The 1,101,781-nt window shown below is 39.2% G+C and overlaps 25 protein-coding genes, 8 long non-coding RNA genes and 1 pseudogene across 82 annotated transcripts in view; 20 read left to right on the top strand and 14 right to left on the bottom strand.

The window, feature by feature from the left end:
• The first annotated feature begins 4,914 nt into the window (after positions 1-4,914).
• On the top strand, positions 4,915-10,560 carry LOC103475880 (protein phosphatase 1D-like). 3 transcript variants are annotated; one of them, XM_017308717.2, is made up of 7 exons: positions 4,915-5,578; positions 6,606-6,834; positions 6,990-7,114; positions 7,205-7,386; positions 7,501-7,728; positions 8,052-8,139; positions 8,820-8,958. In XM_017308717.2, the coding sequence occupies exons 1-6, from the start codon at positions 5,080-5,082 to the stop codon at positions 8,133-8,135; spliced, it is 1,347 nt and encodes a 448-aa protein (XP_017164206.1). In that variant the 5' UTR covers positions 4,915-5,079; the 3' UTR covers positions 8,136-8,139; positions 8,820-8,958. The 3 variants fall into 3 exon arrangements, with proteins under 3 accessions (XP_017164206.1, XP_008426042.2, XP_017164205.1); XM_008427820.3 differs by lacking the exon at positions 8,052-8,139 and having other exon boundaries at positions 8,820-10,560; XM_017308716.2 differs by having other exon boundaries at positions 8,052-8,929.
• A 3,252-nt stretch (positions 10,561-13,812) lies between these two features.
• LOC145554851 (uncharacterized) lies at positions 13,813-23,218 on the bottom strand. The gene is made up of 2 exons (XR_014090882.1): positions 22,232-23,218; positions 13,813-15,893 (listed from the first exon to the last, which is right to left on the bottom strand). It is a non-coding gene; the product is annotated as an uncharacterized LOC145554851 (long non-coding RNA).
• A 2,133-nt stretch (positions 23,219-25,351) lies between these two features.
• On the top strand, positions 25,352-27,711 carry LOC145554850 (uncharacterized). The gene is made up of 2 exons (XR_014090881.1): positions 25,352-25,641; positions 27,344-27,711. It is a non-coding gene; the product is annotated as an uncharacterized LOC145554850 (long non-coding RNA).
• Positions 27,712-43,955: 16,244 nt separating this feature from the next.
• On the bottom strand, positions 43,956-48,842 carry LOC145554898 (uncharacterized). The gene is made up of 2 exons (XR_014090943.1): positions 48,754-48,842; positions 43,956-45,850 (listed from the first exon to the last, which is right to left on the bottom strand). It is a non-coding gene; the product is annotated as an uncharacterized LOC145554898 (long non-coding RNA).
• Positions 48,019-55,290, top strand: LOC103475881 (T-box transcription factor TBX2b-like). The gene is made up of 7 exons (XM_081615777.1): positions 48,019-49,021; positions 51,563-51,830; positions 51,909-52,055; positions 52,138-52,214; positions 52,304-52,440; positions 52,982-53,529; positions 54,865-55,290. Exons 1-7 carry the CDS (start codon positions 48,741-48,743, stop codon positions 55,264-55,266), a joined length of 1,860 nt encoding a protein of 619 aa, XP_081471903.1. The 5' UTR covers positions 48,019-48,740; the 3' UTR covers positions 55,267-55,290.
• A 5,089-nt stretch (positions 55,291-60,379) lies between these two features.
• Positions 60,380-100,543, top strand: acaca (acetyl-CoA carboxylase alpha). Of its 8 annotated transcripts, none has more exons than XM_081615361.1 (55): positions 60,380-60,398; positions 65,001-65,259; positions 66,448-66,580; positions 67,578-67,716; positions 68,070-68,179; positions 68,273-68,354; positions 68,444-68,542; positions 68,803-68,909; positions 69,004-69,114; positions 69,202-69,411; positions 69,501-69,671; positions 70,618-70,779; positions 70,910-71,073; positions 71,358-71,508; positions 71,672-71,775; positions 71,860-72,087; positions 72,219-72,369; positions 72,450-72,584; positions 73,176-73,322; positions 73,411-73,599; positions 73,741-73,841; positions 73,942-74,030; positions 74,159-74,283; positions 75,071-75,184; positions 75,546-75,659; positions 75,744-75,833; positions 75,940-76,058; positions 77,465-77,488; positions 77,831-77,971; positions 78,765-78,908; positions 79,019-79,121; positions 79,213-79,320; positions 79,428-79,484; positions 79,749-79,793; positions 80,934-80,975; positions 81,507-81,722; positions 82,248-82,403; positions 82,485-82,688; positions 84,932-85,087; positions 85,169-85,315; positions 85,703-85,972; positions 86,229-86,326; positions 86,471-86,591; positions 88,130-88,240; positions 91,599-91,742; positions 91,824-91,944; positions 92,782-92,878; positions 92,967-93,063; positions 93,525-93,660; positions 93,740-93,917; positions 94,325-94,437; positions 95,938-96,092; positions 96,869-97,039; positions 98,779-98,915; positions 99,004-100,543. In XM_081615361.1, the coding sequence occupies exons 2-55, from the start codon at positions 65,030-65,032 to the stop codon at positions 99,128-99,130; spliced, it is 7,194 nt and encodes a 2,397-aa protein (XP_081471487.1). In that variant the 5' UTR covers positions 60,380-60,398; positions 65,001-65,029; the 3' UTR covers positions 99,131-100,543. The 8 variants fall into 8 exon arrangements, with proteins under 8 accessions (XP_081471487.1, XP_081471486.1, XP_081471491.1 ...); XM_081615360.1 differs by having other exon boundaries at positions 82,485-82,709; XM_081615365.1 differs by lacking the exon at positions 77,831-77,971.
• An 8,989-nt stretch (positions 100,544-109,532) lies between these two features.
• Positions 109,533-114,953, bottom strand: LOC103461327 (LIM/homeobox protein Lhx1). Its single transcript, XM_008403637.3, has 5 exons — positions 114,145-114,953; positions 113,401-113,621; positions 112,943-113,217; positions 111,002-111,158; positions 109,533-110,858 (listed from the first exon to the last, which is right to left on the bottom strand). Exons 1-5 carry the CDS (start codon positions 114,312-114,314, stop codon positions 110,461-110,463), a joined length of 1,221 nt encoding a protein of 406 aa, XP_008401859.1. The 5' UTR covers positions 114,315-114,953; the 3' UTR covers positions 109,533-110,460.
• A 29,748-nt stretch (positions 114,954-144,701) lies between these two features.
• Positions 144,702-259,298, bottom strand: LOC103475882 (seizure protein 6 homolog). The gene is made up of 18 exons (XM_008427824.3): positions 258,873-259,298; positions 201,757-202,482; positions 201,149-201,270; positions 183,026-183,218; positions 170,747-170,932; positions 163,941-164,109; positions 163,080-163,246; positions 162,801-162,995; positions 160,581-160,719; positions 151,431-151,627; positions 150,128-150,322; positions 149,265-149,456; positions 148,939-149,133; positions 148,708-148,746; positions 148,492-148,600; positions 148,302-148,398; positions 147,164-147,234; positions 144,702-145,800 (listed from the first exon to the last, which is right to left on the bottom strand). Exons 1-17 carry the CDS (start codon positions 258,955-258,957, stop codon positions 147,208-147,210), a joined length of 3,033 nt encoding a protein of 1,010 aa, XP_008426046.2. The 5' UTR covers positions 258,958-259,298; the 3' UTR covers positions 144,702-145,800; positions 147,164-147,207.
• Positions 259,299-276,353: 17,055 nt separating this feature from the next.
• LOC103475883 (unconventional myosin-XVIIIa-like) lies at positions 276,354-396,905 on the bottom strand. 10 transcript variants are annotated; one of them, XM_081615566.1, is made up of 48 exons: positions 388,146-388,727; positions 387,433-387,500; positions 387,287-387,310; positions 385,356-386,135; positions 383,142-383,219; positions 382,888-382,959; positions 381,242-381,268; positions 379,056-379,115; positions 376,916-377,003; positions 376,447-376,553; positions 376,179-376,355; positions 375,808-376,018; positions 375,568-375,710; positions 375,205-375,305; positions 374,384-374,447; positions 374,148-374,292; positions 370,808-370,978; positions 369,888-369,978; positions 367,689-367,881; positions 364,820-364,906; positions 362,361-362,499; positions 360,029-360,188; positions 359,744-359,930; positions 357,819-358,044; positions 357,510-357,619; positions 355,406-355,471; positions 353,970-354,098; positions 343,703-343,846; positions 343,429-343,518; positions 343,117-343,236; positions 342,910-343,024; positions 341,641-341,768; positions 340,361-340,515; positions 339,515-339,638; positions 339,231-339,431; positions 338,969-339,079; positions 337,540-337,644; positions 337,219-337,365; positions 336,871-336,984; positions 335,846-335,962; positions 334,477-334,560; positions 328,797-328,934; positions 328,205-328,390; positions 327,974-328,113; positions 326,075-326,119; positions 318,851-318,973; positions 316,979-318,338; positions 314,369-314,482 (listed from the first exon to the last, which is right to left on the bottom strand). In XM_081615566.1, the coding sequence occupies exons 2-47, from the start codon at positions 387,469-387,471 to the stop codon at positions 316,994-316,996; spliced, it is 7,407 nt and encodes a 2,468-aa protein (XP_081471692.1). In that variant the 5' UTR covers positions 387,472-387,500; positions 388,146-388,727; the 3' UTR covers positions 314,369-314,482; positions 316,979-316,993. The 10 variants fall into 10 exon arrangements, with proteins under 10 accessions (XP_081471697.1, XP_081471695.1, XP_081471696.1 ...); XM_081615571.1 differs by lacking the exons at positions 314,369-314,482; positions 316,979-318,338 and adding an exon at positions 276,354-290,709; XM_081615569.1 differs by lacking the exon at positions 316,979-318,338 and having other exon boundaries at positions 313,129-314,482; positions 388,146-388,724.
• A 1,992-nt stretch (positions 396,906-398,897) lies between these two features.
• Positions 398,898-400,405, bottom strand: LOC103475884 (gap junction delta-2 protein). The gene has a single exon (XM_074186872.2). The coding sequence runs from the start codon at positions 400,245-400,247 to the stop codon at positions 399,144-399,146; it is 1,104 nt and encodes a 367-aa protein (XP_074042973.1). The 5' UTR covers positions 400,248-400,405; the 3' UTR covers positions 398,898-399,143.
• A 4,615-nt stretch (positions 400,406-405,020) lies between these two features.
• vezf1a (vascular endothelial zinc finger 1a) lies at positions 405,021-423,541 on the top strand. Its single transcript, XM_008427833.3, has 5 exons — positions 405,021-405,174; positions 412,525-413,273; positions 418,868-418,937; positions 419,038-419,200; positions 420,956-423,541. The coding sequence occupies exons 1-5, from the start codon at positions 405,142-405,144 to the stop codon at positions 421,318-421,320; spliced, it is 1,380 nt and encodes a 459-aa protein (XP_008426055.1). The 5' UTR covers positions 405,021-405,141; the 3' UTR covers positions 421,321-423,541.
• On the bottom strand, positions 408,745-412,531 carry LOC145554861 (uncharacterized). The gene is made up of 2 exons (XR_014090892.1): positions 411,811-412,531; positions 408,745-409,807 (listed from the first exon to the last, which is right to left on the bottom strand). It is a non-coding gene; the product is annotated as an uncharacterized LOC145554861 (long non-coding RNA).
• Positions 423,542-431,162: 7,621 nt separating the features above from the next.
• On the top strand, positions 431,163-457,307 carry ksr1a (kinase suppressor of ras 1a). 4 transcript variants are annotated; one of them, XM_081615625.1, is made up of 21 exons: positions 431,163-431,805; positions 442,106-442,246; positions 445,013-445,160; positions 445,259-445,748; positions 447,515-447,696; positions 447,851-447,920; positions 448,050-448,133; positions 449,586-449,647; positions 449,726-449,835; positions 450,937-451,105; positions 451,370-451,411; positions 451,679-451,727; positions 451,821-451,881; positions 451,987-452,262; positions 452,343-452,539; positions 452,621-452,717; positions 453,454-453,587; positions 453,788-453,919; positions 454,009-454,144; positions 454,227-454,360; positions 455,678-457,307. In XM_081615625.1, exons 1-21 carry the CDS (start codon positions 431,593-431,595, stop codon positions 455,682-455,684), a joined length of 2,934 nt encoding a protein of 977 aa, XP_081471751.1. In that variant the 5' UTR covers positions 431,163-431,592; the 3' UTR covers positions 455,685-457,307. The 4 variants fall into 4 exon arrangements, with proteins under 4 accessions (XP_081471751.1, XP_081471750.1, XP_081471753.1 ...); XM_081615624.1 differs by having other exon boundaries at positions 451,818-451,881; XM_081615627.1 differs by lacking the exon at positions 451,370-451,411.
• A 6,278-nt stretch (positions 457,308-463,585) lies between these two features.
• On the top strand, positions 463,586-466,839 carry LOC103475886 (uncharacterized). Its single transcript, XM_008427834.3, has 2 exons — positions 463,586-464,147; positions 465,878-466,839. The coding sequence occupies exon 2, from the start codon at positions 465,886-465,888 to the stop codon at positions 466,651-466,653; it is 768 nt and encodes a 255-aa protein (XP_008426056.2). The 5' UTR covers positions 463,586-464,147; positions 465,878-465,885; the 3' UTR covers positions 466,654-466,839.
• A 453-nt stretch (positions 466,840-467,292) lies between these two features.
• Positions 467,293-474,695, top strand: LOC103475887 (oligodendrocyte-myelin glycoprotein-like). Of its 2 annotated transcripts, none has more exons than XM_008427837.3 (2): positions 467,293-470,830; positions 471,340-474,695. In XM_008427837.3, the coding sequence occupies exons 1-2, from the start codon at positions 470,823-470,825 to the stop codon at positions 472,703-472,705; spliced, it is 1,374 nt and encodes a 457-aa protein (XP_008426059.2). In that variant the 5' UTR covers positions 467,293-470,822; the 3' UTR covers positions 472,706-474,695. The 2 variants fall into 2 exon arrangements, with proteins under 2 accessions (XP_008426059.2, XP_008426058.2); XM_008427836.3 differs by having other exon boundaries at positions 467,294-470,830; positions 471,337-474,695.
• Positions 474,696-486,243: 11,548 nt separating this feature from the next.
• Positions 486,244-791,277, top strand: msi2b (musashi RNA-binding protein 2b). 6 transcript variants are annotated; one of them, XM_081615801.1, is made up of 15 exons: positions 486,246-486,567; positions 486,897-486,937; positions 487,274-487,355; positions 487,848-487,932; positions 501,899-501,940; positions 579,448-579,540; positions 655,202-655,250; positions 707,140-707,222; positions 722,150-722,264; positions 730,986-731,060; positions 755,750-755,869; positions 773,213-773,392; positions 777,576-777,730; positions 783,260-783,330; positions 785,048-791,277. In XM_081615801.1, exons 1-14 carry the CDS (start codon positions 486,506-486,508, stop codon positions 783,299-783,301), a joined length of 1,224 nt encoding a protein of 407 aa, XP_081471927.1. In that variant the 5' UTR covers positions 486,246-486,505; the 3' UTR covers positions 783,302-783,330; positions 785,048-791,277. The 6 variants fall into 6 exon arrangements, with proteins under 6 accessions (XP_081471928.1, XP_081471927.1, XP_081471926.1 ...); XM_081615800.1 differs by having other exon boundaries at positions 785,045-791,277; XM_081615803.1 differs by having other exon boundaries at positions 486,247-486,567; positions 755,750-755,812; positions 785,045-791,277.
• On the bottom strand, positions 731,894-743,987 carry LOC145554910 (uncharacterized). Of its 3 annotated transcripts, XR_014090960.1 has the most exons (3): positions 743,761-743,987; positions 743,460-743,532; positions 731,894-734,565 (listed from the first exon to the last, which is right to left on the bottom strand). It is a non-coding gene; the product is annotated as an uncharacterized LOC145554910 (long non-coding RNA). The 3 variants fall into 3 exon arrangements; XR_014090961.1 differs by having other exon boundaries at positions 743,435-743,987; XR_014090959.1 differs by having other exon boundaries at positions 743,460-743,987.
• Positions 791,278-809,485: 18,208 nt separating the features above from the next.
• On the bottom strand, positions 809,486-819,012 carry nufip2 (nuclear FMR1 interacting protein 2). The gene is made up of 4 exons (XM_008427844.3): positions 818,775-819,012; positions 814,860-816,548; positions 812,933-812,965; positions 809,486-812,580 (listed from the first exon to the last, which is right to left on the bottom strand). The coding sequence occupies exons 1-4, from the start codon at positions 818,920-818,922 to the stop codon at positions 812,528-812,530; spliced, it is 1,923 nt and encodes a 640-aa protein (XP_008426066.2). The 5' UTR covers positions 818,923-819,012; the 3' UTR covers positions 809,486-812,527.
• Positions 819,013-822,014: 3,002 nt separating this feature from the next.
• glra4b (glycine receptor, alpha 4b) lies at positions 822,015-833,825 on the bottom strand. 4 transcript variants are annotated; one of them, XM_081615921.1, is made up of 10 exons: positions 832,194-833,825; positions 831,305-831,432; positions 829,218-829,285; positions 825,931-826,154; positions 824,996-825,078; positions 824,762-824,899; positions 823,770-823,984; positions 823,233-823,400; positions 822,746-822,841; positions 822,015-822,651 (listed from the first exon to the last, which is right to left on the bottom strand). In XM_081615921.1, exons 1-10 carry the CDS (start codon positions 832,250-832,252, stop codon positions 822,385-822,387), a joined length of 1,446 nt encoding a protein of 481 aa, XP_081472047.1. In that variant the 5' UTR covers positions 832,253-833,825; the 3' UTR covers positions 822,015-822,384. The 4 variants fall into 4 exon arrangements, with proteins under 4 accessions (XP_081472047.1, XP_081472048.1, XP_008426073.1 ...); XM_081615922.1 differs by having other exon boundaries at positions 822,746-822,838; XM_008427851.2 differs by lacking the exons at positions 831,305-831,432; positions 832,194-833,825 and adding an exon at positions 829,375-829,663.
• On the top strand, positions 823,275-825,521 carry LOC145554944 (uncharacterized). The gene is made up of 3 exons (XR_014091004.1): positions 823,275-823,391; positions 823,779-823,909; positions 824,811-825,521. It is a non-coding gene; the product is annotated as an uncharacterized LOC145554944 (long non-coding RNA).
• Positions 833,826-833,965: 140 nt separating the features above from the next.
• aifm1 (apoptosis inducing factor mitochondrion associated 1) lies at positions 833,966-844,920 on the bottom strand. 6 transcript variants are annotated; one of them, XM_081615915.1, is made up of 19 exons: positions 844,675-844,920; positions 842,789-842,919; positions 842,554-842,659; positions 842,438-842,452; positions 842,060-842,143; positions 841,478-841,546; positions 840,623-840,735; positions 840,389-840,519; positions 838,716-838,806; positions 838,541-838,625; positions 838,389-838,465; positions 837,623-837,731; positions 837,403-837,510; positions 837,233-837,321; positions 837,004-837,144; positions 835,919-836,061; positions 835,663-835,787; positions 834,889-835,076; positions 833,966-834,811 (listed from the first exon to the last, which is right to left on the bottom strand). In XM_081615915.1, exons 1-19 carry the CDS (start codon positions 844,760-844,762, stop codon positions 834,740-834,742), a joined length of 1,965 nt encoding a protein of 654 aa, XP_081472041.1. In that variant the 5' UTR covers positions 844,763-844,920; the 3' UTR covers positions 833,966-834,739. The 6 variants fall into 6 exon arrangements, with proteins under 6 accessions (XP_081472041.1, XP_081472040.1, XP_081472045.1 ...); XM_081615914.1 differs by having other exon boundaries at positions 841,478-841,549; positions 844,675-844,919; XM_081615919.1 differs by lacking the exon at positions 841,478-841,546 and having other exon boundaries at positions 844,675-844,919.
• A 3,196-nt stretch (positions 844,921-848,116) lies between these two features.
• On the top strand, positions 848,117-867,138 carry gab3 (GRB2 associated binding protein 3). Of its 2 annotated transcripts, none has more exons than XM_008427505.3 (10): positions 848,117-848,582; positions 852,991-853,291; positions 858,857-859,007; positions 859,098-859,543; positions 860,092-860,141; positions 862,499-862,745; positions 864,378-864,468; positions 864,714-864,798; positions 866,052-866,171; positions 866,670-867,138. In XM_008427505.3, exons 1-10 carry the CDS (start codon positions 848,511-848,513, stop codon positions 866,787-866,789), a joined length of 1,683 nt encoding a protein of 560 aa, XP_008425727.1. In that variant the 5' UTR covers positions 848,117-848,510; the 3' UTR covers positions 866,790-867,138. The 2 variants fall into 2 exon arrangements, with proteins under 2 accessions (XP_008425727.1, XP_081472039.1); XM_081615913.1 differs by having other exon boundaries at positions 848,120-848,582; positions 866,673-867,138.
• Positions 867,139-867,881: 743 nt separating this feature from the next.
• Positions 867,882-876,086, top strand: LOC145547491 (APC membrane recruitment protein 1-like). The gene is made up of 2 exons (XM_008427510.3): positions 867,882-868,496; positions 869,789-876,086. The coding sequence occupies exon 2, from the start codon at positions 869,868-869,870 to the stop codon at positions 872,826-872,828; it is 2,961 nt and encodes a 986-aa protein (XP_008425732.1). The 5' UTR covers positions 867,882-868,496; positions 869,789-869,867; the 3' UTR covers positions 872,829-876,086.
• A 1,302-nt stretch (positions 876,087-877,388) lies between these two features.
• On the top strand, positions 877,389-893,815 carry zc3h12b (zinc finger CCCH-type containing 12B). Of its 2 annotated transcripts, XM_008427508.3 has the most exons (7): positions 877,389-877,900; positions 879,682-879,713; positions 881,524-882,334; positions 882,412-882,551; positions 883,410-883,644; positions 884,205-884,311; positions 884,415-893,815. In XM_008427508.3, the coding sequence occupies exons 3-7, from the start codon at positions 881,670-881,672 to the stop codon at positions 885,836-885,838; spliced, it is 2,571 nt and encodes an 856-aa protein (XP_008425730.2). In that variant the 5' UTR covers positions 877,389-877,900; positions 879,682-879,713; positions 881,524-881,669; the 3' UTR covers positions 885,839-893,815. The 2 variants fall into 2 exon arrangements, with proteins under 2 accessions (XP_008425730.2, XP_008425729.2); XM_008427507.3 differs by lacking the exon at positions 879,682-879,713.
• A 5,448-nt stretch (positions 893,816-899,263) lies between these two features.
• msna (moesin a) lies at positions 899,264-920,957 on the top strand. Of its 2 annotated transcripts, none has more exons than XM_081615587.1 (13): positions 899,264-899,569; positions 910,935-911,018; positions 913,037-913,132; positions 913,231-913,505; positions 913,603-913,686; positions 913,889-914,035; positions 915,087-915,183; positions 915,275-915,438; positions 915,591-915,721; positions 915,968-916,128; positions 916,223-916,315; positions 918,373-918,603; positions 918,800-920,957. In XM_081615587.1, the coding sequence occupies exons 1-13, from the start codon at positions 899,558-899,560 to the stop codon at positions 918,962-918,964; spliced, it is 1,740 nt and encodes a 579-aa protein (XP_081471713.1). In that variant the 5' UTR covers positions 899,264-899,557; the 3' UTR covers positions 918,965-920,957. The 2 variants fall into 2 exon arrangements, with proteins under 2 accessions (XP_081471713.1, XP_008425733.1); XM_008427511.3 differs by lacking the exon at positions 899,264-899,569 and adding an exon at positions 903,312-903,330.
• A 2,998-nt stretch (positions 920,958-923,955) lies between these two features.
• On the top strand, positions 923,956-927,147 carry LOC103475707 (uncharacterized). The gene is made up of 2 exons (XR_535354.3): positions 923,956-926,351; positions 926,428-927,147. It is a non-coding gene; the product is annotated as an uncharacterized LOC103475707 (long non-coding RNA).
• A 4,855-nt stretch (positions 927,148-932,002) lies between these two features.
• On the bottom strand, positions 932,003-938,171 carry LOC103475708 (N-acetyllactosaminide beta-1,3-N-acetylglucosaminyltransferase 3-like). The gene is made up of 2 exons (XM_008427514.2): positions 937,765-938,171; positions 932,003-936,292 (listed from the first exon to the last, which is right to left on the bottom strand). Exons 1-2 carry the CDS (start codon positions 937,770-937,772, stop codon positions 935,134-935,136), a joined length of 1,167 nt encoding a protein of 388 aa, XP_008425736.1. The 5' UTR covers positions 937,773-938,171; the 3' UTR covers positions 932,003-935,133.
• A 9,430-nt stretch (positions 938,172-947,601) lies between these two features.
• Positions 947,602-1,023,457, top strand: ar (androgen receptor). 2 transcript variants are annotated; one of them, XM_008427516.3, is made up of 9 exons: positions 947,602-947,818; positions 949,391-949,439; positions 990,228-990,379; positions 990,577-990,693; positions 1,004,802-1,005,080; positions 1,011,304-1,011,448; positions 1,016,455-1,016,585; positions 1,018,702-1,018,853; positions 1,019,125-1,023,457. In XM_008427516.3, exons 2-9 carry the CDS (start codon positions 949,396-949,398, stop codon positions 1,019,281-1,019,283), a joined length of 1,179 nt encoding a protein of 392 aa, XP_008425738.1. In that variant the 5' UTR covers positions 947,602-947,818; positions 949,391-949,395; the 3' UTR covers positions 1,019,284-1,023,457. The 2 variants fall into 2 exon arrangements, with proteins under 2 accessions (XP_008425738.1, XP_008425737.1); XM_008427515.3 differs by lacking the exons at positions 947,602-947,818; positions 949,391-949,439 and adding an exon at positions 982,481-984,080.
• A 2,877-nt stretch (positions 1,023,458-1,026,334) lies between these two features.
• Positions 1,026,335-1,068,255, bottom strand: ophn1 (oligophrenin 1). The gene is made up of 24 exons (XM_008427517.2): positions 1,067,572-1,068,255; positions 1,066,118-1,066,213; positions 1,065,676-1,065,737; positions 1,064,084-1,064,155; positions 1,058,599-1,058,700; positions 1,058,379-1,058,489; positions 1,058,140-1,058,244; positions 1,057,926-1,058,055; positions 1,056,659-1,056,759; positions 1,056,423-1,056,514; positions 1,055,332-1,055,410; positions 1,048,828-1,048,861; positions 1,048,625-1,048,687; positions 1,047,377-1,047,451; positions 1,040,659-1,040,743; positions 1,040,257-1,040,315; positions 1,036,775-1,036,880; positions 1,036,463-1,036,622; positions 1,035,501-1,035,648; positions 1,034,441-1,034,749; positions 1,032,799-1,032,940; positions 1,031,238-1,031,288; positions 1,030,178-1,030,226; positions 1,026,335-1,027,266 (listed from the first exon to the last, which is right to left on the bottom strand). Exons 1-24 carry the CDS (start codon positions 1,067,723-1,067,725, stop codon positions 1,027,261-1,027,263), a joined length of 2,391 nt encoding a protein of 796 aa, XP_008425739.1. The 5' UTR covers positions 1,067,726-1,068,255; the 3' UTR covers positions 1,026,335-1,027,260.
• A 7,138-nt stretch (positions 1,068,256-1,075,393) lies between these two features.
• On the top strand, positions 1,075,394-1,080,070 carry gjb1a (gap junction protein beta 1a). 3 transcript variants are annotated; one of them, XM_008427520.3, is made up of 3 exons: positions 1,075,587-1,076,077; positions 1,076,327-1,076,385; positions 1,078,744-1,080,070. In XM_008427520.3, the coding sequence occupies exon 3, from the start codon at positions 1,078,758-1,078,760 to the stop codon at positions 1,079,478-1,079,480; it is 723 nt and encodes a 240-aa protein (XP_008425742.1). In that variant the 5' UTR covers positions 1,075,587-1,076,077; positions 1,076,327-1,076,385; positions 1,078,744-1,078,757; the 3' UTR covers positions 1,079,481-1,080,070. The 3 variants fall into 3 exon arrangements, with proteins under 3 accessions (XP_008425741.1, XP_008425740.1, XP_008425742.1); XM_008427519.2 differs by lacking the exons at positions 1,075,587-1,076,077; positions 1,076,327-1,076,385 and adding an exon at positions 1,075,394-1,075,536; XM_008427518.3 differs by lacking the exon at positions 1,076,327-1,076,385 and having other exon boundaries at positions 1,075,586-1,076,077.
• Positions 1,080,071-1,080,277: 207 nt separating this feature from the next.
• LOC103475712 (gap junction alpha-3 protein-like) lies at positions 1,080,278-1,086,742 on the top strand. 6 transcript variants are annotated; one of them, XM_081615592.1, is made up of 3 exons: positions 1,081,864-1,082,174; positions 1,082,415-1,082,556; positions 1,084,373-1,086,742. In XM_081615592.1, exon 3 carries the CDS (start codon positions 1,084,399-1,084,401, stop codon positions 1,085,467-1,085,469), a length of 1,071 nt encoding a protein of 356 aa, XP_081471718.1. In that variant the 5' UTR covers positions 1,081,864-1,082,174; positions 1,082,415-1,082,556; positions 1,084,373-1,084,398; the 3' UTR covers positions 1,085,470-1,086,742. The 6 variants fall into 6 exon arrangements, with proteins under 6 accessions (XP_008425746.2, XP_081471718.1, XP_008425744.2 ...); XM_008427522.2 differs by having other exon boundaries at positions 1,081,865-1,082,174; positions 1,084,361-1,086,742; XM_008427524.2 differs by lacking the exons at positions 1,081,864-1,082,174; positions 1,082,415-1,082,556 and adding an exon at positions 1,080,278-1,080,942 and having other exon boundaries at positions 1,084,361-1,086,742.
• Positions 1,086,743-1,089,091: 2,349 nt separating this feature from the next.
• Positions 1,089,092-1,092,661, top strand: LOC103475855 (gap junction Cx32.2 protein-like). The gene is made up of 2 exons (XM_081615778.1): positions 1,089,092-1,089,386; positions 1,090,376-1,092,661. The coding sequence occupies exon 2, from the start codon at positions 1,090,417-1,090,419 to the stop codon at positions 1,091,401-1,091,403; it is 987 nt and encodes a 328-aa protein (XP_081471904.1). The 5' UTR covers positions 1,089,092-1,089,386; positions 1,090,376-1,090,416; the 3' UTR covers positions 1,091,404-1,092,661.
• A 2,979-nt stretch (positions 1,092,662-1,095,640) lies between these two features.
• On the bottom strand, positions 1,095,641-1,096,515 carry LOC145554951 (uncharacterized). Its single transcript, XR_014091009.1, has 3 exons — positions 1,096,386-1,096,515; positions 1,095,951-1,096,094; positions 1,095,641-1,095,773 (listed from the first exon to the last, which is right to left on the bottom strand). It is a non-coding gene; the product is annotated as an uncharacterized LOC145554951 (long non-coding RNA).
• Positions 1,096,516-1,100,813: 4,298 nt separating this feature from the next.
• The window catches only part of LOC145554945 (gap junction alpha-3 protein-like), a 5,347-nt pseudogene continuing 4,379 nt past the window's right edge, over positions 1,100,814-1,101,781 (top strand). Inside the window, exon 1 of the transcript XR_014091005.1 lies at positions 1,100,814-1,101,781. This exon is cut by the window's right edge and continues 1,494 nt beyond it. The product of XR_014091005.1 is annotated as a gap junction alpha-3 protein-like (transcript).

Here is a 1,101,781-nt window from a genome sequence, read left to right as displayed (position 1 = left end):
GCATCACATTAGATGACACACACACATGCACAAAAAAAAAAAAAAAACGTTTCTTTTCAGATGCGCTCTTATCTTTAGCGCTCTTATCGAGAGTCTCCATCTAAGTCAGCGCTTCGGTTTTGAATTAACCTCAAGTCAATATCAAGGCCATCGATCATGCTGACGGGAGCAAACTTGTGAGTGGGACATCGGAGAGATAATCATCTGGGGAGGAAACGTGCTCTTCTCTGGCAGGAATGCTGCTTCGCTGATTAGAATGACCAAATCACTTGCAGGCTGAACTTTTAGGCGAGAAAGACAAAAGACTGATGCTGCGTGCGACGGCCAGTCATTGTTACAGTGGAGGAGGAGGTTTAAATCTTAATAGCCGGCAGACGGTTTTTATTATGCTCTTTGTCTTTTGAGTGACTAGCATGAGTCAGCCTCGCTGTTGTAATTAACGTGTGATTGATTAACTTCGGAGTTGGGGAGAGAATTTCTACGGCAAAATCAAACTGGTGGAGTGATGAACATTTTATTCTGTTTCATCTCAGATCCCAAAGTATAGAATTTTAAAAAATCCAGTTATTTATTGACTTTTTAAAAGGCTAGTATTGATTTAATCTAAAACCTAAAGGCAGAAATAAACTTCTGATTTATTCATATATAATAAACAATATTCCACTCTGATACACCACAGGTTCATGTCTCAGAATGCCTGAATGTCCAGACCTAAATGTAATTATGAATCGATGTTAAAATCTGAAAACTGATGTTCATAGATGCTTTTAATCTGATTTGGCCAAATGAAAGATGTTTTGCTAAGAAAAATGGGGAAAATTCATAATGTTGCTGTTCAAAAATGGTACAGCCATAAGCTAGAAGTCCGCACGCCACCTAATATTGTAGCAAAATCTTGCAATGCAAAGTATTACATAAAGGTGGTTTAATACAAACATTCACACAAAAATTCACAGAGCTTTGAGATTTAATCTGTAATTGTTTGAAAAAAAAAAAGCATACATTTCGTCTAACTTTACAGTTACGCTCGTATCTACAAAGGATTATCAGGGACACACTAAGAAAAATAACTACATAAATAAATAAAATTACAAGAATAAAGTGAAAATTACAAGAAAAAAGTCCTTATATAGCCTAATGAGAATAAAGCATAGTATTATAGTCATGGCATTTCAACAATATCACAACTTACCCTTCTCTCATTCAACATTAATTTTAGTCTTAACTTTATTTTAGTCACACATATCAGTGACCTGCCATATTGACTAATACCAGCACTCAGATTAAACCAAAATCCTATTTAAGATCTCTGACATCATCAATCTCGACTACAATACAGTACACTGACAAGAAAACCAATCCCTTCAGGGTAATTGTTCAAATAGAGTGATTTAAATAGAGTCGAATTTGCTGACCTGCACTTAAAATAGCATTCATTTACATGTTAATACTTTAGCCTTTTTATTTGCTTTCTGACCCTTTAGGCATTGACACAGTCCTGACGCCAAACAAAGCTATTTTCATGGATGGATGTGCCATTATGGAGGAGAGCTGCACGGGGGAATCCACGAGAATGCAATCCAGGTGTCACTGCCCCGTGATAATCTCACTGGTTTTTCAGGAATTCATTTCCCCCAACAGCTTCACTTCAAATTGACATTCTGACACCATTTACATGGAAATCATTTTGCCTCCTCATCTGCAATAGTGGTCTGTGTGCACGCAGGCAGGAACCTCTCTGACTGCGGAATTATTAATGGACAACAACAAAATCAAGAAGACAAGGGAAAAGAAAGGGAAAAATGAGGGAAAGAAGGAAGGAAGGAAAGAAAGAAAGGAAAAAAGAAAGAAAGAAAAAGAAACAAAGGAAGAAGTGAATAGTAAAACAGGTTAAAGTCAAGGGCAGAGCTTTGGGTATTAAGGGATAAAGTAGAAATGGAAACAATAAGAGAAAGCATAATGAGGGAAATTCCTTTTCTCCATCTGAATGCGTATGTATTCTCACAACTAATGCATCCATACACACACATGCACGCACACACACACACGTTAACAAAAAAGAGATGTAAAGAGTTTTCCTCAAAGAAGAAAGGAAATCCTCCAGCTAAGCTCAAAGCTGAGTAGGAGTTAAAAGAGGAATGCTTATACTGCATAATGTATGGCTGTAGGATTTTCTTAGGGTGCGATGAGAAATGTATGAATACAGAAAAGGCTTTTTCTCTTTGAGGTTAGGGGTGGTCACGACAAACCAAACCCTCCCCCATCCCCCATTTGGAACTTCTACATGAACCTGTGGTGTACCAGAGTGGAATACAAAAAGCTGTGTTCTGGTGAAAATCGCAAGACTTTCCTAATTTACTTTAAACAAGCTTGTTTTACCAGCATCAAATCCACTTGTACCTGCACACCATCCTCTGGAGTTAGCATCTCTATTTTCAATAGGGGTCAAACAACAAACTCAATACACGAGATGAGACAATGATTGGTACCGAATTAACAATAACAAGAAGAGATGACATTTTTGCAATATATTTGCTAAAACTAAGAATTTACACATAGTATGTCTTTCATTTTAACGGCATACAAAAATATAGGCGCATACGACACCGCATAGGCAATTTGGTCACCAGCAAAGCCTGACTTCCACGGAATTTGTGGATCCTGAACAATTAAGCATCACAGCGATGACCACATGATCACATTTAATCTTTTGCAACTCTAAAAGCATTGTGACTGAGATGCAGGGTTTTTGAAACAGAAAGTGAAACTCAAAGCATTTTGTGATTTGTCTAGCTGGCACAAAATAAATTGACCAGTCAGGTTATGAAAGACTTAGAATTTAATTCCCAGACTGTCTTTTGATCACTAAAACGGAAAAGGATTAAAACACAACTGAACATAGAATTCCTCACCAGTGATCCTGATGTGCATGCTCTATTCAAACACATACTACCTTAAAGATTACAGTCAAAGCATATTCTAAAAAATCTAAACAATGTCTCCTCGCTTAGACTTGGGTATCACATTCTTCAACACACCAACATGCCGTCTTGCCTTATATGTTGGTGTGAACGCTGTCAAAGAGTGTGAACGATGCTTAAAACTTTATAAATCATGTCAATTAGAATCAGTGTAAAATATTCCAGTCAAGACTTGGAGCAAGATATATGACTTTCATGTTTGTAGTTATCTACATAAGTCCAAATGCAAAAAAAAAGCATGCTCCTTTTTATGTTGTAACAAATAATACTATGTTTTAAAGAATCTCTGTTCAGTCCAATATCATGTAGTTCAGATTTGATGGAATATCTTTGCTTTTGAAAAGGGGATGATCAAACACATTTCAAACGTATTTAAATCAAAAACTTTTAGTTTAGTACCAATAATAAGCTTCCAACATTAACATCATTAGTAGAAAACAATTAGCCACCTGCCGGTCGTAGTGAATTAGCGGTCCTTCTCCTGGCATTTGGAATCAGACTAAATCATGAAACAATGGTAAGATTCAGCCTTTCCATTGAGATCAATAGGAAATCAGCACAGATAAAAAGGTTAAAGTTCAGCGTATATAGAATAGTGGGATAGAATACTGAGAAATCACTTTTTGTGTGACAAAGTATGGAAAACCCATTTGATTCATGATGTCAGTGCTATTATGAGTTTCTGTTTAGTTATGTTGTTCATGTTAATGCCAAACTGAGAGAAAAGCCTATAAATCTGTTTTTCCACTGGATTAACACTGCCTCCACCTGGTATTCCTGCTGCATTGCTTAATGAGGAGCCTGGTAGGTGAAACTAGTTTCTCCACTCTGAAAACTTTGTTAGATGTGCTATTTTGTTCTTAGAAAGACGGTATTAATATGCAGCAAACCTGAATGGAAACAAAGAAATGTGAAAACAGGCAACATGTTAAAAGAATCACAGTTTGTTGTAAAAAGTAAGCCAACATTTCTATACTTTATCACATCAACATAAAATGATTATTTGCAAAGATATCAGTAAAAAATGTATCTTTCAGTGTAAGAATATATCACTATCGATAATTCCCCAAATTCTGGGATCAAGAAAGTTTATCTTATCTCAACTTATTTGGGATATTAAATGTGGAATGTTTAGTCTAAATAATTTTATAATTGCCAAAACATGCATTTATGAAGAAAATAACACTCAAGACAGATAACCTACAAACCCACACTGATAGCAAACTATTTTAATGGGTGTTTATATTAATATTACAAATGCAGCTCTTGCTGTCAACAGGTTAGATATCGACAGATTAATACATTACCCTTTTCAATCCAAGATTAGGTGACTTTCTCTGTTTATTTTTTGTTTTTAATTAGTTTCCCTCAGTTATTTCAACTTAAACATTAAAACCTATGCTTATGAAGTATGGGTTTTAACATTTTAACTTTTGATGTGCCATGTTAATTCTGACACCGTTTTTGGATAAATATCAGAGCGGGTTGATAATTATGTTCAGATCAAATACTAGTTTGTTCAAAGCATGTTTTATGTTATTACTTAAAACATGCTTTATTACAATTATTACAATTCAACTGCTGGGGTTTAACTTCAGAGGCAAATAAAAACCAGCAAATAACTTGGATCTGAAATGTTTAGTCACTCTCGACACAAAATAATTTTTCTAGGTTATGCCAACGTTTTGCATTTCGACCTTCAAGTTATCTTCATTAAAATTTATTTCCTCTAAATTTAAAATAAAGGTAGCTCGAATTATTGGCATGCAAAAAAAGGGGAAAAAACGGCTTTTTTAGTGGTGACATAGGATGTTCTGAAAAAAGCACCAGAAGTTGACAACATTACTTTTTTATTATTATTATTATTATAAAGCGTATGGCTGGTGATGGGTAGAAACATACGACACTGGGTAGAAACAGCAACAATGTGACGTCACTACGTACAGCGTGACGCCTCGGAAAGGATAAACAAAAAGGAAGGAAGCCTTCGGCGAGACAATCGCGGCAAAATCGGTTCAAATTTTACCTCGGAAGCTTTACTTGGTTCCTACATGCGTGTTTTTGTTGCGTAAACTGCTACCGTTAGGCGTTCACAGTCATGAACGACTCGTTATTGTTTCGTATGAGTGCATTTTCGGACCAAGGAGGGAGAAAATACATGGAGGATGTTATCGAGATCAGAATCGAGTACGAGCCGACGGCGTCAACAGACGAGGAATATCCCAAGTCGCAGAGACATGGAGGGCAGGGGAAAGCGGAGAGCGCAGCTGCCCCACAGACTGTAACAGAGCCACACGGCCTGAGCAGACCAGGTCCAGCCACCGCTGCGTGGGTAGAGAGCTTATCCGACGAGGACGTTTGCAGCATTGGTACCCCGGCGTCGAGCGAGAACGTTGTTGTTGACACGCGGAGGTCCGTGGCGTTCTTCGCCGTGTTTGACGGCCACGGGGGCCGCGAAGCGGCGCATTTCGCCAGCGAGCATCTGTGGGACCTGCTGAAGAGGCAGCGGGGCTTCTGGTCAAAGGACCACGGCGAGGTTTGCGCCGCTCTACGGAAAGGCTTCATCGCTTGTCACCACGCAATGTGGAAGGAGCTGCGTAAGTTCTGGGAAAAAAAAGTATCATTTTCACTGCGTTTCTGTCAATGTTTACCACACCTCTGAGCGTCATAATGATGTCACATGCTGCAGCATCACGCTCTGCTTCTGCTACGCTTTTAAATGGGATTTAATGAGTTGGAGCAACACAAAGCAGTGATAGAAGATTCTTGATTTTATTTATTTTATTTTAGCAAATGAAACACCTTCACCCCCACCAAAAGTGTTGCGTTTTTTTTTATCTCACCCCTGTTTACTCTGATATCTATAAATAAAATCATGTGCTACCTTTAGAAGTAACCTTTTACTTTAGTCCACTTTAGTGTAACTTAATGTCAGTACACAGGAGTTTTTCGGTGACATTCAAGTTCTGTCCACGAACATTAATGAGCAAATAGGGTCGTAAAGATGAAGCGACGCAACAAAAAATAAGGTCGTATACACTTTTTAAAGTAGGGGTATTAAACAAATATGACACACCTGTATGCTTATGAAAGCATGGTTTCCTGGAGCGTTGCGTGAAGTAACGGTAGAGCGGGTGACAAGCACACGGAGACGGATTCTCGACTTGGCCGTCCTGGCTTCGATTCCCGACTGTGAGATCTGATCTGGTAATTATTAAAGGCAGCCCCCCCCCAAAAAAAAAAAAAAAACTTATGGAGATGATAATTGCTTGAAATGCTATCTTCTATACATCATTATGAACTTACTATCCCGTTCCCCCCATCTCTTGGTATCTTGATTTTTTTTTAATGAGTTGCAAACCTGTTGAGACGTAAGACTACGAGGTTCAACTTCCAGCAGGATAGCATCTCTAACTATATATCAAAATCTAAAACAATTTCAAGTTGAATAGCTTTGTGTGTGCAGACAAGGTAGCATATACCACACAAGTTCAGCAGAAGTTCAACCTGACTTCTTCTTTCTTATCTAAAACACTCTGTTTGAAAACGTCTACCCTACATAATCTTTCACAGCAATAATCAGTCAACGTTTTCTTTATTTACCTTCCCCCCCCCCCTTCACAGCAGAGTGGCCGAAAACTATAACTGGCCTGCCCAGCACGTCGGGCACCACGGCCAGCGTCATCGTGATCCGGGGAGTTCACATGTACGTCGCTCATGTAGGAGACTCGGCCGTGGTGGTTGGAGTGAAAGAAAACAACTCTGACATCACCCTCCAGGCGCTTGAAATAACACAAGACCACAAACCTGAACTTCCGAAAGAAAAAGAAAGGATTGAGCGACTGGGTGGCAGGTGAGTGGCGTGCAGATGTAGAGAGGAAGTGTCAGTTTAAGGTCACGAAATCACTAATAACCCTGTGTATCTTCATTGTTCTTGAAATGGGTTTCTAACTCTACAAGAGCTTTGTGTATGATGTTTGTGGTTGTGTTGCATCTCCTTAATCGTAGTGTAATGAAGAAGTCTGGCGTTAACCGTGTTGTGTGGAAGAGGCCGAGGCTGACGCACAACGGCCCCGTGAGGAGAAGTACCGTCATAGACCAGATCCCGTTCCTCGCAGTCGCTCGATCCCTCGGTAAAGAACACCTTGCTTGTTTGCTTCTTTTTTTCCTTCAGCAAAATTCCACTGGAAGTCAATTTAACAACTCTGATCGTCTGCGGACAGGTGATCTGTGGAGCTACGACTTCTACAGTGGAGAGTTTGTCGTTTCCCCTGAACCCGATACCACTGTGATGACCCTCGATCCCAAACGGCATCGCTACATCATTCTCGGCAGCGATGGGCTGTGGAACATGATGCCGCCCAAGAACGCCGTGAATATGTGTTACAGCCATGACAAAATGGCAGTACGTAATGCTTTATGTTGTTAAACCAAGCAGATTGTGATTTTTAGGAGCCTGGTATTTGCCACGTCAACAACACCTTGAAAGTTTCAACAACTTCATTTGTCTTTCTCAAAGGGACCAAAGGGAATGTCTTGCGCCAGGAGGCTGGGATGCACGGCTCTGCTCTTCTGGAAAGAGCGCATGCTCCGAGCGGACAACACGACCGTCATCGTCCTGGCCCTGCAGGAGCGCGGGGGTCCGCCCATCCCCATGCACCGAGACGAGATAGTCGTCGACATGGCGACGGGCATCGACCAGATCCCATACCCCGGAACGCCGTATAACACGTGCGAGATCCAAAAGGTCAGGAGCCGCTGATTTGTTGCATTGTGTTTTTAGAATGTCTAGGTTTCACAAACAAGGTTAGACATGAAGAAAAGTTTGTTTCCTGATGCAGCACTGCTGCTCTGATTATGAAGTTGTTTTTCCGTACATGTTCATTTGTTTGTTCTTGACCGTTTTGCTTTTACACGTTTTCAACCCATTTGTCAGTCAGCTTATGACTTCCTCCAGTTAAACTGTATTGTAGATGCCAGAAACCGCTCATCAAAGATAACAGCAGCCAATCAAATGAAGAAGAAGGGTCATTGGTTCACCAAATCATTCTTTGTTTTCGGGGCCAACAGGCGGAGCATGAGGATGGCATGTTTTATGAAGAAGATGAGATATATGAAGAAGAACATGAGCGATGGACATGCCTGGATTGGTAGTGAGGTGACTGCTCAGCAATGAAAATGTGTTAAATGATCGCTGCTGTTATCAGATAAACTATTAGCTAAGATCTAAGATGGGTTTATTTAGTCTAGCAGCAAATTTGAAAGCAATCGAATAGAATCAGAAAAATGTCCTGATTTGTCAATCTGAGTTTGGACATTGATACGAAACATTTCACGTTTACAGAAATGTAGAGCTGACTTTTTCCATTTTAGTTTAGAATATACCAGGAATTCATACACAGACTTGTCTAAGTTGATCTGATATTGAACTTTTTCAGATCTTCAAACTCTTATTTACCTGTATGTAATCTTTTTTTTCACCGGTTCCCAATAGAAAGTAATTAAATTCATTTTTCAGTTTTTGAAGTCCATATTATCACTACATTTCAAAACTAGATCCATAGCCATACTTAAATATTTTTCATTCCAATAGTTTAAAACTTAAGTTTTTTTGTTGTTGTACAGTTTTATTCACTCTCATTAATGTTGGTCTCATTTTAGTTCTTGGTTAAAATCAAATTAAAAGGGACAAATCCATTTAAATCATACGTTGAGGTTTGATGGTGACAAAATGAGAAAAGGTTGAAGGGGTATGTGGGAAATCAGTAAAGTTACAGCATTTCATCATAAACACATAACATTTTCTCTTCTGAAACCTCACTGGGTTTTTTTTTTCAGCCAATTGGTCCACTGGAAGCCCCCTCCCCTTTTACAGAAAGTTCTCGAACACTGGAACAGGCCTTCGGGCTGTACGAGGCAGCTTTCTGCGCCACCACGCAGCTCTTACCCGAAGCAGACTCCACGCTGCGCCCCGCGGACCGTTCGACGAATGTTTTCGAGAAGCAAGACCCGTCCAGCACCCAGGTGGACTGCGACGATTCGGCTCCTCCCTCGAAAAAGCCCTGCCGGTCCTCCTCCAGAGCCGCTGAACTTAAAGGTCCTAGTACCCGGCTTGGCGGGTCTCCCGGCAAAGGCTGCTCGCAGAAGAAACTTCACGGGAAAACAGACAGCGAACAGTCCCTACAGCCGAACGACGCGGAATCGAGTTCGTCTGAGGACGGCGGCATCCTGCCGCAGCACGCGTCTGCCTTGTGCGTGTGCTGAACCTCGTCTCGAAAAAAAATCTGCACACCGGTTCTTAGATGTATACTTTTATAAAAAGTCTCTATTTGTATGTTCATATGTAATATAGAGGTCTTGTAAATGTGTTGCTGTTCTGGTTTCCCCCTCCCTCCCTTTTTTTTCTCCTCCTTTTCACATTTTTTGTATATTTTAAGGAAAAAGCATTAATTTAAAGTGGCTTCAGTGTGAACAGAATCGGGACACACACACACATACTTCCATTTTTAGATTTTTATCAAAAGAACTGAACTGTGTTAGATTAATTTTAATTGAGGAACAGGCCATGTTTTCCATTAGCAGTGGTTAATACCTCAGCTCATCTGTCTAAAGAATATTAATATTTTGATAACTTGATGAGACGACCTCCTCGGTTGTTCTATTCAGCACAAGCAGAGGTGTAATTATTTTTTTTATTTGTTTTATATGTAATTATGACTGTTTATAGCCACGGTTTTCACTCGGTTGTGTTTTTGTTTGCGTTTTAAAGAATGGTCAGCATTAAACATGTTTTGGAATTTTCTCCCCATGCATTTCTTTGTAGCATTCCAAGCGCCTTCATTTTGTTGTCCTTTATCGTCTGGGCTAAGAAATAAATGAGTTTTTGTTCAACGTTGGCGCTCACTACAACATCTATTTAAGCTGTCGAGGCAGAAATAGATGTTGGTGGCATCAGAATAAAATGTTTTATGTAAGCCAACATTAACTACTTCCCCCATACATCACACTACCGCAGCTCTGTTTCCTTTGAATTTGATGCTTTGTGAATCCATAACTTGTCCAATGAGACGACGCTTAATCGCTCGTGTAACTTGTGTTACTACAACAGCTCGGTTACTAAGCTAAATAATATGTCTGCTTTTATTTGGCATAAAATGTCATTGTTGCCTTGGCACAGATGGGTGAGGTACTTTAGTGTGTGCGTCTGTGTTTGTATTTAAGATCTAAAATCAGGTAACGGAGTGTGTCCAGTGTGTTTCAGCCATTCATGTCACCATGGTTCAGCTGTTCAGAGTTCTCTTTTTCTTTTGTACATTGAGTAAATATGCAACATCAATTTGTACAATGCTATAATATGCAACACGTGGGGATTTTTCAGGAGTTTGGCATGCTCAGATTTATGCTGTACTTTGTGATTTGTGTGTGTGTGTGTGTGATGAGGATAATGAATGTCGATGGGCATGTTCATGGATGTGTTTTAACAATACCAATACCTTTGTCTCACTTTATATTCAGTGTTGCAGATTTTCAAGTTGCATACTTTCAAAGTGATGACGTAAATAAAATGTCTGTGTTGTAATGAAGTTCTCGGGTTTTTTTTAACCATGTCTGTTATTAGAAAGTAATCTGGATGTGCGAAACTAATATGGACTATTTTCCAATAAGCATGTTCTGTTAGGTAGAGTTTGTTAAAAGGAGCTGACGTGGCTCATTGGAGAAAAGTAGTCGTCTGGTATTTTAATCGAATTGCCCTTTGGACCTCTGTAAAGCCAGTTACTGGTTGTAGCAACTGTTGCTAAGAGGCAAAGCAATTGGATGCTCATGAAGTTTTAACCTTGTCCAGAAGATGGCAGCAAAGTAAAGGTTTCAAATAAATGTATTTGAGCCAATGCATTTCTTCCTGCTGTGAAAAAACTAAATATAAAAACAAAATTAATAGTTCGGGACGTTCTATTGTCAATTCTTTTTAATCACATTTGACAAATACGTAAAAAAAAACAAAACTCAAATGTTTTACAAATAATATTGGTATCAGGGTTTTGGTCTGTGACTTCAAATCCACACGTTGAAAACTGCCTAACAGAAAGTTGCATTTGAAAAAAAAAATGGTGTTAAAAATATAAATGCACATAGCCTCCACCTTGTTTAAACAATTGTATGTATATTTTTATATCTAGATTAATTTTCATGCATTAACAGGCATGGGTGGGTCGCACTATTTCAACACATTTTTACTCAAGGAAAAGTAAACAGTAACCATCTACAAAATGACTCAAGAGTAAAAAGTATATTGTATAACGTCTGCTCAAGTAGTGATCAAATTGTCAATTATTTTACTTTTTTTTTAAAATTACATCATCAGATTGAGCAAAACTATAGTTAACTGGAAATGTTTGGTATTCTAAGGACCAAAATGACAATAAGTAATATAAGCAAATAAATAAAAATAACAAAATCAGGCAAAAGAAAAAAATTCCAATCTTTCTTTCAATAAAAAAACGTATGAATCTATAACAAAAACTGCAGGTGTGTGTCTGCGTCTGATGAAGTTTTGGTTAAAACATGTTTGTTTCTTATTCAGTGGGCAGAGAATCCAGAAATTATACTCAAGTAAGAGAAGCAATACTACCTAATAAAATTACTCAAGTAAAAGTAAAAAGTACAGTGTAATAAAAATACTCCTAAAAGTACAGTTTAGGAGAAAAAAAAGTGACTCAAGTAAATGTAATTGAGTCAATGTAACCAACCCAAATCTGTTAACAGGAGGGGATTATGATTTGCTGCAAGAAGTAGGTTTGAATATTCACTTTTCTTCTTAATAATAAAGAGATCATATGTGAAGTCGATAACTAATTTAAAAAAAAATACTTAAGATGACAAACAAAAGTCACATTATGTTCAGTCCTTGTTTAGAAGAAATGCACAGATTTTGTTGACAAACAGCAGAAAAAAACATTAAATTCTGGCTGCACATTTAGATAACAGCATCAGACTGTGTTGCAGCTCAGAGAAAGAAAGAAGTAAAAAATACACTGTTGACAAAGATGACATATGCCTCTAAAATATATCTTACGCATTTGTTATTCTGTATGAAGGCAGTGTTCATACGCCACGCTCTATGCTTTTCCTTTTGTCCATACAATCTCTGGTTCTGGGTTGTACAAATATTAGCTTCATTATAGCAGCGACTTGACTTAAATATTTCATAGACTGTCATCCCAGCATCTGTGGACCTGCCAAACATGCAATATCCCCCTCTCACTGCAGACTGACTGTCAACTCCTGTTAACCAACAATGCTTAAAAAATGTCCACCTTCTCTTCGTAACCTTTCAGTCTTTTGAGAAATGAACGTCATTGCAACCAGATGACAATTGTAGACTTAACATGCCAACATCACAAAAACGCATACAGCACAATTACTGACATAATCAATTGAGATTTACAAAAAAAACACAAAAAAAAACCTGTAAATAAACTCAGCTTTTATGGTCAGGAGCCACTTTCCACACAAAAAAAGTAATCACATTCCGATTGATTCTATATATCAAACATTAAGCTCAGTTTTGTTTGTTATTTAATGAATTTTGTTTTAATAGTCCTAACTCACCCACAACATGGAATATTTTTGCCCCAAATAATGTCGAACAGAAAAAATATAGAGTTGACCGATATTGCCTCTGTTTCTTGGTTGGCAAATAACACACAAAACCAAGGACTTAAGAACAAGTTTATCATGGGGGGGGGATGGACATATCAGAAACTTGAAAGATCCGTAAATATGCAAAAATGTCAAACAATAGTGTCATCAACGTGTTACTCTAATCTGATCCCTTGTAACAAGTAATCAAACGTGTTACTATTTACAATCCAATAATCAGATTAAAATTACGTATCCAAGTTACGTATTTGTGATTATTTTTAGACAACACATATTGTTGCTTTCTTCTTTTTCCTTGGGGAGATACGTTTCATAGGTAACACCAGCGACACAAACGTAAACGATGGAGGGAAAAGAGATGCACATTTTCTATCTGTTGAATTTTTCATTGAGTGATCAAATTAATCTTAGACCTGTCACAATAACAAATTTTGATTTTTGATATTGTTTTTAGACCATTTTTAAGTAATAATTGTTAATGGCAAAATTATAATGCAAGAACACAATCTGAAAGATCAGTAAACTTTAAATTAGAATGAACATTTAACACTGCAACTGGAAGGCATTTCAAGTATCCAAAATAAATAAACAAAACGACAAATAAAATGAATTTTGAAGTCTTTGTAAACGTGTGACGAGTGTGTTTACTGGTAACCAAGTGCCGCGAGGTGAACTTCAGATTTTTACTTTTTACAAAATTTGCCAACGGTAAATGTCTTGTATCTAATCAGGTAAGCATTATTTCAAAAGAGTTTATGTTTTATAAACTAAATAACTTGTTAATTTGGTTTTAAGAGATAAGCGGAGGGGCGGGGGGTTTCTGGTAACGAACTGCCACAAAGTCTAAATCGAGATTTTTACTTTTGTGTTGAATGTGTGTTTAATATATTGACCAATTTAAAAAAAAAAAAAAAAAAAAACTTTTTTCCAAAATTCACCAACTGCACAATCATTGTTGGTGTAAAACAAGTGGTATTTCAAAAGAGCGGAAGAAAAATATTTTTATCTGTGGAGACACTAGATGGAAACTCAGATTTGGTTAACTTTTAGTTTTAAATAGGTTGCTCAACAACGCCACCCTGGGAATTTCACCCAGAGAGTATTTATTTTGGTTTAAGGCACACAGGTTCAGTTATGCATGAATTTAAAACATCTGAGACAGTTTCAAATAAAATAAAATAAACATTTATTAAAGTCTTTTTAAAACCAGCTTCTTTTCAAAAGGAAATCAAAAGAAGTGCAGTAGCTGAAGTTACCGGCCGGAGGGGGCGCTATAGGGACGGCATCCACCAAACACAGCAAACCAAAAAATACCTTCAACACACCAGACGCAGTGAGACAACCCAAACTCAAGAATCACAGCACGCAGAAGAGGAAGACGCCGTCACCACACCAACACCGCCACCGGACCTCAGCAACTGCACAACAACAAAAGAAAAACAATTAACCAATATAACAATCTTAAACCTAAATAGAAAAACAAAAAAGGCTGTAAACAAAATAAGAAATAGAAATTAACAACAAGCAAGTTAAAACATTAGGACCAGGCGTTGCCCTTGCCTCGCCACAGCAGGAGGTAAAATGGGCCACACCCCAAACACCGCTTCAATAATGCCTCCGCAGTCCAACTGAAAAACTGAAGACTGAATAGGAAGAAATCTCAAAAATAACTATACAGAAAAACATGGATCACAACAAATATTACTTGTTATTAATTTGGTTTTAAGAGACAAGTAGGTTTTTTTCTGGTAACGAACTGCCACGAAGTATAAATCGAGATTTTTACTTTTGTGTTGAATTTGTGTATATTTCCCACTAATTACAAAAAAAATGAACTTTTCTGCAAAATTCACCAACTATTCTTAAAAAGTATAAAATACGCGGTAATTCAAGAGAGCAGAAGAAATCCTATGTTTTTTGAACAATAACATTTTTTCTTGCTATTCTGTTGCTAAGAGACGAGTGTGTTTAGGGGTAACCAAGTGCCACGAAGTGAACTTCAGAGTTTTGCTTTTGCGAAATTAGCCAACGGTAAATGTCTTGTATCTAATCAGGTAAGCGTTATTTCGAAAGAGCTTTTGTTTTATAAACTACTTGTTATTAATTTGGTTTTAAGAGATAAGCGGGGGTTTTTTCTGGTAACGAACTGGCACGTAGTATAAATCGAGATTTTTGCTTTTGTGTTGAATGTGTGTTTTATAATATGACACTAATGATAAAAAGAACTAAATTTTCTGAAAAATTCACCAACTGCACAATTCTTGTTAGTGTAAAATAAGTGGTAGCCTATTTCAAAAGAGCGGAAGAAACATAATATTTTTTTATGAATAAGAATTTTTGTTGCTACGCTCTTAGTCTGTTGCTAAGAGATGATCGCGTTTTCTGGTAACCAAGCTCCACAAAGTAAACGTCTGAGAGAGAGCAGAAGAAATCCTATGTTTTTTGAACAATAACATTTTTTCTTGCTATTCTGTTGCTAAGAAACGAGTGTGTTTACTGGTAACCAAGTGCCACGAAGTGAACTTCAGAGTTTTAATATTGCGAAATTAGCCAACGGTAAATGTCTTGTATCTAATCAGGTAAGCGTTATTTCGAAAGAGTTTTTGTTTTATAAACTACTTGTTATTAATTTGGTTTTAAGAGACAAGTAGGTTTTTTTCTGGTAACGAACTGCCACGAAGTATAAATCGAGATTTTTACTTTTGTGTTGAATTTGTGTATATTTGCCACTAATTACAAAAAAAATAAACTTTTCTGCAAAATTCACCAACTATTCTTAAAAAGTATAAAATACGCGGTAATTCAAGAGAGCAGAAGAAATCCTATGTTTTTTGAACAATAAAATTTTTTCTTGCTAATCTGTTGCTAAGAGATGAGTGTGTTTACTGGTAACCAGTGGCGCAAAAAGTGGGTATGCAGAGTATGCAACGCATAGGGGCGCAGCACCAGAGGGGGCGCCAAAACCCCGTCTGGAGGGGGCGGCGCGCCGATGATTGTTTTCCCATACACTTCGGCGCGTGTAACGCTCCTTCACCTCGCGCACATAACGAGGTAAATTTACCCTTCACGTATCGTCGCCTCTGGGGGGGGAGCGTCGCTCCTTCACCCTGACGATCCTTCCCTCGGGGGGTTGGGTGGTGGGGGGCGCCGATCTATGTTTTCGCATCCACCTGAATAATGTGTAGTTGCGCCACTGGATCCAGATCTCATTTTCAAGAGGGACCTGGGCAGAAGTCTGCATCACGCAGCAACCTGATTACAAAATAAAACTAATTGATACATATGCAGAAGTATGTCTTTTTGGCACCTTTAAAGTGTGTTTAATGTAATATGTAGGCATATTTTTAAGAACCTATAAAGTATGAATTTTTAAGTGCCTTAATAATCTTTTACTATTTATTAAAATTGCATACAATATAAAAAAAAATGATAATCATGATGTAATTTTTAAGAAAGTACCCAATCCATTTTCAGATGTGTGATGTAAAACCTGATAATCAACGGCATTAGTTCCAGTTCACACTCCAGACCAGATGGTGGCGGTATTGTACACTTTCATTTATTTAAAAAACGCCACAAAGAGAAGAAATCGGACATTAAGCGCAAATCAGACATGCGCTTAATGTCCGATTTGCCATAACTATTTATTGAATTCATAGTCGCCAGCTGGGGTCGCAACAGGGGTGGCAAGGCTCTCATTTGATCCGCCCCTGTTTATGACAGGTGTTTATGACGGTGTTATGTCAGTCTTATTCACCCACCTTCAAATAAAGTGTTACCGATTGGGTTTATGTAGCATTTGATTTTTAACAAAATATTTATACCTGTATTTCATAAAAATAATGTTTGACTTTTGGCATTTATTTTGAAGTATGTTGGTCCTCTTTACAACTATGATTTTCATGTTCAAAAGCAATTTTTTTTATGTTCCATCTTATAGTAATAACTTAACAAAATTGTTTATTTGACTTCAAATACTAGAGTCAAGACTGCTTTACATTTAATTTATACGTTGAAAATTTGTATAGTAAAATGCAATAAATTAGTTGTGATGTATGAAGATAAATATTAGCAAGCTCAAGAATAGTTTAGCTCTTAATATATAATAGCAAAGGTTAGTTATAAAAAATAGATGACATGTTAATTTATGGTCTTAAATTGCAAAATAAAGTCTGCAAATTGATTGTAGAATGGTTTCATTTTTACATCACTTTGCATGAGCTACTTTCAAACTAAGTGTTTTGGGTTCTACAACTACATTTTCTGTGGACTTATAATTAAATTTTGTTTCAAAATTATGTTAATATATTAAATAAATTAACTTTAATATATTTTACACTATAATTAACATATGGTATGTTGGTACAGACTTCAATGGTTGGATGACAACAGTATTTGGAAATCCATCATTCCATCCATTTTCTGCCGCTTATCCGGGGTCGGAAGCTGTTTTTAAACGGCATTCGTTTTTAAACGAATGCCGTTTAAAAAACAGCTTCAGAAGGGAGCCCCAGACTTCCCTCTCCCCAGCCACTTCTTCCAGCTCCTCCAGAGGAACCCCAAAGCGTTCCCAGGCCAGCTGAGAGACATAATCCCTCCAGCGTGTCTTGGGTCTTTCCCGAGGCTCCTCCCGTATTGGAAATGTCCAAGATTTTTAAAAAAAGTTTGTGAATAAATCACCAAATACAGAGTAAAAAGGGAGATAATTTCAGTTTTGGGTTAACACAAATTGTTAAATTTAACATAAAAACTGTTAAATTATGCAAAATATTTTGATGAAAATTCTGAAAAAAAAATTAGATTAAATGTTTTTTTCACAGAATTTCCGTCAGAAGTTTCCCGTAATTTAACAGTATTTTATTTCTATTTTTCCATAAAAACAGGGAAATGTCCTGGTAATTTTCTGCCAATACATTTTCTTGTTTTTTTACCGGAATTTCAGCAGAATTTTTCCGTAATTTAACTGTTTTTCTCCTGTAATTTAACATATACAAACTGTTAAATTATGGCCCACCACCACCACTTCAGGCGACATTTCCCATATTCTCAAACTCAAAGCTTGACATGTATGGGGCAACGTGAGAGTTCATCTATTAAACTGACTGACTACATAAACTAAATGCTGGATCATAGACATTTTTAATAAGCGTATTTGTGAGCATGCCTCTTTTTATTAAATTGAAATTAATTTTAGATTTTTGTATAACTTTTTTCAGGTTAACTAGAAAGTGACTTGTTATTATACAGGTTAGTTTTCTAAACTACAAAAAGTAACTGTTAGGGAAGCTCAAAATGAAAATTTAACTGATATGATATCCAATAGTAATACTGTTATGCCAGATTTACCATACTTTATTTTGTCCATTTTTTTATATGATTACTCGATTAATCGTAAGAATAATCGATAGATTATGCGATTACTAAAATTTGTTTACAATAGCCCCTGATAATATAATAAAATAGCATTTATAGGTGGCTCGGGGGATTAACGTCTCTTCTTCGTCCCTCTTTCTGCAGCCAGACCTCCTCCCCCTTCTTGCAATTCGCTGTCCGTCCGCCCCCAGCACTCAACGGTACGCAAGATCGCCCCCACCCTCTTCGACCCCTCACATCTACCTATGCATTGAGGGGGGGCTAGTGTACCACTCATGGTACACTAGGCCCCCCAATGTCTTTCCTTCGCCCCCTCTTTCTGCAGTCAGACCTCCTCCCCTTTCTTGCAATTCGCTGTCCGTCCGCTCCCCCACCCCAGCACTCAACGGTACGCTAGATCGCCCCCACCCTCTTCGACCCCTCACATCTACCTATACATTGAGGGGGGGCTAGTGTACCACTCATGGTACACTAGGCCCCCCCAATGTCTTTCCTTCACCCCCCTCCTTCTACAGCAGGAGCTCCTCCCCCTTCTTGCAATACGCCATCCGTCCACCCCACTCCCAATGGTACGCTAGATCGCCCCCACCCTCTTTGACCCCTCACATCTACCTCTACATTGAGGGGGGGGGCTAGTGTACCACTCATGGTACACTAGCCCCCCTCAATGCCTCTCCTTCGTTCCCTCCTTCTTCACTTCCCCACCCCCACCTCTCTAACGATATGTCAGCCCCCCACCTTCTCTCGTTCTTCTTTGAAACCCTTCTAGCCCCCCCAGTCCGCCACCGTTCTGTCGGCCCCCCGTTCTGACTCTTCGGTACACTCTACCCACATTGCTCTGAGTGTAACAGCGGATGGCTAAAAGTTTCCGGTATTCTCAGATTAAAAACTTGTAAGCACTCTTCAGGCCATAATCATCCGCTCCGGTAGGTTGCGAAGTTCTGCTGAGGAAACGCATCCAGTTTTGACTCTTCTGACAAGGTGTCCATCCGTTGGTGAGAAAATATCCTGAAAACACCAATTAGGCATGAGGACCCAGAGGTCTGCCGTGAGACGGAGACAGGTCCTGACTCAGACAACTGTCCAGACACAGAAACTGATACTGACTCGGAGATCTGTCCAGACTCGAGGCAGGTCCTGATTCTGAGACAGGTCCTGACTCGGAGGCAGGCCCTAACTCTGAAACAGGTCCTGACTCTGAGACAGGTCCTGACTCACACATCAGTCCAGACTCTGAGACAGGTCTTGACTCAGAGGCAGGTCCTAATTCTGAGGCAGGTCCAGACTCGAGGCAGGTCCAGACTCAGACATCTGTCCAGACTCAGACATCTGTCCAGACTCTGAGACAGGTCCGGACTCGTAGGCAGGCCCTGACTCTGAGACAGGTCCTAACTCAGAGACAGGTCCAGACTCAGACATCTGTCCAGACTCTGAGACAGGTCCTGACTCACACATCAGTCCAGACTCTGAGACAGGTCTTGACTCTGAGACAGGTCCTAACTCTGAGGCAGGTCCAGACTCGAGGCAGGTCCTGACTCTGAGACAGGTCCTAACTCAGAGACAGGTCCTGACTCAGACATCTGTCCAGACCCTGAGACAGGTCCTGACTCAGACATCTGTCCAGACTCTGAGACAGGTCCAGACTCTGAGACAGGTCCTGACTCTGAGGCAGGTCCTGACTCTGAGGCAGGTCCTGTCTCAGAGGTCTGTCCTGACACTGAGGCAGGTCCTGTCTCAGAGGTCTGTCCTGACTTTGAGGCAGGTTCTGACTCAGAGACAGGTCCTAACTCTGAGACAGGTCCTGACTCCGACGCAGGTCCTGACTCGGAGGCAGGTCCCGTCTCAGAGGTCTGTACTGACACCGTGGCAGGTTCTGACTCAGAGACAGGTCCTAACTCTGAGGCAGGTCCTGACTCTGAGGCAGGTCCCGTCTCAGAGGTCTGTCCTGACACCGAGGCAGGTCCTGACTCAGAGACAGGTCCTAACTCTGAGACAGGTCCTGACTCTGACGCAGGTCCCGTCGCAGAGGTCTGTCCTGACTCTGAGGCAGGTCCCGTCTCAGAGGTCTGTACTGACTCTGAAGCAGGTCCCATCTCAGAGGTCTGTCCTGACTCTGAGGCAGGTCTCGTCTCAGATGTCTGTCCTGACTCTGAGGCAGGTTCTGACTCAGAGACAGGTCCTAACTCTGAGACAGGTCCTGACTCCGACGCAGGTCCTGACTCTGACGCAGGTCCCGTAGCAGAGGTCTGTCCTGACTCTGACGCAGGGCCCGTGACAGAGGTCTGTACTGACTCTGAAGCAGGTCCCATCTCAGAGGTCTGTCCTGACTCTGAGGCAGGTCTCGTCTCAGATGTCTGTCCTGACCCTGAGACGGGACCTGACTCGGAGACAAGTCCTGACTCTGAGATGTGTCCTAACTCTGGGACAGGTCCTGACTCAGAGACCGGCTCTGACTCCTCCGAGTCAGTACCAGCCTCTGAGTTGACCAAATTTAGAGGCCCAGCTAAGCGTGGACTAAACACGTTTGGTCCACTCTTGGTGGGTTCTTGCCTCTCTTCTTTGTCTGAATCGTCTCCACAACATGCAGCCTTTTTGATGAGCCCCCATGCCTTATGAAGAAAGGTGTCTCGGAGATTGATTTTCCTCGGTCGTGCCAGGGTTCTTGTAAAGCACTCCACAACCTTGTAAATGACTATTGGGTTGTTGCTTTTTATCATCTTGAAGAGTAACTCTCTAACCATATCTTCATTGCCCCAGAGAAGTTGCAAGATATCTTGGCAGACTTTTTTTTCCATTTTATCATAAAAGACAAAATCTATGTGCTTGACTTTTCTCCAGATTTTTCTAGCAAGCTTTCTCTGGACACGTTTGAGGTGCTTCAATTTGTAATCCGCACAGCTAGATCTGCTACTAGACTGGTAAATCAATCTCCAAACAATATTTTCCACCATAACTCTCCTTTCATCTTCTGTTCCACGTCTGAAACCCATTCTGTTTGCGTCCCTCAAAAATTGTTCAGGGTCCATGGTTGCCTGAGTATAATCCTCACTCAAGCAGTTTTCATCTGCGTACAAGTCCTCGTTAGGAAAAAAAGTCTTTCTGAACTTTCTTTTTGTTGATGTTAACATTTTCTTTGGAGGAACAGGATTCTCCAGGTGCTTTTTGAATTTTTCCACAATGACTTGGTGTCCTTCTGGGTAATCAAGTAATGCAATTAAATGCAGTTCATTGGCAAAGTGGAATGCATCTCTCGCAATACTGTGGAAAATCCTTTCACCAAGCTCTTCTGACACCTCCGAGAGTATGTCCACATTTATATCTCCAGTTTCTCTCAAAAGCAAAATCAAAATTTGACTATGCTGATCCTCAAAGTTTGGTCTGACAAGATGCAGAGTTGGTCCATCTGCAGCCTTTTCAATCACTTCCCACAGAAGTTCACTGAGAAAGTATCTCTTTTTGTAATCTGGGCTTCTTTGACCTGGATGAACTTTGTTGGAAAATGTTTTTTTCACTTTCGTCCAAAAAGAAACCTTAGGCTTCACATCCATTTCCCTCTGTGGGCTTTCGTCATTCATCTTTATTGTGCTGAGCTAAAACGTCCAAATGAATCTTGCGTTGGCTGACTTGTTAACTGTTTTGTGGTAACTGATCAGAGAATTAACTGATCAGTTGGTGATGTCATGGACTCTTATGACATCATAAAGTCATCCTCAGAAGGGCCTCATGACACAGACATCATTTGAAGTCATGCTGATGACATCATTGTCAGAAGCATGGCAACTGTTGTTAAGGGTAAAAGTAGCACAAAGTGAGCAGGCGTTATGAAAAAAAAAAATCTGCGGCACTAAATACATCATTCCCGCAACACAAAAGTCTTAAGTTTAATTCGTAGCACTTGGTTACCAGTAAACACACCCATCTCTTAGCAACAGGCTAGCAACAAAACTTCTTATTGATCAAAAAACATATTTCTTCTGCTCTTTTTAAATACACTTATTTTATACTTAAGAATTGTGTAGTTGGTGAATTTTGTAGAAAAGTTCATTCTTTTTGTCATTAGTTTTAAATATTTTATAAAACATTCAACACAAAAGTAAAAATCTCGATTTATACTTCGTTGCAGTTGGTTACCCGTAGAAAACGCTTATCTCTTAAAACCAAATTAGTAGCAAGTTTTATAGTTTATAAAACATAAGCTCTTTCGAAATAATGCTTACCTTATTAGATACAAGACATTTACCGTTGCCAAATTTTTCAAAAGTAAAAATCTGATTTTCACTTTGTGGCACTTGGTTACCAGTAAACACACCCATCTCTTAGCAACAGGTTAGCAACAAATATTGTTATTGCTCAAAAAACATAAGATTTCTTCTGCTCTTTTGAAATAGGCCTACTACTCATCTTAGGGGGCGTTTACACGACAACGATCCAACAAAAACTGCACTTTTGTTCCGTTTTTGTTGGATCGTTTACACGATAACGTTCTGATTACGATCTGTGTTTACACAGTAACGGTGCACATCGAAAACGTGTAACGCTCTCGCTGCGCCTAGTTGGTGCTAGGTTCTTTGAAACTTTGAAAGTGCCATGTGTTTAAAAAAAAGTTGTACTTGAAGGCATGTGGATTTCCGTGAGAGAACACGCATTGTGTGCGTCTGATTAGGGCGCATGCAGTTGGAAAAAGTGGGATAACTTTGCCGAAAAACCTTGTTTGAGCTTTCACGGTGTCTGTAGCGGCCCCGGACTGGAAGCTGTTTATTGTGTTTACCTTGGAATGGCCAACAGTCTGTTATTCCTATATCAATTTGATAAAATAGGAGTTCCCGCACGTCCCATATCCGTGTCCTCTGTTACCTTTTTCAGCAGTTAAAACAGTTTTATCCGTCGCTAACAAGTCGTAACCTGTTTTTCCGAGCCGCCTTCAAACGCAACATGAACGCTGAGACGCTTGCGCTGGGTTTACTCCTGTGAGGCAGCGAAGGAGACCTGCTGCTGCTGCGCAGGTGTGTGTTAGAATCATGGCAGCAAGCCAGCAAAACGTAAATAACTTGGCACAGTTTTTCCCCCGAACTAACCGACTGAGTTGAGTAAAGCTGTTGGATGCAGGGGATGATAGCTAAAAGATGACTGGCTAATATCAATACAGCACGTTAAGCTTGTTAACAAGTAGCCTGTAGGCTGCTGGTGTTGTTGTATATGTTCAGCTACGTTTAAAACCAGCTTCTTTTTAAAAGGAAATCAAAAGAAGTGCAGTAGCTGAAGTTACCGGCCGGAGGGGGCGCTATAGGGACGGCATCCACCAAACACAGCAAACCAAAAAATACCTTCAACACACCAGGCGCAGTGAGACAACCCAAACTCAAGAATCACAGCACGCAGAAGAGGAAGACGCCGTCACCACACCAACACCGCCACCGGACCTCAGCAACTGCACAACAACAAAAGAAAAACAATTAACCAATATAACAATCTTAAACCTAAATAGAAAAACAAAAAAGGCTGTAAACAAAATAAGAAATAGAAATTAACAACAAGCAAGTTAAAACATTAGGACCAGGCGTTGCCCTTGCCTCGCCACAGCAGGAGGTAAAATGGGCGCGCCTATGCCACACCCCAAACACCGCTTCAATAATGCCTCCGCAGTCCAACTGAAAAACTGAAGACTGAATAGGAAGAAATCTCAAAAATAACTATACAGAAAAACATGGATCACAACAAATATTACTTGTTATTAATTTGGTTTTAAGAGACAAGTAGGTTTTTTTCTGGTAACGAACTGCCACGAAGTATAAATCGAGATTTTTACTTTTGTGTTGAATTTGTGTATATTTGCCACTAATTACAAAAAAAATGAACTTTTCTGCAAAATTCACCAACTATTCTTAAAAAGTATAAAATACGCGATAATTCAAGAGAGCAGAAGAAATCCTATGTTTTTTGAACAATAACATTTTTTCTTGCTATTCTGTTGCTAAGAGACGAGTGTGTTTACTGGTAACCAAGTGCCACGAAGTGAACTTCAGAGTTTTAATATTGCGAAATTAGCCAACGGTAAATGTCTTGTATCTAATCAGGTAAGCGTTATTTCGAACGAGCTTTTGTTTTATAAACTACTTGTTATTAATTTGGTTTTAAGAGATAAGCGGGGTTTTTTTCTGGTAACGAACTGGCACGTAGTATAAATCGAGATTTTTACTTTTGTGTTGAATGTGTGTATATTTGCCACTAATTACAAAAAAAATAACTTTTCTGCAAAATTGACCAACTGCACAATTCTTGTTAGTGTAAAATATGTGGTATTTCAAAAGAGCGGAAGAAACATTATATTTTTTATCAATACGAATTTTTGTTTCTATGCTGTTAATCTGTTGCTAAGAGATGATCGCGTTTTCTGGTAACCAAGTTCCACAAAGTAAACGTCTGAGAGAGAGCAGAAGAAATCCTATGTTTTTTGAACAATAACATTTTTTCTTGCTATTCTGTTGCTAAGAGACGAGTGTGTTTACTGGTAACCAAGTGCCACGAAGTGAACTTCAGAGTTTTAATATTGCGAAATTAGCCAACGGTAAATGTCTTGTATCTAATCAGGTAAGCGTTATTTCGAAAGAGCTTTTGTTTTATAAACTACTTGTTATTAATTTGGTTTTAAGAGATAAGCGGGGTTTTTTTCTGGTAACGAACTGGCACGTAGTATAAATCGAGATTTTTGCTTTTGTGTTGAATGTGTGTTTTATAATATGACACTAATGATAAAAAGAACTAAATTTTCTGAAAAATTCACCAACTGCACAATTCTTGTTAGTGTAAAATAAGTGGTAGCCTATTTCAAAAGAGCGGAAGAAACATAATATTTTTTTATGAATAAGAATTTTTGTTGCTACGCTCTTAGTCTGTTGCTAAGAGATGATCGCGTTTTCTGGTAACCAAGTTCCACAAAGTAAACGTCTGAGAGAGAGCAGAAGAAATCCTATGTTTTTTGAACAATAACATTTTTTCTTGCTAATCTGTTGCTAAGAGATGAGTGTGTTTACTGGTAACCAAGTGCCACGAAGTGAACTTCAGAGTTTTACTTTTGCGAAATTAGCCAACGGTAAATGTCTTGTATCTAATCAGGTAAGCGTTATTTCGAAAGAGCTTTTGTTTTATAAACTACTTGTTATTAATTTGGTTTTAAGAGATAAGCGGGGTTTTTTCTGGTAACGAACTGGCACGTAGTATAAATCGAGATTTTTACTTTTGTGTTGAATGTGTGTATATTTGCCTCTAATTACAAAAAAATTAACTTTTCTGCAAAATAGACCAACTGCACAATTCTTGTTAGTGCAAAATAAGTGGTGATTCAAAAGAGCGGAAGAAACATTATATTTTTTTATCAATACGAATTTTTGTTGCTATGCTGTTAATCTGTTGCTAAGAGATGATCGCGTTTTCTGGTAACCAAGTTCCACAAAGTAAACGTCTGAGAGAGAGCAGAAGAAATCCTATGTTTTTTGAACAATAACATTTTTTCTTGCTATTCTGTTGCTAAGAGATGAGTGTGTTTACTGGTAACCAAGTGCCACGAAGTGAACTTCAGAGTTTTACTTTTGCGAAATTAGCCAACGGTAAATGTCTTGTATCTAATCAGGTAAGCGTTATTTCGAAAGAGCTTTTGTTTTATAAACTACTTGTTATTAATTTGGTTTTAAGAGATAAGCGGGGTTTTTTTCTGGTAACGAACTGGCACGTAGTATAAATCGAGATTTTTGCTTTTGTGTTGAATGTGTGTATATTTGCCTCTAATTACAAAAAAATTACTTTTCTGCCAAATTGACCAACTGCACAATTCTTGTTAGTGTAAAATAAGTGTCATTTCAATATAGCAGAAGAAATATATATATTTTTTATCAATAATAACTTTGGTTGTTAATCTGTTGCTAAGAGATGATCGCGTTTTCTGGTAACCAAGTTCCACAAAGTTCCACAAAGTAAACATCTGATTTTCACTTTTGCAAAATGTACCAACGATAAATTTCTCGTATCTAAGCTGATAAGCAGTATTTTGAAAGAGCTTATGTTTTATAAACTATATTACTTATTATTAATTTGGTGTTAAGAGATAAGTAGGATTTTTTTCTGGTAACGAACTGCCACGAAGTCTAAATCGAGATTTTTGACTTTTATGTTGAATTTGTGTTTTATAATATGACACTAATGATAAAAAGAACTAAATTTTCTGAAAAATTCACCAACTACACAATTGTTAAGTATAAATTAAGTGGTATTTCAAAAGAGCAGATGAAATATGTTTTTTAAACAAAAACAATATTTGTTATTAATCTGTTGCTAAGAGATTATTGAGTTTACTGGTAACCAAGTGCCACAAAGTGAACTTCAGATTTCAAAAAGATCAAAAAGCAGAGAACAAACATGTCTAATGTAACTACTGCCCACATTAAAAGTAGCCTTTTTCCTAAAATAAGCTTTTTGGCTATTTTGTTTATTTATTAACCGTGTTTAGCACACTGAATGGAGGAAGTCAATGTAAGACAACATGCTAGTTATAGCCCACATGCCACTGGCTGCATTTAGGCTAATATTACCATTATTTGATCTTGATATTGTCTAATGTTTTGTGATACCAAGTATAGGCTACAGAACAAAGACAGAAATGTTTACAGAAAAAGATGTTTAAGCAGAATCATTGCAAAGGCAGAAATGAGGAAAAAAAACACAATTCATCTTAAACTCCTAGAACTGGCTTTAACTCTTGAGTTAAAGGAATTCTATTAAAAAACAGAAACACATGCTTTAAAAGCAGACTTAAAATGTTCCTTTCTGTGAGCATCCAATGTATCATCTGATATTGTTCGGACAGGTTCAGATCTGATATCACTTGCCTTATTAAATTTCCTGTTCCCAAGTTCTCTGACTAGGCCCAGAAATTTGATGATAAGTCAGATTTCTAAGTTTTAAAATGTTATCTGAAAGGTAGAAAGTTTGCAAATTATTTTCCTTACACTTTACAGTTATGCAGCACTTTGTGTTGATCTGAAGCAATCATCTTTGTTGTAAAATATCTTGGAATTTGTGTCTGAGGCATTGCAAATGCTAGAAATAGTTATGGGATGTGAGCACTTCTGCACATCATGGTACTTGTTAGAGAGCCCTAAATATTGTATGTTTATGTTATTTCCCACACTTACTTAACATATACTGTTACATAAACTTACAGTTCTCATGTTGGGGTCACATTGTATTTGGGAAATGTTTGATACTTGGAGATACTCAGACAATGTGTATATATATTTATTCATATTTTTATAAATTCCCTTCTCACCCTTCCGCAGGTGAACTCTTTCATCCCCTGAGCTCGGGTCGTCTACCAGAGGCCTGGGAGCTTGAGGGTTCTTCGCAGTATCTTGGCTGTGCCTAGAACCTGACATTTCCGGACTAAGATGTCTGACGCTGTTCCTGGGATCTGTTTTAGCCACTGCTCCAGTTTGGGGGTGACTGCCCCGAGGGCCCCAATGACCACAGGCACTACCACAGGTTTCTGCGCTCCTCGGCCCTGTAGATGCAGGGTGAATCGTAGCAACCTACGACCTCTTTGCCCGGAGCACCGGACGCCACCTGATGGTGTAGACACGCCAATTTCTGCCAGGATCGGTTTGGTAAATGCCAGGTCGCTGACAAATAAAACTTCCGTCATTAGGGATTTCTTTTCCTCTTATTGATTGGATGTTTTATTAACAGAATCATGGACAAGTGGTTTGGTGACTCCAGCATTTTTAATGAACTTGTACCGCGGAACTGCGGCTATTTTAATGCTCCATGGATGTCAGGGTCCGATGGAGGAATAGTGACTGTTTTTAAAAGCAGTTTTACTTGTAAACAGTTGCCTCTGGCCTCGTTTAGTAGCTTTGAGATCAGCCTATTTGAACTCGGCAGCTCTCACACTGTGCTGTGTTCGGCGGTCTATCGGCCACCGAAGTACAACAAAAACTTTATAAATGACTTTTCTTGATATCATGCCAAGGTATGACCAAGTTCTCATTGTTGGTGATTTTAATATTCATGTCTGTCGTCCTACTTCACCTATGGCTCAGTCATTTCTTAATGTTACAGATTCTTTTAATTTTGTGCAGTCTGACTGGTGCTATCCATGAGCATGGTCACAGTCTTGATCTGGTTTTATCTTATGGTCTACCAGTTTGTAATTTAGTGATTGGTGACTCATTATTTTCAGACCATATGCCTGTTTTATTTGAGATAACGCTGTCCTGTGCTAAAGCTAAAGCACTCGCTGCAGCTCGGTTCTATCGTGTTCTTAACCCTTCTACTGCTGGTCAGTTTTCTTCTGTTTTTAATCAATTTATTGGTGTATAAAGTGCTTCATAAATAAAGTTGGTATGGGATGGTACTGTGGTCTTCACCTTCCAGGTCTTTTCCAGTTCCTCTCCGAGGCCCTGGTATTTCTTCATTTTCTCGTGCTCCTTTTTCCTGATGTTGTAGTCACTTGGTATTGCTACATCCACCACAACGGCTTCCTTCTGTTGTTTATTCACCACCACAATGTCTCTATTGCTCTGGTGTTTAGGGCCTGTTCCTGTGCAGCCAGGAGTGCCTCTGTGCTGTCATTGAGTCCAGCTTTTTCCAGCCATTGGTAGGATTTCCTGATATCAACCACTTCAGTTATTTGTCAGTGGTTCATCCCATGTAGGGGCTTGTCTTCCCATGAAGGTACCTCCAGCACCTCATCCTCTGTTCCCCATTGTCTGAGACATTTATTGATCACATCGTCTGTTGAGACCTTGTCCTTGGTGTATTTATGGATATTGGATATTTCGTCCTGGACAGTGGCTCTCATACTCACTAGTACTCTGCCTCTTTCCTTGCGGCTAGTCTCAGGGTGCTGGATTTGGGGTGGGACCCTCCATGCATGGTTAGTAGCTTCTGAGTCTTAACATCCGTGGTGTTTATCTCCTCCTTTGGCCATCTAATTATTTATTAATGTATTTATTTTTATTTCTAACAGACAGAAAAGACAATCAAAGAAAAAAATAAAATAGAATGAAAGACTACAGAAATAAGAGGTAAAACAAATTATGCCCAAGTGACATGCAAATTTTATATTTTCTATTTGAAAAGGAGCAGGTAGAAGATGTAATATCTTATAATGTCCTGCCCATTTCATACTTATCAATTTATAATTAACTGTCAAAACATCAAAACGAGACTTGTTTTCATTTTACATGACATTTAAAGACGTCCCATTATTTAAACAGTATTTATATCATCAATAGTATTTACAGACTTTAAAACAGTCATTTTATAGAACATATTTTGCAATAAGCTCCTTTATAATCAGTTTTTTTAAGCTGGTTTATATTTCTACTTTCTTGAACTCATCATTCAATCCATTCTATACACCTACTCCACGCACCGATAAACAAAAACTCTGCATGGTTGTTCTAATACACTGTTTTTAAAAATGTCCTTCACCTCTTAAATTATAACCGCCCTCTCTGTATATTAGGTGGAAGTTGCTGATTTCTGACCTTAAACATGAATTGTACAGTTTTAATATTTCAGTATTCTGGGACCTTGTTGCTCAGCTTGGGTTCCCCAAGGTTCAGTTTTGGGCTCACTTCTCTTTTTACTGTACTTACGCCCAATAGGTTTTATTTTAAATCGCCACAATAAAGGATTCCAAAAAGGTTTGGTTCCCTCAATTTAGAAAACTCAAGAAATCACCTGCCTTATTTACCTTCCTTGCGGCTCGCGTTTAGTCAGAATGCTGGATTTGGGGTGGAGCCCTCCATGCATGGTTAGTAGTTTCAGAGTCTTAACATCTGTGTTGTTTATCTCCTCCTTTGGCCAACTAGTTATTCCTGCAGGGTTTCTGATTACTGGTAAGGCGTAGCTGTTTATTGCACTGATCTTGTTCTTGTCATTAAGCTGACTTCTTAGGACTTGCCTTACTCGTTGGAGGTATTTGGCTGTGGCTCCTTTCCTTGTGATCTCATCGAGGTTGCCATTTGCTTGTGGTATTCCCAGGTACTTGTAACTGTCCTCAATGTCTGCTATTGTTCCTTCTGGGAGTGAGACCCCTTCTGTCTGGATGACTTTCCCTCCATCCGACCACACTTCTCTAGTCCGAATGACATCCCAATGTCAGTACTGTAGATCCTGGTGGTGTGTATTAGTGAGTCCATGTCTCGCTCGCTCTTGGCATACAGCTTAATGTCATCCATGTAGAGGAGGGATAGGGTAACATTAATGGTGGCCCCATTCTTGAGTCGGTATCCGTAGCCAGTCTTGTTGGTGATTTGGCTGAGGGGGTTCAGATGCAGAACAGCAGTGGACACTTGTGCAAGTGGTTTGCAGTTTGCAAGTATAGGTTTTATAGGTTTTAAATAATAAAAAAAAATAAATTAAAAACAAAACTGCAACTGCAAACCAATTGTGCAAGGGGTTTGCAGTATATATTTAAAAAACAATAAAAAATAAATAAATAAATAACTGCGACAGACTGGCGACCTGTCCAGGGTGTACCCCTCCTCTTGCCCGATACGCTAGCTGGAGATAGGCACCAGCACCCGTTCCCAACCCCACTAAGGGACAAGGGTGTAAGAAAATGGATGGATGGATGGATAAATAAATAAATAAAAAACTGCCCTGCGACAGACTGGCGACCTGTCCAGGGTGACCCCGCCTCTCGCCCGGAACATTAGCTGGAGATAGGCACCAGCACCCCTTCCCAACCCCACTAAGGGACAAGGGTGTACAAAAATGGATGGATGGATGGATAAAAAACTGCAACTGCAAACCAATTGTGCAGTTTGCAGTATATGTATAAAAAAATAAATAAATAAAGTAAAAAATTAAAAAAAAACCTGCAACTGCAAACCACTTGCACAAGTGTCAATCAAATGGGGCAGAAATTAAAAACTCTGGAAAGAATCATAATTCTTTCCAGGAAACTCTCTGCCCCCTCTGCTGTTCTGCATAGGACTGAATCCAGTGGCGCAAAAAGTGGGTATGCAGGGTATGCAACGCATAGGGGCGCAGCACCAGAGGGGGCGCCAAAACCCCGTCTGGAGGGGGCGGCGCGCCGATGATGTTTTCCCATACACTTCTGCGCGCCTTACGCTCCTTCACCTCGCGCACATAACGAGGTAAATGTAGCGAGTTTTACCCTTCACGTATCGTCGCCTCGGGGGGGCTGAGTGAGCCTCGCTCCTTCACCCTAACGTTCCTTCCCTCGGCCGGGGGGAGGGGGAGGGGGGGGGCGCTGATCTATGTTTTTGCATCCACCTGAATAATGTGTAGTTGCGCCACTGACTGAATCCCCTCAGCTAAATCATCAACGCGAGCCATCTCATCCTTCCAAACAGACTCCAGGATGGTGGCTCATGGGATCCTTCCGGTCAGTGCCGTCATGCACTTCCGCAACATCTGCCCCCGACCCGGAGTCGGTTAGGCACCTTCTGTGGGAGTACAGCGCTGCTGTGGACCTGTGGGCAAAGGACAGCTCCTTGCAATTCCCATACTTGCCAAAAAGGGAGGTCCTCAACACGCAGCTAGTGCTGCACGGGGTGAGCCACCGGAAAACAGCAAAAAAAGACTTCATGGAGATGTGGCTCACTCTAGCCACCATATGGACCTCCAGAAACTTGCTGGTAAGCAGGCGCAGGCAGATGACCCCTCCCCCCGTGGCTGTGATCCAAATGGTGGCAAAAAAAAGAAAAACATAGAGCTACAGGTGACACGCCTGTAGCTCAAGGACACGCCACAAAGAAGAATCGCCTGCGCCTCTTTGGACGAAGGAGCCGGCTCTCCACGGACAGAGGTCCCAGCAGCAGCGGCCTGGCTCTCCGGGTGAGGCAGGTGGGAAGGAGCAATGGGGGAGGAAAGCCCCTCTGAGCACCATCGCTGTTTGGAAGAACGGGATGGCTCCAAACTTCAACCAGACTGGCCACGGATACCGACTCAAGAATGCAGCCATCAAAAGTCTCCTCCTCTGATGGATGGCATCAAGCTGTACGCCAAGAGCGAGCGAGACATCGACTCACTGATCTGCACCACCAGGACCTACAGCACTGACATTGGGATGTCATTCGGACTAGAGAAGTGTAGCGGATGGTTACAAAGAGAGGGAAGCTCATCCACACAGAAGGGGTCTCACTCCCAGAAGGAACAATAGCAGACATTGAGGACAGTTACAAGTACCTAGGAATACCACGAGCAAATGGCATCCTGAATGAGGTCACAAGGAAAGGAGCCACAGCCAAATACCTCCAACGAGTAAGGCAAGTCCTGAGAAGCCAGCTTAATGGCAAGAACAAGATCCGTGCAATAGACAGCTACGCCTTACCAGTAATCAAGAGACCCTGCAGGAATAATCAGCTGGCCAAAGGAGGAGATGAAGACCACTGATGTTAAGACACTCTTAACTGACCATGCATGGAGGGTTCCACCCAGGGCCGTGCAGAGACCACTAAAAGGGCACGTGCTCAACAACAAAAAAAGGGCACATCTAACCGCATTCTAGGACAGAATATTAACTGCCTCTCAGCTTTCAGAGTTTAATAAACAACGATAAATTACAAAATTGTGAGGTATACAATCAAAGCTAACGAACATCTCCATATATAGCATAACACTATGCCTATGTAAGATATTTTATTAGTAATTTTTTTCTGCAGATCTATTTTGTTATAGGAAAGTATTTTAATATTCAAACCCGCAATTTAGCAAGATGTGTAAATCAGAGCTGGACCACCAGACATATTTCGTCTTTACAGAATTACACTATTAAAAATATAAACAAGGGCACAATGCAACCTTTTAGTGTACTGTAATCTATAAAACAAAGAGCTGCCCGTTTGCTACACTTGCAGTGGAGATGAAGATGGTCCGTTCAGGAAAGCAGAGCTGTATCAAACTTTATTGTGGAACTGCAGAAAAACAAAAAAAAAACAAAAGCAAATATTGAATTGTTAATGCATGCCACCATGAGAAAAGCCCACTGAGTTTTGCTTAAAGAAAACTTTAAATCACACATTTTTGACTTTGAAGTTAACTTTCTGTTTTGTAAAACAAACTTATTTGCGCTTGTCAGAAATCTTTTCATGCTATTCTAAGTTTTTTTGTGACTCAAAGTTTTGCTTGTGATTCTCACATGATGTCTTGAGCAGGGCCTAAAATCACAACAAAAGATTTTTGATGTGTGCAAATAAATGTTTATGTTTGGTAAAAATGAGTTATTTAATTAAAAAAGAGTCTTTTAAACAAAACTTTTTTAAAGGAATCATTACAATTCCAAAAGTTTTGATTACAATTGTATTTTACTTAACTCAGGTTAGTTTTTGTTTCCATTGAATAATTGGGAAACAAATTTAACTTCATACTCTGCGAACCAGACCCTAAACTTAAAGTCTGGATTAAGTTTTTTTCCCTTCATTAATGTCACTTTTATTACATTCATTATATCTATCATGGTAATTCAGGGTGAGTTATTTTTAATTCTAAATGAATATCCTTGTTGGACTTTTATTTAAGTGTTATTCTCCTTCAAGATACATTTACCTAATGCTAGAATAAATGAAATGTACATTATGCAGCAAAGGAAATTAGAAGACCATCCATTAGGGAGATGATCGGTTTTGGACGGGCGATGTGCCCTTATTCATAAGCGATACTGAAGAATGACTGATATCATTAACGATACAGGGAAGAAGCTTTTAGTTATCTAGCTTTGCTAGCAAAGTCGTTAGCTAGCAGCTAGCTAGTATCACAACAACAGCCTAATGTCCATCCATCCATCCATCCATTTTCTTCCGCTTATCCGGGGTCGGGTCGCGGGGGCAGCAGCTTCAGAAGGGAGGCCCAGACTTCCCTCTCCCCAGCCACTTCTTCCAGCTCTTCCGGGGGAATCCCAAGGCGTTCCCAGGCCAGCCGAGAGACGTAATCCCTCCAGCATGTCCTGGGTCTTCCCCGAGGCCTCCTCCCGGTGGGACGTGCCCGGAACACCTCACCAGGGAGGCGTCCAGGAGGCATCCTTACCAGATGCCCGAGCCACCTCAACTGGCTCCTCTCGATGTGGAGGAGCAGCGGCTCTACTCTGAGTCCCTCCCGGATGACCGAGCTTCTCACCCTATCTCTAAGGGAGAGCCCAGCCACCCTGCGGAGGAAACCCATTTCGGCCGCTTGTACCCGTGATCTCGTTCTTTCGGTCATGACCCAAAGCTCATGACCATAGATGAGGGTGGGAACGTAGATCAACCGGTAAATCGAGAGCTTCGCTTTTTGGCTCAGCTCTCTCTTCACCACGACGGACCGGTACAGCGCCCGCTTCACAGTAGACACTGCCCCAATCCGCCTGTCGACCTCCCGCTCCCTTCTCCGCTCATTCGTGAACAAGATCCCTAGATACTTAAACTCCTCCACTTGAGGCAGGACGACCCCCCTGACCCAGAGAAGGCACTCTACCCTTTTCCGGCTCAAGACCATGGCCTCGGATTTGGAGGCACTGAGCCTCATCCCGGCCGCTTCACACTCGGCTGCGAACCGCTCCAGTGAGAGCTGCAGATCACGTTCCGATGAAGCCAACAGGACCACATCATCCGCAAAAAGCAGAGATGCGATCCTAAGGCCACCAAAACGGATCCCCTCAACACCTCGGCTGCGCCTAGAAATTCTGTCCATAAAAGTAATGAACAGAATCGGTGACAAAGGGCAGCCTTGGCGGAGTCCAACTCTCACCGGAAACGAGCCCGACTTACTGCCGGCAATGCGGACCAGACTCTGACACCGGTCGTACAGGGACCTGACAGCCCGTATCAAAGGGCCCGGTACCCCATACTCCCGGAGTACCCCCCACAGGGCCCCCCGAGGGACACGGTCGAATGCCTTCTCCAAGTCCACAAAACACATGTAGACTGGTTGGGCGAACTCCCATGCACCCTCCAGGACCCTGCTGAGGGTGTAGAGCTGGTCCAGTGTTCCACGACCAGGACGAAAACCACACTGCTCTTCCTGAATCCGAGGTTCGACTATCCGACGGACCCTCCTCTCCAGGACCCCTGAATAGACCTTACCAGGGAGGCTTAAGAGTGTGATCCCCCTGTAATTGGAGCACACCCTCCGGTCCCCCTTTTTAAACAGGGGGACCACCACCCCAGTCTGCCAGTCCAGGGGAACTGCCCCTGATGTCCATGCGATATTGCAGAGTCGCGTTAGCCAACACAACCCCGCAACATCCAGAACTCCGGGCAGATCTCATCCACCCCCGGGGCCCTGCCACCGAGGAGCTTTTTGACCACCTCGGCGACCTCGTCCCCAGAGATTGGAGAGCCCAACCCAGAGTCCCCATGCTCAGCTTCCTCAACAGAAGGCATGTTGGTGGGATTGAGGAGGTCTTCGAAGTATTCCGCCCACCGGCCCACAACGTCCCGAGTTGAGGACAGCAGCGCACCATCCCCACTATAAACAGTGTTGGTGCTGCACTGCTTCCCCCTCCTGAGACGCCGGATGGTGGACCAGAATCGCCTCGAAGCCGTACAGAAGTCTGTCTCCATGGCCTCTCCAAACTCCTCCCACGCCCGAGTTTTTGCCTCAGCGACAACCCGAGCCGCATGCCGTTTCGCCCGCCAGTACCCATCAGCTGCTTGTGGAGTCCCACAGGCCAAAAAGGCCCAGTAGGACTCCTTCTTCAGCTTGACAGCATCCCTCACCGAAGGTGTCCACCAACGGGTTCGAGGGTTGCCGCCGCGACAGGCACCAACAACCTTGCGGCCGCAGCTCCGATAGGCCGCCTCGGCAATGGAGGTACGGAACATGGTCCACTCAGACTCAATGTCCCCCACCTCCCCCGGAACGTGTTCGAAGTTCTGCCGGAGATGAGAGTTGAAGCTCCGTCTCACAGGGAACTCCGCCAGACGTTCCCAGCAGACCCTCACTACACGTTTGGGCCTGCCAGGTCTGACCGGCTTCCTCCCCCACCACCGGAGCCAACTCGTCACCAGGTAGTGGTCAGTGGACAGCTCCGCACCTCTCTTCACCCGAGTGTCCAAGACATACGGCCGCAAATCCGATGAGACGATGACAAAGTCAATCATCGAACTGCGGCCTAGGGCGTCCTGGTGCCAAGTGCACATATGAATGCCCTTATGCCTGAACATGGTGTTCGTGATGGACAGTCCGTGACGAGCACAGAAGTCCAACAACAGAACACCACTTGGGTTCAGATCGGCCGGGCCGTTCCTCCCAACCACGCCTCTCCAGGTCTCACTGTCATTGCCCACGTGAGCGTTGAAGTCTCCCAGTAGAACAAGGGAGTCCCCAGGAGGGGCACTCTCCAGTACCCCCTCTAAGGACTCCAAGAAGGGTGGGTAATCTGAACTGCCGTTCGGCCCGTAAGCACAAACAACAGTCAGAACCCGTCCCCCCACCGGTAGGCGGAGGGAGGCTACCCTCTCGTTCACCAGGGTAAACCCCAACGTACAGGCGCCCAAATGGGGGGCAACAAGTATGCCCACTCCAGCCCGGCGCCTCTCACCGTGGGCAACTCCAGAGTGGAAGTACGTCCAGCCCCTCTCAAGGAGACTGGTTCCAGAACCAGAGCCATGCATCGAGGTGAGACAGACTGTTTCTAGCCGGAACGTCTCAGCCTCACACACTAGCTCCAGCTCCTTCCCCACCAGAAAGGTGACATTCAACGTCCCAAGAGCCAGCTTCTGCAGCCGAGGATCAGACCGCCAGGGTCCCTCCCTTGGCTGCCGCCCATAGCACAATGCACCCGACCCCTTTGGCCCCTCGGACAGGTGGTGAGCCCATCGGAAGGGGGACCCACGTCTCCTCTTCGGGCTGAGCCCGGCCGGGCTCCGTGGGTAAAAGCCCGGCCACCAGGCGCTCGCCATCGTGCCCCACCTCCAGGCCTGGCTCCAGAGTGGGGCCCCGGTGACCCGCGTCCGGGCGAGGGAAAACGAAGTCCAAAGTTTGTGTTCATCATAGGGGTCTTCGGGCTGCGCTTTGTCTGGTTCCTCACCTAGGACCTGTCTGCCTTGGGTGACCCTACCAGGGGCATAAAGCCCCAGACAGCATAGCTCCTAGGATCATTGGGACACTCAAACCCCTCCACCACGATAAGGTGGCAGCCCAAGGAGAAGCAGCCTAATGTCTGTATGATAAAAATACTGAATGATAGATAAGAACAGTTTTTCCTCACCTGTCTGTCTCCTCCCGCTCAGTAGTTCTTCAGAGAAAGTTAGACGCAGAGGCCTGTTAGTGTCTGTTGTATTTCATTACCTCTCTGCTTAAACCGCGACTCTGTGCTGAAGCAGAAACAATACGTTCAACGTTTTCCGTCATCTGATAAGTAGCAAGTCTACTACACTTTATTCACCAAAAATGTTTTGGTGAACAGTTAATTCACCAAAAACTGTTCTGTAATCTGGAACATTCGCTACGTTGAGCTCCAGTTAGCCGCCTCATCTCACTGCGCGAGAGGCAACTGCGTCATGCGTCACGGGCAAAAGGTCAAAGGTAACAATAAGACCGGCTTATTATGTAGTACAAAAAAAACCCAACAAAAAACTAATAATTTTAGTACGTTATTATATGTCAGAAGAGTACTTAGAAAATAATAATACCAAAAATAAAAAATAAATTGACCAAAAGGGCACTTGGGGGCAAGGAGCAAAAAGGGCAGGTGCTCAACACCCCCAGCCCCTCCCCCCTCTGCACGTGCCTGCTTCCACCCCAAATCCAGCATTCTGACTAAACACGAGTCATAGGGAAGGTAAATAAGGCAGGTGATTCCTTGAGTTTTCTAAATTGAGGGAACCAAACCTTTTTGGAATCCTAAAGACCTTTATTGGAAATAAATGCCCCTCTTAGAGGATTAAGAGGCAGAGCGACCACAAAGTTGATTTGTTGGATTCTGTGAAGACGTTTGCAGTCTAAAGAGGATATGCCACCCAATTCAAGAAGAATTGGTCTAAGTGGTTCCAGCATGCAATCTCCTCCTCAGGGTGAATTGTTTGGAATTAAATGCTGAACATAAATCTTTTGTTGATAAATTACAGGCCTTAATATGTTTAATTTTTCTTACGTGTGTTTGAATAAATAAATTAAAAAAAATTTTCTTAAAAGAATCAATCAATTAATTAATTTTATTTATTAGGGACTCTTTCATACTAAAAGCAGCTCTAAGTATGAAGTTGAGGTGAGGTGGTGAGAGAAAACTCAGACGAAGCCCAGGGTGTAGATAGATGAATGATGATGTATATTTAATAATGAGAAGCTCACAACAGTCCAGGAACTGGCAGCACGGCAGAAACGTAGGCTAAGCTCATACCGGTAGCAACAGAGCAGCTGGAACTAGAGCTGATGTCGACTCAGGACAATCAGTTCAACTGACGACGACTAATTGTACAGACTCTCAGGACTTAACAGTCCGACTGAGTAGACTGACTAAAGGTCAACAATGAACAACATACAACAAGTATCTGACAAAGAACAGGGACAACAGGTGGGCTTAAATATACAGAGGGTAATTAGGGAGACTAGACATATCTGGGAACAATCAAGACGGCACAGAGGTTTTTGAGGTTTTTCCAGACACAGAAAAACCTCAAAACTAAATACACAGAAAAACAGATCCTCACACTAAGAGCTGTACGAACAATTAACCCTCAGGTTTCTCTGACAAACTGCTTCACAAACAGGAGCCATAATACTGGTTAGATAATAAATGACTAAAACTATATGATCACGTAAAAGGTTAAAATAAGATTCATAAATATAAATGTATATGTATAGAAAAAAACAAAGAAAATGACAAAACAAACCCTAAATGATTTCTATTTGCTTTTCCTCTTTCTCTCTGTCTGAGCCTCGTGCGGTGCATCTGACCTCTGACCTCAACTCCTCCCATCTGTCCTCCCATGGACCAGATGATGTCCCTCCTACAAAACCAGCCGATGAAAATGATCGAGAAGATCTGGAGGATCAAGAAGACAGAAAAGACCTCCATCACCTCCAGGGGACAACTGTCAGTCTCCTGTTAGGCATTTGGACTGAAAACTGTGTGATCCTGAGCTTTAACAACCTCCGCTGGTCTGCTGTCCAGTATCAGCGTAGAGGAAGAAAAGCTAAACATGCTTCAGAGCTGTGAGAGAAGACAACTCTGAACTGTTGACGCTTGTTTAATCTGTGGACAACATGGACATTTCCTGAGGGACAATCTGGACAACCCAAAGATCCAACGACAAAACCAGTTGGACTGACAGGAAGCCGGAGGAGAGAGACGGGGGAGGATTTCGCTGCAGCAACGCCGAGACCGAGTGGGGGAGAGGGGCGAGAAGGAAGGAACAACCTGAATCCACATCAACCACTGTGAAGGACGACCTGTCTGTAATGTCCATCTAGATCATGACTTTAAATCTGAAACAACAGAGCAACAGAGTGAGCAGCAAAACTTCACTCTACCAAGTATCAAGTTCTTCAACTTTTGAAACCAAAGAGGACAATGTCCAGATCAACAGCTAGTTTAGATGTTTCTGAAAGGCTCTCCACTCAAAGAACTATTGCTGGTCCACTGTCGAGTGACCGAAGCAGAGAGTGAAGATTTATAGTCTGTTATTGGGGGGGATGCATCTCGGAAACCAGACAGATCAGTAAATATTTTGAGCAGAAATGTCAAACAATTATGCCATCAACACATCAGTAAGGGTCTAATCTGACCCTTGTTTCAGTAACAAGTATTCTAACACGTTACTATTTACAATCCAATAATCAGGATTCCAGGATGAACACTCACCTTAGCATTTGCCTCACAACTAGCAAGCTACATACTCTGGTAGCACAGACAGGCTACCAGATTCTGATATATCTTATTGGTCAAAAGACATTTTATTATTGGTCAAAATGCACTGATATAAATTGACTTGCAGTTGAACTAGTTCTACTTCTTTCTAAAACCAAAGTAAAAAACAAATAATAAAATAGGACTCGAAAGTTTTAAACTCAATACAGCAGTTTGACCAACAAAAATAAAATCTAAAAAACAAGTTTTGTTCTTCTTGAACAACTCTCTACATCAGTGCAACAGTTTGATCTACAAAATAAATAAAAATTATACTTTTCACATTTAACAGACACCTTAGCTTTTCACTGTTAACTCAGTATCACTTTCCAGCTCTGAATTCAGTAACTTACCAAACATCAGCCATAAAAAACACTGAAGAAAAAAGCCTAAATGTTTTTATTCTCCTGTCATTTTTAGCCGCAAACATTTAACTAACATTTAACCGCAAACATTTAACAGAAACACATATACGGATATGTGTTTCTGTCTCTGCCTCCCTCTGTCTCTCTGCAGCCTGATGTTCCTGCATGGATTCATGGATTTACAACAGACACTATAGTAATGTACTGTGTCAGAATGTGAACTAAATATATAAAGTATGTTTTTGTCATACAGAATGAGAATTTAAACGACTTCATTTTCAGATGTATACGTACTTACTTCTCAACTCTATTTACTTTGTAGCAAAAATTTTCACTAATTTATTTTTAAACCTCTCCTCAAGCACTTTTCTTATTGTCTCCTGTAATTAATATCATTTTTTATATAATTAATATAATTTTTATATCTTCACACTCTGAAACTCCACCTGGCTCTCCTATGCCTGATCTGCTCCTCTCATAATAAAATAATTTAGCTTATTTAAAAATTAAAAAGTTAATACATATTTCAATAAACTAAATGAAGACCTCACCAGAGCTTCACCTTTCTTCAACATCATTCTAGCACTGCTGTTCTCCTAAATGTCTAATATAATATAATATATCCATCCATTTTCTTGCACCCTTTTTCCCCTCAGTGGGGTCGGGAGGGGTGCTGGTGCCCATCTCCAGCCAACGTTTCGGGCGAGAGGCAGGGTACACCCTGGACAGGTCGCCAGTCTGTCGCAGGGCAACACAGAGACACACAGGACACACAACCATGCACACACACACCTAGGGGCAATTTGGAGAGGCCAATTAACCTGACAGTCATGTTTTTGGACTGTGAGAGGAAACCGGAGTACCCGGAGAAAACCCACGCACGCACAGGGAGAACATGCAAACTCCATGCAGAAAGACCCCAGGCCGGGAATCGAACCCAGAACCTTCTTGCTGCAAGGCAACAGCTCTACCAACTGCGCCACTGTGCAGCTTAATATATTATATTATATTATATTATATTATATTATATTATATAAATACATGTTAAGTGGTCGAGTATGATCAAGTGTTGCTCACTTTAAATAATAAAAAGGCTAATTTTGCTGCTTTTTCAGTCTCTGGAAGAGCTCTGCTAATGCGCTGTTGTGCGCCTTCAAAATAAAAGCATGCAAGTGGAAGATTTAAAAATTCTTCGCAACTGAGGTGAAATTATTGGGGGAGGGGGAATGTGACTCTCCAATATTGGGGGGGGGCATATCCCCCCGCCCCCCTTCCTACGCCTATGCACAAAACACTCATAACTAACAAGATTAGCTTCTGTGAGCCAGCTGCTCTCGGAAGCTGATGATGTGTGCGCTAATCTAGAGTGAGACACAAAAACTCAGATGCAGATGGCTTCAAGTCGCTTACAAAAGGCTATGTGGTCCTTCCTGGGAGCAACCAAACTGTCTGAGAAGGGACGATTTGAGTGTTGATCTCTAAATCCATTTAATCCTGGGCTTGGATTCTTGCTTAGGTGTCGCAATGCCGCATTAATGCGCCTCCACGTTATGGCCAGAAGAGATTTGGCCAGAATCAAAGATGCAGAGACATTAGCAGAACAAACTTTACACAAAGGGATTGTTGTACAGGGTTCCCACCATTTGTTCGTTGCGGAACTCCGTCGGGCTGCACATTTTTAGTAAAGAATTTGGAATTGCTAAAACAAATAGTTGGGCAGGGCTGCAACTGTATCTGTTCATTATTACCACTTTAACAAAAAAAGTCCAACATAAGAATTTTCACACTGTTCCCGGTCACTTACCCTAGACTTTTTTAGAACATTGCTCTGTCCCTGTTGACACAAAGGGTGCGAAACGTGGCCCCAGAATCCTTGTTCTCATTATATGGCTGGATTTAAAGGTATGGTGAGGTTAAGATCCTTACCCGACTTTAAGTCCTGCACCTTTTCCTCGCAGCACTTTTCACCTCACAGAAAAAAAAAAAAAGATGAACTGATATGACTTTGAATGAATACTGCCACCCGGAGAAAGACAGAACATGAAATTATGGTGAATAACATAAAAATGCGCTATAGAAATACACTGAACAGCCGCAAGTTAAAGAACAAGTAATTCTGCCCCTCCAGAAACGGAACCACATGTGGAGAAGCAGCATTCAGCTTCAATGCACCACAAATCTGGAACAAACTTCCAGAAAACTGCAAAACAGCTGAAACACTGAGTTCCTTTAAATTCAGGCTAATAACCCAACTGTTTAGAGTTGCTTTTGAAACATCATAAATGAAACATTAATCAGTATTTTGATGTGTAACAATGGCACTTGACAAAATGTAATGCTTCAACTGTTTGACTGTCTATGACTTTGTATTTTTGTGTTTTTACGATTTAAAGCTCTTGTTGCTGAAATGTGTTGTACAAATAAAATCGACTGACGGATGAAATTATTTAGTGTTGTAGAAATTATGGTGCTCTGAATTTGATTTTCCATGAAATAATGGAATGTATTTGTTTTATATTGGGGAAACTGTATAACAGGTTTAGCAAGAAAACTTGACAAATTCAACGAGTTTACAAAATCCATAATGTAATAAATAGTATAATTGGGCATCCGAAGGTATGAGGTCATTTGCAGCCATAGCCATGTGTCACCTCGGTGCAGTACTACTTTTAATCCGCCACTAATGTGTCCTTTGGGGCCTTTGTTGCTTTTAGGCTTCAATCTGACCTCCCATACCTTGTAAGACTCTTACTCTGATCAAACCTGTGAATCCTGGATTATAACGCAATTAACGCTCATCACAGTGCAACCAAGGTAAGAAGTCTTGACACCTACGGTGTTTGCTGAAAAGTTCCTCTTGTAATCTCGCTTACTTGATTAAGTGGTTCACCACCCTGTATGGTCTCCTCGGAAAACCTCTGCTAAACCGCTGAAATAAGCGGTTTATTTGACTTTTAGCACAAGATTTTTGTTGCATTAACAAACAGCTTCTCAATTGTCACAGCATAGACGTCCGAAGGGTTTCGCTTCATGCCGCAGAAGACAAACGTGAATACTGAGGATACCGAGAAGTCTGTCCGGGCTCACTCAAACTTTCCACTTCCAAATTTGGTGTTAGAAAGCAAAATTTATAGTTCTTTGAATCACAGCAAGTTGCCCAATTCCTGAAGCTTGAAAGCAGCCCCAATCCATAAACCACCACCAAGCATGACTTTAGATATTGTACTTTTTTTTTTGTCCTGTGTTTTATGGCTGATTTAGGCTTGCAATGGTTTAGATCTCATTCTGTTTTGTTTGCTTCATGCGAGAGTTGTCTGTGAACTTTGTGTATTTAAACAGGTCTTACTTAAGTAGGTTCAATAAGTGGGATTCTTTCTCTCTTAATGAACGACATCATAATATAAAAATCTGACTATCTTTGTCTGGAATTAACATTTACTTGGTTATCTAAAGATTTAAATGCGTCAAAACATCAAAAGCAAAATAAATATGTCATAGAAAAATACTTTTTTCAAAGCACTTTTGATTATATTTGTTGTGAAAATATCAATGATCATAACATATCAACTCTTCTTTGTGAATTTGTGATAGGAGTCAAAAACACTTGGACCATGCATTGAGTTCCAGACATGGCATAGCCCTGGATTTCCCACAGGAGACCTTAGAAGTACAGCAAGAAGGGTAGACCAGACTGAGGAAGTTAAATTAGGCGACAGTGATCGATTGACAACTAACATATGGAAGAAATTTTAATGTTTCAAATGCTTGGCGAATGTATTCTGTTTTAAAGCATGGTTCTCTGTTGGGTAAAATAGCGTCCCAACACCGGTTAATTGAACATAAGCAGTTGTTTTTCATGTTGAACTTAAGATAATCTTGTCAAGGATGTAGGGTCATCTATGGCCAATCCCCAGAACACAGATGCACCTTTGAAATGTAGAGCAAAGTTAAGCAGGGTCATAACAGGACAGAAAACAGGTTTGTCAAAACACAAATTACCTGCTGCAGACTACAAAAGCCCTTTTTTGACTGAAGAATCCATTCAAAAGATTAAGGCTGAGGACTAGATGCCATTACCTATCCTCAAATGAACTTCATGGACAGTAATGTCACCCAGAGGACTGGGCAGTTTATTGAGCTCTTCACCCTAAATAGAAGGAGAAGGTAAGGCCGCTTCACAAAGACACCTAATTTTAACCTCTTGTGTCTGTGATCTCATTATTTCTAATCCCAAATTTAAGTTCACATGGAAAATGAAGGCCTTGGCTCAGGTTTTTTTGTTCCAGAATCATCAGCGTCAAGTTAACCCTAATTATACAGTTGTAAGAACGGTCTCGATCGGATTTAGTTTGACCGTTTCTCAGACATTTTAAAATAGTTAACAGAAGTTGGGACTTTTTCCATTTTTTGTGCATTGGGATAAAAGGAGAGTGTGGAGGAAAAAAAACGTCGTTGATAAGCACAAACAGGAAACATGAAGATTCAAGAGGCAAAGATGGATGCTTCTTAGCAAGTTCAAACAGGGAATATAATATGGTTACTATGAATTTGAAATATAGCTACATGTGTACTAGAGACAGTTTATTTGCAAATCTGGTTATTTCCTTTTAAGTTTACAAAACCACAATGCAAAATACATTTGTGAGCAATGAAACACTCAACTTATTGTATCCCAACACCAAGGAGGAATTCAATTCATCATCTCTCCCTCCTCTATGGAAGCTAAGATCACAACTTAGTTCATCTCCAACTTGGGCGGGTGAATGATCTGAACCAACTTCAGCAAATTTGATCAAACACTCACCCCACCTCCAGCCTAGTCTCCCCTACTGCAACCCCACTTATCTTTGACGACTGCCTTCTTTTCTTCTGTCAACTTCTCACCTCTCAGCTGTCAACCATTCTCTCTGTTCCAGACTCCATTCCGACCACCACGACCACCATCTTTTCCCTATCAACACTTCAAGCGAGAAATGAACAGCAAAAAATACAGGTGTGAGACGCTGCAGGTCCTCTCAAGAGGTTGGTTGATAACCATCTTCGCCCCTCGCTGAGGTACCTGCTACAGCTTACCTACCAGTCTGGCATTGGGGTGGACGACGCCTTGCACTGAGCTCTGACCCACCTGGAGAAGCCTGGAAGCACTGCGAGGGTCGTGTTCTTTGATTTCTATAGTGCTTTTAAAACTATCCAGCCAGACTTTTGAGGGTTACATGGGAGATGTCAGGGGTGGCTCACCACCTGTCCGAGTGGATACTGAACTATGTCACCGAGTGCTCCCATTATGTGAGGATGTATAACCATGTCTCTGACAGGCTGGTTTGCTGTACAGAGACTCTGCAGAGAACTGCACCATGTTCAGCCTCTACATGACAGACTTTTCCATCCAATTCTAAGGCTTCCATCTTTTGGAGCGCAGAGAGTGCTCCTGGAGACCCTTTCTGACATGGTGGTGATATAAGCCATCTTCTATTCTGTAGTTTGTTGGGGCAGCAGCTTACCTATAGCCCATGGCCAAGGACACGGTTAGATAAGCTCATCAGGAAGGCCAACTCTGTCCTTGGATGGCCCCTCGACCCAGAAGGACATTGCTCTCGTCTCCCACCACACGCATGAAGCTGTAGCAGAAATGGAGAGCTCATTCAGCGACAGACTGATGCAGTCTCGGTGCACAAAGGCCTGTTATTAAAGATCCTTCTCAACAGCAGCACTAGTGATATCGACAAACTCAATAAGTGTTTACAACTTTGCTGGTATTTACAACATTTTTCAGTTTCTTATAGTCTGCTGTTATTTTTTTCTTGCACAAATACATGCATATGTGTTTTTCTTCTCAGTTTTGTCTTGTTAGCTGCCAGTCTATGCACAAAATTGTGCTTTCGTGTTTGTTTCGATGTGAAAACGTCTACAGTGATAATCCATGAAGGAGATAAAATTGAAGGACATGTGGCCTCCAATAAGGATTTTTTTTTGTATCATTTCAAAAATCAACATGATTTTCAAAAGACATTCACTTTTTATAGCGGGGTGTCTTCTCCCCACTCTCTTTGTCAAGCCTTCTGCCTGCTGATAGGGAGAAAGGTAGTTTTAACCAAACCTTGGGTTAGAAATTGAGACCCAGTTTGTTTGATTAGAAAAGTGATATGAAGAAGGCTCATTATGTTTCACACACAGCCATTTTCAACCAAATGATTAGTCTTTGGTAATCTTTACATGAGACACTAACACATTTATTTGGTTTGGAAACCTACTTAAACCAACCCGGAGGAGTTATATCAATCCAAGTCCATATTTAACCATGGACTGGGTTAACACAATACTCCAAATTGTGTTCCTTTTTTTTTTTTTTTCAACCCAGCTGACATTTCGAGTCAGTTAAAGCAGTGTTCCCCAACCCTGGTCTTCAAGGCACACTGCCCTGCATGTTTAGACGTTTCCCTGCTTTAACACACCCCATTCAGATGATTGCAGTTCAGAAAAAGCTTATTAATCAACCATCAATTGAAATCATGTGTGTTGAAGCAGGGAAATACCTAAAACATGCAGGGCAGTGTGCCTTGAGGACCAGGGTTGAAAAACACAGAGTTAAAGCATAAAATGTACTTTTTGGGTCACTAAGTTGTAAATTCAAGGGGTAATCAGGAAACATGAGACACAGCTAGGAGCAATCAAGGGCAGACAAGACAACACGGGAACTTAATTGACACACAGAAAAACCAAATCCTCGCACTTCCTCTATTAAAGTTTCCTCTTCATTAGCTTCATGACTTCCTTCAGTTTGGCTACTTTCCCTTCTATAGCTGACAGAAAAACAGCAAACGAAGGCATTCGAAAACCAAATATTATTAAAAGTGGCAATATTTCAACACATGGTTCTATTCTATATTATAGTGGGCCAAATGTATTAAAGGTTAAACTGATACTCTCACCCGCATCTGACACCGCCAGTTTCATTAACAGGATTAAAAAGAGGACACTGTAAGACTTTTATCCAGCCCTGAGTAGGAAGCACTGATCTCTTAAAGTTACAAATAACTTGGTTTAATAAAAAAAAAAAGTACTTCAAAAATAACATTCATAGCTCACATACATGAAGACAGATTAGTTTATTACTTAACAGTTTTAGTTTATGCCTGTCAGTTTAAAGACCAGATCTGTGTGGTACAGATGTGAGAAATAAGTGAGAAACTCTTCAACCTCAAGTGAGGAAACCTGCCCCACTCTCCTGGACAATACCTGTAAAGTCTTCTTTCATCAATAAATGTCCGAGACCAATCTAAGTAACCACGTCTCAGTGTTTCTTCAATACACCCACATAATGTTGTTACCCCAAAATGCTGCCAATTTTAAGAAGTTAACCTGTTCATTTTGTATCTAAACAGCTAAACATACAACAGTTCTTGTCCTAATATGTTGGTTTATTTCCTTTTATTTCCCTATGACATGTTTGTGCTTAAAGTACATCCGTTACTCAAATGCCTTTACAACCATCACATTATGTCATTTCTCAAATAAACTAGATAAATAGCAACATAGTATGTAAATCTCTTACTTTAGAAAAAAATATATACTCTACTGGACAACAGCCTAGTTGTCCAGTAGAGTATACTGGACAACTAGCCTGACCAGGAGCTGGCGTTCCTGGTCAGGAACGCCAGCTCACAAAGCAGCAAAGCTGAGTGTCATGTAATATTGAGTACTGTGAACCCTTTTTGTCATTCTAGTTCCCACCTAACACTGTCAGATGCCTTGAGGCATGGACATTTTTAGCTATAAAATGTCCCATTGGCTTTCCTTGCTTTTAGGACAAGAGGGGGAAAAAAGTGTTGAGACTACAGGAGACACTTAATGCTCATGTTTTGACATCAGGTGTTCTAAAATATGCAAAAGATGAAGCTTAAATAAGACATTTTGGCTCCTCCAAATATATTTTTTAATCCCTAGATGACAATTTGGCTCGGAGGAATTTTAATAAGAGAAGCAAATTACGCAGCTCCTTCAGGGACTACTTCCAACCGGTCCTTAGCTGGAGTCTCCTTCCTCATCACTTGTCCTGTCGTTCACTTCGCGGCCGACCTATCGCTTGAAATCAGCCGCGGGTCATTTACGTGCTGTGTTTCTTGCCTTTCCATCATGAGCCAGAGGGCTTAATACCGCCCCCACCTCTCCTTAGTGTGTCTAAGACTGTGACGCGCTGTCCTCAGAATTTGGGTTTATCTAGTGACGACTTACAAAGACACTGCAGATGCGCGACAGTCCACGTCTCTAGGTTTCCCCCTGTGAGTGGTCCTGTTCGAGTTAGGTTTATTTTTAATTAACTTTTTTCACCAGCTTTACGTATGATCCTCATATGCGCCGTTCCCTCTGTAGACGTTTACTAATGGATCGATTCACGTGTAAATGCACGGGCTTTCAAGATGTATTGGTAATGATACAAAGAATTCAATACACTCCCTCAACAGTTCCTGTTTCAAGCGCACTCGCTGAGTGTCTTCTGCTGCGGTTCCCATGGCTTACCAACCTTTCCGAGTTGACGGAGGAGACGCCTTTTCTCTGCCAGCGTTCATTCCCAGCGCACAGTCCTCACTTGTCCCCTCCATAGCCGCGGACGCACGGCTGCGCGCAGCTATGGAGCTCCGGAGTCGGCCAGCACACCCGCGGACCACGAAGCGCCACGAACAGCCCGAGCAATGGTTGAATGACGATCCGAAAGTCACGCTGGAATCAAAGGATTTGTGGAGTGAATTTCACAAGATGGGGACTGAGATGGTTATCACGAAGTCTGGGAGGCAAGTAGATCTGACGCACTAAGAAAACAAACTGCTGGATTTTAACCAATAAAACCAGTGGTCATTTCATTTTAGTTAAGACATTTATTTGAACAAAAAATATGATAGGTTTAACAACTACTTGAATAATTAAGTTCTAGCAAAATTAATGACGTTGAGGGTTTTTAAATCAACACCAACAACTTGGCAGGGAAAAGTAGGCTACTACTATTACTATGGAATTTTGGCCGTCAGCAAATTTTACCTTTGTGGTGTAGCTAAACTAGCAAAGTATAGAATGTTACTGATAAAATAACTTTTAGAATCTGTTCTAGCAAGGTGTAATTTATAGATTGTCTTACACCGTGTAGATAGGTCATTATTGGACTTGTCGGAAACAGTTAAGAAACTTCGCTTACTAGAAAATTCAACTTTGCCTTAGTGTTTTTACTAGTTAGGTCAAAACTGAAATAGTGACAAACTTTTTAATTTCTTTCTAAAAATACTAAATTTAAAGTTATTCCCTTATAACCACGCAGAGATGTTTCAATCATAAACAAGCTTCTGGGTTAAGAAGCCTAGCTTGCTAGCTCGACTTTAGCATTCGCTCAGTTACTAAACTAGTTTAGGCATGAAATATTACTGAAAGAGTAATGCATTTTTTAAATCCATTCTAAGGAGGTGTCGTTTCAACTTTGCCATTATAACTGCAGCTAAGATGCATTATTAAGTGACAAAAATGGTCTTGGGGACAGGAAGTTCAACTTACTACCAAGCTTAACTTTAATATTACCACTTTTGCTAACATAGCCAAAACTGGAAACAAGCTTGAATTTCTGGTGGAACTGAATTTACTTTAACTATCTTAACAGTTCTTACATTTTTGAAATTTTGCAAGTTTATATTGTGCAAATTGGTAGGCTATAGATTTAAAATGCAGGTATAGAAACATCTTAGTCTACTATATTAGCAATATATGGCGATGTGTTGTATTCCCTGATAAATACAGAACACCACTGTTAACTGAACAATGTTGAAGTATATTCTAGTGAAAATGTTTAGGTAGGATTGCTATTTTTAATGTAATAGTAAAGTAACATTAGATTTGAAAACTATAATAGAGGCTTAAATTACATTTTAATATTTAGGCAAGAACTGAATACCCTCCACATTTTCTTTTGCACAGTTAATATCAAGATTGTTGGAAATATTGTCATAGAGAAAAAGCTTTTCTAGTTAACAGTTTAAAAAAGTAGTGAACTAAAAAGTCGGGGCAATTCCATAGACATGTGAATTTTTGACAAGAAAACTGTCCTCAAGTTGACTCATTGGTAAAATATGCTTTCAAGAACCGCCTGTCACGATAAACGATAAATCAACTAATCGCACGATAAATTAAATCTATCAACCTCATTTTAATTATCGGCTTTCTTCCTGCCGTTTTTTCTTTCTGTTGATGCCACTGAATGAAAAAGGCTCAACTCCGGTGCTCTTCACTGACCCTCCCTTCCTATTTCCTTAGTGTAATGCCCAGCACACACTTCAAGAGTTGTCGGCCCATTTTCAAAACCTGAGAGACCACCACTAGCCGACAGAAAGCCTAGGCATAACGGTTCGATCGGGTTCGTCGTGCCTTGTGGTGTCCAGCCACATGGATACCACAATTTTAAAACCAGGCATTAATCAGTGTTTTACTAGAATCTGCCTGTGATGCATGTGGCTAGAGTCAGCGTAAAGTTTGACCCTTGTCATTTCTATATTCTTTGCACAAAATGTTGAATAAATATAAATGTTGTTTCCACATATCATCTCCAATGTCCGCTGGATTTTGCCGTGTCAGCTGTTTGGGATTCCCCTTATTATTTCCCCTCGGAAAGCAAGGAGGAGAATCCGCGCTTTCTGATTGGCTACCTGTCACAGTCAGCGTTAAGCTCCCAGTCGGGGAAAACCCCTGATTTAGATCGGAGCGGCCACGACGATCTACATCACACTACAGGATGATCGGTTACAAAATCACCAGCGACAATCTTAGATCGGCCAACGTTCTAAGATTATCTTAAGGGGAAAATAGAGGCAAAAAATCGTGTAGTGTGAACTATTGCATTAGGTAGTCGGATGTGCCCATCTTCTCTATTTAAATCTAGTGATTACTGAAGGGCAATATAGTACAGACTTCATAATCTGCACTCTTTTGGTTGAATGCATTATTTATTTCCACTTTGGCTTTATGTTGTTTAGTTTTTATTAAAGTACGTTTTTTGTTAATGGAGACTGAGAATCCATTTTATTATTGTTTTTGGTTGTTTTGTTTATTTAGTTTATTAGTTCCAGTGTTATGTGTTCTTTTGAAAATAAAATGTATCTATCTATGGCAGGAAATCACATGCGTTATTACGTAATTTCCGTTAAATCAGTGTCAAAAGGTCTTGAAACAATATTATAGTTTATCGCAATAATTTTTTTAGACAATTAATCGCTCAGCAAAATTTGTTATTGTGACAGGCCTAACCGCACATTATTTTAATTCTTGCATAATTTTCCACACTCAATTGTCAACAACAGGAGGATGTTTCCACCCTTCAAGGTGTGTGTGGATGGGCTGAACGAAAGCACAAAATACATCCTGCTGATGGATATTGTTGCAGTTGACGACTGCCGCTACAAGTTTCACAACTCCCAGTGGACAGTTGCTGGAAAAGCCGACCCGGAGATGCCAAAGCGGATGTACATCCACCCAGACAGTCCGTCCAAAGGGGAGCAGTGGATGAGCAAGCCTGTTGCTTTTCACAAGCTCAAACTCACCAACAACATGTCGGATAGGCATGGATTTGTAAGTAGCATTCAGTTCTAAATATTTAAAAATTGTAGGTAATGATAATTTTGCTTATGACCGTTGTTGATTTTCCAGACAATCCTAAATTCCATGCATAAGTATCAACCGAGGTTTCACATTGTAAGAGCCAATGACATTATGAAGCTCCCATACAGCACCTTCAGAACCTATGTTTTCCCAGAGACTGAGTTCATTGCTGTCACTGCCTATCAGAATGAAAAGGTAACTCATAATTTTGAGACTAGAAATATTGCTTGTCCTTGTTTAAGGAATAAGTTGCACATTTTCTTCCTTCACTATGTAGATAACGCAGCTGAAAATTGACAACAATCCCTTTGCCAAAGGGTTCAGAAATACCGGAAATGGAAGACGAGAGAAAAGGTAGGCATACTAACATTTAATTATGTGAACTTAGTACAACAGTTTTTCCACATTTTGACACATGGAGTTTTGGGTGTTGTATTTTACAGGGGCAAACAGCTTAGTAAATCAGACCAGGATGGTGATGATTCTGACGACTCATCTGGACAACCCAGTGCTAGTGAACCATTTTATTCTCCTCTGGAACTGGTCAGCAGCCCTCTGATGTCCACGCCAACCTGCCAAGGTGTGTTAACTTACTGTGTGCTTTTAAATAGACATGCTTTTTTTTTTTTAGAACTAACTAGCTAATTAATTAAATGTGATGAACTTAAAAGCAAGCAGGAGACAAGCAAAATCCCCAAAATTGTGCTTCATATTAGATTGACAATGAGCACAAATCCAGAAACCAAAAATACAGGAGAAGTCAAAGTCCAACCTGCAAAAGCCAGGCCTTGTGTAGATGAACTAGTAACTTTAAACTACTAATAACAAATATATTCTTTCTCTTTTAGCAAATATGCTGTAAATGCACAGTGAGCACGGAGAGCACCCATATTAAATTTTAACTCTATTCTGTAACAGAAATTCACCAAAAACTTTTTTTCCCCATGTCACCCCAATATTCCTTTGTGTTCATTAAATCTTCTGATTCCAATATATTGGCCACAAATTTGGTTCTAATAAAAGCTCAAAAAGTTTCAGCTTGCTTATTACCCCATCATACAATGACACGCATTACCCCAAAATGTTCTCGTTTTAAAACTTTTTCATGTGTTTCCTTACAGATGCAAAAGAAATTGAAAGCGATTCAGATATTTACCCTGAAGACGATGACATTTTGGAAGCCGGCCTTCCCAAGACTGCATCAACATTAACTATGAACCTGATGGATGAGGACGTTCTGCAAAACATGCCTGATTTTAGGCAAAGCCACAAGAAAAAGGATGGATCAAGGGATTTAATTATGCAAAGAGCACATGATGACAACCAATACGTTATAAAAGTGGGTCCTTTTAAAAACCAAAGGAGCGTAATCAAAGATAGAGGGCTATCTACAATGTCTCGATCACAAAGCCTAAGCTGCTTCAGTAATTGTCACGGTCCAACTTTCGATTTCCCGAGTGGCTATGAGCAACCATTTGTCACTCTACAAGAATCTTTTCAAGAAAAAAGGCAGCTACCACCGACAGGGAAGGGGCTTTCCTCTTTGTGTGTGGGACCTGGATTTACACCCTTGACTGGAATTAACAACTTTGAACAAGGAGGACTCTCGTGTCAAAGCATCCGGGCTTCGGCTCCATTTCCCTTCTCAAAACACACATTGGGATCTCAGGTAGGCTTTCAGAAATTCATTCAATTCTGTCATTGCACAATATTTATTCCCACCTATCTAGTATATTGTAGAATAACTACTTGGGATAATAAAAGCTGAAAGTATTGCCATGTAGAATAATTTTCTTTAGACCTTCCTGTTGGCACCTCTAAATGGGATTACATAAATTTGAATTTGGAGTTTTTTTTAATCTCCAACAAAAAGGTTCCCCTCTTTTAAATCTATGTTGAAGTTTCATCTCCCAGACCCGCTGAGTTTTAGTCATAAGTATCTCAAATGTAACAAAAAAAAACAAAAAACAATATGTCATGGATACCTTCATAGAACATATCTAATATCAAACAACATAGAAAGTGAAAACCAGAACACCTAAAGTCTGGGTCATTTCATGTGGGGTGATGAGTTGATTTGTGGAGACAGAAAATATGATTAAGACTCATTAACCAGACGTAACTGTTTCTAATGTTTCTCTGAGGTAATTAGATATTTTAAGTTATTAGATGCTCATATATTTTCTATAGCTATCACTGGCTAACTTTACTTTTCCAGCAAGATAGGTAAGACAGCTTTGTACTTTTATCACATCCTTGAGTTGTATTCAAGACCATCATCATTATGTGCACACAGATTTAAATGAAAGACATTGAAGGGGTACTTCAAAATGCCAAAAGGTTACAAACCAGAAATATCTGACACGTATTAGGTAATAATCTAGTCAACTTCATTTAGTTTAAATTCAGATTAGCTGGTCTTAGAAGATAAAGTTAACTAGTACGAGAGAGACCAAGACTGAAGTGGACTTCTACTGTGCTGAAAAAAATCTTCAGTCTCAGAAACATTCTAGTGATTTATGCAGACACAACTTTATAAACTTCTAGTCTAAACCATTCTCTCAATTGCAGCTGAAGGTTGTTCAACTTTAGTTTACAATTATTAAGACAAGAAATTGAGGAAGGATGTGTTGTGCTACTTCTTACCTTCCTGTTTGAAACAAGAGCTTCAAAAAATGTAAAAAGCATTTTGAGTTGATGGCGAAAAACTGGTCCAGCTCCCTCTCGGAATAGCCTTTAGCTTCATCCTATGAGACAAACCAATTTGGATTTACATTAAATAAGGATGCCAAGAGAGGTTATCTACTGCAGGTAACTCTGATTCAAAATGCTGAATGCTTTAATCCAGGGATAGCTTGTGGTCTATTTTTGGTTTGGTATTAAGATCAACGTAAGGTGCAAGCAAAGCTTAAGTCTGGAATCTGAAGAATGATTTTAACTGAGTCGCAGCACCATTCTGAGGTTATGACGCTGTTCTAATAATTAATTTATTTTCCCCAAACAGGGAGTCACTCTGTCATCTGTCGATGGAATGCCATCATATCCATACCACTGTGTGGCACCAATAGGAGTGAGTGTTTCAGCTCTCCCAACCAGCTCTGCCACGCCGTCACTTTCTGGAATCCGTCATCACCGAAACCGTCAGCCTTGGTTGAGATTAAGTCCATATCAGATCCCACCATCTTTCACTTCTTGCCAAAATTTCCTAACGACCATCCTGCCTGGAAGGTCATCTTCGCAGCCTGAGCTGTCCAAGTATGGAAGCAAAGACTGGAGTTTGCCATCCGGACGCCACAGTTACCAAGCAAAGGCCATGCAAAAGACTGTTTCCCCAATTGTTATGGGGTTTGCTGATGAACTACAACACACTTTCAGGATTGGCAAATTGCACACGAATGGCAACTAAAAATAAATAACCAGTGAAAAACAACGGTTCTGTTGTTTTTATTTCCTTCTCATGAGGATATCTGCATCCATTCAATTCCAGGTCAATACGACACATTTACAGGCTCTAGCAAACCTAAGATTGAAATAGCTGCTTTAAAGTTTTCCACAAGGAAGCGATTACAAAGATTTTAAAATATTTAATCTATCAACCAAATTTTTCAGATGCATTCATGTGATATGCCACAGAATTGAGAAGCCAGTAACAAACCTGATGATCATTTAAGATCGATTAGATTAATGCGTCAACATGCAGTCATGTTCCAAGAGTTTTAAATGGATTTGGGAGGAAGATTCCGCCTTCCAGCCCGGATCAGAATGTGTCTGGATGTTAGGCCTAATCCTTTAAGTTAATTTGGGTAATTAATCCGTCTGTTTCATTAGAGGACTTCCGTACACTTTTTCAGTGAGGACATCCTACGTGGTTGTATTTGTCCCCGGTCTCTCCATTTTCGTCTCGGTGATGGCATTAAAGGAGGCATTTTAAGGCAAAGTAAATTCTTGCTCTAACTGCCTTAATTAGACTAAGACCTAATCTGAAATTTCCTTTACTCTGATCAGTGTCCGTAGTAATAAGGTTGGACGCTCCTTTTCACCCTCTAACTGGACATCTACTGACTGGACACCCAAAATACCAACACAAGCTTCATGCATTAAGTTTGTCTTTCAAGCATAAATGGGACTTCTGCCAGAGACACAAGCCAGAATCTGCAGGCTGTCAGTTTTTGCCACTATATATAATTTATGCCTGCCTACACAGTTCAGTAAAAAATTTACAGTAAAACTTAGGGGTTAAACAGTTTTTACTTTTTATTGTCACTCAAATCTTTGTGCTTACTCAATTTTGCTTCCACTTGCCCAATTGTGATTTTGCACACGTCCCAGTGTGTCCCATCCATCCCTGGGCGGCTGCCACTGTAATGAAATAGTCAATGTTAATCACTTCACTATTAAGTGGCTTAAACGTTGTGGCGGATTGTTGCATAAATGCATGTTTACAAACAGCTTGTTGGTGCTTACAGAACACACAGAGGATAAATTGAAGGTTTAAAACCCATTTGAAGAGTCACAGGAATCACAAGTGCATAGAACCGGGGGGAAAGCGGGCATGTACCTATCCCAGCAAAGGTGAAGAAAAGCCACAATGTGGCACAGTTTTACTCTGTCTCAGACACTGACAGATACTGACACAAGCTAAATTATCAATTCATATTATACAAGTGGTAGCAGGCTAAAACCCAGCACCTTTTCTTGCCACCTGGATTCTAAACGGGATAAAACCAGAGCAGAAAATGGCAGAGGAAGGGATGGATTTCCAGTGAAAAAAGTACCAATTATGTCATTTTATTAATTGAATTTGATTGTGTGATTTCAAAACTAAGCTCGTTTTAGCTTAGTTTACCACTCACTGAACTGAGTGGTATAAGTGCCTATGAATACCACTCATTTAGGTCTAAGCATTAATTTTACACCTGGAGTGAACCCACAAACTGATATTTAGGTTTAGTGGGAGTTTTTACAGTGGGGGTAATATTACCAAGTTGTGTTGTGTGATGCCGATGATCTTCTATCAAATTCTAACACAAAGAAGAAAGTGAGGTAAGTGTAATATTATTTCAAAGGTGTGCAGATCCATCCATCCATCCAGGGACGCAACTACATACCGTCATCGGCGCCCCCGGCCCCAATGACATAAACTTGGACAATTTATCTTTAATTAAAGTATCAATAATAATAAATGTGCATATATGTGAATAGATTGCTGCCTATAGGGCAATTCAAATGAATGAAACAAAGGCAGGGCAATATTTGATCATTTACCATATAAGTGAGCCAAAGAGCCACTTCTGTTGGCCTGTGTCTAGAACCGCATATGGGCTGCAGGTCTGAGGCTTTTTGTTAGCATGTTTTCTATCAAGCTCCCAGGCCTCTGGTAGAGGACCCAAGCTCAGAGGATGATAGAGACCACTCGCGGAGGGTGAGAAGGGAATTTTATATATATATATAGTGAGAGAGAGATGGATAGATATATAGATTGATATCAATATATATATATATATATATATATATATATATATATATATATATATATATATACTGGGTGATATATATATATACATCACCCAGAAAGATTAATAGTTTTCACATTTTTCCCAATTTGTAAAGGTTTAGACTTCTAAAATCTCTTTTTGTTTGACGTCTCTCTTCTGGTTCAGATATATTGTTCTCCTCTGCTGACTCTGCAGCAGCTTGAGGTTCTGGTTCCTGAGGTGTGTTTTGGTTTACATCTTCCTTTAATGTAACCATCATCTGTGGAGGGCGTGTTCAGTTCTTCTGTTAGGCCTCTTTCCCCTTCTATGGAAACTACAGGAACTGTTAGGTCTTCAAAAACAGTGCAAAGATTTGTTTCTATTTCTTCAGAAACTTATCAGGGGGATCTCTGAATCAGATTTTAGTGTCTTATTGTTTGGGACCAAGTTTTTATCTGTCTCTATTGGCTTTACAACAGTTTCTAGTTCAGCTTTTATTGCCGTCTTTCTCTTGTTCTTACGTTTAAATTTCTTCGATGGCCTTTTCTTATCTTTCTGGTCCCCATTCTGTTGTATATCAGGGACCATTTCATCTTCAGTTACCTGCTGTGGTTTCCCAATCACTGATTCATTTTTATAGATCTCAATTATGATAGTGGCTGTCTCATCCCCGACTGCTTCTGGTATTGAAACTTCTTCTTCTCCAGTGTTTTCAACAGAAAGTTTTTCACTATTCAGGGTCTCCAGTTCAGACACAGCTTTCACTGCTGCTTTTCTTTTGTTCTTACGTTTAGGTTTCTTTGTTGACCTTTTCTCATTTTGTTTTTTCTCAGAGATAATTTCTTCCCCGGTCGCCTGCTGCAGTTTGTCGATCACTAGTTCATTTGTCTGACTGTCAGTTTTGATGGTGGCTGTCTGACCTCCAGCTATAACTGACATAGAAACTTGTTCTTGTTCAGTGTTGACTCCAGAAATCTTTTCGCTATTGGGGATTTCCAATTCAGACACAGCTCTCAATGCTGCCTTTCTCTTCTTCTTCTGCTTATATTTCTTTGATGACCTTTTCTTCACTTTTTGATCCCCACTTTGATGCGTTTCAGAGATAATTACCTCTTCAGAAATATGCTGGTGGGTAGAGATCATTGTTTCAATCATATGAATCCCGTTTTTGATGGAGGCTATCTGATCCCCAACTGACATAAACATCTGGTTGTTCACTGTTTTCTAAAGAAACATTTTCATTATTGAGGATCTCCAGCTCAGAGACAGCTTTCTCCTGGGTTATTGCTGCTTTTCTCTTGTTCTTACGTTTAGATTTCTTCAATGGTTTTTTTCTCATCTTGATGGTCATCATTTAGTTGTGCTGTCGAGACCGTTTCTTCTTCGATCGCCTGCTGAAGTTTACCGATGACCTTTTCATTTGTGTGAATATCAGTTTTTATGGAGGCTGCCTGATCCTCAGCTATTTCTGGTACTGAAACTTCTTGTTCAGTGTTATCTCCAGAAACTTTATCATTGTTGAGGTTTTCCAGCTCAGACACAGCTCTCACTGCTGCCTTTCTCTTGATCCTTCATTTAGATTTCCTTGATTGCTTTTTCTCCTCTTGATGGTCCCCATTTGGTTGTGTTGTGGAGACTGTCTCTTCTCCAGTGATCTGCTGAAGTTTATCGATGATCGTTTCATTTGTGTGAATCTCAATTTTGATGGAGGCTGCCTGAACCTCAACTATTTCCAGTACTGAAACTTCTGGTTCACTGTTTTTGGCAGAAACATTTTCATTATTGAGGGTCTCCAGCTCAGAGACAGCTCTCATTGCTGCCTTTCTCTTGTTCTTACGTTTAGAGTTCTTTAATGGCTTTTTCTCCTCTTGATGGTCCCCACTTTGTTGTGGTGTGGAGACCGTTTGTTCTCCGATCGCCTGCTGTTGTTTACCGATGACAGTGTCATTTGCGTGATTCTCATTTTTGATGGTAACTGTCTGATTCCTAACTATTTCTGGTACTGACATGTCTTGCTGTTCGCCGTTTGCTCTAGGAACATTTTCATTACTGAGGGTTTCCAAATCAGATGCAGCTTTCATCACTGACTGCTGTTCTCACCTGTGGATCTCTTGAATACCTTTGTTTGTCGGTCCTGATGTCCATTCGGTTGTGTTACAAAGGGCTGTTTTCGTAGCAATAAAAAGAGCTCAGTTTGGGTTGAAATTGACTGATAAACTGGTTCCAAGTGACATCTGGTTTCCAGTGCAGCTATCTCAGTTTGTGTTGCTATTGTTTGACGGAGTGGTTTCAAGTGACGTCTGGTTTCCGGCACATCCATCTCAGTTTGTATCGAAGGAGATTGGTAGACAGGTTTCTGCTGTGAGGTGTCTTGTGAATCCGTTTGAATTGCAACAGAAACCATTGACTTCTTCCTTTTTCTTCTTTCTGAGACTTTCTTCATCAGATCTTTCTTCTGCTGTTTAAGTTCAGCGTTTAGCTTATTATTTACATCGAACATGTCATCAAGCTGTGTCATTAAGTATTTTTGTACCTCGATATATTCAGACTCCTTGGATTTGGCAAGACACGTACACTTTGTTTGACTTATCACAGTGTTCGTCGAATAGCTTTCCTTTTTCAAGGAAGCTGCCTCATCACGTTCTTGGGCCGGCATTGAAACATTTTAGGTTTCAATATTCTCTGCAAAAAAAACTTACGTCTACGCGAGGTTCTGAGTTGGGAAGCATTTTCCACAACGTCTTTTTTCCGCTGCTGGGCAAAGCTCCGGGATCATTTTGTTTTTCCGGCTGAGAACCGTTATCGATGTCACTGTTTTCAGTAAAAACCGTTAGATCGATGAAAGCACCTCACTCGGGGAAAGATTTCCATAACAGTGGCGTCTTCTTGATACGCATAGTCTTTGACTGTAGGCGGGCTTTTAAACTGTCACTGGTTGCCATAGTAACCCACCATTACCTTGTTGACAGGGTCGTAACTAAATATTATTCAAGTGGATGCGAAAACATAAATCGGCGTCCCTCCTCCCCCCAGACCAGTGTTTTTCAACCTTTTTTGACCCAAGGTACGTTATTTTAATTGAAAAAATCTCGAGGCACACCACCAACCAAAAATGGAAACAAAGATACTCAGTAGCCGCCTCTATTCCATATATAGTCATTCTTATCGAAGTCTCTTGAATAGGAATCAAATAAACACAAAAATGCATTTTTATCACATTTTACATTGAAGAAATTGAAGAAAGACAAAGGTCTTCCTCAGCAGCTCTCAGTCTCTCTCTGGTTTAAGTTTTTATAGTAGCCAGACTAGAGCAGCTGATTTCACACAGACATGTTGTGGGAAATGGACTCATGTTCTTTCCAACTACTGCTGAGCTTCACTGTCTTTTCCATCACTGTCGTCAGTCTTGCTAGATACGACGCTCTCACCGCTACCTGTAACGTTCATGCATCACTAATTCTCTTGTTGTAATGTAAAATGCTCTGTACCTACTGCCATCTAGTGGTAAGAAAATTACATGATTACGCCGCAACTACTACAGCAGACACTCGAAGATGGCATTATTTGCAGATAATTCATTTTCAAAAAATCTTTTAAAATCAATTACCGTATTTTTTGGACTATAGAGCGAACCATACTGGCATCTTCAATTTTTTTTTTGAAAAAAGAAAACAACAACAACAAAAACTGGAAGCGCCCTCTGCTGGGTCCATAAGGACCCAGCAGAGGGCGGCGTCCTAATAAATCTGCTGCATTAAAGGACGCAGCACTCCGTCTCCAAAGCGGAACCATGGTTTCGTTCACACCGAGCTTAAATGCAGCGGCTCTATTTCCCTCCTGTAGTGCCAGATCGACAGCCCTCAACTTAAAAGCTGCATGATATGAGTTCGAAAACATTTCTCCATCGTGCCTGCTGCTTAAAAATACCCCTGAACAGGTTGAAAATTAGCACGTTCTTCTTTTGATTTACAATTTTGACTTCTAATGATTCACTTCCTGCTAGAGAGCCCCCTGGTGGTTGAAGAAAAATACACAGCAAAGCCACAGCGGGCTACAATCCGCATGGTTCAAAGCTTAGAAAAAAAAGTAGCAGCTTATAGTCCGAAAAATACGGTACCGTAGGTGAAATTGAATAATTTCCACGGCACACCTGACGATTACTCTCGGGTGCCGCGGAACAGTGGTTGAAAAACATTGCCCCAGACGAAGAGACGTGAAAGGTAAAACTCGCTACATTTACCCCGTTCTGTGCGCGAGGTGAAGGAGCGTAAGGGCGCGCTGAAGTGTATACGAAGACGTCATCGGCGCGCTGCCCCCTCCAGACGGGGATTTGACGCCCCCTCTGGTGCAGCGCACCTATTTGTTGCATGCGCTGCATACCCACTTTTTGCGCCACTGCATCCATCCATCAAATATGCTTTGTCTGTGCATGGTCATATGTGGGAGTTGGTACCTATCTGCAGCACAATGCAGGTTTTCCATCTGCAGGGTACACATTGGACATGTCACCAGTCCAGGACAGAAGGTTGACGCAGCTTTTTCTCCTTGTTAATCAAAGCTCCCCCCGCCCCTTTTTACATAACAGTGACCTAGGGTGAAAATGTAACCCCATAAAATTGTCTGACAAAAACAACACAAACGGAAAAATAAAAACGTTCTAAATTTGAACCTGTCAGATTACGATCCCATATAGTATTGATGATGTAAACCAAACTTAACGCCTCTGTTGCCATCTAGCGGCTCAATACTGCATTGACATAGATTTTATATTTAGTTTACATCAAGGATTCATTTCCTTCAGTTCCTTCTCAAGGGAATATATTACGTTATCGACAAAACATGAGCGTACACAATTATTTGCATAAAAATGTACTCATGACTAATTTGAGTAAGCTGAGTTGGTTAGTTTGGACATTTGCTCATAGTCTCTTGCTTATTTCCCTTACATATTTGGTATTAGATGTGATCCTCACAAAAAAAGTTAAAAATAACTAAATTCCCTGGGCATAATACTCTGTCGTGTTTGGTCAACGGCAGGTAAATTTACAAACCAGCACGGTGGAGCCTAGTTCGAGACTGAAACCAGATAACAACACACCGGCACACGACGCACGTGCAATTGGCAGTTGACAGTCCGGCTCTCTTCCGGGTGCATCACCTCGTGCACCGCTCTAACCCCGCCTACAAAAGCATTTGGGATTTTGATTGGTCCGCCATGAATGAAGCGTTTCTAGATGTAGTTGTAACAGATATGAAGTACTCAATTCGAATAATGGAAAGTACTGACTTATTAGAACTCAGTTCAGTTTAAGAACATTGCACTGTTTCACATTTCTAATAAGTTAGAGGAACCGAAAACGGCAAAGATTAAGTGAGTTTCACAGATGATATTGTATATTATTTAGTTTAAAAGACGGCATTCAGATCAGCAATAACAAATTCAGTTCTTAGTGTAAATGTGCAACGTAATCAAAGAGACTAAATTTGATTTACAGTCAGGAGATTTAAGAATGCAGCATGAAATCACAGTATTTACCATAACTACAAAACATACATTTTCAAGGGCTACACAAAAAGTTAATAAAAATAAACTGTCAACATGAATGGCCACTATATTATAAGACTTTTGATTAGCTTCTAAAATCCGTGTAGATTTAGAGCACTTCCTGTGAGATATTATTCAGCAGGGACAGGGAAGTCAAAACACAGTTTAATACACTTATAAAATATAACTGCATTTAATGATGCTTACCAAGAAAAAGCTGTATTTTTAGTTAAAATTAGACAGTGATAGGATGAGTTTGACTTTTTATCTAATATTTTAAGATATTTTATGGTTTGACTTGATTTTAGTATAGTTTGCCCTGATTATTAATTTAATTTAAATTAATCAATATTTTATTACATCAAGAAAGGAGAAAACATTTTCAAAGATGCAGGTGTTTTTGTTAATTAATTTGAGGTTAGTTTTTAAGGGTCTCACTTCATGAAAATACTGATGTTCTTTCTGTGTTTTTGATAAGTAGTAAATTTAATTATCATACTTAAAAAAATGACTTATAAAAATAAATAAGGCTTAAATAATAATAATTAATAATAATAATTATTATTAATTATTATTATATTATAATAATAATTATTTTTTAAATGAACTTTAATTTTATCCCCACATTAAAAAACCGTTGCGAGCAACGTTATCTATTGGAACTAGTTCTACAGCGGAAGAAGTTGTCACAGGTCACTGTCCCGGAGTAACCTTCCTGCGCATCATCACATCACACCACTCTCTGCTGTTGAAGCGGCTGCGAGAGCGGAGTGACCTCACCATGATGTGATTTCTTTCATTTTTTTTCCTTTAATGTTTACAGAAGAAAGACATGTCCGAAAGAAACCGCTAAGTTATTGATTTCATTCAACCAACCTTTCCAGGATTACGTGTCAGTTTATCTCCACCGGTAGGTTTCATGACGACTAGATATGATCCCAGATTATGTTCTAACAGAGAGTCTACGCTGTAGGACTGGTGTTTTACGCTTTAGGATTCGCGTTCAGGCAGCACCACTGTTCATTGTAACACATTATAATAGCTTTAGCTGTCGCCTTGTGAGCTAGCCATATTAGCATCTTATCGCCCTACCTGCTGTAATAGCAGAGGCAGCTAGCTTTGACAGGTGAAGTAAACTCGAAGCGAGGTTTTAATGAAGAGTCAGCTTTAATTATGTATTATTATATCTGACGGGGAGTTATGTTAGATAGCAAGCTAAATGCAGCCGTCGTTGTCATTTAGTGATGTTTCCCTGGCTCACTTTTACCGTTTGTCTGGCTGCTGTGTTCGGCTTGTTTTTCTGGTCCCGCAAGCACTTATCGATAGGTAAGGTGTGCCCTAAGTAAGAGACGTTCCTTCCCCCTTTAAACAAACAAGAGGGGTAACAGTTAGTGAGTTGAGCTTGTTTTCTCCGCTCGGTATTTCACTTTAAGTCGGACATACTTGGTCATTTAGAAACCTAAAAGGTTACTGAGGCGTTTAGCATTACATTTACTTGCATCAAGTGTCGTTGTTAAGATATCCACGTGTTTAGTTTGCTATTGTGTTGGTATATATGTATGTGTGTGTGTGAGGTTAGTAATACTGTCACGTGGTAAAGGAAAAGCGTGTTTAATGGTAATTTGTATGTATTTGTGACGTAGAACCCAACTCATAAGTTAAGGGCTTGTTTTAATTTTTTATGTATTTATGTAAAACAGTTTAGAATATGTACCACTGTAGATATTTAGGTTCATTTCACACTTTTGTTTAATAATTTATATAAATATACGTTTTAAAAGCCAATTCTTAATTGGCAAGGTTTTAGTTGATTTAGTTTTAATTAGAGCCTCTAATATATTTGGTCTCCTAACTACTGGTGAAAGCATTGCACTCATTTTATACATACATTGTATGCAAGTGTGGCGTGTTTAATAAAATGTATCTTTCTAGGTGCTGTTGAGAATCTGGGTCACTTTCTGTTACCTAAGTGTTGCAATATCAATAAAAGTTACGTTTATGCAATCCACTTTTGCAATTTAACAAACAGCACCATGCTCCGGCTTGATGTGATGCGATACGTTATGAACTCTGATCCTCCTTTGTAACTCATTCTGCCTCTGCGCCGCTTCCCATCTTCAGTATTCGCTGCCTGCTCGCGTTGGCCGGTCATGGCAGAGCAGGACGGTGCCGCCAAGAAGAACCCGGCCGTCGGGGCCTTGCAGTCTCACTTCCTGGTGGGCTCCATATCGGAGGAGAACTCCGAGGATGAAATCCACGGGAGGGTAGATGGGTCGCCGGAGGACAAGGAGATCAGATCGCTGTCACCGTCTTCCTGTAGCTCCGACAGCACGAATGAGATGGGTTTCGATTCCATTGACGGCATCATGCACAATTTAAGGTTGGCATCAAAATCTGAATTTATGTTTTACTTTTTCTTAGGTTTGTCTTCATTCATAACTCTTTCACCCCTTGGAATTAATGTGTAAGGCATGCAGATGTGTGGTCCAGTGTGAGTTGGAGCATAGCTGTACTTTTTCCATTCGTGCATAAGGTCTTTTTACAGTACGTGTGAAAAAATGCGGTCTCCATATTTGCACATGAGGTTCTGTGTGTACACTGTGTGTGTGTGTGTGTATGTATGTATGGTTTTCCAGGAGACGGCACAAAGATTTCTGAGTATGGGTTTGGAAAACATGTGAAGTACTCACACACAGAAATCTTTTAAGCAGGAGTCAGAAGGAGATGCTCAGCACTGATGGACATTTGTTGAAAAAAAAAAATCCTAAAAAAAACCAAAACCTTTTTTTTTTTTTTGTCTTCGTGCAAGTCCAAATACCATAATAATCACAGCTGAGTGCCAAAAACTTTTTGAAAAACTTCTGAATATATCTTTTTTTGTTGAGATATTTTTTTTTCACTGTTTTTCACCCAAGTCTTATTTCTAAATAGTATTCAAAATTCACAGCCAGCAGGGTGAAAACTCTAGAAATAGTTGTAGAAATACTACTGGTAAACACTGGATGGGGATCCCTCAAACTGTCAAACTAGCTGAAACTCATTCACCTCATGCTGTGACCGCTGCAGTGATGCAACCAGTCAGGATCAGGCCACAGAAAGCCAACCAGCCGTACAAGCTCAGTCCTGCCACACCCTCTAGCTGATGGCAATTCTCCACGTGTCTGTCATAGCTCTTATCCTGACTGACTATTAAAACTCACAAATCTCGCTGAGCCCATGCTGTCACATCTGTGTTTTAATGCCGGTAAAAGAATACCAGTTATTGTTTTGCACGTTGTGCTTTCCCTGTCGCATTGGTGTTCCCTTCCTGCCAGTGCTTTTCAGGTTTTTAGCGCAGACGTTTACGGGCGCTTGTGTGACTCACCTACAAGCAATTACTTGTGAGATACAGTAGTCAAGCAATATACAAACGCAGATAAGTTTCTTATCAAAATGAGGTGATCTGAGTGCTCCCTTGCATGCTGGGCTTTAAGCAGATTTCTTTTGTACCCAAAAGGCACACGCTGAGGATTTGCCTGTATTAGTTTATGATTTTGTGTACTTCTTGTGTTTTTGTTTTTTTAAACAGACCAAGCATGTCAGGGCTCCACTTGGTGAAACAAGGCAGAGATCGCAGGCGGATTGATCTTCAGCGGGACTTCACTGTCGCTTCACCTGCTGAATTTGTCACCCGCTTTGGTGGTACCAAGGTCATTGAAAAGGTAATTCACGTTATCTGGTGCTCTTGTTAAAAAAAAAATTGAGAACTAGTTATTCAGTGTCTTCATGCCCCTGGGAACAATTTAACTTTTACATATGTTATACAAATCTCAGTTTATTATACTATGTTTTGATTGTTTTTTGATATACCAATGCTAAAAAAAAAACAAGTTTTGAAATGGAAGAAAATGTGACACTTGGTTTCCAATTTGTCATTTATAAGTAAGAAAAATAAAGCATATATTGCATGTACAGGGATAAAATTTAGGTTCTTATTTTGACAGTGAGCTTCATTCAGAAGCCCTCCTTTTTTGTCATCCCTCTAAAAATTCTTTGTGTCAGCCCTGAAACATTTAAATTCACTAGTCAATAATTTGTATCTCTTCAATACCATGTGTTTTTTTTTTCCCAATCTCTCTACAAACTCTGATTTATTTATTTTTTTAAGAGCCTAGTACAGTTAATGGTATGTTGGGATATTAGAGCCATTGTCAATCAGACAAAAAATGGCCGTGGACAAATAAATATCGCCCAATACATGTCCGACTTTTAAAAACATCCCTACAACATTATGCTGCCACCACAACATGTAGGGATGGTCTGTTCACAGAAATGTGCAGTGTTTGCTTAACACTGCATTTTGTGTATTTTTCTTCTGCATATTTGCTGTGTCACCTACTAGGTTTGTAGCCAACTGCATGTTGGTCTTTATGTAGCATTCTTTCCATATCTAACAAATTCTCAGAACTGAAGTGTGATACTCTTATAAAAAACAAAAAACTATTGCTTCTTTTCCTCACAATTACTTTAGGCATACCTGCCAGATATCCAAACAAAATTCTTCTAAAGTTTTTGCTCGTAACGTGAAAAAGTTCAGTCAGTATGACAACTTTTTAAAGAATCTACTTATACAAACAATTTTGTCATTCCATCACTTTCTTTGTTTTCATCTCACAGACAAAATAAACTTTAGTTATCAAAATATTTTTGCTCATTCAGGTGCTGATTGCCAACAACGGCATTGCTGCAGTCAAATGCATGCGCTCCATCCGCCGCTGGGCCTATGAGATGTTCCGCAATGAAAGGGCAATTCGGTTTGTTGTCATGGTGACCCCAGAAGACCTGAAAGCCAATGCAGGTCAGCATTCTCTTAGTTGTGTTTTTTTTTTCTTTTTTGCTCACATGGAGCTAGTCAATAATTGAAACTCAGTAGTTATATGTTATAACCTTGAATCATTAAGAAGTTAGTAGGCAGATTCCTGAAACACTGAATTTGATGTCTGTCCAACAAAATGATTCAGTAAAAACCAGATTTGCATGTTTACACATTCATGTTATTCCAGTTTTAGTACTAATCTTTGCATCTAGTCTTGATGGTTACCTTTTTGCAATGGAATGAGTGCAGTTAGCAACCAGGAAGTAGCTTGCATTCGACTCGTTTGACTTGTACTATTGAGTTATTTCATAAATCGGGTATTTTGTGTTTCCCAGAATACATCAAAATGGCCGACCATTACGTACCTGTACCTGGAGGAACTAACAACAACAACTATGCCAATGTCGAGCTCATTCTTGACATTGCAAAGCGCATACCTGTTCAGGTACAATGAGTGTGCTGATTTATTTATTTTTTTAATGATGATTTTCCTTTTAGGTGTCTCTTTTGTCACTGTTGTTTATTTCCATGTTTGCAGGCTGTGTGGGCAGGATGGGGTCACGCCTCAGAGAACCCAAAACTCCCAGAGCTCCTTCACAAGCATGGCATTGCTTTCATGGGTAAAGGAGATTTGGGTTTCTTATTTTTCCGACATTTTTCCATCCACTTTTGTTTGTTCAGATTTCCTTAATGTGTACTTTTTTTTAAGGTCCTCCAAGTCAAGCTATGTGGGCTCTTGGAGACAAGATTGCCTCTTCTATTGTAGCTCAGACTGCTGGAATTCCAACTTTACCTTGGAGTGGGACAGGTAACTAAACGATTTTATTCCTTTTTATACTGTTAAGATTTTTTTTTAGCTCATACTAAAAGTAGTGAACTGAGTTTTCTTCACTTTGTAAAATCTTCCACACTGAAGGGTGTTGACAGTGTGACCCTGCAGCGATTATAGATGTTTTTCACTGATTGCAGGAAAAGAACTGCTACTCTTTCACCTCATTTCCCTGTATCTTACTGGTGTTTTAAAGCTGTTTATGGTTTCACGTTAGCTGTTTGCCTTTATATTTTAAGGGCTGACAGTGGAATGGTCAGAAAACAGTCAAAAGAAGAAAATCATCAATGTACCTAACGAGCTGTATGAGCGCGGCTGCATCCAGGATGTAGAAGACGGCCTCAAAGTAAGCGTGTTTTGAACACCATACCGTGGTTTTATCTGTGCAGAGGTAGTGCGTGCTCAAGGGGTTTCTTAAAACTCCCGTCTCCTATTTCCAGGCCGCAGAGAAGGTTGGCTATCCAATAATGGTGAAAGCCTCAGAGGGCGGTGGAGGAAAAGGTATCCGTAAAGTCAACTGTGCTGATGACTTCCCTAACCTCTTCAGACAGGTAAGCATTCATTTACATGGCTAATTTTAAGCTGAGGGGTGTTTTGTTTCACCTAATCAGGATCATGCTCTCCCTCCGGCGGTCTAGGTCCAGGCTGAAGTTCCAGGATCGCCTATCTTTGTCATGCAGCTAGCCAAGCACGCCCGTCACTTAGAGGTGCAGATTTTGGTGGATCAGTATGGAAATGCCATTTCCTTATTCGGCAGAGACTGTTCTGTGCAGCGCCGTCACCAGAAAATCATAGAGGAGGCTCCGGCCACCATAGCCACCTCGGACGTGTTTGAGGATATGGAAAAGGTTTAGTTGAACTTGCGAGGCTTTCAAGTACAAATATGATTGGATTTAAGCCTCAATTTATTTGTTTTGTTTATTTATGTTTTCCGCAGTGCGCTGTGCAGCTGGCTAAGATGGTCGGTTACGTCAGTGCAGGAACTGTGGAGTACCTCTACAGCCAGGAGGGCAGTTTCTACTTCCTGGAGCTCAACCCCCGTCTGCAGGTGGAACACCCCTGCACTGAGATGGTGGCTGATGTCAACTTGCCTGCCGCTCAAATGCAGGTCAGTAAGTCTTGCAAAAAACCCTGCAAGTTTGCATGCTCCCCTGTTATCACAGCTTTGATGCTCCTCTCCCCTCCCCCCCTTTGTTTCCTTGGATACTATCTGGAAAAAAAAGCAGGCAATTTGCAGAGACAGTGTGGCGGATCCAGGGGTTGTAGCAGCATTATGTCACGAGGTCTGTTCTGTAGCGTTTAGGATTGTGCATAAATAGGTCAGAGGCAGTGAAGCAGAAAGGCTGGTGAAAGCTTTCTGGTCGAGCTGATTGGGTGTCTTTGTGGGAGGATGAGTGACCACCCTCTCTGTCCCACTGGGAAATGACTGACATTGTCTCGTAAACTGAAAATTTGATCCTCATATCCATGCCATGGAAAGGCTAATGTGTAACACTTAGGTCACTGTACCTTGAAAAGTATTCATATCTCTTAAACATTTCACTTTTTGTCATATGACGCCAATCTTGTACTTTATTTTGATTTGGTGTGATGTGTAACACAAGGAAAGGGATGATTGTGAATCACCTTGATTTCCCCAATGTGGGACATTAAAAGATATCTCTATTTCATTCTATTCTATTTTAAACCTCTGCCTCTGTCTCAAGAGTTTTGCAGCTCCTAACTTGCTCTCTTCCATGATTTCCTTTTATTTAGCACCGTCCATGTTCTTATTACCTCTGATCAGCCTGTTGAAGAAAAGTGTTCCAACATCATGATGATGCCATGTTTCAATTATGTGACTTTGTATCATTTTACACTGGATTTGATTCAAACATTTTGAAAACCATGACTTCACCCCCCCACCCATTTTACAATTATGCAATAATTTGTCAATTTCAAAATTCAGACAAAGTTTGTGTTTGTAACATGACAAAATGCGAAAAGTTCACATATTGAACCTGTCATAGTCTTCCAAGCTTATTTTTTGGCATGAACATGAACATTTTTTTCAGATTGCGATGGGTATTCCTCTTCATCGGATCAAAGACATCCGGATGCTCTATGGAGTCCAGCCTTGGGGAGACACTCCTATTGACTTTGAGTCTCTGTCAAACGCACCGTGCCCACGGGGACACGTCATCGCGGCGCGCATCACCAGCGAAAACCCGGATGAGGTACGACGCCAATTCTCTTCTCACATCCAAATACCTGCGGTTTCTCTTCTTTAGTTGTTTTCAGTTTGTGAACATTTTGCCTTTTAAAGGTAAATTACAGTGTGTCTTTTATGTGTCGGCACAATTGCAGGGTTTCAAACCAAGCTCCGGGACGGTGCAAGAGCTGAACTTCCGGAGCAATAAGAATGTGTGGGGTTACTTCAGCGTCGCAGCAGCAGGAGGCCTGCACGAGTTTGCCGACTCCCAGTTTGGACACTGCTTCTCTTGGGGAGAGAATCGTGAAGAAGCTATCTCGTGAGTTAACGTTAAAACACTACCACTGCTAAAAAGGCGCCCCCCACTTGGATTTAGCTAAGCAAATTAGTAAGAGGCTCCCTTTGGATTAATAAAAATAAATAACATTACGACATGTGGGGCTGTAAACTGCACATGGTTTAGTCTCCACACAGTTGAAAAATTAACCTTATTTTTATTTGTATTTCATTTACATTTAAGTGTGGTGGGATTTGGTTAATTGCAAGGGAAGAACGTCTTTATAATCATTGCTAATCTGGTTTTTATTTTGTTTTTTTCTTCAGCAACATGGTGGTTGCTCTCAAGGAGCTGTCCATCAGAGGAGACTTTAGAACAACAGTCGAATACCTCATTAAGCTGCTGGAGACCGAGAGCTTTCAGCACAACAGCATCGATACGGGCTGGCTGGATCGACTCATTTCAGAGAAGATGCAGGTATGAAGCCGTCGCCACCTACTGGTCGTGCAGAAAACCAATCAAGTCGCAGGGCTGAAACATAAATCCATGTCGGTGTCGTAGATATTGGTCAAACTCAGCTCCTTAGCATTCACTGATTAAGATTTTCATGACTGAACAGTACCGAACTTGTTGCATGCAGGCTGAGCGTCCTGATACCATGCTTGGCATTGTGAGCGGGGCTCTCCATGTGGCAGACGTCAATCTAAGGAACAGCGTCTCCAACTTTTTGCATTCTCTGGAAAGGTAAATAGATACAGCTGGAATGAACTTTTAAGAAATGAAACATTCTCGTTGGGAAAACGACGAGCCTTTGTCCTCTTTCATCAGGGGCCAAGTTCTGCCAGCGCACACACTACAGAACACCGTGAACGTGGAGCTGATCTACGAAGGCACCAAGTATGTCCTGAAAGTGACACGGCAGTCTCCCAACTCGTACGTTGTGATCATGAACAGCTCTTTAGCGGAGGTGGACGTTCATCGTCTCAGTGATGGAGGTCTTTTGCTGTCTTATGACGGAAGCAGCTACACTACATACATGAAGGAAGAGGTGGATAGGTAAGACTGTACATAATTATTATTTTTACGACATTAAGTGGTCACTTGTTCTTTTTTTTTTTTTTAAAGAAAATACAGCATCTTGTAGATTTAAAACATCATGTTAAAGTAAAGGGTCTCTTCTTACTTAGGTATCGGATTACGATCGGGAACAAGACTTGTGTTTTTGAAAAGGAGAACGATCCGTCGCTGCTGCGATCCCCCTCAGCAGGAAAACTCATTCAGTACTCAATAGAGGATGGCGGACATGTGTTTGCTGGACAGTGCTTTGCAGAAATAGAGGTAAAGTGTCGATCCAAAGCATGAGCAAACCAAGAAAGACTGAAGCTACTTCAAGCTGTAAATGTTTCTGTGAATTTCAGGTGATGAAGATGGTAATGACCCTCACTGCTGCAGAGTCAGGTTGTATTCATTATGTGAAGAGGACCGGAGCAGCGTTGGAACCTGGCTGTGTCATCGCCAAACTGCAACTGGATGACCCCAGCAGAGTGCAACAGGTTGGACTGATGCAATATACCCAAGCATGCATTTTAGAATTCCAAAGCATGCAATACCTGTCTGTTTAGTTTGGATTAATGTTTTTTTTTTTTTTTACAAAGTTAACAATTTTGTTTAAAATGTATTAACTGTCCAGATTAAAGAGTGCAGATTTGTACTCTGCTGCAAATTGAAGACATTCTACAGTGGTTGTTGAGGTGTTGACACATCACTCCAGAGTCAGCACATCAGCGAGACAGTAAATCAATGCTGCCAAAAAGATGACAGCTCCATTATCTGATAAAAAAGAGACGTCTCCCTGCGTCAGTGTGTTAGGACCCAAATATGTTGCTGTGTCTTTAGAAAACTTCAAGACAGACCTGACTTTGGCCAGGTTTTCATGATGGTTAGCAAACGACTAACAGGGACAGTATAACAATTACAAACCCTCCAGCATGCTTAAATGTGTGCATGAGGTCTGACTAATTATTGTTCAAACGGCAGAACACGCGCATCTTTAAAGAGTCTTAAATTCATGTATCTAAAAATATCTTTTAGTCTGCGTGTGGTTATGACAACAGGGTGCGTTTTGATACGTTTCTTACCTGCAGGCGGAGCTCTACACAGGGACGCTTCCTTCAACCCAGGCCGTGGCTCTGAGAGGGGAGAAGCTGCACAGGGTCTTCCACAACACTCTGGATCATCTCGTTCACATCATGAACGGGTACTGCCTTCCTGAGCCGTTCTTCAGCGCTAAAGTAAGAATTTGCGGAAATGCAAGTGAACGCTCAGGTTAATTGTTGCAACGGTAGATTCGAACCAAAATGTGCTTTGTGTGTCTCCCAGCTGAAGGAGTGGGTGGAAAGGCTCATGAAAACCATGCGTGACCCCTCCTTGCCCCTTCTTGAGCTTCAAGACATCATGACCAGTGTTTCAGGCCGGATCCCTCCTGCTGTGGAAAAGTCCATTAAGAAGGAGATGGCTCAGTATGCCAGCAATATAACGTCTGTGCTGTGCCAGTTTCCCAGCCAGCAGGTACACATTTATCACACCAACTTAACTATGTACACATTGCTGCAATTCCTGCTTTGAAATTAATCCTAATCTATAGGAAAACGAGTCTTTAGTTTTTGCGTCTCTGCTGCCTGCAGTAAATACTCACTCCATCGTTTCCAGATTGCAAACATCCTGGACAGCCACGCTGCGACTCTCAACAAGAAGTCAGAGAGAGAAGTGTTCTTCATGAACACTCAAAGCATTGTCCAGCTGGTGCAGAAGTAAGCCATGTATCCCACAGCTTAATATGTTACATACTCTTGAATTTATTTTATTTTATTTTTTTACGCAAGGCTGTACTTGTTTGTTTGCCTCCATCAGGTATCGCAGTGGCATCCGAGGCCACATGAAGGCAGTGGTGATGGACTTGCTCAGACAATACCTGAAAGTAGAGATCCAGTTCCAGAACGGTGAGATGACACACCACGGAGTCAATTTGAATTTTGTTCCATGTTCTCTGAAGAGTTGCAGTGGCTTTCTCTTATTATTTGATGGAGTACTTTTATCTCATTTGCCCCGTGCGACGGTTTCTTTGCAGGACACTACGACAAGTGCGTGTTTACACTTCGCGAGGAAAACAAAGTTGACATGGTCAATGTCGTCAACTACATTTTCTCCCACGCACAAGTAACCAAGAAGAACCTGCTGGTGACTATGCTGATTGTAAGTGTCCAGCCTTTCTGTGAAAAGATTTGTGTGTTGTCATATTGACCTTCCCTGATGTCATGGTCATATTCCAAGATCACAACGCCAGGATTCATTGGGTTCAGGGAGCAGAAGACTTCATTTCCAAGCAAATGCCAAAAATATGTATTATGTATGTATGCAGGCTAGTTAGCGTGGCTAGCAATGACGGCATATAAACAGCTTCCCTGTTACCGTATGTTGTTTTTCCAAAATTAGCACAGCTGCAGCAAGTACAGAAGTGTGATTAAAAGTGCCAAGATCCTACTCCTGACTCTGATTGGATGTTTCTGACCAGGAGCGGCAAATTTCTGCAAATGGCAATAGGACCACAAGAAGCAGGCGGAGGAGCTTGATTCTTTTTTGTTGTTGTTTTTTGTTCCCGATAGATTACCTGTCTCCTTCACAACTAGTGACAGTTTTAAGAAAAATCTTTTTTTAAATGACATATTGCAGTTTTAAAGATCTTTGATCAGACTCTCCCATCACCAAAACAAGATATTGGTGAAAAATGAATGCAACACTGGGTGCAAATAAATATTAACGGGAAAATGCTGTAAATAAATATCTGCCGTATTTGGGGGGCGGGGGGGGGGTTGTATGTTGAGGGCCAAAAACATGGAATATAATCTATTTATTTTATTTCCTTATGTGTATTTTCAGAAAAATGAAGTAGTATAAAATGTTTATTACTGTTTCATAATGCATTCACATGAAATTTGGTTGGCTAGAGATGTACATTTATGTTTTAACACTGTGTGTTTAGGATCAGCTATGTGGTCGTGATCCCACTCTGACAGATGAACTGATGACCATTTTGACTGAGCTCACTCAACTCAGCAAGACAACAAACGCCAAGGTGGCTCTGCGTGCTCGGCAGGTCAGATGTCGCCTTCAGCTCCCCTTTTTCTACATCAACAGTACACACAATTCTGAAAGCAGCAAACAGGAATTTGAACGTGTGTGAGCAAAAAGCAGGACTTTTCAATTGCCTTACTTCGCCACTAGGTGTCACTAAAGGCCTACTACAGCAGCAGAGACAACAGAGTGACAGGAGTTTCTAATGAGTATGAATTTAGACATAGATGGATAATTACATGCTTCACACTCTATAGCCGTAGACAAATTCCGGGGGTAAAACTGCATGAAGGTATATGCTGTTGCAAGATGTCATAAGATAAGCAAAGAAGTATTGTGGTGTGTCACATGCCTGAAGGACCCCATTAATCTTTCTCACCCAGGTTCTGATAGCGTCCCACCTTCCCTCCTATGAGCTACGACACAACCAGGTGGAGTCCATTTTCCTGTCTGCCATTGATATGTATGGGCACCAGTTCTGCATTGAGAACCTGCAGGTAGGTAGCAAACATGATGGTTGTCCTTTCCATTATTACTCCAACAAAACGGGTTAACACATAACATTTTTCCTTCTTTTGTAGAAACTCATCCTTTCTGAAACGTCCATCTTTGATGTTCTGCCCAACTTCTTCTACCACAGTAATCAGGTGGTCAGGATGGCTGCCCTGGAGGTGAGACGAACAATGAGCTCAGTCCGACAGCATGTTTCCCTATAGCCGTAACGCAACAAACATACAGGCGCTTCACATACTGTGGCTTCGTCTTGGTTGAACTCAGGTGTACGTCCGGAGAGCGTACATCGCCTATGAACTCAACAGCGTTCAGCATCGACAGCTGAAGGACAACACATGTGTGGTAGAGTTCCAGTTCATGCTTCCCACCTCACATCCCAACAGGTAACGCATGTCAGTGTGATCTCCAAAAGTTGTGGATTATTTTTCTACTTCCTTGCTATTACTTAGTTGCACTAAGATGTATTTGATTCTAAATATACAGTACAGTTTCTTTCAAAATACTTATGTTCTTTGATTTTTTTTTTTTTTTTTTGGTGGGATTTTTTATAACAAAGTAGCACTGGTAAAGTCCCCCTGAAACTTGCAATTGTTTTTTTGTTTTTTTTGCTTCAGTTATAGCTACAGGCTAGGTAGATTTGCACTTCTAGATACTGATATCTTTTGCATAATTTTGGTAAATTATGCAAAAGTGGGCATTATTATTTGACCTTTTTAAGCAATTAGTTTTTACTGGATTTCATTTAGGGTGAATAGATGTGAATTTGATCAGATTTTTATTTGTATAAAAGTATTAAACAATTGTAAATTTTCCTTTCGCTTCATATTTATATACTATTTTATGTAGGATTTTACTATATAAAATCCTGACAAAATACACTGCTCAAAAAAATAAAGGGAACACTTTAACATTTAAGTGAACACTGAAGTGGTCCCTTTATTTTTTTGAGCAGTATATATTGGAGTTTGTGGTTTTGAATATGATAAAATTGAAAAAGGTCAAGAGGTTGAAATATTTTTGAAGAACACTGTATATTTGGTAATTTAAATAAATAATCTCTTATAATTAATGGTTTCTTAGTGATTAGTGAACATTTCATCTATGTGCCATCCATTGTGTCCTCTATCCTCATTCTTTCTCACAAATTAAAGTGGTTTAATGTTTACATTTTGTGATGTCTGAAGGCAACAAAATTCACATATTTGACTTCTAAACGCGCTGATTTTCCATTAAAATTGGAAACCAAAGCAAATATAGTTTTATGTTAAACATGACAGAAAAAAACCTAATGACAGAGATGTTTGATTTGCTGGATTTCGGGTTTGATGGTTGATTTTTTTGCTTTGCATGTTTTGACACTTTTGCTTGCTCCTCTTCCTCCTTGTTGCTTATATTTGTTGTGCTTTGCCTTTTGGTTTTGCTGGTTGTATTTGTAGATGTCCTGCTTATGCTATTCTATTCTCATTTTGTTGCATGTTATTTACCCGACATGGCTGAATTAACCTTTACGTTTGGCACATAATTTTAGACGACACAACAGCATGAGTGTGTTAAAGGATCATCTCCTGAGAAAAAGGAGGTTTTTAACATCTCATTATGCATGTTTTAAAAAGGAGCAGTCAGGAAGTGGGATATGTGTTTTTTTTTTTTTCATTTTTCATTTTTTTGTTAACATTAGATTGTAATACACCCAGGGTGACATTTCCCACACATATTTCTCAACCTTGACTGTCTTCTTCTGCTGATGCTTGACACTAACCACATTGTAATCAATGTTGTTTGATTGCAGAGGGAACATCCCAACTCTCAACAGGTATTGTGAACATTCTTTTTATCGCATAAACTAATGATTGTAGATTAGCTAGATGCACAATAAAGTAGAAACTACATACCATTTTAACAAAGACCTTCAAATGTAAAAAAAAAACTTGCGCACACTACTGCAATTTTTTTTAGTGCAAAGTGGTTGGCCTTTATTTGTGCAAATGTTTTGTTTACGCTTGTGTGTTAGAGATTATGTGTTTAATCCAAACTATTACGCAAATTCTTCAAGTCCTTGCTTAGACGGTGTGTAATGTTGGATAACAAAGTTATAGGAGAAATAACAGGTACCAGTGAGAATATCCAATACTAAAACCTCTAACTACCCTGTCAGGAAAATGCCCACTCCTATCCTGGACTATCTTAAGACCTGGGATGCTAAAGAACAGGAACCAAAACCACAGGAGCTTAAATCCCAGGATAGTGAAGCTAAGGATGAGAATGCTGAGAAGAAAGATTTGGAATCTGAAGAAAGGTTAGATTCAAGAATGTCTTTAGTGGTCACAGTTGGTGCAGCGTCTGGGAAATATTCTTATCACCTACTGACTAACAATCTAACCAAATGAAAGGAAACTATCTAATGGGTCTTTCTGGTGGATCTAGCTTTTCTTTGTCACATGAGAAGCATATTTTCCTGCCTTTAATGTAACTGACACAGCCTGTATCAGTTACATTAATTACATGAAAGATAATTGTTCGTGCTTTATTTTTCCACTCTCAAGTCCTTTGTATCTTATATGTGAGGCTTTCTTCTGCTGTAATAGAAATTAGAGATGCACCGATCCAAGTTTTAAATATGATAACGTCGCAAAAACACAAAATCTTAACAAGTATTTTTATGTCTAATTTCTAGTGCAGATATAAGAGCTTGTCAAGAATTCCTCAATATGGATAAAAGAAAAGTACTGGTTTCAGTAACAACTTTTTTCACTTATAAGAGGACATGTTTTTCCATGCTATAAGTGGGGGGAAAATGTAGAAGCACAAACTTGTTTCAGCATTTTATTTTAAAGTCTTCTTCACTCAGTAAAAGTGTCCAGAGTGCCGTGCGTTTACTGGACAGAAAAATATTGAATTTTCACCCTAATCCATTCACAAGTCGATTTCTCGGTGCATCTCTAAAATTATGGTAACTTGGATTACGGACCTGCCAGAAAACAGAGGGGTCAAAACTGAGTTGGTTTTTAAGGTGGACCGGGGTAACCCTCACCCTCAATTTTGCCAAATTATCAGTTTTTCCTCAACATTGTCTTATGTCCACATATTAGGATGTCCTTCTCATCCAACCTGAATCACTACGGCATGATGCACGTGGCCAGTGTAAGTGATGTCCTGCTGGACACGTCTTTTACACCACCCTGTCAACGTATGGGAGCCATGGTTTCTTTCCGCTCCTTCCAAGAGTTTACAAGGTCAGAATCTTTTTTTTTTATTAAGAAAAAGTTCTACCCCTGGTATCACTGAGAAAAATTTTTTTTTTTACATTTATAAAATACATTTTATGATTCTTGTCTCCTTGCAGGAACATTAATGATGTCTTGAGCTGCTTTTCTGACTCACCCCCTGCAAGTCCAATGTTCCCTGATGGAGGCAACCCTGTCCTGTACGGTGAAGAGGACAACAAGGTGAATACAAGAGACCAGCACAGCCATGTAACTGACCTGTACATTTGTATTTGTGTAATCCAAAAGAAATGCCGCTTAATTTATCATGCAGAGTGTCCAGGAAGAGCCTATCCACATCCTGAACGTAGCAATAAAGACGGACGGCGACATCGACGATGACGGCCTGGCAGCCATGTTTCGGGAGTTTACTCAGTCAAAGGTTAGCTCTGTTGACAAACAAGTCTTTGTCTCAACTTCAAAAGCAGCATTTAGAATTTGAAATGCACAAAAAAACGTTCATGCAGCGCTGAAATTGTTTTATTTCAGAAATCGTTGCTCTTTGAACATGGCATCCGAAGACTGACATTCCTAGTAGCTCAGAAGGTAGGAATTTTGATTTCCATGGAGCACACTGTCTGCTTCTCCGCATGTCACCAATTGAGCAGTTTTAATGGCATCTCACAGAATATAACAAATGTACTAAGTCTTGCATGTTTCTTTCTGCAATTATTTGTATTTTATAAACAATTATATTGAACTGCATTACTGTGGTAATTACACTAATAATTTGAAATTTAGCTTGTCTTCCCTTTCTCTCTTTCTCTGTATCTTTCTGCATGCCTCGCTTTTGTTCATTTTTGATGGTAGGATTTCAGAAAACAAGTCAACTGTGAGGTGGACCAAAGGTTTCATGTAAGTACTGAGAAACAAGTGAAGTCTGGTTTGTTCTTGCTCACCTTTATTGAGGAAGAGCGTACTAAAAATCAAATTAATGTCAAATCTAACTTGATTCTAATAAACATTCATCATTAAATAGTCTCCTGTAATAGACAAGTTGTCTTTTTTCCAGTATTATCATGTCTTTCCATCTACTCTGACCAGTTTCCATATATATGCTAATGAAAAGCATCTCCACAGCATAATGCATCCACCACCGTGCTTCATGGGGGTGGATGGAGTGTTCAGGGTTATATGCAGTCTCGTATAGAAGTTTCCATGTAGGCCAAATGTTTAATCTGGTTTCATCTGAGCAGAGAACCATCTTCCACCTCTTTTGGTTGGTTCCTGTCTATGCTGATGAATCTACATTTATATAAAAAGGAAACCATGTATCCTTCTCTTCTTGTTTGTCAATTTGAATTGAATTTGAAAAGATTTGCATGTTTTCCACCTCTGTTATTTTTCATTTTTTTATTTGTCTTTTTGTAGAGGTATAACAAAAGCCCAATCACGCCAGCTGCCACATCTTACTTTCATAGAGGGTATTCCGCTAGTTTTCCATCCTACGTGATGTATATATTCATGCCTAGGTCTCACCTTGTAAAATCTATTTTTTTTTCTATAAATCTATAATGTTAAGTAGAAGTGATGTTTAATCGCGGCGCCAAATCATGTCTTTGGAGGTTTGCAGCTCTCTCATCATCGCGTCGGCTGCGAGTTGATAAGAGCATCTCCAATCGCCCAGGCATTGTTTTGGCAAGTGGGACGCTTCATCTGATAGCGTCAAACAACGCTACCAGGCATTATTCAGAAGATCACATGTCTCTGAGGGAAGAAGATATTTTATTCATCAGCATAGCAAGTGCTGCATGTATACGTGGCTTGTCAGTGCACCAATGATAACTTGCTGCTTTTGTGAACACTCTGATTGTTTGGCTGATAAATTATAGCGAGAAAACATCAATGCACCGCATTAAGAACGCAGCAGACTTGCTCACTGCGGAGCAGTGAAAGCTAGAACCAGACTATCCCTTTTGCACCTGCTATGAAGTTTGAATGCTTTAAAGGTTACCTTCTACTAATGTATGTTTTTATCACAAATTTTATTCACAGAGAGAATTCCCAAAATTCTTCACATTCCGGGCGAGAGATAAGGTAGGTGTTGGCCTAAAACGGGTTAAAAAGTGTCCACTCTTTGCTAAATATCATCAGTTGCTAACATTAAACTGATTAACAGTCTTCCATTTACATTATATTTGGAAAGAAAACAGATTTACCACCCGTACCCCTCCTTCAGCTCTCCTGAGTCTTATTCTTTCCGAAACGGTGATGACTCGTCTTGTCCAGCACGCCTGATAGTTTCTGTGCAACTGCACTCCACTAAAGCTCATTACAGTAATGAACTCTTTAATTATGTTCCCCATTTAAGAGAAATGACACCCATTAGCAGCTTCCTGAGATTAAGATTGTTCAGGATTTCATTTACTTAATACATTGTGTTGCTCCAAGGCGTCTCTCTACTCTTATATCAACTCGGTCCTAATATGTTCTCCTGCTACTTCTCCTATTAAAAAGACTGTTAGATGTTATAACTAGAGAAAATGTGTTTAGATATGAGTTGAAAGAAGCTTTTTCAAAACTTTCTTGAGCTAACTGTTGGTTTCGTCTCTCTGCTTTTCCTCTCAGTTTGAAGAAGACAGGATCTATCGACACCTGGAGCCGGCGTTGGCTTTCCAGTTGGAGCTCAATCGCATGCGCAACTTTGCACTGACCGCCATTCCCTGCGCCAACCACAAGATGCACCTGTACCTGGGCGCAGCCCGTGTGGAGGTGGGCACAGAGGTCACCGACTATCGATTCTTTGTCCGGGCAATCATCCGCCATTCCGATCTGGTCACAAAGGTGAGAAAAGATGGACACTCCCCCCATCTACATAATCAAAATCTGAATAAGAACAAGATTTAAATTATGAATGAATTTTCTAGCCTACCTATAATGAAGTGTTATTTATATTAGTATCAAGGGTGCCACTATAAAACAGGGTTTCATTAATATTTTAAGATGAAGACATAAAGATGAAGTTGACATTTTTTAACTGTCTTTGGCATTCGTTTGTAATAGTTTGTGCTTTAAAAATAACATCTAACTTTGTATTCTGCCCTTCACAACAATTTCCACACTAAAGAGTGGGAGTTGGTGAGGACCTGGTAGCATCTAGTTGTGGGGTGTTGTTTAATCAGGAAATAATTTGATTTTTGAGTTTCTTGCTAGCTGTTCACCACGTCAGGGCCAGTCAAAGTAAAAACCATCCCATTTCTAACATTATCATTAATGAGATGCTGGTGCATCTCTTTTCCCAAATGGCTTTATAATATGCAGGATTTTTTTCTTAATCTTATTCAAACTGCTGTTCTGTTGACTTAATAGGAAGCTTCCTTTGAATACCTTCACAATGAAGCAGAGCGTCTTCTGCTGGAGGCCATGGATGAACTGGAGGTGGCTTTCAACAACACGACCGTGAGGACGGACTGCAACCACATCTTCCTCAACTTTGTCCCTACCGTCATCATGGACCCATCAAAGGTTTGCGAAACATTTGACACGCTGCACAGATTATCATAAGCGAGTTTGCTGTTTCATAATTTAATTCCGCACAAACGTCAGATCGAGGAGTCCGTGCGCTCCATGGTGATGCGCTATGGCAGCCGTCTGTGGAAACTTCGCGTCCTGCAAGCTGAACTAAAAATCAACATCCGCCTGACTCCGACTGGAAAGCAAATTCCCATCCGGCTCTTCCTAACTAATGAGTCAGGCTACTACCTGGATATCAGCCTGTACAAGGAGGTCACTGACTCCCGAACGGGACAGGTGGGGCCCAAAGATCGACAGGTGGGGCACTCATCCATTTTCCATTTCATCCTCTTTTATTGTCCAGTCTTGGGCAAGGGCAAGGGACTACAAATTATTTCTAGATAGTTCTGGTTCTGGTTGCACTTATTGAGTGAAGAATTTTTTTAAAATTGATTTTAAAAAGTCACTTTTAAGATTTGTGACAATTCAGAGGGGATCCTCTATGTGGTTTTGTGCCCTTGGCCTGGTGGACAATTTTTTGTGTTATTTTGCTTCCTGCAGCAGATGAGGTAAGACTTGCTTCATCCAGTCATTGGGTCATCATCCTTCCATCCCTGTGAATTCATTCATTAACTTAATGTTAAAAAGAAAAAGGCTAAATCCATATTAATCCATTACAGAACATTTACTTTGGTGCACATTTCCATTTTTTTGTTTGTTTTTTAGGGGGCTTGGGGGATGTGGGGAAGGTCATCCATTGATTTCTTCATGTATTCCTTCTACATGACTGAGAGGTTACTATTTTGGTTTTATAATTGAAGATTGGAGAAACTCATGAGGCCAGTAAAATTTAAATAGGAACCAGTCTTTTACAGTTTGTGTATATCAAAGCTTTAAAAAAGGAGAATATTGTCCTGTTTGAGCCAATCAGTTGCTCAACCTGTTTTGTTTTACAGAATAAGAGACACATTGTGGGGCTGGGTGATAGACACGTGATCAATATCTATTATCTAATATAAAATTTATAATTTCGCTAAGCTCTGATCCAGAACCGCACTTCGTTGTAGGTAGAAGGCAGAGGAGAGGCTTTAACTGCTCAACCTCTCACGGCTTAGCTAAGAAAGATTTGTGGCATCAACTCACTTCACTCGCTCTTTGGTTACCTAGCAACAATTTGTTAAGTAACATGCCAGCAGCAGTTTCATGTTGCCCTCAACATATTCGGCCATACTTCACTTCTCGGAGGTCCTCACGTGCTCAAGCCGAAGTCGTAAAGAGAACGTCCCCAGGTCCCGAAGCGAACGTCCGCAGGAAACGTTTTGTCAAAGGTATTTTTTTCTTAAGACTGTGGACGTGTACTCGGTGTCGGACTGTGTTCACATCGAACTGTTTGAGAATTGCGACACCGAGCTGACCATGTTGAGTCTGCTTTGCGTGACTGCTACTCTCTGTGCAGCACCGACAGTTTGCGGGTGCCTGCTGGAGAAGAAACGGTTCCAGGTGTCCGACTTGCTCAACAAACTTGCTAGTATTTATTATGATTGTGGGAAATGAAGGACTTGTGAGAAAATGTAAGCTTGAAATCACCGTCCACCGACAGTGCACGCGGAGTATATGGAGCGGAAGTCGTTTTATGTTGTGCCACCGTGGGGCGCTTTTGAAAGTTCGTATTGGTGCGCGAGAACCAAGACGGTGTTCTATCAGATAGCCATACGCTGTCAGGATAGCATACATGCAGTGAGTGCGCATGCCCGCGCATGCGCATTAAGAAGTCCGACTGTCAGTGGAGTTGTCAGTTTAGCATACGCAACAATCTAGCTCTGAATCTAGCTTTACTGCTTGAAAAATAATAAAAACAAAAACGTCTTGGTGTGTAGTGAAAGGAGAAAATGAGCAAAACGGCTTAGAGGACCTTGTTGATAAAAGAGGTCAGTAGTTTGGAAGTATTTTGGATATTTAAAACAAAAACAAACAAAAAAATAATTATTGATTGATATGAAATGACATGAAGTCTTTATTAATTACAAACATGTATAATGTCAAAGAAAAATAAAATGGAGAAAATTAATAAAACGAGGAAGCAAAAGTTTCCAGTTCAAAAAAGAGTAGCAAGAGGACAAAGCTTTCTAAATCCTATGAAATGCTTATTGTAATACTTTTCAGCCATATTGTCCAGCCTTATAATTACTTCAGTCCAAAAAGTAGTATTCCACTGCGCTTGTGAATTTTCAGCAATGCATAGAGACAAGAAACTTTTAAATTCTTTTTGTTGTTCAGACTTAACTGGAATTGATGAGTTGGACGTTTTACAAAATCGGTTAATATAAATTATCGGATTTCTGATAGGTGCATCTCTTTTTCTTTAAATCAGAGAGGATTACTGTTTATAGTTGCAAGATAATTTAACTAGAAATGTAATGTCAGTGGTACTGTGATATGTCATAATCATTAAATAATTATTTTATTTTTTCCATTTTAATCCCAAGTCTGAAGACAACAGTGCGTAAGTAAATTGGTAATTTTATAATTTGTCTTTCCAGATTATGTTCCAGGCGTATGGTGACAAACAAGGCCCCTTGCATGGCATGCTAATCAATACACCTTACGTGACCAAGGACCTGTTACAGTCCAAGCGCTTCCAGGCTCAATCTTTGGGAACCACATATGTCTACGACTTTCCTGAGATGTTCAGACAGGTATTGTACAGAAACTTGATTCTTATTAAAACATGTTGCATATTTCTTAACATCCATTTCTGTCTTTTTGATATCGCCTAGGCTTTGAAAAAGTTGTGGAACTCTAGTGAGGCCTATGCTTTCCTACCTGAATGCCCGCCTCCTCCTGATCTCCTCACCTTCACCGAGCTGGTTCTGGATGCCCAGGGTCAGCTGGTGCAGATGAACAGACTCCCAGGAGGAAATGAGGTCAGTTAGTTGAGCTGCATAGATGAAACATGTAATAAAAATGGAAGTTTTTCTGTCAATATTTTGACATGTTTATATTTTTAAGTATGTAATTCATGATTTCCTCTGTAGGTGTCTCTGTTGCTTTGGCTGTATGTTTGAGTTGTTGTCACGCACTTTCTTACCTGCAAAGCTCAGGATTTTAGTCTATAAAGTCAGAACTTTTTCAGATGATTACATGTATATCAAGCAAAAAAAACAAACAAATATTAGCAGTTTATATAAAATCATGTATCCAGTCTTGTAGCTTCTTTTTTAATCAGTCTTAAAACGAATCTTAAAATTTTGTATTCATAATATGTTTTTTTCCCCCTTTATCACTCTAAATTGTCTTATTTGTCTGTGCAGATTGGCATGGTGGCGTGGCGGATGACTCTGCGAACCCCCGAGTATCCAGCAGGACGTGAGATCATAGTCATAAGCAATGATATCACTCACAAGATAGGCTCATTTGGACCTCAGGAGGACATTCTGTTTCTGCGAGCTTCTGAGATGGCGAGGGAGAGCGGCATCCCTCGAATCTACATCGCAGCAAACAGCGGCGCCCGCATCGGCCTGGCGGAGGAGATCCGGCACATGTTCCACGTGGCCTGGCAGGATCCAGCTGATCCATACAAGGTCAGGAAATGTTTCAGGCATCATAAACCAACTCAGGGTTGTTGGGTGTTTTTAAAATCGATGGGTAATATGCGGAGAGTATTATTTATTTACAAAAACAAATGTAGTTTTATTCTTCTTACAAGATTTTTCTGTTTTTATAAGGGGGAGAAGTTATCTGTATTTCCACAACTTCATTTCAAAAATCCATATTATTTTCTATCAACATTTCTGTGTATTTATGTTTAATTTATTATGAGTTCTATATTCTCTGCAGGGTTTCAAGTATCTGTACCTCACACCTCAGGACTACAAGAAGGTCTCGGCTCTTAACTCTGTACATTGTGAACATGTGGAAGACGAAGGAGAATCAAGGTAATATTTGTTGTTGTTTTTATCACAACAAAATCCTGCTACAGAATGCAAGAAGTATGCATCGTTCTGTTGAAATTGTGTAAAATTCACAAAGTCTGCCGGTCACATTTGGTTTGGATGTAAACTGTAGATCCTGTCATGCAGGTACAAGATCACTGACATTATTGGAAAGGAGGAGGGGCTTGGTGTGGAGAACCTGAGGGGATCTGGAATGATTGCTGGAGAATCTTCTTTAGCTTATGATGAGATCATCACCATGAATCTGGTAAGACTAAAGCATACACGTTTAACTTGAGCGAAGGCTTGACTACTACCTCAAACGTCTGTGGGTTTCATTGGCATTTCATGTGATAGTAAACACAAGGTATATCGCTGTAAAATGTCCATGTGTATAAATCTGAAAAGTGTGGCAAACATTTCACGTGGTACCGAAATAAAATCCACTGCAGCCAATTACTTTCAGAAGTAATCTAATTAATCAGCCCCTACAGCAGGGGTGTCAAACTCCAGTCCTTGAGGGCCGGTGTCCTGCAACTTTTAGATGTGCCTCTGCTGCACCACACCTGAATAGAATAATTAGGTCATTAGCAAGGCTCTGGAGAACTTACCTACACAAGAAGGAGGTAATTAAGCCATTTGATTCAGGTGTTTTGTACCTGTGGCACATCTAAAAACTGCAGGACAGCGGCCCTTCAGGACTGGAGTTTGACACCCCTGCCCTACAGGATATTGTCATGCTTTTTGTTTTTTTTTTGTTTTTTTTATTGTTGCGGCCTAAAAATCACTAATTTTGTTATGTTTTTCAAAATGTTGCAATCAAAATTGCAAATGTTATTGTAAAGCTTTATTTTTGCCATAACTTGATCTTACAAAAAAGTTGAAATTGCTGCACATAACCTTCCCAAAAAAGACAGGCTTTTAACATAGCTAAAATTTAAAGTGCAATTAACATTTGCACAATCCTTCTTGAAATGGCATCCTTAAGACAAATAAAATCATATCCTGTGCAGTTGTGAACATGCAAAAGAAGAGTCAAATATTGGTATTTCAACATAACATGAGCTGTACACACAGTATAAGCAAATCCTAGAGAACACATCAAAAAGTTTTTAACCGTTTATCATCGTTCATGTTGCAGGTTTGGCTTTCAAGAGATATCCTTAAACAGGAAAGTAAATTAGAGTAGGGCAAAAGAGACTGGTCCAAATTCAGCCGTGGTGCAGTGATTGGTCAGAAAAGACGGAAATACAGAAAAATGCTATCGTGATTGGTCAGATTTGCGGAAGAGTCGCGATGATGGCTGAATTTGTATTAACAGTTGCGATCTCAACTTCCTAGAGGGACTAATTATTAATTAAATGGTGTTGAAAGATAATGGTAGTGGTGGCATCACTATACTTTGGGAGATTTGACAAAGAAATTTAAACCTGCAGCCAGAGAGACAATGGAACAATTTAAATCAAAGCATATGCATGTATGCATGTCTTAAAGTGAACATATCCCATATTGCAGCTGTATGCATCTAAAGGTGATTCTGCAAAGTATTGACTCAGAGGGTCTAAATACAAATACACATCAGACTTTTTAGATTTTTATTTGGTAAAAAAATGTTAAAACGTGCATCCTTTGGTTCTGATACTCTGTTGGTATATCACATAAAATCCCAAGAAAACGTTTTGAAGTTTGTGGTGCGAACAAGGCAAAATGTGAAACGGGTCAAGTCATACAAATGCTCTTGGTCTATTAAAAATGGCATGTTGCTACTTTGAAAATATCTGATATTTTAGGACGCTTGTCTCACAGGTCACATGTCGAGCCATCGGCATCGGAGCCTATCTGGTGAGGCTTGGACAGAGAACTATCCAGGTGGACAACTCTCACATCATCCTCACTGGAGCTGGGGCTCTCAACAAGGTAGAATGAGCTCAAATGCACAATCTGTGCTTCGGCACAAAGACAATTTCCTTTTTTTTTTTGTTAGTGGAATCAGTGTGAGCACCAAATGAGCTGTTCCTTAAATTAGCACCAATAATGAATCTGCATTTTAATGAGGAAAATCTCTTAAAGGATTTACTAGTTGACTATTAAAATTTCAAGCCATTAAGGAGAGAAGTTCAAATAAGTGTTAGTGAAACACTTTTTTTTTTTTTTTACCTGTTTTGCGATATAATGAAGAAATCCTTTAGAAGGACATGATTGGAGGACGAAGGGGGTTTTTGTGTTAAAAAAGAGAAAAGGATTCTGCTCTGATTTTTTTTTTTTTTTTTTCTCGTGGCTTGTTCCGACTCGCTGATCCTGCAATTTTCAGGCTCGCTCCTCTCTGCTCTGCTCTGTTCTACAAGGATTCCCTTTCCGACGGCAGCCACGGGCCTGCCTGCCACTCAAAGCGGAATAATTGAAAGCGAACCATGAAGCTGTATTTGCATAGAAATAGAGTGACATGCCAGAGGCTGCAGTGCAGGACACCCATATCATTTGTTTTTAATCAAAATGAAAAGTTTTGCTGATGCAGATTGTTTTTCTGCACACAATTGATGTGTGTGTGTGTGTGTGCGTGTGTGTGTGTGTGTGCGTGTGTGTCTGTACGCTTCATTGCCTCCTGCTGTCTTGCTTTCCATTCTCTGTCCTTGTCAGTGCATTAGGATGACTCCATTTCAAATTATATGACACGCTGCAACATGGTAAACCATGCAAATGGCCAAATGATGGCATACAAATATTCCTGGAAGCTCAGTTATTAGATCGCCCTGCTGTTTATCTCCATTTGTGGGAGCAGTGATTGTTATTTAAAAATATTTGCAGTCTAGATGGTGTATATATGTATGCAGCGCTGTAAAATAGCATTTTCCTTTCCTTTTTTTTGTCACGTTTACAGACGAGAATAACCTGAATATGATTGACAGTTTCCAAATGAAGATCTCATTTACTGCTTAAAAAAAGTTCTACCGAAAACCTAATAACTTGGGTTGACATCGGTGACAGCATCTAGCGTTTTTGGTAAACAACAATGAGTGTTTTTGCATCACTGGGAGAAATTGGAGGGTCAAAACCTCAGAATTATTTTATGATTTTTCTGCCTACTTCATGCTGTCAGACAAGATGCACTTATTTTTTATTCTGCACATCAGACGGTTGGGCGTCTATTAGGAAATTTGGCCATTAAATTTAGTCACGGTTTGTTCACTATTTAGGAAGATGTTCCTTTGAAAAAACAAATAATTTGAAAGTTGCTGTTCGGGTTTACTCAGGTTATCTACGCCAACTGATATTAGGGCCGCAACTAATGAGTAATTGATTTTTCTGTTGTTTTTTCCGAAGATTAATCAGATAAAAGATTGGCACATTCGGCAGATTGTTAATTTAACCCCTTTTTTTATACAACATTATAAATACATTAAGATAAATAAATAACTAATTCAATCCCCTTTTTAAATAAGAAACAAAATTGTATTGGCTATTGCAAAAATAAAGCATTAAATCAGTAAATGCTTGGTTATTTGTTGGAAAGGACTCATCTGAAGCTAAAACTAATCCTTCCAGAATCAACATGTGAAAAGCTCAACCCATTCTGCTTAACCTAACATCATTAATAATTTCATAATTGGATGACAAAAACTGCCTAATGTGAGTTATTTTTCTTTGTTTGTTTTTTTTACTACAGAATTTGAGCCAATTAAAGTTAGAGCTATTCCACTTGAGGATTTCTAAGTAGAACATATTTATGGAAGCAGTTTATTTACTGATTTCAATGCAAAATGTAAATATTTTTTGAACAGTTTTACCTTAATTTTACTGCTCTGAGTATGTTAACGCTTGTATGTTAACAAGAGTTAACATACTCCAGTTTACTCTTGTTAACAGTTGACAGTCATTTCAATAATCGATTCATCACGATTATTCCAATTAATTGTTCTATCCCTATCTGAAGATAAAATACATTTCATGATCTGCAACATTTAAGTGCAACAAAAAAAACGAACCTGAATAAATCTGTATGGGTAAAGTCTGTTTTAATGAAACTGTATATTTAGTTTCCATTCAATTTTGAGGAAAGTGAGGAATCTCTTCCAGCTAATCCGTCATGTGGATTCTTGGCTATTAGCTGAAACGTAATAGGGAGCAGCAGGCGGCCACCCGCAGATCATCATTTCATTAGCTGCTAGAAAACGCTCCGATTTTCATGGGGAGTGGATAGTAACTACTACCACAAATACCCCAGTGAGCTGTTGCTACCAGTTGGCCTCTAGTTTTTCTCCTCCCAGTCGTCCCGCTCTGTCCCTCATCCAATATCTCCTCCTCTCCTCCTCCTCCTCTTCTTCCTCTCTCCGCCACGGAATCTTAATGAAGCAGGCGATGGCCAGAGGCTCAGAGGTTTTGTGTATGTCAAGGTGACTGTAATGTTTCTTGGGGCTGCCGCCTCTCCTGACAGCTTTAGGAGAGTGCCCCAGATTTGTAGCCAGATACATAACCATTAATGGTAATAAAGAAAGTAAATGATGGCTGAAAAGGTGAGAGCTGAGGGTAGGGATTGAGCTCCACTCTTGATTTTTATGGGAGCATGTCAGCGCCCAGCCACCTGTTCTGAGCTGCTTATGAAAATAGGGTGGGCTGACAGGGGAGACTTTATGACTTCACCTGAGTGACATGGAGAGAGAAAAGAAGTTTGAAGCTTCAAACTTGCTCCTTTATGAAGCTGGTTACATCTGGACGATTCACAGCTTATGAACAAAAACCATGCAAAAGACCAAAATTAGTTTTTCATCATCTCTGAAAATTATGGGGTAAGATGAGGCAGGATCTGTTTCCGAGACCACTGGCCTGTTCCTGCTGTGATGCTGCGCTCTCCGGCTGGTTATCGCCTCTATTGACAAAGATGTTGTTCCTTTTAACGTCTTCATCTGTGTCAGATCTCATTAAACTCGGCTGAAAATACCTTCAGCTGTCAATGTTGGATATTTCTTTGACTCGGTTTGAGAGCTTTTGGAAGAGGTTGTTATCAGGATTATGAAGTAATCGTTACTTCATAATCTTTTCTAAGAAAAGGTTTTTCTTAGAAAGTAAGAAAGTTTAAGGATTTAAACTCCTTAAAAGTTTATACATTTATATTAATATTTATATTGTTCACCCTGTGAGCGATTTAAACCGAAAACAAGTTCCTTATTTGTGTGAACATCTTGGCCAGTAAATCTCTTTCTGATTGCAATTCTGGGATTGAACCGATTAAAATTGTTGTATTTTCCTTCTTAAACCCGACAATCATTTGTGTTTTCAGGTGCTAGGCAGAGAGGTGTACACCTCCAACAACCAACTGGGTGGAATTCAGATCATGCACAACAACGGTGTGACCCACAGTACTGTCTGCGATGACTTTGAGGGAGTCTTTAACTTGTTGCAGTGGCTGTCTTACATGCCAAAGGTAATCTTAAACTTGTTGACTTTCACTCATATGACATTAAAGAGCTGTTTTTTGTATACTTATAATGTATATGTTCCTTAGTTTAAATCCAATCCAGTACCCATCATCAGTGCAAAGGATCCCATAGATCGTCTGGTGGAGTTTGTGCCGACCAAGACACCTTATGATCCTCGCTGGATGCTGGCAGGACGTCCTAGTCAAAGTAAGTCCCTTATGTCTCTGAAATAAAAAAAAATAGACATCCTATAGACATTTCCCACAACTTTGAAGTTAATGCCGATCTTACTAAAGAAAGTAAATATTTCAGACAAAAGTTAGAAGATATATTTGAGTCCATATCACCCAGCCCATTTTTCCTCATCCTGTTCATGTTTCATGCTCTGTTACATGTGAGGCTTAGGATTTGGTAGTATTTACTCTTCTGGCTTCTAAGCTGTGATGATAAATATAATTTCTCAATTTGATGTTGCTCCTCTAATTACTAATCCTGCTTTATCTGCAGCTGATAAAAGTTGCAGTCTGATTCTCTGCGTCTTTTGAAGCAAACGTACAGATTCATCATTTCAGACCAAGAGTTAAAGGTTGGAACAATTCATTAGAATATATAAAGGCTATTAAGTAAATAAAGTATTAGAGGCAAGGTCATCAGCAGAATGTGTGTAGTACATCTTACTCTGCAGGTTAAACAGTGGTGTAATTACAGAGGATTTGAGGTACGGTGTGGGAACTCTGTCAACTTCTCTGTTAGCGAGGAGTGGCGAGGCCTAATTGAATGGTAACCTCAAAGGCCGGGCATGTTCCTCGGAGTGTGCAAGCAGAAAAACTGCTGAGCTGGGCTGCTTCTACAGTCATCCATCATGGCCGCCGCTAAGCACACAGAAGGAACAAAATGAGGCGAGACAGAATCCAGAAACAAGTTGAGGAAGTAGAGGGAGAATTATGTAGCGATTGATTTGGCTGCTTTGGGTGCACCATTCACGTGAGGTCTGATTCAGCTATGTGCTTTGTCTTGACACTCGTACCTCCTCTCTTTGTGAAGATCCAAAGGGTTCCTGGCAGAGTGGATTCTTTGACCAAGGCTCCTTCATGGAGATCATGCAGCCCTGGGCTCAGAGTGTGGTGGTGGGCAGAGCCAGGTATATTCAACACTCACAGAAACATTAGCTTTGTGAAACGTTTTGGCTTGGGAGTTTCTTTGTGACTGTTTTCCTATTTTTTTTTCAGGTTGGGAGGGATACCTACTGGTGTTGTTGCAGTGGAAACCAGGACAGTGGAGCTGTCAATCCCAGCTGATCCAGCCAATTTGGACTCGGAGGCAAAGGTAAGATTCACTCTGAGTGAAAAGGTGCAGTGCCTCACCAGATGTTTCCATTCTTCCTTTGTGACCTTCCTTTCTTTCTTCCTTGTCACCTTTCTGGCTTCATCTTTCACTCATCTCCTTTCTGATTTTCTTCTTCCTTGCTTGTTCCCTTACATCTTTCTATCTGTCTTTCCTTTTCTGTTTCTTTTTGTCTTTTTTTCTATTTCTTCTTCTTCTGTTTGTGTTTTGTTCTCATTCTCTTTCCCTGTCTTTCCTTCCTTGTCTATTTTTTTTCTCCCATCATTCTTTCTTTACTTGTCTGCTTCCTGTTTTCTTCCTTGTGAAAAAGTCTGGAATCTTTTCATAAAATATGTGCAGTGGAAAAGCTCAAAGGATGCGAATACCTTGGCTGGACACTGTGTATTAGTATTGGGATACAAATTGTGGTATTGATGCTAAATATCCTGTTTTTCTATGTATAGATCATCCAGCAGGCGGGACAGGTGTGGTTTCCAGATTCTGCTTTTAAAACAGCTCAAGCCATCAAGGATCTGAACCGAGAGGGTTTACCTCTCATTGTGTTTTCCAACTGGAGAGGCTTTTCTGGGGGAATGAAAGGTATTTCTCCTCCTTGGTCATCTTCGACTATGAGTAAGGGCAAACTTTCTCTAATCTAACTTTAAACGATTCTTCCCAGACATGTACGACCAGGTGTTGAAGTTTGGAGCCTACATTGTGGACGGACTGAGGGAGTACAAACAGCCTGTTCTAGTTTACATCCCCCCTCAGGCGGAGCTGAGAGGAGGCTCCTGGGTGGTCATAGACCCCACCATCAACCCCCGTCACATGGAGATGTATGCCGACAAGGACAGCAGGTAAGTTCATAAAGCTGAGAGATATAAATTATTAACGGGGTTGCTAAAACATTCATCCCTTTTCAACTCTTTCACGTTTTGGAATTTTACAGGACAATCATAAATATCACCGGACTTAATGGGATTTAATGTGACAGACCAATGGGGAGAGGACGCTTTTATTCCTTATGCTTAAAAACTCTCTTTAAATGGATGTCGCAAAAATATCAACCCAATCTTTATAGCTTATTTGTTTAAAATCTTGAAAACTGCACATAATTTTCTATTGATTAAACAATCATCTTCTACTTTATGTTGGTCTATCACATGAAATCGCAACCTAATCTTTTGACGTTTGTTGTTGAAGTGGAACTAAATTGGATTGAAAAGAATCTCAGTTATTAACTTTTATCGTGTCTCTTTTTCAGAGGTGGCGTGTTGGAGCCTGAAGGAACAGTGGAGATCAAGTTCAGAAGGAAGGACCTGGTGAAAACCATGAGGAGAGTAGATCCAGTCTACATGGGCTTGGCCGAGAGGCTTGGTGAGCCCTGCCATCTTTACACCTGATGCTTTTTCACTTGTAGCCCTCTTTTCAGTACACTGAGTTGGTCATACATCAAGTGGGACAGTGTGGTGCTTTCCCCCACCCTGCTTTATTTTGGTGTTGATTGTGTCATCTTCCCTGCTGTCCCCCGGGAGACGTGTCAATCACAGCCCACTCGGATCAATCACCAGCTCCCCGGTGCAGGCTATCGATTTTGGTTTGCTCTGATGCTGCGCTGGTTTGGCGCTTTAAGCAAAACATGATGGAATAAAGGTGGGCTTCTGGAGGGCTGGAGAGCTTACAGATTGGAATTGACAGAAATCAGCAAGGGGTTTGGGGGGTTGGGAGGTGGGAGAGGGGTGGGAGCTCCAAAACAAAATGCTGTTGATTCCTTTAGCTTCATTCACATGGGAACTTGAATTGATGGTAATGGGATAAGGAGATGAGGAAAGGTGAATACACACTGGGAGTTCTTTTTGATTGTATAATTTTTGTGTTTTAGACTCGAGCTTCACCTTTATTGGCTTTGGCAACAATGATTTATGCAGTGTTTATCAGCCACATTAAAGGATATTAGTGTTAATGAGTCAGTCTAAAAGTTATCAAGAATCTATTTGACTCTAATATGTCAAGAGGACGGATATTCTGATGGTCTAATTCTAATTTTTATGGTCTAATTTAATCTATATTGGGGTATTAAAAGAGGCAAGCAAAACAAAGTCCAGAGTTTCAAAGCTACTTTGAAAATCCAGCAGCCTTTGGTATTTGTTTTATTGTTTTTGTCTCAAACCAAACATCTCAGTTTTCCAGGTTTTCATACTTAAGAAGATTGAAAAAAGTCCTTTTGTTTCTAACAGAATTTAGAAATGTTAACTATGAGCTTGTGCTTCGAAGAAAAGCGGGAAAGACGTTCAGCAAAGGAAGGAGGACGAGAGGCGAACTCGGGACGGTCAAACATGGTTTTCTTCTGAGTACAACAATGCAGAGTCCCAAACGCGACTAAAAACATGAGCAAAGAAAGTCAGAATTTCACTTTAACACCACAGCGTTTAGAGCGAGCGTCCTGCATACTGAGACTAGACACACTGCTTTACACTAACCCTTGGTGGCAGAGAGGCTTTTAGCTCAAAATGGGCAGTGGAGTTAATCTACATTATGTAATATTTAAACATTTTAGGTTAATCAGATGCTTTAATGTTGACAGCATTATATATAATGAATGGCTATTCATAGAATTCTTTTAAAGCATCTGAGATCAAATTTGTGCTGCTGTTGAATATCAATGGTCACAAAATAGATTTTTTTTATTGCATTAAAATGTTACTAAGCAGTTTAAAAGACATATATTTAAAAGAAGAAAAAAAAACAAAACAAGAACTATGAACTACGATTTAATTTTGTCTATGTCCTAAAATCCACACTGACTGGGCAGAAAAACAAAGACTCTTTGGGTTTTCACCATTTTGCTTTAAATTGTTGTCATTTGACTCTGAACAGGAACTCCGGAGCTGAGCCCCGCTGACCGCAAAGAGCTGGAGACCAAACTGAAGGAGCGAGAGGAGTTCCTGCTGCCCATCTACCATCAGGTGGCTGTGCAGTTCGCCGACCTCCACGACACGCCGGGCCGCATGCAGGAGAAGGGCGTGATCACGGTGAGAGCTCAGACCTCCATTTGTTCACGTGTGGCGTCAGTGGGAGCGTGTAGTAAGTGAATCACCTGAAAAGCCCCCAGGGCAGCATCGGTCTAGCTGCTGCTGCACCTGTCCAGTGAATAATGTTTGGTCTTACCAAGCTGCGCGACTCGTCTTCATAATTATCTTCTGATGACCCTGGTGAATCACCTCACCTAGTATAGAGCAGCCTGAGGCAGGCCTCGGCTCAGTCTGCACCTCCACAGTCCCATCCCTCACACACACACACACACACACACACGCGCGCGCACGCACACCTACACACACACTCTTTGCTCACATTACCAAAAGGGTGTTTCACAGATGGATGGTTGCCAGTGTTTTATTACACACAGTATTCACCCAAGAAGATTATTATTTGAACTCGACTCCATGTTTACCTTAGTCTGCCTAGAGAAATCTGTGATTGAGTCTTTGACTGACTGTGATCACTCAACTTGGAGGTACGCATTTCTTTCACAAATGTTTAGAAGATTTCCTGCAATTTTTTATATACTTTTATAAAAAACATCTAATAAATAACCTTATTTTTAAAATTATTACCTATTAGTCTTCTTATATAGTCCAACAGAAACCTTGGGATATTCCACTTTTCAGACTTTGAGTTTTTCCAAGTCCTCTCCAATGTAAAAAGCAGAACATTTTATGAAATTGTAAACACATGAGACTATCTATAGTATCTAACAGTCATATTTTGATACTTACATGCCATCTGTTTGCCCTTTTTTCCCACTCAGGATATCCTGGAATGGCAAACTTCCCGTCAGTTCTTCTACTGGCGTCTGAGGCGCCTGCTGCTGGAGGACACGGTGAAGAGGAAAATCCAGGCAGCCAACAGTGAGCTGACAGACGGCCAGATTCAGGCGATGCTGCGGCGCTGGTTTGTGGAGGCAGAGGGGACTGTGAAGGTAAAAGCCATAGATACATGAGCCTCAGCTGATTTTGGAAGTAAAGTATGAAAAAGTGTTTTTTTAAATTATTTTATTCTGATTAATAGAGTCAGAATATCAAGATTATCAAGAATATCAACATTATAGTTCAAAAACTATAATGTTGCGAGTCTGTGGGGATGGTGTTCTTCAAGTCTTACTCAGCATTTTATAGATGTTCACTGATAAACTTCAAATGGGATTTTTCATGCACCTTTTAGCAGGAGTCTGCAGGATTTGGGTCAGTAGAAGAAAAATGGCTAGAACAAGTTTGCCTACCCACCAGTTTTTTTGTTTCATTTTATAAGCTAACTTCTGGATGTTTAAAAAAAAAAAATATATATATATATATTCTCTGTATTAAAATGAAACTTGTAAAACTGTTTGCTAAATTATCAAGTGATCAAATCGAATTCCCACCATCATGGACCTGTTTTTATGCGTTTATAAGGAAACTCTGCTAATTCTGACCATATCAAACGTTTTCTGTATGAGGATTTTTATTTGTAAAATTTGATCTCTTATGCAGCTATCCATTATCTGTGTTTAGTGTTATCTCTCACTTGAAGTGAGCCAGTGGTCCAGCATCTGTAGGTCGCTGCGTGAGAGACTCTGCGGTTAAGCCAGCCGACTCACATCCGGGTCAGCCGCAGCAGCGGCCTTAATAGACCTCATGAAGGGAAACATCAGACGAAATGGGCCGGTGCTTATCACCAAATAATCAGCCGCAACAGATTGGTCAATAAACTAAAACATCCCTCAAAGATCCAGGAACGGCGCTTCCCTCCCGGGCCGGTCTGGGTTTCAGACGAGCAGCTGCTGCTGCTGTGACGGGAGCCAGCTCAGCGGCGGAGATCGCTCAAGAAAAAGGCCTTGTTAGCTCATACGTTACTCCGGTCCCGCCTGCCTGTCTTAAGCCACAATTAATCACGGCCCTGGCACGCGCAGATAGGAGAGCAACACACTGTTTCTTAATTAAAAGCAAACAGATTAAAAATGATTAATAAAGGCATTAAATGTTCTCGTGGACCTCAAGCAGGACTGCTCAGGAGCAGCAAGAGCCTAATAAGGCTCCCTCCCTCCCCCCAAATCTTTGCTAAGCCCTGCAGCCTGGCTTTGTTTGGGAGCAGAAATAACTGCACTTATGAATGCTAATTCTTGATTTTTTTTTCTGACCAGACCAGTCAACAAGAAATGAAGACTTTACCTTTTTTGCTGTTATTCATATTTATTTGTTCCTTCAGGAGGTGCTATAGTTTTTACTCATTATCTTTATGTATATAAACTGAAATGACCCTTTTCTTTTCCTTGTCATCACCTATTTCCGTACATAAAACTGAATTTTAAATGATCTTATTTTCAAATAAATTCAAACTATGTAATTTAATCCTGAACCTGAAACACTGTCCCAATGGGGAAACACGGTAGCGGCAGAGTCATGCTGTGAGGATCCTTTTCTTCAGCTGCTTAAAATTGATGGGAGGCTAGCCCTAGAAACCACAATAGCATGGATTTGAACAAATCATATTAATTTCTTGCATGGCCCAGTCAAAGTCCAGCTCTAAATCCCATTGAGAATCTGTCGCAAGACTTGAAAATTGATATGTACCGACGCTCGTTATTGAATCTGACTGACTGAACTATTTTTAAAAGAAAAAAATAATAACACACTTTATTTAACTATTATCAATCCTTTTTTTTTTTTTTTTTTTTTTTAGGCGTATCTGTGGGACAACAATGAAGAGGTGGTGGCCTGGCTGGAGAGGCAGCTGGCCGAAGAAGAGGGTGCCAGGTCCGTCATCGACGAGAACATCAAGTACATCCGGCGGGATCACCTCCTCAAGCAGATTCGCAGGTGACGACTCGCACGATTCTGCTCTAGAAATGAGTTAAAGACGTTTCGTCGTTTGAGCTAAAGTCTTTTTTTGTCATTTTTCTTCCAGCCTCGTGCAAGCCAATCCAGAGGTGGCTATGGACTCTATCGTACACATGACCCAGCACATCTCCGCCACGCAGAGAGCTGAGGTTGTGCGGATCCTGTCCACCATGGAGGCGTCTACCTCGTCCTAACAGGAGCCCCATCTTCGTCTTGCTCTCTGTTGCAGCAGTGGGAGAAATGACTCTGAGCTGGAAACACTGGACCAGAGGAGCCGGCTTGATGCCCCGGCCAATACGGGACTGCTGATGAAACGTTGGCAATGATTCTCGCTCAGCAAGACGTTAGATAGTCGACGTTGGCTCTTAAAATTTAGTAAATTGTCTCTCCTAAGTCTTAGTGCTTGTGTAAGTTGATTTTCAAGTGCAATTTTAAGAGAATTGACAATGTAGAAATAGGTGGTGACTAATATTTAATGTTTAGGGTTTATTTATGGATGGATTTTGTTCTTTGGTATCAGTGACCTCCATCCCTTTGATCTGGAGCGTTCACATTAATATATATATATTTACGTATTTTTTAAAACAAAGCGATACTGCTGTTAGAAAAGCACCTTGGTTTGTGACATATGCTTGTGAAGGTTTACAAGTGTTTTGATGACCGGCTCAACAATGACAACGCGTCGCCTGGGGAGTTGACCAAAAAAGGAGTTTTTGCTCTGCTAAATAAAAAGCACTTAGTTACTGAACAAAGACGAGGGAAACGCCAAAGCAGATTTGGCCGGGGAAGCCCAGCGGGGAGCAGGACGAGGTCCCTTTTAGACCCCGACTGTTTCGCAGTTACCCTGCGGTGAGCGGTGGGCAGCTTGCCTCATAACAAAACCACAGCTGTCCCTTCTGTTCTCACCCACACACGCTGCTTAACAGGCACTTTAGTGCTTACTGTTCCCCTCGCGCTGCACCGAGAACCGCGCCTGCGCAGGACTCTCTCTCGTGGACGAACGCGCACGCACATAGTGGCACAAACTCTGTCGCGCACAGTGGGTAAAAGCTTAAAACGCAAATCGGTGATGGCTCAGTTGAAAGAGAAAGCAAAAGGAAGTGTGTTTGAAGGGATTAGCTTGAGGTTTTTAGCCAAAGATGTCAGTTTGAATTTAGGACAGGATAGGTAGCCAAATCAATAAATGTCTTAGAAATAACAAATGCTGCTGTTTACTCTATTCGACTTGTTACACGTCTGATGTTTAAATGTGACCCGCAAACACTTTTCTGTCTTGTTAATGAATGAAGTGTTACTGATTTTTAATGTTCTTGAAAGCACTGTGGGAATCGCATATGACTTGAGTTTGCTTCTGAATCCGTCTTGGACAGGAGATCATAATACTAGCTAAACGACTCTATGATGATGAATTCAGCTCTAGAAGTTTGTGTCATTTTTTTGCTCCGTTGAAATCTTTTCTCCTGCATGGATCAGTTCTGTGCCTTGAGTTCCGTCATTTACATGCTGACCAGATGTTTTACATGTAACCGTTTACCTGCAGACATGGAGGAGAACTTACAGTGATGAGCTCTAAACGTGTCAGCAATCTGAATAAAACTTTACTCATTTCCATTTGTTTTTATTGCAAACTTAACATTTTGATTTGTACTTCTTCAAACTTCAACTGAACCTTTGTGTTTTAGTGAAATTTTACACAATAGACCACTAGCACATTGAGCAGCATGTACACAAGTCTAAGCACCAAGACATTCCCCCTAGCTCTGATTGGTTGTTTCAGACTTAACTGATTTATGCAGATGGCAGTAGTTGTTTTTTTTTTTTTTTCAGATTATGTTTTGTTACACTCACAATATAGTGAGTTTTAACAAATATGTAAAAATATATATATATTTACAAAAGTTACATACTGCAGCCTTAGGGCTTTTTTTTCCAATAGCTTCACAACATTTGGAAAGTTTTAAGGAATATTAATATATTTGCAGAGCGTTTGGAGGTTTCCAAAAAAGTGCCTCACTAATTTAATTTGACAAATACGTTCATATATAGATGATTTGCGGAACAGATAAGCACATCACAGGAAGTCTCATTAATTTTTTCCAGTCAGGAACAAAGTCCGTCACTCCAGAGACTTTCTCCTGATTACTGGAAAATGATAGTCTTCCTGTTCCTCACACCACAGATTATTAAAGTGGCATTTTCTTTCTGGCTTTTAAACTTCAACAGTATTAAGAAGGATGAAGCAGATCAAACAAATATTGAGGGATCTATCATCCGTTTTCCCCCACTCCCCCTCTTTATTTCTGATTCTTTTAAATCATCCCCTTGGCTCTGTCAACTCTATTACCATCCAACCAACAAATATGTAAGACAAATTGAGTTGCATGCACCCAATACCCACCACAATTATAGAAGGCCCAATAAGAAAATGAGTCATTTGGAAGTATAATTGGAAATGTTCTTTGCTTGGTCTCTCTGGTTTCCCAGAGGGCTCTCCTCATTTGGTGGCATACAAGGCTGGCTAATTCAGCTTTTAATCACTGACAAACTGCAGAATCAGGTTAGTCCTGAGCCAATCAAAAGACGCGCGGAGTTTGGTAAAACTTGCAGGGAGCTGCTTAATGTCTTTAAACTTGTTAACCATCTGGACCCAGAGCGCCGAATTTGCTTTTTGTCACATCATCACTCCACATCAGCTTCACTGGCTCTGAAGCGCTTAATGTTACAGTAAAAGATCCAGTTTAAACGGCTCGTTTTTTATTTATTTATATATATGTATGTATGTATGTATGTATGTATGTATGTATGTATATATATATATATATATATATCTCAAAAAGCTAAAGCCCCAGCAGTGACTGCCAGTTTCAGGCACAAACCTTCTCAACAACTGTACGCAGGAACAGAGAGAAATCCTAATGAAAAAAAGGGGAGAAAAGAAAATCACCGTTTGCGTTGAGACTGAAATGGACGCCTTAATATAGCGCAGAGGGGGAGACATTATCACGCATCTGAGGCACCCATAATTCCACATTCACGCGTCTCAATGACTTGACAGCACTTGAGAGACAAAGCCTGTGACCCAGTTGCAGGATTCCAATTAGCAGGGTGTATGCAACAGTTGATATGAAAGGAGAACAGGGTCTTTACAGAGCCCCAGGGCTGTCTGATTACTGCCTGAAAACACAAGTCTTTTGCCCGTGACAAAGGCTGGAGTGACACAGAGGGAGCGCCAGGCCTCAGCTGCTCTCCAGGCTGAGGATTCTGAAGAGCTCATCTCATCTAAAGCCCGCACTGCCAGGCTTTTTACATTTCAACTAGAGTTAAAGTGCGGAGCGGCGGCCCGGCTGCTAAGATGCTTTTCAGACGTGTCCAGTGGGTGAAGTGGTAGATTTTTTTCCTGCCAGACTCGGGTCAAATGAATGACCTCTAACTCAAAATCCTGTCAAGTCAAAAAGAAACTGAATTCTTTTTTTTTTTTAATGTTCTACAGTTTTACATAAGAGAACGTGGTTAAAAAAAAAAAAAAAATCCTCTGACCTTTACTAGGCTCTAAAAATAGCTATATTTAACTTCAACTGTGCAAGAACATGCAACAGACTCCATGTTTGTATTACTTATTGAATGAAGATGAAGTGGTTGTTTTCTGTTGATGGGCCTCTCGCAGCGTTTTGGGGGAATTTTGACCCACTCTTTCCACCGCTGCTTCAGTTCACTGATGTTGGCACACGCACACTTTTCAGACCATGGCTTTCAACCAGAGTTGAGGCCGGGTCACTAAAATAATTTCCATCCATTCTGCAGAAATGTAACTATGTGCAAAATAGCACATATTTACATTAAATATGTACCAATTTTCCAAACTTGATCTGTTGAACATTTGACTCTCCACTATTTCACTGGTGAACATGCCCAAACCATCACCCCTCCATCTTCAGCAGAGTGGTGTCATGTTGTTTTAACTACAAAAGATTCGTTTTCGATGAGGTTCACTTCTGGGAAAGTGGCATCCATCTTTACTGGGATCTACTGCCTCATTCCCATTCCCAAAACGATGGGAAGCAACAGTCGCTTTTTGAAGTTCATTGCTGATGTCCTTCCATCTTGGCGTTGTGTAAACACACACCTGTATGCTCAGCAGGCTAAAACACTGCTGGTACTCCTGCCTTTTCAGCTGTGGTCATACTTTCTAATGACCAAATGGTAAACTGCGTTCATTTGCCATGCTTGTCTTGAGAAAGAGATCCCATTTTTCAGACAATTTGTATGCATAAATATTGGCAAAAAAAATCATTGAGCTGCTACTTCTCCTCTTTCATTTCCAATTTTCCTTTTTGTTTTGATCAAAAATACCTGCTAATATACTTCTTTTTTTGTGCACTTCACGTTAAACTTCAGCATTTGTAGTACCGTATTTTCCGCACTATAAGGCGCACAGGATTATAAGGCGCACCTTGAATGAATGGACTATTTTAAAACTTTTTTCATATATAAGGCGCACCGCATTATAAGGCGCATAGAATAGACGCCACGGGCTGGTCCCTTGGTAACCCTAGTCGAAGCACCCCGGAAGTCTACGGTAAGTCGGCGGCTGCTTACCGTAGTTGCTAGACCTGTTATGGCTCAATATTGGTCCATATATAAGGCACACTGGATTATAAGGCGCACTGTCGGCTTTTGAGGAAATTGAAGGTTTTCAGGCGCTCCTTATAGTGCGGAAAATACGGTACCTTGTAGAGACCAGATTTTTTTTTGTTTTTTATGGTCTGACACATTTTTGACTATCAAGACAATCAACAAAACTGTTTCCAAAAGTTTCCACATCCAGACTGAGACTTCTTGAGTATCTGAATTTTATTCTATTTGCTTTATTTGCCCCCCAAAAATGTTCGCATTTAAGAAGAAAAATCTTAGCTCTGCATCTCAGCATTTTGTTAACAGTGCAATTCGAAAACATAGACGACTTTTTCTAGGCAGGTTAATCTATTGAAAGCCGATTCATGTGGAACTTGAACTTTATGGAACAAAATAAATCCCAGAAGGAACCTAAAACTTGATGAAGGCAGCTCATCTATAGTAAATTGTTGGACCCTTTAGCAAGATTTCCACAGTGAAAGCAGGGAACTCTTAGAAAGTTAATAGATGTAATGAGCAAAGAGTGTCGAAACTGAAGCAAAGCTTTTTCACCTGGAAAATAACCTTTTTATGATTGATGTACCGACAAGTGGTACAGAAGACCTTCCGATTATAGATCTACATTATTTTTTAAAAGAAATGAATCCTTGTATCTTCCCTGAATGTCAGAGTGCAGAGAAAGCCTCTGGGAGCAGAGAGGCAGCCTGTCAAACAGATGCAGGGGTTAAAGATTACAACACCCTCCAATCATCATCACCACCTAATGCACACATTTTCAGTCAGCAGGCGCTAAGCAAATATTAGAAGAACACAAATGGCAAAGGAGAATATTCACAAGTAAAAAAAAAAAAAAACGTTGGACAGGAAAAAGGAAGAAGACAAACTCTAGAGTCTAACAAAAGTGCAAAAAAAAAAATTGTTTTAATCGCCTCGGCTAAAACGTAAAAAACAATTTCTCGTTTATTTTCAAATTAAGTTTCCAGCAAAACACAAAGTCTGCCATCCCCGTTCTCTTATATTACACTTTTCCACTATTCGTGCGGGTGTCGGTATTTAATATTAAACGTGATAAGTGTAGCGAATCCAACATGAACCGTTATATGCAGAGAAGCTCCTATGTGTACTGCAGACCAGGTGAAGCTGCAGCCTCTGTCGTTCGGTTCTCCCCTTCTTCCCCTCCCCTCTCCTCCCAGCATTAACATTCATGGAGCCAGTGGAGTGTGGCGAGCCGCATACATCGAACCGACCACGAGATGCAGCATGATGTTGTGTGTGTGCGTGTGTGTGTGTGTGTTGGCTTTCCTGAATGTGGGTGGCAAAAAAAAAAAAAAAAAAAAAAGAGGGGGGAGGGCTGCAGAGGAATGATGTTGAAGGTTGCCCAACGTTGGATGGTGGAAAGGTCAGCAACCAAAGTGCCACGCCTTTACGGTCATAGATCACAATTATCACTGGGGGTCATTGAGCGCTGCAGGAATTATGGGAGCAGGGACAGGTTCACAATGGAAGAGCGGGCAAGGCCAGGTTAGCTGCTCTTACTGGGGTCTTCAAGTAAATGTCAGGAAAAAGATGGCTCCAGCCGTAGCGGCGGTAAACCTCTAGGGAGGGAGAGGAGAAGTTGTTCTGGTGGTCTACAACCTGGAGTCACATTACATCTGATTGGTTTTTTCTTTTCTGTTTTTTTTTTGTAAAACAGTGACTTGACTTTTAGTGCAAGTGAGATGCATTTATTTTTAAATGTGCACCCAAAAAAACATGCAAAGTTGCAAAGTTGTTTTGTCTCTGTAAAATAGAGCCCAAAAGAAAACCAAACACACACAAAGTCGGGACTGTAGAGATCATTTTACCTCTAAACCTACCAGTCAGGAATTCCTTTAGACTCTCAGTTGAAGGTTTTTATTAGTTCTAGACTTGACTTCAGGATGCATTCTCCATAAAATGTAAGCGTTGCCAGCGCGCCAGCAGAGCGTAGAAAGTCAACTTCACATGGAACCGTTCGCTTGTCGGTTTTGTCGTCGCCTCAGTGAAATGAATGGCTTGGTGACCTCGTCCTCTGTCTTTGAAGGACAGAAGCAGCTGGACAGAGAAACCATTTTGCTTGACGGCACGTCCGCCTGGGTCATGTGGCAACCTTTGAAGGTTCTCAGAAATTTGTACCATTCCATAAAAACATGTAAGAGTGGAATTAGTACAAACGATGGGATTCGAATGAATGAATGAATGAATGAATGAATGAATGAATGAATGAATGAATGAATGAATGAATGAATGAATGAATGAATGGCAAGACGGATGGAGCTGAATGCAGGACAATGCTGTAAGAGGTTGTGTCCGGACTTACCTTTCAACAGAATAATGACTTTGAACATAAAGCCAAATCACCAATGCAATAGTTCAGTTCAGCAGAGTCGCGAGCTAGAATGGCCTACTTAAAGTTCAGTTATAAACTGTATATAGCAAGAGTTGGCAATTACAGCTTACAGATGCCAGACTTGTTTTTCAAAGAAGACTTGGTCTCTTGATGTGCGCGTCTGGTGGAGATATGCCCCCCACCCACCGAAAAGACTTGTGATGGAATGAAAGTAACAGCTGGTTCCACAAATGATCAACTCAGAGGTTCCGTGTACAAACGCACACATTTTATTTTATTTATTTATTTATTTTAAACTGCAAAACATCACCCATCAGTTTTATTCTACTTTATCATGCACCACTTTGTGTAAAATCCCAATAAAATTCACTTGTTTGGACAAAATGAAACATAAATGTTGCCTGAATATTTCATGTGTCCACTGTATAAATATTTGCTCCCATAAACGTTTGGACCGGTGAATAAGATGGTCGTCATCCTCTTCAGGCTGGGGAAACTCTGTGCTAAAGTGACAGAAAGAATAGCAGAGAGAGGTGTGGGCTACAACCCATAGTCCTGTTCCTTCGTCCTGCTCTTTCACCCCATTACACACATTGTAGCAGAACAGCTCCCCCTCCCCACACACACACACACAAACATAAACAAGTACATGCTTGGATGCAAATGAGAAAAGCATAGAGTCTATGTCTCTTTGTCTTATAGCTAAGTGATTCAGTTGATAAAAGTCGAAAAAAAAAAACATCTAATGAAGCCACAAATGTTTCAGAGAACTGGTTTTGTGTAGATGTGAGGGATCTCTCTCTCTGTTTGCTGCTTAAGGCAAACCTATAAGAAGAAAGGGCATAAATTGCTAATTTCATGGATTAGCGGTGACAATGCTTGCAATCACGTTATCTGTCGGGCAAAACGGGGATCTGTGTGTCAGTTCACATCGCTGCCGTGGAAAAATCACAATCTCATCAGCATAAGGTGGAGCAAGCGTCCAAAACATCCCTACAAAAAAAAAAAAGGACACTAAGTGATGGGAATCTTAACAAGCCAAAGCAAGGCTGCTTTTTCTCTCAACGAGTGGCTAGTCAGCATCTGTGGCTGAAATCTGCACCCGGGTCTCGCAGATTAAACACCAGCAGAAGAGACAGTAGGTGGGGAACACATAATTCTGTCCTCTTCAACTTTAATCAGGAGTACACTGACGCGCCGTGGTCCCCCCCCCCCTTCACGTCTCTCATAATAATAGGCCGCTAAAAATTCAGGAGGCAGGCTCCACATCAATCACTCGCCAGATTTGAGTCCAATGCAATAAATATGTAAATGAGCAGAAGCCAATGTCTCATAGCTTTGAGATCTGCACAAGGAAGGGCGGGGAGGGAGAAGCAGAGAGGGGTGGGGGTGGGGGGGTGCTAGAAGGGAAAACTGTATTAATTGCCCGTGGCCAGAGGAATCCTATTACTGTGGGCATTGATTATAAAATTGTACGTGTGAATGATTTTCATGCAGAAAGTGGCTGGCCGAGCCTAGGGCAAGAAGTGTAGACGGAGTTGAACTGGATTGGATTGTGTAAAAAAAAGAAAAGAAAAAAAGGGGGAAAAAATTAAAGGGAAACAGTCACAACAAAAAAAAGGCCAAATATAAGTTGAAGTAAGATTTAGATTAAGGAATGAAAAGGATCTGGCTCCAATTACAGAGAAGGAATTACTCCGCTATGACTCGCTCCATTGTGCCGTCTTCTAGAAACTGGTTACGCTCGCAAACTAAGGATTCCGACATTGTGGGTATCCTTCCACAAAAGTAGCTCTTGTAAAAACTGAGCCAGGTCTGCAGGCCACCTTGCTCTCACGCATCTTTTCAGCTCTGCTCAGATTTTCTCATGGAAGTGAGATCATGCCTTCGAAACGGACACTCCAAAATGACAAGCAAATTTGGTGTTTTGCTTAAGATTTCAGTCTATACAGAAGATCCATTATGCACAAGCTAGAACTTCCTGTCTGTTGTATCAGTGTTTCCTCTTTATTTTGTGAAGTGCACTAGTCTCTTTTGCAGCAAAGCACCCACACAATGTGATGGATGCTGTTGGGATGGTGTTTTAAGGCTTACAAGCTTCCCTCATTGTACCAATTGGTCATTATGGCCAAACGCTTACATTTTAGTTCAGTTAGAGCACAGGGAATGTCTCCCAAAGGGAAGGAATTTATCCTTGTGTGTATTTGCAAATAGTAATCTGCTTTTTAATGTTGCTTCTTTTTTCTTCTTCTTTTTAAGTTATCTTACAGTAGCAAAGCCACTCTCTTACCACCTCTTGCCAACATTGCAGTTTGTTTTCACTCCAAAAAATAAAAATGAAAAACCACTAACCTTAGAACTTAGAAGATCTCTCCTTAGTGAACAGTATGGTACTGAATATTCTTGTGCTCTTGACTTTTACATACATCTGCTTGAAAACATCCACAATTCTCTTCCTGATGTCTTGACTGATTTATTTTGTCTATGAAATTATGTCACACAAGAAAACAGTTTGTTTGATTTGTTGCCTTGAAATACATCCACAGGTGCCGAGATCCTTTTCGGGTTTCAGACACTTGGTCTTATGTAATTTCAACCAAACATTGGGTCAAGAAAATGCAAATCATTTCATTGAGTTAGAAGCAAGACAAGACTAAACAAATATCGTTTTTTAAATCTGCTTTTTCTTAATGCCTCATGTGGGTTTATGCATTGTTTGCTCTTGTATCTAAAAAGGTGTTGCAAAAATGAAGTTTTACTTACTTGCTTATTTACTTACTGTCTTGTAAAGATGAATCGTTCTTTACAGACCTCCACAACGTGATTAGACTTCACTGAACCTTTGCGACAAGATCGAATAACAAATAGTAAAATAGCACTATATATTAATATTCATGACTTCAGTTCACATCAGAGAACAAGTTGGCGAACTTAAAATTATTCATCACCAAACATAACCGTTGGTATTTTAACCGCTGAGTACAATCTAAAAGGATTGTTTTTTCTGTTCTGTACAGTGAGGTATAGGAATATAGGAATTTAATTGTTGGAGAAAACAAAATCTTCGTAGAATTGTGAAAACAACTAACATTGTATAATCAAAGACAGATTATAGATTTTGACCAATTCCAGTATCATAGTAGTTTCAGTATGAAGCATTAGGGTTAACACTAACCCTAACGCTAACCCTCAATGAATTGGGCTATCCCAAGAGTGCTAATGTGTCATATCATCAAAATCTGACATGACCTTATAAATCTTCATGATAAAATTAATACCAATTATTGTGGTGTTCAAATTGACTAATAACTTGCAAACTTTTTACATGTAATCAATGAGGAATAAACTAGCCTTGTAGTAAGGGGAAACATTTGTTGTACAATAGAAGTCCATGAAATCCAGCAGTTTTATATTTGAATCTATTAAAAAAACCTCTTTTAATTGCTTACTTGTTTGTTTGTTTTTTTAGACAGTTTGTTGAAACTGTAGGCGCCGGAAAGGCTAGAAGTGCAGGACCGGATCCGTGTTAGCCTTAAACTGTTTCTCCGACCGAAAGACAACATCTCACTGAAATCAAACACTCGAGCAAGCAGAGCTTTCAGAAAACCATTTACTGTTCTGTAGGCTACAATATTTCTTCATAACTCCACTTACAGCTGGACTCGTGTCCAAGCCAAATCATCGTTCTTCGCCAATATAAAATCATCAGACTTACAAAGATATCATTCTGAAGGCAGACATGTAAAGACGTTACAAAAAAACATCTGATCACAGTCCTGAGAGACGTACTGTATTGATCTATTGGGCGTCACAGTCATAGTTTGTGATTTGTCACTAAATGATAAAATCCTATTGTACATCAATACAAAGAGACAAAGTTCTGTGAATCAGTTTGTATAAAACATATACAGTACATCATGCATGTTCATGTCAGAATCTCAGACAAGTACATCTTAGAGTAGACAGTGCTGCAAAAGACTCCAAGATGGTCATGTAAAATAATACTCTAAAACTTATTTATCCATCAACTGAAGACAAAGTGCAATGTAAACAAAGGTACTAGAAGCGTTTCACATCTTCCTCTCAAGACAAATTTCACACTTATTTATTTGAACACGGATTTGAAGGTTTGTCGCAGGTTTTGTAGGTTCAGCCAGTCTCACCCGACACCCTTTGGGTGTCCTTTAAAACCGCCAGACTCACTTGGTACAGTTGAATTTTGATAAGGTTGAATTTTGAGATTGCTTATGGTGACTTTTCCTGCCCAACTTCTGAAACTAACTTAAGTTCCCTGTAGTTGCTTTTGCTTATTGCTTGGTCAGTGAGGCCTGGAACTTGGGAAATACTGGCAGACATTCACATTTAAACCTTTTAAATATGTGTCTTGTCCCCCCCTCCCCCCTCCCACCCCTCCACCCCCCAAAAAAAGAAAGAAAGAAAGTGCCATAATGATAAATAATAAATAAATAAATAAATAAATAAATAAATAAATAAATAAATAAAGTGTGCTTTGTTTTAGCTGGATTACCAGGCAGTGCCTTCACTCAGTTCCGAGGACGGCTGTGACAGCTGGTTGGTGTATCCGTTGTCGCTGAGAGACACGGCCGTGAACGGCGTGCCGGGCCCGCACATCTCGCTGGAGATGCTGTGAATGGAGCCGGGCCCGCTGGGCTCCGGGCTGGGCGAGTCCGCGGGGTGGTGCGACGCGCCGTCCGAGAAGCACTGCACGTCTGCGCCGCAGTGGTGCTGCCCCACCCCTGCGTGGTGGTGGTGGTGGTGGTGGTCCATGGCTCCTAACGGGGTGCCGGCGGGGACCGTCGAGGGCACAAAGCCCAAGTCTGCGGGGGTCTGAGCCTGGGACGAAGGGGGGCCTTGGAAGTACTCGTAATTCCCACCTGGGCCGTAGTATTCGCTCGGATAATCTGCATTTGGGAGAGGTGGGATTAGGGCATGGATCGCGTCAAAACACAGAGAAACAAACAATTTGGAAACGTTTTTTTTCTTTTTTTTTTTCTTTAAAGCTTATGACGTTTTATCAAATAAATGATTCCGTCGAGCATCTGACCTCCATAATAAGAGAAATGGCCAAGCTCTCCTGGTTCCAGTCTCTCTCCTAGAGATCTCATTCTCCTCGGACTCCGGAAAAACACGTGTCTCCGCGCGCTCAGCGCGCTCAGCTGCTTCATGCGTCGCTCTTTGGACCTCCGGTTTTGAAACCAAACCTCCAGGAGACACGAATGAACACTTTTACTTAGAGAATATAGAAGAATGAATAAAATAGGTAGGTACCCTTTCATTGACATCAAACGAAAAGGCTGTTTCATTTGATATCAAGAATCTATTGTGCTTTGTTATCTTAAAATAACAAAGCAAAACAGAAAATATTAAAGAGGAAGTAGTAGAAAAAACATGCACGTTTTTTGTTGTTGGTGAAAACTCGCATTCTCGAGGTTATTAAATATTAGCCATTCAACTGCTTAAATGTTATCCAAGCACGTTAATTTCAAAAGGTAATGTTAAATAAAGTGTAATTTGCCACTTAAGAATATATATTTTGGTATAAGTCCCATTTAGATTAGAGTTTTAAGTTGAGATTTTGGCTCAGTCAACAATTTCTCATTTGTTGTGTGAAGGTCCATCAGAGACTGGTGAGGAAGAATTTCACTAATACAACTTACTGTAAAAATGTGGACACGTTTTATTCGTTTTATTGATGTTTTGGAAGTTGAACACCTATGGAATTTCTAAATAACTGTTTTCACCTTTAATGTATTTATGTTAAATTTTTTTTTTTTACTGAACCGAGGCTGCTCAGTTCTAACTAATTATTCCGATGATTTTGTTTATCTGGTTTTTGAAAAATAAACAAACCCAACCCAACAGCTAAGGAAGTCAAGCTTGCTAACAGGTTTGACTTCAACTTTAGCGCTGTCACTAAACAAGCTAAAAAGCTGGATAAAAATTGTGCTCCAACAAATGTAATGTCTCAGCCATGTCTCATAGCAGTTATCTGCCTTTATGGAGTGGATAAAATTCACTATATTTCATAAATATACCGTTCTCACTGATATCTGTTGAAAACGACACAGAACAAATTAAGCTAACAACAGACTTCAGGTACACTCTTCTTTAACTATTTAGGAAGGACGTGTCACCAAAACAAAATAGTAAACCTTGGTAGAATTTAACCATTATAATATCAACTAATTATAATTGGTTTATATAATATTATTTTTTACAATTTGAATGGTTGATATTAAAAACTGCAAAGAAAATAAATAAATAAAATACAGTGTTCATATGAATGGTATTATGAATGAATATAAGAGTTCCATAAAAACTCATGACTGCCAACAGACTTTAAAAAGTTATTTTTGATAGAAACAAGAATAATGACGTTTGTGTGACTTTGCATAAAGTCAGACTTACAAGCTGGGATTCTTGGCAGCTCTTGTCATTGACTGTAACATCAGTGGATAGATTTTAAACGTTTACTTCAGTGACATTTAAGCTTCAATCACGAACCAATTCCTAATTTTGGTTTCTTTTAAATAGTGAAGAACAGCCAAAATCTCAATAATTATTATTCATCCGCTTGTTTATTTGATCACAAGCTTACATAATCGCAACTCAGACGTGTGTATTTTCTTAGAAAACTATGCCAATTAAAATATGCAAATTGTTTCTCGGATCTTATTGGTTGAATTCTAACAGTTTGTTGTGTGAGTGTTGGAGAGAAAGAGATGAGCCAAGACTATTGTGAAGTCTTTTGATTGGGGGACAAACGAAATAAAGAAAAAGCTGGGAAGGCAGAAATAATAAAAAGAAAAACAACAACAAAAAACAAAAACAAATAAATGCCAGCAGTGTGGTGCTTAATCTAGTTTGAACCCAAAGACTCTTCCGAACTTTGTCACACCAAACTCTGGGTTTTTAGACAACTTTACTTATTTATTTTATCTTAATGATTCCTGCTACTATCCCGAGAGCACGACCGCCTCCTCACCTGGATCACCCTCATGTTGAGGCCGGTCTCCCGGGACAGCTGCTCCCGGATGTGCCTGGTGGGCTTCGGCGTGGCCGCGAACGCAGCCTTCAGCGTCTCCAGCTGCTTGGCCTTGATGGTGGTCCGGGGCCCGCGCCGCTTGCCGACGGCGCTCTGCTCGTCGTTGTCGTTGCCGCACGTCTCCTTGTCGGACGCGTGTCCGCCCTCCGAGTCCTTCCCGTCGTCCTGCGGGTCCTGCGAGTCCGGAGAGAGGCTCGGGTCGCTGCACGTCGTGACTGCCGGGAAAGGGAACAGTTATAGGAGTGGATCTGAATTCGGCAGTAATATATATATATATATATATATATATATATATATATATATATATATATATATATATATATAAATTATTTTCATAAAAAAAAAATAAAATATATATATATAAATAAAAACAATAAGGTTCGATTCGATGAGTCCACCTGACAGGAGGATCGTGTCCTTCCCGTTGTTGTTCTGGTAGTCCTCCTTGCAGACAAACTTGAACTCGTCCAGGATGTACAGCTCCTCTCCGGTGGACAGCTGCTTGTTACACATCATGCAGGTGAAACAGTTGAGGTGAAACACTTTGCTTTTGGCCCTGCGGACAAGATCACTGGGCAAAATCCCCTGTGAGCATCCTCCACACTTGGTCCCAAATCTCCTGTTCAGGAAAGATAAGGTAATAAATAATAATCATGAAAAAACAGGAAGAAGAAGAAGAAAACAAACAAAACAGGATAAAGTTTCAGTAAACTATAACTTCAACAATAAATATGAATATATAAATAGACATTTTTAATAATCGTAACAATATGGTAAAACTATGTTTAGTTGCATTTTGTCATATGAGCACAATAATTGTCAGGCCCAAGGTTTATTACAATTTCCACTCGAATTCTTAACAGAAAATAACACTCAAACAAATAACAATAATAAAAAAAAAATGCTGAAAATAAGTATAAAGCATTGTGACCCAGTATTTTCCAATCACTCATCTATTTAATCGACTTTTCACTTTTTTAGTTTATTGGGGGAAATTCTCAATTGTCAAATGTTGCAGTTCATCCAAAAATAAAAAAATAAATCTAACATCTGTAAAAAAAAAAAGAAAAAAAAAAAAAGGGAAAAACAAAAGTGCCTCTCCTTCTTCTTGAACTGAAGAAATAAACGCGTTGGAGGCTTACCTAAAGAAGTCATTCTTACAATACAGTCTCCCATCCCTAGAGAAGCACTTCTCTGTCAGACTACATTTGCATTCGCAGCACTGGACACACTTGATGTGCCACGGTCTGTCCAAAACTTTGAGCAGGAACCTGTCCAGAATAGGTTTCTCACAGTCGGCACAGTGTAGCATTGTCCCGGTCCAGCTGATTAGAATTTCACTAGTTGTGTCCTCCCGACACCCCCGCGCTCCTCCCGCAACAATCTTCGATCGTCCGAGTGTTCTGATGTTGGATCAGGGAAATCCACTGGGTCCAAGCCGCTCTGAAAGACCAGGCTACATCCCCATCCGTTTGCGGGGGTCCTGTAATCCACATCCAGACGCCGGCTCCAAACGAAACATGGTTTGCATCACGTATAAAGAAGCATATCTGTGATCAAATTATTTATTGTGAATCAAAAGTGGGCCCGGCAGGATCTTCCAGTGTTTGCCATTGTATCGAAAAGCACATGGAAAAAGGTTGAATTAAAAACAATACTGATAAAAGGTGACAGGATATCCCCAGTGTCGTCTGAAGACGAGATAAATAATGTTGAGCAGCAGTCGGAGCGCTTTGCCTCGTTGTTTGTGCTCCGCTTTTCCTCTGATGAGCTCTGAGCCTGAGAGGAAGGCTGTAATGAGCTCACCTTGTGCCGCTCAGCCTATTGCCTAATAAGGAACGGCCTACGTCATCACCGCGAGAAAACCTATGAGGAGTCGTTTCTGTTTCACCCCAACACTTTATTATAACAAATAAAAACACAGTAATAATAGTAAGAAAATCACCCGGTGTGTTAAAAATAAGATAAAATAAAAATAATTAAAAATTTTTTCTAGAGTTACACTATAAAAATACATTTTTGAGGGTGTCAAGCATTAGACAAAAATAGGCTACTGACATTTTAGTAAAAAAAAAAAAAAATTAGTTTGTAAATATAATGTTTATAAAAAGATAAAAAAAATAACATAACTTCATTTTTGAATACGAATTGAGCAGATGTTTATTTAGTCAGGTGTTAGCTTAATTCATTGAGTGTCCAAGAGAGAAAAAGTGAGCAAAGTGGGAGGTGTTATGAATAAAAAAAATAGTAAAAAGTTAATAAAACTTATTTGTTTTTGGGTTTTTTTTGGTTGTGAACGTTTGGGGTAGAAATCTAAGTTTGTAACCAGCCTTAGCAGTAGCGCTTATGCTAAACTTAAACTTTCCATTTCCAATAAACAGCACACGTTAGCTGTGGCTAATTTGTCCGGTAAGCTGTTCACATGTCAGCTTGTTATAATAAATTCAAAACGTTTGCATCATCTTTAATTGTTTTAAGATAATTGCTAATAAGCAGCTTCTAAATCCTAAAGTTTAGCTGTAATTGTCAGGAAAAAAGTTCACGTGCCACCTTATTTTATGACTATTTCAGTTGCCTGCTATTTTCACAAATCAGTTCTTGCTATGTACACAAGCACCAAATAAAACCCAGTAGTCTGTTTTAAAAATAATACTCGCAAACTTCGATTTTTTTTTTAGCTTTTTTTTTCTGGCTGAGGGAAGTCTAGTTTTAGAAACATTATTATTATTTTTGTTCATATAAATGTTAGTTTTAGAAACAATAATAATTCCATCCTGAGAGTCAATGATGATGTCATGAATATGTTCTCCTTGGAAAAGAGCCTGGAAGTGGTGGCAGCTGACTGATGATCAGCAGGTCTGTCCCTTCAGCATAGGAAAGGACAGATAGATTAATGTTGTGGTCCGGCATTATTCTTCATTTCTCTGAAAGGACGAGATTCACTAATGGTTATAATCTGAGGCGATAGGCCGTCTCTTATAGATCGTATCGGATCATGTTGGTGCACATGGGGACGCAGATAGCGCACTTCCCCCTCCCGGGCTCCCAGCTCTGTTCGACTCCGATAGCTGCAGGTCCCGGCAGGCAGCAGGGGGAACTGTACTGTGGGGAAATACAAAAGCCCAAATGCGAAATGTGTGTTTTTTTTTTTTTTTTTTTTTTTTTTAGAGTTTAAAAACTGAAAACAGATCAGATAGTTATAGCTTTTCCTTGATATTTTAAAATGTTTTTTGTTTTGTTTATCCATATCACTTTCGTGTTGATCATTTTGGCACAGAAACAGATTGCAGAATAACATTTGCTCAAGGATCTTTAGTCCTATTTTCTGTCTAAAAATATTTCATTTAAAACATTCCATTGTTTTAATCTGTTTACGTCCATTAAAGATGATTGATTAAAACCTTGTCAGTCGGATTAAGAGATGTTGATTCACTCTAAACTCAAATATTCAAACTTCTTTTTTTTGTTGTATCCATAATAGTCATGAAACACACTGAAAACACAGCTTAAAACAAAGTACATTTTGATTGTCAACTTAATAGTTTTTGGAATTAATACATGAAGTCAATATTGCTCTTATTATTTATATCAATTTTTATTTTGCCTGCCAGTCATGCACCACAGACAGCAACTCTGAAATGCAACCTTTAATTAAAAAAAAATGAAAGATATTAGATTGCACTTGTTCATCTATTTATTTATTTATTTATACATTCATCCATTCATTAGAAACTAGCAGAAATATCAGTTCTGTCTTATTGCAGGAAGTACAGTTTTTTCACATTCATTTTAAGAATGGGCTGCACAGTGGCGCAGTTGGTAGAGCTGTTGCCTTGCAGCAAGAAGGTTCTGGGTTCGATTCCCGGCCTGGGGTCTTTCTGCATGGAGTTTGCATGTTCTCCCTGTGCATGCGTGGGTTTTCTCCAGGTACTCCGGTTTCCTCCCACAGTCCAAAAACATGACTGTTAGGTTAATTGGCCTCTCCAAATTGCCCCTAGGTGTGTGTGTGTGCATGGTTGTGTGTCTCTGTGTTGCCCTGCGACAGACTGGCGACCTGTCCAGGGTGTACCCCGCCTCTCGCCCAAAACGTTGGCTGGAGATGGGCACCAGCACCCCTCCCGACCCCACTGAGGGAAAAAGGGTGCAAGAAAATGGATGGATGGATTTTAAGAATGCGCTATCATATTGCTCAACTCATCAGACTTGTCTGCTAATCTTTGCAAGAAGAAAAGTTGAGCAATGCTGAAAAAGAGAGAGAGAAAAAAGAAATCACTGCATGAAATGTTTTCATATTTCCTCACTGCAGAACAAACCAGGTAATTTTGTTTTAATCCTAAGAAAGACGATATGCATGTTATTAGTAGCCTTTTCTCTGCTCTGGATAAAAGATCTCATAGTGGGGTATAAAATTCTAGTGTGTTAAGCTCTTGAATTGGAAAATCACAGCACACAAAAAACAGATCCCAACTAAATGTCTCTTAGCTCCATTCTGTTTGGAAACCTACTTGGAGATAACGCAGGTGACGACAATTAAAAAAAACAAAAAAAAAAGCTAAAGTGAGAAACTTATTCCACACAAAGCACACAAGTTGGACCTCCTTGATGAGTAAACGTGTGTCTCAGTGAAGCCCCACCCTCCACACACCAAAAAGGTCTCTTTGCAGTGCTGGAATCTGGCAGGGTGTGCACTGTTTGTTTTGGAATGAAAAGAGGCACGTCATTAGTGTTTGTTAATTGCAGCTAATTGGCTCTAACGAGCTGAACAAGACCACCCACTGGGATCAGTCACACAAATAAATTGTAGAAAACAAAATTAATTACTAGATGCTAATTAAAGTCAATTAAAACTGATTAGGCAGGAGTGGGATGGGAAAGTTATAGAGAGCAGGAAAATACCTGGCAGCGCACAATATGGCATGACAAGTGTGTCTGGCAGCATCGGGAGAGACTTGCTGTGAAACACGGTGGCTTCGCATCCTCCCATAGATACACACTCGGCTGAGCTGATTCCTTTGTTCAAACAAAACACTTAACCATCTGGCTTGAACAACAACTTGATGATGGAAATGCGAAGGAAAAATGTCGATTTAACACATTGAGACGTCCAAATTATTCACGTTTTCATTTGTTGATTTTTTACAAATAAAAATTCTCAGTATTTCTTTGGGGACAATGTTTGAGTAAGATAATTATTCACTGATCCTTCCTCTTTCTGCCCTCTTGGTTTTCAATCACACTGTTTCTTTCTTGTTTCATCTTCCAATACTCCCTTGGCCGTGTTTGGGACTTTTTCATTGGAAATCTTAGTACATTTCTTCTTTCATCCTTCCCTTTAAATATGTGGATTATGGGAGTGCCATGTGGTGTAGGACAGCCCACACACTACTTGTTCTCAGCTGCAAACTTCACCTTTGGCATGTCATGTGGGGATGATGTGCAGAACCAGTCTTTCTTTAAACATTATGTGCAAATTGACAGCAAAGGAGTTTCTTTCTCTTCATCTGAATAGACTATTTTCCAAGTATTTCTCAGTATTCTACTACCTTCCATAAGTTCAACATGTATTTTCTTCATCAGTGGAGTCCTGTGCAGTGAGTGTTAATTGAGGCCATTTTGTTTGATTGCATTACTTCATGTTTTTATGGGAATCCCTGTACCTGATATTTCCAGAATTTCCTGGAGCGTCTTGCGAGTGTTCCTTGGTTCTTGCACAACTCTTTTGACAATTTTATTGACCCCTCTGTCAACCATTTTATGAAAGTCACTTTGTCATGGCTTGTTTATGGTGAAATTACTGTTGCATATGTGCTGACTGGAATATTCAGAAGTTTAGAAATGTAAAAGCTGTAATCATTGCCCTATTAGTAACATTCATTTTTTTTGAAGGCTGTTTGCTTTTTACCAATCTCACCAATGTGCAATGCTTTGGTCATGAGAAACCTTACCGGTAATTAGTTATTATGTAATCTAAAATCGATTTGCATGTATCAGCACATATACTTTCTAAATACTAACACATTTAGAAACATTTCTTAACTTTCTTTGCCATCGTACATATCATATTTTTGATGTGTTCGATACTTTCCTCCAGTATCATACCATTTATTTACCCCAAACTTCATTTGTGGAGTAATCTGATTAGATTTCCTTGCATGTTTGGATTACTGGCCCCGTTTGAAATATTTTAAACAAGAAAAATTGCGACGTGTTCAATATTTAATTTACCTGCTGTATCTCACTTTAACGCTGGGAAAAAATTGTGACTATGTGCAGTGGTCTCGATTTTACATCACAAACCCACGGCTATTTACACCGGAGTGTGTACAGTTCTCTGGCCAGTTTTAAACAAAGTTCATTATTCTTTTTCTGGCAACGGGGTGGACCATCTGTACTTCGTCTTGTCTGAGCCAAATGACCCGAAAGCCTCAATATTTTAAACTGAAAAGTAGAGCAGCTTAGCATGACATTGGCAGTTCAGCAGAAAACGCACATACATCTTCCCCTAATACACTCTGCTTCAATAAGCTGTAATTTTGTAAGAAGAATAGAGATGTGCAAGATTAATCAGTAGTCAGTTCTCTCAATAGATTCATTTCTACATAAATGGGTTATGTAGAGTGCCTTATGAAAGTATATTTCATAAACTCTTCAACATTTTAGCGCATCGCACCAACAAATAGCACCATATTCAATACTCAACATACAATGTGGCAAATAACTGAGTTTGAAAAGATGCATGGTTTATACTCTGGTGCAACCTATAGAAGTCACCAAATTAGAGTACAGAATAGTGTAATTGTGTGTATCTAATTTGTTTATTTTAGTTTTAATTTATTCCAAGTTATAAGAATTTCATACACTTGCAAACCTACCAAGACATGGTTGCCCATATGAACAGGCAGGCTAGAAAAGAATAGCAATAAAGAGCTGGTCAAGAGGCCAGCGGAAGCTGCAAAGTTTAAGAACTCGTGGGAAAATTTATGAGCGTTATTAGTGGAACACAATTTTTCCAAGGAGTCAAGTCTGAAGTTCTACGCAAGTCATGTAGGGAGCTTCTGTTTCTGTCTGCACGCAAACCAAATAGTGTTTTGTAAAACTAATGCGGTACATTGTAAATCGAGGACATACTATCTCCAGTGTGAAACATGGTGATGTCAACATCATGCTGCAGAAAAGGGAATTTCATTAAAGCTGATGGGAAGACACATGGAACAAGCTGCAGGGTAGTTCTGGAAAAAAACATGTCAGAACCTCTAAAGGACTTGAGACTCTTGGAGAGTTATACTCCTAATTAGAGATAAATCAAATGGTTGATTCTCTTATAAAGATATATATTTTAAGTCTAACTACTAAAGAAGATCATTAAAATAAAAGACTCAAATTATGTGCTAAAAACTCATAAAGAAAACAGCATATGCAAGGTTAATGGGAAAACTCCCAGGTGTATAATCCAAAAGCTCTTGTGAATAAGATAAAATCACATCCGCATATGATGAATACCATGAAATTCTCAGTGAAATAGACACAATATCTGCTATGATAGTAATATAAAAATAAATAAATAAATAAAAAAAGGGCTTAAAATAATATTTTGTTGATGACAGTTTGAGGCAGTGTTGAAGCAGCGTCACATTGTCTGCATGCTTGAATACGACTGTGAGGTAGCCGGGGCGGCGAGATGGAAAACGACCCCATATGAGAGGAGTAGGGAGAGTGATTCGCCTGAGGGGGGCCGCTCGGTGAGAGGGCCCAGGGGACCGTGGGGGTACCCATGGCCCCGGCGGTGATGATGGTGATTGATGCGGGCACAATTCAGACGGCCCAGACGCTGCAGCAAATTAAAAGGCTATTTTGTAAAGTTGTAAAAGAGCAAGATGGCAGAGGGGAGTGACGAGCCCCCGACAACCAACACACCCCGCCACCCCCCCCGTCCCTCCTGCCCCACTTGACTGTTCTGTCACACCATCAGCTCCTGTTTGGTTTCCCTGGTGTCATCAGTCCCGCGGGGAGGAGAGCCATCACAGGCTTCTCATGCTCATTCATACTGGATGAGTACATTGCTGATGCTCCGCGTAGACGTACGAGAGATTGGATGAGCGTGATATGAAAGCAAATGACCAAGTTTTTAAATTCAAAATGTTCTTTTTCTGATTATAAATATGGTGCCTTGCAAAATTACCACACCTTTCAAACCCTTTCACCTTTCATTACATTACCACAAAAATTTGCATTTTGGATTGTGTTGTGCGTGATAAAAGCATTCAAACATTATAATATGGGATGCAAAGGAAAGGAGCAGGATTATCAAAATGTTTTGTTAAAGCAACTTGTGGTGTCCTTTTGAATTCAGCCATTTACTTTGAGAACCTTAAGGAAATCCAGTGGAATCACCAGAATCTGCCTAATTACTGTGACATGTTTGATTTTCAGTAAGACCCAAATTCAGGCAGAGTCTCTCAGAGTCAGAGAGGTAAATTGAAGAGCTTTAGTGCTGGAAAAAAAAGCCTTGTAATACTGGCATAAAGAGAGCAAGAAACAAAAGAATCCAGCAATAAACAATGCAAACCATGGAGCTTATATACTGGGGCAAGGGTGGAAAAATACGAAGGAACCAGGTGAGCTAATCAGTGGAGATATGGAACAGCAAGGAAATAAAGACTCATTAACACAAAAAGAGCCAAAGTAAGTCTCAATATTAATAAACTAAAATGCACTGATGAAAGAACATAGGAAATAGAAAAGAAACTAACCACAGAAGAATGAATTATATGGCAAACCCCTAATGACAACAATAAACAGTTGTATATGGCAAGACCTATCATTTTTAATATGCATGTTCTCATTTACATTATTATATCAAAATTTTTGCATCACAAAAATGCATGACATATTAAATTAAATTTTAGGTATTTTGACATTTCAGCCCCGTAAACATTTTTAGGCGCTGTTATAGTTCACAAATGATTAATTTCCTTTGATTTGGGAATATGCCGTAAAGGCAGGCTTCATGTGCCCCAAACCTCTGTCATTACTTGTTAAGAGATGGCTCATCGTCATTGGGCATGGTTTTGTAGTTGTGCAGCTTACATGTAAACTCCTGAATTATAAAACATAAATTAGTGGCAAAGTTGACCCTTTTGAGCATTAGTTGCTTATTTGAACATCATTTGCAAATCATTCATTCACAGCTTGAATTGAATTAACCTGGCTGACCTTTGTCTTGCCGGAGAGCAGTAAACAGTGTGTGTGGTTAGAGAAGATAGACAGACAAACTGTGTTGGGCTACAGGCAGAGCAGCCTTCGGGGAGGACAAGTCACATGCCTGAGGTCAAACTGGTGTCAAGTGGGGAGTGAAGACAGCTGAGCTGCCCGGCCTGAGCATTGTGCTCATCAGTGCAGCTGCTGTCAGTTATCACAAGTGTGAGGCGGGAGGATGAGGGGGGCAGAGTAGGGGGTTGCTGACTGCTTGGATAAAAAGGAGCGTGCTCGTGTGTAAGTTTAGGAGTGGTGGGCGGGAGGACTGTTGGGGCTTGGGGGCATATGGGCCTGAATGGAGAAAAAGGGCTCTTGTTCATGCAGCACATGTTGGCTTTCTCGCGAGCAGGTCACCTGCTTTTACATCTCTGCTGCTCAGTCACTTTTCCACTTGCATTTTGAATAAAAATGATTTGGTCGCGTAATCGCTCACATGTTCAACTTGTAAAAAGAGTTCATTAATTCTCTGACCGTGATTTGTATTTAAATATATTTTTTGATGTATCAAAGTCGATTAAACCAAGCATTTCCCCTATTCAGCATCAAAGGGAAGGTGAAAGCTGTTTTACTTCTTATATTTATACTGTAATTCAGTTACACACAAGAAGATTATATTTATTGCAGGTGACATCTGTTTGATAACTCCAATATGATTCAGACCCAAAAATATAAACCACTACCTGGGAATTGTTCAATTGTTTATTGTTACAAAAAGAAAAGGTGTGAGGTGAGAAGATCCTCCTCTTCCAGAGTCGTTCGTCAGTCAGACTCATGTTGATATAGAGAGGATAATGCAGTAGAATCAGGAAAGGGGATCTTTACTTCTCTGAAGTGCTTCTCTGAATCCAGGAACCAATACAGTAGCTTACAGTTTGTAAGCAGCAGAGCCTTAGTTGGGGATTGTCACACCCGCAGGACAATGTAGAGAGAGAATCCCTGTCAGACAGGCGAAGATATCATACAGGACAAATAATTGATGTTCGTCACTGGTCTAACACTGAACTTTGAATTTCATGGAATAACTGCGTCTGTAAAGGGATTGCATTAAATAACAGGCTTGTCGCATTTTTCCAGGTTTTTACGGAACAAACATTTTAAAAACCACACGTAATTTTTTTTCCACTTCACAATTATTCACCTTATTCCTACTTAATAAAGCAAATTTTAAGCATACAGTTTGTGTAACATCTGTAAGTGTTTTGCAAGTCATAGTTATAGCTCATTGTAAATTTAACCAACTTTTCCAGTTAGGATTACCAAGATGATTTCTAGTGACTAGTTTAACAATCCCATAAAATGTAAATCTGTCATTCTAGAGAAAAATCAATAGTGTGGCTTTTAATTAAAAATAAATAAAAAGCTGTGAATAACAGGAGTATGATGGAAAACTAAGAGCAATAAAGTAAAAAAAAAAAATCTAAACATGCTATAGGTGTGTAAAAACTTTATACTGTAGTTCTGACTGTTGTGCCTTGGTGTTTGTAATCTCTTAAATGGCTGCTGCGCTCTCAGTCAGGGGTGATATATATTATAGTGCGGTGCAGAGGCTTGATTCCCAGACGGAGCAGACCTGGCCAAGATATAATCAGCCTTTCTGCAATGGGGTCACGACTCTCACTGGAACGGGTTGACTGGCCTGCAGCAGCTTATCACCTGCTCCCAACCAAGCAACCGAACAGTGACAACACAGACGGGGCAGCCCACTGTATAAATCGATCTGTGCTCACACAGATACGTCCCGCCAAGAGGGACACCAAGGATGGGTAATGTGTGCACTGTCAAGTCAATAGGAAAATATTAGCTAAACAGCTTAAGAGAGAAAGAGGGAACACAGATGCTGCATGCATGAAAGGACGGAGCTTGGACACCGCAGTCTGCTCTCCTCCGTGCATCTGTCGGTCTCTGATCTCGGCCTCGTATGCAGGCAGGGGAGTCACGGAAGCTGCATTAGAATAAGAGTGGTCGGCGGGAGTGCCTTAGAGGCAGACTGCGTCCTGATGCGGCCGCCCACCCTTGTCTCTTCAGCTGGGTCTTCTCATGCTTGGCTCTTTCATTCCTGCAGCTCTGGGGAGACTGGGCTCGTCCCAATGCACTAAACAGATGGGCGTTTCACAATGGGCCGCGCTTCTCCGCAAGCTGGTGTACTACATGGATGATTACTCCTCAATACTGAACCCAGAATTGATACAGTGGCTCCCAGTCACATTATGCAATGACTGCGGAGGGGACACAATCAAAGGAAATCAAAAGACCGTTAGAGGTTGAAACCAGCACGCATTGTTTATGATCATAAAACTTATAAAGGGTGTTTTGTTTCAAGAGAAATGCACCATGGTTTGGTTACTTGTTTCATTGGGATTTTATGTGATAAGACAACATATTATAGTGCATAACTGTGATAATAAGAAAAATAAATATCTTGCAAAGGTTTTGTAAAACAAACAAAAAAAAATCCCAAAAATGTGGCATGCATATATCATCATTCTTTTTTATTCCTGTTTTCCTAAAGATTTTGTGCTTGTATAATTTAGTTTTTGTTGATTGTATATAACCTAACTCACAGCACATTTCATTTACAGGCATTTTACAAGACAAACATATAATTTATATCCACACACACACACGCACACAATCCTACCTCTAACTTGTTTTAAGTCATAATTTAAAATGGAACCTACCAGATACCAGAAGGAACTGCATGCAAACATCTGAATTTGAAGGAGAAAAAAAGCCTTAAAAACTCTTGCAGTCATTATTATGGACTTGAGCAAATAGAAATCATCTTGCTAATCTCACTTGCCGAAAACTGGAAATGTAAGTCAGATCTAACATCAGTAAACAGGAGTGAAAAAACGTGATGCACGTCTTTGTGCAGCGTAAATCTGGTTCCAACTGTACCACTGTATACCACATATAATCCCAATGAAATAAAATTAAGTTTGGGGTTGTAATGTAAAAAAATAAAAAATAAAAAAATAAATAAGACCGCAAGGGGTATAAACATTTTTTGCAAGGTCCTCTACTGTGATATTTTATCACTGTGGAAACATTAATCTGGCTGTCAGCACTTTTAAAATCAGAGAACTCCTCATCAGTGATCAGCTAAGTCAGCATCATGTTATTGGACGTAAAAATCCTCACCGCCTCAAGTGTCTTGGCACTAATTACTCCACAATGCCACCATCTTTCATGCTGCATCTGCTAAATGACTCCGTGGATAAAACCAGAACTCAAGCATTGCGATTTCAATTGTATCTTTTGCATCAGTTTCTCTAAAAAATAAAACGAATAACATTTGTTACGTGCAAAGAGATGTACCTAATCACAAATAAACATTCGGGTTACTTATTCTGTGCAGCAGATGAGAATAAACAAGCTTTTCTTCTCATATTCTGGGCTTGTTTTATCCTTCATCGCTGAGATAGGACTGCTGCTGATGTGTGTCTGTATATCAATTCACATCTAGTGCTGTGCACATTAGATAGTGAGGTACAGAGCAATTGGAGACTCTACATGCCTTTAGCAAGACTATCCACATTTTTTTTTATCAACACACGAAGAAAAAAGAAAGGCAAAACAGGGTTCTTATCAGCAGCTGTGTCCTTTCCTTCCTCTCAGACTACCCTCCCATCCTTGTCTGGCCTCCCAGATATGCTAATCGCTATGTAAGAATATCCTGTTGGATAATTACCATACATTACCCTGTGCTCATCTCCGGATTAATTCTTCATGTGCATAATCGCATTTTGGGCTTCTTTTCCAGCGTAATGTTAAAGGTGAAATGTGGGTAAATACAATTTACCCTGGTCGGACATTATTGCTTGGAATGCGTTGGCAGCTCCTAGCTCCAGGACATCGTCTGCAGCCTGAGATGGCTGAATGAGGAGGATAATCTCCTCAGTCATAAACTGTCTAGGTTGCCGGTTCTTAGAGAGTTGTAATACCACCCAAGGCTTTTTTTTTCAGTAGTGGATATCCTTGCACTATCCTTTGTGTACTTGTGTTTTTTTTTTTTTTTTGCTTCTTCTGGACGTGAATGGTTTTATTGATCCTTCAGCACAGAATCCCTAATTACAAGAGTTAAACTTTCTCTGCTAAGAATGCAGCACGCATTTTAACAAGCACGGGTGCCAAGTTTTTTTTTTTTGGTTGCAGTTTTTTTATGTCTTCAAATTAAATATTTATATCGTACAAAGTATGGCTTGAGTGAATACAAAAAAGCAGTTTTATGTTGTGATTTTCTTAATTCTGGAAAAAATGGTGTCCAAACCAGGCTGGTCATATGTGAAAATATAATGGACTCACTATGATTAGCCACATTTATTTTTATTGACTGTCTGTTCTATGTAATAAAGACTAAACTCTAATACATCCTTAATGACAATGTGGCATAGGTCAAAATAACATGTAAAATGTTCCAATCTAAATAATTTTAGGAACATATTAGAGTAATATCAATGACATCTATGAACCTGCAAAGTGTTACTATGCCATTTTTAAGCCTTCAGTACTCCAGCAGATCCACAGGCCCCCGACCTGCACCACATTGTGGCCACTGATTTTAGATCATACTTTCCAGATAGTTCTGTTTTTCATTCCCATTGAGGTTCTTTGACCAAGAGGTCATCAGATATCTGCTCTCTTCAGAACCTAACGTTGTCTGGTCTCTTTGCTGCACATTTGCAAATGCTCAAGGAAGTCTATTCAGGGCCTCTGTTGAGCATTAAGTTATTGTTGTCGTGCTCGTGGCTATTCAAGAGCCAAATGTAAGCTCATTTGTTTGAGAGGTAAAGCTATGGTCAGAAATATGACACTGATTTGAAACACAGCTGCAAGTCCACAACAGAATTTCAAAAAAAGAATATCATTAATTAAGGTGTTTAAGGGCTGATAAAACCCTTGAGAGAAAAATTACAACACGTTATAACTGGTAAAGGTACTGTAAACAATGTGGTGTGCTTAGTTTTCTTCTCTGTCTTTGTCTTTTGTTTAGTGACAGTGTGGTTTGAATGCCTGAGGTCAGATTTAAATAATTTCATAAGAACCTTTTAGTTGTACAACAGGCCTGGACATGTGCCTGAAAGTGGAACCTCGTTTTAATGCATTTGTCCTGACAGCTGACGCGCGGTTCCCTCGTACGTGGACCTTCAAGCGAAGCCTTGTTGTGCCAGTTGCACACATGACCCTCATGAGCAAACCATAAAGCCACCATTACACGAGTAATGAGTAATTTAACAGTTTGTTTCGGCACACCTGGGTTCCAGACAAGAGCTGTATATTTCCTCTGACAGTCCCAAACATCTCAGAGCAGCCAAGCAGAACATAACTGGCAAGGTCAATATCCCCAGAGAGAAAAGAGAGAGTGGTTAAAGGATGTGATGCATTTCAGGGCTCTTGTTTGTGGCTGTATAAATGCCATAGTGGAGAACAGCTAAGATTGGAATCAGTCTATCCACCCTATATCTATAGATTGAAGTCAGGACTCTATCTATCTATCTATCTATCTATCTATCTATCTATCTATCTATCTATCTATCTATCTATCTATCTATCTATCTATCTATCTATCTATCTATCTATCTATCTATCTATCTATCTATCTATCTATCTATCTATCTATCTATCTATCTATCTATCTATCTATCTATCTATCTATCTATCTATCTATCTATCTATCTATCTATCTATCTATCTATCTATCTATCTATCTATCTATCTATCTATCTATCTATCTATCTATCTATCTATCTATCTATCTATCTATCTATCTATCTATCTATCTATCTATCTATCTATCTATCTATCTATCTATCTATCTATCTATCTATCTATCTATCTATCTATCTATCTATCTATCTATCTATCTATCTATCTATCTATCTATCTATCTATCTATCTATCTGACCGAACAACCACATTTATGCAGATGCCACTTGCACCATGTCAATGCGGCTATTTCTATGCAATTGATCTGTTGGAGTGCTGCAGCTCCCATGAGAAATGAGTGACAATAAGGGTGAGAGACAGGACGCAAGAGTGACAAGTACCTTTTACTTTTTCACATCTGACCTTGAGAACTGTGATCTGCTCCTCTGACCGTCTCACTGCTGATGTTGCTGGGGGCTAAACGACGCTTGTCATTCTTCTTCAACGTATTACCATGGCTTTGGTGAAAAAAAAAAAAAAAAAGACTGATCAGCTCCTAGTGGTGCCAGGATATACCAGCCTTGTTTGTCCCAGATTCATTTATTGTAAACTTATCAGTTTTTGCCAATGATTGAACCTTTGGGAACGTTCAGGTAACAAAGTAGTATCACGCTACCTTATGGTAGGTCAAATTTGCCTTCAGAGGTCAACACACTGCGTGAATTTATGCTGTGTTTTCTTGCCTTTCCTCTTTTGAAGAAAAATGAGCCTCATTACATGACATAGTCACACCTCTGAGAAGTCATGCACTACTAAAATGAAATCACACATATATGATCAAATAAAAGGCTGTATTCTGCTTCTTTTGGATCACAATTTATGCTTCAAAATAATAATCTGATGGCCCATCAGGAAAAGACTACTGTTGTGAGGAAGTAGTGAACAAAAACAAAAACGTTAGCCTAGTACCGAAGCTTTTCAAGCTTAAAATACCATCTCAGTGCAAAACATTTTGTAGGAAAGAAAGACGTCTCCAATGTTAATGGAAGCGTCCAAATTTCAAATAAGTTTCAAGAATGATCAGGAAACACTTGAAAGCTCAATGGACAGCAAATAGATGCTGCTGAATTGAAGATGCTGCTTATTTTAGTCAATCTTTGGTTTTGTTAGCAGTTATTTAAAGCCTCTCCAATTAGCTTGATTAAAAATTGTAATCTAGTCCCACCACAACCTATTACACCTTATTTACTTAAACTATTCAGATCGAAGGTATTAAAAGAAAGCAGTGGTTGTTGGGTAAAAACAAATAAACAAAACAAAACAAAAAAAAAGTATGTCTTTCAGAAAAAAAACTTAAAACATTTGCGTCATATACTTTGCGGCTTGCGCCATAATTGTGTTTTACAGTGTTGGCGAAGCCCTTTCAAGTGAACACATTGGTTCCTTATGGAGGGGTTAAGTATTGACTTTAAGAGGAGAATAAATCCATCTTTGCAGGATGTGGAGCATTAATTACCTGAGGGACATAATACAGAGAGATGGAAAATGAAAACGGGGACAGCTTGTCACCGGTGGTGATGAATGGAAATGGACCTCTCTTCTTCATCCTCAGCAGTCTAGCATTTCCTGCTTTCCTTGAATGACACATTTCTCATCAGTCATGTTTTGGACATTTGTTGCAAATAACTCCAGCCTGACATTGCTGGCATCTGTCTGCACCACAAAAAATAAAATAAAATAGAGCGTGATGTCGAACGGACGGTTGATTGACAAGGACGAGGGAACCAGAAGCCGGGAGGAGAGAAAGAAGAGGCGAGCTGGGAAGCCTTTCTGAACATAAATCCCCCTGGGTAAAGCTGAATCGGTCAATCTGGGGCTAATTCATGTCAGAGTCTGTGTGTGTTATCTCATTGAGAGGCCATCAGAGGGTTGAGGAAAAAAATCAAGAAGGTACCCCAAATGGTCACATATAACACTGAGAAAAACTGTTTTAATAATATTCTGTAGTGGTCTCATCCGACCCCATTTCCGGCTTTGTAAAAAGAAAAGATCCTCCTTAAAGAATGACAGAGGTCGCTACACCTTCTGAACACCAGTCTCAACAAGGCTCAAAGCAAATTGACAGTTTTTCGTCTGAGTTCTGCTGAAATCACACAAAAAAAAAAGGTAGAAAATTAGACGGTGGAAAAAACACAGCAGGAGTTCAGGAAAGGAGGATTGGTTCTCACCAGTCACAGCAGGCCGGTTCGAATTTAGAGCAGATGGTGACGTTGGGGCTCTGTGTTGAGTGCATAATGTGCCCTCGGGCCTGGGGAAGCAATGTCTAAATTAATATGATTTGTCCACCTTTGATATTTAAGAGGATTATACCTTATACTCCAACACATGGTTCTGAATGGACTTAGATGAAAAGTGACACAGAGCAGAATATAATTAGAGGCTCCTGAAGGACCTTTACATTCATTGTTAACTTCAATCCTAATCCCTATTAGGATGTACAGGTCCGAGGGAGCAGGCTGTGGCTAAAGGGACACGCTTCCCCATTGTGCCGGTGATGGTTAATTGTGCTGTCATGGCAGGAGGAGGGGAAAGCAAATGGAAGGAAAATAAGGGATCAAGAAAATGCATAAAGCCCCCCCTGCTTCCCAGGGTGTTACTCAGTCTGGCTTTTCTCTGATCCTCTACATCGCTGAAAATGAATTACGGAGGGCAGTCAATGGCACCGTCAATATAGTCAATATATATATTGACTATATTGAATATATATATATATATTACAGTCAATATATATATATATATATATATATATATATATATATATATATATATATATATATATATATATATATATATATATATATATATATATATATATATATATATATATATATATATATATAAATACCAGGTATATATAAATACCAGCAGGTCAACTAAATTAAACTGGGAGACTTGAAATATTTCTGATTGTAAGCTTTTTGTGCTGCTGACGGGTCGCGGTTGTCATTCTGTTGCAGAGACATAAAGCAGCTGGCTTTAGTTTAGATTAGCTTTTACGATGCCCATAATTACTCTTAACAGGCAAATAAAGGTGCTAAATGATTTACGAGCACAGAGATATAAAAATGTTGTCACCAGAAGCTAACAAAAAAAAATGTAAGTTACATGGCAGATTGAAATCCTCCAAACTGCTTCAGGACCCCGAATTGAGTGTATGACTTTCTTGGTGTATCTTTGCTGCAGTTCCTCAGAATGTTTCAGAGAAGCCACGACTTTTTCTTAGTTCTGAAATCATTCTGGTTTTGGTATTTGATCATTATTGGTTAAATAACCTGTACTTGACTAGCACACCGGAGAATTTCAAAGCACTTCACTCTGCATTCAGTCATCATTCACCCTTTCACCTACACACTCAGACGCTGCATGGACAGAGCTGCGGACAATGCAACGGGACAGAAGCCAGGCTAGCAAAGAACAATGAAAATTCAGGAGCTTAAATACCGGGGCGGGGGTGGAAAATGACAACTGGATGAACAAGTCACAGGAAATCTGGTCCAGCTGTGGCAGGGTGAAACACAGAAAGCTCAAAATCAATGTGACAAGAATGCCAGCAGTGTATGTACATTTTAGGTATTCATATTTAAGCACTATAATTTCCTTGTTAGGTTTATGGATTGCAACTTCTTCAGGGTTAGAAGTGTTCACGTTCTTTCATTGTTTTAATTTTAGGATGCCAGATTCTTGGTTTCCGACAGGATGTGCCAACAACTACTGACAACAAACAATTTTTGGTAAAGTTTACTAACAGAGATTGTGAAATAATTTATTTGTTTAAAACCACTGTCATTAAACTACTAATATATGCTACAGGTGGCTGAATTAGATGTCCCCCACTCTTTTGTTTGTGGGACCAAGCAAACATGGGGAATTTGCTACTCCGGAAAGATAACAGCAAAATTTTAACTTCATGCCATATGTGCAAAATGCACATAAGACATAAAGGAAACACAATCTGAATGGTGAAACATGGTGATGGTTGCATCATGCTGCGAGGGCGCCTCTGATTAGTAGGGAAAAGGAAGCTGTTCAGTGTGAACAGCAAAAATGATTAGAGTTAAATGCAGGCAGAAAAACACCCTGTTAGAGGCTGCAAAACTTAAAAGCTTCAACTCACAGATCAAAGCACACGCCGGCATTAGAATGGCCCAGTCAAAGTCCAGCCTGATATCCAATACGTTTCCTAATATGGGCGACATGGACAACCTCTCGGACCTCTGTGAAAAAACTTAATCCGTTCTGACTGAGCTGTTTTGCAAGGAGCAATGGGCAAACGTTCACTTTCCACCCGTTCAAATAGTGAAAACGATAGCGACATGATTACTTCACTATCATAAGGACTCACATTCTCTGCAGTGCAGGCGACCCCTTTAAGACAATGAATTGCTCGTTACCACAACATGGAAAAATCCAAAGGAAATGCTAAAAAAAAAAAAAAATCAAAGACCAAAACAGAGTAATACTTCTAAATGCAATTAGTATCTGCTTAATACCACAACAAAACAATTTGTGACACAAACTAAAATCTCCTTAACAGGTTTATCCATTAGGAAAGAAAAAAAATCTAAGCAAAATCCAAATTTAAATCCTTTTTTTAAATCATTATTATTATTATTATTATTAATTTAAACAAATAAATAGCTACTCTAACCTTTACCCTTATGGCACTTTATAAATGACTTCTGTAGAATTGCAAGCGCTCCTCCAATTACCAGTTTATGTGTTTCTAGCTGTTGTGCGCCTGTTTGTGTACAATCTTTTGTCAGGACAGAAGCATTCGTCCCCGCTTGTGTGCACACACACAACATCGGGGTCACTGTATGCTGTAAGCCAAGTCATGCAACAATTCGGCAACAATTCGGCAACAATTCAGCCCTGGCCTTTGTTCAACAGCCATTACCTTTTTGAAATGAGAGACATAGTTGCTCTCATTTAATATATAGTAAGTCTGAAAAAAAGAGAAAAAAATAAATGGCATAATTGTGGTGGTTAGAGCAAATTATGACACTTGCAGTTGCGGGTAAATGCCCTGCAAAACCGCCATTAGAGGTGAGGAGGCTGCCTGAGCTCCATAAAAATGAAGAGCGAGGAGGTGGAGGGGGCGGCAAGCTTTACCCTCAACAATCTGCCATAATCACACCTCCACTTACAATACAACGCCTCCCATCTTCCATTTTTCTGAGTCGCTGAAATACGTCTGACAGTTTCAGACAACTTTCCTTTTGATACCAGACACATTGTGTTCAAATTGTTCTGCGTTGAATTCAAAAGATTTTTTTATTTTATTTTATTTTTTTTTACCCAAGTTTAACATCTACCATTAGTCTGAGTGAGTGTATAAAATAAACAAGGTCTGTAATTGTGAAGAGGTTTTAGAATTTACAGACACAAAGCTTAGCAGCGTTAATTCATTTTTATTCTTACTCTTTTTTTTAGCTACACAAAATGTGCTAATTGTTTTTAACCATCAAGTTATTATGGAAATATCAGTTATACAAGCAACTTGTATGAAGTTCCATTCTACAGTCACTTCTCTGAGCTTTTGCTGTGGTCAACATAATTGCACAGGCAATGTTGCCTTTGTTTTCAGTAAAAGGAAGTTGTTGCTGACTGGTACTTCTACCAAACATTACGGCCATGTGGAGAGTAGCGTGGCTTTCTAAGGTTACAGGCTCTGATGCTGTGATATTAATTACTCTGTCAACGAGTCTCTTTGTTCTGTGAAAATCATCTTTTTTTTGTAATTATCACTTGAAACTGATTGAATTGAAATCATAGCATCTGATTTGTTTCTTGGTGGGTGCAGTCAGTGACCATGTAAAATATGATCAGTAGGGCTTTTTGCCCAGGGCAGCACACATTTGAGGGTAGCGCAGGTACAAAGCGAAAAAAAGTAAGTCATAAGTACATCCCAATTATGGATGTACTTAATTATGATGGTGATTCTTCTTTTTTTCCCCCCATTTGTTCTTCATGATAGTATTGAAAGACCATGCTGCCTCGGGTTGACTTTTTATTGCTGTGCATGGTCTTTGGTTCCCTGTAATTATTCACAAATTAAGCCTGCAAAAACATTTACTTAATTTATATTTCATTTGCAAATATACCAGAACAGTACTCCAAATACAACTCAAATTTAAGAAAAAGTTGTATTTATAACAGCGCATGGTCCAATTTTGGACTTTACTTGCTGAAAATATCTTCCCTCTGCAAACAACGGATCTCTGCGAGAATCTGTTTTGTAGGCAGTTATTGAAATAGAGTTCAAATTTGGATATTTTTAGCTCCGATGGACCAAATTTAGCCTAAAGAGAGAATAAATGTCCATCTCTCACCTTCAATGGGATTTTTATGTCTGAAGAAGTTGTTAAGGGAGATTTGATGTGCCTTTTTAATGCAAATCCTCCAGGTTGTTGGCAGGTTACGTGGTTAATGATGTGAAAACTATCTTTATCATGTGACTCTAGTGTGCGATGAGCATTTTTTCATGTAAACAGACCGTCTCTCGCTGAGCAAATATGAGCCAAAGCATTTAAGAATTTCACTTCGGAGAACCACTTTCATAAAGTGTGATTATAAAATATGGTTTAAAATATGGTAAAATGAGTGAAGTACTCTTAACGTTCTTCCTTTAGAATATTATGTTTCCTAATACCACAACACAACATGTAAGATAAAAATGTCAGTTTGCTTTTTTTGTCTTTTACTAAAATGGCAACACCATAAAAATAAACACCTTCTGGGTTTAAACGCAGGACTTAGCTTTCCCTTTGCTTGTCATAGTATTACTGCAGTACTGACAGTCTTGATGATGGACTCCCTGTAGCAGTGATGTTCCTCAGCAGTGTTGGCCCAAAGCGTTGGTTACACTTGTCTCTCATAATGATATTCATAGCAAGACATCTAATAACTATGCTAATCATGAAACAAAGGAGAGCATTTCTCTCTGGTTTGGTTATCTTGGAATGAGGAGTAAAATCAGGAGTAGCGTATCAATTTGAAACAAAACACACAAAAAAAGCACTTGGAGTGAACTCCACGAAGAGCTCATGCTTTATCATTAAAGCAACTCAGTCCATTACCCAAATCTTAGAACACTGCAATTAACCCTGCAATCATTTATTTAGGCTCTATATGTGTGAGTCTCATAATTAATCCCCCCCTGTATGTAGTTAAGCTTGGGCATCATCAACTAAGCCTGTCATGAAGTTAGTCTGCCTAATCTTCTTGACCCCCACCTCTTTCCTGGCTTTTCATCTAGTCAGCACAACTTCCTCATTGCTGGAAAAATACAAAATAAAAAATCCCACTTTAACATATAACAGTTTACAATAAAAGCAGATCAACTCTCACTGTTTTATTATTTATTTCTGTTGAGGTTGAGTAGGTCAGTTGTGTACTTTAAAAAAAACAAAAAAACAACCAACAAACACAATTTAATATGCAAATATAGTCAAAATAACTGGCAGCGATGTGGAGATGGTCTAACGTCTAAAATTATTGAAACACTTTGATAATTCAGAACTCTCTGAGAGGTCAACGCCATAATAACCACTAATGCATGTTAATGCTTTTCATGGTTAATGAGAAATAGCCATGAAAAACAGTTTGCAAACAGTTTTGGTCAGTTTTTTTTTTTATCCACAGGGTCAAAATGTGAACATATAGGCTCAAGTATATATAAGTAGTACACAACCCAACATTGGTGGGTCTTACGTGAATAGTGAAGCCCTCCCAACCAATCAAAATGCACTAAATCATCTAAAATCCTGGTATGGGATGAAATTGTAAGTGCAGTTCTGCACAAAGCTCATTCCTTAATCTTCTTATTCTCAGCAGCAAAGAGGTGACACCAACTCAACATGCAGCAAAACCGACTTTTATTTCACAAAAGCAACAGAAAACTTGTTCAAGGAGCAGCTGACAGGTACATTTTTTTTCGTGTCGCTCTGGACAACTGAACATAAGTCCCTGTGATAAAGTAACTAACCCTAACCCTGACGCCTTAAACAATAAGTAAGTAAATAAATAAATCACTAAACTTTCAGGATTTCTCTAACAACATCTCTTAAATTACATTCATTCATTCAAATAAACGAGAAAATCTGAGTTAATTAATATGCGTAATCCTAAATGATTCAGTCTGACTTTTTGCCTATTTGGCCAAGACACAACACACAATCATAGTTATATGTTACAGATGACTTAAAAATGCCATTTAAGCAGCATGAATTATGGCACTGAAGTTAAATGTGCATCTGTAAATCAAGCAGTTAAATTCTGCCTGCAATTATGAGACCTTTATTAAAAATATGTCCCACAAAGCTCATTAAAGCATGAAATACTGCAGCAGCAGCAGCAGCAGCAGCTATGCAGCCTATGGTTCTGCTCTGACATTCTGAGAGGAACATATAGGTTTTTATTGAAACATTTTTGTTAAAACAGAATCAATTTTCTTTTTAACCGAGAAAAAAAAAACCCTCCTCCCCGACTTCTTCTTACTGATAAATATCCAAGCCCAACGAAAAATGAAGTGATTAATGACAGCATGATATGAAAGTGCATTTCCTGCTTAGTAATTAATCAAGACACTTACATGTTCTTTTACTACCTCCTGGTTAACATATTAAAGAAGGAATTAAAGTTTAATGTTTAATTATAAAAAAGACCCAAGATTAAATATTAACGGCATTTGATGAATAAGGTGTTGATCGCCTTTCCATTACAGCTGACAAATATGATTTTAACGGGGTTCGGTTTTGCAATCCTCGTATTTTGAAAACGCAAATTCCATTTGTGTTTTCCCTTTTCGTTTTCTTTTGAGCTGCCATCGCGACAGGCCAAGTGAACATCGGCCTTATCGTTCGTGCCAACAGTTTGAAAATAGAGCTCTTGACAAATGAAGCTGAACTTCAAACCAACGCCGAAGTTATTAATGTCTCAATTATGCACTCCACTCAGTCAAATTAAAGCGATCCTCCATTTTCGCCGTCACCTGCTGTCTTCTGCCTTCCTTCTGCCACGCTTTGCGACGTTTAGGTTTCGCCGCCCAAACTGGTTTCCAGCGGATGAAAAGCGCGTGAAACACGCAGCACGTGCGTGCGTGTGTGCTGCAAAGACGACATTATTGTTTACACCTCTCAGTAGGTGTCACGTTGTAATTAAGCCTCATGAAGACAAACTTTACTTTGCATGACCAGCAATGGCTAAAACTGATTCTGCATCACCGCTCTGAATTTCTACACAGGCACAAGAAGAGACTAAAATCGATGCCGGCCACACGTTCTTCCCTTCCGTACCAGAAGAAGGATCCATTATGTTGAAATCATGATTTATGTCAACTGCAGAAAGGATGTCAGGTTGAGCAAGGGATGGAGGTATAAGCCAATAATGATAAATGCCCTCATGAGGGCCCACAAAGCCCCTCCCTGCCCCACATACACGGCGTGTCACCCGAGCCACAGCTTTTCAGGAACCCCTCTGAATCCCTCCAGCTCCCTTTGCAGCTTTTCACCACCACACCTTTCAGCCATGTCTACTTTTTTTCTTCTTCTTCTGATCGGATGTAGTCCTCCATCCTCTCTCGTGTCGCCCGTCTCCTGTTGCCTTCCCCGTGCGATCTGTTTTTCGTGGAGGCAGGCGCCCGTACGGCCCATGATGGATTCCAATGATGCAGCGCTTTGGGGGAACACAGACCGAGGCAGTCACCTTTAAGCTCAGGCTGGGCAATCTGTCTCTGTCAGACATCTCCTGGACATGCAACATGGGCCAGACGTTGAATTAGTGAGAGGAGAAGACGATGAAGAACGTCAGCCGGTTCTGTGTGTTTTCTTCCCCTCAATCTTTTCGCGTATTTTAATTATATATTCGCAAATGTGGGGGAATTTACGTGACAGTAGTAGTGGCAGTGGTGTTGTGAATAAAAATATGAAAACTGTGATGTCCACACACAAAATCTATATTTTACAAAATTATCCTTATCTGCGATTAGAGCTTTTGGATTTTGTCTCTATATTTGCACATAGTGACTCATATTAATCCACAATCTTTGGAAAACAGGTTGTCAACATGGTCACATTGGATAAAAGTTGTCTGCGAACATCAGTTTTCAATCTTAGCACTGACTCTCTCTTGGATTTAGGTCTGGACTTTGACTAACCCATGAATATCCTTTGATCTGAGCTACTCCACTGTAGCTCTAGCTGCGTGTTTAGAGTCGTCTCTTCGGTTGAGGAAACTCCGACATGATTTTCAACTTTTTATAACCGCTGACATATTTCCTTCCAGGAACCAAGTAGCCCCACTATGTAGCTCAAATCACCTTGCTGTCTGCTCTGACTGTCTTTGCTCTCCATGTTGAAAATAAGCAAATACCCACAGCATGATACCGCCGCCACCACCATCACTTGTCACTCTTAGTTACCTCGTCAACAACCTGAAATCGTCAACCTGATCAGTGAATCTCTGTAGTTCCTCCAGGCTTTTTGACCGTCCCTTTGAGTTATGCTCAGCTCTTGTTTTACCAGGACTGACGAGTCTTGGTAGGTTTGCAGTTCTGTTATGCTGATGTAGTAAAAGGCGATTTTTCAGAAAGTTTAAGTGGTTTTGAGCCATAAATAGCACAAACGAAAACCTTTTGAACATGCAACGTCAACTTCAGATCGTACGCTGTAATTATTTAGTATTAATAATCACTTGGCATGTTTTGAAAACTACATTCACTGATTATCCAGGTTACCCTGACCTCTGCTTATTGTGCTTCCCTCCCCCCCATCAGTTACTCACGGACTAGAGTAAGTAAGTAATTTGCCGTTCAGCATTAGCATTAAGATCTGCTCCTCACCAACATCCAGGGAATCAGACGTGGCCACCTCTCCTCTCCCAGCACAACCCCATTAACTCTCTTAAATAGGAATAAGCAGGCTAAGTCAATGAATTAAATCAGGATTGGCTCATGGAGCCGACTCTGCACCGAACTGCTTATTCAGATCCAGTCATTAAGTGTCTGCTGTGGATGCATTGTTGGATGTGTTTCACTGTTTGGTTGCGGGAGGGCACGAAGGCGCCGAGTGTGTAATTGATGGAGACAGATAGCAGTCAGATAAAATTAGTTCCAGTTTGGTAAGCAGTCCATTGCTGGCATGGCTGAGAGAAGAAATCAGAGAGGTGCAAAGACAGCAGTGAGAGCCTCAGTATATCTGTTCTGGTCATAGAGCATTAATAAAGTAAAGAGGGGGAAAAATATATATTCCCTCTTACAGATGCCTCGTGTCTTGTTTTTGTTTCTTTCTCATACTTCAGTGTTTCAGATCACCAAACAAAGAGCAAACACAAAATAGTGTTTTCTAATGATGATTTAACTGATTAAAGAAAAAATAAATAAACATAACTAAATTAGATCTGCGTGAAAAAGTTTTCAACTCAGTTGTGCCTCTCTTACCTGGAATCAGTTATTTACAATAACTGGAGAGTCTCTGTTATTTGCTGAATACCTGTTGACCATCACGTAAGAGCGTTTCAATCAGATGAAGGTGCAGACTTTGACCAAGTCACTCCAAAACATTTACTTTGATTCTACTGAAACATTTAGAGGTGAATTTACTGGTCCTGCCTCATGATCAAAGTGCGACTGATCTCAAGGTCAGGCGTTCTCCATTAAGACTTTATGCTAAAGAACAGAAAAAGACGGCATCATCATTTCTGAAGAATAATCCAAAGCAGCAGATGATTTTTTTTAAATTTCTTTTTTTGTTTTGTTTGTTTTCCCTAAATGCTGTTTTAGTTTTACTCCAAATGTGATTGCATATACAACTTCCAAAAAAAATAAATAAAAAATATCTGACTATCAGCTAGTCCACTAAATATTTTTCCCAAACTTTTTTTTTTTTTTTTCTGCCAAGTTTCAGATTGGGTTTTGTATTCCTCTTGGCCAACAATTTGTTTTTCTCCCACTGGTGGAGGCCAGTTTGTCTGGGTGCTTCAGATGTTTGGTCAGCTTGCCACTCCTGTGAGGATTCATCCCCGTTCCATCGTTTCTCTATTTTGGGATCAATCCTCTTATTGCTGTAGACACTTAGAGAAGGCTTCCTAACCCCTTCCAGATTGATAGACTTTACTAACTTTTTTTTTTTTTTTCCAGTAACTCTTGTTTTTTTTATTTCTTTAGACCGTGGCATGTTGTGGTCAGAAAGTCATCAGACTTGTGTGTCAGTGAGAACTTATATTTCCAAAGAACATGTGGAGCCTATTTGGTTTGGACACTTTTCCCCCCATAATTAAAATTAAAAAACGCTGTTTCAAAACTGCCTCTTATTTTCATACATTTTTGATAGATATTCAACTTTACATTCAACAAATAAAATGTTGCCGTTTCTACATTTAAAATGTAAAATCTTTCATTGGACAATGATTGCATTAAATGTCACTGATTGTAAAATAAGCTGTAGATTATTTAACATGCACAGGTAAAGACGCCAGGCGCTGCACATCCTCCATGCCTCCAAATCTGCAATGTGGCAAACAAAAGCCTCCCATCTCTTAAGCTTTCTACAAACAGGGCTGTCAGGTACATATTTACATATGGAATGAATGAGCGATGCGACACTCTGCATGCTGACAATGTATTAGAAAAAAATCTATATAGATATAGTGAAAAAAATCTGTGTAAATTCATGGAAAATTTTAACGTTTTCGTACAAGAGCTACCTTCCAGCTCTATGTGTGTTTTTTTTTTTAGCTTTAATATAACATTAGTTGATGTTGTCGAGATGTAGTTAAGCATATCCACATAGAGATTGTTTTAGGGCGTTACTAAGTTCCCCTCGCTTACCACCAAAATGTCTGAAAGTTAAATATTCTTAGAGGGTCATTATAATTCCTCTGGTGAGGACAGAGCGACTGCAGACATGCCGGTGCCCAAACATCTGACAAAATGTTTTTGCTGCAGGAACATGATCAAAATACTAATCAAACATCATTTACAACTGGCTTTATTCGAGGCTCCTGAGAGGCTGTCCCATCCTGCTTCTTTGCCATGGTAACCAGAGATTCATTTCAAAGGTGTCATGCTGCATTATCATCTCACCGGCTCATCCACCACCCTCCGCCCTCTGGCTCGCATGCTTTTGTCCCCTCTCTGTTCAGACCCCTCAATCTCAAACCTGCCCGGCATCCTGAAAGGAAAACATCGCCTATCTTGCTCGAGCTCAGATAAGACACCGATTTGATTTCTCTGCCTCGGCACACATGCGGACCGAGACGCGTTGCATGCAGAGTGGAAGGAGACACACACACACACACACGCACGCACACACACACACACGCACACACACACACACACACACACACACACACACACACACACACACACACACACACACACACACACACACACACACACACACACACACACACACACACACACACATAACCAGCCCCAAAAAGATTCACATTATCTGTATGTTAAAAAGGAAGAAGTGTGACATGTCTTCAAAGTGTGTCATTAGCTGCTGCCTTTTGGAAATTCAAAAACTCGTGTGAAGCATTCGTACATCTGAATCTCCTGAAGTTCTTGAGCTCACTCTTTGTCTTTTGAACTCAGCTACGTTGCATCGGTAACATTCAGTTTTCAAGTATTTATTTCCAAACAAATGAGGCTAAGTCCAAATGTGACATCTGACGTTTTTATTATTTATGAACACTTCTCTCCGAGGAGGCTCTGACTTTTTACTTATGCTAAGGGATCACAACACATGCCAAGAGTTTAGCTTTTGGGGGAAAATGTTTGCATAAGTGTGCCTAACCCCAACCTAACAGTAAAATATGGCGATGGCAGCATCATGTTGTGAGGCTGCTTGTCTTCAGATGAAATTAAACTTTTTATGAAGGTGGACCAAAAATAATGAACCCTTCCAAATACCAGTCATTTTTGACTGCAAATGAACAGGTTTTCTAGTAACATCTGTACTGTTTAACAAGTGAGGATGACATAAAAAGAAGTGGGACAGTTGGAATCAGTTTTTTGCTTCTTCTGCAATTGATAGAGCCTCAGTAAGGTTCCACACCATAAAGATCCTATTTCCCGTCCTTCAGTCTGAAAAGCTGAGCGATTAGAGGAATTGAAAAATAAGCCAATGATTTTTTTTTCTTCAAAATTTAAAATAAATAAATCTGTTTAAGCATCTTATTTTACCAAAACAGTTGGAAAAAAAATATTACTTTTCTAGTTTTTATAAGGCAAGTACACTTGAAATGATGTCTTTTTTAAAACATCTACTCATATGTATTCCCCCCCCCCCCATTTAAACTGTCTGTGCACTTATATTTCACAGAGCAAAGCATAACAACGGTCCTGACTTTATCCCCGTGTTCCTCGAACACTGCACACCAGACCCTTTGAACGGGTCATTACATTAAACTACATTTACCCGTCAACCCTGCGGTGAGCACGGCGTGCCCCGGAGCAGCCGACACGGAGGAGGAGGTCTGACGGTCTGCCGTATTAGCCGCTTAATTGCCTCATCCCGGTCTCTGCTGGATTGTGAGCAGCACATTTTACTTTAATTGTGAACCATCCGCAGCCTGCCACTTGTGCACGGTGGGAGCAGCAAGTGCTGGGAGATGGTCCTTGTAACGCACTTGATGCCAAGCGCGTCCCCCTTTCTCGGAGATCTGGTTTGGTAGTGTGCTGCCATCTATCGGCGTTCCTGAAAACTGCAGTTTTGAGAAAACAATGGAGTCCAGACAAAGGGGTCAAGACTGTGGAAGAGGAATCCGAGAAGCCAACTTTTGCATAAAGGAACGCCCAACCATTTAATAGTACTATTTGTACAAATGCAAAAGTTCAAGAATATGCTTGTGACCAAACTTCAGGTCTACGAGAGTGGATGTCTTGGGCTGCTCTGCCATTGATAAACACATAATTTACAGAAAACGAGTTAATACATGGGTTGACTCCCCAATTGCGCCCCCCCCCCACCTCCACACAAATGTATTGAAAAAAATTTGCATTTTAATGGCTCAAGCTGCTCTATATGTCCCCCTGCATCAGAGTGAAAGCTCAGCTGAAATCATGGGTGATTGCTTCCGAATGATCCGCTGAGATAAACCAACTCCCACATAAACACAGGCACAAGAAAAAAAAAACAAAAAACGTGACATGCTCATAAACCCCCTCCCTCTCACTGGATGCACCTCATTTACTGTGATGCAAATGAAACTACAGGACCAAAGTGAAAGAGCAGTTTGTCAAGACAGAACAAGGTCAAAATTTGTGGATTTTATTTGATGAGAACGTTTGTTTATTGTTATTATTTTTGTTTTCTTCCAGATTTATCTACTCGTGGTTCGATAAGTAACGGCAATAACGTCTTCAGTAAAATAGTTCAGGTGTCATCCAGTTATATGATTTGTCCCTCAATCATTTGCTTCAAATCAGCTTCTGTTAGCAGTTTCAAAAAATAAAAACAACCGGCCTTTACATGCCGATTAGCCATTTAGACGCTTACTAAAAACTTTTTAGTCTGATTGTATCATTTAGTTTTAACGTTTTGCTGTCAGCGTGATTTATCTTCCAGCAAATGTGCCTCTATGGGGATTTTGTTTGATATAGCAACACAATGACAGAGCGCAACTTTGTTAGGAAAAGGCTACATCAGTGTTTCTCAACCCTGGTCCTCACCGCCCCCCTGTCCTGCATGTTTTAGGTATTTCCCTTCTGCCACACATCTGAATTGTATCTCTGGGTGATTAACAGGATTCTGCGGTACTTGATGGTCATGCAATCATTTGAATCAGCTGTTCTGGAATAGAGGCACATCTAAAACATGCAGAGCAGAGGGGGAGGGGGGGGTGAGGACCAGGGATGAGAAACACTGGGCTACATGGTTTTTAACAATTGTTTTTTTTTTCTTTTACAAAAACAACTATATGGTGCTTTTATACAAAATAGCTCCAGCTCAGTCCGACTGAACACATACAGGCTGTAAAGCGGCAGCAGTTTTCACATCTAGCCACAAATGCTGGTTGGAATTTTGGTCTATGTTTTGACTAGGCCTTGGATGTGCTTTGATCTGAACTGTTCCATTGCAAATATGATCTTTAATGCACTATTTGTTAACTATGAACAATTTTAATGTGTGCATGATTGCATTGCAATGACTTGAGACGACGTGTTGTTGAATTGGTGCTATATAAATAAAGTGATTGGAATTTATTTTAATTAAACATATGGAAGCATATATATGTTTTTTTTTAATTGTGCAGTAATTTGTGTTGGTCTGTAATATAAAATCCTGAACCCAAAGAAGTTTGAGTTTGTAATTGTATAAAATAGATCCAATTTGACTTACAAAATTTCAAGACATTTAAACTTGAAACCCATTTTTAGTCACTGAATTATTGTAACTATTTCTAAACTTTTTAAAATGTCTGATTATAATAAAAACGTACAAAGATGTGAAAACATGATCTGAACGTCATTCAACTTCACGCCTTACCCGTTACTCTGCTACCATCTAGTGTTTAAAACTTGTCACTACAGTTCAGCCTGTAATTCTTCAGACACTCAGCAGAAACACAAAATACTAGACAATGTTAGATTAAACCCAGTCTATTTGAGAACACTTAATTCTCCCACTATTAGCTTTGATCCTTATGATTAAAAAAGTACGTTTTCACAACAGTTTTAGTCTAACTCGTGGAGCACTCGTAGACAAAAATAAATTCACTCAAGGAGTCGATGACAGATTAAAACAATGGTTAATTTTATTATTATTCAGGGAATCATATATACACTTAAGGTGATGTGGTTTCCTGGGTGTGGCTGTGAGGCTGAAAGAAAACAGCTTTTACAGTGAAAAGCAAACGCACAGATGAGATAAATACGTCCATCATCAAATTCAACACAAGCAGATGGAGACAGCTTCATCGTCACTTGTCAGTTTTAAATATATATATATTTTGTTATTTTACAGACTGCGCTGTGCAATTCATTTTTGTAACATCATTGAATTATTGTGTTTCTGCGTTTTAAAACGAGGGGGTTTCCACAACCGGGAGCTGCAACCAGTCGATGCTACTGATCCTTTTGAGGCAGATTTCAAGATGTGGCGTACAGTAAGAACACTGGCATTCATGACGGATGAAGAAAAAAAAAAAAACATATCTGAGGCTATATGTTGCTGGAAACCACACATCGGCTGGTGGAAAATCCTTCCGTAAATACTTTGAAGAGAGATTATATGAAGGTAAGGTGGAGTGCTACGTTAAGCCGAAACAAAATCAAATAATAGTGAAATCTAGATTCAAGTCATACAAATGTTTTCGTGTGTGATCTCTCAGGTTATAGTCAGTCGTGAGGCACTCGTATTGGACAGGCAGTTTATTTACAAATAGCAGTCCCATACACACACACACAGAGAAAAAAGAAGAAAAAAAAATCATGATCAAATTTACAAAAACTGTGGAATGTCGGGGGATCGTAAAAAAAAAAAAAAAAAAGAACCCCAAAACAACAAAAATCAAACCATTTCCCTCCTCTATAAATGTAACTCGCTGAGGCCATCGAAAAGTACTTAAAAACATACAATCACCAATGGTCATCGACGACTTACTTTATAAAAATATCACCATGGCGTTAAACAGGATCACAGATTCGACTGTGCAGGAGAGAGAGAGACTTATTTACATTGATACAAACATAGCAGAGTGAAAGAAGATATTGATTAAAATCAAAATGTCGGCAAAAATGTAACCATGAGCAGTGCAGAGAGGGTCCCAAAAGCCAAAGCTTGAGCAGTTCCTGCTTTAAGTGGACACCTCTAAAAGTTTCTCATTTTGTCCTGTGAAAACCAGAGAGATGACTTGATTAAAAATTTCACGAAAGCTACAGTTCAAGCTTAATATGTTTAATTAAGATATTCTTAGCACAGTCTTATGGTTTGACCGACGCATGGATGCTGATTAGTTGAATATTTTTAACAAATCAAGCTGTTGTTGACAGGTAATGACTTAGATACTGAACAGAGTTTGTGTTTTTAATCATTCTTAAGTGTTCCGGTCGCTTTTTTTTGTTTATTTTATCCTTATAATGTCAACACAAAAACACAAAATCCCCAATAAATAATTCAGAAATGAGTTGTTGATTGTAACTATTGATTGTAAATGGAATTTTTGGAAGAGAGCAGATAAACCAAAAGTAATAGCACACTTGGTAACCTTCTCTTTCTGCAGCTCCTCCTGCCCAATTACCCAGTTTCTGGGTTTTCACATTTAGGATAAATGTTGGTTTTTATTTACAAAAGCTGTATTCTAAAGTGCAGAGCAGCCATATTTAGCTTTTAGCTCCATCTATGTTTTCATTTTAGATCTTGAACTAGACACGCTCAAATGCACTTGAGATTCCCTAAACTAAAAGCATTAAAGTACCCCCTTTTTGGTCGCTACAAATTGAAAACCAGAAATCTAAATTCAACTAGCTACGTGTATGCAGTACTCATAACACATGCGACACTCACTCACTCCCCTTTGACCGAACATGCAAGCAGAGCTTTCAAAAAAACTTGTTCTGGAAGCAGTAAGCACAATTTATTTATATTTCTTCTTCTATTTTTGGTGGCGAGTCACATTGCCCGATTTCAAAGACTGCCTTTGAAGTTCCCCTAAACATTAAAGCATTTTTCGCTTTCACATTTACTGATTGATTAACATCAAAGAGAAAGAACAGGAAAGGGAACTATATTCAAGTAAAAAAAAAAACAAACTATAATGACAATTTATGCATAATTGGTATTTACTAGATAACAAGGGATGCTCCCGTCTCATTTCCTGATTTTGTTAGAGGTCCTAATAAAAGTATTTTTAAATGTTCGATTTCAGAGTCCCTGACTGAACTACACTGCTGTTGTTTTATATGTCAGCCAAACTCCTAGAAAGCCGTGTGGCTGTATTTGTAGAATTTACGACAACATAAGGAAATGGATTTATTCACAGTTCTCATGAAAACCATCTACTGTGATAGTTTACAGCAGTTTAATTAGCAATAAGTAATAAATAACAACAACAACAACAACAAAAGTAATACATAAAACTGCAACAAGATCAACATATGTGAAAGTATTATTAGATAAAGCTAAAAACATGTGACAGCAGCATCACTGGACAGTAAAACATGCTGCGGCTTTAGTTGTTGAAGGGAAATCTCACCTTGTAGTTGTGCAGTAAAGCCAAAGTGGAAATACTGACAGGGTTTAGTATCTACAACGGGTCTGCCAATGCTGCAGAAGCAGAGAAAAGAAGAACAATGGGGCAAAGCTTAAAACTGCTAACACAAACATCAGCAATAGCCGTGTGCCGTTTAGCCTCGCATTGAAACAGAAGTCGTAAAAGTATACATAGTACTTGAACTTGTAGAGATTTATCACGTTACAACCACAAACTGCATTGCAATGCGTGTGAACACAAATCAGTGGATGATCGTGAAATTGAAGGAAATAATTCATGCTTTTTTGTACTAAAACAAACTAATGTGCACGTATATGTTGCTCCTCTTACTCCAGCACCAACAGAAAAAAATCCAGTGCAACCAATTTCATTTTTCTTGATAAAATAACGTCTGAATGCATATAGGTACTCGACTGCAATTGGTATCAGAGAAGAAGGGGCTGCACACAAATGCACACCGCAGAAACAAGGATTTCTTTTGTATTTGTAATAGTAAAAAAAAAAAAAACTAAAAATATCATCTTTCTTCCACCTCACCATAATACAATACTTTTGACTCGTCTTTTAATAAACCAAATCCTGGAAGCTGGTTGCTTGGTGATTTTGGAGTAAGAGGGCAAACAAATTTGACAAACTATGAAAGATTTTGTGTGCTCTAGTTTGTGTTGGTATATCATGTAAGATAATACAAATATTAATGAAGGTCTGTCGTTGCAATTCACTAATATGTATGATAAATAGTTGAAAGAGTATGAATACCTGCCCTTTAAGGCTTCAATTTGACATGGAAAGGGCATTTTAAATAAAATTAAGTATTATTATGTTGTTATTATCACCACCTTTGCATGACAGTGTATATGCTGTGTTACAATACATCTTCCTCTGTAATAGGGAACAGAAAGAAAAAAAAATGTGACCAGACAGAAATGAAGTATGGAACATCCCAACAAGCAAATAATATCACAACGTTCAGCATTTGCTCTCTCTGGTGATACTGATGGAGGATGAAGGTGCCCTCTGCTGGCGTGAAATGAGATGATGCTGGGATGGAGGAGGATCAGCACAGCACACTGGTGTTCTGCGAGTCAACGTCCTGCATGCTCACGACATCCGTACTTACTCCGCTTTCATAAATAGGGTTGTCGAAAGCCGACTCTTCCGTCATGTTGTCGTACGGTGGAGAGGAAGTCGGCATTCTGACAGATTTCCCTTGAAGTCTGAGCAAAGAGTGAAAAAAAAAAAAACATAACATCCTGCAAAGCCTCCTTTGACTGCAAATACAGGGTATGAAGTTTAAAGATATTACTCACTTCGCAAAGTAGACATAAATCCCCAAAACAATCACCAAGACGATTGCAGTTGGAATAAAAACTGCAAGGGTAATATTGGTCCCCTCCATGCTGTAATCCATACTAACAACTAAAAAAAGAAGAAAAAAAAGAAAAACAGTCAATATTTTGTGCAATTTTCGCAACAAAGAAACATCGATATTAACTGGGTTTGAGACTCTTTGTAACATGGCTCACCATCAAGCCTTCGTTGATTCACATACTGCGCTGAAGACGCTACAAAGACACAAAATCTTCTTTGTCAAGAAGCTGTACAAAAATCACAGTGCACACCTACATACAACACCTTAGGTGTAGAAATAGTACAAACAGCATCAGAATCAATGTGAGACCTCGGTGCAATTCTAAATGTTTAGACAAAATGTAAAAAAAAAAGGGGGAACGTTTGGCAAAATATCGACGCTTTACCTCTGCAGACAGGAGGAGTGCTGTTCCACTGCGACGGGTGGCCGGGGACACAATAGACGGTGGCACCACCCCGCAGCTCGTAGCCTGCAGCGCAGGAGAACGTAAGAGTCTCGCCCGCTTGATAAAAGGCCTTTTCAGAGCTCTGGATGCTGCTGGAAGCTGCACCGGGGTTTCTGCAAGGCTCGTACTTCTCAGCTGGAGATCGGAGGGGAAAAAAACAAAAAACAAACATTCACAACGTCAGTCTTTGAAAGATTGACGATGTGAAGTAATTGTGGGGCTCTCAACTTCTGGAAATGTAACAAAAATAGGTGCGAGCTACTTACGGACACACTTGGGCAGTCTGTCGCTCCACTTGGGTACCGCCGAGTCCCGGTTGTTGCAGGTGAGGAGACTGGAGCCAGACAGAACGTAGCCTTTGTTACAGATGAACTGCACGGTGGAGCCGACGTTGAAGCGGGGGCCTGTGATCACTTTCCGACTGTGCTCCACGTTTCCTGGGTCTCGGCACGTCAGGACTGGTGAGCACCACAACAAGGAGGGAATGAGAACTTGTTTACAGGCTGTAGGTATAAGCAGTCACAAATTCCCCAAAACAATAACCAAAATGATATATCACACTTTCTCTAAGGAATTGGCTTAAAAGTCAGGAGAGATGTACAATTTGTTGGGCTTCCACCATTAAACCTTGTTTTGGTGGAATAGTGACCAATGTGTTACGAGGTTTGGAATTAGGAATCTTTTTTTTCTGAAGACTGAGAATAAGGCAAACAAAAACTTGACGATAGATTTTATACAATCTGTAAAAGCTGAAAGATATGACTACATTTTAAAGTTTGAATGGCGTTTATATGTGAAAGTATGTGGAAATAGCAGTGAAAGAACGCATAGTTTTCAGCACAATTTTTCAGCAATTATGGGATGGTCCATTCATTTCAATGGGGCCCAAGATGATCACAAAAAGCTGAACATTTCATAAACCGTCCTGAATGAGCACAATATGGTACAAGTTGAATGGTGAGAGTAGCACAACATATGCAGAAGTGTACGAAAAAAAAAAGTGGAGGAGCTCAAGAATGTGAATGACTTTTGCACAACTTTTTGCAAACGGAACTGCAGACATCCTCAGAGTACATCAATTATGTACCATATGAATAAACTAAGAAGACATCCATCGGCTCCGTCTCACCTTCATCACACTTCGGCACGTCGCCGCTCCAAGTAAGATCCCACTGGCACATGAGGATCTCGGAGCCTACCAACCCATATCCCGGGTAGCACTGGTAGGTGACCACTGTGCCATGGATGAGATCGGGGTGGGATGTGCTCTTCCAGCCGTTGGGGATCTCCGGCAGTTCAGGACAAGTGTCGTTCCTTGGCACCTCTGTTAACAATTGAGCAGTGGGTCAAAAATGAGAAAAAGAAATTGTACTAGAAAAAACCAAAGCATTTTTATAATAAAATACAAACCAGAATAGCATTAAACAGCCTTAAGGAGAGTAAAGCATTAATATGTAACAGCCTCTGGAGGGAAGGAGGATGACGGCACAATTGTGTGTGTTTTGCTGTGGTCTAAAAAGCCACTGTTGGAGAGGAAACTCTAAATAGAAGACTGCGATGTGCTGGAAGGAACACAGCATGTAATCTGGCAGCCGTCAGTCTCTTCATAGATGGCCAGCAGCATAAAAACATTGGGTGAAGGCGGTTGATATTGATGTCTGTGCTATTATTGTGCTTCTTTGTTTGGTGTTGCTTAATTTTGTGCATCTGAGGTAAGCAAAAAAAAAAAGACTGACAGCAGCACAGCAGGAGACGAGAAGATAGAGGCAACGGTTACATTCCATCGCTCGGCTTCAAAAATATATTCCACGCTTGTTCTTTGTGTGAGGTGTGTGTGTGTGTGTGGGACGGGGGGTTGTCCAAGATGGTTTAATTTTAAGTTATTGATTTTATTTGAACATTCTACAAGCACCAGTTTCTTTAGAAAAATATTTGAAAGACTTGGAGAAGTATTCGAACCCCTTGACCTTTTTCATATTTCACATGCCATGTGGGGACGCAAGTTGACATAGGAAGGTGCTCTGATGTGATTAATCGTTTTGGTGTTTAAGCAAAACACTGTGGTACAAAACTAAAGGTGTTCATCACCTTAAGCACACCATTAATGTGTGCATAAGCATGGTGGTGGCTGAAACATGCTGTGGGAGTATTGGGGGTAGATAATTTTCATCGAAGCCATTTTGCAAAAGAAAATAAAAAAAAGGTCAATGATGAAAGTTGTTAAAGACATATACCGAAAAAGACTTGCACCTTTGGCTAAAATGAAAGTTGGGTGAACATTATATTGACTCGAGGCCATTAAATACAGATGTACACCTCACTTTCCAGGTTTTTAACACACATGAAACTATGATAATATACATTCAAATACATGGAAGGATCTGACAAAAGGTGAAAAACTTCAAAGTGCACCTGTGCTACGCCCAGCTTACCAAAGAAGTGAACTACAAAGCCGTTGTTGTAGCCGTAGATGTTAGTGGCAGGATCGGACTGGAACTGAATAGTGACGTCAGCCATGGACGTGTAGAGTTTGAAGTGCGGCCGCGCGCCGCTGTACTGGCCCAGGATGTTGCCCGTCAGGTCGTCACCGTCGTAGAACGTAAGTTGGTCGTTTTTACCCAGATTGAGACTGAAACAAAACACACACAAAAAAAAAAAAGCCACACCCATAAATGCACACATAAAAAGAATTTACAACTCTGTGGTAGCGAAGGAGCGTTAAGTTCGTGACGTGTTTATTAGCCGCTGAAAGGAGAAACCGGAGATATAGGGTGATGTCAGCAATACTTTGAAATTTGTAATTCTGTTTGTATTGGAACAGAACGGTGCAGAGTAAACACTAAATAATTTACAACCTGCTAGCCTCAATTGCTTCAATACATAATGATGTGGATCCACAGTAGGGGCAAATGACTACATTGGAGGCGTCCAAGGTGAGGAACAAATTAAAGAAACAAATGAACATTCAATGTAAATGTGGGGAAACGTCAACAACGGATGAGAATCAACATTGGAAAGTTAAAATGGGACAGAATGACATGATGGAAAATACAATGACTGTCAATCCAAATATTGAAATCTTCTCTAGATTGTAAAGTATTCCTAACCTTTGGACATTTTTACTTTTATGTGAAGTTCAAGCCACAAATTTTTATTTATTTTATTTGGTTCTTATGTGGTGAAGTAGTTTATCACCATGGAAAGAAAATGATAAACATTTCAGAAATATTATTTGCAACTGAGCCTCAAAAATGTATCTGTGCTCCTTCTACTGTAGTTACAGAGTCAAGTGCTGCAAGCTTTGGGCATTTAAGCACAAACCGAATTGTTTTGCCAGGTCTTCTTTGCAAAACAAACAAACAAACAAACAAAAACAGAAAATAAACACAAGATCTGCCAGATTGGATGAAAGTATATATATGAAATCAAAATTCACATTCCTCAATAGTTTTTAAGTTTGCACTTTGAGTTGGAAGTCTCAAATCTTTTGCTCAAACAGGTTTTCCTTAAGTAAGGTTTTATCTATTAAAATTATACCACCAAATGCCATTTTTTCAAAATGGGTTGCAGACTGAGAGGGGAAGAGACCATTTGGGATACACATCACATGTGTCTCATCTAACACCAGGCTGCTGCTAAAGTACAAGAATATATTGAGAAACTGTTTGCTTTGAATTTATTAACACAGACCAGAATTAAATCAATAAGGGAGACTTGGCTTGTCTTCAAGAGTGACCACATGCTGATGAGCATCTATTTATCAGACCTAGATTGCTTTGACCAGAGAAAGTGAGATTTCTACCTTTTTTTTTTTTAAAAATCTCTTTTAGCTCTGACCAGTCACCTTTTCTTCAATACAACCATAAAATGTCAGTTTGATTTTCAATGCACAAGGACATGTGAAAGCATTGCAATATTTTGCACAAAATATTAGTTGCATGCGTCTCACACACCAGACCTGACAAGCTCCAGAGGCTTCTCTTTCCACAAAAGACTCACTGCGTGTGTGTGTGTGTGTGCGTGCGTGTGTGTGTGCACCGAGGGTTGTTGGCGTCATCTGTTGTGAAGCAGCTCTGCACATTTGAACACCCAGTTCTTTTCATCATCGTCATCGCACGCGGGGTCTGCGTGTGCTGAGAGATTACGTTGGCTTGTGCAACGCGGACGCCGTGGTAAAAAAAAGAAGCTGTGCCAAAACCTTTTCTTTTTAATGAGGGACAACCAGTGGGAAAGCTCTGACACTCAGCTGGCTGACCACTTGAGTCATTTCATCAGTCTGTCAGTGGCGAACAAATTTGCAAGGAATTGCCTACAAAGCCAGCAAACTGCTGCCAAAACCCATCTGAGTCACAAATGAAGTGCAGTGCTGTTAAATCCAAGACTTGCTGTGTTGTACGAATCAACGGCACATAAACATGTAAAGTAGTCCTAACAGAGCCACAAAAGCAAAACGTAAATCCACCTTTTGGAGAGAGTTCTTGCACCAGAAACCACTAGTGACAATATCGACTTGTGCAATAAAGTACTTATATAGATAATAAAGTGCACTGCAGATGTTTTCATATGGCATAATTTTCTTCAAAAACTTTAATGTACTGTATTTAGTTGCATTGTGTGTGACAGACCAACAAGTAGAGGATAATTGTGACTTGGAAGGAAATTATCCACTATGACATCTTTAAATTAAATCCAAAGAAATTGCCTTTCGAAGTCACATAATTATGAAATATATTCCATCTGTGTGTAATCAAATCACATAATTATACCCAACCTGTAAACGTGTAACATTTTAACCTATGTGAAATAAAAATAAAGAAGACTTGGTGTAACTTCAAGACCTGTCATTTGTGTTGCTTTTAGCGGCTTGAGAGCATGAATATTGGGATCAAGGTTGGAATTCACAACGTCGACTCTGCCGTGTCACTTTTACTGTGATGTTACCGTCTCTCTTTTTTCACACTCAAGTATCAAGCAACTGGAAATTTCATCTTACTGCTGTTTGAGTGCCCACAGGTCTTCAGGTAATTACTAGCAAAATGAGCTAAAAAGCGAACGATAATGTCACGTTACAGGTTTAGTGAGCATCCAGCATTCGGAGGCGAGTGAGTAGTTCTTGATGCAGACAGCAGGTTGCGGCCTGAGATTAAATTATGTTATTCTTTGGTTAATTTGGTGATATTTGTGTTGCTGCACAGGAACACAATGGTGTGTGAGAAGTGTGGCACTCGTGGTAAAAATCTTTTGACTTGACTAGTCAAATGTGCAATACAGTGATACTAAGGGGTTATTGTATGCTTTTGTCTTTATACACCATTGAATCAAACCGTAGAAGTGAAATATGCTGATTAAGGTATAACAATGCCTACCACACCAAACACCAGCCTCATGGTGAAACATGATGGTGACAACATAATGATGTTAGGATGCTTTTCTTCAGCAGGAAGATGGAAGCCGATGGGAGTTATTGAAAGGACTGACATAAGACCAGAGTGATCCTTGAAGAAAAACATGTTAGAGGTGGCAAAAGATATGTAAGGCTAGCAGAGACTTGCAGCTGCAATTTCTGTGAAAATATATACCTCTGCAGTAAGAGCACCTCTGGAAATCTCTAATCTGGATGCGTCTTTCTGCTATTAGCAAATGAACTGTAATGGCAAATCAAATCTTCATTTAGATTTTTTTTTTCAACCGAATAAGGTATGAATTTAACAGCTTACTTTTTCCTCAATGTGTGTGTAACATCTGATGTCAGTCAGCCATCCAAACCCCTATTGGAATATCAGCCACAGGTGATTATTTCCCCCGCCTCCTTTCTTTTCTCTATCAGTGGTGCTTTCATGGTCTGCAGGTTAACAGCCCTTCCAGATGGCCTCGTCCTATTTAGTCAGAATAAAACCTCGGGCGACGTCTGTGAGACACACAAGTTGGTTTATTTCTTAGTGAATTATTTCGCTTTCCTCTACCTGCTGATTATGTCATCAAGGCTTCCCAGTTCTCAGCATTTTATTGTTTCCTCTCCAAATATAGCTCCCCTTGATTTCAGGCTACACTTGAGGGAAGGACATTTGTTTGCCAGTTGGCAGCCTCGCCGAGTGATTACCTTCAGTCACGGCATTTTATCTCTTTTTAAAAGAAGTCCCTGTGAATAATTTAGAATTTCACCACCATTAGAGGTCTAAATGACTGATTGTATTAACTTAACAGATCACTTTGAGTTCGTCCACGAATCACGGTGCCAGAACAGAAGGACCCAAATGTGTAAGTGCCTTTTCAGACCTCTGACAGGTGGCTTTTTTAAGACTACTAGATTACTGTGGGGCCACTGTCTACGACCTGGCAGCAGCCAGCAGCAAGAACGACTTAATAATGAGTGAGCCGTAGGAATAAAGTGAAACAAAATAACATGCACACAAAATTGAAGGGTACTTTCTTGAAATGTAAAGAAAAAATTTGATTAGTGTGCCATCACTGTGCCTTGGAAAAATATTACTGCCCCTTGAACACATCGCGTCCTTTCACAACGACAGACTTTATTGTGTTTTGTTGAGATTTTATGCGAAATAACAAAACACAAATTTGTTACGTTTTTAAAACACATTTTTAGATCTGAAAATTGAGGCATTCGTTTTTATTCAGCCTCTGTGAATCAAAACCTTGAGGAACCGAATGTGGATGAAATTACAGTCACAAGTGTTTTAGGATGTCACGAAAGTTAGGTTTTATTCAGATTTAAGTCTCAAACTTTTCATGTTTGAGAAGTCGGCCGTTCTCAAACATGAACATGAGCACCACCGAGCACCACCAGTGCAGTGATGGCTAAACTTTGTTCGGGGGAGTTTTGTTCTGCTGGAAGGCGAATCTCTGCTCCCGCTGAAGAAAAACATCCTCACGTCACGATGCTGTCGTGCGTCGCTATGGGGATGGTGTGTTCAGGATGTCGCACAGCATTAGTTTCCTAGCATAGAAACTCTTTGTAAAGGAGTCTGTCCTTTAAGAAGAACATTTTTTTAAAGATTTTATTGACTCTAGTGGCCTTTATTTGATAACGAATTGACCAAAAAGTGGGTAATAAGAGAAAGGGGATGACATGTGGCAAAGGTCGCCAGGCGAGGACTCAAACCTGCGACAGCCAGGTTAAGGCTTAGGCCTCCATATGTTGGTTAATTCCTGCACCACCACAGCACACCTGGATGTTGTTATAAACCTTACTAATATTTAACCTTCTCCAAAACTATCTATATACATGTCTGGTGTATCTTTTGTTATGTTAACATGGTTTGTTGACTAGTTTTCTCCAATGTACCTCTGATTCTTTCGCAGCTTATATTTATTTACACAAAGTTTAACTAGTGAGTCAACTTCTGAAGGCAATTAGTTCCACTTGATTTTATTTCGAAGTTGTACAGTAAAAGAGGATGGAAAACAAAGTCCTGCCTGACTTTAAACTCAAAAGTCCTCTTCCACGTCATAATTATGCACTACTTAATGTTGGTCCTATGCACAAAATCCAAATATAGTGACTGAAGTTTCTGGTTGTAAGGTGACAAAACATATTAATGAGCAGTCATGAAAGGCACTGTGTCTGATGAAATATTTCGGCTTGAAAACACGGTCTTGACCTTTTCCAACTTTTGGAGTGCCGTTTCAAGAAAGAACTTGGGAGAAGCTCTCTGCATACCAATCACACTGACTCAGCTCAGCAGACAGGATGAGGAGAGAGCCGTTGTTTTTCACAGGCCTCTAGGCATTTGTCTCCTTCACCAACCTGACAACTTTAGAAAAGCCACAGCTAATCTCCAGCAACTCGGACAGAATAGGAATTGCTTTCATTGTCACGCTTTTAGGAGAAAGCTTCTTAATCTTCCTAACATGGAGATTATGCATTTAGATTTTTTTTTTTTTGCAGCTTCACTTAAGTTTGAAGCACACAAAGACACCCTATAATATACACTGACATATGGGATAGCATGTAATGCTCAGAAACTCCACTAGAGGATGCAACCCACCCAAACTAAAACGCCCCTGTTCCTGGTCAGTAAACGTACATCAGCACTACTTAAAGTGGCGAACGCAGTGCAATCGGAATGTTAATCTATATTTGAAGCATTTACTGAGGTGTATCCTACAGGTGGGAATATCAGCTGTAACCTCTTGTTTCTGGCTCCTGGTCGAGCCATGCTCCGCACTAATTAGCAAAGAGCCAGCCCTCCTGTTTGGCCTAAATTAATTAATCAGTCCTCATTATGCACACTGCTCCTCTGTAATTGCCAGCACAGGCACAGTGATGAATGATAACACAGAAAACATTCTCATTAATGTGGAAAAGTGTGCTCCCACCCTCATAATGAGACAGCTCTTATACACAAGAGCCTTTTTGCGCACAAACACACCTTTGACACAAATTGCGTGTTGACCAAGCCTACAGGAATGCTGTTTCTCAAGCTAAACGGAGCAGACACAGAGGTAACCGCGGGGATCAGAGGGGCTGCCACGACAGCCACGCCTGACCGACTTTGAGATAAACTAAAGCTGGACGCGGTGCTATTAATTTACAGTGAGCTGCCTCTTGTGGCCCAGATTAAAACAAACATCCAACAGGTACAATTTAAAGAGAAATCCCTGAATTAAAATCAGATTACCGCAAACCGAACTTGTTTACATGTGCTTTGTTCTCTGAGCTTTTGTTATCCGAGGTACCCTGGTAGACTTTCAACATCAGACATTTATCACAAAGTTCTAATCTTGATCTAAAGAACAGAGAGGGATGCTGGGTCACACAAAGCCCTGTGTGGCATTCAGACACAGTGTGCCATTTCTTAGTATGCCTCACGCTATTATTCTGTGGAAAAATCCATGTGATGGCTCATATCCTAGTGCTTGCAAGCCCGAAAGATAGCTTAGGAAAACCATGTCCTTCACAAATGTCACTGAGATGTATCTGCTTGTTTTGTGTTAATTCAACCAGTAAAATAAAATCAGCCACATAGGTGTAATTCTTCCCCATTTTTTGACCTTTTTCTTTCAAAATTCCGTTGTTTTCCTTACAGTATGATTTTACAATTCCCACTAACATGGCTGTTCAGCAAAACTGAAATCTTGTTGCTGCCTTCATCAAACGGCTTTTGGTAACGAAATTAGATTTTGTTTTGCAAATAAATTAACGATTGAAATAAATGGAAAAGATGGAAAATATGAACGAATATTTTGAATACTTAGCCCAACACTGCTTTAGCCGTGCTCAGCTTTGCGCAATATTTAACTCTCCGCAATCCAAAAAATATTTTGGGTTACGCACAAACTTATTTTGTGAGGCAAATGTTTTTATCTGGTTGACAAAACCAAGAAAAAAAAAACCCTCTTCTGTTTCAGGATAAGGATAGGGAAGAGGTGAGCTTCAGGATCACAGTTTGGGTTAGGTGTCAGTACTGAGATGAGGTTACCCACTGAGCATTTGAGTTGAAAATACATTTGAATAATATCAAACTGTTCATAGGCATCTAGGCTAAAAAGGCATTGGTACATCAATCTATCTGGCTTCAGCTGAGATTGACAAGGATTAATTAAGGAACAAGGAATATCTGGATTTGAATTTAGGATTTGTAACACAATCTTGAGTAGATCAGCTACACAAATACACACTTTAAGTCAGCAGCACCCAAGTCCTTAAGTGCACCTTCCTTTAAACACAGCTGGATCAAACGAATGGCTCTTTTAGCAGGCCTCTGCAGAGTGGAGTTACTGCCAGTAACTCAGGCATGTTGGAACTGGGTGGTCATGGATTTATTTACATTGGTAAATAAGTATTGACTTATAAAAAAAATATACAAATTAAATTAACTTTCAAATATTCCACCAGTGCTGCATCATTGCTGTGTTACATAAGAGGAACTTGAGCACAGTTGCCACTGTATGCAGATGTATTTCTGTTTGGAAATATAATGAATGATCAACAGCAGACATTTTTTTTCCTTTCATGCAAACAAAATGAACGTTGTTTCTTTTGATATCAGGAAAGCATCTGGAAGTCGTTGCGCATTCAGTGTTATTGCTTGAATGCTTCGTGACACGTTAAGATTAAAATGTGTGTCATCTGCCATCCTCCAGCACGGCACAGCTCAAATATGTTACAAATGGAAAAAGAAAAGTGGAAATTAATTCGAACTGAATCAAATGAAGCAGTCTATAAGCACTGGTGTAATTTTTCTAGTATTTCTACATGATTTACTGAATTTTTTTTGTAAATCTTATCACTTTCAAAATCAGGTCAATGTGCAGCTCTAGCTGATGTTAGCAGGTCTTTTGCTCAGTAGGTAGGCCATAAAAACACAGAAATAATAAGACGAGGCTCGGAAGTGGTGGGACATGAAGCTGTTTCGCCTAAGAACAAGCATTTCTATGTTTTTCTTCTTTCGAACTGGGCATTCGCAAACATTGATGTCGTCGTCAAAAACTCGACACGTTCAACATTTCTGACTGAAATTTCAGATGCCGTACGAGTACAAATAATGAACGAGCGGATAAAAAACACTTGTTTAGAGCTGCATTTATGGAACAAATACTAGACAGACAGTGGTCTGTTGCAGTAGAAACCATTTTCTCTGTGTCCTCAAGAAAAAAATATGGATATGGAAAAGGCAGCATTTGAAGGAATCAACTGCAAGCCTGTGTAAACGAGGAATGCAACCAGTACACCAGCTACAGCCTGAGTCTTTCCACAGTCTTTGTTTGGTGGGACCTCAGGCGAATTCCTGCCAGCTTAATTTTAACCTCTCGCTGTGCCTCTGCAACTGCTTTGAGCAATAAAACAAATCACTTGTGCTGTATTGTTTTGTGTCAAGACGGATGCACACGCTGAAACGGTCGAATCCCTCATCCGAAACAAGCGGATGAATCTATACAGGATAATGAGACAAGATTTGAATTTCTATACAAACACTTGAATCGTTTTTTTCTTTTTTTTTTGGTTTTAGAGAAATGCTCAATGCGCCGTAAAAAGAAATCAAGGTTATGGGTTATTTTGTTCACTTAATTTAAGACCAAAAAGAGGTGCGGAGACGGGAGAAACAGATGTCTGCATGTGTTTGTGCAAGTCTGATTATGTGAGACGGGAGCTCGTGAAGGTGAAGAGTGAAGGTGACACACACAGTGTGCGTGTGTCCATTATGACATCTGTACGTGTGTGCTGGATTCCATTTGGGCGGACCGGATAAGTGGCTCAGAGTAGTTCACTTGCCAGAGCATATTCATTTCAAAGCCAACTCCGAGGCAAACACCAGGGAAGTGGGAGCAGGGAGGCTTACTGGCTAATCTGGTCAGAGAGCGAGCTGGAAGCAGGACAGAATCCTTAATGTAGGCGGATGTAAAAATGAAAAAAAAAAAATTCTAATTAATGAGCGCTGCCACGGAAAGATTTCTCTTTGTGCACAAGCCTGCTGCGATAAGAAAACAGATGAGCAAGTAACGGGAAAAGTGTGTGTTTGAAGCAAGAGATGGAGTGTTAAACGCTAGCAGCTCAATCTGACCTCCTCCCTGACTTCCCCCCTGTGCGAGTTCCAGTCTGAGACCTGTGCATGGACTCTTACACTTGGATGTCAAGCATGATCCTTTTGTCCTCTTCCACATGGATGCCCCAGATGCAGTCCTGCCCCTTGTCGTAGGCCTCGGGCCAATTAGGAGACAACACCACGCCAGCAGAGTCTGTGATCTCTCCGCTGCACACAGCTGTAACACACAGAGACAGGAGAGTAAACAACACAAGGAAACAAACTGCAGCCAATTTACAGGCGGAGGAGTACGATCGAGCCTCTAAAACGCAAACGCTGGTGCAGGGAAATCCTGTTTCTTTTTTTTAATATTTAATTAAATGAACCCTGACTTTAAAGGACGAGTGCAATGGAACGTGCACGCTGCTCGGCAGGATTGTTGTAAAACTGTGTACCAACAATGAGCTACGTGGCGACCGTGACCCAAAAGAGCAAAGAATTTAATTTTCCCATATCTGGCTTTACAAGAACGCTTTTCAATTTTACTCTGTCTGTGACCAGACAGGCATTAAAGCAACCAGAGTATGGTCAGCAAATTGTGTGTATGCGTGAGCATGTGGCCTTGTATTTGACACATTGCAGGGGTATCGGAGTTATGGTTTAGGTTTAGGGCTAAGGAGTTAATTGAGTTTAGATTAGATTTAGGGTCAGGGTCGGGGTTAGGCAACAAAAAGTAATAAAAAAAATAAAAGTCAATGCAAAGTCCTTGCGAAGAAAGAAAGATGTACTATATGTGTACATAAGATGAGTATTATAGAGAGCAATAGTTTTAGCAGACTGTTACTGTACATAGTCTGCGCTCTGTGGAGAGTTCAATTCAGGGCAGCTATTGTGTGCCTTTAATCTTGAGCACTTGAAAAATCTGCCCTGCGAGCACACATATCAAAGTAAATCATTCCTATAATCTTAAGAGGGAATTTATCACGGATCAGAGGAAACCAGCTCAGGAAGACACAGTTAAATGCTTTTTGGATTTAATGTCTGAACAAAAGACATCACCACCTACTGAAATGATCAAGCAAACACCATGAAATCCTTAGATTGTTAGGCCAGGCATATCTGGATAGGGTTTTTGACTTATTTAAAATATAATAATAAAATAAGACTTGATGCATTATAATAATGATAATAATGAGATTGTCATGGCATAATCACTTCGTATTACAAAATACCACGATGATATAAAATTTCCATTCAAAATATTTCATTTAGATTTGAAACACTTGTGCAATGCGGTCACTGCCTTTATTTAAAATTTAATCTATCCCTTCTAATATTTCCCACAGCTGTTTAAATAATCTAACATCTTAATCACTACATTTGTAATAATTTCAAAATTTATAGGTACACTTAGGCAAACCTTAATAGCATTTTTCATAATTGTGCTTAATGGGCTGAATATTTTTGCTTCATAAAAGTAAAACAGTTATCAGTTGCTCAATTAGGCATCATCCTATGTAGCCAGGTTACAGTCAGTGTCTTAACAGACATTCTGCCTGTAGCTTACCAGCTGTAATAATAAAGCCATAACTGTGTTTTTTTTGTTTGTTTTTTAATCAGCCAGAAACATTTCTGAACAGCCAAATGTGACAGTTTTATTATCCAAAAGAAAAAAAGAAAAGAACTAACACAATTTTAAGCTGACATGCAGTGCAACAACAGGTGGGGGAGGGACATTACTGTGTTAGTATGTGCTTCAGATAAATGGTGGTTACTCTATCAGTTTGTCTGGGCTCTCATTAGAAGGACTCTAACCTATAGGAAACACTAGATAAAAAAATAACTGTCAGCAAACAATATAATGCAGCATAATTATATTTTTCTAGGCAAGTGTTTTTTTTGTTGTTATTTGTTACCTTTTCAGCAATTATTGCTACAACTACAAAAACCACTAGAACATCTATACTCGTCTGTAAGTGTGTTATGTTCAGAACTGTTTTCTTCGGTTCCTTAAAGTGCATTTATTTTATGAAAACTTTGTTTGCCAGAAATGGGCAAGTAGGTGTTGTGATAAATGAAATCATAATAACATTATGAAGAATTACTCCCTCCTCACGCTGCGCAATATTTTCACAGCTACTTGAAGAATGTGGCTAGGGACGGGAAGTGGGAGGAGTTTTAATGGGGGAGATTGATGAGATGCACGTGGAAATATGAGCCGTATTCCCATACGTATGAAGAGAGCAAACACAGAGGAAGGCCCACTGAGCAGGATGTGAAAGGGTTAAAACGGGATTCGGACAAAATGTGTTCGCTCACCCCTGCAGGCGGGCTCCGTCTCGTTCCACTGTGGGTTTTGAGAATCCACGCACTCAATCACGACGGAACCTTGCTCCAGCGTGTAGCCAGGATTACATGAGAATTCAACTACCGCTCCCATGCTGTAGGTGGAGTCACTGCTGCTGAAGTTGCCGTACTTTACAAAAGGCTCATAGCACATCCCTTTGGCAAAGGCTGCATTAACAAAGCAAATAGTTAGACTTGCTGACACCGCGTTGTACAAAATGAGTCACTCCGCAGTCCGCGTGATCTGCTTGCCTTCGTATCTGATGGCTGCTCCGGTGGATGTCATCGTCCCATCTGTGGTGAACTCCACAAACAAGTAACGGCCGGTGCTGAGCACGCCCTCGTTTGGCAAGTATTCCACTTCGTAGGAGTCATATACAGGTGGAGAGTCAATGTTGTTCCCATTTTTTATCAACAGCCTGTTTGGAAATACACACCAGCAAAAACAGTCCTGTGAATTAGACGGTAAAGTAAAAACAGAAAAAAATAAAAAAAAATAAAAAATTACTTTCCACGAGACTCTTCTAGTTGCAGTTGCAACAACTTTGTGGTAATATCCCAGATGGGTCTTGTAATAAGGCGAATGACCATGCATGACAGCAGCCACGTTGATCAGTTGATTCAATTGAAAATGTAATGAATCTGCTGTCCCCTATTTCATGCTACATCAGCCTCCTCAATTCACTGGACTTAAAGAACGCTCTTAAAGGATTGTAGTGACAATACATGCTTTCAAATTCATCCATTACTCTAAAGACTTTGGTCATTAATGACCCTTGAGAAAGTAATGCTCTGTTCACATGGATAATGTCATTCAGATGGCGAGTTTAGGGCTTGATAGTATCAGCTATTAGCTAAAGAGAAACACAACAACAAGTCCAACGTGTTGACTTGTCCTGCAATTTCTTCAGATCTTAATCCCAATGAGCATCTGTGGGATTTAGAGTACAAATAATTAGTCTAAACTATTTATCCATTAGTAAAGGTTTGAGAAAGATGGTAAACTCCTATTGGACTAGTTGAGTCTCTTTCTCTCCTAACAAGCGTTTTTGAGGCTTTTTTTTTTTTTTTGCTTGTTTTTCTTTTTCAGAATTATGTCAGGTATAGCCCAACCTGTCGTCATCCTCTGCCAGAGCAACCTTCTCGAAGTGAATGTGAAGCCGGTGGCCTTCGGGGGCTTCCAGTACCCAGTGGCAGGTCAGATTGTTGCTGTAGTTGCCAGGGAAACCAGGAGAGACGATACGACCATAGGTGGCATTCTTTATCATCCCCCCACAGGACGCTATATGAGAAGAAACCGAGCAAGAGAAGGGAGCAAGAGGATAAAGAGTTAGAGGGTAAAAGCTAGATGAGAAATGTAATGAAACTATGGAAGGGGGATTTCAGAGAAAAGTCACTGTCTGTGCACAGATTGCATCAATATCCAATGGACTGTGGCCGTGCAACACCAGGCAGCTCTCCTGGGCCTAAGAGTGTCTTTTTTTTTTTTTTTTTTAAACTTTATTTTTATTTATTTTTACCAAAAACACATTCCAACAATTACATTCTTCTGTCTCTTACTGACATACATCTTCAGCATTGCAACTTGACAAAAGACGAGACAGCACATGTTCTAACAAATGTAATACTGAAAATAACAACAGAGTGAAATAAAAAGACAGCTAACAGCAAAATTAAATAAATACAAAACACACAAATAAATCCCCTCTGAGATAAGATAGTCCACACATTCCAAATCACAATATTTTAAACTGACCCAAAAGTACACAGTGAATGCAAAAGGGCAGCCCTGTTAATGTGTCACTGAATTAATAATGGTATGACAGAGCTCCACCTTATGTTAAAGACTGCTTTTTGGAGCCTTAGGGAATATGTAATTTCTTCCATCAAATAAATGTCCCAGACTTTTTGTATCCATGTGTCATATGTAGGAGGCCCTGGCTTCAGCCACCTGATGGTTATGCTTTTCAAAGCTGCCGTAAGCAAAATATTTAGGATATATCGATCACCCTTTCTGTCTATTCCATCGGGTATTTCTCCCAAAACTGCCACAAGGGGGTTTTTGGAATGTCTCTCCTGCAAATTACCTTAAGGGCTTCAAAAATCTCCTCCCAGAATACACTTAGTTTAGGGCAAGACCAAAAGATGTGTGTATGATTTGCGTTCTGCGCTCCGCAATTTCTCCAGCATGAGCTGGTTTGTGTTTGGCCCATTTTACTAGTTATAGCTGGCGTTCTGAAAAACCGGGCTATTACTTTCCATTTGAATTCCCTCCATGTATTGGAATTTGTTGATAATTGTGCTTCAGTGCAAATTTCTTCCCATGTGTCCCCTGCTATTGACACCTGCAGTTCAGACTCCCATCTATGCTTTATGTTTGTGGAGTCGTGCCTATTCATAGATAAAAACAGGTCATATATTTTACTAATTACTTTTTTATTCTCCTTTCCCCTTTGTATGTCCATTAGAAAATTTTCTATAGGTGTAGCTTCGTGAAGTTTAGTCCAATTTTTGTGTGTCATCACAAAGGTTCTGAGTTGTAAGTATCTATAGAAGTCTGTCCTGGGGAGACCAAATTCATTTTTTATCTGTTGAAAGGTTTTGAAATTTCCCTCTTTGATTAATTGATGGATATAAGATAGTCCATAATTAGACCAGTTTTTGAATCCAGTATCTAAATTGTTTGGTGCAAATGTCTTCATGAATCCTATACTTGATAAAGGTGAGATCTGTTTTAATAGCTTAAAAGCTGATTGTATTTTGTTCCAAATTTTGAGGGTGTTTTTTGTCCAGATTGTCATTTCCTTTGCAGGAGCATCTAAGAAGGGTAATGTTTGTAATGGTACTGTGCACGAGCTTTCCTCTATTTCCAACCATCGAGTATCTGTACTATTCTGTAGCCATACTAATAAGGGTTTAAGTTGCGCAGCCCAGTAATAATATTTTAAGTTCGGTAGTTTGAGGCCCCCCTTGGGTTTAGATAACTGCAAGGTTTTTAGTCTGATTCTAGGACGCTTTTTTTGCCAAATAAATCCAGTTATCATTTTATCTAAGGTGTCAAAGGTAGATTTGGGAATCGTCACAGGCAGCATCTGGAATAAATAGAGTAGTCTTGGTAAGACATTCATACGGATACTTTCAACCCGGCCTATCAAAGAAATAGGGAGTGTATCCCAGCGCTCTAGGTCATTTTTAATGGCTCGTAGAAGTTTGCTGTAATTTGCCTCATAGAGATTAGCTAAAGATAGAGGTATATGAATACCCAGGTATTTGATGCCATTCTTGGGCCACTTAAATTCACTCTGTAATTTTATGGAATCTGAGATTGTACTGTTAACATCCATAGCTTCCGTTTTTTCAATATTTATTTTGTAGCCCGAGTAGAATCCATATTGAGCAATTAGCTCTTTTAGGTGGGGGATTGATGATTTAGGGTCGGACAAGTACAGTAATACATCATCGGCATATAATGAGATTTTGTGTACTTCCTTGTTAATTTCTATTCCTTTAATATAAGCATCATCTCTAATGATTTGAGCCAACGGTTCAATACTAATGGCGAACAGTAGGGGTGAGAGTGAGCACCCCTGTATGCACCCCGCTCTAGTGGGAATCTATCAGACCTAAAGCCGTTAACTTTAACTGCTGCCTGTGGAGAGGAGTAAAGTGTTTGCACCCAGTCAACAAAATGTGGGCCAAATCCAAAATGTTTCAGAGTATGAATTAGATATTTCCAGGACACTCTGTCAAATGCCTTTTGGGCATCTAAGGATATGATTGCTGATTCAATCTTTCTTTCTTTTTGGATGCTTATTAGGTTTAGTAAACGCCTTAAATTATCAGCATAGTACCTGCCTGCGATAAATCCTGTCTGATCAGGGTGAATGATTTGGGTGATGAATTTGTTAAGTCGTCTTGCTAGAATTGCTGTAAGTATGCGTAGATCTGTATTCAGTAGTGATATGGGTCTATAGGACTGGCAGTCTGTAGGATCCTTGCCCTCTTTGCGGATTACTACTATTGTGGCTTCTGTCCAAGATGGTGCCATAGTTTTGGATTTTAAAGCATGATGATATGCTTTTAATAGCAAAGGAGTCAGAAGGTCTATAAAGCTTTTGTAAAAGTCATTAGCAAAGCCGTCTGGGCCTGGACTTTTGTTGTTCTTAAGCGATTTAATTGTCTGCTTGATCTCCCATTCCTCAATCGGTTGATCTAATTTCAAAGCCGCCTCATCCGTTAATTGGTTCAATTTTATGTTATTTAAAAAATCAGTAAGCTCTTGGTCATTATTACAGGTATCAGTGTTTGTATATAATAATTTGTAAAATTTTGCAAAAGTCTCTGCTATTTTGTCAGGTTTTGTCTCAACAGTATCTTGAGATTTTATTTTGTGAACCATATTGGAGGACTGTTGTTTTCTCAGTCTAAATGCCAGTAACCGACTAGCCTTCTGACCATATTCAAAATATTTTTGGTTAGTGAACCTCAAATTGCCCTCTACTTTATCTGACAAAAGACTATTTAGTTGTCTGCGGGTTACATTTAATTCTTTCATGATTTTAACTGAAGCGTGTCTTTTATGTTTAAACTCCAGATCTTTGATTTTGTCCTCTAGATCTTTTTGTTTAGCATTCTTCTGTTTTTTCCTTGCGGATGAGAAAGAAATTATGCGGCCCCGAAGGAATGCTTTGGCACAGTCCCATATTATCAGAGGTGATGTTTCTGCAGATATATTAGTTTCTAAATACGCCTTGAGCTCTTCTGTAATAAATGCAATGAATACATTGTCGTTAAGCAGAGACGTGTTAAGCCTCCATTGTTTAGATGTTGGCCTGTGTCCTATGTCCCATTTTAATAAGATAGGTGCATGGTCAGAGATAGTAATAGGTAATATTTCTATATCTACTATTCTATGCAGCTCTGACTTTGAGGTAAAAAAATAGTCAATCCTAGAGTAGGATGCATGTCTGCTTGAGTAGAAAGTGAAGTCTTTAGTTCTGGGAAACCTGCTTCTCCATACGTCTACAATTCCTGTCTCTATAATCTGATATTTAAGCATCCTACTCATTCTAGAGAGTGGGTTTTTTGGAGTGGGTAATCTGTCCAATATTTGTGACAGAATACAGTTGAAGTCCCCACCCAGTAATAGCAGCCCGGCACTATGCTGTAATATTACCTTAAAAAGTGATTTTATAAATTCAGGTGCATCTGTATTGGGTGCATACACATTTACAAGCGATACTTCTATGCCATCAATTGTACCATTAACTAATATATATCTTCCCTCTGTATCTCTATGCAGCAGCGTTTGCGTGAAATTAACCCCCCGATGCACCAGTATGACAACACCCTTTGTTTTCCCTGATGGGTGGGATGAGTAGAAAGCCTTATCTGCCCAAGATTTTTTTAATTTTTCGTGCTCTGTGTCAGGCAGATGGGTTTCTTGCAAAAAAGCTATGTGACAGTTAATTTGTTTTAATTGATTCAATATTTTCTTTCTTTTGATTGGATTGTGGAGCCCATTTACATTATAAGTTACAATTTTAAGTGGGTCACCCATTATCTCTATAAGATCTAAGTTTTGATCTCTCAGAAAATATCATAAATGACCACACACCCCTTATGCATAACACTGTCTTATTTGTGTGGGGTCTAAGGAATATAGGTATACAATGTACGCAGGACCAAGCAGAGAAGGATAAAGCAAAATTTTGACACCTGTAACCGGCATTTCTAGACTCTAAAAAAGGAGTGTAAACAAGTAATGATGCCAAAAGATAACAGACAGAAAATAAACTTGCAGAAAAAAATTGCGCAGGGTCCCCGGGGAACAGAGGGACCAGAACAAGAAAAACACAGAACGGGTAAATACTATGTTTAAGTACTTGGGACATAGTCCCCAGCAGCTAAAAGTAAGCCGCTAAAGTGCACAGCCAAGGTAGAATGTGAGTGTGCAGCAGGTGCGCTTAGATATGTACAAGGTGGGAAATACACAAAAGTCACAATGGAAAAAAACAACAATACAGCTACGTAAGCTATACACATAGTTCACAAGCTCCTGCAACCTTAGAAAAGGAATCAAAAATAAAACAGCAAATTTGCTCGTTTCGTTAAGATCTATAGATGTAACTTCATAAAACTTATGAAGAGAGCTGTATGAAAATTAGCCATAACAATGAACATATTTTCGAATATTATTGTCTCTACGGGCTCACGGTACCTTTATTCGGCTGTCTCTGTCGGAGAAATGTTGCTCCGGACATATTCCATGGCTGTTTTGGGGTCCAGGAACTCCTTTTCTTCATTATGATATGTGATTCGGAATCGGGCCGGGTAGAGCAGGCCGTAGCGGACCTCCTTGATACCCCGCAACGCCTTCCGCACCTCCGTGAAAGCGGCTCTTGCTTTGGCTACGCTGGCCGTGTAGTCGGGGAAGAAGGCGACGCGGTGCCCGTTGTAGGAAAGCGGAGCTCCGTCTCGGGCTCTTCTCAGGATCTCCGCCGCGTCCCCGTCATTATGTAATTTAGCGATGATGACTCTTGGTGACTCACGGTCCCTCGGTCTTTTGCCGGTAACTGTGCGGTGTGAACGGTCCACCTTTATATCTCGATCCAATTGCAGAGCTTCTTTGATAATTTTAGCCACAGCTTGTGGGGAGCTGGATCCCGGGAGCTCTTCAATGCCCGCAATGCGGATATTGGCCCTTCTCATTCTTCCCTCCAGATCTTCACATTTATCTTTGAGCGTTGACATTTCTTTCTGTAAGCTTGTGACAGCAGACTGTAGTGAAGTGACTTCGTCTGACCACGTTGATAGGCCACCTTTTAAGTCCAAGACGTCCGCCTTTACAACATCCACTTCAGCTTGTATGGACTTTGAGCTGTTAGCAATTTCAGAGCGGACCGCTTGCAGTTCGGATCTTATAACTTGAAACTCTTCCGCCAGTGCGCCTTTAAGCTCGTCTCTTATCACTTTAGCGATTTCTCCTCTCAGTGACGATAAAATGTCTGCTTTCATTTCTTCTTTGCTCATGTTTGGACCTTCAGACCCAGTGGTTATCGGTGGGTCCGCGTCGCCTGTTGTCCGCTGCCTCGTGGTCCTAGCAGGCCTTACAGCATTAGCATCGCTTCCGTATCTATACTTTTGCAATTTTTCGGCCATTCAGGATGATTTTGTTCGGGTTGTCCGACTATTTGTAATCCTTAGGTTTTCGCTCAAATTTTTTGACTTATATTCATGTGTTTAATGCTGTTTTTTATGTAATTTTTACGGATATTGCAGGAGCTCTGAAAAGTACGTCCTACGCCATATCTTGCTCACCAGCGCCCCCCCCCTAAGAGTGTCTTAACGCGGCAAAATGGCAGCGGTAATGCTATCAGCCGAGAGCAGCTGCATGCAGGCGATGTGAAAGGCCGGAACAGGAAGATGAGCCTTTACAAGCAGGAGACTGACAGCCACATGTGCTAATCAAGGCAGCCAGGTCCGACGGCTTTGTTTTGCCCCCGTCTCTAAAGAATAGCTCCCTGTGCACAGTTGGTCTCTCAAATCAACTCAGTGGGAGACACTTTGGTTAACAGTGTTCATTAATCAAAATTACCAGTTTTCTTCAGGAAGGCTGAAGAAAAAAAAAGAAAAAAAATGGCTCGCTTTGTTTTCGAAAGCTCGATTTTGTTCTCGATTTCAGTTGTTAAAAATGTTAGGAGTTTCATTCTTAGTGAGATGTTTGCTTTGATTATCAGATAGTGGAACAAATGAATGTAGCTTGGTTTAATGTAACACAAAAGTCAAATAAACCAAACCAAATCACACATAGGTGTGGCTGCGGCCCCTAATACCAGGGCTCCACTCTGTGTGGCTAATACAATTCCAACTGCAGAGATTCATTGGAATAAACTTGGCAAAGGAATTAGTTGCCTTACCTACGCATTGAGGTTCTTTTCCACTCCAGTAGGGTGTAGTTGCGTTGCGACATGTGAGCATTTTGGGACCTTGCAACTTGTATCCAGTAAAACAACTGAAGTAGGCCTCCCCGCCGGCGTGGAGATGGGTCACTGAGACTTCTCCACCCGCAGGCTCTTTGGGGAATGTGCAGCTGAGCACAAAAGCTGGAGAGAAGAGAAAGTCACAGAAAGAAAACAGAAAATAGAGGCATCTTTAATCAGCTATGATAGATAGATATTTCCTATGGAGCAACAATAAACAGATAATTTGCATACAATTTTGTCTGTATTGCATACAATACAATACAGACAAAATCCTGTCCTACTATGTGCACAACCGCTGTTATTTTGAATGTGTGTTTTGTATGTGTTTGCCATGTTGTATCCCCCCCACTAAATCACTGTTTATCACTGTTAAATATTTGCATATAGAATGGGAGTGGACTTTTGTTGCCCATTATTTCTTCAAACAAATCAAACACCACATTTCAGCCAACTGTCTCAGTCCTCGTCGAACGTTCACACAATTAGAATCGGTGTGAAACCGAGCATTAGCTCGCTTTCTAGTCTCCATCTGCTATTTGTAATTTACCAACAAATAAAATATGCAAATGTACACAGGGACATTTGGAGCCCTGGTAAATAATAGCACCGTGTGATTCATGTTACTGCAAGTATGTTGACAAATGGAGGTTTGGCTGATAAGCCGAACATCACAGTGGGTCTGTAAAAATGATAGTGGGGAGGAAGAATAGCCTATGTTGCGTCTGTCCAAGACGGACAATTGCCGTGGGGTAAGATCAATGTTCCTGGAGTTCCTTTGCATTGTTGTCCTGTCCCTGTTTTTAAATAAATGGTGTAGAATGGGATGAAGTTAGCATAGATAATGAAGTAAGCAAAGCAAGTCTTTAATGGAAGCTATTAAACAACCTTCTCCTCCTGTCTAATAACCGCACTGTTCTACCTCATTAGTGAAGGGATTTTAATGACCACACTAAAACTTTTAAACTCCTTGAAATGTGGAAATAGCAGAAATAGCACTATAATTGGATCCAGTGTGGTTGGCGCTACAACAACAAAGGCATCATGAAAGCCGTGTGGAGCAGAAAACAGCTAGAACTTGACCAGCCTAATTTGAGGACGTTTCTCAAGAAGGATTCTGACCAAGGAGGAATTAGCAACAATGATTCAAGCAGACAGCAGGGAGGATTGGCATAAGTTCCACTCATGTATATGTTGAGTTTGTAAATCTGAATGTGGAGCTGTGAATAAATGCCAACCAGTAATGCGACCATAGCTTTGTGCAACCATAATTTTGTGCATCCAATTTATGTGGCTGTATGAAACACCCGATTGAAATACGTTCCAGCAGAAAGTCTGAAAGATGAACCAGTTACACTTTAATTGATTTAAGCTGACCTTTACTCTGGTTCTTTAAGTTTATCAAGAAGTTCCCCAGCCTCAACATTGCAAAAATGCAGAGTGGGTAAAGTTAACGACAAACAGAAAAATGATCCGAAAGAACGACAGCTGAGAAGGGGAAAAAAAGTCATCTTTACATTTTTACTTGTTCACAGGTAAATCTTTCAGTTTCCTGTTAAAGCCTTTTCCACCTTTTATAGACGGTACTTCCATCAGAGCTCCAATGCCAAACAACACAGGGAATGCCAGCAGGTTTTATGTAACTGTACAATTCGAAACTCTCGGGTGAAAATGTGTTGGACAAAGAGATGTGGGGCAAGTGAAGGTTAAACTGCACAAAAATTAAACCAGCTCTGTAGGTTGACTTTGAAGTGTTTTCACTTCAACCAGCCATTTGTAGAATAAAAGAAATGTGATAGGTTTTATGCTGTTACCTTGAAACTAAATTGTCTATTCGAAATGTCATTCTATTAGTCTTTGAAGTAAAACATAAGGAAAAACAGCCCTAAATGCTTAATGGCCATAAAGGTTTCTCAAACCACTGACTTGCTCGGTTTTTTTTTTTTTTTTCTTCTTCTTGAGCAAACCACTGGTTTCTTATGAAACAGGGGCTTGCTTTGCAGTAAATCAGTGAGCCACAGGGACAAAGCACTCTGCCCTTGGGTCATCCATTCCATTCATAGTTTATCACTAGCTCCAATGAACCTAGTTATTGCCATTATCATAGCAGCATTTAAATCCCTATTGAGCATACGACGGGGGAGCCAGAGGCAAAAATCGTGGAGCCAATTCCTGAAGTATTAAATTACGTGCTGCTTCCATTCCAGTAGATGTGGTGCTGGGCCATAAAGCCTGATTGTTTTGCCATTAGAAATAATAGATCCACGGCGCAGGCAGCCAGGAAGATTAGCTGCTGGTGCTGTAGAGCCACAGGAAACAGATGTGGAGCTGATGTCTGCTTTTTCTGTTGTTTTCTTGCACAAATGTCAAGGAGAACACATGCACATATGCAATAAGGTGTAGAGCTCAACAAGTACGAACCAGAATTTTAGACCCAATGTTGCATCATTTAAAGAGCAAATATGAAAATCAGAGTTATTTGCGCTTAAACATTGCACATTTTGTGCCATTCCCGTCACATAATGCTTATGATATTGACACACACGACTGCTGAAGTATTCAAATATTGTCTGACTGAACACTGTTAATAGATACATATCCAGTTATAAACAGTATGCCACAGCATCATGCTACAGTGTTTTGGTGGTGGTAGCATAGATTAAAAAATAAATAAAAAATTGTAACATTGCTGATAAAATGCTGCACTCATGCTCTCATTTTCTGTAACCTACCTAATCCTGTTCAGGGTCACTGCAGGATCGCTGTTTATACCAGCAGTTATAGAGCAGGAGGTTTATATCCTGGACGGGGTCAGAAGTCCATCATTACTGCGCACAAATATCCAAGCTAGCGCTCAAGGTAAATTTATATTTTCCATTTTTACGTATTCCTAAAACATCTAGACTAAAAACAACCCAATTTGGATTATTGTGCTTCCGTCCATTTGTATTCAACAGCCTGTTGTTCCATAGCCGCTTTATTGTTGAAAGGTCGTAGGAGGGCTGGAGTCTATCTCCTGCTGTCAATAGGCTGGAGGCGAGGTCCATCTGCTGAGAGGTCACCAGTCCATCACAAAGACAAACAAGAAATAACTATGCGTCCACACACTCACGTCAAAGGGTAATTTAGAATGGCCAGCTAACCCGTCATGCATGTTCTTAGTTGAGGAAGCTGGAGCGATGACGCAAACTTCTCACATGACCTTTTTGCTGTAAGGTCAGATTGCAACCATTCAACTCTGAGTGATATTTTTGGTTTTAGTTGTACTCTGGTCAAAAAGAAAAGAAATATTAAATTTAAATTACAACACTTTACTAATGTTGGGTTGAAACGACCCAATTTTTTGCCACAGTAGCATAAACCTAGTCTGACCGTTGCCTTCCCATGCACTTCCACTCGATTCTCATCGCTCTTCAATTCTCCGTCTGGGTTTTCTCCCATTGAGAAGAATTTCTCCGGAAGAAATTCAATCACTGTGAACAATGGCGCTGATTTTTTTATGCTGTTTTAAAACTGTAGTCTTCCTATAGTTTGGCAAAGCCAGCAGAGGAAGAGAATGAAGCTGTTCAGTCCATGTATTTGGCCAAGCTTCCAAATATTGAATTAACATTCACAGCTGCCTCATTTGGCTTGGCACTTCCCCCCTGGCACTGGAGGATGGCTGTTTAACAGTGCAGGCAATTTTTGTATTTTTTTTACACTCCATGGCATCACACTGTCATCTTACATACGTACGTCACGGCAAAACATTAGCGATTGGATAAAACTGAAAACTTCAACAGAGTCCACACCTCCAGCAAGCAATCGTACAAGTCTCTACAAAGCAAAGAGTAGAATAAGGGCCTGTTTCTTATCAAGCTAGTATAAAACTAGAATTTGTGCTAAATAAATTCCCCCATGCAGTAATATAGTGCTTATTTTCCCATTGTCAGGACACTGTTTGTATCTGGAGTAGGATTGTTGAAGACACTTTGTGGTTTTGAGGAGATTGCTCTAGCCAGCGCCACAGTCAGAGGCTCTTCTTTTAATAAAAAAAAATTTATGTTTTAAGCATCCTTGAGTATTGACTATCTTAATAATTCTTACGTTTCATACGTGTACTGACAATGGATTATCACTTAGAAAAATTGGCTGCAGCACTGCTCACAAATACAAAAACCATGAATGAGTATTTTGCATGCAATTGTTATTTTCACCAGCTCCAGATAATCAAAATGCTGCATGCACATTTCATTTGCCTAAGTACTTAAAATTGAGAATGCTCCTCTTCAACCAGTAATGGACAAATGCTGTGGAGTACGGTAGAATTGTTGAGACGAGGAAAGCGGTAATAGTGAGTTACCCAATAAATTTGGACACACAAATAATAAAAATGCATTTCGCTTTAGGTCCACTGACTGCTATATTGTTGCGTGATTGTGCCTTTGAGTGGGTGCGTGTGTCTGTGTGTTTATTTCCTAAATGAATCCCATCATGTAAGGAGCTGGAATTGGATCAAATTGGCCAAGGTGAGGGCAGGAGATAATGAAACGGGGGCGACAGAAAACAAAACAAACCATAAATGCTGTGTAGATTGGCATTATTGTTTAATGGAAGTTTATTTGGGGAGTATCATTCATTTTCTGTTACGTTGACATTTAAAGAAAAAAAAAAGTGTTGTCAGGGGAAACGTGTGCTGTTCCAATGACTAGTCATTTCTTGTCAGCTAGTGTTGTGATGAGCAGATTTAGCAGCAATCCTTTGTAAGCGACATGTGGGAGGGGGTGACTGTCATTGCATCCATGCCTCATGTCCACGGCTGTGCATCAAGGCATTGCCTTTTACAGAAAGATCGATGGTGTTGTCTCTGGGAAAGTGATTCAGTTGTAAAAAGTAAAACCATCGCTTTGCCCCGATATGGCCTATTGATATTTACGTGGTTGGGCAAAATCCTCAATTTTAATGGTCGTTTATTCAATAAAGGCTATTAAAGAGAGCTAACTTTGAACTAAAGGAGGATTTCAGTCAATGCTCCTCAGAAGCCTTGATAAATTGTGAATCACACACCAATTAGTAGAAGAGACGTGGCCACCATAGATGTCACTGCAGCACATTAGTTAAAAATCAGACAGAAAATGCTTGCACAATATCACAGCACTGGCAAAGATAAAACTAAACCTATTAAAATCAAAACATCTTCAAAATAAATGGGGAATGAGTACAGATGGATGTGAAAACGTTCTGGGTTTTAAATCCTCGCCTGAAAACAATACATGCAGGGTGTGACCGGCAGGTGTGTCCTCAAAGCTGGGGGTCGACGAGCCCAATCCGGAGGAACCTAAAGAGCAGCGGATTTAAAGAGGCAGGGGATTAAAAACAGCCAGGGGAAAGATTATTTGGCTCTATAACTGGCAATAAGCCCTACTACGTCTTATTCCTTGATAATACGAAAATCCTCATCAACAAGCGCCACCCTCCACCGCCTACTGATTTCAGCCTCTGTGGGTATCCTGCAACTCCCCTGCAACTCCACCATCTCTAGTTGTAAGTAAATCATCTCACCCATCATTTCCATTATATCCCAACTATATCTCACTACTTATTTCTCTTTCTCAGTTCCACAATTCTGTGTATTTTTTCTGAACCATGAAGAAACTAATTTTCTTGTATCTCTTTGATATCTGTAGCTGCTGCCTGCACAAACGTCTCCAACCAAACTAATGTGCCATGTAATGCATCACATCACAATAATGTGGGTTAATATGGCAACACTTTATTTCTGACTTTACTAGCTTGTAAATATTCAAGTCTTTCTTTATTAAATGTTCACAACAGTGAAGCCACTTTCTATATTTAAGCATCGTTGTGAACTCAACATATATGCATCTAAATATATATACATGCACATACTGAATACAACAGAAAAGAAAAAAAAGGATTAGGTTCTCAGCAAACATTTTAAATCCATTTCAGCTATTCACATGAAACTACTACCTTACCAGGACTCCTAACATACTTTACCAGTGACTTTGCAAAAGTATGAACATTTTTTGGTTTTTTTTTCAACTTAAATTTATAACTTAAATATTCAGAAAACAAAAAAAAAAAAACACATGTTTTTATTGCTTATAAAAACTTACTAAAACTGAGTTAGAGTGGAGTGATATTTTTTTTTGCCTTACACATTTTGACTGTTAGCAAGACAAAATCAAAGTCAACAAGAGGTTAATTTATCAAGAGGTCCTACTCCTAACCAGTGAAAAGAAATAGAAAAGCATCTGAACCTACTTCCTGATTTTTATTTTTCTCTTTTAAGATAAGAATAGGCAGTAGCTTCCTGTTTCCCCTGTGCATGGTAGGTGACGCTACTCTCTAGCCAGATGCTTTAAATGGAAGAGACCAAAGTAGATGGGATTCAGTTATTTCCGCTGTGCTGATTTTTTTTATTTTTATTTTTTCAAAAGTCAGGAAATAAGCTTGCTCACCTCTATAGTCAGAGGAATGAAGAAACGCTTTGGAAACAAATACAACTGTGACTAAGAAGTGGAGAGATGCAAGTGAGCTTATCCTACCAACTCTCAGAAGAACGGCAAGAGAGGAAAAAAAAAAGTCTTCAAACATTACTGTCAGACTTGTAGCAGAAAGTGCCATCTTTGAGTCAGCTTTTGTACAGACCTTTACAGAGGGAACTATAATTATGGATGGTTATCCATAGCAGTGTACAGGTCTTGGGAAGAGATGCACAGCCACGATGTTCTCACATGAACCGTTGGAAAAGATAATGGTGAGGAGACGTGCTGAAACTGGTGTCCCCTCCTTTATTCCACAACCTTACATCCTACTGTCTTTGCATTAAACATAGAACGCATCTTAAATCATGTTCTGAGTGTCAGGCACACTGCTGATGTAATAGAGGCATCCATCAGTCTGTCATCACAGAAAGAGCCAACGCTGTAGAAGATATTAATTACCTTGAGCTGAGACGAACCTCTCCACGGTTCTGTCTCCTTTTCCACGCTTGTCCGGTCACATTACTCACAGCCCATTCTAAAGGACAAGGTGATATTCTGCTTACGAAGCAGAGAAACACAAACTGAAAAATCTTCTGTCTCGGACATTTTTTATTTTTTCTTAACAAAACTACCCATTGCCTTTTTTCGTCATTGTAGCTAAATTTGCAGCACCAACATAAATTTGTACCTTTTTTTTTGACAATGCTGCACTCCTTGCAAATATAGCAGCAGAGAGGAGTATTCATGGTAATTTGATTTACAGCTTAAGAACTTAAGAGCAACCTGTAAGAAGTTCTCTATTTGCAGAAGCTGGTGATTTATTTATTAGTGTTCAGCTTTGATAAGCCTCTGCAATGGGATTTCATCTGTCTGTATTTTTTTTTTGTTTTGTGGTTTTTCTTGAATTGATGTTATGCTCAATTACAGTATGTTAACTGCCTCGCATTGCAATTGGACATGTAATTGTTCAGTGTTTTTGTTTTTGAGCTCCCCGCCCACAGCAAAGTATCCTTGGGCCTGGTGCTGTTCTGCCCCTCTGTCCTGTCCTCTTTACCCCCGGCTGGTGAAGCCAGATGGCCACCTGTCCTGACCGTGAATCTTTTAGAGGAGTTTTCCTGTTGAAGGACAGGAGGTGGGAAGAAAAGCCAATGCGAAAATTTTATGCAATCTGTTAGCATTTTGGTTGTTGGTGGACAACTTTTTACAAATCAGGATTAAGTAGAGAAAATGCATTGAAACTGGCTGAATTAAATTAGATTGACCGTGCTGGCATAGAATGAGTTGTAGTATTTTATTTATTTATTTTTTTTGTAAAGTTACTCAAAACTTTTGCCATATTTATAAATGGCCTGTACACGTGTAATGCTTTATCAAGTCTTCAAAGCACTTTACATCAGATGATTCATACAGACATTCAGACTGATATAAGTGCTACTGGCCCCTCAGACCACCACCAGCAAAGGGCCCAGTGGCGCCAAAGCAGCTTTTCATAATTTGGCTGCTTTCAGGGACATGAGGGAGAATATCAACATTACACATAGGAAAAAAGCAGGTAAAAAACTTGTTTCTGTTTTCTAAGCCACTATGAGTGTTCCAGTAAAAGCTAACAGTGACAGTTAAATGCCAAACTAAAATGTACAAACCAACAGGTCACAGTTAATTTGCAGTCAGATTTAAAAGATTGTAAATTTCTTGTACAAGTTCATAACAAGTGATACTACCACAAACATTGAACCTTTTTGAAATTTTATCGCATTACAACCTGAAACTTTTCTGTATTCTATCTACATTTTACAGAGCAACATTAAGTAATAAATAATTGTGAATAGGTTTGAAAAACTTACTTTCAATTTCAGAAGTCAGAATAAAATAAAAAAATTGTTGTTATCACTTTCAACCCTATTCAATTTTCGACTGCCTGTTTGCATGCTCGGTCAATGGAGAGTGGGCTGCCTCACAGCGTTAGCACTTCTAAAATATTTGCCCATACGCCTCACCTTTGTTAATGACAGTCAAGTTAGTATTTGATTTGAAGCTCCTCATTCTGATGTAAATTTAAAACCTTTGATAAATGAAGAATGTACACAAAGTACTGATATGTAAAACCTTTACTTTTATGTACGGCGTGGGGAAATGTTTGAGGTACAGAAGTAGAAAGAACAATGACCCTCGTTGGCTATGGAAGATGAAACTCAACACAGGTGTCAATTGTTTGTCTTTTCTTTTAGGGTTGTCCTATATTTAGCTGCTTCATCTATTCAGTCGGACCAGCTTTCTTGTCCCAGTCGGAACAAAAAAAAAAAAAAAAAACTTCTTGTTGCATGATGCTCTCTCTGCTATACATTGCAGTGGGGATTATGTGTCCAGGATATGATGTACTGTCATTAAAAAAAAAAGTAGAATGTCTGTTCAACTGAGATTTTTTTGTCAGATCAAAAGTAGTTTTTGAAAATAACAAACCCTCAAATAGGTATGACTAATGTTTTTTATTAAGCTCATATTTCTGCATGAAAATTACATTTTTTATTGGTCTAATATAATATAATAATATGAAATGTCATTTGTTTTATTAGTTGTAAGCAGAAATTCATCACAATAAACACAAATAAAGGCATGCATGAAAACATCAGTCTGTGTGTAATTAGTCTACATAATGTGCTTCACTTTGTGGCTGTAGTGACTGAAGCAAATGGACTTTTTAATAAGATTCTAATTTATTGATTTGGTCTGTACGGCATTAGTTTGGGATGAGATGGAGCGCATTACAGAACAAATGAAGTAAAAATTCGCAGTGTTAGCCAAAGGCAGTTTTTCATTTGTTGTCCCTGTTACAAAGTCACAATGTAAAAAACAACTTTACCCCGAGATTAAATTGCACACAGGTTGAGACTTAACTAAATTAGGCAACTGGTTGGATTATATTTTAGAGGTACCCGAGTAAAAGGGGCTGAAAACCCAATGCATGACACATGTTTCAGATTGTTTTTAATTTACAAAAATTATACTTTCACTTCCCAATATGACACCATTTTGTGATGAAATTCAAATAAATCACACTGATATTTCTGGCTCTAACATGATGAAATGAGCAAAAAAATAAAAAAAGTCTCTTACATGATAGGCACTGCAATTTTCAAAGGATTAATGGAAAAGCAAGCTAGAGTTGTAAGGGAGAATAATAAACCGTTGCATGTAAAATTACAGTGAAATAATACATGGATTTTGACATCAACACATTTGTCACTGTCCTATTGGATCACGTTAAAGATTTACTCTTTAGATGTTTACAGTGAAATACAATTTATCATCATCTGTCCATAGCTATTCTGCATCACTACTCATAGCTTGTGTAATCTGTAATGACTTGTCACTGTAATGACCTGTCACTGTCATCATTTGGCCTAGACCACACAATAATATCCACATAACCGAGAAGGGTGGATTCATCTCACGTCAGCGCCAATGTTTAGATGCTTTATTTCATTTTCTAACTGACCAAAAATGTCCTATTAAAGTAGAGGAGCGAATGCTTTGTACACTGGCTTCCCCCCATCAGCTAAAATCGATGGGGCATGTAATTGGTGGTCGCTTTGTGTTATTGCTAAGATAAACAGACATTGTTAGCGGCGCAGAAGATCAATGTCATGCAAAAAGCAAGGGACGGTTGTGAAGAATGTATGGATCATATTTATAGAGATTGGGAACAGAGCAACTTTATTTCTGGCGACACGCTTTGTACACTTGTTGTCGTAGTACTGGATCACCACCTTAGGATTCACTCCAAGATTTATGATGAATGGCCATGTGGGAAAAAGCCTCTACATGTTGTTTGTTTCCTGACTTTACAGTGTAGTGTTGCTGCATAATTACTGTACGTTACATTATAGTACAGGTGAGATCTGCACCTTAATAATGCCTTGGCTTTAATTTAACAACTTCAGCTTTTTTGGTCCTTGGCTCACAATTAATATTTTTGTATTAAGTAACATAACATTTTTCTGGTCTATTGAATGTTTCCATGTATTGATTTGCCTCCAAAGTAAAAGGAGCAGAAAGAAAGGAAGAAAGAAAGAAAGAAAGAAAGAAAGAAAGAAAGAAAGAAAGAAAGAAAGAAAGAAAGAAAGAAAGAAAGAAAGAAAGAAAGAAAGAAAGAAAGAAAGAAAGAAAGAAAGAAAGAAAGAGAGAAACCATTTGAAGCACTATGTTTAAATATTTCCCTGAAACCTGCTGACACCAGCGAGCAGCTTCGAATATTTGACATTGGTTGGTAAAACAAAATATTAAAGATTTCAGATTAGAAAAACATCAAATATTGTATCCAATCTTAACTTCTCTAAAGTAATCAAATCACATTGGATGTCCTCACCAGGTAAGATTTTAATGAACTTTTTTATGTATTCCATCTTAGACGTGCTTAAAAAAAAAATCATTTTTATTCTGTATCACAGCGAGCATGTATTCATTCTTAAGCCCCACCAAAGTAGGGGAGATTAACTAAACATGAAAGAATGTTACCATAATGTTCCTCAAGTATGTGTTTAATAAATGTCCAGATCCAATTCTTAGTATGAGATTGTGGTTCGGATCACAACATTTTTTTAATGATCAGTATCAAGAATCCCTGAGGAACCTCGGCTCCTGGATATTGGTCGACTTACCCAGTGAAGCTGCAGCATCAGTAGTCATTAATAATATACTAGTAATAATATTCGTAATGATATTTAAGCCCAAGATGAAGGAAGAAAGAAAATAACATTTTCTCTAAAATCCATCTGCACACATTATAAGACAAACTAGAAGTTTACAAGTCATTTCAGCAAAACGTAAAGAGGAGGAGCAAAGTCAGGAGGATCAGGATGGAAATTTATGGAGGGCTGCAGCTGTATGTGTTCAGAAACAAATGATAAAGTTGTCTATGGTTTAGTTAACATGTCTGAATCTTTTAGCAGCTTTCTTGACCTAGTTATCCTGTGTTCAGCAGGTGTTATTATGGCTTTCCTCCACGTGGGATAAAACATCGTTTGCTTTCGAGAAACACTGATAGGCGAGACTCCAGCATCCTGAAAATCACTGGTCAACATTTGTTGCAGTAGCAAATAGTACGTCTCTGAGCTGAGACACTAATTCCTCCTCGGTAGCCTGGGTTAGCCAGAGGTCACGCTGCATGTCACAGGATCAGATGTGAAGAAAAGCAAATCAGGTGCACTGTCTATCTACAGCTTCACATCAGTTGAAATGGGTGGGGGATATGCGACTGTGTGACTCTGTGCATTTTATGGTCTTTTCTTTAAATGAAAAATCAAACGTAAAAGCATTTTTTTCACACGGTTAAATCTGGCAAGCATTTCTGACAGTTGACAAAATGTCCACTGTGCAGTGAACTGTACCACTTCATTATATCTGTGGCTCCACAAATATGATGTGATAGCTGAACAGAATTTATTGCTTTTCCACGTAGATCCTGTGGGAGTATTATGAGATAAACAAACACTTCTCTACAAACTGAGTTTAAAAAAAAAAAGTTAACTTTTACGTTATTGCACTTTCCAAAATCAATAAGTGGTAACAAAAAAAAAAACCCTGCAAAATTTTGAAAAAAAACCCAACAACAAATAAACAAAAAAAAAGGTTGCTTACAAATGCCTAATTTTCTATGCCAACCTGTTGTGAACAAGATGAATGTAACAATTGTTGGATTGATCAAATTTGAATGGGCTTGACTCACCTTGGTAATGCAGCAGGAGGAATCCTGAATTGAGCCGCTGATTGCCACGGAAACGAATCGAGATCTGGTTGCTCCAGCTGCGAAGAACAAGGCCCCTCATCAGCACCGACTCATTGGCGAGGATGAAAGGTTCTTGACCACCTGTGTCCTCCACTGTTATCTGCTCTCCCTCCATCACGCTCACATTTAGAACCTAACAAACAGATAATAAGGTCAAACGTGTGATTCTTAGCCTGGGATTGTATGCAAATTGTAGGATAGTACAGTACAAGTAAAAAGGCGTATCCTATAACTTTAGTCTAATTTTTTTTATAGTAGATATTTGCACACAACCTGCCTTTTTTCTACTCTGAATAAAAAGTCAGACTAACCCTTTTCTTTCATGTTTAAGGTCAGCTGGGATGATCCAATTATTTCTGTTTGCTAAGTGCAAGAATAATGTGAGATAATTTTCTTTTATTGTTTACTTCAGATTGTGAAATTTACATAAAATACTTATTAAAATGATTCTTTCCATGGCAGATCTTGGTTTAAAGTAATCTTTTAATTTTAAAAACCTGCTTTTTTCCCCTTTTTTTTCCTGGCTGGAATTATATCAACATTTCAGAGCAAACCGGTTGGAGTTTTGACTTGAACCTGATTATGAATGTATGCACTAAGCAAAAGATTAGGGTGAAGGTAAACAGGCCTTACAGCTTTAAACCACTTTAAACTCATCATCAAACATAAATCAGTGGAAATACAGTATTACAAGATGGTCAACAATTATAATATCACGATTTTGCCATTGATTATCAAGGAGGGTATGGAAACTAATTCTTTACATGCTATTTTTAATGAAATGTGAAAAGAAGATAAGGTATCATTTTCAATCTTAATCTGTCAGAGGTATAGCTAATTTTGGCTGCAACAATACATGCAGCTTATAATTCCTATAGATAATTAGGAAAAGTCCAGATTATGATGCTGTAGCTTTGTGAACTTCTTAAAGGTTAATTCACAACATTTATGCATTAGATGCATTTTAGGGCAAAAAACATGAAAAAAATTTAATAAAATCAAGCAAAATATAAGGTGCAAAATTGTTGATCGTCACAGCTCCGGTTCCTCCTTAGGTAAAAATTTCTAGATGCCACAATAATCCGTTCAAACGATGTTATGCAAGAATAAATAGCAAGAAAACGTCTAGCCAAGTGCAGTTCAGAAATTAGATGAATTCTGTGTCGCGGTGTTGAAAAGCCGTGCTGAAAAATGTGTCCGTCAATCAAAGGTCAATAGTGAAAGATTTTGTGACGAGGCTGACTGAAGCTGATAAGAAAAAGTCATTATCCGCAGCGAAACAAGTCTTGTTCTGCTATTGGCTGAATGGCCACTCAGAAAAGAAGAAGCCGTTACTCCAAAAGCAACAACAACAAAAACATGTTGCAGTTTTAAAACTACCTGAGGGACATAAGCTTTGAGTTTTGGAGACATGTCCCATGATCTTATAAGGTAAACTTTCATCTTATGAGTTAAAGTTGATAGTTATATTTGGAGGGAAAGAAAGATGAAGCTTGCAAGCCTGAGAACACCGTCCTCATTGCGATGTGCATGGGACACTTCCCAAAATAGAAGTCACAACGAGGAAACAGCATTATGTGGAAATACCAAAGCATTATCTCAAGCCATCGGTCAGAAAGTTAAAGCTGGCGTACAAATGTGTCTTCCAAATGGGCAAAGAGATCATATATAGCAGAAAATTAGTTACAAAGTTGTATTTTGGTTTATTTATTTTTGGAGAATACTGCAAAAAAAAACAACAAAAAAAAAGTTATGAGTTAAGTTGTGACCAACAGTTCTATCAGGAGGCCAACATTTCAACTAATCAATGACAAAGAAAAGAAAATTCGACTAAATAATAAGAAAATCCATGTAAACTTCCAAATGTAGTTTTAAAACGGGCTCATCATTCTGGTATTTTGCAGACATAAATCATTTTATTTTGGAAATCCTAGCTCATATAAACCCTGAGGGGGAAAACTGATTTGATGCATGTAATTGAAAAACAAAAATGTTTCTCTTTTTCCAAGATGCAAGCAAATATCTGGTTAGAACTGTAATCACAACTTTGCTGTCAACACCTTTGCATCTATGCTCACCCCGAACCTTCAGCTCGCACAGATCCTGTTCTATATATTAGCACTCGTTACTGCATATCTACTTTGCAATCAAGCCTAATCTGCTAACATCGCTGTGAAAAATTGGGTCACCTGCTGAGTTAGTTTGCACACTTGCCTCCCAACACAATTACAGGCGGGAAGCATTTAGTCAGTTCTTCTTGCTAACCCCGCTGCCAGGCTGTACGCGGTTTTGAGTAATTGTAGAATCTGTCTAGGTCATTCCACTTATGGTTTGTTGCACAAATGATTCATCCTCTGTGCCTGTAAGCAACTCTGTCAGCTCTGCTTTACGTCTTCAACAGGTTGAACAGCATCTGCAGCTAAATCTGGTGAAGGAATCTCAGGAGTACGGCATGTAGTTAAACTGTCGGGATAACAGAGTGCTGACACCCTTTGCAGCCGCATCTCATTTTTCCCTGTAGTGCAATAAACTAAAGCTGCTAATTCAACAGCGGGTCATAATTATTTTCTATATGACAAAGGAAAATGCTTTCACCTTGAGTTTATAGGGATTTTCTCACATTAAAATATAACCCACCCTTGAGTTTCTTCCCTTCGAATCCAAAGCGATCGTTTGAATTGTGTATGAAGTTTTGAGTAGGAGGGAAACAACTGCAGAAAAACCCGGCGTACTTGATTTCCACAGCCTTTATGAATAACATTTTAATCACTCATAGATCTTCATCAGTTCAAACATCTGGACGGCAGTCACACACACACACACACACACACACAGATTATAAGCCTCATCTCATTGGAAATGACTATCTATTGGTGTAATGAAAAAACATAAGCAGTTCGGTTACATCTATACACTAAATGTTGAAATATTACCAGTAAAAGCTGTGATGGTCTAGTGTGGCGTTATTATCCCGTCAAGGATAAAACACCAGCATACATTTGATGCTGTGATTATCAGTAACCAGTGTTGTACTTTCAAAGCCAGCTTGTTGGTGACTTTAAAAACTGAGCCGAAAACACAGCAACGTTAACTTTTTGTTTCCTACCGTTCACACGTTGACCCACGTAGCAGTGCGCTAAGTGAAAAGCCTATCAGACAGAATTCACACTGCAGATTCTCCGTGTGGACCCAGCAACGTGTGCAGACGTGTTGAGGTCACGGAACGAACCCGGCGAGATTTGGAGCTCCAGCAGCAACTTGTGCCATACGAGTTAAGGACGGACGCGAGACGGAGGCTGAGGCAGCTGCACGTGTGGTTGAAATATAATGGCAGCAGTTAAAAGAAGCACTCTTTGTGACTGGAAAATCAAGATGCTTTTACTTGGATTTAATATTTTTTGACCAAGATGTTGACGCCTCTGTTCATAAATTTGTTGACATTTTTGCTCTCTGTAAATTCACTTTTACCCAAAACGCAGCTTGTGTTTTGTGCTAAGAGGAGAAAGGATTCTGTTTAAATTGCATATGTAATTATGAATCTTATGTCAGGCAGGGACAGTCGTGTATATAGAAAATACACAAAAAAACAGCAAGCTATTCAGAAAGCTCTGGTTATTACTATGGATACCTAGTACACCTTAAATTACCATAAAAAGTACAAAATCCTCACTATTAAAAACATTGTACTAGTGATAAATATTGCTATTGCCACCAGCAGCGTTTCTTCATTTTGATTATTGTTTTTAATGATCTCATAAAAATATTTACCTTTGGCTATCAGGCTTTAACTTTTTGCTGTGTGGAAATAATTTTACCACATTTATGTGAACTATTATTGTATAATTTGGAAGTCGTAACAAGCAGCTCTACTGAAAAACAAAAGACAAAGAGTACCACTTATTACCAAGAGTAACAGAAAAGATACAACCGATTTGTTAGCTCAGTGAGAATAACACGGCCGCTTAAATAAAAAGGATACGCTATGGGGGGAGATATTTGCTTATTTTACTTTTTAAAATTATTTTTCATGCAGTCATTTAACATCCCAAATATTTACTCCAATCAAATCTGACAGGAAAATCTTTAAAGCTGATATATTTTCAACAAAATACTTACAGGACATTTTGAATGAGAGAAGGCCTTATTTTTAGAAAAGCTTAAAAACCACAATATATGAACAAGTGGAACATTAACAAGATTATTAAAAGCTCCTTATTTAAAATAATATTTAGGATTAAAAAAAAAAAAAACGTTTGATAAATTTCCTAATCTTCCACAGTAAAGTTGTGATCCCAATAATACTGACTCCTGAGCTGAATGTATCATTTTATGCCTGGTTATGGTGACTGTGTATCATAATCTTTTTCACTAATACAATAATGTATTTGACAAACAGGCTAACCGTACATCTGCACTATAAACTTCTTGATTTACTTCAGTTTTATCTTGATTTTTATGTCTGCAATCTCTGAGAGAATGTGTATGCTGAACGCTTCTCCATGTTTAGCCGCTCGCCAGCTGCTCTGTTTTCTTTCGGGCTCTCAGTCGGATTTTAGAGTATTCTCTCTGTTTAGCAGCTGCCTGCCACAGCCATAAACAGCATTAAGAGTTATGAGAGCTGTAAGCCGTAAAACAATGAGTCGAGACATCGGTGCAAATAAGTGGTAGATTTTTTTTGTTTGTTTTTTTTCGTTCCTAAAAAAAAAAAAAAAAAAAATGTACAAAATACATCTATAAGACCTTTTACAGGCCAGTGAATCTGATTATTCTTAGGCAACATTCAGGCCGCTGGGAAGAAAGGATCTGTAGCCCCATCACGGCCAATTCAGCCACATCTTTTTCAAAAGCCTGTTGAATTCCCGACACATTCTTAAAGCCGGCGCTGTCATAGGCAGTGGGCTCAGGTACGCCACGAGGCAGAAAAGGCTTGCCCTCCATAGGGCTGGAGTCCCTGAGGAAATCTGTGAGCAGAAGTGTTAGAGCACCGGCCCGGAAAAGCTGAGACAGTGGTCAGGTTGAGCGCTGTCCACAATGTTGTTGGCAGCAAAATGAAATTTGGTCATGTAGGCTAACTGTCACTCAGTCGAACGGGATTTGCCAGCTGAGCGCAGGAAGTCTAATGGATGCTGTGGGACCGAGTTTAGAGGTGACTTCTTCCAGAGTGATTCATGAGATCAGCAACTTTGATTGATTTGTTTTGTTTTAATCACCACACTTGAACACAAAACAGCCCTCCAGAGGTTTTCTTGTGCACAGTTAATAAAGAAGGAAGACAACCATGTAGTATAGGGGTTGCATTTGTGTTAGAACGATATCTGTCAAAATAGAAAAAAAGAAAAAAAAAAACAGCTTCATAGTGAATAATAAATGGCTGCTTCGTAATTTTAGAATGCAAGATATTACATCCCTCAAGGACATGGCAATGACAACGCCTCCGGCGATTTTCAAACGTGCTTTTTCTCCCCCCCCCCTCAAGTTAATCCAAAGAACTTCATTGTTTTGCAAAAAAAAAAAAAGTTTTGTTTCCTTCTTGTTTGGTATTTAAGTTTAAAAGTTACCCTCTACAATACAAGGCTGCAATACAAGTAACTTTTAAACTTAAAATATTCAACAAAAGTGCTGTATATTGCAGAGAAAATTCAAAAATATTTAAATAAAACATGCAAATTGGTACTGAGAGTTAATCAGGCTAATTAGAAAATCATTCAAAAGCCACTGTAACTTGTTTTTAATTGAAATCAAACATTGTTGAGCGAGATGGTGATTAAAACTTTGACTAAATCATGATAAAGACTGAATAAAAAGAACAATCCTTTCTTTGAACATATTTTTATATTTCAATGGGGTACATTTCCTATTTGAACAGTTTTTAGAATAATGTAGAGCAGCTAAAAGATTCTAATATTACTGACGAAAGAGTGAACATCCGAATTTAAAGGCTTCAACAATTCAGTGTTACAGACCAACTAGATGGTGTCGGTTTGATGAGAAAGTGTTTATTTCTATAACAACAGTTAGGCTGGGAAAAACAACTGGGAAACTATAAAATACTAAGTGCTCTGTCTCTTTAAAGTAGACAAGTGCAAATAAATAAACTAAAGGTCTGATGTGGACTTGTTAGGCTTGAAGTTAATTAAAGATGATTGGCGTTCCAGTGTGATTTATAAAATTCCCCCTGTCAGTCTGTGAAGAAATGACTCCCACCTGCATCACTGAGAGATGTTTTATTTTTCAGCTGTATGCTACAGTTATGTCGTTCTATCCATCGGTTTGCTTGCCAAGTTCCAAAATGTTTACAATGTGTCTGCAAAATCCTGCTACACTAATTAAAACTGCATCCCCCCCCCCCAAAGTAGTTTTAAAGAAAAAAGGCTCCCGTCTGTCAAAAAGTATTACACCAACTCGGACAAAATGAAGGTGTTTCGTCCAGAATTATTGTCTCTTGCTGTCACAGAACTGCACAAGCCTTTATTTTTCCCTGCCTGAACACCTGTGATCATCTGATTCCAGTGCCGCTCCACTGACTCCAGCTGGTGTGCAACTCCGAGGCCTGAACCAACGCTGAGACGTATGAGCAGTAAATCTTCGGCTCTGAGAATTCTGAAATGATTTTATGGTAGATTTTTAAGCTAAAGTAATCAATTCCCTACTTCAGAATGCAGAATTGTGTCCAGAGCATATAAGTGTTCTAGAGCTGGAAGCGCCGTTTATATACCTAAAGAAAAAAAACACACAAAAAAACAAAAGAATATTTGCCGCTATGCATCCATCTAACCTGTGGACACAAAACAACAAGCTGATTTATTTCCGATCTTTTTTTTTCTTTTTTTTTCCCCAGCACCTAAAGAGAAACCAAAAGTCTGCAGCACCAGCTGTTGGCGTCATCACCCAAGAAGACAGAAAACGCGCCATGCGGTGACTCGGCGAGCCTCTGCTGTCAATTAGATTAATTTAGAAGTCACTCATTCAATCTTGAATCATTTTAGACCAGACTTTATTCTTATTGTTAAATTAATTGATTCTCTTGCCTTCTCAGTTTACCCGTAGCAGACTCGGCTTGCTGCAGGGGCAATCTACTTAGTAATTCAAAACCAAATGACTGTGTGAATATTTCATGTACTCTATGTAGCTGTACTTAAGAGCCTTTAATTGTTAAAATACCCAGAATTACTTTCATTTGTATTTGTTGTAGTTATTCATTAATTCATTTCCATTCTTTAAACTTTTATTCTCTTTCTGTGTTTTTTTATTCCCTGCAGGGAGACAGTAGTGCTACTTTTCTTTAAACTGATGCTATAAAAATATATATTTTGGATGTGATATATACATATGTGAAAACAACGCAATAGGATACAATTAAAGGATGGTCAGCCATTACTTCCAAAGGGAACATGTCTGTTATTTAAAGATGCATTGATGGCTCTGTTGTGTTCTACTGGGTTCTGTTCTGAATAAGGACTCATCCAAGCTACTTAAGGATGAAACACGCATTAGTAAGCCTTCCAAGAAAACTGGATTTGTTTTCTGCAAATCTACACGCTTCAAAGAAAATAACACCACTGATGTTTTGGTGCAAAGTGTAACTACATGTTCAGTACACTCCTTCCGTCTGATGTTGTTTTTTTTCTTTTAAGGGATCACAGAGACTTTAACCCCTTTTTAAGTTTTGACATGTTACAATCCAATCTTCAGCATATTTTGTTAGGCTGTGTAGGATAGGAATAATATTTTATTTTGCATTTATATGTCAGACAACTGGCAATTTCTCATCCTAAGCAAGCATAGGGTGACCGTAGAAAGGAATAACTCCCAAGAAAAGACTTCCAACAGAACCCGGCTGAATATGAGCAACCGTCTGCTGCAGTCAATAGTTTTTTGAAGAAAAAAAAAAACAGAAAGCAAAGCACTTTTAACAGGAAAGAAAATTAATTCAATATGTAGAGTTAATAGCAGTGTAATAAGCTCTGTTTGTGGAATTACCTAGGAGAGCGATCTACTTTAACAGACAATTGATGAGCCAGTAGATTTATGGGATGAAAAACAGAGTACACACCAGCCGTTTCTTCTGCTCTGTCCAGGACAAAGATAAGGTCAAAGACATAAATTACTGGGCCGGTTGAATCCTCTATGGGAACATAGTTATTTGCAGCCATATGTCTCAGTCAATGTCGTGCTGTGATGACAATGATACAACTCTAATTGATTTTTTCAAACCTCAATCTACAGCATTGTTACTTTTACTGTAACTACTTTCTTAGGATCACAGTTGCTCTAAAGCAACTTTACTGCTTAGTATAGTTGGTGTTGTTTTATAGCCCGTTTAAAAACAGCATTTTTTTTTTTTTTTTGGTAGAGTCATGACTTCAAAAGACTGTAATAAGTTTTGCAGTAATTTCTATCAGTTACCTTTTTTCATCATTACAATTAAAGGCACAAAATATTGTCTTAAGCTCAACATCCCTACATAGAATGCCCTTAAGCCTTATAATCACTGTGTTTGTGCCAAACTGAAAAAAAAAATACAAATAAAAATTATACAATGAAGAACAAAGAAGAGAAAATCCTGGTTGTACACATTTACATTTTTTCAGAGTTGACATCCTGCGCGCGTCACAAATAGCTTCCCTCGCTACTCAACGAGCTCAAACTGATGGAGTATCTGTGACCACAACGTTTACATATACCAGGAAGGCTCATGAAGGATAGGTGAGCAGATAGTGTACAGGGAACATTTGGACTGATAGATAGTTCAGCCCCAGAGGGCCCTATCATCTGTCATCCACCCTGGGACATGTCAGTGCTGCCTGCAACAGCTGTCCTGCCTCAATTATGAATCATTGGCCATGTCAGGAGACCTCAGACTACCTTATCTACGCCGGTACTGCTGCCAAATGCCCTGAGGGACTTTTTCCTCCTCAACATCTCCCACTTACACACACACACCCACACACACAAATATGTGTGTGAGTGTACGTCTGTATGTGTATATACACACACTTGTCGCTCTGGACTGTAATGAGAGGCAGCTTTTTGTAAGCGCAGGAATCTCTTCCTCAGCAGACATACAGTATTTGTGGGACCAAGTATTTGGCTGAGCAAGCACACTTCTGCACCAAACCACAACTTCATCACTGGATCTAAACACTGTGCTGTTTTGTCTCCCGAAAGAAAAAAAGAAAAGAAAAATTTGTTGACGTAAGACAAAAATGACTTTTTTTTTTTCTTAAGAGAGATTTTTCTTCTTTTTCAGCACCTACAAAAAGAAGAGAAAATCTGAACAATGGAAGAAATGCGACACCGTCCTCCAAGAAGAAATGCTTTCACTTCGTGTTTTCGGCTTTGACCGAGCGACTCTTTCAAACGTCATTTTTCCGGGGAACTAATCAAAACTAGAAAGTCGAGAGAGGGGAAGGTCATCTTCAGCCTAAAACCGCAGTCTTTTCACACAAACTGCTGCAACAAACACAAGATCCTGCAAGGCTGCAGGACAACAGGGAGGCCTCTGTCGACACAAGAGGCACAGAGCATGAAAAGAAAGATATTTCAAGTAAAATGTCAAAGACTTGGAAGCATTTGCAGGATTGAGTGCTTTGGTTTCTGAGTAAGTCCCTTTAGAACTGCTGCAGAGGAAGAAGACTGAGATTAAACAGCCACAGATATGAAGATCCTATCCTTTTCCAAACAGAAAGCTGTCTGGTCTGGTGTTTAATCTTGACTTGAGTCGTTCTTAAAAAAAAAATAAAATAAAGATACAAAAACATCTACGGCGGGGGGCTCCGAAACAAATAATCTGTCAAACAGGCTCACAGATCCACACGTGACATATCGTTGTTATTTGCTAATGTATTCATTTATCTGCTTGTGCCACGCAACAAGATGAGTGAACCGTCCTCGGAGAGCGTGTCTGACTGATGTTTCATTGTTGGAAACATCTGGCGCTGCTCTGCCTCACACATTTACACTGACTCACAGGAGCCATTGCTAAGGTGGAAATGGGACTCACGTAATCAAAATGATACAGCGACACAATACATGGAAAATAAATGACCCAGACGCGGCGGGCAATGAATCAACAGCTAGTGGACTCGCCAGCTGCAGTGTCATCATTACCATGATAAAAACCCAGTGGATTATACTGTGGGACATACTGGTTATGTGCCCTGTCCTTACAGCCTCTGTCTCTGTCTCGCATTCAAATCGTCTCGGTGCGCCATCAGAGGCAGTGGGTTTGAGCCTTCCCGAATAAATTCATCCAGAAAGACACAGAAAGAAAAACAAAACAAACGAGCAAAAAAAAAACAAAAGCCCTCATAGAATTCATTATAATGAAATGGTATCTTAATTGAACATTCACCTTTCCATAAAACAGCCAAGGCCATTTCCCGTTTTCCATGTTGTTTAAAACAATGGATTTGAATAAATTAGCAAAAGAAAAAAAGCTGAATTTTAATTAGAACGTCATTGGGCCAGCAGATGAATACAATACAAATATGTTTGTTTTCCCTCTTGTCTCATCTACACAAGCAGTAAAACAAGCAGTTTGAATTTAACCAAGAAGACGAGTGTCTTCATTTTTCTCATATATGGAAAATTTGATTTTGTTTTAGCTGAGTACGGAGTGATTTATTCTTACTTTTTCATGCTGTTGCCGTTTTATTAAATGCGTCTGGACTTTGGATTGTATCGGCCTTGCGATCACTGTATCGTTTTTATCTCTCAGACGTACTTATTGATGGTGTCTCAACACGTTTAGGTGAAAGTTTGGCTTTCTGCTACATCCGCCTGCCTTTTTCAGATCACTCATTAACTCAGTTTATTCGACGTAGCATACATTTATGAATAAATTACGATTTACTCGTTACTCGTCGTGTATTTCCACCCTCCGTCTCTCACCGTGCTGCTGAAACAGTAGGAGGGAACTTAGACTTCTGCCAGACAGACTTCTTCGTCGATGACAGCAAGCTGGGTGGAGGAGCAATTAGTGTCACCTGAAAGCTTTCCTCTCGGGATGGCTGGCCCCCATGAAAACTCATCTCTGCAAAGCCTAGACACCCTAAAGAGCCCATCAAGATCAGGCTAGCCATCTTCATGTCCTGGCTTACTAGCCCGCATCACAGCATGATGAAGGTTTTCCTTTGCCTCATCTCAAGTTGATTAAAGCCTGGAAGCCTGTCCTGGTTCCCATTACTCAGTCAGGCTGGCTCTGCCTCTGACGTGTCGACTATGTCCTGTGTCACTTATGCAGTGTCCCTTACTCAAAGGATGTCTGAAGGGGGGAGAAAAAAAAAAGCCCACATTCATATGCGAATTTTAAAAAGGAACTTGTATGTTTAAAGGTAAAAATAAATAAGAGTTGACACTTGTTTGTGTTGGAAATATTACTATTTCTCCAAACCCCTTTCATCCGACTAGAGCGCTAGCAGCCACCAAACGCCAACAAAAACAAATTAATTCCCTCGCTCATCAGCCACCCTCAGCCAGGGTCAATGCCTTGAGCATTTTGCTTCTTTTTGTAAGAAATGCTGGAATTAAAACGAGAGCGCACAAATCAATACGGCAATTCAACCAGCAATGAGAGGGACCAGCGTGTCAAGTATTGGTGCCGCTTATTAACATGCCTATTGATTGGAGTCAGAGGAACGTGGTCGCCGAGGCAGCATCAAATACCAATCGTTAACCCTCAAGTCGGGATTAGCTGTAAACACTTGGCATGCTCTGTAACATCTCAATCCTTAGGGTGCATTTCATTGATGATCCTCCTCAAACAACAACAAAAAAAAAAAGCAAGAGAAAAAACCTCAACTTAGGAGGAATACATTTGCACACAAAGACTTGAGTTCATGATGCGCTTTCAAATCGATTCCATACCGTCTAGAAATTTGTGAAACAATTTTCACTCGTCTCAGTTTGTTAAACTTGGAAGCTTTAATTTGCCCCAATGAGACTCAAGACGATTGTTTTATGTTTTAATATTGTGAATTTGTGAAACAAATAAGTTTCTCTGAATGTTATTAAGTTTTAAATGTATTATATCTACTACTATATTCTCTTGAGTCTATAACAATAAAACATGTTTTTGTATTTTGTTATTTGAGCAATTTAGCAATACAAGCTATATAATGCATATTTATCTATTTTTAATTTAGAAAAAATTCAGGCAACTAATAATAAGAAATGAGGTTATATGTGAATCATTTTACAAAATGTATTCATCCCTTTCACTATTTGTTTCACAAACTTTGATTTTATTTGGATTTTACAGTGACACACCAAAAACCATAAAGTGCGACTGAAGTGGAAGGAAAAAGAAAGAAAGTTTCACAAAAACATACATCTGATTATTGTGTTGTGCACATTTATTTTATTATTTGAATAATTAATTTAAATGTGTACATTGCTATTTGTCTTTCCCTTAAAGGTGGGATTTTTGTGTTTTTTCAAGTCCATATCGGAATTTAAATGAAAATCATGGGCAGGACTTTAATGATTTTTTTTCACACATTACGATATTTCATGCAAATATGCAATCGTGGTAGACACAAAATTACTTGTAACTGTAATTGAAACAAAAATATGGCTCTACAATTTATTGACTTTTTGAGTTTGCAGATGTAATGTGACAAATTGGGACATTAATAAGAAAGAAAAATAAATACTTGAATAATATAGAGTGAATAAGACTTGAAAAGAGGCGGTGTAAGCTGTAAGACCACCATAAGGCGAGAGGACAACAAAAAGGCAAAAAAAAAAAAAGATAAATAATGAGAATAAAGAGAAAGTCATCACTACAACTTACTCAGATCTTTTCACTTTATGTCTGTCAGCAGATGGGAACACTGCTGCAATCAGCCATTACGACATTGCAAGAAGCCCAATGTTCACTTCTATCCCCTCTGCTTCTGACACGTCCCTACATTCTGCTATAGAAATACTGGAAGATGTTCCAGTAAACAGGCCAATCAGTGTGTTTGCACAGCCTCCTAGGAAAACCCAGACCCAGGCAGGTAAATCGGTGAGAAAAGAAGATGCAGAACTCGGAGCGGGACAGATGGCCTGGAAGGAGCTGATAGCTAGCTTTACCCCAACAAGATTTATTTGATCACATGAAAAAAGCTCCAAAACAGATTTTAAGCCCTTTAATACCGTAGCCCAGCAATAGAAAATCTCCATCTGTCCTGTGCTAAAACTTATTGCAAGAAGTGACAGTGGTGAGGAAGAAGATGGGAATAGGGAAAATGTTTACTTAAAATATGATCAATTCAGTGAAAAAGAGTCACTAAAACTATATTTATATATCAAACTTTATTTTTTATTACAGATGTCTAAAGTATTCCCTTAAATTTTTTTTATTGTGTTATGGATGTGGACTTTAAAATTAATAAAAATATGAATACACCTGCTGTAACAACTAAAATTAATTAAAAAAAAACAAATGACTGTACAAATACAGATACATACATTTATTTATAATTTTATACATTATATATGATGATACAAAAGAATCCACTTCCGTCCAGAATAGTATTATTGCTGAACATTTTTATCTTATTCATAAATAATATAGTTAAACAGATGAACTGTGGTATTTCTTTAAATTAAGGATAGTGAAAGACAATCTTTTATATTTGAATTTAAACCTACAAAATATATTTTTTCCCCACCTATTAATGCTATTTCTTTTTTCCAAGTCATTCATTATCGGTTCATATCGCAAACTTAGATTACTTATATGCTATTTTCATGACTATCTACCACACTGATAAAATATACCTTACTTTACTTAAATCAAATTAAGTGAGAACTAAACAAAAGGCAGTACTTTTAAAACACAGAAGGCAAAAAGCTCCCCATATTTATAACATTATTTATCTTTGTGCCGAAAGTTATGATATATCAGCCTCTTAATATTCCCACAATAATTCCACAAATAAATCATAATGCGGTCAGAAACACCAGCTGGGGCAATGCATTATGTGCTGCGAGAGGGGTAGAACAGCGGGGCAGAGGGCAGTAAATTCTCCTGCTACATTTATCACCCTCCTTCTCTCAGAAGCTGCCAGACTGCTAAAAATAATGTAGACTAAATGCAGGAATTGTCTCATCACGCTTATTCCTTGCCCATATTTTTGATCCCACTTTCAAGCATCTCTGTGTGCGCTGGAAGTGGAAATATGCCTGTTTGTCTAAGACGTCTGAGTGAAGTAATGATTAAAAAAAAAGAAAAAAGAAAAAAAAAACAGCATGTGAAAATATTCATTTCAGTCTCCACATCTGTCCTCCAGATTAATCCGTTAATTTAATTACCATGCTCTGCCCTTGCAAACTGCTGGACTGTCAGCTATAATGAAAACCTCCTTCCATAACGAAGGCTGGCTGCCAAACTATGAACATGCACTTCAACCATAATGTCTCTCCTACAGCTCATCACCTCAGAGTTGTCAGTGAAATGTCAGCCTGTGATTGACACTGTAAATTATAAGACCAAGGAAATTGATTGAACTTTGGAATCATTGCAAGGATGGTAACTTTGACTGGATTTTTCTAGAATATATATATATATATATATATATATATATATATATATATATATATATATAATTTTTTTTTTTTTTTCAGGTCTTTTATTCTTAAAGACTCAGATCTTTAAGAATGTTTCTGTGGTTTTACTACAAAAAAAATAACCCCTGCTTGTTCTGTGTTTGGGGAAAATGGCCGGCCAGTCTTACTAGAATTTACAAACATTACCACAAACCTTTTTCTTTCCTATTTTCAGTCATTCATGCAGTGGCATCATTCATACAATTTCGATTTATTTTGCAGAAAAACAAACTTTTTAGACATTTCGATCAGTACAGCATGCAATCTTAAAAATATTTAAATCATTTATGGGACTTGAAAATTGCTGTTTATGCTCTCCCTCCACAAAGATGAAACCGGTTTACTGTTCTGACCAGCTGACATCTAAGCAATAATGTTTTTTTTTCAATAAACATTTTCACAAAGCAATCCCTTTAGAAAAAGAATAAGCTGAAGAAGTTGACATGCTATCAGTGTTTACCGTTTCAAAAGGTTTTACTGTGTTAAGTCTAAAATTGCAGATCCCAGTAAATCATTTGCACATTTTCTCCTGTGAGAATCACACAGTCTGAGCAGTATTGATTAAATGTCAATAACTGAGTTAACAAACTGAACTTGGAATTTGCTTTGACACTTAAAACATTTAAATGAGCTGCAACAACTTAAAGTCAAAATTTGATTAATTTGTTTTGATGGTCAAGTCACAGAATCCTGGTACCTGTGGTTTGTACGTAAGAAAACCCATGACAGAAACTTACTGAGAAACATTGATCTGAGAACTATAAAACTATGTATGAAGCAAGTATGCCTAATCTTATCAAAAGAAATATCTGTGATAGTCAACAATGCATTTGCCTCTAGTATTTGGGATCATTGGTCATCTGTAAAGCATAACAAATCTCCAAAAGCACAAGTGACAATGCATAGCACGTTTCTTTTCCTTTTGTAACTTTTATATTTTTTATAACTTGCAAGAGATACAAAAATTTCTCCTCTGACAGAAGGAGGTACACAGTAGCCCCCCCCACCCCAATCTGTTTGCACAGTGCTTGAAAAGAATGACTTCCTTTTGGGTTTTCATGCAGCCTTTCATGCAGTCATGAACTTTTTCATAAACTTACAAAAGAAACGTACCCGAGACACCACAAGCAGCGAAAGCCAAAAGTGGATACATTAAACACATGTGGCTCGGCGAGCGTGCACACAGGTAAGCGTGTGTCTACTCATAAGTAGTTCAAAATTTACTTAAGTTGCCCAGAGAAAGCCTTTGGAGAAAAGCACATTCTCAAACATATACTCCGTCAAGACTTATCTTAGCCCTCCAGAGGCACAAGACAAAGCTTGTGCATTTTAAAGTCTCCGGTGGTAAATGAAGCGCTTGAGGAATTGCAAATGCCGGGGAACATGCTCATACTGACAGTTAATTTTTATAACCTTTTGTGAAGAGACTTACTGAACAAACATTCAACCTCGGATGAGGCCCCGTCTATTTTGCCCCCATCCACCCACTCACTCCAGCGAATTCACTGTCTGCGTGTCTCCAACAAGCGACAAAACGCCGGCGAGTCTTCCCTCGGCTGAAACTAAACCGGAATAAGTCAGGTCTGCTCCCTTCTTAAATAAAACATCGTGGTGCTAAACGATGTCAGTTTAGCAGGCGTTTTTATAAATTGGCTAAGCTTTCATAAACCTTCTGATAACTTTGATGGTTTTTCTTTTGCTTTGCTAGCCTACATATTCAAATTATATTGTTTATTGTTTTCTAGCATGTCTGTCAAGCTACAATCAGTCAAATTTGCAGTTACAGGCAACATGTTTTGATCCACTTAAAGTTCCCACAATCCCCTCCTCACCTTGTCCTGCAACAAACAGAAGATTACTCAAAGATTTGAGGGGAAAAGCCTTAAGATAACTCATTCTAAGCTGACACAACAGAAAACATAAATACTGTACCAGATTTTCAAAGCTTTGATTGGACCTCTGGGTCTTACTTGCTGTTTATTTTTCTTTTCTTCCAAGAAGCCAGTTAATCCGACTTTAATGATGTGTATTTGAACCTACCAGAGATGTTCCCAAGTATGTTTTCCCCCAAGTGTAAGTCTAGTATGTAATTGAAATATCTAATGTCTGAAATAAACATTTGCTTAATGAATGTATGCCTATAATACTACACTGCTGAAGGTTATGAATTCCAGTTATGGGCTCTTTTATATATTCACACCCCATTTAACACATGGACATTTGACAACTTTTATAACCCTTAATTTTAAATAAAGAACTGCAATAAAGCTGTAATGGACTGGTGACCTGCCCGAAGTGTTCCCAATGGCCGCTGGACGTAAGCACCAACCTTGCAAGGGTAAGCAATTATAGATAATGGGTGGATGGATATAAACAGTTATAAATACTATGAAGTACTTTTGAAAATTGTTATTTGTCCCATGAGAAATAAAATTGAAGAATTACTTAATTAAATAGAAAATGTTATTTTTCTAACATTGTTGACAGCTTTTAATTTCTGTGTTTGTCTTGCTCAGTGCTTTTTTTCCTTCTTTTTCAAAGTTAAAGATTATTCAAGAATCATTGAAAACCAACATTGGAAGTGGGTAGAGTATTCAATATTTGTCCTCAAGTAAGAGTATAGCTATTTTAGCATATTTTTACTAAAAAGCAGCCATTCAAAACACAAAAATACATAGTTATGTGCAAACTAAAAGAATTACAAATATAGTACATAACAAAACAACAAATTTATGACAAAACAAGAAGTCTCAATTCAACATGTGCTGACTGTAGATATGTTTCTCACATGTTTGTTCTTCATTTAGTGAAGTTACTCTCTGGGTAGAGTAACCAGGAAGTTCACTCAAGCCAGAGTAGCAATATTCATAATAATATTTGTCATGTAAAATAAAATAAAAAAAAGTAAGGTCTAATAGAAAAACTTCTAGACTTACATTTTTTCCCAAAATGATATTCCAGTAAATGTGGAAAATCAATCCTAATTTACATTTTCCGTAATTTCAAAAAGTGTACATTTGTTGCAATTTATGCTAATCATTATAAACTGCGGAGTATAGTGCAATCTATTAAGCGTTGAGTGGTTTTATCCTGAAAAGCCAAAAATGTATTTGGCTTTTCACTGTTCACTAGCAAAACAGTGAAAAAAATAAGATGAAGGTTGAGGAAAAGTTGAGTTTATTTTAATTTGAAATTGCTGATCTCTTGGTAAGAGGCTTATTGCAGGGTAACAAATCAAACAGGATGTGTGCATTACACACTGGTTCATGTTCCATCCTTACTGCAAGTGACGAAGATTGTTCATGATTCTGTCAAATCTGAGGCATTTTTCTTTTTTGCACCTGAAGAGCAACTTGAAGTAAAGTCAACCATTTGAGTCCACAGACTTTGATGTAATTTCTGGAACCTACTAAAGAAAACTAGTGAAGTTTCAGAGCGACGGACAATAAAGTGTCCAGCACTTACCTGAACCTCAATGCCATATCCTAGGTAGACAGTAATCAAGTAGGTGCATTCATCCCCAGGGTCAACATGCTGCTGGATTTCAATGTTGCCCTCAGACTCAGTAAAATTCATGCTGCATGGTTCTGTTGGAGAGAGCAAAAATAAAAGTGATTTCCTTTTTTTTCCCCAGACCGTTGATCTTTCTGACAGCCCACCTGTGTCTCTCCATGAACCCCATAACCCTCCAACTATCTCGGCAGATATCCTTTTTGATACCGCTTATCTGGGCCCTCAGCCCTCTGCGACCAGAGGAAAGGACAGGCAGGACACATCAGGCAAAAAATCAGATTGTTTTTGACACATGAGCAACTCCGTTATCCTGTGTGGAGGGATGAATAGCAAGCTGTGTGTGCAGAATGCAAAAGTGAACAGACGTGATGCTGATGACCTGATGCTTAATTTCTTCCCTGCTGGGAGAAATGGGTTAAGTCTTGCAGAATGATGCGCCCAACTCTGAATATTTATTTAGTAAAAAAAGAAGAAGACTATATGTTAATTCCAGCTATAACACGAAACCCTTTTTATGATGGAAGACATTTGAAGGTCAAATACAGCATCTACACACTGACCTGACGTTTGCATCGTGGTGATGATAGTTGTGATGACGGTCGTAGACGCTGAGCTGGGATCTTCTTGAAATGACGAAGGAAGCTTAGAGGTCAGATGATCGGGGTTCATTTTCTCTCTGGCCTGGTCTTTCTTCATAATTGTTGAAAAGGGTCCAGGTGTGACATCAACGGGAAAATGTCTTTCCTTTGAGGATAAGATAGCCACTGGGGTGCCTGGCCCTCTGCTGTACGGTGTCACTTGGGTAGTGAGGGAATCTGTTGTTGGCTCCAAATCGCCTGAATCCTTCATCTTCTCCCTGGGAGATTTCGTCAGAGGGAGAGAGACGGGTGGCCCCGGTGTTGTTGGAGAGTATGTGGTCAGTGGAGAGGTGGCAGGCTCCGTGGCAGTAGTGGCAATGTCCGAGAAGGCCGGGGCATCCTTGTGGGCCACGATTTGAGTGACGGCGTCTCCCGCATTCGGAGCCGAGACAAAACCAGGCATGGTGGGGTCTCCAGCCACAGAGCCGTCCTTCTTGAAAAAATGCTGGTCTCCCTGGAAGTCTCTTGTGAGTAGGTGTTCATGAAGCAGCAGACCCTTGAGGATAGGCTGGTGGTTGGGCATGTTCATCGGTGAGACAGTGGTGACTGAGTGAATTTCACTTTCTGTGTCTTGTGTGGGTAAGTGAGTGAAGATGTCCCTGTCTCCATCCAACGCCTTCTTACTGATGCTGTTCATTTCTCTTGGACCTGAGGGTAAAATAAAAAACTTGATTAGGCAAACATGTCATAGCCCAATGAACCATAAAACCTTGGAAGCCTGTAGGCTACCAAAATTGTGCGTAGCAAAGTGTGAGGCTTTCCTCTTGTGTAATTCTATCTCTCATTTTGTTACTGCCAATAATTCAATACGTCTCTGAGTAATTGCCTTGTTACAACGGAAACTGTCAAGAAGTAGGACATAAGAGGCAAATGAGGCCTTAAAATGTATGTTCTGTAATAAACAGAACGATTCCATTTAAAAATCAGAGCAACTTTGGCCTAATGGTTAAACCCATGGCGTTTGTTAAAATTGTTAAATATGAAGCATTGCAGCTAAAACCATTCATACGAGGCCCAAGGAAAGATAACAGGCAAGCAAGATGTGAGGATATAAATCTGTTGACTATAGGAGCAGGAGGGTATGAGAGTCTGACAATATTATAGCCTTTACTAACTACTTCATGGCATCATAGTATTTAAACTGAAACTTTGTGATAAAAAAATATACAAAATCATCTAATTCTTTATAACGTAAATCTCTTAACATTTGGTTTGCATACAAGCAAAAAAAAAAAAAGGATTGCACGATTAGTACAGTGTGTATGTGTTCAGTAAAATGTTCGCAATACGTGAAGACCGATGACATCAACAGCAACCTTAACAGCAGCTACAATAGATTCTAATGGTTTCTATTAACTCGAACTGCAAAAATGCAAAAATAAGCTTTTGGATGACCTAGCCGGCATATTTAATCACTTTGTGTGGATGATTTTTTTTTTCTAAATATTCTAAGAAGGCCTGCCATGTCTTGGTAAATATTTTAGTTTGAACAGAATGAGACATTTAGTTAAAGCAGTTGCGAATGTGATATTCAACACTCCGTCGATGGGAAGGTAGGTGACGTAAAAGGGGGGATACTGAATAAAGCATCACACAAACCATGTTCTATATCGCTGTTGCAAGAGTGGAGAGTGAGAAATCTGTTTAAACTAAAAATGTACACTGAAGATTGGAATTTATTACAATTTGCACAGATACGTTTTAGCATAAGCACATTGGAATTCCAGCTCAAGAAAAGTATAAGTTTATGAAAAGATACAAAAAAAAAACTATGAGGTAAAATTTGTGATGAAAGTCCTTGAGTTGGAGAGCTACCCACAGCATTGAGCGCCCCTGAGACAGTAAAATATGTTTAGTTTTTTATTTCTTTATTTTTTCAGGGTTTCTGTACCCAGGCAATTCTGAAAGCAGTGACTACAAGCTTATAGCAAGTTTAATAAAACCGAATTAAAGAGTTGCACCACGCTGGCAGCAGGATTAAAAAAAAAGAAATAACCAACAGAAATTCTCTGTTTTCTTATTAGGTGGAAAGATGTACTCACCACCACAACATAAAGAAGGTGAGCAAATATAAAAAAGGTAGATAAAGACGACAAAAAGCAATGAATAGATTAACTTTGGAATATAAAACGCGTACCGTATGTATTCAGCCTCGGTACTTTAATGAATAAGAAAGAGATAAGAAAAAAAATACTTTCTCTTTCAATATTATAAAATGTCACAGCACAATGAAGTATATGTTCAGCAGTATGCAAAAGAAATCTGCAGACTTTAGTAACAAAAAATGAATGACAAAACTGAGAAAAAAAAAAAAAAAAACTCGGACTTACCGCATGCTAGCTAACCCTATCTCTGCAGCACCACCTTATTTAGCATCAAGCCGCAGTAAAACCAAATTCAAAGCAAAAAATCATTAATTCCTCCAATTTCTTTCCAGGAACAGACATTGAACCTTGCCTCGAGTTTAAAGTAAAAGCATATGAATAAAAATCATTCCGCACTATCATGTTTCTTCATTTTCAAACTTCAGTAAAGCTTTTACCACTCACACTAGGACACAATGATCAATCACCTCATGCTATGTGATTCTGCAGTTAAGTAATTGCACTGCGTGTCCAAAAGGACAAGTATATTCCCCATTTTCGGCTGCAGTTTTCTCGCTTCGGCTCTTAGGAGAAATCTAACAAATAAATTGTTCTCACTGCTGCAAGGCGTCAAATAATCCAGACAGTTTTTCAGCAAAGAGGGAATACTAGAGAGGCTCTGATGTAAGAGCTATTCTGAAATGATTAAACGTTTGCCAGCAGAATCTACTTTCACATGCTTAGGATATTGTTCGTTTTACCTTGGCACTGGAGATTCTTCTTTCTGGTTCGGTTGACGTAAAATAATACGAGGAGCAATGCAGATAACAATGAGTTTCTGCTTTACTTTTCCATATTTACATACATCTTTCAGATTCTTATGAGACCATGAAAAATACTGTTTGTATGAAACAGTAATAGGCATTTCAAACATTGTTTACAATGTACACATGATACATAACTGCTTGATGGGGAAAAAGCCAAAATAGGGAAAAAGTTCAAGTGATTCTTCCTTGTGTTTGTTAATGTGTCAACGTGAAATAATGCCTTCAGCTTTGACACCTTAATTAGCTTCCATATGGGGTGGCTGTTCTTCTTAATGAGGCAGAAAAACTGCCAACAGATTTTTTTCTTTTTTTTTTTTTAGATGAAAGACTGATGACAGAGCCTGCAAATTAGTGAGACCTCCCTGTGGCGTCTTAAAAAAAGTATGTATCCCCCTTGAACTTTTTTAAATATTTTGTCAGGTTAAAGCCACAAAACTTAACGTATTTTGAGTCGATATACTTTAATATATTTACTCTGATCTTATTTACCAACACAAAGTACCACATTTGGTACAAAAGAAAGTGATGCAAACACCACATTTAAAAAAGATTATTTTCTCAAATTAAGAAATATGCGTCAACTCTGTATAGCCAAATATTTGCCCACAGCATGACGCTGCCAGCACCAAAATTTTCCCCTGGGGATGATGTGTTCAAGATAATGTGTCGTGTTGGATTTCTGACACAGATGTTAGAAACACTTTGGTCTTGCTTGACCAACTGGGCTTGATCAATTTTATTTGTGATAAAATAAAAATCGGACTGATTACAAATGCATGCCGCACTTTTACGTTGATGTTTAAAAAAAAACCAAAAAACAAAAAAACATTTCCCCTTCACTTCACAATTACAATACAAGGTACAGTATGTAGGTATTAGTGACAACAAACAATGAGGACCATTGACAGGGCTTTAGTTGGATATAAACACCCAAAGATTTCTAACTTGAACTTTTGAATGATGCAGAATTTTCAGCTAACTTCAGTAAAAAGAAACCGTGACGAGCAACTCGTCAAACAAACCTCAAACGTGTGTTTGAGAAAAGCTTCCCTTGAATCACAAATTCCATTTTAACTTTGAAGCTAAAAATAACTTTCATTTAGAATCAAGCGAAAGTATTGTTGAGTTAGATGTCAGCATTTCTAACCCTCATTATTTATACATTTTTAGGAAGCATGACTGAAAATCAGTGAATTATAAAAAAAAAAAGACTGAGACAGAGCAAAGTGAAAGTGAAGGCGGGCTTACACAGAGGGACCAACCGTCACAGCCAAAAGGTGTCGCGACAGAATGATATGGAAGTTTTGGCTTGAGCACTTCAGTATGAAAGTATAAAAAAACTCACTGGTATGTAATTTAGCACATGTATATTTGATCATTTATTCAATTTCTGCCTGTCATGAACGCTTCCACCGATATCTGCCTTTCATTTTTGAACACCGCTTTTTACTTTGGTACATATTTCAAATATTTAGAAAGAAAAGGCCACATATTCACTAATGGACTGATGTCTCGTTTGAGTCTTTCTGATCTTAATCTGATCTTGCAAAAAAAAAAAAAGTAGAACAGTACTGCACCTTCCATGATACATTGTGACACAGGTTTCTATTAAGATTTCATCACCGTGATATCCAGAAATTTATGACCTTGAAATTTAAAAGAAACTGTCACTTTTCTCAGTGAACATCTCTCATTTATAATGTTAGCACATGAAAGGAAATTCCTCCTGATTCTTTAAGTTGCAAGCAAAGTTGTGAACTTCCCAGCAAACAGCACATCTCTACACTGATCTGGTTTGCCCATATTTAAAGGGTGGGGATAAAAATGTAAAATCTGCTTTTTAAAAAAATATATATATATTTATCATGTTATAAAGTTATTGACTCATGAAAAACACACCTGGAGTGTTGCTTTGATTCTTCCATGCATGTTTGAGAAACCCTTGACTCTCCTCTGGTAGCCATTCGGCTTTTTAATATATATTTAATATTCTTAACACTGAACACACAAGTCCCCGATTAGACGTTTATATAATCGAATCTGGAATGACTCCTAAAACTGAGCACATTAAAGTTTTAAATATATAATGGTATTTAAATAAATGTCAAAATTACCTGAGCCTTGTAGGAAATCTGGTTTTGCTCATAAAACTTTGAAAGTAATTGAACGCCCCGGCAACGTTCTGCTGACGCAGAGTCGTTTTAGCACATCTAATAAAAGATTGATCAAGCTATTCAAAAGGCTCGGGTAAACAATTTTGTTACAAAGCCTGTCCCAGGCTGACGGAACTGACACATGCTTTTACATTTCGCACTGACAGACACCAACAGCAGAGCATTTATCTTTCTTGGCAGCAGAAGCGATTCAAAGACGTTTCTGATGTTTTAGGATGGAGCAGAAAAAAAAGACATTCCTCGTAGCCTTATTCTGTCACAACAAGAGCAGCTAAACAGCACTATAAAGGCAAACTAAGCGTATTTGACATGTCCCACTCCCAGACAGAATAAGGAGAGTAAAGAGAGGTCTTCATAAATGATTGAAGGGTGCACCACTGCACTCCTCCCACCCTCCCCCTCTTCGTAAAAGCAAACTACAGAGGAATCTCAAGTACATACTACTGTACGATAAAGCCGGGGAATAATCTTTAGCCAAGATGAATGTTACAGCTGCTTCAGACTCTTAACTAATGCCTCCTTTATGCTTTCTTTGCTCATTTATTTATTTTTTGTCTCCCTCTCTCTGCTTCTATGTGTGGTACAGATTTTGACCATCCAGTTGCTGTCCTTCAGTCAGAATATCGAGCGTACACCAAGAGAGAGACAGAGAGAGAATGGTAGAGGACTGGGCTGGACTAGAGTTTCTCATACAAAGATCAATACAGGATCAATGGGTGAAGGCTGGAGACCTCGCTGTAGTGATTACAGAAAGGAGAAGTGGAGCTACCGTATTGTTCTGATCTCTGAAGCTTAATTGGGTGTTTATGGGTGAGGTTTTTATGAGGCACAGCATAAAACATTTTTAATTTGAAGGTGTCATCAGTGGTGCACGTTTGACAGCTTTTACTTCCTATGAATCCTGGGAGCGTGACAAGAAAACACCTCGGTATTTCTCGTGCAAGTGAAGTTTGTCTCCCGAGATGCTAACAAGTTGTTTGAAGCGCGTGACTTCATCTGGTGAGCTAAGTCTGACCTAGTATTACAAATATGAAGGTCAGTGCTTTAAGACTGTGTCTTAAGACTTTTACTTTTTTAGTTTTTTTAGAAAGGACTTGGTTTTGGAGTTGTTCTGTTTGGCTGAACTATTCAGTGAGCTGGCCAGTGGCTGAAGATTGGATTCTTGGTTCTTTGTATTGAGTCGGAGCTTCAGGATCTCTTCTTCCTAAGTCATTCTAAATAATGTGCCTCATCGGTTGAGCGACGAGGACGTGAAAAATATCTTACAGCAAATATTGCACTAAAGTAAATGGTAATTTTACATTTTATGTTTGAGATGAATTGGATTATCTGTAGTTACAATCTAAAATACTTAAAACTGACCAAAAAGTCAAGTGAAAAATTTCACACTTAACGAAGATTATTTAAAACATTGCTTCAGATTTATGAAAAAATGTCCTCTACAATTTTTTTTTTATCAATTAGAAATTTGACAAGACAAGGAAAACACAACATGAGAAGTGATCAAACCTGAACTTAATTATTCTGCACTGATTACAGATTCGCCAAAACGTGTGTTGCACAACCAACTGTAAAAACTGGGGATTCTTTGATTTTCTGAAGAAAAAAAAAATAATAATAATTTTTTTGTCTCATTGTCATGAACCTAGTGTTATGAATCATCCCATCTTTTCGGCTGTAAGGTTCAGCCTGGCCAAAACTAAATTCCCAAGATGTAGCTTTGGGCTTTACTCCACTTTTCTTGGATTTGATCTCTTTCAATTTCAATTCACGAACAGCATTGAACACTTTTTTAGTTTTAAAATCCTCTACATCCTTTCCCCCCCCCCGCCCTTTTGATAAGCATAACATAACATTATCTTATAATGTTATCAAACCTGAACCCAATTATTTTGCACAGGATTTTTCTGTTTGGCCGCTTATTTGCTCTATGATTCCCAGTGACGTAGCAAGCTCATGTAATCAGATTTATGATCACATTATTTCTTGTCAAAGTGAAATCTGCTGCAGGTGAACTGACTCCTATGTAGCTGCATCCTGGCAGAGAGCAAAGGTGTGAGCAGTCCCTCCCCTTTGCGTTCAGATGAGGAACGCTAAGGCGTTTCTCATCTGATTGGTTGTTTGTGACTGAGAATCGTGTAATTCTGCAGATGTCTGTAGGACCTCCAGATTATCTGTCTCATTTTATGACATAGAATTAGTTTTAACAAATATGTTAAAGAAAAAAAAAACATACCATTTATAAAAAAACATACATGTAAAGTTTCTAGCATCCATTTGCCAGAATGTCAAAATGGTCCCACTAAGACCGTTCGAAAAGTCATCTCATGCTAAATCCTACAAATATTACCAAAGAGCACTTTAAAATGATTCCTGCGTTCAGCAAACTCCTCCTTAGCGGCAGCACTTTTACGGCTATTGTGCTCGAAGGTTTCACACCAGCTGCAGACGCACTGCGATAAGATGGCACAGCCAGTGTACTTCCACAGCTAAGTGATCCTGATATGCTGTGTCAGGTCCACAAAATGGATGTCATGCTATCATAACCCTTGACACACCAGGAAGTTGCATCAAATCACTTTGTGGCCAGACTTGTGACAAGATTCATAATAAATCAAAACTGGATGACAGATGGTAACTCTTGTGAGAGCTGTTGTTGCTCCGCTCCTCGTTCAGGCCCGATTCAGTGCCGCAGGCCTGGCGGCTAAAAGCAGCAGCCATGCTGCACACTCGAGGGGGTTCTGCGCGTGCCTGTATCAAATCGCACGATGCTGGAGCTGGTTAATTAGAGCTTATTCATAAATTAAAGGTGGTAATTACTGTGATAGAATGAGATCACAGTTATTTTATTCTGAAGCAGTGGCACAAATACAATAAAAATCCATTAGCTGTCCCGCCGGAGCGGTTATATTTGCCTTGTCGGAGCAGTCGGTGCGACAAAGCGACGAAGCGTTTCTTAGAAAAGTAAAGTTTTTACAGGCCCCAGGAAGGAACTTGTGTCCTCCCACTCCATTTGGAAAACAATGTAATGTACCAAAGGAAGCCGCTGTCTGTGTTTTTACGAGAAGGAGAAAATCTATAATAAAAAAAAAGAAAAGAATGACTTTATAACAAATTAATACTTGTTTAGAATGTCCCAGCTTGTCTATGAATTATCTCTAAAAGATGTTCAAACACCAGGTTTTCCAGAGCTGAACTGGAACTGGTTTGGGGAGTGGCTTCATTCAAAAGTGCCTTAAATGGACCGACAAATGCTTTACATGTTTTTTATTGGACGTTGGATTGATATTAAACAAGAGCTGTGTGTCACCAGTCACTGTCAAGTTCTATGTTTACAGATTTCAAAGGTTTATTTTGCATTTTCTCATACATGCATGAACAAATCAAAGCAACACTCCAGGTGTGTTTTTGATGAGGAAATAATATCATGACATCATAATACCTCCACTCTCGGCCCCCTTTCAGTAGATCCAGCATATCAATTTTAGCAACTGTTATGAAGTATCAGATTAGTTCAAAAGTGTCTCATGGTGGTTGCTGTTTATTTATTTTTCTTCATTTGAATTTCCAGAAAGACATAATTAGTCTTTTAAGCACATTAAAATGATCCCAAAGTGCATCTGCAGATATATCGTCCGCAGACTCCGTCATAACAAAAGCTATTTAGCTCTGATGTCTGCAAGTGACACTTATAACAAAGCTACAAGCTCTAATATGATGTGAATCTATAACAATCGCTCAGTCCGCGCTGACTGCGATGACAGATTGAGCAATCACAGGGGAATGATCTTGAAGAAGGCAAGCGAAAGCCTCTTGTCTCAGGTTGCCTATCTACGGAGTCATCAGCGAACACTCAGTGCATGTAAAGAGCGCTAATAAGATGGGACAAGCCACACTTGAGGCAGGCTGCTGATTGACATCAATCTCCTAACATCCAGGGGTTTTATTTCCTTAATATAACAGAGGGCCACTAGAAAAGCAAATCAATAAGGAGCTTCCGCTGGGCTCAGATACAAGTCCTTCAGATTACCCTGCAGGATCCCTCATAGGCCTCTCAATGGAGGTCTGCGCTCCAAATTTTATTCAAACACTTTGAGGGCAAACTGCGTATCACAGCGACTTTCTCAGTTTCTCGTGCAGCAGGTGAATTTCATGGAGTCTGCATCTATAAAATTGTAAAGAAGACATACTGAAATCGTAAGACTGAAAGTCGTATTGAACATGTTAAAATTCTTTCAACATAAATTTATCTCTGACGGAGCTACTGACATGGAATCCCTGCCGTATCTTCTTAATAATAAGTAATCTGCTAATACAAAAATAAGAATGATAATCATAAGCAAATAAACCCATGAATTACAGAATGAAAAAGTATTGCACACATGAAGAAATAAAGTTGCAAAAGGGCATGAAAACCAATAAAATAGCTAAAATCTAACAACATTTAGAAATACAGAAGACCCATCTAGCATACACAAGCCAAGAGTAGATGTTCCTTACAAGATTTCGGACAGAGGCATTAAGATCTGTCTAAAATCAAAGACAACGGTGAGAGTTGAAGGACAACCTGGAATTTGTAGGGAACATTTGTAATGCACTCAATCGCTGTTGCCTCAATAAACGCTCACCACGAAAGACTCCACTGCAGGAGAAAGAACATGTTGTAGAACGTTCAGTTTTTGGTGCAAAACAGTTTGGCAAGCAAATGAAATACCGAGGCCATCGTTTCATCAAATAACAACAAAATGTAACTCTTTGAGGTTGTAACACAGCACATTTATCCAAAAAATCTCTGTGACAGTAAAGTCTGGAGTTAGAACCGTTATGGTGTGGTGCTGATTTTCAGTGCCAGGTACAAATAACTAAGGGAAAGATGAATTAAAAAATTGCGAAAACTATTTCCCCCCCTGCATTAATTATTGATCATTTCATTGTATTTATAAAAGATGTACCTAGAAGAAAGATTAAAAAAACGCATTAAAAAAAAGCCACACATTTATCTTCCTAACAAAAAAGATAAAAATCAAAAGATCGCACTCTTCAGAATGTTCAGCTTCTAAGGATCACACAGTCCTTTCACCGGCTTCTTGGTTTCTGAGTCACAAGGAACAACATGTTGAGACGAGTCGCACTCCCATCCTCCATCCGCCCTTTGACTTCATTGAGCGGAACCATAACTTTTCCTTTTCATTTATCACGGCCTGTCGATGTTTCGGTTCACTGGGCGCTCTCCTTCAGACTGACTTTAGCAAAACAGCCTTAATGGTGCTTATAAGGCCTGACCTTTAAACTGCAGCAGAACAAAAACAGACTCGCTTGGCTCTGTGATTTGCATGAAATATGCACTGAAGCACTTTAGCTGCGGGAGGCAAACTGGACAATCGAAAAGAAAAAAAAAAAGAAAACGAAACAAAACAAACAAAAAAAATACTCAATGATAATTGGTTGATTATATCTTATTTGGTGATAAATTGTGAGCAGTTTATCTTCAAAAAGCCTCAGCCTTTCTTATTCGGTCTTCTTCATTGACTTTCTTTTTTTTTTTTTATTTTACTTTTCGTTTTCTTCCCTAGGTTACACAAACTAAATGTGCCATGTACAAGATGTGCAAGTGCCGCCTTTGTAATGATGGTGGGATCTGTCACGCGCCATAACCAAATCCTTGCTGTGTTTTAATTTACCAATGCTCTGCATCCTAGAAAATTCTTGGAGGAATGTCTCTTTCCACACTTCATTTCCTTCCATTAGAGTAATTCATCTTTCCATTTTCTTCCCATTTACTCCACGGGTGAAGTCAATTACTGTGATAAGAAAGCTTTGGGTGAAATAAGACCTACAAGTTTAAAATCTGCCATCTATTATTGTACAGTACGGCAAGGAATTTGTTAAATGTCTGCTAATGATTCTTGTGAAGTAATGAAAGTTTGAAATCGACAAAAGAAACTTTTAATTGTGATTTTTTTTTTGCACGCTTTTTATTGCAATCTTTCTCACCTTTAACTGCCACATCCACTGGAAACTAATAATAAGTATAAAGAGGCAAAAATAGCTCACATATTCACACAATATTGTCTGGAGTGTTCTTTGAGAGAGCAGGTTGTACATCTGGCTCCTACCCCTGACAGCACAGACATTAGCGTTGAGTTTAAAAGCTGCTTGATTGATGCCACACTCTCCGTCCGTCGTCAAATGATTTCCCTGCCCCATAACAAATCCATCAGCTCATGGAAAACACAGCTAAAAAAAAAAATAGCACGTTGGGCAATTTTCTACCTCATCTGTGAGCTGGCTATAAAGTGGCATGCCTACGTCGGCCATTACACTTGTCAATACTCTGTATCTCATGGGTGGGCTCTAGCCGTAACGCTGAATTAGTCAGGCTAGACAACAAAAACAGGAATGACTCATTTTTGCCTTGAGAGTTTGCCCCCTTTCCCTCCCCGTTTTTTTATCAGCAGAAGGAAGAAAAAAACTTGTGGAAATGAAAGCAACCAACAAGATAGCTGTATTGCTTTTGGCAACAAACAGAATTCTCCTTTGCTCGAGTTAATAACGCTGGTATTGTCAGCGGTTTGTGCAACCATGACAGTATTTGGCTAGGCCTCAGAGAAAAGTTTAAAAGTCAATGAGGTGGTTCTGCTTGGCATTCTAGTGTTTACATTTTTATTCTAGTTGGCTTCAATTTCAGCACTAATCATTAAACAAAGCCTCATATGCCAAAACATGCTGGGATATTGTTCTACAACGCAAATAGAGTTGGAAAAACTTCCTATGGTGAAGTTTTATTGTTGTACCTTTAGAAAGCTTAAAATCCTATAAACAACGGCAGCACAACTCCTCATTGCTGGAAGTAATGCAATTGTGGTGGATACTAATTTTATTTATGAAACAAAAACACTGACTAAACTGAAAGGTGATCACAAGGCAAACCTCAGCAACCAGGTTTCATGTGTGTTTACGCTTCTATTTTACAACTTCTTTCCAAAGCGAGAATGTGAATTATGACGAGCGAATAAATCACTTACTGAAGACTTAAGTGCAGAAATTAAGGAAGTAAGAATGGTAAACTACTGCTTCCAAACTCCGATTGTTACCATTTATATTATGAAACAAAAACATATTCTTATTCTAAGACAAGATTACCATAAACTACCAGAAGAAAGAAAATGTCTGTGGCCAGTAATGTTATGTCAAAACATTTGTGGGATTCATTTTTGGAAAAAGATGCTATTTTTCTCAGTATATCTGTGTGAGGTTGGTAGTATTACCCAACAATTGTATTTTTAATTTTAGGACCACGGTTACCAAACCTAAGCCTTCAATTGCTTCTGCAGGTTTTTCATATTTTCTTATTAAATTGAATGTGTTGAAGAAGGAAAACATGGACAAGCATGCAGGAAAGAGGACCTTAGGGAACATGATGGATTCTCCTTTGCCTGCTCTGTGCATGAGATTCTTGTCTGCTGGCTACTGTACTCCCATGCCAAAACCAATACAAATGTTTTTTTTGTTTTGTTTTTTTACTTTGTGTTTTTTTTTGTTTGTTTATTTATTTATTTAGTTTTAACTGTCGTAGGCTTCGAAGCTGTGCTTTTTGGTCTGAGGTTTAACACCATTCTGAATATAAAGTAATTCATCTTCACTTCAAAGACTATGATGCAATTTGCCTTTAGATCCATATGCTGACCACAGAGGGCCAAAGCTAGCACTAGCAATAAAAACAGAGGAATGTAATTAAGATAACTTCTTTAATTTCATTTCATCAGATTACATCAAAATTACAAGCACTATTAAAATACAAAACATGATACAAAAAATTTTTTTTTTACAATTTATACAAATTATATTTGTTAAGCATAATTAGTACAATCTTCAGACTTCTTGTATTTTTACATTGGGAAAGTTTTCAATTTACTTTCTCAAATATTCATAACATCTCGTCACTGACAGCTCCGTTAAAAATCCTGACATTTGCCGTGAAACAGGAGCTGGTTTTATGTCGTTTTAAGTTCAGATTAAAGGTCCTCGCACCTTCTTTCCCCCACCTTAGCAGCTGTTCCTTTTATCAGCATCTAAAGAGCCGGCCACTCAATGTCACTCCTATGATCTATAAAGCCTCTTTATTCCACTCCCACACACATATGGTACAACTTCAAAAGCCAGATTTAATGCTGCTGCCATAGTTTCCATATATAGCACGCGCACACGGTGATTCTTACATTAGACAACGTACGCCTATTTATTCAACAGCAGTCACAACCTATAAGTGTGGAGGCAGGTCATTAAAGCGGTCGTGCTGAGTCACGCGTCAGGAAGATAATAAAGACAGCACTTTAGAGCACTTTTCTCTGAGAATCAGGCTGAGCGTTTGGCGCGATGTCTCCAATTGTGGTCTTGGCATTCTGATCTCTTGCTTCAGGCCAGTGCTGCTCATTTCCACATGGTGCCATGAAGAGCTTGTTAGAGAGTCATGACTTGAATATTATATTTCATCAGTGATTTCTGATATGGCTGCAAGGCTGCCAGACAGAGATCTATAAAATAAAGCTGTGATCTTCGTCTGTGCAATAAAATATTTCTGCAACCGCATCCTCGCCTTGCCTCGTTTAAAACTAGGTACGAAGTGTGGGGGGAAATGATTCATAATACGGAGTTTTCTAAAAGAATAACGGACCGATCATATTCAAGAGCGAGTCTTGACCTTCCCGCGTTTATTGGAGTGGATGAGAGAGAAAAAAAATGCGAGGGGTGGAGGGGGAGGAGGATTAACAGAGTTAAAGATAAAACATTGCTGCTTCTGCACTGACACATTCAAAGTAATAAAAGTGTTTTATCTGAACCGCGCTAAAGCAAGAGAGTGGAATAAAGTGTAATTGGTCATAAGCGCTGGAGAAAAAATGAGAAAGGCAGAAAGTGCATGAACACAAGGCTTTAAATTGATGAATGTTTTGACACGTAATGGTTCAATCTCTTTGAAGGAAAACAGCGACAGTTCAGACAGAATCCCTGTGCAATTAGATTATCATTCTTGGAGGATGATGTTATTTTTTTTTCCATTTAAACATGACAGCCTGAAAACCAAATCTGACTGAGGAGACAAAAGAGAAGTGCAAGACAGCATGCATTTGTTGGATGAGTGATGAAAGATTTCTTAACAATAGTCTTTTATATGTCAATTTAGACTTTTCTTAAAACCTTTTTTTTTTCCCCCACAGTCTTTGCTGGTGTTGTACAATAATGTGACTTTCCTAGGACAGGCTGATCAATTATTCTCCTCAGCAAAGGATCATAATATCTACTGAGGCAACATTGTATTGCTGTATGTTTACACAGCCTTCGATCCTAGAAACAACTGCACCACGTAGCTCTTTGTTGGAAATAATTAAGGTGAACATTAGCCTAAATTTACAAAAAATTATAAAATGTTTGTACTCTAAAACAAGTTTTAAATTAGGTACAGACTGTATGTAAATGTGGACAATAAGGGGATGGTTGGTTTACCTTTTGTTATTTCTATGTCTATACTCTCAAACCCCAGTTCAGCATCTTTAGCATTGTCCCTTGAATTGATGACTTGAAAATAAATACTCTAAAACAGTTCAGCCGACACAATGGAGCTAATTCCGGTACTAGCAACGCAAGCATTTCCCCGCAGTTCTGTTCAGGAAATACATTCTTCTGAAGGCGGTTTCGAAGATTATCATAGCAGTGCTCTGAGTTCGGATATAAAATAACGTAACACGCCTCAGGGACCGTGATTACAGAGTTTGGAAAGTGGCGAGAACAGCCATGTCAATATGCTGCATGTGATGTTGAAATTGGTTTTATGGGTTCTGGCAGGGGGATGGCAGAGAGCAACGCCAGGTGAGAGCCCGTGAGTACACAAGTCTCAAACTATAAACGCTGTAAAGCAAAACAAAAGCTGACTATTGGGAGGTGAGGAGTGGGGGGAAAAATATTAACTCTGACAATGATGGATGACGCTGCCTTCCGAAGAGAGGGGAGGGGGTTGAGAAAAAATTGTCCCCTTTTAGAGCTGAAAGATGAAGCTATAGACCAAATATTGAACTCCACGTGTTTTTGACAAACATAACACTTCATGTTGTTTTTTTTGTTGTTTGTTTTTATCAGTATATCAGATTTTTATTCTTTTACTTTTACCTAAGCAGTAAATGTTAGACCATACAGCACAGCCTTGCACAGTGCTTGTTTACATTGGTTGTATTATTGACGAGGTACAGAAGAATGGATATATTTTACAAAAAAAAAAAAAAAAAATGGCATGAAAATGTATGGAAAAATTGTTAAGGCCATTACAGAAATCAAGCCGTTCAGATAGGCACACAAATACAAATTGATTGTGTTTTAGCCTCACTTCTATCCTAACCCCAAGATACACAGCAAATAGAAAGACTTAAGTGCATGTTTGATTCCTTTATTATTTGTTTTTACTGTATCTCAATATCTGTGTTTCCTGGTGATGTTACTATAAAGTTCCCTCTCGTTTGCTGAAGACAATTCTTGAAACATTTTCCAAGCACAAAGTGTCCTTTCAGGGCCCCCTCGCCCATCCATCTAAATCCAATACATGTATGAAATCATGGTTCACAGTGCGGCTTCCTGCAGTGCACCCTCAGTCAGGGTGCAGGAACTTGACAGGATTTAAGTATATATTTATTTTCTCAAGAAAAAGAGCAGCTACAGGTCAACAGTTATCCTTTCCAAAGACAATATAATGCATTGTCCATTTGAGATGCGCTCTGAAGCTAAAAATCGATGCAGGTCTTCCCACCAGGACAATTCTATTGGCCAACCACTGTGATAATTTGAGATTAAGGTTATTCTCTTCAAATTCTTTCCAACCTTACAGTGCTGAAGCTGTTGTTTTTTTTTTGTTTGTTTTTTTCCCACCGGCTAGCGAAAAGGTTAAAGGGAGATAAGGTCCAAGCTGTCCAAACAAAAACATGAAATTGCCACTGATAACAATAAGAGATAATGGTGAATCTGCTGGACTGTAAGGAAGAGACAAAATGAAAAACACAAAGAGGAAAAGGTCACAAACAATTGCTTTCGCTTTAGATTTTTAGCATTTTTGCAGTTTGTTTTTTTTTCAGCCGAGTGTATCATTTCAGGAGGAGTTATTGAGGTGTTTGTGCATATACATATACAGTTCATGTGGTACAAACTGTTAGTATGACAATTTTTAGCTGTGATCTTCACTATTCTGTGAAAATCTTGTTTGCAGTTTGCCACAAGTCATGTAAGGAAAACGAGTGGAAAAAGTTGATCAGGCCACCGCAAAACACCATACATGGTAGTAAATAAACACTGTATAAAGGAACACTTTAAGCAAAAAAGATTGGACAAATTGACTTTATGTAGATGTGCAAAGCTTGAAGAAGACATCTGTGTTAAAGTGTTGCCCAGATTTGTTTTCCTTTTTATTTGTGTAAATCTGATCACTTTTTTTTTATTTCAAAAGAACAGTATTGAGACACCCAAAGTATGGAGAGCCATTTCAGCCAAAATTAAATAAATAAATATATATAGGGAAAATAAATAAATGAGTAAAAAAAAAAATAAATGGGTAAAATAAATATATAAATGAGTAAAAAAAAAGTTATTTAGTGGGTAAAATAAATATATAAATAAATGTGTTTATTTCCCCATTTTTTATTTATTTTACCCATTTATTTATGTTTTTACTCATTTATTTATTTATTTTCCCTACATATTTATTTATTAATTTTGGCTGAAATGGCTCTCCATACCAAAGAAGTAAAACAACCAAAAAATTACTGGTACCTCTGAACAGATTCCAGGTTTGACTTTTAGAATCAAATGTTTACTAATTCCTATTTCTGTTAACCTAAAAGTTATTTTTGTTGTTGTTGGGAAATCAACCACTTTACAACAGCAGCTTACTTCATTAAGTAACGTAGCGGTTTTACACTTTCAATTACTTTAAGACCTTAAATGTTTGCTTTAACAAACAGAACTGTTATGTGCGACTCCAAATGTTCAACTTTCATCTAATTGAATTTTTTTTCACATAATAACAAGGCCCTTCTTCCTTCACTGAGAGCGTGCTATTATGAAGCGCTTTAAATTACCAGGTACTGGGTCAATGTTTTTGCACTCAATAAAGCTGACACTTTAAGGGATGGCGCAAAAGGAGATAATTAACGGTAATTTTGGCAAAGCTGCTGTTATTTTGAAGCAAAATTTATACTTTTTAAGAGCTCGACAAAAAACAAAATTACCCTTTTCGCCACTACATTAAAAAAAAGTGAGTTCAAGGTTCCTTCAGGGGAAGGAGAATCATCACTGTTTGTAAACTTTTTATGGCCTTTTTTTTTTTCCCCTGTGCTTTTCTAACTTTGGCAAAATTGGATTTCAAGCGTGGCTACCCTAAGAAGATCTACAAACACATGTCGCGCAAGAGCAAATCTGTGTGGAAGAGACCGCTGAGTGAAAAATAAAGCTGAGAAAATTAAAGGTTTAGCTCGAATGGACTTAAGGGCCAGAAATGGATTTATAGTGCCCAGTGAATCATTCTTGTTTCATCCCCGTTAATATGCATTTTTAATGGTTTGCCTGTTTCTGTTTCAGCAATAATAATGCCTTCATCAGGGGGTCTTTCATCCTCACCCCTGTCTCCTGCAGCTAAACTGTTGCGTGGGTGGCTTCATCGTTAATGTAGTTTTATTAATTATAGCTCCCTGCAAGCGAAAACATACAAAGCGGTATCCATGATGAGCACTTTCACATATGATTTCACACTTGACATTATTCACCAAGTCTCCTCATCCATAATAGCGGGCTTCTCTCATCCCGTACCTGTTATATCTGAAACTTTTTTTCTATTTTATGTTATATGATGGACATTATAAATGCTTCAAATGTTCCCAGAAGCAAATGTGCACATTTCATTTACTTAGCAACTTTCACAGATAAAAACGACAAACTGCTTCGAGAAGATAATGAGCAGAATTAAAACATGATTAACCAGACCAAAAAAGAAAACCTAATTAAATAATACAAACTGGATGGTGAGCATGTATATATATCAAGTTTAAAAGGTAAATTTTGACTGGACAATTTTAAATGTATGTTGTTGTTTTTTTTAGATTTTGTGGCATTACTCACATTTAACCATTAGCCGCTTGACAGAAGGAAGGGTAGAGAGAGAAGGGGAACATATCCAATAAATAACTTTCCTCCTACTCTCCCACCTAATCTGTGGATCTCTGCTGGTTTTTAGATTCCTTTTAGATTTTCAGATTCCTGTATGTAAAAAGTGTTTCTTACACTTTAAAGTGGATTTAATGTTACAAATTGAAAAAAATAAGATGAAGGGATATGAATCTTTTTTTTTTAAAGAAAATACACATCCAGCCGTCTTCTCAGCCCCTCCTACTTCCCCACTGACATACAAATGCGGGTTGATAAATTCAGTTCATGTACGAACAACGCTTCATCGATAGAGACCGACTTCTTCTAAAAGGCCCTGAAGATTTCAGCCCCGGTTAATTGGCCTTGTTGGAACTCTGTGAGTGTTTTAATAATGCAGATCCCAGGATTCAGTTTGATAGTATATGCTTATCGACGGGCTTCAGTCAATAAGCACATACACTGACAGAGGAAGAGCTTTATCTATACCATATTCACACTCCTGGTACAGAAGATCAAAGATCAGGTGTACTATATAGATTCATTGTTTTTTTTATCTCAGTTGTTTTGTTTGGTTAGGATCATTTTCTTTGTAAAAATCAAAAGTTTATTGTAATATGGATTCAAAATATAAAGGAGTCTGCATAGCGTCATACCTTAAATTAAGTGCATTCCCAACAATAAAGTATAGATAGTGTTCACGTACAATGTTCTTGAACTCATGGCAGGATGATTAGATGAAATTTAAAGCATAATAAGAACATTAATTGGTGAGCAAAACAATCTCTGCTACTGCAACTATGAGGGAAATCTTGCCTCATTTTCCTCTTTCATGTCTCTTATTTTTCCAGTTTGCTCCTCTCTGAACCCTCATGGCTGCCTAGTGCAGCTCCTCGAGGTCTTTAAAGACAGCAGGTGGTCACCACACCCACGCCAGCACAGACTCTTGTGATATCACACATGGAAGAGACATGCATCAAAGCCGATACTCAACTCTGCAGCTGTTTATTCAGTCGCCATGCAGGAGGTGAGCAGCTCTTTATTTCAGCTCTCTGCTTTGCATAAACACAAAGAACCCGTCTCACATCTATTAGCTGAAATCTACCGAGTCTCTGTGTTGTGTTTTTGTTGAGTACACAGAAAACAGGGTCATATTGTGAGATGCCTTGTAGCATGTATTAGCAGGGGTCTTAGTATGACAAAAAAAAAAGCTGTCTTTTTTTTTTCTTTGTTTTTTTGACACCTGAGTGAATTTTCACGGTTCGTTTGGAAAATAACATGGCTCACCACCCAGGGCACCATTCCATCAGGAGCGTTCAGAAATAAAAACCCAGCAAAAAAAAATAAAACGGAGTCTGTCCCTTGCACCCAAATTGAGTTTTCAATTGCTTATTTATAAATTCAGGCAATTAGAACTTGGTCTCAATCTACATTATACATGTTGTGGCCACTAAAACAAATGTATAATATCTGATTTAAATCCTGCAATATGGATTCTAAGCTAAATATTATTAGCTTTTGAAAAATAAATATCTGGCCTGAATCTGCTAATCTAAAGTTCAAAATCAAAGTTGTCAAAAACAAACTGCACTAATCACAAATTCTTTAAAATACAGTTTGAAATAAAAAAAAAATTGTTTATGTGAAATCACAAAAATATACAAAATTTTTCGCTTAGTAGGGCTACTAAGACAAGCATAAAAACTGATATATATGTATATATAAAATTAGTTACTATAGATTGCTTACAGCTAGACAGTACAGTTTTATTTGTGGAATAAACAGGAATTTTTTTTATTTCTCATTTTTCCTCTCTCTAAAACTATTTCCACACATCACCCCAACACAACATCCCCACAGAGAAGCATCATGCTGCGGGGATACATTTCTAGGAACTGAAAAGCTGACTGATGGGAAGATGGATGTGGCAACAGACATGTGGCAACAGAGTGGTTTAGATGAAAGCCCATTCATGTGCCAGAATGACCAAGTCCTGGTGTAGATAAAATTTCAATTGAGAATCTGCGTCAACTCCATCCAAATTGTCTGAACTTGGTCTCCCTTGCTACCCGTTAAGTCCCCATTTTTTACCAGCCTTTGCCTGCCTCAACTGCCAAGCATTGGTCATATTTGTGAGGCACGTAAAGTTTCAACTCGAGACCAAAAATATACACGCAATATGTAAAACAATATTAGCCAACTTCCACTTCTGCGTCCACATAACAAAGTAAAATTCTCACCAAACCATCAAGGCTTATCTGTATCTATCCTCTGGCAGGTTTTCACAAACATGACCCAAAAACCTCTCTCTTATCTGTTTTTTTCAAAGTGATGTGGCCTGACAGTAGCAATATCATGCATGAGGCAGAGTGAATAATTCAGGGTATTTTTTTTTTTTTAAACTACAAAAGACTGGGGAAGAGTGACAACTCATCAATGCCGGATAAAGGGACTGCATGAATAAGGAATGCAGAAAATAGATTCTGGTAACCCGGCACCATCCACTTTTTTCTGCAGTATCACTTCACATGTTTATCTTCTTTACCCTGCATGTCCCAAAAAGATTTCTGTGGCCGAGACCAGTTCAAAGGAGGTCACGGGGGATTGAGGTGAAGAGATTTTTAATGATGACTAACGCTGGCTGCTAATGCCTCCGGCCACTCTGTGACTCACTTTTTGGCTCCTGTCACAGCGAACTCTGACCGAGTCTGTCCAACAAGGCCCTCGTGCACAGGGTTGAAGGGGAATAACGCAGATGAGACAGGAAGGGGAAGGGCGCACATCGTAACTACGGGAGCGGCCAGGAGGCAGGTTGTGCTATGATTTGATAGTTTATGGTCACTGCGTTTATCACAAATGTCAGCCTTCATCACTGCTGAGTTGAAGCACACAGCCCACATGTGGGAAGCATTTGGAAAAGGTCTGAATAAACACATCAGTGAGGTGGAAGTGCAAGGTGGGAGACACAGGAAAGGCAATAAAAGTGTGAACCGAAGCCAAGGCAACTAATAGCAGCAGCAGAAAGTCACACTTGTGTGCTTTGGCTTTATTTCACATTGTGATTGGACAGAGGAGCCATTTTCAAGTCTCGTCACACAGATTCTTAATTGGACTTTGACTTGGCCATTTTAATTTCTTTCAATGCAAGTCATTCGAAGCAATTTCCAAACATAAGTCATAATTATATGATCAGCATGGGCTTGAACTGCAGGCTTGCAGCTGTGAAGGACTATTATCTTCAAACTGGTGGAAGAGAGTGGCATTGCTGAGTTTAATTTAGTAAAATATAATCTTTGCAAAGCACATTTCTAGAGTTAATTCATGTTATACGCAGGCATGTGGCTGCTATCAAAGGTTCAACCACTTTCTGATATTTTATAAGTAAGAGAAAAGAAAAAGGTCAGGAAAAGTTAAGAGTTAGTTCAGCATTGTCGGTTTTGTTCAGGTTCAATTTAATCTTTTTTTTTTCTTTTTTCTTTTTACCTTACAGCATTACGGCAAGCAGTCAAAGTCCACCGAGCGTTTTATCTGAATTAAACATGTTTATATAGACATTTGCGTAACAAAACATTCCTGCAGAAATAAAATATCATAGAGGAAATATTCCACCTGAAAAACACCTACCATTAAACATCTCTATAAAATAAGGCAAATTACTGCACGATGTACTAATTAAGAAGCCATAGAGAGATACTGGATTATAAAATAGCTATTATCTTCAGCATCGAAACCCCTTCAAAGCCTTTTAATTAGCGGTGACACCACTCATTACTTTTATTCATCAGTTACAGGTGAGAGACAATTTGTTTTACATCTGCTCTCTGCAGCACATTCTGCAGAGCCATTTTCAACTCTATATGTAATTGTGATTCTATCTTTATTTAAGGTATCTTACACTTTGGAAGCACTGATGCAATCTCATTCTTGTTCAGTATAAAGTATTGTAAATTTGCAGACTGTGTGTGTGTGCGTGCGTGTGTGTATCTTGGGGATGTGTGTGCAATATTAAGAGAGAGAGAGAGACACGGTGTTACTGGTATGGAAAAGTACGAGGCTTGAAATCCATGAAACTAGAACTTGTCAAAGATTTACTAGTAAAATGTTGCATATTTTCCAAGCGGAAATTAAGGAAAGCAAATAAAATGGACCTTTATCAACACGAGTGCCTAAAGCAGTATGGTGATGTGTGTGGTAGATGGTTAATCTTAGCAAAAAGCTGTTTTTCAAAGGCCAACAGATATGTAGCAATATGGATGAAATTCAACCCTAGTTTATCAAGAAAAGTGAAAGCAGGTATGCCTGGAAATGCATGCAGCAAAATCACTTTTAAATGTTTTATTTGCCAAACCTGCAATTAAAATATCTTTGTTTACCTTTTGTTCGCTCGAGGAGGGAAAGAAATCTATGCATAAAACGAACAAACATGCAAAATCATCTAAAAATGTTGCATTGCTCTTGCTTATTGACTGTGGAAGCAGGAGAAATCTACGTAATATATATATATATATTTTTTCAATTTGAATTTTCTCGGATAATCTCAGTGTAACTTCAGGGTTAACTGTGTATGTGTTTTTGACAGGTGTGTACGAAACCAGTTTTCAAAAAAACGCCAGAGGTCTTATTGGGACTTGCAGAGTGTAACTTAAATATTTAAATAATATAAGAGACTCTGTTTAGGGCTTGTTACAGTGTCAGCTGTCATCTCTGCAAAGTCTGCCAGCCACCCTCACGCAGCTCAGCCTACCTGTCGACTCTGTCCCGTGGGGAGCTTTATAAACAAGGATTCGTACACATCAGAGTGTCAGTGCTTCGAGGTGTGCCAGGCACAAGGTTAAAAGGACAGCAACCTACGTGTAAGGCTGTCCAGAGAGAGGTTTGGTGATTCTGATCTTAATTCAAGCTGAAAGTTTTCTTTTTTTCCCCCTTTTTTCCCTTTATTTTCGAGCGGCATATCATTATGTTTTTGATGTGTCTGTAAAGAGAGAGGGAGACAGAGAGAGAGAAAGCCAAACTAAAAATGGAAATTTTTAGCAGAATCGGAGCCTGGAAGCATCTAACTTACCCCCCCCCCACCTCATGTTTTAATATTCCAGAGTCAGAACTGAAACCCTTTTAAGCATGCCTCTTCCCCTCAGGTTGTTTAGTGTTGAATAAAAATTGAGCATGCAAATGACCAAGATGGGAATGAATATAAATAAGATTTTTTTATGACCAAATGTGTGACAGTATTAAGATAAAAACATTAAAAAAATTACTCAAGTGTCTTCCATGTCAATCACTTAGTAGAACTTCTGCTTTGATTCAATTTAGAAGATTGGCAATTTAGAAGATTGGCTAAGAAATATGTTAGGCGCAGCTAAATGATAGAAGAAAGAAAAATCACATAGGCTAATCCAGGTCTGTACTTGTTAGCTCTATTTAAATGCCACAGAGTATCAGCACTGCAGCCCAGCTAGCATCGGCAGGAAGTCATACAAGAGGGAATTGAATATTTCTCTGAGTCATTGTATTAAACGTGGTCAAAATACTTACCACTGACATTAAGAGTATTTCAAAGTAATAATATTATCCAGAATGTTTAATTTCTTCCATTTCAGACAGATCTTTTCTTTACAACAAGGGAAATAAAAATGCATTCGGATGATTTGCAATAGTAAATAGTAGCTCTTCACGGAAGTATCGGGGTTCATTTTTTTTTACTGAAGGAAACAATCAACAGTATTTGTGTCTTATGATATAAGGGGAGTATGTAAACCTCATTAGTGTCTTTCACATTGGAGACGTCAAATGATCTAAATTACACATGAGGTTTTCCAAATTTAGTTAGTCGACATCTTCAGTGACCACGAGACAAAAGCTGCTTTTTGTTGGCTTGCGCGCGTGTGTGTGTGCGTGTGCGCGCGTGTGCGTGCGTGTGTGTGTGTGTGAAGCTGGAAATAATCTGGACCTTTTTCTCATAAAGCGACATGAGATTTGTTGTGAATCAGTGTTTTGTAACTAAACTAAGATGGACTGCGGCATAAACAATCCACATTCCGCAGAAAATCTTTTGGACAGCCATGTGCTTCTTTTCGCATTAGGTGTTTTATTCCTTTTCTGAAGACAATATTTATAAAGGTTTTTATATTAAACAACAAAGTGTAGTGTGTAACACATTGATTCGTACAGAAACACTCAGAATATTCTTGGCAAAAAAGGACCACTGCAACAGTTTTCTATTATTTTAAGAGGAGCATTTGTTTTTTGCAAATTGAATTTTAAATGTTTACAGCAAAAGATGCATTTGCTAATAAGCAATTAGCAAACTCTAATTCCTTATTAGCATTTAGAGAATTTGGTATAGCTGATGTGCTACACTGTAGGTTTCTTTGTCAATTCTCTCTAACATCCCTTATCCTTCACTGTTGGTGCAATTAGTCCTGATGGCTGTCTCTCTGGACTAGGTTCTGAGAAAACCTAGTCCAGGCAAGGTTTTTTTGCGTCTCAAGTAAAAAATCCCATTTGAGGCAAATGGGATGTGCCTCACAGTGCCAAAGGTATACTCAAGATAGTTTAGGAATTAATACTTATAAAATGGCCATTTAATTTTCTTAAATAAAAAAACCCCCAAAAAACATTTGTGCTTTTTATTTTTTCAAACAATTGTTGCAGCATTACTCCATATTAAAAAAAAAAAACAGTTTGTTTTTTATTAATTGTAAATTAAGTGTGAATAGAGCACACCGCAAAAAGAGTAAACTGTGTTCATCAGAGTCACAGCAATAGTCAGTATTCATAAAACAAGCCGGGTGAATGTTCTGCAAATGAGTCAACCTCGCCTGACAAATGCACCTGGGAATCGATGTTAGCATGTGCGGTGTGTGTTGGATTCGGTTGCAGATAAAACAATCTGACTCTGTCAGCCTAACAGCTGAGGACAGAAAGAGGTCTCGGTCATGTTGTAGTGGAATAGACACAACCTTAGATGTTGTAGAGATTTGGTACAGCTTGAAAAAAAAAAGGGTCACAGAAGCCATGAATGAAATCACGTTCTAACTAAGCACACAGGGTTGTTGATTATAAGGTGACGTGAAAGACTTCTAAGTATGAGGGAGATTTATCAAGTAGTCCCTCTGTCAGCTGAGCTCTGGGACAAAGGGCATTTGGATAAGGCCATATAAAAAATAAAGCACTGACATTTGGAGGCCACAAGTGGCCACAAACGGGCCTGGAATAAATGAAAAAACGAGGAATCATGGTGCCGTTTGACAGAGTTACCAAAAAAAAAAGAAAAGAAAAACAGCCTGCTGCACAGTTCAGAAATGGCTGCAGATTACTGTCATCAAATGTATTTTGTTTAAATGCAGACTAGTGCAGTCAGACATATTTAGATTGAAAAGGGATTACTTCTTTTATTCATGTATTCACTGTCATTTCTGCTTCACAAACCACAGAAAGTGCCAATGTCTAAAACAGCATTGCTTACTAAGAGACAGAAAATAACAGATGGACCGTTATTATCTGACCCTTTCTATGTCACTGAGCCTTGATTTGTTTGCTCCAACTGTATGCGTGGAATACATTTTAATATTTAGGGTTGCTCTGGATGTTACGGTCAACAAATACCACAGGCTACCATTTGTATAAATAAACATACAGTTATTTCCAAGAATATGCATTCTGATAAGGCTTGTTTACCAGAGTAAAAGTACCTAAGAAAATGAAAAATAAATAAATACATAAATACAACTTCATACCTTAAACAGAAATGTAACATGCGTTTCATTAAGTTCACATTTCTTTCTTGTTATATGTATTATTATCATTTTTATAAATTTATTTCCCTCCAGGTATACAGTGTAATCTTAAAGGTCATGTTTTCATGAACTGTAAGTGGAAAATTGTCATAATTAATAGAAATAAAGACTCGAAAACATCAGCCCGTGTGTAAAAAATCGAAGTAGTGGTTTTAACTTTTTGAATTTAATTACTGGCATTTGAGCTTTTCAGTATTATTCTAACGCACTGAATATGACTGTAACTTCATTGATCCAATATCTGATGAAGGCAAACTGTTCCGCCATATTTATTTATATAAGGCTAATACAAGAATCATGCAAAGGTCTCTACTCCAGCGTGAGTCAGGTCCAAATGGAAAGGCATCAAGTTTGTTTGTGGAGGCAATAAATAATTGAAATGTCTGTCAGAAGCTAGAAACAGAGATTGTACTGATTTTGCATACTGCTGATGCTGCAGAGAAATGCGCAATGGAGCACTATAGTGTCATAAAATTTAGGCTCACTGAGCAAGAGAGCAAATATGCAAGAGAAGGAGATTTTCTTTCCATGCTGATATAATTTCTAGACCTCAAAATGACATAGAATGAGGTCTACATTTTTTTCTAAAAATGAAGAACACTAAAAAAAAAAAAGCTAACTCTTGACCATTTCATATCTTTCAAATGACAGGATTCCTTTGAAAAATTTGAAGACAAATTGGAGAGTGAATCAGCAGTTAATTACTAAAATCGACATGATTTCAATTATCTATAGACTAGTATATTGTTTGGATTCCAGTATTGAGATCTAAACATAATTCAACAGATTTGCTGTGGTACATCCACAAACTTGATGTTGTTTAATTGGAATATTATAATAGACCAACAAGAAGCAGTACATTGTGTTAAAGGAAATTGAAAATTAGATAATGTTTTAAATTTTTTCAAATGAATAAAAAGTTTGACATGCATTTTATATACAGCACCCTACGTCACTGCTTTGTAAAGTGACCCTCTGCTACAGTTAAAGCTACAAATCATTCAAAGGATTCGACTCATGGAGTCGACATCTGCATGTAATTTTAGCCATAAACCATTTAATTTGCTTGTTGGTCTTCATGACTATGTTTGATCGTCAATATTTTCTAACAGTCCTTTACATACCAGCTGCAATTGTTATACTAAGAATTAAATTAATTCACTGATTCGGAGACCTCTGAAGGCACCTTTTATTTACCGGTTTTCAGAAATGCACACCACATTTTAGGTTTAGTGCTAGTTTGTGCTGGGTCGTCCCATAAAATCCCACTAAAACCAGCAGGACTGATCTGAAATCACTAGAAGATTAACTAAGACGACTGTTGAAGAACAGCCATTTTCTCTTTGCCTCTGAAATCATATGTAAGCTGAAATGAACTTTAAATCTCCTCCCTTATTTTTGAAATGACCCTTTTTTTGTCCCGCTTATCTTCAGCTAAATTAAAAAAAAAAGGCTGTTATCAGTTCCAAAATGTGTAGTAACGGATGAATGCAGCTCAGAGGGACAAAAGGACAAAGAAAGTGAGTGATAGAGACAGCAAGTGATGCTCCAAGAGATGGTGGCATTGAAAAAGGCTGGCCATCCTGCAGAATTTTAATTACTGCAGGCAGGAGCACTTCTCACTGACTAATCTCCTTCATGGTGGGATTTATTGGCCTTACTGATCCTAACAAACTGATCTCTCGGGAAAAGATATAACATTTAAAATAAAACTTGTAAATAAGGGTGAGTAATACTTCTTTCAACTCTAAGTTGATTTCTGCTTCTGTCAAAATTGTTTTTTTTTTGTCGTTTCTTTTTGGCAGTCAGCGTTTGGAAAAAAAACTACTTTTAGTTATACTCGTGGCAGGATGTCAAAAATCAAGTCAATTTCAAAAAGAGAGAATTACACACATCTGTTATTACCAAGCATTGTTATTTTGAACAATGTGAACAGAAGTCCCAACAGAAATTTAATAGTACAATTATGATTATTTTTTTTCTTTCTTTCTTTTTCCTGCAGCAAAGGTCATTGCTGTTTTAAAGCCAATTCGAGCTGGAAGCAATTAACATGAATCCTGAACCCAGCTGTGATTTCAAAGGGCTGCACTTATGACACCCCCTCACCCCGCCTATTTCTTCCTCTTCCCCTTCCTGACATTTCTATTATTGAGAAACAGCAACTCAAGTATAGCACGCCTCTACCGCCTGACTATATCCGCTCTGACTTAATCCTCCTGGCATTTCGGTAGCCAGCTCCCCTCCCCTCACATGCCAAACTGTTTAATATTCAATACACACTGGATGGGATTACCATGACATGGGTTAGTGGGGAATTCTGGTGGGGTATGGCCTTATCAGTGTTTATGATGCAGGGCAATTTTTTATTTCTTTTCCTTGCTCCTCTTTGGCCATTAAGGACGCGACTTGATTGTGCCTGTTGAGTGTGAACAGGGATTGATGAGAGGTCTGAGCCTGCAGCAGGAGTTCCTAATGAACAAATAAATCAAACATCTCTCCAAGATCGAGTCAGTCTCTCGGATCTCGCAAAGTCACACCACATCAGACTTGCTGAAGACGGTGATCGGGGGGAGGGGGTGTGGGCGCTAATTGAATTGCAGTGGATGCACAGGCACAGTGCAATAAGCTCCGCCCCTGGACAACCTCGCCTCTCACCTCCATGTTTTTTTTATTTATTTTTTTTACTTTAATTTCACAGCCTGAAGTCAATTTCACAGCCTGCAATCTCCATATGTTTATCTACAGAAATGTAATTTGTGTTATTAGTGCCAGTGGTTCGGCCGCATGCTCAAGTGCGCCCACGCGCCTTGGAAGAAGAAAAAAAAAAAAAAAAACCACACACACACTTTTCCCCAGTCAAGGATGCAGAGTTAATAAAAAAAAGAAAGAAAAAAACCCCACATACACCCACAAAGTTAAAGTATGAGAGAAAAGTAAAACTATTTCATAAACTGTAGGCTGAAGAAGCATTCGTGCTCCTTCAACAATTCCACATTTCATGTCACAACCATAAACTTCAATGTGTTTTGAATGGCATGTGTTTGTTTTCAGTACTTTTAAGTCTGATAGCCCTAATGAATATCCAGTGCAAACAATCAGCCAATTAAAAGTCGCCTCCGAACAAATACAGCTGTTCCGAGAAGGCCTGAGCTGCCTGTTCACTTACTGTCAACTTAATTAAGGAGAGCATTAATCAGAGAAGTAGCAAAAGGGGCCAATGATAACCATACAGGAGATGCAAAGATTTACAGCTTGAGTGGCAAAATATTAACTGGAGAAATATAAGTCATGCATTCAACGAATCTGGCTTTTGTGAATGGGTGTTGTGAAGAAAGATGTTTAAAATCCTGGCTGCAGCTTGATGCATGTTTGGAGAACCAAAAACATGCTAAATAAGGTGTTGTAGACTTAAATATTTTGACCTGCATTAAAAACTCAACACTGAACACACTGCGTATTACAGTGAACACAGAATACCCACCGTAAAGATCGTTAGTGGCAGCATTATGCTGTGAGGAGACATCACTAACTCAGAGTTAAAAGAGGCAGAAAACAAATGCACGACAACGTTTTTGTAGAAAACAAAATGAAAGCCATTTATTTGTTTCATTTAACTATGCATAACCTTGTGTTGGTCCCAAAAAAATCTGGATAAAAAATAAAAACCAATGAAGTTGTAATTATAGCGCAATAAAATGTGAAAGAGTTCAAAGGATGTGAATACTTTAACCAAGGTACTGAATAGATTTGTTTCATTGTTTGTCGTTGCAAAACTGATGACAATATGGCTTAAGAAAGATTATTATCATTTTTATTTGTTTAGATAACTAAACGGATACAGAAATAGCTAAAATGTCTTTTCATTTCCTGTAAAGGAAAGCTGCTGCGTCGAAGCGTAGCTTTCAAGGTGTGATTAATGTTCTACGCAAAGCTTCCCATATGTCCATAGTGTTATGATACTCCTTAGATTTTAGACAGTGAAACTAGCTGCTCGTCTACGGGGACTCCTGCAGTCAATCTCACACAGATGGGAAACACAGGGATCATTACTGGGGGCGGGGAATCACGATCCATTCTTGTGTGATGAAAACACCAGCGAGGATCCAAGAATAGAAACAAAACAGGCTCACAAATCACGAGAACTAAACGCATCGATTAAAATCCAATAGAACTGGTTTCAAAGAATTCCACGGATAACAACCGGCTGCACATTTCCCTGTGGTAAACAAAGCAGACTTTCTTTTTTTTTGACAATACAGATACTTCTTCTCTGGCGGATGTCTTCGGTTTCTATCATGTGTATCTGTGCCGATTCAAATCAATCAAGAATGCCTTCTGCAAAAGCAACATGGAGAAAACAGAACTGGTTAAATGGTTTACAAAATATAATGGAGAAAAAGTATTTTTCCACAAAAGTAGCATCTATTTAGAATCAAAGAATATAAAACTTTTGCAAAAATGTAAAATGAACAAAATAAAATAAAATAAAAAAAATCAAGGAATCACTGACAAAATCATGTTCTTAATTGATCAACATGAAAAATCTCAAGAGACCAACAAACTTTTCGTTGTTACTCTACAATCCACCAGACCAAGTTTAAGAAAAAAACTTTGGCTTAAATTAAATTTCTTTCTTAATCATTATTTTTTTAATCCAAATTAAATTTGGCTTAATTTAATTTGCCAAAATTAAATTGGCAACAAATGCTGTGTATCATTAAATGTTGCCAGAAAACCACTATAATTGACAAAATTAAAGACTTGGAAATAGTCTGGGTGTAAATAATCTATATGTTTTACTTATTGGATTTATTTATTGAAATAAATAATCCTTTCAATTACACAATTTATTTTGACTGAATTTGTAACATAAGGGTGCTTTCTCAAATGTGTAATTATACCGCTGAATAAAAAGCTGTATTTTTTGTCATGCTGTGAGACAGTTGGGGTGGAACAGCAAACAAAAATCACCATTTAGGACATACTTTGTGCAGTTCAGTAGAGTTTCTGGTTTCTTTCAATCAAAAGAAACAAATTATGGTCAGATCAAGTTGATTGGATGGTTTTTATTATGGTTTATATTATTTTTATTATTGACAAAGAATCAGCAACTATCTATGGATGCATGGATGGATTGTACAACAATAAAATCACTACAAAATGTTCAATGTTAAAGTCTAGGATTTTTTTTATAATACTGGGTAGAGATTTGAAGATAGAAAATGGCTTTGACCAATAAATGTAGGAAATCAAGTGTATCAGATGTACTTATGCTAATGCACGGTAAAAGTAAAAGCACTGGGAAATCTCTGATTATAGTGCCAGTGTGTTGTTGCCTCTCATATACTGTGCAATGTTTATGACTGGCTGAGCATTGCAGGCAGCTGGATTTGAATTTAAGCTGATTTATCCAATACCAGTGGTGTTCACATTCACCTTGACATTGTTTCAAGTAAATCAGCTCAGATTCAGGGTGAGTTTTTTGCTCTTAGAGAACATGTACACTGACTGGTTCTGTCCACCTTTCATCCCCTCTGTAGTTGGATGACAAACCATAAGATTCACAAATAGAGTTTAATGACAGCTGGGAGTCCTCTCCGTTTTGTTTTGGTGTCACCTTTTAGAGTTGCACAGTGGAACGTTATACACAGTGGTGGGAAGTATCGAAGTACAGGTATTTCGTTACTGTACTTAAGCACAATTTTTGTGTATCTGTACTTTACTTAAGTAGATTTAATAATGGGTAATTTCTACTTTTACTCCATTGCATTTTACAGTAAGTATCTGTACTTTCTACTTCACTACATTTCTACAAAACTGTCGCGTTACTCGTTACATCCAAGTCGCGTTGCTCTTTTTGTCGGTTAAAATGTGAAGTTCAGGGATTTAAGGTGGCGCCGTAAAATCCCAGCAATAACGTGACTTAGTGTCTGTTGTCACCCATCGCCTCCACCTTTACTCGCACGCGGAGCTCCAAGACATGCACAGTGGTTTCCTCTGAGCGGGAGAAGGTGTCTGTTTAATCGTCAGTAATATAATAACGCTGCATAAATCATAGATATGGCGACATGTAAAATCAGCAGCGCTTCGCTTTCACAGGTGGTGGAGACTTCGTCCACCTTTTAGCGTCACTTGGAAGGAAAGCTTAAAGAAAGGTAAGATCTGTGGACGTGATGCTAGCAAAGCTAGCTGTACAGAGACACATGTTGCATCTGCGATGAAAAAAAGTTGTCACTCATGCACTGAATTATTGTGTGGAGGTGTTGACTGAGGTCTTGCATATATGGGACAACGCTGTGACCAAAGTGGTATGACATTCAGGAACAATCCGATTCTTCTGGACGGATCTTTACTGATTAAATTTATTTCAGCTCTAAGTATTTAATGTCCAGTTTTTTTTATGGGAATGTGGATCTTTCAGATCAATTTGAGAAGCAATTTTGATAGGTAAAAGTTTTTTGTGTGTGTGTGTCACGTTTTTTTGCTGGTCTTGACTTGGTCTTGGGTCGGTGGTCTTGACTACAACTCTGCTACTGGCTCCTTGGTTGCCTGTCCTCTCTCACCCTCCTTCTTTCCATCCCCTTTCTGTTGGATTTCTTTAAAAATAATAGCCACTAGTGGCAAAAAAAATGTGAAGTTCATGTTATGTTAGGACAGGAGACAAGATGTTTCCATCCCTGAAATTACGATGCATAGAATCACATATCTAAGTCTAAACTATGTTACAGAGTAAACACAATAAAAACATGCTTTATCTGTGGCATTGTTCATTAAAATGGCACATTTCTAATGTATTAAAATTGAATACGATCGGTACACTTAATGATATTAGTGATTAGGTAATGCATTTAGCAAGTACTTTTACTTTTAATACTTAAGTATTTTTAAAAGCCAGTACTTTTTTACTTTTACTTAAGTACAAATGTTAACGTGATAGTTTTACTTTTACTTGAGTACATTTTTGTCTGTGTATTTGTACTTCTACTTAAGTACATTTTTGAGTACTTTCTCCACCACTGGTTATACTGCGCACCTACTCTGCACATAAATATTTTTGCTTGTGTTTAGGGATCAAGGTTGTATCTTTTCAGCACATTTAATGAACAAAAAATATTTTCTATATGAATATGTGCATTTATATTGAAAACAATTTGCATTTAAAGTTATGAGCAAGCATTAGATTACTTAAAGCACCACACATTTCTAAACTGGCAAAATCGGTTTCGTCAGTAGTTGGACTTTGACACTTATTGGCCTTCAGGCAAAACCTTTTTGAGTGTAAAAACTAATGAGGTTTGCTTCTCATGTTTTTCTAGACTTTGAGACATAACCAGCATGGAATTATTTATTACTATGACTAAACTTAAAATCCAAAAAGGACTCAAAGAATAACCTGGTGAAAGGCACAGCTTTTGTTAATGAAAGGTGCCGTCCAAGGTGTTCACCTGCACTACAAGGTGTATTAGTTTCTATCACTTGACAGTCATTTTGTGGTTTGTTGTTATATTCTCTTTCTCTTTACAGTCATTTTATGGACATTTTGCAGCGAAGGCAGTGGCTCTATGCCTTCTTTGTGCCACTCTCTTGGAGCTGGTTTTGGCTCACACTTTGTATGTGATCCAGAAAGCATCACAAAAAAAAGTCACATGTGGAATTGAGGACCTGTGGGAGAGGGATTTAGACGTGTCCCCGACCAGTCTGTGTGATTATCTGAAACTGTGTGAAAGCTCAACATGCCGCCATGAAAAATTAGATTTGTTTGGTTGGCAATGATTTCTCGGGGCAAGAACAAATAAGAAAAAAATATGGGAATGCCCACTGGCCTCATTCCTGCAACCTTACATTCGATAAGCCGCAAGTATCTTGTCTTGAGCTGCCAAGTTGGTGTGTAACACAGCCTCATCTGGCCAAGGCAGTGAGCTGCGACATTTTCACCATCTCCCTCCACACCACACCCCACATACACATACACCCACATACACACACACAGGATAAAAAGATCCTGAGTCTATCTTCTCTCTCCAAAGCTCTTGTGCCTTGTGGCCTCTGAGAGTACCATCAGCACGCAGCTGTCAGCTGAGGGTGATTGAATTAACAGGCACAAAATCGTCTCCGCTTGCTCGGCCTGGTGGACAGACGAATGCATCGGTTGCAGTTCGAACCTAAGAAATATGCGTTTGTGTCTGATATAAGCTTTCACTGAGATGTATTGGCTCAGATGGTCATTAGAGGAAAATACATTCTCGGTGCAACATCAAATAAAGCCGGGATGGCTATAAAAGATAAATCCTAACCCGGACTCTCAACTCAGCATTTCTTTTATGCTACTGCACACGATCAAAGGCTGGCCTAATTGTTGGATTTTATTTGGTTCCAGTAGCATCTAAAGTTCTATGGGTTACCTGAAATTTTTGGGTGGCAGAGATTATCAGGAAAGTATTTTTCTTGTGGTTGGAGAAGGCAGTCATCAAGTGTGAATTAATATTATACTCCAACTAGGCCTCCGTTCCTTACATTGCACCAAGAAACATAAATGAATCTGACCTCGGTGTACTTGCCATTCCTGTGAAATCTTCTGAAAATTCTATTTGTGGAGTAGATATGTCTACTGGGTGACTTAAACATGGGAATACATAGAAGTTCAGGCCAGTACAAGATAGATTATCCAATAGTTTTGGGGTTTCTTGCCCAAAGAAATGTTTGTGGTGCAGACATATGCAGATGATGTCCTGGTTTGTAGTGAAGAATATCTGATTAGATTTTTACATTTGTAAAATTATTCCTACAAAGCTATGTTACTAATGAAGGAAGCTGGAGTATTTTCTCAACAAGGAAACTGTGCCATCCAGGTTTTTTTCCCTCCTAATTTAACAGGGCCATCTCCACAACAAGATGTGTGCTTATATGAGGTTCTACATGAGGAAAAACCCCGTAGGATAGGCGCATGTTCAGCCTAAGGGATTGATTCATTGATTCCCTTCAGCCCTTGAGGCAAGTTTGAGAGCCACTAGGCAGGTTTCAAGGGCTCTCATTACCAACATGTACATGTAAAGCTGCTCAGTGCTGCCTGAAGCCGTCTGGTAAAAAAAAAAAAAAAATAGAAAAAAAACTAAATCGGGTGCTGCAGTGAGGATGATGGATAGCCTTGTCCGAGATACAGATGGCTCCTGCAGGAGGGGGTCTGGTTCCCCTTCGGGACGAGTCAGCCAAGCTGAGGACCTCACGTTGACAGCCAGAGGCAGTGCAACAAAACGCACTGTAGACACATCTTAACAGCTTGGAGAACAGGCACGTCTTTAGGAAGCTGTTTTAGAGCCACACAATCAATAAAACACACTAACAGCGTCTAAATGCATGTAAACCAGGTAATGTACGTCCATGCAGGAAAGTGACAAAAAATAAAAAAAAAACGGTCGTCTCGATTTTGTCTTCTGTTAATAGTTGTTTTATTATTATTATGATTATGCAACTGCATATAAAATCTGGTGCTCAGTATGACTAAAAAGACGCTTCTTGTCACCATGTTCTTCAGTCCTGCCCGCCTATTACAACAATAAGAAGCAACACCCATACAGATCATTTAATGTTGTGCTCCCCTTTGATTTAGTTTTTATGAATTTTTGATGATAAAAGCACATTTACTCAGACGATTTTGCCTATGAAAAATTTACACTACAGCATAAGCCTTTTTTATTTGACTGACAAGAAGAAAAAGAGGAATTAATAACCACATCCTTAAATAAATCTGAGCACCATATAGTGATGCTGTAAAAAAAAAAAAAAGAATGTGCACTCTATATCACTTTGAAGGCAAATGTACTAAGGCAGTGCTTGATGGAGTGCGTGAGCATGAGAGAGGGCTCCCGAGTCTCTTGTCTTTGTGTCCTGCCCTTTGAATAGGCCTTGCCCTCCTGGTTCTCCTGGCCCACAGCTCGCCTGTTGGTACAGGTAGAGCTAATCACACATTGTGACACAAGAGTCCACATGGAGTCAGGTCTGAATAAAACATGCAGGAAGAAAAAAAAAATGCAATCAAGAGAGGGCATCTGCGGCCCTCTCCTTCAGCTGCTCCCAACACTCCAGCTATTCGCCACATGTGTCCTCATACTAATGACAAGTCTAAAAGGAGGCAGAGGGCAACCTCTTTTCATAATCAAAGTGTTTTTATTCATAACATGTCTATTAATTAGTTTGGAATCGTCAGCTCCATGTGCTCTGGAGAATTTAAATTGGCTGAAGAGGATTTGCCCTTCCTCTGTTGAGCCAATGATTTCTTGGCGAGTCTTTATAATCAGGGAGGGACAAAGAGGAGAGAAAGAGACAAGGAGATGGAATGGAGATGTGTGTGTGTGCGGGGGTGTGCGTGTACGTGTGCGCGTGTGTTTGTCCGTCCCGCCTTTCTTTTTCTTCCTCTGTGAGTGACTCTTGCGAATCTGTATGGGGCCACAAAATTGAAACTGTCAGTAGCATCTGCTGTGATGCACTGCGTTTAGCTAGGTGTGTATTTTATTAAAGTCACTACACAGGCAGTTTTTGTGTTATGGTGGATTTGCAACATCTAAAGGAGATGCATGTAAAACAGAAAATAAACTTCAGAAAACTGAATAAATTAAACAAAGCAGACAAAAAAAGATCAAGCAGATATTGCATTAATAGTTTGTTTTTGCTGAATATAACAATAACTGTAGTACCCAAAGAGAAATAGTCCTCATTTGCGCGAATACGCATGGAGCCTTAACAGATATGGTTTCTTAGACAGAAGGGATTTAAATTTTTATTTGCTAAACTTAGACATACTTTAGACAAATTTTTACCATAAAATGCTCAGTTTGTGTAAGATCAAGGACATTTCATCTGATGATGTTATCGCTACTTTTAGCTGTTTAGGAGGTTTGGGATGTGTTACCAAGTCGGAAAGTACAAACTCAACACGCCAGAGTCCTAAGAGTAAACCAAACATTTGGAGGGTAAGTCAGAAAATTTGTACAAATGTATTGAAGATGATGCATTCCTTATTCTTAACAGAAAATAATCCAGAAGGACTCACAATTAACCAATTAGGCTGATACACCCAACTACCTCAATCAAAATTATTTTGGTAGCACTGTACCACAGCTGGTTACACTATATTGTTACATAAAATTTGTTTTGCAAATAAAAAAAACTATTATGAATAACTTCACAGAACCTCACTTTGTAATGGCTTACAAGCTCTCCCCCCGCTTTTTGTGGGGGGAATCTTATGGTTTTTCATGCATAATATTATCCATGTAATTTTGTTTTTTCAGTTTTGTATTTTAAATGTCCATAAGCAAAAATAAACGCAAATCCCTTCTCTACAAAAGAGGAAAAAAAGTGCCTGTAATTATTTTTTTGTCTTCAATCAGGGCAGGCTAAGGCTCCCGTACTTTTTTTTATTTTTTGCCCTGAAGCAACAGCTGCCAGTAAAAACAAATACGGAAGTCCCACATACTATTAAAATCCTTGCAATTACAATATATAAACAGAATGGATAGACTACCGTAATCACATGGTAGTCTCACAAATCAAAAACAGGAATCAATTCTTTTTTTCTGTAACCTCCACTGGTCAAATGTAAATTTTTAAATAACATTTCAGAGCATAAATATATTTTTTTAGTAATATTAAATGCTTAATTCTAGAACTTAAGAGAAATTAACTCGGTGACGTCTAGAGAGGCCTGGCGCACAGGAGTACATATGTTTTTTGTTTTTTCTTTTACTTTTGGCTTGTTTTTTGTCCATGCATGGTGAACGTAACCAGTACATGACGCTGATGCCAAACCAGCTCTTTTAAATTTAAACACTATTTTTTGTGTTATTTTTTTTTAGGTTAAAACACAGCTACAATCCAAGATCTGCTTTTGCTTTTGGCCAATGTGATGCGTTTATATGGATTAGGTTGCAAATGTGAATAAATTCTCTTACAAATACATCAATATTTCCATCCATTACATCCATTATGAAGCAAAAACTGCTCATGTAGAAAAAATATCAGAACCATTCCTTTAAATATGTTTGTAAAGTAGATTAGCAGTGTTATACATTGACATTAACGAATAAATAGGTTTACAGAGCATTAACACTCATGACTTGAGAAAGAGCTAATTAAAAATGTTATGACCTCTCAGGATTTTGTGTTATCCACTTAAATCCTTTACCAGTGGTTTCCATATATTATTAAGCTGTAATAATTGACTTGACAGAGATAATTAAACGTCTCCTCATGGCCTAATCTGTGTTATCCGTGTTTCACCTCCACATTAAAGAAGAAATATATTTATTTTGACTGTTGTCATTAAAAAAAGCTCTGAAGTACCAGTCGTGTGAAGTAAAACAACCTGGTTCATAATCTGCTTTGGTTCACACTAATATCCTGTTAAAAGCCACAATAATGGACCCCTCACAAACAGCCTGTCTCCTGTTAGGGCTAACAAAAAGGCGTGCAGTATTGACACTTGTCAAGACATAATCAGCGATGATGTTTTAGTCGCGCTGGAGTATGAAACAGGAGGCAAATTGCTCGCTAATTCTCATTTCACACTCCCAATGTGAAATCAGCCAGGCACGCAGAGCACCGGTTCTTCTAACACGCACAATGGCCTGGCCTGCTGCATAACGCCAAATTATCTTTCCCCTGGCTTAATTATTCATTAGGCAAACATAATTAATTTAAGAAGCTTCTCTCACAGGAAGTGTTTCAAATAAAGGCCAGGAGGACAGCTTTCTGCTTAATCATTAACTGAACACAGCCAAGAACCTGCGAGGGTATGCATGCTTTGTTGAATAGAAATAACAGGTGCCAATTTGTTATTTTGTCGTCTTTTCTCTCTCTCTCTCTCTCTCTCTCTCTCTCTCTCTCTCTCTCTCTCTCTCTCTCTCTCTCTTCCTCTGCATTACTTCACTTGACACAATACCTTCAAAGTGCATCATTCTCAACCGAAGGTGAGCACAGCAGATGACAGAAGTGTTTGCCTCCTTGTTAAAATCCCAGGATTTTGGGATGGAAAAAATGGCACAATACACAATAATTTCAAAGCGTATTCCAGATTTAATGTGACATTAGAATATAAAAGAACAGTAAAAAGCTGCAGTAAAATGGTTGCACAAATGTGAATTCACCCTCAAGCTACTATGTTGTTGAAACATTTTTTTTTTTGAGTCAATTTAAGCATTCAGTCTAAGATTATCTTGCTTAAATTGGCAAAAGTTGCCTACTGGTGCAAAAGTTCTACAAATCTTAGATTAATTAGCAAGAAAATCATGTATTTTCTAGGTGAAAATGTATTTTAATTCAGAACTTTTTGTGAATTCTGAATGTTTGCCTGAACACACAAGATGATGCTGCCACCACCATCCTTCACTGATGGGTATGTTATTCTATCATTGAAGTGCTATGAGGTTTTTTCTGCCAAAATTACTTTTTAGAATTACTTTTATAAATCAAAATAAAATATTGCCACACAGACGTTGCCAAGTTGTTTATGCACCAATGCATTCTGGCTAAAGACGCATACTAGATTTGATTGCACTAGCTCTGCAGAGCCAAAGCAGCGATGAGTAACATTAAGTCTTTTCAATGTGAGCCTAAGCTTGTTGATATTGATGGGAATGTAGAAATCACAAAAGTAATGAAGATGAGGAGGAAAGAGTTGGCCGCTGAAGCTGGTGTTTATACCGATGGCAGTACCAATAGCTTTGCTATTATTTAGAAGAGATGCCTGTCTCTGATGTTTCTCCCAGCATCTTTCTGTCACTAGCTAGAGGCGGGGTTTAGGCGCTTTGTGGATCAAAACTGTCTGCACGCCATTTGGTTTTACCTTTCGACGACCACCGGTTAGATTCTTCAGTAGTTTTGCTCGTACAAATGACTTAATATCTTCTGGAGAGAAATGTTGAGAGCACAAACGCGAGTCCTTTGGAAGTTATGTTTGGCTCTCTCCCAGTGTGCTCTTCTTTGTTTTTTCATGCGATGGAAGTGATGCAGACTCGCCTCACTATTTTTTTTTTTTTAATTACAACCAACAGTGAGACAATATGGCATTATCTAAATTAACACCAGTCAAACGCAATATGATAAACAACTTGGGTAATCACGGAGCTCTTCAAGACAGAGAAAGCTCAGAAACCTTATTTCTCACTAATGCCTGCAATTTTAACAAGGGTGTTCAGTTTTTTCATATTCACTGTATGAATTTGTTAAAAATACCATCATCACATTTTAAACGACGTGGCAACGTTTGTATTTTCTAAGATTTGGCTAATATTTTTTTGACCCACTGGATGTCAAACTGGAAAAGGATTTTCTTCTCTTCCCTACAAATTCGTCTCCCACTCCACACGGTTAGCAGGAAAAAATATTGCCCTCATTACACACACACACATGCACACGCACACACGGGATCCGCAGGCTCACACAAACAAACTTCGCCCTTTACACTCCTCCTTTATCTTCCTTTTCCTTTCCCTCAATCTTTCTGACTCCAGCGGAAGCATGTTAAGGAGAAGGAATGGGCTTTGATGTATCTTCCCTGTGATTCCGAGCCTTCAGATCAAGGGGCTGTTTGTCTTCAAACTCACCAAATCCTCAAATGGTCCGAGACAAAGAGCAAACATACTGAAGTGCCTTTTCATATTCATTTCCGTAATGGAGGACCTGTCTATCATGGATGTGTTTTTTTTTTTGTTCTTTCTCTCTCTCTCTTTTTTGTTTTTGATATATAACTTTTTTTGATCAAACACATCCTTATCAACATTTTTTAACCGTGATGATATGTTTTCCAAAACTGGTCAGATTGTGTTACCTTTGACTAGAAATTTTTCAAATAAAGTTTGCTCATTGGATCACTGACTGCATGCGAACAGTATTCACACATATTACCATGGAAACTACAAGATTATTTTTCCCCCTAAGATCTATTAAAACTCTTCTATTCAAGGGACCTATTCACAACTCAGTGAAAAGGATGAATCTGACTCCTGTGAGCTTCTTCTGACAGTAAGTCTCTCGGTCAATAATTTTACTTCCATCGAAAGAAAAAACATATAATTGATTTCTTGATATGGTTCGTTTGAAAGAGTATAGCATGTTGTGTTTATCTGGCAGATATCTTTTTCATATTCGTCCATAAATTTATCTCGTCTTGAAAATTGAGGCGATTTTACGTGTATTTTGCAAAAGTGTTTAAGCCATTTCAACCTTTTCACATTTTGTGATGTTGCAACCACAAACACCAATTCATTCTGTTACAGTTTTGTGTGACTGACTGACACAAAGTAGTGTATGTTTTTGAAATGGAAGGAAAATAAAACATGTAAAATTTGAAAACTGCGAATAAAATTGCAGCTCCGCCACATTTACAGTGTTAGTTGCTTCTCTGATTGTTGCTCTTTATGCTCATCCTGGCAGTTTAGGTGGATGAATATGTTTAGATTTCTTTTCAAAATGTTACTTGTTGAAAACCATGCAAGATTTTCTCTATATTTTCTGTTGGTTTGTCACATAAAATCCTAATGAAACACAATGATGACAAAAATGCTTAAAAAGTTCAAGGAGTGTGATTACTTTTGTAATGATACAAAAGTAATGATTCCATACATAAAAATTGAGCAATGATAAAATATGTGTTGATGGTGTAGACACATTTAAACAATTACAAATCTGTAAATCTATCTAACTTTTGTAAGTGAACCTCTTCAACCTAATTTTTTCCTAAGTAGTGGCACACTGTAGCATTAAAAAAAAAAAATCTAACTTTAGAATGTGTTTGAACTTGAGCCTTCAAAATTGACTGCATATTTGCCTTCGTAATCAGTCTGGAGTGACTGGATTGAGCCTTGAAATGAAATGTGCGCTCACAAATCCCGTTGGCTTACAGGGTGACAAATCCGGCTGGCTTGAAACCTTTCTCTTATCTCTGCTTTCATTTACAGCTGAGTGCAGTAAATACGGACAAATCTGGAGTTAACTTTGTTACGGTTTCGGAGGTTAACGCATGGGTGCGGTGCAAAGACGGGTGCGGATGTGACCCCCCGTAATGCCCAAGCACAAATAACGTAAGATTCTAAGACACCTGGGTCATGTACAGACAATAAAAAGGAAAAAGGGGCTGTGAAAAAAAGAAAAATTACTCCAAAAATCACTGCAGAAGCTTAATCCTATTTCCTTGGCAGTCAGAGCTGTGAAAAAATTACACAGAAGTTTGGCTGCTATAAAAACCACAAAGATCTTTCACCAAAAGGGCATGACTAAAAAATAAAAACCCCAAAAATCAGAGTGAAACAATAATCTAACAACAAGACAGATTTGACAAGAATTGATCGCAGCCAATAGGAGAAGAAAAACCCAGACGTGGACTGAAGGAAACAGCCAATCTCTGTTAGTTTCTTGTTACTTCTCATTTTGTGCACTACTGGAAACCGATAATACAGATGTACAGATATTGATATAATCAAGATTTTAATAATACTTCTCAGGATATTTCTCTCATTTTTAAGATGATTTATCATTTTTATAACTTAGGCTTTAAATAGTTTGGTGTGCAACTGTTAAAAGATCGGACCGAAGTATAAGTAGATCATGCAATATGACAAATATTCCATCTATCTCCATTTATCTCTCTGTCTCTCATCATTGACATAAATGACAATAACAGTTTTGTGATTTGATCATTTGAAACTTAGCGTAACACTACTGCTACCACCATGTATTACTGTAGGAATGGACTATTCACCATAATAATTTTATAATATTAATTTCACATCCTACTTTGCATCCCCACAGCACAACACTGACACAAAGAATAAAACTTCTTTCACAATTATCTCCTACTTTGTTTTGTCCAATCACAAAATCCCATGAACACTTTTGCGAGACACTGTAAAAAAATAAAAAAAATAAAAAATTGGATGTTCGTTGAAATAGAATTATACATAAATTTCACGGGCATGGATGTCAAACTTTTGATAGAGCACCCTTTATCTTATTTCACTCCTCTCACCATGCTTTTAAAATATTAAATACACTGTTGGGTGACTTGCACTACAAAAACTGAATTACTGTGAGCTGCCTCCTCCCTCCCGTCTCCGTGCTACCTTTCATCGCTACCTCGAATGTTCATCCACATGCAGAGCCGGGGCTCCTGGAGCGACGCCAGCCAGCGTCCGCACAGCCTCCCAGCAGAAACAGCTTTGTCAAACTCAGTTAGCCGCCTCCGAGGGGAAACACCTTTCTCCACAGTAATACTCCAGCTATTCACATCATGCCCCCCGCCTGCGCCTCAGCCACCTCATCAATCCACACCACAACAAAGGTAAACAGCCTCGCACCTTCCGCACAGAGGCTTTTGTTGACATAGTGTTCGTGCACAGAGAGGGAGCGACTCGCAGGACAGACTGAGCTTCATTTACAGAAGGTAATTGCATTGGAGCCAAGTGGTGCACTTTGTGATGAGATTTTTTTTTTTTTTTTTTCAGCTTTGCCAAAACCTTTCCAACCCTCTCGATTTGTTTACCTGCCAAATGAAGCTTCTATGACAGGGACATATAATAAGTTTAGGTAAACACAAACATGTCACCTTCTAGGTCACTGCCATTGGCAGGTTATTTTCCAACAGGCTCACTTATTGTGCACACCTCGGCATGAAATAACATGACACTTGTCTGCTTGGGATCACCTAACATGCTCTGAATGAAAACACTCATAAATATGAACATTTTCCGGGTTAGGGTTTTGAGCTGTGTTGGGTCCTTCATGCTCCATCGGTTTTGGTCAGGCGCTCTGGAAAAGAAAATAAATAAAAATGTTCGCCAAGTGATTCAGGTTCTATCTTAACAGAATAAAGATGAGCCAGTACGTTTCAAATTTCTTTTCAACGTCTTATCTCTTATTTTTAGATTGTGGAGATTTTGTCGGAGGTTTTGTAACCAATTTCTTCGGTGAAGTGAAAGAACAATTTCTATTATGAAAAAGAGTCAACAATAATTCAGTTTAAGAAAAACATATTGATGTGGAAATCACTAATAACTGGCTTGTGACAAGAATTATGTTTTTTTTTTTTTTTACCTTATAAACTATGAAATGTGATCAGCCAGTCAGAAACATTTAATCAGATCATCACTTTTTGTGGTCAATGAATCCACCATATCCAAATACTAATGAGTCATGTTGATAGTCTGGGAAGCTGTAACTGGGTAAAGATTCAAAGTTAGCTGTTGTTAGCATCACTGAGCTTTTGAAAGCTGAATTTGATCTACTAACTCGACAGGCAGTATGGACAGAGACTGGTGCTTAGTGTCACTAGCTTTGCTAATCAAGCTAACTGTACTAATCACAACTATACAATGCTGAATGCATCTTAAAACAGGTGTGAGCAATTAATTTTCCCCCAGAACCACATGAGTAACTATGATCGCTAAGTGGCTCAATTATTCCAAAAATATATCAGGTACTAAACATGACATACAATTTTGACTGGCTTTTCATAAGACATCTTAGCCATAAATTTAGCATCTGCATCTGCAGTGAGGCTTCTTTAAACATACTGAAATCTAATTGTTACACAAAGTGTGAACTTGTGACAACTGGAAAATACAACCAGTGAATACTGTAGCCCAAACTGTCCTTTACTGAGACCCGTTGTCCATACTGATAAGCTGTGACAAACTGTGTAGCCCTGACTTTGAGCAACATGTTTTGTTAAGAACTTTGCATTCTGTTTACTTTAAACAGAATGCAAAAACGAGTCCTTACATATTAATGAGCAATAGAATGTAAATGAGATCATAGACAGGTGGCAAATTTCCATTTCTTGCCCCATTCGCAGGTTGGTGTGATGCACATAAAAAAGCACAAGGAAAGAACAAGCAGTTCTGATAACTAAGGATAAAATGGATAAAAGTCCATGCATATATTATTATTTACCATAATTTAAGAGTCATTGTTAACATTTCTGGTTTTCCAGTTGTCAAATTTTAGGATGTTTGTAAAAGAGGTGAGGAGTGGGAGTTCCTTTGTATTAACATGTTAAACACAGTCACAATTAGAACTTGCAGTCACAATTAGAACTCGGCACATTACGGGATATGCCGAGTGTAATTATAATGTCTTTTTTACACGAATAAACAATAATCATTACAGCAGTTCCAAATAATGTTTTTGGAGTTCCTGACGTTTTCTTATCTAGCGCTTTTAAAGCTTGTTTAAGTGTTGTCTTACAAGCTTACGCATATGTGACACTATCAAAAGATTAAAACATAACTTTGCCGTTACTTTATTTCTAATAAACAAAAGTTTGACAAGATGGTTTTTATTGTTTTTCACAATTCCCTTTCCCTATTGTTGGCGAGTCTATAATGATTCCTAGGTATTGAAGTTCTGGTACTATTTCTATTTAAATCAGACATGAGTTATAGCCTCTCTTCTGGGCCAACATTGGTGGGTATATGAGTGTGCTGATGTAGCTAACCAAACAGAGAAACAGCAGCGCTTGTTTGTTTGCTTAACAAAAGCAGATTATTTGGTTTTTCCGGGTGGGAAAATTACTTTTGGACTTTAAAATTTGAATTTTCTATCTAGCACTGTGGGCCAGTCTGAGACAAAATGTCCATGTCTGGTTTAAAATGTCAACTCTGTAATACCGCTGTTTTTTTGTTTGAGTTAATAGCAAAATCACATTTAATTACAGAGCTGCCTAACACAAAATGCTTGCTCTCTCTCTCTCTGACACACATGCTTTGACGTCACCTCTGTTCCGAAAATTAATAGCCACAAACAGGCCAGTAAGCCTATAGCTACAGTAAAGTAAGGTTTAAATAATTTAAAGTCTGATAATGAATCAGGGTTTTTTCCTCTGCAATATTACTTTGAAAAATCAATTATATAGCTACAATGCATTTTGTATGACAGACAGAAACTTTGCTTTACTTAAACCAGGTAGGGGTATGAATAATTGGGCGCTTGTAAATCATGAGATTGAAAACTGGCCTCAAAATCTCTGATTGCTGCATCTATAATTCTGATAAACAATGCCAAAAAGAAAAGAAAAACAAAAAAAAAATCAATATCCTGTGTTTGGAGATAACAAAAGACTGAAATTGTGTACGGGACTGTCTAACATACTCCTTATTCCAGCAGTTGTCCTTGCACATTCTGAATTCAGCATTACTCCTTTTTTTTTTGTACTGATGAAAATCGCTGGATGCAGCTGAGCAACGGGAGCAACAGAAATGGAGAAAACCTGTGAAGTGTGAGAGTGTGCGCGGTGGCAGCATGGACATTTTCTCAGAAAATGCCCCCAGATGATCTTTTACAGAATATTTCTCTCTCTCTCTCTCCCAAAGCTGCTTACAGATAAACATTGGAGCGTTTTGTTCCCCCCCCCTATCGGGTTCAAACATTTTTTTTAAAAAGGAAAAATAAAAAATTCTTTCTATGCTCATAAAATAATAGAAAAAAAAAACACCCCGGAGTTAAAAATGTTAAATCTCAGGTGTTATGCCTCACAGTCAGGAATGTTTACAATGTGCAAGCTGATGAGGGAGGACGCTGGGGGTTTGCTGGGCAACACACAGCGCTATTAGTTCGTTTTAACATGCGAAGAAAACACTTCAAAATCGGGAGTATTAAGCAGCATTGCGTTGCACTGTGCTTGTTGTTGCCATGTAGGCATATTTCCTTTTGCAGATTCTGCAGCTGGAAATATTTGCCAATTAAAATATTTAGAAGCATGGATCAGAATTGAGTGTAGATCAGCATGAATTTGCCGCGATGCACTAAAAATTGACTCAAGCTGTTCGCTCCAGCTACACTAAAATGATATTACCTAATCGCGCCAAATATGTTAGACAACATTCATTAATGGACCAAAGCTGCTCTGTTCATGTTTCACTTTATACTTTTTTTTTCCTTTTGCTTCTCCTGCCTACTCTGCTTGTCTCATAAGCTGTCCCACCTGAGCCGAGACAAAAGGAAAGATGGCTTAATACGTTGAGGCCGGAGGCATTTCTCCATTAGAGATCCACGCTTTTGAGATCACATCTGGATTCGACATCAGTGATGTATGTGTCGTGCAGCTGGATCATCAGCACATTGCTTTAGTTTTATGCTACTTTTTCTTCCCACTTGACATTACTGCTGAAAACAGAAAGGATACACGTGTAGCTTTCTCACCAAACCACCTCACTGCTCTGCGTGGCCGAAAAGGAAGAAACATGGTGGGAAACAGACAACTAGCAAAAGCTCCAACACCAAACCCAACAAATATGGCTTTCAAATTTGAAATGCCTACAAAATATTACACTTGAATAATGTTAGATAGACTTCAACTATGAATAATTTACCGTTTAATCTTATAATGCTTTCAAACGTCTTTAGTTAAAAGGACCTCCACCGTTCACCAGATCATTTCTTCTTGTTCCTTGTCACTGTCTGCCTATCTCTTTCCAGACACTCCAACCTACTATTTCTACAATTCCCTTCTGCTTTTTTTTTTTTTGTGTGTTCACATCCTGTCTGCCTACGTATCTTTTCACAATTTGATTCTGTGAATTTCATCTTTCTTCACTGTGTTCCAATGTTTACAGAAAAAGCAGCTGTCATATCAAGGTGTCTGCATCAGCCTCCGGTGTGGTATCTGTAGATGCAGTGTTCATTCCACGAAGCTGCCTACGGATTATACCCCGTTAGTCTGACACCGCATGTGCTCTTATCAGCTGAGAAAGGTAAGGCAGTATACTGACACAGTATGCAACTTCAAATATCCATACGTGCATCTCACATCTGCCTTCTACTTATATTTAAATGGTTAATTATGGACAGCCCAGGGAATTCTTGCACGTCATTTTCTCTGATTGAAATCACTTTACTTATTGTTGTTCCAATTCCATTCATAGCGTTCTGTAAAACCATATTTTTTAAAATGCTGGGCTATTTTTGTGCATGCTGTGAAAAGCGTTTCGTAGTATTTATTTTTTATAAAAATATATATTTTTTCCTTACAATTTATGTTCTTTTCACCCTTTAATTTGACTCTCACAGTGAAAGAGACACTTTATTGGTTGCCGCCCGTTGCCTGACTGTGTGTGATGTTGTCTGAGCTGTCCGCTTCACTCAAACAGCTGTCAGTGTTTGAGAAAAGTGTGCAGAAGGCAACTGAAAAGAAAGATTATTTAGCAAAGTGGGTCAAATTATCAACAAGTTATCATGAAAACAGAGATGTGACTTTCTAATATTAGCAGAGCACTTCTTCTAACCGCTCCATATGAAAATATTCTCAGCAGGAGTTTAAAGAAGATTGTAACTAACGAAGACCATGCGATCCGTTGTATGAGTGGCTTTTACGATGGAAACAGACAAACCAGCGATCCGAACCACACCACTCTGCGCTTTACTAATCAGTGTAAACAGGCCATCACAAGATTTTACTTTTATTACTTTTATGTTACTGTCACAGCGAAAGCGCCAAATGCATTTGTTATATTTTATATGTATCGGCTATTTGATAGAGAGCGATACAAGAAAGATAAATCAAGGCAATCCGAGGCCTGCATCACAGTGTTTACATCCATAGCTAATTCACAACAGCCGTTACACTTCACCATCCCAAATCATGTACAATAAGCTCAGTGCGTCAACGCGAAAAAAACACGCGTTGAAAAGACAACCGATTTTTTCCAAATTACATGCTGAATCCAGTTCAGAAGGAAATGATACATGGTTTTCAAAATGGCTTCATTTACAACTCTAATTTCCCTTGTCCCTGCTGAAAAGAAATGCATCTCCATAGTCTGATACAGCCATGGAGGAAATCAATTTCTGTCCATTTCATAGCTATAGGCTACTTTGGGGTGACCACACATCAAACCATAATCAAACACATTCAAGTTTTGTATAAAGATTCAAGGGGTATAAATAGCTTTTGCAAGGTCCTGCATAAGAACAACTAATATGACACAAGCTAAACTAAATGCAGCCTTTTCAAAATGCCTGTGTCCTACTTTGCATTCCTCTACAGGGAACTCCAAATGGTCACTTTGTCATCTACATCATGCTATTTCTTCCCCCCCACTAATTCATTCCTAAGAATATCCTTCTGAAATCTGCTCACTCCTCTGACACATGCGGGGCTGAACACAATAGGCTGGCTGTTTGTCACCAAGAGAGAAGCGGAGGCAGACGATGGATGCCTTATACCTGACAGACAATTGTCTGGCCACCCCGCAGTCACCGGGACTGACAGGGCTCGATATCCTGAAGATGGCGGTCGATGTTAGAACTTCTAAATTATACACAAGGTCCTCTGGGACATGACTCTAATATATCTCTGAGGAGGGAACAAGGCTCGCAGTCGCAGCATGGACCTCTGCTCTGACCGAGTCGTCTGGACTGGAGACTTCACTCGTTCAAAGCGCTCAAAAATGTCTGTGTGTGAGACACCTTGCTTCGCTTTTAGTCAGTTGTTGAAACTTGGCTGGCTTGTCCTTGCTGCAAAGAATTTTTTACTCTTAAGACCACACGAAGAGAGGTGAGAATGAAGTGCAAACTTCAAACTCTTTCACAATGATGTTTTGAGGCGCCCAAGAAGACGTTCCTTGCTTATGTTTGTCTTTGACTATTTTCAATTATTCGCAGAGCCACTATCCCCTCCCTTGATCTAGCCACAACATTGTTATCTTTGTCTGCTACTTATAATATGTTTACTCATCCTGATGAATTCAATTACATCTTTTCAGAGGAAATTACTGTGGGGGTGGCTCAGCCTGTCAGAGGTCAGTACTAACTGTGAATACTAAACCCAGTCCCACCCCCCCCTTTTTCACCCCCACCACACCTCCAAACACATTACACAGCCTATTACCTGCTGCTTTCCACACAGCACTCTGCGACCCCACATATAAGCCTTTTCCACTGCCACAGATGAAATGCTTTCTAGATGGGATCTGGCATGAAGAAGACGGGGATGAGAGCCGGAGCTGTCCCCAGGCCTAAACGTTTCAGAGAGCCATCCCCACTGCAGCGGCAAAATCCGCCACTCCCGATTAGGGAGGTATATACACGGCCAGGCAGAGCGTAAAAGGTGCAGAAAGGAGGCTTCGCCCCCGGGGGAGGCTATTGCAGCTGACTTCTTTATTTTATTTTTTTTTCTTCTTCTTCTTGGTATTTTTTTTATTTATTTATCTCGACGACTGCTCAGATCAATATGGCACAAGGCCAAAGGCAGCACAGGTTACAAAGGAAGCCCGCGACGGAGTGACTTGGCAAAGAGGTAGACATCTCTTCTTCTCGAGTTTTGTGACAGGAGCTCTCCTGACTTGACATAAATTAAAGCGTTGATGTCCCAAAGCCAATTTAACAGGACGCCGCTTCCGAGTCTGCGACCGTTTCTGCCCCAGTCCCCTACTTTTCTTGGAGGGACATCTTTAAATGTGGGGCATCTCCAAAGTGTTGGCCCCTCCCCGTCCTGAGGAAATTATTCCCCTTTGCTGAGCAGGCTGACAATTTCATTGTGAACCTGTTCCATTAAATCTCTGAAGAGATGATTGTGTTGAGACAAAAACAAGCTGTTGGAGGAAGTTCTCACATAATTATCTAGATGCAGAAACCCATTTCGGCTCTATCAAAACTGTCAGACTGATTAAACAAACCGGATGGGAAAAGCTATCAGGAAAAGAGCCTCTCGCTGTCCTCCCTCTGAAGGGTTTGCTATTTATAAATCGTTCCTTTTTTTAAAAAAAAAGTGTGGCAGTAAAAATAGTGTTGTGTTTACGGGAGAAAAACAGAAAGACCAGCATGCTCTACAAACAATTTTACCTGCTCAAAACATGTGGTAGATGGGAGGTAATGTTCTTCGGTGTTGACAAAAGTATATATACCCCTTTACTTTATCACACTTTGCCATGTCACAACAACAAAAATGTATTTAATTTTTTATTTGATGGATCAGAATGAAGCAAACTTTAATTGGTGGCTTTACGAGACAAAATCTGACATGTCTGGCATGCGTTTGTATTTAGCCTCCCTGAGTCGATACTTTGTGTAGCCACCTTTGGCTGCAAGAAAAATCCTTCAGAATGTTTTTTTTTTTTTTTCTAGACTAAGATCTTTACAAATTTGTTCAAGCTCAGCCAGATTTGATGGAGTCTTGCCACAAATCCACAAGTTCATTCAGGTCTAAACTGTGATCAGGTCAGATCCAAACCATTTCCACTGTACTTTTAGAGGCTCTCTCTGGCAGTAAAATTTTTTATATTTTTTCCCAGAACTGACCTATATTTAACTTCGTCCATCATCCTATCAATCTTTTCACTGTCTCTATGGAGGAAAATCTTCTTCAAAGGATAATGCTGCCACCACATGTTTCAGGTTCAGGGTTAGTATATCTCCACACATGCAGTTTGGCACAGAAAGTGGAATCTTAGTTTCATCTGATCAAAGCAGCACCTGTATGACCTGATATTAACTTTAAATGGGACTTCTTGCCATGAGTCTCTTTGGTGATTGAAACTCTACAACGTAAGCTATTCGGTGTTTTCTTTGCTTTTCATAATGATGTTTGTTCACCAACTTTCTCTAACAGACGCCTGCACAACCTTCACTGCTTTTAAATGAAAATTGTAATGAATTTTATTTTGTAATCTTACATTAAAGGTGGCAGAATATATATATATGCATGCCATACTTTTCTGTTCTGGATTTGAAAACTGTTTTGAAATTATGCATCCTTTCTTATACTTTGCAATAATCCACAACCTTTCTGGTCTATCATATAAAACTAAATAAAGTTTTAGTTTGTAGTGTGACAAAATGTAAAAAAAAAAAAAAAAAAGTTAAAGCAGTATAAATGTTTTTGCAAGTTTATAGTTCTTAAAAAGACAAGACGCTGTTTCTGTAATGACCTTCTAAATATGTAACTGCCTGGTCACTCGGACAGAAATCTTGTTGTAGAATAATATAATATTCTAGCAAAGCCTCTACAAATAGGTAAAGATTATATTTTCTAAACTTTATCCTAATTAGGCAGCTGGAATTATGTTTGCCACAGGTCAAACATCTTATTTCATTATGCATGCATCAACCAAGATGATTGGAGGGGCGACTTAAAATAAGTCCATACAGGAGCATTTGAATTTTAGATCTGAGCTGTTGCCTCTGTAAAGGCTTGAGGTGCAGCCTAATTTGGCGAGTACGCCGAGGCGTCTATTCTACGCTTATGAAGCAACAGTCAAAAGCAAAGTAGCGATAAAAATCCGTAAAGATCCTCCCCAAAAATAGATTCTCCTTGGCGAATAAAGCGGCAAACACTTTTTGAAGGGGGGAAATTTATGAGGCAATGAGTCAAATTAGAATGCATAGACCATTCTCGCAGAGCGGGAGAGACATTTGCACATGAAGAGTTGAAAATGAGTCGCATTCAGCCAAGCTGTGAGCTCCACCTAGGAGGCAGTGAAAGGGACCGAGACAGGCACAGAGAGGGGCTGAGGCAGGCAGACGCCAAGCCTTGAAGAGGGGCATTCTGGCATAATGACTCTCATTTACCATTGACAGGCCTTGGGAAAGTTAAACTAATTATGACGGCACACAGATGCTGAATAGCCCTTGATGAAGTTAATAACTGGCAATCCGACAAACAGGTGTTGAGTGATTTGTGTTGCCTCCCCTGAAATTATGGGATGTTCGGATTTTTCCAGGAGACGGCTCAAAGCAGCAATCAAACCGACAGGAGGAATCACTCTGGCACATCTTTTCTACTTTGGCGAATTGCGGCCTCAATAAAGGAAGAACGTAAGCTATCGCTTTAGCCTGTCATGCTAATGAAAATTATCTCTAAAGAGGCGTTCATACGTGGGAACAAAAGGACCTTCATGAGGTGGTAACAGGTGTCAGAAATGCACCAGAAATACTCTCCGTCCTTTCTCAGCTCAGCTTTGCAATGGTCTTTGGTATGCATGTGTGATATACACCTCTCCCAACATTATTCTGATGCTAAATTTATACAGATTTTCTACATTTGCAAAAGGCCTAATGGCGCCACAATAAAGCTCATCATATTTTTAAAGTCAAATTTAAAGGACTGTCAAAGGATTAACAGAGATTAGCCGAAGCCGACTATCAGTGTGGATGTATGTCGGTCTGTGCGGTCCTTCCTTATGAGATATTCATCACATATCATAAAGGTTTGAAACAGTAAAGATTTATTGTACTCATATTCTACATTCTTATATGTCAAGGAAAAATCTAGGACACATGAAGCAAGGCTTCATCCAAATCCCATCTCACTACACGTCTTCGTTAACAGGTAAACACATTTTTTATGCATGAAGGCAGCAGTCTAAGCTGAATGTCTTCAGATTTATCTATTAACAAAATAGTTTTTCCTCTGAAAGGATGCAGAGTTATCCATGTTTCTTTCCGTATTTTTTAATTTAGGCATTACTGTCCGTTCTGTACCAGGCTGTTCATTTTAACGTCTTTAAATTTAAGCTTATAGGCATGTCAGTGTGAACTTGCCAACTGGGAATGATGTGTAAATTGGCATTTTTCATGAAAATATGAATCAAAATCAGATATTTATTGACTGCTTCTTCTACAGTTCATAAATCTAAATTGGCATAACATATCATAATGCATATAAATTATGCTTTTTTTAATTTAGTTTACAAATTGATGCTGAGAAATTATCTTTCTTCTTCGCTTTTGACTTTTCCCTGCAGGTGTCGCTACAGCGAATCATCCGTCTCCATTTAGTTCCATCCTCTGCATCCTCCAACTAAGCTTCATGTCCCCTTCCGTCACATCCATAAGTCCACTCGTACCAGAAAATTTACACTGCTCATTTTCCCATTATTGGCATATTGTTATATTATTTCCACTGTATCAAAAATAATATATTTTACCATTTTCGACACACGCAAGAAACAAAATATGCTTAGGCACAAAAGGATGTGGAAAAAGCTTCCAGCAACACTATGGAGCCACACGGACATTTCCATGCAACACATATCAGAGTGGAAGGAACAAATGCATGGCAATTCCTGCTGAAAGGCATTGAATTGTGAAATCCATTTATGTGTCTTCATGTTTTGCCAGTCATGTTTGAATACAAATTTAGAATTATGATTATTTTTTATTTTTTTACATGGGAAAAACATCCAATGTAAATGGAAAAACTGTGATGAGGTAAAATTATTTTCCTACTTCCATTGCGAATAACTGCCATAGATTACGAGGACAAGTTTGTTTCTCTTCCTAATTTATGAGGGAATAATTGTTTTATATTGCTTCCTTCAGAGTTTGTGTGCTTAAAAACTAAATATATAGTAATGGGCTATTTACCTGTTTGTTTGCAGGGCTGATAGATTAACCACAGCAGGAACACGAGGAATAAGTGGGATCTGGTTAACCGTGGTTTGTTTGTTCAAGTTTGATGAGGGTTTTCATGAATATTATTAGCAGGATTGGAAATTATGACAGGTTTGCTCAGTTTTTCCTACTTTCCTTGAGCATAATAATAAAAAAAAAGAAGAAATCTTGCATGAAAATGTTAATGATCTCTAAAAGCAGAGGAAACATTCCCATCTTCATAAAGATCCTCATTCCGATGGAAGTCTGTGTTTCATGACACGAATTCTCACACGACAGTCTAATCCGACATATTGAAAAATATGCAAATATCCTGTCAGCCACAGAACATTAATTGCCTATCGTTTTATTAAGCAAATGATTAATTAAGAAATTAGTGGAAATGACTCTGTTTGCATTGTATTTTTCTTAACAATATAATGTGAGAGTGCAGCATGCCGGTGGAAAAAAATGATTCCTTATTCGCCCCACCCCCCAAAAAAAATAAAAAATCAGACAGTCAGTGTCTGTATTCCCTGCTGGGTAACAGACTGAAAGCAAGTTTATAACAACAAGAAGCACCAAATGAGAAATTAGCGCCTATTCTGAGTTAAAACGCTAATTATTTATGTAGATGAGCATTTCCATTAAGACCTTTTGACAGTGATAAATCATCAAACCCTCTGGGTTCAAAAATTAAAATGCCCACTTCAGAGAGTTTATCAAAGTGTGAGTGATTGTTTACTAAGCAACAGCCCAGAGTTCACTAATGGAACACAGTTAGATATTATTTTGCTAAAAAATAAAAAAAAATAGGTTGTGCATTTGTCTCTGCAAGCCTTCTACCTCGCAACATCGTATGGCATTCAACTGCTGAGCCTGTGTTTGTTCGAACAAGTTAATCGACATTTAAACTATTTCAATCTCTTCTCTGTGTGTTTGCTTCTACCCTAAGTAACTTGATTTGCTTGCCTACGCCTCTGAAAGTCTATTCTGCATTGATGCAGCCCCAACTTCCCTCCTCCACCTATTCACTTAAGTGGCGTTCTATTTAGAGGACCAAATATTATCTCCGGCTGCCATGAAATTACAGCTAATGATTATTTGAGGAGTCGGAATGTAATTAGGAATGTGTGTTGGTAACCTTTGTGAACCTATTCTAGGGTTTTAAAAAGTGACAGTCGCATGTTACTCCCGTGTTTTAAAGTCCTTTAAATGAGAAACTGTCAGCATGAGTGGAGTTTTCTCCATCTGCAGCTCCTCCGGCACCTGTTGCTGTGCACTGCCTGTCAGGTGACTGAAATAAGGGTTTTTGTTTGTTTGTTTGTTTTGTTTTGTTTTGTTTTTTGTTCTTGTAAAATCTGAAAGGACACAAAAATGTGTGTTACAGATAACATTAAAATTACTGTAATAATCAATATATCCTAATTGCAGCAGTAGAAATAATTATTTTACTTGAATTTTAATTATTTGAATTAAGGTTATTTTTTTATTGAATATTTATTATTTCTTTCAGATCAGTGAGACAGATGAATGTTACACACAGAGGATGTTTAAAGGCGTCAGTTCAATTGTTGTGGGTTTACATAGATTAAATGTACTTATTATGCGTGAAGATCGGAAAAAAAGTCGAAGAGTTATGAAACTGCCTCCCATTAAACAGATTTGATCATTTTTCTCATGTTTCACTTTGCTCTCAAGTAGTTTCAACGTGTCGCTGAAATGTTGGTTTGATTTATTTTAAAGGCAATCTGTGCTGGTACTTTACTAAGTGTATATTGGGAATACTGTCGAAGGGTTGATGGCTAAAGTGTGGTGACAGGCAGAAACACAGATGGGGCAAAAACAAACAAACAAAAACAAAAAATAACAGTTATACTGATGAAGAGGGGAAGCAGATTCGGACCAGTGGGAAATAATTAGGACAAAACTACTGTGCACGAATCTGTTGCCGCTTCCCCACTCGACTGTGTCAAACAGCTTGGTCAATAATCTTCTGCAATTCCAGAGGATTAGAGTCTTATTAAGGAGCACCGTCTGTCACATGGACCCTCAGTGGCAAAACAAGTCACTTCCTAACTGTGCAGCCGGGCTTTCAGAGGGAGCGATAAACACGCAAAACGCGCGGCGAGGTAAATGATCGCATTAGGTGGAATATGCTCCATAACGGTGTTTGCTTTGTGAGAGTCTTATTAAGTTCACCTCTACCCCTGGGGCTGTTTTCAGACTTGTGATTAACAGTATTGCTGTTATGTAACCGAGTGCTGAACTCATTCTACCCTCCGGCAGAATGTGAGGGATCTATAACTTGTAATTGGGCGCATTCCGAGAGCCATGGGACTAATTTAGCACGTAAAATGTTGCAAGGAGTGCTTTAGATTGGGAAGATTTTCAGGGGATTTTTAATTTTTTTAAATTTTTTTACCGTCCCTTTTTAAAGATAATACATTAAAGTCTTGTACGTTTAACATTCACACTTGTAGATCTGGACATCGTCAGCCCGATGCTCCTGTCCAAGCACAGAGCTTGTTTTTTTGTGTGTTTTTTTTTTCTCCACATCGCCTTTTATAGTTCAGCAGAGAGGAAACAACCTTCACAAAAAGTGCGAGCGGGAAGCCAAGTTCTTACCTTCTCCGTGGATTTGAGCGATTACAGCAGCGAGAGCCAAAACCGCGAATAGAGTCTTAAACTGGCAGCAACGTCTCATGCACATGTCGGCGAAAGTCGAGGTTTTGTCTTTCTTCCCGGCGTGAAACTGAACGTCCGTGTGTTACAAAAAAAAAAAAAAGAATAACAGAGGTACTTCCAGTGGCCGGCGAACGACAGAGAAAATATGTATGTATGAGCAAGGCGAGGATTTGCAAAACCGTTCTGCTTCCTGGAATAATTCGCTGAGTGAAGAGGGTCGGGAATAATCAAGTGGATCGCGGAGGTCCTGTTTTAATTTGGACGCGCGGTAAGCGGATTCCTGGCTGTGGGAGCTGTCGGCAACAGAGAGAGAGAGAGAGAGGAGAGGCAGTTCAGCACCGCGGACAGCTCCTAGCGTCTGCGAAAGGAACCGCCTCCAACAACTTAGTCGGAGGAGTTAAGAAAAAAAAAAACATTCCGCCCTGTTTCTTTACTCTCCTGTTAGATGTAATCAAGCGAAACGATTTTTTTTTCTTATTTCAATTTGCTTTTAATCACACAGTTATAATCAGGTAGAACAAAAGCAGTCAAAATAGAAGTTTTATTATTATTATTATTATTATTATTATTATTATTGTAATGCCAAACGAGCAAAAGCAGTCTTATGTCTGCATTTGAGATAAAGTTTGAGGTAGAACTGGTTTTTCCTCACTATCCGACATGAAATCAAACTCATATCAGTTAGAATCACCAAAGTTATATTTACCGAATGCCAATTAATCTGTTTTTTTTTTCATTATTATTTATTTATTTATATCCTTTAGTTTCTTGGAACTCAAAAGGTTTGCATTTGACTTGGGTAAAATGTTTTTGGCATCATTCAACAAGCTTTTCGCAACAGTCTATTGCAATTCTGACCCGTTCTTCTGGGGGAAAATACTGACTAGTTACTGACTGGTTAGATTTGTAGCCCGTCTGGTTAGCACCATCTTAGCTCCACTCTCAACTTTTCAATGGGATTTGAGATCGAGGTTTTGTGGTTGTTAGTCCAAAATTGACTCTCTCCTCTTCAAGTTACTTAAAAACTTCCATTGGGGGATTTTACATCCAAGTGCCTTTAATGATGCAGTCAGAGTAGTGGCTTCTTCTTGTCTGATTGACCTTTCAACAAGGAATATAGACACTTTCTTTCTGGCTCTGGCAAGTGTTCTGGGTCTTATATATGAATCTTTTGTCACCAACACATAATCATCACATCTCCAACCTGAATGAATGTGATTTCTGTACATTCCCATGCTGTCTGTACTTCCTTAAAAACATTCAAACAGATCAACATGTCTTCTTTGGGCATCTTTAATTTGTGCTCAGGAATAAGCCAGACTTGTTTGACGTAGAACCAGTTTTTCCTCGACGCCAGACGTCAAATCAAAGTCAAATGTTCCTGTTTCAGACATCGTCACTCCCTGACATCTTGCCTGTCGGCCATGGTGTTTGCTCATGTGAGCTGATCAGCTAGATTCTTGTGCCTCCTGTGATGTCGTCAATTTATCCACACAAATAAGCAGAATAAGCAGGTTTTTCCACCAATGCACTATAAAATCCTTTGGCGGGAAACAGTACTGCACTGGTGTGTGTTTTGTTTATCGTCAGCATCGTACATTTTTCAGCAAAAAAAAAATCACCACTGAATAGCATCTTTAAGAAAAATAGTCAGATCAGCACACATCTTCTATATGACTATGAAATTTTGAATTTGAATTGTGTTGCAGAACATGCTGTGATCGTTGTTGCGTTACATTAGGACCTTTCGCTGTGCTGCTGTATACAGTCACTGCTTTAAGATGCAGCAGGAGGGCTCGGACATGTTCAATAGAATAAAAAAAAAAAGAAAGAAAAGGGGGTTAAACAAAAGATTCTGCCAAGAAATCCAATATTGATCCTGGCCGAGTCCGGTTATATTCTTGTATGCTACGCACTGTTGTCCACACCAGCGTTAAATTGAATTTTTTTGTTCTTTTTTTTTTCATTTCTAACCCTAAATTTATCACATACCATTATGACCATTTATTTCACCTCTGCCCTATACAGAAGCCAGGAGAGCGGCTGAGTCAATTTTTTTTTCTTCTTCTTCTTTTTCTCTATAGTTCAATTCCCAGTAAAGCGTAGACCCCGCTGTGCGTGATAAGCCCCGCAGTGAGACATTCCTCAGGTGCTGGAAATAACCATGCCTTGCTCCGAGTCTGTTAGGTCACTTTTCTGTCCCCCATTTCACATTTGGTTTATGTCTCGGGACTGTAACAGTTTGCCACTGAGATGTATCTGGCCGCTGCCTTCTAATGAATAAAGTGGTGTTGTTAAATCGGCGACTGTGAGTAAACCTGTAAAATACAGCAGGCACGGCAGCAACCAGAGTCTGAGTATCATGTAATGAACAACAGGAGGAGGAGGGGTGTAAGTAGCACCCTGGACTACAATCGCAAACATGCACGCATTTTATTAGGATTTTATGTGACACAGCGTAGCATGTAATTGGGAGCTGAAAAAATGATATATGATTTAAATTTTTTTATTCATATGCAAGTCTTATAGAAGTAAAAACGAGAAAGAATTGCAGCGCGATTCTGTTCGGCCCGTCAGTCCACGTTTTAGCTGCAAGTCTTTTGGGTTACGTCTCCACCAGCACATCTACAGGCTGAGGTTTTCCGCCCATTCCTCTCTGCTGAATCGACCAAGCTCAGTCGGTTTGAACGGAGAACATCAGTGACCACTGGATATTCATTTTATTCTCAATTTAAACGATTCTGTACCATCCTGCTGGAAGTTAATCCCACATCTTCTGCAGTACCCAACATGTTTCCCCCACAGGTCTATATTTCATCCATTTTTCTATCCGTCTTTGCCTGTGTCTTCTGACGGTTCACTCAGAAGACAAACATCCCCTCAGCATGGTGCTGTCACCATCATACTCAGGACGGTGATTTCAGTGTGTGTGTGTTTTCTGCTGTGCCCCACCATTTCTGGAATGCACAACTTTTTTCTGTCTCGTCTCCCATATTCATTTTGACGGTGCTGTTTGTCTTGCAACAACTCCATAAAGGAAAGTTTTGTGAAGGACAATAACTGTAGATGTCCTGTTATTAATAATCCTCAGACCTGAGATGTGGATCTCAGCAACTCGTTGGTGCTTCTCCGTACCAAGGCTTTTAGTTAAGATATAGCTACGTGCCATACTTCTTCCTTTTCCGCAACGTTATCCCTAATAACCTGTCGATTCGGTTCCTTGGCCTTTATGATGAAATTTGTTCAACAACGTTCTTTGAAAACCTCTGAGACCTTCCCAGAACAGATGGATTTATAAACCGAGTTTAGGTTTCATGGAGTTAGAGTCTGTTTTCTAACCGAGTGACCTCTAAAGGCATTTGGCCAAACTGGATTTTATTCAGGAGAGTCAGAATGCGGTGGCCTGCATAGAAATGCACGGCAACGTTTTCAGTTTGGAAACCATGTATTATTTTACACATACTTCATAGTTATGATGCCCTTTGTGTTACATACAAACAAATTGAATTTTGTTTTTGTAGCGTGACAAAACATGAACCTTTTTTTTTTTTTTAAACGATATGAAGCCTTTGCAAGGTGCCGTATATTGTGATTGTGTTTAGGACCGGAGATGAGAGGGCTCTGCCTTTAACAACATAAGGCTCCCGAACCGCCTCAAACATTAGTAGTCTGAGCTCGCGTTACCCGCGTGACTATTGTATAACACATTTGTAGAAGGATTCTTTTTCCGACATGGTTTGGCAAACAAATATCCTGTGCGCTGCAATTTTTGAGCATAGCCTCAAAAAGAATAAGGCTGTAAAAGGAAGCAAAAACATTTCAAGTAAAGCTCGACAAGAGATGCAGCAGTGTGGGGAAGAAAGAAAAGTTTTTCTCTCTCTCTCTTTTTTTAAACATGTAATCATCTAAAACTGTTCTCGCAACGCTCGAATCTAGCATCAAATGCCGTTCCTTTAAAAACCGTTAACAAGACGAGCTTATTGGTTTTGTGTGGGCAGAACTGTGTCAGACTGCTGCAAGGGGGAAAAAAAAACTCCTACAAGCACCAAAGGTCAGTTGTTTTTTACATGCCGTGGGTCCACCTCTGACCTCCATGTTAAGTGTGAGCATGTTGGAAAACTAAATGAAGCATGAATCCAAATGTTGGAACAAACCTTTTGTTTATCAGAAAGCATGATGAAAATGAAATATGCATAAGGGATTTGCTAAACGAGCTTGATGAAATCTGTTTTCATCCTCTGTAATATGAATATTAGATATATTATTAATATAGCGTGTTTGTCATTGGACCACGTCTACTAATGTAGGTCACCTTGTGCTGTTAAGTTGCAAAAAAGTTTAACCAGTAAAATAATGAGACCCCTGCACTCTTTTCACCTCTTCAGTAACTTCTGCTCAATTCAAAGCATCAACACTATTTCAATGTTGCTTCTGCGGAGAGAAACGAGAAGCAAACTGTATTATGTATTTCTCCCCAGGACTGCTTCTCTGTTGCGTTTCTCGCACTCAAACAAAGCAAGTTGGAGTCGGCCGGCCCGCATTCGTGGGCAGTTTTGCAAAAGACATTCAAAGACATTGTGAAAATGAAAAGCGTTTTAGGAGCAAGAAAGGTGGTTGAGGCAGGATTGGAGAATAAAAGCACAGGCGGGGAGCAAGAGCCCGGCTGCACAGGAGAGAACTGAAATATGCATGTGTAAGCAGGTGCCGTTTCAAAAACAAGACCACTAATTCTAAAAATAAGATGTGTCCATTGGAAGCAATAAAAATGTACACCTGCTTTACTCCACCATAAGCTACACAGGATGGGTTATCATCTGTCAGCTTTTTTTTTCTCCCCCCCCTCTGGGAATCAGCAGCCTGGAAAAAACACAAATCTTATTCCGGAAATATTATGAGTGTCATTTCCATTACATGTAGCCATTTTTTTTTTTTTTTTACATTATTTTCCCTTTTTTCCTCTGCCTTCTTTTTTTTTCCTTCCTTGTGTTGACATTTCTCTCAGGTTCTATTTGACTTTGTCTCACTTTGCCTCTCCTCTGTTGCTGTGCCAGTTGTCTCTCTTTCTTTTTTTACTAAATTTATCTCGGTTCCCCCATCGTCCCTTTTCCTTCCCGCATTCCCAAATGTGGACATCGCTTCTTTGCATCACTCCCATAACTCCCCGTGGCCTGACTAAGGAAAAAAATAAATAAATAAAAAATCTCTAATAGTGCAACCTTCTCCTCGGTGAAGCTCGATGGAGCCATAAAGCAGCCCTGAGGTCTAGTTGGCAGCCAGATGGTTGCAGTCGAGCTTTCATTCTGCTAATGGGTATGGGGGGGTTAGAGGGGGGCAGAGCAGTTAATGAAAATCAGACCCTTGAAATGAAATGACCAATGTCCCAAGGTAATGAGGCACACATCGGCAGCGAGCTTTTACAAGCATTAAGGTAATCTTAGATGGCAGGATTATGTAAAAAACGTCTTATGATGGCTGTTCATTAGATTGCTCGGGACGTACTGATTATTATACAGCATGCTCAGCTAACAAACACACTCCCATTGACTCAGGGCACTGTCTGCGATGTTTAGATTGACTGGCTTTGCTAATAAGTGCTTCACCCAAGCAAGGCTGTGCGCCAAATGCTATCAATGAGCGTCTGCCCACGCAGCATTACAGCCTCCAAATTACAGCTCATGTCACAGGCGGCAACAATATCACAGTAACATTACACACAATAGCATGCAGGGCTAATCATCGTGCATTACATTCACAGATCTGAACCGTGACCCCTTTCAGCCAACAATCACAATTAGAGTCAAATCTGTACGGCGTTCGCCATCATTTAGCGCCATTTCTCCTGCATTAGTCTGCTTGGTCAGACACTGAGATTGAGGGGAAATTCAGTCTGAAACTGAGGGGAAAGAATATCAGACTTTGCAGAGGGGGAAGTAATATATACCTGATTCAGCACAGTTAGCAGCAGAAGCAGCAGCAACACATACACACTGATGCAATTCATTCCCCAGTTGATGCTTTTTTTTTCTTTTTTTCTTCTTTCCCCTTACTGGTTTTCCGCTGTAGTTTTCTTCTTTGGATTGTTTATTCAGTAGATTTTGAAGAATTGTAATTTTTGGGAAAAGTATAAATGATTGCTACGAAAAAAAAAAAACATCTTTAGGTCTAATCACACAGAAAGGAAAAGTGTTTGTGTGTGTTTCAGCTTCAAAACTGCGAAGAAGATACATTTGACAGAGTTTGTTTTGTATCTTTTTTTAATGATTTTTTTTGTAGGAAAACATCATCCGAACAGCTTGATTGGCCAATTTTGAAAGCCGCTTTTCTTCTTGTTTTGAAACTTTGTAAATTATATGAACAACAGGATTATTTCCTTCCACACCTTCAATCAGTCAAATCTAATCACGAAAGGGAAGATTTTAAAGTCTAAATCAGTGTCAGTTTTGCTTTTCAGCATTTCCGGCACGTCCATAAAAACAAACGGATTCCTGAACGCAAAATACATGAGAAGGCAAATAATAAAGGGGAAAAAAGTGTATTTTTTGTGTTCCTTAATCTTTACAAATTTCTCTTATGCTCAAATTAAGCTTGCCAATTTTTACTAAGCACAGTAGGCAAGAATTTGCAATACTTTTCAAGTTATAAAACAATAAAAGAGACAAAGGCAAAGGATGACATTAATCTTAGGTATTCTGTGCAGGTTTCAGACAGCATCTTCTTTAACAGTTCCTACTGACACAAAAGTGCTCAGCTTTAACACTTTTGTTTAATAAAACAAGTACATTTATTGCCAGACAAATGCAATTTGAAAACCCTTTTCTGTAACAATGTAACCATCCACTGGGCTCATAGCCTGTGCAGGTCACCACCCCAGAGGTGGCAGAAAGACAGTAATTTAAAGTGGAGATTATTAGAACCTGTGCTAATTCTGACAGCACATTTGTATTTAATTTCAGTCACAGCCGTTTGACCAAAACGTAATTTGGTTTCTGTCACATTCCTATATCTGTAGAGATTTTTTGGTTTTAATCTAATTTTAGTCAGTTATTCCTTATTACATTTTACTCCGCTAAATTTCCTCTCACTTTATTCAACACGACTTCAAAGGGACGACTTCTCAGGTCCTTTTACGACTTGAAGGGAAATCATTTCATTCACCTAGAAGACGTCCGAGAATGGGACGGAATTAGTTATAGAAAACTATAGTCTCTCCGTTTCACACGACTTTCATTGGATCTTATTGAGTTTCGTCTCCCTGCAGTATTTTAGGCTTGTTTTGTTTGTTGATGAAAGTGGCAGTCATGTCTGTCATCATTCTAACTGACTTCTTAATCTAGTTTTAGTAGATTAATTGTATGTAAAAAAAAAAACCTGATGAAATTTTTGTGAAATATTATAATTGGATGAATTTACACTCTCTAGCTCCTATTTGACTTATTGTACTTATTTGTCTCAGTGCCAGTTGTCTTTACGTTTTAATAGAAGTGAGTGGGTGATATTGCCAAAAAAATTATATCACAGCATATTTGTATATATATTGGATTTGCCCAAACAAATAAGAAAACTCAAAAACTTTTTTCTTTTTTTTACTTTTTTATAAACAGTCACCAGAATAAAAATATATTTTTCAAATGGATTTATTTTATCACATGCATTTATTTTTTTTTCTAATATTTTCCTCTCTATCAATCTGACACACCCCTACTTTTTAGCCGCTTTGACTGTAAATACTAGTAGGTTCAGTTTCGGGGTTGAGTTTTTGTGGGCGTTCTTGTGTGTATCCAACTTAGTTCAATTCAAATATACTTTATTCGTCCTGAGAGGAAATTAAGTATTATTGTAACTCATGTCATCCAAGTATCTTCAAAGAGTAGTTGTGGATAGTGATGCTGGAAGTAGAAAGGATCTGGAGCAGTCAGTTTTACATCGACTCCAACGAGGCCTCTGACCGATGACTGTTGACATATCTGTCTCATGACTGACAAAATGCACTAAATTCTCAATTCCCAGGGAGAAGAGACTATATTCCACAACAATATGTCCTGGATGTCACAGCCATTGTTGCATGCACTGCTAATGCACCACATTTGATTTTGCTGCTCCTTTTCAAATGTCTGCCTGGTCGTATGGTGAGGTAGCTGGGGGAGAGAGATGTTGCGGTCTCAATGGGAGAGCTGGTTTGAACTTGTTCCTTCTCTCTCTGCAGTTTGGTGCTGCTCTACATGCACAAAGTCTCCTTTTTAAGTCCCCTACAATTGGGGTTGTAGTTCAGGTGTTACTGGAGCTTTTGAGATGCTAATGAGCTGTTTCCAGTTACAAAAAACAATGTCTTGTTGGAACAGTTATTCATCATAGCAACTGTCCAAAAAAAATAAAAAAATAAATAAATACAATCTTTCAAGCTGCACGGCATCCAAAACCAGAGGGAATAATTGTCCAAATAAGCAACGCCACAACTGACAATATTATGAACTAAAGTCTACAAAATCAGAACTAATGTTACTCCAGCATGCTGCCACCTTGAGCAGCACAATACTAGATGTAGAAAATTAACTCATAAAGAAGCGATTTCCTTCCCTGACTACTTACATGATACCAATATTTGATAAAGACAATTAATGTGCATGTGTTCCTTCTTCTTCTCTTGGATCCGTTGTTGTCTTCAACTTTTTAAAAAGTGTCGTAGAGAAATGAGGATTTGCGTCGCATCAGATTATGTTTCAGAAACAGAAAACTGCGACAAATTAAAGCTCCTAAAACACTCTGGTCGACGGAAAGATAAAAATAACATAGAAATAACATCCAATGTCTCTTCTCATTAAATAAGAACCCTCAAATATGTGCAGTGTGGCACAGTTGTTAGCACTGTTGCTTTGAAGCAAAAAGGATCGGAGGTTAAATTTTGGTACAAAGTTAACATGTTTCACTCAGCATTCGTGGGTCTTCTCTGGGTGTGGCTTCCTCCCACAAAATATTCCCTTTCAGAGTAATTGGTAACGGTAAATTAGTGTGACTGTGCTTCTCTGTGATGGACTGGTGACCTCTCCAGGGTGCAACCTGGATGCAAGGCTTGTTTTTGCATTAACATGGAAAACAAAATGTCTTCAAATGAAATCTATTTTGCAATTACTTAAAAAAAATTGGTGGACAATTTCCGACTTTTGAAAACTTGACATGCAAGTGATAATGACTTTACCCAAAGAGGAAAGAATCTAATTTCCTACTTACATGCTGCACACTTCCGATGACGATGCCCGTGGAATAGCTTGGTTATTATACACGCTGAATAAATATTAGGAAAAAATGTAAATATTAAAAATGACACGCATTTAAATACATACTGTCTTTTTAACTGAGAAATATTTAGTCAAGATAATGTTATTACAGAAACTTCCAATAATTAGATGAAAATATATATATACATATACATATAACCACACTCCTATAAGGGACTTCTTCATTGTGTATTACATACGTCTAATGCAGCCTCTTTGGTTGATTAGCAATGCTTAGTGTGTTTTTTCTGCAGTGACAGGAAGCTGAATATATTAGCAGTTTAACAGGAATCGACCAAATCCTTTGAGAATCTAATATTTGTGTATTGTCTCCAGTTTATTTTTAGATTTTCTTTTCTCTCTACTACTTTAATCAACTATTTCCCGGTTATTTCTTTGTTATGACCCAATTTCCAGAGAAATATGATGTTTCTTCTTCATCAGCTCATGGCAGCCATGTAAAAAAAAAATAGTTTGGTGTAGTTTGTAGCATTGTGTGCTGTCTTCCTTCATACCCCCACCCCCCACCTCCACCCCGCTCCTTGTTGTGCACCTCCTGCTCGCAGAGCCCAGTTAATTGCACATTCCTCATTACCATGTATTGGAAAAGAGATCCCTCTGAGCCTTTCCGCTTTACAACAGACAGTTTTTTTTCTCTTTTTTTTTCCCAGGCATTCTGTACACATCCATCTTCAGCAGCTCGTTGGGGGGAAACGGTTAAATCGAGCTCCATCCGACTTCTGACCTCAAATAATGAATCTCTCCAACTACATCCTCAAGTCAAATCCATCCCAGGTGAGAAAACATTCTAATTTTCTTTCAATAACAAACTGTGTGAAAGCAGCATGGGTGATTCTCCTGCTCTGCCTGAGTCTCAACAGCGGGAAATGGCGGGAATGTGGCCCCCCCAACCCCCGAAGACGAAGCTGCATCTGTTAACCCTCCTGATTATTGCTTCCATCGGACGACCGGCCCCGAAGCAGCGTCTGCCCAGTCATGCGGGGCCGTGCCAATAGATTCAGCAGACTATGGTAATGAGCCTGAAAGGATTCCCAAGCTCAGTGCTGTCACTTTGATGACTCCAGAATTAACACTGCACTAGAAATTCCTCACACCTGCTGCAATAACACTCAAGATAGAGAGGGGGGAAGGTGTCTTTGGTAACATGGTTACAAGAAAATTAATGTAACCCCTCTTGTCAAATGTAATTAGAGGCATAGTGGTGCCGATATGGTGCAGTGAATGTTTTGAAAGGGTGAAGCAGGAAATTATTGCTGCAGGGAGAAACTCTTTTTTTTTTTGCCCTGATAACGGTGCTCTGTTTTGCTGCCGTGGAGGCATATGTCAGGATGTGGGGTTTTATGCATAGGTGTGATACAATAATGGGTTATTTTCTCTTTTTTTTTTTTTTTAAATGAGGGCATTAATTGTCAAAACAACACACAGAGGAGCACAACGAGCTTCTCTGTGCATGCAGTACCTTCCACTTTTGAACTTTTTCCACAATTTGTCACATTGAAGCAGCAAACTTCAGTGTGCTCTTTGGGACTTTCCTGTTATATATCAACAGAAAGCAGTGCATGACTGTGATGTGGAAGGAAGGCGGCACTTTTTTTTTAAATTTATTTATTACAAATGAAAATCTCAAAAGTCTGTTCTGCATTTGTATTTGACTTCCTTTAATCAAAAAACTCTAAGTAAAACCCAGGGCAACCAGTCACCTTCACAAGTTACCTACTGGGTAAATATGTACCTGAAATAGTGATTTAATGTGATAAGAAAGCTTGTTGGTAAATATGAATTGTCTTCCACATTAGAAAGGCCAAAGAACACAGCAGGCAGAAAAGCGCAAGATTTTCCATTTGGGACAAAAATTCTACTTTTTGGCCCAACTGCAAATTATTACGTAGCACGTGACCTTAAGCAACATTCTTTCCTCTGTGAAACATGACGGTGGCAGCTTCATGCGATGGGGGATGCTTTCCTTTAGCAAGGACAAAGGAGATGGTTACGGTTAATTTGAGGATAGTGGGAGCTAAACACATAAAAAAATGTAAGGGGCTACAAAAAGCTGAAGGTGGAGGCTCCTCTTCCAACAAAACCATCATTCACAAACATGCAGAGGTAGCCTGGTAAAAACCAGCCCCTGGTTCTACACTTGGCTTCGTACGGATGGGCCTGGACCTTTGGCTGTTGGGAAATGATTGCCTGTCGGAGGCGTGGACTCTCTTGAAGTCTGAGTTTTTACCCAATCGCTAATGTTTGTCTGTGACGGAATGTGTCAGTTCGACGCTAAGAAGCTTATTAGAAATAATGGCTGTGCTGTAAACAACCATATCTTCCACTGTGAAGAGAGACGTGTCAAGCCGAACATGATGGCTGTTCATGTTGATTCTGTATTCAAAACCTCAAATTGATGGTGGACTAAAAGCAACAACTTGGGCATTGATGGACAAATCTTGATTTTTATTTAAATAATCTCTGCAAATAAGAAAGTTTTTCCTTCTTTCTTAACAATTTTAAGTGAAACAACACACAAAAATTCTGTTAATCTGATTTACTGTGATTCTGCTGATTCAAGATAGATTACCCAGCATTCCCTTCTTCTTTCTGAGGCCTCCATTAAATGTAACCACAGAAAGTTTAAGGGACCTGAATGAGATGTTATTGCAATAGCCTGCAGGCCTGACCCCTTTGGTGTAAAACCAAAGCTTTTTGTGTCTTAAAATGTCCTAGATTGATAATCCCAACAAACATCTGTGGCCAAACTTCAAAATTACAGTTCGCAGATGCTCGTTTAAGTAGTCTGAGCTATTGTCAAGCTGCTAAGAGCAAAAATGTCAGCCTCCAAATGTACAAAACTAGTGGAAACACACCTTAATATATCTCTGGCTATAAATGCAGCAAAACGTGGTTCCCCAACGGGGGGCTGAACATTTTTTTTTAGAAAGCATAAATCCATTTTATGTCCCATAAAATCCCATAAAAATGCACCGAAGTTTATGGATGTAAAATGACAAAACGGGGAGGAAAATTGTCCCTAAATACCTTAGCAAGGCTCTGCTTTAGTGAAAAGTTAGTGTTTCATCCCTCCTGCACACTCAGACATTTTACAAATTTGGTGACATGTTGCCCCACGTCCACAACTCTGTTCACCGACTCTCCTCTTCCCCTCCACCCCCTCTCCTTGACCTTCTCTTTTCATTAGTCAGAGTGCGTCTCATGCCTCTGAGCATGCTGATAGTGCACGGCTCCAAGGCTGCATTTATCATGATGATAAAGCACTCCCAGACAACAGCCAAGTATCTCAAGGCTAGTGGCCGCGGTACCTGACAAGTGACAACGAGTCACACAAACAGTTCCACCTCCGTCCTCCGCCTCTCCCTCCTCCCACCGAGACACACGCCGCAGCTAGATGGTCACAGGTTGTCGCCTAATGTCACACAGGCCCCTAATGAGAAGCTAAGTGCACACGAAAGGCGGGTGGCTGTACATGACAGCGGATGTGCCGCTGCACCAACGCGCGACGCGCACGCAGCATCCATTGTGCGGAATGTGGGGGTTGACAGCGACATCCTGCAGACCCTGAGTCACTGAAATGCACGTCTTGCCGCTTTCGCTCCAGCTTTCATCTTTGCCCACTGTTCACCTCACTTTCCTTTCAATTCAATGGCTTTTTTTTTCCCTCCACTCTCAGCCAGAAAGGTGCTGTCTACCTCTAAAGAGCCACAGCCTGCAATCACCGCTCTGCTCTCAGACTCAAACTGACAACTAAGATGACAGGGAAGTTATGTTGTTCTGTTCAAAAAGGTATTAGCAATTGCTCTAATGGAGAAAAAAAAGGGTGGGTGGGTGGGCTGGTGGATGGGGAGTGGGGTTCTGAATTCCAACCCAATCTTTCTATTTTTTTTTTATTTTTATTTTTTTTCCTTTTGAGTCACAATTGAATTTCATATCTGATGCCATTGTTCTTCTTAAACACGCGTCTGGTAATAATTAAGAAAGTGTATTGTTCGTGCAAAGACATTTCAGATGAAAAGGCTTGAAAATCAATTTTACTTTACCAACGCGGAGTTTGATGTCTCCTGTTCCTCCTTACTAAATCCTGCTCCTCGCTCAAAGCCTATCTCTGCTTCCTCTCACAAACATACACACACACGCACACACACTCACACATGTATTCATCACTGACGTGACAGGCTGACTGAACCCTGCCAAGATGTAAAGGACATTTTTCTACTCTAAGCTACAAAGCTTATCAACAGTATTTTGCCGTGCGCTGACACATTTGGTGCTTTTATCAACATCATCACGTGTTTTTTTTTCCTATCTATGACACCACGAACCTATGACTTCACTCCCACGCTTCAACAGTTATACAACACAGTTATTGAAATAATTTCACGGTGAAAGTCGTTACTTTTTAATTTGCAGCAGAGGGGAAGAAAAAAATTCTCATGTTTTGATCAAAATATCTGGACTACAGCTCCTGTTGATAACTTTTTTTCTACATTTTTTTTTTCTTTCTTACATTGGCGTGGCGTTTATGGTCCTGAAGGAATTTATTTGCAGACACAAGCATGCATCTCACCTTAAAGAAATATTTTTGACATGCCATTACCTCACCAGTGTATGGTAATTGTAGTGAAAGGCACCAAGCAGGAATTGGCCTCTTGACGGGAAAAGCAAGGTTTCTGAGATGCCTTGACTTTTTCATATATCTTGTTGAAGAAGCAAACGGTGCATCTTGAAGGAGGGAGTGATGGAGGCTACACAGAGGTAATCGAGGACCTTGAAGTGTTTCTGAAATAACAAATGTCAGGCAGGATGAATGGTCACTCTATCACCCCCCCAACCCCCATCTTCTCCAGATGCTGTCAGCTTAACAAATCATTTCCAAACATGCTGTTTTGTGACATCCTGAGACATATTATCCTACCTACAGGTTACATGGAAGCCTAAATGTATTTTTTTAAAACTAACAGAAAGTGCATCTTGATGGTCAGCATCCATTTGTTGGACCAAGTCTTGAGGAAAAATGTTCTACAACCATGTTTGATAATGTGACATGATGAGCACATGCATTCCTGTTTTTTGCAATATTGTCTATATCAGTATTTGCACATAAGAATTAGTTGTGAGCTCAATTAATTTAAGTTAAAACATGACTAATTCATGCTTCCAGTTCATTAAATATTTTTGAGCTAAATTCAGTCACAGCATGAGGTTAAAAAAAAATCTACATTGGTTAAGCGATACTGGTTAAAAATGTAAGGGGTCTTGGCACTAAATCTTGACTTAAAGGCACATTCTTGTTTTATTTACACATGTCAAATGTAATTACAGTGTACAACAAGAGCACATCACTAGTGTTAGAAATGTGAAAATGTGCAAAAATCAGAACATCATAGCAAAGTTAAAAATAAAACTGTATGTGCATCATCTATAAGCCATCATCTGACTTATGTCAGAGGCTTTAACTAAAACAAATCTTAAAGGTGAAGAATATTGATACCTACTAATAATTATACAAAAGTGCGCATTCTGATGAATGTCTGTTTAATAATCATGTTTTGTCAGAAAGTAAAGCAGTGAGATCTTAGTGTAAAACTGAACTTTTGCTGCAGATTAGATATTTATTTATGCCATTCAAGGATGGCCCCTGAAAGGACCCTGAAACGTCCCTAAAATTTTGGACAGGTATAAAACTCACAATCTCTTGTGTTGAAGAGTGCACAAAGTAAAACCTTGGTGTAACTCCACTTGTGTAGATGTAAGCAATTTATTCCAAGCAAAGAATATCGAAGGCGTACATTATTCTCAGCAGAGACATCAGATATTGAAATCACTGAAGTAAAATGTCAGAATAATTAGTAAGCACAATGTAAGATGTGAAAATATTGCAGGTCCAGAGCTATCAAGTCATTATTATAAAACTCCTGCATTTTTGCTGTTACTTACCCATTACACTTTCAGTCTTAAGAACAGATTGATTTTCTTTGGAACGTCTAAGAATTTTACAAACCTTCATCTTTGATTTGTTATGCAGGAAAATTGCACGATTGCATTAAATTGTTGTTTTTAATCTGTTTTGTTCACCTTTAAAAACATGCCTCGTGTTTTCAGGACTTGGTCATTTTCAGTCATTTGCCTTTGAATTCCTTTAAAGGACGTCCAATCTCTGTCACCGCAGCGATGAAATGGTCTCAGTCATTGTAAAATAATAGATTCCAACTGCAACTTGCACCTTTAATTCCCAACCCTCCGTAGAAATCTCGCTGAATTCCTGTTCTTTTCATATTTGCCTCCCGCCCCTCCTTCCTCTGCACCTCCTTCATACTCTCACATACGCCGATCTCCAGTGCCGCTTTATAAACAGCGTTTTCTTATAAGGCTGCTCCTGCATTCCTGATCATATCTCGCTATAGATGCTTAACACACACCTCTGTCAGCCCAGAATCCGAGGCTGTAAAGCCTCTCAACAACAGTTCCACAGCAATATGTCAGGGTCAGAGACCAGCGCTTTCTTATATTCTGCAGATTTTACAGTTTGAACCTGGTGAAAAATGTACTGTGTGACGTCTCAGCAGAAAATATCTCATTCGGCGCAGTAGAGCTGTGTGCTTTGTATTGCCAGCTGCGTTCTTTTGTTTCATGCTTCACTATTTCCTTTAATGTTCCCACACTGTGTGAGTACTTGGATTCTTAATGGCCTCCTTGTGTTACGCTCAGTGGAACAGTCAACAGAGGCATGATCTGGGTCCTTTTTGTATGCATTTGTGCTTTTTTTTTTATTATTTATTTCTTTCCCTCCTCTTCTCTTATTCAAAAAACATACAATACTGCTCGGTTGGCTCCCATGGCACTTTTGAGTTCTTTTTGTACGCCGTTGCTCGTGACAGAAACATGGTAGCTGAAAATACAAAGCGCCGCTGAATAAACATGATTAAAGGAAGCATTTCTGCTGCGGGAACATTTCAGGGTACGCAACACAAAGACAAACGACTTCCCGTCAAATCATAAAGAAAGTCCTTCAGTTTGTCTACAAAGAAAAATCTAATTAGGGAAAGATCGGTTCACGTGTCACATGTCAAGAGAATGTATTTCAAATTTGAAATCTAAAGCTGAAATCGACTAATATTGTGTTCTGTATTGCCTTCCGTCTTTATGGCCTACCTATAGTTAACTTGTGTTACATGTATGTTGTCCTGGATTCTTAAGCTGACTTATGATATTATTACTATTGTTTCATTTTTTACAAATTATGTCTGTTTAAAAGGACTTGTAGTTTTCCTTTAACTCCTGCTTTTAACCTGTGAGCAAGCACTTCACCTGCAGCAAACCTGGTGAAAGAATCCGTGCAGAGCCACCTTGTGCGGATCGAGGTTTTGTTTCAGAACAAAAGGACTCAGAAAATCCTCCCTGGAAAATTACTCTTTTTAAAATCAGTCTAGAGGAAAAGGTGGCCTTGATTCTTTTTTTTTTTTTTTCCATTGTGCCTATATCATCCTGATGGAGCCCGGGCGAGGTCATCAGGTTGAGTTTGACCTTTGCTGAATGGTCTCAGGTGTGCAGCAATGATGAGAGCTATCTGTTGTTAAAGAAAAGAGAGAGCGAGAGAGAGAGAGAGACGGAGAGAGAGAGAGAGAGAGAGAAAGCTGCTTCAACAGTATTTGCTGTGTTCTTGCTTTGCTTCAGTTCTGCTGAAGTTGAATTTTTACCCGCTGGTGTAAATATTCCAGCTAAATCTGCACAGTATGCCGCCGTGCTACTGGAGTATTCACATTGCGATGTGTACGAACAGCGATGGGCACACTGTTCTTATAGCATAGAGACACTTTATCAAGTCATCCGTCCACTCATCCGTCACCAAGCTGCCCGAGTAACTCCTGTCCCACCTACGTCTACTGGCTCTTCTGAGTCCACCCAATTCTTTCCAAGCCAGCTGTGAGATTTGATCTGTCATTTAGTTCTCGGTCTGCCCAATTCCTTTTGAGACTTCTCAAGGGTTTTCCTACCAAACACCATATAAAGTGGCTCCTTTCAATCACGAGGAGCAGTAGAATCACTGGATTCAACACCTATAGACCATTTCACAAGCCACCTTGTGTCTATGGTGTGTCTGTTTTAAAATGAGAGCTTGTTTTCACAGAGTCTTCCTGGATGTAAAGTCCGCCAGCCTGTTTTTGCATCTTTTGTAGACATTCAGTCCCTGATGTATCTGACTCACCGGCCTCAGGATCCAGCTTCTCTCTGTTTTTGTGTTTTAACAAAATTTCCACACTTTGCTTTTTTGCTACTTTAAACCCATTCATAGTTACTTGTATTGAATATAACTATTTAAAACAATAATTGATGAGAAGTTTCATTTAATTAGTTTTTTTCTTCGGATAGGTTATGGTAATGACTACAAGATGTGGTTTTATGGTTTTAATGTATAGCTGATTTAGTCTTTATTTATATGTGTGTAAATAATTTCAATAAGTTTCCTCATGTATTTTTGTTGTACCACAAAACTAATAAATGAATCGAAATGTGAGCCATGCTTGAGAAAACTGAACTCAACCATATATGGGCAGTGATGTCACTGGGTGACACATAATGACTTTTGTTTGCTTTATGCTGAAGTACGTCAAATATCAGAGGAAACCGAGTAACGATGTGAAAGACGGGAGTGATTTTTTTTTTTTTTTCACATAAGGTGCACGGATTTCCAATTAGCTACTCTCAGTGGTTTTCTAAACAAAACTCAGTTAGATTAGCTCTAATCTCAGGTGTACCAAACACACATCCTAGACTCCACATTCATTATGTATTAAACAAAGATGTGACAAAGTGGTTCTGTTTGTGTTTACCACTTGTCCCTTATTCTTATTCTTCCAATTTATTTAATCTTTCTACAATTTAAGCAACCCTGATGCAACTTTCCTTCGCTCACTATCCCGGGTTTGATCGTGGTAGCATTATGTTCCCGTTTACATCTACGTACGTTTTAGTTCAAGCTAACGCTTTTTCTTTCAAGGTACGTTTATGGTAAATTATTTGCTTTTCCGTTTTACTCACCATTTTTTGTTCATTTCAGATGTTGCTTCTTGAGCAGGTGTGTGGGAGGGGCCAGCTCAGCGCTTCCTGCTTAAATGGCTGGATGACGTCATCAATTGCATCACTGGGTTCTACTAAATGTAGGGTTTTTTTTTCCTCCTACTGTATCATTAGTTTTTCTTTAAAGTGTCCTTTGGAGTTGCCCTGTATTAAATGACTTATTTTGCAGACCATTTAGTTATGTAGATGAGTTTGTAAATTAGATTAATAATCTTATTCCATCTTTGTTTAAATTTTGTTGTTTAGTTTGACCTGTTTTATTATGGTTTGGTCCAGTGAAGTGCAGGTGTGCTGCCAATTTGCTGTAAGAACAGTAAGCTTTCAGATCATAGACATAATATAAGAATAGACGCCTTATGGGGTAATAATATATATGGGATACATGTTTATATGTATGTATGTATACTGCTTGAAAAAAAAACACTTAAACAACACAATATAACTCCAAGTAAATCAGACTTCTGTCAAATCAAACTGTCCACTTAGGAAGCAACACAGATTGACCCGACGAGGGTCCCCGTTGTCAATCAGTGTTGCTTCCTAAGTGGACAGTTTGATTTCACAGAAGTTTGATTTACTTGGAGTTATATTGTGTTGTTTAAGTGTTCCCTTTATTTTTTTGAGCAGTGTATATAAATACATATATATAGATATATGTATATGTTTTTCAGCCGACGAGTTCTAGCTTCAGAGAGATATTCAGCAGCTGAGATCGAGTCCAAAATCCGATGAGAGATTCATCCGTGCTGCAGTGAAAATTAAAAAGTTTATAAAAAATTTAAAAAAAACTAAGCACAACAACAAAAGACTAAAAGGGTGTGTACTCTATGTCTTCTCAAATACACCCGTTTCAACCTTGTGGTAATAATAATACAGAGTCAAGAAAGGAAGGGTTTCCGAGACTGATTTGCTATGGTTTTAATGTACGTAACTGCACCAAACTAATAAATATTAACAGATTTACTGATCAACCTTTTATTTCTGTTATGCTCCTGTCAGAAGTTTTCACATCCACTTGGTATTTTGCTGCAATGAAATGCTACAGTGATGAATGCCCTGCTATGCATTCACCACTGCAGCATACATAATTTCAACAGGTAAGCCAGGCTGCCACAGATTTTATTTTATTTTTTTGGACATGTCAAAATATTGTGCTTCATTAGCATCATAGCTCTCACAAGCTGTGAATAATGCAAATGTACACCAGTGCTACAGAATCGTCTCAATGCTCCTCCAATATGTTAGCAGTGACCCAGTAATATTACCTGAACACATAGATGCTCTGTCTGCACCAATAAGCAGTCACTCGCCTTGGAATGCCAGGCGTTTAAAACGGAAAGTGACACTGACTGCATGAGCCACTTTTGGATTAATTCAGCTAATGATTATCTTGAGGTTCCACAAGCAGAACCTCAAGACAGACATTTTACAGGCATTTTATATAGTAAACCGAGAGAGACAGGAGCCCAAACTGTTTACTATAGTGGTGTATTTATTCTCCCATTTAAAAGGGAAAATAAATGTAAGGTTATCCAATTAGTTTTCAAGGAAAAAGTAAACATAAACTGGCTAAAGTTGTATGAGTGACTTTAAAAACTTAGTTTTTTTTTTTCATGCATAAGAAAATTGGGTTTTGCTAAAAAATAATAATAATAATAAAACATCCTGTGAGGTTACTTTCATTTAATTCTTCAGCACAAATGAAAAGAACAAGATAACTGAATTTGGGTCTCTTATGAGTATAATCTGCTTTTGTGTTTAGCCTGAAATGTGTTTCAGGCTGAACCTGAAACACATTTTTTTTCCCCCAACAAATATAAATCTAGTTCTGAAACACATATTTATACTTTTAGCTGAAACCTACACAAGCGCACACACACAAAAAAATGTTTTTTATACATCTGTCCACATTTCTAAAGCATTCTGGTAATCATCCTCTGAAAGCCAGCAGAGAGTGTAACAAAGAAGAGCGGCACATTGGCATTTGGAGTCCAAAACTCTACACTGGGTGGGTATGTAATGCGTTGCCAGACGCTGAGAGGGGAGCGAGGTGTTCCAAAAGGCAGGTGGAATAAAGTGACACGGGATGAGAGCAGGAGGGGGTGATAATAAGGAATCCATGTGACTGACTCACAGCGACGGGCTTACCTGGCTATGAATATTTCAGACAGCAGTGAGGTGTGTTATTACAGCTCGGTGGGAGCACTCACAACATGGGGCGAGACATGTGCTGTCACAAGATAGGACTGAGCACAAAAGCACACAAACAATGCAATTTTTTCCAGCATTCAGAGGGAACACGTCTCCAATTGCTCAACTGTGCTGAATGGCGGAACGATAAAATGTTTTCATCAGCAAACTAAACTCCGCATCTTCCTTGACACGCCGCCTTAAGTCAATACATCAGCCAATCCATAAGTAAGGAAAGGTTTACATATAATCGGAAGACTGGCTGTGCCTGAGAGAGCAAAATAAATCCATGCTGGGTTTTTTTTTTTCTAAGTTGGAGCCGGTCCCACATGGCAAGAGGACGATTAAATAAATATTCTGTTTACATGGACTGGTAGCCCAGGGGTCTTCAAACCAGTCCAGTAAAGAAGCTTCACTCAGTTCGCTAACAACTTAGAGCCTCTGGCAATTTTCATGGATTCCCTCAACTTTGTTTTTTTTTTTTTTTTACCATCTTCTGCCTCTCAAGCAACTGTCTATTGAAAAACACTTCTTGGAAAAGAAACTGTCATCGGGTAATGTGGCAATGAGAGATGTTGGTTATTAAAAGTTCAAAAGAAATATCGACAAATCCTCATGATAGTTCCAATATAGCTTGCAAATTGTATATTGCAGATGAACTGAAGAAGCAGCATTTTATTTTATTCCAAAGCAAGATTTTGCTTTAATGTTCATCAAAAACAACAACAAAAAAAAAAAACTTTGTAATAAATAATACTTGACTTTCCATACAGATTTGTGATCCACGACTTTTTTATTGCAATAAGAATTTTATTAGCATTTCAGGGTTTCCCTCAGTGCATTATAAGCCTGGCGGGCCAACAGGCTTTACTTGTGCCCCTACCAGGCTTAGCATTGTTAATTTATTAGGATTTTTTAAATGATTGCCTTTTTTTTTAAGTCTTTATAGTTGGTGATGAGGTGTTAATCTTCCAGCCTTACAAAAAAGCCTAAGTATCAAATGATATTTTCAAATTTCCTGTCAACTTTAAAAAAATTTTAACTCAAAAACACGGCAGGGGGCTGGATGACTGCCGTAGCGCCCTGAGCACTGGGCTTAACAAGTTCTCTGGGGGAAGCCCTGCATTTTAAGAGTTCAAATTAGGTCTTTGATGAGCGTGATGTTCATTTTGTATGTTTTGCTGTGCAAAATAACCTGACTTTTTAACATTGTAATTTCGAGTGAATTATGATTCAATCAAGGGGACAATGTACGCCCAGAGCATGCATAGAGGATATTGCTAAAGGAACTGTTTAGTTTGCGTTGAGAGACCAAAGAGAATGCATTTTTAATCACATGTTTGCATTGCTGTGCATTTAGGATTCTGTAACTTTGTGGGTGTGTTTAAAAAACTCTTTAAAAATCGAGTAAAGCTTGAATTGTTTGGAGCATTTGCACAGAGAGCACAAGGATGTGATGAATCATTCTCCAACAAAGATCAGAACTCAGAACAACTGTGTCAACCGTCGTCGCTAAAAAAGGTTTTCTCTATTTCAATGAGCTGCTGTACGGCACAAACATCTCCTCCACATGTCAAATGCTTGGGTAATTAGGAACACATGAAACTGCGATCAATAAAATGTGTCTGACAGCTTTGTCAATGGTGTCTTTTGCATTCTGGGAAGTGCTGTGTGTCTCGAGAACATATGAGGGGAAAAATAAATAAATCCATTCCAGAAATACAGAAATAATTATGAGGTTGACCATGAATGCAAACAGTCAGTGTTTTCCAAGTTTCTGGGCTCCTCAATGTTTTAATATCATACCAACGCCCCTGGCTAAATCAGATCACGAAGCGTAGGACTGAGTGTGGAAGTTGCATCCAGCTACGCTCTCCTGGCTGCAGCGAACTCGTGTGCTGCCGCTGCACTGGAAGCCGTGAAACGTAAAATCTGTCTGTTCCCGAGACGCACTTTGTTGTTTACCGACACAACACACTTGATGAATCCAGCACAGGACAAACGCTCGTCACCACGATGCATTGACACTTGAATAGAATTAAAAAAAAGAAGTATTTTCAATCGGTGTCAAAATTGAGTAAATTAGGCAGAAAAAAAACAAACTATAAATATGTTGTTTGATGCAATCATGCTGTTAAGCACATTTTTGTGTCTCCGGGCTTTTCATGACGCCAGCGTTCTAGCTAAAGTCCTGTACATCAGCTACACGCAGAATTTTCTTTAGTATAACCTTCAAAATACCATCAATCTTCAGACTCTATAAATATCTAAAAATGAAAGTATTTCATCCACATTTTTTAGCGTTAAAGAGTGTCTGATTTACAGTGACTTTCTATTGACTAGATCCTTTCTTCTTATCATTTGCTGCACTTTACAACGCGTTGTTTATTGATTCTTTCGAAAGAACATAAATGTGCTTTACTTGGTTTGTATTAATCAAATCATTTGTCGAACTTTGTCAAATATGAGACGTTTTAATTTAACGGAAAATTCCACTAAGCTAAATTGATGGTGAAATGGTAAATGGCTTGTACTTGTGCAGCGTTTAGTAAGTCCAGAGGATCCCATGTGAAGACAAAATTAATAAAGAAAGGTTTATTGTAATAAATCCATCCAGGAATTTATTACAATAAAGAGATGAAAACCGGCACCCCTACCTGCAACTGAGAAAGTTAAAGGAATGAAGAAATATAATGTAATGTCAACTCCATCCTTTACCACTACTAATAATTTATATTATTCCATCAATTGTACAGCTTTAGTGGTTGTGGTGCACATCCAGAAAAGCTTTAATTAGTTTCACCGTGACACAGTCACAAAGGGACTGATCAGATAAGACAATATTTCAGTTATTATGTGAAGAACAGACCTATGCTTAAATCCTCACATTTCTCTTGTTCCTGGTTATAGAAGCAGATTAGCTCTGTTTTTTTTTTTCTTTTTTTTTTTAACTTAATAGCCTCAGACCACTCATGTTATCATCTTGTGATGATACCCCCCGATGCAAGCGTCGCTGTTATTAACATGACACTTAGTTAAAAGCACTTCTGTTAAAACATCGGAGACGTTTCGCAATCCGTTCTCCTGAAAACTTCCGACACGGACACCTGAGACAACAGCAAAGCCCCGGAAAGCGGCAGTCTGTTTATGCATTATACATCAGCCCTTAGTTATTCACCAGAAAGGACACGAATTAACCTGTGTGCAACCTTGAGAGTGCTATTAATATTCAGCAGATAGTGGCATTTAAGTAAAAAAAAAAAAATCTGACAATAAATGCTTTGACTGGTACAAGTGTGTGAAACTTATTTTAGATATGTACTGTGGTTTGTAAGGTTAAGTGACCTTTTTTTGTTTTTAAGCTAACGTAAAGTAGCGTAAAACAGAAAAGGCAAAGTATGTCATTCATAACATACCATGCAGGCCACAATATATTATAAAATATTTCATTACATACAATCCTAATTGAAAACGCCAAAGATAAACTGTCGTGTGTGTGTTTTTCAAGTCCATTCAGGGGAAAAACTTTGTACATCCTTCCTGCTTCTGTTAGACTTAAGAGGGAAAAGCAGTCGCCATGTAATCAGATGCACTAACCACAAGCGCTGAGCATAAACAAGCCAGTGAAGTGAACACAAATTTTTTTTTTTACATGACCACAGTGTGAAAATTCATCTTAAATCACAGCATCTGTCCTATTTTCCACAAAGTATTGTAGAATCAAGATAAGGCCGTCAGTCCGACTGCTAAAGATTGGCCAAAATAAGGTTGTCAGCAGAACAGTGATCCCAAGTGGAGCAGAGAAACTCCAGTCCAACTGTATTTTGTTATTTTTTCTTATCATTCACAGAACTCAAATGGTTGCTAAGGCTCAGTCAAAGTCCGAGCCTGAAAACGACTACATTACAATAGTTAGACCTTAGAGGAGAACAACCTGAATGAATTCCCATAAACTTTCGTAGACTGACGTACTGTTGTAAAGGAGGGTGGGTCAGATTTTATCCACCATAATAAGAAGTTATTTTTAGGTGAGTGTTGCTAAAGGTGCTTCTCCAAGTTATGTCCGATCATCAAATCAACAAAGCAGAACTAAAATTGGGTAAATTATCAAATTATTACTTCTGCACTGAAAAATAACTCTTAAATGGATTTACCAAACAGCATCAAGCCAACCTGTATAGTTGTAAAACAAATAAATAAATAAATCTGGAGTAAGGGAAAAACAAATCTCTGAACACTTATAAGTGAGTCCAGTGTTCAGAGATTAACCACAAGAGCTACTTGTGGTTATTGTAGTAAATTGCAGTAAATTTACTACTAAATTTACTACAATTTAGTAGTAGATTGTATCTACTACTACACTACTTATGGAACAACATGTGATAATTCATTCCTTTGACATTGTAATACTCTATTTCCCATGGCTATTTGAGGCAATATTATCAAATCAGTAACAAATCTATCTAAAAATGACTTTAAAAAAAACACACCCTAGTTCTTGGCTTTCCAGTCCAATCTCCCCATTTTCATCTTCCGCTAGAGTTGATGTAACAAGCAGTTAAATGCTCTGTGTTTTCTCTTCGTTGTCGAGGGATTAAAACACGAGAATAAAAGTCCCTATCCAGGGCAGGAATTTAAATTATCTTTCTTCAAAAACTTGTTGGCTAATCCTCTCTTTTTCTCTCCCTCCCTCTCTCTCTCCAAACTCCATTGGGGTGATCTGTGATACACGCATATGAAGTGATACTTCTTTAGTGATAAATCATCAAATGAGCAAACTGATGTTGCTGCAGGAACTATTTGTGTTCTCACTGATGTTACAGAAATATTTATGTCTCCCTGGGAAAGCCCAAGCTAAATATTTCACCGAGCCAATTTAATTATTCACCGCATTTCGAGGGAAAAGCAAAACGACAATAAGAAATCGGCTCTTGAAACAGAAGTGGAAGAAGTTAATGAAGCTCTCCCGCTTGATAGGAGCGCCGATGTACTGCTGACTCAGTAACTTTGTTTTTTTTTTTAAGGGAAGGCGTTGAGCTTTCCGTCATGCTGACAGGGAGAGAGAAGCATGAGTTTAGGACTGGGGAGAGATTCCCACAGGAAGTATAATCTATGCTAGCAGGAATAACACCAGTAAAGTAAAAAATAAAAAATCAGGTGCATAATCAACCGAGTTGAGATCACATTTTTTTGCACCTGCTGGAATATAATTTCAGTGGAGTGGCAGCGAAACGCTCACTTGTCTAAAGCTGTCTGCATGCGTGTTATCCCTCATGTAGAATCTCTTCTCGCATGAGCAGAGTGCACAAATTCTGCTCGAAAGCACAATATTTGTCCTTTTTTTTTTTTACCTCGCATTTAAAATATCGAAATGTTCAGTGCAAGTGTTTTTTGGTAAAGCAATTTGGCAAATTTATTCATTGTTCAATTAAGCAAATACAAATAACTAGCAAACAGAAGAGGGAAATTCTTAAGAGGCCCAGGTTTTGTTCTGCATGAGTGGCTGCACATATTTTTCGGATTAGAGCAAAAAAAAAATGTAGAAGATAACAATGTCTGTGCACCTCCATCCATTCTTCAACTCTTAATTTTTTTATTTATTTATTTTTTTACACACACACAGCCTTGACTCTGAGGTTATAATTAAGCTTTTGGTTTGCAAAGTTGTAAACATGTCAGTATTGCTAACTAATGTCTCCTGGCAATGACAAGATATCATGTAATACCTAGAAAAAGAAGGCAAAGGTAATTCTCGTACATGTTTTCAATTGGGTAAGTGCAGACCTCTGGACACAAAGGGCAGGCTGCAGTGAATACAAAGGTGCACATCAAAAATCTGGTTTATTTAATTCAGTTAATAAACTGAAATAGATTTCAAACTGAAAAGTGAAGCATATTTTTGTAGAAACATTAGACACAAGGTAAAATGTTCCAAGTCTCTAGAGGTGCTCAGGTTCTGCTTAAGTTTGCAAAGTTACTTCAAAATAAACGTCAAGATCCTCATTTTAAACCTCAACACAGTCAAGTTCAGTTTATCATGTTAATCTATGCTAGCAGGAATAGCATGGTAAAACATCCAAGTCTTTTAAATCTTTCCACCAGGCTACCTGATTTTGTCAGGTGTTAGTAAAGATCGCAAGCTACCATGGACCACAGATCTCAGAAAAATATAGAGAGAGGTTTTTAGGAATGCGTTGCTATCGGGTGATTTACATTACAATTGTTCTGTCATGTCAACTCGTATTGGCGAAGTCGTGGAGAGCGAAATGCAATTTTAATGATTCTAACAGCAGAGATAGTGGATCACTTCTGAAGTAAACTTTTACCTCACAATTTATTCAACCAATGTGTTTCTGGCTCCCCTTTTGTTCATTAACTCTTTTTCAGAAAAGCGAAAAACCCATCTTGAGCGAGCGTAAAAAAAAAAAAAAACTTTTTTTTTGCAAAACTGTGATTTCCATCAAACTTTTCTAATGCAATACTTTAAAATGTGCATAAAAAAAACTGTTGATGGCGACTGACTTTGCAGCATCCCTCCACTTTAAGCAAAGATGTGTCGGCAGCGAACGGCTAATTCCATCAAGTCCATAACTTTGTGGCAATCCATCACACAGAGCATGCATGTGGTGAGACACCGCTGGTGACAGGAAAACACCCATTTAACAGAAAAAGAAAAATCCCCCAGTAGAAGCTGGGATTTGAGGAGAGAAAACACACAGACAAAAATACAAGAATAAAACAGAAACACTGTAGATTGTATGCGAACAGATAATAAATAAAGAATTAATGGCAACAGCAACTCTTTTAGTAGCTTCACATAGGAGAGAAAAACAGTGAACTTCTGAACTCTGAGCCAGTAGTCCTTCAGTGTCTTTATCTAGAAGAGAAAAGGGTCAAACAGGCAGACAAGTGAAGTGTATCATCTAAAGAAAGAGAACATAAAGGTGTTAGCAGCAGTAGCTCAGCTTTGGCTCGCTCCAGGAATGTAACAGCTAAATAAAAACACAAGACCAGATTCAACTTTTCTATTTTTTTTAAAATAATGACAGCAGTAACAAAATTAATAGCAGAAAGAGAGTGAAAAAAGTGATCAGTATGACCGCAAGAAACCTGAAAGCTCTTCCAAAGTGTCGCAAATAACTCTTATTGACTTACACAATAAAAATATGCAAGACACACTTTTTTTTTTTTCATAAAAGTTAAATACTCCACCTTTAAGACATAGCAAATTATTGGGTTAAAGAACAAAAACCTTAGAAAACTTCATGGTGATGAAATTGCATGTTCTGATTAAAGACGACGCAAAGATCCCACACATTATCATTAGAGGTCAAGTTAATGTAACCTAGAGTAAGTGACTGACTAATTTCAATATGCTCTGGTTGACAAACAATCCTATTTTCTTATCAGAACATCCATTCCTGCTGAAACATGACAGAGACTCTGTAAACGTGTTGTCACTGTTTATATGCTCACATAATTGATTAGCAAGCATTTCTTAGAATCTTAGAAAATTTGAGGGAAGCTAGATATAGGTTAGAAATGTATTATGGCATCTCGATTGAGAGGAAATTTAAGTAAAAGTTAAATTACAGCCACGTTAAGGCCTGATTTGCATACTAGTTTAACAAGGATACATTCATCATACTTTAACTGCAGACAGTAATCAAGGGGGGAAACTTCTTTAAATAATTTGATTAGGACTGGGTTTAACACGTGGAACATGTGGAACAGACTAATTTTGTAAAAACTCAAAATGATAAACTGGACAACGATCTGCTCTTATTTCTAATGCTGCCTCACTAACTGAAGACCTTTCCATCTCTGGATGCGAGAGGAAATGTCAGATCCAGTGTCTTATAAAAAGCTCATTTGTTCAGGCTTCTGCACAGCCGCGTCGAAGCTCAAATGACAAAACGACAAAGCTTCCCTCTATTTTGTTTCCTTAAAAACACCAACTCTCACAGCCCTAGCATTGGTGAATCACCCGCCTGATTACAGACTGAACATCTAAGCAAGCCGTACATGAAAACAAAACCGTGTGTTGCCTTTGTTTCGTTTTTTTGTTTTTTTTTTCCAACAGAAAGAGGTATTATCCTCTTTTTGTCCATGCATTTCCGAGAGCACCACCTCTGCATTAACAGCATTTCGAATTGAATGACTGGGTTCTCCCTTCACTGTTGCCAAGGGAGCTGCGGTGGCCATACATGAATAATCAGAAAGAGCCGTGTGAAGGACTTTCTCCTCCAACAGTGCTCTGGGCAAAGTCTAAGGTGGGCTGAAGCCCACAACCATGTCTTCTCACTGTGAAATAATAAAAAAAAAATGTAGTAGCTCCTCCATCAGTTAAACCCAGAAATCATATTCGCTTTTTGACACCTGCAATAGCTCATTCTTTATTTATTAGGTTTTTTTTATTTCATTTTGTTGACTTGAATTGTGTGTGTATGCATGTGTGCGTGTGTGCGCGTGTGTGTGTGTGTGTGTGTGTGTGTGTGGTGGGGGGGAGGGACAAATGAACATTATTGTCCTTTTCAAAATTCACCCCACATGTTTAATCTACCAGGCATTTCCATAGTCTGAGACCCCATTGATTGATTCTTCAATTGCATCGCTATCACATCTTTTTTAAAACGCGAGATTTCATTTCGAGGAGTGAATGAAGGAAACGATCAAGTTTGCAGAACGCTTCCTATCTGCGTTTGTGACAAACTGTTTGTTTTGGGCTTTAAAAGAGAAAAAAAAAAACGTGGAGAAAAAAAAGAAAGAGGAAAAAAGAGGAAAAGGCAGTCGCACATCCCCGAGGGGGAGAGTTGAATGACCTGCCAAATCTAATTTCTCTGTGTGTGTATTTACCAAAGTAACTGTAGCAGGGGGAAAATGCATTATGTCAGCGCCTGGAAGTTCTCTTGGTTATGGGAATTCAGTGACCCATTATATTGTGGTGAGCTGCGCACTCTCGTGCATGGCAGCAAAAGTGAGAATTGTGAAATCCCTCGACGGCGAACTGAGACTTTGCGTATTTGGCTCTTGGAACAGTTTTGAAAAGCGTCTCGGAGCTGCGTGGGGTTTTCTAGACAGGTCGGCTCGCTTAATGGCCGTCTGCAAACAAAAATGTTCATTCGTTTTCAAATTACCAACAGAGAGTAGCATCAAAATAATGTCAACGGACAATGGCTGGCAAATGTATTCATACGCCTTTCGCTCATTTTATGACATTAACCAATAAGCTCTGTGTTTTATCACGACTTTATGCGACTGCACTGACACGAGCTACGGAGGAGGAAAATTGCACATGGTTTCTGAAATGTAGTGCAAATCAGAATCAGAATTGTGCGTCGTGCTTTGGTGCGGAGGCTCCCTGAGTAAATATGTTTTAGAACCACATTTCCTGCAATTAGAGCCGTGTGTGTTTTTGCAACACATTTTCCTCCGCTATATATTGAACATTTTGCAAAACAACTCAGGCCGACTGAGATTAAATGAAGTTAGTCAGGTCTTATCATCTAAACTTAGCACCCACTGCCTACATGTACCCAGCATTTCTAGCATGGTTTGTGACAAACAGCAGTGGCTTTTCTTGCCACTCTTATATGAAAGAGTTATGGATACGTTTTCAAGACGTTGTCATTTCAGACACTGTGAAAAACCTTTTAACAGTGAGGAAACATAAAGAACCAATGCCATAGGTGTTCATTGTTATTCTTCCTTAGTACAATTGTGAGTAGTGCTCTTAGTAGCAGCGGTATGTGTGAACTGTGGCGTTCAATCGAGCGCTCTTGAAAGTGGGGATCCACATCCGCCGAGGAGAAGCCTCCAAGTGCAGAGGCAGCTAAAACAAACCGAGGACAATCTGATTCCCGTCCTCCGGACAATGAGGCCCATCACTCAGCATCCGCCGAGTAGCGCCATGGATCATATTTACACCCGGACAGCAAATTGGGGCTCCAGGGACAAGCGCAGGAAGTGGAGGTCACTTGACCAAACACGGCGCGCGTGCACGCCCGCGGGAAGGAAAGCAGCAGCTATACATCACGCCAGAGGCCATCCATCACTCGAGCCGCTCGATGTGAAGCAGCCACTCCGAGATTTGCAGCAACCTCCAGCCCCCGAAGGGACGAGCCGGTGTCAGAGCTTTTACTATATACCCTCTCACAGGCGGGACACTCAGTACACAGGTCATAAATGTCAGCAGGGAAGAAGCCATCACGCTTATTTAACTGTAAGTGCTGTTCTCAGGGAACTAAGAGTCCTAAGAGTGATGGTGTTGCTGCAATCAGACAATGTAGCTATGAAATTAAATGTAGTCTACATAAAACTGTGACAGTAAAGTAGGTGTAAGAGCCGGTGTCTTTTGTCTCCGTTTAAAGAATAAAGCATGTCACAAAAGGAATTTAGGACAAGGTCAATGTAAGAATAGCAACCTGGCTTAAAAAAATGAGTTACCATTCGAACAAAGGATGTTAAGAGGCGACTGTACTCATTCACATCCGTGCATGAGATGCACAGATGTGAATCTTAAATGTATTTCTACAAATTAACCTTTTGCTCACATTTTGCCATGTCACAGCCAAACCAATTAGTTTGGCTTTAAAGGTTTCTATGACAAAAAAATCTATAATTACTGGGTCAACACTTTTGCAGAACAGCGTTTCACTGGACTTTACCGCTACAACTCTTTCGTGAGACAGATTGAATAGCTAGCACCTGTAAACATCTTCTTTAATTAAAAAAAAGAAAAAAGCAAAGAGATCCAGCCCCCACCATGTTTCACCATGGGGAGGATGAGTTCAAGGTAATGTCGTAGTTTACTTTCACCACACAGATTAACCTCTGAACCGATAATCTCTTACATGTTTAGTGTTTTCTGTGCAAGGCACGTGGAAACTAAATCTGCGCCTCCTTCCAGGGTCGCATGGTGGAGCAGCTTTCTCTGTTGTTGCCTTGGAGAACGAAGATCTTGGATTCAAATCCTGGTCAGGGCGTTTCCAGCCTCCCTTTTCCGTGATCTTCCCTTGAATTTGTGGGCTCCCTCGCATAGTTCAGTAACATGGATGTTGGGTTCCAACTCAGCCATAATTGCCCTTTGATCAGAGTGTGTGTGCATGGTTGGTTGTCAAGTGAGAAACTGGCCACCTGTCCTGGCTGTACCCTGCCTCTTGTCCATTGTACCAGCCCCGACGTGTCAACAGCAAGGAAACGCCACAGAAAACCTCAATAAAAACACAAAATGTGAACATATTTTGGTCATGTTGGGAGGCACTGGAACATAAACAAACTTCAAGACATTTGTTGGTGTTTTCCTCTGGAAAAAGTAAAAAGTACGAGTTGGAGCTAGACATCAGTAATACATTGCTTGACGTTCTGCACAGCATCAAAAGCCTGACAACAGATTACTGCAGCGGCAGTAATCTGCATGACAGTTGGTTACTTTCAAGAATCAGCAATATTGAGATTAATTGTCCAAAAAAAAAAAAAAAAAGTGTTTGGCTAAATTGAAGACACCTGGGATCGTTATATTGAAAGTGTATTTCAGTCATACAAATTAGTTTTCCTGTAAGACACATTGCTCACTCTGGACCAAAGATAAAAAAACAACCATCAATTTTATGCTTAAATGCCTTTGGCAAGGGTTATGTACTCTGCTGTTATGACAGAGGTAATGCAGAGAAGTACATTGATTTTCGAAGCAACACATGCTGCCCTCAAGACCACATCTTCTCCAAGCATGCATTTTGCAACAAGACAATGTAAAACTACATTATGCACTCTCTGCTGTAACCTATTCCCTAAACAGAATGTATAAAAATAATTGTCCTGCTGGGAAATGTTCAAAAATGTTTTCATATCATTCCAACTGTTTGTGATTTGGGTTGAAGGCATTTGGCGTTTCCACATTTTAATATATAGCAGTCTATTTAAAACTACACTTCAAAGATCTACACACTGGTCTATAAATTAGACAAAAACAACTCTTTAGAAAGATAGGCTTTTTTTTCTACTCCTAAAAGCTTGTTAATCCAGTTTTCACACTAATTCACACCGATGGTTCTAAACTTTAAATTTAAGCCACACAAGTGGATGGTTATTGTGGTGAATTGTATTCTTAGTCTGAGGTTTTTCCTTAAAAATCGCTCTATGTTTGGGTGTAGTCATCCTACCCACTATTCAAACTGAGTGCCACACTATAATTGTGCCACCATCATGCTTAAGTGTCTGAAAACACGTATTTATGGATTATTTTGTTTGAGAAATCTAACTCTGTAACAATGATTCTAGCCAAAAAAAAGGGGGGAGGAGGGGGTGTGAATACAAAGCAATTTTGTGAAAGTACAAGACAAAAAATAAGCTGAAACTGCTGCTGCCTTATGTTAGTATCTAGATCCGATAAGTTTTGAATTACAGGCTAAAGAGCCAAACATGTATACAAAACCTGAGGCTGGAAAAAGAGAGGATAGCAAAGATCTCAGGGAAAAAAAAATAAACAGTTCAATTTCTAAAGTCTTTTGAAAACAACCTCTTCATCCTTGAAAAGCAAGACTGAAAGCTCTCCTATAATTGAAATTCCGTATTGTTTTGCCAGGAAAAAACAGCAGATAGGATGACAGCTCTAAATTACATGTCTCCGCACATTTTTTTTTTTGCCTGGCAGGGAGAAACGAAATAGATGCATATGCCCTTGTTCCGCGGGAGGTACGCGTTGCAGGTGGACAGGTGGTGGAGATTAATTTTCACCACTAGAATAAGAAGGGCCAGCGCATATACTGTAAGAGCAAGAGGCTCGAGCAATGGTCTGGAAAGAGGAGAGGAGAGGAGAGGAGAGCGGAGGAAACAGAAAAAAAAGCACTTCTGCCGGCGTGCCCTTCGATGAGAACGACAAAGGGTGAAGGTGAGGAAATATTATACATAAATGGATTCACCTGAACCCGGTGGTGCGGCCCATTTTAATGCTCGCAAAGGTCTCGAGATGAAAATAGGCCTTCCACTGCGATATAGCGTTTCTTAACTGCATCACCTCAGGAGCTGAAGCTGAATAATTCAGACCTTATTAGTCTACCATTTGTCTGGACATAAAGTCTCCTAGCAACATTGCTAGACTTTGTGATTAGGTGGGTAATGTGTCACAGGTGAGCTGTGCTTCTGCGAGGACTTAGTCCCTATTTGAAGTTTAAGACCAAACCCTGTAATTTAAGCAACAAATGTTTGTCATCAGTGTTTTTTGCAAAGACAAATATACTGTAACATTTCTCAAGGAAAGGCGGTGACTATAACCAGTTTGCACACCCATGTCATAAGAAAAAGCTCAAATAATTTTCCCACATTTATTCTGTAATATTCAATTACACAAACATTAAATTCCACTTTAGGAGAAATGGATAAACAGAAGCAACAAGCAGGGTGTATAACTATGCACACCCTCAACCTAAAAAAGAGACAAGTTTTAAGTTTTGAGGTTTTGATTTTGGTCTAAACAGGAAGTCTGTTAGTCTGACAACTGAAGCAGCAGCTCAGCTTTTTTTGCCCTGCCAAGAGAAAATCGACATAAAAAGATGTTAGCTTTGCTTTTTCCTGCTAATATTTCTTTACTACGGATAACAGGATTTACAGTGGCAAACATGTAGCAAGTGCTGCAAAAGAAAAACATTGTGTTGTTTTTTTGTTTTTTTTGGTTTGTTTTTGACCTGCATCTTGTTAATTTCTCAGAATCCATTTGGTCATACTAGCTTTGAGAGCAACTGTTATGTTTTCATCCAGAGGACCTGGATCTGCTGTTCAACCTATATTCAGCCAGAGCAGCAACTGGTTACCATGGAGACTGAAAGCAGGCTGGTGGACAGACATTTCTGACCAAGCAGTTGGGACCTTTTTCTCAGCCAGGTTGCCTTGGTTTATTGTTTAGATGCACTTTGATCCCCTCCATCTGAAAGCAGATCGATCTCCAGACAAATTAAACACAGTTTTTGTACCGTTGTAGATTTTTGTTAAATAGGAGGGAACAACAACAATAACGAAACACTTGTTGCTTGTAAACTTTTAAAAAGGAGAGAAAAACCGATGTGATCTTGTAGGAGGAGGGAATCAATTTGAGCAGGAACCAGACAGGAGAACAGTTCACATGAGCAACAAGATAATTATGAGTAGGCAAAAACAACATTATGCATTCCTAAAATACATTAAATCTACTAATGATGAAAACTCGGATCATCCAGAGTGATCATATTCCCATTTTATAAGCATGCTAGCTCACACTTGAGCTCTGAGAGATTGTAAATGTCAGCGGCTTGTCAGTCAAACTAGGTCCCAAACGGGCAGCGAGACTGAGCCTGCTAAAAGGGAAGGCCAGATGACAGGACAGACATTAGTATCCTGTCTGACTCACTCAGTGTCTGCCTGTCAATCTCCAAGTAGATGTGAAGCACTACTTTGCCACTTTATGAAATTTCACATTCCAGTTCGGCAGCTGATTATCTCAGTCAAACGCCTAAAATGTAAGACGCCGACTGGTTTTCCTCCTCGAAGAGAAGTTTTGGATCATCTGGCTGGCTTGAAATCGCTGCCCCGAAATCGTCAGATTTAAGACAAAATAGAAAATAAACGACATCGTAGCGACAGAATAAGCTACAAGGGAAATTTTGCATCGAGTTATAAAATAAAAATACAAATTTCAGTGCAAATATGAGATAGTTTGAAAGAAAATAACTGTTTGCTTTGCATTATGTTTATGTGATTTATGCTGTTCAGTCGCTTTATGTCATGTTTGATCGTTTTAATGTACTGGTAAATCTAAAATGCTTCACATTTTGTTTTACGATCATAAATTAATTAATTCATGTTCATTTTATTGGTATATTATGTGACAGGCCAACACAAATCAGTGAATAGCAGGAAAGTAGATGCTAAATGACTGTCTTTATCAAAGTTTTTTGTTTTGTTTTTTATCAAATTAAATCTGAAAAGTGAAGTGTCTTTATAATTTAGCTCTGGTGAACCAATAGCATTTAGACTTACTTTCTGGTTGTGTTTTGAAACATTTGAATGCTGTGGCAAGACACTGTACATTACGGAAGAGGATTAGGGCCACTGGAAAAAAAAATAAAACAGTTCTGACTTTAATCTCAGAATTCTGACTTCAATCGCAGAATTCTGAGATTAAAGTCAGAATTCTGAGATTAAAGTCAGAATTCTGACTTTTTTTCCTCAGAATTCTGACTTTAAACTCAGAATTCTGAGTTTAAAGTCAGAATTCTGAAATTAAAGTCAGAACTGTTTGTTTTTTTCCAGTGGCCCTAATCCTCTTCTGTAGTACATTCTTAGTTTTTGTCAGTGGTGGAGAAAGTACTCAAAAAATGTACTTAAGTAAAAGTACAAATACACAGACAAAAATGTACTCAAGTAAAAGTCAAAGTACCACATTAACATTTTACTTAAGTAAAAGTAAAAAAGTACTGGCTTTTAAAAATACTTGAGTATTAAAAGTAAAAGTACTTGCTGAATGCATTGCCTAATCACTAATATCATTAAGTGAACCAATCGTATTTAATTTTAATACAGCAGTAATGTGCCATTATAATGAACAAGGCCACAGATAAAGCATGTTTTTATTGTGTTTACTCTGTAACATAGTTTAGACTTAGATATGTGATTCTAGGCATCATAATTTCAGGGATGGAAACATCTCATCTCCTGTCCTAACATAGCATGAGCTTCACTTTTTTTGCCACACATTTATTTTGAAATAAATCCAACTGGCAGAGGAGGACATGGAACCAAGGAGCCTCGTAGCAGAGTTGTAGTCTAGACCACCGAACCCAAGACCAAATCAAAACCAGCACCCTGCGCTACATGACAATAAAATTAAGTGCACCTATCAAAATTGCTTCTCAAATTGATCAGAAATATTCACTTTCCCATAAAAACACCTAGATATTAAATACTTAGACCTGAAATAAATTTAACCAGTGACAATTCAAACTCTTCTTCATTCTGTTTTGCTTTCATCTCTGTGCCACAATACACAGAGGTCTCCTGCCATCCCTAAAAAAATAACACCCTGAGCGGTTGCCCATATTGCCAATGTCAGAAATAATAATTGTCTGCACCATTAAACATAGCAATTAACAACGCTCAACTATGAACACTGTCCAAGGCCCAATAAGCAAAAAGTAACCAAGCAGGAGCACCGTGACTGTTCTCATCCTCCCTCCTGCTGCAACGTCTGCCACCATGACAGGTGACAAAAACAAAGAGCAATGAGCATGCTCTGTGTTCTTATGTTCTTGTTTTATTTATTCACCAACTAAATATAAAGATATTTTAATGAAATAAAATAGCTACTGCAGTGTACGCAGAGCATTACAAGAACAAAGAACGGCTCTCACTGAGGCTTCAGTACTATAGGACTTGGTCAAGATCCGTCCAGAAGAATCAAATCGTCCATGAATGTCATATTACTATATTGCACTTTGGTCACAGCGTTGTCCCATATATGCAACACCTCAGTCAACACCTCCACACAGTAATTCAGCGCATGAGTGACAACTTTTTTTCATGGCAGATGCAACATGTGTTTCAGTCAAGACAGCTAGCTTTGCTAGCATCACGTCCACGGAGCTTACCTTTCTTTAAGCTTTCCTTTCAAGTGACGTTAAAAATTGAACGAAGTCCCACGTCTGTGAAAGCGAAGCGCTGCTGATTTTACATGTCGCCATATCTTATGATTTATGCAGCGCTATTATATTACTGACGCTCAGAGGAAACCACTGCGCATGTCTTGGAGCTCCGCGTGCGGGTAAAGGGGGAGCCGATGGGTGACAACAGACACTAAGTCACGTTATTGCTCGGATTTTACGGCGCCACCTTAAGTCCCTGAACTTCACATTTTAACGGAAAAAAAGAGCAACGCGACTTGGATGTAACGAGTAACACGACAGTTTTGTAGAAATGTAGTGAAGTAGAAAGTACAGATACTTACTGTAAAATGTAGTGGAGTAAAAGTAGAAAGTATCCATTATTAAATCTACTTAAGTAAAGTACAGATACACGAAAATTGTACTTAAGTACAGTACTTCCCACCACTGTCCACATCAATGCCGCTTGGCACACTGATTGAGAAGGCGTGGTTGTGCAAATACCTAGCGGCAGAATCGTGTACTACGAAAACTGCGCGTGCAGCAGCGTCATTCTGGAAACTTTTGGGTACCCCCTCATATTTGGCTGTGACTCCTTTCTTTGTGACCTCGTCGAGGTTGCCATTTGCTTGTGGTATTCCCAGGTACTTGTAACTGTCCTCTATGTCTGCTATTGTTCCTTCTGGGAGTGAGACCCTTTCTGTGTGGATGACGTTCCCTCTCTTTGTAATCATCCGCCACACTTCTCTAGTCCGAATGACATCCCAATGTCAGTGCTGTAGGTCCTGGTGGTGCGGATCAGTGAGTCGATGTCTCGCTCGCTCTTGGCGTACAGCTTGATGCCATCCATGTAGAGGAGGAGACTTTTGGTGGCTGCATTCTTGAGTTGTATCCGTGGCCAGTCTGGTTGAAGTTTGGAGCCATCCCGTTCTTCCAAACAGCGATGGTGCTCAGAGGGGCTTTCCTCCCCCATTGCTCCTTCCCACCTGCCTCACCCGGAGAGCCAGGCCGCTGCTGCTGGGACCTCTTTTCGTGGAGCGCCGGCTCCTTCGTCCAAAGAGGCGCAGGCGATTCTTCTTTGTGCCTGTGTCCTTGAGCTACAGGCGCGCCACCTGCAGCTCTGTATGTTTTTTCTTTTTTTGCCACCATTTGGATCACAGAAACGTGGGTGGGCATCTGCCTGCGCCTGCTTACCAGCAGGTTTCTGGAGGTCCATATGGTGGCTAGGGTGAGCCACATCTCCATGAGGCCCTGTTTTATGTTTTCCGGTGGCTCACCCGGTGCAGCACTAACTGCGTGTCGAGGACTTCCCTTGCTGGCAAGTATGGGAATTGCAAGGAGCCGGCCTTTGCCCACAGGTCCACAGCAGCGCTACACTCCCACAGAAAGTGCCTAACCGACTCCGGGTCGGGGGCAGATGTCGCGGGAGTGCATGACGGCTCTGACCGGGAGGATCCCATGAGCCACCATCCTGGAGTCTGTTTGGAAGGACGGGATGGCTCACGTTGATGATTTGGCTGAGGGGATTCAGACCTATGCAGAACAGTAGTGGGGGCAGAGAGTTTCCTGGAAAGAATTATGATTCTTTCCAGAGTTTTTGATTTCTGCCCCATTTGATTAACACTTGTGCAAGTGGTTTGCAGTTGCAGGGTTTTTTTTGTTTGTTTTTTTATGTATTTTTTAATATATACTGTATACTGCAAACTGCACAATTGGTTTGCAGTTGCAGTTTTTTATCCATCCATCCATTTTCTTACACCCTTGTCCCTTAGTGGGGTTGGAAGGGGTGCTGGTGCCTTTCTCCAGCTAACGTTCCGGGCGAGAGGCGGGGTCACCCTGGACAGGTCGCCAGTCTGTCGCAGGGCAGCTTTTTAATTATTCCATCCATCCATCCATCCATTTTCTTTACACCCTTGTCCCTTAGTGGGGTTGGGAGGGGTGCTGGTGCCCATCTCCAGCTAACGTTTGGGCGAGAGGCGGGGTACACCCTGGACAGGTCGCCAGTCTGTCGCAGGGCAGTTTTTATTTATTTTATTTTTTTAATATATACTGCAAACCACTTGTACAATTGGTTTGCAGTTGCAGTTTTGTTTAGTTTTTTTATTTTATTTTTTTATTTATATATAATGCAAACTACAAACCACTTGCACAAGTGTCCACTGCTGTTCTGCATCTGAACCCCCTCAGCCAAATCACCAACAAGACTGGCTACGGATACCGACTCAAGAATGGGGCCACCATTAATGTTACCCTAACCCTCCTCTACATGGATGACATTAAGCTGTACGCCCAGAGCGAGCGAGACATCGACTCACTAATACACACCACCAGGATCTACAGCACTGACATTGGGATGTCATTCGGACTAGAGAAGTGTGGTCGGATGGAGGGAAGGTCGTCCACACAGAAGGGGTCTCACTCCCAAAAGGAACAATAGCAGACATAGAGGACAGTTACAAGTACCTGGGAATACCACAAGCAAATGGCAACCTCGATGAGGTCACAAGGAAAGGAGCCACAGCCAAATACCTCCAACGAATAAGGCAAGTCCTGAGAAGCCAACTCAATGGCAAGAACAAGATCCGTGCAATAAACAGCTATGCCTTACCAGTAATCAGATACCCTGCCGGAATAATTAGCTGGCCAATGGAAGAGATGAAGGCCACGGATGTTAAGACTAGGAAGCTACTAACCATGCATGGAGGATTCCACCCTAAATCCAGCACCCTGAGACTGTACACGAGCCGTAAGGAAGGAGGCAGAGGACTAGTGAGTGTGAGAGCCACTGTCCAGGATGAAACATCCAAGATCCATAAATACATCAAGGACAAAGCCTCAACGGACGATGTGCTCAGCGAATGTCTCAGGCAATGGGGAACAGAAGACAAGGTGCTGGAAGTACCATCATGGGAGGACAAGCCCCTACATGGGATGTACCACCGACAAATAACTGAAGTGGCTGATGTCAGGAAAACCTACCAATGGCTGGAGAAAGCTGGACTCAAGGACAGCACAGAGGCTCTCATCCTGGCCGCCCAGGAACAGGCCCTAAACACCAGAGCAATAGAGGCTCAGATCTACCACACCAGACAAGACCCAAGGTGTAGGTTGTGCAAGGAGGCCCCTGAGACAGTCCAGCACATAATAGCAGGGTGCAAGATGCTGGCAGGGAAAGCATACATGGAACGACATAACCAAGTGGCGGGCATAGTGTACAGGAACATCTGTGCAGAATATGGACTGGAAGCCCCGAGATCAAAGTGGGGAATATCCCCAAAGGTGGTGGAGAATGACCGAGCTAAGATCCTGTGGGACTTCCAGATCCAGACAGACAAGATGGTAATGGCGAACCAACCGGACATAGTGGCGGTGGATAAAGAACAGAGGAAAGCCGTTGTGGTGGATGTAGCAATACCAAGTGACTACAACATCAGGAAAAAGGAGCATGAGAAATTGGAGAAATACCAGGGCCTCAGGGAGGAACTGGAAAAGTCCTGGAAGGTGAAGACCACAGTGGTGCCTGTGGTCATCGGGGCCCTCGGGGCAGTCACCCCCAAACTGGAGCAGTGGCTCAAACAGATCCCAGGAACAACATCAGACATCTCAGTCCAGAAATGTGCAGTTCTAGGCACAGCCAAGATACTGCGCAGAACCCTCAAGCTCCCAGGCCTCTGGTAGAGGACCCGAGCTCAGAGGATGAAACAGACCACCCGCGGAGGGTGAAAAGGGAATTATATATATATATATATATATATATATATATATATATATATATATACACACACACGGGTCCTTCTCAAAAAAGTAGCGTATCGTGATAAAGTTAATTATTTTTCATAATGTAATGATAAAAATTAAACTGTCATATATTTTAGATTCATTGCACATCAACTGAAATATTTCAGGTCTTTTAATGTTTTAATACTGTTGATTTTGGCATACAGCTCATGACAACCCAAAATACCCTTCTTAAGAAGTTAGCATATTTTATTCGACCAATTAAAGAAAAGTGTTTTAATACCTAAAAAAGTCAACCTTCAAATAATTATGTTCAGTTATACACTCAATACTTGGTCAGGAATTCTTTAGCAGCCTTCAATGCGGCGTGGAGGGAATCAGCCTGTGGCTCTGCTGAGGTGTTATGAAGGCCAGGATGCTTCGATAGCGGCCTTAAGCTCATCCAGAGTTTTGGGTCTTGCGTCTCTCAACTTTCTCTTCACAATATCCCACAGATTCTCTACGGGGTTCAGGTCAGGAGAGTTGGCAGGCCAATTGGGCGCAGTAATACCATAGTCTGTAATACCATGGTCAGTAATACCATGGTCAGTGGTTTTATCACTGTGGGCAGGTGCCAGGTCGTGCTGAAAAATGAAATCTTCATCTCCATAAAGCTTTTCAGCAGATGGAAGCATGAAGTGCTCCAAAATCTCCTGATAGCTGCTGCATTGACCCTGCCCTTGATAAAACACAGTGGACCAACACCAGCAGCTGACATGGCTCCCCAGACCATCACTGACTGTGGGTACTTGACACTGGACTTCTGGCCTTTTGGCATTTCCTTCTCCCCAGTCTTCCTCCAGACTCTGGCACCTTGATTTCCGAATGACATGCAAAATTTGCTTTCATCCGAAAAAAGTACTTTGGACCACTGAGCAACAGTCCAGTGCTGCTTCTCTGTAGCCCAGGTCAGGCGCTTCTGCCGCCGTTTCTGGTTCAAAAGTGGCTTGACCTTTGACCTGGGGAATGCAGCACCTGTAGCCCATTTCCTGCACACACATGTGCACGGTGGCTCTGGATGTTTCTACTCCAGACTCAGTCAGCAGTGCACTGCTTACCCCAAGGTCTGGAATCAACCCTTCTCCACAATCTTCCTCAGGGTTCGGTCACCTCTTCTCGTTGTGCAGCATTTTCTGTCACACTTTTTCCTTCCCACAGAGGTACCTTGATACAGCACTCTTCCTATTCGTTCAGAAATTTTTCTTTGTCTTACCCTCTTGCTTGAGGGCGCCAATGATGACCTTCTGGACAGCAGTCAGGTCAGCAGTCTTACCCATGATTGCGGTTTTGAGTAATGAACCAGGCTGGGAGTTTTTAAAAGCCTCAGGAATCTTTTACAGGTGTTTAGAGTTACTTTGTTGATTCAGATGATTAGGTTAGTTGCTCGTTCAGAGAACCTTTTCATGATATGCTAATTTTTGAGATAGGAATTTTGGGTTTTCATGAGCTGTATGCCAAAATCATCAGTATTAAAACAATAAAAGACCTGCAATATTTCAGTTGGTGTGCAATGAATCTAAAATATGACAGTTTAATTTTTATCATTACATTATGAAAAATAATGAACTTTATCACAATATGCACATTTTTTGAGAAGGACCTATATACCTGGGTACCTCTTGAATTGCTACAAAATAAAGCTGTATTTCCCTCAGCTTACTGGCAGCAATGTTGACACCTTGAGATGCCAGGAGACCTAAACTCTGAACATCATGGCATGGAGTACATCCCAGTTTTCCATATCTGGCGTATAACCAATAATTTTAGCTTTTAAACTGGTTATATTGATCCTGTGTCCAGTCAGAGGGATAATCAGTAGGCCAGCATCATGACCCGTTTGTTCTGAAGATCCTGCAGCTTCCACTTCTCTTCCTAACATGGTTCCTCCTCACGCTGGAGGAATCATCGTTCACAACTTCTTCTGTTTGCCAATTGGCCCCGTTGAAATTCTACTGGAGAAACCGAGGTGAGTGGGAGAAATCTCAGATAGAGCACTGAAGGGAGATGAGAATCAAGCTGAATTGCATGGAAAGGGATCTGCCCAGCAAGTTTTCCACAGCGGGTCGATGGGGTAACAGGTCCAGAAGGGAACCAAAGGCATCTCTCCCAGACCAGACTAGACACATAGACCATCTTCATCAGTTCATTTTAAATTCTGAATCGTATTCAAAAATAATCTAATTATTATTAATAATAATGTCACCAAAAGCTGCTACTGCTGCTCATCTGATGGAGACATAAGAGAAGAAGCTACTATTCTTTTAAAAACGGGTATAAACATTTGTTTACAAGTTGGTTTAATAGTTAAAATACAAGAAAAGTGGAAAACCAACAGACTCACCAGTTTACAGGAAAGCATAGGAATGGACTCATTTATCTCCTTCCTTGCTCTCAGCTATGTGGGCTGCTGACGCTGTGCTGCTGATGGTGTCGAGCTCTCAGTTACACAGAAAAAGCTGGAAGACATTATGTTCTGTCTATTGTTTACATTTCTGCACCATACAGAACAAATGTGTTCGAGTGGGTCGTTTACAACCCATCAAATATGGAGCGGCAGCATCATTTCTTTGGGATCATCCTTTATTCTATATTTATGCTAACTTGTAAAATTATTAAACTAAAATTATTTCCTTGTAGCTCTTCGCCAAGCAGGTAAAATTTGTCACAATTTACAACAGCAGCAGCAAATGTTTGTAAGTTGCATTTAATTTTACTTTTAAGATATTTTTAAGTCAAATATGATTAAAAATTTTAAACCTGATAGAATGATGAAAAACCCTACTTAAATTAATGATTTTAATATAACATTGTCAATCTAAACTTAATATTTAGCCATTAAAATCTGTGGTTTTAATCCCTAGCCTCTTGAAATAAACCCTTCTGAAGTCCGTCATGGCGCCTCGAATGATTAAGTGATGGAGTTGCAAAGGGTTAATAGTTTGAGTCATGCAGAACTGATTTGACCGTTTCCATAGCAATGATCAGAAGTAAGATATTCCCCCAGAACTACAGTGAGCTCATTGTAGCTATGACCTCATCTATGACAAAGATCAAAGAACATCTGAGGTTATGAATGCTTGTGTCTCAAAACAGGAGGTCATATCCAAGCATCTCTCTGAGCAATAGCACTGTTTGATTAATATTTTGATAATGCAACAGATAGGATTCTCCACCGTGTTTTTTCCCCTCTCGTTTGGAGCAGGTTATCTTATCACCACAGGAGTAAGAAAACTTTTTAATAAGGTATTTCCTGGGATCACTTTTGATATCAGTAGCTACAAGGATGAGCATGAGTACGATGAATTCGACGCGTACCTGTTCAAGCCTTCCACAACTGTAAAGCAAACATCACAGCAAGCTGCCCCGGCTGGGGCAGCTTGCTGTGATGAAAAGAGACAAAACTCACAAGGAGAAACCCCCGTAGAAGGGATTGCTTTATCAAAAGCAATCCCTTCTACGGCGAGACCGTCTGCCCTTTGCTCGGTCAAGAAAGGGGAAAGAAAACACTTGCGTGTTCAATTCGCCGGTAAGCACAAAGATGAAGAAGATTTTTGTTGTCCGTGTTGTTGTCCGTCATCTTGACGGACAACAAGACGGACATCAGGGCTACTGATATCAAAAGTGATCCCAACATCTGTTGCACTCCCCCCTGATTTTTTGAATGGCAGAGAACTTGGCATGTTATTTCCCCTGGGTTTTGGTATTGGATATTTGATTACATCAGGAATGAGGAACAGTTTTGACAAACAACTTTCTGGTAGCAATTTGGAAAAAATTTGCTTGCAGACATCAGGCCGTTGTGGGAGTTTTCAGAAAGATCGGTCTGATAAAAAAAGCAGTTTGGAGCGGAAAGAAAAAAACAAAACTAGAAGAGAAGAGGAAAGACGGATCTGCTGTGTGAGCTGCATATTACAGTGTTTGTAGTGATTCTTCTGTTCATCGATAGAGAAGATTCATCAGACATCGTCTGACTGCCGAAGCTGGATAAATATTCAACATCACTAATTAGAAGAAAAAAAGAAAACGGATCGACCATCAACTCAGAAATCCGGGATCATAGAGCCGTTAGCGGTTGAGATTCGTTAGCCGCTAACGGTCTCACCTCACTTTGCGAGGAAAAAGACAACAGTCAAGAGAAATTGTTTCTGAGTTGAATATTTGGACATAGCATTAAGAGACGGAAAGATTCTGGTTTAAGCGCAGTGCTGGATGTTTATTCAGTAATTGTTGCTATAATTATCAGCGACGGCGGCGGGAAATTCCGGAAAGGACCAACCGTTAAACATTGTATCAAAGTGAGGACGCCTGAGAGCCGTTACCCAGACAAAGCAAGATTAAAAAGAAACTAATTCATTGCAGGAGATACAACCGGGAGAGATAGAGAAAAGTAAAAACCCAACAGTTGATACCGAAAAAGAGAGAAAAACAGGCGCAGTGAAAGGCAAAACTCAGGTGAGGAGCCAGTAAGATGGCTTTTTAAAACGTCTCTATTTAAACGGGACTCCAGCCTAGTATGAACAACTTCTGAGAAGCCAAAAATATACAGACATTTCGCAAATCTTGCGTGACCGAGAAGCCATAAACTTTATAAAACAACAAAAATAATAACATTTTCAACAGGATACTATTACTCTGCTGAGTAAAACAGCTTGCAAAGAAGAGATGAGCGACAAAGGAAAAAAAAAGAAGAAAATAAGCGGAAGCGGATCATCCATGAATGTCATATTACTATATTGCACTTTGGTCACAGCGTTGTCCCATATATGCGACATGTCAGTCAAAACCTCCACACAGTAATTCAGCGCATAAGTGACAACTGTTTTTCATGGAGATGCAACATGTGTCTCTGTACAGCTAGCTTTGCTAGCATCACGTCCACAGATCTTACCTTTCTTTAAGCTTTCCTTCCAAGTGACGCTAAAAGTTGGACGACCATCTGTGAAAGCGAAGCGCTGCTGATTTTACATGTCGCCATATCTTATGATTTATGCAGCGCTATTATATTACTGACGCTCAGAGGAAACCACTGCGCATGTCTGGAGCTCCGCGTGCGAGTAAAGGTGGAGCCGATGGGTAACAACAGACACTAAGTCACGTTATTGCTTGGATTTTACGGCACCACCTTAAATCCCTGAACTTCACATTTTAACGGAAAAAAAAAGAGCAACGCGACTTGGATGTAACGAGTAACGAGACAGTTTGTAGAAATGTAGTGAAGTAGAAAGTACAGATATTTACTGTAAAATGTAGTGGAGTAAAAGTAGAAAGTATCTATTATTAAATCTACTTAAGTAAAGTACAGATACACGAAAATTGTACTTAAGTACAGTAACGAAGTATTTGTACTTCGTTACTTCCCACCACTGGTTTTTGTGCACAAAACAATTACACAGGTTGAGTCACCTCAGGTTGGCAGCGGAGAGGCCCATGTGGCCGACGACAACTGTTCACATATAATATACATTCCAGCAGAGCCATTCACTCTCTGCACATGCCAAGTACAGAACACCAGATCGGGGCCAAATGGCCGCTAGGCTTTTGTATGAGTTTAACTATATTCCACGGCTGAAACAGTACATGTGCCTCAGCGGAAGCGGTGTGGTGCGGTAACCCAGTGGTTTGAATAAAGTGACTCCAAACACACCACTGACTCCCATCTGCTCACTGAATTCTGATTATAAATTTCCACTGTGTATCAGGCTATAAGCTGTGTCGCTTGTGAGTTTTTCCGCTGGTAAAGACCACCAAGCTGTCAGGCGCTGGCACCCGGGGACAGAACGTTTTTATCTCCTGGCAGAGTGACTCATATTTAACATGCATTTCCTGAAGTTATCACAGTTTTGAACTTAATGCTCTTTCGAAGTTCCGTCTGTCAAAAGCGAGAAATCTTCTTCTGGTGCGGTGGACGTCCAAAAGAATGTCTAAAATAATTAGCGACACCCACTTCTGGTATCTCTGGGACAGCAGGGACGAGCAGACTGAAGAGTGCAGAATGTTGTGACCGTGAAGTGGAACGAGGGAGGGAGGGGGACTGATTGGGCGCCGCTCGCAGAGAACAACAAGGCATCATCACAGCAAGACGTGAAATATCAAATTCAGGGATCAGTGGAAATTGACCCCGGTAAATACATTTATAGCTGTGGGCAGAAATGACGGAGAGGCATTTCTGGCTACTGGCAAAAAATATTTTCTCACTTCCCTACCATTAGTAGTCACAGACTGCAGTGTGTGTAGTCAAGAAATGACATCCGCCAACCTGTCTGCTTGCACTAAAAATCATCAGCAACAAAGCTGCGGGTTTTTTGTTGTTGTTTTTTTTACAACAGAGGTGAGGTAACCATAAAAATGGAGAACATTAATTAAGCGACTTTGTCTCTGGCCTTACTGCAAATGAGCAATGTTAATAATCTTCTTAAAGCACATTGTTCTACAGCATGTGGCTGGATGTGCAGCATTTAGATGCTTCCCTTCTCCAACACCGGAAATCAAATGAATGGTTCATTTCCAGGCCTCTGACTGCCGGAGAGGGGATTGATTTAAGTGTGTTGGAGCCAGGATGCATCTAAAGGTTGCAGGATTGTAGCTCTGGAGGACTGGAACCTGTGAAGTGGAAAGGAGATGATACATAATTCTTTTTACATAGTTTTTAAAACCAAATGTTAAAATAGTGAGAGGCTTTTTTTGGAGGGGGGTGGAATTTGCATGTTCCTCCACCTTGTATAGCTGGGTTCTCTCCAAGTACTACATCCTCTTCGCGGATTAAAAAAAATGCTCTAAATTAACCTTAGGTGGGACTGTCTGCATGCATCGTTGTCTTGCGTTTCTTTTTTTGGTTTGCTACCTGTGCAGAGTGTACCACTGCCTGTTGCTCAATGTATGGACATGTATTATGGTAAGATATTTTTTTTCTTTGATTAAATTTCAAAAGAAAAAGGAGAATTGTTCATCCCCATAAAAATTGCATTGAAACTCCGTTTTCCTGTTGTGACAGAGTAAAATGTGAAAATGAGTTATATGTACATCTTATTTTGGTTTATAGTCCTTTAATTTATATAGCCAAATATTAAAGTATTAATAGAAAATTTATGATTTTAGTCTTTGAAATTTTTTATTTCTTCAGTCAAAGGTGGAAGCTGTTGTTGACTAAAACATCCAGTTAATGAGAGGACTCATTGTTTACATTGTTAGTTGGCTATAAGTTCTTCACTTTGCTTCGTCATGCTGCATTTTACTCTAAATCCACAGATTATCACTCAATTGTTTCTGGAATGTTGGAAGAAGTCGCTCTTGGACGACATTTTGATCCCACTCTTTGTGCATGGCAGTGTTCTTGGGCAGAATTGGGAGTAAGCCCCGCTGCCTTGGACGGAAACCCACACATGGTCTGTATCAGAATGCTGCACCGTTGGCCCGTGGTAGCACTCATCGCTTGTCCTCAACACAAACATTTACGTACCAGAAGGAAATGGACGACACCGTAATTTCAAACTTTACTACCTCTCCTACTGAGGCTTTTGAGCATCTCCAACGTGATTTTGAGAGATTTCGTAGAATCAGATTCATCTCCTGTGACAGAATTGTAACATGTTTAGGAGGAGAAATCAAAAATAAAAGCTTAAATGTTTATAATTTTTAAATGATGTCAGCTTCTTTTTTTTAAGAACTCTTGTACAATGTTGTGTTCTTGTAAAATTAACCATGAAGATATATTATATATGACTCAACGCTAAGCACATCTAGGACAAGAAACAATGTAAAATTTTGTCTCTTAGAAATATTTGCGTTAAAGGAGGAAAAAGAGACATGGTGAGTGGGAAAAAAAAGCGCAGTCGCAGGTAAATCTAGGCATATAATGTAGTTATTTGATGTGACTTTTCATTGTTGAACTACAAGGGCACTATTGCATCTATTTTCTAGTCTTACAGCAGTTGCCGGACTGAAATGTAATAGCAAGAGAAGGTGAGAGACAAAACAGATGAAATCATATCACAGCGCCGAAGTAACTGCTCAAGGCAGTGGTGAAACAGGTACTGTTCCATCCTTCCCACAGAGAAAGGCGAGGGGGAATGACCATTTACACGTTCAAATCCCTTAGACGTGCCGGACTGCTGTAGAGTGCATCCTGCTTATTTTTCTATTTTTTTTTCCCTCACGCACACACACACAAACACATGTGCACGCCAGCGACAGGGGCAGAAACTCCTCTGGCAGTCACTAAGCTCTGAACAGCTCTGAGCACAGCAGGAGGGTTTGGCCCACCTGCACGGTGAGGAGTGGAAATGGAGACAGAAATCCTCCACTGAAACTGGTGAGGGAGATTTTTCTCTTCCACACAAGCGATTTCAGCCATTTGTTTTCGAGGTTTAACTCTTGTTCGGCTGAAAACGAGAACCTTTCACGCTTTTCTCGATGCTCCAAATGCTGAAGAACTCCCAAGATCTGAGAAGGAGGAGGAGGAGGAGAAAGCGCGCCATGCGTATCTCTCCTGGGTCCCCGAAAGACCTATGCAAAATGTAAACAATGTTTGAGCCTGCCTTTGAGCCTTTTTACAAGGGCTCACCACTGTGCAGCGTTCATTAGAGTGGAAATGATATGTGCAAACAAAGAGAGGCGCCCGAGCAGCACACTCTGCTGCTTCTTTTCATCTCCGAATTGCAAATGAACGCAGCCTCCTCACCTGGTCCCTGCAGGCAGTGTCCCAGTGCCTCCAATCAGCGCCGTATTGACAGCAGGCACCGCGCCACAAAAGTGGGAGTGCTAATAGTCGAGGATGATGCCTGATAAACACGTTCTCCACCCGAGCAGCGTCCCGCTCACATTTTCTGTAGGAGTGGCCTGCGCCCAAGGTCAAACCCAAGGAGAAGCTCGGAGAATGCAGCTGCAGGAGATAAAACTATCTCGTCTGTATGCTTTTTCCATTTAAAAGTTGCATCTGTGAATATATTCTAAACTATACAACACCTACAGATTTTGGGGAAATTTCTTGGAACCTCTGATATATATATACTGTATATATCCTGACCAAATATATATTTTTAAAAAATCCAATCTTTTGGGGTCATTAATTCAACTTAAAAGTATTCCATTTTATAAATTCAGTGTTCCAAAGAATTTTAATATTGCATATGACCAATTTTAATACAGAAAATATTTGTTATGATCTACATAATCCATAGTCCTCAAGAAGACAGACATGCCACAGTGAGGCTAAGCTGCAAGAGGTCATTAAAAAAAAAAAAACCTGCCTGCTCAAAGAATGCTGTGTCTGGGCATAATATAAAAAAGTTATGTGGAAGAAAAATGTTGAAGAAAGGTGTAGAAGCAATAAGAAGCCTTAAGAAGATTGTGAAGCAAAGCCAGGGTTTGGACAAGGTGTGGACTGCAGAATAGAGTTGGTTCTTCAAAAGCCGCCACACACAGGTGTATTCAGGGTGTAACATACAACTCTCACATTCTTTATGTTAAGCCACTCCTGAACCTAAGGAAACAGAGGAGTCTCAAATATCAAAGCAGAAAAATAGCTGGTCCAAAGCTATCCTTTTTACATGAAGGTAAGTTCTGCATTTTTTTTTTCCATATCAGTGTACCAGAATCTGGAGAAAGTGTTGCAAAACACAGAATCCAACTTGCTTAAAGTCTGGTCTGAAGTTTCCAGTCTGTGTTGATTTGGGAAGCCATTGTTGGTCCACTGTGCTTTATAAAGTCCAAAGTCAGAGCAGCCCATCTGTGTCTACCAGGACATTTTAAAACCAAGTGGAGATGCTGCTGCCATTTTTCCTGCAGGACTCTGAACCTCCGCACACTGCCAAGTGTTAAAACCAGTACCAGGTTTAATGACCACGGTGTTACTGTGCTTGATTCGCCAACCAGCTGACCTGACCCCCATAGAAAATCTATGGAGTATCGTCAAGAGGAAGACGAGGCACACCGGAGCAGTGAGTTGAAGGTTGCTATTAAATCCATGTGGGTTTCTTCAGCAGTGCCACAGGCTTGATCGCCTCCACGTTACAATATATTAATGCAGCAAGTTATGCACGTATTTCATGAACAATATGATAACGTACTTTGCAGTTATCTACCATTTCTGTTTAGTTTTTTTTAGAAATCCTTTTAAAATTGGAGTAAATGAGAAATGAGTAATATGCAAATGTTTTTTTTTTTTTTATTCCTTAAATAAATTACTTTTGGTTACTAGGAAGCACCTGTATGTAAACATTATCTGCACATCGACATCGCAATGACGAAACAGGAAAACAAACTCAAATGTCCCAGTGAAAAAGTAAATTAACCATACATTCATGTCGAAGCACTTCTTCATTATAGCACACGGCAATCCTGTCCAAAGGCAGCGTTATGCTCGCAGTGCAGCAAGTGTCTGAGGCCCTTCCACAGCACTTAAATAACAGGGAGGGTGGCACCGTAAACACAGGCTTGCTTGGCTTTGTCGAGCTAATGACTTCCTGCTCCAGTGGCTTGTGAAACAGTGTTACAGCCAAAATAAGTAAAATCAGGAGCAGAATTTAATCTGTCACTCAGTGGAAAGCCTTTAAGCGGGGACACGCAGTCATCCAGAGGGTGAACGTAAGGGAGGTGAAATCACAGCAAAAGCTCCGGAGCACAGAGGGAAGCACCAGAACACGTTGTGTATAGGAATGAGGATTACCGATTGGTTGGATAAATAGGGTTATTCTTTGAAGGAAAACACACTTTTTGTGTGTGGGGGTGTGTGTGGGGGTGTGTGCGCGCGTGTGAGAATGTCAACCTGGGCGGTAATCTAAAACCATCAATCCTTTTGGATCTAGGTAAGCTTCACCTATGTAGAAAGAGAGATTGATGTGGAGGGGGAAGACTATGCTTACGCTCAGTTTTTGATCTTCCCGAGTTTGCCCTAAGCTCAGGTTTGAACTGCGGCGCTGTGCAGCAGTCATATTAACAACCCAAATCTCGCAAGGTGGGATGAGTTGCGTTCAGTGTCTCTTTTCATCTGCTTGGAATTAATCATTTCCATGAACCGCTTGTTTCCACTGGGATCTCCCGGGAAAACTGGAGGGGTATGATGAGGCTCTTCTCTAGGGGTGGATGAGCTAAAATTAATCAAACACATCAGGAAGATGTTCTGCCAAAAACTATTCAGCCCCCTTTCTGACCTGCTTTTCCGCAGAAGTTTTCTGAAAGCGGCAAAACGAAAACAGAGGCCCATTTAAAATCATACCTCCGCACAAATATAGGAAATGTGGATCCTGTCAACAAATTACATTTATTTCCTGAAAAGCAAAAATAAATCTAAATCACTCAAACAATAGGCAGCCTGCTTAAAAATAGAAACATTTTTTAAAGTAAAAGTGACTAAAAGCGCATTTTATGCAATGCCTGTAAACTCCATCCTAAAGCAAAGGAAACTTACATTGCCTTCATTTATTTAATGAGTATATTCTAAACATCCAAGATCAAAGTGTTCTGTTTTTTTCCCCATTAATATTCATGTTAGATGGAAAGGAAAACAGAGAAAATAAGACAAAAAATGCTAATAAGTCTTTTCTGAAATGCAAATGGCAAGAACCAGACATACACATATAGTCCAGTGGTGTTTGTCTCAGCAGAGACTAATTGATCCATTTCTACCGCTTAGGAGTTAAAATTATGTTGGAGCGTAATCTAAGCAGGGAGTTTTACAAAATGTCAACAGGTCGAGGCTAATGAGTATGATTAGACAGACGAGGCAAAATATTTCAATGTAATCTTCTGATAAGGTTTTATATTATAGAATGCGAGTTTGAATTTTTGGAAATCTTCATGCAACTTTTCAGTGAGCAGCCACTCTATTAACACTGTGCGCAGCAGCTACGCCCACAAAGGGCACATGGAGGCCCCTGGGGGTCGTCTGGTGCAGTCTGGCACTGGGACATTGGATCCTTTGGGTCCCATGTGTTGTATTGCGAGGTGCCAGAAAACGCACCGTCTTTCAGCACATTTTGTAGATACTCAAATCGAACTGGGAGGTGGGGAGCATGCAGAGCAGCATGACTTTTTTGGTTTTTATTCTAACCATGGTTTTTTTTTGTTCAAAAACAATGTTTTTTGAGTGTACACTATTCAAGATCCTTTAGCACCTGTAATAGTAAGTCACATAAAACAAAGTCAAGTTGCTTATTTTGCGCATTCAAAATGTTTTGTCTATTTTTAATGCAAGTAAATTGAAGAAACTGAATTATTCAAAATTTGATGCAGAACACTAAACAGGATTTAGTTTCCAATATCAAGGTTTTAAAAAATTATTCATTCAAAACTACTAGGGAAGATTCTCTCACACTAATCTGAAGTCCCTTTAATGAGATGTCAGAGAAAGTGCCAGGCATGTCTGAATTGAGTTGATCCAGTAGAGTAACACAGTGCTGCCCTTCCCACACCTGTTGCTGGTCGCTGCCAGTCAGCTGGCTAAAAAAAGGGGCCTCTACACTTTTCCCTTGCTTACAAGACAGACAAATTGGGCTGTTCGGAAATATATTTCATCAAAACACCAAGACAATCCAAGTATGTAGACTAAAGTTATGCCACACTTCACTCCTGTTAAGGTAACAATGTTTGAAATGACTGCTGGCAAGCCACGAGTGACACGGCTGTTAATTATCTGATTGCCCGCCGAGTACCTGAGCAGATTGCCCAACTAATTAACCAGTTTATATCAGCTTGTTAGACTTGTGTTACTACAAATAGTAAAGCAGCAAAAAGGTGTAATTTTCTATACAAAACACTTAATTAAATGTAGTGTAGTTTTTCTGGAGTTTGTTTCAAAATCAATACAATAAAGTAGGATTTTACCTGTATATACTGTTTTACCTTTAGTATGAAAAATGACTACCTTGGTTTGTCAAATAAAGCAGCTACGCAATGCTAAACATTTTTGTTTCGAGTCTTTGCATGAAGAACATAAAACTGTGTTTTTTTTACTCCAAAGAATATCATACCAGCCCATCCTAGCTTTGTCCTGGGCAACTTCTGTGAAAACGACGGCTGCATTATTCTTCTGGGAGAGGTCGCCGATCTCCTGAAGCATCATTCCTCAGGCCAAGTGGAATTTATCCCCGGTGCGACCAACATGAAAGGAAAGATTAACTGGAATACCAGGAAGTGAATTCCACTGCAGTGACTTTCTGTGTTTAACTCCACCTGTCTGATTTCAATGCAGTAGCAGGCAGAACTCTGGATTGTGGAAAATACGACTATCAATCAAACTTAACCACTTTAATGAACACACAATCTAGAAATAGGGATTTTTGTTTTGGTTTTTTTGGCACAGCAAAGTATTATTACAATAAAGCATTTAAAAACCACCATATACAAGTATTTTACTGCTGGAACCAATGACATTCAAACATTGCTTTGAATCTGGGGCATTAATCTGCAGGGTGTCCGACAATTAAGCAGAAGCTGGTCAGAGGCAGCTGAAATCTACACCCTATGCATCTTAAAAATACAATATTAATTCCTGCATCTCAGCATCTACGTGATCTGATGAAAAGCTCGTATATGAACGAAAACACAATAATTAATGCTGAACGCCCAAGAATTCTCCCATGCGGGAGCAAAATCTGATGCATTCCAATGTGAGTCCCACTTGGTGACGAGGATAAAACATAAATATTACATAAACTTTACTTTTCACTCTTCAACAAGCCTTAGAAAACCCTCATTTAAATATAACTTAGAGCATTTAATTCCAGACACAATCTTATACATGTGTAGATTATATAAATACCTTTGCGTGACAGAAAGGGTCATATTTAATCATCTAACAGCTTTGCTCACACAGACGTTTATTTTCACAATTTATTTTACTTTCATGTCATCACACAGCAACACTTTGTTCATATAGAGATATCTTAATTTAGGACATGAGCCCTGTGTAAACGTACAGCAAGATAACTAATTGAAAACTGGCTAATTTCTCCCACTGTGCCAGTCCACATGAATGGAGTGAAGATAAGAATAATCTTAATAGTTGGTCAGACCTTCTTGAAGGAGTCCAGCCGGAGCAGCTTATCTAAATCCTCTTGGCAGAGCAATGTGTATAGTCAGAGCAGAGAGCAGAGGGGAGCTTAAATTTGCCTGAAAAGAAGCTCTCGTAAATTAAAGCAGCAGCAGCAGAAAGTTCTTTAGATAGTGCTTGACTTTCTTTTTTCTTTTTTTTTTGCTGTGTAACTAACTTGGTATGTTGTTTAAAATAAAAATGAAGAGGCGTAACTTAGCCGTGGGAGGAAATTTGTTTCGTGCTAACAAAAGGTGCAGTAATAACCGTGACGACAAGTCCAGGGTGAAGAATTGAAGTGTCTTTGCGTGCCTCTCTGCTCTGTCCTTGCATGCTGGGCAGTGGTAACACAGTGCTGGGAGACGAAGCAAGTCCCTTCTGTGTGATTGGTGTCGCTGAAAGAACAAGGTTGCCTGACTGAGGGGTTACGACGAGCTCTCAATCAATAAGCCGTCGCTGTTGCTTTGCCGCAGGGACTGCCTGCCGGAGTCTCTGTCAGCCTCATCCTCTTCATCAGATCTGCCAAGACTCATGTGTCTCCGGTACACAGGGGGACTGCAGGGGTCAACACAAATATAGACACACCATTATATCATGACTTGCCTATTTACAGACAAGACTAATACAGAGAGGCTTTAAAATACGTTATGGTGAACAACAAACAGCATTTAGGCAACAAATTAATGTTCTTTGTGACCTCACTAAGGTGCGCACGTACAGTAGTAGGCAAATGACCGAATCAGTTTGCATATGCAAAACATTTGCGTATAGTATTAATGGAAAAAGGTTATTGCTTTGTGCATGCAAAAAAAAAATGTTAGGATGAACACATGCAACAGTAAAACAGAATCCAACTAAAGTCTTTAAAAATCACACTCTGCGGAGGTACAGTGCCTTACAAATGTAGTAATACTCTTTTCACATTTTCACACTCTATGTGTTTTGTTGGCATTTCATTTGATAGTCAAACACACAGTAGTGCATACATTTGTATTTAGTCTCCTTTACTGTGATATCAATAAATGTGGGAACCCATTAAGCCATTTATTGCCCGATTTTACCACCGATTCCCAATCAAGGGGGAAAATCTGCACTCGTTGTGGTCAGTTGGCAGGGCAAGTCAGCCAAAAAATCTGTTTGTGTGAGTAGAGGTGAAGACTGGAGTCTGCAAGTGTGAGAGGGTAAACAATCCAATCTGAACTCAGTCTCTGTCAAACAAACATGTCTGGACTTTTTGGAGCCAAAGTATTTTAAATCCAATCTATTTCATTTTATAGCAAAGTGGCATGGAAATATAACTCGTCAAAGTTCTGAGAATATCCTCTATTACCACCACCTACCAGTGTGTCTGTTCCTTCAATTGAAACAAAGACTTAGGGGTTTGTTAAACAGCAACACAGATCATCATGATCCGATTTGAGACTGGGGTAGATTTTTCTAGCATTATTAGGCATAAATAGACATGTGCTTTGGAGTTTTTTGATTAGTTTTAAGTAGCTTTTTTCTGTGCTTTTTTTTTTTTTTTTTAGAAATTCTTATATTAAATGCATGTCTCTCAACTACAAAGAAATTAAAAAGTAGTGGGTACTCCAAAGTATTACTACTGAAAGCCAACAGAAATGTGTTCACTTTTCTAACTTCCTGTAGCAGCTGGTTGTGATGCACCACAGCTTTTTTTTTGTTAGTTTCTGCAGTTGTTCGTGTTTTGATGGTGCTTCTGTTTCAACTGAGTTATTGTTACAACCCTAAATTTGTCAGCATCCTTTGGACGAGCTGATTTAGATCTAAGGTGAAAGCATTTTTGTCATTTTGTACTTCTAAATATAAACAGTGATTCCCAAAATATCTGTAAAAGATCATTTTAAAATAGACTGCTGTTGGAGCTTGAAGCTAATTTCAACACTTAATTTATAAAGTAAAGTGTCTGGCAATGAGGCAGCCAAAATTACACCAATTTTTCTTTTCACTGTAGGTGTGATGTGCCTGGTGCAGCATTTTCATCTAATCTCTGTGCAAGAGGAAAAGTCACAGCCAGACTCAGTCTTTCAACACCGTGCACTTATAGCATTAGCAAACAACATTAGGAGAAAGTCTCACATTTGCAGATATGTCTTTCATTACTAGACAGGAATGGAACCAGTAAGGTAATTATGGTGTCATTTAGATGCAAAGCTGGTGTGTGTGTGTACAGCAATCTAGCGTGACTACAGTTACACAATGAAAGCAAAAACAATCCTTTTTTTTTTTTAAAAGAAAAATATAGTCCAAAGCATGACAACATGGTGAGAAAAATACTAAATCGTTGGGTTGCATATGAACATTGTGCGAAAGTGTTGGCAATTTAATACAGCTGTAGCATTTATATGTGAAATTGTAAAGAGTCTAAGGAAGAATTTCAGCAAATTTTAACATGAAATCCAAGATCCCATAAGGATGGCAATGTGTTTGTAGTATTGACAACATAGGCATCCTTAAAGGGACAGCTAAAGATTTTTGAAGTGAGGTTTGGTTGAAGGTTGGAAGCAGTTATTTTACCTGCTCTCAATAATAGTTTTGGCACCTTCATTTAGTATAAATCTAAATTTGTTTGTTTTGATGCTGAAAGATAACCCAGTATGAGAGGGGCCAAGACCAAAGCAGACTTAAATCAGCACCAATCTCAAAACGGAGGAATACCATGACAGAAAATCAACAGACACACGCAGTCAAAGGTGAGTAAATGCTGGTAATTGCACTGTTTATATTCTGTTTATGGAAGGCAATCTTAGCTTGTCGTGGGCTGTGATGACAGCATATGATAATGCACTTCAAATCAAAGCGAATTAAGAGCCCGAAAAAGCATTAAAGTATGCTCTTTAAAACTTAAAGGGAAATGTGACTTGTCTGAAAGGAAATAAGAGGGTATGACTCATCTTGTACGAGCAAACATTAGCGTATCAGAGGTAGTATATAAAATATTAAATCTCACACAGCAAAGTTAGTATGCAGAGGAGAAGACCCTCAATTCTTTTTAATCCATGCCAGGCTCGTAGATAGCACACCATGCGTCACCTTATTCTGTTGGTATCAGTCACTGTCAGGCCTGTAGAGGTACTTCATCACCAAGCTATCCACCTTCTTCTGCTTCTTCTTGGTTTCTTTTTTGCTAGTTTGTCCATTAGTGGAGCGCTCCTTTTCATCATCGTGCTGTTGTTTTGGGCCCTTCTTAACACTGTTGGAACTTCGATAAGAGACGGTTGAATCCGAAGAGGATGACTCGGACGACTCAGAAGAAGAAGAGGAATCCTCCGATTCACTTTGCTTTTTCTTGGATTTCTTTTTGGACTTCTTGTCCTTTTTCCCCTTTGTGCTCTTTCTGCTGTGACGGCCGTCTGAGGACGAGGAGGATGAGGAGGAAGAGGAAGAGGATTCGGAAGATGAGACTTTGCTTTTTTTATCCTTACGACTGCGGGGGGTGCTGGACCAGCTTGACGTGCCCTCATCCTCCCCCTTCTTTCGCCTGTCTTCACCTCCTTGGCCCTTCTTCTCATCCTCGTCGCCACTCGACTCGTCCAGTTTACTACGCTTGAACTTGATGGGTTTGAAGCTTAGAACCTCATTAATTGCAGCCTCCAGGTCAGGGTCCAAGTAGTTTCGGTGTGTGACTGGTTTAATGTCAGAAGCTTCGAGAGCATTGCTGTCTGAGGAGCGTGGTTGAGGTGGAGTAGAGTAGCTGCGACTAGCAGACCGGGGACTATAGGGTGAACGTTTCCCTTCTCCATAAGCCACACTGTGGGCATCGTCGTCGTCATTTACGTGCAGACCAAATTCGCTGAGGCCACAGCTGCGGGCGACGGATAAGCGAGAGCTGCTTCGTTTGTCATCTTTCCAAGAGCTGCTGCGACGTAGAGAACGGGGGCTTGCGTGACTCACGCTGCTAATGGTTGACTTATTGTCATCATCCATGTCCAGCATCCCTCTCCTAGTGGATACCCTGCTTGGAGCTACTGAGGACACCATGGACTCCGTATCGAACTCCGGGGTGCTGCGGGAGGTCCAGCGGGACTCTAAGCCCTTCCTGGCTCGGCTTGTGGCTTCAGAATAGGCCATAGAGATGACAGAGCCGTTGTCATCCATATCTTCTTCGGCCTGAGTTTTTCTCCTGTCTTCCTGGAGTTCACCGGATTTTGACTTTGCTTTGCGCATTGCAGTGTGATCCGGTATGTTTGGCTGTTCTTTGAGAGTACTGAACAGCGAATTCTCGTCTCCAGTGCCCCCAATGGAGTCCTTCAAGTTGGAGCGTTTTCTGTAGCTAAGGGAACTCATGACAGACACTGATCTGCTCTGCTCTACTTCCTTCTTATCTTTGCTGCCGTCACTCATCTTCTCCTTACCTTCTTTCATCTCTGTGGCATCTGCATTTGCTGCATATCTGAAATGTTACGTAACAAAATTGACACTAGAGATAACCACAAGGAAAGATGTACATGTAAATGATAAATCCTAATCTTTGGCTTTGTGAAACATTGTCTCCAGATCAGTGGCTGGGATGATTTTACATTTTTGGCAGCGCGATGCTGTCATTTTCATTTTGTCCTTGGAACCCGTACCTCTGACTATTGCTGTTGTGCACAGCATACATTGCTATAACCGAGGCAATCAACTAGTGAAAGGACCTATCTGACAGAGTCAGAAGCGCCATTTGGCAGGCTTGCCAACTGGCCACAGGCCACCTCAATAAATGTGACAGCAGCCGCTTCCCCACACCACCTCCTGTCATTAGACAGATTACTGGAAAAGAGAGCTGACACCTAATCATATGAGATACCCTTCCTTCTGTTGCACAATGCCCCAGGTAATCGTGGGCCTTTTGAAGATAGGAAATTGAGGTAGTTTAATCACTAGACGATCATCAGATATGATACAAAGCATGCAAGGACTAACCTGGTGCTCTTCAGACTCCCTTCATCAGACAAAGTCTTGCTGGAGCCTTTGTTCTTTGAGAGCCACGACTTAACTCCATCCACCCGGTCCTCCACTTCTGAATCAGTTTCTGTTCCCTCTCCACTGTGAAGGATCAAGCAAGTTAAAAAAAATAAATAAATCATATATATATATATATATATATATATATATTTTTTTTTTTTTTTACACTTTTCAAGTAAGGTGCAGTGCTCTGCAAAAGTATTCCTCGCCTGTGATTTTTTTTTTTTAACATTCTGTCACACAACAACTTAAACTTAAACTGAACTTAGTAGGATTTTATGTGTAGAACAACATAAAGTACTGTGTAATTATGAAATGGAAGTAATGTGATAAATGGCTTTGAACTTTTAAACTATTAAAATGTGAACAGTTTGATGTGCATTTGTATTCAGGCACCCTGACTCAGTAGTTTGAGGCATCGCCTTTCACAGCATTAAAATCTGCACACCTTTTAGGGTATGCATCCTCCAGCATTACACATTTAGAAATGGAAAATTTTACTAACTCTGACATTTGAATATCTTGAGGTCTAAACATCTTCCAATCAAATTTTATCAGCTTCCCTGTACCTGCTTAAGAAAAGCATGAATTATGCTACAACCATTATAAATCACCATGGTGATTGTGGTCTTTGGATAACATGCAGTTTTATTTTTCTGCCACATATAGCCTTTTGCACTGAATCAACTGGATTATATTTAAGGGTATTTGACTAAAGGAGGTTGAATACATATGCATGTCACACTTTTTAAGATTTTTTTCTTTTAATCTGAAGACCACGTAAAGCATAATTTCTTTCATAATTATGATCTACTTCCTGCGATGTCTATCAAATAGAATCCAGTCTAGTGTATCAAACATTGTGCTTGTAACAGAAGATATAGTTCAGGGGGGATGGATCCGTTTGCAAAACACTGTAATTTGTGCTGACATCAATTTTCATTCCTTACACATCTTTCCTAAATCTGCATATGTCTGCGAGCTATTCACAGAACAAATAGTCAGTTTTTGTTTTACCATTTAGATGCTTGTTACCATTTAGAAATATTCTACAAAATGTTAAAGTTCAAAAATTATGCTGAAAAAAATAATTATTAGTTGTCACATTTCCGGAGCTTTTGGCCAAGCTTTTGCACTTGTAGTCTTCCTCGTAATAACAGGGGATAGTGTAACGACCCAAGGCAAATTAGACAAGCTACAGTTAAGCAACAGCTGTTATTCCATCATTTCCATAAATTTTTGGCCTAAAAAAGAAAATAAAACAAAATTTCACATCCTTTCAGCATACAACTGCAGTGCAAAAGCACCAGTGAAAGTGCACTTTGTGAGGTATTATACTTCCAAAGGCTTCACGGCCTTTGGAGGTATAATTAACTTGTTTTGTTGGGTCTAAGCTTTGAGCATCTGTGTTGCACGTCCTCTGTCCCTCGGTGATTGGTATTGGAGCAGAGCCACCAGGCAGCCTTGTGGCCTCTTAGCTTGACATCACGATCAATACATACAAACCAACAGATAAAGATAAAAAAATAAAATATTTTAAAAGCAGATCCCACCTGGATGAGGTGTCTGTTCATTCAGATTTGCGGTGAATACTTTAAATAATGTAATGTTCATGGAAGCTTAATTTGGCAGGAAAACCATCGTGGCTGAAAGTCATCAAGAGAGAATAGCTCTGTTGTTGAGGACATACTGTTTGTAACTTGAGTACATGTGCTCCCTTTCCTTGGCTTCATTATGTGCGAGAATACATTTGCACATAGCAGATACCAATATGCTCCGTAGGCCTAAAGTATGTTTGACAGCGTGCTAAGGTCTGTCACAAAACTGACATCCTGCACTATACAATTCTTAGCTGCAAGACGACAGACTGTATATCCAAACCAGTGATGACAGCGCTGTTGTAAAGCATCTGCAATTTTGAGCTCCACTTGATTAATGGCTGGCTGTGCTATTATTTATAGCCCTAGCTACAGTAATTTTCAAAGAGCCATGTTTCATAAATCTGGCCTTGTATATCACTGAACTACGCACAGAGCTGCCTAGTATTAAAAAATGAGAAACAGTGATGCACTTCACAGATCTGTCTTTGTGGACAAGCTTATCTATCCGAGCCCTGGAACATGCCGTAAAATGCTCGCAAGGTGCAAGCACAATGTTCCAAGAGGTGTGAAATGACAGGCACACTGCTGCTGGGCTCCATCAGTCGTCCTCATGCAGTACTTGCCTTAATGTACGGAAAGGTCTCCCACTGCACAGCACTCAACTGTACCCCCTGTCCCCCTTGTCCCCAAACGCTATGACTCACATCCAGTCATTTTCCTCCTCAGATAACAAAGCAAGCTTCTGCCTCACTTTTATTTATTTTTTTACAACTGGCCTAAAAAAGCAAGATGGCTACTTATAAAGGTGGTTGCGAGGAAAAAGGCATTAGTGTTAGAGGAAATGGCTTTTTAGAAGGCTTAGGCTATTATATGATTCTCAGGGTGTAACAACCGTAAAAGGATAAAAGGAAAAAAAGTTTTAGTATTTGAACTAAATGTAAAACAAAAAAAAATGTATGGCATCATGTAATCACTTTGATCTGAAGGAAAAAAAAACAAGCAATATTTCTACTATTGCTAAAACAGTCTCAACATATTGCTTTCATAACTATATGGCATTATCTGTCTACTAAGTAATTATTATTCCAGAAATATTTGAAAAAAATAAAATATCTTTTTTGTAAGTGTAATAGCATACTTGTATAGTAAACATGTTATATCGACATAAATGTGTATCAAAATAAAACAAAAACTCCTCAATAGATGGCTAACAGCTAGTCAAGACACATCCAATGTTTTTGTTCATTTTAGTTTTTATAAAAGCAGCTCAAGCTAGTGGATATTAAACATCTGCACTTTTACAAGAGGCTGTTAACAGTTGTTTTTTCAAACAAACAAGTTCAATGCCACTATACTCTATATTACAACATATTGCTTTCATAATTATATGAAAGCAATATAGTTATGCTTTCATATAGCATATAGCATATGAAAGCTATGTGATACAGCCTGACAGCTGTATCAATTAGAAAAGGTTGGAGTGAAATTCTGAATTTTGCAACAAGCAAGATGGAAGGTTCATATACTTTTCCTAGGTTTGTAGTTGTTTGGAAATTATTTAGGTGGACTTATGGTCTGCTCAATTCCATCAAAAATATCTTAATACCAGAGCGAAATTAAATGTTACTATAACTCATACTACACAATTTCCTTCAGAGTTGTCACGGATGCTGATATGATGCTGTGGGCAAGAAGGGCCTCCTGTAATCGTCTGTATTACAGTGGCTCTGAAAACACCTCTGACTGAAGACACAATTACAGTATAACAGTCTCGTGAAGAGCCTGCTCAGGAGTTGTCTGTAATTTTCTTGATTTTATGCAAAAAAAGAAAAAAAAATCTCCAGAGGGTCCGGAGTTGTTTCCAGAAAGGAACCAGTCTTCTTTATCAGGTTGTTCAGCCTTTGTAAATCCCTGGTTCTGATGCCGCTACCCCAACAGATAATGGCTGACAAGAATGGCTCTCCACAAAGTTTCCAAAGTTTGATATATAGTTTCCAACTATATATCAAGTGATGAAGTACGAAATAATGTTGCATAGTAACACACATTGTTCAGCTAAGAAACCTGTGACGAGCTCAACAATTTTTATTAGCTGTATATATAACTATGGCATATTCTGTTTAAACAGGAAGCACTGCTACTTAAAGCTAGCAAAATGGATGCACTTTCTAAACAAAATTCAAAACTTTAAGCCAAAGATAAAAACTGAGCTTATTCTCATCTGTTTATTCTCCACCCCCTCTCTCTTCACGGCTGCTTATTAACTACCACCAATAAAAGCCCATCAAAAAGAAGATAATAGTCTCATTAATACCAGCAAGTTGATTACACATGTTGCCCATTTGTCAGCTCTGTGATACTGTGACTTTTTAATGTGATACATTAACAAAAAAAAAAGAAAAACAACTCTTAACCAGCCAGTGGCAAACTCTTCTCCACAGCCTCTCTCCGACACATACAAGCGTGCAAAAATAAAAGGTGGCTTGCAATTGAGTGCTGTAAAAACGGTGTCACAACTGATTTGTCCCTGGTCGCACAATACTAGGAAACCAGTCCAGAGGCTTTCAGATACAAACAAGCCTCAGGACTTGTGAAGTCAACATTAATCGCTTCTGACAATTTGCCTGCACCAGTTGTAAATCTTTGTCACAAATACTTACATTCAGCACCGAGTCCCGTATGGCTTGGTGCTATCAGCTTAATGCTGAGCTAAAACCAGCAGAAAACGGTATTTTTATGCTAGTTCTGACAATTAATTGTAAAATTCTGAGCACGACACACTTTGTAAACTCATTACCCTTTGTAGTCACAATGATAATCACCTTGTGGAAAGGTGGAAAAACAAAAAAAAATAAAACACAACCAGTCAGTAAAGCATTAAAGTGTCTTGTAATGTTCAGTGCTGCAATGTGAGATGGGGAAATCCTGAAGCCTGAACAACAGTAATTTAACTTACATTATCTTCTCCCTGCAATAATAATCGAGTCACTATTATAACCTCTGTTTTCAAACGCAGAGAGTGAAAATATGGGAGAGGGTATCAAATCATGTGGAAATTCCACTTCATTATTAGAAGAAAAATCACCTCCTCCATTAATGTTCATCCATGCTGCTAATGCAGTGGTGCTGAAAGGAGGAGAAATGTGATTAAGTAAACACGGCAAATCGTTGCTCTTTTACTCAAGTTGCACGGCAAAAAAAATTAAAAAACAAAGAACACCGATACACATGGGTGCTCAGATGAAAATGCGACAAAAAAAAAATCTTAAGTATGATGAATGAGACAAATCAGATATTGAAAAGGAGGAAACCAAGGACGGCCAGACAGTACACACAGATTTAAATATCTTAATGGAAAGTCGCAAAATATTTTCAACATCCAAAACATTAAAAAAAAAAGGCAATCAGTCTTAGACACATTTAACACTTACAAAGAGTCAGTAGGCATTTTAACAACCAAGCAAACTTTTGCATTGAAGTAAATGTTCTCTCAACATAGTGATTAAATATGATTGGATTAGTAGTGGGAAGCTTGCATGCATGGAAAACAGCTGAGCTTTGAGTTAAAACATTTAGTGGTGCACTGCAGTGCTATTGTTTTGCACAACATGCTGACTGTGTATTCATTGATATACAATCTCAGGGCCTTCATCATAATATCAAACAGTTGCACTCCCAACAGTTGCAGGGGTCCAGCTCACATGGAAGTCACATCCAATTCAATACAGTTTACGTAAAGAATGTAATCCAACTACTGATCGGATCATCTAAAAAGTGGCACACTAAAAAAATTGGGGTGTAAAAATAAATGGAGCTCATGAGATTGTACAGGACACTGGGCTCACATGAATGAGACTGCAAAATTTCTGGCAAAACTAAGAATCAACTTTTTTGTATCTACAAATACAACGTTTTCACAAATTGCCTAGATCAGAATATGGACAGGTACAGGCTTGACTTGTCTGTCAACACATTGGATTTTATGCTCGTCTATTTCTAATGTGGTGCTAAAGCTTTGAGAAAATATATTATATTTTTCGCATTTTCTCTAAAAGAATTAAAAATGTCATAAATGTCAAACTGTTTTATGGAATTTTTGTTCAGTGCCCCTAAAACTGAGGTTCAGGTCTATTCATCATTTTACATAAAGATGATTGATGGTTTACAAGACAGACTGTAGAATGAAGAGAGATATAAATATCATGGTACAAAATCTCATTACAGCCAATATGGTAAATCACTTTTTTTTTAAAAATAGAATAGCTGACTTTTGTGTGCAACACACTTAAATGATTTTTGTTGTTTCACTTTTGTCTGCTAAACAAGTTTATGTAAGACTACAATATCATTAGTGTCATTTCATCTTAAATTAGATATATGAAGCTAGGCACGGGACTGTTACCAGTATCAAGATACATCAACATTTTAAAAAGCTAAACGTCTTATGTCGTGTTTCTTCTGCTTGTCACAGAAAGTGCTGGAGTGGCCATAGTTTTCTCTAAATGTTTGGACCTGCCCCTCTCCGAAGGCTGATACACTTTTTAACTTGATTACAAAAAGGACTAATTAAGTTACTTGGAAATATTGCAGACTGGGAAAAACACGGTCATTAGGTGGAAACCTATGGGAGAGCTGCCCATCATGCTGAGTAACTTTATGCCTTTTTTAATATTACACTTTCAAGCTCTGAGCAGCATTTCTGTAAAGATGCCTAAAAGAGGAGAGAGGGCCTAATTAACCAGCCATTAATGGCTTGTTACAGTTGAGCTGCTTTATAAAAAGCAGAACATCAAAACAAGTTGTAATATTATTGTAAGCTTGCAACTATAGCATGATATATTATTCTAGATGTATTATTCAAATCAGTTAGATGTTATATTTTTATATGAGCATGATGAAACTAGTAATTCGACTTAACCTCCTCCTGATCACATGTCAAACAGGCTGTAAACGTCTGCAGAATGTGACTGGACATGCTGCACATGCTTTGGAAAAGCTGCAGGAGGTACTAAAGTTGAATCCAACATCCTAATCCCTTAATCCTAAACACTTGATAGCATGCAATCAAGCTTCAAAAAATGTTTGATGTAAGAAATAAATAAAAAATAAAAAAAAAAACCAGGGGGATAATAATGCAGTATTACCAAAGGTTTGTTTTAGAATACTATTTTTTCTTCCAAGACATATTTTCCAAAGCATAGAGATTGGTTTAAGGGAGAGTGACTGACATTTTCAATTATAGTATATCATCTATTTATGTGCAAATTTTGCCAAACAAGCCTGAAATCTCCAGTGAGGCAGATTGTGTACACCTGCAGATACTTGGCATAAAATAAAATAAAACGAAATCAAACATGGGGCCATCTTTTAAATGCAGCTTTTATCTGAGATGTATAACACAGAGAGTGCCTTTCATTCTGTTTAAAATGCCTTCTCTTCACAGGGCTACTGAGGAAGAAAACTAAAGCGTGAAAGAATAGGAATAGTGCATTATTCTCCCCTGTGGTTAAAATTGGTGTGAAAAAAAAAATTCAACCAACACACGACGACGGAAACAAAGGATGCATTTTTCCATTCTCACATTTTGTTCTTTCTTTTTTGATATTTTGTCACCATGTCTTCCAAACTGCCAGAAGTGAGGATGACACCAAGAAGGGAAGGGAAAAGAGAAACAGCAAAGGTGAGATACACAAATAACAGTGCAAAAGGAGGACAAAATGAGATATCACCATAGTAAAACATTTTTTACACTAATGCAAACACACGAAAATAACCATGTATTGTTCTGTAAACAGAGCTGCTGTTTGTAATGTCTTCCTTTTGGAGGTCTGTATTATTGCAGTCGGTGTTTACTTCCCTGAGTTCAGAGCATGCATAACCCTCAACCTCACTGTAAAGAGGCAGGCAGTAATCAAACAAGCGAGGAAAAAAGCAAAGAGACAAAAGATCAGAGGCAGGAGGCTGAATTAAACCTTCTGAGGAGTACTTTTGGAGCAGACAAAGCACATGACTCAGAGTACAAAAGAGATTTGAAATGTATGTAGAGATGACTGACAGCCTGCTAAGAAAAGCAGCAGGTTTTTGTAGTTTGTTAGGCCTTTAGCTATACTGCAATTGTGTGTACTGAAGCAAAGGGAACAGACCCTTACACAGCAGCGAGTTTGACTCACAGCATGAAAGACAGTTGAGATTATTAACATTAATGATGGCTCGGCTCTCTTTTCTGTCCCTGTAAACTGGAAAGGTGAAGCAGTGTGCATAAATCAGGTTTGTCAACCTATCCTTAAAATAGAAAATCCTCCCATATTTGGTATTTAAAGAGCCACTACATATTAAAATACAACATATCAAGTGGTTCATTCATTTATCAAACCAAGGAAAATCCTAAAATTAACACGCATTTTTTTTAAAATAAAAGGTAATAGAGTATTAATGACACAAAACGTTAAGATCCTAGCAAAAACAAATGTAGCTAACTGAATATCAATAAATTATTGATCATAATGTTTTTAGAAGTCTTTCAGTGAGGTACTTTTTCTTTAATAAAATATGTTCTTTCTTGCTGTAATTAAATTTATGACACACCAGAATAAACTGTCTGCTACAAAAATTATCTTTAAACTCTTGTTTTGTTTCAGGCTAAAATAAACAGGACCATTGGAGAAAACATTACTAAGAAATCTAAATGAACTGCATACCCAGATGATATTCAGAAATTGCATCTTAAGGGTCTCAAACTATTAAAATGAGAACATTACTTTGATTTTATTGAGATTTTTATTAGTAGTATTAAACCAAATAATTAAAAACTAAGCCAAAGGCTGAGAAATTTAATTTAGTCATTTTAATGTAAACCCAACCAACTGCAATGTTGAACTTTTATGTAAAACCAACCTTCACAAAGAGCTTAACCCAGACACAAAGAGACCCTGTGTCTGGGTTACGCATGAAGAATGTTCTAGCATTTTAAGATGATCAACAAATCAGCTAATATGTGAAACATGTTAATTTTAGTTATATGAGCCCTTGAAAATACAAACTAACAGAACATGCCGTTTAAAATCCCTCAGCAACATTGGTAAATTTCACTGTTGGACGTAGAGCCTGAAAGTTTGCCATAGCAACAGTATCTACTACAATTTCCTGACACTCCAAAATACAGATCTGGCTGAATTTAGAACAGTTTAATTTAAAATTTTGCATCTTCCTTTGCAACAGCCTACAATATAGAGTGAAAAAGGAACAAACACGTTATTCCCCCACAGTACAAAGAAGAAGAGGGAGTAGTGGGTGGTGCAGTGTGCGCTCCCTATATCAATTTCTAAAAGTTGGCAACCCTAAAAGCATTAATGTGGGACCTCATCCAATTGGTACACTGCCAACATTAACATGTTTGTGCATTTCTTGCCAGTAACATGGTAAAATGCCCAGAATGCAAAAGGTCTACATTAATTTTCACAGCTTCAAAGCTGGAGTGTACCTGTTGATCAAGTCCTCATTGTCATCGCTATCCATCTCATCCTCGATGGCCGCCTGCAGGTCACCAATCCTTTTAAAGGCCAGCTTAAGGTCCACTTGTAAGCTCTGATTTGCTGCCTCTAAACTCTCAATATCCATTTCCTGGCAAATGAACAACATCACGTAACAGGCATCATTCCTCTATAAGCTCATTTGAATACAGGTGAGGTTACCAAGGAAGCTAAAACCTTACCAGTTCGTGCTTCTTCCGGCTTGCTTCCCCCTCCTTCTTGGACAGCTCAGCCATTTCTTCTTTTATGTCTCTTATCTGTCTCTGCATGCGCTTATTCTGCTCCTTTTCCCTGTTTTCTGCTGTGATGCGTTGGTTTTTCTCCTCAGTCATCTTCTCTAGGTTCTCCTTCAGACGGCCCACTAGGCTCTGAGGCAAGCAAACGATAGGAATGTGGTTAGCACAATGTTCTGACTTAACAGCAAATATATTTGTTGCTAATATATTTGAATACATTGAGAAAACATTGACTTTATATAATAAAACACATAATGGAAAACTTTTAATGTTTGCATTTATAAATGACTATTTAATAGATATTTTTCAAATATGCTATCAGCACCTTAAAAAAAAAAATCAAGAACGCATTTGTTTGTATTGCACATTGCTGCTTTACATACTAATCAAAATATTATTTCCTGTTAGGCACATTTTCTACTTTGAGTAAAACGGGTTATGTGAACCATGCTAAACAACAACTTACTGGAAAAACAACATAATTGTTTCTTATAAAATGTACAAAAAATAAAAAGTCAAATTTCTAGGAGCATCTCACCTCCAAGCGCTTAATCTGAGTCTTCTCATACTCCAGCTTAGTCTCCAGCTCGCGGATCTTTGCCTCCTGGCGGCTCACGAGCGACTTCTCCACCATGGACTGTTCTTGGAACTCTAACTGGCTCTGGAGTGAATGGAGCTGGAAGGATATCACACACCAGGCAGAGATATAAATATTCAAAGTCAGTTTCTGAGGAGCAATAGTCGCTGCAAACTTCCTCCTTATTTACCGGTCGTACCCTCCTTTCTCCACCACCCCCCCCCCGCCCTCTTTTTGTGAGGTATTTAAACATTAAGAGCAAGTCTTGATCTTTAAATCTTCTAAAATAGATTGCTGTTTACTTTTTCACCCAATTTGAGTTAATTTATTCTGTCTTGGTAAATATAAATAAGATGCATCCAGTATGAATAATGAGTTTGAGATAAGCCTCCACTCTACCTAAAATGGTCACAAAAAATAAAAAAAGAATAAAAAAAAAGCTTGTGGTTCAGGCTGAGTAACAGTGAGTCACGGTAATTTCACAGGCTTTGAAAGAGGCTTCAGCTTCATGCAAAGCACGTTTGTTCTATCTAAATCCTTTTTTCTTCCATGACTGATAAAAGGAAGATAGACATGTCACAACAAAACTGGCCCGAAAGGCAGCAGGGCACCTAATGAGGGACTTCTGCATCTGAGACAAGGAGGATTTGGAGCTCTCCTTTGATATTTCTGAAGAAGCCAGATTTCCCTCCTACTGGGAATGAGATAACCACTTCAAGGTCAGATGCTTTAGATAACAATCAGTGCCTACTCTGGCACATTTTAACAGTGGCTTGCAGCCCGCTGTGCATCTTAAGTGTAGCCAGAAATATTCTGAAGGGTGGGCCTCGAGTGGCTTCAGCTCACGTAAATTTTAATAAAGCAAGAATGTGCTGCGGCGTTCGGGAGTGGCAAAAGCTACACACTGTTTTTGCAGCAGATGGTTGTATTTGTTTAATCCAGTGCAGATCCATCCACTCATCAGCTACACCCGCATTATCCTGTACAGAGTCGCCGGGACACTGGTTTCTATCCCAGTTGGAAGGGGGAGAGGAAGGGATGCCAGTCTATGGCAGATAGAGCCAACACTCAGAGAAAATAAAACAACCATGCATGGTGACCCACTACTACGGTTAAAAATGATCAAATAATCAATTTTTGTGTGTTATGATGAGAGATAACGTAATGACGTCTAACCAGGGTTTGGCCCATGTAAAGGGTTGTCAACAGTTTCAACAGGGTTTTTTGCCTGAAACACAAGCATCTACTTTGTAAATTATCTACAATAAAATAAAAAAGAAAAAAACTTTCATAAATAGTTAAATTAAATTTTTTAATTAATTGTAAGAACACGAGTTTGAATCCTGAATGGGATAAGTCTATATACATTGTCATTTGTCCATAATCTCATTTAAATACGGGAAGTTATGTGGAGTACTACTACTACTACATCAAATCACATAATATTTTTGATAATTTTATTTCTGCTGTTGACTTTATTGTTGGTAATAACACATTTTGTTTATCTTTTTAACGCATTTTAGAAAACCCATACTAATTTTGGTTGCCATGATAAATGTGTTCACAATAATATTAATCTGGAATTTTCAATACTTCATTGTCCAACCTGAGTTTTTTCAGAGTCATTCAAACCCCTCTTCCAACATCATCCAGTGACGAAAGCATGAAATGCGTACAAACAATGTGCCGCCCAAACTAGCATTGTCAGACTGGGGAAATCATGATATTCATAGGAGCAGAGAATCTTGAATTATTGGCATGCTATTGTTCGAGTAAACCCAGTGGAAGAGCCTACTATATTATCATTACATATACGATCTTATTTTCAAATTTACAACATTACCTTCAACTCTTTCACACTTTTATCAAATAACATGCACACAATGTATTTTACTAGGATTTTATATAAGTAGACAAAATAAACTACTTTAAATTGAAATATTTATATGGTTTTCTTACCGCTTTACATAAATTAATTAAAAATATCAGAACAAAGTGAGCTGAGCACTTAGATTCACACTCCTTTACTGTGATATTCCTAAAGAAGAAATACGGTTTCTGAAGGCGACAGCGTTTTTATTTACTATTAGCCTAATTGTGAAAATTGTAAAAGGTTGATAAGTGGGCTGTTTTTTTTTTGTTTTTTTTACATACAAAGCATGAAAATTATTTTAAAACATATATGTATATAAATATTCTCTTCTGCAAAAAATAGATATATATGCAAGACTGAAAAGTAAGAAAAATAATGCCTCCAGAAATGTCATCTTTGTCATTATGAAGGCTGCATTGACAGGGGGTAAAATTACTTCCTCAGGCAGTTTAATGGCATATAGGAATGTTGGTGGTTTTGCAGTTAAACTAAATTCAGCTTCAGCAGCTCAGAAGAAATTCATTTTACAACATCGATCCATCAGCTAAGAAAATTTCTTTGCATTAATATATGTCACACCTAACACCAGAAAGGTTATCCTCTGAGCAAATGGTACTCCATTAGGGAAACATGATAAAAGCTCTATTATAAAAACAGGCCTAAATCAGATGCATTAACCTTTTTACCATATGAATCTACACTTATTCAGAGCTTCAACCATTAGCTGACACCTCACAGGATCCAGCAATTTAACCAATCAGCTCAAAGATGGGATAAATCAGATAAAACCACTGTAGCGCCATAATTTTTAGATTCAAATAAAAAAAGCTTTTTGTTGGTGTGCTTTAAAAAACAGTATGTTGCAGGAGAACAAGAAAAGAAGATCTGCAGCAAAATACAGCTTTGATGAGGCTAACATGCTGAAGTGGAGTCAGTAAACTGTGACCCTTGGATTTCTGAATGGTTACTCCGAAGCCAGCCATCTGTTGGTTCTTAAAATATTCAAATAAGTGAAAATTGTGACCGTCCTAATGATGCAGGAGAAAAAAAAGGTCAAAGGATGACAGGATTCAGCAGCAGTCATCCTCTCACTGACGTTGGGTCACAGGAATAGGCTTATGAGCAGATCTGGGTTTAAATATCAACATAGAGGCAGGAAACATCCCAGAAAGCTATTTAAATTTAAACAAGGAGACAATTATTTAGATGATCAAATTTAACAGTTGTTGAAAGATTATTAACAATACATTCTTCAGTTCACATAAATAATCCTAGAACCAATAAAGGGGTCAATTTATCAGTGTGCCATTAAAACACAAGTTTTGCTGGTTTTGAATTTTGTCTCTTTTCAATAGCTTTATTATAAGTAAAATACATTTTTAAAAAACTTTAGATTAAATCACATTTAGGGCATGTTTTAGTTTGTGACTGCCAAATTATTCAACAACTAAATCCTGGGCAACAAGCAAAGTAAAACGATATATTTTCTTGTTTTGAATACTTTAGGAGAAAATGTAGGACAAAGAAATTATTAATAATATTATGTCTGATGAGTCTCTAGCTATTTATGCCATTTGATTCCAGACTGAAAAACAAAATTAAATCAAGAAAAATTAAGATGTGATGAATAAAAATATGATGTAAAAAGTTAAGTGGTGGGTGAATCAGTAATTAAAATGAACGCAGACGCACAGAAAAGCACATCACCTCTTCACGTATCATAAGCTGGGTTGAAGCTAGCAGAATTATTTCTCCAGCAGCATCTTGTTTCCAATCCTGTTCCAGCCCATTATTGATCACTGATCTCATTCTTCTCAGAACCCCCCTGCATGCTCAATAACCAATTTCTCCTCAATCGAAAGTCTGCATGTTCTGGAGTATTGCCAAAACTTGTTATAGGGCTACATTATGTCTCTCACCACCATTCATATTACAATCATCTAAAGGATCCAGCCAGATATTCATTAAAAGTATTAGTCAGGCTACATATCGTCTATATCAGCTTCTTCCCCAAACCCATCCTACAGTGCTATGCTGTCAGAAAGCAATTATGAGCAACTTCAAAATTCAGAAAAGATTCATGTCGTTTATTTTGCAAGTCGTCTCCTTTTCGGCCAAAATGCAAGTATTTCCAACAAACAAACAAAAAGACAGTTCACAATTATCAGTATCAGTGAGGTGTTTAAAAATTAAGTCAGGAGAAGCACAGAGATTTAAGAAGCTACTTAAAAGGAATCCATGTAGAGGCACTTCCTTCATTCAAGAACAGATTTCACAAGCCTCCATTAAATCACATATCTCCTTTTTCTTTTCCTTCACTTCTTTGATATCTTTGCTATTCCCCGTGAACTTTAGCATGTTAGCACTAAAATCTATATGAAAGGTAGCAAAAGTCCATTCAGCTGACCAAATCTACTACTGGCAAAGTGGGGTCAGGATACCAAAAATTAGCATCTAAATAGTTCTTTGCAATTGTAATACTGCACAGCTTGAAAATGCAAGGACAATTTGTGGTTATTATAAAAAAAAAGTAAAACGTAGTCCAAAGTTGTTCCTTTTTATTCTTTTGTGCTTCAAACTTCAAGGGAAGACCATATATTAAGAAAGTACTAACTCTTAAAAATATATAGAGAAGGCTACTTCGTAGATGCTAGTTATGCCAAGCTGTGTGAATTCCTACGATAAGATGCTAAATATTGTTTGTTGTCAACTCTGTAATCATTTTCATACCATTCAAAGGGTAAAGCCTTGATTTAAAGAGCCAGACCTTGCTCACAAATGGAATCAAGTCACCTTAAACTAATTTAATTGATGGTTGCAGAAGAAGGCCCAACAAAAAAACCCTTTTGAACACTACACTAATATTATCCTTTATAGTTCTTAAGGGTAATTCAAAAATAAACGAAGACTTTAATCAGCAGCTCAAAGCTTTGAAAAACCGTAGAGCATAAAACAAAACACATAAGGTATTGTCTATAAACACAGTGGGCTCCATGTCCAATCAGACCTACAGGTTAAAGATTGTGTATCAAAACATAATGAGATTAATAGAACGTAGTGTGTCTCAGACGGCCTTGTGAATAGGCGGCCCACTGGTTCCAGCAAAAAAACAGTTTGACATTTAAAAAGTGACTCAACTGTGAACGACAGCAGCAAGGGCCTCTTTGATATGTGTGAGAGTAGAACAACACTTTTTTTTTCTTAGCTGACTAAAATTATCATAACACACAGGACCAATATTTGTTTGTGTTGTTTTTGTTATGTTCCGTTATCGCATTTCATTTCTTTAATAGCCGAGTCTCGATACAGAAATCACTTCTCACTGCACTGGTTTCAAATTACCACTTTTCATTTAGGGTTCTTGTGTTTTCGAATCAAATTATCCTAAAAACACGAGATAACTCCCCGAGACTGAAGTGGTGAGGTCGTGTTGGCAGACAATTATTGAAAAAGCCTTGAATGAGTCCTTTAATTTCTTCAGTGTAATGGTTTGCTGACACATGCCTTCGCTGTATATGAGAACAGAGAGGCGAAAGAACAGTTTCCCACATTGACTGTGAATTTTCACAGATTTGTACTATTTACATGTAGATTGCATTTGCAATTTTCAGAAGAAAAAAAACCCGCCATAGAAACCAAGCATTCGTGGTCACAATAATCAGTGGTACTCTCAGAAAAGCTGAAGCATAATCAGAGAGAAGTGCTGAGGCAGTGAGCAGGTTCCCCAGAGACTGCTGTGCAGATGCTTATGAATACTTCTTACTGTACCTTTTCTTGGATTTCCTGCTTCTCCTTTGTGGCTTCTTCCAGCTGGGCCTGCAGGTCACTGATCTGGCTCAAGTCCCTCGCCGACTACATCACACCAACGCACATGCAGACAAACACAACAGAAAACAAGAACCGCTTTTAAACGAATGATTAAACAAGAATGGATGAGTTTCGGGTGGCTCGGAAATGTTTCAATTATCTTGCATCAAAATTAGTTTTCATGTTAATGGCTCGTGATCACAGCAGGTTCAACTAAAATAATTTGTCATGTGGTTTTGATGTAGAGCAGATCTCTCTGATTTGAAAGCACATGCTGGGTCAGAAAGAAAATAGGTCCTCGACACAGAAGCCGCACTGCAGAAAAGAAGTGGCTTTAGAAATTTAATGTCTAATTTTTAAACCAGATGGTAGATAAGTGGTGCAACTAAAGACATAAGTATGGTGTAGATTTTAGATCATCCCCATGTCTCAGGAAAATATTATCGCATAAAGGAAAAAATGCTCAAAGACGAATAACGATGAGTTTCTAGAAACCAATGACTGAACCATATACCAAAGGGACTCAGACTAACCTTATCAAAAACAAGACTATAAGCCGTTAGAAAAAAAAAATCCTTTAAAACAAATGGATTAAACTAAGGACTCGTTTGAAGCAACACTTAGCAATGGAGAACCTCAAGGTTGTGGTTTTGTGTGATGTTTTGACAACAATAATTGTTGCTGTTTTGTTTAGTGAAATTGACCAGGTCACATTTTTGTCTTCTGATAATGTGGTATTTTTATTCAAGATTTTTTTGTACCCAGAGAATCTGTTTAAACCAGATCAAATGCTGATAGATCCAATGTGATTAGATCAGACTGAAAGTAAACACCATCTAACTAGCCCACCAGACGTAAGCAGACTAAATGCTAACAGACTGACTGGCATCTGACAAAACTGATTTGGGCAAAAGGAATCAGACCCAACAGACACAGACAAATGGACAGACAAACTGCTGTCTGAAAAAATCCATCGCATCAGAAAGGATTCCAACCAAGTGGCCCCAAAATATAACAGATGCATTCGAAATGGACACAAACAAAACATCATTGGACCGAATGCATATTTGTTCTGGTGGTGTTTTTCTTTTCTTTTTTTACCAGATGGTGTGTTGTCCGACTTGATTTGGTCTGGTCCGCTTGGCTTTAGTGCATTTTGTCTCTGTTTTGTCTAATGAGCATCGATATTTCCCAGACCTCAGAATGCGCTAATTTGTAGACTGGTCATAAATCTTTTCATGGCCCGTTTCTTAAGAATACTACCGGTGTTTGCGGTGACATTTCGAATCCATTCAAACAAATGATTGAAATTCCTCAAAGGCTCAACTACCTGTGCAACTGCTGCTTTGTGCTTCTTCATCAATTCATTCATGTCTTCCTGATCCTCCTCCATGCGAGACTGCAAGTCGTTCTTCTCTCTCTGCAGTCGGCTGACCTGCTCCTCCAGCTAAGTGACAAACGGACAGAAAAACACACCTTAGCACAAAATGTCAGGATTTATTCATGAGCTATTAAATATGATAAACGGTGATTAGCCAAAGCCAGAGCAGTCCCAGAGTTTCATCTCCCTGCTTTGAAACAGTCTTGTCAGGGTGCTGGCTGGAGGATGACACCAATTGGAGATAATCAATTGGCTCATTTAGGCCAGGGAAAGTGCAGTGTGTGCAGCGTACTGGCGATGTCCTATTTGGAGTTTCAGCTGGTAAAACGCCAGTTCTCAATATGAATTCTCTAATCTAAGACATTTGCGAGATCCTCCCTTGCCATAAATGTAGCAATTAAAAACCAAAACGGAGACACACAGCACACTGTGTGTCATCCCAAGAGACACAAATATCCTCAGTCTATGAGTCGAAAATGTAGGAAGAAGTCTCGTGAGACAGCTATTAATGAGCAGACTGAGAAACAAAAAAAAAAGAAAAACATTCAGCAAAGCTCATTTAACCATTAGAGCAAAATGTTCAAATCAGACATATGCCAAAGGGCGTTTATTATTTTAATATCCCAGCATGGCCTCTTGTATGCATATAAATGAGAACCCTGCTGCAATTTGAAGAGTGAGAATTTGATATGCACAGGCCCTTAAGTAATTACACATTGTTGTTTCTGGGGGTTTTTCCTCATTAGAAAAGTGAATTTAAAAAAAAAAAAAACACAAGTGCAGAAAAAAGCTTCAGTTAAGTGAAGAAAAACAGTGTAGGCACTAATGGGTCAAAATGTACACAGTGTTAATTACATTTTGGATAAAAAAGCATTTTGTGTTGGATATAAACTGAAAACCAAGCTAAAGTTCTATTAGTTGGAACATACACTCAATTATTCCACTGTGTAAAAGAAAAAGATGTGAAAACTCACCGCCATCTTGGTTTTGACCACGTCTTCCATTTGAATATGCAAATCTTCAATTTCAATCTCAATGCCCTTTCGAGCTTTCACTGCTGCTGCACAAGTAAACTCTGACTCCTCCAGCTGCGAGGCACAGCAGGAAACGTGCAGGAAGGAAGCGAAGGACAAACGTTAGTGGGCTGAGATCAAGAATCCCTGCTGGATATGATGAAGGATTTCTTCACTGTTGCAATTTCTATACTCTGAAAAGCCTCTTTTGTTCAGTTATTTTTTGTCACTTATTAAAGGCTACAGTACTGTCATCGTCATCCTGTCATCTTTTGAATTAGAAGCAAAACGATCCCCACGAGGACATACTTGATTTTTGAGCTGGACAATCTCCCTTTTGCTCGGGGCGTTGCTCTTCAGGTGGTCCAGCATGATCTGTGCATCAGCCAGAAGGACTTTTGTTCTCTTCAAGTCTTTCTTTAGCCTCTTCTCCGTCTCCACATCCCTCTGGCTAACCTGAATAACGAATCACTCCTCTGTAGTTATTACTATTACACATGACCATCTTGCCTCCATCTAAACTTAGAGCACCTCTCAGGGCTCAAAAGCATTTTATTTCCAATCAAGACAAGTGGCCCGCGTTTAAATCGCACACACTTTTGCCGCACAGGCAAAGAGCTAAGGCAGTACCTGGTCCTGGGCAATCAGAAGCTTGGACTCCAGCTCCCGTTTTTCACGCAAGACTTTCTGCTTGTCGTCGTACTCCTCCTCCAGCTGCACCTCCATCTGTTTGAGCTGCAGGACACAACAGTGTCAAAAACGCAGGGAACGAATATCGGTTAAAGTCACACATGCATCATGAACTATCTTGTTAGACGTCACTGTTTAGGGCTGCAAACACTTACTGGCATTTGACAAAATATGTTCTTCTGTTTGTAATTCAGTTTTATTATAGACATAGATGTTTTTACAAAAGTATTCACACCATCATACCAAGTATTCAACCACAAACCTCTATGTATTTTATTGGGAATTTGTGATAAAGTCCAACAAAATTACAAAGTGAACGGAAAATTATAAAAATGCTGTTTTTTGTTTGCTTGTTTTGATTTTACAAATAAACAGCAGAAAAGTGTGACCCACGTTTGTATTTAACCTCTTTCACTTTAATATCCCTGAAAAAAAATTCAGTGCACCCAACTGCTTTCAGAAGTCACCTAAATAGTACATATTTAAGTTTCAAATGGTTCATTTCGTGGTTAGCTTCAATCATAAGAAAAGAACAAAGAAAGGGCCACTACAGAAGTTTTTTTTAAGTCAATGAATAAATCAGTTATAAAGGTTTGATGGACAGTTTGATTAATTCTCACAGATGTTTTCCATCCAATGTGACAGCCATTTGAAAAAGAATGGGCATACATTTCAGTCTTTTGTAAGGTAAGATAACTTTGCTCATATAGCACATTTCCAGCAACAAGGCAGTTCAAAGTGCTTTGAATAATATAAAAAGCAGGAAAAACAATAGCCTGAAAGATTTGCTACTCTGTAACTGCAGTTAGTAGATGTTAACTCGTGTCTGAATACAAATGCAAACAATGTGTATAAGATTTGTATTTTAGTTAATATTATGTAAACCGTGTAATAAAACTGAATTACAAACAGAAGAACATATTTTATTTCTCTCATGTCCAACACAATGTCTATAATGTGTTGTTTGATCAGGTATAAACCCAATAAAATATACAGATTTTTTTTTTAATAGAAAAAAAGATCAAGGGCTTCAAACACTTTTGCAAAGCACTGTATATTTATCCAGCAGGGTTACTGAAAAAAATACAGATCTATCGTCACTTGGTTCTTGATAATGTCACAAATCTTTCATCTTTTGCATGACAAATAATGCAAAATAATTTTTGCTTCTGTTTCAAAGACAAAAATGAGTGAAAGGATCCATAAACATATGCTGGGCTAAATACAATGAACTTGTGATTCATTTGTCAACATCAGTGTCTGTTTCTCTGTGCTGCTTTAAACGGGCATGGCTAATTGATAGCTTAGAGAAGAAAGAATGTGAATAAGAAAAATTAATGCACAAAGAGTGAAAATGAGCAACGCCTACCTTCTTACTGCACGACCGCCTGATTTCCTCCACCTCTTCATCCTTGCTCTCAATCTCTTTGGAGTGGGTCTGCCGCTGCCTCTCCATCTCCATCTCAAGTCTCAGCTTAGCCTGAGAGCAAGATAAGGACATGCATTGCAGCTTGTGACATAAGATGTATGGAGGCGATATTAGCATGAATTAATAATTTTTGGAGTAGTTTCATGTTTCGGAAAAGTGAAATTTCTGAAAGTAAATCTCAAAAATATAGAAGCACATGTACCTGCTCCAGCATTTGGATTGATCCCGCCTGCTCATCCAACTCCTCTTCCTGATCTTTCACCTTCGCCTCAAGGTCATGAAGCTGCTTCTTTAACTTAGCCAGCGAGGCCTCGTCCTTGGACTCCTGGGAGGACAGATCCTGCAGCTCTGCCTCCAGTTGCTGCACTTTCACATTGGCGGCGTACAGTTCTGTGTCCTTGTCCTGCGGACGAGAGGCACACAGTAGAAGTTCGACACCGGGGCTATAGCGTATTACTCAGAGAGCAGAAGAAAGAGGAAGCTTACCTGCAGCTGCTGGCGGAGGTTAAATATCTCACCGGTCATGATGTCTTTCTCGCGAGCCAGTTTCTCCCGCTGACTCTTTTCTCTTTGTACCTCGTCCTGAGCCTGGTTCTGCTCCAGGTCAAATCTGGGGCACATACAGGCAGATGCTTAAAAAAAACTCTGAACTGCATGTACTATGATATACAACATGAATGGACAAAAAATATTATTGGGGAAAAACAAACCTAAGTCATTTCAAATATTAATGCAAGACAAAAATCTTGCTGTTAATCTACTGATGACATGGTGAGACAGTACACAGAGTTTGCTCTGTAAAAATTTCCCTTTTGTCTACAAATGATATTCACTTTCAAAGACCCACATTTCACTTCATCTCTCTCTAACACTTTCCCTTCCATTGGCTAAAAATTTCCCCATGACATTCGGTCGTCTTCGAAATGTTTTTTTTTTTTCCATCATCCCAACAGCTAGAAACACTTATTGTTAGTGAACTTAACAGCTAAGTGTTTCCTGCTGACAGCTCGTTGTAATTCCCTGTATTTCCCTCTGAAGTGCAGCTGAAAATAATTTCACCCACAGAGCATCTTCAATTAGCCACAGGGGAGAGATCACATTATACCACAGCGATAGCTTCTTAAGTGCTTAAAGTCTAAGTCATTTTCTCCACTAATGCAATTCTGCAGATTACCGACCATCCCAGCCACTATTTGAATTACAGAAAACTTGGGCATTATGTGAGTGGGCCATCGCGTTGGGCAATCCCGGGGAAGAGCGGAGCTCAAAAATTCTCTGAGATGTGTGTTGGTAACTAAAACACGGAAGAGGCGAAGCACATTTGAAACTGACTTCCTCTGTTTTTTCTCCAAATCGTGGTTGCGGCTCTGCAGGCCTTCCAGATGAAGCTTGGTGTCCTGCAGCTCGCCAGTCAGCTTTTGGCACTTCTTCTTCAGCTGCTGCACAGAGCGCTGCAGATCCTCATTATCTGTCTGCAAATCAGCCAGCTGCAATGTGAACACACAGAAATATTACCACAAATATTATTTTTTGATAGCACTATACGTATCACCGTGCAGTATATTAATGGAATTTAAATAGAGATGCACCCATAAATTAGGAGGCTGGAACTGCATGAATTTGGGCTTGTCCACTCCTGACTGATGAAAAACTACTCGTGGCAAATTTAGATATAAACTGACTTTCAGTCAACCAATAAGTTTACAACTGATGTGAAATAAAACACCGAAAAGGAGTATCAATTCTTGGGAAAAAAAAAAAAAAATTATATATATATATTATTAATTTTTTTTTTTTTAATACAGAAAGAAAAATTCTAAATATTTTTTTGTAAATTGTACTTTTTAAATGGAAAAACATATTTGTATTCACATTTTAAAATGTGACAGAAAAAATTTCATCGCTTTCACAAAAATCACTGCAAAAATCTTCATTGATATAAAAAAAAAAATCTTCCCATTAAATGCTCAGCAGATTTTTGCAGATTTCTACTAGTGTATTTATCTTTCATCTTAGTCTTTGAAGTTGGAAAGCCTCGTTGTCATTACCCTAACCTTTTGCTCCTTCCACCGATTCTCCATCAGACTCAGGTTCCACAGAAACAAAATTCAAAGATCACTTTAAGACTAAACATACCTGGGTATGAATGATTTGTGGTCCAAGTATGTGCAAACCACTGTTTTGCAAGCAGTGATTACTGCTCAAACAGAACCTAATGACTAATTTAATACACTAAAGAGAGTTCACAATGTCAATGGAAAGAAGGTTTTCTTGGTTCTTATAAAACACTGTTTACAGCAAGTGCTCTCTCACATTACCTGATGTTACCTTTAGTATTATCTTTAATAATTAATAATAGCTGACGGCAGAATAGGCTAACACAATTATTTTCCAAGCCGTTTTTAGGTCTTTTCACATCAGAGTATTTGATAAGGAATCAGAATCAGCTAAAATCAGTACTTGCAGTTCAAAGTTTCAGATAATCCAGAGCTCAGAAACTGGCCGCGAAATTGTATTAGGTGCATCTCTAGGTTTAAAGATTACTGTGAATCAATGCCGCACACATTGGAATAGACAAAGTCACTCGTGGAGGCATCATTATTCTTTCTTGCCTTTCTCTCAACTTGTCTTTTGCTCTGCTGTTCTGTCTCCAGCTTGTCATCAAACTCCTGCTGGAGTTTCTTTTTGGTGAAGTCCGTTTCCCGAATGGCTCGATTGTATTTTATCCGCCACTCGCCTCCTAGAGAAAAAAGGCGCACAGTTCAGAAAATGTCTTTGTGACATTTTGGGTGTCTCCCACGTTTAATGCGGGCCTAGCGGGGGTACACAGCAAAAAGCGTCTCAAAAGCTCAGATTTGATGGATGCTGTGGATTATCGAGTGCACTGTACTGGCTCAGATGGTTATCGCATTCAAGGACCGACATAATATAATCCTTCAGGAAATAAAGCTTCTTTCATCAAAACATGACCTTACGAGTTCAAAAAATTCCACAGGAAACTACAAAGCAGCCTTTGCGTTTCAACGATAATCTTGAATAAACCTCAGGTAAGAATTCTGAGCTCACAACAATAGCTGTAAGAGAAGGACACATCTAAGTGGCACTTTCCGCAGTTCTTCGCCGACCCTAATTCTGGAGCTGTCACAGGCTATCAGAACTAAAACAGCGGCCAGGCAGGCATTCAGGTTCGGGTTCATTTCCAAGCCTTATCATTTCTGAGGCTGTCCATTTCTCCTTCACATACCAACACGGGCTCCTCCATCAGTGCTGCTCATTAGCATATATATAGCATAATGACAACTTGCAGGGCCACCAGCTCTGATCCCAACGATTACTTTCTCATTCATCTAAGAATTCTGATATGCTCTGTAATGGCTTGTCTGCTGAGGTGGGTTGAAGGGGGCGGTATTGCATGGGGGGAATAAAGCCCCATAGACAAAAAGCTCTCAGCAGGCGCTCCATTTTCTTGCGGAAAAGGGGGGGGACACCAATCAGTGGCCATTAGTTGTATGCCTGGGAGTGAACATCTTAATCCGCAAGCCGTAAACCCAAAACTTGGGAAATATCCTCAGCAGTACTTTGCAAAATATGTATTACTGCCACGTTTCCTGCTGTAACAGTCGAGCAAAGGACTCATTCCTGCAGCTACAATTAGTGTAGGGGAAATTTTCAAACTGCGATTCAGTATTTATATTACTGACCTGAGCTGACATGCCCATTAGGGAGGCTTAGTCAGGCTGCTGCTGGTGTCAAAAGTACAATCAATTAGGGCATTTGAAATAAATGCTTAAAAAAAGCCTAGATTCTGTTAGCAGAGAGGGCCCTTACTGCATGAGAAATCCTTAAACTTATCTACAAGGCCCGTTTTGAGTTCAACTAACCAGAATCGTCGTCATCGTCCAGCTCTCCGTTGAGCTCGGACGCCTTTGTGAGACGTGCTTCCATGAGCTCCATCTCCTGTGACTCCATTTGTTTTTTCATGGCATCAAACTTAACCTGAAATGCAGTGATTAAGTCAAGATTGAAAAAGAGTCAGTAAATGGAAAATAGACTGTGTTTCATGTCTTTTTTTGTGTGTGTGCATGTGCCTGCAGGTCCTTCATGTCCTTCTCCAGGCGGAGTCTCTCTGACGTTTCAGTTTCCAGCAACTGGGAAGCCGACTCGCTGGTGTTCCTCTCGTCGGCGAGCTCAGCCAGCAACTCTGAGATCTGTTCACACACAAGAAGTGGCATTCAACCCGTGAGAGGAACGGCTGCAGCGTGCTCACAAAGATCCTTATGCAAGTTGCTGATCGATTTTATTTTTATTTTTTTAACCAGAATGAAAAAGATGGCAAGACTCCACCACAAATCTCAAACACGGTGCTCCCCGAAAGCCGTGACAAAGACAAAGAGACCCACCCTGCTCTCCAATCGATCCGTGTTCAGTCTCAATTCACTCCGCTCTTTCTCCACTCTCTCCAGCTTCACTTTCTGCTGCTGTATCTCCTCCTGGAGCACAGATCACAGCGGTAGATTTTTACACGTCATGCTACGAGTAAATTGTGAATTATTAAGTCATTTAGGACGTGTGAAGGCGTGCCAGGTGACGCAGTTTAAATAGTGAAATCAGGCGGTGCAATTGAGCAGAATCTGTAGGGCGAGAAGGGGGAAGGTGATAGAGAGGCTTGCTCACGTCTTTGCTTCGCATCTGCTCCTCGGTGAGCTGAACTTTAATGAGTGGCTGAACTGTACTGAAGAGCTTCCACCAAGGCCAGTCCTTCACACCACGGTTCTTCTTGATGTTTTTCTGAATGCACCTGATTGCAAGGTCCTGGATCTGAACACATATGGAGAGGCAGTTACCACAGAGACTCGCTAACTTGATTGTGAGCATTTGTTGCACTGGATAAAAATAGAACTGAACAGACTGGGACACAGGTATTAGTATATAACGCTAGTAAACTAGTAACTCAATATGCAAATCATGTGCATGTTCTTTATATTCGACATAACTCCGGTACATTACTCCGAGATGCATCCGACCCAGTTTATCAAGACATTATGTGACAGCTCAACACAAAATACCTCATAGTTTCTAAGAGGAAAATGATTTTCATATTTTCCTATAAATAAAAACATTAAGGGGTTGAGGTACATTTGTATTCAGCTCTTTCAAATCAAAACTATGACCATACAAGTTTTACACATGTGAAAATTATGCGTAACATCATTATTCCATTATTTTTGAAAAACAGTTTAGCCTCAGTTTAATTGAGTCAATTCGACTTTGACTGCATTAATATGATCACTCAATAGCTGCATTTCAGTTACAAATGTGCACAAATATTTGTCTACGTTCTACTAACGTTGGGAATTTTTGTTTTCTTTTGTTTTCTTTTTGCAATTGCCGTTTCCATCAATTAAGCAATTAAAATCACACTTGAATGAAGCTTGTTAATGAAATAAGTCGTTAAAAGTCATGGCAGCAACAGAATTAACCTGTTACATGAAATATCTTCTTTGAGTTGGTGCTCGTCTATCAGCCGTCAGAGACGTAGGCGTCTTATTCAGGCTTTGGAGTGACAAACCCATTATAATTAGGAGCAGCTACGTATGCAGCATTTTGGGTAAACTGAAGTCGGTAATTTTACAGAGGAGCTATGAATTCAACACATCCGAATGACACACAACGTTTTAGGAGCTGCGCAATGCTGCGAGTCACTGGTGGAGCCAGCTGCATATAGTCTGAAAAAGACATAAAAAACAAACCATCATTCTCCTGCTAGTTCTTGACTTTTTTGTGGTTTTCTCTGGTAGTTGATCGCGTGACTCGTGTGATGTGAAAAAAGCATTTCCATTGCAGTTTTGCAAAATAAATATTTCAATACGGCCAAAATTAGCATGTTTCCATTAAGCTAATTTATTTTTGTAATTTCAATTTGTGCAGTTTCCATGGCTAATGGAAACTTCGCTATTGTCCTGCTGAAACAGTTTTCCCTTTTAGGATCCATTTTCTCATAAACTCTGACCGGCTTCCATGTCCCTGTCAAAGGAAATCATTCCCACAGCATGACACTGCCTTCCATGGTGCGTTCATTTTTTGCCATGCCTGACCTTTTGCATGTCAGCCAAAAACTTCGATATGGGTATTGTATCACCAGAACTCTTACTTAAACATGTTTTCTGTGTGGGACTTTGTTGTTGTAAAACTAATAGTTATCCTGTTTACAGATTCTGCCACCTGTGCTGCAAATCTCTGCAAAGCTCCTTCAGAGTGGCACTGAGCCTTTTCTCTGGTTAATGCTTCCCTTGTCTCGTCTTGGTAGGTTTTCAGTGACACGGAGTTTAAAAAGTGCCCTATGAGACACAACTAAAGGTTGTGATACAGTTTTATAACCCTAGCTTTGTTTTAAGCTTCTCCAAAACTTTATCCCTGACCTGTCTTAGTATGTTACTTGGTCTTTATGAGCCTGTTTGTTCAGTAGAGTTCAAACATTTATTTCCACTATTTTGTGTTACTGTGTCACATTAAAACCCCAATAAAATGCATCTAACTTTATGCTTGTAGTATGAAAAATGTGCAGGGGACGCAATATTTTTCTTTCCCACACATTCTTAATGATTTAATTGCAGAAAAGAAAAGAGAATGTCATAGACAAATAATTAAAAAAAAGAAGACAGTGGGCCAGAGACATAAAACTCATCAATCAGTAATCTCTCATCCTCAACACCGTTAAACCGAATCCCAGAAACACTGCATCTTTAATGTGTTTGATTGCCTGTTTATAGCCAAGCAGTTATCCCAGGACTTGCCTGCCTCCTCTGGAGAGTTTCCACAGAGTGCGTTCCAAGGCTGGGAGCTAATTTTTGATTAATTAAATCAAACATGTCGGCAGCTCATTCCAAGTATTACACGATTTCCATGCTGCTTATGCATGAGGCTCTCTAGCAGCGGCAGATTATGGGCAAACCCAATTAGAGCAACACAATTCGCAGCATCAGGTACGTTTTGCCCTGAAGGTACTCTCTATAACCAATTAGGATTTGTCACACAGTCAAAGCTTCAACGTGTAACAAAATGCAGCAATTCTCTGGCAGAAGATTTAAGCAGGTTTCACTTGTCATATTTAGTCTAAAAAGAAAGGAAAACAAACAAAAGATTAGGCTCCATGAGCACCATGGATAATCATTCTGGTTCTCATATCAAATTAAGACGGTGTGACAACTGTATGACTGTGTGATGAGTTACAATTGTGAACCAAGATTAAGAAACAAAGCACTCTCAGTAGTGAGAATTTGCACGCAGACCTGGGAATGTATACGTAAGAAAGCAAGCGTGGGTACGAGTGATTTTTTTTTTTTCACTGAAAATAATGCCTTTCAAAAAATGACAGCACCTGGAGCTCTATACGACAGATTTTTCTGAAGGCTGCAATAGTTACTTTTTTTCATAGGCTCTGCCTTAAAAATTAAGAAAGAATACATTCAAATCCAGTCACAGGCATGCAGCCCCCACTTTGGACATCCAGGCCAGCAGGGGGTGACTGTTCCTCATAAATATCTGGATGCTGGATAGATTACCCTTTCACTATTTCAAACCTTTTTAGGAGCCGTCTGTCACTACTAAATACGTCTCAGTTTGTACTCACCTTGCAGACATTCTGTGCCCGCTTTGACAACTGCAAATTGAATGTAATTTTCTATAATCTTATTAAAAGATTATTTGGTGATATGACTAATGTATAATATATACCAGCAAGAGGTCATATATAATTATTCTAGTTTGATTAGATTTTTTAGGCGTAAACTGGCCCAAAAAGGGATTACAAACATAATCTGTTAAAAATATAGAAAAATAAAAAGTCTTCAGAAAATATTCTATTATTAAGTGACAGTAAATAGGAGATTTGAGCATATTTATTTCTAGAATTCCCAACAACCCCATTAAACTAAGAAGAAAAATAAACTGGGTTATGGGAGGGGGATTTCAGTCCAGTTTAAATCAACAAAGATCGAATTGCTGCTTTAAAAATAATTGATAAATTTTTTTTTTTACTTCTTTAGGATAACATTTGCAATAAATAATTTACAGAATTGACAATAGTACTGAATACCTACAGAACATTTTTGCTTATGGTTTGATAGTTATGTTGCATCTCATGAAGCACATTTATTCCTGTACAAATTTGGATACATTTTGAATTTAAAACTCAGAGGTCAAATACCTTCCCCGAGGATTGCCCTAGCACCTACCCTGTACTCTTCTCTCCCCTCTTATTCCCTCTCAACCACTGCTCTTCCCCCTTTAAATCTGCACTACCACCCAATCACCTCTGACAGAACCTTCCATGTAGCTTATTGTTAGCTTTGACATTGATTGCAATGTTATATCCATATTTGTAGGTCGCTTTTAAAAATGTCTACCAGATGCATAAACATGATTTAATCTGCAAGCCAACACATGTATGTGGGGCTGATTATATGCAAAAAAGGCAGAAAAAAGATTTGTAGGGTACCTGAAGGACAACAACCAATACAGTTAGTGCCTGCTGAGGCAAAATGACAGACTTTAAAAATGTCAGGATGTCCCCTTGAGGAGACAGCTGAATGAGTGGGGAGGAAAAAAAGAGGGTGGAAAAAAAGAAACAAGAAAAAAAATGTGGTTTTGTCATTTTTGTCACATGGGTTTGGCACGGTTTCACAAGGTTAACATGCCAGGAAATATAAATCAAAGAAAATTGGGGCTTCCTGTCACATCTGTATACATCAAGCAGAAAGTGTCTGAGTGGCTTCACCACCGCTCGACGGTAACCGTTCCGGAGGCAAATTGCCATCTAATCTAACTCTTAAGATTGGACACTTCAAATAGCACAAGAGGCTACGGAGCCCTATCAGTTTTTTTCCAAGTGATATGAAGGTAGAAGCAAGGGTGCAAAAGGATATTATTGTGCAATAATTATTCAAACATTCAACAGCAGGATGCTCTATAAATATTCACAGGGCATAGGAGGGGAGATGGAAATCAATTCAATAAGCCACCATGGCTGTTTATCTGCTTCTCAACTGTGGTGTTGACTAATTGAATCAAGAATAATATAAACAGGATGGAAATCAAAATTAAAAAATGCCCTTCACAATATCATTGCAAGGAGAGATGTATCTAACGTATATGCATCAGATGAATAGGAATAAATTTGCATGCTGCAATGGCGGAAGAAATGCATAGCAAAACTGTGTGAGCAGGGGAAAAAATGTACAGCTCTGGGAAAAAAATTAGCAGACCACTGCCTTGAATCCCATTGAAAACCTCATGGTTATTCCACCAAATATTGATTTTCAAACTCTTCCTGAGTTATATTAGTATTTTTGTTTCTACATGAATATGGACTTGTTTTCTTTGCATTACTTGAGGTCTGAAAGTGCTGCGTCTTTTTCATTATTTTGACCATTTGCCATTTTCTGCAAATAAATGCTAAATGTTTGGTTGGAATTTCGTCGACGTTGAGGAACATTGTTCATTTTACTCAAACATAAACCTATAAAAAGTAAAATCAAAGAAACTGATAATGTTAAGTAGTTCTCTTAATTTTTTCCAGAGCTTTATACATATATATCAGCCATAGTCTTGATTTGTCTGCAGTCACAACACTTAGTCTACTGACTCAACAGGTATATCCACTGAATACACAACACACATTTTTATGTTGTAATTAAGTAACTGTCAATATTTCAAAAAGTCTGTTCTGTGACTTGACATGAATGATTAAATATGTTTTCTAATTTGAGAAGATGGATGCTGAACTTGGGTCCAGTACATACTCCTAGATTTATAAAGGCAACAGCCACAAAATGGCAGACAAGACAGACATGTATAGGATACAGAAGGACATCAAGATTGACCATAAGAGGGAATCTGCTCTCTGTTCAAGATCTATTTTGGATCTGCTGCAGGAAGAGGACTCTGAACATTGCCAGAAACTCTTCATTAACTTTCAGAAGTGCTTCCATCAGAAACTAAAACAATTTAAAGAATCACCTCAATGTTGCACATCTTTCTGTCTTCACATGTTTAAATGCTGACCTGCTGTTAAAATAATCCACCTTAAATTACCAAAGCTTTACATATTTTGAGTGTTCCCATGTTTTTGCTATAATAAATGTATAATAATTGCTATAATAAATGTCCATAAACATTAATACTAACTCAGAGGACAACGTTTACTTTTCCTCAGGGCACACACAGGGCTGCATTTGACAAGGCATTAACGATGATGGGAGCAGCATTTGCTTTCAGCTGTTTGCAGCAGTCATCCACCCTGCCCCCACCCCATGCAAGTTTACCTAACAAATCCAGCCTCAGCACTGCAGTTAATAAGTATCGATTATTCTGGGCGAAGCAGCATAATCAGTCTGAACCCAACAGTAAATCCCGGTCTGTAGTTCTCGACAGCTTTGACAAGTGAGCTGTCACACGGAGGGTCAGAGTTTTACTGTTAAATTAGAAGTTACACAGCAGCTGCTCTTAGACCGAGCCATGAGCTTCATCACGGCTGGTAGGATCTCTCAACCTTGAGAGAGGTTTAGCTGTGCTAACCAAATGCTCCCAATTTAGCAGCGGATGAAAACTTAACTTTTATCTAAAGTCTGTTCTGAATTAGAAAAGAAATCTTCAAATTGAAATTTGCAGCAAAAGCCCTTTGATCTTAAACAGCATGTCTAAAAATAATGTAAACTTTGTAATAGACTCAGTTTCCTGCAGATGTTAACACCCCTTCTTACCCCGATGATTTATTTTTCTTTACAACTCTCAAGTGCATGTACAGCGATTTTAAGTGTATTTGCAATTTTTCTATGTCACACTGATTAACCACTGCTCACTGAGCTGTTAATCATCAGGGCCATATGAAATTGTACTCTATTTTTGCTTCTCACACACAGCATTAAGGAGTTAATTATTTATTGACAACTTAATATAATATAAATTAATATTATATTAGCGCCATTAGTTTCAATGGCGCTAATAGTTTGACTTTCTTTACAGTGAAAAGACTAAACTGTCTGCAGGTTACAACTTTAAAATCAACACAACGACTCAACATGTGGAGGAAATATTCTAAACCAAGTATTCAAGTATGAATCTTTTTAAAAGGTTTTTATGGAAATTGAGTATGCCCAACTTGCATTACAAGGAAAACCTAAAATTGCTTTGTGATGCAGAGAATCCACATTGACCTAATGGAGGTGTTGAATTTAACCAGGGCAAGCAACATTTAAAAAGAAAACACAAACAGACTACAGATGGCAATACAGTAAAGATTACTGTGTCTGTTAGACTTCAAGTCAGAAAAAAAAATTCTGTAAGGATGCCAGTAAAAATACCACAATTTCCATTATAAGAGCTCAGAAGCAGGTGTTGGGCAGGACAGCGTCAAATGAAATGAAACAACATAAACAGCCCTCCCTTGAGAACGGGACCCCATGTCTCAGTGATATTTAGCTGTATAAATAAGGAGGGGGAAAAAAAACTCCACTACCATTTAAATGGCTAAATTACCAAGACGAAAAGGAGGACTGTTCCACCCACTGCTTCCTTCCTTCTCCTCCTCTTCCTCCTAGCAGGGGGCATTTGCACCCACTGCCTTTTCCCCTGTCTCAGCTTAATTGCAGAAGGGATGTAGAGTAGACTGGACAGACACTGAAAGATTAACAACCTAATCTGATGGACAGAATGTGTCTGCACGAAATCACAACAAATCCAATTCTTGCTCACTCAGGGGTGGCATGGATTGAGATAAATATATAAATAAATACACGATAAATATAAACTTGCTACGCTTTGGCTCAATCATGCTTTTAGCATTAGGTAAACATCTTGACATCAGAAGCAAATACACCCAAGCAGATTTATATGGTATTGTACATGAACAGTGTACGAAAACCTAGTTGTAGCATAAGAACATCTTTAGCATCGTTATCCATTAAACTATGTAATATCTAGATTTATTTTTTACTAACAGAGCAGAACATACTTCAGTTGGGTTTGGTATAATCTGAGCTGCAGAATATCTATGCAATGGAGAAAACATAGAACTAGCCTCATTATCTGTGATCTAATGCCCAGTAGAGGGTTTTCACTCTCATGGCCTAAGGTAGAGATATAAAAATTCTAAACTCAAACCCACAGAAGTAACAACTTCTATGCAGAAGAAATTAAAACGCCCAAACTGTCTGTCTTTGCAAAGTTTTAAATGTATTTGTACATACCATTCAATTAATTTTCCCCATTCATCACAAAGTGTGGCTCTACTCAGCTCTGGTTTTTTCACAGCTGCGTTCATGACTATTTAATTACAACTGTAACACCGTATTTATCACACCTACAGCACGCTTCCTAACAATCTGCAGAACTTTGCTTTATGTGGATTCAGCCCTACTGTGGAGGAGAAATATGCCATCAGTAATTTCATTTTGTGTGTACTGCTCTGTGGCACCCTGTACAATAACTCTAACCATGTGTGATCCACTTTTTTTTGGTGCTCTTAACTGATCACAGTGGGACTCTGAAGCTGACATTTGATTTTTTTGTGAACTATGCTGAGCTTAATATATTACTCTCAACCCAATGAACTACAACTTGGGCTTGTTCTTCCTCTGTATTCTCCTCATCACTACATAACATGCCAGGACTCTGACAGCATGACAAATACACTTTGCATTTGACCTGCAGCCTGAAAAACGTGCATCATTTTTGTTAAGCCAGCAATATTCCTGTGCAGATAGGCAGGTCATTTATCTGTCACTCAGCACCACAGAAGAAATTTTTTGAACTTTTATTTTTCCACTGCCCTTTTCCTTGAGAGGTTTTTGTTTGAAGCAAAGGTCAATGTTCTAGAACCATAATTCCCATACTTTTTCCCCACAGTTTGAAAACAACATTCGTAGCTCACAAGTAGAGAAGTTTTTGCACTTAAGGCTTAATAATCTGCGCTGCAAATCACTTTTTATAGTTTCAGTTATTTGTTCAATGGAAATGTTGACGGTTCAGTGAGAGATAAATTAAAAATATTGAGAATAGGTGTAGCATAGAGATGCTTGTGTCAAAGAGTGAGCCGTCTCAGCTTTTATCTAGGGATTTTAGGGAATTTTTAGCACTAAAACACGCATAGTTCATAACAGCAACTGTGCCTCTAAATTAACAGAATCAGCAGAAGATATCATCACAGCCATGGCTGCATTTAACATGTTACCTTGCCAAGCTAAATTGATTTTCAGATCAATAAACCCCAGATAAAAAAATGTAATCTTTCTATTACAGATACATTAGTGGGAGACAGAAGGGATGAGGGCGTAGAGGGAAAATTTTGTTTTTTTGCTTAATGGATTTTGTAAAAGCCCTTTTGCCCTGAAATTTTGATGGCTTCTTGTTGTTTATAATTTTCAAGTTCAGAACGTGAAACACAGGACTGTTCCAAACTATTAGTATTACATTTTGAACTCAAATTAAACACACAAAAAATAGCAATGAAAAAACTTAAACGGCAGAAAGATCAGTCATATTCATGCACCACTGATAAATCTTACAGAAAATTTGACCATTTAATCATCTTAATTGCATCATATGCAAGTGAAACAAGATATTCCGTGCCTCGCACATTGTCATTGTTGATGGAGGGCAGGAGCATTGATTCTGTTTCTGCTGGTTCATCGCAAGCAGGCTGAAGCAGCACTTTCACTTAAATAGTAATCACAGAGATGGAGAAGTGTGGGGTGCCATATATCACTGGAGGACATGCATTACGTCCAGAGAGATGGAGCCATGCATGCCAACAGAGAAATGGAAGTGGGGTGGAGCAGGAGGCTATGCGAGTCAGCAGCATGCCTGATAAGGGTGCATTCTTGGGGGCACGCAGAAGAAATGGCCATGGTTCTGCCTTGTGATGGATGATTGGATGGATCACACGAAGGCCAGAGCTATGAGCAAAAGATTTAGAGTGCTTATTTGTAATTAGTTGAAGATTTGCAGGATCGCTGGTAGGATCTACCCTAAAGTCTAGACCAAACAGGCCCTTAAAATAGCCCTGTAGAAATTCTTCATCTTTAAGGTTTTCCTTTCAACAAAATCACCCTGTTAATTTACTCACTTCTCCAATACAATAATTGTGCATTCATATAAACATGTATCTTTTAACAGGCGTCAAAATAAACGAAATATCATTTGTTTCCTTCGAATACATAAAAAGAGAGATATTTAAACTTTTACATTTTAGTAAGATTTTGAAAATCTTTAGTCTTAGACTAAAAAGTGCTGGATGTCCAGGGTTTCTGTGTTTAGCTTTGCCTCTTTTCTACATAGAGTTACTGACGGGGCTATTAAGGTAATTGACTGTGTGTGTGTTATTCTTGATTCCCCCCCGTCACAGAAAGTATCGCTGGCACAGTGTTTTAGTTTATTTTCTCTTCAATAGAACGCACTCCTGGCCCATTCATTCAATGTTTATGTTTTATTAAGAAAGCTACTGCTGAAATTGACAGAACTACTTTTGCAATTTAGTTTGGTAATTCTATTAGTACCACTGACACCAAAACATTTTAATTTAGCTGCATCTCTTTCCATGATGGGAACTGTTGCTGACATTAACATTGATAACTTTCCTTGTTGTTCTCTCAAAGAAAGTACTCCAGGTGTTTCAGTTCAGCTCTGTCTCTTTTCTTAATGCAGTGGGTGAAAGAGGTACTGAATTTGTGTGCTCTTGTTTTTGTGCATTTCTTACAGAAAGTACCCCTGGTCTTGTGCTTCGGTGTTTACATCCAAACTGATTTAAAATGAATTTGGAGGAAATTTAATTCTGTACATGTGGATATCAGATGAACTCTTTTCATTAAGGTCCTTTTAGGTTTGTGCTATACAAGCAAATCGAACTGAAGACATGAATTACATATAAAAGGTATGTTGTTGATACCTTTCTCTTCTTGAAGGCCTGCCGTGCAATGTAGCCTCTACAGGAAGCTTGCAACAGAGTTAGATTACGCTTGGTCTGCTCATCCCGCTGTTCCTCCAGCTTAGCCAAAATCCCAGCTCTGAAAAACAACTGGAGAAAGAAACAATGTCACACAAACGCATATTAGTAAAACGAAAACATTATTGAGAGATCACCCGGTGCTTACTTTAGCCAAGAGAAAATTAGAGTGAGCGGCCTGCTTTAAAGCGAAGCACAGCAGCAAAGTTAAAACAAAGGTGAGTTGAAAAACTAAATAAACGCACTGAAGCAAAGAAATCAATAAGAAGAGGTGTAATCCACAGACATAAGAGCTTTATCCGAATGATAAAGGAGAGATTAAGTTATTATCTTGGACAATCAGCATGGTCTGTTTTTAATCTAGGCCAAAGGTGGAACACAGTTTAACAGGCTCTGGGCTCCTCTATACTTCAAAGGATCAAGTACTGCCAATGCATCAAACATGATGGCAAGAAAGTGTTTACATTAATATATTTTTTTGTACTCTATACATGTAAAAATGCTTCAAAAGTAATAAACCAGAATGTGGTTTGGGAAATGTAAAAATTGGGAGGAGCAATGTATTTGGTTAAAACAGAGACTACTATGTTTTAATTTGGTTCAATAGTTGGGCAGAAATTCACCATTCATCATTAGATGCATGCAGTACTTTGTAAAATGCGGGTGGCTAGGCAGTTCTTCTACACAGAGCTATCTCTGAAGGCAGATTTTATCCTGCGCAGAGCTTTGAATCCGCTGCTGGAAGCCTCTTTGGGGCTGGCGTAATTGGCATGCAAGTGAGACAGGTTGCTATGACGCCAATGCTTTGTGAATGGCCAACTGAGCCTTTTTGAATTGTGGTGCCCAATGTAAGGCTGCCTCCAAACCCTTCCTCTCTTATGTGCTTAAAAAGAGTGGCGACATTTCTGGGGTTTTTTTTATATTATTGTTTCTTTTGTATTTCAGTCTTAGCTGAGAGCTACTTTCTAGCTGATAGGATTGGACCTCGGTTTCTAAGCTATGTTTACGGTGGGTACCTGTACGAGGGTCATGGTGCAAAATCAGTAGGAAGAATTTGCTCTAATGACCAGAAACAAAAGAGAGAATTACTGTCTTGCTGTCAGAAGTAGAGTCTCTTGGGTAGCTAGTGGCAAAAAAAAAAGGTGAGATGAAGGGACAGGGCTTGGCAGCATTCCATAAAAAAAACAGCAAACAACCCTCAAAGAGGGACAGGTGTAATGAAAGGCACACTTCCCAGGAAAGCAAGTGTCATTCACCAAAGAAAAAAAAAAAGTTGTGCTGCAGCTTTGTTGTTAAGGTTTAAAGAGGAAAGGAACTGGCAGTGATTCAAAGCAAAAGGTTTGCGCAGGAACATTAAAGTGGCTTGTTTTCTTACTCACCCTACTCAGACCCATGTGGTAGCTGCTCTTCTCCAAATCCAGAGACTCCAACAGCTCCTCCACAGCCTGGGTAAAGATGTACAACATCAATGTCTCCATGTTTGGATGCAAAAAGATTAATTACAGACAATACAACAAAACAGTGATCTACCCACAAGCCTTTAAATTAGAAGTAAAAGACAGTTTTCTTTCTTCTGTCACAACTGGATTCAGTTCGGAAATAAAGTCAACAAGCATGAGGAAAAAAAAAACATTTGGCTCCAAGAACCTCCAGAAACCAATTACAACCTGTCCCTCTGAGTCCACCTGCTCCTGGCTTACTCAACATGACCCCTGGTATTTCTTGGCCCCGCTGCGACTTTGAGCGCACACACCCAGCACAGAAGCACACCATGAGCCCAGTCTCTGAGACTCTCTCTGCCCTGTCCATCTACTAGCTGATGTGCACTGAAGTTGTATTGTTGTCTCAGCTCTTTCACTCTGTACTCGAGCCTCCAGTCTCAAAGACTACATCTAGATTACACTAGCACAGGTTCTCCGCAAGTACTGAGGGGCTTTTGTTCACCGGTGTTTCAACAGAAACTCGCCCCTCACACAAAAACAGAGAAAAACAGAAATACTCTACCCTAACCCTGGTGCCTCTCTCTCTCTCTCTCTCTCTCTCTCTCTCTCTCTCTCTCTCTCTTCTAGAAGACAACTTTGTTGATTTCACGTGAAACATTCTCCTGTTTTTACTTTTGTTGTCACAACTGTTTCAGATCATTGATTTTAATATCAGACAAAAACAACCTAAATGTATTATAATATTATATTTTACTAAATATAAATGTATATTTTATTAAAGAAAATATAAGTCTCCAAGCTAACCTTGCCTTTATTAAATTATACATTAATTGTGGTTAACCGCATTTTTTTGTTCAGCTTCACGGGCTATTCTCAGGGCTAATTACCACCTGGTTCGTAGAATTAAGAAAACCCTAAAACAGCATTGGTCGAATAACATGAAGTACCCAAAAGTAATCTCTAAAAACTACATGTTTTTCGTTTTATTAGAAATGTGTTCTGTAGAAATTAATATCCATTAGCCTGGGAAAACATAGATTAGTACTAAAACCTGCAATTTTTGGACCTAAACAACATAATCTCATTGATGGAATCTTAAATTGTGCTCTTTACTGGAATTTCCTGAAGGAAATCAGCTCATAACCCTAAGTACTTAGGCAATGGAATAGAAGCACACTACAAAGTGCATTGGCTCAAAGACATAAAATAAAATGATCGAAGTTTGGACTTAATCTACTGAGATGCTGAGGTGTGACAAAAATAAATAAATATACAGGGCATTCATGATTGAAACAAATCAATTCTGCAAATAACAACAGGCCAAAATTCCTCTAGAGCAATGTAAAGGACTCACTGGCAGAAATGAGGTTTAGGGGGCAATTACTATTTCACATAAGTCATAGTTGATTTGGATACCTTTCTTCCCATAATAAATTAAATCACTTGAAATCAGCTCTTTTTAAACACTTGGATTATGTTTGTATGATTATAAAAATTAATATCAATACCTGAAATATTTAAGTGTAAAAAACAGCAAAAGAGGAACTAACGGATGAAATACTTGTTTCTCTGGAAGGTCTAGGCTGGAAGAGATGGAATACACTCATTGATAAATACTAATTACATTTTGCGCAGAAATCTACAGTGAAAAAAAAAAAAACACCTGAAAAGAAAAGCTGCAGTAGGTGAGCAGATAGACACAGATGCCTCTCCAGACAGCCTAAGCATCACAGTTACAACTGGCCGAATATTTCTAGCTTTGACTACAGTAAAAAACACTCCCCGAGCAGCAATTCTAATCTCCCCTATTTCACGAGCGAGACACCGATGAGGTTAAGCTGATTGGGTCCTTGCTATGGCTCTGATGAACGCCCATTTCTCCGTCCCTCGGCTGCTGACAAATCAGAGGGCAGACGTAATGAAGTCGTCTCCTCACAACATCAATCTTCACCGGGCTTGGCCACCAGTGGAGCTGCACATTTCAGCCCCACGCACTCACAACACCCACCGCCGTTTTTCTTTTTTTTGCTGAGTGACTTACTCTCTTCTCATCCTTCACGATGTAATTCCTCCCATGTTTCTTGGTGAGGTGTGGGGCCAGCACATCAAAGCGCCGTCGGAACTCGGAAAACACCATGTGATCGGGGTAACCTGCGAAAAGTCGGTGTCGGAGAAAGTTATGCTCTGCAAATATTTGTGGAGAGCTGTGATCATTCAGAGATGACCTTCTGACAGGGAAAAAAAATAAATTCAGCTACTTTTTTTTTTTTTTTTTGCCCAATGCACATATATAAGCAGGCTTGGATTGCAATACATCTCACTATGTATAAGATTTAAGAAGCTTCTTCACCTTGCCTGTAGATCCGTAGGGCATCAAGCAGCTTGGATCCACGTATTTGAGCACGAAGCAATGCTACATCCAGCTGCATTAAGCCAGGATCTCCACTCTCCCCCTGAGCCTCGGATTCCCCGCCTTTGAACAGGGATCCACTAAGAGCCTTTAGAGCGTCTGCCTTGGGCAATATGCAATGAACAAAGTGAATCCTAGACCTCCGCAACGTGTCAAGAAGGGCATCCTATAAAAGAAAGGGCAAGATTAGGATTTCTTGTGCAAACATTCGGAAACATCCATTAGTGTAATGTGTCTTGAAAAACCATTTACATCGTCTGTGGTTTTGCTCAGATTTGTCATGTAACAAACACAAACATTACTGTATTTTATTCAAAAATATGCTTTTTAAATCTCCCATAGCAGCGGTGTGAAACTCATTTTCATTTTGAGCCACATCAAGATCATGAATGTTCTCTAAGGGCCGGCTGTGCCAGAAAGCAATGATGAAGTCCAATAACAAACTGTAGAAGTATTGGTAAATAGCCATGTCTGCAAGTTAATAAATGTTTCTTAAAATTAAATAATATTGAAGATATTTTCATTTTGCTCAGTCCCTCCTGGATTGCATGACTGTTTTTTGTTTTTTTTGCAATAAAATCACTGATTTTTGTGAAAATATTTCCGAAATATTTGCAAGAAATTTTGCGATACTTGACATCAAGTAAGGCCGATGCAGTGATGTAGTAGAAGTAAAAAATACTGACACCTGCAGACCGGAATTGACATCACTTAAACCCAATGTTTTTGACCATTTTCTCCAAAGAATTTGCAATAAACTCTATAGTTTGCAGAAACATATTTAAATACAATTGACAAGTTCTTTGAAATCTGCTTCTAACAGTTCTGCACATCTAAAAACTCAAGATTTTTGCAAAATAGTCCAAGCTTAGTCAGACTAGATGGGTGTACCAATGGGAATACATTTTAAAATCTAGCCCCAGGTTGGTTTTAGGTCTGGATTTTGACTAAGCCATTCAAACACATGACTTGTGCTTTGATCAACTGTTCCATTATATCTCTGGCTGTATGTTTCGGATCATCGCGCTGCAGGTAGGTGAACTTCTGCCTCAGTCAAGTTTTTTTGCAGCCTTTAACAGATTTTCTGCCAGAGCTGCTCTGTATTTCGCTCCTTTCAGCTTCCCATCAATTGTGACCGGCTTCCCTGTCCTTCCTTAATGAAAAGCATCTCCACAGCAAGATGCTTCCACCCCCATATTTCACCATGGACACGATGTGTTCAGAGTTATCTGCAGTCTCATAACACAATCAAACGTATATTCAAGTTTGTGGTTAGAATTTGACAAAATAAATCACAAATGGAAGAAGAAACATGTACTAATTCCATATTTTTTTAAAGGAAGAACTGATCAAATATAAAAGAATCAGTCACAACATAAAATTTTAACTATTTAACTAGTTAAAATTTTCATCGGAGTGCAGGTGCATCAGTGAACACTACACTTCACTCTAAACCTAATATGAATTCCAATGTACACTTCTGCAGCTCATTTTTCATCTGCAGAGAAACATGTATATTTCTTAGATAAAGTCTAAAAATATAGATCCAATAGAGATTCACTTCTGAGGTTAGATGGGTTGGAAGCTAACGCAGCTGCAGAGCCCAAGTCTATAAAAACAGCCAATATATCATTTTCCCTGGCTGCAGCTCAACTCCTGGCCTTCATCTCAACACTTTTCTTTTAAGCTGCATTGTGCAATTTACGAACGCTCTAAGGCCCAAAGTAGACTCCAGAATAAATCCTAAACAAGGTTACAAATGTGAAACACGTCATCCCTTCATACACCATAAGCTCCCAGCTCAGCTCTAGAACCAAGTTAACAGAGGAGAATTAATTTTTTTTGTGGTTTATTTGTTCTCTCACCACTTGGAGTTTTATTTGGATGCACAAGGACTTCTTCCTGATTGCAGCGACTCCTGTACTGAAGGTCTTCCTCATGCTGGTAGCCCTGCGCAGGGACATGTTGGAAACGCCCTCGAGACCGGCAACGGAACCGGACAGCACCACGGCGCCACCCGCCCGGCTTGTGAACAGGGAGCTGATTATCTTCCTGCATGAGTAACATTTGAAAAGTCACCGACTGAAATCATGTTATATTTACGTTCATATTCACCAAAGGCGGATTTCGCCTGCCAAGGTAAAACCTACTTTTGGGACTCCTGCAGCAGGTTCATTGCATTTGTAGATGCAGGGTTCTGTTTGGCGTAGGTCAACCACCCACGAGCGTCATACTCCACCCAGTCGGTCCCATGACTGTGGCCCAGCAGGAAATGATTTTCCTTCTCACTCCTCAAAAGGAAAGTGTGACCTGATGCAAGCAGAAAAATCAGTGTTGAACTCCCAAAACACCGTTTGTATGAAAGCATAAAGAGGGTGGAAAAAAATATTGAAATACTTAAAAAATTTAGGAAGTTATTTTTACTGCCTGCATGAAAAGTTTATCATAAGCAGATTCATCAGTTCTCGATTACTCTGCTATGTGCCATCTGTCGCCAACCTACACAGACATTACTAATACATGCATAATCACAGACAGTCTGCTCCCATTTTATGTGATTCAAGGGGCAATTTTACAAGCCGGGCGATGGAGCCAGCCGAGTCCTGGACGGTGGCCGACTAGACAGCATACTGTTCCATGCAATGATTATTGTGTAAATATTAAATTATTTTAAAAATCAATAAATCGGGCAATAGCTGATGGCATCAGGATTCTAGCTTTGCAAACGGATTTCATGTCTTTACCTTGCCTTGCTGTGATGTTGTTTCTGTGGATGCAATAAATGTCCCTGGTCTGGACCACTTTACAAAATAATGATGAATGGAAACCGTACAGTCTCTGGCACCAAAATATTTTACATTGCCAACAAATTCTACATTAAATCACAAACATCGCTGTTGCACAGGCTATAACTGATACAGTTGTCTGTGGATCACATTGACCTATTCGTGTTGAATTAAGGTGAACTCTTCAGTGAATTTGCACCCAGTCCTCCAATTTTTTAACATACTCCCAATCCAGTACATGGATCAAATGAGTGGCTCCTCATCAGGGCTCTGCATAACTCAGTGATATGCTGAAGTGGTAATTCAGCCATTTAATCCAGATTTTGTTAGCATAGGGATGCATCTACAAATTGCAGGACAGTGATTGTCAAGGGCTGGAGTCGGAAAGCCCTGGTGTAAAGTTTAGTTGTAGCTACAGTAAGAGTTTGCTAATCTAGACTCTTGCTGCTCCTGTTAAGTTAAACATCATGTGGCTGAGAATTCATATACTCTCCTCACTTTAATATCTCAATGATGAGACATTTGGAACATTAAATACTTTCAACTTTGCAGCTATTGCTAAGGTTTAAATGCAAGGCAGCCATTTTGGATTTTTCACTCATGTTTGCAATTAAAATGTTAGAAATTCCAACTGCTGAGTAAAAACAGAAGGCATAATTGAATCAAATTTTTTAAAGAAATGTTTGAACAAATTTGGACACTCCAAATTAAAAAAATGTCAAATCCTGTTCCCAAAGCATTTCATATTATCTATGCACTACTGTGTGAGAGAAAATACAGCACCAGATTAGTACTAGATAAAAACAAGACAAACTCTGCTGTAAAATATACGCACAAGAAACTTTCAAGGGACATTACAACTACACTACGAAGATGTTTATTCATGTCCATTAGTATTAAGTCATAATTTTTTTTGAAGGACAGCTTTTCACTTCTATCTGAGTAATATTAATTTGAAATAAGGCTCATGCTTGAGAATAATTTTTGTTTTCTCTCCTGACCTCTACTACTGATATTCTGCAGTTATAAACATGTTTTATTTCTGCAAACGTCCTTTTATCTCACCAGATCTGTTTATTGCTCATTACTTTATGTTAAATGCTTTGCCACAACATTTCATGAGAAAAAACTTCCTTTGTGAATCTCAAATTGTTTAGTAGCCTTACATCCAGCTCACTTAATTAGCTTCACAGCGAAATATATTTTCAACACAGAATTTTTCTCCTTGCTTGTCAACTCTTATTCTACCTATAAGTTTTAAAACCTGAAAAAAAAAACAGTGCCCATTTAAATGTCATGTTTGACAATGCTAAGGCTCCTCTGACATTGGGTCAAATTGACCCCTCAGGCAACTGCGCTGTTAACCTGACCTAAATAAACATTCTGAAAGTAAGGCCTTCAACTGATGTTTTAGAAGAATGGGACTGAAACTGCATTGTAATTTTTCATTTACTTTTTTTCTGACCTTGACACAGTTCTGAAGGCTAAATTGCAAAAATCTACTTTTAATTTTTTTTCATAAAACATTTTCTACTGAAACCTTGCTTAACTTGCTACAAAAGGGGAACACAACCCCTACATTTGTTAAAACACACATTTTCTTTGTCTCTTTCTTTTAGAATCTTATTGCTTCTTGTGGAGATAAGAGTGACCTTATTATGCAAATTGTCAGTGCAAGATTCCGTTTTGTCCTCACCTTTACTCTCGCCCTCAGCCGGTCCGTAGTAGCTGAAGAGACGTCCCAAAAGTGTTTCCGCTGATCCTCCTGGCTGCAGAGCCTCTTCCTCCATCAGCCACAGAAGCCCCCGTGCCTCGTCTGTTCGAACCGTTCGCACCTATTGCAAAGTAAAATGTTTACACATACACTTTTGAACATCCTGCCGCCATCGAACAATGTATTTTTATCCTTACTTCCTCTGTTTTGATAGGGGTTTTTTGACCTCTTTCAATTCTACAGTCTACAGTCTAAAAAAAATCCTATTTCATTACATGAGTAAAGACAACCTTGCCAGAAGGACACTCAGCTTCTTTCAGCTGTTTAATGGGAATGCATGGATGAATCAAGCATATCTTTAAGCCTTTATTATTCATCTCCCTCATGGGTACAAAAAGAAAATACATATAATTTTCTCAGAACTGGTTGCTGACCTCTGCAGTCAAGTTCTTAAGTGTAAGCAAATGTACTCTGCAGTGTGTTCCTTCCCAGCCTAAGCTGGTAGTGAGGAGACCAGATAATATTATCAGGACTGAAAATTGAAATTTCTTTTTAAAAAAAAGAAAGAAAGAAACATTCACAGTCTGTGTCCTTCAGCTGCTGCTGCAATAATAGCATCATCCATTCGGCAATTTTTATATTAAAAATGTAAATGTAGCTCATAAAGACAAAGTAATTGAGGATTAAAATGAATATAATTAGCAATACATTTACTACCAGCAGAAAAAAGGGGGGAGGAGGGGAGACCTGCAATGGCACTGCTTTGCACAGAATAGGGATATTATCTTCATGTGTGATGCTACGAAAGATCAAACAGCTTTATTCAACAGTGTGTGTTGATGTCAGCATATTTTACCACGCACATATTGCCTTGCAGAGTCAGAGAGGCCCCTTCACTGTCCACTTTTAAAGTTCGTCTTAAAACCCATTTATTTTACTTGGCTTTTAACTCCTGCGGGATCTAGTTTTAGAGTGTATGTTTTTGTTTTTAAACTGTAAGAGTTTTTATTTATTTATTTATTTATTTTTTTTTTTTTATTATGCTGTGTTTTAATGTACAGCACTTTGTATCAGCTGTGGTTGTTTTAAAGTGCTTTATAAATAAAGTTGGTATGGTATGGTATGGTATTCATAACTAGTGAACTTTCAAATTTTGTCATATTATAAAGACAAACGTTAATGCATTTTATGGCATAGGCCACACAAAATAGAAGATAATTAATCGCGAAGCGAAAGGGTAAATGATACAAAACTATAATCTCTTATAACACAAATCTCAATTCAGCTTCCCGGAGTTAACACTTTGTAGAATATAAAGAAGTGTTCCTTCCACTTCATAATCATGTGATACTTGCTGTAGATCTATTTCATTAAATCCCAATAAAACACAATGTTTGTGCTCATAATATGAGTAAATGAGGAAAAGTTCAAGGTAGATGACCAATTTACACAATTGCATAGTTAGAACACAAGGTTCAATCCTGAATTTTTATCAGTATTTTAACTTTCATGATACACATTTAGCCAAAATATTGACAAAAAACATGTTTGAAAGGAAAGGAATGCTCTACATAGGGTTGTTAGATTGGTTGACACAGTTAATTCCTGAAAACATCCTGGAAAACCTAGACGCAAACCAACAGAACCAAGAACAGCTTTAATATCCGTTAGGATGCTACAACAAATACGCCCTTATCAGCGGTGCACACCACACTGCCTGCAAATACATAGACAGTGCATCAGTTTGAAGGAGACGTATGACAAGCCATGAAACTGGCAATGAGTTGAACATTAAGGCTGTGATAACGGATATTTGAGCTATGACAGGATAAAATATATCTTTGGGTAGAAAAAAAAAACCTTTGATCAAAATGCCTTTCATTCAAAGCAACAGATCTTTAGAGCAGACTTTAAAAATGTCTTTAAAGTTACCATTTAATTTTTTCCTTCTTTTTTGTGTGATATACTGTAGCACTGCTTCTGATGACGTTCAAACCAGAACAGGGACCCATCTTAAAAAGCAAAGCACTCCAACAAAAAATACTGGAGTTATAGCAACGTGATCCACAGTTCTTTAAACTCTGCCATTTCTGTTTCCATGGTGCAGATCACAAGCTGCAAAGGCCAAACATTGATTTTTCTTTCTTGAAGTCAATTCTCTAACCTTTCTTTTTCTTGCTCCCATCGCCTTTTTCTAACCTCTCCCAAACCAACACTGTATACAATAGAGAGATTATTCAAAATATATATATTTACTTCTGAATCACGAAGGGCATCTGGCGAATATCAAAAGAAAAACATGTTTACAAAAAGATTTTGAAGGAAACCGTTACACTGCTACCAAAACTAAGCATGAAAAAAAAGTTTGAAAAAACAGAAGGTGCTATGGAAATTCCCCTGGCAGTGTACTGCAAAGATAAAAATTTAACCACTTGACTTACAAGTGCATGGCTTGAGGTTTGGTCTATCACTGCCACTGAGAGAGAAGCGGTGGGCTCAGTGTCTTCTATGGCAAGTTCAATGTTTTCCTGGAGGAAGAAAGATAAGTAGACAGAGACTCAAAACCATATCTAAATGTGAAAAAGGACATTTTCCAATGACAAAATGTGTGTGGGGGGGGGGTTCCTAAGAAACCTATTAGACATCAGTTGAGGTGGCTCGGGCATCTGGTCAGGATGCCTCCTAGACACCTCCCTGGTGAGGTGTTCTGGGCATGTCCCACCAGGAGGAGGCCTCGGGTAAGACCCAGGACACGCTGGAGGGACTATGTCTCTCGGCTGGCCTGGGAACGCCTTGGGATTCCTCCAGAGGAGCTGGAAGAAGTGGCTGGGGAGAGGGAAGTCTGGGCCTCCCTTCCGAAGCTGCTGCCCCCGCGACCCGACCCCGGATAAGCAGAAGAAAATGGATGGATGGATGGATGGATGGATGGATGGATGGATGGATGGACGGACGGACGGACGGACGGACGGACGGACGGACGGACGGACGGACGGACGGACGGACGGACGGACGGACGGACGGACGGATGGATGGATAGTTCTCTTAAAACCCATACAAATAACAAAAAAAGGTTTCAGCATGAAGACTAGCTTAATCCTGGTTTAATCAAGAAAACACACAATTTCACATAGGTTTAAAGTAGATCTGTTTTCTGTCGTCACTTTTAAATTAGTGCAGGGAAAAAAGAAGGAGTTGACACAGATTATATTGATAACTGGCCTACCACTATCATGACCTTATGCTCCGTCCCTGTTCAAACATCCCATTGCATGCATCCTGTCTGATTCGGATTAACATAGATAAGCCTAACTATGACTGTTTCTCCTTTAAAATCTAATCAGATAACCGATTGCACACTTCAGATTTAAGCATGTCATAAAATCAGCAGCACTATCAGCAGGTCTACTGATGTTTCTGCAACATCACAAGTTCGTTAATTGAGCTGTTCTATTTTATTGTTGGTTATTATAAGGGTAGTACAGAAATTATGAAAGGTTGAGTTAAAAAGTTATGAGTAGGAACAACTATTTTGTTCTTTTTAGTTCACATATATCCAACTTAGTTGTTGCCAACGGCTGAAGCTAGCAGCCAGCCCAAGAAAGGCCAAGACCAAAAATAACTTTTACAATCTTTAAACAAGTCCAATTTCAAAAATATCACAGCAGTTTATGCTACAAGTACTTTATGAACCTTTAATCTTTGAATTGGATGGATATTGAAAATGATGACTATGATTATTTACAAGCAAACTGGATGTGGGGGGTGGTGCGACACCAATGATTTTCCTGGAAATATTAAGAAAAGCTCATTTAAGACTCTTCTGGCCAGCAGCTGTCTGATTGAAACATAAGGCAGTGTAAAAATATATAAAGTATTTTCTTAAGCTACTTCCATATTTCTTTTTATAATAAGAACGGTTGTCTCTTGCATTTTCTTTTAAACCATTATGAATACTTACAGCAGTTAATAGAACCACAGAAAAGCTATAAATTCTTATAATTAATCAGTCTGATGAGGTGGATTTACCACATTGTTAAAGGTTATTCATGAATACAATTATATGTCTTATTTTCTTCTATAGCTTAAGTAACTTGGAAAGGTGCTCAAAGACACAATTGTTTTAAGAATGATTAGAAATTAAAATGGTATTTTAAAAAAAGAGGTATTTTAGATATTATATAGTTAAAGGCTGCACCAAAACCATTAAAATAGCAAGAATATGTGGCATTTAACGCAAGTAGTTTTCCTGAAGGTAAATGGAAATGAAAGGTGAAGAAGGAATTATTGCATTAAAATGCCATTACCAGTTTAGGAAAGGGGTGGGGGAAGAATGTTACAAACGGTAGTAAACAGTGGCATGAAAACAGTTGGAAATGTCGATGATGCATCTGTGACAGACGCTCATGTACGATTTGAACGCGAGCATGAAACGGGCATTTGAGGGAACACAAAAAGTTCCTCCCAACAGCCTCGGCGCTCCACTGCATTCCAGCGTTGATTACAAAGCATACGACTGTTTTGCGCTTCACGGTTTGACCTGCCCATCATCGTCAACGTTAACGCTCGGTGCCGATTTAAATGAGTTTGACCTAGTTTACGATGACAGGTTCACAGCTCCATATATTCTCGGGTTGTATTGACGGCAAAGCATTACCATGCAATACTTAATTCTGCCCCATTTTCTATTCTTCCAGGCGAATGACGTGGGTGGCAGAACAAGCTAGAAGTCCCCAGATTTTTTATTCACTGCATCCAACACAACGTTGTTTGGGGTTCCTGGTTAACTTCACAATCAGGTCAGCTGAGAAGACTTAAGAGTGCAACGGCTTGAGAAGATTAATATATGTGTAAAGGCATAAAATAAATCTTCAGTATTTTGTCCTTTAATAAATACTTGAAGACGACTGTGGCCAGTTACTATAGTACGGTTCTGCTAGAATGAGCTCAGGGGAGGAGAGAAGAAGAATGGTTCTTTCATCAGGGAGAAACGCCACGGCTGTGCAGCTGGGCGTGCCTCTCATAGGTAGCTGTGAGTGACTTTACTTTGATCTCGGCAGAAGAGGTGAACACCGGCATCACTAATGAGGAGGTCTAACACATGAACTAGTTCGGCTTGTCACAGCTTGTGACAGGTGGGACGGCTAGCGTTTCTGATGTGTGAACACATTCGCTATTGGAGTTGATATATCGGAGAAACAGTGGCAGACAAAAAGGGGAGAGAGAGCAGGGGGGGAAGGCAGGAGAAAGACAAAACAAGGAGACTGGGGATGTATGTATGCACAGCACATTATCTCTCACACATGTCTCTACCTCTTTGTATCTTTCCAGCTCCTGAACAAAGGTGCGCTGGTAGAAGAGGCTCTGCAAGCGTTCCTGAGTGTAGTTGTGGCACAAGTCTTCAAAGGTTGTGCCGCTCTCACGCTTAGCAAGCCTGGGGTTCTGAAAGCCCGGTGTGTCCACAATGAGCAGAGAGCACATGGAGTGCTGGCTGGATTTCAAGGCCCTTAAGTACACAGGGGGTGGGAAGAAAAGAAAAGCCATAAAAAAAAAAACATACACATGTAGCAATAACATATCTTTCACTGATTACATTCACTCTACAAACCTTGAACCATAAAGTTGATCTTTACTTTAGATAATTCACTTCCCTTCCTCTAGCTCCAACTTCTAATTTAAATGGTTTTATAGCATCAGTTATAGTGTTGTGGGTTTTTTTTAGTTCCTTACAGAAGGCTGCCCAATATCAGAAAAATGTTGTGATGTCAGTGGCTATATAAATGCTTATTTACTTCTTTCCTCTCTTTCTCATCAGTGCTACAATCACTCTATGACCTTTAACATTTTGGGCAGTGTAATTTGTATCCATTATGAACATCTGGTGGCATGAAACTCTGCCTGACTTACTAAATATTACATTGGCATGTAAAATTCAAGTTCATACCAGTTGCAATATTGGCCAACAGCTATTGTATTCCAAACAGTCTTTTGCAAAATGAATATTTCACACCGATATCGCCATGACTGTGAGCAACATATTATGAAGTCCAATCCTACAGATTTTTTCTGTATTTTGTCACATTTAAATGATTGACATTAATGAAATCTTCACGTCAGTGTGGAGGAATTTTGGTCCACTCTTCTTTGCAGAATTGACACATTGGACAGCCTCTTAAAGGTTATGACACAGCATCTTAGTCCGATTTCAGAAAAGACTGACTTTGTCTTGGCCACTCCAAAACCATGTATTCATTTGGTAAACAGTAAAAAAAATAAATAAAATAAAATAAAATAAAGTAACAGTTTTTAACAAAATCACCAGTGTTAAGCTTCAAATTATAATTGGAGGAATGAGGTTTGGGAACTGGTAATTCCAAGAAATACAGTTGATTTTGTGTCTTGCATGTTTATTTGACCATAAAAGGAGAATCATTATTCTGAAAGACCCAATAATGGCCCATTTTCAATTTAATAGTAAAAACAACTACATTTTTATTAAACTGTTCCAATATTTAGTGATGTTATGCACTTTAGCAAGGTTCCTGTGATGTTTGGAAAGTAAACAGGCCATAACATCACAGGTTCTTCACCTAACTCAAGAGTGTATATAAACGCTTTTCCATATATTCATTCTTTGTTTCACATCAAACGTAAGTGGAACTTTTGTTACTGATTAACTTAATAATGAGCATAACAGAAACCTTGAAATTTGCAGCAAGACTGATTTTTGCACAATTTATTCTTTCCCCCCAAAAAATTCTGACACCGTTTCATATTTGTCATAAGTCGGGTTTGGTCGTAAAAGCACTAAAAGTCTCTGGTTAGAGTATCTGAATGACTACATATCGCCAGTTTAAGATTATGTTCAAATATTTTCTAATAATTTTTCTAACAATTCTCTCACAATGACAAATTTTGTCAGACGCCAAACACAATTCCAGTTGAATTCCAACAGAATTTAGCAAACTCACATTTACAATAGTAATGATAAGGAGGAAAATGCATTTTCTGACATCAATCCCAAAACAACTTGCTGAATCTAATGATTGTTACAGAGACGTGATGCCCATCATACATACACATGACCAACGTGACACTTCTTGTTGAGCTTTGGAGATTTTGTTTTTAACTGTTCTCTGCTCACTGTGCATGCTTTCAAAATAAATATAGTGTCTTGGTTAGCCAGTACTGGAGACTAAAATAAATGGAATCATATTTTCACTCCAGGGGGGAAAAAAGTAAATGATTCCTAATTGGAAGATCTGAACATCTTGAAAAGTATAGTATCAATGTAAAACCTTTTTAGTTTATTTTAAAAGACAATATAGGCTTTTGTTTAGCATGAACATAGTACTTTTCCAACACATAAAATCATGCTTTTGCTATAAATTAGGAATTTATTCCAAGGCTTTTAAAACTTCAGAGGAAAATGTGGCTGGAACTGTTTTTAAAAATGCATGGTAAAACCGTATTAATGCAACCCAAGATATGTCAGTTTGCCCCAATACTAACCGATTTATCAAAGATACGACGACAGCAAAGACTTCAGAGTAAAGCCCTGATGCCATTGCCTCCAAACACTCCATTGCTGTGGATTTGGATCCTGATATGGAAGAAGTCAGACAGAACATATCTGTTATTTACAATTTTTAATATCTTAACAATGAGGCAACACAAAGATCTAACTGAAGAATAGAGGAAATAAATTACAGTCGGACATTTGCTCCGATGAGGAAGGGTCAATGGTGCCACGTTTGAGCATTTTATACCCAGAGGCTTAAGTATCCAAGCTGGGTTTAAAATTGTCTTTGTGAAGCATTGACATTTTGGACTCAGGTGCTTTGGAACCGGTCACATCTAACAGCGCTAACTCATGTTTGTGCCTAGCGGCAGTGGCCACCTGTTAGGCTCACTTAATTCATTCCATTATCAAACAGAATAGTGACTTTATGTTTAGTAGGGGGACGTTTTCATGTGTGCACGCACACACAAACTGGACACTAGGTCTATGTGCGACTTGGGGGGGAGAGTGAAGGTGAGACTGAGGTCATTTCTGTCAATCCCTGCTGTGATGGACTTTTAACTGTATCCCAGTGCCCTTCAAAGTCTGTTGATGGAAAGTCAGGGCACCTGCACGTGACAAAAATCAATGCAACGCAATTATAATTTCAAGGACGAAGAATGAAAAGGGGATCCAAAATTGCTTGTCCCAACATAGTGTGTGCACTCATCTGTCAATAGCCAATGTGGACGTGTAGTATTCATTACTAAGATAAGCTTTACTTTTTTCTCCCATGCATGCAATTTCCCTTAGGTGATGAGCAGGCACATATGCGTGGGAGCGTGCGCGCGTGTGAAGGAGTAGACAGAGAGTGACAAAGAGAAGCAGGGGAATGAAAAGAGTATACAGGAAAATATATTCTGCTGAGTACCTGCATCTGCTGTGCCATTTTCCTCGGAAGCCTGGCGGATGGCGCCGGTTCTGGGCAGGGTGCCCTTGGTCTGATGCTTGAAGATGGAGGAGGAAAGCTCCTCCAGGGTGCAGCCCAGCAGGTAGGCTGCCTTCTGGGCCCACTCGTGACGTGCAAATTGTTTCCTGCCAGCTGAGACATGTGTATAAAAACCTCCATTAGACCTTCTGCCAGCAAGTTCCAGGCAACATCTGTGACAATCACATCTTTTAGAGGGCCAGGGTTATGCTTCTGCCCACCAATACTTTGCGAAAGTATCCATGCCCCTTTAAACTTTAACATTTTGTCATCTTACAGCTACAAACTTCAACCTCTTTTATTGAGATTTTATGTGATAGAGCAACACAATGTTGCAAGTAACTACGCAAAATTTTATCAACTGAAAATCCATCATCTGAAAGTTAAAAGAGAACGACAAAACTGTGAGCCTACCAATAACCATCAAAAACCTAAACTGACAAGCCTGGCAAGGAGAGTGCTAATCAGAGAAGCAGCCAATAACACTCTGGAGGAGCTGCAGAGATTCAAACCTCAGGTGAGATATGACTAACATGGAGGAGTGGTGATAAAATAGCCACTGTTGATAGAAAGTCCATTTTCAGTTTGTCACTAGCTAGAGGCACTCTGGTGGGACGGGAGTGGGACAATGCATGACACATTTTTCAGATTTTTACTTGTAAAGAAAATTGAAAGCTACGCGTAGCTGTTCAGGATGAAATCAGAAAAAGTTCAAGGTGAGTTAATACTTTTGCAAGGCACTGCAGGCAGAGCTGATGACAAACTGTTAAAAAAAACAAAAGAAAAAACATGTCTGAACCATTACTGAAAAGAAAATATAACCTTGCTCATCTACAAGTTTACAAAAAAAAAAGAGAGAGAGAGAGAACTCCACCATGGGAATAAACGCAATTAGTGAAGAACAATTTATTTACTTGACTGGGAACTTCATTTGGGAGACACAGGCGTCTCTTTAATCTATTAAAAATAATGATGACATCCAAACACAGCAGTAAAAAACTGCAGTTATAATCCACCATGAACTGGTATCTTCTAAGTCTTTTGACAGAGAATAACTTTGGGGATTACACACAGAAAAAAAAACAGTGGGCTCTATCGGTTTCATCACTGCGACAGAACACTTGCGTGTGTCTCCTAATGTGTAGCAGAACGTTTGTTGAGTCAAGCAAAGACTTTTAAATATTTGCTTTGAATGATAGGCGGCTCAATCGGGAATTATTTAAGACATCAAGAAAAGAAGAAGAAGCTGGTTTTGTCATTGTAGCCTTATTTTACAGGGTCAAAACAGGTATGGAGGGGAAAGGTTTTTAAAGATGAAATAAATCCATCTGTACATATCTGCTTCAACAACAGCAATTATGGAGTAAACCTTTTCCAATTAACACTTGTCAGATAAATGGATTGACAGTACAGTAAACACAAAAGCAAGCTCCTTTTACATGGCTCCTTGACGTAGCTATGGGTAAACAGAGATCATTGCTGCCCTCTTGTGTTACAAAATGAGATTACACTGCTGAAAAACTGATTTTAGAAGTACTCTGGAGCAGTCAGCCGAGGCAACAAACATGTTTTCAGAAGTGCAGAATATTCTAATGAATAAACATAACTTTTGAATGTATACAAGTCAAACTGTTATCGCTGTGTTGCATCTATGGTTCGAGAACTTTATCACCATACAGCACACCTTATTAAGAAGAATAGCTCTGACGAAAACCTTCCCAAATTGAAATGTCATGCCGATCATAAGAACATTAGTTTGATTCTGCATTCACAGACAATATCCAGTGCTGGGAAGGTTTTAAAATTAGTTCCTAATGATGTTATAGCGCCATCAGAAAGATTGGTAGCCAGCTGGAGGGGATCACTGACACTAATTGGGCGAGTTAGTCTGCATAAGCAACTGTGCAGACGTAATGAAGGGTGAAGAAATGTTTCAAAAAACACAAGATGCTTCACCCCATGCATCCTGCTACAGTGCAGTCTTTGTGACTTGTGTTATGTTCAGTGCATTTTAGTGACACTCATAAAAAAACATATTTTGTAAGATCAAATCTTGAAGACTTAGTTTGGATATGGTAATTGTATTCCTTTTCTAAGACCCTATGAGGATGTGATGCAGAGGACAAAAATGTAAAAAATATCAAAATTGGATTTCTTTTTGTCATGCTACAACCATGTATTTTACTAAGATTGTGTGACAGACAAATACAAAATAGTTCATAATTGTGCATTCCAAGTAAAAAACCTGAAAAGGGTTAGTCAGGAAGAAGAAAACCATTATTGAAGTATTTTTTAACGCTTACCAAAAGCCACGTAGGCAATACAGGACAAGGTGTTCAGAATAGATTAGGCTGAAGATATTTTGTACTTTTCTCTTTCAACAAAGAAAAAGAACTAGGAATTTGGAGAAGCAGATTATTAGTGCATTTTCTTATATTCTCTTAAACTTTCTCCCTCTCCTCTATCTTTACCTCTCCATCTCCCCGTTCACATTTTCTTCCTTTCTTTTTTCCTCCCTTTTCCATCTCGATGAGATTGAAGTCAACCCAAAACAAAGTCTAACAGTTTTTCTGTAATCAAGATCAAGTAGAGCATTACAGTGAATGCTGTAATATCCATTCTAATGTTTATGTTAACATCTGCTTCCACTATTTCTGAAAGATATAACCTAATCAGTTGCAACATGAATTGCTAATGTTTTGAACAGTTTCTCTGCCATTCCATTTATTGTTGCAAACTGTATAAGCACTGAACACCAGGGGGAAAACACTTGAAACAGTCAAAAACAACAACAACAAAAAACCAGCATAACATTCACACAGCAGCCATAACCCTAACTAGTGTAGATATTCAATTATTTCTTCACCTTTTCATATGCAAGTAGTATTAGTTGTAAGGCATGCATTTCCCCAACAATGTGATATTTCATTTAGGGCTGCAGATTGGTGAAGCACAGTGTAATGATCTGTGCACTGTGCAACATCTCTTTCTAAGTGTAAATGCATCATTCAGCTGCCTCGGTTACATCTTTCTTGCATCACACAAGTGATGGTTTCAAAATGCAGCCTCAACATTGACACATCAAGTAAAAAGCTGCTGAAAAAATAGCAAATGGTGGAAGGGATTTGGAGGGGGGGGGGGGTGTTTTACAAACTCACAAAGATTTTTAATTGTTCACACACTGCTATGATTATCATTATTACCACTAGTATTGATGCCACTATGAAGGGGAGAAATGTTTTTCCTTTTTTTTTTTTTCTTGTTTGATGTAAATAAATCTTACTCTTGGTAGCTCCAGCTGCTCCGAGATGATAGATGGCCCCAAGAACCAGCCAGAGGGCCCGCTGCTCATCCGCGCTGATCCCAAGGACCTTCAGGGCTACTTGCAGTTTGGAAAACTGCTGAGAGGCCCGCTGCTTATCCTCTGCCTAACAGATTTTTATAAAGATTACTTCGGCTTTATAAGAGGTCAAAGTAATATCTTCAAAGGCCAATCTCCGCTCGCGGGGCAGCATTTACCTTATTCTGCGACGTGATTCCGAATGCATTGTTGTCAGCAAAGTGGTTGAGGTGCAGCTCCGTTCTGATGGGGAAAAAAGATAAGGAAATGACAGCTGACAGAATATTATTGAAACACACCATGCAGAGCCCTGCAAAAGTATTCAAACCCTCCCACTTTTTCACATTTTGTCCCATTCTAAACAAAACCTTGGATACGTTATTTGGGGGATTAGATGGACAAACACAAACCAGTGCATAATTTTTTAAAATGGAAGGTAAATGATACTTAGCTTTCATACAGACATTTATATTTACAAAGTAGTGGTCAATATTTTTTAAAAGGACATTTGGCTATGTCCCCTCCAAAAGCTTCCCCACTGAATGACAATGGTTCTGCCACATTCAGTGTTATATCCCTTTTTTGTTTTCCACTTCAAATAGGGTTTTGCATGTAAGGTGGAATATCTTGGTATGTTTGTCAGTTCCATGCTATTTCCATTTTTAGATTATTATTGGAATATTCCTCTGTGAGATGTTCAAAGCATGCAGAAATTGTTTTATAACCTAATCATGTATTAAAGCCGGCAACTTTCCTTTTATTATTATTTTTTAAAAACCATGTTATCTTTTGTTTACAGCTAAATACTCCTTTGTGTTGGTCTGTAACAAAAAAAAAAATCAGCAAAGCAACGTGGCAGTTTGTGGTTCAAATTTATAAAAATGTGGAAAAAGCTCAAAAGGTATAAATAGTTCTGCAAGGCACTATTTGTGTGTCACTAATTCAATACAGAACAGAGCTGTCTTGTTATTTTAATTGGCTAAATAGCATCAATACTGACCTAAGAGCGCTATCTACTCCAGCCATCAAGTAGTAAAACACGTTGAAAGTGGACTCCCCTTCTGGTCTCCTCGTCACCCTCATTTTCTCTAAAAGCATCGTCTGTGAAGTCACAATAAAACCAAGTTGACAAAATTATCTAAAAATCAATTCTTTGTACACATATAGCACCTAATTATAGATCTGAATGGAGTTTGGTTGCAGTGAAGTATCAGGAAAGTTTTTGATTAATGCATCTATTTTGCAATTAGTGCAAAAACCAAAGAGACATCTACAACCACAATGAATTAAGCAAGGAGAATACAAAAAGGAAAAAAAAACACAAAAATTGGTCTGTTTTTTCTTCTAGTGTGTTTGTGTGTACCTGGACAGAGGCTGATGTCACCAGGCCTGCCTGGTCGAAATCCAGGGAAACGATGTGGGAGAAGCGACTTGCATTCCCATTAAGGGAAGTTGAAGCGTTCCCAAAAGCCTCCAAAACTGAATAGACTGCCTGCCATTTTTCTGCTACAATGAACCAAATTGAAGTGCTGTTAACTGGAAGAGCTTAAAAACAAATAGCTGACAAATAAAGCATAATTTAAATGCATCCCTTCCAGCTTACTGGAGAATGATTTGTTGGTGCTTCCAGCGATGGTAACCAGGTACTGGATGATGTGCTGACAGTTGGTGGTCTTGCCACTTCCACTCTTGCCAAGCAAGACAATGGATTGATCCTGACGAGTTGTAAGGAGGCTCCTATAGGCAGCCTGTGCCATACTGTAAATGTGGGGGGCCGTGTCTTCTTTTCTGCAGCCTTTGAACATCTGCATGACCTGGACAGGAAGGAAGATGAGAACAGAAATAGGACTTATCTACACATTAGCTCACATCATTGGGCATGTTTCACTCTCAGCGCATCCATTTCAACCCAATTCAGAATACATGCATGCATTTAAAAAAATAAATAAAAAAATAAAAAACACTGCTGCCTACCTTCTCAGAATACATAGAGGGGGCACTAATTGGGTTAATGACCACCATGTTGGGCCCAGCGTGGGAGTGCAGGAGGTTGCTGCCGTAACGCTGCCGCAGTGAGTGCATCACGCTCGACTCGTTCAAATATTGCAGAGAGGCCAAGTCCTCCACTCGGTCAAACAGCGGCGGGTTTGCCTAGAGTTCAAAGGCAGAGGCGGTCACACACACACTCACCGAGAGCGTTCGATTATGGATGAGGTTAAGAGTTGATGTGATGATTAAGTACCTTCTCTACATCATCTTCATCCACCTCCAATAAAGATCCATCACTCTCCAGGCGGATTTTTACCTTCCCCTCTGGCAGGCTGCCTGCCTCCGTCTTCAAGAGAGTGGCTGCATTACCACAAATTAGGAAATTCATTGAATGTGACATCTGATCTGGACCTTCTCTTTCATGCCACATGGCTTAGGGCAGTTGCATATATTTTAATAATGCATGAGATTCAATAAAGCATAACACGCATGTCATTTTGAGAACACTACAAATGGGAAATACATTCGGTCTGAGGTAAACAAGAGCCGTCAAATTAACAGCAACGTTTCTAAAAGCATTTTATGTGCTTCAAAACGCCCACATCTGTACTTTTTGCAATCAAATGTCACCACATGCCGACACTGGCAGGAGAGGGAGTTTAACATGTCTATTCATCATAACAAATGCAGATTTAAAAAAAAAAAAATATAATAATACAAACCCAGAGAAAATCCATCCTTGTGAACAAGCCATACTTTTTCCGTGTCGTACCAGGCCTTTTCTGCCTTCAACTGTTCCTCTGTCTTCACCTGCCAAAGCAAAACAATCAGAAGGAGATGTCTGTTTACAGACAATGTTCAGACATTACAAATGTCAAAATACATATTTTTTAAAATTAATTAATGAATTGAACTTTTTTTATATTTTGGAACACACTTTGGTGCGGACGTTATTTACTGAGTGAAGAAGACTAAAATGTAGGCACTTTTATCAACAGTATGCTACTTTCACATACATTCAGAGTCAGGACAGAGATGTTAGAATCTATTTAAAAGGTTGCTGTAATTTCTGTGATATACTAGAGCATGTCTGTGGGTTTTTAATGTTGACCTTCAGAACCAGCAAGAAGGCACAGTGTTGTTTTACAGCACAAGGTGCGTCTTTAAGAACCATTGTCCTGCACATTTTAGATGCTGCCCTGGTTCAACCACACCTCTATCAAATATATTCTTCATTGAAAGCCTCTGTAGAACTTGAAGATAAAACTGAGGAGGTAATACTGACATTAACTCTGCTGCCGTAATCTTGTGATGATTTCACACCATTTTCACACTGTATTAGAGTCTCATGCGAGCATTAAACACACCGTAAAGCAGAAGCTCCTTCATAAAAATCTATTAATGATCCACAGGGGTTGTGTTTGTTTTTATTTTTGCACTGGAACATAAATGGCTTAAAAACCATGAAATATTACTTTGGGTGTAGTAGTTACTCCCTCTTGTGTCAAATTTCTACCCTGGTAATTTGTTTTTACCCCTATAAAGAAAAACTATTTTCAAGATTTTGATAGTGGAAGCATCTATTGTTGCTCTGCTTTATCCCCGTAAGCGTCAAACAACTGTCTTTTATGCTTTTTGAATATCTCAAGGAAAGGTCTTCATTCTTATGCAAAGACATAGAGAAGTAGTTAAAAAAAATACAGCTACTTTAAAAGTTCCAATAGTGATTAGAAGACGCTAAAAAAGCTTGAAATGTCAACTCTATGAAGATTTGCTTTTTTTTTAAATAATCAAATCTCATTACACAGCGACTGTTCTCTCACACAGTGTGACATCACCTCTTCTTGCCCAATGTACGCCAATGATAGGAAGACAATTTGAATGTTCTTCATTTTTATGTTATAGCTGTTAAAGACAAACTGCTGTTGCGCAAAACACAAACCCTGGAAACTGACCACAAAATTCCTAATGATGCATCTGTAATTAATATGCTCTACAGCCGTATATCTCCACTACTATTGAAGTACATGTATGATTGGAGAGCACTGGTGTGTTTTTTTGTTTCACAACCTGAATCCATTATTCAGTAGCCTTCTACAAAATCATTTCTGTTTTCATAGCTTACCTTCCAATACAAATCTAAAGCACTCAGTGTTTACTAAGTGTTCACTCAACTCAGTCAGGATTAATATTACATCTTCCCTCTGAAGACATCACAGGCAGAAGCCAAGACAAGTTTTTGTTTTCATTCACACCATGAACATCACACACAGTAAAACACCCTGCTTTGATTGACTAAAAGAAAGAGAACAGAGTACAAGCAGGTCAAAATGTCAAGAGAAAAGTCATGCACAGAAAGCTACAACATCTATGGGAGATCAAATAAAAATAAACGCAGTGAAAACAAAACACTTTGGTTTTTCTCTCTCCTAGAGTTTGATATAGCACACAGTTGAAATCCACATGAAATAAAACATGTTTAAATATTTTTATTGCTTCTTTCTTCAGATATAAAGATCATGTTTGTCAGAATCTGGTCCAACAAGGACAAAAAAACCCGTTATTTTTCACAGGGTTCTTGCAATAAAAGTCATTATTGCATTATTCTGCCATTAAAGCTGTGTACTTATTTTGCATTTAATTATACACTCTTACATTTGAATAGTGCTCATGTTGTAAAGTGCAGAGTGCCTCATGCCATGCTTTTATTTTTTACCAAAGTGCTTTAGGGAAGTCCCGGGCTTCTAGGTGGTAAAACTGCTTTACAAAACACTGCAACAGTTTCTGCTTAATATGTCAAGAACCAAACAATATAAGAAATCATGCAATCAGCACTGCAACCAGCCGTAGTTATGGTCAGACCTTGGTTGCAGCCAAGTGTGCTGCCTGAAGGATGGCCACTGGATCCTCAACAATCTTGGACTGGAAAAGGGAAGGATCATAATCGACAGGTAAATGTCACTTTCATTTGGAATCACCAAAATAGGCCCAAATGCACAAATAATAGTGGATTATTGTAAGTAATTAAAGAATAAAAAAATGCAGGGAAATGCAAACAACTCTGCTAGGATTAGAGCAACTCCTGTGGCTGGTGTTCAAGTACAAACTCATGTTTTATTCTGCCAAGCAAATATTATCTGCAACAGAGGCATTAATTTGAGATGCCACTCCGGGTGTAAAACAGAACTCTCAATGTTAATATCTGCTGGTGGAAATTTTCAGTTTAAAACAGTCCAAATCAAATATCAGCTGGTCAGAATAAACCCACCCTGATTTTTCTCACCAAACAAAAGTATTAAAAATACGATGAAGACATTAAAAAGAAGAATGTCACTTTGTTTTTGTTTGTTCTTTTTGGGTTATGCTAGATTTGGAAATATCGACAGCCTTTGGCAAGTCTTCAAGCCAGTTGTGCTAACTTCTAACAAAAGATGCTGAAATATCTACTCTGAATTATTTGTCTTGTTTTAAATAAGTAAAACCCATTTTTAGAGCAACTGCTCTACCGCACACAGCGAAATTTTGCTTGTGCTTCCAAAATACATCATTCATAACTCACAGTGGGAGGGATGGAGAGAAATACTTGGAAAGCTTATAATTATAGTTACTAAAGAGAAATATTTTTCAAAAAAGGAGCAATCAGAGAAATCTTTACAAAGCCTTTTATTTGAGTATCTGTCACACTGGTTGTATCATCACTAATGAATCGGTTCCATCATTGGGCTTTCTGCACCAGTACAGTGAAGCACTCACTGTACTGAGAAAGTCAAAAATTTTAAACTTTAAAGACAAAGTTTGCTTGGAAGAGAAAATATATTTTGCCACACACCAAGTGATTACAGAATAAAACCGTGGCAAAATATTTTGTCTAAATCAAGTGGAACTCAGAATGATTTGATGTTCCAACTAAACAATGAGGCTTCAGAACTAACAACTTCAGAAAATATGTATTATTTTATCAAGACTTTTTCCCAGATTATGAGAATTTTTGGTGCAACTTCTGTTGTTTCTTACATTAATTCTATTTTCTTTAGTCTTGCAGTTCCTTCTCTTACAAACAGTCTCATGTTTTGGACAATTTCTTTTTCCAGGTCCCTATTATAGAGGGACCAAAAATGTAGCATCTTGTGGCGTGATTTCCTTTTGAAACATTTCTACTTTGTTTGCAACTGCGTCTGATTTGAAGACAAAGTTTGCTTGGAAGAGAAAATATCTTTTGCCACACACCATGTATAATTCATGTATCGTAGGAGGTCCATAACCTCGTCTATTGTTTTAAGTGACAGCTCTCGTGTCGAAGAAATACTTTCCATAAATCAGCCAGGTGCAGCTGCTCATTAAGGCCTGCAAGCACTTGCTTATTTGCATAACTAGAGTTTTGCGAGTATTTGTTTTAAAAATGCAAATTACACAGTGAATTGATTCTTCAGCCTCTGCTTGATCACAAAAAGTTAAAATAAAGTTAAAATAAAACGGGTTAAAAAAAAACTTACAAAATTCTTTGAGCTCTGTTCTAGAAAGTTTAGCTTTAAACTGAAACGGCCTGTTTAATCTGATATTTTATTGTTTTACAGTGTAAATAAATGAATAAGCATGAATATTGAGTGTGTTTATGTTTTACTTTTTGCTTGTAAGATTTATTACTACATTAATTCTGAAAATAACCTTTATCTCACACACTACTCTGATTAAATAAGACTGTGCCATTTCCAGCTTAATACTGGAAATACTTAATGCACATGTGCATTCAAAGACTGTACACAATGCAATATGAACCGATGTAAATATAACCTTGATGACACTTTCTTAAACTTGGTCAAGAATCCTAGACAGGAGAATTCCAACTGCCCCTCCTCTCTCCCATTGGTTTATGTCATATTAGTACTTTTCAAGCCTCTGCACAAACCAAGAACACAGCAGGAAGTCAAAGATCAGCAGGCAGGCAGGGAAACATAGGCCACAGAGGGGTCAGTGGAGGAAAACATGCTTTGACTCCAGCACTCAATGCCCTAAGGAGTGAACAGAGTCCACAGTAAAACCAGCCATACCTGAGAAACTCTCTGGCCTCTGGGCCTCTAACCATGCAGAGAGCAAACATAAAGGAGCAAGGCAGGATCCACAAAAAAACAAAAGAAAAATCAGACTTTTGGATGTCAAAGAAAGAAGAAATGATGAGCAGAAAGGGCTCTTTGCACTTTAAACACACATATAACTGATCGCAGTTCATGGCCATAACATCCAGAAGTGGCAAAATAGTTAAATCAGCATAGTGTAGCTACTTCACAAAAATACATAATACAATACATTTGATATAAGAGATGTTACAAAAGAATGACCAACAAATAACGATCCAAAGATTATCAGAACCACTCTCATTTCCTCCCATTTTATGTAGTTATTAAACCGTAAATCTAGAAAGCATTTATGTTTAGTAGTCAGAAGATTCATACAATCATCATGGGCATGAATACTAAAAACTTGGGGTGTTTAATAATGCATTTAACAGTTTGTTTTCCATAGCTGGTTGATCACAAGTCACTGATTTTTAAAATCAAGACTTTGGTGAACAAACTTGAATTTATTATTGAGAGAAACCACATACTTTTTTAGGATCATCAATACAAATTTTGGTTTAATTGCAGGTCCGTATTTATTTCTACTCAGAAATGGTAATGTTCATTTAAACTACTTGGTGTTGTGCCACAGACACACCTCTTGAAAGCAATAGCATTCAGGTAATACTGACAAGCCTGTTGTCAGTCTGGTGCAAACTGAATTGATACTGTGACCATCACGTTTGACGGTTGCTACAGTGTTGACCCCAAGGAAAGCTTTGAGGGTCGGGAAAGTGATGTAGGTATGGTGTGTGACCAACAAGAAACAGGATTTCAAACCGTAAACAATAATTAGAAATAATTTCCGAGAAGAAGAGGTGAGGGATATATATTTAAATTTGAGGCACTGGCTCATCGAACAAGCCAATGCTTCAGTGTTAGATGAGCACTGGCTCATCTAACAGGCCAGTAATTCGCCATTACTGTTCCCAAAAGAACGGTACATAGACTTCCAAGCCAAGTTATTTTTGCATAGTGCTGATGTCAATACCACACAACAACTCCTGTGCTCCCCCACTGTCAATTTTATTTTAGAAAACTCACAGCTGTGAAGAATTGTGCAAATCACCATTATATTGCTTTCCACAAAAAAAAAGAGACAAAATCTATACAAAGTTTGACAAGTACATTGTATTGATGTGCTTAACTGCAAGAAGAAAACCAAAGAAATGACAAGACCAAAACTAATAGCCACCCCAAACATCTTATATGGCAATAATTTGGCCTCTGTGTTACAACTTACAACAGCCCCTCTCTGCAGCATGAATATTGTACCAAATATTTGAAATGTCCAAATTTATCTGATATCGATGCCTGTGACATGCGCATGTAAACTTCTAACTGTAACTGTGTGATCCAAAATTGGCAAAAATTATAGATTCATATTTTTGGTGTCAGGATTCAGTAATAGGAACCTTATATGACTTGTGTCCTTTGACAGAGTAACTCCAGAATCTGAAAGCTTGTCAGAAAAATTGCCTTCCATCTGGATAAGCAAGCAGCGGAGTCAAGCTAGTAGTCAGAAAAGCCCCGACCAAGCATGCCGAATAAAGACCAGCAACAGGGCAGAGATAAGTTACATTATTGCCGTCTAGCGTGAAGATCTTCCTGACACGCTTGTGGTCTTCCTCAGACGGAATCAGCTCAGGAGCCTAAAATCGAGCAGCAACAATTGCAAATCCATAGCCAGAAGGTAAGGTTAATGGACCAAAAGAAACCTGTGTAACTGTCTGCTGGAAGAAAAACTGATAACTGATAGTAAATAGAAGAATATGGTGAAAAAGAAAAATATGTAGTACTTTTAAATGTGAAAAGCACACACTGTAATGTGTACCTTTGCAGCAGAATTCTCCTGTGCAGCAGGGGATGGTTTACCGTTGGGCATCGCAGGGGAGCAAGACATCTCCTTTACCTTACATCATTTATGCAAATATTCACAAACACACAGAGAAAAACATGCGCACACAGAGATGACATTAAGATGAGGCAATGGCAGTACAGTTGGCAATTATGTTTTAGGCTGCATTCTATTTTAACCTTAGTCTAAAACAGCTACCATCAACTACTGCTACTCCCATGCAATTTGGTGTTCCAGTTGATTCAATCAGGAAATGAACATGGCTGTTAAAGAAAATTGTTTCATTAGGAGGTGCAGTTAAGGAATAAAATGGTTCACAGCTTTTATCTGTTTTGTATCAACAACAATTTGCTGCTAATTTCTTGAGGGTAATTTTAAAAAATTTAAACAAGCCTTAGCTGAACATGCAGGATGTTCTTCCCAAGGAACCAGAGCGGAGTTAATCGAAATTAGTTCTTAAGAAGTCATAAAGGGACAAGAGCTGCGGAAACGAACGCATTTTTATTTTTTCTATTTATGCGCCTGTAATGACCCTTCTTAAAAAATAAGAATTTACCAAAACTTTAAGAATTAAAGCAATTTAAGGATAATGTTGGATATAAAAATAAAGAGATCTATTGTAAATAAAGCCTTCTAAACTGAATCAACACTTTGCATATCTACTGGCCACTGTAACACCCAGTATTCAGCAAGAGGAATCTCTTAAAAAGATGTGAATTTGACTTAAGACTTAGTAAACTCTCTGTAACTTTGTTGATTCTACAAAGTTTTTTGATACAATTGATTGAAGTGCATTATGGAAATGAATGGTTCTCAAAACAAACAAACAAAATTTATACAGGTTTCCCACTGACATTACTTCAATGGAACACACTTGTACACAGTTTTAGCACATAAAGAGGTATATTCAGTTTTGCCCCATATCTGCTTCTGTCTGCCGACAAGATTATATCAGACACCTTATAAGCTACCGTTCGCTGCAACCTACACCATTATCACTTCTGCACCAAACATTAATACTTGCCCCAATGCAGACAGAGAATCATGATATGTCAATCCAGAGAATGTGTCTTACCAGTAAGCATATTTTCAAATGTTTCTAAATAAATATCCAAAACTATGACGTTGTTAGTCAGTCAATAGTGTATTAAACAGATTGCTAAAACATATATAAAATGTTGATGCATTTCTGGCTCAATAGAAATAGCTTTGAGGCACGGGTCAACTTTGTGCTCTTAAAATGCAACCACAAATATGGACAATGCTCATTGTCACATCCGATCACATCATCCTCACTACAGCTGTCGGCAAAAGAAAATAATGAGCTGTCCATTTCCATAAGATGTGCTATTGCTAGACACTGAAGTGGTTCTCCTAAAGAGCAGAATAAGCCTTGAAATAACAATTTAAGCCTTGGTAATGCTGCTCCTATGTAACACCATTTACCGGTATCTTACTAAGATGGCACATTTCTGGGGTAACTTACTTGGAGTCTGGCCTTGTGGGCCAATTATTCATTGTACTCCACATTTCATGGACATCTATGGCAATGCAAATTATGTCAAAAATGAAACTAATAAATGATTGAACTAAACTAAAATTATTTACCCATAAGCCTGAACAATGTACAAAATGCATTGTTTCTGGTTCTCAAAAGGTAATATAAAATGTATGACAAAAGCAACTAATTACTTCAGAGAACCCCACTAGTGTTTTTGTTTTTATTATTTAAAAATGTGCCTTAAGAAATATTTAAAGGCATTACTTACCTGTCTATGGCAGACAGAACAAAGCCCTATATCTATTCTGGCAGAAAGTGATGGTAATGAGTCACAGCTCAGTGCTCGCAGACAGTTTGAACTGTCCAGACAACCAGAGTGCAGGAAATGAGTACACACTGATGAAGCCTCATCATGAGCTTGTGCATGCCCTCTGCTTCTAATCACTCCGGGTATCTTTGTTATACCAAGTGTTTTTATGAAGTAAAGACTATCTTGTGAAAGTGATTTTGCTAACAGTAAAGATTACACAAACTAATTCCATATGAGAAATAAAACATTACAATTCTGTTCAAGTTGATGTTGGAGGACGTTGTATGTTGTATCTACGTGATGATTTCCTTGTGTGTCATTATTAAAAGGCATGCTACACACAGAGAAAAAGGCAAGCATGCACATGTTAACTCAATACCTCTGGTTTCTTTATACCAAACAGACGAGGCTTTGGGATGAAGCCCGCAGGAGGAGCCAGAGGATCCGTCTTTGGAACAGGAATGAACCCTGGAGGTCGCATCAAAAGATTTTGTTTGGGAGGTGCTAGGCTGGTCAGTTTGGCAGGGATAAAACCAGGTGGTGGAGTCAATGGATTCTGTTTGGGTGCAGGAATGAAACCAGCAGGTGGCACCAAAGAATTTGGTTTTGGAGGGGGTAAAAAACCTGGTGGAGGGGTGAGGGGGTTTGCCTTTGGTGGCACTGGGTTTGGAGCTGCAGTTGGTGCAACAGATGAGACTTCTTCTTGTTTTTCCACTGATGATTTTACCTCCTCTTCTTCTGCCTTCTCTTTCTCCTCCTCTTCTTCTTGCTGCTTCACTTCCTCTTTTGTATCCTCTTTGCGGTCCAGAGTGCGGGTGCGAAGTCGGTGCTCCTTGGTTCGAACTCTGCCCATCAAACTGGCCAGTCCCACAGATATGTCATCCTTGTCCTCTCCAGCAGCCTTAGGTTTTGTTAGAGTCGTATTTGACGCTGTGGGCTGACTCTGCTCTTCTGTACCAGCAGGCACCACTCGCCTGACAACTCTCCTCACAACTCGTATCACCTTTTTACCACCAGTGCTCTCCTCGTGCTCAGGAGTATCCGGTCCCACCATGGCACCGTTACTTTTGGACCCTTCAGCTGATGATGGAGTCAGTTGTGGACCACTGGCTGTGTCAGCGACAGGATTAGTGACTGACTGAGGCTGACTACTGTCAGACTGGACAGAAGCAGAGCAAGATGGTATAGATTATTCCATTGGTGTTTAACACAGGAAGAAGAAAAAAACTTTCAGTTTGGGGCGGGTTCCGAGTTGAGAAAGTTTCAAGGAGATTATTCTGAATGGAACTCTAAGCTGGACTTTAATTTGCATATTTTAAACTTGCGGTCAAGTAATTCTGGCAGGCCAATGAATTCAGCACAGCCCAACAATTTCAAATTTAAAAGTTAATGGGAAAGTTTAAATTGATATGCACATGCATATTGAGAAGTAATTTTTCTGAATAACAGTCTTGGTGGCAGTACAGCCCCAAAAAATCTACTTACTAATAAAAGCGGTAAAGAAAAGTGCTCCAGCTTGCAAATATTAGGGTGAAGGGTCAATGACTCTAATATAATCCTTAATTGATTGTTCATGCTTTGCATTTAAGGAATTAATAGAGGTGCACTAAGAAATTGGTTGGTGTTGGATTTAAAACTTGACTGGCTCTAAATGGTGATTGGCTGGTCAGAAACTAAAAATGTAAATTTTTTTCTGATCAGTAATCACATCTTATCTGAACACTACTATGCCAACATACTGACAACACTCTTCGATCTTGTAGTTCTTAATGACTAGGAAGGCTCAACCAGCTTCAGCATCAGTGAAGATTAATGTTTTATTTTATTTTAGGATTAGTGTTAGGAGATATTATTTTGACATTTTTTCCACAAAGCAGAACAAAGAATGTAATTGCTTACAATATTTTACTCAACTGAAATCAGAACCAGACAAGGTTTTGGCAAAAGTATTCATCAGAAATTGAGCACAAAATACTAATCAGTGCATCTAAATGTTCCATCCATTAGAGAAACAATTTATTTCACCAAAACATGTGACATTAGAACTTTAGCAATTAAATTACCCCCTTTTTTGTCAGATTGTTTGGATAATTTTTTTAAAGGTGTAAAACCTCTCACAAACAAACATGCCATTATCAGTTCTGTCAACAAAAACAATGTTTTAACAAGAAACTGCATTAAACATTCAAATGAAAAGCTAAACTCTCAAAACCACTCCAAATTATTTCAATATAGCTCATTGTTATATTTAACCAAGCAGACATTAAATGAATACGTGCTGGCAACACATGCATCTGAAAGACAACTTACTTCTGCTTTGTTCTCAACTTTAGCCTATATAAAAAGACATAGCCAAACATAAAACAGAATGATCACACTATGCAAACCAACACTCTACACATCAGAATTAATATTTATGTACAGGCAACAATTAACATGATGCAGAGGTGAAACACCTTTTGCTCCCAGAAGGAGAAGCGTGATCTGTACGCCATGGTGACAGGCCAGAAGTCATGGATTTACACTGGAATATGGAGAACAAAATAATGGAATGAGGGAGAAAATGGGAGTCAGCCAGAGAAGAAGGGATGAAGGTTGTGGCTAAAATGAAAAAGAAATAAAGTTCAGGGATAAGCCATGGAATACTGTAGACTTTATTTCAGCACAACGGGTTATTCGGCAAAAGATCAGAGAGACTGTAAAGCACTGAGAATAAAAAAAAAACATGAATAAAATGATGAAATTATGTCAATGCAGTAAATGTATCATATATTAGATTTGTTCTATTAAAAAGAATAGAACAAATTGGGTAATCCATGACAGAGGAAACGACACAAAAGATGTTTCCAACAGTACAAAAACCGCAACAGTATATAATAGTAATTACAGACGTGTATAATTTCTAAAGATTTTTAGAACTTCCAGCAGTTTCTCAAAAGTTAAACTACAACATGGTGATACCACAGGAAGAATTAGCTACACAGCAACTACTCCACCATCTCAGGCCCTGCTTTCATCAGCGTCCACTCCTATAAATAGTAGGTTGAGTAGCAAAGGAGGCCATTCTGAGACCCTATCAAAGCTCTAATGGAAGTACTAGAGGTTAGCCCTGAGAAGATCACCCCACTCATACAGCACACTCAATCTGCCAGAGGTTCAAACCCATTACCTCCTCTCTGGGCCTGGTTAACCTTCTGATCTTGCCTCAGACGCCGGAGCAGTCCAGTCACACCTAAAGGTAGGGTAAGACCTGAATCTGACGGGAGCATGCACACTCAAAGCCCCGAGAGGGAGGGTGATCTCAAGGGTGGGGACATAGTCCGAGCTGCACAGTGAGACTGGGGGTTTAGGGATAGAGAGCAGGGGGGAGTAATGTGAGAAGAGCCAGGCTGGGGGATGGAAGAGGGACAGCTGCTGAAATACAGAGGGGATATTAATAGTTTGCAAAACTACTGCTACCGCCTTATCTCACTGCCACGTTGCCCTCCTCGTGACAAAGAATCCAAAATAAAGACTTACTAATCAAGCAGTGCTTAAACATTTTTAAGCCTCCCAGAAACTTCTTATAAACAAAAACAAAACAATGGAACAACACATATCTGGTTACTTTAATGGGAGGATATTTCAGTAAGAGGCTTTTTAAGTCATAAAAAACAGCGGAAATTATTTTACCCAAGGCCAAAATACATCTTTAAATTGTATGACATGTTGGTTACTTGATATTTAAAACCACAAGAGGGAGCTATAAACCTACAGTTCACAGCAGGGTCTGCTTTAGCACTCTATTGACCCACATTCTATGCTGTGTTGCTTTTTTGCATGAAAAGGAACAACCAAACACGACATCCCAAAGTTTATTAGTAATGTATTTAACTAATTAGCATTAAAGTTAAACCTACCTATGCGGTCTCTAAAGAAAAAAAAAAAATGTCTGAAACGTCATTGTTGTAAAACCAGTTAGGTCATTCCTCATTTAGGGAGGAATGACTAAAAGGCGGATATTTACCTCAATGTCAGCTTGGCACGCAGAAGAGAAACAAAGACAAGGAAACACAAAAACTGGCTGAACTAGGTAGGAATGAATCAACCCAATCAAGCACATTATTCACAAACATCTGAACATCAGCTATCTGGTGATCAAATCAAGTGCATTTTAGACATGATAAAAGCAAAGGCATCTGGCGTTACATTTAAATGCAAATGTCCAGTCAACCATGTGCAAAAATTAAGCCTTCCTGCAAAACGCTCCAAACAGATAAAATAGGATAAATTTTCCTGCTAAGCCCATACATTTGAATGTTAACAGCGAGCAGTATCCAGTCACACATGCAGCATTCCTGCTCTGTCTAGCACAGACTGCTAATCCCCCTGAGTCTGTTACTGGGATGCAGCAATGTGTGGACTATTTGTCCACACATGGCTTGCACTGAGTAAAGATTAAACACTGTACGGCACAGAAACCACTGATTCTGACCCAGATAAGCCCTTCCGTACTTTGAATTTAGTTACCTGGCTCATGAACTGTAACATAAAGTGAAGACTAACAGCAGACTTTACACTTTTCTTGTATGCAAGGTTAATGTCTCAGGGATAAAGTACAGAAGCATGTACCAGCATGGTGAGTCGCAGCAGTAAAATAGTGCTGAGCCAACGGAAGCCTCAACTGACAGTTATCTACACAACGGGTTGTGCTGCAGGGCTCTTATTGCCAAAAAGGAGTGGTTCCCCTTCATCATTACCATATAGTAGCTCAGGATAATAGACAGCTTGTTTTTTTTTTATCAAATCGCATTTTAAAATGAACTGATTTTGATTATATAGTGGACCTCTGCCTATTCATACTTCAGTATTTCCTAATTTTTCTGTGAAACAACTCCAACTTATTCGCAGAAATCCACCAATTCACCAATTTTTTTTGTAGTGCATTCCTGAAACATTCAAGAGAAATTGCAGCTTGGGAACATGGAACTTGGCACAATGCTACTGCTAGCACTGACAAAGTAGCCAGTCAAGGAGCTGAAGTCCTTAATGCTGTTTGACAGTAACCCAATAATGGAAATAACGAGGATTGACAATATTAGCTTCTGCAGTAGTGCCAGGATGTTTTTCATTGTACGTATAAATGCATATTAGGTTACATGTGGTGTGTCGACTACTGAAAATAGGCAGTTCTAAGTGTTTCTACAGGGGGGCCTAAGTTTTAATTATTCAAGGGTGGCTGAAGTGAAGTAAAGTGAAGTGAAGGTGGTTGAGGACTATAAATACAGTCGGTGTTCACCAGGAATACAAACTGAACTGCAGGAGCCACAGTGACCATAGTACCTAGAGGAAGGGACAGAGCAGACTTCACGTCTTTAGGAAGCTTAGGTCTTTTGGAGTTCGCAGCAAGATGCTGCATATCTACTATAAGTCTGTTGTAGAGAGCGTAATCTTTTCTGAAATCATCTGTTGGGGCAACAACATCAGTTGTTTATCCTTGTAAAGGCTAAACAACCTGTTAAAGCAGGTTGCTTCTGTTCAAGGCATGACTGTGGAATCAATGATGATTATGGTGTGGTCATGATTATTTCTTCCTAAAAATAAAGAAAACAACCTTGAGTATCCTCTTCGTGAGACAGTCACACAACAGTGTCTTCAATTGGAGGCTTCTTCAGAACTGCCGCGATACAGACCGCTACAGGACATCCTTCCTGCCCACAGTCAACAGCCTCTACAACTTTTTGAAGAAACATGAATAATATGAGCAATAACATTTAATTAAATACTTTTAAATTGAAATTAATTGAATATAAATTGGGCGTGATTGACTTGCTAAATACCTGTGTTGTGGATTCCAAACTAATAGAATTAAAGTGATTATAATTTCAAACTACATTAAAATGTGTAACACAAAGTTACGTCTTCCAGTCTAACCAGAGATCAAAAATAAGAATTGATTCTAAAGCATGAACATTTTCTCACACATTTGGTGGTAAAACTAATGATGTACATGCAGTACAAACATAGTTCCTAATTGCCAACAAGAAAAGTAGGTGTCAAGCAAGTAAATACAACTCAGGGAAAATTAATGGGTGTCTGTAACACACCCTGGAATGTCAGGTATCTGTCACACAGTATGTGATGTTTAGTTCCTGTTGCTGTGAAGACAGAAAATAAAAGCATCCAATTTCGCTTACTCTTTTTACGTATGAGTTCAATAGAATAGAAAGAAAAGAATGATCTCGTGTTTTTAAGATTTGTCATAAACCAGGTCATTTTATACAAATAAACTCCTCCCGTTTCTAATTCCTGTTTGAAACTACTTCCTCTGTTGTATCCGCCCACTGACAATGGGGATAATACAACCTGACTAGACAGGTTGTGGAAGACATGACGGCATTTAATAATTTCTGTCTTCTAAAATCACTTGTGAACTATACAACACCAGACCTCATATAAATGCATTATAAATGTCGGAGTATAATATAAAGCAGCTATGCAGATATGTGGACCAAAACAACAAAATAATTACTAAATAAATAAAAAAAACAAAGTCATTTCAAATGGATTTTGGCTCAAACATTCAGCAGGAAAGTGTTTGATGTTACAGCTTAAAATACAACAAGCCAATACAAAAAATTAAAACTACTTTAATCAAATTTAGCCTCTCTTTTTGCCTCCAGAGCAGTAAAACAGTTGTTGGGGATCTGCTACTGACTTTTTAAGAATGACAAATATGTTAATCTTATCAGATAATGCAGAACTTATTTTGAGCTTGATGGATTTAGATTGAGAAAAAGATTTAATTTTTGAGGGGAGAAGGGAAGAGTGATGATAAATTAGTGAGAAAAACTAAGAGGGGCATTAAGCAGCCAAAAGCAGACCAGAGTTGTAATCAAAAACCATATGATGATGAAGCAGAGAAGGAAAAAAAAAGGGACAGACAGTGCAGCGCAAGAGAGCAGGTGTTTAGCTGATACCAGTCCAGCCACTTTTTGTTCAGTAACAGGCTTATTATTATTGTATTCTCCCTGCAGTTACAGTGGTTGCTGGGCAACGTCACATTGATGACAAAGTCGTTCCACAAAGTCACTGCTTGCTTGCAATCATCATCTGGCTATAGCTCCATGTCAACCAGACACACAAGAGAGCATCATCAATCTTCGCATGTACATGAGGCAGTTAATCACATTTCAATAAAACAACAAAAACAAATAAAATACCACATGGAAAAGCTTCACAAATCAAATTTGAGAAGCAGAGCTCCAGATTCAGAACATGTTCTTATTATAACTACCTATAAATAGTTCTGTTGGTTCTGGGTCACCCTCACAAGCACATTTTCTTTCATTTGCCCTGTCTCATAATTAGCTAGACAGGCTGGATGTGGATAACGTAGAAAAGGACAAACAGCTCTTTAAAAACAGCAAATGTACGCTGTACATGTATTTTCTAGTGTGTACATCAAACTAAACTCACCAAATTCACCCAACTTTCTTGATGTAACTGACTTAATAGCATACTACCAGGCCAAGACAAGCCTGTTCTCTGAACCTTTCTGCCAGGACAACAAACAGCACCAAGCGCAAATTAAGGTGTTTGTTGTGCCAGCTAATAAAGAGTTTAACTTAATGGCCCTCTGCTTGCTGCCCACAATTATACTGGAGAAAAGAGCTCAGAACGGGCCGCCAGCCAAGTCTTACCAGACCATATGGCCATCGGCTGTGGTGGCGTTCGAGCCGTTGTTTCTTTCAGCGTCCCATTGTTTGGTCTCAAAGGGATGGGGGGCTGGCAGGGGGATTATATGTACACCCGAACACATTCTCTCTTTCAAAACAGACCCATACACACACGCTAGACACTCCCCCATACAAGCGAGCACAAAAATCACATTACTGGTGTCATAACAGTTATACCCATTATCTAGACATGAAGAAAAATAACAGATGAAGGGATGGGGATCTTTTTCTTGCTTAAATACTGATAACTGACTCAGGAAAACAACACGGCAAATCCAAAAATGCTTAATTTTTTAATGTTCTATATCCTCAATTATTAGTTCATTAACTCCATATTCCAGGCCTGAAGTCAGTTTTAAAATGAGTTTAAGATCCTTTCATGCAGACCATGGATCTTATTGATATAACATAAAAATTTCTTATACTAAACATTTAAAACCTTCTTGTAAATGTAAAAATCATATGGCACAAAAAGCTACATCCAGCAGCAAATTTAATTTGTCAACAAATGCATCCGAACTACATTTAAAATGTAATTGTGTTTGTTGGAAGAAAAGGAAGAAAAGGAAAAAAATAATAAATGCTTTGCCTTTGGGTATTCTCAATGCCAGAACATTCTTAATGATTTGTGATGAAGAAATGTGACACTACATTGAGATAGAAGCCTCTCTGACATCTGACAACGTCCCTAATCAATAATAGATGCATGATGACAAAAGAAATGATGTTGACGAGTAAATACTGTAGGTTATCTGATATTTGGGTTTATAGACCACATGGTTAAAAGAGTGCACTGACCAATTACTTTGGATAAGTACAGAGGAATTCTTCCAAGTAGGAATGACAAGACCCATCACATAATTATAGCCCAAGGTAAAAACAGGAAAGGACTTGGAATAGTAGGTGTGAAATTGTACTCACATCGAAGATATCTTTGGGCAGAGCTTGAATGGTCCTCAGCCAGCTGCGGTTCAACTCGCTAAGCTCCAAAATCGGCTGCACCTTTAGCCGGACTGCCTCTCCTGACTGACGGATCATCTCCACAATTTCATCCCTGTTTTTGCTCTCCACGTTGATTCCATTGATTTCCACAAGCCTGTCTCCTGGCACCAGGCCCAAAGCCCAGTCCTTGGTACCTGCGCCTGGTTCTGCAAAATGTACAACTCGCCGGCACACGCTTCCGTCCTGTTGTCTCTCAATCATGGTGGTCCTCCTCAAAGAAAAGCCGAAGTCCCCAGTGTTTCGCCTCTGAATCTCAAGCTCTCTTGGATCTGGTACTGGTGGAGTGATGAGCACAGGCAACTGAAGGTCTATGCCAGGGAAGGTCTTCTCTACAATCTCAGGAATGTAAACCTTAGCCATGCCTTTTGGGTTGGGAAAGGACACTGAATTGAAGGTAGACCTGCTCCAATCTGAGAGACTTGGGTTGCTACCATCTATACTCTTTTGACTCATAGTTGCCTGCCTTTGACTCACTGATGAATTGGTCTTAGCCAGTTCCCCAAATTTAGCTGCCCTCTCCTTTACAGAGCAGCGCTGAGGTTCCACTTGATTACAAATCTGATCTTCAGAGGTACTTCCAGACGTTTGTCTTGCATCAGGCTCCTGGGTATTGGGAAGATGATCTTTCTCTACATTTGTCAGAGAAAGCTCTGTGTTACTAGCCACTTTAATTGGAATAGGGTTCGAGATCTCCAGCTTGGCCCTAGATTGCCTCTTGGTGCTTGCTCTGTTCACATGGAAGAACCCCCTACGTATGCTTATCTCTTCCAGGCTTTTCAACTCTGACTGGGACATCCGTTCTTTTTTCTCTTTCTTGTCCTTCTTTTCCTTTTTGCCCAGCTCCTTTTCCTTCTCCTTGTCTTTCTTGATTAGGTGAAACATGCTTTAGGTTCTTTGTTGTTACTCAGCAGATTAATTTGTTTAAGCGGGTCCAATTTTTGCATCAGAGTCTTGTGAAAAATATGAGGGAGCATATGCTATGGATGAGAAGTCAAGTAAGAAGAAAAAGAAAAAAAGAATATGAGATTTTTAGAATTTTACTGGAAACACTGACATTCACACAGTTCCAATCAAAGCCTTACTGGAAAACCTGGTAAATCTAAGGAAAAAAAAAACTGGTGCCTTAAAAGAAACATAATTCAAGCATATCTGAATTACTTTAAAGTTTATTTATGCTTGTTGCTACTGCTTTGCCAAAATATTAACATATAGTGAGGATTTTATTCTGTCATATTACAACAACAAAATATGATACATTTTTGAAAGATTTTGCATTATAAACTATCACAAACTAGAGCAGGGGTGCCCAAGTCAAATTCTTGAGCTCTACTATCCTGCAACTTTTAGTTGCATCTCTGCTGCTACACACCTGAATGGATAATTTTCAAGCCTTTGCAGAGTTAGTAGATGCTGATGAGCCATTTGATTCAGACATGTTTGAGAAAGAAGGCATGTAAAACTTGCAGGATGGTAGATCTTGAGTAATGGACTTGGGCACCCCAGAATTAGTGCATGAACTGGAAGGGCATTAATACATGATAATTATTTTTCAAAAATAAAAACCTTAAAAGTGATTTTGGATTTATACTCCACCCCTAAAAGGTATTGGACCAGTTTTCTTTTCTAGTTGAAGAATAGCCCTCACAGGTCAGTGCTCTGCATATTCATTATGGTGTTCAATTTTGGCCTCCTTTAACTAGAATACCTTTTTCACATGTATGCTGCCTCCCTCTGCAAATAAACTTTTGACCTTTGTCTTTCATCTAAGCACTGTACTTTTAAGGCTACATATATGTGGAGCACACCATGTCCTGTCAACACTCTTCCACCTGAGCTCTCTGCAACTCCTCCAGAGTTTTTATTGGCCTCTTGAAGGCTTCTCTGAATAAATTCCTTATAATAATTTTCTCCTTTTCTGGCTTATTCGTTTTAGTGGAAAGCCTTGTCTTGGTAGGTTTAAAGTTGTGCTACACTCTTTCCATTTCCAGATGATAAACTGAGCCAGGCTCTGAGATTTGCTAAGCTTGGAATGCCATTTTAGAACCTAATTCTACTTTAAACTTCAGAACTTTGGTGTGTTCCTTGGTATGGCTTGGTTGCATTCTTTCATTCATAAAACAGCTGGTTTTTTATCCTGAGATTAAAAAAAACAACAACAACATAAGAGTAGACTATTTACACTAGGTTACTTCTAAAATGCATTGGAATACAAATATAGCCCACAATTTTAAGATTTATAATTTTAAAAACTATTTCACATTTTTCTTTTTACTTCACTCATTCACTACTCTGTACTGGTCTAATCGCATACAATAATTTACAAAGAACTTTATTGTGAGATGGCAAAGATATAAAAAGTTGTCAGGAATAATGGACTGTATAAGCAACAACGTTACAGCTGGAAGTTGCAAAAACAAAAAGTTGTTTAAGATTGTGTGATACAATAAAATGACACTTCCTATTCCTGCATCAACTGTATTTACATTGAGGACACAAAATGATCTCAAAGGACACAATTTTGAGGACACAAAATGCATTAGGAAGAACAGACAAAAAGAAAAGGGGAATAGCCTCTCTGTCTGTGCACTTACACATCTGTGACACAGTTTATCTGAAGTCGCCCTAGATACACACACTGTTCAGAGGAGCTTTGACGTTATCTTCGTCGTTCTCAAACTGTCAGCCTCACCCTAAAGTGATGGAGTACAATTAAACGTTAATGCATCTACGCACAGATGGCAAAGCTACTTTAGTTTTGGGTGAACACAAACAAATTTCGCATTTAATCCACACTTAATCGTGTCCTTTGAGGCCCAAGATACAGTAAAATAAAGAAACATAATATTTCGACACATTTAGAGTTTCATAAAGTGACAAGTCTTCTTGAAGCTCGTATCCGTCACCGTACATCATGTGTCGCTTGTTTGCGCTTTGACAAGTGCTCAGCTTGGCCATAATGCTCTCCCTTTAAGCTGCTTTGCCCTCATTCTTTAGCACTGGCTTTAGGAAACACTTAGAAGCAGAGTGTAAAAATGTCTGTTATAAAAATTAACACAGAGTAAATGCTGTTTAGAAGGTCTAACAACGACCTACCTGGGACTGCTCAAAGGTGACAGCGCTGTCGGCTTACCAGAAGTTTTCGGCATGTTTTTTTTTTCCTTCTAATTGTCAGTAGGTGAGGGAATGTACTCGTGATGCCTTCATGTACCGACCATAAACTCCGAATTTAGAGTACTGAGTTTTGACGTAAATAACTCTTGGGAATTACAATGATTTCTTATTGTCATTGTGTTGTTCTTTTTGTGTGCGTGTTTATCTATGTGTCTATGTTTATTGGTGGGCTCCTCGGGTGGTTGGGGCGCTGGAAGGGGGATGCTCGGGGATTTATTATGCATATTTTAAAATTAACATACTTTAAGCTTTAAGCTTAAGCAGACTATATATCAGTTGCATAAAAGTGCAATTGCATTTTCATTCTCAGTATACAATAGAAGAGATGATCAAAATTTTTAGCTCGTCATTTTTTTTTATTGATTCTAACTTTAACATTTTCATCTGCCCGTGAACGCGTCGCTGTGCACACTAGAGAGCAGTGACCCCTTCTGGACTATTTATTTAACAAGAGAATGTAGATATAGATTTTTCCCTTGCTATAGAGTTTTGCCTATTAATAATCAACCATGACGTTTTTTTAGTAGATTAAATATTTGATAACATAATTATGTTTTTTCATTGTTTTTCTTATTGCTAAAGCTGTTTTTTTATTTTATTGTTAGTCATTTCCTTTTTTTAACATATATGAAGTGAAAATGACAATTTTAAAAATAAAAAAAATGTTCAGATATTTCTCTGTCTAAAAAACAACAAGCTATTTTTTAATTCTAAGTCATAAGTTTAAAAAAAAAATTCTTAAGTTTTCTTTCTTATAGCATATCGGTCACAGATGCATTTGAAATCTGATATATCCGAACATGAAACAAAATTAGCAATAATTACTACTTGACAAGCTTATTCAAATTAAGATGACTTATGTAATTACAATCTAAAGATTGACAGTCAACTCATTTAGATGTTTTTAGTTTCTTCAGCAAAAGGTAATATAACTGCAGAAATAAGTTATATCATGTGAGAGTAAATTCAGAAAAAAAAAACATAAATTAGATACATTTATTCAGTAGGGAGAAAAATCAAAGCTTAAGAAATATATAAACTTTTAGCAAAATGACAAGTGGCAGAATTTTTGGTTTCCTTTCCATTTCCATACAAGTAGCACTTTGAGTTCTTCTATAACATTTTACAACTACTTTTTGTACGATATTGCCAGATGGTAAAGTCCTGGATAAAATGAAAGATTTTTTGGTTTTGGTTTTTTATCTGATAGAGTATTTCTGTGTTCATTTTACAATATGGTGACAGTCATTATCCGAGAGAAAGACCCATTGATGATTCATTGTCAGCTGACAGAGTGCACTGTATTTTTATTTAAAATAGATTCAGTACTCTGTGTTCCTAGTCTTGTTCTTTGTTTAGCTCAGTGTTGTTTCTGTTTGACTGTAGTTCAGTGCTTTCTTGGCGATTCTAGCTGATTACAATTATTTCTTGTGTCTAGTTATGTAACTCTAGTTTAAATTTGTTCTTTATGTCTACTCATTTTTTAGTGTTAGATTTACTTTCAAGTAAATCTACTTTCAAGTCCCCTGTGTGATCTCCTTCTTTTCTCTCTCTTCCTCAGCCTGCTGTCTGTTTTCTCCACTCACACCTGCAGTCAGCTAGCCAATCAGCCTAGGTCAATTGTTCCACATTCACTTTCCTCAGTACTTACACACTTCTGTTGCTCTCACTCATTGATAGTTCCTCCTGTTATATCCTGTTGATTCACTGACAGTCCTCTGCTGTCTTTTCCTTGGATTTATAGTTTTTGTTCTGCTCTGGCTCCCGGATATTTCTTGTAAGTTGTTGTTCTGCATATTTATTAAAATTACTAATCTACCCTATGCCTCTCCCTTCTGCATTTGGGTCCAACATTCTACCCGCAATCATGACAATTAGCATTACAGATTTGAGTGCTTTTCCACATATTGTTTCCATTGTTTCATGTCAAACCCACCTGATATTTTAGTGTCTGAAAGCCTATTGTAATCTGACCACTGTTTATGTGTGTGATGCTGTTATTGATTACTAATTAGAAATTCCTAGACTCTCTGAACAACCATCAAAACTGTTATTTGAACTCCAATTGATTTGCAAATTTTTAAGAGATGTGACTGCAATAAAAGAGTAATTTATTTAAAAGATGTAATTTACTGTGGGAGTTACTAAATGTGGTGGATACTGTACAAAACAATCCCATGTTTTTTCATGTCTGTACCTTAACAAAATTCTGTCTCTAAAAGTAAAAAATAATAATAATAATCTAAACAAAAGAACAGAAAGGGTTTGAAAAGGATTCACAGCCAAGACTTTTTTCCTTGTAGTATTTTGGCCACACTGTGTATTCTAGCCTTTCTGTGTTCCCTTTCATCTAAATTCCTAGCCGAGGTGCACTCCAAAATAGAGTCCGTCTCAAAGGAGATAGATGGGACCTGGTTTGGGTCCCTGGACGCAGCCGTGGTGGTCTGCAGGACGACTCTTCCATGCAAAGAATGCTTGAGTTCGAGCAACAGTGGGTTGCTGTAAGAGTACAAAGCCACCTGTTGTACGGGTTCCCTATCCGAGTCACAGCACATGCAGCATGCAGAGAACAGCACTCTGAAAATGTAAATCCATCCCAAATAATGCAGCTCCACAATGTTCAGGACGAAGCACCCAAGGCTGACGCTGAACATGAAGTTGAGGAAGATGGTCTTTTCCGTTGCTCGAGACACAAAGCAGTCGGTTCTGTTTGGACACGGGTAGGTCTCACAGCGAAACAGATGTGGGACTTCAAATCCGAAAAGGTAGTATTGCCCTATGAGGAAGACTATTTCCATAATGGAGCGCAGCAGAACGTGTATGATGTAAATAAATAGCACTTTACTAGAGAGCTGAGTTGGGTCCTCCTCTACTTCCTTCATTTCTCCTTCCAGCTGACTCCTCTCCTCATATTCATCTTCCTGCGAGCTCCAGTCCTCCTCTCCAGAAGTATTATCATAAGGATTACCAGTATCCAGCATCGTGTCTTTATCAATTCTTAAAGGTCCTTTTGATTCAAGCAAAGGTGAGGTCTTGGGTATCGAATTCACCTTCCTGACCTCGGGACTTTCATTCTTGGTAACCTTCTGCAAGACGTACACTATGTAGAAAATTGATGGCGTGGAGACGAGGACAATTTGAAAAACCCAAAAGCGCAAGTGGGAGACGGGGGCGAAGGTGTCGTAGCAGACGTTATTGCAGCCAGGCTGCAGGGTGTTACAGGTAAACTTGGACTGCTCGTCGCTGTAGACTGCGTCCCCTACAAGGGCCACAAGCATGATGCGGAAGATGAGCAGCATCGTCAGCCAAATCTTGCCGATGACAGTCGAATGGTTTTGAACTTCTGTCAAGAACCGACCCAGGATGGACCAATCCCCCATTTCTAAGGACACACCATATATGAAAAGATAGATACAGTCAGTAAATCATTAATTTATCTGAGCAGACTGAAAAAAAAATGCTTTCTCTAAACCAAATGGGCTTTTACAACTCTATTAAATTCAGTTAGACTATTTTTAGAAATTACTTTGTAGCTCAAACTGCCCATGTTTCTTTCAGATTATTGTATCATTATTAAACAGAAGTTTATGTGAGTAGGAAGAATCTCTCCTCATTAAACTATTATACAACAATAGAGTGTCTTCAGTCAGAAGATTCTTCAGCACTGCTGTACCACAGACTGCTACAAGATATAACTCCTGCCCACTGGCATCAGCATCTTCAACAGGTTTTTGAAGAAAATTGTCTGAGCTGCAACATTTAATTTCCCTATGTAATTAGTAATGTGTTTTTGAAATTGAATTACAAATCGTTAAGTGTGACGTCTCTTTGACTTTGAAATATATTTAGAGCTCTCACTGTTTGTTGTTGTTGTTGTTGTTGTTGTTGTTGTTGTTGTTGTTGTTGTTTTTGGGTGGATCAGAAGCTGAAACATTTGTCAACAATTACTCCAGAGTAATCTTCTTCATGATTTCCCACAATCAGCATTTTATAAAGACAAAATTATAATTAAGATGTATATTATTACTAGCAGACATTTGTTAACAAAATATCTCTTTTAAAAAACTAGGGACCACCACTTTTACATAATTTCAATTATCTTCAATTTTTCATTTTCACAAATGTGGAAGAATAAGGAGTTAGATGATAATAAAATTCTGAATATTTTTCATATTAATTAAACACCTAGTGGTTAATTGAAATTAATCAATAAGTTATAAAGGTAAATTTAAATCAGGCCAAAATATCTAATATCTCCAGCTCAATTTAACTTTATATATATATATATATATATATATATATATATATATATATATTTATTTTATTTTTATTTTTTATTTTTTTCGAAAAGAGCTTACCTTTGGAGTGTCTGAGGCTTTTATATTCAGAGGAGGATAAATATCAGAGGACACGGCGCGCATAGCTTTATTTTCATTATGGAGCCTGTTGCTGGATGTTATCGTGTCTTTTGAGCAGAAAACGGAGAGAATGGGCTGACCACACATATTCTCTTACTCTGACTCAAACGCTCATTGCACTGTATGTGAATAATGGCTTTCAATGTACAGTGGGACAAAGATTGAAATGTACAATGGGGGTACCTTCACTGAACAGCCATTCACTGATGACCAGAGAGTTCAAAGAATACGCTGGAAAGAGAGTGCAAAATGCCGATTCATCTTGATTTTACGGGTCCAGCTGAGCTTGGGTGTTTTTTAATGGTCTTATTGAAGGTACCTATTAAATATTTTGAGTTTAATATGAACAATAATCATGGTATTCATGTTTAATGGCAACAGGTTTTCTATAAAGTTTTCTGGAGAAACGTCTTTCACTTTTGTAAAATTCCTCCAGTAAAATTAAACTTTAAGGGTAATACACTACATGTAGAGTGAAACAAAAAGTACAACGCAGAATTCCAACTGTGAAACCTGGTGCTGGCAGCATCATGATGTTGGAATGCTCTTCTTCAACAGTAAGTAGAAAGGCGTTTATAGGTACTTGATCAGAAAAAAATGGAAGGGAATCCTGAAAAAAAAAGTTCTTAGAGGGGGTAAAAGTTTTGAGAGTGAGGCAAAGATTCACATTCCTGGAGGATGACAGCTGTAAACACAAACCCGGTATAGGTGGGTTTTGATCAGAGCAAGGTGGTTCTACAGGGGATTGTCTTGAGGGCTTGATACAAATCACTGCATCCTTTTAGGTCTACCTCAAGGTTTTGCAGTGCTTTGAGTTAGTTTATCACATAAAACCATCAAAAAGACAGTAGAAGGTTGTGGTCGAAAGGTAACAAAATCTAAAAATCTGTATTTTAAGGATAGGAGTGGTTTTGCAAGACACTTTGTGAGTCTAAAGGATTGATTGGGAAAAAAATCAAGCAGAGTGAAAAAGCCTTGTTTTAGTCATCACAGTCCCAAAACAACTTTCTCCTGTACTTTTCATAAAGGTATTTGGCATCAAACTTTATGCAAAGAGTAAACAACTCTTTCCAGTGATGTACATTCCAATGTTTGTACATTTATCTTGGTTGCAATAAAACTTTCCTTCCCTTCAGAAAACAGGAAACTATCATTGTTACAAGAAAAAGCCTTTTTTTTTTTTTTTTGCTGTGGAGGCAGTGGTGACCGATATTTTTGTTTCCTTGAAAAAGTTTTAAAAATTGGTGTTAACATACATTGTTTGTATTCAATCTGGGGGCATATTGATATTGAAAATTTCTGGCATAGTCTGGTTGGTATTATATCCAAACAACTGCAGCCTTGTTTCATACCTGAACACATGCAAAATATTTTTGTGTACAATACAATATTCTGTAACATAACTTCATAAGGTTACCAAAACAAAATTCTCAGCTGTCACTAAACTCTGCTACTTGGCAACATTAAGGCTTCTTATACGGCTAGAGTGCAGAAAGAAAGGTGGTCTAACACAAAACAAATATATTTTAACACCATTAAAGCATTCAGCTCACCCTGCACTTAACTGAAATAGTCACCAGAAACGACATGCAAATATAACCAGTACTGGAGAAAACTCAGCAACGTCCAAATGCCTGCAGCAGTCAGTCAGTCCATAAACACTTTTCATTTATCTTTGCAGTTTTCAAATTGTGAGTTCACCAGCCAATTTCCTTTTATTTATTTATTTTGATACTTAAAGCTTGTTATATTGGGATAAATCTTAGATGTGTTGAAGGACAAGTCATTGCCAAGCCTGATACAGTCCAATATCACATCAGCTTGTTTGTTTAAGCCTGGCCACTTATAAGCCTCCCATGAGGCTTCCCAAAAACCTCTGGTACGTAGGCTGGAGACATGCCACACTCTGGTCAGATGTCCACAAAACAGAAAGCAGTGTAGACCCCTTTCACAACGGAACAACATGAGTCCAGTGTCTTTATATTTGTGACAGATTAAATGTTATTTCTAATGCCTTATGAGAAGTGGGGGGTGAATATACATCAATGCACAAAAATCTAATCATCAAAAACATTTTCAGTGATGTCCTGATTTTTAGAGATGCACCCATTTCTAATAATTTCTACTCGCTGAAACTGCATCTTTTGATAATTGAATGTTCTCGTCAGAAATCAATAATGTAATGATGAAGAAAGTAAAAAAATAGTTTCTTGATGTTCAACTTAAAACACATGACTTTGTTGTGTTTTTATTTATTTTTTGGTCAGAAGTGGATGTTGCTATTTCTGTTTGGTTGGATTTTTCTGTGTCATGTTTACAATAATGACAAAATCACCAGCAGAGAAAAATTTATTTTGCCAGATAGGCACCAAATTCTGCAGTCACTGTGAACTGACACTGTAGATGTAATTGTTTCTTGCACTAGCGGAACAAGTCTGTGTCGGGCCGGGGGGCTGGGCCAATGACCGGGCTCCTCACATGTATCGCCTGCGCTGCTGGAAACTGTTGAGCGGAGAGGGGCGGGGGGCGCGGTGCGGGTTGGGACAGTAACTTACATATAACTTACTTTTTCCGTCTAAATCAGACATTAAAGCGTCTTGAAATCATTCCTCCCTCCCTGGCACCTCCAGACCCGGGCCCCCATCCGGCCCGGGCCCGGGGACAGCTGCCCCCCCAGTCCCCCCATAGCTCCGCGCCTGATTTCTTGTGCCTTATTAGAGTTGTCTCACATATTTTGTCATAAAACAAATCTAAACACAGATGGAATTAATAAATATTTAAATTTCGGATGACTTAACAGGGATAAACATTTTTTAAAGTCCAAATGCACATGGAGAAAAAAATAATGTTTTGAAATATCAGTAGTGACATCACAGAAATAAGCATATACCTGTGCTGGTACAACTAAAGTGAATATGTTTTAATAGCTAAGTAATCTTAAGTTCTAAAGCTTATGTGCACAGTATCTTATAGTCTACCGTGGTTTCAATGTGTATATTCATACTCAACTTGCAATGAAATCTTACTTTCTCTAGTGTGGAGCAATAAAGGATATTTCTAATCAATTCAATTCTAATATTATAGTTTTTTTTTTTTATAAGGACTTGAGCTTATGACTTTTTGAAAGTTTTTTTTCCCCGACAAAAATGAACAGTTTCTGCATTAAGGACATTTTTGAAGCATTCATTACATTTTATTTAATCAAAAAAGTTTCTGATCAATAAGATTTTCTAAGCCTGGAGTACATGGCTTCAGTCGTTTTCATTCAGCCATATCCCAAATCAAAAATAAACAATTTCAACACCTATAGCTGACATGTCTATAGCTGCAATTAAACTGTTATTCATGATATAAAGGTCGGATAGAGTAATATACGTGTTTATGACTCGAACCAAATCGCGACTTCTTTTTTTTTTTTTTTCCTAATTTAGTTTTAAAAGAGTGAAATGTTAACAGAGACTCAGCCGTTCCCGAGCCACATGCGACAATCTAATATAACAAATGCTCCTCAAAGCATCAGTTAAAAAAAAAAAAAAAACAACCATCCGGAGGGGTGTTCTGAATCCAAAAACACAAGATTACTTCTGAAAGGGGACGCCAGGATTCAAGAAATTTATTGTAAATGCATTTTTGACTTATGTTTTCAGATGCTATTATTTCTTTAATTGACTATAACGTCTCGGTCTCACATACAATAACACGCAGTATGTTTGAAACAGCAAATTTTACACTCCCCGCCAAATAGTACGAAAAGTGGTTCAGCCCTGGAGGTTAGCGGAAGTTGTTTCAGCTGCCATGTTTGCTTGCTTTGTTGTAGGCTTCTACTAGCTTTCCTACAGAATCAGTAAGTGTGGAAATGGAGCCGAGCTGGAGTACGTTTCTCTTCCAAGTAAGTTGGCTCTTTTTTGGGAGGGAAACCGGGAGAGTTCGCGAAACAACCGCAAACATTTTACGCACCCGTTAGCTTAGCAGCAAGTTCGTTTTATATATTTGAACGAGTAGCACGAAGAACAAGTAACGAAGCAAAACAATGGTTTATGAATCCAGGCTTCCAGCTGTGAGGCTTGGGAATGACGCTAGAACAAAAAAAATCAAATCTCCCCAGTTCCAATGTGGGGAAAAAACGGCCTGTGTGTAATTTTAGATTGTGGATGCGAAATACTTCGAGTGGGAAAGTGAATTTTGGTAAGTTTGTTTGGCTGGTCGAAGCCAGCAAAACATGCGGTATCACTTGAAGTAAAGCTGGAGACGACACTGCACCGTTACAATCGAGACAGACCTGTTCCCCCCCCCCCCCCGCTTTGACTGAAGGCTTTGATCGGACGCCGTAGAATAATGAGATAAAACGTCGGCGAACATTTTCTGTGCAGCATGTGTAGTAAACTGAACATTTGTACGTTATTCACGCGGATGATGTTAGCAGACCGTAGGTTAGCCGCCACTGAGATTTACTAACGGCAATTCCCAAGTCCGCGGTCAACTTTCCGCTTGCTTTAGCCGGTTCGCAGTAACTAGCCGAGAAGCTAACGATGTTTAGGCTGCCTTCATTACACTCGCAAGCTAATTTGGCTAAATCTGGGCGAGGCTGCAGTAATGAGCATGGAGAAACGAACGGTACATAATTTGAAAACTAGCGATGCCTAGTTTTTTGCACATTAATTAGCTATTTATTCAGATGAGCTTTGGGGAAAGGAATTCAAACTATGCAATGCACTAGCTAACAGCAAGAAGCAGGCTGGAAAATTAGCAAGGATCATCGCTATTTAAAATGTTCATTTCTCCCAGAAAGTTTAGTAAAAATTTTCAGTTTGAGTAATTTCGCTGTCTTTTCACTGCGCATAAAAACGCCATTGTTAAATTGAGTGTTATAAAGTTTTATTAAGAATTTTTTGACTTGGCTATGAGTTAAAGAATTAAGTTTCCTCAGAATACAACATGGAAAAAATTTAATATTTTGAATTGGTCAGAAATACTGGGCTGTATTTCATAAGTTTTTGTGTTGTTGCTTTTGTATAAAGGTAATTTTAAAAGTACATCTGCTCAAGTTTGATTCCCAAACTAGAGCAGATGTAAGTTATTGCTTACTTACTAAAATAAGTAATAACTTACTTATTTTAGTAAGTTCTTGTTGTGACTGATTAAACTCTGTTTTTGAACTTTAACCAATCAATAATACTAAGGGGAAAAATAATAAAAAATATTCAGAAAGCAGTGCTGCTGTTTAGCAACTTGTACTAAAGAACCTTTCGAGCATAGGTATTACTGTATTTTGGCAGTTGAAAATATTTTAATTAAAAATCTTGACACTTATTTAACAAATTGAGTTACATAATCCTTATGTTAAAAAGCTTTTGTAAACCCAAGATTTGACAGAAATATTAAGTGTACTCTCTGTGTACTCCAAGTTGTTTCAGATTTGTGCGCAAAACCTGAAAAAAGTTGTTTTAATTTTCTTTTTTTTTATCTGACAAATAATTTTCTTGGAAAGGACTTAAAATAAATATTTAAACTATATCAAGATCATACATCTATGTTTGAACTCTGAAAGATGTACTCCAATTTAAAATCATGGACTATATTTTGTGAAAGCTTAAAAAAATAGAGTTCTCATGTATGAAGTCAGTTTATTTTTTTGATAAACTGGGCTTTACGTCCTGAAAAACTCGAATTTGATTATGTCAATTCTGGGCTGTAAAAAGTATAATACACATAAAAAATTTCCCATAGTAGGTCCTATTTACACTTGTCTTTTTTCCTTCAGTGAATATATATTTTTTGTTTGTAAAATAACTTTTGTGGCTTCATTGACTACAAAGTCCATTTACTTAACCAACTTGTGTTTATTTAATGATGTATATCTTGAAGACAAGGTTGTAAGTTGTCTAAAAACTAGTTATAAGTAACTTTTATGAAGTTTACTTTATGCTGTAAAAATTGGTTATATATAAATAACTTTGGTAAGCACTGAACTTACAGACCACAGTTGAAAGGCATTTACTTGAGTGAACTATATTCTAATTATTTTAATTAATATAATTTCTTATAAGTTATACATTTCTAGGAAATTATCTCTTTTAAATCTAATAACTGCTATAAAAATCTTAGAATTTAATTATTACACTTTCAGAAACCCTATTACATATATCCTACAGACTATTATGTGGTCAAATGCAGTTCTAGTAGAATAAAGTTTTTTTTTATTAAAAAATTCTACAAGTGGCTTTTTGGCATTTGAGTTATATTTACACTTTGTTTTAGTCATCTGCCATCCAGCTTGATACGTTTTGTGTTATGTACCCCAACACTGTTAACTTTCAGAGATCAATGGGGGGGGGGGGGGAGACAGGCATTGATTTGTTTGTCAAAATGCTAATTTTGTGTGCTAGCTGGTCACTGCGAGTTTGAAAACCACTTAAAACATGTTTTAGTGACTCCTCCTGCACTCGGGCTGCAGCCAATCAAATCCTTCCTCAAAATCCTAGCTCCCTTACAAAATGCTTTTAAAAAAAAACATCCCAAAAGCTTTAATTAGTACAAAGGTTAAGCTTCATTATTTTTATTTATATAAATGTATATTTTAAACTATTTTAAATGCATGTTTTTATACATTTTCAATTAAAAAAACATTTCAGTAAGCCAAAAGCTGTGAATATCTTTGCTGTCAAAATATTTCAGAAAATAAATTGCACACCGTGACCCCCAGATTGTTATAAAGCACATCAAGTACATGTTGGACTTTAATCTCTTACTCACCTTCTTCTTAAGTAATGACAAATGTTCATGTCCAGCTGTGCTTGACGTCAGCATTACAAAGTCCGTTCACTTGTTGCTGTTGTTTATGGCCACCTTCTAGCTTCATTGGCTTTTCTTCAAAAGTCTTAAGAGTTTTTACAACATATAGATTGTTTTTTGACAAGTTGGCATATAGTTTCATAATCTTTTTAACTGCATATATTTGTAATGAGAATTGTTTTTGCCATTTTAATGATTAGCAATAAAGCAACAAAAAAAAAAACATGAATTTTATTCTTTAGATAGTGAATATGTGTTGTTAATAAATTGGATTACACAAAATCCAATGTATTAATATAAAAAGATTTTGAAAACTAACTTATTGTCATTCTAAAGGGGCTAATATTTAAAACTTTAGTTGTACTTTGGTAGTTTTTTCAGCCTTGTGGGAGGAGGTCCTTCTCTATTTGAGTTAAATGACACAGTGAGATAACTAAGTATTGCTCAAATCACCCTGCTCTATGGTGCAGTGCAAACCCCAACTGAATATATCAGGTATCCCCTAAAAATACTTCCTCGCTTAAAGCACACGCTGCAAGTTACATCATCAGCAGAGTCCCTGGCACCTCCAAAGTTTAGCCAGGTTTACATGGCAAAAGAGGATCAACGACGTATAAAAAGTTGTTTTCCGAGAACTTATGTTGACTTTATAAAACGTATAACAAGAGATTGTGTCATTTTTATTATATAATGTTAATTTTACCATTAATAATCCCCTTCAGCTTCAGGCAATTTTTGTGAGTTCTTGCTGAGACAGCAGCACAATAGTTCCGCAACAATGGAACAAAAACTCATAAAACAAACTCGTTCAAACAATTTACGTTTTACTCGGCAAACTTTTTTAATTTTTTTTTTATCCTCGGTCTGGAAAACTTTAAAAGCCGATCATGTAATCATATCTTTTTTTTTTTTTGTTTGTTTTGTTTTTTTTCTCTCTTCTCATTTGATTTCTTAGTTTTTCCTGCACAACTTCTGGTTTTGTATTTGCTTTATTCTAACAATTGGCCAAGCAGCTGTAGAGTGCGGCACAAAAGATTGAGGAAAGGCGGTGCATAATCAGACCATGAGCTCAATTCAAGTCTACAGTGGCCCACGAAGCCATCAGGACACTCCCTCCATTTTGATGTTATTTATGAGGGAGCAGCCCCAGTTGTCAGAGCACATTTGTGTCAAAATGGTCAGAGCTGCATGAAGGCACAGCAGCTTACAGGGCCCTGCACCTCTGTGTACAGGCCAGGCTGTATGTAGTGGCATAAGCTTCACAAAGAGGTTTCCCGACTGGTATAGCCCCCCACCACTCCGGCCCCTTCACACACACACACACAAACACACACACCACCCCTGGTGTGCCAGCCGACGGAGTTGCATTGGCATGATGATGACTAATCCTGGAAGGTGGCAAGTGTAAGCAGGTGCTCAGACAAATGGGTGGTGGCATGCTCTACGAGTTCCCAGGTCCCAGTGCGCATGAGGGAATGACGGCTAGTTCAGCCGAGTGCTGTGTGGATAAACAATGTCTCTGTCTCATGAATAGATGAGCCAAATCAATGAAGATGAGCATACAAAGATCCCCCGCTGAGGCCGAGTGCATCACTGCTCAGATTTGTGTCTATCACAATGGGCTAGATGACATAAGGAGGACATTGTGTGGTTCATTTTTCTTTTTTTCCGTTCCGTCTCCTCTTTTGGCACTCCTGTCTTGGCTGGCCTTCTTGGATGGATGATTGGACCTTAAAGGGAAAGGTCAAGTATGTTAACTTGCCATCTCTTGCTGGTGGTTGACAAGGTGGTTTTCTTGACTTTCTGCTTAGTGTGTTAAGTAAATGATGCATAGTTATTAATTTTTTAGAAGTACTTGGTTATGGTTTAAAAGAAGTTATTTTTATTTGTAGGAGCTTTCCACTTGAGGGTTATCTCAGTGAACAAGTGTAAAACAAACAGATGTTTTGGAATTAACTTTTTGGTCTGAACAACGCCAATACAGTTTCTGAAATCTCTTGGTTATTTTATTGGCTCACCTTTCCCTTGAAGCCCTATTACTAGGCTTCCTTGGATTTATGCGAGTCTGATATGTAAATTATACATATCAGAAGTATGCAAAGTTACTGGTATACTTCAATGCAAGCAACTTTTTAAAAATTATTTTACTTTTTTTAAATTAAAATTAATTTGTGTATGTATATTTTCAACCAGCAAAACATTCCTGATCAGATAACCTTATGTAAATAATATTTAGAAAACAAAATTAATCAATAATATTCAACATCGAGTGTAATTTAATTGTTTCAAGCAGAAAAGCAATATTTACTCTGACTGAAACATAAAATTATTATGTTTATACATAGGCCTGTCACAATAAGCAATAAGTCAGTTAATTTGATGATAAATGAAAACTAGCTCAATAATTTCCATTTGCATAATTTATAGATTTTTTCTCTTTCTACCAAAAACTGCATGACAAAAGTTTTCAGTCTGGTGCTTTGCTCTCAATTAGCCTTTTTTTTCTGAAGGGACAATTTTGTTTGTAGAGACTTCATAATTCATTTTATTTGTTGTTTTGTTTATTTTGAATATTTCAAATGCTTTCCACTTCCAGTGTAAAAAGGTCATTAGAATTTAAAGCTTATTGATCTTTCAGAATGTGTTCTTGCATTGTTATGCCATTATATATTATATATATTTCCAAGTTATTCTTTATATTCTTTATATTTAATACACAGACTGAAGTATCAATATCGAGTAAAAGTTTGATTAAAGGTGTTCCAAGGAGGGAATCAATTTAGCCAATTTGCTCTCTGTAGGTAACAAGCTTCAATCTGATGCTTGGAAATATATGACAGAAAACATTAGATATTTTTGAAAGCATCACTTTAAAATATTGGTATACTTATCGTCAGTCAGCCTGTAGCGATACACAGCAAAGTTGTTATTGTCACAGCATAAGTTCATCACAGTTATGGAAATGAAAGCCACTTTTTTTTAGGCAACTGAGCTGCTGTATTGGCTGCACCTTCTCCTTCATTGGTCTTGCTTATTAACACATGAAATATTTTTGTTTTTCTGTATTTTTATCGGAATACTGTATTTACTTATTTTTTTGCACCATTGGTCGTCAGTAATGTTTAACAGAACCTTGAAATGAATGAACTTCACTGTCATTCTTCGACTAAACTATAAACTTCTTTTCACCCCCGAGCCATCTTTGTGTTTATTAGATTTCAAACTTTGGTAGTCATTTTAGGAAAACTGAGCAAAGCTCTGTCCAAACAGCCTTGAGTTGTGCTAATTGTACACTTTGTGGGTGGCTAATTTTATATTATTTTCTAGGCTTAAACATCTAGAACGACAAAGAGCTGAATCACCAAGTTCAGTTTGACGACCAGTTTTAATAATTAAGCACATGCTTTGATTAGGACTTTGATCTAGCGATTGAGATTCTATATTTTTGGGGACTATAAAGTTTAGTTTTTGCCTCATGTCTTCTCCAAAACCAAGATATGAGGCAGCTGATTTTAGTTTATAGACTGGGTTGCACAACTGTTGATATTCATTGCTGCTCTGCCGTAAGCCCAAACAAAATGCATCAGTTCATTTCCGTTTGCGCAATATTTTTATGTCTCACACAGCTGTACAAAGAAGCATAAATTATTTTACCAAGTCAAGATACATAATGACTTGAATTTCTGAATTGCAGCCACACAACTTTTTGTTAACTACTGCTCGTTGTTCTCACCTATCCCCCCCCACCATCTGTGTTTTGGCAGTCATCCACACTGGCTTGCACCTGCAAAACCCTGGAAAAAGAAATGGTACACCCAGCCACAGACAGAACAAACAAATATGTAACTGTGTATTTTATCATCCTATCAAGTTTGGTGACCTGTATTTTTGTGCGTCGAGCTGTTTTCTGCCTTACTAAATCCAATTTATTTTCTTTTTCTTTTTTCGCCTTTCTTCTCCTCTTAACCGAGCTCTGCGGCGCAGCTAATGTTCTGCTCTTCATGAGCCTTCTTGGCAGTTAAGCTGGACTCTGCTATGCCTCTAATTTGGTATGCTTGCTTTGCAGTCACATGATGAATCAGCACCGTCGTGAGGGGATCATTTTTCATCCAGTATATTTGGATTGTTTTCGCATCAGTTGCGCGCCGCGTCGGCCTCGTTAACGACGGACCCCGGTGCCCACTTTGTATTCTGTTAAATCTTCCTAATGCTTTTCATTGAGTTGTCAAAGCTGATTCGTGGTTCTTCAGTGGCAGCTTCCAGTGGTGAAACAGCTGTCAGCAACAACTTGCTTTTTCTTCTACGTACGGGGAGGAGGGCTAGATGCTCTGAAATTGCACTACGCCCTGCTGCTGTTGTGTGTCAAACAGCACGAAACACTTTTGGAATTGTTTACCTCCAAATGTCTGACATTTCACCAAAACATGTCTGTGTTTTGTGTCTTTAGCAGGCCAATGAAGCCCTCCACCACCAGCACCAGGTGGCCCAGAATAGCCTGCTGCCACTTCTCAATGCTGGAGCAGAGCAAATTGACCAGAAGCCTGTCCTGCCTATCCAGATTGACCAGAAACCCCCTGTCAGTGCTGCTGAACTCCTGAAAGACAATGTCGCCAGCGGAGGAGGTCAGCGGCCACCGGTGCCCGTGATAAAGAAGGAACACAAAGGCAAAACGCCTTTCGTCTGCGGTTACTGTAACAAGGCCTTCCGAGACAGCTACCACCTGAGACGCCACGAGTCCAGCCACACCGGCATCAAGATGGTGTCGCGTCCGAAGAAGACGGCCCAAACCGCCCCCACCATGGTACCCATGATCGCCTCCATGCCACGGGAGAACAACGGCAACTCCTACATCTCTACGGTAGCGGGGATCCTCTCCACGGCGACCACCTCGGTGTCCTCGGGCACCAGCATCATGACATCGTCCGCGATGGGCAACGTGCAGCAGCAAAACATCCCCAAGAAGCCCCCCAAGCCTGTCAAGAAAAACCACGGCTGCGAGATGTGCGGCAAGGCCTTCCGCGACGTCTACCACCTGAACCGCCACAAGCTGTCCCATTCGGACGAGAAGCCGTTTGAGTGTCCTATCTGCCAGCAGCGCTTTAAGAGGAAGGATCGAATGACCTACCATGTTCGCTCTCATGACGGAGGCGTCCACAAGCCCTATGTGTGTTCTGTGTGTGGAAAAGGCTTTTCCAGGTACAGATCACTTTCCTTTATAGTTTTTATGTATGACGAGATTAACCCAGTGATAAATTTAGAGGAGCCTTATTTTTATTTTTGTTCAAATATGTTACATATAGCTGATTTATTTATTTTTTCATTAGAATAATAATGTAACTCCAAATATGAATTCAGAAAGTATTAGCAGCGCACCGGTAAGAGATTTTGTAACAGATCTTTTCATTTCATTATTAGCTTTTGTTTCATACTATGAATAATAGTTCAATATTTTTATTTTTTTTTCAAAAGCGGGATCCGTGAAGCAGAGTGAGGCTTCACGGAAACTTATCTAATACAATAAAATCATTCCGATTACGCAACAATTGAAACTACAAAGAATTACAAGACGTCTCATTTATTATATACCGTATTTTCTGCACTATAAGGCGCACCTAAAACCCTTCAATTTCCTCAAAAGCCGACGGTGCACCTTATAAACCGGTGCGCCTTATATATGGACCAATATTGAGCCACAACAGGTCTAGCAACTACGGTAAGCAGCCGCTGACTTCATTTTCACCCGTAGAAGAAGAAGTGCGCAGTGCATGCTGGGATAGTTGTCAGAACGCTGGTATGTTAATAAAGTTTGACTGACCTATCTACCTACCCACCTGATAATCAGGTCATCTGCAGGTCATGTAGCACCACGTTCTCCACGAACATGCTGTGCGCGAACGGAGATGGGTGACCATCGTCCGGCCACGCCCCGGCCCAGTTGCAGAAGGCTCTCCTCGCCGACCCGAGTCGGACTGTTTTGTTGACATTCTTTTTGTCAACAAAGTGGCTTTAGACATTCATCCGGGGTGCTTCAACTAGGGTTGCCAAGGGACCAGCCCCTATACATTTAAAGCCGGGGGGCGGGGGAAGAGAGACAGAGACTGCGGCGGCAGTGTGTCGGTTGGTCTGTATTACCCAGAAAGCAGTTGGGCACAATATCACAACACCAATACCGTGAGTGAAACAACGACTGGGGCAGCCTACTATTTAAAGTACTCGGGGGCCACTTCTTTATTATTACACATCCACATTTGTAGAGTATGGAACAAATCACGTCCTGTATCGGTTCAATACGGGACGTGTGGCAACCCTAACTGTAGCGTCTATTCTATGCGCCTTATAATGCGGTGCGCCTTATATATGAAAAAAGTTTTAAAATAGGCCATTCATTGAAGGTGCGCCTTATAATTTGGTGCGCCTTATAGTGCGGAAAATACGGTAGTTTAGAGTTTTATACAAAATTATTAAAACCCCTGGCATATGTACGTTTTAACATAGTAAAATTTTAATAAACTATTAACATTTAAATGCTCCCTGGATATCATGTTATCACTGACGGCTGTAGTCCAAACTTGAATCTGTTGAGGGAGCTAACAATGCCAATAAGATTTTTATTTTGATCATTGAAAAGGATAAACATTTTTGACATGCTTTTTTTTTCCATGAAAATTATATAAAAGCAGAACTTAAGTAAAATTGATTATCATTTTCATTATTTATGTTTTGAGAGATGTTTTTTTTTTATTCCAACCAGAAACAAAATATAGTTTGAGAGTAGGAATAATTTTGGGCTTTACTGTAACAAAAGTATTTACTCATCATGAAAAGCTTTTCTACAAGATCCATTTATGATTTTTTTTTTTTTTTTATATATATATTTGAGAGGAGAAAGTTCTTATTTACTGCGAGGCACATTCAATTGATGACTTATTTCTCTATTCTCATGGAATAGTTGCATATAAAAGTACATAACTTTTTATAAAGATTTTTTTTAATGTATTTGTTAAAACTGCCACAGAATTTCATGAGACAGCTAATCTGTTAAAAGATCAAGCTTAGTGGTATCAGAGTACAAAGGGTTTGGGGTAAGAGGATGAGTAGCGCCACATAACATTGTGTAAGACAGCTCCAAGACCAGCCCTTCTGATTGGTTGTTTCTAATTAGCACTTTGAGTTCCATTTTTTCTCATACCTGTCATACTATCACAACAGTGACAGATTCAACAAATGTGTAAACATATTTTTTTTTATACAGGTTGCATAGTGCAGCTTTAAGCAACCCTTTCATTTATCTTAGGACCAGAATGTGAAAGAGCAGTAGGTGTTACACAGCTCTGCAGTTTGACAGGATAATCATTATAAAAGTTGAGCATTTTAAACCTTCATCCGCATCAGTTACTGATCAACAACATTGGCATGGAAAGTAGATCCTTAACTTAACTGTGAAATTTCCAAATGACTGCCAACACATTTAAACCCTCTATGTTTCATGACAGATGGATAAACTGAGTCCCTTCACTTGGGATTTTTTAGCCTCACTGCTACCTAAGGACATCTATCTCTCTGCTTTAAGTGTTGACATAGATTAACTTTAAATAAACGTTCAGAAAACTGTTTCTCAAAGCGTCTAATAGCTTCGTATCCCCCAACTTCAACACAGCACTGATATTGTAAAAAGCTGAGTCATCTCTCTGTAACAGCTTCCACTCTGAAGAGTGGTTAGTGCTTCCTTTTGGGGTTTAAGCATGGTACCTTCACTTATCAGGGAAATAACATTACATTATATGAGCAGCCAATTTAGAAGGATAAGCATATAGTTGGCTGATTCTGGTCATTTTTCAGACCATCTGTTTAAAAAAAAAAGAAAAAAAGATTCTTGGAGGTTCCACTGAGACATGTCATCCAGATGTTAAAGGGCACATCTTGTGAAAATAACAGTCTGTGATCATTAAAAATAAAGCGGCAACAAATCGGGAATATTTTATCGATAGACTGCTTTCTTATTTATTTAGTTGGATTATTTCTACACTTGTGTGTTATAAGGCTTTGATTCTATATTGAGAGTCGGTCTGGACCAGATACAAACACTGCAGACTTTTTTTTTTTTTTTTTAGTCTGACAACTCCTACCTCCCACTTGTTCTTCTGTTCTAATCAACTCTGGCAGTGAAAGATGATTAAGAGTTGTCTGAGTTTAAGGTGGTTGCATGAAAGCCAATTTGCTGCCAAACCAGGAAGAAAATTGGCTCAGTGATTGGGGGTAGGAGGGGGTGGAATAGTTTTACAACTCCTTTTTAGTTTCCTCATATGCTTTTAATCAACAACAAATAGCAAAGCTAATGTAAAAAGGAAGTCTGAAATTTAATTTCTTGTTATGGGAGGGAAGACTGAAGTCATTTCACCCTCTGGTGGTTGCATTCCTGACTCAGGAAGAAAAAAAAAAAAAAGCCTCAGCTTGTCTGAACGCATTTTTAAAAAGTAATGTTTTATTACAAAGAAGATTTAAAAAATATATATTTATTTTAGGGTAATGAACTCTTCCCCTCAAATGTTCTTATTTCTTGTGCAAAACAAGGTGTAGATTAAAAACTAAAATGTTTAACGTCATGCTTTTACTGAATATTTAATACAGGGCAATTACCTAATACGTCTTTGCAATTGGTAAATACTGCAGGATTTTTAAAAATTTATTTATTAATTAAATTTTATTAAAGGCACTGCTACAAACCCAGTGCCGATTTTTGTTACCAGTAGCAACAGTTTATGCTTCAGAAGGAACTCTGATTATTTCACTTTTTTTTTTAAGTCAATTGGATTTTTTTTTTCTTCATTAAATGTAGATTTGTACTAAACATGCTTTTAATTCTGCTTTCTTTGACAAGCAGTTTACTACCCATAATGCCTGCCACGCTGTTTCAAGCACATGTTACAGCAGACGCAGTAGGGAGAGCGCTAGTGGAGTATAAGGAGAGGGGGGAGGCGTCACTTGTCACTTTGCAGTTCCCGCCAGCTTGTCACAGACTCTTTCCCCTGGGAATTCACTGAACCGTGCGTAATGTTAAGGTCAACACATTTAATATGTCGTAAATAAACATTTTTGCTTCAGAAGGCCCTCGGCGTGACCTGAGATTTGCAACTTGTTGCCGTTTTAATAATCCGGCATCGATTCGAGCAGGCAGTATTGGTGAACCGACTGTTGCAACATGACTTCAGCAAAAAAAAAAAAAAAACATCAGCAGTGCACCTCAGCCAAGTTGGCATTAGCGCTGCGCTGTATACGGCAGTTTCAGGCATGCCTCCAACACGGTGACGTGGGCTCGGGACTCATCAGCATACTGGAAAGTGAGAATGGAGACTGAATAGCAGGCCACTGAGTCACTGCCACTCAGCCTGAAATGTAGGCATGCAGTGTCTGGAGTCTGCTCTCTCTCCCTGTCAATAGGACGACGGCAATGAAAAAGGGAGAGAGAGAGAGAGAGAGAGGAAAAAAAAGTCCAAATCCAGTTTCTGGCACAGCGGAGAAGTTTCTGCTTGACTCTTAATTTGTATTAAGAAGCATTCCAGCAGCGTGAAGCTTTCCGGTTTGGCAGCAGCTGCTCTCCCTTTACTCACTCCACAATGGTTCTGCTAAACATGATTCAGCTCACAGTTTCACTAGGACTAGCACTCTGACATGGGAGGGACCAGCGCCAAGAGCTAGCACTAGAAAGGTCAAGTGGCAAATCATTTTATCCTAGTGAACCTTGTCAGTTTTTAGGTAGGTGAAGTATGGCATCAATCGGTTTGTGAGCATCCTAGTAGTTGTGTGTATTGATTTAACATAGTCATTCTTCTATCAATCGGAAATATTTTTCAATCATTGAATGTCTTTTAGGCATGCTGGCAAAAATAAATTCACACTTTAGCACTTATTTACAAACCTGCTCGATTAAAAACAATGGAGAATTAGTCCCAGTGGAAATCAGAACTAATGAGTTTTCCCTCAAACTAATATTGTCACATTTTCTGCCCGCTTGCCGCCTATCATGGGAAATAAATGGCAATATTACCCAAATTTTAGCTTAATTAAAGCGCCGAGTGGAAATCAGGAGAAGAAAAGAAAAGGAGAACGCCGTCGCATTGTGGTGCATGTTCAAAAGTAGGTCAAACTGATTCACGCGCCATTGGTCGCAGAGAATTAACTGCCATTGACTGAAATTTTGGGGATTTTCTGCCCATCTCCTCATTATCGAAGCAAACAGAGCACATCCGTCAACTTGCGCTCATAGTGGAGTTCGACCTGAAGCTTTTTATGTTCTTATTTATTTAACATGGCAGTTATAGTTAGAAATGTACGCATGTGCGCTTTAAAAAAAAAAAAAAGTCACATTAAATATTTACATGTTTCTGGTCCTAATATTGATGGATTTCATTTAAAATCAATACCACACATGCGTACATAGCTTCTGCTTTTGAATTTGAGGTAACATTTTGTAGTTTAATTTGGACAAAGTTCATCTGCAGTTCATACTTTCATGGCCTCATTTGGACACTTGGTGGCGTTTCAGGCTTCTAGGACCTGCGTTCTATCGCTCATTGAAACAAGGATATTAAATTAACATATTTCAGGTTTTTTTATTATTATTATTATTATTCTTTTCTTTAAATTTTGGAAAGCAAAGAAACGTTTGAACTGGAGCAGGGAGCTAAAAACAGCCCGCTATGGATGACTCATAAAACAACACGACACTTCCCTGCATCACCATTCACAAATTAAATGTCTATTTTTGTATTATTATTGTCTGTTTTATTTAGGCCAGACCATTTGAGCTGCCATGTGAAGCATGTGCACTCCTCAGAAAGACCATTTAAATGTCAAGTAACGGTAAGAGCCATCACCACCAGGTTTTCTTGAGCAGATTTTTTTTCTTGTTTTTTGTTGTTGTTTTTTTTGCGTCCCGCTCACACTTGTCCTGTGACTGCAGGCCTGTACCTCCGCTTTCGCCACCAAAGACAGACTCCGCTCCCACATGATCCGACATGAAGGCAAGGTCACCTGTAGCATCTGTGGGAAGATGCTGAGTGCAGCCTACATCACCAGTCATTTGAAGACCCACGGACAGACCAACTTTAACTCCTGTAACAAAGGTTCGTCACTCATCAGAAACGTATAACCAATAATCAGGAGGAGAAAAAAAAGTAGTTTGATTTCTGCTATATCTTTTACTCTAAATTATCACTGCATGTTACTGTGCATATAATATCTATGCAAATTTGATATCAAGACCTTCCTGAACCGTCTTCTGACTCATCTGAACTACGAGTGAAAACCGCTTTTGCTTTCGAATACCATGAATTTTAAATATCATGTAATATTTCAACTTTCCTGTATTTTGGAGTGTGCTAGTTTGAACACAAACTAGTGCATCATTTTGCAGTGGAAGGAAAACCCTGCATGTATTTCTAATGCTTTATTTTGTTTGTTTTTAACAAATTGAGATTTTATGTAGCCCTATTTAGCCCTTTCGTTAATATTTTTCAGTGCAGTTACAGCTGTAAGTCCTTTGGGTTATGTCTTTGCCCTTGTACATATACAAACTGAATATTTTTGGAAAGCGCAGACTCGGTCACATTGAGTGGAGGCAGGATGCAAACAGCCATTTTCAAATCTTGCCACAGTTTCTCAACTAGATTTAGTCTGGACTTTGATTCATTCAAAGTCCAGACTTTGAATGAAATACTTTATCCCAACGAGAAATTAAATTCTACTCATCCAAGTATCTTCTAAGTCTTTGTGGATGGCGATGCTGTGGGCAGGGAGAACCTCCATTAGCAGCCAGTCTCGCAACAAATCTGAAGAGGCCTCTGACTGAAGAATGCTGCTTTCACAGTCTCATGACCGATTGTGCTGTGTGTTTTGCATGTCGACTAAAAGGTTTTCTAGTCTAACCAAAATACCTTTTTTCTTAAAGGGGAGAATCACCAGTTTTGAACTTTGTGTCATAATGTTATTCCCTTCCCAAAAACATACATGGAATGTTGCTCTCGTCTTTTTATGCATGCTTGAGAAGTCTCCGATGGCAACCATTCATTGGACTAGCGGCAGCAGCATTTAGCTCATCAGACGAACTACTTCTCAGTCCTCCAAAGAACGGCTTTAAATGACATCATGCTGAAGGCAAAGTGTCATAGCATGGACTTCTTAAAGAGACATAATTTCAAATTATCAAAATACAAAATCAGATGTTTTTTTAAGTTATTTTTTATATAGGCAGCATTTTAATAACAACTGTCGGAAACATGGATACTCCTCCTCCTGGTTTTTTTTCTTGCATTCTTTGAAACATTTTGGCTGATCTTGCATATATCTACATTTGCATGATAGATAAAGTGGTGCTTAACCCTGCTTTAAACTGTTCACAGCTTCACATCTATCCCTGTTTTCTATGTTCCCTGATTTTCATGATGGTCTTTGTTCACTAATGTTCCAGAACAAATCACTCAAACCTTCAAAGAACAGCTTTATTATTCTCAAATGAAGTTAACATGACTATTTTATTTAATCTCTCTAATTTAATTTGACTCCTGAAGAAAATGGATTGCAATGGATTTTATTTTACAGTATCAAATAATGAGGGCTGAATGTACATGTATGCTACACCTTTTGGATCTTTATTTGTGAACTCTTTGGAAATTTTGTTTTCCTTCCACTTCACAATTATGCACTACTTTTCTTTTCTTTCTTTCTTTTTACTTTTTTCGGTCCACCACATGAAATCCCAATAAAATACCTTGGGGATTGTGGTCGTTAGCTGGAAAGTTCCAGCTGTACAAACGCTGTAAGACTTTATTATTGTTGTCATTATTGCTGGGCCCAAAATTAACTCTTCCTCCCGTCTGAAGGTAATGAAGTCTGCAACTCGGCCTCAGCGACACCCGTGACCATCTCTGCCCCCATCACCTCGGCGATGAACCGGGTCAACGTCAACAACAACAACCCCGTCACCATAGCCGCACAAATGAACATTAGCACCAACACTGTCAACATCACGTCTCCCGTCAGCCTCCAGCACCCGGTCACCATCACCGGGCCCGTCAACATCGCCTCTGTGAACATCCCCGCCACGGCGCCCATGAATATCGCCCACCCGGTCGCAATAACCACCCCCATGCCCATGAATATAGCCGGCCCGCTAAACATCGCAATGAGGCCAGTCGATAGCATGCCTTTTCTGTCCCAAGTCTTGCCTTCTTCCCCACCTTGGTAAAAAAAAAAAAAAAAAAGATGAACGTCAACATCTAACTGGCCAGAAAGAAAGGGAAAATGAAGTGAAAAGCAACTCCTGTCCTCACTTTAACAGCTCCCCCATCCCCCACCGCCCCTCACCCCAAACCGGTGTCCACTTCATCCAACTTTGAAGTGCAGCAGTTCCTTGAGCTGTGAGGCCAGTAGGAGATCCTCCCCCCCGCCCCCCAAAAGTCCTAACTGTGTCCCACCTAATGTTTAGTGACTGGCTCGTGACGCAGAACAGTTAAGTAGAATTCAAGTAGGATTTGTCTTGAAATCAAGACAGCCGGAAGGCTTAGCGTAGGCAGTTAGAATGATGAAACTGTGATTTGTATCATGACAAACAGGAGAGGATTCCTTGAGTTTGCTAGAGGACCCCCCCCCCCCAATACAAAAATACAAACGTGCTTTTGTAAGGGAGACGTGAAATGGACTGAAGCAATAACCAGGAATTGCTGTTTCTGATCTATTACAAAACTCTCTCCCGAAGCATCTAGGCGTTACTTTGTATGTAGTTTTTTTGTTTGTTTTTTTTTTTTTGTTTTTTTATTTTTTTTACTATAGCCTGCTAATCACTATTTAATGTTATAGGAAATGAGTCTAGTAAAAGGGACAGCTGCTTCCACTTGCATGGAAGACTATTTTTTCACAATGTTATAGCATTTCTTTTTCTTCTCAGATAGTAAGTATGCTCTTGAGGTACAGTGACTAACTTGTACAGTTGACATAGTAATGTATTTTTAATGTTGGCATTTAAAATTTTTTTGTTTTGCTTTTTGTCATTTAGGTGGACATCTGGACACTGTTCACTTGACTATGAAATTTCTTTACTTTGTTTTTCTATTTATATGAAAACAAAGTTATTTTTTACTTTTATGTGTTTTTATTTTTTTATGAAGTCAGAATGGAATGAGTCTTGCACTGAAGGCATATGCTACATGCAGGTCAACAGCAGTATTATCAAAGATCAAACAGAGTCTTAAGTGTTTTGGTCAGCCAGCCTGCACTTGAGGGCCCTCTAGTGGCCGAGTATGTAAATCCTGGACTTGTAGTGAAGCTTTTCAGGTCGCAATTGTCATCGCAAAAGGTGGCTGACGTAGTTTTTTGCGGACTCTTGTTACACTGTTTTTATTCGTATAATTATTTATCATTACTCTGTTACAGCCCCGTGGTTAAACTAAGGAATGATCACTCAGGAAACACACAGGAAAAAAACAAAAACGACAAATCAAGAATTTCTTTGGATCTTAGGAATTTTCTAAGCTCCTGTTTGGACTCCCTAAAGCCTTTTGGGATTGCAGCATTGTTGCTTTGCAAAATTACACTAACCAGGAAGTCCGCAAGCACCAGTTTTAAGCAGCCGTCCATTTGAATCGATCTTTTACTGTACAATGACATAAATGCTGTACATGTTTTACATACTCGGGCAAGTTCGGTCTCGGTTTGCACAGGCATGTGGCCTGAGAACTGGGCGAGTTTGCTGCAAAACACGGATTTTGTGTCCATTTAAAGAAAAAAAAGTAAGAAATGGGACAAGATTGACGTTGCATGAACACCCCAACTCCCTCCCTCCCTGAACACTGTAGCTGTTAAACATGAACTATTTTTTTAACGAATGCCATGTTATCTCAGCAGTGTTGCAGCTCTTTGAGTTGATTCAGTTTTTACAGAGAAATGCAATATGCATGTATGTCTTTTTTTTTGTCCCCTAGCCCCCTAAGTTTTTTTGTTTTTTTTTTACGAAATGTTAGTGTAGTTTTTTTATTCTTATGCATTTACGTAGATACACTATAATAGCCTGTTTGCCAAATTTGAAACAATTATAATGTGACGACCTGAATTATTCTTGTGAAATTGAACATCTCATTTATTTTAAAAGAGGAAAAAAAAAAGTTAATTGGAAACACCAGGAACCTTGTGAAAAGCAGTTGAATGTATATCTTTGTACAAAACTTTTAGTTCCAAGGATATGGTAGTTACAATAGATGTGAAAGATAAGAACCTTTTTTATAAATCTTTTGTATTAGAACATTAACATTGATAATTTTGTATATATGAGAGGCTAGGCTTTCTGATTAGCAGAAAGATAAAACATTCCTACATTTTTTTAAATGTACGTTTGTCAAATTATTACTTAAACATGCGCAATGTTATGTGCCTTTTATTTGGGTTGTCTAAATAAAAGAAAACTATCAAATGTGCTTATGTATGAGGTACTGTTTGGTATAAAGACAGAGATAAAGTTGCGGACATTGTTTGGAAGTATGAAAGGTTTTAAGACTCCCTGGTAGATGTGATAAAACGCAGTGGCCTGACGGCAGCAGATCACAAAGCTTCCCAAATTTTTGACGTACTTGGATTCTATGCCTCTTTGCTCTTCCTTCAGACTCCCCTGGATTTCCAAATGAAATGGAAAAGCTGAGGAGACGCTTCTGATCTTTGTTGTTTAGAAGAACCTTCACACCAAGAATGTAACGGTGCTTCCCCATATCCTGGACACATCCTTGTGGTGGCTCTTGAAACGCCAACTCGCGCCTTGTTCTTCCAAATCCTTTTCTTCAAAATATTTTGTTCCTTCATCTTTAAACCGAACATTTTAGTTAACAATAGGAAATATCATGTTGCTGCCATTTCAGAGAAAATAGTTATGCTGAAAAGTAGAACAGATGACATGAAGTTGAGTAATTGTGTCATGTTTGTATGATGAGCCGGTTATGACTTCCTACTCCTGTTCTTATTGCAGTGGCGCTCCATAAAACTTTTTCCTCAAGACGCTTTAATCCACACTGTGCTGTTTGTAAGGTTTGTGCAGCATTTCGTCTACCCCGCTGTGAACTTGAAGTCTCCTGAGCAGATCCAGGCACAGAATTGGTATTCTCGATCCAGTTTGCTCACTGCGTCCGACGGAAGACTGTAAAACAAGCTGCCTTTTATGAGTGCAAGCTGCGGGCTGATAAAAGATATGCTGCATCTTGCTAGTCTGCTCCTTTCATTTCTTCCTTTAAACAGACCGGCGGCTGCAGTTCCAGGTCATTCAGTTGTGCAGCAATTTCCACCCAGGTTCTCGGCAACACCCCACCTTTCTTTTCCAAATGGGATCTGATTTATTCCTCTTAAGTCCCCTGCAGTGCCTTTTTCCTTTGTGACGTTATTTCATTGACTTTCCCCGTTTATTAATTGCTCTAGCTATAGTTTAAGGCAACTGAGTATACAAAATACTGTTGAATATTATGTCCTAAAATGTAATCTGAAGCAAAATCGCGTGGCAAGTGATTAAAAACAGTTCCTTTTACATGTATGAGTAGACATATCATTTGTGAACACACCGTCACCGGTGGCGATTGTGCAAACCACGAACAATACGATCACAAAATTAACTTATTGTTTGTTTATTTTGAATATTAATCCCACTCACACTACATCCTGTCTTTCTGTACATGTGAAATAGAAATAGGTGAGAGAACAGACCCCTGCTGTTGACCACCTGCTAAGACAAAGGCACATGACAAAGACACCGACTCAAAACCTAAAGATAAAAGGAGACAAATTTAAACCCCAACATTTCCTAACATTTATTTATTGGATCCTGAAAAACAACGAAGGAAATGGAGGAACATATTTCAGTCTCCGACAGCAGGACTTCCCCGTTTAGCAGAAACGGCTGCTTGTGGGTGGTTTGCATAATTATTCACCTATTTCTGGCAGTTTTGATCACTCTTTCATGCACACTTCCTTCAGCTGCGATGCGTTTGATCGTAAAATGTAGTGACTTTCTCCTCTCATGGTAATTCAGCAGAGCTCAAATCTTGCCTAATTGTAGACATTTCATCAGACTAAAATAAGGACTGCAATCTGTTTTTGCTGAAACATTGAGCTCCACCGTGCAGTTTTGTCCTCATGAAGACATCCTTTCAGCATATAGGAAGTTCACAGTTAGGTGCAATGGAAAAACATCTGGTATTATAATTGTGTCAATGCAGGTACGCTCACTAGCGGACATATTGCACTACTTAATGTCATACAGTGGGGGGAAACAATTCCTTTTGTTGGGCAAATATCTGGTTTTATTTGTGTATGTTCAGGGATTTATTTAAAGTGAACAACCTTCTTAAAGTAGATGTATCATCTTTAAGAATTTGGGAGAGATTTAGTTGCATTTAAAAATCGAGGCAGGTGAGCAATTTAGTCAACAGATTTTGATATACCAAGACTTCCCATGTTTAAGTCAATATTTGGCTACTAGATGGCAGAAAACAGGTTCAAGGACGGCACACTTCATAAGCTTCTGTCTTTAAAATAAACAAAGGCAGGGTGCATAAACGCAATCAGAAGTCTTTTTAAATGTCCTATGAGTATACTCTTATAAGTATACTCATAGGACATACATACATACTCTTGTATTATAAGAGTATGTTTGAAACATTACTGGTTGTTAAATTCTAAAATATTCAGCAAGATTAAAATTTGCTGAATATTTTTGAAAGCACGCTTGGGGAGGTAGATGTCGTTGCACTGAAAACGACATAAAAAAAAGGAGCTCTTACAGGTTAGTTTTTGGAGATATTCTACATACAACCAAATGAAACTAGAATTATGTGTTTGGACATAGTATTGTTTGTTGCATTTCAGGGGGAAAAGGCATAAGCTTGCAAGCATGAGAATGCAAGTAGGAAGTATGGGGGTGGCAACATTATGCTATCTGGGTGATTTGGTGAAGGTACTCTTCACAAAATAGATAACATCATCAGAAAAGAATATAGAATGGAAATCTTTAAGCGTCATTTCAAGATATCAGCCAGGAAATGCAAGGTTGGGTTTAAATAGGTTTTCTGAATATAGAATAACCAGAGAGTACAACCACATTAATCATATGATTTAGGAACAAAAGAGTCTATGTTTTCTGGTGACTTTAAGAAATGTCCTTATTGTTCTAGTAAATAGAAACAATTTGGGGAATTCAACTAATCAAAAACGACTGAATGGGCAATGAAGGAAGAAGAGCTCTCTGTCTTTCTCATTTTTTACAGTGTTCAGAGTGAGAGCTCATCAGATGAAAAACAGTCACTACCCGTAGCTGTCCAGTAGGTGGCGGTGTTCATTTGTATTCTTTAGACTCACTGCTGCAATTCCTGACGTTATTGTATTGTTGTTTTTGTTTGTTTTAAATAAGAACTAATACCAGAATACTGCCTTGTACCTATTCAGGACTTTTAAAATTAATCACAATAAATTACATTAGTTGCTACGTTTGCTGGATGCGTTCAACTTCAATCCACAGCTGTCTTAACGCCTTAACTTCCTCTTTTTCATTGAAGCATTAGAATCAAATGGACTATAGATGTTTTTGTACGCTTTTGAAAAAACCCCGGTATAAATGTAATTTTTCAGTTGATGAAAATGTTATTGCTTAGATTTCTGCTCCTAAAACAAAACAAATTTACCTTTGGTGCAATGTTAAACAAATATTCTATGAATCTGGTACCTTGCCTTTTAAATGCATTTGACTTCTAAATAGTAGTTTATACTTAAAGCTCAACTTCTGACCTAATCAAAGTTGCGCCACCCTGAGTGTGTCTCTAAGGAACCGACTGCAGACTGGGATGAAATGAAAGCATCTGCATTCCCTGAGGCAACTACACTGATGTGGTTTGGAGACAATTGTGTCAGTCAACTTGTGATTGACTGTGTTAACACTTTGAATATGGAGGGGGACCTTGCTCCACCCACGTCCGTCGGTCTTGCTGCCTTCAAGTGACACACAGGGCGCTTCCTGGATTGTAACACAGAGCAGGTGGGTGTGGCTCTAAGACAAACAGTAAAGCAAGTGTGTACATACCCTTTTTCTTGAGAATGTCTCCCAACTTGGATTCCAGTCATTGCTTTCACACCCAAAGGGAGTTACTAAAGCAAAAGGAATACTTGGCATAACTCACTGACAACAATGATTTTAAATATGTATATATGTACAGCTCAGATTAAATTTAATGCATGCTTTTCAGACAGTTTTCATACTTATACAGAGTTACCTACCTTGATCATTGTCCAGATTGACAACCATTCTGACGTTTCCCTATAGATTGTCTTCCATCTCATTAATATGAAATATATTAACCGCTATAGGGCTATATTATTACAAATATATTCAAAATTGGTGGAATAAGAAAAGTTTGTGGTTCTTAAAAGCATTTTGATTGCAACTTGGACATGTTCTGTCAGTTGGCATGCTAGACAAACCTGCACAAACAGGTAAGTATTTGAATTATGCAAAGTCAGTAGCTGAACTAAAAACTTGTCTTCATAGGTTTCAGCAAGTCAAGTGTGCTGTCAAAACGCCTTGCTAAAGTAGTAGTAATGCTTGAACTTTATTCACATTTTGTCACAACTGCAAATTCCCAATTTGGTAATTTGTTGCTTAAGTCAACGAAAACTAGTACATGTGAAGTTAATGAAAAACTGGTAGGTGGTTTTCAACATCTTTTGTCAAATGAAGATTTGAAAAGTCTTCCATGTAATTGTATATAGCCCCCCTTGAGTCATTTATTTATTTTCAGAATTAAATGTACAAATGTATCTCTATCAGGGATTTAGGAACCAAAATGTTTGGCAAATTTTCCTTTATTATCATTCTGCTCACAAACCAAACATGGCGGTGGCAGAATCATGCTTTTCTTCCGTAGGAACAGGTAAACTGGCCAGAGTCGATGGGATGGTGGACAGAGCTAAAATACAGGGTAACTCCGACAGAAGACGTGAGCCTGGAACTTCTGAGCTAACTCTAGAGCACCAAAAACATTCTTTTTGAGTCCTCTGCTTCCTTTAATGGGGAAAACCCCCTTGGAAACCCTGTTACCAAAAAAACAAAAGGACAGGATCAGACCGTTGGGAGTCTAATTTAATCTCGAGCTGTGAGCTCCTCTCTACATGTGGCGTCTCAGCCGTCCAATAGTGCAACAGTTTAGGCAGCTTAAGAGACCGTCATGTTGGGAAAGGATCACGCTGTTCTCAGCTGAGTTGTGTCAGCGAGCAGTCAGCTGTCGGATCTCTCCCTACACTTCATTTTTTTTGATGCATAATGCAGGTACTTTTTGGTTTGGTTGCATAATGCTTGTTGTTTGTTACTGTACTGCGTAAAGGCCCGTTAGGATAATGAAATCCTGGAAAGAACACAGAATATGGAGGGAAGGTGGCACAAGTGGTGAGACAAAAAGATGTTTTTTAAAAAAAGATTAATGAAGTTTGTACAAATATAGCTTTTATAGAGATAATTAGTAGTAAAGGAATTGGCTTAGTGGCTGTTAAGATTTTAACTTTATTTGAAACCTTTCACCATGCAACAAATTGTCCTTGAGACATCTAACTACATAAAGGAAAATCAAGTTGTGCAGTTCTTCCTCAGTGAATAATCTATTCCCATAATTCACTGTCATATTTTAAATCTAGCATGCTCAAAAAACATTTTGCGGCATTTCCATGTGTCTCGTCATTGATCTGACTTGGTTTGATCTCTTTAGGTTAAAGATATTTGACCAAATCCCTTCAAAGCTTCCCTTTGCTTTGATCCCTTTATCGCCACACAGTTATTTGCTTTTGAAGGTTGACAGACGCCGAAGCTGCCTTCACATTCTGTTGGCGTGTCACCATGAAATCTGTGCTGTTATTCTAGCAAGACCAAACTGACCAAGTGGTGCACCATGCAAAGAGAGTTAAACACGGAGACTGTGTCCTTCTCGCCTGTTTCATTCTATCATTGCTAATTTATTTAATTTAATTTAATGCAAAGGCTGTAGTACATTTGTGTCTGCTTTTATTGCTAAATACAATTATATTTACTCCCAATAGTTTCAGATGGTCAGGGGGTTGACTTGGTGGGTGTGCCAAAAGTAACCTCTTCTGAGTTTTATTTCCTTTTTCACTTCTGCACTTTTCTGCAACATACAGAGGTGCGTGTATTTGAGAAAATTGCATTTTGTCTTCCTGCAATCAAATGGGGAGACGGATTGACAGATGGAGAGGAAGGCTCCATGAGAAGTGAGTCACGTTCCATTGTATAATGAGGGTATATTAAAGGAAAGAACATCACACCCTTATTCCAACGCTTGTACTGTTGGTTAGTGGTTGAGGAGAGCTGTGGAGTCATCCCACCGCAACAGAGAGTGCATGCAGAGTATGACATGATGTGAAATGATGTCATGTGTCTGTCAAAATGTGTACCAAAAAATAGGGTCTGTTCCAATTCCAAAATATGTAGAAGTCGATATAGATACTTGAAAATATTTACATTTTCATAAAAACTTCTAACAAAAATCAATCTCTTTGGAACTATCATCAAACACGGGAGCTGGTGTGAACAGAAAAGCTGCCCAAAGTTTTGGAGATAATCTCAAAAGCCTAATTTCGATCGTTTGGTTGAAATTAGGTTAATTTGTTTAAAAGTTTAACAAATTAAAGCAATTTATTTAACTTTTAAGCACAGGGGAAATCAGATTGTGATATCAACTGGTTTGTAGCCAGTTTATCTGAAACTGTTTGACTGGTAGAAAACTGACTTCTATACGTCAGATAAATTTGGGAGGAAACGTAACACTGCCAAGAGAACTGATCGTAAAAGAATGCAAATCCCCACAGTAACAATACAAAATTACTCTACATAGCTGGATGTCTACTAGTCATATAATCAAGCTCATAGCCCAGACTGAGGCTTTTTGCATCGTTTTTGCTCAGTATGGAGTGATGTGCACTGAAGTGAAAGGTGGTAATTAGTCTCGCAATCCAGCGCTACTATGGATTTGCTAGCCTGCTGTCTTTGCCTCTTTTGTCCCTGTCTTGTTCCTTTTGCCTTTTTCTGTGAAAAAGAATTTTGCTTCTTGGAAGCGAAAATACATGGAATCGATGTATGAAAGATGCTTCTGCTACATTCAGGCATCCTGCAGCATTACAAGTTAAAGCCTAAGGTTACCACATAGAGAGCAGTGTTATTTTTCATGATTATCTCAACAAAAACCACACTGTTTATTATTCAAAGCTACTTTCTAATGATGTATTGATATTTGAATTTGAATGACGTAATAACTTACTTCCAAGTCAAATAAGCCAGTGGGATCTACTGTTGCTGGAAGAGCATTTTACAGAAAATAGATATTGTGTGCATTGTACTAACTTACTTATTTAAAAAAGATAAATAGTATGAAAAAAGTGCAAGCAAATAGTAGACTCCAGTATTTGCAAGGCCTACGGATCAAAGTTGCCTGCAAATACACGCTAGTGACCTGCAATGACCACACAAATATGCACCATGACTCTGTAAGGATAAGTGGCTATGGACACTGGCTGGGCGGATTTGTGAAATGCATAAAGTGCTTGTAATTGTGTCTCCAATCCATGCAACTTTATATTACAGAAAGTAGGAGTGGCTGTTTTTTAAAGCCCTTTTTGTCCAACTAAACTTGCATCTTAAATATCTTAAATATTTATGTTTTATTTGTTCATATTTCCAATAACCTAAATACTAAAAAAGTCCATACTTTTTTATTTTTTGCAGAAGGGACATTGTGGGGCAATATAGGTCTATGTTGGCATAAAAGGTGCCAGGCCTATTTAGTCCTCCATGCAAGAGCCGCCAATCTATCAAGCTTTTCCATGTAAATGACTGGAAGCACCTAAAAGGAACCCAGCCATTTTTGATGTTATCGCACCTTCAGTCACAGATGTTTTCATTCCTTTGCCGCTGGAATGTTTTCTCTTGATGATTTAAACAGTAGCATGTCATTTCCTGTAACGTTTTTCCTCCCAACCCCCCCGTGTATGTGTTGACTTTTCATCTTAGGAGCAGGTTGTGGGAGAGCGTTGGGAGGTGTAGAGCCGAGAACCGTTTTTATAACCAGTGTGACTTTATTTCCCAGATTGCACCGCGCACCGTGATGTTCCCAACAGCTGACAGTCGGTGAAGCCTCTGCCAGAGCTGTCCGTGGAAGCTCGTGAAACCCTCTCGTCGGAAGCCCACATAGACTGGACACACAAGCCGAACGTTTGCGGAATTAAGACTGTCTAACGAGAACATAGCTTTTGGGAAACAGTTTTTTTTTTAAGTTTTCTTTCTTATTTTAATAGTCCAGCATTGGCAGCCGGGGACAATTGCTGTCAGCTAACTTCCACAATAGGTCGCTGCGTCGCTGGACTGCCGCTTTATGTTTTATTCGAGCTCAGCGGTTTGACTCCAGCCCTTCCCTCTCCAACCGTGCCCCAATGCTGAGGAATGGATAGCGTGTCTGCTAACGGTGGGAAGATGGTCGAGAGTGATGAGCAGCAGCCGGAGAGGCACAGCGGCGGTGGCGCAGCGATGGCCGCGCTCCATCAGTGCGAGCTCATCCAGAATATGATTGATATCTCCATCTCCAGTTTACAGGGGCTACGGACCAAATGCGCCGCGTCCAACGACCTCACGCAGCAAGAAATACGCACTTTAGAGGTAAAGTGATGTGTCGCTGCCATAACAAGCTGTCTGGTTTAAACTGCGGAGTCATGATGCAACGACGCTATGTCCGACTGAGTACGGGCTGCAAGCGACACTATGTCAGCGAGCTGAGCACGTTTTGTCTTATCGTTCAGACCGTGCTACTATAGGTTTTATGTCTTGAGGTGGCGACGACTTGATAATCACTATTAAATTGGCCTAATTATATCTGGAAGGTTCTCAAACGACTTGGACGCGTATGGCTGTAGCTCCGGCTATTTGCGTGACCTTCTGTTTTTTATTTGTGATAGTTCGCAGCACCGTGCCGTGCAGCTGCATCCATCCAGCTTGGCCTAATGGCACACATTCAATAATCTGATACAGCTTTTATCTGTATGCAGCTCAGACCTGGATTTTTTTTTTTTTTTGTGCCTTTGCAACCGGCCTGTCAAAACAAATAAGAGAGCGATCCTAGCCTCTCTTGACTTGTGTGTTTAGAGAAAATGTGGAAAGGGAGGGCTGAAGTTCATTTGCATCGAGATGCTGATTCAGTTGCCTTGTTGGGAAGATTTGACTGTGTTTTTGCCCCCAAGGCATTTGGTTTGCAGGACAGCCTATATATGGTGAGTTGAATGCAACACATTTAATGTCCCAGTCCGTTAGCTTTGTATTTTGTAGGGCAGATGTGCAGGCGAGGGGTCAGCAGAGTTTACAACCCAAGTAGGAGCTCCCACTAAATGAAATGTATACAGTTCCACAAAACCTACCTGACACTTTTTAAAAATTATTTTAAGGACAATTTATACATTTTTAAAACTACCTGATAATACTTGCTATATGGCTAAGTTAATCAGGTGCTACATTTTCAGGTTTTAGAACAAAAGAAACCCAAGTCCATCAATGTTCCACATAGAAGCAATGTGACAAAAAGAATGCAATCTGCATCCCAATGACATGGAAATAGTCTAAACAAACAAACAAAAAAATCCCGGTTGAACCATTAGTGTACTTTTGAAAATAACCTATACAGGATCTCCACCTTTGTGTTACTTTTATGCTAAAAACAGAGTTCTACTCTATTGTTTCTGCTAAAGTTAGGTCCTAAACCCCTGATGCAGCCTAACTGTAAAACATGTGCTTAACTGATTAGATTTAAGTTGGTTAAATATTGAAAAAATACATAAAATGGGCTGCAGTTTTGTCTTACTACTGCTTCATTGGATACTTCTACCTATCCTATCTAAGACTAACCTACTTTGTTTCATTGTATACTTGGAGAAAAATGTCGCAAGAGAGTTGATCTCTTGCCCAAAGACTGCTGGAGTTGGGCACTAGCCACACAGTGACCCTGCAACAATAAGCAGGTATAAACTATAGACAATGGATGGATGGGACGTATGCTAATGGCTTGATTTGTTCGGCCAAGAATAAGACATTGTACTCCAGTAGTTTTAAGTTTTTAAAATTGGACACGCTACTCAGATTTGTGATTTAGGCTTATAGCTAGATCCTACCCCGAGCACCAGCTTGAAATGATGTTATCAGACATAGACAAGGTGCAGTGTTGAACTACGTAACCAGACTTTCTTGTATCTTCAGTTGAACCTCAGATTTTTGGGGTTTACAAATGACCTGAGTTGGATTTCATAGAGACAGAAAAAAACAAAAGTCACAAGTCTGATGCACAAAGTATGAACATAAAGTGAAGATAAAAGCTTCACATGAGCCAAATTTAGACATAACAGATGGAAATGGCTTTTCTTTGTTCATGGTTTATTCAAGCTAAACACCTTGGCTAAAACGAATGTTTAGTCTTGATTGGCTGGAGGCTACTAATTATCCATGCTTGTTTTATTTTTGTATAACTGAAATTGTACATTTGTACCCAACTGGGACATTTAATTTTAATCACACCTTTTAAAAAAAGTTTTTAAGATTCTAAACAATTGTGCTTAAAAAAGTCTTTCTGGGTCCTATGGTTATTTACAGGGGTCAATTTTATCAGATTTTTTAGTCTTTTCAGTTTGTTTTTAGTAGAAGAGGAATACTAACACAGAAAAATATGTACTGTGCTAAAACAATGGAAATTTTGTTCCTTTTTTTTTGTTGAGAATATTAAAGTAAACAAGTTTGTTGGTCCTTAAGTGCTTGGCAGACTTTTACGTGTGAATTTGAAAGGCGCCCTGTGGGAACAAGTTTTAACAGAAAAGCAAGCTAAGTGATTAAATGCAAGGGAAGCCCGGCAACCTCAGCTTGCTTGTGTTTCTAGCTGTTTTCTTAACCTACCCCACATCCACTCCCACTGGTTTTGTGAAGAAGCGGAGCAGAAGAAGCTGAGTGGCTGGTTACATTTTTGCTTCCTGAAGCAAAGTTGTTCGGTTAGCCAATGCAAGCCCGAACTGGTTAATGGAATTATGAAGTCTCGGCCCGTTCAAGTCTACATTCTTCCACTCGTCTTTATCCGTTGTCATTTGTGCCTTGTCAGTGGAACAGGACGTGATCTGGCAGAGTACTTCCTGAGGTATGTTTGTCTCGTAGATACATTTTCCTCACCGGCATTGTTCTGCATGACAATGGACACGCAGTGCCGTTCTCATGTGCTTCTTGAAGACTCTTAAAAACTGTTCTGAGGCTGTGTTTTCTGGGGGGGGTGTTTTCGTTCCTCGTAGGCTTATGAGGCGTTGTAACAGACTATCGTTGAAATTCACTTGTGCAAGCAGTGGATGTGGTTATTTTGAGTTTGATTTTGTTGGCTTGTGTGGTCTTGCAAAGATACAAAAAGACTTGTATCTTTTTCACGAAGGCTCAGTGTAACTCAAGGCCTTAGTTTTAAAATCTTCACACTCCGGAATTTGATATCAGATCATCAAAGTTCTCATTGACTGCACCTGAAATGCCCAGTGTAGACATGTACTTTGTGGCTGATTGTATAATTTACTTGTGTTTTCTTTTATTTCAACTAAATTATTTCCACTTGACTAAAGTATCTTCCCATAGATTACCTCTAGAGTGCAGTTCCTTTAGAGACAAGCTGTTAGATGAAGGTTGCTACTCCTGCAAAGTCTAGAATAAAGACAAAATGCAAAGTAAGCAGACTGCACATTATATTGCATATCATTAGCAGTATGTTTAATCATAACCTGGATTGCAGTTTATGTACTTTCCATTTGTGGATTTTTATTCTTTCTTCTTGCGGTAACTTCACCCAGACAAGTAAGCGAAAATATGTCAGATTGTACATTCCCAGCATATGTCGTTTTTTTTATCTTAAATATTTTTTTTCCTCCAGTTTTTAACCACATCACTAAACAGTTCTTAGTGAAATTACAGTGGTGATAAAATGTCATCTTATTTCACTCAATCTTTTCTGCACAATAACAAGGTAACAACTGTTTACATAAGTTAATAACTACATAAAACTATAGAGGGAGCATCAGAAAAAGGGTTTTAAAAACTTGCTAAAATTTGTGAAATGTACTCTTGTTTTTCTTGCTGAGAAGTTGTTCTCATTGCACCAAAATAAAAAAATTACCTTTAACTTAGCTGTCAGTAAAAATCCCCCAGTTTGACTCTTTCAGGGTATTTACATAACATTTTAAAATAATATGAGATGATCTAATTCCTGTTGTAAAAAATAAAATCAGTATATCTTGTACTTAAGTAATGTTAATACTACTATCTGTAACATTTACCATAATAAAAGATTTTATACATGGGTTAAGCAAAAAATGACCACATGCTACATTTAGCAACTGCTTATTGACAGAAAAATATTCCTTTTGCTGTTTTGTTCTTCATAGAATAACACAAGTAGAACAAGATGATATTAGCTAATTAGTTAGCCGGGCTAACTGTGCAAGTAGCTAGCCTAAAGATAGCTGCTTGTCAGCTGTAATTTGAAGCTACAGTGTATAACGTTTACACACAATGCTTTATTGTTGTTTTTTTCTTTACATATTTTTTGTCTTAGCACTGTTAGTCACACTTGATATTTCCTTCTCAATGTGCTAATGGCGGAGGAACAACTTGCCATTCCAGGAAAACTGTTTATCCGCCGTCATTGGTGGCCTGAGGATTTACGACAGCTAGATGTAACCTAGAAGAAAGAAAGGTTATAGCTAGCCATTTACTCGCGTGTTTGTACGGTCTTAGCCAGAGGGAAGGCTAAGACTTTCTCCCGGGCTCTGATTGGTTGCTTCTGACAGACTGGTGTATTTCTGCGGATAGCTGTAGGAGCACAAGGAGAAGGCAGAAGAGCTAAAAAAAAATTTTCTTACAGATTATCTGTTGTATTATACAGTTAGTTACATATTGCAGCTCTAAAACCGCATTGCCTTACAGTGCGACCATATTGATTGTACTTATTTGGTTTCCGTATCATAAATATTCTTCAATTTTTGAAGGAAGGAAAAGTGTCATAAGCTGCATTTCCATCATAAATGTGCGCTATGTCGATATTCCTCTAAAGTTAAAATAACACAATTTTACACTTGTGGTACTTGCATTAAATAAAAAATGCAATTAAAATCACACGTGAATAAGTTTGTTCAAGCAAAAAGTCATTAATAAACATGCCACACCATCATCCTCCTACTACTACATCTGTTCGTCCTCTTCGTCTTTTATGCCAGTAGTAACATCCAGCTGTTGATCATGTGACTCTTGTGATGCGAAAGAAGTGCTTCCACTGCAGCTTTGCGAAATACACTAATTTCTATACACCTGAAAAACCTCCTCATCTCAGCGCAAAAACTTTTTCTAAGAAAATAGATATTTTTTAATTGACATGTTTCCATTAAGCAAATGCATGTTCATAATAATTGTGCAAATTATATTGTAATTTGCACATTCATATGGTAAATGGCGATGCAGAGTGGGAGAGGCATTGTGTTTCACTATGCTCACCAGACACTTTCTGTGGCATTTAGTTGAAATGACTTTAAACTTTAGGAACAAAACAAGAGAAAAGATGAAATGAGTAAGTGGTAAGTACCTATATCCAACAAAGTCATAATTGGGATCATCATCAAGATATTTAAGAAGCTTGGCAACAATTTATTTTTTTCTGTTGATTGGGGCGGTTTGGGTTCCTTTGAAAATCAACTGCCTTACTTCCTTCGTCTTTACTGGCACACTGTTTTGCAACTTGCCAACAGACTTTACTTTCACTTCTTGATTTAGCCTTCCCTGAGAATTATTTTATCACATTCCTTATTTGCCATAGGCTGGGAGACACGACAGTTAACAATAAGTTTTAGGATGAATTCGTGTGTTTGTAGACGTAGTTTTTATGTTTGCTGCAGATCTTGAGAACAAGGATGTTCTCTTCCGCTTCACTCTTGAGACTTCTAGCAACTGCTCATATGTTAAAAAGGTTGCATTTATATATAGACATTGTTTTTATATCTCAGTTAATCAGTCAGTCACGATTGAAGCAGGGCAGATGTAATTACTACCAAGGCTGCTAATTCAGACACAGAATTTGCTCGACGTTTCTAAGGTCAGAAGTTGCCTCACTCTGTGGTGCTCAGGGTTATCGCTCCAATATTGCACTGGAGTGCAATCAAGGGCAGCTTGAACTGGCTTTATTCTCTCATCGGGGCGAGCTTTATTGTTCCTCTTGAACCGTATGTGTTTTTTCTGTCTTTGCCTGTGAGAGGATAATGATACTGGCCCCTCTCAAATGGAGTGCTAACTGGTACTTCACTTTTCACATATTAATCCCACTCAGCTCGGTCTCTGCCTCTCATGCTGCCTCTGTGTTACTCTTAACTGCAGCTCTTTATACTCCTGACTGTAGTTTCATCATGTCCTTTAGCACTGCCTCAGCAACTTGCATGTTTTCAAACTACATGATCAAATGCACAGAAATAGCTGCGGTATTTTTACACATCCCTAAATAAATGTTGTGAGGTATCCTTCAGGAGCTCGTCTTTTTCTTCTTCTTCTTCTTTTTTTTTCCTGTAATGATCAGCTAACAGCAAAACGCGTCACTCTGTTTTGTCTCCTCATGCTGTTGGGGGCAGAGTTTGCTGTGTGCTCGTCGTGCGAGCTGTTGTGGCTGTGTCTATATTTAGACATCTGTCTTCCTACGCATTTTCAGGGTTGGTTGTTAAATAAGAAAATCAAATGACGCGCAAAGAGGCTCTGCGATAGGAGAGAGCAGGCAGGAAAGGGGAGGGGAGAATCAAAGCCAATCGCCTGGGCGGCCTCCTGTGACATGACAACCGCTGCTTGTGTCGCTGTGTCTGTTGGAGCCGTAGAAGTAGACAGAGGTAGACACCAGGGTGTAGAGGAAATACAGCTCTGGTGACTATCAGCACTAACCCTGACTCTGTTTCCTTTAGGGTGTTTTTCCCCTCTTCTTTTACTTTAAGGGAGGTGTAGCCAATAAGAATAGGCTGCATCATGTGAAAAGCAGAATCGTTTGGCCATGTGGGCATGCCATGATCTATTCCTGACCTGACTCAGGATGAGTTGCATTGCATCCTGTAATTTTGAGGCCTGATTTGCTCATTGTGGGCAAGCAAGGATCTGCTTGATCGTTACAAATCAGTTGAAAGCGCATATGTAGTTTTTAGTCCACCGCTAATGTCTTCATAATGTTATCTAAAAAAAAAATTAAAAAATCACCATAAACACATGGTGGATGAAGGGAGTGCTAAGCCTAAAGAAAGGATAATCTGCATAACGGTGTCTAAAAGTGAAGGGAGGGAAAATCCAGTAAAGGCCTGAGATGCGTCATCATGAAGTTGATTTGGAATGACCTCATTTGTATTCTGCAATTGTCCAAGTCTGGACATGAATTTATCTACACAGTCAGTTTGAAGCATCCTGACCACACTTCCCAATCCAGCATCAGCTTGTTCTACTAGCAGCAAGAAGGGAGGAGGAGCAGTCAGCTATTGTCTTTGGCTGTCAGCCATTGATCCCCAACAGACCTTGGCCTTCTGATGACATGACCTCACCATAACTGAATTTGCTGTTGTTTTTTGTTTTTTTTTGTTTGTTTTCTTTTTTATAGCATCCTCTTTTTTTTGTTGGCAAAGTTACCATATTGTACTTCCATGATTTCGTTTTTAAATATTGCCCTTACGGTTAAAATTTGCTTAATCTAACCAGTTACAACCAAAACCAAGAAAATATTTAAAGAATGAAGTACGACAAAGCATTGTAATAATCCGATTTCCCCATATGGCTAATTTATTAACAGTCTTAAGATATTTAGCGCTTTCTTTAATGGATTCTTATATTATGCCTTTTACATGGGGTGATACTGATACATACATATACCAAAATTTGAAGGTTACTCTCAGGGGTGCACCGATAAATCGGTCCCGAGTTCCTTAATTTTGGGCGATTGGTGATCGGTCGATACTGGCATGTGAAATCCCCCAGAAAGTCCCAGAGTGACTGCAGTTTGTGACTGCACTAGTAGTGATGCCCTTCCCCCACTAGTTGCTTCACACTTTTGATTAGCTGGCTTTTCCCTCATTTAAACTAAAGTAGAACATTTTTCTTGTGTTCTGTCCAACTATTATCTGATAGTTAAGCTGTCCTAGGAGTTCTGGATTTCAGTTCGTCGTGAAGTAGGAAAACTTCTGATCATAACAAATATCGGTTATGCTTTTGCAACATTGAGTATGCAACCAAATTTCGTGGTTCCTGGGGAGAATGTGCAAGTCTTTCCTGTGTGAAAAGCAGAACTGTTTATGTATCAAAAAAAAAAGTTAGGAAGTAATTTTAATAGATTACATTCTTAGGATTTTGTTATCAGCATGTTGTCTTACCACAGTAGGAATAATTGTCACTTTTTCTTGTTGTAGATGGAGCATTCTTGTTTTATGCTTGCTGTTAATACCGTGACCATGACTCTGTTATCATACATTGAAGATCTCATGCTTGGTGTGCGCGTTGTGTGTGCATGTGTGTGTTTTAGAGTGGAGAGAAAATAAACTGACCTTCCTATGTAAATATCATTTTGTGGGGTTGAGCATGGCTGCTCAGTTCTCAGATAGGCCATGCTATCCTTGGCAGGTGCACCAAAGTGCCTGTGTCAGCAAGAGGCTTGAGAAAACAACCAAGGCGGTGGGATCAGCTCCTCAAGTCTGCTGTGTCAGGCCGGACTGCTGACGGGACTCCTCCCCCTCCGCCCCCTTGCCTGCTCTCCTCTCTGGTGGCTGTCACTCATCTTCTGCACAGCCTTAGGCCGTTTCCATGGTGGTGTTTGGCTGGGCTGACAGGTGGGCTCTGACGCCATCTCTCCTCCCCCACCTCCCACCTCCAGGCCAGACGTCAAGTGCTGTTTTCTCCGCTTTGCACCAAAAATAAAATGCAAAGGGGGGGCTGTGATTATGTGCCGGTTTGCTGGTGTGCCCGACTGCGCTTCCAACAGAGCCACGCTCGTTGCCCATATCAGTGCAGGATCTGGGGACTGGTGCTTGTGTAATCCTCATTCATCTCACTGTTCTTTAGGCCCCTATCAGGCAGAGTGAGAGACTGCACTCAAGCCTCCTCACCGCACTCTGTGACCTTCGCCGCCGTTTCCTACGGTGGCATTATTTACCGAGAAGTGTTCTTTTAAGCTGCGTTTCACATGTATGGGAAAATCCCACTGAAATGTTGCTGACGACTCAGAAGAGGGGTTGCTAGGTAACCTGACGTCACTGTGCTGCACTAGTGTATAGGGAGGTAAAGAAGGAGCTCATTAGCCACACTGAGTAAACGCCTCCTGTTGTTCGATCACACCGGGCCAGATATGAGAAACACTACAGCAATCTGAAATATGCAATTAGAACGCAGGTAATATATTTGAATGTGAATTATGAAGGTTAAAATTCATCAGAACTTAATATCGCATTAAAGTTTGTGTTTATCTTTTTTCATTTTGACCAATGAGCTTTCATGGCATTTCCCTTGCAAGCTGTTTGAGAGTAAGGCTTTTTTAGTATTTCCTGTAATTACTTTGAAATGTACTATGCAGCTGATAATTGATGAATGAGAGCAGAGCTGAAGATCAGGGTGAGGGTCAACACGTAGAGCAATTACATCCTCTCCATCTTCCTCCTCTCTGTAGCCTTTTCATTCTCCAGTGAGAAGCTTTTATTCTCAACCTTTTTTCACCACCCAAGGCCGCATTTTTCCGAGCTATGCAAGGCTGCGCTGGTTTTCTGTTTGGCTGACAAGTGGATTTCTCACCGGTGTGTTTGAATGTGCGGAGAAAGGCACATATCTCTCACCATTGTTGTCCCCCCCCCAGACGCTCAAAAGGTACTTGCCGAGATGCAAGCTAGCCGGTGCTGCTCAGCTCATCTGAAGGTGCTGCCTGCTGTAATGGACTCTTTTCAGATAGACAGCGAGATAAGGATACACTATACAGTCATGGTGAGCTGCACAATGCAGGCTGCTGCAAACCAACACCGCAGTGTTCATTGTAATACTCGCAGAACGGACCGCTGCTCTTGACATGAAAGCATTAAAGTACCACAGGTTTTTTTTTTCTTTTTAAAGGCGAGAATAAGACTCCCAACAGAATGATTTATAGACGCTTTTGAACACAGCGAGGTTCTTATGTCTATTGTCACCTGAAATTTCAGCACAGATTAAAAGTAGATTTGAGTGAAGAACACGGTGATTAGCAGATACGCACTGCCTTGCAAAAGTATTGATACACCTTTTGTGCTCTTGGGTTTTTTTCTTGTTACAACTACAAATTGGATTGAGTTTTAGCAATAGCAGCAAATTATTGTGAAGTGGGAGAAAAATGATCATTTCAAAATATTTGTATAAATACAACCATCCTGTGAAGGCTTCAGTATTTTTTTAAATGAATATTTAGGAGAGTGGCAAGAAGAAGGCTGTAGTTCAAAGTAATTAGAAATTGCTTTTACTGTTTTCCATATGCCTCATTGGTTGTATAGTTTATGTTTTTGGTTTATTTATGCAGAAGAAAACTGACACAGCATTTAGATAACTCATGGTGATTGCAGAATCATGATGTGGGGAGTATGTAACTTTTTATATATATATATAATTTGTAAGGTCTTATATGAGTGGGAATGGAAACTTATATCTTTGAGTGGTTACTTTTTGTGGCTTTATTGAAATTAGCGGAGCATGTGTTGATGGAAAATATCGGGTCAGATCTGCATGTGTCATTTCACACGTCATCAGTGTCTCCTCAGTTTTATGCTATCTTTGAAAACAATTTTATCTAAAGGACAGATGACCCTTCAGAGCAAAGGGGAAAAAGTGAGTATTCCCTTCTGACCTGCCCCTCCCCTCTCTGTCATATCTCCTCTGTTGCTCCCTGCAGGTAAAGCTGACGAAATACATCTGTAAACAGCTGCAGTGTAAAAGAAAGGTCCCAGACACGGAGAGGCCCGAGGCCCTGGACAGCTACCCACGCTTACGGGACTGGCTGCGCACCGTCAACCTGCGACCAGAGCTCATCCAGGTACGCCAAGCCGTTCTTTACGACTGCCAGTCTATTCTGGCTGGTGTAAAGCGGTGTGCTCTGTGTGTGTCACACCGATGTGTGTCCAGTGTGTGTACTCTTTGCCCCGTTCTCGTGTGCACGAGGAATGCCTGATCAGTGCTCTAGGATGGAAAAGTGGACCTTATTGTCTGCTCTGCACATCAACCCAAAAATGACAATTTAAATTTAATAGCGCTTTAAAAATATGGCTTCAGACTAATGCAAGGAAAGCCATGGTCAGAGTCCTGTAAAATGCCTGATATTTTAATCTTGACTGCACAATAAGCTAGTGTCCAGCAGGCTGTCGCTCTGAAGTTGATTCCATGGTTGCTGGACTAACAAATGCTTCTTCAAGTGTATAAGGAATGTCCCAAAAGTTAATATTTGTTCAAGCCTCTTGTCTTGATGGAAGCTTTCTGGGACTTGTCCCAGTTTTTTTTTTTTCCTTTAGTCGGGTGGAGTTTTTGATATTTTGGCATTGAAATCTATCCAATTTATTTGACATTTGATTTCAACTCTTTTCTTAACTGAAGACATTAACAACTATCCTCCTAATCAGAGCAGGCATGACTTTTTTTTTTACTTAACTAGTCTAAACATGAACTTCTAAGATTGCTAAATGAGTCGGAAACCTTTGAAGTGTTTTGTGCAGTTATGGGAAGAATTTATTGTCACAGATACAAATAGGAGTTTGTGATTGTTAAAAAAAACCAAAAAGTGTAAAGTTCAGGTATTCACGAGTACTTTTGCAAGGCAATGCAGTTTTCTACCGGTATAAAAGGTGCTTGTTGATGTCACATAATGCTGTCACTGCATGATGCTGACCCACTTAAAGCGTTGCACATAATCAGACTGAGATTTGTACAGTGCATCTCCTTGGCTTGTACGATGAGGGCTGCATTATGTAATGGGTGGTCCAAAAATCCTCTGATGGTTTTTACTTTATTTATGGAATCCAGCATCTCTGCTCCCACGCTTCAGCTTACAGGAAGTGAGTCCATGACAGGCCTGAGTGGCTCCTGGTGCCTGCCTTCCTAAATGGTTTCTCTGTGAATTAGTAACATTTATTAACCCAGTGTGGCCTTCTAAATGAAGATTACAAATGCTTCCCTATTTCTGTAGCCGCTTATCAATTTGAGTTGTATGCACCTGAAGTGTAAAAAGGGCCCATGTTTCCCTACACTTCTTCTGAACAGTAATTACATTTAGAGTGGGAAGATGGATTTGTGTAGCTACATTATATAATTTTGTTATGTATTTGAAGAGCTACAAGGAGAGCAGGCTCATGGCCACTTTTAATTCTCCCATCTCTTATCCTTGCTAGTATTTTTTTATTTTTTTTTGCACATCCGCCTGTGTGCTCTTCATTTTGCTTACAGTGTACACACGAGTGTGGGAGGTTGCCCTAGTTTTGTGATCATTGTTTGCCCTCTCAGAGCAAAGGGTTTAACCTGACTGATAAGCGTTTACGCACTTCCCATGTAAAGAAAAAAAATAACATCCTAAACATGCCGGACAAGGTCCTAAGTGTTGTATGTATTGAAGTTGTCGTTCTACAGTTTCTTTTAGTAATTCTTTGCTATATGGTAAAAAAAACTAAAAGAAAATAGGTTGTTGTCATGCTTTAATAATTCAATGGTGGTGTTTTGCTGTCGCAAACACTTAAAACCACCAAAATGTGAGTAATTTTCCCTTGAACAAGTCTGATTGATAACTGGTGATTACAGTTTTTTTTTTCTTCTTTTCACTAATTGCATCAAACTTGAACCTTTTATCTGTCTGTATACACGCCATCAAAGAGCATGTACTTTGATGCACTTTGTTTTGAGTTTAATGAAACCAGATAAAGGTTAGGGATGTGTTCTTTGATGCATACAAGCACATAATCCTGTAACCCTTCACTTTCTGTTGGATTCAAATCTTCACTAGCTATTTTTTTCTAGAGATCATATTTTAATCCCTGTATATCTGAGTAAATCTTAATATTTAAATCAACATACACACAGACAGTTTTTTATTTGGTTTGTAACCTTTGTGGTGACTCTTGATATGATCAATTTTATTGACTCAACCTGAGCCTAATTCTGACTCTAAGAGGAAATCTTAACTCCTTTGCACTTGCAGGGCCACCACAAAGTTGCTGAATCTCACAAATCCAGCAAATGGACACTAACAGTTTAACACTGCAACACTACCGTAAAGTATTGCACATTTCCCTGTGCGCAAGTCCAGTTCTGGCTACAATTTTGAAAATTCACCACATACTAGACTCATGACTTTGACTTTATTTGTTCTTATTTCCAGGCATTTGGTGATATGTACTTTGTCTACTTTAATCTTATCTATGTGTGCCGCTTGTTTCTTTATTTCATAAAGTAATCTATGTAATGCACGTTTATGAAAAATTTCATGATGAAGACAAAATGGGCCCAATTCATATCCACTTATGTAGAATGTCTGAATTATTTCTAATACTACTTAATCTAAAAATTAAGAATGGACAGAATTGTGTGCAAATCGGAAGGGGTTTTATAAAATATAGGAACTGTCAGAATCTGTTTAAATTATAAACTTAGTTTTGTAATATTGATTCTTTTTTCAGGCCAAGGAGTAGTCTGCCCTTCCCCCCCCCCCCCGCCCTGTGAATCCCTCTTCCGAGTTATGCATCTAATAATTTGCTGTCATCCTCACTCTGTACCATCACTGACTCCTAGCCATCTGTTTGTTTTCATCCCTTTTCTGCAGGGGGTAGAGACAAAGTTGTCCTTGGACACATTACTGCAGATGACCGGAGCTCAGGTGAGAGATGCGATGAGAAGACTGGGGTCCAGTTCAGAAGAATGTGCTAGACTTGGTGCTGCCCTCTCCTGTCTAAAGAGTGCCACTGAATCAGGTATGTTTTATCACTAATGTTGCCCCCCTGATTGAACAATCTGTATGTAAGCTTTGGGCTTTCTTCTAATTGTTTTTTTCTTTTTGTTTGTTTTACAGGAGGTGAAATGAAAGAGGATAGTGTTTCCTGGCTGTCTGAGTCCACCAGGAGGGACAGTGGATCTCTACTAACGGCAGACCAGCTGCCTTTCCTGGGAACTCCCCTGCGCCCCCACAGTCCATCGCCTTTAGCCCGCCCCTCCACCATCCAGTCCACGCCATCCACCCCCTCTGCTACCTTCCATCATCCCCGTTCTGGTTCTGTTTCAGCAGCACCCACACCGGATGGGCTGGGATCATACGCCCATGGCGACAGTCCCCTCACTGATCTGTTCCCCATGCCTCGGCCACGCACAACCCGCCTCCACGGGCACACCTCCACCCCTCCTGTAACCCCACCCTCAAATAGGCGGCAGAAACTGAAGCCCCCTTGCACTCCTCCACCTCCGTCCCGCAAGGTTCTGCATCTGCTCCCGAACATCACTCTCACACGCAGCAAGAGCCACGAGTCCCAGCTGGGCAATCGCATCGAGGATCCCCCCAACAACAAGTAGGTGCCGTTCTGAACTCACCTTCCACGTTAAAATCTATTAGGTGGAAAGGAGGAAAACAAACTATGATCCTATCAATGAATTTAAACCTTGAATTATGCTTGCATTAAATTTTAACATTAAACTATTTTAACATTTTAAACTGGAAATAAATTTGTTTGTTTGGGTATGAGGACATGAACTGAAGATCTGATATAATTAAAAGATAAAATTTTTTTATTGGACATCCACCAATCAATGTGGAGTCAACCAATTTTCGATCATCTCTAATCGGTGATTGATAAGTCCAATACCTGCATAGCCTATTTTTTTTCCCCCTGTACATCAACTTCATCTGAACATGGGCCTTCTCCCACTTTCTGTCCTCAAACAAATTAACCAACAATATACACTTGAATGCATTTCTTTTTTAGTTTGGGTACCATGTTTTGATACGTAAATATAAATAATTTTATGATTCCTTCCTATTTTGGGGGGTGTGGGGGATTTAACCACTACTTCTAACTATAGTCAGCAATCATTTTTCTTTTTTCTTTAATGTGCTTAAACTTCAGAAAAAAAGACTGAAGTAATCAAAATCAGAATGCTTTTGTTTAAACTTTAAACAAAAGCAGAAATCGGTATTGGCCACAAAATGCCTTGAAAAGCATGTTTATTTTTTCACTGTTCAAACGTGAGATAAATGGATGCATCTGCATATATTTTTTTCAAACAAATCTCCCAGTTATATTTGAGAATCTCCATTTTAGTTGATCCTAAATTCAAATCAATTTCTCTATATATTTTATAGAATCTTAAGAATTTTTTTCAGGATTCTTTATGGATAAATGATAATGATTCTCTCTCAACACAAATACTGCTGTTTATTATTTTTAAGCAATGAACTGAAGTTTAAATATTAATCAATAATATTTAGAAATAGTTCTAGTTTTAGGAATGACGCATGTCATTTTGCCATTTCTGATGAGTTTGTTGTTGATGATGCTTATGTCAGCTCATTGGTTAGAGTAGAATTTGCTACAATGTCACCAGTGTGACATATTTGCTTATTGTCTCTCTCTCAAATGATGAATTGGTCTGTTTTAGGACTCGGGCAGAGCTTTGCTTTGATCCCCTCGCCTTCCCTGTGCAGCATCCTTTCACATCCTGCCTGTTGCTCCTTTTTCTCTTACTGTTTGAAGGGAGCTAATCCCAAACAAATTCCCAGAGATTATGAGTCATGTCAAAACAGGAAGCATTTCCTAAATCCTAAATGCTCAGGGGTGGCAGCGCACTCAATCGCTGTTTTTTTCCATCCCCACTTGCTCTGTGTTGTGATTGAGTGTAGATACACAAACAAGCCACAAGATTATCTACAATATCCTGTTGCTTTATGGAATGTTTTATCAAGGGGGGAAAAAATGTTCAGTAGTACAAGAGACCTACTGCATTGAGCAGAGATGTGTGTTCAGATGCAAAATGCTAGTTTGCTCTTTCCCAGCTGTCTTTCCTCTCGTGTGATTACATGTGCGGCCAGATCACAGGTCTGGCACAGCTTGGTGCTCTTCTTGTGACCTCCATGTGGGTGTTAAGGATGCCACTATTGTCATTGTGCCAGTTCTATTAAGGTGCTCCAGCGTGGCTCCTTGCACAGCTTACATAACCTGCCTCGTGCTGTAAAGAACTCAAGCGACGCTGCAGACCTTCAAAGGTGTCACACTACTTGATACCAGTAAAATTGCATCTGCTGATATTCTTTCTTTTTTTTTATCTCTTTACCTTTCAGGTGTGGTAAAAAGAACAAATTATTGCTGAACATGCAAGTGAATGGGAATGGATGTGAGGACTCACCTTCTCGGTATCCAGTCAAGCCTGCACGGACCCCTGGAGTGACGCCAGCTCCCAACACCGCACCTTACACCCTGCCAGGGACGCCCACGCTAATTGAGGAGCACAGCATAATTAAGAGTGGGTCATGTGTTTTTTTTTTTTTTTTTTTTTTTTTTTAATGTCTACAAAAATCTATGTTAAATGTATTTAAGATAAAGACAAAGCAGAACCACCACAGCATGTCTCAAGCATGTTGTTGATCTTCCTGTCTTCCATCTGCTTGCCTGCCTAGATAACGTAGCGTTGCACCGCAGCTCCCCAAAAGCAGTCAGGAGGGACATCGGTCTAGCCGTCACGCACAGGTACACCTTTTTGTTGTCCTTTCTCACAAACTTATGTCACTGAAGAAAGTTAGCTGTGTTTCCTACTTAAATAGCAATTCAGTGCACTGATAGTGCAGGAATGACATGTCCTGACTTTGTCATTTGTAGGTTTTCGACCAAGTCCTGGTTATCCCAGACATGTCAAGTGTGTCAGAAGAACATGATGTTTGGTGTTAAATGCAAACACTGTCGGTAAGTCGACTACTTTGCTTAGAAGGCCTCTCTAGCTGTTTGAAATAAAATTTGATTTTACACTTTAATTTAAATTTTTATTTTTTTTTAGATAAAATGTATTTTACTTTGAAATTTTAAAATAAAATTTTCAAATTTATTTGATAATTTTTTTCATTTGAAATAATTTAAAAAATGTGGAAGGCAAATAAATACAGCTCAGCTATCTTCATATTAATTATCATTAATTATCAAAATACATGTTTTTAAATGGTGGAAAAACAATACGTAGAGGGTAACGTTTCTTGGTTAAAAGCTGATTAAATGAATAAAGACACAAAGAACAAATGTCATTTTGCAGAGAAGATTTCTGCATATACTAGTCACAGTAATAGCTCTGTGTTTTACATGTGCAAAGCATTAAAAAAATTGCATACTATGGAACATTTCTGTTTTCAGCAGCTTCATCTGTGTTTAGTTAGTCAGTACTATTTGTTTCTGTTAATTTTGACTCATATTCCACTTAGCCTGGGCCCTGTACTGTGAAGCAGGTTCACAGGTTCAGTTTAGAGATTCAGATTTTTGTACGTTTGTCTGAATAATTAAGATTATTCTAAATGATATGTCATTGCTGGTCTCCGAGTTAATGAGGCCTAATTCATACTTCCTAGTCTGTCTACTGTCTGCTAAACCTGGAAGCATAATGTAAAAGCCAAACAGTACAGACAAAGAAAAATTAGTTATCAGATAATGTTTGTAAGAAAAAAAATACTAGTATAGAAATAGGCAAAAATAAAAAAAGTGTTGCAGCTAAAGTCCAGATACATGCTTTAAAACCAATTTCAGATTGACAGATGCATAAATAAAGTTAACCTTGGCATATAGCACTGAAGCCCAACTGAATAATATGGTTCACCATTTTATTTCTTGGTACATAAATATTCTCTATGCTTATCAGATCATTCCTTTTCTATTTCTTATTTATTCATCATCCAGTGACGTTTCATTAATTTCAAGAAACATTTTTTAAAGTTGGATGTATACATACAAACATGCAGTTGGAGGAGTATGAAACTTGCACTCACGTGTACTGGAGGAGAAAACAGTGAGTCATCAGTCTCTCATTCAGGCTACTCTATTGTTACTAATTCCAACCAAGCACATTTACATACATGTAACAAAACACACTTGAATCATCTAAAGTCTGGCATAAGAGGCTAACCAAACTTGTTCTGAAGCAGGTTAGACTTCAAGTGCAAGTTCATTTCTTGAAAGAAATGCTTTAAAGAAGCGAGGCGGCTTCATGACCCCAAATAAAACCTTGTGTTGAACTTGAAGTTACCTTAGTAAGCTATTAATCCTGCTTCGTAGTAGAGGGCTGTGATGGCTTGACTTAATCTTGATCTGGACTTGAGGAGCTCTGTTGGTGCTAAATGCTAATTGCTACCCATGTGTTACCTACTGTCTTTGCAGATTAAAGTGCCACAACAAATGCACAAAGGAGGCTCCGTCCTGCAGAATCTCCTTTCTACCAAGTATGTTTTTTTCATGCTTAACATTCCCCCCCCCCCCCTACAAATATCTGATATAGTGTGAAAATAATTGTTCTGCAGTTGCCAAAATTAGGAGGACCGAGTCAGTTCCTTCTGACATAAACAACCCTGTGGACCGACCACAAGAAGCTCCTCAGTTTGGTACATTACCAAAGGCCATTACAAAAAAGGTAAAGAAATGTTTTAATATACAAAATACCTAACACCTTTTCAAATTTTTCTTATGACCACTAACTTCAGTTTGATTTACTTTGAGAGAGACCAACAAGGACTACCACATAAATGTGAAATGGAAGTAAAAAGATTTTGAACTTTTAATATGATACCCCCAAATACAATCCAATTGTTTCTACAAGTAACCTAATTAATAAATACTATTAAGTCCACCTTTGTGTTATTTTGCCTCAACATAATTGCAGCTGCTCTGTTAAGTCCTCAGGGGTTTCCTCAGATGTTGCCAAAATGCATCTTGTTTTTCCTGTATGCAAAACTTTTATGTGTGACTTCACTTCAACCCCGAATGCATCTAAATATAAGTTAACCCTCTCAGAACACCCGATAGAAGCTGCAAAACAGTTGAGAATGTGGTAGAGGACAACAGCCTTCAGCATACAATGCTACTATAAAGTGGTTTACATGAAAGGGTGTGTATATATATATATATATATATATATATATATATATATATGTGTGTGTGTTTGAATGGTCCAGTCAAAGTCCAGTTTATTCTAAAAGCTGCTGCAGAAAGGTGGCTGTGTAAGGTATTCTTGGGGCATTATGAAAACACAACACTAAACATTTATTTGTAAAGAAAATTTGAAAGCCTATGTTTTCCTGTCTTTCCACTTCACAATTATGCACAGCCTTTTTTTCATCCGTCACATAAAAATCTTGGAAAATACATTAAAAATTGTGTTTACGTAATCAGTGTGAATACTTATTCAAGGCTATGCAGTTTTTTTTTTTATTCTTCCGTTAATAACGCAAGTGCCACTCAAGTGCTAGACTAAGAGGTGTAATTATCAGTTGTTCCTGCTAAATAAATGACCTATTTTTTTTTTCTATAAGTGAGAAAACTTTTTTTTCCCACTCAGTTCCACCATCTGCTCATTTGTCCTGCTGTAAAGTGGAGCAATGACAGCTCTTTAGCAATTTTTACTGTAATAATGCATTCAGGAAATGAAATCTGGCTTTTATGAGCTCCTTTAATGAAAAGCAGTGATGTACTGATTGAATAAACTTTATTTTTCTTGAAACCTGCGTCTCATCAGGATCATCCTCCTGTCATGAACCAGCTGGACTCGAGCAGCAACCCATCCTCCACCACTTCATCCACTCCTTCCTCCCCTGCTCCCTTCCAGCAGAGCAATCCTCCGAGTGCCACGCCACCACCTAACCCTTCGCCCAAAGGACACAGAGACAGCCGATTTAACTTTCCAGGTAAACCTGACCGCAAAGCTCCTGACGAACACGTACAAATCCAGAAGCTTAAAGTGATTATTTCTTCTTTTTAAATCCATTTAAGCACATTTTTTTTCTTCTTGAATAGTAGTAATAATAATGGCCTCATGCACCCTTTTCTCACTCCTTCGGGGACTTTAACACTGATCTGTGCTTTCATGATGGTCTTTAACCAAAAGCTTCACTAACCCAGAATCTCTCCTGCTATGCTGTCTTTCCCCTCTCCGTATTTTTTCACAAAAGCTGCGTATTATTTTCAGCATAGGCAGCAGTTTATCTTCCCCGGTGAGTTGACTGTCCCATAGTGACACACCGAATACTTGTTATGCCATCATACCACTCCATAACCATTAGATTCTCGCAGCTTTCTCTTCCTCCTGCATGATTTCTGTGGAGTTGTTAGCTGTAAGTGTAGCCGCCTCCTCTCTCTGTGTGCTTACTGGCTCTTAGCTGCATTTTGACACCATCTGCTGGAGATGATGAAGAATCGCATGATCTGTGTGGTGGGATAACTATTGAATCATTTAAAGGGTGTTATACTATTCTCTGTAGATGTTTGCAGTCCTACAAATGTGTGCTCTGATGTCCTCCAAGACACAGTGTAAGTTGTATTTTACTAGATTTAATTTAAACGTTTAAATATTTATTCTTCAGTTGTACCTCTGATGGCAATATATAATTTTTTTTGCAGCAGTGAGGTAGAACAGTCAGCAGATGACACACACAATGAGCTGGTTGAGGATGAAGATGAAGAGGTAATGCCACAACATGCTAGTAGATTTAATTTTCATATATATAATATATATATTTTTTTTTATTTTTTTTTGTGCACAAACCAATCTTTTGCTGCCTGATTACAGGAAGGGGAGAACATTGAAGATGAAGATCCCGAAGCGGAGGAGGACAATGAAGAGGATGACAGAGATGACCACGGAGGGGAATACGAGGAGGACAGAGAGGAAATGATGGGGAACATCGGCTCAGACGGTGAGTGCGACGAGCTGGATGATCTGCCATGCTCTCGTGGAAACCAGTGGAAGGGCCCCATATCCCGCAAGCCCAGCCAGACGAGCGTGTACCTGCAGGAGTGGGACATTCCCTTTGAGCAGCTGGATCTCGGAGAGCTCATCGGAAAGGTGAGGATTCACCAAAACGGTGTTATCGACGCGAGTGTGAGAAGGTAAATGTCCTGAGTTTTTGTGTTGCTGTCGATCAGGGTCGCTGGGGTCGAGTGCACAAGGGTCGGTGGCACGGCGAGGTCGCCATCAGACTTCTGGAGATTGATGGAAACAATCAGGATCATCTGAAGCTCTTTAAGAAGGAGGTGATGAACTATAGACAGACCAGACATGAGAATGTAGTCCTCTTCATGGGGGCTTGCATGGCTCCACCCCACTTAGCCATCATCACCAGGTAAGAGCAGATAAACTAAACGCACCTCAAGTTGGGTCGCTGCTTTGATTGTGTAATCTTTTTCTTCTTTTTCTCTTGTAGCTTCTGTAAAGGAAGGACGCTGTACTCGGTTGTTCGGGACACCAAAAATAATTTGGATATCAATAAAACGAGGCAAATCGCTCAGGAGATTGTAAAGGTATTTTGTTTTGCGTCATGTTCAGTCTCACTTCCTGCCTAAACCCTTTTTGTTTGTCCTTAGTGCTCTCTCAAGTCTATTTCTCCTGATACAAAAAATAATCTAACAAAATGAATACTAATTATAACTTTTTTATTATTATTTTTTAAACCAAACTTAACATAGAAATAATACCAAAGTTTTCATGTTTTTATTACGTGGAATAACACAGCCTGCTTTATTTATTTATTTATTTATTTATTTATTTATTTATTTATACTTAGCAGACAACCTACAGTTAACAACTCAACAGCTGCTCAATAACAAATCAATAATACATTCTCTGCAAAACCAAGAGTGTTTAGTTTCCAGTCAGTTACCATCTAAAGGCAGATATATTTCCAATAACTGAATATGTCTGTCTGGTGAGTAAGGGGACAATTTTTGAATCCATCTTTCGGACTGCAGACTGGCAGTGTGCAGCAACTGAATGTGAAGGGGGGGGAGGTGCTGCATTACTGCATGTTACTTGGTGAACATGCAGCACCTGATTGGTTAGTATGACTAGAAAGGCACAATATAAATTCAATCCATTAGCCATTTGCCATGCAAAACAATGCAAATGTTTTTCCAATTATGTTTTCTGTTTTATTGTTGCTGCTCCAACACTTTATCATAGGGTTAGTTCTGTGTTTTAATTGGACTGGAGATAACTTTAAGGTTTTCACATAATCTTATCTCTCACTATTCGACATAGGGAATGGGCTACCTTCACGCCAAAGGCATCGTTCACAAAGACCTGAAGTCCAAGAATGTTTTCCACGACACCAACAAAGTGGTGATCACGGATTTTGGCTTGTTTGGGATTTCTGGAGTCGTTCAGGAGGGGAGGTGAGCACCGCCACCTTAAAACCTCAAGCTCAGCTGAAGTGCTGTTTACACTGCTCTGCTGCTGTTGCCAAGGGAGCTGCAGTGACCTGGAAAAATTGCTGAGGCCTGCAGTGGCAGTCCTGCACCCATCTCTTGTGCTTGTCAGATAGTCATTTCTGTAAGAAATTACATGCTTGTAAAGATTTCCTTTTCCTTCTCAGGCGTGAGAATAAACTCAGACTTCCGCACGGTTGGATTTGTTACCTCGCACCGGAGATTGTGCGTAAAATGTGTCCGGGCAACAATGAGGATCGCCTTCCCTTTTCAACAGCAGCGGACGTGTATGCCTTTGGGTAAGTTGTGTTGAAGCTCTGGAGTAATGCAGCCTGGTTCTGGGAGTTCTGATAAATATTAGTTACATCACTGCTTTCCTCTTTTTAAGAACAATTTGGTATGAGCTTCAAGCTAGAGACTGGCCAATCACTAACCAGCCTGTTGAAGCCACCATCTGGCAGGTGGGGAGTGGCGAGGGCATAAAGAAGGTTTTGGGGGAGATCAGCCTGGGCAAGGAGGTCACAGTGAGTTGGCAAATTGTGTTTAGAGCGTTTTACTTAATGTAGTCAAGAAACCTGTTAAAGCAGTGTATTTTGGTTTTATTAGGAGATCCTCTCTGCCTGCTGGGCGTTTAACCCGAGAGATAGGCCGACCTTCACTCAGCTGGCCGACATGCTGGAGAAGCTGCCCAAACTCAACCGCAGGCTGTCGCACCCAGGACACTTCTGGAAGTCTGCAGAGTAGGTATCCCACAGCAGGAGCGGAGGTGAAGACACTGGACATGAAAACACGTGCAGAGATTCTACGTTTTGTTTGGGGTTTTTTTTTTTGCTGTTTTTATGGTTTTCCTTGTGGTACAGTGACCTGAGCAGTCATGATTTCTGTCGCCACACTGTATAAACGACACATAACTGGAGCCGAGCTCTGGTCAGACTTGTAGCTGGGGTATAAAACAAAAAACCAAAAAAATAAACATTTGTTAGTATGTTTGTTTTTAAACTAGTCCATCAGATTCTCTTTGCTTCTGTTTTTTTAGATAAGCTGTGAACTTTGTGTTTCATAGATGTGTATATACGTAATTTCTATAGCTTAATTTATTCTTCAGGCAATCTTCAAGCAAAGATATTTCTAAAAGTAGTTTGAGGTGCTTCTATTTTACAATTGCTGAGGTGAAACAGCCACTGTCTAACGGTTAGGGTATTTCCAAATGCATAGACGTGCTGTCAGGAACAGACTCTGACCTCCAACAGCGATATAAGATGGAGGACGTAATACAGCCCTGTCTTCATTGAAGCTGTGACACTGTTGTAAAATGTGAATAATTAGCAACTATTGTGTATTTTAAACAGTAAATTTATATATTTATATTATTGTTGTTGAAACAAGACAACAAATGCTGTAGAGAATGTCTAGATCAGGAATCGGGTATTGGTGGCTTAACTAAGAATTTTCCCAGCATTAGTGAAAACAAATAGATTAACATTTTTACATAACTTTTAAAACATTTACATTTTACACAATTGCTGAAACATTTAGTAAGTTATGTTTATTTAAACTGCAAAAAAATAAATCAATAATTATTGGCACACCAGCAGGATTGCATCATCTTTTGATTATATTAAGTTGAGCTGTGTCATTAGCATTCAGAGAATTCGGTTCACTCTGATTGTACCTGCAACGTGTATACAACTCAGCTTTATGGTAATGTTGTTTTTGTTTTGTTGCTTTTTGTCTTTAATTTGCTTTTTCACACTTTTTGCTTTTTCTTCAAGCACCCCAGAGCTTCACTATACATCTATCTAGGTTTAAAAGACAGGTTTCACACTTTAGGTTAGAATTTTTATAAGCTGAGAAATACCTTAATACAGAGAAGTACAAAGTCCTGCTGTCTTAATGAACTTCTCTACCTGTTTAATGTGCTGGATCTTCTCTGACTAATCAAAATGCTCCTGTTCAGCCTGATTCTTTTACTAACCATCTAACATTTCCTTTGCCCCTTTTTCTCTCTCCTGTGTTTTTTTTTTTTTTGTCTTTTTTTTTTCTCTTGTCTAATCCAGGTTGTAGCAGCCACTCTGAAACATAAGCAATGCAAAACAAAGCCTGGTTCTGCCTTGCATGCTCCTGGATCCCTAACTGTTACAGGGTTGATCAAAGCATTGCCTCTGCCTGAAACGGGCACCACTTCCACTAATCCCCAGTCCAATCTTCCGTGTCTAACTGTTGGAAGAGCGGATCGGGGGACTGAAATATGAAAGATAGGGAGCCTTTTTTTTTTTTTTTGCTTTTCCCTTTTGACACATCTTTAAAATCTCTTTGCATTCTTTTTCTTTTTTCTTTTTTTTGCTTGATTCTAAAACATCTGCTGGGCTTGTGAGACTGGGCATCTGTGAGACTGACTGACTGACTGTGCCTGCTGATGGTGCTCACCTTCTCTGTGCTGCTATGATGTGGCTGTTCTCGTTGGGATCCTGACAAAATGGCACTTTTTTTTTTTTTTCCTCCTCCCTGAAAACACACAAAGCAAAAGGCGCTGCTGGACATAAAACGGACCCAATCGCTGAACGGACAACTTCATTTATCTCTGGTTTTTTTTCCCCCTGAGGGCTCGACACTTGTCTGACAGGCTGCATGAGTGATGCTCTCAAACCAGCTGCCTTCCGCCTCTACTCCCTCGCTTTTCTTTTTGGCTAGTGTGACGGCATGTTGTTCACTAACCCCATGCCCAGACAATATGCACTTTTGTCAAAAAGGAGAAAAAAACAACTTCTTTTTGGGCTATATTTTAGTTGTTTTTTTCCTTTTGCATGGTGATTTTTGCTGTGTTTTTACAGTTTCTTTTCAGACGAGTCTCAAGGACTGACCAGTGTGATGTGCTCACTTGTATGTTGTCTTTCTTTTTTTTTTCTTTTTTCTTTTTGTTTTTAAACGTACAGTCTGCTAAATCTCTGTTTATGGGACGCATTTGAAAACAACAACAGGTCAGTGAGAGGTGTGTGTTTCTGTGTGTGCTTTACACAGTAAAAAGCAAGCAGGTCAAAACTACACAGGTATAAAACGTAATATCTATTTGGTTGAAGTGCTTCAATCAGAAATCTGATGCGAATGTGTCCAAAATCCTCCCATAAACATTACCTCCTCGGCGCGCTTGTGTACATCGTTTTGTGACTCCTGGCTTCAGTTGGGTTGTTGGTATTTATGTGTTTGTTTTTTCGTTTTTTTTATCTTGTTGGTGCACGTGCAACTGGGTGAGCGTTCAGTGTTGGAGTACGTTTGTTTTTTGGAGGGTTTTGTTGTGAGAGATTGCAGTACCTGTGTTCCAAATCCAGTAGTATGTAATGTACATAAATTAATATAAAGCAAATTAACACAGTTCTTTTAAAATTTGTAAAAAATAAAAATATTAATAATAATGAAAAAAAATAACTTTTATATGTAAGATACTTCAACATTTTTTTGATTAGGTACTGCTCTGGCTATTACAGATGTGTAAATATATATTTATATTTTTTCATGTATAAAACACTGTAAAAAGACTGTACATGTTTTTTTTAAGGATGGGCCAATTCATGTTTTTTATGTTGTTGTAAAGATCCATATTTTTGTATTGCATGTGACTACCATTCTGTACACAGTTTCTGTTTCCATCCCTGGAAGACAATAAAATGGGCTTGTCATGTAATAAGTTAACATTGTTTTGTTGTCTTCAATAACGACATCTCCATTTATCAGACGCCTAAATAAGCATTACCTCCTCGACAAACATGTTTATAATTTCATAAATGTGTTAGTATAGTATAAATTTTAGTGTGTATACCGTCTTTTTTTTCATATCTTCCTTTCCAGTTATGTACAGACTTGTAGCTCATGATTTGATATTGAAATGAATATAACTAAGCTGACACATACATTTATTTAAAAAAAAAAAAAAAATAGACCCATATATATATATATATATATATATATCAAAAAGTGAGTATAAATAAGCCAAGAAACATGAGCTCACTGGTTGGAGAGCTGAATGGCAGTTTGCCCAGTGAAGGTAAAGTCTGGAGAAATGCCGGATCAGTCGCTTGGAAACGTAAACCGGCACCCCACCCAGTGATCTAAAAGCACAGAGGCAAAACTTAATAGTTATTGAAGTAATCTACAGACTTATGAAGTGGCTTGTTTTCCTAAGAGAGGTCAAAGGTGAGTAAAACCATCCCGGTTGCACTCCTGAATACAAACATGGGTGGTTCCTTTAATGGTTTAACTGCCAACTAAAAGTAATCTCTTCTGTATCCAATTGTGTTGAAGCGGAGTTCAATTTTAAGTATAGACTGTTTTTGGTTAATGAAAATAAAAACTTCTTTACCTAATTTATAACTTTTTCCAGCTAAATCCACATGTTTGCAGGATTTAGCAAACATGGCGTTGCTCACTGATCTATTTCTGTTGCCGGTGAGCAACCACACATTATTCTGACCTGTTAAACGTGAAGGAGGAAAACCTGATGAGCTGAGGAGCAGTAGTATTTTAGCTAGATGAAAAAATTGATTGGTTAGGCAAACTTACTTGTTTGTGACCAATAACACGTTGACACCAAATAAAATGCTAAATTAGTACGGTTCAGAAATAAAGCTGAGAGTGCAGAAAACCAATCTTGACCTTTGGGAAAAGACCGGTAAAGTGTGAAGCATATCCAGCAGGTTCACGACGGGATTGAAGTTTATTATTTCTTTTCTACAATGTTACCTTATGGGCTAAACAGATTTTTCAAGCGTCTTCAGGAAATACATTATAACTCCTTATTTTCTCTTTATTCTGCAGGAGATTAATCCTGCTGGAGGAAAAAAAAAACTTTTCAAGGTGAATAGAAGGACAGATGAACATATGAAATGTCATCATCCTCTTAAAGTTTTTAAATTATTGCTTCAAAGGGTAGCAGTGAAATTGTTTAAGTAGATTTATCTTTCTCAAACACCTGCACGAGGACCTGGACGTTGATTTCGCCTCGCCTCTAGGGGGCACTAAATCCCCGCAGACTGCTGCGGAGCTGATCACATTCTGAATAGTAAATACATCTTCATTGTTTTATTTTCTAAAAGTTATGAACTTTTATCGTAATTCCGATCATTAACAATCTTTTGAAGGGGAAAGGTTCACATTCACACCTCAAGAGTAATGGTAGCAGCATTAGATGCATGACATTTCCCCTGCGCTCACTTTATTTTTGAGCACTTCCTGTCTCATCGGCAAGGTGGACTAAAGTGCGAACCACATCAGCAAATCATTAAACATAGCTCCAAATTGGCTGCCACAGCACATCTGCAACAATCTATTACAAGACCAACTTAAACCATACTTAAAATTAGACTCTGCACGCTAGTCAACACAGGTATTTCAGTGATCCTTGAGAATAGGGACAAAATGGGTTTTAATTTTCCCTTAAATTTTTTATTTCTCAACCTTATGTATGCAAATATGACAAAAAATGTTTTGGAAATGTAAAGATGCTAAGGTGCAGGCTCCCAGTTGCAACATTTGTTTTTTAAATTACATTTTTAATCAACCTGACCTAGAACGTTGCCATCACCATCTGACAAAAAATAAATAAAAAATACTTTTTAATGACCCTATTAGTGATATTTTTACTCATTTTACAGACAAATGCTCCTCAAGAAACAATAAATATTATTTAAAACAAAAAACAACAAAAAGTCCATCTGACGGAGTTGACACAGAACTGAAGGTGATGACAAACAGTGAGTAAAATGAAAAACTTGGTACATGTGAAGTAATGCAATTTATGTAAAATACATAAAAATGAATAAATTGCAAATTTAAGTGAGATTTGACAACAATTTCACTGAAAGAGTCACAAAAACTCTGATGGAGTTGACATCTGACGGAGTTGACAAAAAGCCAAACTACCTCAATTTATATTATGTTAGTCTGAAGGAGGCCATGTTGTAGCTCATCAGATCCATCAAATCTTTACATTGTACCAAAATTAAGCTTTTATTTCACAAAATTTCATAAAAGTTTTGTAAATTGTCACATCATGGTTGTGACAAACAACTTAGGAATAAAAAGAAGAAAAAACTAAAGAATAACATAAGCTAACCAGAGCTAACTAGCCCTCTTAGCAAAGAAAGAGAAGGGAAGTGGTCATGGGGTCCTCAGAAGTTCTGGTGTCCCCCAATAATGCCTGATTTTTTACATTCTTTTAATTTCTGACGGTGTTGACAAAAAACTAGGGACCAATTTCAATTGAGTTGGAAAATATATAAAAATGATTTTTAATTCAATTTATTGATACCTTTATACTTATTTATATTACTACTTATACTTAATTGTCATAATATATAATTTTAGTATTTCTTTAATTATTTTAAACTATTATAATATATTGAGTTCTGCTCCGGGACAAAGGATTTTACAGGCATCATCTACCGACTACAATGTTTAAAATAAAAAAATATTCAGCAAATACCTGGAAAATATACATTGTTGTGCTCACATGACCCAGGTTAGTTTAGTCAGATATTTGAAAACATTATATTTTGTATATATTTTATTCAAATTTTGTGCTTTATCCATAGGACTTGTTTTGTCCCTATTCTCAAGAATCACTGATTTATATTAATTGGTCAACAACAGTACTGTAAAAACATGTCCCTACTGATTTCTTTTGCTTTTTTTACAACACTTACCTGCTTCAGATCTCACACATTTCTATATGAGGATAATATAACCGTTGCAAATAATACATATTTATATTTCCCAAAACACAACAGCCATTCAAGTCAACCAGGATTTTTTTTTTCTTTTTTAAAGGTTTTACTCTACTAAAATAGTTTTGTCACTCTTGGAAACGACATACCGTCAAGCATTTGCAAAAAGTGGCAATGAGTCCAACTTTAACTCCATTCTTCTTTGCAGAATTGTTTTAATTTGAGTTTTCGAGTATGAACACCATGTTTAAGGTCATGGTACACCAAACCAATCGAATACCAGTTCAAACTTGAATTACGCCACTCCAAAACTTCTGTTTGTGCCGTTTGTGAGTCATTCAGAGGTTTACTTCATTGTGTGCTGTAGTTTGTTGTCCTGCTGAATAATAACCCAAGAATGCTCGAGGTCAACCTTGTGGAGTAAAGGGTGGACAATCTCCAGATTTTTATTTTTTTTTTAATGGAAGAAATCATGCTTTATGGTTTCAGAAAGTAATCAACCTGAAGCTTTTCTTTGGAACCGTCATCCAAAGCAAACATCCAAACCATGTTTGCTTTGGATGACGGTTTTTTTGTTCGTTTGTTTTTCTTTTCTTTAAATGGTGTGTATGTTTTTATGCCAGATGTGACAGGACACACAGTTTGAAAAAAAAAATTCACTTCTATTTTTTCAGTCTCAAGAGTATTTTCAATTTGTTTTTCTGTTGTTGTTTTTTTTTTTTTTTTTTACTAGCAGTGTTTTTAGCTCTCGGAGGCTTTTTTTTCCCACATTTATCTCTCGTTGTTCACGAACATATAAATGAACTGAGGGCTACTTTGCTTCTGGATGAGTCATCAATGTGCTCTTGGAGTAAATCTGGGTCTTCTTTGGTTAGAAATAGCTTTGTCGCTCTTTCCTGACTGATAGAGGTCAGTGACTTCCTGTCAATCTCTTAGTCTACTTCATGTTGTGAGACGGGTTCTATCTAAATGAGGCAATTACTTTTTCCGCATGAAGCCAGATTAGCTTGAATAGCGTTCCCCTCCTCAATAATTAAGAACATCATTTCAAAGTTGCACTTTGTATTTACTGATGATATTGTTGTGTGATCAAAAAAAAAAAAGCATGTGAAAAAGTAAAAAACTGAAAAAAATCTATATGAGGCCAGATGCATTTTTACAGTAGACTATGATTGACTCCGTCATTTTTAAGAAATACCATTTGAACTGATGAGTTAAAGTTAAATGACTAATTACTTGATTCTGCTTGCTCTTTTTTATTTTCGACAGCTGATATTTTCTCAACTTCTGGTGCTTAGGCAGCTTTTTTCTCTGATAAATACCTTTCAGCTTTCTCTGATGCCGGGCCTTGGGGGGAGCAGTCATAAAAGTGAGAAATACTCCGTGCTTGCATTCAGCCCTTGAAACTAAAAAGTTGCATCCGAAGCACGGCTCGGACTATGAGGAGTGATGAATTGATTTCTGTGTGCGCTGGTTTTAATGCGATGGGAAAAAAAAAGAGAGAGAGAGAGAGAGAGCACTTTGTGCCCTCTGCCCCAACTAAAAGGCCTTTTTACTCCAACTGGCACCGAGTCACATGACCAGCATTGGGCGATTAGAAGGGGACTTCTTCAGCACACTCATCACACACAACAACAATGAGGCAATGGATAGTGGCCGTTTCAGCTAATTTTACGTTTCAGACACTTTAGTAACGTTTCATTTGATGACGTTAAGATAAAATTGAAGTTCGCGAAGGCTCTGCAATTCAGCTTTTAAACCTGGCCGACTGAAAGAGCAAAACAGAAGGCGGGTGGGCTGCACTCTGGAGGCCATTTTGACATTTGCTGAGCCCACCCGTTGCAACTGTCAGCCATCAGCTGATGTCCTTGGGATTGTCTGTAATGAAGCTGTCCACCATCACAGCCAGCGACTCGGCTATTTATAGATGTGAAAGGTAGCGCCGGATGGACGACAAAAACACAACACACGCAATTAAATGGAGAGGGGGGGAAAAAAACGTCTGGCTTGCACACATGCATGTGCACGCAGGCACGAACATCCAGTGTAAATGTATGGATGAGTGTGGCGTTACTGACAAATGGGACTTTCCATTTCTCGGAGGACGGCGTGTGGCTTTTTGGAAATGAAGTCATCTGTGTTTCTTCTTTTTCTCGCTTCCTCCTTTGATTTTTATTTGGCTCCACGGTGCCTTTCTGTTTCATCTGAATAAATCGTTCAGCCGATGACATCCGACACCTCCAAGCTTCTCATTAAAAAAAGAAAAAAGAAAGAAATCATAAAAATCAACAGACAAATTATGATTGCTTTCATCCCACCTTTGCATTCTTGGAGTTTTTCTTTTGTATTCGTTTTCACATTTGTGGCTCCTGCAGATGTGCAAAGAAAGTGATTTGTTTTTCGTCCCCTCATTTCCTCCAATATTTAAGGAAAACACCAGCATCAGGGAAAACTACAGCTTGTGTGGTGGTTTCTACCGCCTTTGTTGCGTCTCTTTTATCTGTCTTAATTCTAACGACAGTCGTGATGATGAGTTTGTTCAGGGCCCAGCGGTCTGAACAGCAGGCGTTCACACGCTCCAAACTCCATCATCTTTATTTCCATCCCTCCACCAACAGATGCTGGCGGGTCACGTGGAGGAGGAGCGGATTTAGTTAGGAGTGCTGAGTCTTGCAGCCTCTTCATCACGTCTCTTCTGCTGCTCTCATCATCCGCAGCATCCTGCTTTGTGAAATTAGGCATTTCCCCTTTAAACTCTGCACTGCAACGCAGGTGCAGATATGTAGCCACTTGGGAAACACAGAATACTTCAAGCAGAGGAAGCAAGATGAGGAACTTTAGAAAATAGAAACACTTTTTTTTTTCCCCCGATGCAAATTCATAATTTGAGAACAAAAAAAAAAAAGAACTGATCATTTTCTTTCATGAGTTTACGGCACTTTGGAAAAGGAGCCAAAAACTTTGAGCCTTTTGACGTTTTGTCCCTCCGGAAGACATGGCTGATACGACACGGCCACCAACGTGTTTCCAAAACCACTTATGTAGGTCATGTGTTAAATATAAATCACAGCACATTGAGTTTTCAACATTTTGAAAAACACACATTGCTGTATTCTGTTTGTGCTTAACCAAACGTGATAACGTTTGGTTAAGCACAATATTTTTTATTTATTTATTTTTTTTTAAATGTGTCAAAACGTCTTGGAGTATGCATGTGCAACATTGAACAAAGAAAACCGAACAGACGTATAGGACTAGTTTTCGCTTTCTCGTAAATAGGAAGGCAAGCCTTTAAGCATGACACAAGATGGAGGCGGATTTATTTTTATTGTTTAAAAAGCGTGACTGAGTCATTTGCAATGCGCAGGCTGAGGTGGCTTCTCAACATGTCAGCATCAGTGACCTACAGTGACCTGCACAGACGATTCTTCAAAACAAGAATAGTGTCTAAAAAACAAAAAGGGTGAAAAAAATGTTGCAAGTATGAGGATTCCATAAATTGAGGTGAAATTTAGGTGAAACAAATCTAGACGGTGAGTGAGAGCACAGTTCAGGCCACATTCACGTTCTAGTGCTTCGCATGTGTTCCTACGACCACCACTCCACTAAACCGAACACCCATCACCACTTCCTCTTCTTAATATAGTCCTAAGAGGAAGAAGAGAAGTCGAGACAGCAAGAAGAGCACAGTTGACTTGAACCGACTTCATTGCGTCTCGGTTCCTGTAGAACACTGGACTTTACTCATCTGTGGCTCCCATCTGTTCATCCATCCACACAAACTCCTGCTCTTCTAGGCAAAACAAACAATGTAAGTGATGGGTTTATTGTTTGAATTTCTTTATTATCTTCTGTTTCAGGTGAGGAACTGTGTAGGCATGATCTTACTGCTTTACGGGCAACTCAAGTATCCATGGATTTATATAGATTATGCAGCAGTCCTTTATCAAAGCATTATTAAAATAAAATAAAAATACAAAGTATAATTTGAAACAGATTTAGCAAATATATGGGGGGTTTTTTCACGGTTTTTGTGATTTTGGGTGAGCCTAAAAAAACTGAGGTTAGATGCTTTTTATAAGTGAGGCAAGCTGTATATTGTATTGCGCATTATGGTTGGCCATTTTGTAAACCATGTAGCAAATTTGTTCAGATTGTTTCTAAGGTTCTTGTCCTTCATTTGTCTCTAAAAACTAGATAATTAATTTATTTTTTATTTTTAGAAAATGCAATTTTTGTCTGAAATGAGCGACACGTAGCTCAGTGGGCCTTTAGGTTGACATTACTTCATGTCTTCTACCCTCCTTGTCAGGCTCATCTGAAAGACACCAATAAACCATAGAAAAAAGTTAGAAATAGGAGGAAAATAAAGAGAATTTTAAGAGGAATAAAATCACAACTGGCTCAAATTATCTTTGACTTGCAGTTCACATCTGGGTCAACAAACAACCAAATCTGCTGTAAAGAGTTGGATTAAATACGGACTGGTTCACGATGAGGTTGACTTATCAGAGTTGGGTCACAGCTGTAAGATGGATTCCTCAACAAGTAATAAGTAAACGATCCATCTACCCGTTTGCAACACCAACTTTATCTTTGCTTCCCAATAAAGCGGTAATGCCGGTCTCTAGTAGTGAATGGTTACAAAGCATCCAGTCTGCCAGAGACCCAACCAAACACAGGCACAACTAAGGTCAACTAAGTCCCATCTTCCTGCAAGGCAAAGCTGAGTTATTTTAAACTCAGCTTTAAAATAACCAAGAGGCGGGGGAGAAAAAAATTATACTCAATACATAACACTCAATTAATGATTTCCTGTCTATATAGACTTTGTGACCAAATCTTTAGTCAACAAGCGGAACATATTTAGAACTAGCTTGCATAACTACTAAGCAGCTAATGTTACCTGAGATTAAAGAAAATAAAATAAAATCTAAAGCAATTAATGTAACTGCTGACAGTAATCTATTCTGTAGCAGCGGCTCAATGGGGATAGATCAGGTGGTACTACATTTCAAAATGGCCGCCTTTGTAGACCGGTGAGGCTGCTTCAAGTCTCACCGGTCGCAACGCATAACAGTCGCAATTTCAGACCCCAATGTTTGATAAAAATCTAACCAGTTTTCGTCCCCAATGATTAAAGAAACAGTAGTTTCTTTAATGTAAATACTGAAGAGGCAGGAAACTGGTGGAATCCTGTCGCTTATCAGTGGTGATGTCGTCTTTCAAAGCAAAACTACAACTGGTAACTTCACCCAGATTGTTTTGTTAATTGCTTATATATGCAAATTGCTCCAGCATCTTTAATATTACTGTATAGTTTGGGGGGGGGGGATCTGTTGTCAAAAAGACTACAAAGAACTTTCACTTTCATCAATGTAAACCTGATGATAATTATCGCCAAAAATACAATGGAGTTGTTAAAGTTGTGTTCAGATATCTCAGGTACGCTTCATTTGTGAGTAAGTTTCTCCATCCGGTCGTCCATTTGCATCAGAAGCATATTCGAATTGTGAACTCTCCTGCCCTTTGTTTTTATAGATATCATCATGAACGGCCCGCTGTGTTGTGCTGGAATTCTGGCCGTGTTGCTGTTTATCCCGTGGTCTTTGTGTGAAAGTCCAGCAGAAACGGCAAACAATCTTGCAGCTTCGACCACCGCCAATGGCATCTCAGAGAATGAAACAATAAGTGAATCTACAAATTCTATGACATCAGCCGAGGCCACTACCACTATCATCTCCACCACCACTCTGAGCACCCCTACCACCACCACCACCACCCCTACCACCACCACCACCACCACCACTGCCAAAACATGGACATTTTTGGATCTAATAGAGAAAAAACATGCCAAGAAGATAACAATAATCTGTGCAGTGCTGGTCTTAGTCTGCGCCATCCTCCTGTTTTCTACCCTGGCACTTGCATGCAAGGTGTGCCAGCTGAGAAGACGCCTCAAGACGACAGGCGGCAACTCCGAGTACAGGGTGGGAACGGACAAAGCCGAGTCACAGCCAGAAGCTAAAGAAAACTGTTTCCTGCTGACGGAGAACGGTCAAACGACTCAGGAGAGCGAAAACGGCGCCACCAAGGAGGACGGAGGGAAGGTCGATGAGGTTAAGCAACAGGGAGACGAGAAGGAGGTGGGAGAAACTCAGAAGAGTGAGGAGGCCGCTACGGCTGCGGCAGCAGAGGAAAGCTCTCCTCCTTCAAAGCCTGCAGAGGAGACCGCCAGCTCGGAGCCCACCAAAGATCCTCCGCCGCCTTCCTCCTCCTCCTCCGACAACACAGAGGAACCTAAAAAAGATCCGTAGAGTTTTCTTCACGAGTTTCCATTTCAACGCAACTTAGCAGTCGTTTTCAGCCGCTTCTTAGTTCCTTCAAGCTGAAGCGTTTATGCATGTAATTGTAACCCACCAGATTGTATATTTGTGCACGTGCACATATTTTTTGCTTGCATATTTTTTTGTCATTTCCAAATTAAAATTTGACAAAATGTGTTTACTTGGTCTTTTTTAAAAATTATTATTCAAAAGCAGAAGGTGTCAAAGAAAACATACTTCTTGTGAATGGAGTTCAACGCGGGACGACTGCTATTTATTTTCAGTTCCCAGTTGGTTGCACAATATATGTCTGTGTCCATGAAGTTCCTTGCTAAAATAATCCTTCATCTTGACCCGTTTCACAATTTGTCATGTGACTTTATGGGACAGATCAACACAAAGTCAAGTCCATGTTTATTTATGTAGGACACATACAGCAACTTCAGCTGTCCACAGTGCTTCACGACAATCACAACATCAAAGATAGGTAAGTGATTAAACAAAAAGTAAAATTAAGCTTGGTAAAAAAGAAAAAAATAAAATAAAATAAATAAAATAAAATAAAATAAAATAAAATAAAATAAAATAAAAATAATAATAATAATAATAATAATAATAATAATAATAATAATAATAATAATAAAATTGGCAGGAAATACCAACAAATAGTAATATAAATAAAATCCAAGACATTCTTAATTTCAGCTGCAGTGATTTCTCAAAAATAGGAATCAATGAAGTCCTAACTTCCTCCTTTTTTTATTTCACTTGATGCAAGAGGTGCATTGAGTGAAAAATAAAGGAACAATGGTTTTATATTAGGAAGCATCAAGTTTTTCTTTAAGGTTTTGAATTCTAGAGAGTAAAAATGAACCTTTGTGTGAAATGTTTGTAGCCTTGTGGGTGTGCCATCTTTGGGAGCCTGCTAAGAAGGGGGGCCCACCTCAAACCCAGCTCTTTCATAGAAGACGCTGTGATAAAAGCTGGAGTTTGATTGGCCGGGGGTAAATTGAGAAGGCGGGGTTAACCAGTGTATAGATAGACAAAATTCAGTTTCTTACAAAACTAGACAGCAACAGCAGATCCTGTGGGGATGCTATTCTTCAGCAGAGATAAAGAAGCTGGTTAGTTTAAAGGAAGATGGATGGAGCTTACAATGGATGATTACAATCCATCCACATCGATGTGCTAAAATGCCCTAGTCAAAGTCTAAACCTAAAACCAAACGAGAAAATTAGAAGCCTGCCATTGTAGTCTAGCTCATAGAGACATACGGCAAAAATACTTGCAGCTGCGGTTGCGATGAAAAGTGGTTTTGTAAAGTATCGAGTGCATGGAGGCTGAATATGAAAAATAAAATGGCTGCCACACATTTTAGGATTTAGAAAATTACAGCCATCCGTGCTTCTATCTCCCACAAGGAAGTGCGTAATTGTATCGTGGCAAAATGTGGAGAAGTTCACTGGTTCTGAATACTTTAGGGAAGGCACAGTAGGCTTGTGAGAAAAAGAGAGCGCAAAAAAAAGAAAAGAGTGAATAGGAGATGAGCTTGATTAGCAAGCGGAGAATGAGCTCCTTTTAGGCTCCGCCACACAGCCTCTTTTCATAGCAACCAGAGCTGATGCAGCCAAACAAAAAGAGACCTTTCAAAACACAAATATGAGCCTTTTCTTAGCTGTCATGTGCAGATATTTTGTTCATTTGTTTACTTGTGGCATAATGGGTGGATTTGCACCTTTGAGTAAAAGCTCTAAATTGCTAAATAACCCAAAGTCATAAAAGCAAACAGCTTTTATGACCTGCTCTGCGCAGGTCAACGGGTCGGATGCAGGATGTAGCGCGTATAGACGAGCCAATGGGAAATTATTTTTTCTCGGGAGGAGTCGTCTTCTTTTTCTGGAGGATCCGAATTGCTATTTGGCAACACAGCTTCAAACTGGCAACGTCGCACGCAGGCTGACACGGAGAGTTTGACGTAGAGGCTTGCAGGAAGGAGCAGTGACAGGATACATGAGTTTCAGTCTCAGTGGAGCAACTACTGGAAGAGTCGAGGCAGGCGGGAGGTGAGGCGGTTTGACTGGAAGCACAGAGAGAAGTGGCTGAGGAAGTAGTGAGCGTGTTGCAAATGGGCGCCTTATTAAGCCTGGCTGTGTTTTCATAGCGCGCGCGCGCGAGCGAATATAATTTAAAAAAAAAAAAACGTCCGCTTCTCAATTAATGAGGTTGCGTGGATTTGGCTTCCTGGCTATTCTGAGACAGTTGAAATAGCCCTTTAACTTTTTCCCTTTCTGACACGTTAAACCCAAAGACCCCAAAGCTTTCCATGATAAAATAATTCAAATTACTCCATCATTTTAGATGGAAAGATCGATTTAAGTAGCTTTAAATGGTCTTACGCAAATTGAACTTTATATAGTAGTAGTGGTAGCGTCACACTGTGAAGGTTCTTCAGTGGGAATGAAATTGTTCTGAATTTGGATGGAGCAAAATGTGGCAAAGTACTTTTAGGTACATGTGCACGAATTGGGATTACAAATTAGATTTTTTATATTTTTTTTGTCTGAAAAGGTACCAAATATCGCAATAAAATCATTACGTCGTTGGCAAAAGTTGAAGAACTATTGCTAACTGCACATCAGTCTGCCACTGCCTCCATTTGCTCCACGGGAGACGGTGGCCGATTTCCAGACCTTTGGAGATGTAAATAAGATTGGTTTCTTATGTAAGTCTTTGCAGATTTCCCAAAATTAAGGTAATCAGCCCCCTGCGAAATACTCGAGGCAGGCGAAGGGTCAACTTTTAACAGGGCATCAAGCCTGAAAACATAGTCAAAAGTTCAAGGGAATGGATTAGATCAAAGAATAGCGAAATGATAGAATGGCCCAGTCAAAGCCTAGATGTAGACCTGAACGAGAAGCTGTGGCAAAACTCCAAATTGCTGTTTACGGGCACTCTTCATCCAGTATGACCAAGCTAGAGCTATACCATGACAGAATAACGAGCACGACGTAAATTTTTTAGATATGGATATTGTCCCCCCCAAAAAATAAATAAATAAATCCCTTCCAGCTGTAATCACAGCGAAAGGTAAATCATCAAATTGTTTACTTGAGTTGCCTGAACACAAACGCGTGCCACAACTTTCTGATTTTGTTTCTGTAAAGACCGAAAATCCATGTTGTTTTCCTCCCACTTCACAATTACGCCCTACTGCGTGCCTGTCACATAAAATCACACCAAAACACACACAGAGGTTTGTCTGAAACATGAGAAAATGTAAAACAAAACAAAACTACTAATAAAAACAAAACAAAAAAAAAAGTTTAAAGGGTGTGAAAACTTTCGCGAGGCGTTGTAGCCGAGCCTGGGGTGACCAGGAGGCAGAAGTGCAGCAGTGCAGTGCAAGATGGAGAGTTGGCTGTATTGCTGATGACAGGTGGGATGCTGCAGAGGAGGAGAGTCCTCTGTAATAAATCTTGAGGCTTTTTGTGGCAGCCTCTACATTTACAGCCAATTACAGCACTTCATCGACTTGTACAGGGAGGGGGGGGGTTGTTCTTTAGAGAGGGATGATTTATATTGAGCAGATAACTGATAACAGTCTTTATTTTAAGTACAAACAGCCAGTTAAACCAAACTGAACAGCAGTTGTTCTTTGGAACACGGGAGTGGATCTTTAAAGCCGAGAGATTTAAAAGGGACTAAGGAGTTTCCCTAGTGGGGATCCGTGTATGCAGAGAGCCCCTCCATTATGCGCTCCATTTCTCCTTCCCAATACTTCTCCCTGCTAACACGCCACCCCTCCCCTCTCACTTCCACTGCACACAGTAAATCCAGAGCCTGCAGTGCCTGATCGAGCCAACCCTTAAAGATCCATAAGATGCAGTAGTAAACTCTCAGCTTGCACAGGGAGGAAGAAGAGGGACTGAACTGCACGCAAGTTTAGGGCAGAACACCTGCACTGGACAAGTGAGCAGGGGTCAAATACTAAGATAGACATACATAGGAGAGACGGGAGGTGGGCGGGGGGGGGGGAGAAGGAAAAAAAATTCACCTTCAGCAGAGCACCAGCTGGTCCCGAGCTTGAAAGCAGCAGAGAGGAGACAGAAGAGGTGCTGAGCGGCAAAAAGGAGCAGAGAAAAAGTGACTGGAATGATAAGATGAGGAGGTGAGTTTCTAAACATATTTGAAGGCTCTTCTTCTTCTTGCACACACATTTAGCCACTCCCTGGGCAAGAGAAAGGAAAAAAAACTAAACACTGCAGTATCTTGTCGGCTGTGTCTTTGCCTGCCTTTGGACCAGCTCATGCATGAGTCCTCTGTGGAGTCGTTACCAAAACCCATCTATTGGACTAGTTTTCCTCCTCTGAGAGCATGGGACTGACTCCACTGACAACCACTGATGAGTGAACACAAACTGATGCCAGGGAAAATGACTGCAGGGATTTGTCCTCCTTTCTGATGGATGGTATTCTTCAATGTAGTTGAAAAATGCTCACTACAGTTCAGGTCTGGTGTTATTCGCTTGTATAAAACAAAAAAAAGGGGGGGGGGGCACACTGCAGGCATTATGCTGCATACATAAGAGGTAGTTCAGTGTGTTTTTGCTCATTCAGCTTTCTTATACACCGACATATTTTTCATTTTTTCTTTTCTTTTTTTTTTTACCCCCAGCAGGCCCGTGATGTTAAAGCCGTTTCTTAATGAGGCCCTCCTGGAGCTGGTGCTCGTGCTGTGGCTCGGGCTCCGCGTCCTGGCCGTGTGCCCCTCCGTGTGCTCCTGCAGCCGCAGCCACAGAGAGGTGGACTGTTTCCGGAGGAGCTTGAGAGAGCTCCCCGACGGCTTGCAGCACAACATCCTCTCCCTCAACCTGTCCCACAACCGGCTCCTCCATCTGGACGACAGGCTCGCCTCGTACACCCACCTCCGCGTCCTGGATTTGTCCCACAACAGGCTGAGCCGCCTTCCCAGAGGCCTGCCTCGCTCCCTCTGGGAGCTCCGCGCCTCGTCCAACCGCATCCAGCTGCTGGACAAGAACGATACAGTCTACCACTGGAACCTGAAGACCCTCGACCTCTCGGGCAACAAGGTAGAGAGGGCCGTCTTCATCAATAACACAATGCCTGAGCTGCACATGCTCAACCTCAGCAAGAATCACTTCTACACTTTGCCCACTAACCTCCCTGCGCACCTGGAGACCGTCGATCTGTCCCACAACATGCTTCTGAAGGTGCTGCCGGGCTCTCTTGACCGACTCCCAAAGTTAACCCACTTCTACCTGCACTCTAACCGCTTCTCCTCACTGCCCTTTGGAGTTTTGGACAAGATGGTTTCACTTAGAGTCGTCACTCTGGGCAGCAACCCTTGGGCTTGCCACCTTCACGAGGTCGACTACTTGCTGTCTTGGACTCAGAGCACCTCGGCGCTTGTGCTCGGCTGCCCCTGCTACACCCAGCCCGTGTGTGGAACGACGCACTCCAGCAGGACCGGAGGTTTGCACTTTGGCTCCTTTGTTCTGCCTCCACTGGCAGTCAGTGCCTCGGATCTGAGCTCACCCGAAGACGGCGTCACGCCGTGGTACTGGTCCGTCTCCGCTCAGCGAAGCACGCCCCAAACCCGCAGAGAGTCTCTAAACACGGGGCACGATGCCTTCACGGAAACAGCCATCAGCATTTCCACCTTAACGATTAATCACCTGGCTGGAACCGGCAGCCGAGAGGACATAGATCATCTCATCTCAGGCACAAAGGAAGCTTCATCCTCGGCCCCACTCCACACCGCAGACTCATCCCATTTCTCTGACAAAAGTCTCATTACCGACACATCTAAAGGAAACGGCGTGGAGCTGGCCACCGATCGATTCTTTATAACCGAGGCCTCCTCCACCCAAACAAAGAGGACCGCCACTCTCCGCACCAGAAGCGTCAGGAGACAGAATCAGTTGCCTTCCGGAGGCATCAGAAACAGCAGCCCAACCTTCTCCTGGTTTGGTTTCCTTCACAACTTGTGGCTTTTCCCTCTCGTTTTGCCTCAAGTCATCTGACGGATGGTGTGAAGTGTTCGTGGCAAAATGTGAATTTAAAGCAAAAAAAAAAATAATGATAATAAAGCACAAGAGAGATGATACTGGAACAGTTGTTACACCCACAGAAGCCATGTTTCCAGAGAAAGTTTAGATGGTAAAAAAAAAAGAAAAGAAAATAGAAAATATGTCTTTAACCACTTTTTTTTGGATTACATAAGGTTCACACTAATGCCAGCAAAATGGATTTTTAAAAAATGTGAAAATGGAGTGTTCATCTCTTTATGTCATTGCCTCAACATATGACACCATCCTTCCAATATTTTGGAAACTGACACACAATGATTCAAACAAACATCAAGGTGCAGCGGCTTATAAAATTCTTATCTGCTATGTTACAACTGCAAAACTTTGGTGCATTTCATTAGGATTTTATAAGGCTGAAAGGTAGAGAGAGAAGGATGCATGGTCTCTAGACGTTTTCACAAGCAAAAACCTGACTAGATTTGCACGTGTTCACTGTTACAATCTGGTATTTTTTCCTTCCTCTTCACAAAAACGAAGAGCTTCTGTCTTGAAAGCCGCATCAACTTTAGAACGTGAGAAAATGTGAACCGTTTCAAGACGTGTGAATAATTATACAGGACGCTGCATACGGTCACATTTACTCATCCAAAACATGTCTTGTCAACGGGGAACTGTGCCTTTACCATCCTTACAACGCCACCGATGTGTTTGAAATGGTTCTCTCACGAGAGGCCGACAGTCACATCCCATCATTCGCCCTCAGAGTCTCGTTTAAGAAACTATCTTAAAAATTGTTGAAATTATTTCAACAAGCAGTTTACAGTTTAGATAATCGTCCACAAATCTCTGAAAGTCAATGTGGGGTCTGTGAAACTTGTAATAGTTTGGAGGTGGTTTTTTTTTTGTTTATGTCTGGAGTAACTTTAATGATGGGAGTGTTTTTAAACCCTAGCGGAGTATCACCAGAAAATTAATGTGAGAGGGCCGAGAGTTCACGGCCAATCTGCATCGGCTTTTCAGCCTCATTAGCTCTGTTTGTAATGAATGCTTCTCGGCCTTTGCAATTTTACACAGATGAAGCCCTGATGTCCTCTGATGATCCCTCCCCGTTCTTTGTTTGTTTTTGTTTCCAAAAGACTCTTGAACGCTCTTTTTGTCCAAATTTTAGCCAGCATCCTCTCTCGACACTCTTCAGCTTTTACATTGACAAAAAAAGCATTTTTTTTATTAATATAAAAAGAAATGGTGCAACATTTGTTATGCTGCTTCTTTTAAAAGACTCTTCTTGAACATTTGCGAGGAAAAAACAGAACAATGAATGTAATGAATGAAGCTAAGCACATGATGGCACTATACATTCAGCAAACAGCTTGTTGTGGAGCTGAATCCTTCTTTGACTTTCTGCCAACGCTGCCTGAGAAGCTTTTCTGTTACACCTGTGGTCCACAATAGATGTTCAGTGTCATTTTTATTTTCTCACTCTTTTTTTTTTAATTGCAAGTTTTATTTTGCTTTCTGAAACCCACTTTTTTTTTCCTCAGCTTTTTAACAAATGCAGTGTTTTCTGCGGACGTCCCCAATCCCTGTTTCCTGTGATTCTGCTAACTCATTTTGAGCATTCTGTGTTGGAGCCAACTTCTCCCTGGACAGGATGTATACATTTGTAACGACACGAGTTCAACAGGAAGCAACAGAGACTGTTGTCGAACGGAGGGTAAACAAATGGACGATATATCTAATGAACAGCGAGTGCAGAGCGCCTCTTGCGTATTTTGATCACATCTTAGACTTAAGTGTCCTTCATGATTCACTGACGCTGGTGAAAATCATCTGCATGGCGACTGAACGTTTGGGGAATGCAAACTTCCTGGTGTTTCACTGCAGAGCGTTAAAGCGTAGAGTTTGTCATTTTTTTTTTTCTTTTCCTGTAGAATGCTAAGATATTCAAATCCTCCTGATTGCATTAAACAGCTGTGATGCACCACTCTGCAGCTTTTTTTTTTTTTTACAATTTAGTGTTATTTGCATAGAGACGCATAAGTTGCCAAAATAATAAGGCATGCATCACCGTACAGCGGAACCGGTGCCAGAGAATTTAGAAGTTTGTTTTGGTAACTTCTTCAAGGTTCTGCAATCTCTAATAAAACGTACGCTTAAAGCAATCAAACACTCTCTGATTGCTGTTGGATTTTGTCCATAACTGCTGACTAAATAGTGTAGTTTTCTTTTTTTCTTTTTAGAATGCTGCAAGGCTTTTAAAATGCACAATAAAGGAAGTCTGAGAGAAGAGATACAACTTGAAGTTATTGTTTTGCTTTTGACTCAGCAGCTGCAGTGACTCTTCAGAGTATCTGCAACACATTTAAAAATTCCATTTATTTGCGATGTCAAACGATGAGAATGACATATATTGTGTACAAAAATAAGCAAAACCATGATGCGTTATTAGAGATTAAAATAACTCACCTAGAATGGATATTATTTCTCTTCAGGATTTCATGCCTGCAGTGAATTTATTGTCAATCGCTAGAGGTGTCTATACCCTGCAGTACTTTCTGTGAACCATAATAGCAGTAGTCATAACATGTTTTAAAGTTAATTTTATTAGAGAATTCTTATCAAGCAGCATAAAGAACTAAGTTGAAACTTGCTTTATAGTTACCAAAACCTGAAAACTTCTCAGAACAGCAGCTTTTACTCAGTATCTATTTGAATGATTTTTTTTTTTTTTTTTTTAAATGTGTCAGCAAGAAGAGGCGCTCACAACCTAAACTGAAGAAGTGTGACAAAATATCAAAAGTAAATCACCTTTTACAGTCGAAGGGGGTGAATCCTCCTGGAGGGCGGAGAAAGAGGTGAGTCTGAAGAGCAGGTGACCGGTCAAAGAATGAAATTGAAAACCCGTTAATCATTTATCATGTTAGATATTGCTATATTTATTTCCTGTCTAGTTGCAGATCTCAAATCAAGCATTGATATCTATGAATACTTCTAGGAAATAAGAGATAGAAATTGCAGAACATGTGCAAAAGTGTTCTATGTTTACTACAGTTCAATAGCGGAACAAAAAGAAATCTTCTTTAATTTTTTTATACAGTTTAGGGGAAAAAATGCCACATCTGTTATTCTGTACAAATGAGATAAAATTTGGAAAAAAATAGGGAACTAATTGGTTTACTCTTTAAAAAAAAAAGCAGAGTGTGTCGTGGTTTTTATTCTCTTAGCTTCCTCCCATCATCTTGCTGGGTCACCAAGAGCGGAGCTTTGTTGAAGAAATTTTTTTAACGATGTGCAGGACAGGACATCGTGACATCTTCAGCTCACACCTCTAGATGGGCAACAATTGTGAGAATTGTAGTTGTAGATGCTGGCTTTTAGTGTTTGCTGGTCTTTTCCCCCCACCCCCTCTTCAGCCGGTGAAATGTCTCCTGTGAGCAAGACTGCAGCTCGAGTCCAAGTCGATCCGCCTTGTGCCTGTTGCAGAGGTATTTCTTTCTTTATATCTCTCCATTCTGTTTCCTTTCTTTTTGTTAAAATCTCTGTAACACTGTTTGCTTTCTCAGTCCATTAAGTTTACTTAGATGTTCCTTTATGAGCCAGTCCCAAATTATATGGGCCCTGAGCAGAATCTGACTTGTGGCCTAGTTCCTGTAAAGACCACACCCACCAGTCACCACCCCTAACCCCAAAATCTCTTTTAAAAGATTCCAGCTTGATTGCTCTGTGTGCTGTGTGTGTTTTTAAACACATCTGTTTCCCCTTGTTTAAAAAAAAAATAATAAAAAATTACTATAAGCAATTAAAATGACCAGATCCCAGATTGGAATTTTCCTGACCATAAAATAATTTTTTTTCCTCCACATTGTTTACTGTGAAAAAAAAGAAAAGAAAAAAGAAAAGCAGGAGATAAAATCTCTAGCCAACTTACTGAGTTACTCATTTAGTCTGGCAGTCATGGCTGATGTCTGACCCAAACCTTTTTGGGGGGATGAGGGATCCAAACTTTTGCATTTGCTGTTTTTGTCCTCTTCTTACTATAAAATTGCACAAGTAATAATAATAATAAAAAAGTGTTATTTCTTACTTGGCATAGCTGCATGCCAGTTAAAGGGCATGTCATTTTTTCATCGCATTTTGAAATCAGCAGAAGCAGAACTCAACAGTACCCAAACTTTTGTGGCACATAATATGCATGTATTTTTTTTATTTTATTATTTTTTTCCCCCTCCTGCCCTTTTTTCTTTCTTTTTTTTTTTTTTTTTCTGGTGTGCAACTTTGCAACATCACTTCGAAATGCTTTAGGTGCCAGCAAGCTGGCCTGCAAGCCAATTATTTTCTCTGTAGACAGCACAAAGTAATGTCAGCTTTCTCCTCTGGCTTCTCCTAATAACTGACAAGGTGTAGAGGGCGAGCATCATTTACTGCTGCCATGCCTCCCCTCTTCATCTCACCACCCGAGCTTGTTTTCAGTGTGTTTCCCTCTCACTTCCAGCCACATCCAATAAGACTCACTCTCGGTGTACTTCTTTGTACTGCCCTCTTGTGTTCTTGAGCATTTAATTTCCACCCCCCTCACTTTTTCTCCGACTATTGTGTACGGACAGGCTTTTAAAAAAGGCACGTATTACTCCGATAACACATGCAGTCATTGTGCGAGCGCACGGGGCGTTTTAAGCTTTGAACATCTTTGTTGCAGACAGGTCAATTCTCTGCTGTTTTTTGTAAGATGCAAAGCTGTCTCCTCTGCAGAGTTTGTTGCTCCCCTGCAACTGCACATCGTCTCTGAGAGATGTAATACAAGAGAAACAAGACTAAAGACTCTAGAAAAAAGAAAAACTCCAGCAACTCGACTCGTCCTTCTGCAATCTGAAGAATGCACGTTGTCCTTACTGTGTGTGAGAGAGGCCACTGTGGACTCAGTGAACCTGGATTAGCTTCCAATCTGTGCACCAGTGAAAACACAACAGTAAAACGGGGCAAAGATATGTAATTAGAGCTGCTGCTGCTGCTGCATACACATGCTCCAAGTGCCCTCTTGTGGTGACTGACGCTGTTTAGCATTGAAGGTTGAAGTCAAACATATACTAAGTGAGACAGAGGTTTTTGAGTCTGAAAGAACAAACAACCTTCCACAGCTAACTAACCAAAACTCTCAAAGTTAGGTCAGTTGCATACGGAGGTAGTTATGGGCTTAAAAACATTTTAGAGGTAAAAAGCATTCATTAAAATCTTTGATAGTTTTCTTTTGGAAACATGTAGGCTTCAACATGAGAAATATTTCTAAAAAAAAAAGTCTAAAAGACAAAAAAAAATAAAATAATAACTAGTACGAAGTAGCCAAGTAGGCAATGAAAAATTGCAAGAATAGTTTCAAGATTCTTCTGTTTTTCCACAATAAAATTTAAGATAAGACAAATTTGGTTTAGTTTTAAATGCTCCTTAAATAAGTTTTTTTTTTTTAAAGTCTAGTAGCTCACATGAAAGATTATTTGTAGATGAGACAAATTATGAAAGTTTTCACTAATCTGAAATGAACCTGCAGAGCCCTGGCACACCTCTTGTAATTCCTGTTATCACAGACCAGAGCTATTGTGCTACATGCATAATGATACACAAAGTGACTTACCTTTGACAAGGCCACTGCGGTCCGCTCCTGGCTAAAACAATGGCCCGAATTTCGATCCGCTTTGATCCTTGGGTCACATTATCAGTTGTGGCCCCGGAATTAAGCTGGTACCCAACCAAAGGACGCTCAAATGCTGCAGATAAACTTTATCTGATCAACCTAATCTGTATTGACAGCCTTGGTCTATATGCCAAAGCTCAATATCGCTTTGAGCCAAGAGCCGTGTTTTTCTGTCTGGCCACTGATCAGCCAAAAAGCAAAAAAAGAAAAGAAAAGTGCTGGAATCTGAAAGAAAAAAAAACAACAACAACAAACCATTCTCCAGCTGCAGGAAAGACTGATGAGACAGGCAAAATTCAACCCTGCAGCGTGGTGGTGGTGTGGGTGGGTGGGTGAGTGGTGGGAGGGTGAGGTTGTGGTATCTCTCCCTCTCATCTCAATGGCACAGACAAGGGAAGGTCAGTGTTAAGGTCAGTGGTTGCAGAATGGGAAGTGGTTGGCAACTGAGAGAATGTATTGTGGCAGCTAGTTAGGGAAAAGAAGAGAGGAAAAATGAAACAAGGGATAGGGGCGGGGAGGTTTTGGAGGGGGAGACTGGTTAAAAACAAGGAATGAGGCAGGAGACAGAGAGCACCACTTTAGCCGGTTGCCCTGAGAGGCTTTGCTTATCATTCTTAGCCTCGGTGAGATGTTTAAAAATGTCTCGGCCGGAGCATATTCGCTCCTATAAACAGAAAGTCAGACTGAGGGCTTTATGCTTGAGAGTGTCCGTGTTCTGAAGTGCCCACTTGGAAAATAATAAATGCAGTTGAACATATATTTGGGGAAACTTAAAGAAATAATCCTCCCTTTTGAAGAAAAGAAAAAAAAAAAGGAATCAAGTCAACTTCTCTGACTGGTTTGCTTTAGAAAAAAAACGGAAAAGATTTGCATATTTGAGCTGTACAGGTGACAGGACGGCTCCTTCGTTCGTCATCATCTGCCACGCACGCACGCACGCCTCTCTGGAGTCGTGCGAGCAGCAGCCAGAACGTTCCAGGAAGCTGCAGGGGCACGAGCTTATCTCTCAGCCCAGTGGAGCAGGTAAACGATGTCGTCATCATCATCCACTTGTACCGAAGCTTGATTGGCCCAAGAAAGAGCCGCGCGTGCGATTGAGAGCCATCGAGGTCGGAGATGCAGATTTCCCTCTCGGTGTTGAAACAGCCATTTTCTCGACAATTTGGGAAAACTTATGTTGGATCTTCCGTTCTCGCGCGCACTTTAAAAAGACTGCGAGGTTTCTTTGTGGTACTGTAAGCAATGATCCGGGGCCCTTCGGGGCACCACGGGCTAATTCATGCTACCTTGAGGTGCTTTTTGAGCACTTAACTGGTGTTGAATATTTTCTGAAATCTCCGTGCACAATTAGCAAGTACAGAGGAGCCTCCAGGACAGGGGTATCTCAATATCGCCGTTTCTTTTCCCCCTCATATGAAATGTGTAATAATGTGGATGTCTGAATATCACAGTAGTCCATCTACCTGTGTGTAGCCTCTGGCGCAGTTTAATTAACTCATCTGTGTGGTTACAGAAGGCATAATGGGAAGGGAAACCATTAATCAGAAGAAGATCCTTCCTACTGATCTCATTTGAAACCGTTTCTCCGTGTGCTAAGAAAGAAAGACACACAATCCTGGTAATCCTCCCAAATCATGATCAGTCGACAGGTTTGAAACACAACCGCCCTCGAGGAAACGCATCAATCGATGAGGAGAACAGAAATGTTATTTGCCAGATTCATCCGTCGTTAATCCCGGTTGGGCAAAATAGACTGAAAAGTGCAAAAAAAAAAAAAAAATTTAAATGATTCCGGGCGAGATGATAGAGCAGGGTACGGTCCACGGTTAGGTAGGTGGCTAATTCCTGAAATAGGGCCTGTCAATTATGCATGTTTCTGGTTGGCCTCTCTCCCTCCAACTTGGGAGGTGCATTAGCTTGGCAGAAAAAAGAAGAAGCATAAAGGGAAGGGACACTAGAGGGAGACAGCTTGTTCACATCTGCAGTCTTTACCGCAGGTGCACCTTGAGGGCTTCTGACTTTTACCTGCTCGAGAGAAAAATCACTCGGCCTAAAGTAAGCAATATGAAATCATTCACAAATTCCGAAAATGGTCTCAAGTGTCCGAGTGATCCTCATGACAAAACGGTTCAACGAGACAGAAGCGGTTTCCTCTGAGCTGCAGCAGCATTTCACACAGGAGTACACTTCGAGAACATGTAGTTCCGTTGATATGAAAGATCCCAATTCAGCTTCAAACTTCACTTTAATGAATGTTGGACATCATTTTCTCTCGAGAGGTTAATGTATTTTATTTCTGATTTCATTCAGATAAAAAAGTCCTGAATTTTAGGAACTTTTTTTTTTTCTTGACAAGGTCAGGTCGGAAACGGAATGGCTCTCAATGTCGTTTCTCTCTTGCCCCACTCGTCTCTTTAGCTTCCACACACTATGAAGTACGCTTCTTCCCCCAGTTCCCACAAAACCTCCAGTTTTTATGCAACGAGTCAGTTAGCAACAAAGATTTTCTTCCCCGAGCCCCTCTCTCAATTCAGAAGCGCTTCACATTTCACCGCCGAATACAGGCTCGCACTAATACACCGACAGGCTCGGAGAAAATCTTTCCGTTTCCCTAAATGTTATGTAAATGACGAAGAGCTCTGGGGATGCAGGACACAAAAGATGTCTTCCTTGAAACGCGTTGTCCCCCAATTAATCAAAACATTGTCAGACGCTGTCACCTTCATAAATGTGTCCAAGTAATGGTGATGGAACTGTACGCTCTGCATCACTTTCAAGGGGGGGAATAAAAAGAGGTTTGCACAGAGTTTTATATAAAGAAGCAAAAGAAGCCTGTCTGCTGTTCTTTTTTTTTTCATTCAGTAGTAAACGCTCAGCTGCCCCAACCAGCATGGCTGTCAGACTGAAGTTGCTTAAAGAGGAATAAACATTTTAGGCACTTTCATCCGGCTGTGGGGGCAGCTCAGATTAAAGCGGAGCACAGCTTTATTTAAAAATCTATAAAGATTTCTCTTCCAGTCTGTCTTGTACACAGATTCAGAGACTGAAATCATGAACTCGCATACAGTGGCCTGGGAAAGCATTCATACCCTCTGAACTTGTTAGATTAGATTAGAGTCACACATTGCAGTGCTGATTGGAGAGCAGAGTTGTTAAGTGGAAGAGAAATGTTGCACGGTTTCGAATAATCTTTTACAAAATAAAATCTGACAAGGATAGAAGGCATTTCTGGTGAGCCCTTTAGACTCTGATACAATCTAGCACAACCAATCGGCTACAAAAGTCAACCCAAGTAGTTATCAAAAAGTCTACCTTTGATCTGTAAAGGCATCATGGAGACCATGGAGCACAACAGAGAGGACAGGGGTAAAGATGCAGAGAAATGTGAAGTACAGATAGGTTATACAGTAATATCCCAAAATTTTGAGATCTCACTGAGAGATCTTCAGACCATCATCTGAAAATATGAATTTTGTAAAACCAGGACACGACCCTCCTAAACTGGACCTAAACTAATTGACGGGGAAAGAAGATATTTTTTAGTAAATCAGTCACACTATGACGCCTCTGAAGGACCTGCAGAGATCCTACAAACTAAATGTCATGTGAGGTGGAAAACCAACACTACACCACCATGTACACACCACCCCTATTGAAAAACATGGTGGTGGCAGTATTGTGCTGTGCAGATACATTAAGCAAAGACATGGAAGCTGGTCAGAGGTGATGGGAAGTTGGATAGAGCTAAAAATAGGACACCCTTGCATTGAAAGAGCTAGGACTTTAAACATGCTCCCAGAGTGAACATAGCACTGGTTAGAGTGATGCAAATTTATGAGTAAGAATCTGGAATTTGTTGTAAGGTTACAAACTTGCTATTCATATATTTTCCTTCAAATTTGACTGAACTTTAGCAGGCATTTCAGTTTGTCTGCACGAGGAAAGCCGGTGGAGGCATACCACCAAAACACCAGCAGAAAGTCGTTCTACAAAGTGTTGCCCGAGTGGAGCTGTGTGCAAATGCTCACATGTGTCACATAATATACAACAAAAACATATTGAGTTATTTGACTGGAACATAAGAGATATGAAAAGGGGCAAAAGTTGCGACTGTATGAGGCGGCGGTGTTTACTTTGCCACAAACATGTCTTGATTTCAAATGTGCAACCCTTTGTAAAATACGATACAATGTCACACCAACAGTACCTTCCCAAACATGTTTAACTTGACTCCCGTCATGGTACGGCAGTAATAACTATGATAAGAAAACTGAATAATTCACAATCCCACCGTGAAAGCAGAGCCTCCAGTGTTTTTTATTTTGAGCGTAAAACAGAGGTTGCTCTTCATGTGTTAAATCCACAGTGATTTTCTTACACCTCGCAATGGGCTTTAGAGCTTGTTGTTCCTTAGAGCTCGCGTTCAACATCAATTTATAACCTCCCTCACTTCTTTGTGTCTGCAGCTGGATGAGAGCGTGCATTTTTTATTTTTTTTCTAGGGGAGACATATAAAGAACCTGCCTCCCATCTGACAACAGTAATGTAATCATAAATGCATCACAAAATGGCATGGGACAGAACTACGGCGCAAAGACGGGTGTAATAGTCTTTCTCACACGGCGTTATATTTCCATTTTCTATGACACTCCGATGCGGCGAGGAATTACCATTTGGCTGCGCACCTTTGTTTCAGAGCTACAGACGGCTCCTGTGTGGAAAGTCCCAGAACTAATGACAGACTTTTAGCTGCTAAACTGACAAAAGTGTTGTTATTTGGGTTTTATCTTCAGCATTGTTTCAAAAACATGCTGCCTGGCCAGATAAGAAATTCCCTGTGGTGGAACCCTCAACAGTCAGGGAAGACAGGCCTATTCAAAAGGCTTCTCCGACTGTGAATAATAAAACAGGATCACGAGTCACATTTCACATGGAAAACTGGAAGACTCCTTATGCTAGAATTAATGAGAACTGCATTTATGTGATATTTTTGTTTCTCATTTTAAAATACCGTCTTAGACCGTAAACATTTCTTCCTCTCTGCCATACTCTGTATGCTCATTCATTCTTAATATTTTACTAAGCTTTTTTCTTTTCTATTTTTTTTGTACCTCCTCAAGGTTATTAGAAGACAGAGCCAGCTTATCTCCGTGTACACTGTGCAGAGGGCAGGGCTGACAGCTCATTATAGGTCATCTACATGAAAAGATCCATAATTACACTACTGTATGTACGGATACCAGACTTTATTGATCCCCATGGGAAATTTCTTTTTGTTGGCTATTGTGATGAATAAGGCAGTTGAAGGTGAGACCTTTGGGTCAGCGACTGAGATTCAGTATCTTGCTCAGGGACACGTGAACAGAGCTGAACATTGATTTTGTGCCTCAAAGAGCTTTCTTTAATTTATCTGTCCTAAAACCACTGCTCAATCTTTGCTGCATTTCATCGCTTTGGGTGGGAGATGTTTTAATAATTCAGCAAGCTGAGTGTATTGTTACAATTTCAGCACTGATGGCATAGCTATATCATCTTTAGAACTATGATTGAGCTGCAAGCAAACCTTCGAGTTTGTAAAATATAAAATTGCAGTGCATCAATAATAGTAAGGTGGTAGAAAAAATTAAAGCATTGTTTTCTAAAGTTTGAATGAAAAAAAAAATCTGAAAATGTTCTTGTGTAGAGAACATAAAACAACAACGTCGTTAAGACTGATAAACACACTAAATGTGACAGGGATAAAGTGTCAAGAAGATGATAGCAGGGCTAACTTATGAACAATGCAGAGGTGAGAACATCTTACAGAGCGTTCTTCTCTTCGTTCAACTTCTACATGTGTTTAATCAGTGAAAGGTTTATTGAGAACTGGTGCCAATCTCCAGTTGTCAACGGGCAACACTTTTTGCCAGTCCATTCCATCCAAGTTACGAATGCTCACACAAATATCACTACACATAATCCTGAACTGACATTATGATGGCTCCGCTGCTGGGTAGAAGTAGAGCAAACCTCAGACAAACATACTGTGTTATAATGGCAGAGGTAGTGTAACTCAATGCATTACCCGATAAATTTTTTGAGTAATTTTTGCTTTATCATCCAACACTGAAGCACATTCCTACATCAGGTCTGTAAAGTTATTTACGGGAAACAACGGTCAAATCAATGGGAAAGCCCAAGTCTTTCACAGCCAGAATAAGAAAGAGGGGAACAAAGTCTCATTGGATGTGAGTGTGAAAGATGTGTCGGACGCATTTTTGCACATGCAAAACGGGTGAGTAATGACTTAAATAACACTGGCTTGTGAAAACATGCCTTCAGAAAAAATGCTTAGATGTAAATACCACAGTTACTGCAGCACATGTTTTCATGCTGTCATAGAGGTGCCATTAGAATTTACCCACATAAAATAAGGTATGATTACCTTCACCTATTGATTTTTTTTATTTGACTGTCAATAAGTGTCCTTATGACAAAAAATGGGATATTTACTAGCAGTTACCTTTATGCAGACAAATACGTTTGCATATTCCCCACTGACAACGTTGGACCATAATTTCCTCCTTCATCAGCTGTGACAAAACACAGAAATGTTTATGGTAGTTCACTTCCTTCAGATAAGGGGCGTCTACTTTGGGACAAATAGCGACCGCCGCTGACAAACCCCCTAGAATGACTGACAGGTGGCATCATGTTAATCGTCAGAACGATAACAGACTTAAGTTGCTATTTAAATCTTTTGTTGAAAAGTTCTACATTTTTTCATATAACAATATTGCAATGTTAGAAAAAAAAAATCGCAGTGCTTTTTTTTTTTCCGATTGTTGTGCAGCCCAACCCTGAAAACACTATTCACTCCATGAAACATGGTGGTGGCACTATCATGCTGTTGGAATGCCTTTATTCAGCAAGAACAGGGAATGAGATCAGTTGATGGAGAGATGACTGTATTATAATTTTTTTTTTACAGATTTTTTTGTGACTCTAGTGAACTTCATATATAGCGACAAGGGAATAAGAAGAGGGAGAAGAGGGGAAGACATGCAGGTCCAAAGGTCAGGAATTGAACCCCACGAGGCTGCATCAGGACTCAATTGTATGGAGCTAATTTAGATCCATTGAAGTTCACCTTCCACACAGCAATAATCTTAAAAATATAGTCAGAGCTACAATGATATGATTAAGAACAATGCATATTAATTTGTTTGAATAGCCCACTAAAAATACCTAAATCCAAATGAGAATTTGTGGCTTGATCAACACACACACAAAAAAAATCTGTTCGAGCTCTTATATTATTCTATCACATAAAGTTTGTATTAAATACATAAAACTACAAACCAAAGTTTTAGCAACATATTAAAGTTCAAATGGTTTTGAATATGTTTGCAGTTCTGTGTCTCAGATAATATACGCTGCTGCTCTAATTAGATTAAATAATGAATAACGTTTTTTTTTCCCAGTTGTTACTCTTCCAATTATTGTTGAATTTTAAACAAGATGGACGCTTATGGTGCTGCACCGTACTCTGGTTCACACATCATGAAACTTTCAGCTGAATTAAACTGTGAATATATTCAAAAACATAACAATCAAGATTAATTAAATATGAAGGAGAAAATATGAAAAGTCATATATTATATATTCTTCCCATGAGACAGCTTTATTGCAGACGAATAAGATATAAATGTAAATTACTACTGAATGCCTGTGTCTTTTTTTTATTGTATTGTAACTTGTAAACAATATCAATTAAAATATATATTTGCTACAGTCTGTGTCCACTGATTTAGAAGAGCAATAAGCCAGTAGTACCTCTAGTGGCTTATTGCTTAATTAAATGACAAATCGGAGGATTGGTTTGCAGATTGCCTGAATTGACGTCAATTGGATTGGTTAGGTGACAGAGCCAAGCTCCGCCCCCTGTGGGCCAAGGTAGAGCGTGCTGAGAGAGGGAGGAGGGAGCAGGGGCTGAGCTGATCCCACGTGTGACGCTTTCATTCCCGGCTCAGTAATATTCTCATAGCGGGGCTTTGCATATCTCCTGCCCTATCTGTGTGTGTCTGTCACTGTTACTGTAGTCCCAGCCTCTATAGTTTGGAATAGATATGGAAGGAGACGGGAGTCAAGCCACGTCCGGAAGCCTAAATGATTCACAACATGACCCGGGGTAAGAATCTTTTTCTAAATTTAAACCTAAGGTACGTTTTTTTTCATGTTACAACATCTTGGAGAGGACTTCGGCTGCCGTGCTGGATTCGTCCTCGCGCAGTACGCACTTAAACCCGTGCACGGGTCCGTTCCCAGATGCAGTTTTAAACACCACAGCTTTGTAGCGAGAGTGGCCTCCCCCTTTTATGTAGATAGAGAGTAATTACTAAGCGCGAATGTGCTTTCATAGTCTCCCTTTATCCTTTAAGGTCGCTTTTAGAAGTAGTTAGTCGTCAAAATGGCCGAACTGACATCTGGACTCACTTCTGTTGTGTTTTCCCCTTACAGTAAAATGTTTATCGGTGGCCTCAGCTGGCAAACCTCACCAGGTGAGACTGTTATTCTCTTTTGTCGCCGTGTCCAATATTTCTTGTTGTTTTTTGTTTTTTTTGTCGCTGTGACTGAGTGCTCGTTAGCTGCTGGCGGTGTATGTGCGAATGTGCCCTGTCTGTGCAGTAGTGTTCTGTATGGGATATCTCTGTAGTGTGTGTGCGCACGATGTTATTTTTGATCTCCGTCCATCTGAAGTCCTCTATTCGACCCCTATGCGCATCGCGGGGTGTTCTTTCCTCCCCCCTTCCCTTCCTTTTTATTTGAAATGCAGTGACAACAGCGTTCCCATATGTTTTCTGTCAAATAACCCGACATATTCTCTCTGTTCACAGACAGCCTTAGAGACTATTTTAGTAAATTCGGAGAAATAAGAGAATGTATGGTGATGAGAGACCCCACGACAAAACGTTCAAGGTAAATACAGGGCTTTTTCCCTACTTTTCCTTCCCACTGCACATGACGATATCGCTTACTTTGACCGTGTTTAGTATTAATCCAGCTTGTGTGTGCGTGCGCGCGTGTCACTGAGTGTCCCTGTCTGCGCGCGCGCCTGCGTGTGGTTTCACAGCGAGCCAGATAAGCTTAAATGCTCGCTGCTGTAAAGCTGCGGCCGATTGCAATTTGACATTGACTTTGTGACTGCACCACAATGTTGGTGGAGCGTCGTCTCACTGTGTAACACACCACATAATGTTCAGCGCTGTCCCCCCCGTGCCTGTTTTAAATTTCTGCTATGATATATTAAAAAAAAAAAAAATTATAACAGTATTAAGGTCACATGAATGTTAGGATGTTTGTCTTTCACATTGTTTTAACTTACTTTGGGCAAAAAATTAAAAATGTTATTTTTTGAGTGAATTTTGTATGTATAAAAATTCTAAACTTCTCTGTGTTTCTGTTTTGCAGAGGATTTGGGTTTGTTACGTTTACAGATGCTGCCAGTGTAGATAAAGTCTTAGCTCAACAGCACCATGAATTAGACTCAAAGACGGTGAGTTTATGCTTTTTGCACTTACATAAGAGTTTTATTCATGTTCTGTCTTTGATGTGTTTTGCCAACTGTGACGTTTTTTTTCCGCTTTGCCTGAGGCTCCCTGGCCAAGCACCTATTAAGGTTAACAGGCTGCTTCAATCAAAGTCAGGTGCATTGGCTAAAATGTGCACAAGCTACAGGAAAAAAAAAACATGGATGTATTCACTTTTACTTGTCTGGTTGAAAGATGGGGCTGACACGCCCCCTCTTTCTGTGCTGCCACATGTGCAGCGTGCACATATCTGCTGTGGACACAAAAGGGCGCGCTGTCTCAGGGTTCAGTTTGATCACTTTTGATGCACTGATCATGTGCTTAAGAAGAATGAGCTTGATGTATAGTCCCCCTACACACACTGAAAACAATGTTTTTGCATTTACAATCCATACTAATCTTTTTAAAACACCCAACATGCCGTTCAAACTATCTATTGAATTTAATAAAATATAATTACATCGGATAAATGTATTAGCGTGGTGGCAATCAATGAGCAGCGACGAATTAGATGGTTGATGTTGCAAACATTTATGGTTGAAAAAGAGTTCAGCCATCTGACTTGCTTAAATAAGCAAATTGATTCACATACATTGAGATTTTGTGAGACGTGTTAGAGTTTCGAAATTTGTCATCAGATAAATATTAAAAGATTTTAGAGAGGTTTTTACAGTCATTGATTAGATGGGATTAAGCTGGAATTAAATTTGTCAGGGATTTCTTCTTCTTAATATCCAGATTTGGAGTCACAGTGTATGTAATAGCAAATGCACATTCAAGAAACGTGTTTGTGTGACAGATCTATTATTATTATTATTATTATTATTATATTAAAAAAACTGAGAATATTTTTCACCTGGGGAAAATGTGGAGAATATTTTCAGTGGTAATTTATGCTTTTATTTTCTCCATTCTAAAAGGGTTGCTGTACAGTGGACAGCAGACCCAGCATTTTTAGCAATTCTTTTAACTACAAGGTTTGCAGTAGTCTAGTTGCTCCTTTTTTTTATTGGGGACATTGACCTTTTTGGATGGCATTCAAAATAGCTCTTTTTTTCAAGGCTTCACTTCTTTAAATGGTTTTGTGGGTTTGGTATTTGTGCTGCTCTTAAATTGAAAAAAAAAAAAAAAGATAAAAAAAACATGCTTTTTTATTCTTTTTTAAATTATGCATAAAATCTGATCTCGAAAGCAAAAATTTAAAAAAAATTTGTTTTAGGCTTTTTCTTCCTCCTTCAAGAAAGATCAGTTCATTCCCGTCTCTCTCTTGAAGGTTTATTTTAGCCTTCCTTCGTAGAAACGTTTTATTTGTTGTGTCCTCTGCCCTATCGGTTCTATTACAGTGTTATGGGAAAATGGGCGATAAAGCCATACAGTGCCTTCATGTAGAGTGAAGGCAAGGTGAAATTACCAATAAGTAACACTAACAGCGTCCATAGAGGGGACTCCATACAGGCACGTTAAGAGGCTGTTTTAAACAGGAATGGGGGAGAGCGATTCAAACATACTTTGAATCCTGAGCAGTTTGATAACTTCAAGTTTGACATTTTGAATGAACAGCTTTGTGACAGTTTGACAGCATATATACTTACAGCAAAGGTCGGTATTGGGGGAGGAGGGTTGCATATATATATATATATATAAAAGAAAAAATATATACTCACACCTGAGAGCTGGCCAGCGCTGCTCCAGTCTTGTGCTGATGCTTGATAAATGAAGCCATTCTTGCTCTGTTGCCTTGCCCGAAGGCACCCTGTGAATAGTGGCAGGAAGAAATGGTTAAATTCCTCCAGTTGTTTTAATTGGTCTGTTAAGATATTCACCGGATTACAGCGATGACCTGCTAATACGTTATTCTCAAAGCACAGTTTTTTTTTTTTTTTTTTAGGTCATGGTCATTGATTGAAGATTTTATTCTTGGTCTAGTACAAAAGTTCATTCAGCCTTTTTTTTTTTAAAACTATGCTGTTAAAAGGGAAATGATGTCATTACTGATGACCTTTTGTTTAATCAGGATAAAATGCACTATTGGTTATCTAAATTTCCATTTGTGATGCTGGTAGAATCATTATACGTTGCACTAATTATAAAAGCATATAAAAGCATGCAAGTTAGTTTTTCATCCACTAATGGAAATGAGTTCTTGTGTATATATCACACCTATTCTAGGCTTGAGGTCATATTTGACAGACTTGTGTCATATATTTTATATCTGACAGTTCCTTACCTTGAGAACCAAACGGTGACATTTTAAGGTCTTACACCAGATCATCAATGTTTATCAAACCAAAAATTTCTGCTTTCCAACACACCTTCCTGTTTCTTTATGCTCTGAGATGTTTCCCTGTTTATTTATCTTAACTCTGCCAGTTTTTTCCCACCTTTAAAATCAATGCATATTTATTTAGACATATCGAAGGTATTTTGTTTCTTTTATTATTCAGAAGGAAGCAAAAAAAAAAAAAAAAAGCCAGAGACCTAGCCAGTGCATTTGTCTCTCAAAGGAAGAGAAGCAAATCCAAGATCGATAAATTGTCACCTGGTGGGCGCATGTTAATGACCGGTTTTGGAAAGCATAGTATTTATGATCATAATTTAATTAATTGGGCTTTTTTGTTTTATAGAATAAAAAGCAAGTTGGTCAACAATATTCTGAAATACTTACATTTGGTTGGTGGTTCTGTGATTATAGGTGCAATAAGTGACCTTGAAATCATACGCAAATTGTATGCTTTTTTAAAATTATTGTTTCATTACTTGCAGGTGTTGGTAGTCATGGATGACATTATCATTGACGTGCATTGGTACATGCTGAAACTGTTCTTTTCTAGTTTCTAAAGTGCAGTTCATCCGCGTGCAGCAAAAAAAGCACAAGCTGTTTGCGTTGTCCTTGTTGCCATTTGTCACTTTGCTTTATCTGCTGTGCTGTTTTGTACTTTAACGTTTCCACTATCAAGATGGCATTGCGTTAGGATCTATCATATCTTTTATAAAGTTGTACAGCAGTAGCAGCAAGAATTTAAATAAATAAATAAAAAATATTCGGGCCAGCAAAAAATGGATAGTTCTTGATGTGTTTGCAGATGCTGATTCGATACAAGTCTCCCACTTTTATAGTGCCCAAAGAAATCCTTATAGGTCCCCTTTTGTCCCTGGTAACCTTGAAAGAAGTGAGTGGCTGGAGGTGGAATGACTGTGAGCAAGTTTAGTCATGTCAGCAGTACACGGGACATTTCTTTTTTGTGTGTTATTTCCAACATTAAAAGTTTTAACATTCCGTCAAGCCAGTACAGAAAGGTAAGGCTTAGTACTTTCTCACATACAGCTTTATTTGGTACCATTTTATTTAGTTTTAGTTACTTCACGCATTTCTTTTTATTTTACAGTTTTATTTTTATAATAAGTATGCAGTGAAATAAAATTTTATTTAATTGTCATTTAATTAAGCAAAAGTTCTTGCTCATCAATGTGTGCCCAGAAGTTGTGTTCAGTCTTCATGGTAATCCAGCCAGCACTTTGCTACAGCAACATTTGATTCTATGAACAAATGGATTGTGGGAAAAAATGTTAACTAACAAAATATTACAGAATTATTGTCTAGTGTTCAGCTTAAAATGATAGACGCAGATAAGCAACTTACATTGATGATGGGGAAAACTTCAGGACCAAGAAGAGAAGTTAAGACGGCAACACTATCCTTTTTACTGTCACTTATGCACCTTATGTAGCTGACTCAAGCAAGCAAAATGTTTTCCACCTGTCTTGTTGGAAGTGTTTCCGGTTCCTATGAAATGGGTCTAATGCTTCCATAACCGCTTCAGGTGCTATTGCAGACGTGCGTCACGGCATCCGGTTGGTTATAGGTTTCTGAGCAGACTCACTGATATCTAATTTGAATGTAAGGATGATCGCTGCTCTCCCTGCCCGTCCGTTCAACTCGACTTAAAGATGTTAATGTAAACAGTTGGAAAACAAAATCACAGCTGGTTTACTTTTGTGCATGCAGTGTGTGTACTTTGACCTCTAAATAATATTTTTTTTTTTGCTGCCAAGCCTCAGCCACATTCCATGCATCTTCACCTGGTTTGCTCAGTTGGTTTGTTGCTTCCTCAGCAATTGGTCACACAGCTGCTCCTAAACAGAGACATTTATTATCTCCAGTATGTTATCAAGGTTATTTGTATCTCAATCATAGACAACAAAATAGGACCTAGCACTGCATGCTGTTGAACCAACAATAAGCATTTTTAGTGGCGCAAGAGTCTGCTGCAGCCATTTCTAAACCACCAGCAAAAAAGGTGAAATCTAGATTACTGGTTAGATTAACTTAGTTTACCTTTTTATTTGCTGAATTTGTTCAATGTCATAAATGGTCTTGAAGTCCTGTGTTAGAAAGTGAACTTTAAATGGTGTAAAGCTGAAAAGAAACTCTTAGAGCTGCTGCTGAAATGATAAAAATATCTGCGTCAGATTGGAGTGGATGTTTTATTGTACACTGAACTAAGTAAGCTATGCTCTAAAATAAGGCGAACATAGTAAACTAAAGCATCATTCCTAGAATTCATTGCATCAGTTTGTATATGAGGCATAAAATAAAGCCAAGAATGTGTAGAATACTAGTCCTGGGATGTAATTAGAGTAGTTGAATCACATTTTAGAATTTTACTGTAGCAATTAGTTGCATAAATGTATCAAATGTATTGGGTGTTACCATGTTAAATTACCTGTAGAAAATCAGTTCTTGGATATTTAATCAGGATATATAGGCCCCAAAAAACATGGCTAAGAATACACAAAAAAAGGTTTATGCTTATATCTGCCATGCAACTTACCACTTTAAAGCTTTTCAAAATTCATTTCTGTCATACAAACTTTCAAAGGTCATACAGTTCTGTCATATAGGTTGGATTATCTCTCTACCAAAATGCACACAAAATTTCCAAATAACTCCAGAAAGAATAATTGTTGCTGAAGCTGAAATTAAGGAACCAGTAACTGTGTGACCTTTTAATAAAATATCCAATCATGTGAAATTGGTTCATTTGCATTTGCTTCTGGAGGTGTCTTGACTGATGCAATTAAACTGCAGGGGTGTTCTGACCAATTCTGACCAGCAGTTTAAAATAATATTTCTTAAAAGCAAATCTAGCCAAAAGATTTAATTTAGGCAGATTTTCCACTAGTTTGATTTGAGTCACAGACCTAAGCTACTTTAAACAAACTACAGGCCTCCACTCCTGTTTTTTTTTTTTCATTGTTCTTCCTCTGTATTTTGTCCAGTTATGAAAACACTTAGGGAAGGATGAATGCGAATGAGACATATGGGCATACACAGCCGGAGGGTTTTGAAACTCACATGCTGGTAATTCAGAACATATTTACCATTTTTCATGATGTTTGGTTCAATTCAGATAGAAGCAACCCATAGCATCTGTTCAAGAAGATGTTTCAAGGCAGGGTGTTGTGAACCAGAGAGATCACAGTTACATATTTTTTTTCTGTTTCGCAAGTGACAAATGAAAAATGTATAAGGCAGCTGATTGATTGCTGGTTAGTTTATATATTTTTTGTGTTATTTAAAGCGGCTTTAATAATTGAGAGCATATAAAACATTGACGATACTAGAAATATTTCTAAATGGGAAATTAAGTGATTTTTGTCTTGATTTTTCTTGTCTTACATTATTCCAACTTTTATTATTAGTCTGCACTGTGATTCCTATTTTTCTTTAAGTCCTGGAAACTTCACCTGTAACTGACCCCAAGTCAGTTTGTCCTGACAATCTTGATGTTTCAGGTCTAAGCAGGAAAACAGCCCAAGAGCAAATCTGGAGCGGAGGGATGGATGAGTAGCGGCTCGATAGGATTTAGACATAAAGTCAAATTAGTGAGCTGAACCGACTTGTTCGTGTTTAAGTATAGCAGGTGCTCCATCTTCTGCAGTTAATTAAGGGAGATGGCAGTATTAGCACATGGAGGATCTGTCGCTTGTCAGGTACATATTGCTGGATGTTTGTCTAGGCAGTGATGTTGTAACTTTAAAATATTAGTCAGGATCATAATCATTATGATGTTTTTTTTTTTTTTAGAATGTGGAAGGGTGACAATTTGCTCACAGAGCATGACATCGGTTAAACCCTCATTGCAAATTTTGGGATCATAACAAACTGTTTCTTTTTAAAAGGTGTGTTATTCCACAGCAAAAAAAATAAATCAGTACAGATCGACAGCCCTGATATGACATTTTAATTTTGTGTCTGTTCTGTTGCTATCGCACATGCACACCTGTGGACCTGCTCTCTCTCCTATTAGGAAGAAGCTGTGAGCTTTGATAAGGCTTTTTCCTTTTAGCTTAAACACCACATCATCACAGTAACTTCGATATGTCTTAAGAGAGGAAGAGAGTTTACCCAGGAGCTGCATTAATATATGAAATCCTTTTGTATGATGTGAACTTAAGATATATGCTGGTTCTCTGCCCCGATCTCCCACAGTTGCATGCAAAAGCAGCCCTTAGAGACCCTCTAGTAAAACGCAGAGCCGCGGAAGATAAAAGATGGTCTGTTTGGAGGGGGATTCCTTTTGGTCTGTTCTCATTTCTTATGTTGACATATCAGGTTGTATAATGTCTCGAGGAAATTCACTTTTGCTCTTTGAGAGTTCATATAACAAAGGTGTATCAGAACTTAATTCGGGAAATTCTTGCATTGATGTACCATATAGAGTTGGAGCAAATATATTAAAGTGCTTCACTGGAAAGCTCCGTTTTGCTTTCGGCTACAGCTACATAAGGTGCCTCAACAGCAGCACATCATTACCATGTCAGTAATCGTGCCTATGTGTGCCGTATGAACTGAACCGTGCAGACTGGTTAGATAGTTAAGATTTATCTGAGGCACTCACATTGCAAAAAGGCACACATACTGTAATTGCAGAGCTCTTTGAAAATGGCATCACATTAGTGGATGCCAGTCAATTGTACATAACAGGTTCTGCTACCATGAGATTGCTAGAGTAATTGAATAAATGGGAAAAAAGGACCTCATACGTTGTATAGACAGCTGTTGATAACAGCTGCTGGTAATAATAATACCCAAATCTATATAAGAGATAAAATATTTTCTCACCAAAAAGCATGTCATTTGCTAGGTGTGCATTAAAGATTTTGCCCTGGGTAAAAACTGTCATTTTGTTGTGCATTATTGAACAACAGTGGGTGGAAACATGGCTGATGTTATTGTTTACATTTGAACCCTTTCTTCCTTCAGCTATAGTAATTCCTCTCAATAACTGTTTGATGCTATGGTCTCATCTTCCAGCCTGCCATGTTTTTGTTCCATTTAGGTTAAGGTAAATTGTTCACTTAACTTCAAGTCTGATTTCTTCTCGTGATATTCTTTTCAAATGGAGGAATACAATATACGGTTAATAAAATATTCTGCTGTTGTTACCTTCCAAGCAAATTTTCATTGAATTGACATAGAAATGTCATCTTCCATTTAAAGAAAGGGTAAATATGGTTAAAAAATGATTGTTGAAATGAAGTCAAAATGGATATATTGATGTTTTACTTTGGTTGATCAGAGGAGCCAAAAGAGGCTGACTATTTGGGTTTTAAGTACAGTTTTCTGGCCTAATGGCCTAATGAACGCTAGAAAACCTTAAGGAACCGTTTTTTGGTAAAAAGAAAAAAAGACACAATTTGGATGTCCAGAGTTGGATGCTTTCTTCTTTATTGATCTTCAAATTAAGTTACTGTATTGCAAATGTTCAAACTTAACCAACTGACATTTGGTAGTATTTTTTTCCTGTGTAATCCCTACTCTTTGCAGTGTTATACAACACCTGATTTTAGGTTCATGGACATTGACAACCAGTTAAGTATGCAGTGGCTTAGATGTTATGCTAGGTTTCTTTGATACATTTTTACCTCTCTGTTTGAAACCCATTTGTGGCAGAACTAGAAAGGCTGTGGCTGATGGCCAACTGGTTGGAAACTCAAACATAAACACATATATTTTTTTCTGATCAGTTAAGATCCTACACCTAAGAACATCAGGTTATGCTGAAAACGACACTCTTCAGTGCAGAAGTTGTTACAGAAGAAGGAAGACCCAGAGGGTTAATGAGGTTTTTAAAACTGAAACAAGACAGTTATAAAATTCTCAAAAGCTCCCTAATGTAAACGACTAAGTGCATTGCCTTTTCAACAACTGTGCAGTCATCTTGAGAAAAATATTATGGATGATATAATTAGATTATCCAGTGGAGGGTTTCATACAGATATATGGCTTTGTGTGCCAAAAACAAGAGAACAAACTAGTGTTTCTGTGTAGTGAACATCATGGTCACAGATGTAAGCGAGGCCGTAAGGAGACAGTAGATGGTGAGAATAATTGTAAACAATGAGAGCTGTCACAAAGATCAGATGCTGCTCAGGGCAGCATCTGAAAGGGGTGGGCCATCCAAGTACTAGAAAATAAAATATATCTTATTTGTCAGTTGTCCCTTGAACAAGTTTGCTACTACTTCTATGCATGTGTAGTAGAGTAAGTTTTCCTTACTGGGAGACTACATTACCTGCTTTCTCCTACAAAAAAATCAAATAATTGCTTGGAGAGGGCAGAAAGGGCTTTCAGAAATGTGTGCACAGTTATATTTCAAGCTTGCGAAGTTAGACATAGTGATTAATTGTGATTAAACACAACCCCAAAGAGTGATTAATTTGATAAGAATTTGTAATCGATTGACAGCACTCGTTTTAATATTGGCATTTTCAGTGTTTAGTAGCTAAACACTAACTTTTGCTATTATAGAATGCCAAGGACATCATAAAGCGTCACCTCTGTTGAGACGATGGATTGTGACATCACCTCTTCTTCTAATATAAATAACTAATGACCACCCATAGCTGAAATACATTTAATGCTGCTAAATATAGTTTTTAAATGGATTTCAGAATCAAAGCTAATTGGTAGTGCAGGTCAGCACTTGACAAAACCACTTGCATAACTCTGATCGCTGCATGTCTAGGCACAATTTGCTGGACTCACGAGTTTAAAAACTCTTAAGATATTCTTTGTTTATTCTCCTACATTTTTCAGAAACATGTTTTCTGATGATCATCCTTGATACATGCCTCTTTCACATTCAAAGAAACTGCTAACCTTAGAGATTTGCATATCTTTTTCACTTAGAAATATTTTCGACGGATCTGTGTTGTAGAGTGTATCCCAGCATACATTTAAAGTTACACAATATACCAAAACTTTTTGCATAAATTTAATGGAAAACCATTCAATAATCGGACATAAAAATGGCTCCCCTATCTTGGGAAGAAAAAAAAAAATACTGATTTGGATAACAGCAAGTATAGAAAATATGCTAATCATGCCTTATTAATATTAGGTTCAAGATGTTTAATGGAAAAATATATAGTACTGCACAAACTTGAGTGCAAGAACACTAGGAAGTATACTCAAGTGCATGTAATACCACCGAAACAAATGCACTGCAGGTCCACTTAGCCGTTCCTAAACCTAAGTGTCTTACATAACAAAAATGAAAGCTCCAGGAAGGAAGTATCAGGTGAAACTGACACAACATTTCGGTTTTGATGCTTACATTATCCAGTGCAAATCAGAATGCATGTACTACCTCTTGCTCTGATGAAGCCACTTTGTATTTAAAAATCATAACATAAATGTACAGCCTTGGGAAAATAGATTGCCTGAAAGGTCTACATAGGGTGTTCTCATGGCCTAATTTTTATTTCCTTCCTGTAAGTGTGATTTAAATAACTGAAGTATAATTTTACTGGATTTCTGTACATTTAGTTGCTTCATCTTTCAGCAGAAAACTAACCTTAATTATCCACTGTGTTTAAGTGCTTGCTTGTGCATGTAGAGAACAGACATAATCTTAACAAATTCAAAAACAATCAGTTTAGTCTCCATGATTATCAAAGGCTTGATATATATATATATATATATATATATATATATATATATATATATATATATAGTAGAGGTGTGCCAATCGATCGGCCACCGATCATAATCGGCCGATTTCTGTGAAAAAGTGTATGATCAGTGATCGCCGATCACGGTCTCTTGTTGCCGATCACACAAACCGATCACCTGCTTCTCATTTCGCAGCCTGCCTGTGCAGTTGGTCTCCGCTTTCTTTCACACAGCGCAAACGCGCAGCAACAAATCCTAAGCGATGTTGAACTAAAACGCACTGAGTGAATGGGGAAGTTTGCATGTTACGGCAGAAAATTGAAGCACGTGGGGTGAAGCACGTCAAAATTCATCAACACAATGAAGCTAATACGGCATAAAACAATGCCATACTTGACGGAGTTTGGCTATATCGAGGCTCACTGCAGTAAAAAAGACATATGGAGGATCAGATAGCAGGTAAAGCAGCGCATAGCTACAAACACTCACCCGGATTAGCATGACGGTCAGAAAGCTAAACAAATAACCCGCAAAATTATTTAAGTCTTCGAGCTGCAATGTAAGACGCTGGTTCTGCTCTCGCTGTTGAACTGCTGCTCCGCGCTACAGGTAGTAATATTTCACAGACGGAGCGCCGCTTCTGCTCCACCTGGTAGTGACTCTCACACCGAACCTCTGCTTAAAGCTGCAGCATCTAACTTAAATACATTTTACATACGTATTAAAACTTTCGCTGTCCTAACATGAGACGGATAATCTCTAAAAAAAAAAATCTATCTCCTCCCTGTTCTGCATAATTTCTCCGCTCTGTCAGAAACAGCCACTCAGAACTAGCAGTAATCAGCTAGCCGCCATGCTATCAGGAAGTTTTCATTCAGTAACTCAGGATTGTTTATTGTAATGGATCCTGAATTTGCCTTTGAATGTTAAGTTTTATATTTAAATTTTTTTGGCAATGTTGAGAGGTTTTATTTTGACTCTTTGCATTATTTAGCCGCTTCAGAGCCTTCATATGTTTTCATTCTGTTAAAGATGGTATTATCAATAGCAGTACAGTTTGCACAATGCCTGTTTTGTTTTTTTCTTGGAAAAAGTTATTAAAAACAAGTTTTTGTCTAAATTAAGGTGAATTTATGGTTCCTTTTTCCATATAATGTAACCGGTAATGCTTATGATTTAAAAAAAAAAATTATTATGTGATCGGAATTGGAATCGGCAGGAAAAAACCTGATCGGCACATATCTAATATATATATATATATATATATATATATATATAATGTGTGTGTGTGTCTGTATTTTGTCTGAGCGTAAACCTAAAATGTAAGATATATTACCAGTTATAGGACTTCGGTATTCAGAACATAATCTGTTGTCTTTGCTCAAACAGGGTGCAAGAAAAAAATAATTGAGTTTGAATTGGTTATGCCTGGGGCTAAGTGCTAAAACAAATCTTTAAATGAAATTTATTACAAGCGGGGTTACCGTGCCCAGGTGTTATTGAATTCATTTCTCATTCTGACCTGATTTACAACAATAACGGTAATAAGTGAGACTGGCAGAAAAGATGACAGTGACATTGCACATCATGGATTCCCTTCAAGCAGATTGAAATGCAGTCAATGTCAATGGCTTAATTGATCCGTGCAGATGGTGTCTTTTGTTTCAATTGTTTTCCTCAGCAGGGCGTATTATCGTTTTCTTAAATAAATCCATCTGTGCCAATGGAGTCATTTTCACAAATGCAAAGAATTTCTCACTCATTTATATATAGCTAAGTTCATTCATGGGGAACCGTAGTACCTTGTTAAAAGGGTTCTATGAAACAAACAGGGAGATGTTCATCCTTCAAGTCATTTGTATTCAGCCAAGGACAATTTAGGCAGACATTGTGGTTTGAGGCAGTTCACTGCTCTTCATTGTAAGTGCAAGGTTGATGAGACCCCCAGCCCCCAACCACCGCCACCCCCACAACATACCTTCATACCGCAGAAATTAATGAGGAAAATGAAGCTAATGAGATAACAAGCACAAGATGGAGAAACGGGCTGATCTGACGCATCCTCCCGGTTATTTGGCAATATCTGGAGGCGTCACCGGCCTCAGACTCTCATTTTCTTCCTGTCATATTCAATCAGCGATTCCTGCCTAAAATAAAAAGCGAGTCTCTGGTGTGACCATGACCAGCAGAACACTTGGTGTGGCTGGTCTGCTCACTTTTCCTCCCTTTTGTTTTTGTTTTGGTTTTGGGGGGTGTTATTAATAAAAGGTTTCATGACTACGAGATAATTTGGTGGCATGAATGTTTTGGTCTAAGGACGCACACAGTAATTATTAATAATGAATGTGAGGTTTCACAAAGTACGTTGCTCAACGGAATAAATGCTGCGCCTGAAATGTTTCTGTGAGCTCCTTCCGTTGTAGATAATTAGCAGCGTAAAGTAATGAGGTCACTGGTAATGGTCATTTCTCTTTACATGCTTTGTCCTGATGAGTGACAAGCCTAACTTCTCCTAATTAAACCAGTATTTCTTCAAATCTGTATACCTGGATCATTTATAAGGAGGCCAGGTAAGGTAGTAGGTGATCTGTGAATTTAAATACCATGCTGTTATATAGTTGGGATTAATGTACTGGGTGATAAAGCCTTTTGCATGGGGCTTTACATAGCAGTTTGCAAATGAACTTGTGACTAAAACTGTACACCGAATTAGGAAGTGATTTAATATACTACACCATTTAAGTGCTGTTTGCCATTTGTTTTGCTGAATTGTTCGACTGCAGCATGGCTCTGTGAAAGCTGCGGAGAATCCTGAATCAATCTGTTCTTTGAGAAAACAAACTACAACTTTAATTAGGTTGTGGAAGTTCAGAAATCACACTATGTTAAATTGGACTAAATTGCACATAAAAACGTCTTGTATTATCAGTGGCAGTGAATGTGACAAGCAAAAGCATATTCCTGGTTTACATTTAAAACATGGCTGTATTAAACATGGGAGACAGCAAAGAAAACTGTGCAACCACCAGTTTGTCTCAATAAATGATCATCATGCTGACTTCACTATAAATATTTGATATAGTTAAGTGCCAATTAACAGTGGTGCTTTAATGTTTTCTGAACCTATGGGATTTTCTGTATTTCTGCAAACGTATAGGCTTATCCACAGCTTTATATAGCGTAAAGGACTAAAAGTATATCTATCCTGTTTAGTGTAGGAATGCAGATTTAAATATGGAAGACAAGATAATATCACCCGATCCTGTGCAACTTCCTTGATCAACTTTTTTTCATTTCTGATTATTGTTTTACATTAGTTTAAAGAAACTTCACACCTTCAACTCTGAAGTTTTTGTTTATTTCCTGTTATGAAATGCTCTGCTTAGTTGGTGGGCAAGATGCTTATTGGAACTAAATCAAGGGGGTCTAGGTGTTTATTAGTTTCCGAAGACCCCACCGGACTGCACACAGAGTAAAAAACGTGTGTGGTCTTAGTGATATCATCTCTTAAAACTGCGGGAGACTTAAATAAAATAAATTGATGTCATTATCATCTTCTCATTATCAGTTTTTTTTTTAAAATAGCATAAAACCATGACACTACTACTATTGTGTTTTACCATTAGAATAACGTTAGTACGCTGGAAAAAGGTATTTTTCCTTTTACTATCTGTGTATTGAAACCAAAGCTTGTATTTTAGGGTCATCTGTACACTGAATGTTTTTCAATACCCATAAGCCTTTTGTTCACTGTTCTCTTTAGCTGAGCACCAATGTCACTTCTTAGAATTGCAGAAAAATAGAGCGACGTTGCTCTGTTTTCCTCTATTCTTTAAACCCCTATTAAATTTAATGAAATTTTATTCTCGATCACAAAGATTGTGGCTTTTGTGAGCAGCTGTACTTGTGGTCTGTTTGCGGACGTAGCTCTTCCATCCACAACAAATGTGTTGTTTTCTTCTCATTTTCAGATTGATCCTAAGGTTGCCTTTCCCCGTCGCGCCCAGCCTAAGGTAAGAATGAATTTCTCACTTAGCAGCGCTTCCAGAAAGTGATCATGCGTCATGTTGCTTGCTAAGTTCTATTGTGCTCACACAACCTTTACAAGGAGAAACAAAGATTGAGTTTGGATTTGTTGTTCTCAGCTTGGCCATATTGTTATACTGAAGCGATTAACCCTACAGATTATTAAGGAGGAGGTTTCAGCTGCGATGAAAGAATATATTATTTTTCTCTATTCTGTATAGTGTTTTAAATCTGGCAGGTTTTCTGTGATATTACTCTTCCCTGATGCGGTTTTCAGTCCCGTTGCTGCAGTGGTATGAAGTCGAGCTCTACTGCCTCTTTAAGGCAGCAGTGCATTGCTGTTTGAAAGAAGTTTAAATTCTTTTAACTGGGATGAAAAGAATCAAGATGCTCCTGTCTTTTGTTAGCTGTTAAAATGTCTTTGGTGGCACACATTTAAAATTAAAGGGCAAGTTTTATTTTTAACTGATTAGGCTGATAGTTCCTTGAATACATGTTTCTGAACTGAATGGTGACTCCCCAGCTGACAGTGATGAATTACACTTACTGGCTGAATTACAAGTCGGAGTTCTTTTGTCACATCCGGAGTTGAATGAGACTGAATGACATGAGTGATTTAGAAATATCTTTATTGTGTGGCATGCATGCAGAAATTGTCACAATTAGCACTGAAACAATGGGTGATTGAAGAAATAAGCCATATTCCAATCATGCAGGAACTGTCACACAGGCTCTTCATGATGCGTATTATCTTTTCTTTTCTTGATTACTGGTCTTGAGCGCTTCCATCGACAATTAAATATTCAGCATGTGCAGATGGCGCGGTGGAGTAGTCAGGGGCTTTGTTGACATGCCCCTTCACACCATACACCAGCCATTAATGTGCAAGCTATAGCGCAGTGCACTGTAGCGCCATTCAGCATCGCTTTCAGGGGCTTTTTTCCCCCACCTAAACCAGGTGGAAATCGATAATAGATTTTCTCCTTTTCCCTGGATCACAAAGAGGGGCATTGTTAAAGACTTGTTCACGTTTCAAATAAGGAATTGGCAGTGGAAGCTTTTAGAGCCAGAGCACACTGTGACTTAAGGATATCGGCGTGCGGCTGAGAAACAACCGGTGTTTTTCCACTTTTTCTTACACGGCAAGCCTATCGACTTAACTTCATCTCATCCGAGCTTTGCTAATAAAAGTTGAAGGTGCAATACAACAACTCGGATGTTTGATGATGCATCCAATTATTAGGTGAACAAGTGAGTCAGCTTGCTGTGTGGGTTTCTGCTTATATTTTTCTTCCCAACCATTATGCAAACTTTTGCAACAACTTAAAAGGAAAGTACACTATTATTTTCTAAAGCATACTTTCCATAACTGGCACTATAATGACACTGTGAAAATATCACTTCAATGAATTGTTAAATAGCCATAAAGCAGTCTTGTGGGAATAGCAAAATGGTTTTACTGAAAGTAGATTAAAAAGGTTCTTAAAACAATTGGACCAAACCCAATAGATTTAACGTTGCAGTGGTTTGTATTTTAGGTTCAGCTGGTTTAAGACTTTTGAAAGAATACCCATTCAGATGTTCCTATTTTTAAATCCCTCTCTGTCTAGAATGAGCTTTCTTTTGTCCCTTCTTTTGCCTCTGCTGTCTGCCTGCTTGGCTGCTTGAATAGGTTGCCTTTTTTGTTTTAAAGAAGCTCAGCTTGGCAGGTATCTCAGTAGCTTTGGCTTCAGAGAGCAAATCGGCGTTTTCACGAGTTAGCGATGGCTTCGGCGCCAACCTCGCCGGTGACCTCCCACCGCTCGGTGCTGCAATATGGTAAAACTATACATTATGTACATCACGTAGCGTAATGCTGAAAAACAGGCAGGAGGTGAAGGTGAACAAGGAGGACATTTCACTGTAAACAAGCGCGGGTGTTTGTGCCGGGATGACAGGATCAGAGGGAGAAAAAAAAAGCCAACTTGTATCAGCAGACATTCCTGACACTGCCCCAAAACATGGACTGCTGAGAACAGAAAACAGACTCAAGGGTGTTCGACATCAGTCATTAGGATATATTAAAGCTCACACATCCGTTGAAGTGTAGTTAAGTATTGTCTAACATTTAAGACAAAATCAATTTCTGTAGCTACACAAACCTGTAAAAAGTCAACCAAACGATTGCTGTGGGAATACGTTACAGAGTAGATTATTTATGGTGCTTTGAAAAAGTATTCAACCCAACCAATTGAATGCTTTGAACACATTAGCTTCAAGCTTAAGTATTTGTTATTAGAATTTAATGTGATTGAAGAGCACAATGAATATCAACTGGCTTTAGTTTAGATCAAGACTTTGACTAGGTCATAGCATATGAATATGTTTTGACCTAAACCATTCCACCTCAGTTTTGGTTGTTTGCCCTGACAGCAGATTGACTTCCACCTTCATCTTCCCGTCAACTCTGACTGACATCAGTGTCGATGCTGAAGAGAAATATTTCCATGGCATGATGCTACCACCATTTATGTAGCAGGGATGGTGTGTTCATGTTCAGATTGTGTTTTTTAGGATTTTTTTTTATAACTTTGCCCTGCTTTAAGTTTTTCCCCAACTTTATCTGTCTGGTCTGCTGTGTTCCTGCTGCCTGTTCACTAATCTTCTCCAACAAAGCCCCGAGGTCTTCACAGAACAGAGTATTTATACTGAGATAAAAGTTCATATAGATGGACTCCGGTAATTGTACTGGATTTTATTTAAGGGCATCGGAACACAAGTGATTAAATGCCACACTTCAAAATTATTTTCGTACTCATATTTCCCATGCATCATTTTCCTCCCATTTCACAGCCATGCACCATTTTGTTCAGGGCTATAACGTGAAATCTAGAAAGATCTATGAAAAAGGAGGAGGAGTAAAAATACCTTTGTGAGGTACAGTAAAGATCACACATGGTAGATTTTCCTCCTAACATTTTAATTTGCCTTTAGGGAATCATGTTTGATTTAAGGAATCTTATGGTTTTGTGTCCATTTGCAACACAATATTGGTAAAGGGCACAACGTGGAGATAACCAGCAGTCCCATCAATCAAAGAAAACAGACAAAGGAAATGCAGACCATGCCATACCTTACAAATGAATAATGCTCTACCTAATCTTAGATTTTTTTAGAGGTTGTGCTTACAAGTACAAAAAAAAGTGAAAAGATATCAATATAGGCTGGCCCGCAAATATTCAGGGATTAGTTTGCATCTGAGGATGACTGACAGGTGCGAATGAAAGGATTAAACAATCATGATGTGATGCAAAGTGCTTTATGCACATTCATTTATGCCTCGCGTCCTCCTCGCCTGTCTGGGGATAGCCAAGGCTTTGTTAGATAGGCAGCTGGACGTGGCTTTAGAATGCCAGGATTCCTCTGTAAAGGTTTCAGCATCTTAGCATTTACTTCCACACCAACCAAACAGTTCTTTATCCGCCGGCTTACTGGCTAAAAACCGATCATATTGGATGCTGGTCCCTGCAGTGGTTGTTGTCCAACGTGGATACAAACACAGGAAGGATGAACCGAATTCAGCCGTCATCGTGCATTGCTTTGCTCTCCGAAGCGTTGTTCGAAGTTCTACCCTCAGTTCACACCTGGAAATTGCTTAGCAGATGTGATAAGTGGCTGGCAAGTGTAAAAACAGAGGATTATGGTTTTCATGAAATGCTTGGATTAATAGCTGTGAAGTAATTGTAAGGTGTGATGATCAATCACTTTTTCAGCCGAATTGGACAGATCTTCACTCGCATCATCCAGTGATCAAAGTGGATGCTTGAAACTAATTTAAAACAAAAATAAATAAGTCACTTCCAATATATACATTTTCTTTTGGTTTAGTGAATCAAAACATTATTAGCAGATGTTTTCATCTTATCAGGCGTAATTATTTATGCAGCTTCCTACAAACAAGTGTGGTTTTAAGATTTTTGCTTTTCTCCATTTCCCAAAAATACATGCTTACGCGCACACACCAAAACAACCCACCCTCCCGTTTTAGTTTTGCAACTGTGAACAAAACGTGGTAAAGGAAACGGAGATGAGATAATTCACTGTCTCTGTGCCTCCTTGTTTCATATTTCCCAGTAAGACCTGAACTGAAACACATAAACGAGGACACAGTTTTTGTTTTCCTTCTTTTCTTGTCTTTTTTCAATTTTATTTTAAGAGGAATCAAAGACGGTTTCTGCCGACATCGCTCGAGATTTACCACTCAGCTGCCGGCGTCATTACCGCTGCCGCCGCCGCTGGTTTTGTTTCTCGCAGTGCAGTCACACACAAGCATAACATGTCCCAGCATGATTTTAATTGCCAGTGGGACTGTGGCCACTTCAGTGGGAGATGAGTTCTGATGGCTTGTTATGGAAATGAAAGGAGGGAGCAGCTTTGATTTACTGAGCACCGGGCGTAACCCTTTCGTTGCACCTTTCAAAGGGATTTTGCCGTGCAGGCCGAGTCGGGCGAGTCACCCCTGTGACCTGCTGAGCGGCCCTTGGGTCGCAGAAAGAAGGCTCTGTTGTTTCATGAATCGACGTGTGCTGCAGAAGAGCAGCTGGAGCAACAGTTGAAGGAAGGAAGATGCTTGTTTTGTTTGCATTGACAGTTCTTCCCTAAAATTCTCCTTTCAGCTCCAAGAAAGAAAACTGAGTTAGCACAGTATTGGCAATGACGATTAGGGTTAAGGTGGATGACAAGCCAGAAACACCATTAAGGCACTCTCTAAATTTTACTTTTTACGTGCCTCAACTGTTTTGTCTTCTTTCTCTTCTTGTCTCACTCGTCTCTGGCTGTCACGTTCTGTTCATCCCTTTGCTTTCCCCCTTCTCCTTTTTTTCTCTTCTGTCTATTCTTCTCTCAATGGCAAACTGACCAGTACCATCTCCTCCACCTGTCTGCATTCCACATATTTCTGTCAGGAACTTTGTGTGTTTTATGTTCAAACTTGTTGGGAAATAAAAATGCCAGATGTTGTGAAGTTGTATAGAATAAAATATTTTTGTGATGAATCCAAGTTTGATTTCGATCTACTGTTCTTTTCTATTGTGTTTAAAAAAATCACAGTATCAAGCATTTGTACTTCCACCTGTACGGCCTCAAACTGTATTATATTATAATGGGATTTTATATGATGGCAAATAGAAAAGTTTAAGAAGTTTCAGGTTTGTTTTTTATACAAATATAAATCTTAAAAGTGTGACATGCATTTGCTTCAGTCCCTCATAAGTAAAGTCTAGTCAGTTACCTTCAGAAGCCACATAATTTAAGTATTTATTTCAGATGGGAGAACAGAATCCAGCGAGTATAAATAAATTGATAAGTTGATTCTTATTAGGCGGTCAGGCTGGTCACTATTGGAAAATCATAGGTGCCAATATCACAGGTGAAGACTGTAATAACAATGTCAGTTGAGCTAAATTCAATATTCATTTTGCTCTTCTCATATTTAGCTATGTTTCCAACTCTGTGACCTTTCACCTGCTGACCACTGGCATGAATGTCAGAAGTGGAAATCTGCTGGACTTTGACTTTATTCGACAGCTGAATGTTTATAGACCTGCAATGTGTGAACACTTATATTAAGAAAAAATGTGACGTATAAAAATTGTCTTTAAGACAATTTGTGATGGATCACAACTACATGTTTTTATTGACAACAGGGCATCTGACTACATCTTCTGTTTTAATGAAACAGTGGTGCGTTAGCTAATAACTTTACCAGGACATCCTGATCCCCCATTGCCCCTTTCATTAAACAAGCATCACCAATTACATTATTAGCTGAGAAAGCCAGGAAGTTATTCAATTAGCTAATATTTTTGCAGTTTAAGGTATGTTTTTTTTCTTTTGTTTTTTTTTATTCACTAATGATGTTGCATACAGTGATATTGAAATCCTGATAAACTTGTAATATATCATGCAGCCCTAATTTAAAACAGCTGGATTTTTTCATGAGTGGCAGGAACTTTGCAGTTTGCCAGTTGCCATTTGTCAGGTTGTCTGGTCAGATGAGGTCAAACCTATATTTATATTGTTGTTTAAAATGGTCCAGTCAAAGTACACAGATAAATTTAGCTGAGATCTTCACTGATGCTGTCCATTCAACCTGACTCGAATTTGTGGAGTTTTGTAAAAAAAAAAAATTCTACGCGTGTTAATCTTCTAAAATTCAGATAAAGTTTATTGAATCTTGAAGTTGTAATGTGACAAAACGTAGAGGGGCTCACTTTTACGAGGCACCAGATGTTGTCTCCATTCAAACATTTCTTTTTTTATTTTTTGCTTTGTCTGTCATTGTCATTGTCATTCTTCTTCACTGCGTCTCATGTCGTACCCTCTCTCTTCAATTTTCTGCACTTTGTTCTTAGTCTTTAAAGATTACAAGGCCCTGTAAATCCAGCCTTGCGCCTTCCTCGGTTATTTGATCTAGATTTAGCAATATGATATTCCCCTCCTCAAAATGATCCTTATTTTAAATGACACAGCTCACTGCTGGGAAAATGAAACCGCTGTAGCTGCCAGTCCCTTTGAATGTCCCTGCGAGTTTATTAAAAGCACCAGCTTCCCGTTCCAACTCAGATCCGCGCAGCTGCACGAGTCCGAGGGAATATTCAAGGACAAAAGTCTACAGTGTAATGCATCAGAATGCCGCGTCGTTATCTTTGATGAGCATCACAGTTCATGACAATGAGCCCTCCCTAACATTTCAGCTATGATAGAAGGCTCTTTCTATATTACACATTCCTCTCTCTCTTTTTTTTTTTTCTCGAAGTCTTTTTGGTGTGTAGATACCTCACAGTGTTGGAGAATGTTATGTTGTGCAGACTATTATCCAAAGCCAACATTGCATTTCGAGGTTTGTAGCACAGGTCTTATTCCGGTGAGCGACCAAGATGTCCATCTGAAGGAATATTTTCTCTTTTTTTTTTTTTTTTTTCTCTGTGAATGCACTTTTGAAAATGGATTTTACAACTGACACTAAATGCGTCGAGATGGGGAGAGAGACCAAGAGGCAGTCAGAATGTAACCAAAGAAAACTTTGACTAAGATGTCAGAAAAGTGACAAGCAAGTTGATGGGAATTCTTCACTGTCACACTCCTCTCGAACCTGGAGAAGAAGGGGGGGGGGGGAAACAACAACAACAAAAAAAAAACCAGAGCCATGGAGGCAACATAAACAAACCCGCCCTCAGATAGAGAATGACACAAGGAGTTTTTCTCCCCCAGTGGTAATGGCTGCTGTGTCGAAGCTGGAGATGGGTTTAAATCCCTGACCCGTCAGCTCCTTCGCTTTCAGCGGCCTCGGTGGAACTGCTCCAGATGAAAACGGGGCCAGAGCAGAGACATATGAATGACTGTTTGTTTGGTGGTCAGACACAATCACCAACTGAGTGACCCAGTTAACGGGTAGTCAAAGCGATGCTCAGTTTGATTCATGCATGTTTTTTTTCTTTTCATTTTACACTTCCTAAATGTATCTTGTGTTCTCTTTATTTTTTCTCGCAGTGCTTTCAGCCAATATTTATGCTTCAATGGAAAGATAAATGATTTGTAAAAGTGAATGCTAGTGTAATTATTTTTTGCCGCAGATATAATATGAACACACATTTCTTTTGTTTGAATAATTGCCAGAGCGCTTATAAATGGAGGGGATGTGTGTGTGATTCTTCTTTCCTCTTCCTCTCGTCTTTTCTGCTCTGGTCTCCTTGGTTGCGGGTGGAGAGTAATTAGGTTTTCTAGGGGATTGAGGGGGCTCTTACAATGCTTACCAATGGCAGCAGTCAGGCAGGCTAGTGCTGGCAGGGCAGAAAGGACAGAGGGCTGTGCAGGAGCCTGGCACTGCTAAACCTGATGCTGACTGACAGTAATGAGGACAGCCTGCTAGCCAGGATAGAGAGGAGAGAGCACAGGAGAGGAGGGCATGGCCCTTCACTGCGCCTCTCAAGACTTCTTATCAATGGATGTGCACACACAGACACATGTACAAGACAAACACAAACAAACACGAGTTCAGCATTTACATGAATGTAAAGCACAGCGAGCGCGTCACAGGGATTTTGCCGTTTGCCTTCAGTTATTAACCTCTTAAAAGAAATGGAAAAACAACACCCAGCGTGACTCAATCCAGAGAAATAACGGCTGCACTGCAAAGGTTACTCAGTTTAAAAAACATTACTGTTTCAGATGGAACAGCAACTTTTGTCTTCCGGGAGAAAGCTTTTGACTTACACAAAGGAAGCATGTTATAATGTTACCACCTTTGAGGTGGAAATTACACTGTTTACACCAGGGGTTGTACCTGATATTGATCATTTAAGACCGAGCATCCGTCGATACGGAGTCTCAGTCCAATATTTGTACTTTCCCCAAACTACACACTATAAGGAGCTATTAAAATCAGTGCCAGTGTCTCAGGTTTTTGCCTTAGTCCTAAGTTGATGCTATAAAGAACCAGCTGACAACTGGTTTGATGTTCCAAAGCCAGGGAGCTTCCCCTGAGCCGCGTCATTACGTCTCTTTAAAGGTCTCTTCAAACAGATTAGGTGAATTTCTCAGCAGAGTGTTCAGAATTATTTGCTGTGAACCACACTGCAAAAAGATCTCCAATATAATTAGATTGTTTCTCTGTTTAATCGCCGTTTCACTGTTTATTAAAGCCGTTAAATAACACAAAGTAGAAATTATGAACCCTGTAGATTTGGTGCGGCCAATGTAGACAAGAAACTTTAGACTGCAGTTGGTAGTTACACTTAATTATCTTAAATGTGCATTTGATCACATAAATCCTTCATGTAATAAAAGAAAATAGTTTTCTGAAAATTAGGATTCTGATCCTCATCATGGTCAAGTGAGTAATAAAGATATGACAGATGAAGATTACCCCTGAACAATCGAGGATATCGGTAGGTGACCTCTTGCTGACGAATATTATTTATCAAATTTACATTTGCCAATGCAATACACCCAATTACAGACTTCTCATACCGAAAAAAAAGTATCTCACAGAAAACCACAGACGTACAAAATGGTGTGTGGAACCCTTAGAGCTATTTTATCTAGTCAGGTTGGTAGTTCAGTCTTTTTCTTCTGCGATGCTTAAAGCTCCTTATGTGAGGCAAGGAGACAATAGATGTCTTTATTGGTAGCTAAAATTGATATTTGATCGTAATTGGATGGCCATCCTGTTCATCATGCATTACTAGTGCTGAGAAGTGTTTTTCAGGACATAAAAATAATAAAAAATCCTTTGCAACTTTTCCGTAAATCCTACAATACAACATTTGTATTTTAAAAAAATTTTTTTTGCTCTTACAGCATAAATGAGAAAAAGATTGTCTCCATTTGGTTGTTAGTATTTGATTTTTAGTGCTCTCTCATCACAGCAGTGTCACGAACTAAGTGGCTCTGGTCATCACAAACTAGCAGTGACACTGACCTTGGGCCCTCTTCAGCTGTAGCACTCTTCTAAATTAGCCGCTGCAATAATGTGATAGGTGGATTCCCCAGTCTGATCTGTTTTTTTTTTCTTCCAATCTCTTCAAGTCTGCACCAATCCAGGGTGAAAAACAAAGATTGTCAGAGAGGCGGAGGAGCACTTAACTTTGAAAGTCATCACTTCAGGGAGCTGTTTTGGCAGCTCGAGAGGCTGATGAGGAATGCATTTCTAATTTTTCAACATTGACCTTTTTTCCGTCTGTGTTTGATTGGAATGTAGGAAATAAATAAAAAGATATGCCGTGTTCAGTTAGGATGATGAGCTCCGTGGTGCGGTCAAAGACGTCCTCCTGCTGTCAAGTTTTTCTTTTGCATTGTTTCCTTATATTACTCTTTCTTCTACTCTGTTCTCAAATATGCCGTTTGAAACTGACACAACAAAGAGTGAGATGTATCCATCATCACATCAAATGACTTTGGATGCATTCAAATGCGTAGAGTTAGCTACACAGAAAATACTGCTATTTCTCGTGTAGCACCAAATCAGCATTAATTGGATTCATTTTTCCTTCTGGTTTCATTCACCCTCATTAAAGTAAAACAAGAGAGAAAGAAAAATCTTCTTTTTTTTTACTTTGTTGTGTGAAACATTTTTAAAACACTTTTGCGTAAAAATGTTTAGATGTCCTTCATCTTAGCCCGTATGTCCTAGTTTATTATTTCTCTTTATTACAATTCAAATAAGGCTTCTTTAGTTTTTCAAATATCTGCATAATTTGATATTTTGATATTTTATGTAGTACGACTATCCTTTAAATGTTTAGATATTTTTGTAAAACAAGCCAGCTTCCATAAACTGCATGAAATTCAGAGTCTGAATTTCCCTTCCAAAGTCTTGAAGGAGGCAGAGTGATGCGTAACATCATTGTGGTCAAACAACTCAACCCTCAGTGCTTCATTATACTGCGCCTAACCTGGATTACAGGGTAGACATAGATTTTGCTTTTAAATTTAATTTTTGGGGATTTGAAATGGGACATCGTGGCTACATATTAGTTTTCCAAAAGATGCACAATGGCGGAAGAGTCATAGCAGACTAATCCGAGTCTGGAACTGCAGAGTCTGGAAAGCACCAAAAAGACAAAGGTGTCACAACATAACTGTACAGTTTCGCACCCAAAAGAAACTACCTGAAGGAATGTTGATGCATCTGCATCAGTATTTTACCGTCCCGAAAGCAAAAACACAGCAACCACAGCGGGACTATCTGTAGCGGCCATGACGGGACCTTTTCCAGCAACATCACAAACCAAAAGAATGTGCAGAAAATGAAACAAACTGCTACCCACCATATTGCATTTTCTATCCTCTCAGCATTCCTGTCTGGGTCACTTTCTTCCTCATTTTCTTCCTCAGATCTTCTTCAGCAGATTCTGCACTCTGCATCACGGGTTCAAAGTGGTACAGCTGGATGGGTTTTATATTTAGTTCTGTAGCGAAATCCGATTCAGTGTCAGAGACGGACATGCTAGCAGCCAGATAGTTTGTCCGCAGTGATGTCACATAGCAACAGCCGTCTGTCTTGGATAAAAGGATTCTGATTTTCAGCTCTGCTTTGTAGAGCCATGTAGTAGGTAGAAAGATGTGGTTGGCACTATTTTTTCTTTACAACTGTAAATAACTTTGAATTTGAATTTTGATTCAGACACTGTATGAATGCAAAATACGTAAAATACTAATTTTAAAAAAAAGTTTTTTTTCTTGTTCCTTTAACCTTTAAAAAGATGCATTGACCCCTGTAGCTGTAACGTGACAATATGTAGAAAACATCAAGGCATATTTTTCCAGGTCTTCTCTATTCTAATATTAAGCAGTAGCTCCAACTGTCACAGAGCTGATTTAAATTGTGTTGTTTGCAAATTGGCTTGGTCTTTTACTTGTTCAACATTAGCATTTAAACAGCCAATAAATACAGCATCTCTTTAGTTTGTTTCTAAGTGTAAAATTACAGCCTGACTGTAATCATTAATGTGATGGATGTGTCTGTCTGATTGGAAGATTGCCTGACCAACTCACCCAAGTGTTTTCACCATGATTGGAACCAGTTGTCATTTGCAGGGTTAGATATTGGAATCCCACCTGCCAGACTGCTCTTTCTCACTTTGACGACGTGTGACAGTTTGTATCTGTGTTTTTCGTGTGCTGTCCTGAATCTTTTGTTTTTTAGTTTTCTGGGGCACCAGCCCCTCTGATTACGATATTCTTTCAGCTCGACAAACCTGTCAGGTTGATGGTTGTGCCTGTGTTGGCAGCGTGTTTAGTGGCAATGGCACAAAAAGCTTTTTGTCGCCCTTGTCTTATAGAACATCTCTTTCCTGGATCATCCATACTATAAATCTCAGTTGCTTGGCTGTACTTTTGCAATTACTTGCTTCAGAATTTGCACTATTGTCAAACTAACTGTGGCCTATAAAAATGCCAAAGCTGGAATCAAGGAATACAACTGATTTTTTCTTTCCTCATAATTTGAAATATGCTCAAATTTAGCAGTATAATAAGATCTTGTGATGTTTCAACACCATCAAAGTAAAAGCTGTAATGCAAAGTGCTATCCAGTTGTTGTCAGCATGTGACTTTCTCTGGTGAAGTAAGTGTAAACTATTAGAATGAGCCTGGAAAATAAATATGACACTCTGTATCTTTAGTTTGAATTAAAAGGAGAGATGATTCTCGAGTTGCCCTTCTTTTGGTGACAGAGTTGATTTAAAATAAAAAAAAGAAAGAAATCGGCTTCTTGCCCAGCAGGCCAATAACACTTTGTCACAAAAGGCTGTAAGATCTTTCACAATTTTTTAGTTTATTCATTTGACGGTGTTTTGTTTAAAAGAGAAATATAAAATAGAGATGGAGTTACAGACGAGACACACACCTGTTGTCAACACTTTGGGAATACAGTAACCATACAAATACTTTTAAAAATGCATACAACTGCCTATTTTAGTAGTTCAAGTTTCAAATACACCCTAATAAGTACCAATACGCACAGTGGAAATTGCACTACCACAGAAACTGAAATCTGCAGTCTTGTCTATTCTCTTGGTGCTACAGCCAATCATTTTAAAATATTTCATTAAGATCTTACTTAGTTCTTTTGCAAACTGTGATCTGAGTTTTAATGTTGCCTTTTAAGTCCTGGATGAACTCGTTCTGCTGTCGATATCGACTCTCACCAGCTTCAGCCAACGTCACTGCAAGGTCTTCTAGGTTTGACAAACACATTTCGCACCAAAATATTCATATCTCGGGCGCAGAGTACTTTTGTCAGTTTTATTGCAGTCTGGATTTTAGATACTCAAAAAATGATATTAAAAAAACTTTTTTTCATGATGAGCGTCTTAAAAGCATTCATAATTTCTGAAGTTTTTCTTCTTCGCGAAGCAAAATTGACTTTAAGAATCACATTGATTTCTATCAGTGTGCAGCATATTTGTGATTTCCACCTGATGTGAGAGCTGTTGAAAGGCTACTGCTATATTCGTGCTTTGCCAAGGCAGCGCTTAATAGCTCCCAAATGGCCCCAGTGGCAGAAAATCTACATGGTATTGTTAGGTGGTAGAGAAGCCGGCTAGATTCAGTGGGCTGATTTATAACAAAGCAAAAGCAGGAAGAATATGCAGCAGCACATGCTGTCAGGCATGCAGCTGCACATTTATGGTGAAGACCCTCACCTGCCTTATTCTATGCAATCACACGCAATGGGGTCTTGTCACTCACTGCTGCAACAATGAACTATTTATATCATTCTAGGACTTTTTGCTATCTGCGCCGAGCTTAAGTCGTGTGTTTATTTTCATGTGATGATATGACATCTGTAACAGCTTGTCACATTTTGCTGCTAAAAAATAAATGTTGTGCTTGTGTTGGACACAGACTCTGCAATTCTGAATTACTGCATCCAAGTCAGAGTGCTAAAGAGCTTAGCTGTTCCTCTACATAATGCCTCAGTCCTCAGCTGTGACCTTTCTCTTCTGCACATCATTCACGATTATACTGCTGACATGTTGGCTCATGCCAATAATTTTTCATTGGACGCACTGTCAGCCACATCATATTTTATCATCTGGATAAATTTGTGTTGTGTTTTTCATGTGGGCTCACCATAATTTGTATTTGTCTGTTTATGTGTCTGTCCTAGAGATTAGATTTATTTATTTATTTATTTTTTTGCATTCAATTCGGCTCGGAAAAGAATTCACAAGCAAACACAATCTGGCACCAGTGGGGGGGGGGGAAATAAAATACTGGCACGTGGTGGTAAAGTAAACAATATCAAACAATGACGAGAAAAGAAACAACTGTTAAAATAGAGCTGGTGTCTGCGAGTGTGTAAAACTACTCATTAAAGAGTGAGTTGGAACAAAAGCGACACATCTTTGTGCACCGTGTAAGCGCTGCATCACAAAGCAACAATAAAATGCTACAATAAGGCCACGCATTTACATTCAAACTATTCTGACTCTTAATTATAGGTATTACTCAATTTGGACGAACAGCTTTTCAGTTCTGATTTTACCAGTGGCGAATTATGACTCAAAATTAGCACCTTTCATGCTTAACATAGCAGCAGTGGCTTAACACAAAGCTCACAAAACAGAAATGTTCACGTTTGAGTGCTTTGGTGGCGATGGCACTGAGGAATAAGATGTGATGTGCAATAAACTTGGCTTTTTAAAAAACAACGTGGAAAGTCATTGTTCACACCAGGGATGAATCTGAGCTGTTACTGAAGAGGTGAGAATTAGGCATCGACCTGTTGCCAAGTTCAAGGTTTTAGTTTTTTTATCTCCTCTTTACTATGACTTTAAAGTTGTTTAAAGGTCCTTCGAAAGGGAGGCAGTGACTAGCCTAGATGCATGGAGCATGTATTCCCTTCCCTTGTCATTTTGTCTACACTGCTGGTCAGCTGGCTGAAGGGATGCTGCACTTCATTTGGTTAAAGAAGCAGAGATGGTTATTTTATTTTAGATTAAAGCGGTTAGATTCTGTTATGCATTCTTGATATACACTGTGATGTATATACAGTCATTTTTACTCAAAGAATCTCATAGTGGTCCATGCCGGGTTATGGTAGACCCACAACATGTAATTGTAGATCATATTGCCAATATCAGCAGAAGCAGTGAATTATTATTATTTTTTTTGCAAAATACTGTTTACCAGCTCATGTAACATTTCTTGCTATTTTCACAGAAAACTAAACAATAACATAATTATCTTTCACATCTACTCATAAATCACACATTGACAAAAGTCTGAGTCCCTTCGAATAAGTGACCTTGTTATTTAACTCACTTTCATTTACTCTGACAGCACCACCCACTCCAGTCAGCGCAAAGGCTAGCCACTGATTTTTAATTAAAATGTTTTAGGTAGCATTTGAATGTTTTTTTTTTTTTTTTTTCCCCTTGGTTAATTGATGCCGTGACATAACCAAGGCAATTACTGCTCATTTTCCATTCTTGTGAAAGAATTTGAGGTAACAGACTTGATTTATTGTGCCAACAGTTGGATTAAGGTAAAACAAATTCCTCATTAAACTTGGTAAACTTCCCAGTAGCACCTTTTTTTTTTTTTTTTTAGGTTCTGTATTTGTTGCTTTACAGCTCCACTGTCTTTCACTGTTCTGGTGGGTTTTTTAAAAATTTTTTACAGGGCAATGTTTTCTGCCCTTCATTTAGACTGAAACTGCCTGTGTTTCACAGTGGGCAACGTTTTGCTTCTAAATGGAACTGGAGATTCTAATTTGATTGAGTGTGATTGACGCCGGCTCCAACCGCATCAGCTGGTAATTTATTCCTTCTTATCCAGCTTCTTTTGCAGCTGCGCTGCAGGTGTGCCACCACTCCTCCGACGTCCTCGGTCGCAAAACAACCAGAAAATGTGTTTCTCGCACCTAGTCGGCTCTACATGTGGTATACGCAGCAGTGCCATGACTGTGGACCGTAGTCGCTGCTTTTTTACCTTGACTCATTAAAAGAAGATCCCCTGTGACACCCTGCTGGAAAAGGCAAAAAAAAAAACCCAAAACAAACAAAAACAATTCCCCACATATGAAAGATTGTGTATTTCTTCTCCCTGTGCTGCTAGCTGAGGGTGTGAAGTAATCAGAAGTCGGACACAAGCAGGTCAAGTCCGGCTTGTAGCAGTTATGCTGTGACTTGATTTCCTCTCGTGTTATCATACAATAATGAAAAGTGTTGACAGATTCATTTCCTTGCTGCTACTACCTAAGAACATTTTGTGATTTCTAATTGATAGCTACACGCAGCAATTTTACAGCACTCAGAGATTTTATTGCATTTTTAATTAGGCCAACTTTGACCTTCTGTTCTCTTTGCATTTATATTGCTCCAAATTATTTCCCCCTTCTTTCCTCATTAACTTGTGCCAAATGAATACCAGCATTTGCAACACATTAATCCATATATGCACTACATGAATTATTGTGACATTTTGAGGGTTAGCATGTTTGATCACACATAATTAAATAATCTTTGAAAGGGATATCCCTTGCACTTGCCAGCTAAAAAAAAAACAACAAATATAAGCAAGTAGCCCAATGAAGGCAGTTTGTAACAACCACTTAGTTGACTAATTGACTAAGGGAGATACTCCTTACATACGTCATTAGGGAATACAGGTGTGTGATTATTCTCCACTTGGATAAATCCTTCAAATAGAACTAGTTAATCTCCCATGTAATACTGAGCAGATGTGTGTATTGGTAAATGAACGAGCGCAGATGAATCTACATTCGCAAGGTGTTCGGTTTTCGTTTGGACGTCGTCCACCGAATGTTAAAGTTGTTTGCCAACACGCTACCCTGTGCAGTCCTCGCCAGCCAAAGAAAGCTTCAACCTTTGATTCTCCCGCAAATAATTGCAACATTTGTGTGATTTCAAGCTGAAACAATGTTCAAGATGGTGGCAGTGCTTTTTTTTTTATTTAAAGAGTGCTGCTGTGGGCTGCTTTGTGCTTTAAAGAATTTGCATCCTATGAAAATCTTCCATCCTAACAAGGACAATTTCATTGCAATCATTTTAGGAGAAGTGGGTGAAGGAGCTGAGTTGGCGAGTGTCAAGATTCCATTGATTGCAAATAAAAGACGGCAAAAAAAGCAGATAAAGGAGGCAAAGCGGCTCTCTGTAAAGCGTTTTATATTTGATAAAAAAAATAATAATAAAAGAAATTCTCTCCTGCTAGAATTTCACCTGCGGTTTGCATTTGAATATCAGAACATAGTCATAAACCTATGTTGGCCCTTCTGTTTTCAAGCTAAACAAAGTGTCGACCTCAAGATGTTCCTCTCTTGACCTCAACTGTCAGAGGAAAACGGTGTACATCTGCGAATAATTCGAGCAGAAAATAAGTAATACTGCGTGCACTCCCTGAATAATTTTTAAAGCGAGCAGGGAGGTAGTTTTAAAGTTTGTTCACGGGGAATGCAGAGATTTGAAAAGCCGCAAGCCGTGAAGTAATTAATTTGCATAACGTTGACAGGACCTCTGGAAGAAAAAAAGAAAAACACCTACAATACCACACATCTATGAATGCATTAAAAATCACTTGTGGAATAGAGCTCATTAAAATCATTGGTAATAATACTATCAATGTGTTTGCACTCATTGAGACCTTATTTTGCTCCAACGTGGACAGCTATTAGACATGAAGTGGAAATTCATAAAATGAAAAGCTTCTTTTGACCTTAATTCTGCTTTTCTGTTTGGGGAAGCCTGTTTGTGCTTTCCCCTCTGCATGTGTATGTGAATGAATTTGTCTTTTTGTTTCATTTTTCAAGCTTTTTCCAGTATTAAGCTCTTTATCTGCTTGGTTGCATTTATAACTGTAACACCATTTAATTTCCTTACCTCCTTAATTGAAATTCACATCTCTTTCTCCTCGCGTGTCTTCCTACGTTGGACGTTTTGTGCGTGCGTTTTGCGAGTGTGTGTGGGAAGTGTGTGTGCGGATATTAGCGAAAATGTATTTTCATCCTGAAAGTGGCAAGTGATGGACAGGATCTCCCAGACAATGCCCCCTCTCTCCACCCTCAGTCTTTTTGCTGCTGCACCTGTCTTTTAGATACCGTTCAACCTTGTCTCTGTCTTTTGCACTCTCTATTCCCAAGTCTCTCTTTTCCCTGGATTGCCTCAGCTTGATAAATCTGATGCTAAATTTAGAGACATATTTTTCAAAGTCAAAGGGACTAGAAAGAGAGAGGTCCGCAGACAAAAAAATGGCCTCCCTAATTCGTGTTTATCATCTTTTATTTATCTCCTTGATGAACGGGAAGTTGTCACAGACATTTCCTTCTGCCTTTTGTCTCTCTGCCGCCGCCGTAACTTTTTCCTGTTCTCCAATTAAATGTCACTGGCCATATTCTCGTCTCAAGAGGGCCGCATTTAAACCGACTGCGTGAACAGCTGACATCGTTCAGCTCCGAGGGGTTATGCTTTATAAAATTAAGGCTTGTTGAGATTCAAATGGAATATCATCGCCATTGAAATTACAGCTGCAAAATGTGCTGTCATTGAGTGCGGCCTTCATTACTTTCCCCTTATTTCCTGGAATTCTTTGTTAGACCTAACATCGTTTGATTACAATATGGCACCCACAAGACAGAAATTATGCGTGCTCGTGCTGGAGTGGTTTCAGCTGCACCTTACAAGCTTGGCTCATCTCATTTTTATGAAGCCTTATTAGCCACAGGCTAACACATTAGCAAATAAAAGCAATAAAGCATAGCAATGGACAAATAAAAAAGCCCGTAATCCGAAGCACTCCAACACTACAACACACACGTATTTATTCATCCACGCTTTAGAGGACCTTTTTTTTTTTAGCTCTGGAGATGAGGCAGGAATCTTTACAGAACTGGAGAAGTGTCAAAACAGGGTTGCCTTGTAAAAGCAGAGAATGCAATAGGAGTGAGAAATGTTTGTAAAATATTTCATGTTGGTCACATTGTGTTTGGTCAATGAATGACTATTTTGTGGCAAGATGAACAAAGAACAAAGCACACTGCAGAAACTGCTGGGTTAGAAGCAACACATTTCGGTTCATATTTTACCAATATCCCTGCCGCACTGAGTGTTCTACCTTTCTTTCAAGTGATGTAGGAAAGCATGACGGGATACGAAAGTGTTTCTCTCGCCCCGTCTTACTATGCAGTTGACACTGTAGTGTACACAATTAGATCAACAGATGGGCCATGGTGCCTTTGATTTGTTTGGACACGTCAGAAAATCCACATGAGCACTGCAGCTCTCGCATGTATACTGTGCACCATGTCATGTGTCTCTCAAATACAGCAGCACTGACAAAATAACACCGCTACTTAATCTGACACTCTGCTATACTGTCTGCCCGGGTTCACTAACCTTGGCTTGCTGGATGTTTGGCTCTGAAAGTGAGGCTGACCACTTGACCTAGTTTCTAATTAATTTGGCTAATAACCATGGAGCATTGAAATTTAATTCCCAGACAGCATCTTGATCATTAAATGTGACAACAACTGAACAAAACTCTGGTGTTACGGCTAAAGTCATGTCCTCCATCCAGATACAGCAGGATAGTGTAAATTCCTCACCATTGATTCCAATATACTTATACTACTTAGATTAAAGCAAATCAAGAGAGATGAGCATCCCCCGTTCAAAAAAATCTGTTAACCTATTTATACATGTAAAATAGAAAACAGTCACAAACAGCTTAACTTAAACACTTAAACAAGTTTAAACCAATCCACAACCAACAGTGTTGTGTTAAAACTGGATAAAAACAAATACAAAATAACGACACATAACTGTTATTAGTAAACAAGATTATTTGACTTAGGTTTTTTTTGTCAGTTCAATTCTCTTAAAAAATATGAGGTTAGAAAAATTTTAATAATTTTAATGTTTAATAAGGATTTTAAAATATTTTTGTTAATAGCTTAATTCTGAAAAAAACTAATGCTCAACGTACTACATTGACTAAACTAAGAAATCAACCATTTTTTTCCTCATTCTTAATTGATCTTATAGAATTGATAGAGCTAAACAGTTTTGGAGTTTCGTAAGTTGCTTCTGCCATTTAACCTGCTGAACTATTAACCCGCATGTATTCTGCATGATATGAAATAATAGGTTCCTGAATGGACCTTTGTACACTAAATGTTTGTTTTGTTGCTCAGGCTTGTGAAATAAAGACACCAGCTTTGCCAGATCCCGAACTGCATATTTAGCAAGGATCAAAGTATTAAACGGCGCAGTTGAACTGCTTATGGTGGGCTAAATTATCAGCATAAAACAAAAAACACTGCCCCACCATTGTGTGTTAATCTCCTAGATTTCCTTTAAACTCCCTGATTTAATAATGCTCATGTGGGGAATGCCACAAATAGCGAAGAGCTTACAAAGCACACATCATCAATATTCACAAGGCAGAATGGGCCTTCCTGGATATTGGAAAGGCTGTAATTGAAATGTAATTTTTCTACCTGGTTTTGTAGATATACACATGACTACATAAAAGAATACACATCTTCTTCATTGTAGTCGAGGTAATGCCTTGGGCTGGCGACCACTTATTCTCTCTCATTCTCCTTGTCCTTTGTGTTTTCTCACTGTTTCTGACTGCTTTTCTAACTTTCTTATCTACCTTTTTCCAGCATCGCTCCTCCTTTATCCTCCTCTGTGTAGCTGCACCTAGCCCCCTTGTTTATATTGAAAATGAAGAGTGGAATATTGTCCTCCTGTGCAACACAAGTGGCGTCCTGCCGTGGCTCTCCATCAAACTGTACAGCACTTTTATTTATTTATTTTTTTAAAGGACAGAGTGTAATTAGTTTGCCATTTGGATTCACTCTGCAATTATCTACTAGATTGTGGAACATTCAGGTGCCTTTAAGTAAACGGTGTCAGTGCTTAGTGGAATTAAGCCCCGTAAGTACAGTAAAATACAGAAAAAACATTTCCTAGGACCTAAAGCATATCTCAAGGTTGTGTTAATATAATTTTCCTCATTGGCACTAATTGTGTACAATGTGTACAGCTCGTCAACACAAGTTTAGGCAGTTTAAAATCTTATTGTTGTATCATCTTCTTATTGTAAATGTTGCTTACACCAGGGGGAAAAAAAAAAACTAAATATCACAAATCCAAACAAAACCTTTCAGAATTAGGGGAAGATTTGGATACGGGTCATGTTCCCAAGTGTTTTGTAACAAAGAACGCATCCTTAGTCATAGTAACTCGGTGTGAGGTGCACCTTTAGCAAGACTGCTTAAAAACTCTGCCTTGTACTTGCCGCCTGACATTTCCCAGTCTTTGATCGATGAGCTTGCCAGTAGCTCCTTCACTCTTTCTCTCTCTGTCGCCGAGAACTCTACAAGATGGTGAAGTTGGCGCCTCCTCAAGCGGGATTATGAGCACAACTCCTCTCCTTTTGTGAGGATACTGAGTTGTACCGAGCAGTGGTGGAATCTCAAGGAGAAGCAATTCAAAGCAGAATAACTATAAATCATCACTAGCAGAAGAAATTTACATCGGATTACAGTACGCCACAACACTGCATTACAGCAACAGGTGTGTTCACACTTAGGCTATCACTGATTACATTGAATATGCAAATCCAGAGCTGATGCGTGATTGTAGAGCAAACGCAAGTTTCTGTTTAATGGTATCAAGATGCCGTTGTCTCTGATTTGCATTCTTGCCATCTTGTGCTGCACTAATGAAACATAGATAACTGTGTAGCACAGTCCTTTTCACTTCATGATAATGTACCACATTATCATCGTAAAGTCCACTGCAACTCTCACCATGTAAGATATGCAGAAGACGTATTCGTCATTACAAGGTCTTGCTTTGAATTTGTTGTTTAGGTATTCCTTAGATCATCTCTTATTTTGTCATAATTTTTGTCCTAAATTTCTGGGTTAGATAATTTTTAATGTATAAAGAGTTTATAAATTAGCTGAGTAATGTAGTTTGTGTGTAACACTAATATATATATATAACTATAACTACTTAATTAATTATAATTCACAAAGTTTAAGCCACTGCTATCAAGAAATACTAAAACAATAATCTAAATCGTGCAAGGGGGGTCGATTTATGTTTTCGCATCCACCTGAATAATGTGTAGTTGCGCCACTGGCTCAAGTAGTGGCTCCGCCTCACCCCGTAGTGATCGACTCCCTGCAGCTACGCAGCGCCGCTATTCCCCTGCTTGGATCTCAGAGTAGCTGCCTCTCAGAATGCCAGGATCTCATAGTTCTCTCAGTCTCTGATACTCTTTGTCTGTTGCTAAAAAGAATGATCGATCAGCCATTGTTATCATGAAAATCCTCACTGCGCCGCGGATTCAGGCTGGGTATTTTTCCTCTTCGTCTTCTTGCTCAAAACACACCACCTCTGCTCGCCCGCTTCGGATGTTCTCAACCCATGTTCGTTCTTCAGGTAATCTTTTATATACAGAACAGAAACCGCTAAGCTAAAAACTAATTACGAAGTGAATGATACCAGTCGAAATTTGCATTAATTTCACGATCTCACTGCTTTTTCAGCTGCTCCGTTCGCGCCGCTACTCTGTTCCCCTTCTCCTTTCTGCTTCTCTTTCACGGTTACTTGCGCAACTTTACTTCGTTTCTTAGCAACAAAATACAGCCCATCGTTATTTATTGAAGATTTTACATTTCTAAAAACACAGGAATCTAATGTTTCGTTTCGTTTTGTACGTTTGGAAGCTCATTCCCTCATATAATCGGAAAAGCCGGGGAATGGCGGCGCTTTTGACGTTTCTCTAACGTTCGGAAAAATATGGTTTACTAATTTTAGCTTACCTCCGGTTATACTTGGCCTATTAACACAATTTAAAAACTGGTGTGTAGTTTATAATGTGCACTTTAAGCTCAAGTTGAAAGTGAGACTGAGGGAGGCGGATTCTTGCTGCTACGCCCTTAACAAACTAGACGTTAAAAAGAGCTATAAGGTTATGGACCCCTATGGTTTAATGGATCGATACTCGCGGATAAAAAATCGATACTTTCCGAGGGCGTAAAATATCGATATATATATCTCCGAATCGATTTATTCATACAGCCCTAGTCTTACCTGCTGATTCCCATTAACACTGATTCTATTTTTTTGTTTGTTTCATAAGACATCAGCAAGGAAATATGTGTTGCAGGTTATTTGATAGATAGTAATATTTAAATTTGACAAATTACAAATTTCTTTCCTAATATCCATTAACATATCTGTCCCCAACGTTTGTCTGATTTGTACAAATGTCAAAAAATTACATTCTATTGGTTGATACATTTATAGAGCAAAAATGGTGTAAGTTCTTAGTTTAGATAATTTGCATGGATGAATAAAAATGTAAATCCGGTTAGTCAGTTTCTTAGATGCTGCTCAAGAAAAAACTAGCAGACTTAGATCTCTGGTGCATCTCTATTAAAAACCCAAGCTAATGTTAGTGAGTGTTCATTTGATATATTATCTTACAATAAAAGATAATATGCTTATAGATAGCCACACAATTAGATGAATTGGATTATTTCAGCAGATAATTATTTCATGTTGTCTTTTTTGAATAAAGGGCAATTGGCTCGTGTTAAAAATTCTTTTTTGTGTGTAAATATTGTGATACTGTGGTATTTTCACTCAAGGTTGTTAAAACATGGGAATCTCATAGGGACCTGTGCCTTGTTAATATAACAGATCCTGCTTGTCTTGACACAGCCTGCTTGTGATGCCTGTGATTGGTTAGAGGATGTTAAAATACCATTAAATTGTTCATGCCATCCTTCCAGGATTTAAAACCACAGCCCTCTCACTGAATTCCAATGCTGAGAACAAACTGCACTTGGCTCTGATTAACTTTATTGTATTTTACAATATTTACACTCAATTATCCAACATCAACCAACTAATTAAGCCCAGATGCAAATACAATAGACCAAACACACTTTGAGTCTGTCTCTCACAACTTCTCCTACGCACAAGTCCCAAAAGCTCTGTGCTCAAGATTTGGATCCTATTGAAATAGACAAAATCATAACTGGGTTAAATTTTCTGGCTTTTTTAAAAATCAGATTTTTCTTTCTCACAGTTGGCTGTTTTCCCATCTATTACGGCAAATGAAGCAGCACATTTGTGTGTGTGGAGGGGGTCACCCTTTTAAAAATCTTTTTTAGAAAATGAGCAAGTACTCCCTTGCTTACTTAAAATCTTGCCTTGCTTGTTAAGTTTTCCTAAGATAAGAATTATAAAAACTTAGGCAATTTCTAAGCTCAAAGCAGGGCACAAGCACACTCAAAAGCTGCATTGGCCATTTCAGTCTCTCTTCTGTGGAAGTCACAGAAAATACAAATTTTTTTACTTGTGAAAATAAGTAACGTGCATGGCTTGCGGTAGTACTTTGCAAGTTGTGCAACTCGCACCTGGAGGGCTGTCTGGGACACAGGTGAAACAAGACACAGCTAGTGCAACAACGGGTTATAGGAATTAGCATACCACTTGTTGTAAAAATGTCTAGTGAACCCCGATCCAATATCATGGATGGGATCAGGACATGACTGATTAAATTCAGTTAAAATAGATTGACGGTTGCAAAAAAAAAAAAAAAAAAAAAAGGAAAATAAGCTTAACATTTTCTTGGTGCTGATATTACATAAGCTTCTCTGTGAACATAAAAACTGGGAGCGTCGTATTTACAGGTGCAAAAAAAAAAAAAAGATTTCCTGGCGATGACATAAAATGATAATTGCAGCATCGGAAGTAGTTCGCATTATGTATTTCTGTACTTGCAATATCTGACATCTTTAGCCAGAATGTGACCCAATTAAAACCTTGGAAGAAATTATGCCCACATACTGTGAAGCAGAAAGCAGCAGGTGGAAGACGGAGTGCATTATGGAAATTTACCCAGAATAAAACCATGACCTAAATTTAAACTTCATCCCCGGAAATGTAGTTCAATCTTTCTGTGAAAGAAATAAATAAGAATTGGCAACACTATTATGGCAAGTTGGTTTAACGAAAAACAAAGGACTTCTTTCTCTGAAATGGTCAGAGAATCAAAATGAGAAACCAGCTTTGGAATGCAGTAAACAGCACCTTTGGCCTGCACTACAGACAAAAGGACAGAAAGTTTCCTTTTCTTTTTTTCCCCCCTTGTTTGTGAAATATTGTTTTTGAAACTCGGGAAGAGGGAAGCAGCTGAGAAAGCAAGGACAGCGCATTTCTTTTAAGGTCCTGGGTGGGTCTTGGGGCCTCAGGGTTGAAATGGGAGGGCAAATAGGGGAAGTAAATGCCAGCACCCTGCTGAGTAACAGCCATGGAGGCCTTTTGACTCGGTTGCCATGTTACTGACCCTTTGGTTACAGGTATCCTTTCCCTCAGACTCTTAGATAGATGGGGGGGGGGGATTCTTGTGATATGAGGAGGAGGAAAGCAATAGAAGCAAAGTTCCTTTTTTTTATCTCAGCACTGAGGGTGTACAGAGGTGGAGAATAGGCTGGCGTGTGGACGGCAGGTGGTGGTCAGAATTGCAGCCGTGTACCTGTCTTTCCATTATGTGCCTGAAGGGATAACAAGATTGCAGGAACTGAAACCAAGCACAGCTCTCCCTCGAGGGCCTTTTCCTGCATGAACAAACATCCCGTTGGGGGACTGAATGTCATATTTATATCAAGCGGATTGACTTTAAAAGATAAGATTGTGGCATTAAATTTTTTTTTTATTTAAAAATTTTTTTTATCAGCTCTTAATTCTAAAACCCTGTTCCTTTGATTTGAGTCCAGTCTGGAAGTCTGAGGTGAGCTGTACGCAGGTTGCAGAGTGATGGAGGAAAAAACCCCAAAGGGAATTGTGGGAAGGCACCCAGGGGTATTTCTTGACTGATTTGTGAAGACACATGGGTAAATGGTGACCATACGGGCAGATTTCAAAAGATTTAGTCTTGAAGGTTCGGTTAACATGACCAGATAGCAGCACAGAGTTAAATAAAAAACAGCTTTTGAACTGGGTTCTGTCTAGAAAAGTCTGAAATTTCTCTGCATTCCCAGCCCAGATAGACTTTATTCTCTGTCTAAAAGTTGTATCTTTTTGTCTTTCTTCTGCCCTTCCTTGAGTTATTCCTCCTTACCTCTTTTGTTCCCTTTTTATTCCTAATTTCTTTCTCCAGTGTGTCCTGACCTTTTCCCTTTCCTCCTTTGTTCCTTTCCTCCTTTGTTCTTTTCCTTTTCTTTTCTTAAATCTTTTCTTCCTACTTTCCTTTCTTCTGTTCCTCTTTCCGTCCATGCGTCCTTCTTGTTTAAGTGTAGTTACTCTTTTCATCTGCGTCAACAATCTTTCAGCTCCTTTAATATTTCAGTGTGCCTATCCACTAAATGTCAAGCAGCATGGGGACACTTGGCTATTTAAAATGTTTAAGCTGCAAGTGTTATTTACACTAGTGTTGACAAACGGTATAAGAGCAAATGTTGTAGATGAATATTGATGGGAACAGAGCAAATATGTTTGGGATCGGCTGTCACATCCTTAAAAAATGGGCCAAGTCTTTCATCACTTCCTGAGAGCAAATACTAATTTCAGCTTCTTTCCATGTGTAGGTTACCCCATCACCAGAGTAACCTCTTAGTTTTGTTGTGTTTGTCCACCGGTTGGAGGCAAATAACAAAATATTTAGATAAAACTTCACAGACGCAATGAAGAAATAGAGGCCCTCAGGGGTACACATCTTACCTCAATTCCACTCCTGTCAGGTAGACACAGAGCTGAGGGCTATGTGCTGCAACCGAAAAGGAAAGCTATAAAAACAGGCAGAGAAACAACAAACAAAAAGAAATGAACGAGCGAGAGGAAAAAAAATAGACGTTTGTTTTAGTAGTGTTCAGAGAAGGTAATTTATTTTTCTTTCAGCCTGAAACCTGAACACTCCGTGGAAAGTGTCATATATATATATATATAAAAAAGAATGTATCTTGATAATACAAATGCAATAAAATGGTTTTAGATGCCTCAATCAGGAGTTTTTGTTCCTAACAACAGTGATCTGAATCATTCGAGAACAGGCTTTTTCAGAGACCACAACCCAGTTGGGTCTATCATTAAAATCAAAGCTATATCTTTAAAACCTCGGCAGCCTTTAAGTGGAACAAAGTGAAATGCTACGTTTGTTTGGTATTGCATGCCCTACATAACCAGAGTGTGACTGCTTCCTATTTACTCATCAATGAATTTCCAGATGGTGGTTAGCCTTATGTTTCAAAACATCCTCTTTACTTACAGCTACAGTCTTCAAAAAACACGAGTGTTGCACCTACGGTTTTAACCTGGAGGTGTTTGCTTAAGTGCTAATGCTAATGCTAATGTTAGTATGTTGACACTTCATTTTGATACAAGTCATTGATAATTGTGGTCCACACATTACATACGGAGGTGAAGGAATAATAATAAGGGCTTGTAGTGCAACACCTCAACACTTGGTGGTTTCCAAAAGCTCCTGCGTTTATCAAAGTATTCTACATTTTGATTGTTAAGCAATATTGGATCAAATTATGAACAGGGATCTGACCCAAATCAAACCTGTAAATCTGCAATAGAATGATTTTAAAGGAAAAAGAAAACAAAAGAAAAAAAAAATCAGTGTTGAAATGGCCCTGGCAATGCTCTTATCTCAACCTTAATTAAGCTTTGCATAAACAAATATCTGCTAGCCTCAGTAAACACAACCAACAGCATAAAAAGGCATGGGGCACAATTTCTCTCCAGCATAAACATTTATCCTCGATTGTTATACCGAAGATGCCTGCTTCAAGGTTATTGTTGCTAAAAGTTGCTCTTAAACCTTTGACTGTACATACCTCTGCATTTTGTTTTAATTTGACCTGATAGTCTGTTGTTCGTTAGACCTGTTTGAGAACAGATATTGTGCGGTATATCTGTTCCATAATCTACAGATATCATAAAGGCATACTGTTTTTTGCTATTTTTCTTGACAGCTCACTTACTTTCGCTTAAAATTGTGCTCATGTTCCTAACCTTTCACCTTCCTTTTTGGTCACACATGGTCCTGCTTTTTGCTATTTTATTTTATTTTTTAAAGTTTGTGAGTTTATGTGTGTACAGCCATCAAGGCATTCCGAAATTTTAACTTATGAATAATGCATATGAAAGAGAGGAGGGGGGGGAATTATTTGCACAGCAGAGGTTACACAGCGATTCTTCCCAGGTTCATTGAGAAGAATAATGTAGACTGCTGATAGCAGGGCTTTGATCCGTGACCTATTGTTAGTATAAAATCAGAAGTGCCCTGCATTTTGTTTGAAAGTGCTGTGCTAAATACATTCCACATCTCGACTGCTTATCATTTTATATGAAAGTGTGGCTGTAAAGGTGCTGGCTAAGGCTGAACTAGTAGGGATTTTAAAGAGCTTTGGGTAAAGATTTTTCATGGTGGATTATTACAATGGACCGAGATCCATATTTCTTGGACTCCTGCCTGTACTTTATTTACCGGTAATAACACACTGTCTTGCCTTGATTTCAGGTTGTTCAGTTAAATGCTCATGATGGTTTTCTGGTATTATTGGGTTGATAAGTCGAAGTTAAACGAGTCAGGATGTTTTTACCGCATATTGTCCATGGGACTACACCGAGGCGCTCTGGGAGTATTTAGTGCCGCGCCGAGCTTGTAGGAATTATTACCGAGGCTCAATATTCTGTATTTCCCCTGCCAGTGAGCAGGAGCGAAAGCGGCACAGAGTGCGAGCAAATTAAGGAAAAGGGTGAGAGGTAGAGGGAGTCCTGTGTTGTTGGCAACCATTGGCTATATCCGGGCAGTCTACCGAGACAGGCGCGCTTTGTCTCAAGCGTCATTTGCAGCTTAAACAAACAGGTGTGATGCAAGAGTCTCTCAAACAAACACAGCGCCGCGCTTCAAAGCAGAGACAGGAAGAGACACAGAGTAGGGGAAAGTGGAGAAATAATGGGCGAGGCATGGGCAGTCAAGGGGAGAAAACGCAAATACTCTTTTTATGCTGAATATGTGTTTAAAAAATCGGGCACTCGTTTCCAGTCTTTCTCTCACGTTTGAAGCTGTTTGTTCTACTATTTCAATACTTTGGAATTCCCACGTTTGAGGTGAATGAGGTAAAACTGTTTGTTTTACTTCATTCACTGCAGCACTGATACTCTCTCACCACCTTTTCTCCTTCACCACACTTCTCACTCTATCTCTTTCTCATTGCCCAGCCCCAGTGCTCACCCGATGAGCTGCTCCTCTAAAGCCGTATGGGCATGTTCATCTCCGAGCGTCTGTTCCTCAAGACTCTGCCGCATTCAAACACTTTTGCCTAACTTAATGACATCTCATTTTCCTCGCGCTGCAGTTTCCAGTTTTAGATTTTGAAAACTTAGACTCATAACACATTTCTTCTGGAGGCTCAGGCAGAACCCGCCATCAGCTTTACACTTCAGCTATCATAACGATTACAGTTCCTCCTCATTTTGCAGATACTCCTGCTGTGAAATACAGTATAAACATATTACCGGCGCAAGATGAGAGTTTCTGTTACAGTGCCTTGCACAACTATCCAGATCCCTTGAACTTATTCACATTTTGTCAGATTGCAATCACTAACTCCAGGATAGCATATTGAGATTTTGTCTAATGGACCAATAAAAAGAAGAAAAGGGGATATACAGTTTTCTAACCCATTTGTTTTCACTTCCCTTTACTCAAACACCCCTAAATAAAATCAAGTGCTACCAGCTGTCTTCAACAGTTAAGTGCATTCTGAATAGTTTGCTTATAATTTAATATCACTCTAAATAGAAAACAGGATGATAAAGACTAGGGGTGAGCATTTATCATTACCATATCATTCATCATGAAAAATTTCTTAAGATATAAGTTCTGATTTATTTTTGTCATGGAAAAAATCGGATAATGTTAAAAAAAACCTAAGATGTTCATTTTACAGTTTTTTTCCCCCATAAGAACGTCAACAAATATCAGTAAATTCAAAAATATGATTAAATTAAAGTCTATACTTGCAGATTAATTATATAAATCAGGCTTGGTAAGTAAGTGTCATCCTGAAGAGGTTTGTTTCAAACGGGTATGTTTTTCAAAAACAGTGTTTGTTTGTGGCACTACGAATGCTGTACCTGGCAGCGAACAAAACTCGTTCAAGGCTGCGGAAGGTCTTGAACATACTTCCACAACTAGAAGATAATGATTGAAATCATAAGACCGAAATCCAGCTGGTAAACAGTTGCAACAATTGACATCTGACCACAGATTCTCTCTATCCAATCTGACTGAGCTTGAGCTGGAGCTAAGATGTTGGAACGAAATGTCTCATATTCTTATCTGAATAACGCATAATATTAAAAACCATTGGAAGAATATAAATCACAAGTCTAATTGATACACTCGTAAACCCCCCGCCAAAAAAAAACATTACTGCACCAAGACAGAGAAGGTCCAAGTTGTTCGTTCTCGCCATGTTGGGCGTTTGGCCATGGTGGAGGTTATTTTAGTGGAAGTATATGAGACCTAATGATACATCAGTGAGATCTACTGGGACAAGGGAAGCAGGTAGTGCAGTAGAGCAGAGGGCTGATTTATGGGCAGGATAAATGATGCGGTGGGTGTCTGCCTCTGTAATAGCACTGTGCTCTGTGCGGCACACTTTCACTCAGCTGTAGTTTATAGCGTGATCTGTGATGGGGATAAATGTCAGCCCGGCTTATCTAAGAAGCTATGATATGACTTTAAACTGACTCCTTTCAAGCACTTTGACAGGTGTTCAAAGCAAAAAAAAAAACAAAAAACAAAAAAAACTGTTAATGACACTGACAAAATTTAGAGCAAGAGTTGGAAAATTGGACCTCATCAGGTAGTGCACAGCATAACAAGGCTCCTTAATGGGTCTACTTCTAACTCGCCATTAGGCTTTTTTTCTTTTCTCTCAACAGGCTACGCGATTATAAGCAAAAGTTTCAAAAGCGAGATTTATTCCTTTGATATTCACGCAGTTAAACTTATAGGGCTGGTTTGAAAAATGCAACCAGCTACAACCAGAGGCTTCTAGGCTGTGTTGTTCAATAGTTAAAGCAATTATCATGCGGGGAAGTTGCTGTATTCTGTTTTTTAAAAGAGAATCTCCGCGCCACGTTGGAAGCGGAGCCAGAGAATCCTATTCGGTGCCGTGTCTTTGGGGCAATATTGAATCAGCGAGGGGTGAGAAGTAGAATCCCGTTGCTTGCTCTGAGCACGATGGTAGATGAGTGCATATTATCCCTGTATTCCTCGCGCTGTGCTTAGCAGTTAATCTCAGTCAGGTATAGCCCAGCTGTATCTACAACATTGCTATGCAGAGACGCTTGGCAGGTTATTAACAACAGCATCAAGTGAAAATAGACTTTGAGAATGAAAGGGGTGGGTTTGTTTCTTTCTCACTTTAAAAAAAACCTGTTTATTATGTAGGCTGGGTTTGAAGAGGAGGATTTCTTAGCTGTTTAGAGCTGTAACTGTAGCCTGTGTCCTTTTACACATTATTGCAATCAACAAAAGGAAACTACACCGGGGGGATGGGGGGGGAAGGAAAAATGTAAGTGTGTCATTGCGGTTTGAATTGTGCATCAACACTATCTGAGTAAAGGTTTGTGGGTTTTCCAAGGGGGTATGCGAGGATAAGCAGGTGCGACAATGAGGATTGCCGTTTTCCTTTCTTGAGGCCTTGCCCCCTCGCATTGTGGATTGCCCTGCCTCTAACAATCGGCAAACAATAGCGTATGGATTTATTTTACAACAGCACGCCTCACCAAGAGCACAGTTTTCACAGGTAGCCATGCCTGTCACAAGTGCACACAGCCGCTATCTGTTGCCAGCGGGGAGAGAGAAGTATGTGTTTATCATATAATCCACCCCCCACCCGCTACCCCCCTGCCTCTTGTTTGCACGGTAATATTGAAATTAAAATCAGTGGGTGCCAAACACTGCAGATGACCTGGTTGCTTTGCTTTCCTTGCAGTTTTGCTTGCTAATTTCTATGCCTTGGCCTCCCTCACGCATTCTGGTAATGAGAAAATGTGCTGTTGTCTTTGTTTACTGAGCCAGTCTGTCTGGCTGGGGCTCTTCACATTGTTTGAATATAAACAGGAGCAAAATTATTAGCTCACTTGGAGTGTTACTCTAAGTTACATGAGCACACAACACTTTAGGGCGACCCAGAATTTGGTGAACAATGTACATGTAGTGGAGTGCAAACACTATGCAGTGTTTGATTGCAGGGGAGGGGGGTGAAGAAATGTATGCAGCTCTTAATTGCTGTAATCAGACAGTCTGATTGCAAAACATGTAACCATACTAAACTAATCTTTATTATGATCCCTATGGTAAAATTTTCAGCATTTGATTTATTGTGGTGAGACGTTGCCAGTAAAATCCAGCTGCACACGCAGTGCCTTGTAAAAGTATTACTACCCTCCAAACTTTTCCACATGTTGTTCCTGTGCAGCCACAAACTACAATATATTTTATATGACAGAGCAACACAATGTAATTCGTCATTGCGACATGGAAAGAGAATCATACATGGCTTTCCAAAATTTTTACACATAAAAACTGTTGCTGCACTATCTTTCACTGCAAGGCTACATATGTAAGTCTTTCTGGGATGCGTGACATGAGTAAAACATGACATTGCAACATTGACAATCAGGTTCAATTAATTCACATTTTCTTTTTTTGTTTTTCTTCTGCATCATTATGATTACCCCATCACCCTCCCTGAGCTTTAGCATCCTGGCCACTAAGACATGTACCTGCTGTGGGCATAAAGCAGTAAAATTCAATATATATAACCAAAATTTTCATTGCTGAAAAAGTGTTTGACTGAACATCAGATATACTATAGCCTAGCATATATTGCCTCTAAGCTGTATTTTATTACTGCGATATAAAGTGCTGCTGTAGGTAAGTGTCTGCCAGCTCTGAACATCTAGGGACTGAAATGGTTTACCGTTCTTGTTTGAAAAACAGCTCATGCTAAGTCAAATTGTAGTTCATTCTGAATTGGATATTAGATCTGGGCTGTATGAGGGATATTCTAACACCTGAATATGTGGGCTGTATGTTTAGCGTCAATATCTTACCAGAAGTTGAAAACTCTGCCTCGGGATCAAGTCTCAAACAGTTTTTCTTGCAGGATTCCCCTGCATTCTGCTCCGTTCGTTCAGAATGCAGTGTGACGTTTAACTTTCAGTAACTGGTTTGTTCTCATTTGAATTTTCTCTAAATGTAAAAACTGTAAATTCATAGTCACCTCACACCAGACAGACTGCACTGCTTAAACAAAGTGTGTCGCCAGCCATTTTAAGAAAACTGTGCAACTCCGACTTCGGAGGCTTCATAATTTTTTTTTCTTTTGCGTTTTGTTTTTGCATGGAGATGCCTCACTTTGAATGCAGTTGACTTATTGGAGAGGAAATTTGCCTGTCAAGATTGTATCAGTTTTCTTTTAATATAAATGCACAGCTGTTTCTTCAGGAAATTGCTATTTTATTTATATATTATTTATTTATTGCGTTATTAGATTTAACAGACTTTCAAAATGAAAAACCTTTTCGACTGTGTGACTGACTCTTCTTGATTTCTTTCTCCTCTCCCTTTTATTTTTTTTGTGCTGAATGGGAGATTAGCCGCAGATAATGGTCAAAAATTGGATCGGCAGATTTGGAGCCTGTGACTAGTGTGCAGCATTATTCTGAGGCTAAAGACCACAAGATAAGAAATGCCAGCTTTTGGCTCTGACCCTTACGTCTGCTAAGTCAGCAGTCCTAAATCTGAGCTTGAAAATTTAATCAGGATGGCACAACAAGGCCTGAATTCCCGGCTTAAAAGTTTGCTGTAGTTGTTTTTCTTTTTTTTTTACTTTTTGTGTGTGAGATAGCAGAAGGAGCAAACAAATCTTTCTCTCCACTAGGACTCATTTCGAAGCTAAAATATAATAATTTATGCACCGAAGCGTCATAATTTTAGCTTTCCTTCTTTGTTGTCTCACCCTACTAATCATTGTCATAAATACCACAAAGGAGTCATGAGGTGGTGGTGCTGCGAGCCAAAACAAACGGCATGTTCAATGTGAGAAAATCCATTTACAGGACTCCGTGTTTGATAAAAAAAAATATTGATACTCTGTGCAAATGCATCAATAATATTAAGCCAGGGGAAATATTGTAATATAGCACCGTATTGATATTTGTCCGAGCCCTGTTGAACGCCATAATTTGGAAGACAAATAGAAAAGTAAGCAAATGGCTCAAGAGTACTTAAAAAGCCATTTTAGTGATTTTTAATCTGAAGCTCATTAATTGAATCTGTCACATAAAATGCTTCTCGGAGCACATTTGTGATCCAAACCCACCTCTCTAGGCTTTACTCATTACCTGCATTTGTTACTGGTTGGGTGTTTGGCGAACAATAGCATGTCACTGTGATGAACTGTAAATATCAGCCGTTCTTGTTCATTTACCACAGTGATTGTGGTATAAATTTTTATGCTCTTTGTAGTCTTTTAATGCCATCAGGCTTTTCGCACAACCCCTCATACCAGGGCAATTAGCAGACAAAAGGAAAAGTGATGCATTTTTATATTTTAACTTTACTTTTTATATAAATACAAAAACCATGACCCCTCAATATATTATGGTTTTTCTCTTGTAAACCTCAGTTATTTTGTTTTATAGGTCCATTACGTCTTCATCGGGCTTGTAAAATGCTTTTATAAAAGTTTAAAAATGCTAATAGATGGGGAAACAAATGGAATGGAACAATGTGATAGTATGCACAATAATTATTCTATTAAATAAAAATAAAAACTATAAATGTGTTTTCAACTAACTTAACAGTACAGAGTTATGAGAACCACATTTATTGCCGTCACATTATTTTATTGAAGAACCCACGTCTGCTACCAGCCCCCTTCCCTTTGATGGCTGTACATTGGTTTGCTGAAATATGCATGAATGTTCTAAGCTTGGGTAAAGTGTGCAAGCCATTTTTTAGCCATCTTATCAGCGTTGCGCAGCAAGGTGCGGGCGAGGGAAGGCTTTGTTGCTCTATGCTTTATAAAGCTGCAGGTCACTGCAGCATTTTCTCTGACATCTAACTAAGAGGAGTTTAAACCGAAGGAGGAGTACAACTAAAACTTTCATAGGTTTTTGAAGCAAACTTTTTCAAATCACATAATTTCCTGTATACAGTTAACCCCAGTATTCGTGGGGATAAGAGACTAAAACCACCTGTGAATGGTTCTAATCCCTGAATGTTTCAGACCTCCTTTAGAGACCCTTAAAACTACCCATTTTAATAGTTCAAGCACAAAATATACCATGAAGATGTGGTATTATGTATTTTCAAGGCACATAGTCCCATTTTTTAGCATAATCAATTTGGCATGGTTATAATAAGTCAGTGTTATCATTCTTTTATTGTCTTTATTCATAAAGTGCCCCATCTGAACAGTGTTAAGAATTTCTTGCAAGCTATCCTCCTTAATGTCCCGACATGTAAAATCTCAACACGTCTGGCTGATCCTATGAATTTGACATCGCAATGCACGCCGTTTTAAAATCTTATTGCATTGCTGTTATGCCACATTGATCTGACTTAAAATAATTTATGTAATATGGTATTTTTCACTTTATTTGAGCCTACCTGCTTTATGGTAAAATATCTTTGTTAGCGAAATCTGTGCAGTGCAGTAGAGATTTATGATCTTCTTTTTGCTGCTTGATTTACATGTGATAATGTCCTCGTGCGTGCTGCAGGCAGCCCGGAGGTGCTCTGCAGCTGAACGCCACCTGCAATGGGTGTTTGTCATTTGAACCCGTGGTCTAAAGTTCCCTCTGTGGCCTTCTCAAGAACACTCACTGCTGACCCTGGCTGGTCTTTTCCTCATGCAGAGGCTAAATGCAGTTAAATGGCTGAATCCTCTCAAATTCTCCCAACATGCTTTTACGTCATGCAAGCTTAATGTTCTGTAAAGATTTAGGTTGCCACACTTGAAGGGACGTGCTTCATGAATCTAAAGCTCAGGGTCAGGTTTAGCTTGTAAATATAGTCAAACACCTATGCAAAGTTACACCACCTCATTGCTGATTGGGGTTAAGAAAAGGCTGCAATCATTTTCATGCTTCTCTTCCTTGATGGTAGATGAGGTATAAATAAGACTGATTCTGGCAGTATGTGCGGCAAACATGTAATCTGGCTGCATGATGATTTTAGAAAGGGTTTTAGACTACAGCAAACTTAAAAAAACAACAACAAAAAACTTGAACAAAAGCAAGATGTGAAGTCCTCCAATAGGTGGATGCAGCTTATTCTGAAAATGCAATGTCTTTAGCTGTTTTTCATGCGCGCTGCGCGTCAATGAAATTTGCAAGGCATTTTTCAGAGAGGCTGCATTTGAGAATGCAAATGTCCGCATAACATTCAGTCTTGACTTATGAAGGAGTTTACCCAGCTATCTTTCCAGAAAGAAATATGAAAAATGACAGAGTGAGACCATGTGTGAATTGAGCAGGTAATCCTCCGGGGATATCACCGGGATCAAGTCTGCACGCTGGCTTCAGCTGCTGATTCAAACTCTTTTCTGCTGGCCTGCCTGTAGTAGATATTGGATGTGTCCAGATGCACATATTATTGACATCAGAACATTTATCGTTAGGGAAGCAAAAGAAGCCTCATTCTAAACATGCCATATTAAAAAGAAATAGATTGACTCTGCCATCCATTTGCATCATGGCCTGCTTCTTGTGTGCTGGGCAACTTCAAAGTATTTCTTATTTGCACTTGAAAATGCATGTGAGAATGGGCTATAAGTCGAGCCCTGATTTCTGAAATATTATCTGACATTCATTTCTCTGGCTCCTAATAGACCAATTCCTGACTCTGACTAGAGGTCTTGTATAGTAATGCTTCTGCACCATTAATATGCAGTATGAACAGTAGATATGCCACTTACACTTGGTGCATGCAAGCAGTAAAAATAACCAATCCAGCAGAGCTATATAAAGCATCAAAGTGACCTAGGAACAGTATGTGTGGCATGATGGTTTTATATTGTAACCTCCAGTTCTGTGATCTCATGCAGACATTCTTTGCTTATAAGGTTGGTAACTCGTACATATGTTATTGCATTTTGCATTTATTTTGGCTCCTGGCCTTTAAAAGGGAAAGTAGGAACCTATCTTTTGTTTTCAGGGCCTTTCCATTCTGTAACAAGGGAGTTAAAACTCGACTATATCTCTTTTACAGTGTTTTTCTCTGTTGGCTCACAGGAGTGGAGCAGTATCCAGAGTTTATACGTAATTAATTCAGAGCTCATCATTTTTTTGAAGCAAATATAAGCAGACATGATGTCTGTATTGCTTTACCTCTTTTTAGACGTTTTTGTTTGTTTTTGTGCTACCTTTTTCAGACTAGGAGTCTTGAAAATGATGTTCTGTAGCACCAACTGCTGCTCCGGCAGCTTTTGCTACACTAATAAATTAGGAATTAAATGTGGAGGTCACAAAACTATTACTCAAAATGAATGAAACTGTTAGATTTGAACAATGTTACATATAATACATGAGAGGCTTCTTGTTTTTTCACAAATGATGTTATGCATGCAGCTAACATAGAGATGGACAGATCAGGATTTTGCGGCTGTTTCCAGTGTTGAATATATTAAGGTTTTGATTGATATAATAACGTTTTGGCAGAAATCTGCCAATTTTTGCCAATTCATATAGTTCTTTAAAAAAATAAAACAATATTTTGAGCCTTCTTGGTATTATTAATTATGAGCAAAGGCAAATTCAGACCGATGTTTGTGAGACAGCACATGGTTTTATATTTTTTTTGTAAAATAAAAATAGTGATATTTTAGTGATGTCGACAGCCTCTAGTATTGGCGATTAAAATAGTCAGTGTGGTTAGTATTGCTAAAACAGTAGTTTTGTAGAAATGTAAAGCTATAATGTAAAGTTGAATGCTGAAATAAAATAAAATAAAATAACCAGAGCAACACAGTTAGCCTTTCTGTTACGTGCTTTAAGTCTTGCTCTCTCTCTGCCAGAATGATTTAGCAAAATTTTTGGATATGTCCAAGCAAATAGTTTCCTCTTTAAAATAAATTTTTGGCTTTATCTGATGTGTTTTTTTTATTTTTTATCTTTTTTTATAAACACATCTATGAACACTTCAATGATGCAGAAAAATGTGATGAACTGACAACCTGGTGTTTGACCTGAATCAAACACATGGGCCATTAGCGTGTTCCTGCAGAACCTGTAGACATGTGGAAGTAATTCAGCCACGTGAATCAGCTATGGTGGAGAAGGAATAGATCTAAATCATACAGAAAAGCTGCCCCTCAGGTCCAGAGTAGCACCCAACTGCATTACGGATTAAGCTTATGTCCACAAACAACATTTATGTTTGTCAAAGGCTTGTGGTCGTCTCTGAGAAGTGAACATTTCCTTCATTGATTGATTCATATGCAAGGAAACGAGAACACCTCTCAGGTGCTGCATGGAAACCAGATGTTCCCCTAATTTTAGTTTTAGCAGCAGGATCTACTGAGGTACATCTAACATATCCTCTGCTGCATATCAGATTATGCCGTGGTCCTCGTTACTCTTCTCCTTCTTTTAAGGATCCTTATAAGTGAACCATTAATGAGCAGTTTGAGATGCAAGCATATGCTCTTTGAAGTATGCTTAATTACATCCCATACTTTTTTTTTAAACTAAAGCAATTACTTTATTTTATCTGATAATACATTCCAAAGAAGGACACAGGCAGCGATTTCACAATGACAGACGGCCATTGAATGGAGGGTATAGACTCAAGACAGGGGGATGAACTTGCACTGGAACAAAGACGCCGGTCTGTCTCTCTGCCCACTAGGTGAGCGGTGTGACTGTAATGGCTGCAGCACTCCAGGGGGTTGATGAAGCTGTGTCCTACATGTATTTCCAGAAGAGTGAATACCAGAGCCTGGGCGCGCAGCACAGTGTGTGCTACATTACCGTCTCAACACACAGCCTCCCCGGTTTGCCCCATCAGCACTGTAATCTCAGAGCTTCAAAGCTCCTTATTGTCCTTCCCCAAATCATTTCAGTCACTTATTTTCATGAGTCATCCCACCCTGCCTCTTGATAAATTTTCTAGCTTGAATGTTAGCTCCCCCCCCCACACACACACCCTCTCTTCCTCCCTCTTTCGCTGTTTACACACAACTGAAGCTGCTCTTTTCTCAAGTGTTCCCAATGATAATGACTGCTCCAAGATAAGTTATTTTTAGGACATTGTGTTTGGGTGTTGCAGACCACCAGGCCAATATTTTGGAGTTGATTAATGCTATCCACATTCCATTCCAGTTTTCTGTGATTTTTATGTGTGTCTTTTAAAGTTGGTTAAAAAGACTATAAATTACTTATCTTATTTAAAAAAATAAAATCCAGCCATTCAGTTGAGAACCATAATTCAGTAGATAAATAAATCTCACTGGTGGGACAAAAGTTAGAACCCTAAATGGTCCCTTCAGAATAATTGTAACGTGACCATTTTTATGTTTTAAAATGCTATATTTTGAAGTTGATTACAGTTTTAGAAACTTACTAATGTGTAGAACATAACCTTGTTTCCCTGCAGTCTAAATATGACATGACTCACAGCCACTGACCACTGACATATTTATCTTGCCATCACAGCAGGGAGCAGGAAGGTAAAGAAACTAAAAAAAATAACCTCCCAAATTAACTAAGACTTCTTAACAATTGGTTGTACTGAAGTAATGTTAGAAAAATGTCCCTACCATCACAAACGTAAATACTGAGAGTTTGCCAAGCGCTCCTATCAAAGTGCTCAAACTAAGATGACTCTAATTTTGAGCACTTTGACAATAAACACTCCAGTTGAGCCAGATAATTATGTATGGTGGTGGTATTGGAGTGCACATCATCACTGACTTCCAAGAAAATTTTAAGAGCTCTGTTGGCCTTTGGCAGAAAGCTGCAATAGGCCAAATAAACTCAGAAGACTTCCAACCTCCTTTTTTTTAATTTATTTATATTTTTTAAACCTTCTAATATTTACTTGGGGTTAGGGTTGTCCAGCTTTAATGTAATTTAGCAGCAGCTTCCTTTGTGTCAAAGATGTTTGTAATTAATCTGATTTAGAACCACAGCAAAAAAGTCTTTGTTGTCCAGGAAGATGGTGAATAGTATTTTGTTCTGCTCCTACTGAAAGTTTTGATCAGTGATCCCTAAAGGTGGTAAATCTTAAAGAAAATAAAAAATATAATAAAAAAACAACAAAAAAAAAACAGGGTGGGTTTGACAGCACTAGTAGGATGGCACATCGTGATGCAGGAAGCCACCAAGTCAACCTAATGGTGCCAACCCAGTCGGGTTAGTCTAGGACACAACTGAGGGGAAAGTGCAAAAATTGGTTGTGTTAATCGAGTGTGTAGGCTGCATGAGTGTTTTTTTCAGTGTTTTTGTTTTAAATGGCCCTGTTAATTATTCTTTAAGGAATGCGTCCCCAAGTAGTGCAGTCGGATATGGCTTGATGTGCCACCCAGGGCACGGCTGGCAGTGGTTATTAAGCAGGCTATGAGTGCAGCTTTCATGTAAATGTCATCAGTGAGGTTCTGTATTTATTGATGCGCTGAATTTAATCAGTCATTCCAGCCAGAGAGCATGCTCACTGATAATGTTTTTCCCCCACCCCCCTCCCTTTATCGTTATTTTGTGGAAACATGAAAGCTTTGCCTCTATCAATAACATACAATTACACTGTGGCTCAGTGACTGCATGAGTGAAAATGTTTGGCTAAAGCACCTTTCTGAAACGTGGCCCCTTTTTCCATTAATCTCATGGCAACGGAACGTGTTGGCTTCAGGACTGACTGAACAACCTGTTCACTTTGCTGGAAATCCATCGCGGCACTTTATAAATACTTTTTTTCCCATCTTTTTCAACAGAAACTTTGCTGGACATTCTCTGCTTCACTTTGATTTTTTTTGTCCATTCCATACTATTGCCTCTGCCATCAACCTGAATGAAACAGAAAGCAGAAACTGCATCATGATAATGAATGTAGAACGTCTGACTTTGTTGGGCCAGGTTTTGCTGCAAGTCGGCTTTGGGTTTGTCTAAGCCAGCTTTGCATAGAGACTGAGATTTTCCCCACTTTTCTTTGCAAAATAGTTTATGGTCAACCACATTGAATAGAATGGATTCTCAATCCTTCCCAAAAATTTATAATTGGATTTGGTTCTCGGTTTCCAATAGTTCACATTTGGTATTTCCTGTTTTCTTTGCTTCTTGCATTGCAAAAGGAACTCTCTGACTTTCTTGCTGCTCTTACCTTCTCTTTGCCACTGTGTACTGCTTTGTTTTGCTTTACCACCTGACATTTGCAATTGCACTGTGACAAGATGTGCAAGTTATGAGGGGTGTGAATATTTTCGCAGGGTACTGTATTGCTTACAACAAACGCAAATTTGTGAGAGCAAATCGCATAAAAGAGATCTGTGTCTGATTGACAGAATGTTGCTGTAATGGACTGATGATGCCAGCAGAGCCACGTTTGAAAAAGGCTTAAATTTTCATCTCTAAACACACCACAACTAATGGATGTATTACTGGCTGTGTTTCTCCCAAATGACAAGGCTGTGTGCATTGTGTTTTTTGCTTTTAACTCGAGCCAGTTATGACTGGTGCTGTGACTTATAGTCCTCCACATCTCTCCCGTAGCATTCTTTGCACTTAGGCTATATTTGACTATTATTTCTAAGCACAATCTCATAAGAGCTGGATTTTTTTTGTTGTTGTACCCAGGAAGCTTTTGGCAATATTTTCTTTTCTTTAACTCTATAACACTTAATGTAAAGCAGTGGGATTTATAACGGTATTATAAATAATTGCCAGAATGTATGCCCGGAAGAAATGGCGACAAATAGTTCTTATGATAATGGCTCTACCTATTACAGACTGCTTTGTATTACATGGATGCACAGGAGGAGGGGGGGGGGGAGTGGGGGATTTAATTTGACGTTCATGTTGCTCCTTCAGGGCAGCATAATGCCGTGTTGGTTAGCGCTGTCGCCTTACAGCAAAAACGACCCGAGCTGAAATATCAGATGTTCGGTCCTTTTTTTGGAGGAGAATTCTGCATTTTCTCCCCGTATCTAACAGGGTTGCAATCCCAGGTACTGCACTTTCCTCCCTCAGTCCTAAAACACATAAGACACGGCATGATAAGCTAATTGGTGGGTATAAATTGACCCCAGGAGAGGGTGTTTGCATGACTATTTATCTCATTGCCCTGTGATTCTCTGGAGACTTGTCCAGATACAACTTGTATAAAATCACGGTGAGTTATTTTCTGCATTCATGTCTGTAATTTTGAGGATGAAATATCTGCCTTTTTTACCATTAATTAAGTAAAACTGTAATATCTTATTTTTCACTGGAGTGTAACAAATAACTAGATGTTCCTTTCTTGTCTGACACGATTACATGTCAGGAATTGGTGACATTTTTATTTGTCCTTAATAAAACATTTCTGTGACTCTGGTCATGTGGCCACTAAAGTGTATAAAGCTTGATAACAACATTATTTTTTATGAAAGAAGGTGTTGACTGTCGTGTTCCTCGGGTCTACCTAACAATGTTATTGTAGACACCTCCCCGGGCAAGTGCCCTTCTGAACTCTGTCCCACAAATGGTCGAGCCATGGAAAAAGAGTTATATTTAGAGAGTGTGGGTGATGCTGGTCACCTCAGTGCCAGTAAGAGTTGCATTTGTGTCTTAAAGCCACCCCGCTACCTACGACTGTCTGACTCCTGTAGAGCTGGCTTCAAAAATAATACAGAAAAAAAAGGAGGAAATGCTTTTAAACGCCGATAATACAGCTCGCATTGATCTATTTATTTAACAGCTAAGCACTGTCAGCATACTGGGAAGACTCCTGTTTTTTGCCTTAAAGGGTTTAAACACAGCTCTGGTGAGGCTCTCTGTGTCAGGAGGCCTAATTATACCTACCAAGTCTCTTCCTTTTAGATTAATGAATCTTTCTGGCCACTGCAGCCAGCCCATGCTCTTTATGTTGCCAGGGAGTTCACCGTTTTCTCTGACCCTTTCTCTGTAGTTACAGGCTAATGGAGCTATAAGCTATCATTGCTAAAGTATGCTGGGTACCAAATCATTCATCACCTACCAATGGACACAATCTTTTAACAGCCTATATGTCTAGTAGGCCCAGTGGAATTTGAACCTCATTGTTCAGCACTTAATTCTGTCTCATTGTCTACTTTGGAGCCTTTAGAGGTCTTGCAAACTTGTGGGCTCAGGCGTTGAGTCAATCTGTTCGGTGGTAGCGTGGGTTGACAGCCACTTTTGCTCTAAACGACTTGTTATCATCCCTCTTCCTACTTTGGAAAATGGAGATCTGTTGTGGAACCTTCCTGTCTATAAATAACTTGGGTATAGTCAAAAGGGCTTTAGCGGTGTCTTTCACAGTGAAAGAAATAACTCTGTACAAGGAGAGGATAAAAAACGGAGAAGCCTGAGGGAAAGGGGCTCTGTGGTTGTGCAGGTGAAGATGAAGTTGTGCCGGGCGTCATTATTACTCTTTCTGTAGTCATATCTGTGTCACTGGATCTCATCTACCCTAAGTGCTGATTGATTCCCGACCCCCACTACCTTCTATGAGGTATTGCTGCTACTTTTCAACACAATCTCTTTTTTTTTTTTTCCTAGATGGCCCTGTTAACCGTTGCCTCATTTCTACCAAAACACACAGCAAGTCTTCCTTTGGCTATTAAGGATAAATCATGTATTTCTTTTTCATAAAAACCCAACCCCTCAGGCGTATGTGTTTGGTACGAGAAAAAAAAGAGGACAGAGAAAAAGAGGGGTAGACAGAGGTGGTCAGATAAAAGAGATAGTCTTTCTGGGCTCCGTGTGAGATGGTCAGATAAAACATGACACTGCTCTTTGAGGTGGAGTGTGAAAAAGGAAAGTGGAAAAAAAAAAAAAAAAAGAACATGGGTGCCAGGCCAAAGCTTTGTTAAAACAATGATAACACTTGAAGTGTGTTTCTGTGTCTGGTGAGTGTTTCATCATCAAACAGACGGAAATAGGGAAACACTGGAAGGGGTGTCGAGAAGATAAAATGGGGAATATTGCACTCATTCCTTGTGCCTTTATAGTGTAATTTTAGTTCATCACCTATTAGAAATAGCAGTTAAATCTCTCTGTTTGCTTATAGTAGGGCGAAATGCAACACAGCAGCTAGTGCAAAAAGCTAGCTGCTTTTTGCACTAGTTGCAAAACTAAGGCCATTTTTGGCCTTAGTTTCAGGCCAAAAATGTTTCAGTTTTATTTTTGAGCTTTTATCCAGGTCAAAAATAAGACGGGTAGTAGTTTGAATTTTAAGGCCTTGAAGAAATTTCTGATGTATGTTGAATATAGACCATTTTTATACAGTAATATTTTGTAGGATTTATATTTCAGAGTTGCCCAGCTGGAGTGCTGACTTAAATCTGCTTCAGAATCTGTGGTGAGAGCTAAAGATTAATACGATTGTAACAAAGATTCTCACCTTAACACTTTGTGCTAATTTTGATAGATGAATAATTAAAGCAGAAGAGGAAAAGCCAGCCAATAATTATAAGGAATGTTTGATTCCAGTAATACCATTAAAGATTTTCCTATTGATTGTTGAAAACAAATATAATTGGTAAACAAGTCTGATATCTCTCATTTCTCATCAGAAATAAACATTTTTGCCTTAAATTAAAACGAGTTTAAATCTAAATCTTTCAGGGGTATGAATGGTTTTTGAGTTAACTGCATATTTTTTTAAAATGTAATTTCCCTTTCGTAGATTAACAATGGTTTCATTTTGCTACTAACGTAATATATTTAGTAAATTCCAAGAAAATACTGACTCAAAACTTTCATCTGTTGAAATCTGGAGCATTGAACAAAGAGAATAAGCTGCACTTGTCTATGATATATAACCTTTGAGGAAATCACCCTCTCTCTGGAACTGCCCTTCACAGCAAACTTGGTTTACATGCTCATTAGCAGCATTAGTGGTTACAGCTGTATGAGCTCTAATTAAAGTCAAAAAGATTTTAAGCTTGCAAATTAATTTTCACAATTGATTCAAGAGTTGTTGGAGATCAAGTGTTTCCACCTTTTAAAATAATAATAATAAAAAATCAATAAGAAATATTGTTTTTAGTAGAAGGCTGTGAATTAACCTTGGTATGGCTATTTTTTGTTTTAAGCAATAAAACAAGCATACTACTCACTAAATGCTCTTTATATCAAAGCACATCTGTGTATTCGTACTTGTATTTTCGGAAAATTTGATCAATAGATAATTTTGTATTAAGTGACTTGTACAGGACTACATTGACACATGTCAAACCAGGAAGCTGCACTACAAGTTACCGGCTGCCAGAGGACGACTATTTCCATTTGTCAAAGTCTTTGTATAGCTCCAACTGTTGGTGTAGAGAGGTATTACATCAAATACGTGATTAAATCATAAGTCAGCTACACTGCAAATACAGGAAAGGCTTTACTCAAAGTCGATAAGATTTTGAGCTTGTAAATTATTGTACACTTTTGATATCAGAGTTTGTTGATGGAAATAAAGTTTGCCACCTTGTGAAATTTAAAAAGCAGACATTCTTTCCATATGTATAAATATATCTGATTGTGTGAAAAAACATCTAGTTGTAATATGATTGACCATCCTTATTAGTCTACTGTAGTATTAGGATAAACTACATACAGTCTTAAGCTAACACATTTTTTCCCCGTCGGTTCAGCTACAATGCGTCGTTTAATGTAAAACTCTTTATGGGCTCCACCTACAGGCAGAGCCAGGTATTACATCAAACCTGTTATTATATTTTGAATCAGTTACTCTATAAATCACTCCTGTCGCCCTTAGTGAAAATTTCTATTAAATAAATGAAGACTTTTAAAATCATGCTGAGTTGGCTGTAGTCGGTATGTGTGAACATTTAAGTATAAACTGCCATTGGTCTTTATTTTCAGTGCAGCAAGAAACATCTAATTAGCTATTGCTGTTTCTGTTAAAACTTGAAATGAGAATAAAATATGCAAATGAGTCATGTAAATGTATAAACGTCAAATAGATATGTGTAAAATGAAATGTATATAAATATTAATGGGAAAAAGTAGGCTACTGGGCAGGACTGTCACATGCACATTAAAGTCCATTACATTTAAACCTGCCAAATGAGTTCACACATGCTGATTAAGCTTTTTAGTAGCAAGAAAATGTACCTGTGATAAGCAGTTGGGTGCTCAGACTCAGCAGCAGCAGTCCTGCACTGGTACCGATAGTTGTGTGTACATTAGCTGGAAGTGATTGACAGAGCTGAAGAGGTTGGAGCAACCATAGCGACTGAGTCCAAGCTGCAAGTTTATAGCAAAACGTGTTACAGAAAACGTCAGGAAATGAGTTTCAGATTCCCTAGACTGAGACAATATTTTAAAGTAAGGTTTTCAGTCTAGAGTCCAAGACAAAAGTGATAGAGAAATGTTAAATGTTTTAGAAGTACATCTGCCTAACTCAATGTAAATAAACTAGAATTTTCTTCCCTTTTTTTTTGTCTTCAACGGCCACTGATTATCTGTGCTTTTGCAAATTAGGATGTTTCCATCCTGAAATAGGCCACTCTAACCACTCTGATTATACCTCACTAAATAGCAGGCACAGCCAAAAAGAATGGCCTTTGAATTCACCATAGCTCAACTTTGCCTCTGAAAAGATGACTGTCCCAGAAAATTGCATCCACCATCCTTGAAGAATCACCAGGAACCCGGTCTCAAAATATTTTGTACGCCTTCATGCTAAGTGAGGCAAAAATGCAAAACAAGTAGGGATAAAAGTGCAGAGTGAAGAAAAAATAGGTTGGGGCTGCAGGGGAGGCCATGCAGCTGAAAGCTCTCTGACATGATGATGCTATTTATTAAGAGTTATTTATGCAAGACTGAAGAGGTGATGGATAACAAGAGCATTGCCAAGGCTGTCCTTTGTTTTCAGGGTTGGTAAGTGCTCCATTGAAGCTGCTTTGGGTGGTCAGCCTCACATACTCGAAGGGGAAAAATGAAAGCGTAAACACACTCATGTTCACATCACAGCTGTGTACGTCTTGCACATGCACCCACACACGCACACACACACACGCACACACGCCAGTGCAATTTTGTCCTTATCTGGAAGCCTACGGTTTTAGCAAGGCAACGTGTGCCTTTCAGTACATGTGTTTGTTTGCATGTTTGCACTAAGGAGGGCTGAAGACTGACAGGATCTCAAGGGAAGGCCTGAAATCTTTGACCTGAATACATATTTTCACATATTAGTGATGAGTGAGGGAGCTCCAGTGAGACGTGACAAGGCCTGTTTTCCTGCTTGTTTGCAGGTAATAAATACTCTGCACACTGTAGTAGGAAACCAGGCCAGGAGATCATATAATATGGTCCAGGTGAAAAATGGAGGAATACTCTTTGACATTTAGCATAATTACCTGTAAAGACTTGGTGCTTTCATATTTGCAGCTTATATGACAACTATGTTTGTTTTTTTTTTCTTTTGGAAAGCCAACTATCAGATGCTCTTCATTTTGAACGCATAAGTCTCAGTTGTGAGTTCCACAAATATAACCTCCATGAAAAGGCAGGCAGAAAAACATTGTTGCAAGAATTCCATATAAACCCTTACATGCAAAGCACAATGTGTGGCAGAAAACCAACACTGTCAACACCCCTACATGAAGGTGGTGGCAGCATCATGCTGTAATCATACTTTTCTCCATTGTGGTTTGGAAAGCTAGTTAGAGTTGATGGGAGGATGGACTGAGCTAAATACAGGGAGATACCTGGAAAGGGAATCTGTTAGAGTTTGCAGAAGAATTTAAGCAGAACAACTCTAAACACAAAATATAAATTCTTCCTTATAATTTTAGACTATATAGAACTTCTAAGTTGTTCCAGTTCTAAGTTCTAAAATATTTACTTGGATGCGGTTTTTTTTTTTAAATAAAATCATAAAAATAAGAAAAACAAGGCAGGGTTCTTTTTTCATGTGTAGTCTGGTTGTTCTGATTATTCGACACCACACAGTAACATTTTGAATTGGATTACACAAAATTACAAAGAAAGTACTGTTATGTGTTTAAGTACAAAAATCCTTTCATCATTGAAATGACTAGAAAAAAAAATCCAGAATAAAACAAAAATAGTGAATGATACTTTTATTATGGGATGTTTCACTCTTTTTTTTTCTTTTTTTTTGAGAAGACATCTCCAACAGTTTTTGAGAAATGTGTAAAACTGTATGAAAAATAGTTAACAAGGCATGTTGAACTACTTGTTTTGCTGCAGATAAAATTGTTTTCAGAAAAAAAGATTTATCTGTGCTTCTAAAAGTACAAATTACTACCTAAATATCTGTCCTACTTTCGTTTCTCTTTGTCTGCAGAAAGCGGTTTGTCTTTTTTTTTCTTTTTTTTTTTTTTCTCGTTCGTTTGGAGCTGCAGGTGTGTTCAGTTGTGGTCGTCAGCAATTGGATATGAAGGGGACTGCCAACTCCAAGTATGACCTCATTAATTACATCTGTCAGTGATTCCCCGCAGATCTGTCTCCTGCTCTTCACATGCTGCCACTCAGCCAGCCAGCCAGTCAACCAGTCAACCAGTCAGTCAGGAAATTTTCTGCTGGGGGTTAGACAACCTGCCGGGCTCTCGCTCATAACGCTGGCAGGTGGGACCGCAGAGGGGAAAGGAAGAGGAAGCATTAAGAGTGGGGAGGGGCGGCGAGTAAAACAGATGAACACATTCATGTAGACTCACTTCCCTTTGAGTGCATGAAAATGCAGGCACACACACATACACACGCATAGAGGCAGGCAGCTCTTCCCAATGCAGCCGGAAAGAATTTGATCTTTATTTAAATCCTTAAATTATAGCTGATTAAAAATTCATGGGGAGCCGTTTATATGAAAGCTGGGTGCTGTGCAGACTGCCCTGTGATGTCTAATTGGTCTGAAGGTTGCCAACTCTTTGAACAAGTCGGGACGGAGAGTTGTGGGAGCCTGTGTGCTTTGAATGAGGATTTGAGTGTTTACCACCCACCTGCCCTTCATCTACCTTTTTTTTATTTGGGTTTTTGTACAGTTTAAGAGTTGAACATTCAACAAATAAGCAACTTCCCCTTGGGGATCAATAAAGTCTATACTATACTATACTATACTATTCAGCAGCACACATGCTTTATGCACAGGATAACAGGTTAGAGTTGACTTGGCTGGTCTATGACAAAAGTCTCGCAAACATTTTTTTTCCTGATGAGTAAAAGCTGGTTAAGTGTAGACCATTTGAGTTAATTATTAATTTTCTCTCTGACCAATCAGTGTAAACAGATGATTGGTTGTCATAGTAATGTTACCTATTCTCTGTGATCTTTTTTCAAAAGATGGGCTTGTAAAATAAGTTTTCAGCATCCTACCTAATTTATTTTTATTTAATGTTAACATCAAGATAACATTAAGCGAGGCACACAGCCATCTCTGACTGAGCTCCTGCTAAATGTTGTATTTAATTTAATAACCACAGATGTGGTTATTAAATTAATTCATGTTTGTTTACTACATAGGTGTGTCTCAAACTGAGTTTTGAATTAAAGAAGTCTATATCATTTCAAAACAAAGTAAACTGAACTAACTTATGAAATCTTATCCTGCTGTCAAGCTTTCCTCATTGCAAGGACACTTTTAGTTCTTCAAAAATAAAAGCATTTCTTGTTACATTTTTCCATAAATTCAATGCTCCTTTTCATTCAATCTCTTGTGTCCTTTTCCGATTTGACAGCAAAGCTTTCAAATGCCAACTCGGAACACTGTTTTCTAACTTTCCATTAAATTGTCAGATTTGAAGAAAAGAGTAATGCACTATATAGTGAACTATAGACACATTGACCACAGAGATTGACAAGTGATAACACCGTCCATACAACGACCCCCATCATTCTTGAAAATACAAATACTTTGTGTTTGGTTTGTTAAAAACATTTGGCAGTAACTGGTATGCTCAAATAATTTCTTTTATAAGAGTCTTGAATTAGTCTTGTGATGAAGGAGTTGACATTTTGACTTGAACTTGCCCCTTTAAAGACTTTGACTTCAACATTTATGTTTGATCTCAAGGCTTGACTTTGAGTTACCCATCAGACATGAGATTTGACTTGGAAAAATGACTTGTTATACACCTGTGGGACAGGTCTTGGCTTTGGTTGCAGTTCACGACACCTTCAGCAACTGATTATTGCACCTTTTTGATTCTTCCAACCTAAGCAGCCCCTTTTCTTTGTTTTTTTTTTCTCTTTTTTTGTAAAATGATCCGCTTGTCTTTTGGTGGAGTTTTCAGGGGGAAGGTGTTGGGTGGCTCCCCTGTTGGAGACACCATAGCCTCAGCTCACACTGAGTATGTAAGAAGCCCCATCTTCATTTTCTCTCTTCTCGTCATCCCTGTAGCACATGCATACACAAACACATACTGCTCAATGGCAGGGCCCTCCTGCTGCCCCAAAGCATGGAATACCACATTTGTTTGTTTACGCCTCGTTTTCTTTCCCTGAACTCTATTAACATTTATATTGCAGCTGAAGGTGTTGGAAGTCCCTCCTGCAGTGGGGGGGAAACTGAGCTTAGATGAGAATGAGCTTCAGTCGAGCCTTCCTAGGCACAGACTTGTGTGTTTATACCTACATTATCCAGCTATTCCCCAACTGCCTCTTTTCCCGTCTTGGTATTTTTATTTTTTTTTTACTGTTCTTTTTTCAGTTCATATCACCATTTGCTCCAGCTCGCCTCTTATGTGACTCCTTAAGCTTTTATCTCTCTCCAAGGTAAATTGATTGCTTGGGGAAAAAAAAGTGTCTGGAAAAGCTTCCGGATTGGGCAGCCTGATTGAGCATTAGCATATGAATAGAAGAGAGACAGCTCACCATGTCAGAGGAGGAGGAAGTGTTACGGGAAACATCCGTTAGACATCTGTGTTTCAGATGTTTCTTGCCAATTTTAACACATTTCTCTGCCGATCCGCGGGGGTATTCCAAGCAGACATTTCTAATTCGCACTGCTGTGACTTCGCTATTCATGCAGGATTTGGTACCACAATCTGTACTGTCATTTTCTGCAGGCTCCGCCTTCCTTGGGGCTTAACAAACAGGAAAGAACTCCACAACAATTTCATACACTGTTAAACAAAGACATGTAAAAAAACGGAGTGTAAATGAGCTGTGCATCGCGTATATTTCCTGACATCACTTTCAGTGCTGCTCCTCCTTGCCTGAAGACACAGACGGGCTGATATAGCTTGTCACACTCAGCTGATGGGCGTCACGTCAATCTTCTCTACGTGCTAGACCTGCATCAATTAAATACGGTTGGTTATAGATCTGTACTTGTCTACATCTGTATCTGACCTTGTGTCCCAGCAGTCTGGCATACTGCTCCTTTTAACAGTTTTACACAGGATGACCTAAGTGTCAATTCTGGTGACGAATGAACCCCATCGGAAGGCGTATTTTATTTTACTGAATCAGGGAGCTAATGCATCCTTAAAAAGTCTTAGTCATGTATCCAAAATTAAGTCCGTTAAATGGTGTAAATTCTTAAAAATGTAAGCTGACCTTTAAAAACAGTAATTCAGAGGTCTTACATTTTGTGATGAAATGATTGTGTAATCTTGAATTTTCTGTGTAGCTTTCTTTTCCTTGCGGTAACCTCAAAATGGTTGAGGCTACTGCTAACTAGCGGCTAATATAATCTTGCTAGCTATCTAGCTAGCTTCTTTACGTCCATTATGTGTAATTGCAAATCTCTAGTTGGCTGGACGACATTCATTTTTGCTGCTGACACACTTCTGTTGCCGCCCATGCAAGGTTAGATGCTTTCTGAGCAGATAAACGTTTAAACTTGGCACTGCAGGGGTTAACAGATCTCAGAAGTCTCAATGCTTTGGCTATGCTTGACTGTGACACAGTAGGAGCCCACAACCATCCCCAGTACTTTTTTTTTTTTTTTTTTTTGTCAATTTGGCATGAAAAGGACCATAAAAAGTCAAATTAGATTTTCTGAAACTCACTGATTCCCTGTGAATATTATGATGTGGTCTATTTATTTGAACTTTGAATTTTAATGTTGCTGTTTTCTAAAGGGCTTAGGTAAGGCCAAATTCAAAAATGTTAATTGTTTTCCAGAATCCTATGGTGCACATGAAGGAACAAGTTGGTGACGGCATCATGCTTTTTTTGTTAATTTGTTTCTACACTGGTAGAGGCATAACCCAAAAGACTATAGTATTGACACTGAATATAAAGGCATGCCACAGTATTCAGATTTTTGTCTGTATGAAATTCTGAAAACTTTGCATTTTTTTCCCCTCTTTCGCTTCACAATTACACTTTCTGCTTTGCTGCTACTATATCTCATAAAATCCCAGTAAAATACGCCGGCAAAAGCAAAACAACACGACGACATACAGGGCCTGAAATTTACTGTGGGATTGCAGGAATTGTGCGATATATAATTGATTTCTGCAATCCAGCATTTATAATGTGGGTAATTCCCTTTTAGAATCACAGAGAAGCATGAACTCCAACAGAGTCCACTGTCTGCTCTCTGAGTCATCCTCACCTGTGATGATGCTGAGTGTGGCAGTCATCAGAGAGCCTCTGTAGATGGCAGCGAAGGGAGTTGACGGAAAAGTCTGCAATGTGAAGGGTGAAGAAGAAAGATTCCAGCACAGTTCCCTGAAACAATGAGAACGGGAAGAGAAGTAGCTCATGGAACTAAAAGAGAATGGACAGATAACCAATAAGAAAGACCATAAAATGGAGCAGCAATTAATGCCTTAAAAGAATGTGAAGAGATCTAGAGTTAATCTCAAAAGACGTACCATTTCTTCCCAAAATAGTTTTCCATGCTTACAAATATGTTATTCCGTTTAAGCCCTGAGTTATTAGGCAGAAGAGGATAAAGAAGAGGAAACCAAACGCGTAAAGAGACGAGAGAGAGAGAAGCTTAAATAACAACTAGGAAGTTAGAGAGAGACAACAAATTAAAGCTGTGTGTTAGACGATATAAGACCCACAATCAAGCTCATACGAAATCCCACCCCCTATCCCCGAGTGTATTCATTTCCCCAGTGGGAGGGAATCCCCCAATCCCCCATTTTAAAAAGTGAATTTCAGGCTTAGACATAAAAAAAATAAAAATAAAAAAAATTCTCTGATTCTGTTGCACTTTAATTTAATTTTTAAAAAAAGCATATTTTTCAGTAATTGGGGTGGGGGGAGGAAAGCCCAATTGCATCATGGGATTCTAAGCTTTCTAAGTTTTAAAGACCCATCCTTTTCACCCAAATAGCATTTAGAGTCTTAAATAGAAAAATTACAGTGACAGAGATAGATTGCATTATTAAAAATGGAAATTCTTTGCCTGTAGATAGAAACAGGAACCTCTGAGAGTCATTTTCTTTGCCATATATTTTTAGCACTCTTGTGTGCTAAATAGAATAACAAGTTAATGTCACTGGTCTTGTGTGTGCTTCATATTGCCGTTATGGAAAAGGTGCCTGGAGGAATATAGTAGTAGGATGGCAAATGTAAAGCAAAATGCAGCCTACATACATTGCGGGGCTGCATGTTCGTTTACCACATCTAATCTTAGATACAGACATTTAGTCTTATTGAAATCTATACTGCGGTACTTAATCATATGTGTGTGTTTTGCATTTAAACTACATGCAGAGATTTCATCCTGGCATGAGCTCATCTTAGCATCACAAGTTGTCTTTTCCCCGCTTTGCTTCCTGCCTTTCTTATTCTCTTCTCCAGCAGCTGTCCATGCCGCCTCAAAGTTCACATTGGTTTGGCAACTTCTGGTTTGTTCTGCTCTTACCTTCCCTGAGCTGACACACACACACACACACCACACACGCACACACACACACACACACGCAGGGAGAAATACACACCTATGCCCTTGCCAATGCTTTCACCAAGTGTTAGAAAGTGGGGGAAAAAAAGGGAGAGCGAGGTTTCTTTTGTGAGTTTCTTGACTCGAGTGTATGCTGCCGCACCATTTTACTGATGACTTCCTATAGCCAACAGCAAAGTGTCACTTTCCTTCGATTCGCTAATTTGCATTGGTTCCCTTTCCCAGCGTGATGCTGTGTATCGGTGCCCACAAGCTGAATGTCAGCGTCTCCTCTCAGCATACAAATATCCTGCTGATACAGTATGTCATGTATACTCCTGGACATCTCTAACATTTGATAATACCCTTGATATTTCACATCAAAATTTCACGTTGCTATTTTTATAACCAAATACCATTACACTATGGCGGACCACGTCCTTTCACACCCTTGTTGAACTGTGTTTCATTAGGCACATGGCAATGAGTTTTATTTATTTATTTTTTACAATAGCTACTGTATTTAATCTATTTTGTCTTGTGTGAAAGTGACAAGTCCCGAAATGTTCTATTCTTGCGGATTTGAAGGCATGACTAGACCGAGCAGTATAGGTGATCTGCCATGGCCTCATCTAATCTGATTTGCATGCCAGAGAGAATTATGTAATTGGCATTTATGCAGAACAAAGAAGGATCAGCTCACGGAAAAGAAGGGTTTTTCATGTAGAACTGTGTATCTAAGCCTGTTTTCTGCAGCTCTGTGCTGCCTACGGTTGGCTACTGCGGAGACAGACAAGAGGCGACTGTTGTGTGGGACTGTTTGTGTTCGTAGCATACACACGCATGATGTGTTGTATTAGAGCATGATGAGCTGGCACATGGCTTGCGACAAGGGGGAATACACTGGAAGCTTACCAGATCTTTCACATATGCTACCTCAAATTTGTAAAGCTTTTAGCTCTCCTGTAATTATTATGTACGAGTCTCAAGACTCGGCACCGTGAATAGAAATGGCAGGCGCTCAAGCTCAGCAACATTTAAATTAGATTTGGACAACATGTTATAGTTCTGGGACTGGATGTTGCGTGACAGGATCTTAAATAGTAAATAAAGGGCAACAATTTAGCTCTGTAAAGAAAAGATGCTATTCGGACCTCTTTCCATATTGATAAAATACATCTAAATGTGCTGCTTTGAAAGAGATTGTTCAGTATTTTGGAAGCAAGGTTCTATTAAAAGGTTTAAAGCATTAAACATCCTACTTGTCGTAGATAACTCTTTGTTCATTTTGGTATAAATCCATCTTATATGGGATAACTGGAACATTGACCAATATCTTTGAAATGTATTGACACTTGACAAAATGCCTGTTACTGGTTTCACAACTCATGACTGTATACAATGTTTGAGGTTTTTATGTTTTCATGACGTGAAGCACTTTGAACTGCCATGTTGCTGAAACGTGCCATACACATAAACTTGCTTGATAAGAATCTTTAAAGGATGATAATTTTTCATTCATCAGTTACTCTCAAATTAAGTTGATGATCACTAATCTGGATTTATATTAAGATGTCAGGTAAATTATTTTCTTTAGGCAGGGTATAACTGCTTTATAACCTTTTTGAAAACAAAAAGATGACTTGAAAAATGATCCCTTTCACTTATTTTCTGTCAGTTTTCATGTTTTGAGGATTATACAGTAAGACCACATTAGAAACATGGTGCATAACATTCTCTACTAATCTTTTTCTATAGGTACTATAATTTATTTTCAAAGTTACTGTCTAAAATCTAACTCCTAGATGAAAAGGTCTCTCGATGCGTATACAGTCAAGACTTCCAGTCAGAAAATTTGGTAATGAGCGGGTTAACAAAACTATATATTTCCTGCCACAGTTACTTGACAGTAATGTTATGATCCGTGATGAATTTTTTATCACATTTCTAATGCACAAGGAAATTAAATTCATTAAACAGACCCCTTTGGAAATGAAGAGCTGCAAAAGAGGCAGTTTAACTTTAGCTAGAGACACATGATGTGTTTAAATATGTTCCTTATAACTTTTCCCATTAGCAGCGATGCACTAAGCTTTATGTGGGTGTTTGAAACTAAAGACTGGTATATTCATTTACTAGCCGACTTACTTTACATTGTGTTCATGATCTTGTTCAAACAAGAAATGCGTAATATTTTTCAGCTCAAATAGTAGATACATTCTAGCTTGTTCTATGCTTTTCTTCACCGCTGTGTTGTTTTTGTTTATGCAAGGCCTTACTGTTGAAGCAGGATTGATGCACTGAATGCTTGGCTGAGTAGTACCTGGAATTCCCCCAGTCTGGAGCATGGCTTTGGGCCAAACTTCTCACTGTGAGCATGAGATTCATGAAATGGACTATAATCTGACACGCGCCTCCTTTTTCTCACGCTTTGAGTTGTCGACGTCGGTGTTGCTGTACAGCTGACTTGAGTCTGCGAGATGAGACCGATGCTACAATGCGGCCTTGTTGTCCTGATGGACAGTATGCTGTTGAATTGACATTGGACTGTTATTCGCCTACCTGGTTTTCTGCTGCTCTGTTTTTAACCAGTAACGTTCACTTTTTCTGAATGATCTTGCACCACACTTGCATCCTTGCAGAATTGGTTTAACTTTGAAAAGCTCAAAGCACTTGCAAAATAAAACAGAAATTACACAAGAAATGAGATGTATAAGATCAAAGACACAATTTACATATGATTTAACTAATACATTTTTACAAAAACTCATTGAGAGGAATAACTTCTTGAACCTTGTCATTTCACCCCAATAAGGATTACTTTCACTGTTGTTGGAAAAGGATAAGTTGTTAGTTACATAGTCACCTACAGCATTACATTTCTTTTAAGCCACTGAAGTGCTTGGACAAATATTGAAACCCCTGAAGGTACATTTTGTCATGTTATAAACACCAGCTTCATTGTAATTTAATGGAGTTATACTTGATGGACAAATTGTCAGGTGGATAATATGAAGTAAAAGGAAAAGGATTAATGGTTTTCATTTATTTATTTACAAACTAAATATATAAGACAGTAGGGATGCAGCAATATAAAAATGTGGACCAACATTTCAAATTTCTTTATTTTAGGTAAACATCGCGGTATCACTCTCACTGTCACATGACCAACCATTTGTGTTGTGTACATTAAAGCTTATTATTTTTGACATGACAAGATGTTGAAAAGTTTTAGCTGTAGGCATACTTTTGCAAAGTACTTTATTCAGCACTCTGTGTATATTATGGCATTAGAAGTATACATTTATCAAAAATATTTAGTGAAATCAGAAAGTTTAAGTGTTAAGGTCCCACTAGACAAACACTTATGGTTGAAGTTGGTGCATTATTATTATTCTTTCTCTGCAGTGATTTTATTTATTTTTTAATCTGTGCTGCTAAAGAATCAAATTATTGTGTCAGTGCTGAGGTTTGTTGCAGTGGACTCCTCAGGCCCGAGGCAAGCTGTGCGCTTGTGGACCTGTGTTGATCCGCTGCTGCTGCTTAAAACGCCGAGCTGTCAGCAGGAGCCAGGTGAGGTAGTTTGTTCGGCTCACCACTCAATGGACATGTTTCATTGGCACCTCGCTGGAGGTCAGCAGTAACTGACGGCCAGAGCGGCGAGGGTCAGGCCCACAACCCGACTTCACCCAAAGACTGAATTACATCGCCGGTACGGCAGGTGGGCAGAACCGAAGCTTGGGGCCGAAGATTGCGGCCCAGCACCGTTTCAAAGGGCGTATCTGGACGGCGTGCTGAAATCCAATTGACCATAGTGTCACGCAGCTCCATTTATACGCCTGATGTGCACAAGCTGCTAGGGAGTCCAGGATTTCATTTTTTTCCCCCCACACATTTTTAAACCAATAACTATTCTGCGGGGTATCTCACTTGAGCGATGGTGTTGGTGAAGATGTATCGGATAGGGATTAGGACTTGGAGCTCATCAAAGAAAATAGCCTGGTCAGTGTGACGTGCCGCTTTAAAGTGGCTGAATATTTTAAGGGAGTCCTCTTCCTCAGAGGAAATGAAATCCATACAAAGAGCGGAGAGCAGGAGGTTTTTGTTTGCTTCTCCCACTGCTCAGGGGCATAGATGGGAGATTTGGAGATGTGGAGTAGATTGTTAGGGAGCGAGGCAGTCGGGGCCTATTTTCACCGCAGCTGAGGCCTCCGCTAGCCACAAGCAGTTTATATAATTCCAGAGATGAGAGAACAAAATATCTTCCTCCACACAAAGTGAGGTTTTACACCCTACCTCCTCCTTCTCCCTTTATATATTTTATATCTCCTTTCCTCCTGCTTCCCTTCAGTCACCTCCAGACAGCTCTACCTAGGTGCATCAAGGACAGCTCGAGGAACTGCAGCATTGACACACAAAGATGGGCGCTGTGCAAAAAGTCCTCCTTTTACATGACATCTAGTCAAGATCATTGTGCCTGCTCAGCCATGCATCACCTGCTCCTAAATGACTGTGCATTGTGAACTGAGTGGATGTGTGGCCACGTAACTTGACGCTGGCCGGACAGGATTGCCCGGAAGCTACACGCGCCATGGAGAACGACTTAGTCGAGCCGTGCCGCTCAGCTCTTCTGAGCGTGCTTAAGAGCGGAGAATTATTCCGCTCATTTCTGGGTTCCTGTGAAGCATGACAAAAAAAAAAAAAAGAAACTCGAGTGCTTCATGCTCGCCCAATTCCCTTTCCTGAGAGGAGCCGAGAGGGCTAGGGGGGGTTTAGAAGTTGTTCAGCAAACACTCACCACGACAAACGTTAATTACAGCAATTAAGTGGACCCCGCAACCGTTGTCTGGGGTGAGTAAAACACGGCGTCAAAGAGGCAATGACAGATGCCAACACTGGGAAACAGTGAAGCAGAAGGTCGCTGTTAGGTATCATGCGATGATACGCTAACTGACTGGGAGTAAAATCACCATTTTCTGTTTTAGTCTGTTATTGTACTTAAGAAATAATTGGCAATATGTGCAAAGCTACTCATACCTGTTAAACCTTTTCTGTTCTTATAATGCTGCAAACACAATCTGTGGTTTATTGGAATTTAAATTGTTAGACCATCACAAAGTAGTGCAACATTGTAAAGAAGAAGGGAAATTATACATGGTTTTCAATTTTTTTTTCTCCTGAAATCTAAAATTGAGTTCAACCCTCCAGAGTCATTACGTGAGACTGGCATACTGGGAAGAATACAAATGCGGGCAAAATTTGGTCGTTTTGTAAATGCATTTGAAAACTTTACATTGTTTTCATTTTACTTGACTATTAAGAGGTACTTTGTGTCAGTCAGTGGCATAAAATCTAATTAAAACAGTTTCTTATTGAAACATGAAAACATAATTTCAACCATGTTCACAACATAAAAATGCAATGCATTTGATGTCATTGAATAGACACACAAACGGCATACTCAACATTTTTTATGCATGTGTTTATTATCTTTATTATTAATGATAATAACAAATTGTGTGAATTTATGTGCGACATAAATAGCCTTAGATTTACATTAAATATAAAAGAGCATTCAGGAAGGAGCAACAATGCCACAAAATGGGTAAGATACCCTCAGCAACAGAACAAAGAGCGGAGTGCTCCTTGGTGCGCTGACTTTTTTTTTACCAGGAAATCTACTTCCTGCGGGTTTTCTCTCGCTGGGAGAACTGCCGTTCTTGTCCTGGAGGTTGAGCAAAAGAAGGTCTAAATGTACAGCATCCACTAATAGCAGGTAAACTTTATATTCCTGTCGATAACAGATGCTTGATGACCTTGGCAGCCATGCCAGATTATGTGCACTTACTGTTTATTTTTAGAATAAAGTGGACTACATAATTAGCTTTGTAGCTCAGTGGCCTGTGTCTCTAACAGGCTTTTTGTTTTTACTTGTAAACAATGATATTTATTCATTTATGTGCAGCTGCGTTTTGTAGAAACCAGAAGAAGGAAAAGCTCTTCACTCCTAAGAATTAGAAAATGAGAAAAATACATGATTTTTAATACCAAATCTAAGAAAAGCCTGCTACATTCTATCACTAAAAGGTGTGTGATTTGTGTTGCACCAAATTTGGTTATATTGCAACTATAGCACTGGTTCAGCACCATTAGGATTACTGACTGATAGTAACATCCCGACTTTGTAGTTCTGATGAAATTGTGGGAAATCTATAAAATTTTGATCATTTTTGTTTTACTGACATTTTATCCTGATCAGTTGTAATGTAAAGTGCAGTATGGTTCATCTCGAGATGTGATTTTTCTAGAGCGTAAACAATTGAAAGAGCTAAAGGTTTATGAACATAGGAAAACTATGTTTTACATTACACCAATTAGACCTTTTCATACATTTGACAACATATATGTTGATAATGTAAACATTTGTAGAGACATGTGCTCGCTCTAAAAAAGCAAGGGATCCTAAGTGTTGGAAGACATAACAGTGATACTCCAAATTGTAATTTTTCATATGTCTGACATCTTTAAGTTGACGTAAGCTGGAATAAATAGTTTAAAAATGTTTATTTTAATCACAATTGAAAATTGGGTCTAGATTTTAACATGTCACGTAGATCTGATTGTGATGTTGATTTCATGTCAAAGTTGAAGCTTAACATGTTTTTATCTATGTTTGAAGCTCTTATTTTGAAGTAAGAAAGGAAGTAGTTCTTGAGTTGCCATCTTTAAATAATGGAAACCTCAAAATGGGAACTCAATAATAATAAAAACCTAAAATAATAAAGACCTGTCGAGTTTGGCTGGCAAGACGTGATTATAGAAGCACTGAAGAAATTTCAACCGGCAGTGTTATTGTACCAAGTACCAAGATCGCCAGTTTCCTTGTACTAGGGAAATGACAGATTGACAAACCACACACAATTGGTCAGTTATCATTATGCTAATACCAATACTAACTGTGTCTGTGAGTTGGGTGTATCACTACCTTCCTGTCAAGACGATATTGCTGAGTTGTTAATCTGGCTATAAATTTATAAATTATAAATAGGGTGCACAGATTGCAGTTTTATGGTCAATTGCTGATTACCGATTTTGGCCGATACCATTTTTTTTTTTTTGTCTGAAACGTTGCTCGATAGCAACAAAGTTGCTTTGCTGGCAACAGTAGTGTGCAGACATGACCTAATGGGCCGGGTGTCAGTCAAAACGCTCTCATGGCAGAGCAGAAGTGGTCGATATTTTTTAGACCTTTTCTGAGGTATACAAGTTTAGTGGATAAGATCAGCTTTATATGTAAGTATCACCTGATCACCAATCTCCCAAAATTAAGGAAACCGATTTATCGGCCGGCTGATGAATTGATTCACCCCTAATTATTAGACTTGCAGTTTATCATTCAGAAGCCTCAGTTGGATGAAGTATTATTCATGTAACAGTGTTTATATTAAATTGTAATAAAAACAAATCATGCCACGTAGATATTTCCCATGTTTAGTTTTTTTTTAATCAAATTGCTATCTGTTTAGGCAACAATTTCATCTGTTCGCCTGTATAGCTAAGTTGCCTGACATTGAGCTCCGATGGCCACTATTTGTGGCTAAAAGGATTATTTATACATTCCTTTGATCATTTATTCAGCAGCAAGCAGCCCGTTTGCTGTACAAAGATAGTTATATGTAGGAAGCAGAAGCGCGCTGAGAAAACACAGACTTTCAGCGTTTTGTAAGAAACTTATGTCTCCAACCAAACTGCATCATTGTAAGGATTGTCAATTTAATCAGCAGTGCAGTGTTTGATTAGTGTGAAAATGTCAATAGAATAAGTCGAGGATTCAGGAAGACATCGAGCTGGGCTGTAGAGATGATGCCTTTCAGGGCTGACCACTGCTGCTTTCACAGAATGAGAAGGCAGAGGACAAAAACAAAGATAGCCCTGTGTTTATGTGGCCATACCATCCCCTGCTTATCGCCTCCTTGTTTTGTTATCTTGTCACTCAGGTGACCACATTTCAAGAGATGAAGGTTGCACAATGATTAGCTTCATTGTATTCCAACAATGTGTGTTCTCTAGTGTGTGTTTGTGTGGGGATGAAACAGAGCGATAGAGAGGCAATGGCTGGGTGTTGGTGTAGCTGTGTGTGTTTATTCGTGGAGGGGGCTGAGGTTAAGGTTTGTGAAGGCCTATCACAAAAAGCCATTATTGTAATTGAAAGTTAAAATCCCATTTGTTTACCCCTCTAGAGCTTACCGTCAGCATCAAGACAGGGGTCCTGTTTTAAAAATTAACGTTTGGTTTCGGTGTCAGAGGTCACGCAGGGAAACATCAACTCACTGCCACTCAAAACAGCTCAAGCAGAAGAGATTATTAACTATAGAAACACTGTTTTTGTTGTCCAGCCACCGTGTGTTCCACTGAGCCCTGGCACAGAAACGAATCCTGCTGTCTGAATACAATAAGTACATTTGCTAGCCAAATTATCACAAGTAACAAATGAGTCTCTGGTGACCTTAGACTCTGTACAGTATGAACCGCCTTTATTTGATGCATCAGCAGGATAAAGGACAAGCTGGAAATTGTGAGACCTTGAGAGGAGAAATCCTTCCCCTATGCTGCAATAGCACACAGAATAACATCCGGGCCAGTTAGCAGTATCAGTGTATGTCAAAGTTTTAGACAGTAACTATTTCCTGCGGTTTTAAATGTATTTTTGGAATCTCCAGCAATGCCTCTTACTTACCTGTTTCTCTATGCAGCCTCTCCATTAAGTGAAAAGAAAATAATGTATAGCACTTGTTTAAAGGAAAAAGCGATTGGGCTAACATTCAGTGCAAATTAATGAAGTCCCATCCATCACTCTTTAAACAACTCTGTGTAAAAAATTTCCGGTTCGGAAGCAACAAGCAGGGTGTCGTTTCAGCAGCTGACTAAAGACTGGGTGTCTTAGAAGATTACCTAACTAATTATAGGTTTTATACCCCTTTACTAGTAAATTTTATGGCTGCACCAAGCTACCATTTTCTTGCAGATGCTAATTTCTTATCTTCTTTGAAGGCTAACATTCAAATCAAATGTAGGTCCTATTTCTTAGCTACCAAAGAAAATTTTATATGAACATGTGTAATTATCACAACTGAAATAATCAATATGCTCTGTTAATTTAGCTGCTGTTGGAATAATTGATGCCTTTTTGAGGCTAACAAAAGCAATTACGTCATGTTGAAGATTCTGGCTTTAAATGTTACTGGGAATACCCTGACAATATAAAATCTTGATATTTTATGATATGAAAAGTGTGAAAAAAAATGTTGAATCCTCATGGGTAAAAAAGTCAGACGAGTCTTTTACTACTGTCCTAATATGAAACAACAAAGTTTCTTTTTTTGTGTGCAGAAATTGCATTTTGAAAGAAAGTCATGTTTTTGTCAAAAAAGTCAGAGAAGTCTTTTACTACTGTCCTAATATAAAATAAGTGTTTTTTTTTCCAGAAATTGTTGCGTTTAGAAAGAAAGTCACGTTTTTGTCAAAATGTTCCCACCTGCAAAACGGCAGATATTAAAAAATTAATAATAATAATCTTTGACCCAGATTTGCATTTATTCAATAAGGGAGTAATGAGCTGAAGTTAGTCCATGTCCCACCTTTTGTAACACATTTATTTTCAATTATTAATTTATAATATTTGGATCTTTCTTCTAGGTAACTAGAGGGGAAAAAGGCAGCCCCAGTGCTCCAGCTATCTCTCCAGCTGGGTTCTCCAAATCAAACACACCTAACTTACTTAGCCTTGTGAAGTTCATAGTGTGAAACATCAACATGGTGCATGATCAGAGACAGGGAGGGGGCAGCAGAGACCCAAAATAGCTTTAGAGGCACCATGGTGTTTCAAAAAAAAAGAAAGAAAGAAAAAAAAAAAAAACGAAGCCCGAATCTTAATGTGTTTTTAAAAATCTTTTAAAGGAAGCAGTAGGGTCCTGCCTCTGCCTCCTCTGTGTGCCCTGCAGGACAGGAGAGGAGCACCAAACTATGTCAGTGAGTCAGTCGCTGCTTGAGAACTGCTCAGCCCTCTGCTGAGGGTTTAAAAGGTCAGGCGGATTAGTCCGTGTGAGGTCCGCGTTTTTCTACCCTGTCTGGCTCACATCATTGCATATTTTATGAAAAGGTTACGTGATTATAAAGATCAATTTCAAACAAGGTGCGCAGTTAAAAGATAGAAATATGTGTTGCCTATGTGTATAGTATAGTTTTTCTGTTGAACTAAACAAGAAATCTGTTTCCTTTTCTTATGTTTTACAAATGGATTAAATATGCTAGAACTAAAGCTAATTTAAGCTGTTTAAATTGGATGTCATTGTTTTATGAATCATTAACATTAACACTGTCATTGTATTTTTGCCACATTAAACCAATCTAATGCAGATCCGGTCTTATTTCTTAATGGTAACAGCCTACGTACTTTCTACTCTTGTTAAACACAAGAAGACCCATGACCCAGATTTCTTTTATTAATAATAAGTATTACAGATTTTCTTTATTTTTTTTATTTTTTTATAATGCGTCTCAAAGCACGGCTGCTTCATTTGAAAACGAGATTAATTTCAGTGTTCTTGGTGCCAAATAGACCCCCGGCATGCCGCATCTCATAACCCCTGGAGTGAGTTTTAGATATCCAGCCTCATTCACGATATATTGCCTTAGAAATTTGGTAAATGTTCGCAACGAGCTCGCTCAAATGTCCTAGATTTGGCCACAGGCAAGCATCTAATTAGCATAATATTCATATTTTTGGAAAGCTCTTAAGAGTACCTCTGGCATTGTCCATTTCTCTTATTTGCCTCTCATTGCCACAACGCTTGCTTAATGCCTGCTCTGTGCCGAGCGATTGCATGTTTCACTCATTGAGAATGCACCGCAAACGCGCTGGTTTGGGGTATGGGCCCGTGCATCTCCAGGGCCCCATAATCAGCTCTAAGCTGCTTCTATCAATCTTCATAACTGTAGCGTGTTGAGGAGGGAAGTGCGGCTAATCAGCTCTAACCGGCCCCCGTGTTCAGCTTCGACTGTCACTGTTATAGCGAGGCCATATGCAAACATTGTCCCCCCCCCCACCACTACAAGCGCGCATCTTGGCCGCCTCTCGGGGCCACTCCACAGATGGCCAGCTCTGGCAGGAGTCAGGTTTCTGAAAAAGGGGGCCTGTGACTTTCACTGAATAGCTGTTAGTGTAGGTTAATATAGGAGTGGTGGCCCTGCAGAGGTGGCAATCACAGCTCTGATCAGAGCCGGGCTTCAAAGACGTCTGTGGAAGTTGAACCCAGAGTTGTCATTAGCTTCTGCCCTGTACTTGACAGCCCTTCTCCACCCCCAACTCCCTCTTCCTGTCCCCTCTCTCGCTCCCCCTCTCGGTTTTTTTTTCTCCCTCTTTATCTTTCGCTTATTGCTCATGCTTTGCGTCTGTGTGCAAACGGCTCCTGTAATCCTGGTTCTGGGCACTCGGGCCTGTCACTCCACATTTGCGCTAAGCATCTTTCCTTCTCTCATCTCCTTTGCTCTAATTGTATTGTAATAAGCAATTACAGATCTATTTATGCACACTAGATCTGAGATTGGACCACTTTTTAAAAGGACACTACCTGGACCAGGACCAGCAGTCGCCCCTCGCACCTAACTCGTAGTCGGACTCAGACTTTGCTGCAGCTAATCGCCGAGCTTTTCAGCGACGATCTAGTCCCGCTTTCCCAGCGCATGGCATGCTCCTCCTCTGTCTGCCTTGTGCTGAGTGCCCTCTAAAGCAAAAGTGATTGCGCTGTTGTTTGTTGTTTATTGGCCGTGTTTTCTCTCTGTGAGTCAGCTCTGGTGATGCAAATGAGCCAAGGCAGTGTTTACCTGGACTGGCCATGTTTTCCCTTCACATGTATGCGTATGCAAGTTTGTGTGTGTGTGTGTGTTAATCGTGCCTGCACAACATCTAGGCCTTTGATCATACTACAGTGCATTGACAGATGCTCTCTGGTGCTTTCTAGTTGCTTATGAACGAGACCACTGTCGGGATCTGAATGCCGGCAATTATATCCCCTTGCTAGAACAGAAAACAATCGTGGCTCATACAACAAGGCGCGAGACGTTTTTCTATCTGTCCCATTATTTTTAGCTGCAAGAAATGACACCGAAATCCCCCGTCTCCTTCCTTTCTTCCAGCCAGGGGGAGTGGTGAGGTTTGGATTCTGTGTTTACAGCTGTTTGTGAGTCTGTATGTGCGACGGGTAAAGGCTATGATAAAGGCTTACACCTTTTAATCGTAGCTGGATGTGTGAGCTCATGCGACCTGTCTGAGAATTGACTCGGCAAAGGGCATTCGCATGCTTTGGTGGGTAAAAGATCCACTGACAGCTTATTTGCACCTAGAAACGGTCAGTTAATCAGGAGCATGACGGGATGAAACACGATTGAGAGTCGAAGGAAACAAAGGGAATAAAGTATTCTTTACCTCAGGATAAATTTATAAAAGCATAAGATTTGTTTGAATGAAATAAAAAATAAAAAAAATGGAAAAGTTCTGCACATCGAGCAGTTCCAAATCAAAAGATATTGACCGCTGAAAGATTTTTGGACCTTAATGTTAGGATCTAAACACTGGTTTGAAGTGTCATCATTCTTTTTTTTTTTTTTTTAATTGCCATGTGATAATTGGCATAATACTATGCCATCTTTATTTTATCCCTAAAATTGCCTCCTTCTAGTTATTAAATGTTTCTTTTTCAACGTTGGAAGTGAGACCAATATGATCCCACAATTGTACCAACAAGCTTTTCTCAAGTATTTATACAACTTTTTTTTACGTTTTGTCACTGTACGTCCACAATATTTAAAGCATTTATTTCGAATTTTATATGACGAACAAACATTAAATGGGTAATAATTTTGAAATGTATGGAAAAACTATATAAGGTCTTCAAAATTTTAACCAAAAAACTATTAAAAATGTGACCAACTTTTCTGATTTCTAAAAGTACTTTGTTTGGCTACCAGAGTAGCCAAACAAAGTGTACAAAAGCATGCCACACTTTTCAGACTGTATTTTGTAAACACTTTAGAAATGTGTTCTTCCTTTTATCTTCCATCTAACAATCATGCACTACTTTGTACTGGTCCGTCACATAAAATCCCCAATGAAATGCATCGAATTTGGAGTATACATATTGACAAAATGCTACAAGTACTTCTGCAAGGCACAAACGTCATTAACATACATTCATTTTGCGAGTTATAAATCGGGCACAAAAACACAACATCACGTCCGTATCAAGAAAACACACAGTGCTTGGAAACCAGTAGAATGCTAGCTGCAAATCAAAATTACAAATAAAAAGACGGCAACAGAATGGGAACGAAAACGCACGTGGATGAGCAGCCAGTGATTGCCTTTCGGGGTAAATAAATCAAAATCTACCAGAATTCCTGAGTATTTGAATCAGGTCATTTGAGGAAAAGGCCTGCAATGACATGCAGGTAAAATAGAGAACAAACTGCAGGCTTCTCGTGTAATCTGTGTTGTACGGAGTCCCTGTTCATGGGCGATACATATGGGAGGACAGAATGGAAATTTATGCAAATGGCTGCCGCCCTTGATTCATCACCACAGACTGACCACGGCGGCAGAGGAAATTGTGTCTGAAATTTTACATCTGGGAAAAGAAAATCGGAGACGCCATTCCGCCGCGCAGACAAGGGAGGTGAGAGTTAGAGCCGAAGCTCTGACGGAGAGAAGAACAGAGGTGTGCGCGTTAAAAGATGCATTATGAAGTTACTTTGCCGAAGCTGTTCAGCAGCTCAAAAACAAAGGCAATGCGTTATTTCTCTGTTCCCTCTGTGACCTCCCATTACAATACCTGTTTTCCTTGACTCTTAATGGCTTGTACTGTAGCAGCTTCAGTCCAGTGGGAGAAGACTGAAGTGAGTGATGATAACAATCTATTAAGCAGATTGATACATTATTTTTGAAAAGCTTTTAAGGCTGAATTTTTGCTGATTTCCCCGCCTCACCCCCAGCTCACTTTAGGCTACAAATCACCAGCCTCTTTTGTCAAAATCACATTATCACCAACTTCCAAAGGTGTTGTTCTCCTTTTATTTTATTTAAAGGTCCAAAACTAAAACACCTTTCAAAGGCATGTTAAGTCTTGCATGTACCAAAAAAAGAAGAAGAAGTAAAAAAAAAAGGTGTTTAGGCTTTAAAAATCCTAACAGATTGTCCAGGCTGCGATCGGTTGTTTAAGTTTGCCCTCACAAGGAGTTAGTACGGCTGCAGCTTTAAACTCAGTGGCAGCTGTTTTCAGGAAGGGTTCACAGAGAGGAGCAGCCAAGTGGGAGTAGCTTAGGACATGGAGTTCACTGCAGGGTACCTGACACCACCGGGGATGAGACACTTCCGTTGTTAATTTTTAGAGGGGGATAAAGTCAGTCGATGCGTAGTTGTTGCTTTTAACTCATGTGGATAATGATTCTGTAGGTTAATGCTCTGCCTCTACAAGGTTTTTCTTTCGGCTTGTTCCCTGTAGCAAGTCGACTGATCAGCTTCCTTATCCTTCCTGATGAGTGCATGCCCCAAAGCATGATGCTGCCGCCACCATGTTTCACAGTGACGTTTAGCGTTGGTTTTCATTCCTCACGTAGGGTCGTTGCAAATACGGTGATTTTATTTATATAGCGTATTTTCAGCAACGAGGCAGATCAACGTGGTTTACATGAATTAGAGGGAAATGCAAACAAAACGTCAAACAACAAAACAAAAAAAAAGGTAAAAGTATAAAACTACATATTGGTTCCCCATGTTGAATAAGAATAAGTAGTCCATAATTTATAAACTACTAGGGTTTTCTCTTTATTCTTGTTCTGATAAAATTAAATGTTGTTTCTCCGTGTTTGATTCTTGTTCTGGGTTGTTGACTAGATGGTACTTTCTAAGTTTGTTCTAGATTTGGAAACTAATAGGATGTTCTAAAAATGTTACATTTTGGTCTCGTATGACCAAATTGCAAAAACACAAAATCTCACAAAGCATTTGTGGTTTCTAGTGCAAATATCTTAGTACACTTGACGTAAGACAAAAACTAAATTACAAATAACTTTTGGGCAAGCTATATTAGCTTGTTTTAAGTCAGCAATTCCTTTAATATTGCTGAAAAAGTGGTAGTTATCAGTGGAGCAATCTACCAGTGGAACTAGTACTTTTTCAACAATATTAAGGACATGTTGACTTAAAAAAACTCTTGCTTAAAAATCTTGCTTAAAAGTTACTTGTAAGTTGGTTTACTACGATGATTGCACTATAAACTAGTTCAAAAGTGAAAGATTTTGTGTTTTTTCAGTGCACAGGATCCTCTTCCATTTGTTTACAAACAGATGACAATGGCTTTGTTTTTTGAGACACTAAGAAAAGTCTAGGTTCCTAGAATGCACATACAATTATTCTTTAAGCTTATCCTCACATGGAGACTTTTGAATGTGGCTTTAAATGCAGCTGCAGTGGCTTTCAGGAACTGTTCAGTGATGCACAGAAAGGAGCAGCTCAGGACACCGAGTTTACTGCGGTGCACCTGGTGCAGGCGAGGACGAGACGCCTCATCTGAAACTTGTCAGGTAATGTTCTGCTAATAACGTAGGTGTTATGCTGTTCAAAGCAGCAGCTTGTAAAACTGATGCGGTCCCAGATGTGTGGTCTAGAACTGGTCGACTGCCTGCGTCATTATTCTAGGCCTTTTTGTGTTAAAAGCAATCTGGACAGAGAGGTGAAGACAGTGATCTACGATCTAAGAATAAACATTTTCTTCCTCCCCTACACTCGTCAGAAGTGATATCAGCTTACCTGTCTTTGTCACCATCTGTCACTGCCTTCTCTCTTTGGAAACAATTTAGAAAGCACACACTTGCAGCACCATAACTGAAGTGTCAGGATTTGCATAAATATGTTAAACATTTTTTCCCTCCACTCTGCCTGCTTTTTCTCGTACTTAAATATTGTTTCTCAGTATATTAATCTCCTCTTATATCCTGCTTGCCGAGTTAATAACATCCATGCCTCTGCATTCTTTGCTTTCTGCGCATGTTTTAAACACTAATGGCTGTTTGTCGGCGCACAAAAGTGGCTCTCTGAATTTTGTTTGCTTCCACTTATTGAAATTTGAAAATCACACATAACAATAATGCTGTAAGTTGCAATATCAGCTACAAGATTTTTTTTCTTTTTCTTCTTCCAACTTGCTCGACTCACAGCCGCCTTCAGTTTTATAGTTCACCGTAGGAAGAAACTTTTTATACAGTAAAAGGCCGGGAGACATAAGGCCGTCTTTAAAAGGGCTTGGAAATGGAGGAACTGCATTTGAGCCATACAAGTGAAATCAGGCTGGTCTGTGTCGACTTTACCAGGCATCACTTACACACATTTGTTCCAAGCTTGTTTGTCTGCTCTTTGACACAGACCAGTGAGTGGAGGGTAGCCAGACTGCTGCTGTTTGTTTTGCATATATTTACTCAGCAGTTTTGCATGTGCTGTCACACATGTGTACGGCTCTACTGGGACGCTTTATAACACGACTGCTTTTCAAGTAATGTGTGATTTGTATTCACAAGTAATAAACGATGACTATTACCATCCTAGTCATTTACCTTTAAATGAAGGGCAAAGTGTTGGCTCTGTCTAAGTTCTCTTCAGCTGGCTCCTCCTTCAGGCCATGCTGAAACAGTCAAGCTAATTCAAACATAATTTATTTAGGATAATAATTGGACTCAAGGACTGGACCGTACAGTTCTCAGGGTTAACATTTTCATTTCTTGCATATCGTTCCAATCTGGTAATAGAAGGAATTACAGGCAATTCATGTAATACATACATGTATTAATATTTTCATATTCACTTAGCATGATTGCTTAGTAATAGCCAAGGGCTTCTTCTTGTGCTAACTTCTGCATCCTCTCCAGCAGCCAGCTAAATACTTTTATGAGTTGGATACTAATTTTCAGGTTTCTGATTTAACTCTTTTTATAACATAATTTTTTTTATTAATGGGTATAAATTCAGATTTTTTTTTTTTGAGGACTTTTAAGGCTTTGATGTTTAACTCATTGGCTGCTTTACAAGAAACTGACTATAATTCAAAGACTGGAGAATGTAGTGGCTCTGCACTCCAGCTTCTCCATATATGAGAAGGTAATTACTCTGAATACATAATAAAGGGGAATAATTACCATTAAGTGAAATTGGAAATAGGTTTTTTTTACATGAGTGTAAAGGAATTTTGACCTGCTCTTCTTTCAAGAATTGTTGTAGTTCAGTCAATTTGTTTTAGGTCTTGCCAAATTCTCTCAACTCCAGACATTGATTTGGCTTCTACAAAGTCTTCATTTTATATTTTTCTTTTTTCTGCTTTTAAACTATTTAGGGAAAAATTTTCTGCAGCTTTTTATCATCTCAAATAAGCCATTTCTAGTCATTGACAATTTGTTCTGTATGGTATTGTTAAAATCAGCTAACAAGTGTTGACAAAGCAACACCTGGAGCTTTTTAACTTTGTTTTTTTCTTTTCTGTAAGCCTTACTACAGTTATTTTCACGACAAATTCACTGGGGCAGTAATTTGTGTAGCCATTCATATACGCCCAGCTTGGAGCTCTGAGAGAATTAAAAACACATTCATGTGTCGACACTCACAAACTTCCTCATGCGCACTGATAACCCTCCCTATTGTCTCTTAGGGGTGTGCAAAAATAACTACGTGTTGAATTAGGTTAAAGGGAAAAAAAAAGTGGGTTGAGGAATGGTCCATTTTTAAAGCTGTCAGCTTGGATTGTTGCAGAGATGGATTCTTGAAAGAAGGGAAGCCAAATGATCAGAACTAATGTTGCTTTAAATGCTGCGTGGGGAATTCTCAGTTCCCCAGTGGCTTCAGTGAAAACTGCATTTGTTAAAATGTATAATGATCTGTGTCAAATTAAAGTCATTTCATCCAATCTTCTTGGTGTTATTGCATTTGCTACTTGTTTGAACAAATAACTGCTCTAATTTAAATTATGGGAAATATGTGATCAGGTTGTTAGTGTTAGTTAAAATGTATTAAATGGACAGAAATATGAGGAAATTGTTAGAAACATTCAAATCTCCATTAGCAACATTAGTCTCAAACAGGTGCTCAGTTTTGTGCTTTGAAACATATTTTAATGCCTTTTTCTAGAAGACCGCACAATAAAAGTCTTAGAATTCTTCTACGACTTTCAGCTTTGGTGTGTGACCCTAAAATTATAAGTGGGCCTTCATCTGGCCTCCCCTTTCTGGTGGCACCTCTGCTCCTTTGGTCATTGACTTTGGAGGAATTGCTAAAAGTAGGTCAGTTATTTCTATTGAATTTAATTCAGTGTTAGAATAGCCTTTTTTGGGTTAAACAAACCTAAATGTCCTCCCAAATTGATTTATATTCTTCCGCACACTTAAAATTCTTCCCCACACTTAAAACAAAATGTTTATGCCCCATCATAGACCTCAAATCTGGAAGGATTTTTAGATGCTGTTGTGAATTGTCATGGATTTCTTCATGCCCTCTGATTTTTTTTCTTTATTTTTTTGCACATTCCAGGCTTTGGTGAAGCAAATAATTTCCATTTGATTGCCATAGTATAACTTTGTGGGTGGAAAACTTACAAATTGTATATGAAACAGTTGGAACGTCGAAAGCTGAAAGGGTAGCAGAGAAAAATTTCGCATTTATTTCTCCGTTGTGCAAATACTCAAAATGCGCAGCTGTAATGTAAATAGTTGTTCTAAACCGGACCCTCAACATTGTTGCAATTAAAAAAATATTGGCGTCTGTTTGTTTTCGACAGACCTTAGATCCTAGCTGTAGCTCTGATATTTCCAAAATATTGACATATACATTTCCAAGTCCAGAATGTTTCTGACAGACAGGTTGAAAACTCAAAAGAACAAATCACAACAATTTTGGTGTATTGCATTCTGCCTTCCTGTTATCTGCTGAAAGTCTTGCTCTCTCTCGCTTTTGTAAACTGAATGAACCACAAAATATCTCACATTGTAGAACATACAGTTTCCTTTTAAGCATCTTGTTGCATCTGTCCTGACTTAGCTGTTGCCGACTCACTCAGTAGCGACCTCTACCTTGAAGAGTGTTTCTGTCAACGATACGTGGTTTTGGTTTTCTGATTTCGTTTTGTCCAGTCAAGATAAAAATTTGAACAACTTTGCTTAATATGTACATAGATTTAGTGGAGAGAACAGTACTTCTAAAATATCTTTCCTTGCTCTAACTCCTGGTGCAACATAAGATTAGACACAGCAATATTTATACATACAGATAGGCCACTGAATATATATATTTTTTTATTTTCATTAAACTGGCATGAGTTTTCCTTGTATTAGTAGCCACCATTGGGAGAAAAATAAAGTCATTTTGTTGCCCCATGAGCCGAGGAATCCTATCAGCAGTTGAGCTCACATGTCAAAACAGTAATAAGACAAGGCTGAGAGCTTGACTGGTCGCACCTCGATGGAGAGAATCTGAAATATGACCAGAGAGGGACGGGTGGCCCCGGAAGGGAACCAGGACATGCAGCTGATCTGGAGAGGGAAGCAGAGATGAACACCGACTTGTTCATTTTCATTTATTTATTTCCCAAAGATTGGCAATGATAAAAGTGATTGATGTTGATAAATAGTCACACAGCCGCTTTATCAGCAGCTGTCTGGCGTGGGGTTGCCGGCGGCAGCATCCAGTGCTGATAACCCCCGAGGCCTGAGGGATGATGTCGGAAGGAGGAGGGGCGCTGGGGATTCTGCCGCCGCTGAGTCTTGGCCAGTGTTAATCTGCAAAAAAAAAAAAAAAAAAAGCCTGTCCACTTTATAAGTCGATAATTTTGCACGTCTACAAGTCAACCACTGCCGTGAAGGCAAAACGAAACATTATTGGAAGAGCATTTTTTCCCCCTTCTTTCTTTCTTTTTTTTTTTTTTTTTACGGAGTAGAAATGGTTTCAGAAACAACTTAGTGTATTTTTCTGTTCATTGATCTGGTGACATATCAGCCCCAGCCTGTCAGGCTCAGGGTTTGTATCGTCAGTCTTGACTCAGCTTTCCTCGACCTAAACTGACCTCGCTCAGCCTCAGATTTGTTTGGGGATTATCACTGCCATGGCAACGGCGGAGAACACTGGAAGCTGGCATGTGTACTCCGGCTAACATTTACCATGTAGCTGACACGACCTTGTTAGAATGTGAGCTCCATTCTAGCACGCTAATGTGTGGAATTGATACGGCTCCGTGGAAACATTTACAAGTGTCGACTTGTGGCCGTGGAAAAAGTCAAGTGATGGCAAAAGTCATTTGGATGTGATCATATTTAACTGGATCCCAAGAGCCACGTTGTGTGTCTGAAATATTTGTACACTCAGTCTGTGGTCTGTTTGCCTCGGCTGTATATTGATTTTCGGAGAAGGTCAAGCATATTTAGACACCTGTATGCCATTTCTAATTACTTCACAAGCAGCGTTTACATATTTAAGCCCTTTGCTCGGTGCTCTTTGGGATGAAACTGGTGTACAGACCAGGGTAACGTTTAGTGTTTAGTCCTTTAACAGACAATTCCTTGCTTTAAAAATGTGCATTTTTTTCTGAATTAGGCATGGGACAATGAGATTAACACAATATAACCTTGAACAAAAATATCAAATTCTCCCAGTATTAATTTTACTGTTACAGGGAAGACAACAGTTATTCGTACAGTACGAATAACAAATTTGTACATACCACAAAAAAACAGCAAATTAAGTTGCAATGATATGTTTAATTCTATAATTTCACTAGTTTAATTGATTAAAGCAAAAATAAATACATACAGGCTAAATTTAGCAGTGCTTTAAGTAAAATAGCGTATTATATTGAAGCTTAAACATAATTCTTAACTACAATCATGTTGGAGAAGGAGGCAAAGTTTCATACATATTTACTCCTTCTAGTAGGAGAGTAAGTTAGTAGGATTGTACTATGACATACTGTATTTCTGCGGTGGACAAAAAAAGCTTTATAAAGAATAGTCAAGTCTGCAGAGAGAATTATTGGATGTCCTCCTCCGTTCTTGTTGAACATCGCCAGCAGGCTTATTTTGTCCAAAGCAAAGAACATTTTTAGAGATGTCGCCCACTGTGGTTATCATCTGTTTGAACTGCTGACCTGCAGTAAACAATACTTGTCTATCACAACTAGAACTTCCAGGTTTTTTCTCTGGGTTCCTTGTGTTAGCCGGTCAGTCCATCATTGTAGCCTCTTCATCTCTTTTACTCTCTGCTTTGCACCCAGAGGTCAGAGATCTTTAGACATAAGGCCACAAATGAAAGTTATTCTTTCGAATCACTTTTGTTTACCTTTTTAGAGGGAGCATAAGATCTCCTGATTCCAAACAGTCGGATATGTTTTCCTTCAAAATTGGGAATAAATCTAGGAGTTTTATTTCAGCCAGCTGTTTGATGGGCAGTGGGCTGTGCTGCATCACTTTATCCTCTTTAGAACCAACAACTCTTTCGTTTGTTTAGGTACTTTCTCTCAAATCATATCAAGACCATTCGAACAATCCAGTTTTTTTTTTTTTCCTTCTAAATCTGTTTGTTTTGTAAAGTGCTCTGCGATGTTCTTGTGAACTACAATATAACATTTTGCTAAATTAAAATCGAGTCATTCATTTTGAAACCTTTCACTCAGGGAACCGGCCTGCGTCTACAGCATTTGTATCTTGCATCTAGATCCCTTAGATCTACGCTGTGTGCTTTCATCCTTTACTCTTTTTACATCTGAATACTGAGGTAGAAAAGGCATAATACTGAGAATCCATGTATTTATTTTTTTAATCCATCACAAGATCTCTTTGAAAAACACAATACCTTCAAGTAAAATGCTTTTATTTACTTGTCTTTTCTATTCATTTGCTGTTTTGTGATAAAACATTGTTGTTTTTTTTATGACAAAAATAAAAGCAAAGGACTGTATGAGAGGCCCATGTGTGGGAGGCTGTGTGCATATGTGCAGGCTTATGCGCTGTGAGACTGCGAGCACCTGGAAAGCTCTTGACAGATGGTTACTTCAGCACTCGCTGAACGTTGCTTCTTTTTTCCTCCGTGTTAAGCCTCTTTCATATCGAAAGTGTTTCGGTCAGCATTTTGATCAAGGTAGGCTCTCTCTCTGTCATCCTGATTGTTTGCTGGGCATCTCTTAAGTATGTTTATCTTGCCCCCATCATTTATTTCTGTTTGATTCAGGAGAAATCAGAGCTTTGACTTTCTCTGCTGCTTTTTTCTTCTTTTTTTTTTGTCTGCAAGCTTATAGAGCAGTGCATCAAACATCATTATATGCTTCATCGTATCAGTGAATTCTCAATCTCTAATATAGGCTTCAAAAGAGATGAGAAAAATATTTCATTGGGCAAAATGTCATTTGGAAGCAAAATATTGCACAGTAATACATGCTTTTCTGTCTTTGTGTTTGTATTTGCCAAACATGTGCAAGGAATACAAGTTAGCCAGATAGACCATCAGTTTTGACAATTATTGTTCTGGAAGTTGTCATTTAGTCTCTCCTATCATTATTCCTGATTATACCAGCAGACTGTGTGAAGTATCCAGTGCCTTTCAAACTTTAATGAATTTTATGGGGACTCTATTTGATAAGCAACGGGAAAGCGCATAATTGTGAAGTTGAAGATGAAACGAAAAACATCTTGGCTCATAGAAAAGATGCAAAAAGAAAACCAAAGTCCCGTGGAGAATGTGTGGCATGAAAACGAACACCTGTGCCGACCCGGGTTGAAGGAGTTGGATGTTGGGGTAATATTGTGGATGCTTTTAATAAAAAAAAGAATTTATAACTTAACTCTAATTTCATCTGCAATTCTCTGTCTGGTTTTTAATGGAGGCAGCCCTGTGCACAACAAAAGAAAAAGCCCCCCCTACAAGTTTTTCCACCCATACTGGTATAGATCCCAGAGAAATTGCCCCCCTAATTTTAGATTTTAGCATGTGCTCTGCAGCAGATGTTTGTGCCCTTTCAGATGCTGTGGGTAATAATCCTTAATATTCTTCCCGTTTGAAGCTAAATGAGCCTTTAATGCACTCTGATTCCATCTCCTAGCTCTCATTAATTGTTTTTTGAAAGTCCATAAATTATCCTTGTTTTTTTTTTTTTTAATCATCACTATTTCTTTTTAAAAATTTTCCAAAACATAAATGGAAACTTCAAAGATTAAACTGGAGATCTTTAGGTCAGCAAGGGGCACATTTTCTGTGGAGTTGTTTCAAAACTTGAAAAGTGGTCTACGTCGCATCCCAGTCAAGACAAATGTTATAGATTTTAATGCAGATTTCTATTTAGACTTTACATTTTTTTCTTCTGACTGGAAGCAATGTTGTCATTGTTGGACCCAGACTAGATCCCAATCCATCTGTAGAGGGAACTAAAGATGGCAAGAAGGCACTCGATCCTTCAAAAATAGTTTATTGCACAAAATTAATTTAGCTAAATTATGTTTTATAATATTTATTTATAAAATATCCCAAAAGTTTTTTTTTTTTTTTTTTGCAAAAATGTGAAAAGGGGAATGTCTGTCATGGCCTCTCTTGCACGAAGCTGTAACCTTCAATGTTTACAACCCGGCTAGATAAGCGGCACTACACCACCGAATTGTCTTTGAAACTTTGCAGTGTGAATCTCCGCGTTCTCGCCATCCATCATCGCAGGTGCTGCTCACTCAGGGTGTTTTGGCGCCTCATTAAAGGTTGTGCAATGCATTTGAAGTCTCGTCACTCATCTTCTCCTCTCACCCTTTCTCCTTCCAGATGGTCACAAGAACAAAGAAAATATTTGTGGGTGGCTTGTCGGCCAACACGGTAGTGGAAGATGTGAAGCAGTATTTTGAACAGTTCGGGAAGGTAAGGCTGCTTTTTTATTTCTAGCCTGTAAAAAACTGAACTTTTATTCCACTGCATGCGCAGAAAATGATGGTTTTACTGATGGCTGTGAAGCTGTTAAGGCCTCAGTTTTTAAAAGGTTTTAGTATTTGTTTTTTTTTCTCCAACAGAGAAATGAGTTAAGTTATTAGCAGTTGGCAGAGGATAGTTTAATGCGACTCCACCATAATAAATGGCTTCAAATTTTTTCCGAATAAATTTGGCGACAGCTCTGTGACGTTCTGCTGTTTCTTCTTCTTTGTTTGCTGATGGATAATGGGTGTCTGAATTCAGCTGTCTGCTGAGAAGCTTTAGCTGCTGTGGGACTGACTCATGTCTGTGTGATTATTTAAGAGTATTAATTAGATATCCTTCAAATCGCTTCTATTTTTACAATGATTACTGGTGTTGCTTTGATGTGACATTGGCAAAATCTCAGCAGGACTGGAGTTAGCAGACTGCACTGTCGAAAAAAAAAAAGAAAGGGAAAAAAAAGCAACAGCTGCATTTGTTGCTGCACATGGAAATTTAGCCTTAGAAAAATTTGGTCCAATATGACATGAATGATTTCTGTTTGCGTGGTGATAACAGCAGTTTTGGTTTTACTAGAGGAAACTCGGATAAAAATTCCACATTAAGATTTTATTTTTCTTACAATTTCCCAGCTTAAAAAAAACATAAAGCTATATACCCATCCCCCACTTGTTGCTGCTTTCTGCCAGTGAACTGGCTGATTGAAGGCCAGAACAACACTGGCGCTTTTGGAAATGTTTGCAGTCAGAAAAATTAACAGACACAACTGATCATTTTTATTAAACGCTGTTTTTAAAACTATGGTTGGGTAGCAACGTGCATCATGTTTCTGGCCAAAGGCTTTTCATGAGCAGATTTCATTCAACACTCCAAAAGGTACAATAGTAACGGTTGCATATGTAATAATCTCTATATTATTTAAATGGTATCATGGCAAATGTTTTCATATACAAGTAGATAAAGTTATATATTCCCCACCCAATCTCCAATCAGCAAAAAAACTAATTTGCTCTAAAAAGCACAAATTGTTGTCATAATAAGCAGACTGATGGAATGCATTAAAGTCAGTTTTTCCTGGAGGATATTATTACATTGCTACTCACCAGTAAGAAGTAGAGATTTATAGCAGACTAACGTTGCCCGTCCCCCGTGGATAGTCAGTGTGGGAGCACCTTCTGTTAATCCAGCAGAATACTTCGTATCTCATTCTCTACAGCAGCCAATGACATCAGTTTGGATGCTCTCCCACAATAAGACAAAAACAACAACAACAAAAAAAGACAAATTATGACAAGCAAACAGCTGAAGTGTGGCTGTATCTCCACACAACCTGCCATGCCTGGTCAACAAAATGCATTGTGCTTAAAGAGCAAACAAGCAATGACAACCAGCTGCCACGACCAACCCTCCCAGTAACTGTGCAAGTGTGACATCAGAATCAAACAAAGCTTAATACAGGAATCCCGGCTGAAGTTGTGACATTGAGGCGCGTTTTTACGTGCGACCTAGACCTGCTCGTGGTTTCTGCACACTCCATCCGACAGATGTAAGCACCCTCGCCGTGTGCGCATGCTCTCCGGCTTGTATACAGACACAAACAGGCTTTGATACAGTGGCAGCATTTCACAGATAATTTCCCCACACCAAGCAGAGATCCATTTCCCTCATGTCATATTCCACATCAGTCAAGGTCACCTTCAGCTGATCCACTCTGTGCAACATCAACACTTGACCTTGAGTTTTAGTAAGGATGGATTTTTCACAGGCACATAATGTACCATGTCCTGAAGGAGACAAAAGAGCTCTTATAAATTAATTGAACGTTTTTTTTTTCTTTTCCCTTTTGTTCAGGCACTGTACACTTCTTGCTCTCTCTCCCCCCTCCTCCCCCTTTTATAAATCCCAGGTATTTTCTTGACTGCAAAAGTGCAAGGTGAAGGACTTTGTTTTCGCTCTTCTCCTGCAAAAGCAAGTTCAGGACCTCGCCGCGTCCCCGGGTCTGCGGCTTCAAGCAACGGCGGGGTTATTGTGACGACAGAATGGCGGCGAGCAAATATTCAGCATGACTTTGCAATCAATGGATGTTAGAAGGGACTCCAAATGATTTTCGACTTGATTGAATGACATAATTGACTTGATTATACAAAGTTTTATTCCTCCTTGAGGAATCCTCAAACGCTTAGGAGGAAACAAACAAATCAGACTGATTGAGCGAGATCTCGAGCGCGTTTCACAGCCCGCTCATGCACGCTCAGAGTGTGTTAGCCGCGCTGCTGTAGCCGTGCGGGAGCGTGCCGGCGATTAACCGTATTTACGTGGGCGCGCAATTAGGGCTAAGCGTATGCGCGGGTGAGCGGATTTGAGTGCTGAAAGACAATCGGAGTAGGTTTTGAGGGCTGCGACAGACGAGATATGGAGCAGAAATAAAATATATTAAAAGAAAAAAAAGGAGGCTCTTCATGTTGAGTGTGTGTCCTTCCTTTCTGACTTTCACATCCCAGGATTTATTAAATAACCTGCCTGTCAGTGCAACCTACCATTATCGTCACACACACACCGCTCGGAGAACTTACCCGCACACGGAGACACCAATTAATTGAGCTTGCCCTTCATCGAATCTTGGTGGCGGTCGGCATGTCGGTCTGTCACTCAGTCAGTCGGAGTGTTTTTCTGTTTGTTAGCACATGTGCATGTCAGAGGGGGAAATTTGCCTGCACAGTGACAGTGCAGGCGGCTTTTAATATTTCTGGGAAATCTGTTTTGACGTACGCAGGGGCTTGCACAAATACACCTTTTTTCCTAAATCTACTAATTTAGGATTTTTCACATTTTATCATTTTGCCTCCGCAAACTGCAATGTATCTTAATGGCATTAATGCAAAAGACAAACACAAAGTAACACATAATTGTGAAGTGAAAAACTGAAAAGTGTGGCATGCAGATTTAGCAAAACAAATTTGTAAAACCACCTGTTGGTGTAACTACAGATGGAAGATTTTTTTGTGTCTTAAAGTTTTACACAATAAGACATTGATTTCAGCTCAGTCTGATTAGATGGAGGATGGCTTACACCATTTTCCCACTGGATTTCAAGCATGGGCTTTGACTAGGTCATTATAACACATGGATATACCGTGATACAAATCAGTCCATTTCCAGTTTTGGCTAAATATCTGTGTAGCTCTATATCTCCCTGTTGTGTACAATTCCCACAGCATGATGCTGCCACCTGCCTTCATCACTGTGGTGATGTTGGGTTTAGGGGGATTAGTCTTTCTCCACATATATATATTTTTTCATAGAAGCTCAAGACCAGAGCAGTTTTTTTTTTTTTCATGTTTTCACCACATGAAAACATGTGGCGGGACGACTTATTTCTTTCTCTAAATGACTGCCACTTTTGCATAATGGCTTTATTTTTTGACCAATTGGCCTCAGAACATATCTAGCCACTTCATCTGCAGATGTTACATCAGTTGCATGAAACAAGTGAGAACTCTGGCAGTAGAGCGACAAAATGTGAGGAAGTTTGATGGGTTTCAGTACTTTTTCAAGGCACTGTACATATCAATCATCACACAACTATAGAAGCATTCTTTCTGACCAGGAACTAGCCTTTTCTCGGTTCTTTAGCAGGTTCCACATAAAGCATTTGTCTGCGTGTGTGTGTGTGTGTGCGTGTGCGTGTGTGTGTGTGTGTGTGTGTATGTACACACAGTAGCATGGGCCAATTAGCAGGATGTGGTCTAGAGAGATAGCGGTGGTTGGGAGGCAGTGGAGGAGAAACAGCTGGTGTGGCCACAACTGGGTCACAGGTTCTGTCTGTGACCTCGGCACCTTTCCCTCCTCTCCCCTCTCCCCCACTTCGCTCCTCTCTGTCTCCATTCGGGCACATTTGTTGTGAGGAGAGGCTGACAGCTCTCACTCTCGCTGCCACTCTCACAGCCGTCACGATTAGGACAGAGCACATACCTGAGCCAGGCACAGCTTCTGGGTAACTGCCTGCACAGCCAGAGACAGTTTTTCCTTCTTCTTTTTTTTTGTCACCTGAAGGTGTGCATCCGCAGTGATTGTGACAGTCATTTGAACAGAACCGAAGTGTGGTTGTGTTTGACTGATTCTAATGCATCTCGGATGGATCCCATTACCTGCTTAATAGTAGCCACATCCTGCCATCCATTTTTTTTTCCTTTCTCAGGCAGCACACGTCACTTTAGCCGTGCAAGCCAGATGAGACAATCTTATCAGTACTGCCTGAGTTCCCTTTATATTCAAGGACTCTTAACTGGAGCCTGCTGCTATTTCAGCTTGGTAATAAAGTCAAATTAATCAAAGAGCTTTTTGACCTACTCATTGCCTTTGTGACTTGTATATTGTGGACTTAAAAACTATATAAGAAAATGTAAATGTTGATATGCTACTGTGTTACAGCAGTATACATTATATGTAGTAGGAGGGAAAATTACACATCAAGAATTTATATTTTTACAAAATCGCATGTCTACCAGTTAAAACAAGATATATACATACGCTGTGTAAAAAGAGATGTATAGCCATTTTTCCCCACACTGATCTTTAAATAAGATGAAGCTTTTCCTTCTTCAGGTTATTTAGGATAGAGCATACTTTTTCATTTCTGCTCACAAACCGAAACTGAGTTCAGGGGTTTTGTGATGGTCACACCAAATGACTTTGTTGTACTTAAGCTTATTTGTAACTAATTTGGCCGAACTTTACCTTCTTGACTTAATTCTTAAGTTGTTTTATTATTTAAAAAAATAGCGTGCTCTCCTTATGATTCTGTTTGTGAAGTGCACCAGTTCCTCCTGCATCAAAATACCCACTTTGACATGATGCTGCCACCAAGACACTTTACTGGCCTGAACTCCTCAGCTCCCGCTACAGGTATCCATTAAGATATAGGTTCAGGGATTCAGACAAAAACGTTGGTTTTTGTGTGTCCTGAACTGTGTTTGGGTTCATTTTACCATATATTTTGGTTTATGTTTGTTACAGTTAAACAGAAATAATTTATTTCTTCCTTGCCTCTCAAACAACCTTTTGGTGAACCTACGGTGTCTTGTGGTTGTCATGGAGACTGTGCTCAACAGATGCTTTTGTTTGCTGAAATTCTCTAATAATGATTATTGGAGATTAATAAATTTTTTTAACTTCCCAGTAGATATGTGACTTAGTGGAGCGGCATTCTCTCTTGTGCCTCCCATTTTGAAGAAGGGCTTAGAGCTTCTGTATTATGTAATATTTTTACCCAAATGAAACAAGAAGTCCTGGAATACTACCGTAGTCTTTTTGGGGAAAAAAAAACAAAAAACCTACAGAATGTTTTATCTACATTAAATTTATACAAGTTATTCTCAGTAGTGATTGATTTTATTGAAATAAAAAAAAGTTACCTTCATGTTGGGTGTTTTTCGGTCTGAAATAAAGCATCTGTTCATTTCAAGGCTTTTCAGGCGTCTTTAATTTGGATTGCCGGTAAGAGTGGAGGACATATCATATAAAATCATTGCATTCCAATGTATGAGTTATTGGTATAAACTTGTCATAGCAGTCAAATGACTCAGTAGCCTATTGGGATTCAATTTGCATAATCTGCATAGGCAGCTGTCCCATCCCACTCTAGTGTGATTCCTTGCTGTAGTCAGAAGTTCACAAGCAGTTCAAAAATCCCCCACTTAAAAGTCTCAGAGTTTATGTAAGTCTTATTAATTATTATTTTGCTACCCTGTGTTTTGGTACTAGTATCTGCTATGCTGTGCTTAAATTGCTTTTGTGATTTTGCATTAAATCACACGTGAAAACACAAGTGTTACACTGAAGCATTAGCTCTGTCGAAAAAGGTTTGTAGATTGTAGCCACCTTAAAAATTGCACCAGCAGAGTCCCTTCCCAGGAATGAAAATAGTTCCCTCTACAGTTAAAGGCATAATTAGCTGCGTTGCTTAATGCTTCCTCATTGGTTTATTGTAATCGGCTTTGAGCCCTCTCATATTGCCCTTACTTGCCTAAGCTGAAGCAGCTCGAGCTCACCGACTCAGTTTCTGCTCCCCTTTTTTTTTCTCTCTCTCTCTCAGATGCGCACAGGCCCTGAAACTGACTTTTTAGTTTCATCAGAACTACTTGCTTCCATGTCACTGGGTAGCTACAATCATCCCTTTATGTCCAAGCAGTGCTGGTTCTCTCGCTCCACTGGTCTAAAGCCAGATCCTGTAGGCGGAGCACGGAGGGGAGGAGAAGGAGGAGCTTAACCAGTTCACTGCCGCTGCGCTCAGGATGAATAAAGGTAGAGAGGTCACTGCAGAGGAATACGAGGTTTGTAGAGGAATAAAAAGAAAAGTCACTCTTTGAGTGCAAGAGTGATGACCTCTGTTGGAGGACACTGGAAGGATGAGCGATTATTGTCAGACCCGTGTGCGTCCTATCTCATGCTACAGCTGCTGTGCAATATTCCTGCAGTGTTTCACCTCTGGAGGAGCGAACTGGCTCTCTGTGCTTTGCCCAGACTTTCTCTAAGATGGAGAAGATAAAGGGAAGAATCGAAATTATAAAAGCATTAGAGAGAGAGTGCACGAAATTCGTTCTGGGTCTCCGGTAATCTAATACCACGGCTGACATTTTGTGAGCTCTTATATTTTGTAAATGGCAGAAAAATAACTCGGTGTGACCATTTGTAAAAAGCGCATGAATTCATTTTGCATACCTGCCCTGTCACCTTAGTGAAGGCTCTCAGGTATTTCGAGGGAGACGGGAAAAAAAAATGTCGCTGATGACAATTAATATCAGTGAAATATACTGCAGGGTGTTGTCCTTAGAGAGTGCATTTGAATCACTGTGCAGAGATTACAAATCACCTCTAATCATTGATCTCATCATTCTTCTTTTATCTGTTTGATTGCACACCTAAATTTAACCTTGAGTTGCATTAAGCTTTTACAACAGCCCATAGAAAGCGCTTAAAATAGATCTCATGATGCAGAATATTAATTGCACTTTAGACTTCTTCTCAGGTTCTCTCTTCTTATTGGCTAAAATAGCAAGCATGAATGATTAATGCACAAAAAAATACAGACATGAAAAAAGGAACCTAATCAAAAGGCCACAGTCCTTCTTTCCACTTCCTCGGCTGGTGCAGGTGCACATTTGCATGCAATTTACATGGTCTCTCGCAGTGACCACCGAGACTCCAACATCTCGGTGTCCATCATCAGCTGACATTCGGTGATTGTTTCCTCTGTGCCGTGACTCACCCAATCAGCTGAGGATATAGTCTGGTTCCAGTGATTAGAAGGAGTGATCAGAGCCGCAATGATGGAGCATGTGCCCTGTAGTGGAGATTTAGCCAGGAGCTTCAATCTCATTGCAGTCACTTGTAGTTAGTGACTGAGACTAGCTGTGAGGAGAGCAGTGCAATATAAATGAATGAGCTGTGAATGGGGATATGACTGCTGTGCTGCAGGGCCGTGCAACAAGGTGGGGGAGGGGAGACGGGGCTGTTAGACAAACTGTTTTGTATCCCCCTTGACCTTTATGTGCCCAGTGGCCCAGCAACATTTCCAGCTGAGTGGCTTTTAAATGGCTGCTGAAAATTAGAGATCTATTTCAGAGCTCTGATCATTTTATTTTTCTGTGTAGAAGCGTAGGTGTTGCAGCCAGACATTGGACGCTTCAGATTCCCATGGTGGGATACCTTACGTAAAAAAAGAAAAAAGAAAAAATACATATACCGTATTTTCCGGACTATAGAGCGCACCTCACTATAAAGCGCATGTACAAAGTAAAAAAAAACAAACTGGAAACGTACATGTATATAAGCCACACCGGGCTATTAACCACTGATATCTCTGCCGCTCTCAGTTTTTCACAACTTAAAAGCTGCATCATATAAATTTCTTCATGTTGTTTCCATGATGAGGGGGTATGAGTTTGAAGAAATTTCTCCGTCGTGCTTGCTACTGCTAGTATGTGCTTGTTCTTAATGAAAATCAGCTCCATCTTCTTTGATTTCCAATTTTGACTTCCAATGATTCATTTTCTGCTATAGAGCCCCCTGGTGGTTGAGGAACAATCCACAGGAAAGCCACACCGGGCTATAAGCCACATGGTTCAAAGCTTAGGAAAAAAGTAGCGGCTTAGCGCATAGGCTTATACGGTATATATATATCACATGTCTGAAGTGTTTGCAGAAGAACTTAAAGCAAAAAGTATTACAAGATGTATTTGCTTCTACTTAAAAATTATTAGTCATAATGGTATCTAGACAATCCACCCAAAAGGTACATCTGTGAATACTGAATCGCAAATAGGCGAGAGTCCACTGTAAGCTGTTCGTTGCAATTGCTGTATTGCATGTGTTAGACATTTTGTAGGACTACTTGCCTTTCTGTTCCTTATAGAGTAACAATAGTATAAAAAGTGCCTCGATCCATCATATTTAACTGGAAAACAAAAACGGTAGTAAGTTACTTTCAGCCAGCAAAAAGAGTGCAGCAATGAGTGGAAGAAAGGCATCATTGTGTTATTCTAACTTGCCTACATACACAAAATTCACATTCATTCGGACATTCTGGACATTATAGTGACATTCCAGTATGGGAATATTTTGCTGTCTTAAAACATAGCATTAGGTATTTATATACTTATTTCACAAAATGTTATTCCTTCTGCTGTTCTTTTAAAGACTAGAAACATTTCTAAAGCAATAGATTTGGCTTATAATTAAGGCAAAGTTGTGCTTTCCTTTGCTCAGGCAGCTGATTGACAGTGTGCAGCAACAGGTCATAAAAGGAAAGCGGCAAACTGCTGCTGTTGTAGGCTTAAAGCCAGAAAACATAGTTTTTATCTGGTATCTCATTTAAAGGACTGAAATTGTTGGGGTATTTTTCAAAGCTAACCTTAAAAAAAAAGTCTGCATTCAGTGATATGGGAACTCATACATGCCTTGTTACATCATATGACCTAACTATACTGGATCTAGACTGTAAAGATCAGACGTGTAACAGAACAAAAAGATTGATTTGTGACTCGCTGATCATGCCTATCACGTAGTCTTCCTCAACACCTCGGTGCTCTGCGGTATAGGTGGCTCACAAAGGGCCTTGGATCAAGGGAGATTGACACCTTTCTGAAGGCCTGCAGACTCATCTCCCAGCTGTCCCCACTGAAATGGCTCCCCCGGGATAAGCCGGGATTGGCTTGATTGTGTTATCGGCGACTGATCGGGTCATTGAATGATGGAATTTTGAGCTCCTGTTCTGCTTAAAGAATGAAATGTTTAAAGAAGATTGACTGTGATTGGATCAGATCCAGCACCTGCTCAGAGGGGTCAGTCAGGTGAAAGCAGGAGGCAGCAATCTTTGCTGTGCCATTGTGACACAACCAGATGGGGGGAATTAATGTGTGTGTTGGCTCTGATGGCGGTTGGGGGGTGCGGGGGGTAGAGATGCCATTCAACAGGGAAGCGGTTTTAAAAATGTCATCAGAGGAAGTGTCATGAGTAATTTGCAGCAGTCCTGACATCAGACTGGTGTGGAGGTGGACACCTCGGCTCTGCAAATTGCAGTCTAGTCCTGGGGGAATCTGATGTGGGAGAGTACCACTGAGATTCCAAGAAGTGTTTATTTCTCAGATGGATATGAAATATGTTTTGAAATATGCTGTATGTTTGTTCTTAAGATTGGGATAGAGAGATAGAGCTTTGGATTGTTTTAATAGCCGATAGGCATATTTGAGTTTCGGCCCACAGATTTTGCAGTCTCCCCCTGTGAGTGACGGATCTCTTCTTCTGCATGCTGCAGCTTATTTAGAGAGGAAAGACTGTAAAATTTTACTGGTGGACTTTTAAAATGCAAAACTCTTAACGACTGCTACCCAGTTGTGTATTTGTGCATGAGAAGACAGCTGCGTAATGCATTTTCCCTGCAGGATTAAAGAAAATACCACAAATTTGTTTTTGTTTTTGTGCCAATGACATCACAAAAGGCAAAAGAACCGAGCTGTTTTATTGTTGCCCAATAATTTTTCTGCAGCTGTATACAACTCAAACACCCGCTAGGGAGGAAATTAATTAAAAACCACCCAAATGGGCAACTTGATAAATAATCGGATCAGTTACTTTGTGCCTCATGTAATGTTAAGAGAACAACCTGAACATCAATGCTAGTTTGTGTGAAGATTGATTTTCATGGTCTGTTTGAAAAACCAACCGTTCCATGTTGTTCAGTATCTAACAAACTACATCTAAGGTGAGTTTGATTAGTTTTACAGAAAAGTCTGGCTTGTAGCTTTAATAATGCTAACGTGACATCCATCCATCAACACAAACCGCCATTGGAGGCGACCAGTGAGCACAAACCGTGACTCGGCACCACCTTATCAAACGGGTTTTTGACACATTACAATTCAAATGACCATTCACAATGCTCGTCCAACATCTGAGCGGATGCACAAAGAGCTTTATAGATCTTGTGACATTTGATAACGGCATTTGTGCCATCTCCCTAGATGGATTTTTTTCCCCCTCCAAATGCCTGAGCAGAAGGCAATGTCAATAGAACTGCTTGAGATTAACCTTTAACTCTGATGCGTCATTGAACATTTTAGATAGTAAACCAAATCAGTAAGAATCTCATTTTACGCTATGTGTTATTAGACGGGACTCTGTCACAGCCTTTGCTGTTTCTAGGCCAGAGTCTTGCTCCCCAAAAATCTGTAACTCGGTAAAGAGAACACGTTCCTGCCCTTATTTTGAGTTTCAGCTTGAATAGGCGAGGAGAACAGGGAAACATGTACTGATAAATGTTTTTGAAGTGGGCAGCAATCGGATTAAACACCCTCTTAAAATGAAATAGGACTTTAAAAATAAGCTGTCTCATTAAAGGACAGTAAGAAAAGCTTGATTTTCTTTTCAGTGGGCTTTTGCTGTGTCTGACATCCCACAACACTTACGTGCATTCAATGTAAATGCTTACTTCAAGTGGCTCTTTGCCTGTGCTTCTCTAAAGCCACCTACTGCAGTTTGACCAGGTCCACAGGCAGCTCTAGCTCATTCCTCCCACGCATTGGCTCCTTAAGATCACCAGATAAAATGCTCCTGCATGGAAATGTACACATTTTGCTGTGGCTTGATGTGAAAAGGCTAAAGACGTCTTAAAGGTTTCACTTATCGAAAAACACCTACCTATCGCGCCTGTGTGTCTTTGTGTGGTCTAGATTTAAAGCCTAAAGTCGTCCGCTTCCCAGAATCCCGCGATTAGAAATTGCTTGTGAGGTTTCATTTTGATATTGCAGTAAAATCCAACATTGGTAGTGACAGACCTATTACATCCAGTAATATTTAGCTGCAGTGGGGTAAGCAGAGGAAAATAAAATAGGGTAATTGCAATAAAAAAAAAAAAGTAGTTTCAGAACGAGATGCAAATGCAGTTGTTCTAGTTTTCTATAAATAATGTATTATGGGGTATTGTATGTCTCTCACAGCTTCATTTTTTACAGAAACCTCATTGATCAGGTTTTATTTATTATTCCAAAGCCAGCTCATGTTTGCAGTAAATATGTTGTTGTTAACACTGGACAAAGCTTCCTACCCTGCTGACAGCTTGATGAGGCTTCACTTCATGCTTTAGACTAAATGCCTTTGTCAACATTGATATTTCCACAGCGACAATATTGACTACCAGTTGGGGACAAAATGAAGTTATGACTTAATGGTGCTAGATTAATAGTCAGGAGATCATAAAAAAGCCATTAGGTTTCGACTAACTGGAAACACGAATACATGTACCAATACAGCTCATTATAGACCGAAAAACTGATACCAAATCCAGATAAATTTCTCTATATGGCTTAAGCTTTTCAAAACACTCATGGGCTGGTAGTATTTTACATTATGAGGATTTTGAAACCATTGTAATCACTCAAGAATGTTGAACAAAACTGAGCAATATGAAACTACTTGCCTAATTTAAAATAGAGAAGCAACAATTACTTTTGTTGCTGCCTAAATAACAAGGTATTGATTATTACACATATGATAATGTTATTTAGAGAGGGCAGAGGCTTCTCCAATGCTTTTGCACCAAATATTGTCAACCAGTTCAACAAGGAAACTTTTTAATGGCTCACAGTGTTAACACAATAACTTCCTGTCTTATGTCAAAAAAAGGACTCTGACACAGACAAACTATGCATCTGGTACCAAAACTTAACATTTAATTAGGGCTGAAGCATTTAATTGTATTAATTATGATGAATCAACTGTCAAAGTAATTACCGATTACTTTAGTGATCGATAATTCATTAACTGGAGGGTACAGTCTCAAAAAAAATGCAGTTTTGCCAAAGGAACCCACTCAGTGGACATCAAGTCAAAAATATTTACAAATATATATAAATGTATTTTTAACTTTTGAGATAAATAATCTTTGTCTGTAAAATATGTTCTATGACAATATTGACTAGAACATTGACAGAATATTGACTTTTTGATTTGATTTTACTCCTTAAGTGGCATAGTTTTAGATTTACACAGTTCAAATTCTGAAGAAAAAAAATCATATTATGCTCGTTTTACTAACCAATTATTAATCAGCTAATCCCAAAAATAGTCAACAAGCTGTTATTCAATTTTAGGCCAAAGATTTTTTATTTTTTTTTTAAATCTAAAAGAGATTTGTTTATAATGTTGTATTAAATCTGTATCTTTAGTGGTTACATTAAAAATCTGCAGAACGTTTATCAATTAGTCAGAGTAATTGATAGAATTCTCAAGTAATTGTCAGTTGTGGCCCTTCACTTAATTATCCAAGCGAAGTCGCATGCTGAACATGTATAGATGCGAGAGATTACACTACAGTGAACAAATATTGTTGTATTTTAGTATCACTACATTGTGTCACACCTTCAATGGCCTCTAGTTTAAAAGAACTACTAAGTTAGATTTGTCTGTTATGAGTGTGTATGTTTAATTAAACCCGAGAAATGATTTTGCTTAAGTGTTTGTTCTTGGGACAAGCGCTCTGGGAAGTGGATGACGGCCACTTTGCAGGCTTCCGGGACTTAGCCATCCAGTCTAAACTGAGCATTTAGCAGGAAAGCATTAATAAGCCCAGAGGTAATATTCTGTCTCACCTGAGAGGGCTGCATAAAAGGCAACATAACAGAAATAGCAACATTTCTGGTGGTGCAAGCTTCTGTGCTGTGACCAGAGATAAACATATTGAGCTAGAAATGGCCTTGGAATGTCCTGTTCAAGAGAAGCTCAATGTAACTTAATGTAATTTTGACAGGAATCAACATGCACAATCGCTATCATGGATCTAAAGAAAACAAACAACAACCCAACAATCCCTTTTCAGTGACATTTAACATGAGTTCAAATCACCTTGAAGGAATCATTCAGCATTTGCAAAACATGCTCATTTGCTTTCTCGTGAAGGCTTAGATAAGAAAATTGATGTCTGTCCATTCAATATGAGACTGCAGCCAACATCTTACCTTAGATAAGAACTAAGAGTATAAACAGAGGGAAACAGCTAGCCTTGCTCTTTCTAGCTGCTGTAAAAGTTCACCAGGGATCAATCTCCCTTTGAGAGGGCATGAAAGCTCTCTTTTAAAAGGGAAACTTTGGCTTCAAAATTTTTTTTTTATCTCTGTATTTTAGATATGCCCATCCATACCAAACAGCAGCACAGCTCCTATAGGGGGAGCTGTATAAATAAAGTATTTTCATTGAACAGGGAGGTTATTATCCCCCTGAATCAGTAATCACCGAGCAGATTTTATTTTCTTTTTTTAACAATAAAAGCTGAATCTGTATAGATATATACAAATGGAATGCATGTATCATTCTGGCAAAGCATAAAGTAATAATCAAAAAATTAACTCAAAATACCGTCACCGCTTAGGTGGTCTGTTTTTTTAGAGGTATGTAGCGATCAATAATTGCTTTTCTGCGTCCTTTAAAGCTCTCACTTGGGGTAATTTGTCGAGGTTTAGCTGGACGTTTACAGAAATCCATCTTATAAATGTGTTTTAGGTTTATTTTATTACGTAAGGCTAAACCTTTTGTAAATTCTTCATGGCTAAGATGAATAAAGCACAATCAAATAGTTAATAAATAAATAGTTGTGATATAATTTTCTTGATAGAATTTTTGGTTTGATTGATTCATTTCAAACAGGGTTTTTCAAAACAAGAAAACAAACAAAACAGTAGGAGAGAGAAAACATGTGCATACATAAACAACAGCAAAATAATTTTACCACTATTTTTCTGTTTGAAAAGGAGTAGAAAGGAGTGAACACTTATTTAATCTTATCCCTTGTTTCAATTATCAAAATTTTGTAATTAAAACCATGTTATAATATTTATGTGCCTCTTCAATATACTGAGCTAAAGACCCAAAAAATAAATTGCTTTACGTAGACAAAATGCTATACAAACTAACTCTCCAAACAAGACAGGAAAATCTTAAGAAAAGCAATGCTTAGAAACACTTTTTTTTTTAACCAAAAGTACTGGTCCACAGTTATTGTGTAAATTGCACAAATACTTCAAAATAAATGTAGCTAACTTTTTGTGTGTGTGATTTACCTTTTACATTCAGCGTATACTTGTAATAAAACCAGTTTACGCATCTTTACCAGGTCGTTGTGTTTTTCTGCGTGCTTCTCAGATGGACGTTCTAAATGACTGGAGACATGCACACAGCGTTTCACCTTTTTTAGCCGCCATGCGACGAATAAGTAGCATCTCAGGGTTCTGGTCGAATTGTCTAAAAGCTAAATAAGTCAGCCTGATTGAACTAATGGCGTAGAGCCAAGATCTGGCACCGAGTCTCGTCTTTCAGTCTAATCTTTTGGTCTCAGACACATTGACCAATCCCACAAGCACGCAGACACACACGCACATACACACATGCCCGCGCACAGACATCTACTCACACATCACACACCATCGCTGCCTTCCACGCCACTTCCTGATCAGGAAACTTTGAACCCGACATGTGGCCCATAAGTCCTATCCACAGGTAATTAGGTTTGATGGTTAGTTGAGCAGAAGCATAGATTTTATCCTTCTCCTCGTCTTGCCTCCTGGAGTGTTGCCTCAACTTGTTTTTGATAAGCCCGCTGCCAGCCCAGCATCACTCTCTTCCAGCTGAACACACATTGTAGAAGCCACCAAGGAGCAGGCCTCCCTTTTTTAAAGACGAGTTAGCTGCAGAAACAAAAAAATATATCTGAGCAGAAAAATGGTTTGTTAGAGGAGAAAAAACCCTGTCTTTGTTTCTGCAGGGATAAATTAACCTCTTTGGATAATAACATGTTACACTCTCAGGATAAATCTCTGCTTATTTTTCTTTTGAGAGTTTTGGTTTGAAAGGGAATATGTTAATGCGTCCCCCCCGCTCACTGAGACATACACAAGCTGACCAACTGGTTCGAATATTTTTCCTCCCAGAAATGGCTTTTCATTAAATCCACTGAATTGGCCTGAGCAAATTAGTGTCACTTAACATTTCTGCGCGAGCTTGTCAGTAGACTTCCATTTTTCCAGCTCCTTATAATTATCTGGCTTTAACACAGAGGACAATCGGATGCTCTGGGAAAATTTGCACATAATTTGTTGAGCTTGAAGCAAAACTCAGCACCTAAGACAGCAGTACTGTCTTATAATATGAGTGCATAAAATATAGTTGGTGATATTCTGTTGGAGGGAAAAGTAAAAAAATAAAAAATAAATAATGAGATTAGATTTTTCTTTATGAAAATAATATAGCCTGAACAGTGAATACACAGGATGTAGTGTGTTCAGTGAAGTGAAGAGTTTAAAGCATCAAGTCTGCATAAGTCTGCATAAGTCCAACATAATTGGTGTGATTAGAAGACAATTGTGTGTAAAAATAATAACAAATAAATAAATATCAAAATTTATCCTTTAGATTACCGGATACATTTGTAGTTGAACAAATCTACACTGATTCATCCTCTAGTCTTTCTGTCCGTTTGCACCAGTCGAATCTGTTTTTGACATCTCTAAGCAGAGCAGGCTGGAAAATTGAAGGTGTCACCCCTTAAGTTTTTTGCAAGGATATTAATATTTTGTGCATCCATGCATTCAAAATAAGTATGCTGGCTTATTTCAAGATAAACCAGCGAGAATGTAATCGACATTTCACCATCTGCTCATGCCACTTCAGCTTTGGTTCAAATCTTGGTTAATGCCAAACTGATGTGTGTTAATAGAGCTGACACCCTAAAACCGTTATGCATCTTTATAGGCACATTTAAATAAAAAATTTAAACTGAAAGTGGTGGAAACCGCTTAAAAAGCCTCATCTCCGTTAATATGAATCTGGGATTGAAATTGCAACACCAAGTACGAGTGTTTATTTAAGGTTCTTATTTAAGGGTTTGATATATTGTGTCATGTCAGTGGTTACACAGTTAACCCTCCCCCTGTCTTAGCACAATGCTCAAGAGAAGTGTGGAAAATGTCACGGTCTGACAGGGTGGGAGCGGGCGGGTTGTCCCGTCAGACCGTCAATTTCCGAAACCACATAAACAAAAACACCAGCAAACGCGCACACGGGGTCTTAAGACCATTTCTTAAGACTGCTGAAGGGTTAAGTAGCAGATTCCTTTACTTCAGCTGTGGGTAGTTTTATCAGACGTATCTCGACTCTGTCGAAGTGGTTTGCTTAAGAGAAAATATTGGAGGCAAATCAAAGTGAAGTTCTGTCATCGAAAAGCTCTCCAGCATCAGTAATCAACTCTATCAACTATGATATCTAGGAAGCATCTTCTTTGAAGAGTAGATCAAGACACCTAATTAACAAGCCATAATTAATTGAACAAAAGTTTAATTTGATTTCCTGTACTAAATGTTTACTGTGAATATAAACATCTGGGTTTTAACTGTATGTAAAGGATATAAATAGGTTATACAGGCTACATTGCTTGCGGTAAATGTTGGCTCACTTGTCTGCAACCGGTTATTTTCAAATCTCTGCGGTTTTAACCTTTTAACCTCTAATAGTTATTTTTCTTTAAACTCTTAAAGCACTCACAGAGTTTTGTTTGGCAATTTCCACAGTGTGATTCCTCTCAGAGTTTGAGATTCAAGTCAGAGCAGTGTGCAGAAATATCAGTACAAATTATAGCAGAGTTATGGCCACATTTTGATTTAATGTGGGAAAAAAAAGGGATTCGTTTCATTGCCAGTTTTTTTTCTACTGATGGTGTTCCTCTTTTAATTGCTGCTAATTTAACTAAATTGCCAAATCACCATCTGGTTTGGGGATAAAACACAGATTTAAAAGCTGCAATTTTCCGTTCACATAAAACAAAATAAACTTTCGCATTGAGTGTTTAGATGCACCGCAACTCATTGAAGTCGATCAAGTTTCTTACAGGGTCGAGACTAATTTGATCTGCTCTCCTGACAAGTCGTTTATTGCAAATTTGGGTGATTTAGATATGATTTCTATGATATTCTAATGCTGTAGCCATAATTTTTTTTTACAACCAATTTTATTCATATTACTGCAATAGGTGTTGGCTTTCATCCCTATCTGCACCTTTACTGACAGTCTCCTTTACTTTCCTCTCTCTGACTGGCTAGCTTCCCAGGCTTTGGCAGCTTTCACATGTGGCCAAACTGTAAATCAGATTCAGACTTTCCATTCAAGTGCCCCGCTCAGGGGACTGCGCTGGCCTTTCTACTGACCTTGTGGACCTTTTTATAGGCTTAAAACAGAACAGGAGGGAAGGGTTGGCTCGATGGCTCGCACAGAGACCAAGAGTTAAGTGTCTCTTCCCTTTGATTAAAATCTGACCTTTTGGCATTTTTGAAATTTCATGCATCAGAGTTGTGCATTATTGGACTGTCCATCTCAGAGTGGTGTGGTGAGTGGATGTTTTTGGCCCTCTCTCCTGTGAATTGCATTATTGGTAAATGATACCCCACTTTGAAAGCAGAGCTCTCCCCATGTAGCATGTTTTGGTCTCCGTCTTCCCCCAGCTGATGCTCTGCAGAGAGTTTGACAGGGCTCAAGCTGTTCACCCCCTACTTCCCCCCACCCACCTTTATCTCTTCCCTCCATCACACCTGATTGCATCTGACAAATGCCCCTATTGGCTCCATATCATCAGGTGCAGTGGAGGCAGCGTAAGACTATATTACTCTGCCCATACACCACATCTGTTCTCCATTTTGCATGGCTGACACACTTGCATCTGCAAGCCTCGAGTAGGGCCAAGGCTCTGTCACTGGAAAACCGCAGCATCTTCTCATCTTCTATTGGCAAATGGAGTTCTTGGGGGGTTTTATCCTCACTAATCTACTCTATTTAATGCTTTTTAGCTATTTGCTTCTTTCCTGTCCTGATTTCTGGCCTCTGCATACAAACTGTGATAAAAAATTATTGACCGGCGTTTTGTTTGTGAGGAATTATACAAAATTGGCAGGAGATTACATACTTATTACCTACTGTTTCATATTATGAGTCATAAAAAAGGAAGCACATTTGGATCTAAAACTGATAACATTTTGAACATATTTCATGATTATGTGAAATAATAATTTACCGAATTGGGTTTATTAGAAACTCAACAATGTTCTTAACTATATACTGGTCTATTCAAAGTATTTCCCATCTCTCTTCCATTCTAATTGTGAAATTTCTAACTTGATACAAATAGTTGTAAAATAATACTTGATGCAATTAAATTCAATGGGCATTTTGTAAATATATAAATTTAATAGAAGCAGTAATGTCCTTTGTGGAAGCATGTGTCTTTGATTCAAAAAAGTTTATTTGGTTCATCCAAATCTATTCAGCAACGGCTCTGTTCAATTTCTGTGTTTCCAGTGATTTTCCTTCATATTTTGTTTTTGGGTTTTGGTGTTATTTAGGTGTCATAAATATCTTAATCACTCAAATATTTTTTGCTAATTTTCAAATGCTAACACTCGACACTTGAGTTTTTTTTTTGTTTTTTTATTTACCGTAGTGCATATAAAGCTGATACCAATGGTATCAGCCAAAGAGTGACATCATTCCGTCCAAGCTCCACTTCACTCTAAGCAATGCCAACGTGTCTTAAGGTAGAAGTTGAATCATCCTCTGATGGTTGCATCTTTGCATCAGCCAGCCTGACCTGTGACATGTCTCCCTACTTGCTGATTATTAAATACAGACTTTGAAAGTGACTTTGGGGGAGATTTAAGTGAGGGGAAAAACAACAGAGCGGCAGAGTGCCTCCTACCAGGGAGAGACGCTGATGGACTGTCATGGCCGGCGTCTCATCAGCAGGAATGCAAGTGGGGTTTTGCGCAGTAGTCACCATGTGGTGGCAAGGTTAGGTCACATCAGCTGCTTCTGACGCTCATACAAAGAGGATGCTGAGCTGAAAGGCAGTACTTTACAATCCTCTATTTTAACTCCATTTCTGTCGCTTGTTTTTCGATACTGTGGGAATGGAAGCTTATTCAATTACAAGCCACAACAGCAAGAGGAGGAGGTAAGTTTGTGCATGAAAGTTGGATAGATCTCGGAGGTCCTTCATGTTTGTCATATGTACTCCTGAGTTGACCAGACAGTGCACTGCTGGGTGGTAATTGGAGGACTTCCTGGGAGAGGTGGCCACAGCGCTGCTTCGCCTCTGGGCCTCCTTCAACAGTGTGAGCCGGCTATAATTGGCCCAGCATATTGCTTTGCTTATATGATGCTTTTACTTAGACTACAGACTGTGCTAATGATTCACTTAGGATCTGTTAATCATTCCTAAGACTTTTAATCAATTGGAGGGATAATTTTATTATCTCTTATGTCACTTTATCTGTGTTCATTCAGTTAATGACTGAAAAAATACATTTACTCAGATTGTGCTCCAAAATAATAGCTCTCATCAGTTGCTTAAAGAAAAGGCATTAATTTAGCACCTTATGAGCTTTCTCGGATGATTGATTATTAATTGCTAATACTGCCAGCAATTCATTAAGAAACTGTTTAAGGTTTGCGTCCCACTTTATTCTGGTCACTATGTGTGGCTAATAAAGTTAGCTGTGAGCTGCCTCTCACAGCCCACCCATTAGTTTAAATGGAGGGGTTGGATGGATGGGGGGCGGGGGCAATGGCACCATATGGTAGGTCCTTGCCTGTGACAGCCTGACACATTAGTCATTGATGGCTCACAGCCTCTCAGATGATAGGCAGTGCTTAAAAAGCTGACCTACAAACACACACACGTGCACACACACACCCTCCAACAGACACAGAGCTGGTCCTGAAACACTCTGCCATACTCACAAAATAGCTTTTTCAGGCCTCAGCCTCATCAGGTTGATATTTTGTTGTCTGAAAGAATCAAATCTGAGAGGCAGTGCTCTTACAGTTACGAAACCATCATTACAGAACAATGAATTTGATCTTTAATATTGCACAAGATAGGAATCATGCGCGTATCACAGCATTTTAGAAAAACATGCCCCTCATTATTGTCGTAAAGGCCCAGCAGGGGGCCTTCCTTCCGCTTTTAACACATTTTTTAAAACATTATCCAGTTTTTATTTGTAGTCTTCAGTAAATGCATCCTTGTTCTCCATTGACTAATGACTAGTAAAAACAACCCTCCAAGAGTATTGCCATCAGTGGTAAAGTTGTGTAATAACATTTAAATAAATGTAATTTTAGTGTCTATAAACAAATATGATATAAGAAACTCCATCTCTAGACCAATTATCCAAATCAGAAAGATTCAGTTAAGACAGATTCTTGTAAATAGTTTTCTTCAAATAGCCATTGAAAGGAATTAAGGTTGCATGATATACTGAAAATATTTGCTTACTGTAACATTTTTGGAAATTCTGATTATGATGCACATTGATTTTAATTACCCTTCATCTGGAACTTTACTATTTCAGCCACACATACGTTATTAACTCAGTGTCACTGACTGTCAGTGGACCCACACCTTTGGTTACGATTTTTTTATTTATTTATTTTTTTTGTGGACTGTAACTCCAAATTAATTTTGTTATTGGAAATATTCAAAAGCACATTCAGCTTGGAATGTTGCTGCCTCACACGCTGGGATTTGCAAAGCAGTCAATCCAGTTTAGTTTCTTTCCTGGTGTTGATTAGCTGTACACCAATGGGTGTGGATAAAAAAAATACTGTAGAGGGTAGCTTCTATAGTAATGCCAAGTTGATTTCCACTGTGCGTGTAAGCCGTTTTAAGAGGGAGTCTCAAGAAATGTTTTTTTTTTTTTCCTTCAAACTTCATATAACCATAAAGGTGTCTACAGCAAGTGTTTGGAGTGATGTGAAGTGTCTCTGCTAGAGAAAGGGATCAAAAAGTGGTATCTTCACCTCAAAGTCTCCATAACATCAATTTATCTTAAGACTTTGTGCTTATTTTTTCCTGGGGTGCACTATATTTAGTGTTTAATACCCATTAACTAGTCAGGTTCTCCAGTGTTTACTTTCCTTTGTAGCATGTTAGAGTTGATTACAACCCAGTGGACCTGGAGCCAGATGCAAAGCTAAAGTCTGTGCAGCAGTATGGATGGAGATTAGCATCAGCCTGAGGGAGTCGTAAGCCTTACTCCCTCTTCTCTGTTTTTTGCTCTCCTCAAAACACCAAGGTGCTTGCACGTCGTGTTTGAAATGTGTCATCAGCTGTCTTGGCGGTTCGTCGCCACATAAACCTCTGAAGTGACGGCACTCCTTGCCGGCAAAGGTCATCGTAGGAGTGGGTTAAATGTCCCCCGGAGGAGCGAGGACCCCGGCCAGGCAGTGTGTGATTTGTGCGAGTTTTTCGCTGCTGGAGCTGCCTCGTTTCTCCTCTATGAATGACCTTGACCAGCTCTTGCTCAGTTTTAACTTAAAAGTCGCTCTCTAGAAAAACTGTCTGGCCACCGGGTGTCAGATGTGCCAGTTGTCATTAGTCTTAGCGTGATTGGAGTGGGATCTGAAGAAATTAGGAAAAAACAAAAAAAAAGGACTGCCTTTAGAGGTCAAGCCATCACAACAGAGGCACACGAGACACATCCTCTGTTTTGATTTAATCCAATTAGACATCCACTGAAGCTTCGGTTGTTTTCGGGCAAGCCTGATTAGCTTTGTTGGGGGAAAGCTGTGCTTCTTTCTTTTTTTTTTCTTCCTGCTTGTGTTTGCTTAAGAAATCAGGCTTTTCTTTGCACTGCTTAACATGAATTAAATAAAATTTCAGCTTCTGCAGTTACAGCTAAAGAAAACACTTGTTTATATTTTGATTATCTCAGTCTAATTAAATCTTAAACTGGAAACAATAAATTCTTTATACCTTAGTCACTCTCATTTGAAGAGTAAGTGCAGACGTAAGATGCCAAAACAAATGACTTAATTATTTTTATACAACTGATTTTGATGATGTGCAGGTACAACCTAAGGGTTAATGTTATTTACCTTGCTGAAATGAAAGTGTATTTGTCTTTGCATATCTGAAAATCTGTTTTTAAAATTCACCAGGCACATTTCTAACCTGAAAAGATCCGTTCAGAGGCCAAACAGCGAACTGTCCTGGCTGGATTACAAACGTTAAAACATTAAAAGGTCCAAAGAGTTCTTGTCGTGTTTAAATAATGATGCATCCACTTCAATTAACAAGATAAAAAAAATATATGTCTGGAAAGATAATCACTGTGGAGCAAATAAACAAAACACAATCAAAGCAAGAAAACATCTTTCGTAATTTAACAATGAAGGCGTAACATTTAGATGCAAATATAGAAATCATCAGCAAACACTCAAAATAAGTTATAAAGAAATGAAGTTACCAGATCACTAAGCTTTAGCTGAGTTATGAGATGAGACAAAATATTTATCCATGTTCTCTTGAGTGCAATTTTTGACCCGCCTTCAATTGAACATAATTTGAAGTAACATCGCAAATGATTATTAGAAGATATAAAGTGTGATAAAACATCTGTGATTAGTGATAAAATATATTTATTAATCACCAGGCTTCTTTGAAATAGACCAGAATTGCAGAACTATTAAACTGTGCATAGAAAATGCACGTTTTGCTGGTCAGTAAAATTCTGGTTGAGGAATATTACCGCATGAAATGTGCAGCCCTGGGTGAATTCTTGCAGTGCAGCATTTCAGAAATGACCTGCCTTGATCATTGTCACTTCTGGCTTCCGTCATCGCGCTTCCCGCTGGGACCAACATGTGGAACGGTCATCTCTCACCACACTCCTTTGTGCCTGAATAGAGCAGATGATATAATAGCTGTGATTTACACTTCTCAGTCATATTCACAGAGCGAAAATAGAAGTGCTACCATCAATACCCGAGCTCGGCCCTCGACTGCAGAGGATGCTTTTTAACAGAATTTGGTCAAAGAAGAAAATCGTATATACTGGATCAAATGAGGTCAGGGACTGTTGTCACTATGAATCAGATAAAGGTATAATCATAACCCTCGTTGAAGAAAAGAGGTAAGAAATGAAGCAATCTTGTGTGCCGCGGTCGTTTGAGAAATAGAACATAAATGGCAGTGACAATAAAAGCCAGAGCCGTAATTATTGGGAATAATTTCTCATTCTACTGTTTGCAGGCTGATTCTTTGTAGAATGTTTTCAGGACTCTCTGGAGTAATAAGACTCAGCGGTGTAGTCTCCTCTTGTTTTTTAAAGATGCTATTTGGAATTCATGACCAGGAGTCCATATGCAGATTCGGAAGGGCTTTGATTAAAGCTCTAACAAGCACTTGATGGTTGGGGATATCACATTTCCTTTTGTTTTAATGCACTCTGTTAGGCTCACTCACAGTTAATAAGTCACAATCAATCTACCTGCTGTACGCACCGAGGCTTTGTAAGAGCTTAACAGGACCCCCGAGAGATGGAATAATTTCACTTTTGAAACCAACTGACAGACTGAGTGCGCGCATTCGTGTTTGCGTCTGTGTGGGATCGCAACAACTTTCATTGTTTATTTATATGCGTGTGTACGTACGAGGGTGTAAGAGAAAACGGAGACTAAAAGGAGGCTGTCAAATATTGCCTGTCTGGAAGACAGGCGCGGTATGTTGTCTCCTTTCCATCTTCGCTTGAAAGAGTCTGTGGAGTTGCCTTGAGCTAGTGTATCATATTTGATGACCTCAGAAACAGCTCTGTCAGAGCACCTGACTTGTGCTTTCAGCTGGCCAAGGCATCTCATCCAGTGAATGAAAATATCAGATTTCAGTCTCAGTTCTTTGAGCAAGTCGGCGCAAATGCACTAAATGCAAGAGTAATGTATAGACTCCTCTTGAAATGAATCATTTAGTCCTTATCAGATTCTAAAAACACACCACAGATTCCACATACTCATGATTTTGATTGACTGAAGACTCCAACATACTTTGTCCGAAGCCGAATAGTCATCGCGCAGTAACAAGTTTTTTTTGGTATGTTCATATTCACACTCACCTTTCATACAACAGTGCAGACCACCCAGACCACATCCTGCTTCGGTATACGTCATGCCCCTACCCAGTGTGGTCCCCATCCCTCCCCGCATCCTCTATTGTGCTTTTTCCTAAATGGTCACACAGATAACGCCACGCTTTTCATGTCTCCACTGGATAGTGGAAGTGGAGTAGTTAAAGCAAAACATCAGCACTCCTGTCCACCCACAGTTCTACATAAGGCAGAGCCACCAATTCTGACCAATCACACAACACTTCACACAGAGCTTTGTCAAAATAGTTAGTGTCGAGTTAGGCAGGTGGATACCTCTCTGTAAACAAAAAGACGCAATTTTCGTCACATCAGTGAGAGCTTAAGGAAACACCATAATGCAGTAGCTTGTATAACCAACTTTGCCTTTGAAGCAGTCATTTTCTAAATATATATATATATATATTTTTCACTGTCAAGAATTTTGATTCCCCACAATCGTCCCTTAATTCATTAGCAAGCCTTCTTAAGGTCCCTTCTGAATGTGTGCTCTTAATCACATTGAACTTTTGAATCAGCATCACATCTTGATTTCTTCCATTTCAGCCAATCTACTGCAGTTCATCTAATTAGTCTGGACTAATTGTTCTGCTGACGATGTGATTTCATCAAAACCTCAGCTGTCAAAGCAGTGGATCTCACATTTGACAGTAGGTTACTTTGCTACACAGGGGAGTTCATGGTCAACTTCATGACTTTAATCTGACCAGGTTTTGTAGCTATAAAACAAGCTCCTAATATCACCTCTCCACCACCGAGTCTAACAATTGATGCAAGATGGTCAAACATTTCTACTTTCTCATCGGTCTTAAAAAGATGGTTCTGTCTCAAACAATCTTCTTCTGTTTCAAATCTTATTGAAGCAGGACTTTGTACTTAATACTTAGGCACGCATTGTTAAATAATTGCACTGTAGAATCTGTGGGGTATCTTTATACACTTGAGGTTAGAATAGAATTATTATAGAACCAGGTAAAGGCCAGATAATTTCATTATTTCCAGATATATGAAACCCTTGAATTCAAAGAGATTGTACTTTCTTTTACCATGACTGTATCAAAGGTCATACTCAGTCTAGGCATGCTAAGTGTCTGAAATTAATAACACAGGAGACTGTCTGTCAACCCTGTGGAGATTTTATGTTGAAGGTCTTCTTTTATGGTCTCTGCATGTAAAATGTCTTTTCAAGTGACTGAAGGAGAGCAAACACTTGCTGAATTGACTTTTAGAAGGCACTTATGGTGTACTCTCACTGTAAGCTTAATGTGTTGCTATTTCAATCCAGCTAAGGTCTAAATGAAATCCACATTTGTTCTTTTGGGTTTATTTCCTTGAATCCGTCTCAAGGTGTTTGCCAGAAAGAAGATCTTTGTCAAACTTTGCTCCCACATTTAAGTTTTTTGTTTTATTTTATGTTTTGGGGTCAAAAATGCTTCTCACTTGAAAAGTTTGAGTATTTCCACTGTTAGACATTTCTGCAGCATAACCGTTTCTCTCAGCATAAAGCAACCAAATGGGACACTGAGCAGCCATTTTCTGTCCGTATCAGAACAAATATTAGAGGAACATACATTTTCTTCTTAGATCTCACATCTCAGGCTGTGCCTTTTCATAGATGCCTAACTGCTGGTGGAGTCATTATTGGGGAAAAGTGAAAGTGGGTGCTTCACTCTGCATGTAGTCCCAGGGTTGTTTGGACTTTTTGGCTTTTTCCACAGCTTCAGATTAGCTGGTCACAACTAAATAGCACTGAAATGGAATGCCCTGGATCATTTCTTCCAACCATCATCTTCCTCTTGAAGTATTTTTTGGCCTGATGTTTTGCGACACTGCTTTGCTTCATTTTCCCATATCACTCTCTTTGAGTGTAACATCTGCTGGAGAGATACTGTAAAGGAGACTGATTGAACTTAACTTTGTGGCGCGTCTTTGGAGAGCCTCCCAGCAGCACATATTTTGTTCTTTCAAGATCAAATGTGCATGTGTGTCTGCGTTACCGAGAGCGAGCCAGAGAAGGAGTTGATGTCAGAGCGAAAGTGGAAGCCTTCTTTGATTTTCAGGAAGGTTTGATGACAATTTGACAGGGGCTGAGAGGACACGGAAACAAATCCTTTGATGCCGACTGTCAACAAAAGGCTTCTCCCTCAGACAAATAGCTGTCTCTCTCCTCCCATCGTTCTCACTCTGCTGAAGCAACAGCAAATAGCAGGCAAAGCCATCGCTGTCTAACAGCACCCCAGGAATGCCACAATGAGTGATGAAACCACAGCTTGTTGGTGTTTGGGAACCAGGAGCAGGTGGATGTAGGAAAGTCTGCAAAACTACACAACTTAATTTGATCATTTCCAAAAGAAAATAGGGTTATGGAAAATTGTTAGCTCATGGAAAAGAGGAAAACACGAAATGCATAAAAACCTTAGCAGTGGTAGAACTATTGTATGCTTTACTGAATGTACATTTCTTGTTTAGTACTTTCTCCAGTATATAACCTACTGTTTGGACTTCCCTAAAAAAAAGCAAAAATATTTTTTACAGTTTTCATGAATTGAGAGGACAAATTATCTAGTTAAGGTTAATGGAAAAAAAATACTTTCAATTCAAATAATGAATTTAGGGGATAATCTCAACTCAGAAATGATGGAATCTAAAACCATTTATGAAGGTTTATTTAAATATTTTATTTATTATATTATTTAAGTAATGCCATCCATATATCCATATACAAATCTGCATTGTATTCAGTGTGCTGAAGGAAATGTTGGGAAAGATGCAAGAAGTATCTGAACATCTGGTGACATCTTTGCTTATTTTGTTTTGGCTGTTTTCCTTTTTTAATTCAGTCATTTTAAATAGTTGCTGAATATTGTTTAATAAGAATATTTATGACAAATGTAGCTTACATCATTTTTAACCTGTGTAAAATTATGGAATCTGAAGATTTTGTCCATTTTTATTTTAAAATTTAATAGTGAATTATTTATTGCATTGGCACTTTTGCTTAGTACTTTTTCATGTGTCTATGTTCCTGTCTGAATGATAAAAAACCCTTCATGATTTGTGAAGATTAAAGTGGATGTAAATGTCCAGAATGTTGATATGCTGTTGGAGAAATGTAGAAATGTTAGACTGCAAATCAAAATCAGACCATTTTTATAGCTGTGCAGGTGGAACAGGTTAAGGAAAACCAACCAGACATGACAAAGTAGTTATTTATCCCGCATTTTTCATTGTCACAAGTTCATTATGGCATAATGATAAAAACAAAGGGCTAATGTCACCCTGTTGCTGCAGATAAGAACGCATTGTTTCAGCTACCCATGAGTGCGTTGTTCAAAAAAGAAAATAAATTAGTTCAAAATAATCCTTCATTCTTTGTTCCCATTTATAAAGACAAGTCATACTGACAAAGTGAATCCTGAAGATTAATCAAAACTAGTTGATGGGGTCTTAAATAGAGTGTTTAAAGGCATGAAGAGTTGATGGGCTGGTTTTTTTTATTTTTATTATCCTGAATATACAAAGACAACAAATGCACATAATTGCTTATTCTTCGAGTGGCTAATTAAAAATATGAAATGGCTCTCCTATCTTTGCATTCTTTGTGCTCACGAGTGGCGCTTGAAGTCGTGCCAAGCGCTGTCATCTTTATTTGCATAATGTAACTGGAAGCTACCTTTATGCATTTTCTTATTACGTGCACCCACTCCAGCCGCCCTGACATGTATGTTTATTCATTTTTTTTTTTTCCTTCTTTTGGGGAGCTGGGATAGAAATTTACATCCTCCGCGGGTGGACGTGACGATGTCACAACAGAGGCTGCAGTTATCAGGCAGCCTCTTAAGCCTCGTTTCACCCTCAGAGCTTTGCCTGTGTTCACAGGATTAGAGCCATAATGCCCAGCGGTCCTACAGGATAAATAATTTTCACTTTTTAATGTAGCCACGTTTGGTCTATGGAGCATTACTCTTGCCTAATTGAGTTAATTTCTTCACAGGTATTCCCATCTGTAAAGATGGCACTCTGAGAATTTTTATGCGCATACATGCTGGTCCCACAAAAGTTATGAAAATATCTAAGGCTTTGTAAGGCCTTGAAGGATGAGATCAAAAACAGGTTGGATTAAACAGGTCGAAAGCTAGCTAGTTCCTTTAAGTTAAAGAAGTGGGAGTGCCGAGTTGAGTAGGGCCATGACATCTCTGCCACCAGTAAAATGTCTTAAACATTCGTCTTGCTCCAATTTTAATTGGTCAATATTTGGAACCAATGACCAGGGAGAATGTACACTGGCAAATCTAGGTGAATGTGACAAATACCAAACGGAACAATAAAGGGAGATGAGAATTGAGAAGAAATGCATAAGACATCAAAACAAAATTTGATGGGGTATGTTTCAAGTGCCATGCAAGCAAATTCTGTATTTCAGGTAGTAAAATAAATTAGTTAAAATTTAAAGTACTAAATAATTAATAGTTAATAATGGGTCATTAAAAGAACTGTTTCCTGTAGCATCACAATAGTTTCTCGTCTCAGACAAACTGAACTGTTTTAAATGACTTTCACTCATTTCAAAGCCAAATAAACTTTCCTCTGACAATTTGCCATTTATTGTATTGGTTTATTGTGTTAAATTACACTCAAGAAATATTATTTAAACTCATAACCTCCAGCAAAGCCTTGTCATAATCAATCTAGATGACATGTGTCTGATGTGAGAATGTTAAATTTAGTCATGAGAGATTTCAGCTGTGACTTGGACCTGAAAATTGAACTTGTGAGCATCTCTGTTGTCAAAATACTCTTACTTAAATTAAACCACTGGTAATACTTGCATATAAAATCAATAGTCTGAGTGTCTTCCACTGTTTTATGCCAGAAGCCAAAAAAAAAAATGTACCATTGGTCTACAGAATATCACTCTTGTCAAATTGAGGGATTTGAATATTAAGGACAAAAGCATGATGGAATAAATAAGTCTCGCTGGTGACTGTAAAAAAAAAAAAAAGTTGAAGAACTGCAAATACTTTGTTGTTAAAATTGTGTTGTAAAGATATTAGAAATTCTCACTGATACTGGTGTATTAGAAAAACTTTGATAACACTAAATTGCATTGATTGCTCGAAGAAACAATTACTGGGATTCACTTGTGGAAAATTAGATTTTTAGCAATCACATTAAAATTAGCTTTAAAAAAAATACCCATGTGTCTGTTTTGTTGCTATGGTGTTATATTCCTCCTGCAGACACATCCTCATCCCGCCTCTATGCGTTGTGGCAGCAGACAAAATGGGTAATGCTTCCGGATTATATCACTTACTTCCAGCGAGCCGAACAATTAGGAGCAGTGATGGGATTTGTGTGAGTACCAAGCCACACTTGAAGATAGTCTGTCTTTTTAAGAATTCTCTCAACTCCCCAAATGCTCTGTCGTATTGCAGTGTGATCACATTGGGCCGCGCAGAAATGGCAGAATTGGAATCTTATCTTCTTCCATCTTTCCCATTACGGGCAGATTGAAAGCCCTGCAGCGGTACTCTGGCCCGGTCCCCAGTCAACCCTGTGATTTTTTTTTTACTTTTTTTTTTTTTCTAGACCACAATTTGACAGCTTCTAAAAATGTCACATTTTGTTGTCGAGATGCTTTGCCAAGCTCTTGAGCCATACATGCTGTGGCTTCAGCACCAGTTGGGTTGTGAAGCTTCACTGACCTTCCCTTCACTCCTGGGCATCACCCCTGGCACTCCCTGTCTCCTGTTGTCAGCATGACATTATGAGCTTGAAGAGCCTGATGTGCAGCAGTAGGCACAAAGCCACTTCTCGCTGCTTTTCATCCCAATCATTGGACTGGATACTCCATAGACGCCATTGTTACATACTGTGGTCTGTACAGAAGTAAAGCAAAATGACTTGCACATATTAGTTCTTGAGTCTATAGGAAATGTTTCTGTCATAAAATGACTTCAGGTATTGATTTGAAAATTTTGGGAATATTTTCTAAACATTTTCTGCATACTTTGCATGCATGATGTCATTCTTTCTCTGAATATTTTAATGTTTTCTAGTAATAATTTTAATGTTTTTTGAAGGTCTTCAACATTTTTGGGGCCGACTTTAGCTGAGGATTTCATTTTCATTTTTTTTTTCTTTTGTTCTGTTCTATTAATAATCAGAAAAAATATCAACACAGGTTGACACATAAAATAGTATTTAATCATCAATAAAAGCATACCACCCCGCCTCTCGCCCGAAACGTTAGCTGGAGATAGGCACCAGCAACCCTCCGACCCATCCATCCATTTTCTTGGACAAGAGTGCAAGAAAATGGATGGATGGATGGATAAAAGCATACCCAAAGATTATTAATGAAAAACATAGGATACTTGATGAGCAAACTATGATGCATCTCTCAGGTCTTAGACAAACAAAACAAGATAGAGAGTATATCAGGCATGCATTACCCACATTTTGTTTTTTGTTTTCAAATGGAATTTCAAAACCACCAAAAAATTCTCTCTTATACCATTTGGATAGTTTTACAGTCTTTTAATGAGATGCCAGAGAAATTGAGTTTCTCCATCTGTACGATTGTGTATTCATAAAGCACACCCCTCCCCAACCTGTTACTGCACACTGTCAGCTGGTTTAAATGTCACTCGACTATTTTAATACCAATAAGACACATTTTGTTGTTTGTTCTTTGCAAAAGAAGAGTGTGGATGCCACAGCTGTCCAATCTATCATCCTTAAGGCAAAACTGTATTAAAACTACACTTGCCAATCTATGCTATGAGTTTACAAAGGTTCAAATTGCAAACACATCCAGTTTAAGAACTCATTTGTTCCTCACTATCAAATTGGTAAACTCTGCTGTTTAAGACACAGAATTGACTGCAGCTCATGGTATGCAAGTGTTGGGTATGTTCAAAACATATGTATTGTTTATTGTGAGCTGAGATTATGTTAGTTTGTTGTGAGGAAAGCATTATTATTGCTTGTCGTTTGCTGTGATTTAAAAGTCCTAGGATGTTCGTCTTGAAACCCACAGTAAATAGGAAACAATAAAATATATTTTGTTCTATTCTTTGCTGACTGCAGGCTCTATACTCTTGCAGACAGCCTGAGAAATTAACCATCTAATATCAGCATAATATAATGTGTTGAGCACAAGAGATGAGAAAAGTGACTAAATTCTGTCCTGTGAGCAAATAAAAAATATTAAATATAGGAAATTACACTTCTGTATTAAGCAAACGAAGGAATAATTGGTCCTTTTTATTGTAAAATAGTCTTTAGAGATCAACTTATAGAATTGTATTTCGCATTTTTATGCAAAAATCGTGACAATTTTTAATCTTACTACACCTAAAGCCCCTCACACATTCCCATAGCTGTTGCCCTTTTTCTTCGTTTATAAGCACAGATTGCACAATTTACTGTTATTTCAGCCACAAGGGCCTGAAAATATTGACTGAAAAAGCGGTCAAGGTTCTAAAAACATTTTTAGAAAGACCACTTGGAAGGATGGAAGGAAATACTAGCGGCTTAGAAAAAGACATGCAAAAAATTAGAAATGGTTTAAAATCCTTGAAAAGCAGAGTTTGTGATATGAAATTTTAGCTATCGGATCACGCTTAATACTTGATCTATCAACAAGGGTCCTTAAGGTGCAGATACAGTGGAGCGTAGATCTTTTTGTGAGGCACCTCGGGTGTCAAGATAAACAGCTTTGCCTTTCTTAAAAATGGCTTTAGATAGGAACCACACAGCTCATATTGTTATTGCGTAGAAGATCTGCTTCAACAGGTGGTAACAGAAAAAAGAGTGCATTCTTTAAACAACTCCGTGACACAGTCTCCTTCTGTAAGTATTACTCTAACATTTTGCAACTGGGGTTATGTCCAGCTGTAGAAATGGACACACTTTCAGACTCTGCTCTGTTTCTCTACTTGGTTATACCAAACTTAATAACCTTACATACATGGGAATGTACACAACACACCAAAGCAACAACACAAACCAGTCGCCCAAATGTTAGTCCATGTCTGTCGGTGCAGATGCCCATCTCTTCTGTGTCAACTGTCTTTTTCTTCATCTTGGCACATGGGTTAAAGCTGCATCTCAGACACACTCTTGGAGCCTGGAGGAAGCACTTCGCTGGCATAGGAAGTGCGCGCCTGTTTCCGTGCGACTTCGGGCGGACCCCTACTGTCCACCATCTGGGCAAATGGCAGGTCTTTATGCCAGCATAGTCGCCACTGAATAAAGAGGACACGGGGGCATAGCAGGAAGCTCCAAAGACAGGCAGAGGGGGCCTTCGCAGACACAGGTCATTCTTTCTCAGTTAAAAAAAAAAAAAAAAGCCACTCACGAACACCTGTGTTCCCGCTCCCCTCTGCCCCACTTCAGACGTTCTGTCAGAAAGCCCCTGCTCAGCAGAACTACAGGTTCCAAACAAAAGACTTTGCAGCCTCGGCAGAGTGCTCGCAGGTGAATAACAATAACCACTTGTTCAGTTATTCATATATTCATATGTGTGTTCATATTTAGCCTTCGCTGAGGGTGATGAATAACTTGGCTGAGGCTGTGCCACACTGACAGAAGGAAGCGCTGGCTGACTTTTCTGTCGTCTTGTGTGGAAGGCAGATACGGGGCGAAAACGTGACAGGGCAACTGGTCAGGTTGTCCTTTCTGGGTCTGGTGAGGGACTTGCTGGGCAGGCGTGTGAAAAGAACAGCACCGCTAATGAGTTGTCTCAGCTGGGGCAATAAAAAGAGGAGAAGCCAGGAAGGGCCATGTAGTCGGCCTCTTATGTTCTACTGATGGATTAGTCATTGAAGGCTCGCGCAGCCTCTTCGATAGCAGGCAGCTGTTAGCGAAAGCTAATAGATACTCAGCCGTTATTTGCTGCCTCGCTCCTCCCCAGAGAGGTGCCATACCCGTCTTCTGCAAAGCATTACGCCAACATGTTCAACCCAGCGCTAAAATCTCTCCCTCACGGCAATGGTCTCAGTGCACACAATCCTTTCATCCTCCTATCTCTCAATCCAGGTAAGGCTTGGCTGGAGACCAGAGCTCTGTAGAAAAGCGCAGGCCTTTGGCTCTCCAATCGATTTCTGCAAAGCAGAATATACAGTACGAGTGACCGTGTCGAGTGTAAATGTAAATGGACCTCGCTCTGAAGCGATCAGGTAGCCTCTGAGCACGTGGATCAGGGAGTATGTAAGCGCAAGATAGCATTTACCCCAGGTTTTAACTAAAGCACTCAGACATTCTCCTCTCTGCATCCCCGTAATTCCCTCTGAGTGCTCCATGGGAAAGTGAAGCACTGTTATCAGCCTGAGCCAAACGTATTAGACCTCTGCTGACCGCTGAAACAGACCACCTTGTTGTAGATCATTCCCTCCTGCACAGAACAGAGGCAATGAAGACGCTGTAAATTAGTATAGTATAGTTTCATGCTCTGTAATGATTACTGCACCTCTGGGTGGCACATTCGCTCGCTCCCTCCATGCAATTCTGGATTAAATACGATATATGCCTGTCAGTGAATAAAGGATGAACTGATGGTATTACCTGATGTCACCCTTGGTAATAATGGGTGATGGTGACACAGCAGCCCTAACATCCCTCTGCATTTGTTTCTGTGTGACATGCAGGCGATAAATTAAATGTTTACCAGGTGTAAAGCTTAGATGACCTGTATATTTTGGACATAGTATTTTCTTATAAGTTCTAATAAGAGGATGAGTTTCTTTTTTTGTGTGTTTTAAGGAAATAAATTGAAATGATTCGCGGGTTGCTTATATCAGTATGTGTAATATCAGCCTGTTCTAGCATTTTCTAGCAAAAAAAAAATAATAATCAAATATTTGTGTGTGGGGATTCTGGGCAGATTTTCCTCCATCCAGTGTATTCTATATCTTTGTTAAAATCCCCAGACCATAAAATCAACCAATAACATTTGGATTTGGCATGCTTTGCCACTGGAAAACAGATATATATCATGTCTAAAAATCTAGACGTACACATTTTTACCCCTATCACAGCCTTATCGCTGGGTCTGTAGGAGAAACGGAAAGTCATACCGACGTCCTCTGCGGTTTAAACGTCTTCCTATTTTCAGGACTTGTGCATTGTAATGTAACATAACTATAAAATGAATCCAGAAAAAAAATATTGTTTCGTTTTGGAAACAATGGAAAAAGACCAGATAATTCATTAGATTTTAGAATCTTGGTTATTTAGAACAAACCTTGCAATGATGTTCAAAACCCTTTAATGTTTTTCATATTTTGTCACATTGCAACCTCAAAATTTATAAAAAAAAATGTATTTATTATTATTAAATGAAGAGAAAAGGATAGACGGTTTGTTTTTTAGAAATAAAAAGCTTCCCATGAAATGAGACATAAATTAAATTTTTTCAATGACAGTGGACTCTTGATATTCACAGGGTTTAGGGATCACCCACAACTGCCTGTAAATAGTTGAAATCCACAAATATTTGAGATCCCCAAAAAAACTGCTTAGAGCTGCCTTGTTTTAATAGTTCAAACACCAACTATTTTTACACAACGCATTAATTCAACACAATTAGTTCAACCAGAACTACAGTTAAATGGTTTAGATGTGTCAGAGTGGCCCATTCAATGTCCAGACAAATCACTGTAATTCCAAGTTAAACTGATCCATTTCATTCTGTTGGTGCATTTGATAAAATTATCATTAAATACATTGACGCTTGGTTATAAAGTGATACAAGTTCAAGTGGTATAAAAACTTTTATTCTTAAAGTCCTAAAAAAAAGAAGCCTCATATTGTCAAATAATAAAGAAGGCACATACATCAAGGTGCTCCACATATCAGGAACTGACATTAAAAAGAACCACCTGCTCCATATGCACAAATTCACAATAGTACAATGTGAAAGTACTGATTGATACAGTTCAATAAAAATGAGAAAATTATTATATTCTGAAGATAAAGACTAAATGATCATTTAATTTCTCCTTGCCTTAGTTCTCAGTGTCATTTTCCTCCTTTTGATCAAACTCTTTAATTCTGCTGAGAGCCGAATCAGGTCGAGCTCCTCAGTTCTCCAGACAACTGAGGTTTGACACCCCGAGGTATTTCTGATGTGCAAGTTAAACACGAGAGCAGCTCTCTGCTTCTGCGCCTGAGAAAGCCATAGAAAACATCAAATTATTTCTCAAATTAACTGCTTCAGTTGCACATCGTCTCACCGTTTAATGTGCGTTGCTTCTGTTCCGTTAACATTGCTCCATCCCATAACACAGTTCCTGAGTATCTGTGGCCGTTTGGAGATAAGATGCCGGGTGAAGGGGGTGTTGGAGGGAGGGGCTGGACGTTCTCCTCTATTCAAAACGCGTCCTCAGAAGCAAATAAACTCACTCGGTAGCTGTTTGGTTAGGTTGAAATATATTGACAATCCGTTAAAGTGCAAAAAAAGGGGCTTATTTTCCCTTTTGTGGAATTTGACAGTGATAAAACTGGATTGCAGCAATAATGGCTGTCATGGATCAACACCTAGAAACATTTTACTCTGCTGATGTGGACATGAATGGGATCCAAAGTCATGTCTCCCTCTGGCTGACTGCCAGGACCTTCACAGGAGCTTTAATAAATGGTTTGTACCAGCAGACGGTCCTTGGCTGGGGGTGTGTGTTTCTTTTGTGCGTGCCAGTGCCATTGTGTGTGTGTTCGTAAGCCGTAGGGATTTTAATAACAACTAAGTGCGCAAAGACCCTCGAGAGGAGAGAAAGACCAATAACCTACAGTTGTGCGCGGTGCTGCTAAAAGGGTTGAAGGAACACGGAAGGGGAGGCAGCAGAGGTGTTCTAGCTATTTATTCCAAACACCAGGGTGCTCATGAATTATTCAATGTGACATTCATTCATAATTAAGTTTTTTTAAATGGATAAATAAATAGTCAAAAGTGTAGCAGGGGAATAGCTTTTGACATGACACAAATATATGTCGCTTCAAGTCATGTTTAATAACAATGCCAAAATGTGCACTTAAGGAGAGTGGGGGGGAGGGGAGCTTTAACGAGTACAAAGGTAATGCATATAAAAGATGAGCGTGGGTGGAATCAGAGGGGAGATGATGGAGTAGTGAGTTCAGTAGGTGGGGAGCCTCAGGCAGAGAGGTTGATAGTTGGGCACGGCGTACTAAAGTAGGCACCAGCCTGTGGGTAGCAGCTCCAAGACTTTAAACCGGAGGGGAGAGTGGACCTTTGTCCAGATCAGCTGTTCTCTGAAAGCACCGACGATCCACAGTGGATGTCATAGGTGAGGAGGGGGAATACTGAACGCCTGCCCAGGTTCACTTTAAAATACTATGAAGAGCAATGAGCCCTGATATGACAAACATTTCCAGTGAATGCATATCAAAATATAGACATGTCTCGTTGAACCTGTGTGCAGGGCTTCATCCTTTACAGTGATATCTTTTTATCTTCTCAAGCCTGACAGCACATGTTATTCCTCATTTTCATCACTGTCATCTTCAGTCATATAGCAGATCTCTGACAGGCGTCAGTAGTTTCCAGCTGTTTTAAAAAAATTTTTTTTTATCATTTTCAGGACAAAACAGTGCTTATTTATCCCCTATTGTTCTCAGAGTTTCAGCTCGTCAACATAAGACAAGCAAACTCTGCTTTCCTCTAAACATATTTCAGATGCATAAGGCTGATTAGTCCTTTTTTTTTTAAGTGAACAACCTGACACAGCATGCTATGAATTGATGCTCTGTTAAAAGGGTTTGAATATAATTATGGCTAGTGTTTGCTACTCAGCAATCCAAGTGGATCTTGCCATCACAGTGTGAGTTGCATCTCAAATTTGTCTCCCTGAACACTATTAACACTATTTAACTTGGGGGCATTCATTTAATTTGCTATAATTGCTTTAGAGCCCCTCTCTCTATGCTCAGCCGGTTGTCTGTAGGTCTATGGGGGTGTCAGCCTGTCTGCATGCATATTGCTGCACTTTTCCTGAGCTTGAAGACTGAAGTTGATGGTGACTACTTTATTATAACCATGACTGGGGTTTGGCAATTAGAAATCACTGAGATTTTTTATTTTTATTTTTTAATTTTTTTTCTTGTACCTATATTCATACAGGTTAATTGGGTCACCACGTATCATTTTCAACAGAAGTCTGTATATTTGTAAATTGTTAATAAGATAAAATGCTGGAACATAAATTCCAGAGATTTATATACAAGTTTTGTTGATTATTTCTGATCTGTAATTTTTTGTGCCGACAATAATGATTTAAATATGTTCTAAAAAAAAAAAACGTAATTAACTATAATTAAACTGTATTTACTGAATGCACTTATTGAATGCTAATGTTTTTAAAACTTGCCACAACTTCTCTTGAAATAAGACATAGCAACAACCAAATTGCCTACTTCACTTTACATGTTCCATTGAGTACTACTATTTCGTTAAAGAACACATAGTAATTGCATTTAATCATATTATTTTAGAAGTTACCATTGGTAACTGGTAATGTTGTTTTACATGTTAATGGTAGGAAAATACTAAGCTGAGATCCCAAATCTTGTATGTTCTATAACAAACTAGTGTTGGAAGCTCAATTGTGGAAGACAGATTAACTTTGATGCCAAATATTCAGATATTCTGGAATGAGTCTGTTCTGGATACAGAACAGCTTCTTCCCCAGTTTTAAGTCTTTCCTAAGGTTGGGAGGAGTTGACATCCTGTGGTTGATACCTCTTTTCCAGATTGCTTAGATATGATTGGTCCATTGGTCAGAAAACCCATTAGATATTTTTGTTTTCAGCCAGCTGGTCACAGGTCAGGGTCGATCAATCTCATAATCTTTCAATCTGGTTTAACAGCTAATTTGTCTTGTAATTGCAAATACGAGTACGAGAGATAGTAATTATAATAAATCATTAACAATATTGTTAATATTGGATCAACAGAAACATTACAAAGCAGCAGCAGATGAGCGTCATTATGGAGGGAAAACAGTTAGCGTGTTGAGGATGTGAGGCTGGCAGGGGGTGCTGGGCAGGTGTTGAGACTCCTTAGGGAGCTGGAGGTCACATTACCATACAAAAGCCACTCTGCTGGGTAACCTTTCCAGACGCTGCTCCCTAGCCAGGGGGGCTTCGGTCACACACTGGCACTGCCACAAGTGCCTCGCCACACATACAAAGCAAACGTATACACTGATCTCTCATATTCAGCCTCCAAAATACCCCCTGCCTTCTCCATGACAGAGGCTTTGCTTGTACTCTGACTTGAAATATTTGCACTCAGGGAACATAAATCACAAGGGACAGCTCTAAAGCAAAACAAATACTATGATATGGTCCATTGCCATCATAATGCACACTAAAGGGAAAGGCATTCATGTGGAATTTAGATCCAAAGCCTGAACATTTTATCTTCGCCAGCAGTCTTTTGCACGAATCAGCTCCTTTCTTCCCCTCCCTAAATCCCCACAAAAGCAAGGCTGTTGTCATTTAAGCTCCACTCTATTTACAACTCGGATGTGCCTTAGATGTGCGCAAGGCACAACAGCGAGGGATGGGAGCAGTGTACTGGATGCGGGTAGCACCAGGGAGACAAGAGATAGACATTGACTTTGCCTGGGAGCATGCAGAGCTTCCCCTGGTAGAGAGGAAGAGGAACTGGGGCGAGAAAGAAGGATTGAGGATGGAGGGGAGGGGGGCGCGCGGTGGGGCAGCTGCGGAGTTAATGTCGATCAAATGGTGGAGGCAGGGCCGAGAGAGAGGGTTGTGATATTGATGGACAGCGGCGTCAGCAGGGACTTGGCCGCCTATTAGAGATGATGCAAGCCTCCTTTTGGGCCGTGCTTTTTATTTATTTCGGTTTCTTTTTTTTTTGTTTTTTTGTCCGGGGTGAAAAGGAGAAAAGACTTTTTCTCCCTGAACGGTGGACACGGACACCTCGAGTAATCTAAAATCCTTTCCATCGGGCGACTGATTTTGAGTGGCAGGTCATAGGGACAGAAAAACATGCGTGCAAGAGGGTGTGGGTGTGTGCGCTCCCCCCACAGGTAACACATGCGCACCATGTAATTATACTCATTACACGGCAGGCTGTGGATCTGCATGATATGCTAGTAGATGCTGGAAAAATATCTGGATTGTTGACAGCGTAGTGGCGGAGTAGCTGTGACAGTCAACTACATTGTTTATGCTGCAATTACCAAGACTGAATTCAATCAGTCAGGCCAATACACTTTTTTTATTGCAATTATGCAAAAGACCTAACAGCTCTCTGCGTGGTGAGACGTGATGTGCAGTAGCTTATATTGATTACTTTATTTGTAAAATTAAGCCTTTAAGAAGTTCCTGTCACTCAGCCTCTACTGCATCCTGTATCACATTCAAGCAACTGCACCCTCCTGAAAATAATAACTCTTAATATAATTGATGTAATATGCCACACGCAACAATAAGGTATAACATCTAATCACGTTAAGTAGTCATTGCCAAGCTGTAATTAAACTGTTTGAGACAAGTGATTACCAACCCTGATAGAGAATGTGAATTTGTAATAGGAGTGTTATGAAAACACTAATACCCCATAGCTATAAATGCAAGGCAGTTTTTTTTTGTTTTTTGTTTTGTTTTTTGTTGCTTGTACTGATTGCCTTGTATTAGTATGTGCTATCATCACATTGACCACAACGTGCTGGGAAACCACAGAAAAACGATAAGGCAGATCCTCTCTCTCACTTTGCTATGCTCTGCTACACAACGCGATGTTAACAGCGGGGCCCTGCAGTCTGACTGAGGCTAATGGCGTCCCGTCCTGTCAGGTCACGAGCCACAACCGCAACGTGGAAGAGGATTGTTCGCATCAAGCCCGGTGGCAAATTCGACAACATGCGCAGAGCTTTAAAATTATGCTAAAGTTGCTTAAACGCTACCGCTGTAGGCTCAGTGACAAATGAACGGCCCATCCCTCTCCTCCTCCCTCTAGCCTATTTATTGGAATGAGTGTCTGTTCTCTTACGCTGGAGTGATAGAATTAGCTGTCAGCCTCTGGTGCAACATGAGTGAAAATAAAGCAGGGTCAAAAGAGACATGGCAAGAATGCAACTATCATGGGGGATTTTTTCTTTTTTTCTTTTTTTTTTTTAACAAATATATGATAAATGCACAGGCCTGCCTTGCTTAATGATGTTCTTTCAAAAGACTTATTTAGGTGGGAGGGAAAAAAAAAAGGAATTTACTTTATAGCTGTCAGATTTAGGATATTAATATTTTATGCGGTGGCAGCTGGAACATTTAATGGCAATCAATAGATCACAGCAGGGGAAGGTATTTTTCACAACGTGATCTGTGATCTGACAGACATTTTCCTTTCACTCTCCTAATTAATTTCGTCAGACACCCACAGAGACTTGCCATGCTGTTGGTCTGCTCACTGGCCAAAGCTCTGGTCCTTTTGTCTGTAATGCCTGTTTTTCCAAGAGGCACACTGCAGAGGACCTTGGGATTTTCATTTCCTCCCACCTTAATGAAGCTGTTGGTGCAGCTGATGGACACACAGCCTTTATTTCTCACCTCCTCTACGCGACCTTTCCTTAGGGTTACAGTCGTTTTGATGAGGATGGGTGCAGCCCGGTGAAATTGTTCACATTTCTAATAATTCTTGTGTGAACTCTTTTGTGGTCTGATGATGAAATGTCTTCCACACGTGTTAGGTGGTTAGGTTGCAGATGTACCTGACATAGGTTACGCATGTGCTACACTTGCATGGCTTTACCTCCAGCTAACTATTGTGGACCAGCCTCATGTATCAGTAGAAGATGTTAAAAGAAAAATACTTTGCCTAAGCAGTTCTGATCAGAAGCTAAACCGGAGTACTACAGATTCATTTGGATTCAGTGAAATGAACAACTCTAGAAACGCCACATAGGAATCTCTGTTAGGGAATTGATGCAAGTTCTACTAAAGAGGGCAGCAACGACACAGTAATAACATTTGATTGACTCTCACTATGCATATACTTTGTCTGCACTTATGAAGATTTTTTTTTTACCATTTGAATGCTCTCATTGACTATGACTCAAGATTTGTTATATCAGGCCCCAGTACAAAATGTGGAAAAGAAATAAACGATAGTGACATGAAAGCACAAGTAAATTTCTCCTTCCATGCGGACCGTAAATTTTACACCCTTTTCTTGCTATTCACATCAGACTTGATGTGTCACAAAATATGTTAAATTGTTTTATCAAGATATTGTAAACCACTTGACTAACCAAAAAAACAACAACTCTGTTTTCAATAAGAAATCAAAATAAATCCTTGAACCAAAGTTGCATGTCTTGTGTAATTACTGAATTACTTAAAGAATATTAGCAACAAATAAATTCCCAACAAAAGCACCTGAACCCTTGCTTGGGAGGTGATTTGTAAAAGAAATATTGTACTGTGAAAGTAGCTTAGATAAAGAAAAGAAAATACAGCAATGAAACATTGTTCTCTGATTATTTCGCAGTAGACGTATTCATATTGAGAGACAATAATAGACACAAAATGACTGCAGCAATCAAAATTTCTGTTTAGTTTTCCAAAGACCATTTTGTGAATATGCTGTAAGATGTAAAGCACATTTTGGGTTTGGCTAAGTTTTATACTACAAAACAGATTGTGCAAATTAGTAAATTGAAGTCCGATTTGTCCTTATGGCAAAAGTTGTATTGAGTAAAATTTTGAACCTTCATGTCTACACAGTTGTGGGCATTTTTACCACTTTTTTCATGCCAGTCCGTACAAAATAGCTTTGCAGGTCAGTTCACTAGATATCAAGTTTGGTTCTTCCACAGATATTCATAAAAACACAAAGGTTATCTAACTTAGCATTTGTGATTCTCTTGATACTGTGCTACAGATCGAAAACAAAACAATTCTGGCTGATTTTGCTCTTGATATGCCATCCAACACACATAACACCTATTGCTTACCTGCTGAAAAATGTAAAAGTGCGACTTTAGCTGAGGAGGACTTCAGATATGTAATAAAAAAGAGCATTGTACTCTGTCACAAGTGGTATCAAGGAAGAAAATGAGACATCAGAAATGTTTTGGAACCTTTTAAGCTTGCAAGTTGAAGGCAACTGCCTGGGGATCTTCTTCCACTTGCACAGACATCACTGGGCCTTTTTGGATCCTGATCCTCCTCCTCCGAAAGCAGTCACACATCTGACTCAGGATTCGCTTCAGCGTTGTGCATTTTTGTGTGTACTTTTCGTTTCCTTTACCTTGGAAGGAACCATTTTACTTCAGGATCCAGTTAATTTCATCGCTATGTTGTTTAATTAAACAGCCTACAGGTAAATATCAGGGTTAATCACAAAAATAATTAATTTACACCAGGAGCACGGAGTTTGCCTCATTGATTTATTCCTTCTAGTTGTTTTGACACTACTTTTCATAGTGCTCCATTAAAGTGTCAGTGTTCATCAATTTGTAAATGTTCAAAAGTACAATGATGCGTGACACTACTGGAGGTGGACATTATAAGGCATTATGAGTTTACATCCCTAAAACATTAACAAGCCTTTATCGACAGTAATTGCAGTTTATAAAATGGAAAAAGTACCACTTTTAAACAGTTTTACCCAGTGTTGGTGTGTAGAGGTGCCATGCTTACACAGAGTAGCCGGGGTTTTTTTTTTGCACATTCCCTCATGTCCTGGGTGACTGCCCAGTATTATTGCAATTGTTTACACCCAGGTACTATAACTATGTGATCTTTTCTCTTTTTTTGAAAGAGAAAATAAATTGGTGTGCTTTGGGGAGTACTTTGTTTTGCATGGGCTTATTGAAATATGGAATAAACATACTCCACTGAGCTCAGATGTATCGATTCACCGGAGCTCTTCTGCAGCAGACTGCTCTCTTTTACTGACTTGAACTCTATATCACGATTGACCTTCTTTGCAAAGATGTAATAAAAGCATTCACTCCTAACTTTAGGTTGAAAAGCATAATTATACTTCCCCGTTTTGAAAATGTTCTGGAGGCTGTTAAAATTATTTCCCCTTTTTGTATAGTGATATTTATGAAGGGATTCCACTAGTTATTAGGCCTGTTTTCCTGGAATGTTATCATTTTGCCTGTTAACAATCAATCAATCATACCAAGCAAAAATCATCTGCGTCCTGTTATCATCCACCTGACATCTGGATTATGTGATATCATAATCTGTCTTAGTTTCAGAGTTATCGTATTAACCTAAAATGTCTATCATAATTTTTACTTATCTCTTTTTTCCAGTATTTTGCATTCTTTTGTTTTGGATGCACCTCAGCACCATTTCAGAAAGTTCCACCTCTTATCAAAATATATTAAAATTATTTAAAATACATTTGAGCAGTGATGTTTCAGGCTTTGGATGTTACTCTGGACTTCTTTTAGGGTTCTTTCACCATATCGGTTCCAGAGCTTTAGCCAGGGTTGGTGATTGGACCTGGTTCTAACCTGGTTCTTTGGGAGAATTGGCTTGGTTTTCCACAGTCAGAGTGCAAACTTATGCCAGGTTCAGACCGACATGCCTCAATGTGGTTCAATACACTCTTTTATGATGCAATGCCTCATATTTAAGAGAGCATTTCTACCACCAATGGGCTTTCCACTGAGCAGGTGGGGTTAAACCTTAATGCCTAAGAAAGTGCCACACAGATATGACACAGTAGTATGTTTCATGCTTGTTTTTTTCTGTCCCTAAGCAATGAACTGTGTTGAATGATGCCAGTAATTCCAGCCCAACCGTACCATGCCAGTTTTAAAAGGACCTACAACTGAAGAGGTCCCAGGAAGGATGCGGTTCGGGTCGGTATGGACCAGTTTTATGTTGGAAACAGACAAAATACTGTACCAAACCATACTAAGCCGTGGCATACAGTACAGTGGAAACAATATATTAGTTATATTTTAAATGCCCAAATTGCTTTATATTTGTCATTTTTAAATAACATGTGGTTATGATTGCTACCAGCAAAGCTGCAAATATGAGTTACAGAGTGCTAGAATTTATTAAAACTACTTGTTAATATTACAGAAGCCAGCAATTTTTAAGAACTGAGTCAGAAAGGGTGTTTATGGACTTGGCAAAAATTATGGGCTTTAAACGCAGTGCTGTGCAGAGCATTGATCTGCTTAAACTCTGAAATAGAAACTACTGATGTAATCACTAGCACCAGTTTAGCACCGGAACGTCTTTTGTCACCGCCTAGTTTATAGTCTAGATGGATCAACAATCATTATCCAAACCTGGAATAAAAACTTGGTCATGGTGCCCCTGCAATATTTTCTAACGGGCTACCCAGTGGCAGAGTTGGTGTCTCTGTGTTGCTTTGTGATGAACTAGTGAGAATATTATGACAACACCAGTAAATAAGTTTGTTGGCCTAAGTAGTGATCAGAGAGGAAAGTATGTTTTTGATATTTTTCAACTATCTCCACAATTAATTGGAATACTTAACTATAAAAGAACCAAAGTGGTACGCAATGACTTAATGTTTGTTTACAGAGACAAAACGAAAGAAGGAAGGAAACAATGAACATGGACCGGGGAATGGAAGAAACCGATTTGAAGCCATAAGACCAGGCTGTGAGATTTGATCGCGAGCGGCCCAAATGTCAGACAAATGTCCAGATCATATGTTTTAGCATCTGTCCATGTTCTAAGCACTGGGGCAGATAGAAACGTGGGCTGCCAGTTTGACGACTGCCACAGCCAGTGAAGCGAAGGAGGATCAGACATCGAGAGAGGTTCTACTAGATTACACGGAGCTTGAGTTCAGGATTTCTTCATCTTTTGTTGTAGAACCTGGCTTGTGGAATAGCAGATCAAAGCTGCGCTCTGAGCGTTGCACGTGGCATCATTTACACTTCTGTGAAATCCACAGTCACGGAGAAGACTATGAAACCTCTCCAGCATTCATTAATGTGGAACTTTCACCAGAGACAAAGGTTAGGTGGAGGGCAGAAACGGTCTCCCTTTTAGGGCCACCATTCAGCAACCCGGCGTTTGAGTATTCACAACCGCTCATTAATTCTATTTCTACTTTGAGTATCGGGTATTTGCTTTCTTCTTTTCACCCGGGCAAGCTCTCAATTCATTAGCCGATCCACTTTGAATGTATTATTCCATGCTAGATTGGCATTGCTGAGAGCCGTGTGTTTACCATAGCTCATGAAATATGTATCTGATGAACGGGTGTAAGCAGCTGCCTGATATAGTCATGATGAGGGAGAGGCTTCTGTGGCCGTTGCAGCCAGTCACTCAAGGACAATCCCTTATAGATGTTTTGCTTGTGTGTGTCGATTGTCTTACATGAAAGCTGCAGTGTGCAGTGTTGATAACAAATTTACCCCAGGGGTGTGTTCCTGTATCCGTGATCATCCCCCCCCCCCTTTCCCCCACATTGCCTGTTGAAAGATTATATTTATTTATTTTTTTCCGTTTTCTAGCCCCAAAACAACCACCTCCACCTCTAATTGATTGAAGGAAACGAAAAAGACGGTGGGATATTTACTGTCAACCGCAACAAAATTATCACATTTGTTAAAAGTATTTGCAAGGCCAAGACATCCATAAAGAGCTGTTTGTTAGATGTCAACTGCGGTAATTAGTACAGAGCTGGCGTGGCCGAAATTATATTGAGTGGTCTAATGTCTACGGAGAAAACCTAAACACAAAAAAAGGTTGTTTTTTTTCGTTTTTTTTTTACCCAGTTAAAGTGGCTCACCACAAAGATGAATGATTGCTTTCAGTGTGTACTCGCAGGCTCACGGGTTGATTTAATTGAGTTAAATTAAACCTAAGCCAGGTAGAAATGGAGACAGAGAGAAAATCTATGCTGTCGATCTATAAAAGCCTTTAGGGCTTCGATCTGGATTACGTAGATTATTTTCCTGTCTGGTCACAGTCACACTTCATTCCCGTCCATAGAGTCTGGATTCGTTAGTTACATATTGTTTAGAACGGGTGGAGGGGAGCGAGGGCCGCTTGGATATCGTGGACAGAAAGCATTACCCACTTCTCTGTGTCCAAACATATGTTTAACACATTTGCGCGGCTATCTGATTAAAAAACGTGTTTGAGCCGAAATGGGATCAATGGAGCGGCTGTCTCTCGAAGAACACAGAAAGAATTGGCTGCGAGAGGACATGCTTTATTGTTTTGGCACGCCAGCGGAGACACTCCCGTGGAGCAGCTTCTGCCATACAGTGCATCTGCTATAAATATAGCCTGCTGACTGTAAAGTAATTTCATTGACGTAGATTCCTAATATGGTAAATGCATCACTTCCCGCATATGCCGAGAAGAAGCACTGCCTAGTAGACCTAAATGTAACAACTCAAGACAAACTTGATTAGGAACAAATCATGGAAACAATTTATAATCCATCTCCAATAAGAGACGAGCTGAGTTTCATGTTTATGGCTGTAAAGCCTAATGCACACTTGTAAAACCAGCAGTACGGCGCAGTATGTCAGCCATGAAGTTATTTTCTACTGTCAAATAGATTGAGTACCTGAGCAATTCATCCAATACTCTTAAATGGGTTTTGTTCTATTCTTTCTTAAAGAAAAAGAAAAGAAACAAAAAGGTCTGCAATAATTCAGCGATCAGTAGATGATTGGGGGCATGCGTTTCTGCCTGCCAACAAACATGAGGACTAGCTGCCAAATTACCCTTCAGAGGAAGCCTGAGCAAAGGGGCTTATATCAATGGATTGGTCTTTCTCTGCTCCAGCACGTTGCACCATATGTACACAGAAGCAGGGGCATGATCCCATACGTCTTTCTTGGTCTGTATTTGTCTTGCTGTCTTTATTGTGCTCTCTGTGCTCCACGAGTCCCCGCCGATTCCTCCCCCTCCTCCTCTTCTCCTTTTCTGCGCTCAGTCTCAACACTTCTTCAGCCCCTCGCTGCCCTGTTACCCCCCCCCCCCATTTCTCTACAGTGCCTTCATAACACGCTTGTCATCTGTTAAGAAAACACCTATTGTCCCTGACAATTTTCAAGACGGCACGCTGACTCCTAAAACGCTATGATTAGCCAACATTGTTTGAGTTCTCCTTCGAGTAAAGCTGCTTACGGGGCAGCAGATAAAGCCGTGCTGTTTATTTATCTCCTATGTTTCAATCCGTCTTTGTGTCGTGACAGTGGAGATGATATGGGATGGAGAGGGCAAGGTGATCTTATCCTACTATATTAATTTGAAGTTGAAGGTGCTGTGCTGAGTGTCGGATGTAAAATGGAAGCCTTACTACAAGGTGGGCGGAAAACCTGTACAAGCCCTTGATCAAACAAAATATCATACAGCAAACGTTGAGTTATTCTTTGTACCGGGATATTTTTTTGCTTTGATGTGAAATCAGAGTGTGCGTGTATCCTATTAAATAATAAAAAGGAAACTGCTGTCTTCACTAAAGGTGTCATCCAGGCTGTTTCAAATAGATGTTGCTTGGAGCTTCTTTTTTTTAATTTTTTTTTTAAACAAAAAAAAAACAAAATCTTTGTCATATAACACAACACAGGAATTAGTTTGAAATTGTGCCAGAACAAGCCTTGAACATGTTTTCACTCAAAGGTGTTAGATTCTTACTGGGGTTTTTTTTTTAAATAAGTTCCTGCTTTGTCAGTTTCCAGAGGCACTGATGAAACACTGATGTGGACATTATTGTGTTTTGTTTCTTATGCTGTTTCTTTTATTCACATTATGTAAAGCACGTTATTTTTCTACGTCATTGTGACCTTTCTGAGGTTAACTCACAGCTTTACAACTATCGCTTAATGCCGAAAATGCAAATGTGTAATGCATTGTATCTACACAGTTTTTTTTTCATGCAACACCTGTCACCAGATGTTACCTGGAGTAACACTGCAGGAAGGCTGTCTGGCTCTGTGCGTTCTGTTCAGAAATAGCAACCCCCAGTCATCCGAGCCCTCTTTGTTAGTAAATACTTGATGCATGAGGGGCTGACAGACTCAGCACTTTTTGCGCGTCCCGCTTTTCTATTTTGATGATTCCTCAAAAGTTCAACTAACTTTTTTTTTTTTGTGAATTGGAATTCTGTGTATATGGGGGGAGGATTGAGATGAATCAGAACAGAGTTTATGCAGTGGTTGTAAATGAGGAGTGTTTGATTTGAAGCTTACCAGTTAAAGTGGAAATGCACAGGTGTTACAAATGCACGGGTCTTATATTCGGTGCGTTTCTGAATGATGCATGTTCCTTTGGAAGTGGTTCAGAAGCTCCAGAAACAAAATCTTTTTTTCCAGAAAAAAAAGTGTTACGTTTTTTAAGCAAAATTGGCAAGACGGCAAATAACAGCAAACTGGAACAGAGCATAGCAAATTTACTCGGTTTTATCTTTTTGATCTTAAACATTATTAGCTTCCCCTATTTTGTAGGAATAAGATGTTTTAGATTAAGTTAGTGGGTGCCGAGATGTAAAAAGCTATTTTAAAGAAAGCTACTCTTGTTGACATTTCAGGCTGAAAGAGAGAGCAAGCTCTTCAGCAGAGAACAGGAAGGCTGAACCGTGTACAGCAATGCCACTGATGGCTGTGTACTGTGGGAAATGCACATGGAGATTAATATTTATAGTTCTTTTTCTAACTTCGCTCGGTGTTTCACTATGGGAATCGCCTCAGCGTGACCCAACTACGGAAGCTCCAATGACATCACGTCTGTCTGCGACAGACAGGTTGAGCCGTGACTGTGGCTCCACCCACCATCCAATATCACGGCCAACCTACCCCTCTCAACTCATTCTCGCTTTCTTCCCGTGTGAAGAACTACAACAAAGCTCCCTCAGCACATTCAGGCTAGCTTGGCTCTGCTTAACCGTTCTTAGGCGTTCCGTAAAGGAAGACGCCGCTGAACGCAGTACCAGGACAGGCCTGGACTGTGCTGGGTAAGTGCTTCCATAGAAGCATTTTATTTCTTCGTTTGAAGCAGCTGTCGCGTCAAGGCGGGCTGCTTTTATAGCTACTGTTTTAATTAACAGAGTAACTGTTGGCTAAGCTAACGCGTCAAGGCGGGCTTGGTAGCAGCTTAGCGGTACATCGCTAGCATAAACAGTTGTTAAAGTTCAGCTAACGTGTCGTGGCGAGCGGACTTTTATCTTCAGCTTTATAGCTAACGTGTTACGACGGGCCATAATAAGCTTTCGGCATGGCTACGGCTCCCGCCCCCTCCAAAGGGTCGGAACCGACGGTTAAAGAGGGTGTATCCCGCTCGTGCCCTGCGTCATGCGGTGCCTTTATTTCGGGCAGGGACCCGCACCCTATGTGCATCGTTTGTATGGGCGCTAAACACGCTCAGGCGTCGCTGGCCGACCCTCAGGGGTGCCAGCATTGCTCGTCGATGCCAGAAAAAATCCTGGAAAGGCGTCTGAGAGTAGCTGTAGCTAACGGCCAGGACCCGTGCCTCTCATCACCTTCAGCTGTTGCGGCGGGTGATAAGCATCAACCGCGAGCCTCTAAGAGCTGGGCGGACATGATGGAGGAAGAGTCCTCGCCCATGCCCCCTCTGTTTGAGGGTCTAATGGGGAGTGGGGAACTCGAAACAGGCTTGGAGGAGACGGAGTGTGACGCAAACTCCGACCTCCTCGATCTGGAAGACATGGAAGAAGAGGAAGATGACGTCTTCCCGACTCAACTGTCCAGGCCGCCCAGCGGAGCGGAAATCGCCTCCCCTGGGGACAGTGACCTGTATGATGTGTGCAGACGGGCTGCTTTAAAGCTGAACATCCCCTGGCCAGCAGCCCAGGACGCAGGCGGTACAGAACGCGACTTGTATGATGGGAAGAGACTGCAACCAGTCTTGCCATCGGCTAAACAGCTTTTACCAGCTGTTCCTGCCTGCATGAGAGAAATGAGCCGTTTCTGGTCTAGCCCATTTAAGAGCAAGCTCCCCACCAAGGGCTTCTCTAAACTGGAGGTTCAGGGCATGGGTGAGTTGGGGCTGGTCGAACCTCCAACAGTGGAGCCTTCAGTGGCTTACCACCTTCACCCTAACCGCAGATCTGTGTCAGCATCTTCAAGCATCTCGCTTCCAGGTAAAATAGATCGCCTCACTGCATCTATTTACCAGCGGATGTACAAATATGCTGCACAATCAGTGTGCTCGCTTAATGCAGTTACACTGTTGTCAGCCTATCAAGGTGAAATCTTGGAGGAGATGGGTCGTCTGCTGGACTCGGGGGTACCAAACCCCACCCTTTGGGATGAGATATGTGTGGTGAACGATCTTATTCTACGTTCCTCTAGAGGTGCCGTTCAAGGCTGTGGTCGTGTCATGGGACTGGCAGTCTCAGGGGAGAGGGCCTTATGGCTAAACCTGTCAGGTCTGAGTGACTCCCAAAAGGCTGAAATTATGGACTCGACCTATGACCCCTCAAAAGGTCTATTTGGCCCCTCCCTGGAGAAAATGAGGGAAATAAGTACCCTCAGAAAACAGGAGGGAGAGGCCTTCAACCTTTGTTTGCCTCGTAAACCTAGCCAAACTCCTCCACCAGGACCGAGACCTGGCTTTGCAGCTGCTGCAGTGAGAGGACGGCAGGGTGGACCTAGGGCTCCAAGAAGGCCTGCCGCACAACCTCCCCAGCAAAGTAAATCTGAGAACCCAAAACCATGGGGTAAGCATTCTTTTGCAGCGGCCGCTGCAAAAAATCGTCCATCTTACCCCATGGAGGGGAAAAAGAAGCGGGCCACCTAGCCCCTGTCTTTTTTCCACAACTTCTTCCTCGGAAGAGAGGGTTTTCAGACAGCAGAGCAAACCTCTCTGCCCAGTGTTCAAATTCTCCTGTGGTTCTCAGTTCATCAGGAGTCCTGTTAAATTCTCCTCCTCGTGTTCAGAGAGAGGAAATTTTGAGACAGACAACACAGTGTTTTCCAGCACTTCAAAACTGTCATGTAACACTTCACAGCACTTTGTCAGTGTCACCAAGCACTCACCAGTGCCCCCTCACACATTTTTCTGTTCTGGGGGAATCAAAGGAAATAAAAGAAGCTTTTCTGCATCCAGGCATGTTGCCGAGGGCAGGAAGCCCCCCACAAAAAAAGAAGAAAATTGCAAAAATAAATCCATGTCATACCCCTCTGTACCCAACAGAGGGAGCTGGCGCTCTCTGCATGTCAGCAGAGCTCAGCAGTGCAGAGGGGATGACGTCACCCATCATGGCGGGCCCCCTCTCTGCTCAGGCAGAGGAATGGCGCGCATGCGCAGTCTCCCCATGGGTTTTGACGACAATTTCCAGGGGGTACAGACTGCAGTTCGCTGTGAGACCTCCGAGATTCAACGGAGTGCTCGTTTCGGTGGCCAGCGGGGATTCGGCCCACGTCCTGGAGGACGAGATCGCATCCCTGCTAGCCAAACAAGCAATCAGAATAGTGCCGGAAGAAGAGGTTCTTCAGGGCTTCTACTCACGCTATTTTCTCATTCCAAAGAAAGACGGCGTGTCATTACGGCCCATACTGGACCTGCGTGTGTTAAACAAACACTTACGCAAGTATGCATTCAGAATGTTAACACACAAGACGCTATGTCGCTCCATTCGTCCGGAGGATTGGTTTGTAACCATCGACCTCTCCGATGCATATTTCCACATAGCCATTTACCCCCCACACAGAAAGTTTCTCAGGTTTGCTTATCAAGGCACTGCCTACGAGTATCAAACGGTCCCGTTCGGGCTGTCATTAGCCCCGAGGGTGTTCAGCAGGTGTGTGGAGGCGGCGCTGTCTCCGCTGAGATCGAGCGGCATCAGAGTTTTTTCGTACATAGACGATTACCTCATTTGCTCTCGTTCGAGAAATCAGGCAATCAGCGACTCTCGGGTGGTGTTAACCCACCTCATCAACCTGGGGTTCAGAATAAACCAGACGAAGAGTCGCTTAATTCCTGTGCAATGCACGGAGTATTTGGGTCTCAAAATAAACTCCCTCTCCTACCGCGTTACGTTATCAGAGGGGAGAACCCTGTCATTCGCTCAGTGCATGGCGCATTTCCGGCTGGGGAAAGTCGTTCCATTCAGACTTTGCCTACGGCTCCTCGGCCTCATGGCGTCAGTGATTTCCGTTGTCCATCTGGGACTGTTACGGATGAGGGATTTTCAGCGGTGGGTCGCTTCACTACGTCTATGTCCCCGCCGTCATCTTTACCGCAGGGTGAGAATAACACCTGCGTGCGTGGCGGCTCTCCGACAATGGGGAGACCCAGCGATCTTCGCAGTGGGGATGCCCCTGGGTGCGGTATCGTCCAGGGTTACTCTGACTACGGATGCGTCTATGACGGGCTGGGGTGCAACTATGATGGGCAGAGCTGTGAACGGTGTATGGTCGGAAAAGATGTCACGGCTCCACATCAACATGCTAGAACTACGCGCCGTATTCCTAGCTTTGAAGCATTTCATGCCTTTGATGGTTGGCCGCCACGTCTTAGTAAAGACGGACAACTCCACAGTGGTGGCGTACATCAATCGTCAGGGCGGGACCCGATCCATTCAGCTTCACAGATTGGCCAGGGAAATAATTATGTGGAGCAGCACCAGATTTCTGTCGGTTCGTGCAACGCATGTACCAGGAATTCTGAACAGAGGGGCCGATCTGTTATCCAGAGGCAGCCCCCTTTACGGAGAGTGGAAGCTGCACCCTCAAGTGGTGGAGCAGATATGGCAGAGATACGGACGGGCTGCCGTAGATCTCTTCGCCTCATGGGAAAACGCTCATTGTCCACTGTTCTTCTCCCTGTCGAACCGAGACGCACCTCTGGGCATGGACGCGCTGGCTCACTCATGGCCGAATGTGTTGCTCTATGCGTTCCCACCTCTGAGCCTGATATCCCCAACTCTAGTCAGAGTGAGGGAACAGGGCCTGTCCTTAATTCTGGTGGCCCCATGGTGGCCATCGAAGCCCTGGGTGGCAGAAATAATCCAAGTTCTGTCAGCACAACCATGGCCCCTTCCCATTCGCAGGGACCTTCTGTCTCAAGCTCAGGGGGAGATTTATCATCCACATCCAGATCGTCTGGCTCTCTGGGCCTGGCCCGTGAAAGGTGGAACCTAAATGCAACAGGTCTCCCCCCAGAGGTCATCGACACCATCCAGAATTCAAGGGCTCCATCAACTCGTTTGCTTTACAGTGGTAAATGGCGAGTTTTTGAGGAGTGGTGTGTGGAGAGACAGGCTATTCCTTTTCAGTGTTCTGTGGTGGAGGTCCTCTGCTTTCTACAGAGCTTGTTGGAAAAGGGCAAGGCCTTTTCAACTATTAAGGTTTATTTAGCTGCAATCTCAGCTTGTCATGTGGGTTTTGGTGATAAACCTGTGGGGCAGCACCCTTTGGTGTGCCGTTTCATGAGGGGGGCGCGGCGTAAGCTGCCCACCTCTAGGCTCTTCATGCCATTATGGGACCTCACTCTGGTACTGGAGGCCCTTTGCCATCATCCCTTTGAACCTTTGGAGGGTATTGGTATGAAATTGCTTACATTGAAAACTGCACTGCTCTTAGCTTTAACTACTGCTAAGAGAGTAGGTGAATTACACGCACTGTCTGTCAGTCCTACTTGCCTACAGTGGGCACCAGGGCTTTCTAAAGTGTGCTTGAGACCCAATCCTGCTTTTGTGCCCAAGGTGATGGAAACATCATACAGGTGCTCAATGGTGGAACTGCTGGCATTCCATCCACCTCCTTTCTCTTCAGCAGAAGAAAAGAGGCTTAATTGCTTATGTCCAGTGAGAACTTTGAGGGCTTATGTTGACAGGACAGCTGACTTTAGAAGAGCTGATCACCTGTTTGTGTCTTGGGCCACTTCTCATAAGGGCAAACCTATCTCTCGCCAAAGGTTAGCACACTGGATTGTGGAGACTATATCTCTGGCATATAGATGCTCAGGGTCAAAGCCACCTGAAGGGGTGAGGGCCCATTCTACCAGGAGCATGGCCACCTCTTGGGCTCTGTTCCGGGGTGTGTCTGTCCAAGACATCTGTACTGCAGCCAGTTGGGCTACACCACACACGTTTGTGAGGTTTTACAGGCTGGATGTGGCCCAATCATCATTGGCGCACACAGTGCTTGGGGTTGGCTCTTCAGGCTGCACCTGAGTCCTGAATATTAATTGCTGCCAAGCATTGCTTCGGGGTCAGCATGCAATTCGGGAGTTGGCCATATCTCCCATAGTGAAACACCGAGCGAAGTTAGAAAAAGAACGTTGGGTTACTTAACGTAATCCCTGGTTCTTTGATAACAGAGTGAGGTGTTTCACCAACACATCCCTTCTTGCATGGGCACGGAAAGAAACCTGCTTAGAATGAGTTGAGAGGGGTAGGTTGGCCGTGATATTGGATGGTGGGTGGAGCCACAGTCACGGCTCAACCTGTCTGTCGCAGACAGACGTGATGTCATTGGAGCTTCCGTAGTTGGGTCACGCTGAGGCGATTCCCATAGTGAAACACCTCACTCTGTTATCAAAGAACCAGGGATTACGTTAAGTAACCCAACGTTAGTATTGTTTACTCTAACTGTGCTCATTGCTCATAGAAGATACTAAAGAATGTTTTAAATGTCAACTCCATAGTCAATTTTTCTATTAATATAAAGATGAAGCTCATAATTGTGAATTGCTAGTATCCATATTACAGTAGATTACTTCATCTTCTTAAATCAAAGTGCATGCCCAACAGAGTTAAACATTATGCATAACGGACTAACACTATGATTTGCAATCAATTGCATGGAATTTATTTAATCAATTACATTAAAATAAAAATAAAAAGATATATATTGATGCAAGGAACACTTTTTAAATATTTTCTCAGGTTTGCTTATCCCTTTCTCCAGGATTCCATAATGACACCACACTACCTCAACAATGCTTTTCTTTAGTAATTTGTATGATCTTATTGTAATACATGCGGAGTATTACAGAAAGAACAATTAGGTTTTTCCTTAAATAAAGGTCACATAGGTTAATGTTTTTTTAAGTTTCAATAGCTGCAATATAATGCCGTCAAAAGTTTTTAGTGTCCAGTTCAAGCCAATGAGTTTGTATTTCTTCTATAAGCACTAAGGAAGGAGTAAATGGCAAGGAAACCCATTTATGAAATGTTATGCTCAATGGTGTGTTAAAATCACTGGCATTATGTAGACTGAACATGACTGCCTATATTCTCAAGACTCATTGTTTTGGCCTGCAATTGGAATATCTTGATTTGTTAATCACTTTATATTGTTTCAACTAGGCCTGTCATGATAACACATTTTGCTGGACGATTAATTGTCTAAAAAATTATTGCGATAAACGATAATATTGTTTCAAGACCTTTTGACACTGATTTAATGGAAATAACTAATAATGCATGCAATTTCCTGCCATGGATAGATACACTTTATTTTCAAAAGAACACATAACACTGGAACTGATAAACTAAATCAGTTCCAGTGTTAATGGATTCTCATACTCCATTAACAAAAAACGTACTTGAATAAAAACTAAACAACATAAAGCCCAAGTGGAAATAAATACTGCATTCAACCAAAAGAGTGCAGATTATGAAGTCTGTATTGGCCTTCAGTAATCACTAGATTTAAATAGAGAAGATGGGCACATCCGACTATCTAATACAATATTAACTATTATCCCCTTATGATAATCTTAGATCGTTGACAGATCTAAGATTGTCGTCGATGATTTCATAACCGATCATCCTGCAGTGTGTGGTGTGTTATGGTAGATCGTTGTGGCCGCTCCGATCTAAATCAGGGGTTTTCCCCGACTGGGAGCTTTAATGCTGAATGTGACAGGTAGCCAATCAGAAAGCCTCCGTGCTTTCTGAGGGGAAATAACGAGGGGAATCCCAAACAGCTGACATGGTGCAACCCGAAGTCCAGTGGACATCGGAGATGATATGTGGAAACAATAATGTTTATTCAACATTTTGTGCAAAGAATATAGAAATGACGAGAGGAGTTAGAGCCAAATTGCTACCGCAGTTGATAAACCCGGTAAGTTTTCAGCTGTTCTTCGATAACGTGACATAAATAGGTTATAATGATTTTCATTAAGTCAGGACTTTACGCTGACTCTAGCCACATGCATCACAGGTAGATTCTAGTAAAGCATTGGTTAATGCCTGATTTTAAAATTAGTTAACTGGACTTGTAGCCATTATTTTGTGCCCATGTGGCTGGACACCTCACGGTACGACGAACCTGATCGAACCGTTATACCTAGGATTTCTGTCAGCTAATGTGTGGTCTGGTTTTGAAAATTGGCCGACAACTCATGTAGTTTGCGCTGGACATTACACAAAGGAAATGAGGAAGGGCTTTGACAGTGGAGAGCACCGGAGTTTAGCCTTTTTTTCATTCAGTGTCATCAACAGAAGGAAAAAAGGCAGGTAGAGATGATAAAGCCGATAATTAAAATGAGGTCGATAGGTTTAATTTATCGTGCGATTAATTGATTTATCGTTTATTGCAACAGACCTAGTTTCAACATCATTTAACTGAATCTAAACGTATAGAAATCATAAGTTCCATGGAAAGGCTAGACTATGAAGTTATTTGGACATGAAAACTCAAAACTCAAATCCTGCTGGGAAATACGGATTTTCTCAGTCTGCTAGTTCCACCAGAGGAAATCTATGAGCATATCGGTGAGACGAGATGCCCAGCCGGTGCTGAACTTGTGCATGTAGTGAGCTGTGCAAGAAATGACCAACAGAAGGCCAGGCCATTCCCAACAGGTTATCTGACATCCAGCTGACAACAGCATCCATGGCAATTTAGAGACAAATGAGATAGCAGTGCTGTTAGTCAATCTTCCACTGGTTCACTTTAAGAAACTCTGTTAGGATTTTTATGTCCTCCACACACGCCAGTGTTATTTCCTTCATTTTTTAGCAAGTTAAGATGTGTGTGAATCAGTTTGGACTATAAAGGTAACGGTAAAAGTACAAGTTTGTTAAAGATCAGTAACTCACCTCTTATTACACCAGACAAAAAAATAGCACAGCTACAAAGACCATATTCTTCTTTATCTCAAGATAAACTTTGTAAGAAAAAATATGTCTGCATTAGTTAAAAAGGGACTTTAAACCCGAATTGAACGCAACTGGAGTCCCTGAATGTAACGAAAGGCTGCGTGAATGAGTCTTGTAAATATGTGCAAAGACATGATACACTTGTCTGTATTTTGACAGAGTTTTTAAGTGCCTTTAGTTTACATGCATGTGCACACATTTGTGTATTTGTTTGTGTGTTTCCCCGTTTTACGCGTGTGCATGCTCCCAGAGGGAAACAGGCTGTGTGGGGTGTTATCTGCCTCTGCAGAGGGTGACAGCTAATCACCAACCCTGACAAACACTGGGGGAGAGAGGAGGGTAGGGAAGAGGGAGAAGAGATGGTGCTGGGCTGGGGGATTGGCATTTGAATTCCACTGAGTAACCACAGAGCGCTTTGGATTCTGTCATCACAACCTCTGTATGAGTTTGGGCCTGAGCCGGACAATTGCGCTGCCTCCCACCTTGACCGCTGATGACTAATAAACCCCCGCCAGTATACATACACGTCGAGATAAGAGGCCGCTGAGAAGCCATTGCACCAATTTTTGATGTCTTTAATAAATCTTTGTGTTTTCAGGGGCCTGTCAGCTCCAGCTTTGATCCTCCTACCTGCTGCTCGTAAATGCCCAACCACATGTAGAATATGCGCCGAATGCCGCTTTTATTGCAGGCGACGGCACCCTTTCAGACGGTACCTCGTCAGGTGTAAAGACGCCGGCACTTAGAGAATTCGTTAACTGCGCCATTAGTCGTAGCCGGGAGTCTATGCAAAATGCATTTGTTGACGGTTTGCCTTGCAGATGGGCTTGTGCGTGCTGAGTTAGTGGGAGCTGCTGGTGTCGCCTGTTGACATAGAGATCAGAGGGCTGTGAGAGATGGCGAGATGCTGTCATGAGATGGCGGCAGGCAGGCTGCACTGGCGGAGAGGAGGAGAAATGAGACAAGATGAGGCTGCAGTCTAGTTTTCTAGGAAGAATTTGAGGTTGATTCATCCCCACCAGTTGTTCTGACTGAGTAAAGACACCTTATAGGTTAATGACAATTAGTGTTGTAGCCTTTTCGTTTTGGTGTTTTATTGGATGTTAGTGTCATCTCAGGTTGATTAGAAATGGTTGGAATAAAATCTGAATCTCATCCTGCCTGGTGGTCTGTTTTCTTTTTGCCTTTGAGAGGCTTCTGGACTTCTCTGCTGGAGCCGGTGTGGGCGGAAATATTCGAACCAACTGGCGTCTGTCTACGTCGCTGTCATGGGTGTCATGCTGGGGTCTCCCATACGGAGAGACCCTAATCTGCTCGCAGTGTAGCAACTCTCCCCACTTTGCTCTCTCTATCTGACCCTGTCACTAGTGCACAGAGTGACAGATTCAGGCAGAGAGGGAGAAAACCACACAAGAGGCAGAGTCGGTAGCAGATCCTTTCCGAGGCAGGCATAGCTGAAATCGCTGCTACATAAAATCAAAGATAGCTGTCAGATGCTGTTACCGAGCACAACGCTCGAGAGCACAAAAATGGTGCCATCAGTGGAGAAGTCAAAGGTCTATAAACTCCAGAATTGAGGTTGTCATGGCTTCTTAAAGAATACGTTATAAGTGCTGTCTGTTTAACAGGCATAAGTTACAGTCAGCTCTCTGAAAGTTGTTTAAGGCTCTTCAATTTTACCTCTCACAAGTTTAGTTTTACCTCAACAGCTGATGCTTATGTACTTTGAACAGAAACAGATCACAGTGTTTAAGTATCCTAACCACAGATGGCTTGCGGTGGTCCAGCAAGGTTGACCACCTAGTGTTTGTGTGTGAGCGTGTGCACATCTACATCTGTGCAATAATGTGCTGTTGGGTGCTAATGACAGTTGGCATTTGGCAACTATCACTGGATCGTTAATTAGTATTGAGAGGTTTGCAGTAGAAGCACAGATTCCCCTCGGTTTCGCAAACAGATGTGGATTTGATCTGCTCACCCATCTTGCACAGACGCATACACAGTCGTGTACACAAACTGTGTCCATCCATAGCTCTGTGACATATGGATACGTCTGAGCAAGCACCTTCTTGTATGCTGATATTGGCAGCTAGAGCTCAAACTGCAGGAAAAACTAATCTGGAGAGGAACAGATAATGGCAAAACCTGTTGCCAGCCTGTGGATTTGTGAAAACAACCATGCTCAACAACTGAGAATAGAACATGTGGTAAAAAAAAATAAAGTTAGGATTTACGGTACATATTTTAGTCCTCAAGCATTTTTAGGTTCATCTATTAGTCTTTGCATTTTCATATATCTACAAGCATATAACTATAAGTACACCTCTTTGGAATTGTATGGTTGTAACAATTTTTTACGCATCAATGGTTTTAGTTTTTCACAAACCTTTCCATTTTGCCCTCATTTCTGAATAAAACTAGAAGGAAGTAATTCAACCTGGAGGCAAGATTTTGTGATATTAAAATGCCAAAAAAAATTCTCAACAAAGAAGATGAAACGTCAAGCTAGTTGTTGTCTGTTAGGCTTCATCTAGTGAAGTTAGTCTACATTTCCATATATGTAGCACTTCCTTTGAAACCTAAGGTGCTTTAAGTGTCATCATATTTGAAAGTCTGATTTTGATATTTAAGGAAGAAGTTCTTAAGTTGCAGCATTCTGTAGATGCAGTCGACTAGAATTGCGGGGGTAGCATGTTCGGCTAACTACTAGCCACGAAAGTTCTTTAATGCGTCTGAACTGCATTTGATCACCTGTAGTCAAAATTTCTATTTGGGGATTATACAACCATTAAATTAAAGTATCAATAAGCCCACAATAAATAATGACATACAAGAAACTATGGTGTGTTTTTTTTTTTTACTTAAAGGGGCTTAATACAATTTTGAGTTTGATTAAAAAAGAATGTTATGTCTATGTTGACACCCGGGAATATCTTAGGGGTGTTTATTCTTTGTACCATAACTGAATAGAGAAATAAATATATGTACATAAAATATGTTGTACTGTTCTGTTTTGGTATTTTTTTCCTCTTAATTTGAATCAAGTAAACAACTACTTTTTTTCTTGAACATTTTGTTTATAATCTGATTTATGAATCAGAAAAACCAAAACAAACTGACATGCATGAATGTTTGTTCTAAGCTACTCCAGATGATGACATCTCGTGAAACCTCTGAGCTTAAAGATGTTCAGTAACTTGGAACTTCTTCAATAAATTAAGATCATTAGTTTATCAGTTTTGCCTAAAAGGATAAACGATTGATCTGTGGTTTTAATTTTACAGCCAGATTAAAAAAAAAGACAAAAATAACATGAAAACTCCAAATTCTCTGAAGACTCAACATCAAACGTAAACATAGCGTAGGAAAGACGTTTCTTGAAAAAGATAAATAAGAATCTCCCAGTGATCTGTTTGTTTTTTTTTTAAAGCCAACCTTTAACAAATCTTTGCCAACTTTACAGACTCTGGAGTAGAACATTATTATAGCTCTCACTAATGTCAGAGCCTTTGTCTATTCAGTTAATTGTAGCGTAGTTTTCCTGATGGAATTGCTCCGTGACCTTTTAGTATTTTTATTTCTTCAGCTCTTATATTTGCTAAGTGATGGTATTCTGCCTGATTAGTGCACCGGCCCCACCCCCTCCTGCCCCACGGGGGACACAGATACACACACACGCGCGCACACACGACTTCGAAAACACAATGTATTCACTCCCAGTACCCCACCGCCATTGTTCTGCTTTATAACACAGGGAAAGGAGCATCAGTCAAGTATATTAGCTGGATCCTATTACTGTCACCAGATTGCCTCTCTGAGCCATCTTAAAGAGCCCCCAGACAAAACTTCCTGTCATGTTAATCCAAGCTTTAATAAATAGAGGGATGTGTAACCATATTCAAATAGGGGCTCCCGTATTTGTGCTGACAAAGAGAGACGGACTATCACAAAATGACAGATGAAAGTGTTTTGCATGAGAAGGAGGGGGTGTAGGGGGGGGGGAGAAAGTTTTTATCGAGGCTCATTCTCTCCCATTCCTGGGAGAAATGTCAAATCGTTGAAATGGCCTTTAAAGAAAAAGCTTAAGCCTAATCTAAGTAAAACACAGCAGGTATTAGAATGGTGTCCATTGTGAAAGAAATAAATGCTATTCAGCTCAGGCGAGCAGTTTGTTAGATCCCTCTTGTTCGCCTATTGATATCAAAGTACACGATGCACACCTTGTCTCCACAGGGACGTTTTGGGATCGGATCACTGAACATTTGAACAGACCATTAATGGGGGCTTTCTCTGACTCATGAATATGGGCAGCCAGTTACTGGGTTTCATTTTCTAGATGATTATTAAAAGAGTAAGTAAAGGTTTATTGTATAAAGCATTACTCAGTCATTTAGTTAAGCTGTGGTATTCAGCGATGTATTAGAAATCTCTTGAATTCCTGAGTATACTCATCGCCGACAATGAGAACTGAATGCCACCTCTCAAATTCAAGGCCAAGTCTTTGCCCACAAATTTGAGCTAAGAGCTGAAAAAGAGCAAAGACACGATCAGAGAAAATTACACGCTCTCTTTCAGACTGGTCTAGGTTAATATCTGGCTTGTGGCTGCTTTTCTCCAAAGAAAGTAGCTCACTAGAGGAAGTATTTTACAACTGGGTGTCTGCTTATTTTGCCACGTAGTTGGAATCACAAATTGAATTGGGGGTTAGATTGGGTGTTACCAGTGTTAATCTTATAGTGCCAGCAAAGGTATTCACCCCCTTTTTCACACTTTGTTGTTATAGCCCCAAATGTTTGCGTACCTATGTGAAAGACCAGTGCTTATCCAAACTTGTACAATCTGAATCCCAAGTGTTCAAATTACCACCATATTAATGGGCATTTTTAAACAGTATCACAATTTTTTGTTCTTGTACTACTACTAGTAAAACCTATTTTTCAGATCCACATTTTCAGATCCACATTATGACAAATATTGGTTGACATTTCTAAAAAATGGCAAAGCAATCTTTATTTTAAGTTTAGCCATTAAATATACACAGTACACATGTGGAAGACTCTGGTCAGCTGAGACCAAAACAAATTTTTTTTTTGTTCAACATGCTATGTGTAACCTGACTGTAAAAAATGGTGGTGATAGCATCATACTGTGGGGACGCCTTTCTTTTGATAATTCTGGAGAATTATCAAATTATTTTTTGTGAAAACATTTTTAGAAGTATGTTTTCTTTCCTTTCCATTTTACATTTATGCAGTGCTTTGTGTTGGTCTGTTGCAAAAATCCCAATAAAATGTTTGTGTTTGCACTGTGAAAAAGAAAAAAAATATATATAAATACTTTAGCAGGGCACTGTATGCTTTGTCAGGTACTGTTTCCATTTTGCTGAGCTTAGAACTGACAGTGAAATGAAAACAAAAAGGAAAAAAAAAACTGAGATAGACAGGCGTGTTAGCCGCTGAGGTGCTGGAAACATTTCAGCTTCTGTCTGAATTGTGCGGGAATATCACTGAGTCAGCCGATATTTTCTACATGTTGATTCTGACAGGTGTAGAAAGCTGGACGGAATCTAAACCCCGGGTTTGCCTTACACAAAGGCAGCGTGCAGAACGCGTAATTGGACTGTTTTATACTCGAAAATGCTTGGGTTTTATCTGATTATATTCACTGAGAACAGCATCAACAGATCTATTCATATTCTGCGTCTTCACCTACGTTTAACCCGTTTAAACAAAGCTTTTCCCAGTCATGCCTCTCACCTTTTGCACCGTTTTCTCTCACTCTCCCCAAACATTTTACCGTACACGCTGACCTTTGTCTGCCCTGCAGTCAACGTTGCCCGAAGCTATATTTACATTAACAAGGGGGAGGGAGAAAACGAGGTGCGTGATGTAAAACGTCTGTCGCACGTCCCTCTCTCTCTGTGTGCGTGTGTATGAGCGTGTTTGTGCAAGCCTACAATGAGAGAAATCTGATTGGCTTTCCTGGAGGTAGGACATCATTTTAAATAAGTCCTCAATGTTAAACTGTTTGCTCTAGGGCTAAGGGATCGCTCACCTCTCCAAATACTATTTTAGCTTGAAAGCACAATATTTCCCAGCTTGAGCTTTCACAGGGGAGAGAGTGAGGGAGGGTCCTGTTGCAGCAGCTTCATGGAGGTGGCTCGCAGGCATACTCCATTCTGACAGAATGAGGAGGCACTCTCCAAGAGTGTGGCGGAGAGGAAAAGGGGCCCTATTAATAAAATGACTCCATAATGGGTAGTTCCCTGCAGCTTGGCAATGGAAGACAGGCGGATTGATGGATGAGGCCAAGTCCCACTTCCTCAAACAGGCAGAGCTCAACTGTGTGGACATGCCTCTGTTAGGCCATGATACGGCCAGACCACAAAGCAGACTGGAGTTGGATTCACACGGGAAGAAAGAAAGACACAGCCATATAAACAATTTCCTGTTTGACTTAAGCCTGGAATTACTCTCTCAGCTGTGGGTATTTGTCTTAGACAGCTGAAGAATGTCTTTTCTCCATGTCTGGGCTTTTCTATTTAATGAATCACTAAAACATTAGTATTAATTTATACTTTTGAATGCTCTTTCTGTGCATTATTAAGTGCACTGGCTTTTATCCAAATCGTGCAATATGTTCTCAAACGCAGATGGCTGGTGTGGAGAAGACCAGATAAAATCTGTCCCAAATGTAATCTCGGCTCAAAGTGAGAAAATAGCGGATAAACAGAAATCTGTGGGTGACGAATATTACATTTGCATGATGCACCCATAAAACTCTCATTGCCAAAAATATTTTCCAGTTATAAGAAAGTGGCATCTGGATATGACTCATTTTTAACAGCTTTGTTTTAAAAGGAGCAGACTTGTGCAGAGTCACGCTAATAAAACCATTTTTGTGGCACAACAGTGTTACTGTGTGCCCTAACAATACAGCAGCCTCCTGAAGGCATCACTCCATCACTCTTTTATTACATCCCCGTGAAACGCTGCATTGATTAGAGTGGCCTCAGCATGACTGTCTTTTTAATTGTGTATTTGCCGATCTGAAAGCTGCACAGGCACGGCGGTGAAATCTGCGCCAACCATTTCAGCGGCGCTCCAAGGCAGCCTCTGACACGCAAAGTTCTTTGTTAGAATATACATCAGTTTGTATCACCATAGCGACCTCCTTGGATGCTGAGCAGGGGACCTCATAAATATGTAACCCTGACAGATTTGAGGAATAGTCTTCCTGAGCTGTTTCTCTCAAGCCATTTTGTTAATGTCAACATGAAGGGAAGTTACTAGAATAAGTGTTGACATTCTGCCATTGGTGTAGATCATTAATAATTGCATACAACAGAATGAGTGGGGAGTTGAAATAGTTGAATTAGCTTCAGACTGTCCATTCCAAAATAAAAAATGATTGCAACAATGACAACCTTCAGAAAAGGAATACTCACATTATGTTCCATCTTCAGATTCAGTTTTGTTAATTTGATTGTTAAACCACTTAATAAAAGCATCTTCAATTCAAACATTTTCCCTGAACTAACATCTATGGTAAACAGCATGAAAATGATGTTGCTCTCTCCCTATGAGTTTAATAAATCCTGCATTTGTCAACCGAGGTGAGGTGGTTCCATAAACAATCATCAGTCATGACTATTCAAGGAAGTGGAGGGCTAATTAAATAGTTATGTTAGGAGCAGAAGCAGGGACATTCCACTGCATGAGTGAAAAGTTGCTGGAAAAACTTAGTTTGAAAAGTATCTCTCTAGAGTATACATTCTCACTTCAACTCTGGAGTTTACTAAATTTTCCACTATATCCAAATCTGGCGTGTTGCATGGCATCCCAGGATGCTAAAACTTGTCTCTAATACATTTAGTCTTATTTTTATCTCCTGCAGTATTGCTCTCTCTCACTCTGTTGCAGCTTGAATGACCCATAAACTATTTATTATAGTATTTAATGCACTGTACTAAATAGTTTCCTCTTAAATAGCTGACTCTAAATCTGTTATAACTTCAACACTGAAGGATGCTGAATATCAAAGCGAACTGTTACATTTTCAGACGGTACATTGACTGGAAAAAAGTTTGTTGGTCAGTTGTTTATCTCCTTGGTCATGTATTTAAATCTTACCTGATTTTTTACAAAATTTAAAGCAAAGTTAATCCAAGAAGATCCTGTTTGTTAGTCCAATTCCCACTGGGGAAAAAAAAGTGGGAATTGTTGGTTTTGATGCAATAATTTTTTTTTTTTCCTGGTCTGCACTGGTTAAAGTCGATCAACAAGATTTTGCCAGATTGTAACCTTGCATTACTGTTAAAACATAATGATGTTGTTAAACGATCATGTTTCAGCACCATAAGAGATGCATTTGATTCTTTTAACAGGCACTAACCAGACACCATGCAAAACTTCCTTGTCTGTTTCTATGTGTTTGAGCAGTCTCCAAAAGGGGCACGATAATTACCCTCCCTAAAAGGAAAAAAAAAAAAAAGTTGAGTGATGAATTATGTATCAAAGGACAAACACATCAATAAAGGCTAATGTGCCCTGTTTTTAGACAGGAAAACAGCAGAGGTGCCAGGTGACGGGGGGAGATTTAGGATCTCTGGAAATGAATTATGACAGCGATTTAGATAGGTGTCAAACGCACATTTACATTCGGCTCACAGCTGAAGGCTAACAGAGGAGCTCTCCTGCAATTTGGGGAGACACTGATATAGATCATATTTGATACCAGAGGAACAAAGGCCTGAGACACAGACATTGACCTTAGAGTGATGCTGCCATTCTCTTGTTAAGCCCCTGTTTACGTGTAGACTTTATGCTACCCATATTTCTTTATTTGTGCATAGATCTATGAAGCGATACAAACATATCATGGCAAAATTCACAGTGCTAAATAGGCATGGGGTATATAAGACCTTCACCATATGTTAACCTTGAGAAAAAAAACTAATTTTATGACAAAAAGGATAAAATCAAATATACATCATCTTATTTTTATTCAAAATTGAAACATTTACACTAATTCCTATTGCAGCAAATATATTTTATACATTTTTGATCCATAAACTTCAGCAAAATTGTAAACTAAAGGTAATAAATGTGGTATTAGTTTATACATTTTTTTTTCGATTAATACAAATCCTTTTCGCTATTTTACTCTTTGAGTACAACAAGCTTGTATATATCATGTTTGCTATGAAGAGATTTGTTCAATGAAACAATAAATATGTTGCTAAAATTGGATAATAAACATAGGTGACGCTTATATATAGTTTATATCTAGTCTTTTTTTTCTGCTTGCTGTTTTTTTATGCTTTTGCTAATGAAGAACAAAGTAAAAAGAGAGAGAAAAATAATCACCTTACATTTTGTTTCTGTACCTATATTTCTATATTTTTCTTGTAAGCCAAGAGAAACACAGTAGCCATTTTTCATGTTGCTGACCAGCAGTGCACAGCAACAAGTGCATAGGTGCATAGCTGGAAAAGTCTTATTTCTTTTTATATTTCTGGCATATCATTAGAAGGTCTAAAGAACAGCAAAATGGAGAATGAGTAAAAACTTGTAACTTTTTAAATCCCATTTTCTGCCGTACAGCAAACTAACCCATTCCTTGTGCAAGAGGTTTCAAGACAGAGAGTACACACAGGTAATGTGGCCTTCAGCAAGAAAACTACATGTTTAGGGGGAAAGGCCACTGTTTAACTGGAGGACCCTTGTTTAAGCCCCCTTGTAGGCAAGATCCATTTTCCTTGAGAGTCTTTGAGCAAGAGGGCTGAGTTGTGGCCATCTCTAGAGAAAGCGTTTTACAGCAAAATCTGCTCCACTGCCTCGCAGCAGAGGGGACACAAAGGGGTGGAGAGATAATTCAACAGGGATCACCGAAGTATCACTTTATTATCACAACTATGACTCACTGGGGTCACGGTCAAGGGGAAAAGTGAGCCCCTTCATCAACACTCCCGTTGCTGCGCAGCATCTAATATTCTATTACAATGATGGCAATTAACAGCGAAATGATAGCGACCCAGTGACAATGGACAAATTTGTGACAACCCTTTCAATTGTTCTTGTGTAGTGGAAATCTATATCATTGTCTGAGAAATGTTCAGCTGCAGTGTGCTGCATCCACGCTTGAGTGCTTTTACAAGTGGTGGTTTAACAAGGAGCAGAGGGCAAAATTTTGCTCCCTTTAAGCCTGTGCAATTACACAAGGTGGCAAAAGGGACTCTGTTCTTAAAGCGTGAGCCTACATGGACGGGCAATTTTGTTCAGCACAGCAAACGCCAGGAGAGTTATGTTTAATGTGGAACATAACCTTTTCTTTCTCGAAAGCACAAAAAACAAATCCTTACCATAACGCATGAGTGGTACTGAGTGCAGACATGACAGAAGTGCTCAAACTGATCGCAAGCATCAAACCCGTAAACAGTGATGTACTACTGGGAAAAAAGGCTTATCTGCTGTCTGCTTTTTCATTAATGTATTTGTTTATTCATAATAAAAAAAAATCTGAATTTATTTAGCAAATAAGTACAATAAGTAAAGGCTTTATTGGATACCAGTTGTACTTTAATATGCTAATCAAAAGTTTATGTTTTTCTCTCTTGTTATGAAAGTAAGGTATTAGTGAATAAAACCAATGGCTGTCTGGATTGAATTAAGTCGTAAACATTAAATTTGTTTGTATTACCCTTTACAATAACCACTAGGTCAACCAAAGAGCTTTGCAGTAGGTTAAATAGTTAAGCACTTCTAAAATAAATCCATTGTTTATTCTAGTAGTATTATCTCATAGAGAGATATTTGTAAAAATTTGAGTACATATTCAGAGGATTAAAAAAAACTTATACCAATAAATATATTTTAACACATAATAATGTGAAGCACAAATACTTGCATCCCTTCAATTAATAGCTCATACAACCTCGTTTTGTCAACAGAAGAAGAAGTCAGTGTTCTTCTGTAACATTACACGGCAGTGGGGCATACAGTCAGAGGGATATTTGCCTTTCCGCATTGCACAGACTCCCTAGAGTGGCACTACTGTGGAGAGTTGATGTTGGTATCTGGGGAATGATGTCTGTGTTGATTCGACCACATATTTGGAGTCATTTTCAGTTCTCCAGCAGAGTCCACCCTGTTTTGATTTAAAATTCTCTTGTATTTCAAGGAGTCCATGACGCCATGAGCGCTTCAAGGTGCCCCATCCCTTCACAACATTACAAAATCCTATGACATACTTAACAGTGAACATGAGGTGGGGCTTTAATATGATTTCATCATGTTTTTCTTGTTGTTTTTTTTTATGTAGAACCCGACTGTGTCGGTGTTTTTCACATGGTTTCAGTTATAATCCCATTTATCCCATTAAGCAAACAGAAACTGTTATCCTTTACCCCCCCCCAAAAAAAAAAAAAAAAAAAGAAGTTGCCATGTAGGTAGAATCTAATAAACGTGGAGACTTGGTGAACCTGAAGTGGTGCTATTTGCTGCCTGCCTTCAACATTGAGATTAGGACATTTTTCACATTTTTTTTCTGTTTAACTGTTGGTCTGGTGGGAGATAAAAACAGGTTCATAAAACTGATGGGATTGAAAATGACAAATATACATATACATTGAATCAATTTTAATATTATTAGAAAGTTCCTCTATTGCAGTAACTCACTATACTAAGTGAAAAACACATATAGATTAAGTGCATGCAGACTGATCTTTCTGGTGATTATGATAATTCTCCACTTACAACTAATGAAAATATGACATTTTGGATTAGAATACTAGATCAGTCACACTTACTCTTTATAAATAGGCCTGACATAAAGCACTAACAGAACTAAACCCCTGAAATCTTAAATGAAAAGTAATATCAATATCTAACAAAGTTAGACAAGTGCTAATGTTGCAGACTTGCAGAACAATAACATGTTAAACAGTGTACCGCTATTCACAGGGATTAAGGACCACAGCTGTCAGAAATAGTTGAATTCTGCAAATACTTGCGGAGACTCCCTCTAAGAATGTTTAAATCTGCCTAATCTACTTTAATTTTATTTGTATAGCACATTTCGCAACAAGGCAGTTCAAAGTGTTTTACATAATAAAAACGTAATACAGTGAACCAACAAAAAAGAAACATTACATTAGACTGGAACAATAAAGTAGTACAAAATTTACTTAATCTAAGGCAATTCTAAACAAATGAGGTTTTTTGACTTAAAGGAATAGCTAAATAGTTCAAACACCAAATAAACCATAATACGCATTAATACACATACTGAAAACCATCTTAACACTTCCGCGCCAGCCAACATCTGCAAACTTCCTTATTTCCTCTCTTGGATGTAGAGCCAAAAAAAATAGCGCTCCTGGATTGGCTGTTTTGCAAATGCCAGCCAGTGGTGCGTTAAGAAGCATTGCACCAAGGTATTTCAGCTGGATTTTCTATTGAACATTGTTGGTGTGCTCTAAGCCAAATCTTGCAAACGATTGGGTTAACAATTTAGAGTAATCCACCACTGAAAAATCTGCAACCACGAATTGGCGTGGTTCAGTTTTACTTCAAGCTTGTATTGCAAACTTGGAGGAATTAAGTTCTAATGGAAGGTATTGTGCAATCATTGACATATTTTATAATTTTGATAAAATAAAGAGAGTAAAGAGAGCCTTTTGTGGAACTAGAAAAAGTTCCAGGGAAGGCCTCATCTTTCACCACCTGTATTGTGAATAAAAGCCATATTACGAGCAAGGAGACTCTTCCCAACTTAACCTCTCTGGCCCCTTTTTGAGAGGAGGTCACGTGGTTCAGATATGTTGGCTGCAGGTTTAGTTAAAGAGCTGCTCGGCCTTTTGCCCGCTCACTGTCTTTGAGCTGCCGTCTCCTTTTTAGTGGTCATGGACTGTTCCAGTGCATATACCACGGCGAAATAGACTTTTGCTCTTTTCTTCATTGCCACAAAAGGCCAGGCACTTCGCTGGAGTTCCCATTCCCCTTTTACATAGTGATAAGGCAGCCATTATCCTTTGAACCTTTCTTTTCACCACACCAGGAGAAAAGGAAGAGTGAAAGAGAAGGAGGAGGAGGACAGAGAAAGATTTCTTCCCTGAGGTGAGCCCGGCCTCACCTCTGTGTGGCGGGCTTTTTTGTGAGCAGTGAAGAGGTCCTTAACCTTCTATCAGATGGAGGCACACAGTTGTGTTCTGCTTGAATAACTACATTGAAAAGCCCTGGAGCACAGGAGATAGTTCTATAGACTCTGCAAGTGGCATTGAGAGGGAGAGAGACGGGCAGACTGACCGAAAGAGAGAGAGAGAGAGAGGTGGGGGGTGGACTGTGTTGTATGACCTGCTGGAGTGTGACCCTCACATGATGTGCACATTCTTTGTTAAAGTGCTCATCAGTGCTTCACTGTGAATCTTTTCTTTGTTGGACAGGTCTCACTGACAGGATGGTCCTTCTCTAGTAATGTCACAACACAGCTCACATTTATATAATACACTTCCTTTCACGGAGCTCATTTTACAGAGTAACTCTCGTCTTGCTCTCAGCCTATAAAAGGCTGTACAGTAGGAGCAGTAGTAACAATATTAGAGTGTGGATATTTGAGTGTCATGTCGAAGGGCTCAAAGTGGGCTGATGGTGGATGATACTGCAGGCTACTTTAATAAGAGTCTCATCTGTTAACTTTAATAGCAGCAGAAAGACTCCGTTGACCTCATAATATAAATGCCACTATGCACAGTCGTCTCGCTGGGGCTTGTTTTTTGCCGTTTTGTAGGAAAAATCCTCTAGACTCAAACTTCCATTATGTCGTAAAAATTCCAAATAGGCCATCAACCAACCCTATAAAGACAACATATGTAAAGCATTGACGAATCAAGACATGTCAGAAACAATGAAATGATAACTATTGATAATTATTCAGGTTCTGTTAAATTTATGTGATGTGTATTGAATTCAGTACATTTATACATGGATAGAAAGTCTACACACCTATGTCAAAATCCAGTTTTTATCATCAGAAAATTAGACAAAGATTAATCATTTAATATCAGAGGGTAAAATTTTACCTGAATACTTAATTGCTATTAGTTGTAGAGAATCAGACAACACAATAATAAAGCATAGCTTTGTAGGGGGATTTTATTGTCATTTGCTACTTGGCTTTCTTTAGGTAAAGCCAAAGCTTGCATAGAGATCACAAGGGGTACAACAATTTTTACAATGCTATAAATATGTACCATGGTGGGGGTGTAAATATGGTGGTAGCTGCATCATGCTCTCGGGTTACTTCTCTGCCATTCAAACCAGAATTTTTAGATTAATCAAATGGAATAAATCAAAAAGAATGGCATCACCAGGAAATGTACATTTACAAATGTCTTGGGTTAATTTCAGAACCAAATCTGACAGAAAGTCAGTGGGCTGTTGAGGCTGTGCAAGACGTCTTCAAATTCTGAAAGATTTGGAGAACTTTAGGAAGGCAGTTTTTAAGAAGTTTCTACTCTTTCCGACACTCTGCCTTCAGCACATCATCACAACAATGCTCCACCATTATCCCATTTACAGCCATTCCTGGTAGCATTGGACTGAGAAGTAGTTTGTGTGATTAGCTCAGCAGGAGTTTGCTAATCACTGCTGCCGCTAGTCTGGTGGAGCAGAGTGGGGGAAGGAAGGACTTGTGCAATGATACATTTGTCATTACACATAATAGATGAGTGAATAAACATTCAAACAATTTATTTAAATCTATTTTCGTTAGATCACCAAAACCTGATATTTTAACTGGGGTGTGAAGATTTTTTTTTTATTTTTCATATAAACAGAATGAGAAAATGCAGCTTTGCTCTGTCTAAAATCCATGGCAGCTAATTCATGTACTCCTGACACTGATTTTAAAGCGGTGTCAGCCATAGATATTTTGAAGATTAATGTTGAAACCCCAATTTTATGTCATGTATTGGGGTGAAATTTGATGTCAGTGGCAACTAAAATACAGCAGATTCAAAAAGCCCATTCTGAGATGGGTATACTCGTCTGTATCCTGGAATTTCCCAGAAATGTTTGGAATGGATTGAAAATGTTATAGAGCACGAGCAGATGTCATGCGAGTACAAATGTCAAATTTGAGCTCAATGCCTTGCCTGTTGAGGTCACGATTCTCAGATTTAACAACATGATCAATCGTATTCAGCTCTTCAATTATTATAAAAAGTTACACACCAAACTAAGTTCGAGAAGTGCAAAGTGGATACGAAGGCAACAGTAGGATTGGATTGTTGATTTTAATTGACAACAGTAGTGTTTTATAAAGACCCTTCTATTTCTTCATGTCTTAAGGCAAACCGAGATGCTTTTCTTGCCGTTTCGTCTGCATGTTTACTGATGCATAAAGTATCATCTCTTCTGGCTGTTCCGGCATTACTGGCATTAGGTGACAGAAGTCAAATGCTATAAATTTCCGTCTTCCCATGTAAGTGATCACAAACCGTCGGCCACGCTTGTCAAATGAAACGTTTACCATAGTTGGTAAACATGCCATTCCATCTTAGTTCTGCAGTGCAGCTTTCACGCTGTCAAATATAGGAGACATAAGAAACCGTTTCTGGTTTTATGAGCAGAAATCCACAGAGAGAAGGAAGGGGAAAAAAAAGAAAAGTGGCTCGAACAAAAGTTCTCTCACCTTTTAATTGGACAACGGTGTGTGATCAAGTGGTACTGAACAGAACAATGGAGTTATTGTAGTGAAGATAAACAAACGCGAGGGTTCTCCGTTCTTCAGACTCCGCCAATAAAATCATAACCCTTAGTACTACAAATTTCACTTATCCCACTCCCTCTCACTTTAATGTGATTTCCATTTGATTGCCTGGTATTAGACAGAGGTTACAACGTGTGACAATATAAATGCTTGTTTATAAAAAACTGTTACTGTGGGCGATATTGCTTCGGCAGTTTTTTATTTGTACACCACTATAATGATATCTAACCACGTAGTCATCTTAAAGAACATTTTTCACACACTGAAACTTTATTGTTTTCACCACATTGTTGTGTGCTTCTGCTGTTTTCCCAGCAAAACAAACAATTCAGGGCAAAACATAACTTAGTTAGCGACTGTAGAGGATTCTTCTGCAGCTCGGCTGAATTCATACGCCAGTGTCTAGATCTTTATTGTGAATCCCCTGCATGTTCTGCTTGTCTTTACTTTTTGTTCTGCTAATGCAAGCATAACTAAGCATTTAATCTAGAAACCAAAGAGGAGTCTCCCTCTACCATACTTTGTACCCTATACATAGGGCCCATTTTCTTTGGGGGGTGGGGGGGTAGTCTGTCTCATTTTCATTTCAGGCTGTTTAGCCAATAATGTGAGCTTAATAAAGAGTATGTTTAATACCCACTTATAGGTTATAGGTTATTTTCAAAAGGCACTTTTAATCAGACAAATGAGACTCATCTTGTCATTTATTCTAGATTATTGGACGTAACTGTGTATATGCACATATAAATTTGGCTTGCTAACATTATTGAAGTTGCTCATGTTGCACTAATTGCTGACCCCTGATATAGTCCAATCATCCTGGGTTAGAATAACATCAGAAATGGTAGTATTCTTTCTGTATTAGTTGTTTGAGCAAAGATACATCATCACCAAAAATCCTCCTTTTTTCACTGTTGCATTTGGTTCCTGTAAGCCAGCGGTATTATTTCTATCTCAAATTCAACAACACACAAAAAAAACCCCTCAAAACACACCTGGAGACCAGATTTGGCGAGCAAATCTACAAATTGCTTATTTCTATTCTCCCTTTCCTAACAAGAATAATGAGCGACTTACAATTAGGTGAACTGTGTATATAGGTTATTGAAGGTCCCCGTGCGTTGCCCTCTATTTTTTTCCGCCAAATTGGAAATATTTTAGGGAGGTGCAAATGAAGTGCCTTGGAGCCGCATGTGGCCTGTGAGCCGTGCAGCAAGTAACCGGGGCCCCACAAGCTGTGCCAACGTCTTGTGTGCCAAATGTGTGGCAAGAGGGTGGCATGAATAGTGTGCCAACGCTAGTCTGCCTGGCTGCCAGGCACTTCTCTTTATCCAATCAGACAGTTCGGCTTGAGCGAGACCCCTATTCTTGTCTGTTTCCATCTCCTCCCGAAGCTTTTCAGCCCTCCCGTGAAAAACACAGATGCGTGCACGCTTGTGCACAGCATTAAGCCTCCTCTGTGCACTGTTACGCTCACCTAGAGACCATAACCGGGGAGCGAGAAGCGCACGGCGTTCCCTCTTTGTTTCTACCTGCTGATGCTCTCCGCTCTCCTTTTCTCTCCAAGACAGAATCGCAGGCTAAATGAGCATGCCTCGGTCGGTTTTTTAAGCTTTTCATCAGAGTTATAGAAAGATGAGTTTGTCAGGGATGTCTGAAGAAGAAGCGCTGTCTGTCTGTGTGTGGCTTTATTGGACATGATGAAGGATGATATTATTGTGGATGCTGCTTCTGCTGCGGCCGGGAGATGAGGAAGGGTCCCATTTGTCTCTCTCCCGCTTAGTGTAATGTGTCTATCTGTCACTCTTCTCTCCAAGACTGGACGTTGGCGTTTGTCAAAATAATAATAATAATAAAAAAAAGAAGCATAATGTCAACACTGTTTCCATTTTTTCTTTTTTTCCACTGGCCATTATTGTTAATTTTCTCGCCTGTCGCCACTTTAATCCAGACAAAGAGTAACACCGCAGAGATTGCATAATTTCCTGTAATATCTGAAATTACAGCGCACAAATGAAGGAGGGAGAGAGGTAACCTGACGATAATCCTGTGATCACCGAATGATTGCGTGGGAGAGAGGTGCTTAGAAAGAAATAAGTGTGAAGCAGCAAGGATATATATTCTAAGAGTAATTACAGCGAGTAGATGAGATGAGATTGAATGGGGAGGAGGCAATGTGAGGCACTCGGTGCAAAGATTAAGCTAATGCCAACGCTGCTCTTGTGTCTTCCAGGTTGACGACGCCATGCTTATGTTTGATAAGACTACGAACAGACATAGAGGTAAGTTCATAGCTTCTTCTTTGGTGCCGTTTCTCCCCCAAAAAAGAAGTGAGAAAACAGTCATTTTATGTCCTTTCCCCATGAGATAACACAGAACAGTTCCATTTCACATGATATTAGGTGTACCATCTGTTCAACAATGGGAGCGTGTCAAAGTAATCAATAAGCTGGTACGGTGTTTAGAATGTTTGAGCGTTAGACGCCACCCGTGAGAGTGTGTGTCTGTGTATGTGATGATCCTGGTGTGAGTGTTTCAGAGAGGTGCTTAAAGGGTGTAAAGATGGCGAGATGGTGGGTGCTGTGCAGTCAGATAACAGCATCAGATAAGACCCAGGAGAAGCACTGACTTTATCACTCCATCTCATCAGCTCCTTATCTGAGATGAGGGGGACATTTCTCTCTCATGCAGAGGACTTTCCAAAGACAGGTTTCCTCCCTGCACCACACTGCAGTCATAGCGTGGTACCTTTTAGTCTCACCAGTGTTGTTTTAGGCCTGGTTTAAACAGTTGATGTCAAGGGACAGCGCCAGTGGTGCAGTTAGTTAGACTTACTACCTCAATCCACTTGCTTTTCATGCAAATCCAAGGCGGATCAAATAAGTGTCCTAACCATCACCAGTCTGTTTAACACTGAGCTTTTCCTTTCTGGGTTTAACTTGCATGGCGTCCCATCCAGAGCAGGCTGCAAACTCTCCAACTGAACACAGATGGACACAGGCAACGGTTGCATTTTCTTTGTGTATCACAGCTTCTCCTCACAACAGTTTTTCTTGTTGGTTCTTTTGCCTCTGGCGATATTAGTTTTTTTTTCTTCAGGTTCTTGCTTGTTGTGCTTCCTGCTTGTTGTTGGCTCCTCATATCCAGCTATAGTTTTAAACGCAGAGACACGTTCTTGTTTTGGGACATTTCCATTACGTAATATAAAGAAGTCCTGTCGATAAAGACATCATGAGGTCTCTTTTTCCAACTGAAAAATAAACAGTTTAGTGTCCAGGATAGTCGTGCGTTGGAGCAAACAGTTTGGTCATTGAGGTTCGACTTGAGCAGCCTAAGCCTCCAATCAGAACCAAATCCACACTGTAATTTAGATTATTCTCAAAAATGACAGCACCACTCAGATCTTTGACATACAGTATGTCCTGTACTGACGGTTCTTAAAGTCAGGGCCATTTTAGAAATGTTGTAACACATAAAAACAAAAACAGGACTTAAATAAAAATTAAATCAACATCTTGGCTTGCACATTGATTGCTAATTGTGTCATAATTGCACCACTTTTTAACCAACTCACTAAAAATGCTTGTATGCTCAACCTGTCTACATGTCTTTTTATCTTTTGGGCAAGAAGTTGCAAAGTTTGAGAACCACTTCCCTCAATCAAGCTAGTTTTACCAAGAAATGTAATGCATTGACATATTCCTCTAATTATTTTAACCCATAAAACAAAATGAATAGCCTATTGTCTTTTTGTTCCTAGATCCATTTAGGGCCTCTTCTATTGGCCGTAACAGCTCAACAATGCAGGAAAGTAACTTTTTTCGGAGGTAGACTGTCACAAACTGTTTACGTGGGTGTGCGTTAGCAGTCGGCAGGCACTGACAGGTATTCAGCGAGAAAAAGGGGCAGACACTCATCTGGTTGTCACACCAGTCAGCTCACTTGTAGGCAGAGCTGCCATCACACCATTTCTTTGTACTGGGCTGAGTACTGCTCCGCCATAGAGGTGTAAATATTTGTTTGTACTGAGCCACTGTTCTTTTATTAATATATATATATATATATATATATATATATATATATATATATATATATATATGATACATTTTTAAGTGCGTTTTGGCTCTAGATTGAAAACCTTCCATCTTTCATCAGATCTATCTGCATTAGTAGATGTGCGTGCGTGTGTGTGTGTTTCTGTGTGTGTGCTGTGCAGATAGACTCTTTGAGTCTGGTAAACAGTTCCTAAGTGTGAAACATGTGAACTTTAGTGGAAGTGATCTATGGCTTTGAGGGGATTTTGATCTGTAGTGACAGAACCCAGTGTGAGGTCTGCTGTGAGACGAAGGCTTTTCTCGCAGTCTCTCTTATTTCTCACTCTTTTTCCTCTCCTGTCTGCTGCACCGCCAGCCGCTCTCCGAGAGGCTCCGGGCGCCACAATCGGGGGTGTGTGTTTTGTGTGTGTGTGCCTGCGCGCGTGTGAGGCGTTTGCCTTTGGACAGCTAAATGCCCTTCAAACGAAGACAGTGATGGAGAAAGAGGCTTCTTGGCAATTTCTTTTCTAATGATATACTTATATCGAGCGTGACGTGGCGCTGAGAGGCAGCTGCAGTTTCACCAACAGGCTCTGGTTTGTCCACCGTAAAGATCCGAAACAGGAGATGCTCGCTGCTTTCATCTTAAAACCACAGCAGCTCTTGCAGATGAATTGCATATAATATTAAAGACCAATAAGAGAATCTCAATAATTCATCCGAGCCATTGGTGCAACTGTGTAATTTTAATGGCTTAGTTGCCCCTGTGACCACAACGGAAACAACATTGAATATAATATGAGTGAAACTAGTCCCCGGGCCCACTCTGCCACGTAATCCAGAGCAAGTGATGGGCATCTGGCAGCTTGCAGTCCAAATCAATTTCCCACCTGTTTCATTTTATCTTACAGATTGAGTCATGAAAAAATAATTCTTTTTTTTTCTTTTTTCTTTTGCAGCGCTGCAATTGCTAAAAATAACATTATTTATTTAGCAAATCGAATGTTACACCGAGGAGTCCTCCTCAGATAAAGGGATTGCTGTTTCTGTAATTGCAAACCCTTAAAAATAATAGTTCAGGTGGAGTATACTGTGCTTTGAAAGCAGCTTGGCGAGCAGTGCTTTTATAACAGGTAAGAAAAAATTCTCTTACACCTGGAACAATGTTCAGACGCTGCACTTTACAACAATGACTAACAACTTATCCACGGACCTGCTTTACCAAGTGTGACTTAAAACGCGAAAGCAACGAGAGCGAAGAAGGTGGGTAGTTTTTTCTGAGAGAATAACTTAAAGCAGAGATACTGCTGAGGTTACAATGGCTTCAACTTTTTCACATTTTGTCACCTTACAAATACAAATCTCATCGTGTTTACTTTGGAACATAAAGTAGTATATAATTGGGGCTTTGGAGCAAAAGTAAATTAGGTTTTCAAAATATTTTACGAATACAAATCTGAAAATTGTTTCAGTCATTTATATCCAGCCTCCCTTACGCTGATATTCCTAAATAAAATTACAGCAGTCAGCAAACTTTTAGAGTAAAAACAGAAACAGAGAAATTTGGGTTTTCCTCTAGGATTTTTCTTAAAACTGTGGTGCTGGACTTTCAGGGATATATATGTATATACCATATATACATGTGTACTGTGTGTATATGATCAATTACATGTAGAGGAAACCCTAGACATTGAAAGAGAGTCACTGTAGTGATGAGAGTAAACCTTGTAAGAGGCACGGCAAACATCTACAACAAGGTATTATGAGGTAAGATGAGACCAAAACTTCACTTTTTGTTCCACATGCAAAACACTGTGTGGTGAAAAATTAAATCCACATCAAAATCAACATCAATCATGCTGATGTTTAGACAATGAGACTCAGCGGAGGCAGCATGATACTGTGGGGATACTGTTCGTTAGTCCACACCTAAATTCGATTGAGAATTTGTGGCATTTCCCAAATGACTTGCAGTGACATTAAAAAAATCTGAAAAGTACTTTCATTGTGTACAATGTGTCATTCTCAATTGGATCAAGAAAAAGAAAATTGCTATGCCTTCTTAGTAGACAATGTATTTTTCATTTTCCTAGATTTTTGTTCTGGCTGTGTAATGTTTTGTTTTGAGGGGTTTATTGCATGATTGACGCTTGATTATTAGTGTGTCTTCCTTGGTGCTCTGGTGAATTAGAGAGAGGACAAACGTCACACTCCACTAGTAGCAGCATTGTCCTTCAGACGGTCCCCCCGAGCCTGGCGAAGCGACAACCAAAGGAGACGTTCACTACCCTTCTCGTTTCCTCTCTACACCTTTGTTTCCGCTCTCTATCTCTCCCGGTCATTCACTCTTTTTCGTTCTTCCCTTTCTTTCGCGCAGTTGCACTATTTCTGTCTCTGCGCCGTCTCACCCCCGTCCTGACTGCCTGTCTTTGCCATCTTTCGCCTTCTCTTGTCTTTCTTCCCCCTCCTGCTAGAGGACACTCGCTGTAAGCAAAGCTCTCCACACAAAGGCGCACGCTGCACACCATCTTCTTGGCATTTAAAGGATGAGAATACAGCCAATTGTGTTGGAAATTGAACTCTCTAAAGCCTGCCTTCCCACCGCAGCAGTTCATTGTGGGTGAGTTCAGTGTCTTTGGTGAGCGGCTTGAGCTGTCCAGAGGTTGATGCCAGAGGGCGCCTATTGTTCCATGTTCCCCTGCAGTGTCCCCCCACCACTCCGCCTCCCTTCAACCTTCCCTTCTTCCCCTGACATTCATCTCGGGACAGAAAAAGAGGAAAAACCTGAAATGCGTGCAATTTGTCAGCGCTTATTTTTTACGAGATATGCTTAACCCGTCTTGTTTCTTGGACGGCGCAGTTCCCAAAAAAAGAAAACCTCAGGCTGGGACAAGGCCATGAGCACATGTTGCCGTCTGCACATACTTGTCATCATTCCCAGCACCCTTCCCATGACTCCAGGATGACAGGACAGACTGCGTGGGGTGGGAAAATAAAAGCTCTTTGGACTAGCCCCCGAGTCAAAATCGTTCAGTCTTTTTTTTTTTTTTTTTTTTCTTTTTACCACCTCCCGTTTGGCTGACTGACACATGATCTATGATCTAAAATGTGATTTTACTGTCAAACACAATTGGTAGTGCCAAGGAGAAAGTCGTGGTGAGGTGAAGAAAAAATGGCATCTCCTGCAAGAGAGGGGTATGAAGGCTGTGATGAAAGAGTGGCAGCTATCATTATCCACCAAAGCATCACAGTTTAATTTGTGAGCGAAAGCTGCGGACGGTGATGGATGAATCTCACAGCTCATACATGTCTTTTATGCTCTGCTCTGCCACACAATAATTAACCATCTCGCCTCATCACATTATCGCTCTCTTTATTGGCGCATTTTGCGGATATATACACATATAATCCACAAGGGACCTATTTAAAGCCTGATATATAACATGCATATACAATTCCCCCCCCCCCACTCCCCCGATTTCACTACGCACAAGTCACTTCTCAGCGTCACACCTGCTACACAAATCACCAAAAATGTAAGTATATATAAAGCAAATTAGTGCATAGCAATCTCAATTCTAAATTACACTCATTACACAGTTATAAGTAGCTGATTAATTAGGTCAAAAGTTGCACGTCACAGTGAGTTTGATTCCCACTCTGCTAAATATGCACCGGGTAACAACCTGCAATTTTCATCAAGTGTCAAAAGTTTTTTAGCTCCAAATATTCCAGGTAGTATGTATATCTTACTTTGGGTGATGCATACTCCAATGCGCGTGTTCTCCCTCACCTTTTTTTTTTAATTACACCATTAAGAAAGCTGATGAAATCCAAGTGTAACTTGCTTTCATATTTCTTTACAGTAGTTTGTAACCAGACAGCCGCCATTAGTGTGGCATTACAATGACTGTGTGACTGATTGTGAGCCAAATTCCTCCTTTCTTTGAATGATGCAAGTAATAGTAATGTGCAATAGTGTTGGGGACCAGAATAAAGGAATGCTGGCTGGATTGTCCCAGTCACAAGGCTGCTTTGTGCGAGAGAGCCACTGAGCGAGGCGCCGCATTAGAAGCCGTGTTCCTGGAGAAGAAGGGGTTTCTTGGGTTTTTATGTCTGCGCGAGGAAAGGGCCAAGGCTGTGCAAATTTGTGTAGTCGTTTCTTTTTTTTCTTCTTCTTCTTCTTTTCTTTCTTTCTTCTTCTTCTATGGCTTAAAGGGCTGGTTTTCTTCTTGGCAGACGAACAGAAGACTGCATTGTGTGTGCCTGTAATCTCTTTACCTGGATTGGCAGCAAAACTAGCAAGTACAGCTCCCAGTGTGGAATTGGCACTCAGGAGTCAATGTCACACTGAGCAGGCTGCATCGCAGGCAGCCGAAAACTGGTTGCGTTTCTGACAGATTGTGTGTATGGGTGACTGTGAGTTTTTTATGTGCAGGGCTTTCCAAAAGTATTGATATTCTGTTAACTTTTTCATTTTTTTTGTCACATTCCTACCACATATTTGTATGTATTTCATCTGAGCTTTGTGTGGCACACTGACACAAAGTACTGCACAGTTATGAAGTGAAAATAAAGTCATACATGAGCAAATACAGGGTCTTTTTTTTTTTTTTTTACAAATTGAAAGCTAGCTGAAGCAACGGGCCAGGGAAGGAGTGGATTATTTGAAGTAGCAGAGGTAACCATGGTGAGTCTGCAGGAGCTCAGGTGAAATGTTCTACTGAATATATCATGCAGTTAATAAATAAATCGGATGTTCACAGAAGAAAGTCAAAAGTTTGCCGCAAATCAAACGTTTTAAAAGCAGTTCTATTTAAACAAAACCAAAATTGACCATTTGACCCACTTGCAAATGCCAGGAACACCAACTGCCCTTGAACACATCGCCATGAATTTATCCATGGATGTTTCAGGATAATGCTGGGCTGATCGTCTTTTTGTCTGCTGGTAACAGTTGATTGAAAAAAGAACAGAGATGAACACAGGACAATACTGGGAGAAACCAAAAAGACATCAACTTCTAATTCCAAAATACTTTATAGATCCCAGGGGGAAATTAAATGTTGCTGTAACTCATATTAACTCAAATTCTTCAAGGAGTTATTTTTGATAGTGATGGCTGTTGGCAGGGAAGATCTATTGTAGCTGGCTGCATTACAGTGAATTTGAAGAAGCCTCTGAAGAAGACACTGTTTTCCCAAGACAGCCTCGTGAAGACGATGGTCTGGGTTGTCCATAAATTTCTTTCTTCAGTATCGGAACCAGGCAGGATGTCTTCCTCATCAACAGAAATTTCTCTGATTAGGTTCACCTTCCAGCAGATCGACTGAAAAATATTAGCTGTAATGCAAAAGTTTGTGTTTGAATGGGCTAGTCAAAGTCCAAAATAAAATTCAAAGCATATTGCAATACTGACAACTCTATAGATGATCAAGATCCAATCTGATACCCAGAGATCTGGCTACTGAGGTAGCCAATAGGGCTGCATAAATAAATCGATTCAGCGATATATATCGATATTTTCCGCCCTCGGAAAGTATCGATTTTTCATCCGCGAGTATTGATCCGTTAAACCATAGGTGTCCATAGCCTTATTGCTCTTTTTAATGTCTAGTTTGTTACGGCGTAGCAGCAAGACTCCGCCTCCCTTAGTCTCACTTTCCACTTGAGCTTAAAGTGCACATTATAAACTACGCACCAGTTTTTAAATTGTGTTAATAGGCCGAGTATAACCGGAGTTATGCTAAAATTAGTAAACCATATTTTTCCGATTGTCAGAGAAATGTCAAAAGCGCCGCCATTTCCCGGCTTTTCCGGTTATGTGAGAGGGAATGAGCTTCCAAACGTACAAAACGAAACATTAGATTCCTGTGTTTTTGGATATGTAAAATCTTAAATAAATAACGATGGGCTATATTTTGTTGCTCAGAAACAAAGTAAAGTTGCGCAAGTAACCGTGAAAGAGAAGCGGAAAGGAGTAGCGGCGCGAACGGAGCAGCTGCAAAAGCAGTGAGATCGCAACATTAATGCAAATTTTGACTGGTAGCATTCACTTCGTAATTAGTTTTTAGCTTGGCTGTATATAAAGAATTACCTGAAGAATGAACATGGGTTGATAACATCCGAAGCGGGCGCGCAGCGGCCCTGTGTTTTGAGCAGGAAAAACCCACAGCCGAAATCCGCGGCACAGTGAGGATTTCCATGATAACAATGGCTGATCGATCATTCTTATTAGCAACAGACAAATAGTATCAGAGACTGAGAGAACGATGAGATTCTGGCAGTCTGAGAGGCAGCTACTCAGAGATCCAAGCAGGGGAATAGCGGCGCTGCGTAGCTGCAGGGAGTCGATCACTTCGGGGTGAGGCGGAGCCACGACTTTAGCAGTTAGAAGGAAGCAGCTTACAGTCACGGCTAACTCCGGGAACCAAGGTGGAAATACCTTTTTCCCCATAGTCTAAAAGATGCATTTGTAGCTGCATTTTTACTCCAAAATGCAGCCACAGTGTCCAAAAGAAAAAACATAAGTGCAATCAATCATTTGCATATTGAGAGTCTACAGAGGCTGATAATCTCCCCACTCTGCTCCTGGATTACTGTTTAAACTTTTGAGTTTTATGTCAAATCCACATGAATTAAATGACAGAAACTAATTCTCTCACTGCATCTTTGATTTATTTTGTCCAGCTGCAGACTGTTAGACTGTCCAATCATAGTCAGGTATTGCGTAATTGGTGCTTTTAATCAGTTTTCAGTTGACTAAATTCAAGTCTATGGAACACAAAATGTCACTAAAATCACTCTGTCCTTCTAAAATCTTTCAGAAAATTGTAAAAATGCACTGAATCGTATCAGATCGTATCGGATCGAATCGGTCAACAAATATCGTGATACATATCGCATTGTGACCAGAATATCGTATATCGTATCGTGAAATTATTGTATCACTACACCCCTAGTAGCCAACATATCAACATATCTTGCGTGTGTTATGTAGCGATTATAGATGGTTTGTAAAGGGCAGTTGGCTGGAGTATTTAAAACAAAACCCACACAGCCTTGATTTAAAGAAACTCAATGTTTGAGCCGTTTTGCAGTTTTCTTGAAGTTTGTTCCACATTAAAGGAGCATAAAATCTGAATGCAGTTTTTCCTTGTTTGGTTCTGGTTGTGTTTCTGGGGATGCAGAATAGACTAGAGCCAACAGACCTGAGTGGTCTGGAAGACTGATATGACAAAGATCACACAAATTGGACTTTGGCCAATGATATTTCTCTCAGTATTGCTAATACTTGAAAATAGGGCAAATCTGAGTAGCAACATATTATATATGATGCTCAGTATTAACCCTTCCAAATTCCAACCCACACTTTTCTGGGTTCCGTGATGCCAGTCAAGATTTAGTGTTTTTTTTTTTTTTTTGGTAAAGACGTTTGAAAACCAAAACTTTTTTCCCACTTCCAAACTATGGACTACTTTGTGTTGCTCTTTCAGATAAAGCCCCAGTCAAAATATTTTTACATTTGTAGTTGAAAGCTGACAAATTGTGACACGGTCAGTGGGTATGAATATTTTTTCAAGGCACTGTATGTTTGAACATGTTTCTTTTTAACCTCAAAAGATAAAGTCTATCTTTGCATCCCCCAAACAATGCAGCCCAGCTCAGTCCAAGTTTCTTAGTATGCACAGAATGTGTTTTAAAACTATGGACAGATCTTAGCCTTAGGACACAGATGCTGCTAAAGTCACAAAGACTTGAAGAGCATGAAGTGTCACAATCCACCAACAAACTGACATAAATTTTCCCCTGTGGCCTGACTTGGTGGTGGGGGAAAAAATATAATTGGCCTCATTATCTTTCATCTCTTTGGCACATTACATTAATTATTTTCTACAAGGCTGCCACTTTGAGATCTGTAACCTGGGAAGCAAAACCTGCACCTCTACAGGTTTGAGTGTAGCTCGGTGAAAAGCGGCGGTATTTGACGTCACCACAATGCCTCATCAGCCACCGGTGCTAGGGATTGAACATGGCCGACTGAGCAGAGGATGTCTGTCTGCAAAGTGATTGCTGGCTCATTGACTGAGTAGGAGAGGAGAGTGGGGGATAAAAAGGGGTGGAGGGGGTGTACAGTTAAAGAAGAGAACAGGATGGAAAGAGGAAAAGCAGAATGAAGGCATGGTGATGGCAAGGAAGAGAAGTAAATAAAGAAAAAAAAAGAGTGGCTCAGTGGGAAGCTTCCCCCTGCTGGCTCCTCTGGCTGGAACCTGCTGCCGATGGCTTCAAAAGAGCGCCAGGCAGTCTAGGCCTCTGCTTCTAGCAATTAGAGATCACTCCAGCGGATACCTCCTGGCCAGCCAGCAAATCCCTCAAAAATACCCTCTGATTACTACTGTAGGACACAGGCTGTTTACCAAATGGATCTAGCACTGCTGAGAGTGAAGTTTGATAATGCCTCCCTTTATTCAGGCTTGAGAGGGAGCGGGGTCGTCTCAGTTTTAAAGATCGTTCTACGGAGAATGATTGTTTGATAAATTTATGCCAACGAGAAATAAATGTTAAGTTTAGTAATGTCTTTACATTGTACCTTCAGTCTCTGCTTCAATCTACATTGATGGGAGCAATAAAGGGACAGCTTAGATATTTTTGAAGTGAAGTTTTGTGAACATCTGAATAAAGGTTTGCTAGATGTTGTATCAACATGAGTTTCTTGACATGAGGAAACTTTCAAATCGGTGGAAGGTTAACAGCTAGTCAGACAAGGCCTTAGCAATTTAAAACAGGTTGAACTGAAACAGTCATATCCATAATATACAGCATACGGTTGGATGATACAGACTCTTGTAGTTTTTATGTAGCCAGAGCTACAGTTTGAAGAATTTTTATCCTCCTTTTAGTTTACAAGTGTAAAGCGTACACCATCAGGGCTATTGGTGTTTTCTCTGACTCCTCATTTGTTGGTAATTGATGCAAAATAATCCAATGATAGTATAAATAATCCATCTTTAAGCATCACCCGTGAAGCCACGGGTTAAGCTTTGATTGATTGTAGGTGGCTGTTGAAAGTGCAACAAGTAGGGATATTCTGTCACATCTAAGCTTCTAAAATTTGCAGGCATGTTATTGTTGGAACAGAGAAAAATAACCATAAAATAAATTCAGCTAAATTATTGCTAAATTATTTACCAGTTAAGAAATACAGCCCCAATACCTACCAAAACAAGTCGCTTTACTGCAGAGTCATGCCAGAGGTTGCTAACGTAATCAATACTCCAGCAGAACCTCCACAAATAAAGTTAGTAGAAGACCAAGAGAAGAATAGTTGACTCATGTTTCAGTTTAGAAATGTAAAATGTGTGTTCGCTGTCAATAGTAGGCCAAACGTGTAGATATGAAATGTATTCCAGTGGGGTGTAATTTAATGTGCGGTAAGTATAAAAAATATATAAAATGTACCATCATATTTTATCCAAAAAAATTGGAACAAAGGAGCAAATTGTAAAGGTACTACATGGTGAAAGAGTAAACATCACCATCCATCTGACTAGTCATCATCCTTCTAGTCACTTCTACATAGCATTTTTCTGCTTCAGCTAAGGAAACTATTACAGCTAATGATCAAAATATCCCAAAACCTTCATATTCCTTTTTTTGATGGCTGAAAGCCCCCACTTTGCATCCCCTCTTGTGTAAATGATGTTGATTTGATAGAAATTGTAGTGTTTCACACCTCCTGTGTGCCATGACTTGACTGAATGACAGAGTAAAACAATCAGCGGCCGTGTCTGATTTAACTCATCGCCACTGCGCTCACATCAAGCGGAATCGGATATCGTTGCACTTCCCCTTGCATCGCCGCAGCCTCCAGACACATTCCTTATTGTATTCTCTCCCCTTGACAGACCTGATATTAGCGATTAGTGTGAATGTCATTTAAATGGCAGAGCTAATCATACGCTCTGGGTGTACATCCACCGGAGGGGCCCCTCACCTTGGCCTAATCTCAGTGACGAAAGGAAATGATGTGTTTAGCCCGCTTTTAATAACTGCTTTAGCTCATCGGCTCCCAGGCGGGGCCGACTTTGCGGCCAAACCGTCTCCTCACAGGGGGGAGGCGCAGCGGGAAGTAAGGAGGTCTGGCCTGTTGCTCCCCGCTTCCTCCTCCTCTGACTCTTTGTTGTTGATCCGTATCCTGACATCGGCGACCTGAGAGGCTCACCTCCGAATCTACACCAGCATTAAATTAGCTGGGATTCTGTCGTCTGCAATGAGACACACTTGACAGATTGGTGATTAAAGGGTAGAGAATCCTCCTCTTGTCACCTGTCTGTTTTCTCCTGCTCACGGCTGACATCTACCCCTCAATCAATGTCCCTGTACTCATATGCGTCTGTGTGGAGTGTGAGGCGTGTGTCTGTGTGTGCACTTTAAGCCCAGGCACTGGATGGGTTTGTTTTTTTGCTTAGACTCTGCTGTGCTGGCCCTGCATGGCCACTGCAAAGGAAAGGAGGATGAAGGCAGGAGATTGTGGAAGAAAGCCTGGGGTTTTAATCTCTTCCCCATGTTTATCTCACCACCAGGAGACAAACCATGTGCCATTAAAAACATCAGCTACTCCCACTGGTTGGCAGCACAGCCACACCTCTGAAGACATTTGAAGGACACAATAAAAGGGAGAAAAAACATCTGCAGTTATGAAGGAGAGCTATGCCAGGATTTTACACATTTATCGGTAATGGATTTAGGTGGAGTTTTCCTCAAACACACAGCACACTGGTAGCATTTGTTGTGCACGCACTCACACTGCATATTTGCGATATAAATACTCTGTCTTAAAGGACGAGGAGAACTTATTTGAACAAAAATAAGCAAACATTTTCGGCCTCGGCTGCAATGGGGGATTCGGTCTCCTCAGGAAATGAAAATGCCAGCCTGGAATTGTCATCATATTGAGAGTTAGCACACCTTTGACCTTGTAATACCCCTACAGCCTCTCTATTTGTGACCTGCTTGATGCTCTTAGAAAGTGAAACCATCGGGGAGGATCTACTCTCACATCATCATTCTCAGAACACCTAATAGTGGATTTACCAAGGTTAAACCCCCTGTGAAATTGCAGACACCGTGACCTGGAATACTGAGTTTACATCTGCTCACACACACACGCGCGCGCAGACATGCTTGGGAACTCGCTCCTGCACAAGACTGTTTGTTGTCAAAGAACGCTCCCCATGGATAAACTCAGGCTCATCTGGATGAAATATAGCTGTAAAGTGACATGGTCAAGACATTAGAACAGTGTTCCGCAACATTCCGATTAAAGCAGGAATATTTTAACTTTCACACTTGCTGTTAGAGGAACTGACAAGGGAAGTGGTCGCCTATCTCTGCGTTGTCCCCCTGTATTTACAGCTTGATTGGTGCCTAGCCAAGCATCTTACAGCTGAGCGCAGCACATGAGGGAATTAACTGTCTTGTGTGCAGTGTTAGTGAAATATGTCTTTTCAAGTCTTTGTAAGGTTTTTAAAAAAAACATGCTGATGCACACAGGTGTGTGTGTGTTTGATGATAGCTATTACGCTCAAACATGAGCCACAGAAGCACAGCCACTCCTCACTGTTAAGGGGATGGTAGCTTATTTGTCAACATCTTCACTGATAATGTATGATGATGAAGTGGATGATCCTTTTTTTACTCTTTTTTCCTGCCAATTTGTTCCTGAGGGAACTAGCTAACGGTATATATCCTTGCAATTTATCAGTTTCTAGTAAGGCCTTGCAAAAGTCTTCATAGCCATTGGACGTTTTTGTCCTGCTGGAAGCTAAACCTGGATCCGAGGTCTTTTCCAGCCTCCACACAACATGACACCTCCACCACTATGTTTCACAATGTAGATGATGAGTTCAGGGCCAAATGCACTGTTTTTCAGCCCTCATAGCTCTTTGCATGAAGCTAAAAAATGTTAGTCCTGTTTCAGCCTGTTTGCCTCGAATCAAAGCCATCTAACATTTTCTTGTTAATTATGCACTACTTTGTTGGTCTCAAAACTTCCTATGGAATACATTAAAGTTTGTGGTTGTTACAAACAAAATATGTAAAAAGGATACTACTGGATACTCTGAAAATGTACACATGAGTAATTCTAAAAAAACTGATTTTATATACTTCCCCTTCCATTTTATTTACATCTTTTGTCGTCTTAAAAAGAGCTTTTCTGCTGACGTTTTTTCAAACTTATTATTTTAATAATTGCCCCGGGAAAAGAGCCTGCCCCTACACTAAAAAAACCCACAGTCACTGAGCCACAGCAATCACCTCTCACAGAGAGATTGCAAGATGAATTAGATTACATCACCTGCAGTCCAGGCATCTAATCTTAGATTAAAGTGAAAAAGAGCGGTCTGTGGTTTTTCTTTCATGTGATCTTTTTGTTCTTCCTCTTTGTGCGTTCAGGGTCAAACTGGGTGTTGATACCGTTTTGAAGTGTTTAACAAAAATACAAGCGTCCGCCAATCACTTTTGTAAGGTAGCCTCACTTCTGTACTTGTTGTCTCTTACGTTTGGTGTGTATTTGGCCAACTTCTTCCATCCAGCCCCTACTTGCTGCTGATTGACCTCCCACAGCCCTGCTGGTTTATCACTTAAACAGTTGTAGCAGTCATTTTTGAAGTGAAGGAGCTTTTTATACAGAAGCAGCCAAGACAATCATAGCACTGCGGGGTACATCCTGCCTTTGACTGGTGTTTTGCCAGACAAGATAGACTTGCTGATGTGCTTTATTTTGTCTGCGTGTGTGTCTGCTTGTAAAAAAAAAATGCAGCAAAAAGAGCAATTTTGTCTGCCGTCATGAACAATGAAGCATCTGTAATAACCAACAGCTCAGAAGGAGCGCATGGCGTCTGTCCCCATATTTACCAGCAGCCTTCATGCTGCTTCACATATTTGTAAGAAGCAGAAATTTGACATGTCTGAAAATGACATACTAATGCGCTGAAACCATTATCTGACCATTACATCTGACAGACAATAAAGATGTTTTAATACGGCCCTCTCTTATACATAACAAGCAGCTAAAAATGTGTGTTTTTTTCTTTCGCAGCCCGCTTACAGCTGCGACGATGACCTGAGAGTTTGTGTGTGGGAGTGACTGAGTGTGTGAGCACGCCTTCACCCTGTAATAAGGGTTGCCTAGCCAAGCGTATGTGTCAGGGTGGAGATGCCTGGCTCATTAGGCACTATGGCAGGATAATATATGAACAGCACTCATGAATGTTCACATAGGTATAGAGAATGCGCTAGAGGGAAAAAGGAGGCAGCCATTGTTTTTGTTTTTTTATTATTCTCTCCTGTCTTCCCCGTCTTGCCCACAGGCACCTCCTCCTCTTCTCTCTCCACTACCAGCTTTTTCTTTGTGCACGTGCCTGGGGATATTTAGGCTCCCCGGTCACATTATGCCCTGTTTTTTGATGCAGAGCTGCCACTCCACGGGTTTATACCATTTATTCCTAAATTAATTTATTTATTGGTTTATTAAATTTAATTCATTGCGTCTTGCATGATGCTTGTTTTGCGGCTCTGTTGCTCGATTGACAGGTTGCCAGTCATGGTAAGATTCCATATCCCATCGGCGTCATGCAGCAGCACGCTGCTAATTGAGTTGAATGCGTAGCTCGTCTCTCCTCAGTGAATCCATCTGTCGCCGTCTTGTCATCAGTTTGTTCGCACTTGACAGGTTCCAAGTCTGTCTTTGTGTGTTTAAATGTGTGCCCCGTGTAGGTGTGAAGTGCTTTTAAATCTATGCAAGAGAGTGTGTGTGCTACAATTTGTATATAAAATGAGTGGCTTCGTTGTGGCCTGGCTTGGTGTGTTATATGCCTACAACAAACCCGCCATCAACCAACTTCACTGTGCAATATGGCAAATTTATGTTCACCATCTGTCACTTCATGACAGTCTTCTTGATATTAGGCACACCCTCATAAACGTGCAGGAACTACACTAACATTGGTTTGGGCGGTTGAAATTCTGAAATGGCAAACTTTTATTTCCTGCACCCTGTGCAATTGGATGACCATTCTGCAGAAATGTGCGTTCCCCACAGATGCTCTTTTAGATTTAGACCTACAGCATCCATCCATTGTTTATTCCATTCTTATCCATGCAGGTCACAGGTAAGCAGCGGCTGATCTGGAGCAGAAATTTGGCAATATGCGGAGTACACCCTGGATATGTTGATCTATAGAATTTACAAACAAACAATACCTTTATTCCACTTTTCTTTAAACTTTTTGTTGAGTGTCAAGGCACATTATCACACTGAAAGAAACCAACAGTGAAATACATTTACAAATTCAGCTGGTGTCATATCACTCAAGAACACTCTAAGGTGTATTCTAGAGGACACCCAACCTATTCTCAGGGCAGAAGGCATTTTAGACCCTCTAGTTTGTTCTGGGTGTTCAAACAGTGTGGCATGCCCAACAAACCTCCAAATTCAGATGAATTCAAGGCATTCTGATCAGATGTCCAAACCTGCTCTAATTTAAGTTCCTGTTTCATTGCTTGAATCTCCTCACCCCATCTCCAAGGACGATTTTAGCCACACTGCGGAGGAGTAAACTTTTCTTGGTTTCATGCAGAGGTGGGAACTCGAGTCACATGACTTGGACTCGAGTCAGACTCGAGTCGTTAAAATCACGACTTGAGACTTGACTTGAAAAAATGCTCAAAGACTCGGACTTGACTTTGACTTTCATGCCATTGACTTGGGACTTGACTCGACTTGAAGCTGTTTACTTGAAAAGACTTGACATTTTTTACTCAAAGTCTTAAAATTTAAAACGCATTATTTATAAAGTGGCGTCATTAATTAATTTCACTCATTCCATATCAATATGCGCAGACCGTCCCTCTGTTTTTCCTCTCTCCTTATGTATGCATGTGTGCGTAGCTGCAGCACAACCAATCAAATTAACAGGATTTGGACATTTAAAAAAACTTGGTGATGCTGCAGAGCTCAGGGAACGAAAGACGAAATAACCGCTCGAATATGCTTCCGCAAGTAATTTCTTTTGGCTACATAGGTTATGAACTTTCAAATAAAAAACGGACTGCAACTTGTAAAACATGCAAGAAGAGAATATCGGATGGAGATGCCACGACGTCCAACTTTCTCCGGCATTTAAAGCTTCACAAAGATCGGTAGGTGGCACTTTTCTTTTGCTGTAAGATAGTTGACTTTAGCTAACTTCGTGTTAGCATGTGTACTCCGGGTTAAATTGGTGATGATTTACCATAAATCCGGTCCTTCAAATGCCTCCACAAATAATGTGCACCGTGTTTATTAGCTCAGGAAGCCGGTGGATAGTGAGCGGGGCTCCGGAACAAAAAGCAGATTCTGGACCTGAACTCAGGGAACAGAGTCTCTCTGTCCCATCATGATGATGAGCCGGTCTAGTATCATCTAAGGATGGTTGGTGTATTTGAAGACATCTACGTTGGGAAATTATATTGACAATATAATAAAAGTGCATTAAGTCAACTGTTTTTGACTTAATGCACTGACCGGCGTGACTGTCACACGTCGCACAGAACCAGTTTCCAAGTAGCTTTGCTGAAAAAAATTGGGGCTGTATTTTTTTTTGGCCATCTTTCAAAAATTTCTGTAAAAATAAAAATTGTACAATCTCACTGACCCTGAATATAACACTAAGTGGGATAGTTAACTGAGTAAGACATGAAATAATGAGCTCATTATTTTGTGTTTAGTGATTCTGACCAGCTTGATTCACACAACATGTTTTTATCAATATTGAGATGTGAAATTGGCTGTAGATTTAACCCACTTGGCCTGACAGATATTTATTTTACCATCACATTCAAATTCAAAACCACTCCACTTTATTTGCAATGATTTTGATTTTTTCCTGTGGTTTATTTGTTAAAACAGACCAAATACAGTGACTGTCCCAAATAAATTTTGTGTTTAGAATAACTGGCCCATATTTACGGAGGACTGAAACTAACATACTTAGAAATAAAAGCAGAAAAATAAATGCACCAGACCTTCCTGAGTTTACTTGTGATAACTTCATATATACTTATTTCATTTTTTGAAAACTTTTTTTATTGAATATCAAGTTTAACATAACTGTGCAATAAAGAGGTCCAATTTAAAAATGTTTTTTATACTTTGTGTTCAGCTGCACATGTTCGATCATTTGAGATACATACAGATTTTAAGAAGAACAAATGGTCCATTATTGGAATTTTATGTATAATTGCAAATTATAAAAAATAAAATAAAATAAAAACAACTCGAAATGACTTGAAATTAAAGGTTCCTGACTTGAGACTTGACTCGACTTTTGCCTGTCTTGACTTGACCGTCTTTACTTGAGACAGAGACTTGAGACTTACTTGAGACTTGCAACACAGTGACTTAGTCACACCTCTGGTTTCATGATCACTAGTAATTGTAGGATAAATTAATAGACACCTTGACGAGATTGCTTATTCTTGCAGGGTCATGAGGGGGTGATTATTGGGTGAAATCGAGGTACACGGTGGAGAAATTGCTTGTCAATTGAAGGGCAACACAGATCTAGGCATCACTTTTTGAACAAAATAAATTGCATGCATTTTCTTCCATGCATCTTTATTGTAAAAACCCCAAATAAAACCAGGCGCAAATCATCACCTTTAGATAATAATAGCTAATTGGTTAATAATTCACTCTTACTATTTATAAAAATGTTGTGTCAAGACCTTGGAGGCTAATAGCTGCAATAATTTTACTAATTTAAAAATGATTAAATTCCAGCTATCTTCCAGTTTCATTTATGCACATTAACTTTTGGGAACTGAGTGCTCGGTGTGTTTTGATAAACTCTATCCTTCCCGTTATCACTCCCCATTGTCACTACTAGATAATCAGTGTTTTTACATCACCTGTCAGTGTGCAATGATAATCATTTGTGGGTTCATTGTACACAGAAGCAAACTACAACAGTGGATATGTGTGAGCACAACTCCTAATGATTTGCTTAAACTACAGTTTGTTGGAGTGTTTGAGCATTTTTTCAGGTTTTTTTCCTCCAGAGCAAAGTTGAAATATAAGAAGGACTTCTTTCCCATCTTAAAAAATTTGGGAAATTATGAAATTTGCAACTGCATAATGCTGCCTAAAAGTATAGCTTTTTAAATCTAAATGTTTGTCATTTCTCTCCGGGTACTCCGGCTTCCTCCCACAGTCCAAAAACATGACTGTCAGGTTAATTGGATTCTCTAAATTCTCCCTAGGTGTGAGTGTGTGTGTGGATGGTTGTTTGTCCTGTGTGTCTCTGTGTTGCCCTGCGACAGACTGGCGACCTGTCCATGGTGACCCCGCCACTTCACTGAAATGTTCGCTGGAGATGGGCACCAGCAGCCCTCCCGACCCCACTAAGGGACAAGGGTGTTAGAAAATGGATGGATGGGTGGATGTATGGATGCTTGCCATTGACATTTTTACTCATCCGTACATTTTTACTCATCAGTACATGGGTCTTTGATTAACTAACATGCAAGATACATGTAAATATTGAGACACAGTAGTCTAGAGGGGAAAAAATAAAAGCATGAGTAGCCATCTGAAGTTGACACCAATCTTCTCAGTTTTGAAATGATTCTCAAATTTTAAAAAAGTGTTTAGAACAAGTTGTTTTAATTGACATTCTAGAAACATTCATTGGTCAAAAACAACACCTCAAGTTTGGTTTGAGGGGTATATTTAACTCTCAATGCTTTTAGGTACTTGTCTAATTCCTATAGTTGGAATATCTCTGAAGTTTTGAAGAGATAGTACAACTGATGTCATCAGCCAACTGAGTGTATCTATATATGTGTCGTAAAAAAGTGGGCTCAAATTTCAGCCTTGGGGTTCTCCACACCATCAGTAGATTGTGACATAATGTATTTTTTTCAAATTTGACAACTTTGTGGTAGCAAAATACAAAAAGGAAATTTAGAAATAATAACTCCTGTAGAAGAGACATTCCCCCGTGTGCTTTGTTTTGAGCTCATGTTACAATTTAACGCATGTGGATATTATAACAAAACTCGCCTTCTCTGGGTTTCCCTTTATGTAACGGGACAAAGATGGATTCAAAGGGTTAGTGGTGTTTCTGTGTTCAACCGTGTATGAATCTCGTGATGTTTGCTTTGGTCTTGATCTATACCGGGCTCGGCTGAAAGAGGACAAACTTAAAAGAGAGTCTATCTGTGTGATGTATTCTCTCTATCAGCAGATAGATGACGTCTCCGCCGTGTTTCACCGCCTCACCTTCATCACTGTCTTTCATCGCCGCTGCCATCCCTACTCTGTTCACTCAAAGTTGCACGCAGAAGAAAGATAGAAAAGGGAGACATAAAGAGAACGTGTGCTGGGAGGAGAAGGTGCACGTCGCAGCGTTGATGGCACTTCTTACAGCGGCGCATGTCCTAGCTTTGATACAGTACAAGAGTGCTGTAAGACTGCGGTGAATAAAGACAGTGCTCTGTTTGAGAGAGGAAGTTCACCGTGCTCCCGTGTCAGTTCGCTTTGGGAGGGATTCTGTCTCGAGGAGAGGCTTGAATTTTTTTTTTTTTTTTTGAAGGCCTTGAGTGTTTTTCTGTGCCTCCAGAGGCAGCTTTGCTGGCTGCCTGTGTGTGTGTGTGTGTGTGCGTGTGTGTGTGTGTGTGTGTGCGTGTGCGTGTGTGTGTGTGTGTGTGCGTGTGTGCGTGTGTGTGTGTGTGTGTGTGAGCGTTTGTGTTTCTCTCAGTTTGTGTACCTGGAGCATATGGGAACAAACTCTGTAAGCACTACAAATGAGCAGTTTCCTTATCATCAATCCCACCTTTCACGCTGTTGTGAGCTTTAATATAACAGATACTCACAAACACTCAGAGGGTCGCACACATGCATGCTTGAACCTATGTACACACAGCCGTACTACCACGCCGGCTCCCCTTCTTCCAAACTGTCACAGTTGAGGAGCACTTGCTTCAAAGGCAGCTGTCTCTCATCTCCCTTTATCGCCGTCATCTTTTCCTCGGTTACTTTTTCTCGCCTCTGTCACTTCACACGTTTATTTTTTTCTTCTTTTGCTCATTCCCCTGTGCTTCTCTTTCTTTGTTTTCCACCTTTTCTCTTTCTCACCTTTGCCTTTGTCTGCTCTACTTACCTGCCAGGGAGATTCTCCACCAAAGAAAGCGATGCTTTCTTTAAAAAAAAATAAATATATATATTATTTTATGTTCATCCTCCATTTCTAGAGAGTTCACTTTTTGTGAAATGTAGCCTCAAAAGATCCATATCACAGGTCGTTCTGTGGCCAACGTGCACAAATCTGAATCCAGCCCCCACCCAATCCATCAGACAGCAGCAGCAGCCAGCCTCACTGACTCCTGCTTCATTTCTCATAAATTAGTCCTACCTCTCACACACTTTGCTTTTGTTTCTTGCTCTTACTCATTCCATTCTCCCCATGCCCTCTCCCGCCTTCCATCTCTCTGTGGTCCTCACATTTCATTTTTCTTCCTACAAATGCCACACTGCAGTCCCTTAAGAAATGTCATTTCTGTCTTCTCCTTTTGTTCTGTAATTTCTCCATGTCCCTCCTTTTCTCTTGGGAATTCATTTATCGTTTGCTGTTCTTCTGTCCCCAGCTCTCTGATCTCTCTGTCTCGGTCTCTCTCTCTGTGTGTCTCTCTGTCTTTGTCCCTGGAACGCAAACGCTCTCTTTTTCTCCTATTTGTCTTTTTTTTCACTCCCCATTGAAGTAATTCAATCCAGTTCTAAAATGTGATATTTGGTAAGTCTTCTGTGATTTATTTTTAACCACAAAATGTAGTGTTAGTAACAGCAATATTTAGGACAAATGAGTGGAGGAAGGACTTTATGAACCCTACAGAGGGGGAATGAGCTAACTCTGGGTTTTCCATGTCTAGGTGTGATTGGTTCACCTGCAATGCACTTGGACCCAGAATGGGGTTAGAAAGGCATTACAGGTTAGCTTGTTAGCAGCACACCGTTTCCATCAAACATAAATACACAACCGCATACCTATGAAAAAGTATTTTGTTCCCTTAGAGTTGCTGTTTTTCATTTTAGTTATATAAGATCATAAAACAAATTGTAATATAATACAAAAAACCTGAGTAAGTATAAAAGGAAGCTTTCAAATTAGGATTTTTTTTTTTTTAAGGGGAAAATGCTGTCCAAGCCATCGCACACTAAACCTAATAACTGGTTACTCCTCCCCACAAATTTGTTTTAATTCTTTAACTTTTGAAAGGTTTTCCTCATAAACAGCCTATTTAAGTTTAATCCAAAACCTCTCAATCAGCTATAAATCTGGACTTTGACTAGTCTTCTGTGAAGCTGTTGTTTTGTGTTTTTTTTTTTATGCGTGTTTGTTTTTGTTCTAATAAGACCGAATAAAGTGCTTGTAAACTAACTTAATTGTGAATATAGCCATTAGTCGGGCAGCTATGAGCACAGCTCTGCCTTTTTCTGCTAATGCTGCTGTGTGTCAACTTGCCCCTTTGTCCCTTCATACTTAATGTTCGTTCTGAAGGATAACAAGTCAGATTTACGTGTGCCGCATGCTTGCAGTATGTTTACCTGCTTCGAGGCAGAGGAGACCTGCAGAGCTTAAGATATTGTTCTGGCTACCTGATGACTCTTCTGTGCTCTTTTGGATTAACTGTTGTAGGTAAAAGTTTCATTACTGTCCAAGGTCTTTTTGCTTTCTAGGTAGTAGCTCTCACCATGATTGGTATCAAAATTGTTTTCCAACTCTTTCTACACTAGGAGATACCAATGACTGTTTTTCACATGTTCTTAAATATAGTTATATTGGAGGGTCATGTGTTGATTTATAAGAGTTTTCCCTACTTCGAGTTGTCAGGCAATTTCATTAATGATTTCTTTATTCAGCTGGTAATCCTGGAATTTACTGATAAACTTAAGCAAAAAAAACATGTTTATAAGATATTCACATATGGCCAGATTGATTTATATAACTTTTGTTCCATTAATAAATAACATATTCACTTGAAAACTGTTTTGTTTTATTCACTCAGACAATGTTTATCTGATATTAAAAAATAGGTTTGTTAATGTGAAACATTTTAATTTGGAAAAAAAACAAACTGAAATCTGTTCTGCAGCACATATATAAATAAATAAATTGACAAGAGCAGATAATGAACAAATCTGTTCATTTCTTGTCATAATAGTACATTATCAGTAAAGCATGCTTTAGTTCTGTTTCAGGAGAAAAAGTGCCATTGTGTTGGATACAGTCCAACAAAAATTGGACCATAACTATGAAAAAGAAAAAAGATTTATAAATATATTGTGTGCTTTTCTTTTTTCAAATGTATTTCACAATCTAATAATTCTATAAAAAAATACTTAATTGCCAGTGCTGAAGCATTACTGCTGCCTTCTAAACACTGGGTTTATCATGCCACTGTCTTTATTAATACTGGACTTTTAGCTTTTTGTCCCTTCCATATTTAGTCTTAAGAAACATGTTCTCATGACAACAGTGCCATTGTTACACAGCTGACTGACAGCTTGTAGCTTCTGAAAGGGAAGGAAGAGACTTATTCTACAACATGAGAAATTCCCTTCAGTGTTGGAAAGTTGCTAAAAATGGCTCCAGCTCCAGGAATCAACAGAAAAGTGCTTCTACTTTAAATGAGACACCAGATCGTGACCAATGTGTATTTTGTTGGTTCCAGTTTAATACTTCAACACTAGATGTCACTCAGTCAGAATCAATTTGCGTCTCACATTATTTATATGTAGTATTGTACTTGATGACTTTGTTGTATTTAACATACATTGATGTAATATTTTGTATTAAACAATCTGAAAAAAAGAATATATTCATTTTTACATTTATATAATTTTAATACAATCGTTATTCAGTTAAGTCCGCTTTGGTCAAGCATGGATTAAAATACTTATGCATAGATTTAAGTAATACCCATTTCCAGTGGTTAGTCAAAGTTGGACCATTCTGAAATGCTGGTAAAAGTCAGGACTGCCAGAGTTTGGATTAGTTCAAACATGGAGACTAAAAATGTTGCTGGAGATACTGCTCTGAAGTGTATTATAATGGAACAATGTAACAGTGAGGCACATAGCACAGTGGGACTATTGTTGCAACTGCTACAAGAGCTGAAACTTTTGTTTTTTTGGAAAGAAAAACAGCAAGAAAAAAAATAAAATTTTTTCCTCTGGAGTTTTGTTTGTCAGCATCTTGGTCCACTTTGGGTAACTAGCAAGCAGAAAGCAGAAAAGTCATTTTAACCCACAGCAGCTGTCAGTTATCTTCCCCCTCTATTATTTATGAGATAATCCATGGCACAGGCCGACACCGAGCTCCAGGTTGGGTGGTTCAGATCAAATTGGTGAGATGCATCACAGAAATTCAATGCATCAAATGTGATTCTGGTTCTTCTGTGCAGCATAAACCATCTCACACAAGCTCCCAAGTGGTCAGAGAACCAATTTGTTAGGCCACTGACAACAGACGAACTGGCTATATGAGAACACACAGGCCTTATCTTAGATGCTAAAACACATTTGTCAGGTTTGTGTTCGAGACCAAAGTTATTTATGCTCAGGTGAGCCTTATCTTCTCCTTCTGTTCTGAACTGTTGATCCCAGAGTTAAAGCATCAATTTTACATGCTGTATTTTGAGCATTTCATGCCTTTCATCACTTGCATGCACTGCCGGTGTTTTTATTTTCTTTTTCTTTTTTTCTTAGGGTTTCGCCATTTCGTAGACCGTGCACTTGCTTTGAAAAGAAAAGAAAAACAAAAAAAACTTCTATGCAACTCCATGCCATGGCTCATCTCTTCGTTTCTTTGAGCTCATTTTCATCCAAACAGAAGTGACCCGTTCCTGGTGGATCTCGGCGTGGAGATCCCACTTGAGAACACTTCTCTGGCGTCCAGACGTGCAGGCACTTGTGTTCCATCAAAATGCTAATAATATCATCTGCAATATCCAGAGCAATATTATTGTAGTGCTAATTGGTGGGGGGAATGTTGATGGGTACACCTGCCCACTCCACTACTCAATTATTTTTAATTACAATGGCTGTAATAAAAGGGAACAAATTGTGTAATGATCAATGTTTCGTCAGTGAGGTGACAGTTTTGCTCTTATTGGCTTCAGCACAGCCATGTGTGGCTCATTTAGATGGCAGGGAGATACTTGTTTGAGTCTGGCGGCGCTAAGTGAATGTGGGCTCTCAGGAGAGAGTCTTCTTTTCCTTTGGTTTTATGCGCCATGATTTATTCATCACACCACATGTCTTTCGAAGTAGTCTTTGGGCAGTTCACATGTGCTGGTATGCGCACTGAGCTTGAGGAGTGGGCTGTTTCATAGCGTGAAAAGAAAAGAGGGTGATAAATTCCCCTCCTCCCCCCAAAAAAATGCAAATTGAGAAGTTTAAATAAAACAGAAGACCTAACTGTTGAAGAAGATTTGTAAAGCTAAGTAGAAGAGAAATCGGGACTATTTGAAAGTGGTGCCTGCCTTCCGAGTTGTCAAAGTAACATTTTTTTTTTTTTTTTGCAGGAGTAGCCAGAGCGAGAGGGTAATTAAAAGCTTTTGGAGAGTTTTTTCCTTGTATGTGTCAGTTTGTCTAGTTTCCTTCACCGTGATAATGCTTGCCGGCTTTTGCCCGCAGGGACTGCTCCATCTTATTAACTTGTCTTGAGAGAAGGGGCTGCCGTGCAGCCTGGAGAAAGACCTCTAACTCCCACGCAGTCTTCTGCTGCCCTAAACACTCGCTGCTCACTTCATTCTTTTGATCGTGTGAACTCGCATATCAACCACACAAAACGAGAAGAATATTTTAACATATTAGAGACGTTTTAAAAAAATCTAATTGTTGTGTGGTGGATTATAAGAAATGCCTATAAAAGGTGTTGACAACCCTTCAACTTTTCATCAGCATTGTCACATTACAACCAGAAACTTAAATATAGGCTATATATATATTTCAACTTGACTATTAACTTGACTATTTGAACATATGCATATTTGTTGATCTAAAGTATCTCATTGCAGCTCTGGCGTAATGTTTGGAATCATTGTCCAGGTAAAAGATGAGCATTGAGTTTTTGTCACCTCCATTTTCCCCCAGTTTTACCCCCTACTTAGCTGAGTATTTGTTCCCATCAACTCTCACCACCTTCTATGTCCCTGCTGAAGAAAAGCACCCAGGTCAGATGATGCTGCCAAGAATGGTGTGTTCAGGGTGATGTGAAGTGTCTGTTTTTGTCACACATAGCGTTTTGCATGTAAACTACCTTTTCCCCCTTATTGTAAACTACAAATTCAACTTCTTATGGCGTTTTGTCAACAGTAGCTTCCTTTTAGACACAGACCGGATTTGGGCATAGATCCCACCTAAACTGTGGATCTCCGCAGCTCTTTCTGAGTTCCCATGAGCCTCCTGGCCACTTCTGTGATTAATATTAATGTCCTTTTGTGCCATACGTATTTCCATTTTTACATGATGGATATGCTTTGAGATGTTTAAAGCTTGGAATATTGTTTTATGACCTTCTTTAGTCTTTGTTGTTCTGTTTGTTGCACACAGGCGACTCGATTTACATGTTAAGTGACTTTGAGGCAAATAAATGCAATGTATTTTATTTAGGTTTATCGAAATAAAGGGAGCTGAATACATATCCATCTCACACTTTTTCATGTTTATTTGTTTAAAAAAATGTTAATGTGTAATTTCAAAAGAACGCACTACTGTGTTGATCTGTCACATGTAATTCCAGTCAACTAAAATAAAAGTTACTAGTCGTAAAGGGACTCAATATGACAGAGTTTAAGGGAACTGAATACTTTTTCCAAGAGAATATATGTGGTTTGTTGCTGCATTTAAAATCTGAGTGTTGCTACTGTGTAGTGAAACAGGGTTTGTAATCACCTAAAATCTGCCCACATAACTCAGTAGAAGCACTTTTTGCTCCAAGCCTGTTTTGATTCAGCACCGAAGGCGGTTAGATCTATCCATTTCTGCAGTCAGCCTACAGTCGAACATAGTGCACATGGAGTTTATCTGATATTACTCTTGCTCTCAATCACTCACGTTTTGCGGTAAGAGGATGCTTTCAAGCTGCACTTTTGCTTCCTGTAAGCTGTTGTCACCTGGCTGAAGGTAAAAAAGAAGGCGACAGACACACAGACAACATGGTACAAACACATTAAATGTGTGTGGGCGTCAGAATGAACACGCTTACAAGTAAAGGGGAAAGTTCCCAATCTGCCAAGCCAGTGAGCACACCTTTTCCGTTTCCATGGAATTATAGAAGGAAATTAGCAGAGATGTGCTGCAGATTGCTGCCAGTGAATCCAAACAGCAGAAAATCTACAACTTGGTGATTGAAAGTGAGGAGGGGGGAAAAAAAATCAAGGTTTGCAATGGAAGTGAGCGAAAAGTTGTGGCGGAACATGCAGAAATCTGTGTTTCAACAAATTCCTCACAAACTGATGTTGTGAGGATGAGAGGTCCAGACTCCTACACGATGATATATGACAGAGACACAGTCATGCAGGCTACTTGAAGTTACTGCCTGAATAATTGCCTGTACTTATTTTTATTTTCCCTATGACTTAATTGACAGTTTTTCCCCCATGTCTCTACAGCAACCTATGACCAAAATCTCTAAATTAACCATCCACTTTCCCCCTGCCCACCACGCTCTCTTAATTTTACTATGTGGCAGGTTTAGCATTGCTTCGTTTTATGTGGATATATTTCACTGTGCCACGTCTAATAAAGCGCAAAATTATGCGGTGCTCTGGTTAAAGCGTCATTCTCATGAGCAACGGGAAGACAAATGGCAGGTGTCTGCAGCAAAGCCTGTTAAGTCTTTGCTCAAGAGGACTTACTTTCATAACCAGCTACACGAAAAAGAACATTGAATTTGAACAAGCAAAATGTAGCAGGGAAGGGGGAGAAAAAAAAAAAAATCCAAAATCAAGCTCTCTCGCAGCTGTTTACTTAATGTGGAGTCGAGTCTGCATCGACTGAGAAAATCAATCTTAAAAAGATTTACTGAATGTAGACAAATTAGCCGGCATAAATTAGGCAGTGCATACTCATTATGCCTATCTCTCAGTGGAATTCAGCACACACTGCAGTGTCTTTATCGTTTAAATGCACTATCATAAATGTAATCATGTGTTTTATCCAGAAGCCCCTGATGCAATAAACACTGTCTCTAACTATTATGTCGTAAATGTGTACTCAACTACTAAGGAATGCTGGTGTTTAGAATCTAAATGGGAACATTAACTTCTTTTTTAGTTAACTTAACCCCAGTTTGAGTCTCTTTGTTCATCTGTTATTGTCCTGCCTTTCATGCATCAATAGACGGATTATCATACATCCCTATTTGTAATTGGAGGACAGGTTAGACAAGAGGATAATTAAAATAGTGTGTGTCGCTACTCCATTTATTTTCTGTTGCCATGTTGACGCACGGCTCGCTGTGTTTCTCTGCCCTCCTTTGTCCTCCAAGTTAATATTGTTGATGTGGCACTTACTGAGGACACACAGCACAGACTTGCTGACAAACACAGACTTTCACTCCGGCATATGTGCACAGTTATGGAGGAATTTGTTTGCAAAAGTAGACACAGCACAGATGTGCACTTAATACACAGTAAATTGTCGGTATTCAGTTTTTAAATAGCTATTTCAATTCCATTCCATTCTAACTGGGGGGGCACTGAAGGCTATGCCGCTGCAATTTCCTTCTAGATTAATATTTATATATTTTATTTTAGATTTAAATTACACATGATTACATTAGGCGGGAAAGAACGATCCTCTCTCTAGCTGACATTCACGTCCTTGTCAGCTCTTTGCAACTTATCTCTACTACTCAATGAACAGACGGTCAAGTTGGCCGCCACATTGAGTTTAATTAGCTGCCCCTAAATTTGGAGTGCACTCGGCACTCTGATCATCATTGCAGTGCTGACGTTAGATTTTTCTCCTATGTGGATGGTCATGTGAAGAGACGCTGTGAAACCCGAACACAGACTGCTGCCCTTTGCTTCGTAGTTGCCAGATCTTATGAAGGATATTTTTCCATCAAAAATTCAATACAACTACGTGCATCTGTATTGTTGTTCTTATTTTTAGTAATTGTTACAATTAAAGCTGTTCTTTCTTCATGACAGAAAAAATGTGAGTCAACAGAAATACAACATTTTTACGTCGACTTGTTTACTTGTTTCCTTTTTTGGAAATTGATCGAAATGTTTTGCTTCCGAGTTTTTGTCTTGACATTAGAGAACAGTGTGAATAAACATGATTGTATCACTTTCTGTCACGTCTCTCGATGATAAAGCAGCACGACTCTCTGTTTCTCCCATAAGAGATATAAATGGCTTGCTAACGGCTATGTTATTGAGTAAATTTATATGCAGTTTCTTCATTCTGTTCTGGTATAAGAAAAAACAAAGGACAATAATTATTCTCAGCCCATTCATGTTAGATTTGTAGTCATAAAGAACATGCACCACTTTAGGAACATGCTGTAAATACCAGGTTGTTTACGTTAGCATTTGTCGGTAAAATGATCAGCACAGCTGTAACTTTTTCTATAGTATAAATTTATTCTTATTTTTGGTATTTATACAAAGACTTAAATACTATATGGGATAAAAACAGACTACACTTAATAGTAGATTTAAGTAAATGTGGCATTTGATTATAATACTAAATGGTACTGGCCTCAAACATGCTGACTTTAGCTTATTAGCCAGTGGCTATCTGCTTTGGTAGCTAGCCTGCAGGTCGCTGCTTTACTGACAGAAAGAGTTTGAACTCCAGCTACAAAATGGTGTTATCTTAATTAGAATTATTGGTGTTACTATTAATTCCCACACATTAACTATTTTTTTACAAAAGCTTATATTTCTAAAAAGACAAAAAAAATGTAAAAATTTAGCATCCTCTTTTTTTAATCATTGTGCCTTTGAAACTCAAACCTTTTTTGAAACCCTTTTCAGATATGGAATTATAAACCAACTATTTCTTTCTCAGGAAAGCGAGCATCAACAACAGAGATAATGGCGGAGCTCAGACAGTGGGGTATATTGCAATTGCTGATAGGTTGGGTTCCCAGCTGGCGAAGGCTGACCACACTAGCATGGGTAGTATAGCCTCCAGCAACAGGGTAAATTGGAATGACTGTGGCAAAGTCATGGATACCACAACCAAGGTGTGAGCAGGGAGCCATGTGTTTGTTTCCACGAGTCTGCAGGCCAGTCCTCATTATAGTCACTGGTAAAATATTACAGTTCAGCTGACACAGTCTAAGTGAATTGTCCAGAGCGGTTTTGACAGCTAGTGGAAGGCATGGCTAGATTATGATGGATGATGACAACAGGGGTGGTGCAGAAGGAGCATTGATGTGTTTTTGTTGCTCATGCACAACTAATATGTACATCCAAACTGGGAATGGTGTGGTGCTTGCGCGTAAAGGCAGGCACACAAATAGGAGTCTGATGGCTGTGTTAAAATTTGTTCAAAAATAATGCATCAATTTTTCATGCCCGCAGATTTAATTTGCAATCTTAGACCCTAAATGCCTTTAAAGGGAATATAAAGAGAGAAAGAATTGTTTATTCTCACTATTCATCCAAAATGTTGATACTCCTCTGCTTATAATCACGTTTGATAGTAGATTTCTTTTCTCTCTTGCTTTGCCATCGACGTAGCTTTATTTAATGAACATAAATTCCCTTGGCAAGAGGGAAATTAAAAGGCTTATTGATGAAAACTTGATTGCGGTCCTTCATTGCAGCAGTGACCCCTTTCTTCCCCCGAAATAAAAAGCAACTTAACATCTTCAAATGCAACATGAAAGCTCTATTTTTTTTTTCTTCCTCAAAGGAAAAGGAACAGCTGCACAAGACTCTGAAGCACGACATGAAGTTTTAACTTTTCAACAGCCAGACAAGCAGCATATTCCTTTTTTTTTTTTTTTTTATAAAATTTTTTTTATTAAATACTGCACAGAAAAATGTATAGATATCCTCAATTTAATTATTTAGTTGTTTCTCTAAAGGAGCCTTTAATCCTAAAAGCTAAAATGTGTAAAGATTCAGAGTAGTTCTATACTTTCAAAATCTCTGAGCCAAAATCAAATCTTTGACTGGATTTGACACAATTTGACTTGGCAGGTCAGGGTACGTCATTAGGGAAGTGCCAGCTGATGACACCTCCAGAACCTGATAAATCCATGACTATTCAAGGCTTGTGGTACACTCAACAACCATAGGCTCCTCAAGGAAATGACTTAGAAGCTGAAAATAAAGCTGATTGATGCCCACAAAGCAATGGAAGGCTATAAAGAGTTATCAAAGTGCTTCCAGCTTGCAAATTGAAGTGTCTGAAATATCATTAAGAACTGGCAGCTAAGGGGAGCTGTGTAAGTCAAGACAACATCTGGAGGACCAAGATAACTTTCAGATAAAACTGCTCGGCGGAAAAAAGCAAAGCAGAAACCTTCCTCTCGTGACTACAATAGACCCGCAGGAAGGTTTAGCTGACACAGGAGCGGTAAGTGCATAGTTCCAGTGTGTAATGTTGATGCACAAACAGGGAATGCAAGGAGGTGCCATAACAAGGGGAAACATTCCTGCGACATCATCACAAAAGTCTGTGTCTGTAGTCTGCACAGCAACACCTGAATTACGGCGAGCAGAGACGGAGGAAGGTTGAGTTGGGTTTAAAAATTAAATAAATAAATTAAAAAATGCACGGCTGCTTATGTGCAATCGGATGCAAAAGGCCCAGTGCCAGCTGGTAAACATGGAGGTGACAAGATTATGCATCTTATTTTAGCAAGTGGGGGACTAATTAGTCTATTTTTTTTGGCTTAAATCAGCGTTTTTGGCTTATTTTCAATAAAATAGGGTATGCAGAGAGCCAAGAAACGGCACAAAGAAATTTGCTTTGACAGCGAACTGTCCCATTGAAGGTCTCCTAAGATGCTACAGGAAAGCAGAATTCAACTCATTTCATACATCAGTAAAAAAAAAAATCTGCTGTAACGCCTATGACATAAAGAGAGAATGCTACCCTGGCTTTTTCTTCTACGTGTTTCTGCAGTTGTATGTAAAACAATGCTTTACTCCTAGTATGGCTGGATAAAAAATGAATAACAATATATATTGCGATAGACGTGATCAGCATCAGTAGATGATGCGCCTGATAGAATCTTCAGTAATTTCACTGAACTCTGATCCAGAATCGCGGATAATTCTGGGGGATGTGGTCAACGGAAAGCTTTGGGTGCACAACCTCTCACGACCAGGTGAAGATGGTGGTTGGCTTCAACTAACTCACTTGCTCACTGGTTACCTAGCAACAACCTGTTAGGTTTAAGGTCCAAGCCAGCGTGTGAGACAGAGGGGCTCCAGTCGCAAACATGAAAAGCGTCGACTTTCAGCAATAAAATGAAAAAAAAATATATAATTCTGTCACACAAGTGTTACACTATTACACTTCATTAAAGTAATTTCATGAAAACATGTTGCTGTAACAAAATGTATCTACAATGTGCCAATGCAGACTTTTGTGTTTCTTTGCTTTTATTGTACAGCAGGAGAGGAGAAGGAAGAAGGAACATGAACACCAGATTAAAACCTGGTCTAAAGTCGTAATGTTTCATTATTTTATTGAAGTTACACTCTGAAACAGAATTGAAAACCCTCCAAAGCCAGAGGAAGGTTGTAAAGTTCACCAGTTTATAATAACTGTTAATGATACGGATTTTCGGACAATATTTTAAATATTTTTGTCTCATGAGATAAACACTGTGAAACCGTTTGACATTGCCCATTTAAATCCCCTAATTTAAGAGCGTTTACTCTTTCCACCTTTGTAGACATTAAACGTGTCAGTGCACGTTTTGGAGTGTGACATGTATTTGTGAGCGCTTTGGTTTGGATGTTGTCTGAAAACAAAATACTTAAAAATGCTAAGCTAATTATTGTGAGATGATTGGGACAAAATACTGGGAATGTTTGAGTGAGCTCTGCTTAGCAGCAGAAAGCTGCACCCTCTGTTCAGAGTGGACACCAAAAGCGTTACTTACCTACACCGCTTGTCAGATTTGGCCCTGTTCCCCAGACGAGCAAACGCATAATTATCTTGGAAGTTCATAAAATTTAGAGCAACAAATTAGACGAGTAATATTTGTTTGATAATGGGAAACAAGCCTGCTCAAAAATGACTCTTCATGGTAGTAAATAGCTTCAATATGCGCCTGCAAAATGAAAGGAATCTCTTTCTCTTGTTCTTCTGTGGAGCAGATGGGCCAAGTCGAACACTCCATCCGTAGGTTCACTCGTCGTTTGGCTTCTTCTGGCGTGGTGAATCCATCTCCCAGTAATCAGTCTAGCTTCTGGGCTCTTGCCCGTTCTCCTTCCCTCCTGTCCTCCCTCCAAAAAATCTGACTCATTCACTCGTTCCCTCTCTCTCATCCACTCTGCTCCTCTCCGCATTTGGCCACCAGGGAGGCGTGTGGCACTAGAGCAAGCATTATTGATAGAGCATCTGTTTAGACATGGTGCAGGATCTGTGGCATGTGGGCAAGCAGCTGGGGGTTCGAGCAGGGGAGACATTATGTCATATTACATATCTTGAGATGTCTCGTTCGCTCGCGTCTATGCCCATTTCACAGACAAACGCTCCCACGGACACTTAGAAAAACAAACATACGCCACCGTCATTCCCCCGCAGTAATTGTTGTTGCTTCCATCGTTCTTGGAAATGTGAAAGCCGGGCTCTTTGCGAGGATCTCTTAAATAATTTAGTTTCAGTGTTTTCAAACTTGTCTGATGTCACAGCTGTGTAGCGGCAGTCGGAAAAAAATCTGTTTCCGGGGCCATTTCAGACCATGAAGCCTGAGGCGAATATTCTGGCATTGCAGGTTCATTGGGGCAGCCAGAATGACAGAGAACTCTATCCAGATAATCACCACACATCTCATATAGATGGCCAAACTTATCAAAGCTCACGCAGTTTGCTGCCAGCAGATTTTCATCCTTGGCAGCGGTTAAAACAGGGGATTTTGTGGTATTTTGAAGTATTCAGACTGTTTCTTTTTATTATGTCAGATGGAGTCCCTTTATGACAATGCCCTGGCAATCTTTTCATCAGCGTTTCCCCTTCTGTTTTGTTATTACTTCAAAAAGGCATCCACCCAACATATCACAGATCACTGATGAAATGATTGAACTCTGGCAACACTGAAAGAGGAATTCAAAAAGCCTTTTTTTTTTTTTTCAAAAAAGATGCTGTAAACCCTAATAGTTGAATGAAAGAAGTGAAAAATGAACTGCTATGGATAAGAATAGGAAAACATTTGATCAGTTAAGGTCTTTGTATTTTTTTCTCCTTTTAGTATTCTTTGTAAAACTGTCAGATTACTTAGCAAATAACCAAAAAACTAATTAAAAAAAGAAATGGGCAAAAAAAAAAAAATCTTGTGTTCGCAGTTATCAACCGGAAACTAGAAGACTCTTTGATGTTCCAATCAAAGTTGTACAAATCTCTATATTCATAAAACGAATTGAATCTATAAAATAGGCCATGCATCAATATGCACCAGGCATCCTGCATAACTACAGAATTTACATAACTTCTTTTTTTAAAGAGAAACTAGTGTCTGTCCTGTTATACCAAACTTTTATCATACCACTTATGTGTCAATACCTGCTTTATTGCAGACAAACTAAGTAATTTATCATCAGTGGGGGAGAAAGTACTGAAAAAATTTACTTAAGTAAAAGTACAAATACACAGACAAAAATGTACTCAAGTAAAAGTAAAACTACCACATTAACATTTGTACTTAAGTAAAAGTAAAAAAGTACTGACTTTTAAAAAATACTTAAGTATTAAAAGTAAAAGTACTTGCTGAATGGATTACCTAATCGCTAATATCATTAAGGGTACCGATTGTATTTAATTTTAATACATCAGTAATGTGCCATTTTAATGAACAATGCCACAGATAAAGCATGTTTTTATTGTGTTTACTCTGTAACATAGTTTAGATTTAGATATGTGATTCTATGCATCATAATTTCAGGGATGGAAACATCTTGTCTCCTGTCCTAACATAACATGAACTTCACTTTTTTTGCCACTTGTGGCATTTATTTTTAAAGAAATCCAACAGAAAGGGGATGGAAAGAAGGTGGGTGAGAGAGGACAGGCAACCAAAGAGCCAGTAGCAGTGTTGTAGTCAAGACCACCTACCCAAGACCAAGTCAAGACCACCACCCCGCGCTACATGACAAAAAAAAAATTACTTTTACCTATCAAAATTGATCTGAAAAAGATCCACATTCCCATAAAAAACTAGATATTAAATACTTACAGCTGAAATAAATGTAATAAGTAAAGATCTGTCCAGAAGAATCGGATCGTTCCTGAATGTCATATTACTATATTGCACTTTGGTACCAGCGTTGTCCCATATATGCGACACCTCAGTCAACACCTCCACACAATAATTCAGCCCATGAGTGACAACGTTTTTCATCGCAGATGCAATATGCGTCTCAGTACAGCTAGCTTTGCTAGCATCACGTCCACGGAGCTTACCTTTCTTTAAGCTTTCCTTCCAAGTGATGCTAAAAGTTGGACAAAGTCCCCACCGTCTGTGAAAGCGAAGCGCTGCTGATTTTACATGTCGCCATATCAATGTATGCAGCGCTATTATATTACTGACGATAAGACAGACATCGCCTCCCTCTCAGAGGAAACTACTGCACATGTCTTGGAGCTCCGCGTGCGAGTAAAGGTGGAGCCGATGGGTGACAACAGACACTAAGTCACGTTATTGCTTGGATTTTACGGCGCCACCTTAAGTCCCTGAACTTCACATTTTAACGAAAAAAAGCTCAACGCAACTTGGATGTAACGAGTAACGCGACACTTTTGTAGAAATGTATTGAAGTAGAAAGTACAGATACTTACTGTAAAATGTAGTGGAGTAAAAGTAGAAAGTACCCATTATTAAATCTACTTAAGTAAAGTACAGATACACGAAAATTGTACTTAAGTACAGTAGTACTTGTACTTCGTTACTTCCCACCACTGTTTATCATAATTCACTCTTAGTTTACTGTAAGGAAATCTGGTGTTATATTATTATTAAATTATTATTAAATCAAATCTACCATCATGCTCATAATGTCTTTGGTTTGATTAGACATCAGAATCTTTATTTGGGATTAATAGAGCAATTTTGAATTTAAATTGCATTTCAATTTGAAGCTAACAAGGCCCAGTTGGAGATTAGAACCACAATCACAAGAAGAAGTGTAGTGCAAGGTCTTTGGGAAGAAATGCACAAATAATAACAGAATATTTGAGATTTTGGCACTTTTTAAAAATTATCTTTTCATCTAAAATAATTAACTACCGAGAGAAATAAACTGTTATGCAACGGCTAGGTAAAAAGGTGGCCCCATGTTGGGAAGAAATGGCAGATTGTGATTAGAAAAAGTGAGTGTGAATTGGCAAAAGGTCAAATTAACCAGAAGAGTAATTAAACAGGAACTGATTAATTTGAGTTTTCATGGTTTTTGTTTTTACCTTTAGTATTTTACCATTTTATCTTTTTCGTACCTCCTCAAATTAATTATTTTTTTTTGTATATCCTCAGAGGTGTCCATCTCTGAGACTGATAGCCTGGCTTGAATAATAAATATAATTAAACTTGACACTTTGAGATGAGTTATGTGTGAGTTTTTAAACGGTGTGGTTCAGACTTCCATTTCTCAGACCAAACGTTTCATGAAAAGATGCTTCTTAAAGATCTGTCTGTTGCTTCCGTCATTCATTTGAACCCAGACAGTTTACCTGATCTTTGATTTTATTTATTATATCACCAATATTCAAATAAAGATTCAATGATTACACTAAAACAAGCTTAGAACTGCAGGATGCCTGCACAGACTCGAAGACTGAGTAAACAGAAACGATAAACTGAAAACTGGTTATAGAAAGAGCACAGGCTTCACATTTGTTATAATAACTCTCACATCAGGGCATTGTGAAGAACAGATTGTCCCTACCTAAAGAGAAATAAACTGCAATATTGAAATGAAGTGTCTGGAAGTGAATAATATCTTTACTTATGAGAATGCTCCCAAATTGATATTATGATGTGATTTATCAGCGACTGTCACATGAATAAATTACCTCGTAGATTTTCTTAACCGCACTCATTGCCCATTGGGTGCATTTTGCTCCTCAGGAGAACAACTTCATAACTTAAGTATTTAAATTGCTCAGTGCACACCTGATCTCTGCCACTCAAAGCAGAGCTCAGGTGTGCACAATCATGTCATCAAATTGAAAAGGTATCATTTAAAGCAAGCAGCTTTTCGAGAAAAGGTGCAGCTGCTTGCCTTATAAAGAGGAAATGATTCTGCCTCTTTCCGTGCAACCTTGTGGTTCTTTTTTTAAACATGTTTTACTTGATATGCAATATGATATGTATTCACTACTTGTGTGTTATTTCGTGTCTATCGCACATGCCTCTTTAAATATAGTCGGGAGATACTACATGCAAATTTAAGACTGAGCTTATTTGTTTTGTTTTCACAATGCGTCTCCTGATTTGGCTTTAGACTTTATTTCCATTGCAATAAATAAATAGACAGCGCTGTTCTGGGTGACAGGACATAGAAAAATCATATATATTTATATAATTTACACAATATGTCATGTTTGGCTTCAAGCAGTGATGAAAAAAACACATTCCAGTGTCAAAAAAATGTTATTCTGCGTCATAAATATTTAAATATGCGCTGAAGCAGCTGTGCAGCCGAGAGGACACAGCATTATTAAAGGACTTGAGTCTTGGTTCAAAATTTCCCTCTTCTGCTGTTTCTGAAAGACTCCCACTGGTACTATTAAAGGTAAATGAGTCTGAAGACATCATTTCTAGAAAGCTGTGCATTAGCACAAGCTCTTTTATATAGCTCTGACGTTTCCCACCTTTAACGTATTAAGATACCCGCATTATCAGGATGAAAGCGAAACGCAGTCCGCGCTGTGTTCCGTTCGGCCCCGGTCGTGGGCCCTCATCGTGGCTAGTTTATGCGCTTATAGGCTGGGACACAACTGTCTTCCAAGCCATTTGTTGTGTCTGACCTTTAAGATGATGAAGCGCAGGGAGAATGACCCCTGGCAGGATCTGTTCAAAGAGCAGCCTCATGGTAACGGGGGGTCCGGTGCCCGGCAGCCTGCTGGGGGATTGATCAGGCCCTCACTCAAAGGCCAAATGCAGAAAGCCTAGCCAGAGGAGAAGGCCATGCAGGACGTGAAGCCATCCTCTGCTTTGAAGCCCTCTCCAATATAGTTCAGCTGCTTCACTGCATGAATAAACATGTCTAACTCTTGTCTGTTAAGCTGCTCCTCTGTCCCCTTCCTTCCCCCCCTTTTTTTTTTCTTCCTGCCTCCCTCGCTCTTGGATGAGCTAACACCGATTCTGCCTCAGACGGAAAGATATGAGCGGAGGTTACAAAATCATTTCTCTTTTTCTTGTTGCCTCTCTGCTCCTTTTTTTTTTTGTCTCCTTATTTTTTCCACTCACTACTTCTCTCCCAGCTTCTCGTTTGAATACTTCCTGTGCTCCAGCCCTGTTGCGCAGGATTAAATCCACTCATTTAGAGCTTGCATTGCTTCCACAGATGTGAGCTTTGAGATTGAAATGAGCTCCCCTTCTGCAAAGAGGCAAAGTTAAAAGGAAAATTGTGAGAAGGGGTGAAGAGGAATTAAACAGAGATGCAAAGTCTCTTAATTTCCAAACGATGCCAATTTGTGGTTCACATGAACATGCGTGTGTTTGGACAAAAACTGAAGTCGACTGATTGCAGAAACGTGGCTGATATATTGTTGCCGGTCACTTGGATGGCATTACATTTGTTTATCTTGTAATATGTATGGGCACGCTCAATGTGTGACAACAAAAAAGCAAAATAAAGAGGCCATTTGTTAAGAAGCTGAATAGTACTGTCACCTATCAGCATACAGTCTAAAAAAATAAAAATCTTACTCTAAAAACATTTTCTTGTGACTCATTTCTGAGTAAAGAAGTTGAAGTACTTTTTCTCTGAATAAGTCTCTACCACTTCTGAATCTTTAATCTGGCAACTTTTTAAGTACTTGGTTGAAAAGAGAACAGGCAAGTTATTTGTGAGCACCGAGAGAATACCGCAACTGGATAAAAACGCACAAGTTGGCATCTGCTTTGGATTCCACTACTTTGGTTAAACTAGAGAGCTTTTCTCAGGTTCTTTCACAGAGCCTGGACTGCTTTTAACCATCTTTATGGTATCCTTAGTTTTTCCAGAAATAATTCCGACTGCTTGCAAATTATTACTGCTCCTAAAACGCATACCTTGGAATATGGATATATGCCAGTAGTTAAGAGTTGAACCCGGCATTGCAGAGACTTCGTTTTGCATTGTTCTTACTGGACTGTCCATGAACCTTTTCAAAGTTAAACAAATATCAGCATTTAGTCATAAACCTTATCTGAACGCTAGAACATCTGGAAGCTCTTCGAGTCTTTATATTTATTCAAACTTTCTCACAGTTCGCACCATTATATCTGTGCTAATTTGAGATTGCGACCTCTCCCTGCCATTCCTCAGGTGTCTCTTCGAAAAAGCGAACAGACTAACACAAATCAGTACGCTAAATAACTTCAACAAAGAGAGCAGCGGCGATGGCCCTCTGCGGAGCTTTCTCATCTATGTTAATCACTGCCCAAAGGCATTGGATAAAAGGGTATTCTGAAGTTATGAAGGCGCTGTGCCATGTTCAGTTTATCGTTTGATTATATACCCAATTACAGTGCAAGTAAGCAATTAAGCAGAGCCCGGATGTAGCGGACGGATTCAGTTCGGCAGTCGAACTGTGATGCTGTATTCGAAGCGATCCACGGTTCTATTTTTTTTCCCCCTCCTCCTCCGAGTGAGAGTGTGGTTTTTAGAGACAGACGTTTGATGAAAGACTGTCTTGATTACTAGGGTCAATAGTATCAGAGTGACATCATTCTTGATTGCCGGGTGACTTCATGTTGTCAAGTTTAGCTGCTTGTGTGCTTTGTGCACATGTGTTGAGAGGGAAAAAAGGCTGCCTGTTGGAACAGAGTCCTTTATTCTTTTCTATTTTTTTTTAAAGCATCCATAAAATAAACACAAGTGGCGGTTCCGCCTCTAAGCATTTGGCTCACTCAGTTAAAGTAAGCTCCACAAAATGGTAATGGGCCTCTGTAAAGTGGCATCCTCAGTGTTCTTCATTTCAGATGAACTGCCTTTGTGTCTTGCCTTTAAAACCTACCTCATGCTTCAATATTAATAACAATCTGGCTGCTCCAGCCACTTACTTCAATTTTACTTTGCATCCTCCTTGCAAATAATTCAGTACATTAAAGCCTTGTTATGTTTTGCAAACGGTTATATTTATTAAGTGCTTCTGGCCTCGACGGGTCCTGGTGTGGCAGCGCCGACTCTGGGTTGCCATCAGCCTATGCTCCGCTCTCAAAGTGCAAACTTCTTTTCCATCTCTTCGCGTTTACCGGCTCCTTTGTGTCCCCCGTTTTGATTCCGCCACTTTTCACCGGGAATGAGAAATGCTAATTGAGTGTAATAAAACTGATATCTCCATCAATAGGTCAGAAAACACAAAAGGTGCATATCTGTTTGATTCATTTCAAGTCCCACGTTGCTTCGCAGCTCAAAAGAAATTCATCCCGGCGCCTCGGAGCCTTTTGGAACGTCTCCTGCCCCCACCTCCCACCGTCTTCTCCAGGCATCGGTTGTTACTGTATGTGATGGAAATTGAGACATCTATTAAGCTCAGGCCTATTGCTTGGCACAAAGGAGTCTGACATTCTTGAATGAAGAATCCCCTTGTGGTAGAAAACCTTTGTATCTCATTACAGCCATACTTCGTTTTGTGCAGAAGAAATTCTATCAGCCTGAGCAATTATCCCCAGGTTGGTTTTTGCTCAGTTTTAAAACTCTTCATCTCGTCTAGTCTTGGCCTCTCCGTTGTACCCTGGCCAGTGTTTACCCAGCTCATGTTTGTTAGTTACCTCCTCGCTAATCATATGTATTTTGTGTTAGACCTGCAGCGTGTCTTTAAGCAAGAACACTGTGAGAAAAAGGAGAGGATAAAACTACCACTGAGAATCTGGCGACCATTTCTCAGCATTTATGTGTGTTTTCCTCACTTTTCCACCCTCTGCTTGTGTGAGGGGGGATTTGTTCATCTCCTCTACTGTATGGATATTAGTAGAAGAAATTGGATTACGCCAGAGGAGAGAACATTAATTTTTGCTTCACCCCATAGCAGGGAGAGGTTGCTTTATCGATTAGGCTAAGTCCACAGGAATGTTTTTTACACCACAGACCAAGTAAAGTAAATAGAAGTGAATATAGGCTATGGAAATTGAGAAATGTCCATTTGGCTATACCAGCCTAAATTTTTAAATGTCTCAGCAGGAGTATGAGATTCCAGTGGTAAAATTACTGAGGCTCTGTTATCATACTATGATACTTAGTGTTTTCACACCTGATTGTCCTGTAGACTCAGTTCTATTGGGGGACCAAAACTGAAACCTTTGCTACATTTTTGGCAGGTGCGGTTCGCTTCCACAATGCATTCTGGTCAAACGAGCCAAACCTTTTGAAAAACCCAGCTTACCTCATTGCCTGTGGTGGCGCTGCACCAACAACCACCAAAGGAAAAGACACAAAAACCTCTGAAGAAAACACTCAACGTAACTTCCTCCTTCGCAAAATGTAAACAAAAAAAGAGTAGCGTGAGATTTGAACGGTTGTTCATTTTTCAGACATTTTTCCCCCCAGCGAGAGAAGTGCAAGTTTGTTTTGGTTATCTTTGTCCAAGTTATTATCTGTTCTGTTTTGTTCTGTTCGACCACTTCCAGTCCAGATTGTATATGATTGTTCTTTCTTTCCCTTTGTAGAGAGAATGAATCCTCTGATTGTTGCTGATCCTGTCTTTAGCTTGGCACCTTAACACTTAAAGAAGGTTTGCTGGGGCGTTTTATTGTTGCAGAGAGAAAAAGATGCGGCCGAGAGAGATGCAGGGAACATCTTTTTACTTTGCTAAATAGACTTTTTAGAAAGCACACCCTGGCATCTCATGACCTAATTGCAAGAGCAAAAAATAGTTACTGTTTTTGTTTGGCTCTGCATTAACAACACGTATCCTACGGTCTAAACCTTCCCGCCAGAATCCATTTCTTTTACCATTATTTGACATTTTTGGGCTACACAGAATATATGAACATGTTTTTCAGTTATTAAAAAAAACATACACACAGAGAGATCTACTTTCACAGCACAATCATCATTTCAGAGTGCTGGGACATGTGTGCAAGGACAATGAGGGTGCATTCAGAGTGCATTTTGTCCATAAAGAGGCAGTGCACGGGTAAAAATGGTTTGGTGAAGTGATATGTGAATCTGAGTGTGTTGTGATTATTCATTAACCTCTCAGCCAGCAATGGAACTCATTTTGTAAATTTTAAACGGTGCCAGTCACAGTGGTGTTGCCAAATGGGCCAGGAATGTCTGACTGGGTGGAAATGTGTGGTCCAAGTGGTGCATATTGGAAGAATTTTAGGGTAATTTGTGCCACCTATTATAGCTTACTGTGTATACTCACATTTCACTCAGTATCTCAGTATGTTAGTGTAGGGCTCCGACTTTATGGGCGTGTAGGCTCAGCCTATTTCTGCATGACATTTTTGTATTTGTAATGAATTCTAGGTGATGGACAAAGACGAAGAAACAATTTTGGAATTGGAACAGAAAACAATACATGATTGTGGGGAAAAAAGCATTTTAAAAATAACAAAAGAGTCTAGTGTATGTCTTTATCCCACTTCACTGGGAAAGAGACATTCTGTATGTTTAAATTTAATGGATGGAGCTAAATAGGGATAAGCCTGAAATACAGAAAACTGTGCTAAAGATAACTGCATTATCAGACTGTGCTGGACAACAAAACATAAACATACGGAGCTGCAACAAAATAGATCAAAGCATAACTATGTGTTAAAATGGTCTAGTCAAAGTCTATTCCCATGTCCAACTGAGAAGACTTAATTGATCCACACAGAAGCTCTTCATCCAGTTTAAGTTTGAACTATTTTGCTTAGAGGAATGAGTAAAAATGTCAGCCTCCAGATGTGAAAAGCTGTTAGACATCCCAACGCTCTTCATGGTGACTCAGAGGAGTGAGTCAAATTTCTATTTGTACAAAACTTTGAAAGAGATGCATCCTTTTCCCTCCTACATCATAACTCTGTTCTCATTGTGTCAGTCTATCACGTAAAATCCCAATAAAAGAAAGATACTGTGGTTGGAATATAACAAAAGGTAAAAGAAACTGGATAGAGATTTTCATTCTTTTCGTTTACAACTTTCTTCGACTTCCATATTAGGAAAAAAAAAATCTTACAGGTAATAAAAATCCTAAAAATCAGACAATGGACAGTCAACTGCTTTGTCACTTTTTGAAAACGTGTCCCAAGTTTTGGACCAGGCATATACTTGTCTTTTATTTTCAGAACAACTTCAGCTACTTCTTCCTATTCACACCTGAGTACAAAATTCCAATGGAGTGCAGGTTTTAATTTATCGGAATCACACTTTCTATTTATTCCCTCTTTATATTCCAGGTTTATTTGACATTTCTTTTCTCTGCTTCTTTCAGCTCAGCTTTGACACGCCGCTCTTAGCCTGCTGTTCGGGATCTTTTGAGTAAACGGGTAGTTAGTCACCTTCTCCATAGATAATTGCTTCTATTCAGTTGTTGCTTGAGCAGCCTTGTGATCATATAGGGGGAGAGAAATTCACACTTATGGTTACATTGTTTGGCACTAATGAGGGTCTTTTTTGAGTTAGAGAGCATTTGAACTTACACTAAAGAGGTGGAGAGAGCCACATTTATTTCGTGAGTTCACACTGTGGTGCTTTTGAGATGTCTATCACCGCTGACCACTTTCCGATCAGGTGTCCGCTGTGAGCTAAAAATTTGTGTGGACAGCTATGTTGAGGGATATATTTTCAGGAATGTGACGCTTTGGATAAAGCTCTGTGATAAATACATTAATAAAGTTAATGGCAGGCCTCGTAGGTAATCCCAGTGTTGTTGTTTGTGCACTCAGGTTTGTGCGTGATCGCATGGAGCCAGGGCGTCTCTTTAAGTAGGACAGTAGAAATTGATGGCCGGCACTGAAAGCTGACCTAAATAGCATAGAAAAACTAGTTTCCTCAGCATGCATGCTGAGCCCAGTTGCTCTGCAGAATATGCAGCACAAGCTGCCATATTGTTACTGTAGCACTTAATAAAATCACGTGTTAGACAGTGCAATCCTTTAGCAGTACTTTTGGTTTGTTGATGAAACTATAAATACTACTATTGAAGGTGTTACTTTGTCATTTGTATCCGCTGTTTTTAGAAGTCGAGGGTAATGAAGACATTCTATTGATCAGAGCTGAAGTTTTCTGGATAAGTACTTGTACAAAGACATTGGGGCATTATAAAATCATAAAGGCCAGCCATGTGAAAGGAACTGCAGTCAAACCACTATCTAATTACATCAATTTACGGCCTTGCTGCTTGGCTAATTGTTCTCGGGGCTGACATGTTATTTGATTCTGTTCTTAAAAGCTTCTACATGATGTTTTTCAGTAATGAGATGTCCTTTTAAATGTTGTCTTACCTAATTAGTTTCAGTATTTAAAAGCAAGACAACTGTTGCTAACAATCTGAAACACACAACGTGTGATTATTGTGACCTGTTTTTTCTTTTTGCTTTTTTGCCTCGTCTTCTACCACCTGCTCATGCAGCCACCTACACATACAGCACAATAATCATCACCTTTATATTTTGCTTAAATTGAGGGTTGACATACTCCACACTGTGCTGATAAGGTCCATAGAGACATTAGCTTTGGTGAAGCCCCAAGGGGGCTGCAGCATTCATGCACCTACACAACATTTTAGATTGAAGTTGACATATATTTTTAAAGTTTTTCCCTTTCTTTTATTTTTTTTCTAAGCAGCTTGTCATTAAAGGACTAAAGTGATCCAATTTACATTTGAAAAAGAATATATGCAGGTAAGTCATAAACACACTATCCATTAAATAAAAAAATATATATATATAAAGCTAAAAGTAATCCCAGATCTGTGTCGTGTGATACAATTTTATTTTGAAAATATTTGACACAGTCTGGACAGCAAGTCATTGTTTGCAGGAACTAGACGTTCACAGCATGTATGATAAAACCGATCACTAAGGTACAACTTTTTGAGCCCTTGTGTTCAAAAAACTAAATTTTAATTTAACTGTTTATTTTAATTTGTTAAAGTTTTGTCATCTTTTGTCATTTTAATTTTGTTTGAGTAAATATTACAATATTTCATTAAGAACAAACCAGAACATTGATGAAGAGTTGGAAGAATTGACTTAATGATGAAATATAGGAACATTTCATTTTTAGGATCTCTCACATCTGTAAAGAAAATTATTAATTTACACCTCGATTAAATATTCATCTGAAGATAAATTAGAATTAATGCCTGACGTTGTAGGGATTTAAATTAGCTTCCTTAAATAGTATGTACATGCAAATTATGAATATCGTATACAAAGTTGACTTTCAACGTCAAAATCTTGAAAGCAGTGCTTGTAAAAACAACACTGAGACTTAGTTATTTTTGTCCATTTCTATATTTTTTAACATGCGAAGATTGATATATTCCTCCGCTCAGACGAAACTCATCCCGCCTCTCCACACAACTACAATTAGATCTGTTTGGATTACATGTCCCTGTAATATTATCTCTCATGTACATGGAGGTTTTATTTTATTTGTCAGTTTTACACTGAAATGACTGGTTAATATTGTTAGGGCAATATTAAGGGATTAAAAACAACAGCTCTCTGTTGCAATTGTTTCTTTTAATTTAGTCAGCACCCAGCTTGATTGGCCCTGTGCTGCTGGAAAGTTTGTGCCGTTGACTGTATTAAATGCAGGATTAATGCCTCAGGCCCTAGATCTCTAGTAATAGCAGACGGAAATACTGATCAAAGAAGTCTAACTGTGCCGTGGGTGTTCGGACTGCCTCTGTCTGCTTCTGTGCATTACAAGATAGAGCTTTAGAAGACAGAGCACACAACGCGGGAAGGCAGAAGAGGGATTTTCTGCAGACTTTCTGTTCAGGAGACAGGTGAGGGTTAGATAATCTTTAATTAGGGCACAATCACTGGTTCATTGGGGAACTAAAGGTGGAGCGGTTTTAACTCCACATAGGATGTACAGATGACCTATAGCACACAGGCAAAAGTGTACATGTGCGACTGTGTATGTGCGTGTGTGTGTATGTCAACCTCACGTGTCTGGGTTATGTTTGTTGATGTGTGTTTGTGTGTGTCTGTGCAGGTCTTGTCTGGGTGTGTGTGTGTGTGCGTGTGCGTGTGTGTGGGGGGGGGGGGGGGAGGAGGCTCCAGTCCCTCCGTTTTGTTTCCCAGGAGACACGGCTGACACTTTCTCCAGGTTGCTGCACTTACTTAGGCTTTGTTGGCAGGACCAGTAGTCAGAGCTGCTCAGCAGCAGCCTGCTCTCATTACACGCAGTTCACATCAGGAAAATATACAGCACCAACTATTGGAGCATTAGGGAGTTTTTTTTTTATGCATATGGGTCCTTTATGCCAACTGAAATAAATCACTGTAATAAATGTGTGAAAGTGGTTTTGCAGTTAAGGTGAAACATTTCAGGCAAAAAGCCATTTTTTAATCTGGATTCGAAAATGTTTCTGGGTCATGTTGGTGATCATTGTTGCGTATTTAACCAGAAAATTTCTCATTTATGCACAGGTTGCAGGAACAAAAAAAAGCAGTTGTTTAAGGGGGGAGCTTCATGTTGACATTATCCTACTTTCTGTGTTTCTGCTGAAGTTGCCCTACAAATCAAAATCAGTCTTAGAAAGTTTGATGTTTAGAATACAATATGGCTGCTTATGTGCTGATAGTTGTGGTAATAAACATTTAATTTGTACTCAAATCAGGCACCACCAGCACTAGATCATTAGGGAACATATAACATGTCGTATTTAAATTGATATTATACAGATGAATACATGAGTATTGTGTTGGTAGTTACAGTTTGCGTGGTTACTTGGTAAAAATCAACAAATCCTTGTAGTTTTACATATTTAAAGGCAAGAAAAGGGATATTACGTTACAAATTTCAAGGGTAAACTGTAGCTGCACTGTACTTTGCTGTCAATGCATTTTAAAATGAGGCAAAATCTCCAAACTCCTAATATTAGTGCTACCATTTGTACAAATAAGGATAAATATTTTCTTAATTCAAGAAGGTGCCAGGTGAATGCAGGTTGTTACCAATAAACAGCTGATATTACTGTGTTATTTTTTTAAACTATTGAGCTAAACAACACAGCGTGAAAGCACCATGGCAGTTCAGGTCAAGATTTTAAAGTCCTACATATTTATATTTTCCCGTTTCCTTCATTTCCCACTCCTTGCTTCCTAAGTGATGCACCTTGCTCTTTTTGTTTGACTGGGAATATTTTCCAACAGTTACACATATTCAGTCCCTTAATGCGTTTCTTAAACTTCAACATGTAATACTAGATAAATACACTATAATCCCGTAACGATTACGAATTGGGGTATAAATAACATTTGTTAATATGTAAATAACCAATGCAGAGGTAACATTTAAATACCAGGACAGCTTAAATGGATTATCAGTTTAAACAACATATTTGTAATTAATCCCTAAACGTTCAAGCAGTGCCGATTGTCAGGAAGAAAACACGACATGCACACTCCAACTTGGACTCTCTTTGTGTTCTTTTTGATTTGTTGGAGCCAAACACCGACCCAGAAAGGCTTTTTAATGAACACCAGGTGTACACCTTGTATATCAGTGATGATACATATGTGCTTGGCAATTCACTGTCATCTACTTACAGCTTTATATTTAGCTGCAGTCATCAGGGAGTTGGGGATGCCTCTGTAGCAGCTGTAAATGTGTCCTCCTTGTTTTTCCCTCCATGCATCTTCATGCCCTCACAAATCTTCCCAACAATGCACCACAACAGGTATGAATTCCCCTCCGCGCCAGGACTCTCTAACTTTTCCTGAACAAATGGGTGAATAAATAGACATTTAAATGAACTGAGGCTTTGAGGCCATGTCTAATGTGTGAGCAGAAAAATGAAAGACATCTTAAGTTTTGAAAGAATGAATTTTAAAGCGCCAGCGTCTCATTCCACTCCAAAGCAACTTCTCCGCATCGATTTGCAAGTCTTCCAATGAAACGCGTGTGCCAGAATGAGTTGTCTGTCAGACTCTGAGACGCCTGAGCAGCCGAAGGTGGGTGGAAAGCATCAGAACAACAAAGACAAGAGAAACGAAACCCGAGTGCGAAATAAAGAGCGGCCATGATGAAGCTGGTAAAGGGCAGTGAAAGCGGGCTCCCTGCCGATCCCGCCGAGTGATGAGACGAGGGCCAAGGCCAGTTCTGGCTAATAAGTGTGAGCAAGTACAGCCAAGAGGCCTCAGCCAGTAGCCTTAACACCTATTATCATCCTTCCTACAAGACAGCCACGTGTTTCCATTTACAGGCTATTGCTTAAGCTGTGAAAGACTCTTCTTTGTGAGCATGTTGACACCTTTCGACTTGTGTCAGTAAGAGTTGACAAGCTTTAATAGTTTCTGTGGAGGTCAGCCTGCTGCTTGGCGTGGATAGGTGGAGGAGAAGGACCAGGATACCCGAGGACAAGCCTCACTGTGCTGACAGGAGGACGAGGAGGAGGAGGAGGAAGAGGAGGAGGAGGAGGAAGATTTCAATGCTGGGGCAATTTTGTGGGCAGTAATTCCATCTAAGGTTTGTAATACAGAGTAGCGACACTGCAAAAGCAGAGACTGAGGTTCAGACAGCCCACAGGGGACATAATGTGTCCTGAGCCAGCAAGGGAGGAAAATATTGATGTTGACCTTTTTTTTTTTTTTCTTTCCGCTGTTATCGTACTTGTGCCAAAAAAAAAACATTGTAAAAGTAGCTGACAGATTTGTTCTAAGAATGGTTGACACCATAGAATTTATTTATTTTTTTGTTCATTTAAAGCGATGCGGTCATGGGCGGACGAGCCCTGCTGGTGGTATCTGTGGTGGCGTGGCTCGGCCGTGACCTCGCCGGGTACAGTGCTGCAGTGGAAAATGTCCTGTCACTTGATGGAGGAGCTGCCTGTAGCGGCAGGAAGGAGTGTGGCGACAGGGGCCATGTGTGTTAACCTCTTTCCTTGTCACTTTTTCTGTCTTTCTTCCCCCTCAGCACACACCCCCTCCCCTTATCTCCACCTTTTTTTTCCTTTTTTTTTATTCTACTTTTTCTCTCTCAATCCACGTTCCCCCAGACTCAACTCTCTCTCCCCACACTCCTCCATGACAAATTACTGCTGGCGGTTGATTTGTTGGTTGTCAAAAGTGCTCCCTGTGCTGGATGTGTGGAGTGAGCTGCAGAAAAAAAGAAAAAGAAAAAAAAAAAGGCTCTCCAACCCCCTCGCCCACCCTCGTCTAGCTGTCCAGATCACCTGCTCTCTTCCACCCGACCAGCCCTTCTCCACATGTGCCCCCTCTCTGGAAATCGACATCCTGTCTCATAAGATCTCATTACATTAGATTTTCATGTTAAATCAGCTCCCATATTAAATTTTCCATTGAGACTATTTCGATATGTCAGGAAAGGAGCTTGAGGAGGATCGTTTTCTTATTTATGGGAGAGGAAATGAAGCAAGAGCAAATAGGGGGGGGGGAAAGTGTGAGTGAGCGATAAAGACCGAATGACAGAACTAAAAATGTCAGGATTTGTGATAGGCTGTGGTAAGAAGCACAAACGGCTCCTTAGAAGGAAATCTGTGTTTGTCTGGATGATCTGATGAATTAATAGAATAAGCAGCTTACTCTAATGTACTGTAATATTCTTAATTTTGCTGTTTCTGCGAAGATATGACTGTGAAAACATGCAAAGCTGTTAAACAAAAGGATTTATTGTCAATGTCATTGAGCGACCAGTATTTCTTTTTTTTAATTATTTTATTTAACTCACCATATCTGTATTGGTCTATAGTATTAAATACTGTACAAATACAGGAATTTAATCGTGTTTGATTCAAAAATCCTGTAAATCCAATGTTGCCATAAAGCAGCCGTGCTTATTGATTTTCAGCTTTGCCAGCAATGACCTAATACAGCCACAGATATTGGAGGGATAAACCACCTTCTTAGTACAGTGAGCACTGACAAATCTCTCATCTCACGCGGTTTGTGTACCTTGTACTATGTCAATATGTACAGTACGCCTTTGCTGGAAGATAAAGTGAAAGTTTGCGGTGAACAATTGTAGGAAAAACTACACATAAAGAGTGGGAATTTTTTTTTTTTTTACCACATCTTGCTGCAATTCTATCTCTTTTGGAAAATGTCTCTATATGTTTTGAACATGTCAAGATCGAAATTATGGTCCAGTTTTTTGTTTTTGTTTTTTGCAAACCAGCTCAAGCATTTTCTAATTGGATTTAAAGTAGACGTGAACATCATCCGGACTTTGACTAGACCATTCTCGCACACAAAAGTACTTTGGTTTAATCTGTTCCCAGTCTGGAGTCTTTTGCAGCATCTTACAGCCTCGGAGTTTCACTCTATCCTTCTTCTCATCCACTCTGAGCAGCCTGTGGGACGGTGTGTTCAGGACTCAGTGGTATCTTTACATGTGGTTTGAAAAGGTTTGGCTATGGTTTGTCATCTCCTCCGCACGGCTTGTTGTAAGCTTAAAAATGGATGTCTGTTGACTAACTTTTAACATTGACATTCATTAAAAGTTGCAATTTTATAAAACTTTTCCTTCGTCTCCCTAACAGTAACTGATTATGCTGGATTTTGTGTGTGTCTGTGTAAGCGAGGCAACCACACTTTTGAGATTTACTTTCCTCAAAGAAACCTTTCAAAACTATGGCTTACTTAGTCTATGTCTCGACTATTCTTTTGTGACAAAACCGCTATAAAACACACTTAAGTTTGAGGGTATAACATGACATAACGTGCAAAATATTTTTGTACCAGATAAGAACTTGGTGATGGTGTTTTGACAGCAGCTTTTGCGCGAGCAGAGGTGATTTGTTTTCACGAACGGCTTTGGTCGCCCCAGTCCGTCTCACTGTTTCTGCTCGCTAACAGTTTCACTTCTGCAAAAATAATCGAATATGTTTTCTTTTCAACCTTGGCCATGCAGAAGCAGGATTGCTTTGTGCATCGCCATCAAAACACAGAGGAGAGCAACGCAATCCACTCATGTTCAAAAGTGTAAAAACTATCTCGTCGCTCTGTCTTTGTGTTAAAAGAGGGGTTAAGCTTTTATCCTATAAATATGGCTTGAAAATCCCTCTGTCAACGACGCATTCATTCTAAGGCCCGTATTAACATAAAAATGGGGGGCTTGTTATACAGTGAGATTTCAATAAAAAGAACACAAAATGCATTTAATGAAATTCAGATGCAGGGCCCTGGCTCCCTGGATCTCATTAAATGAGCTTTGTGCTGTTTTTCCAATCTTCTCTTTGTAGAGGGGGTCCTTGAGTGCCCTTAATAATGTGGCAGATTTCATCATATTCCTGATTTAAAGAGGACAATGTCTGCCTTGTTCACTTGTTCTTTTCTTTTTCTTTTTCTTTTTTCTTTTTTTTTTTTTTTTTTTGCACATGGAAACCAATCTCCACAGATGTACTTGAATAGTTTCTGAATCTGGATGGAGATGATACTCCCAACTTATGGTGTGCTTTCTCTTTTACTTGTTGAAGTTTTGTTGGGGCCCTCCACTAACTCCTTTTTCCCCCTGCTGTCCCTCCCTCCCCTCTTTTTCTCTCTCTGCATAGGATTTGGTTTCATAACTTTTGAGAGTGAAGACATCGTAGAGAAAGTCTGTGAAATTCATTTTCATGAAATCAATAACAAAATGGTAAGTTCACACATTTTTTTCTCCCCCCCTACTCTCCGCAATTCCAGGTGGGAGTTGAAGGATTAATATTTGATTTGTTCTTTGCCCTACTATTAATAGCAGACCATGTGTGTTTGTGTATGTGTGTTATATGCACAAGCTAATACTCCCACATAGCCACACTTTGTGGGTCTCTGGGTCTCAGGGATGGGAAAGCAGTGGTGTGTACTGCCCACAAACCGTGAAATTGTGCGGCTGAGTTCTGCCTGTCAGGCTGAGGGGACGGGAGAGTGGAGCCTGTCCCTCTCCTCTCGTTTCTACGCTCCCCTCTTCCTCTCCCCCCCCCATTGCCACATGCGCTCACACAAACACACATGCACAGGTGGGGATGTCCAAGGTTGCAAGAAGAAAGCTACTGGCAGAGGCAGAGTTCATTAGTCAGGGATTAACACCTTCTGCTGAGTGCCAGCGATGCTGGTTTTATTTACACTAGTCGTACGGTCCTTTCAGAGTTTCTGCCGCAACTTTCGAAGCCATCAAGTCAGTCACGTATGATAAATTGACAAGGTCCGCCCTCAGTGTAGCGAGTGTGACATTAGGGCCTCCTTCGCCCACGTCCACCCTGTGAGCCTCTTGAGAAATCCTGCATCATTTGAACAGCTTCGTGGGCCGTGATTGACTGGAGGGAGTACTTGTCTCACCACCGTTCTTTCCGAGTGTGCACTCACCCCTCCCAGGCCTCCTTCTGAAACCAGCAGACTGACTGACTGCCTGACTGACAGAACCGGCATAGTAAAACCTCCCTCACCTGGGAACAGACCAAGTCACATATGACCCCAGTATGCATCCTGGCGTAGCCTTCACATGGTGTCGTATTTCCTGCTAAATCTATGGCAGAAATAACAATACTCGGTAGTATACTCTGTCAGATCCTCTGGCATGCTGATGTACATCTGTGGAAACCCAAAAAAATAAATAATTTTTTTTGAAATAACTGTCACATGTGAATATGCTGAATGTCAACAAGTCCCAGATTGGATTTTACAAGCAGGTGACACATTATTTCCAAATAAAGTCTCACTTCTGCCACCTTTAACCAGGAGGAAAAATACTCTCACAAAAGCATTTGTTGAGCACTGTACAGCAATTTGCTGATGACTAGAGTGGAAACAGAAGTGCTAATTAACAGACTGAATGCGCCGAATAAATAGTTCAATAATAGCACAATTATTATTAATTTATAATAGGGTTTATTTTATTCTGTAAAACTATACTTCAAATTGAATGTTGGAAGGATGCATTGATTTCTCAAAACACGCAGATATGTTTTTTTTAGCCATAAGTACAACAAGGGCATTGTGTTAACAGTGGCTCTTAATGGGAACACGCCCCTTTAAAATTTAAAGCTTTTGTGATTAAAAAATAAAGTGAGATAAGAAATAATTGTCAAACTTCCTCAGTCGTTAAAATGTCATATGGCTGGTGCAATTGATCTGTACAACTAAGAAATCTGCTTTTAAACAGACATCCTAATATTTTGTCAAAACATATTTTGAAACAACTACAACATTTAATGTTCTTTAATTAGAGATATGCAAGCATTATAAGTTCAAAACGTTTGGTCACTCCAATGCCTTTCGTTTGTTGATTTTTCACTCACTGTGATGCTGAAAAATGAAAACATGTCTGTTGGTTTTCCCTGCCTTTGTTATTTAGGAAGGTTTTAGGAGATTCTAGCCATCCCTGAGTGTTTTCTCTGGAACAAGAGCTTCTATTTTTCAACCATGCTTTCATACTGTAGTTGTCCCGTTTTGATGACGTCTCTCATTGAGAATACCTGAGCATCACTGCCACACCTGTAAAACACAAGCGATAATTGCTGGGTATTGAAATCTCGTAAGAGCCTCATTGAACAGTTTCCAACTTGTGTTTTCATTGTTTTGGAAAAACACCTAATTTTTTCCATTATAAACACAATTATATATATATATATATATATATATATATATATATATATATATATATATATATATATATATATTACTGTGGAGTTTTTTTGTACCCTTCTCTTGACTGGTACCTTGCTACAATGAGATCCTTTTGATTCTTTGTGTAGCATTGTTGTAAATGATAGGTATGGAAGTGAGCAAGTCTTAGAAGATCCAACCATATAACTAAACTATATTTTTCTATTTCTTACCAATTCAAATGTGCAGAAAATTACTGATTTATTTACTTATTTTTTCACTTGGTTAAGTGCTTGAATTTTATTATGGTTACTTTTTATCATATTATTTCTTTAAATTTCCCATGACGTCCTAATGCAGTGTGTCTTTTCTACAACTAACACAATTACTGAACAGAAATAATCCTTCAAACAGCTTTAAAGGCTCTGTTACAAAGCTGGGGAAATAAAGATGCAAGCTTTATATGCCGATGATAATAACATGCACATGGAAATTACGGTCAATTTTCTCCAAATCCAAATGCCCGTGTTATCACAAATATTTAAATTTGCAAAATCTCCGAATACACCTCGGTTATGTTTCAGAGAGATACTTGGTCAGCTGTGGCATGTTTTCATGCAGTTCACTGTTGCTTGTCCAGCTGCTAAAAACATCTGCTCGAGTGAATTTAAACTCACACAAGGCAATAATGTCAAGCCAACTTCATAGCTCCTGCAATCTCTGGCATGTCGCAAGTAAATTCACTGGTTTTTCTGATTCAGGGTGTAACATGATTTTAGTTTTTCAAATTGCAGTTAGAAATAAATTTCCGTTCATCAAGTGTGTTGATTTTATAATCATCATTTGGGGATTGTTTTTGTTTATTTGAGCTGGGTTTTTTCAGGGTGAAATGATAATACCTCAAGAAAGAATTAAGTGCACATGTTTTTTTTTTATTCTAATTCTGACAGGATAAAAAAAACAACACAAAAACAGGCTAAATATTTACATATTCCCCCATTATTATTTAAAATGTGTCTGTCATGTTAAGTTGGATCACAACTACACACTTCCTGTCGCTATCAACAAGGATTTGGTAAAGTTCTAGCAGGAAATTGGACAAATCTTCTTGGCAGAATCAGCACAGTTCCTTTAAATTGGTATCATTTGTTTTTTTTTTTTTTTGCTTGGAACCAGCTTTGGAGGAAATTATTCCAGAGGCTTAATGTAAGACACTTTTATCCATTCTTAAACCAGATTGATTTGTGTTTTGAGATAATTGGAACACTAGATAATATTCAAGCTTTATCCAATAAGCCCAAAATTGAAAAATTGGTCCAAACAGACATGAAACATGTTTGTTCTGACTGTGCGATGGACTGGTGACCCGTCCCGGGTGTCTCCCCACCCCCGCCAGTTCTTTATGATGGCATTTGTAATAGTAGTTGCATTTTATAAAAATACAACCAATTAGATATGATTATACATGCCTGTTTTTGTTAGTAAGGTCCACATACCTCGCTGTTTTTCATGAGAGTAACTGGAAAAATGGAAAAGAAAAGCCTTTTTGCCCATCAGAGATAAACACAAAGGTAAAGAAAGTCCCAGTAGCTCATTTAAATTCAGATCTTTGTCGGGACTCGTTGATGTAGAGCTTGCCAAAATATATTATTTTCATTGAGATCAGTTGTAAGTAGCCTTTTGTGTCCTGATAATATACAGCAGCTGAAATTATGTGACATGGGAGGGCTGGAAGGGAAGTTGTGAAATTTATTGTTGTTTTCACCTCCTCTCATTTTCTTGCCAACAACATTGTGGCTCATTTTACACATCTGACCCAGGGTTGCGTCACAGAGTGTGAAACCGTAAACAACTGTAAGCGTTTAGTCAACATTTTCTAATGAGGGCTTTATGAGGTGTAAAACAAACTACTATGGATGGGAGAGAGTCGCTCACAGTTTTGACTGCCAGTAAATATAGATGCGTGAGCTCAACCAATCCTGAATTATCTCAAAGAACTATAATGTAGGAAGATATAGTAAAACGCGTTCAGCCTTTCTGCAGTGAGTAATCATCATTGCCGTAGAAAATACGGTTGTCTTTATTTTCTAGCTACTTCCATCACTGTCTCCTCTGACTTAATTTGAAACACTTCCAAAATACAAAAAAAAATAACTTTTAGTATTCTTCACTCAGTAATAACATCCACGCTGAAGAGATTAGACACGGATCGGGTAAGTTTTCACCAATCACCTAATGTCTTTGCTTGCATCTGTGATCTGCTGCTTCACATCTTCCACCTGGCTCCAGAAGTGCTATTTACAGCCTTTATGTTCTTTATAAATAGCAGCACACAAAGAAATATTTTAAACCGTCAGGATAAAGTCTAGGGAGACTTAGCAGAAAATATGGGAATATATTGAGCTGGTGTTGTGTGAAGGGATATTACCAGGGTCAGTTTTCTGAAGCTTTTGTCGCCTTTGTAGGGTCCCCCTCCTGATAACACCTACAGCACATTAAAGGTGTTTGGATACAGAGAATAAATGTGATGCTCAGATCTTCTACAAGGTGTTGACATTTTCTAGCATCTGCAAAGGGAAAAGAATTTGTGTGTTTAAAGCCTTTTTCTTTCTCCCCCCCTCGTCATAGAGCAGTGGTTATTCACTGACTGAAGCGCACAAAGTAAAAAATGTCCCCTGTCTTCATCCTTATGAAGTACTATACAGAAATAGACCTCATCCATCCTGCCCATGAGTGTTATCTGAGATGGTCTCGTGAATAATTGATGTCGACAGAAATTCCACCCCGCTTGGGAAGGTTGTGGACGCACAGGACAGCCCACCTTCTCGTTGTCCTTCCCCTCAAGAGCTCCGTTGGTGGAGTGGGTCAGGGCCCACTCAGATGTGAGTGACTGAACCTGTAAGTGACTTGGTCAGCCCCCTGTGTTCATGTGCCACCCAGGCCTCGTTCTCAGGGGCATGTCTTCTCTGTCACTGTGAATTCTGTCTCATATATAATTAAAAACAGGGTGCAGCTTTGCAAGAATCTCATAACTCACACCCCCCATCAGCCGCATTGGCTTCTCTGCCCGCCCCGCTTTAGCATATGTAGGATGTGATAAAACTATTGATTATCTCCCCTGGGGCTCTGTCATTGTTAAAACATCCTCCAGCTTCTGCAGCCACCATCCTTGTGTTAAAACTAGTAAATATTTTGGAGTAAAAATCAATAGATAGAGGACGGGATGACGGTTTTCAAATATTTTCAAAGCTTTTTCATCACACCTCCACATATGTGAACGTCTATATGATACCATAGGGAACGAAGTCTCTTTGACAGCTGAGGGAAAGTTGTAAATTCTGTTTTCTTGAGGAAACAAGTTCCTTAATCACTCTACAGCCGGTTGTTGTGAAAGTGCAGCTAGTTCTTAATAATGCTGCATAATTATAATCAAGTTTTGGCTCTGATGAGCAAGTGGTGGGTCATTAAAATGGACTCAGGTTGGTTTTTTAGTCTAACCATTCAAGATCATTTTTATTTTGTTATTTTAAACTTTCAAAGACAGCAAATCACCACTAAAACCATTTCTAGGTAGGGTTTTCAGTATTTTAAAATGCTTCTGTGACAAATTGCACAATTACAGTACGAATGACGTCAAATAGGCTCTAATGGTCTATCTCATCTGATTTAATACTAAGGAAAACAGACATTTATTCAAAACTCTTCATTGTTTGGACATAAAATGTTCTGAAATTCTTAGCAGAAGCTCTAATGAAGCTTGGAACATTAACAAACAACCATTAAAACACAGAGGTTTAGTCGAGAGGTTTTCATAAACATATAAACGGCCATTAATTTGGGTCTGTTTGTGATTTACCTGAATCATTTTATCAAGTTTGAATGATTTTATATCATACGACGGCAATGTATTTTGCTTAGCTTTAAAAAAACAGTTTTATAAGTGTGTTTTATGGGATTTTCTGGAATCCACTCGAGGTAAGATATTCATACTACTGATGTTTGGATAAATGTCATTCAGCAAGTCTTGCCATATCACACATTTTTCTCCACTTCTCTTATCTACAGAAGCATATGGAAGAAGATACGTTTTTGAACACTATCACTTTATAACTTGATAGTTATATTGTACAAATATGATTATATAGTGTACAACTGTGATGATAATCTTGTATACATGTGATGATTATATTACATACACATGCTAGGTTTATTGTTTCTGTAGGTTGGTAACCTCTTCCTACTGTTGAGTTTTGTTGTCAGTGAAGCCTAACAACACAATCTGGATGAAATTAGCACGTCTACGCATTACATTATCATGTTATAATGTGATGGTGTTCAAAAACGTATATTCCGCGACAGAAATACATTTAACAGAAACAATAGAACTCATCAAAATATTTTGAAGCATAGTCCATCAAGTTTCAGTAAGGATGAGGTGAAGTTGCCATGTCTTCAAAACGTTGAGGTTGGCTCATTTATCCACTCCAAAACCGGTTTTGGTGTGTTTGAGATCATGGACCGATTGGAACAACTGACTAGGTTGATGTTGATTAATGAAGAGAAGAGTAAGAAAGTTCTCACTATTCACTAATCCAGCGTTGAGACCACCAGCATGATGCTGCTACCACCAGGATTGGCAGGTGTTACAGTGTGCCTCACCATGACCAGATATTGTTTTCTCATTTAAAAAAATCCATATTTTTGTGTCTTCTGACCACAAAAACTGTAGATTTCAGTTAAATTTGATTGTTCCAGTTTTGGAGCAGGTGGCTCTTTCACCCGCTCAGGCAATGTCGATGTCTACTTGCTTTACAGTCAACAGTGATACTCATGCGTCCACATCTTCTAGTTTATGATAAGCCTGAGCCTTTGTGCTTCTACATTGTTATTAAACGCGATGTTCCTAAACATTTTAAGCAAATTCTAATATTTTTACAGTAAAACAACAAACTGTACATGTTTATTTCTCTTTCTTAGTTATAAGTTAGACATGCCAAACAATTCTCTTGCTTTTTTGTTTTGTTTTATTTTTTATAATTCCCACCCATATGGGGCATATCTGTTTTCCCAAAATCTATTGTGCCGATTGACCCAAGCCAAACAGCTTTGATCACATAAAAAATCCGCTCAAGTGGCTAGAAACTCAAGCAGTCGTGCAACAGATGGTTTGGCCCTCACACAGGCTTTCTATTGGTATCATGGAGCCAGTCTGGGATTACATGGAGAGACTGGAGCAGCTGGGACCGCCTAAATCCACACAAGAACTGTGACAAGTTCTTAAAGATGTTTGCAACAGCATACCTGCCAAGTAGTCAGAGCATCTCTGGATAAGTGCTTCTAGGAGTATGTATGCTGTTTCACAACAGTGAACACATCAGGTGTCTGTATTTTTTAATATAAATAACCAAAGAGGTCATGTCAAAAATTGTTTACCAATGATGTCATCTTTAAATTAAATTCTTCCTGGAAACAATAGGCTGAACTACAAAAGTTGTAATCTCAAAAAAGTCGTGTCACAGCTCAAAGATGAGTAACCAACAGGGATTCTTTTCTTTTAGTTTTTGAAACTCAAAAGCACTGAAATCTTACTGACTGCTCTATAGTCTGCAATTAAAAATTTTTTAACTTGTCAAAATTTGTTAGAATTTACAGAGTACTTTTCATACACAATAATAATAATACAAAACGTACCTACACACAAAAAAGAAGAAAAAACCCCCCAATAATGAGTAAATAAATTAAAAATGGGGTTGCAAATGTACATAAATGCGTTGAAATGAAGAATTGAGAAAACTTAATTGCTTCATTGATGATACAAAACCAATATACTCCAGGTAAACAAAAATCCAAGGAGGATTTCTTACAAAATCCTAATAAAGTTGAGATATTTAGTCATAAAAAGGTACATAACAAAAAGAGACTATTATCTGCATCTGCATTTAAAACAAGCTGAGATAAAAGTTAATTAATCAGAGTAATACAGTTAGAGGATGGATTGATGGATTTACTCAAAAATACAAAGACAATAAGATAATCTTCATCTTTAAGCAATATAATATTTTTAACTTATACATTCCTGATTTTGGCATTTTCTTCATCTGCTTTTCTCATGCTGTCTGGTTCAGGTGCTCACCTAAAAGATCCTGCTTCTTGGAGAAATTTGCAGTAGCTTCTTAATTTCTTTTCCAGAGCTGTATATTGCAATTAAAACAAATAAAGTGTGAAACTATACCGTATCCACACACATCTCAAGCCTTTCCTTCTTAACAGATCTATTTACACCGGGTATACAGTTTAGTTCTTTAAAACTGTTGTTAGTTCATCCGTACAGGAGTGACAGTAGTTCAAAAAGCCCAGGCTTTGCTATATTTGCTTGAGAAAAACTGAACACCTGTACAGGACTAGTAAGTTTTTTGGTTCTGATTTCTGCTCCTTATCTCAGTGTCTTTATTTAAAAAAAAAAAAAAAGTCCACCTACACTGCATCACCACCTGTGCTGGCAGCTTTTATGATCGGCATTTCTTTTTTATCGCCTGGGGGAAGGTGTTTCTCCAGTTGGGCTGTCACAATATCACCTTTTCCACTATATGATTATTGTGCCCAATAGAAAATCAGAACGAGACTAATTGGTGATCATGAATTTCAAAAGAATAATAATGCCGTCTGCTAAATCACTCTCCGCGTTTGTATATTGAACTCAAAAGCCTGTAGTCAAAAATATGGAGGGGACTCGATTCTGAATGCACTGAGCATTGCAAAACATGACACACAAAACCTTAGAGATTATAATCACCATCATAATTATCAAAGACCAATTAACCAGCCTGTCTGATCAGGTAAAGTCAGCTATGATACAACTTTCTGCATTTGCAGTAGCGTTTATAGTTAGATCATTAAAACAATTTTAACAAATGAATTGGCCTGTGCTTCTTTTTACAGAAAGAAAAAGAAGCAGTCTCCTAAAATCTGATGGTTATGTCGCTGAGTTTTTTTTTGGTGGAGGTGACTTTGTTTTTCTTAAGCCTTCCTATTGTGGCTTCATCTTTGTGTAATTAAAAATGACATGTTCAGTGCGACAGTGTGTTAAGGTTAGATTTAAATTGTTTTAGAACCGAGACAAGACCACATTCTGTATACATCAAAACCCTGAAGTTGGGTGTGCTTTTCTTGCGTTCTCAACGGAAAAAGAAAACGCACCACAAATGACTGACTTAATAGTGTGACTTTTTATTGACTTGTACTGACTAAATGTTGGCACTTACATCAGTACATCAAACCGCAGTGATGCTAACAGAGCAACAAAACAAGGCTGTTGCAATAAATGAAGCTCGACACACTGACGGGTTTATAGTTCTTGGTTTTAGAGGTTGTTCTGTTTGGATTGCTTTTTCCTCTAACCCTGGATCTGACAACTTTCATCACTTAACTGGAGATGTTGGATACATTTTCAGGATCAGCTAACTTATGTTTGACTCCAAGTTAGCTGGCTAACTTCGCCAGCTAAGTTAAATGTGGTTAGAAACATACATTTGCTTATCTAATAACATCAAATCTTTAATTTTTTTTGATAAAAATGAAGAATATATTACTATACACGTGTCCATTGTATAAAAGATTTCTAATCTATGGAATCAACAAAGTACTTAATTAATATGAGCAGTGTTTGTGAATTGCTAGGACTGCAAACGTCGTAGCTGAACAAAGAACGACTGTTAACATTTGAAGTTGTGAATGACTATACTAAAAATAAGGGTCGGACATCCTGTCCTAGCAGCTGTAAACTGAGCATGTTGTGAATGTGGTAAAGGAGAGCTCTGCACAGAAACATTCAGGTCTCTGGGTTTTTTTAAAATATATATATTTTTCAAGAGTGTCAGTTGCTCACATTCTTTGAACATCAAGTGCCTAATAAGGGAAAAGGACCACCCTTCGGAGTAGTTTAAGTCCCTCATGCAGCGCTGCCTTACAAGTCCTGGACTGTAAGTAATTGGATGTTTACCCTTCATTGAAGAAGGAAAGCTTTGAGGGATGAAGGAAGTGGAAATCCACTTTGCACTCCGCTCACCAGGATGTGCCATAAAAGCGCCGAGATGTTCAAATCTGCTGATTGAGGAAGTGATGGAGGCCATTTGACATCAACCTGATGATCATGGTGCTACTTCTGAATGTGCTTCTTAGTGTGGATGTCGACAATATTATTTTGCAATATAAGAACGTGGAAAGAGGGGGAGAGCAAACACCACGGGGCGCACATGGCCTGAAAATGACCCCATATCCTTTACCTTTTATATGCCGTAACCATGCAGGGAGATGGTCACCATAATGGTTCGTCTGAGATTGTTCGCCATTGATGGCGTCGTTTGGCTTTTTCTAAAACTTGTCATCGTCATCATACATCTGGGATCCCTCAATTGTCCTGTTTTTGCTGTTTGTTTGTTTTTTTTACTGACCATGGTTAAAGTCTTCATAAAGAACAAGGAGTCTGCTGACCAGAGGATCTATTGAAGCACACTGGCTTTCGGTGTGCGTCTTAAATCTTGTCAAAAAACATTGATTTTTCAGGTTTAAAGTCAGTTGTTGCAAATTGTTTTTAGTTTTCCTTTTTTTTTTTTTTGTTTGAAAAGCCAAAGTGTTAGACAATGTTTGAAACTTTATTTTTTTAAGCTGTAATCTCACCCTCACCAGGCCTGACATTGGCCAGTCAGTGCTGTGACAGTCCTTAACTATGCACTCTGTGTGTTTTGACTGTTCAGCTGGGAGTAAATGAATCACACCGTTTCCTTTTCTCCAGTCTGCCAGTCGACTGATGGAATTCATTCACTGGTGAAGCTAATAGCAGCTGTACGCCTCCTCCTCAACACACACATACACACACACACACACACGCAGATGCACTCCACACCCACACCGCTGGTCCCTGAAGGACAGTCACTGCCAGTCCATCCCGCCCACACCTCTCCGTTCTACCTACAAGGTTAATATAGATGGGGGATGCATTGAAAAGGTCATAACTGGCATGCTTCTCCACTATGTCGTAGTTTTCGTACAGTCAAAACAAAGGAGGGTTGTTTATTTCTTCAGCAGTGGGCTTTTATTACATTTATGATAAAGCAATCCTGTTGGGGTGTGTAGTAATTTCGGCGTAGAGCTTGAATGTTTAATATAGAAAACCAACTTTCGGAGAACCACATATGTATGAGATTCTCACAGTACGACAATATGAAGGAAAAATACCACTACTCAGGATAACATAGTGTTTATATAATGCGATCTAATGGTTTTTATTTAAAACAGTGATGTAACAACTGCTTTGATTCCTGGGAAAATGATGTTACATATTGAAAATAAAGGTTTAAATTATGTTTTTCTTTTTGTTGCAGAACAAAAGAAACGGACTGAAAAAAAAAAAAAAGAGTTGTATAATTCCTTCATGCTTTTTAGGCCACGCTTGTATCTGTTAGCTAGTAGTAATGTTAGCTTAAATTACAACTATTTTAAAAACAAGAAATCAGAAGATATTTTAGGAAACATGTACATTTACAAATATGTATTTATGTATCAAAACTTGTGAAAAAAATGAAAGCATCTTACAAAAACTAAGTTAACATTTATTTACACAAATGAATATTTAACATAGAAAATTCAAGTAATATAAATAGATGTCAGATTAGTGTATGGCTATAACTAACATTTCATTGAAACTATTTAAAACAAAGACTTCTAAAACTTACTATTAAGATTAAGATTTTTATTAAGAAAACACGTTTTTGTAGAAGAGTTAATTTTTGGTGTGTACCCTTATGTGAATTACTTTATCTTGTATGTGTAAAAAAAATTAGATCAGACATTAATATCTAAACATTTCCCTATTTTTTATGCACTTTCCTGCCTCATTATCTGGTTTTAGTCCAGATATGACAGTAAACTTAGGAGGAGTCACTCTCTGGTTTTCTCTTTTCAGATCTTTAGGACTTTAAGCCATGAGAACGGTATAAATGGAAAGTTTTAGCAGTTTTGAAAACTTAAATGATCTAAATCCTCGACACTGCTAAACTGCACATCTCTAATTCTGATTAAATAAAAATCAATTTGCAAGGGACATGTTCTCCAAAATGTTAGGCTTGATACTGCAAATCAGATTTCTTCATCCATATTTTAAATATATAATTTTTAGAGTAATCATAAGACATTCTTTGACTCTTCTGGTATGTGTATTACTAAATGCTTTAAATATCATGCAAGATTTTGCAAGCAGGGCACCCCTTTGACTCCTATATGTCAACATCTGTCCCCTTATACCACACACTGGTTGTGGGCCTGATGCCAGCTTGGATTATTTTATACCCTGGTTAAACTGTGTTGCAAGTTGTTCAGACATCATTTAAAGCCTCCAGTTGAATTATATGTAGCGAAGTCTAACCAACACATCTGCTCCAATAAACGCCTTACCTTTAGGAGGCTTTTCCCCTGCATGCAGGCAGTCAAAGGAAGTGGCTGATATACCTTAATGAAAAGATTTGTTTTAGCTTTACTGCTGTATATCAGTGCAGCACAGAAAGCACCCTTTTGGTTTATGCTAGAAGCACTTAGGTTGAGATAGCTGGAACTTGTGAAAGCTGCACGGCTGAAAGGTTTAAATCTGTACCTGTGTGTTTTGAGGCTCCTGCAGCTCCCAGACTCTTTGCCTTTGCTAAATTTTTAGAAAGTCAAGGCAGGTTAATGGGGTGTCTGCTTTCCCAACAGGGCAAACACGCTGCACAATGCCACCTTGATGTTTGTATTGTGGGTTCAGATTCGGCGCTTTTCGCAACACATTATTGCGACGACTTGGAAAAAAAAAATAAAAATCCCAGAGTCCTTGAGAGTTCAACAAGCCATAATTCTTGGAAATATTTTAAGCCAACACCTGTACACTCGGTATTCTTAAGCTGCTCAAGGTTCAGCCACTAAAACTTTCCACTTGGCAAAATTTGAATCTTCGCCCTCACAGTTGCTGAGCCTTTTGTAGCTTTTCATTGACATGCGCTGAATTGTCTTCGTGTCCTCTACCTTTTTTTTCCTCCTCCTCCCCCCCCTTTTTTTTTCCTTTAACTTAGCTGACTCTTGAAAGCTCCTGCCTGCCTCCCTCACACACACTTCTCTGTCTGTGATGCAGGTGAACACCCACGCGCTCACACCACCACAGATCCTGGCTTCTGACTGCTTTTTTTTTTTTTAAATCCATGACAAGGAGCCCTCGCTCTGAATATCAAAGACTCGTATCTGAGAGCATGTAGGCATGACTCACACGCGGGGCTCTGTCTTAACTCCCAGCAGGCCACCTGAGCGTCCAACTCGCTGGAAGTGGCAGGGGTTACAGGAGGACGGCTGATCAGACAGCAGTGCGTCTGCGGCGTGGGCGGAACTCGACCATATTTGTCACCCAGCCATGTGAACATATGAAAATCCCAGCAGCGCGCTGAGATTTCCAACACGCTCGTTCATCCAGCAGCCGGCTCCCGCTTCCATGCCGGGGGTCATTCTCTTGACGATAGGGAGCGCCTGAGTTCTCTTCAGCACAATGTCAAAGCGCACCAGGCGAATGTGGAGGCCAGAGTGGCTGTGACAGCTACAAAGTGGCTGAGGGAACTGTGTACTTTAGTCGGTCTGCTTCAAATAAAAGGGGCCCGCTAACAGCAACAAATCACAGCTTTGCAACACAGCAACTTCCCCCTCTGTGATGGAAACCTTTTTCATTAGCGCTCTCCTTTTACATGTCTTGTTCTCGGCTGGATGTAGTGTACGGCGCTTGTTACTCTATCGATTCGGCACGGAAAACCTCTCAAGGCATGAAGTATTTCTTCAGTTTGGCAACTCGCGGTAGCATGTTGCGCCTGCCGCTCTGTGTGTGAATAATAATGTTCACCACCGGCCTGTCAGGAGCTGCAGACCTATTTATATGGGTGCCGAGCTATACCTTCAGTTGATGCGCAAGCTGCACCGGTGCAGGAGCCTGTCTTTGTGCAGCAGGCCGGGATGACATGTGAATCGCGGCAGCCGAGAAAGCCCCGCTTAAGTGGAGGCAGTGGGGAGAAAGCGGGCGAGAGCCAGGAGGCAAACAGACAAACAGATGGACAGGCTGATGCCAAGCAGGCAGTGGAGCAAATAGATTGTGCAGGATGGTGAACGGACTCAGCCTACCAAAGAACAACCGAGAGACACGGGGCCGAGGCAACGCCGTCAGCTGCTGTAATTCCTACAGATAGGATGGATACGTGGTAAATAGCACTCTCATCTTTCTTCTTCCCCTCATCTGCCCCTGTCACATCCCTCATTTGATATGTGTTATGTAGGAGGAGGGGATGTCAGACTTGCTAGATGGGAAAATGAGCAAACCTGTATATGTGTGAGAGGCAGAGTGAGAGGAATAAATGCAGGGAAGAGATGAGTGCTGCAGGTGGAATGAGACGGTGGGACACTGGGGACTTCAACTCTAGGAATGCAGACAAAAAAACTTTTTTTTTCTTTTTTTTACTGGGTGAAGCGCTGCTTGAATTACATCTATTGTTGCAGTTATTACTTCTTTGGTGATTATGATGTTTAACTTCTAAGAAAGAAAAGTCTACGACTGAGAGGATGGTAGAAACGGAGCTTCTCCTGCTCTGATGTCTCAAAACTCTGAAAAGACTTTAGCTTGTATTTCCCCCAGGCTCCGGGTACATGCTCACTGGAGCAATAACCTTTGCTTTAATACAGGAGGAGCGCGATTGTAAGTTTTCCTTGGAGTCTTTCCTCTAAAATGTGAGCAGCTCAGATTGACTTAGTCGTGTTTTTTCCTGTCTCTCTCTCTCTCTCCCATGGAAAACATCTAGCTGTGTGTGAGTCAGACAGAAACCAGCTTTAAGAGCTGAGACAGCCCTGTCAGATCTGTCTTCTTGTGTACCTACACAGTCTAATGGTTTGTCTTTTTGTGTGTGTGTGTGTGTTTGTCTGTGTACATAGGTAGAATGTAAGAAGGCCCAGCCCAAGGAGGTGATGTTCCCGCCAGGTACGCGAGGGCGAGCCCGGGGTCTGCCCTACACCATGGATGCCTTCATGCTGGGGATGGGCATGCTGAGTGAGTTGGACTCAGTAAATCACACACTTCCTGAACTGTTTCACATGCCCCCTCACATCACAACCTCAAACTTTATTGTATTTCATGGAGATGTTTATGTGGAAGCCTAAGTCAAGGTAGTGCGTCATTGTGAAGTGGAAGGAAAACGATGCAATTATAGCTGTTAAACTTTTGAAGTATGCTTTTTCCCATTCACATTTGCAAAATAACTCAAACTTATTTGAGTTTGAGTTATTTTGTGTCCGTTCCTCAGCTGGCTTTAGGTCTGGACTTTGACTTGGCCATTCTGTCACATGTAAATTCTGCTATGTTTAGGGTCATTTTTCTGCTGGAGGATGAACCCTCTACCCTAGTCTCAAATATTTTGCAGGTTTTCACATTTAGCTCCAGCCATCTACACATCAACCTCAATCAGTTCTTCTCTGCTCAAAAACACCATTCACTCAGCTTCATCTACATGGAGCATGTTGCAAAAAGACTAAATTAACTGGACTTATTTCACTCAGCACTTTTAAGTCCATACTGAGAGCACTAGAGATTAATTCTTTAAATTGTAACTGTTTTTAATAATTACTTGTGTAGCATTTTAATTATGTAACTACTTGTAATTGTTGCGTAATCTTAGCTGCCTCAGAAGTTTTGAACCTCAAAGGGACTGAAAATGTACTTATTGAATTCTGGAGGCAGTCGGATACACTGGATTTTATTTAGAGTTATCAGAGTAAAGAGGTATTGAGTAAGAATACTCGCCATTGTTTTTTTTATAAACTGAGACCATGAGTTATTTTCTTTGCATCATACTTTTTTATTGGTCTATCCCATAAAGTCCCAGTAAAATGTATTGAATACATCGTTGTTAGAACGTAATAGAATGCAAATGACTCGCATCTCATTCAAGCATCAGGTTCTACCTATTGTAAAACAAACTAAGTAAACTACCCCCATCTAAAAAGCTCTATTAGGTGGTTGCTGCCCCTAATTAGGCTGCTTCAAGGTGTGCCACCAGTGGCCACTGTGGTCTATTTCGGGTTGAGTCTGGTACAGGCAGCCCCTGGGCATATAGGAGCAGACCAGCACATTAGCAGACTAAATGAAGAGGAAAATTGGTGTAATGTCATATTAAGGATTCATCACTGTGCCCCCCTTAATGGGTAATGAAGGGGACACACATGTCAGAGAGAGATCTCATCTACAGGGACCTCAGCTGCCGACCCACCCCTCTTCATTACCATCCAGCCCATGCCTGTGTCCCTTTTTATTTAACACCGATGCACTCTCTGCCTCCCTGCCCCCGTACTCACCTCCCGTCTATCTGGCTATCTATCTGTCTGTCTGTCTAGTTATCTACCTGGCTATCTATTTGTCGTTCACATTCCATATGCGTATAATTTGATTGTGTGGCTAAACCAAATGGATTTGCCATCACTTAAAGTCTTTTTTTCCATAAAAAGCAAATGATTGCCCTCCAAACGGTTCCTCCCCACCTGATGAAGCAGATGCATTGAAAGCTAGCGCTCCTGCATTTTTTTTTTTTGCCAATTCTAGCTACTGCCACATATTAGACAGATTTAAAATGTAGTTTAGTTGTTTTTTTAAAAATAAGGATCCATGTAAATATCTTTAAATACAGGTAGGGGGGAAAACTGTCATGCATGGCTAACCCATATCTACATTTATTTTCATAACCTGTTACAGTATTGATCGAGGTGACAATTTCATTTGGTTAGTCTAAAATACTGATTAGCTCTTGTTTTGTCAAACTTTATGTTTCAATAAAATCTAAGCTATTTCTCCTCATTTTTTTGCAAAGGGAACCCAACATGTAATTCTATGGAAATACGCACCAAGTTACATGCAGATTATGTTTGTACATGTTCATCACAGAGATGAATATCATGCCATTTCATATCTGTACCTTTTGAAGATGCATTTAAAGTACACATGCAAAACATTAATGTAAAACACAGCTGTTGATGAGAACTAATTTAAGATTTAAGTTAATGCACAAATCATAAAATAAACTTTAGAATAATTATTTCAGTGATCAAGTAGTTTTAAAGGTTTACTGAAAAAAAGACACATCCTCTCCTTGTTCTGCAGCAACTTAAAACATCAGTAGCTGTGCTCTCAAAGGCAGTAAATTAATTCCATCAACTCTCCGCCTATGCATTGATCTCGTCATTTGTCTGCATAAAGTTACTTAAATTGTCACGGCAACCGCGGGCCTGACCTTTCCTTGAAAGTGATTATACAGTTGTTGGTGGTAAAACAGTTGACGAGTCCAGCCGAGTGCGTCTGTCGATTCCGCCAGAGCCGTTTTCGGCTCCATCTCATCTGGTCGAAGTATTTAACAAGCACAGTGAACTTTTCAGAACTTATTACAGACTAAAGTGTCTGCGCCGCAGAGAGCACTCTTCCCCCTCCGCTGGGAGATGCCAGGCAGAAAGGCAGTGATGTGCTCATGTGAGAATATTAACAGCCAACTTGTTTGGAGACACTCTTATCTAAATGAAATTGGAACAAGGACAGCGAAACATTCCTTTATATAATTTGCATTTGGAAAAAGGGACCCTAGGCTCATTATTTAAGAAAGTGTAAGCTCCTTTTGTGCCAAATCTCATTAAAGCCATCCCCAGCTCCTTTGTTTACTGCCTCTAATCGAGGCATTTATCTTTATTGTGTTGTGCCGATGTATGTTTGCTGAAATTAATACACATTTGAGCCTGCGCGAGGTATGGGTGTACCAGATGGATAATTGATTTTAAAGTGAATCAGAACTGTTGGGCCATAAAATAGGTACATTAGCATGCATATTAATAAGGCAAATAAGAGCACTAAGAGGCCGCCACAAGGCCAGGCACAGCAGCAAGCTTCATTAAGTGAAACAACAAGTTATCCCCTGCCTTTTCTTTCTTTTACGATTTCTTCCCGGCTGCCTTTCTGCTATTTTACACATGCAGGCACTTTCAGCATGCATTCAATGTACCTCAAAACCTCTCTACACTGCATCCATATGGCTTCAAATTCTGCTTTTACTTCTTGTAATCTATGCTTCTTCTTATTATTATTATTTTTGTCTTTTTTTCATTTCACAAGATGTTGAAATAGGGTAGAATCAAGAGCACAGTGGTATTTGAGCCAACAATTTCAGTCAGGCACTTATTCAGTTCAACAGTAAGACAGTATCAAACACATAATATCCAATACTTTGCTGGCTGTGATGGCTTTTCATTGTACCATATCGCGGTTCTTTTCAGACCAAACAAACAATGAGGGTTTTTTTTTTTTTTGTTTTGTTTTTTTTTTGTGAGAGCTATCCATCTGTAACTTCCTGGTGATGACTTCTCATCAGCAGATGATGAGAACTGTTTTTTTTTTTTTTTTTTCTTATTTATATTTTTTTTCTCAGGCGATGCCTCTGTCCTACTTCATCCAAACCAGGTTAAGGTTCCCCTCACCGCCTCTCAGAGTTGAATTTCGTTTTGTCTGCAAGAGAGGCTCTGGCTGAGGCATTTTCCCATTGGGTCAGGAATAAATTGAACTTTTTCATGGACAGCAAACACTGATTAGATATTTATGACCAAGGTCAACCTTTCTGATTCCAGCTGGCACAGCCCACGAAGCATACAGAACAGAGCCTACACACATGCTCGCACTCAAACGTTCACATATCCTGCATACACGCAGAAAAATGCCCAGACATGCTAAATATATTTTTCATGCATTTATGGACACCTTTATGCTGCAGAAATGTGCTCCTAGGTGTGCATCTCATACCCCTGGGCAGACTTCTAGAACATTAGGGATCTAATAAATGCTCTATAAATAACATGTGTTAGTTAGACAGTTCAATAGTATTTTTCTAATATTTATTATTTACCTCTTGTGTGGGAGAAAAGTTTGTATAAAAAAGGGTTTTACTAATATAAATATTAATATTTTAAAACGAACACAAAATCATTGTGGACTTGACACATTAAACTGAGCATGATTGACAGCACTAAGACCCTCCCCCTGGCTCTGATTGGTTCTTTCTGATTTGGAGTGGGGCATTTTTGTAGGTGGCAACTATTTTCACATATCTGTCTCATACTATACTGTCACAAGATAGTGGCAGCTTTATCAAATACATATTTTTGGTAAAAGTTACATATTGTAGCTTCAAGCTGAAAATTACCCACCCCAGTCACTAGCTGATTTCACAATGCTTCTCTAAACAATAAATAGACATGACTTTTTATGTTTAACACATTTGTTTGGTATTTTTCAAACCGATGAGAAACTAGAGACTTTTCGATTTAGCATTAAATCATCAGTGAAGCCGTCCATGCATCCAGTCATCCATCTTTTTTGGGGGGGCTGCTGTGTATCTACAGTGGTTAATTGCTGAGAGGTTGCACACCTGGAGAGTGACTAATTAACCTAACATTCATATTTTTGGATGGTGCGAGAATCACTGCAGGCACAAGGAGAACAACAAATAGACCCTGATTGGGATTGAAAAGTAGAACACTTTAGTTGTAAAGGAGCATTTGTGACAACATAAGTCTAAAAAGTGGATTAAAAAGATTTAGTGGATCTGGAGCTACTTTTGTAACAGGGTAAAACTAAAACACCTTTTGTGTTCAATCTGACATCTATGATAATCATTTTAGCAAATATAATCACTGCAAGATATCCCTCATACAGACAGTTCAGTCATTTGAGCATTTTTTGATTTGTTACTAACAATACCCCCTCTAGTGATAATCTACTTTGGACGTATACCCAGTACTACTTTGAGTTTGGCACCTAATTAATTCATTGTTGTCATTGTCCAATTGTTCCCTTTTAGGATAATTATGGAACAAAAAAGATAAACATTGGTAAAAACAAGTCTGGGCAGCATTTTCTGGTTTACAGCTGGAAGTGTTATTTTTCTCTCAATGATTCAATTCAACTCAGTGGTTCTACATTTGGACTGGTTGCTGTTTGGTCTGTAAAAAGCCGAGTGGAAGTTAAAGACAGGTTTTAAAGCTCTTTCAAGGTTGCTTCAGTAAAAATGTACAATAATGCTGCTGTAGCGAATGAGTTTTTTTTAGCAGCAATGATCATCATAGTTGTTTTCAAGTAAACATCTATAATGATTAAACTGCTATTTTCGACTTTTCAGTAAGTTATTTTTCCGCCATTAGCACATTTAGCAGCAAGTACATGGTGTTGCATGACAGCGATGAGACCCTCCTTCTGGCTGTGATTGGTTGTTTTTGGTCGGGAGCGACGCATTTCTTCCTTATATATATAAAAGTTACATACTGCACCTTTAAGTACTGCACCTTTCCCAGTAGTTTAGTACAGAAAAAATCATCGGTAGCGGTAATGACTTTAGGAAAACAAATAAAGACTAACACACATTTCATAATCAGAGGGGTTAATTATGTTCATATTACCCTTGATGATGCTCCCATCCTCTGCGACTTTCCCGCTGGCTCACTAACTCACCCCTTCACTCCTCTCACATTTCTTGTTTTTCTTGTATCCGATGGCTGCTCCCTCACATCCTCTCCCAATATGTTGCCCACAGCTGCTTCTGTCTGAAAACTGTCCAGCTAATTAACTGGTTGGTCTGTGGTCGTAATAAGAATCATGACAGCAGATGAACAATGCATCTGCTGCTCTTAAATATTTCTAATGACACCAGTTCCTCTTTTGTCCTCGTTGGGATGCCCAGGGATTTCTCATCAGAGACTTTGGTTTACAGACAACACAGTCAAGTCACATTTGTCAACATTTTAAAGGTTTTATGCTCACTATCCGAGTCTGACCAAACAAATCATACGTTTTCGAATTGGTGACGCTTTCACTCAGAACAGATTTTAGTTAAATTATGCATTCACATATTGGGTGTGTTTTAGCGAATATGAAACGCTTAGAATTTTTGTGTGTCATTTAAAGTTTCCTCCAGATTTCACTTTAATCGGTGAACATTTGTCAGTCTACCTTGATTGTAATTGTAGTGGGATTTGCATTGTAATCATTACACATGGTATAAAAAAATACCTACGTAAAGTAAAAATACCAGCAACTCAGAGTTAACTCAGAATGTCCTCTGCCTCGTTTCCATCAAGCCAACTAAAATTTGTACATGTAGATATAAAACAAATAAAGGTTTTGAATCAGTGTTTTCTTCACTTCCACAACAGGCAAAAACTAAAAGCACCAGTGATATCTTTTAGATCCAAAAGACAGTTTCCATCTTGTTTTTAATTGATCATTTTTTCAATCCACAGATATCAAAATCCTGTTGAAGAAAATTTATCCATCCTTTTTTTGTTGTTGTTGCATTTTTTACTTTTAAAATTGTTGTTTTCAAAAACAGAAAAACAGAAACAAAATAGTTGTTCTTTAAAACCACATTTAAAACCATTAAAACTCATTGATGAACTGGACCAGTCGTGAATTTCAAGATCATTGCTGCTTTTTTTTTTCTTGATGGCCTTCTGCAGACACACACCTGAATGCTACAGACCAGTGGACAGTAAAAAAAAATTCCTACTTTTTCAGAGGTGGTCACACTTACTAATGATCAATTAAACCTTTGATTTAATCAAGCATTTTATTAGTTGCACCTGACTCTGACATTCCTTCTTAACGCCTGTAAAGAAAGCAGCATGGACACACTTTGCTTTTCATGCACTTCAAACACACTTTCTATATTGCCTTTTTTTTTTTTTTTTTTTTGCTAAGTAAAAATGACCTCATGAGGTTTATACTTCAGGATAGAATAAAAAAAGTAAAATATTGAAAAAGAAAACATATATGTTTTCTTTTTGTTTTTACGACAACGGTATTACTAGCATCACTGTGAAAAGGTCTGAACGCCGGTTATGATTTGGTAGGAGAGGTTATCTGGCATTATTTGACAAAAAGCTTTGACTTTATGATCATTGCATCCCCAGCTGTGTCTAGTCTGTTCTAAAAATAAAAAAAGTGTTTAAAAAGAATCCATTAAGTTGTTTTTGCCAAAGCCAGATGCTCTCATTCGATGTTTCTCTGAACAGATTGGCTTATGAACATAAAATAAGGCGCTAGTGACCCCGCTAACATTTATATCAGATCTGCCGGGGGGGAAAAAAACATTGTGTAATTTCATTTTAATTAATGGCACAACATTGACTCAACCAATAAAACTAAATTATATCTAAATGTTATGCTTTTAGGTGCTTTTATGTCTAAAAAAAATCTATCCATATTTAAAAATGAACCTTTCTGCAATGGTGAAGATAGAACATAAATGGGTGTCATCATTTCCAGGAGCCTGCTATAAAATGTTATTACATGGTGCTATAAAAATGCCTGAGTGCTTGTGGTTAACAAAAGACTGGAAATGAACTTGCCATTTAAAAAAGAAAAGGGTAGTCGTATTTGTACATTGGTTTCAAACCGTAGCGAATCTGACGCCAGCTCCCAATTACCAGCCTCTATAAAGATGTAAACCAAAAAAAAAAAACATGTATGAAGACGAGAATGCATAAGCAGAAAAACATCTCAACCTGTTCTGAAGGTTGTCGACTTAACGGGTGCATTTTTGACAGATTGTGTTGAATTTAAGCAGTTCGTAATGGTTGGATTTGAAATGATCATATTTTCCTCTCTTGAAAGAGAAGGGTAGGCTCCAGTTTTATAGCTATCCTTGTAAAATTTTACCGACTAAATGAATCACTGAGATCTCTGACAGCAGCCCCGAGACTTCAACCGAAGCAACAAAAGCAGCATGATCGTGATTAGAGGCTGACGCAGTTGTGAAAGACAACCAGTGATTGAGGGAGCTGCTTGTTGTTAAACTCTGCTTACAGAGAATGCTTTTCAGTCAACAAGGCTTTATTAGGTTTAAAGCACACAAATAAATCTCTCCTTGCTTATTGCTATTTTTCGAACAAGGGAAACGACTCTAGACTTTGTATTCAAGAGGTGTGACAGTCCCAAATGTGAGGCTCTGTTATTTCAGGCATGTTGTTGTTGTTGAAGGGTGATAAGAAAACTTCTTTTGCAGAGTTAAATGAATTTGAGGGCTCCGTCTAACTCGGATTCTCTAACACTATAAATTGTTTGCGTTATACTGGATGAGTGTCTTGCTAAAGTATTCGTTCTTCTACTTTTCTACGTTTTCGTCATGTCATTCTCAGAGTTCTTTATTGGGAGTTTATGTGATAAAATAACAACTTTAAAATGGAAGAAAAAGTTATAAAAATCTGATTGGTTTTATTCACCCCCTTTACTTTCAAGCCCATTAATAAACTCAGATTAAACTAATGACCTTTAGAAAACACCTAATTACTAAATACAGATCCCCTGTGTGTAATCTGATCTCGGTATAAATCTGTTCTGTGAAAGTTTCAAAAGATCGTTTGACACAATTAGTGAATCAAAAGACCAAAATCATCATGAACCAACCATCATGAAGACCAAAAAACTCTCCAGGCAGGTCAAGCTGTCGAGAACTTTAAAGCAGAATTAGATTTTAAAAGAATGTTCTGAATTTCTCATTGAACGCCGTTCAATCCAGCATCTGGAAATAGATGAAATATGGCACTTTTTGTAACACTCTGTGCAATGTATTATTTATTGTACTTATCTTCTCATGTCAACACACACTATAACAAAGTGTTTTTTGTAATTATTTGGTAACGTTTAGCTCTTTTCTTAACTTTTTTTTTTCCCCCATCTTTCTCCTCAACAAAGGTTACCCTAACATCGTGGCAACGTATGGCCGCGGATACACTGGATTTGCACCCAGCTACAGCTACCAGTTCCCCGGTGAGTCTCCTGAAATGTGTCTTGCACCTAATTTCTGTTTTGCACAATGAGATGCACACGTAGCCGTACGCTCACATTTGAATCTACGCTCACATTTGAATCTAGAGACATAAATCTTCATCAGTATACACGTCAGTCACCAAATCATCTGCAGGGTGTAAATGTGCTACGTGTCGAGTTTTCCCAACAAGGTTTTGAAAGCAGACTCGTGGCGAAGGAAATTGCTCAGACTTTTTTTTATCTCACACTTGAACACAACCATGGCCAAGCCTCTGAAATTGGTAAAAAAAAAAATAATTTTGTGTCTTTAAGAGGCCCAATGTATGCAAATTCCTCTGTGGAGAGGTGGAAAAGCCGAGCAGCTCTTTGTGTTGGCCGATTTTTTTAAATATGGACCTTTATAATGGAAAATAAAGTCATTTTCTGCATTAAAAGTGTTGACTCAGAGCGCCGGGCGCTTTAATGGAAGTCCAAATGGGAGGCGTGACGCCTGGAGGTGAGCAGCTGTACCTGCGTGCGTCTTTGGGGGGCTGCTGGCTCTGTGCTTTCCTCACTTAGACAGGCATCCTGTCAATTTCATGCTTTATTTAGGGAGCTTACACTTACTCTGTTTGCCATGCCAGACATCATTCCTGCCACTGATGAGACAGAATGGGAAATATCGCGTAGCAAGCTCAGATCTCTGTAATATTCTTTGTGAAATGGATTCAGAAATGGTAAGACAGGGGGTCCAGCTGTGACCACCTGCAGACGAGGCATATGTTGGTTTTTAGACTTGACCACGACGTTATTTGAAGGAACGGGAGAATACAAAATGTACAATAACGCAGGTCTGGAGTTTGGATGACAATCATTTATTTTGATCCCTAATTAATCTGACTTTGGAAATCATGTTAATTGGATCCTTAACCAACATGTTAGTTTCATTTTATCTCCTTGGAACTCATTGAGGACAAAAATGTCCACTTGCAGAGGTAACAAAAAAACAGTTGTAAAATTGGACCAAAATGTCCATTATGATGCCTGAAGGTCAATGAGATGAAGTGGCAGTGAGGAGTTTACATAAACTCAGCTTGTATATTAAAATCATATTAAATTAAGGATTTTAAAGATTTATTTAAGCTATTTATTTTTGTGGTGAACAATTTAACAACAAACAGTTTAATTATTCTAAAACATAACATTTTAGTCCCTATGTTTAAATTTCTTCTAAATGATCTGTAATCCAGAGATCATCACTAAACCTTGGATAAATGTCTCACTTGGTGTAACTGTTAGGAATATGGTGGTTAACTTCTGGCTTGCTATTTGGCTGCTCTTCTTATCATTATCTTATTATTATGACAGTAGAGTTCATTTAAAATAGTTGGTTCCCTATGATTTGGCTTTTAAGCACAGACTGTAAATTTAGGACAGGCTGGCATCAGAGGAATTACAGAAACTAAATTTCAGCCAGCTATGTCCATCCCAGAGCCAGCTTTCATGTGTGTTTGCCAGTACTGCTTCCAACTATCAGCCGTCTGACCCAAACCGTCGTCCTCAGAGGAAAGGATGTTGGTTAGAAGGATCAGTTTACCGTCACTGGTCAAAGACGTTCCAGGACACAAAATAAGCTGTCAGGATAGAAAAACTCTGAGCAGATTATTATTTTCCCCTTTTCAAAATGATTTAGAATGGTTAAAATGTTTTTGAAGTATATACTGTTTCTCAGCCCTGGATGGGTTCACCATTTTTGGTTGCAATCATATGGACTGTTTTGGATGAATTAATGCCAGATCTAAATGAGCAAAGGGCATTCAGTTTCCTCCAGGCGTCTATGGTGAGGAAAGCAGACTTTCTTTTTTTTTTTTCTTCAGTAATTTAACGTGGATGGATATTGTTTCTCCTCAAACAAGAATTCCCATTCCCAATTCTTTTCTTGATGTTGACTCTTGAATTCACAAGTTTTTGTTTGGTCTGGTCTGTCGTGATGACCGAGTTTTGTGTCCTTGTGTGACATTTGTTTAAACTCTGCAACGTCTGGGTTTTCTGTGTGGAGTAATTGCTTTTTGAGCCATCGGTGTAGGAAGCATCAGTAGTCTGTCCTTTCAGTTTACTACAAAGATGCTACAATCTAAGTGGTCCATTAAATAAAGTTAAGACTGTTGCTTTAGCTAAAACTTAAACAGTCACCGGTTGCAGCTTTAGCTTGTTTCCCCAGGTGTATCTGGGTCAGCGTTTAAAAAAAAAACGTACTCTGATTTTGTTTGTTGTATCATTCTGGAAAAACAATGCCACCACAATTACATCTTTTAAAAACCCTTAATTAACATGATATACACCTAGATGATGAGAGTAAATACACTTCTCAGTGGAACTGGATAAAACTGTTCCTTTAGGGGTTTTTATCAGTCCTTCCAGAAACATTTACATGAATTAGATCAGACTACAGAGAGGGAATAGAAACGGAAAGCAGTGCTAAGTATTTATTATGTATAAGTAGTAAAACATGGATTTTCAAAAATGTTGACTATTTTCACCAAATTAAGGGATATCACCTTCCCTGAGGCAGAATGTTTGATCCTATCCCCCGTTAAACTCAATTTAAAGAGTTTGATAAAGCTGTATGATTAAAACAGCCTCCTCGGGGCTCGCTCAACTCTTGACAGGTAATTGGAAATTTTAATGTATGAATCAAACTGCTTGTCTAAATTAAATAACCTCGGGCTAAATATTGACTAGTGTCCCACCTCGGGAAGATAGGAGAAAGCATCCTCAGTCTGAAGATGTGAATCTTTTTCTCACTGTACACAGCCTCTCTGAAACACTCCCGCTTATAAACAGCACCGAGGAAAAGTGCTCGACGTCCAAGAGGCATAAATTGTGGGCAGCCTTTCAGAGCATTCTGTGTTTTTTTTTTTCTTTACACCTAGTAAACCTCAGGGGCTCTCTGAGCGGGGGTGGGGGAGGTTAGACAATTGCTCAATTGTCAAGATAAAACAGTGATAAAACATTGATCAGTGATGAAACAGTGAATTAAGTAGAAAAACTCAATAAAACCTAAAGAGAGAAAGAGAAATCAAAGCTGACATCTCTGCTGCTGAAGCAAACAGTTCAAGTGTACAAAGCAGAAGGTAAAACTGAAGGAGACACACACAGAACCCGAGTCAAAGTCTCCAGTCATTATTTAAACTCAGCAGCTCATAAGAAGTTTATGGAACTGACATTTATGTCAAACATTGATCACAAAATGTATTTCCTATTGATTTTATGCAGTGTGTGTTTTTTATTTTTTCCAAGCAGTCCTGGGCATCATAAACATTCAGTGCAGTTAAGCTGTTTGCTTGCTGCGTCATCAATATAATGTAAACTGCTGATGTAAATCAGTTCAGATCAGCATGTCAGAAACTTGTTTGTGCAAGCAAGTAGATTCAGTCCATTTTCTCCACAAGGACATCTAGGCACCAGCAGATCAGAGGTTTCTGGTCCATTTCTGATCAATCTTTGACCATTTTCTCTTGTAAATCTGTAATATAAGCAGATATAGGATCAGCATTCAAACTTTAATGACATTCATGCTGTTACAATATGGTGTTAACACATTTATTTAAACAAAAACAAAAAATTGATCCTAGTGTTTTAGGGTTTTTCACCCCTGGTGGTCCAGTATAGTCAATTCGATTGGGGACCAAAATTGCTCTATTTTCAATTTGTGAGGTTCGCTTTCACACTGCACTTCATTAAGCAAACTAAACTGCTCAACTCTTTCCTATGGTGGTGCTGCACAGATGAAGGAAACAACACAAAAGTCTCTAAGACTGAGTGCAACTTCCTACTTTACAAAATGTAAACAAAAACGGAGTGGCGTCAGATTTTAGCGCTTGTAGGAATTCTCTTTTGTCTTTGCCATCACAAGCTATTTCTCCCTCTAGTGCTAGACTTGCCTGTTTGCATTGCTTTGGTATATTTCCTGCTTTGGAGTGGTGTCTTTTCTCTGCTTCTAGTTTCTTTCTGGATGGCTTGTGACAGCTTCTGCGTTTGTACTTTTAAGCACCAAACAGACACTAAAAACAGCTGCCTTGTAATATTCTCCACTTTGGAACCACTTGGGCTGGTAACCTGGTAGCGTTGTGCCTGATGCGTTTACAGTTTGGAAATGTCTCGCGTTAGCCAATCACCAATCAAGCTGGTGAAAACAGTGGCATTTACGTTACAGAGTATCTTCTTCATGAGACTATTATACAACAGAATGTCTTTAGTCAGAGGCATTCAGCGAACCGCCGTAAAACAGACTGCTACTGGAGATATTTCCTGCCCACAGCCATCAGCATCTACAGCAACTCTTTGAAGAAACTTGCCTTGTATCAGTTACAACATTTACTTTTCCCTCGTGTTTTCGAACTGAATTGAAGTAAGGCGTTGCCTAAAATTGCAGGATTAGCAGATGTAGGATTAGTTCACAGAGATTATATTCCTCATCTATGTGATGTGTTAATGTATCTTATGAAGCAATAGAAGATTAGAAATAAATGATCATCAGCCCTAGCGGATGTGTTCAAAGTGAACGTTTGGACCAAGACTTGACTTCTCTCCCGCAGCAGGACTCTCATGCATGCAGGAATCATAAAGGAGGTGTGATGTCTTCGTGACACATCGGCTGGTCACAACAAATAGCAATGCACAGCACACTGGCAGAATGAAGTGTCAGTAAAATATTTGCGGGTTTAGCAGCATACATAATGCATGAATGGCCTTGCCAGCATTTCATGCCATATCTTTTCAGGTTAATAAAAACTAAAAATAAAAATCAGGGTTATTCTTATAAAGCTTCAAATTATTTACATACTTTTTGAAAAAAAATATTCAAAATGCATATGTTTTAAGCATGTCTGCCTTCCCCCCCCACCCCCCCCCTTTGTTTTTTTTAGCTTTAATGCTGTGAATTGATAAAGACGAGAGAAAATGGAAAGTGTTTGACGGCGACAGCTTCTTCCGATTTTGTGCGGCGTTTTAAAATTCCGAGTTGTCTTTTATATGCACTGTTGCAAATTATGCACTGTTTACCTCGTGACTGCATAATTTCAGCCTAATGCGTGAACTTCACTTTGAATTGAAACTTAATTTCAGACATTACTGTCTGACGGATGTGTAGACAATCAAGAGAAACGGCAGTGTTTGCCGTTGCTGCGGAATAACAAACGGTAAGGGGCGTGTAGCAAATTAAGAGCATCGAGAACCCGAGTCTTTCTTTATTCATCAAACAGCTTCTTTAAGAATAGAAACTTGCTTGATTGTTATATTATGCGTAGGAAATCCCATTTCAGAAGCCTTGCACTGATTTCTTTTCGTTTGTTGATGATGTAATGTTATTTTTATGTATGCTTAACACTCGATACAGCCTTAAAGAAATCTGGAGTTTGTTATTGTTTGTCTCGACAGACTTGTAGTGTTGTATTATTACTGCATGCAGTTTAGAATATTTTAAGTCTGTTTTTTTATTATTATTATTATTATTATTATTATTATTATTATTATTATTATTATTGCTACATGATTATCCATTCATCCAGTTTTTGTATGTCTCAAATTTTAACCCTGATCAGAGTATAAACATGTATCATAAACTAATTAAGTTAAGTTATTATGCTTTTTTTTAAAGACCCAAAACAATAGAAATTCTCAAATTTGATTCTGGAAAAGAGTGAAATGTGACCATAAATATGTTCAAAAATGACGAGTGGTGAAGTGGGGACGAATCAAATTCAAACTGACTTGATAAATTTGGTCTTTAATCAGAAATAACTTCATTACTTCATGTACTTCATTTCTTATGCTTAAGAAGAAAAAAAAAGATGTTATTTACAGCATGTAACATGTTTTCCAAACCAGGGGATTAACTGTTCTCAGAGAGAGTAACTCCAGATTGCAGCTGCTTTGGAGAGATGTCCACATTAATCCAGGGATAAGATAAAAGTAACATTCACCACGAACGGCGTTGAACACAGCTCAGCGTTGCTGCCGGGGCAGGAATCAAAGTGTAAAAAAAATAAAAAATCAAATACACAGCAGCCACGCACACAGCTCAACTAAAATAATCAGACCCCGGAGCTGAAATTTATTTGACTTCAAAAAGCAAAACCTAAAATCAAAACTGTTATTGAATTAAATGGAGGTACAAAAGAGCCCGGCTTCCATTCTGTTGGGCTTTAAAGAGCAGCGCCACGCTAACGAACTCGATGTTAAGCAGTTGAAAAACCAGCTGGACGGAGAATAATTTCAGAAAGCTTTAGAAGCGGAGAGTTTCTGCCTTCCTGATTTAAATTAACGTCATCGCCTCCTGTTGCGTTGTCGGAGCTCGGAGATTTCTGCATCCTGTTTGGAGAGAACAAACCATTCTTAACTTAACATCATGTATATTTCCTCATATTAATATCATCCCGATGTTTTCTTTTTTTTTTATTCCATCTGGGCAGAAGATTACAAAGTACATTATGACCACCTGTGGAGAGCTGCGTCTGATTCTCATATCAGAGCGGTGGGATGCCATTTTGTTTCCAATTTGAGACCACAAAAAAAAAGCACAGCTGTGAGCACCGGTGGAAAACAGAGGGAGCTGGAGCTGACAAGGCATATGGGATATTACTGTACATTATTCTCATTTTTGTGCAGCGGTCTAATTAGCATTAGTTTGCTGATAAATGCGCCATTGTATTATTCAGCTGGCAGCGCCCAGAGGAGAGCGAGTGCTGTGTCTGAACCAGGTGTCTGCTTTGGAGGACTTCAGTTGATTAAAGGATTCGCGGTTACATCTGTAGAAATAAACTGTCTAATCCCAACGTTACAGTACACTCCACTGTTGTTTACTCGTCTTAGATTACCTTAGACTAAGACAGGATACGGCAAAAATTCCCCGGGTGTGCGGTGCATAATAAAAATGCAAATGCCAGGCAGAAAGTGTTTTTTTCTTCTTCTTCTTAGCAATAACTGCATAGTTAAGCGTATGCACAGAAAGTTTCTGTATAGTGTCTTCCCTCCCAGCTGTGGCAGCAAATATAGAAGAAGAAATATGAAGAGGTTTAAGAATGGCAGCGCACCCTATTGTGTGTACTCAATGCTGTATGCATGAATAAGTAGCTTGTCTGAGGGAAATGTAATTAAAAAGAAAATGTAGTGTGTATATGTGCATTATGCTCGTGAATAAGCTGTAGAAGTGAACATGAAAAGCAGCCATACACCCCTCATACATTCATATTGTGTTCCCCGCATTGTTAACCAGTCGTGTATCGGTTCCTTTCATTCCGCGCGCAGGAGTGCACAATTGAATGTGCACACACAGAAACGTCGCATTCATTCAAAGACTGAGAAAAGAGGCGACGGAAGAGGAACAGGGACTTTTCCGCCACTCCGACTTTTTTTTTTTTTTCTTTCCCTGCACCTCTCGATGCCTCTGCAACCGTGCCCTCTGAGCCTCCCCTGGCATAAATGACCATTATGGCTCCATTAGGGCTGCTGCTAGGAGGTCATTATGCCACTCTGAAAAAAAAAAAAACAGGGATGAAGACGTTAGTGGGGTCCCATAGGGGGGAGAAGGAAAGGAGAGAGCGAGTGAGTGAAAGACAAAACACTAAGTCATCTGGCTATTTCAGATGTCCTGACAGGCAAACAGCGACTCAAGTCCAGTGAGTCAGCTTCTTAAGTAGTAAGAGAAAGGAGGCTCAGATAATTAAGGACTGGAGAAGTCAGAGGTAAGAGCAGCAGGGTTAGTAGACACCTTAAGACTAAGGAGATACAAAAACATAAAAAAAATATATATACAGCTTTCTGGTTTGTTGCTTCATCTTTTTCATCCCGTCCTTGTATGACTTCCTCCTTATCTCCGTCAGACTTAGTTCCCTGGCAGATATGCTGAGTGGTGAAGAACAGTAGAAGGCTCCATCCTTCTATGTTCAGTATCTCCGTCTCGATCAACCAGCCATGCCTAAGACAGAACGGCACACTCCATCTTCCCCCCGGCTGACAGAAAAGGAGTTCTTTTGCTTCGTGAAAGCAAACAGGACCGAGCCCAGTAGGTGGTTCTGGTTTCCGCTGCTTCTTTTTTATGCTGAACGAGAAATTCGAACGGCCTGAGCTGGGTATTTATATCTTGTGGAAGGAAAAGGATGTTTTTTGGTTTTGTTTTTTTCAATTATATATTTTTTTTTTTACAACAAAAAATCTGAAAACATGTTGTGCGTTTGTATTCATCTCACTTGAGTTGATACTCCATCAGCTTAACACATCAAAACACTGAAATCTTTGCCTATTAAAAAAAAAAAAAAGAAATTGCTCAAACTCAATCTGATCGGTTAGAAAGTGGCTCTAATGTCGAGTCTGTTGCCGAAATATGACAGATTTTTCTTTCAGTGTTTATCTCCACCAATCATCCCATCACCTCTGACTTTTTGTGGAAAATTTTAAAAAAAAACTAATTTTGAAAGAAAATTATTCTTTTTCACTTCTTGAGTTGGTCTATCATACAAAATCAAAACAAAAAATACATTGAAATTAGATGCAACATGACTAAATGTGAAAACGTTGAAGGGGTACGAATATTTTATCGAGGTACTGAAACTTTTGACTCGATCCATTTTGCAATCCAGTGAAAGAAGTGAGGCAACACGTTTCTAGAGGGAAGAAAATCAGCCAGTTCAATGTCCGACCATTGAGAGACACAAATGGGCTCTATACAGCTGTAAATAATAGTGATAAGAAACCTGCTGACCTGTTAACCTTACTCTACCTGTCAGAGAGGAATGCCCTCTCAGCAGGTGGCATGCTGGGAAGGAGAAATGCTGACCTGTGCAATGAAGATGATAGTGGCTACTTCTGAAGGGTGAATGGACCCTATGAACAGGAGCAGAGCAAACCAAGCATTTAATAAATCCACCAGAGGTCACACCTGAGCACTGGCCTGAAATGCCACCTAGCCTCCTGGTGTTTAGCTACTGTCTGTGGCAAGGAGATAGAAATATATTGAGATAGATGATATCCCAGCGAGTCTTTGAACCACATTTGGAAGCTGAGGAGTGAGGAGGAAAGGTGGCTGTTTGGTGATACAGCTGCAAGAATGACGGAAGGGGAATCTGACGCTGTTTGCTCTCTGTTTTAGGGAAGTGTTTTTAAATCCAGTTAAAAGAGGAAAAGAAAGGTCATATTTAACAAAACAAAGATAGCTGCCGTCTAAACGTTTACCCGCCCTTATTCTATTTTTAAAAGTAAAAATCTTTCATAGATGTTTTGTCCTTCGTCTTGGCTATAGCTAATTACTTCCCAGGCGGATGCTAATGTGTGCTGGGACGCCACGCCGAGTCATTATCAGCAGATCTGACCCTCTGAATATTCAGACGCCTTATATTTTCCACTGACTACACATCTTGGCTGCGGACGGGGAGCAGGCGGAAAGAATCGCTGGCCTGAGGCTCAAATGGAGCTTACCTGGTGTCATGGCTACATGCAACATTGTCCTCCACGAGAAAGCGCTCGCTGTTTGGCTCCTGACGGCACTCGGGAGACGCGGTGCTCCGCCATCAGAACGGCTTTCTATTGATCTTGAGCAGCTCGGCAGATTGCTCCCCAGATCTCGTGACCATTTCTCTGCAAGCTGGGTGAGCTGTGACCCCAGCAAGTGGTCCCACAGGCCGGAGTGAGTGCTACAGGGCTGGAAGCAGATGGCCCTCCTGATGCCACACTGACTCACAGATTGGCTTTAATTGCCGATGCTGATCATTAGCCCGATGGGTCTGCGGAGGCCGGGCCACTCCGCGAGTCGCAGGCCTAAAAATAGGGCCCGATGACTGGAAGCGTGAGCTTACACACTCGGATGGCCGCGCAACAGTACATCTCGGACTCGCTCACTTGAAAGCGCAGAGACACAAAGGCGACACTTAAGGATCGCTTTTGAAGACGCGAAAAGCAGAGGGACTTTCTGTGCTTTCCTGGCCGCTTCTCTTGACAGTTTGCAGCCCGCGCACACACAAAGCGAATGCAGGCTCTCTGAGCTCCGCGGGGCCATGACGCCATTCCCAGCGGTGAGTGTTCACAGTTGACGTCAGTGGACAGCACTCTAGGTCGTGGCCTCTCTTCTTCTGTGGGCGCAGTCATAAATCCACCGTGCTGCAAGATCGGCTTTGTTCTCTATTAACTGCTCTGTTTTATGTACAGTGCCATGAAAGAAGAAAAGAAAAAGTTCTCCAACAGATTTTTTTCTGTTCTCTTTTTTTTTTTGTCACACTTGAATGCTTTTTTCCCTCACTGAGGTTTATATTAAAAGTTTTAATTAGTAAAACTCAACATCTTTTGAACACATCGTATTGTAAACTCTTTTTAAACATTTTAATAAACTGAAAAGACATCAACACAGAGTAAATCTTCTCGTAATCTTCCCCCACCTCCTCCCGTAAGTTCACCATCAAGCATAGATCTTTACTCTACAATTCCTACTTTGAAACCTGCTGTTTAATTTATCTATTAAATCAGTCCAGGATTCCACATTGGAGTACTTGGAGTTTGTAACATTGATTCTTGCTGAAGATATTTCAGAGATAAGCACTGTCTGTATATCGTCTGAGCCGATAAGTGAAGGCTATGCTGTGATGGGGGCTTCCATCTTTGAGCGGCGACTTTCTTCACTGCAGTTCGTCCAGCTAGCTGGTCCTCCTGACCCTCTCCGCCAAGTTCAGCTGTGAGTCATCATTTAACGAATGTATACAGAGTTCCAGGGGAAAAGCAACTACTGCCATTTTATAAATACAACATATTGCTTTGGTCCATAAATCCTGGATCTTTGGACAATCCCAGGCAGTGTGAATAAAAGAGACCAAAGTCCCCGGCGGGAAGAATGAGCAGAACGGATCTGGTTTAGCACTGATTTTGTGCCAAATGACTGGCATCAAATAAGCTCTGTGACAGAATATCATATGTTTATATGAGGATTAGGATTCTTTGAAGTTTTTTTTTCCCACACTTTAATCTTTTTGATCCTGAAGAAAATTTTTTACTAAACTCGATATATATAAAACGGTTCTCTACATAAAAGCTTCCCAGAACTCCCTGGATCCTGAAAAAGGAAAAAAAAAGATCCCCTGCTGGTTGTGCCATCCTGATGCTAATTATTACTCATTTGGACCAGTGCATGTGCTGCTGCATAACTCAAGTCTGTTTGCAACTAAGCTCACAAAATGATGATCTCACTTCAGGATTTGTGAATTGGAGCCCTGTGAATAAACTGAATTGAATCAAATTTTACACTGGCTTCATGTTGCTCAGAGAATGAACTTTAAAAAAACTACTTTAAAACAACAACAACAACAAAAAAGTTTATAAATCACTGAATGACATGGCACCAAAATAAAGATCTGTTGTCATTCTATCAACCTTCCAGACCAATCAGGTGTTCTGTTCCAATAATGCTCTGTATCCCCCAAAACCAGAACCAAACATGGAGAATCAGCATTCAGCTTCTACTCACCACAAATCTGGAACAAACTTCCAGAAAACTGCAAAGATGCTGAAACACTGAGTTCCTTTAAATCAAGGCTGAAGGGCCACCTGTTTAGATTTGAATTTGGTTAGTAGTAGTAAGTGGAACATTGATCAATATATTCATAGATTTGCTTGATGAATTTGGTGATGGCATCTGACAAACTTTAATGTTTATTGCATGTTTCATAATTTGATACTGCATTGTGTTTTTATGGTGTAAAGCACTTTGAACTGTCTTGTTACTGAAATGTTCTCTACAAATAAACTTGACTTATGACCTAGGAGTGATTTTTGCCAGTGTCTCCTGGGAATGTTCACCACTATTCCATGTTTCCTCAATTTGTGGATTGAAGCTCTCACTGTGGTTCACTTAGAAATATCCATGCGTTCTTGAAAGTCTTCAGATTGTGTTTTTTGAGATCTTGAGTAGATTTTATGTTGTCAGAGAGGTTCTAGTTAGGTTCCCGATAAAGATACAAGTCCGGCAATTTTCAGACCTGGGTGTAGCTTATGAAATTGAATGCAGCTTTCCAAAAAAATGTGGCTGGTAAAAGTTAATTTATGATTTAACAGTTCAAAAGCAAAAACAGAAGAAATCCGTGATGGATTCAACAAGCGCAGCAGCATTTAACCAGGATGTTTTGTACCACCACTGCCTTTCTTTTTTAACCCTTTTCTGCTCTAGTTAACTCTCTCTGTGCCGTGTGCGCCCAGTGTGGCATCTCTTGCTCTGCATGGACAGCTCCCAGGTCACATGCACATCCACGTGCATCACCTCTGTCGGTGGCTGTGTTTATGAAAAAGAAAGAAGAAAAAAAACTCCCTCTGCTGTCTTACACCGGCAGCACTGCACTGAGGTGAAAGAGGAAGCTCACCTCATTTACCCAGGTCTTAACTCACCCCGGGACGGCAGATACATCCTTGCACGCCGAGGCAGACGCTCTGTGGCCATGGAGACCCGCAGTCCTGGCTCCTGTGGCGGGGAAGATGAGCTGCTGTAAGAGGCAGAGTGGCAACACTAAAGCTCATTATGCCTCCGCTGCTGCACTGCTGGTCCAGAAATGAAACCCGAGCCGCCCTGCTACATACGCGGCTGCCACCTTTGGACACTGCTGGAGAGCAGCAGCAGCAGCAGAGGACAACATGTGTGTCTGTGGGACAGCGCTCTCTGTCTGCTGTCTGTTGTTTTGATGCCACCCACTGTTTGAGAGCTTCGAGCTCGGCGAGCCGGTCGCTTGCTGGGACTCCACACAGCTGCCCCCTCCATTCCTTCTATCCCTCCATCCTCCCCTCCTGCTGACTGTGCTAATAGCCCTCCAGTTGCTCGGCTCCGCTCTTTTTCCCAGCGGACTGACATATGGATTCATACACATCTACTCATAATCATGGTTTAAAGCCCTCTGCATCCCTCCGCTCGATGTGGAAAGATTGTTTGCAGCTCCAGTGATCAAGTGGAAGCCAGTGTTGCGGCGCTATTTTTGGGTCGGGCCACATTTTTACCCTGCCTGCCCCCTGGTATGTGGAGCAGTGCTAGATTGTGTAATGTAGAGCACAGAGCTGGCCGAAATAGAAGGAAATGTCTTAGTGCTTGGTTTGACATCGCATCTGCAAAGCTGTTTACTGCTCCGTCTCCTCCGAGTCTTACCAACATTGAATGTTTCTGTTAGCTTGTGTGTTTTAGAAAGCTCTGCGCCTCTTGAACGTTTCTCACTTACCAGCTGCAAACTTCATATTTTCTCGAATTTTGTGTCGCAGGCCAACAGAAAGTAGCAGATTTTGCTTAATTTTCCTTATAAATAAAAATCTAAAAAACTTGGCATGCTTTCATTTTAAGCCTAGTTTTTTCTGATACCCTGAAATAAAATCCGGTGTCACAATTTCCCTTTAGAAATCATGTAATTAGTAAACAGAATCCATTCCGATTTTCACTGCCTGTTCTGTGCTGGGTGTGATAGAGAATAATACTCTGGTCAGATGAGATCAAAGTGAAACTTTTTGACTACTCACTACTCAGTTTGTAGCTGCAGACTGATAAAACGTGAAAAGCTCAACTGTTTAACCTGCGCAGAGTTAGCTTGGAAGGTAAAATGACACTTTACGTACCCGCTTTCATTTGAAGAGACCTGAAATTACCCCCGTCATCTGTCTCGTCCTCTCCCGCCCCCACAACCAGCAGACAGACATTAAAATGCATAAAAAATTAAGGCTGTTTACTTGGACTCTAATGAGAGGAGGCTTAGGTAGTCTAGTTTAATTAGTATGATTGGCTCCACGGGGACCACCCGGGCAGGGGCATAACAACCGATTCACTCGGAGCTCACAGGACCGTTTCATTCTGTCTGAACGTCGCAAGCCGATGTCAGGGGAGATTGGACTGCGGAGATGTGTTACTTTCACTGAGCCCAGGTTGGAAGGCAGCACTGCAGTTAAATGCACTGAAGCAGACCATTACATAAGCGCCACTGCAAGGTCAGACATCTGTGTCCCCCTCACTGTCTGTCTCTTTCTGTTTAAGTCACAATCACGCAGCGTTGGTGTTAAGGCTCCTGCCACACTTTCAACAACCAGATGGCTGTAATTTTGCTTTGCTTTTGCTGTCTGTTCAGGCGTTCTCTTGCTGTTTCTTGCCTCTTATTGTTTCTCTCCTCTTTAAGTTTAACGTGTCCACGTGAGTGGCTGACGGCGACATTGGGGCCTGCGTGTTTGTATCAGTTCCCCAGCGTAGGAGCAGTTTCCTTTTATACTCAAGTGCATGGGAAGAAGTACAAAGAAGAGGTCGAAAGTGTGGCTGCACTTCAATAAAGAGTCTAGTTTGTCCTCTTTGATGCTATGCTGCAACACACTCGAGCTACAAAGAAGCGGCACGCTCGCCTCGGAGAGCGAAAGCAAAAGACGAAAAGGTTTTCTCGAACACAGCACATCATCGGAGCCGCAGAAACAACATCCGTGCTTTATTTGGTAAAAAACTTTGGTTGCATTAGGTGCTAAATACAAGGTGGTCAAGATGAATTTAAGATTTCATCACAATATTTTGTGTTATTTTGATAGCATCAAAAGTGACGATAAAAAAAGCAAATACTAGTCTTTGAAACCAGACCAATTTCAAAAGTCTTCAGGACAAACAAACAAAAGTGTGATTCTTACCACTAAACTGCCCACAGTAACTGCTTTTAATCATTTTCTCAAATGTATTGCTATTTATTGATTCTGTAGTTTTCTCCAGTGGAGAAAACTGCAAAAAAAAAAAGACAATACAGTCAGTTTTTGTAGGCTTCAAACACTAATTCGAATTCATATTTGTCACTGTAAATCAAAATTCTTACCATAATAATGATAAATGCCCATTTCTACCATCAAATCAACATTATAGTGAGAATGGACAATGTTCTTTTACTAAATGAATCCTAGCCTGGTCTGCATATTAACAAACTTAACCTCTGACCTGTTTGTGATGGAAAGTAGAGGAATTTCTTTTACAAAATTAGAGGCTTTAAAAGACACACGAGCACCAAAATATTCCTTTATTAGCTTATGGATTCCTACTTTTTTTTTTAACAGCATTCACTCATCCATCTCTGCTTTTGTTCTGCTGGATAAAACGGTATGATTTGACACACCAAACATTTTTTCCCCCCAGGGTGTTTCTGTACTCTTGCCCAGTTGAAACTTCACCAAATGTATCTCTTTCCAGGGCTCGTCGTTTTGTTCAAAGGTGTGCGATATTAGGGCAATCAGCTGCCACAAAGCCGGGCTTTGCCGTGCTGTGGGCTAACTCCACTCCTGTGATTGACTATTTCTCTCCACAATCGAAAGCCATGAGGTCTTTAATAGCAAAGGATTACTGTGCCAAATAGTTTCATTACACACAGAACGGGTGAGCACAGGTTTTAAAAAGGGAGAGCCCCAGCTTAAGCACAGAGAATGGAAGAAATGACACAGTTGCACACGCAAACACAGCATTCAAGCTCATTTATGGTCAAATAACAGAACGAAACAAACTGAAAATTAAAGAGTTATGGTGGAGACCTAGTAGAAATTCGCTTACTTTGGGCACCTGAAACTTTTTTTTTTTTTCAAAAGAGATCATTCATTGTCAAATACTGTGAATTGGATTAACACATTTTATCACATCACAGCCACACAACAAAACAAACAAAGCAAACTGTTGGTAACCCTGAAAGCATCATCCTTGTTGTGATCAACTAGTGTCAGCATCATCCTGTGGATGTGCTGTTCCTCAGCAGCTAATCAGAATTGATCGGAAAGTGGTTGAAGCTAAAAAGGAAAATGTGTCCTTTGTTGGAGATTCACCAACACAAACCGTTAGCATGCAGCCAGAGCTACAAGGACATGTTTTTGAATGGCTTAGTCAAAGTACAGCCATACATCTAACTGAGAATGTGAGAAAAAAGTGGGAACGTGATCCTTAACCTGTTTTGTAAAAAAAAAAGAAAAACAAAATGTCAGCGTCTAGATATTTAAAGCTAGTAGAGAAGAATTTGCTGAATACAAAAACCTGGAGCTTTTTCTTTCACTTCACACGTATCCATAAAATACTGTTAATCTATCAAACAAAATTAGATGGAAATAAATTGAATGTGTGGTTGTAATGTGAATATTCAATTTGTATAAATACTTTTTCTAGGCGCCATATGTGGCCTATTTAATTTAGGTTGTTGATACAACTGAACCGGTACTGTATCTGCGCAGTAGCTGTATCTGCGCAGTAGCTGAAAAAGAAACAACCTTTGTCCTGGTTTGTCAGCAGGTGTCTCTACTCCTGCGTGAATCTCTTTAGAGGCCAGCTTGTTTTCATAGACTCTCTGACATACTACAGATCAGACTCTTACAGCATCGCTGACTTTGTGGAGCATTTCCATCTTTCTGCTAATTTACTCGTTTGGTTGTTTCCAGTTTCTTCATCATCCCTCGCCTTCGTTACAGCATCCTGTTCCCTGTGTGACCTTTGCGGCTCGCAGACCGAATCCGAACACCAACAGACACACGGAAATATTAATTCGAATGATTGACAAGCAACCAGCTCTGTTAATCGAGTTATGCTTATTCTGATTAGGCTTCTTAATGTGAGTAAGATAACCTGGTTAAGGTGTTTACACGACGGTCGCAATAATATGCGTATTGCATTAGTCTGGTTCTAATTGAATTAGGCTCGTGCATGTAAATGCTCTTTCTCTCTTGGTTTGGCTCCTTTCCAAGCCTCCATGTTTTTTTGTTTTTTATTATTATTTATGTGAGAGGAAATCACAGGGTATACTGTAGGCCTCGGTTGATCAGAGGAGAGGTGAGACACGGCCATGTGTGCAGCAGTTCACACGAAAGCCACCTGGCTCTCTCCGGCTCTGATTTATGCCTTTGATAACAACCCAGAGAAGCTTTCAACAACAACAAAGTGGCACAGAGAGACGACAACAATGGGGCAGTTGTCAGTCTGGAGATGAAAAGATGTCTTACAAGCCGACTCTGGTCTTTTGTAACTTTGATAAATATTTTCTGTCCTTTTGTTTTCCTTCATTTGTCTCCTTGTGTTTCTCTATATTTAACAGGGGTTATTGGTGAAGGGGGGGAAAAAAATGTGAAGTGGAGTCAGTTTCCCCGTCTCTGACAGTCTGCCTCCCTCATCCTGTGAGGAGACGGCAGTGTGCTTCACTGCCTCGGCTGTGACTTATCAACAGACTTATTTCCGCTGGCTTGTCCTGCTTAGTGTCATACAGTGCCTAGAAAGAAAAAAAAAGAAAAAAATAGCGAAAAAAAGCCATTCGCCTGATGTTTGACATATATTCACTCTCAAATTCAGCATTAAAATCTGTCACTTCTTTCTGTGCTTGGGTTTGGTAACTTTTAAAAGGTAAACCTTGTGCAGAGGGAGAATTGTTCCCAGTGTCACTGATCTGTTAAACAGTTGGCACAATATGTAGTAAAACCCATCAATAATTTAGCTGCAGTCCAGTAATTCAAATGTAACAAAGAATATGGAAATGCATTTTTTTGGAAATATTCTTCTTTGACTGCATTTTGTTTATAAATTATCTGAAAATGTGAAACAAACTCAATTTTTAGATTTTAGCACAGTTTAAGTAATGCAGTTTCTTTAAGGCTAGCCTTCATACAAAGTCACCCCAGCTCTTCAAAATAAGAGAACTTCCTTTTTCCATTCAGGAACTCAACACTAACTGGTGTTAATGTATTTTCACAGTTTTTACTTAAATGTTGCTTATTAAAAAATGAGCAAATCACACCATTTAATAGGAGCCATTTTGAAAAAGATCTACATGTTAAATGCTGATGTTGATACATTAGGCCTGATGATAGATATTTGAATTAACTACACAATCTGCAACAAACTTGTCAACATATCTGTAAGTAAGTAGTCATGAATTACTTACCAAAATATCTGGATAATATTAAAAAGTGAAGTGTAAATTACAAATGTGCTTCAGTTAGATTTATTTTATAGGTTTTGTTGAGGGTGCTAATAGACAGGGCATCAAGAATTATATGGACAAGCATTTTCAAACATAGAATTTTTTTTTATCTTCTCGAAATGCCTTTTATAATTTAACCTGGTCTTGTTTTCTGACATTCTGTCAAAAAAGGATCTGAGCACCTGTGTCCGGGCCAGCGTGTCTCATTATCCTCCATCTTTGCCCACTTGTCCCCTCTCATCTTCCGTTTCTTCTCGTCCTACTTGCTCTTCTCTGTTCATCTGTGTCACTCCTTCTGTCTTGCCCCTGCGATCGACTGTAGCCTCGGGCTCAAAGGCTTGTTCACCAGCCTCTTTTCTAAAAACAGCCTGCTGCATTAAGCAGCTTTGCTCAAAATGCTGGCTTTCCAGCACGTCAACTGTTTTTAAGACCAGTCCAAAACCAAACATAATGAGCCTGTTTGAGGGCTCTCTCTACTATAAGCTCTTTTTAACTTGTAGGATTTTTTTTACTTATGTCTAGTAGCCAAAATTGAATCAGAAAACGATAGGACAGTTTGCAACTTATTGTACTTCAATGGCTTTTTTCCCCTCTTTGTGTTACAAATTCACGGCCATCTTGAGCATTTTGATCTATATGGCCTCTGTAGACATGTCTCCTGTCCCTGGGCTTGTCCTGTGCATTAGACAGTTGACAGTCTCCTTATAGCAGAAATGAGGGGAGTGCTCTGTGACTGATGGAGCTCCTTTGTCACTGACAGGGGAGCCGCTGCTGGCAGTTTGGGGCCAAAGAACAGTACAGATTACATTAACATCAGTCAAGCTGTTGTCAGACTAGTAGGACATAAATAGGACCTTATTGATGCATAATGCAACAACTTTTCAACTTGACGTTTTCTCAGTAATAGAATGAGAGAGTGAGTCTGTGGCTAAAATGGCAATATGCCAGAAAGGATTTGCAGATAAGTACCTATATATATATATATATATATAGAGAGAGAGAGAGAGAGAGACAGAGACAGAGAGAGAGAGAGAGATGTACATCTCTGGAAAAAATTAAGAGACCACTTAGAATCATCAGTTTCTTAGATTTTACTTTTTATAGGTGTAAGTGTGAGTGAAATGAACATTGTTCTTTTATTTTATGAACTACTGACAACGTGTCTCCAAAAATCCACACAAAAATTTAGTATTTATTTAATGGTCAAAATAATGAAAAAGATGCAGAGCTTTCAGACCTCAAATAATACAAAGAAAACAAGTTCATGTTCATTTACAAACAACAATACTAATGTTTTAACTCAGGAAGAGTTCAAAAGTCAATATCTGGTGTAATAACCATGAGGTTTTCAATGGGGTTCAGTGCAGTGGTATTTTTTTTTCCAGAGCTACAAATCTATGCATATATATATATATATAACACCGTCTATGCCTACATAAACACCGTACATAAACCGTACATAAACATCAGGAGACCATTTGTATGGGAATGGCAGTGGTTGAGTTCGAGAGTTTGTTTGCAGGAGTTAACAAAATAATCAAAACTATGTGTGCAGGAAATGGCATTTGGCAATTTTGTTGTCAAAAAGCCATCTTGCAAACGTATTTTCTAATATTACCGTACCAGTTGTTATTAATTTGACCAGCTCACCACCACGTTTTCTCTACTTCGCTGAATATCATTTTGCTCTTAAAGTGCTTTGACAGCTTTGTAATGGAGAAAACAAAGCTTTTGACCTAGTCTGGCACAAGGAAAAAAAGAAAAAAGAAAGAAATCCAGGGAAGCCTTGACACAAAAATTGCACTGTGCTGTTTGATCATTACTGACATTGCCCCTACTGTGTCTCTCCTCCTTCTTCAGTACAGTCAGGTTCACAGAGACTCTGAAAATACAGGTGCAGGTGGAGAAAGAACTGGTTTGCCCCCTTAGAAAAATACCACTTTCCAGCCTTAAAGGGCCAGTGTGTTTTATGTGCTGTCATGAAAATTGACTCTTATGCGCTTTGACATGGAAATCCGTTTTTTAAGCAGCTGGAAATTTATTATACCCTTGAAAAGGATATAGTGCCTTGTAAAAATATTCATACATCTTGAACTTTTTCACCTTTTGTCACTTTACAACCACAAGCTGTTAAGAGATTTTACTGGGATTTTACGTGATAAGGGAAAAATACTCATGGCTTTCGGCATTTTCTCCAAGTGGCATACGTTTGTATTCAGCTTCTTTTTTTTCTGATATTTTTGAACAAAATCTGGTGTAACCAACTACCTTTGTCTTTTTGGAGAATAGAGTCTACCTGTCAGTAGTTTATTCATACTAAACAAAAGGCCTCAGAGCTTTTTTTTTTTAGAGAACATTGGTGAAAAAAGACTATCATGAAGACGAAGGAACACAGCAGACAGATCAAGGAGAATGTCGTGCAGATTTAAAGCAGACTTGGGTTAAAAATATCTCGGATCAGTGTTCAGCTCATGTCTAAGAAAAACTATAAAATTCCAAAGCAATAGCCGTCTACCTGATTTAACAGACTGGGAACCCAAGATAACTTTGGAGGAGAAATCTGTTGACAGAACAACTGTTAGCTATACAATCCACAATTGTGGTCTTTATGAAAGAATATTAAAATTGGTGAATATTTCAGGAAATCGGATCAAAGTCCTGCTTGACATGTAGCAAGCACTTGGAGCAAGGTTTGAGGTTGCAGCGTAAAGTGTAAAAAAGCTAAGGTATTCTGAATAGTATTGCAAGGCACTGTTTACATGGCCACAGAAAAAGCTTTTTTGTGAAGGAATCAGTTTATTGGTGTCTTTGTGGACAAACCTAATTCATTTGCTTCAAAAGTCTGGGAATTTTCTGACCGTCCTCGTCTTTCTTTGCTCTCTAATCTTTCTTCCTTTCCGTGTGCACTCCTGAGGAAGCTCTGAGTTTGCGTGCTGCAGGCTCCAGGACTGGGGGAGGCTGGGGGGGTAGGGGGAAAGGGAGGGAGCTGAGGACAGTTCCCCGGAGTCCGGACACCAAGGCCCCCGGGCCTCCGCAGCTCATAAACAGATGTGTCCTTGTCCCCAGCCAAGCGCAGCCACTCATGGCAAAGCAGGGGCCCAATAATTGTGAAGAATTGAAAGCTAAATATTGGCTTTATCTCCTCAGTAATAAAAGGGCCATGAAATTGATTTAATGCTGCAGCGCTTCTCTTGGGTGGCTTCTTACAGCGCGAGTGCAAAACAATGAGCAGCAGCCATCTATTAATTAACCCACCTAATCCTGCAAAGTTAATCTCTCACCACAACTTTGCCCGCAACTAACTTCCGAGCCACTGGGTCTATTGGGGGTGTCATGACAATGGCAGCGAGGAGAAGATAGATTCAGCACTTAGGAAAAAAGGAGGATGGGGTGAGGGGGTGGAGAGTCGGTGCGCGCCGCTCCGCAGAGCAACCTTGGGGGACGCTGTTGTTCGGATGTGAGGGTGCATGGCCAACGTTGGTACAGTGACAAAGTTAAAAACGGGCGTCGTTTGAGCGGGGGATTTTTATTAAGCAGCAGCAGCACAAAGACGACTGACTTCAGTCGCCGTCTTCTTGGCTTTCGTCCACACCGTTGCTGCTGTCGCCAGTTTCATATTCGCTCCCGAGCTGTCAGACAGTCGGCAGGGAAAGCGCCGTGTCTTTTGCTTCTTCACCTGCCCGCCGGTCGCAGCACGACAGCGCCTCACACCCAACACGCTCGCTCGCCGACACGTTGTGTCCGCCGAGTTGTGAATTACCCCCTTCTCGGCTGGCTGATGAAAAGCTACGTGTTTTTCTCTTTTGTTGCGGCTCATCTGACCCTGCCCTCTCACCCCCTCCGCCCCTCATCATCTCATTGGTCTTTTTATTTTATTTATTTTGTCTCCGTAAGCCTCTCCTTTTCGAGAGGCGGCGGAACAAAGCAGGCTCAGAAAATAGGTCACCTGCTGGTGCTCCTCTCACCTTCACAGCAATCGAAAAAGTGTATCCTCAAAGGTGTCCGGTACCATTCCGAGAAAAGCCTAAACCGCCGGCCTTCAACCAGAAATGCGTTCTGGCATGGAGAAGAAACCTCCACATTTTACTTTGAAACAAAAAAAAAAAACTATGTAAAAAAAACTCCAACTGCGGGAATTTGGAGATCTTTTTTTTTTTCTTTGCTAGGGAGGAAAAGAAGCTCCTGTGGAGATAATTTTAGGAGGCTGATTAGGCATAGACGGTGTTGAGCCCAGAGTGAGGAATCTCATCACCACTGCTAATGACATGCCATTCCTGTGCTGAGAGAAGAGCGCGAGCCCTGGGCATGGACTAGCCTCTCTCTCAGCCACCTCTAGCAGTTGTGTTCATTAGGGCCAACGATGTAATTACAATTCACAGATCCTGCTTCGGCTTAATTACACTCTGATTATTGGGCTGATATTTGTTGAAATTAACACACCCTCAGAAAGTGGAGTTATATTTGCAAGAAATTAAACCTTATTTCATAAGTGTGTCTTAAACCGACAATTTGGGACTGATTTGTAAACGTGAATATAAACACGCTTTAAAGCCTAGGGAGTGGGGGGAGAAAAAGAGAGAGGTGTTCAATCGAAACGTAAGCTCGCAGATGTAAACATGTGAGTGACGGATCATCCAACAGATGCCTCCGTCTGATAGTTGGAAGTGTTTTTTTCTCGCGCTCTCTGTATCGTCCACCCGAATAGCCTCAAAAGAAAGCAAAAAAGCGTGGAATGAATTACCCTGGATTATTCTGCATCCATTGAAAGTCGCCATAATTGGGAGCGCTCGAAATAAAATTCACCAATTGTCCCCGGAGGTGGGGCTATTATGGCCGTGTCTGTGCAGCTCAGAAGTGTCTATAGACTTTTATGTGAACAATGTGACATAAACAGCCTCAGAGTCAAATTATTACACAACTGTGATCAGGGACTGAAGTCAGTTTGCTCACAGTTTTCTGCTACAAAGCATTAATTTACCCTTTTAGGGGGGGAATGTAGCTGAATCTAAAACATGAAAAGATTTTTAAAAAAAAAAGAAAGAAATACAGTACATTAAATAGGTATTTTCCCCTAACAGGTTTCTGTTGTTTTTACATTTCATCCTATTATGAAAACAGATTTTGATATAAAACAAAGATAAAGTGTCTAAATGTAAAACGCTGTTTTGTAAGTTATAATTCCTTTGAATTAAGAACGAAAGCAATTCAAACCAAACTATGCAAAACTTAATGCCATCAAAAGAAACTAACCGACAGTAAGTCTTTTCCATCACTCTGGAGGAATTTTGGCCCATTTTTCTTTGCAGAATTGTCTGAATTAAGCCAACATGGAGACTGTTGACGATTCTGACTCAGCACTTCACTCAGATTCTATTTTGGACTTTGACTAGGCAACTCCAAAATGTATCTTTTGTGGAGGTTTCAGCCATCCAGAGGTGAATATAAGGTCAGAAACTGATGGGTGCATATTCTTCTTCAGGATTTTCTGGAAGAGAACAAAACCCCTGGTGCTGTCAATTATGGCAAGTCTTCCAGGTACCGAAGCACTAATTCAAGCTCTGACCATCACAATACAACCACCATGGTTCAGTGTCAGTGTGATTTTCGTCAGATGTAACAAGACTCACACCTTCAAAAAAAATTCACATTTGTCCCCATCAGTTGACAAATTATTCTCCAAAGTTACTGGTGTTCATTAGGATGTTTTTTTTTTTATGTGAGACAGACATTACTGATTACAGTAGCATGGAACTGGATGTATTTGTGACCAATCAACATGAACCCTCACCTTAACTCAGGCAAGTACTGTAGTTTGGATCTTGTTCTGGTTTCTTATGACTTCCAGGCTGATAATCGATGTTCTCGTCACTTTTCCACGTTTCTCCGTTTATGAATAATGCCTCTACATGTGGTTAGTTGAAAACCCCCAGACTTAAAACAATATTGAGGTCTTTTAGCCTACATATTGTTTAGCATGTAGGCTAAACAATATGTTTAGGTTGCTCAGGTTATTCTTGTGTGATTTGAATTGCTCGACAACATAAAAAATTTAAGTACTTAAGTATATAAAAGAAGAAATCTTTCAGGCTATTGCTAACTAGCTGATAATTTACTCTTGCTAGCTAGATAGATAACTCTTCCATCTATCATTGCTAAGTGCAAATTTATCAGCAGTTGTCTGGACAAAGTTTGTCAATCACCTGTCTTACCTGCTGAAGAATTTTATTTCAGCAAAGTTGTTGCTCTCGAGGGAAATACAGCTGAAAAGATGCAGATCCAGCTATGATGCATCAGATGCAGCTATGATGACAAATAAGGGAAATTATTCAAAAGGAATGGCATTTAATGTTTTCATAATTATATTTTCATATGTACATGTATAGGTGATTATAATGTACATTTCTGTCATTACACGGGTCTTAAATTTCATTCATAATGGTCTTTAAAAGTCTTAAATATGAGTTGGTGAAACCTGCAGAAGCCCTGTCCAAAGAGTGCCAGAACCCCTATAGAGCAGGTGATCCATTAAAACCCCCTCCTGTTTTCACACACCGGGGCTCTGGATGTCACTCCGGACTCCGCAGGTGTCTGCTGGTAGCCGTCGCCCCGACATGAACCCCCCCGGGCGGCTCTGAGGGCTGTGTAGCCTGATCCCATGGCTCAACGTTGGCATCAACGTTGTCCCGTCGCTCATCCCATGTGCAGGAAGTGATGCGCGCGTTTGTATGTGTGTGTCTGTGCCCGCAGGCTTCCCAGCGACGGCATACGGACCGGTGGCGGCGGCGGCGGTAGCAGCAGCGCGTGGCTCAGGTAGGGGGGCCCGTGGAAGAGGCGGCTACTTGGCGTACCCACAGAGCACAGGGCCAGGTAAACGCTCTGTCCATGTTCTGTGTGGCTGCTGCTCTCTTCAACTTCTCCTGCTCTGCTTCTCCCCATAGACATAGTCCTCTAAAACCTTAACACAAATAGCAACGACATGTAGCTTAGACTAATTCCTAGCTTGACATGTACATTAAAACAATGCAATTTGCTTAAAAGAATAACCTGCAATTTAATTTGGGGTTTGCAAAAAAACGTTTTTTTTTAAATCAGCCACAACAGAGCAAGTCTTGTACTAAATGTTCCCAGATAATTAGATTTCTAAAAGTAATAGATATTTTTTGTCGTTTTAATTTGGCTCGGTTGATGAAATTACAAGCAATACTTGAAAAAAATTAAAATAAATAATAAAATATATGATGTGATCTAAACTTATTCTTTGAACAGCTTTGATTGTAAAAATGTTACAAATTGACCGTAAGACAAAAGTATTATAGCTTCTGTCTTTGCAAGTAAATATGGTAGATATGTTTTTATCATTTGGCATCATTTTATCATTTAATTTACCATAGTTATAGTTCGAGTTATAGTTCATCATCATGGTGCACATTGTTTCACTGTATTGGTGGATTGTCTCCATAAAGGTTAAAGCTTTGAGGAAATACAATATCAGACAAGTCAGTCATTCTACTTCTTTTTCCATCGTCTCCTTTGTAATCATTCTTTTTATATGAGATGAATCCATATTTTAGAGTCGATATTTGCAAAAAATACTCAAACGTTTTGACAATACAACCACAAGTGTCAACTTGTTTTGTCGGAGTTTGTTGTAATAGACCAACACGAAGTAATACATAATTGTGAAGTGAAAGAAAAATATTGTCCTGCTAGAAGGTGAACTTCCACTCCACTCTCCATTCTTGTTCAGCCTCTAGCAGGCTTTCTTCCAGGATTGCTCTGTGTGTAGCTTTGTCCACTTTCACATCAGCTACGACAAGCTTTATCCTGAAGAAAGCCGTCCCCACAGCATGTTGCTGCCACCATCGTGTTGAGTCCATGTTCGTGTTGAGCATTGGGATTTTCTCCCTGATGTTACTTAATGCTGGTCTAATACATCAAATCAAGATAGAAGGAAGAAGAAAAAAACATTGACGTTTGTGGTTGCAAAGATGCAAGGCGCTATAATTACTGTCAAAGTTTTACTTCTATCTTAGTGGCTTAGAAGTAAGCGCAGCTGTTTAAACAGAGATTAGGTGCATTTATATTTACTCCAGTAAACCATGCTGTCTGTGCACATCCTGTCACAACAGACAGATTTCTGCAGCAACATTTGGTGCCAAAAACAGGATGCTGGTTTCTTTCCGTCTTAAACAGCATTGATCAGCGTGTCTACTTCATTTAGACATCCTGCTTTTCCCACCCTTACAACTGTAGATCATTCAATAGCTGTCAATAATGGCTTCCCCTGACTGAACACACAGCCTGCTGCCTTTAGAAGAGGGGGTGTCTTCACTAATCAGCCATACCATTAGGAACTTGCTGTGTTTTAATTGTTACTCAGATCCCACCTGGTTTGTGCAGTAGCTCAAAAAAAAGTCAGCAGATAACCTGTTTAACATCGTGCGATGTGAAATGAACTCCCTTAAACACGGAGAGCGACAGCAGTAGCAGCAGCGTATGAAAACTACACGTCTGCAAATTCCCACTCTTGTCCCACTTCGAATTTAATTCAAATCAACAAAGGGAACGTCGGAGGCCAATCAGGTGCTATTTCTTTTGCGTCGGGTGGTTTGATTTAGCATTTTCAAAACAAACAATTTGGCCTGACAATCGCTGCGAGCATTACTAAGAAGCAGGAATGTTGATTTGGGGTTAGCAGCAGCCGCGAACCAGGAGGCTTGATGGCAGCCATTATGTACAGTTTAATTCTGACAGCTGCAAATGGAAGGAAGACAAGTAAATGATTATGAACAGAGGCTGAGAGGTGGCGCGCTAGAGGGGAAAACAGTGACATCATGGGCCTTTTTTTTTTTTAGAGCGCTTAAACAGTCGAGGGAATATAAAGAAGGTCCGTCCTTTCTTAGAACGAGGGAAAACTATCTTAAAAAAACAACAATAGCTGCACCAGAATGAGAGATTTAAGATAATCAACATACAACTTATGTTTTTAACTTTTTTTGGCCAAAATTGATTTATTATGCTGCGTTGTAGCCTTTGTGATGAGGCTGAAGGATTCATGCGTGAAACTCTCAGCACTCCATACAGACACAAACCAACAGGAGGACTCAGATTGCTCAGGCTTGACCGTCCTACGTTTGTGCCATCTGGGGAAATGTGGCTGCATCTCTCCGTCCCATCTTACGGTTTCATTTGCAGCGGTCGGCCTAGTGTTGGCTAAGGAATGGCAATTCTCCTAGTCTCTTTTTTTTTTTTTGCTAAATTTTCTAATTTTTTTGGCCAAACAAGAGTTTTTTTCTGTTGTTGGTGGAAAAATAGGGTCCTTTTTAAAAGTGGGGATTCTTTGTGCTTTGACTCCACCTACAGTTCCCACAGAGCACCACAGGTTGTATATATACATATGTTTGTCTACATTGAGCCGGTTTGACAGAAGCAGAGTCTATGCGGTGTCAGCTGTTAAGTCACAAGAAGTCCAGGAAGAGGCATCCTCACCCATAAATAAGGATTTTTCTTGGGTGTATGCAAATATGACAATGACCCTTTTTGTGCAGCGTTTTTGTGTGCAGTGATGCTTGTCTGCATATTGTCGGCGATTCGCACAGATTGTCATTGGCATGTGGGACACATTTTCCGTCGCTGAGAGAGGGCACTTGCTCCACTTCCAGTGTTCAACAGACAAAAATGACAGCTGCTCACTTCCCCTCTCTGTGACAGACATGGCCGATGACAAGGTGTATTTTGGATGTCTCTCTGTGTCCTGCTTCTTGCAGAAAACACACCCCTGAACACTACCGCAGTGGTGTAAAACACCCAACAGCCACTAAAAGATGTGGCTCTTGCTGCATTTTCTATTAGATCCTATTGCTCACTTCTGTCTTTGATTAATTTGCTCCTTCTATCAACACCCAATGTGCCTCTTGCATACTTATGCAGTCCCTTGCCAAAAGTAATAACACCCTGTTGGCCTGGGATTTAGTGTAGTGGACCAACACAAAGCGGTGCAGAATCAGAAAATGGAAGTAACATTATTTTAAAATGATTAAAATCTGAAAAGTGCTCAGATGAGGCCAGAATTGTTGCATATTTTCAAAATGATATAAAGCTAACACCTCGCATGACTTCGAACTGACTATCCTCGCAGTGAAACGTATTGGTGGCAGCATCATCCTGTGTGGATGCATTTCTTCAGCAGGAAACGTGAAGCTGCTGTGGAGGCGGATTTTAAAAATCAACAGGTGTGAAGTAGGCAAAAAATGAAAACAAAATGACTACAAGTTTAGTGTCTATAAGAGGAGCGGGAACGAAAAAACACATTCCCTGAACTTTAGTAGAACCCTAAACTGCTCCTTCTCATGCTATCAAACTCAATTGATCACAGAATCACTCATTTCTAGTCTGTATACACAACAAACAGGCAGCTTATAAAACAGAATGAAGAAACACTGGTTGAAATGTATCCCAAAAGTTTCACAGCTAACTGAGGCTAACTGTGTTTATACATAATATTAACTACGGGTGGCTGAAGTCAGATACATCCCACAATTTTCAGACTTTCATTTGTGAAGTATGTAGAAACTCATGTATTATTTTTCTTTCATTTCACAATTCTGCAACATTTTTATGGTACCCTTTCTTATAAAATACTAATAAAATACATTAAAGTTTGGTTCTATAAGGTGACCAAATGTAAAACTGATACAGGGGAAATAACAGTTTAAGACACAAAAATAGGTGCATGAGCTAGTACATTGAAAGTGTGTTGGTGAGAAAGACATGTTTTGTTTTATGAAACCCAAATGTGAGGCGTTTGTGTAACTATTGAGGCCTTAGTCTTGGTTTAAAGAGGCGTTTTGCTGCCCTGATCTCCACCGTGTAGCACCATGTAGCTTGTTGCACAGCATGGTCTGGTCCCGGAGCACTTTTTGTAGGCTTGTTTCAGAGGCTGTAGCTTTAGGCGGGAGGGAGATCACAGAGATCTGGCTACAGCGCAGAGTTTACCATTGCCTGGAGCTAGAGAGGAGCCAACTCCGTACTCTGCTGTGTAATCTGCTGTTGCCGTTTTGAATCTGGTTTGAGCTGCAGCGAGGCCCCACTGGAAGTCCGATTGGCAAAGTACGGTGGATGGCATGAAATTCTGCAGGGGAAGGCCTGAAGAAGAGGGAATAAGGCAGTTCTAGTGCAGGCAGCAATATGCTGAATTCATGTAGTTCAGCCTCGGGTTCAACGCTAAGAAGTCTAATTTACATAAATCTGTGAACAGCTATGTGATGCCTGCGATATATGGTGAGAAATCATCTAAACCACTCTGCAAGAGCATCCAACTCTTGTAGCCGACCGACATTAACTATCTGATGAAAAGACGGTTTCATATTCTGAAGCTCTCTCTTTATAAAGTCAGTCTATTTGCGATCTTTCAGATAAAAAGTGAGATGCAGATGAATCCTGACACTTCAGAGAACTTCGGAGTTGCCTCAGTTGTCTTCATAGATCCAGAGTTTACCTGTAGCGCACTCAAAACACATTCTGCTGCATTCTGCTGATTTCTTTGTTTCGACTCGGAGTTAGCCGTGGGGGAATTATAAGGTTAAAAAAACAAAAAACGTGTGAATGTGAGAGAATCTTCACATCATTAGAAACCCATTCTAATGATGATTAGATGGCTGCTGCGTATCTTTGTTCTTCTCTCTACTTGTCTTCTACACGCTTCCCCCCACCCCCCCTCCATCGCCCTCCACTGACAGAAAGAAGAAAACTTATGTGACAGACATTTTTAAATTAAGATTAATATCAATTCCCTCCCAACAAGTTCTGTGATGTACGGCCGTGCCCAAGAGGAGAGGAGGAGTGGCTGTGTGCGAAGAACTTAATCAGCCTGCCTCATAGTGAGCGCGGGTCCATTTGTCCCAGATGCTAATCTGTGGAGCTCAGCTCCGAGGCCAGCCGCTCTCTCCCTGTATTTGGTGTGAAGAATCATGAGCAGACATGCCAAGTCCGTCCTGCCTGCTCACGTTTTTGTCTCGAGGCCTAGGGAAACGGTTGACACAACAGGGAGGGCAAAGCGTCCCTTTGCACCCCCCAGCCCCCACCGCAGAGAGCGGTGGCTCTCTCACAGCTGTGGGGAGCAGATGCTCGGAGGTTACAGGCACAGGCCTTCAGGGACGTCAGCGCTTTGCCCTCCAGGGGCCGCACACAAAACACACTCTCCAAAGAAAACTTAGAGAAAGTAATCTTCTGCAGCCCTAATAGTACATGCATGGAATAAAATTAGATCCCTCTCATCAATGGAGGGGCTTTATATTCTGTTTAAAGTAGTTTGGAAATGTGGTAACACTCATCCATCATGGGGGTTAACCCCTTATCGCCTGGATTTATATCCAGTGTCGCAAAGCAATGTCGCGGTGTGTTTGCAGTCACATTTTTTTGTTTGAATTATGCCAAAAATTAACGTAAATTTAGGCATGATATGAATTAGTAGCATTAGAAAGGAGGAAAGCCCATTTATCTGACACTGTGTTGAGACCAGAACACAATTGATGCTAATTTATGGCGCCCAGAAAGGGATGATGTCATATTAATTTAGGCTTTTTTTGATCCATTTCAACTTCTTTTATTTATTTATTTTTCTTCATGCTTGATTGATAGCATAGTAGCGGACAATGTCTGGGATTTAAAAAAAAACTAACTGGATACATAAGTTTGAATTGATTGCTGATTTTCATTGATCAACACAGGTTCAGAAATAAACTTTTAGGCTCAATATATACCTAGATTCCCTCACATAGGTGGGTCATAGCATGCTGGAGAGAAATTATTTGCCTGTTGATTCAGAGAAAATTTGAGCGACGTAGTTTAGCATTTTCCCATTTTTTCTTTCTAAAAGGAGTTATAATGTGTATTTGTGACCTCTGATGTGGCCCATTTCATCAGGCAATGCTAGTTTACTTTACTGATGATAAAACCAGTTCTACTGTGTGGTTGGGATTATGAATCATTTAACTGTGGCCCAAACTGTCACCCTCAGAGAAAAGGAAATTGTCAGTGTGTTCAAAATTGAGCTGTTTAGACACAATAATATTACATATAGTGGATGGAATTGAAGTTGAGAATTAAAAACTCTGTCAACTGCCAAGCATAGTGGTGCAAGTGTCATGCTAAGGGCCCAGTCTGGCCTGGAGGCTGTGCAAAGACGGCACACTCCCTCCACACGTTTCAGCCTCTGCTCTACATCTAGATGGTTGAAACTTTCCCACAGGATAATAATCTCAAACTCACATCAATGGAAAAGATAAAAACAGGCTGACATGAAGAAGCTAGAATGAATGTAACTTCATCTCTACTGAAAATTAATTTGTTTTACATCCTGACCTTTCCCAGAAAAAGCTAACTTTTTAAAGGAACTCCTAGAAAACTTTTTTTTTTAGATTGGCCAAAAAGTTTGTTGATAGATGCACTTTCTCTGTGAGCTGCTGAGGGACATTTGACCAAACTTTTATCTGTGAGCATATGTAAATAAAAAAAATTTCAAATTCTAATAATTTCAAATTTTTGCACCCAAGTCTTGAATTAATAAATACTAAAAGTTATTTAATAATTTTGGCAGGAGAAAAAGATATTAAAACTTTCAAACATTTACAACCATAACAAATGTAAGGAAACTTTTGACTCAAGCTGTGCATCCGAAAGCAAATTACAAATTTGAGAAGTCATTCAAATTACATTTTCCAACATTTGTTAACAAACAGTGCATGGATTAGTATCACTGGCTGTTTAATTTATGTAGATGGTCCTTACATGTCGGCGGTTTCACTGTCAGATTTCACTCCCCGTGACTCAGATTTCTTCCGAGCACTTAAGCCTGACCGGACGCGCTTGGAAAAAAGAACAAAAAAAAAAACAGTCAGCCAAAAGGCCAGCGCTGTCAACTCTAAACCTGCTCGCGATGGAATAATCTGTGCCGACTGTCGATAACTGAGCGCCCTTTCTCAGTCCCAAGTAAACCAGATGCCTCTCAGGTTAAAATCTGCATTCAAAATCATTTAGTGTGGTCTGCACGGGCTTTTCCCCTGCAGGGAAACCAATGTCAGCTGATTCATTTCGCTGCTAAATTGTTTTCTCAGTGTTCACATTTCCTCTTCCCTTCCTGTAACTCTTCAGAATCGTTTCCCAACAGTGGTGTAAGGTAAATATGGATCAGCAGGTCCTTTTTTTTTTTACTTCATTCCTCACTTGAAAGAAACACAAAGAGAATGGAAAAGCAGGCATAAAATTTAAAGTAAAGAAAACAGAGGCCTGAGTATGGGTGAGTTAATCCAAGAAGAAATCATCTGTTAAAATTCATTAGCCAAGCCTCTCTGAACACAAAATGAAAAGACATTAAATATGTATTATTTATGAAATGTCTGTGCTCTCTGAAAAGAGTGTCTAGTGCTGTTAATTACTCAGCCATTCATACAGAAAAGATTATTTCAAATGGAAAGTGAAAGCAAGGCCAGACAGCAAAAGAGCTGTTAGTTTCTTTCACACTATTTTTAAAATTACATTGGTGAAAATGGAGGAGCTAATTATGGTAGCTCTAAAATTCAAAGCTAATTTAAGGAGCCGCGTGTCAGCTTTATTGACATCTTCTGCAGAGCGATGTGGTTTAAGGCCCGCCGAGGAATCTCACTGCTGCCGCGAGGGAGACGGAGGAGTGACTGCATGAACGATTCCTGCTTGATGGCATGAAAATAACTTTTGGTGATAGATTGTTGCGTTCCCCAGGTTCCAGTATTTGTCAACTGAGCAAATAACTGTGCTAGTTATTTATAGAGAGTGCCCTGCGAAAGTATTCACACCACTTAAACATTTTCTTCTTATTATTTTTTTTTAACTGGGATTTTATGTGACAGATAAAAACAAAAGGTTTCTGTTTGACAACTAATACGAAAAGGCGCAAGAAAAGCTTTTACTTTCTCCAGAGCGCCTCCATGTGCAACGGCGATTTATTTTCTCAAACATAGAACAGAAAGGCCAGAAAATACTTTTATTTAAATAGTAACTGCAATGGTAGATTTGAGATAAACCAACTGGCTTTTTTTCCTCCAGTTTAATAATGCTTACTACCGTTGAACTACCTATTTTACAGATTCAAGCATGAGAAGATAAGTACACAATGAAGCAAAAAAGTAAAATAAAAATAGTCTCCAGCAAACATATGCACTTCCATTAAAAAATAAAATAAAATCTGCTGCCGGGTAAGTCTTTTCTGAGCAATTTGGCTCATTCACAGTAAATACATGAGTGAAACATCTAAAAAAAATAATAGGCTATTTCTTCTGGATAAACCTTAGAAATGCTTCAAAACAAGCATATTTATCCCTATTTAGATTTAGCAGTGTCTACAATTGGTATTTAATAATTTTATTTTCCTGCAAATTGTCAAAATAACAAAAAAGATGCAGCGCTTTCAGACCTCAAATAATGCAAAGAAAACGAGTTGATATTCATTTAGAAACAACAACACTAACGTTTTTACAGTAAAATTAGTCAGGAAGAGTTCAGAAATCAATGAAAATAACCATGAAGTTTTCAATGGGGTTTGGTGCAGTGGTCTCTTAATTTTTTGCAGTTCCATTGCAATTTGTTGTAGTGACAATTATTGATTGGGAAAGTGTTGCGTATCACCCACCCTTAGTGGTCTATTATATAAAATGTAAAACAGACTGAAGTTTGAATTTGTATCGTGGTAAAATGTCAAAAACCTGAGTGGGTATAAAAACTTTTACAACAAAATGATCAATAAAATGAGTCATTTTGTTGATCATTAGACGAAAGGTGGCTTCATTTAAGTATTTTGTTAACATTAAGATGGGGGGGTGGGGGGGAAATCCACGTTAATCATTTAGTTTCCTGGCTTCTAAGGAAAGTACACGTTATAGATTTTTCCCACCCTGAAATCTCAAGAGGCTCTGTATTATCATAAGTGTGATCAATTTTATTTTCTAAGTAGGGAGAACAAGAGAAGAAGTACTTTCAAGGTTTGTGATTCCTCCTTAAAGGCAGTCACCTGGCAAAGTGGGAACAAGAGCAGGGCATTTATCCACTTACAGAGTGCCACCCCGATGATGTCAGTAACAGATGACTGCAGGACACTCCCCCCTCCATTGCTTCACAGCCAGTTTTGGTCACTGAGGGCAGGGAGGGAGGGCGGGGGGGATGGAGTGGGTGCAAGGGAGATAATTATCAGTATAAATGAAGCCCCGCAAACGATTCGCACTGCTGGGCCCCCTGATCCAGTCTCCAAGGCAACCTCAACACGCTCATTTGTTTTGTAGATGAGTAATTACATCCAATTAGTGACCAGTGGAAAAAAAAAAAAAAAAGAGTCCAAGAAAGGCCCATTGTTCCGGATAGATTGTGTGAATATTAATAGTGGGACGGTCTGAGGCACATGGCGATATGATCGGTGATACTAATGCAGCTGTGGGCACACTTTGCCCGGTCTCACGCTGCATAACGGATCAGATAACCACTGATGAAAATATATGGCTTTGGAAAATGTGTGCCTGCGTGTTCGTGTCGGAGTCCTACTCTTTTCCCAGCTTTCCCCCCCACCCATCCCCCCGAATGCGGCAAGCATGCCAGCTTCTTACCTGAGCCTCCCACACGTGCAAACAATACAGCAGCACGCCTGCTGCCAGCTCCTCGCGCTTTATTATTTGTTCAAATGTAATATAAAGTCAGAAAACATTTCCTGATGTGACATATGGAAGAAAAACTTTCGCTGTGCAGCGTTCTGTGTCACAGTGTATTGGTTCCTTTAGTTTATGTCACCACCTACAGACACCCGCCTGATATGTGGGATTTGTCAGACAAAATGGCAAAATGTGTCGGCTCGCTGTTCACTATTTTAGGAATCGGTTTTTACGTCGAAGGATTGTTTGTGAGAACTGGAATTTTAAGGATGCGTCGTGGATCTAACGGCATCTTCCATCTGAGTTTTGTAGCTTTAAAACCAGGACATTTTTGAAATCATCTGTAGTTACGAGTTAAGGTGACTTGGAATCAATTCCACAAACCACTTTCAACATGCTGCCGTCAAATTGTGAGGCTCTTGATGTGAATGAAGTAGTGAAGTCGAGGCCAAAAGATTGATTATTGCTTCACCTAATTTATTTTGTGATTCAAGCAATCACGTATATTTCTCTGTTTAATTGTGAGCAAAATAGCATTTTATCTTGATTTTTAGGAGATTTTTAGGAAAATTAGGAATCTGATACAACTCAAATACATAGAAACAACTAAGAAAGAATAAACATATGGGAAAAATGCAATATTAAGCACATAAGCTTAACTGCAATTAAGCATTTTGACTTTGAGAACTCTGCTGCTAAAGCATCTGTGACACAGATCCAGTGCACCTCCAGACGTCGATAACACTCCCTTGTTTATTCATGTTGATCACAAAACTGTTGCTTCTTCAGTTTCTTTCAAATTTAGTAGCAGCATAACAAAATGTTGCTAAATAAGCTAAATAACTTCCTGTCCAGATTCAGTCTGATGGATACACAGTCATGTTCTATTAGAGCTTGAAGTTGATGGTTTCTGCTTATTCACCAGCTTTTTAAAAAGCTGGCCACAGGTTCTATGTGGTTACTTTCCGTATTTTGATCTTTTGAGATAAAGAACAAACTGCATCTGGATTACTGAAAGAAGTAATAGGATGTTCTTGATCCCTCTCTTTATTCAAGCTGGTATTCTTTGACAGAGCTGGCAGTAAGCCCAGTGCCTCAGATGAAAAGTCGCCCCACGCATGGATCATACCAGGTTGCTTCACTGTCGGCATGGCACAGGACATATGGTCTCCCTTTATTTCCCCCCACATAAATGATTTTTCAGATGTCCAACACAATTGGATTAAAGATTCATCAGAGGAAACTGTTTTTTTCTCCAGTTTTCTGCCGCACATCCTTAAACCTCTCGAAGAGTTTCAGTCTCCGTCTGATGCTTTTCTGGGTAAAAGAAGGAGTGTTTTTTTTAACCTTCCTTTTTTGTTGCAGAGCTGTTTTCCCAAAAGCCTTCTCCTCACCCACCAGCTGCCGATGGGGCAACAGCGTTTGGTAGCACAATATTCAATGTAGACACAGCACATGCCTTTTGGGTAATCTTAAAACACCCCAAAGCCTTTTTGACTACAATTGAAACTGACACTTTATAGTTCTTGATCATTTTGAAAACAGTTCTGTCCTTGTTGGTTTGCAACACAAGAGAAAAATAGACTGGAGCCAGCAGTTGTAGAGTACTCAATACTTTTCTTTTGTCTTTAGTTCAGTTCAATTCAGTTCAGTTCAGTATACAGCATGGCAAATCAGGTTACAACAAGAAGAGTGAGAAAAAAAAAACCCTTTCACCTGAACCACCTGGCTCTTAAATGATTGGCTCCCACCAGGACTAATTGGAGGGGTGGAGACATTCACATTTTTAGACAGAAACAAACAAACATTTGCACTAAACTATTCCTAAACAATGTCTACAGTTACAATTAACTCAAACAAAAACTATCTGGGCCCAAACAAAATTCAAAATACATCTCTCCTCCCTCTCAGAAAATAGATTTTCCCAATGAGGCTGATTGGTATCGCCAGGTCCTTGTCAGCACTGCTCATGGGCGCGCTTCCATGGCAACACATGACCAGGTGACCTCAAAGAGAGAAGAGGATTAAAACAAGTAAATAAATCAAAGTACTTCCCAAAACAATACATTTACACAAATAAATTAGAATTTATAAAACACAAAAACAGCACCTGTTAGGGAGGGGGCAAATCCCTCACAGTCCTATTCAATATTCTTATGGACTGAACTTATATAGCGCTTTATCATTTTGACCACTCAAAGCGCTTTACACTAGAGTCACATTCACGCTCACAAACACTCACACATTTATACACCGATACGCAGCTCGGTAGGCAATTTGCTTTGCCCAGGGCTGGAATCGAACCTACAACCTTCCGATCGCAAGACGACTACTCTACCCACAGAGCCACAGTCGCCCCTTAGCAGCTGTTTCCTTGCATGGAAGGCCACTTTGATGCAAAATGACAGCGTTCTCATTTTTCTTAGAGGTGACCAATCCTAACACAGGAAGACAAAGATGTTAGACACATATGTTTGTCTTTTTATCAACCGGACACCTAACGAGTGTTCACCTGTGCTTATGACATCACCATGCTAGTTTATGCCAGGTGGGGGAATTGGTATCTTCCATAAAATAAACTTTTTTTAAGATAATAAAATTCTTTGCAGTCAGTAACATAAATGCAAGATTGTAAATTGTTCCTGCATAAAGTGTGTCCCTGCCAAGTTTCTGTCCCTGACTGTGTTACATGATGTGTAACAGGCATTTTATGCTGTGTTGTTCATGGAGATGTGAACATTTAGCTCATATCTGTCAGCTGTTTAGGAATAAAGACTCAAATTAAAAGACAAATAAATGTCAAAAAGTTGTGTGAGAAATTGTTATAAATGCCTGGCGATGTAGCTTAGATAAAATACATACAACACGATTTATAAGCAGAGCTTCTGTAACTGGGGATGCAGAGTTGTCCAGGATTACATCACATTTTATTAAAGAGCTTTGCTTTCTGTCACCTTTATACTTAATACATTTTCAGCAGTGTGAACCTCTGTAAAGTTTTAAAGTCAGGTATAAATGTGTCTGGTTATCCTCACTGTGTTGCCTTCAGCACTCCAAGAAGTTGTTGAGTTTATTTGTGTGTGGAAGTCGTTTTAACTTCCTTACTTCCTCCTGTTTTGCTTCTGCCATATATCTCTGATACTAGAGCCTTTATTTAGCCAGGAAAGATCTTTTTGAAATAAAGCTTCCATTTTTCTCGTCTTCCTGATCAAGATGACATTTAGAAAACAAAAAAACCCAAAAACATTTTCAAGTAAAAGCATCATCAGCGAAGGAAAAAGAGAAGAAAAACCCAGAAAGAAAGCAAATATAGAAATAAATATTAAATATGTGACACAATACCTCTTAACAGTAAAGGATTGAGTAAAACAGTTACATGTTGCTACTTTTTTTAACCTCAAAAGCCTGTTATTTCTAAGTTAATTTCAAATAAGAAAACCAAAAAAGGCACCCAAACTGAAGAAGGAAGTTTTACCAAATTCACTCTGGGAACATTTAACAGTATTTTAACACAGATAGTCATTTTCTGGATTCGGTGGAGAAAACCCTTTCAGGTCTAAACTCTATAAACAAATGACCAACATCCAACAATATTTTTTCACCTATCTGGATTTCTAAATATTTATATCAAGTGAGTTTTTATACTGATTCCATCCAGTGTAGCAATAGAATAATTTTAGCAAGAAATAAATTTAGTCTTCTTTGATTTAATATCTTTCTGTAGTTTCAGCAGTACTACAGTGACTGAACACTTACTGAAAAAGGTCTACAGCTTGACTTAAGTAGAACTCCACTGTAAACGAAACAAAAAAAAGAAAGAAAAAGTGTCATCAGCGTATAAAAGTATTTTGGCTCCAGTTAGTCCTCATCCCAAAATCAAATGGGAGCTAAAACCCGCCCTTGTTGACTCAAATATCCGTGGTCTTGAACTCAGTTGGTGGCTCTGACACGTACACACGTTTTCAGTGAGATGATTACACACCTTAGGAGATGTTCAGAAGTGGCAGAGAAACCACCAGGCATCAGTCCATCGCCACAGATTCCCAACCAGCGTAGAAATCTACTTCCTCACAGCACAAGTTGTTGTCAGGCTATCATCACGGTTGCAACATTTTAAAACAAAATAAGTCTGTCTAAATAAAGAGTAAAGAATAAATAGAAATAATGAAAGCAGATGTGTGTAGGGCTTCAGTGCAAATATAAGTCTGAGTGAAAGTAGCAACTGTTTGGTTATGAGCTGGTGCTATAAGCGGAGCGTCCTTCTTACGGATCCCCAATAAACACGGTTTGTGCTACCGTCGAACGTTTCTTCCCCGTTGTAATTATTCCATTGATCCAGCTTTACTCATTAGCAAGGCCAATCAATTTTCAGTGACATTTGTCTAAGTGAAGTAAATGGAATGATTGCTTCTTGAGCTTTGTTCAATGTGTCAGGCATTATGTGACGTACGTGGGAAGCCAGCCCTATTTGGAGCCTATAATTTGATGAGTGGGCAGGCAGCCCACAAGTGGTGAGATCAGAGTGCTAAAAAGCATTGGCGGGGAGAAGCATGGCTGGTGCTTACATTCCATTTGGCAGAAGTGGACTGTCTCACTCTGAATGGGGAGAGGTGAAGTGGTTTTGAATGGCTATTCGCTCCTGGACCTAAATAAAAACACACACACACAGATTCACGTACACAAACAGCAGGGGAAACCCAACACGGACCAGCCTGTGTCACCAATCTCAGTCCCTCCTGAGTAGATTAACTCCGTTATCAAAGAGGTGTTAGAAGGAGCAGGGTTTTTTTTTTTTTTAATTGCACTCTTTATATGAGCAGCTTGTCTCAGATTAAAAGAACAAGCAATAAATGTCAGCAGGACTTATTGCAGGAAGGCATTTTCTAAACTGTTGATAATCCACCATCTGTGTGAAAGAAAGAATTGCTCAAAGAGGCCAATTTGAGGCCTGCTTAGAGTACTTAAAACACTTCAGAAAGCTCATCATCAATAAACATGAACGTCTCTGGGTCTCACTCACATAAAAAAAAAAAACCTTATCAGTTTTTACTGGTCTGAAAGCAGGCCGCGGATTGATTATTGATTAGCGCAATGTGTTTTCCTTCCTTCAGGTACGTCACTGAGAATTGACCGTTTGAAATGAGGAATGTATTGACGTGTTTTTTTAACGATTTGCCGGTTTTATCTCCCTCCTCTGTCAGTCCATTTGGATAGATCCGACCTAAAATATAACACTTGTGGATTTTATTATCTTGTTTTTTCCCCCCCTCACTGACTGACATTTAATCGGATTAAAATATATTTTTTTCTGTTTTTCCAATTGCAAAACTTGGTTCAGAATAATGAGAAAAGTTTTGTTTCTTTCTTAAAATTCAGAAATATTCATACACTTGTATTGTAAAGCCTTTAAACAATTTGAAAAAGCCACACATAATGTCACAGCTTTGTAAGCTTCTGGTTATTTCGCAACATTTGGGTTAAATAAAGCCTCCCTGTGGATGTATTTTAAGCAGCTTTAAAAAAAAAAAAAACTGCTTAAAATCTATTTTTGCTTTAAGTAAATATATCTCCAGCTCCATGCAACAATAGCGTAGATGTGGGTGCAGCTTTGTGGAGCTTGTGCTGCATTCAGGTTAAAGTTTTCTGTGTGCAAACGCCTAGTTTGATGCTCTTATGTCTCTTTGTTTGGTTACCACGACTAGCAAATCACAAGAGAGAGGGAGGATAACGTAGATCACATCTCATCCACTAGCGCTGCGATATCTGATATTTACTCATTTAAATAATAATTCATAGAGCTTTTGGGTTTAAATTCCACAATTCCTTTAAATGTGTTACTTTTAAATTATCTTCTGTAAATTAACATGTTATAGTCTCAGCCCTAATTTTAAGGCAACAACCTTAAATATGGTGCTTCCTTGTTTGATGATGTCATGAAGAGAAAACACTTCACGAGTAAGAATATTGAAGCAGCATCTCAACATAAGCTCTGATCAGATGGGTTTTGTAAACAGACTATGAACCTAAGATGACCAATAAATTAAAGTGTGGTCCATTTAAAATAAGTTCTGTTTCGGTTCTCTCAAATGGTTTTGATTTGGTTCCGAATGATCGGTTTGTTAATGGTGTGAGCCGATCTACCAGCTCCTATCACTGCATTATGATCCAGTAGGCAATGGTAGTAGGCAATGGTATTATTTATTTTTTTCACACTGCAAAAAATTCCTATGCAACTATAAAACAGTTTCTCAAAGTTATTCAAAATACTGCATTTCTGAAATAATTTTCCGTATAATATTATAGAGGGAAAAAAAACTCAGCGTCTGCTTCCTTGGTTCTCCCAGAAACCGAACCAACCAGAAAAGTTGCATGTTGACAAACTCAACAATTCACACTAAATTAAATTAACTACAGGTGTGAAAATGCCCTTAGTTTTAAAGTGGCTGAAAGACGGAGAAGTTGATCTTTGGTGTGGCAAATATAGAAAAATGGTGGGCAGAACTGAAAAGGTATGTCAGAGCAAGGCAGCCTACAAACCTGACCCAGTTGAGCCAAAATTCAATCAAACTACTGAAGAATACCCATAATGTTTTCGCAAGTCATATGGCTTAAAGAAATGTGTGTATGTAAACTTCCAAATTTAAAGAAAAAGTGGTAACAATTTATTCTCATGTTGGCGTCAGAGTGACATGAGAGTGTCATAAACATAACATAACGTCTGTTGTGAACATGAGTCTTCATGAATGCTTATGATTGTTTCAGGAAGTGTCATTCGGTAAATAATGACACTTTTAAATGACTTTTAATGCATGTTTTAATGGAACTTTGTAATAAAAGTCATAATTTGCTGAATAATTCAAAGCTTTTACTTTTAATGCAACTTTTAGTGCAAAAGTGTCATTTTTTTACCAAATGATACATCAGGTGAACAGTCGTAAACATTAATGAAGAGTCGTTCATGTTCATGGCAGATATTATGTCATGTTTATGACAGTCTCATGTCAGTGTTAAACTCACACCCCTTCAAATAAAGCGTTACCGAAAAAGTTTCAAAAACATTTTTCATAATCTTAAATGAACTAAAACAGAAAAGTATGATTTAATGTCAAACAGTGAGGGGGTCTTGTTTTACAGTACACCTGAATACCTGGTTTCAGCTGAAGTCTGTTTGGTTAAAGTTGAACGAAGTCAGGAGTTCCTGCTACAACGACATTCAATCAGCTAGATCATTTATGCAGCCGAATTACCGAGCTAGCTTTCACACCACAGCTGCATATCTCAAATAAGAGCCATATGCCGGGTGGGATGGGTGAGGGGCAGGAAGGGGAAGAGGGGTTCGGCCACATGGCAGGAGCTGCTGGGGAGGGAGGGCGGGGAGGGCCAATTGAAACAGATGTAATCAGACGACGGTGTAAGACTCCAGCACGTTATGCTTAGCAATTTGGACGCTGACTTTGACAATGAAAAAAAGTTGATTTCCACAATGATGGAGTCCCCTCCCCCTCCCCCCTCCTCCCCACCCCTATACTGTATCTCCCAGGCCTCCCCGATTATGGGTTTTACTCTGCGCCCAGTGACCAGAGGGGGGGGCCCTGCTCCTTTGCTGACTATGGCTCCCTGGGGCCCCAGGCGGCTCAGATGCTGCACAGTGAGCATGCCACCTCCGCCTGCAACTCCCCCCTACAGCACCTACACAGCCCGGATCAGTTTAAGAACCCAGGTTTGTATCTGAGCATCTATCTCATCCACATTTTGGACTTTTTCAGTTTGATTCATGACATTATTCCATGCAGATGATCAAGTCTTTTCTTTTTAAACATATATTTGTTTCACCTTTGTCGACGAAAGAAAAAAAAAATCCCCTTTAAAGAAAAAAAATTACAATTGCTGACAAATTAGCATTGCATGTTCTTCCTCCTTTTTCAAATTCAAATGTAGATTTTGTTGTTTCTTTGCAGAGATTTCCCCCCTTTCTCCCCCCCTCCAGCCCCTGCTTGCACATAAGGGGCCGACACATACAGAATGTAATCCTTCATTTGCATGTGAACAAAGTAATTACTGATGATGTCAGAGAGTACAGCGGCCTCTCTAGCAGTGCTCAGGTTTATATGAATTTTGAACAGCCGAAGATGAGAGTAAAGGTAGGAGTGAGTGGCCTTTTTCTTTGAAACCCTTAAGACTTCTAAGTGTGGGAGAGATTGCTCACATTATTAGGCAGCGATGCTTGTAAAACAATGAACACTTAACAGAAAACATTTTTTTTTTTTGCATAATAAATAGAGCCACTCTATGTGCTCACTTTGATCTTTGCTGCATTGTGTCATTTCCCCCCATTTTTTGATTGTTTTGAGAAGCAAGATATTGGATTTAAGGGAAGAAAAGTATGGCACGCAGACGGCAAAGAATCTCATCAAAAGGATTTCAAATGCGTTTTGTGTTTTAGAGCAACAAGTAGTCATGGTTAGACTTTTAAAATTAAAATTAAATTTGCATTCTCACTGTATTTAAGAAGCATCTTGTGCGGCAGAAGATGTTGACCTGAACGCCGCAGTTGGGATGTTTGGTCTGAGAGATTCACTGATCTCAGTATTAACTATAAAAATAAAGTAAAACCCGGGTTCTGGTAGGTAATCTGCTTTAAAACCAACAAGGGAGCAGTGGTATGTGTGAGATCTGTCAGTTTGTATTTTCTCGTAATCTCTGGATGCCCAGCTGTTACAGAGGCAGGCCGTTCAGAGTCAGGTTTTACTAAACCCTTATTCACATACGTGTGTTTACAAGCTGATTTTTTTTTATCCTTACTTTTGCCTCATGTTAGATTTAGATTTATCTAGATTTAATTTTAAGAAGATAAAAGAAAAAAGGATATTATTTTTACATAGATCAGTTGGCTGTGATTGGTCACTCACCTGGCATCAGCTAATTTGAAATGTTTTATTGTCCATTTAGAAATGCGCCAAGAGTTTTTGGCCAATTGAACATCTCCAGTTTTGTGCAGCTGTGACCGGTCGAAATTGTTTTCACTGGTTCTTACTATTAGCAGCATTTTTGTTTTCCTTTTCTGTGTTACTAATTAGAAGCCTCCATGTGAAAAGGGGTTTTGCTGATATTTTAAAACAAAGAAAGTGATAACATTTTAAGTTGTCTTAATTATCATTTAACACAAGTTGTCTTTGGCGTCCTGTATTAAAGGACAAGGTTAGCAAGGCTAGCATTGCTAACTGTAAACAGTAGTGTACGTGTGTATTCCTAAAAAAAAAAGCTTAGACCCTTATGCTGAGAGGTTCCTCCTTTTATTTCCAGATTAATCGCGCTCCATGACAGAGGCTGACAAAAACAAAACACTCCCACTTTGCTGTTATTTGTTTCGCCTTCCTGTTATCTACTGAAGGCTTGTTCTTTGAATTAACAGCAGACATATACAGAGAGAGAAATCATGTTTTTCCACAATCACATTTCTGTGCTTCCTTGGACATTAATTAAAATATATCTACCTGATACTGAAATGTAACATGGAGTGTTCTTCTCTCAGTAGCAACTTCCTCACTGGGTGTTGAGTTTCCAATCGGATGCTGATCAGGGTTGATAAAGCTATCGATCTTCTGAGTGTTGCCGTTTGCAATTTCTTAGTGCATCTGTACTTAAATTGGTTTTACATCCCAAGAGTGTGTTAAGAGTCAAAATTTTTAATTATTTTACGATGAATTTTGACAAAAAGAATTATGAGGTCAGCAGAATCTTTAAGAAAAATGCTCACTTTTTTAGGTGTTTTTAGGATTTCCTCTCTGTGATTCCATTAGTTTTTTAACCACACATTTATCTTTTCATTGCAACTGTCAGAACAAAGTGAGACATATGTCATGAATCTATAAAATGACTGAATTGCCTAAAAACAACAGTGGACATTCACAAAGTAGGCCTAAAAAAACACACACAAGAAACAGAATTTTTCAAATTTCTTTATAAAACCCTTTTAAAAATTGTTTGTTCTTGCCTAACCTGCTAAAGTTAAAAATGTAGTTTCACAAAATGTGCTTTATTTTGGCTGTAGCTTTAAGTAAAATAGGAAAAACTGATAGTGAAGACAGTGTACATATTCTATGGAAATATTCTTATTTGTATGAAAATTGTTTTCAGTCTTAGAGACAGAGACCATTTTAGCATTAAATGATTTTAAAGTTGCTATATCACAAGTAACAGTCTAAAATACAGAAAGCTAATACATTATATAAATGTGGTCTGTTATTTTTGTAAAGTGCACTGAGATTATATTTGTTGTGAATGAAATAAATAAACTAATCTGAGTGACTATAGTGGAACTACAATCCGGCCCCATGTCTCACTTGATATTGTTTTGTACATGCGCAGCCAGCGCATCTTCTGCTTTTCATGTCGTAAAATGAAAATCAGTTACATATGGATATTAAGGGGGTTGAGGAGGACGCCGCACTCCAATAAAAATCACCAGTTACAGATAATGAGGATTGCCATTTCAACTGAAAAAAAATCCTTAATTATGTAATAAGCCAGCCCACTGGGGGCTGTGCAGGCAAGATAAGAGCAGTAGCTGCTCGCTGTTTAAAGTCTTTACAGTCAAACAGCAGTGTCAACACTTGGAGATGTGTGTTTAGCGAGATGGCTTCATTTTCCCGGAGTGCTATAAATGGATATCTAAGGCGTTCCTTTAAAAGGAGTTAACTTCTCTAATATAGCTTTGATAGATGGAGCAGCGACACATTAAACAAGGTGACAAGTCTAGTTTACTGTGTTTGCCTGCAACCAGCAACATTTGAGTGCACTGCTCTCACACCATGTGGCTTTTAATGTGTTATACAAAGACCTCCTCTCAGGCATTGCAGGGTTCGCCATCCCATATATACACAAGATCGAGCTGTTTTTGTGCTCTGAAGATTTTTCTTTTTAATGCTGCTGTACGGCTTTTTTCTCTACTCCCTCCCCTCTCCCCGTCTCAGTCTGCGTGTGAATAAGGGTGAGACGGAGGGTTATGTGAAGCTGACAGCAAAGGAGATTGCTGTTAAGAGATCACCACATTTTTCTTTCTCCCTGCCTGTTTTTCCCCTTGCATTGCCTGTGTTATTGGCCTTTAGTGGGCATATGGATTTTTAAAAGAAATGTTATTAGTCTGAGTTGCTCTTACTCACAGGGCAAAGGTGGTAAGTTCTGTACAGTATTTCTGTTTTATCTCCCTTGAAGTTCAAACCTCTAAACGAACTCGGGTCAGTCTTTTATATTGCTCGTTCTTGCCTTCTTCTACTGTCCGAAAAGCCTCCTTTTTTCTTTTTTTTACTTTTTACTGGAAATTATTCTTATAGAATTGAGATGCAAGCAACGTCTTGGTGATTTTTTTTTTTTTTTTTTTTTTTTTGCGTACATCATGTTTTGTTTTTTAAACAGAAGAAGCACAACCTACGATCAAATGTTTGAAATTCTCCTGAGAAACTTTAAATCTTGAACATAGCCTTAATGATGTTATAGTTTAATAAGTATGAATTGTTATTTTAGAAGTACTCCCTCACATTATGCATGAGAGCACTGCAACCTACAAATTTACTAGCATGATGGAAGTATGTAGCCTGTTTTCTTTGTGCATGATTAAGCAAAGCGAATGTTTGTGTGCGGTAGACACACAGCATGTAGATTCTATTAGAATCATACTGGATTCAACCTTATTTCAAGAAAAAAATTAGGCCTGAATTCTACCTTTGCTGTATCAAGACATCCATTGCAAGCTGCAGATAAGTCCTTTTGACACAAACAAATGAATCCAGTTATGTGTTCTGTCAATTCAAATGTGTCCACTGGGGGTCAGAGCGATGAAGGGTGGTGCTGGCGGGTGATGAGTTTCCCTAAACTGCTCCGCTCCTCCATGTGTTTGTGTGCAGGCACCAACCCGTCGAGGCCCGGCGGTTTCCCCGGCGCTAACAGTCCAGGGCCTGTGGCTGACCTGTACGGACCTAGCAACCAGGATTCAGCCGTGGGGAACTACATCAGCGCTGCTAGTCCTCAGCCCGGCTCTGGGTTCGGACCCAGCATTACTGTGAGTATTTGAGCTCGGATTATGACTGTAAAGACGAGAACATTGAGCCGGATCTGCCTCAGAATACCGCTGTTAAAGTTTGGCACACAAAAAAAGGCACAAGATCCGTAGCTTTTCATATTTACTTTCTGTGTAAACTTGCATTTCCAGTTGAAGTACTTGAAATTGGCTCTTAGCGTGGGATTTTCTTAGATTCTTTGTCGATAGAAGCTGTAAGAAAGTGAGAGAATGTCCATATTTATCACTTCATTGTAAGTGCAAAGACGAAGCATGCTACCAGAAGATAGAGATGTCCTTAACTGGATTTTTTGTCTTAGATTTTAACGCTCACAGTTTTCAAGGAATAGGCACTTTCTGATACCAGAATAGTTCATACAGAACCCTTTGCTAATATGTTTATTATTCCGTTGTAACTCATTGATAATTTGGCTCGTAACATTTTTAATTGTGTGCTGATGCAATTTATAGAAAAAGTCATAAGCCCAGCACTTTGCTTTGGACATCATAAAGCTAAATAAGTTGCATTTTAGCTGCTCGTCACTCTGCTTTCCCCAACACAAATAACTGTAAAAAAGCACATTTCTAGGGAATAACTAAATTTGGACAGCATAAAATTTTTATTTTTTTTTTACTTGAAACAAATTGCAAGCTTTTGGCTGGGAGTGTGGCTGACAAATAATCACAAACAGTTCACCAGCAGGTTTTGGGAGCTAAGTTTAGTCAGCAACTCAAACTATGGATAGGCTTTGTGATTAAAAAATATATAAATACCAAAAGAGCTTTTTTGTGATATTATGCAAAAACTGCATCAAACTCTTTAAAAAAAAATTTTCCCCTGATATCTTAAATTATAGAGTACTAACAGGGTATTTAATGACATTTAGTACACACAAGGCAGATTTCTTGATAGCGCATAAGGGTAATCAGGGTGGAAATTTATGCATCCGACAATAATCAGGTTCTTAGAGCATTGTTCAAAATCATATTAATGCAGAGAGCCACTTGTTTCGGCCTTCATGATTTCCTTTCCCAGTTTTAGTTGTTTCACGTTTTTTTACAAGCATGAAGTGCAGCAATCCAAAATCGCACAGAAGCATTTTGTTCTTGCTTTGACAACCGATAACTTCAAGTAGTTTTCTTAAATCTGCACTCCAAGTAGATGTGGTTATATGATTCCAATACATAATATTTACTTGCAGGAGGTTACTTAGAAAGATTTCGGTTTGGTCAGGGGTTATAATCTATTGTGTTCGAGTCAACTTACCTAAAATGAGGTTTAAAACGACATACTATTTTCACAAATTTATATCTGTGTAATTAATAACCAAAACTTGCCACTAAAAATTAACAAACTGGAATGCAATTGTTTAAGTACATAGGTTCTAGGTAGTTTATTTTGGAGGACGAAATGGCAAAATATAGGTATAAAATGTGGATAGGATTTTGCAAAGGGCTGAATTTGATTTTTTGTTTTCTATCCTGTTGATATCACCATATTATAAATCAGACTTTATACAGTTTATTAGAAAACGCCACTTTTAATTTTAGAAGCCCATATGTCCCAGATCAGCTCCTTCACTAGACCAACACTTCCAGGCAGGTTTTCTCACTCCAAGTGTCCCCCATGTAGATTTCATTTTCTCTGCAGATCAGCAGCTGGTTGTTGTCTCAGCTTTCAAGTGTTAGACTATAATTATGTGCATAGATGGAGCCTAAATAAAAGGTTTTCAGACAGCCTGTGTTACCTCATTTTGCTCAGATGAGCACAGATCCCTGTTTAACTCTTTAACTTGGTGAAGTGATCAAAGTCTTACGAGTAAAAATATAAGCTCGACAAAAATGCTCCCAAACCCGATATAGCTGCGAGTTACAATAACGTTAAACTATTGTGGTATTTAAAACCCAGAGTGATCTTTTTTATAAAGCCTGCCGGAAATCTTAACACACAAGTATCCAGCAGAAATGTCAACCAGTTTGGTAATAAATCTATAAAGCTGGATAGACTTCTTGAGCTGCAGCCTTTACCTTTTCATTAGCTCTTTTTTTCCAGCACTGCATGAAGTGAAAAAGTCAGAGGACCCTTCTGCACCCTGCTTCAGTGCTACCATCAATCACTTAGTACATGTGGAGTCTGAAAATAGCAGTTGGCTTTGGCTTCAGAGTAAGTTTAGCAAAAGCACAGACTAACAAATATTCATAGAAATTCAGTGCAAAATAATATTTATAGATATTTAAGCAGTAGATGAAGGAAAATAAATCATATTATTTCCACATTTAGGCACTGCACTGTCCTGAACCGTCTTAAGAGACGTTCTTCTGGGAGGCATACAGGATGCATTCGCTCCAGGCTACTTACAGACATTTTTCTCCTAAGAGCTCTGAACACTCCCAGCATTGTCATCCACCATTCAGGATGGGCTGTAAAGATAGCAGACTTTCTACACATTCCTTTCTGCATAATGTCCTGTCTTCTCATAGTTCCGGAAAAATGGTCTCTTGCATTATCTCCCCCGTATTCCACTGCAGAAAATCTCCCTCTGCAGAGTTCACAAACTACAGAAAATGTGCCTCTACAGAGAGATGGTGTGTGAGATTAAACGTTATGTTTGGGATCTGTCAGATAAGAATTAACACTCAAACTTCACTGAAAAAATATCTCATTCCACGGTAGGCGTAGTTCAATATTTGTGCCTCACTAAATACAGTAGCTAGATGTAGCTAAATGCTGTGTTAGCATTTTTGTGCTGTGTTTTGTGACTGAACCAAAGGAGGAAATTAGTAGCAAAGGCACTGATGGAGATTTATGTTCTTAATACCTCCAGAGTCATTTAAACTCATTCAGTTGCTGATACCGAGCCTTTGTTTAAAGCTTACTTTAAGTAAATCCCATGTACAGTTTGTAAATAAAATACGTTATATTTCATCAATTTTACATGGGTTACATTATTGTTATTTTGTCCACCTCATTCTCACCGATGAGGTTCTAGATGCTGTTTTTTGTTGTGACAAATTTTGTCTCAACAGTAGATTCAAAGTGTTTGCTAGGCTAACACAGCTGCTTTTATGTACAGCATGTCAATTATAACACACATAGCTCTTATTTGTTTCTAAAGATATATCACTTGAAGCTAAAAATCTTTAATACATTCATGTGTTGCTCCTGCTAACAATGTTTTCATGCTGAAGACTTAAGTTGATATGCTAGGCTAATGTTAGCATGTTTGCTCTCTATTTCAATAAGACTCGACTGCCTGCATCGTAGCATGATTTAGGAACTGTTTGAATTGATCTTTGGCAGACAAGCATTGCAATAAAGATTGTTAGCGTGCTTTAAAAACGTTGCGCTTTGCTTTGAGTGTTGTAAAACGTAAATAATTAGCATTTGAGCTCTTCTGGATATCCACAAATATCTCACAACAGCACATGCAGGGAAGCAAACAGGGAGCTGCAGTAGCCAATACAGAATGTTTCACTGTCACTACTACTTTACTTATATAAAAGATATGTAACATGTCCTTGAATATTGTCAAGCCATGCATTGACCTTTTTTTAAAAAAGCTTAATATATTTTTAGCTTAATTTGCTCATCTGTCGTAGCATTTATTTTATTGCTTAATTGAATCATATTTTTGTGCTTTGTAGTGCATAGATTACCTTTCATAAACACATATTGCATTATGTTTTTAAATAAATAGGCTTCTCAGGACATTTATCAGATCTTTACCCCGGATTAGGAGACTTGTGAAGCTCTGCTGATGCATCTCTTGTTTGTTGACAGTGTCACTGAGAGCAAATGCACAAATAGCTCAGGAGAAGGCAAACATTTCTCATTTTCATTTTGCAACCTCTGTAATTGATTTATGCTGTCCAAATGTACGCTGTGGTTGTTTTTGCACTTTCACAGCAAATTCCTTATTAATTGTTTTAGGTCTGCTGGCTGTGCGTCATAATCTGTTGGTCTCGGTGCAGAAAGCTAAATATTTATTAAGAAAGACCTGGGCTGCTGATTTTCAGGACAGATGTACCGGCGGATAAGTGGAGCGATGAACACGGGGGCATTTGTGTTAGTTATTTTACATCCATTGCCATCAGTTATTTTGAGGAAAATAAAAACAATCCTCTGAGTTAAGGCTGCACCATATTAGAATTTCTTGCGATGATGATGATAATGGTTAAAAAAATAAATAAAGTACAATAGCCAGATCAGACACAATATGTCCCTATTTTCCTCTTTCCATCATTTTGTGAGCTTCAGCATATGTGTCCGGAGCTAGACTCTGTCCAGCTGGAGAAATATGACATTAGTATGTAAAAAATTATGTTCATATCCCACAATGCATTTGTAATATATTGTGCAGCTCTTTTCTGAGGGGTCAGTAATTTTATTGGCTTTGTACTTTCGTATAATTTATGGAGCCGGCCAAAGAACGCTCGTATTCAATCTTTTAGGAACATGTTGGAACATTTTGCTTATTTACAGCCAAGCTTTGTGTTCACAAAGTAATACTACATATTAAATCACCACTTGAGAATTACAGTGAATCAAAACAGAGAGCTGCGAAGCTTAAAGGTGAAGCAGCTTCTGACTTCTTGCTCAGAACATTAAAATAGGAAATGAGCAAGAAGTAAAATGTGCTTCATAATTCGTTTTCTTTATCAGGGATGCTGCTGAACTGAATGTGTATATAATCACTAAATCTCACAACCTCATGGATGACTTCAGCTTTGCTGATTCGCCCCTCCGTCTCACGCTCCACTGATTGCATTAGCCCCTTTAGCCAGTATGAAAACAGTCGCTCTGAAGAAGCAGTAATGATCTTAACATTTTCCCCCCTCCCCCCATGCAAGACAATTAGAGCGCAATTAGCTGATTGAGGTGATAAAGACAAATAATCGCTGCTGAAAGTGCTTCTCTTTTGTGCTCCGATCCATGGGTTCCTAGAGACCTGTCAGCAGGAAAGCTCGCAAAGTCCTGATAACTGAGCGACGTTATGAAAACCCTTCAATCTTCAAAAACCTTCTGATCCTGCGGAGGGGTGTTTGTGACGCCGTTCTCTCCATGTTCTCAGATGAAATCAGTTGTTTATGTTAGCATGAATGGGGATTGTGTGTATTATTACTGTTATCTCTTTCACGTGTTTTTTTTAATTTTTTTTTATTCAGACTAAAAACTCATAACCTGGGCATTCCCCCGTTACAAGAGAAAAGGTTTAAACCGACAGCATCTTAAATTATTGAACACAGTACGAGTCATTTACTTTATTGAAAATACCAAAGTCTTTTTAATATCTTTTCTATTCCAGTAGTATTTTTCCCCACCTCCAGTTGTAATTATTTCTCTGTTTTCCATGAAAGGTTCTGCTTCTCTACATGATCCAGTTCAATCTAAACATTCACATTCATGCTAGCAGAAAATAAAATGGAAAAAAAGCAACAACAAAGAAAGCAAAAACACAAACGTTGATATGATACTCACTTTTTCTGTCTTTGAAATGCATACTGACAACAGCACTAACTGTACACTTTTAGGGCCCGTTGATTGCGACAGCTTTTACAAACGGATACCATTGAACAGGTGGCCGGTTGCTATCTCATCAGAGGTATTGCCTTTTATTTACTGTGCTTTTCTCTAAAGTATTGCCTTGATGTGTGCTCATCACATTCCTCGCCGTTTTTCACCACCTCTGTGTCAAAATGCTGGAGCTGGTGGTACAGGTGTGTGTGAGAGAGGGAGCGTTTCTCTCTTTTTTAAAAGCAAAAAAAACATCCACATTCAAGTAAAAAAAAAAAAAAAAAGAAGCAATCTCGGCTGATTTGTGTGATTAACTGAGTCGCTCAGATCCCACACACTGACATACTATCAGCTCTTCATTTTTTCTTCTTCTCATCTTAACTTTTGAAATGCCTTCATCCTCCAGTAGTGTCTTGTTTTAGCCAATCATATGTCAACAACTCAATAAGTCAACACCCTGTTGCTACAGAAGCGAAAGCGGCAGCGCATTTTCTTCATTATATAAAAAAAGCAGCTCTCAAAGTCCTTTCTCTAACAAGTGCCCTAACAATTATTTCTCTCCTATCAACCATTTTGCTTAAATTGTTACTTGTTTGTGCAATGAAATTGTCAGGATTTATGATTCCAGAAAAAGAAAATAATTCTATTTCCCTGCAGCTATTTTTGCAGATGTAATGCCTGACATACCCAGAGCTCCTTTGTGCTATGTTGTGATGTGTTAATTTTCATTTAAAAAGCCCCTTTGGCTTTGTTTTACGCAACAGTGGGATGTAATTTTATGTTATTTTTATGTCCAAACACATTCACGAAGCTTGCGTAAACCGCTGTAGTTTCAGCACAGTTGCAGCACCCTCCGCTGTAACTTGGCATCCCTACTAAAGACGTGTAAAAACCTTGAGAATAAATGAAGTTGCGCAATTTTATCCAATGAAAGTTAAAAGTAACCCTTTCTTTTACAATCCCCTGAGGAATTTGTTTGACTTAAAATCATTTGTTTTGCACTCTTTCAGGGGAGGAAGAAACGTTTTTAACAAAATTGATGCCTCCCCAAGCGTTTCTCTAGTTTAGGTTAATCACTGTCTATTAGGGATCTGCTGATATGAAAATTTGAGCCGATATCAATATCTGATATTAATATTGCCAATAACCGATATTTACTGATATTTTATGTATGTTATATTTCGTGACTCTTTCGACATTTTGAAAAAAAAAATTACTACACTGCCGACTTCACAACTGATTATCTGCTTCAGATGAACTTCCCACAATCCCCAAAGGATTGTGGGAAATACCACATGGCCAATCTCCTCTATCCCTGCAGAAACACACGACAGGAAGATGGAAATAAATATCAGTTGTAAATATTCGTCCAGTTTTATTTATTTGACCACTATCAATATTTTTTTTAAATGCCTTATATTAGCTGATACTGATGTTATTGCTGATGTGCAGAGCATCCATAGCATCTATGAACATTTAATTAGGTAGACATGACTCACCTTAGAACAGGAAGCAAATAAGGAAAAAGAGGTTAAAAGCTCACAGATTTTTTTTTCCACAAATTATGAAGTGAATTTCTATTTTCTAAAGGCTTTTTACACGTCTTTGTTGGTGGTTGCAGAGGTATCAAACAGTTTTCATCTCCAACGCTTAGTTTTTAGATTCCTCGTCTCCACCAGCATCCGTAGTACTTTATTAGGAAAACTGTATAAAAGTATGAAATGGTGTCAACAGCACTTCTGTCCAGATACGGTAATAACCTTCTCCTTTTTTTGTGCCTTTGCTTTTCTTTCACTACCCAGCAGAGTGTATCTGGTGGCCCGGGACAGACAGGACGGAGTTTCTAATTGGCTTTGTGTGCAGGTGATGATTATCCAACTTCAAGCACTACAGCGTCACCGATGGCTAAACGAGCGAAAAGCGGGAACCATGTGAAGAAGAAGAAGAAGAAAGAGAAGAAGAAGAAGAAGAGAAAAAAAACCGTTTGTCATCTCAGAAAAACAAACAACTGCTGTACTATAACCCAAACCTCCTATACCTTTACAACCTGGTTTGGTATGATGTTCCACGTCAACTTCACTCACCGATTTCCTTCTTCCCTTAGCGTTTTGTTTTTGATTACTTTCTAGCGTGTCGCCTGAGTTCAACCTCGACTTTTCGATCTTCTTGTAGTTTGTAAGTGCATTTTCGGATTTTTTTTGTTTTGTTTTGATTTGTTTTGCTTTTAAAGTACGGCGGGTCAGAGCCAAGAAAATCTGCAAGTCACATCTTCATCTTCGTATTGGTTAGTGTAATGGCCAAAAAAACAAAAAGAAAATGAAACAAAAGTGGTTGGGATAGTTCCATTCGGTCTTTCAGCAAAAAAAATAAGCTCAGTATGGTCGGGCTTGGAGGAGAAAAAAAAAAGGAAATTTTAAACAGAAGGTATCTAAGTAATAAATTTTAGTAGCCGTTTTATTTCTTGTGACGTCTCATTGTAAACCATGATTACCTATTTTTGGGCAATACAAAGAGGACTCCAATATTTTTATGGTCCTTTTTTATAAGTGTTGTTTCTGTTGTGTAGAAATATAAATATATATAAATATATATATATATATGCTATAACAAATTTCATATAACGACATTGTGAATTGAAACTTGAGAAAAAGAAATGTAGCTGTACATATTATTCCAGTCACTGCATATAACCAGCTCAGTGAGAGAATAGCATATTTTTGTGATGGTGTGTCAAAAGAAATACGTTCTAGCGTGTGAATAGAAGAAAAAGCTGTAAACAATATTCTACGTTTTTTTTGTTGTTGTTGTTGTTCTGTTGTTTTTTTTTTTTTTTTTTTTTTTTTTGTTTGTTTGTTTGTTTCTGCTGAGAGACGGTATAACAAAGCCCACAAACAGCCGTTGTAAATACTGAAAGCGGAATCGTTTTTAAAGTGTCATACCAGCAAATTTATGACCGGTGAGTTTAGTCTAAATGCCGTTTTAGAGACAGAACAGCGATTATGATTTAAAGATCACTTCAAAGTGGGAGAGACGAAGAGAGAGAGGAAAAGTTAAAGATTTTTATCCAAAGCACACTGTACGAAGAGACGCGATGGTTCGAACTTGAAGCGGGCATTTCGCAGAGCTCTGCGCATCCTGACGCTTTTCTACTGCTGAGAGGAACCTGTTAGCTGTATATGTGTTTAATGTCCGTTTCATCCTGCTTGTTCCTGATTCACCTCATGGAACAAAGTACCTGGGCTCCATGCTCGAGCCTTTTTAGCTACATATATATATATAAATATAAATATATATATACTGCTTGTTCTTTGAATCGGTTCTTTTTTGAATGAATTAGGACAGTAAACATTTTGATACCATACCTCAGCCTTCGTGACTTCTACCGTGGAATCATTGGCGGGTTTTTAATTTATTCTAGTGGCGAAAATGTAAAAAAAAAAAAAAAACTGCAAAAGAAAACACTGAAAGGCTATTTTACAGCGAGTAATCGCTGCACTGTGAGTTTTGAAGTACAGGCCATCCTCTTGTTTGCACATGTGTATGTTGGCTTTTTACAAATGGCCTTGTGCTTTGGGACAGCATGAAGGATTTACCGGCGGTCGGGTCGCTTCGGGTGGGGGCGGGGAGGGGGGCTAACATGTTCCCAACCGGACAAGCAGCTCGGGATGTGAAAACGGGCGTGTCGTATCGTACACTTGGATTTCTATCCTTTAGACCCACGTCTCACCTGAGGATATTTATACAGGGTCAAAAGACGACACTGAATTATTCACTATCTGTAGCCGCACTCGGCTTTACACCGTATATAAGTGTGGTTAAAAAAAAAAAAAGGTTTCATTCTTGACATCGATTTATTATTAAATAACAATAATAGTAATGTTACGCGCCGGAGTGCAGTCTGGTTTTTTAAATTTTATCAATGCCGTTGTTTTCTTTTTTTATGCACTTGTTTCCTTTCTTTTTTTTTTTCTTTCTTTCTTTCTTTTAAATCAACCAGGTAATAAATATGCTGGATACTTCTAAAGTAAATGATATGGAGGTGTGATCAAGTAATAATTTAAAGGAAAAAAAAAACTTGTAATGTTCAAATGTATAAGAAAAGAAGAAATACAAAAGTAAAAAAAACAAAAAAAGACAAAAAAAGAAAGACGCTTTGCTGATTTCAAGTTTAATCAGAGTTTTATTGATACTTTGTGGTTTCTATATTAATAATTGTATTATACTATTAAAAATGTACTGTGCATCCATTACGTTCTCGCTTTCCATGCCACATCCTCAGAGATGCCGCCATCTTTTGTTGCTCATCCATGTACTTCATTAGTGTGTAAAGAAATCACAGTTAACTTGTAAACAGAGTGCTGTCTTTGATACCAGTGTAGTGCTTTGTTGTTCTCCCTCGCTCTACCTCTCCTTTCTCTCATATTTAGACTCCCCTCCCTCCTCGCGCTCTTTTTCTATCTCCTGTAATTACAAAGTAGATGTTATATAGGACTCATTTATATAATACTTGTAGTGAATAGTGGATTTAGAACCAGTCAAGATAGATCTTTCTCTCAATGATCATGTTGTTCTGATATTTGTTCGTTGTAATTTATTCCCTGTACGTTTGTTTAGGTTTTGTGTTTTTTTTTTTTGTTTTTTTTTTTCCTTCAGTTTGTTTTTGTTTTGTTTTGTTTTTTTGCCACTCTAACATGGTTTCAGCTAACCAAAGCTCTCACGGATGAACAATGGAGAAATTGTTGCTGTAAGATGGAATTGTACACAAGGCATTATTTGGATCCCCACCCTTGAATGTTTTAAAAGGGGTGTGCCATACTACCTTAAATGCTAATGCTAGACAGAGCTTTTTTTTTCTTTTTCTTTTTTTTTTGTGGGAGGAACACGTAAAGCAAATTAGAAAAAGTACTAGAAAAATTAAACCCCAACATCAGTCACACCAGAGGTTTGATAAAACTCTCTGGGCTTTAATTATTCAAGTACAAATCACTTTCTGGAAGCCATTTAAAAAAAAAAAAAGATGATTTCAAACCGTTTCCAGATGTCATACTCTACAAAACAGCACAACACACTTCATTAAAGAAGAAGATTTTAAATAAATAATAGCGGTTGTTTGTTTGCCAACATTATTAGATGTTTTAGTTTAGTGTAGAACCAGACTGGCATTTTAACACATTGCTGGCTTCAAGAACATTTTATACCCTAAATTTTGATAAGAGGTGCTCTCAATTCAGTCCACTTTATCGTCCGGTGGCATAATTTTACTTCACAATTTATGTCGTATATTTGGGTCACATCACCTCACTTCGTACTCCTTGAACTTTTTCATACTTTGTCATATTATATCCACAAACGTTGATGCATTTTCTCTAGAAACACATTTGTGAAGTTGAACAAAATTGGTTCAACTCCCCCCCCCCCCACAAATTCAAATCTGAAAAGTGTGGCGTGCATTTGCATTCATATTGCAGAACCACCGTTCAGTTACAGCTGCAAGTATTTTGGTGTAAGTCTCTACGAAATTTGCACTTCTAGATGCTGACCTTCTTGGCGAACTGTCTCTATCCCACTGAGATTTAAAAGGAGACTCGCTGAACTGTAGCGTTCAAATCTCGCCACGAGTTTTCAATTGGATTTCAGTCTGGATCTGATCTGATCACATAGAAATCTCAAGTTTTATTTGCAGCAGGTTTTCTTGCAGAACTGCTCGGCTTTTAGCTTCTTGTGTCTTTTTTGGACACACGTAGCCTCCCTGTCCATGCTGAAGAAAAAACATCCCAACGGCATGATGCTTCCACTACCACGTTCTAATAGGAGAAGTTGTGTTCAGGGTGATGTCGGGTTTAAATTGTCTGCCTCAAAAAGTTGCATTGTCATCTCGTGTTTGCCGTGTGCCTACGTGGCATTTTGCAAACTCTAGTGCCTGAATTGTTCACAATCCTGCAGCCCCAGTAAAACACAGAGATTCGCTGTTTTTGCTTGGAAACATGAAAAAGTTCAAGGGGTGTGAATACTTTCCCGAGGCGCCGTCAGCTGCTCTATTCTGCTAGATTACATGCAGTACTTGGAGTAGAAGACTGCTTGAACCCCAGTCAATTCAAACAAGCACACAGGGTGTTTTATTTAAAGGTAAGTACATTTCAATGATTTTAATTGCCCTTATGTCTGGAACAATAACTAATTTATTAACTTTGGATTATTAAGGAAGGAAATAGGATATGCCACTTATAATTTTAACAATTTTTTTATCCGGTGGCACTAAAATTTCAGCCTTATTCAGACAGAAATAAAGACAGCATCGCCTGAGTTGCACACTATGTGATTTTTTTCAGCTCTAGGTGGCTCTTTAACTATAATTGCCCCTAAATTCATTTAAAAAAGGGGACGTAGGGAAAACATTAAAATGGTTCATTTTTGCCCCTTGCACAATGCCAGAAAATGCCGTTTTTGTTTCGTATCTTGTAGCTTGGACTTTAAGGTAGCATGGCTCTTGCTGTAATTTCATTTATTCTCAAACTGACAGCAGTTTACAGCTGATGAATGTTACACATCTTAGTAGACTAGCTTATCCATTTGGGGAGAGGGGATGGGTCTCAGTTTAAGAAAAAAAAAACTGAAAAGAAAAGTAAGCTTAAAAAAAAAAAAAAAGATTCAAAAAAAGTCAACCTGGAATGGTGTTGACATTTGTAGTGTACTACCGTATCCATTTAAACTTGAATCTCGAGGCAAGTGCTAGGCAATGGCCAAACCATAATGTCCCCCCATTCATTAGTGGAAAATCCCACCCTAAAACTGCACACGCTTCTGATATTTCTGTCCAAAGCATGCAGTCTTCATTTAGTTTCAACTCAATTCGCTGGTTTCATCGTAAGGCTCAGACTTCGCTGTACTTCCGGTCACTCTCGACTGACCTTGACGGCTCATGGAATGTTGTAGAGCATTTTTAACCCCAGAAAATAAAAAAGAGAGAGAGAAAGACGGGCTTAATCACAGTGGTGCTAAATGGTTTTAAGCCAGACTATGTGCCCTTATCTCTGAGAGATACTGGATACAGTCACAGTGACCACAAAGTTAGTGTCCGAGGCCACAAAGTGACTCGCCAACACTTTATATTTATAGTTTTGGCTCCTCTTGTTGCAGGATATAAATATAAAAACGGTTCAGGTTCAGAAACGTCGACTGAACTCGTCAAGGTGACAGAAATAACACAAGTTCTCACATGAGGTCATGTTTTAGGGTGAATTTCCCTTCAAACCATCTCAGCCGCACTCATTGCTAAATATACCAACAGTTGCAATAGGCTATATGTATATCTGTGTGTGTGTGTGTATGTATGTATGTATGTGTGCGTGTGTGTGTCTGTGTCCATGGGAATATATATATATATATAAATATATATATTTGCAATTTTCACCCATTTTGACTTTGTGTGAAAATACTAGACTGGAGACCTCAGCTGTATACGAAATATTCCTCGTGCATTTAGTCCAAACATGCTCACTAGCTGACGTTCGAAGACATGATTTCACTCCCTCCGCCCGCCGGCGTCTGGACGGAGCAGAACGCACACACACACCCGAGAGGGGGAGCGGGGTGGAGCCCAGACGCCCCCTTTCAGAGCGCCCGGCCGGCAGCGAGAGGCTCTGCTGTGCTTCCACGTCTCCGCAGGCCGAGCACAGAGCCGCGCTCGCTGCCGCCGGCCCATTCCTAACACTTGCCCCTGTTTTTTTATGTTAACCGACTTTTTATGGCGAGAGACAGACAGACTTGACTGACATCTGAAAGCATCTTTCAGGTTATCATATGGCTTTGCTCAAGCCCTATTGTAAAAATATTCTGAAATAATAATGGTGATAATAATGGATGGGGGTCTCTCACATATCAAATGTGGAAAGTCTAATTTTATATTTGTATTTTCAAATAATAATATTGACAAAAAAAAATATGTCTGTGAAAGGTTTCCATCCTCTACTGTGGTCCAGAAATTGATGTGTCTGTCTGGAAAAATAACTAAAAAATAAACTGAATTGTTATATTACTGGTTTCCACTCTGGCGTCGTATTTCTGCTTTTTCCCCAATCCAAAAAAAAAAAATGAATCCGATGCCGCCTCCACACGACGACACGAAACACGGTTGAGATGCGGCGAATCGTCACGGCTTAGTCTGTACCGAGTGGCATCTTGGAGCCGGACGCTCCGCCGTTTGCGGGACGTTTGCTGTGTTCAGTCCAAACACAGACTTCCAGTCCACATTTCCGGTACACACACACACACACACACACACGTCCTGGCACCCGGGGTCGTTTGGGGTCACTCTACACGGCGAGATTAATGGAGTTTGGGGAAAGGAACAGCGGCGGAAAGCAGGAGCTGGAGTGTAATACTGCTGCCCCTCAGTGGCCTCTGCCAGCACCTGAACAGATCCTGGGAGGAGGAGGAGGAGGAGGAGGAGGAGGAAGAAGCTGCTTCATTCCCATTTCCTTCACATGGATCCCAGGGAGGAGTGGAAAGAATCGAAGACGTGCCGAAGTAAATGAGTTCCACAGACAAGTGCATGACGGTGAGTTTAGATCCTTACAAGTGTAGGGAGACACGCTTATAACGCTTTACCTTTGATGTGTTTGTCTTCAAGTTTAGTTCTGCTGCGAGCTGACATTTTCCTCCAAAGAGTAAAATCATTAGATTTTATAAATATATTTGTATGCAGACTTTTCTAATAGTGTAGTTAAGTCATTTCCAAACATTAAACTCACTTAATGATAACTTCTTAATTTCAACAATTCTGGCATGCAGCGAACAGACGCCCCCAAATTAAGTTTTTTTGTAAAAACTTGAATATTTCACACAAGCATTAAAACAGATTTTTAATTCTGGGAGAAAAAAAATGTTGGGCACGTTGCAATCTAAAATATCACAGTTGATATAAAAGAAGCTGGAGTGCTGTATCCAGGAGAATTCATGAAAAGTTTAGTGGAAGGAAAAAATGTTAGTCAACAGATAAAAGCGCAGCCTATTAACGTATTGAAGTCCATTCCATTTGTAAAACATGAACTGCAGCTGGAGTGTGATTCTCGAGTCGGCACACACAAAACGTATCCAGGACAGGATATGATCTCAAACTGCTACAGTGGGTTAAACAAACACTCCAGCTCCGCCGTGTATCATGACATTTTACAAAACTTCATTCTTCCCCCCTACTAATGAGCTTTATGGATAAGTTGATGTGATTTTCTAGAAGGACTTGGTACCAGGCGTCATTGTCAATTCTGACAGTAACGTCAGCAGGAAGAAGCGAGAGACGCCTGAACCAGCTGTGCTGATGACCTGAAGGTCACTGCTGAAGCAACCTGAGCCCAGAGCCACAGGCTGGTCATTCATGCAAAAGGAAGTGAAGGACCGAGTGTGTATCCTGTGCAGAACATGGAAATAAACCTTAATATTTTTGACACATCTATTAAAGATCAAATTTTTCATTGCTCTTACATTCAACATTTCTGAGAAACTGACTTTTCGGGTGTGCATTAGCATACTGTGTGAAGTGATGATTTCACACAATATGATTTTGTTTAATAAGTTAAAATAAATTCTCCATTGCATTCTAGCGTATAGAAATGCATGTTGTAGATCCTGTAGTTGCAGATGCAGAAGAACAGAGCTTCCACGGTGGGGATCCTCCAGCACATATAAAACAGGCTTGTTCAACACGATGCTGCTGAAATTCAGCCATGGGGATTTTTAATGTGGATGCTTGTCAGGTGAGACCAACAGTCTGACAGCTTCATCACTCATTTGGACAAGGTGATCTATTTATTCTGACTGAGATCAATACTGTTCTCAGCCACGTTTTTCAAAGCCGAGGCTTCACAAGTTTAGATCACACTGCTGTTGTTAGGTTTTTTTTTTGTTTTTTTTCCCTTCTCGCCTTTGTGTAATGAGAACATTGTTGATCCAATTTGTTCTCGGGGGAGTTTTTGATTTTCTCTCCTGCTTGGCCCAGACATCCACAAGCAATCATAATGAATAAACACCCAAATTAAAGAAACGGTAAAATATCCCACCAAAAAGCGCACTTGTGCAGTTTACCGCATAGAAAACCTGAGGGTGAGAAAAGCTGAGAAAGATTGCCGAGGCAGAGCTCTGTCCAGACTGTGGTCACTGTGTTAGCAGCCAGACCCATCAAAGCGTCGATGCCCCCGCTGACTGTGTTTTTAACTTCGAAGCCTAGCTGCTTGACCTTTCCAGTCCACCTGCCTTTAATTAAGTGCTAATTAAAAGCGCCATTATGATCAGAGAGCTCAACACTCACAGGCCCTTAAACGCAACGATTGGGGTCTTTGGTGGAACTCTGCGAGACAATCAGAAGGCATTATGGGAGCTAAATGTCAGCTCGTAGGGTAGAAGAGAGAGCTGTTTTAATCTGCTGTCAAATCAAAGTTTGCTTCAAAGTAGAAATATTATTTAGGCAAAAGACCACTCTGCTGTGTAAATGTTTTGTTTTTTTGTTTTTTTTAAAGGTTTGCATGGGCAGATTCTTTTACAGCCACTTGATTTTAGAAATGAAAAGATTCTCTCTGTTAGTAATGCATCAGCACTGTAAAACACATTTGGCACCCGTGGGAAAGATGTGTAAAAATCTTTGTTTTGCTTTTTCTTTTCTTTTTTTTTTTTTGCAGTAGTTTATCTTACACTCGTGTCATAGTTATTACTCTCCCTGCTGTCAGTAATCTACTAAACCCCATTTTGCCCATAGAGCAGCGTTTAGTCTATTTATGTCACCAATCTCTGTTTGCTCCACAGTTCCGGGTTCCTTGCGCTCGCTTCACTACAGCGCCCCCTGCAGGTCTGCAGTGGGTTTTTATTGGAAACTGAAATGGTGAAAGGCAGATTCATGAACCAGTTCTTACACTGAAAAAAGAAAACGGAGAATCCGACTTAAATATATTGTGTTAACTGGTCACAAGTAATCACATTAAGTTTATCAAGTTGTCATGTTAAACAAATGCAAAGAAAGTAATTTTGACAAACTTATTTCAATTACATTTGACTTTTTTTTAAATGTCTCTCAGTTCTATTCTTTTCAGCGTGTTTGATTTGTCTATGTGACTCAGTAGTGACAGATTTTCAATATTCTGACTGACTACATTTTGATGTATAAGCTAATTGTATTTCAGAGTTCAAACTCTAGAAGCAACACATCATCACAGATCCTTCTCTATACTTAACAGACCATAGAGAATGTTTGAGAGGCTTTTTCACATTGATCCATTGCTTCAGATCAGACCCACATAGTGTGTTTGTTGCCTAAAAGCATAAGTTTACTCTCCGCTGACCAAAACATGCATTTACAGTAAAACTGCCAGTAGACTTTAGGATGTTTCTAGATATATATGTTTTTACTTAGTTTGATTATTAATGTGTGCGTCTTTGGTTATTTTTATTTTGGTCAATCTGGTTTGGGGTATGTAACCTTTATTTAACTTTTTAATTTGACATATTTGTTAAAACTGTCACCATGTTGTGACAGTATAATATAATAATATAATAATATGAGACAGTCTGAAAAAAAGTAGCCTTCTCCCCGTCTGAAGAAATGTACCGCTCTCTGTCCAAATCAGAGCCAGGAGGAAAGTCTTACCGCTGTTAATCAAGCTGGGGTACGTACATAATTGCTAATAGTGGAAAAACAACATACTGTTTCAGTCCTTCGTTGGTGGCCATGATGATTAGTCTTGGCATTCATGGCACTCTCTGCTGTCGGGAAGCACCCTCCCTCAGAGGTCAAGAGGGAGGTGAGGAGCAGAGCCAATGAGCCAATGAACTTTGATTGGAACTTTGCATCCCTTTACTTCTCTTCATACAGAAAAAGATTATATTAGCATTCCATACATCTGGTTAGCATGTAGGTAGCGTCTAAAAACTGCAATTCTTTGCTGCAGCTCTCTAAAAGTGAATAATGCGTATAGCTTTAAATCTTTACCGGGAGTCTTGGTTAACTTGTCTGCCTTTTGTAGTTTCAAACATTTGTGCAACATTGAAACTTTTTCTTTCAAGCAGAACCCCCACATGCACATAAACATGTGTGCGTGTTACCGGCTCGTTGGAAGGCCTCAGCCTCGTGCCAGTGGCTCCGTGTACATTTCCCTTGGGCCAGCTCTAACAGGCTGGATGTGACAGCAGCTCTACGGCAAACACAAACGAGTCTCCATGTCCTGAAATGTCAAAGCAAGGATGCAGCAGCATCACCAAAAGCTCCGGCCACTGAGCAGCTGCAATAAAGAAGTGGCAGATCCAAGAGGCGGGGGAGGGACCGTGGCGCCGAAGGATACCTGCCCACTCTGCATATTCATCTGGTGAAGCTGTTCTGCAGGAGATCCTCATCCTGCGAGGCCTCAGGGCCACTCGGCATCTATTAACGGTAATTAAGAGCCGGTCTGAAATGCTGGCACGTTTAATTGCCAATTACAGTTCGCTTAGGTATAGACAGAAATGACAGCTATTTATGTAGCGCATCAGTCTAAATAATCAACCTGTGTTTATACCTTGAAAATGAGGAACGGAATGAAAGGTTGAGGAGCAGCCATGATCCCGCCGGCTTTGTAGGAATTCAAGAGCAATAATGAGCAACGTTCAGTGGATGTGCACTTAATTTTATGTGCATCACTAAATTATCTCCCCGCACAGCTATGTAATGGTTGCTCCTCTTTTGGAGCGGAAAATTTTTTTGACAGTGCTGTGTAATAGAGTCAATAGTTGATGGGAAGACTGTTGTGGATGGGGAGATGAGGCACTCAGGTGGCTGCTTCCTGCCAGACTCCGGGCCTAATGTAGCCCTTGGCATGGAAATTGACGTGACATTGATGGGCACTCTCCTGCCAGCAGAGAGTGCAGCGCCTGCACAGCCTTCCAATGCACTAATAATTGCTGATTAAAAACTAGTTAAGAGCCCATGAAAACTCAAATGTGCATTAACCAAATGACCTTCTGGGAATAGCAAATAGTCTGCAGCCGTGAACGCAGATGGAATCGCGTGCGAGGAACTGCCTCCTGGATTGTTTAAGGAACAAACAGGCGCATCTTTCTCAGGTGCGGGGGAGGGAGTGTTTTTGTAGGTAGGGAGCCGTTCACGGCGCTAATATTCTTTGTGCTGCTAATGGAAAATACTAACTGCTCAGCAATTAACATCATGTTGATAGTGGCAACATTTGACTCACTGCCAGAGGATGTTTTAGCCACCATAGGGCCTGTGAGTGGCCATCCTCAGCAATACCCATCAAGCCATAAATCTGCACGCATCTAAGAAACACTCCCACAACTTCTTAGGTTGTCATTTTAAATTCCTACTTTTCTAACTTCCTGTTGCAGCTAGCTGTGCTGCAGTGCTTGCACAAACTTACACTTGATTATAAACAACTAGCTCTGCCTGAGTTTCACTTTTTTTTTTTTTTTTTGACTTCCCCTGTGGCACGACCAGGGCTGGACAATAAATCAATAATATTATATATTGCAATAGATACATGATCAGTATCAATAGATAATACGTCTGATAGAATTTTCAATAAATTCACCGAACCACGATGCAGAACCGCACAGCATTCTGGTTTTAGCCACTCAACCTCTCACAGCCTGTTAAGCAAAGTTGGTGGCATCAGCTGACTCTCTCTTTAGTTACCTAGCAACAGCGTGTTAAGTAACTTGCGTAGCAGCGGTTTAAAGTATCGTCACCAAAGACAGATACTGATGGAGATAAATGTTGAACAATCCTAAAAGGAAAAACTGAGTGTATGAGAAGTCACATCAGTCTCACATATATAATCAGCAACAATCCTAAAGTGACTTCTTAAAAAAAAAAAAAATCTTCAGCAATATATTGGGATAAATTTGCACAGAGCATTATCATCCAAAATACCAGGAACATTTTTACGGATTAAATCATGCAGATGAATTGTGAATTAAACCGAATTAGCTGCAGATGACACACACACACACACACACACACAAACATAAATAAATAAATAAACAAAGATTTCGTGTAACCGATATCAACATAATTGTCAGATTACTTTATGAAATATAATTTCTAATGCAATTGTTATCTTTCATTATAAAACGCCGACGGATATTATATCTGTAATCTCATTACTTTGGTATGTTTCATTATCCTCTAGAATAAATGATGCTAATTAGGATTTAATGTGAGGTCAAGGATCAGTAAATTGGCATTCTGCTTGGTTTTGACAGCATCTGTCACCTCATTAACACGCCTTTGCTCCTTTTCAGTGTGTGACAGATGAGTTTAATGTAAATAGATTCATTTAAAGAAAGAGAATCATTATCTCAAGCAGTCGGTTTTCCCTCTTTCAGAGGCGTCACAATCTCCTCGAAAGAAGCCGAATTTTCCGCCTGCGCTTAAAAGAACACGGCGGCCTTCGACGGCGGGCCGTGTGGAGAGCAGAGCAGCTCACGAGCGAACCGACTCAGAAAATGCTCATATTGTGGCCCTGTTTTCCTCCAGCGTCATGCTCCAGATGAAGCATTACGTGATTACAAAAGCCATCAGTTTTGGCCGAGATCACAGAGGATGCAGCTGTCTGTTCATTGTTCATCATCATTGTCTTCATGGATCTGATGATGCTCCGCAATCAATAGTTGCCTCCGAGTGAAACCAGGGAGCAACAGACTGTAGAGGCAGGTTGGATCGACAATTATCACCGGAGGACGGAGCTGAAATATAAAGTAAATGGCAGGGGAGAGGAGAAAAAGTAATGGTGTTGATGGGATCATTATCGCTGGATTACCTATGATTACCTGGCCGAGCGTGCTCCTCTACTTGGGGGGGGGGGGGGGTACGTCTCAGAAGACGGGGGAGGTCTTCAGACATTTTTAAAGGTCTCTCTAAAACTGTTAATTGCAAATAATTATCAGCAGCACGTGATTTTAATGTCAGAGCCTCTGCTGGCATAACATCATAACAAGATGAGTAGTTATCTCCATCTGAATTATCATTCCAGTTTTTTTTTTGTACTCTTTCGATTAAATAAACTCATATTTGCAGTGCCTTAAAACATTAGAATTTTTTCACATTTTGTCACAGCAAAGGTTTGATTGGGATTTTGATTGATGGAACAAAGTAGTGCGTCATTTGGCGGTGAAACAACTGGAAAGCAAGCTGTGTCAAAAACGTCCTGGTTATTACGTCACAATCGGCGGGCACTTCCCCGTTACCTAGCAACACGAGCCAAGCCTAGACGCTCACCTATCAACCCAAGCGGAGCTTCGCTCGCTTCATTATTCGAAAACAAGAATTTTTTGGTCAGCTGGTTTTATCACTCTACAATGGCTGCTGGAAAAGACAAGTGTTTTATTGTTGGCCACAATGAACAACACGTGTCCAAATGTACATTCTACCGGTCACAAAGAGCAGAGATGTGTGGCTTCATTTTATTTTTAAACTAAAGCCACACATCATCGTTTTTTTTTTTTTTTAGTCAAACTGCAAGCACTTTCTTCAACAAAGGGTTTCTTCTTGCCACTCCAACGTAAACACTAGATGAGTACGAGTTACACAGTTTCTCCATAGCAACCGTGATTCTATTGGCTGCTTCGTGTCTCTTTTTGTGATGTCTGAGAAGAATACAGCCAGACCCCAAATGTTGGAGATGTAAGAACCTTGTTCTGAAGCTCAGGTAGCGCTGCAGTTCCTTTGTCACACTCTGAGGCAAAAATGGAGATGAGTTTTGCAGCCATCATGCGGCACTTGGAGCATTTAGATGGCTCCCGTAAGAGAAATGGCCTCAAAATGTCTTTGGCACCTCTGATGTCCTGAGCAATCAGCCACATCACAGTGCGGTGTGTTCCAGCTGTGATGTGGTACCATCAGAAAAAAAAAAGAGAGAGAGAGAGAGAAAGAAAAAGGAAAAAAAAGCTTTTACTTTTATATCACGAAAGCAGTGTTTCTACTCCCAAAGTTGCTGCAAACACTAATGAGAGCTGGAGCCCACCACGCAGGAGTAGGAGGAAAAGCATGTTCCGTGGTTAACGCTGCCATGCATAGGTTTGTAATCAAATAACGCTGATTTCTGTGAAATCTCAAGCGATTTGTCTCAGTGGGAAATCACAGGTGAGGTCAAGCTCAAGGGCGCTTTTGTATCTCATCGGAAAACTTGGTTACCAGCAGAGTAATGCAATAGCACATCAAGTGCACGATGTATATAGGTGGGAATAAAGAGACAATCGGATTTAGTTCCACCTTAATGGAAGGAAAACTGGTGTATTATATAGTAAATTCAAGTCATAGTCGTAGCCTTTATTTATTTATTTTTTCCCTTTTTATTGTCTATTTTCCTTCATCTGTATGTGTGTGTGTGTGTGTGTGTGTGTGTGTGTGTGTGTGTGTGTGTGTGTGTGTGTGTGTGTGTGTGTGTGTGTGTGTGTGTGTGTGTGTGTGTGTGAGTGTGTGTGTGTGTGTGTGTGTGTGTGTGTGTGTGTGTGTGTGTGTGTGTGTGTGTGTGTGTGTGTGTGTCGGCTTCTGCGTTTAGGCAACACATACCCTTATCAATCTCTGCACAATAACAGAAAACAATTTGCTAATGTTTTGAAAATAGCTTTCCCATTCCTTGCTCCAGCACGGAGAGATGTATGCACAATTTCATAAACACAATCAGCGTGCTGAATGGCGGCACTGATATTCTGAAAGAGAGAGGAAAAAAAAAAAAAATCTCATTATTGTTCCCGAGCTATGGAAAGGCAGTCAATGGCCCATATCGCACCAAATGCCCCCCTCCCCCTCCTCCCCCCCTCCTCATCCCCCCTCTCTCGGTGGAAGCCCACCAGCACACAAAGCTTAACTCCACCTAGCAGCAGCACAATATGCTGCAGCTTGTTGACACAATGTGCGAGCTGATCAAAAAGAAGCGCAGCAACAGGACAGCGACACTTGCTGCTGCTGGGAGGCCGTGGCGGTGTCCTGTCGTTCAGATCATGCGGATCCAGCCCGGAATAAGCCGCCTTGTTCTATAGATCCTGAAATGCCTGGTGGCGTCTGGACCGGCCATGTCTGACTGAGCTGACAGGAGCTGGATGCGGTTAGAGCGTCAGAGATGGCGCACGTCAAAGCATGTTTGATGCAGGATTCAGGATGGACCTCATATCTGAGCGAGCGTTATGTTAATGTTGGCCAGAAAAATTACATGATTCAAAAATAAATAAATAAATAAATAAATAAATAAATAAATAAAAGATAGTAAAATGGTTTACTACGTTTGAAAACAAATGTTTGCACACTGTCTGACGTTAAATCCGACTAAACGCTTCCGGGTTTAGCTGAGTTAGAATGACTAAAGTTAGTTAATTTTTTGCTAAAAACCTGATTATTTATCCCATTGGATGTTTTTACGTTTTCTATTGCTTTTACAAATCAGGCCTGAGCGGCCAAATGAAATGAACAAAAAACAAACTTTGACGTGAAAACTGATTTCTTTAAAACAGCGTAATTTCAATCACTTCACCTCTGTGTCGTGTAAAGTACTAAAAAAAATGGCGATGTGCGTTTTAACCCATATGCAAACATCTGGTTTGAACTTTATGCAGCACTACTTTTAATATTTAAGTCAAGCAATTAAAACTGTAGTAACTAATAAAACAATCCAGCTGCTGTTCATAGATTGATGCTCGCAAAATATTAAGAGGAGGAGTTAGTTCTGAAACTATCTGATCAAGAAAAACAAACATTTATGTTTGTGAAACGTTACAGGGACGATACCCGCGTAAAATGTAGCAAAGCAGAACATATTTTTGTACAAATGTACACATATCAGCGCGGCTGAACAGTGCTGCTTTATTGCAACCCATTTTGAAAAAGATTTATATTTGATGCTGAACTTGACAGTTTCTTAGGAAGAAGAATGAGGAATCTGAGGTGAACACCCGCTGGTGTCTCCTGATGTATTAGCATCAGAAGCCGGTCTGCTCCTGCATATAAAGAATCATGCGAACATCCGTTTTCACAAACGACAAAACTTGTACTCTGTGAACAACGCGCAGTGGGAGCCACCGTGCACTTGATTTTATCCTGCACCCTGCGCGTTTTACACTCTGCTCTGTCCCGTCGCTCTCGCCTCGTTTTAGCGCTTCCGCCTCGGCGCTCTCTCGGTGAGCTCTCTCTCTCGGTGAGCTCTCTCTCTCGGTGAGCTCTCTCTCTCGGTGAGCTCTCTCTCTCGGTGAGCTCTCTCTCTCGGTGAGCTCTCTCTCTCGGTGAGCTCTCTCTCGGTGAGCTCTCTCTCTCGGTGAGCTCTCTCTCTCGGTGAGCTCTCTCTCGGTGAGCTCTCTCTCTCGGTGAGCTCTCTCTCGGTGAGCTCTCTCTCGGTGAGCTCTCTCTCGGTGAGCTCTCTCTCTCGGTGAGCTCTCTCTCGGTGAGCTCTCTCTCGGTGAGCTCTCTCTCGGTGAGCTCTCTCTCGGTGGGCTCGGTGTTTGAACTTCGGGGTGAAGGCGGGGACCACGACCCGTGACGTACTCTCGGAACAGATGCAAACTTCAGCAGGTACTTCTGGCTGACATTTGATGATTCAAGGTTTATGCTGATCATCACAGATCACTGAATGTCAGGGCCCGTCTGGTCAGAGCTGATATATTCATCACGGGAGAAGGAGAAGGCGCAGTCGGGGCGATACGCTGCCTCTGGTTTCTGTGCGTGTCTGGAATGAACAGCAGTGGAAGGACTTGCTGAGAAGTGTGTGTGTGCGTGTGTGTGTGTGTGTGCGCATGTGGGTGGGAGGGAGGGAGGGAGTTGCAGCAGAAAAATGGCTCTGTGAAACGGCTCTCAATCAGAGCAGCTGAGAAAGGTCATGCATCACCTTTCTGCTGAAAAGCAAAGCAGAGCCAACATCAGTGAGAGCAAAAATTGCAGATAGGATATGGCAGTAAAGACAATTGCTGATCACAAAAGATAAGCATATTTAATATTACCGTTTGTAGATTTTATCCCACCGACATGCCAGGAGAAAGTAAAAGTACTTTTTCACTTGAGCTGTGCATTGAAAGTTTGGAACACATTGAAAATGATGCAATTTAATGGCACCAATGTGACGATACGGTCATGTTCCGTCTAGAAAATTCTGACTAAAACCATTGGAGAAACCTTCAGAAATGAACACACGGTATTTTCTGAGGATGACATGGTTTTAACACGTTTCGGACATGAAAATATTTAAAGTGCTGCATTCGTCCCTTTTACTCTCGTTTCCAGTCGTTGTGTGACGGCCGTAGAGAACATCTGTGGAGAACATTCGTGAACAAACAGCATCATGAAGACCAAGGAGCCCAGGAGAAAGGAGGGTAAAGATTGGAAGTAGGGATAGGGTTAGGGAGCATGTTGTGGAGCTTTTTAAAGCTGATTTAGGTTATAAAATAATATCCTTATTTTGTTACAGGAGCTCCCATGGTAACTATGGAGGAGCTGCAGAGAGGAAGTCTTATTTAGAGGGTTTGGAGAAGATCCTCTTGCAAGATGAGATCCAAATGTAACATGTCCGCCTGCATACAAAACACTGCTGTGTACTCTGAAAACACCATCCACACCAGAAAACTGGGTGCTGGCAGCATTATGCAGTGGGAATGCTTTTCTTCAGAAGGGTGATGGAAGCTGAGCAGAGCTGATAGGATGCATGGAACTTAATACAGAGCAGTCCTGGTAGTTACATTTATTTAGATATATTAACTTCAGTAACATTTAGGGAAATATTACCTTTAGGGGTGTTTTTACCATGCTGTACTTTTTACTTTTTACTTGAGTAATTGTATTATTTCATAATTTCACTGCTCTTACTTGAGTAACATTTTTCTGACTCTACTGAATGAAGAACAAACATGTTTTAACCAAAACATCTCCAGACGCAGACACACTTCTGCTGTTTGTTTTGTTTTGTTGTTGTTAAAATTTCTTAAATGTTAAATTGATTTTGGATTTTACACGTCATTTTTGCCTGATTTTTTATTATTTTGTAATTACATTACTTATATAAATCATTTTTATGTTGGTCCATAAGATGCCAAAAATTTATATTTTGGTCCACCCTGATGATGTAATATTAAAATACTAAATAACTGATGTTTTGATAGCCTTTTTACCAGACACATTTTTTCACTCAAGTAATTTCTTGCCAGCTAAGTCTTTACTTTTACTCTAGTGAAAATATGTTGAAGTATGCTGCTCCTTAGAACAACTGTTGTTGTTCTCTACCCGCCTCTGTTTAAAGTTGGCTTTGAGTTTCCGGTTTCCTAAAAATCCCACTACAGTGATTCATGCTGGTGCTGTGACACGTGCGAAACTTTGACGGCAGCATATAATATTTCATCCAAGTAATAAACAGGGGAACTTTTGTAGACTTTACCATCCATTTTTTTCATTTTCATACGCCACTGTTTTCTCTCATCGTGACTTACTTTTAGCTGGAAGGGTCACCCTGAGGTCAGCCTCGCCGAGGACTCGGCCATCTTGTTCCCGAATCTCCTCAGACAAATTGTTGATTCAGAGATCAAACCTTTTACCGACCTTCCCACACTGGACAATTTCTCGGAGCGTGAGTGCATCAAGCCTCATGTGGCCTCGGTGAAGTGCGCAGCAATCAAGGTGAATTTGAGGGGGTGACGGTAAACACCAGTTCAGTTGTACGGAACGAGTGGGAAATGTGTGTGTGTGTGTGTGTGTACACACACATGCGTGGATGTGGTAAAGGGGAGAAAAATACGCTTCCAGGGTCAATGCAGCACTCAGACGTCTTGCAAACTTAACGCCCATCATCAGTTCTGTACTGTAGCACAGCAAAGGCGTCATCGATGTGTTTATATTGGTTAGTTTCAAAAAGAAAAAGAAAAAAGAAAAGAAAAGAAAATTAGGTAAAATTTATACTCAGCTAGTAGCTAAATTACAGACTAAAAAAATCTGACTGATTCAACACTGTTTCCCGTTTTAAGTAATTTTGCTAAGACAAAAATGGAAACCGATGGAAAGATTTCATAATTCCAAATTATTTGAACTGTGCTCATATTTTCTCACACCCTAAATTGTGATTCGGTGATGTTATTAAATCATTGTCCAGCAGGGGGAGACTGTGCCAGACTATCCGGTCTGATCCAGCAGCAAGACATGAATATGCACACTAATATTCTGTAGAAGTTGTCCTTGTTTGAACAAACATTGAATAAGAGCATAAAAAGATTGGATGTGGTATTATCCCTTTTTCTTTTCTTTTTTTTTTATTACATTGAGTTTCCATTCTTCCTCTTCAGATTTTCTGCAGGACCCAAATCTCTAAATTAGACTGAAAGCAAAGATCTGACTGAAATTTTCATTTCATTTCATTTATTTATTTATTTCGAACAGACATTAAAAACAGTCAAAAACGAACAAGAAAACAAAATAGAATGAGACAAACTTAAGAAATAAAATGTAAAACAAATGATTTTGCCCATGTGACATGCAATTTTATATTTTCTGTTCGAAAAGGAGCAGGTAGAAGATACATCTTATAATATCCTGCCCCTTTCATACTTGTCGATGTATTATCAATTGACTTTCAGAACATCAACAAGAGACAACTGTGCTGAGTTATGTCCGATCTAATTTAGTGGTGAAATATTTTTTTGTTCTGAAGCGATAACTTTTACCCAAGTGATTAGAACGGGCAGTTTTAAATCTTGAACCACAAGGGGGCGTCCTTGACCAATAATTACACTATCATGACCTCACATGATGACAAAGCGCTTTAGAAAAGCTACATTACAAACTCCGTTCAGGTTGGTCCAATAATTTGCGTCTCACTAACACCATCTTCCTCGTACAACACTGACCAAAAAAAAAAAGAGAGAGAGAAAAACATTTCTCAGATTCGAGAAATGTTGGAGCTGAGATGCTAATTTGTCTCCAGAGTCGGGTTGGAGTGAAGGAGGAATCTGAATCCAGCATCTGTCTCCTTTAATGACCGTGAAAAGGGGCGCAGGGGTAAAACGCGCGAGGTTTTAGTCCTCGTCCTCGTCACGGGTTCGAGTCCCGACCCGATGACCCAAATGCCGCATATTTCCCTCCTCTGTCACAACCTGCCTCCCTGTCTGACTACTGCCAAATAAAGACCACTAGAACCAGACAAATATTTTCAAAACGAGCACTGATACGCCGAACACCGCATTTAAAGGCAGAATAACGTTGTTGTTGCTCTTTAAATTGAATGTGTGGACAGATGAACAGAATCAGAGATTTTTTTTTGTATATTTGAATCATTTTGTTCTCTAATGAGAAGAGGAACAAATGAGATGGATCCAACATATGAACAAGAGTTATACTGTAGAGTGTCAAACCAGACTGAACTTTAGACTGTTGGAGCAACTTCTAAATAACAGTTTAAAAACCTCTTTTTTACCCCCTCTAGCAGAACAGTTTATGACTTTGATCTACCCCAAGCTTTCCTTCCTTTATTGTGTTAGAGGCTTACAATAAAGATAAGAACAGAAATAGCTCCAGGCTGAGCCAATGAGTTGTGAAATACAACTGATATATATATATATATTTTTTTTGCTTTTTACCAGATGATAAATGTCACGAAAACACGTAAAATATTTCCTCCCCGGCAAAGCCCCCAAAGTTATGAAACACTCTCACTTCTGGTTAGCCTTTCCAGAACTCTTTTTCACATCATGCAAGCTGCAACATGTAACTTTTATAAACAATGTCTTATTCATATTTGTGACTCGATTGTGACAGTACATGAGCTACCTGTGAAAACAAACTAAAATCAAGCTTCTTTGCCTCCTCTGTGGTCCTTCCCCCATCTGCAGAAATATATTGCTGCCTGTTAGAAACAACCAATCAGAGCCATGATTGACACATAAGCTGTCAATCAAGCTTATGTGTACCACACTGCTCAAACTCTTCCCCTTGCTTACTGGTAGGCTACAGGTAAATCCCTATTAGCCCGTCATGAATGCTCAGGCTAGTTAGCATGACCACCGGTGACAGTGGATAAACGGCTTTACAGTAATGGTAAGATGTTTCTCTGCCATTAGCACATTGAGCAGCAAATATAGAAGTATGATTGGCAGCGCTAAGGCCTTCCTCCTGGCACTGATTGGTTGTTTCTGACAGGAAGTGGTGCAGCTCTGCAAATGGAGGAGCTCCATTTTTTCACAGATCCGACTTATGCTATAATCTCACAACAGTGAGTTATCAAATATGTAAAAACCATATTGTTGGTAAGTTAAATTCTGCAGCTTCAATCCTAATATTGCCTTTTTACTTTAAAATAAAAATATTCCTGAAATAAAACCATAATTTTATTTTCATACTACAAATAAACGTTAAAAAACTTGGTAGGAAATACTGTAAATTATTTTGTAGTCAATGTACGCAACGATTGTCAGGCATATGGAAACTTCATAATTTGTACAAAAACAAGATTGTCCCAGAAACCTGAAAATACAGAACTTGAGGATCTGCAGATAAAATTAACATGATTTTTACGCAGAATGAACTAACCTGGAAGGGGTCCATATATCAGATTTAAAATATAAAACACATCCCATGTTTGCCTTTTCAAAAGGAAGCCAAACAGTTTATTAATTTTTGAGAGATTTTTCACTCTCAGCCCACTCTCTTTAAAAGAGCTTGCTGTATTTGGCCAAGTTTAATGAATGGGTAAACCATCTGCTTTAGACAAAAAAAAAAAAAAACTTTTACATTAAAATAATGTTATACCACTGCAGGATAACATTCCAGTTACTTAATCAGGTTTTAAACTTCTAATTAGTAGTAAACACTACATTTCCCATTTTTATTTGTAAATCAATTGGAAACCCATGTATAATTTTTATTTTGCATTCCAAATATAGATTTTTGTTGGTCTATCACACCGTTCCAACAAAACATATCTTCCTAAAATGTTTATTGCTGAATCCTGAGTCAAATATCACAGCACTATGTTTGCGTTTGTACGCCGTTTTAAATGCACTCTTCAAAAGACGACTCAAACAGCTTAGGTTTCCAACAGGAGATTATCGTTTAATTAATGTTAAAAAAATTTTTTTGCAGATAAAATAATTTTTAACTGATGCAATTGTTAAAATGATGCAGTTTCACACAATCGATGAGTCTTTAAACCTTTCTGATCAGAGCTGTAGATGGTCATTCGATTCAGAAGAAGTGATCCAGTGTGGTGCCAAGAACAGAAATGACAAAACATCAGATTCATCATCAAAATTTGACATTTTAATGGAAACTAAAACAGTGAACACGGGATTTTTTTTTTTGTTTTGTTTTTTTTTACATTTTTAAATTGACTATTACATTGTTCGGAATTTGAGGGTTATTATCATGCTTTTTTTTTGTTTTTTTAAAAAGTGACACTTGTTAAATTCAAAATAAAAGAAATTAAATAATCAGACTGTTCATTTCAAAACAGAAATGCCAACTTGTAAGACATTTGAGGAAAGATGTTGTTGCCTTCAGGGGCACAACGATGGGGCAGGGGAAAAAAAAAAAACAAACAACGTGAGAAGAAGGGACATAAAAAATAAAAAAACGAACAAAACACCCAGCCTGCGTCTCCCTCTGTGACTGAATCCTCATTTGCTCACTTGGAATCTGAAACAGCACCCTTTGCTTTGCTCTGAATAAAAAAAGCCCAAAATTTAAAAAAAAATGCATTTATGGAGAAAATGACATCATAAAAAAGGGACAATTTTAATCAGAGTACAAACACCATGTTCAGTCTTTCCCATTACAGATGACCAATGGGGGAGAAAGAGGGAAAAAAAAAAAAAAAAAAAAAAAGCAGCACTTTCGGTAGTTGTTTTCCCCTTTGAGTTCTCGCTCACACTCAGTATAACAATGTTCTCAAAGTGACATTCAGCTGCTACACAAGTGATTTTTGTTCACATATGAAAAAAAAAACAAAAAACTCTGAACTCAGCAGGTCGTCAGGAAGCTGGCTCTGACATCATCCGCTACACCCGCCCCTCTCCCCACCCTTCTGTTCTCGCTTAATATCCGATTAGTGTACCTTTGGCAAAAGCAGATCCAGAACTGCGCATTAGCCTCTTAAAAAAAAAAGAAGAAGAAGAAGAAAAAAAATTTGAGATCAACGGCGTCACAAATCAAAAATATATTATGAGAAACTCTAGATGCAGTGTATTTCAACGCTCCGCATTCCGTCACAATGCGTTTGGACAAACCAATAAAAGCAATGAAAGTAGAAAGTCTGCTGGGAAACACAGCTTTCACATTGGTGCTAGAAGGGGGGCAGGAACGGGATACATAAGCCTCGAAAGAAAAAAGAAATTTAAAAAAATCTAAAAAGATGAAATGTCTCGATTCCGTTTGATTTACTCGTTTTAGTCTCATCCTAACTGTGCATCTACGGGTAAGTCAGGTTACAACTCAAAAGAGAAAAAAAAAAAAAAAAAAAACATCTTCAAAAACATGTTAAAATATTAACTTGTTAAAATGAGTCCAAATGAATCATTTGCTACTTTAGACATTAATTTGACAAGAGATCTGGTACACATCAGCAGACAGCAATCTGTCACCATTCGCAGTGATTTTGGCTTCAAGTTGCAGAAATTTGAACATAAGCCATGAAACGAAACATTTAAAAAAAAAAAAAAAAAAAAAGAATAAATGCTCAATCAGCTGTGGCCATGTTGGAGAAATAAAGATATTAGCCAGAAGAAAACTAACAAAAAGTTGCACTTGGAAAAAAAAAAATGGCACAAATATATGCTGGAAGCAGAATTTAAACAATCAAAATTGCTGTAGTTTTTCCTCCTCCCTCCCCAGACCTTCCCCTCACACAGGCACCTGAACAAAATACACCCAGGGGAAGAAGGGAGGACTTTTTTTTTTATATACATATAAGAGAAACTTGCATATAATAGGAAGAACTTGCAGCTCACACACACCAACCATCCAACATCAAGCCACTCAACCTGGAAGCCTGCATCAGCATCCTAGAGGTGATTGCACATCCTGAGGGGGAGGGAAGGGAAACAGAAACTCCACATGATTATGTTTTTTCTATCTCAACGTGCCGGCAGTGGATTCCCCACCCCAACCCCTCACTCTCCACCCCGCCTTTGTATAATTACTGATTAACCATCTACTCCATTGTAAGAACCTGTTTTTTTTTTTGGTTAGCAGGCTACAATGCTAGAAACAGCAGCTCTGATTTCCCCCAAACCAATGCAGTCTTCTTCTTCTTCAAAAAAAAAACAAAACAAAAAAAAAAAACAAGGGGAGGGAGAGAAGAGGAATAAAAAACAAAAAGGGGTAAATTCATTGTACTACAGTAAAAACACTTTCCATCACCCTGCTTACCTACATTTATGCCCAGAAAACTCTGCACAATTTTTAATAGCTTCAGTCTGAACCATTTAGCGTCAACCTGATTGTGTTAATTTGCCCAGGGATTTATGTGCAGTCAGATTAAACTAAACTGTAGCAAGATGAGAGTTACAAATAATAAAAAAAAACCCAACAATAAACAAAAACACAAGGTAATGCTACCGGATTAAACGCAGTTCAATTGCAATTTTTTTTGTTTGGTTATTTGTCAGAGTAGATTCAGTCGTCCTCAGTAGGAGAGCAGCATCAAGTATGGGCCGCTATGAGCTTCACATCACGGCATGGTATTTAGGCAGAAACCATCCACTAAATTGAATATCTTCAATTTAAAAACAAAAAAAAAAAAATTTATTCTCATTTAAAAACTACCCGTTTAAAAAGGTAAATTTGACTTTTATTTATTTTATTTTTTACAACCGTAAAGATTTGCAAAAAAACAAACTACAAAACAAAATACGTCTTTCTTGTGAGTGTAAGCCCCAGATTTCTACTAATTGACCAGCAGTATGCAGCAACAGGTGGGAGAGGGGCAGTGCTGCTACTGGAGAGCACTTTCTGATAAATCACTATGACGACGTCAGGAAACCCTTTTACGACTGTGTTGCATTTTGATACAGGCCCAGACAAGATGGACGTCGGACGCCGCACAAAAAAAAAAAAAAAACTGGCTGAGAAAAAAAGAAAGAAAAAAAAAAAACTAAATCTGTGTATGGAAGTAAAATGGGAATCCAACTTGTACACTAAATTCCACATTCTGCTGAGGAAACGGTAGAAAGAAGCACTCAGGCCTGTTAGGAGGATAGGAAGAAAACACAGGAGGCGGAAATGAACAAGCAGATGATTACTGTTACAGCCAAAGACAACAGAGCGGAGATGCTATGTGCTTTCTAAGCAGATAAAATCCCACAACATGAGCCCAAAGTGAAACTGACATCCTTAGTCACAGGTAAGTTATTTGGTGTGTTTTCAGAGTATCGTATGAGACAGCAGTAGGACTCCAATTCAGCATTTCCAGTATGAGAACATTACATGACAGGGGGCCAATTGGCAAAAAAAAAAAAGAAAACATTGAATATACTCATGGCTTCATCAACACTACCTGAGTTATATTTAATAATTCTGTATTTAGCAACTATATATATATATATATATTTATTTTTTTTCTGAAAAGTAACAGCCCAGAGCCATTCTTTTAAGGAGTATTTCTAGTGTTACATATAAATTTTCTCTAGTTAAGATAAAGGTAATTTAACATAAAGTGCTATTAATTCACGATTAATAAACCAAATTAGATTTTCTAGACAAGAGGACCCACCCCCCCACCGAGCCCACCCACTTTCCCCACTCTCAGCTCCTTTGTGACGTCCTTTCCTGGAGCTGTCCCAGCTGACCAAATCCATCTCCTAGAATCACCAGATGTAGTCAAACCTTACAAGTGAAGAATCAAAATGTGCAACAAAAGAGTAAATGCAACCGAAACAGATTTGAAAAACTAAACTGCAGGCTACGTAAGCATCTCAGTTGAGGATTTTGTAGCTCAACAAAACTCATTTTAAATGGAGGTATTGCACACCGGCTTGTGAAAACTTTGAAGACCTCCTTCGAACGTTCTGACACAGTTTCCGTTTTTTTTTTTTTTTTTTTTTTGACAAAGCGGTTAGTTTGAGACCTAAGATGGAGGTTGCGATAAATGAGTTATTGTGTTTCTGTGGCAATGAAAAGGGACTCAAGTATACCAGTAAACATGGGGGCAAATGAAAAAAAAACTAAACAAAAAAAACAGTCATTGAGTGAAAAAAACATGCTAGGAAAACAAATGTAAAATGAAACAATTTTTCTTTAACTGAACAGAAAATGTTTGTAGAGATATCCTGAGTGTTGCAGCTGAATAAAACAGAACAGCCAATCAGAAGCAATACTTGTTTGTTCCTAAACTCTGGAAAAAAAAAAAGTGTGCATGATTTTGAATTTAAAGAAACTTTTTGATAATTTATGACCGTCTAAAGTGAAATGTAGTGAAGGCTTCAACAGAAACAGTTTAACGGAGACCCGATGTTAAAACCTTTCAGCACACCAACTGAACAAACGTCGTAAAGGGGCGTGGTTTTCCTTCAAATTTGGCACTTCAGTACCTTAGCTCTGGGGTCTAACAGCGATGCAAATAATACTTGTGTTAGGTCAGCTGAAACGGCATAAAAACTGCGGTACATAGAAAATTTCAGGGTTCCGAGTAGTTTTTTCCTCTAGAGTTTTAAGACAAGATTCTCCCATCCCAGATGGAGCCTCACAAACGTCCACTGCCGCCTTAACAGGGTTGCAAAACACCTTTTACTCTACAACTCAGAAGGCATTTCTTTAACAATCGTCTCCTTTCCTTCACCACTAATTCAAGCGTAGATCTGTGTGTGGAACGTCCAACGTATCTACAGTGAACTCATTTGAATGAGTGAAGAAAGAAACCGACGGAGGCATCCCAACAGTTCGACAGGATAAAGGCTTAAGGAGGTGCGGTCCGAGACACCTGCCTTGGTGAACTCCCGAACATTATCCCTTAAAAGCCATGAGACGAGGACTACCACAGCTAGAAGTCGTTAAGGTCCATTCATCGTGTTGGAGAGGCACCGATCAACTCCTTTTTAACGTCCATCCAGAGTGTGTGTGTGTGTTTTGTCTGGTGCGCTCCCAAAGGAAAAAAAAAAAAAAAAAAAAAAAGTTTCAATAAACCCGAGTTTCCAAGGAAAATCATGCTTAGCTATCAGTGTTTTCACAGTTGTCACTTTATCCGACGGGATTTGTTTTTTTTTGTGTGTGGGGTTTTTTTTGTTGTTTTTTTCTTTTACTTTTTCCAAGGTATATAACTGCAGCACCCAGAGGAGAAGACAGTAAGCACTGGAGATGATCTACCTCACTGATCAGGTCCGTCCTTGGTCTCATCATAAAACACTATTCTTTTTGGATCTACAGCGGAGAAGAGGCAGACAGTCAGGAACGCAACAACAACAGAATCATACAAATGATCGTAATGTAAATACATTTTACAATCATTGTTTTTGAAACTGCCAATAACATCGAAAACATTTGGTGTTGTAACAGTCTGCGCTGCCAGCTGGCTCGACTACAGAGCCATTCACCAGCAGGATATAGATTACACTCATCATTTCAACAGGGGTTTTGATTAGGATTACTGTTGAGATATAGCAAGTCAGATCACCATCTGGATGAGTATACAGCTACTCATCCACTCAAGTGTTTTTTGTAGCAATAAAAAAAAACAAAAAAACAAGTGAGGGTAGAATAATGGTTCCCTTACCTTGTTTTTGCAAGTTGAAAATGGATTCCATTTCTGTTCAAGGAGAAAAGGAACATCAGTTCATAGCCCCAAAAAGTTTTCTATAAATATAAAAGCCAAGCGATGAAACAGTACAATCACATGTATGGTCGTTATGACGACACTCTTGGTGTGGAAGGTTTTGATGAAAACCAAAATACCCATTAAGAAGCTCTTATCCATGTGAGCTGTTCATTCCGGTTGGCAAACAGCAGAAAGTTAAAACTGAACGTGTTGAAGCAAAATTACATTATTTGATTCGTTTGTAATTTTTTTTTTTTAAATCATTAAAAATATTTAAAAAGTAAGAGTCCAATTTTGTGCATTATGGGACAGACTGGATTACAAAACGTTGGTAATCTTCAAGTTACATATTCAAAAAGGTAAAAGTCACCATTCTCTGGAAAGTGATGGTAGCCATGGTGATAGCTAATAAGAAGATAAAGAGTTAAAAATAAATCATTTTGTCGTTGCTTTGAAACATTGGTCAAATCCTGTTTAGCTGCGGAGCTGTGCAACACCAACGCCTCCCTCTCACAGAGAAACATCCTACATATACAACAAACGATTCTCACAGCTCCAACAACGTCTCGATAACAGAATGATTTAATGGTAAGAGCATTTTACAAGAAGGTTCAACTTACTTTGAAATAATATTTTAGGGAGAAAAAAAAACTTATATGGGAATTAATCTGCAGGTCAGACCTTCACTAAATCCGTTTTTTTAATACAAGTGCAGATCCTTTCAATGAATTAGAAAGTAATTGAAAAGATTTCAGTAACTCAATTCACTGAGACATACAGATTAAATATATTAAATACATATCTGTATATTAAATAGATATTCTCAAGCCTTTCGTTCTGATAATTATGCAGATTTTTTTAATAGCTAATGAAAACATAACATTTCTAATCTGAATATTAAATTAGTCCAATGAAAAAAATAAATGTTAACACAGAAGTGTGAGCTTAATGAAAAGCATGTTTAATATCTAGTTAAAAATATTTTCAAAAACTACCATTAATTTGACATACATCAAAACACTTTCAAAATATAAGATACATTTACAGACTTCTCTTTCCAAGTGCATTCTAAGAGATCCTAATAAATCTTTGAGCAGAATAAGGTAATTTCCAAAGTAACTTCTCTTTATCAAGATTTGCAGTTTCACAGAAACTGACCACATTTCTGAGTTCTCCATACAGAAACCATGATCATCTTAAAATTCTTAGAGACTTTTTAAGAGTCATCAAATGAACTGGGTAGTGGGGTCACACTACTTTTTCTATGTCTTATTCCACCCATTCTAACTATACTGTATTGTACATGTTGTTGTAGATGTAAAACAACTAAAATAACATTTGATTGCAAAAAAAAAAAAGTAATCAAATGAAGACTCACTTTACAGCTATGGGGTGAAACTATGGGAGGACATATTTATCATGATACATTTCTTATAAGAATTTGGTTTATCGTTGTTGCAATAAATTTCAGTTATTGATGATAAATAACAAAACTGACAGTATCATGGGAAATGTTATATTTACTATTTTCGTCAATAACAGAATTGATGAAAATTCTGTTACTGAAATATCTGCAAATTGAAAAATCTAATTAAATGTAGTCACTGCGTGCAGCTTAGCGATATAAATTGAACTTATTTAACCAAGTAGCATCTTGAAGAAGCTTGTAAATAGAAATATTTTTCATGAACAGTGTTTGTACGGCTACAAATACTGTGCCATGCAATCACAGCCATACAGTAACCTAAAAAGGATAGGAAAGTTTTTTTCTTCTAGTATAAGTTTATCACAATACTACCACAAAATATTGCGATAAAAGTTTAAGTCGATATCACCCAGCCCTAGATGAAACGCATGTCTGACCAGAGCAGAGAGTGAAAGTTACCTTTAGTGTGATAGGTGACGGCAGCTTTAAGGTCAAAGGAACCCCAGCTGGACCTCCTGCCAACGTCTTTTGGGTGGATCTGTTCTTTAGAGGAACCGAACAGCACAGTGGTCTGCTGGCCCACTGCAGGCTTAGCACCGTTGTCTTTACTGGGGGCCAGCAGAGAAGAACCCACTCCCTTCAGCTCCACTTTCGTCTTTTCCTGGACACTTGGCTGCAGCTTGGTCTCCTCCTCGCTCGCCGTGCTAGCAGGAGAGCAAACACTGGATACTTGGCAGGGGGCACAAGTCCTTTTCTCCGCTTCTTGAGAAAAAGCTTCGGCTTCTAGAAATGGGCTAATGTCAAAGAGGGGCTGGGCAACCTTGGCTGGGACAGCCTGACTCCCGTTGTGAGAAGTCACAGAAGTCTGGTCCTCGGCAGGCACAAACCCGTTCCCTCCGTCGAGGGCCGGGTTGGGCTCGTTGATGAAGGAGAGCCCCCACTGGTTCTGGAAGATGTCCCCCAGGGCTTTCTGATTTGTCTGAGCAGCCGGTGGGTCGAGGTGACGAGCGCTCGGGAGCACGGGTTGCATATTTAAAGGGTAGATTAAAACAGTACACTTTCTGAGCTCACTCGCCTCGCCGTCTACGGGACTCGTCGTAGAGCTACAGCTACTTTCCAAAGAAGATGCTACATTCTCGCCACTTGGGACAGACGGGGCTGATTGAACACAACTAGCAGCAGGAGCAAAGAAGGTGCCCATGGACGGGCAGCCGTTCCCGTTCCCAGGAACAGGACCGTTAGTAAAGCTAGCAGAGGTGATAGTTTTCATAGCAGACATGGGGACCTGGGACAGTCTCACAGGGGGAGGCGCTGCCTCTCCTCCGCCTTGAGCTACTTTATTGAGGTTCTCTTTTACTTTGCTTGCATAACTGATCTTGGGAACTATTTTAGCACTGCTATTGTCCACAGGAAATACAGGAGGGGGCTTGAACAAAGTCCACGAGTCCTCTTTTGAAGGTGAGGAAAGCTTGCCCTTGTGCTTTTCCTCCGCTTTCTTACCAAACGTGCCAGCTGCTTTACCTTCAGAGGTTTTCCTCTGAGCTTCGGCGACTGAAGTCTCTGACGCGACGGCCCGTTTAGCCGTCATCTGAGCTTCTGCTTTGTAGCCGGACCGGAAGCCGTCGAGTCTGGACGCTGCTCCTTTCTCGGGCGTCTCGACACTCGAGGCCCCCGGCTCCTGCGTAGTGTTGCGGGGCTGCATGTCTCTCTCTTTGTCTTTCGTCACATTATCGGCACTCTTGGTGTTGCCGCATCTGCTCTTTCGTTTCTTCGGGGTGGTGTATCCTCCTTCGGAGCCGCTTCCGTCATTGTCCTTACTGGAATAGCCGTTAGTGATGAGGCCACAATTCACAAGCCCGTTCTGAAGCAAAGCAGAGTCTTTCCTGTCTGAAGGCTGAATCTCATAATGACTCAATTCCAGCGCCTTCTCCTTGTCAATTTTTAAGTCCATATTCTTCTTATGCTCAGAGAATTTGCTGCTCACTTTCTGAACAGAGGTGTAGTGCTTCTGCGGCCCTTTCTGCTTCACATTTGGGTTACTTATGTGTCTATTACCATTGCTGCTGGAGGAATGGGACATACCAACAGTGTAGGGCAGGTGTGGATTTTTCTCCCCGTCCTCATCGCTGATGTTTACATTTTTACTGCCTGCAAGGAAAAACAAAGTCAGTTAAACGGAAATGGGGCACTGATCATTTCTTCTTTACCTTTCTAGTTTTGGTTGTTTTTGTATTAGAAGACAACATTACAATACCAATACAGAATAGTATTAAAGTCACATTTTCTTGACTCCATCTCAAGAATTAGTAAAAACAGCAGCAAAAAAAAAAAAAAAAAAAAAAAAAAACCTCACACATCTTAAGTGTAGCTCTATTTTGTACCATTTTTTTCTTTAGGGGTGCAAAGGCGAGTTGTCATTCACACATTTTACACCTGCCTTGTGTCAACCTGTATCCACTTTGACAACTTTCATTAGGGCCACATGGTTCAACAAGGATCAGAACGTCCTCCGCAAAAAAAAAAAAAAAAAAAAAGGAAATAGTGTAATACTAAGCAAGAAATATTTACAAAAATCATAGCACATCAATAAAATATTGAATTTTTTCTCCCACCATTCTGATGGTTTAAAGGTTGATGAGTAACCCGAGTCAAAGCAAGCACACTGAATATGTTGTTGATTGAGGACTACCAAAACTAGCAGGTGTTTATTCTACATTTGCATATGATTAATCTCAAAATCTATACACAAATAAAAAACAACTTAATATGTTGTAACTAAAATGATCAAAATCTTTATTATGCTGGCAGCAGTAAGAAGGGGCTACCTTCTGTTTTTAAAAAAAAGTTACGTTTTTCCCCTAAAGTAATCATACCTTGAGAAGAATATAAAAAATATTTTTGAAATGATATAAACTTAGAGTGATTTGAGCCATTTTCCTACATTCATCACCATGATTTTCGAAAACACCTCAATCTAAGGAAAAATAATTTGGTACTTTGTGGTTTTAGCACGTGATATGCATTGACTTTTTTAGCACAAAATGGTTTTATTTTGTGTTAAAATAAAAAGAATAAAATCCACATTCTTTTGTGGAACCAAAAGAATAGTAAATGTTAATGTGCTTATGCAATGGTAAAAGCAACCTAAATGAAATCTGTAGGGCAGAAAATAAATTAAGGATTAAACATTTCATTAAACATTTTCATATTCACTGACAACTATATTTATCCAGCAGTACGATCTAAAACAATAATTGAGATACACCTGAAACAGATTTCAAAAAGGTTTGGTTTACAGTTATTATATAAAGCCATAAACATTTTTTTACATTTGAAATAGTATGTAGCCTATTATGTAGTCTCAAATTTGATACACTTAAAGATCAAGTGCAGGAAGGTAAACCCCATAACTATATTTAAAATATAAATATAGATTCACAGTGAACCTTGACTGGGCCTTAGAATTGCTCGGATACAAGAGAACTGCTGTGTCAACATGGGACTTCCCACTACATAGTGTTTCTCCACCCTGATGTTTGTTGGCATTGCACCCATAGGATTCTGTATATAGCCTAACCACCCGGCCCCAGACGCAGTTGTTTGCTTTTTAGCAAACATATGCAAGTAAAAGTAGCTGTCAGCTACTGTATTTTCGATGCTATCTGTTCAGCTGCGTGGCTTCATGCTGACCAAACAACACGCAAAGGGCCCAGTCAGGCCAGACGGCTAACGCTAGCTAACTTCGACCAACCTGTAAGCTCACAACAGTTGCTCGTCATGTCATTTCCACCAAACAGTTGCTAGAAGAATAAGGTAAAAGAGTTTCAAATGATGGGGGGGAAAGCCTCGCACTTTTACACCGTTCTCCAACTAGCCGGGAAAGTGTGGCGTTAGCTCGCGCTAATATTCTAACATGGCCGACAGGAAATGGCAGCAGAGAAAATTCCAGCGGAGCCGGTGTTGTTTCCTAAGCTGGATGCGGACATGCTGGAATCAAACACGTCAAACTTTGGCTCATTTGAAAGGCCGCCGGGGAATTGAGAACACAGCGGACCAGGAGGGGTAGTTTATGAATCCCTCTGGTTATATTAGTGAAAAGAAAACTGGGTGGTGAAACCGGTGTACAAGGTCAATCCCCGATGTGTCAAAACCACCAGCAGCAGCAACAACTGTCACGCTACGTCAGCTAGCAAGCCTGCTAACACAACTTCGGGGCTCTTGTATGAATGTACCCGACGGTCGAGCTACTTAACAGCTTTTCTTGTAATTCCTGTTAACGCCAACCCGCTAGCTAGCAGCCTAAGCCTCAATCACGTTAGTTAGCAAATGCTAGTCGGCTCGCTGACATTAGCCAACTTTTCCGGATGGCCCAACCTGTTTTCTTCGCCTGCGTTTCCTGATGCTGGCACTGGAACTGGCTCTGATCATGTTTCAGACACGCCGTGCGCTGGATGGAGCTCCGGTCCTCTCCGTTGTGGTGGTGCTGCCTGTCTTGTGCCCGATCTTTGGGCTGTTCCTCCATTGAAGTGAAGAATGTCGGGCTTGTGCTCCACAGTCAGCGCGTTAGCTCACTGCACGGCACAGGACAGTCCAATCACTACCAGAGTGAAACGGAAGCTATTTGAAGCTTCTGTAAACGTCAGCAGCAAATGGCTAAAAATGGCACTGTTTTGGATGGTCACAGCTCCTAAAAAAAATCCATGTGTAGAATTTATGTAGATGATCGCATGGGATTATTATTATTTTTTGTTGTTGTCGTTGCAAGACTTTCTTTGTGCAGATGTTTAAGTTGTCGTTATTCATTATAATAAAGAGCGAGAGACATTTGGGAATCTTTTTCAGTGTGGAAAAGGATCGGGGTGGGGTTCGCGTAAGAGCCAAAAATCATATGACCCGAGGCGCTGCCACGTCTCCAGCCAGTGGACACACTTTGGTGGAGGGTCATGTCGAGAACAGCCCCTCTCCTAAAATGGAAAGGCAGCGTATTGATACCGATAATCTCATAAGATGTTGTTTAAATACAAAATTATGGGGGGTGGGGGGGATTTATTTTAAGAAACCCAAACCAAAACAAAAAATGTGTTGCAAAAATATTTGGATACAATAAAAGAATCTGTTAAGACAATAAACGCTAAAAAAAAAAAAAAAAAAAAAAAAAAAAAAACGAAGTCCACAGTTCAACAAATTAGTCGTTAAATTAATATTTTAATCTGACAATTTCATTGAAACCCGTCTATTGTTATGTATATCTAGCATAATATGTTTTAATTACAAATCTTAAATGTTTTTAATTATAAATAAATAAATGTGAAAACGACTACAATTTGAATGTAATTCATTATGTTCAAAAAGCTTATGGTATATTATTTAAAAACGTGTCATGCTTACATTCCAATAAATATGTCTTATAGCCAAAATATTTCTAATTGGAAGAATTTGGACGTGAACAACTTGAATTTCTTACATTTCTCATCCTTATGTATCACAGATAGTGGGCGGAGCTAAGATGAACTGCTCCGCAAGTTATCCAAGTTATCCAATCAAATGTTAGGGTTATTTCAGCTATCGCAATTAAATTATGTTTTAATAAAGTGCCAAAAAGAAGATCTAAAGTAAGATGAATACTGAAACAATTCCATTTAAATCAAAAATAAATTAAATGTAGGCCATACAAGTGAAGTTTACAATAATCAATTTTGTGATTAGTTTAAAAATATAAATACATAAGACATCTGAAGCTCAGTATCTTCAAGACAAGCCTGTAATATATATATTAATTATATGTCAACTATATATATATATATATATATATATATATATATATATATATATATATATATATATATATATATATATATATATATATATATATTGGGTCAGTCCGTCCTTCAAATATTTTTAGGTCAACGTGATGTTGCAGGATAACTTTAATGCTTTTTTTCGCACATGATCGTCATTATATTATATGGGTTAGCTTGCTACATGCTGAATTCCTGACAGTAATAGCTAAACCCAGCATGTTTATATGTCGGCTGAAGTTGTGTGCAGCATGTACATATTTTGAAAATACCGCCATCTAGTGGTTAAAAGAAGACTGTTGAGTTTTAGGCTTAGTGCTCAGTCAGATAATCACAGTCAAAAATAATTTCAACTTCGTTTTTTACGATTTCTGCTATATGTGGTTCAGGGTGAATTTTTTTTAACAGTTAACAGCTGTTAAAAGAAAAGGAGGCCCCTCCTATTTCTAACAGTCTCAATGCTGATGCTGCATGATGCAGCCTTCTTGTCCTGCTTTGGTATACGTATATGCACGTGACGACTACTTTTCGATAAAATATTTATACTTCTGCTTCATCTACAGGCTAGATTTCTATTTAAAATCTGAGGCTTGTAGAGAAACACTGCTGGTATCTGTGTAAAGATCTGCTTCTTATCCAGGATCTTTAAAAATAGAAAGTGACAGAGAGCGAGCCATGGTTTTTATAATCTCGGATGTATTTGGACTATTATAGTGAATGGCAACAGATGACTACTGTATTATTTTTGGCTCAACTAAATATTTTTATTGTTTGAAGAAAGAAAGAAAGAAAGAAAGAAAGAAAGAAAGAAAGAAAGAAAGAAAAAAGAAAGAAAGAAAGAAACAAACAAACAAACTCCATATGTTTCAAGAGACAGATTTATTTATAAAAAAATACAAGTAAAAGAAAGAAAGAAAGAAGGGAAGAAAGAAAGAAAGATAGATAGAAAGAAAGAAAGGAAGAAAGAAACAAACAAACTCCATATGTTTCAAGAGACAGATTTATTTATAAAAAAATACAAGTAAAATGATTTGTTCAGTGTCAGTGATCCACATTTTTAAAGCTTGCCTCTTACAGAGCCATATTTTATCTTTAATACTTCAGGACTTTATATTGATAACTTTTTAAAAAATTGTTGCATATTTATTTATAAAAGAGACATATACAGTTTTGTCTTTAACAAAGCCAGAGTTCCTGTTAGGGTTTAGTTTTGGAACTGATACATTATCCGTAATAAATTGGTCAAACGTTTAAAAAACAAATCATTTAAACCCATGAGGTATTTCACATATGTTAAAATTCCCAGACCCATACCAGCACAGCTGCAGAAGTGAACCTAATATGGTAAATGCTATATAAGTTTTATCACTGAGTGGCAAATTTCACACCAGTACTGGTAGTCCTGTGGATGATGTTTAATAAACCTTAAAATTTATTCTGCTATTGCAGCATAGCTTCACATAATAATGTTACAAAAAAATCAAACCTTTGAGTCCATCTATTGAGGGGATGAAAAAAGTTCTACATAAAGAAATGATGTGAAGTTGTGTTAAACATATTTTGAAAAAAGTGGTCGATGTTACACTTATTGTCAGCCCTGCAGCCAAAGTCTTAGTCTTCATTAGAGAAATGTACCACAGCACTACTTACCCTCCCCCGTACCCAACAGTGGATATGAGGTGCTTTTCCAAATATTCATCCTTTGTTTTGTGCCAAGCCCTCAAGCGTTTGTTTGTGTGAAGAATTTGCAGCTTGAGATATTTTTTGATCTTACATTAAAGATGGGATTTATAATAAAACATGAGTTAGATTATGCTACTGTAATAAAATATGAATTTTATTGCTTTTGCACACGTTTACCAGGGGTACCAGCAAGTGTGGAGGGCCCTTGAGGTGAATAAGTTCTCTGTAAAATGTACTGGCCTGATTTCACAGCATCCAAACACAAGTGATAGAGGAAGGTTAAACACGCACTGTAATCTGGTATGCAATGCTTACAAAGTGCAAATTAAGTGCAAATTTCATCAAAAGAAATAAAATAAAAAGAAAATCCCACACGATTTGTTTTATGATAGAATTTTTCAGTGGTACTGCACATGCAGTTCGACATCCTCTGCGTGGCCCAATAAAGGCCGCTCAGTCTGCAAACGTTTCACGTTCAAAGGTCCCTGGCGTGATCACGGTGGTCAAAGAGTGAACTGGAGGTCCTCGTGCCGTAGAACTTTGTAGGTGAGCCAGTAGAGCACGTTAAACATGAGGAAGCTCATGGGGAACACGGCTCTGGAGATGGTGTCGATCCTCTTTGCCCGCTCCACGAAACGCCGCCGGATTTCATAAAAGCCTAAACCGGGAGGCAAGTCGGCGAAGACCGGCGTTGCGTCCATTTCTGGGGCGCTGGACAGGGAGAGTCCAATGCTCTGGAGGAGAAACCCCTGCTGCGCCAGCTCCTCTTCCTGTGGGGAGATGCACAAAACACAAGATGGAGCATAGTCGTTGGGATTCGGCCTGCGAACGTGATCGGCAATGAGGCAGCAGGTCAGGACGTACCCTGGCACAGGCACTGCACCGCTGGGTTGCGCTCCCGTGAGCGGCATTGTTTCCTGGCGTGGCGTTTCCCTTCCCCTTACCGTCACTGCTTCCCTGCTGACGGTGAACAGACACGACGCTAATCACTAAACCGTACTCTGCCTTGTTAACAGAAGCGTTCTGTAGGTTGAAAATATTTAAATATGTTGATAAATCCTGCCTCTGCCGTCCACACCCCCACCTCAAGAATTATTCACATCACAAGGCGGTTTTGACCCATGTTGGATCCCTGCCTTTTCGTCTCATATTATTGGGGGTAAAACCGGAAGAAGCCGAGAACACACTGTCTGCAGTGAAACAAGGTGAATTGAATTAATTACAGGTCAGCGCTGCCTGCGTTTCCCGGTAGGAGCGCAGCATGCAGCTGAGCTGTGGCTCTTGCATAGCTGGGCGCAGTGAATAGCAGGTGACAGCTGCCCCGGGGGCTGTGTGGGTGGGCTGTACTCACAGCTCTCTGCTGCTGCTGCCGCTGCTGCTCTTTAAGCTTCTTCCTGAGTCTGAAGAACTCCTTGTGCTGGCGTGAAACGAAGTTAACAGCTGCGTACTCCAGCAGCGCGGCAAACACGAAGAGGAGACACACGGCCATCCAGATGTCTATGGCTTTGACGTAAGACACCTGCCAGACCATGGGCGTTGCATCCGTTGATTAGTATTAAGACTGTGTGCGAAAGCTGATGGCAAGTAATTCTGTAGGGCAAACTTGATTTGACATCTTTATCTCATCATTGTGTGTGTGTGTTTTTCTTTTTTGCCTGTTACAGAACATACAGTCCTAGTCAAGAGTGTATATGCAATGTTTAGGCTTTTATGGACCTGACTGACCTGTTCTTTGATGAGTCACTTCAATGATTTTTAAAAACAAAAATATTGCACTTAAGTTTCAATTTAAATAAGGAAAACATTTGGCTTAAAAACTTTACTCATTAAATACTTTCACTTAGAGGAATAAAGGTTACCTATAAACCAAAAGGATAACTTTGCTTACCTTTGGCAGAGAGGCTCTGGAGCCTGAGCTTTGTGTCGTCATGGTGAGCACCGTGGTGATCCCCAGGCCCACTCTGGCCGGCGCGGCGTCCATGTTGATCCAGAAGGACACCCAGGACAGGATGACGGTGAGCAGGCTCGGTATGTACATCTGGATCAGGTAGTAGCCCATTTGACGCTCCAGGTAGAATTGAACCTCTATGCAGGTGAATTTACCTAAACAAAGGAGGAGTTAGAAGATTAAACGGTGACAGAAGGAGCAGGTTGCTACACACAAAAAACAGCTGGGTTATTTCTTTAAGCCACATGTATTTATACAGTTGGGACTGTTTGGTTGTTTTTCATCAAACGTTGAGGGAAAGATTGTGAGTCAGGGTGTTGAATGTTTGACAGAACTTTGTCAGCCACAGGACTAAACAACAACCTGGTAAGACTTCACTGAAACTCTTCCACAGAATGAAACAGATAAAAACAGATACAAATAAAAAATCCAAAAAAATGTGAAGTGCATTTATATTCAGCCCTCTTTTCTGTGGTACCCCTATGTAAAAACCCTTCTTCTTCTTCTTCTTCTTTAGGTTTTAACGGCAGCTTGCATCCATTTATGTTGCACTACTGCCCAATATGTAAAAACCCAGTGCAGCCAATTGCCTTTAGAGGTCACCTAATTACAAAATGGAATCCACCTGTGTACAATTTAATTACAGTAACCAAGGAAATTTTGAAAACCGTGTATAATTTTCCTTCTACTTCATAATTAATGTGCTGTTTTGTGCTGGTTTATCTAATTTATTCCCAAGAATTAGTGCAACAAAAAGTTGAAGTTGCAAAAAGAAAAATAAGAAACATTTCCAAGGGTGTGAATACTTTTCCAAGAACTTGCACGCGAGCTAGCTCTATATTTGAATCAGCACTGAGATTAGGTTAGCTTTAACCCAACAGACACTGTGCACCAAGACTTTATATGTTGTCAGTTTGCAATATACTGCGTACCTGTGTTGTAGTTCTTGGTACAGTAACCAAGACCTTTCTCCTCTTTCAGCACAAACTGGGGGAGCGTCAGATCGTCGGCCACCTGCACCGCTCCGACGTCCAGCCACTCAAAAATAAGGTCGTTCATGGTGTAGCCAACTAGGAAACACAGAGAACCTGCGCAGTGAGCAATAAGTTCACTGACCAAATCTACACACAACTTCTGGCTTCGCCTGCCATGAAGGATGAACTCACAGCTCTCCAGTTGCATTATGCATGTCTGGCTATCCATGGGGAAGTTCTTCAGATCCATGGGGCAGGAGAGAGTGAGCGTCAGCCTAGAAGTCAAAAAGCAGCAAAAATGTTGGAACAATTTAAGCAACAAAAAGGGTGACAACCCAACTCTTGCAACAAACAGTCCATCCTTTCTTTCCTGTCTATGGAATTTCACCGGTGCAGTTTTTAATTTCGAGTTTAACGTACATGAGTCACATGTAAAAATGAGCAAATACTATCCAGTTCTGTCTTCTAAGAGAATTTGGATATCTACTACAAGTTTTAACAATACTTGCATATTCCAAAATACAGCTGAACAATCAAAACTGAAGATTTAAAAACATTCTGTAAAATCCAATAAAAAGATTTAATAAATTAGAGTTCCCGTACATCTAGTCTCAGTATCGCATCATTAAAACATCCATGCTATGCATTTTGGATACAGTTTATTCACTGTTTCACTGTTTACTGAATGAATAGGGCAATAAACATATTCATACTATCATTACTTTTTCTTATGTCGGGTTTAGGTTTATGTTTCAAGTTCAAAGGTCACAGCCCAGCAGGAAAGCCGATGGTTTGGCTCATGTCTCTCGGAGGTGCTAACGGAGCTTCAGACGACGCCTTTCGTGTCTGTTGTTCTAATTATAACTCGGTACCATTACGCTACATTTCACCACTGCTTCAGCGGCTCTTTACTGACCTGATTTATTTTGCCCGCGGTTATAGTTTGACATGAACTTGCTCATGTAGTGTTCTGGACAGTACAATTACTAATGAACTGAACTGGGGTGAGAAAATCCTCTCGCAGGCCGTGCAGCATTCTCAGAGGTTTTGATTAAAGCCGCGGGAGGCGGAGGCTCACGTTCAGATTTGAAATGAGGGAAGAAAAAAAAAAAAAAGCACGGTATAACCTGATGCTGTAGAGGACGTTTCCATTCTGGAATATCCGGAGCAGTTTGTTGTCGGTCGTAACCTCGTGGAAGTTTGCTCCCTTTTCGTTTGCAAAGAACAGATCGGGTTTCCAGATGGAGTCCAGCATTGAGGGGTCTAAGTCCAGGGAGTCGTCTGGATACTCCTTATAGGCAAGTCGGGGGTCATTCCACTGCTGCCGCAGAAACACATTTAGCCGGTAGTCCTAACAGTAGGAGCAGATATGAAAGTAGTCGAGAAATGCAGTAAAAGTGGCAGTACCAAAACCTACATCATGTTGTAAAAGTATAAATTTAGCTACACTCCTTAAACTTCTCACATTTTACAGAAACAAACTTCAATATAATTTATTTTCTATTAACTGTAAAATATATGGACAATTATGCATTTTTGTTTTTGTTTTACATTTTTAGAACAAAATATCTGCAAAAGCAAGGCATCTATTTATATCTATTTATATACCCCATTTTCTATGGTAGGCCTAAATAAATGCCTTCAAAAATCACTTAATCAGTTAGAGTCCCTCTGTGTACATCAGCAGTATTAATACATCTGTTAGCATTTTAGTAATATCCCAACCTTTGAATACCTCACAGAGCCGTTCTACCTAAACCTAAACGACTATATATAAACAGCCAGAGCTGCAACTGAATGGTTTAGACCAGGGCTCTGCTACCTTTACACCCCAAAGAGACATTTTTGCTTTAAGTACATCTAAAAGCTAAAAAAAAACCAAACTGGTTTAGAGACTGGAAATCTGTTTTTGTAATTTTAAAGAGCAGCTATCTTATTCCCATCTGTTAGAATTTTAACAAAGAAAAACATAAAAAAATCTAAATGTGTTTTGATATTTTCACAAAACCTCTAATCAATATTAACAAAACAAATCTAAAAAAAAAAGAAAAAGGACTTGTACTTTTAATGTCATTCTGTTGTGGAAATTACAAGAAATCATTCCATTAAAAAAAACAGAAAAAATATTGAAATCCATTTGTTTTTATATCTATTTTTGAAAACCTCAGTTGCTTTTTTTTTTTTTTAATCTTTTTTGTTAGTTTTTAAGAGCTGGATGTTGCAAAAGAGCAACTTGCGACCCTGGAGCCACAGGTTGCAGACCCCTGGTTTAGACCAAATCATATTCAAATGTTTGAATGGTCCAGTCAAAGTCCAGCTCTAAATCTAATAGAAAATCTTTGGCGAAATTAAAAAAAACAAAAAAAAAACTGCTGTTTACAGTTGTTCTGTCTACAAAGTATTGACTCAAGCGAGCCGAATGCAACACTTTTCTGAATTTTATTTCTGAAAGAAAAATTGCAAACCACATGCGACTTTCCATCCACTTCACAAACACGTGCTGCTTTGTGCTGGCCTGTGTAAGAATTAATTATTAATTCTTACATAGACGTTTTGTGATTGTAACAGGGAAAACCTCAAACGAAATAGCACTGTAAATTTCTAATGAGATTTAAACCTTGCACAGGTGTAACAAGAGCACAACGAAAATAAAAAAAGATAAATAAATAAATCACAATCACACAAACTTGTCAGCGTGAAAACTGTCATAAACACCAGCAAACAAACCTAAGTGCTCTTAAACTGAGTGCACTTCCCGTTTCAGCCTAAATTTTTCAGGATTTGCTTAAAGGTATTTTCTGCACAAAGTTTTTTACTCTAAGCTTGAATAAATTAGCACATGCAGCCATCTGAAGATGCCTGCATACACCTAATAAATTATTAATGCATTCCTGTGTGACAGAGACCTTGTGCATACAGATAATAAAAAAAAAGAATCGAAAGTTGAGCAGTGAACTCAAGATTCTGCTCAGAGGTAACTAATGTAACTTCATATTTGAAAGTGAAGTAAAAGGTAAAGTATAAAATAAAAAGTATTGTCTCAGAACTTGTAGTTATTTCCGATTAAAACCCAGACTTAGAGTATAGGTAAAGTCCTTATAACATGTTACATATATATCTAAAAGGAAAGCAATGTGTTAAGCTAAAACAGATTTGTACATGTTATCTAACGAGAACAAGATTAACAAGAACAAGATTTCGTTTTTTAACCCTTGCCTTCATTCATAGATCAAACTTAATATAAAAATATTAATTTTTTTTTAGGAGCACACTTAAAAACAAAGTTCTGCTTGCAAATTCATGCGCAAATGTATCGCTTAGTCAACATTTTTAGTGCCACAGTCACCACTTTAATACCTAGTTTAAAACACACCGGAAAACACTTTGGATAACTGTACCTTGTCCCTACTAGCATAAACAAATATCTAAAAATTTGTGAATTTAAAATATTTTGCCAAAATGTCATTGTAATGTGTAGTTTACTGTATGTTGATGTATTTATAGAGTAGTATTTCTTTGCATTCCAAACAGAAGTTTACTCAGATGTTCATTACATACATGCAAGTTATTAACTTGAGTCTTTTAAGGATTTATTCAAAACATTGTCTTTCCTAAGTGTTTGGAGGTGGATGGATGACATTTTTTATAACTTTAATATTTTTTTAAATCGAGAATTGTACGTTCTGTCTAAACATTAAACAACTTATTGCAAATTTAGTGGTATTTTTTGGTTTTCTGGCATGGACTCATCTTTTATTTGTTAAATGGGGTTATGGCTATAGCTTTATCCATCCCATGTGATGTATGTTTGGGAGAAGGGTGTCCAATGTACTGCCTGATGGCAGTTCTTGGAATAATACAAATTTGACCACCAGCAAAAGAAAAATAATTTTTTTAGAGCAGAATTCTCACACATAAGAAAATGCATCTTCGTAAAATTAAAAAAATGTTTGGTATAAGTGTTTGTCTTTTATTCACAGGAGAAGTTCAGAAACTAGCAGGAAAGCCGATGGTTTGGCTCGTGTCTCTCCGAGGTGCTAACGGAACTTCAGACAGCATTTTATTCTAATTTTACAGTAAGTGGGAGCACAAATATCAAACTTTGCTAAGCCTACAAAGAATAGAGCAAAAATTCTGAATTAATAAAATAGAACAATAGAAAACTGTCTTAATGAAGCATAAATGTAAAAAGAAAAAAAAATTAGCAGCTTACCTTGTATACCTCATTAAAATAAGACGTTTCTTTTTGTGCAAGAATAAAATATTTATTTCACAGTGAAGGGGATTAAACTTTTAGACATATGGACCACACTCACATTTGAAACCTTCGGTGTGTTCATGAGAGTGAAGTGAACTGAAACATGAGAGTGAAGTGAACTGAAACAAGTGTGAGAAGAGCACAGAACTGACTCACCATGGTGGTTTCAGTGATGGATCCAAAGCTGTTAATGAAGATGTTGCAGGTGACGTTGACAGGAGGACCTGACAGAAGCAAAACGTCACCAAACATCACCGGAAAAGCACTTTCCCGAAACACAAACGATGCTTTCTAAGCAGAACACACAAATTACCGGGACCAACAGGAAGCATAGCTTTCCTCCAAAGTAACATCTGCTTGTTACCTCCACGTCGGGGCCATGTTACGGGACTAAACAGGCACATCTTATTATGTTGTCATTCCTGGTACGCTCCCGTTGGCGTGATCCATCTGCGGCCCTCTGACGGGATAAATATTTCAACCGCTCTTTTCCAGATGCAATAATTTATTGATTCTGCTTTAGTTACATTAGTGTATTTATAGCTAATCGGTGGGAGATTTACCCAGCATGCACTGTCGGGGGACGCGGAGCAAGCATGAAATAACTAGAAAATTCCTGCAGAAATTTTAAAGGGGCATGCCAAAGTGTGCCCGTCGGCTTTGACGCAGCGCTATGATGTTAAAAATTAGCATTAATGCTAAAGAAAGCTGCAACGTAGTCAATAACCTGTGGAGAGGCAGAAGCATGTTTAATAAACTGTAGTTGTACCATTCATTATGTTAGAATTGATGCATAAGCTAAAATTAGCCAATATGCTAATGTTAGCTTAAATGCTGGCAGTAGCATGTGGAGCAACACGACCATGTTGTTTTAATTTTACTACTCTATTCAGTATACTAAACATGTCTAATTAATGAGAAAATTAGGTAAAAGCTAACTTTAGGTAAAAGTGCTAGTGCACTAGTCATAGACAGTGAAATGCTAACTTTTGTACAAATGCTAATGACCTGCCTTGCTGAGCATCACCGCTCTTTTCCTACGAATCCTCTTCTGCTCTCTCTGTCAGGTTTGTGATCTGTAGCATCGCAGGCGCTGCGTCTGTGCCGCTGGTTCCTTAAAGGAGCAGCGACGTTATTTTCTGTCCATAGACTTTTAATCAACTATTTATTCTTATTTATGTCAGATTTTAACATGGGGGGACATATGTGTAATGGTTATAGTCTTGAATCAGTAGTATAATGCTGAAAACACAAGCAGTTGTAAATACCAGTAAACCCTACAGTGCAGTCCTGGGGAGCTGCAGTTCCAGACACTGTGTTCTTCTGTTGCTATGGTAATTAATCCCCTGCAGCTGTGAGAGCCAAAGAGCGGGAAAATCCTCTTCAGACACAGTTTCTATACTTGGGAGACACCAGGCGTCAGTCTGAAGGACCCTGACAAAAAGCATAAGCCCTAGCAAATTTTTGTAAACATTGTACATGAGCATGCATGTGTATCTATGTTATGACCAACTTTCAGACCAATAGGGCGATATTTATGCCTGTGAGGGGGATTTAAAAAGGGTTTTTGAGTCAGCCATAAACAGTCCTGTGTGTGTGTTTCATAGAGAAAGATTACTGATTCTGTGAGACACAAAATCTCAAATTTTTTCGTTTTTATTAATTTATGTAATCATTTTAACTCCGATCCCCAATAAAAATAATAGCAATAATGCCGGCCTCGAGCCGCACGATTTGATACCACTTTTGTGGGTGGGCACGCAGCGGTACGAGCCGCATTAACGGTGATGGAAGAATAATAAATAATAAAGAGGCGTTCTATTGGGTGTAGAACAATAGGTGCCTGCCATGCAATGCATGGAGGCAGTACTGACTTGCTTCGCAAGTCAGTACTGCTCTCCTTATGCATTGCTATGGCATGCCCCTAAATATGAATCTCGACCCTGGAGGCTAAAGGCGAAGCATGTCAGAGGGAATCTGCTGGCTTCACTCACAGGCGCTGCTCAGGACTGGACTGAAATAGGCCTGTGGGGTAACATGCAAGGATGACTGCACACTTGTGTCAGAATAAAAACGTGATGGAAAAGAAAAGAGAATCCTAACTCAAGGCTGTGGGTCAGCGGGGAGAACAGTCACAAGCCATGGTTAAGGAGAAAACATCCTCGCCTGCAGAAATCTCCCCCACTCTTGTTCGTCTGTGAGGGATTCGTGCTCCTTGGCTGCTCACACCGCAGCGCATTTACCTTTGAAATTTGGTCTGATGCGAGCGTCGTAGCCAGATGTTCGCCCCATCAGTTTGTCCAGAAAGTCAGATGGAGACGGAGGCTTGAGCGCTCTGCTGGGGAACTTCATCTCCTTACAGAGCGCAGATCTGGCAGGTGACAGGACAACCTGAAGAATATGTGACTCATTTCTGCCTCCAATAACATCTCAAGTCCTCAGTTTGACTTTAAAGGGACATTTTATGCACACTCTGTAAGCAACAGCAGGGATTTATTTTTAATTAAATCATTACAAGGGCGGGTTCTTTGGGGGGGGGCGATTGCTCCTTTCGTGCTTCTCACTCATTCAACCCTAAGTAAACACAAGGGAGCTTTCACTTCTCATATCATCTTAAAAAACTGGCTCTTGGAAAGCCTAAAATGTAAACATTGAGAATGTATAAACATATACAGATTTTATTTTCGTTTTTTTTGTGTGTATTTTTGTATTTATTTTTGCTTTAACCTGCCAATGAGTAGATGGAAATTAGGCACCCGTCTATAATCTCATGTACTTAGATGTAAATGCTCAACAGTACGTATGATCAGTTTTTTTTAAATATATAAACTTGAACTTGAATAATGTATACACTTGTATTAGTTCACCAACCAAAATCTTAATTAAATGACCTCATTTTCTGTCATTCTACATGGCGTTTACTTGGGAAAACATTTGTCCTAATTGGGGATCATAAAATATTTAACTCTAGCTTCCTCTGCGAGTAAACAGAACTGTTGACAAGCCTCTCTCTATCTGAGAGGCACTTGGCATCATCTTGTCAAATCGCATTAAATGAAGTAGTAGGCACACACTCCAGTAAATACACCAACCCTATAGGCGATTGCAACATTCCCACAAAGCTTTTCTTACCTGGCTTGTAGTAAAACAACAAAGCAAGCCCAAAAATCGCACCAGTTGCTTAGAAGCATTCCTGTGTACTGAATAAAGCCGATAAAGCGAGAAAAAGAAGAAAAGCTGAAAAAGGAGAAACAGAAAGAATGCAGGAAACTTCTTCTTGTGGCTGTCCTAACCGGGCTGATCCAGCCAACAGATGAGCCTCTCTCCCTCAGAGCAGGTGTAAAGTACAGGAAGCTGCTGCTGCTGTATAATTTAAAATCCAAGGGAAGTTTTTTTTTCTTCCTCCTCTGTCTGTTTGTGTGGATGACTTCAAGCTTGAACTCTTTTTTTTTATGGCCATGTGATTGCTGAAAGAATTACTGCAAGAGTATTTAAAGGAACAGTGCGGTTTTTGGAGCAGCCTGGCACCACGCTGCGTCTTCTTATGTGGCCAGGATTCTCTGGCCACATGAGAAGAATTAAATTAAATCAGTAGATAAAAATAAATTTTGCAATGAATTTTAATTATTGAAATTTTTAATGCATCATTTTCAAATACTCAAACAGCATCCAGGTTACCATTTATCTAGATTTGAAAGAAAATTGACAGAATTAAAGAATAAAATAAATACAATAATTTTGGCTTTTAAATTGTACAGACCTAAATTAAAAAAGCACTACTTCAGGCGACAACCATGCAGCACCTACATCATTACTTGAACTTTAAACAATAAAACTTTATTATATATTAAAAAATAAAACATTTGTTGTACTTTTGTAAATTACTATACAGCATTGAATTTTGTCTAAAATGCCAAGGGCTAATAAATTCTAAAAAAATTTTAAAATATATATTTAGCAAATATGAAGTAGTTGATTCACTGATTCATTCTAATAAAAGCCGGTAAAGTTTTGAAAAAAATACAAAATTAAATCCCCCCCCAAAATATTTTAAAGTCTTTATATAAAATGAATCTCCCACAAATTAACATACGGATTGCAACTTTGATGATGAATGCTAAACATTTCATGAATCATTTGTTTCAGCTCAAGCAACACATCCACTCATTTATTTCTTCCACGTTTGTCCTTAGTATTCGGTTTACTCATCTTTTTTTTGCAGGAAAATTTAAAGCCAGATGCTGAAGCTCGTGTTGAGGAGAGGAGAAGGCAGCGGTTCCAGCCACTTACTCGTGTAAAATTACAGTCAGGCAACGCGATGGGACGTTACGGCCGCACGCGTTTGCCTCACTTGAAAGCTCCTTGTGCACTTCGTTCCGGAGCCCACAATGTCAAATGAGATCAAGGATGTGTGAGAAAACGAAGCACGAGAGCCATCGTAAAAGCAAGAAGCCCAAAGTGGGAGGAAGGAAGAAAAAAAAGAAGAGGGGGAAACATTTCTGCCCGCTTGCTCATTTTTACCCCCGGACAAGACGGAAAAACTAGGCCAAGCTTTATTCTGGTGTCGGTTTGTTGGGAGTTGGACACTGGATTGACTTAATATGAACTTCAACACACTGTAAAACACACTCATGAAACGTCACTTTTCTAACGTTACCCACTCTCCTAATGCACCCCAAAAAGAAGTGTTTTTAACCGAGCCGAGACATTCCTCGTTCCCCCTCTCCATCACTTCGAGTAGCAATCTGCCAAGCAACTGGGAATGATTCTAACTCCTCTGGACAGATGAGTTCAACCTCACTGACTGCTACAACAGTCTAAACAATCACAGCTTCGGATAGAGGTCACTGCAGCTGCTCATCACCGTCATTATCTGGAGGCAGAGCTGAAAATAATGGGTTGAGTCCAATTTAAAAATAGCTTTTATTGCAGCTTTTCTCACAACAAGCTGCACCGATCACACAGAAGGAGAAGAGTTCAGCTTTGCGAATGACGGGCAACGCAGAGGGGAAGGGGTCGATCACAAATAACGGTGGAAGGAAAACAAGACAAGGGCTTGTCATGTGGCGATAAACCAAAAAAAAATCAAAACAAACATAATTAAGACAGCAGATACAAATCCCAAATATGAAAATATCCACAGTTTAATATACATTGATCCTCACACCGCAAAATACAAAATCTTCAAAGTTTTTTTTTAAATCTAGTTTCTAGTGCAATTATCTTACACTTGAAATAAGACTAAATTAACTTACAAGTAAGTTAATTTAACTTACAAGTAAGTTAATTTAAGAGTTTATTTTAAATAAAAAACTTCACTAATATTGATGAAGAAGTGCTGGTTCCACTGGCAGATTGTTATTTGTAACAAGACATTTTCCCAGTGTTATAAGTAAAATAATAATGGAACTACTACTTTTATCATCAATATTAAGACATTTTTATATATAAAAAAAAGTTCCTGTAAGCTGCTTGTAAGTTAGTTTAGTCTCATGTTATGTGTACCAAGATATATGCAATAGGAACCATACAAAAAAAAACTTAAGATTTTGTGTTTTTTACAGTGATAATTTGGTAGCCATGAGTGGTTGTGTCTTAACGAAGAGGCGATCACTGCCACAGTTCGATATTCGTATGAAGAAAAACTCTCTCTCCCCTGAGTGCGACTGTCCAGCGGCTCAGTCCTCATGGATGTTGAACAGCTTGGCCACCTCGTTCAGATCCACATGCTCCTCTCCGTCCTTGATGATCTACAGTTTTCCCCACACAAACAGCTTTCAGTAAACGCATCACATATTTGAAATCTGCCATAAACCAGGAGTGGTACCTTTCTTGCGATGGGCATTCTGTTAAACACGTTCCACAGGATGATCCCCACCACCACCTTCTCTCTCAGGTAGAAGATGACTCCTTTCCCGTATTCGTCCCTGTGGCTGACGACAGGAGCCGGCGCCGCCGGGGCCACCGCGCTGGAAGCCGTTTCCTCCGTTTCGCTTTCTGAGCGGATCCCGGTACCTGGAGCATGATCATGGAGGAAGCTTAAACCTAAACCTTTTTTTTTTTTTAGTTTTTATTCTATTACAATCAATATAGTGATTATTTTTTCACTTTGTGTTTTTAAAGGGGCAGCAGCATTATGTATTTTCCAGCCACATAGTGCCATTTTATAGCACAATCAACTAACGATGTTTTTAATTTTCCAGTCAACAACTGAAATGCATTGTGACAACGATAAATCAAAATTCTTATAAGATAATGTTCACGATAAATGATAAATGATACGATAAATACCCACCTCTCTTGAATTCCCCCGGTTTGAGACACAGGCTATTTCTTTTCTTTTTTATTCTCAGACAATAGGGCTTAAACAAAATTGCAATTTTTGTTTGCTTCTTATATTCTGATCATCTAACATGATTTGTGAGTCTCAGTACATGTAAATATTTCCATATACTATCTCTTCATACATGAATTTAATGCAGCGTAGTTTCCTATGCTGCAAATGTGCAGACATTTCAGACAAACCCAATGCAACACACCAGCAAGAAAAAAAAACAAAATATGGGATCATCAAGTATATTAAAACACTGAGCACGCCTACCTGACTCCTCAGTAGCAGCTTTGGGTGTGTCCTTGGCAGTGGCTTTGGCAAACACTCCTACAGTCGGCAGGCTGCTGTCAACAATCCCAATAGCCTCATAGCCGACATCAGGTCCCAGGTCGCTCCTGTGGAAAAGGATGAAACGCTCACCTCAGAGAAAACTGTTTTACATCCACCTCAAAGGGAGGAGCTAAGAGTTATCAAGTTATTATTAAAAATTGCAACAGAAAGTTTAAAAAGTCTATAATTAACCCACCAGAACATAGACTGATGCCAATAAGGTTTGTTGGCTCCTGTCATGTTCTCTCCTGCAAGCCTCCCGCTGACGACGGCGTGGTCGTGGTGCTCCACCCGCCTGCGGCCCAGCCTGATGTCATAGAAACAGGATGCATCTCCAGCCTGAGGTGAAACAAACACGACTGAGCACTTCGCACATCACACACCAATACGGACAGTTCATAATCAAAGATGGGAGGAGTAACCGAACATTGAACATTGAACATTGTAAGAGAAGCAAAACTTCAGCGTGTTTTTACTCAATGTAAAAGTGAAAAGTATCGGGCTTACTCAAGTACAGAGTAACTGATAAAAACAGAAATCATTTAATACTGAAAAATTACAGATGGACCAAAATGTGAAGTTATGTGGAAATGTTGGTATTTTAATTACCAAACAGAAAATAATTTGTGTAAATAACAAAATCAAGCAATTTCTATTTCCAAAATACATTTCTTTCAATATAAAACTTGAAATTTAAGAAACACTGCAGGTGTGTGTCTGGTGAATATTTGGTTTAAACAAGCTTGTTCTTCATTCTGTGGAGTTATTCATAAAGTGTCCAGAAATTTTACTCAATACTAGCAATACCTCACAATAAATGTAACTGAGTAAATGTGACTAGTTACTAGTCAATTCTGTTCATAAAGCAGGATATGAGGAGCACACAAATTCATTTTTCTTTTTAATCCAACATTGTGGTGCATAAGGATCTAGTCAAATTCAAACCTGGTCAAATAAGCGACAGAGCAAAAGATAATCTGATGACAAGAAATTATTTAAAGAAAAGATTTTTGAACTGGAAATGGAGGAATTTTGTTTTTTTGTCACGTTCATATAATACCTTTATGCCCGTTTCTCATTTTTTCTACCAACATTAATGGCCAAAGATTTCATTCTTTCAGAGGAACACATGGCAGAGCTGCTTCTCTCTGCTGCAACATGAACCAAGAACGTATCTGACCAGAAGGGGGCACTATGACCACATAACATAATACACAACATTTGCAACACAAATAAAACTCCTAAACATGATCTATATTCAGAAACAGGATTTTTACTTACCACCCAGATATTGGACCTGGCCTGCAGCTCTGCGTTGACCCGGTAGCCACCAAAGTCCGAGTCCACCTCTAAACCGGCAGACTTGGCGAGGTCAACGTTGGGCTCCAGGCCGACGGCTGCGACAATGTGATCCGTTCTTACCTGAAAGGCAAAATTCAACATAATTAGTGCTTGATGATTCCATCTGGTGCATTGGATCAAGTTAAATTTGGTTGAAATGTGAACCTACCACTCTTCCATCCTTGAGTTTGATTTCTAGTTTATCATCTTTGAAGGACACAGATTTCACCACTGCTTCCCTGATGACCTTTACACCCTCTAACCGGACGCACAAGGAGAAAAACAATGAGAAAATCAAGAAAAATCCTATCGATATCGCCCATGTCAATCAAGTTGTACCTTTCTTGACTTTTTCTGTTGTCCAGTTGCTCAGATACTCAGGCAGCACCTTGCCCATGTTGCCCTTCTCTGGGAACATCTGAATCACCTCTAATCCGGTCTCCGTCGCTGAAAAACAGGAAGAAGATGATTGACACACAAGCAAAACGGTTTCTTCTATTACCTAGAACTATCAGCTTGATTCATCTTGAAACTTTCAAAGCTTGTCAAGAAGCCTTACATCTCCTGCCAAGCGCGCAGGCCAGCTCGCTGCCCAAGAATCCGCCTCCTATGATGGTGATTGACTGAGTGTTTCTTGAAACTTTGTCCAGGGATTTAAAGTCGTCAATCTGCAAGTTAAACATTTAAACTTAAGACGTTTTAGGATCATAATAAGACTGAAAAACTCAACATACTTCAAAGTAACAATCCATCTGTATTTGCTTGAAGTTTAAAGGAGTATTTGAAAGAACACAGAGATTTGCAAAAGTTGACATTTTGACGCTACGTTATTTTTACTATTAAAATACATATGTATTTTTGGGCTGCAACTATCAGTTACTGTAATCAATCATTCTAAAAATGAATTACATTTAAATATTGGCACATTCTGCAGATTGTTCATTTAACCACTTAAGCTTTTTCTATACAGTATAATAAATACATTAAAAATAAGCAAATAATTCAATTACTTTTTTGTAAAAGAAAATAAAAATTGTATTGCCTAAAACGCCATAACAAAGCAACCCTTTACCGTACACTCAGTCATTTGTAGCAGAACATGCATCTGCAGTTAAAAATACTGTCTACAATTCTGTTGATTTATTTTAATAACTGGAGACCAAAAGGTATTCAATAGAAAATTTTTATTTTTTACAGAATTTGAACCAAGTAATATATTTATAATAATATTTAGAACCACATTGGATGGAAATCTGTGCTCCATTCTACTTTTGAGGAATTTAGCGTCTAATAAATCTGACGCCACCTAGTGGTGAAACTCTGACCTTGCGGAAAACAGTTGTCCTCTTGATCACTTCCTCTCCAGCTCTTTCGATTACCTGAAGATTCCTTGGGACCCCACCTGAAGAAAAAAAAAATTAGGTTCTTTCACATTTGTATTAACTATGGTCAGTAACATCACAGCTAGACTGCTTACCTGTTGCAATTAGGCACTTGTCATATGAAATCTCCATGTCATCGTCAAGCTTGACTTTGTTTCCTCTGACATCCATATGAACCACCTAAAATAAATCACATTTGGTGTTTCAATATAAAGCATACTAAACTAGACCACTGTTGTGTTTATCTATCAGCTAAATCTATAAACTAACCTTCCTGCCAGTGAGGACAGCCACTCCTCCATTTTCCGCACCGCTCAGCTCTTCCGCATCAACGTAAAACGAAGGCGGCTGGAAGTAGATGCTGTCAAATAAACACAGCAGTGTTGAAAATGTATAGCTTTTAAATATAAAAAGAAATGCTGATACAATAAATGTCAATAGCCCTTTAAAAACTGGCAAACACCTGGAAGGAATCATCCACCTTGGTCCAGATTTCAGACATTTCAGCTGATTGGCAAGGAAATGATTTGATTTACAATCAGAGGACATCAAGGCCAGGCAGTAGCTGAAGCATCCAGTCAGTCAGTCAAAACAACAAATGAAGGTCACTAGGTATAAAGGAGGCTTGCAGGGAGGGAGATAAAAGCCAAACCAATGAGGCCCCATTTTCAAGATCATTGTCGTCTTAATAATAACGTACTTGGTGCTGCAAATATTTAATGATAATCTGTCTGAGGCAGCTCAATAGCAAACTAAATATATAATTTGTTTTCAAACTAATTGGTTAAACTGGTGTTTAAAGCATTTGAGGGTATTCTTGCCGGTTGTCTAATAAATCCGACAAGCTGGAAACAAATTAAACCAAATGAAACCAAATTAAACCAGATAGATAAACACAACAGTGGTCTAGTTTAGCAATGTATGCAGTCTAATGTATGTAGACTGCATACATTAACTGCATACATTAATGTATGCAGTTAATGTTGCATACATTAACTTGTATGCAACATTAACTTGCATACAAGTTAATGTTGAACTTGTATGCAAGTTAATGTTGAACTTGCATACAAGTTCAACATTAACTTGGTGAACTTGCAGTTACAAAAAAAGAAAAGAAAAGAAAAGAAAAGAAAGAAAAGAAAAGAAAAGAAACATGATGTGGCAGCTGTGGTCTTGAATAGTTTTGCACGTAGGGAAAAAAGCATAGCCTCCATCAAACAGGTTCTGGTAATATTTATGAATCTGCTGACCTTCCCTCAGTGTTGTGACCGACAGTCCAGCTACTGTCTGCAACATAACACCTGACTTGTGACGCCCTCTGCTGCTCATTTATGAATCGGAAACCGAAAACTACAGAAAGCCATTTCTGATCTGCAGTGAGAGCTTAAATAGGTGCTTTACTGTATTCATTTAAGTTTGTGAACATATAAAACGTTCATCCGAAACCCTTTGACTAGCGTAGATGCTGGAGCCATACAATATGAGGACAGGTACAGTTGTTGAAAACTGTCATATAATTTGTGACCACATTTTATTTACTCTTCTTCTTATTTGTTACTCCCCCACAGCCCCCCCATTTTCTGAGCTTACAAATTTGTCAGCTGAAATCCACATCAACTTTATACATGGATGTCAGCCCAACTCTCAAATATATTACTTGCAGGCAGGGTCGTAAAGGCATGTGACCCAAAATATAAAGCTCACCAAAAAACAGATTTTTAAATATTTTCCACATCCAGCTAATAAACCGACTGGATGCTCTAGTGTAGTTTGTAGTGACAGTTTTTGACTCGCTAAATGAAAGTTAGAAGTTAAATTCAGAGCAAAGTAAACAAAATACAAGTTTGAAAATGAAAAGATGGAGAAATTTGACAAATATTCAAAAGCAGTTTAGAGAGCGTTTTTAATTAACTCAAGGTTTCATGGGAAGACTGGGAACCCACCTTCTTTCCTTCCCGTTCCACTGTTTGAAACGCAGAGTTTCTGTGACACTGGGGTCGTCAGAGAACCACAGCTCCTTAGAAAGAGGCGGCCTCATGTACGGAAGGTCTGGCTCATCAGTTACAATCAGTACCTGAAGCAACAACAAAAATATATTATAATTCAGGAAAAATAGCCTCTAAAAACATAGAATGAATATTTTCTATGTACGTCAGATGAGAAGAAGCCTGACTGACCTTGGCACCAGGGTCTCTGGCTCGAATAGATCGGGCAGCTGCGAAAGACGCCGTACCTCCACCAATCAGGAGGTAGGGGGCGTGTGAGGGCAACGAAGGTTTGGAGTCTGCAGCTGGTCAGAAAGAGAAGAAAGAAAATAATCAGTTCATGGTCTCATTAAGCTAACAACCTCCTAGTGATGGAATAAAACTTTGAAAAACTTTATACATTTACAAGAGACGAAAAAGAAAAAAAAGAGCAAGAATAAGAATGATTAAGATGCTTGAACCTTTTCAAATAGCAAAAAAAAAAAAAATTGTTATTCTAGGTTCGACTCTTCATGGAGCTTGGATGGTTCTGCTTTGGATGGTTTCGTTACTACAACCCGATCTTAAACCAAGATTTTTGGATGTAGATCTTAACTTTTATTCACAGTTTTGTAGCCAGTTCTGAAAACTACAATAACCAGTCCTTTAGTCCCCTTCCATCACACTAAATGACCCGTAGCAATCACACTGTGTGAGCTTTCATGACATACAGCTGGGGGGTTTGGGGAACCGAAGGGGCATGGCCTACAACTCGCAGCACTCGGCTGAGCAACATGTGGAAGTATGTGTCCGGAATTTCTATCCGAATACAGTAAACAGAACAGAAAAATAGAAAAGAATATAGAGCGCCATCCTCAAATTGTTATTTTCCATCATCAATTGCAAAATCAAAAGGACATTTTATACTTTGTAAGCACAGAACTGGACAACCTTCATCGCGCCCTAGCCAACTGCAGCATGTCATATTGAAACCACGCTCCTTTCGGTTTTCTGGATAATGTTCATCGGTCACTACACAAGAAATTTTGCTTTTCTTCTCAGTCTTACCCTCCTCAACTCCAGCATCAGTGAGTGGAGCTGCTGCCTCTTCTGCTGAGGCTTCTGCCAGTGGCTCATCTACTGTGAAAGCAATACATGAAATCGGCTGAAAATTTTAGCTACTCAGAAGCAATGGAGAAGGGACGACCCATGCTTTACAGTAGAAGCATTCAACAACTGGGAGATGTAGCGTAAAATTAAAAAATAAGTTAAAACACCAAATTAGGCCATCATAGTTATTTTCTATGAGGGCAGATTAAGCCTCACAAATGTACTAGCCAATAAAACAAAAAGTATTGAAACAGAGTAGAGAGACGAAAAACCAGAAGTGGCACTGGTGAGTTGGTTTCCAAAGGCTGCAGTGAAACTGTAAACAATGTTACATAAAAACGCACATGCCGCCAAAAATATTGTCACGGTTCATGCAGGAATTTCTAAGAATCTGATTACAATCAGGCGACGACAACATAACAGAAACCTTCCAGGATTCAAATATGGCATGCTAATGGTTGCATGGCAAAGCTACGGTTTGGACAGGAGGCATAACAAAACACGTATGTGTTTGGATAGAGTAAAAAGCAGGCAGCTGACCTGGAGGTGGTTCTGCAGTTTCACTGGGGGCCACTGCTTCAGCATCAGGTGCAGCGGCAGCTTCAAGTATTGTCTCAAGGGGGGCTGAGCAACAAACAAACACTTATAAACACCGTAGACTGAGAGTATGGAGAGAATAGTAAAATACACGATGTCTCCTGAAAATATTCACGACTAGTAGACTTAAATATATAACCATTACTGAAAATACAGTTTCCCTGATAAAAATCTGGTGTACATAGCAGTAAAGAGGAAGCTAAACTAAGTACTGCAGAGTCAGCTGTTTTTACACCAAATCAGTCCAAACTATGAATAAACTGTCCAATCAAAACAAAGTTTTGGCAATAGCTATGGACATCACTGTCTCAAAGTACTCACCCTCCATCACGGTGACTTCAGCAGCGAAAACGCAAACAGTCAAAAGTAGGCATTTTTAAATACAGATACAATCCTAGACATTTCCTTCTAAAGGAAACTAAAACGACTGAGCTCACCTGGAGGTTCTGTTTGGATCTGTGAGGCTGATTTCTGTTTTCTGGAGGAAATTTCTGTCATCCGCTCCACATGTCTTTTCTGGTCTCCCTTTAGAGTAATGACAGCCTGGGGGCAAAAACAAACAAAAAAAATCTAAATAATAATATTTCAACTTGCATACAAACTAAAATTAACTGTGTCGCACTGAAATGCATTGTACAGGTTCAGGAATATATTGGGAATATTCCTACTCACGTATGTTATGCCACTGACAAAGGCTGCTCCAACCAGGAGGGCGTATTTTAGGTTGTCACCGCCTCCACCCACTGGCCCTGTGGACATGTGCGCCACAGGCACACACAGTGGCGTTCTGGCATTATTCCACCCTGAAAAAGATAATTGGAAAAACTTCATCTACACAACTGATCTCAAATCGTCACCTTCCTAAAATAATGGCCAAAGTCCTTTTTTTGCCAAAGGTTTTGGGAGAAACACCATCATGTGAGGAGTCAATTGGACTTTAGACAGCTGTGAACAAACATTGGCTTGAGTTAAACTTTTAAAATGGACTTCTTATGGCTTTCTTCTAACGACGATTTTATCCGACTGCACAAATTGTTGAAAAGTGGAAATAATCTCCCACTTAGAAGATCTCTGTAGCTCCTCCAGAGTTACCGTTGACTAATGCTTTCTTATACGTCTTAAAATTCATGAGTGTGGGGAAAAATCTTATAAACCAAATAATTCAACAGCTTGTTGCTTACCGATAACTTTATCCTTCTGTGCTACTGCTCACATAATGAGTTGCATGTTATTTATGATTTATGGCTGTCAGCTCCTTTTCAGGAGTTCTTATAGTGATTTCCCCCAAACCATTTTACACTAAGCCACATTCACCCAACAGCTGTACAAAAAAGGCACACATTCATATACTGACTGATCACAAGGCAACTTGGGGTTGAGTTCAGCTTTAGCACTTAAAGGAGCTTTCCTCTACTCCTTTGCAGCCGCCACTCTGTTGTAGATTTACTGTTGCTGCTGTAAATCTTGCTGAGCCGTGCAACCTTCAGCTGAGAGACAGTTGTTTTTTTTCTTTATTACAGTAAATTAATTGCTTTGATGTTCAAGCATTACCTTAACTAACCTGGACAAGGTCTAGATTCCCATGACAAACTGGAATTTCTATGTTTATTTATAATTGTTTAATTCCAACCTGAATTTAGTCTGAATGTCTTTATGTTTCACAGCAGAATGTCATCTGTCACAGTTTGTAATGGTAAAAATATATTCTACAGCAACAAGCATCTCCTTTTCTATTCAGTTTCTCACAGTGCTAATTCACAACAAATGTTAAATCAGGACACTTTACAAGTCAATCAGATCCCATAGTTAAAATTAATGTCAGCTGTTGCATATTTTTAATCTAGTGGTTCCTTTAACAGGCCTCGTTTTATCATGACTTCATTTGGAAACTATGCATATGAAAAATATCCAAACATGGATGTGTTCAAATAAAATGTACCATTACCCTCCACTTTGCAAAGATGAATATCGTCTCGATATTTCTTAAAATGGAGCGAAAGCAAAAACCTCTGTGCATGGAAAATTAGGCTAATTAAAAATAGCCCACACTTCTGATGGACTATTCTCTGCGAGAACAGTCTTGCATGCTGCTGAAGGTCAGGTTGGTGCCTGTGCTTATCCTTTCACAGTCTCATAATGGGCGGGTGGTGAGAATATAATCCTCTAGATAAGAGTCAGTGCATGTGATTATGGCAACAATCAGCTGGGTGGTCTCAGAAAATGGTGCAACACCTGTCAGAGAAACACTGCAGACACATCAAACCCATGGTCATTGATAGGCTGCACGCGGCCCCCCAATAAATACTCTATATTTATCTATGACCAACTATATTAATCATTACTAATGCATCTGAAAAGGCAGCGTCAACATTGCTGATTAGCTAGTTAGCTTCGTAGAGAACATAAAGGTCGGGCTAGGTAAAAGCACAAACTTAGCAAGCCTGCACACAGAGCGGTTTAATAATGAATCAAAGCATACATGTATTACAAGTTCATTCATATCTGGATAAAGGCCAGCTAACCGGAAGACAACAAGGGTAACCATTAAGTTCACCTACCTGCTCTCCTCACGTTCTGTCGGCATACAGTAGACGAGGCTCTGGCCAGAGGTGCAAGCTTCTTCCATACAGCCCTACATGTCAGCATGGTGGCTCGGCTCAGCTGCGACAGCTCTCAGTTACACTACCGACAGATCGGACAGAAAGCTAGTTACAATTAATGAAGTCCGACAGACGACTAGCAGCCGCACACAGTGCACGCCAAGGCCAGAGACAGGTCATACGTTTCAAAGGAGTGCTGGGTAATTGCAGAGACTGTTTACAGAGGAAGATTAGCCAATGCTAACGCAAGCTAAACAAGATAACAGACTGTACAGAAAGATGGCATTGCAGTTTAAAATAAAAAAAACAATGACACATTTCCAAGACTTATAAACCTATAGGCTATTGCCGTAATATTTTAGATATAAAATAATGCAACACATTTACTTCTACACTTTAAACGTACATTTATTGAATGTAAAATTCAGGTCCGTTATTTCACCTGACATCTGCTGCGAGTTCCCTCTTTCAAGGCTCTTTGGTCAGGTTAACTTCTTCTTGATTTTGAGAAAAAAAAATTGTTTCAAGACGCTGCTGCCCCCTACAGCCCACAACGAAAAGCCAGAATCAATTTTATTCAATAAGCCTGCAACTTCGGTTCGACTTTACTCTCAAAGAAGACATTTTAAATATAAATAACAATAGTTGGTAAATATATGTTTTGTAAATATGTACATATACACTGTTTTTATAGTTATATGTACAAAGAGGAAGAGAAGGTTATCTTTCTCATGATATGTTCACAGAACATTGCAGACCAAAACCCCCACAAATAGACATGCAAATAAGAGAGTAAACAATTATTTATACATGTGATGACTTTAGTAAAATTGCAAATAGATTACATTAAAGAATAAGTTCAACTGTGCTGCCTGTACCATGTCCTGGAGGGAGTGAAGATCAGCAGATCTGCTGATCATCCTCCATAATGGCTATTATACAGATTTTTCTGTGCACTTTCATCGCTGTGTGACTTTGGTTCTTTCATAAAACAGGACAGGTCCAAACTGCAAAAAAAAAAGAAAAGAAAAGAAAAATTACACCATCAACCTTGAATGTGGGAATTCTTTAGCAGGGTCAGCAAAGCTGGTCAGAAGGAAAGTCTCAAAGAAAGCAAAGTATTCACTCAGTAACGTTAAAATATGGAATTCGGAGAGGCAAATCTATTATTATTTGTGTTGCATAGTTTCTGTCTTTCTTGATTTACATAGAAGGCTTGATATCATAATTATCAGAATAATTATATGCTCAGTAGTCCTGCAGTTAAGTGTAGAACATGTATTTCATTATTTATCACACAGTATAACACCAAATGTCCCCCCCAAAAAAGCAAAAAAATAAAACAAAATGAAAAACAAGTGCTGGTTAGAAAAAAAACAACTTCAGGCTAATTTTAACATGAATATCAATACACTTACATACCAGATATTTCAACCTGCTGCAAGTTTTCCCAAAGTGCTTTTAAACATATGTAGTTCTAAGCCAGACAAGCAGTTATTGGTCAACAAGCCACACATGGTGAAGATAAGAGCAAAAGATGGCAGCCGTAATGAATGTTGCAACTCCAGCTGAGAGGAAGCTAAAGAAACAACTCAAGCTGATGTTGATGCGAGACACATGGTGGCTTTCGAAGAAGGGGAATAAAGTCCAAGCTATAGATCAGTGGAAAAGGCGGCAAGTGTCTTTATTTGAAGACGTAACTTAACCCAAATGAAGAATTTGAATATTTCTGGGGAAGCAGCAGAGGATTTCATGGCAGTCGTGGTGATAAACTGATGTGGAGGTGAGCATTGCTACGGCTCTAAAGGCAGTCAGCCAGGAGAATTACGGTAAGTGGAACCTAGATGTAGGATAGAAGAAGGTAAGCAGTCCAGGTCGGTTTGATGAAAGAAGTCCAAGTAGTTTGAAGCTCTGATGACTTCACTTGAGCATACTCACAGTGAGATCCAGTTCAAGTCTAGGCCACAAGAAGATATGAGGTAAGTAATGTGAATAAAAACGGGAAATACATTCCACAGGAAACAGGAGAAAATATATAGGGACAAAAAAGAACCGGCAAAAAACACAAATCAAGGCTTTAGGAACAACAATCATTTCCGATGTTAACCTACATCTTGACGGATCTTTCTCCAAAACCTAAGACAAACTTGTATAAAAAGGAGGATATTTTCATAATACCTCCTGCTGTAAACATCTACGGAATAATGGGAGTCAGAACACTCCCATTATTAATCAGTAGACTGATTGATTCATCCGCCTTCACAGAAGCAAATATGTGACACATGAAATGGAGGATAGTTCATCATACAGTAGACTCACTCTGACATTAACAGTATTTATAGTGAACTTGTCTGACGGTGGCAAAAATGAGCAAGCTTGTAAAATAATTTGCCCTACTTTACTGGATCCTAACAGACATGATAAGTGGAGAGGCTGCCTCCAGCATGAGATTTTACATTACATAGAAAGAAAAAAAAAATTGAAAATGCAAAAGGCTACAGGATTCATGTAAACCATTTCCAAAGGACCTCAAACAGGTGCTGGCGTATTGATTTTGCAACCTCTCTTATCACTTCTTTGCATAAGAACGCAACACGTTAGTTTTGAAAATATGGCGATTTGTTCAAGCAGGGGTTAGAGCACTGGCAGAAAATGAGTTAAAGCAACAAAGCAGCTGTAAGACCACAACCATGAACCTGGTTTTCTGTGAGACATGTTTGAAACTTGCACTCGCTTTCCTGTTAATATGTAAGTATTAATATGAGAAGCAGGTTAGAGCATTTAGTGTGGCAGTGACTAGCTTAGAGACCATACTGGAAGTGTGAATAAGGGATATTTTTACAGTGCTTTGCAAAAAGCATTCACACACCTTGCATTTTTCCACATTAGTCATTGTATTTTAATGGAATATGATGTGTTAGATTAACTTAAAGTGACGCATCATTTTTTTTTTTTTTTTTTACAAATAAGAAAACAAAACGTATCCCCCATGGCACGATGCTGCCACCCCCATGTTTCTCTATGGAGGACAGGGTGTCCAGGCTAATGAGCATTGTAAGTTGTCGTTTTAACATTTTTCCCGTCGGAGGTGTAAACTTCTGATCTAGGAGAAGAAAATCGTCCCCAGAGCATGATGCTGCCACCACCTGTTTCACTGTAGAATGGGTGTAATCAGGGTGATGTTACGTTTTTTTCCAGAACATGCAGCATTTTGCATGTAGGCCAGAAAGTTCAGTTTTGGTCTGACTTGACCAGATGTTTGCCGTGTCCTCTAATTGAATTGCAAATAGCCACTCTTCTGTAATTTAAATATTCTTTAGATACGCACATACACCGCTATAATCGTATTTTATTTGTCAAAAATTTAAAAAAGAAAAAAGGAATCTAAATTAGGCTCTATTTGGGTTGGTTGCAATGTGAGAAAATGTGATAAAGTTCAGGGAGTGTGAATCCTTCTGCAAGGCACTGTTTTGAAATACGACGTAGCATCCCAACATAACACACAGTTCTTAAATCTATCAAACCTTTTTCATCTGCAGGATATTTCTCACCATCAACACCCTCTCAGCCATCCACCAACACCCTCCCCCCTCTCCTCTTTAACTGCGTCTCTCTCTCTCTCTCTCTCTCGGTCAGTATGATCAGTTTCTTTACTTCCTCCTTTTTGGAGTGGCTGAGCTGAATACCAGAACACAGGATATGCTTCGCATTGCTCTCAGTTTCACAGCAGCAGCAGCAGCAGCAGCAGAGGAGGCGGTGGATCAGCCGTGAGAACGACACACTCTGCAGTCAAGATGAGTGCCGGGGATGTGGTGTGCACCGGCTGGCTCATTAAATCCCCCCCGGAGAGGAAGCTGAAGAGATTTGTAAGTACAGACTCTTGTCTTTGTCCTCTGTTGGGACGTGGAAGGGAAGAGGAGGCTGCGCCGTTTCACCTTGCGTCTGTGTGCTGGTCTAGGTCCCACGCACTCATACACACGCCGACTTGGACATGCTTATTGTAATTCCAGTCTTCCTCATTTCAGCATCTGCCACCTCACTGATCCACCCACACTGTTTGTAGCAACAGAAGTGTAAATGCTCATGGAAGCAACTCCTGTGGAGTTAAGAGCGTACCTGCATGTATGTGCTCTGTGGAACAGCATACAGCCTTCATTGTTTTGTGGTTGTTGGGATCATGTGATGATGTTGGGCTGCTGTGTGTGTGTGTGTGTGTGTGCGTGTGTGTGTGTTTGTGTGTATGTGTGTGTGTGTGTGTGTGTGTGTGTCTGTGTTTTTGTGGGATGACTATGTGTATTGTGAAACATGGGAAGTAATGTCAGCAGCACCCAGACACCGAAGCGACAAGCAGAAATAGTCCCGCTTTATGATGGCTGTTTTTGCACTTCCTCTGCATGAGTGGTGGAGGCGGAGGGCCCTTCTGACAACGGCGGTTCAAGGAAAGCCTAGGTGGAGTTGCGTGTGTGTGTGCGTGTGTTTATGTGCTGATGGGGGCAAGGGGCTCGTGCTGGAAATAGAAACTCATGCAAATCTTGCTGATTATGTTTCGTTTAGTTCGACAGACAGCCATGCTGTTTTCCTCATTCAAATGTCAACTACTGGCACAGTGCAGTATGGAAATTTCAATTATCTTGCTCAAAATAATCATTGTGCTCCCTGCTGCATAACTGTTTATGCAAAATGAGGCGGCGTTTGTGCACAAGACTTTACTCTTTGCTCAATTTCACCTGAAGAAACAAAATAAGGAATGGGGTCTATTTTTCCCTGCATTTGTCACTTGGCAATCAGGAACTTTGGGGGTTTCATGTCATAGACCAAAACATATAATATAGTGTCAAGAAAATGATACATGATACAAATAAAAATCTGAAAAGTGTGGAGTATTTAGCCCTCATTCAATGCAATTACACCTGCATGTTTCTCTGGAGTATGCAAGAGATTATAATTCTTACCCATGTTTTTTCACAAAATAAGTTAAGTTTGGTTTAAGTTAAGTTCTGGACTTTGACAAGGCCGTTCTAACACATATAAATATGCTCCGATTTACCGGTAATCCTGCGAGAAGTTGAACCTCCATCACAGTCAAAAACCTTCAGCAGCCTCAAGTTTTCTTCCAGAATTGCCCTGGAATTTAGTACCAGCTATTTTCCAATCAACTCTAACCAGCATTATTAGACTCTGCTAAAGCAAAGCCTCTCAATAGAGCTATGGTGTCATGATGCTGTGCAGCAATAGGTCAAAAAGTTCAACTTTGGCCCCGTCTAACTGGAGCACATTCTCTCATATGTTCGCCTGTGTTGTTGTAAACTGGAACTCCTTTCTTTAATTAACACTTGTTTATCTCTTTCTTCCAAAATGGCAAGATTTACAGCAGATAACTTTTGACACATTCTCCTACCTGAGCCGTGAAGCTCTGCAGCTTCTCCAGAGTTACCACGGGCCCTTAGGCTGCTTTTCCGAATAGCTCGACTAGCTTGTTTTCTATGTTTAGATAGATGACTATTTCCCTCTTATTTTCTCAAGCAACGTTGTAACGTAAATATAGTTCAAATTTCTTCGCAAAATTTTGACTTTTTTTCTGCTATGTGATTTCTAAAGACAATTGCTGCAGTGAAATGTAGGGGGACTGAATCCTAATGCAGCCACACTCTTTAGAAATGTCTAACATTTATTTCTCAAATGCAACTTCCCTGTTAAATGTTTCTTTATGTTGAGACTATTGCACGAGAGTTTGATGTTGCTCTTTGACAAAAAGCAAAAGAGTTCAAGGATGCTTTGGAAAGGGACTGTTATTGTGCACTAAGATGCAAAATGCTGCATTGTTTATACCTGTCGGGTTGCGAACAGGACAGATTTAACCTGCCTCAAAGAGTGAGTCATTTCTGCAAATGTATAAATGACCCAGTTAAGAATGAGTCAGTTTGTGGCAAGACGTTAGAAACTGACCAAAGTTTACTTTGGTCACATGATGGCAGAAATGCTAACTTCATCCAAAAAGGATGGACCAAAGACGCATGGAAAAACTTTGTAAGCAAGCATGTTTACACCTCAAAACTTTTGTTTTATTTTGCCTTGTATTCTTTTCACATGTTTCAAATATGTCAACAGATATCTTCTCTATTTCTCTGTAAATATATATAGACTGCCTTTGCAGCTGATATATGGAGACCTCGATACAAAAAAAAAAGAACCTTGTTTTCACCCGGGCTCAGAACTTTGCATATGGTGAACACCCACTGGATCAAACTGCCATCTGTAGTTATGGTTTCCTCTTAAAGCCGGCAGTGTTATTGGCACCAAATGTGCTGCGGGTCGACCCATTTCCTGGTGTGAGCACATGAATTCATGACCGACTTGTGCAGAAGACAAAAACAAAATACATATTCTATGGGATAACATCACTTCCCCACAACAATGCCTTCAAAAACCATGAAACAAAAAAAATAAATAAAATAAAACACCTGAGAAATTGTGTTAAGCTTGCCTAATATGATTTATTAACAGTTTTCTTCTATTTAATTATTTAAATTGTTCTACATTGTAATGTGAAATCGTTACTTCTTGGCTGAAATAGGTAAAATAGCTTCAGAGGTTTCATAAATATAAACTTTCAGTAAAGTGTGAACTCAGTTTTCAGTGTAAAACAAGAGATGTATAAATACCCCTTTCGTTGTGTTTCTGCTAAATACAGTCAACTTCCTCTTCTCAGCACTTCTGGGAAACTGGAGCTGAGGTTCCGTTTGCTGACCAAAACAAAAGCAAAAAAAAAAAAAAAGAATAAAACTGCAAAGTTAGCTGTTGGGAGCAGAGGTTATGATCAGATTCTCTGATCCTCAACAAGAACAAAACAGCAACGATGACCCGAGGAAAAGAAAGACGCTGCAGCCACTGCAGAAACAAACTCCGAGAATGACATGAGGAAAAATGTTGTGTACGGCCTTCTAAGGGTTACAATGACTCCAATTGATGAATTATGAAAAATAATCTAATAACTGATATGGTTAATAAATCATATTTAACTTATCAAACAAGATTAGCGAGGTAAATAAAACTTTGTCGACTTATGCTACTGTTTTGTTTTTTTTGGCTCTTCCATGTAACTACTGACATTTCTGCTTTCAAGTCAATTCTTGACTAGTTAAGCTTTATCATGATGAAGGACTGGTTGTGGTATCTTAATTAAATAAACAATTTTGAGGCATTTTCAAAAGAATTCCTTAGCAGGTTTGCAAGACAGGATTCAATACTTGTGGATAAATTCCTTAATGTTTCAATTTTCATACTTGCTTTGAGGTCTGACCCGCAGACTCCAGTTTTGAGCAATTCAAAATTTGCGTTTGCTTTTTCTAAGGACTAATGGTTGAATGTTCTTTGACGGATAGAAGAGCTTTGACTAAACAGAAAAGGAAGGAAAGGCAAAGGCTGTGCCCATCAGTGCATGAAAGCGGTTGTCTCAAACATGTATTAGAGGTTTAAAAACTCAAATTAAGTATATCATAGTGCATGCTGTTGGTTGATGCATTTATAGCCTGAACATGGTAGGAATTCCTAGTTTTGATGCATTTAAAGAATAGGGGGGAAAATCTCATTTGACCAGAGATAATCTGTTTTTGGTGATTAGCTCTGTTTGGTGCAATCACCAATCAGAGCCCAATGAGGTAAAAATGGTTGCTTGCTACAGAATAAACACTGGACGTATACATGAAAATGTGTGCAAATGGAAGAGTTTCTAAGCTTCTAAAACTGTTTCTAAAACTAAAAATCAAGAAGTCACGTAGATACAATGAAAAGACGTTGTTTACATTACACCTGCAAATTAACTCTAAAATGATATAGTAAATCCATCCCTCTTCTTACACCCTTGTCCCTCAGTGGGGTTGGGACAGTTGCTGGTGCCCATCTCCAGCTAGGTTCCGGGTGAGAGGTGGGGTCACCCTGGACAGGTCACCAGTCTGTCGCAGGGCAACACATAGACACACAGGACAAACAATCATGCACACACACACTCATACCTAGGGGCAATTTGGAGAGGCCAATTAACCTGACAGTCATGTTTTTGGACTGTGGGAGGAAACCGGAGTACCTGGAGAAAACCCACGCACGCACAGGGAGAACATGCAAACTCCATGCAGAAAGACCAGGGCCGGGAATCGAACCCAGAACCTTCTTGCTGCAAGGCAACAGCTCTACCAACTGCGCCACTGTGCAGCCCATATAGTAAATCAACTAATAAAAAAATCGAAGTATAACATTTCCTTTCCCTTCTACCTGCAGGCGTGGCGGAAGCGCTGGTTCGTGCTCCGGTCGGGGAGAATGTGTGGCAACCCGGATGTGCTGGAATACTACCAGAGCAAGAACTCCAAGAAGCCGATCCGAACCATCGACCTGAAGGAATGTGAGGTGGAGATGCTCAACAACCAGCTGCGGATAAAGCGGGACTTTCACGGGAAGCACCTCTTCGTGGTGAAAACGTCTTCCCGCGTTTTTTACCTGGTGGCCAACACGGAGGAGGAAATGAACGGCTGGATCAGCAACATCAGTCAGATTTGTCGTTTCGGGAACCTGGAGGAGGCAGGTAGATACAGAAATCTATTTATTTAGTTTTTTTTTTTTTTTAACTATTACGGTAAAATATATTTTACCGTAAAATAATATTACGGTAAAATATCAATTTTACGTAAATTTCTAGCCACCACAGCTGCCGATATTTTACGTAAATTAGAGACGTTTTTTTTTGTTGTTGTTGTTGTTTTTTTACAGTGTAGTTTTTGTTTAAGTTCTGCTTTAAAATAAGAGTTACCTCAGAAATATACCTGTCTCGTTGAAAAACACACGTCCTGTCATGGGAACAACTACAAAATAAGTGGCGTCACTGTTCCCACTCAGGAAGTGGCAAACTTAGAGGTAAACATTATGAGGTCAGAGCTGTTTGTCTTGTTCCTTTTTCAGCTTTTGGCGAAAACACAAAGTCTGAGTAAGATTTCCGACAATAAGATTTCCGACAATAGGGCTGCACAGTGGCGCAGTTGGTAGAGCTGTTGCCTTGCAGCAAGAAGGTTCTGGGTTCGATTCCCGGCCTGGGGTCTTTCTGCATGGAGTTTGCATGTTCTCCCTGTGTATGCGTGGGTTTTCTCCGGGTACTCCGGTTTCCTCCCACAGTCCAAAAACATGACTGTCAGGTTAATTGGCCTCTCCAAATTGCCCCTAGGTATGAGTGTGTGTGTGCATGGTTGTGTGTCCTGTGTGTCTCTGTGTTGCCCTGCGACAGACTGGCGACCTGTCCAGGGTGTACCCCGCCTCTCGCCCGAAACGTTGGCTGGAGATGGGCACCAGCACTCCTCCCGACCCCACTGAGGGAAAAAGGGTGCAAGAAAATGGATGGATGGATGGAAGTTGCAGAGTACTGGTTATAAGTAAAAAGTACTTAGCAACATTATCCCTACCATGTAACCTCTAAGTATGTCACGTTAAAACTACTAACTAGAATGAGTTTTACTTGGGTGTTTAAGTGACAGCACTAATTTGCACAGGCATTGTTAAGTCGGCAGAAAAAGACAGATGGTCTCAAAGGAAGTTTTTTGCATAAAAGATCTGAAAAGTGTGACGTGCTCCTGCATTGTTCAGCAACAGTGTAGACACACCACTTACTGAGAAGGTAATCTCTATCCAGCTTTCTCCTGTTTGATAACAAACCCTCAGCCAGTGCACGTCCTGATGTCACTAGCACCACGTTGTCTACCATTCTTCCTTACAAAATTGGTTAAGCTCAGTAAGATTGGAAGCATTAAATACTCAGTCAGACTCAATTGGGATTTTTATCCAGTTTGGCCAAGATTTAGCTCCATCTATCAATTTTTAATAATTTTTCCTGGTGACAAAATTCATCCTCACAGCATCAGCATGACGCTGCCATCACGTTCTGTCCCTGTTATGTACTCAAATGGGACAGTGCACGTTGATGTACGTTTGACTAACATACATGTAAATGTACCCAATTGCAGCTGAAGGAGAATTGGCCAAATATAATAATAACTTAGTAAAATACTTTTTAAAAACTTAACAACATAAAGAAAATAATACAAACATGGGGATGGATAATACCAGAGTTACCATGAGCCTCTGGATTGGTTCTCTGATTATTTTTCCCGTCTTAATTAACTCTATGACATGTCTTAATATAACACTGCTTTGGTCTTCATGGTGCTGATCATGCATAGGTGTATCTACTAATCTACTAATTGGGTATTTTTTCAATTGCTCTGTATTTCATTTTAGGGTATCAGACTAAAGTGGGCCAAATCCAAAAGCACAACTAATGTTTCTAATTTTTCTTGTTGAAAAACCTGCAAGCCACGAGTCTTTTTCCCACTTCACAATTATGCGCAAGTCTGTTCTTGGCCTCTTCTCTAAAATTACAGTCAAGTACAGTAAAGCTTGTGACTGTAATGTGAAAAAGTTCAAAGGTTATAAATACTTTTTGAAAGCACTGCTTCTGAACCACAGCTTTAAGTGAGAAACTCTGAGGCACAGAGGTGCGGCGACCTTCGATAGCTTATCGGGTAAAGCACCAACTTTAACGTTTATACAACCCCATACACACACTCCTCTGCTAAGTTTTGCCACTTCACAATCTAAAAACAGGGATTACTCAGTTGCTACGCCTCTGCACCAACTTTATTTTTAATAAAATTCTGCTCGACATTTTAAAAAAAAATGCTGGGACAGACAAACAAACTGCACTCATTAGCTCTTTTTGAAATAGACAAAACTCCATAACATCCAGGAGACGTTTGTGCTCTGTTTCTTGATCGTCATGATGCCAGGTCAAAAATAAGTTGATCGTTGTTTTTAAAAAGCTCATAAAAATCTCATTACTCCATATCAGGGCCAATGCTATTTGCAGTTTGCATCTTCTTGATGCCCAAATAGCCGGAAATGTTACTTTTAACTGTTAATAATCTCCTTGAATATGGACAAAACTGAAATTCTTCTTGTAGGCCCTTATCATCTAAAAAGCCTCACTTAACCTCTTTTGAATAAGCATGTTAAAACCGAGCTGTCATTTTGGATTGTAATATATCACAATCTGCATTTTATTGATTGTTTTTAAAGCTTTAAACGTCCTGGCTTCTTCCCGTGTTGCTGAGAAGCTTCTAGAATATCTCCCTGACAGACCTTAAACATCTTCTCGTTATAGCAGCTCTTGGCTCTTTGAGCTCATATCAGTTTCTACACTGTCTAGCTTTAAAAGAAAACTCAAAACATGCTTATTCTCTCAAGCTTTTACTTCGGTTTATGTATTCGGCTTCATAAAATGTTATCCTCCTGGTCATTAGCCTATTTTTACATCTTTCATTTCCTGATTTAATGGGATCTTCTTTCTCGGTGCTGTTTTAAATCTCTATGTTCTTACTTGTACTTTGGTTGAATTGGTGTTTTTAGCACTTCATTGGTTGTTTTTATTTCTATTCTTACATGTCCTTCCAAGCACATTGAGTCTACGACCGTCATATGAAATGTGCTCTATGAATAAATTTGATTTGGCTGTCGTCTTTTTAAGCGTAATCAAAATGTGACCCTCCGCTTAGATTTTTTTAATATAATTTTTCTTTTAAATAGAAAAAAAAGTCTGTTTTTCACTGTCCATCATACAGTTTATCATTTAATAAAAGCTATCTTACAAAGATTAAAGCTTCAAAACAAAACATATTTATTGACATAACCTTTCTTACTGTGCTACATTGACATTTTGTGGTCACAAAATCATTTTTCTGACTAGGGCACCAAACATTTAGACTAACACTGATGATCAATTTAAAGGCACTTCATAGAGGAAATGATGTGAAGCCTCAAATTGGTTGCAGTCCAGAATGTTTTCACACTTCGAGCTTGCACCAAAAGATCACGCCTTTTCTGGTCTGCAAAACCAGCTGATTAATTTCTACGTATCTAAGCTCTCAAACACGCTCCACAATCACACTTTTATCAAGCCATGGTTACCACCACCAGAGGCATCTCACGCCTCCCCACAGCAGCGAAAAAAATCCAGACGAGTAAACTTTGTTCTATTTAGAACTCCTAACACATCGATACGTGAAATATTTCCAGACAATTCTGCCCGTGACCCATACTGTATGCATGGTTTACTTGCTTGGCGACAAATTGCGTCTTAACATTCTGTCGCCACACCGACTCATGTGCATGTAAGGATGTTTCCAGCAGTTAAAAACGTTTTGACATGCTGCTTGTGGTGCAGCATGTTGTCTCTGCTTTATCAGAGGAGATAACAGCAGAACCGCTGGGGGGCCATTACAAGCTAATCAACCGCCTTTTTTTTTTTTGAGTCATTTCCAGGCAGCTAAGTTCAACTGTATTTCTCTTCCATCAGTATCTGCAAAAACTCTTTGAAGAAGCCTGTATAACATGAGTAACAACGGTTAATTTCTCTATAGGGATACTAAAGTATTTTGAATTGAATTAAAACAACCTTCAACCTATCTACACTTTGACAAACTATAGTGTATTTGATTTGGGCTGAACGATACGGCTCACAAATGTATTACGATGTAGGCGGTTTGTATCGGTCAATACCGATAATTATTAGCTTTTGTTTTAAGTATCTGAAATACTGCTGAAATGTTGGGATGACCTTGCCTACTTTATCTACAGTTTTCATTCCACGGCGTTGTTTTTTATTTTAAGCAGCTACAAGTATGAGACACGGTGGCAAAACGTGAAACTGCTGCTGCGCAAGTCGCTCAACAAGTTGTTGCTAGGTAACAACTTGTTAGCGAGTGATGCCACTCCTCTGCCAAGATCTCCCAGAATACTGTGCAGTTCTGGATCGGAGTTCAGTGAAATGATTGAATATTCCATCGGACGTATTGCCTATTGATATGTCTATCATGATATAAATGATTAACTCGTTGTCCAGCCTTAATTTGATTGGAATTTAACGTGATGGTAATTGTAATAATGACAGAGACAGCAGATGAAAATTCCCAACCATTTTCCTTTTAACTGGAGCCAGTTGTCCTACCTCGGCTAAAGAAAGCCTCCCTGCTTCATTATGCTGCCACCACTATGTTTCATCAAGGAATGTTGATGAGATTTTCCCAGACGAGCTGTGGATCTGGCTTCTCTTGCTAATGCTCTCCTTGCCCTGCCCTGTCAGTTCAGGTGGATGACCAAATCTTGCTAGGTTTGCAGTTGTGCTATACTCTTACCAGTTTCTGTTGATGGGGCAACCAGTGATCTGTGGGATGCTCAATTGATAAAACAGCATTCCAACGTTTCAAGCTTGGAATGTTGTTTTCTCAACTGATTCTACTTTAAACATTTAGACCATCAGAGAAGTATTTAAACCAAGATAAGATCATCTATCAGTCAAATTAAATGAAATATTAGCCATTTGTTCGTACTGTATTTAATTTAAGTGCGTAAGATTAACTGGTGCTGAATCTTCTGCTGTATGCTATGTTTTTCATAAGAAAAGATTTCACAAGGTGCTGTATGTCAGTAATGATGTCATCAATTCACTAAAAAGTACAATAAGCAGTTCAGATACAGCTTAGCTGTTTCGTAAAAAAAAAAAAAAGAAATGCTCAGCGAAGACGTTCTGAAAAACCTCAGGATGTCTGTTGGAACGCTGACATTTGCTTGGACGAGATAGAGCGAGGTCACTGTGTCGATGCAACTGCTGAAAAAAAAATCTCCTTTTGCAATCTTTTCCGAGGAATTGAAATGTTTTTCTGTTTTTTTTTCTCTTGTTTAACGTGACCACAAGACAACGTAAACCTGTGAGAGTAACAAGTAGTTTCCTGAGAACAAACCTTTTGTGGTTTTTTTTCTTTTTGTTGTTGTCGTAACACACGGTTCTGCAGGGACGGCCTTGACTCGAAGGCCTCGACTCAAATGGAATGAAAGAAATTTCTGAACGATAGCCAAACTGAGCAAGAAGAGACAGAGTATCCAAATAAAAAAAGAGGGAAGAGAGACATGTGTTTCGGACCTTTGCCGTCCCTTTGAACACGTCCCCCTCTCTCTCCTTTAAATTTGCCTGCTTCATTTCTGTGACTTCCATTTTTAGCTGCATGCAAACTCAGTTCTTTGTGTTTGTTTCTCCTTTGGTTTGAATCAGAGAGCACAGATGATGGATCTTCTCTTACCCCCACCTCCATTCAGCCATCAGTGGACAGTGATCGAGTGTCTCTAGCGAGCCAACCAGACACCAGCTATCCACGAGATTATCTCCTCCTCTCACAGTGTGAAACAAGGAGCATAACCACTAGGTATGTGAAATCAGGAGAAGGTTTTACACCACTGGTTGGTGTGTAACAAGTGTTTTCGTCTCTTTTTTTTCGTTTGTTTTACATCTGTAGACAAGACAGCTTCACAAACTCTGACATCTCTCTAGAGCAGAGGTTGTCAGACGATGCAGCCAAGGACGTGCACGGCGAGTCTTCCCTGTCCTCCATTTCTCACATGAGCCGCAGCCCGTCTCTGTACTCCAACGGGAGGATGTGCAGCGCTCCCTTCAGCGCTCCGTGCAGCTTCCCAGTGTTGCCGTCTGCCTCCTCCTCGCCGCTCCATCGCTGTTCCCCAAACGTCTTCCAGTTCGACAAACCTTTCTCTCCCACCGTGTTCGATGCAGCCGGCGACACCCAAACGCCACCCCCGCTTCCGCCCAAGCCGACTCACCTGTCAGAGCTGCTGAGTAACGGAGGAGCTCACAAGCCAAAAACATTCAGTCCGCAGCACTTCCCCGCCAGCGTGCCGGTATTTTCCAGAAGAACCTCATTGTCTGGATTGGATCATTTCACGATGGGTACGGATTTTATTTCACTGTATGTGTGCAGCCTGAAATAAAAACATAGCTGCAGCTAGCGGCGGTTTTTGAATGAACGGTCCTGTTGGCAGAGTCCATTCTTCTGCCACATTTGTTCCCTAATGAAGCAATTTGTCACGAGGGAAAAAATATTACCCTTTTATTAGGTAACTTATCCCAAAATGTACATGAAATAATATGAATCTGATGTAAAGTGATACAGCATAAGGTGGTCCTAGTGCCAAGATAGCACTAGATGCTTATGGACCAAACCTTAAGCTATGAATCAGATTCCAAATTTGACGCCATGATATTTTCTTACACTGGAGCACACATTATAGCATAGTGCTATATATATATAATTTCCATTAGAACACTTGTTTTGCAGTGCAGCTAATCGAAATCATTATTTTTGCCTCACAGCGCCCCCATAGGTCATGCCACCTGGAGCAGAAAGCCATAAAACCTTCCACTTGCTAAAATGTTCTTTTTTACAGTTACATTTTGCTTTAGAATCTGATGACGTTTTTCTTATCTCATATTTTCAGGCAACGCTGACAGCAGATTAATGAGGAACAGAAGACAGAGTGTTAATTTGGTAAGAAGATGTTGTGTTGTTATTGGGAGCATGATGAAAACATATGCACATAAAACTACGAGCTTCAGCTATTTGGAATTTTGCTTAGTTAATTTAATCACAACAGTGTTGAAACAGCAGGAAACGACTAACTAAACCTTGTCTAAATGGAATAAAATCTACCACCAATCACATTTAAAGTTTATGCATTACAACAGTACAACAGACCTCTTTGTTTGTAAATGAAAACAAATCCTAAAACTTCTTAGAGTTCAGTATCATCAAGTCAAACTGAAGTAGAACAATATTTAGTCTGTGCTTTTCACAATCACAAAGGATTGCTTGGTATTTTATTCCATTTAAACTATGCAACAACAGACTTTCCCTAGCCTTGTTGTTCTTAGTGCAGACATCTGATATAGATTTTAATGGTTGAAATACTTAAGGTCACAGAGAGTGGGCGGAAAATAATGCTGTATAATGAGAACTAGCGTGGGGAAAATATGCAACAAATATTACCTTTACAATATTGTTTAATATTGCAATGGGATATTTTTCCACAACTGCGCTGACCTTTACTCAAGGAAGAAGAATGCTTGGCAGAATGTAGTTTAGCATATTACTAAAAAAAAAAAAAAGCAAAATGTAGCATTTCCTGAAATGTGATGCCGAGCTTTAAAAGCCGCAGTCCGCCACTGCATCAACTGCAAAAAAAAAAAAAAAGCAGCAGATGCAGACTGTCTCAATTCCTGCCAGAGAATTTGTGAGCAGATTTGTGTACGTTATCAATTGCAACAAGCTAATGCTAGCTATTGCTGGTGTTGCCTTTAACCAGATAAAAATCAGGCTTCTTCAGCATTGAAAGCTGACACGGCCTACTTACCTCCAAAAGATGCTGATACACACCAAATAGCAGACAGCCTCAAAAATTCTTCAGGAATTTTCTTAGTTGTTTACTTTATAATGTGAGACAGAGACCCATTTCTAGAACAAGTTCTTTAAAAAGAAACAACATTTACCTAAGGCAGTGTGCAGATCTTTAGATACTTTCGATCAGAAAATGGGTACAAGAAAATATAAACTCTTCTTCTTCTGTACTTAAACGGTTTAAAACTTCTGCTACTGTAATAAACAAAGTTGGAAGAGGTTCTAAATTTGGTAAGAAGATGTTGTGTTGTTATTGGGAGTATGATGAAAACATTTGCACATAAAACTTCAAGCTTCAGCTACTTGGAATTTAATCACAACATTTAGTTAGTTGTTTAGCAGGAACGACTAACTAAATGCTCATTAGTGAGTAGAATAATAAGGAATATAAAAAAAAATATTCTAAAGTTGCCTGTTAGAGAATTACAGCATAGAGTTGCATTAAGGTGTGAAGATGTTTTTAAATGCCAGGTGGCTAATTTTAGGGACCCATCATGCCAGTAAAAGTGTTTCTTTTTTTGTCTTGCTGTGATAAATATAAATGTGTGTAGTTTACTAAAAGCTACTGGAACTATAACTGAAATGCTACAAAATATGAAAGTGGAAAAGCAGCTCAGGCTCTGTGATGCTGTGGACTTGTTTTCCTGCAAAGGCTCAGGAACCTTGTTACAGTTCATGGAATCACAAGTTACTTGAAATACAGAAATTAAGAAAATTGTGGGATCTTTTAGAATACTGAAAATGGGTAGCTGGGTTTTTCAGCAGGAACGTGGTCCTGTACATATGACCAAATTTAGGGTGGAAATGATTCACTATACACAAATGCTCTTCATTTGTGTGAAAAGATCAGGACTTTTCCTGTAAATTTACATAAAAAGGCCAGAGTACAGCCCTCCAAATCTTCTTTATCTTAATTAATTTAAAATATTTCCATCTAGATTTAAATACCCATGCCATGCCAGTAGGTGGCAATAACCTGAACATCAAATGGCAAATTAACATACAAAAGGAAGGGCATCCTGAGCATTGGTGAGGGTGAAGCCAGTAATTCTCCTGGAGCTGTTTCCTGTCTCCTCTAAATGAGGGATGCTTCTCAGACAATGTTTGTTTATAAAATATGAGAGAGATACAGAAAAGACAATAAAAACTACTGCTGCTGCTGTTGTGGTGTACAAAGCGAGAGTGGGCAGACTCAGAGTAGGCTGCTTTATGTTCTTCTGCCAAATACTGTGCACAGATACACCCAAGACAGTTGTTAAAAAATCTCCACTTTGAAAAGCGCTTTTGTCCAATTACAAAACATATTTGTATGTGGGGAAGGGGAGAATCTCCTACAGCGGTACTACCAAAACTAGGAGATCTGAAAGCTCTATAAGCATGTGTCCATAGTGTTTCGTTACAAAAAACACTAATGCACCCGTCTGATCAAATGATTCTTTGTCTCTTTTCAGCCCTGTTTAAATACGGTACGAGTTCAAAGCTACCAGGACGACTCGTACGTCCCCATGGCGTCCCCTTCTCCGTCTCTTCCATCTGTTGAAGGTGACAGTTACATCCCCATGAGCCCCAGGACTTCCAGCTTCCTCAGTACAAACTCCAGAGCTGAGTCTGCCTCGTCACTCAGCCCAGTAATGTGCCAACCTGGAGAAATTGCACCGCCTCCAGTTCACCGGCACCTCAAGCCTCGCTTACGGAGAGGTGAGAAGAATTTCAGGTCCGAGTGTGAAAAGAGAGAGAGAAAAAAAACTAGTTTAGGTCTAATTTTTATTATGGCAAGCATCGTCTGGGAATTATTCAGCATCTCTCAAAAGTATTCATACACCTTGATCATGTTGTCATCAAGGCATTTTATCAGGGTTTTATTTGACACACCAACACAAAATAGCACATAATTATGTGGTGGAATAACAATAAAAACAGCACATTTGGGTAGTTTGAATTGTTTTCATGCAGTCATGAAAATGTCCACTGCAGATTTTTTTATGATTATTATTTGTTTTTGGGAGATTGGGGATATTTTTTCCCTTCAATTTTCATAAACATGGAGAGTTCTGTTAAAGGAAATGCATATATTCTTTAGTTGTGAAGCATGCATGTTTTTCTTTGCTATAAAGCCTAAAATTAGACGTAAAAATGTGTTTAGTTTGACTTTTGATGAAGAGTCATTATGGTTTTGCAGCTGTAGATCACCTTAAAGGTGATCCTTGAACAAGTTAGTGGGCTATACAAAAAATTACATTTACTACACAAATTTATTCTCAGATATTGAGATTTTACCTGATCAGTTCTGCCTGTTTTGAGCTCATTAAGGAATGCTCTGTTTTAGGGCTACATCACAATTATGCAAATAAGCTCCTGCCAAACCCCTCCCAACTCGGTGTTTACGATTAGCACCACAGACAAAATAGCTGCAAATTGATCCACAGCGGTACAAACATACATCTTTGAAGCAGAAGTGGAGCTTCCTGAACAACCATCAAGCCACAACCACTGAAGGATTAAACGATGTGAATCTGACGCACATTTATATTTTTATTAATTCAAACTCTGAGGATTCTGCTTCGCTTCGGGGAATTGTGCCATAATGTGAAATTGAGCAGCTCCCATCAGCAATAATTCACCATGAAGACCTTTTTAAGATAGACATTTGTGAGACTACAGGAGAATCACCTCTCTCAAGATGTAAAAAAAATATTCAGATGATGCTAGTAAAGTCCGAGTGCCTAACATTTTTTCACAAATGCCGCATCTTCTCAATGTGGTCTATCACTTTCAGTTTATTTCAATTCTTAGAGTACATACTCAGATGTTGTGGATAACATAATGTGAGAAACAGGACTAGCTGTTTTTTGTGAATTGGAGAAAATGCATGGACACATGGTCTGTAGTGCAGCTGGAAGCAAAACATTTCCCTTTCCCAGCAGTCATTGTCATTGTGCAGCAATGACTCCAGCAGAACAAGCTTTGCCTCATCTTGTCATAAAGTCTCTAAAGCCTTCATAGCAGCTGGTTTTATACTGAGCTTAAATTACACACTAATTAGGGTATTTCTGGCAGTAACTGGTTGCACTAGATTTTATTTTAGGTATACAACTATATCTAGCTGTACACACATCACAGATTTTAGATTTTCATTTCAAAACTATTTTGATAGCTCTACATCATTTTTCTTCCACTTCACAAATATGCACCACTTTGTGTTGGTCTATTAAATTTTTTGGTTGGGGAAAAAAAAAAAAAATCAAAATATGAAAACGGTCAAAGGATTTGAATACTTTTCAACTGTGTTAAGCTGACAAATAGCTAACTGTGAAATTTCTGAATCCACAGTTCGACCTCCACCTCTTGACCTGAGAGGCCTTTCGACAATTACTGAATTTCCCACTCATATCCCGCTATGCAGAGTAATGACTGATTCATGGTGAGAGCAAAAGCACGTCTCCACATCTACAAATTCAGATTGTAGATCTATTACCAAACTTTGTTTAAATATGACAAAGGCACATACAATTTAAAGAAATTTACTCTAAACATATGGACTGGAATTACACCTTACAAGCACCAAAAATACAAAAATAAATAAATAATAGTATAGAATGAAATATTCTCTATGGCTGGGTATTTTTCTTTAATCTAGATTATGTTCCTCTTTGTTTTTAATCACAGCTTTCCACTGACCCACTTACCTCTGGACAGAAGGCTTGAAAACGGAGACGGTTCAACGGACGAAGTGACAAACTGCTCAGCACTGGTAAAACCTGGATTTGATAGTGTTTTAAGAACCATGAATGCATAAAGTGAACACTATGACTCAGTGAATTGACTAATATTCAGAAGAAATTATTAGTATTTTATTTATATGGGAGTTCGCTTAGTCTGCATGTTGTTAAGAAAAAAAAGTTAATTTTAAACAATAATAATATTAACAATAGGACCATTTGTAAGTGGAAAAATCAGTTGAAGCATCACATATCTAAAGAAATCCTAGATTTCTGTTCTGTAATCTAACTGGGTTTATAGTTGTTGCTTTGTTCTTCGATGTATGCAGATTTGCTTCAACTTTTTGAAATAATTGCAACACAGAAGTGTTTTAGATTTACACCAATGGCTGTGCTGCTATGTGCTGCTTATGATATATAATAAAATATAATAAATAAATTGTATATAATAAATAAATGAGTATACTCATTTATTAATTCATCTTATTTATATATACATATATAATTTATTTATTATATATAATAAATTTGGGCTATCTTGTAGCCATTTAATATGATGAACTAATCTGTATTTTGTAGGTATTTTTTTACTAGTCAAGATTCTTCTTTATATCTTAATTATAAGAACAAAACTGCACTTTTTTTTCCAGATTTATCAATATCATTATCAGAGAGAGAATATTATGCTGCGTGTGTGAAACAGCAGTGGCTGCAAAATAGGATTTTAGTACTAATTTCAAACAGGGAAAAAAATGTCTAATTGAGTTTACATTTGAAACTGTCTTTAGCATGTTAGGTTATCACATAGCTAACAGGATTCACTGACTCAGGTTTCTAAAAAGCTGCCAGCATTTCAAAATGAAGCATGTCTCACGACAGAAATTCAGAACATGAAAAAGGAACTTCCCCATAAAGAGTTTCCACATTCCTATTCCCATTGTCTGCAGAAAGTTTTGTTCTCTCTGTCGTAGCCTGAATAAATGTCAGGAATGCCCATGCATGCCTTAGAAAATACAGTTTATTTGTAATGACGTTCTTGTTTTCTTTTTTTTTTGCATCCTCTCCTTCATTCTAAGCAACTTGCTGATATTAAAATGAGCCCAGTTCTTCACTCAGTGACACTGCCAACACTTTGGTGTGATAGTACTTACTGTGACGTGTTTATTGACCAGGAGAAAAAACATTTCTATTTGAGTTTCATGGTGCATTTCTTGCATCAGTAATATAAAACACAGTTAATTCAGTCTAGAATATTGAGGTTGATGTCGCATCGTTTCTCTGGCAGGAATTGAGACAATCACTCTGTCTCCCCTTGGATGGAGCAGCTCAGCACTGGAAGAGAAGCTCAAACCTTGATTATCTGTCACTGGATTTCAACTCTGCATCCCCCTCTCCTGTGCAGAAGGTATGTTTTGGCAGACAAATTAAGTTTCACTAATTTATTCTACTAATGGCTGCAGAATTGTATGTTTTGTATTGCTATTTTCATTGTTTTTGTGTTCTTCTTGGAATTATAAATGCATGTCCCACTGTATGATTCCTGGAGCAAATTGACGTTGTTGCATGAGGGAGAGACATATGAGTGGGGCTATGTAGAGTACATTTGAGCTGTTAATGTCCAACCTGCAGTGGTCAACAAGCACTTGGCCTAGAATCTGATAAAATTGCTTTAAATGTTTATTGCAATTTGAAAAACAGCTGGTACTTGGATCCATGTGAGAAGATCTGAATTACAACTGTCAATCTCCAAAAAACACACTGCTCACTGGGGGATTAATGACACAATAATTTTCTAACGCTACTTAAAGAAAATTAACACAAGCACCGAACACTGTTAATGTAGCAAAAAAGAATCTCACCACATCTCTTTACCATCTCCCTCTCTCTCCTTTGTTACGTCCAGCAGAAGCCACTTCTCGCTGATGAGTACAAAGTGGACTACGTGCAGGTGGACGAGAAGAAGACTCAGGCCCTACAGAACACAAAAATGGAGTGGAAGGACGTCAGGCAGTCGAAAACCTGAACACAACATGTTTGAGGACGCAGTCATTAACACGGACATAAGTTCAAGAAGATCAATATTGAAAAAAAAATAAATAAAAAAGAGCAAGACATTTGCGTAAAGAATTAATGGAATAATTCTGAAATAAAAGTCACACAAAAGCCATGAAGCCATGAGATGCTTGTTTTTTCTAGAGGAAGCGCGCAGTTGCACTCTGCAGGACAGAAATGTAAATTGTACTTGATCATGCGATGCTCACTGTGATTTTTCAGCCCATTGTAGCCTAAGATTCATTCAGTTTTGCCGAAATGAAAAAAAAGGCTGTAAATATATGTGTAAATGTAATATAAAGGTCTAAGTCTATATAAAAGTCTACGTGTTTGTGTTCTATAAATGGCATGAACTGGCTTGAAACTTTTCCAGGTACTCCTGCAGCGTAATTCCCAGTCAAAATATGTTTGTGGGAATCATAAGGGGTTTTGCTCAGAGAGTGGGCTTGGACTTATGATGAGCTTTCTGTGGAGCCACTTGATTTATTTGGAAGGCCTTCATGTAACTCTTTGGCAGTCCATTTTTGGCTACTTTCAACCCATCTCCAATCTGTAAGGTTCACATTATAACTTGCTAATATTTTTTTTGTTTGTTGGTAACCTTAGTTATGCAAAGTCAAACGACAGAACAAAGATTTCTTTCCTGACTGGTATTTTCAAGCTTATCTGTACAACAAACACTCAAATTCTATCTATCTATCTATCTATCTATCTATCTATCTATCTATCTATCTATCTATCTATCTATCTATCTATCTATCTATCTATCTATCTATCTATCTATCCATCCATCCATCCATCCATCCATCCACTTTACACCCTTGTCCCTTAGTGGGGTCAGGAGGGTTGCTGGTGCCTATCTCCAGCTAACGTTCCGGGCGAGGCGGGGTCACCCTGGACAGGTCGCCAGTCTGTCGCACACACTCAAATTAAAAACATAAAATCTAAGTAGTCTGGAAATGCATATCTTTTTGTACAGGTATAAAACAACTTGTTTTAGTAAAAAAAACAAAAAAAAAAGGGGGCGGGGGGGGTGCTGTCTTTATATATTGATTTATATTTTTGAGGGATCATGTTGTCTCATTGTGCTTTTTATTTTTATAGCACTATGCGTTCCCATGGTTACAGGCATGTTGCGTCATTGACATGCGCTGTGGAATGGAGAGCCAGGAAAGGAGATTTTGGAGAAAAAAAAAAAGAATCACTGAAGTCGGGAGGAAGTCACCATGCAGGATTTCACTTCTGTGCGTTAATTTGACCCAACAGGAGAATTTAGCGTGCTTGGCCGAGTCAGACCCTGGTGTCGATTCGCGGTTTCGGCTGATCGGCATTTTGCCCTCAATTCAGGTTTGGTAGAGTTAAAGAGGCTAGCGGCACCGCCAGCAACAGCAGCTGTTACAGACTCACATCACAGCCAGAAACCGAAGAGGGGACACTCAGGATGGGGGGCGGTGAGCGTCCGCAACGTTGTTAGCAAGCACCACAGCTAGCTAAATGCAGCTCGGACCAACTGAAGCCTTTTGCTGGTAAAGCTGCTGCGAGGCCTGGCTAAACCTCAAGCCAGGTAGTGCACAGAAGTTAAAGCCAAGTTAGCCTTCACAGAAATGAGACACTGAAACTCATACCCGACACCTAAAACCATTACCTGACCCGTGTGACCGCACTTGATGATTATACGGTAAGTTTGCTTACTTCACTGTAGGTCTGTCAGCTTTGTGCTTTTGTTTTGCTGCCTTTTGTAGCTGACTGCGGTTCTTTGTTCCGTTTACAAAAATTGTGGACGTCGACTCACCTTTATAACGCAAGACTGGTAAAATTCAGCTGCTACATTTGAACATATCGCCTGTTGCTTTTGTTACCTGCTGCATGTATTCACGTTGTAGCTAAACCCCCAGATTCTTTATAAAGGGAACCGCGTAAAATATTGAATTTACGCATTTATTGTATTGGAAGCATATAGGTAGGATATGTTGCGCACTTATTTTATTTATTTAACTAGAAACAGTTTTATTTACTTGCCACTATTTACAATTGGGCGTATTTCGTCATCTGTACACAATACTCCAAATCATAGTAAAAGTATATTATATTTTACAAACTTTAATTGAATTTAAAAGTATATTAGCTTTCCTTTAAAACTTAAATATTGTAACAAAAATAGTATGAATTTGAATTTCAAAATATACTTCAGATATTGCACATAATAAATCAACGTAGTGTAAATGGGTGGACAACAGGCGTTTCTTTGTTGCTGAATACATTTGATGACACTGTGACTATAATGTCCGATCTCTGGAGTAGCTGTTTAGAAATTCTAAACATAATTGGGGAAAAAAAAGAAAACAAGCAATAACTAGTTTTTACTAGGCTTTGTTTTAAATTAATTTGGTAGGTGCCATATTGAGAATGTCTGACTGACTTGCAGACACACTAAAAGCCTATTTATGTCATTTTAGACATGCCCTTTTCTGTAACTTGAGATAAGCTGTTCTGTTTTTTGAAATGCATACCCTCCCTTAACAATCAGTGAACTTCTCTTCATTGCAAACTTTGTAAGGAACAGGGCCCAAACAGTTTCCTCTACATTCTTCATTGTCTTTTGTTTTGAAAAGTTCTCTTCTTTAGTAATACTTTAAAATTATTATTTTATGGGGAGAAAATGAGTTACAAAGTAGCAAGACAGAAAAGCAGAGGGTGCTAGCAGCAGAGATATGAAAAGTCTAAAGAAGCAAATGAAAAATAAATTAAACCAGTTTTGTCATGGGTTGGATGTTGTTTTATATTAGTGTATACTGAAAGCGTTGTTCCTTCTTCATTATTGTATCCACTTTCTATAATGTACCAGCCCCATTGGTGGCCCACCTTCGCATCTACTTGACTGTACCACAACATGTTCTTGACATTTTCCTCTTACAGTTAAGTTCTAGTGTAACATGAGCTCTGATTTTGGTTCTGATTTTCTGCATACAGGGCTCAGATGGAGGAAATCAGCTGATGTTTAACCTGTTATGACTTCTGTCAAACACTCCCCTTTCTGAAGGACGCAACCATGAGTTCTCGCAAGGTGGAGGAGCTAACAAGTGACAGCAAGGATTCCCCTCCTGCTTCCAGTCAGCCTTTGCGAACTGAGCCTGATGGTGTCACGGAAGAGCTCCCGTCAGATCCAGTCCACGAAACTGCAAAGTCTCAAAAAGCGGGAAAATTCAAGAGGACTGCCTTAACATTTTTCGGTGTTCGTAAAAGTATTTGTATTCTACCGAGTTTTTTTGGAGGGAGGAACAAAAATCAAAACAAGTGGCCCTCTAAGAAAGGAATCGGCAAAAGCAGAACACACGATGGGCTTTGTAAGGTCAGCGATGACAATGCTCTCAGGAGTGGTTATGTTTCTTCTGGAGACTTTGAGTACCACAGCCACAGGGATGCAGCTGGAGATCTCCACAGTGGCTGTCAAGGGGAATGTAATCACCCAACCCCTGACCAGAAGTCACTGACCCTTGGTCGACAGAGAAAAGGCTTAAGGAGTCTTTTTCAGAGTTTTAGGCATCACAGAAGCCAGAGAAATAATGATACAAGTGAAGCTAATGCTGTGTCTTCTCCTCAATGCAAGAAAGAGGTGCCTGTTGTCCAATGCAACACAAACCGCAGTGCCACAGAGTTCCTAGAATGTGATCACGACGTGCCTGAGTTTGTAGAGGATCTGTGTGACATTTCCATTGGTCTTGAATGTAGTCGTGCAGATGCAAAAGCAAAGGAGAGCAGCATAGAGAAAGAATGCCCAAAGTCTGAGCCTCAGCTGTCTGAGGACAAACACAAGGGCGGCGCTTATTTAAAGGCAGTACCTTCTGGTGGTTACGACAACAGTTCCAGACGTTCCAGCGAGCCTTGTCTGAAACTTCCGACAGCATCCGAAACACCTGCCGGTTCGTCGGATCAGCTGAACCTAATTTTTGGAGAGGTTTCATCGTTAAAGAGCTTTGATTCCCTCACAGGTTGTGGGGACATCATCGCAGATCAAGAGGATGACAGCATCACGGAGAGCACGGTGTCTGGAGAGAGGAGCAGAAATGGAGGGAAGAGGGCCTCTTGTTATCTCACCTACCAGGGTGGTGGCGAAGAGATGGCCTCGCCAGAAGATCTGGATGGAACATGTCTCCAGGATTTCTGGGGAAGCAACACATCAGAGGTTGTCTGCTACAGCTGTGATCCGGACCAGACAGAGATGACCGCTGAGTTGACAAGTTTGCACAATGCAGATGCACTGAACAGCAGCAGCAGCACACAGCAGGCTGGAACGATGGACACGTCATCCATAGCTGATGTTCTAACCCCTCAAAGCGAGCATCAGGAGTCAGGTCCTAATAGCGATGAGGGATATTATGATTCCACCACGCCAGGGCCGGACGAAGGGCAAGAAAAAAGGTCGGGCAGATTACCCAGGGATAGTTACAGTGGGGATGCCCTCTATGAACTTTTTGCACCCGATGAGAGTCTCATCAGCCCTCATTATGAAAACAAATCCCAACTTCCCAGTTCAAAACACGGTGACTACTTAACAGAGCCAGTCAACTCAACAGATCCTGCTTTTGTCCCAGAAATGAGTCACTTACAGATAAGTGCTGATCTGTACAAAGATGATTTTCTTGAGATGCCAAGTTCATTCAGTAAAAATCAGGATATCGGAGCGAATGAAAACTGTAATTTGAATTTAGAACCGCAAAAATTAGTCAACACGAACAATCTCAAAGCCAAGATTTTTGGTGAAAAAGAGACTATGCTTGCTTCTGCTGACAAAAGAACAAAATCCATAAATGCAGAACGCGAGAAAAGAGGCAGTGGTTTATCGTTTGGAAGCGCGTCGGACCCAGACTTTGAGACCTTCTGTGAACCCAAAGAGGAGCATATTGAAGAAAACAAGCCTGTGGCGCTACCGTACAAAAATATAAATTCTCAGTCTGAAGAATGCAACAGCTACATAGAGGATGGGCAGACTGTGTGTTTCTCACAAGCGCTTGTGGATTACACAAAACACACTCAGTTGCTCTGCAAGCTGGGTAGTGATGTGGACAACTTGGAAAGGAGCTCCCCGTTCACTCCAAACATGGAGGCCTTACCAACGATTGTCACATTTGATGTTGTAGACCTTCGCAACGAGGGGGAATACGATGAGCAGATCCACATGGAGTTGGAGGAGGACATTTCATCGCCTTATCAGGAGTTTGAAGAAAGCTACCTGCAAAAAGACGCATTTGCTGAATGCGACTGTCAAATGTTGGACCTGTATGAACAGAATCTGATCAGCAACACATGGGCTGTTGCTAGTCTCCCGCGGCATTTGGGTCTAACAAGGGTCAGCCAGCCCACATCGAACCCACTGTCCCTGGACAGGAGGAGCAGGTCTCTGGATACGGATAGCCTTGAGTTGCCTGAAACGTACAGAGAAAACAACAGAGAAAACAGACCTGCTGGGTCCTCAGAGCAAGACTTTAAGAGGAACTGTTCACCATACTATAGAAAGAAAATAGTCCTGTCTGCCTCAGAGGTCAGAGACTGCATTGATGTTACGAGCCTTTCATGGCAGAAGAAATCAGAAGTAACTGTGACAGATGAAATTGCTGAAAATGTCCAGAGTCTCGGTCAAGCCCACAAGCAACCGCAGTATTTTTGCTCTGTGTCGGACGGCCTAAGTTGCGATTTAGTTTCACAGAATCCAGAACTCTACAGTAGGCGGTGTCATCTTCCTTTGCGATCAGATTGCTGTCTTCCTCATAGCACCTTTGGGATGAAGGAGGAGGAATCTGATGATGTTTTCTGCCAGAGTCCTGCTAATTTACACTCTCACAGTCAGGGCAGTAAAAGCAGAGCCCTAGCAGGTAGGGAGGTTCCATCCCACGCTAGAAGTCCCCTCAACTCTCCCTCAGTTAAGGAAAAAACTGTTATCTTTAGTGAAGCAAAGGGGGATGGGGTGACCAATGTGACTTGCAATAATCACCCTGAGGCCACCTGTAATTGAGTGTGAATCATATATAAATGTGCCATAGAGTGTTTTAATAGGGCGCTGGTCATTTCACCCCTTCGCCAAATCATATCTTTGTGGTTTTGTATGTCTGGATCTTATTTAGATACAAAATTGAGCTGTTTGCTCTGGAATGTTTTGGACAAACCATCATATCAGTCAGGGAAGACCTTGTATCTACTATTAATAGTAATGTAAAGTCATTTTCTGTGTGTCAAATGACTCCACAAAAATAATATGTACCAGTAGGGTTAATTTGGTTTAATTGGAGAATTCTAATAAGTCAAATAGTAATTCCTTATTAAGTCTGTTTTGTGTTGTTTTCCTTTATTTTCTTTACTTTTTCCTATTTTTCATGAGTTCCATATTTTACAATGTTGTAAAACGACAGTCTAAAACAGTGGTTCTTAACCTGGGTTCTAACCTGGGAGAGTTGGTCTCAGCGGTTCGGCGGAGCCTCTGCCACGGAGGTAAAGACACACTTGTGTAAAGTCATGATGCCACGCCCTGCTTGGCCACGACTTGCTGCAGAGGATCACGTTACATTGCTTGGCCAGTCAGTGCTGCGGGGAATTTAGTGCGCGCAGCAGTCAACGGCTGTCGTAGTTCTACGTTGTGTGGTTTCTTTCTTAGTATTTTAATCCATACTAAATATGTCGAGCAAAAAAAGAAAGTGGTTGGACAAATATGTACAACACAGATTCACATGTATCACGTTACGGGATGGGAGTCGGTGTCCTAGCTGTATGATATGCAATGCCAAGTTGAGCAATGCTTTATTCCGGCCCCAAAAAAAGTATTTTGTGGATTCATATCGGCAAAAAACAAATTTTAAATAAAAGAAATTAAGTTAAAAAAAATTTAATTATTTAAAAAAAAAATTTACATTTTTTTTATTTATTTGTAATTAGTAAAATAGTAAAAAAAAATATTTTGGGGGGCTGAAATTCTTTTATGGGGCTGAAATTTTGGGGGGGGGCAGAATAAAGTAATACCGTAATTTTTTGGGAGTTCAGGCATTTTTGGTTTTGTTCTTTGAGCAAGGTGATGTTCATGCACGGCTCATTTTGTGCACCAGTAAGAAAACATATACCTACGTCTTGAATTTGGGGGGAAAAAAATCATATTTTATTTATCACTAAAGAAGGGTTCAGTGAATGTGCATATGAAACTGGTGGGTTCGGTACCTCAAAAAAGGTTAAAAACCACTGATCTAAAACAAAAGTAACACAAAGCAAATTATTGAATTAAAATTTAAAAAAACAATGTGCTTATTAGGCTATATATATATATCTTTCTGGTTAAAGTAGTATATCTGCTTATTGATGAAATACAGAAAAGACCCTTATTTCTATACTCTTCTTATAAGAACTTAAATACATGCTCTGTTTTGTGACAATTACCACAGTAACAGTAGTATAGGACTGTTTTCCACCTAATTCCCCATATCAGCCATGATACTAGTTTTTATTTTTTGCTCGTTTTGAATAGTGTTTTGAGTTTCTGTGAGAAAAACATCTTATTTAGAGAGCTGTCATAATGTTATAACCACACTTTACCTGAACATGCTATCACTTATCTTTTTTTGGCAGTCTGCTCAAATGTTTCTGTAGAATTTTCTGTAAAACCTGCATCCTGTTTCTGCGGACTATTTCTGCATAGGGAGAGAAATGGTCCCTATGCAGGGGCTATTTCTGCATAATTTGAAATAGTCCCTTTTGGTCAATAATTTGTGTTTACTGACCAAAACAGAGATCAGAACCAGAGTTAATAGAAATAAAGTATGAAAGAAAGTTAAAAATGGGACAAACTGGCAGCTTATTGATATGACCTGGCGAAGGGGCAAACTAACTCAGACCGGCTTTTGTGTTAATCCAAAGTAGCATTTGTATCTCATTTTGTCTTGTACAGCTGATTGTTTTGAACAGTTTGACTCACTGTGATGGACAGGTGATATACATTTTTAAAGCAATTCAGACATGTGCAATAAGAAAGATAACGACCTGCTGCATTAAATAAAATGCCCTGAAGTCCGAATAAAAAACCCCCCAACAAAACAAAAAAACCGCATTGCTCCTTGTATGTTTGCACACGACTTTCTTAGATGCTGGCTGAAAGGGTTTGAGGAGGTGGTTGTGTAATTTACAGTGAAAATGCCAACACTGCCATCTCATTAAGCTACTGAATTTAACTGGAATGTTGTAGACATTCAGGTCTCAACACTAAATCTCTCACTCTGTTCTGTATTATCGCCACGCATCGGCCTGGGTTTTATTGTGCAGCGGCTTCCTTTTTCCACTGCTGCCTTTCAGCAATGAATGCGTTTGCTCTAAATGTCTGATCATGTTCATGTTTACAGTCACTCTTTGCAGTAGTGAGGTCTGTTTTGAGCTCTAAAGATTTATCCTCGTATCAGATTAGTTGCAGGGAAAAAAAACAGTGCATCAGTTCAGAAAGAGAAATATCAAATGCCTTGAATTTATTTTTCTTAAACAGAGACACATTTTGTCAGACTTAAAATACACTGCGTGGAACTAAAAGAAAGAAGAAAAGTGCCTGTTGGCTAATTTATCTCCCATAAATAAGTGTAGGGAACATACAAATGGTGCTAGTTAAGGATGGTGATAGGGTTTTAACTTTAGCTTGTCACATTTCATTTACATATAGTAAACTTTGCAAGGCAAAACGACTGCATTTGTTTAGCTCATTTCTCATGCAAATAGAGAAAAGGCTAAATATTGTTTATCTAAGAGATGCTAAAGAGCCTCCTCAGAAGCAGTTAAATAAAAGTAAAGTTGAAAATATGTTTACTGTGCTTGCTACAGGCCTGGAAATGGCAAAAACCATCATTTTGTGCTTTTTTTCTTCCTCCTATCTCTTATTTTGATAAACTTTGTAATACTAGCTAAAAACATGCACTCAGTCATTAAATTCAAGTGTGCTGAATCAACAAGTAGTGTTTTGTTTGAATTTTAAATCATATTTTTAAAGGAAGCTAGTTTTACCTTGTATCATTTCCTTGTGAAACAGTGTTTTTAACAGCATTTTCAGAAACTGTTTGTATTTATATTTTCAACTATTTGTAGATTGTAATGTGGACAGAATTGTTATAAATTGTCAGTACTGTATTTTGAGTTCTCCAACTCCTTTTTTTTTTTTTTATCGAGTTGCATTATCTGTCTGAAAATCTGTTACAGTTTGTCTGAATAGAATACTGCCTTACATAAGAATAAACACGACAACAGTTTAGCTCTAGTTTTGTTTTTTCCTCTTTTTTTCCAGTTCACCAGCAATCAGTTCACCAAGTCTGTGGTTGAAAGCGTACCTTGACTGTGAAAACTATTTTAACCACACATATTCACACCACCAGTTGAGAGAAGTTCATAGTTTCAGGTTTAAGCACCTAAAGGTTTGTGCAAATGGAAAGCTACCTGCACTGCAAATGTGACTTTCTGTTAGGCATGGCTCTGAATGAGATTCCCACAAGATTATATGAATTAAAAAAATATGGATTTATTAACAAAAATGTGTAGCTTTAGCTGATTTGTTCATATCATTTCCCTATTCCTACTTGAAACAGAGTTGCTGTAATAGGAGTGATTGGTGGCTCTCCGGTAATTTCCATACAAGAACCCTGTTATTTTTTCCCCAATAGGAAATCTTGTCAAACATTCATTTTTATTATTTTTTTGCAAACAAGGGAAAAGTGCAGCAGCCTACTTTTAGTGAGGTGGCCAGCAGTGCAGGGCAGCATGTGAGGGAAGGGCAGCGCTGTGTTGCTCTGTGCTCCACAGCCAGAAAAAGTGCTACACTCTGGCATGAATGAGTTCAACAAGTTGGTGTGTAAAAGCATATTTTGACGTGAAGGCTGTTGTTTAAAACACCTGCTAAATGATGTTCCCAGTTTTAAAAAGGTAGAAGTTCTTTCACATATGATTCTGACTGTTGATAGGGAGTCTGTTCAGAGTGGGCTGGTATGATGCCTTGAATAAAAATATTCCAGTTTTAGAATATTTCTACTTATGTATGTTATATATTTACTCTTATGTACCATACACTTGAGAAAGTCCAAACTTGGACCACTTCTGTCTACCGCTACCTTGTCTGTGTGTTCCTTCAATGTTGAAATCAGGTCTGCTCAGTTTTGTACCACAAATCTGTACTATGCTCTCAAAGTTGAATTTATCATTTGAAAGAGGGGAAAGTGTTACCTTTATTCAGCCAGTTGGTCAGCAGTGTTGAGTAACAAGCTGGGAAACTAATTAGGTTAAATTGGTTTCATCCAATTTCTGGTCAATCCAGCACTTTGACTCATTAGAGCAGGGGTGTCAAACTCCAGTCCTCGAGGGCCGGTGTCCTGCAACTTTTAGAAGTGCCTCTGCTGCACCACACCTGAATAGAATAATTAGGTCATTAGCAAGGCTCTGGAGAACTGAGGAGGTAATTAAGCCATTTGATTCAGGTGTTTTGTACCTGTGGCACATCTAAAAACTGCAGGACAACGGCCCTTCAGGACTGGAGTTTGACACCCCTGCATTAGAGGGACTTTAAAACACAGTGGGAGTTGTTGTGCTTCATCAGAATAAAACGAGGATAAAGACAGAGGGGCCCGTGTGCCATGTGCAGTATTTACATAATCTCCTTGTAAAATGAGCTATTTTGCCTGTCTAATCAGGTTTTATACGACTGCAGATCCACTCAAGCGTTATAATATAAAGATATAACATTTTAAATTCAGTATTTACTTTTATATAAATTTTAAGCGTGAGAAAAACTTTATGAATTTGCCGCAGCTCTTATTTTCGAGGGGTACGTTTGTCTTTCAGCGCACAAACTAAGAGGAGCGACCGTCTAAATTCAGGAGGAGAAAGAAAGCAAAGTTAGCGACGCTATTTTCAGCCCGGTGCCATTTACTTGTTTCCCTCGCGTTATCTGGCAACCCCGAGCTAACTGCGACAGCGCCAATGGCAGCAAAACAGAACTGTTAGAAGCGAGGAGGATGACAGCAACAAGGTGAGAGGAGATGATGAAGAGGATGAGCGCCGTCTGAAGCCAACCATGGCAGCGAGGTATGTGCGCACTGTGAGGAGAGTCGTGATGTGTTGCTGTTGCTTTGCCGTCGTCTTAATTATTAAATGAATGTCAACTTTATCTCAAGTTACGGGTAGTAATCCGGCTAAATTGTTAGCAGATGCTCAGCAGCTGATGCTAACCAGCTTTAGCATCGAGGCGTTAAATGTAGCCTGTGATTGCCCCAAGTTGGCTAATAGAGGGGACGTTAGCTAAGCAGCGTTGCATAGCTTCGATACCGTTAACTTGAGATACCGGGGGTTGCCTGACAGAATAGTAGTAACTCATGTCGACCGTTATTGGATCAATTTCTAGTCATTTCCCAACAGGTTAACTCGCATTGAGCTGGTAGATGTGTATTGTTGAAACGTTGGCTGTGTTGTCTGAGGTTAGCTCAGTGATATTAGAATGTTTGAATAGCATCGTGTGCTAACCGCAACCCGGGCCTGCGGGTGTCAAAGCGGGGATTCTTGCTTAAATTTAGGCTTTAAGGGAATGTTCTGTACGGAACTCTGAACAGTTGTTCAAAAAGTGGCATAAATATAATTCCTCATCCGGTGTCACGTCGTTTAACTTTCCCCTATTTAGGCTGTCTACACTCCAGATGCTTTTTTTTTCTCGTGTTGTCGTGTCAACTTGTTGGACTGCACTGTGCAGCATTATTGACCTCAATACTCAGTAAAATGATCCAGGAGAGACTTTGTCAGTGGGTTTAGTGTATGAATAGAGGTAAAAGTCGGGTCAATGTTTTGAGAAAACTTATATTTAGGTTCGTCTGTGCTTACAACTTTATGATTTTGGATCATTTTTAAAGAAGTAAATGTCCAATGTTTTGTTTTTTTTAGTATTATAAGTTTGCATGATCAAGTTTATGCTAAGACATATCCAGGGAAATCGAAACTGGTTTACTAATCAGTCTGTTATTCCCAACTTGTTTTCAATCTACAACCAGCAGCATGTTCTCCATTGCATTGTTGTACATTTATGAAGTATGAGATGAAAAATTGGGGACATATAGACTTATAAGTGGAGATAATCTTATCATTTATTTTATTTTCTGTTGGAGTCAAATCTGAAACCACTATCAAAGAACCTGCTGAAGATTTTTATTTTATCTGTTGCAGTTCTTGGAATTAAAAAAAAAAGTATAACTTCATCTGTACTTGGAAGAGCAGACCAAATATGGAGGAGCAACTGTGGAACACTTATGTTTCTATCTTGTGTGTTTTCCATAGAAATAAAACATTTGCAAATTTCTGCTTTGTTAGAGCAATGATCAAGTGTTATAGTAGTCATATCTGGTGTAATAAACTATTTAAAAACACATCAAAAGTGATTCTTTTATGATTGTATTTTTTTCTAAATGATAGCCATTGTACCTTTTTTTTCCCCAGGTGCTGTTTTGACTTGCTTGTAAGCAGATATTTTCCAGGTTATTTATTTGGTGTGTGTGTGTGTGTGTGTGTGGAAACGAGCAGTTTGGTCCATCAGTGCGATTTAGTGGAACAATTCTAAGGTGGCAATCAGTTGTTCCTCCTGACACCGCAGCAGAAATGTCACTGGTCCAATGAGTCAGATGATGGGAGCATAGTGCCATCATCTGATCAAAGCCAAAACGTTAATGGGATCATAATATTCCGCTTGGCTGCATGCCCTGGAAGAGATTTTCTTTTGTTGATGCTTCCGAATGAGAAATATCCACTATCACAAAGACGTTATAGTTTTACATTTTTGTTTATTTAGAAGTGAAAAGCTGTCCTCCTTTTTGTGTTGTGTCCAGGAACGTGGTTGTGCTAATGGACTTTTAAGCAGGTAAACATCTAGCCTATTGCAATATTGACTTTTCCTCTGTGTTTATTGCCACATTATTGTCAAGCTGTTTGTCGCTCTCTTTTCTCACCCTTCACTTTGCTTACAGGCAGTTTCTTGCTCTAGGAAAGCGTTTACTCGGGACGAGTTGCAGCATTTCTGCATAAAGCAGCAAAAGAACTGAAAGCGAAACTGATCCGAATTGATAACAGAAGCCAGAGTGCTGATAATGTGCCGCTTATCTGGAAGCAACTTTAGAAAATTTCCAAGTAATGATTTTGGAATCCGTCAGAGGAAAATCAATCTAGTTCAGCTCAACTTGGTGCCGGTGGGGAAAAAAAAAAAAAAAAACGTCCTCGTTGTCCTGCTCCAACTTGTTGCTATGAAACATGAGATGATGCGTATGCAGAGATGGTCCAGAGGCCTTGCTGAGACGAAGACTGTGAATCCGGAGGTGGAAGAGAGAGGATTTGAAAGAGCTCTGCTACTTTGAACATGCGTCGACACGGTCACAAAATGACTCAAGTGAAAGTAGGCAGTGTGAGCTGTTCCACCGTATCTGCCACCGGTTCTCCAAGTTCCACAGCGAATGCCTTGGCCACCTTCCTCTCAGCTTCCTGTTTAGATATTCAGATCACAGCCTCGTCCTTCACCGCCATCGTAAAAGTTGCAATCAGATCCTGTAAGCCCACTCAGATAGAAAAGGACATTAATTTAGCTTTTGACCACCCCTCACCCCCCAACACCGCTGTGTATTATTTCTTTGAGTGGATGGCATTGTGATAGCACAACATGCATTTACTGCAGTTAAAATATCATATTTTCAGTGGTTGGAAAGATAATCAGTGTTATCAGCTTTTGTTTTTGCAAAGTTTGCCGCCTCTGGATGTTTTGCGTTTGAACTGTGGAGTAACCGAAAGCGTTCTGCATTTACTGGCTGTATAAAGAGACATGATGAGCCGTGTTTGTGTTAGTCGTGACTGGTAAAAAGGAGTTAGCTGATGACAAGGCTGTGTTGCTAGGCAACGCACATCATGGGCTGTGCCTCTTGAAGCTTGAAGCTCGCTGTACTCTCTGCAAGACTAGAGGAAAGTGTGTTCCAGTGTGTCTTCTTAATAAAGCACTTCCTATAAAACGCTTGCTTATCAGTAGCTGTGTGTTTTTGTTTTTGAATTTTTTTCAAATGTATTTAAGCAAAACGGTGCTGCACGGTGTACACTGCAGACTCTGCCGCAGAACCGGAATGCTTTACCTTAAAAAGCAGCCCGCGCTCCCGGTGGAATTCGGCTCAGTTCCGATTGTCTGTCGGAGGGCTGGAGGCGCAGGGATACGCTGCTCAGCCCACACGATTTCAGGTTATTCTAACTCGTGCACTCACTTCATGTGTGACTGGCTCAAACATTGCTTGTGAGACCAGTGAGGCTCTTGTGCTCATGGAGAGCAGGTTTGTTCTGTGGAGCATGTGGAGCATTAGCACATTTTGTACCAGACCTGTGGGTTGTTCCATTTTAAACAGCAGTCAGCTGAAGAGACAGTAAAACTTTTCTGCTTATTGCTGGTATTATTTTATTTTCTCCAAAAGCTTAACAGGAACATGAGCAAAGTCTTTGCTGTAGTATTTTTGTTGCATTTGGTGCTATATATGAATATATAATTTATATTTGTGCATTAACATTATAATGTAACATTATAACATTTTTTTCATCGTTTTAATCTGACGCTAAATAAATAAATAGTCTTGATAATAAACGGGAACTTCATGAAAACATCCATATCGCCAATGCTGACCCTTTTGCGTTTTGCTCTTTTACAGGATTACATAGTTCAATTTGTCTGCTGAAAAGGGGAAGAACATCCATTTCGACCTGCGTAACGAGTCTCGACACCAAGTATGATTCCTTGGCAGCGGCGGAGGTGAGGAAGCATGGCGCGGAAAGCTGAGGCGCCGAGACGGCCGTGATGACGGCATGGTCCATGGTGGAGAAGCTCAAAATGGAAAAACGCCCATGCAGGGAGCAGAACATTGACTCAAGAGAGGCCCAGCATGCCACGGACGAGTCCGAGGACGGAAGCAGCTCCGAGAGCGAGTCGGAGGAGCACCAGTGGCGGCGGCAGCAGCAGCCCCACAGGGCTCAGCTGGGCAACAGCAGCTGCAGGAAGAGGGAGCCCCTTGCTGTCACCAAACCCCACCGCCAGCTCTGCCGCTCTCCGTGCCTCGACCGGCCCAGCTTTTCCCAAAGTAGCACCCTGCAAGACTTTCGCGACGACGACTCCAGCAGCGGCAGTGCCGGCGCCGCGTCAGGCCTCAAGCCCGCCAGCGGAAGGGAGTACCAAACCAAGATGGAGTTTGCTTTGAAGCTGGGCTACTCCGGAGACCAGGTGGAGACGGTGCTCAACAAGTTGGGGGCCACGGCGCTCATCAACGACGTTCTCGCCGAGTTGGTCCGCCTCGGGAATAAAGCGGAGCACGAAGCTCAACCCTGCAGCGCCGCCGCCCCGTCAACGTCACGGCCCCCCTGTGTGAAAGAGACCGTCAGTCCGGAAGTTTCAGTAGAAGAAGAATCCATGGATACGTACGATAACCTTCGACCCATCGTCATCGATGGGTCTAACGTGGCGATGAGGTAATGCAGACAATCTGTCCGCCAACTATTCTGATGGATGTGATCCCACTTCATTCAGTGTTGCTGTCTTCTTCCAGCCATGGGAACAAGGAGGTTTTCTCTTGTCGCGGTATCCAGCTGGCGGTCGAGTGGTTTCGAGAGAAAGGGCACAAAGACATCACTGTGTTTGTTCCCGCCTGGAGGAAGGAGCAGTCGAGGCCCGACTCCCTCATCACAGGTATACAACGTTTCCGTAGGCAGCTGCTGTTCTTCCACATCACGGAAAACATCCGAACGTTAAGACTCTTTGATTAGGAGGCGAAATACAACCATTAAAACAAGTTAATAATAAACGGCACCTCACACTGCTTGAACTTCAGACTTGGTCACAGTCCAACCAAACCTCTGTGCTCTGGCATTTTTGGACCAACAGAAAATTTTCAAAATTCTTTTTCTGTAAATACATCTGTGAGTGTTTTGGGGTGTGTCTCCAGAAGCTTCATATTTTTGCTCAGTCTTCTTAACAATAGGAAGGACATCTGTGAGGATCACATTTCAAGTTATGCCACAGATCCTCATTTAGATTTACGTTTAAACTTAAACCGGGCTTTTCTGATACAATTGATGTGAATCTCTGCATTATAGGTCTGGATTCATGTTTTGGGTCAAGTCTTACTGGAATGTTAAGCCCGGCCCAGTTTAGGTCTTCTGCAGCCATGTTTTCAAATGTAATAATTGTTGAATAGTGAATGAAAGTGAGGGGGAAAAAAACATTCTAGACGTGAGTTTTGTTGTTTTTCCAACTTAACTGAACTTTATCTCTTAACTATTTATTTTGGGGCCTTAAAGGGAAGGGGCTGAATACAAATTGCCATGCCATTTTTTTATTGTAATAAACAATGTATAGTTTTTCTTCCACTTCACAATTTTGTGCTTCTTTGTGTTTGTCTAGCATATGCAATTCCAATAGATTACATTGAAGTATCACTTTGCAATATGTCAAAATAAGGAAATACCCATGGGTATAAATACTTTTGCAAGGACTTAAGTTTTATTATTATTATTATTAAATATTTTCAATAAATTTGTCTTTCAGATCAAGAAATCTTGCGCAAACTGGAGAAAGAGAAGATCCTGGTTTTTACCCCGTCTCGAAGAGTCCAGGGCAGGAGAGTGGTGTGCTACGATGATCGCTTCATAGTGAAGCTGGCTTACGATTCTGATGGAATTATTGTGTCAAATGACAACTACAGGGACTTGCAAAATGAGAAGCCAGAGTGGAAAAAATTTATAGAAGAGCGCCTCCTGATGTATTCATTTGTCAATGACAAGTAAGAATCCATAAGTTTGGTAGAAGCAACATTAGACTTGATTCACTGCATGACTGAAGTAATGAATTGTGTTGAATTGGTCTTTGTTAGAAATGTATTGTTTAATTTAAAAGATGTTTATTGGTGTAAAAGGCATTTCGCTTAAATGTGGATGTGGAGCCATCAGTTTATGAACTTAAGCTCAACTTAAACTTTAAATGGCTAAAAAAAATGAAGGAGGCTTTAAAGCTCTCCAATGTTGCTAAATTGAAACAATTCTGAAAAGTCTGCCAAGTAAAAGACTAATTAAAAATCTGTATTTTGTATTTGTACAGATTTTGTTTTTGTCTGCTGTATTTTTTTTTTAAATCTAAAACATTTAAGTGTGACAACAAACTAAAGGTAAACGAAATCTTTAACGGGAAAATGCATTTCCTCCAGGCTCAACCTAGAGCCTTAGCTTTCAGGTCACTGGATGGTAATCTTTGGTTATTTGGAAATTATGATTTATTTCATGTTGTGGCAAATTTTCCCCATTGAATTAGTTGAAATGTTAAAATTAATGGTTCTCTATGTAACAGGTTTATGCCACCTGATGATCCGCTGGGAAGACATGGGCCGAGCTTAGAAAACTTCCTCCGCAAGAAGCCTGTGGTTCCAGAGCACAAAAAGCAGCCTTGCCCTTATGGTAAGCTCCTGTTTAAAACCGCCACATCCTCACAAAAGCCTTAATTGTTTAAAGTTGCTGAAAAGGACCATTTGTTTTTGTTTTGTTATTTTCTTCAAACCAGGAAAAAAGTGCACGTATGGTCATAAGTGCAAATACTACCATCCGGAGCGCGTGAACCAACCACAGCGATCCGTGGCCGACGAGCTGCGAGCCTTCGCCAAACTGTCTGCGGTAAAAACGATGAGCGAAGGGGCTTTGGCTAAATGTGGTACAGGTCCAGCCGCCGTTAAGGGGGACGTCGGCTCCGAAGCGAAACGCGTGGCGCCTAAACGCCAGTCCGACCCCAGCATCCGCTCGGTGGCTTGCGAACCCGTAGAGGCGCTCTCCGTCGCCCGGAAGTCCGAGACGAATTCAGTGCCTTCCCTCGTGTCAGCTCTCAGCGTGCCCACCATGCAGCCCGCCAAGAGCCACGCAGCCGGGGCGTTAAACACCCGCTCAGCCAGCAGCCCCGTTCCAGGCTCTCTGCAGTTTGCACACAACTCTCTAGAGCACATGTCCAGCATACAGTACCCCCCCATTTTAGTCACCAACAGCCACGGCGCCTCCGTGACGTACAGCGAACAGTTCCCCAAGTACGACTCGGTCAGCGACCACGGATACTACTCGCTCCACAGCGATTTCTCCAACATGAGCATGAGCAGCATGCACAACGTGGACAGTTTCTGTAGCATGGAGCACGAGCATGTGTACCAGAGAACCCCCAGCCACTGCCCCGAGTCCTGCCTCAGCCACTCCAACAGCGACTCGTTCTCCTCCTACGGGGAGCTGTACCCGAGCTCCGTGGACAGCAGCCTGGAGGAGAGCATCAAGGGGCAGCAGCAGGCTCCGGCGCAGGCGAGGATGAAGGCCTTCTCCCATGGGTTTCGCCATGACGCGCTCACCAGAGTCCAGAGTTACGGACAGGAGGAACCTAAGCAAGGTCCTCGCAAGCAGTCCGGGGCGCACCTCGCACCTCACATCCAGCACGTCACGGTGGGAGCTCGCTCCTCCTGTCCTGGAGACTACCCGCTCGCCCAGAACGTCCTGCCGCCATTGTCCTCGCAGCCGACGCGGTCTCTAGGGATGACGCGCATGGACAGCATATCGGACTCTCGGCTGTACGACAGCAACCCGATGAGGCAGAGGCGGCCGCCGCTGTGCCGCGAGCAGCACGCGAGCTGGGACCCCCTGCCCTGCGGCAACGAGTCCTACGGATATCACTCGTATCCGCTCAGTAACAGCCTGATGCCGTGTTGCGAGCGGGTGATGGTCCGCAGCATGCCAGACAAAATGGAGCAAATCTGGAACTCACCGTGGGAGAACCTGTCCGCGGCCGAGCACCAAGAGCGGTACGTCATTCCAGATCACCAGTACCAAACATACAGGAACCTCTGCAACATCTTCCCCGTGTACATCGTCCACTCGGTCATGGAGAAGAACCCTCATTTAACAGATCCACAGCAGCTCGCAGCTGTGATCGTCACAAAACTGAGGTCATGCCACTGAGCAGCTTATAGAGTAAATGAGGAATTTGATCAGAGATTAGGCATTTATTCGCTGTGGCTGCATGTGCAGCTCTCAGGAGCTTCTTATTCTGTCTTGTATTGTTGGAAATCGTGTGGATCAGATTATAGGTCTACAAAAAAATGGCATATATTGGGGGGGTAAAAAAAAACAAACTAATGGTAGAAGATGTTTTTTTATCTGAAGTGTAGTGTAGCCGATATGAAAAGTGGAACTCTTTTAAAGGAACTCATTCATAACGCTTTCACACTGCCTGAGCAGGAGCAGCAAAGCTACATTTGTTCAGCGTCACTCAGTTTTAGAGAATATCTAACGGAGTGTTAATACGTTTAATAAGTATTGAATTTTTTTAAACATTCACATAGCATTTCTTATATGTTTTGAATGTACTCATTAAAACAGATTTGGTAGCTATAAATGCGGTGATATGCCTTAACCGTTGCCAAATTATGTCCAATTACAACCAGAAACTTCAGTGTGTTTATTGAAAAGTTATGCGATATGCAAAGGTCTTTAGCCTCTTTTAAACTAATAGCCCTAAATAAAATCCAGTGCAACCTGTTGCCTTCAGACGTGTCAAAAAGGTCGAAAAGCATTCCCCTGAACACACCATCTCCATGGTGACAGCATCATTTTCTTCAGAGGGAGAAGGGAAGGTGGATGGATCTAATGATGGTGCAGTCCTTCAAGAAAACTGTAAAAAAGTAATACTCGGATAGAAGTATGCTTTTCAGGAGGACAACAATCTAAACATTTAGCCAAAACTGCAATGGTAGGATTTATATGAAAGCATATTCTTGTGTTCGAAAAGGTCCCGTCAAAGTCCAGATCTGAATTCTATTAAAAATGTGTGGCATAACTTGCTGTTCATATGCCCTACATGTAATCTGAACAAACTTGAGATTGTTAAAATTTTGCTTATTCTTATTAAACTGAGACTTATTGCTATAATTCCAGTTAAAGATGCTTCTGTTCACTAAGGGGGCTGAATAAGTATGCACACCACAGTATTCACATTTTTATTTGTAAATAAATTTGTTTTTGCATAAGCTGGTGTTGGCATATCATGTCTAAACAACAAAATGAAAGGTCTTGAGAAGCAATTTGTCAAATTTTCACAGCTCTCAGAATACAACAACAAGTAGAAAGCGTTCCTTTCCTTTCTATTCGTCAGTATACAACTACATTAAAGCTGCTGCTTTTATAGAAATGGTGAAGTCGGTTGTACTCTCCAAAGGTACTCTGTTTTCATGGCAGTGGCATGTTTTCCTCTGATGTACTTCTGAGGATGTTAAACTGCTAAAGGTGACGCAGCTCAGTCGCTGCATCTCTTTCTTGAACTTTGCTACCTTAGCTATAGCTTCTTCTCCAATTGGCCTGGCGTTGTTGTTTCTTCTGCTTACGTTGCCAACGGGGCTAAATGAAGAATTGCTTGTTTAGCTCGCTGACTGTAAATGGCCTCGAAGGTAACAAAAACCAAATTGTGACTAAGCGTTGCAGAAACATCCGTACTTACCGAGGCTTATTGCGTGTGCAAAAGAAAGCATTTTTAGAAGTATTAAACTCCCTCTAATAGTTAGGTTTAATAATTGAAATGCTCTCGCTATATATTATTACTATATATTATTATTTTATGAATTAGCTTGCTAGTTTAACCCTAAACATGCTGGTCACATGGCAACAATTTGCTCGGCAACCCATCTCGTCAAGGACACATCTGTGTTTGTCCACATGTAGCTTTCCTGAAGACGCTGCTCAGCCCCTGTGAACACGTTTTGTTTCTGGTGCAGTGGAACTATAAATAGTCTTGCTTTGCAATGCCTCTGTTGTACATAGTACTTGTGATATATAAATATATATACATATATTTTTGTGCATTTATTTTCAAATGAAGTAAGAGGGAGGTAGGTATATACCTCACAGCATGACCTATGAATTTATGGCCTTATATCTGAATGACCTCACGCTTTAGTCATTGTCTGATTGGTTCAAGTGGACGTTGTCATTAAAGCCTCCTAATTTTCAAATGTAAAGCACTATCACAATATCTAAAGAGATATATTTTCTCAAAAAAGCTACTATTTTGGTAGGATTTGACTGTGCACAAAGCAAGCCAAACAGAGATTTGACTTGTAGATGCGTGCACATATTTATGTACATATGATCTCACGAAAGCCATTATTTTAAAGTTATTTATCAGCTGCTAAGAAATGCCAAAAAAAACCAACAGAATTTCTATAGTGTTACGAACTAGCATTACTGCAATTTGTTTTCTAGGGTCAATTGGAGTATAATCAAAAATAGTTCTGTATTTAGGATTTCAAAGTTCCTTTCCTGACCTTATTATGAGCAGCATTCAGGATTTGACTAGGAATATATCTGTCGAATCTCTTGTGCTGGTTGTTTTCAGTGTAAAAGTCATCACTAAGTGTTTGTTCAAACTAGCAGTAGTTCTGTCAACTTCAAGTTTTCTGTGAAGCCGTTGGGTTTTCAGGAGCAGGTTAATTAAGTTTCACACTTTTTACACTCACTCAGTTGTTCCAAGTAGGAAGGAGCCAGTGTGAGAAATGCAGTGAGACCCCTGTTTCACCACAAATGCATAGAACATGCCACAAAATTTAAATAAGTGTATTTTCTGATTTAATTGGGCAACGTACTCTTTCAGTTTTCACACCGTGATAGAAAATACTTTCAAACATCAAATTTGTTGTAAGCCAAGGAAAAAGCAGAGCGCGACGGCAAGTGACAAGGGTTACTATTTCCCAGGTCTGGATTGGTACGAAAAAAAACCCCAGGAAAAATTATTTGTATTTCCGTACTCTATTCATCTATCTCATTTTTAAATATTGTATGCTCCCTTCTGATTCTTCTGTGTATCTGTTCTTCCTTTTTTCCATTTTTCTTTCCTCCCTCATCCTTTTTGGGGTTTTTTGTCTTTCTTTGCACATGTTCTTTCTTGTCTCCTTCCTTTCTTCATTTTTTCCTCCATCCCTCTCTCGCTCCCTCTCTCCCATTTTTTTTTCCAGTTTCCACGTTTAAAGCCTGCTCAACTGTAGAAATAAATGCTCGAGTGAACTCTAGTCTTTTCCATTGTAAACTGTAAGCACAGTTTGAAAGAAGGTCTCAATGGTTATGAAACCGTAACAGTTTTAAACCTTGATGTGTCGCTTGAGGTAGTGGGACGGTGTTTCTCTGACGAAGACCGGGCTCAAAAAGTATACAGTGGAAAGTAAAGCGTTTACGGTGGAAAACTTATGTGTCTGCAGTTTATAGGGGCAACCAATCACTCACACTCTAACAATAAACGCTCCTGAGGATTTGCAGATGACTTGTAACATTTTCCCTCCTAGACGTGGTTGAGTTTACGTTTTAGAAGCAGACCACACCATCTAGTTTCAGTACGTATCAAATTTTAGATGGGATAAAAACATGGCTAATTGTGTGCAAACTGATGTAAGTTGAGAATCTATGCTTTGTGAAAACCAATATAATGTGGTTTATTATGGTCTATGTAATGAATTCATGCCTTAAGCTCTTCTTTTAACCAACCTGGCTTCCTATGTGCATGTCAGTGTGTTCAGTCTTTGAGAAGGGAGTTTTCCTCGCGGCGGTAAACGGCGTCCTCCACATTTGTTGGAAAACCCCTTAAAAGATATTAATATTTTTGCAGTAACAGAATCACAGACTGAAAATGTTGCTCCAATAGATTAGGGAGCTTTTGAGGGTTTTTTTTTTTTTTTTTTTTTTTCCCCCCCCGTTTTCACTATCTGTGACTTGGATCTGGTTTTACATTTTAGTTATTTCTCTGAAAAGTCTGAAAGTCCAGAAAAAGCTGCTGCTTTGTGGCTCAACTTGTTAAAATAGACTTTAAACAGTAGATTTTATTTTTAAAAATCAGCAGAGGTAGGTAAGTAGCTGTTTTTGGTGGAATGACGTGCTCTTGTGTTTCCAATTTTGATGAACAGCTAACCGAAACTGGCTTCTGTGTCATGTCTCTTCTTTTTTTTTTTTACCCCCGTGGAACACAGATAGTACTTTAAATTAACTTTTGGATTAAAACATTTTTTTTAGTTTGAGATTATTTTTGCTGCTATAAAAGATGAATTAATTTTCAGGCAGAGGGTTGCTGGAAATGCAATAGATATTTGTTAAAACCTGCCACAGTGAAGCAATGTCAGCCATCACAGGTTAACTAACGTTTGCATCTGATTTTATATTTATGATGTTACATTTGCCAGATGTAAAGAAAACAAAAACCTGAAGGCTGTAATTATCGTCACATCTTGTAGATTACGTCTTCAAAACTGTAAGCAAAAGGGTTTTCTTTTAAGTCAATAAAGCAAATTTAGAGGCAGAACTTCCTGTAGGGCTTTTAGTGGGAGGCCTGACTGCTGGAATACACACGTGTGTACAGTAACGCATTTCACATGCATACATGCAGCCAGAGTAGAAGTAGTATGGAAGGCTGTGCGTTGCAGCACATTGCTCTCAGGATGCTTTCAGATTTTCCATTTAAAGTCTATTTATGCCAGAAACCATTGGTTACCGTCCACAGTGTGTTCTGATCTAGCAGTGGTTTATTTTGTGAAAAATCCTACATGTAATATGTAGTAAAACCCAAAAGTTAGCTATGTACAGTTCAATATAGCAATGGCATTGCGAAACTTTGTACTTTTCTGTATATTCTCTTTATGCACCTTAAGATCCTGAACAGCGAGCTATAGGGTTGAGCTTTCACGCTGTGCAACTTCAGTGGGATTATTTAGTTGTTTATGTGAGGCAGAACCGCAACATGTGAAGTAAAGTGGCGAGGTTCGGACCAGAAATCTTGTCGGCGATTCAGCAGGTTCCAATCTCCTTATTTTTAATGAGCACCTGCCTCCTCTGTGCTGCCCCCTTCAGGACAAATCGTGAAACGGGCAGCTACAGAAGTCGGTGAAGTTGCACCGTGAAAGCCAATCCGCATAGCAGGGCCGCACTTTGCCTGCTTTTAAAGGGAAATACCACTCATTTTTCTGGATTCAAGGAGGTCATATATTATTGCTATGTTCTTTAATAAGAGAAATCCCCAGACGGTAAGAAAAAGAGCATCAGCTTGTGGTGGTATTACTCGTTAACAGCGCTAACTGTGTGAGCCTCTCGGCGGTGCTTTAAAATATGGATTTATTTTTAATGTTTTGGGTACAACCGTGGTATATGAGCAGTCATAACGCATAAAGAGAAAAAAAAAAATGTTGAATGTGTTCTGCCCAAACGACGTTTTTGGGCTTTGCTGACTTTGTTTTTTTCATGAAAAAAGACGAGGCCACTTGAGGCCGTCTGTCTGTTCATGAGAAGGTGAAACAAACTGCCTAAATGTTTCTACATGTGAAACAATCAGATTGCAAGGCTGCTGTCAAGGTTGTTTCTGGCATTTGGCTAAAGGTTTGCGTGCCATCCTTTTCCCCTGGAGATTACTGGATTATCTGGGGGGAAAAAAAGTGAATCTGAAACCCAGGAAACTTATATTAAAATGAAGATTTTAAAAAAATTTGCTTTTGTCTAATCTGAAAACTGGAACAGTCTTTTGCCCAGATGAACTCGGAGTAATTACCAAACGTGTGTTGAGGTGAGCTTAGTGATATTAGGCACAAAAAATGTACTTGATGGTAAAGTGTCTGGTATATTTAGCATGAATAAAAAGTTCACATGTCCCTTGCAAGTAAAAATTTCATGAAGTCAGCGGTGTAGCTTTAGGTTGTGCATGTGGATAATTCAAATGATGATTAAATTCTATGTGAAAGTTTATTTTTTTCCTTTCTAAGTGATTTTTCTCCACTTATTTTGCACTTTGCAATTTAAAACCCTGAGCTAAATTACTTTATTTTTGTCCTTGGATAAGAAAATCCAGACATATAGATGAGTTTTTGTTTTTTTTAATTCTCCAAAAGTAGTATTTGTGTTCTAAAACCAGATTCACCTCCTAAACTTGACTTATGCTAAACGAAGCACTGAAACTTCTTTTTAAAAGCAAAATAAAGACATTGCAATGCACGGATTAAATCAAAAATGAGTAATTTTACCTGATCAATGATTTACCATTCAGAAAATGACAAAGTAATTATAAAATATTTTGAATAAATGGAGATAATCATGGTAATTCTGTCATTTTGTTCAAATAGCCTGGACTTTATTTTACTAGTACTAGATTAGACTCAATAGGTAAGACCTCAGATAAAACAGAAATGTGCTCGTCATTACTGTATTACTTCACCGTTTGTGCAAGAATAACATATAGAACTAGTGATTTTTATTTGATTTTTTTGAAGAACTATATAAAAAAAACTACTGAAAGTCTGGAAATTTGAGCCAAAAGTACAGCTTTTGCGATGAGAATATTCACAGGTGGATTCCAGAGATTTCTGGGCAATGGACTGCTCCCACAGCTGAAGTAAACCTCTCTCTGTTGCTAAAAAAAATACTTCCAGTGTTCCCGATGCAGAGGTTCGAACTCTAAGGCACCGTTGGTGACGTTTTGCCCCTTCCTTCTGGTTTCAATGTGCCGCAAACAGCTAAGCCACAAATGTCTAGAATTGACTTTTGCTTGTTGATACAAATTGTATCTATACCTTGAATGTAATAAAATATGAAATGTATAATATGAATATAGTTTTATTTAAATGAATGGGAGAGGGGGGGTAATAATGCCATAATGTTTGTGACACTATGTGTCACTGGGAGTAGCCCACTGGTATGTACTAAATCTTACTGGGTACAGTAGTTACTTTGCAGGGACGTTTATGTGCCACTTAAAAGTGCACAGATTCCCTGTGTACAGCAGTAAGCATCGTGTCCTCTCTGTAGATAGTTACACGTGTGTGTGTGTATATGTAGAGAAATGTAACACCTGGGTTATTCATATACTTCTTCAGATAATTTGTGCGTTGCAACCCATGCATCTTCTTCTGAATGAACGTTTTAATGGGAATCTTAAGTATTTTTGGAGATATTTTGCCTAATGAAACAACATGCCAAAGTTATTCTTGGGTGGCTTCGTCAAACATAGTCTCGTATGGTTTTTAGCGCACATGCTGTCGATGGACGACTTGTGTGTTTACACGGACACAGGACGGTGAATCCACACAGGAAGTTAGGAGTAGCTTGGCGAAAAACACAAATCCGGTTTTAGCCTGGTGGTTGAAGGACTAATTCAGAATTTTCCAGGTCCTACCGAGATTTGTGTTTAATGTTTGCTACTCCGGCGCTCTTAAGTTGGTGTTTATTGAAATGTTTGACAGTTGATTTAATGAGCAACCTTTAATGTTCACAAAGCACAGGCGTGTTGAGTCGTGATTTGTTTGACTATTTAATTATTCACAGTGTAATTTAGTAATTTCTGCATCCGGTTTTATTGAGGACTTTAAGGATGATATCGTCAGTTTCATTAAGTTCCGATTGAGCTGTTGTGGGAACAGAGCGAAACCAAAGTGACTCCAGATGTGACGACATATCTGTTGAAAACTGGTTCAAAAGCGTCGTGCGGAATTGCTGGTGTACAAAATGCCACGACGAGGCGTACACACACACACACACACCTAACTCGACTGTACATAAACAGAATTCAGTGTAATACTCAGGTTTAGTCACACAAACTTTATAAATCACAGACTTTGTTGTTTTCTGATGTGGAGAAATGCAGTGGTCAACTCCGTGGAGTAAATGTAGGTCTGTTGTTTGAGTAGACGATGTCTACGGTGTAAAAAGAATAAAAAATAAAACGACAAAAAAAGGGAAATGTACAGCAAGTTTTTGTGTTGTGATGATCAGCAGTATTGTTATCCACACTGACTGGAATAAGCATTGATTTTATAGATCAAAATGAACAAAAATACTAGAGTATTTGAGACTGTGGGCTCAAACAAAATGTAAGTCTTAATGACAAACTGTGTTTCTCCATAAATAAAGCAAACCTCTGTTCAACCATTGTTTGGTCTTTCTTTTTAACTTTTGACTAAAAACAGGATGTTAAGGACGAGTAGGAGTTGAAGTCACACACACACACACATATATATATATATATATATATATAAATTTGGGACTTTTGAAGACTGATTTATAACTATTATTGCAGTAATCGATTATTCTGATGACTTATCAATTAATCAGAATAATTGACACAATCCTCAATTTTTTTTTCATCTAGCCACTTTATTCAGTACATACATGAAAAAATACAAATACATTCTATTTTAAATTAAAAAAAATATTGCCTAAAATGCACGAACATTGAAAAAGTACTTCTAAAATCAATATGTGAAGAACTCTGCTCTTTTTCTTTGACTCAATACCATGTAGAGCTGATCTGTTGATTTATTTATTTATTTTTGATTAACTGATTCATATTAAAAGGTGCTTAGTAGGAGATTCATTTTACGGAATTTGAACCAGGTGAAGATAGAAATTACGCCCCTTGAGGAGTTCTGGGTACAACATACTTACAGAAAAAGGGTTCTTTATGTTAAATATAAAATGTATGTGTTTTTATGTAGTTTTGGCTTAATTGCTGCTCTGAGTGAATTGTTCTTTACAGCAAATGACCTTTTACTGAGTGGGTATAGTCCATTAACGATTGATCGGTTGGTAAATTGGTTAACGATTATTTCAAAATTAATCCGATTAATCGTTTTGGACCTGCTGATTTACATGTTCTTTTTCAAGTGAAGGGGCACAAGTTTACAATTTGTATTCACCTTCTCCTTTCCACTACGGAAGAGGATTAGGGCCACTGGGAAAAATATATATATACTCTGACTTTAATCTCAGAATTCCGAGATTAAAGTCAGAACTGTTTTATTTTATTTTTTTCCAGTGGCCCTAATCCTTTTCCATATTTCCACACGCTTAAATGAATATATATATATATATATATATATAGAGAGAGAGAGAGAGAGAGAGAGAGAGAGACTAGAATACATGCATATACCTGCACCAATTTTGGATAAAGTCTGCATTAAAAAAAACAACAACAAAGGCTTTGGTATAATCCTGGCTGGATATTTTACCAGTCTTCTTCTTAGTCCACATACTTCCAATTGGTTGTTTCAATACCAAAATCAGCTTTAATGTTTTTGGGATAATTGTCCTGCTGAGATACCAGATAGTGTCCAAGTTTCAGCCATCAAACTGCTGATAATGAGTTAAAGTTGTGAATAAGTTTTGCCACACTTCCTGCTTTTTATTTTGTTTTGGCCCATCATTAAAAAAATAAAAATAAAAAATCCAATAAAATACATTGTAAATTTTGGTTTCATGTGATAGAACTGATGCGCCATCTGCTGGTGGATAGCTGTAACAGCAGCACCAGGATTTTACTTCAATAAAAGAAAATCTTACACAGAAATGTATGTTTATATCATCCTACATTTATCCTTGAATTCTTAAAATGTCAAATTAATTTTAAAAATTTTAAGTTGGCCTTAATATGCCTTAAATTTTGTCATGGAATGACTATTTCATCTTGTATGTCTTATGTAGATTTTTATTTTTTTTTGCCTCGCAGAGCTTTCCATCAGGCAACAACGTCATTACATTTTTCTGTCTCAAGATGGTTCAGGCTACCGCTAACCGGTAGCTTGTAGCTATTTTCCATCTATGTGCAAATTTATCACCAGTTGACTGGACTACATTTGCCAACACCAGTCTTAATTTATAATTTTTTTCAGTGGCCCTAATCCTTTTCCGTAGTTTTGTATGGGTGATTTCTACCAAAGAACAAAATCAAACCAAATATTTTTTTTTTTACATTTCTTTTGGTGTGCACATGCATAATCTACAACTCAAGGAAAAAAAAGACAAAGATCTGAACTCATGTGCTGTCTCCAGATAAGAGCTTCCTCAGTTAAAAGGATAATTAGATATATTCGGCAATGTCCGTCTCCCTTCAAGGGGATGCGCAGGAACGATGGCCTCGACCTTGACCGTGGAGAGAGCACATTATCTTGATGAGGATGTGAGAGCAGCACGGTGCTTATTCAAGTGAACCGAGACGGTGGGAGGTCATCTCGCCCTGGGAGAGGAAGCATGAGTCAACACTAGAACGCAGTGACGCCTCAGTGCTGCGCACCAGTCAGTCTGCAGAGACTCATTCATGTAGCCACCGGTGTTTTCCACTGTAGTGTCGGGGAGTGCCGGTATTGTCTCTGTTCGGTGGGGTTCTGCACACACCGTGTGCAACACAGAGAAGGTGGGTTTTGATGAGTCATTCAGAGAAAGTCTCAGTTGGCCTGCAGTTTCCGCCTCTCGTGATTGTGAGAACCCGAGGGGGGCGAGACGTTTGAGTCCCGCTGATCCAGCTGCAGTTCAGTTAATAACTCTCTGACATTTCTGGGGTTGCCGTTTACTGTCTGTCCTCACTGTACTGGAAGATTTTACATTTAACAGGCATTTAATTAACTGCAAACATGCACTGGACACAGAATGCAGAATGCTGTGTGGTCGACAAGTAACATTTGAACAAAAGTTAACTTTAACTCATTTGCTGCTAATCACTTCTTTTTGGATTTTTTTTTGTGTGCATTTTTATAAGACTGAAGAAAGCACACAAAATGGTGGAATTTTAGCTATTCCTCCTTGCACGATCTCCAAAGTTCTGGATTTTCTCTTCTTTCCAGTTTAACCTCACACGTTTTCCAAAGGATTTAGGTTTTGGAACTGAGGGAATTATGGAAGAAGATTGATGTTATGTCTGGTGAACATAAATTATTATGAATTACAAATTATTTCAATTAGTAAAGACAAATAATTGAAGTTGCCTGGCATGCTCACACAGTTTTATGACACCATATATTTTCATGTGGTTTCCACCATACTTAAAAATACATATACGGTGCTTTTTCACATGTTCATCCGTAATTCTATCTACAACAAACCCACTTGAAGTCACAAAAAAATTCAATATTGACCATTTGACTCTATACCAGAGCTATGGTTTCAGGTAAAATCCCAGTAGATTTTTGGAAGCTCCTCTTGAATCATGTCCTGAAACACCAGCATTTAACCAAAAGTGACAGAAGCTTCGACATCTAAATATATGAAACCCTAAACTGTCCAGGGCATGGCAAGCTTGCATCGAGTTGCAGCCGTGCAGCTTTGGCGGCGGTGCATCGTCTGCATCGTCTGCTGAAGAGGTGAGATCGCCCTGCAGACGATCAGATTCAGAGATTCTTTCTCCGAGAGGAGGACAATGCCTTAACGTATGGTTTTGATCTGCACAGCACAAACCTGTGTTATTAATAATTATAAAATGAGCAATGTCTGAAAACAAATGTAACAGGTAATAATGGCCAGAAATAAATGATTAAAATAGTGATCAAAATCTCAAACCGGAGAAGCCTACAGAACTTACCACAAATACATCTGATAGCATACATTTAAAAAAATAAAATAAAAGTGCAATATTTCAGAATTTAGCCAAACTATCTGATTAAAACTGAACAAATTTTAGTTAGAAATTCCCACTAAAAGAACCTCCAAGGCTGAAGAACCAACATGCGCTGATAGGTGGCGGTAAAATTCATAAATGACTCTCAGTCATTATTTCTTCCAGCAAGGACAACGTTAAAAGAAAGCAACGCTAAATTAGAGTCGATAACGTAAAATAATTCTTGAAAAGGTCCTAATTAGTTCCTGTGGCAGAAAGTCAAAAGGTGCCTCATTAGGTTACAAAATGGGCATGAAGATAGAAAACAATGAACCTGGAATGAACTAAGTCAAAGGTCAAAGAAGATGAGACAAAAATGTAATATTTTATGTTTTTAGTTTTAAAAAAGTAATCAGAAAATTAATAGAAATAAATGTCCAAAGTGGTTTTGCCTCTTATTCCATATTTTCCCCAGGTTTTTTCTTGTCATACCCACTTCAGCAACAAATTATTAAAGAAATCTTATGATGTCTTGTGTATGGAAATGTTTCTTATACGAATCCTATAAATAATAATCCAATAATCTCAGCAGAAAGCAACATTTAGAAGAAACTTGTTTTGACCAGGGATTATAATTTCTCATATTTCATAGGAATCAAATGGACGAAGGTGAAGACAGAACTACAGTCAATGGTTATCCATCCAGTCAAATAAAATAATAATAATAATCTGTTTAAAATAATGCACAATTAGGCAAGTGAGATTTTACAAGCATTTGTAAAATCTCAATTGTTTGAGATTCATAATTCATCAAAAAAAAAAAATCCTACAAAGAAAACAATGTTCTGATGTTTACGTGCTTTGGTGGAATGGTTTGTTCACGGGTTAAAAATCAAATGCTAACACACGGATAGACCTTGGAGACTTCAGCAATGTTAATGTATCAACAATTTTATTAGTCTTTTATATTAATCGGCTTCTAAACAATCTCTCACATCCATTAGAAAATGATCTGGAGGAGTCTTCCTTATCAGGTGGCTTTTAGTAATGACCGAATTACACATAATCAAGGATTATTTATCATCAATCACTCTGTCTAATCTCTAATGTCTAATTAAAGAGACAAAAGCACTATAATAAAATAAACAGAACTGAACCCAACAATTTCTAAAAGAGACATTTGTGAAATTAATAAGAGTTTCCAATAAACAAATTTCATTTGATTTTGTGTTTAAGGCAAATTTCTTGAGCTTCTCACAACAGTTTGCTGCAGTTCTTCTGGCCCGTTCTTCCTGAACGTGGAACCTTCAGGTGTCTGGAAACTGTACCAAAGAATGGACCAGACTTATGGAGGTCAAGAATTCACTTCCTGACATTGGGACTAATTTCTTGTCATAATAGCAAACAGTGTGTTTTACGTGTTGTAATAATAAAATAGAAAATAAAAAGACAATAAATGAATAAATAAATCAGAGGACACTTTTCCTGCTTCAGGACAAATTTACCAACCAAAATTATTTCCATTAATTCCAGAACAATTGAACTTTTCCTTCACTCATTTCTTAGAAGTTATAACTTTACCCACACTATAAGCTTGCGATAGAATATATTTAGTTTGATTAAATGTCCAAACAGTAAGAACATTTTAAAAAAAGAAGCTTGCATTGATAACACCAGAAAATCAGAGCCGAGTTTAGCTCCCCCTATGTTTCAGATCATAGCACCGCTCCTGCATTATTAACAGCCCGCATGTCTGTATCCCCGTAATTTCCTCAGAGTCCAAACTGATGCAACATTTGAGCAATAGTGACCATGTCTGCTAAAATAACTCTTTTTTTTTTTTTTTTTTCTTTCTGAAATCTAGAACCGGTGTACAGTCATGGTGATGCGGCTGCCGCAGGCGGAGTCAGTTGCTGGCCTGAGCCCTGTCTCTGAGCCTCTGTCTGGCTGGCTGGCTGCTGTCCTGTCATCGCTCTGGGTGTGGTTTTTTTTTTTTTTTTTTTTTTTTTTTTGCTTTTTGCAGCAGCAGCAGCAGCAGCAGGGGTACCGTTAGCAGGAAATCAAGCTCCCACTCCGCTTTACTTTAAGGCGAAACAAAGAGAAACCCTCCCTGGAAGCGCAGCTTTGAAACGAGAGAGAGAGAAAAAAGAAGCTTTTTGTAGTGTAGCAAAAAAAGTATCATCGACCCGGGAGGGCGTTTACTTGGTGCCGTTGTTCTGATGGGAAAAAAGTTTTCCCAACTAGTCAGCTGATTTAACAAGTTTAAGGAAAATCTGTGCAGAAGACTTAAAAAGACGGGAAAGATGCCGAAAACGGTAAGAGCGAACACTGCCAGAATTGTTGTAATATTTAAATTTCACAGTTTTCGGTTTTGTCGTTTCCTAACGCAATAAGAGGAACCGCTTTATCCTGCTAATCCGTGATCATACAGAAGCGAGTTAGTGAGAAGTTAGAGGTGTTTTTTTTTTTTTTACAGCATCTTTGAAACTCAGCGGAGGGTCGCCGCTGTCTTTCCGTTAAGTGTGTGCGCTTGCGCGCTGCCGCCCCTCGGCTCACTAAAATTAGCGCCTTTTAAATCAAACCCCACCGGCCCGCCGTTTGCTCTTCAAACTTCACTTAATCGCCTCGATGTAAGCTCATCTCCACTCACGCAGACCGAGATATTCCGCTCTCTTTTCTGGGGAGCTTTCGGCGGAAGTGTGGCCTGCTGCTTTAGCGAGCCGAGCCGAGCCGAGCTGAGCTAGCCTTTCTTTTTCCGAGGCCTCTTTATTTAGGCTGCTCCAACAAGGAGGGATTTGAACTGTCACTCTGGCCAGCTGTGCTGCCCAAAATCCGGGGGCGACTAAAAGGGGAGATTACCTATGTGTAGAGTTGGGGAAACCATACATTTAGGGCTGTGAATGATGAGCTGAGAGTGAAGAACCTAAGCCCTGGAAATCTGTGTTGGTGCTGGTCATGTTCTGGACAAAGAAAAGAGGGGGGGGAGGGCAATGCCTCTTTATCACTGGGGGACACAGATTATTGTGATTTCTAATTTAACGTTCATTTCAACTGTTGGACTTGGTTCAGTTAAAAATTAAAAAAAACAACTTTGAGGATGAAAGGAAATCATTGGAGTAAAAATATTCAAATTCACAGTCGGCTTTAAGGGAGAACTCGACTGAAAAGGCATGACCCATGAGCCTACGGGGACGTTGAGGCTTCCAGTTCATCGTCCAGATTATATGTAACAGAGTTTGAATTTGGCATGAATCATGAATCAAATGACCATAGTTACACTTCTGAAACCATTCCTGCAATTTAACTTGCTTCTGCACACTTCTGGTCAGGTGGCTGAAAGAAGGTTTAGACACTTTTCATTGGCTGGTTACCGGAATCAAAGTATTCCAAGAGTTTAAAAGGTAGCAAAGCATGTGATGCCCTCTCTCACATGTTGCTGCGCACTGCCGTTTAGCTTGCTAAAAGAAGGATGCCGCACTTTCCTCTTGCTTACAAGAAATATAAATTTGCTTATTTTGAGAGCATTAGCAGTCAGAAGAAAACCGACTTAATATTCTGAGCCACATGAATACCACAATATAAAAATGTTCATCATAACAGCTGCTGTGTTATGGTATTCTAGTGGCAACTATATCACCTTTATACATTTTTGTTTTAAATCTTTTCAGCGAATACTTTGATACAGTGAAACCTTGCTAGTCTTACTCCAGGTCATTATACTGTGAGAATCTCTTCCTGGCCCATGTTTAATTGTAAGTTTTTGGGTCTCCAAGAATAAGCCTGAATAAAAAAATACATGGTATCTCAGAGTTAAAACAAACGTTTTACATGATTTTCTGTTTATTTTAAACAGAAAATACTTTTTCCTATTGCTGCTTGTATATTACATTAGTTTATGCATTTATATTAATGTCATCTCAAGTTCTTTACATCCAAAGACTAAAGCACAGATATAAAATAGACCTGTTAAAGCTAGCTAGCTAGCTAGCTCCGTTTAGAGTCGCACCAGTGGAATAAGGTGATACTAGTACCTCAGTAGCTACCCTACAGTCTGCTGCTTAACAGGCAAACCATTCATTCCTTATGCATTAGTTCTGTTTCAGCCATTTGGCCGACAGTGAGCAGCAACAGGTAGAGGATGAGAAAACTCGAATCACCGCTGCACTTCCTGTATCATCTCATTAGAATGACTTTAAATCACATGAACGCTACAGCGGAACATTTAGGCGTTGTTGAAACACGACAGTTAACACCTTGGTTTCCTCATTATTTGAAACAGGCCCACATGTAAAGTCAGTACTTTCAGCAGTTTTAACTGCTGCATTTCTCATTCGATTTCATTAAAAATAGAAAACCTGAAACACTTCCAAGCAGATTTCCAGTACAAATGGCCCCAGCTCCTGTACCTGCTCTCTTCCTGTAGCATTGTTTCTGCCAGAACTTCCTCTGCATTTTTTTTTTTTGCCCCCACCATTTGTCACCCAGAATAAAATGTTAGGCGTTGTTGCCTCTGACATCAGTTTTGCACAGTTATTTTTACCCACTGGTGCCTAAGCTGTAAAAGTGGATACCTCCGAGTTTTGATGCTGACGATATTTAGCAACTATTTTCAAAACAGAATATTTTCACTGTCATTTTTTGTGAGCCGTTTCACACGCAAAGCAGAGAAGCGCTAACCCTATTTTTACATGTTTAGTTGCTTTCTGACAGCTGTTTTAACCTAGTGTAGAGTTTATGGTTAGCTACAATAGCTGCTATTTGGCAGTTCATGTAGTTCATGAGCGCAGAGCAAGTGCAGCTGTGATGCAGAAACTGCTGGGTGTATGCAATAAAGTAGCAGAAAGGGGAAACTAGAGCAGGACATAATGGATGTTAAAGAGGAAGCAGCAGGATTTTCCTAAATTAAAGAGTTGTGTGGGTTTGTGGTTTAATTAAAACTAAAAGTTAGGCGGAGGTGAAGGGGGGTTGAGTTTCATTTCTGCAGATCCATGAAGGGGATTTAGCTCCGACTTCGATCAGCTCTTTGTGACACTCAGTGAAACCGGCATGTAAATATTAGGCTGACGAGGTGAATAAAGAAAAGGAAGTTAGATGCACGTATTCAGCAGATGTCATGAGGCCAGTGAAAGTTAAGATTCTCACTGAAAATAAGCAGGTTAATCCCAGTTGTTTTTTTATTTTTTAAACTCCGTGTTTTAAGTAACTCTAGAAATCAAGATGTTTCACAAAAGCATTCGTTGTTTGAATAAGTCTGTGTTTGCTGGACTGCTCGTGGCAGTGCTTCAATTTCCCAAGGAAGTGATGTTGTGACTCAAGGTTTCTGCACTTACATCAGTTCCTTTCTGGTAATTTCCTCGCCTGTAGCCTTATATGGACTTTCACATCACGGTCTGGCTGTTCTCCACCCTGCTTCCCCCCGCGTGGTCCTCAGATGCCAGGCCCCACTTCAGATTGTATTTTCTGCAGTACAACAAGCACAAAAGTTCCTACATTGTCAAATTTTATGACCTAATTCAGCTGTGTTTTATTACAGTGATTGCACTGAAAGGCTATGCTTAACGGTGTTGAGTAACTACTGTATAATTCAAAAGAGTTAAGGAACTCCGATTCACGTTGTCACATATTTTCCATAAATATTGAAACAGATTCTTTTAGTGCTTAAGAGCTTAGCCTAAAAGATTCATCTTTTTAAAATCGGTATGCTTTCCTTTTTTCCCCCCCCACAATAAAATCTGATATTTGCTCCATAACACGCTCCATAAACAAACACAGTAAAAAACACTTTTACTGTTATTGTAACACCCAACACAGAGCATGACTTACCATTTTAAGCCCGTGTGTCGTAGATGTTTGCCAGTTTTTGGAGCGCCCACACCTTTAAAAAGTGTGTCTATGGAGACATGGTGAATGGAAAGAGCTGGAGGTATGCGAGCAGGAGATTAAATGGCTCTGTAGTGCACATAACTGAGGAGATTAGGACTTAGTAGAAGTAAAATTGGTGGACAAAATGTAATCAAAAGCTGTGGAGTCTTTATGTTTTCTGCTGGAAAGCCGTGAGAACGTCACATTTCTGAGAGTAAGTACAGTTTTGCGTGGTTGAGTTAACTTTTTCTGTACAGCATAAAAAGCCATGTTTATTTTTAGCTGAGGTGACCTTATTGGTTCATAGTACAATATATGATATATAGATGTTGCAGTGACACTTTAAAATGAATCGTGATTGTTATTGTTTAGGTCTCTTTATAGTGAAAGTGTCTCAGCTGCCCTGTAATGAACCTTCACCACTATAGAAGGACATCAGCTGTATTCAGTATGTTGCTAATTATACAAACCAGAGACGTGATTAGTATGAGTTTGTGCCCTCCAGACCTGCTAAATCAAAGTATTTGACATTATTATGACACAACCGAACTAGAAACAGGAAGGAGCTTTACTGATGCTGCTGAATCATAGACAAATCTAAGCAAGCTTTAGGGAGTGGAGCGGGTGAAAATGAATAAAAACGTAATGAAAATGTAGCGCTTATAAAAATCACATCATTAAAATTAAAATTGCTTATTTTTTTACAGCGTCAGTTTGTAAATAATTAAACATAGTTATGGACTGACATCACAGTTTTGTTGCCAATTTCCAGTCTTTTCTTTGGAAAAGCTTTGAGCTGTCTGTTCTAATTTTAGCCCCTTTTGTTTCCTCTCTTCGATATAAAACAATACAAGAACGGTACTGAAAATATTTTTGTAGCCGGCCTGCTGCAAATCATCATTTATCAATTATTTAGGACGTCGCACCGTGTGAGAGAACAGTCACTGTAAGACAGGGTTTGTTTTACCATTTTAAAACTTAAAACTATTTAGAGTTGACATTTTTTAGTGCTTTTTAGGTGTTGCGTTAGGGAGACATGCTTTTTACTAGAGATGTGCCGATCAGGTTTTTTCCTGCCGATACCGATCACCCAGGAGGGCGGATCACCGATACCAATCACATAATTATTTTTTTAATCATAAGCACTACGGTTACATTATGTGGAAAAAGGAACCATGAATTCACCTTAATTTAGATAAAAGCTTTTAAATAGCTTTTTCCAAGAAAAAACAAAAAACAAAACGGGTATCGTGCAAATTGTACTGCTATTGATAATACTATCTCTAACATACTGATAACATATGAAGGCTCTGAAGCGGCTAAATAATGCAAAACGTCAAAATAAGACCTCTCAACATTGCCAAAAGATTCAAGTATAAAACTTAACATTCAAAGGCAAATTCAGGTTCCATTACAATAAACAATCCAGAGTTATTGAATGAAAACTTCCTGATAGCATGGCGGCTAGCTGATTACTGCTAGCTCTGAGTGGCTGTTTCTGACTGAGCGGAGTAATTATGCAGAACAGGGAGATCGATCGATTATTTTTTTTAGAGATTATCTGTCTCATGTTAGGACAGCGAAAGTTTTAATATCTAAAATTTATTTTTTTAAGTTAGATGCTGCAGCTTTAAGCAGAGGTTCGGTGTGAGAGTCACTACCAGGTGGAGCAGAAGCGAAGCTCCGTCTGTGAAATATTACTACCTGTAGCACGGAGCAGCAGTTCAACAGCGAGAACAGAACCAGCGTCTTACATTGCAGCTCGAAGACTTAAATAATTTTGCGGGTTATTTGTTTAGCTTTCTGACGTCATGCTAATCCGGGTGAGTGTTTGTAGCTATGCGCTGCTTTACCTGCTATCTGATCCTCCATATGTCTTTTTTACTGCAGTGAGCCTCGATGTAGCCAAACTCCGTCAAGTATGGCATTGTTTTTATGCCATATTAGATTCGTTGTGTTGATGCATTTTGACGTGCTTCACCCCACGTGCTTCAATTTCCCCCGCAACACAAACTTCCCCATTCACTCAGTGCGTTATAGTTCCTCATCGCTTAGGATTTGTTGCTGCGTGTTTGCGCTGTGTGAAAGAAAGCGGAGACCAACTGCACAGGCAGGCTGCGAAATGAGATGCAGGTGATCGGTTTGTGTGATCGGCAACAAGAGACCGTGATCGGCGATCACTCATCATACACTTTTTAAACACGGAAATCGGCCGATTATGATCGGTGGCCGATCGATCAGCACACCTCTACTTTTTACATTAAGTTTTGGTGATATGGAATAATTATTAGCGATTATTTATGTCATTTAGGTGATACGTTAAGTGCTGCATTAAGTTAGTCTTATAAACACAAAAACTGTTCTAAAAATAAAACATACCTATTATCAAATAGGTTGTGTCAGTACACGATTACATTAAGTGATCCAAATATTAATTAAATTGAATCCTATTTTTAAATATATCTAATTATCTTTTTAAATAGATCTGTTTTTTTTATGGGAGGAGTACGGCAGAATAGCAGAGCTGCTGCTGCTCTGCATCAAAAGGAGTAGATGGAGGTAGTTCAGGCATCTAGTCATAGCCCATCCCTTTGGAGGATTTTCAGGCCCATCCCACTGGCTGGAGAACCTGGGGAAAACCCAGAAGTACCTGAAGGGATTATTTATCCTGTCTGACGTCCCCAGAGTGAGGTGGAGGACGTCACTGAGGTGGTTTCCATCCCTTAAATCCCCATCTTGGATAAACACAAGACGATGGATAGATGGGGTTTGCAAACATAACTTAAAGCTGATTGTTTTCATGATGATTCAGTTTTTAAGTATTAAATACTCATTGCCCACCCACAGTTAGCTTTGCTTACTGTAAACATGATTCTGTAAGCGTTACGTTTAGAAGATGCAGTGCCTTACTTTAACTCTGAGATCTCCAAACCTTTGCATGTTCCATGACTTATGAGTTAGAAGCTTGCAAGGGACAAAACGGAGAAAATCTGCTGCAGTTCATTCAGCCTTAGTGGTGTGACTCTGGTTCAGCGACTTCTTTTCATACATGGAAAAGTTGCAAGTGTATAAAGTCGCAGTGAAGTGACCAGTATGTACCCACTGCTGTCTAGCTTTCTGTTGTAGCAGCAACAGAAAGCATGTAACTTTTGTTGACATGAAATAGTTTACTTATGCAATGCTTTTTACACCTCAAGGTCTTCCTCTGAGTTCAGTGGTGGCTAAATAGCTAGCGTTGAATCTTCACTGTTGCTAAGCAAAAGGTTAGCACTTTGGAAAGGAGCGTTGACTGTTTCGGTGATTAGGACCAACCAGCGATTATCGGTCCATCCCAATAACTTGTCACTACTACAGTAACAAGTTACCAGATGAACAACAGTATCTGAAGATGCACTGTGATTTTAGATTTTATCATCAGCGACAGCTTAGTTTTTCAGTGCTTGCGGTGACATTGTGAAGCATTTGCGCTGCCGTTTGGTTCTCTGCCTTGGCGGAAACCTCATCCTTTCCCCTCACCGACCATCTTCCTATCACTCAGTTTAAACTAAACCATCAGATTTTTTTCCCCACTCTCATGCAGCAGTGTAAGACTAATTAACACTACTGATTGACATATTAACCGACTACAGACTGAACTGGGTTTTTTGTTTTTTTCCATCAGTGGTTTTCTCTATTGGTTTGCTATAAATATTGAAGTTGATAGTTGTGCTAATCTAATGTGTCATTTCAGGTTATTTCTATACCTTCCCTTGACTCCCACTTCCTGGCTGAGATGTTAAATAGTTTGAGCTAACATTTTAAAATAACCATTTCACTACACTGGATGAGATAAGACACGCACCTTTTTTTAAAAAATTCAAGCTGAAATCAAGTGGTCTATCTGGTTATCAAGGAGTCCTACTGTTCAGGAGCTGCTGGAGTTAAGTCAACCTTGTTTGACTTATCCACGTTTCTCGCCAGTCACTGCAGTCAATGAACAGATTGGTTTCTTCTTATTTTCCAAAGGCGCTTGCTGCTATCTTACGTGTTGACTTGGCTTGAGTTGAAAGGGTTGTGGTTGCAAACCGCACGGGGAGATAACACTGTGGAGAATGCATCATGGGCAACTGACTGCAAGGATATTAAGTGTGCACGATGAATTTTAATCTTCAGAGTGTTTTGCTTTGAAAAACTTGGATGTACTGTTCAATCAAAGAACAACTTGTATCAGAGTTTTTTGCTCTGCTCTTCATCTTTAAACCATCCGGTTTCTTTCAGTAGTTTCTCTTCCTGGCAGTGCAACTGGGGGTATTTTCCGCCGTTCACCTTCACATGAACTTGACTCATTCGTGTGCCTCCTCTTCCTCCTATCAGAACCCCAGCATTCCAACAACATTTTTGTTGACTCTTCACAGAATCCCAGAACATTTGCTGTGTGGGCAGGTCAACAGGAATGTGATCTGATTAGGAAAATCCTTTTATTTTAAGATGGTTTAGTTGTAGTTCCTGACATCTGTCTAATTGGGGATGAGTGAAAATTTTGTCTATATCAAAATGAACCCCTCTCTACCTCCTTTACAACTATGTTATAGGTCTACTCTGTTTTTTTGTATCTTACAATTTATATTAATAATTGTAATGGTCCATAAACGGTTTGATATGGAGTTTGAAAATGTATAGTGTTGGTCATAGCTGCCACTGACACCCGCTTGGTTAAATCATTGGTTTTGCTAAAGTTTCCGGGCACTCCTTTTTCTGCTGTTGGCATTGTTTTGTTTATTATTTCAACTTTTCTCTTTTTTAAATGTGAACAAGGCTACAAGAGAAGCCGAAATCCAAATTTACAAATGTTGTCAGCTAACCTCCAATGGATATGTTGCTCTTCAAAACTTGTAATTTGTTTGAGTTTTAATATTGTACAATGAGGGTATAATAAAAAATGGACCGTTGTAACCATATTTATCCTAGCTACCTGTGTGACGATGACAAAATAGAACTTCAACCCTAACAATAGCAGATGCCGTTTAAACATTTTCATTTTAATTCTGTGCATGTTAGCATGCTAGCCATTCGCAAAGCTTAAGTATATAGCAGCTTAACACTAATGCTATCAAAAGTGTTAGCTGAAGCACTGTGATAGAGTAGGACAGAGATATGCAAGTCTTAAAAGAAACTGAAAATGTACTTGTTGTATCTAGCTAGCATTAGCACTGAAGAACAACTAGCATCAGAGGAAATTTAAAAAGTTGCCCCTATGAACTGTTGCTTCAAAAGCTGTAAGTTTGCTGCTTTTTGTTGGCAATGAATAGCCAATATTGTAAACTTATGCCAGCAGTGATTCAAATGCTGCCAGTGGTTGTAAAAAGCAAAAAGCATGGCATGCCGCATGGGACAAATACAGCTGATGCCATTCAGGATGCTTAAGGAACTTTGACAGAAGCTACACATGCCAGTAACAAGCCAATGATCAAATATAACCTGGTTCAATGTTGGGAACAGCAAAAATGAAAAGCCAGAGAAACTTAACACATGGACCTGAGGGTGGTGTTTTTTCAACTGGGTACTAATAATAGCTTCTGAAGTGTTTTTGAGTTCAGGCCATAAGAGACACACCCTAAGCAGGCAGAAAATTTAGATGCGTAGTTCCCTTTTCATGCAAGATTAACCATTCTCACTCCGGAAATGAAACCGCTCGATCACCACCAGAGCTGAATTCTTATCTGCTCTAAACCAAAAAAAACAAACTGAAAGGTGTTCCACCATGTTCAGAGGGATTGGCTAAATGTTTCTACAAATAAATTACTTCATCTGACTGTGTTGACTCAGAGTACAGACTCAGGTCGAAGGCTTCACTTCGGAGTCTTTGACTACAGCGGATGACAGGAAGTGGCAGAGGAGAAAGTGTCCTGAGCAGTAAAATGGGGTCTTGCTGACATGGTTGGGAAAGAACGCAACTCTAATCGAGGCCCCGCAACTGGGAAATAATGCACACCATTGTTGTTCAGGGCAGGCGTGGGCCTCTGCCTGCACAGTTATTTCCCAATAGGGATGTGTGCTGCTGTTTAAGTCTTCTTTAACAGAGAAAGCAACAGAGTCAGCTTACTAAGCACCAACTCATTTTTGACTCTGGGTGACCTTTCTGAGAGACTTAAGAGGTTAGATAAGCACATTCAAATGTTGGCCATGTGTAAAAAAGAAAAAAAACTATCTGAACTATAGAATTTGCTCCCTGAAGAGATAATCAATCTATAATAACTGTGCTCATGTTTGGCTTTAGTAGAGCAGAAAGTTTAGCAGCTTGCAGGCTTTTTTGATACATGACAGGATGTAGATGACTCTCATGAGACATCAGTGTTTAGCCGTCTTGCCTCACACGGCCCAGCCTCCAGAGGATGTGGTTACTTCCTGTAGATAACTTCTACACTCGAAGCCAGACTGGCAGAGACTGTCAGCACAGCGTGGAAGCATGAGGCAGGGTTTTCAATAAATTTCACTCTGTAAAACAATACAGAATTGGTATGGTGCTGGCAGCTTTGTTTGGACTACAATGTTTTTTTTTGTTTGTTTGTTTGTTTTTTTAAATAATGCATAATTAGATGGCTTCCTATGAGTACATTGTTTCTGTTTTAAATAAAACCTATTTCTATATCCAGGGTTATACATCTTTATTTAACATTTTTTTTAATAGTATACAGCTTTGGGAAGGGAAAAAAAATTACTGAGCTGAACCCCATTGATTAGTGATTTCTGGACTCTTGCTGGGTTAAAACATTAGCATTATTGTTTCTAAATGAACATGAGTTTGTTTTCTGTGCATTATCCGAGGTCTGAAAGCTCTGCATCTTTTTCATGATTTTGACCCTTTCTCATTCCCTGATAATAAATAAAAAATGTTTGCTTGGAATGTTGCCAGTAGTTTGTAGAATAAAAGAACAATGTTAATTTTACTCAAACATATACCTATAAAAAGCAAAATCAGAAAAACTAATCATTTTAAGTGGTTCCTTAATTTTTTCCAGAGCTTTATTTAAGCTGTTGACATAAAGGCAGAGATCCTTTTCTTCTGTTTATTTAGGTTAAAAGTTGCACAGGGCCTCAATTCCAGTTGGATGCCCACCACGAGTGTGTAAAAGTCCACCAGGAGTTTTTTGCATTCTATGTTTACCACAATATGTTTTAAATTTAATCATAAAAAGCCAGCAATTAATTCCTAGAAGGGATTTTCATATTTTTACTAAAAACTTATAAACAGTACACATGCTGCCTGCATTAGATAATTTAATTGTTTTAATTTGTATGAATGGAGTTGATTTTCTCTTTGTTGAATTTGGTAGCTAAAAAGAGCAGGACCAATATTAAAATGGACATCTTAGAATAACCACAGTGTCAAAAGGTTCCATAAATTATGGAACCACGCTCATATTTTTGTTGTCTTCATAAACATAAAATTCTACGGTTTGTCCTGTGAAATGTGAAGATCTCTAAGCAGCCACATGTACCAACTAACTTTTGAACTGGCTTTAAGAGAACAAAGCATCAGACATGAACATATAGTAGAAGTTTGTAGAAATGGTAATAAATTTGATAGCAATGTCAGGTTATAGCATTACCTAATCTCATGTTATGGCATGCAGACACTCTGTCTGCACCGTTCACTCACTCACTTCGTCAAGCCGAATGGGTGTGATGGCAATGGAGTTGCTCAACTCCTACACCATCAGTTGCTAACCTACATGTTCTTATGGGTAAAAGTATTTAAATCTGTAAATAGTGATGTTTGGGTTACCTACTATATCTATATATAAATATTTTTTTCTTATATTTTCTCTGTTCAATCAGGTCAGTGTGCGTGTTATCACGATGGATGCTGAACTGGAGTTTGCCATTCAGCCCAGCACAACGGGGAAGCAACTCTTTGACCAGGTATGATACAAACTGACTTACTTACTATACTCTGTTGATGTGTGACTGTTTATACTTGTTTGCCACAAATTGTGTTTCCGTCGGAAAATTTTTATGGGCATTTTGAGGTATCGCATTATAAAAGGTTGACGGGAATTTTATGCTTGCTTGAGGTGGTTTTGGACTTTTTGGAAAAATTATTAATGCACCAAAGGGTAGATGGAAGTACCGTATTTTCCGCACTATAAGACGCACCTTCAATGAATGGCCTATTTTAAAACCTTTTTCATTATAAGGCACATAGAATAGAAGCCACAGTTGCGGTTGCCGCCCGTCCCGTATTGAACCTATACGGGATGTGATTTGTTCCGTTCTCCACAAATGTGGATGTGTAATAATAGGGAAGTGGTCCCCGAGTACTTTAAATAGTAGGCTGCCCCAGTCATAATTTCCCTCACGGTGTTGGTGTTGCCTTTCTGGGTAATACAGACCAACCGACACGCTGCCGCCGCAGTCTCTGTCTCTCTTCCCCCGCCTCCCTGGCTTTAAATGTATAGGGGCTGGTCCCTTGGTAACCCTAGTTGAAGCACCCCGGATGAATATCTAAAGCCAATGGCTTTATGTTGACATAAAGAATGTCAACAAAACAGTCCGACTCCGGTCGGCGAAGAGAGCCTTCCGCGACTGGGCCGGGGCGTGGCCGGACGATGGTCACCCATCTCCGTTCGCGTACAGCATGTTCGTGGAGAACGTGGTGCTACATGACCTGCAGATGACCTGATTATCAAGTGGGTAGGTAGATAGGTCAGTCAAACTTTATTAACAAACCAGCGTTCTGACAACTATCCCAGCATGCACCGCGCGCTTCTTCTTCTACGGGCGAAAATGAAGTCGGCGGCTGCTTACCGTCATCTATGCTTACCGTAGTTGCTAGACGTGTTGTGGCTCAATATTGGTCCATATATAAGGCGCACCGGATTATAAGGCGCACTGTTGGCTTTTGAGGAAATTGAAGGTTTTTAGGTGCGCCTTATAGTGCGAAAAATACGGTAATTTATCTCTCATAACTGATCAGTTGTCTTTCTATAACTCGAAGTACAATTGCATTTATTTCTCTACATCTGGGCATGTAACATCGCCAAAAGTACAACTCCCGGAACACCTCTCGCCATTTTTCAAAGATGCGCGGTCTATGCTAGTTTGCAGCCTTTGCTTCCTATTTGTTGCAGCCCTTCTTAGCATCAGTACCTGACGAAATTACGCTTTGCATAGTCTGGTTGATTTGCTCAAAACCATTGAATGTAAATTTTGCATTTTCATTTCTTTGGTATTTTGTAACAGTTTAATAGTTTGCTCAAAATTCGAATGACATTCATACACAGCTACAGTGAATACGTATTATTAATCGGGTCACATCTAAACCTAATTTTAATCTCTAGTGTGTCACAGTGAAAATAATGTTGAATATTTTTGCATCCAGTGAATCGACTCATTCCGATCTTGATTTATTGATATTAATTTAGTTATTTATAAGAAAAAATGTGATGAAAACCTTTTGTTTAAACAACTCATTGCTGCCCAAAGGAAACATCACTCAATAACAATAGATTCCCTTTTTCAAAGCATTTATTTTTGCCTGTGTGCTTCGAGGTTTGATGTGTTGTGCATACAGAGATGCTTCTCTGTGTACCTTGAATGAACTTGGTTGATCACTAGATTCCTAAGTGAACTGCACTACTACCATCTGATTGGCTGTACAGCTTCTTGCACATCAAGTAAGTGAACAGGCGAACCAAAGCGTGTTTATTTTATTCATCCTCTTTGGGCCTGATGTGCCTAAGTGTTCGGTACACCCTTGGTAGGTCGCTAGTCCATCACAGAACCTGGATGAGTACAAATACTACGACCTTCAATCAGTTTAAACAAACATTTATATGTTTTTGCATGTGGTAGAAAACTGAATCATTTAGAGAAATACCCATTCAGTGACAGCTTGTAGACAAATGATCCATTTTTTTTTTTTTTTTTTACATTTTAAGGTGGTAAAGACCATTGGACTAAGAGAGGTTTGGTACTTTGGACTCCAGTACCAGGATACAAAGGGTTTCTCTACCTGGCTGAAGCTCAATAAGAAGGTGAGCTCTTCATTCAGCTCTTCATTCTTTCTTCTTCTTCTTCTTTATGCTATCCTTAGTTGTAAACCCTTCACCTCTGACGTCGTCCTGTGTTTCAGGTGACAGCCCAGGATGTGAGGAAGGAAAACCCGCTCTTTTTCAAGTTCCGTGCCAAGTTCTTCCCTGAGGACGTAACGGAGGAGCTGATCCAGGATGCCACACAGCGGCTCTTCTTCCTGCAGGTGAAGGAGGCGATCCTAAACGACGACATCTACTGCCCCCCGGAGACGGCGGTGCTCCTGGCCTCCTACGCCGTGCAGGCCAAGTTCGGCGACTACAACAAGGAGGTGCACACGTCGGGCTACCTGAGCAGTGAAAACCTGCTCCCTCAGAGGTAGCGCTGCTTTTATCCTTCCTTTCCCGTCGTTGCGTTTATCTGGCTGTTGATCTTAGCGCTCCCAGTGACGCACAGTCGTGTCCCATGTTCCTAGAGTACTGGATCAGCACAAACTCAACAAAGAGCAGTGGGAGGAGAGGATTCAAGTGTGGCATGAAGAACACAAGGGCATGATGAGGTGACTCACACTTGCTTCTTCTTCTAAATGCAGTTCTTCTGCATATAGTTTTGCCAATTTTGTGCCTTTGGTAAATAAAAACTTTCCTGTCAAAGTGAAAAAAATGTTACCTCTGTCGCTTTACCTTCGACCGGAGGCTAATGGCTTAAGCTGAGATTGCTGATCAGGGTCCAACTGAGAGCTGACAGTCATGTGTTCGCAGGGAGGAATCCATGATGGAGTACCTGAAGATCGCCCAGGACCTGGAGATGTATGGAGTCAACTACTTCAACATCAAGAACAAGAAAGGAACTGAGCTGTTCCTGGGAGTGGATGCTCTGGGTCTCAACATTTATGAACAGAATGACAAGTAAGTCATTGTCTTGATTTAGGTTTTATTTGTTCTAAAAAAAACAGCAAGTAGGAGATCTTTCATTCAGATTAATTGCACCCCTGTGTAAATAAGTAGTTTTTTGTTTTTTTGAATAGCATTTTTCAAGGTTGGAGCATTCAGTGGAAGGGAAACCTCAACGTTTTTCTAAAAGATTTATGTTTGGGGATTGTTGTTGGTGGAACAATCAGCTTTATTCCCATCAGACCTAGATCGGCTGCTTCAGGAAAAGTCCTTGTAGGTTTGTCTTGTTGAGACAAAGAAGGCTATTTTCCTAGCAACAAACTGCAGGTTTGCATGAAGATATTGACTTTTATGAAATTGACGTTTAGGAAAACTGTTAGTGCCACTCTAGTTTTCTAGAGTGGCACTTTTCTGTGGAAAATTGTTAATACTATTCCAGGTTTTTTTCAACTTTTAAATTATCAATCTGACTGTACTTACTGATACTTATGGACAAAAAGTTATTTTCTGGATCTGCTTATTTTTCTCCACCAAGTAAATGTACCAAATTTAAAGGTGAGGTTTTTCAGCTTGAAATTATGCTACTACAATATGACATGAATTCATGTAAATTCTTTTTTTTATATATTTACCACGTGTAAGTACATATAGAAGGTCCTGTTTATGTATTTAATTTATGATGACCAAAATTGTTCAGCTTTATTTCATTGCAGTTTATGAATGATATGTTATCACAGTGCATTTGTAATACTGAACATTTCACACACCACATTTTCTGTTTTATTATTTGAGATTTGCTCCCTGAACAGATTAAACTGAAATGTTTTGATATAGAGTTTAGGGCTAAACACAGCACCTTGGGGGACTCCACATTTAATGTGCTCAAACTGTGAAACATTTTTTTTTAAGAAAAACAAGAAATTGTGCATTTACTTATCCCTAGCAATGATCCTGGTTTATTTATTGGATTTTAAGCCCCAAAATTGACCAACTCTGTATTTTTGTTGTCTGAATAATTTGTACAATACTAAATAAATAAATAATTACGCCTTTCCACCTTTAACAGAATGACGCCCAAAATTGGATTTCCTTGGAGTGAAATTAGGAACATTTCCTTCAACGACAAGAAGTTTGTCATCAAACCGATTGACAAGAAAGCACCAGTATGTTTTAGTGTAAATAATATCACTAAAATGTATTTTTCAAAACAAAACGTTTTACAAAAGAAAATCTTTAATTGTACTTAAACTGCAGGACTTTGTATTCTACGCTCCGAGGCTGCGCATCAACAAACGCATCCTGGCTCTGTGCATGGGCAACCATGAGCTGTACATGCGCCGCCGCAAACCCGACACCATCGAGGTGCAGCAAATGAAGGCGCAGGCTCGGGAGGAGAAGAACCACAAAAAGATGGAGAGGTACCAACGGACAAATATATGGTGGAATTTGACAATGGAAATAAATAACATCCCAGTTTCTTTGTTATAAAAAGTCTCTGTTCACTGTATGTGTTTAAGTTGGAAACTGTGGTGAACAATCTGACATACCTTCTCCTTTTTTTTCCCCTTAGGGCTCTGTTGGAGAACGAAAAGAGGAAAAGAGAGGTTGCAGAAAAAGAGAAGGAAAAGATTGAGAAAGAGAAGGAGGAGCTGATGGAGAAACTGAAGCAGATTGAAGATCAGACCAAAAAAGCCCAACAAGGTGGGGAACATTTCAGCAACCAAGTAAAACTTACCCAAAAGTTTTAAGTATATTTAAGACTCTTGTCGGCAAGGACTGGTCTCCTGCAACTTTTAGATGCATCCCTGGTTCAATACACCGGAATCGGACGGCAGAATTACTTCCTCTGCTTCTCGAAGACTTGCAGTTGCAGACTCCTGCTCTACAATCAATAAAGCAACGTTTGCTTTAGTTAGTTGTTGCCATTCATTTTGATTATGTGCACAGAGCTGGAGGAGCAGACTCAGAGGGCTCTGGAGCTGGAGCAGGAGAGGAAGCGTTCTCAGGAGGATGCCGAACGTCTGGAATCTGAGCTGAAGGGAGCCGAGGAAGCCAAGATGGCACTGCTGCAGCAGTCGGAGAACCAGATGAAGAACCAAGAGCACCTGGTCCGTTACGACGGATATGGTGGAGTGATGTCTAAAACAATGTGTTAATGATTTCAGCTGCCTTAAGATTTTTTTTTTTCTTTACCGTTTTTAGGCCACAGAGTTGGCTGACCTGACTTCAAAGATCTCTCTCCTGGAGGATGCTAAGAAGAAGAAAGAAGAAGAAGCAAATGAGTGGCAGCAGAAGGTGTGGTCCAAGTTTCTGCTTCTTTTTTTCCCCACACATTTAACGTACACAGCTCTACAGATGTCAGGTGGCAAATTTCCCTTTGAAAAATGTTGCGTTTTACATTCCAACATTTATAGTATCTTAACTATCTGATCTCAGTTGGACAAAAAGATACTGAACACATGTTCTGGTCTCAGATGAGTCCATGTTTCCCATACCGTTGGGAAAAAATGTCACGTTTACACGGCAAAGTGTGGAGACCTGGTTTCTTATCAGCTAAAGGACATTTTTTGTTTACAGGAACTTCATAATTCATTTATAATGATAAATTACTTTTCCTTTTCCATTTTGACCACTCAAATCTCTTTGGATTAGAGCAACATTCACCCGGTTGCACTAACAAACGCTCGCACATGTATTCACCGATGATACGGAGATTGGCAGGCAACTTGGGGTTAAGTGCCTTGCCCACGGGCACATCGACAGTTTAGCATCCAGCAAAATCTGTTATCGTGACAGGCCTTAGTACATTGCCAGACATTATTCAAATAGATTTAATCTGTGTGGCTTGAAAGTGTCTGTTCAGTAAGATTTGTGTCCTGACTGATAAGGTCAGCAGATATGCATAACTCTTTTCATTTTTATGCAATAAAGTCATAATTATGTGTGAAAGTAAGCATAAGAAACATTAATGAGGAGTTAAGAGCATGCAGTGTTGATTTCTTCCTTCAATGCCTCTTACTATTAAGCAAAAAAAAAGCATGTACTCTAGAGCCACCATGTGGCGAGAAGTGAGAAGGCAGTAGTGTGCCGTTTTCCTACCGACCAACCTTTCAGTGGAAAACAATGATTTTCTTGTTTTATTTGTCGTATATGTAATGATACATCCAGCTCAGAAGAACAAGATGAGATTTCAGCAGTAATTTGGGAGAACCAGTTTACACAGAACCTCTTGAAACCTTGGATTTCATTTGTAATTAGAGTAAAATATTTAGATCAGGTTTTTAAAACTTGCCTAGCTTAAAAAATCTTCTTTATTTTCAGAAATATAATCTCAAACTGTGTTTTAAGAAAAGTCGTCTACATGTTGATCTGTAGATGAACTAAAGTGATTAAATGCAGCCCAGTCTTGCTAACTTTACTTCTGTTAGCAGCTAACTGTTAGCCATCATAAGAATGATGTTTAGGCACCATTCTTATTCATAATTATTCTTATTCATAAGAATTAGGCACCATTCTTATGATGTCACTGTTACTTTTTCAGAGAATCTGAAAGTAGGACTTTCAGATTAATACATGCTATCAATCACCCTGATGACAAGATGTTGCTAGGCAACTTGAGAACTACTTTCTGTCTCAGATTAAGTCTCAAACACAGACAAACAGCGTGGAGTTCAAAGCAGTCACTTTTTTTCTATCTCAGGCTCGTAATAATAGCTTACACTGCAGCAGAGGAAGTAACATGCTAACGGCAGCCAGCTAGTTAGCGCTTTATTAGCTGGATGTAACGTTGACAAGAAATACTGTGGCCATTTAGAATCGCAAGTTGTCATCTTGCTACAGGCCTAGAGATATATTGTCATTTAGAGTGGCTTAACCTGGTTTCAAACTTGCTTTAGAGGAAATAAAAAGAGGTGAAAATACTCTGCTTCTAAATTGTCTCAACTTGCATGTTTAGAAATAAGTAAATGGAAGTTAAAGTGTAATAAATCTAGTTTTCAGATTATCTTTGTGTGTTGAAAGCTCCCAGGTTCCCCTCTGGTTTCATTATGATCAAAAACAAGCCCAGCCAGGGCTATTGGTGGTTTCCTGTTAGTGTGGCTAAAGTTCTCTTTAAGTGCTGGAAATCCTGTTTAACATCTTAACGGTTGTGCCAAGTTTCCATGTTGTGCAGTTTTTGAGCACTCAGACATTCCGATCTCCGTTGCTGGCACCACTATCGGCTCATGTTGCATTCCTTTTTCCTTTGATACCCTCCCATATGCAGACATAAGCACACAAAGAAAGCAAACTCTGTTTTATAGGGTCGTAAATAATGATCAGATCGGCCTCTTATCATTTCTTGTCACACTCAGGCCACCACAGTGCAGGAGGACCTGGAGAAGACCAAAGAAGAGCTTAAGAACAAAGTGATGGCGGCCCATGTCCAGGAGCCACTCAACGCCGAGAATGAGCATGACGAGAATGACGAGAGCAGCGCCGAGGCTAGCGCCGAGTTCACGTCTGCGGCTACGTACAAGGACCGCAGCGAAGAGGAGCGAATGACCGAAGCCGAGAAGAACGAGCGTCTGCAGAAACATCTACTTGTAAGGCTGGGTTAATACCTCCTAATGATTGGTTGTTCGTACGTCTGAGAGGTTCGGTGTAAGCAGTTTTGGTTTAATAGTTTGGATCAAATTAAAACACGTCCAGCCTTTATTAGCTACGGTATTATTTATTTATTTTTGATATTCTGCTGTGTTAAATGTTGTGTGTTGTTTTTTTTTCTTCCCCCCTCATTAGGCTCTGAGCTCAGAGCTGGCCAACGCCCGAGACGACACCAAGAAGACGGTGAACGACATGATCCACGCGGAGAACATGAAAGCCGGACGCGACAAGTACAAGACCCTCAGACAGATCCGGTCGGGCAACACCAAACAGCGCATCGACGAGTTTGAATGCATGTGATGCGCTCGATCGGCAACGCAAAACGGGCCCCGCCGCCAGGCCGGGGCCCTGCTGCTTGGACTGCAGTCCTGCCTCACTCAAGCTGTTTTTTTTTTGTTTTGTTTTGTTTTGTTTTTTTTCCGTACGCAAACAAAATCAGATCAACGTGACGTAGCTGCAAAAAGCACAGCACATTGTACAAATATGGATGTGGAAAGTTCCAACTGTTTTTATTTCTAAATTAGAATTTTTGGCAAGTCACTGGTTGTAAAGGGACATACTGTATTTTGGTAGTACATTCCTGATAGGGGGAGGGGCTATGTAGCATATTAGCAAAGGCCTTATGCCTCTATTATGACTTATTGAGCAAAGATCTTTTAGTTTCTTTATATATTTTCTGTCACTATTTTAAAGTGAAGGCATAAATTTGGCACTGCTTGGAATCTGATTTGCAGGCATATTTTTGCTATCATCATGCAATAGTTCTTCATATCAGGCTGGATTATCGTTTTGATTTGACATGAGGCTTCTCCTCCTCGTTCAGCACACATGCAGTATGCATCTTTGTCTACGAGGAGCGTAATAAAGCAGTATTATTTTTTATTACCATTTGTTTTTTTTTTGTTTTTTTTTCCAGATTTAATTGATTTCTCATTTGTCTGCATTCAAAATCTGCCAACTATTTCAAAATTGATCATCAGTATTTACGACCCAATCCACAATAATGTGATATTAAAGATTTAAATACCATTTCAAACATTTGGTCTGTTTTTGTCTTTTTTTTTGTCTTTTTTTTTTTTTTTTGAATCTGTGCAGACAAATTATGATTGGTCAACATAAAAAATCCTTTGCAGACTTTCAAGGTCGCATATAAACCCAAAAAGGGTCAAATATTTACTGACTTTAATTCACTTTCTCCTCATTTTTCTAAAAGGCCATAAAGTCTTCCTCTTCATTGCCGTTACCTACATCTGAAGCGTACTGTGCGTTTATAAAGTTGTAGTTAATTTCTAATGAGGATATTTGATTGTTAAACTGCGTAAATATGAGACGGTAAAAGAATTTCACTGAAGTTACGTTTCGGTCTTTTCTTCTCTCTAGATTATAACTGCTCAGCTCCTTAATTGCGACTATTTATTTCACCTAAATGCAATAAATAGATATGCACTGGAAAAAAAAAATTTCACTTTAAAATTTGAAACATAAAAGAGGGGCACCTTTTCTTCTTTTGCATGCGGATTTTGATATACTGTATGTTTTTAACTGCTATTTTGTATGTCGTAGTTGGAATTATTTGGGTGTGATGTGTCTGACACTTTAGGACGTCTTAGATGTTTTTGTACAAGACAAACTAAACAAAAAAAAAAGAGCAAACCTTGTCAATAGTATCACTTTGAAAGGAACAACATTTATACGCCATTTATTTCTTGTTAAAAGAAATAAATAAAAAACTGACAATAAAGCGTGCTGTACCTCTAGCTTGATGATTGTGCCATAAACAGATACTTGAACCAAGCCCCAAAAAATATGCATAAAAACAGACTTTTTTTCTTCTGATGCCATTTGATGAAGTTTGATTTTATTTCGTGTATGATATAGATATATATTTTTTTGTAGCAATTAAGGACCTTTTTTGGAAAATTTATTTACCCTTTAATGCAGAATGTATTTTCGTCATGAAAATTTCAGAACACTTTATTTTCATAATGCCTTTTACAAAATAATTTTTTTTTTCTAAAGCATTTCATAAACAGTCTGAACTATTTCCAACAAATCATGCCTTAAACCTTCAAATAAATTAGAAAAGTCATGCAAATGTTGTGGACTCCTTCGTGTTGATGCAGCAGTCTCATACCTTCGGTCCAAGGACTCGAAGCATAATTGCAACAAACTGTTTTTTGAGTGTGTTTGGTCTTTAGAAAGAAACAACGGAAACGTGAACAACTGTAAACATGACGCAGTGTTTTGCCCTGTTTTTACTATTCAGCAACAACTAATAAAAGTTTGGTAAAAATGTCGTCTCCCTTCATTTCCTTATTTCTGGCACGTTGATGTCATTCCGCTTTCTTCCACTAGGCGGCTCATTTCATTTCAAGTTGAATTCAGTCTCAGCGGAAGTTTGCAAGGTTTTTAGCTTATTTTCAACATGGCACATTTTTTTTTCATCTTCATAACATCTGTTTAATCAGTGTAAAAGTTATTTAGATCTTTATTTTTGTTTTTAACATTTATGTATCTTGAGGTTAACATTTTTATTCTGAGGGGAGACGTGGTCAAGCAGGTACGACAAGTAGAACTTACAAGCTTGAAGTTTACATAGACATCAAAAATACAGAAAACGAGTCAAAATCATAACATGCACACGGCGTCTTTAAAAGAGCTTTTAACTCTTCCAGAGACAGCGGCTTTCACACGTTAAATACATTTAGATTCTACAGAAACCGAGATTCAAGAACTGAAAATCTGCATTCAGACTGCAGGCCTGCGCAAAAGTAGAGTTGAGAACTGAAATACATAGCAGTTCTGTTAGCCTCTCAGGCCTAAACAAAAAAAATAAAGCACACCCTGATGTGCTGTGTATGATGAACTTGTACTAAAAACTAAATAGTAACAATACAGAATGGAAACAGGTGCGGAGTAAGTAATGTCACCATAGTGAAAAATGTCAAACAGTTAGTCTGAGCTAGTTTTCTTTCCTGACTGATAAGTTAAGATGATAAAAGCCTAAAATAACCCTTTATACAAACAAACAAAAAAAATCTAAATGCCTAATATGGACCCTGAAAATCAAATAGTAAAAGATACAATAATGCCTGCAGCAGCTGAAAGGCAATATGAAGAATAACAACAGCATGCCTCTCAATTAATTAAAGGATGGCGTCATCTGCAAAACGGTGCACTCCTGCTGCTGACTTATTTCTCCTGATGATAATAATATAACTGGCAAATCAAACAGGTATTGAAGTACAACATTTAGAAGCTGGACTTAAATAGTTTTTGCTAACCATGTTTGCAGACAAAACGATGAGGACAACTGAATAACAAACACAGTTTCACACCCTAAAACTGAAAACTGATGAAGAGCGTGAGGAAGAAGAGTCTTTAAGAAAAAGAAAAAGAAAAAAAAGTGGCAAATTCAGAACACAAAACCAGCAGGATACAGAATCTTTTGGATTTGGTCTAAAGTTACAGACACAGCAAAAGATCCTACAATTGAAATTCAAATACATTTTAATCAGATGGTTTTTAGCAAAATCATCTTATTGATGCTAAAATGCTCTTTTGTGTCGGTGCCATATTTGGTATTTATCAGATTCAACAAAAAATAAAAACATGTCTTTTTTAATGACCGCATGCTGATGACAAACTGCTGCTTATTAATATCCACTATATTTAGTCACAACGCTTGGAGGACACTCCTAGGAGCATTTTCACACCAGAAAGACACGTATTTACTTCTATTTTCAATCATCTAACTTAACATATTCTGCCCTGGCATCATCTTTACACTTCCTTTTCTTTAGCATCGATGTTGGGGTCTCCAGATAAGCCAGCTGACTTATTATCTATCCACATGTTGTAGCAACGTCCTGATAGTAATAACAATAATACTTAAGCTCATGCTGAGCTATGCAGACATTTTACACCCTTCATCCCAACACGCACACGCTATACGAAACAGGTACGCATCATAAGACACAGAAACGTCCCCAAAGTTTGGGGACCTTCTCTTTCACAAAACTGTGCTCTATTTCGTCACTGTCCCAATAAATGTGACAAAATGAGAAACGGTGTGACAGCACTTTAAAAAAAAGAGTGTCAGAAAGTCTGAAGTTCTATTATAACCAACTTGAAAGCCAGCAAGTAAGTCAGACTCTCTGGACGCAATGCATATGTAAAGGAATAGGAATAGCTTCATGTAGCTCGCAAATGTAGTTTAAATTCAACATGTATCTTTGCATTTAACTGGCTAAAGTTTAGTTAAAAACTAAAACTGAAGTTTATGACCTACACATATCAACCACTAAACACAAGAGGAAACCACTGAGACTTGTGCATCATCTTCAAAAGCATTGCAAACTATATTTCTGCAAACAGCTCAGTCGGGAAAAAAAAAAACAATCTCTCAGTCTATTTTTTTTTCCCACAAATGTCACACACAGCAGTGTGACAATAATCCCATTAGAAACAGTCAGATTCAGACTCAAAACTCAAATGTACAACAAACTCAGTAAGTGGCAGGCGAGGTAAATAAGAAACTCTCTGTTTGGTACAGTTTAACCCTTTAAAGGAAAGTGCAGACTGTGGAAATTCTTCCGATTTTTTTTGTTGTTGTTTGTTTTTTTTAAGCGCATGCTTCCAGAGCCTAAAGCTACTGCATGCATGGCTGGGTGCCAACATTTAAAACTTTGTCAGAGAAATGCATAAAAGCAAGTACAATAAAAAAAGAGAGAGAAAAACTTATACTAAAAGTTCTGTAGTGCTATTATAAATGTTTTACCTAAAAATTTCCTCAGTTTTTTTCTTTTTGTAATAGGAAATTGAACAACTGAACACTAAAGAGAGATGCTGTTTTTTTTTCCTCTTGAACTTCCCCTATGCCTGTGGCAGAAGTGGCTCAAAAGGAGTGTTGAAATGGTCAACACTCTAAACTGCCGCTTTAAGATAAGATGCATTGTCTGAACCAAATTAACAGAGTGTGAAGTGTTTTAAGTAGAATGAGTCAGTCTGTTAGTTTGCTGCTTTATACTAACGATAAAACTTCTCCGTGACGTTTCATTCTGGCGCTCACCAAACATCACTTTTGTCAAATAACCCATTAAAAATAAACCTACATTTCTTTGACGTGTCAAGTTTCACAGTAAGATAAAAAAGCTGCTTTAATTAAGAAGATATTAAATCTCAAGACATTTCTCCATGAATTAAGGGCTTTAACAACATATATATATATATATATATTGCTTTGCTTTTGTTATTTACAAGTAGCTCTAGTTTTGTGTTGTAACCATATACTCAGAACCTTTCTTGAGTTTAGTCTGAAGCTAACTTCTTCTACTTTATCAGTAATCTACATGCTGCACCTAACCACAATGACAAAGTAATAACAGCTGGTGCAAGTAAAGATAACCAGAGGAAAAAATGTTAACTACTTTTTATACTTTTGCCTCTTCTTCTGCTCCAGCCGCCCTGTTAGTCATATCAGCTCCCATCATGTTAGGATGTACACATCTTTGGGTGTTTTACTCAATGCTTCTTTCTGTTCAAAAACTTGCGATAGCAAATGCTGATGCATAACTTTTCTTTTTTTTTTTTTGCATTCTGCACAGTTCAGGTCCAAATCCTGGTTATGTTCAATGGTGAAGCCAAAAATATTCGGAGAACCTGTAAATCTTTGAACCTTTCGTCACCGAGCCACAAGCTTCAGTGTATTTCATTGGGATTTGATGTGACAGACAAGATTGCTCAAAGTTTTCAGACATTTCGTTGGGGCGCCTTCAGGGTGATTTGGTTTAGGAGGTTTTCTGGAAACGTCCGTCTGTAATCCAGAGGGACTTTATATCTCCTCTGACCCGGGATCCCTTTGGGATCCTTCAGGATGGACTGGAGGTTGGGGGGCTGGGTGGGTGGGTACTGCCGGACCTGTTACCTCTGACCTCAGATATCAGAAGAGAGCGAATGGATTCATGATACAGTCGAAAAGAGATATTTATGTACAGCATAATCAGACCAATTTCTTGTCTTAGGTCAGTTATATTTACCAAAAATGATTTCTCTTTGCTAAATGCCAGCAAACCCAGCAAGAACATATTTAGTTCAGAAGTTTATTAGCATTTGGTCAGCGTCAGGACATAATTCTATGACTTGACGTTTTGTTTTTTGTTTTTTTTTCACAAACTTCTCATGATACTTTGCAGGAGTTCTGGTCCATTTCCCCTGTCAGAACTGGAGGAACCGAGTTGGGTTTGTAGGCCTTCTCTCTCACACACGTCTCTTCAGATCTACCCACGACTTCTCTGCCTGAATTTTTATGCTTCTTTAGAAATAAAGGTTTCTTCCTGAGTGGCAGGACCTTAACTTGTGGAGATCCACTCTTCTCTTCCCAATATCTTGGCAATTTTTCTTTTGGCATTCCAACTGTGTCAAAAAATAAACTTTGTTTTCTGAGTGTGGATTTAAAATACATTCTTAGGTGTGTCCAACTAACTCAAAAGTGACAGTTAGCCTGTCAGAGATTTCCAAAGCCATAACATAATCATCTGAGCTTTTCCACATTGTTAAACAAGATAGTTTTGTATTTAAGCTTATGAATTTGAAGAAAGACATTTTTTTATGTGTCTTGCATGTAAGTTTTTGGTTTCAACTGTAGTTTGAAATTTGCCGTCTTAACAGACCCACATTACTCCTAAGCTGCTGAGACACAGGGCTGAAATATGGTGAAAAAGCAGCCGAAGGTCTAAAGAAAGACGCTGAAACCTCAGCTTAGCTCAGTTTGAAAGATGTTCAAGATGCATTCACTGACTTGTAGCAACGTGGTTTCCATCATGAGATAATCTAATTCTCTTTGGGCATCTTTTCCCTGCAGCCTGTTTTGGAACATCCCAATCAGGAATAATCTGCCCTGTTGCCTCGGTTAGTCTGCTTTACAGCAAATTCAGTAGCACTTCACTTGCTGTGTGTGTGCTGTGTGTGTGCTGTGTGTGTGCGTGCGTGTGTGTGTGTATTACAGTAGCGTTGTAGCTGCAGAGGGAAGTCTTATAAGTGACTCACTGTGTGCTGGCCCAGAGTGATATGAGGAAGTTTCACAGTATTGTGCTTAGTGTGTTTTAGTTGCTGAAAAAAAGAAGCGTGGTGTGAAAGAGTATATGCCAATGTGAGCGATGTTTTCTCAGTTTAATGCTCCTGACAGATTCAAACACCAAGCAGCAGAAGGTGACTGTACCAACTCAATTAAACATCATTCACACTTCAAGTTAACACAAAAGAGCAGCAGAAACCTCCCTCTAGCAGTCACTGCATTCATTGGCACACTAGCACAGCAAAATAGGCGCCAAACGGTGACTGAACCCACTTCAAACTACTGTCTCAAAAACGGAAAAAAACTTTGAGCCATTAAAGCATTCAGCAGCATTTCACAACTGTGACATGTTGACACTTTATTTCCACATATTTCCTGAGCGCTAGCTTTGCAGTTATCTTCCTTGTTTTGACTTCCTCTTTGCTGCGTTGAAGTTCAGTGGTCAAACGAACTATCTTGTGCTCAGTGTCATCACTGCAAAAGCGCTCTTCAGAGGCAAGACGGCTGCCGCTGCTGCTCTCCGACTCATCAAACTCGGCACAGGCAGGTGACAGGTCGACAGCTAAGGTCTTCTGCACATTATCTGCTCAGGGATGGAGAAACCCAAACAAGGTATGCATCTGACCTCGGTGTTTTATGGTGTATTTTATCTGTGCCGACAAAAGTAATTTGTTCATTTATACCGCAGAGCCTGTCCTCAGTTCTCTCCGGCGATCAGGCCCCCCACTTAGTGTATTTGACAAGCTGAGTTGGACACTCTGTATCAGCGAGTGTCAGTTTGTCAAATACCCCAAGTGAGGTGTCACTTCTCAACAAACGGAGGTCACTGCACAGACAGAACGGCCGCAACACGGCGTGGAAAAGCGTTGAAGAACTGCCAGCCTGATTAGTTGTTTGATGATGTATTTCTAGGCTTCCACTTTCAGCCTGGAAATAAGTTGATTTTTTTTTTTTTTTGCAAAGTTCATTTAACTTGCATGCAGCTTTTTGCGTGCATTTATTTTGTGAAACTTTTTCATTTGTAAACTTACAGAACAGCAACCAGTTTATACATCCGTACATGTTGGAAGAGGTACAAACGAGAGTAAAATGGAAATGCACTGTAAATTACTGCTGTGTGATAATGTGTCTCTGTAACATCAAAGGCAACAGAGAGTAAGGCTTTTTAAAGAATGTTGTCGTAGTTGTTTCTTTTTGTTCTTTTTTTTTTGCTTTTGGTTCTTTCGCAGAACCATGCAGCGTGGTTGCATGTGTGCCTGCTACAGCTAAAGTAGCTTATAGGGAGAAGAGAAGCGCCCAGTGCCTCCCTGAGCCACATGGCATTTCTGCTGAGCTTCTTCATTTCAGTGTGCACACATAAAAAGTCAAGATGCATCAAATTCCTGTAATAAAAGTGAATGATCAGTGAGCGCATGCAATTTCTGCAAACTCCAGCCTTTCCTCCAACCGTCTTATGACTCTTCATAGACCACACTTATCAGACTGTCTTGCATTTCCTGCAATTACTCTTGACGTTTATAAATGCAGCTGCACTAAAATTTCACCTATCTTGCTACGGGATCTGAACTTTGTGTCAGTAAGCCCATTATTGCACTAAGAGAAGGTGTATTGTAATTTAGGTTTTGGGAAGTGCCTAAGTTGCACCATATCATCAGGAACCAACTACTTGCGTTACCACATTAGCGTCAGTGATGCAAATAAAGTCCTACGTAGCACACACTGCTTTAAGAAAAGCTACTTGCAGCTTGCAGCTGGATTCCATCTCTTGCACTACAACTTGATGCTTTACTATCATGTTTATTTATATACTTCATGCTCATGAGATACAAAATTATTAGTGGATTTTACCTACAAAAAACAAAAAAACAAAAAAACTATGCTGAAAGTAGTTTTTCTAAGCTTTTTAGTTGTAGGCTCTCGAAATGTCCCATTGTCGTGCAGACTGCCATCAGGTTTTGTCTAGTCTCCAAGGCCTTCATCCAACGGCTATTGCATTCTGACTTAACTGGCTCGGCACGTCATCACTCATGGGTTTAAAGACATCTGTCTAACCCTGACTCTATAAAAGGTGGCACATAGGGTAATATAAGCACGCACTCAGTTTAGTCATTTCGCACTCTCACACCTCAAATCTAAAATACAACAGGCGTGTTATGGCACAAAGGCTGTGCTGCATGTTTTTTCTAAATTTGCTCCGTACTTTCTTCTTAAAAAGGCCAGTAATAGGTGATAAGGCTCCACGCTAGTAAAATGCGTCGTTTTATTAAAGGATAAATACAGTTCTGTGCGACGTCAGTAGCCTACTAGAAAATATTGCGGTTTCTCTGGAGGAGCTGCGCTCCACTAATCTGACTTCTATGGAAGAGTGGTGAGAAGAAAACCATTGCGGAAAGAAAGATGCAAGAAGTCTTGTTTACAGTTTGCTACAGACCACGTGCTCGCCGGTCAAGTGAGGCCAAAAGGATCATTTCATGGTGTACATGCAAAATGCTACGTGTGGCAGAAAACCAACACTGCAGGACAGAGAGACAGAGAGGAGACTAAAAAGCATTTGGGAAGACAAGTTGAGCTGCAACTCAGGTCAGTTGTGACAAAAATACATAACATTTATAAATCACATAACAAATTTAAAAGTGGAGTTCACTCTTCATCAAATCTGGCTGAATGTAATCAAACTTACCGAGAAGAATGAGCGGGAACTTTTAAATGTGCAAACCTGGCAGAGGCATTTATGGACTCAGGGGGGCGCAATACCACATAGCAACTCTAAATAGCTTCAATGTCTCGTTGAAGTTTGTGGTTGTGACGTGAAACCACAAGCCTCATTCATTCAGGACTCCTAGAGCCCATAAGAACAAGGATATTGAAATCTTTAGGTTTTCCCAGGAAGTGTGCAAAATGGAGATCAAATTAGAAATAGGAGGAATAGCAAAAAATACTGGAGAGACGATGTTGATTATGGAGTTGAGAGGGAGAAGGAAAAGAGAAAGAGCACTGAGACGGGCTATGAAGGGAGGGAAGGACGGGTGGTGTGAGAGAGAAGGAGGCAAGGGCGACCCCTAGAGGAAGCAACTGGAACAGATCATTACAACACAACTAAGCTCTACATAAATCTAAACTATTTGTTTTTTTTTAACCCGATGACAAGAGAAACTAGCATCACAGTGCTAAAGTGTTGGGCTCCGTTAATTTACAACAAGAAGATTCTGCTTTCAAATTCTGCCTGGACTCAGCCCTCTGTTTAGAGACTTTCTGCTGTCTCCTGCAAACTTCTGCTTCCATTTCTAACTTTACTAATGAATCAGAGTATCATTTTTTGTGCATTGATAAAGTGTCGGATAGAGAGCTATTTAATCGCAGTTTGCTGTTGTAAATTAAAACACACATCCTCAAATCTGATTGACACGTCAGAAACCGTCTTAATTCTTCACAGTGCCAACCCCAGGTTAAAATCATTCCACTGGTGTTTTAGTTTTCAGAGAACAACTTCAGACTTATTGACTGAATCTCACCGTGGTGAGACGTTGAAGTAAATTAAGCGGCAAAGATTCCCTGTCAAGTCCACAAAACCAGTTTGAGATGATGGATTTAGTGACATGGTGCATGTCCTCGATCAGAGGATGTGTAAAGATGTGGTTGTAAAGAGGTGAACATCGTCTGGAAAAAGAGGGGCGGGGGGAAACCTCTGGTAGGTTATGAGGTTTCAGAAAGCAGCAGCCAGTCTTTCATGGAACAAAAAAAAAAAGCAGGGGTGGTTTTTAGTTGACCAGAGTGCTGTTAAAAAGGGGAAACACAAGATAAAAATATCTAACTTCCTGCAACTTTAAGGTGCATTTAATGGGGAGTCGTCATCCCTGTGTGCAGAGTATGTTCTCCCTGCTTTCTGCTAAGAATAGGGAGACTAGGTTGCGTGCACAAAACATGCAGAATCACAGAGCTTTCACGGAGCATTCCTGCTCTGGAATCACAGGTAACTTTCTGCATTTTGATTGGCTGGGGGGGTGGGAGAACGGTAGGCTTACTCATAGCGCTATTCATTCAGTGATGCTAATGAAAAGAAGCAGGAACGGTCTTTGAATATTTCCGTGTACATTCATACTTTTGATAACACGACAGTCAATAAGCCAGAATCTCCTGGTTGCTCTTGGATTCAGTTTTACTTGTCGAGTCAATCAAGCACCAAACATGATAAGTTGCACAGAATTCGTTGGATTGGATCAATGGCATGTTATTTCCCAGGTTTAAGATTGTTGTTATACAGATTTTTTTTTTCTACACTTACCTTTATCAGTGATCTTTTTAAATAAATCTGAACCTATAGTCCACGTCCATGTAACACACTGCGTGAATTAAGCAAATTTAGAAAAAGGATTCGTGGATGAATGGAAAAATATATATGTATTTTTGAAATTTGCTCAAAGGGCCTTGGAATCAACCCGACATCTTCTAATTAAGACACTGTGCATTTTTTAATAACCATTGATTAAATTACACAACAATCAACAATTGGCACTGTTTAATAATACAGAAAAAGGCTTTGTGAATGTTTCATTGAGTGATTTCATTGAAGCTATTCTTACATAGGAACTGATGAATATGATTGGCTGAAAGACGTTGGATATTGATATGCACCCTTCAAAACACATCGAATGGAAAGTTTCTTAATTCGAGTGACCTTGTCTCAGTCAAGTTGACATAATGACTTACATATCTATATCTAATCTTCCTTTCCTTTCCAAAGTCATTCAGAAAACAGTTGTACATCACTTAAATCTCATCATAGTTCTCAACAACATTTGAGAACGTTACGAATTATATTGTCTTGGTCCCAGATAGTGGACTTTCTGACAGTGGATAATGAAGATTCCAGTTTTCTTCACATTTCTGGGTAGAAACTTACATATAAGCCTCTTGACAGATATTTCCTTGAATACTTGTGTTAGTCATCTTCCCTCAGTTTTCTTGCCCCTGGGCTTTTCTTTCTTTCTGATTAGCCATGCCTGTTTCTCATTTAACTCATCTGTCTATCCAGCAGATAAGTCACATGAAAGCCAACCTGACAGTCCATGCATGACCAGTTGATGAATATCAAATGACAGCATGTGGATTCTCCAGTTTGAGTTTGTGCATATCTGTTATTCTCCGTCCCTAACAATATTACCAGTAAGTTTATTTATGACGCGCTTTCATACAAAGCGCTGAATAGTTACAAGGAGATGAAACAAAAACAAAACAACACCAAGAAATACCAAGAAGCCAGTGAAACAGAAAGTATAGTTTAAAACCAAAAGGACAGATTTTTAACTTGGATAAAAATAAAAAAATAAAAAAAATCTTGACTTGCCTCAAGATTTTTGATCACTTTTGAATATTTTACAATTTGAGCTAGAGATGTTCAAATGCAGTCCAAACTTATTTAAACAGTACAGTGAAATTGTATTTTAAATAGCCATCAATAAGAGGCACTGATGGCAACAATGTCATTTTTTGGCCAGTGGCAGGATTAAATTTAACCCCACTAAATATTTTACAGGCCTGATCTGGTCACCTCTATGAAAGTTTTCTGGAGGCACCCCAAAACAATGTGGTTGTTTGAAGCAAGCAGAAAATCAAGCTACCTCGTAGTCCTCCGGCAGTCTTAGAGCAACGCTTAGGAGGTCCTGTCAGACCGTCAGTTTCCAAAACCACACACACAATAAAAAAAACCTTGTAAAGTATGCACGGGTCAGAGCAACCCCACCGGACCACACACAGAGTAAAAGACTTCTGGGGTCTAAATGACCTCGTCTCATAACAAACACCGCGGGAGAACTGGAGCAATTCAATTTAGTATTTTAATGATTGGCCCTTTGGCTAGAAAACACAGTCAGAACCGGCTCTACTTTAGCATCTGGCTGGCTCTAGACCCAGAACTACTTTGGAGTGAAAAAGACCTTAACAGTTAAAACCTGGCATTGTGGGGGCTCACTGAAGACCTGTACCACATAGCCTGATATTCTGTTATCAAGGAACTAGGCATTCCTTGAGACAAAACGAGACATGATACTGATTTCGGGAGAGCAGGAATGGACGGGACGAGATTTTAATATTAGCTCGAAGAAAACTTCAAAGACCAAATTTATGCCTCTAAAATGTCTTTATTCAGCATTTTTATAGATTTTTGCCACAAATTCAACACACTGGCCTTTCGTTTTGTTTTCATCTCTTAAGACCTTATCGCAGTTCTCTCAACTGGGACAACTGGGAAATGTCAGCTGTACGACATTTCCCAGTTGCTATTGATAGAGTGGACTCTTGTGAACTTAATGTACGCTTGGGCTGCCTTCACACTGCACCCTGAAGTGACCAATTCAGTTTGTTTTTGTTGACGTAATGCGACCTAAATGTCACTATTCTACGTCCTACGTCAAGCGGGAAGAAAAACAACAACCAAGGAGGACGATAATGAGGATTAAGTTGTTAATATGCTGGTCCGGTCGGGCAACAACGTCAAATGTGTAAGCTAAGCTCCACCGTTAGCATCCATGTTCACTTACCGCAAACACAGAGCACTTCTTCTTTTTATGGCGGTTGGCAGAACACTGAGAACACTGACGTTATTGCGCCCTCTACTGCGCACATTCAGGTGGTTTGTCGTTCACACTGCATGACACATACAAATCGCATTTAGAAGTGTGAACGGCCACATAAAAAAAAATCCGATTTGACAAAAAAAACAACAAAAAAAACAATCGGAATTGGGTCACTCCAGGCTGCAGTGTGAATGTAGCCTTAGACATCCATCCAGCAGTTGGTATAGCAATTCTTTCTCCCTCGTTTTGGATCTAAGCATCTTGGAGTACTTGCCCATTTTTTTTTCAAAATGTTGTCTGTCACACTGTTGGATTTATACTGGAAACCAAAAATGCTACCAAACAAATTATTTAAGTGTCAACTTCTTCATGCAAAGCCTTGGTGACTGCAACTGGCAAGGGTTCACGAGATGGCATTTACCTCAACAATAAATACTGTGATATGGAGAGATCTTGTTAAACCCCCTAAAAGGAACTTTTCCTTATAAAAGCGACGGTTTTGTCTATCAGTATTCCTATCAACGACATGCAGTCATACTTTTCTCTCTATAAGATGACACTCAGGCTGAAGCTGTACCTCAGTACTAAATGACTTAGAAAGGGCCGGTACTTGTACAGTGCTTTATCAAGTCCAAAAGGATCATAAAATGTGTCACGCTACATTAAGTCATTCACTCATTCATGCACAGATTCACAAGCTCACAGTGGTAAGCCACATTGTTGACACGGCTGCCCTGGGGCAGTCTGACAGGAGGGAGTCCTGTCGCCTGAGCATATTATTATTATTAACAATTATTTCACAAGGAAAATCCCATTGAGATTTAAAATCTCTTTTACGAGAGAGTCCTTGCCAAGACTGGCAGCAGCACACAGAGTTTATAAAACATTCGCAGCTAAACAGAAAAAAAAGTTACCACCATCATAAATAAAACTGTATAAAGATTCCTCAATTAAAACATTTACAGATAAATGATTCCTTCTGGTCCTATGAGCAGAAAGCTGAAAAGAGATTTCTTTCCAAGTTCAGTTCAGACTTAAGGCACTGAAAGTAAAAGTAAGTTCTCACAATGAAGAGAATATCCCCTGGTGGCGTTTCGATTTATGTAGGCCAACAAATAACAAAGAAGACGTCCACATATGACCATAAAAATAAAAACGTGTCAGTGATGAAGGCCAAGGCTGCTGTATCCGGTGCAATGATGTGTAATGAGTTTTTTTTTCTTTTCATTTTTACATCCTTGTTCTAGAACGATCAAGACGATAAACATGTCTGTAAAAGCAACAGATAAAGGAATGAGTTCACTCAAATAAAAACAAGAAATGACATGTATTCAAACAACCAGTTCACAATGAAGAGCAGAAGAGAAGAGAATAATGTGGCTATTACAGTGACTAATATTTTTGGCTGGCTAGACACAATAAAATAATCTCTTTGTAATGACTAGTCTCATTCTACCCAGACACAACCTCATACTTGAACCATTGAACCAGAATGTTGTTTTGTTGAATTCACACAGTTTTCACGCTGCTTTAGCCAAACGTTAGCGCTACAGATGACCATTGACTTCGATTCCACAGGTGGTCAGCCCAATCTGTGTGATGTTAGAAAGTTGTGATTTCTGGAGCACAACTGCGTGTGATTTGCAACTATATTATAAACTGATCTCCCATTTAAGAAAGGGAGACAAACATTTGTGCCGCCATCTATACTTGATCTAATTCTTGTAAATAAATGCAAAATTCTGCACTTTGCATGCAACCCGATGTGTAGTTTTTCCCTCTGCAGATATCTTTTGTAAAACAGTCAAGGATTGTAAAGGACCTAATTTGGGGCCCCAGAGGTCATGGGGCAGACAGCATCTGGTCTGCGAACAGTTTCTTTATTAAAATCAGTCAAGGAATATGAGGCAGCTAACCTGGGATTAGCAGCCTGGTTTGGGGATCTGTGATTTTGGGCAGTTGGCTTGGGGCTGTTATTATCTGGTCTAAGTCCAGCATTTTTATTAAAAAGAGTCTTGGACTGTAAGGCATCTTATTTGATATTAGCAATATGGTTTTGAAACAAGAAGTTATAGGCAATCGGCTGCAAGGCTGCAGTTTCTGGCCTAGGACCAGCGTCTTTATTATTTTTGATACTGTAATACCAAAAGCTCCACATTAGAGGCAATAAACGTTTTAAATGTTGTAAAAAAAATCTAATAGAATCTTTTTTTTCTCGATTCCAATCTGGTGTAGTTGGTGTTTGGCAGAACTAAATCTTTGTTTTTTGCATGAAGCTTTTCTTTTTAACATCTCAAACTCTCGCTAGACAGTTTTATATCTCGTGTGAAATGGAAGATTACTCTCAGGTTTGGCTGGATTTTTTCTTGTTATATAAAATTTTTTTTTAGATGCTTTGGATAAATTTTATGAGACACCAGACCCATAATCTTGTTTTATTAAGAACTTTAAAATACATACAACATCCTTTACATCATGTACACACGTTTTGCTTACCACAGAACAATGAATGGTCTCCATAATGGCAATATTTAATAATATTTATCAAATAAATTATATGTATATCCCCACCATCTCTAAGTTTGAGCCAGTTTTATTTCTGTAAGCCATAACTGAAAACCCATATGTTGTGAAGAAACTTTAAAAATTGGTTGTACATTCAAATGTATGAGTTACTGAAGGAAGTGGAAAATCAAACTCTCGTCTAGAGAAATTCAGAGGAAAAACCACTGCCGGAACAAGCTGATCTGGATCTAGAAAAGGACCTGCCTGGCTCTAGAGCAGTCACTACTGTGGTGGGAAAAAAAACAAACCCATCCAGTTTACAATCTGGAATTGAGAGGGGCACACCTAAGGTTTGGGTCATGAATTCTGTGCCACAGAGTATACATCTCGCCTGACAGCATTCTGTGCACAAGAAGCATTTCTTTAAAGAAACAAGGATCAAGTTCATCAATATTCCTGCCAGGAACATGCAGTCCAGCTGTTCTCACTCCAAGGTGATGCTCCGGTTTAAACCCTGCCCGAGCCAGACACATCCCCATGTAAACATCGTCAATCGGAAGAATGGGGATGGAGTGCGAGTTGGTGTAAATGACCGAAGCCGTGTAGCCAGACAAGAGGAAGCCCCCACCACCACAGTAAGCAGGGTATAACTTGGACTCATAGAGCTGCTCTGGAACGTAGTATTTACTCTGTGGCGAACGGATGGGTCCCACGTTGTAGATCAGATGACCTGCAAACAGGTGCTTCCTTCCACCTTTGCGTTCAAAGTTTTGGAGATACATAACCATGTTGTCCGTGTTGGCAAAGACATCGTCATCACCATTGAACAGGAAGTGGGCCCGTGGGCAGTTTCTCTCCATCCACTCCAAAAAGAGCATTTGCTTCAGCGTGAGGTTGTAAAACGTGTCCTTGAAATCCCACTGGATTATGTCGTTGTACTTGCTTTGCTCCAGCTTGAGGAGTTGGTTTAGTCTTTTCTTCTCATAACGCGTGCCCATCGTTCCTGAAATGAAGATCCTTCGGATCCACACGCCGCTAGACAGTCTCTCCTTGGCCCAGGTCTTGCGCAGCACTTCTCTGCGGTCATAGTTCACGGCAGAACTTTTGATGACCAGTAGAAGGAACACGTCAGATGATGCATTGGCTCCACCACACTTGTTGGGGACGTCAAGTAGCATAGGAAAGTGTCGGCAGTGACGGTAGTAGAGGAGGTCTTTAATGTTAGTAGGAAGAGAGCTGAAGTTCTGGATCTGTTCAACAGATATATTTCTTTCACATATTGGTGAGGGATCAATTTTTGGGGATTCTCTGACTGAGGACAGCATGTGACAGTCATAGTTTTTGACATCAATTTGAAGTTTGTGGTCCGAGGTGGAGAAATCATCAGAATAGCAAAACAAAGTGACCAGTAGAAGAGCTCCCACCATCACAAAGGTTACTGCACAGACTTCCCTCTGAAATAGTCTTTTACCAAACCTGCAATGCAAAAAAAAAGAGACATCTCATTAATAATAGTGCTGAACTGGCAATTGTCAACGTATTTCTTAAACTGGCTCTCAAAAATATGCACACTCCTAAAAAATGTATAGGTTTTAGAGATTTAAAAACCCATTCTAAATCTTCTCCAAAACTGAGTATTTGAAATAAACTAATATTATTTAAGTACGAAAAAGTCTCCCTTAACTCTTGGATTTTTACTTTCAGCTATGAATAAAACATCAGCAAGATTATTGGACCTTCCCTACCACCTCCCGCCCTTTTCCCATTAGACAAACCTCATCGAACACAATGTCGTGAATTTTCAATCTTGTTTTGTTTCTTTTTTCATTTTGATTTTTATAGTTTTCAAACATATTTACTTTCTTTCAGTTTAATTGCAATGATAACTGTCACAAAAGTTGGGAAAGAATTTATTGTTGTAGTCAGTGTAGATAATCATACAAAACAGACACATCAGCTTTGTCCTCCTACAAATTAAGACTTGTATTTACTTTAATTTAAAAAAAAAGACTAAGAAAAAGATTGATCAGAAGTAAAACTTTGACATCATACGACTTACATGCTAAAAGTCTGAGTGAACCCTTTGATTCTTACGTTCAATTGTAAATAAAATGTCATTCGAAATTTAGGATAATAAAGCTAAAACAACCCAAAAAGTTTCAGATGTAGACACTTCATAAAAAATATGCATAAATTGTTTTGTTTTTTTTAAGTTGTGTTGCGGTAACACAACATTCATCTGATTCTTTGCCAAAAATTCCTCTCTTCAACAGTTTCAGCAAAAAAAAAAATCCCTTACGGGAACCTAAGCAAAATATTTGTCAAACTGCCAAGACCTGTGGAGTCACAAATCAATGTTTCTTGAAACATAAACTGGAGGAAGACTTTTATCTGTTCTCTAGATCGTGACTGCAAACAAACGTACTTTTAAAAGCTTGAACAAAAAAATAAATAAACAAAAAAACCGTATTAATCTACTGGAGAGTTTGTATCTGTCTAAAAATCAAATGCAATGTTTAAAAACTACATAGAAAAATGTCTGAAATGAAAAGCTAGCATTTCTAAAAGAGACATTTCCTTGTTTTTTTTTTGTTTTTTAGCATTCAAAGACATTAAAATTCAAAGACATTTAAAATTCTCCTTTGCTCTTGACCCCTCACATAACAGAAAATAATTTGTAAGTATTACCATGAATCCCCAATACTAAGTAATTTTTTTGGGGGAAAAAAAACTTATCAGAGCTACCCTTTATTCAAATTACTTTCATAATCAGAACAGTATGATAAAATATAATTAGAGATTTTAATAATTTAAATGCCACAGCTCTTACTGATCTTTTCTTTTCATATAAAGTAAAAATAATTATTAACAAATCAGACAAACATTGGTAAATACATGAAGAAAATTAAAAAAATATATATAACATGAAATAAATCAGGAATAATTACCTGAGCATTTTGGTAGATCTATAAGTTTTTCAGTAGGTCTCAGTCAGATAACATGCAATGCGAGTGCAGGGCAAGGCAGATTATGCAGGAAACAAGTGTTGTGCTCGAGGTCATACGCTTTCTCTTTACCCAGAGTTTTGTCTGTCAGGCGACGAGAGGCTTGCCATGTTACACAATCACACAAATCTGTGAAGAAGAAAGACTGGAATTATTATTCTGAACTTTTTATTGTTTGTTGCTGTCATTACAGAAATGGAGGAAACATTTTGTTTTTGAAAGCAGCTGCTTGACAAGAGACGTCCTGAGCTCATGTAGTCCAATTAAATATTTTATATTTATGAAAAGCTCGGAAGCTTTTCATAAATCAGATTTAATCCTGAAAAAAAAAATGCATTAACTTGAACATACAGTAATAATTTGTACTGAAAGAGTAACTTCACATTATTTGAAAATCAGTTGGATAATTCCTTCCTTTTTTTTTTTTTTTTTTCAGAAAACCCATACATAAAAAGTGAAATGGATAAATTCAAAAGTATAATAATGGAAAATAAATTTAGACTCAGACCCTTGAACAAATCCTTCTGTCATGTCAGGTGGTTCTTTTCCAGGTCTTCCCACTGAAAACCTGGACATTTTCACTTCTGGGTTTAAACAAAAGAATTGGAAAATTATCATTCATACCTGTGTGGTTACATGTTCATTGCTCTCTGCTACATAAATTACACATTAAATGTTATAATGAGTTTGGGTAAGACATGAAAACAATACATTTCCTTTCTGGACATTAAGTTGTAATCCTTCATGTGTGCTTTACTAAGTCATCTCTTTTAAAAACTAGTCCCTTCCCAAGCTTGCTGATCCAGTTTTAAACAGTTTTCTTTCCTTCTGCAGAGAAAACTGCAAGGTGAGTGGCTTTTCCCCTGCAGAATTTCCCAGCAGTGATGCGTCTTCCAGTGTTGTAGCTGCACGCCTCAGGCAGGTTTTCTATGCCTTCCTCCCCCACACAAAGTTATGAACTCATTCTTGATCGTGGGAACGTGGTAAAGGTATGCCCTAAGCGAAGAATCATGAATTTGCTTTCTGTTTAGCATGGTTTTCTTGCTGCCAAAGTCATAAAATGTACAGAAAAGGGTACAGACATCAAATTATGCTCGAATGGTAATAAATCTCACATATCTGAGTGCTCCTCTGTGATTAACTGTAAACCTGTTTACTCTCCTTCAGAGGCACCGCTGATGGAATCTTGTGTATAATTATGCTTTTATTCATGTTGAAGAGATGACCTGATGGGTCACACATTTGCCTGACATTTGTTTACATTTACATAGTCCCAGGGGTGAAAGTAAGGGGGTACGGCGGGGTACTGCGTACCCCTAAAAGATTTAGCGGGGGTACGCAGTACCTGCAAGAGAGGAGCGGCTGTCTGCTGTAAAAAAAAAAAAAATAAAAAATCAATGGATTCACCGTGCAGCCGTGAGTTCACCCACTAATCAGCCGTGACTGATTAGTTTATCAAGAATAATCTAATTAATAGTTAATAAATAGTGTTTTTTTCTCTCTCATTTCCTATTGTTTCTGAACTGTCCGTGCTTTGCTAGAGCAGGGCGCAACATGTCGACCGCGGAAGGTTTTGAGTCGATCTCGGCATTAAGTGACAAACTGAACGCCGCCAGGAAGCTGAGAGCAACACGTCCTCCTCTGGCTCCTTATCAAAAACGTTCGTAACTTTATTAAAGAACAACAACAACAAAAATCAACAAAACGTGTTCAAATGAATGACCCAACAACAATAATAATCTCAGTAATTATTGTTTCAACAAGGTGTTGCGCAATTCTGTGCGTTTCGGTTTCATTACCAAAATAACCAGCAGAGCAGGAGTTTGTTTATAATTAACTAATCAACCACCGCTGTGTTCGGGGGAGGCTTATTAATAATCGCAAAAATAAATATCAAGCCTGCAAACCTAATGTCGTAACGGACTGAATGTTATGTTTTGTAACATAATATCGGGTCGGCTTGTGGAGCGCAGAAGGTTGCCATAGCAACGGCTGTGCTTAAATAACAGAGACAGAGAGTAAAAAGGTGCGAGTGGTTTAGTTGATCACCTGTTCGGGTTTGACCTTTTTTTGTAAACCTTTGCCTTGGCTCATCACAGCCCCTGTAGTTTCTGAACGTTCAACAAACGACAAACTTGGACTAATTACCTTGTTCTTTGTTACTGTACGTCATTTACAACAAACATCAAACACGGTAAATATGTTTCATTAAAATTAAGTATTTAACAAACAAATGGCTTCTATGTGAAATTAAATTAATTGTCTAATATTAAAAAAATAGTTTGGTGCTGTCGGGCTCAGATTCTGAGAGGCTTTTCCTTTATCAAACACATTTTTTTGCCTCTTAATTAGTGGAAATATTGATGTTGATGAGACTTTCTCCAAAATAATAACATTTTTTCAACCTTTATAGCTGAACTGTTGAAAATGAGGCTCTAACATTCACAAATGACATTGAAATAAAATCCAGTCCAACATCTGGTTTGAGGTGATTCCTCTGGATCCTGTTGGAGGAAAAATATCCCAACTTCAGAAGATGAGCTTTAACTTAACCGAGCTCTGTGGTTCCTCCTGTCAGTATGAGAGTCAGGGTGAGGAGCTGCAGGATCTTCAGAACAAACAGGTCATGATGCTGGGCTACTGATTATCCCTCTGTCTGGACACAGGATCAATATAACCAGTTTAAAAGCTAAAATGAATGGTTACATGCCAGACATGGAAAACTGGGATGCACTCCGTGCCATGATGTTCAGGATTTAGGTCTCATGGCATTTCAAGGTGTCAACATTGCAACCAGTGGGCTGAGGGAGGAAATACAGCTTTATTTTGTATCAATTCAAGAGCTGATACAAAAAAATTCATCAGCACAAAAACTCCAAAGCACACAAAGTGCTAAAAAAATAAAGGGAACACTTAAGTGTTCACTTAAGTGTTTAAGTGTTCCCTTTATTTTTTTTAGCAGTATATATATATATATATATATATATATATATATATATATATATATATATATATATATATACAAGAAAAAAAATTGTATAAAAAATGTATATATATATATATATATATATATATACATTTTTTACAATTTTTTTTTTCTTGTCATAGTACGCCCAAGAATTTAAAATTACTTTCACCCCTGCATAGACCCAAACTACATACATGCATGTGGAGAACATACAAACGCTCACAAAAAAAAAGCTCAGTGTCACATTTAAACTGACTGTTTCACCAAATGTGGTTCCAATTCATCCTCATCACGAACTTAAATTCAGTTCAGCCAGGTTAAAATCAATTAATTAACATTCACAGTTCCCCAGCTAAAACTTTTTTAATCTTAGTTTACAGCCCCACCACAAACTAGGCACCAATAATTTGTCATATTTAGGATGAAATAAAGTTTTTAAATATAAATGTAGGTCAGAACGTCATTCACAAGTTATCATATCAGGTGTATCACCTATCACCCAGCGTTTGTAACCTACTTTAAATCTGTTTTTGTCACGTAGCGTGGATCAACAGCTGAACTGAAATACAGGCACCAGCTGGGGAGGATCATGGTGGAATTTCGATAATGAAATAAGAGAACGTACAACAGTAGCACACGGAGAACAGGGCAGGACATGAGCGATGTTGGATGGAGGTGAGGAAATCAGGTGATTGGGAACAGCTGTGGGAGCGAGCTGAGGAAAGCGTTGGCGAAGGAACAACACTGATTTACTACGACTGAATCCAGATACATAAGAGCAGATATCAGGAATAAATGAAGGAAGGAAGCGCAACATTTCTTTTAAATATGTCGCAACACACTGAATATGAGACCAGATGAACATCAACAAAAAAAAAACAACCCAGGGAAAATAATCAAATCAAACACAATGTAGAAAACCAAAGAACCAAGGGAAATAAAGTGATTTATTTTATAATTACATTTGTCTTGATAGTCTTTAACGTCATCAATACAGGTGTGTGTCATTTTAAATGTTTGCCGAACATTCCCCGAATGTTTATGACGACGCTTGGGGGAGGTTTTCCGAATGTTCAATGCGAACTGAGAAGCCACGTGCACAGAAGAGTGTGAAGGAGCGACAGACTTTTGGCTAAAGTGAATTAAAATGAAAATGATCTATAATTTTTAATGAAAACAATATTTGTGGTGTCACCAAAATAAAGTTACAGCCTGTGTTTCTGTCCCCCAGTCCACAAAAACCCAGGGTTCACAGAGGCCTCCATGACAAGACATCGACTGAAGACCACACTGTCGTTGTTCAAAAGGACACCAGCCAAAAATCTCTAAAAATTAGATGAGTCTGACAAAAGATGGCTTAAGAAATCTTTTGTCTGCACATCTCGCAGGCATAGCCTGTCGACAGCATGTTGACAGTCAGTGCGTGCGGGTTGCATTAATGGAAAGACATGTAAAACGAATGGCCTTTGTTAACTTGCCCAGGTTGTTCAGAAGGTTGGAGGAGAAACTTTGAAAGCCATTTTCTCAAAAACATCAAAATAAATGAATAAATAAATGGATTGGATAGTGCCAACGTTCAAATGGCCATGTCTTCTTCACTTCTTCTTTAGATTCTGTAAATAACTCGAAACACCCCTGAGTAAGCATCTTCCTATTAGGCTGTGACCAGTCACATATACGTATATATTTCATTATAAAAAACAGATCAGGAATATCACATGACATACAATTCATTCTTTATATCCTCGTGCTACATAAACATCATAGTGTATGGTATTTCTGGTGATTCCTCTAATTAAGCAAATTTTCTAAAATCCTTCCTTTTGATTTGCTTCTTGAAATGCAGAATACAAACCGTGTGACTGGAGGCCACTAAACTGAACTTTAACAGTCTAGTTACACAGCCCATCATAAAACAAAAGATCTTTTTACATTCGTTTAAAGAAAAATATAGGACACAATCTTGTCGCTCTGACAAGATACAGCAAGTACAGTATTTGTGCGAGTTTTAAAACCTCATTTGGTGGACATTTTATGAGTAATTATGACTGAATAGGTAATTTGATGAGCTGAGCCATTTTACTGCCTTTGGCGATGTGCAGCGGTGCATCAAATAAGTCCACATCACTCTTTACTTTTGTAATGGAGAGACATTCTTGTCAGGATTCCACCTCTTTGAGTCATCAGCTCTGAAACGCGTCTCATCAGTTCGGAACCCGATGTTCTTTTTCCGACTCTCAGCATTTTCGATCACTTCAGCACCTGTTGTACTCGTAATGAACAAAAGGCAACTGTGGCTCCGAATGTTTGCGTCAGCTGAATCGGATGTATATATTTGCTTGTACAGTACTGACTGCAATCTGTTTCATCTGTGTAGTGTAGAAATTAAGACAGATTCTGCAGGAGAAGAGCAAAAAAAAACAAAAAACAAAAAAAAAAAAAAGGAAGTAATTTTCATTGACCAATTTTCAGCATTCAGTCTTCTTTGGTACACACCTTTCAGAGAAGCTGATAAGCCACAAATAATGTAATAATTGAACTTTGGTGCGAGCCAAGAAGGTGAAATCTGGTGCCTAAAAACCTACGTCTCTGGTCAAAGTGAATTCCAGCGCGGATCGGACTGGAGGCCGCCCCAAACGTGGGAAGCGAATGATAGCACAGGGCATTCTAGGTAAATACAACCTAAACAAACGCGAGCTTCGAGAGAGAAGTAGTTTGTGATCTTATTATACCAAAGACAAATAGAGAAATCTGACACTACATCATTATTCCATGAAGAAGGAAGTGGCCCACAGCGCCACCACAGCCAAGGAGGTGAAGAGGTTCCTCAATTAGTTAGATCGTTTGAGACAGTGCAGTGTGAAAGTGAACCGCAGCAGCTGAAAATGTAACAAAAGTTAGGATTTTGGTCCCCAGTTGAACCGAGTCTACCGGACTATGAGGTGTGAAAGCAATCTGCCTTTAGCCTTGAAAGTGACAGTGATCACTCTTAAGATATTCTAGATATTTATGGGTTAGTTAGAAATAATGGGTTTGGGGATGTCGATGTAGTCTGAAGTCGATTTTGTACATTTTTCAACCCTCCGTTACCTGAATTGAAAACAACAGAAGACTATAAAACAACCTCGTTAGCATGCAGGGAACTTCTAAATTGCCTTGATGGGATTTTCGTGTATGAAAGGTCAGAATTTTAAGCAAGCTGATGATCACCTGTTGCTTACAGACACGATATTTTCTCCATGTTCCTCTATTTTTGAAAATGACACAACGAATCAGAAATAATGTCCTGTAAAGCTTAGTGCCACAGAAAATAAGGCTGCCTGCTGTAAGCTCTGCCTCATCCCCTGTACGGGTGCAACGTGACCTCTCTCAGTGTGAATGCTGCACTCTCAGTGTCACTCTGACTTCTGCTTGGAGGAGTCGGGCATCTTTCTGGAGGAGATTGTTAAACGAGGTAGAAATATGGTTGAACAGGGATTATCTGTTCCCTGCCTGCTCTGAAAAAGTCGAGCAAATTAAAAACACCACATCAGACCTCATATAATTACTTCTTCATTGACTAACTGGATGTCATAACTATTTTCAGCACCTGATATTTAATTGTGAAAGAGGATCACCAGACATGTTTAAAAGGTGAAGCCAGAACAAAGAGAAGGAGGTTGCTATTAAAACTTAATCAAAGTTGTTTGACTATTCACACCACATCCCCTCAAAGGGAACTTTTCACATTGTGCCACAAACGTTAATGTGTTTTATTCACACCCTTTTAGCTCTGCTATTATGCACTACTTTGTGTGACATAACATGAAACAACGCAGACTTGGAAAGCGGAAGGAAAATCTCCTAGGGTTTTCGTTTTCAGCCAATGTGAGTTAATACTTGGCAGAACTACAGCTGGCTGAAATTGCATCAGTCTTTTGGTGTGTGTCTCCACCAGGGTTGCATGTCTAGATATGGAAATTTCTGCATATTTCTTTTGACAAAATAACTCATTCTCAGTTAGCTTGGATTCCTTTCAGGTTTAGACCTAGGTCTTTGAGCTGCTATTTTGACACATAAATATGTTTCAATCTAAATTGATTCTTTCAAGCTTTTGCAGCATGTTTAAGGTTTCTGTCCTGTTTCCATGTGTCCTCTGGCCTCTATATAGATCCAACAAAAGTTTTGTCCCTACCACTCTCTCCTAAAAACTTCATTGATGGAGTCAGAGGCAAAATAATCCAAGCTGGGGATTTGTTAGCATCCCAGGCCATCAGAGGGGAATTAATGCAAACCACCAAGACTGAGTTAAATTTATTCAAGGTTGGGACAAACTGCTATGCACTTTACAATGTAGTCTCACTTAGACTATGTCCTCTTTGCACCCATACCAAGTGTTTGGATGCTTAAAATATTGTTTTGTTGGCAGAGAAAGCAAGGACTGTGACCAGAGAGCTGAGAACGAATGATTGAAACACTGAACACAAACATGCACAACTGTGACGTGTTTGATAAAATGTGTCAAAACCGTCCTGTTTTGAATTTTCTGCCATTTCAGGACATTTATGGATAAGAAACATGTTGATATAAAAATTTCTGAAAGTCATCTAGTCGGTCATATTTCAGTATGCACTCTCATCGATACGCAGGTATTTTGAGTGATGTTCCTGCGACAATCTCTACAGGCATGCGCTCTTCGGCATAGCACCTGTGCACAACCTGTTGTGTCCTGCTGTGATAGACAGCCTCCCAAAATGAAAGGAGAGTCTCTGTCTTTTCCCCTTGCTGTCACAACTGCAGTCTGTAGGCGTTTTAGCCAGGCAGGTACCGGAGTGAGCCGCATGAATAGCATAGATTTTTAATTTTTTTTAATTAACCCTTGTGTTTAGAAATGGGGTCCAAACGACCCCACACACGTAAAACTTGTATCATTTGCCACAGTCCTCTACGTTTGCCTCAGTCCTGGCACGCACAAGGATTAAGTGTGACCCTAACCAAATCTTTGTTCCCGCCCCTGATCAGCTGTGCCGCACACAACTTTGAGATTCAGTAAGATCTGTTGAGGGTTTAAATAAAACCACAGGTACTCTAAGTAAAATAATATACTTTTTTATTATGGTCAGACCTGTGACCTCATGAATATGAGGACCATATGGGCTTTGATGAGGAGGCACGCTTTGGCAACTGCCTGGTCACTGCTTTATAAGAAAAAAATACTGGTTTTAAATGATTACTTTTGGTGGTTGTTTACTGACTTTCAAACTGTTCAGACATTTCAGACCAATCTGTATGTCTTGTTTTGAATAAATCTGAAAATAAATCCAACATACTACACACATAGATACACACAGTGATATATGGGCAAACATTGAGTGTTTGCAAATTAATGAAGCTTGGTAGGGGGTTTACCTGGTAGAAAAAAAATATATATATATTTTTTTTTTTTTACCCCAATTGTATTTTGAGTTAGACTGCTACTGTCAAAACAAAACTTTCAGTGTTGATCCTAAATCCATCTTCCCATTTTGTGACATAGCATACACTCGCTGCACCTAAATGAGAACTCTATACCTTAAACCTTAAACTGCATAGCAAATCGCTGAGTGTATTCTCCTGCTTCAGGAAGCAAAATCATCCCAAATTGTCTAACAGACAGTGAAGCTTACATTTTAGCCTGAAATTTGTTATCTGTGAAACTTTTGTTATTTTATAGCTTTAAATCGAAATGGCAGACAGTCTCCAGTTATTTGAATGCACACATTTTCTACTGGGTGAAAAAATCATTGATGTTAGCACAGCTGCAAAACAAGCACCTGCTTAATTCTCAGTTTCTCTCCATCAGCTGCACCCTGCATGTAATCAACCACCTATATCTTCCAAGCTTTCGCACAGTATTTAAGCTTCTTCATTTGTGTCATTTCCTGCTGGATTTTCCTGTTTTATGGTCCTTTGCTTGCAGTTTGCCCATTCTTGGTCCCTTCATGTGAACTCTGTCAGTTTTCTTATTTATTTTCTTCATTATAAACTCTGTTACTGCCACAGAAGTATCTACCTCTGGGGCCTCTTTAAACTAAATCATGATGAGGGTAGTCTTACCTTCTATTTGAATAGTTCAGCTGTTGGTTAATTTACCACTTTGGGGAATTTAGAGACTGTATGCACTATAATAAATAATATTGGGTTTTAGTCAGCTGGACTGACGTAATCAAGTTAACAGAATACATTACTGAAATTAATAATATATGTTACATGAACTTCAACTTAAATATTTGTTACATCAACTTCTCACTCAATTTCTTTGAGAGAGAAACTAGAAATAATAAATTGTTTAAACTTAAAAGCATCCTCAGTTAGTTGTAATTTTAGACTTTATTTGAGAAATATTTATTTTAAATGCAAAAAAAAACAAACAACAAAAAACAATACAGTGAAAATACTGTAGGCTGTTTTTGGTTTTTTATTAATTTAAATTTAAAAATGTCACACAGATTATGGTTTTCTAACTATCTGTGACAAGGTAGCATAAATAGTCACTTTATTTTAAATGGCAAACATCCAACAGGAAAATGTGACTTTTGTTTTCAAGAGACATTAAAACATGTTGTTTGGTTCTGTTCAAAATATTCTGTTGAGAAAAGATACTTAGATTACATGACAATAGTTAAATAAACAAGATATTTTGGACAAAATTTCTACTTATGAATATTTTTGTTCTTTACAAATACCTGAAGAAGAAATTGATAGACAGGATATAGGTCGTTTTTTGTTTTGTTTTGGGTGTGGTTGCATCTCGGTCCACACTCCACTCCAGTAGAGGGCGGTAATGCACATCAGTAAGTTGCTTACCAACCGCCATAAAAATAAATAAATAAATAAAATAAAAAGAAGAAGAAACAAGGGCATTCTGTTTACACAGCAATGCATTCTGGGAAATAACATGCTAGGTCTAATTGTGCTATTGCGTAACTTTACGGCTTTTCAGTTTGAACCCGAGCGCTTTGGTCAGAAGAGGATCTAATGCTGGTCGGAATCCTTCTCATTTTAGAAGACGTGAGTGAACCACTTCCATCCTTTTTTTATAACGTTGGCTTGAGGCGAAAGTAGTGACCTCTGTGATCTACCCACTTTTAAAACACTGATGGAAATGTGGCACGTGATGAACTTCAACAGGGACCTAATATACACTTGAAATAATTCAGCAAATTATAGTATGTAGTAATGTGAACGTTTTGGATGAATAAAATCTATTAAATGCATCATCAAATTTATTAAACGTTTTTATCAGTTTTCAAAATAAGTGTTTTGCAGTCTGGCCAAAATGTTAAATTTTGGTCTCTGACCTCTTGCTTCCATGCTTCCTGTGTCTAACATGACCTCTGGCAAACTGCCACTTGCCACTCTTTCATAAAAAACACATTTGTGCAGTGCACAACTAATAGTTGCCCTGTGGACAGATTCAGGGTTACCTGAGCTGTGGATCTCTGCATTTGGTCCAGAGCCACCATGTTCTCTCTGATCGGTGCTTTCCATGTTCGGCCTGTGAGTTTAGGTGGACGACCTTGTCTTGGTAGGTTTAACATTGTGTCATTCTCTTTCCTTTTCTGGAAGATGACTTGAACCGTGCTACGTGAGATGTTCAAAGCTTGGGGAAATCTTTTTATAACCTGAGCCTGCTTTCAACTCCCTGACCGGACTGATGTGTTCCTTGGACTTCTTGATGCTGTTTGCGCCCCAGTATTCTCACTGAGGCCGTCACAGGGTGCTGCATTTGTACTCATATTGGATTACTCACAGGTGGACTCTGAATTTATTTACACACCACACGTTTCAGTTTTTTATTTGTAAAAAAAAATCAAATAAAAAAATCATGTATAATTTTGTACTTCACAACTGTATACCAGTTTGTGTTGGTCTTTCACATAAAATTTCAATGAAATATATTTGTTTGTTGTTGTAATGTGATACTTTTGCAAGCAACTGTATGTAAGAATATTAACTGAAGCTTCATAGTCCAACTCTGAGAACTATCAGGTTACACGGGTTGTGGTCTGCTGCCCCATATTCTTATTTATTTTGTTTATGGATGGAAGATGGTGCAAAGACTCCGACGCTGCAGCTTTTAACGCTTGTTCTCTGACCGTCCTGCAGAGAAGTAACTGAAGGGGCTGCAAAGATGTATTTAATTTACGTGATTAAAGATTTTTAGCTGATGTGCTTCAACTGAATTAGGATTTAATTAAAGAGCAACTTTATGGTGGGTTGACTCCCTTGTGGGCAAACTTGCGTGTATATATGCAACCTGAATTTATTTGGGTTTTACGGCTGTAGCATTATCAAAAATATGTGCCGTGAGTGCTCTTGCCAGCTTTAAGTATTTGGCGCTTATTGAGTGTTACTGTGGGTTTTTGACTGTGCAATACCAGTTTAAAGGGCAAAAACAAATTTACATCTGCGATGACTTGAGGGTAATAAATGGGTTAAAAGTGACCACACTTACAAACATAGTCTAAATATACGTTCTATGATTAAAAACAACTAGACTCGTGGTGCAGTCAAACGACACTATAAACAAAACAAGGATAAATGACTCATCTTGGATTTTTTTTTTTTTTTTTTTTACAGGCTAAATGCCACGAACTGCAGTTCAACTGCCAAGCAGAGGAGAGCACATGTGAGTGAATTTAAAACTGTTCTGAACTAGCTACTGAAGACTGCTGTTTCACACACAAAGCTTTGCTGAAGTTGATGTGCTACAGTTGCGTTCTGAGACATTGTTTCATTTACCAAACATTTTAACTATGAGGAAAGAGATGATCAGATCACTTCTGATTAAAGATTTCCTTAGCAGATATCTTGGTGCAGATATGTTTTATGATAATCAATGAATGTTGTGTTGACATATTTGTGGCTCTAAACTTTTTTTTTTTTTTTTTTGCACAAGATTATAAGTTTCCCTGAGTTGTTTCAGAGCCTCAGATGCTGCTGGCCAACCCCTCAACTTTTACACTCATGTGAAAAAATGGCTGCAAACTAATGCTTAATTGTGCAACCTTAAATCTTTGACCTTGAGTCAGATAAAAAAAGCAACACAAGAAGTAGAACTTCCTGCACAACCAACAAGAATACAGTAGCAGTGTCTGGATGGCAAGTCGCCAACAAAACAATTGGCTATTCCAACAGCCATTGTATAGAAATAAAAGCAGTTTTCCAAATGTGCGGGAGCTCCACTTGGGTTGCTAGGCAATGGAACAGTTTTTTTTTTTTTTTTTTCAGAGGCAATCAAAGTATAAAAACGTGCAAAAAAGAGTAAATTTTGCATTAGAGGTCCCCTTTAAAGTGAAGACATATGTCACTTTAACCAATTAATTGGGTTGAAGACCTAACCCAGCATGCTGGGTAGAACGCAAAGCCCATCCCTGTTCTCCTGTGTCAACCCATGGACTGAGTCAATATTTGATCCAGGCCTGGGTTTGGTTGGCAAGAGCAATTACTGCAAACCTGGCTGACGTTTTCTGGCATTGAGAGCAACTCCTGCAAAAACTGGCACCATCTTTATGTAATCCAGTCCAGTAGAAACACTGTTGGACACGGGCTATTGTTTTATGTTTCCCCAGGTGACCAGCCCAGGGAATTGAATGGCCCAAAGTTAAAACAGTTTCTCTGGCTGTGCTGAGTACTACAAGCTGTTTTACTGCTCCCTGTTTCCTATAAAGGATGCCATTTTGCATCCAGAATTACTCTGCAGTTCCACCCTCTTCAGCTCTTTTGATAAAGTCAGCCAAGCCTCTATCCTGGTGCTGCAGTGAAACAATATTATTAGACGTGTCAAAGTCTGGCTGCACGTCAGGTTCAGGTAACACAGAAGATGCTGTTGCGTGTCTGAATTTGTCTTGCTTGCGCTGCCGTATGAGATTTCTGTGCTTTGGTTGGACCCGCTTCAATCGCAGTCTCATAAAACGGTAATGCTCTTAGGCTGGGATCATCTTCCCTTGAGGCCTTTGACTGGGAACATATCAAGACAACATTGCACATTTTAGGTACAGCTAGTTAGTGGACATTGGAAGATTATTTTCCAAGACAACAGGAAAGGGTAGTTCATCCATGACACCCACATTTAACAGGTAAAAAGTTGGATAATGCTTTCCATTTACATGAACACAGCAGATAGGTTTCTGAGGTGTAAATTTTAAGTGGGGAAACATACCAGCAGTGTACAAGTGACTGGGTGCCTCCTGTACCAATCAAGGCTTTGAGCCTCTGCCCATCACTCTCCTCAGTGGTCTGCACCAATGACTGTTTTTGTCATTTTAATACCTGGCCCTCTCTGGGTACTAAACACATCGCAGAGAGTTTGTCTCCTACAAATAGAGATGTTTTTTTTTCAGAGATTTTGTTTAGCTGAGGGCGAATAACATTTCTCCATTCCAGACTGATTGCTCATCTTTCCAGTTAGACTGGTGTTACCTGGAGTTAGGGTGAAATCCCTTTTTGCTGCTTCAAAAGCCCATGATTTGTTCTTCCTACAGGCTGCCACAAATGCATCTGCCAAGGAAACTGCCTCTGCTTAATCTTTTTGGGTTTCATTCCTTAATCGAAACTTGGAGTTCTGGAGACAACATTCGCAAATACTGTTCAAGAATTATGACTTCATTAATTTCTTCAACAGTCTTAGCCCAAGGCGGGATACATTTCCCATAAAGCTCTTTGAGTCTCACATAAAGCTCCTTGGGGGACTCATTTGGTTCCACATTGAGAGTGTAACCACTGACCATAGGTCTCACTGTTTTTAATATTTATGTAAAATACTGGCGTTATTATAATCAGTTTATTGATACATCCATATGTATGAGCATTTCTGACTTTACAAGTCAAAAGTGGAATCAACTGAATTGCTCAGTCAGTGTTTGGCCATAAGGAAATGCTCAATGTCATTTGGCCTTTTCAAGCTTATTTCCTTATAGAAAGATGAGATTAAAATTGAGTCACGTGTTTTACCAGAAGATGGTGCACGCCCGCATTTTAAATTGTCCAAATCTAAGTCATCAGGATGCAGGCCTCAAGCCTGAAAATACTTTAAGCTCCAAATCTGATAAGAGTTTATACAAAACCTGCCTTTCATGCAAGTATTTTTGGACAGTCCATCAAAACATGCATCACACTTTCTGGTTGTCCACACTGACATACACCATCAGGATGCTTACCAATTATTTTAAACATGCAGCCAATCCAGAATGCCCCAGTCTGAGTCTAGTTAATTTAATTTAGTCCTGTCGACAAGATGATAAGAGAATTCTGCTGTATTTAATCAGAGGCTGGCAACTAAAATTGAAGCTACCTCAAGTCTCTTCTTCCTTCTCTCTCTCTGCCATTGTTGACCTATTATTCCTTAAATAAGGAATGTTAACTTTTTCATTTTTAAAAAGGGATTCGTTGACCAAATTGGAACTGACCTCTCACAATGAACATGTGGAATTTATGCACAAAGGTTAGCTAACAAGAAAAGAAACGAGGAGGAGAAAGCAGACTAAGACAAACGTTAAAAGCTAGGCAACTAATTCAAGTCAGCAAAAAAAAAAAAGTAAATACACCACAATGTGAAAACTAAACTAGCATAACACCAATAGTGTTTGACAGTTTAACATGGAGAGTCTTGGTAGTTTCTCCAGAATCAAGTCCCCCTGCTTCCTGCAGCCTGATGGATTGTGCCACTTCCTGGTGTTGCATCATAAACAGACCTCTCCCCCAGCCACTTCTTTAAAGATCAGCAAAAAATATACGGAAAATGATCTAAACATGGTATTTACTAAATTTGTGCACCCATATTAGCAAACATCTTAAAGCAATATTACAGAAAAAGAGAAATGAAAAATAAATATGTTGTTAAACTTAGATTGAGTTGCTTGTAGTCGAGCAGGTTTGATGTCTGTAAGGCGTTACAGCTCTGATGTGAGTGATATTGTTTCTATATAATCTCTTTTTGGTCTTTTTTTTATGTGGCACTACATTTGACTTATTATGCAACTCAGATTCAAAGCTAATTTCATCACAACATGAACCTAAAGTTGGCAGCTAAACTCATCTACCCCGTTTGCACAGAATAGTGTGTAATTTGCATTCAACAATCCCTTTATTGGTCAACCTATTCATTTGCTCAACCATACTGCAAATCAACAAATCACACAGCACTAGTTTGATGCATTTTAGCTTCTGGACATTTTTTAGGATGACTTGCTGACAGATTTTTGTTTAGAACGGGAAGATTAGTTTCTGGATTATCTTTATGCTGTAAAAAGCTAACGGTGACACAAATCCCAGAAGTAAAAAACTTTTTAAAATGTTATTTTTATTGGTCTTACTTGGTCTTATGGTCTTATTTGCATTCATTGCGATCAGAATGGAGAAGAAAGGGGATTTCAGTGACTTTGAACATGGGTGAGTAGTCAGTGCCAGATGGGATGGTGTGAGTAGTCAAAGACTCCAGAGGTCCTGGGATTCTCAAAAACAACCATCTCTCAAGTTCACAGAGGGTCATCTAAAATGGAGAACATTCACAGTGAGCTACGCTGAAAATGTCTTGTTGTCAGAGGAGGACTGGTTTGAGACAGATTGGTTCATGATGGAAAGTGAACAACAGCTCAAATAACCACTCGTTACAATAAAGGCAGAACACCACTTCTGAAACTGTGGCCTACTGAGCCTTAGATGGGCTGCAGCAGCAGAAGACCACACCGGATACCGCTCCTGCCATCTGAGGATGAGTAACTGAAGACACAGTTCACATAAGTTCACCATAATTGGACAATCACAGATTGGAAAAATCTTGCCTTCTTCAGTGAGTCTCCGTTTCAGCTGCAACATTCAGATAAAGACATGGACTCCTCCTGCCTGGTATCAATAACTGTGTGAGAAACACAGTCGATCCCTTTAACATCAAGCAAACATCGTGTGAATGCCGCAGCCTACTAAGATATTCCTACTGACCACATCCATCCATCCCCTATCACCCTCACCTCACCCATCTTTTCGTTATTACGCCCTAATTACCTTAAACACAACAACAACACAGTCACCAAAACCCAACAGAGCAACTCTGGAAGTGAAGTGCAGTGAAGAAATCTACAGAAACATACAGAAAGTGAGTGATGCTATCATATCAAGTTGGACCAAAATCTGAGAAATGCTTTTGCCAGCTTGTTAAATCTCCAGTTGAAACCAAAGTTTACATAGATCAAATAAAAAGACACATACTACTTTTTTTTTTTCTTCACTGTCTGAAGCTGAGCCATTCCAAACTTCTCTCCTTTTAGGTTGGTTAGAATTCCTCAAATTCATTTTATTTGCTACATGTCTCAAAAACTACAAATAATATATCAAATGTCTTAAAAATCAGTAATCCTTCTGTTTGTAAATTTCTGTCTCTTTAAGAAATGGTGGAAAGTCCAGATGATGTCATCACTTTGAAGACTTCTGATAGGCGAAGATATCAGAAAGAGAACTATGGAGATGCACAAGTCTCATTCTTCCTTGGCAACAATTTCCAGATGCTAGGATGTGCCATTTTAATCTGGTCAAATACTTAAAGTTATAGATACGATAGGAACATCCGACCACCATATTGCTCAAGAAGGAGACGGGTACGAGTAGGCGGCCTAAAAACTTGACTCAGATCCACCAGTTCTGTCAGGAGGAAAGGGCCAGAACTCCAGCTAACTATCATCAGAAGCTTGTGGAAGGAAATCACAAGCCATTGACTAAAGTCAAAGGTTCAAAGTCACAGCACAATAAGGTTGAGATATAAAAGCAACTGCTTATATATCTCAAAGCAGTTGAGATAACAGGAGGGTTGCTGGTGCCTATCTCCAGCTAATGTTCCGGGCGAGAGGCGGGGTCACCCTGGACAGGTCGCCAGTCTGTCACAGGGCAACACAGAGGCACCATGCACACACACATTCACACCTAGGGACAATTTGGAGGGGCCAATTAACCTGACAGTCATGTTTTTGGACTGTGGGAGGAAACCGGAGTACCCGGAGAAAACCCACGCATGCACAGGGATAACATGCAAACTCCATGCAGAAAGACCCGGGCCGGGAATCGAACCCAGAACCTTCTTGCTACAAGGCAGCAGCTCTACCAACTGCGCCACTGCGCAGCCCGTGTTAACAAACATTACAGCAGTAATACATTGACAGCAGTTGTGCAAATTTTGCTTGACACTGGCAAGAAAATATTAGAGGTATTTTCCCATCCATCATACAACACAAATTTCTGAAATGTGACAGGTTGGTATGTTAAGCCTTAGCCTGCAATACAAGAAGGGTGATCTGAAAACAAAGAAGGTGTCAACTGCTGTAAAGAAGTTAATTCATCAACTGTTTTCTTCATTCCTCTGCAAAGTGGAATAACTATGAGGAAGAAGATGAGTCTTTGATCTCATGCAGTTGAGATTAGAATCTAAAAATTCAATTTTAACGCCTGAAGCCACATCTCTATTCAATGTGACAGCTGCTTTAATTGTTTACATCAGCTCTGCCTCAGCTTTTGGGCAGTAGACAGAGTCTGGAAGAAAACCAGATTTTCCTGACTGCTGATTCACTCGAAAGATTGGACGGTAAACCTGACACATCTACGTATGTTTATGCTTCTTGTAGGAACAGGGACTGGGATGAACAAAATTGCACGGAAGGAAATTTACTTTGAGGGATTTTTAAGGTGATTCTGTTAAAATGTTATAAGCAAATTGCCGTTTATTATTTCCACTAATGTAATGAAATTACGTCAGAGTTACGCAGAGCTTATAGGACACTCAGACGGTTTACATAAAACCAGTTGTTGCCATTCAAGCACACATTTACACTCTGATGATGGCAGCGTCTGTCCGCGTCTGTCAGCAGCCTCTGACAGACGCGAGGCTGCTGTACCAAAGTAGGTAAAAGTTTTGGTGTCTTCATTTAGGGTAGATGATGATTAATCATTTCTAAAGTCAGCAGGCCAATGTACGTCTTTGGGTGGTAAATGTAATATGCTAGACAAGGTGATCTGAGATCGGCCTCAATATATCTGATATTTTGTAGCTAAAATATTTGTCTTCAAAATAAGATTAATACTGCCCCCTTCCATCTGCTTTGTACTTTGGATTTTCTTTGGATTTTTGTTTAGAACGGGAAGATTAGTTTCTGGATTATCTTTATGCTGTTAAAAGCTAACGGTGACACAAATCCCAGAAGTAAAGAACTTTTTAAAATGTTATTTTTATTTAAACTAAATAAAAATGACGTTCTCCAAATATTTTAAAGGCCTCTTTTATTTGATGATGTAATTAAATTGGGGAATCAAAATAAAAATACTAACCACATCCATAATAAAATACATAAATGCAAATATAATTAGATTTTTTTTAACTTCCTGTACAGAAGTACTTCATGAATTATTACAAAATAAACCCCAACATCTCACTAATTTAACTTGCGTAACAGTTCAGCAGCTTATGAATCAAAACACTTATTGACTTTTTTGTAAGAAGAATGATTTTGAATTGCAAGATGGAGAGATAAAATAAATTCACAATGTTTTCAACACATGGTCATAAAATAAAAATATTCATTACAAATAATTTAAAGAAGAAAAAAATTAACATAAAGGAAATGATTTCAAGCATGTGTCTTATGTTGTAATAAAAAGTTCACATATATAAGTATCATTTTTTGGACTTTTTAGTTTATTAAATATTGAGATAGAAAACTGACATTGAAGGTGCATATTTTCTCAAGATGGATTTGTTCATTCACCAAAAGCAATTAAGAAGAAAAATAATAAAGAAAAAGTAAGGAAAAAACAACCAAGTATTCATGTATCTTAAATGTCTGCAGATTGTATTCAATTTCACCTTCAGTGTATTTACCAGCTCTACCAACTGCTGCACAGTGGCGCAGTTCGTAGAGCTGCCGCCTTGCAGCAAGAAGGTTCTGGGTTCAATTCCCGGCCCCGGTCTTTCTGCATGGAGTTTGCATGTTCTCCCTGTGCATAGTGTGTTTTCTCCTGGTACTCCGGTTTCCTCCGACAGTCCAAAAACATGACTGTCAGGTTAATTGGCCTCTCCAAATTGCCCCTAGGTGTGAGTGTGTGTGTGCATGGTTGTTTGTCCTGTGTGTCTCTCTGTGTTGCCCTGCGACAGACTGGCGACCTGTCCAGGGTGACCCCGCTTCTCGCCCGGAACGTTAGCTGGAGATGGGCACCAGCAACCCTCCTGACCCCACTAAGGGACAAGGGTGTAAAGAAAATGGATGGATGGATGGATAGATAGACAAATCTTACAGTGGTTTACACAGATGCTTTTATATGAACGTGTAAATGCCTGTCAAATTTGTGTTGGGTGGCTATTTACACAGATGCTGATTATGATTTAAACTGAAAATGAAACTGGGAGTATCCTGCTGAAACATACTGAAAACATTGCATAGAAAGCATTTCTGGTAAATGTCTGATATAAAAGTAGTAGGATAGATTTCACATTAACCACTGTAATATTTTGGCCTCTTATATTATTTGATTTTAATTACTTTTTATGAACTGTTGCGAGGATGTTTTCAAAATTGGATTTGATTTAAGACAGTTGAAGTCCACTTTGGTCTTAACCTCTCTTTAAAGCACTTTGAAATGCCTTGCTGCTGAAATGTGCTATACAAATGAAATTTGATTTTAATTTTGATTTGATTTTGGACTAGTCTTTAGCTTCAACTTCCAAGACCAGCTTATCTGGGTTTACACTAAATGAAGACAGAGATTTATCTACTTCTAGTTAGATACTAACTTTTTATAACCTTTTAACAGAACCTCACATAAAAAATCCCAAACTGTCCCTTTAAAGTGTCCAAATCTTACTTCTAGCTCCACTGTTAAATTTTATGAAACAGCCCATTGAAATACTTAACCTCCCGGTGTTTTATTTTCTCTCAAAATTAATTTTGTGTTTGACTTTGGTATGAAAGACATTTTAATATCTTTAAGGGTGAAGACTTCATTAGTTGATAATCTCCTTTACATCTCTTTAAAAAAGTAATTTCATAAAGTAATAAATCATTTTTCATTGAATCAAATTAAAACTTAGAGAAGCTTCTGCTGTCTTTCCGGAGAAGCTTCTGATTGCTTACAGGAAAACAAAACTGAAACCTGAAGTACTGACATTTTAAATGTAATTTTTACAGTTCATTGTCTAGCATATTTCAGCTTCATTCGAGCAAACCAAGGACTAGATGTGAACTCCTTTTACCCCAGCCAGTCGCCAATGTTTTGTTGTAAATTAAAACTTGAGTTACATTTATATGTACAAACGTCTGGAAAGTATAAGCCCAATAATGTTGTTTTTAAACTTTACTGAAAAAAGAACTCTATTCTCTGACATGTGAAGTCAAAATGCACATCTGGTAAACACCTTGAAATGATTTATGAAAGTTTTCCACAAGCAAACGCTCTCAGAAACGTTGAACTTGAATGATCCCTGACTATTTATATTTTTGAAGGAGCTTTGTCAGTTGCACTTTCTCTCATTTTCTTCCTCTGATACCTGTTATTGCCCCTAGATGTCCCCAGTACCTTTTTGTTGACATCTTGTTTCTACCTGTTACTCATCACTTAGTTCAAGCAGCTTTTTGCATAACAGTCCACTTTCATGCTTACTTTTTTCTTCTTCTTCTTTCAACATCTCGTCAGGCCGTATTGTGTTTGCCATGGCGGTTTCGCCTCGTTTCTGACTCAGGCTTAATGCATCTCTGGTTTCTGGATTAGCAGCTTCTGCAGGGCCAATGGTTTTGGTTTTGTATAAAAACAAAACCAGCTTCAGTTCCAATTTAAACCAGTGTCAGGCACTGAAGTCACGGGGATTGCATCTGTGACTTCAACTCTCCTGCAGGAAATTGTCTCCTTCAAAACAGATTTTTTTTCTCTCGGCGACCACAGCTCTTGCCAAAATCACCAACTGTATGTGAATGTCAGTCATTTTGAAGGCTTTAATGATTTACTTAAACTGTTGCTGTGTTTTTTATCGCAGGAATTTGTGGGAGGGGCCAGGGGGGGCAATCCTGTGGATTTTATCTAATTTAAGCCTTAAGCACAGATAGATAGTGATGTGAAAAAAATAAAAACCACTCTACAACATCAGCATAGTTGGACGTATGGATATTTAATCTTAATTCTTAATACTGAGAAGGCCAAATAATCATAAAGCAATACAAATGAAGTTTTTAGGGAAGAACAAATTAGGGAACCTTCACATTTATTCACATCAAAAAAGCAATTTCACACTTTTTTGAGGTGTATCACATCATTAATTTTCCATGCTTGTCCTATTTAAGCTGCTGATATATACTGGGGTTCCCCTGGCGAATGAGTTGATGTGAACTCAAGTTCAAAAGAGTTTTTTCGAAGACTGTAGCAGTTCATCAGTTTGGTAAAAGACTCAAATCCATTATAAAATAATTTCAAAGGCACAATTTCTGTGGAAAGGAGAGTAGTCTACAAGGGGGAGGACATTCAAAACAACTGCCAATACGTCTGAAGCTATACTGTCACAACATAGTGACGGTTTTTAACAAATATGTCAAACATATTTTTTGCAAATGCAATACTGCAGCTGAAAGCTAGCCAAAATAAATGAAAAATTCTGGCAAGAAAAGTTGTCCGAATTATGCCAAAAACTTACAGTTGGCTCAAATAAATAGCTGAGTTGAGGTGAACGTTACAAAGTGAAATCCAAACATGCGCGAGATCCAAATATCCAATATACTAGGCATGTATACTAGTACATGCACATATTTAAAGCTATTTCTAAAATTATGTGTGGACTGCAGAAAACAAAGCAATAAATTCTAACATGTGGGTCTAGTTTTGGCTTCAAAATAAAAAAAGAAATCACTAATGTTTTATGATGTACAGTCATTCCAGTCATTCCTCAGACAGATGTAAATAGCTGGAACCCTAACTTGTCATTTGATATCACTGCTGAGGCAATATGTGCCTATTTACACATTAGAAGGTATTTCTGACTTCCATAAATCTTACTGCCTGTAAATGCAAATGTTTTGATCCCGTTGAAACAATTATCTTGGTTATATACCACTTTTGAACACTATGTGGCGAGTTAGACGTCAGTGCCGATCTTAGGGATTATTAAAAATTAAAAAACATTACAAGGTCAGCTTAAAAAGTTTAGCATTTTGTTCTACAATTCTATGTGTGCCACATCTATTATTTAAGTTCAGTATCAAAGTCTATCAAAATCTAACGTTTTATGCTGTCTTCTCAACAAATCTGTTTGTTTGGTTTCCACAATTCTGAATCCAGAAAGGTGTCGTGTCATATTGTTAAGGCTTTTTGTTTATTTTTGTGGTAAGGTTTGGAATTTCAGATGTGTTTCTTTCTGCAACACTTTGAGTGTTATATGTAACACCTAGGAGCCCAGTAAGTCCCTTGCCCTTTAAAGGTCTGTGCTCTCCTATTATGATGTTTCTATTTTATCTCCATACAAAACTTTAATAATCTCAAAGTTACAAAATGTTTAATTTTCACCAAAACCATATTTCATAAAAAGAAAATGTTCAAACTTTGGCGTGTGTTTGTTTTTTTGTGGCGTTTTGAGCCAAGTCATAACAACAAGGATGTGTTATTGAGGTCTGACGGGGGGTTACAACAATATGCATTTTCAGTAAACAGTTCTAATAGACATAACCAAACTGCACAACAGAAAAGCAAAGTTATTTGCAACATTGACTGTAGATAAGCTTGAATTGCTTCTATTAAAAGCAGCTGTGAAGAAAGAACAAATAAAAACTTAGAGAAATGAAACTTGAATAGCCTGCAGTAGTCATTTAGGATCTGATATGCGTTCAAATCATTATCCATCAGAATTATCCAAGTGTGCTTGAGCTTACAGTTACAAGCTAATTACCAAACGTTCTCCTTCGGGATTTCAGTATTTGATCAGTTACAGCAAGTTGTCCGGTTTCTAACACATTAAAGCAGACCCCCACATCATCACATGACCATCACCTTGTTTGACTGTTATGATTTTTCTGTCTGCAGTGCTGTTAGTTGAATGCCCACCTTCCAAAAAGTTGATCTTTGGGATCATCAAGATGTTGACAAATGTAAGACAAGTTGTCCGTCGTTGTTGTTGCTCAGGAGGGATTTTGGCTTTCAAACTCTCCCATGGCTGTCATTTTTGTCTGGTCTCTTCCTTATCGGTGAATCATGAACATCAACCTTGAGTAAGACAAGCGAAGCTGCAGTAATTTAGCTGTTCTTCTGGGTTGTTTTGTGACCTCCCGGATGAGTCATCAACACACTCTTGGGTTAACTTGTCATGGGAAGGTTCACCACTGTGCCATGGTTTTTCCACTTGTATGGAAAATAACGGCTCTCGCTATACTTTGGTGGATTTTCAAAGCCTTAGAAATGATTTTGCAACCCCTCCCGAGACTCAGTGGTCTTGTTTCTCATCCGTTTGTTGATTTAAACCTACTTCACGCTGTCTGACAGGTTCTAGTTAAGTAATTTCTTTTTTTTTATTATTTTTGTTTGTTTGGTTGGTTTTTCAGATCAGGAGGTCATCAGAGCTGGGTGGTGTTAATGCAATTGAACTAAAAATTAATCAAAGTTCTCTCATATTTTAACAACAAAAGCAATTTTCAAACCGGGACAGATTGGTTAGCTTAATAAATGAAATTAGCATTTGAAAACAGTTTTGTATTTGCTCAATTTATCTTTTTGAGATTAATATTAGTTTGCTCAAACTATTAAATGTTGGGGGTGGGGGGAAGCAAAGGAGTCCTCTAAGGGCACGTTAAACTTATGCATTTATAATAACTTATACTGTATGGGCTTGCGCAGATCATGTTTTTAAAGGAAAACCCTTCTCAAAGTTACATAATAATTCTGACATGATTTTTATTTTTAACACTACCACATTGAGGAAACACCGGTTTTATCCTTTTTGTGGTCTAACAATGACATCAGCAATGTGTTCATTTAATTTCGGCGCAAGCAGGTTTGGAGTGACCCTCCATCTGCTTCAGATCTTCACAATAGTATTAAATCCAGCATGATACATCTTAGGTAATTCTCTTTTTAAGTCTATCCTCTTGAAGGCCTCACTTTTATTCCAATGAGAGCAAACACGGCGGCCATGACCGGCTGCCAGACAAAAATGTCCTTGATAAAACCGCCGACAGCAACATCTAGCACCTGCTCCAAGGAGTTTTCTTTTTTTTTTTCTTCTTCTTCTTTTCCTTTTTTTCCCCTCAACATGTCTGCACGCTACTGCGACGCTTTGTGTTGTTGAGTCTTGATCTCGTAGTTGTCACAGTTCATCCGTGCAAAGGCCTACAACTGATTCATTTCAAGAGGAAAAAGCAGCAAGTCATCTCGGATTCACGCACACACTTTAGCATTACTTTAACTGTAATTATTAAACAGAAAGAACCGCACCTCTCCTCCCACTTAGAGCTGAGGGAGGGAGCACATAAGAGCGGGAAAGTGTGGGAGAGGAGGGAAGAAAAAGCAAGGCTTCCAAGAGGCACAATGCCAAGGTTAGACCTTCTTCTAGTGGAAAAACTAAGAAATCCATGAAATCAAACATCCAAGGCTACGAGCAAACAGCATGAAGCCAGCAAGTTCACGAAACCTCAAATATCTTTAGCAGAGTGCTAAAGAGGTGTTTCCTTCCTTTATTTGTGGAACAGGAGTAAAATAAGGCGATGTCACAGCACTGTAACATCGTTTTAAAGTGAAACAAATTCATTCTCACTGAGCAGAGACAGGACGAATTGCTAATAAGCTCTGATGCATTGCAGATTTTACTGCTAATGGGATAAATGATGTATGCAGTACCGTCTGTCGATGCATCAGACCCAGTATATGTGGTAACTTTAGTGAGATTAACCATTTTAATTTCGTCCTGTGCTGATATTCAACTGAGGCTGCTATTCCTTCATCTGCACTAATTAAAAATAATAACGTCCCTTGAACTTTTCCTCATTTCATTCACATCGCAGCCAACAAGTTTAAGTTGTTTTATTAAAAATTTTACGTGTCAAACCTTCCCAGAATGTTTCATAATTGTGACATGCATAGTTTTTGTTGGATAAATGAAAACTTGAATGCCGCGCTTTTGTAATCAACCCACCGGAGTCGATACTTTGTTGAGCCACTTTACACTACAGTCACAACTGCAAGGCTTTTTGGGATACGTTTACTAAAAAAAAATAGCATCTCAGTCATGTGTTGACATTTGTTCGCAGCACCACATGCTCTCAATTTGATTTACCTCTGGACTTTGACTGGGCCATTTTGACACCTGAATGTGCTTTGATACAAACCATTAGCTGCATGTTTGGGGTTATTGTTTAGTTTCAAGGGTTTTCCATAAAATTCCAGGGAGGACCAGCATTATTTTCAGAATCCCAATCTGACTTTGGTCTAAAAGGTTAATCGCAGCAGTTTATCTCACCATAGATAGTTGAGACAACGTCAAGGTAAAGAAGAATAAAAATAGAGGAATCCCTGACCTATATGTACTGCTTGGTAGTAATCCAAGGATTGGCCCCATGGCTGAGGAGTTTTTTAATGTTGTAATACCACAAGCCTTTGGCCAAATTCATGTTTTTAACAGCTGTGATTGCTGACCACTTAGGACTTTAGAAACACCTGCGTGGCTTTATTCCCATTAAGATTTATGTACGGGTGGATTTATAATGTTTAATTAGAAACAAGGAAGTTAAAGAGCTCCAGTGTTTGTAGACATAAAACTGTTTTCAAGAAAAACAAGACGGTAATGATGTTTTGGCTTAATAAATATTTTGATGGCAGCCAGCTTTCTTCACACAGTCCATCACTGCAGTAGGCATCACCCTAAAAAAGGAGTGACATAACGGTGTTCCTGCTTTATTTACAGGTTTTTTTGTGGGGGTTTTACTGCACAGTCAGCCACATTATGGGATGGATACAGTCATCCAAGAGTGGTCCACCAGAACTCACATCTGCACATGACATTAAACTGAACTGAACCCCTTAGTGGGTTCTGCCTGTTGTATGAATGTCATTCAAAGAGAAATGGTTTCCTGGAGGATAATAAAAAGGGAAGCATCCACACGGAGCCTGAGCAATGCTCTCCACATGCTTGAATACAGTTAGATATTTGTATACTTTAAATTTTCCTTTGAGTTATTATTTTGTCTCTTTCACTTTTCATCAACTTGTTCTGTTGTGTTATTTTCACACAGCACTTTGGTTTTAATCTTGTTTTTAAAAGATATATAATTAAATTTGACATTGACAGTAAACCACTTAATTATTTTGTGTGAAAAAATATTCATATTGCAATGCACACTCATGTTTTTGTTTTTATGTGCATATTATCACAAGTTACTGTTCTTATTCACGCCGCTGTTATCCGCAAACAATGATGCTATGCTAGTTTATGCTTGTTTTCTTTGCACAGTCTGCAACACAAAGAAAAAAAGCACAATTGATGCTCCAGCAGAATTGCCAATATTGCACATTTAGATATTTGTATTTCTCATCAGCACTGTAATTTGTCTATCGTATGCAATAATAAAAATGGGAGGATTAAGAGATGGAGAGGGTAAAGAGAGATTCCTCTATATCAACCCTGAAAGATCCACTTTTACTTAATGATTTCTGGTTCTTATGGAAAGTTCAGCTGTCCTCCATAATTTATCTCAACCTTTGTCAGAGCACGATTTATGCAATGGGGTTTGAGCCTCAAGATTTTCACTTCATGTTGGAATAAGAATAGTAAGTGTGGTGACAACGCAACAAAGAGCAGCTTGGTGTTTCTTCTAGATTCTCAACCAAACCGATTCTTTCTAAAGTCTTGAACCATTTCTGTTTGTGAATTTTGGAATAATGACAAAAACCAACATTCTGTTGCACTACAGAGTTTATTTCATAACTGAGAAATAAATACATGTTTTTGATGAAAAGGCTCTTAAATTTACTTGTATGTTCATTAGAAACCACTAAACCTTTTAAATTTAAATTCATCACAACCTTTTGACTAATTTAATGCAATTTGAACTAAATAAACAAAACTTAATAACTATAGATAAAAACTGTTTTTACAAAAATCTGAACTTTATAGAGCAGATTCTCTGTTTTATAAGATGATATTCACACTTAACACTTACTAGACGGGACACTGTAAGGTGACCTTTTATTACACACTTTGTGATGTTTAATGAGCTCTTGTGGGATTATTAAATCCACAATGGGATATTTAACAGCAATATTAGACTCTTATCAGGATTTTATGTGACTCGGTGATGTAATCTAATGCAGTTTCTGATGTTGGTGATGGCTCACCTCCCAGGGCGCCAAAATCTGGGGAGCGTCATGAGTACCAAACAATTTATTCGGATTATTTTCAATTTAAATAAAATATATTTATCCTTTGCATGGGCTAATGATGCTGCAGCTGGCGACCGATTCTCAACTTTGGATATTTTTTATTTTATTTTGCATTATTTGCTCAGCATCTAGAATACTTAGGCTGAATTATTTGAACAGAGATCATTTTAAACTAATCTTGGAGTTTTTGACATATTCTATTTGTAAAAAATGTAAATAAATGGGATTTCTTAGTGTGCAGGTGTGGTTGGGGTATCAGAAAGGGGAATTCAACCAGGTTGCCATTCACTGTAGTCATGAAACTTTTGCGCACTCCTGATTATAAACAAAATGGTGAATTTTTATCTTTCTGGATTTCTGTCATTACCAGCCATTCTTGCACTGATGATATCACTGTATTTACAAATTTCTTTTGTCATGACAAACGGCGAGAGTCATGATTGCTGACTCTTTAGTGGTCATTGCTGGTGACCGACATATTTTATTTGATTGAATTTACCCCTGAGAGTTGACTGAGCTGTAACAGTGTGATTTAAATACGTGTAATTTTATGCCCCTCGCCCTTCTTTTAACTTGGTACAATTAAATATTTATAAAGGTTCAAACTCTATCACGTGTTTAAAGCTGAATTTGCTCTCATTGATGATTCGGCTTTCATTTCTTTGCAAGGTCTCATGACACTTCTCTAAACTTACAGTCATTATCAGTTGCCAAGCATGAAAAGACATTTATACTCATTTCCAACTTTTCAAGCAACTGGGTTAAAAAGATAAAATAATAAAATAAAAATCTCATGTTTGTCAGTAATGGGTAATTTTTATATTATTTTTTATTTTTTTAGATGAATGTATGGCAACAATAAGCCAGTCAGCAGCAATAAATGTTCTATCCACAGGAATGACTGCTATGTCACCCTGACAGAAATCTGACACCTACAAAGACATCTTCGCCTGAGAAAATAACCAGTTAGGAGAGGTTTAAAATGAGTCCTGGACACTTTAGAAGGAACGCTTACCCAACCACATGAGAGGAAGAAAAAAATCCTTCAGACGCTGTGTTAGCCTCAAGGACTCCAAGGACTAAGTTCAAGCAAGCTGTAGTTTTTTTTTTTAAAGGGTCTATGTTGGATTCATGAATGAATACATGCAGGGACATCTACAATAAAAAAAAAATACTTTCACACTCATGCCATAATTGAACAGGTGCACTTTATTCATAGATCACAACAGAACTGTGTGGTAAAATTGTCAATCTCAATTTAAATATTCACACTGATGACGTATTTCCTAAAACCGCAAAAGAATTCCCTAAATGTTCTGGATGATTTAACTTTCTCCTGCGTTCGTCTGGTCCAACTCACTCTGCAGGTCACACTCTGGTCTTTGCTTGTGATGTTTTCCAAAATGATTTGCGGAAAAACTAGGTGAGCATAAATCAGCCTTCCCCAGATAGCACATTAAACACAACTTTATTAATGACTATGTGAAAGCTCTGTGACCTGTTGGGGTTCCCCAAGGCTCAATGCTTGGCCCATTATGATTTATCTTTTATATATTTTAGTCTTTTAACTGCGTTTTTTTAATGCTGATGACCTTCAGTTAGACATGTCTTTCCAAGCAGAGTAATTTGAAGAGCTCACTAAATTGATTGACTGCCTTATTAAAATAAGTTTGCTTGGCACCCTTGACACCAGCCAAGCAGTCACTCCCATTTTACATCCATAAAATCCCGTATTTGAAACCTGAGAAAGCGTAGAATACTTTTCATACTCTTGAATGTCTACGATAAAGAACATTGCCCAACTTGAGACAGTTGTGTTCATGCCTTCATTTCTGTTTATTTCTATTTTTGATTGAGCTATTGCAATGCCTTGGTCACCAGAGTAAGCTCTAATTTATAAGGGTAAGAGCTTTTATGCAAGCCTGAACTACCTACTTTGTTACTACACCGGCTTTCTGTTGAGCTCAGGATCAGAAGCAGTGATCGCTCGTGCACCAGTTTATCCAAATTCCGGCTCTCGGAGGCTCCAAGGAAGGGAAGGACCATTACCATCCACCTGGAGAGCAAACCTTAGGGAGGTCAAGACGGAGAGGTTCCCACCAAAGCTTAGCTTTCTGCCTGCAGCCGAGCCAACGCAACCACAGGACCAATGGGCCACCTGACGGCAACCCGCCACACCAGGACACGGTTGGCACTAAGGGTTACGGCCCCACTGAGAAATGCAATAGAAAGGGATCTTGCCTGCAAAGTTAGGGACATTGCAGAAGTATGTCCAGTCATATTCAATAAATTAAAAATGTCTGAAAACAACAACCTCTGAGCAGCTGATAAACAATAAGCTCACATTTATGTAATCATTTTATTGGTCTGTAATTTGAATTTGAAAGGTCATGTTTTCATTAGTTATACATGGAGACTCGTAGCAGAAATAAAGGCTTGAAAACATCAGTGTTAATATATGAAGTGCGTATCAATAAGTGAATTACTGACATAAATGAACTTCAATAATATTTTTTTTATTGACTAAATAAGACTATTTTGAATTCTACAAAATATGACAAAATAATCTTAAACAAGACAAGTTATTTTAACTAAATATTGTTTAGAAAAAAACAAACAAACAGGCAGACGACAGAAATACAAGTCAATTTCCCAATCCTGGCTGCATTGGCAGCAGTGCTTGATGGCCTCACCAAAATTACCACCACCTTTTTGGATCCCTTATTTTCTTTCACGCAATCTGCTTAATGTAAGCAGTCGTGGTTTTGGAGAAATGATTTAGCTCTGGCTATGATTTACATAAATACAGTTAAATATGGGTGCGGTTTCCCTTAAGCGCTCCCATGATGTCTTCTATAAATGTGAGCAAACTGCACAAGTAATTAGTGACTGTGTTAGTTTGAAAGGGCACATTTTTGGAACATGTCGGCCTTCGCTTCCGGCTTCAGACTTGGGAGCAAGTGCAGACTCAGAGTTGTATACAATGAGAACCATGGCATTGTGTATCTGCCCGCAAGTTTCATAGAATCAGAAGTAAACATCGATTTATGCTGTTTACACAATGTAAATTCAAAATCCACCAATTCTCAGAAAGCTATTTAACTCTGCCAGGAAAGAAAAATATTGCAAATGTATATCTAAGCAGTGCCCTAGATTCAGATGATAGCTCAGTTTCGCAGAACGGGTCTTAATATGTTTTTTCATAATCATTTGTTCTTCCCAGTAAATAATAAACATTGATATGTTTTTGTAAAAAAAAATATAAAATGGGGACAAAGGCTTTTTGTTCTGCAGAGAGCTTTTTGCTCCAAGTCCACGAGTAAATTTACTGTAAACCAGTGATTCTCAGAATGTGTATAAAATATACCCCTGTAGTAAATACTAAGTTGTCAAAGCACCACAACAGAATCACCAGTTTATTGTTTTTATTTAATATAAAATGATTATTAGTCATTGGCAATGACTAATTACCAATGACTGAATTAAAGATCCTATTTAGATCCTATTTAGTTCTCTTTTCAGATTTTACTCAAAGCTTCAAGCTGGAGAAATTACCAGGAAGGTCCATGGAATCAGAAATCCAAATGGGAACGCTGGCGTTTTTCTTAAAACTCCAACATCAAAATCCAACATGGCTGCCTTGTTTCTAAAGTTATAAAATGACCAAAGTTAAAACTATTTATTTTCACTTTTAAAGATTTTTCTCTGTATTATATTCCACACAGACCATCTTAAATGAATATCCCATATAGTTTGAAAGTGTAATAATGTAGCTTGTAGCAAAATAATGTAGCTTGTTTGTCTAACAGTAGTTAACTTTTTTTCTTTTTTTTACAGAGCACAAAGATTAGAATATCGTAATGGCTTTTTAACTTATCTGGAGCATCTAAGGTTAGGTTTGAGTCAAATGTCAACTCCTGAGGCAAATAAAAAACATTAGCAGCCATCACTTCCTGTATCCTGCGTCTGGTTTGACTCCCAGAAAATACTTTTTAAAAAACATTACAGAAGTCTACAGAAAACAATTCTACTGTTTTCTATTTACTTCCAGTGTATTTCTATCACTTAAATTCACAAATACTGGCAAAACCTATATTAAGTATTTATATGAGCAAAAATCCTTTGAAAAACATAAGTTGTCATAAGGGTGTCCCCGTTTTCTCAACACGCCTGTACTTTGAGTTTCTGATGAAGCAAGGAATGAAGTGCTTAACCAACTCCACTTTTGGGTGTGGCATTTAGAAGCTATAAAGGATTTACAAGAAGGGCGCCCAGCGAGTGTAAAAAAAAAAAAAAAAGAAAGAAAGCAAAACAGGAAAGCATTTAATGTAACGACATTAAAAAGGTTTAAGTCATAAAATCTAAAAAGGATTAAAGCATTTTAGTTTTTTCTTCCCACAAAGCATTTTCTTTTCAAATGTTGTGTTAAAAATATTTGAAAAGTAACAAGAGGTTTTCTTGTTACTTTTCTCACTGGTACAGGTTTTAGTTTGCACCCTCTAAACTTTACTCTAAAGAGATGGGAATAAGCGGCACTTCTACATAAGCAGATCTAATTTAAAAACTCACAAGGAATGTTTAAAACTTGACAGAATTGCTGTCTTTATTGGTTTTCCATACAGTGTAACCACCACGGGCTTACCAGAGTCCATATTAAATCTTTAACTGTCATTCAAGTTAACTTGTTTACACATTTGAACAGACTTATGCCTCATGTTGAAACATGGCCTAAGCAGCACCATGCTGTGGGAATGTTGTTCTTCAGCAGGGACAGTGAAATTACTGATTGGAGCTGAAAACAAGGAAATTCCCTACTTAACTGACATTATGAAAAACATTGCTTCATAAAGAAACGACACATTATTGTCCTGTATTTGATTTCTTCCCGGCTTGGACTAAACAACAAACAAACTGTGATGTTACAGCTTTCTAAGAAGGATCACAGTAACATGATCATATGGTTTAAAATAAGTTTGTGAGCGGAAGTAAATAGTGTGCATGGTGTATTTAATGGTTGGACATCTGCTGTCACAAACGCATCCATAAAACCAAGGGACTGGCAGGTGGTTTTAAAAGGACTTGGTAGAAAATCCTGCATGATTTTAAATTAGCCGTTTGAAGCCATCAACTGCTGGTGTGTCATTGTAGCGATCCTCCAATGAGGCTGTGCTCTCTGAGTACGTGGCTCTTTAACTGCTCCCTTGTGCGTGTTACATGGACTGCATGTTAATGTCAGCTACGTTTGGAAAAATACCCTAAGATCAACCGGCTCCAGCTGCTGGCATGTGATCTCTGGTTGTTTTCCTCACTGAGATTGTACACAGTAAGTGATAGCAAAAGCTAAATGTCCTCAAGCATCAGAGGAAGCCTGCCAGTTAGCTGGGAGAACATGTGACAGCCTACAGTGCAGTAATGTGGTTGACAAGTAACCTCTGGGAAAGTTTGGCTTTTAAACAGCAGGCAGCAGAAGAATGGGCTTCTTTTTCCACACGGATTAAAGGCTGGTTTCCTACAACTGCAAATGACAGAGGAACGCTGCTGTATATTGTGTTAATCTCCTGTCTTTTAGAAATAAGTAACAGTTGTTTGCAAAGCCATTACTGACATGGCATGGTTCATTTTAGCAGTGAGTCATGTAAATACAACGCCGATTTCTTGCGTAGAATGTGTGCTTTGTTTTTGAGCATGCTAATGTTGAGAGCATAGCAGGAAGATTGTGTCATTAATCTTAAATGGTTCTGCAAGTCAGGATGGGTATTTGGGAAGTCTAAAGATCTTCATCAAACTCTTCTTTATGAGTGTAAATAATCAGAAAATAAATCTGTGAGCAGTTATAGTACTGTGGTGACTTGTCTTCCACCACACTGATGATCATTGATAAGAGACCTATGGCTTGCCAACCAGGGCGTCATTCCATAAGGGATGGCAGCACAAGTCAAATAAAATAAAATGAATAAACAAAACAAAAAACTCTGTTACATCCTGATAGTTTTAAATTGATCAAATTGATTAAAACAACCAATCAGATTCAGGAAGAGTGTCTTAGGGCTGTCAATCGTCCTTGTGTACGTACTGCTGAATGTGCTAATGGCAGAGAAACTTACCATTACAGGTGAAGTGTTTATCTGCCTCCTTTGGTGGCCACGCTAACATAGCAGGCTCTGCTGATGGGAAGAATTTGTAGTGTATCAGAGAGCAAGGGAGAAGGTGTGAGCAGCACATTCATGATTGACAGCACTCAGATGCTCTTCCTGGCTCTGATTGGTTGTTTCTGACTGAGCTGTGTCTGTATGCAGTTAGCACTAGGAGAAGGCAGAGGAGTCCCATTTTTTTCACAAATTATCTATCTCATATATTGTCACTATGTTGGGACAGATTCAACAAATATGTAAAAAAAAACGTATATTTTATAAAAGTTACATATCCCAACTTAGAGAAAATGTGTCTGTACGTAGTACTATAGCTAATAATACTGGACTAATTTGTATATTATTTGGTGCTAAATTAAAAGGCTATTAGATTTCATTTGATGATTAACAGTCTATCAGTTTCACACTAAAAAGCAGCTCAACGTGCCGTGCAGAAATGTAAACAATAAACCCACAAGATAAAAATTATGGAAAACTTATGCAAATAAACTATTAACATCTGGCTTATTTCAAAGTATTTATTGATTTATTTTTTTCAAATCAGAAGAGAAAACTTAATTACAAACGCATACAGCACGGGATTGAACCATTTTGTGTTTCTTAGAGGCCAGAAAGGCCGTAAAAAAAGAAAAAAATCGGTGAAGATTCTCACAATGAATTCAAATGTAACACGTTCACACAGATAATATGAGCCATCATCTTTACTACATTGGCTCACAGCCAGGGTGTGAATTACGCTGTAAAAATTGTCTTTGGGGAGATGGGCATCTGGGGAGAAGGGGTCTTGTTAAAGCTCAGACATTGTGATCAGCAACTTGAGGTCTTATAATCCTTCTACTGCCTTCTCTGCTTTAATTTATTTTCTCGCGATGCATCTAAGAGTCCTACGAAGACTCAGCTCGGCTCGCTTTCAGTCGGACTGACCTTGACCGGCGGTGGACCACTCAGAAACTCAAAAACCAGCAAAACACCACGAGAACAACACTCTTTGGTGTGTATGCGGTTAAGATGTTAAGAAGACTAAAGGCAGGATTAGTAAGGTGTTTGAAAATAAAGTCAGGATGTGTAAATGGCTATTAATGGAAACTGTACTTTGAATGAAATGTCAAGACACATCTGCAGTTCATTCCACAGATTTGGTCTATTTTTTCCCTTTGCTTAACACTTTAGGATGAGTTGATTCAAACGCAACTCAGGAAGTGGTCGTCGTATTATAAAACAATAACCCCAATGCGAGGTTATTTTACATATGAACATAAGTTGTGTTTTTTCTTCTTTTGGGTTTGTGACAGAGGAGTAAAAGGGACATCCTCACATTCACTCCCAACGTAAAAGTGCAAAAAAAAAAGAGCCTATAGTTAAAGTGAACACTGTGATAAAATCAAATAACCTGCGACAGACCTCCAGAAAGACGGCTCCAGAAGTTTTTGAGTCTATTAAGGGATCAAGAGATTTCTCAAAGAAATTGAAAAACAAGCCATTCGATTCTCTGAAAAATAGTTTATAAGAGGAGGATGATTGCAGTAATTGTCAACATGGTTGGTCATATAAGCTGGGACATCCATGAGCTTGTCGTCTAAGCGAACTCATCTTGAAAGTAGGTCAAAAGGTACTAAAAGAAATTTGAGAGATCTAGTCCTCACTTGTCCAAAAGCAGGCTCTTGCTATACTGTTAGTTGGAATAATCAGCTTTACAGGCCAAGAGTGTGAGCACAAACAAGGACTCTGAGTTGTGTTTTCAAGTGCTCACAGAGTACAGAAATTATGGATATATAAATTAAGATATAATCTTAGATGGATAAAAGAAGGAACAATAGGTACCTGTATTTGCAGCCAATTATGGCAAGGTTTTTGCAAAGTTTGCATGGAAATTGGGGTAGAGAGTAGTCCAGTTTTATGTTCATGGAAGGTCTGCAAGGAGGAAACCGATATTTTCATGAAGGCCAGACTACAGTTTGCCAGAAAGAACGTAGACGGGGACAGGGAGTTCTGGAATAATATTTGGAGAAATGAGTCCAAAACTGAATTTTTTGGAAACCAGGAAAGATGAAATGCTCACCTCAAACCAGATACAGCGCTCAAAGGAGAGGAACATCACACCAATGGTGAAGCAAGGATGTGGAGTGTCATGGTTAGGGCATGCTTTGCTGCAACAGGACGCTGCAAGCTCACCGTCATAGGATGAGCCGTGAACTTTGCCATCTATCAGAGGGTCCTTGAAGGAAATGTTAAAGCCGAATCAGAATTGGGTCCTTGAACAGGAGAGTGACTCAAAAAACACACCAGGGACCAGCTGGGAATGAAGAAATTGAAAGTCCTGTGCTGAGTTAGAGCTTGATCTTGTTAAGAAGATGTCTGCTCGTACATTAAATAAGTTGTATGTGCTAGAAAACCCTTAAACGTCTTAGAAGCTAAAAGTGAGGCGTGGAGTAACTTTTCCTTACCCTTTTCCTTATCCACCAAACACTGGTGGATGGCTAAGAAGCGTCTGACTGACGGTATTTCAGTCAAAGGGGGATAATAATAATTATTATTTGAGGTAGGGTGTCCTAACTTATTCCCAAGACAGAAAAAAAAAATTTATATTATTGATCATTTTTTGGCTCCAGGGTAAAATCTGCTATTTTTTGTGTTTACCTGTAAGCAAATCAGACATGGATATGTTTCTTTTGAAAGAATTTCATACTTATTAAGACATCCCATTTTTTTTTCACAAAGTTGTGTAACAGAGTGATGTTGCCTCCATTTTTCTTAGCCTTGCCAAACCATCAACCTTTTAAAACAATACTCTCAGGAGCATCCAAACTAAAAACAACTGGCGACAACAATTACCTGTCCAAGCCTGATGTTACGTGATCTAAATAAACAAATGGATCATAAACACACAAAACTTTGGAAGCAATTGCTGATTTTAATTTTAAACATCAACTTTTCTAACTTCCTGAAACAGCTAGCTGGGCTGCATCTAGTTTGAAAGTGAACATTTTAATTCTGCTCCATCATGTCACCGAGTCTTATCATGTGATAGCTAAAAGAAAATCAAAGAGGTTGGGAAAATTTTAGAGATTGTATGTATTTATGAATCACTTTTTCTTATGAGAAAACATGACGGTTGGGATCCAAGTTTCTAATACTGTGCTAAGCTCTCTTTTTCAAAAGCTGGAATTAATCTACTATAGTAGTTTCTGGCTTGTTTTCATAGGATGTGAAAAAACAACAACAACAACAACAACAACAACACATATTTACAAGGCTATTAAGTTAATTTTCTTTCAGGTCAGTTGAAATTTAGAGGCAGGAGACAACATGCTTTCACGCTACAGGACCGCCAGTTTTACCTCCCATTGGAGACATGGCATGAAACTCCCTGCTTTGGATCATTATATGTTCCTGGAGCATGATGTGAAGATGTAGGAGGAATTTTATCAAATTAGTGAAGACTGGCAAGCTAAGGTTATAGGCATAGGGGTTAGTTTAAGAGCGAGCAAACACAGAACGGGGTCTTATCAGTTGTCTCGTGGCTCGCAAACATCTGTCCCTCTTTGATGGTACATCTGTAAAGAACCGTGAAAAGTCTTTGATTCTTTTAGAGGCCAAACGGGACATTGGATGTTTTTGAGGACTGACGAGTCTTGCGTCCCTGTAGGAGGATTTTGGCCTACTCTTCTTTGGACCTTTTCTATTATTTCAACCATTTAAGGTTTTGCCACCCCATCTCTATCAGATTTAAGTCAGGACTTTTTCTAGGCCACTTTAAAACCTTTATTTAATTTAATCAGGCATTCGGGGGTTGACTTCAGGTGCTCTTCATTTTATTGTTCTCCTGTATAATCCAAAAGTGAATGACTGAAAGCTGGGCATTGTGCTTCAGGATCGCCTAGAAGTGAGCACACCGTCCAAAGAATATTTTCCCAAAACTCTTAAGATCTTATTTTCGGTGAATGTGAGATGGGCCTTTGTGTTCCTTTTGGTCAGGAGTGGTTTCTGCTTTAAACTTCTCCCATGGATGTCACCATTGCCCGATCTCTTTCCATGCTTTTAGAGCAAGTTTGGTTGGCCAGCCTCTCCTGTGAAGGCTCACCACCGCTCCATGCTTTCTCCATTTGTAGATAATGGATTTCACTGTGGTACAATGGAGCCCAAGAAAGGAGCTTCGGAAATGACTTTGTAGCTGTTTGTTTCTCGGCTGTTCTTGAATTTTCTTTTTTTTTCCCAGATCAGCACACGATATGTTGCTTTTTGATATATAGTGGCCTGCTTCATGTCAGACATGGTTCTGTCGTTTTTTTGTTTGTTTTTTTCCTACAGTTTTGGCAGCAATCGGACTTGGGTGCTGCTTGACGAATTGAACCAAAAATATAGAGTTGAGATATAATAGCATGGTTGGAACACTGCATTTTATTTTTACTTACGAGTCTTTATCCAACACTAACACTTGTTTGAGAATAAAAAAGCAAAAACAGAAGTAAATCTTTAAGGAGGGGAAATAAGTTTTTCATGGCACTCTAATGTTCTTTCAAAGACACTGGGTTCCTGTGTTTATTAACTGGGTAACAGTATATAAAGGTAGCCAAACAAATGCATTCCTTTTTAGATGAAAATAAACAAAAAGTCAGCTTGATTCACTTCTGAGTTTTTGCCTTGTCACTCATCAAACCTAAACTGGGTTGAGCTGACAAAACCCAACAGAGAAAGACGCAGAATTATTCATTAAGTGAAGTCCGAGGTAAAAGCACGTCGGAGCATCACAAAGGAAGAGCCCTAATTAATTAGGGATGTCTAGACTTCAGGCAGTCTGTCCCTGAGAATAATTCTCCACAAAAGTATTGAAAAATAAATATAATATTTATGCTTATGAAAATGTGTATAATTGCTTGTGTTTCCTGGATAAACAGGCCCTACATATTAGATTTATACTTTGTCAACAGTCACTCTGATTTGGTTGTGAATAACAATAGTTCAAATTAGATTAAAGCGCACATTCATTATGAAAGGTTAATGTGAATAGTGTGTTTTGGCAAACAAGAGTAACGGAAATTATGTTGGTCTCCAAATACTCTGGACCCAGCTGCATAATGTCAATTCTAATTCAGAACATCTTTGGCTGAAAATGGGTCTGGTCTGACTTAACTGGGTATGATTATAATTATTGTGGGTCCAAACCTTCCTCGTGTCTGCCTGGCAGGGGAAAACATTCTCAGAGCTGACCTCAGCTCGTACATCTGTTTTCGCAGAATGCAGGTCAAACATTTCACAGGTCCTATTTTGCAGATCATTGCCAATGTGTGCCGTTTAACACCCTTTATGAGCACAGTTTTCCTTTTCAATCGTCTGAAATCCACTCGCTTCATGGAGTTTGTCTTTTTGATACACAAAGAAAATCAGAAAACTTTTACTTTTACTGATCTTTATTTGTGCTACTTATTGAATTCACACTTTATTCTATAGATATGAGAAACCTTTTAGATTGATAATTTTGTAAGAACTAATATGGAATGAATATGAAAGTGTTTTGAATGCTTTAGTTTGTCTTAATTTGTTAACCTGGGTTTGGAGGTAAGGCCACGCCTCCACCCCACCTCTAGTTATTCCTGCTGATTTCTGGACTCCTCCTTCCTAATACCTTCTTATCAGTCAATCAATCAATCAAATTTATTGGTAAGGCACATTTCAGCATAAAGGCAGTTCAAAGTGCTTTACGTTGTAAAGACGTTTAAAAAAAAAACAACTATCATAAACACATCGTGAAACCAGTAACAAACATTACATTTTGTCAATGATCATCAAAGCCGTCAATGCACATGGAAGATGTTGGTGAATGTTCCAGTGGTTATGAGTCAAAAGCAGCTCTAAACAGGCGTGTTTTCAGCCATGAGTTTAAAGAGCCCAGTGTTTCGGCTGTTTTGCAGTTTTCTGAAAGTTTGTCCCCGATTTGTGGTGCATAGAAGCTGAATGCTGCTTCTCCATGTTTGGCTCTGGTTCTTATTACTTCCTCCTACGAGACTTTCTGTTCCACTCATCCTTATTTGTCCTCTTTTCATTCTCATCTCTCTATAAAACCTCTTTTCATTCTCTCCATTTCTTATTCCTTACATCCCCTCTGCGCATTTACCGTCCTCGTCCGTCTCGTTCCTTTTTACTACCGCTTTTCATTATCTTCATCCCCCATTTCGCCTTTCCACTTTTCGTCCCTCTCATCCTCCTTGCCCCTCTCTCTGATTCTCCTCATCACTCTTTGAGATCGTTCTCATTCTCCGTCATCCGTCGCTCCTCTCTTTACGACCCCTTCTTTAAACTCATCCCGTGTCTCTAAAACCCCTTTTTATCCTCCTCAGTGTGTTCATCTTTCATTGTGATGTGGTTAATGTGATGGTTTGGGAGCCCTGGGTGTTGCGCGTTTGTTTCTCCCTTTCTGTGGTAATTGGGTTGGCTCGTTACAAATCCAGTTGCACGAGAGTTGGGCGTGACGGCTATAAAGGTAGCTCCTAGTGCCTCAGTGCTTCTCCTTTCTGTCTCTCTCTGGAAGACAGACTTGCCAAATGGGTTATGTTTTTGGTTGCAGCTCTTTTTTGTTACTAGGCCATTTACTCTTACCAGCTTTCAGACAGGATGTTTTTGGGGGGGAGGGGGTTTGCCATCACCCTCTTCTCATTTTACAACTATTGTTTTTTGTTTTGTTTTTATTTAGATAAATAAAACCGAACAAGCCAGGTTTTGTCTGTGGAGTCTCCTCTTTGGTTGCCAACTATGACCTAAGTTGGTAACAAATGGGGGTTCGTTCATAGTTATAAATCCTTTTGGAATGAAATGGTGCTTTCTAAGTCCCTTGGTGTTTTTTTTTCTCACATTAGTCAGTAAATATGAATCCTGAAAACAAAAAGTAGACATAAAAATAAACTTTTGTGGTAATTTATGTCGGCACCATGTTAAAGGAAACTTCACAACATCTTGGCTCCCTATAGAGAGTTATACATTGTCTATAAATGTAAATTAATCTTAGTTATACGGTTTTAGAGCTGGTGAGTTTCGCTGTTGTTTATTTGGTGGACCAATTCTCCTGGCAGGTTTCAGATAGTTCTGGGAATCTTGATTTGTTTTTTGTTTTAGGTCAGAGCAACTTGTCTCTGGTACATTTCCATAACTTTCTGGGTAAGTAGCCAGCTACCTGGTTGCTTATCAGAGTCACTGGGTTGTGAGTTTAAAACACTGGTTTAGTGTTTCCAGACAATGCTTCAAATTTTGTAACTCTGAAAACGGTATCAGTAGTTTTTCCCCTTTTTCCAGGATTTTCACAGGAAGTGACCAGTGCATTTTATGTGTCTAGGTTGTTGTTGGTTTTTTTGGTGTGGACATTGCTAAGTTTTTCAAACTCCAAATGAACATTTGTTGGTTGCTTTGAAAAAAGAGCAACTATTGGAAGTGACAAAATATTTTGGTACCGTTTCTTCTGAACAAACCAAAAAAGGATTCGTTTTTTTTGTTGTTTTTTTTTTCAATTACAAAGGAAACATTAATTGAGATTGATTTGTTGTGGGTAGAAAGTGGCAGCAGAAAAATGTTAGCTGCTGAACCAGAGTTTTCTCAGCTAATAACCAAGATAGTTCCTCCCTGCTTTAAACTTCGAACAGCAGAAAGAGTTGTTAATGTTGGCGCATCGACAAACTTTAGAGCCTGAGAAAAATACTAAAGAACAGGAACCTGAGTTGGAAAAGTTGAGATTAAATGTTCGTTTGTGTGAATGTGAATTAAGGCAGAAGGAAGAGAGAGACTGAGTTTAGAGCGATACAGACTAGATCTGATTAAAGAATAAAACCTTTCTGATTCCAGCCAGTCGAGCTCAGCAGATTTAAATACATATATATATATATTGATGTCTATGCTAATTTAAAACCAGACACATTGTTTTTTGTGGACCTTCCCATCTTTTTTTTATTATTTCTCAAAAGTTCAACTCTTAAAAAGTGGAGAAGGAAGCATTGGTTTTAATATGGACCTGACAACATTTTGAAGGTCCATGCACTATTGTAGTTTATACAGATCATAACCCCCTTACATTCCTTCATTCTGTCCAGAATGCCAATCACAGTGTTATGAGATGGTGGCTAATTGAGCCATATTTTATGGGAGAGGGTGTGATGGCTTGGGGGCCCTGGGTTTTGCATGTTTGTTTCTCCCTTTCCGTGGTAATTGGGTTGGCTTGTTACAGATCCAGTTGTGCGAGAAGTGGGCGTGACGGCTATAAAGGTAGCCCCTACACAGTGCCTCTGTGCTCCCCTTTCTGACTCTCTCCGGGCGACTGGCTTGCCAAATGGGTAATATTTTAGGTTACAGCTCTTTTTTGTTACTTCGTCATTTACTCTTACCAGCTTTCAGGCAGGACGTTTACTTTTCTTATTGACATAACCCTCTTCTCGGGTCGGGGACTACAGGTGGAAATTGGCGCCAGAGCTAATGCACCTTTCCTGTGTGGTTGCACGGACAATACTGCACATTGTCCCTGTTTTAAATGAATAAATCGTACGTCGTAAATCTCATTTTACAGCAAACTGGGTTGTTTTTTTTTTAGTTATATAAAAGTGACCAAGCTAGGCTTTGTCCGTGGCGCCTCCTCTTTTGTTGCCAACTATGAGCCAAGTTGGTAACATTAAGGTTTACAGTTTTTCTTGATTGCGTTCATGCAGCTGTCGACTCAAACACCACATTTTCGAAGTATTTAACACGCTGACCTAAACAGCTGTGCTCGTAGTCAAAGTGACACGTTTTGTTTGCAAAAAGGGCGCTAAGGGTGCCAAAACATTAAAAATATGAAACAAAAGCAAATGTTGCCTTCCAACAACATGCCAACAGCCTGTTTGCCAGTTGCGAAAACACAACTGGCAACAAAGTGTATGAGCTCCTCCAATCAATCATTACATCATTTACAAACAAAATAAAATACAGCAGTAGATTAGTACTGGTGTTTTCAAAGTATGGGAGAGCTAGCTACCTCAAAGAGCAGATAGACAACCCGCCCCCTTTCTGCTGTATTATTGCTACTATTTCTGTAAACTTTTTGCTGTTGCTGTTTTTGATGCTCCATTCATGCATTTCTCACTGATGTTGTGGGGTTTACCTGCTTTAGCTGTGCGTAGCAACACATGATGTGATGCTAGCATTGCTCTTTCATTGACGGTGCTAAAACTACTTTCTGATGAGACCGCAGTAAAAAAAAAACACAAAAAAAAAACTCCTGGGTCTTTACAGACAACGCTGTGGCAGTGAAACATCTTCACATCCAGTCCATAAAAATCCTAACGTGAAAAAATCGTGGTCATACTTCCGTATTTAAATTTTGCTCGGCTCAGATTACGTCTCCTTACCCAACGTAGCTTTAGGTACTAAAAAGCTATCAATTTTGTCTATGCCGTAAGCTTTGTGAAGTTGGTTAAATGTTCACAGTAACTTTTTCTGGGGGTTTTTTTTTTCCTTTTTTTTTTTTCCTCCTGTCATGCCCTACCGTTTGAAAAGCTCGGCGTAGCCCGTGATATCACTTTCATACGTGTACCATTTGTTATCTTTCCACGTAGGCTGTGTCAAATTGTCCTTCTTGACAAAGAGTACGATCCAGAATCAGAAATGCTTCGATGCATGACGTTTTTGTAAACTGTGGCTGAAAACTTAAAAGCTGTACTCTAAATGTAATCAAAGAAGAAGAAAAAAACAGAGAATAAGAAAGTTAGGGGGAAAAATTGTTACAATAAAAGAAAACCTGCCTTGGATAACACAGACATGGTATATTTTAAGGCCTGGAGGCTAATTGCTAAGTAAAAAATCTTTGGGGAAGTGGATTTTATACTGATGTTTGTAGCTTCTAATAGTTAGGAAAAGGTGATTTACGGTTGATTACCACATATTTAATTTACAAGAGGAAATACCAGTTCATTTAAGCTGGTCAAAGCCATCAATACAAACTATAATACCCACAAATATTTAACACTGGATGTTTTAAATAATGTTGTTGTCACAAAACTGCTTTTCAAGCCCAAACTCGCGCAGCCGGATGCCATTAATGCTGTGCTTCTATGAAGAGCTTCGTTTCATCACCTACAGTTACAAACAAAGCTATGCTAAAACGCACCCTGGCTCATCCATTTAAATCTATTTATTTTTTGTATTCATAACAACAGTCGCTCCACCATTACCCATTTTCCATTGTGCAGCATTTGACACGGGCTCAAGCCACAGCTTCAAACTGCTCAGAAACTATTTAGATGTTTGTCTGGCATTTTCTTCCGCTGCTTGAAGCAAAATCAATTTAGACTTCCTTGCACCAGTGCCACATGTTTAGAGTAGAATAGCAGTTTTACTAGCATGAAATTCTTTTACACTACCAACCACTGAGACTAAGCTTTTGGCACATGCCTCACAGTCTGGGATTTATTTTCAAGCTTAACAGTGTTTCCTTTTTATTTTAGAGCAGCAGGACATCTTCATCTTTATTGGGCAAGTGTGGATTTATTTTGTGGACATTTTATTGTATTTTTATTGAATCTTCCTTGGCCTGCTCCCCTCTGATGTTGCCACAGCAGATTACCTGCCATTGCCTTACCTTATACCGGTGTTTATTGATTTCTGTTTTCACTGAAAAGCACCTCAGTAAATGTAAATTAAACTCGCTTTATGGATCAATTATGATCAATTGATTGATTCTGGAACACAGAAGCAGCTCCTTTGTCTTCCCAGCTTCAACAGTGAAACAGCAAGTCTTTTACAGCAGCTCAGCGATCATTCATCTACCTCATGACGCTGTAAATAAGCACAAGTGAATCTGATTATGGGATTTAGCTTCAGGGGACTAACATTTGAGTAATAACGTAAATTGTTATGGCAGTGGACACTGCAATATAAGTTGTGACGAATTGTTACTATTAATAATAATAATAATAATAATAATAATAATAATAATAATAATAATAACGTTAATCATAATAATAATCTGAATACTTTAAATGTACAGTGCAGAACATGCAAACAGTGTAAATTCTGATCTTAGTTAAAACTGGAAAAAAAAAAAAAAAAAAAAAACCCTTGTTAAATTTTTATATTTAGAGTGTTTCTTAGATATCTTGCCAGAGATGTGAAGGGGATGTTTGCCATGAGCAAAACATCCAAATAAAGCTGGTGGCAGGTCATAAAAATGTGATGCACACATGAAAGCGTGATGTGCAACTGCAGGCAGGGAGCATAATCGTAGATAATAGGACGCTTGTTTTGGGTAGTCTCGTGGAAACGCGTTTCAGAGTGATAATTAATTACAGCGTAGCCTACGTTTATTAGTGTGCAAATTATGAATCATTCTGCGCCCTTGCTGGTCGTTCAATGAAAGAAAGTAACATATTTAGACCGTTTTCCTGCTGCTGACTTTAATCAAAGCGTATCCGAGTAACTCCGACTCTCACTTTAGGAGGAGTTTGCGACTCCTGTTGCTCTGTGAGACTTTTACCAAAACGCCTAGCACAAAGAGAGATCGGGCCGAGCTGCAGATAAACCGTTCCCGGGGACCAGCTGGGGGATTTTCTGTCGTGCAAAGTCCAGTCTCGTGGCCAAGCGAACTCTTTCTGGGAAATGAGCCAAACCAGCCGACAGTTATCTTGCAGCTCCGTTTGGTCCGGGGTTAAGAAAATAAAGGCAGGCGACGCGGTGAGAGCTCTCAGCATGGCGCAAAAAACTGAGGAAAATCCAATCGGTTTCACGAAAAGCTGCGCAGGAAACGGCAGGTTTGATGAATCCGATAATAATGCCAGGAGCTGCGGGTCTGGGTGCGTTAATCCGCCAGCCCGTGACATGGAGGCGCGCTGCTGTCAGACAGCTGCTGCTCCTCAGGAGGAGTTGTTAAACGCTGACACCAGATCCTTTTCTGCGTGCGCCACAATCTCAGAGACAGCCAGAGAGCTGTGCAGAGCAGTGTCCGTTTCTTTGGGTCTCACCATGGAGTCCAGTGACATGAGCGACGTGGACGCCGCACTCCCCCCATGTGCGGCAAATGACCAAATCAGCGGAGAGTATTTTTTCGGGGTGGACGCCGCGGCTGTGAGCTGCCCCGATGCCCAGACCCAGATTACTTACAGGTGTCCCGACCGGGAAGAGCGACCTGTGCACGGCCAGAAGCCAGCCGTGAAGATGTATAAAAGTTCAGAGACGCCTGCGCATTTTCATCACCTCGCCTCCAGCCGGACGTCTGTGAACGCGCAAAACTTTACACCGTGCGAGGCTGAGGACACGGATCACCTAAACGCAACCCGCACGGTTTCATGCCCTTACGCCCCAGACCACTTAGCCCAGTTCGCTCACACTTCGGCGGCGGCGGCGGCGGCGGCCAGCGAGAGGCCATGCAGGGCGGCTTACAACCCTCAGGAAGGAGTGCGGGACTTCGTGGATGCCCCGGAGAGCGACTCCGGCGGATACCAGCCGGACCAGTACAGCGTCAAAATCAAGTCCGAGGGAAACGATGGTTGGGGGTCATTCTGGGGCGGCGGGTACACCTTCAACAAAAGGTACAACACGCAGTTCTGGGGGTCCAGGCAGTGCATGAACGCACACGAGTCTGGACCGAACGCGGCGTTCATATGTAATCCATACGAGGGGAGCGTGGTGCGCCCGGAGCAGTGGTATCCCGGCGGTATGCTGAGGACCCCGTATCCCAACTCCGGAGACATGAAGAGCCAAGTCGGTGAATGGCTGGATGTAGTCTACAACGATACCAGGTAATTCAATTATTATTATTATTATTATTATTATTATTATTATTATTATTATTATTATTATTATTATTGTAGGGTAACTAAATAACTGGTTTTGTAAAAATTCTACTTTTACACTTTTTAAGTTGTGTGTGTGTATATATATATATATATATATATATATATATATATATATATATATATATATATATATATATATATATATATATATATAATTAAGTGGACTAGCTTTTTTTCTTTCTTTCTTTTTTTTTATTAGTTCGCGCTTTGTGGTTAATCAGATCACCAAAAGTGATCCTATTCATCCTGAATCCCATTAAGCACCACGCAGTCTGAGCTTCCTTGTCGGTCTGTCAGGATGTAGAAAGAAGTACAAACTTTTTCTAGACGTACGCATAAAAGCAAGCAGCAAAATAAAAAAAAACGACGATCTAGAGATTTTTTGAGTTCACTCTGACTTTACGGGAACACACAAAAAAAAAGCAACAAAAAAAAAAAAAAAAAAAAAAGAAGTGCTATTCTTCAAGTCTCCAAATAATCACAGCGACTTTATTGGTCTGTCCTGTTATTCACGGCATATAGGACAATTAAAATAATTCCTGTGCTAATTGATAAAACGTCTGGTTAAGTCAGTTTTCAATATAAACGCCAGAGAAAAAAATAAATAAATAAAAATTACGAGAGTCAAGAGTGTTTGAGTAATTCCTTATTTTATGTGATTCCCAAGCTCTACCATTTGGTTGCAATCAATCATATGTGCCCTTTAAAACCATGTACCCTAATCAACTTCTCTGGTGTTTCTGACTGACATTAAATGGCCACAAAAGAAAAAAAAAACTTCGAAAGCATCAAACCTATAATGAGATAAAAACATGTGTTTCATCTTAGCTAGCATCCTGTTTATTCCTTGTAGACAGCTGTTGTAGTTGCATTCCTACTACACGTGTCTTTTTTTCATTAGAAACCAAATCATGTCCAAGTTTCTGAGAGGATTTTACAGCTCTCACTCAGCTCACGCAAATTAATTAGACAACGTTGACCAGACAGACATTCAAGCTCATTATATCAGATATATTATTTGAGTCACACCAATGTGTCTTGAATTAAATTTATGAACAGAGTTAAAATCAGTCAGCGTGGGATGAATGCTACTTTGCAATGAAAACAAAAAACAAAACAAAAAAAAAAAACCCCAAACAACAACAACAACAAAACAAAACAAAAAAAATGTTTTTATTACTCAGGCGGTGTGTTTTAAGATTTTTGGACCAAACAGATTTTTGGATGGTGAAGTCTCGTAACTCTCTTGCTTAGGTAAAAACCATTATAATCCCGCATGCTGGTCGGCCAGCAGCCCACGCAAACAGCATTTGCTCAAGCAGGAGAAGAGAATAGCTTTGAAGCAAAGTTAATCAGCAAAAAAAAAAAAAAAATGCTTTCCATAATATCATGAAGCTGCATTCTTCTAAACATCACAAAACCAGTAATTTGACTCAATGCTTGGCGTTGTCGATGATGAAGGATGTGATATGAAGGCAAATCATTTTAATGTCCCGTTCTAATTTGCATGTGTGTGCTTTACTTACTCCATTTGTCTTTTTTCTTGCAACAAAGTATTCGTATTTTCCTGCTCGAATGACTGAAAGGAAAAATCCGTAGCTAATATGTTGTATGTATTGGATTTGTTTTGTTTAGATAGAAATTCTTTGAAGATTTGCACTCAAACTTGCGTCTCTATGTTCTTTTATGACTTAGTTTGGTTTATAACGCCGAATGGACCTGGTGTGGGGATGTTGATTGACTCTAGAGTCATATATTACACAGCCGAGGGCTTTTCTCCAACTGTCTGAGTTCACTGAAGGTAATGACTCAGTGTGTGCACTCTCAGACTCCGTTTTTTTCTCAGAAACCATGCATGTAGGTGCAACATGTTTTTGTAATTTGCCTTTTATTTTAATGTTTTGACTGTAGAGGGCGACAAGAAACATGCAACTGATCTCCCCACTCACTGGACTTTTTTTTTTAGTTTTTTTTTTTTTTTTTTTTTTACAGTTTCCTTTTTAGACAACAAGGTCATCCTAGTTCACCAGACGGTGCTATGGTCTAGCGGTCTTATCCAGAAACCTGTTTACTGCAACACAACTATTTCATGTGGTTAAACATTCAAATGAGCAAGAAAATTCAGCAGACACCCTTAACTATTAATTAACATGTGCAGCAAAGATCTGCTGCTCATCTGTATAAAAGCTGCTCCCATCTGAACCTTTCCTCGCAGCAAATTGCTAAAAAGCACACGCGTCACGTCGCTTAAAACAAAAAGTTCCGTTTTAAATGAAAATGCCAAATCAAAGCAAGTCAAGTTTATTTGCACAGGACATTTTAGCAGCAAGGGAGCTCAGAGTGCTTTACGACATAAAAACAAAAAGGCAGTAGCCAATTATGAAACGAGCAAAACAAAAAAACATCACGTTTTGTCAAAAATGCTCTCATCAAAATCATCAAGTGTATCGATCAACATTCTGCTTGTTCTGAATCAGAGGCCACTCTAAACACGTGGGGTTCAGCCTTCATTTTAAATAACTCACCTTTGCAGCAGTTTTCTCAAATTTGTTCCAGATTAGTCTCATAGTGTGTTTCTTAGTATCTTTTGCAGCACGATAACGTGCATCACGTGGTTTCATTTGCTGCTGGAATCATGACAGCAGAACTCATGCTAAAATTAATTAGCATGTTCCACAACTTTAACTTGGAATCAAGTTGAGAATTCAGAGAGGTGCGAACAAAATAAGAGCGTGACTGCCAGGCCGCAATAAGTAAAAGTGCATGCGAAATATTAATGCTTTTGCAAGGCATGCGGCCTAGTGGTGGTCACTATAACAAATCATGGTAGCTGGTCAATGTAGAACAGCACGTCTCTGAAACTTGGACGGAAGCAAATGGCCTGAAATGGAAAGTGACAGCTGGGCACCTGGAGATGAGCAGCATAAACATTTGACAGGCAGCTGAGACGGTTTTTGCCTCACATTGATGCTGCAAATGCACAATGTGGCAACATTTACCATCACAGCTTTATATATGCTATAGTTTTATTCTTCTAAAATAGTAAAAACCCAAATGATTTAATGATTCATTCATTTATTTATTTTTTAAAAGATAATAATTATTTTTTTCTGGTTTTTATTAATCGATTCCCCAGGAGTCTGAATTCCAAGTGGAAACGTTGAAAGTTTCTTTTTTTTTTTTTTTACTTACTTCAATATCCAATATGGCTGCCATGTTTGAGACACGGCAATAGCTACAATAATAAACTGCGCTACTTTAAACTTCTGACAGTTTGTTTCTCCAGATTAAATCTTTTTGATAGATACTTTTGTTTGCACTTGCTTTATATGTATCTCTTAGTGAGCATATTCAAATAAATAGCATGCAAAGAAACGCGCTGCTGTTGGCTCGTACTGCTAATAACGTTTAACTTGTGACGGAGCACAACTTTTAGCAAATTTACAGAGGTTTTGTTCTTTTACCAAGTACATGCAATGTAAGAACCCTTTCTTTCCCCCACTGCAATCCATTTTACTGCTCTTTCTCAAGCCTCTGTTCTTATAGATTTTACAGCACTCACCTCCAGCAATCTGTTTCTGTAACCCAAAACTGAGCATACTCTTTCTTCTTCTTGCCATTTGTTGTCGTGGATTGGAGCCAACCCATAAGGCTCTCTATGGGGAGGGGTGAGGAATTAAAACGCAGAAAAACAGAGGTCAGAAATCTCCAGTAAAATGCATCTGCAAATGCACTCTGCCTACTGTTGTCTGGATTGAAGTCTATTTTCTGGCACAGTTACAAGGCACTTAAATCTGCTAAAGCAGAATCTGCAAGAAGAGAGGACCTAAGCGAACAGGTTTAACCCAGGCTGGCAGGATGTTGAGGTTTTTGAGGAGAAAGATGCAGAAAGGACAGAATTTTGTGCAAGACTCATTAGGTCTAAATGCAAAAAGTTTTGAGAGAGAGAGAGAGAAAGAGAGAGAGAGAGAGAGAGAGAGAGAGAGAGAGAGAGAGAGAGAGAGAGAGAGAGAGAGAGAGAGAGAGAGAGGCTTGCAAGCAAGCAGGATGTTTTTAAGTTTGTGAAAAAGCTGAAAGTTTTTTTCATCAAGTTGAAAGTATTGGGTCACAAAAGTAGTTTTTTTTTTTTTTAATTATAAAACCAAAAGTTATTGTAAAGGGTTTTTTTCACCAGCTCAAAAACTACAACACATATATGGAATATATTAACACAAAAAGCATTCTGATTTTTGTAGAAAATGGATCTTTAATCCAAAGTAGATGCAAACATAAAAAGTCTCTGGTTTATTTGCATATCTAAAAGAAAATCAAACAATTTCAAAATGATTGTTTTGTAAATTCTGTTTCTTATTTCTTACCAGTATATGGGTCACTGTTTTGCTATATTTCGAAAAGTTAACCAAAAAGGAGCACAAAAGTATAAAAGTCACTGGTTGTTTGTGGTCCTAATTAAAATAATATAATTGTCTAACCTCCACTGTTGGCATTAGGATGATTGTAATTTATAACCGTTTTGAGGTATTAGTCTTAAAAAGCACCCATCTTTTCCTCAGTCTGGGCTTACACACATTTCTTTCAGTTTTGAATTGCAGTCTGGAGCCGAACAAAATCATTCCAGGGGGCACAAAGGGTCCCTGGGTGGCACTTTGGACACTCCTGCCTTATAGTGGAAATAAGAACTTCTGCTGTTAATTTCAAAATTTCCACTCTTTATCCATACACACGCGTAGCTCCACACAAATCCCACTGATTCTCCAACTTGCAGCGGGAACATGGTACAGACCCGAGGGCTAAGGAGCCATTTCACTTTAAACCTGTTTTTCTTCTGCTATTCTTCCTTTCGCTTCTCTTTTGAAATTAATTACGTTGGTAATCGCTGTATTTATCTTACTTTGAGTATTACCAGGGGTAAACCAAATACCTCCAGAAGCTGTGGCAGTCCTTGGGTAACATGCATGAGAACCATGGCAAATCATTATGCCAAACGAGCATAAGTAACATGGAGGTGGTCATAAACATCGTGCTCTGACGCATAAACCAGAAGGAATCTGTGCCTGGATTTAGGCCGACTTTCAGTCTTCGCAATCGGTGTAATGTATTTAACGGAGGAAAACTTCAAAGGGGCTTCGTAGAGCTGAGCCACTTTCCAAACTATCCTCGCATGCACGTAAATCTAGAAAGTCTCAAATGCTGCCTCCTTACTTCAAAGTCAGCATTAAGAGATTCTGCTGAATGCCGGTGGTTTTCTTTCACACATATATATATACTTATTTGCACGTATAAACATTAAGAACATTAAGACAACTCCTGTGTTTGTGAGAGAATTCCTGCTTTTTTATTAAAAGTTGGAAGCATGTCTGATTAGTCATGGCAGCTTCCTGTTTACAAACAACAAAACACCATGTGGTTTGCGTCATCCTGGATCATCCCGTTGCACAGTCTTTAAGCTTTCATCCTCTGGCTGGGATGTGCGCGTCGTCAATAAAAAGGCCAATTTACAAGCCTGAGAACTCTTCAAAAACAGCAAAATCCCCCTCTCGACATAACGAGAGTGAATTTATTCCGTAAAAATGGTTGCTAAATGACCAGTACGTCTTTTGGCATTTCCTGCGAATCGGGACGCTTCATCCTTGTCACCTTTAAACCGAACCTTCGTATCTATCTGGTACGTCACCGAGGAAACATTGTGTCTGAGGCTCCTTTGTTATCTCTGCTCTCAAGGCTGCAGCCGGCCCAACTTAATCCACATCTCATCCCACAGCCACAGCGCAGGCGCTCCATGCTTTTTCCACACCATGCTCTGCTCAAATCTATATAAGTTGCACCTTGTTTGTGGTTAGACATTGGGAATTATATTAGGTGTTTTGTGGTGCTCAGCTTTAGGCCTAATTTGTCCGCAGTGGGTGATACTTTCACAAGAAAAAAAGGATTCAAACCGAACATGGAGTTTTAATACAAGAGAAGAAGAAAAAAAAATGATTCCACTTACAATAAAAAAAGAAATCCGCAAAAGAAGTAAAATCATGTTTGCTTGCTTGAAGATCACCATCCGAGGTACACACGTTTGTTTCATCTCATGTTTGACTGCAGGTTTGAGGCTGGCAGAGAGCACATGTTCCCCATGGAGTTCTTCTTCCCTCCTCAGAGAACGTGCCTGATTTGCTCAGATGAGGCATCTGGCTGCCATTACGGTGCGCTCACATGTGGCAGCTGCAAGGTTTTCTTTAAAAGAGCTGCAGAAGGTAAATTAGAAGTTCTAACTTGGATTTACAGTTTGGTGCCGGCGCTTGAAAAACCCTCCACGTATTTATTGCTTGAGTTTCTTTCTGTTTTTGACAATGGAAGCACTTAGTAGTTAAATGAGATTTCTTTTTTTCTTTTCCATTGGATCATGTTTCACTGGCTCAACTAACCCATGGTTTGCCTTTGTATCAAATAGGTAAGCAGAAATACTTGTGTGCAAGCAAAAACGACTGTACCATTGACAAGCTAAGAAGAAAGAACTGCCCCTCTTGTCGACTGAAGAAGTGCTTTGAAGCTGGGATGACTCTTGGAGGTAAGGGCAGATTGTTTTAAGATGTCTTTTCATTAATATGATTACATGACCTACTAGTTAAAAGTAGGAATATAGTCTGTATGTATTGCCATGCAAAATTATTCACACTTCTTGGACACATTTCAGTACATTCCGGGCACAAACAGCTGAGGTTTTTCGGGGGGACTTTCATACGATGGAGTAGAGAGTTTCTATGAAATGGAATGAAAGCGATTCATGGTTTTCACAATATAACAAAAATCTCAAAAGGGCGGCACACATAGTTTAGCCCCCTGGAGAATCAACAGGTTGTAGAATTGCATCTTGCTGCAGTTTCCGCTGCTGGTCTGTTGGGTAAACTCAGTCAGACTGGATGGAGACTGTCTCTGAATATCAATTTCCACAGATTCTTTGCAGTTGATTCCCAGTTGGATTAAGGGTCAACAGTTTGACTTTTGGGCCTACATAACTATTAGTAGGTTTTCAGCTGTGGTCCACAAGACGTTTAGAGTGTTTCATAACCTAACCCTGCTTCAAATCTCTTTGAATGCACTTTGTATATTAAGGTTTATTAACGCATACATTAAGTGTTAAAGTTTACAGATATTTACTTAGTAGTGAAAACATACTATACACACTTCACCTAAGATATACGTCAAACTAATTATGTGCATACACACTTGTATACAGACACACACAGACCTGTAGGCTAAAAAGCTGCTCTTATCAGGTCACTTGATGCCACTTCATTCACTGTCAGCCAATCTCTGCTGGATGCTAGCTCTGCTTTAGCATTGGGAAGTTTTTATAAAGTGTTCCCAAAAAGACTTGCTGATGATAAACAAAGACCAGCTGGTTGAAAAGGGGTGTCTGAAGTGTACACTCCCCCTGTTTAAAATGCCAAGTTTTTGTGGTTTTTGCACATGTCTGACATTTATCTTGCACAATTCAAGTGAAACACAAAGAAAATCCATCATAAAGAAGAATGTAAAAACAGAAAAAAAGCTGCTGCATCTTGATTGCACTTTCAGTTTTCAGTCTTCTTTGGTGCTCAGCTTGCATTGCTTGGAAGAAAATCGGTGCAACATCAATAAACTGTTTTTGTCTTGTCAGGATATTCCTGGCATTTACTCATTTGCATCCCTTAGAGTGAGTCATAGTTTGCAGAAAGATCACAGATGATTAAATAAATGTCATTGTACAAAGGTGTACCTTAATCCTGATTACCTTTGTACAATGACATTAATTTAATCTTAATCAGGATTAAGGTACAGAATTATATCCATACCATCCAACTTGGTAAAGACAGTAATCCTTGATTACATAAAATCTAAAACAGTGACATTAGACAAACTGGATATTTCTCTAAAAATGAACCAAAAGATTAGATAAAAATGATAACTATTCAGGATGTTACGAATTAGTGAATTGAAATCACTTAAAGACACCAGATGTCCCAACAATCTGACAGATTTGGAGAACCTTTACGGTGTGGAACTGAATCCAAAAGTGTTTCAGCCCAAATAAGTTAAGGACGTGCACAGTCATGATGTCTTTTTTTTTTTTTCCTCAAAGCAGATGTATCTGTTTTCCAGTTGAATTGTAATGAATAAATGTCACATCATAATTTGAAAATCTTTTCTAATTATTCCTCGAAAAGACAGAAATTCCTCGAAAAGACAGAAAACACGAGACCTCATGGTCTCGTGTTTTCTGTCACAAAAGCCTGGCGTTTTTACAGGAGAACTATTGTATGTTGGAAATCAGAGGCGGTCCGAGCCTGTTTGGTGCTCTGGGCAAACAACCCCACTGGCCCACATCACAAAACTTAAACTTTTTGTTATGTTTTTCACATTGAGAGTAAAGTTTTTGTTTGTTTGTTTGTTTGTTTGTTTGTTTGTTTGTAACCAAAAGCTGACTGAAATATGATCTCATCTGGTATCATATGCACCTGTCCACTGTTACCAAATGGCTGCCTGTCCATGTAAGAGTCCATAGAATCAGTGTGTCCAAATGAAGTTGATTTCTGGTTTTCTCCTTGTACATCTAATAGTTGCTTTTCGCTCTAAGACTAACCAATACTCACTGATTATTTTAACCCACAATCTTAGCATCACGCTCAGGAGGAACATGGCAAATGTCACGGTTGGCCAGTTAGCGTGATGGGGGTTGTTCCATCAGTTTTCAAAACCGCCCAAAGCAATCCCTCATAAAAGCGCACATGGGTTCAGTGTGACCGGCTGGACCAGGCACAGCCTAAAACAGTTGTGGGGTCTAAATTACCCCATCTGTTAAGACCACAGGTCTTAAGAAATGTTTTCTGCTAGTATCATTTGAGAAATCTTTGGAACTGATCGAATAATTTTTTTGACATAGTTTGTTTCATAGTTTCATAGTTCATTGCTACACTGATCCTGCTCTTATTATACTTATCCCTCACTCATTACCAAACACTCTAGCACACATGTTTCTGCTCTTAAACTCTCCTGATTTGTATTGATTGTGTTGGTGGCATAAAATTCCACCAACTACTTTATGTACAGTCGAAAACAAACATACACACTATATAAAAATGCACTTTTTTCCCCCCTCACCATCTGAATATTTCCTGTTTTATTTTAGTAAAGATCATCAAAATTATTCCAGTTTTTTTTTTTTTACTTCAGAAGTTCACATTTGATAAAATTGTCTTTTACTCAAAGACTCAAATTTTGCCTTGCTCACACCAAGATCAGGACATGATGATGGACTCTTAAGACATTGACTTTGTTGTCCTTAAATTACTTTGTAACTAATTTGCTGTGATGCGTAAGGTCATTGTTCCTTTGCAAGACCCATTGGTGCTTAAGTTTTAACTTCTTGGCTGATGTCTTGACCAGTTGTTTCAGTATTTCCTTGTAATGTTCTTTTCTGCATTTATGAAATCCACCAATCCCTGCAAAACATAACACGTGCTGCCACTCTGTGCTTTACAGTTGGGATGGTGAACTCAACCTTGCAAGCGTCCCTCTTTTAAAGATGGAAATACGAGATGAAAAATAATGGTCATTTTACCCAAGCTCTTCAGTCTCAGTTTCATCATAGCACAGGATAAGTTATGGCTTTTGTTCCCAAGAGCATTTGCAAGATATAATCAGCTTTTTGTGTTGCTTTTGGAGTGATGGCTTCCTCCTCTTCGAGTGACTTTTCATTCCATGTCAGACTAAGATTTGTGTCACTAATTTTAGTGACACAAGGACACTATCTTACCAGCTTTTTCCAGTATCTTCACAAGGTGTTTTGCCTTTGTTTTGGTGGCAATACACACACACTTTTTGCACCAAAATACATTCATCCCCGGGGAACAAAACATGCCTTCTTTCAACAGTTTGATGGCTGGGTTATTTGTTTGACAATCCACAATAATTTTCCTTCATTTTTTCATCATGCCACACAAGAAATAAATATGTTCCCATAAAATAAATCAACAGGTTAGCACAAATATTTTTAATTAACACGTTGAAGCTTACAGAGTCGGTAGATGATGGATCTGGGATATAAAAAAAACTTTTTAAAGGCAAACGATTTGTAGTGTATGCAAACATATGAAGTTAAAAAAAAGATAAAGCATTTTTGCATTTACCATATAGAAATTAATTCTGATAACTTTAACTGACCAACAACAAATTAAGCTTAGGTTGATGAAAAAAATGATTTTTAAGAAAAGATGATTTGCTGTTTTTTTCTTGCTAGTTAGAGGTTTAAAGGGGGGAAGAGCATTATGGAAATTAACTTTTTTGAGGTTGATATCATGTAGTTATGTTATTCCCTCATCAAAAACATACCTACAGTTTAACTCTCAAAGTATTTCATGCACAATGACAGAATGCATAATTCGTTCATGCATGTTTGAGAAATCATTTAATCTTCCATGAAAACTGTTTGGGGGTGCCTAAACACTTGCTTTCATACAGTGTTGTCTATTTTAACAAACTCCACCTTGGAGCTCCAGTCTCCAAGCTGAACCTCCACCTCACAGAGCACTGATCTCTTTGGCTCCGCCCCTGTTAGCTCCTCCAGACTAGTGACAGCAGCAATGAGCAAACACCTGAAGACCTGAGAGTCTTCTGAGATTATCATGCAAACTACTTCTCAGCCCAACGTCCTTAAGAACGGTTGGAAATGGCATAATGGAAAGACACTGATGTGATCACATGCTCAAACAGAGTAGGAGCTTCTTAAAGAGACAGAGGCCCAATTTCCAGCTGTCAAATTATGAAGTCAATTTTTTTTCCTGTTATGTTTGATATATACAGCACTTGGTAACACTTTATTTGAAGGGGTGTGCATAAGACTGACGTGACACTGTCATAAACATGACATAACATCTGTCATGAACATAAAGGAGTCCTTATGAATTTTTATAACAGTTGTCATGAAGTGTCATTCAGTAAATAATGACACTTTTAATGCAAAGTTGCTTTAAAAGTTGCATTAAAAGTCCATTAAAAATGCCAACTTTGCATTAAATTATCATAATTTACAAAATCATGCAAAGTTGGCCCTTAGCGTGAGCTGTGTGAAGACACACAGTGAGCTGTGTGAAGACACACAGCTCACGCTAAAAATCTACAGAGCCTTCACCACCTTACCAACTGTGCACGCATTATAAATATACATTTCTAAAAAGTGCTGTGAGGACTTTAACAGAGGCTGCGCAGTAGTTTCTAAATGAACAAAGGCCACTACAGAAAAAGTGAAGTCCTAAAAGTGAAACTATTAGTGGTTTTCCAAGACCAAGTACTTTATTCTCTGCACTGCACATCACCACTGGTTCTCTTCAATTGGAGCATCATCACAATAGGGGATGTTACTGATAATCAAGCCCCTGGCTGAGCTGCCATGCAATTTAGACCTCTTCCTTTCACTTCTCCTTACTGTGACCCAGACCTGTTCGTCAAATTAGGCTGCAAAGATTGACATGTAGTGGACTAATTTTGGTCTTGTGTTCAATTTTCACTCTCTCCCATTTTCTCATTCTGCTAACGGGGAAAATTGTGCTGAAGGCACAAAGCTGACACGAGACATGTGAATTAAAGCTGCAGACATGTTGGTAATTTCGCCACCAGTCACTGACAAACCCCGCGGAGGGAAAATGTGATCTAATGCTGTGATTGTAGTAAAAAGGCGGCCCTTTTCCAGTTGTGGCTTAAAAGATCCTTTCACTTATGTTCTCATCATGGACGAATAATTGACTCCCAGCATTTTACGGGGAAATATATGGATCTGACATGTGGAAGTGGCAGAAATTAGGCATAATTTTTGGGGGGCTTTAAATGCTTTGTAGGAAAATGAGTTCTGATTTAATAACTTGGAAGGTTATTAACGTAAAATAAAATCCCAGATCTATTATATGGCTTCACTCAGTGAATTCAGCTCTGATTTTAAAATGCGATCATATCAGTGAGGCTCCGTGCCATTATATAGCTCTGGGTACGTGCAGGAAGAATCTCTGAATAATTTAACATGATGGCCATCAGTTTTAGACCGAAGCAGTGATTTTTTTATCAGAGTCGTACTGAAGCTTTGGGGAATTATTTCCAAAAACGTTTGCTTGGAGAATTTTTATTACACCAACAAACTAAAGCAAACCAGTGTGGTCATGACTTTAAAACCAGCTGAAGCACAGAGTACTTATACTTTTTCAACATTTTCATGCCTAGAACGACAAACACCCCATTCACTTCTGAGTAAAATCCAGTGGAACCAATTGCCTACGGAAGTCCCCTGTTTAGTAAACAGATCCATTTGTGTGTAACGGGTCCCTAATAAATACAGCTATTCTGCGAAGCCCTCAGTGGTTTGGCCTTTTTAGAAAAGTGGCAAAAAGGAAGTCACTGTTGAAAGAAAACCATACAAGTCTAATTTCTTGTTTTTCACAAGCGTTGGTGGAGGTTCACCTTCCAGGAGGACAGGGGAAGGATTGGAAGGATCAAGGGATTTTAATTTGTCAGAATGATCCATGCAGTCAAAGTTCTGACCTAAATCCAATTGGCAATGTGGCAAGATTTTAAAGGTGACCTGTTTTGCTTCCTTCAACAGGTTAGGATAGGTCCATGGGCTATGCAGAATATGTTCAGAAATGTTTTATTTTTTTATTTTTTTTGCATAAACTCATTTTCAGATAATGAGATCTTAGTCTGCTCAGTTCAACCTATTTTGAGTTCCTTTCAGGATGAGCTGTTGTAGGGCCTCTTGTCACTTTAAGTACAATGAAGCTGCTGCTGGCCACACACCCCCTCCCCGCCAACTAAACGTTTGAAAATGGCTGCAAACAGATCTGCAATGATATCAGAATCATTCGGTTTGGTGCAGAAGCCAAACATATTTGGTGTCTGTACCAAAGATGTACAGAATCCAAAGCATATCTTTGGTTTCTGTGGATTCTGAATAGCAAGTCAACAACAAAACACTTTCCCAGCAGCCATTGTATAGCACATACAGCGGTAAAGCCAGCTGACCAAATAGCAGCTCAGCTAGGGTTACTAGGTAACGACACAGTGTGACTTAACAATTGGGAGGTTTTTGAAACAGCTAATTTTCTAAACATCAAAAAACCGTAACTTGTTGCCAATAAACATTTGTTGTTGTTTTTTTTCAAGTACTTTGACTGTTTTTCGAAGAAGTTGAGACCCAAATGGAAGAAGAAAATTGTGTAAAATGTGAATTTTGCATAATAGGCCCCCTTTTAAAACTGATGTTTACAGATGCTGTCCATCCGGTCTGTCTGGGTGGGTGGGCGTTATTTCAAAAGAAAGAATCGTTTCTAGATGCACAGTGCTGGTGGAGATCCCAAAATATTTCCACAGTTGTTCTACAAAGTATTAACTTAGTTGAACAAAACATATTTTCATTATCATTATTGTTTAGTGTCATTTTTGCTTCAGCTTTACAATTATGTACAACCTCGTATTAGTTTATAATTTTATTTTTTTTTTTTAAGAAAATACATAGAAGTTTGTTGTTAGAATGGGACAAAGTATGAAAACGGTTCAAGAAGCACTGTCCTGGAAAACAAAATCTCTTAAGATCTCCACATCAAACTTTAAAACTCTCACTGGCTGCTGATTCACGTCACATTTTCAAGTTATCAAGTAACACAAGGTGACTTTTGCCTCAAAGTTTTCTGTGCAGTGGTTGACAAACTCCATTTTACTGTCAAGGTTCTCCAGTCAGGCTGCTCTAAAGGTTTTTTATTGTTCAAAAAAAAAAAAAAAGCGTGATGTTAAATAATTAAATAGCTATAAATGTGTGCATTGCAGTTACTGTACAGTATTTACTTGCCGTTTTTGCTTTTACTCCAAAATCATGAGATTCTTGGATCTTCTCCAGAAATAGCTACAGGACGGGTGGGCGGTGTTTTTATTTTTCAGTGCGTCTGTTTGTGTTTGTTAATTTACAGACATCCCAGTCTGGTTTAACTCTGTGGGCCTAACATTTATTGGCTCTTAACATGCCTTACTGCGTGATCACTGGGAGTGTGGGTTACCTTTTATAGGTCTGGTTTTAGCATTATAGTCTTTTTGATCCCGTCTCAGGATGGGACTTTGAAGTGATTGTAGAACTGTTCATTGTGGGGGTGGGGGGGGGGGGAAAGTGTGTCAGCATCAATATTTGTTTTTATTTTACTATTTTTTTAAAAATCTGTTTTAATTTGTTGATGTTAGTTTGAGCACGAGTGCAATTAGAGGTTCTGCTTCCTTGCTCCTGTTCCCAGAGCTCCATGCTCTCTTAGAGCGCACAAGAGAAAATGCAACGTAGCAATAGCCCTCCGCTTCGTTCTCAAAGCCCTCTTGTAACTGTCCCATTTATTTATTTGTTTCCATTATGCCGTTTGATCATTGAGGATAATGCATATGCGACACCGCCTGTCATTGTTAAAAGAATGCCACATGGAGACATCTGCAGTCAATATAAAAGCAACATGTCAAAGCAATTTACTGTCATCATAGACGGTGTCTTACATTTGAGAAATGACCAAAAGCCATCCAGCTAAAGGGAGATAAATCAGGAGCAATATTAAAAGACCCTCCCGTTGGAAATGTACAGCAGATGTTGGAGCTGGCAACAAGTTGTTCAACCATCAATGATGCAGGAGGAAAACCTCTGAACTTGACAAGAAGAATCACTTTGTGGCAGTATAAAATTTGGATTGTGGGAGTTTTTATTTTCTTCTTTTAAGTGCAACTGTTACTCTCATATGTGGCTCTTTGACTGAATGAAGTGAGTGGGGTTGCAGTCTGATAGATAAACATGACAGATGTTAATCTGAAGAAGAAGAAGAAAAAAAACGGAGGCCTTCTGAAAGGAGAAAGGGGGTGAGATTCATCAAACGTCTGCAAGCAGGTCTGGAAAGTTTTTCCTTTGCATTCCTTCAAACTCAAGATAATGTTGCGAAATAAAAATGATGAGGTGGAAAATTATTTATCCTATAAAAGCAAAGCACGTTAATGCATCATTTTTGATGATGTTATTTTTTTTTTCTTAAAATGTAGCGGAGGTGAAGTTAAAGCAAGACATCAGGTAAAGTCTACGGTATGCTCACCTCTTGGTAGAAATGTGTGCAAAGAATTAGCAGAATCCAGCTTTTGGGTGCAGGTTCACCAGACACAAAATTAACTTTCTCCCCTTTCTGTCTTAATCCCGAGATCTAACTCCTAAGGAAAACCTGTGGGGTGAACTAAAGGGAAAAGAATGTCAGACAGGACTCTGGATGATCTAAAGCAGAGGTGTCCAAAGTGTAGTCTGGATGCCATTTGAGGCCCTCGGAAGGAGTTTTTTTTTTGCGGCCTGCAACTACAAATCATAAATCGGTATGAATTTTGCCTGCACAAGAGACAGGTAGAAACCTGAAAAAAATTCTGTCGAAATGTTCAATAAATCCAAGGCTTTCAAATAGATGCATAAAAGTCTTCTTAAAACCTGGTCGAAGAAAGAAAGCCACTTTAAAAAATAAAAAGCGACCTACGCCCTTTCATGTTGCTGACAACGCAGTAAAACATGCGAAATTGAATAGTTTTTGCATATTTAGTGAAATCAGAAATGCACATTTTTTGTGCGCTGTGCGTGCTTTTCCCTTGACGATTTTGCCTTGTGTGGCAAAGAGTTTGGACTGAAGAGATTGTGTAAAGGTGAAAGGTCAAAGATCTGTCTCTCTGTCTGCTTCTTATGAACTGTAGGAGACTGGGACGATTTAAAAACAACAATTTCTTCACACAAGTTATCAGATTTTTGCGTGAAATTACCCAACTGCAGTAACATAGGAATTTATTTTAAAAGATTTTACACAACTTTACCAACATCCGTTTTCAATGAGTCGGAAGAACATAATTAAACTGCATTTTCTGCCTGTTTTTAGAAGATATTAATAAGATTATTTCTGTAATTAATTATTATTATTATTATTGCATTTTATACAGCATGTCCAACAGATATATAAAGTACAATAAACTGCATAGTCACAAATAGAACAAAAATAAATAAATCTCAACCTGCAGTTAAGAAAACAAATAGGACTAGTAGCTAAGATGATTAAATTAGAATTTTTTAAAGCGATCTTCTAGTCATGCTACGGCAACAGTAAATTGTAATTACCTTTTTGCACCATTACACAGATCAGTAGACAATTTGGGGGTTAAATGGCTTGCCCAGGGCCACGTCGACATGCAGCAGGAAGAATCTAGAATCAAATCCACATTTTTTGGATTATAAGACAACTACTCCACACACTCAGCAAGAGTCATCCCAATTAGAGAGGATTATGCTGCACTTAGCAACAACTATTTCCAAATGACCAAGTCATTGATCTGAATCCGTGGTCTCAAACTGCTGTACCCCAGGGCCAGAGTCCTGCAACTTTTATATGTGTCCCCTGCCCTACATGGTTGAGTGAAATGGCAAATCTGCCTCGCTAGCATGCAGTTCAGCTCTACAGAGCTCTGCTAATGAGCTGATATTGGAGCCAGTTGTGCTGAAGCAGAGAACGTTTGAAAGTTGCAGGACACCGGCACTTGAGGACTGTAGTTGTAGCAAGACCACCAATCTGGATGGAGCAAACAAAACAACTAAGACAATTTTGTAAGCTGAATGTGGGTGTCTGATCAGCACATTATTAATAGTTCAATAAGTTGAGTCAATTACTGTCTTGGGGGACGTAATGTGGTCTGAATCAAATAAATCTCGGCCACCGTTGGAAAAGTTTGGGGGGAATGAAACACATTAAACTCAACAGAAGTGCCTAAGAGCGAACGTATTAGCATTTTCACACGTAGAATCTGGCAAGAACTCATTTTACTGGCACTGACTGGCTGCTTGGCCTTGAGAAAATCCCTTTTGGTAAGGGTAATTAAAACGGTATCCATTAGCTACGGAGCATAGCTGTTGGCATTTGGAGCAATTGAAAAGTGTCATGTGGTGTGATGAAACTTTTTCCAGTTCCAGGGCGATGGGCACATCAAAATATGAAGACAGGCGTTTAAAGCGATTCCCATATTGTGTCAAGGGTTAGGACAGCTAACAGGTCAAGGTTTGAGGAAATTAGGAGCTTAAAGAACTTCTCATTGACGGCATGGGTTTTTTTCCCAGGGTGACATTACCAGTTTTCATGGGGGTCAAACTGAGAGAGAATGGTTTTTCAAGCATGAGGCATCTTTCTTACGCAAGTGAAATTTAAGTGTAATATTTTTCTTCTAAGTAAAAAACTCACTCGCTTACAGCAAAGTACGAAGGCGGGGCTATTTTATTGGCCATTTTGTTGCCGATTCTTTTGTCTACCAAAATATTGCAAGATAAATGTTTTAAAAGTGGCGGGGAGTCGGGCACATGCTTTAGTTTTTGTCTCTGGGTGTTGTTAGCCACACAGCTGAACAGCCGCTGGTCATTCTGCAACTCAAGAGCTTCTTTCTTTCTGACTTCAGGATAATAGTCATAAGCATGTCAGACATTAAACGCTCATCTCTATATCCCGAGTTCCAAATAAAAGTTTACATTTGTTTCACCAGAGGTCGTCATATGCCTACAGCTACTGGACAGCACTTTGAGGCAGGGTTCATTTGTAGAAGAAATATCGAGGTTGCTTTAAGGTCTCAAGATATCGCACCACGAGATCTTGCGTGGTAAAAGGGGAATCTGAGTATTACTTCTGACCTCTCCTGTTCCTCATTTTCTCTAACAGACTTTCAGGCTCACCACTGTACGCAGGGAACCAATTTTCATTGCCAAAATAATACGATAATGATGTCTAGAACTTGGACACCAAAGCGAGAGTTAAGGTCACACAGAGGCATTTCAGTAGATGGACGTGGTACTTAACTTATGGTGTGTTTTTTTTTTGTTTGTTTTGTTTTTTCTTTTTTTTTCTTGTGCAGTCAATCATTCTAAAAAAAAACTAAAAAAAACTGATATGATAAAGATGTTGATTATAATCATGATGAGACTGGTAAAGGCACAGAAAATTTGCAGCCACTGAGGAGAAAATTGGAGATAAATCTTACATGTGGTATTTGATTTTGCAGCAAATTGAGCTTGTAATGGATCACTCTGCAGTTCCCTCACTGGGCATTTAAGCTGTCCACGATGAATCTGACTCCAGAGCGAGGTTTTCTTTTCCGTTTAGAGACCACCTTGTAAGTCTGACAGCCGATAACATCTGGTATCTGTAATTTAACTTTTGCACTGAATTTGCATTAAAAGAAAAAAAAAAAGACAGCTCTTTTCTTTAACCAGTCCCTCCTGTATCCCTGTGTGTGTGTGTGTGTGTGTTTATATTGGCTTCATCTCAACTATGGAGCGCTGAAGGTTAGTTCAACCCAACCGATTCACGCTGCGCTCTGCAAAGATCATAAACCTGTCTGTCAAAACTGAGGAAAGGAAAGCCGGGAGATTTTAATTAACTGTTTGCACCTGAAATGTTTGTTACTGGATCAGAGATAAGAAACGGAAATCCTAAATAATCTGCAATTTTCCTTCAGAAAGATTTAAGTCGTGTCTAAACCTCGCAGTTCAATATTTATCAAAGTGAACAGAGTCAGGCTACAGTTTTATAATGAGACATTTCTCACATTGTCTGCCAGAAGAATTGCATGACAATTAAAGGTTGTTTTTTTTTTTACCCTCATTCACCGCATTTGCTTTTTAACAAAGAAGCAATTTTCCGCTTCTTATGTAATATGTCTATTATTATCTTTGTTCTTAATAGTTCAACAGATTTATTGTCTTTGAATTAGATCAGTGGGTTACGACCTTTTTCTCTGTGCTAGTTGGACTCCAAAATAGCAATACAACAGAAGCACTTGTTCTTTATTTTCCTCTGGGACTTGGTGACAATTTGTATTTTCCTGTAATTCTTGTTTATTCGGGGAAAAAAAAAAAAAACGAGAGAAAGACATAAAAGCAAGACAGATGCCGAATATGTCCGCAGTTGTAACTTTTGGAAACAAAACTGTCACAGAGTGCATGAAGTGAGTGATTGTAAGTTGTGAAAACTTTGCTGTAAAATAGCGCTGGCAGATGCTTAGCGTCGTATTCTGCTCCGTTCGCATTGCTCATATCGCGCGGCTGTCTGCTTTATCCAAATAAAAATTGCTCTCCAATTTGGTTCTTAAGTACTGGACGCCATTTGGAGCAGCTGCTGCCGGATGTTCTAAATTCTTTTTGGAGGAGAATTTGATTCTTCATCATCACTCGATGTAGAAAACGGGGAGATTTATTTTACGCAAGCAAGAGTCGCATTGTTTTCCCAAGCCCTGGATACATTTAGTCCAAGGAACAAAGAAACAAAAATGTCAACCTGAAGTGCTCTAAGTTGTGTTGATAAAGCAGGCTGTTCACAAATATAATTTATCCCTCTCTTTGTTAGAGCGGATCGACATGATGATGCTGCCTCTTCCAACAGATGAGGCTCAGCTGTTCAGAGAGGTTTCTATCCAATGAGATATGATTCATTACTTGAAAACATATTACTGGGCCCGGACTGCGGATTGTTCAAGAAAATTGATTGTTCTTTTTTAAAAAATAATAAACCCCACTCATTGGGAACATAGTTTGTCACGATTAAAAGAACATAGGACCAAAACCCAGATGTGCAGGAGGCAGGATATGGATGCAAACTGTGATTTAATATCAAAACCACAGCGAAACATCTCAAAACGAACCCAAACCCAACAAAGGTCGACCAAACAAGCTAGCGGAACAAAGAACCTGATGCTGGTATAGAAGCAGCAACTGTAGCAGGTAAAAATGCTGGTTGTGTGTTTTGCAAATAGAGTTAAACTGTACACAAAGCAGCTCAAGCTGCCAGATTGAATAAAAATTGTCAGCAAACGTTCTTGTCTTGCCTTGAAATTTCCGTTGGATTTCTGTCAAGCAGATTACACACTTCGAAGTTTATTTGCTAGAAGACAGAAAGAAGAGCTCTCTGTAATTTCTACCAATGAATTGCTCTGGACCGTAATGGCTAACTTAGTGAAGAAACACTCTGCCTTGTTTTGCCACAGGTTAACTTCCTGAAGTTGTGCCAAATGATTCTTGCCCTTGCAACTCCTCCAGAGTTAACGGACAACTTGGCTGCTTTTGTGACTTTAGCTCCGTGATTTGATTAATGCTGTGATTGATGCCTTTTCAAATGAACAGTGAGAACTGTTGCTGTATGACAGTCTCAGTGTCTCTGCAGCGCATGGTATGTCACAGTAATATATCTTGTATATCAGCTGTTGGCGAGCGCTGCATTTGGTTTTGCCAAACAAACTCAACAAGCCACTGAGACTTTTGCAGAACAACTACATTTATATTGAAAATAAATTTCAAATCTTCACAAGCCAAAACTAATGTCCCATCCTGACCATATTTTGTAAATTAAGCTAATTATGAAGCAGTCGAGTTAAAATTTCTCTTAATTTCTTCTCATGCTCAGACTAGAGCTAAAACCTTTATAATTCAGACTAGAAGCCTTATATGAAAACAGATGGTGAGGGAAGAGCAAGTAACAAGAACAATAGACATGTAGAGGCATAAAATATAACATGACATTAAGAAAACATGAAAGAAAAAAACAAACCATGAGAAACTATTGACTATTCTTTTTCTACTCGTAGCACGCAAACTGAAGAAGATTGGACAACAGAAGAACCCAGAAGAAGAACGTCCTGGACAGGAAGCACCAGAAGTACCCCACAACATGTCTCCTAAGTCGGGTCCGAGCTTGAACTCCCAGATGGTCTTCCTGAACATCCTTGAGTCCATCGAGCCTGAGGTGGTGAATGCTGGACACGACTGTGGCCAACCAGACTCAGCTGCTGGCCTGCTCACCAGCCTAAATGAGCTGGGAGAGAGACAACTGGTCAAAGTGGTCAAATGGGCTAAAGGCCTACCAGGTAGGACACCAGAACAAACACACAGACGTCACAAACGGATTAGAATCCTTGAAACAGGACTAAGAGTGCATTCACATCAGCCCCACTTAGCTCAGTTTAATCAAACTCTGGTCTACAAAGTCTGGTTCATTTGGGGAGGTATGAATGCACAAACTCTAATGCGGACCAAAAAAAAAATGCGAACTCTGGTCCACCTAAAAACCTGGGTGTCATTTGGTTGAAGTGAGCTCTGTGAATGCAGGTGGACCGGAAACCGCTCCAAAAGCAGGAAGCAGACTATATGTGCAAGTCTAGCACTACAGGGAAAAATGGGTTGTTTATTTTTACCAGGAACAAAAGAGAAACCCTACAACTTCTCAAATCTGACACTACTCCATTTATGTTTACATTACGCGGAGGAGGAAGTTGTGCTGGTCTTTGAAGGTTTTCGTGTCGTTTTCTTCTGTAGTTCTTGGCGCAGCGCCACCACAGGCGAGGAGGTGAACAGGTTTTTAAAATTTGTTTAGACAGAGATTGTGCAGAATTGTAGTGAACCACACCAGCTGAAAATGTAGCAAATATTGCAACTTTCATCCCGATCTAACCAAGTCTACCCGGACTATCAGGTGTGAAAACACCTCAAGAATGCTTCATGGTCTCTGGAACCTTAAAAAAAACTATTTAAATATACTTTATTGATCATGACAAATTTGGAAGGAGGTTAATTTGTAACTGACAAAAACCACAGCTTTCATCTACAGGTTGACATGGAATATAAAACACCTATGAAAATATTAAAACTCAATCTTAGCAAACTAAGAGCCAGAAACCAACACACAGCCAAGACAAAGTAACAGTTCAAACAGATTTATTTGAGTAGTTTATTTAGTGCTGCTTAGATCTGTTTACGCTGGATGGTCTGGAAAACGGAAACAGAGTTGAGTGATGTGATTGGAAGAGTACCAGGAAGCAAACAAAAAAAAATTAGATTTACCAGCAGCTTGGGATCCACAGCCTCCAGAAATCCAGCTTCTTGCAGGACTGGCAGATTTGTGAGTGGTTTGGCCTTGCGAACCTCTCAGATGTTTGCTGGAAACAGAGGATATAGCATCCACAATTTAAAAAAGATGTCATCCATAAACTGTCCAGAGGTTCTCAGACAGACAGGGGGGGGAAAAAAAATACAGAATATGATTGGCTTGAAGCAGGGTCATGGTCAGGTCAGACAGCTACAGAGGTTAAAAAAAAAACTGCACTCACAAACTTGTACAGACTAGACAAACACACAGGCAGGTTATTGATCGTATAAACTTGACCACAGTTCATGAAATAAAGCTAGAAGGCTGTGAAAGAGGATCAGACAACCTCACAGCAAGTAGATGAAGAACAGGTGTTTAAATGGGGAGCAGCGCAGGTGATGACAACGAGCAATCAGCAGGAGTGGGAAGGAGAGTAAGTAGTAAGCAGCATGGATCATGGCAGAAAACAGAGCGAGCGCGTCATAAACAAAATCACACGAGTGTAGACGTATCAAGAGGCTGCTGCACTCTTAGATTACAGGGGGTTTTTTTTCCTGCTGCTTTTCTGGCTGCATCACTACTGCAATCGGATCACATCAGCACTGGGAAGCTTTTCTCACAACGTTCAGTCTTTTCTTATATATTTGAGTTGGGCTCTGCACCTGCACAATCAGTTGCAGCTGTGAGAAACAGTGTTTTTTTATATCATTAATCTGCAGTATGATGGTACCCAGGTCAAGGGTTTTCAGTACAAAGAGCTGTGCTCTGTGCAAAAACGTTACCCTGTCCAGAGAGGGCAGGGGCGTTATATTCAGCATTCGCTGCTAGTCTTGTGCGCTCCCAGTGATCAATGCGAACTAAATTCATCGAGGTTGCGGATCCTGAAATAAGTTGCGGGTCCTGAAATAAGTTTTCATGAGTCATGATGCAATTAGTGTAAAATTATTCTTGGACATTTTCCCCCTTTCTCCTCCTCCTCTTCATTCCTCTTCACTAATTACACTGATAAGACTTCTCTCTGGCAGTGTGACCGATACGGTTTGCATTAAAACTGCAACCCGGAAAAACCCAGACGTACCTGCACTCTTGCACACTTTGGTGAGGTGTGCACTTCTCCCCATGTGCCACGTGCGCCGAACTCCAGACCTCGAAGGCTGCTATCTTGACATTTTTAGATCAGTCTTTGCTGCAAAACACCATTGTCAAATAATGAGGTCAATATAAGAGCTCTGAAGAACTTGGCCTGGTCCCAGTACTCACACTGCACCCTATGGCCCTCTGTGAAATGCGTCCTCCCTCCAAGTGCACATCGAGTGCTCAGATTACAAGCGTGCAAAAATGAGCAAATTGGGACAGTAGGGGTTGCGTCGTCGACTCGCGCCTCTGCGTCTTAACTGCGACATTCAAAATGGCGGGTGTGGTCGCTGATTTGGTATTTGTACTGCTAAAAATGCTACTACCACAAGTTAAATTTTTTAAAATATAGTAAATATAGATATTTTTGCTTTCCAAAGTAAATGCAGGAAATATTTGGCTGTTCAAATGTGTTGAATACGGATTAAAATTCGATAGTATTCACACAGTAGAGTCAAATGGAAATTATTTGAATATGAAAACTGACAAACGCGGCTTGTTTGAACATTGCCATAATTCAAAACGTCACATGTTGTGATGAGTTGTGAGTAACAACCCGCATCAAAGTCCACCTGGATGCTTAGCCGAAGTGTGGGTCAAGTGTGCGAAGGGGGCGGGGCTAAAGATAATTCCGGAGAATCGGGACACAACACACACTCAAACCCTTCAGCGGGAACGAGTCTGTGAAGGACACGAGTGTGGAAGTGCGAGTATTGGGACGGGGCCCTCGGCTGCCTTCTGAGGAGCCAATTCAGCCGTTTGAGCCGTTCAAGTGTGCTGAGCCAGTGGCTCATCCTAAAGATGCAGGACGGCGTCTTCATTCCACTGAAAGCCCAGACCCAGTAATTGACCTTTGTCTCCCTCCTTCCCTTTGTCCTCATCCCTCCTGCTAGATACATTCCCAGACCTCCTTGCTGATAGCACAAAAACCCATTTTGTATTCAAACTGGAACCTGAAAAACTCACCCCTACCTGCTGTTTAACAGGCTGTGCACAATTTAGTGCTGCGCACTCAGCCAATACCATTCTCCATTTGCTAGGTGACTGATCATGGTCCAATGTTTAGTAGGATTATGTTGTGGATTTTTTTGTTTTGTTTTTTTTTTTTGTTTTGTTTTAGTTTTTTTTTTCCTGCTGCTGCTTCATGAGATCTTTGTGGCTGCAGCCAAAGCAGTGACTAAGCACAATGCTCAAAGCAGTATGCATGGCGCACCACGGATTTGCTGCCACAATGCTCCACCGTGTAGCATACAGGACCCGTATATCCTGCCGCCACAATAATAAACCGCAATGACCGCCTTACAGAAGTTTTGTGCATGCTTTAGACAGTAGGGGAACCCTTATCGTTGTGCAGGCATACACTGGTAACAGGGAACACACTGAGCTCTAGATGCCACAAAAACCACCTCTCTAGGTCCTTGTAAAAACCAAACCACCAAACTAAAATATCATGTACTTTTGCCATTTATTTAATAGCGCAACATGTGAAACATTCGTGCTGAAATGTGTAAACGCAACAACAGCCTTATAGATTCTACTCGCTCGTGTATTTTACAGGAAGCCAAATGTTTGCAGCAATGTGTAGTTCAGGAATAATCACCATTTTTATTACATTTAACGATGTTTTTTGTTTTGTTCCCATGTTTCCTATTTACCTCCTTCTGGAACAACGATCTTACATTTTACAGCGTTTTCTCCTCTGTGTGGCATGTTTATGTTTTTAATTGCGTGCCCTACCCAGTAAACCCCACAGGGTGCCAACTAAATGAGTTATGTTAAAGCTAGCTTACTATTGTGGTGCAACTGGCTCATGCTATCCATATTCAACATATTATTTATAGTTATGTTGTTTTGCTACAAACTGTGAATTTGTCATATCATGCCAGCAACAGTGAGAATGAACAGTTTTTTCAGCTAAGAGTAGTAACACTTTAACATTTGTTGAAGCTATTGTATTGTATTAATATATGAACAGTGTTAACAGAATTTCTGCCTGATTTGGATCAGATATAATCATCACTGAATGCCGGACAGCAGACAAAGTTCAGTTATTTTAAAGTTTGTCATATTGACAGAATATACACTGTGGAACCGAGAAGTTGCCATATGTCACTTATTGATGAAACTGATTAATTTTAACAGAGTTTTGCTTTCCACCAGGCTGTATGCCTTTGTGCCGGACGTCTGCTAGCTTGCAGACGTCGGGTGGCAGGAGTGTTTGTCACAGAACTCAGCTGCTTTGTTAGATTGCAGTCATAGTCATGAGGACGAATGGAGTGAATCAAATCAAAGCATTAAGACGAACAAGCCCAATATACTGGACCAATCCGCAGAGCGGGGTGACACAGGCCGCCTTTGTCAGTGCTTGATCTGCCATGACATGAAAGCTGTTGACCTTGCCGGAGTATTTCTTACATTTTAGCAAATTGCAACCACTAACATTAATGTATTCTGTCAAATTTTTATGTGACAGACCCACATAGAGTGGTGTATAGGTGGGAAGTGGAAGGAAAATTGCTTTCAGAAGTCTATACGAATACAAATTTGTATGCCATGCGTGCTTTCAGCCTCCCTTTGTCAACAAAGCGTTTTTATTTAGACTTATCAGAAGGCTGGAAAATAAATCCATATTTATGCCCTTCTTTGTGCTAGTTTAACACATAACATCCCAATAAAATAAACGGAGATGTGCTTTTAAAACATGCCAACATGAGAAAAATTTCAAGAAGAATGAATACTTTTGCAAAGCACCGTAACAATGACCTGTATGAGCCTCCGGAGTCGTGGGTGGGGGATTCTTGGCCAGACGTGTAGTTGCTCCTTTGAGTTTACAAGTATTATAAAGATTTCCTTAGCCTCTCAGTATCCTGTGAGATGAAGCTGGTATGTGGGGGCTTCCAATTTTAATTTTTTCTCCTTTTTCCTTCCTTTTCCCCCCACTCTTCTCCTTTTCTTCTCTCAGTCTTGTGTTCGTCCAAAACCGTCTCCATTTGTTGGAGGCAACAGGCGAGCGGTCCAAGCAAACTTGCCCAGATTTCATAGCTAATTTATGCAGAAAAGAAGACGTGACACTAACGTACTAAAATCTGAGACAAATGATGGTAACATTTTCATCAGCCAAAGTGTTAAGATGCCATGCAACCTGTTGGTGCCAAGAGATACAAATGAAGAAGTTTAAATCTTACAGCCTCAAAATGCAACCCCAGAGGAGTTTGGGGTTTTTTTTTCCTCTTTTTTTGCAGTGTTTAGGAAATTAATAAATCGTTAAGTAATCAGTTAAAATAGTTTTATAGGTGTAACTGGGTTTGAATTTATTTGACAGGTAGAAGGCATAAAAACAAGATTTAAAGCTGCAGTTTGTAACTTTTATTTTTATTTTTTTTACATATTTGTTGAAACTGTTACTATGTCTTAACAGTATGTTATGAAAAAATCTGTGAAAAAACTGAGCTCCTCTGCTTTCTGCCAGTGTTCCCAGTGCTAACTAGAAACAACCAATCAGAGCCAGGAGGAGGATCTTAGCGTTGTCAATCACAATCTGGTGTGCCGCTACTCATCCCCCCTTTCAGCTCTGTTACACTGCAGCTAACATAGCCTGTCATAAATGCTGGGCTAGTTAGCATGACCACAGATAATGGCAGATAAAGAGTTTTCCTGTTAGGATAAGTTGTTTTTCTGCCATTTAGCAGCGCATTTAGCACATTTAGCAGCGAGTACATGAGGTTAGTTGACAGTGCTAAGACCCTCCTCCTGGCTCTGATTGGTTGTTTGTGGTCGGGAGCGGGGCTTTTCTCCAAACAGCAACAGTAGCTAAGGGAGGAGGTGGAGGACATGTATCTTTTTACAGATTATCTCTCTCATAGACTGTAACAACATGGTGACAGCTTTAACAGATAGTTAAAAATATTATTTCTAAAAGTTACATATTACATCTTTAGCAATATTTTTATTAAAACCAATTATGATTTTCACTTTTTCTTCAATATTTGGTGTGTTGACTCTGAATGTATTGCAACATGTTTTAGCAACGTTGGTGAGCAATGTTCTTCTAATGATCAGGAACAATTATCATTTGTAATATTCGTCTTTAGGTTTCAGGAATCTCCACGTGGACGACCAGATGACTGTCATCCAGCAGTCATGGATGGGGGTGATGGTCTTTGCCCTGGTATGGAGGTCCTACAAGAACGTCAACGGCAGGATGCTTTACTTTGCGCCGGACCTCGTCTTTAACGAGTACGTATCTCTCTGGATATCTCAGTTCTTCCCTTGGAAATTTTCGCTGTGTTTAGTGATCGCTCACATTGGTTATTCTCCGTTATTCTCCTCTTCCCCGATCTCTTTCTGTAAATTGATTTTTCTGCTCGCATACAAACACAAAGGCTTCCAGGTGTTGACAGCGTAAAGCAGGAGGGGCTTTTTTCCCTCTTACAATCATGTGGAACCAATTTGCCTTTTCTTTGTGTTCTTTTGTTGCTGAGAAATTAAAGTCAGGAACATTTTTCAGTAGTAAGACTCATGGCTTTGTGCTGAATCAGATTGAACTATCTCAAGAAAAAGTGTTGAGGTGTGTTTGGTGTGTTGCTCCATTATAGCACACCGCTGGAAATATAGTCATTAATTTAACTGTACATTCACATTGCCTTGCAAAAGTAATCATAATTGTACTTTTCAACATTTACTCACATTCTGAACACAAACGTCAATGTATTTTAGAGGAACTTTTGCAGTGAACTAACACAAAGTAATGCATAGTAGTGAACTGGAAGAAATATAACACATGGTTTTCACATTTTTGTACTAATAAAATCTGAAAAGTGTGTGGTGCATTTCTATTCCCCCGAGTCAATAATGTGTTTTTCTTCTTGCTGAGGAAGATCTTCTGGGTTTTTTTTTTTTTAGTAGTTTTGCACATCCTGCAAATTAAATTATTGCAAAATAGCTCGACAGCAACAGGATTATATAGAGAACTGTCATGGGGGTTCTTGAGAAGCCAATGTGCAGACAAACGTTGAAGTGTGCCATTAGGATGATTTATTTTATAAAAACACAAGTTTTGGTAACACTTTATTTGAAGGAGGGTGAATAAGCCTGACATGACACTGTCATAAACATGACATAACTCTTGTCATGAACATGAATAAGCCTTCATGAATATTTATGACTGTTGTCATAAAGCGTTATTTGGTAAATTATGACACTTTTAATACAAAGTCGACATTATTCAAAATGTCTTTGTTATGACAACTTGACATTAACCAAGAAATCATTACTGTTTAAACTTTAGCTTTAATAACATAAAGTTACCTAATTTTTAAAGTGCAATCAGTAATACTTTTAGAACAAATTTATATCAGTAATGATTTATTGGTTAATGTCAAGTTGTCATAACAAAGACATTTTGAATATTGTCAACTTTGTATTAAAAGTGTCATAATTTACCAAATGATGCTTTATGACAACAGTCATAAATATTCATGAAGGCTTATTCATGTTCATGACATGTGTTATGTCATGTTTATGACAGTGTCATGTCAGTCTTATTCACCCCCTTCAAATAAAGTGTTACCCAAGTTTTGTAAAATAGGGGACTAAAAAGATCAGAAAATCCAAATACACGAGAAGTGCAACACTATAAAACCAAACATAAGGAACATAAAAACACATAGTAGATAAAGAAATGAACACCAATAGCACAAATGGAGCTAATGAGAATGGATAATAAAGATAAAACCAAAACACTGATACAAGAACAAGACAAGAATAGTCCAAAGAGAAACAAACAAAAAATAAGATGAAGAATAAACTACGAACCAGGGTGACAAAACCCGATGAGCAAGGTGTAAAAAAAATAAAAAAATACTTGCAGAATATGAAAAGACTTAAACTTCAATAAACTTACACCAACAGGAACAACCTAGAGAAATTATTCAGGAAGGGTGACACCAGAATAACTTGTAAAAACAGACCTACCAGAAACAACAAATAATACAGAACTACAAACTTAAAATAACCCATAACAAAAACCACAAACCAAAACCCAAACACACAAATCATGACAAGAACATCTTCAAGCAGCACTTTGAGCGTCGCCACAGATTCTCACAGTGGGGATGCTACATTCAGGAATTTGTGAAATGTTGAAATGTCCATTTATTTTCCTTGTGTCAGCTGCATTTTGTATAATCATAAACTACAGATCAGTGCGTTTGTAGTCTATGCTAAAATATAAGGTTAGTGGCTATAAATTGACAAAATGAAAAAAAGAAGATCGAGGGATGTTTTGCTTTTTAAGAAACAGATAATACGTGTTATACTGTACAACCACAAATGTTTCTTATTAACCGTTTTCTAGCACAGCTTCAAAATGCCTCAACGTGTCTTAATGATGCTATTCAATCGGCCAAACAGCAGGAAATGTGAGAATTTACTGGGAGCTTCAGTAGAAAATATAGTTTTACAATTTACATAACAAAAGACAGCGTTGGCCGTTATTATTTTATGCCGCACTAAAGCCAAACCTAAACAGCAAATAATAGATTAAGATGTTCATTAGCGTGTTAGACAGTTGGCTATTGGCCTGGACCTTAATGAGCTGTCATTGACAAGCTGTGACAAACCTTAATGAACCCAGAGGGCACTGCACACAGGTCCAGAAATCCCCTCACAGCATGTGAGAGACTGATAAGGTCACGCAGAAGATGGTTACGAACAGCGTCAGCTGCTTAAGGTGATTCAACGAGCTTTTCAATAATGAGTTTTTATTTTTATTTTTTTCAAACTCTCTGCTTCTGCATTTCAGCTCAGGTTCTGTTTAATGTTCGAATGCAAGGTGCCAGATTTTTCTTCAGTGTGGATTTGTATTTATGAATAAGACGCTGTAACATCTGAAACGTAACGTTTTTGAGTCAGATTATAATCTACAGTTGTTTAAGATTAACCAATCGAACAACATTGTAGTGGGATTATAAATGCATAGTTGCATTAGTAAATCTAGAATTAGATGTGGTGTTCCTCTTTTACAGGGATTCTCAGTCGCACTCTTAAAAAAGTTTTTTAAAAATTCAATAAAAAAAGGTTTTGACAAATTTTGCTTGAGTCTTTTTGACATTTGTTCACTTCAGTTCAACTGAAAACAAATCTTTTTTATTTAGTAGCAGCATTCAGACACAGCTAGTATGAAATATAGTTAAGCTGATGAACCACAAATAATGTCCAACTTTATAGGGTCCTCTTCCCATTTGCATATTTACCTCTTTTAGTTGTTTCAGATGGATTGTAAAGAGATCAGGAGAAAAGTACACACATGGGTTTTCTTCTTTCTTTCGTACCAAAGATGACTAATTACTGAAATATGATCCCAAGGTGCTTCAGATGTTTTTTAATTATTTTTTAATTTTTACATTTTAACATTTTTGTTGTAGTGTTTTTTTTTTTGTTTTTGTTTTTTGTAAGATTTATGGATATTTCATTTTAAAAGATGACCCTACCGGCTAAATTTATTTATATAAATGTGAGATGTTTAACTATTATTTAATTTATTTAGTAGGTAAAATGCACATTAATAACTGTAAATGCGCCAGAATTAGTCTAAAGGTTACCGGTCATCTGTAGTCTCTGGACACTAATTCATTGCTCTTCAAATATATAGCAGCCTACCAAGTGTAGCAGTATTTTACAATTTAAATATTGCGCATAAATATATTTCAGTGAGTGAAGAAACACTCTGAAGTGTTGACAGGTCTGTCCAACCTATAATCAGTGTTTGTAAGCTGCTCAGCAATTTTAAACAGGAACAATCTGAAATCTATACTAATAATCTATAAGTAAGAGTGAACGCTGTTTAGAAACAGCATTTGCAGGTTCATCTGAAACAAAAATTGTGAATGCAGCGCGGTGGGATGTAGCTGCTAAAAAAAAAAAAAAAAGTCAGTGGTGGAAATGAAAAGAGCTGATGAGGGGCGGATCAACCTGGATAAAAACCACCATTTTTTTTCTTTACACATTGTTTATAACACTGAAGCCTTTTCAGTGGGAGGTTTCCCCTCAGATATCTGGCTTTTCAGACAGAGTTGAAGAGCTTTTAGTCTGAACCAGATGTTCTTATTCTAATCTGAACACACACTTACTGTACAGTATGTGGTTCCACTTTAAACTTCAGTCACTCCACTTTAATCCAGGAATTTCATAGCCTGGTTTGTTTATTTATGGTCGCCATTAAAAAAGACTAATGTGAAAAATTATAGCCGTAATATAATAAAAATGGTTCAACAGGTTTTGCTTTTATGCTCACTAAATAAAATAAATACAACAGAAGTAGGCCCCTGCAAAGATGGAATAAAACTCAGTGTGTTAAACAGTCCAGTATTTTCATTTTATTGCACTTGCTGAGTCTTTTGTGGCTTTCATGCAAACTCGCTGGCTGCCCAGGTCTGCTCTGTAACACTGGAACTTCAGGACTTTACACCCACCTGCATGACGTTTTCCTTTTTCGCATTTTGTCACATTGCAACCACTCGCTTGGATTGTGTCAGACGAGAGTGAGAAAATTGTTAATTTGCGTAAAGCGGAAGGACAACAGATACGTAGTCTTAATTTTATGGGACTGCACAGGAAGTGGTGAGATTGTGCGTTGGTATATGCGCACAATCTCCCTGAAGTTCGAGGCTGTGAGATCACGAAATGTGGAACAAAGTTGTAAAGGTATGAATACTTTCGCCCGCGACTCTATATTGGTTTTCGGAGCAACGGAGAACATTTATCTTTCTTTCTTTTCTTTTTTTTTTCAGCTGAAGTTTCTCTGGTGACATTTCTATTCCAATTAATAAACTCAAACTCATTTCACTTTTATCGGCACAGTAGAGAAGTGTGAATGAAGTTTGTAATAAAGGCAGAATGATTTCATTTCAGCAAAGCTAACAAACTTGTCTTTTGTTCATTGTGGAGGCGAGGTGAACACTGAAAATTCAGTCATTTCTCTTCGACTCGAAGCCAAAGGCGGGTGATGGGACGGTGTCGCTGCACTCTGTGTGTTTTTAACTTTTTGCCCCAGATGTTAAAGATTGCAGTGCAGGAAGCTCTTTCTGTAAATGTGATTCTGAGTCCCTGATAGGTATGGATGTAACCTCCGACACTCTTTCCTGTCAGCAGTTAGGCGTTGCGGAGAAAATGTCCTCGCCTCTCGGAAATTGAGTCATTTCCATTAGTTCACACCTCTGATTCTGACCTCTTTGCTTCTGCAGACATCGGATGCAGATCTCCACCATGTATGAGCACTGCATGCGGATGAGACATCTGTCCCAGGAGTTTGTGCTGCTGCAGATAACCCAGGAGGAGTTCCTCTGCATGAAGGCCTTGCTGCTCTTCAGCATCAGTAAGTGCTGTAGTGCACTGGAATAGCATTTACGGATTTTTGATTATTAAACTCATATAATCCAACTCAATTTTGCAAAATAACCCAGGTGTAGGTTGTGCTGTCTTAATTTAATGTTCCTGATTCAGCTATAAGGCAGACATTTGGTGACAAAGACATCCCTGAGAAAGTTCAAAGACTAAGACCGTGTTTACATGAGACCGCTGACTGGAAACCTCCGGTATTTTCGAATGCTGATTTGGGAACAAGTTCCACGTTTAGACATTGAGCCAGCTGTAGTTGTCATGCCAGGCCACTATGTGGTGCTGTTATTTTAGCATGTCATCCAACGTGCTTTTGACCCAGAGCGTCCACCTCACTAGCTTCCACTTCATTTAGAAAACACTAACTCATCTCCCATGAACGCAGTGCTCATGTATTCCTTATCAGAAATTGTGCTAAGCTGAGCAGGCTAAGTTAGCACAACACAGCACAATGCTATCCGTGATTGTTTTTGTCGTTTTTGTTGTTATCGTGCGTAGAATAAAGTGGCGTCTTGTGCATGAGAGGCTGGTTTGCAACACATTACACTTCAACTGTAGAGCAGCTCTGTGGAAATGTGGCCTAAAACCACTGATGACAAAAAAAGAACACAAAGATGTGTCTGACATTTACCAAAATAAATCCCGGAAAACACTGTAGCGATTCCAAAGACTTTGCGGAAAATATTCTGTAGACCAACAAGACAAAAGTAGAACTTTTTGGAAGGTGTTAGTCTTCCAAAAAGTTTGGCTATCGTTAATTTTTTTTTATGTCATACTGAGAACCAAACATGGCCGTTGTAATTTTATGATCTTTCGCTGGTTTGCAACTTCAGGGTCTGGATTGCTGGTCTTAACCGATGGAACCACAGGTTCTGCTCTCTGCCACAAAACCCTGAAGAAGAATCTTCGTTGGTGACCTTAAGCCCTACCGCACAATAATCTGAAGCACACCAGCTCACCAAGTTTACCTCTCAATGACCTAGCCAAAGTCCCAACTTAAATCCCTTTGAGATGTTCTAGTATAAACCCCAAACAAGCTGCTAATGCTGGAACACCCCCCAGTGTGTTGGAGTTAAAATGAATTGGCAAAGAAGAGTTGGACAAAAATTACCCCCAGGTGACGCAAAAGACTCATTGAGAGTTGCAACAAAAGCTTGACGGCAGTTGTTGGCTCTAAAGGTGGCACAACCAGTTCTTAAAGAGGATCGATTTTGCAAAATCATATTTTGCATAACTTCATACTTCCATTTGGGCCTCAGCTGCTTCTAAAAGTGGGCCAAGCACTTAACAAAACCACCCAGCCATTTTTTGGTAATAAACTAATGTTTTTTGGTGTCTGGAAAATGAGCCTGTTTCAAAAACTACCCGAATGTTAAGTCACAACGGATCGGTGCTTTGTCATCACCTGGCAACCCAAGATGAGCTCCAGCACATTTGATCAGCTGGTGCAATGTCTACCGTAAAAAAACAAAACAAAACAAAAAAAACAAGTGTTTTGTTGTTGACTTACCATCCAGAAACCACTTGCTGCATTCTTGTTGGTTGTGCACGAGCCTCCACTAAGGTTTTTCAAAGTCGTACAGTTGTATTAACGCGCATATGTTTGCAGGTATTTTCATTTGCAAGTGTAAACATTGAGTTGGGGGCGTGGCCAGCAGTGACTTATTTGGATTTAAAGTGACAGGACTCCCTAAAACGATTCTTTCCGAAAGAAGCTCAAAGTAGTGAGGAATGAACAGACTAAAATCTCATCATCTAAGAATGACTTTGTGCAAAAAAAATATAAAACAATGAACATATTTTGTATAGCAATAGACCTAGACCTGACTTATTTTGTTCACCAAAGCAACATAATTCACCTTTAAGGTTAAGGACAGTTGTTTTCTCACATAGAGTCACGGTGGTTTGGATCTCTTGGCCCGTACTTAATAAAATCATCATCTGAGAACTTTATTTTGCAGTAATCGAGTTCCTTGTATGATATTGAAACGTGTTTGTTGATCTGAAACACTAAAGTGTGACAAAAAAAAAAAAAAAAAAAGAATAAAAAAGCAAGCAGACATGCAGCTGTTGCTCTGATTTTGGTTTTACAGTTCCGGTGGAGGGCTTGAAAAGTCAGAAATACTTTGACGAATTGCGGCTCACCTACATCAAAGAACTGGATCGTCTCATCAATTACCAGATGACCACAAACTGTCCTCAGAGGTTCTACCAGCTGACGCGACTCCTAGACTCTCTCCAAATGGTGAGACAAAAGTGCTTGAAAAATGAAAAAAAACAAATAAATAAATAAATAAATAAATAAATAGAGGGAGTTGTGGTGAAAGGGTGGTAAAAACAAGGGGGATAGAGCTGTGGCTGAATAACATTAAAAGTTTTTATGGCAGCAGACGCAGAGGAATCACATGAAAAACATGTGAATAAAGCAGGATCTGTTAACCTGAAATGACTCATCGCCACACGAAGTAAATGTCATCGCCATGACATAACCGATGGCCTGTCCTCTTCTGTTTCAGACTGTAAAGAAGCTCCATCAGTTTACCTTTGACCTGTTTGTTCAGGCTCAGTCGCTTCACACGAAGGTCAGCTTCCCCGAGATGATCGGGGAGATCATCTCGGTGCACGTTCCAAAGATCCTCGCAGGTTTGGCCAAGCCGATCTTGTTCCACAAGTAGGAGGACGAGTTTTTTGTTTTGTTTTTGTTTTTGTTTTGTTTTGTTTTTTCATTAAAAATGAATTAAGTGCTGCCTTCATGAACTTTAACAAAGGCTGTGAACTGTTTCCCCACATCGTCTGTCTGATTGCTTTCAGGCGTGTCCTGTTAACACTGTTTTATTGCTCAAGTTTCTTTTATTTTTGTTTTGTTTTTGTTTTTTACACCTTTTATATATAGTTAAGATTTTTTATTCAGAACTGGTCAGGCTTTTATCTTAAGAGCTGCAAGGCCTCATCTGCTGACAGCTCAGCAGTTTCTGGATGGAGAGCGTGTCTTCTACAGATGGAGGAAAGTTGCTTGGTTTGAAATGAAGATTATTCATGAGGTTAAACACACACACACACAGCAACATGGTTGTTGTGATCATGAGCATGAGTCTAATCCTATAATTTAAGAAAATAAAAACTGTTAGTTTATGATTTGTAAAACCATCAATCCCATGTAAAGATGTTCAAAAAAGAAAAAAAGTTAAATCAATTTTTTTGTTACAGCATCATAATCTCACACTAAAAATCAAACTTTTGATTTAAGTAAACGTATACAGTGGGGAGTAATCGGTAAAACTGCTGATTGTGCCGTTTACGACCTCCTCTTGCTAACAGAAGGTGGTTGTTTGGTGGTTGTTTTTAACGTTGACATCATTATTAATAAGCCACGTAAATAATAGCGTAACGGGAATACGAACTCCTTCAGCAATGTTTGGCTTTTTGTCCATGTGTACAAAGTTTTTTACCCCAGCAAGAACAATAACACTGTGCCATTGTTTAGGAGTTTTCATAAATTGACGTAAATTATTTGAAATCACTCATGGCAACAACTGTTATTGAAGACTGAAGAAAACAAAACAAAACTGGTTTTTCATGTTTTTTGACTTGTGTTGTTGTTTGTTGTTTTTGTTTTTGTTTCCCAGCCTCTTAAAGTAGTGTTTAACTTAATTAAGAAAACATGTATGACATCCTGTGGAAACAAAAACTGTTAGAAAACATGTTGGATGAGTTAGAATTTTCAAAGTAGCATCTTTGTGGTCGGTACTTTTGGGTCTCAATCATCAAAAGCCGGTGCGGATTTGGGTGTAGAAATGATTGAACGACCTTGTGGGATTTTTGAAACTAATTGGCCAATCCCAGCATACCAGCAGTCTGGTGTTCATTGTGGATTCATTTATTTATCTCTGAAAGGGCAATATCTTTAACAATCAGAATTTCCTGGAAACGCCCCAATTTATTCACAGCTTCAGTGGCCTCCACCACAGAATTTGCGACATAAAATGAAAGATATTTCGGATGTTTTGTTTAGTCCTTGTTTTTTTTTTTTTTGTTTTTTTTTTAAAGTAGGCAAGTGTGCAATTTGATCTTTTTATTTTTAATAATCCTTCCCGTACTGTTTAACACGACCCATCCAACTTTACCTGGCCTTTGACTTATGTATGTAGTTAGCCTCTCTCATCTTCAGAGTTATGAAGAAAAATCATTAATTAAATATAAACATATAAGCTGGAATCTTGCACTGTTTAAAAACAATTATTGCACTACTATGACGTGACGAATCTCTGACGCAGCTGGATTTCTCCGCTGCGCCCAAAAACACAGCCTTGACAAACCTGCAGACGCGAACCGACCTGCAAAACCCGTTTCTGACAACATGGAGGGAGCTTGCAGATTTTTTTTTTTTTTTTCGGGGCTCCCGCTGGCTGCTTCGCTTTCTCTCTCTGATCAGCCTCATGCCAAACAATGTACCCAAGTTCAGCATCGACGTGTTACATTACAGCACCTGACTCAGCCTTTTGCTACACAGTGGAGGCCTACAAACCCAGGAAACGGCGTGGTTATTGCTGTTTTTCTTGGAGAACTGTTTCCCCAGCCCTTTTGGAGTCTGTGAAATTTGCGTTAGGAAATTAATCAGACTTTGAGCTCAAGCCTCACCGAGCATCTTTTAAACAACCTTTAGCCTTTTCAGACGAGTTATGATGCAACGATTGCCGCAACTGACACTTTGTGCATGCCTGACTGTAAGTAACTTTTTAGCTGTAAGCAGTAGATATTTTTAGCAAAACGATATCACAGCCAGAACTTAACAAAAAAGAAACAATAGAACAAAGTAATGAGGGGGTAAACAAAAGAAAGCGATAAGAATTTGCCCAGAATGACGTGCACACCTTTTTTTTTCCTTTTTCTTTTTTTTTTAAACCATCAGTGCTTTAATAAAGAAAATAAATTGAAAAAAAACATGGGGTGAGCAGCAATTTACTCAGCATGTTGAAAATGTAGCAGCCAGAACAGACAAGTGAAGAATTAGGAGTGCCAAAGATCTGAAATTTAGGCATTGATGTCCCAGCTGGAGCAACAAATCTAAAGCCAAAGCCAAACGAAAGCTGGAAGGTCTCACACGAAGAGCGTGAAAGTCCTTGACTGGCTCTGCTGAACCTCTGGTGATGAAAACCGAGAGACGGAATGAGAGGAATGTCCTCAAGATAAGCCATCCCAAACACAACTTAAAAAAAAGAAAAAACTGGTTCACGGAGTCGAACACAATCACGAGGTTTCACATTTTGTTTTATTTAAAAGCAACGTGAACAGTGAATGTTTACGTTGCTTTTAGGGAGGCATTTTGTATATACAACTTGGTCAAGGTGCATCTCAATAGGAATGTGGTTGAAAAATGCATTTATGTCAATAATTCTATTTAGGAGTGATTACCAAACAAATGTCGTATTTTACAGATATATGTATATTTCTGTTAATTCTACTGAACGTGTCGTTTTTGCTAAAGAATTCAAAAGATATAGATTTCAAAAACATTTGATCGAGACCTATTTAAAAAAACAAATCTAAAAAGTTTTCGATGAGAAACTCTCATGTTGTGGCCACGCAGTCGAGCATGTTAATGGAAGGTTTAGTGGAAGGTAGAACTTAAACGTTTCACTTTTTTTTAAACTGAGTTACTGGAATAAATCGTTTTTCGATGATATTCAAATTCATTGATGTGCATCTTGATGTGCAGAACAATGATTAAAACCCAAGACAGGAGAATATATCCAGCTTTACCGCTTTCATTTATTAACCTGCACATGTAACAGGTCATAACTGCTCTATTACATAAATTATTTAGCTTATTTTGCAGTTTTTAGTGGTCTTCAACAATGTTCTATTAGTATGTAAATTAATTCACTTTACATTTTCTAAGCTGGTAGTTGCATGCCTTGTGTGTTTTTATAAGCGTTAAATGTAACTTTTAGCTTTACAGATGCACGGACATTCACATGGTATCCCTCCAGTAATCTATTTATTGTGCAATTACTGGTTGTGTCATCGTTGTTCTCTGTGCGGGACATTCAGCAGAAGGGAAAAGAACACGGGAAGGTGGACGATGACGTCAAGCTTCACCTTTTTTTTTTGCTTTGGACCGTGTTCACTTCAGCGTCAAAGCGGACGATGTCTTTCTTTCGTATTTGTCTGTTCGAAACAAATGTGTTTCATGTCATCAAAATGTGACTTAATGTATTGGCTGGTGAGGAGCACAGTTCGATCGAAACATTTTTCAACACGTAGCTGTTCGGTAAACATCCGTCGAACGGAGGGGGATGCCAGAACCGGAGTAACAGACAAGCGACCGATTATAAAGTTTCCTGAATTTCACTATATCGTTAGGGTTTTGCAAAAAAAAAAAGAAAAGAAAAGAAAAAAAAACAACAAAAAAAAGAAAAGAAAAAAAACGTCTGTCATGATTGTGCTTTTATCCTGTTTCAGCTTTGTCATGCATCATACAGGGGGGAAATGAAGGCATTAACTGTGTATTGCACACAAAGGCGAGTCCTGAGGATGCATGTGGAAACTTTTAATACAAACATGGTTTTATCAGTCAGGGGGTCGGGGAGGTGTTTGTATTTTTTAATTTCTAAAAGAGACTAGCTGGTAAGTGCCCACTGTACTGCATATTGACAAGGCTCTTTGTACATTCTACAGTAAATGTATATATTGATCACTTTATTGTGTGTTCTGGTGTTCATACACTTTTCAAAGAAATCTCTTGTATGATTTATATCCTTTGTGACCTGTGTTTTTATGCGTGGTTTTTTCTAATATGTAAAGTTACATCACTCTCTGAGGTCAATTAAAAGAAGTCAGACTCTGAAACATGGACTCTTAGTTTGTTTTGACACAGACAACAACGGGGAACACAGCAGCTTACAGTCCGACGTGCATTTTATTGTGGTTTTATGTGGTAGACCAAACACTGATGAGTGAAAGAAAACGGTTTATAAAAACATGATCAAAGAATAACACAGAAAGCGTGATACGCCTTTACAATCATGGCTGGAAAACACATCACGATTAAACGTTTCATATCAATCGATAAATAGCTATTTATTAGTTGTTTGTTCCAAACACCTGAAATACTACCAAAATGGCGGCGTGATTTTTCCTGTTTCATCCACAGGTTTGAATTCACGTCGTTTTTTTTTTTTTATTTAGAAGCTACGAGTTACAGTGGAAAAACTTGAAACTGCTGCTGCGAACGTTACTCAACAGGTTGTTGGTAGGTAACCAAAGAGTAGATAAGTTGCTAGGTAACCAAAGAACGATGCCACTCACCTTGCTTAGCTCACCCTGAAAAGTAGACAGTTATTTGGTGAACACGGCCCACAGCTCGTCTTTTTTAGTTACAGGAAGCACAGAAAGAAAGACCTAAGAAGTCCCGTTTGTAGTTTGCATGTAGGAAACGCAAAAAAAACAAAAAAACATGGAGGAAAGTCACATCAGAGAAAAATTCAACTTTACGTGCAAAACGTTGTGTGTAGCAGAAAACTAACACTGCATGAAACCCTGAATGCATTACCCTCATCATGAGACATGGTGGTGGCAGCTTCATGATGTGACAAACTGGTTATGAGGATTATTATCTGTGGACGAAAGCCTGAAAATGGATGCAAAAGACCTGAGGTTACAAAAAAAAAGTATATAAATTTGACAGAATTTGAATCTGGCTTTCAGTGCTGCAAAAAGGGGGTTGTTCTAGCAAACGCTGTTGAAGCTCAACGGGTGTGAATCCTTTTTTTTTTTTTGGTTAACTTATTTTTTTTAGTGGTAAATCAATAATTATTGTGAGCAAAGGCATAGTTAAAATGTTGGTACTAACCTTTTAAAATGAAGATGCCTCTGTTAGTGCAGGGATCCTCAATAAGGTCATTAGCAGGACTCTGAGAATCTGACTGCAAACCCAAAAGGTGATTCAGCCGTTTGATTGAGGCGATTTGGACCCGACACACATTTAAAAGTTGCAGGACTTTGAGGCCTGGATTTGAGAACCGCCGGTCTAGGGGTTTTGTGCCGATTCCTCAGAGTCACTCTTTACTGCACATTTAATCACTAACACAGGCTTGAAAACTTTGACTGTTCCTCTTCGGGAGCCACTCCTCCACCCGGCTCGGCTCAGGCTGGTGGAGCAAACGAGCAAAGAGCCGAGAGGGGGGAGGGATTTCAGGCCTGCGTTGGCAGTGCCCACTGGAATGTGGAGGAGGAGCGCACGGTAAAACAAAAGTGCAGGCGAGCTCTTTGTGCAACATATGAGGTGTTGAATTGCTTTGCTTTTTAAAATAACGCTTTCAACGGCCAACCCCTCGCAAGGCCACATGATCACGGCTCAAAGTCGTGCGGATGTTTACAAACGGATTAACGAGGGTTTATTTTTAAAAGTTATATTTCGATATCCCAACTGATAATCTCATTAAAATTTATTTCCTCCTGACCCCCTGAAGGATAAAGACATCACACTGATGATCCCTTTTTCACTCTGGCGCCACCAAGAGCTATTAAACACACAGTGGACATAAATTTTGCCTCAAAATCGTCATTGCAATGGTGAGCGTGCAAGCATGCTGGCACTGGCATTCACTCTGAACACCACCATGGTAGTTTATAGCCTCAAGAAGGCGCTACTATGGGGATTCCCCCCCCCTCCCCAAACTGAAGCAGTAAATTAGCATTGCACAGAGGAATTATTTATTTCTGTGTGAATTAGTTTCTGTATTTGTAAAGACTAAGCAGACAGGAGCCTTTGAAAGGTTCGGTTTTCTCAGATTCAAGATGGTAGGACTAATGCAGTCTGACAATTTGAATCTGTGTGTTGGGCCTGTTTTATTATCAGCAGTAAAACATTAGGATTAAGCATTGGGAGTGACGGAGGTACAAATAGGAGTTCTGGTTAATATCAGAGTCACCAAAAGCATTCGGCGTTGACCACACGGTATCCCTGGAAAACATGCGTAAAAACCGTTAAAAATAAATTCATTATTTCTTTTGCAGGGGGAAAACGTAACATCTGAGGTATTTTGAGTACATTTAAAGAATAAGACAAAAATCCCACAGGAAGAACTAAATGTGTTTCACAAGACTGCTGTTGGCATAATTGTCTCAGGATTTGTATTTTTTAAATAATGTGAATAAAAATGTCTTATGAATTTTATATGTGTGTATATATATATATATATATATATATATATATATATATAGAGAGAGAGAGAGAGAGAGAGAGAGAGATTGAGATCTATAGATATTGATAGGTATGCAGCAACACTCATGAATTTAAGGCATAAGGCATTTTTATTTACCTTACTCTATCTTTTCTCGTAAATGTGGCAGACCTGCAAGCGAATATTCCAGGCTAATTTGAGGCTAGAGCAAAATAACTTTGATTGACTTTGTTAAATGTCTCATTTAAAAAGGCACTAAAAATAACACTATTTAAAATAAATAACTCATTTCTTAAACCTCAGTAAATATAAATCTGCCTTCGAGCAAAAGAAAAAAAAAATGCTTCCAAGATGGCTTGCACATGTGGGACGTGGGTCTACCACATTATTTAACAGGCCTTTAAAATCTCAAAATGACTTTAACTGAACTGAGCCCTGCAATCCGAAAAGTAAACTAGGGGAGTCAAGAGAAAGGATAAGTGGACCTTTCAGTAAAACATCAGAACAACAGCTCTTCAAAGAAATAAATTGTACATCTGAGTCTTTCAAATATCTCCTCGTTTATTTTTCTTTTTGAAAAATAGACACAAAAAAAAAAAAACTTTTCAAACGATCAAAAAACATGTGAAATGAACATAACATTAAGAACAGAAACAGTAAAGCACTGGAGTGTGGTTTGTAACATTCTATATGATTACATCTGATTTTGTAATCCTAACCATTTCAACTTGGAACAGATTGACAAAACGACTTGAAATACCAAAAGCTGGCAAGAAATGAGAAAATTCACTAGGAGGAACCCAGTTTGTAACTAAAACTGTCATTAATTCAATACACAGTGGCTGGAACGCAAGCCAAAACCATCATAGCTTCTGTATTTATTAGCTTTAACACACAAATTTTCTTCATTTTTTCCCCCCAGTTCTCTGCCAGAAGTAAAAATGTTTCTCATTAGTGCCCTTTCAGTGCTACATGCTTTAATACTGAAAATTATGACAAAATTAGCTTTCCCAACTAGCAAACAATTGCAATAACTAATCATTTAAACATTTTTAGAAGTTAATATATGAAGTAATAGATTACATTTTCAAGTGACTGAACTGATGATGTCAGGTTTAGGTAATGTAGTCTTCTTTGGGGAAATACTGCCAAGACCAACTGTTAGCACTGCAAGTCATAACCAGCACAGTGTGCAAGTAATGGCAAAAAAAAAAAAAGTAAAATAAAATAAATTAACAAATCAAAATAGCAAAATGACTAAATCTGATGAACAATGCAACACGTGTTGGGGAATGACGACCGAGTTTGACGATGTGTTGCTTCACAACACCATGCAGTCACACAGCTGATAGTCGGCTGAAACCCAAACAGACCCATTCAGATCTGATGGGAGCCTCTTTCTCACGTAATCTGAAAAGTGCAGCTGAGAACATCCGTCCAGGTCGTCCACTGTTCCACCTCTTCACTTCAGTTCTGGGGAAACAAAATGGACAGAATGTCTTAAAGGGGCGGTGTTATGCATTTCCCAGGAACTTAGTGCCATTTTAAACCACAACCAAGTAGCTTTGTTAGCTTCAGCTGTTTTAAAAATGCCTTAAAAGAAGTTGACTTTGCAATTTAATGCCTTGAAATTGGGCTTCTGTGTCTTTAAGAAACTTCTATTCATCACAACAACCTTTAATGACGTTTTTAAGTTCCTGAGAAGTTGCTCATATCCACCAGGTGTTTGCCAATCGCTGCCGCCGCTAGTCTGAAGGAACTGAGTGGAGGAAGCGCTTCAGACTGTGAGATTGAGGCTCGGTTGATGCGGCGCTCGGTGAGAGCAAACGTTTTTACCAGAGGAGAGTCAAAAACTTCTCAAACATGACTGAAATAATCAAGGCAACACTCCAGGTATGTTTTTGACGAGGGGCTAACATAACATGATGTAAAGCTGACGAGTCAATTTTACATGATGCAGCCCCCTTTTTTTTGTATGAATGAGAGACAAATATGCTAAGCATATTTTCACAAAAGCGTACTCTGGGTAATACAAAATAATGGGGCTGGGCGACACGGTGCTTGGAGAACAGGAAGACGTCATTTAAGTTAAAAACAGAGAAAACTCAAACATGTCAAAAGGATTCATTTCTTGCCAGTCTTCATCAGTAGCGATGGCGCAAACTGCAGACATTATATAGATTGATTCAGACTGCCACAAACCACACTGACGGTGGTTTAACTAAGCACGAGCTGGTTTCAAATTCCTAAAACCACCAGGGCTTTGCGTGCTACCGCTTCTGGACTCTAAAATCCGTTTATTGACATGTTGGTGGCAGTAAAGAGTTTTATCCGGTAGTATGTAATGTAGCATAGCTCTCACTCTTCCCAACCTGTTGGTGTGAGCCATGATTCAGCTGGGCTTTACGACTGGAGGAAGGAAAATCCTCTCAATTTGGAAAAGGCGCAAAAAAATAGAAAGAAGTTAAAAAAATTTGTCTATAAATTTCTCTGGCAGTAGAAAAAAAAAGAAAAAAAAAAGAAACAAGAGGGCCAACACCTTTAATTGCTGGTTTGACATAAATGCTTGTAACAAGCCCAGACAGCACGGTGGTGGTTAAGCATCAAACAAATAGATTTTGCGTGTCAATACAGCAGACAGAACATATGTAGAGGTTTTTTTATTTTTTCTTCATCCGTCTAACCATGGACTTGTGACTGACTGATTGAATAAATATAAACATTTAAATGTGGTGGCCAACAACGCTAATTAGTTTGATCAATTTTACTTCACAAGTAGCAAAGTGGTAAAAAAGACATAATATTGTGAACAGTAAACATAAATTGTAAGTTACAACTAAATCTTTGTGGTGTTTATGCTGTATAATTATAAAGATATTCCGCTATGTTATCCATCTCTTAAAAACAAACCATAAATTACCACAGCATTCAAAAGGCGGTGCTGGCAGCTTTGTGTTTTGAGTTATGGCCTTGGACTTGAGTTTCCCGCCAAAGAGTTTTGAGTACAAGCACACGACTGGTGAAAGAGTCAGTTCTTCAAAATAGCTATAAAAACAAAGCAAGGAACTGTTTTAGTTTACTGTTTTAATCAAGACAGAAAAACTAATGGGAGTTTTAAACGTGGCACTAAAATTTACTTGACAGCTCATCTTCATAAACAGAAGATGACAGAACTGGGAGACAGCTCGATTTTTTTCACAGATTATCCATCTCACATTGTACTGTCACGACATAATGACAGTTGACAAATACATACTTTAGCTTTAAGCTAAACCGAGCTACACTAAGGCACGCTAAGCAACGGTTTGCTTCAGGTTACATAAACTCATGGTAGGACAAGCTAAACTTAAAAGGTTAAGTTATGCTACATTATGCTATTGTAAATTTAGCTAAGCTACATTTGCTCAGGTGAGGTGAGCTAAAATAAGATAAGCAATGTTAAGATATACCTAGTTAAGCTAAACCACGTTAAGGTAAACTATTTTATTAAAAGCTTTGCTGCAAGCAAGGCCTGCGCTTTGCTAGGGTAAGCTGTCTCACGCTAGTGTGACATGAGCAATGCTAAAACTAGCTAAGTGATGCTAAAATACGCTGAGAAATGCTAAGCTAAGCTATGACAGTGTTACTGTTTGTAAACTATGTAGCATTCCCCAGATAAATTGAGACTCCCTAGTTAAGGTAACAATTTGCATAACTTAAATAAATATTACAGCAGAGATTATTCAAGCATATAATCTTAACAATATACAACACTAATCAAGAAAATACACTGAAACTTCACATCGTAAAGGCATATAGGTGGTCTGGAGAAGCAGATGGTTTAAACAGGTTTACTAAATAATGGGTGACAGATGGAGTTTTGGCAGGTTAGCCTCAATATGCTGCTTCACCACATGGTGAAGGTAAGAAAAGCTACTATATCAGCAGCAGCAGCAGTCAGTACGTTCCCTTGTTCACTCTGTATATCATAGCAACAGGTGAAAAATATTACGATAGTTAGGAAAAACACAGTATCATTAGATCATCTTAAAAAAAAAAAAAAAAATCAGCAAAACATGACTAACCAGTGTGCTAGTTGTCACGACATGTGCAGCTGATGTGAAACTACTAAAAGCACACCAACAACAGCCACTGGGGGGGCAAATTTAATCAACTCCAATACTAATCATTTAAAAAGGCCTCAACCGAATCCTTAATCAGCAACAGAAATGAAAGGCAAGGGACATCCTTAGCAGTGAAATCAGTGTGACTAAAACAAGTAGTTGTTTTACCTAAATGAAAAATTCAAAACCAGCCCCGCCTAACTTTGAGATCATCATAAACCTAACCCTACTACGCAGATGTTACTCAACTGTAAATATCTGAACATTTACTGAACTCTTACCTCTTTTTTCACATTTGTCACGACTGAGGATAGCGAAGAGGTTGAAGGGCTAAATTAAAAGAAACAGAAACGAAATGTTTGAGACGCATTCAGAATGTACAGTTTAAGCAGAACAGATTTCACTCAGGTTGGGGAGAGCGATTACTGAAGTCGCAAGCTGATATTCTGTTGTTCAAAAGCCAAAACAAAACTTACTCCAGCCTGGGCTTCTATTTTTTGGAAAGGCTCGCCTAAACTCAAGACAACATAATGAAGGGGGATACCAATAAAAGAACACCAAAGACATAAACTCTCTTTGATAAAACTCCCACATTCTTCGTTTACATCGTGCATCGTTGCCTGCACTGGGCAGAGAGCAGGGGCCTTGAATTGGCTCAGCCATGCAAATCATAAAAGAGCAGATGTGTCCATTTCCACATCACACAGACTCCACTACATCATGAGCTAAAGGATCTTGCATGAGTGAAAAAAAAAAAAATCAAAGGGCCCATGTGTAAGGGAACACTTACAATGCACATAAAACTACCTAAAGTTTTACGCCGTTTGACACGCACGCCAGGCCTAAGTCATTAACTCAGCGGAAACACTGCTTAACACAGCTTAAGGGAAATTTTATACTTTCCCTGAGAAGCAAAGTCCTAACTTGCAATGGGCAATCTGGACCTACAGAGAACTCGATTTGGTCCCTGCAGTTAGAGGAGGTCTCCAGGGGCTGGTGTGCATTCAGTTTTAATTTCCCATTGGGATATAAAACCAACATACACACTCCTATCACGTGGGAGTCTGGGCATCTAAATAAGTCCAGAATGAAGACAGATTTAATGTTCTAAAAAACAAGCCACAGCATGGAAAATCTTAATAATATGGGGCAGTTAGCATTTATTCACTTAGTTAAATGACTTAAAATCTTAGTGCTGATGCATATAATAGGAATTAAAATCCTTGTCACACTTTCATGCAGTTAAGCTGACATTTATTGTAGAAAAACCTGCATCTGATTAGTCAAGTGAGCTAAACAAATGGACTAAGTGGATAAGAAACAATGAAAGTCTTTGCAAACCTGACAACTTGTCTGGAGGCATTCTCAAAAAACTTGGTCTTTGATGCAACACTGAAAAACAAAAGGTAAGTGGCATGTTAAACTCCTCGGAGAGAGATCTACAAAGAGTGCAGGGTAAAAGGCTGGAAGAAATTTTATTTACTCACACCTTAGTCATAAGATGCAATAAAAATTCCCAAGAAAATCTAAACAATTTGCAAAAGTAAAAAATGTAAATAATAAAACATATAAATCCCTGGTGATTTTGGAAAATAAATAAAAAACTATTATTCTTTGTGTACATGTGGATTGCACTCAAGTTAAGGATTATAACAGTGGTGTGTTTCGTGAAAGTTTAGATCAAAAAAAAGGGTTTGAAATGTGCTGACTCTTCAAAACTGCAACTGTCATGTTTTCAAGGTCACTATAGGATTTTTTTGCACCGAACGGCCCGACCTGGCAGCCGCTGGCCCGGCCCTAATGTACTCCATTTGGAAAGTGTGCGGGGATCCGAGGCCGCCTTCCCAGAGACCATGGAAAACTTTTACGTTCCTCGTTGTCCCGTCCAGCCTCTTCTATGCGTGCTAGTCGGCGCTGAGGAAAAGAATTACCTCAGCTTTTTACCTTTAACTAAATCATTAAAAAAAATTCCTCATCTGAGTGTCATCTCTGAGCTGGACCCACGTTTCGTGCAACTGAACTACCGCTGCGCCTTCGGGAATTCCCCCGCTGGACCGAAGCGAGGTGAGGAAATCCCCTCGTGCAGAGAGCCTTGCCGACTTCTGATCACTTCAATTAGAAAAATGGTCCCCGATTTCAAAACTTTGGCTGAAGTCTCCAGTGTAGCGCAGATTCATCCTCCAGATCAACATCAAAACCGAGATATTTTTTACGCACGCCGATGGGAAATTCAGGTTCACGCAGACCAGGAAGTGGTGAGATTCAAAACATTCAGGCCACCGCAGATAAATGGCTTATAGCTTAAGATCAACCATTTAATTTCATTGTTTAGAAGTAATTTATAGGATCAATAGTCTGTTTTTTTCACAACAGATAAAAAGTTACATGTACTTATGTGCTTGTGGTGTGATGGCACCATGAGGATCCTCCCTTCAGCTTGTTGAATATTAACTAAACTAAATCAAAATTAAATGCAATTGAATACGTCATAATTATCATTGGAAAAAACTGGTGGTTAAAAATAGACGACGACGGGATTTATTTTGACGCCGACATCGAGAAAGTCTAACACAACATCTGATCTAAAAGATGACTCTTCTCTGTGCCCGCCTCCGCGGCAAATGAACCAATTAACGTCTGACTGCATACCAGCCCCGTCTGGTTGGCCCGAATGGAACCACAGCTCTCGGCTAGCTAGCTCTAAGTGCTAATGCAAGAACGCCGGACCCGGGCCTTGAACCCAGGCCAGGCCGAGCCAGGCTCGGTCCTGCAGTCCAAAAGGGGCTTTAATGTCGCCATATAATTTAAATCTTAAAAGAGTTGAACAGGTTTAGACACTTTGCTCAGAGCCTTGTGTTTAATTACCCAGAAAGCATGAGGGTAGAGACTTTGGTGTACTCACTAAGATGTGGGCGTGCCCTCACAGCTGGCTGCAACTGGGAGCTTTTGTGGACATCTGGATGGGGGCTCAGGGGGCCTGATGGGGGGTCGACAAATAGGATGTTTCTCTGCAGACTTTGTTTTGGTTACACCATCAGAATGTCCTAAGAGACAAAACAAAAAAACAAACAAAAAAAACATGGATTAGCATAAAAAAAAAAAATTAAAAAAAGAGAAAACACACAAGCAAATTGTTCATTATGTACAGCAGCCACGTCTGAGCTGTTTGTGCTGCCCGACTGGGATGACAAATTTCGCTACGTGATTAAAGAGAGGTGGAGATGAAATAAAAAGTCATGGCCAAAAAATGCCAAGAGGGCAGGGTAGCTTGCGCACCAGCCAGCTTCTACGCACTTTGCAGATTTTGGGAGGTCCACTCACTAACTAGATGAGAAGGAAGCACGCATCTGCACTACCTTTTAAAACCCAAGAGGCTAGAATTATTGCAGATAAGTACATCTGTAAATAACATGTTCACAAGTTGTGTCTTTATTAATAAATTGTAAATAGATTTTTATTTTATTGATACTCCTTTTACTATTTTTAATATCGCCTAAGACACTCCCCTCATCAAACACAAACTGCTTGGTTGAATAAAAATGTTAAATCTGTACCTGCCAGAGGTCTGACTAATCTTGAGCATGACTTTAGATTTTTAATTAGATTGAATGCTTTGCCAGCTTTAGATGAAGGCATCAGTCTTTTTAAAATCACTGCTTTCAAGGTCGCCTTGACTTATAAGCCAAAAAAACTGGAGGAGGCATTTACTTGCACAGTTGACAATGCTGGGCTAAAAAAAGTTGCCGGAACAAAAAAAAAAAAAAAAAAAAAGCAACAACAAAAAAGGAAAAAACTAAACAAGAAACCTTTTTGAAAGATCTCCAAACATGTGGAATAGACTAAATTTTAACTTTGTGATAATCAAAAGAAATTGCCGCTTGTGGTGCAACCCGACACCTCGTGACCCCATGAAAACGGTCCCCACAAGCAGACGTGTTGGTAGCGGCGTCACGCTGCGGAGCTTGATTTACAACAGCGGGACTTGGCAAGTCTATCCCGGAGATTCTTGAGGAAAACCTACTTCGCCTTCCCAGAAAAGTAAAAGCTCTTCAAGCTGCCGGAGCAGCAGCAGCAGCTCAGAGGCTGGTGGTTGAACATTTACAGAGAAGCCCAAAATTACTCATACCCCCATGCCTTCCTTGCCATCACCTTAATCTTTAGCTCATACTTCAAGATACAAGAAACATGTTTGTAGCATTAAAATATTACTTTAAATTATGAATAACGTTGGATTTAATTGTAAAAATTCGGCCCGTTGTCTTCTAGTAATGGCAAATTCGATTTAAAGCTACACCTCCTAAAATGTGAATTTGTATTTAAATGTGAATTTGTATTTAAATCCAACATATTATGTTAAGCTTATATATGTGTGCACAGTTAATCTTCTGAGAAAATTATGGGAACGCGTCACGGTTACAACCAACAGCATGGGCACTCTTTAAGAGAAACATTGAGACTATATAACAATCCATGCTGACGTTATCGCCTATATTATTTTACTGACATAAAATGTTGACATAAATTAATAAAACGCGGACTCTTACCTTCTCGGTTGGCTGGCGTTCCCTTCGGAGACGCTTTCTGACGTTGAAACGACGGCGCCCGACTCAGGAAGACCCCAGATTCCCCGTTTGCTGCCGGGGAAGAGTCTGGCTTCTGCCTCGTGTCGCTCAACTTCTCAGCGTCGGAGTCGGGCGGCCGGTCCTGGCGGTTGGCCGGTCTGTAGATCCCCGCTTGCCTCGAAGGAGGTTCTCTTGGAGCGAGTGGGGCACAGCTCATGGGTTTCGTCGGCTTTATGGGTTTGGGGCTCGCTGAGACATCCCCATCCACCACAGAGGTGTCTTTCTGCCCATCTGTTGCAGGAAAAAAAGAAAAGAAAAAAGAAACCCAGGTTTAACTGCACTGTAACCTTAAACCACCGTTAAATGTGAATATTTACTGCCGTGAAATGCACCTTATGAAATGCAAAATCCAGAAATTACCTTGGGATCGTACAGTGGGTGCAAAGTTAATGTAAACAAGCAGTGCAGAACTTTACTGCAGTAAAATGAATTGCACATGTGCATAACCTGTAAACTCTGCAAAAGCAGCAAGTTGGGGAAAAAGTTAAATATCTCAACAAAGTTGAGCCACATTTCTGGGCCACAGTGAGAGTAGGGAGTCACAACTAACATTTTCTTACTGTTTGAACCAACAAAGGAGGTTACAAAAAAGAGAGAAAATTGCATGATTTTACTCTGACATGTTAGAAGAATAAAACTGTGGAAGGGTAAAAAAAAAACAAAAAAAACCCGAACAGTGGATACTTTTATTTGTATGTCAAATGAGCTATTAAAAAAAGTCACATGGTTTTCTATTAACATTAAAAAGCAAACAGGGAAAAAAATGAATTTCGATTGGCAAACTGCTTCCATGTTTTTGCAAATCGTGATAATTACTGGGACAAACAAGCACACTTCAATAAATCCCATTTGTAAAATGTCAAGAAGTGACCTCGCTGTGGTCTCTACAGACAAAAAAAAAAAAAGACAAAATTGTACGCTGAGCAACAGGGAGGATGGGATAAGAAGGAGGGTGACCACAATTAGGTCGGCTGATAATTACTCTCTGCGTCGCGGATGTGCTCGTGACTAAAAGGCTGGAAAACGCGAGCCGGCCGCTTGGAGATGGTGATTGGCTGCCGTTTTCTCGCCGTGATCCGAGGAGGAGGGACAGGTGGGAAGGCGCCGTCCTCTGGCATGCAAGTGAAGATCTGGAATCACATAAAAAGTTACAGTAGCACTTTGGTTCATTGGCTGCTTTTTCAGCTTCTTCCAGCTGGTAACTGAGGTAAAGGGCTGGAGCATGAAGAGCTGAAAAACAGCAACTAAATAAGTACTCTTTAGTAGATTTTACAGAGCCTTCTGGTTATTTTTCATAAATCTTGATTTTCTTCCCCCATTTTATCATGTTACAACCTCAAACTTCCAAGAAAAGGGCGGCGGGGATTTTAACTCCACATGCCGTTGTGCAACACATTTCCTCCTAAAGCGTCAGATTTCGGGAGCTGAATACATTTTAGACTAGTTTGTAGGAAGTTTTTACTTTTTATAATTATTCACCACTTTGTGTTGAACTCAGATCATCACTAAAACAGTAGGAAAGTTCTAGGGGGGTGAGTACTTTTGCAAGGCCCTGCACAGCTTTGTAGACATTTACAAGTACAAATAATAAAAATAAAAAAAAAAATCTAACAAAAGTGCCTAAACTACAGCAAAATAATACATTTAAAACACATAAATTCTGGTACATTTCAGTAATAATTACAGTTCACAAACTCAACTTGACTGGTTTTTTTGTTTTGTTTTGTTTTCAGTGCTGGCAACTGTTTGGACAGCAACAAGGCTTCCAACGGGTCCTCATTAACCAAAAACAAACCACATGTAATAACAGCTCTAATCCACTAACAAGACATTACAAACACAGACATATGGAAGTGGTATGAATTAAGAATAAAAACCCCTAACAGTCCCCGTTGGTTGGGGGAAAAAAAAAAAAAAAAGAGGACATGCTTCCTTCACTTGTACCTTTTTGTAGTCCTCGATCATAATCTCAACCACAATGTTTTGGAACTTGATATCAAGCATGGCCGCCACCGTCTCCTCCTTCGCTCTCATGAGTGTGGGGCCGAAGATAACTGCCATGTTGGAGGGCGTCATCAGGTTTTCATCACTGTGGCTGCACACGCTGTCAACATCATGCCAGGCTGGTTAAATAAAATGTAACTCAAGCCAGGCGGTGACAAAAAAAAGTATGAGCTCCCTTCAGAAAGAGAGGATTTATTTCCCTGGAAGTGGTAAAAAAAAAAAAACGACACAATGAACTCGGCTTGGACTTACTTTACTAAGTGCCTAATAAGCATCTCCAACATTTCACGATTCTTCTCCGGCAGTTTGTAGATGAGTGAATGAATTTCACTCAGCCGAAAGTCCAGATTATCAGACTCTGCGGCACATAGAGCAAAGACATTTTAGATGGTTGCAAAAAAATGAAAAAATAAAAAATAGAGAAACAATAAATACCAAAGTTTAATACTTCTTGTGCCTGTACGGCTAATTGCAAAACTAATGAGAAACAATGTTTTGAGGTTTTTAATGATCCATTTGAACATTTTTTTTCCAAGATGAAATGATTTTGAATAATAAAACTTCAATGACTTACAACAAGAAAGATGAAGCACAAATATGAATTTTAATGAATTCTCAAAACCACACAATTCAAACTCTTAATCCATTTGTTTAACCTTCAACAAGGTTATGGAACAGTTTTGGATGGACATTTGACCACACACCACATAAATACAAAATCCCCATGTATTTTTGGTCTAGTTTATACTGCAAATATCATAGTAAACATGGAATAAGACAAAACTAATTTGCAAGTAACTTTTCAGCAAGATATAAAAGCTCAATACTAATCAATACTGATACAAAGTACTTGTTCCATTGTTAGAATATTTCACTTATAACACATTTTTTCCATGTTACAAGTTAAATAATCTGCCAGTACTTTTTCATTAATATTAAGGTATTGTTGACTTAATACAAGCTCCTTTATCTTGATGAAAAATCACTTGCGAGTTAGTCCAGCCTTTTCAAGAGTACTAAAATATTTGCACTAGAAAGTAGAAAAATGCTCGATAAGATTTAGTGTGTTTGCAGTGTATCTGACCTTAGCTGGTTGAGCTCGTTTCCTTTTTAAATGTTCATTAGTATTGGGCTTGGAGACAATCCAGAACCTTCACATCAGCTCACTTAATCCATTTAAAAACAAGCTCTGATGAATGTTCACGGTTTCAGTAATCCGGTTGGACTTAACTGGACAGATCTGAGGTGAAGCTGGAGGATTTGGGTGGAATATTGAAGAATATCCCAGCCAAATCCTTCCAGGTTATTAAGCAATAAACTGGTATCACCGCCAAACACCACAGCATACTCCTTCCACCACCTTGTGTGGCAGTTTGACAGTGTTTGGGCTCGATAGCCTGACCACAACTCCTCCAAGCATGCTTCTTGTCAATTGTGACCAGGCAGCTTAATTTTTGCTTTCATCTGACCATAAGGATTTTATTCGTAAGTTGTCTGGCTGCTCCGTGTAGGAAGTTGATTAAACAGCAGGCACTTCATTCTTGTTAGCATGCTATGAGTCATTGCCAGTATAAAACTGTGTACAGTGACACTGGTTCCAGCAGTTTACAGTTCACAGTAGGGTTGGAGCCTTGTGGATTTCCTTGGTTTTTCTGAACGCTCTAACCAACTTCCTTTCATCATACCCAAAATGTCCCAATTTGATTCAGATGCTTTGCTGCATTGGTGTTCCAACGGGACAATGAACTCAAACATTCATCAAAACTGGTTTTGGAATGGATAAAACAGGCCGACGCTAAGCTCCTGGAAAGGCCTGGATCCGAATCTCACTGAAAATGTAAGCACCAATTTAAATGTTTTTTCTGCTAACTCTGCCAAGAAGAGCGGTTCAATATCCCACTAGAACTATGCCAGAAGCTTGTTGAGGACTGCAAAAAAAAATGTGCGGTCGTGGTTTACTAAGAAACACTTAGACCCCCACCAAATTTCTGTGCGGTGTAAAAGTACTCAATTATATAAATTATAAACTGAACCCTGTCAAGCAAAAATCCGCATTACTCTCAAAATGTCTAACATTATCGCAATTCCAATACGTGCAAAACTTCATTTGCATAAGGCAGACACTGGCCAGTAGTGTATTTGGCTACTGAAGCTCGAGCAGAGCACTGAGGTCACCATGATGATGAGGGGAAAAAAAAAAAGAGGAGTGACAGCTGTCATGCCGGCAGTATTGATTGCCATTTAATTTTGCAATGAATACCCAATTCTTATTATCAAAAATACCCAAACGTATCACTCCATCATCGAATAACAAAGGTGCAATTTATCATTAAAAGCCCAAAATTAATATAGCTTTTATATCTATGATCATTCAGCAAGTAAAAACTTGTGGCTGGAACTGGAAATGGCAGCAAATTTTCATCTATTTTTGTGCGTGCTGCAGCAACTGCGACTAATAGGATCTCATTGAACTATCTGTATATTTTTTGTTCCGTCATTTCAGTGCAGGCAGTAATCTTCTGTCAAAGCGGGAATCATGTGCGGCGCAGCGACTTATTGACTTATGATTCTACAGTGATTGCATGAGCTAGGATTTAAAGCAAAGGAACTTGTGGTTACAAAATACACATTTCTAAAAAGGTCAGCCATTTAAACGCGAATATAAGGCTCGTCTTAAATAATGTAATCGATATACAACGATGTGATAGGGAAAAAAGCAAAAAAAGACCTTCAAAGTAGGGGTTTACACTTTAAGGGAGCCCATAGCACTGTTTTGGTTTAACATCTGGTCTAAACATGTGCTTTGGTGACATCTGTGTTGAATTGTGTTTTAATAAATGACAATGACATAAAAATATCAAACCTAAAAGTCTGAATGTCTGGCCAAAACACAAGCAAGCATACTGCTGATGGCAAAGAAGCCATTTTTTTTAAAACCAATACTGTGGGCAATAATTCTGATAAGACTTTAGTTCCAACACAAGAAGAGAATCAACTGGAGGAGAGAAGCTCTGCAAAGTTTTAACCGTTTTAGTACAAGTAAAAAGAAATGAATATTCCGAGCAAAAATCTAGGTGAAAATGGTGCATCTAAAACGTGCTGTAAAACTAAGCCGTGTAAATCACAAAGTTTCCCCTTAATTGCAAAGTTAAATGGAGTGAAGCATGACCACCCAGTGCAATGGTATGCAGCCAATAAAACGGAGTCTTCAAACTGTCACGATACGTAATGAGGAGAACCGTGTGCGGCTAATGAAGGGCATTTCCATGTACTTTAATGCAACATCCTGACAGAATGAGGCTGGTGTTAATAAACCTACCGTCTTCTCAGGTTTACAATAATGCACAGTGACAGACGAGTACAAAAGACTCGGATTTCCTTCTGTGTCCAAATAGATAAAGATGTTCAACCCGCAAGACTGCACTGTATTGATTTACAAATGGCTCTTTTAATCCCAGAGTTTAGATGGGGGTTTTTTTCCAGCCAGTGTAAGCCACGCTAAAGAAGCAGCAAAAAGAAAAAAGAAAAAAAAAGAGAGAAAAAAAAAGGGGAGGAAAAAAAGCAAGCTCGTAAATCCGAAGTTTCCACCCTTTCTATAAACTGCTAGATCAAATATTTTTCAGAGAAACGGTTGGACTCAACTGGTAATATGCAACATAACTCAACTTTAGGGTTCATGCTGTAACCCATCCATGCAGAGCTTAGCAAAGTAAAAGCTCTCAAACATGTCTTACTTGCAGCACTCATGAGTTCTCCGTGCAGATCGTAGGTCATTAGAGGTTCAGAAAGATTCCTGTGGGAAAGGAAAGACAAAATGAGAAAACACATGGGGAACATAAATTAAAACATCAAACACCGAAAGAATAAAACAAGAATCCACTCATTAAATAGTCACACTATTAAGAAGTTAAAGAGTGAGCCCTCTGGTGGGGTTAGTTTGGAAACAGCAAGTTGTGTCTAATGCCAGATGATAAAACGGTTTTCTGGAAAACATCTAATTCCTTGTGGAAACATTTTTGAAATGACGTAACGTGTGACCAAATGTAACGTAATTAATGAAAAATTATACTGCGTGGATTTTGTATTGTTTTTTCTTTTCGGCACGTATCCACAAACACACGCACAAACGAACGCACCTCAGGTAGAACTTTAATGCACTTGTAATGGTTTTATCATCCCAGTCGCTGCTGTTGAGATCCACATTTCCAGGATTTGAGGGATCTACAAAGGAGCAAAAGGTATGCGGTAAGTTTAGAAACATGTGGCATGCGTTGCTCTTTCTTTTCCTTCTTTTGGGGTATATACAAGGGCAATTAAATTATGACGTAAGAGAGACATAGGTCAGTATTGGTACACCTCCAATATCCTTTTTGATTATATAAACTCTTAAGAGGCACCAAATGTCTAAGTATTCATCATCCATCAGGCAGTAGAGCTAGATAAAAGTCAGCTTCATAAGATGAGTTTGCTGGCCATGCTATAAATCTGATACGTCTTCCATGAGGAGAAGTTAAAGATCTCTATGATGAGATGATGGTAAAGATGAGTCATCATCTTGACAATTGACTCCATCATCTCCCGACTTGGAAAAGTTTCCATATTTCACCATCCACCTGCAAAATCATGGTAGAGGTAATGACCGTCATTTCCTCAGTTCATTTCTACTCGATATCGTCCTCCGAGGAAATGCTCTTGTTATCGTCAAACAGTTGTCTCGATGCGCGTCACCGGCGCTGCAGAAAACCAATTCCAGCATCAGCTTCTTGTCCAAACAGATTGGGGGATTTATCCATGAACGCGAGTCTTGCAAAAGCTTTGAACTTTTTCCACGTGTTATGTTGCATGCACCAACATTAATGTACTTTTATTGGGGTTATGTGTGAAACATCAAACCCCCTTGATTCTCATCTCCCTCCCGTTCTCCGTTTGGGATTTGTCCCATTGAGTTCAATTTCTCAGGATGCATTTCCAGCAGGCCAATCAGCGGACAGAAAGAGGAGTTGTGAACGGTGATGTCAAGTTTCTGCAGTATTTATGAATTGTTGTCTGCCTGTGATTGTAGTTTGCCGATGGCAGCGGAGGAAGTGAACAAACCAGTCAGTCTGCGTTGGCCACGGTTCCAAATATCGAGCAATAAAAGTCGGAGCAAGAGGAATGCTGCAACATGAACAGTCACCTTGTTCAGCTCGGCATTTCTCTCTTTGCAGAGGGTGATGGTTGTTTACAGCCCACATAATTTCCGTTAAACTTCATAGCGTAGCTTCCTTCAAGGTCGAGCTGGCACATAACATGCGTCACGGCCAAATGTTAGCGATTAAAATCAGATCCAATCGTTTAAAACTTCAACACAGTACATGCCTCCAGCAAGCAACTGTTCCTCAACAGTAGAGGGTCCAGACTCTCTGTACGAAGCAAAGCGTAGTACAAGAAGCCGGTTTTTACCAGGCTGGAGTGGAGGTAAAGGATACATTTTTGTTTTTGGTTTTTTTACAAAGAAATCTGCAAAGTGTGGCATGCATTTGTATTCATCAGCCCTGTTGTATACTTTTTAGGCCAATATTTAAAACAACTAAAACAACAAATAAAATGCAAGTCTCTCTAAACCAAATTGTCGTTCAAAAAAGGGCCTAGTTGAGACCAAAGCACCAGACTGAAGCTTTTAATCATCCAATCTTTGGTAGAAAGGCAGAGAGAGAGACAGAGAGAAAAGAGAAAAACAATTATTCAGATGGAAATTATCCAGCTTGTTTTAATTTATCATGCGATTAATTGATTTATTTTATATTGGGACAGGCTTAATATTTTGTAGAACAATATTTTTCTCCAATTATAGCTGCAGGTTGTTGTTGCCCCCCAAGTATGTCTATACCAGCATTGTGTATCAACGATATGAGTTAAACTCTTGAATGCAGTAAAAGGAGCTCAACACCAGACAATCCAGATATTTTTCCAGTACAGTATTTGAAAACCTCAACATTTTTGTTACATGAAATCACAATAACACTGTGGCTGTAAGAGGACAACATGTGAACAAGTTCAAGGGTTATGAATACTTTAGCCAGGCGCCGCATGTAGAGGTCCACGGGGCATGAATTATTCCTCGTTAGCCAACTGTGTTATTTGTTTTAAAGATGAGCGATACCTGATCTCATACTGGAGTCATGTTTCCGGTCCATGAACCAGGTGCCACGCAGCGTATGAGGTCTGTAAGCATTTCTGTTAACTGCTCACTTGCTCTTGCGCACTTAGGTATTTATTGCAAAGTAACTGCAAAACAAAAACATGATTTCATCCCCTTTTCTTTTTTCTTTAAGCGCTTTTAAAAAAAAAATTGCCCTTCTTCCCCCCCTGTTCAATCTGCAAAGAATTTCCATCAACTGAAATAGATTTATTTAGTATCCTGGATATGAGTTGGAAATGCAGAATAATGAGCTGCACAATTCAACTGAGTAAATCCTGGGATTTTTTTTCTTCTTCTTGTTTTTCAGAGTGGGTGATTCCCATTATTTGGACCTAGTATGAAAGCGTACAAAGCTGAATCCCACCCTACAAATACCCATGTGTCGCAGTCTATTTTTTTTTAGATCCTGTAATTATTCTTTAAAAAATAATGCTGCTCTGCTTGAAGCCTCTTGACCTCTGCCCTCCAGTAAAGGAGCGCTGATCCAGCAGCAGCTCTGTGTGAAGCACACTCAGATCAGCCAGATTTTTCTTTATATTTCCCTCATTATAACTTAAAAAACTGTAAGCCAGGAATTATTATCGAGGGTGTTTATAGCATCATTTGACGCTCCTTTGAATCCAACACCTCTTGGTCACCAGTTACTTATTCAAGCCAAGATGAATGGCTTGTTAAGAGACGGAGAAATGTGCTCATTCACGTGGCAAAGCAACACGCATGCTTTCTGCTACTGTATCTCTGAGGCTTTGCTCTCTTTGCCAGGAAATGTATCAAATGTAGCATGTTTGCTCAGCTGACAACCTGCAGCAGTCGCCGAGTTGGTAATTTAGCAACGTCTTACCACCGCAAGTGTTGTTTTTCGCTCAAACTAAAACTAAATGAGGGTAAAAAGATGTTTACGTACGCTTAAATAAGGAACAGATGTCAATCAATCAAAGCTGCACCAGTTCAATTTAAGCACTGAAATGCCAACATTAATACCGCGTCATCGAGCTGTGAACTGTTTTGCTGTTATTTTTTCGTGACAGAGTAGTTGTTATAAGACATTTTCAACTTTTGCATCAGGTTATCTTGACAAACCTACAGCAAATGTATTTTATGGAGACGCTATGTGACAGAAAAACACAAAGTGCAAAGGGAAAAAAACTTGCATATTTTTTCACAAATTCACAAATATAAATATCTGAAATTCATTTGTCTTGTACTCAGGTAAACACTTTTCAGAACCACCTTTTTGCTCCTCTTATCCTCCCTTCAAATTTGACCATATTCCCCATTTCTGCTGAGGGGGGGGGAGGAGGATCTCCACAGCATGATGCTGCCACTGCCATGTCTCAAGGTGGGGATGATGTGTCTAGGGTGATGTGGAGCTCCTGCAGAGTTACCGTGGGGCTCCCGGCTCATTCTTTAATTGTTGCTCTAATTATCCGACTTGTCAGTTTTGGTGGACGCCGGCCTTTGTGTTGAGCCCCGGCTCACACCGTGGGATTTAAAAAATCGTACGGGACTTAAACATCTCCCACTGTGTGACCTCAATGTGACAATAACTCCTGTCACACCGCATGAGAATGCGAGACTGCACACCTTGTTGCTGTGGACCAGGGGTCACCAACTCCGGTCCTCAAGAGCTAATATCCTACAACTGTTAGGTGCACCATTTTGCCAACTCACCTGAGTCAAATGGCCAAATTTCCTCATCAGCATTCCTTCAGTCCAATAATAAATGGACTGCAAATTGTGGATATTAGTGTTCTTACTATTAGAGTAGAAAAAAAGAGAGAAGGGAGCAGCATGGCTGCACAAAAGAGGACTGCGATGAGAATTGGGTTGAGGCAAAGGTCACATTGCACTATTTGCCAATAACATAATAGACCCTGCTTGAGACCTGTCACAGTTCGCCTTTTGTCAGGGGAGCGCTAAATTGCGTCTGTCGTACTGAATGATCAAGGTCACCACCAGAAATTTTCTCTCACAATGAAAGGTTTTTTGCGTATGGCGACCAATAATCGCGCAGCGTGAACCCAGCTTTAGTAGGTTTCTGAGTGGTAAAATGGAAAGTGCTCAAAGATGTTGTTTTATAACGCAACCATGTCTTAGTCTTCTTCCCGACTTTATCTCAGAACTGTCCCATAAACATAATTAAAAACACAGGATGAACAGCTGCTAAATTTACTCAGAAATGAATTGTAATACTAAAAGAAGACAACCAGTTTCTGTGCTCCACTAATCTGGAACAAACTTACAGAAAACTGAGAAACTGCCAAAACACTGAGTTCCTTTAACTCAAGGCTAACACCGACTGGAACATTGATTTTTAATTATTTGATGTATATTTCCTTGAAGATTTTGATGATGGCATTTGACAAAATGTAAAGTTTATTGCCGTTTCATAATTGGTTACTGAATTATGTCATTATGGTGTAAAGCACTTTGAACTGCCTTGTTGTTGAAATGTGCTATAAAAATAAAACTTGACTTAAATACAAAAGGTTGTTTCAAATGATGATTTCATTTATTAAAGGAAAAAAAGTTATCCAAACCAAGCTGGCCCTCTGGGAAAAGTAATTGCCCCCATTCTTAAACCATGAATCAACCTTGATTCAACTACATTTTTTCTTCTTCTTTTTTTTAAAGCTTGGCTCAGCTTCACAGGCGAAACACAAGTTTGATTATCACCTCACCTGCAGATATAATAAATAATTGTAGGAGAACCTTTCTGACGCCTGAAAGTTCTCAAAAAGAAACAAATCATCCAAAAACAGTAGAAAAACAAAGTGATTAATGTCTGTCAGTCTGGAAATGGTTACAAAGCTCAAGACTTTGGGTTGCCAGCGAACCAAACCAAGAGCCATAACCAACATCTGGAGAAAACGTGCAGCAGTGGTGAACCTTCCCAGGAGAGACCGGTTAACCAAAATTACTACAAGATCTTATCAAGAAAAATAAAAAAAATTGTTTTGGAGTAGCCTAGTCAAAGTCTGGACTTAAATCAAATTCAAATGTTGTAGTATGACCATAAACATGTCAAACATGAGTCCTCTGTGGCAGTGGTAGAAACTCAATGCCAGTTATAGGAAATTATTGATGTCAATTAGTTATTATTGGTTATTAGGTTTAGGAGGCGGGGCTGCACAGTGGCGCAGTTGGTAGAGCTGTTGCCTTGGAGCAAGAAGGTTCTGGGTTTGATTCCTGGCCCCGGTCTTTCTGCATGTTCTCCCTGTGCATGCGTGGGTTTTCTCTGGGTACTCCAGTTTCCTCCCACAGTCCAAAAACATGACTGTCAAGGTAAATTGGCCTCTCCAAATTGCCCCTAGGTGTGAGTGTGTGTGGTTGTTTGTCCTGTGTGTCTGTGTGTTGCCCTGCGACAGACTGGCGACCTGTCCAGGGTGACCCCGCCTCTCCCCCGGTATGCTAGCTGGAGATAGGCACCAGCAACCCTCCCGACCCCACTGAGGGACAAGGGTGAAGGAAAATGGATGGATGGAGGTTTAGGAGGCACTGCTCTGTTTTCCCGCAATAAATGAAGGCATCACTTGAAAACAGCTTCTAATCTCAAGTTATCTCTATTCAAATATTAATAATCTAAAACATTTAGGTGTAACAAAGAAGCAAAAACAAGACATTTATTGGCGCTCTGCTCTACAAGAATAATAAGTTGATGTTTGCAAGTTAATGAGACCTGAACCTACAGAGCCACAAAAAGACAAAGTCGGCCTTCTATCACCTGAAGAGCATTTCAAAGATTAGAGGAATATTATCTCTGCAAGATCTAGAGAAACTCATCCGTGCGTTTATCTTTAGTCACATTGATCACAGGTCTGCCTAAGAAAAAAAATAAAAATCAATCAATCAGACAAATGCAGCTGATCCAGAACCCTGCTGCTGGCATTGTCACTAAAACCAGGAAGATGGAGCACATCACTCCAGCTCTACAGTCCCTACACTGGCTCCCTGTAGCTCAGAGATCCTGGTCTGCTCTGCATCCCAAAACCAGAACCAAACGTGGAGAACCAGCTTTCAGCTTCTATGCACCACAAATCTGGAACAAACTTCCAGAAACCTGCCAAACAGCTGAAACACTGAGCTTCTTTAAATCTAGACTAAAGCCCACCTTGCTGGGTTGCTTTTGAAACAGAATAAATGAAACATTAAACAACAATCTGATGTGTAACGACGGTAAAATGTAATGTTTCAATTGTTGGCTGTGTGTTCTATGACTTTTTATTTATGTGCCTTGTTGCTGAAAGGTGCTATACAAACTCAATTTGATTGACTGGTTGACTAAGAGCCTGCAGTCAGCTAGTTAGCACTCATAGCTTCTCAGCTTTAGTGATAAAAGATATAAGAGGAGGCCATTCGTTAGGTTTTACATTGGGTTCCACGTATTTCTGTTTGACCAGAAATATTTCCAAACAGCCAAACTTGTTTTTTTGTGAGCAAGAGAAAAGTGTGAAAGCCTGGTTTCAGACAGCTGATCAGCAAAGTGCAGCATCGCGTATGGGGGTGGCAGAACCGGGCTGCTCTATGGTCCACATACCTGGCATCTCATTACCTGGACCTTCTATGCACGTGGCAGAAAATGTTGCAGATCCTCTTAAGTGTTACAGGAGGTTTATGTGCTTAAAAAAGCAAATGGACAGATGGCGCTCACATTCACAGACTCGTGTCCTTACCAAAGAAGGAGTTCAGGAGCTTCTGCACTTGGATGTTGCTGCCGACTGTCCTGTACACTCCTTCTTGTGTGGCGGCTGGACAGAGGAGATGGGAGGATACAGGGAAAAAAAATTATAAAAAAAAAAAGAAATCGAGGGAGTATAATCAGGGCAGATGATGTAGAGTGGAAATGTACCACATGCTTTCTTTAATGCTTGACATGAGACAGAATGAAAATGTTCTTTTCTTCATTTAACTCCTGCCTGAAACTACTCATAGACAAGTTGCAGCCTTACTGTAAGTAATCCTGTTTCCTTAAATCAAACCTTGGTGCTGCTGCAAAGATGCAATAAAAAAAAATGGCTCAATGTTTCTGTGTTTGCTACTGAAGACACTCTCCCAAAGAAACAGTGAGAGACGTCAAAGGTCAAAGTTGAAACACGTTCGTCATTTAATCATTTGAGACTTTCCCAGATTCAATTTTGCTTAATTTGAAGTTCTGATTCTAGAATCTAAAAACGCGAAATGAGTTTGGAGAATTTATGCCAAATTCACAAGGAGGGAGGAAAGAAAGTAAGGAAAGGAGAAAAAAGACGGGAAGAAGGAAGGATTGAAGAAAGGAAGCAATGAAGGAAGGAAAAGAAAAAAACAGGACAGAAACAAAAGGAGTAAGGACACAATGACTAAATGGAGGAAGGACACTGTGAAGGTAGAAGGCAAAGAAAGGACGACAGGAGACAGAAAAGATAGAAGGACAGGAAAAAGGGATTAAGGACAAAGGGAACATTACAAGAAAGGAAGGAAGGACAGACCAAAGAGAACCAACTAAAGAAGGGCATGAGGAAGAGCTGAGGCAGAAAGGAAAGACAGAATGGCTGCATAACAAAGGACACAACAAAGGAAATAAAAAAAGAAAGAGAAATAAAGACAGAAAGAAGGAATGATACAAGGTATCAAGGACATTTAGACAGCGGGACGGGGAGTAAAGTATTTTGATACACTATTATTTTCTTTTTTCATTCTGATCCAGATCCGGAAAACTCTGTAATAAAATTTGAGACTTTTCCAGACTGCGTAGGAAGCCTGGATGTGCCGAGTGAAGAGCTTTCCAACCTGAAGCAGGTTTCATATGAGCCTTTTAACGGCGCTGTGATGAGCGATAGCTCCCCTTCACAGCAACCCCAAGGAGCGATGCCAACAGACGACTCAACTACGCCCCCAACAGGCGAGTAAGAAACCAACAAGAATACAGACAGTAAACAACTTACCTTTAGTTTCAATGTAGTTGAAGCACTTTCGCACAAACTTGAATCCAGTTTCATTTAGTTCCACTGTGGGAAAGCAAACAACAACAACAACAAAAAAAAAAAAAAAAGAAAAATACCCCCCCACAGAAATGAGACCTTGCCACAGAAAAACTGAATATTTTATCACAACTTCAGGCTCGGAGGGATAGTGATGACTGACTTACTTTCTGCTTGCTTGTGAATGGGGGAGTGATAAATCTGAAATGAAAATAGCAAATGTAGAAAGAAATTGAAGACTGTGGAGCATGTGGAAAAATCCACCACTGTGATTAATGACTGCATCCATTTTTTAAGCGAAAGAGGAGAAAAAAAAGAAAGAAAGAAAAAAAAAACTTATGGTTCAAGGCAACAAATCCATGGGATCCAGCTTCCTATGCACAGCGACAGACCTTCGGGATGAATTACGAGGTGATGAGCGCCATTTTCTGGTTTCAGTTAACGGTTTTATAGCATAGAATGACAACGAGGAGCAGAAAAAGAACAATGCATTCAATCTTTGGGTAAATTTGGCTCCAGTACTGCAGGTACAGCTGCCAGCAAGTCAGACTTAGAACTTCTGAACGTGAGACCAGACCTTATCAAACGTGCTGGTCTTTATATCAATGCTTCAATCTGATTCTCTTCCTGAAATAGAGCGCTACTCCTCCACCTCGTGGCTCTGACAGCCGTTAGAGCCACGAGGCTAAGGGCTAAGTACAGAGCAGCGGGAGATGCTGAGAGAGTCTTGTTCAATGACCACAAAGCAGCAGATAGTAGTTAGGGGGTGGGGGGAATATGGCAGTCACACCCGACAATTGATTCAGAGGCTGCTGACTCCCAGCGTGCTGTGTTATGGTATTCCCACAGAGTTACATTCTGCATCAGGACTAACAAATCTAACATACGGGAAGAAAAAAACAAAAAAAAACAATAATAATGGGGATGCCAGAGTGAATAATTACTAAGAGTTAAAAGCGAAAGTCCATTTTCCAGCATTTTGAATGATTGATTTGCTTTCTGTGCCGAACAAGAAAATTGCCAACATATCCAGTCGCTTAAGAGACTCTGGAGAAGTACATGCAGGGATTTCTTTCCCCTTGACTGCCAAACACTTAAAAAAAGTTTTTTAATGGGGAATAACTTTTTATTTTGGGATGTGAGATCAGGCATGTCAATGTCTTGGCCGTGAAAGGCGCAAAATGTTGCCAAAACATTCATCGAAACTGTAATGCATCAGTCTAGTGGTCAAGTGTGATTTATGGCTGTTTTTACACTCGCAGCAGAACAGAAACGAGGGCCAGTTTGGGTCTACCAGAGACGTCTGGAAATGGGAGGCATCAAGTTATCTGCAGCTACACGCATTCATTATTAGACTCGTTTTTGGACAACAGAAATTAGCCAAAGAGAAAAGTGATATGTTCAGTTTTTGCATGTTTCAAAAAAAAAAAAGGAAAATCCTGGTCATTAAATGAATTCCAAATCTATGAATGCATTAACAAGCAAGAACACCAATGTGCGTTTTTTTTTTTTTTTTTTTTAATAAAAATCAGATACCATGTACATAGGTGCCTTGATGCATACAGAGTCTTGAAAAAAAAAATTAATAATGAACTTTTTCACGTTGTGTTACGTTCTGACAAACTTCAAAGAATTTGTTTGGGATTTATGTGATTGAGCAAAACTGAAAAAGTACCACAAAACTGTGAAGTTAGAGGAAAATTCTGGTTTTTACATTAAATGTACAGGGTTTTCCCCTGAAAACTTGCTAAACTTAGTGGTAGGGATCGTAGGGCGATCATCCAGCAGCCCTTCATGTTACCAAATTAAAAAGAATGTTTTAAGTTGACAGAAAAAGTTGTATTATTGGAAGTCATTATTAATATCTAAACACCAACTATAGTCTTAAAAAAGCAAAACATAAAAAAAAATACAATGAAAATAAATATCAATATTTTGCACTTCAGTTGTTTTGTCCCAATTAAAGTGTCCAAAAATATTTTATCCTTTATCTGTGACCTGTCACTTTATTTGCTTAAGTAAGACCAGGAACGACAGGTTTTAATCTATTAATATATTATAAATCCTGACATGTACATTAAGATTAAAGTACACTCAAGTGTCCGGTTGCTTATTAGTGAATTTCTGAAGTAGGATAGAAAACAAACTAATGAAGCACATTTCAGATTTTTCTCCACGAAAATTTTTGCAAACCACAACATATTCTTCCATTTCACAAGTGTGTGTTACTTTGTGTTGATCTTTCATGTAAATGCCAATAAAAAGCAGTGTAACGTAGTGAAAAAAAAATATAAAACCTGATACTTTACAAAGCTTTAAATAGGAAAAATTAGCAATGCATTTTAGTTTAATTAAAAATGATCTCCATTAAAGAATCTGCAGTTTCAGATATTAAATAAAAATGGCAATCCATAGAGTGTTAATCTTTATTAGTCTAAAAATTACTGAAATCTGTCTTTAGATGAACATTTACTACCATAGCTGTGCTTTTAGATTCATCACAGTGGGACAAAAAAATATTCAGTCAGGCACTGATTGTGCAAGTTCTCCTACTTAACGAGAGGTCAGTAATTTTCACCACAGGTTCTACTTAAACTATGAGAGCCAAAAATTAAAGGAATAAAAATTATAAAACAGAAATCAAAGAAAACATTGTAGAACTTTTAAAGAATTTATTTGTAAATTATGGTGGAAAATAAGTCCTTGGTCAATAACAAACACTCAACAATACTTTGCAACATAACTTTGTTGGCAATGGTCAAACATTTCCTGTAAGTCTTCACCAGATTGTATTTTGGTCCATTCCACCTTGCAGCTCTCCTGGAGGGCAGTGATGCTTTGGGCCTGTTGATGGCAATCTTTCAACTCCTTACAAACATGTTCTATGGGGTTGAGGTCTAGAAGCTGGGTAATCCACTTCAGGACCTTGAAGTGCTTTTTAACGGAGCCACTCCATTGTTGTCCGACTGGTGCGTTTGGGATCATTGTCATGCCGGAAGACGAAGCCTGTTCCACCTTCAATGCTCTCACTGATGGGAGGTTTTGACTTGAAATCTCTCGATGCACTGCCCCGTTCATCACTCATTCACATCAACCTGCTTGCCTATTGTAGAGACATTCTTCCCAGCCTGGTGCAGATCTGCAGTTTTCTTCCTGGTGGCTCTTTGGTCTTGGATTAATTTGGAGTCTGACTGCATGAGCCTGACTGTGGACAGGTGCCTTTTATACTTGCGCCATTAATACAGGTAACGAGTGGAGGACGGAAGAGCTTCTTAAGGAAGTCACAGATCTGTGCTTGTTTGTGGGTGACCTAATACTTATCTTCCACCATAATTTACAAATAAATTCTTTAAAAATCCTAAAATGTGATTTCCTGGAATTTTTTATGTCCCGTTTTGTTATTATTATTGTTAAAGTGTACCTATGATGAAAATTACTGCCCTCTCATCTTTCAAAAGCAGGAGAACTTTCCCAATCAGTGGCTGAATAAATACCTTTTTCTTGCCCTATTGTATCTCATCTCTCATTCAGGATATTGTAATGTGAAAGACACGATTCTGGAGACATTCGTTTACGTCCAACTGAAAGCGTTTTAGAAGATGATGTTCTGGGAGCTTTCAGTCAGGTTTAAAATCACTTCGCAGCTCGGTTTTTGCTTCGTTCAGCATCTTAAATGAAATCCTTCTGGGTACATTTTCAGGGGACCATGTGGTCCTGATTCTCCAAGATTCAGCGCCTCTTTCAAGATAGTAGATCGCAATATCTGAATATTGTGTTTACGACACCGTGGAGATATTTGTAACCAAAATGAGAGCTAATTTTAGCTCTCGACTGTCTTTTTATGCTAATCTAAATAATTTTAGAGCATCCTCCATTCCATCATGTGGAGCCCCACAGGGTTCAAATCTTGGACCTCTACATTTTTTTTTTCTTAGCTGATCTTAGAAAGCATAACATTACTTTTCATTGCTTTACAAAAGATACCAAGATTTATGCGCTCCTGAAACAAATAGATAACTTCTCGATGTTGACTTTTGGTCTTTCCCAGTGAACATTCGCTCTGTGGTACACTATGAAACACCAACTGTCTAATTTAGGTTTTAAAATGGACAGCGATTTCAAGCCGAGTGGTCAGAAAAGTGCAGGGATGTGATCCATCTCGTTCAGCTGAGGCACCTGGCCAAAATAAAACCGATGTCAAAACATGACTTTGAAAGAGAAAGCCATGCTTTAATTACAACTCGACTGGATTACTGGAATGATTTGTTTGTTGGTGTTAAGCTGCCTTCCTTGGCATTCCTTCAGTGGGCACAAAATGCTACCGCAAAGATTTAAACTGGAACACGGAGGAGTTCCCGTTTTATTTTCTTTACACAGGCTGCCCGTCTACTTTAGACTTCATTTAAAAAGTTTTTGTTGGGAAATATTTGAATGGTCTTACCCCTCAGTACCAATCTGGACAACTGCCCTCGCACTCCCTTTCTCGGTCGCACAGACCAGCTGACCAGATTTTGCTGAACTTAGGTGGAAAGTGCTGAAGCACCAGGGCTATTGCTGTTTGAAGTTCACAAATTTTTAACAGCCTCTTCGTTTTTAAATCTGCAGTGAAAAACAATGTCTTTAATTAAGCTTTTAACCCCGTATAAGAACTCATTAGTATTCTGATTTTATTGTTTTATGTGACTCATGCATTGCGTATTCCTACCAAGACCACTAGTTGCATTTTATTCTGTATTGCTCATGTTTTTGTTTCTATTCTTTTGCATTTTCATGTTTCGTCCTTTGGTCAGTGTTTGATGTTTTTAAAAGTGCTTAATGAACAAAGTCGGCGTTGGCGTGCAGGGAATTTACCCGTCAGTGCAAACTGCAAGAGTAGGCTTTAAAAAAAAATATGATGACTCTGACGGGGAAGTGGCGCAGCAAAAGGGCACTAAAATGTGTGCCACGTGTCATTTTCACATCCTTTATTTGTCTTTGTCAACCACAAGCAAATAATAGACTGAACTGGTAAGATGCGACATTCATCAAGAGGCGCAAAATGAAAGAAAATCCTCTGTAGTGTGTAGGATCTTTTTTTCCTTTCCCCAAGATGCAGAACAGATGTATTTTCTGTAGAATTTGCTCCATCAACACCAAACCTTATTTGGTTTAAAGTCATTTGAGGCTGCAGCCAACCAACCTGCGCACAAATACCTTGTTGTGCGCTGAAAGCATCATGTTACCTCAGATGTATCTTGTACAGAACCCGGTGCCTCATAAATGCCAGTTAAGCAGTTAAATGCCAGTTAAAGTTAAGCTGCCAGTCGTCATGCTGTTTTACGCCTACACAAATAATTGAACATCATTTAAACAGGATTTTTCTCAGCTGGTTGTTTCTCAGCTCCAGTTTTTTTTTTTTTTTTTTAAAGCAAAACACACTTAATTAGATGCGTTTTAAACATCCTCAAAAATAATCAGAAATGCAAAAAGCTTTCTCAAAATTGAGTTTTGGTTGCAGATCTGTTACCTCCAAACTGAATGATGTCACATTGTTGTTGGGCTTTTATTGATTAAGTTGTTCTATGGATATATAAGCACACAACAATCAACATCAATGGATTGAAAAACAAGAATTTGGGGGGAGGGGGGGAACGTTTGCATGCATTGTCGATTTTCTGTTACCAACACATGTTCAAAATTATCCATACAGGTCCAAATAAAAACACGCAACTCCATTAATATTTAATTTGATGTCCCTTTGAGATTTTCGCCTCAAACATGTGCTTTTAGAATTAGCAGAGTTCACTGAAACTGGTTTGTTTCCCAGGGCAGACTTGGCCTTTAAAAGTGGTGCATAAATTCTTAGTAGGGTTGATTTCGGGGTTTTGGAAAGACCATTACAAAAACCTAAAATAACGATTTCGAAACCATTTTTTATGTTTGTTTGGGAACATTTTCATACTGGAACACACCACATTATATCCAAGTTTCAATCATCTGAGCCAAACTGTAATCTTAAGAAAAAAAAGGCAATTAGTTGGGATGTTTAGGATCAACTTAGGAGCCACAAATGCTCAAGCCAGCTGACAATAAATTCCTGCTTCAAAATCAACAACTTTATGCTCGACTGATCTTTACATCTGCTCGCATGGACAGGCGCAACGCCTCCTGGGACAACGTTGTCTGGTCAGAACCGCCAAACATTAAGCTATCTGACTTCAAAGGAGTTGAGCAAATGCATTAAATCACAATTGTCATCATAATTTCAAAGGTCTATATGGGCACAATATTTAGCAGGATTTTATATTTTATGTTCAATGCATGCAACTTCTGCATACCAACAACAAACGGTCTGTTGGGTGGACTTTCATTGCCTTCAAAGACCACAACTGTATATTTTTAGTGGTAAATACAAAAGCGGTGGGGAAATTTCGAAAGAGGGAAAGAGTGGAAAGAATAAAAAAAAAAGGGGTAATCATGATCTGTTTGATTTTAAAAGCATGTCGTCCAATTAACATCAAGTCAAATATTAATCAGGGTTTGTATTTGAACCTGTGTGCATTCTTGTGAGGATGTGTAGAGCTGAGAAAAAGTTATAACAAATTTAACTTTAAAAATCATTGCCAAGCAAAGCAATTTTTTTTTAATCAGAGTCAAAGAAGACCATTTCTAAATGAGCAACACAAACTCACAGGCTCTTTCCCATCCATGGCCTCCATCCACAACTTCCTGTCCCCCTCCGAAAGGGCCTGGAAAGTGACGGGTGCGTTTCTGTGGAAACGGTAACAAGAGCCATTAGGAAGGCAAAGGTTTCAGTTTAATTATTCAGCTGAAACGATGCACTCTTCAACAGTAGCCAGTTTGATTAAATTCACACATCAGACTCATATCTTAAAAGCCAAGTGGAGTAGATGGAAAAAGGAAAAGAACTGATAAGAACACCCCGGGAGGGAGCGTCTTTGATGAAGCCGACAACATCCTGGAAGCTAAACGAGATAAAAGTAAGTAAGCATAAAGTAATAATAAAAAATAAAAAAAAACACACATTGCTGCAATTGTCGTCGTGCAAAAAACGCCGTCGAGTGCCAGATTTTGCAGCTCATGGGGATGTGAATCAATTGTTAACAAAGACAACTGTGCAACGAGATGAAAGCCTCCTCTGGCAAAACCCTATGAATAAATTTAAGTCGGAATCAACTTTCAGAGTGAAATAAATGTCAAATCTTTTATACATGGGAAATGTTAGTTATCAAAGTAGCTAAAATGACTAATCTGGGTTAAATATGGATTTTATTGTATCCATTTCTATTAAGCTGAATGTCTGCTTTAACTCCAGGAGCATTTCATTACACAGCACTGCCACCTTGAGTTTACCAAACAGCCAAACTACCAGATATGTTCGACTCAAGAGTCACTCTCAATGCAGAAGCTCAATAAACCCCCTCCAAACAGCACAGACGACATTCGAGTATTTCCACCCATTTCAAGACCAGAAAGGCCAGCAAGGTGACAGGGAAGCTCGTAGTTCAAGCAGTTATTAAAATGCATTTTGTTCCAAATGGTGTGCTTTTATATAAATATGAGCTTGTTGTGTTCCTTCCCCCTGCAATCAGAGAGTTTGCCATCTGTTTCCAGCGCCAGCTCATTGCTCAGGGATTGTTTGGGCTACGGTCCATTTAGCCTTCACACTCTGTCCTTGTAAGCCACCTGTTCACCTCGCCGCCTCAACCTGTTTATCCCACAAGGCTCTCGCGTTGCCTCGTCAGGTTGTGTTTGCGCTAACCTCTCCACGGTTTCCACGTCAAAGCAGAAGCGCTTGTCTATGGAGTCGGTCTTGCGGCGGATGCAGGATTTCAAGGTGAGTATCGTTGGGGCCTGCATGGAAAAAAATTAATTAAAAAAGAGAGATAAAGTTGGAGAAGTGGTCGACGATGGGAGTCAACATCGATAGGGTAAGTTGTTTAAAGAATGTAAGTGGCGACAAAGGCCCCACGTTCTGGTTACTGGTGGTGAAATTACCTGTTTTGTTGCAGGCCTCTGTTCACAGGACACCATGATCAGCATTCTCCCATCCTTGTGATATTTGCAAAAATATTTGACCCACGATGCACCCAAAGCCCCTGGTGTGACCAAAACAACAAAAAAAGACACAAAAAGGTCTGTTGAGACTTGGAGACAAAATAACTCGAAAATATGTGATTTCACATTTTGTCGTGTTACAATTACAAACTGTCTTTGTAGTAGATTATCACATTAACAGCAAAAGAACAGCAACACATTTAAAATTAGCAACAAATATTCTCTTCATTTCCGCTGAATAAATATTTTGTACAACTATGTTTTACTACAATTACAGTTACAGGTTTTTTGGAACATGCCTCCTAGACGGAAATCCTCCCTCTTGGTCTGTGTAGGTTAAAAGTCAGGTTTGGGTAGATTTAAAGGAACAATTTTATGTGTTTTCCAGCCTCATAGTATAATTTCATAGCACAATCAAGCAACTACGTTACCTTCAGTTGTTATAAAACTTCTGTATATATCAAACACAACTTAAAAGAAATTTGACTTTGTAATCCAAAGTCTTGAAATTGGGGCCTCTGTCTCTTTAAGAAACTAAGGCTGCTCTTTCTGACCCTCCGCCTTCAGGAAATCCTCAACAACATTGCTCCACTATTAACCCTTAACAACATTTTTACCAACTTTGCACTGAGAAATAGTTTGTGTAATGAGCTCAGCAGATGCACAGTTCCACCAGGTGCTAATTGCTGCTAGCTAGTCTGAAGGAGCAGAGTGAGGGAGTCTCGGAGGAGGGCTGCTCTGTAATGAGGAGCTCAGAAGCTTGGAAGCTGCTGCTCTGAGGAGGAGCTGCAGAGGAGTCTGCAAGGGGCGCTCTGTCCCTCCAGGCGTTTTGCACCGCTGAATGGTTGCCACGGGAGATTAAAGGATTTCTTAAACATGCATGAAAAAAGTCAAAGCAACACTCCAGGTATGTTTTTGATGAGGGAATAACATTATAGTGTGATTTAAAGCTAAATAAAGTCAGTTTTACACAATACTGCCCCTTTAATGTAACATAAAATGCTTTTCATTTTTGTACGATGACTTGATAAACTTCCTGGAAATGTTCAGAGTTTGGGATATTGTTTTACAACTTAACCCTGAGTCAAACATTTTCATGCCTTTATCCCTGACTATTTAGATTGGATGTGACTCTTTATACGTTTATCACACAAATTCAATCAAATGCATTTACAATACGTCTGCAATCTTCATCTTTAATACGTACGCTTCTCCTGACAGTACAAATAACCCTCCAACGGCAGAAAGTTCTGCATCTTTGAGATTTGAGAAGGATGCTTCATCCTCTTCATCAGCTCCTCCAACTCCTCACAAGTGCTCTCATAGTGGTTTCTAGACTGCAGGCAAAGACAGAATAGAACTAAAAGGGCTCAAGTCAGACAATATCAAATCCCCCAACAATTGCCAGCAACACCACTTACGTTCTGCAAGCTGAGCTGCAGCTCCTGCTTATAAGGCATAAAGTCCTGAGTCATCTCCACTGTCAAGTTGTTGAGAGTTAAAATGCTGTGAAGGAACGCCAGCACCTATCAAACCAAAGGATGAAACATATATTTTCAGAGTGTGGCTGAAAGCGCGACTGTCGAGGTGAATTAAAGGCCCTCTTCCCTGCGCGTGCGGTAGCAAAGAGGAAGAGTGGGAAACCGCCGATAGCACTCACCGGCTCCACAACGTCAAACTTCTTCCTGTCCTGAACTTGATGGATCTGGTATACGTATTCCACTGACGATTCATAGAAGTTCACCCGCTCCCTATCAAGGAGGTCATCAGCCTTCAGAGAAAAGCAAAGAAGATTGATTACTGGACTGACCACAACGGTGTCATTATTAGTTTCACATTTCAATACCGAACCGATGCAAAACACTTGAGCCACATCCGACCTCTTGAAGCTGACTCTCCTTCTTCTTGGCAGAGAGGTTCAGATGTTTATCGAGCAGAGAGTAATATTTTTCACTCTCTTTCTCAAACTTCTTCTTCTTTTCCTGCAGGACGCATAAGCAAAAGATAAAACAGCACTTTAGGATATGTAACCGTTTATTGATGCCTAAATAGAAGCCAAGAAAGAGGCATTATCTATCACAGTGTACTTAAGCAAAATTCAAATTCTATGAAACTGAAAGGAAATTAAGTTTTACTTTATAAATTCTGCTTGTTTGTATTTTTTTTTAGGCACGGAGCATTTGTAAAAAATTATACAAAAAAACAATAAATTTAAAGTGGAAGTATTATGGGTTTCCAGCCACATAGTATCATTTTATATAACACAATCAAGTAACTCTGTTACTTCTAGTTGTTAAAAGAAATGCTGCATAAATCAAATATGACTTAAAAGCAATATGATCGCTTGAAATTGGGACTATGTCTCTCTAAGAAAGTCCTGCTCTTTCCAACACTCCACCCCTGGGAAGTCACCACAACGTCGCTCTTCTATTAATCCCGCTTCGTTTTTTATACATTTGTTAAAATGAGAGCTCCCAACGCAGTCGGCTAACTCCCCTTCGCTTGAGCTGAATTTACCTTTTAGCATCCATGAACTTATAAAAAAAACAGAAAAGACACCAAAAAAAATAACTGTACACCAAACCAGACACAAGAAATAGGAAAGACAGCCTCCAAAGGAAAATTTGATGAAGACGTATTCGACCAAAACAAGAAGGACTTCAAGCTAGCATCGGAGCTAGCCACAGAGATTTTATCCACTTGTTCTGATTTTAGTTGCTTTCGTGGCAACTTCTCCAAAGACATGAAGAGAAATTTAACCAGTTTCAGAGAGGAGGTCTAAGGAAAGCTAAATAGAATCGTGGCAAACATGAAAGAGACCAGAGAAAGAGCGGAGGAATCGCTGCAACGTGTGGCAGAAATGGAGGAGTGAAGGAATTACCGTCTCAAACTACAAGCAACAGATAAAATCTAAGAAACAACATCCATGTGTACATTATTCCTGAAGACGCAGAGGGAGACAACCTGCTGGAGTCTCTTGGAAGTTTTATTAAGTTTCAGCTGTCATCATGATGCAGCCTCCTCACCAAGATAAACCCGTCCGCAAATGTATTTAACATCCCTGTTGTTAGATTTGCAATCATAGAGATCGGATCCAGTGAAAGAACTAGGAATCGAATAGTTTCATAAAGAAACACTATCAGACATCTGGCCTAAAACAGGCATTACTGTTTCCTATAGGCAGATTACAATAGACTACTATTGTTTTGGGAGCCGTTTTAAAGGTTGTGAGTGCATTGAGCCTATACTCATTGGCTATAGGAGAGATGCCGTCCACATCCCAAACATCATCTGGGGACTTTTGTTTTCCACAAAGACTCCCTAATGAGTCGTTTTGTTTAGGAAGTCATTCTTTTACTATTTTTGACCCTACTCTCATGCTGCAAATTGCTGTCGTAAAAGCAGAATTAAACAACAAACTCAATAAAGTGGAGCTTAAACTCAAATATATTAAACTAAATCAGAAAAAAATGGACCTCAAGCAAAAACAAATATTGGTCCAGCGACTTAAAATACAACAATTGGACAGATTCATCCTTAAAAACAAAACCCTGTTACCAACAGGACATTTATTTCTTCTGGTGTAAAGCATAAGTCATTTGAAATATGTTATAGGAATTTAAATAGTCAGCCCTAACTAACCAAGCGTCCATCAATAAATCAGTTTCTAGGTTCTTTGGACCATCCCTGACTTGGCGCAAAACAAAATAAATGGATGACCACAGACATAACAGAAGCAGATGTCGATAAAGCCACGTCAAAATCGAAGGAAAGCAAGGCGCCAGGCGGAGGCGGATTACCAGCTGAATGGTATAAAACTTTGAGGAAATCTATAACAACTTTGCTGTTAAAATGCTCTAATCATGGGGTTTCATTTAACAGGGCAAGACCCCTCCATAATGGAAACAAGCAATAATATTCATCATACCAAAAGCAGGAAAGATAAAACAAGAGTATAATTCATATCAGCCCATCTCTGTCTTAAGCATATATATATAATATATATTCACTTCAATAAATGTTACTAGAAATTATTATCCCTGAACTGATCGATACAGACCAGCCAGGCTTTATTAAAATATACATAAACAGGTTAATGTCGACATTATGAGTAGAGACAACATGAAATCCTTAGCAATTGGTTTTGATGTACAGTGGGGATATTTATATCTGGTTCTACAACATTTTGGCTTTAATAATTAAATGATACGTTGTTTAAAATCATTACACAAGTTGTCAGTGGACTGGATCAAATCTATATGCCGATGATGTCAACCTCATGTCCTGCTACCTCCAATCCGGACACCATTTAGGTTACAAATTAAATACAGACAAAACACTCAATCTCTGATTTAACTATTCACCCCGAGAAGATATAACTAAACTGTTCACATTTAAATAAAAAACAACAGCTATGAAATATTTGGGTGTTCATTATTAAACCTCTGAACAAAATACAGAAACCAAATTATGGATCACTGTGGCTAACAAAATAAAACTGATTTTGATTTACATAACCGAACAGAAACAATAAAAATGATTGTATTACTTAAATTGTTCCTCTTTTTTCAGTCCATCAGTGGAAATTCCTAGTAAGCAGCGTAATGAGTGGAACCGAACCATCTCTAGGTTTATATGGCAGAACAAGAAACCCACGGTTATGCTATAAAACATTACAATTACCAAGAGATAAAGGAGGAATGTCACTCCCATGTTTGGAAAATCACTATAAGGCAGCAGAACTGCAGTATGCCGTCTACTGCTGTGAAGGAGGGGTATGATGCAGAGTGGAAAGAACTAGAATTAAGTCAAATTGACATCCCCCAATCTCCAAAGGGTGATAAACACCTCAACACTACATATTCAGAGAAGTTATGCGTTTTTATGCGTCTTTACCAAAGCATTTTAGACAAGCGCAGCTTTACTCTAGATTCAATGAATTGACTAGAAAAGGCATTTAGCTCACGCTGCGTGATCTCATCTGGAACCGACTTGGACAGCGTCCAACAACTACAGGAAAAATTTCATCTTCACAAGCGAAACTATTACAGATATTTGCAGCTCAGGCACCTTTTTAGTAAAAACATGGACATATTAAAAAAAGCATCGTCAGGATCTCAATATCTTCTATGCTACCTGTAAATGTAAACCTTAGAGGAAGAGGAGGCTATCTGGTCCATAGTTGTGCCTAAAAGCCTAAAACACCAACACTGTACGTCAAAATTATGCGGACGAAGAAAGCAAAAATAATACTGACAATGAACGGCTAAACTTCTGCCGAATTAATTCCACCACCACTAGCTCCGGGTACTGGGGCGAATTTTCATGGAAGATATCATTAGGGTTTTTTTTTATGACTCATAAAAGAACATATTCTCAGACCAGCAGAGCTGAATCTGGGCATTGTTGGGAGACAATATAACGATGTGATGACATGCCACGGTCATATTTTCAGGAGTTGCCCATTAATGTCTTTCTACTGGTTAAACAGAAAGAAGTCAAATGAATCCTTGGCTTTGATATTGAACAAAACTTTCCAACTATACATTTATGTTTGCGGTGGAGCTGTAAATCGGCTCAGATTTCCTTAATTTTGAGAGATTGATGATTGGACGATACTTGCGTCTTTCTCCACCGAACTTATCTACCTTGGCAATGGTCTAAAGGTCAACCAGTTTCCTCTATTGCTCTGCCGTGAAAGAGGTTTGACTGATAGACCGGCCCACCAGGGAGAAAATAAATAAAATATATTAGCTAAGCTACATGTTGTTAAAAAGGGAGATGTTCCTTTCCACTGTCACCACCTGCATGCTCAGTGTGAGGGATAGCTGCAAAGTCGATAACTTGATGCAGTGAACATGGTTACATTGTTTTATAACAGAAACCAAACTGACCATAAATCTGCATGTGTGGATTGAGTGGAGTGTATCTGTATGCACTTGTAATCTGGAGTCAATAAGTAGCTAAAAACAGGAAAAAAAAACATGTATTCATACTCACCAAAGAGGCTAACAGTAGCTAAACAAAATGTTCAACAAGCTAAAAATGTGACCACCAATATCAAAATGGGAATGCAGCCTTTAAATTAAATCCAAGTGGTTTTAAACTGAACATTTAATTTTTTGGCTTGTTCATCCTCAGAACACTATATTTCAGGAATGTCAAACATGTCAAGCTTAGAAATTATAACAGAATAAACTTTAAAAGCTCCAGAGTGTCTAAGAACTGATGATTTACCGCAACTTTCCCAGACTCATTAAATTCCATTCTAGTTATGTAGAGCGTAAATATTTTTACTATTATGTTAATTTAGTCTTATGTTACAGCAAGTTACAATTAATTACTCAAACTCCCCTTGGCACAGAGAGACAAGTCACTAATTTAGCTTAAAAAGTGACTTCTAACCAGAAAGAATCCCTTTATTTCTCTTTCATGACTCATGTGGCATTCACTGTAACTCGGAAGTTAGAAATCTGCACTTAAGTTATTGTGTCCTAATTCTTGCAAAAAAAAAAATTGTGAATTCAACTAGAGTCGCTGAACAAGTCAGTTTATTTTTGTCAGTAAACGGTTAGGGTTTGCAAAGCAAATATATGAGAGAGGAAGAATGACTCGGAGAGATCGCTGCTGGTTTATTAACAGGTTTGTCTGGTTAACACATTAGATCAGCTGTTTCTGTAAGCAATACAGCATATTAATCGTCTGAGAAAGGTCAGTGTATAGCTCAAATGTTTGTGAATAAAAGATTTACACTTCTAACAGCTGCTCGTTTGGCCTCACTTTGTGTGTCACTGCATTGTGTGCATTATTGATCAAGTTCATCTGAAGTGTTCAACTGCACTATTTCTAAATTCATCAGCGACAAATTCTCTAAAGACAGACTACACAAAAGGATAAGGGCATTTTTTTCCGCTAACAGCACTTCATCTTAGAAAATTGTGTGAATGTGTGGAAGAAAATAGACAAAATATGCTTAAATACACTAAAGACAGGAAGTTGTTCCAACTAGCTGCAGCCTTCATTTTAAAAAGAACAAAATACATCTTACGTTTTCAATTTAAAAAGAGGAACTGAAACCCATCATACTTAATATACAGAACTGGTTCACATAAAACATGGTCATAAATTGGGGGTAAAAACTTATATAACATTTTGAGGAAGTAACTTCAGACACTCTGAATGATAAGTGGAAGTAGCTCAGGGTGGTTCTAGATTTGCTAGATTTTGGCTCACAATGGCAAGAAATGCATGTAAACATTACCATGCAAGCACATGCATGTTCCATCCAAAAACCTACTTGTTTGGTCCTGAATGAATGAGCCACACTTTGTTTGGCAGAGCAGACAAATTCATAACAGCACTCACTTTTGTTGCACCTATCTGCTCCTTCCTGAACTTCTCTAAGGGTCTGATGAGGAGATTGGACGCATTCTGGACCTGGACAGACGAAAATGGAAACAACTTTATATGCAGGAAAAGAATAAAGCACAACCAAGAAGAGAAGAGACAGAATTAGCAGATTTAAGTTTTGGTGCTAACACAGAGATTAACGAGTACCAAAACCTAAAACCCTTGGAAATTATGAAAAATACAAACACAGAAAGTGTTGAGTCATGCCCACTAATACAGGAAGGCACCAAGTGTTGCATCTGTAACAATGCCATTTTAAAGTACAGATGGGTTCTTTTCTTGACCTAACAAACATTTATTACTGACAATATAACAAATGAAGCATGTTAAATGTGGGACTTTAAGAGAACCAAATGTCTACAGCTCTGGGATGAGGCCTCAAAAAACAAATGTTGCTGCTAGAATATATAGATTAAACATGCAGTAAGGAAACTTTTATTTAAAAAATGGTTTTTATATATTTGTTAAAAGTGTCACTTTGTTCTAACAGCATTATATGTGACAATGTGAAAAGAATCCAGCTCCTCTGCGCCTCCCTGTGGACCTACCGTCATCTGCAGAAATACATTGCTCCCAGTCAGAAACAACCAATGAGAGTCAGCAGGAAGGTGTTGGCGCTGTCAATCACGCTCGTGTACACACTGCTCAAGATTGTGAGTTAGCTGCAGCCGTTTTCAAACAGCAGTTCTCCTGACCTCCTAAAACACCAAATCATGATATAAATCCTCATTTCGTGAACTAAAATTTGCACTGAAGACTTTGCTTGTCGTAATTTTGTCACTGCTGTTCATTGATCCCTGACCGTGGCACTGCAGACATAACATCATCCCTCTCCAACAACTTTGACTGTGTTCTCAGCTGCCAGGTGCTTCTTCATATCTTTCCATTTTTTATCATAAAAATGAATGTGATAAGCCTGAATACAACTGGAAAAGAAAGCTTGTGCAAATGATGATATCTGGCCTTTAAAAGATAAATAAATAGTTATTCTGAAAAGATAATGTGCTTCCATCGTCACATCCATCATGTGATTTGCAGGGTTTTAAAATACATAGTCCAACCGGTAAGACAGGAGAAAGTTGAAAAGCACCATTCCTCACCTTTGTGTTACTTAGAGCACAGAAACGTTTCAGTAGTCGGAGCTTCAGGCACTGAAACCTAATGAAAAATACCCACACATGCTCCCATTAACAGAAAGGGGAACAAGAAAACTAAAAAGAGGAATGGAAACTAAAATAATTGCCAGCATTGCTCTTATCCTTTCTGCACGGGGCGGCACAGCGTCTCTGTGTGAACATGCCCTGACTAAGACAATATACCCAAATTAACACACACACACACACACACACACACACACACACACACACACACACACACACACACACAGAGCGAGAGAGAGAGAGAGAGCTGGAAGAATGTGTAGCAGAATGAGAAATGTTTGGCCGTGGTGTTGGCCTCTTTTGTGCAGGATGTGTTAATGTGGCTCTATATCTACTGAGGGCTCAAATAGGATGCAGAAGGGTCTTTGGAGGAAGCCGATAACCTACCAGCATCATCCTGTCACGCTCCACTTCCTGCAGGAGTCCGGCGAACTCCTGGAATGACTCAGCTGGGGAAGAACAACACAAAGACAACGACCGGAAGTCGGAGTTACTGCTGAACTCCTCACACAGACGATGGTGACACATTTTCATGTAATCAAACCGTTACAAAAGAAAACACTAGAGCATAAACTTTGTAATGAAAACCTTTTTCTACAAAGTTTTTCTTCACATGCTTAGGAATCTGCTTTTCTTCCCGATTCCTCGCAAGGTGGCAGCTTCTTTCCACCGAGGTGGGAAGGGAATAAGTTGGATTTTAAAACAATAATAATGAATTGAAATTATTTTAGAACTAATTAGACTAGCTTATTGACCTATTAAAGAAACTTTCTTTTAAAGGACTTACCTTTTGTAAGCTTTATAGGAGAGATCAATATTAATATCTTACCAATGTTAATCTCATCATCCGTCAGGGAGTCGCCAATAAAGTCGAACTGGAATGCACTGAGAGTCTGGGAAAACTTCTGCACTGCCAAGGAATAGCCTGTTAAAAAACGAGATTTATTTCCCATCGGCCAGAAAGTAAAACTCCTCATTCCATTTACCAACACAAACAATCCTAAAGTATTTATGCCCCTTGAACTTTCGAACTCCTTCCACATCTTCTCAAGCTACAACCACAAATTTTAAGAGTATTTTATGGGGCGTTTGTGTGATAAACCCAACACAAAGTAGCGCATACTTGTAAATTGTGAAGGAAAACGTGTTCAAACAAAACAAAAACTGAAAAGTTCAACCAGCTAAAGTCCGCTTTGTAATGCAAGAAGACATTTGGAGTTCGTTTCTAACAGTTTTTCACAGTTGAAGCTCGTTTTTTGGGGGGTTTTTTCCCCCCTGTTCTCGTTTCGCTCAGTCAGATTTTATGAAGTGCATCTTTGACGAAAAGCATCCACTGCAGCATGATGCCGTCACCACCATGTTTCAACCTGCTGTGTGAGTTCTTCTCGTCATCAGAACGTCTTCCAGGATTCGTTTACTTTTCTTCCTTCATCGCTTGTGGGAAATTTTAAACTGGACTTCTGATGTCTTTCTCCAGAAATGTGAAGTGAATGACTCATATTTTCAACAGTAATCCTGTTTAATATTCCACCATCTCAGCTGGGGGTCTCTGCCGCTATTTTACCACCATGCACCTCCTGGTTGTTACTCTGATTAATGTTCCCCTTTCACTCACAGAGTGACTGATCAACTCTGCATGGCAACGCTTCAGAAGCTTGGATGGTGAAATGTCATAAATCAGCCTTTCAGCAAAACGTTCACCGACTCGGGCCAAGCATAACTTGCATATTTCACAGCATTTGCAGCTGAAGTCCACTAAATAATCCAGATTTGGGATTATTTGGGAGCAATTTTATCCCGTGACCCCTGCTCAGTGGCCATTATCTGGACTGCCAACACTTCCACAGAAGCAACACTGACAGTTTCTGTTGTCAAGGTGATAAGCTTGTCATTCAGGATTTCTTACTGGACGTACAGTGTCCCTGTGCCACGCTGACCCAAAAGCACACATCTACAGTTGGAGTGTGTGTGTGCTGGTTCTGGCTCTGGTCCACGCATACTCCAGCAGTGGGACTGAACCCACACAAGCAAGGGAGAGTGGAAAACTTTCAGCGAGGGAGACAGATGTTTTCAGTTTGGTCATCGTGCACATCTGCATCAGAAGCATGACCTTTCAAAAGGAGCGAGTAGCACCTCCCTGAATGTGCCTCTCCCACTCACTCCCATTAATCCTGCAGGCCCCCATTAAGGCCTGATGATGCAGCAGATCCTTATCGTTTTATTATTGAGTGTAAAAGAGATTTGAAGGTAAAAAAATAAAATAAAAAATAAAAACATGCTCACCCTTGATTGCGGTAATGACACTGTTCCCATCTTTGATCAACTCTTTGAGAAATTTGCTCGTCCTGTCCAGCTCCAATTCATAACACTTGAGGGACTCTCTGAAGTCTGGACTGTCCTTGTAGCAGTCACTGAACTCCAGAGGAGGGTGCCCCATCTTCAAGACGAGCTGCTTTCACACAATAGACGCTGGAAATCGTTGTGGAGACACGCTGCCTACCGCTTTTCTATGGAACACTGCTCATTTCAGTTCAGCCGAAGCGACTATAAACTCCCTGCTGCTCACAGGAGCGCAAACCATGGTGTCCGGGGGAGCCTGCGGCTGCTGCTGGAGAGCTGCGGAGGGAAGGGAGTAGTAAACTCAGCAGGTTTAGCCTCTCTAACCCCGCTTCCCTTTGATGGACGCGTTGTTTACGCTTCGGTTCAATGATATCCTGGTCCGCTTTGCCACTTTTTCCTTGTTGTAGTATCGTGATGAGAAGAGCGGCTAAATCTCCTTTGGACGCGTTCCATTCCGAGATATTTCCCCCTCTCACAAAGCCGCTGTCTGTCTTCCGCCGTGGTTTAAACAAGTTCGTCGTATTTAACGCCAAAAACCATCTCTTAAAACCACTCACTGTGAATGGGTTGTGTTTTTTTAACTGAACGGCAGATTTTTAAACAAATGTAATCACCCGTTTTACACTGAGGACGTCACACAAAACGCAATGGAACGAAACCAGTTGGCTACAGTCACACAAAAAAAACTTCCCATTTTCCACACCCAGGAGGTTCTTAAAGGGGAACTGCTTCTTTATTGTAAGAGAAAATTATGTGATAGATAGATAGATAGATAGATAGATAGATAGATAGATAGATAGATAGATAGATAGATAGATAGATAGATAGATAGATAGATAGATAGATAGATAGATAGATAGATATTTCATAGTAAAAAAATGAAATATTAATTATAACCTAAGTCATAATTATGAAATACAAGTTATTTGTTTATTTGTTTTTTATCAGAGTGGCAGAAATGGGCTTCCATACATCCTCATTTGTTTCACCATTATGGGTTTCCATATATGACACAAGTACAACTGTGGTCTTACCCAGTCCGATTAATGACAAAATGTAAAAAATATCATCTCTCATTGGTGGCCCTTTGTTTTATGGATTTTGTACACATCTTTACAAGGAATCCCATGTATAGGAAGCTGTACATATAGTATTATGGTAATATAATAGTAATGCTAGCAAAGGAGAAAATTACAGTTTAAAGTATTTTTCCATATTAAAAGAAAATAAATATTCTGCATCTTATTTTTATTTAAATATATATTAATAGCATTCATATTTTACATAACAAAAATACAACAAATAAAATAGCACATACATTTATCTCAAATGATTAACAAAAGGTTATAAAATACTAATGTTATTTTCCAACATGTTCATAAACCTATGCTGTAACATCACAGAATAGAGTAAGTTTCATTAATTTTTGGCCCACCAACATACATGAAAAAGTCTATTTCAACAAAGACAATATCTACACATCCTGTTAAAAAAATTAAAAGGAGGAAAAAAAGTAACAAATTAAATATAAATTTAAAAAAAATGCATTTCCTGAAATACAGAATGAATGCTTTTGCAGAAGAATTTGAATTCAGATGTAGAAATTTAAGAAACGGGCAAAATGCATAAAGAAAAACTGTAGAAGAGCAGCGAGAACTCCTCTTCTACAGTTTTAGCTGAAAAAAATTAGTAGACTACATGCTACTTATAATAGCATGTAGACTACCACTAGCAAGCTGACGTACATTAAAATACACCAGGCAGTGTGAAAACACCAAGTAGAAGCTAAAATTAGCTAAAGCTAGCTAAAATACAGATGATGGCATCTAGGCATCATGAGTTGACCTACAGGAACATGCTACATGCAGAGTGGAAGAAAACACATGAAAAACTAAAACCAGTAGCTAAAACTAGCTAAAAAGGAAAACCTAATTGTAGAATCTAAGCTAGCACAACAATATTTTATTGTTGATATCTCTGCTGTATAGTGGAATTTTATTTATCAAAGATCTGTGAAAGAATCCTAATAATTAATCAGAGAAAGGCAGCCTTGTCTTGGTTGTTTATTCGAAAGCACAAGCATTCAGATGCACACTCTTGCAGATTTGCACACTTCGACCCAGTCGTACACAGCTTAACTTGTAGTCTGACACCAGTGGCACATCAATCCCTATACCAAGTAACCATTAAACAAACTGCATACATAGTTACACAGGAGAAAAGGAATGTTTCACAGACTTGGTAGCGTGCTAGCAGTTTGTTGCAAAATGGAGAATGTTGCTCAGTTACCTACAGCTGTCACTTTAGAACCGCTCACCAGAAACACTTTCTCCACACTCAGACCTCAAAAGAAAAGTTAGAACATTAAAACTGCCCAACATAATTACTTAATTGATAACAATAACTATTTTTAAAGCACACTTAAAACGCAAAAGAGCTCAGGTTCGAAACCAGAAACATTTTGTATATCACACAGTGTTGTAGGCCAAGTAGTGGGTTTCACTTGTGTGATTTTAAAACAAAGCTCCCTCAAACCTTGAATCATACATGAGTGCCATGGTGTAATGGTTAACATCCTGGTCTTTGAGCTCGAGTTCAATTCTCAGTTGATATCTATCACCAGCAAGGACCTCCTGCTATGGCACAACGCAACATTTTCCATGTTGCGAGAACAGTTTAATCCATAAACTGACTCAGTTTATGGATTATTATATTTACAGTTTGTTAATCGACAAGTTACTGTGCTCTGTGAGAGAGTCACATGTCTTATAGCACGTGTCAAACTCAAGGACCGTGGGCCAAATCTGGCCCGCCATAGCTTTTAATGTGGCCCTCTAGATTCTTGACTAAACACTAAATGTGCTTAAATGTATGTTTTCAATCAAATCAATGCAGTTTTTATCCGTTCACTGCCAAATTACATCAATCAGTCCCTCCAGTTTCTTGAAATTTAGCTTAGAAATACATGCAAAATGAACAAATCCTCACACTTTTTTTTTTTTTTTGTGCTAGTACATAATTGGGAGTTTATTGCAGATTTTTCTCAAAAATTGTCAAAAACTTTCTTACTTGTACTAAACAGCTGCCTCAACTTTAATCAGTCAGATTATAGTCTAGGACCATTTACCGTCATATCTAAGCGCAAATATCACAAATATTTCCAAATTAGTACCACAAGCACAAAATCCTGGAGGGACTGAAAAGATGTTCAATAATATTATTTAATTTTAAGAATTCACTGATATTTTAACAATTTGTGAACAGGTTTTATCAATATATTCTGGCACAACCGGCCCTTTAAGAGCGTTCATGATCTCGATTTGGCCCAAAACGAAATGAGTTTGACCCTCCTGCCTTATTGCATACTCTGCAGCATAAATATCTGACATTGTCTACAGCCCATGACTAAAATTAGCGATTGACAAATCTTGTTCCCTCTTCCAGGATCTCAACATGCAACAGGTCTGTGGTTTGAAACTAGACAAATGTCTTTTTCAATGTTATGTTTATCACAGGGTGTTGGTTGAATAGAGGGTTTCACATGCCAAGTCACTTGTATGGCCTAATGGTGAGCACTCCGGGCTTTGAATCCAGTGAATTGAGTTCAAGTCTGTGTAGGCCCTTCTGGCGTTGCATCTAATCTTTTGCACAAAACAACATTTTCAATGCAGTAGCTGTTCTCAGGCTTAATTTATGGACTCTAATTTTAAATCAGGCAGAAATAGAGTTTTGTTCATCTATAAGTTACTGTGAGCTCAGACTCTGTGGTATATTTGGCATTGTCTACAACCCATAGCTAAAATTAACCTTTGACAAATTTAGTATCTTCTACCAACAACCAACGGTTTCTGTAGTGTAGTGGGCATCATGTTTGCTTAACATGCAAAAGGTCTGTGCTTTGCAACCAAACAGAAAAGGTTTTTTCCCCAAATCATCATAGGGTGTTGTAAGTCAAACAGCTGAATCATAGCAGGAGGAATTGCCTTTAAGACTGTTAAATTGAATGTTTAGTATACTTTAATGTGGATTTTCTTGACAAAATCAGCATACAATTAAAAGCTGCCATCGGAAAAATGACAATGTTCACAGAGCAAGCCGTGTCTGTCTCAAAAAAATACGTTTTCAGATGCAAAATATTGAAATCATTATTGTTCCACTCTACATGCGTACATGAGTGGATATATCAAATTTTGCTCTGTATTCAACAAGTCATAAGAAAACACATTTGATATCTCCAGCAATGACTTTGGAAAGCAAAAATACCTACATTGTGGTCGTACTTTTTAGCAGCACAAATGCCTAAAGGGCGACTGGTTCTCCATTTTGGATGTCGGCGTTTCAGCACAGTTAAGTGGCGATGTGTAAGAAAAGTGGAGGAACTCAAGAGTGTGAATGCCTGCAGCATTCATGCTAATAAATCAAAAATAATATCCAAACTGATTACTTCCACATTTTTTTAAGGGATTTTTTCTGCAGAAATGAAGCAAGCATGACTTTCAGAAGTCATCGAGTTTCCATCTGTTTAGACAGCAATCGCAGAACTGCTTTCAGTTCGGCTTGCAATATTGTTCCCACGCAGACATGGTGGACGTCTCAACAAATCATGGGAAGAGTGTACACTAATCCATTAATAGTGTCAGTTTAATGGGTGTGTTACTGTTTCAAGAAGAAGTAAGATTCAGAACATAACTTACATCACACTTACCTATCCTTTACAGCACTCCACAAAAGCAACCTAGCAAAAATAGAAACATACATATGCAGAACTCTCCATACCTGCGCACTTAATGGCACATCTGTAAACATGTGTAAAACGTCCTATTTTAAAATACTGCAACTGCAATATTATGCAGGTGCATAATATTGTAACTGCTGTAAAGGATATTGCAGACTATTTTTATGGGGTAAAACTAGCCTTTAAAGCTTCCTTAAAATGTGAAAGTTTGGTTTAAATGGATTTGTGCAGAGAGGAAGAAAATCCAGCAGCAGCAAATTATTTTATTTTGCAAAATTAAAGATTCCACGCTTAACATTTCTTATAAAATGAATGTTACTGGAGCATAGTTTACTTTTACTCAAACTGCCTTATTAGTGATTACCAATGACTTCCTTTGAAGCCGGTGTGTGTGGAAATAAAAGAAGGAAGACTATTTTTTTGTCAGACAAAAGAATCCGCCATGCAAGTTGATCACAGTAAGTCAGGAAATGACTTCATATATCAATATTTAGTGGAGCTGAAGTCATTAACCCTGACAAATGCTTCACTAATTTTTTTTTTTTTTTTTGAGGTTGTGGTTAGTTAAGTATGGTGTGTTTGATTTACAGTATGCTTTGGTAACTGTAGTAACTGTTTATGAACTCCAGATGTCATTATTCAGGCTGAACTAAATCTAGACAACAATCAAACACACAGGTATTAGCTGAGTGATTTAAAATCCAAGTCTTAATACATGTATATGGGCAAACATCCTATGAACATGTACGAGTCTCGTAATTTGTGTGATCAGAAACCAAACATAGTCAGTAAATTAAAAATAGATTTATTTTTCAACAATTTGAAGAGTTAGGCTTGACACTTTATTAAAACCCCACGTCTGAAAACAAGAGCTAAATAATATTTAGTATACATTAAATATACAGAATATTTCTGTACGCTTTCTTTTACAGCTTTCAAATTGGCTCGTTGCATGTCCCAATTTGCACCTTGGACCAGTGGACACCAAACATGGTAAACTGGGTACCGTATGGAAGTGACCTTATCTTTAGAGTAAAGAAGAGCTACTGAAGAGAAATTACACTCTGACTAAAAATGTTAAACTGTCCGGAAAGAGTAACAAAAATGAAACTGAACTTGTTGAAAGGTTATATGACCATGCTATCAGATGAAATGGAAACCCAAATTGGCAGTGCCAGCAAACTGGTGGACCCATTTCAGTAATGTGTGGCGCCCCTCAGACCAATAAAACAAGCAGTGTCTTGAAGCAGCACTAAGTCATACAGTAGTAGTAGCTGGCAGCTTTTATAATTGGCCCTGGAGATCAAACAGAGCAGAGTTACGGTCAAAGAGGAATTCACTCACGCTCAGTTGGTTAGATAAAAATGTGGGTTGAGTTCAATAGGAGGAGCTGAAAATTCAGCATCCAGTCTGTAGACTCCTGTCTTATGTGTGATTTGGTGCCGTCTTGTCGACAGACTTTTCTAGGGTGATGTCTTAGGAAGGGTTATGGCCTTCATCACCATAATGCTGGTGTGTAACAGAATTACCACCACAACATGGTCTCTCTTAGAGATGCTGAACCAAGGTTTGTGTGCTTAAAACCATGCCTGAATCAATTGAACCCTACGTACGAGACATTTAACTGAGACAGTGAAATGTTCAGTCCCTGTTAACCCATGGCAGGTGCAGATATAACTTCTTGGTATGAAAAATGACACCCCCCCCCCGTTAGTGTGGTCACTCTAAGGTAAACACAAACTTCTAAAAGGCTTCTTGAAAATGTGCGTGGTTGTCCTCCCTCACCAAGTTGTGCAACATGACATCCTGTCAAGACAGCATTTTGATGCCATCTCATAATCTCTGATATGTTTGAAAAGGAACAAAAAATTAAAGAGGATTAAAATGAACCCACACCTGCTTCTGATGTTGCCACAGCCCACAAAGCCTGAGTTGTGCCAGGGATAGCTGGTTTCTTGGTTCAAGAGTGTGATGAGATTTGTGCAACCAGCTGACCAGGAGAATTAAGGCAAAGACCTCATACAGCATCACTGTTTGACAATAACGGACATTGAATGGGTTCCTGTGAAGTACACCAGAGCTTCAGCCAAGGATTGTTCCCTCAGTAGCACCAATACTTGGAAATATGACAAAACTGAACACCAGTGGGTGTAACCTTTCTGAACGTTCTTCAGCTTGATTGATGGATTATGAAAGCCAGACGAAACTTAGGCAGCGTCCGATGTTTATGCAGACTAGACAGACTAGTTCTGTGAAAAAGTCACTTGTCAAGTTTTGAGAATGCTATCTAATTACTTTACTATGTGTCTGCTTACCCTCAGTCACTGTTTTCACTTAGTTTTGTAGAACTGCCCGACATCTTCACTGCTTTGCTTGAAATGCCATCAACTGTGCCTCCTAGTGTCCTATGAGTGTAAGTTCCCTAAAGTTTTTTTTTTATTATTTACATGCCCGTCTCTGCTCTGCGTTTGCACCAGATTGATGGAAATCAGTACGTTCTGCCCTTAAGCATGTGAGTGAAGTTTTTACGGAAGTTGCTTTTGAAGTTGATCTCAATTTGATTCATTTTTTTGATATTGCTACTGGATCACATGACACCGACAAATAAGTTATTTGACAGTTTAAAGAGAGTTTTATAGCAATAATAACTCAACAGAAGCATTGTTCTGTTGCTGGCCACCTTTATCCACTCGTTGAAACAGAGATTAAATGTTTAGTGGGCTGCAACAATGTGGATGTAAAGACTGATAAAATAATAACGAGCCACTGTTTTCTTATCTTTTGGTTTCGTGACTCAGTTCTACTTTTGACCTTTCATCTTTTACTCCATATTGCGTCAAAAAACATCCTCCATGTACTCTCTCCAACACAGCACAATGAGGACAGGAGGACAGACAGCGGTCCCCCACTCAGATTCTTGTGCAGAAATGAAAACGTTTCATCTGGACTCTGAGGCCGTTTGTTTTGTCCTTGTAAATGGGGCCATTGTATGCAAAATCCTTGAATAGAGGCATATGACCTTCTCAGTGCAGGGCAGTGGCTAGTGTGAGCGAAATCATTAGCAATGCAAAGTCATGGTGCTCTGATACTCGTATACACGGTCACAGACTGAAAAAAAAAATCTGCTTACACAAATGTTTCTGGATGAATTTGATTCAAAACCGCAGCTGACGGTAAGCTCGTCTAATTTTTTTTTTGTGTGTTTCACAGTTGGCTGTCAAATTCTTAGAGAGGCATTCAGCATTTTCAGTCGGTTTATTGTATTCTGTCGTGTCACATAAACTAGATTGAAACTGAAATCGAATGCGGTTGTATGAAAACTAGTCTGTTTCGAAATACATTTCATATGTTTTATGTAAAAACATCAACCGAGACTTGAGTGACAAATAAGGTATTTATTTATTTGGAAAACCTTTTGGTTTTTTCAGTTTTCAACAAACTTTATAAATTATCTTAAGGCTTTCAGTTGTTGTAACCGAAGGTGCCCTGTTACACTGGGCACAGGTGCCCACCCTGCATCATGACGTCTTGTTAACATGTGTCACATGACGCATGATGCCGGGCGTCTGTGTTGCTCTTAAGTGAGCGGCCGACTTCACAGAGGGGACAGAGAGGTTTCCTCCCTCCTCTGGATCCACATCCATGCCAAACCAGCAGGTCAACTTTTGTTCTCCACACTGCCTCCTATGCCTCTGACACCTCCAGCGGAGCCTGGTAACAACTCTGACATTCATACCTGGGCTGGGGTTTGATGCATTTTATGAGGAATGACTGATGAGCAGACTATATGAATTTAAATCCTGAAATTCTTTTAGAGAAAACATTGTGATCGGTTGAAGTTAATTTTGCTGTACAATACCGATTAACGCTTAAGTTGTAGCTTTTAACTGAAGGTGCATGTTTGTTTATGAGTCTGTTTTTTAATGGCACATTCCTATTCCCTAAATCCTTCTGACATCGTAGCACGGTTATCCTTGAAGGGTCAAAACGGGGTCTGGCGCCTAGCGACTAGCGATCATCAGGTGAGAGGCAGGGTCGCCATCCCACCGCAGAATATTTATTAAAATAAATTTATGATGTCAAAACACCTTTAAAACCTGCATTTTATTTATGTATTTATTTATTTTCATTTATAGCCAAATGAAACAGCTTAAAAAGAACCCAGAACAACTTAAATTAGAAATGCCGGATTGGCATTGAAAATGGTTTGAAACATACCATATTTTAAGATTTTATGCAAACTTACTTATTCGGTCTTCTTTACAGCGCCTGTCTGATTTAAAACACAACCCTGTTGTCATCTAGAAAATTTCTAATATTTTTTTACATTTTATTTAGAAATGGACCTAAATATACAGCAAATATCAATGTTTTAAGTGATCAATTATAGAAGATTGAAATTGTGATGTAAAACGAGCAAATGTGTTTGTTTTACATCACTTTTTCTCTGGAATTCAGGATTTAATCCGTCTTTGTTTAGGTAATAAAAAAAAAGTGTCGACAGATTCAATAATGAGGGCACCATCGAACAGCGAACGCTCCAAATAAAAATCAAATTCAGTAACCGTTCATAGGATCTCAAATGTATTTCTTTTTGAGATTATTTTCAGATTTGCTTGTGGAAAAATCTATAATTGTTTATAATTCTAAACAAATTTGTATCTCCTAAAATTTTCAACTTGAAAATGTCATTAAAAGAGAAAAAACATCAACAATAATTATACAATACAATAATTATCTGATTATAGTAACATTGCAATTACAAGAAACTTTTCGTTATTGGTACTAAATTACACAACCCTGAGGTCAGCGTGTATAACAGGTTTTAAAGGGTCGGTGTCCCACCGGCTTCAGATGTGTCTCTACTCCAATACAGCTCCTTCAAATGATCCAACAGCCTCTTTGACATGTCATTATGTTCTGCAGAGGCTTGCTGCTTAACTATCATTGGATGTAGATGAGTTGAACCAGGGACTTGAACTGAAACGTGCAGGACGCTGGTCCATGAAGACTGACTTTGAACACCACTCAGCCACCATTAACCAATAAAACAAAAGGTTAAGTTGAGTTTAACCTACAAAATTACAGGCAATGCAAACAATTTATATACATTTATGAGGCTAATTTTAAGCAATAATTCATTGCAAAAATTCTCTTGTGAAATTTATTAAATTCTGACAATTGTTTTAAATGCACTTGTTTTTCTAAGTTAGTTCAATTTTCATTGGTACAACCTCTGGGGGAAAAAAAATAATAGTTTGCAATTAAGATTACCAAAACAGTAAAAAAAAAAAAAAAAAAAAAAAACTTTAAATATTTTTAAAGTAAAAATGCATTTTTACTTTAAAATCCACAACTACCTCGATGTTAAAGGTATTAGCAATAGCAGAATCGCTAAACTAATCATAGCTTGCTCCAACCCATCTCAAATTATCCAGCATACAAACCTCATGTAATACAAGTCCAGTTACAGTTTTTAACTTTTTCTACAAAGGTTTCATTCTCTTTTTGCTGCTTGTTTTTGACGCATATTCTGTGCAGAACCCTGTTGCTGTGATGAGACAAAGAAATAAAGTGTGGTGCTGTGGGAGAGACATGTGAAGACTTACAGGGATGTCTGTCCTTGAATTTTTGTGAAGTATGAAACGTCCTTGCTGCATTAATTTTTTGTTTTCACAGAGTAGAAGTACAAAGCTGTCTGTTGTTGGGAAGTATGCATCGGCCTTAAATTTATTTAAGTAGGAATTACGTGAAAAATTTTTTTAGATTAGCTATTTGCTGAGCATTATATCTACAAACATGAGTAAAATCAAATTAATAAAAAGCTGCACTTCAAAAAAAACTTTTATTTTGAAAAACGTGCTGAAGAGAAGTTAGTTTCATTACACAGTGTGACATTTAGTTTCACATAATGAAAAAAAAACACAATAAAATTCATATTTTATCTGCATTTAACTTTTCTACAATTTTTTTTTTCTCTGAGATGCTTTGATGTTTATTCCAATGTTGTCTATTCACTTGTTGCTTTTTTCCTTTTTAAAATACATGTCATAAAAATTTTACTGAAAACATTTATTTGCCTTTTTTCCATGATCTTATTACTTCTCCAGTTCGTCTCCATTCTGTTATGGTTAAAATAATGTTTCTTAGTCATCTCCAACTACGCTCATTTGCAGTCCTGTGGTTCTGTGAGTGGGTGTGATTTTATGAACGTGGATCATCAGAAGTTGGTGGTTTCATCAAATGTTTACATTTTAATTGCTTGTTTTTGTGTCTATGCTGACAAAAATACATATTTTTGAGTTGTTTTTCACAGATGCTTTTCATTTGTTGACCTTTTGCTATGCTTTTTTTTTTTTTTTTCATTATTATTGCTACAGACCCGGAACCAAAAATGAACTGGGCATCTTTTTATGCAGTGGTTAGCGGCGTTAACAGACACTCCACTGGCATCGGCCGCATCTGGCTCTCTGTCTTGTTCATATTCCGCATCCTGGTCCTGGTGGTTGCGGCTGAGACCGTGTGGGGCGACGAGAAGTCCGGCTTCACTTGCAACACCCAGCAGCCTGGCTGCAACAGTGTCTGCTATGACCACTTCTTCCCCATCTCCCACATCCGCCTGTGGGCCCTCCAGCTCATCCTGGTTTCCACCCCGGCCCTGCTGGTGGCCATGCACGTGGCCCACCGCCGGCACGTCGACAAAAGGCTCTACAAACTGTCGGGGCGAACCAATCCCAAAGACCTGGAGCAGATCAAGACCCAGAAGATGAAAATCACAGGGGCTCTGTGGTGGACTTACGTCATCAGCCTGTTGTTCCGTATTGTCTTTGAGGTCATTTTTATGTTTCTGTTCTACATGATTTATCCTGGTTACAAGATGATCCGGCTGGTGAAGTGTGACTCGTACCCGTGCCCCAACACGGTGGACTGTTTTGTTTCGAGGCCCACGGAGAAAACGGTCTTCACCGTCTTCATGCTGGCCGTGTCTGGGGTTTGTATCCTGCTCAACATTGCAGAAGTGGCATTCCTGGTAGGGAAAGCCTGCGGTAAGCATCTGCACAGTGCTGGAGACTCGACTATGGGAGCTTGGATACAACATAAACTTCGTTCCTTCTAAACAATGCACAGATAGTTTAACACTGGTGAGAATTAAAGGAATAGTTTCGTTAGAAACATCTGGTTTCAGCCACAGAGAGGGAAATTTAGACAATTTATTGTGCCAGCAATTCAAGAGTTCACAAATATTCTGTCACAAATAATAATAATAATAATAATTAACTGTTGCATTGCAAAGATGTCCCTGCATCACGGTCGGTATCATTATTAACGTTATTTAATGTTATTTATTACATTTTTTATTGGAATCTGTATTAATTTTAATAGGGAAAATATCTGACTATGACTTGAACATAACATGTTAAGAATTACACCTTTTGTGGTGAAGAAAAGTAATGATTTTAACCATTGTTTGCACTAAAGTGACTTTCAATGCTGATCACATTTCTGAATTAAGGAAGCAAAAGGTAAAAATGAGAAGAAAAGCACTTGAATAGCAAAATGTTTGCTCTGATGTTTATTGCTGACTGCTAAACCCAGAATTCAAATGTAATGTTTCCTTTTGTTTATTTTGTTGTTGTTTTCTTTTTTGTAGTGGTGTCATCACTGGCCAAGCACAACAGAATAAATTCAAAGTGTGTACTTGTGTTATTACACTGGCCGGAAGTTTTTTATTTTTCTTCTTCTAGCAACCTCAAAGAAATGTTTCTGAGATTGTGTTGTGCGCAACTGAGATAAATTACAATGTAAAGTCAATGAGTCGATTTCACATTTTAGTAACAAATCGTAGCATCTGTGAACATCACTAACTCTTTTCAACCACTGACTCTACATTTGATTGAGTTCTGGACTTTGACTGGGCCATTTGAACATCTAAACAGCTTCAGCTGCACGTTTAGGCTCACTGGATTGTGAACCTTTGCCTGAGTCTCAAGTCTTTATCAAGTTGTCTAACAGGATCGTCCTAAAAATGTCAAGAGTCCTTAATACCTTCATAAAGCAATTAAAGTAGCTATCATCTGGATTTTTTCAGTTTAAATAAGTGAAGTGTATTTTCTCCCTAAATAAAGTTGTAATACCAAATTTAACCAGAGGGTATCAGTCTTCCCAAAGTTAAAACTGATCTGTGCTCCTTTCAGCTGCAACCAGATCCATACAGAGAAGAGAAAGAGGAAACCCTGAATGAAACTTTAACACATTTAGCAACTTCTTCACCGAGTTTAGGCAGCTCCCATGTTGCCACCTGTGAGCAAGCGTCTCGGTTTGCTGTCGTCTTCATAATTAGCTGAGTCCAGGGTCCTGAGGTTATCAATAGCCGCCCCATGTAAGGGGGTCAGTGTGTGTGTGTGTCACAATGAGTGACCCTGAGGACAGCTGGGTCTGGAAAGGTGGCGCTTATCTTTTTATGGAACATGCCAAAACCTCCCCATCTATTAGGTCCGTATTAATGAGAAACACTGAAGCAGGATTCTACAAGTAGAAGCAAAAAATCACCCTATAAAGCAGAAGACCTAATTAAACAGGTAAAAAAAAAAAGTAAATCAGCTTTTGCAGTAATGACATACTTTCTTATTGGGATCTGACCCTTTTGGTTGAAAGTTGTTAAATCGGCTACGGTTAAAGTTAATCTGACTTTTTGAAGGCTAATGACAAGCTGAAGAAAAAATCTAATTACAACTGCTGCCAAGCAAAGGTTTTTATTATCCTAAACCATTATATAAACCATTTTTGTATTAAAAGTTATTCAATAGCTCAACCAAACAGAATCGCACATCTATAAATCCTAAGTTAAATTATGCAAATGTTTTCATTATTTAATCCTGACAGCATGATGTTGTCACCACTGTGTTTTTTTTTATGTGTTAATGGGGGATTTGCAATGTTTCCTTTGCATGTAGCTAAGCCAAAAGCTTTGGTTTTGGTGTGTTTTTCATGTGTTTAGTGTATTTAGTTTTAATCCCAGCTCTGGTACAAACCTCTCCACAACTTCATCTGTGACACATCCAGGGGACACGTTGATCTTCATTATGATGATTACCAAATTTTTGAGCCCTTAACTGAAAACATGCATTTAATACTGAGAATAAATTCAATGCAGATGGACTCTCTCTGCTAATAAGGTGACTTTTAAAGCCTTGCATTTCCCTTGGTTTTTAATTAAAAGAATGAGAATAAAAGAAACAGAATATTCCATACACATTACATTTATGCTCTCCTGATACAATAAAATAAAGCTTGTGGCTGTAGCGTGACAAAACTGTGGAAAAAATGTACATCATAATACGATTGCAAGGCAATATAACTGTGAAAGCAACTCCGCTCAACTGAAATATTTACTTTCTAAATTCTCAGACTGAATTTCTTGATAAGTTCTTGAGTCTGAAGCTGCAACACAAAGTCATGGGGGGTTCATGTCGCTAGAAGATTAGCATTGCAGCCACTCCCCACACCATGAATTATATTTAGAGCTCACCAACACGTCAACTTATCTGCATCCTCACTGGACTCTTCAGCTGCCTCTCGGTTCAAAAGAAAAATCTCAGACTTTTCAACAAATTGGAAACGTTTCATCTGGTTTAGCTGCGGCTCCGCTTCTGAACAAGCAATTTGGGGAAGTTGCAATAAAACCAGGCAGTTCCACACACTGCTCGGTGAAAACTAGGTTATCTTTGTGCTCCGGTTTCCTCTGAAGTTGCCCCACTGTGAGGTGACGAGACCCAGTCAGCTGAAGACTGAGGGAAATGAACATTATCAGGTAGGTCTTTCTTCAAGTAGACAGATAGGAGCATGTTATACTTTATCAAACACCTGTATGATCTCTGAAAACATAGAATTTACAATGACTACAGGCTGACAGCAGTCCAGGTTAAACAGCGTGGCTGGGTTCTTGTGAATACCGATTCCACAGTTCTGTATTTTGAACAGATACTCAAATCTCCATATGTTTCCTGATATGTTCACTTTTAAATGACAACTGCAACTATTTTTAAAACAGCATGCGTGGTTTGGTTGGACACGCTGTCACAAGATCCCCGGCAAGCCCAGCAGTCTCACCGAGACGGCTCGCTTCAGGAATCACACAGTCCAGGACGTTCCTACTAGCAGACATTAAGGACACCACACCAAGAAAAACAAAGGTTGACTTCATGAGAGATCAGTATCTAATCATGAAGATACAGATCCTTACAATAGATGCAAAAGATATAATACATTTTCTGAAGTATTATAGTAGAGAACATTAATTATAAAGAATCTAGTAATTACACAAAATTGTCAGGATTTGAGTTCCCTGTGAGTCCTTGTGTCGTCCTGTCTGCTCCCTTATTGTTTCCCAGGTGTGTCTTGTCTATTTGATTACCCTCCGTGTTTTTACGCCCACCCAGGGGCGGAGATATGGCGGCAACCTAGGGGGGCCAGGCTGAGAGGCAAAATATGACTTAAAAAATTCAATTCTGTATCACGTCTGATGAGAGCTGGAGACGGTGGGCCTTCTCATGCTGAGTACATGCTGCCCCAGTCATTGTTGACTCATGGTTGCTAAAAACTTTACAAGACCGACTGATTTTAGTGACATAGTTTGTGTAAAATATTGAATAAAGTGTTGTGCTTACATGACTGTCTTTATTTTCATTCTTACATTTAACTTTATGACATACAAATTCACCAGTCGATCGCCGATATTGTCTCCAAGTGTATTCTGGGTAAAACACGTCACCAACCATCCAGAACGTCATCACCACTCAGCTACTTAGGAAGTTTGATGGACTCAGTATGACATAGTCGCTCACCATGGTGCCGAAGCTTTTAAGTCCCGCTGTTGCGGGTATTAGTATTTTATAAAATCATGTTTTCATGAGCTTTGTTATTTTGGTTATAAAGGGCCCGGTCATTAGCCCCGCCCCCCGGCCCGACGCCGACTTGCTCCGCCATCGAGCCCACCTGTTGTCTCTGTCCCTCGTCAGATCCTTGTCTATTGTCGAGTGTCGTTGTCAAAGTAAGTCGCATCGTCGTTCTTATGTCCAAGTCGTCACAGAAGAACTGTCACGTCCTGCGTCTGCTTCAGCTCTCGGTGTGCAGCCTCTCTATTTTTGATCAGTTGCTACCAGTAATTAGCCTTAGCTTTTGCTTGACTGTGCTGCCCGCTCAATGTGGACTGTCTGAGCTAATAATTCGTCATTAAATCACCATTCATCTTCATCACCCTGGGTCTCACCACCACACATCACAACTCATGACAAAAATTTATTTTATCTATATTTCAGATGTGTGTTCTTTATATTGCTTAGAAGAACAACAGGAGTATTCAGGAAAAACAGAAGATCATTTGACAATTCAGAGTAGTTTATCAGCACAGATAAAATCTAAATTCCCACAGATTGAGAAAAGAAACGTTTCTAAGTGTTTTTGGTATGGCAGCTGATGCTTTTGCAGAAATGGTTGAACCTTGTTGTAGGACACAGGTTAGTTTTCTGTGGTCATTCTGAAGCTACTGTCCTGCCCCCACCTGTTTCCACAAAGTGTGTCAAGGTATGAAAAAAATTAGCAACGTAGACATTTATGCAAGACAAGAGGGAGTGGAGTATATGTTTATGTACACTTTAAAGAAAAACGTAAAATTCTGTTAACCACAGCTGCCAGTATTTTACCATAAATTGGAGAAGTTTTTTTTTTCTTTATCTTTTTTTTAATATAGTATACTACTTACTGGCTAGAACCAAGATTGTTTCAACAACTGGCAGTAGCTTTAAAATGCTCTAGACTTGGTAAAACAAGGGTTTTTAGAGTTACTTACCAGCTGAAATCACCTACAACGGCCCAAATTGTTGAAAATTGAGTTGAACTCAGAATTAATTTTCATTATTTTTAAGTCAGAGGTTTCTTGTCTTTTACTGAACAATATTTATTTTACTAATTGCAAATGAATTTTCCTAATTCTTGCAGGTTTGTTCCCAGGCTTTGTTGATCATTCGTGAGCCTCCATGGCGGACTGGAACTTCTTGGGGAAGCTGCTGGAGAGTGCCCAGTTTCACTCAACCGTGGTGGGCAAGGTCTGGCTCACGGTGCTGTTCATCTTCCGCATCCTGGTGCTCGGAGCCGCTGCTGAGAAAGTGTGGGGAGATGAGCAATCCGGCTTTACATGCGACACCAAGCAGCCCGGTTGCCAAAACGTCTGCTACGACAAGACCTTCCCCATATCTCACACCCGCTTCTGGGTGATGCAGATCATCTTCGTCTCCACGCCTACTCTTATTTATCTGGGTCACATCCTTCACCTGGTCCGCATGGAGGAAAAGGAGAAGTTGAAACTCAAGGACCTCGCCATAAAGAATGAAAAACAACAAGACCTAATTAGCAATAAGGCCGGAAAGGCCTCCATTAAGGACGACCAGGGCCATGTGCGTCTGCATGGTGCTCTTCTGCGGACGTATGTCTTCAACATCATCTTCAAGACTCTCTTCGAAGTGGCATTCATCGTAGCTCAGTACTTCCTGTATGGGTTTGAGCTGAAGCCGATGTACACCTGTGACCGCTGGCCCTGCCCAAATGTGGTGAACTGCTACATCTCTCGACCTACAGAGAAGACGGTCTTCATCCTTTTCATGCTAGCAGTAGCTGCATTGTCCCTGCTGCTAAATTTGGTGGAAATATACCATTTAGGTTTCAAAAAATGCCACCAAGGTCTTCGCTACAGAAGGTCAAAGTTGGAAAGGGAAGCTCCCAAGGCCTTAAGTGAGGGGGTGATACCTTTCGTTCCAAACTACACCTACTTTACAGGTCACTCTACAGTGGCTGAGCCCTTTCCTGCAAACTCAAAGTACAGTACAGCAGAGCCAAACTCTGCTTACAGCCCCTACAACAGCAAAGTAGTCTACAAGCAGAACAGAGACAACATGGCTGTAGAGAAAAAAGGCAGATCAGACGGAGACGAAGCAGAGAAGACAAAAACATCCGGTCCTGTTACCCATACTCCTGTGGAAAACCAGCGTAGAAACAGTCAGTCCAGCAAGCACAGCAACAACAAGGGCAGGTTGGACGACCTGAAGATCTGAGAACTTCATGTTTCCACCCAAGACTCAGGGACTACAGGAAAAACCCATCACAGGATGTGATGCATCTTAGACATCTGTTAGCTCCAGAGAGGCTGGACTGAGCCACTCAATACGACAGAATTTCAGAACAGAAGTATTGGGATGAATTTTGAAGGTTTGAGAGTTTACAGGCAATATCAATAATCTTTGACAAAGTAGACAGAAAGAAAAAAATCTTTTTTTAATTGATTGCATTTACCACTTTGATCAATGAAATATTGACAATGATATGAATAATTGTGTGTTGTAATTGTAAACTTCAGGGATCTCTTTAAGATGTTTCATTTCTGCATTACCTACTGACTGTAATCCTCAGATGCACGGAGAAACAATATATTGTTTTCAACAGGTTAATTTGCACTGTTATGGCATGATGAATGTATGAACTGTTATTGTTGGAGATTTTCCTGATATGTTTATAATACTGACAAGTTTTAACGTAAAATTAAGACTGAGAGTTTTAACAGCAAAACTACATGCTACAATATAAAATGACTATTACACTGTAACATTTTTAAGAAGCCATGGTGCTGTTTGTTTACAACTGTAATAGTTTATTGTGTAATTTTTTTGGTTTGAATGGTTGCTATCTTTTTGTTTTGGAACAAATTTTTTGTTATTTTTGTGTAAATTTGATTAGTTCTGCAATATTTTGCCTTGGGTAGGTAGAATGGTAGCTACTGCAGTTGAATTCTCTGTTTGTTTACAATGGTAGGGCTTTTCGTCACGGAGTACCGCATTTGCCTTTTTAAATAAAAAGTTCCTAGAGAAGATTCAAAAGTATCCAAATATAAGGACAAAGTAGATAAGTTGGTCAACAGTGGTTTTCTCATTTCAGGCTGCTTACCCCCCATGTTTATCCCACAATTGTCTTTTGCCCACTTTGGAGGAATTTTCCAAAATACAGTATGTATGCTTTCAGCAGGGTTAATTACATTTAAGAAGATTTTTCAGCTGCTTAGATTAATAATATATTTTGTGCCAAAAATACCTTTGGCCAAATATAGCGCCATTGATTTTATTTTTTTGAGCGCATCAAATGTTTTTTTTGTTGTTGTTTTTTTATCAAAGTCTTGTTAAAATTAAACCCTATTACAAAAACATTGCATGCAGATGTCTTAAATTTCAAAAGTACATACCTCTGAACTAGCAGTTCATGTTATTTGATTGTATTTGTTTTGGACTTAGAGAATTATGCCTATGATACTTTGAAAAATAAATGGTTGTCAAAGGAGTTTATGGATTTTTGTAAGTTTTTTTTTTTTAAAACAAAAGGTGTGAAGTCTTTATTCTGATTGTACATTACTTCAACACTGATTCAAATGGCATTTGAAGGATGTGATTGCAAAGGTGGGGCAGATGTCCTGATTGCGTCATAGGCAATCTGTCTCCACTGTGTCATTTGCTCCTAAAAGGCCAGTTTAATGGCGTCTACAAAAAAGATGATTATGTTATCAATCATAAAATTAAATCCTGCAATACATGTATGAGAACCTTTGATCAGAGCTGAATATTAAAACTAGTTTTTAGGACTTTGTACAATGAGTACATTAAAGAAGTTGTAAGACAAATTTGTGAGGATTTGTTGAACTAGGTGTTCACAATTTACAAATTACTCAAAGGATCAGTTCAGTTCTGCTCTGTTGACAAGACACAGATCAGTGTGGATGCACACATTCCCAACCACATAACTTCATACACTGATGAGAGCTGAGGCTGCAAAGGAGTCCTGTCTGTTGGTTATAAATAGCAGCCCTGCAGACTGAGGGAGTATTGTTGCTGAAATGGGGGTAGGGTGTCTTCTCCTGCATAAGGAAAATTATTTAAAATGCTGCTTATTAGAAAAATCAGCCACAACTGATATTCAGAAGTTTAAAATGCTGGACAGATTGAACAGTGGAGCTATGTGTCTTCTCCCATAATGTCATTAAATGCTGGAAAATGTTGCCAGCTGAACCTTAAAGTGTAAGCTGATCTCACACAAAACCACATTTTTATGACACCCATATACAGTAACTGTCGCTGACAGGTTGGTTAGACCTTTTTTTTTCTTCTTTGTTAGAAACTAAAGGATCTTAACTGTAGTCCTCTACTCTTATGCTGTGAACTACAAGATCTTGCAAACTTCCAAAGCATGCTAGTTGTCAATTAGCAGCAAATCACTGCGTCTCTTTTTTGTAATAATGCATGCATTTAAGATTTAGCACGTTATGTTTACAACCTGACAGGAAAACTAATGGAAATGATCGTCAGTAAGCAATTTTTTTGCATGGTGAGTTGATGTTGCAATGTGTCTAGAGAGAAACGATTATTTCCTGCTCGGTGAAAACAAGTTTCCTGATCCTAAGCTTTGCCCATGACGTATTTAATGCTCTTGTTCGTCACTACAAATTTATGGTCCAGGGAATCTCCCTGTCATAAATAACCAACCCTTGCTAAGAGAGAAGTGCTGAGCTGAATGAGGCAGCAGTTAATATTAAGGAAGGCCAACACTGACTGAACAGCTTCATTCACTTCCTCTGCTGCCATTCCTAAAACTACAGTAAGGCTTCAAGTCTAAAAGAAAATTGATATCATCGTTCACAACTTCTCCTCCTGTTTGCTAATTGGCCCGTTTGAAATTTTACTGGAGAAATTCACTTCAATGGGAGAAAGCCCATACTGGGTACTGAAGGGAGATTAGAATCAAGTTGTCAGGCTATTCTAGATCACAAATGAGAAAATTGTAAAAATCACCACAGCCTTATTGTTTCATAGGTTACTTTAAGAAGCTCCAGTGCATCTCTGTATGAATATTTCTTTATGGGACACCTGAACAGATGTCAAGGAAGGATGTTCACAATTTCTAATGCTAACATATTACAGCTTCTAAAGGCATCAAACAGTAATTTAATATTGTTTTACTTTTACAGATAAATGACATATATTAACAAATTTGATTAAAACTCGAAAATGTATTGTAAAATAGAATGAATTGAAAACTCTCCATACACTGTTTGAACAATTCTTGTTTAAACTACAGAGTTTTTTTTGTTGTTGTCCTATTAGAAATGCATGTCATGACAGACAAAAATGTGCAAACCTATTTCTGCACATGTGGATGTGCTTAAAAAGGCAACTAACAGTAAGGTCATCACATCCCCCATGACTTTTACAGATGCCTCCCTTATGTGATCTGCAGGTTTATCCGGTACTTTATTTCTAGTCTTTCATTGGCTGACGTCTCACCTATCACTTGTAAAGGAAAACAAATTCCATCTTCATTAGTAACAGGTAGTTCAACTTTTACCTTCCGTACTACATTTCTTACTCCTGAGATCTCCAGCTAAGATAAAATATTTCTAACTAGATTTGTAGAGCACACTTGATAAAGTCAAAGATCAGTCACTTAATACATGTGAAAATACATTACATAGACTCTATTGGGTATTATCACCTGACCCTAGCTCTAACAAATATTTGGTAACTTCTGAAGGGAATTGGTGTCACTTAGTTTTATTTAGAGATATCAGAATAAAATGTGCCTCAATATAAATATGGTTAAACACTTATGTGTTGAAAAGTTGAAAACTATGTAATAACTTTTGGCATTTGTAGCTGTAATATGACAAAAAAATTTAAAGGTTCATGATGATTTGCAAGAGACCATGTTGTCCATTTAATGTGTTAGAACAACAGAGACAAACAACCTGATATTTAAGTTGCCAAGTTAGTCTCATAACGAACTAGAAGACTGACAAACAGGAAGTGAAGCAGCAAACAGGTGTCATAGTAACCTCCCTCTGTAGGTTACTAGACAGGTTCTTCACTGGATTTTGTATTGCTAACTCGAGAGAGTGAAGAGACGCAGGTGGCTGAGCCACTTTAGGACAAAAAAGGTAGGGTTTTCTCCATAGTTTATTACAAACAATGTGGTCAGAACGCACTCATACATGACCACTGAGACTTTTTGAGAACTCTTTTTCTAAGATTTTGTGACATTGGTGGTTTTATTTGAAGTGAACAGAAAGGGAAGGACAGAGAGTGAAGACATGAGATCAGGAGTCAAAACCCCCATGAATCCCAGCAGCTTCTGAATGTGGGACATCCAGTTAAAGACCCATTTCTCCAGCCTCATGCTTGTCTGAAATTGTTCTCCTGTTAGGAGCTGAACCCCTTTTCTAGTTTCTTAGACCTTTCAGCTGTTTTTTAAAGGAGTTCCCTGTGTTAAGCTCTATCTATTATTCCATCAACTCTGAACTGCTCGTGTGTCAGTGCTGAAGAAAAGCATCTCCAAACCGTGAAAATGGGACTTGTTTTCCCCCACCTTTCCATAAAGTCGAGATTTGTGGAGTTTATGACTAATAGCTGTCCTGACCACATATTCTCCTACCTGAACTGTAGTTCTCCATAGCAGCAGCAAAGTTACCATAAGCCTCTGTTATTAATGCTCTTTTTGTCTGTTAGTTTAGGTACATGGTTGTATGTTGGTTTTTATGCAGCAGAGTCATAATCTTTCCATTTTTAAGGCACAGATTAAGAAAATGTTCAATGCTTATTTTTGTTTGTTTGTAATGAAACCTGCTTTTAACTTCTTCACAGTCCCATCTCTCCACGCCGTAGGGGACTGTATCACTCCACCAGAATGTTTTGGGATTGTTCCAATGGATTTATCTCTGAAGGTCGTGCCTTTAAAACGAGGTGTCTGATCAGATGCCTGAATCATGTAAATCAAGTAAAATGGGAGCTGTGCTGTTTGGCTCAGTCGCAACCGTTCTACTCGTCTCCCGTTCCTCTCCATCATGATTCACGGCGGTCATTGACACCAACCTGGAGGAAGCAGTCTCAGTTCACCAAATTTAAAAGGCATTTTCCTCTTTCATTATAGGTTTCTGTGGTGGATCTGATTAAGACAAAGCTAAATTTCCAATGCTGGAATCAGGAGATTTTGGTGTGGTCTCTCAGCTGTTGGCGGCTGCCCAAAAACATTCGACCAGCGTTGGTAAAGTCTGGATTTCGGTGCTGTTTGTCTTCCGCATCTTCGTCCTCATGACAGCCGCTAAAGAAGTGTGGCAAGATGAGCAGTCCAATTTCTTATGTGACACCAACCAACCTGGTTGTCAACTTGGTTGCTACGACAAGACCTTCCCAGTTTCTCATGTTCGCTTCTGGGTTATGCAAATCATCTTTGTCTCCACACCAACGCTCGTTTATCTGGGGTTTGTAGTTCACAAAATCCGCATTGACAAAAAGAAGAAACAAACCAGTCCCACTGAAGATCAAAACCACCAAACTCCTAATAAAGACTTGAACAGTGAGCCTGAAGTGCCGTTAAAAGGTGCAGTCCGCAAAATGTACATCGTCAATGTAGTTTCTAAGATTCTGTTGGAAATAGTCTTCTTTGTAGCTCAGTACTACCTGTACGGATTTGGCCTTCAGTCGATGTACACCTGTGAACAATGGCCCTGCCTTACCAAAGTGTTCTGCTACGTGTCCCGACCCACAGAGAAAACAATCTTCATCATTTTCATGCTTCTAGTAGCTTTAATATCTCTGCTTCTCAATGTGATAGAGTTGGGCTACATATTTTGGAAGAAAAAAAAGAAAAATTCTGGACGTCCCTGGGTCCAAAGTAATACAGATCGTAGATCAAGTAAGACCGATTTACTTGATCGTAAATCGACTGAGATTGAATTGAGTGAGATCGATTTACTCGATCGTAAATCGAGTAAATCAATCTCACTCGATCGTAAATCGAGTAAGATTGATTTACTCGATCATAAATCGAGTGAGATCGATTTATTCGATCGTGAATCGAGTAAATCGATCTCACTCGATTTACGATCAAGCAAAATGAGTAAGAACGATTTACTTGATCTTAAATCGAGGAATTTCAGCAATAAGAGCTATGTGTAGATCTAAAGATTCACTGGCAAATAGAAAAACTCATAATCCCTGAATATCTGGGAGATTTTTTCTCCCCTCTTGGACCCATTTTTGAGTTTTTGATGTGAAAAAACTGATTCAACTTTTTGGGCACAACATAACCTTATCAATGTGTTCTGGTTGATTTCACTTGCTCAAAATCAAGTTTGCATTAATTGCACAAGTAAAAAGGACTGCCACCTGACCATTCAATTGTCATTTGACATAAGAGAACCTTTGAGTAAGAGACATGTGTATGAAATTACTCGTCTTTTGCTGTCTTCAACAAGTTTTCTTTCACAGAAAACTAAACAGGAAGGCTGCTGAAGGCAGCTGCTATCAAAGAAATGTATCTGAGGCCATCATGTCCAAAACATTCTACATACAAATGTGTTTCATATATTCATTTTAGCAAACTGTTTTATATTTGCCTTTCACTGCATTGTTATGCATTATTTTGTGTAATTGTTTTACAGGATTTATAGCAAATGACACTATGAAACAATACAGCAGAACTTGAACTTTTGTTTTTGTTTTGCCTGTTTTTTTTGGGGGGGGGGGGTTTAGAAAGAATAAAAGTCTTGACTGTTTTAGCTACATTTTTAGGTGAAAAGTGACATAAACATGATGGTAGTGATGAGGAAACCACTGCTCATCTCACACTGCACAAGGTTCTGTCACAGTGCTGCGTTGTAGAGGGACCCAATTTGTTGGCTGAAACATACGAGATTTTAATGGAAATGAATATAAAAAGTAACAGGCAGTGATAGAAGGATGCAGGATGAGGAAACAGACATGAAAGACATGAAAAGCAAATGACAGAATCCAGCACAGAGTGGAGGAAAATGAGCAGCTAAAGTTCTGGGGAGCTTGCTTACTGACAAGTCAAGTCAGTCAAAAAGTAAAAATGAAAAGTTGTTATCCAGACTAAAATTACTCCGTTAGCCGAATCCAACTCTGAACAAAAGGGGGGTTTATCTTTGATTTAAAGGAACTCAGTGTTTCAACATATTTACAGTTTTATGGAAATTCGTTCCAGATTAGCGGAGCATAGAAACTGAAAGCTGATTCTCCGTGCTTGGATCTAATTCTGGAGGTGCAGAACTTGAACTAGAGTGTCCAGTAGATCTGAAAAGTTGACACAACAGGTCTTTATTGTGTTTAGGTGTAAAGCCATTCAGTGAATAAACTGGTAATGTTTTCCTATGCTTAGTTTTTCTCAGTCTCTTAATTAAAATTCTCAAAACTGTGTGATTGATCTTCAAATCATTGTGTCACCTGTGCACATAAAAAAGTCACATTTTGTTGAACAAGTTGCAAGTGGTTATGTAAAATGCTTTGCTTTTTTCTACATTTTAAATTACTTTTGTCATGTTGATCAAAACGTACTTTACGGTTAGGCCTGTTACGATAACAAATTTTGGTGGACGAATGGTCTAAAAAATTATTGCGATAAATGATCATATTGTTTCAAGACCTTTTGACACTGATTTAATGGAAATGACTAATAATGCATGTGATTTCTTGCCATAGAAAGATACACTTTATTTTCAAAAGAACACATAACACTGGAACTAATAAACTAAATAAGCAAAACAACCAAAAACAAAAATAAAATGGATTCTCAGTATCCATTAACAAAAAACGTACTTTAATAAAAACTAAACAACATAAAGCCAAAGTGGAAATAAATACTGCATTCAACCAAGAGTGCAGATTATAAAGTCTATATTGCCCTTCAGTAATCACTAGATTTAAATAGAGAAGATGGGCACATCCGACTACCTAATGCAGTAGTTCACACTACACAATTTTTTTGCCCCATTTTTACCCTTATGACAATCTTAGATCGTTCACCAATCTAAGATTGTCTTGGTGATTTCGTAACCGATCATCCTGCAGTGTGTGGTGTGTTACGGTAGATCGTCGTGGCCGCTCCGATCTAAATCAGGGGTTTTCCCCGACTGGGAGCTTAAGCTGAATGTGACAGGTAGCCAATCAGAAAGCACGGATTCTCCTCCGTGCTTTTTGAGGGGAAATTACGGAGGGGAATCCCAAACAGCTGACACAGCGCAACACAAAGTCTGGACATTTGAGATGATATGTGGAAACAACATTAATATTTATTCAATATTTCGTGCAAAGAATATAGAAATGACAAGGAGAGGAGTTGAAGCCAAATTGATAAACCCGGTAACCCGGATAAACTTTTCAGCTGTTCTTTGTTAACTTGACATAACGATTTTCATTAAGTCAGGACTTTACGCTGACTCTAGCCACATGCATCACAGGTAGATTCTAGTAAAGCATTGATTTAACCATTATTTTGTGCCCATGTGGCTGGACACCACAAGGCACGATCGTACCCGATTGAACCGTTATACGTAGGATTTCTGTCGGCTAATGTGTCTCTCAGATTTTGAAAATGGGCCGACAGTCGGCCAACAACTCGTGTAGTGTGAGCTGGACATTACACCGAGGAAATGAGGAAGGGAGGGTCAGTGGAGAGCACCGGACACAGATGAAAAAAAGTATACTTTAGTATACTAAATTTTAACATACTTTAGTATACGTTTATCAATGTACTTAAACTGTACTATTTTAGAACAGCTAATTTTGTGCTTTAGTAGTATTTAAATAGTATTAAATTGCAACTAATAGTATATTTTAGTATACTATATGTAACCGGGTTCTGCTTCACTCCACCGTACCAGGCCGGCCCAAGTAACCCCTCGACTCTGCGTTGTGTAGTTTTTAATGAAGACGAGGAGTTTCTGGGTGATCTGCAGTTTATTTCCTGAATGAGAACATATCGGGTTCGAATCAGTGCAACGGCTCAGCTTCAATCAGCACACTCTCGTGCAGCTTTCACAGACTGGCACTAATTACAGTAAAAATCATGTTTTAAAGATCATACAATGAAGAATACAATAATAAATGATGTACCTGAATGAGAACATATCGGGTTCGAATCAGTGCAACGGCTCAGCTTCAATCAGCACACTATAACAGAGCGAGCGTTATGTTAGCTTTTTAACTTGGCACATGAAGTGTTTTATAATAGAATTACAAGTACAAAAATTGATGCCAGGCACGTATCAAGTAAATATTAATTACACACTATTTATCTAAGTTAATAACAATTATGTTTTATCTGTTGCTAACATTTTTTACTAGGTATGCTGAAGAATGCAACTCACGTCTCGTGCAGCTTTCACAGACTGGCAGAGTACAGGAGCCAGCAGCATATAACCAGCCACACAGAGAGGGGGTGCTATTTCCCCATTGCACTGATACATAAAGCAAGTGGGATTCTACAGCCTAAACACTTTTACATATACATACTTTTTTGGAACAACTTCAACTGTACTTAGAGTGTACTTAAAGTATACTTTTTAAATATAATATTTCAGAGCTTTATTATTATGTTTTGATATAATTATTATATTTTGAGTGTAATAATTCTGTCTCAGAATTATATTAAAAATATATATTTCATATAATTCAAATATATTTTAAATATACTATTAATATATTAGTAACGTATTTAAATTACACCTAATTTTAATTTTTGATTTCCTGCTATTGATAATAAACTACAATTTTAATTACTCGTGAAAGTCTTTATTCCTACGTACCTATTTCGCACATGACATGCATAACTACACTACAGTACTTACATTGTTTTAGGCTAAAATTACATGGAAAGATGAATTACACAAGATGTCCAAGGTAATTCAAATATTTTTGTTTTATTACTGACATTTTAAAATTGTCCAATTTTACTCACAACTTTATGAACTTTACATAAATTATCAGTTTACACATCAAAAGTGAACACATGAACATGAAAATTTAAGTGTGACAATAAAACATGACAGTGAGGATCAATGACAGAACATTCCCGTTCACTGCACCTTACGGAAAGCTACAAAAGAACAATAGAGCAATTAAACAGAGAAAGCATTTGTATTTAAAGAGAACAGAAAAATGGCAAATAAAAAAATAATACTTACAATTTTAAGACGTTTTGTACTCGCTGTGTATAAGCACATCATAAGAACTGATGATGATTGGGACCGGATGCCTGGGGTGGAGAAACATTTCTGGGTGACTTATTTGCTTGTTTATGTTAGAAGTAGAAAAAAATAGTCAGCAATATCATAGAATCAGTTGATGTTGGCATTAACTATGAAGCCGTTTTAAGTGTGGAGACAAACTACCTTAAAATCTTTCCATCCATGATCTGAACACACTGATCCTTGCAGGGTGGTGAGGGGGGCTGGTGATGCCCAGCTCCAGCAGTCATCAGATGAGAGGCAGGGTTCACCCTGGACAGGTCACCAGTCCATCACAGGGCCCTGAAAGTCAACAACAAATAAAAAAAATGAAAGATAAATGTTAGATTAACAAGAAGAAAAAAATGATTTCCAGTTACCTTTAAATCAAATCATGTTTATTAAGCACTTAGTGTTGGTAACACACCAGTTTTTGTTGTTGAAAATGTAGCTATCTCCTCATTGAAAAAACAAACTTACATCATGAAGACAATGTGGAGGTTCATCCTCAGAGCTGGTTGGTGATCTGGTGGAGTCAGAGCTTCTTCTGAGACAGAAAGTCTTTAGGTTTTCTAACACCCGATTTCTCTGGCTTCCTCTTTCATCTTCATTTGCTTAGTTAGACTGCAAACATATGTTGAAGATAAAATCATTGATGAAAGAGTTAGAACAACAACCTCACAATATCAAGGTCTCTCTGTCTTATGGAGCTTAATTAAAACCAGGTTAGTTTATTAAAGTATACGTCGCAATAAACAGTCTCCATGCAGTTATAACATGAAGCTGAACGATTGCTATAGCAATAATCACACAAATCACAATAAAATTGATAAATTATTTAAGAAACCAACGTAAGTTATATATCTTTACTTCACTGTTTATAATTAAATGAAGATAATTAATAAGCAAACTTACCACCAGCTAGCAACACTTAGCAGCCTTCGTCCCTCCGGGCTCCTTTTGTGACACACATTTCATTTCCATCAGTTGTTGTCCCGTTGTGTTGTCGTCTAACTCGGACTAGGACGTCACCAGCTTTAATTTACCAAAATTAGTAACTATTATCAAGACCTTCTCTACTTTTAAGGCATTATGCCAGTAAAAATGGCAAATTTGAACAGCGTCTGTTATCTTCCCTGCTTAAAGTTTTTTCTTCTCTTTGTGGCGTTTTTTAAATAAATGAAAATGTGCAATACCGCCACCATCTGGTCTGGAGTATGAACTGGAGCTAATGCCGTTGATTATAAAGTTTTACATCACACATCTGAAAATTGATTGGATACTTTCTTAAAAATTACATCATGATGATCCTTTTTTTATTGTATGCAATTTTAATAAATAGTAAAAGATTATTCATATAATATTCATATTCATTTATATTTTGTTAACTTAAAGTATACTTATATTTAATATATTAAAAGTGTATTTTGGTACAATTATGTTTAAGTGTGTTTAAAGTACTAATTTCGAACTTGGTACAGGTGTATTTTTAGTATACTTCAGATATACTTACAGGTAGTACAATTAACATTTAGTATACTTAAAGTGTACTTTCACAAATGTAAGTATGTTTGAAGTATACTAAAGTATACTTTTTTTGCACCCAGGCTAGCTGAGCCTTTTTTCATTCAGTGTCAGTAACAGAAAGAATAAAAGGCAGGAAGAGACGATAAAGCCGATAATTAAAATGAGGTTGATAGGTTTAATTTATCGTGCGATTAATTGATTAATCGTTTATCGTGACAGGCCTATTACGGGTCTGTTGAATTGTCTTGAGCTCCACAACATTTAAGCATCTGTTCATCCTATAAGTCTTAACGTACAAAATTCCTGAACAAGTTGTTATAATATAAATCATATTTTAAATTAATTTCCATTACACTTTTTTGTAAATCTGCCCTGAAATGTAAAATTTCTCCCAGGTGAGTCCTAAGTTTCTCCAATGTAGGTAGATGTGTGGAGCATTACATCAAATGGATTGATTGTATATCTCATGAACCATGAACAGACAAATAACACAACGGTACATTTATGATAATGGAAGGACAAGGATTTGGATGGAGTGAACAGCCAGAGAAAAGAGGAATGAGGCTGTGACAGAGGAGCTAGGAGGGAAAACAGAAGAAGAGGCAGAAGAAGATGAAGACATCTGCCTGTTTCCATCACTCCAGCATCAACAGAGAACGGTCTGCGACCCACAAACTGCTCCTCATTCCTCAACCTCATTGAGGAATTTTTCTCTGCATGGAGGTGGAAAGCAAAGGAAGACTGCACTGTGATCCCTTTCATTAAGGAGATTGTCGTATCTTCCTTTTGCTACTTTAGTTATTAGTTATTTTTTTAGGCTAGATGCATCTAGGGTTAGGTATAAATGCAGCTACTAAAATTAAGGATGTCTTATCTTAGCCTTGCAAATTCTCGCATCACTAATTACAACAATCAGAAACATACAGCAGAAAAAGTAAATTTTTCTGAAGACAAAATTAAACCACACACTAAAAAGGATTCAGCAGCTTTTAGTTGAAACAGGGTTAAAGGAACCTACTAAAGAGATTTGAGATCAAGCGGTTTGTTCGGTTTTTAACATTTGTGTTCTTCACACCAGCCACACAATTGTTGAATTGGCGTAATAGTCATGTCACATTTTCAGCACCAAGGCAATTCAAAGTGCTTTACGTGAATTAAAAAGTGCTTTACATGAATGTGTAATTGTCTTGATTTTATGGAGAATCCATGTGTGCATCATCTCCAGAGGTTTCACAGTCGTTCCCAGAACAGAACCAGCCAGATTGTTTGGTCTTTTTAAGTCCCTGGCTCTGCTCTTGCTGCTACCCCAGCAGATGATAGATGATAACATTCCCAATTTGAAAATATTAAATGTTTCCAGTGCAACATTTCACTTGAATTCCAGAAGTTTGGAAGAATTCAACACTTGTATCTTTTCATTGCTGATCAAAATTTCCACTGCTGCTATACCTGTTTTTGGACACCAGGGGTCACCCTTTAAATGCAGCAGTCTTTTTTTCCACAGCAGAGGGTTTGTCTGTGCTGCGACAGACTGGCGACCTGTCCAGGGTGACTCCGCCTCTTGCCCGGAAAGTTAGCTGGAGATAGGCTCCAGAAACCCTCCTGACCACACCGAGGGACAAGGGTGTAAAGAAAATGGATGGATGGATGGATGGATGGATGGATGGATGGATGGATGGATGGATGGATGGATGGATGGATGGATGGATGGATGGATGGATGGATGGATGGATGGATGGATGGATGGATGGATGGGCTTAGAGAGAAAAAACATCCAACAATTCAAATTGAAATTTAGTGTCATAAACCAATATATATTTGGCTTTTATTGTAAATTTTTCTCAATGAGGAGCAGACAATACAGATTGAAGCATGGGTATTTATACATTTCAATAATTTTCTCCACACAATCTCCCACTTGAGCAGGTCTACCTTAACCTTTACAGTATCAAAATATCAGGTTCTAAAGTTAATACAACTTCAGTAGAAATATACAGATGATTTATAATTTATTAAGCAAAACTGAAGTAAGATGGAGAATATATTTTTAGAAAAAAATAAGTGTATAATTAAACTGTTGATTAAATTTATTATCAGAAATCTTTTTTTAGGATCCCACCATTGCATTTCTATTTACAGCTTTAACTGGGCAATTAGATTTATTTTATTTTCCAGTCGATTTCTTGTAGACTGCTGGGTTTAAGATCATTGCCTTGTTCATGTCTGACCCGTTGCTCTCAAACAGAAAGCTTCTCATTTGTTTCTCAAATACTTCTTGTAGAAAGGAGTTCATGTTTTCTTTTTTTTCAATTAATGCAGAGTGTCTGCATCAGCTGAGTTTTAGATGTGGAACAGAAAGTCATAGCTGCAACAAGTCCAAATATTTAGGGCTGGGAGACTCGGCTGAAAAAATTAAATACGACATAAGCGTTTCATATAAGTTGATATTGATAATTACTGTTTGTTTGTTTGTTTGAGGTATCTGAAATACGGACAAAGTTCTGACAAACTTTCCCATATTATCCTCAGTTTCCTTTAAAGCTGTTGGACTCATTTTCTCCTTTCACTTCATATTTTTAAGCCGCTACGAGGCACTTTGGCGAAACATGAAACTGCTGCTGTGCAAGTTACTCAAGAGGTTGTTGCTAGGTAACCAAAGAGCAAGTGAATTAATTTGACCTCATCGTGGAAACATGATCTGCAACCCAGGGATGCATTTTTATGGTTGAAATGAAAAGATTGTTAAGCAGAATGTCTGTGTGATCAACGCAGTTGAACCCGTCTCCCTGCAAACCAGATGGGAGGATCAAAGCAGAGGTTGCATGCAAAGTCCAAATATTTAGGGCTTGGAGATTTGGCTGCAGCTGAATCGATACTAGTCCGCGATAATGACTGCGCCACAGGTACGAGGAAGAGGAACAAACCGGTTCAAAGATGGTTTTCATTTTTAAGTCAAGAGACTTTTTGTCACTTTAAAACTCGGTGGGAAGCAAACAGTTGAGTTTGAGTTTTTTTTCTTTTGTTACCAAAAATCAGGGAAAGACTCAGACAGCCTAGACTGGAGACCTAAGATTACAGATAAGAGTTCAACTAAGATTAAAGAAATCATTAAAAATCAGCTGCTTCCAAGTCGCATCCAAAAGCTAATCTATTTGTGGATCATTTTTCCTTTAGTCCTGATTCATAGTCATACTTTCAGTAGGTATTAAAGTTATTACTTTTGAATTAAGCCAAAAGAACGCACAATTATTAAAATGTGAAAAACAGAAGGTGCTTAATAGCAATGTTACCTTTAATGTAAAAGTACTTTATGTTTAGATTCTGGAAAACCTAAAAAAGTTTATTTTTACCTCTCAACTTGAAGTATTATTATACACAGTAGCACTCTGATTACTTAAACCAAAAAACAATTATGAAATCTGAAAAATAGTAATTCAATCAAACGAAAATTTAAAGCTGATTCCTTAATGTTGCACCTTTAAATCTTGCAGGTATTATGATTTTCAACTGTATATATTTTTTTCCATATACATAGTTTTGAATGGTTGATAATCATTCATGCTGTAAAATGAGGGACTTAAGTTGCTTGGAAAACATAAGTGAGTAAGATGAGTGCTGATGCCCTTTTTTTCCATCTTGTTTAAGCCACAGCTGTACAATCCAGATCAGCTGCTCATGTTAAAGAGATGTCTTGCTAATGATCAGTAAATCAAGTGCAGGTAAGTATTTCTATCAATGTATATTTTTACTTCATTGTTAATGTTGTTTTTTATATCCAAAGCCTTTATGGTACTTCACAATTTTACACAAGTTTAAACACCTTTTGTGATCTTTTCATTTCTGGTTTTACAGATTTACCTGCAGATAAACGTCTGAGCTACAATGGGAGACTGGAAAGTCTTAGAGAAGGTACTGAAGAGTGCCCAGAAACACTCCACCAGTGTAGGGAAGATCTGGCTTGCAGTGCAGTTTACCTTTCGTCTCTCGGAGCCGCTGGAGACAAAGTGTGGGGAGACGAGCAGTTCGTCTTTATAAGCGACACCAAGCAGCCTGGTTGTTAAAACGTTTGCTACTACAAGACTTCTCTATTTCTCACATCCGTTTCTGGGTGATGCAGGTCATCTTTGTTTCTGCTCCCCCTCTCATTTACCTGGGCCATGTCCTTCATAAGGTCCTCACCGAGGAAGAGAGGAGCAACCCATCCAAGGAACCTGGTAGTAAACCCAACAAGGCCGATGAGAATCTGCGAAGTGCTTTGCTGCTAACATATGTCCCAAACGTTGTATTGAAAACATTGTTTCAAGCTGGTTTTATTGCCACTCAGTGCTTCCTGTACGGTTTTAAACTCCTGCCTATGTACACATGCAACAGCTACACTTGCCTTAATATGATGAACTGCTACATGTCCCAACCTACAGAGACGACATTTTTCCTCATCTTCATGTTTGTGGTGGACTGTGTTTCGATGACTCTTAATGTGGCTGAAATGAACAGCTTTGGTTCGAAAAAAATCGTGGACGGACTTTGTCACATGCAGTCAAAGATGGAAGATGAATGTCCAAATGCAACATCCACTCCATCTACACTGTAAAAAAAAGTCAGTAAATTTAAGGTAAAAAGTGGTTTTGTTATGATTCATGTCCTGTCCATGCTGTGTTAAGCACTCATTCAGTTCACCTGCCACGCCTGATTGCTTACCTGTTCCACCTGGGCCTTGCCCTACTTAAACACCCCTCAGCCTCTGCTTCCCTGCCAGATTATCGACAGCCACGAGCCAGTAGAGA

The sequence above is a fragment of the Poecilia reticulata genome, chromosome 14 (assembly GCF_904066995.2).
Source record: "Poecilia reticulata chromosome 14, P_reticulata-male-v2, whole genome shotgun sequence".
In the NCBI taxonomy this organism is placed as follows: domain Eukaryota; kingdom Metazoa; phylum Chordata; class Actinopteri; order Cyprinodontiformes; family Poeciliidae; genus Poecilia; species Poecilia reticulata.
Note: the sequence above shows the minus strand (reverse complement) of the source record. Positions and strands in the feature narration are given on the sequence as shown.

What these genes read in the sequence shown, in the direction of transcription:
- LOC103475880 (XM_008427820.3), top strand. Translation starts at nt 5,080, where the DNA reads ATGAACGACTCGTTATTGTTTCGTATGAGTGCATTTTCGGACCAAGGA. An exon ending in ATTGAGCGACTGGGTGGCAG is followed by an intron (nt 6,835 to 6,989) that starts GTGAGTGGCGTG and finishes CCTTAATCGTAG; the next exon opens with TGTAATGAAGAAGTCTGGCG. An exon ending in CGCAGTCGCTCGATCCCTCG is followed by an intron (nt 7,115 to 7,204) that starts GTAAAGAACACC and finishes GTCTGCGGACAG; the next exon opens with GTGATCTGTGGAGCTACGAC.
- LOC103475881 (XM_081615777.1), top strand. Translation starts at nt 48,741, where the DNA reads ATGGCTTACCAACCTTTCCGAGTTGACGGAGGAGACGCCTTTTCTCTG. An exon ending in CTGCCTATCAGAATGAAAAG is followed by an intron (nt 52,056 to 52,137) that starts GTAACTCATAAT and finishes TTCACTATGTAG; the next exon opens with ATAACGCAGCTGAAAATTGA. An exon ending in AACACACATTGGGATCTCAG is followed by an intron (nt 53,530 to 54,864) that starts GTAGGCTTTCAG and finishes TTCCCCAAACAG; the next exon opens with GGAGTCACTCTGTCATCTGT.
- acaca (XM_081615360.1), top strand. Translation starts at nt 65,030, where the DNA reads ATGGCAGAGCAGGACGGTGCCGCCAAGAAGAACCCGGCCGTCGGGGCC. An exon ending in CAAAGCGCATACCTGTTCAG is followed by an intron (nt 68,180 to 68,272) that starts GTACAATGAGTG and finishes CCATGTTTGCAG; the next exon opens with GCTGTGTGGGCAGGATGGGG. An exon ending in TCTGCATTGAGAACCTGCAG is followed by an intron (nt 75,660 to 75,743) that starts GTAGGTAGCAAA and finishes CTTCTTTTGTAG; the next exon opens with AAACTCATCCTTTCTGAAAC.
- LOC103461327 (XM_008403637.3), bottom strand. Translation starts at nt 114,314, where the DNA reads ATGCTACACTGTGCCGACTGTGAGAAACCTATTCTGGACAGGTTCCTG. An exon ending in TGTAAGAATGACTTCTTTAG is followed by an intron (nt 113,622 to 114,144) that starts GTAAGCCTCCAA and finishes TTTCCTGAACAG; the next exon opens with GAGATTTGGGACCAAGTGTG. An exon ending in CCATTTCTCTTATTATGGAG is followed by an intron (nt 110,859 to 111,001) that starts GTCAGATGCTCG and finishes TCCCAAATGCAG; the next exon opens with ATTATCCGAGCGAATACTAC.
- LOC103475882 (XM_008427824.3), bottom strand. Translation starts at nt 258,957, where the DNA reads ATGTGCATGAGACGTTGCTGCCAGTTTAAGACTCTATTCGCGGTTTTG. An exon ending in AAAAGAACCTCAATGCGTAG is followed by an intron (nt 164,110 to 170,746) that starts GTAAGGCAACTA and finishes CTTCTCATATAG; the next exon opens with CGTCCTGTGGGGGGATGATA. An exon ending in ATCATGCTTGACATCCAAGT is followed by an intron (nt 151,628 to 160,580) that starts GTAAGAGTCCAT and finishes GTTTTGTTTCAG; the next exon opens with TCTCAATCTGGGTAAAAACG.
- LOC103475883 (XM_081615566.1), bottom strand. Translation starts at nt 387,471, where the DNA reads ATGGCGTACAGATCACGCTTCTCCTTCTGGGAGCAAAAG. An exon ending in TTGGTATAAAGAAACCAGAG is followed by an intron (nt 383,220 to 385,355) that starts GTATTGAGTTAA and finishes AAATGATGTAAG; the next exon opens with GTAAAGGAGATGTCTTGCTC. An exon ending in ACCACATGGGTCTGAGTAGG is followed by an intron (nt 354,099 to 355,405) that starts GTGAGTAAGAAA and finishes TTCTTTCTCCAG; the next exon opens with TTGTTTTTCAGAGCTGGGAT.
- LOC103475884 (XM_074186872.2), bottom strand. Translation starts at nt 400,247, where the DNA reads ATGGGGGATTGGTCCATCCTGGGTCGGTTCTTGACAGAAGTTCAAAAC.
- vezf1a (XM_008427833.3), top strand. Translation starts at nt 405,142, where the DNA reads ATGGAGCCGAGCTGGAGTACGTTTCTCTTCCAA. An exon ending in GGAGTACGTTTCTCTTCCAA is followed by an intron (nt 405,175 to 412,524) that starts GTAAGTTGGCTC and finishes TTGTGTCTTTAG; the next exon opens with CAGGCCAATGAAGCCCTCCA. An exon ending in CATTTAAATGTCAAGTAACG is followed by an intron (nt 418,938 to 419,037) that starts GTAAGAGCCATC and finishes CTGTGACTGCAG; the next exon opens with GCCTGTACCTCCGCTTTCGC.
- ksr1a (XM_081615624.1), top strand. Translation starts at nt 431,593, where the DNA reads ATGGATAGCGTGTCTGCTAACGGTGGGAAGATGGTCGAGAGTGATGAG. An exon ending in TGCGACCAGAGCTCATCCAG is followed by an intron (nt 442,247 to 445,012) that starts GTACGCCAAGCC and finishes CCTTTTCTGCAG; the next exon opens with GGGGTAGAGACAAAGTTGTC. An exon ending in GGAGTCGTTCAGGAGGGGAG is followed by an intron (nt 453,588 to 453,787) that starts GTGAGCACCGCC and finishes TTTCCTTCTCAG; the next exon opens with GCGTGAGAATAAACTCAGAC.
- LOC103475886 (XM_008427834.3), top strand. Translation starts at nt 465,886, where the DNA reads ATGAACGGCCCGCTGTGTTGTGCTGGAATTCTGGCCGTGTTGCTGTTT.
- msi2b (XM_081615802.1), top strand. Translation starts at nt 486,506, where the DNA reads ATGGAAGGAGACGGGAGTCAAGCCACGTCCGGAAGCCTAAATGATTCA. An exon ending in CAGCTGGCAAACCTCACCAG is followed by an intron (nt 486,938 to 487,273) that starts GTGAGACTGTTA and finishes CTCTGTTCACAG; the next exon opens with ACAGCCTTAGAGACTATTTT. An exon ending in CCCACGACAAAACGTTCAAG is followed by an intron (nt 487,356 to 487,847) that starts GTAAATACAGGG and finishes TCTGTTTTGCAG; the next exon opens with AGGATTTGGGTTTGTTACGT.
- nufip2 (XM_008427844.3), bottom strand. Translation starts at nt 818,922, where the DNA reads ATGGAGGAACAGCCCAAAGATCGGGCACAAGACAGGCAGCACCACCAC. An exon ending in AACGCAGGCGAAGAAAACAG is followed by an intron (nt 816,549 to 818,774) that starts GTTGGGCCATCC and finishes TTTTCCTTGCAG; the next exon opens with GCAGTAAAAATGTAAACATC. An exon ending in CGTCACCTATCACACTAAAG is followed by an intron (nt 812,966 to 814,859) that starts GTAACTTTCACT and finishes CTCCTTGAACAG; the next exon opens with AAATGGAATCCATTTTCAAC.
- glra4b (XM_081615921.1), bottom strand. Translation starts at nt 832,252, where the DNA reads ATGCTTCTAAGCAACTGGTGCGATTTTTGGGCTTGCTTTGTTGTTTTA. An exon ending in CCATCACTGAAACCACCATG is followed by an intron (nt 826,155 to 829,217) that starts GTGAGTCAGTTC and finishes TCCTACTGTTAG; the next exon opens with GACTACCGGCTAAATGTGTT. An exon ending in GGCAGCAGCAGCAGAGAGCT is followed by an intron (nt 822,842 to 823,232) that starts GTGAGTACAGCC and finishes GTTCACCGTCAG; the next exon opens with CAGGGAAGCAGTGACGGTAA.
- aifm1 (XM_081615914.1), bottom strand. Translation starts at nt 844,762, where the DNA reads ATGCTGACATGTAGGGCTGTATGGAAGAAGCTTGCACCTCTGGCCAGA. An exon ending in AACTGCAGAACCACCTCCAG is followed by an intron (nt 841,550 to 842,059) that starts GTCAGCTGCCTG and finishes TTGCTTTCACAG; the next exon opens with TAGATGAGCCACTGGCAGAA. An exon ending in AACTCAAGGATGGAAGAGTG is followed by an intron (nt 837,145 to 837,232) that starts GTAGGTTCACAT and finishes TTTGCCTTTCAG; the next exon opens with GTAAGAACGGATCACATTGT.
- gab3 (XM_008427505.3), top strand. Translation starts at nt 848,511, where the DNA reads ATGAGTGCCGGGGATGTGGTGTGCACCGGCTGGCTCATTAAATCCCCC. An exon ending in CAAGCCTCGCTTACGGAGAG is followed by an intron (nt 862,746 to 864,377) that starts GTGAGAAGAATT and finishes CTGAATCCACAG; the next exon opens with TTCGACCTCCACCTCTTGAC. An exon ending in TGACAAACTGCTCAGCACTG is followed by an intron (nt 864,799 to 866,051) that starts GTAAAACCTGGA and finishes TTTCTCTGGCAG; the next exon opens with GAATTGAGACAATCACTCTG.
- LOC145547491 (XM_008427510.3), top strand. Translation starts at nt 869,868, where the DNA reads ATGAGTTCTCGCAAGGTGGAGGAGCTAACAAGTGACAGCAAGGATTCC.
- zc3h12b (XM_008427507.3), top strand. Translation starts at nt 881,670, where the DNA reads ATGACGGCATGGTCCATGGTGGAGAAGCTCAAAATGGAAAAACGCCCA. An exon ending in GGGTCTAACGTGGCGATGAG is followed by an intron (nt 882,335 to 882,411) that starts GTAATGCAGACA and finishes GTCTTCTTCCAG; the next exon opens with CCATGGGAACAAGGAGGTTT. An exon ending in AAAGCAGCCTTGCCCTTATG is followed by an intron (nt 884,312 to 884,414) that starts GTAAGCTCCTGT and finishes TCTTCAAACCAG; the next exon opens with GAAAAAAGTGCACGTATGGT.
- msna (XM_081615587.1), top strand. An exon ending in GAAAACCTGCTCCCTCAGAG is followed by an intron (nt 913,506 to 913,602) that starts GTAGCGCTGCTT and finishes CCATGTTCCTAG; the next exon opens with AGTACTGGATCAGCACAAAC. An exon ending in AACCACAAAAAGATGGAGAG is followed by an intron (nt 915,439 to 915,590) that starts GTACCAACGGAC and finishes TTTTCCCCTTAG; the next exon opens with GGCTCTGTTGGAGAACGAAA.
- ar (XM_008427515.3), top strand. Translation starts at nt 982,942, where the DNA reads ATGAGCCAAACCAGCCGACAGTTATCTTGCAGCTCCGTTTGGTCCGGG. An exon ending in GTAGTCTACAACGATACCAG is followed by an intron (nt 984,081 to 990,227) that starts GTAATTCAATTA and finishes GTTTGACTGCAG; the next exon opens with GTTTGAGGCTGGCAGAGAGC. An exon ending in CTTTAAAAGAGCTGCAGAAG is followed by an intron (nt 990,380 to 990,576) that starts GTAAATTAGAAG and finishes TGTATCAAATAG; the next exon opens with GTAAGCAGAAATACTTGTGT.
- ophn1 (XM_008427517.2), bottom strand. Translation starts at nt 1,067,725, where the DNA reads ATGGGGCACCCTCCTCTGGAGTTCAGTGACTGCTACAAGGACAGTCCA. An exon ending in TGTCATTACCGCAATCAAGG is followed by an intron (nt 1,066,214 to 1,067,571) that starts GTGAGCATGTTT and finishes GTTTTTTAACAG; the next exon opens with GCTATTCCTTGGCAGTGCAG. An exon ending in TTTGTACTGTCAGGAGAAGC is followed by an intron (nt 1,056,760 to 1,057,925) that starts GTACGTATTAAA and finishes TGGTCACACCAG; the next exon opens with GGGCTTTGGGTGCATCGTGG.
- gjb1a (XM_008427518.3), top strand. Translation starts at nt 1,076,050, where the DNA reads ATGCCTCTGACACCTCCAGCGGAGCCTG. An exon ending in GACACCTCCAGCGGAGCCTG is followed by an intron (nt 1,076,078 to 1,078,743) that starts GTAACAACTCTG and finishes TTATTGCTACAG; the next exon opens with ACCCGGAACCAAAAATGAAC.
- LOC103475712 (XM_008427524.2), top strand. Translation starts at nt 1,084,399, where the DNA reads ATGGCGGACTGGAACTTCTTGGGGAAGCTGCTGGAGAGTGCCCAGTTT.
- LOC103475855 (XM_081615778.1), top strand. Translation starts at nt 1,090,417, where the DNA reads ATGCTGGAATCAGGAGATTTTGGTGTGGTCTCTCAGCTGTTGGCGGCT.